At 38.2% G+C, this 990058-nt stretch overlaps 1 protein-coding gene and 1 pseudogene across 2 annotated transcripts; both read right to left on the minus strand.

Moving 5' to 3' along the window:
• Window positions 1-82069: 82069 nt before the first annotated feature.
• On the minus strand, window positions 82070-678116 carry MALRD1 (MAM and LDL receptor class A domain containing 1). Of its 2 annotated transcripts, XM_055428153.2 has the most exons (41): window positions 677939-678116; window positions 668730-668870; window positions 660318-660412; window positions 660068-660229; window positions 645749-645839; window positions 635571-635672; window positions 634833-634979; window positions 630427-630593; window positions 624005-624097; window positions 620645-620852; window positions 607442-607588; window positions 601199-601296; window positions 592541-592714; window positions 585367-585487; window positions 583049-583147; window positions 555932-556084; window positions 554373-554478; window positions 553551-553918; window positions 546955-547367; window positions 515653-515740; window positions 503630-503806; window positions 499194-499356; window positions 471633-471789; window positions 467723-467833; window positions 462903-463116; window positions 429467-429714; window positions 425026-425317; window positions 389388-389633; window positions 387449-387606; window positions 330937-331120; window positions 294260-294388; window positions 281565-281726; window positions 239520-239677; window positions 220605-220806; window positions 202373-202636; window positions 191324-191449; window positions 180239-180305; window positions 113496-113575; window positions 113308-113404; window positions 85678-85753; window positions 82070-82150 (listed from the first exon to the last, which is right to left on the minus strand). In XM_055428153.2, the coding sequence occupies exons 1-41, from the start codon at window positions 678114-678116 to the stop codon at window positions 82070-82072; spliced, it is 6543 nt and encodes a 2180-aa protein (XP_055284128.2). The 2 variants fall into 2 exon arrangements, with proteins under 2 accessions (XP_055284128.2, XP_088700550.1); XM_088844424.1 differs by lacking the exon at window positions 583049-583147.
• Window positions 101381-102174, minus strand: LOC129557552 (small ribosomal subunit protein eS1 pseudogene; annotated as a pseudogene).
• Window positions 678117-990058: the final 311942 nt, after the last annotated feature.

A 990058-nucleotide genomic window follows, 5' to 3' on the forward strand; every position in this document is an offset into this window, starting at 1 on the left:
TGCCTTGGGAGAGTCATCTAAGAAAAATTGCTACAATTTATGTCAAACTGTTTTTCCTATGTTCCCTTCTAAGAGTTTCATGGTGTTGTCTTATTTTTAGGTTTATAAGCTATTTGACATTTAATTTTGTATGTGGTGTGAGGGGGTGTTCTAATTTCATTGATTTTCATGACACTGTCCAGCTTCCTCAAAACCCTTGAGGACATTGTCTTTCCTTCACTGTGTACTTTTCTCTCCTTTGTTTATAATTAATCCATAGTTGTCCAGGTTTATTTCTGAGCTCTCTATTCTGTTCCATTGATCTATATGTCTGTTTCTTGCCAATATGATGCTATTTTGATCACTGAAGCTTTACAGTATTGTGTGGACTTTGGGAGGGTAATACTTCTAGGTTTGTTCTTTTTCTTCAGGATTGTTATGGCAATTTTGGGTCTTCTGTAATGCCATATAAAAGTTTTACAATTTTTTTTGTAGTTCTGTGAAAAATGTCACTGGTAATTTGACAGGAATCATAATAAACTGAAAAACTGCTTTGGGAAGAAGTATGACCATTATATTAATACTTTATACCCTCAAGCATAAAGTATCTTTCCATTTCTTTGAATCATCTTCAATTGCCTTGATCAGCATTTTAACTTCTTAGTATATAGGTCTTTTCACTACACAGATTTATTCCTGGGCACTTTATTTTTTTGATGTGACTTTATGTTTTTATTTACTTTCTAATATTTCATTGTTAGTATAAAGAAAAGAAACAGATTTCTGTATATTAACTTTTGCTCTGCTAACTTGCTGAATCAATTTATTAGTTGTAATAGCTTTCTTTGTGTGAAGTCTTTAGGGATCCCTACACAGAGTATCATTCAGTTCAGTCCAGTCACTCAGTCATGTCTGACTCTCTACAACCCCATGGACTGCGGCACGCTGGGCTTCCCTGTCCATCACCAACTCCCGGAGCCTGCTCAAACTTATGTCCATCGAGTTGGCAATGTCATCCAACCATTTTGTCCTCTGTTGTCACCTTCTTCCCTTGCCTTCAGTCTTTCCCAGCATCAGGGTCTTTTCTAGTAAATCGTTTCTTTACATCAGGTGGCCAAAGTATTGGAGCTTCAGCATCAGTCCTTCCAATGAGTATCATGTCATCTACATATGATGACAGGTTTACCTCTTTCCTTTCAAATTGGACACCTTTTATTTCTTGTCTTCTTGAAATGGCTAGGAATGCCAATACTATGTTAAACAGAAGAAGTGACAGTGGGCATCTTTGTCTTGTTCCAGAATCAGTGGGGAGGTTTTCAGCATTTCACTCTTGAGTTTTCTGTTGGCTATGAAATGACACTATCCTGGTGAGATATGTTCCCACTTTGGTGAGTTGTTTGTTTTTTTTTTTAATGAATGTATACTGAAAGCTATCAAATGCTTTCTCTGCATATATTCAGATGATCATGTAGTTTTTGTCTTTTCATGTTAATGTGGTGTATCATATCTATTGATTTGCATGTTAAATCATCCTTGCAACCTTGTAATGAATCCAACATCATCACGATATGAAATTCTTTTTATGTATTCTTGGTGTAAGTTGCTAAAACTTTGAGGAGTTTTGCATCTATATTCATCAAAGATATTGGCCTTTTTTGTTTTTTTTGGTAGTGTCTATTTTTATGGTCCTCTAAATATCAATTAAGACCAAATATACTACTGTGTCCTTTAGGATTTCTGTTGCCTTTTTGATTTTCTGACTGGATGATCTGTCCACTGGTGTTAGTGGGGTATTAAAGTTTCCTACTATTATTGTATTCCTGTCAATCTCTCACTTTTATCAGCACTTGTTTAATATATTTAGGTGCTCTTATATTGGGTGCATATATGTTAACAAGTATAATGCCCTCTTCTAGCACTGATCCTTTTACAATTATATAGTATCCTTCTTTGCCTTTCTTTATGGACTTCATTATAAAGTCTACTTTATCCAGTATCAGAAAACTGCATCAGTTTTCTCATCATTTCTGTTTGAATGAAATACCTTTTCTATCCTTGTTCTTTAATCTATGTCTTTGCTAAAAAGTGAATCTTACATGCAGCACACTGTAGTTTCTTTTATTATCCACTCTGCTGCTTTATATCTTTTGATCACAGCATTTAGTTTACTGACACTTAAAGTAATGGTAAGTATGTAGTTATTGTCATTTTAAATCTTTCTTATTTTTTTTCCCAGTTGGCTTCAGCTTGCTTTGGCAGGTTTCAATGATGGCTCAGATAGTAAAGAGTCTGCCTGCAATACAGGAGACTCAGGTTCATTCCTTGGGTCAGGAAGATCCTCTGGAGAAGGAAATGGCAACCCACTCCAGTATTCTTGCCTGGAAAGTCCCATGGACAGAGGAGTCTGGTGGGCTATAGTCCATGGAGTCACAAAAGAGTTGGACACAACTGAGCAATTAACACTTTCACTTTCATATAATTATTGTCATTTTAAACCTTTTTCAGTTGGATTCTGTACTTCTTGTGTTTATTCTTTTTGTCCACAATGTTACAAATGGCATTATTTCATTTTTATTTTAAAAATTTTCAATGTAGTTATTTTACAATGTTGTGTTAGTTTCTGCTGAACAGCAAAATGCATCAGCTATACATTTACATATATCCTTTCTTTGTCACCACCAGGCATTGAGCAGTTTCCTACACAATAGGTTCTCATCAGTTATCTATTTTATACATAGAAGTTCATATGTGGGAATCCCAATTTTCCAATTGATCCCACTCCCCCTTTCCCACCTTGGTGTCCATATGTGTGTGTCTCTATTTCTGCTTTTCAATAGATTCACTTGTACTGTTTTTCTAGATTCCACATATATGCATTTGTATATGATATTTGTTTCCCTCATTCTGACATAACTCACTCTCTGTATGACAGCCACCGGGTCTAGCCACATCTCTGCAAGTTGCACTATTTCTTTTTATATATATTCCATATATATATATATATATGCTACAATGCCACATCATCTTTATCCATTTCTCTGATGATGGGCTTTAGCGTGCTTACACATCCCAGCTATTGTAAATACTGCTACAGTTCATGTATCTTTTGGAATTACGGTTTTCTCTCAGTACCTGCCTGGAAGTAAGTTTGCTGAGTCATATGTTAACTCTGTTTTTAGCTTTTTAAGGAACATCCATACTGATTTTTCAAAGTGGCTGCACCAAGTTACATTCCCACCAATCCCTCTCCAGCATTTACTGCCTCTAGGTTTTTTGATAATGGCCATTCTGACTGGTGTGATGTGATAACTCAATGTAATTCTGATTTTCATTTTTCTAATTATTAGTGATGTTGGGCATCATTTCATGTGCTTTGTGGCCAGTTCTATCTCTTTTTTGGCGAAATGTCTAATTAGGTCTTCCACCCATTTTCTGATTGGTATTGAGCTACATTAACTGTTTGTATATTTTAGAGATTAATTCCTTGTCAGTTGCTTCATTTGCAAATATTTCGCCCCCTTCTGAGGACTGTGTTCTCATGTTCTTTATAGTTTTCATTGCTGGGCAAAAAGCTTTAAATAGGTTCCATTTGTTTATTTTTGTTATTTTCACTACTCTAGGAGTTGGGCCAAAGAATACCTTCCTGTAATTTATGTCAAAGAGTGATCTGCATATGTTTTCCTATAAGAGTTTTACAGTGTCTGGGCTTACATTTAGGTCTTTATTTATTATTTTTTTAAACAAAAAGTTAACTTTTTATTTAACAGAAAATATTATAAATATGTCAATTTAATTAAAAAATGAATGTTTAGTTAAACATATTACAAAATCAAATAAATAGGTGTTTGATACAATGCTTTTCGATGTTAAAATAATTTTTTTAATTATTTTTTTTATTGGAGGCTAATTATTTTACAATATTATATTAGTTGGTCTTGCCATACATTGACATGAATCCACCCCGGGTGTACATGAGTTCCCCTTCCTGAACCCCCTCCCACGTCCCTCCTCCCCTTATTCTCCGACTATGGATCATCCCCGCATACCAGCCCCGAGCATCCTGTAACATGCATCGACCCTGAACTGGTGATTCGTTTCACATATGATAACATACATGTTTCAATGCCATTCTCCCAAAACATCCCACCCTCACCCTCTCCCACAGAGTCCCAAGACTGTTCTATACATCTGTGTCTCTTTTGCTGTCTCGTATACAGGGTTATCATTTGCATCTTTCTATATTCCATATATATGCGTTAGTATACTGTATTGGTGTTTTTCTTTCTGGCTTACTTCACTCTGTATAATAGGCTCCAGTTTCATCCACCTCATTAGAACTGATCAAATGCATTCTTTTTAATGGTTGAGTAATACTCCATTGTGTATATGTACCAAAGCTTTCTTATCCATTCGTCTGCAGATGGACATCTAGGTTGCTTCCATGTCCTGGCTATTATAAACAGTGCTGCAATGAACATTGGAGTACATGTGTCTCTTTCAATTCTGGTTTCCTCGGTGTGTATGGCCAGGAGTGCAATTGCTGGATCATATGGCATCTATGGACACCTTATCTTTGACAAAGGAGGCAAGAATATGAAATGGAGAAAAGACAGTCTCTTTAACAAATGGTGCTGGGAAAACTGGTCAGCCACTTGTAAAAGAATGAAACTAGAACACTTCCTAACACCATACACAAAAATTAACTCAAAATGGATTAGAGAGGTAAATGTAAGACCAGAAACTATAAAACTCCTAGAGGAGAACGTAGGCAAAACACTCTCTGACATAAATCACAGCAGGATCCTCCAAGACCCACCTCCCAGAATATTGGAAATAAAAGCAAAAATAAACAAATGGGACCTAATTAAAATCAAAAGCTTCTGCACAGCAAAGGAAACTCTAAGCAAGGAGAAAAGACAGCCTTCAGAATGGGAGAAAATAACAGCAAATGAAGCAACTGATAAAGGATTAATCTCAAAAATACACAGCAGCTCCTGCAGCTCAATGCCAGAAAAATAAATGACCCAATCCAAAAATGGGCCAAAGAACAGACATTTCTCCAAAGAAGATATAAAGATGGCTAACAAACACATGAAAAAATGCTCAACATCCCTCATAATCAGAGAAATGCAAATCAAAACCACAATGAGATACCATTTCACACCCGTCAGAATGGCTGCTATTCAAAAGTCTACACGCAATAAATGCTGGAGAGGGTGTGGAGAGAAGGGAACCCTCTTACACTGTTGGTGGGAATGCAAACTAGTACAGCCACTATGGAGAACAGTGTGGAGATACCTCAAAAAACTGGAAATAGAACTGCCATATGATCCAACATTTAGGTCTTTAATCCATTTAAAGTTTATTTTTATGTATGGCGTTATGGAGTGTTCTAATTCCATTCTTTCACATGTAGCTGTCCAGTTTTCCCAGCACCAATTACTGAAGAGACTGTCTTTCCAACATTGTGTATTCTTGACAACATTTTCATAGGTGACCATAGTCCATCAGTTTCTCTGGGATTCCTATCCTGTTCATTGGTCTATATTTCAGTTTTTGTGCCAATACCATACTGTCTCCGTTACTGTAGATTATGTAGTACAGTCTTAAGTCAGGAAGCCTGATTCCTCCAGCTTCTCCCTCCCCCACCTCAGGATTGCTTTGGTTATTTGAGGTGTTTTTTTTTTATTTTGCCTTACAAATTGTAAAATTTTTTGTTCTGAATCTGTGAAAAATGCTATTAGTAATTTGATAGGAAAATAGATGGGTGAAAGAGTGGAAACAGTGGCTGAGTTTATTTTGGGGGGCTCCAAAATCACTGCAGATGGTAAATGCACCATGAAATTAAAAGACACTCCTTGAAAGGAAAGTTATGACCAACCTAGACAGCATTTTAAAAAGTAGAGACATTACTTTGTCCACAAAGGTTCATCTAGTCAAGGCAGTGGTTTTTCCAGTAGTCATGTATGGATGTGAGAGTTGGACTACAAAGAAAGCTAAGCACCAAAAATTGATGCTTTTGAACTGTGGTTTTGGAGAAAACTCTTGAGAGTCCCTTGGGCTGCAAGGACTGCGACCAGTCCATCCTAAAGGAGATCAGTCCTGGGTGTTCATTGGAAGGACTGATGTTGAAGCTGAAACTCCAATGCTTTGGCCACCTGATGCGAAGAGCTGACTCATTTGAAAAGACCCTGATGCTGGGAAAGATTGAAGGCAGGAGAGGGGGACGACAGAGGATGAGATGGTGGATGACATCACTGACCTGATGGACATGGGTTTGGGTGGACTTCGGGAGTTGGTGATGGACAGGGAGGCCTGGCATGCTGAGGTTCATGTGATCGCAAAGAACACGACTGAGGAACTGAACTGAACAGAATTTGATAGGGATTGCATTGAACCTGTAAATTGCTTTGGATAGTAATTTTCACAATATTGATTCTTCCAATCCAAGAATATGGTATATCTTTCCATTTGTTTGTGTGTCTTTGACATCTCTTATCTGTATCTTATAGTTTTCTGTGTACCAATCTTTTGCCTCCTTCAGTTCAGTTCAGTTCAGTCGCTCAGTCGTGTCTGACTCTCCGCGACCCCATGAATCACAGCACGCCAGGCCTCCCTGTCCATCACCAACTCACGCAGTACACTCAAACTCATGTCCACAGAGTCGGTGATGCCATCCAGCCATCTCATTCTCCGTCGTCCCCTTCTCCTCCCGCCACCAACCTTTCCCAGTATCAGAGTCTTTTCCAGTGAGTCAACTCGTCGCATGAGGTGGCCAAAGTATTGGAGTTTCAGCTTTAGCATCAGTCCTTCCAATGAACACCCAGGACTGATCTCTTTTAGAATGGACTGGTTGGATCTCCTTGCAGTCCAAGGGACTCTCAAGAGTCTTCTCCAGCACCACAGTTCAAAAGCATCAATTCTTTGGCGATCAGTTTTCTTCACAGTCCAACTCTCACATCCATACATGACCACGGGAAAAACCATAGCCTTGACTAGATGGACCTTTGTTGGCAAAGTAATGTCTCTGCTTTTTAATATACTATAAAGGTTGGTCATAACTTTTCTTCCAAAGAGTAAGCGTCTTTTAATTTCCTGGCTGCAATCAGCATCTGCAGTGATTTTGGAGCCCCAAAAAATAAAGTCTGACATTGTTTCCACTGTTTTTCCATCTATTTCCCATGAAGTGATGGGACCAGATGCCATGATCTTTGTTTTCTGAATGTTGAGCTTCAAGCCAACCTTTTCACTCTCCTCTCTCACTTTCATCAAGAGGCTTTTGAGTTCCTCTTCACTTTCTGCCATAAGGGTAGTGTCATCTGCATATCTGAGGTTATTGATGTTTCTCCCAGCAATCTTGATTCCAGCTTGTGCTTCTTCCAGCCCAGCATTCCTCATGATGTACTCTGCATATAAGTTAAATAAGCAAGGTGACAATATACAGCCTTGACGTACTCCTTTTCCTATTTGGAACCAGTCTGTTGTTCCATGTACAGTTCTGACTGTTGCTTCCTGACCTGCATACAGGTTTCTCAAGAGGGTAGGTCAAGTGGTCTGGTATTCCCATCTCTTGTTTGCCTCCTTAGGTAGATTTATTCCTAGGTATTTTATTTTTGTTGTTGTTGTTGTCATTGCAATGATAAAGGGGATTGTTAATTTCTCTGATTGTTCATTGTTACTGTATAGGAATGAAAGAGATTTCTGCTTATTTTTGTATTGTGCAACTTTGCCAGATTCAGTGATTAGCACTAGTAGTTTTCTTTTAGCATCCTTAGGATTTTCTATGTAAAGTATCATGTCATCTGCAAACAATGACAGTTCTATTTCTCTTCCAGTTTGAATTCGCTTTTTCTTCTCTATTGTAGCTAGGACTTTCAAAACTGTTGAATAATAGTGTCAAGAGTGGTCATCATCTTATTCCTTATCTCAAAGGAAACATTTCAGTTTTACACCACAGAGAATGTTTGCTGTGGGTCTGTCATATGTGGCTTTACTGTGTAATTAGGTTCTCTGTATACCCATTTTCTGGGGTTTTTATCCTAAATGGGTGTTGAATTTTTAGAAAGCCTTTCTGCCTCTATAGAGATGATCATCTGGTTTTTAATTCTTCAATTTGTTAATATCATATATCACATTGATTTGCATATACTATTTTCATTACTGGGATAATTCTATCACAGTGAATGATACTATTAATGTGCTGTTGAAATCTGTTTACTAGTACTTTTTTTTATAATTATTGAGCCTATGTTCTTCAATGATATTGGTCTATACTTTCTTTTTGGTGTGTGTGATTTATTTGCCTGGTTTTGTTGTTGCAGTGATGATGGCCTTATAGAATGAACGTGGGAGTGTTTCTTCCTCTTCAATTTTTTTGGAAGAGTTTGAGGTGGATAGATAACAGCTCTTCTCTAAATATTTGATGGAGTTTCCTTCAGAAGCTGTCTGGTCTTAGACTTTAGCATGTTGGTAGATTTTTAAATACAGTTTCAATTTCACGGCTTGTGGTTGGTCTGTTCAGTTCAGTTCAGTCGCTCAGTTATGTCCGACTCTTTGCGGCCTCATAATCCGCAGGACTCCAGGCCTCGCTGTCCTTCACCAACCCTCGGAGTCTACCCAAACCCATGTCCATCAGGTCAGTGATGCCATCCAACCACCTCATCCTCTGTCATCCCCTTCTCCTCCTACCCTCAATGTTTCCGAGCATCAGGGTCTTTTCAAATGAGTCAGCACTTCACATCAGATGGTCAAAGTATTGGAGTTTCAGCTTCAACATCAGTCCTTCCAATGAACACCCAGGATTGATCTCCTTTAGGATGGACTGGTTGGATCTCCTTGCAGTCCAAGGGACTCTCAAGAGTCTTCTCCAACACCACAGTTCAAAAGCATCAATTCTTTGGTGCTCAGATTACCTTATAGTCCAACTCTTACATCCGTACATGACCACTGGAAAAACCATAGCTTTGACTAGACGGACCTTTGTTGGCAAAGTAATGTCTCTGCTTTTTAAAATGCTGTCTAGGTTGGTCATAACTTTCCTTCCAAGGAGTAAGCGTCTTTTAATTTCATGGTTGCAACCACCATCTGCCCAGAAAAATAAACTCAGTCACTGTTTCCACTGTTTCCCCATCTATTTGCCATGAAGTTTTGGGACCAGATGCCATGACCTTAGTTTTCTGAATGTTGAGCTTTAAGCCAACTTTTCCACTTTCCTCTTTCACTTTCATCAAGAGGCTCTTTAGTTCTTCTTCACTTTCTGCCATAAGGGTGGTGTCATCTGCATATCTGAGGTTATTGATATTTCTCCCAGCAATCTTGATTCCAGCTTGTGCTTCTTCCAGCCCAGCGTTCCTCATGATGTACTCTGCATAGAAGTTAAATAAGCAGAGTGACAATATACAGCCTTGATGTACTCCTTTTCCTATTTGGAACCAGTCTGTTGTTTCATGTCCAGTTCTGACTGTTGCTTCCTGACCTGCATACAGGTTTCTCAAGAGGCAGGTCAGGTGGTCTGGTATTCCCATCTCGTTCAGCATTTTCCACAGTTTATTGTGGAAAGGCTTTGGCATAGTCAATAAAGCAGAAATAGATGTTTTTCTGGAACTCTCTTGCTTTTCCATGATCCAGTGGACAATGGCAATTTGTTCTCTGGTTCCTCTGTCTTTTCTAAAACCAGCTTGATCATATGGAAGTTCACGGTTCACGTATTGCTGAAGCCTGCCTTGGAGAATTTTGAGCATGTTATACTAGCATGTGAGATAAGTGCAATTGTGCGGTAGTTTGAGCATTCTTTGACATTGCCTTTCTTTGGGATTGGAATGAAAACTGACCTTTTCCAGTTCTTTGGCCACTGCTGAGTTTTCCAAATTTGCTGGCATATTGAGTGCAGCACTTTCACAGCATCATCTTTCAGGATTTGAAATAGCTCCACTGGAATTCCATAACCTCCCCTAGCTTTGTTCATAGTGATGATTCCTAAGACCCACTTGACTTCACATTCCAGGGCGTCTGGCTCTAGCTGAGTTGTCACACCATTGTGATTATCTGGGTCGTGAAGATCTTTTTTGTATAGTTCTTCTGTGTATTCTTGCCATGTCTTCTTAATATCTTCTGCTTTGGTTAGGTCCATACAGTTTCTGTCCTTTATGGAGCCCATCTTTGCATGAAATGTTCCCTTGGTATCTCTAATTTTCTTGAAGAGATGTCTAGTCTTTCCCATTCTATTGCTTTCCTCTACTTCTTTACACTGATCACTGAGGAAGGCTTTCTTATCTCTCCTTGCTATTCTTTGGAACTCTGCATTCAAATGGGTATATCTTTCCTTTTCTCCTTTGCTTTTCGCTTCCCTTTTTTTACAGCTGTTTGTAAGGCCTCCTCAGACAGCCATTTTGCTTTTTGCATTTCTTTTTCTTGGGGATGTTCTTAATTTCTGTCTCCTGTACAATTCACGAACCTCCATCCATAGTTCATCAGACACTCTATCAATCAGATCTAGTCCCTTAAATCTATTTCTCACTTCCACTGTGTAGTCATAAGGGATTTGATTTAGGTCATACCTGAATGGTCTAGTGGTTTTCTCCACTTTATTCAATTTCAGTCTGAATTTGGCAATAAGGAGTTCATGATCCGAGCCACAGTCAGCTGCCGGTCTTGTGTTTGCTGACTGTATAGAGCTTCTCCATCTTTGGCTGCAAAGAATATAATCAATCTGATTTCGGTGTTGACCATCTGGTGATGTCCATGTGTAGACTCTTCTCTTATGTTGTTGGAAGAGGGTGTTTGCTATGACCAGTGCGTTCTCTTGACAAAACTCTATTAGCCTTTGCCCTGCTTCATTTCATGCTCCAAGGCCAAATCTGCCTGTTACTCCAGGTGTTTCTTGACTTCCTACTTTTGCATTCCACTCCCCTATAATGAAAAGGACATCTTTTTTGGGTTTAGTTCTAGAAGGTCTTGTAGGTCTTCATAGAACTGTTCAACTTCAGCTTCTTCAGCGTTACTGGTCGGGGCATAGAGTTGGATTACCATGATATTGAATGGTTTGCCTTGGAAATGAACAGAAATCATTCTGTCATTTTTGAGATTGCATCCAAGTACTACATTTCAGACTCTTTTGTTTACTATGATGACTACTCCATTTCTTCTAAGGCATTCCTGCCCACAGTAGTAGATATAATGGTCATCTGAGTTAAAGTCACCCATTCTAGTCCATCTTAGTTCACTGATACCTAGAATGTCGATGTTCACTCTTGTCATCTCCTGTTTGACCACTTCCAATTTGCCTTGATTCATGGACCTAACATTCCAGGTTCCTATGCAATATTGCTCTTTACAGCGACAAACCCGGCTTCCAGCACCAGTCTCATTCACAACTGGGTGTTGTTTTTGCTTTGGCTCCATCCCTCATTCTTTCTGAAGTTATTTCTCCACTGATCTCCAGTAGCATATTCGGCACCTACCAACCTGGGGAGTTCATCTTTAAGTGTCTAATGTTTTTGCCTTTTCATACTGTTCATGGGGTTCTCAAGGTAAGACTACTGAAGTGGTATGCCATTTCCTTCTCCAGTGGACCACATTCTGTCAGACCTCTCCACCATGACCTGACCATCTTGGGTGGCCCCACACGGCATGGATTACTTTCATTGAGTTAGACAGGGCTGTGGTCTGTGTGATCAGATTGGCTAGTTGTCTGTGATTGTAGTTTCAGTCTGTCTGCCCTCTGATCCCCCCTCTCTGTGCCTACCATCTTACTTGGGTTTCTCTTACCTTGGACGTGGGATCTCTCTTCATGGCTGCTCTAGCAAAGCACTGGCAATACTGCTTACCTCTGATGCAGTGTAGCTCCTCTCGGCTGCGCTCGTGGGCCATCGCAGCCGCCACGATGTGCCGTTCATATTATCTATTTTTTTCCTGGTTCAGTCTTGGAATATTTTACCTTTGGAAGTATTAGTCCATTTCTTCCAGGTTGTCCATTTTATTGGCATCTAGTTCAAATCTTGAAAGATGATGCTGTGAAAGTGCTGCACTAAATATGCCAGCAAATTTGGAAAACTCAGCAGTGGCCACAGGACTGGAATAGGTCAGTCTTCATTCCAATCCCAAAGAAAGGCAATGCCAAAGAATGCTCAAACTACCGCACAATTGCACTCATCTCACACGCTAGTAAAGTCATGCTCAAAATTCTCCAAGCTAGGCTTCAGCAATACGTGAACCGTGAACTGCCAGATGTTCAAGCAGGTTTTGGAAAAGGCAGAGGCACCAGAGATCAAATTGCCAACATCCGCTGGATAATGGAGACAGCAAGAGAGTTCCAGAAAAATAGCTATTTCTGCTTCATTGACGATGCCAAAGCCTTTGACTGTGTGGATCACAATAAACTGTGGAACATTCTGAAAGAGATGGGAATACCAGACCACCTGACCTGCCTCTTGAGAAACCTGTATGCAGGTCAGGAAGCAACAGTCAGAACTGGACATGGAACAACAGACTGGTTCCAAATAGGAAAAGGAGTACGTCAAGGCTGTATATTGTCACCTTGCTTATTTAACTTATATGCAGAGTACATCATGAGGAACGCTGGGCTGGAAGAAGCACAAGCTGGAATCAAGATTGCTGGGAGAAATATCAATAACCTCAGATATACAGATGACACTACCCTTATGGCAGAAAGTGAAGAGGAACTCAAAAGCCTCTTGATGAAAGTGAAAGAGGAGAGTGAAAAGGTTGGCTTGAAGCTCAACATTCAGAAAACAAAGATCATGGCATCTGGTCCCATCACTTCATGGGAAATAGATGGAAAAACAGTGGAAACAGTGTCAGACTTTATTTTTTTGGTCCCCAAAATCACTGCAGATGCTGATTGCATCCAGGAAATTAAAAGACGCTTACTCCTTGGAAGGAAAGTTATGACCAACCTTGATAATATATTAAAAAGCAGAGACATTACTTTGCCAACAAAGGTCCATCTAGTCAAGGCTATGGTTTTTCCCGTGGTCATGTATGGATGTGAGAGTTGGACTGTGAAGAAAGCTGATCGCTCAAGAATTGATGCTTTTGAACTGTGGTGCTGGAGAAGACTCTTGAGAGTCCCTTGGACTGCAAGGAGATCCAACCATTCCATTCTAAAGGAGATCAGTCCTGGGTGTTCATTGGAAGGACTGATGCTAAAGCTGAAACTCCAATACTTTGGCCACCTCATGCGACGAGTTGACTCACTGGAAAAGACTCTGATGCTGGGAAAGGTTGGTGGCAGGAGGAGAAGGGGACAACAGAGAATGAGATGGCTGGATGGCATCACCGACTCTGTGGACATGAGTTTGAATGAACTCCGTGAGTTGGTGATGGACAGGGAGGCCTGGCGTGCTGTGATTCATGGGGTCGTGGAGAGTTGGACATGACTGAGCGACTGAACTGAGTTGCTTACAGTAGTCTCCTATGGTACTTTGTATTTTTATCGTATGAGATGTAATTTTTCCTTTTCATTTCTAATTTTATTGAGTCCTCTTTTTTCTTGATGAGTCTGGCTAAAGGTTTATCAATTATGTCTATCTTGTCAAAGAACCAGCTTTAGATTCATTGATTTTTGCTACTGTTTTCATTATTTCTACTTCTTTTCTGTCTCCTGTGATTTTTATGATTTTTTCTACTAACTTTGGTTATTCTTTTCTGTGGTGGTTTAGGTGTAAGGTTAGGTTGGAGATTTTTCTTCTTTCTTGAGGTAGGAATGCATTCCTATAAACTGTTTTTGCTGCATCCCATAGGTTTTGGGTTATTGTATTTCATGGTTGTTTATTTCTATTTATCTTTTTATTTCTTCCATGATGTCCTGGTTATTTAGTAGCACAATGTTTAGCCTCCAGGTGTTTGTGTTTTTTACTCTTCTTCCCTGTAATTGATTTCTAATCTCTTATGTTAAAAAGATGCTAGATACAGTTTCAAATTTCTTAAATATACCAAGGGTGGATTTATGTCCTATGATGTGATATATCCTGGAGAATGTTCCTTGTGCACTTGAGAAGAAAATGTATTCTGATTCACTGCTTTCATGTGGAATGTCCTGTAAATACCAATTAAGTCTGTCTGGTCTAATGTGTTGTTTAAAGCTTGTATTTCCTTATTAATTTTATTCCTGAATGACCTGTGTATTGGTGTAAGGGGTGTGTTAAAGTCATCTACTATTATTGTATTACTATCAATTTCCCCTTTCATGGTTGCTAGTATTTGCCTTATGTTTTGAGGTGCTCCTATTCTAGGTGTGTAAATATAATTGTTATAGCTTTCTTCTTGGAATGACCCCTTGATAATTATATAGTATCCTTATGTACTGTCCAAATGATAGACAAGTCTATCTTGTCTGATATGAATATTGCTCCTCCAGCTTTGATTTCCATTTACATAGAACACCTTTTCCCACACACTTCCAGTCTGTGTGTGTTCCTAGGTCTGAAGTAGGTCTCTTTTGTGAACAGAATGTGTATAGAGGTGTATAGGTCTTCTTTTCGTATCCATTCAGCCAATCTGTCTCTCAGCTGAAGTATTTAATCAACTTATGTTTAACGTAAGTGTTGATATGTATGTTCCTATCAACATTTTCTTAATTGCTTTGGGTTTGCTTTTGTAGGTTTTTTCTTCTCTTGCGTTTCCTGCCAAAAGATGTTCCTTTAGCATTTGCTGTAAAGCTCGGGTGGTGGTGCTGAACTCTCTCAGCTTTTGCTCATCTGTAAAGTTTTTGAGGTCTGTGTTGAATCTGAATTGTATCCTTGCTGGGGACATTAATCTTGATGTAGGTTTTTCCCTTTTATCACTTTAAATATATCCTGCCACTTCCTTCTTACCTGCAGGCTTTCTACTGAAGAATCAGCTAATAGTCTTATGGGGATTCCCTTGTTTGTTATTTGTTGCCTTTCCCTTGCTAATTTTTAATATTTTTCTTTAAATTTCAGTTTTGTTAGTTTGATTAATACATTACTGACTGGGGGAGTTTTTGCAGAAAACTAATGCCCGTGGCTTGAAAATTGTAAGTGAATACTGAAACATCCGTGTTGGACTAAAAATCAACAAGTTTTCTTTGCACTTAATGTACCTATTTGAAACCTGCAAGATGGTGAAGAACAGAGAAGCCTGGTGTGCTAACAGAGAAGCCTGGTGTGCTGCCGTCCATGGGTTGGACACAACTTAGTGACTGAACAATAACATGTCTTACAGAAGCATTCTAATATTTCATTGAGAGTGTAAAAAGGAGTATAGCAGGCACCTCTGTACAGGGAACAGAACATATATTACAAATATACCATATAACATCTGCACTTTTTACTGGAAGAGCAGATGCTACACTTTCTGGCAGCTTTTTTTTTTTTCAGTCCTGTGGGTATTATTTCCTCTAGAATATGTTATTCAATTGTACCTGATACTCAACAAGGTGGATATTTCTTTTAGAAACGCTACAAGAAGGACCAGGTATGGGGCTACCACTACATTCACCAGAATGGTCAGTGACTACTGCTAACAAAAATAGATTGTGTGTCATTTTATTCAATGTGTTAAGGTTACAAAAATTTAAATGCATTGGATAAACCACAATTACTCAAACAGAAATCTACTTTCTTATAGCATTTTTGAGCTTGCCAGAGGATACTGAAGTTTGCCAGGTATTAATTAGATCTATTAACTCCTAATTATACTCTAATATACAAATGGACTTAGCTATCTGATGGCCAGGTCTCCTGTTTTCTTGTCCTATTGATGCTGTTGATGCAATTGAGGTGTCATGAATAGTTGTCACCATGTGGACTAGCCACTTGTCTTTCCATTTAAGAAGAATCACTTCTCCCATCTATAAGAATGTCATTTCTTCCCTCTATAGATTTTCAGATTTCTCCTTTAATTGATTTGGTAGAACACGATTCTCTGTTACAGTCCCAGAAACTCTGACTTTATTTTTCAATAATATTTTAGATGTAGACATACTGTTGTCATCACTGTCTTAGTAACTATGATGCCATGAACCAAGATAAAGTTGTAGGACTGATAATATTGTTTCTTGCAGTTTCCTTTCTTCACCTGTTTAAATCTCAAGGTTGGATATACAACCAATTTCACTTTCACTAACCATCCTGATCAAAATTCATTCTATACATTTTGTAAGTTTTCTAGGATTATAAATTTTGAATCTGAGTCATCTTCTCCACTTTTTGGTACAAAATAATCCAAAACAAGTTTAACTTTTGAGATTCTGTCTGGAGGAAGTGGAGTTTCTGAGTTAAAGTGAAGAAATGTCATTATTTGTTTAAGCCTTCTTCTCGTAATACTCTTTGGAAAGCTAGGTGTTTCAAGTAAGGGACCAGTCAGTCAATACTCTTTTCACTGTGACTTATTCTTCCTATCAAAATTATTAATTCAAGAAACTTCTTCAGGCCACTATTTGTTTCATCAGTCCATTTTAAAGCCTTATCATACTTTTTATATGATTTTTCATTCTGTTGGTGATAACAAGTTTGAGAAGTGACCAACTCGAAACAGTCATTATAAAAAATTCTGTTATTTCACTAACTTTGTGGGTTATTACATTCAATATTACACCTGACATAGCTATAAAGTCCTAATTTTCATGAAATGTTGTCTTCAATCCACTCTTCTATAGAGGCAAAGAAGCATTCTCCAGCACATGTCTCATTTTCACTTTGCATATCAGAATCAGTCACTAACTTTGTCTTTTTGTTAGTCTATCATTCACATTGTCTGAATCTGAACTATATTCTGAAGAACTATCATCTTTTGAAACACGAAAATATATGTTGTTTGGACAATCAGAGAAAATATCTGCATAAAATTCACTGAAAAATTCTTCACTCAAAATTTAACAATGCATCATTTTTAAAACTTTTTTTTAAAAAGCTTTAGGGTAATAAACTTGTGTTTATAATATACACAAGGTTGGAATAAAACCTAACAAAACAAAATGTGAATGATAATGACAATCATAACCCTCATTCAGTTTCAAGCTCTAACAGCTCTTCATGTTGATGTTTATTGTATCACTCTCTAAAAAACGTATTTATCTCTCCAGGCAACAGTGTGTTTAATGTGTCTTGGCATGTTTCTCCTTTGGTTTATCCTATATGGGACTCTATGCACTTTCTGGGCTTGGGTAGCTATTTCCTTTATCATTTAGTGACATTTTCAACTATAATCTCTTGAAATATTTTCTCATATCTTTCTCTTCTTCTAGGATTCTTAAAATTTTAATATTAGTGTGTTTACTGTTCCAGAGGTCTCTAAGACCGTCTTCATTTCTTTTCATTATTTTTTCTTTATTCTGCTCCTTGGCAGTTATCTACCTCACTTATTCATTTTTCTACCTCAGTTATTCTGCTATTGAATCTTTCTGCTGTATTTTTCATTTCATTTATTCTGTTGTTAATCACAGTTTGTTCTTTAGTTCTTTGATGTCCTTATTAAACATTTCTTGTATTTTCTCAATCCATGCTTCCATTCTGTTTCCGAGATTTAGGGATCGTCTTTACTATCATTGCTCTGAATTCTTCTTTCAGGTAAATTACCTATTTACTCTAAATTTCTCTGGTCTTATCAGAGAAGGCAATGGCAACCCACAATGGTACTCTTGCCTGGAAAACCCCATGGGAAGAGGAACCTGGTAGGCTGCAGTCCATGGGGTCCCAAAGAGTCGGACACGACTGAGCGACTTCACTTTCACTTTTCACTTTCATGCATTGGAGAAGGAAATAGCAACCCACTCCAGTGTTCTTGCCTGGAGAATCCCAGGGACCGGGGAGCCTGGTGGGCTACCATCTATGGGGTCGCACAGAGTCGGACGTGACTGAAGTGACTTAGAAGCTTAGCAGCATAGGTTTTTACCTTGCTCCTTTATCTGTAAGGTAATTCTATCATTTCATTTATGTTGATGGGTGGGGCTGTACTCCTCTTTGGCTTGAGGCATCCAGCTTTGAAGCCTGTGGGTAGCTGGGTGGAGTGAGGTCTTGGTGCCAAGATGAAGACCTCTGGGAGAGCTCACAATGATGAATATTCCCTGGAGTCCGAAGTTCTCTAGTAGTCCAGTGGCCCAGATCTTATGTTCCCACCACAGGCGCTTAGGTCCAACCCCTGGCCTGGGAAATCAGACCTTGCAAGCCACACTGTGGCAAAAAAAGAAAAAAGTATAAATAATAATAATAATATTAAAAGTAAAATATAAAATAATAAAAAATGGAAAAAAATTAATTTAAAGATTTAAAAAAATAACAACTAAAAATTCCCAGGTTCCTCTATTAGTGTCCTTGCCCCTGCAGGCTGGCTGGGGTACAGTCTTCCACAGGCATGTCCACAAAGCCCAGCACAGCTTGAAGAGGCTTTGAAGACATGCAGCATTCAGACCACAAGGACCCATGTGGCCCACAGAGGTTCTGAGGGAAGGCGTGCTCAGGTCCAGTAGGACCTGTGTAGATAGAGGAGGTGCTGAGGGTTCAGGCCCAGGACCCACGTGACCTTGAGGCTTTGGCAGGGGTGAGGATCAGGCCTGGGATACAAGCAGTTTCCCTGGGGCCTGAGCAGGAGAGGGAGACCCTGGCTTGAGGGGTAGGTGAGCCTGCACAGGCATGCACTGCTCCCATTGCCCAAAGAGGCTGAGACCACGTGTGGAAGGGTCTTGCAATGGCAACCATGCCTATTTGTGTGCAAACTAACAATGGCATCTTGCTTCCACAGTGGCCTGGGCCTCCCCTGCTAACCTTCCCAGCTGGTTGTAGAGCCCTTCCCTCTTGTTGCCTCAGCCTGTCTGCTCACCAACAGCTGTTCCCTCCCTGGGTCCACTCGGCAAACCTCTAGCACCCAACCCGCCTCCTCACCAGGAGACACATAACTCAGTCTGGGATGTGCAGGCTTGCAACACAGTGTACGTAGGTCTTTCCCTATCTTGCCATCCACAGACCAGTTACTGCATTTCCCTTTGATTCCCTAAAGGTCCCTCTTAGTCCACACTGATCCCCTCAACATAAGTGGGCTTTTCTGAGTGGGGACATTCTCTTCTCCTTCAGCTTCCCCTCAAGGGCACCAGTCCCATCCCATCTCAACTTTTATGCCCCCATTTCTTTCCAATGTTCTATCTGGTTGCATGGGAAGTTTTCTTGTCCCATTAGATGGCTGAGGTCCTCCACTAGTGTCCGGTAGGTGCTCTGTGAGAATTGTATGATGTATTCTTGATGTACTTGTGAGGAGATGGGAAACTCACAACCTCCTATTTTGCCATCTTCACTCTGTCCCACCCTTTCTTTGGACTTCACTTGTGGCTCAGCTGGTAAAGAATCAGCCTGAAGTGTGGGACACCTCAGTTTGACCCCTGGGTTGGGAAGATCCCCTGGAGAAGGGAAAGGCTCAGTTCAGTTCAGTTCGGTCGCTCAGTCGTGTCCGGCTCTCCACGACCCCATGAATCACAGCATGCCAGGCCTCCCTGTCCATCACCAACTCCCGGAGTTCACTCAAACTCATGTCCATCGAGTCGGTGATGCCATCCAGCCATCTCATTCTCGGTCGTCCCCTTCTCCTCCTGCCCCCAGTCCCTCCCAGCATCAGAGTCTTTTCCAGGGAGTCAACTCTTCGCATGAGGTGGCCAGAGTATTGGAGTTTCAGCTTCAACATCAGTCCTTCCAATGAACACCCAGGATTGATCTCCTTTAGAATGGACTGGTTGGATCTCCTTGCAGTACAAGGGACTCTGAAGAGTCTTCTCCAACACCACAGTTCAAAAGCATCAATTCTTTGGCGATCAGCTTTCTCCACAGTCCAACTCTCACATCCATACATGACCACGGGAAAAACCATAGCCTTGACTAGACAGACCTTTGTTGGCAAAGTAATGTCTCTGTTTTTTAATATACTATCAAGGTTGGTCATAACTTTCCTTCCAAGGAGTAAGCGTCTTTTAATTTCATGGCTGCAATCAGCATCTGCTCCACTATTCTGGCCTAGAGAATTCCATGGATTGTATAGTCAATGATATCACAAAGAGGTGGACACAACTGAGAAAATTTCACACACACACACCCTTTATTTTTAATGACTATATAGAGTTATATTCTATTTTATATATGTACCACATCTTTATCCATTCATCTGTCAATGGGTATTTATTTCAATTTCTTGTCTATTGTAAACAATGCTGCAATGAAAACTAGAGTCTATGAATCATTTGGAAACATGATTTTCTCTGAATATATGCCCAGGAGTGAGACTGCTGGATCATTAGTTCAGTTCAGTTCAGACACTCAGTCGTGTCTGACTCTTTGTGACCCCATGGACTGCAGCGCGCCAGGCCTCCCTGTCCATCACCAACTCCAGGAGTTTACTCAAACTCATGTCCATTGAGTCAGTGATGCCATCCAACCATCTCATCGTCTGTTGTCCCCTACTCCTCCTGCCTTCAATCTTTCCCAGCAATACAGTCTTTTCCAATGAGTCAGCTCTTTGCATCAGGTGGCCAAAGTAATGGAGTTTCCAATGAATATTCAGGACTGATTTTCTTTAGGATGGACTGGTTGGATCTCCTTGCGGTCCAAGGGACTCTCAAGAGTCTTCTCCAATACCACAGTTCAAAAGCATCAATTTTTTGGTGCTCAGCTTTCTTTATAGTCCAACTCTCACATGTACACATGACTACTGAAAAAACCATAGCTTTGAGTAGACAGACCTTTGTTGGCAAAGTAATGTCTCTGCTTTTTAATATGCTGTCTGATGCTGCTACTGAGTCACTTCAATCGTGTCCGACTCTGTGTGACCCCATAGACGGCAGCCCACCAGGCTCCCCTGTCCGTGGGATTCTCCAGGCAAGGACACTGGAGTGGGTTGCCATTTCCTTCTCCAAAGCATGAAAGTGAAAAGTGAAAGCGAAGCTGCTCAGTCGTGTCCGACTCACAGTGACACCAGGGACTGCAGCCTACAGGACTCCTCTGTCCATGGGATTTTCCAGACAAGAGTACTGGAGTGGGGTGCCATTGCCTTCTCCAATATGCTGTCTAGGTTAGTCATAACTCTTCTTCCAAGGAGTAAGTGTTTTTTAATTTCATGGCTGTAGTCACCATCTGCATTGATTTTGGAGCCCCCGCCAAAATAAAGTCTGTCATTGTTTCCACTGTTTCCCATCTGCCATGACGTGCTGGGACCAGATGCCATGATCTTAGTTTTCTGAATGTTGAGCTTTAAGCCAATATTTTCACTCTCCTCTTTCACTTTCATCAGGAGGCTCTTTTAGTTCTTTGCTTTCTGCCATAAGGGTGGTGTCATCTGCATATCTGAGGTTATTGATTTTTGTCCCGGTAATCTTGATTCCAGCTTGTACTTCATCCAGTCTAGCGTTTCTCATGATGTACTCTGCATATAAGTTAAATAAACAGGTGACAATATACAGTCTTGTCGTACTCCTTTCCCTATTTGGAGCCAGTCTGTTATTCCATGTCCAGTTCTAACAGTTGCTTCCTGATCTGCATAAAGATTTCTCCAAAGGCAGTTCAGGTGGTCTGGTATTCCATCTCTTTAAGAATTTTCCTGTTTCCTATGATGCACACAAAGGCTTTGGCATGGTCAACAAAGCAGAAATAGATGTTTTTCTGGAACTCTTCCTTTTTCGATGATCCAGTGGTTATTAGCAATGTGATCTCTGGTTCCTCTACCTTTTCTAAATCCAGCTTGAACATCTGGAAATTCATGGTTCATATACTGTTGACGCCTACCTTGGAGAATTTTGAGCATGAATTTACTAGCATGTGAGATGAGTCAATTGTGTGGTAGTCTGAGCATTCTTTGGCATTGTCTTTCTTTGGGATTGGAATGAAAACTCACCTTTTCCAGTCCTGTGGCCACTGCTGAATTTTCCAAATTTGCTGGCATATTGAGTGCAGCCCTTTCACAGCATCATCTTTCAGGATTTGAAATAGCTCAACTGGAATTCCATCACCTCCACTAGCTTTGTTCATAGCTATGCTTCCTAAGGCCCACTTGACTTTGCATTTCAAGATGTTGGCTCTAGGTGAGTGATCATACCATGATTATCTGAATCGTGAAGATCTTTGTTGTGTAGTTCTTCTGTGTATTCTTGCCACCTCTTCTTAATATCTTCTGCTTCTGTTAGGTCCATACCGTTTCTGTCCTTTATGGAGCCCATCTTTGCATGAAATGTTCCCTTGGTATCTCTAATTTTCTTGAAGAGATCTCTAGTCTTTCCCATTTTATTGCTTTCCTCTACTTCTTTATACTGATCACTGAGGAAGGCTTTCTTATCTCTCCTAGCTATTCTTTGGAACTCTGCATTCAAATGGGTATACCTTTCCTTTTCTCCTTTGCTTTTCACTTCTTTTCTTTTCAGAGCTATTTGTAAGGCCTCCTCAGACAGCCATTTTGCTTTTTTGCATTTCTTTTTCTTGGGGATGGTCCTTGATCCCTGTCTCCTATACAGTGTCACAAACCTCTGTCCATATTTCTTCAGGCACTCTATCAGATCTAATCCCTTGAATCTATTTCTCACTGCCAACGTATTGATTTAGGTCATACCTGAATGGCCTGGTTATTTTCCATACTTTCTTCAATTTAAGTCTGAATTTGGCAATAAGGAGTTCATGATCTGAGCCAGTCACCTCCTGGTCTTGTTTTAGATGACTGTATAGAGCTTCTCCGTCCCTTGTACTTCAAGGAGACCCAACCAGTCCATTCTAAAGGAGATCAATCCTGGGTGTTCATCGGAAGGACTGATGCTAAAGCTGAAACTCCAATACTTTGGCCACTTCATGTGACGAGTTGACTCACTGGAAAAGACTCTGAAGCTGGGAGGGATTGGGGGCAGGAGGAGACGGGGACGACAGAGAATGAGATGGCTGGATGGCATCACTGACTCGATGGACATGAGTCTGAGTGAACTCCGGGAGTTGGTGATGGACAGGGAGGCCTGGCATGCTGTGATTCATGGGGTCGCAAAGGGTCGGACATGACTGAGCAACTGAACTGATAGAGCTTCTCCATCTTATATTCTTCTGCAAAGAATACAATCAATCTGATTTCGGTGTTGACCGTCTGGTGATGTCCATGTGTACAGTTTTATCTTGTGTTGTTGGAAGATGGTGTTTGCTGTGACCAGTGTGTTCTCTTGGTAAAACTCTATTAGCCTTTGCCCTGGTTCACTCTGTACTACAAGGCCAAATCTGCCTGTTACTCCAGGTAATTCTTAACTCCCTAATTTCGCATTCCTGTCCCCTATAATGAAAATGACATCTTTTTGGGGTGTTAGTTCTAGAATTTCTTTTAGGTCTTTATAGAACCATTCAACTTCAGCTTCTTCATTACTGGTGGGGGCAGAGAGTTGGATTACTGTGATATTGAATGGCTTGCCTTGGTAAAAAACAGAGATTCTGTCACTTATGAGACTGCATCCAAGTACTACATTTTAGATTCTTTTGTTGAATATGAGGGCTAAGCCATTTCTTCTAAGGGATTCTTGCCCACAGTAGTAGATATAATGGTCAGTTCAGTTCAGTTAAGTCGCTCAGTCGTGTCTGACTCTTTGAGACCCCATGAATCACAGCACACCAGGCCTCCCTGTCCATCACCAAATCCAGGAGTTCATTCAAACTCATGTCCACTGAGTCGGTGATGCCATCCAACCATCTCATTCTCTGTCGTCCCCTTCTCCTCCCACCCCCAATCTCTCCCAGCATCAGAGTCTTTTCCAGTGAGTCAACTCATTGCATGAGGTGGCCAAAGTATTGGAGTTTCAGCTTTAGCATCAGTCGTTCCAATGAACACCCAGGATTGATCTCCTTTAGAATGGACTGGTCGGATCTCCTTGCAGTCCAAGGGACTCTCAAGAGTCTTCTCCAGCACCTCAGCTCAAAAGCATCAATTCTTCGGCGATCAGCTTTCTTCACAGTCCAACTCTCACATCCATACATGATCATGGGAAAAACCATAGTCTTGACTAGACGGACCTTGGTTGGCAAAGTAATGTCTCTGCTTTTTAACATGCTATCTAGGTTGGTCATAACTTTCCTTCCAAGGGGTAAGCGTCTTTTAATTTCATGGCTGCAATCAGCATCTACAGTGATTTTGAAGCCCAAAAACATAAAGTCTGACACTGTTTCCACTATTTCCCCATCTATTTCCCATGAAGTGATGGGACCAGATGCCATGATCTTTGTTTTCTGAATATTGAGCTTCAAGCCAACCTTTTCACTCTCCTCTTTCACTCTCATCAAGAGGCTTTTGAGTTCCTCTTCAATTTCTGCCATAAGGGTAGTGTCATCTGCATATCTGAGGTTATTGATATTTCTCCCAGCAATCTTGATTCCAGCTTGTGCTTCTTCCAGCCTAGTGTCCCTCATGATGTACCCTGCATATAAGCAGGGTGACAATATACAACCTTGACGTACTCCTTTTCCTATTTGGAACCAGTCTGTTGTTCCATGTAGAGTTCTGACTGTTGCTTCCTGACCTGCATACAGGTTTCTCAAGAGGCAGGTCAGGTGGTCTGGTATTCCCATCTCTTTCAATTTTCCAGTTTATTGTGATCCACACAGTCAAAGGCTTTGGCATAGTCAATGAAGCAGAAATAGATGTTTCCCTGGAACTCTCTTGCTTTCTCCATGATCCAGCGGATGTTGGCAATTTGATCTCTGGTGCCTCTGCCTTTTCTAAAACCTGCTTGAACATCTGGAAGTTCACGGTTCACATATTGCTGAAGCCTGGCTTGGAGAATTTTGAGCATGACTTTACTAGCGTGTGAGATGAGTGCAATTATGCGGAAGTTTGAGCATTCTTTGGCATTGCCTTTCTTTGGGATTGGGATGAAGACTGACCTTTTCCAGTCCTGTGGCCACTGCTGAGTTTTCCAAATTTGCTGGCATATTGAGTGTAGCACTTTCACAGCATCATCTTTCAGGATTTGAAATAGCTCAACTGGAATCCATCACCTCCACTAGCTTTGTTCGTAGTGATGCTTTCTAAGGCCCACTTGACTTTACATTACAAGATTTCTGGCACTAGGTGAGTGATCACGCCATCGTGATTATCTTGGTCATGAAGATCTTTTTTGTACAGTTCTTCTGTGTATTCTTGCCACCTCTTCTTAATATCTTCTGCTTCTGTTCAGTTCAGTCGCTCAGTCATGTCCGACTCTTTGCAACCTCACAAATCACCGTATGCCAGGCCTCCCTGTCCATCACCAACCCCCAGAGTTCACTCACACTCATGTCCATCGAGTCGGTGATGCCATCCAGCCATCTCATTCTCTGTTGTCCCCGTCTCTTCCCACCCCCAATCCCTCCTAGCATCAGACTCTTTTCCAGAAGTCAACTCGTCGCATGAGGTGGCCAAAATATTGGAGTTTCAGCTTCAGCATCAGTCCTTCCAATAAACACCCAGGATTGATCTCCTTTAGAATGGACTGGTTGGACCTCCTTGCAGTCCAAGGGACTCTCAAGAGTCTTTTGTTAGGTCCATACAATTTCTGTCCTTTATCGAGCCCATCTTTGCATGAAATGTTCCCTTGATATCTCTAATTTTCTTGAAGATATCTCTTGTTTTTCCTATTCTGTTGTTTTCCTCTATTTCTTTGCATTGATCGCTGAGGGAGGCTTTCTTATCTCTCCTTGCTATTCTTGGAATTCTGCATTCAGATGCTTAATCTTTCCTTTTCTCCTTTGCTTTTCACTTCTCTTCTTTTCACAGCTATTTATAAGGCCTCCTCAGACAGCCATTTTGCTTTTTTGTATTTCTTTTCCATGGGGATGGTCTTGATTCCTGTCTCCTGTACAATGTCACGAACCCTTGTCCATAGTTCATCAGGCACTCTAAAAGATCTAGTCCCTTAAGTCTATTTCTCACTTCCACTGTATAATCATAAGGGATTTGATTTAGGTCATATATGAATGGTCTAGTGGTTTTCCCTACTTTTTTCAACTGAAGTCTGAATTTGGCAATAAGGAGTTCATGATCTGAGCCACAGTCAGCTCCTGGTCTTGTTTTTGCTAACTGTATAGAGCTTCTCCATCTTTGGCTGCAAAGAATATAATCAATCTGATTTCAGTGTTGACCATCTGGTGATGTCCATGTGTAGAGTCTTCTCTTATGTTGTTGGAAGAGGGTGTTTGCTATGACCAGTGCGTTCCCTTGACGAAACTCTATTGTTTGCCCTGCTTCAGTTCGTGCTCCAAGGCCAAATCTGCCTGTTACTCCAGGTGTTTCTTGACTTCCTACTTTTGCATTCTAGTCCCCTATAATGAAAAGGACATCTTTTTTATGTGTTAGTTCTAAAAGGTCTTGTAGGTCTTCATAGAACTGTTCAACTTCGGCTTCTTCAGCATTACTGGTTGGGGCCTAGGCTTGGATTACTGTAATATTGAATGGTTTGGCTTGGAAACGAACAGAAATCATTCTGTTGTTTTTACGATTGCATCCAAGTACTGCATTTCGGACTCTTTTGTTGACCATGATGGCTACTCCATTTCTTCTAAGGGATTCCTGCCCACAGTAGTAGATATAATGGTCATCTGAGTTAAATTCACCCATTCCAGTCCATTTTAGTTTACTGACTCCTAGAATGTCTACGTTCACTGGTCATCTCCTGTTTGACCACTTCCAATTTGCCTTGATTAATGGACCTAACATTCCAGGTTCCTATGCAATATTGCTCTTTACAGCATCGGACCTTGGTTCTATCATCAGTCCCATCCACAACTGGATATTTGTTTTGCTTTGGCTCCATCCCTTCATTCTTTCTGGAGTTATTTCGCCACTGATCTCCAGTAGCATACTGGGCACCTATCGACCTGGGGAATTCCTCATTCAGTATCCTATCATTTTCCCTTTTGATACTGTTCATGGGGTTCTCAAGGCAAGTATACTGAAGTGCTTTGCCATTCCCTTCTCCAGTGGACCACATTCTGACCCGTCCGTCTTGGGTGGCCCCACACATCATGGCTTAGTTTCATTGAGTTAGACAGGGCTGTGGTCCACATGATCAGATCGACTAGTTTTCTGTGATTATGATTTCAGTGTGTCTGCCCTCTGATGCCCCCTCACAATACCTACCATCTTATTTGGGTTTCTCTTACCTTGGTCGTGGAATATCTCTTCACAGCTGCTTCAGCAAAGCGCAGCCACTGTACCTTACCTTGTACGTGGGGTAACTCCTCTCGGCCATGCTTCTGCGTATGGTTGGTTGCATTGGCGTCTCTCGCGTCTGCGCCGCCAGAGCCAGCGTCTCTCATCTAAGTTAAATTCAACCATTCCAGTCCGTTTTACATTCCTAAAATGTCGATGATGTTCACTCTTGCCATCTCCTGTTTGACCACTTTAAATTTACCTTGATTCATGGACCTAACATTCCAGGTTTCTATGCAATATTGCTCTTTACAGCATTGGTCTTTGCTTCTATCACCAGTCACATCCACTACTGGGTGTTGTTTTTGCTTTGTCTCCATGCCTTGATTCTTTCTGAAGTTATTTCTCCACTGATCTCCAGGAGCATATTGGGCACCTACCGACCTTGGGAGTTGATCTTTCAGTGTCCTTTTTGCCTTTTCATACTGTTCATGGGGTTCTCAAGGCAAGAATACTGAAGTGCTTTGCTATTCCCTTCTCCAGTGGATGACATTTTGTCAGAACTCTCCACCAGGACACATCCATCTTTGGTGGCCCTACACGGCCTGGCTCATAGTCTCATGGCTCATATGCTGGATCATACGGTAGCTCTATTTTTAGTTGTTTTTTTTTTTTTTTTTAAAGAAACATCCATACTCCTCTCCAGAAAGGCTGCACAAATTTATATCCCCACCAAGGGTATAACAGGGTTCCCTTTTCTCAAAATCCTTTCCAGCATTTGTTATTCACAGACTTTTTGATGGTAGGCATTTTCATTGGTGTGAGGTCATATCCCCTTGTAGTTTTGATATGCATTTCTCTAATAACTAGCAATGTTGAACATTTTTTCATGTGCCTCTTTGCCATATATTTGCCTTCTTTGGAGAAATGTCTATTTAAATCTTCTGCCCATTTTTGATTGGGTTGTTATTTTTGATATTCAGCTGCATGAGCTGTTTGTAGATTCTGGAGAATAATTCTTTTTTGGTTGCTTCATTTAGAAACATGCTCCCCCAATCTGTGGGTTCTCTTTTTAACTTGTTTATGGTTTCCTTTGCTGTGCTAAAGCTTTTGAGTTTACTGAGGTCCCATTTTCTGTCTTTATATCCACTCCTCTAGGAGACAGAGCCAAAAGACATTGCTACAACTTATATCAATGAGTATTATGTCTACGTTTTCCTTCTAAGATTTTTATAGTATCAGGTCTTACTGTGAGGTCTTACAGTTAACACAGTGATCTTACTTTTGTGTATAATGTTAAAGTGTTCTAATTTCATTGCTTTACATGCAGCTGTCCAGTTTTACCAACACCACTTATTGAAGAGACTGTCTTTTCTCCATTGTATAGTTTTGCCTCACTTGTCATAAATTTATTGACCATATGTGCTTGGGTTTATCTCTGGGCTTTCTATCTTGTTCCACTGCTCTCTAGTTCTGTGTCAGTAGCATACAGTTTTGATGACTATAGTACAGTCTGAAGTATAGGGAGCCTGATTCCTCCAGCTATTTTTCTTTCTTAAGACTGTTTTGGCTATTAGGGGTCTTTTGTTTCTCCATACAAATTTTAATATTTTCCCTGTTGTTCCATGGAAAATATCATTGGTAATTTGAAAGGAATTGCATTTAACCTGTAGATTAACTTGGGAAGGACAGTTATTTAGACAATGTTGATTCTTTCAGTCTAACAAACAACATGGTATATCTTTCCATCTGTGTCATCTTTTGATTTCTTTCATCAGTGTCTTAGAGTTTTCTGCATACAGGTCTTTTGCCTTCATAGGTAGGTTTATTTCTAGGTATTTTATTCTTTTTGATACAATGGTAAATGGAATTGTTTTTAAATCTTCTCTTTCTAATCTGTTGGTGTTCAGAAATGCAACAGATTTCTGTGTATTAATTTTGTAAGCTGAAACTTTACCAAATTCATTGATGGCCTCTAGTAGTTTTCTGGTAGCATCTTAAGGATTTTTTTAATGTATATCATCATGTTATCTGCAAACAATGACAATTTTCTTTCCCAATTTGGATTCCTTTTCTTTTTTTCTGATGGCTGTGGCTAGGACTTCCCACCCTATGCTGGATAATAGCGGTGATCTAGAGAATTCTTTCTAGAGAAGAAAGAAAAAGGTTTCAGTTTTTCACCATTTAGTATGACTTTTGCTGTAGGTTTTTCATAGATGGTCTTTATTATGTTGAAGTATGTTCCCTCTATGCCCAGTTTCTGGATAGTTTTTATCATAAATGGTTATTGAATTTTATCAAAAGACTTTTCTCCATCTTTTATATGATCATATGATTTTTATTTATTGACCTGTTATATCACACTAACAGATACTGAAAAATCCTTCCATATGGGATAAATCCCACCTGATCATGATTATAATCCTTTTAATATATTGTTGAATTGTGCTTAGTTGCTCAGTCATGTCTGACTCTTTGCAATCCCATGGACTGTAGCCCGCCAGGCACCCCTGTCCATAGGGATTCTCCAGGCAAGAATACTAAAGTGGGTTGCCATGCCCTCCTCCTAGGGATCAAACCCAGGTCTTCTGCATTGCAGGTGGATTCTTTACCATTTGAGGCACCAGGGAAGCCCATATTATTGATTTTGGTTTGCTAGTGTTTTGTTGAGGATGATGAACGTCTGTGTTCAATAGTGATATTGGCTTATAAACTTTTTTGTGGTATCTTTGCTTGGCTTTGGTACCAATATAATGTTGGCCTCACAGAATGAGTTTGGGGATATTCCTTCCTCTGCATTTTTTTAAAAAATAGTTTCAGAAGGACAGGTATTAACTCTTCTCTAAATGTTTGATCAAATTTGCCTGTGAGGCCATCTGGTCCTGGAATTTCATTTCTTGGAAGTTTTAAAATCAGTTTCTATTTCAGTACTTGTGATTGCTCTGTTAATATCTTCTCTTTCTTCCTAATTCAGTCTTGGGAGATTGCACCTTTCAAAGAATTTGTCCATTTTATTGGTATATAGGTGCTTAATAGTGTTTTATGGGTGTTTATTTCAGCAGTGTCCACTGTAATTTGTCCTTTCTCATTTATAATTTTACTGACTTGAGCTCTCTCACTTTTTTTCTTGAAAAAGGCTTATCAATTTTATTTTTTCAAAGAACCAGCTTTTAGTTTCATTCATCTTTTCTATTGTTTTCTTCATCTGCTTTTCATTTATTTCTGCTAAGATCTTTAAGATTTCTTTCCTTCTACTAACTGTGGATTTTGTTCTCTTTTCTCCAGTTCCTTCAGGTGTAAGGTTGGGTTGTTTGAGATTTTTCTTTTTCCTGAGGTAAGACTATTACTATAAACCTCCCTGTTAGAACTGATTCTGCTGCATCCCATAGGTTTTGGATCACCATGCTTCTGTTTTCATTTGTCTCCAAGTACTTTATTCCCTTTTTGTTTTTCTCAGCAATCCACTGGTTGTTTAGCACATTGTTTAGCCTCCATGCATTTGGGATTTTTTTTAACTGTTTTTTTTTTCCTTCATTTCTAATCTCATAGTGTTGTGGTCAGAAAATGTGCTTGATATGATTTCAATTTTCTTAAATTTAGTGAGGCTAACTTTGTGACCCAGCATGTGAACAGTCCTGGGAAATGTTCCATGTGCACTTGAAAATGTGTCTTCTCCTGCTGTCAGATGGAATGTTCTATAAATATCAAGTCTATCTGCTTATAATGGGTGTGTTAAAGCCTGTGTTTCTTCTTGATTCTCTGTCCAGATCTGTCCATTGATGAAATTGGGGTTTAAGGTCCCCACTATTACTGTATTACTGTCAGTTTCTCCTTTTATGAATATTAGCACTTGCCTTATATATTGAGGTGCTACTATGTTGGGTGTATATATTTACAATAGTTATATTTTCTTGGACATTATGTAGTGTCCTTGTCTCTTATAACAGTCTTTAAAATCTATTTTGTCTTAGTATTCTACTGCAGCTTTCCTCTGAATTCCATTTGCGTGGAATATGTTTTTCCATCCTCTCACTTTCAGTCCATTTGTATCCCTAGATCTGGAGTGGGAGGCCTCTTATAGACAGCATACATACAGGTCTTACTTTTTAATCCATTAACCAGTGTATGCCCTTTGCTTGAAACATTTAATCTGTATACATTTAAGGTTAAGTATTGATAGAAACATATATATCACCATTTTCTGAATTGTTTTGGATGTTAGGGAAGTCTTCAAATATTGATAATCTTTAATTCCTTTACCATTTTTATTACCACCTTTTTGAACTTGGGGCCTAGCAGACCAGAAAGGCCTGTTTCATTGTTTCTTCTTTCAGGGGATTTCTCCTGTCCTTTTAGTTGGAAATTGTTCCTCCACTTTTACTTTTTCTCAAATTTCTCTGTCTCTCTAAATTCAGGAGAAACAGTTACTGTGGTCCTGAAGGGCTGTTTTTATGTGCGACCATCCCTGTGCAGACTGTGTGAGTCCAATATTTTGGGTGCAAGGGCTATCTGCAAGTCATGACAGGCATACATCCCAAAGGGTATGCTGGCTGTCATCCTTTTGATAGGGGGTGTGGCTGGTGTTGTGGTGACAAAAGCCTTGTCTGGAAGTTGTGTTGGACCTCTTTGCTATGTGGCTGTCACTGACCTGCAGGGATGGGATCTGCTTCCCAGTTGATTGAGCAGAGGCCCTGAGGGCCAGGTTTGATAAGGGTCTGTTGCTCGTGTGTGTGTTCTGTCCTCAAGGTAAGCACTACTGCAAGTGAGGCCTGTGTGGTCACAGAGAACCTATGCACTGAGTGACCACGCAGGGGTCCTCGGTTCTACCCAGAAACAGCCCAAATGCTGCATCCCTTTCTCCATTTTGTTCATACAAGACATAATGCCAGGCTGGTGCTAGGGCCTGAGGTGTGGCTGTGGGGACTGAGGTGGTTGTGCTGCCTCCTAGAAACTGGGCTGCCTAGATGGCAGGACTCTCCCAGGACCTGTCTGCTCAGATCCAGCTCCAAGCTGTGGTGTGAGGTAGGCGGGACTGGAATACTCCATTCAGAAATGGATCCCAGCATGCTTCACCCTCGGTGCTGCCTGCAGAGTACCTGGGATTCTGTGATACAGCCCACCACCCAGTGTGCTCACCAACAAAGTGGCTGCTGCTGGACCCACCCCATGGTTGGAACACTGATAATGGGCTTACATACCAGCCACAGCCACACCACGTGCTCACTCACAAAGCCTGCAACCAGAGCTGCTCCCCGCTGAGCATGCCTACAATGAGGCTCCTACGACAGAGCGACAGCACCTTGTGCATGTGCTAACAGTGGCAGCCCAAACCACACTCCAGACCCAACAGGCTGCCTGCCCAGCTAGACCAAGTCCTCTCTCAGAGTCCTTCCACTGAATTGTGAGGTCCACTGAAGCCTGAATTTCAGTGCTTATAGCTTCTGCACATAACTAGTAGCCCCACCCAGCATGTGTTTCAGAGTAGTCGGTGCAGCAAAGTGGCAGCTGTCAGCACCTGTCTCTCTCTGTCCTGACTGCTAACAAGTCAGCATGCGCACACTCCTCCCAAGCAGAGAGTAGAGTCTAGACCCCTTCAGCTCCCTATCTGTTCCCAGAGACCTCCCAGCTGCTGAAGGGTTCCCAGGGCAAAGGAATCTTTCCTTTTTCACGACTCCCTTCCAGGTTTGTCAATCCTATCCTTCAGTTCAGTCGCACAGTTGTGTCTGACTCTTTGCAACCCCATGAACCACAGCACGCCAGGCCTCCCTGTCCATCACCAACTCCCGGAGTTCACTCAAACTCACGTCCATTGAGTCGGTGATGCCATCCAGCCATCTCATTCTCTGTCGTCCCCTTCTCCTCCTGCCCCCAATCCCTCCCAGCATCAGAATCTTTTCCAGTCCTATCCTTACGCCTTGTATTTTCTTGTCCTACCTTGTTACATGGGGATCTTTCTTGCAGCTTCGTTTGCTTAAGAGGTGTTCTGCAAGAACTGTTCCACGTGTAGGTGTATTTCTGGTGTGTTTGTGGGAGGAGGTAAGCTCCACATCCTTCTCTTCTGCTATCTTGATCTCTGCCTCACTTTAAAAGTTTTTTTTAAAAAAAGAACCTTTACTTTCATTAAATTGTATCCATGTTTTTATTCCAATAGAAAAATAATTACTATAATTAGTATCATGACAATAATAGATTGAATGTCTACTATATACAGCTGTTTCATATATATCTATACCTAATCTTCACAATAATCTCAAGTGATTAGTATTTTAATACACATTTTATAAATGAAAAAAACTTTATATAAGTAACTAGTTCAGGGATATGTAGCTTATTAATGATAGAGCCAAGTTTTTAATCCAGTGTTAATACACAAACACATTTTCCACTGTGCCATGATGTCAAGCATTTCTAAGACTAACAAGTTTCCTCAAACTCTCACACACCAAAAGTGAGAGAAAAAGCATACAGGTTCTAAAACTTCCAAATATTTGAAATTCATATAAGTCAACTTACTCGAGCTTCTCTTGCTCTACTATGAGGTCTGCAATGCTTGTGGGTCCCTTTAGGTGTCACTAACAGGCCTAATGCAGAAGCAGAGAAAGTGTACATAGGAACAATAAAGGTGATATTAATAGAAGAAAAGAAAAAGAAAAGGAGAAATGAAGGGAAAGGATACTTATGCTGAGGAGTGGGAATATCACCACCAATTGGCTACCAGACACCACCATTTGTGGGTTCACTTTAACACTTAATGTATTTCTGATAGTGTGTGAAAGTCTCATGTATAGCAGTCAAATATTAGACAAAATATAGGAAGAGTTTTTCTCATAAAGAATAAAAAAAGCTATTTTTTTCTGTTATACCTAATCATCAATGATTAAATTCCAGTAGTCCATACATGTTCTTAAACTTTTTCTGTGTTGACAATCAAATGAATAGATTTCTTCAAATATTTTCCAATGTTATCAGAAATACATTAGGTTTATGAGAGTCATACTTCTTGTCCTCTTTGGAGTGTTTATCATAAAATGATAAGGACAAATTGTAGGAAGATATTAAAATAATTACAAAAACTGGTAGATACAAGTGATGTTACTGAATTATAGCTTGAGAAAGCTCTTTTTGTCACAGCTTGAAATGTCTGTCAGTTCATCATAAAGGTCTAAATTCAGAGCAGTGAAGGTTTTTTAGGGACACTGATGGATAATTTGTGAAAATGAAACTGCTATGGAAGCTGAACACAAAAAGAGTGCCTTTAATTACCTACGTTTTGTCCCCTTGGTTCAATCTCTCTGAGGCTGTCCAATATTTCTTTAATTACACTTCATCAAGGACAGAATTGCTCTTTCAAACCTGAAGAGGTCAAAAGTTCACTCATTCTTACTTCTCTACATTCATTGGCTTTTCCCTTGAAGTACTAACAGAATAAATGTTCTCTTCTATGCAACACGGAGGAACATATGAATGAACAGTTCATCGTCCCTCAAGGAAGACAAACTCTAAACTCCACGAGAATGCAAAGACTTGGTTATTCACAGCTGAATCCCAATAAGTGGAGCACCAGCTGGTACTTTATCAGTAGGCATTCACCTTACATTTGTGATTGGATGACTATATCTAAAGCTGGGAAAGTTCAATAACCCAGGAGGGAAGGGACGAGGGGAAACTTAAGCAGTTATATAGTCTACGATAAACTAGAAAGTTTTCATTTAATAACTGATGGTTAATTATATTTTCATTTATAAGTCTCACTACATTATCATCTCAACATTAATACTTAAGATGAACCCAGCCAAGTTTAGGCTTTATAAAGCATATAGGAAAAATAACATTAAATATCTCTTAATCTTTGCAAAGTATGTTGTTTGCACAATAAATGGTGTCTATAATTATTATTACTAAGTAGTTTACATTTAGACTTTTGAGGATGCCTCATGTTAATAAAACTGTAAGTACAAATACCTCTCAAGACTTACCTGGGAAAATAAAAGATAAAGGAATCAAAGTGAATTTTAAATCATATCATAACATTACTAAATTTCACAATACTTAATATATTAGTCTTGGTTCTTATAAAGAAACAGCTTAGTGAACATCTCTCAATGTCCTAAGTCATTTAGTCTTTAGGATAACCTAAGGTTATTAAATGTTTCCCTTTTTAACACACGTATACTTCATCTCTAGAGCTCTTTGGAGGCCTTAAAGTTTTTTTCCTGTGATTTCCTAGTGGTGCCTTTTCTTGAAGCTATTATCCAATAAAAAAGAAGATTAATCGGCATACTCAGTTTGCTGCTCACTTTTTCTGAAGTAAGCTAAATAGCATCACTAAGGCAGGCAAAATCCTGGAAAGGAACTACCCATAAGCTCACAGCAATGGCAAGTATACTCAGAAACCTTTTTTTTTTTTTTTTTGGTAAACACGTTCTAAGATTTTTTTTTTAAATTTTTATTTAATAAATGGTACAAAGCACAATGCCAAAAACATTAACAGTTAAAATTTCACCAAAAGAAAAAATACTATAGAATACACAGTTGTAAAAAGCTACATTAAGTTATTTTACAACTGCCTCAAGCTGCAAAAAGAAAAAAAAACCCAATACCATACCTAAGTTATCCCTCTCTCAAAATAATGCCATTTATGTTATAAACCATGAGCAATCCATCAAAAGACGGGAACTGCTTTTGTTAATTCATATATATATATATATATGACTGTATCACTTTGCTATACACCTGAAACAAACACAACACTGTAAATAAAATATAGTACAATATAAAATAAAAATAAGTAACAGACGTTTGGGGCTTTACACCAAGTTAGAATTCCTATCAGAGGGATGACAGCACCACAGCTGTACTGAATCCACGTGAAGGAGGCACACGAATGACTGGATTACAAGAGTTACAGGAATGAGAGCTGCTCACTTCCCAGAAACTACAGCTCACAGAAAACCAACAAAGGCACGAGATACAGACCATTTACTTATGAATGTGTAAAACTCACGAAAGTCCACATTATTCCTACAACATGTTGAAAGTGCTTCAGAATTCATACAATACTAATTTTCTTATGGTTCTGGTTAAATTATATATACCAGTTTATCACAAATGGTAAAATCTGTAACTCTGTTCAAAGTTTTAAAAGATTACTTAAGAATAGTGTCCTGTATTTCTATGCCACCTCTATAGTTCTGGTTTCTCATTTCTTAATTAGTAAATTCAGCGTGCTGGTTCTATCCCAGGCTAATTTATACACTTTCGGAAGGAACGGCCTCTTAAATCCACAGAGTGTTGAGGTGGGGAACCGCCAACCATGTCAGATTCGTTTCACATATGATAATATACATGTTTTAATCCATTCTCCCAAATTATCCCACCCTCGTCCTCTCCCTCAGAGTCCGAAAGACTGCTCCACACATCCGTGTCTCTCCTGCTGTCTCATATACGGGGTTATCGTTATCCTCTTACTATATTCCATATATATGTGTTAATATACTGTATTGGTGTTTTTCTTTCTGGCTTACTTCACTCTGTATAATAGGCTCCAGTTTCATCCACCTCATTAGAACTGATCAAATGCATTCTTTTTAATGGTTGAGTAATACTCCATTGTGTATATGTACCAAAGCTTTCTTATCCATTCGTCTGCAGATGGACATCTAGGTTGCTTCCATGTCCTGGCTATTATAAACAGTGCTGCAATGAACATTGGAGTACATGTGTCTCTTTCAATTCTGGTTTCCTCGGTGTGTATGCCCACGAGTGCGATTGCTGGATCATATGGCAGTTCTATTTCCAGTTTTTTGAGGAATCTCCACACTGTTCTCCATAGTGGCTGTACTAGTTTGCATTCCCACCAACAGTGTAAGAGGGTTCCCTTTTCTCTACACCCTCTCCAGCATTTATTGCATGTAGACTTTTGGATAGCAGCCATTCTGACTGGCGTGAAATGGTACCTCATTGTGGTTTTAATTTGCATTTCTCTGATAATGAGTGATGTTGAGCATCTTTTCATGTGTTTGTTGGCCATCTGTATGTCTTCTTTGGAGAAATGTCTGCTTAGTTCTTTGGCCCGTTTTTTGATTGGGTAATTTATTTTTCTGGAATTAAGCTGCAGGAGTTGCTTGTATATTTTTGAGATTAATCCTTTATCAGTTGCTTCATTTGCTATTATTTTCTCCCATTCTAAAGGCTGTCTTTTCACCTTGCTTATAGTTTCCTTTGCTGTGCAGAAGCTTTTAATTTTAATTAGGTCCCATTTGTTTATTTTTGCTTTTATTTCCAATATTCTGGGAGGTGGGAAATGGAGGACCCTGCCGTAATTTATGTCAGAGAGTGTTTAGCCTATGTTCTCCTCTAGGAGTTTTATACTTTCTGGTCTTACATTTAGATCTTTAATCCATTTGAGTTAATTTTTGTGTAGGGTGTTAGGGAGTGTTCTAGTTTCATTCTTTTACAAGTGGTTGACCAGTTTTCCCAGCACCACTTGTTAAAGAGATTGTCTTTTCTCCATTGAATATTCTTGCCTCCCTTGTCAAAGATAAGGTGTCCATAGGTGCATGGATTTATCTCTGGGTTTGTTCCATTGATCTATATTTCTGTCTTTATGCCTGTTCCACACTACTTGATGACTGTGGCTTTAAAATCAACACACAGAAATCCCTTGCATTCCTATACACTAATAATGAGAAAACAGAGAAATTAAGGAAACAATTCCATTCACCGTTGCAATGAAAAGAATAAAATACTTAGGAATATATTTACCTAAAGAAACAAAAGACCTATATATAGAAAACTATAAAACATTGGTGAAAGAAATCAGAGAGGACACTAATAGATGGAGAAATATACCATGTTTATGGATTGGAAAAATAAATATTGTGAAAATGAATATATTACCCAAAGTAATTTATAAGTTCAATGCAATCCCTATCAAGCTACCAATGGTGTTTTTCACAGAGCTAGAACAAATAATTTCACAATTTGTATGGAAATACAAAAATCCTCCCATAGCCAAAGCAATCTTGAGAAAGAAGAATGGAACTGGGGAATCAACCTGCCAGACTTCAGGCTCTACTACAAAGCCACAGTCATCAAGATTTTTTTTTAATTGGAGTATAAATACTTTACAATATTGTGATGGTTTTTGCCATAAAGCAACATTTTATTAGTTTTTTGTTTTTGTTTTGCTTTTGGTATAAATAATAACCAAAGTGTGAATCAGTATGGAAGAAACTTTTGCTGTAAGAACAAGTGAAAACTTGAATCTGTCTATATAACATTGCATGGGAGGCCATGTCTATACAGTATAGTGTACTACCTGCACCAGTTGGGAGTGGGGTGGTATATAGCAGTGACTCACAATTGCTTTATGTATCTTGCTTGATACTTACCAAAGTCTGGTTTAGAATATAAACTGCTTATTTCTGAGGTTTCATTTCTGAACTGTAAGCTTCTTGAGGTTACAATGAGTGCCTGATTTATCTTTTCCCTGTTGTTCCTAGTCCACATCTTACATATTGTAAGTGCAGGGCTAAAATATTAGGTGTAACTAGTTAACTTCAGATTTAATGCTTATACACTACAAATTACTTAATGTCACTGAAATAAACCATTTAAACACCCAAAAGCAATTCATATTTTTGTTATGGAATACCTTGAATATAGTGTAAGCCAAAATAGATAAAACTTTTATACAGCCTCACAAATGAGGCATATTTGTTCATTTGATAATCCTGGGCACCACCAGGAGGTAGGCAAATCTTGCTCCAGGTGTGGGTAGGATGCCTGAAAAGTTCCGGAAAGCTCCTGACTTTACAAAGCGTATGTTTCACAGACAGACAACAAACAAAGCTACTAACACCAAAGGCCTAAAGTGGCAAGAACTTGATGTGCATAAAATTTCTGTGCCTGGAAAAGGGGAGCAAGGGTGAAACGGTACACACAGATGCTCGTGCAGGCCACTGTTAAGAAGCTGAGATTTTAAACTCTATGTACAATAGGAAGCCACTGAAAACTCTTAAATAAAGCCACTGGGCTTCCTACCTAAGAAAAAAACCAAATATACATAAAGGTAAAACCAAAGCAAACCACACTGGCTGCTATAAAGAGGATGGGTGATGAAAACTGGAAGGAGAGAGACTTGATATGAGCTCACTGCAATAATACAGCTACATACAGCTACCAGGAGATGACGATAGCTGTTACTAAAGGGATAGCAGAGGCAAAGAAAGGAAAGTGATAGTTTTGTTTCCAAAGTATGTTTTGAACCTAAGAGGACTGGCTGACAGATTAGATGTAGGGAAGAACTAAGGACTCTAGAATTTTTAATTTGAATCACGAGAGAGACAATAGTTCTTTTACCTTGATGGCAAGAATAGAAGGAGAAAGTGTGAAAGAGACCTCTATCCACCACAGAGTTCCAATTCTCTCCTTCTTTGGTAACAACAGGGTTTATATTAAAGATGGAAATGGGTCCAGCTGAAATACATTTTTGCTTTCCTTTTCTTAATTCTAGGTGTGTGCCCACTGGCTGGGTTCTGGCTAACAAAACATAATTGGAAATAACATGGGAGATTTCTGGAAAGGTTGTTTCAAGCTAAGTGATGTTCTCTTTTCACACTTTTATCTTTTTCTGTCTTCCTTCTGAAACCAGAACATGATGGGTGGTATGCCAAGACCACCATCGATAATGAAATGATTTGAAACACAGAAGCACCTGCCAAGATAGTGAATCAGAAACAAAAACATACATGATGAACAAGGAGCCTTCGTAGCAGCTTTGAATGAAAACCTTCAGACCTCTTTCACATAAGAGAAATAAAATTTATATTTTAGGTCACTTTTATTGATAGTTTCATTTGCAGTTGAATTCAGTCTCCACTGATACCAATGTGTTTGAGAAGAGTTGTGGAAAATCAAGAACTATTTCTGAAACATTAACGTGAGGTGTCTTCGATATCCAAATGAAATGTCTAATAAACAGCAGAATATAGAAATCTTGTCCTAAAGAGACCAGCACTGGGAGATATCCACTTGGGAGCTATTTGTGAGTTAAAGCCATGGGACCGATAAAGTCTGTATAGACAGAAAAGAAAAAACATGTCCAGTGAGGTAGTAAGAAAATTCAAAGATTTTGGTTTCATAGCAAAGAAAGGAAATAATACCCAGATTATAGGGAGTTTTCAAATGTTCTGAATGTATTCAGTAGAGAACTGAATTTAATGAACTGAGTAGAGAAAGAGTCTGCAGAACTGGGAAATGTGGAAAACATTTTGTCTTGGACAAAAACAGTTTCAACAGGATGGGGAAGAACTGGAGCCTCGATTGGAGAGAAGCAGGAGGAGAGCATGGGAGGGCTTTAGTTTCAGATTCCTGCGATGTGGAAAAATACATATCCTGGAAAGCCTCCCAACAGAAACTTAGAAACACTGGGCAAAGTACAACAAACACCTTCCTAAATATGCAGCTAAGCTACAATAAACTAAGAATCGTAAAGGGTAGACAGTGAAGAGGGACTTAGAGAAATAAGCTGAAACTAAAACTGGTTGCCCTGGGTTAATTTGCCAATCACCATTTAAATTTTTATTAAAAACTGGATACATAAATATTGAATATTTGCAATGTATGAGAACAATAATAACAAAATGAACACTTGAAAGTGCCTTCCAATTCCCTTTGAGCCTCTTATTATACCACCCTTTCTGCTCCTTGCTAAGGGTTAAACCCTTTCCCAAACATTATTACTAGCTTAACTTCACAGACTCATCCAAGCTGTGCCCGCCCAATGTTATATTGGTAACATTTTCATAGCAAGTGTTAATCTATGTTTAAATGAATTCAGTCTTTGTTATCCTGCAAGTTGTTTCATAATTGTATTTTCCAGTGTTTACCAGTGTTGTTACATAAATCCATAATTTAGTAACTGATGATGAAAATAACACTCCAGAGCTGCAGGGAAAAGGTTTTGTCAATAAATTTGCAGACCGACTGGAAAATACAGATGAAACTTACCCCCCTACCTAGTCCAACTCTTAATCCAAATCACAAAAAATAAAATGGTGGGTTTGAAAGCTAAATGTGAAAGTTAAAACAATCAAGGTCTAGAAGGTATCATAGGAGAAAATCTTCATGACATTAGAGTACAAATATATTTCTTAAATTAGATACAAAAGTCACTAGTCATGAAAGAGAATTGCATTAAAATTAGGAATTTTTGTTCATCAAAAGATTACTAAGAGACTAGAGAAAGTATTTGCAACATGTATAACCAACAATGAGTTTGCAATAAAGACTATTCAAACAATTTTTACAAATTGATAAGTCTGACAATCCAGTAGAAAAATCAGCAACAAATCTGATTAAGAATTTCATTAAATTACCAAATATTGTAAGGAAATATCTTGGCCTCATTAAACATGAGGAAAATGCAAATTAAAACTTCACATGGTACACAATAATGACTGCTATTTAAAAATGACAATTTCAAATGTTGGAAAAGATGTGGAGCAACAGAATCTGTCCTGCAAGCGGGATAATATATTTATACAGAAACTTTGGAAAACTAACTGGCAGCTTGTGTTAAAACTAAGCATTCGTATGTTCTCATGCATGTTTATGTTCTTAGGTACTTACCTAGAAAAAGCATATATATGTTTGTTTACCAAGAGGCATATCCAAGAATGTTCACAGCAGCATAATTCATATAAATCCAAACTATTCAAATTAGAAATAGACCAAAATGTCCATCAACAGAACAGATAGATTACTGGAATATTCATATAGCTAATAATAATAGCAAAATAAAAAAAATAAATTTCACAAATACGATTTTGAACAAAAAGCAAGACACAGAAGAACACATACTTATTATTCATTTTAAAAAATATAACAACTCACATATGGTGTGAGACATGCAGAGTAGTTACTTACCTTTGAGAAGGGAGAAGTAACGATTGGGAGAATCATGAGAAACTATGAGGGAGGTTTCTGGAGGGCTGGTGATGATCTGTATCTTGATCTGTGTGCTGTTTACATAGTTGGTTTTACTTTTGCAGTCTTAGCAAATGAGAATGGGGTTAAATATTAAAGGTTTTCATTAAATGCTGAATAAGTTTTATTGAATTTAAGATGAGAGGGAGAAGCCTTATAAATGAGATCATAACTGTTATTTCAGTACTTCATAATATGTATCTCTACCGAAACCAAGAAACCAAAAGTGGTTAACCTGTGTCAACTATACATACTTCTATACTTTAAAAATATTTAAATTAATAATTCCTAGAAATTTTTTTGGGCTGCACCACATAGCTTGCAGGATCTTAGTTCCCCAAACAGGGAGGGAACCTGTGCGTCCCTGCAGTTGAAGCATGGCGTCCTAGCCACTGGATGGCCATGAAATTCCCTGAAAATTTTCTTATTCAGTTTCTTTTTACCCCTGACAATTACAAATAAATTAGGTAATGAAAGTGAAAACACGTCACTAAATAGGTTTCTAGTGGCAATAACCAAATCTTAAATGACTTTCATTGAATTTCAGGAATATAATGTTAAAGTTTAACTCTGAAAGTTTTAGAAGGTATCAGGAGAGAAAAATGGGCAACATTTAAAATGTCCCTAAAATAATAAGGCTTCCAACTTCACACTAACCGGAAGACCTAAAGAATAAACTGTAGTACTTATAAACTGTTACAACATAAAGAATGGATAGTTAAAGGATTTCCTTCTTCTAAATGCTCTCAGAAAAATAAACAGAAAACATAAACACTTCCTCAAGAACTACTAGGCCAATCCTCAACAAAAATACTAGCAAAAAGAATTCAACACATTAAAAGGACCATACACTATGATCAACTGGGATCTATCCCAAGGATGCAAGGATTCTTCAATATAAACAAATGAATCAATGTAATATACCATATTAACAAATTGAAGAATAAAAACCATATGATCATCTCAATAGATGCAGAAAAAGCTTTTGAAAAAATTCAACACCCATTTATGATTAAAAAAAACTCTCTAGAAAGTAGGCATATAGGGACCCTACCTCAACTTAATAAAGGCCATATATGACAAACCCACAGAAAACATTATTCTCAATAGTGAAAAACTGAAAGCATTTCCTCTAAGATCAGGAACAATACAAGGGTGTCCACTCTCGCCACTATTATTCAACATAGTTTTGGAAGCCCTAGCCACAGCAATCAGAGGAAAAAAGAAATAAAAGGAATCCAAACTGGAAAAGAAGTAAAACTGTCACTGTTTTCAGATAACATGATACTATATGTAGAAAATCTTAAAAGATGCCACCAGAAAACTACTAGAGCTAATCGATTAATTTAAACTCACAGGATACAAAATTAATACACAGAAATCTCTTGCATTCCTATACATTAACAACAAAAGACTGAAAGAGAATTTAATGAAACAATTCCATTTACCACCTCAAGAAACAAAAATAGGAATAAACCAACCTAAGGAGGCAAACTCTATTAGCCTTTGCCCTGCTTCATTTCGTGCTCCAAGGCCAAATTTACCTGTTACTCCAGGTGTTTCTTGACTTCCTACTTTTGCATTCCAGTCCCCTATAATGAAAAGGACATCTTTTTTGGGTGTTAGTTCTAAAAGGTCTTATAGGTCTTCATAGAACTGTTCAACTTCGGCTTCTTCAGCATTACTGGTTGGGGCATAGACTTGGATTACTGTAATATTGAATGGTTTGGCTTGGAAACGAACAGAAATCATTCTGTCGTTTTTACGATTGCATCCAAGTACTGCATTTCGGACTCTTTTGTTGACCATGATGACTACTCCATTTCTTCTAAGGGATTCCTGCCCACAGTAGTAGATATAATAGTCATCTGAGTTAAATTCACCGATTCCAGTCCATTTTAGTTCACTGATTCCTAGAATGTTGAGGTTCACTCTTGCCATCTCCTGTTTGACCACTTCCAGTTTGCCTTGATTAATGGACCTAACATTCCAGGTTCCTATGCAATATTGCTCTTTACAGCACCGGACCTTGATTCTATCATCAGTCACATCCACAACTGGGTATTTGTTTTGCTTTGGCTCCATCCCTTCATTCATTCTGGAGTTATTTCTCCACTGATCTCCAGTAGCATACTGGGCAACTACCGACCTAGGGAATCCTCCTTCAGTATCCTATCATTTTGCTTTTTGATACTGTTCATGGGGTTCTCAAGGCAAGTATACTGAAGTGGTTTGCCATTCCCTTCTCCAGTGGACCACATTCTGTCAGACCTCTCCACCATGACCCGTCCGTCTTGGGTGGCCCCACAGGGCAAGGCTTAGTTTCATTGAGTTAGACAGGGCTGTGGTCCATAACTACTTTTTTGTGATTATGATTTCAGTGTCTCTGCCCTCTAATGCCCCCTCCTAATACCTACCGTTTTATTTGGGTTTCACTTACCTTGGTCGTGGAGTATCTCTTCACAGCTTGGAATGTGAAGTCAAGTGGGCCTTAGAGAGCATCACCACGAACAAAGCTAGTGGAGGTGATGGAATTCCAATTGAGCTATTTCAAATCCTGAAAGATGATGCTGTGAAAGTGCTGCACTCAATATGCCAGCAAATTTGGAAAACTCAGCAGTGGCCACAGGACTGGAAAAGGTCAGTCTTCATTCCAATCCCAAAGAAAGGCAATGCCAAAGAATGCTCAAACTACCGCACAATTGCACTCATCTCACACGCTAGTAAAGTCATGCTCAAAATTCTCCAAGCTAGGCTTCAGCTATATGTGAACAGTGAACTTCCAGATGTTCAAGCAGGTTTTAGAAAAGGCAGAGGCACCAGAGATCAAATTTCCAACATCCACTGGATCATGGAGAAAGCAAGAGAGTTCCAGAAAAACATCTATTTCTGCTTCATTGACTATGCCAAAGCCTTTTTTTTTTTTTTTGTTTCTTTTTTTTTTTTTAGGTAATTAATTTATTTTTTATTGGAGGCAAATTATTTTACAATATTATATTGGTTGGTTTTGCCATACATTGATAAGAATTTGCCCCGGGTTTACATAAGTTCCCCCTCCTGAACCCCCCTCCCACCTCCCTCCTCCCTTTATCCTCCCTCTGGGTCATCCCCGCATGCCAGCCCCGAGCATCCTATAACATGCATTGACCCTGAACTAGTGATTCGTTTCACATATGACAACATACGTGTTTCAATGCCATTCTCCCAAATCATCCCACCCTCACCCTCTCCCATAGAGTCCCAAAGACTGTTCTATACATCTGTGTCTCTTTTGCTGTCTCGTATACAGGGTTATCATTTGCATCTTTCTAAATACAGTATACTAACGCATATATATGGAATTTAGAAAGATGCCAAAGCCTTTGACTGTGTGGATCACAATAAACTGTGGAACATTCTGAAAGAGATGGGAATACCAGACCACCTGACCTGCCTCTTGAGAAACCTGTATGCAGGTCAGGAAGCAACAGTTAGAACTGGACATGGAAGAATGGACTGGTTCCAAATAGGAAAAGGAGTACGTCAAGGTTGTATATTGTCACCCTGCTTATTTAACTTATATGCAGAGTACATCATAAGGAACGCTGGGCTGGAAGAAGCACAAGCTGGAATCAAGATTGCCGGGAGAAATATCAATAACCTCAGATATGCAGATGACACCACCCTTATGGCAGAAAGTGAAGAGGAACTCAAAGGCCTCTTGATGAAAGTGAAAGAGGAGAGTGAAAAGGTTGGCTTGAAGCTCAACATTCAGAAAACAAAGATCATGGCATCTGGTCCCATCACTTCATGGGAAATAGATGGGGAAACGGTGGAAACAGAGTCAAACTTTATTTTTTTGGGCTCCAAAATCACTGCAGATGCTGATGGCAGCCAGGAAATTAAAAGACACTTACTCCTTGGAAGGAAAGTTATGACCAACCTAGATAGCATATTAAAAAGCAGAGACATTACTTTGCCAATAAAGGTCCGTCTAGTCAAGGCTATGGTTTTTCCCGTGGTCATGTATGGATGTGAGAGTTGGACTGTGAAGAAAGCTGAGTGCCGAAGAATTTATGCTTTTGAACTGTGGTGCTGGAGAAGACTCTTGAGAGTCCCTTGGACTGCAAGGAAATCCAACCAGTCCATTCTAAAGGAGATCAATCCTGGGTGTTCATTGGAAGGACTTATGCTAAAGCTGAAACTCCAATACTTTGGCCACCTCATGCGACGAGTTGACTCACTGGAAAAGAGTCTGATGCTAGGAGGGATTGGGGGTAGGAGGAGACAGGGACGACAGAGAATGAGATGGCTGGATGGCATCACCGACTCGATGCACATGAGTCTGAGTGAACTCCGGGAGTTAGTGATGGACAGAGAGGCCTGGCGTGCTGTGGTTCATGGGGTCGCAAAGAGTCGGACACGACTGATTGAACTGAACTGAACTGAAGGAGGCAAAAGACCGATATGCAAAAAACTGTAAGATACTGGTGAAAGAAATCAAAGATGACACAAACGGATGGAGAGAGATGCCATGGTCTTGGATTGGGAGAATCAATATTGTGAAAATGACTACACTACCCAAAGCAATCTACAGATTCAGTGCAATTCCTATTAAATTACCAACAGCATTTTTCACAGAACTAGAACAAAAATTTTTACAATTTGTATGGAAACACAAAAGACCCCAAATAGCCAAAGCAATGTTGAGAAAGAAAAACAGCTGGGGAAATCAGACTTCCTAATTTCAGATAATACTGCACAGCTAAAGAGGAGAGCATGGTACTGGCACAAAAACAGAAATATAGATCAATAAAAGGGGGGTAGAAAGCCCCCAAATAAACACATGCATCTATGACAAAGCAGGCAAGAATATACAACAGAAAGAAGAATATAATGTTTTCAGTAAGTGGTCCTAGGAAAACTGATCAGCTACATGTACAAGAATGAAATTAGAACACCACAGTGGTGTTCTACACCTCACAGGGCAGAATGGCCATCATCAAAAAATTTACAAACAATAAAAACTGGAGAGGGTGTGGAGAAAGGGGAACCCACCTTTACTAATGGTGGGACTGTAACTTGGTGCATTCACTTTGGACAATAGTATGTAGGTTCCTTAAAAAGCTAAAAATGGAATCACCATATGACCCAGCAATCCCACTCCTGGGCATATTCCCTGAGAAAACCAAAATTCAGGAAGACACCTGAACCCCGATATACTCTGCAGCACTACACAATAGACAGGACACAGAGGCAACCTAAATGTCCATCAGCAGAGGAATGGGTAGAGAAGATGTGGTACACATATATAACAGAGTATTACTCAGCCATAAAAAGGAAGCAATTTAGTCATCTATAGAGACAAGGATGGACTCAGAGATTGTCACACAGAGTGAAGTCGGTCAGAAAGAAAACAAACATCGTGTGTTAACACATATATGTGGAATCTAGAAAAATGGTGTAGATGACCTTACTTACGAAGCAGAAATAGATAGATGGAGAGGTCAAACATATGGACTCTAAGGGGAACGATGGGGGTGGAGTAAACTGGGAGATTGGGATTGACATATATACACTATTGATACATGTATAAAACAGATAACTAATGAGATGTATAGCACAGGAAACTCAGTGCTCTGTGGTGACCTAAATGAAAAGGAAATCCAAGAAAGTGGGGGGATGTGTATACATATAGCTGATTCACTTGGCTGTACAGCAGAAACTAACAACATTTAAAGTAACTATAATCCAATAAAAATTAATTTAAAAAACTACTAAGCCATAATAAAAATTCAAAACATTTGTAATTTATAAAATGTTAGCCAGGGAATATTGCACATGAAAAAGAGTTTTCTAATAATCTTTTGTCTCTCTAGTAAAAGAAGAAGGTGAATTTCAAAGGGGAAAAGGAAAAAAAAAAGTTGGTGCTATGTTCTCCTTTCCTGTAATAAATAATAATTAAATTTCAGTTATTCAATTTGCAGGGAAAGATTCTCTTCATTATGACAAATTTGACAAAGAAATCATCTGTACCTTCAATTATACTTTGAAACCAACTCAGATTGCAGTAGTACTCTAAAAACATTCAACATCTAAAGAGGCTATTAAATAGCTGCCTGAGATTTAACAACAAAAATAATAACAAAACCCAAATACTCCAGAGCTATAGATGACTCCTCCAGCTCCAGGGTTAGCTGCTTCCAGAGGAATCAGCAAACAGTGAGAAGATTTAGCTCAGTGTAACCATTTGACTCACTGAAAAATAATTCAGAGCACAAGCCTTATCAATGGGTATCTATATTGGCATTTGTTGTTGTTAGTATTATAATGGAACATGTCTTGAGAGGTAGCTAAAGCCTTATAGTTTAGAAGACAAGTTCCAGAGACAGGTTGAGTATGAATCCTGCCTCCACCATTTATAAGCTATGACTCTGAGCAAGTTGTTCAACCACTCTGGACCATAAAACCATGAACTGTGAAAAGGGACTAACAATGTATCTACCTCAGAGATCTATAAGGACTTCAATGGTTAATTTTGTGTGTCAACTTCACTTGCCTCAGGGGGCCAAGATTAAACATTCTTTCTGGGTATGTTGTGAGGATGTTTCTGGATGAGATTAGCATTTGGAATGGTAGACTCAGTGAAGTAGATGGTCCTCCCCAATGTGGGTGGCCATCATCCAACCCACAGAGGGCCTGAGCAGAACAAAAGGCAGAGGAAAGGGGAATTCATCTTTCCTCTTGCCTCATTATTTTAGCTGGAATATCATCTTTCATCTTCTCCTGCCCTTGCAATGGGATTTATATCATCAGTTCCCCTATTTCTCAGGCCTTCATACTCAAACTATATTATACCACCACTCTTCCTGATTTTCTAGCTTGCAGAAATCAAATCATGGGACTTCTTAGTCCCATAATTGCATGTTCAAATTCCTAATAATATATATACTATGAAACGAACCAATAGGAGATATATACCTGGAGAACCCTGACTAATATAGGGGCTAATGAGTTAATGAGGCTTCCCTGGTGGCTCAGAAGTAAAGAATCTGCCTGCAAATGCAGGAGATGTGGGCTTGATCCCTGTGTTGGGAAGATCTCCTGGAGAAGGAAATGGCAATCCACTCCAGTAATCTTGTCTGGAAAACTCCATGGACAAAGGAGCATGGTGGGCTACAGTCCCCAGAGTCGCAAAGAGCTGGACATGATGGAGCACACACAGCAGGTGTGTCTATGTGTGTATTCAGCTTTTTTCCTGAGTTGAGGTTGAAAGGATAGGCATGGGGTAAAAATAATACATCTTTCTTTTAAAAAATGTAAATTTTTTGTTTCCTCCCCTCTTTTCTGTTTGTAGTAACACAGAACTTGTTTAGCCAAAGGAATTGGTTGTAATGAGACTGTCAAATGTATGAACAGACTTTTGTCAAATAGCCTTGAAAAAAGCAAGTATCTGTTCACCATATGAAAGTACATTCACATAAACATCTTTCTATCAAATCTCTGGGCAAATATTCTTAAATCTGTAGTGGGATGGATGTCCTATATTGTTTATAACACAATAACAACAAGCCCAAAATGTATTATACATGAGGCACCATGCATAGCATTCATGTGGGCACAAAGATACACAAAGACCTGTATTGTCTAGGTATGCAATAAAGCTGTGAATTTGGGCCCTTAATCCCTCCTGGTGGGATGAGCAAAGGAACTGACCTGACATACCTCTGTGGTTGTATGTACCCTTAAAATCAACCTAACCAGAATGCTCAAATGTATACACAGGAACTTCAGCTGATAATGTCAAAAAGAATGTTAAGTGTGTGATAAATGTTATTGCTTCTAGACGAGTTCAGAGGAAAGGATTCACTGCAGGCTGAGTGTTGCAGGGAAGGCTTCCTGGAGGAGGTATGGCCTCAGCTGGATGAAGACAGAGCAGGCACTGGATGGTCATAAAAGCAGGACAAGGAGTTGGAACATGTAAAGTGGCAGTGTGGTTTTAGGTGATAAAGACTGGATGTGATAACATGAAAAGGAAATTGTAATGAGAGTTAGCACAAAGTAAGTTTGATTCAGTGTATGATTCATCCATTCTCCACTTGTGTGTGAAAAATCTCAAACTAAGAAACATGCAGTGTTTTATGGGACAGAATCATTCTGGCAATGCTATTAATTGCTTATTTTTGTAATTTTCTAATTGCATCGTGCATTTAAGAGAATACAAAACTGAAAAAGCAGCTTTTGTAACATTTACCATTTTGGATTATTTTCATACAGGAGGGACCAAATATGAAATGGTGCCTAGCTAGCTTTATTTTAATAAACCATCTTAAGGTATTGGACAATACTAAATATCAAATTAAAAATAACTAATAAAATTTTGTAAAGTATCATTAGTCTGCCAATCAACAAATGTTCATTTGGCACCAAGTATGTGCCAGGCTCTGTGATAGGTGCTAGGGCAGATACGAACAATAAATGCATTCTGGTTAGAATGGGAAACATTGATTTGAAATGCTGGAGAGGGTGTGGAGCAAAGGGAAACTTCCTACACTGCTGGTGGGAATGTAAGTTGATGTAGCCCCTATGAAAAACACTATGGCGGTTCCTCAGAAAACTAAAAATAGAATTACCATATGATGCAGCAGTTCCACTCCTGGGCACACATCCAGAGAAAACTATAGTTCAAAAAGATACATGTACCCCTATGTTCATAGCAGCACTATTTACAAATAGCCAAGATGGACAGGGAGGCCTGGCCTGCTGTGATTCATGGGGTCGCAAAGAGTCAGACACGACTGAGCGACTGAACTGAACTGAACTGACTGAAGACATGGAAGGAACCTAAATGTCCATCAACAGATGCATGGATAAGGAAGATGTGGTACATATATGCAATGGAATACTACTTAGCTATAAAAAGAATGAAATGCCATTTGCAGCAACACGGATGCAACTAGAGATTATCACACTATGTAAAGTAAGTCAGAAAGAGAAAGATAAATACCATGATATCATTTATATCTGGAATTTAAAAACAGGACACAGATGAACTTATCTATGAAACAGAAAAAGAATCAAGGACACAGAGAATAACTGGTGACTGCCAAGGGAGAGGGGGTGGAAAAGGGATGGATTCATAGTGTGGGATTAGCGGAGTAAACTGGTATATACAGAATAAATAAACAACAAGGTCCTACTTATTATAGCACAGAAAACTAGATTCAGTATCCTATGATAAACCATAATGGAAAATAATATGAAAAAGAATGTATATACATGTATAACTCAGTTTGCTGTACAGCAGTAATTAACATTGTAATTACTGTAATTACAATGTTAACTATACTTCAATAAGTAAAATAATATAAGGTGTACATAACAAAATCTGGTGCTCTGAATGTGACCTCTTGCATTTCCTCTAGAGGAGGGCTGCAGAAGTGATGTGATCTTATATATTAATATAATGGATCTTGGATATTTATATTCTAACACAGACATGTTTTTCACTTGTGGGACATAATGGCTGTATAAGAACGTTTATCTTTGAATCTATTTCCACTTTTATGATGCAAACTTTAATGTGATATTTTATAAAGTTGCTGCCTTCTCAAATTTCAAGGGATAGTTTCTCAATCACATTTGATGAAAGTTAATTAATTCTCTGTAGCCATCTGGTTCATGTCATTATACATCTCAATAAATAGTAATAAATAAAGAAACTGATTTGAAATGTTGGAGACAGTGTGGAGAAAAGGGAACCCTCTCTCTGGCAGGAATGCAACTTGGTGCACCCACTACAGAAAACAGTATGGAGTTTCCTTAAAAAACTAAAATTACAGCTACCATATGTACCTGCAATCCAAATCCTTGGCATGTATCAAGAAAAGATGAAAAAAAAACTAAAAGACACATGCACCACAAGTTCATAGCAGCATTAGTCACAATAGCCAAGACATGGAAACAACCTAAGTGTCTATCAACAGATAAGTGGATAAAAAAGATGTGGTATATGCATACATTGGAATAGTACTCAGCCATAAAAATGAATGAAATTGTGCCATTTGCAGCAACATGGCTGGACCTAGAGATTACCATCCTAAATTAGTCAGAGAAGGACCTATGATACCACTTATATGTGGAATCTAAAATGACACAAATGAACTTATTCTCTAAAGATAAACAGACTCAGGCAGAAAACAAATTTACCAAAGGGGAAAGCGGGTGGGGAAGGGGTAAGTTAGGAGTTTGAGATTAGCAAATACAAACTACTATATAAAATAAACAACAAGGTCCTACTATATACCATAGGGAACTATATTCAATATCTCATAATAAACCATAATGGAGAAGAATATGAAAAAGAATTTATATACATATATATGAATCACTTTGCTGTCTATCAGAAACACAACATTGTAAATCAAATATACTTCAACAACAACAAAACCACTGGTTTTTAAACCAAGAATAATTCAGTCAATAAAAGTTTAAATAGGTCTTTCTGATAACTAAAAAATGCTGCAATTTATATGTACTTTATCCCAAGAAAGCTAAAAATATTTTTACCTTGCTATATTAATAATGAATCTGTCTTGATATGTAACTGTTAATCTCACTAAACCAATATATTTTTGTACTTGTCAATGCAAGATAATTATGTTAATTTTTCCTAACTTACAGAGGTGACCAAATTTATCATAGTATTTCCGAATATCCACTGATTGGAAAGAAAAGAATAAAAGCCTCATAAGTATCTATGCACTCCTTCTCCCTCCTATACAAAACAAAAAGGTAGTGAGAGAATTCTGGCATTACACCCTGTGAGAAAATTTTGTATCATGAATTTCACAAGGTATAAACCAATCCCATCAAATTTCAGAGTGTTTTTGGATCTTCCTTGTAAAAACAGAAACTATGGCCATGGGCACACACAAGGCTAACTGAAATAATCCTCCAAATTCCCCCGTTCTGTCTCAGGGAGTATTTGTTAAGGTAATAGATTCTAATGAAAGCATGGTCCTTCTGCTTGTTCCCTACATCCGTTTACTCCCTCACTCTCAGGGACTTTTCTTCTGCAATTATTTTTTCTCAGTTGACAAAAATGTGCACCAGCTTTCTCCTAGAAGTGACTAAAGGTTCAAATTTTAACTATTTAACCAAAGTGTTTAATGTCACATTAATAATGGTGTCTATTTGTATGGGTGGGTGAGCGTGTATGTGTGGCAGAAGTAGGGGATGGCTTGGAAAGATGGGGCAGGGATTCAGACTTTACAGCTGGAAGACAGAGATAGGAGAGGACTACATATCTTTTAAATGCTTTTTGGTTTTTGAAGCACATAACTATATAATCGATCACACCTAATAACACCAACAATAACAACATAACGAAACTTAAAAAAAAAAGGTTCTCCAATCACTGTAGGATTACTAGAGCAGAACTATAAGAGCTGTAACACCTAGCACAAGTTGCTGATTAAATCTGTGTAAATTAAAACACCACACTTCAATTGTGGAATGTTTCCATAAAATATTTAGTATATGCATTTAAAATTTTTTTAGCTTATGTTTTTAAATATTTACCAGTCTGCCAGGTTAACATCAGTCATCTTTCCCCACGTGAAATATGAAGAGCACCAACCCAATTCTTAACAGTTTCAACTATGAAGGCTACTGCATTAGCGCAAGCATTGCAATACTGCATCGTGATGCAGGCTTACCCAGGTCAGGACGCAGGAGGAAGAGTCAGAACATTGCTAGGGACTAATCGCAGCTAGAGGGGACCTGGTTGAGAAGAGTGCCCTGCATGGGCAACCAGCCAGGCTGCGCAGGTCAGGCTCCTAGAACCACGGGCATCAGGCCTTGAAAACATAAGGTTCCCTGTGTCCACGAGGGAAAGCAACTGCTCCAGCAACCCTGTTTTCCAAGGTCCCAGAGGCCAAGGGCCTCAGGCCACCCCAGGATGTGCCGCTGTTGACTTCTAGGGGTGGCTTGCTCCTCTCAGCCAGCATCCAGGCCTTTAACGTGCCAAGCAATCGGCCCTTCAGTGGATCTACCAGGAGGGAGCGCATTGGGAGAGCTTGCAGTCTCTCCACAGGCTGCACAGGCCCACTAGGCTCCGTTCAGGAGAGCTATCCGGAAAGGTGGTTTATCCCGTCCACCGCCAGCTACTGTGGGCTGTGCCATGTGGACTTTGTGGCAGAGAAGTAGCTCAGCTCTTCAGAAACAGGTTGAAGGCCCCAGGGCCTCACACAGAGGAACAGATGCTCTGCAGAGTCCAGGCACGCTTCCAGGCCTGCACGTCCCTCCTGGTTTTCTCCATCTTAGCTGGCAGGGCCGACGCCGTGGCGCAGGGCTACTTCCGGCTCTACATCCGCCTCCAGGCCTGGGGCTCACACCTCGCCCTAGGTCTCTTCACCACCTACCTCCTTGGATGCTGGCCTGCTTCTGCGTCTACGGCCAGCTGTGGTCTGAGTGCAGAAAGTACCCCGAAGAGCCCGGATGTCCGTGGCTTCAAGGCACTCAGCTTCGCTTGCTAGCGGGTGGACTCCTGAAGGTTGCGATGCAGACGATGTGTGAAGGCTAGGCTAGCAGGACCCAAGGCAGCTGGCGATGCCCAGGCCCTTAGAAGGACCGAAACTGCTCAACCCTTCATTTGTGGCCAGAACACTTCTTAGGCCAAAAGATGCCGAGCAGCACCTATTCTGTGACACTTTGTGAAGATAATTTCAAATGTATTTGAGCACCATTATGTCACCCTTTTTATTTAACTTAAATGCAGAGTACATCATGAGAAATGCTGGGCTGGAGGAAGCACAAGCTGGAATTAAGATTGCTGGGAGAAATACCAATAACCTCAGATATGCAGATGACACCACCCTTATGGTAGAAAGTGAAGAAGAACTAAAGAGCCTCTTGATGAAAGTGAAAGAGGAGAATGAAAATGTTGATTTAAAGCTCAATATTCAGAAAACTAAGATCATGGCATCCAGTCCCATCACTTCATGGCAAATAGATGGGGAAACAGTGGAAACAGTGGCTGACTATTTTTCTGGGCTCCAAAATCACTGCAGATGGTGATTGCAGCCATGAAAATAAAAGAATCTTATTCCTTGGAAGGAAAGTTATGACCAACCTAGATAGCATATTAAAAAGCAGAGACGTTACGTTGTTAACAAAGGTGCGTTACTCAAGGCTATGGTTTTTCCAGTGGTCATGTATGGATGTGAGAGTTGGACTATAAAGAAAGCTGATCGCCGAAGAATTGATGCTTTTGAATTGTGGTATTGAAGAAGACTTTGAGAGTCCCTTGGACTGCAAGGAGATCCAACCAGTCCATCCTAAAGGAGATCAGTCCTGGGTGTTCATTGGTAGGACTGATGTTGAAGATGAAACTCCAATACTTTGGCCACATGATGCGAAGAGCTGACTCATTTGAAAAGATCCTGATGCTGGGAAAGATTGAGGGCAGGAGGAGAAGGGGATGACAGAGGATGAGATGGTTGTATGGCACTACCAACTCGATGGACATGGGTTTTGGTGGACTCTAGGAGTTGGTGATGGACAGGGAGGCCTGGCATGCTGCGGTTCATGGGGTTGCAAAGAGTCGGACACGACTGAGCGAATGAACTGAACTGATACACAAGGAAGACAGATCAAGAGTTCCTGGGTTTCCGATGAAGCAGGTACCCAGATCTCATTCTGAGGTCCACTTGGCCACTTCTGGGCCAGCAGGTGTGGCCCTAGGGAGATGAGGGTACCCAGAGGGTGGGGAGGCTCCACAAGCATCTTGCCCTTCTCTGCACAGGGCAGACTTACGTTCCTGGCATCGCATTTCAAAAACCCACCCGATGAATAAAAGGAGACCTTGCTGGGAGGGTGGGGGGTGGAGGGGAGCATTCAAGCAACTGACTGATGTTCTAGAGCATTCATACATTAGGCATGACTTTGCACATGATAATTCACAAAAATCAACATTTTTCTAGTGTTTTCTGTTTTAGAAAAGCTCTGTTTCAATGCTTTCATAAAGAATTCTTATTACATACTGTTTCTCTAGTGAAAATATTTTAAGAATTTTTTTTTGTCATTTCCGAAGTAGAAGAAAAGTGCTAGCTAGAAAGCACTGGGTTGCTTATTGTGGCTGCTACAATGCCTCACATCTCTAAAAGCTTCAATATGAAACTTCAAATACATCACATTTATAGTACTATAGTATATCTTTATTAAATGAATGGGGAGGGGGAAGGAAGGGGCTGAGGAGGCTAAGGGACTCGTCCAGGATCACAGAGTCAGCATGGAAATGAATTCTCAGAGTGAACCATTACTGATGCACTTTGCTGATGACATCTGACTGCAAGGCAGAGAGAATGGCTTCTCCAAGTATGGAAATAAGTTCATGTATAAAAGGTTAATCAATGATCTTACTATTGGAGAGCCTTTCCTACTCAAAATACATCTTTCCAAAGTCTCTGTTCAAACTGAATTGAATCTGGTGACTTCTCTGCCTTCTCCCTAATCATCATTTTCCATTAGGCACCACAGAAACAGTGCTTGGAGACCACAAGTTTTCCAAGAGTCTAACAAAATGTCAATGGGAAAAATAAATTATACTAAATATATGAAAAAATAATCACAAAATTGAATTAAACATTTCATTTATTGTCTACAAAATATGGCCTTATATCATCTTCAAATACAGTCCAACTAACATGATTATGTATGAAGTACACTTTAGTGTCTAAGAGAATCCCATGGACAGAGGAGCCTGGCAGGCTACAGTCCATGGGGTCGCGAAGAGACACGACAGCGTACATGCACATGGGCACGTTTTCAAAGTGTTTGATGTAACATGAGTATCTTCAAAGAGTATCTAGAATTTACAGAGAACTTCTTCCTCAGGCCTACCTGGAGACAACGACTCATCTGTCAAATGTCAGCATTAAGTGCCACTTTGTCTGAGAGGCTTTTTATTATTCTGCATTTCTGCTTCCTCTAGGCTAAAGAGGTAAGCACTTATTTCTCTATGTCCTGATGATAATTTGTTTATATTATTAGTAGTTTACTATAGTTTTTGATGGTTGGTTGGTTGGTATGCGTGGATTCAGGGACCAGGAATTACTCATCTCTGTATTCCTAGTTACCAGGAACTGTGTGAGGGTGTGGTAGGTGCCCCATAGTTCTTGATTGATTTATTTTCCTTTTCTGTGAAGATGCTAGAGCATCTGAAATGCTACCATTACAAATATGCTTTTGGGGAGGGCACATATGCTTATCAAATGCACATAATCTTGGGACTTATATTGGAGTGTTTTCCCAAGATCTTTTTGTATACCTAATAGTTTTTCCTAGGACTGGGTAGACACAATGTTAGAATCATATGTGATCATTTAACTTTTCCTCAAAGGATGACAGCTAGCCTGAAATTTCCCCCAAATGCTCTTTGCCTCCATTTTCTTTCTCTGTTTCTTCTATCCATCATAATTTTTTCCCTCTTTACTCTTTCCATTTTGGACATATCAGTACAACTTTTAGCTGGAATCAATTATCTTAAAGGTTATTTTTATAACAACTCTGAAAACTCAAGCTTCTCTTCTATATAAATCTGCTCTTCAGTTCAGTTCAGTTCAGTTCAGTCGCTCAGTCGTGTCCGACTCTCTGCGACCCCATGAATCACAGCATGCCAGCCAGGATATTTGTTTTCTCTTTTAGTAGAAGGTGGGACAAAAAAGAAAAAAAAAAAAAGAAACAGAGCATGCTTATCCACATACTTAATATTTTTTACACTTACCCATTCTTGATTAATTACAATGATAGCTGCAGATGTCCAGCATAAACTGGATCATTTAATGCATAATTATACCTTTTAGATGACTCTCAGATCTATTGCTGTTATTTTCCATGGACTGTAACTGTTATGTACCTGAACAGAATTAAGTTTCCATCATCCTGTGTCATGGAATATTATCTTATGGAAGACGAGAGTGAAAAAGGAAACTAGTTTGAGGAGAAATTGTTCTTATAATAGTAGAGAAGTAGCACTTTGGAAATGCTTTGAGTTTCCTGAAAGACAGAAAACTGCCAGATGCCACTATTAATTCATGTAAAAAATAAACTCCATTCTACAAATGATGAAACTGTTTACATAGTAAGTGAATCATGCCACATGAAGAGTAGGTTTTCAAGAAACGTTGTATCATACACTTGGTAACCAAGTACTGTTCCTATGCTTAACTTTCTTCATATAACAGGGATACCTACCTTTTAAACACAAGAAAAAAATTTTTAGTTGAATGGATAAAAGGGTAAAAACAAAAAGTCATAGCATTTTTTTTGCTTCATTTTAAACTTTATCATATGTCATCTAGTTAATGAGATGTGTGTTTTTCTGTAAGAGTAACTATTATTCAAGACAGCACTGAATTTGTGTGGCTGAATTTTTAGAGATAACAGTAACTTAAAATTGTGATTGTTTTAATTCCAAATAGTAACAGAATTTCAACACAGACCCTGAAAAAAATCAACATCGCCTGTATCTCCAAAATATTTAATTGAACTGTGCACTTGACACCTTAATTCAGTTATAGGTTATGAACCTTTGTCTCCCTTTTAGATTTTCTTTAATAGTGGTGATAAACTACTGATGTGCTTTCAAGATCAAAAAGCTCGTTTATCAGAGCCGCCTTCCAACAACAGTATTTCATGGAGCTATTTTATTGAGTCCAGGGCAAGTTCCAGAATAAGAGGATGAATGTTAAGCCACTGAGTGACTGACTGATATGGCAGAGATGCAGGCCAAGAGTCAGAAGCCAGGCATGCAAGATCAGTTTCATAACTATACTTTGTGGCTGATCTTAGATAGGTTAAATCATAAGCCTTATAAAATTGAGATGATAATACCTGCTTCAAAGAATGAATTTACAAGTTTGATGCTACATGGGAACGCACTTTTAAAGTGCAAAATTACACAAATTTTAAATTCTAGATTTTCCTTTTACTTCAAATATATTATGGACTTCCAGTGGATGATTTGTTTCTGTTAATACAAATAACTTAAAAAATGAATAGCAACAGAACTGTCATTTATTGAGGCACTGTGTATATCTCATTTAATTCCCTACTAAAGACTTTATGAGGTAACTAGTATTATCTGCATTTAAAAAATGAAATCTAAGTAACTCATTAAAAAAATAGCACGTGAATTTTCTCTTTTCATTTTCTCATTGTCCTGGAGCTAGAAACCCATATTACCTACTGTTTATTAAGCTCTTTACTGGGATATCTAGGTTATTCAAATTTAATGAGCCTAAATCTAAACTCATTATTGTCCTTCCCAGATCAAGTTCTTTCTCTTGCATTCCTAATTTACTTAATTATATCAATATCTACTTAGTTCTAAATTGGGAAAGGAGTACATCAAGGCTTTATATTGTCACCTTGCTTATTTAACTTATATGCAGAGTTCAGTTCAGATCAGTTGCTCAGTTATGTCCAACTCATTGCCAGCCCATGGACTGCAGCACACCAGGCTTCCCTGTCCATCAGCGACTCCCGGAACTTACTCAAACTCATGTCCATCAAGTCAGTGATGGTATTCAAATTTCTTGAAAAACATTATACACATTTAGGAAGGTCAGTGAACTCTAAGACTATCTCTCTCAAAGAGAGCCAGAAATAGACATGTAATAGTAAAAATGATGAAAGCTGAAGACAAGGAGACAATCTTGGAAGTAGCAAGAGAAAAACTGCTCATTACTGTAAAAGGACCCCCAGGAAGATTAAAATCAGACTATGGTATGGTATGGTAGAAACAAGGGAAACCAAACGCAATGGTATAACATATTCAAAGCACTGAAAGAAAACTGTCAACCAAGAATCTTTTATCCAGAAAAACTATCTTTCAGAAATGAAGTCCAAATAAAGACTTTATCAAAAAAATTGAGAGAATCTATTTCTGGCAAATCTATTTCTAGGTTTTTCCAGAAAGAAATCGTACACTACCTTTTCAAGAGAAAAGCTGGTGACTTCAGATGGAACTTTGAACATGAGGAAAAAAAGAATACCAGAAGACATAATTATGTAGTTGTAAAAAAAAAAAAATAGATGTACATATTTTTTATTTCCTTATTTTAAATGATTTAAAAAGCAATTATATAAAGTATATACATAATCTACTCTTGGACTTACAAAGAAATGTGCCAATAACAGCATAAAGGAGGTGAGTGGAAGTAAAGGTATTTTGGGTTAAGAAAAGGACTAGATTGTAGAATAATAATTGTAGCAATGTATTTTGGGGCCTGTAATATTAACAGACACAATGAGTATAAAAATAATACTTCAATAAAAGGGAAAGAGAACAGAGCTGTATAGGAATAATATTTAGATATAGATGGTAAACCCTGAGCAACTATCAGAAAAACAACCAACTTAAAAAAATGTAGTGAAAAAATCATTAGAGAATTTAAAGTGCTACATTAGAAAATATTCACTTAATGTTTCAAAAATCACAAAGGAGGAATAGAAGAAGAAAAAAGACATATGATATATAAAAAACAAACAGAAAAATGGAAGCTGTAAATCTATCATACCAGTAATTATATTAAATGCAAATGAATTAAAAATGTAGTAAACTCTCCAATTAAGAGGTAGGAATTTTAAAATTTGACTTAAAATAACTGCCACAGTGACCATTCAAAAGTGGAAATAGATTGAAAGAAAAGAGATAAGAAAGATATATCAAACAAACAGCAACCACAAAAAAGCTAGAGTGGCTATACTGATATCAAACAGACTTTAAAATAAAAGATGATACTAAAGATAAAGAGAAATGTTTTATTAATATACTGATAAAAGAGTTAATCCATTAGGAAGATAATATATGCACTCAATGACACTTTAAAATATTTAAAGCAATAGTGATAGAAATTAATGGAGAAATAAACAATTTAAAAATAATAATCTGAGTTTGAATGTCTTAATTTAAATAATGGATAGAAAGACTAGACAGAAGATCAATAGAAAATTTGAACTATGCTATAGACCAACTAGACCTAACATATTTATAAAGCACTCCTACATAACACAGAATATACATTCTTCTTAAGGGTACATGGAACATTCTCCATGGTATATCATATACTAGGTTATAAAACAAGCCTCAACAACTTTAGAAGGATAGAAATTATATAGTATGTTCTTTGGCCACAGTGAAATAAGAAATCAGTAGGAGGAAAAATTGGGGAACTCATAAATATTTGGAAATTAAAACACAACTAAACAAGCAGAAATAATAAAGATTAGAGCAGAAATTAATGAAACAGGAAATCTACAAACAATAGAGAAAATCAAGGAAAACCAAAAGTTGGTTTTTGAAAAGATGAATAAAATTAACAAATATTTAGCTAGATTGACCAAGAAAAAAAAGAAGACTCAAAACACTAGAATCAGAAATCAAAGCAGGAACATTATTATTGCCCTACAGAAATAAAAAGGATTTCAAAAGAATACTATATTTACTTGAATACCAACAAATTAGATAATTGAGATGAAATGAAAAAATTTCTAAAAGTATATAAACTACTGACATTGACTCCAAAAAATAAAAGGCAATCTGACTGGACCTATAATATAAAGAGACTGAGGAAATAATTTCTTTAAAAATCTACACAAAAAAAGTCTAGACCCAGATGACTTTACCACTAAATGCTAACAAACACTTAAAGAAAAGTTGAAAACAATCATTCACAAATTCTGAAAATCAGAAGAGGAGAGAACACTTTCCAACTCCTTCTATCAGGCCAGTATTACCCTGACAACAAAGTCGGACAATATCATTGTAAGAGAAGAAAAATACAGACCAATATCTCTTATGAACATAGGTTCAAAAACCTTCAACAAACTACTAGCAAACCAAATCTACCAACATAAAAAAGTATACACTATGACCACTAGACCATTCAGATATGACCTCAATCAAATCCCTTATGATTATACAGTGGAAGTGAGAAATAGATTTAAGGGACTAGATCTGATTGATAGAGTGCCTGATGAACTCTGGACAGAGGTTCGTAACATTGTACAGGAGACAGGGACCAAGACCATCCCCATGGAAAAGAAATGCAAAAGAGTGAAATGGCTGTCTGAGGAGGCCTTACAAATAGCTGTGAAAAGAAGAGAGGCGAAAAGCAAAGGAGAAAAGGAAAGATATAAGCATCTGAATGCAGAGTTCCAAAGAATAGCAAGGAGAGATAAGAAAGACTTCCTCAGTGATCAATGCAAAGAAATAGAGGAAAACAACAGAATAGGAAAAACAAGAGACCTCTTCAAGAAAATTAGAGATTCCAAGGGAACATTTCATGCAAAGATGGGCTCGATAAAGGACAGAAATGGTATGGACCTAACAGAAGCAGAAGATATTAAGAAGAGGTGGCAAGAATACACAGAAGAACTGTACAAAAAAGATCTTCACGACCAAGATAGTCACGATAACGTGATTACTGACCTAGAGCCAGACATCTTGGAATGTGAAGTCAAGTGGGCCTTAGAAAGTATCACTATTAACAAAGCTAGTGGAGGTGATGGAACTCCAGTTGAGCTATTTCAAGTCTTGAAAGATGATGCTGTGAAAGTGCTGCACTCAATATGCCAGCAGATATGGAAAACTCAGCAGTGGCCACAGGACTGGAAGAGGTCAGTCTTCATTCCAATCCCAAAGAAAGGCAATGCCAAAGAATGCTCAAACTACCACACAATTGCCCTCATCTCACACGCTAGTAAAGTCATGCTGAAAATTCTCCAAGCCAGGCTTCAGCAATATAAACTGTGAACTCCCAGATGTTCAAGCAGGTTTTAATAAAGGCAGAGGCACCAGAGATCAAATTGCCAACATCCGCTGGATCATGGAGAAAGCAAGAGAGTTTCAGAAAAACATCTATTTCTGCTTCATTGACTATGCCAAAGCCTTTGACTGTGTGGATCACAATAAACTGTGGAAAATTCTGAAAGAGATGGGAATCCCAGACCACCTGACCTGCCTCTTAAGAAACCTGTATGCAGGTCAGGAAGCAACAGTTAGAACTGGACATGGAACAACAGACTGGTTCCAAATAGGAAAAGGTGTACGTCAAGGTTGTATATTGTCACCTTGCTTATTTAACTTATATGCAGAGTACATCATGAGGAACGCTGGGCTGGGAGAAGCACAAGCTGGAATCAAGATTGCCGGGAGAAACATCAATAACCTCAGATATGCAGATGACGCTACCCTTATGGCAGAAAGTGAAGAGGAACTCAAAAGCCTCTTGATGAAAGTGAAAGAGGAGAGTGAAAAGGTTGGCTTGAAGCTCAACATTCAGAAAACAAAGATCATGGCATCTGGTCCCATCACTTCATGGGAAATAGATGGAAAAACAGTGGAAAAAGTGTCAGACTGTTTTTTTGGGCTCCAAAATCACTGCAGATGCTGATTTCAGCCATGAAATTAAAAGACGCTTGCTCCTTGGAAGGAAAGTTATGACCAACCTTGATAGTATATTAAAAAGCAGAGACATTACTTTGCCAACCAAGGTCCTTCTAGTCAAGGCAATGGTTTTTCCCGTGGTCATGTATGGATGTGAGAGTTGGACTGTGAAGAAGGCTGATCGCCGAAGAATCGATGCTTTTGAACTGTGGTGTTGAAGAAGACTCTTGAGAGTCCCTTATACTGCAAGGAGATCCAACCAGTCCATTCTAAGGGAGATCAATCCTGGATGTTCATTGGAGGGACTGATGCTAAAGCTGAAACTGCAATACTTTGGCCACCTCATGCGACGAGTTGACTCACTGGAAAAGACTCTGATGCTGGGAAAGGTTGGGGGCAGGAGGAGAAGGGGACGACGGAGAATGAGATGGCTGGATGGCATCACCGACTCTGTGGACATGAGTTTGAGTGAACTCCGGGAGTTGGTGATGGACAGGGAGGCCTGGCGTGCTGTGATTCATGGGGTCGCGGAGTGTCGGACACGACTGAGCGACTGAACTGAACTGAACTGAACTGATGACCAAAAGGAATTTATCCCAGGAATGCAGGGCAGACTCACCATTTTGAAAACAGTACATTATATCAATGTAATAAAAAAATGAAAGTCACACAGTCATCCCATTATATGCAGAAATTGCATTTGACAGACCTAATAACTTTTGATAAAAAGGGATTCAACAAATTAGGAATAGAAGGGATCATGCTCAACTTGACAAAGGCCACAAAAATCATAGCTAATATCATAGTTACTGATTAAAAATCTGGATACCTCCTAGAACCGATAAACAAAAAGATAGCCTTCCTCACTATTTCTATTCAACATTGTACTGGAGATTTTAGTAAGGACAATTAGGCAGGAAAAAGAAATAAAAACCATCCAGTTTGGAGAAGAAGTAGTAAAACTATCTCTATTTGCAGATGACATAATTTTATTTATAGAAAATCCTAAATAATTCACTAAAAAGAATTAGACCTAATAAATAATAAGATATACAAACGAACTAAAAGAAGCGATCAGAACTAATAGACAAGTTGTTGTTCAGTCACTAAATCATGTCTGACTCTTTGTGACTCCATGGACTGCAGCATGCCAGGCTTCCCTGTCCTTCATTTGCAGAATACATGATGAATATACAAACATCAATTTTATTTATATTGCAGTGAACAATTCAAAATGAAAATTTAAAAATCCTTTTATGATACTGTCAGAAAGTGTAAAATAGTTAGGAATTAATTTAATAAAAGAAGTATAAATCTTATACTCTGAAAACTACAAAGCAATGGTAAAATAAAGAAAATGTAATAGTTGGAAAAATTCCTTGTTCATGGATCATAATATTTTTATATGGCAAAACTCCCCAAACTTATCTACAGATGCAACACAATCATCATAAAAATTGCAGCTAACTTCCTTATAGAATTTAACAAGCCAACTCCAAAATTCATATGGAATTTTTGGTCACCCAGGTTTATAGCCAAAATAATTTTGAAAAAGAATACCAAAGTTAGAAGATGCATACTTTCCTATTTCAGAAGTTATGGCAAAATTTAAGTAAGTGACACAGTGTGGTATTGGCCCAAGGGGATAGTCAGATCAATGGAATAAAATTCAGAGTTCAGGTACAAACCTATGGTTTATAGGTTTATAAACCCATGGTCAACTGCTTTTCAACAAGGGTATCAACACTGTTCAATGGGAAAACAATCATGTTGTCGATAAAAATGGCTAGGACAACTGAATATCTATTTGCAAATGGGATTTGGTTCTCTTCCTCACACCCTATATGATAATTTACACAAAATGGATTAACTGAAATACAAAAACTAAAGCTATAAAAGTTTTGGAAGAAAACATAGAGGTAAACCATCATGACCTTAGATTTGGCAATAGATTATCAGATATTGACTGCTCCAAAAGCAGGAACAAGACAAAAAATACATGAATTTTATCAAAATTTAAAAAAAAATTGTGCTTCTAATGATGCCATCTGAAAAGTGAAAAGGCAACCACTAAAATGGCAGGAAATATTTACAAATCATGCCGATATTGTTGACCATGAGGATGGAACAAGAATACTAAGAAAGCGTTTCTGGCACCTTCATACCCATTCTAAGCATGAGGTAATGATCACTAACTGCTATATTCCTTTGAAGTCTGCTGGGAAGGGTGGGTAGGTGGGGGGAAGAAAGGTTAGGAGAGCAGCAAACAAGCCAAAGTCCTGATTAGAATAACAACCCAACACAACAGAAGCATGACAAAAGAAGAGGCATGCTCATTTTCAGGCATAAATACTATTTACTTTAGTCTCTGCTAGTCTACATGGATGGAGGAGCCTGGTTGGCTGTAGTCTGTGGGGTCGCTAAGGGTCGGACACGACTGAGCGACTTCACTTTCACTTTTCACTTTCACACATTGGAGAAGGAAATGGCAACCCACTCCAGTGTTCTTGCCTGGAGAATCCCAGGGATGGGGGAGCCTGGTGGGCTTCCGTCTATGGGGTCACACAGAGTCGGACACGACTGAAGTGACTTAGCAGCAGCAGCAGCAGCAGTCTACATGTGATATCCAGCATTCTACACAAAATTATCAGATGAAAAAGCAAAAAGAGCTAATCTATAATTGAGGTAATCAGAAAATCCAGTTTTAAAATGACTAAGATGTTAAAATAATCTGAAAAGAGAATTTAAAATAATGATAATTAATAAGAATCTTGCAGAAAATGTTGATAATGTATGAACAAATGAAAGATTCAGCAGGCTGAAAGAAAGTATTTAATCAAATGAGAATACTAAAAATAAAATATAAGATGACAGACATGCAGAATTCCTTCAATGGGATCATCAGCAGACCAAGCACAACTGAGGAAATAAATTTATACGTACAACAATAGAAATTGGCTTCTCTGGTGGCTTTACCTACAATGCAGGAGACCCAGATTCAATCCCTGGATCAGGAAGATTCTCTGGAGAAGGAAATGGCAATCCACTCCAGTATTCTTGCCTGAGAAATTCCCCGGACAGAGTAGCCTGGTAGGCTACAGTTCATGCGGTTGCAAAGAGTCAGACATGACTGAGAAACTAACACACACAATAGAAATTATCCAAAGAGAAACTCAGAGATAAAAACTGGGGTAAAAACCCAAAACAGAATAGAGCATGCACAAACTTCAGGATATTATCAAATGATCTAACATATATGAAATTTGAGTCTTAGAATAGAGAAAAAATGAGATAGAATAAAATGACGAAGAGATAATGGCCAGAAAATTTTCTAAAATTTATGGGAAAAAAAAAAGACACAAATCTATGAATCCCAAAGAACCTCTAAAAGAATAAATTCCCCCAAACACACCTACACATATTAGAGTCAAACAGCTAAAACTCAATGATAAAGAAAAAAAATCTGGAAGCAAACAGAAAAAATAAAAGATACATTACACAGAGAAGAATAAAGATGATAATTTCACCGCTCTTCAAATTAGGAACTATATACCCCTTAAGAATACAGAATGACATCTTCACTCTTCAAAGTACTTAAACTATTTCAAAGTAATGACATTTTCTGTCAACAACACAAGACTTTGATACTCAGCAAAAATATCTTTTAAAAAAGTAAATGTAAAATAAACACTTTTTTCAGGCAAAGAAAAGCTGAGAGAACTTATTGCCATCAGGCCTGTGTTTAAAGGAATGTTCCAGAAAGTTATTTAGACAGAAAAATATGATGTCAGGTGGAAATTGAGACCTACTTAGACAAACAGTATAGTAGAAAGGGTAAACATAATGGTAATTTACAGATTTTTTTCACAATTTTAATTGCTTTAAAGGATAATGCAGAAGAAGTAACAATACATTGTATAATTTTGACATAGGACTAAATCATCATGTAGGATTAAGAGAAGGAGAATGGGAGAATATGATTGTAGGGTTCTTACACTGTATATGCAATTTTGTTTCAAGGTTGACGTGCATTCCAATCTCTACGTAGTAATCACTTGAAAATAATATAATCTTTTAAATTCTCATAAACATAATACAAAATTATATAATCTCTAGAATAAAAAGTCCCCCATATTTTCAAAAAATCTTAATTAATGAAGAATGATGCTTTCTTCTTATAAAACATTTGTTCTAAATTGAGAGAATTTAGAATAGTCTTTGGGACTCTGTGGGAGAGGGTGAAGGTGGAATGATTGGGGAGAATGGAATTGTAGCATGTATATTATCATAAGTGACCAGTCCAGGTTCGACGCATAAATTTTCCTCTGTTCATTTCTTTGCATTTGTGCTTTTTTAATAAAAATACTTTTTTAGAAAAAAATAAATAAATAAATAAATTGAGAGAATATATTTTAATATAAATGTTTAATCCTAAGGTCAGTAAACTTCATCTTTTTTCTCTACAAATTCAAATATAAAACAACTGGGATTAACCTAGTAAAGACAAGGAGAAGGTGGACAATGTTTTGTTCTATATATGCTCTCAACACCATGAAACACAGTAGTAAAAGTTTAAAAGTATTTTATTCTAAGCAACAAGCAATAAGATGAAATCTTTCACTTTCTACTCCTTATGATGGTACGAAAGATAATAAACTTGCATTATAAAATCACCTTCTAAGGTATCATGTTTCAAAATAAACTAGACAGTGTGAAGAGCCCAAGGCAATAAGGAGGAATTTTAAATTTGGAACTTCTAACGGTAAGAAACAACTGTTTATTTGTTCCTAATATGTTTTACTTCGTTTTCACTTACTCTGATATTTTGGATCCAAAACCATTGGGAAAATAGAATATTTGTATTTTTAATTGGCATAAAACATATGCCATTCGAACAAAACCAAAAAGAGTTGAGTTTTTAACCCTAATATAAGCCTTTCTATTTTTTCAACTTCCAAATTACATTCATTGCTGAAATATGACTGATAGAAACACATCAAGCACTGGCCGTTTTCTTGCTTTAACTGAACCACCTTCATTCTGGTCTTTGGCTTGCAATGGCTTATGCGCTGCGTGTGAATGAGCAGCCACTGGGCTGGTTTTCCGACACCTCCTCCCATCCCCCTTTCTTTTCAGTTCTGCCTCTAGATGCTGCAGTAGATGAAAGCTTTTCAGAAGCAGCAACATGCTCATTGTCTTTCTAGTCATGGTATGATAGAGAGTGACGAAGAGGAACAAGAGTGTTTGGAACAGCTACAATAGTATCTATTATGCATCAGTCATAGAAGGACGAGCTGAATTGTGCGGAATTGATATGTGCCTATTGTGGAAGCCTTTTCTGTAGCATCAGATAGAAATAATCATTCTGAGGCAGGCTTTCCTGGGAAAGACATCCTCTCTCTTTTGGACGTGCGTTTTCAGTATGGTAGATGGTGCTGCGGTTAATGTAAAGCACATCAAATGAGTAATTCAGTTTCAAAGAATTGGTTTTAATTGCTGTGGCAATACTAAATGATCAGCCATTGGGATGTATAATACCAAGCATGGAACTGGCACTCTTTTGAATTAGAAATTATCTGTTTTCATATTTATATCTGGCAAGCACCTTAAGTGTGAAGAAATGCAAATGCTTCAGGGAACTGCAAATGGGTATCTGCCAAATAGGTACCCATGTAGAGCAAAATGTCTAGTGCTCTCTGAGAATCTTGAAATTCGTTTTCAGAAAGAAATCTTTAGGTCATGAAAATCCTACTTGGCAAAGGCATAATTTGTCTTGTCTTTGTACTTTAAGGCACCAGATACTTTGTACCATTTTCTCCTGATAACATAATTTTAATTGAAAAATGTTAAATATTTTATTATATTTAACCTTATAATATAATATCTCTGGTTATGATCTACTTCATCAAATGTCCTTCAAAAAGTGAAATTCCAAGGTCTTTTTCTAATAAAAATTTGCCAGGAGATTCATTTTGTAGAAATAAGTAGAAATTTATTAAAAAATAGGGGGGGGGTTTGTAGTCTTATACGCAATACAGAGACCCATAAATTTTTTAATAGGCACATTATTAAGAATGTAAATCAACCAGTTTTAAATGTATAGTTTCTCTGTAAGTTCCTTCTATTTTTCACATGGAAGGGAAAAATATGCCTCTAGTCTGTCACAGTGGGTTTTCTTGAGGAACAGAGAACTGGTCAGAAAGAGTTTGAACCCAAGAACTGTGCAAAGAGGAGGTCACTAAGAATTTGACCGCTAGAAGCACCCTCTATCTTGGCTCAGTTGGGTGGGGGTGGGGAGAGAGAAATTCTTTGCATGATGGCCATGCTAAAGCTGTCTTAGATTTGGATAGACTAGTGAGGTTAGTAAGAGAAAGGATTAGGGTCTCCATCTTATGATTTAACATAAACCAGAATTATATGATCTCTCACTGTCCCTTTCTCTCTCTCTACACACACACACACACACATCTGTATACACCCATCTGTATCTGCATCTATAGCTATATAAATATAAATATAGCTATAGCCATCTACATCCATATATCTCTATCTCTACATTGTTCTTAAGAGCCTAATTTGCATCAAAGGTTTCTTCATTCCATCACTGCAAAGTTTTGTATTCAATTGCATGTTGTCTGGACATGAGGACTTTCCCTTTCTCTCCATACAATGTAACTTCTTTGTGTAGACATAGGATAAAATTATACATGAGCATGAGTATGCTACTTACTTACCTGAACAGAATTCATGTCACTTAAATGGATACATTTCCTCCTTATTACAGCTGGGAAATTATTATACTAATTTGTGGCACACTGATATAAATTATTATCATTCTTGATATTAATGCCATTGTAATGTCTAGTTCTATCATAAGTCTGTTTTAATTTGGCACTAAGTAACTTCCACTTCTTGAAAATTGTAAGCATGAATAATATTAAGACTTTATTTTATTGTTTCCAAATTTAATACAATTTAGTACTTAAAATGTTTACATCTGAAACAAAAGTAAGGCCATGTAAAATGATTTCTAAGGAATAATATATTTCCAGATCTTCACCATGAAATGTTTATTAGGGAAGTCAGAGTTAAGTGAAATTGTGTTCACTGGGAACAAACACAATTTGGTAAAGAGGAGTTGTGTTCTTCTAGATTAAATCTATGTGAAATTTGGTAAATCTATATTTTTTGTGATTCTTTATTTTAAGGAATTTCAATAACTTCACTCAGTGTTAATTAACCGTCTGTGAGTTTCATTTTTTAAAGTTGCTAAAACTAAACTTTCTAAAAGTTATCCAAGCTGCTCTTACAGTCTGTTCTCATAGCACAGAATGCTTTCTGAAAATCTATAATATAATATTTTATATGACTTTAATGATATTTGTTAAAAACTTAACTTGCACTGATATTTTTAACCCCTAATAATGAATAGTATATAGAATACATCTGTAAAGAATAATGAAGGAATTACTAGAAAGCAGAAGGGATAGATTTTCTAATCCATTCTTGGTCTGTAATCACACATCACTGTCTAAATCAGGATCTGAGGTTTACATTCTTCTGTTTTTAACCAATTCTTAATGTATTTCCCATACCTATGATCTATGAAAAATGTAACAAAAAACCATTGCAGATCCCATGTAACAATAGCATTGTTATGGACTGAAAGTTTGTATTCTCCAAAATTCATATGTCAAAGCACCAACTATAATGTGATGGTGTTTGGAGATAAGGCTTTGGCAAAGTAATTAGGTTAAGATGAAGTCATGAGGCATGGGGCCTTGAAAAGGAGAGGTTATTTTCACTCTTCTCTTCCCTAACACAAGGAAGAAGTTATGAGAGCACACAGAAAAGGTAGCTGCCCAGTATCCAAGAGAAGAGGCCTCAGAATGAAACCTACTTTGCTGGCACCTAGATCTTAGACCTCCAGCCTCCAGAAATAAATAAGAGATAACTTTTTTGTTTGTTTAAGCAACTCATTCAAAGGCATTTTTGTTACAGCTGCTCAAGCTGACTGAGGCAAGTTCCAATTTATGCTTCAGTTGCTTTTCTTTGATTGTTTGCAATAGAAACAGCCTGACAAACTTAAGCAAGACAAAGGGATATATTGGAAGAAAATCAGGGAGCTCTAAAACTAAAAAAAAAAAACAATCAGAACATGTGAAGGATTTGAAGCACTGTTGCTTTGAATATTGAAATAAGGGCACCATCTTTGTTCAGTTCAGTTCAGTTGCTCAGTCGTGTCCGACTCTCTGCGACCCAATGAATCAAGCATGCCAGGCCTCCCTGTCCATCACCAACTCCTGGAGTTCACTCAAACTCATGTCCACAGAATCAGTGATGCCATCCAGCCATCTCATTCTCTGTCGTCCCCTTCTCCTCCCGCCCCCAACCTTTCCCAGCATCAGAGTCTTTTCAAGTGAGTCAACTCGTCGCATGAGGTGGCCAAAGTATTGCAGATTCAGCTTTAGCATCAGTCCTTCCAATGAACACCCAGGATTGATCTCCTTTAGAATGGACTGGTTAGATCTCCTTGCAGTCCAAGGGACGCTCAAGAGTCTTCTCCAACACCACAGTTCAAAAGCATCAATTCTTTGGCAATCAGCTTTCTTCACAGTCCAACTCTCACATCCATACATGACCACGGGAAAAACCATAGCCTTGACTAGACGGACCTTTGTTGGCAAAGTAATGTCTCTGCTTTTTAATATACTATCAAGGTTGGTCATAACTTTCCTTCCAAGGAGTAAGCGTCTTTTAATTTCATGGCTGCAATCAGCATCCGCAGTGATTTTGGAGCCCCCCAAAATAAAATCTGACACTGTTTCCACTGTTTTTCCATCTATTTCCCATGAAGTGATGGGACCAGATGCCATGATCTTTATTTTCTGAATCTTGAGCTTCAAGCCAACCTTTTCACTCTCCTCTTTCACTTTCATCAAGAGGCTTTTGAGTTCCTCTTCACTTTCTGCCATAAGGGTAGTGTCATCTGCATATCTGAGGTTATTGATGTTTCTCCCAGCAATCTTGATTCCAGCTTGTGCTTCTTCCAGCCCAGCGTTCCTCATGATGTACTCTGCATATAAGTTAAATAAGCAGGGTGACAATATACAACCTTGATGTACTCCTTTTCCTATTTGGAACCAGTCTGTTGTTCCATGTAGAGTTCTGACTGTTGCTTCCTGACCTGCATACAGGTTTCTCAAGAGGCAGGTCAGGTGGTCTGGGATTCCCATCTCTTTCAGAATTTTCCACAGTTTATTGTGATCCACACAGTCAAAGGCTATGGCATAGTTAATGAAGTAGAAAAAGATGTTTTTCTGGAACTCTCTTGCTTTCTCCATGATCCAGCAGATGTTGGCAATTTGATCTCTGGTGCCTCTGCCTTTTCTAAAACCTGCTTGAACATCTGGGAGTTCACGGTTCACATATTGCTGAAGCCTGGCTTGGAGAATTTTCAGCATGACTTTACTAGCTTGTGAGATTAGTGCAATCGTGCAGTAGTTTGAGCATTCTTTGGAATTGCCTTTCTTTGGGATTGGAATGAAGACTGACCTTTTCCAGTCCTGTGGCCATTGCTGAGTTTTCCAAATTTGTTGGCATATTGAGTGCAGCACTTTCACAGCATCATCTTTCCAGACTTGAAATAGCTCAACTGGAATTCCTTCACCTCCACTAGCTTTGTTTGTAGTGATGCTTTCTAAGGCCCACTTGACTTCGCATTCCAAGATGTCTGGCTCTAGGTCAGTGATCACGTTATCGTGACTCTTGTTCGTGAAGATGTTTTTTGTACAGTTCTTCTTTGTATTCTTGCCACCTCTTCTTAATATCTTCTGCTTCTGTTAGGTCCATACCATTTCTGTCCTTTATCGAGCCCATCTTTGCATGAAATGTTCCCTTGGAATCTCTAATTTTCTTGAAGAGGTCTCTTGTTTTTCCTGTTCTGGTGTTTTCCTCTATTTCTTTGCATCGATCACTGAGGAAGGCTTTCTTATCTCTCCTTGCTGTTCTTTGGAACTCTGCATTCAGATGCTTATATCTTTCCTTTTCTCCTTTGCTTTTCACTTCTCTTCTTTTCACAGCTATTTGTAAGGCCTCCTCAGACAGCCATTTTGCTTTTTTGCATTTCTTTTCCATAGGGATGGTCTTGGTCCCTGTCTCCTGTACAATGTCATGAACCTCCATCCATAGTTCATCAGGCACTCTATCAGATCTAGTCCCTTAAATCTATTTCTCACTTCCACTGTATAATCATAAGGGATTTGATTTTGGTCATATCTGAGTGGTCTAGTGGTTTTCCCTACTTTCTTCAATTTCAGTCTGAATTTGGCAATAAGGAGTTCATGATCTGAGCCACAATCAGCTCCTGGTCTTGTTTTTGCTAACTGTATAGAGCTTCTCCATCTTTGGCTGAAAAGAATATAATCAATCTGTTTTGGTGTTGACCATCTGGTGATGTCCATGTGTAGAGTCTTCTCTTGTGTTGTTGGAAGAGGGTGTTTGCTATGACCAGTGCATTCTCTTGGCAAAACTCTATTAGCCTTTGCCCTACTTCATTTCATGCTCCAAGGCCAAATTTGCCTGTTACTCCAGGTGTTTCTTGACTTTTGTAGGCATTTACAAAAGAGTCCTCAGCTTCTATTGCCTTCAGTCCAACTATCTTACATTTTCCTATGTCTGCTTAATAGGCAGATTCCCATCAGGGAGAAATTAATTGGCCTGCCTGAGAGTTGGTAGATTTATTATTCTAGTATATCTATTTTAAATTTATCATAATAATTTCATTTAAAAAATTTGTTCAAGACCTATATTCCGTTAGCCTTATATATTATTCTTGTATCTAATAAACTTGTTATACTATTTACAATGACAATATTTTCCTCTTCCAATACTTTTATGTATTATATATTTTTCTTTTTTATGTCTTATTTTCTCTTTAGGATCACTAGTAAGCAGTTATAAAAAAAAAGCTGGAAGGTGACGTCAAGTGGGCTTTAGAAAGCATTGTGAACAAAGCTAGTGGAGGTGATATAATTCCAGCTTCAACTCAGTTCAGTTCAGTCGCTCAGTCCTGTCCAACTCTTTGTGACCCCATGAATCACACCATGCCAGGCCTTCCTGTCCATCACCAACTCCCGGAGTACACTCAAACTCATGTCCATCGAGTCGGTGATGCCATCCAGCCATCTCATTCTCTGTCGTCCCCGTCTCCTCCCGCCCCCAATTACTCCCAGCATGAGTCTTTTCCAGTGAACTTAGCTATTTCAAATCCTAAAAGATGATGCTGTTAAAATGCTGCACTCAGTATTCTACCAAATTTGGAAAACGCAGCAGTGGCCATAGTAGTGGAAAAGGTCAGTTTTCATTCCAAACCCAAAGAAGGGCAATGCCAAAGAATATTCAGACTACCACACAACTCCACTCATTTCACATGCTAGCAACATAATGCTCAAAATTTCTCAAGCTAGTCTTCAGAAGTACATGAACTGAGAATTTCCAGATGTACAAGCTGGGTTTGGAAAAGGCAGAGGAACTAGAGATCGAATTGCCAACATTCATTGGATCTTAGAGAAAGCAAGGGAATTTCAGTAAAAACATCTACTGCTTCCTTGACTATGCTAACCCTTTGACTGTGTGGATCACAGCAAACTGTGGAAAATTCTTAAAGAGATGGGAATAACAGATCCCCTTACCTCTCTCCTGAGTAACTTGTATGCAGGTTGGAACTGGACAGTTAGAACCGGATATGGAACAACATACTGGTTTGAAATTGAGAAAGGAGTATGACAAAGCTGTATATTGTCGCCCTGCTTATTTAACTTACATACAGAGTACATCATACGAAATGCTGGGCTGGATGAAGCACAAGTTGGAATCAAGATTGCCTGGAGAAATACCAATAATCTCAGATATGCAGATGATACCACTCTAATGGCAGAAAGAGAAGAGGAACTAGAGTTTCTTGATGAGGGTTAAAGAGAAAAGTGAAAAAGCTGACTTAAAACTTAACATTCAAAAAACTAAGATTATGGCATCTGGTTCCATCACTTTATGGCAAATAGAAGGGGAAAAAGTGGAAATAGTGATAGATTTTCTTTTCTTGGGCTCCACAGTCACTGTGGATAGTGACTGCAGCCATGAAATTAAAAGACGCTTGCTCCTTGGGAGGAAAGCTATAACAAACCTAGACAACATATTCAAAAGCTGGCACATCACTTGGCAACAAACGTCTGTATAGTCAAAGCTATAGTTTCTTCAGTAGTCATGTGCAGATGTGAGAGATGGACCATAAAGAAGGCTGAGCACTTAAGAATTGCTTTCCAATTGTGGTGCTGGAGAAGACTCTTGAGAGTCCCTTGGCCTGCAAGAAGATCAAAGCAGTCAATCTTACAGGAAATCAACTCTTATTACTCATTGGAGTCACTGATGCTGAAACTGAAGCTCCAGTACTAACTGATGCGAAGAGCTGAGTCACTGAAACAGACCCTGATGCTGGGAAAGATTGAAGTCAAAAGGGGAAGGGGAGACAGTGGATGAGATGATTAGATAGCATCACCGACTCAATAGACATGAGTTTGAGCAAGCTCTAAGAGACAGTGAAGGACAGGAAAGAGTAGGATACACTTTAGCAACTGACCACCAACAACAATGTCTTATTTTCTCACTGGGATCACTAGTAAACAGTTACAGAAGAAAAAAAAAAAAGCTAGAGAGAGAAACAAAGTTTCCTATTCTTGATCTTTTATGCTGGCATTTTTTCATTGGCTCCAAATTATATATTGACTGCAGAGATTATGCTAATTTCCTCAGCCAATTTCTTAGTAACACAGCTTTAGGCAAATATTATAAAACTCTAAGGAAGCTGTCTTGAAAGTGACTAGAACCAGGCCTATATAAATAAATGTTTTTAAATTTAGAACAATAAAAACCTCTTTATTATTGCTTCCACATTCTAGAGAAGAAAATGTGTTCTTTACTCTCTCAGAATGTTTAATGACATGTATCTGTGAATTTTTGAGTGGATCATAATCATTCATTTATGCTTTTATTTATTTGCATACTTAACTGATTCATAGTTATAGAGTTCTTTAATTCACGATATGGCATGTAACCAGTTTCACTGAAATTTCACAGAGTGGGTGCTTGTAGAAAGTGGTGCTTTTTCACTTCTAATTAAAGAGCAAGTTCTTGAATTTAGTGATTACTTATTTTAGAGATTGAACCCTTGTGTTGGTTTTCTAGACACATCAGCAATGAAACTCCAAGCATTTTGCAAGTTGATACAAAAAAAAAAAAAAAAGCAGAATAACATTAAGACTCACAAAGCAAGACTTCCCTGGTAGTCCAGTGGCTCCCAATGCAGGGGGCCCGAGTTCAATCCCTAGTCAGGGAAAATAGAAGCCATGTGATACAACTAAGAGTCTGCATACCTCATGTAAAAGATCTCTCGAGCCACAACTAAAACCCGCCGCAGCCAGAGAAAAGACTCACAAAACTTTCATTGTTCACAGTGAAATAAATACTTGAAATCTTATTTTTTAAAAGACTTTTTGGAAGACAAACTCAAAGTCCTTTTATGGATTTTCCCTGGTGTTTATTTTTAAGAATAAAGTTTAAGACTGCTTGTTGCAAAAGACATTGCCATGAATATCGTAGTTGGTTTACCCAAAGTACATGCCCTTAAATGAAAAATACAAGGTAGTTATTATTTAAAAGATTCATGAATCTTCAGTTTTCAGTGTGACAAATGTGAAAAATGACTGACAGTCAAGAAGATGAAAAGGAAAAAGCAAATTCTTACATGATTTTTTCAAAATGCCATCTAAATGTGGAAAAAATAGGCAAAGATGATATAGGTATAAAATGCTATATGCCAAGAAAGCACTGTTAAAATATGCTACTTTATCACATATATTTGGTAGTTTGCTTACAGCTAAACATGCTTTGTCTTACTTATAACTTATCATTATGCTAAACTTTGGCTGATTCTAGTTAAAATACATGTGCTGGGAAATATTTTCAGTGCTTATTAGATTTATAGATATTACTGCTGTGCTATTTATAGGAAAATATATCAATGTTGTTCTAAGCCACTGCTGTTGGAGAGAACTTCATGGGATGATGGAAACGTACTCTCTGTTGACCAATACAATTGTCACAAGCCACATGTAGCTATTGAGCGCTTGGAACATGGCTAGTACAACAAAAGACACACACTTGCATTTAATTTTGGCTAATTTAAATTTCATATTAAATATCCACATGTGGCTGATATAATATACACATATTTCCACGTTTGTGATTTTAAAACACATAAAATAAGAACAGTATTTGGTAGATGATTAGTACTTATCAGTTTGCTATTAATGTTGCTATTGTTATTAATATGCTTAAAGTATATCTTGGGAAAGAGCAGGATGGTCACATGAATCCAATTAACAAAAAGATGTTGTCTTAAATATGTGTGCACTCAAAACCCTAAGAATCTATTAGCACTACTCATTGGTATCCATTCTCCTGACATCTATCAGCTTAAAAAAAAATTCTTTCAACAGATTCTCTGTCCTTTGTGAAATTTTAGATGATTTAAAGCTGAGTTATGTAATTTGTGGACTCTCTATACTTCCTGTTGTCCCTCTTTTTTTTTTTTTTGCTTCCTTTGCTTCTTTTAAAAATCACAATGATGCAAATTTGGACTTAGATCAGAAAGTTTTCAGAGAAGTATGCAAATAAAAATAAAATTTTTATTTCTAAATCTTGCATTAAATTATGAAAACAACATAAACATTTCTACCTCTTCTACTTACTGGATAAGAAAAATCAGTTTCATTCTTTTAGCTCCACAGAACTGCATATGTATTTGTTGCTGCTGCTGCTAAGTCGCTTCAGTTGTGTCCGACTCTACAACCCCATAGACGGCAGCCCACCAGGCACCCCCGTCCCTGGGATTCTCCAGGCAAGAACACTGGAGTGGGTTCCCATTTCCTTCAATGCATAAAAGTGAAAAGTGAAAGTGAATTTGCTCAGTCGTGTCCGACTCTTTCTGACCCCATGGACTGTAGCCCACCAGGCTCCTCTGTCCATGGGATTTTCCAGGCAAGAGTACAGGAGTGGGTTGCCATTTCCTTCTCCATGTATTTGTTAACACCTCACAAATATTTGACTTATACATTTTAAAGTGTGATTAACTTGCTCCTGAAGAAAGTTTTAAACACTTTTAAGAGTATCTTAATTTCTAGTCTCTGTAGATTTTCTAGTCTCTGTCATTAGTCTTAGTCAGAAGCTACACATATGTCAGGAGTTTCCTCGATATGCCAAAGAAACAAGCCAATTTAAACTGGACAGTCATTTTTATTATCTCTTTTGCACTTTCCCTATATTTTTCATGTAGTAGCTTCGAGACATTTACTAAAACTATACCTGAATTTTAATTCACTGCTTCTTTAGGAAGTTAGATAAAAATACTGAATATAGCTGGATGATATTTTTAAGCTAAAATAAATGCAACTTCCAAAAATGCATATGTCCCACAATGCCATGAACCAGACAGTAAAAAACAATTCAACAATAAGATGGCAACTGATCCTCTCCTGTATGATTTTTTGTCTAAGTTCAGAAATTTTGGTGTTAGTTGGAAAGCAGCACTTAGAAAAAGATCTTCATAGAGAGCAAAACTAGAATGCAGTTTATGGGGTTCAAAAAATTAATTTCGATAAAATTTGAGATTAACATTATTGTAAGTTTAATGAAAAGTAATATTTCTCTCCACTGTGTACTCTCATAAAGGGCACTATGTTGGTAGTGAAATTTACATGGGGCTCAGAAATGTCCCAAACATAGCCTGAGAATTGAAATCTGTGAACGAGAATCCTTGCTGAAGGCATAGAGGTGTCACAAGAATTACTGAACCCACATACTGCAATTACTGAAGCCCATGAGCCTAGAGCCCATGCTCTGCAACAAGAGAAGCCACTGCAATGAGAAGTAGTACAAGTAGAAAGTAGCCCTGCTTACTGCAACTAGAGAAAGACTGCATGCAGCAATAAAGACCTAGAACAGCCAAAAATAAATTTAAAATAAAATTTTGAAAGAATAACAAAGCAAAGAGATGCCCTACTTCCCAATTTCCTGATTTGCTGGCTAAAAGTTGCCACATTATTTAAGCCATTTCAGTAGGGAAGTTTTCAGTTACTTACAGCCCAAAATGTCGTTAAAAAACAAAAAACCTTATATTTTATAGATACCGCATTTTAAGTTATTATAAAATACTGGCTATATTTCCTTGTGCTGTGCATCCTAGCTTATTTATCTCATGGATAGTAGTTTGTATCTCTTAATCCTCCACCCGCTTCTTACCCCTCCCTTCTTCCCTCTCCCTCACTGGAAACCACTAGTTTGTTTTTTCTAGCTGGGAGGGTTTTTTTGTTTTTGTTGTTGTAAGGGTTATTTTTTGTTGTTGGTGTTATATTCATTGGTTTGTCTTATTTTTTAGATTTCACATATAAGTGATAACATAGAATATTTGTCTGTCTGACTTATTTCACTAAGCATAATACCCTCCGTCCACATTGTTGCAAATGTAGAATCTCTTTTTTTTGGGGGGGAGGGGCTAAGTAAGAGTTGACTCACTGGAAAAGACTCTGATGCTGGGAAAGATTGGGGGCAGGAGGAGAAGGGGATGACAGAGAGTGAAATGACTGGATGGCATCACTGACTCGATGGACATGAGTTTGAGTGAACTCCGGGAGTTGGTGATGGACAGGGAGGCCTGGCGTGCTGTGATTCATGGGGTTGCAAAGAGTCGGACACGACTGAGCGACTGAACTGAACTGAACTGACTGAATATATATACACACACATATATCCACACATATTCACACCTCATATCTTCTTTGTCCACTCATCTGTTGATGGACACTTAGGTTGCTTCCATATCTTAGCTATTATAAATAATGTTGCTGTGAATGCTGGGGTACATATGAAACACTAAGTTTCAAATTAGTGTTTTCATTTTCTTTGGACATATACCCAGGAGTGGGATCAACTGGATCATATGATAGTTCCACTTTTAGGTTTTTGAGGAACCCCCACACTGTTTTAAATAGTGACTGCACCAATTTACATTCCTACCAACAGTGTATTAGGGTTCCTTTTCTACGCATCCTTGCCAACATCTGTTATTTGTAGACTTTTTGATGATAGCCATTTTGATGGGTGTGACATGATGTATCATTGGGGTTTCCATTTGTATTTCTCTGATGATTACTGATGTTGAGCATCTTTTCTTGTTTCTGTTGGCTATCTGTATTCTTTGGAAAAATGTCTATTCAGGTCTTTTGCCCGTTTTTTAAATCAGGTTGTTTCTTTTTTTATATTGAGTTGTATGAGCTGTTCATATTTTTTTTTATATTAACCCCTTATTGGTTATGCCATTTGCAAATATTTTTTTTACCATTCAGTAGATTGTCTTTTCATTCTGTCAGTGGTTTCCTTTGTTGTGCAAAAGTTTTAAGTTTAATTAGGTTCCATTTGTTTATTTTTGCTTTTGTTTCTTTTGCTTTATGAGACAGATCCAAAAAATATTGCTATGATTTACATATACTTGCCTATGTTCTTTACAAGGAGTTTTATGGTTTCAGATCTTCCATTTAGTTCTTTAATCCATTTGAGTTTATTTTTGTATGTGGTGTGAGAAGATGTTCTAATTCAATTCTTTTATAAGCAGTTGTTCAGTTTTCCCAGAACCACTTACAGAAGAAACTGTCTTTTCTTCACTGTATATTTTTGCTTCCTTTGTTACAGATTAATTGACCATAAGCATATGGGTTTATTTCTGGGTTCTCTATTCTTTTCAGAAAAACAAAGCTTTTAACATATATTTTAGCATTGTTTTTGTATCTATGTAAAGATAGATGTTAAATGATGATTTGAATGAAGGAAAGTTCAGGATGATAATTTATCACATTTTTTTCCCCAAATACAGAAATACCTTTTATTCATGGTTATGTTGATTAGGATTACTATATTTGTCCACCCACTCCTGCTGGTTTGTAGTCAGTTCAACTTTATTTCTAAGCTCAGTGGAATATAAATAAGCATATATATATATAAACATATATTAAAACTTCTTTATATTCAGGGTCTGAAACAATTTGATTCATCCTTTAAAAAATAACTATAATAAAGTCAAAAGAAAACAAGAAACTTAAGTGGGACATTTTATTAAAATATTCAGATATATATGAAGATAAAGTTCTGATTCAGATTCCATGAAAACATTCAATATATTCTATAAGAAAATTTATTTTTAAATGTAATAATTAGGGTAGTATTCCAAATCCCTTCCAGTTTTACTATTGAATAAGATGAATTTCTATTAGATTTTACAGACTGTATATGAGATCATATTTGATTTTTTTGTTTTCTTTCTTTTTTTTTCCTTTGCCATGCCATGCAGCATGTGGGATCTTAGTTCCCTGACCAGGGATCAAACCTGTGCCCTCTGCAGAGGAAGCGCAGAGTATTAGCCACTGGACCACCAGGGAAGTCCCAATCTTGATGATCTTGATGGCACTATTTGAGACGATTAGATATAGTCTCCAGTCTTCCTGATATTGTGTCATATAATGGATTTGAGAAGGAGTATATAGAACTCTAAAGAAAAACACATTGAAAGAGTTATGATTTTAGACTTTAAAATAAGAGACTTTTTTCCAGATCATGCAGAATGCAGTGAGTTTTTAATGGATTTTCACTGGAGTAATAACTAGTGCATCCGTGACTCCTACTTCAACACCTCCAGTCCATACTGCCTGAACCACTGACACAGGGCTCTTCTTGGTGTGTGCCCAGCATCCTCTGAGCAAAGGAGCCACTGCCTCATCCTCACCTCTTGTGCGATGGGGGAATGCAGTGGCCAGGATCTTGACTGCTTCTTTCTATGGCACTGTTTTTAAGTCTGTTGCTTTAATTATAGTTAAGTTAAATAAAACTAAACAAAAATATTTACAAACAACAGCCAACAGCTTTCAGCTGGGAGAATTATATTTTGCAGTATATATTAGAAAATCTAAAACAGGGAAAGTTGTATAGGACAACCAACATGATTTCCTCGACAAATAAATTGCAAGGGGAAAATAGAAAACAAAATCTAGAGATTAAAAGAGACTAGAAGAAAGCTGATCATCGAAGAACTGATGCTTTTGAACTGTGGTGTTGGAGAAGACTCTTGAGAATCCCTTGGACTGCAAGGAGATCCAACCAGTCCATTCTAAAGGAGATCAGTCCTGGATGTTCACTGGAAGGACTGATGCTAAAACTGAAACTCCAATACTTTGGCCACCTCATGCGAAGAGTTGTCTCAATGGAAAAGACTCTGATGCTGGGAGGGATTGGGGGCAGGAGGAGAAGGGGACGACAGAGGATGAGATGGCTGGATGGCATCACAGACTCGATGGACATGAGTTTGAGTGAACTCCGGGAGTTGGTGATGGAAAGGGAGGCCTGGCGTGCTGTGATTCATGAGGTTGCAAAGAGTCAGACAAGACTGAGCGACTGAACTGAACTGAACTGAGAGACATGTCTGGAGAAGGCAATGGCAACCCACTCCAGTACTCTTGCCTGGAAAATTCCATGGATGGAGGAGCCTGGTAGGCTGCAGTCCATGGGGTCGCTAAGAGTCAGAGATGACTGAGCGACTTCACTTCCACTTTTCACTTTCATGCATTGGAGGAGGAAATGGCAACCCACTCCAGTGTTCTTGCCTGGAGAATCCCAGGGACGGAAGAGCCTGGTAGGCTGCTGTCTATGGGGTCTCACAGCGTTGGACATGACTGAAGCAGTTTAGCAGTAGCAGCAGTAGAGATGTGTCTAACAATTTGAATGCACATAAATTATATGGATCCTGATTTTAAAAATATAGCAACACCAACAAAGTACAACCCCTCCACACACAATTATTTATGAGACAAATGGGATAGGTTGAACACTGATGAAATCTTTGATTGTGTCACAGAATTATTGTTAAATGTTTGCAAGTGATATTGTGGTTATATGTATTTTTTTAATATATTTATCCTAGTGTAACTGAAGTCTTTACAGGGAAAATTAAATGATACTGGAATTTGCTTAAAAACACTCTGGTTGACACAAAGAGTCAATTGTAATGTAAACTATGGACTCTGGGTGATAATAACATATCAATGTAGGTTCATCAGTTGTAAGAAATGTACCATTCTTGTTGGAGATGTTGATAATGGGAAAGGCTCTGCATGTGTGGGGACACAGGATATATGGAAAAATCCATGTACCTTCTGTCCTGAACCTGAAATTTCTCAAAGAAAATGAAATGTATTTTTAAAAATATCACCACCATTCTGGTGGGTGGAAAGAATGGGTGGCAGCAGAGGTGAAACAAGAATGACCATGTGTTGATCATTGTAGATGTTGGCTGATGGGTCCGTGGTTTTCAATATACTATCTTCTAAATTTGTATATCAGAATATGAGAATTTTCTCTAAGAGTGTTCATAAGAGTATTTTCTGAGAGGTCTATTTCTCTGTTATGTCAGGAAAGGTGCACTTGGTTTAATTAATACAAAGTTATTTGTTTCTGAAACAACAGAAATCAAAATAGCAACAAGAGTTGAGCGCTATGACAGGATTTCTTCTCTAGCCATTCTTTATGGAAAAAAACAACATGAAAGAGGAATGATTAATATAAAAATGTCAAATTTAAAACATTTTATTTCCTTACATCCTTTGTAACTTTCAGATTCTAAAAGTTAAACTAAGCTAAAGATTAAAAAGATTAAATTTTCTTTCTTTAGTAAAAATGAAAATATGTTTGTTACACCTTCCTACTTTGTCAAGAAGATACATTACTTTTGTTTATTATTTATTTATTAATATTATCCATTAAGTAGAACTACGTTTTCATTTTTACTCTGTGACTTAATTGACTTGAAATCAAGTTAATTTGGTATTCTTAGGTATATCTTACTTATTTTCATCTCTAACATAACCATACACAAAGAGTGTATTATGTCATTAATGAAGATGTAATGCCCTTAATTTCTTCCTTCCTCTTCTAAGTTATCAGGTAAACTGAAAGTCGCTCAGTTGTGTCCGACTCAGCAACACCACGGACTATACAGTCCATGGAATTCTCCAGGCCAGAATACTAGAGTGGGTAGCCTTTCCCTTCTCCAGGGGATCTTCCCAACCCAGGGATTGAACCCAGATCTCCCTCATTGCAGGCTGGATTCTTTACTAGCTGAGCCACAAGGGAAGCCTAAGTTATCAGGTAACAGGAATAAAAAAAGTCAAGCGTTTTATTAGACTTTGACCATATAACTCAAATATGCTAGAAACCACCTGATCTGAAACCTCTGCTACTTATTTTTAGTAACAGTAATAACTGTTTATGACTTCATTAAAAATAAAAACTGGTTTTCTAACATATGCTCACTTTGACAAGAGAATTAATTTGATACAATATTTCTAAAATCAGATGTAAGGAAGCTTTCACACAGAAGTGATGTGTCATGGCTAATCCTGTTTTATACCCAAATGGATGCTCATATTATATACTTAAGAAAGGGATGAGAGGGATTTTACTTGACATTTCTCTCCAGCCTATTTCATATTGCACTCATAAGGAGTAGCCGTTAAAAAGGCCAAGAAAGATGTAACACACTTCAGTTTCTCCTTTCTCTGTCTAAATTATCAGGTAACAGCCCTCACAGCCCACACCTGAATTGAAAGAGAGCCCAGAATGCTATTCTCCCTTTTGTGTTTGGGAATAAAATATGAAGAACAGTCCATGAAGAGTTACTGAGAGGAGAAGACTAATACTGTCAGTTAAACTGATATTTTCCAGATTTGTTTCCTCTTTCTCGGTATGAACAATGACCACAAAGCCATTTAACAGTGAACTTATTCTACAAGCAGATTGAAACCATCCTGAAATGGAAAATTCTCACTGCATGTATAGAGAGAATTAAAATCCTTCCCATCTCATCTCTCTGGTGGAGAAACAAGCCCATCTCTTAACCATGATACGGGAACATGCCCAGACAACATTGTGTGTGTGTGTGTGTGTGTGTGTGTGTGCGTGCGTGTGCAAGTGCCTGTGCTTGTGTTTTCCCTTCTGAGACAATACAGTTTATCATTGCCACTTACCTCTGTTTTCTCTGGGTTGCTCCAGTTCCCATAAATTGGATTAACAAATGCACGGTTAATACTTCTTTTAGTTTTCCTTAAAACACACAAGGCCACAAAAAGGAAAGTAAGTATTGAAATTCACCACAGGACATTTTCAGGTTGTTTTCTGATAGAAATCTTTGAGAGACACATTGTCCAGCCAGTGTACTTATTCTTATGAAGGTATTTCCATAAGTAAAGACTACTTTATAGGACACCAAGGCAACCATATCTTTGAAGGCAAACATAATGTGATGTCTAAAAAGTCAGATCCAAATAAACCCAAGCATATAAAAAAAGTTGTTCTTAATTTCTTATATATTACTAAAACAATACAAAGGATACAACATTAGAAAGAATAATGTAATGTAAAGCTGAACTGGTTATAAGGAAAGACCACCGTGAAGTCCCATAGATTCAAAAGTGCCAAGCCCACCACAATCTGAGGACTATTTTCCATGACAATGTCTGTCATAATGATGTGTACATAGCATATGAGTCATAGTATTTAACATTTTAAACAGCAAATTTAAATAGGAACATTTTGAAGAGAACTTTATGTTAGTATTTCCTTTCAGGAGTCATAAAGAGGCATGTCCTTGGTAATCTCACATATTGGTTTGTATCTGCATAATTGACTCAGATTAACTGAGCTCCTAAATGATCATTCCTTTTTATATTTTGGTTACTTAAGAGTCAATAGACTTATTAGAAGACAACTAGCCCTGGCATAGTTGGTCACAACTGATGAAGAAAAAAATGCTCATCACAGGAACAAAACAAATATAAGAAGATAACTAAATATGCGCTACTGAAGATATAAGGAAAATTGCATATATGCACACATTCACATACACACACAACAGGGGAGAATGGAAGACCAATTCCAGGATGATTGCCAGAGTCTTGAGAAGGCAGCCAGGAAGAAAAATTATATGTGCTGTGTTTAGTTGCTCAATTGTGTCTGACTTTGTGACCCCATGGACTGTAGCCTGCTATGCTCCTCTGTCCATGGGAATCCTCAGGTAAGAATATTGGAGTGGATTGCCCTGCCATCCTCCAAGGGATCTTCCCATCTCAGGGACTGAACCCAGTTCTCCCACATTGCAGGTAAATTCTTTACTGTCTGAGCCACCAAGGAAGCCCAAAAGGCATGAAAATATTTGCTTAATCAGAGTATAATGACAATTAATACTTGTCAATAATGTACCTTTATATTCTGAAAGAAAAGGGCGTAAAGAGTAATTCCCTGATTCCCTCTTTGAAAAGATATTGTCAGAGGTGTGACCTCTTATTTCATCTTCCAAACCACATGGTCCTCTTCTAAAAAGTAACAGGATTAATGAACCCAACAGCATAATCTGGGTAATTATGTCTGACTGGCAATACATTCTCCCTGTGGATTCAGTGTCTTCTAAGATTCCTGACCTCTACTGTTTCTACGCAATTGACTTAAATGTTCAGTAGCTTAGCTAGATGACTTTTGGGTTATAGATGAAGAGGGCTGTAGCAGCCATTTTTGTGAGTTATTTTGTGGGAAAAAATCAGATATACTTTAAAATGATGAAGGAACAATTACTTACCCACTAATTGAAAATGTACAATTGCTATAATTATTAATAAAAATTGAATAAGTGGTGTTTGATTCTTTGACTTTTATCTCTCCAAGACCAGTCAAGGTTGAGTTTTCAGAGCACCAAGCTCAATAAGTGGCATAGTTAGGGCATGATGGGGCTGCTCCTGAGACTGGGTAGGAAGTGAAGCAGTGTTTTGAAATGTGAAAGCAGAAGCTGGTACAGGAAAGACTGAGGATTAAAACAAGATGGAAATTAGGAGCTAGGTAAAGATGGGACAGCCACAAACATCAACAACTGAGAAAAATTATTCTTGGCTGAAATCAGGCATGAAATCAGAAAGCAGGAGGAAACGCAAACCCTAAGACCAGACAGGACAGATGGTCCAAAGACTGGGCAGGCAACCAGGAACCGAAGAGACAGGCTTTGCTGTCAGTGGGACAGAAGAGAGGCACAGGCAACACAGAAGATTTTGATACGAGATGACCATTTTTGGCTTTGAACTGCTAAGACTCCAGATGACCTAAACCACTACTGGCAAGCAGAAGTCAAGTACATTGATCAATTTTCCAACCCTATCACTGTGGCTTCAGTTATAGAAGCTACTTTTCTTGTGAAAGGATTTTAAGTCTTAAATAATTTTCTATTAAAATGAAGTGACCAGCCTTTGGGGTGTGTGACTATAAAGAAAGAAGAGGGATACATAAGTGTAAGGATATGGAGCTATAATAAAAGAAGAAAGGGTCACAGTATGAGTACTGGGAGGTGAGCAAATTATGTTCATTAGCAATCTCAAACTTTTAATTTTCCCCAGATCAAGGGTTGTTTCCCAAAAGGGAAAATCTGAGAATTGTTGGGCTTAATTTTTAATGTCTTTCCTATTTAAGAAGTAAAAACTTACCCATTACCCATAGATACCTCAATTAAGTACATTTCAAGTGTCAGCTCCATGGAATTACTATTTCAAGTTCCATGATATAATATTCCACCTTCATCAGTTATATAAGTTTGATATTCAAACATAAACAATTTTACTTAAAATGACAAATCCTGCTACAAAGGACGTAAAATGTTTGATTATGAAGTTTTCTGCAAGTCCTAACACTGTATGGTACAATGTTAAGTCTGCATGAGGCTAAGAAATGCGGTATTTAACTTACTGTATCTGTCATTATTAGGCAGACAGCTCTTTAAGAACTAAGGTTTCGAAGAATGGAATCTCCTCTGGGAATCAGAAAGGCATTGATTCAGAAGTTTAGAGTAGATAAAAGGAAACCGTGAATCACATGCATTCTCCTCCCCTGACTTCACAGGCATTCACACAAATTACTATTAAGCTCTGGCTACACCCAATGTGTGCAGACACTGTATAAAGTGGTGTTCTGAGGGGGCTAAACAGAGATATGTTAGTGCAGAACTAGGATAAGTCTGATACAAGTTTCTAATTTAAATATAGTGAGCATATGGATACCGCCACAGGAATTGACTTCATGGCTTATTAACTAACAAAATTGTTTCAGTGTTGATTAAAAACATGAAAGTAGTTATAATAGATATCTGAAATTATTTTACATGGGCAATGAAGAAAAACAAAAAATAAATTCCTCTATGTTGCATCCATTAAATATGACTTTCAGGTAAATGCTTATTTTATACCTTTTAACCACCTTATTTGCCTGGAGAATCCCAGGGATGGGGGAGCCTGGTGGGCTGCCGTCTATGGGGTCACACAGAGTCGGACACGACTGAAGTGACTTAGCAGCAGCAACCACCTTATTAAATTAAAATTGACACATCCTACAAGTCACCCATTTAAAGAATATAATTCAAAGTTTTCTGGGAATATTAATTGCATTTATTAATTTTAAAATGTGGTAAATATATATATAACAAAATTTGCCATTTTAGCCATTTTTTAAGCGTGTACAATTCAGTGGCATTCACTGCATTCACATTGTTGGTCACTATTTCATTTTCTTAATGAAATGAACATCTTTGATGAAATCCAATTTACCTATATATTTTTCTTTTGTTTCTTGTACTTTTGGTATCATATCTAAGATGGCATCGCCAAATCTCAGATCATGAAGATTTACTCCTATGATTTCCCCTAAATATTTGATGGTTTTAGCTCTTATATTGAAGTCTTTGATCCATTTTGAGTTAATTTTTATGCATGGTATGAGGTAGGAGTTCAAATCCATTCCTTTGTATGCAGAAATCCAGTTGCCCTGGCACGATCTATTGAAAAGACTGTTCTTTCTCTATTGAATGGACTTGTCAAAACTCAACTGGTCATAGATGTATGGGTTTATATTTGGATTCTTAATTCTAATCCATTGGTCTCCGCTTATAGTCACATGCTAATACCACACGGTTTCGTTTCCTGTGGCTTTGTGGTAAGCTTTGAAATCAGGAAGTGAGTTCTCCAAGTCCATCCTTTATCAAGATTGTTTTAGCTCTTTGGTGCCCTTGTAATTCCATACTAATTTGAGGATAAGTTTTATGTTTCTGCAAAAAGAAAAAAAAAAAGCTGCTGGAGTTTTAATGGGTACTGTTTTCAATCTGTAGATTGCTTTGTGTAGTACTGACATCTTGACAATAATAAATCTTTCTGTCTATAAACTCAATGTGTCTTTCTACTTACTTAGGTTTTCTTTAATTTCTTTCAGTAATGCTTTGAAATTTTAAGTGTAGAAATCTTTCACCTCCCTGGTTAAATTTATTCCCAGGTATTTTACTCTCTTATATGCTATTGCCAATGTGATTATTTCCTTAAATTTCTTCTTCTGATTGTTCACTGATGGTATTTAAGAGCATACCTGATTTTTATGTGTTGATCTTGTATATAAAAACTTTGCTGAGTTTATTAATTCTAGTAGCTTTCTTATGGATTTTTTTTTGAGTTTTTTATCTATATATGTTCATGTCATTTATAGTATAGTTTTCTTTCTTCCTTTCCAATTCTATCTCTTTTTTCTTATATAATTGCTCTGGTTAAGGTTTCTTATTGATAAATACATTCATCTCTAGCTTGCTGCTGCTAAGTTGCTTCAGTCATGTCCAACTCTGTGTGACCCCATAGACGGCAGCCCACCAAGTTCCACCGTCCCTGGGATTCTCCAGGCAAAAACACTGGAGTGGGTTGCCATTTCCTCCTCCAATGTGAAAAGTGAAAGTGAAGTCGCTCAGCCGTGTCCTACTCTTTGCGACCCCATGGACTGCAGCCTACCAGGCTCCTCTGTCCATGGGATTTTCCAGACAAGAGTACTGGAGTGGGGTGCCATTGCCTTCTCCGTATCTCTAGCTTAGCCGAGCTATAGAATATTCATTAATATAAACTAAATTGTAATGCTAGTGTATGAGAAAAATTATTATGACAACGTTTGGACAGTTTTAAGGTAGAGTCTGATTGCCATTTAATGTGAACATCTTTATATTGGATAAGTGAATAAGCTTTTATCTAGGTTGAAAGAAAAACAAGGTGACAGCATTCTGTAGTTGAAAAATGGCTATCAGGAAGCTGATAAAAAAGAATGACAAGACAGTGCCTGAATTGTTTTAACTGACAAGTCTATAGTTCAATATAAACATCCATTTACACATATTGTAAGTTTATTAATAATTGTAATCTGCTTTTATAATTTGTCCTAGTGAGTGTCTTATTCATTTTCTTTACTAATTTATTACTGTTTTTGGGTTATCAATCAGTAGTTTACTTTCTTTTTGTTAACAACAGACATGTTTTTCTCCAATTTTGTGTGCTGGAGAAACTGGTCAGTCTTCTTAGTCAAATCCACCAAATATCTTCTCCTTGCTACCATCTCATGGGAGTAAAGCTGTCACAATGTTTTCATACTTAAAAGTAAGCTTAGAATATGCTCAAGTGAGCTCAAAACTTTAGCACAAATTATTAGGGCGGAACAACACTGAGAGGACCATGCACAATGATTTCTGTTATATCTGGGTGGCCTATATTATAAAACTGTACCATAAAAAACCTGTCTATTAAAAAGGATGGAGAACAACACTGTCTGAAACTGGGTAATCCTAATGTAGCCATCAAGGTGATTTGAAGAGATAAACATGATAATTTATTTACCAAAAGATATTTGTTGTTGTGTGTGTGGAGGAATTTGCTCTCATGCTTCCACTAAAGAAATGATTTCTGTGTTTGTTTCTAAATGCTGAAGAACATTCTGAGATCCAAGAAATAACTGTTATAAGTGTCTAAAGGAAAATGATATCTATAATGTGGTGACCCATTCCTCAAGATGGTGAAATGCTAGAATGCTGATTATGTTATTTATCATCTTTCATATTCATCTATTTAAACATATCCAACACTTCTACGACACATATTATCTATCAAAGACTGCTTTAGGTCCTGTACTTACAGAGTTAATCAGTATGTGGTTCCTGACTCTAGATCTAATTTCTTTTAGAGGGTGGCAGCTTTCTAGATTTCTGTCTCTAAGACTAAATTGCATGTTTATAAAATGCCCACCACAAGTAGATGCCCACTAATGGTTCAGTGCTATTCTTTTACCTTCTGTTCTTATTTTCTCCTTTTGCCATTGATATTTTCATTTAAACTCCCTACTTGTTTCTCCTGACCCCAAAACTTGGGAACAATGAAAGGACATTGGAATAAAGGGGAAAAGAAAGAAAGAAGTGACAACATTGGCAATAATACTCACTGTAGTACTTTTAACTTTTTATAATAGATTTATTTATTTAGAGTTATCAAGGACCTTTGCAATCATCTTGTTCATGCATTTTTTACAGAAGGGTTAAATGAGGTTCTTCATTATCTGGCTTCCTCTTCTATCACAGCACCTAGTGTAGTACCTAGTGCTATAGGAATCAAGTGACTATTTACAGAAAGAATAACAACAAATGTATATAGTCTGCAGTCTTGACGATCCACTAGCTAACTCTTTACTCTGTTTTTCCATGCCCACTTCCAGCAATATACTTCATCAATACTCAGAGAAAGAGACATTCATTTTTACTATTGTGACCTTGGAGTCACAATTGTGTTTAGATTTCTGTTCCACTTAGCCCAAGACTAAGTGAGCTAGGAGCCTACTTTTGACCTCTGTCTCTTCCCAATTTTTTCTTTTTTCCCAAGCTGGTTAAGTGCCAGGCCAGACGGGTAGCCTGGGGGCTTTCCTGAAGATGAAGTGAAAGTGAAAATCCCTCAATTGTTTGCGACTCTTTGTACCCCAATGGACTATACAGTTCATGGACTTCTCCAGGCCAGAATACTAGAGTGGGTAGCCGTTCCCTTCTCCAGGGGATCTTCCCAACTCAGGGATCGAACCAAGGTTTCCCACATTGCAGGTAGATTCTTTAACAGCTGACCCACCAGGAAGAGAAGAGTATATAGAAAAGGGATGGTCCCTCTATCCATTTCATCACACAGGAAATGAAAAAATCATATGATTGGTAAAAAATTAATTTGGTAGAAATAACTCACTTGCCAACATTTGAAAAATAAAGGTCTGTGTTTCCTACATCTCATATTCATCTCTGAAAAATGAGAGGTATGAAATACCCATGTATAAATATCAGGAGTTGATGTGTTTTCAGGCTATGAAGTATATGATTTGTTGCTACTGGGGAAAATGTTTTCTAACAGTAAAAGTACATGTGACATATTTTTTAAAAAAGGATCCATCTAAATTATGAAATACATTCATTTCACTGGTGAAATGGAATTCATTTATTCTGGGAGTCATGCCTATTATATTAAATTTTGCTAACCCTGATTAATGGTGAACCTGAGGTGTCCCTCAGAAGTAAATTTCAATTCTACTCTACTCATTTCCACCTCTGTCATTTTAAACTCTTCAATTTGGTTTTTCTAAATATTTTCAGTTCTAAGAGTTTCTATGAAGTCTTCCTGAGTGTGCTTAATCTTTCAGGTAAAGGGAAAATATATTATAAAATCCTGATAAAAATAAAATATTTTTGGTCCCTACTTTTACTCATATCTATTAAACATATAGATATATATCAATAACCTCAGATATGCAGATGACACCATCCTTATGGCAGAAAGTGAAGAGGAACTAAAAAGCCTCTTGATCAAAGTGAAAGAGGAAAGTGAAAAGGTTCGCTTGAAGCTCAACATTCAGAAAACGAAGATCATGGTATCTGGTCCCATCACTTCATGGGAAGTAGATGGGAAAACAGTGGAAACAGTGTCAGACTTTATTTTTTTGGGCTCCAAAATCACTGCAGATGCTGATTGCAGCCAGGAAATTAAAAGACACTTACTCCTTGGAAGGAAAGTTATGACCAACTTAAACAGCATATTAAAAAGCAGAGACATTACTTTGCCAACCAAGGTCCGTCTAGTCAAGGCTATGGTTTTTCCGTGGTCATGTATGGATGTGAGAGTTGGACTGTGAAGAAAGCTGATTGCCGAAGAATTGATGCTTTTGAACTGTGGTGTTGGAGAAGACTCTTGAGAGTCCCTTGGACTGCAAGGAGATCCAACCAGTCCATTCTAAAGGAGATCAATCCTGGGTGTTCACTGGAAGGACAGATGTTAAAGCTGAAACTCCAATACTTTGGCCACCTCATGTGACGAGTTGACTCACTGGAAAATACTCTGATGCTGGGAGGGATTGGGGTCAGGAGGAGACGGGGATGACAGAGAATGAGATGGCTGGATGGCATACCCGACTCGATGGACATGAGTTTGAGTGAACTCCGGGAGTTGGTGATGGACAGGGAGGCCTGGCGTGCTGTGATTCATGGGGTCGGAAAGAGTCAGACACGACTGAGCAACTGAACTAAACTGATTAAACATATTTCTTTTGATCAAGAAGAGATCTTTTTAGAAATGTTTGTTTCTCAGTTAGGGTACTTTTAATTTTTATTCTACATCTCATTACAAAAATTAATGAGTGATGAAGCCTTTGAAAATGAGGTTTGCTTGTTTCGATTTTTTTGGTTTGTTCATTTGTAAGCTGTAGTAATGGGGAGAGATTGTGCACTGAATTTCCTGTGCAACCATGGGTGCCGCACGATTTTCATATGTCATCTTTCTTTTCTGAAAGCCCTAGATAAGTTTTAGTTTACCCCTGGTCTCTGATCATTTCCATCCAAATTTTAGCCTGTTTGAATAAACTGTTTTTAAGGAAAGGTATCACAAATTTTAAAATTCAGACACTGCTTTGTCCTTTTTGTAATGAAAACAAATTTACAGCAGCTTGCAAAGATAAGCACAACAGAAGAATATAAGACAAATGAGAAGTAGATAGGAAGTGGAGAAAGGGATTCTGAAAACTGAAAAATAGAGTTGACGCAGAGGGAATGCGCTGGGGACGGTCCATGAAATGGGTATGGTCCAGTCTGTGTATTTAATTCATACAGGATACAACTCTGACTTGAAGGTTCTCCAATGCAAATTTAAGCAGGGCAAGAGAATCAGTTAACATAGGTCACACTTTCAAAACAAAACAAACCAAAGCCAGTTGCTTAGAAGCACATATCCAACTTAGGAGAGAAGACATTTATGGTCTGTATCCTGTCACTATCATCAAGACAAACAAAGTAACAAGGCCCCACAATATTATTTTAGGAAGACCAGCAATGTGCTTCATTAAGTTGTTTCAACTAAAATTCTTAAAAAATATCACACTGAGATTATGCCCAAGCGTGCTTCGGTAAAAACTATCTAGGAGAGGTGGTGGCTAGAGGGGAGGGATTTAATGGAAACCTTGAAACACAACAGTACTTTAGAGAATTTGATTTGGGGGGCATTTTCATATGGTTGTGTTTATCATGAAAAAGCCAGCACCAGGATTACAATCTGCAGTGTGTAATTACATTGTGGCACATTAAATCTGTTATAAGAATCTACAGATAGAATAAAATTGCACAACGTTAAAGGCAGTATGAGAAACAATAAACCAAGTCTATTAAATCATCCTTTTCTCACTGAATGTATTAAAATGCTGTATTATCTGACCACTGCTAAAGAAAAAGAAAAAATCATGAGGAGTAGTAAACAAAAATATTGAGCTATAAAATAGTGTCTACCTTTGGAAAGATGATGACTTAAAAAAGAATTAAAACAATATGTAAGAAAGGAAAGAAAGAAAAGAAACAAGCCAATTTGGAAAAGCAGTGATAATTAGGGGTGGGGGTGGCAGTTCAGGGAATGTCCATGAACTCAAGTTTTCATTTCCCAGTCCTTATGAAACAAGCTGAACCAAATGTTTTGGGTGAGAAAATTCAGAAAACATTGGTTTTGCAAATGTAACCAGAAATGCCACAAAAAGGAGGGGAAAGGATTAGTCATCCAGGGTCACAAAACCAAACGACAGACAACTGGGACATCAAATTTGCTAAACTGATTCACATGATACAGCAGCTGCCATATTTTTTCTCCTACTCTTTTCAGGCAGGCAATAAATATCACTGACCACAAAACCTGTCACTGTTTAATTGGATCTAGCTGTGGGAGAGTGCTTAAATGGGAACATGCCCAGGAATATGGAGGCAGTTAGGATGAATAAAGCTGACCCTGGTTTCCGTAGCTTAACTCTAAGGAGACCCCGTGTTGCCGACGGGAAGGCAGTCTCTGCCAGCTTCTCCTCCCCTGAGTGCAGTGTTAGCACATCCACAGCCACCTAGTGGGAACCAGACAGAGTAAAACACAGACTTTCAAGATGAAAAGTGTATGTACGTGTGTGCACGTGGATAACGGTTTGGAAGGAGACACGTCAAAATGGTGACACTCTGCACCTCTGGGTGGTGACATTAAATAGACTCTTTAATTCCTTTCTGGCACTTTTTTGTATTTCCAAAATTCCATTCATAATGCTGCTGTGTATCTGAATCTTGAGGGTGAGGGGATGGTTTTCCAATTTGGAGAAGATAATGAGGTGTTTCCCCTGAATGAGCTCCTTGCCTCCACCCTGCCTGGCTCCTTGTAAATCATTTACCTAAAAGACAAGATCGTTATTGCAGTCTTTCCTGATTCCTCTCTTTTTAGCATTTCTTCTCAACATCTACCTACCTCCCGTTGCAGCTACACTCCTTAGGCTAGGTTTTAAGTAGGTCATAATTCCTATTTTTGCTCTTGAATGCCCTCCTTATGTGGGGCTTCCCAGGTGGCACTAGTGGCAAAGAACTGGCTTGCCAATGTGGGAGATATGAGACGTGAATTCGATTCCTGGGTTGGGAAGATGCCCTGGAGGAGACCATGGCAACCCACTCCAGTGTTCCTGCCTGGAGGATCCCACGGACAGAGGACCCTGGTGGGCTACAGTCCATAGTGTCGCAGAGTCGGACGTGACTGTAGCCACTTAGCATGCGCACACCCTTCTCATTGACCAGAGTCTTTGCCAGCCTTGGAGCCAGGTAAACCACATCTCTTCTTTGTACTTCAGTGTGCATTGTGCATTTTACCATCAGGCTACATGATACTTTTGTTAATTGAAGTATTTTTCCCTGTAAATTCCTCCATATGAAAACTCACTCTAATTTCCTTATTGAATTCCCTTAGACACATAATCTCTTTGCTTAAAAACTGATTGCAGTATTGAAGTTAATTATCAGTCTTGTGATTTCCCTTAGCAATCACCTAGAAACTGGCTTCTTTCTAAATCTTTTGACAATTTAAACTTGAAAATGCTGTGTAAGAATTTGTCTAGAAAAATGAACTTAGTTGCATTTATCTACACTCACGTCTCTCCAACTAGAATATTAACTTCCTATAGGCGGAGCTAAAATCTTTATAGTTTATCTAGGAAACATTTCTTGAGCCCCAAATATGAGCAATGAACTCTACTGTAGAACTACTCAAGAGTGTGATTTATATTTGGTTATGGTTTTATTTTGTTTATTGTCCCAAGATGACATAAATACAAAAATCGAGGATAGCTGTTTAGAAATGTTTGTTACTATTTGTGTACTGAGGCTAAGAATAAGAAATCTGGACTAGTGTTTTGTGTGTCTTTTAATTTCACTTTCCCAGTACTTCTTACAAAAGCATCGGTATGTGATGGATTGAAAACAAAACAAAACACAGCTGGTCCTTCATCATACAGTTTAGATAGCTCTATTCTGCTAAGACTGGTGTTTAGATATGAGTAAATACACATGTGCCTGACTGACTTCTACTTCTGATTTCTAATAACTTTTTGCTAGTTGAAAATATTTTTTTTTTTTTTGCTCTTCTGAAAATATGTTCTCTTCTTTTCTCTTTGACTGAATGTGATACCCAAAGTCCAGCAGTTGGAAAGGGCCAAGTACTATATAACTTTCTTCAATCAGAATGAAATATTTTTTTCATGTAAATTGCTCTATATGAAAACTCACTCTAATTTGCTTATTGAATTCCCTTAGACACATAATCTGTTTGATTGAAACTGATTGCAGTGTTGAAGTTAATTATCAGCCTTCGTGATTTCCATTAGCAATCGTCTAGCAACTTGCTTCTTTCTAAATCATTTTAGACAATTTAAAGTTGACAACTCCATATGATAATCTATAAGTCAGAAAAACTGACTTACTTCATTATGACTCACAAATACTGATAAATTCCTTTAAATATACCCTATTTTGGATTTATCAATACATTTATTAAAACTCTTTTGGATCTATGAATTCATTCAGATCATAGTGCTTAAAATTTTTTTAAAGCAATAAAATTTCATTTTCTTATAGTTATTCTAAAACAACTTAGTTTTAAAATATAAAGAGAAATTTTTAAGTACACAAGCACATGATTAGCATTCTATGTAGATTTCTTAATTTCCTATCATTTTTCCTTATCTGTGTTTGCATGCTTAGTCCTGTCTGACTCTTTGCAACTCATGGACTATAGCCCGCCAGGCTCCTCTGTTCATGGGACTTTTCAGGAAGAATATTGGAGTGGGTTGCCATTTCCTTCTCCAGGGGATATTCCCATCCCAGAGATTGAACCCATATTTCCTGCATTGGCAGGCAGATTCTTTACACATTGAGCCATCTCATTAACCTACACCATTCTCCAGTACAGCTTGTATCTTGACACGGGTTGTCTGTCTGCTCTTCCTGCTTTTCATCTTGGGTTTCCAATCTATGAATTCAGACTTGAGTGATGTAGCACATAAATCCTTTCTCAACCTCCCCCACCATATTATTTTCACCTCTGAAATACACTTGGCCTCTCCGTTACCTGTGTTTCTCCAAAACAGTAGGAAGTAGCTGCATACATGCTATTGAAGAAGTGACATTATTTGCTTTTCTATATGCCTTCTCCACCAGACTGTACATTATCCTGTATTTCTATATCCCCAGCCAAGAGCATAGTGCCCAGCACATACTAGGTGATTAATAAATGTTTGCCAACAAGTATATTAATGAATGATTAAGAGTTTCTGATATATGTGTTTCTCTTTCCAAAGACAAAAACAGGCTGGTCTCCAAGGTCTGTTGTAATTGTGTCCTTTGATTCATCAGTGAGCTAGAGATTCCCACACAGTAAACAGATCGTTGAACTTGTTAAGAGTGTCCCTAAGGATGCTTCTAAGGAGAAATGGTATCAAAGATGATGTGAAAGCAGAAAAGAGTCTAGCAGAAGGATGGCAAAGCAGTTTGTGAAGAAAAATTATGGAGCTGATCCCATCGTCCCCTCTTTGAAATTCCCTACCCTCCAGTATCATTAATAATGAACAACATTTAGGATTCTGATTCTCTGGCAAAAGTGACAATGTATTTGCTACATGCCATTGTAGAGCTAAATGGTTTGCTAATAGCACATACCTCACTTATCTTTACTACCTTCCCGTACTTCCTCATTTAAACAGGTTACCTCTTTCAAGGAGCAACTCTGGTTTCCCTACAACACATTCTTCTACTCTGATTGCTTGGATAGGTGGAAAAAAATGAAACACCGAAATTTATGAGGACTGAAATGCTGTCTTCCTGCTCATGTAAGATTTATAGTGAACAGAAAGATGATGCTGAAAAGCGCCTTGAATCTTGCCCCGAGGACTATTTCTGCCAAACAGTCATCTCTATTGAAATGGGAAAATAGCTATCTTCAGCTCAAATAATTAGAACATGGAGCTATTATACAGTAAAATGCTCTATTTTTTTCACACAGAATTTATTTCTTAGTCTATTTGGAGTCTGTATCCAATGACAACAGAACTGAAACAACTTGGGAAAGTTAGCAAGACAACACACATACGTACAAACCAATAAAGCCTGTAATATTCAAGACTTATATCCCTGACACATTGCATGTAAGCTGATTTTGTACAGTCAACTCTTTGCAGCCCCAGGAACTGTAGCCTGCCAAGATCCTCTGTCCATGAGATTCTCCAGAAAAGAATGCTGGAGTGGGTAGCCACTGCCTTCTCTAGGAGATCTTCCCAAGCCAGGGATCGAATCCGGGTCTCCTGAATTGGCAGGCAGAATCTTTACCATCTGAGCCACCAGGGAAGCCCCAGTGATCAGAGGAATGGTTACTTAAGAAGCTACTAGTTATTTAGTAAAGATAGCAAATCTGAAAATTCATGTGAAGTTTTTAATTTTGTTCATTTGATGAATATGAATATTACTTTAAGAGTAAATCTATATACTCATCTATATAGGGGGAGAATGGACACATGTATATGTATAGTTGTTACTCCACTGTGCATCTGAAATTATCACAACATTGTTAACTGGCTATATTCCAATATAAAATTTAAAAAAGTAGAATGGGAGTATTAATATCGTTATGAATAGAAGTGATAATTAGATTACCAATTAGATTGTCTAGATTAGACTGTCAGATACCAGGCATTGTTTTCAGAAACATTCAGGGTAAAATCTGTCACACATATAAATATCCAAATGAAATGATATAGTGTGAGGATGATATTGGGATGAGTGAATATAGTCACTTCTTAAAGTAAATTTGAATTTCCTGCCTGCCTGAAATGCCCAGTGTTTTGATATCCAGTTTCTTCCATAGATTATGAATGTGCATACTTACAGGTTTGTGGTTTTCTCTAATGTCCTTCATTCATATTCCAGGATTTAAGCTCCTGACTATGGGCTGATTTTGTAGCCCATCATGGAATTCAATAATGATTCTGCTAAAGGTCATACATGTAGGCATCATTTGGAATTCCTTTATTAGCTTTCAGCTTCTATAGAATGGAATGAAGGCCAATCAAGCTGAATTGAAACTTTTTAATAAAACTCAACAATGATATCCTAACTTTAAGAGTCATCTGTAAGGATTCTAGCAGAAATAAATCCTGGAGCATTGAAGGCAAGTGAAATATTTCTTGGAATATAAGATGTTCATCTGGGCTTAAACATCCTACTGGAAACAGGCTGAGGAATCTGATTTAACAAATAGTTCAGTTCAGTTCAGTTGCTCAGTTGTGTCCAACTCTCTGCGACCCCATAGACTGCAGTACGCTGGGCCTCCCCGTCCATCACCAACTCCCGGAGTCGACTCAAACTCGTGTCCATTGAGTCAGTGATGCCATCCAACCTTCTCATCCTCTGTTGTCTCCTTCTCTTCCCACCTTCAATCTTTCCCAGCATCAGGGTCTTTTCAAATGAGTCAGTTCATTGTATCAACTCACCAAAGTTCTGGAGTTTCAGCTTCAACATAATTTCTTGCAATGAACACTCAGGATTGATCTCCTTTAGGATGGACTGGTTGGATCTCCTTACAGTTGAAAGGACTCTCAAGAGTCTTCCCCAACACCACAGTTCAAAAGCATCAATTCTTCGGTGCTCAGCTTTCTTTGTAGTCACATCCATACATGAACACTGGAAAAACCATAGCCTTGACTAGATGGCCTTTGCTGGCAAAGTAATATCTCTGCTTTTTAATATGCTGTCTAGGTTGGTCATATCTTTCCTTCCAAGGAGTAAGCGTCTTTTAATTACATGGCTGAAGTCACCACCTGCAGTGATTTTGGAGCCGCCAAAAATAAAATCTGACACTGTTTCCCCATCTATTTGCCATGAAGTGATGGGACTAGATGCCATGATCTTAGTTTTCTGAATGTTGAGATTTAAGCCAACTTTTTTTTTTTTTTTTTACCACAAATAAGATCTTTTATTTGTCACCATTAAGAGTCTGCATTTTAAACTGATTCTTGGACTTGTGGCTCGTATCCATCAGCTCATTCAACTTTAGCACCTGTCTCACCCCCAGTAGCTTTTCCAGAACTACTACCTTCACCATGTAGCTCCATGAATTTTCCCAATTCAAATTTGGGCTTCTTCAGCATTTTTACTTTTCTAATGAAGACATCATGGAGTGGATAAATAGATTGGCAAGCCTTTTCTATGTCTTTCCTAATGCTATCTGGAATCAATTTATTGACCACCTCTTTCAAGTCATTTGTCTGCACCTCTCAGGTCATGATTTCCATCATCTTCTTGTGGATCTGGTGCACCTGCTGGTGCTGGGTGTAAGAGGTCTTCCGAATCTGATTGTTGCAATTTTTAGTAAAACCCACACAAAACAGATGAAGCAAGTAACCATCAGTAGTCTTGACATCAACGTGAGCTTCAATCATGGTCTACCATTTTTTGACCATGGAGCACATTTTGTCACTGGTAAGATCCATACCATGAAAATTAGTCAGGCAGTTTTTGCCCTGAACATCCTCTGTCATTAGCTTGAATTTTCTAAATGCTACTTCATCATTCTGCAGATCAGCAAGACTCACTTCAAAAACACGACCTTTGAGGCCATCAGATGCAATTTTGGTTCCTTGAGTTCTCGTGACCAATGTTTTCCCAATATTCCTTATATTGAAATAGCTGGTGCTTTCACATCATACCAATCTTTTTTAGAAAATGGGTCAACCACTTTCTTCTTGGCTCCCTTCTTGCCTCCTTTCGTAAGGTGCTTGCTCTTGCCAACCGCCATGGTGCTGCTCAGACAGCCAAAAAGGCCTCCCCAACTTTTAAACTCTCCTCTTTCACTTTCATCAAGAGGCTCTTTAGTTCTTCACTTTCTGCCATAAGGGTGGTGTCATCTGCATATCTGAGGTTATATTTCTCCTGGCAATCTTGATTCCAGCTTGTGCTTCTTCCAGCCCAGCGTTCCTCATGATGTACTCTGCATATAAGTTAAATAAGCAGGGTGACAATATACAGCCTTGACGTACTCCTTTTGCTATTTGGAACCAGTCTGTTTTTCTATGTCCAGTTCTAACTGTTGCTTCCTGACCTGCATACAGATTTCTCAAGAGGCAGGTCAGGTGGTCTGATATTCCCATCTCTTTCAGAATTTCCCACAGTTTATTGTGATCCACACAGTCAAAGGCTTTGGCACAGTCAATAAAGCAGAAATAGATGTTTTTCTGGAACTCTCCTGCTTTTTTGATGATTCAGTGGTTGTTGGTAATTTGATCTCTGGTTCCTCAAATAATAATTACTGGTTCCTCAAAGAAATGATTACTAAGATGCATTTTCTAACTGCTATTTGTTGAACTTAGGAATATGAATATGAATAGGACATGGACCCTACCATCAAGAAACTCACAATCTGTTATGGGAGACATCACACCAAAAGTCAGTGTGATGAGAGAAAAACAAGGCTGAGAACAAAGCACTTTGGATGCTCAAAAGTAGGAGTGCTTGCTTTTTCCAACATCACCTAGGATGATTCGCAGATGACACAGCTTCTGTGGTTAGATTTTGTGAAAGATTTTTCTTTTGTGTTTTATTTTTATGGGAAAGGAAGAAGTAAACCTAGTATTTCTGAAAATTTATTCTATTTTCCTTTGACCAATAAGTTCTTCTTGATCACTGGAGTCTGGAAAAATGGCAGCTGGCATCATTCATTCTATGTCTTGGGTATATTTGACTTATAGAGCCTGAATTCCAAGACTTTGATGTATTACTACAAATACATTACAGATCCTAGCCACCTTATTTTCCATCTGCCCTACATGTTATTTGTGAAAAGCACACTGTGTGTTAGGCAAAGAACAGAGTAAACAAACACTTCTGTCTTTGCTTCTCAGAGATTTATCGGCAAATAGAATTATAACTGAGTCCCAGATATCACTGTTTCTAATCATCAGTCATCTGTGTGGTCAAGACCACAATACAGATAGATTTGCTAAGTGCCCGGTATAATTTTGAATTGTAAGTTAGGTACTTTCAATTTTTAAAATTAAGCATTAACTCTCTTGGAGAATTGTCATGCAAAGATAAAGACAGGACACTACTCAGTCAGATAAAAGGTACCCTAATAGCTGAAAGGTTTAACGCAGTTATTAATACATCACAACCAGGCAATACTCAGGGCCCAAAGGAGTAACCCCTAAGTCTGTTTAAAGATAAATAAATAAATAACAGTAAACATAATATATAGTTATGCCCTGAATTGTGGGGGTGGCCTATACATCAGGGTTTCCCAATCCCCTGGCCCCCAGTCGTGGCCTGTTAGGAACCAGGCCACACAGAAGGAGGTGAATGATAGGTGAGCGAATAAAGTTTCATCTGTATTTTACAGCTGCTCCCCATAGTTGGATGGCGTCACTGACTCAATGGACATGAGTTTGAGCAAGCTCCAGGAGATGGTGAAGGACAGGGAAGCCTGGCGTGCTGCAGTCCATGGGGTCGCAAAGAGTCAGACACGACTGAGCGACTGAATAACGACAGCAACCCATTGCTCTCCCATCACCCCCAGACGGGACCATCTAGCTGCAGGAAAGCAAGCTCAGGGCTCCCACTGATACTGCATTATGGTGAATTGTATAATTATTTCATTATATATCACAATGTAAGAAGAACAAAGTCCATAATAAATGTAATACACTTGAATCACCCTGAAACCATCACCCCACTCCCAGTCTGTGGAAAAACTGTCTTCCATGGAACCAGTCCCTGGTGCCAAAAAGGTTGGGGACCACAGCTATATGTGACAGATATTTGGGAAAACTTTAGTTAAACTTCCTCATTTTATGTATAAGAAAATACAGAATACCAAAATAGTTTTCTTCCCTATTGCCCAACCTGTTTATCTCCCTAGGTTTTTGGATTTTTGTTAGCGGCATTATCAACTATACAGTTGACTAAGTATAACACTCTTGGATCCACTCTGACATGTGTTTTTTCCTCACCAGTTTTATCAGGTCAGTTGCCACTGCTCAAGTTCAAGTTCTCATTGTCTCTCATCCAAACCTCTGAAATAGGATTATGTACTCTAGACAGATAATGGCTTTCTTCAGTTCAGTTCAGTTCAGTCGCTCAGTCGTGTCCGACTCTCCGCGACCCCATGAATCACAGCACGCCAGGCCTCCCTGTCCATCACCAACTCCCGGAGTTCACTCAAACTCATGTCCACAGAGTCGGTGATGCCATCCAGCCATCTCATTCTCGGTCATCCCCTTCTCCTCCCGCCCCCAACCTTTCCCAGCATCAGAGTCTTTTCCAGTGAGTCAACTCTCTTATCCTAATCTGTTCTCATGCTCTGCATTCTTATATTTTAACCATAAATATGATCTGGTCATTCTTCTTACAGTCTTTTAAGACTTCTTGTCATTCTTAAAACACTTTCCTGGCTTGCATCAGTTAAGGCCCTAGCAGGAAACAGCTGATATATTCCAACTGGGAAATGTGAGGAGTGTTCAATAAAACGATAATTTGCAAAGGTGTGGCCAGAATATAAAGAAACCATAAACGATGTGGCAGTAGGCTGGGCCAATGACATCAGGCCTGTTACCAGCCTAGGCTGGAAGGAGGAAGACTGAGTAGAGATACAACTGGGGTCTTCATAGGGCCCCTCATGGACCCAACACTGCTACCAGCCAGCTAGAATGGTGCTGGAATACCCAGCCCCCTCTCTCTTTCCTCCCTCAAGGTGCGCTCCACTTCAACCAAACATAATATAAATTCAGATGACAAGGGAGCCCATTAATGCAATCCATAAAGGCCAGTTCTCTAGACCCTGGGGTGACAGAGATAGACAGCACTTATCCCAACTTTATCAATAAATTGAAAACTCCTTAATAGTCATTCAAAACCCTTAACCACCTCTCTAACACATACTTTTACCACAAGTGTAATGCAACTTGTTCCCCTCCATATTCTATAGCTATGTCAGCCAACTGAGAAACTGTAAGTTTCCACATTATCTTTTATTTTCAGCAATGTTCTTTCCTCATCTCTACCTAGTTTCTTCATCCTTTCAGGCTTTACATAAATGTTACTTTCCCCTTGCAGCCCTCTTCATCCATCTGAATTGCATCTCCCCAGAATATATAGCCTCTATGTGATACACCAAGACATATGCCATGCCCCACTCTCTCCACTCTGAATAAAAGGAGTTCTGAAATCCCCAGGCACAGGGTAGGGAATGGGACTCTTTTGAGAGGTGCAGAGATGTGATCTGCCTGCGACAAAGGCTCTTCTTTCTTTGAGGTCTTTTTTATGGGCTTGTTCTATCATTTATAGACAAAAAACAAAGATGAGGATTAAGGGAAAAGAATAGGTGGCATGGTATTCTTTAAAAAAAAAGAGAGAGCGAGAAGTAAAGGAAGGAGGAGGAAGAGGAGAAATCATCATGATCACATATGGTCCAATCCTGTTTTTAAGGGAAAGATTTCAAAACCCTGCTCTCCATTTTCCTTTTCGAGCTCAAAGTAAACATCTAGCAGAGTTGACAGAACATGGCCAATATATGCACAAAGGCCTGAGACTGGGGAGTTAGGTTTGTGCATCTCAGCAGCTGTACTTCTTTTGGGCAAATGCATATGTGGAGAAAGCAAAGGTTTGCAAGCATTGGGAGATGACCTTAGTCATTGCCGCTGGTAGAATTCCAGTCTGCTAAGGCTAAGAATTCATTTCTGGGACCAAAGACAGGCTCACTAGTGACATTCTAGCTGCAAGAGCAGCTGAACGCCTTGAGGCACAGAGTAAGTAATTTTGATTTCGGCTAAGGATAAATATTCATTACTGAACCCAGTTTAGGTATAGCCAAGGATCACAAACTAGGAGAGAAGCAAAGCTTCTGCCCCCAAAGAAACACATTATCATACAAGGTGTTAGCAGTGGGAAAGGGTCTGGGAGAAAGAATAATAATATAGAGACAGATATTTTATTTGGCCATCAGGGCCACTCATTCATAAATCTCAACCAAGAACATCTGTACTTTGCATGGGCATCTGGTATACCTTTTGGGATTCCAGTCACCTTCTTTTTTTATCAGAAATATAAATAATTATTATTTTGATCATTCTTTCCTTCCATTTTATCCCCAAAGTATTTTGTTTTACATTTCTAACTTTACATGCGCCATAGTCAAATAAATACATTACTATAATGGAGTATGAGTCAGAAAGCATATAAGATGATTTTATATATATATATATACACATATATATATATACACACATATTTGAGCTTTTGCAAGACCAGTACATAGGAAGTCTTAATAAATGTTCATGGCATTGAATCAAGAGGCATTTCCAAGATCACATTCAGGTCTTATAATTTCCTACTCAGTGATATTTTTACAGTTGTATGTACCTATAATCCCCTGAAATTACTTAGAAAGTTTTTTGAAAGACATAGACCTATCTTATTTCTCAGCATAACTGAATGAAATATGTCTGTTAATTTTTAACATCTGTTAGAGTATTAACACAATCCTTCAGGAGTAAGTGCCACAAGACAGCATAATAAACAGCTATTTACTGCATATTTTTCCCCAGGCAAAGATGATGTAATCCAAAATAGGAAAGCAGTGGGTGTTATGTGGCTTTAGGAAAATAAGGATAAATAGTCCACTATTTATTTGTGTTCTTTAATATTGGCTTCCTGGTGTAGGTGGGATTGTCACAGCTTTTTGTATTAACTGCAAACAACTCTAGAAGTTAATACAAATTTGTTGCATCCTCTCAAGATGTGAGAGTTGGACTATAAAGAAAGCTGAGTGCCAAAGAACTGATGCTTTTGAACTGTGGTGTTGGAGAAGACTCTTGAGAGTCCCTTGGCTGCAAGGAGGTTCAACCAGTCCATCCTAAAGGAGATCAGTCCTGGGTGTTCACTGGAAGGACTGATGTTGAAGCTGAAACTCCAATACTTTAGCCACCTGATGAGAAGAGCTGACTCTTTGGAAAAGACCCTGATGCTGGGAAAGACTGAGGGCAGGAGGAGAAGGGGATGACAGAGGATGAGATGGTTGGATAGCATCACCGACTCAATGGACATGGGTTTGGGTGGACTCCAGGAGTTGGTGATGGACAGGGAGGCCTGGCGTGCTGTGGTTCATGGGCTCTCAAAGAGTTGGACACAACTGAGCAACTGAAATGAACTAAAGTCTCAGGAGGAAAAATCTGGTGGATTTTGGACTATTAGGCCAGGTGTAGTAGATACCTTTCAGAGACCTTTCATGATGACCCCCATCATCCTCACCATGGGGCATTGTATGGGGTCCCAGCAGCCATGTTTGTACAGTTGATCTTGCCTCATAACTCACCTATCATTGATTTAACCAGAAATGGTATCTTGACCCAAGTGGGCTAATCAGAGGGTCTTCCTTTGGAATATGGAATGGAGATCGAAAAAGAAAGATATAGTCTCTCCACAGGTCTGGGGGCATAATGAGTAACATCCATCCTCAAGACAACACGTTTTTGTTATATAGACAGAGTAAAGGCAGTATGTCTTCAGAGAGAGAATCACCAAGAGCGATGCAAAAAGCAGCAGAGATGAGAAGCAGAATAACACTGGGTCCAGGCCTTCCTGAGGCCTGATCTCTTTATTCCTACCCTTGAGCTCTGTAAGACATGTGCATTGTTACACTAAATTCTTTATTTTGGTTAAGGTGCTTGAGATGATTTCTTCCCCTGCAATCAGTGTCCTCACTCATACATTTGGTGGCAAGTAGCTAACAGAAAGGTCAGAGAATGTATAATAAAATCCAGGAACTGCATCTCTAAAAACAACTTTAAGAGGCTTGTTGCTGTGCTTAGCATTGTCTAAGCATGCAGTGCTCCATCCTGTGATTTCAGAAATGAATACAAAAAAGTTTCAAGTCACTGAAGGATCTCTTATGCTACAGATTCTTCTTATAAAATCTAATGAAAAATATTAAGGTTAAGGTTTATTTAGAGAAGGTGATAAATTTCCTGCATACATTAATTCCTGCCTGTCTCAAAGTTTTGGTATTATTTTCAAGATGAGTCATTGTTATCATGTAGCTATCTCCCAGCCAAACATTCCAACTTGCTTTAGGGCTTAAATGATTTTTTGCAAAAAAAAATTTTTTTTGCATTTAAAAAAAGTAAATGTGCAACCTTTTAATTGAAAAGTCATCAGTAGACATGAGCAATATTTCTGGTGATGATCAGAAGTATGGATAATATTAAAGTACAGATAGTCTTCAATAGGTGTGTATGGGATATGTTATGCATATGAAGCTAGAAACTGGGAATGTAAAGATGAGGAATGGTTACTATGAAAATTGTTAAGTAATAACATTACAAAATGCTGTTGTAACAGTCTCCTTGAGGATAATATTCTGACAACTCAGTGACTAACTCTGAAGGCTTACCAGGCTATTTTTACTTAGAATCAAAAATACATGCCTTTGTATAGTTCTGCTAGGTATATTCTGTGAAATGCCACACACTTTAGAGGAATGCTAACACTTCCCAAGGGTAGGGTGTGTGTGGAGGGTGGAGTTGGTGGAAAATCAAACTTGGTGCAGTGGTCTTTGAACATTGCCACTTGAGTTATCTCTAAAATAATTTAGAAAAATATGCATTCCTTTTACATTTTTATTTTAATGTCTAAACATTGTATTGAGTCAATTTCTAGATAGGTTGATAAGAAGTTGGGGGTCCCTGAGGAGGAGAGAGGGGTCTAGGGCTCTCAAGGAGGAGATAGGGATCGGGAGTTCTCAAGGATGAGAAAAGGACAAACTTGTTTTTTTGTTGTTCCTACAGTCCTTAGTTTTAGTTTTTTTTTTTTTTTTTTCCTTAAGCCCAGAGCTGATGATCACACAACAAAACAACTCAGTTTAAACTCTGTACTAAGGATGGAAAGTTATGACCAAACTAGATAGCATATTAAAAAGCAGAGACATATACTTTGCCAACAAAGGTCCGTCTAGTCAAGGCTATGATTTTTCCAGTGGTCATGTGTGGATGTGAGAGTTGGACTGTGAAGAAAGCTGATCGCTGAAGAATTGATGCTTTTGAACTGTGGTGTTGGAGAAGACTCTTGAGAGTCCCTTGGACTGCAAGGAGATCCAACCAGTCCATTCTAAAGGAGATCAATCCTGGGTGTTCATTGGAAGGACTGATGCTAAAGCTGAAACTCCAATACTTTGGCCACCTCATGTGACGAGTTGACTCACTGGAAAAGACTCTGATGCTGGGGGGTATTGGGGGTGGGAGGAGACGGGGATGACAGAGAATGAGATGGCTGGATGGCATCACCGACTCGATGGACGTGAGTTTGAGTGAACTCCGGGAGTTGGTGATGGACAGGGAGGCCTGGTGTGCTGTGATTCATGGGGTTGCAAAGAGTTGGACACAACTGAGCAACTGAACTGAACTGAAGGATTATACCTTAAACTCTGTACTAAGGATTATATTGATCTTCCCTGGTGGTTCAGAGGTTAAAGCGTCTGCCTCCAATGCGGGAGACCCGGGTTTGATTCCTGGGTTGGGAAGATCCCCTGGAGAAGGAAATGGCAACCCACTCCAGTACTCTTGCCTGGAGAATCCCGTAGATGGAGGAGCCTGGTAGGCTACAGTCCACAGGGTCGCAAAGAGTCGGACAGGACTGAGGGACTTCACTCACTCAAGGATTATATAACAACAATGTATCCTGCTTGAGGATATGTTTCTCCTTCTTGAGAACCTTCTGACTAATCCTGTTATCTCAAAATGTATATTGTGGGAGTGGGTCTGGTAAGACCTTTACAATCTTGAGACATTCTTTTGATTTATTGTAATAACTAATTAAAAAAGTATATAGCTCCCTTGCTAAGACCAGTGAGGGGGCACTCTCAATCCCCTTCTGATGTCATTGTCAGAAGCTTTCTTTTTTTTCACTGTAATAAAACTTCTGCCACACAAGAGCCCTTAGTGGTCAAGCCTGGTCTCTGGTCCTGAAGCTAAATCTTCTTTGGAGATCAAGAATCCGATATTGTGCACAGTAAGCTATAAGTTTAGTGGTTTCAAAGAAAATAATATCTGGAATATTTTACATTGAGTTCTTTAAATTATGGAATTTGTCTACCATCTCATCTAAGTGACAAAGCCGGTCGTGCTAACTATCCAATCAACCAACTCAAACTTAATTTTCAGAAAAAGCTGACTTATTGTTAAATTTAAATACATATGTTAAAACATGTCCCAGGGAATCTAAAAAAAAATGGTACAAATGAACTTATTTAGAAAACTGAGAAGACTCACAAACATAGAAAACAAACTATGGTTTGTTACTATTACCAAAGGGGAAAGGGGTGGGGAAGGGATAAATTAGAAGTTTGGGATTTAACAGATACACACTTGTTTAGTTGCTAAGTTGTGCCCCACTCTTTTGCGACCCCATGGTCTGTAGCCTGCCAGACTCTTACTTCTATATGTAAAATAGATAAACAACAAAGTCCTACTAGCACAGGGAACTACATTTGATACTTCGTAAAAACCTATGATGGAAAGTAATCTGGAAAAAAATATATGTACATACACATATAACTGAGTCACTTTGCTATACACCAGAAACTACCACCACAGTGTAAAACAACTTCATCTCAATTAAGAAAAAAATCATGATTTCAAACTCTAAGTGAGAAAGGAGAAAAAGAGGGAAAGAGATCTCTCAGGCTGGGCTGCAGTGCCACCAATATTTGCCTTAGAGGTCTCTCCATAGCCCAGAATATACAGGTTGTCCAATATGAATCTGGAGAAGGTGTGAAACTTAAGGTTCTTTTTTGAGGACTTCTGCTGGTTGTGTTCATATGAAAACTTATTTATATACTGCAATGGTTTGGGCTTCCCTGGTGGCTCAGAGGTTAAAGCATCTGCCTTCAATGCGGGAGACCAGGGTTCGATCCCTGGGTCGAGAAGATCCCCTGGAGAAGGAAATGGTAACCCACTCCAGTATTCCTGCCTGGAGAATCCCATGGACGGAGAAGCCTGGTAGGCTACAGTCCAGGGGGTCGCAAAGAGTCGGACACGACTGAACGACATGAACGGAACAGATGGTTAGTTTTATGTTCAACTTGGTTGGGCTGTGGAGCCCTATTGTTTGCTCAAACAACACGCGAGATGCTGCTGTGAAGGACTTCTCAGATGTCATGAGCACCTACCCTCAGCCAACTTTAAGATTACTACCTCTGTTGCGGGTGGGGCTCATTCACTTATTCGAAGGCTTCAGGAGTAAAGGCTGAGATTTCTTAAAATAGAAAGAATTCTGCCTCAAGATTACAACAGAGAAATCCTACCTGTGTTTCCAGTCTGACAGCTTGTCTGAAAGATTCTAGACTCAAGCTTACACCATCAACGCTTACTTGACTTTCCAGCTTGCAGGCCTGCCCTGTAAGTTTCAGGCTTGCCAGTCCCCACTATTACATGAACAAATAAATCCTTCTCTCTTAATATATTATTAATATAATTAAATATGATTATCTCATTAATATCAATAAACAATTTTATAATTCATATTGTATAAATATATTAATATGTAATTCTTTATATGAAGAAATATGTTAATTTTTAAGATATCTTAATATATTTATAATGACATATTTAAACATAATAAGATAATGTGTTAATATAATACTTATATAATAATTACTAATTTATTGTATAGGTTTTATATTATGTTTATACATTAAATATAAATATATTATGTATTTGATATTTAAAGATATATATGAACACAGAAGGATAGAAACAACAAGATATCTAACTAGCTAGCTAGCTTCTATCTTTTTGTCTATTTTTTGTTTCTCTGGAAAATGCTACTATATAGTAGCACAAAACCAGTATTTCACTTAGTAGCTTTGTTTCTGTTTTTTCCCATTACATTAAGTCCAGACTTATTTTCATTCATGTTTGTATCCACATTGTCTGGCATATTATAGGCACATAAGAAACAAAGAATTAATAGATGAGTAAGATCTTAATAGTAATGGATCAAAACGTCATATCATTTTTCCTAATGAACACTATAATTTTATAATAAATTTGCCTTAATTGATGATATCAAGTTTGGTGTCTGCCAATTAACATGATTGCAGGCTGGAGATCTGAGGAGAATTCAAGCAGGAGGCACATATAAGTTGGCACCGAGGAACAGGCAGTTATCCAGGGCTCTGTGACACACTGGCTTGCAGCAAATTTAATTTCTGACCACAAATGCAGGTGTGCAAGACGCGATGCATTTCTTTAATTTCTTAAAATTCCATTAAATCTTATTTTGAGCCCTTACCTTGTTTAGTTCATGGGAAAGACAATCGCTTTCATTACTGGGGGGATGTGATGTGTTTCTCATTCAGATGATAGAAGATGGGTATGGGGTAGGAAGCCCCAGAATCCTGAAGGGCACAATAGGTTGTGAGGTCTTAATCATGCATGAGTCCAGCCCGCAGAGTCCCTCCGGGTACACAGATCTCAGCCTCGGATCTGCGTCCGCCTAGGACATGGAGTCTTGGTCTGGGGCACGAGTGCAAGACCTCCCTGAGCAAGCTGAGAGAGGGTCTCTTTGATAGTTCTGCGGCTGACCCTAAGCACTGCCAGAAAGTAGGACATCCATCACCTTGTGCATTTTTCATTTGGGCCGAACGTCAGATTTTGTCACTTGGTGTCGTCAAAAATGTTCCTAACATAATCAGAAAAGTAAACTTATGGCTTTTTATTTAAAAACTACTAATCATTAAATAGCTTAGGCTTTCTTCCCAGAAAAATAAATCCATGAAGTATGGAAAACTAAAGTTACCTGAATGTAATATGGAATGAAAGAAAAATATAACAAATGAAATGTTTCAGAAAATTGGTCTGCCAGAGCAATGGAAGGCATCACTTACCTTACTGGTACTTTTCTGTTGGCAAGAAAACACAAGACCGCTAGTGTAATATGAGCTATCAGGAAAGCTAATCCAATACCCAGGAGGGTCCATATATCTGGAATTTCAAACCAATGAAAAAATGTAAATATTCAGGGAAAAATATTAGAGACTCCCAAACTCGTGATTTCAGTCACAGTGTCACTTACTGTTCTGAGTGTTCGTGAAATCAGCAGTAGGTGGGTTAACCTTGACGTGGCAACGATTTCCCTTCCAACCTTGTGCACATCTGGAAATGAGATAAAATGTGATAGTTGGAAAAAAAAAAAAGACGTGGAAACATATTTTAGCAGTACTGTCATGGAATAAAACAATGAATGTTAAAAAATAGTGAGATACCAGAAATGTGGATAAAATGCTAAAGCAAAGCAAAAAAAATTAATTTTATTATTTTCACATTATTGTGTAAGAGAATTTTTTTTCAATATTTATTCCCTCCTTGTTTTATCTGTAAGGTAGGGGCTTGATTTCTTTATCGATTTGGTGGGAACCATATTCCATATCAGTTCAGTTCATTTCAGTCGCTCAGTCATGTCCAACTCTTTGCGACCCCATGAATCACAGCACGCCAGGCCTCCCTGTCCATCACCAAATCCGGGAGTTCACTCAAACTCATGTCCATCGAGTCGGTGATGCCATCCAGCCATCTCATCCCCTTCTCCTCCTGCCCCCCAATCCCTCCCAGCACCAAAGTCTTTTCCAGTGAGTCAACTCTTCACATGAGGTGGCCAAAGTATTGCAGTTTCAGCTTTAGCATCAGTCCTTCCAATGAACACCCAGGACTGATCTCCTTTAGAATGGACTGGTTGGATCTCCTTGCAGTCCAAGGGACTCTCAAGAGTCTTCTCCAGCACCACAGTTCAAAGGCATCAATTCTTCAGCGATCAGCTTTCTTCACAGTCCAACTCTCACATCCATACATGACCACTGGAAAAACCATAGCAATATATTGGAATATATTTCCTTTGATTCTTGTGTTCCTTTGATTACTGTGGCAGACCAATTCCGTATTTCCATATATTGGAAAAGACCCTGATGCTGGGAAAGATTGAAGGCAGGAAGAAAAGGGATGAGGATGAGATGGTTGGATGACATTACTGACTTGATGGACATGAGTTTGAGCAAGCTCTGGGAGTTAGTGATGGACAGGGAAGTCTGGCACGCTGCAGTCCATGGGATTACAAAGAGTTGGACACGACTGAGAAATGGCACTGAACTGATGGTGGGAACAAGACTCATTTCTTGTTTTCAAAATTGACTTCACTTTTCACCACTGCCCAATATTACTTTACTTTTTCATTTGTCTCAAACTCTAAAGCTAGCACATTTTTCAATAGTGAATGGATTTAAGTTCTTTCAGATACCAACAGAGAATATTCAAATGATAGATTAACATAAATATAAATCAGAGAGTATTTTTATTTCTCATTATAAGGGGATGATCCTTCAATTTCATAGATGTGGAATCAAATTAATAATCAAATGGCAAATACCATCAATCCTATAGGATTTCACTATCTCTGTTTTATTTCGGGTCATACGTGATGAAATTTGTAACACTGGGAACATCTGCTCTGATATGGATGGCCTTCAGAAAGTTCAGAACCAGAGACTAACTTGTGCCTCAAAGGGAAACAAGGTTTATTTCTAAGCAGCATAAGTGTCAGAATTTCTCTGGTAGAATGTGTTTGCATATGAATGTGAAAGCTTATATATACATTCTTGTTTACCAGAAATAACAGGATACAAATTAAGAAGGGTTTGGTTGAGTTTCCTGCCAAGTTCATAGCACATGTGACAAAATTGGATTAAAAACTGGCTTTTGAATTCATGTTTTAAAAAACTGTGTGTTAGAAGCAATGTTTATTAAGCACAGAGTTAATTTTTTTTCCTCAATCTCTCTTTTGATTTTGAAAATCTGAATAACCAACAGCAATTTCTTTAAAAAATCAATAGCTTCCTTAAATATTAAAAGCTTAGAGGTTTAAGGGGGCCCATAAGAATGCCTTCTTTCCTTATTAAATATTCTTTAAAAAGTAGACATTTAAGGCAGTTTAGTTGTTTTTGATGTCTCTATTCAAATTAAAATAAATTAGAAATGTTTAAGATCAGAGTCTTTGTTTTTTTTACTCTCATAAATCTTAATAAATATTCTTAATCAGTTCTCAGGTTGGCAGTGTGAATCTATATGTCAGTCTTTCACATTTTGCCTTAGACTGACTTGATCTAAGACATTACTTTGCTGACAAAGGTCTGTATAGTCAAAGTTATGATTTTTCTAGCAGTCATGTACAGATGTGAGAGCTGGACCATAAAGAAGGCTGAGTGCTGAAGAATCAGTGATTTTCAAATTGTGGTACTGGAGAAGATCTTGAGGTTCCCTTGAAATGCAAGGAGATCAAACCAGTCAATCTTTAAGATCACAGAGATTTTTTTTTTAAAAGGCCAGTCATCTTCTCTGTTCCTTTTCATGTGCAATCTGACGCTTAGATATCTCATTCAACTATTTATTTTTCACTAGCAAATCATCAATAGTAGCATGCCAAATGAAAAATAAGACACTGACTTTTCCTGAAGAAGGAAGGCACAGATTGTTATTTTCAGTGGCAGCGTTCTGGGTAGTTTTAACAGTTGTTGGGGACAGAGGGTGAAGGCTCTTGTGGGGAGAAAAAGGATGGCCAAGATATGCTAGAGAACTGGCAGCAGCATAAACTTAGGAGATAAAAACCTTTTTTAAACACAAGTAAGAAACAAAATAGAAAATAAAATATATGAAGTATAAGAAAGGGAAAGAAAAATGCTAAGGGAGAAGATGAAAATACTGCTTCCAGAATCTATTTCTCTAGACTCAGAAAGTGAAAAATGTACAATTGTAACTAGACATGTATGGAACAAGTGATTTATTAAAGTGTATTTATTCCAGAGCGTGAAGTGTTTATATATATATAATATAAAAATGAGTCAGAAAAAATGGTCATCTGAGTATGCAGAAACCATCAATGACTGATGGGATCTGGAGAGATGTGTCTGAATTATGTTCAAATTGTTAATGGGATGGTAATCTAGCCTCTAGATTTCCCAGTTCTTTACCGAAGTATATTTTTTCAGAAATACATACTCTATAGATTTTTAAGTCTGCAAAAAGGAACTTCCTTCAGAAGGAAGGGATTTTGAATATAGTGCAAATTAATCATTTAGCATTCTAGTAGTAGACTTGTTTTTCTTTTTACTAGGTATGTTTACAGTAACATTTTATGATTATTAAAATTATGAATATTGTTATAGGAACTGATGTCATTCTACAAAGACATTCATGCTTCAGAAAACTACAATATACTAAACCCAATAGGGAGCGGATTGAGCACCTCCTATGTGCTAAACAATATTCTAAATACTTTAATATATTGTTTGTGATACACCCATGTTGCAGGATACAAGTTATTTCCCCATTTCATAGTTGAGAAAATAAAGGCCCAGAGTGGTTGAGCAGTAAGTCACCAAAGGGACTCTCTTTGGCTCTCAGTTGATGCTCTGTTTACTACATGGTTTTACTTCCCATATTCTTCCTAAAGTTGGAATATAATTGTTCATAGTTGCCGTTAAGTTCATGGTTTTTGTCTGTTAGGAGAGACACTGGGGTCTGATCTTCATTGTCTGAAAACGTCCATTTATTACATTAAGTTTTACCCTGCAAACATCTAGATGTAGAGGAGGCAGATGTGGTGCTGAGAAAGACTAAGAAAGGAGACTCAGGGCACTTGGATTCATTCAGCAAGACTAAGCCACTTTCTAGCTCTGTAGCTTTATGAGAGTCAGATCACTTCATTTTACTATTTACTTACTTATTTAGAGAGGAGACATACTTTTCATTAATTAAAAAGTGATTATTTTTCCTCTTACAAAAGCAACAGTAGTTAAAAAACAAAGATAAGCAAAAAGAAAAAGAAAAACCCGTTTTGATCCCTGGGTTGGGAAGATCCCTTGGAGAAGAGAATGGCTAGCCACTCCAGTATTCCAGCCTAGAGAATTCCATGGAGAGAGGAGCCTGGTAGGCACAGTCTATGGGGTTGCAAAGAGTCAGACACAACTGGGCGACACTAACACTTCGACTTCACTTTTCTCCACCCAACTAAAGAAAACTCATGGTATTCATCTAGACTTTCAAAATACTACACAACAGTCATACACACAAAAAATTTCAGTTTCCTATTTATAAAGAGTAATAAATACAACTCATCTCACAGGATGTGTAGAACTGAATTTAAAACATGCACATGAAAGCACGTTGCTAACTGTAAAGTAGTATCTATGTCAGGCTTTTTGATACCCAGCCTCCTGCTTTCTGCATAAACCATGGTCATGATCATTCCCTGCCCTAACATACTGACTCTCCGGGGAGCTGGCATCTGACAACAGTCCTGTCTCCACCCCTGCCTGAGCATCAGTAAATCTTAGGCAACAGTGAAAAGCAATGGTTCACAGCTTCTACTTTCATAACTTATCACTTATGTCACTTAAAAAGCATTTTTAAACCCTAATTTACCTGGAAGTTCTTGAACCAGTTACACAGGTAGAGGAAGGAAGAGCAGGTATTTAAGGTGCTCACTCCCTGTGTTGAACACTTCTATACCCCTCCCCCATCCCCTGTGGTTTCTACCCACTGGAAGTACTCCAAGGAGGGAGAAGGTAGTGCCAACCCAACTTTGCATGAAAGCATCAGTTCAGATGGACTGCTTTCTGATCCCTATGGCAAGCCTGTGCCAGCAGAAGGGGAGAGGACAATGGAGGTAAGCCCCTAATGAGCCATCCATGTTGACATGGATGAATTCATTTTAACAGAAAACAAGAAAGCAGGAGAAACAACTAAATAATCTCTGAGTCACAAAGCACTGAAATTCCACATTGAGCACCAGTGATTAATTCGCTTGGACTAATTTCCTCCTTGACTAATTAGCTGCAGGATATTTTATAACATTTAGAAGTATTAGGTAGAGCCCTCCTGAAAGAGAAAGATAAACCTCCCACTCCATCCATGCATAAAGGCCTGTTTTCTTAACACAAACAGGAGAAAGGGAGAAATAAAATGCAATTAGACTCCTTCAGCCACAGCCAGCATCCTAATCTTTCCTAAATTCTTAGAGGTCTCTGCTACTAGTAGGTAATAAGGGAGGAGTTATAAAATAACAGCTTGTTTCTGGGTGCGCTTGGGAACACCCATTCATTACTCACTAACACCTGGAACGAAAGATCCTCCCACCCTTTCTGTCATCTGTGCGTTGGTCCCAGCTCATCTCTCTCGTTGCCAGGAAAAACAAACGAGGAGCCACACATTTTCAAGCATGTGTTCATGGATTAATTTGGTGGGAAGCAGCAGGGGGTTTACTCTGTCCTTTTTTAGCAATATGAGTTGTTCAAATAATTCTAAAGTAATAAAAAACAAACTAAGTGATAATGCAGAGGCATGGCTATTTCATAACATGTTGCTATTTGAATATTTTAGATTTTAATTAGCTGACCTGATCCAATACTTCTTACTGATTCAGATAATGAGGCAAACACATCTGACTGCATTTTTTCCTAACAATTTTGAAAACTCTTTAAAGGGAATCTTAATTCTGTTTTGAAATATGACATTTCAAGCATCAGAGAGAGAGAGAAGAATTTTATGTTAAAAGAAAGATGTATAGGTTAAAAACAGTTTCTGAATTCCCATGTCCATTCTTCCACTTCATCATTTCCAGGGGTCCCCAACCTCCGAACTCTAATGCCTGATGATCTGACATGGAGCTGATGTAATAATAATAAAAATAAAGTTCACAATATAAGTAATGTGCTTGATTATTCAAAACCAACCTCACCATCCCAGTCCCTAGAAAAATTGTTTTCCATGAAACCGATCCCTGGTGCCATAAAGTTTAGGGACCACTGATCATCTCAATCACCAAAGTTCCATCAATTTACCTGCTAGGCATCTCAGCCATACATCCTTCTGCTTAATCCTGCTTCAGTCACATGGCCAAAGGCCCTCCTTGCTCTAACACTGGAACTGGATTTCCTGCCTTAGAAAACAGATGTCACATCGTATAACTTCCCTGATTCAAGCCTTTGCTGGTTTTCTGCAGCTATGAGAATCCTATCTAGATGAAGAGGTTTCACATGGAGACTTCTCCAATAGGGCCTCTTGATGGTATGGAGGGTTGATCTCCATTCTCCCTTTGTTCACACTCTCTTTACCTTTAGTTGAGCCCCCTTCATCTAAGATCAGAGAAGGCAATGGCACCCCACTCCAGTACTCTTGCCTGGAAAATCCTATGGACGGAGGAGCCTGGTGGGCTGAAGTCCATGGGGTCGCTAAGAGTCGGAGACGACTGAGCGACTTCACTTTCACTTTTTACTTTCATGCATTGGAGAAAGAAATGGCAACCCACTCCAGTATTCTTGCCAGGAGAATCCCAGGAATAGGCGAGCCTGATGGGCTGCCATCTATGGGGTCACACAGAGTCGGACATGACTGAAGCAACTTAGCAGCAGCAGCAGCAGCATCTAAGCTACTCTTTCACACTCCTAAGATTTTCCAGGACATCTATTCTCATTAGCTGGAAAATGGGTTCAATCCTTATCAACCTAGCCAACTCACTTTAAGGACACAGACCAAACAGCATCCCCTGAGAAGCCTTCCTTCATGCCCCTGCCTAACTTAAATGGACCATCTTTGGTTCGAGGGCATTCTCAAGCTCCCATGATAGCTCTTAACATACAGCACCACAACTGCTGGTTTCTTTATAAATCTTTCTTGACTATGAAGTTTTTTTTAAGGTAAAGGCTATACCTGTTGAACTCCTGTGTGCTCCAATGAGCACAATCCTGCTCAAAGAGAATATTTGATGAAAATATTCACTAGCATCACAATAATGGGAGTTAACACATGGAAAATGTGTTACAGTTTTCAAAGCACTTTCATTTTAATGAAAGTCCAGAGTCCAAATAGTATCTGTTTAGCCACAGTCATGGCCATTTACAACTTTAGTGTGTAATAGAATGACCTGGAGTGTTTGTGAAAACAGATGGCTGGCCCATCCACAGAGTTTCTGATTCAGTAAGTCTGAGGTGACCCCAGAATTCCATTTCTCACAAGTTTTCAGTGACACTGAACAGAGGCCACACTTTAGGAACTGATGCCTTAGAACCCCTCTTAAGGTAAGTGTTATTATCCCCAATTTACAGAAAGGAAACAAGCTCAGAGAGCAATGCTTTTGTAAGTGGCAAATTCAGGTTCCCAAAACTGCTTAGCCTGTGTTCTTGTCATTGTACCATACAAATATTTGTAAATGTCTCACTATATTCCATTTCCTTAGGAATATAGATCTCTCCTTATTGTAGTTGCTGTGCAATATTATATGTTACAGGTATACAATATTATATTTTACATGTATACAATAGAGTGATTCACAATTTTTAAAGCTTATGTTCCATTTATAGTTATTTTAAAATATTGGCTATATTCTCTGTGTTGTATAATATAGCCTTGTAACTTATCTTATATATGATAGTTTGTGCCTCTTACTCCCCGACCCCTGGTTGCCCCTCCCCCTCTTCCCTCTTCCACTGGTAGCCACTAGTTTGTTCTTTTCTTTTTTATTGGAGTATAATTGTATTACAACGTTATATTCGTTTCTGCTGTGTAATGAAGTGAATCAGCTACAGGTATACATATATCCCCTGCCTCTTGAACCTCCCTCCCACCCACTGCCTCTATAGGTCATCACAGAATGCTGGGCTGAGCTGAGCTGCCCACTAGCTAGCTATTTTACACTGGTAGTGTATACACCTGGTGGGCTGCCATCTATGGGGTTGCACAGAGTTGGACACGACTGAAGCGACTTAGCATCAGCAGTAGCAGCAGCAGCAGTGTATATATGTCAGCACTACTCACTCAATTCTTCTCTGGCTCCCTCTCCCCCGAGTCCACTAGCCCATTCTCTACATCTGCGTCTCTCTTCTCACCCTGCTAACCAAAAGCAGTGTACGTATGGTCAGATTTTGTCCTTAGGGGATGATAACTGGTAAATGTAAATCACATGCTCTTGTGTAGGAAATGCCAACCCACTCCAGTGTTCTTGCCCAGAAAACCCCATGGACAGAGGAGCCTGGCAGGCTATAGTCCATAGGGTCACAAAAGAGTTGGACACGACTGAGCAACTAAGTAACAGCCATCACCACCACTTGAACTGGTAGCTAAGTTGCACAGAATTGCAAATATAGGAAGGAAGGACTTTCACATGTTACTTCAAATTATTACAGGAGAAACAACTTTAATTACTTCAGAATAGAAACAAAGCAGATGAAAAGTATGTTTCTATTTCCTCTTTGTTCATATAGGGAGCTGATGTGATACTAAAAAGAAGAATTCCTGAAATTGATGTTTTGAGCTTCCCACTTAGTTTTTTTTTTTTTTTTTCCAACTGTTATGAAGTAATATTTCCCTGGAGTCAGATGAAAGGGTGGGGGAAAAGGTAGAGAAAATAGCATAGAAACTAAATAATTCACAAACTGGGCAATTGAAAATGGCTGCAAGTCAATAGAAATCAGTCTTGTTCTAGGATGAAGAAGATAAAGACATTAAGTTTTTGCTGTGGAGTGTAAATTAGCAAGAAATAGGTTTTTGAACTTTTTCTCCTGCCATTCTATGAAGTGTGAAAGAATTTTCCTTTAAAACATAAATTCTGACTTAATTCCAGCAAGGCCTTATTCTTGTTTTCTCTCCTTCATTGAATGTATGCGTGTTGAAATACATACAAAAACACACAAGATGGTAAGGCTGAAAACTAGAAGGAACAAACAATGAATTGTCAGCTCTGGAAGGGACATCCACTAACCAGAGTACCCACAAAGGCCAGGATGGGAGTTCATGGGTTTAAGGACTCACTTTGACCTTTATTAATAATGAGGTCCTGTACTTGTTCAGTCCACAACAATGAATCTTCCAATGATCTTTCATCCAACTGAGAAAAAAAAAAAAGTCTAAACCCTCACTCTTTGTTCAGTGTGTAATTATTCAATGTCTCCTATTGGGTTGGCCAAAAACCTCATTTGAGTTTTTCTATAGCGATTTTCATAAGATGTTATGGAAAAACTCGAATCAACTTTTTGGCTAATCCACATTATACAGCAGGCCTTATTCTAGGTGCACTGTAATCTATTAGATCACCTGTTGTCTGGTACTAAGTGAAAGTGAAGTTGCTCAGTTGTGTCTGACTCTTTGCGACCCCATGGACTGTAGCCTACCAGGCTCCTCCATCCATGGGATTTTCCAGGCAAGCGTACAGGAGTCCGTTGCCATTTCCTTCTCCAGGGGATCTTCCTGACTCAGGGATTGAACCCAGGTCTCCCACATTGCGGGTGGATGCTTTACCATCTGAGCCACCAGGGAAGTTTGGTACTGCTCTTCCCTAAATACACTAAGCTTGTTCTTGCCACGGGAAAAACCATAGCCTTGACTAGACGGACCTTGGCAAAGTAATGTCTCTGCTTTTTAATATGCTATCTAGGTTGGTCATTGCCTTAGGGACTTCATAATGCCTCAGGGACTTCATGCCTTTTCTGACAGTTAAGCAGTTTTGCCCAAATCTTGGAATAGCTTGCACTTTCCTGGAATTGTGATGTGGAGTCAAATTACACCCTCTCAGAGAGGCCTTAACAAATTTATCAAAAATACATCACTGCCTTCCTACTTTCCCCACCCCTTCCTAGCAACCTGCTTACCCTAATGATTTCTTCATTGCACTTGTGACTACTCAAATTTAATGCAGACATGTACACATAAGCATGTATATCATATATGCATATTTAAAATATACTTCTAAGTATAAATGTGAATACGCAAATATATATAATGCATAAAGAATAAATTTTGTATTATATGTACATACATACATATTGACTATTAAACTATAAAAAGAAACTTGAAAAATTCAATGAAATGAATGATTTTGCAATGATACTACAAATTATACAATTAATGGAAGTGGTAGAAATCCAGATAAGCTCAATAATACATATGATATTGAAAAGGCCTTAAACACTGCTTTAAGACCAGGCTATTTGGCTGTTTTGTCCTTTCAAAGTTTCAAGAAAGGTAATTCTCATGCTTTAAAAGGCTATGGTTTTTCCCATGGTCATGTATGGATGTGAGAGTTGGACTGTGAAGAAAGCTGATCGCCGAAAAATTGATGCTTTTGAACTGTGGTGCTGGAGAAGACTCTTGAGAGTCCCTTGTACCGCAAGGAGATCCAACCAGTCCATTCCAAGGGAGATCAATCCTGGGTGTTCATTGGAAAGACTGATGCTGAAGCTGAAACTGCAATACTTTGGCCACCTCATGCGACGAGTTGACTCACTGGAAAAGACTCTGATGCTGGGAAAGGTTGGGGGCGGGAGGAGAAGGGGATGACCGAGAATGAGATGGCTGGATGGCATCATCGACTCTGTGGACATGAGTTTGAGTGAACTCTGGGATTTGGTGATGGACAGGGAGGCCTGGCGTGCTGTGATTCATGGGGTCGCGGAGAGTCGGACACGACTGAGCGACTGAACTGAACTGAACTGAACTGACATGCTGTTTTGGAGAATAAAAAGCTACCCAATTTACTTCAGGGAGCTAATGCTTGCATAGTAACGAACCTTAAAAAATATGCACGGAAGAAAAGCTGAGACCAATGTTGCTCATAGATGCTAATATTCCAAATAAATTACCAGCAATCTGAATACAATGTGCAAGAGTACATTGTGCTTTAGGATTTATTAAACTCTCCCTTTTCCCTGGGCATGTAGTTCTAATCCATGGGGAAAAGAGAAATCAAACGGTACAAGAAGCAGAGGACCCTGTGAGAGAGAAGTAAAAGATGTAACAGGAGAACCTACTGTTCTAAATCATCCAGAGTCCTTCCGATAAAGCTTCTTTCTCTAAATCACTGCACTGATGAATCTTCTCAAGTTCTTAATAAATAAATAATTTTTATGTTATATACACTCTTCTAAACATAGAAAATATATAAAAATAAATCCATTTTGTTATTAATGAAAAACCTCCTAATATATTTCCTGGTTTAGATCAATTTACTAGTGAATTCTTTCAAATGTTTAATAAACAGATAGTTCCCAGGTTATATATGTCCTTCTAAACATGATTAAAAAAAGGTTAACTAATTTGCTGCATAAAGTTACATATCTCTGCTACATAAATTAAGTATAGCACATCCACAAAATCATAGATCCGAGGCTTCCCTAGTGGCTCAGTGGTAAAGAATCTGCCTGCCAGTGCAGGAGACATGGTTCGATCCCTGGTCTGGGAAGATCCCACATACCGCATAGCAGCTAAGCCTGTGTGCCACAACTATTGAGCCTGTGCTCTAGAGCCTGGGGACCGCAACTACTGAAGTCCACACGTACTAGTGTCTGTGCTCTAGAAGCCACCGCAATGAGAAGTACATGTACCTCAGCTAGAGAGCAGACCCCACTCATCGCAACTAGAGAAAGCCTATGCGCAGCAACAAAGACCCAGTTCAACCAAAAATAAACAAATAAAACTATTTTTAAAAAATCATAGATCAATCTCAAAGATGCACAAAAATCCTCATATAATTCAGAAAAAAATTCTCTGTTACACACACACAAATATGTCCATCGTTTATATCTCTGTTAGAGTATGTGTTGATCTCTTAAAACTTCACACCCTTGGACATAATGAAGAATGATGGTTCTTCGTGTGTAACACCTGGTGAGGATGGAGCTCTGGATGGCTGCCTCTATGGGCGGAAGGTCTGAATAAGGATAGGGTGGTGTGGCTAGCAATGGAAGAAAAATGACTCTGTTAGGGGCTATTTCACCTTGTGAAAATCTCATAAATTTTAAGGATAATAGGTCATTAACCACCTGGCTGGGGCTATTCTAGGTACACAGCAGGAGAAAGAAATTGGAAAAAAGAAAAAGTCAGGGCAAGAACAAGCCAGTGATGCTGATGGATATTTACCAAAGAAATGTTGCTTCAACTCTCCTGAGGTTTCATCTGTTTCTGTTACAATAAATCCTGACATTAGAAGATTTTATGACACCCAATCTACAGAGAATTAAGCATTTCCCATTAAATTTAAAGCACACACACACACATATATATATGTATAGTTTTAATTATTTCTGAGCACCTTACTATGTTTGCAAGGAAATAAACATGCACTAAAAATGGAATTGTTAAGCAATTAGAATGGACAGGTAGCATGTATTAGTTGTGCTTATGTGCCTAAATCCTAAAAATAAAGCTATTTTTGTATAATGTTATATTTAATTTGTAAAGTATATCTCCCGTAGCAAACTCTGGGAGATAGAGGAGGACAGAGGAGCCTAGTGTGCTGCAGTCCTTGGGATTGCAAAGAGTCAAGCATGACTTAGCAACTGAACAAAAATAACATTTATATATATTATATAAACAGAGTATAGTGGAAAATAAATATATGTTTTCATTTGATTTGATTTTACATTTCTATCAAATGTTGTTTTAAAAATATTTAAGTCATTGTCACACTGTATGTTTTATATGGTGGACCTTACAATATGCTCTAAAACATCTTTTAAAAAAATCATTGTGTTGTTTTGAAATAAACATTTGATACTTAATTTACTTGTTGGAAGATATTTATTGAGGGCCAGGTGCCAAGTCCAAAGTTGGGACAGGAGCATAAAAGACAAAGCTCTAACCTCACAAAGTATACATTTTATTGAGAGAGGGGGCTGCGGAGATAATAAGCAATTTATCAGTAACTATGTTTATGGTGGACTAGAGATGGCATCACCGACTCAATGGACACGAGTTTGAGTGAACTCCGGGAGCTGGTGATGGACAAGGAGGCCTGGCGTGCTGTGATTCATGGGGTCGCAAAGAGTCGGATGCGACTGAGCGACTGAACTGAACTGAACTGAGAGAGGCTGCAGTGCCAATGGAAGGACCCAGTTGGCAACGGTGAGTGTGGACAACTCTTTGAAGTGGACAAGATGGATATATTGGAAGCTGGAATAGAAAGTGGGGACAATTGAGGGTTGCGTTATTTTAAGGGTATCGCTCCAAAAGCACATTTGTTGATGACTCAGTAGGTAAGGAGAGGCTCATGTCTGACAGAGAGAGAGGGGGTGATGACGGAAAAATTCTAGGATGAAGAGAAATGGCCGCCTCCAGAGTCCATGGAAAACAGGATCTTTTTAGAAAGAGGATAGGGAACATGTGAACAGGTCCTTTGCTAATGGAAAGGCTTCTTGGGAGTTCTAATAATAAATCTTTTCAATAAATTTGAGGGTGAGTAGTTGGCAGAGATGGTATTTGGGGGGGTACAGAGGAGAGGAGAAAGCATGAAATTGGAGTAATTTCTGATTCAAAAAGCATTCAGTCTACAAACATGTAAGGGCATGTTCACTGAGGTCACAGGTGTGTGTGTGTGTGTGTAATCAGGGGGATTTTGCTATATTTATATTTTCAGTAAAACATTACATGCATAAGTGTTCAAAAACTCAAGCTGAACAAAAAGTCTTAAGCTCCAAGACAAATACTTTCCATCTCCTTCCCGTTTCTTCCAGTATGAGCCTCTGTTTATATTAATGATATTCATATGTGGTGCTTTTTGATTTATCTATTTTATTGTTACAGCTAAAAATTTCACTGTATTATATATCCAGCAGCTCCTTATTCATGGCCTGTTAGAGCCTTCCTCCACCACTCCATATAATTAAATCCATATTCACAGTTTATAATAACTATTACTACATAAATACTGCTGTTAACTGCCGAGCTAATAGGGTATGAAAGTGAACCATTCATTTACGTTTTTTGTTCTTTTCCTGGAGCTAATTATCTGATTTATTTTAATTTGCCAAGTTGTCTAGGCTTTGGGGTCAATTCTTAAACTCTCCAACAACTTCTCAATACAATTTAATCCACTAGATTAAAATATCAGATAGACTTACTTATTTATATATTTATTTATTGCTTAATTTTGGCTGTGCTGGGTCTTTGTGGCTCCACGTGGGCTTTTCTCTAGTCAGAAAGATCAGGTGTAGGGGCTGCTCTCTAGTTGGAGCGCACAGGCTTCTCACTGCAGTGGCTTCTCTTCTTAGCACGGGCTTCAGTAGTTGCAGCTCACAGGCTCAGTAGTTGTGGCCCAGGAGCTTAGTTGCTCCATGGCATGTGGGCTCTTCCTGGACCAGGAACAGAACCCATGTCCCCTGCACTGCAAGGCTAATTCTTAACCACTGGACCACCTGGCAGGCCCATCAGACAGACTATTAGTACACTATTTCTTTCGGAGATTTCTAAAGCCCCTTTGGGTCGATTCTTTGGGCCAAACTTGATGCTTGTCTTCTGGACCTCCTTTCCAGGACTTCTCTTGAGCATCAGCCCTGTGTCCTGAATCCCACTCTTCCCTCTTCTTTGGTTCCCTCCTCCATTTTCCTAGGAAACAAGAGTATATGGGATGTTCATTTTTTAATATCTTTTCTTTTAAAGACTACACTCATTCCATTTTTAGTTTGGAACTCAGGTTTGAAAATCATGTAATCGAATAAATAAACTTGAAGATGTATTATCTTCTAGATCTCTCCATTCTTAGCTTCTAGTTTCCAGTATTTCTCGAACTATTCCCCCTTCTTTGTACATGAACTGTTACATTCACGGGGAGTGCTGTCATCTCAGGTTTTCTGAAATTCCCCCGTGGAGAGTCTTTGTAGGACTCGTTTGTCATTCACCGTACCTCTCACTGCGTCAGTCTGGGGAAGGTTTTTGTACAGATTTCTTTGACAACTCTTCCTACTTTTAATTTTCTCTGTTCTTTCTTTCCACAACTCATTTTGTGGGGGTACTGACCTTCTGAATTGATCCTTAAATGTTCTTATTTTCATCACCTATTTTCTTAGCCCTTATATTCCATTTTAAGGAGAATGCTCTGCTTTCATCTGCCAAAATTTTTAATCATATTTTAAAATTCTGAGAAACATTTTAAATTTCTTTAAGTTTTTTCTCTATTTTTCATATACATCAGGTATAATAAATTTTCTCTCTCTCTGAACACATTAAATCAAATTAAATATTTTTCTTTAGATCCACACACTGTTTTATATGAACTCCATTTTTCTATTTTATCTTTTGATTTACGTTAGAAACTCATAACGTCTTTCTATCTGTGTTTTATATCATTAGATCTCCTCTACATTTGGTTATTCTTGTGTTTTTAGATGTATTTAAGAGTAAAGGCCTGAAGAGATGATCACTGGGTCTCTGGCATGAGCTAAGTTGGTTGACTGACGGGTTACAATTTAAGGCAACAAGCCTCCTTTTCTTGGCACTGTCCTATTATAGAATTTGTAGGTCTTTATTCTGGTGTGATTCAGTCTCTGTAGTGGGGGTGGAAATTTGGCATAGGGAAGATACAAAATTAACTGCTGGAGTTCTGGGGGCTGTGAAGGAAAGGAAAAGAAAACTAAGGTTTTCACCATTAAAAATGCAAACTGGCAATTCTTGAAGCAGCATCTCATGACTGTTCTCCGCTGAACCTGCTCTTCTGGCATTCAGAGTGCTGGCACAATTTATTCAGAGAAATTTTTGATCTCCTGAATGGGTGAGTACAGCTGAGGTTTGGCTGACAGTCCCTTACAGGCTTTCAACAGTTATTTTCCAACTTAGTGCTCCATTCCGCCACTGAAGTACTCAGTCCTCCAACTGTTGAGCCCTACAAAGCAGCACTCTCTAACCTTTTTGGCACCGGGGACTGGTTTCATGGAAGACAACTTTTCCCCAGACCAGGGGCAGTGCGGGGCGGCAGGCGGGTAGGGGGTTAGTTTCAGGATGATTCAAGTGCCTTGCATTTATTATGCACTTCATTTCTATTATTTTGTCAGCTCCACCTCAGATCATCAGGTATTAGACTCCAGAGGCTGGCGACCCCTGCTGTAGGTGTCTAATGGGGTCAAGGCACCTGTGGCTCATTGGAAGCCCCTTCGGAAGATGTTTAGGCATCAGCTGGTCCCACTTGGACGAGTCATCCTTTACCTATGTTTCCTTCCTAAAATGCTACCAACTTCTCTTATCTTTTATTGTCTAGTCATCACTACTGAGGCCTTGTGGGTTTACAAGTCTTTCTTGCTTTGTTGCTGTTGTTATTTTATTTATTTTTTTCCATTGGGGCACTGTTTTTTTTTTTAATTGTTATTTTTATTTTTATTGGAGGCTAATTATTTTACAATATTATATTGGTTGGTTTTGCCATACATTGACATGAATCCGCCCCGGGTGTACATGAGTTCCCCCTCCCGAACCCCCCTCCCATCTCCCTCCTCCCCTTATCCTCCCTCTGGGTTATCCCCACATACCAGCCCCGAGCATCCTATAACATGCATTGAACCTGAACTAGCGATTCATTTCACATATGATAATATGCATGTTTCAATGCCATTCTCCCAAACCATCCCATATTTTAGTGGGTCTGGAAAAGACATAGAGGTAAATGCATTTGCACAACCTCCCACCTTTTATAATCTTCATCTACATTTAGCTGACCTGGTATATTCACAGATAAGACAGGGAGTTGTGTACATTTAGAAGTAGTGTTTTTCCCAGTAAATGATTCAGAAAGTGAAAGTTGCTCAGTCATGTCTGATTCTTTTCAACCCCGTAGACTATACAGTTCATGGAATTTTCCAGGTCAGAATACTGGAGTGGGTAGCTTTTCCCTTCTCCAGGGGATCTTTCCAACCCAGGGATCGAACTCAGGTCTCCCACATTGCAGGCAGATTCTTTACCAGCTGAGCCACAAGGGAAGCCCAAGAATAATGGAGTGGGTAGCCTATCCCTTCTATAGTGGATCCTCCCGACCCAGGAATGGAACTGCGGTCTCCTGCATTGCAGGTGGATTCTTTACCAACTCAGCTATCAGGGAAACCCTAAATAATTCAGAGGAAAATGTGAATGGGAACTGACAATATTATCAAGAGATGACTTTTAATAATAGACCACAGAATTGAACTTTGATAAGAATGCACATAAATACATGAGGAAGTGAGGAAGAATGTAAAACTACTTTGGAGTCAGTGGTATGGGGATCTGAATAAGAAGGAAGAATACTGCAATGGACACTGCAATGATCGATTATGTGGTCTGGAAGTATTAGGCAGAAACTTGAAATCTAAATAACGGAGCTGTAGGTGGTGACAGTGTCTAGGATGTGACTATGAGAAAGAAGAGATCTGCAAGTGGAGAAGAAAAGCTAACTGGGAAGAAGTCAGAGAATTGAAAGGACAGAGAGTATTGTGAAGATATATTCACTAACCCTTAGGCCACTAAGAATGATTACAGGACTGGAAATGAATACAGATGAAAGCCAAAATCAAACACAGTGAGGCAGATGCTAGGAACAATGAGCGGTGGCAAACAGCAGAGCCAGAGGGCACAGTTTTCAAGGCACAAACTGTTTTATGTGGTGGAAAGGAGGGGCAGTAAGTCACTGTAGAAGCTGCTGAGCTGTGAGAAAGTTTGTTGACTACACCGATTGGGGGACATGAGGAAAGAGTGTGGGGAAATGGATGGAGGTGGGTGGGGGGCTGATGTAGATTAGCAAATGTGTCTTATAAAATGGGGTTGAAAATTCTTAGATATATTAAATGGAAGAAAAATGTATAAAAACTCAAGTTTAAGCTAAGACCCTAATGGCTAAGTTTCGGGAGGGCTCAGGCTAGCTATGCCCTTCCGTAGTTTAAGAAGATGTGATATATTACAGGAGGAAGGGAATTAATACAATCAATCCCAAACAGGTTCCTGTTTATCTGCCAAGATTCTAGATAATGCTCTCTGAATTACATGTAAATACTCGATGGTATGTCTATAACTAATATTATTTATAATAACCTTTGATCATGCAGAGTGAAGTTAAGTTAGAAAGAGAAAAACACGTATTGCATATTAACGTATGTATGTCAAATCTAGAAAAATGGTACAGATGATCCTATTTGCAAAGCAGAAATAGAGACATAGATGCAGAGAATAAACGTATGGATGTCAAGGTGGGTGGGAGGAATTGGGAGATTGGAATTGACACACATACACGATTGATACTCTGTATAAAATAGATAATTAATGAGAACATACTGTATAGAACAGGGAACTCTACTTAATGCTCTGTGGTAACCTGAAGAGGACGTCCAAATGGGAGTGGATATATGTATATGTATGGCTGATTTATTTTGCTGTACAGTAGAAACATAATATTATAAAGCAACTATACCCCAACAAAAACTGATTTAAAAATACCAAAGAGCAAAGTATTATGATTCTTAAAACCATTAAAAAAAACAGACTTTGAAATGAAGTGCAAAAATAAGTTTATGGTAAATACAAAAAGAAGTGTTCTGATGGTACACAGGCAGTATAATCTTAAAGTTAAGGTATAGCAACGTATTAATTTTGATTACTTCTGAGGTGTTTCTATTTGATGTACTTCTGAATTCCAAATTTTTCTATAATAAATACATTAGAAATACAATTCTTTTATAAGAAAGAAAAAAAGAGAAAATTCTTTTAAAATATCCAACAACACCATGCATTGAATACTTACTTTTCTTAGATGTGTGCTTATCTTTAAAAAGTTATTATATGAAAACTTTAGATTAATCAGCCAGGTTGCTTTGAGATACACGAAGGCTATGAGACATTCATCCTAAAACTAAATTAACACTTACAGCCAGTGGTTTCCAAACTGGACTCATCATTAGCATTCTCCTTCGTTGTTGTTCAGTCACGAAGTCATGTCTAACTCTTTGTGACCCTGTGGTCTGCAGCATGCCAGGCTTCCCTGTCCCTCACTATCTCCTGGACTTAGTTCAAGTTCACTTTTCACTTTCACACATTGGAGAAGGAAATGGCAGCCCACTCCAGTGTTCTTGCCTGGAGAATTCCAGGGATGGGGGAGCCTGGTGGGCTGCTGTCTATGGGGTCACACAGAGTCGGACATGACTGAAGTGACTTAGCAGCAGCAGCATGTCCATTGAGTTGGTGATGCTATCCAACCATCTCATCTCATCTATGCTCCTCTGAGATCCCATTAAAAGTCTTGCTTCTCGGCCCATAGAACCCAGACACAATCACACTCCATGGCTAACAGGCCATGGAAAACAGAGAGGCCTCTTCTGAGGGTTTTCACCCTGAATTTTTGGAGAACAACCCAGGCATCTCCTCAACCTGCATATCTGAAAATTAGGGGCTATCACAGAGAGCTTTCAGAGTAATTTTGACTACTTTCTTTACCTTTACTGCCTTTGTGATGAAGGTGACTTCGATGGCAACAAAATTTCACCTTGATGAACCATAATCAGAAATTACATTTCACTATGTTTTATACAGGACTGTACAAAACTGTGCTAAAACCTGAACAGTTGGAAATTTTAAAACCTTCTTTTTCTCTTCCCTTGGATAGCTGGATGACTTTGAGTAAATCATGTAAACCCTCAATAGCTTTGTCTGCAAATATTCACAGTAGATTCTTTACATCTCAGAAATGTTGTGAATGCATAATTGTTTCAAGAGTGGGAAAATATTTTGAATTCTTCAAGAAGAACAATCCTATATAAACTCAATAATAATGCTTGAGTTTGTTCTATAACAAGTGATGAATAAAAGGATTATTTCTCTCTTTTCCCTTTTGCTTCTGCAATGTACTGCTACTCTGAAATGTACTTGGTGTGCCTTTTTAGTTTCCTCCAAAGAGCAGGTTAGGTAGAGACTCAATGGTAGAGGCTCAGTGAACACGTTCATCTTAGAGGTCCTTAAATTTCCTTTTAAATAATGCTAATCTACATACTGTTATTGCTGTTCAGTTGCTAAGTCACGTCCAATTCTTGTGACCCCATGGACTGCAGCACGCCAGGCTTCCCTGGCCTTTACTATCTCCTGGAGCTTGCTCAAACTCATGTCCATTGAGTCAGTGATCCTCTCACTGTCTCATCCTCTGTTGCCCCCTTCTCCTCCTGCCCTCAGTCTTTCCCAGCATCAGGCAACTATAGATACAATATAATACTGATGTTGAATAGTACCCAGTCAAAAGCAAAAATATATGACAAACCCTTGTCCAGTTATTTTCTTTTTCCTCCTAGAACTTGGAACAGTATGTACACTCTTTCATATTAAAGTAGGGGCTTCCCTGGTAGCTCAGACGGTAAAAGAACCCGCCTGCAGTGTGGGAGACCTGGGTTCGAACCCTGGTTGAGAGATCTCCTGCAGGAGGAAACGGCAGCCCACTCCAGTATTCTTGCCTGGAGAATCCCCACGAACAGAGGAGCCTGGCAGGCTACAGTCCAGGCAGTTGCAGAGTCAGACATGACTGAGTGACTAAGCACACAGCCCACATATTAAAGTAGTCTGTGATTTTATTAACAGATGCTACATTTTCAAGATATATATTTTTTAAAAGAAATAATGAAGGTATGGGTGTTCCACTGAATCCATCTGTAGGTGGAAAGCTAATTCAAAACCTCAAACTTTCCATCAGTTTTGTTCATTGTGATGCTCACCATGGTGTTTAATATATGCATTGTTTCTCACAATAGCAAGTGAGGCTGTTTCCTGTGGTTTGCTTGCTGTGATTATGTTGTTGTTAATATCAATCTGTCATTTGGTTTCCTTTTTACCAAAGAAAAATTGTTAGTGTTTTTGGCATGATGGCATTGGAATAACCGATCTTATCTCTTACCTCCTCCCACATGGAAAGAAAAGAACCTGGGAAAAAATAGTTTAACAAGAAAGTCCAATTGGAAAACAGTTCTTTAAAGAACTGTGATCACAGTAGCTAATTAGTTTTCTCTTTTATGAAAACGTAGGGGAGTAGAGGAACCTTCTAGAATTAACACTACACTGTGTTTTGTTTTTTCTTTTTGATTGAGCGCTTATGGGAGAAAATCTTTGATGCTTTCAGGAGATTATAATTACTGTGAACTCTCAAAAGCAAAGCAAGCAAAAGAAAAACAAAACAGAACTTTTTTTTTTTTTTCACATGGAGAAAGTTGAAGGCAGCTTATCTGGGCATTTTGAAGTGATACCTTTCTTGGGCGAATACACCTGATATACTCTTCTTCCATTTTCATAGCCTCACCATGCATATGTAATAACTAGTTAAGACTACAGTTCACTTCCTAACCTCCAAGGTCCAGGAAGACACAGCAGTAATGACTGTCTTATTAACTGCTTTATCTGCAGCCTGGGATAAGAGGTACTCTGTGGTCACTTAGTACATGTGTTTTGAATTAAACTATGATGAATGCTTGTAACTTTTTAAAATTTATTTTTAAAAGTAATTTATTTTTTAATAACCTCTTGTATGGGTATGTCTGATACACCACCACCCCTCACTTGCCAAAAGAAGAAAACTCAGAAACCCTAAACTAAGACTGATAATCCACCTATTGCCCGAGACTGGGAGAAATTTCTTCAGATAACAGTTTCAGGTGGATTAAGAGAAACACACACAAGCTTCGACATCTTATGTAAGCAGACTTTAGTTGCATGTTCCATCTATGCCTAGCAAAGAACAAGGAGTCATTTTATTACTGCCAAGCTGTGCTTTGATCTCTCTATCGTCTTTTCAGTGGAGGAACCCTTGGAAAGCACCATAACCCAAAGATACTGATTTTGGGGTACAGTATGGGATTCCCTGGTAGCTCAGCTGGTAAAGAATCTGCCTGCAATGCAGGAAACCTTGGTTCTGTCCCTGGGTTGGGAAGATCCCCCGGAAAAGAGAATGGCTACCCACTCCAGGATTCTGACCTAGAGAATTCCAGGGACTATGTAGTCCATGGGATCACAGAGAGTCGGACATGACTGAGCAACTTTCACTTTATGACCCACAAGATAAAAGTCCTGACAGCTTGTCACTGAAGGGGAGGATGGAATTAGGGAGAAAGTGCTCCCTATAGCTCAGGCTGTGCATTGTATCTTACGCAATTCTACATCAAGTCATCAACACAGTCATCAAGTTGGCAGATCCAAGGGCCAGTTAGCACCATGGAACAGAGCTGAAAATGGGACTGCTTCTTCCCATCACCAAACTCCGCGTTTGACTGAAGACAAGTTTAACATCAACCAAGTAGAAGTGGAGTGGGGATGTGAGCACCTGATATTTATTTATTGACCTCAATAAATAAATATAAATACTTATATTTATTGACCTCAATCCACAAGGAAAATTAAACATGCCACCTTAAATATTATAGTAGGAAAAGGTGAAAGGAACATTATCCTAAAGATCCAGAGAATGAGCCACTGTAAGAGGAAATGGCTTCTGTGAAGCACACCAGTGGTGGAGAGAGAAGAAAATGAAATAAACTGGAATAAGATGAAGAAGATTATGTGAAAACTTAAAAGATTTAAAAACTCAAAATATATGTTGGAGGTAACGAACATAGAAATAGGCATTTCAGAAAATAGCTTATTGATGAACAGAATCAATTTGAGAATCTTGTCTAGCATGTAGAAGATAAAGATAATTACTTAATTTATGCTTCAGTTTCTTCACCTGTAAAATATGAAAACATAACACTTATCTCTTAGGGATTGACTCAATATATGTCAAAGTGCTTATAACTGTAACTTGATATATATTAAGCATTCTATGAATGTTAGCTATTATCATAAACAAATATTTTATTGAGCTCCTAATATATGCAGTGTGCAAGGCTAACTATTAGAAATATAAAGGCCAAAGCAACTGATGTATTGATGAAAAGTTCATCAAATGACTAGCAGAGCAAATATCAAAAGACTGAAATAGATAAGAAAGAGCTCCCTATCCTCACACTGATAGCTAAAGAGCAAAACGTAAGAAAATTCACAGATGAGTCATTTTTAGGGTTGGTTCAGAAAACAGGCAGTTTTCTACTTTGCCAATTAAACCATTGACAAGATAGCAAATGATTTGTCTTCCAAAGCAAACATTTGGCTCAACTGATTTTTCATTTCTTCTTTCAAAAAATCATGATTGTTTTCAATGGCATCTCTCTAACAAAATCAGTGCAGCAATACTATTACTTTTAGAGATAAACCACCAAGAGACACCTACTAGAGTTTTTTTCAAGAGTGGCCAACATGACAATGAAAAGTAACCCATATGAAATTAGAGGCTTTACCAAGTGTATACCACGGGAGGTAAACAGGAGAGCTTGATAGAAAAATCACATTGAAACAGCCCTTACTGCTCTTCTGGTCCAAGTCTCTCCCTTCATTCCCATCTGTACATAAGGAGACTCAACATCAGAGAAGTGAATTTGGTAGAAATGACTACAGCCATCAGAGCCCACAACTTTTGACCCTCAATATCAAGATCTCTTTAACATTCGAAATTGTTGTATTCTGATTGTCCTTTGTTTGAAAAATGGAATACAAAGAAAAGAAAATGTCCACAACCTCTTCCAACACTTATCATGGTTCATTACATGCCTGTGTCTCAGAATTAAGTCTCTGTGATGTTTATTCTCTCAGGTTACGTTGAGACCTGGCGAGGTATCAATCATGGAGTAAAAGATTGAAAACGGACAAACCCATATAAGGTTACCATACTATTTTGAGCATGCTGAGTCTCAAATCTATTTTGATCTCTTGTGAAAAGTCTTATACTTGGTCTGAGTATCAAAATACAGCACTCATACACTATTAGTCTGACTTTAATCAATAAATATTCACTGAATACCATGAGTGGATCAGAGCAGATACCAAAGAGTATAATAGCCTCTCCTCTTTCAAAACCCACAATCTACTAGATGCCTTAAATCTCTCTGGAGAAGGAAATGACAACCCACTCCAGTACTCTTGCCTGGAAAATCCAATGGATGGAGGAGCCTGGTAGGCTACAGTCCATGGGGTCGCAAAAGAGTTGGACACAACTGAGCGACTTTTCAAATAACTTCTAACCATACTGTTTTATCCAGTTCTCAGAACAGCCCTACGAGACAGCAAAGACAGACATTATCATCCCATTTTAAAGAAGGAGAAATCAGTGTTTATAAAAGTCTCACAGGCAATAACAGCTGAAGACAAGTGTCACCTAAACTCTTAGACGGGAATCATGATGGTTTTAATGATTCATGACTTGCACATTTTCAAAGTAGTGGTATATTTAACCAATTATTGAATAAATGTGTATGTATTCTGTAGTATTGATTCTTCTCTCTTAATTCATTTATTTATAAAGGAAGCAAAAACAATTCTCCTTTAGTCCTTGTGGTCACTTCTTGGTGACTAGGTGGGGCTTCTTCTAGATCTGGTATCTAAACTACCAGTACAGAGGTGCTGGATACGGACACTAGATGCTTTCTTCGGCTTTTTCTGGAGCCTGAACTCTGCCTTCTTAAGAAAGACAAAAGCAAAGGCCCAAGGATTTTGTGGGAGAATGCGCATTATTAGGATGTGGAAGAAGGGGATGGATTCAATGCAAAATAAAAATCCAGTTAGCATAAAGGATAAATCAGTCAACAATGCAAAATTTGAAGACAGATTAAAGAGAAAAATGATTGGATTAGATGATGAAGCATGGTTGAACAGCTGTGCCAGCATACCAAAATGTATACAAGACTGCAATGCAAGAGACCCCAGTTCGATTCCTGCATCAGGAAGATCCCCTGGAGGAGGGTATGACAACCCACTCCAGTATTCTTGCCTGGACAGAGTCTAGCAGGCTAAGGTTCATGGGGTCTCAAAGAGTCAGACATGACGGGAATGACAGTGCACACACACACACACACACACACATCAGAGTCACTACTTACTTTAAAAAAATTGTCTTTATCCTACTGGTGCTATTTTCAACAATGGATATATCATATGTCTAGCTATTACCTCTCACCAAGCAATCACTTTTATCACAGGTGAAATGGGAATAATCTCAGATAGGCAGATGACACCATCCTTATGGCAGAAAGTGAAGAGGAACTAAAAACCCTCTTGATGAAAGTGAAAGAGGAGAGTGAAAAAGTTGGCTTAAAGCTCAACATTCAGAAAACTATGATCATGGCATCTGGTCCCATCACTTCATGGGAAATAGATGGGGAAACAGAGGAAACAGTGTCAGAGCTTATTTTTGGGGGCTCCAAAATCACTGCAGATACTGATTGCAGCTATGAAATTAAAAGACGCTTACTCCTTGGAAGGAAAGTTATGACCAACCTAGATAGCATATTAAAAAGCAGAGACATTACTTTGCCAACCAAGGTTCGTCTAGTCAAGGCTATGGTTTTTCCCGTGGTCATGTATGGATGTGAGAGTTGGACTGTGAAGAAAGCTGATCGCCGAAGAATTGATGCTTTTGAACTGTGGTGTTTGAGAAGACCCTTGAGAGTCCCTTGGACTGCAAGGAGATCCAACCAGTCCATTCTAAAGGATATCAATCCTGGGTGTTCATTGGAAGGACTGATGCTAAAGCTGAAAATCCAATACTTTGGCCACCTCATGCGACGAGTTGACTCATTGGAAAAGACCCTGATGCTGGGAGGGATTGGGGGCAGAAGGAGAAGGGGACGACAGAGGATGAGATGGCTGGATGGCATCACCAACCTGATGGTCATCTGTTTGAGTGAACTCCGGGAGTTGGTGATGGACAGGGAGGCCTGGAGTCCTGCGATTCACGGGGTCGCAAAGAGTCAGACACGACTGAGCGACTGAATGGAACTGAAATGGGACTAATTGTGGATAATATACTTGTCCTGTCTCCACAAACATACCTGACTTCTGCGGAGCTCTAGGTTCTGTGATATCAAATGTATCTTCAAATTATCAATAGTTACATTGAAAAAAGTCAAGCACAGAGAAGTAAATATTGGAGAACTCAAGGCCAGAAATGGTCTACAAAATCACTTCCCTCTTCTCTTATACAAAGGGCAAACTCCTAAAAGCAGACTCTTCTTCCACGTCTTACTGCAGAAATTTAAAAAATTCTTCAATTTGAATTTCATTTTTAAAATTAATTTGACCAGAAGACTGTAGGAGAACCATACCCAACCCTCCAACTGAGGCATAGATTTCTTTTTGATCTCAAATGCAGCTTCTACAGCTTTTGCATCATCATTCTGTCTACAAATTCCCACTTACTGTTATTTTTATCCCATAACACAGTGCAAAATATCGACCAACTACATCATGTTTTTGCTCTTTAAAAATGAATCTTTAGATTCACATCAATTCTGTGATTATTTTAAAGTTATTATCAGAGGAGAAGGACTGATTCCTTCCTGTTAAATAAACAGGAAAAAAATTGCAGTTCTTTACTATCTACAAAAGCCAAACACCTCAAGTCTTCATATATCTTTTATGTCGCAGGTGGGGCAGCAAGCTGAAACAGCATAAATATTCAAGGCCTCAGGCCCAGCACACACACCTCCTCTATCTTTTACATTTCTTTCTTGCCTCTAATTCTCTGGATAGTCACTTCCTGATTTCCCCTTTGTATGTGAATATTTTCAACTTTCATGCTCCCTCATTTTCTCTTTTAGTATATTCAATGACAAAGGTAGTTTCTTTGGGGAACTTTGTTCCCTAACTTCTTTTTACTTTAAGAACATTGAATTTCAGATTCAACTGAAAGTTATTTGTTTGCAACTGGAAGTAAGTGAAAGCAAAGTACTGCAGCCATTTAATACAGCAAAGATTTCCTTTCCAAAATACACAAGGAACAAGAAACTGCACTATTTAATATGATTTGCCTTTTGGGTTCCTCTATGTAGAAATATGGATACTGGTCATTTTTTCCAGCCCAAGACAGACTTTATATCTGTTTTCCCTGGTGCTTACCATGTAAATCAGCAGAGTGTGAATAACATGAAACACGTCTTCACTTAAAGGCTTGAATGATGACTTTGTTTGGTGAAATGCGTTATGATACACATCTTGTTAACAGATGCATAAAAAACCCTCATTTTTTGATGAAATTTTTTTTCTCTTTTCTTAATCTTGGTTTAGTCTTTTATCCATCAAAATTGTTTGTTCCCACAGGAGAGAGCATGCGAAGGGAAACATTACTCCTGCCAGGTGGATGGCAGTGCATATGGAAGGTGATAAATCATTTTGTCATGTTGAGGAAATCATAAATTCATCTGCTTCCACAAGAGACAATATTATGCTATGAAGTCTATGGCTGTCTATTCTTAATGCTGCACGTGTCAGGAAGCCACTCAGTACTTCAGTGATAACCCTGCTCACTGTTAAAAAAGAGCTTCATTAAACTGTTAAATGCAATATCACAGTTCCACTTAGAATTTAGGATCATGTGTCAGCAGCAAAGAAATGCTCAAATCTCTCCCCATCAAGGTTTCAAAAAGAGAGGGGAAGGATAATGACAAATTATATTGATATTTTAGGTTCCTGTCTATAATCTAGAAGAATCTTTATATATTTCTATTATCCTAGTTCCATAAACTTTATTTATTAATCATCTAATTAATTCCTGGACTATGAGAGTTGTAATGGTGAAAAAAAAGTAACATTTATCTTCATGGTTAGTTGGTACTTCAGTGAACTGAGACACACATGGGTTTAAAGGAATGACATTCATAATTTGTAGACTAGCCAAACAGTGTCACGCAAAAGAGAATAGTTTTAGACAAAAAAGTCTTTAGACAAGTGGTAACTTTACCCTGCATACATTTGCATATATATATATATATTCATAATGCTAATTAGGAGCCACAAGCAATGGTGTTGAATTCAAAAGTTTTTTTTTTTTTAACTAATAATGGAAAAACTATATTAAAATGGATCACTATGGACCACCAAAGAATAACCTAGATATTATTTTGAAGTTTAGTCAGACTATTCAGAAGTAGCCTTTGAATTATCTACATGGAGGTAAAGAATAAAAAATTCTTCCTAAAGTACAAACAAAAAGAAGAAATTAACAAAGGTAATTGTGAATAGAAGAAGGCAAATGAACTTTAAATTTCCATTTATAAACCTACAGAAAATGCAACTTTGAGGGAAAAATCGTATTTAGTAATTGTTTAGGTTTATTCTTGCTAGGGATCAGAGGATTCTTTGCACGTTTAAACTGAAAAGTAATTTTCAGTATTCTCATTTTTAAGAAATGTCATAAGCTTCTAATATTTACCCCATATGTTTTCTTTTTGAAACACTTGTCATGTTTGTGGGCTTCCCTGGTGGCTCAGATGGTAAAGCGTCTGCCTGTAGTGTGGGAGAACCGGGTTCGATCCCTGGGTTGGGAAGATCCCCTAGAGAAGGAAATGGTGACCTACTCTAGTACTCTTGCCTGGAAAATTCCATGGACTGAGAAGCCTGGTAGGCTACAGTCCATGGGGTTGCAAATAATCAGACATGACTGAGCGACTTCACACTTTCTTTGTCACATCTATATCCCGTGTACTTTCTGGATTCACTGAGATGCTCTAAGTTAGGTGGCTGATAGCGCTCTTGTTGTTACCAAGGACTCTTTTCTAGGTCTTACCTTACTGGACTTTCCACCATCTGACAGTTCTGATGTCACTGGCCAGAATTCTCTAGGATTCTCTAGCTGAATCCTCCCTAGGACTTCTTGACATCAACGCCCCAAGACGTTATCCTTACTCAGATTCTTCCTTTCATTCTTTTCTGCAGTCTGCCTGTCCTTTATACTTACGTACTGCTGATTCCAAAATTAAAACCTCTAGTTCCAAGTGTTAAGAACTACATGCTTAATAGGTATACGCCATGATTGACATTTATTATTTTATTCTTTACATATATGAACCCTAGCAGTAGAAATTATTCTCCTTCTATAATTGAAAAACTGAGGTTCAGAGAGTTTAATAACCTGTCTAGTCCCTTCACACACATTTTAAATTTAGTTTTACACATACATTTTTAAAATAGTAGAGTGGTGACTCACACCAAAGACAGTTTGACCAAAAGCTTCAGTCCCAGTCACCACACTACACTACTTCTAATCAACAGTCTCATCTAACAGCCAGATGCTCATATTTAATCTCTAGAGTCTGTCTCCATGTGGATATTCCACATCTGCTTCAGAATCAGTGTGTCCAAGCTGGAGGTCAACATCATCCTGCAAAATCTTCGAACACATTTGCCTCTCTTAGTTCAGAGACTGTTATTTATTCCTAGCAACCTAGTGGAACAAGTCAGTAACCTGACTGTTATCTTAAGCCATTTATTTTCACTCAGCCCCATATCTGATTGGTTTTCAAGTCTTGCTGATTTCTCTTTTACATATTTTTATTTTTTTTGCAGCTTCCTCTTTGTTCTCATAGCCATAGCCATCATCCAGGCCCTCATCTTTCCTCTCCTGAATTCAATTCAGTGGCCTCCTGGATCCTTCTTGTTTCAGTGTATTACTGACACACTATTTCCAGAGCAATCTCCATCATGCACTGTGATCTGTATAACATTCAGAATGTCCAAGATTGTCCAAGAATGTCCCTTCCCACTTTTCCAAGGCTTACCCTCCTTATTGTGGCACATGATCTGAACACTGTCTGCCTTTAGAAGTTTACCTCTAAATGCCTTTCCTGTACAGGTCACATACTTGAACAGCACACTGAAGAAATGTCTTTACACACTTGGTTACTTCTTCTTGGACTATGTAACTCTTTGCCTGTTAAGTAAACATCTATTTATTTTCCAAGATTAATCTCAAAGGCATTTCATATAAGTGAGAGGCATAGCACACATCCCACTACAGAAACTGAACACTCCATAAACTTGCTTTTCCAGTTTCCATGGCAGCTAAGATGTCAGCGTAGGATTTAGGCTCTGCCAAAAAGAGGCTCTCATCCTAGACTTCTTTAAAATTTATTTTTAATTGGAGGATAATTGCTTTACGCTATTGTGTTGGTTTCTGCCATACAGCAACATGAATCAGCCATAAGTATACATAGATCCTCTCCTTCTTGAACCTCCCTCCCACTCAGCCCTCTATCTCCATCCTACCCTTTTAGGTCACCACAGAGCACCAAGCTGAGCTCCCGGTGTTATACAGCAGCTTACCACTAGCTAGCTATTTCACACAAGGTAGGCTGTTATATCGGAGAAGGCAATGGCAAGCCACTCCAGTACTCTTGCCTAGAAAATCCCATGGATGGAGGGGCCTGGTAGGCTGCAGTCCGTGGGGTCGCTAACTGAGCGACTTCACTTTCACTTTTTACTTTCACACATTGGGGAAGGAAATGGCAACCCACTCCAGTGTTCTTGCCTGGAGAATCCCAGGGAAGGGGGAGCCTGGTGGGCTTCCGTCTATGGGGTCACACAGAGTCGGACACGACTGAAGTGACTTAGCAGCAGCAGCAGCAGCAGCAGGCTGTTATATATGACAATACTACTCTCTCAATACCCCACCTTCTCCTCCCCTCACTGTGTCCACAAGTCTGTTCTCTATGTCTGTGTCTCTATTCCTGCTCTGCAAATAGGCTTGTCTGTGCCATTTTTCTTGATTCCATATCACCCTAGACTTGGAATTTGGTGCTGGTGATGCATCATGGGCATTCTCACTGGTAGTACTGGGGATTTCATCAGTTGTTAGTTTCTGGAACTATGAAGGACAGAGTCAAGGGAAAAAGCAGGTGATTAAATAGTTAATCCCACTAGGGGACTGTAAGTGGAAAAAATATGGGAGACCCATGTAAGTTATGGTTACTCAGGAAAGCACATTTGCTTAACCACAAAACCAAGCAGGCTTGCATAGCAACAAAAGCATGCAACAGAAGTATGAGACATGCCCCGAAACAAGAAAACAATGATGGCATGAGACCCACATCCTTCTCAGTGAGCTCAGTAAGTTAGGACCCGCTCTCTGCACACATAAAATACAATTTGTGGACCTAGCTTGACCATGTAGGGACAGGAAGACTTCCCTGCCCAATCTGGAGGAGAAACTGATGATGGAAACATGACATCTAATCGAGAAAGACAAAGAAGGTCCTCTACCTCTCCCCTCTCTTCCTTTGATTATAAAAATGGGACCCACCGAGTTCTCGGGGCACGGCAACCTCTCAGCCACTGTGTGTAAGCCTCTCGAGTGTCCTATTCTAATAAATAACTTCTTATCACTTTGCCTCTCACTGAATTCTTTCTGTACTGAGACATAAAGAACTATGGTCCTGGAATTCTTCACAGCCCTTTGAAATGCTACCCATCTGTTTCAAAATGACTCTACTATGGTGATGCAAGCTTGGCACCTGAGCTCTGTGGCAGCTACAGTGATGCCCTGTCACCATCAGTTCCAGGGCGTGAATTTGGTCATGGTTCCTGGCTTCACAGATCCTGCATAGTATTCTTGAGTCTTCTAAGTGTTTCTGTAGACTATACTCTATTTTAAAGATATATTCCTTTCTACTTAAGGCCACCAGAGTTATATCTGTTTATTGCAACTAACAGCATTGATTGTCATGCCCTGGAGGATTAAGCAAGTCCTATTCTCTGATCTCATAGCATCCTTTTTTGTAGGCTATTATGCACATCTTCTTGCTCATCTGCCTTCCCCACTATATTAATCATTTTGAAACTATGATAATTGCCTTCTTTATGCTTCTAGCCACATAATACCACAGGTCCTTGTGCATAATGGTATCAGTATGTGTTTGTTTTGAATGAGGAAACTATTTAATGGATAACTAAAAACCTGTGATTCTGAACTAGTCTGCTTTTCTACATTATACCTTTTCTTTTTCAAATAGCAGCCCTCTCTTAAAAATGAACAATGAAGCTTAAGTAGGCTCAATCTTCCTACAATGAATCTGATGATTTTAAGTGTTTCTAAAGACACATAATCGAGAGATCAAACAACACTCTTGTGTTTATCTGATAAAAAATGTTTTGGAAGTTACGTGTAATATAGGTCACTATAGGACATTTCTTGCAAATTCAAGGGTATCTCAGTCCCCATCAGATTTACTAACTAATCTTCAGTTAATGAGAAATGTCAATTTCCTAAACATGATAGCTAAATTAAAAATTATTTGAACTTAAAGAATACCTAAATTCTTTGGACTTGTGACCATTTACTTCACTTTATTTTTAATGAGGAAAAATAGAGAAATGGTATTGAGGGGAAATTTTCATTATTGAATTAAAGTATTCCATTTGGGTCAAGAACAGAGAATATCCTTTGATGTGGGCAGTGGATTCTAAAGAGGATGGGAGATTGATTTTCTATTGATCAACCATACATTTAGAAGAACTCAGTGCTTTCTCTGGCTTTCAGTACAGACTCCCACAGTCAGGACTGACTGTCAAGCTGAGCTGACACCAATTCTGCCTGTCAGTAGGAAAGGCTGCTGCAGATTTAACCTAATGGGTGACACAGGAGGCAGCCTGTAGAGACCAACTGACTTAAAAGATGCACATTAACTGGTTGGAAATCTGGAATGTTACAAAATCTTACAAGGTTATTACAGAGACATTAGTTAATATTAGTTGAGGCTGCAGTGTAATTTTATTGCTCTTACAACCATGTATTACAATTACAAATTTATGTGTCTCTCTCGGCCACAGTCTACCTTGAGGAAAAGAACTTTGCTGGACTTCATCATTCATCTTCTGATTTCCATGAGTAGGCACTGTGCTTGGTACACCTTTAAAAGTAAATAAGTGATAACAGGCTAAACCCATAAGCCAATGCCCCTTAAAAACAGGTTAAAAGCTGCTCTCTGCAAAAATCGACTCAGATTTTGTTATTACCCATTTGATGGTTTAAAGAGACTATTCAGTAACATCCATTGAGAAATGGAATATTTCCTGCCATATCAGTAAACAAGGATGTGACAGTCACCACCAATTGCAGCCACCATGGATGGTAAGGTGGTGAACCCTGAAGGAACTCAGAAAAGAAAGAATACCTTCAATCCAGCAGCCATTGGACTGTAGTCACTCCCTATGTGAGTCCTGAGTAACTCAGGATGTGAAAACACACCGTACTGGCCCCAGATGGGTGAGGTGCATATCAAAGCAATAATTGCAGTGAGCCCAGACTCTTTCATCTTCCCATATATTTGTCACTAAGTCGTGTCTGAGTCTTTTGTGACCTCCTGACCTGGTTTTGTTAATTAAACAGTAATCTCTCGCTGTTCCAAACTATCTGCCCTTTGTTGAAAAATTCCTATGTACTCTAGCTCCTCCCTTCACCTCCTCTGAGCAATTTCTCAGTTATCTGAAATGCTGTCTCCCAGGTTACAGCCCTCATTTTGCCCCCAATAAAACTTTACTTATAACTCTCACATCGTGCAATTTTTTTAAATACTACCTTATCCTTTCCAATGATTTCTAAATTGTTTTCATCAGTTTTTCTTCTTTTATTATTCTAAGAAATGTTAAACAGTACTTTGCTTTGGTTTGAAATTTAACAGTACCATGATCATAGTTGAAAACAACAGCTAACAAACATGTGAACTTAGAATTTTAATAATATTAATGGATATAATAATATTTCTATTTATTAAAACATAACAAATATCTAAAATATTTAACCAATTTTCAAAACTAATGTGTTTCTCAAATTGAAAAATCATTACAGGGTTAACTGGATGAAAAGCAAAGAACCCAAAGGATGAAATGTTCTAAAAATCCATTTTTGAAGAAATTTCTAACTCAAGAAAGTTTCTGATATAAACATCTTTAGTGAATCTAAAGCCTAAATTTTGTTGAAATCCAGACTTTGCTTGCTGCAAATGTTATGACTTCTTTCAAGGTTCTCATCCAGAAAATAAGGATGTCTACAGTATTACTCCACAGAAGAGTTTTGAGGATTAAGATAATGCATAAAAGTGCCCAGCAAAATGCCTGGCACTAAAAACTCTAAAAATATCATACCATCTAAATCAGATGGACAGCCTCCATGGAAACAAAAATGGGTCCATTTTTTGAAAATTAAAACCTGTATTATCATAAATGCATTTTAAAAATTCAGGTAGAAAGGACTTTTGTCTTCATACAACATTAATAATATTAAGAGTGCTTACTCTGAATAGAAAGCTTACTATTTAGGAAAAAACCAAATCCTTGTTGGCAATAAAGTACCAGACTATAACTGGGAATACATGAAGATATTCATTATCTACTTACATTGTTCATTTTTTTAAAAATAGAAAAGTAAATTAAATCTTAACTTTAGCCTGACTAGAGGATTATTGGTTTTATGTATCTTTCAGTTCAGTTCAGTTCAGTTCAGTCGCTCAGTCGTGTCCGACTCTCCGCGACCCCATGAATCAAAGCACGCCAGGCCTCCCTGTCCATCACCAACTCCCGGAGTACACTCAAACTCATGTTCACAGAGTCGGTGATGCCATCCAGCCATCTCATTCTCTGTCGTCCCCTTCTCCTCCCGCCCCCAACCTTTCCCAGCATCAGAGTCTTTTCCAGTGAGTCAACTCGTCTCATGAGGTGGCCAAAGTATTGGAGTTTCAGCTTTAGCATCAGTCCCTCCAATGAACATCCAGGATTGATCTCCTTTAGAATGGACTGGTTGGATCTCCTTGCAGTATAAGGGACTCTCAAGAGTCTTCTCCAACACCACAGTTCAAAAGCATCGATTCTTCGGCGATCTTTACAAAGGGCCATCTTTTCATTGATTTTCTCTATGGTTTTCTTGTTTCAAATTCATTGTTTTCTATTGTTATCATTTCTTTTCTTCTATTTACTTTGGTTTTAATTCACTCTTTTTTATTTTTGTAAAATGGAAACAGGTTATTGATTTCAGCTCATCCTTCTTTTCTAATATATTCATTCAATGCTATAAATTTCCCTCTAAGCACTGCTTTCACTGAATCCCACAAACTTTGATGCTATATAGTTTTGTTTTCCTTTAGTTCAAAATAGTTTTCAGTTTCTCTTGAGAGTCCTTCTTTGACCCATGTATTATTTAGAATCACATTTTTAATTTTCATGTATTTTTGGATTTTCCAGTTATCTTTCTGTTACTGATTTTTATTCTTTCAAATTTGCTAAGGTGTGTTTTATGATCCAGAATGTGATCTATCTCATTGAATGTTCTATATGAGCTTGAGAAGAATATGTGTTCTGCTATTGTTGGCTGAAGTAGTCTATAAATGTCAATTACATCCAGTGGATGGATGGTGCTGCTGAGTTCAACTGTGTCCTTCTGATTCTCCTCCTGCTAGATCTGCCCATTTCCAACAGAGGAGTCTGAAATCTCCAGCCATAATAGTGGATTTACCTGTTTCTCCTTGCAGTTCAGTCAGTTTTTACCTCATATATTTTAACACTGTATTGTTAGGTGCATAATACATTAAGGATGTTCTGTTTTTTGGAGACTTAACCCCTTTATAAATATAAAATTCCTTTCTTTATCCTGATAATTCTTGCTCTGAATGGAGTCTGTTGTGGCAGAAATTAATATAACTACTCCTTCTTTCTTTTGATTACATTACATAGCATAGCATGTTTTTCTCTATTTATTTACTTTTAATCTATACGCATTTTAATATTTACAGTGGGTTTCTTGCAGAAAACATAAAGTTGGGTCTTGTTTTTTGATCCACTCTGACAATTTCATTCTTTTTACTGGTACATAGAGACCATTTGGGCTTCCCTGGTGGCTCAGAGGTTAAAGTGTCTGCCTCCAATGTGGGAGACCTGGGTTTGATACCTGGGTCAGGGAGATCCCCTGGAGAAGGAAATGGTAACCCACTCCAGTATTCTTGCCTGGAAATTCCCATGGATGGAGAAGCCTGGTAGGCTACAGTCCACGGGGTCGCAAAGAGTTGGACACGACAGCAACTTCACTTTCATTTATAGACCATTTATGTTCAAAGTGATTATTGGTTGTGTTAGAATAATATCACCTTATTTGTTACTGTTTTCTATTTCTTGTCCTATTTTTTCTTCTGCACATTACCTTCCTTTTTAATTAAACATTTAGGTAACTGTATTTTCTTTTTTTTTCTAAGTGTGTTGGTTATATCCCTTTTTAATTTTTTTAAGTCGTTGCCCTACAGTTGGCAGTATATATTTACAATTAATCCAAGTCCACTTTTGAATAAGTGGTAACACTAAGTGGTAACTTCATGGATAGTGTGAGTATCTTATAATAACAAATAATCCCAATTCTCTCTCTTCTCCCTTGTATCACTGCTGGTTATCCATTTCATTTATATACAAACATATATAATCAAAACTGTCACACTTGCAGTAAGCTTCATCAAACTTTCCTCCTAAACTTCTCCAGGGATATGCATTTGTTTCTTTCTGCTGTTAGTGCTTTTTTCTTGAAAAAGTTTTGAGGAATACTTCTATGTCATCTGAGGACATTTTTCAAAACTTACCCAGCTTTAAAAAATTTTCTCTCTGCCTTTCCTCTGTCCAACCAGTCCCCTCTCACAGGTCTTCTATTGCTCAGTGCTCACACAGCTCTTATAACTTTTCTGTTAAGAAACTACATATACACCTGGCACATGTTGTGTCTTAAATGACAAAGTAGCATCTACTTCTGTCCTTTTTAACTTCTGAACCAAGAAGAGTGAAAGTCTTTACACTGGTTATCTCATTCAATGAACAAACAAATTCATAAAAATAAGTATTATCATTTGCTTTATTGTATTTTTAAAGCATGTATATGCCAAACAAGGAAAGGGGGCAGCAGAAGATGCGACAGTGAGATAGCGTCACGACTCAATGGACATGATCTGAGCAAACTCCGGGAGATAGTGGAGGACAGAGGAGACTGGCATGCTGCAGTCCACGGGGTCGCAAAGAGCTGGACACAACTTAGCGACTGAACAACAAATATGCAAACAGTGTCTGGACGCCAGGGTCACAGACATAAACAGTACTTAGCTCTGTATCTGAGAAACTAACAGTGGAAGGTTTAAAACCTATTTTAAATCTAAAATATTTTATATTCTACAAATATTTTGGGTCATTGGTTAACCAAAAGTTGGAAACAATGTAGTAGCTGAGACAGAGGAATGAGTTTTCCTGTTAATAATCCCAGCCAGCAGCCACATGCCAGCACCCTCCCTAATAAACTGCTGAAAAAGGAAATGCTAACCTTTGGATATGTCGGGGCAGGAGGGCAGGAAACGAAAGAAGAAACGGTGTCATGTTTTAAGTAGAAAAGAAAATTGGTGAAAACTGGATCCATATTTAACTTAGCAAAACTTTGTTTTTCCTTATTTACATGAGCTACAGAATTTGATTTCAAGTAACAAAATGTCAATAAAGGAAAATCAGAATTTGTTTATGTAGGGAAAATAGTACACTGTTATTTAATGTACTATTTAGGCGCTAAGAAAAAGATTTTCTCTCTATCCATTTTTTAATATACTGAATTCAGAGAGTATCATCTAAAATTTTACAAGATGCAATGGCACCATTTAACAAGAGAAAGGGAGGAAAATTATCTGACAATGTTCTTCAATTAGAACTGATACATAGTTTATTCCAAGTTATAATCAGTATGGGATAATTATTTATATATTGTTAACAAAATAGAACTTACCTGCAAAGGACAATGGATAGCTTTATAAATGGCTGCTTTTCTACATCCAAAAGGCTAATTATGTGGGGTAAGAGTTAGGAAAATGCTATTTACAGTCAGAATGGGTTTACTTTCTGCTGCTTGTTAGTTCCATGATTTGGAGAAGAACTACAAGGTGTTGATCCTCAGGTTCATTATCTGAAAACAACACCCTCATGGACTTTTTATTCTTAAAATTAAAGAGACAGGGACTTCTCTGGTGGTCCAATGGCTAAGACTCCCAATGCAGGTGGCCCTGGTTTGATCCCTGGTTGGGGAACTAGATCTCACATACTACAACAGCTAAGAGTTCTCCTGCAGCAGCTAGAAGACTCCACATGCCACACTGAAAGATTCCACATGCCGTGATGAAGATTGAAGCTCCCATGTTTTGCAACCCAGACATGGAGTGAGCAAATAGATAAATAAATAAAATATTTAAAAAGTAAATGAAACAGTGATATCTGACCCATAGTAGTCAGAAGTGATGGCCATTTATATTATTAAATTATAATATGTATCCACTAACAACCCGTTTTGCTCCTGTCCTGAGCTTTTATCATGATACAAGATCTTGCTAAATGTTAATCTTAAAGATGATCCTCACTTAAGAACTCCATTTTTTTAATGTAGAATCAGATACTGTCTTGCCTATAAGCATAAAGATCATCTATTGATGTAAATGCGATTCTCCCCCATCACTGCACATGATCCAGTTAAATGAACTGCTTCCACCAGTCCATCTTTGATGCCTACAAGCAACAAAGCAGACTGATAGGCAGTTATGGTAAGCATCTGCTAAGCCCTGATACAAATTTCAATGTCTCTTTCAAATGAATAACAATGGGGTTACTTTATAAGATCAGTGGTCTTCCCCGAGAGCTCAGCTGATAAAGAATCTGCCGGCAATGCAGGAGACCTGAGTTTGATTCCTGGGTTAGGAAGATCCCCTGGAGAAGAGAAAGGCTACCCAATCCAGTATTCTGGCCTAGAGAATTCCCTGGGACTGTATAGTCCATGGGGTTGCAAAGAGTCGGGCACAACTGAGCGACTTTCACTTTCACTATGAGATCAGTTACCTGAAATGAGCTCAGAAAACAGTATTCCACACGACCACTGGTTCCTGTACTTCTGGGATCTTTAAGCCTACAGAGCACTACCTTTGCATCTTCTTCTTTAAAACCACCAGTTGGGAGGGAAAGTGTTCAGGTAGGGTTTTGGCAGAAAACAGATGACGAAGTCCTTTCATTTCACTAATGGGGTTTAGTAAAGGGATGTTTTACAAAAATGAAGGCAAGGCTCAGGCAAAGCCACAAGGGATAGTGCAGTGTATCAGGGCAAATAACAGTAGGAAGTTGAAAGGGTGAGAGAAGAGAGCGATTTCCTGAGCTCAGAAATAGAACTGAAGTTGGAGGAGGGCTCCAGGTTAGCAGCTGTCTTAGAAGGTACAGCCAGGACTACAACAGCACAGGAGGGAGGTGTCCAGGAAAATAATCGCATTTTCTCTTCTACTCTCTGATCTCTCCCTGTGCATTCCCACAGCTGAATTCAATTAGAAGCCAAAAGGCACGGGAGTCTGTTGATACAGTCCATGAAGGTCAGCATCCCAGGACCAGAGCGTGGGAAGATAGAGCGGAGGGGGCAAGTGGAGTACATGCTGCAGGAGGGGACCGAATATGCATCATTCGTGGTCTAGACACTGCATACTAATAAACACACCTCCGTTCAACAAATCCTAAGGTCAAACATTTAACTTGATCTGTGAGTGGAGTCAGGGGCTAAAATAAGAAGACTGGGTGCTGATCTTCCCCATCTATTCTCAGTACTCATATGTGATTACATTAAAAAGTACGTTAAAATTATTGGACAGTTTAATCAAGCACAATTTTGGTTAACTGAAGAAATAACACACATAGTCTTATTCATGTAAACTTACAATATTGATGTCTTTACCTCAAAACTAATAATTACCATACTAGTTGGTATGCAAAATGTTTCCTATGGTGAAGAGAATATATAAAAGAAATGCAAAGGGAAACTAAACTTGACCATTACCCATGAGGAGGCGATGCTGCTGCTGCTGCTGCTAAGTCACTTCAGTCAAAAAGGGCACCAAGCCCTAGTCAAAAATTTTTTCTAACTCTGAGGATCACAGAGTTCAACATACCTTCATAGAAAAGTAATAAAATTAGCCACTAAGACTGTTCAGTAGATTTTCTGAACAGTCTGTTATCCTGTTTTCACAATGATTCAAGCCAATTTATGGAGATTTACATAAATATACACACAAAAACAATTTGTTTATACAAATATACAGACAAAAACACTGTTTTGTTGGCCTAACCCTTAAAAACAAAGTATCTGGCAGTTTCAGTAAATTTATTTGGGGTTGAAATTGATATCTATCATTGAAAAATATCTTAAAACTATACCACAAATGACTGAGATTATGTTTAACTTATTTTTAAATTAATTCATTTTAATTGGAGACTAATTACTTTACAATATTGTGGTGGTTTTTGCCACACATTGACATGAATCAGCCATGGGTGTACATGTGTCGGGGATTAGTATTAATTTTAAGGAAAAGTTTACATTAATCTTTATTCATTCAAAGATAATCTCCAGTTCTTACCATTCTGTGTTTACTTGTTATTATTATCATTTATAAAAGGACAAGGTCAAGATATGTAGACCATAATAAAACTTGGGTCATTTAATATATGTTGAACTTACAATTTAACTCTGAGGAAGTCAAGAGGTCATGTCAAGTGTCTGATAAATATTTTGTATATATACTTGTGAGAAAATGCTGTTCCAGGCATTATAAATCAACCAATGAGCTTGCATAACAGACAGCAAACTCCCGTTAGATTATAAGATAGCTACGATGCTCATTTTCTTCTAACAAAGATTTTTCACTCCAGGAATGGTTTCTATCATTCCTTGAAGGTCTTCCTTTTTACATAATTTGTCTGTAGGATACTATAATCTGTAATGGAGAATTAGAGTACCAGAAATAAAACAAAGTCTAATATTATATTGGGGGAAAATAGTTGGTCAATAAGTAAACCAAAATTATTAATCTGTTTTAAGATGAGGTCTTTTCTTGTAAAAACCACACTCTTACATAAAGCAGTATCCACTGCCACTTCCTTTTTGTATTTCAGAATGCTGCTGCTGCTGCTGCTAAGTCACTTCAGTCGTGTCCGACTTTGTGTGACCCCATAGACGGAAGTCCACCACCTTTTCCTTTTGCATATAAAGCATTTGTCTAGTAATCAAAAAGTAAGAGTGTGCATATAATTATTGCGTGGTACTCTGATACATATAGTTAAGTTAATATCTTTTTTCTTTTTAAGCTTTATTTAGTTTTTTACTTTATACAGTGAGCAAAAACAAGACCAGGAGCTGACTGTGGCTCAGATCATGAACTCCTTATTGCCAAATTCAGACTTAAATTGAAGAAAGTAGGGAAAACCACTAGACCATTCAGATATGACCTAAATCAAATCCCTTATGATTATACAGTGGAAGTAAGAAATAGATTTAAGGGTCTAGATCTGATAGAGTACCTGATGAACTCTGGATGGAGGTTCGTGACATTGTACAGGAGAAAGGGACCAAGACCATCCCCATGGAAAAGAAATGCAAAAAAGCAAAATGGCTGTCTGAGGAGGCCTTACAAATAGCTGTGAAAAGAAGAGAAGTGGAAAGTAAAGGAGGAAAGGAAAGATATAAGCATCTGAATGCAGAGTTCCAAAGAATAGCAAGGAGAGATAAGAAAGACTTCCTCAGCAATCAGCAAAGAAATAGAGGAAAACAACAGAATAGGAAAAACAAGAGATCTTTTCAAGAAAATTAGAGATATCAAGGGAACATTTCATGCAAAGATGGGCTCGATAAAGGACAGAAATGGTATGGACCTAACAGAAGCAGAAGATATTAAGAAGAGATGGCAAGAATGCACAGAAGAACTGTACAAAAAGATCTTCATGACAAAGATAATCACAATGGCGTGATCACTCACCTGGAACCAGACATCTTGGAATGTGAAGTCAAGTGGGCCTTAGAGAGCATCACAACGAACAAAGCTAGTGGAGGTGATGGAATTCCAATTGAGCTATTTCAAATCCTGAAAGATGCTGCTGTGAAAGTGCTGCACTCAATATGCCAGCAAATTTGGAAAACTCAGCAATGGCCACGGGACTGGAAAAGGTCAGTCTTCATTCCAATCCCAAAGAAAGGGAATGCCAAAGAATGCTCAAACTACCGCACAATTGCACTCATCTCACACGCTAGTAAAGTCATGCTCAAAATTCTCCAAGCTAGGCTTCAGCAATATGTGAATTGTGAACTTCCAGATGTTCAAGCAGGTTTTCGAAAAGGCAGAGGCACCAGAGATCAAATTGCCAACATCCGCTGGATTATGGAGAAAGCAGGAGAGTTCCAGTAAAACATCTATTTCTGCTTCATTGACTATGCCAAGGCCTTTGACTGTGTGGATCACAATAATCTGTGGAAAATTCTGAAAGAGATGGGAATACCAGACGACCTGACCTGCCTCTTGAGAAACCTGTACGCAGGTCAGGAAGCAACAGTCAGAACTGGACATGGAACAACAGACTGGTTCCAAATAGGAAAAGGAGTACGTCAAGGTTATATATTGTCACCCTGCTTATTTAACTTCTATGCAGAGTACATCACGAGGAACGCTGGGCTGGAAGAAGCACGAGCTGGAATCAAGATTGCCGGGAGAAATATTAATAACCTCAGATATGCAGATGACACCACCCTTATGGCAGAAAGTGAAGAGGAACTCAAAGGCCTCTTGATGAAAGTAAAAGAGGAGAGTGAAAAGGTTGGCTTGAAGCTCAACATTCAGAAAATGAAGATCATGGCATCTGGTCCCATCACTTCTTGGGAAATAGATGGGGAAACAGTGGAAACCGTGTCAGACTTTATTTTTTTGGGCTCCAAAATCACTGCAGATGCTGATTGCAGCCATGAAATTAAAAGACGCTTACTCTTGGAAGGAAAGTTATGACCAGCCTAGATAGCATATTAAAAAGCAGAGACATTACTTTGCCAACCAAGGTCTGTCTAGTCAAGGCTATGGTTTTTCCAGTGGTCATGTATGGATGTGAGAGTTGGACTGTGAAAAAAGCTGATCGCCAAAGAATTGATGCTTTTGAACTCTGGTGCTAGAGGAAACTCTTGAGAGTCCCTTGGACTGCAAGGAGATCCAACCAGTCCATTCTAGAGGAGATCAATCCTGGGTGTTCATTGGAAGGACTGATGCTAAAGCTGAAACTCCAATATTTTGGCCACCTCATGCGACGAGTTGACTCACTGTAAAAGACTCTGATGCTGGGAGCAATTGGGGGTAGGAGGAGATGGGGACGACAGAGAAGGAGGTGGCTGGATGGCATCACCGACTCGATGGACATGAGTTTGAGTGAACTCTGGGAGTTGGTGATGGACAGGGAGGCCTTTCGTGTTTGGTTCCTGGGGCACTAAGAGTCGGACACGACTGAGCGACTGAACTGAACTGAATATTGTATTGGTTTTGCATAGTTAATATCTTTAGTGATCTTCATAATTTAATCATAGTGTGGGGATGACCCAGATGGAGGATAAAGGGAGGAGGGAGGTGGGAGGGGGGTTCAGGAGTGGGAACTCATGTACACCGGGGCGGATTCATGTCAATGTATGGCAAAACGAACCAATATAATAATGTAAAATAATTAGCCTCAAATAAAAATAAATAAATAAATAGAAAAAAAAAATGCCATGCAGCTAAAAAATAAATAAATAAAAATAAGACTTTGAATGCTATTCTAAAATGTCCTTATGTATTACTTGATGTTTATCAAATTTATCATACTATACATATTATCATATAAAAATATAATCCACCATCACAGAGTCTAAATATGTTTACATTAAACATATCTTTGGGATATTTAAATGTGATAAATTTATGATAAATATACCTTTGGTGTTTTTAAATCCAATCATTTTAGCTTTTGCCTCTTTTTTAAACCTATTTTTAATCTTCCTTTGGGACCATTAGTAAAAATGAATGTCCAAGAGAATAAAACACAGATGGCATTAAGAGGATAATAACATGATTAGAAAGCAATTCCTAGATGATTTCTAGTTGGATATGAAAACAAAATAAAAACTGCATAGCACTAATTTTTTCAAAGACAAAACTCCATTATTCTGACAAGTTCCATTTTTGTATTTTTTTCCTTTGCATTTGAAAAACAAGAAATTATTATATAATTGCCACCTCTCAGCTCTTTTGTTGTATAATACCACGAAACAGTTATTTCTGGATTGAGTAGAAAGGAGAAAGGAGGAAATGAGATAGGTTCAAGAAACAAAATGAGAGGAACTTTTTAACCACAGAGTAACAGTGACCCAGAGAGATACAAATTAGAATTAGATGCTGTTAGATACCACATTTTTCAAAATAGTCAAGTGTTATGAGAATCCATAAAGTATATGATACAGAATATGGTTAGGGTAGAAAGGAAATTAATAAAATGTTCAGTATTAAGTTTCCATTGAGGTTTTTGAAAGATCCCATACACATTTATCTATTGAAATAACTGAAACAGACTTTTTCTCCTCCTTTTTCTTTCTCAGGATTGGAAACACCCTAGGGTACTGCAATGGGACTTCAGGAAATAGCAGCTGAGGAGAAGAATACAATGAAGCAGTATCCCCTTGTGGGCATCACATTCAATGGGGAGTTAGTATAATACATTTGACTTGAGGGGTGAGGAGGTGACTTGAGCTGGTTTCATTTAATTGACCCAGTTCTACTGTGAAAATAACCTCCATCTCCACTATTACTACCCCTGAAAAAAAAATCCCATATGTTCTTCTCTATGATATATAGACACAAAACCATACATTGACTCTGGAGGAAAAGAAATTCTAGGTTTAGTTAATGGTGTCTCAAACTGTCTTGCTGAGTTAAAAACATACAGATTATCTGAATGTGATGTGGTAGTTAGCTGCTGGCCAGAGGCATATACATTGCAAATATGATCAGAGAAAATACTAATGTTTGATTGTGGTATATTCATACTTTCTTATTTAATGCCTTCTGCCAGTGAAATAATTTGTATCTGTTCTCACATGGATTTTATGATGGAAGACTAGAGCTGTACACTCCAGGACTGGAACACTGAGATCTCAGCGATCCCTTCAGGGATACTGTGGAGGATCAAACTCAATTTTGAAGTGTTATTTATTTTTGCATCTTTCTCAAAATGTATGGTGAGAGCTGGAAAAATGTTGTATGGTGGACAGAATTATTTTACAGGATTCTTACAGGGATCAAAGAGATGTGCTTGTTGAATTTGAACTACTTCATTTCAACCACTGTTCTAATCAAGACTATACAGAGATGACTACATCCTGCCAGCATCCTACAGACAAATGAGCACATGAGTTTCAACCATCTATGTACAACTGAAGTCTATTTGGTGATGTGATAGAAGTTTTTCTAAAATAAAAGCACAGTGCTGTGCTCTGCTTAGTCGTGTCCAACTCTGTGCGACCCGGTGAACTGTAGCCTGCCAGGCTCCTTTGTCCACGGGAAGTCTTCAGGCAAGAATTACTGCTGCCCTGCCCTCCTCCAGGGGATATTCCCAACCCAGGGATCAAACCCAGGTCTGCCTCATTGCAGGCAGATTCTTTACCATCTGAGCCACCAGGGAAGCCCAAGAATACTGGAGTGGGTAGTCTATCCCTTCTCCAGGGGATCTTCCTGACACGAATCAAACTGGGGTCTTCTGCAATACAGGTGGATTCTTCACCAGTCGAGCTACCAGGGAAGCCCAAAAAGTACAGTATGAAGACTAAATTTTTTCTTTGCTACACAATTTTTTTTTTTTTTAAGGAAAACAATGTTACACATTTTTGACATTGTATTCATTTCTATATTTGAACTTCTGGACTATTCCTCCCCTTGACTTCCTAACTTTAACTCTGTGTATGGCTGTATACTATATGGAGTTCAGAATGATTTTTTTTTTTTTCTACTCAGATAAAGCAAAGTTTAAGAATTTAGTTTTCATGAGGCTTCAGTAAAGAAGAATAAATAATAATAATTAAAAAAACCCTACCCTTCCTGTTACTCTGGTCATCCTCATGACAAAAAGGAAGTCAGACTGTTTGCTGACATGTCTCTTATGGTTTGAGTCTGGGTTTCCTTTTCTAGGACTCCTGCCAAACACTTAGCTTCCACAGACAATCTTTTGTGGGAGGTGACCTCTTTGGAATCTGAGAGCAAAGGCTAAAAAAAATGCCATAATAATTGCAAATAAACCCTAGTTCTGGTGAAGGATTGTTTGGTTCACATTCCTGAAGTAGCTGGAAATATACTTTCTGAAGAGTTTAATAGAATATTAGTTCTCTTCTCTTGAAAACAACTCTTCTAGACACTCAAGTTCCAGTTTACTGTACCACCACTTTCCAAATTGTTAAAAAGGGTTAGGGTAAACTTTCACTCTTCCTTCTTTATTATCCATCACTCATATTTGATTAATTAGGTCTAAAATCTCTTTTCTAAGATGAATTTTCTGCTACTCCCTTAATGCTGTATCACTTGACTTTTAGATGAATGGTGTACCTGTACCTTTTTTTTTCCCTATACCTGGCTTTTTAAAAATTTATTTTTTAATTGGAGGAAACTTGCTTTACAATGTTATGTTGATTTCTGCCATACAACAACATGAATCAGTCATAATTATATATAGATCTCCTCTCTGTTGGGCCTCTCTCCCCTCCCCCCTCTCACCCATGTAACTTGCAGGATTAATTTCAGTCACTTTAGGTATTCTCTCCATTATCATCTTCACCTAACTTTTTGTCCTGTGGCTTTTACACACTTCACATATTTTCATGATCCATGGAAATACATCAATAGAAGGAAAAGTGTCCTTTAGCATATAGGACCTTATTCATTGCCTTTGTTTAAACATTTAGTATATAGATCCTTGATATTCTTTTTGATGACTAACACTTCCTTTAGGACTAAAAATTTTTTTGCCTTCTCTCCTGAATTCTTCCATCTGTTAGTGTTGTGGTCTTTCTCATACCAAGTGGTTTCTCTCTGGGAAAGTGATCTCAAATTTGTTTTGGAGATTTTATCTTGGCATACCAGTATTATGACTTCATGCCATGTGCCTACCTTGGCATGCAGCTGGTATATTTGCTTATTCATTTCTTATTTCTGGAAAGGAAATGGGACATTAACCTTCTGAAAACAGAATTTTGACCATATGACTAATGTGGTTATAAACCATCAATGACTCCCCTTTGACTCTGGATCTGGAACTAGGTTGACCTGATATCCAGCTTTGTCACCGCTAGCACAGTGGCAAGCTCCTGGACCTCACTAGGGATCAGTTATTTTATCTGCTAACAATTGATATATTCAGTTTCACTTTTGATTTTCACTTTTGCGTTTAGAAGTAAACTTTCTCTACACTTTCTCTGCTTTGCCCTTATTCATTATCGATACCAATATTATCCTAAGTGGCTCAGTGGTAAAGAATCCACTTGCCAATGCAGAAGACACAGGAGATTCAGGTTCAATTCCTGGGTCAGGAAGAGCCCTTGGAGGAGAAAACAGTAACTCAATCCAGAATTCTTGCCTGGAAAAATCCCATGGACAGAGGAGCCTGGTGGGCTACAGTCCATTGGGTAGCAAAGAATCAGACATAGCAACTGAGCACGCACATAAAGTAAAGTAAGTAGGATGGTTTTTCTACTTCTATTATTTTTAGAGGTAATAGCTAATAAATTTATAGAAGGGTTTACCAGCTTCTTGAATCACCATTGTCTTGCGCATCTACACTTTTCCTTTGGGATAAAGTTTTCTCTTTGTTTAAGTACTTACCAAGGAATTATTTCATTTATTTATTTTTGGTTGCACTGGGTTTTCATTGTTTTGCATCGGCTTTTCTCTGGTTCCAGAGAGTGGGGGTTACTCTGCAGTTGCAGTGCATAGGCTTCTCATTGCAGTGGCTTCCCTTGTGGAGCACAGGCTCTAGATGTACAGGCCTCAGTAGTTGTGGCACATGGGCTTAGCTGCCTCCAGGCATGTGCTATCTTGCCAGACCAGGGATTGAACCCTTGTCCCTTGTATTGGCAGGCAGATTCTTAACCACTGGACCACCAGAGAAACCTTCTCTTTTATTAGAAAGCCTATGGATAATAAATATTCCTCTGACCATATCTTTATTTCACTCAGGCTTTATTTTAAAGAGTTTACCAGAGCATGAAACTTCAATTTGACAATTATGTTCCCTCAGTAGTTTCCCTCTGTTGTCATGTGGTGTCCTGAGACAAGTCCATGGTCAGTTTAATTGCTAGAACTTTAAAAGTACTGTGTATATTTTCCTCTAAATGCTTTAAAAATAGTCTCTTTCTCCTAATATTTTTTTGTTTTGTTTTTCATATATGTATAGTACTTTGTGTGGTACAATTGAAGACATAATTTTACTCAAATCAAAAATATTCTCAGGATCTTTTTTATTTTAATATTGCTTTCCTAATATTCTAATTTTTTATATTTCTAGAAATCATAACACTCTACAGATCACTCCCTTCTGTGCCCTTATCTGTGAAGAACCACTATGGATGGCATCCTTATCTGTGGTCCTTGGTTGGCTTTCTGTCGGCTTCAGCAAAGGGAGACAGAAGCTGGAGTTGGAAGGGTGGGAGAATGGAGAATTCAGATATATTCTATCTGTTTGTTTCCCCCAGTTTCTCTGACAGGCAGCTGCTTCCTCAACTCCCACTCCTGCTATGAGGTCCCCTTCCCATGGTCCCAGCTCTCACTGGGAACTGGGTATCCATGTCCCCTCCATGTAGTCTTCCTACTGCTCCTAGTCTCCAGGAGTCTCAACATCCCTTGTCATTCCTTACACCTTGCCAATGCCTTCATTAAAGGAAGTATTCTTGGAAGTTTTGCTGTTTTAGCCATCTGGATTTGTCTTTTCTGATAGGCTCCTAATACCACTGTACAATTATGAAGGGTAGTCAGGCAGATCTAATTCTAAATCCAATCTTCCTTTTCTTATACCTCTTTCATATATATATATATATATATATATATATGAAATAAGTATATTTCATATACTTGACCTTCAATAAATGATTAAGTTTTATATATTGTGATACATTACCATAAAAACAAAAATATAGGCAAAATATTTGTCAGTATGGATACACAGTTGTTCCCTAGGTTGATTTGTCCTAGTGAAAAAAAAATAACATAAAAAGAATATATTACATATCATTTATCAATATATATCTTTCTTTCTTATACCTTTTCATATATATATATGAAATAAGTATATTTCATATACTTGACCTTCAATAAATGATTAAGTTTTATATATTGTGATACATTACCATAGAAACAAACAAAAATATAGGCAGAATATTTGTCAGTATGGATACACAGTTGTTCCCTAGGGTGATCTGTCCTAGTGAAAAAAAATAACATAAAAAGAATATATTACATATCATCTATCAACATATGGCTTTTTATGTATATAAACTTGTATCCCTCCATAACCAATAGGAAAAGGCAACACATTATAATTTACATTGTTACAGAGAAAATTCTTATAATATCTTTTTTAGTTCCAACAAATGGAAAAGAATAATATATATAAAGCCTCATTTTCTATGTTGAAGTCTTCATTCAAACTAAACACATTCTCATTCTGACACTCTAACAAGAGAACAGTACTTTTCAGTTTTATCTACAAAATGAAAAAAAGTAATTATTAGAAAATATTCTTATTCCAAACTTAGAATTCCCCATATATACTCTGAAGCATGCTACTTTAGTCCTCTACAGTTTCAGATAGTGGTGACACTAAAACACACATTTTGCTGTGAAATGAACTTATATGTTTTCATTCTGAATCCTCATGCAATAAATTCAAAAGGGATAAATTTCTCTTAATACCAAAATGCCTGTTCTCTCCTTTTATCTTTTTTTTTTTTGCTGCACCTGTGGTATTTACTGCAGTTTGTGTGCTCAGTCATGGCACACAGAGGGAATGAAAAGGCAAGAAGTTCAACACCATCATATTTTGTATAAAGTTAATTTTTTCCAAATTGTGTGTTGCTTTTTCTAGTTTTCACATGTCTGACTCACAAGTATTTATGTTTCAATACACAGTAAACAGAAGGATAATACAGCCTTATAGATTTATAGCTTATATAATATCTAGCCACTGATTACCAATAGAGGTCATTTAATCTTAAACTTAGAGACATAAACAAGTTCCATTACCTCTTTCTTTCTCCTGGTGCAAACAAGGAAAATAAACAAAGTCTTTCTCTGAAGAATACAAAGGGATGCCCTACATCTCAGAGTTACAGATGGACAGCAGATTAAGGCAATCACACACATAAACTAGGGCTTTCAGAGGATAAGAAAAGTCCCACGGAGGTTTCAAAATTAAAATGCACTGAACTACTCAGATGTGTCAACATTTCACTAGGAAGAGGGACAAGTTCAAAAAGTTCTACCTCATTTGGTAGATTCTGCTTCTGTAAGGCAGAGATCAGACACCTAGCAACAGCACAAAGGAGTCTACTCTTGACATAGTTAAACTCATGCTGGCTGAGCAGGAAGAAAAGCTATGTAGGATCAGGGCAGAGCTGGAAGGCCTGCAGTTCCAGCGCCATTAGGGAGCCTGGTTTGGGAAATTGTGAAATTCTGTCAGAGGAATGACTTTTTGCCAGCATCCTTTGAAGCTCAGGTCTCAGCACCTCTCTCCCATTCAGGAGACTGCACTGGACACTTGCATACACATCAAGCTTGGCAAAGAAAGAACAGATGTTGCTTCCAACCAACCACTACCTCGTTAAAGCACCGGTGTGCATAGGCTAGGAAACGTGAGAAAGTAAAAACTGTGTCAATGAAGAGGAAGCATTTTCTGACGCAGCTGTTTTAGGGCTGGTGAAGCACTGAGCTTTTTCAAGACCCTGATCTTCACAACATAGACAGCTATCTCTTGTTCTGTCTCTTTTAAAGCCAGTCCTTTGGCACGGTAGATCCTGCCCCAGAAATAACCCACCACTTTTCTTCCAGGAGAAGAGAAATATCTACTTAACAGTCAGGTCAGACCAGAGACTTTGGAAAATATCTGGATCACAAATCTCTGTCAGCAATGACCAGTGAACAAAATCTGGGCCATGTGCTTCTTTGGAGGGCACCCTTTCAGGATGAGTACACACCACAGGTTATTAAGAAGGCAGTTGCATCAGATTGTCAAAGGGATGCTGTAGTCAGCTGTGAAAGTTTACAGGCTGGCAGGGGTTGTCTAAAAACAACTGGACAATCAAGTGGCCCAACACTTCACAAGGCTTGCTATCTGGGAAAGTGTCAGAGAGGGAAAATGAGGTATTACTGGGCTTTTGATTTTCATGATTCTCTGGGCATATGTGATCAGAGGAGACTGGAGCTCGAGGAGGAAGGGAGGGAGGGAGGCTTGGTGAGAGAGGTTATTTGTTTCATCGTCAGTCGCATTCCTGGCCTGCCTGGCCTGTCTGACTCTGTACCAGGCAGAAAGTGTATAATGCTTTCTGACAACGGGGGAGGAAAACCCAGAGACAGGCACATCTCATCGCGGAGCTGCTGGTAAAAGCAGCCAGTTCGCTCTGGCTTTTACTGTAAAAGGTGTTATTCTTTTTTAAACATTGCAACCATTTTAAAGATCTTTTCGGAAAAAAATGCATTTCTGAGCTACAAGAGCAGTTCTTGTTAAAATAAAAATGCAGAAACTAAAATATGAAATTGTCCTTTTCTCCAGAGCCAGTCTCCTTCTAGAGAGGTCACTGACAACCCTGAATACATTGATGCTCATGCTGCTATAAGCATTTGTTTTGTAGTTTCACATACTTTCTGCCCGCCCTCCCTCACATAGGATTTTAATACACATATTATTTTGGAATCTGCACATTTTTACCTAACAACAAAGATACTTTTCTGTCAGGATTTATATTTAATTTAAAAATTGTTTTCAAAATAGTACTGGCAAAATACCCAACTCAACACATTTATCTATATTTTTTTTTGTTAATATGACAGTGGGCTGGAGTCCTGGGATTGAGATGGCTGAGTTTAAGAGTATGGATATGAAAAATCTTGAATGGATATTGCCACTTTGTCTTTCCTACAAGTTTCTTTTCCTAAATGTTGTATATATAATTTCCTAAATATACAAGTTATATTTCCATAATCTGTATGCTGCTGCTGCTATGTCACTTCAAGAGGGTAAATATTTCTACCTTCTAGTACTATCTACTAAAATGGTAGAAATTACTAAATTTTTTGTCACTTTGATAGGTTAAACCAAAGTTTAAAAGGTTGAACTTTGTACTTTTTTATTAATGAGTGCTGAGTTTTTTGTGTTGAACATTTATATTCCTTTTTCTGTGTGAATAATCTTTGTCTATCATTTATTGCATAATATGTATTGCCCTGAGGGAATACTACATATGTTATAGCTAATCTCCATCTATGGTATTTACTGCATATCTTTCTTCTGGCCTGCTATTGTATCTTTTACCACTACTGCAGTTTTATTTTTGTTTAGGAACCATCCATGTGGTCAAATTTCCAAACCTGTTCATCTTTCCTCTTATGGCTGCTGCTGCTAAGTCGCTTCAATCATGTTCAACTCTGTGTGACCCCATAGACGGAAGCCCACCAGGCTCCCCCGTTCCTGGGATTCTCCAGGCAAGAACACTGGAGTGGGTTGCCATTTCCTTCTCCAATGTGTGAAAGTGGAAAGTGAAAAGTGAAAGTGAAGTCGCTCAGTCGTGTCCTACCCTTAGCGACCCCACGGACTGCAGCCTACCAGGCTCCTCCATCCATAGGATTTTCTAGGCAAGAGTACTGGAGTGGGGTGCCATTGCCTTCTCCACTTAGGGTTGCTAGTAAGCTTATAAATGACTTCCATTCTTCAAGATTTAAAAATATTCTCTCATTGTATATTTTCTTTAATTATAAGCTTTCCCTTATTATACCTTTAACAAATCTGGGATTAGTGCATTATACCCAGATTACTGGGCATAATGTCAATAACAATTAATACTTTAAAATAAATGGCTAACCAATAGTCTTAACACCAATTATTACATAGTCCAATCCATCTACCTTCATCAACTTGAAATGCCACTGGTTTTATATTAATTCCATATAGATATATCAACCTATTAGTAGACTCTTCATTCTGTCACAATAATATGTTTTTTGGTTTATGTCCCTTCTACACAATATTTATTACCAAGAACCTATAGCAAGCTTTAATATCAAGTAGAACAAATAGAAATCCTTAATTTTGTCTTTAAATATATTTCTTTTTCTAGTGAACATTAAGATCCATTGGTCTACTTCAAAAACAAATAAAATCTAAAACACTAAAAGTGTCCTTTGTTAATTATCATTTTTATATTTTTGAATATTGCTAATTCCAGAAAGTAAGTTTGTTTTCTTATCCATTTGATTAGGCCTTTGAGTATCCTTCATTTGTGCATGCAGTTCTCTTTATGTGGGTCTTCATCACTTAAGTGTAGGCCTGCATATATTGTAATAACACTATTTCAGAATGGAGCTCTTTTTCTAATTTTCTTGTTTAATTCTTGTTCTTACTGGTGAAAAGGAAATTTAATTAGTCTTTCATTTTTATCTTGTATCTACCTACCTTGCTGAGCCCTTTTTATCATTCTAATAGTGTCACAGTTAATTTGCTTGACTTTCCTAGGCTATGAGTATCTTCAATAATATTTGTGTTTCTTCTTTTTTAATATACTTCTTTTTGCTTGTTCCTTCACTCAAATCTCTTGAGCAAATAGAATAATCTCAGACCCCCCCCTTTTTTTCTCATTCCTGGCTTTAAGGGAAAATAGTTTCAGTTTTTAAAATAGATATACACATTTAAGTTTTTAGAGGAGAGGAACTACATCTTTGACATAAAATTCCTACTATGTCATTTAATCTAATCAACTTTAATATCTCTGGGCCTATTTTGGTGATTTATATTTTCCCATCAAATGGTCTCTTCATGTGTTTATTAATAGATATGAAAAGAAAAGCAACTGCGTGGCCTTAAGCTTGCTACACAGAAAACATCTGAATGTTCTGTTTTTAAACTGACTTCTTGAAATTTTGAAATAATTTTCATTTACAAAGCACCCAAATGTTATTATAAATATATCTGTTAGTCCTTAGCACTTCAGTACTCTGTTTGGAAAAAAAAAACAGAGGCCATGCTCTTAAATTTTGATAATTTGTTCTATTTTCCACCAGTAAAGAATTGTTGTTGGTTGCTATGGAGATGATTTCAATGATGTTAAATGAGAAATTGGCAAACAGATTACTAGTGCTTCCCACTTAGATAAGTTTTTAAAAGTGTTCTTAAGTAAATAAAACAATTATGAATTATATATATTCAGCAATACAGAAGCTCTTTTCAATTCATAGCTCCATCATGGCAGAGAATGTTGGTTTCTCAGTGAATGTTCATTTCCCCTTCTCTTTAGAAATAAATGAGGTAATTCATTCAAAGTCATGGAGCTAGTCAATGGTGGATGGAGTTCATACCCAAGCCCAGGTTGACCTGGTTTTAGGGTCAAATTCCTGCCCTCTTTTGTACACTTCCTACAGGATATGGCTCATATGCATGTGGGTTCGTGGAAATAGGAGATTCTACAAGTTGGGACATAAAAAATTAAACTGGAGTTTTTCAGGTAGTCAAGGTGAGAAAGTGAAAAATGGGCAGAAAGGAACAACATGAATACTTATAAGAATAGAAGTGCACAGCGTGTTAAAGAACAGAAAACATCCAAATGCAAATAAAACTTAGTTTTATAATTCCTTCAGGCATTTGAGTCAAATCTGTATTCAATGGATCTGGCAATTATAGAATCATGAGTTACCAGGACTTTCCTGGTGGTCCAGTGGCTAAGACTCTGTGCTCCCAACGTTGAGAGCCCAGGTTTGATCCCTGGTCAGGCAACTAGATCCCACATACAACAGCTAAAGATCCCACATGCTGAGACCCAGTGCAATCCAATAAATTAATTAACTAATTAAAATAAAAATTTAAAAAAGACTCAAGAGTTACCTAGCCAAATATCCAAAGAGGCAACATAACACAATGGTTGATAACTTAGGAGTACAGACCCTGGCCAGAAGACTATGGTTTAAGTCTTAACTCCACCACTTTGTTGCCCTCTGTCTTTGGGAAAATTACTCAATTTCAAGGTCTCATCTCCTTACCTGCCAAATTAGATACAATATTATCTACTCTATAGGTTTATGTGAAGGTCAAAGTCATGTCAGACACTTAAGAGGTACCTGACATGTGACAGTAAGACATCTGATTTTTAACATTTGAATCAAATGAAAGAGAAGCCATATGATAAGTCTAGCAACTATGACTATATATTCTCATTTTCCTTTAGCGTGCCCCAGGCAACACTTGTCCCACATCTGGTAGAAGGGACACCCCTTAACTGTTCTACATTCCAACTGTAGTCTGTCGTGTGAATGTACCATTGTTTATTCTGCCACTCTCTTATATGCAGAGTACATCATGAGGAACGCTGGGCTGGAAGAAGCACAAGCTGGAATCAAGATTGCCGGGAGAAATATCAATAACCTCAGATATGCAGATGACACCACCCTTATGGCAGAAAGTGAAGAGGAACTCAAAAGCCTCTTGATGAAAGTGAAAGAGGAGAGTGAAAAGGTTGGCTTGAAACTCAACATTCAGAAAATTAAGATCATGACGTTTGGTCCCATCACTTCATGGGAAATAGATGGAAAAACAGTGGAAACAGTGTCAGACTTTATTTTGGGGGGCTCCAAAATCACTGCAGATGCTGATTGCAGCCAGGAAATTAAAAGACGCTTACTCCTTGGAAGGAAAGTTATGACCAGCCTAGATAGCATATTAAAAAGCAGAGACATTACTTTGCCAACCAAGGTCTAGTCAAGGCTATGGTTTTTCCCATGGTCAGGTATGGATGTGAGAGTTGGATTGTGAAGAAAGCTGATCGCCGAAGAATTGATGCTTTTGAACTGTGGTGCCGGAGAAGACTCTTGAGAGTCCTTTGGACTGCAGGGAGATCCAACCAGTCCATTCTAAAGGAGATCAATCCTGGGTGTTCATTGGAAGGACTTATGCTAAAGCTGAAACTCCAATACTTTGGCCACCTTATGCGACGAGTTGACTCACTGGAAAAGAGTCTGATGCTAGGAGGGATTGGGGATGGGAGGAGACGGGGACGACAGAGAATGAGATGGCTGGATGGCATCACTGACACGATGGACATGAGTTTGAGTGAACTCCGGGAGTTGGTGATGGACAGGGAGGCCTGGTGTGCTGTGATTCATGGGGTCGCAAAGAGTCGGACACTACTGAGCGACTGACCTGAACTCCTATATGTCAGCATTTAGGTTGTTTCCAATATTTTGAAATTATAAAAAATGCTTACAGTGAGTAACTTTGTGGACATGCATTCTCATAGTGCTGGAATTGTACCAAGATTATAAATTCTAGAAGTGGAATTCTTAGGTTCAAGAAGTAAATGCATATGTAGTTTTGCTATATACTGCCAAATTCATTTCTATAAAAAAATTATACTGATTTGCATTTCCCCTAGCAAAGTGCTTGTTTCTTCACTTTCTTATGAACAGAATATGTTGCTCATCAGAGAGGCAGAGAATAGCATCTTAGTATGGTTTTATCTTTATCTCATGAATGAAGTTGAGGTTTCTTCATATATTTAAGCATAATTTTGCATATTTTTAAACTAATCATGGTCTATTTTTAATATGATATTTAGGCTTTGGCCATATTTTAAAATACTTCAGTATTAGGCATATTTTCATTTTCCTGAGATATATGATACAAACATTTTCTCTCAGATGGACAGGTGTCTTTTGATGTTGCATATGGTACTTTTTTATAACATGCAAAATATTCCTTCTAACCACATTTTTATGTAGTCAAATTTGTCACTATTATATTTGATTGTATTTAGACCTGTTTTTTTCTTATATCCAGATTATAGAGAAATTCACCATGTATGTAACTGGTTTTAAAAATCACCCTAGTATATGCATGGTTTCACTTTGAACTCTGATCTACCTGAAGTTTATTTTTACTTGTGTATGGTGTGAGGTATAGTTCTAATTTTTATCTGTTTTCCAAATAGCTAAGAAGTTGCCCCAACACTGCTTGAAAGTCCATCCTGTTCTGAGACTGAGATGCTGTCATTAATATTTACAAAGCTTTCCTATGCAGTTAAATGTATTTCTAGACTTTTTATTCTGTTAGTCTAAAATGTCCATAAAGTCTACTCAATTTCCTGTATTACCTTGCTTTAATAGAAAGGCCTTTACTATCTTTGTACTAGTCGGTCTACTCAGCTTCTAGTAGCTTTTTTCAACAGTTAACTAGCTAATTCTATGTTTATTTTCCCAAATGAACTTTATTATCAAGTTATTTACCCCAATTTGTGGATATTTTTGTAGGGTTGTATAAAATTCATAGACTGACCTAGGGACCAAGGCCCTTTAAGATGTTGGGTCAGCTACCCAGAGAAGGAAAATGTCTATCTGTTCAAGATTGTGGGATTCATTTTATCATATGGATTTGTTTTTTATTTAATTTATTCCTAAATATTTTATTTTTGTTTTTGTTATGAATAGGGTTTCGTTTTCATTTTCCCTGAGTTTTGTGTATATCAATTATTGATTTCTGAATGCTAATTTTATATCCTCCTAACTTACTTATGGAATTATTTTCCATTTTTGAATTTTATTTATGATTAATTTTCTAAGGTTTTCCAGGTATACTGTCATAATAATTTAAGTTCTTTCCTAGTTCTCAGGCTGCTTTTGTTTTCGGTCCAATTAAATTGACTACTATCTCCCATACAATATTAAATGTCAGTGAAGATAGTGGTCAAATTTCCTTGTTCCTGACATCTTAATGGAAACGTCTTCTGTGATTCTCAATTAAGATACTGAATTTATAAATAAAGAATTGATTCAAAATTTAAATTAAGAATTTCTTATCACATTAAGAAAGCATTAATTGTATACCAATTTATATGTTCCTTAAGGCTTTTTCTAAAAAATCAGGAATGGATATTAAATTTCGTCAAAGACTTTTTTTTAATTCTGGAGAAAATCCTAATAGGTTTCTTTGTCTCTCTGATTTCAGAAGTCTAATGCTTGACTAATCCCTTTTCTTTATTATTTGGTCTTTTTCCCTATAGGTAGAAGCTGAAACTGCAATACTTTGGCCACCTCATGCGACGAGTTGACTCACTGGAAAAGACTCTGATGCTGGGAAAGGTTGGGGGCGGGAGAAGAAGGGGACGACCGAGAATGAGATGGTTTGAGTGAGCTCCGGGAGTTGGTGATGGACAGGGAGGCCTGGCGTTCTGTGATTCATGGGGTTGCGGAGAGTTGGACACGACTGAGCGACTGAACTGAACTGAACTGAATGAGAATATTTTTCTTTGGTTTGGAGCCTAAGGTTTTTACCAGGATATATCTTGGAAATGCTGGGTTTGTGTCAGATTTCCCAGGTTGCTGACAAACTGTCATCTTAACAGTTGTTCATCCTTTCATTATGTAAATTCAGGTCTTCTTTCATTTTTGAGTTTCTTGAATGATAGTTTTAAATATTACTTCTGTTCTATTGTTTTGATTTCCTTCCTTAGGGACTCAAACTACAGTTGATCTTTGAACAACTTGAGGTATAGGGACTCCAACCTGTGCACAGTTGAAAATTTGTGTATAAATTTACAGTTGACCTGCTGTATCTGAAGTTCCACATCCCCAGATCCAACCAGTCATGAAATGTGGTATACTGTAGTACGTATGTTTTTAAAAAATCTGTATATAAGTGAATTTGTAATCTGCATATAAGTTGCATGTACTTCAAATCTGTGTTGTTCAAGGGTCAACTGTACATGTATGACTTTTGTCTTCCACTTCAATTACTTTCTCTTTGGTTCTTTTTACTTCATCTCACATTCATTCCCTTGGTTATTTTCTCACTTTTGTTCAAAATTCCTTAATAAATTTAATTTGAATGCATCCTCCCTTGAGAGAATTATAATTTAGTTTTTTTTTTTAATTTCTTTCCTGAGTTCAATTAGTAATTTGATTCTTACTGCTGTGTTGTCCATTTGTACTTTGGATTTTGTCTTTCTCAATTAAGATGTTTTCCCCTTATCTCTAAATGTTTTATTTTTTTCTGACAATATTTAGGAGAAGGCAATGGCAACCCACTCCAGTACTCTTGCCTGGAAAATTCCATGGATGGAGGCACCTGGTTGAGATCTTCGAGTATTCTGTCTTTTGCTTCATATTACTTGTTTTTTCTTCTTTCCTTCCTTCCTTCTCCTGCCTCCTCCTCTCCCCCTTCTTTTTCTTTTTTGTGGGAAGAAGAATAGTGTTCATAAGGTGAACTTTTAAACAGTGGCTTTGTAGGTATGAAAATTGTATTTACTCTTCATTTAAAGACTAGGGTTGTAGATTTGAGGTAGTTTATAAGATTCCTAGTTTAAGAGCACCCTCTTCTGTCATTATAGCAAAGTAGAGTTTATTTAATGGGTGATATTTATCTTTTTGGATATCCATTCTGTCCTATAAACTGCAGAGTCATTACTTTTACTAAAAACTAAATGAGTACATCATAGGCTCACTCAATATTCTTCTTGCAGTCTACTTAGAAAACATTCAACAGTTCCTTTGTGGTTGACGGTCTGAGTTTTGGTGAGACCATATGCTCATCTGGGCTTCCCTGGTGGTTCAGATGGTAGAGTCTGCCTGCAGTGCAGGAGACCTGGGTTTGATCCCTGGGTTGGGAAGATCCCCTGGAGAAGGAAATGGCAACCCACTCCAGTATTCTTGCCTGGAAAGTCCCATGGATGGAGGGACCTGGCAGGCTATAGTCATGGGTTCACAAACGGTCAGACACGACTGAGCGACTTCACTTTATATGCTCACCTCGATAACTTAAGAACATATTTAAAAGTATTGATATTTTTTCCTTGAAACTCCAGACCTTTGCGTGTATATCCATTTATTCATCCTTCATTCAGTATATCACACAAATAGCTCTTATAACGTCAGGTATGAATTTGGTACTAGTCATGAAAAGATATACAACAAACTCTGAAAAGTTCTTAAAGAGATGGGAACACCAGACCACCTGACCTGCCACTTGAGAAACCTATACGCAGGTCAGGAAGCAACAGTCAGAACTGGACATGGAACAACAGACTGGTTCCAAATAGGAAAAGGAGTATGTCAAGATTGTATATCACCACCCTGCTTATATAACTTATATGCAGAGTATATCATGAGAAATGCTGGGCTGGATAAAGCACAAGCTGGAATCAAGATTGCTAGGAGAAATATCAATAACCTCAGATATGCAGATGACACCACCCTTATGGCAGAAATTGAAGAGGAACTAAAAAGCCTCTTGATGAAAGTGAAAGAGGAGAGTGAAAAGGTTGGCTTGAAGCTCAATGTTCAGAAAACAAAGATCATGGGATCTGGTCCCATCACTTCATGGCAAATAGATGGGGAAACAGTGGAAACAGTGAGAGACTATTTTGGAGGGCTCCAAAATCACTGCAGATGGTGACTGCAACCATGAAATTAAGACACTTGCTCCTTGGAAGAAGAATTATGACCAACCTAGACAGCATATTAAAAACCAGAGAGGTTACTTTGCCAACAAAGGTCCATCTAGTCAAGGCTATGGTTTTTCTAGTAGTCATGTATGGATGTGAGAGTTGGACTATAAAGAAAACTGAGCACCAAAGAATTGATGCTTTTGAACTGTGATGTTGGAGAAGACTCTTGAGAGTCCCTTGGACTGCAAGGAGATCCAACCAGTCTATCCTAAATGAGATCAGTCCTGAATATTCATTGGAAGGACTGATGCTGAAGCTCCAATACTTTGGCCACCTGATTTTAAGAACTGACTCATTAGAAAAGACCCCGATGCTGAGAAAGATTGAAGGCAGGAGGAGAAGGGGACGACAGAGGATGAGATGGTTGGATGGCATCACCGACTCAATGGACATGAGTTTGAGTAAACTCTGGGAGTTGGCTATGGACAGGGAGGATTGGGATGCTGCAGTCTATGGGGTCACGAAGAGTCAGACATGACTGAGTGACTGAACTGAACTGATGAAAAGGTACAAAAAACTTGACCTTTATTTTATATTTTGGTCTTCAAAATTTTAGCCCACACTCTCTAAAAGAATTTTTGAAAAATTTTGAATTTCCATTAAGTGAAAGTTATTATTTTTTTAATCTTAACTTTAAGCAATTGCAAATTATACACTCTCCCGGCTAGCACAAATAAAACTTTTAGACCATTTTTTCAAATGTTGTCATTGAAATGTAAATATCACGGTGATTGGATACACATCGGTGATGTTTTAGTGTCTAAGTTGTGTCTGACTGTTGGCAACCCCATGGACTGTAGCCTGCCAGGTTCTTCTGTCCATGGGGATTCTCTAGGCAAGAATACTGGAGTGGGTTGCCATTTCCTTCTTCAGGGAATCTTCCCAACCCAGAAATTGAATCCAGGTGGCCTGCATAGTAGGCCATTTCCTTACCAACTTAGCCACAAGGGAAGCTCCAGATACACATTATCTTCCAACAAAAAATACATGAGAAGTTTGCCTTTAATGGTTAGAATTTTTAATAGATCCTTTTCCTCATTGAACTAATATTTTGATTTTCCTTTCCAACTGATTTTTACCATTCATATTGCAAACTTTTTTATATCGCAAAGTTTTATTATGTTTTCAAACTTTTCTGCAACAAATATGTAATTTACTTTTTGTAAATTGTCTGAGATCATAACTAAGATTTTATCCTTATATATAAAACAAATAAAAATTGGGAAAACAAATTTTGATGGTCATAAAAAATCAAATTGCATTGGAAATGTATTTCTTAATAGGATAGATAGGTTTTAAATAGGTAATGAAGTAAAACAAAGACTTGTGAAATAACATATTTATAGAGGCAATAGAGGAGCATAGAAGGAGCAATGAGTCATTTTACTTGGTTGGTATGGGAAAGGATCTCCAAAGAAAATGCCATTTATACTGGATCTTAAGTATTAAAAATCATCCTTTGGGAAAATAAGGCAGAAGAAGAAAACTTGAGGCAGAGGTAACAGTGTGTGCAAAGTGTGGAGAAAGAGGAGAAGATGTCCTGTCGAGGCAAAAGATCTTTTTGGACATGTTATATTTGTGTTGCCTATTAGATATCCAGATGAAGTCTGATGTCTTCTTGGCAGCTGAATTTAAGAATGTGGAATTTGGTAGGATAGGTTTGAACTGCTAATACACTATTCAAAGTCAGTAAGTTAACCCAAACTTAGATGAGATCATATGGTAAGTGAAAGCAGGCAGGAAAGAGAAGAATTTCAAGCACTGAGTATTGGAGCACTCCAATATTACAAGAAGGAGCTAGTAAAGCAAAGAGAGTGATGGCCAGTGACATCTCAGAAACCAGATAAAGAAAAACGGTAATTCACTCTCACATACTGCCACGGAGAGAAGATGAGAAAAGAGAAATGATCATTTTTATTGTCTTTTAAAATTCCAGGTTAAATGCCTTTCTAACGTAAGGGCTTCCTAGAAATGGTATTCAAAGTATCCAAAAAGGTATTTATTTTCTCTTGTCATCCTTCTATTTTTTTTTTTTTTTTCTTTTGGGTATCTAGAAACTGCTGCCTTCTGTATTTTGTTACTAGGTCATTTGCTACACAGGGATTTTTGTCTGTTGTAACTTTTAGAGTGTATCATTTTAATTTAGCAATATAACCTTTTAAAAATGTGCTCGTACTGTAATTTTGTGGGGTTTTTATATTAAAGTTACCACTGTGTATTTTTTTATTCACTTGTCAAATCTTTTTTTTCTTGCCTTTATTCAGTTCTTCTAAATATATTTTTGTTTAAAATTAAATATATGTGAAATAAAAATATATAATGTTTATACAATAAAAATATATATGGAATGCTGCTGCTGCTGCTGCTAAGTCACTTCAGTCGTGTCCGACTCTGTGTGACCCCATAGACGGCAGCCCACCAGGCTCCCCCGTCCCTGGGATTCTCCAGGCAAGAACACTGGAGTGGGTTGCCATTTCCTTCTCCAATATATGGAATAAATATGTATAAACTTCTGTATATGTATGTAATTGTATAAGTACTTTAAATTTAATGCTGTTTCCTATTTCTCTCTCTTAGCCTGGCTAACTTGATTTTCTTTTCTTTCTTGTAACTTCTTTTCTGCCCTCCATATTAAGTTGGAATTTATATTACATAGCTCACTCTTTTTTTTAATAAACATGTTGGTATGTTGAAATAATATAATAATCAAGCCTCCTCGGGTGAAGAATAATTTACATCTTTTGGCTCATGGTTTCCTTCCTAAGTCATTGAACACGCCAAGTTATTAGTGTTTCTCAAGTAATGGGAAACCATGGTTCACCTTGTAGCTTCTACTGTTGTGAATAATTACAAGCTTCTAGCAATATGAATGACCTTGTAAAGTCTCTTTCCTCTGGGATTGTAGATTAAACCTGAAGGTCCTTTCTCACAGATTCCAAGAGGAAGTTCAAAGGCTTTTCTGACAGGTTTCCTCAGGAAACCATGAAATTCTTGTATCCACAGTGGCCTGAATGAGAGATGGGCTTTGAACTTTGGGTGAGAATGACAATGAATTCCCACTCTTGGGGATTGAGATAAAGCCAACACCTTCCCACAGTACCCTAGAGTTACTCTAAAACTGTATTCTAAAGCTGTCTTCATTTAACCTTATATCCAAAAATGAGTACCTGTATGTGACAAATGAACGGCATGCTAAATTTAACTGGAAATTAATCTAAGTGCCATTAGAAATAATTTACATTGTTATTTGGCATTATAGAAAGACACATTATGCTTAAAATAAGGAAATGTACAAGAATAAGTCAAAGGATGGGTATTGCAAGATAACTGTGAAACAAAATATTTAAGAACCAAATAACCAGTAATAGGATTCAGTTCAGTTCAGTTGCTCAGTCGTGTCCTACTCTTTGCGACCCCATGAATCACAGCACTCCAGGCCTCCCTGTCCATCACCAACTTCCGGAGTTCACTCAAACTCATGTCCATTGAGTCGGTGATGCCATCCAGCCATCTCATTCTCTGTCATCCCCTTCTCCTCCTGCCCCCAATCCCTCCCAGCATCAGAGTCTTTTCCAGTGAGTCAACTCGTCGCATGATGTGGCCAAAATATTGGAGCTTCAGCTTTAGCATCAGTCCTTCCAATGAACACCCAGGACTGATCTCCTTTAGAATGGACTGGTTGGATCTTCTTGCAGTACAAGGGACTCTCAAGAGTCTTCTCCAGCACCATAGTTCAAAAGCATCAATTCTTTGGCAATCAGCTTTCTTCACAGTCCAACTCTCACATCCATACATGACCATGGGAAAAACAATAGCCTTGACTAGACGGACCTTGGTTGGCAAAGTAATGTCTCTGCTTTTTTTTTTTTAATTTTTATTTAATAAATGGTACAAAGCACAATACCAAAAACATTAACAGTTAAAATTTCAGCAAATGAAAAAATACTATAGCACACACAGTTGTAAAAAGCTACATTAAGTTATTTTACAACTGCCTCAAGTTGCAAAAAGAAAAAAAACCCAATGCCATACCTAAGTTATCCCTCATGCTATCTAGGTTGGTCATAACTTTCCTTGCAAGGAGTAAACGTCTTTTAATTTCAAGGCTGCAATCAGCATCTGCAGTGATTTTGGAGTCCAAAAAAATAAAGTCTGACACTGCTTCCACTGTTTCCCCATCTATTTCCCATGAAGTGATGGGACCAGATGCCATGATCTTTGTTTTAATGGGGTTAATTAAATGATGACAAGCCCATATATTGAATACTATATACTACACAGTATAAAATAGTGGAATAGTAATAATAATGGGTAGCATTCCTTTAATGTCTTACGTGTCAGGCTTTGTGCAGAATGTCTTACGTATATTAACCCCTTTAAATCTCATAACGGCTCTAGGAGGCTCTATGAATGCACTTATTTTCTCCATTTTAAGAAAGAAGAAGCTGAAACACAGTCAGATGAATGGATTCACCCAATAATACACAACCAGTAAGTGGTAGTTCTAGAGCTATGTTGACTGATGTGGAAGAACAGCATGACATTTCATGAAGAGATCATAAAGAAAACACACATACACAGTACAAAGTGTATTGTAAAGTGTAATTCACATTTCTGTAAGAAATAAATGTGTGCTTGTGTGTGTGTGTGTGAAAAGAAAGCCATGTGGATATAAGCCACACTACTTGAGAGAAGGATTTAGGTGTTGGGATTTCTACTTTTGCCTCATACACTATTTTATGCTTTTTAAAAAAACTTTATTACAATACATGTGTCACTTCTGCAGTCATCATTTAAAGAAATAAAAATTTGAATGAAAAATTTGAATAAATTTTGAATGTTACATTACAAAAAAAATGTTTAAAAGTCATATTTTTCACCCCTATGGAGCAGATAGCCCTCAGACTAGTTGTTTAAATTGATGGTAATTACAGTTAGCTAGCTATTTGAAAAGTATTATTTATTATGAAAAGTAACATAATAAAATACTTCATTGGCTTTCCAGTCAGTGAATTCCTTTATATTGCATTGACCCAAAACTTCATGCAGGTTTTTTCCATAAGATCCCATGAAAAATCCGAACAAATTTTGGCCAACTCAATACATTTTGCTGCATTAATTTCCTTTCTTTAGTCTAGCTCTCTCTCAATCCTCTTGTCATATCTTCTCCCCCCACATCAGAGTTTCCTCACTTGAGAGAAACAAGTTTCAAACATCACCATCTGGATTTCAATTTTTAAAGTTTATTTAAGTACACGAGGATGTTGCCAAGAACGCAAAACTCTTTGCTTGCTCAGCTGAGACTAACTACAGTTGGGAGCTTTTGTCTAACTATCAGGGTTAGAAAAGAGAAAAACTGAAACCTCCTTATTGTAAACAGTTGACACTAAACATTACCCACTCAGCTGATGTTCAATAAATATTTATGCCATCATTCTCAATTTCTTCCACAAGATTTTTAGAAATTAGTAATAAGTATCCTGTATTTCCCTGAAGTTATAGTTTGTAGAAAGATAATTTCCATGGAAACTGATACAGGGAAAAGTATAATTTTGCTAAGATGCTGTGAGTTAAATTATGTAGTGAATCTGAGAGCCAAAAACTTTGAGAAACACATTAATATTTCTGTTTTAACAATGTTAAAATAATGTAGTATTTCATCATAAAAATTTTTGTTGTTCTCCTTGGTAGATGTATTTGCGTTCTTTTAAAGTGATAAATGAATTTTTCTAAAATATTAATTTTCTAACTCAGAAGGATATAAGAATTTAAACAACTATTAATGAGTTTCTTCCATATATTAATACTTTTGTGTGCTTTGTTATGACTTGAGTGTCAACCTGAAACCATTTCTCTAATAAGCAAAGTAATATATACACAGGTCTGTTAGATTAAAAAATCATAAACACAAATATAATGGAATATGCATAATTTCCTTTAGAATTTATGAAACTGTTTTGCATGATCCCTAAGGGGTGAGAGAAAAAAAAATTAAACCATCTTTGATAGGCAATAGAAATAATTCCCAGAAGAAATCACAAGAACTGTTTCTGATTATTTTTGCTTTAACTATGCAAATGTATTCCTTATCTGTACCTTGACTTTATCTACTCATAAACATCCATTGAATAAACTAGAAAAAGGTTTTACTTATGAATTAATTTTATTCTTGTCTTGTTAGAAAAGAAAAATATAGAACATGAAATAAAAAGGGAGATAGGAAATATAAACACTAAGTTTATCTGAAATAGGATGATACCTATATGAAATCTTTTTATAATCTGATATAAAAATTAAAGACAAGAAATAATGAATATTATTAAAACTATATATCCCATACAATATAACATGAATGTTGAGAGATATAAAGTCATGTGAAATCATCGATATTTTCCTAAATATCAAATATTCCTTTCTCACACTCAAACGGATAAATATTAATACTGCCATTATTCACTGTTTTTACCTTAATAACCACATGTTCATTATGTTCTCTTAGATCAGCCTCAGGAAAAACAAGATGACTATAATAAATGTTTAAAAAAATTTAAAAAGGCAACTATTCTTACCGACACACTGGACCGTTTTTCTCCACTACACAAGTCCCACCATTTCTGCAGTAACCTCTTGGACACTCTAAAAAGAAATAACCCAAACCCCACAGTTAATTATAAGTATTACCAGGAAGAAGGAAGACATATTACTATTAATCAAGACATTAAATCTAATCATGGAGAATAAATTGCTTCCTACTTCCTAAAAGCACAAGAATTTGTTTAGGCTACTTTCCTGTAGCCCCAAATTTGTTCAATGCTCCCCACTGCTCTGGATATGTTCATTCCTTATACATGCCCAGTGCTTGGTCCTGACTTTCTTTCCCCATAGATTAGGTACAATCTACTTATTTAGAAGGTCTGTATGACCTCTTTGTGATTATACTGAAGCGTTTTCTTTACTGAAACATTTTTTCGGTTCCACACACCAGTCACCATATCATGGCAGATAAATGCTTCACACGGGTGACTGTCATTTTGATAAAATGTCACTCGTACGCAGACTCCTGTCCTACCCTCCATGTTTGTGACAGATGTCACACAGCTCAAATGGATCCTCACCGCCCTGAATCTGCTTATTTTGCTGCTTGTATCATTCCTGAGTTCTGGGTTAGCATGAACGTTTATTTTCAAAGATGGTTTGTTTATAAGTTAAAAAGAAGCTAAATAGTTTTACGCAGTCATGCCTGTAGAAGTGGTTAGTGTTGCTCTCCCAAGTACACTACCATGTGTAAGACAGTTAGTGGGAGGCTGCTGTACAGCACAGGGAGCTTTAGCTTGGTGTGCTCTGTGATAATCTGGAGGGATGGACTGGGGGCTGGAGGTGGGAGACTCAAGAGGGAGGGAGTATATGTATGCATAATAGCGGATTCACATTGCTGTCTGGCAGAAACTAACACAACAGTGTAAAGCAATTGTACTCCAATAAAAAAAGAAGTGGTTATTGAATCCAGCTCTTTCCTTTACAGTGTCTCCTTGTATTGTCACTACACGATCCTGATCCATTGAAACTTGCCAATTTCCCTACTCACTTAATCCCCTCTTTAATCTTTTTGGCTTCTTCACACCTCCTTTCTCGGAGGAGACAATTCTGCTTTGATTAGGCTATCATAACTAGTAGTTGAGAAGCCTACACTGCTTTTAATGTGTAATTAACACAACTTATATGCAGAGTACATCATGAGGAACGCTGGGCTGGAAGAAGCACAAGCTGGAATCAAGATTGCTGGGAGAAATATCAATAATCTCAGATATGCAGATGACACTACCCTTATGGCAGAAAGTGAAGAGGAACTCAAAAGCCTCTTGATGAAAGTGAAAGAGGAGAGTGAAAAGGCTGGCTTGAAGCTCAACATTCAGAAAACGAAGATCATGGCATCTGGTCCCATCACTTCATGGGAAATAGATGGAAAAACAGTGGAGACAGTGTCAGACTTTATTTTTGGGGGCTCCAAAATCACTGCAGATGCTGATTGCAGCCATGAAATTAAAAGACGCTCACTCCTTGGAAGGAAAGTTATGACCAACCTTGATAGTATATTAAAAAGCAGAGACATTACTTTGCCAACAAAGGTCCGTCTACTCAAGGCTATGGCTTTTCCCGTGGTCATGTATGGATGTGAGAGTTGGACTGTGAAGAAAGCTGATCGCCGAAGAATTGATGCTTTTGAACTGTGGTGTTGGAGAAGACTCTTGAGAGTCCCTTGGACTGCAAGGAGATCCAACCAGTCCATTCTAAAGGAGATCAGTCCTGGGTGTTCATTGGAAGGACTGATGCTAAAGCTGAAACTGCAATACTTTGGCCACCTCATGTGACGAGTTGACTCACTGGAAAAGACTCTGATGCTGGGAAAGGTTGGGGGCGGGAGGAGAAGGGGACGACCGAGAATGAGATGGCTGGATGGCATCACCGACTCTGTGGACATGAGTTTGAGTGAACTCCGGGAGTTGGTGATGGACAGGAAGGCCTGGCGTGATTCATGGGGTCGTGGAGAGTCGGACACGACTGAGCGACTAAACTGAACTGAACTGAACTGAACACAACTATTTTGAGTCCCTAATTCTATGTCTGGCACTTGGCTAGGCACTGGATAAGGAATGATAAATAATATAGGAAGCTTCATAGCTGTTAAGGCTGAGGGTACTGGAGCCAGACCACCTGAGTTGAAATCTCAGCTCAGTCTATTAGCTGTGTGATTCAGAGCAAGGTAGTTTATCTCTCTGTGCCTCAGGTTTCTCTCTGTTTAACAGGGTTAATAATAGTACCTATCTCATAGGGCTGCTGAGAATGTTAATAGAACATCAGGATCATAATATGTGTTTAAGAAATGCTGATCTAAAAATGATATAGGCACAGCCTCTGCTCTCATTGACCTTCCAGCTTGAGAGGATGTAAAAAGTGACTAGGGAATTAAAATATGGCTTTAAAAGTAGTCTACTTTGTAATGAATGTAGCAAGGGTAATGGGGACACCAAGGAGAGAACCTAAGTCAAATTTTATTTGGATAGGGGTGTGTGTGTGTGTGTGTGTGTGTGTAGGTAAACATAAAGACACAAAGGTCTGAGAAGAGACTGTGATGTATTTGAGAAACTGAGGGACGTGTGTGTGTGTGTGTGTGTGTGCGTGTATGAAGGTAAACATAAAGACACAAAGGTCTGAGAAGAGACTGTGATGTATTTGAGAAACTGAGGGACGTGTGTGTGTGTGTGTGTGTGTGCATGTGTGAAGGTAAACATAAAGACACAAAGGTCTGAGAAGAGACTGTGATGTATTTGAGAAACTGAGGGACGTTCCACCAGACTGGGTTTTTGATAATACAAAGTATGAGAGATGGTCATAGACACACAGGGACCAGATCATCTGGGCTCAGTGAGTTTAAACTTTAACCTAGGAAGCTAGGATCTTAAGAAGGGAAGTGGTACAGCTTATGCTTTAGAAAGATAATTCTGGCTACAGAGTTTACAGTCAACAGAAGGGCCAAGGCAAAAAATCTGGGTGTACACCACAATCCAGGAATGCCTGAATGAAAGAGACGGAATGGGAACATTCAGAGTTGTGGGAATTTATGAGAATTTAAATATTGGGACTGAAACATTTTGGGAAAGTCAAGGATGATATTCAAATTTCTGACTGGGCTACTTATGAATTGATGGCTTGTTCCTTGAGTTGTGGAATTTATGGGGAAGGAAGATCTTAAAGGGAACAATGATGCTGTGTTTTACGTGCCTAGTTCAGTTCAGTTCAGTCGCTTAGTCGTGTCCGACTCTTTGAGAACCCATGAATCACAGCACGCCAGGCCTCCCTGTCCATCACCAACTCCCGGAGTTCACTCAACTCATGTCCATCGAGTCAGTGATGCCATCCAGCCATCTCATTCTCTGTCGTCCCCTTCTCCTCCTGCCCGCAATCCCTCCCAACATCAGAGTCTTTTCCAGTGACTTAACTCTTCGCATGAGGTGGCCAAAATATTGGAGCTTCAGCTTTAGCATCAGTCCTTCCAATGAATTCCCAGGACTGATCTCCTTTAGAATGGACTGGTTGGATCTCCTTGCAGTACAAGGGACTCTCAAGAGTCTTCTCCAGCACTATAGTTCAAAAGCACCAATTTTTCGGCGATCAGCTTTCTTCACAGTCCAACTCTCACATCCATACATGACCACGGGAAAAACCATAGCCTTGACTAGATGAACCCTGGTTGGCAAAGTAATGTCTCTGCTTTTTAATATGCTATCTAGGTTGGTTATAACTTTCCTTCCAAGGAGTAAGCGTCTTTTAATCTCATGGCTGCAAAGAGCATCTGCAGTGATTTTGGGGCCCCCCAAAAATAAAGTCTGATACTGTTTCCACTGTTTCCACATCTATTTCCCATGAAGTGATGGGACCAGATCCCATGATCTTAGTTCTTCGGATGTTGAGTTTTAGGCCAACTTTTTCACTCTTCTCTTTCACTGTCATCAAGAGGCTGTTTAGTTCCTCTTCACTTTCTGCCATAAGGGTGGTGTCATCTGCATATCTGAGGTTATTGATATTTCTCCCGGCAATCTTGGTTCCAGCCTGTGTTTCTTCCAGCCCAGCATTTGCCGTGATGTACTCTGCATAGAAGTTAAATAAGCAGGATGACAATGTACAGCCTTGACGTACTTCTTTTCCTATTTGGAACCAGTCCGTTGTTCCATGTCCAGTTCTAACTGTTGCTTCCTGACCTGCATACAAGTTTCTCAAGAGGCAGGTCAGGTGGTCTGGTAGTCCCATCTCTTTCAGAATTTTCCACAGTTAAGGGACATCCAAATGGAAGTATTCAGTGGCCAGATTTGTAGGTCTGAAGAAAGATGAAATATTAACACAGATAGAGAAACTATTTACTTGGGCAGAGGAAGGTTGATGTTCATGAGGCATAGCAGAAAAGTAAAGAGGAGAAATAGAGACATTATATAGGTATTATCAATTGAAGGAAACCGTGAGTCTAAAGAGTCAGATTGTCAGGTCAGTCACTGAAAGTTCAGAAGGGGCTGGCAGAGGCATTAGAAAAGAGGAAAACAGGGAAGAAGAAAGGTTGCATTCTGGGAACAAACTTGAAATATACCATGTGTTTGGTATACATTTCATTTCAAAACGTTCCAGTGTTTTGCTTTTCCAGGGATATATTTCCAGTCTTGCCTTCCCCAAATCCTCCTACGTAACTTCAAGAGGAAAGTGCAGAGCTGGAGATGAGCATAAAGAGCTGCCCCCCTCAGGCATTGAAGGCAGACTTGACTGAACAGAGCAGATGTAAAATTTCCTTCATAAATAAGAAATTAGCTGGTCTGACTGAAAATACCCTATAAATTTGATAGAGAATAAACAGACATATTCCTTGTTAGATTAACCATTTTATTATTATTATTTTTTTTGTCTTAGGTACAATTTTAGTCTTCCTCAAGTTAGAGCTGTGTTTTAATAATAAAAAAAACAGAATGTCTGATACTCCACAGTGTCAAAATATAATACACAGCTGCAGATTTTTTTCTGGAGTTATTAAAATTTGCCTTGACGCTTGCTTTACATCAGAAGGATTTTGTGGGAATCTAAATATGTATTTTCTTGCACAAGAGAGTGGAGCACAGCAGAAAGAACACAGGCATCGGCCACAATAAAGAGTGAATCCCAGTGTCTGGGTGAACAAAGATTTGTAGATTATCTCTGCGAGAAGTTTTTCTAAGTTTTGGCCTTAAAACCAAGTTCTTTATAAAGATAATGGGCAGAAACAGTACAAGCATTTTCATCTTTAATTTACTCAAAACAATTTACAGCAGAGAGTGAAATGGGGAAAGACATGGACACCAGATAGTAATGAAGATACAAAAAATATTTAGTAGATAAATGAATAGTTGGGAGCTAGAAATCCATAAGCTGGATGTTAGAATCAGCAGCACAAATATCTCAGTGCCTTGTACACTCTTAAGTTGTTTATTATAACCATGTGTCTGGAAGCCTATACAACTCACTGTTAACTATGTGGAAATACCATTCTGGAAAGGATTCACATTCAATCTCACTCTCTCATACTACTTTGGATAAGCAGAAAACACATATAAGTTGGATAAGTGATGAGTACAAAAACAAAAGTAACTTTTAAGCTTAAATCTAAATAATCTGCAATTAGGCACACACACAAATATATATTTATATAAAATATTTTACACATATATATTTATAAAATATGCTTATATAATATAATATATAATATTTGGGCTTCCCTGGTGGCTCAGCTGGTAGAGAATCCACCTGCCATGTGGGAGACCTGGGTTTGATCCCTGGGTTGGGAAGATTCCTTGGAGAAGGGAATGGCTACCTACTCCAGTATTCTGGCCTGGAGAATTCCATGGACTGTATAGCCCATGGGGTTGCAAAGAGTCAGACACGACTGACTTTCACTTTCACTTTTCATTTTATATAATATTTATATATAATATAATCATATATCTTTATATTTATATTTCATTTATATACTTTTTTCCTTTCTCAGTTGCATGGAAACTAGAGTAGTGATGACTGTTCTATGGTGGACTATAGGGAAGACTGACAATCACGTGAGTCCTGGTTTTCCCTCTGTGATACATGACTTAGTTAATGATTTATGTATTGTTGTTGGGTTAGGTATTTTAGCTATAAAGTTCTTCATGTTTAAAATGAAAATGTCCTTCTTTTACAGGACTTCTGGGGGGATAAATTGGAAGGACTGAAGCTGAAGTTCCAATACTTGGTCAACTAATGCAAAGAACTGACTCATTGGAAAGGACCCTGATGCTGGGAAAGATTGAAGGCAGGAGGAGAAGGGGACTACAGAGGATGAGATGGTTGGATGGCATCACAGACTCAATGGACGTGGGTTCAAGAAAACTCCAGGAGTTGGTGATGGACAGAGAAGCCTGGTGTGCTGCAGTCCATGGGATCACAAAGAGTTGGACACAACTTAGCAACTGAACTGAACATTTTTATAGCAGTGAATGGCATGAATAAAGTATTAAATGATTGTTCTCATCCATTTCTCCATATTTGGTGTCCTTTTTTTTTAATGATACAATTTATTTATTTATTTGGCTCTGCTGCGTCTTAGTTGCCACACGCAGGATCTTCAATCTTCATTGCAGCATGCCGGATCCTTAATTGGGGCATGTGGGATCTAGTTCCCCAACCAGGAATCAAACCCCAGTCCTCTGCTTTGGGAGCATGGAGTCTTAGCCACTGGACCACAAGGGAAGACCTATTTGGGTGTTCTTTGAGTTTACCATGGAACTTAATTTCTATTACCACTGCTGTCTCCAAATTTTCTTATTTTCCTTCTATCATCATGACCACCATCTCACTACCATTTACAGAAGACCTGCTCTATCAGAGACATACAGCAAGAGTCCGAAGAATTTTACTGATGTTATTTCATTTTACCCTCACAGCATTAAGTGGTATATCCCTATATCCCATACTTATCTTCTTCTTCTTCATTTTTTTTTTTTTTTTTTTTTTTACAGAGGAAGAAACTGGTTAATAGTATAATTTGCTTACGTTAACAGCAAGGGCACACAGATATTTAACTAAATTTTGGTCCTCTAGTTCTAAATCCTGTTAGCCTAAAAATGTCAAATAATTTGCTATTAAGTTTTGAGAATTTCTACCATCCCTTGTGTTTCTTGATATTATGTGGTATTTAGGCACTGCCATGGATTAAACATATATATACACAGTACACGATATGTAGTTTAAGAAGCTCTATAGATTATAAGAGTTCACCAGAAAATTTTGCAACAAACTAAACTCCTAGTGGGCAGAGACTTTTCTTTATCTTGAAATCCCAGCTCAGGGACAGCAGGGGGGATTAACTGCATTTCAGAAACTTGAAATAGCTTCACAAGTTCTTGTATGAGACATTTTTGTGTTATGTTTTGGTTTGGTTTTCAGAACCTCTGAAACTTTATTAAACTATATTATTATTATTGTTGTTCAAATATTACATTAATACTATCTCATCTGATAACTGTATATTTTGTGTGCCTTTCCCTAATTCTCCTTTAAATAATGATTATCATAATTACAGTATCACTTTAACGTAATCTTTATTAACTCTACTACTGCAAATGACTGGAAAAAAACTTTCAATGTAAATTAACTCTGACATATTCTGTTTAATAATTTTCTGTTTCAAGATTGCTGGGAGAAATATCAGTAACCTCAGATATGCAGATGACACCACCCTTATGGCAGAAAGTGAAGAGGAACTCAAAAACCTCTTGATGAAAGTGAAAGAGGAGAGTGAAAAGGTTGGCTTGAAGCTCAACATTCAGAAAACGAAGATCATGGCATCTGGTCCCATCACTTCATGGGAAATAGATGGGGAAACAGTGTCAGACTTTATTTTTTGGGGCTCCAAAATCATTGTGGATGCTGAATGCAGCCAGGAAATTAAAAGACACTCCTTGGAAGGAAAGTTACGACCAACCTAGATAGCATATTAAAAAGCAGAGACATTACTTTGCCAACCAAGGTCCGTCTAGTCAAGGCTATTGTTTTTCCTGTGGTCACGTATGGATGTTAGAGTTGGACTGTGAAGAAAGCTGATCGCCGAAGAATTGATGCTTCTGAACTGTGGTGTTGGAGAAGACTCTTGAGAGTCCCTTGGACTGCACGGAGATCCAACCAGTCCATTCTAAAGGAGATCAGTCCTGGGTGTTCATTGGAAGGACTGATGCTAAAGCTGAAACTGCAATACTTTGGCCACCTCATGTGAAGAGTTGACTCACTGGAAAAGACTCTGATGCTGGGAGGGACTGGGGGCAGGAGGAGAGGGGGACAACAGAGAATGAGATGGTTAGATGGCATCACCGACTCAATGGACATGGGTTTGGGTGGACTGCAGGAGTTGGTGATGGACAAGGAGGCCTGGTGTGCTGTGATTCATGGGGTCCCAAAGAGTCGGATACGACTGAGCGACTGAACTGAACTGAAGCGGCCAAAACTTGAAAATAATATTCCTTTTTAGTGTAACATGGGAACAAGTAGCACTCATTGAAATATACTTAACCTGCAACACTCATGCAGTGCCTGAGCTTGATGTTTTGGTTAATGACTTGAACCTTGAGGTGAGGGGAGACCAGCTGCTCACCATCTGTTGTGTGACCACTGGGAGAATTATTGGATTCTGTAAGATTGGGCTTATAAAAGTCTGTGAAATGCTTACCTTAAGAGAATATGATGTTTGAAAAGAGGAAGGTATAACATGCATTGGCACATTTTAGCATGAATGAGGTATAAAGGCATTCTTAAAAAAAGAAACATTAACTTTATCATATTTGATTGACAAACTAAAAGGCACAAAAATATAAATAAGAGAATACATAATACACATTTTTTTTATGAAAACTGTTTCACTAGTTCTTTATTTCATTCTAATCCAACAGCTGTGGCAATATGACCTATACTTTGTAAATGAACTAAGTGAACTGGAGAGTGATTGAAATGACAGACAACAAAAGTGTGTACTATAATATTATCTACAGATTGTCCATCATACAGTATGAATGACAGGTCTTCTGTTTTCCTGACCGTATTTTAAAAGACAGAATACGTCAAAGTAGACAGTGAACTGTAACATGTTACAACATCCTTGTTCTCATATAGGACTATCTTGAAAAAAATCTGAGTTTTATACAGATAAACATGAGTACTGGACATATGGGCTGTATCTTCATAAGTTCAAAGAATGGACTTATTTCATTAATACCATTCTTACTCTCTTCAGAGTAACATCTCTCTTCAGAGAATAAGAACACTTCCTTTTGGATATCTGATCTGATATATAAGCATGCCTAGTAGAGATATAAAGTCAAAGAGCACTCATCTCTGCATATTTTATGGGATCAGATTTGCCCACTTCTCGATTTCCCTTTGTGCTCATAAAATTCAGTGCTGTGCAAGAACTCATTTTCAGCACCATTAAAAATATTTTTGCACTATGATTTGATTTTAAATATCTTGCCTTTGTTGCTTATCTCACAATGTTTTTCTATCTTGAAAGATACAAAGAATATATTCTGTCCTAGTTTTGATATGAAATATCCCCAGTTTATTTATAAAATATGATTGAATATATCTTTTATCACCAGTTCATATTATCTTTTAGTTGTGACATTTACATTGCCTCTATATTTTATTTTACATATCCCTGCATAAAATAAAAATTCAATTACTCAGGAGAGATGTTAACAATATGCTGCAACAAATTAGAGGCTATTAAAGCAGTTTTGATAAAAGTATAATCACAAAACACATTATCAGTTCTTATAAATATTCTGGGGTCAGAAGAAAGAAAAATATTTAAAAGCTAGTCTAAAGTTTCATAAATTGACTTTTAAGCATGACTAGATCATGCAAATAGGGAGTTCTTAGGAAGAGGTGAGAAAAATGCACAATTAAAGAATATTAATAACATATTAGGTCATGTAGGGGTTATATCGGAGAAGGCAATGGCAAGCCACTCCAGTACTCTTCCCTAGAAAATCCCATGGATGGAGGAGCCTGGTAGGCTGCAGTCCATGGAGTCGCTACGAGTCAGACATGACTGAGTGACTTCACTTTCACACATTGGAGAAGGAAATGGCAACCCATTCCAGTGTTCTTGACTGGAGAATCCCAGGGACGGGGGAGCCTGGTAGGCTGCCATCTATGGGGTCACACAGAGTTGGACACGACTGAAGTGACTTAGCAGCAGCAACAGGGGTTATATAAGATTAGATTATGTAGGGTTATTATAGAAACGAGCAATTTGCACAGAGGAGAGTATTAAATGCTAATAATGCTAAGTTATATTAAATTAAAATTATTTGATTTTCATTTTGTGAACATTTTAAAATAGAGTATGTATGAGTTCACTGTATTATATATTGTACATTTTTAATTATTTTATTTTTAAAAATTTTTATTTAATAAATGGTACAAAGCACAATGCCATAAACATTAACAGTTAAAATTTCACCAAATGAAAAAAATACTATAGAATACACAGTTGCAAAAAGCTACATTAAGTTATTTTACAACTGCCTCAAACTGTAAAAAGAAAAAAAACCCAATGCCATACCTAAGTTATCCCTCTCTCAAAATAATGCCATTTATATTATAAACCACGAGCTCCCCATCAAAAGACGGGAACTGCTTTTGTTAATTCATATATATATATATGACTGTATCACTTTGCTATACACCTGAAACAAACACAACACTGTAAATAAAATATAGTATAATATAAAATAAAAATAAGTAACAGATCTTTGGGGCTTTACACACAAGTTAGAGTTCCTATCAGAGGGATAACAGCACCACAGCCGTACTGAATCCTCATGAGGGAGGCACACGAATGACTGGATTACAAGAGTTACGAGAATGAGAGGTGCTCATTGTACATTTTTCTAGTTGTAGCAAAATAACGTTAACATTCTTCCTGCCACTAAGCCAATAACAGAAATGTAATTATTCTGTTTGCCATCATTTAGAATTTCAGGTTTTAATATTTTTATTGTGCCCAGGTGAAGTTACTGACTTATATTGCAAAGAATATTTTAATGGATAGTTACCTAAGCAGCTGGATTCATCAGGCTGGAAATCCATGCAGTCAGCAAAACCATCACAGCGCTTGTGTACTGGAATACAGCTGTTAGAAGAGGAGCATGTCAAACCTCCATGAGGACAGCTCTTGTTGGCTGAAGAAAAGAACAGTAATAATCACTTTAAAAAATGGATTTCTTACTCCATTGTGTAAATGTACCACAGCTTTCTTATCCATTCGTCTGCAGATGGACATCTAGGTTGCTTCCATGTCCTGGCTATTATAAACAGTGCTGCGATGAACATTGGAGTACACGTGTCTCTTTCAGTTCTGGTTTCCTCGGTGTGTATGCCCACAAGTGAGATAGCTGGGTCATATGGCAGTTCTATTTCCAGCTTTTTAAGGAATCTCCACATTGTTTTCCATAGTGGCTGCACTAGTTTGCATTCCCACCAACAGTGTAAGAGGGTTCCCTTTTCTCCACACCCTCTCCAGCCGTTTGGATAGCAGCCATTCTGACTCAGCAATTAAAAAGAATACATTTGAATCATTTCTAATGAGGTGGATGAAACTGGAACCTATTATACAGAGTGAAGTAAGCCAGAAAGAAAAACACCAATACAGTATATTAACGCATTTATATGGAATTTAGAAAGATGATAATGATAACCCTGTATACGAGACAGCAAAAGAGGCACAGATGTATAGAACAGTCTTTTGGACTCTGGCAGAGGACAAGGGTGGGATGATTTGGGAGAATGGCATTGAAACATGTATATTATCATATGTGAAATGAATCGCCAGTCCAAGTTCGATGCATGATACAAGATGCTCAGGGCTGGTGTACTGGGATGAACCAAAGGGATGGGATGGGGAGGGAGTGGGAGGGGGATTCAAGATGGGGAACACATGTACACCTGGGGCAGATTCATGTCAATGTATGGCAAAACCAATACAATAATGTAAAGTAATTAGCCTTCAATTAAAATAAATAATCTAAAAAAATTGATTTCTTCTAATAATATAAGCCAAATTTGTTTTATCGTTCATTTCTCTAGCCTTATTATTTTTAAAATTTTTAAAAATCTGTTCTATATTGGAGTATAGTCGATTGGGATAGTAACAGGTGAACAGCACAGGGACTCAGCCATACATATACCTGTATCCATGCCTCTCACATTCCCCCCGCCTCCAGGCTGCCACATAATACTGATCAGAGTTCCCTGTTCTAGCCTTACTTTTAAACTGTAGAGTTCTTAATGAAGAAAACTTCAATTTAATGAAATTTCGTTAAAAAACTGTCAATACAATCATCGTCCAGCTGTGCATCATGTAGTATTATTCACATACGTATGTATAAAATGCTTTGTGTATGTTTTATGGTCTGAACTGATTTTAGACTAGTGAACTTTAATATCAAGGCAGATCTCTGTTTATACTTCTGTTGCTCCCCTAACATCTCTATATCATGTGCTATTGAATTAGCAGAGACTGTAACTTGTATGAATGTTCATCCATTTCCACCTGGGTCATAAGCCATGGGTAGTCAGTGGGTATCTGTTATTCCAGGTGATGGTGAAGGTCACTGCAGCCCAAGGCACTGTGACTACATGCCTTGAAAGCACTGTCAGTGCATGATGTAGGTATTTCACTACTTCCAGAGTCTCCTGCTGGATTGATTTCAAGGGGCAAGCATAAGTCTTGTGCATAAGACTTTGGCTATTTCAGAAAACTGCCTTTATGGATGCCCATCAAGACTACTGACAGCTCAACGGCAATCTAGTCCTGAAAAGTACTTGACCTTTCTCAGATGCTACTTTTAATCCTGTAATTGTATTCTTGTACCCTTTATTTGAATATTTTAACCCAAAGTTGCTGCCAAAAATTTATAAAAGATTGATCTATGAAGTTACTTCAACTTGAATAAAGACAATTAAGCTCAAATTTTTCAAGCTAAATTGGTATTTTTAGAACACTCAGGAGTAAATTCCCCATGTATGGGTCTTGCAGAGATTTTGTCAGTTATGTCACATTTTTTAAGTATATTTAAAAAAGTTGGGTTGGAAGGAGTTATTTATTTGAATCGTAGGTTATTGATCAAAGGTTATTGACAAGTTTTGTTTGAGAACTGCCCATCACCATTTAATGTCAAGTAGGACAGAAAAATGCTTTTAAGAGTATATATTTTCATTGACCAAAACTGTTGGATCTGAAAAATTCAAGTGATACTCTTCATTGACTGATTCTTCCTGCTAGAACATTAATTCCCACCAATAAATAATATTGAGCTGCCTTACTGTAAGTAAGACATTATGCTTAGCACTTCCACTGGTAAGTGTAGGAAAGAGATTTTGAAAACAGTAATCAAAACATATGGAGCAACAAAATGAAGATAACAATGTAAGAATGATTACTGTTTCAAAGAAAATATGAGAAATGTCATAAGGCCAGACTTAGCTAGAAAAGCATTGGTATAGGTAAGTATGACAGAAACAAGAGATTCCTTTAGTATAGGGAAGTCTGTAAAGGGTGAAAGTAGGAATAGAGTCTTGAGATATTATTTACAAATTAATGCTTCCAGAGATAAGCCATTTAACAGAGTGGGAATCAAATCTACAGACTGGGAATCAACATTTTTGATATTGGAACAGTAAGTAAAGCAGTTTGCCTAGGCTGGAAAATTTCTGTGAAGAGGTAGGAGAGACAAATCTAAAACCAAAGGCTGAAACCAGACTGTAGAAATGGCTAAAGTGGTAGGATAAGAAGCTAGAGAAAAAGCTCTTTAAGCTTTTCTAAAGGGTAAAATAATTTTAGGATATACATTGACAGGATAAATAATATTCCAAACCAAGTAAACTAAGAATAATTTTCCAACTCTTATAGGATGAAGAGATGTTTATAAAAATAAAAAAAGGATTGTGTCTCTAGAGCCTGCAAGCCATATTTTCTGAAGCATACATGCCTACAGCCTGTGCTCCACAACAAGAGAAGCCACCACAATGAGAGGCCAGTTCATGGCAACTGGAGAGTAGACCCACATAGCAAGAAGACCCAGAGCAACCCAAGATAAGTTTAAAAATATGAATGTTTGACTAAAAACATGCATCAATATATCCACGTATATATGTATATGACAAAGGTCCCCATGGTCAAAGCTATGTTTTTGCCAGTAGTCATGTATGGATGAGAGAGTTGGACCACAAAGAAGACTGCTGCTGCTGCTAAGTCGCTTCAGTTGTGTCCGACTCTGTGTGACCCCATAGACGGCAGCCCACCAGGCTCCCCCATCCCTGGGATTCTCCAGGCAAGACCACTGGAGTGGGTTGCCATTTCCTTCTTCAATGCAGGAAAGGGAAAAGTGAAAGTGAAGTCGCTCAGTCGTGTTTGACTCTTAGCGACCCCATGGACTGCAGCCTACCAGGCTCCTCCGTCCATGGGATTTTCCAGGCAAGAGTACTGAGAGCTGACTAAGTGATGCTTTCAAACTGTGGTGCTGGAGAAGATACTTTAGAAACCCTTGGACTGCAAGGAGATCAAATAGTCAATTCTAAAGGAAATCAACCCTGAAGATTTACTGGAAGGACTGATGCTGAAGCTCCAATATTTTGGCCACCTAATGTGAAGAGCTGACTTATTGGAAAAGACCATGATGCTGGGAAAGATTCAGGGTAGGAGGAGAAGTGGGGGACAGATGATGAGATGGTTGTATGGCATCACTGACTCAATGGACATGAGACTGAGCAAACTCTGGGAGATTGTGAAAAACAGAAAAACCTGGTGTGCTGCCATCCATGGGGTCTCAAAAAGTCAGACATGACCGAGCCACTGAACAACAGCAATGTATGCATATGCATTTTATCATTGTTTTGCATTGCTAGGAGCTGAAAGATCATACAAGAGAACAGTTTTAAGGTTTTAAATAATATGTTGAAATTTGTATACAAAGATGATGGTGCTTATCTACTTGTAGAGCATTATTTTGGACCCTTCTTTTCTCAGAAATACTAATCCAATTCATATTCCTTAACCCAATTTTCAGTATGACTGAGAGCTTAAAGTTTATTGTACAATGAAAAGTTCTAACTTGTAAATGATGTAAATGTTCAACCATAGCCCAAGTGTCATTGAAAGACATAAAATATATATAAGAAAACACATGGTTTCAATTTGTAGAAAATTTTACTCTTTTCTTTCTATAGAAAGTTTACAGTTTAGCTAATTTAAAATTGGCCTTTCACGTAATTAAATTAGAAACTAAAATCTTAGTTTTTGTGGTATTTTAAATGATATAATATTAAAGTTAATGAATACTTATTAAAATTGTGTTTTAAAAGTAGGTGGAAAACCTATGTGATGAATACTTATTGACCCCTACACAGCAAAGGACTGAAAGTAGGAAAACAAATGGAATCATTACTTTCTTTTTATCCATTATTAATACATATACAACAAAACATTTTCCAAAATTAGTCCAAATAGCTATAAATAAAATTTATAGGAAAATCAGGTTTCAAAATATTTCCTTGCACAATATCAACTTTTGCCACATTCTCTTTCAAACATTATGGTTTCATGGCTATAAAAATACTTATTTCAATCTGTCATCACCCTAGAAGGTTGATACTCTTTCTAACCAAAATAAACTAAGTACCACAGTGCATTTTATGGCTTTTAGCTCATTCGCTTAGGTAGATGATACATTAAAAATAAACAGCTGATGAATGATGGCTCATCAAAGTTACTTTTGTAAAGTAATATCCCTTTTGAAGATTATATCTGCTACATAAGAAATATACACAAAAGTAAAGCATATATGACTATGGCTGTGTATCTATTTGCTATTAAAATGAAAGGTCATATATGTAGCAGATTAACATTTCCAACATTAGAGGAGCTATGATTTTGTGCCATGAGAATGAAGGTGACAAGCCCTTCAAGGCAGACACACACCTAGTATGAAGCAGGATGGATATGTACTCTGTCCCTGAACAAAACCAATCAGTACTCTTATTAAAATACCTTAGCATCATGTTGAATAAACTAAGGAACACCTTTGTAAGAAGCTGACAAATACAAAGGGTAAAAATTAAAAAACGCTTACTCCTTGGAAGGAAAGTTATGACCAACATTGATAGTATATTAAAAAGCAGAGACATTACTTTGCCAACCAAGGTCCGTCTAGTCAAGGCTATGGTTTTTCCCGTGGTCATGTATGGATGTGAGAGTTGGACTGTGAAGAAAGCTGATCGCCGAAGAATTGATGCTTTTGAACTGTGGTGCTGGAGAAGACTCTTGAGAGTCTCTTGGACTGCAAGGAGATCCAACCAGTCCATTCTAAAGGAGATCAGTCCTGGGTGTTCATTGGAAGGACTGATGCTAAAGCTGAAACTGCAATAGTTTGGCCATCTCATGCGACGAGTTGACTCACTGGAAAAGACTCTGATGCTGGGAAAGGTTGGGGGCGGGAGGAGAAGGGGACGACAGAGAATGAGATGGCTGGATGGCATCACCGACTCTGTGGACATGAGTCTGAGTGAACTCCGGGAGTTGGTGATGGACAGGGAGGCCTGGCGTGCTGTGATTCATGGGGTTGCGGAGAGTCAGACACGACTCAGCGACTGAACTGAATCTTTATACACAGGGTGCTGAGATCATAGCTAACAAATTGAAAGTGAAAGTGAAAGTCACTCAGTCATGTCCGACTCTTTGTGACCCCATGAACTCCATGGAATTCTCCAGGCCAGAATTCTGGAGTGGGTAGTCTTTCCCTCCTCCAGAGGATCTTCCCAACCCAGGGATTGAACCCAGGTATCCCACATTACAGGTGGATTCTTTACCAGCTGAGCGACAAGGGAAGCCCAAGAATACTGGAATAGGGAGCCTAGCCCTTCTCCAGCAGATCTTCCTGACCCAGGAATCGAACTGGGGTCTCCTCCTTGCAAGCGGATTCCTTACCAACTGAGCTATCAGGGAAGCAACAAATTGAAAGGCCAGCAATAAAACTTGATAAAGGTTGGCCTACAAGTCTTAGGAGCACAACCCCACTCCTAATTTTCAGAAGTGGCACTTAACTTCGTAAAATACATCAACTACTTCTAGAACATAAACAAAAAAGTTGTGTGTGCTCAGTTGCTCAGTCATGGCCAGACTTTTGTAACCCTGTGGACTGTAGTTCGCCAGGCTCCTTTGTCTGTGGGATTTTCCAGGCAAAATTATTGAAGTGGGTTGCCATGCCCTCCTCCAGAGGATCTTCCCAACCCAGAGACTGAACCCACATCTCTTGCATTTCCTTCATTGGCAGGTGGATTCTTTACCACTAGTGTCACCTGGGAAGCCCATCAATTAAAGTTAGATAGCAGTAAAACTATTCACCTCCCCATCCACTGGTCACAATTATCTCTCTTATTGATAAAGGGCATCCATGTGCCTCTCTGGATCCATCTCCATCTTCTCTCCTTGCTCTGGGCCCTAGGAGGCGGAACATCTTTCTTTGTCTTCTAGCTTTGATTGGGTTTGATTGATGGGTGCCATCAGTGGGAGGTTAATGTAGAGGAAGAGACTGTGAGATTACCAGTGGTTAGCTGCTCCCATTACAAATGCCACATCCTTTATCAAGTAGCTCTCCTTGACTCTAGATTCAAACAACTGTTCCTTCTTCCCTCATCCTTTGGGTGACAAAAGACCTCCTTGTGGTTTTCCTATGCATATTATTTCCCTAATAAATAATTCCTTTATTAAAATAGTCTAAAATTACACAATATCAACATGCCAGCTATTTCTTGTCAGGACACTGACTGATACAGCTGATGAAATAAAAATCTTCATGGTGAATAGATTTCTTTCAGAGGAATATCAATGAGAAGAATGTTTCTAGTTTGGGGTTATTTCCCCATATCATTAAACCATACTTATTTTTTTCTACTTCCTTTAAGGAAATTGGACATTTCTGGGCAAACAAAAGTGTCACTAACTAAAGTGACACTTTTATAAAAAATATGTTACCAATGGAAATACACGATTAAATACAAATTATTTTTAAATGTTGGACTCACCATATGCTCTGTTTAAGCATTCTGATCACTAAACATGTATTTTTATAAAAATAAAAGACTTTTAAATATCAATTGCTATCGATTTTCCTGTATAAAATTTCAAACTTTTCAGAATTCTGTTCCTACAATGTTTAAAAACATACAAGTCTCACAAAACAAACAAACCAATCAACCAAACCTCTTATTTTGTCCTATATTCCAATGTCAATGCCACCTTCATGAAGGGGTTTTCTACAGCTGGCTTCCCTCTACGATTTCTCATCTTCTCCACAGAAGGCTGATGTCACAATTCTCTCCTCCCACTCCACAGGGTGTTACCTCTCCAGGATCACAGCAACTACTTTAGCTTTTTCCCAGTCTAAAAATTTTAGTCATAATTTTGTGTGATCTCACAGAAACATCTGAATCTGTGCATACCCTCTGATACATAGATTTCTACCTTTGATTTAAGATCATCAATCTCTTTTGGTTGCCCTCCTATGTCTATGACCACATCTCCCTATCTTTTGACTTTTTTTTTTAAACTATCCGTTAGATGTTACTTAGGATTCTGTCTCCCCCCTTATCTTTTTCCTCTATTATCTCATTTACAGCCATAGTCTGAATCATTGTATGCTAATAGCTTTTGTATCTTTATATATCTTCCTTGAACTCATTCCTGAGCTCCACACACCCATTTCAAAACATATTCTGAATGTTTCCACATGGGTAGCCAGAGATAATATAAATAAAACATGTTTAAAGGTGAAGCCACATTCTTACCCTAAGAGGTCCTTCTCTTCCTATTTTTCCCAGCTCAAGAAATGGCAGATTAGCTGTCTTGTTGCCTAGATCAGAAACTTGGAAACGATTATTGATTTCTTTCTCCTGCTCTTCACTTCACTTGAGTATCTCTTAAATCTAGTCATACTGTGCATCATACCATTAACTTAATCAACTCCTTACTATTTCAAGTGTGACATCTCCTAACCAGGCACCCATCCTCATTCCAATCCATTCCATGTACCACTTAAACTATCATGCCACTGGCATGATAGGGTGGACTCTTCAAGACCTAGTCCCTGCTTATCTCTCCCAACTTATTTCTACATTTTTCACCACAGACTCTAGTTACATGAAATATTCTTCAATCAAACAACTTTTCCTCTATTCTTGGAACATTCTCACTGGAATCAAGCATTTCAAGTTGCCTAATGACAAATTTGGCTCTGCAATCAGTTTTCATGTTAAAATTTATAGACACTCTGGAACCATAGTTGTTATTCAATAACGCTTTGGTTATCTCTCACAGAACTTACCACATAGTATCCCAACTATCATTTACTACTCTCCTTCACTAATACAGAATGTATCTAACAACCTGAGCTTGTATCGAGACATGTCCATTGGATCATCAATGCCCATTACAACGTGTGGCATAAATTACATCCTTAAGGTCCGTCTAGTCAAGGCTATGGTTTTTCCAGTGGTCATGTATGGATGTGAGAGTTGGACTATAAAGAAGGCTGAGCGCAGAAGAATTGATGCTTTTGAACTGTGGTGTTGGAGAAGACTCTTGAGAGTCCCTTGGACTGCAAGGAGGTCCAACCAGTCCATCCTAAAGGAGATCAGTCCTGGGTGTTCATTGGAAGGACTGATGTTGAAGCTGAAGCTCCAATACTTTGGCCACCTGATGTGAAGAGCTGACTTATTTGAAAAGACCTTGATGCTGGGAGAGATTGAGGGCAGGAGGAGAAGGGGACGACAGAGGATGAGATGGTTGGACGGCATCACCGACTAGATGGACATGGGTTTGGGTGGACTCTGGGAGTTGGTGATGGACAGGGAGGCCTGGCATGCTGCGGTTCACGGGGTCACAAAGAGTCGGACACGACTGAGCGACTGAACTGAACTGACCTGAATGAAGGCTTGTGAATAAATGAATGACAGTTTATAAAATGCCATTCTAAATAAAAAAATGAGTCCAGAAAAAAAAAATGTTATGCTTTCGATTGTTTAGTAAATTGTCACCATCGGATGACAATCCTATAATCATTGCTCTAGCATTTTGTCCACAATTTATTTTCAGGCAATTTTCCCTACAGAGTCATAACTCACTAAATATTTTGGAGATGGAGAAGAGCAATTCTTTCACAGTACCATCTGTTCCTAATGTACACTTATTTCCCTTTAGGAGCAGAATTCCATATATTACTATCTCATCAAATACCAGTTTTCTAACATACATCTAAAAGTATAAGAATACAGTATCTTCCTATGCTTCTCTTTAAATAGTACTGTTATTTGAAGTCAAATACCATATGACTATATTGAGCTTAATCTGATTTCTTTTTTCTTTTTCTTTTTTTAAATTTGGCCAAGCCACAAGATTTGTGGGATCTTAGTTCCCACAACCAGGGATCGAACCTGTGCCTATAGCAGAGAAAGTGCCAATAAATAATCACTGGACCACCAGGGAATTCCTTAACTTAATCTGAATTCTAACAGCCAAATTCTATTATTGCCTTGATCAGAACAGGGATAAGTAACTTGGCTTCCTCTTTCTCTTTTGCCTCTATTTGTTTAACTTGCCTCTAAAACAATATTATATGACCTCACAAATTGATTTACTATAGAAAGAATAAACAAGTAGGAAATTACAGGGAAATAGAAAGCCAAGGAAAAGAGATTCACTGATTTAAAGCTGAAACTTTTAAACATACAAAAAAAAAAAAAAACATACAAAAACTGTCTTACTTTACTTCACTCATCTTCATGCCTTTGGCAATAGATATCATAATTCTGGATGCTCACACAAAATGGGGCACTGAAACAGCCTTCTGTTTTTTCCCAATACCCCCCTCTTACAGTTACATTCCAAACTCTACTGCTCCAAAAAAAGTGGCCACTAACATATGGCTTATGGAGCTCTATCACTGCAGCTCATATACAGTGTGATATACCATGAAACCAGACAAAAAATAACTAAATAAAATGCTAGTGGTGCCTTGACTCCATGATTATGTGCTCACCTTAAAGATTTGTGTAATTTGTGTAATTACTTAATTAACTCTCTTCCTTCTCTATCTGACATAGGCTAATTATAATAAAGAAAGAAGTTGATGAATGCAGGACTGAGAATTCTACATGCATTCTCTCCAATTCTTACAGCCCTGTAAGGTAGGTATGACATGGGTGGTGAGACTGACTCAAATGACTTTCCCCAGATTGTACAGGTAGTAAGTGATGAAGACGCGGTCAAACCAGATGTCCCACCGATTTACTCTGGCATTAACTGTTTTTTTTTTTTTAAATTTATTTGTTTATGGTGGTGCTAGGCCTTTGTTGCTGTGTGTGGACTTCCTTGAGTTGTGGCAAGTGGGGGCTACTCTCTAGTTGTGGTGTGTGGGCTTCTCCTCACCATGCTTCCTTTTGTTACAGAGCATGGCATCCAGAGCACAGGCTCAGTAGCTACGGCACACAGATTTAGTTGCTCTGCGGCATGTGGAATCTTCCTTGACCAGGGATGGAACCCATGTCCCTTGCATTGGCAGGTAGCTTTTTATCTATTGTATTACCAGGGAAATCTTGCATTAACTCTTGCGGACATAACATCTGTCAAGGTCCAGGTCTAAACCCTAATTACATTTATTCACTAAATGGATATTTCCTCACTTGCTTGTGCCATCTTCATGAACATTTTTAGGGGGAAGAAATTATAATTACATGTCTTTAATCCATCCCCACACACATTTTAAAAACTAACGGAACTGTAAGAGCATCCCCTATATGAATGATTAAGATGCAAATATAAAAAGGAGATTAGACACATCTAACAGAGATTAGTATGACTACAAACAAAATGTTTCTGGAAATGCTAAGCAAGGACTGTACACTTTGTTCAGCAACATAGCACAAACAACTTTGTTATTGATGATATGATCATGCTAAGACTCTAGAGAACTTTGTTTTATCTGTCAAGCTCTCTCTATCATTTCCAAACAGCATTTCTTCCCTGGAACACTGAATGAATGAAAATAACTCACAGCAGCCAGATTCGTCTTCATTAAAGTAGCAGTCAGGCACTCCATCACAAAGCAGGAGGGACGGGATACACTCATGGGTGGAGCACTGGAATTCTGCTTGACCACAGAGCTGAGGAAGGGGGTCTAAAGGACAATCCATTTCATCAGTTCCATCTGTGCAATCTTCCTGTCCATTACATTTCCCTTCAAGAGGGACACACTGGACAGCGTAGATACAAGAAAACTGATCAGCTTCACACAGTGATGGCTGTATTGTGACAAGACCTGAAAAAGAGAGCAAGTCATTTTCACATTAGGGGAGTTAGCTCTCTGGCCAGTGCTGAAACATTGTAAGATATCTTCAATGAAACATTTAGCTAATTTAAGTATTAATTTTCTATTAGGAATAATAAGAACTCTAACATAACAGGCCAACATGATTACAGAATACACCTTATCTTAACCTCAGAAAGGGCACCTTTACACCTTTTTATAAAGGGCATCATTACAGTTAAAAAATGACACTTTCCAATTAAAGAGGAAATTGTGATTCATATTCTTAAATTCAACCATCAGACTTTCTTGGAGGAGTAAAAATACTTTTATGGTAAGTTAGGCACTTTGAAGGGTTGCATTAATAATTTTAGCATTTAAGGAAATTGGCATTATGTCATTATACTAGTATAGAATTTATTAACTGTTTCTCAGTGACTTCAGCTTGGGGAATTTGGCTCCTGAGAACTTGGGGAAGACTGAGTCACAGAATTGAGGGCTGCTATGGTTTTGTCACACTATTCTTTGCCTTTCAGTCTTGATCACATTTCAAAGGTCCAAAAAATACAATATGTGCAGTCATATCAAGTAGAGATGAAAGCATAGCTTAAGCCAAGATATCACACTAGTGAGACTCTTCAAGATAATGTGAATTATACCCAACAATCCCATTTTAAAGATAAGGATACTGAGGTTCATAAAATTTTAGCGTCCGAAGATACAATGTAAATTTAATGAAATTTTATCACATGAAACTATTCCACAGCAATGGTTTAAATCAACACTTAAAGCATGAGAGAAGAGTGCTGATTTGCTGCTGTTTCTAGAGGTCAGAGAGTATCTGTGAATATACAGGACTGCACTAATTTGCTGGAACATTATTCTTGGAAAAGTCCTTATACTTCTTATCATTTCTGGGATATATGCTAACGGGCTAATCAGTATTTTAGGGGAAAAAAATAGCATGTAATGGGGACTGGGAATTCCCTGGAGGTCCAGTGGTTAAGACTTCACTTTCCAATACAAGGCGTGTGGATTTGATCCCTGATCAAGGAACTAAGGTCCCACATGTGTTGTGGTCAAAAAACCACAACATAAAACAGAAGTAGTAAAGTAACATAGTCAATAAAGACTTTAAAAATGGTGCATGTCAAAAAAAAAAAATATCTTAAAGGAAGGAAATAATGGGAACCAGTTCAGGAATACCAGTTTTTTGTGTTCATTACATTTAAAAACTATTATTTATGATTTTTGTAAGAATGATTTGTTTTAAACATAAGAATAGTGGTGTGAATTCATTTTAGAAATGAAATCTAAAAGTTCCTATCCTATTCAGTAGTGGTGATATATCAAGAACATATTTAAATTTGAACCCTGTGATGAAAGTCATGTATCTGAGGGAATTTTTATTCATGGGAAGAAGCATGTTTAAGTGGAGAGGGATACATGTATGACTTTGAGATGTTTGTATCATGTTCTTATTTAACTACCTAAGACACAGCAGTGCGTACAACTGCACTGTTCCAATGGAAACATTCTGAATGAAAACTTAGAAAGTAAATTGGATTTAAATATATATATATATATATATATATATACATAGCATATATATCTTTTGATATTTAACCATGGTCAAATGAATAATTTATTTTCATTCTTATTATTAATCTCACATTGAAGGAATGGCAGACATCCTTACTTTCATTTTTTTCTCAAACATTTTATGGACTAAACTTTTATCTTTATAAACTTGCCTCAAGGTAGAACCTCAGATCAAGGCTGAAAAGGTAGATAAACTTTTTGCATGTGAAGAAAACCTAGAACTAATTTTAGTAATTAACCTATTACTTAGTTAAGCTATCAACCTTTTCAGAAAAAACACAAGGGAAGTAATTTTCTGTATTTCACAAGCTTCTTGCCTTATTCAAAATGAAGTGTGTGTGCTTTCCTTTACATTTTGGCTTAGATGAGATATGCACAAATAAACTTCTCTCTTATTTGGAGGCAGAGGTTCTGTTAAATTCTAGAATCATTTCTATCAAAAGATACTCAAACTCACTTGTTCTAAATCCGTCTTTTCAGGAAACCTGGTAGGCTTGTATTGTCTCCTGTGGATTCTGTCTTGTATTGTCCAGATTTTTCTCTCAAGGTCAAGGCCCTCATTTCCCCAACTGCTGAGAGGTTACCAGATGATAGCACAGAGCTGTCTACCTCTAGCATCTTCCCTCTAAAGTCACTCACCCTTGCAGAGGCTGTTCCTGGCAGAATTTCCAATTGTCACAGTTGAACAATGGTGCCTGAAGGTTGATTATAGGGGAGACAGGTATACACAAACTCTCTGTAATTTTCACCTAATTTTGCTGTGAACCAAAAACTGTTTTAAGAAATAAACTCTGTGTGTGTGTGTACATCTCAGCACCAATATCCCTCAGAATCTGTATTCTAGCCCATAACTCATGTTTGATATCTTTCTTTTCAAATTTTCTGTATTTTAGTTTCTCTAAGTTCCTTTTAAAATACAGCATTTAAAATTTACAGTACTTAAGTAAGTGTACTTAAGTACACTTGGTCAAGCCACTTGGTCCATTTCTTCCTGTGCCCAGTAAGTTGCTTGTCAGTTGTTTAAAACCAAATGAACTGAGGTGCAGGGCCAGTGAATGCATAAGAGAAAAGGCACCATTTCAGTCCTAAGCCAACTTTGCCTCCTTGAACATGGACGTGATTGTTCATTACATGTGAGAGTTACTTTGAGGGAATGTAGCATGATCAGAAAAGGCCATGGATGACTTACAAGCTGGAATCAAGATTGCCAGACAAATATCAACAACCTCAGATATACAAATAATACCACTCAAATGGCAAAAAGTGAAGAGGAATTAAAGAGACCCAATTGGAAAAGATCCTGATGCTGGGAAAGACTGAGGGCAGGGGGAGAAGGAGGTGACTGAGGATAAGATGGCTAAACAGCATCACTAACTCAATGGACATGAATTTGAGCAAGCTCCAAAAGATGGCGGAGGACAGGGAAGTCTGGCATGCTGTAGTCCATGGGGTTGCAAAGAGTTGTACTGAACAACAAAAGTACAATCAGAGCAAAAGGAAACTGACATCCAGAAAGTCAACTGAAATATACCTCAAAGAGTAAAATGAGACTAGGAAGCATGAAAGGTGAGAAAGAGAGATTGAGGGACATCAGAAATGTTGGTGACTGTGCCAGGGACAGAGAGAGAAAGTGGAAAGAAAGACAGTCCAAGAAAATGTGGGTTCATTTTGACAATGTGATTCAGTCTTTAACTTACAGGTGTTCTTCTTATTGCTGTTCAGCCAACATTTCTCAGGCTGCTTCTGATTAGGGGAATTGTGAAGACCTGATACTATGAAGACTTAGTACAATTGTACACACATACACTCACACACAGATATCATCTTAGCTTTAGGGGCATGTTTCTCAAATAGATCACAAGTCTAAAGTATGTTGGGTTCAAAAACCAAGGGTATATTTTGGAGATTAATCCTTTATCAGTTGCTTCATTTGCTATTATTTTCTCCCATTCTGAAGGCTGTCTTTTCACCTTGCTTATAGTTTCCTTTGCTGTGCAGAAGCTTTTGATTTTAATTAGGTCCCATTTGTTTATTTTTGCTTTTATTTCCAATATTCTGGGAGGTGGGTCTTGGAGGATCCTGCTGTGATTTATGTCGGAGAGTGTTTTGCCTACGTTCTCCTCTAGGAGTTTTATAGAATCTGGTCTTACATTTAGCTCTCTAATCCATTTTGAGTTTATTTTGGTGTATGGTGTTAGGAAGTGTTCTAGTTTCATTCTTTTACAAGTGGCTGACCAGTTTTCCCAGCACCACTTGTTAAAGAGACTGTCTTTTCTCCATTTTATATTCTTGCCTCCTTTGTCGAAGATAAGGTGTCCATAGGTGCGTGGATTTATCTCTGGGCTTTCTATTTTGTTCCATTGATCTATATTTCTGCAAATGAAGCAACTGATAAAGGATTAATCTCCAAAATATACAAGCTGCTCCTGCAGCTCAATTCCAGAAAACTAAGTGACCCAATCAAAAAATGGGCCAAAAAACTAAACAGACATTTCTCCAAAGAAGACATAAAGATGGCTAACAAACACATGAAAAAATGCTCAACATCCCTCATAATCAGAGAAATGCAAATCAAAAGCACAATGAGATACCATTTCACACCAGTCAGAATGGCTGCTATCCAAAAGTCTACATTCAATATATGCTGGAGAGGGTGTGGAGAGAAGGGAACCCTCTTATACTGTTGGTGGGAATGCAAACTAGTACAGCCACTATGGAGAACAGTGTGGAGATTCCTCAAAAAACTGGAAATAAAACTGCCATATGATCCAGCAATCGCACTCCCGGACATACACACCGAGGAAACCAGAATTGAAAGACACATGTACTCCAATGTTCATTGCAGTACTGTTTATAATAGCCAGGACATGGAAGCAACCTAGATGTCCATCTGCAGATGAATGGATAAGAAAGCTTTGGTACATATACACAATGGAGTATTTTTCAGCCATCAAAAAGAATGCATTTGAATCAGTTTTAATGAGGTGGATGAAATTGGAGCCTATTATACAGAGTGAAGTAAGCCAGAAAGAAAAACATCAATACAGTATACTAACGCATATATATGGAATTTAGAAAGATGGTAACCTTAACCCTGTATACGAGACAGCAAAAGAGACATAGGTGTATAGAACAGTCTTTGGGACTCTGTGGGAGAGGGTGAAGGTGGGATGATTGGGGAGAACGGCATTGTTGCATGTATATTATCATATGTGAAATGAATCACCAGTCCAGGTTCGACGCATGATACAGGATGCTTGGGGCTGGTGCACGGGGATGACCTGGAGGGAGGATATGGGGAAGAGGGAGGTAGGAGGGGGGTTCAAGAAAGGGAACACATGTACACCCGGGTCGGATTCGTGTCAATGTATGGCAAAACCAACCAATATATTAATGTAAGGTAATTTGCCTCCAATAAAATAAATTTAAAAAAACCACACCAAAAACCAAGGATATCTCACTTTGTGGTTTGCAACTGATTCATAGTCCATGAGGTCGCAAAGAGTTGGACATGATTGAATTTTATTACTCTTTGCAGGCTGGAGCTGATTGAAGGCATTGTTAACTAATTTTGCATTCCCAGAAATCAAAGGCATTCCTCTCATTACCACATTCCACTTCATATAGTGCTATGCAGACAGGTACAATTTCTAACATTATGCATATTTCTTTGTTCTCCTAAAATGATGTTGAGTTTCACTGTTCACTTAGTTTGGGTAGTAGCTAAAATACCTTTTTTTAGAGCAATAAACATTATAAACAATATAAAGCAATAAACATTTCATACTGATGATTTACAGTGAAATACAATGTAGCAGTCTCATGAATTTCATATAAACTCAATAAAAGTCTAAAAGTGCCCAAGGAAAATCTCATGGATTTTGATCTTTATGATTAATATGTTTAGTGAAAGCAAAATTGATTGCCTGTTTTGAAGGGAAAGAAAAAAGATGCACAGGGAACTTTAGTTTTAAAGAGCAGGAATTAAGCTCTTGCCAAATCTTGCCATACTCAATGACATAAATGGTAAAATGCTTATTGTAAAATATGACAGCAAGTTATAAATTGGTAACTGTTTGTCTTTGGCCAATACTTCATTCCAAAATGTTACAGGAAGCTACAGGAGGAGAAGCAGATGATAAATTTTTAACTTCAATTCTGCAGAACTCTTGGTTTCAGATTATTTTGAATTAAAATTTAATTTTTATATTTTTGCAAATCACTTCATAAAGTATAAAAATATTTCTTTTTCAATTAAAAATACTTATCTTTAATGTGGAGTCATAAAAGAATCATTTTTATCTTTTTATTTCATTTCAATATTTAATAGTTTAAATATTCCTAGAAAGATGGAATGTGACTTCAGGTTGAACTAAAGAAGATAGAAGAGCCTGGCATAAACAGAGCAGTACGGGGAGCACTGGAGTGGGTGATGAATCAGGAGAGCTTGGGTGGCTGGTTAGAAAGGCTATACAGAAATGTTAAAAGTCTAACACAGTAGACAAAAATAAAGGAAATTTAAAAGTTTGCAAAAGGTGAGTCCAAAGTTTTGGGTTGACCAAAAAGTCTGTTCAGGTTTTCCATAAAATCATACGAAAAATCTGAACAAATTTTTTGGCCAACCCAATAGAAGCTGCTAAGTATTTGAAAAGAGATGCCATATGGAAAGTGATAATTATTTTCAGAGTGAATGGCAGAGCTAGTTAAAGCTAAGACAAAAATAAAGATAGAAGAATACTAGAAATTAAATTTGTTTTGCATTTGAGAAGAGACCATATATCTACATGACACAGAAATCATGAAAAAGAGTAACAATTATTGAAATTGAAAAAGTAAAGATAGAAGAGACAAGTTCAAAACTGATACAGACATACAGATATGCACAGACATATAGATGGTGACTGCAGCCATTAAATTAAAATATGCTTGCTCCTTGGGAGAAAAACTATGACAAACTTAGACAGTCTATTAAAAAGCAGATACATTAATTTACCAACAAAGGTCCATCTAGTCAAAGCTATGGTTTTTCCAGTAGTCATATATGGATGTGAGAGTTGGATTATAAAGAAAGCTGAGCACTGAAGAATTGATGCTTTTGAACTGTGGTGTTGGAGAAGACTCTTGGGAGTCCCTTGGACTGCAAGGATATCCAACCAGTCCATCCTAAAGGAAATCAGTCCTGAATATGCATTGGAATGATTGATGCTAAAGCTGAAAGCTCCAGTACTTTGGCCACCTGATGTGAAGAACTGATTCATGGGAAAAGACACTGATGCTGGGAAAGATTGAAGGCAGGAGGAGAAGGGGATGACAGAGGATGAGATGGTTGGATGGCATCATTGAGGCATATGAGTTTGGGCAAGCTCCAAGTGTTGGTGATGGACAGAGAGGCCTGGCTTGCTGCAGTCCACGGGGTTGCAGAGTCAGACACGACTGAGCGACTGAACTGAACAGATAAGCACTGATAAAGGCATATATGTACTTTTGTGTAAAAACTGTGTGTATGGATATATGTTCACACGCACTACACACAGAGGCAGGTTATTTGAAACCATGAAGCTCTTTGCTAGTGACAGAAAGGCCAGAGGAGACACACGGCAGTGGATGTTGGGTTACCTACAACAGGAGGTTGTGATGGAGCCGCTCTCTCCCCCAGCACACAGAGGCTGGACGTGAGAGAAAATAAAAAATGCGTTTTCCATGCTGGGGAAAATCAAGAGCTGAAGGAGCAGAACATAGTAAGAGGTCCTCTAAAGAGTTATCATTTTTACCCAGCATCAGTATTTGCCACAATGATAGCCAATACCTTCCTAACTATAAATAGTGATTCCACTGCAAATGTCTGAAATTGCATAAATGAAGAATTTTCTGCCTGCTTATACCCTTCAGTAATCTAAAACATATGTGAATGTGGAGACATGCATAAAATATGGAATGTTAGAACAGTTGTTGGTCATTTCTTTCTTGTCATGAAGCCTGGAACCCAGAGAGAGACCCCAGTGGATAAAAGATAAATTCCTCTCTTATCATCTGCAGATGGTGCTACACTATACTTCTTGGTCTGCCATATCTATGCTGGTGTGGCCTCTTCTGTATGCACTGTTGGGCCAGGTAAAGTACTTTAACGTAATGCTACTGTTCACTGATAGCTCTATTTCCATATTAACTAAATTTTATTTAATAGTCAAAGAATTCCCCAAATGTTAAACTCTTGACTTCTATATTAGGGCCGATATTATTAAGTATACTCCCCTTTTAATCCATGCTTTACATTGCTTCTAATATACATTTCCCAAAAGAAGAATCCTGATCAAAAATGGTTCTCCAGTGTCTGACACAATGAAGTCCATTGTCCTTGTAAGAGAAAGGTCCACTGTCCTGTGGTTATTCAGGGACTTAACTTCTGGTTCAGCCTCACCAGTGCTCTCCCATTAAGCCTAAAATTGCAGAGGAAATAGTGACTCTCTTTCAGTTATGACTGTATTGTACTCTGCCAATTATGACCGTATTTTACTCTTTGACTATTTCAGTTATAACTGTATTGTGCTCTTTGGGCTTCCCTGGTGGCTCAGATGGTAAAGAATCCACCTGTAATGTGGGAGACCTGTGTTTGATTTCTGGGTAGGGAAGATCACCTGAAGGGAGGGAATGGCAACCCATTCCAGTATTCTTGCCTGGAGGATACCCATGGACAGAGGATCCTGGTGGGCTACAGTCCCTGGGGTCACAAAGAGTCAGACACTACTGAATGACTAAGCACAATACTCTTTGTCAGTTGAGGTGGGGCAGAGAAGAGAATGCTGCTGTCATTCCTGTAAGTGGGAAGGTTTTCACTTATAGAAATTATGAGCGGGTGTCTTGGCATCAATCAATTATTACATCTTTGTCTCAGTGTAGAAGGGTTGAGATGGAGAGTGGAGGGCTGTTTAACACACTCTACAAATACACACAATTGAAGGAAATCTGAGTCTCAGGCAATCCGTCTGTGAGGGAACATTGCTGAATTTCATACACACTTTGGGGACTTTCTACATGTCTCGAGAAAGTCAAAGGAGAGAGGCAGATACCAAGATGAAGCTATGGAGGTGGGCAGTAGAGACAACCACTCAGGAGTTAAATACGGTGGTCTTTTAGAGATCTCCCAGCTGTAATGTTGTGGCTGCCTCTATGATCCAAGAGAAAGTGGTGGGAATAGCCCATAACTTTTAGTTAACAGGGCCTTGGCTCTAAGCACAAAGACAAATACATCCAGCTATGTTTAACTTACTATGAACTTTTGAGGAATAGGAATGAATAGTTTTCCCTAAAGTTTAGAGTGTTCTATATGATTGAATTACTATTAATTTTAAAACCACAAAATTTCTGCCTTTCTAATAAACTCATTTAAAATGTACAGTTATATACCTGAAACTAATACAACATTGTAAAATAAAATTTTAAAAGTTAAAAATTCACTTTAAGTCAAAAAGAATGAGTAGAAATAGTACTTCATTCATTGCTTAATGATAAACAAAAATTGACTTATTGGGAAGATTAAAAAATGATTATTTTAGATTACTTTGCTCCATATGGAATTCTATAGGAGGCATACCTATTTAATATACCTTAATTGCATTTTAATCAGAAACAGCAGAAAGGGCAAAATGCAAGGTCTGGATATTTTAGAACTTGAACTGACTTCTTATCAATTATCTCCATCTAACAGAGAAGACCAACTATGGGTCTATTATTCCTTCATACCTTTTTTATTTTTAAAAACTAACCTCATATTTTTTTTATTTTGAAGAAGTTCATATTAGTGAAAATGATAACTCATATATGTAAACCCATTTATTTATTCTTTCTTAAGACAAAGTTGTTTCTTATTTTCTATTTTCCTATTTAAAAGAGTGGTCAGTCTTTTCTGAGTAAAATGTTCTCACATGCCAGTTAGATGCTATCAGAAAAATGGTCATTCTGTTGAAGTCACTTGTTTTCAATGAAAAGGAAAAAAGCTTTTCTTAAAATAGATTTCTTAGTGAATGAGTGTCACTTTCTTATTCTATTTCTTAGGCAACAAACAACCTTGTTTTCGTAGATCTGAATGTTTTCCAAATAACAACATATGTGTTCCAGGGAATTAGGAAACCTATAATAGAAACAGATTTTAATAGCCCAAGAGAACTAAACAGGCCCAGATTGACCCTGGCTATTGAAAAACTCCCAGAATCCCTCAGATACACTTGGCTTGGTAAAACATTTGGCCTGCTGAGCATTTCCAAGTAAAAAGAAAAGAGTCAGCAAAGGTTATGATCATTTTCAAACTGACTGTACAATAGAGAAATAACAATCTCCATATTTTATTTTAAATATACATATATTTATATACTGTGGTACAAAATATATATGATTATGTGGTAAATATCATTTTTCACATAATAGCATTCACCTTTAAGACAGAGTGTTGGGACAGTGAAGTGTGGTTTATTGTTATGTTCAATATGAGGCACTGGTTAAATCCAGGCTAATGGAGTGCAGTTCCTACTGGGACTGATTTTTCCATGGTTGTCATTTGGATTTCTTCCCTCTAATTCAACAAAATTCCTTCCAGTATGAGGATCAGCAGGAAATCAAGTAAGAACCACCTCATAGTACAACAGACAAGTTCCTCCAAATGTAGTTAAGAGGGAATTTAGATTTTACTCCTATAAGTCAGCTTGGTATTAGCTTTTAATGTCATTTTTCTGGTTACTGTGTTTTTCCCTTCTAATCTAATGTTCTTCCCAGGAATAAAGAGGAATTATTCTATCATTTGACAGACTGTGAGGACTTCACAACCCACAGTAACAGATATAAAACCTAATAATAATCTATAAACCAATAAGTGAATCAGAATGGACAGACAATAATTTTCCTTCAGCTTTTTGTACATTCATCACTATTCCTTTAAAGATTAGGCCCATAAATGACTCATTGAATCAATATTATAAAAAGGAACCATGTATTAAAACTTTATTTTAAATTATTTATCTACAGTTGTCATGATACCACTTCTGATATGAAATGGATATCTACTCTATATCATATAGTTTTTTCAAATTTATATTTTTATCCATCAACCTAAAATTAAAGATCACTTACACTCAACAAAATTTTCTTTAAAAAATTAGATAATGGAAATTTTCAATGTAGAGGAACTAAAAGTGACAGAAAATAAGCTACACATATCACAAAATACTATGTAAGATATATTACAGGAGAGCTGCAAACTTAAGGCTAAGACAATCTGGAACAGAATTTAGCTTCCTGCTGGGAATATCAAGGCAAAATTCAAGGATAATAAGGTGGCTTTTGCTCTGCCCTAGAAAGTGAAAAAGGATTTTAACAAGAGGAGATAAAGGACAGGACATTCCCAGCCTGAGAAGTGGTAAGATTAAAGTCAATGAGATGAGAGGAAAGAATATAGGAGAGTATAGGACAAGACTAGAGAAAGGCAAGAGGTCCTGTTTTAATGGATCATTTTAGAACCAGAATCACACAGCTAAGCCAGGAGCTGCAATAAAGAGTAAGCAGTGTATTTAGCAGGCAATTGAGAGTTTGTAAGTATTTTTCTTCTTCTTTATAGCTGGTCTGAACTACTATATTTTGATTAGTCTCAGTTTTATTTCCTCTCTCACCACTGGCATATAGATAGATAATTTATAGTTTCTGGTCAACCATATAAATTGAACCATATGGTTACAGAATATTCAGGCTTGATTATGAATTTTTTAAAGAAGTAGAGGAATGGTGATCATCCAGGTGATGCATGATGTGGAAATTAGAAATGAAAGAGTAACTTACAAGACTCTGAAGTGTGGGTATTTGACTAGGGCTTGGTCAATAGTGTGCTTCCAATCAGTTTTTTTAATTTTGAGGGAAAGACACAGGCACAGTTCGAGAATACTCATAATGATGGCAGGGAAGCAGACAGGTCAGCTCTGAAGGGAGTGTTCACAGGCAGTGGGACTAGGCAGTTTCACCCACTGGTGTAGTCAGTTTTACTCAATTTCTGCTCATTTTTCTGTCTTAGACTCTTAGTTTTACAGTTACTTTTTGGAGTAATCTAATATTCTTTCAATAAACTTATTTTCTACCTTTAAGTTAGCCTAAGTCAGATACTGTTGCTTGCAATAAAAAAAAAAAAATCTTTCTGTTACTATGGTGAGTAAGAAAAATGTAAGAAATACTTTTCTGGAACTTACACTATAGTAGGGACTAGAAGATTAAGTTGATAATTGTGTGTGACTAAATTAGACAAATCAGGTATGCAGCTATAAGAGAGATTCTGATGAGTCATAAGAAGCCCTTGAACTAGAGATTGAGCAATAAAAGGGAACTGGGGTGGGAGGGCTGGGAGAAGAAGGCAAAGTCTACAGAATATTCTGCCTTAGGTATGCTTGGAATAAGGAGATGGAGTAAAAAATACTGGTTTCAAAGTGAATATTGAGAAAAAAATAAAGGCACTAAAAATAACACCCTTTATGGTTATTCATAACCAAGAGGTATTGGGGTTTTAAAAATATCAACTGATACAAATGCTACAAATGTCCCTATGATAGGGTAAGTTTTCATTAACAATATTCTGGATACATTATGTGAAATAAATATGCCCATTCTTTGCCCTGACTTTGCACTCCAGGATGTCTAGCTCTAGGTGAGTGATCACACCATCGTGGTTATCTGGGTCATGAAAATCTTTCTTGTACAGTTCTTCTGTGTATTCTTGCCAGCTCTTCTTAGTATCTCCTGCCTCTGTTGGGTCCATACCATTTCTGTCCTTTATTGTGCCCATCTTTGCATGAAATGTTCCCCTGGTATCTCTAAGTTTCTTGAAGAGATCTCTAGTCTTTCCCATTCTACTGTTTTCCTCTATCTCTTTGCATTGATCACTTAGGAAGGCTTTCTTAGAGCTCCTTGCTATTCTTTGGAACTCTTCATTCAAATGGGTATATCTTTCCTTTTCTCCTTTGCCTTTTGCTTTTCTTTTCTCAGCTATTTGTAAGTCTTCCTCAGACAAACATTTTGCCTTTTTTGCTGGAGTGTGAGGTTAAGTGGGACTTAGGAAGCAACACTATGAACAAAGCTTGGAGGTGATGGAATTCCAACTTATTTCAAATCCTGAAAGATGATGCTGTGAAAGTGCTACACTCAATATTCCAGCAAATTTGGAAAACTCAGCAGTGGCCACAGGACAAGAAAAGGTCAGCTTTCATGCCAGTCCCAAAGAAAGGCAATGCCAAAGAATGTTCAAACTACCGCACAACTGTATTCATCTCACGTGCCAGCAAAGCAATGCTTAAAATTATCCAAGTCAGGATTCAATAGTACATGAACTGTGAACTTCCAGATGTTCAAGCTAGATTTAGAAAAGGCAGAGGAACCAGAGGTCAAATTGCCAACATCTGTTGTATCATCAAAAAAGCAAGAGAGTTCCACAGATACATCTACTCTGCTTTCCTGACTATGCTAAAGCTTTTGATTGTGTAGATCACAACAAACTGTGGATAATTCTTAAAGAGTTGGGAATATCAGACCACCTTACCTGCCTCTTGAGAAATCTGTCAAGAAGCAAAGGTTAGAACTGGACATGGAAAAATGGACTTGTTCCAAATTGGATAGGAGCACATTGAGGCTATATATTGTCACCCTGCTTATTTAACTTACATGCAGAGCACTTCATGCAAAATGCCAGGCTGGATGAAGCACAAACTAGAATCAAAATTGCAGGGAGAAATATCAATAACTTCAGATATGCAGATGACACCACCCTTATGGCAGAAAGTAAAGAGGAGCTAAAGAGCCTCTTGATGACAGTGAAAGAGGAGAGTGAAAAAGTTGGCCTAAAACTCAACATCCAAAGAACTAAGATCATGGGATCTGGTCCCATCACTTCATGGCAAATAGATGGGAAAACAATGGAAACAGTGGGAGGCTTTATTTTCTTAGGCTCCAAAATCACTGCAGATGGTGACAGCAGCCTTGAAATTTAAAAATGCTTGTTCCTTTGAATAAAAATTGTGACTAACCTAGACAGCATATTAAAAAGACATTACTTTGCCAACAAAGGTCTGTCTAGACAAAGCCATTGTTTTTCTAGTAGTCATGGATGGATGTAAAAGTTGGACCATAAAGAAAGCTGAGTACTGAAGAATTGATGCTTTCAACTGTGGTGTTGGAGAAGACTCTTGAGAGTCCCTTGGACAGCAAGGAGATCAAACCATTCAGTCCTAAAAGAAATCAGTCCTAAATATTTATTGGAAGGACTGATGCTGAAGCTGAAGTTACAATAATTTGGCCACATGATGCAAAGAACTGACTCATTAGAAAAGACGCTGATGCTGGGAAAGTATGAAGGTAGGAGGAGAAGGGGATGACAGAGGACAAGACAGTTGGATGGCATCACCAACTCAATGGACATGGGTGTGAGTAAGCTCCAGGCATTGGTGATGGACAGGGCAGCCTGGTGTGCTGCAGTCTATGGGTTCACAAAGAGTTAGACACAACAGCAAGTGAACTGAACTGATTCTTTGCCCTGGACCACAGTTGTGGTCTTTAGTCCTGTGTGGTGTTGGTAGGAAGCAAGCACCGTTAACTGTGAGCATCCTTCCTCTGACGTGTGTGTAGAGCAACCTATGTAAAGAAAAAGATGCCATGCTTTTCTTCTTAAACCCACCAACCTGCAGTGATGTCATACTGGTAAATTAAAATCAACCATGCTGGAGAATCGACACCAAGGACATAGGAAAAATGCTACACATAGGGCTTTTTTTCCTCTTGAGAACTAGCTTACCAGCACACCACTGAATATTTCTCAGGAATATTCATTGATGGCTCAATAAACTACTTCTCTATGCCTGATGCTGCCTTCAAGTCAAATGAAATTCTCTTAGAACCATAGTTTAGAGCTGAGAGAGTTTCAATTACATTACTATTTTAAGCTTCCAAGGATGCACTGCTATTCCAATATGTCCTTAGATAGTAAACTTCAGGAGAGCTGGCAATAATATTATAGGCACATATGTCTTTTCAATCTCAATTCAGGGCAGCACACAGTAGATTCACAACAAACTTTAGTTACATGGGATTCCTCGTAAAGAATCTGCAATGCAGGAGACCTCAGTTCGACTCCTGGGTCAAGAAGATCCCCTGGAGAAGGGAACAGCTACCCACTCCAGTATTCTGCCCAGGAAAATTCAATGGACTGTATAGTCCATGAGGTCACAAAGAGTTGGATGCAACAGAGCAACTTTCCCTTCACTTTTGGTTACATGAAGGGCAGACTTACTCAAGTTTACAAACACAGCAAGTAATGAGAAATCTTCTATGTCTTCCTGCAATGACATTTCTGCTCTAACTCATAGACCCTCTGAACTTCCTCATCATTCTCTCTGGACTCTCTTCTTTTCTAAATCATTCTCTATCCCTTCCTTCTGCTTTTCTGATCCTCTTTTACAAATCCTGTCCCATATGATCATAAGATAGTAGACTTAAGAGAGAAGACATTGTTTATTTCATCTCCTTGATGATATAACATGATCTAAGGTCACCTCATACAAAGAGTTGACTTACTGGAAAAGACTCTGATGCTGGGAAGGATTGGGGGTGGGAGGAGAAGAGGACAACAGAGAATGAGATGGCTGGATGGCATCACCGACTCTATGGACATGAGTTTGAGTGAACTCTGGGAGTTGGTGACGGACAGGGAGGCCTAGAGTGCTGTGATTCATGGGGTCGCAAAGAGTCGGACACGACTGAGCGACTGAACTGAACTGAACTGAAGGAGTTTAAATTTATTTTAAAGTTATGTAAGAGTGTGGTGATACAGTCATGATTTAGACTCATGTCTCCAAATTTTTAGTATAATTATTACCTTTCTACCTCTCAATACAGTCACACAGAGTATTTTGGACAATTCACACAGCTCTGTCTGTCGTCGTATCATTCCTTTTTCCAAAACAAGGGTTAGAGAACAAGACTGGAGGCAGAGTTCATTGGTGGTAGTGAAGAGAGGTATCATATAAATTCAGTTGATGAGTTTTACTTATTTATCTTTTCATTTGACATATTTATTGTTTATTCATAGGACATGTTTATTGAGTATCTCCTATATAACAGGACTCTTCTAGGCATGCAGAATACATCACTGGAGATAATATAAATGATGAAGATGATGAAAACAGACAAATATTTTCATTTTTAAATAATTTGCCTTTAAGAGAAAATACCAGTCCTGGAAATGCTCCAGAGTAATACTCTCTGTTCAAATCCAGAGATGGGAAAAAAGAAAAATCTCTATTCAAGAATGAGGAGAGAGCTACTGTCATTTAGCAGTGATAATATAAACAAGGAGAACTTGTGGCTGCCTATTCCACATGAATTCCTTATGAATTTCATTATTTTGTTTGGCACCTTGCTAGTTGCTGTCATTTTATATTTACCAAGTCAAGTTAAAAGGGATGCCCTGGGATAATATTTCTTTTTTGGGGGGAATTGCATTCACTCCCTGAAGATTTATTTTCTTTCAATTTAATGACAACAACAACAAAAAAAATGTAGCTGGAAAGATTGTCCAAAAAGAAGAACTAAAAAAGCCCAAAGTTAGTGGAAGGAAGGAAATACCAAAGATCAGAGCAGAAATAAATGAAATAGAGACTAAAAGCACAACAGAAAAGATCAGTGACATCAAGAGCTGGTTCTCTGAAATGATAAACAAACTGACAAATCTTCAGGTAGACTCACCAAGGAAAAGAAAGGACTCAGACAAAATCATATATGAAAGAGGGGATGTTATAACTGATAACACAGAAATACAAAAGACAATAAGAGACTACTACGTACAGTTATACTCCAAATAAATTGGGCAATCTAGAAAAAATGGATTGATTCTCAATAACACAACCCTCAAAGACTGGTTCAGGAAGAAATAGACAATCTGAGCTGATGGTTACTAATAAAGAGATTGAATCAGTAGTTAAAATCCTTCCAACACATTAAAGTCCAGCATAAGAAGGCTTCACAGGTGAGTTCTACAAAACATTCAAATACGAACTAATATCATTACTTGTCAAACTCTTCCAAAAACAGAAGAGGAGAGAACACTTTCAAACTCATTCTGTGAGGTCAGAATTATATACATAAACAAAATAAGGATACCACAAGGAAAGAAAATTACAAGTCAATATTCCTGATGAAAATGAATGAAAAATCTTCAATGAAATATTAGCAAACCAAATTAAACAACACATTAAAAAGATTGTACATCATGATCAACTGGGATATCTTCTAGGGATGGAAGAATGACTGAAAATCTGAAAGTGAGTCATTGTGATACACCATATTAACAGAATAAAGGATAAAAATCATATGATCCTCTCCATAAATGCATAAAAGGCATTTGGCAAAATCAACATCCATTTTTTGATATGAATTTTCCCAAAGAAGATATAGAAGAAATGTACATCAACATAACAAAGTCCATAGAGGACAAACCACAGGTGATGTTATACCTAATGATGAAAAGATAAACACTTTACCTCCAAAAAGGTCAGGAACAAGACAAGGATGCCCACTCTGTCTACTTTTATTCAATATTGAAATCCTAGCCACAGCAATCAGGGGGAAAAAAAGTAAATGGCATCCACATTGGAATGGAAGAAATAAAACTGTTATTATTTGCAGGTAACGTGATAGTATACATAGAAAACCCTGTAGACTTCACCAAAAAAATTCCCTGTTGGAAATACTAAATAAATGTAGCAAAGTTGCAGCATACAAAATTAATGGACAGTTTGAAAGGCAATAACCCTACTCTCTAATGTTGATAAAGTGAAGGATTCATATGAGAACAAATAGCCATTTAAGTGGAAGCATCTTAAACATCAGAAACTCAGGTTTTCATTAAAGGTATGATTTCTTAGAAAAGGAGTTAATGACGAGACTTTTTTCCTTTATGCAATAGAATAAGAGTTCTAGATTGTAATGTAGAAACAGAAGGAGAAAAATTAATCTGGATGGAAAAGACAGGTGAACAGCAGAGTCTTTGTGCAGTTGCTGTGAACCTTTGGAAATGAAAAGAAAAAACAGACAACAAAGCTATATTGAGAAAATTAAATTTTCTCTGGGTTTCTTAAAGAACTTTAGTCAAGGCTACTTTGTTGCCTAGAGGGCATGGGAATTTCATGATAAAGTTTCATGGAGAGAAAAATGTTACCTCTAGCTGTGTACACTTCTCTTTCTACAATGTATGAGTAAGACTGGACATGGAAAGAAATGCAATTCCTCAGAAACTCCCAATTTTTTTACATTTAGATATCTAAAACACTCTTTGTACAGCCCATTTTCAGAAGGAATTGCTTACCTCCAAATACACACTCTGGGGTAAAAGAGATGTCATCAAGGGCGATGAAGATGTTCTCTTGTCCACTCAAATCAGCTTCAAATGCCACCTTAAATGGACTGTTACTCGAGAGAGGAACATGTCCGTACATCCAACCAGTCCGTTTATTGCCAATCATTGACCACATGAGGATGTTTAGTCCAGATTCGTCAACAGTATACACCTAACAATAGGGAAGAAAACAAACAGAAAAAAATCAACTCTGTGGTTTAGGTATTAGAAGAACACAGGCATCCAGGTTGTCAATGAAAGAATGGAGTCTGGCAATGTGACAACCCAATAACAATACATTCTATATATATAAAAGCATGGTTGCCTATGGATGTTATATTTTCTCTGGTGATTCAGACCTTTGTTTAGTTTTGTCATATTGAATTCTGTTTACCAACTTAGATATGGCCCCAAAGTGTAACTATTTCAAGTCTCTAAAAAGTTGGAGGAGGCGTACAACCAGAATTTTTAACCACTAAAAAAAAAATAAAAAATACAACATAGCAAAAAACCATGGAACAACAGACTGGTTCCAAACTGAGAAAGGCTGTATATTGTCCCCCTGCTTATTTAGCTTATATGCAGAGTACATCATGAGAAACGCTGGACTGGAGGAAGCACAAGTTGGAATCAAGATTGCTGGGAGAAATATCAATAACCTCAGATACACAGATGACATCATCCTTATGGCAGAAAACAAGGAAGAACTAAAGAGCTTCTTGATGAAAGTGAAAGAGGAGAGTGAAAAAGTTGGCTTAACACTCAACATTCAGAAAATTAAGATCATGGCGTCTGGTCCCATCACTTCATGGCAAATAGATGGGGAAAACAATAGAAACAATGACAGACTTTATTTTTGGGGCCCCAAAAATCACTGGAGATGGTGACTGCAGCCATGAAATTAAAAGATAATTGCTCCTTGGAAGAAAAGCTTTGAAAAACCTAGACAGCATATTAAAAAGCAGAGACATTACTTTGCCAACAAAGGTCCGTCTAATCAAAGCTATGGTTTTTCCAGTAGTCATGTATGGGTGTGAGAGTTGGACTGTGAAGAAAGCTGAGTGCCGAAGAATTGATGCTTTTGAACTGTGGTGTTGGAGAAGACTCTTGAGAGTCCCTTGGACTGCAAGGAGATCCAACCAGTCCATCCTAAAGGAAATCAGTCCTGAATATTCATTGGAAGGATTGATGTTGAAGCTGAAGCTCCAATACTTTGGCCACCTGATGCAAAGAACTGACTCATTGGTAAAGACCCTGATGCTGGGAATGATTGAAGGCGGGAAGAGAAGGGGACAACAGAGGATGAAATGGTTGGATGGCATCACTGACTCGATGGGCATGAGTTTGAGTAAGCTCTGGGAGTTGGTGAGGGACAGGGAAGTCTGGCGTGCTGCAGTCCACAGATTCACAAACAGTCGGACCCAACTGAGTGACTGAACTGAACCGAACTACAACATTAACTTCACATTCTTTGAAAGAGACAGACTATTTAGGAGTAATCAGAATTAAAGTGCCTCTTAATAGCAGAATGACCTATGTAGCATTCAATGTTAGCCTGATACCTCCAAGTTTTATTTTTCATCCCAATTAGTAATATCACTGTACAGACTACCTTCAAAATGCATTCAAAGGATCTTCCCTCAAAAGAAAGGAAGTTTTAGACTGCAAAACTACAAACAGGACAAAAAATGGAATTATTATTTGATTTACTTTTTTAGTGAATTGTAAATATTTGGAAGAATTGTAAATATTTGGAAAAATGGTTTCTGGTTCTGATGGCTAACTAAAAACATACGTTTATCTATACACCTCAAAAATGTTTCCATCCAGAGAAACACTGAAAATTAGGAGCACATCTACCAATGTACAAAAATAGTAAGTTCTTTCTGGAAGTTTTAAATTAAATGCAAACTGTTGGTTGAAATTACATAAACAAAACAGGAATTCACAAACATCCATAGGTGGAAAAAAACACACAAAATTGACTGTTTCCAGCAGAATTCTGGAATAACTGTAAGAGATGGACAGCATAGAGATGAATCCATGCATGTGTCACCAGCTTATAATTAATCAAAGAATCCCATGAAAAGCCCGGTCAGTCATTATGTTAGGAGTTATTGATGCAGACTTGCATACCTAGAACACACAGGTTGGGTATATACTGCTGGAGAAAGTATTTTGTTATGGTGGCCATGAGCAGAGCAAACTAATGAACACATTAAACAAAAATAATTTAATATAGTGGACTGCACAGGGATTAAGACTGAGGGTAGGAGGAGAAGGGGGCCACAGAGGATAAGATGGTGGGGTGGATTATCAACTCAATGGACGTGACTTTGAGCAGACTCTGAGAGTGAAGGACAGGGAAACCTGGTATGCTGCAGTCCATGGGGTCGCAAAGAGTCAGACATGACTGAACGACTGAACGACAATAGGGATTAATAAAGAGTAGTGAGCAAAGATCGTGCTCTTTGATAATTATCATTGATAATTATATACTGATGATGTCTAAGGAATTTTAAAGAATACAATTGCCAGGAAAGTAGATGACATTTACAACATGCATCTAACTTTAGAAAGTCATAGAGCTGTTTGAGAGGGTTAATTTAGGTCAATAAAATTTGGCCAAAGGTCTTTTTTTATTTGAGGGATAGGTAGTTTAAAGGATGCAATTAATTTTCAGCAAAAGTGGATAAACATTTTAAAGAGATTTACTAAAAATTAAGTGTCCCCTTTACAGAAAAATATAGCAATTAGAATGTAGAAACACAGGGAATAAGAAGTAAAGGAAGTGCAATCAATCTAAATGAAGACAGAGCTAACAGGGCAAATAATGAAACAAACAGACAAACAAAAAGACAAATAGAAAACGTACACAAAAAATAGTTTGTTTAGATGCGAAAGAACTGCACTGATTTATAAAATCTTCAGTTCAGTTCAGTTCAGTTGCTCAGTCATGTCCAACTCTTTGCGACCCCATGAATCACAGCACACCAGGCCTCCCTGTCCATCACCAACTCCCGGAGTTCACTCAAACTCATGTCCATCGAGTCGGTGATGCCAACCAGCCATCTCATTCTCTGTCGTCCCCTTCTCCTCCGCCCCCAAACCCTCCCAGCATCAGAGTCTTTTCCAGTGAGTCAACTTGTTGCATGAGGTGGCCAAAGTATTGGAGTTTCTGCTTTAGCATCAGTCCTTCCAATGAACAACCACGATTGATCTCCTTTAGAATGGACTGGTTGGATCTCCTTGCAGTCCAGCCATAAGCTGTCTATAACTGATGTTCAGTTCAGTTCAGTCACTCAGTTGTGTCCAACTCTTTGTGACCCCATGGACTGCAGCAAGCCAGGCTTCCCTGTCCATCGCAAACTCCCAGAGCTTGCTCAAACTCATGTCCATTGAGTCAATGATGCCATTCAACCATCTCATCCTTTGTCATCCCTTTCTCTTCCTGCCTTGTATCTTTCCCAGCATCAGGGTCTTTTCCAGTGAGTCAGTTATTTGCATTGGTGACCAAAGTACTGGAATTTCAACTTCAGCATCAGTCCTTCCAATGAATATTCAGGACTGATTTCCTTTAGGATGGACTGGTTGGATCTCCTTGCAGTCCAAGGGACTCTCAAGAGTCTTCTCCAACACCACAGTTCAAAAGCATCAATTCTTCGGCACTCAGCTTTCTTTATAGTCCAACTCTCACACCCATACATGACTACTGGAAAAACCATAGCTTTGATTAGACGGACCTTTGTTGGCAAAGTAATGTCTCTGCTTTTTAATATGCTGTCTAGGTTTTTCAAAGCTTTTCTTCCAAGGAGCAATTATCTTTTAATTTCATGGCTGCAGTCACCATCTGCAGTGATTTTGGAGCCACCCCGGAATAACATTTCTCACTGTTTCCATTGTTGGGATGAATAAGATGTTAAAGTATTTATTTTTAAAGTGGTTAGGATGTCCGTATTATAAGCAAACAAAAGAATATTTCAGGAAAGTATAAAGTGGGGACATTTAAAATTGATAAACATTATAATTCCTCCAGCACATATAACTGTCTTGAATCTTCATGCATTCCACCACATGGCTTTGAAATATAGAAGCTGAGATCAATAAAAACAGAAAACCAAATTGAGACTATACTGGAGGAAAAATGTCTTTTTCCTATATTGTCAAATTAAGTCAATAGCAGTGAGTAAGGTTGTAGAGGATCATGATTTATCTCTGTGTTTCTATCATCTCTGTGTATCTATCTATCTTTTTTTCAACTAAGAAGCAATCATTCTCTTACACATCTATAGAAAATTTAGAAAGGTATACATAAACTTAACAATGATAACGAAAGCATGTCTAATCAACAAAGAGAGGGCATAGTATTGAATCAACAGTGTTGGAATAACCAGCCTCGTATCTGGAAAGAAAAATCATGAGTTTCTAACTTCTCAGCACATATACACAAGATCAATTATGACTGTATTAATCAGTTAGATCTGAAAATCAAAATTATGTGATAAAAAACATGTGAGAATATTTTGCTATTTTTGACAGGAAAAGGGCTTCCTAAACAAAGCATTAAAGCCAAAATCTATCAGGAAAATAGACTGATGGACTTCACAAAATAAAAATGGGGAAAAAAAGTTGCTTTAACTATGAATATATTAAATGTTTTTCTCTTTTTAAGAAGTAATATTCAGCTTGGGACCCAGACTTTAAAGCAGAGCTGACTTTTGGTTCTTTCTCAAGGTGACTTTGTACCTAGCTTGCTTTTAGGCAGGTGTAAGAAATATCTTCTTTTGCAAATTCCCATGTCTCTATCCTAAAACTGTGACTTGATTTTAATTTTTAGCAGCATAACTCTTCAACTTGAGGTCACTTTTCTTTTCCTGCTTTTCTTATATTCTAAAGGGAAAGTCTAATTTGAAGGTCATATTCGATTAGCTCCTTCTCCTGAGTGTCAACCTTTGCATTTCACGGAGTGCCTTCTCAGCCTGCTAATTTATACTTTAATAGAAACGAACAGCAAGGTTTTTCCCATCCTGAGATTTATTTTCCTATTATATACAATAAAAGATAACAGCACGTGTCAGCACTGTTTCCTCTGTCTGCACTTGAAGTATCTCTGCCATCAAGGTCTGTGCACCCACCTTTGCTAAGTTGTTAACATAAGCCTATGATTCTCACTACACAACATACTGGGTGAAACACTCTGTTGGACACTTTCTCCTATGGACACACTCCCCATCACAGCATCCTCAGTGTCACACCAACTGCTCAGCAAAATGCCTGGCACACCACGTACAACCTTACCTTTCTTGTCTTCTATTCAGTAAGACCTGTCAGAAGAAATATAGGACACTGATACAGGGAGAATCTTGAAGCTATACTCAAAAAGGGAAGAAATCACTGAAAAATACTTGGGTTCATTTTAACTACTGTTCTTGCGTATTACCTGTGTCCCATTTTACAAATGACTGACACACCAGCATGTGTACATGACTGCCTTAGTACATGACTAACTATGTATCTGCTAAAATAGTATGAAATGCTCAAATGGAGGGTATTATCTAGAGTTTGATAAGTCTGTTTAGAGGGCAGAAATTTGCGAAGTCTGCTCATCTACACAGACTTCCTACTTTTTATGCCTGGGGATACTTTTGTATATCATTGTTTCCTCTGTTAAGCATTCTCTGAGGTTATTCTCAAAAGCTGCCTTTGATAAGCAGTGTAGATATAAAGACTATGAGGTTCAGCATGTAACAGGAATGAGAGAACGTGTTAGCCTGGGACAGTTAAAATGTGTTTAATAAAAGAATAAAATTATAGACCAAATACTGATAATGACTCTCAACAACTTTAATAACATAATATCATAAAAATGCATTTTAAAATTAAGCATCAATAATGAAGGACTAAGCAGAAAATCTGATGTGTAAACTGCCTTAAGCATGTGCCATACAAACTAGAACCTATTTAATTTTGAATGCACAGTTCTATAAATATAAGTACATATTAAACTTTTTTGAATATATTTTTTCCTCCCTGAAACTTAACATTTTTATCATTTCTCCTTTTACTCAACATATCACTGGAAGAATTTCTATAGCACTAGTGATAATTAAGAAATGGGCCAGGTTCTTGTCTCCGTGGTACCATCACATGGTAAAAATCAGAGACTTGGGGCAAGTCATTAATTCAGGTTACAAATTTGTAAGTTATGACTTCATTGAACTAAGTGGTAATCTAGTGTCCTGATTTGTGTGAATATAATCTAAAATGGGCTTCCCTGGTGGCTCAGATGGTATAGTGTCTGCCTGCAATGCTGGAGACCTGGGTTCAATCCCTGGGTCGGGAAGATTCCCTGGAGAAAGAAATGGCAACCCACTCCAGTACTTTTGCCTGTAAAATCCCACAGACAGAGAAGCCTGGTTGCCTACCATTCATGGGGGTCGCAAAGAGTCAGACATGACTGAGTGACTTTACTTGCTTACTTACTTAAATCTAAAATGCATTTTCCTTTATTACTAGGAACTGTTTCTATACAATATTTTATTAATTCATAATTCAATTATTTCTGATCATATTATTATTTATGGTGATGAGGGTAGTTGCCAAGTGGTGTATCAGATGTCCTTTCTAGAACACTTCAAAATACCTGGCCATCAATGATTCATTGTGCTCTGCATCACCCCTAGAGGGCCCAAGGTCGTTTTGCATTTAAGAAACAATGAAAAAGAGTGAGACTCTTTTCCCTTTTTTGACCAATGGCTTGAAAGATCTTAGTTCGCTTACCAGGGATTGAACCCAGGCCCTTGACAGTGAGAGCACAAAGTCCTATCCACTGGACTTCCAGGAAATTCCCTAAATGTCTTATTCTGAAGTTTGGAAGTCTGGAAGCAACACAGGGAATATAAAGAATTTCCTCTTGCATTGTTTGAGAGATGGGGGCCCCTGAAAGAGCCAGTTCTTCTAATAGGACAGATACAGATCAGATAACAAACCCAAGAGGATTCTGAAACTGACCAGAAAGGGTTTTGAAAAGTTTGACAAAAAGGATGTAGTCTTGGTGGCTCTTGTCCTTGAACAGATCATCCAATAGTTAACCTTCAAAAGCAGCAGAACAAAAGGATTAAATGTTATGGCACAGGGGCAATTATAGGAAAAAGGAATACTGATAGCACCCTCCAACCTCAACACCAAACACACAGCATACATCGAGGGTGCCATGTTTAGGAGGATGATTTAAATAACTGTTACACCAATTTTTTTTTGGTTTGTTATTTTCTGTTACATCGGTTGTTGTTGTTCAGTTGTTAAGTCATGTCCAATTCTTTGTGACCCCATGAACTGTGGTACACCAGGCTTCCTTGTCGTTCACTATTTCCTGGAATTTGCTTAAACTCATGTCCATTGAGTCAGTGATGTCATCCAATGGTCTCATCCTCTATCTCTCCCTTCTCCTCTTGCCCTCAATCTTTCGCAGCATCACGGTCCTTTCCAGTGAGTTGGCTAGCTCTTCACATCAGGTGGCCAAAGTACTGGAGCTTCAGTTTCTGCATCAGTCCTTCCAATGAATATTCAGGGTTGATTTCCTTTAGTATAGACTGGTTTGACCTCTTTGCTATCCAAGGGACTCTCAGGAGTCTTCTCCAACACCATAGTTCGAAAGCATCAATTCTTTGGTGCTCAGCCTTCTTTACGGTCCAACTCTCACATTTGAACATGACTACTGGGAAAACCATAGCTTTAACTATATGGATCTTTTATGGCAAAATGACCACTCTGATTTTTAATATACTGTCTAGATTGGTCATAGCTTTTCTTCCAAGGAGCAAGTGTCTTTTAATTTCATGGCTGCAGTCACCATCCGCAGTGATTTTGGAGCCGAGGAAAATAAAATCTGTTACTGTTTCACTTTTTCCCCATCTATTTGCCATGAAGTGATGGGATCAGATGCCATGATCTTCATCTTTAGAATGTTGAGTTTTAAGCCAGCTTTTTCACACTCCTCTTTTACCTTTGTCAAATTACTTAGTAATTCAAATCAAATTTATATTGAAAACTACAATATGCAGAATATAAAATGGGCAAAGTATCCTTTAAAGACCAGATTTCAATAATTATTGGAGAGAATAAAAGATGATTTTGAGCAATAAAGTATGGAAAATAAAATATGCCATAAAAATCCATCTAGTTCTGGAAGGCAGTAAAGCATATTAATTAAAAGCATAGGCCAGAGCCAGTGGGTATGGGAACATCATGGCCTGCCATCTCTTAAATAGTACTGTGACCTTGAACAAATTCCTGAAGCTTTTTCTATCTCATTTTACTCAACTGTTAAAGTATAGATAATGTCTTTATGTTCCTAACTGAATGGTTAAGGATTAGATCAATGTAAAGGACTTCAGTGTATAGCATACAGTAACCATCTTGCATTATTCTCAGTTTTTTTTTCCTACTGCTCTTACTATTCTTCTAAATATCACATTTAAACAAAACAAAACAAAATTTACAAGCATAAGGCCATGGCAGTAGTGGCTTCCTGAACAGAAGATTTACATGTTGAATTCCATACATTTTGCAGAAATCATTTAGCTCTAACACTCAACTTTAAGATTTTTTTTGATGTGGACAGTTTTTAAAGTCTTTATTAAATTCAGTACAATATTGCTTCTGTTGTTTATGTTTTTTGGTTACTTGGTGGTGAGGGATGTGAAATCTTAGCTCCTCAACCAGGGATTGAACCCATACCCCTGTACTGGAAGGCAAAGTTTCACCTTAACCACCGGACTGCGTAAAACTCAACTCAAGAGACACAGATGTATAGAACAGTCTTTTGGCCTCTGTGGGAGAGGGCGAGGATGGGATGATTTGGGAGAATGGCACTGAAACATGTATATTATCATATGTGAAACGAATCACCAGTCCAGGTTCGATGCATGATACAGGATGCTCGGGACTGGTGTACTGGGATGACCCAGAGGGATGGGATGGGGAGGGAGGTGGGAGGGGGGTTCAAGATGGGGAACACATGTACACCTGAGGCAGATTCATGTCAATGTATGGCAAAACCAATACAATAATGTAAAGTAATTAGCCTCCAATTGAAATAAATAAATAAAAAAGAAAATAAAACTCACTTCAACCTCGTAGGCTGTTCTGATATATGAACAATAAGCTTCTGGAAAGCCCCTTTAGATATAGTACCTCATCTGTTATCACTGAAAGAAGTTTTAGGAAATAGTTCATTTTTCTCCCTTGAACAAAGAAACGCTTCTATAAATTACAAAGAGCATTTTGAAAAGTATTAATTACAAAAGTTCACTTCCTTTTTGTTTCTTTAAAAAATGAGTCTAGAGAAATAAAGGGCTATTACTTATTTGTAGGGAAATTCTCTTCTTTTGTGCCAAACTTTACCTCTTTTCATAGACATTAAATAATTCACCTGAGTTAGCATTAAACATCAGAACAAGTCAGAAGCTAGGAGCTGAACTACTGAAACTAAATAATCTCATGGGAAATTAATTTGGTTTCACTTAGGGCTTTTTTGGCAATATGTATCAGAAAACGACCAGCACCATTTTAAAGAGTGCTTTTAATTTTACATGTAGGTAGGTAATTGAAAGAAAGAAACTGACCTAGAAAATAAAGTATGTATTAGCATTGCTCCATAAATCATGAGCCTGTGAATCAGAGGATACTGAAGCCTGAATAGACATCTTATTATTCTGAATATTATTCATTCACTATCCTGAATATTATACATTTAGTATCAGGCTTTCTAGTTTTTATAAAACATTTCTTTCATCATGCAGCTTTCTACTTTGCAGGATGGATAGATGTGAATTATTTGGCTTTTTATCCTAAAAAAGTAATAGGGATATGTAATTGAATTTCACCTTGATCTCATCAACTGTATAACATTTTGATTAAACTACTTTATATGATGCCATTCACTAATATACTAATAAAATTAAAGTATGCTTTATTTAGAAGATAATCTTAATATTCCAATGAAGAGCTCAGGCTTGTTCATTATTTGTAGCAATTGTTTTCCAGTTTATTCTTACAGTCCACTTTAAATCAAGCTGGGGATGCCCGGAAATCATCTAATTTGCCTTCCTGTTTCATGTCCACTTCTGATCTCCTCCCCCTACCCCCAGGTCCTGTCCCTTTTTCACACAGCATATCTTCTAAATTTTCAAAGAAGATGTTATTATCCCTCAGTTTAATACTCTCGGGTATGGGCTGAATATATCCCTTCAGATTCATAAGTTGAAGCCCAAATTCTCAATGTTTTGATTTGGGGATTTGGGGTCTTTGGAAAGTAATTAGCTCATGAGCGTGGGGTCCTGTGGATTAGAATAGTGTCCTTTTAAGAATAGACCTCAAAATGATGATTTCTATCCACCGGTTGAGCACACAGTGAGAGCCAGTTCTCTATAAACCAGGAAGTGGGTCCACAAGAGGAACCAAATTGGCCCATACCTTGATCTTGAACTTCTGAATTTCCAGAGCTGTTAGAAGGAAACTTCTGTTGTTTGATCCACCCACTTCATTGTAATTTTTTATAGTAGTTCAAGCTGACTAAGACTCTCCAATGACTTTCCATGATTCTTAGAATAAAATCTAATCTCCTTACCATCCCTGCAAGGCCCTGAAGGAGCTGGTTCCTACCTATCTCTGATCGTTTCTCTCTTTCTCTTGTTTATTTTGTTCCACTACAGTGGCCTTCAAATACCTTCTACTTTTGAGTTTTTCCCTTAGCTTATTTCTTCTGCCTAGAACATTCTTACTATAGTTATTCACAAGAATGGATCTATCTAGTTTTTCAAGTCTAAATTCAAACCTCATATTTCTCTGAGAGACTTTCTTACTATTCAATATAAAATAACTTTCTCAGCAGACCGTGAGTAATTATGTATTATAGGAAACAGTTTAATTTAGTCCGTAGTATTATATCACAAACAGAAGTTTTCATATTAGTGTTTTTTTTTTTTTCAATTTGTTTTCTGTCTTCCTCTACTAGGCAGTAGGTTTTTAAGAAGTCAATGTAAGGAGGACAAATTTAAATTGGTGCTCATTCACAGTTTTTCACTGTTTTATCAGTTAATGTCTTTGAAAGATTTGTGTTTTCTTTGAGGTAGGTACCTAGACAGGGCTGAGTTAGGAAACAGAAATGAATATCTTTCAAATAGAGGAACTTTAATATAGGTAATAGGTAGTATGTTTATGGAAGAGACGAGAAATCACCAGGGAAATTATGAGGCAACCTATAGATTAGCATGTGCAGGAAGAAGTTTCTCCTCCAAAACCTAAAGTCAAAGGGAGGGAGTAGTGAAGTTGAGTTGCTGGAAGAAGATGGCATTTGTCAGTATCCTTGGTGGGATGTGAACCATGGAGGCAAGGCATTCTGGGGGAACTGAGTCACAGATGAGATGCAGTACAAACTCAGCTAGAGAAATATAAATATACAGAAAAAGAGAAGAGAGAAAGAGGAAGAAGGCTTGTCTCCTCTTCCTGCCCTCAGATTTTTGGCCAGTAACCTCCTTTGGTCAAACTTATTCTGGAATGCAGACAGCAAAGGAGTCTGGGAAATGTTGTTCTCTGGGATACAGAACAGAGCACAGAAAGGCAAGAGATACATAACACTCAATACAATCTCAGATTTGTGCTGACAAGAAACCATTCTAGCACAATCTGCTATTTGATATCTTTTAGGAATGCCAGGTTACTTTTAGGGCCTCATAGACACTTTAGTATGGAATTTCACTTTAGATATTTTCTTTGACATATCCTTTTTAAAGAATTTATGTTATCAATCTAAGAGATGGTTTATAATCTACCATGTGCTCCGGAGCCACATTCGCTATTTATTAACTCAAGAAGTGACCTGTTTATGGATATCCTTGAGTGTGTCTTTCAATATTTTCAAATGTGAAGATCCTTTAGAAAGGCCCTTGCATATATTTTTCTTACTAGAAAGGCATCATATGCTTAATGTAGAAAAATTATAAAATAAATGAGTAAAAGTAATGAAAACAATCTTTTCATCTCACTGTCTAAAGATAACTACTCTTTTCATTTTAGCGTATATACCTCCATATATTTTTTCACATATATATATATATATATATACACACACATATATACTTATTTATATAGATAAAGGAATAGATGGTCCCATGTTAAAATATGTTCAGTTCAGTTCAGTTCAGTCGCTCAGTCGTGTCCGACTCTCCGCGACCCCATGAATCACAGCACGCCAGGCCTCCCTGTCCATCACCAACTCCCAGAGTTCACTCAGACTCAAGTCCACAGAGTTGGTGATGCCATCCAGCCATCTCATCCTTGGTCGTCCCCTTCTTCTCCCGCCCCCAACCCTTCCCAGCATCAGAGTCTTTTCCAGTGAGTTAACTTGTCGCATGAGGTGGCCAAAGTATTGCAGTCTCAGCTTTAGCATCAGTCCTTCCAATGAACACCCAGGATCGATCTCCCTTAGAATGGACTGGTTGGATCTCATTGAGGTACAAGGGACTCTCAAGGGTCTTCTCCAACACCACAGTTCAAAAGCATCAATTCTTCAGCGATCAGCTTTCTTCACAGTCCAACTCTCAAATCCATACATGACCACGGGAAAAAATCATAGCCTTGACTAGACGGACCTTGGTTGGCAAAGTAATGTCTCTGCTTTTTAATATATTATCAAGGTTGGTCATAACTTTCCTTCCAAGGAGTAAGCGTCTTTTAATTTCATGGCTGCAATCAGCATCCGCAGTGATTTTGGAGCCCAAAAAAATAAAGTCTGCCACTGTTTCCACAGTTTTTCCATCTATTTCCCATGCAGTGATGGGACCAGATGCCATGATCTTTGTTTTCTGAATGTTGAGCTTCAAGCCAACCTTTTCACTCTCCTCTTTCACTTTCATCAAGAGGCTTTTGAGTTCCTCTTCACTTTCTGCCATAAGGGTGGTGTCATCTGCATATCTGAGATTATTGATATTTCTCCCAGCAATCTTGATTCCAGCTTGTGCTTCTTCCAGCCCAGTGTTCCTCATGATGTACTCTGCATATAAGTTAAATAAGCAAGGTATATACAGCCTTGATGTACTCCTTTTCCTATTTGGAACCAGTCTGTTGTTCCATGTACAGTTCTGACTGTTGCTTCCTGACCTGCATACAGGTTTCTCAAGAGGCAGGTCAGGTGGTCTGGGATTTCCATCTCTTTCAGAATTCTCCACAGTTTACTGTGATCCACAGCCAAAGCCATAGTCAATGAAGCAGAAATAGATGCTCTTCTGGAACTCTCTTGCTTTCTCCATGATCCAGCGGATGTTGGCAATTTGATCTCTGGTGCCTCTGCCTTTTCTAAAACCTGCTTGAACATCTGGGAGTTCACGGTTCACATATTGCTGAAGCCTGGCTTGCAGAATTTTGAGCATCACTTTGCTAGCATGTGAGATGAGTGCAATTGTGCGGTAGTTTGAGCATTCTTTGGCATTGCCTTTCTTTGGGATTGGAATGAAGACTGACCTCTTCCAGTCCTGTGGCCACTGCTGAGTTTTCCAAATTTGCTGGCATATTGAGTGCAGCACTTTCACAGCATCATCTTTCAAGATTTGAAATAGCTCCACTGGAATTCCATCTCCTCCACTAGCTTTGTTCGTAGTGATGCTTTCTAAGGCCCACTTGACTTCACATTCCAAGATGTCTGGCTCTAGGTCAGTGATCACGTTATCGTGACTATCTTGGTCGTGAAGATCTTTTTTGTACAGTTCTTCTGTGTATTCTTGCCACCTCTTCTTAATATCTTCTGCTTCTGTTAGGTCCATACCATTTCTGTCCTTTATCGAGCCCATCTTTGCATGAAATGTTCCCTTGGAATCTCTAATTTTCTTGAAAAGATCTCTTGTTTTCCCTATTCTGTTGTTTTCCTCTATTTCTTTGCACTGATCACTGAGGAAGGCTTTCTTATCTCTCCTTGCTATTCTTTGGAACTCTGCATTCAGATGCTTATAGCTTTCCTTTTCTCCTTTGCCTTTCGCCTCTCTTCTTTTCACAGCTATTTGTAAGGCTTCCTCAGACAGCCATTTTGCTTTTTTGCATTTCTTTTCCATGGGGATGGTCTTGGTCCCTGTCTCCTGTACAATGTCACGAACCTCCGTCCAGAGTTCCGTCCAGAGTTCATCAGGCACTCTATCTATCAGATCTAGTCCCTTAAATCTATTCCTCACTTCCACTGTATAATCATAAGGGATTTGATTTAGGTCATATCTGAATGGTCTAGTGGTTTTCCCTACTTTCTTCAATTTAAGTCTGAATTTGGCAATAAGGAGTTCATGATCTGAGCCACAGTCAGCTCCTGGTCTTGTTTTTGCTAACTGTATACAGCTTCTCCATCTTTGGCTGCAAAGAATATAATCAATCTGATTTCGGTGTTGACCATCTGGTGATGTCCATGTGTAGAGTTTTCTCTTGTAAGAGCAAATGTATTATATTTCACCAATTCTTAATATTTGACATTCAGGTGGTTTCAAATATTCCCTTTTATAAACAACAGTGAGATGAAGACACATAAATAAAACATCATGTATATCTATCCATATTTCCTTATATTTATAGATGTGGAATGTTTTGGTAAATAATATAAAAATTATAAAGCTTTTAATTTCTAAAATGCTCTTTATAATTGCATGCTGATAGCAGTGAATATTTATCTGCATCATACCTCAGGGCATATTATCATTTGTTATAGTCTTAAATTGTTTTAATATTAAAAAGAAGAAGTTCTTCCTCACTATAAATCTAGATAATATTATTTGGGTTACTTTAGAAACTATATTCACAAAGGTGGGTTTTCAGACCCTTTGTAAGAAGCTATCTGTCCATCAGTCTTGTCAATACTGTAACTACAGATGATTCTTTCTAAGGCAACACACCCGCTGAAATACTCCTGCCAAGGAAATTTTATAAAATGTGACACTGTAATACTCAAATTAGAGATTACAAAAAAGAAAAACAGTTGCCCGTGAAAGAATAGCATGCAGCTGGAAAGTCTCACTTTAAAAGAGTGGAAAGAATGGGTTTCCACTTCACTGATTCATTCACATAATATAAAAATATGGTATACGCAGGGAGTTTTTCAGACTGGGAATAACTCAAGATTAAAAGCAACAGTTGAGAAAGAGACTTGCCACAGTTACTGTGATCCATCAGAGACATGAGGATACATTACAAAAACAGTTTCTCCCTGGGTTTCTGTAACAGGAATTTTCCAATAGCAAGTAACAAAGAGAACTTTATTGACTCAGGTAAAGCAGGCTCCAGGATTTAAACAGAAACAGTTCTGTCTTCCTTCTTTTGGGCCTGAATTCCTCCGTGTGCTAGCTTCCTTCTTTCTCAGACAATCTCTCTCCCCATATCGGGAAAGATGGTCTTCAAGAGCCCCAGATTTAGTCTACTTCTAGCCAGTGACTTGCAACAGAGAAGACAGAGAAAGCTTCTTGTAAACATCGCATCAAATCCTGGACATGACTATAATTGGTTCCGCTTGGGTCACCTGTGGAGGCGGTAAAAAGCCATGGGGACAGTCAAACCTACCAAGACAATCCGGTGTTGAGGAGGGCAATTTCTCTACAAAACCTGGATGTCAGCCTTACTTACCTCTCTGAAGACAGCTCAGAGTATAAAAGCAATGGTACACTTAACGGCTGCCTTCCAGTTAGAAAAAAACTGTAATTACTATTTTAAGCAAGCTATCAGAAATCAAGACTTGAGACCAACATTTTCATTTCAAAGACTGTTGGCAGAAGCATGCCTAAAAACAGTGGGCTGTTTAACTAGGTAACTCAACTAGCTGACTGTCATAGTTAGGATTTAACACGTGAATTTTAGGAGACAAAAACATTCAGCCTGTAGTACTGACTGACCAGCTGGTGAATAGCTAAAAGATATACAAATGTTAGTTTTGAACTGAGAAAGCAACATTTTGTTAGAAAGTGACAGAAATCTGTGTCCATTCTGTTGAAAGGTTTCCATTTCATATTTGCTTCTGTGTGTAACAAATAACCACTGACTACTGAGTTTGAGTAACTCCGGGAGTTGGTGGACAGGGAGGCCTGGCGTGCTGTGATTCATGGGGTCGCAAAGAGTCGGATACGACTGAGCGATTGAACTGAACTGAACTGAACTGTCCTCTTCAATTAAAGTATCTATGTTTTAAAATATCAGTGAAAACAACATATTATAGAGACTTTTAAAGATCAGTGTTTATAAATTACCCTGGATAAAATTTAGCATAAGCAATAGGCTAATCTACTGAATGTTTACATACTACATGTAAAAAAAAAAAATCCAAAATTTTTTCATGATCTACAAATACTCACATGTATCTAAACTGTTAAAAATGAATCTCTTTCTTTGTTGTTTTTACTGGCTTCTTGAGGAAAACAGATTCTCCACTTGCTTGCATGCTTTTTTTTTTCTCTTGATAAGAGCTTGCTTTCCCAGCAATGGCTAGAATTGATAAGGCCTTTTATTCTTTCTCTCTTTCCCTCATATTTCTCCTTAGACATCTCTGAGTAATGCAGAAGATATGAGCAACAATGCTGGATAAAGGATGTCAGATTTTTGAAATCAGATTTCTGATCAATTGTGTAATCACGGAAAAGTTATTAAGCCACTTTGAGTTCAGTTTCTTTACTGAACAATTTGGGAAAGCTAAACACTACCTCATTAGGTCAATGTGAGAATTAAAACTGCTAACACATATAAAGTTAAAATGAATAGCCAGAGGGAAATAAGGGCTCATCAGTGCCTTTTTTTCTTTTTTTTTGTATTGAAGTAGTAGCCTACAGATGTAGTTTAAACATCTAAAATGTAGGCTTCTTTATCTCAAAGTCCCAACGTGTTGCAGCACACAGATAGTTTAAAATATGTAGCCATGGGGAAGGGGATGTATGTAAATATATTGAAATGAGGCAAAAGTATGAAACATAATAGTAACAAATAATGTGTATGATGAAGACATACTTTAAAAATGTAATTCCTCTGTACAATAAATTACAAATCTTGAGGAATTTTTTTTCCTGTAATAAAAGAGAATTTATATTTGTAATGGTCTAAGATTTTTTTTTTTTTTTGTAATCTGGTATACAGAATTTTAACTTGGAGCACTTATTAGCATAGACTATAGCATCTGAGGGCTTCCCTGGTGGCTCAGAGGTTAAAGCGTCTGTCTCCAATGAGGGAGACCTGGGTTCAATCCCTGGGTCGGGAAGATCCCCTGGAGAAGGAAATGGTAACCCACTCCAGTATTCTTGCCTGGAGAATCCCATGGACGGAGAAGCCTGGTAAGCTACAGTCCACGGGGTTGCAAAGCGTCGGACATGGCTGAGCGACTGAACGACCGAATAGCATCTGAATTTTCTTGGTTTAGGTTTCAGCATTTTTCTCTAGAATTTTTCCTCTCAAATATGACTTAAATGAACTATGAAAAGCTTTATCAGTCTTGGGAAATTTAATGAGCATACCTAAAGAAGGAAATGCAGTAGGAATTTAAAAAATACAAATACTTGCCTGTTCACTCATAATAAAATTTAAGGCCTTCAAAAGTAAGAGTTTTTGTTTCTCCTGTCAGCTTTTGTCAACTATAATAGTTATATTCACTAACATTTTTTATTTTTATAATTGGAAGTTTTAAGAAATTATTACAATTATTTACTATAGAAATATTTAAAAAGTTCCTTTTTTGATATAAGCTATATATTTGGACAAAATACATTGGCATCTAAAATCTGAGGTGTGTTAAAAATGTGGTCTACATTCAAATTTTTGAAGTGTTTTATGCTTCATATGGCTACGTTGTAGTTTGGCAGAGTTAACAGCATAAGAATAAACATGCTGTAATTTTAAAAGTGGCTTTGAATAAAAACTTACTTTAATTTACAGTTTTTTTAAAAAAATGAATAGCCAGAAAGATAGGAATCACTTAATAATAGCTGTTATTATTTACAAAGGACAACGTTTGAGATAATGACAAAAATTCCAAATTGCATATTTATCCCAACAACAATGACTGCATAATTTCAAGGCACTGTCACTACATGTTGTGTTCTGATACACAATCTTCTCATTAAAAATTAAGATTTCAAAATTGGTTCCTAACAAGTGAAAATTTCACTCATTGATCTTTCATATAATAAGAAGTATAGATGCAGCAACTTGTTTATTTAAAGACATTAGCATTTGGTATAGTTAGTTAGTTCAGTCGCTCAGTCATGTCCGACTCTTTGCGACCCCATGAATCACAGCACGCCAGGCCTCCCTGTCCATCACCAACTCCTGGAGTTCACTCAAACTCATGTCCACAGAGTCGGTGATGCCATCCAGCCATCTCATTCTCTGTTGTCCCCGTCTCCTCCCACCCCCAATCCCTCCCAGCATCAGACTCTATAGATTCTTGTATTTGGTTAGTTAAAAATAAAGCAGGCACATTGTTTTCAGTGTGAGCTGATAATATAATCTTAAGTGTGCTTGGCTTTTACTTTGGAGAATAGAATCCTCTCCATTACTATCCCTCTTGTCACATTTCTTCATTATTCCTAAGTTGCTATTAGAAGATACATGTAGAAACTGCCCATAATCTTTCATCTGTAGGTAATCTTTTAAATAGTATGCACCATAATTGAGTTCAGGTGGCAGCCATGAATGAGATAAATCTTGAATGAGATTAAGATGAATGACAGAACTGCTTGCCAAAGTCCCATTGCCCCAGAAAGAAATGAGAAATTAATAGAATCAGGATTGGTGTTGTCTGACTACCAAAAAAAGAGAGAAATGTTTAAACACGTGCTCTGAATATGTCAGTGAAAGACAATCTCTGTCTTCCCTTTGTACCTTTAAGACTCCTGTGCTCCTGGGATCAACCATGTAGAACCAGAACCGAACAGCACACATTCCGAGGCTTGCTGGGAAGTACTGGGAAGTGGTGATTCTTGCAGTGTATCCTTCTTTGGGGCCAGATGAGTTGACAAACAGGAAGTGCTGACCACTACCTTGAAATAGATAAACAATTTTTATTTAGTGAAATGATATATTCTGTAGCATGAGGTAGAATATATTTAAATCATGTGTGAATTTCAGTTTTCCCCAAACACACGCACACACGCACAGAGAGATTTAAACACAACTCACTTTCTGTCAATTATATATCAACAATATTGACTTCTTTAAACCAACATAAAAACAGTGTCACCACGATTATGTAATTCACAAAATTCACCTTGGTATGTGACTTGTGCATAAAGATGATCAAATATTTCGTTGACTCTGAAAGTGTATTCCTTTTTTCCTACATTGCTCAAACCTGTCTGTCAGTTTCAAGCAAATAAAATATTTCATATGCTGCATGTAGAACAGGTATGGAGGGTGTTTGGACTGATTGATACTGTATGTTATTTTTGGTTGTTCCAATTCTCAAACTGACCAAAGTAGCAGTGAATGGCAGGCAAGAACTGCAAAGTGAAATGTAATTCTGAAATTTACCTTGTTATTTTTCTGAACAATAGATGACCTCTCAACTACATTAGTATGTGAACGATCTCTCAGTTTAAACAAAACTGGATTTTCTTTTTCTGCAGACATCATCAAAATGCATCATAGTTACTACTCCCTCTATGGCTTTTACTAGAGGAGAATGAAACGTATATATATATATATATATATATATCTGGAGAAGGAAATGGCAACTCACTCCAGTACTCTTGCCTGGAAAATCCCATGGACCGAGGAGCCTGGTAGGCTACAGTCCATGGGGTTGCAATATATATATAAACATTTCCTCAGGTTAATTATTTATTTATAGTTCTAAACAAAGTCTATTAAAATATTCTTTAGTTACAAGTATTTTTTCTTGTGGCTTTCTCAGTATTTTTACTGAGAAATACATGTGTAAATCACAAATTGTGAGTTAAAAGTATGCCTTTTCCAGAATGTCATATAGTTGGAATCATACAATACATAGTTTTTTAGATTAGCTTCTTTCAGTTAGCAATATGTACCATTTAAGGTTCTTCTGTTTCTTTTTGTGACTTGATAGCTCATTTATTATTATCAATGGATAACATTTCCTTATATGGATGCACCACAGTTTCTGTATCTATTCACCTATGAAGGACATCTTGGTTTCTTCTCAGCTTTAGCAAATGTGAATAAAGTTTTCATAAGTATTAGTGTGTAAGTTGTGTGGATACAAGTTCTCAATTCATTTGTAAGTACACCAAGGTACACAACAGCTGGATCTTACAATAAGACTAGGTTTAGTTTTGTATGAAACTGACAATCTATTTCCCAAAGTTGGCAGTCCCACCAGCAATGAATGAAAGTTTCCATTTCTTCTCATTCTTATCTGCATTTGGGGTTATCAGTGACTTGGATTTTAGCTACTGTAATAGGTAATACTGATTCGTGTTGTCTATTGAGGGCAAGTCTTGTTAGAACAGACTATTCTGGATAAATGGCGACATGACTTGGATTTTAGCTACTGTAATAGGTAATACTGATTCATGTTCTCTATTGAGGGCAAGTCTTGTTAGAACAAACTATTCTGGAAAAATGACAACTTTTCTCCTCCACCAGCTCAACGCAGAGAGTTTTCTCTTATCTTTACTGTGAGAATTGGTAGGGCTCCTGAAGTTAAAATGTAAAGAAGTATGAGGACCTCTAACACTGAATCTCCCCCAGGATTTTTTAATCTCTGAAATGGGTGCACATTGTTGTTGTTTAGTTGCTAAGTCATCTCCAACTCCTGTGCAACTCTGAGGACTGTAGCCTGCTGGCTCCTCTGTCCATGGAATTTCCTAGGCAAGAATACTGGAGTGGGTTGCTCTCTCCTGCTCCAAGGGACCTTGTGACCCAGAAATTGAAACTGCGTCTCCTACATTGGTAGGCAGGTTCTTTTCCACTGAGACACCTGGGAAGCCCAGTGCACACTGAGCCTAGAGCACTTCATCAGTGAGGAATTAGAACTTCCTCCCCCAGTCTGGATTCCTGCAGAGGTTTCTGCTCTTGAGCTTCTGCTCCAAGAAGCTGTGATTCTGTTTCTCCTATTTGTCTCCAATTTGGAGGCAGTGGTTTGCCTTTGATAACAACTCTCTAACAGATTTAAAAGAGCTGTTGATTTTTAGTTTATTCAGCTTTTTGTCTTGTTATGGGGATAGAAATAATGACTTCCAAATTACTTACATGTCAGATGAGAAACTGAAAGTGATTTGTATATATTTAAAAAAGAAAAACAAAACACTATTCCTTTCTGAAAGTATTTCTCTTCATTAAGGACCCTTATAATGTCTGGCAAAATAGAGAAAAAATCTTATCCAAGAAAAATAACCAAGAAACATGAAGTATGAGTTATTGCAGCAAGATTCTCCTCAATACAAAAGAGTGGTGGGAATTCCCTGATGGTCCAGTGGTTAAGAAATGGGCTTCCCAGCCAGGGGACTGGGTTTGATCCCTGGTCAGGGAACTAAGATTCTGCATGACACGACTAAGACCTGATGCAGCCAAAAAAGTAAATAAAGCATTTGTTTAAAAAAGACTGGTAGTGCAAATAATTTGAAATGTTTCCGTATTACATCTGTGAATGGTCTTCTATCTTCAATGTTCTATGAAATTTATTTTATGTGCTAGCAAGTACTGGATTAGGAAAATGGTACACACTATTTTAATTCAACAATGAAACAGTTTTCTTTCACGTTTCATTGCAAGGATGTCACTTACTTGTTTTCTTATTTGGAAAATGAAGACATATATGTGGCATGCACAACCAAGATATACCTACACTTCATCTGTCAAACCTACTAAGAACTGTGACTTATTCATTAAGAACAGGGATTCTTAAACTCTAAGCTATTTTGATTAAGAACATCGAAGCTTTCCCTCATCTTATTACATTTTACACCCTTGATGACTTATAATTAGCTTAAATAATTACTCTTTTATATAGTTAAGACTTTACTGAAAACAAAGTGGATGTAAAGAAATAGCCTTGATTGAGTTCCAAATAAGGTAAATTAATGCTTACTGTCTGGGCTGCCATTGTTAGCACATGCACAAGGTGCTGTCGCTCTGTCGTAGGAGCCTCATTGTAGGCATGCTCAGCGGGGAGCAGCTCTGGTTGCAGGCTTTGTGAGTGAGCACGTGGTGTGGCTGTGGCTGGTATGTAAGCCCATTATCAGTGTTCCAACCATGGGGTGGGTCCAGCAGCAGCCACTTTGTTGGTGAGCACACTGGGTGGTGGGCTGTATCACAGAATCCCAGGTACTCTGCAGGCAGCACCGAGGGTGAAGCATGCTGGGATCCATTTCTGAATGGAGTATTCCAGTCCCGCCTACCTCACACCACAGCTTGGAGCTGGATCTGAGCAGACAGGTCCTGGGAGAGTCCTGCCATCTAGGCAGCCCAGTTTCTAGGAGGCAGCACAACCACCTCAGTCCCCACAGCCACACCTCAGGCCCTAGCACCAGCCTGGCATTATGTCTTGTATGAACAAAATGGAGAAAGGGATGCAGCGTTTGGGCTGTTTCTGGGTAGAACCGAGGACCCCTGCGTGGTCACTCAGTGCATAGGTTCTCTGTGACCACACAGGCCTCACTTGCATTAGTGCTCACCTTCTTGAGGACAGAACACACACACGAGCAACAGACCCTTATCAAACCTGACCCTCAGGGCCTCTGCTCAATCAACTGGGAAGCAAACCCCATCCCTTACACGTCAGTGACAGCCACACATCAAAGAGGTCCGACACAACTTCCAGACAAGGCTTTTGTCACCACAACACCAGCCACACCCCCTATCAAAAGGATGACAGCCAGGACACCCTTTGGGATGTATGCCTATTGTGTCTTGCAAACAGTGCTTGCACCCAAAATATTGGACTCACACAGTCTACACAGGGATGGTCACACATGAAAACAGCCCTTCAAGACCACAGTTGTTAACTATTTCTCCTGAATTTACAGAGAGAAATTTGAGAAAAAGTAAAAGTGAAGGAACTATTTCCAACTAAACAGACAAGAAAAATCCCCTGAAAGAAGAAACAATGAAATAGGTCTTTCCAGTCTGCTAGACCCCAAGTTCAAAAAGGAGGTGATAAAAATGATGAATTAAAGATTATCAGTCAGTCAGTTCAGTTACCCAGTCGTGTCCAACTCTTTGCGACCCCACAAATCACAGCATGCCAGGCCTCCCTGTCCACCACCAACTCCCGGAGTTCACTCAAACTCATGTCCATCGAGTCGGTGATGCCATCCAGCCATCTCATTCTCTGTGGTCCCCATCTCCTCCCGCCCCCAATCCCTCCCAGCATCAGAGTCTTTTCCAGTGAGTCAACTCGTCGCATGAGGTGGCCAAAGTATTGGAGTTTCAGCTTTAGCATCAGTCCTTCCAGTGAACACTCAGGACTGGACTCCTTTATTTCCCTAACACCCAAAACAATTAAGAAAATTGTGATAGAAACATACATATTAATACTTACCTTAAATGTATACAGATTAAATGTTTCAAGCAAAGGGCATACACTGGTTAATGGATTAAAAAGCAAGACCTGTATGTATGCTGTCTATAAGAGACCTCCCACTCCAGATCGAGGGATACAAATGGACTGAAAGTGAGAGGATGGAAAAACACATTCCATGCAAATGAAATTCAGAGGAAAGTTGGAGTAGAATGCTAAGACAAAATAGACTTTAAAGACTGTTATAAGAGACAAAGAAGGACACTACATAATGATCAAGGGATCAGTCTAAGAAGGTATAATTATTGTAAATATATAGGCCCCCAACATAGGAGCACCTCAATATACAAGGCAAATGTTAATATGCATTAAAGGAGAAACTGCCAGTAATACAGGAATAGTGGGGGACCTTAAACCCCAATTTCATCAATGGACAGATCATCCGGACAGAAAATCAAGAGGAAACACAGGCCTTAATACACCCATTATAGGCTGATAGACTTGATATTTGTAGAACATTCCATCTGACAGCAGGAGAATACACATTTTCAAGATACATGGAACATTTCCTAGGACTGATCACATGCTGGGTCACAAAGTGAGAAAATTTAAAATTTAAAAATTCTTAAATTCAAGAAAATTGAAATCATATCAAGCATATTTTCTTACCACAACACTATGAGATTAGAAATCAAGGGGTGGGGGGAAAGCTGTTAAAAAGAGAACCAAACATGTAGAGGCTAAACAATGTGCTGCTAAACAACCGGTGGATCACTGAAAAAATAAAGAGGAAATAAAATACCTGGAGACAAATGAAAACAGAAGCACAGTGATCCAAAACCTATGGGATCAGCAGAAGCAGTTCTAACAGGGAGGTTTATAGTGATAGTCTTACCTCAGGAAAAAGAAAAATCCCAAACAACCCAACCTTACACCTAATGGAACTGGAGAAAAGAGAACAAAATCCACAGTTAGTAGAAGGAAAGAAATCTTAAAGATCCTAGCAGAAATAAATGAAAAACAGATGAAGAAAACAATAGAAAAGATGAATGAAACTAAAAGCTGGTTCTTTGAAAAAAATAAAATTGATAAAGCTTTTCCAAGAAAAAATGGGAGAGAGCTCAAGTCACTAAAATTAGAAATGAAAAAGGACAAATTACAATTTACAGGGGACACCGCTGAAATAAACACCCATAAAACACTACTATTAAGCACCTACACACCGATAAATTGGACAAATTCTTTGAAAGGTACACTCTGCCAAGACTGAACCAGGAAGAAAGAGAAGATAGGAACACATCAATTGCAAGTACTGAAATAGAAACTGATTTTGAAACTCCCAACAAATGAAATGCCAGGACCAGATGGCTTCACAGGCAAATCTGATCAAACATTTAGAGAAACGTTAACACGGGTCCTTCTGAAACTACAAAAAAAAAAAAAAAATTGCAGAGGAAGGAACATTCCAAATCTCATTCTGTGAGGTCACCATATTCCTGGTCCAAAGCAAGGCAAAGAAAGCACACACAAAAAATTACAGGACAAGATCACTGATAAACATAGATGCAAACATCCTCGATAAAATATTCAGTTCAGTCGCTCAGTCATGTCTGACTCTTTGTGACTCCATGAATTGCAGCACGCCAGACCTCCCAATCCACCACCAACTCCCAGAGTTCACTCAAACTCATGTCCATCGAGTCGGTGATGCCATCCAGCCATCTCATTCTCTGTCGTCCCCTTCTCCTCCTGCCCCCAATCCCTCCCAGCATCAGAGTCTTTTCCAGTGAGTCAACTCGTCACATGAGGTGGCCAAAGTATTGGAGTTTCAGCATCAGCATCAGTCCTTCCAATGAACACCCAGGATTGATCTCCTTTAGAATGGACTGGTTGGATCTCCTTGCAGTCCAAGGGACTCTCAAGAGTCTTCTCCAATACCACAGTTCAAAAGCATCAATTCTTTGGCACTCAGCTTTCTTCATAGTTCAACTCTCAAATCCATACATGACCACGGGAAAAACCATAGCCTTGACTAGACAGATCTTTGGCAAAGTAATGTCTCTGCTTTTTTAATATGCTATCTAGGTTGGTCATAACTTTCCTTCCAAGGAGTAAGCGTCTTTTAATTTCATGGCTGCAATCACCATCCACAGTGATTTTGGAGCCCTCAAAAATAAAATCTGACACTGTTTCCACTGTTTCCCCATGTAATTCCCATGAAGTGATGGGACCAGATGTCATGATCTTCGTTTTCTGAATGTTGAGATTCAAGCCAACCTTTTCACTCTCCTCTTTCACTTTCATCAAGAGGCTCTTGAGTTCCTCTTCACTTTCTGCCATAAGGGTGGTGTCATCTGCATATCTGAGGGTATTGATATTTCTCCCAGCAATCTTGATTCCAGCTTGTACTTCGTCCAGTCCAGCGTTCCTCATGATGTACTCTGCATATAAGTTAAATAAGCAGGGTGACAATATACAACCTTGACGTACTCCTTTTCCTATGTGGAACCAGTCTGTTGTTCCATGTACAGTTCTGACTGTTGCTTCCTGACCTGCATACAGGTTTCTCAAGAGGCAGGTCAGGTGGTCTGGGATTCCCATCTCTTTCAGAATTTCCCACAGTTTACTGTGATCCATACAGTCAAAGGCTTTGGCATAGTCAATAAAGCAGAAATAGATGTTTTTCTGGAACTCTCTTGCTTTTTCCATGATCCAGCAGATGTTGGCAATTTGATCTCTGGTGCCTCTGCCTTTTCTAAAACCAGCTTGAACATCTGGAAGTTCACGGTTCACGTATTGCTGAAGCCTGGCTTGGAGAATTTTGAACACTTTCCTAGCGTGTGAGATGAGTGCACTTGAGCGGTAGTTTGAGCATTCTTTGGCACTGCCTTTCTTTGGGATTGGAATGAAAACTGACCTTTTCCAGTCCTGTGGCCACTGCTGAGTTTTCCAAATTTGCTGGCATACTGAGTGCAGCACTTTCACAGCATTTTCTTTCAGGATTTGAAATAGCTCCACTGGAATTCCATCACCTCCACTAGCTTTGTCCATAGTGATGCTTTCTAAGGCCCACTTGACTTCACATTCCAAGATGTCTGGCTCTAGGTGAGTGATCACACCATCGTGATTATCTTGGTCATGAAGATCTTTTTTGTACAGTTCTTCTGTGTATTCTTGCCCCCTCTTCTTAATATCTTCTGCTTCTGTTAGGTCCATACCATTTCTGTCCTTTATCGAGCCCATTTTTGCATGAAATGTTCCCTTGATATCTCTAATTTTCTTGAAGAGATCTCTAGTCTTTCCTATTCCATTGTTTTCCTCTATATCTTTGCATTGATTGCTCAGGAAGGCTTTCTTATAGCTCCTTTATGTTCTTTGGAACTCTGCATTCAGATGCTTACATCTTTCCTTTTCTCCTTTGCTTTTCGCTTGTCTTCTTTTCACAGCTATTTGTAAAGCTTCCTCAGACAGCCATTTTGCTCTTTTGCATTTCTTTTCCATGGGGATGGCCTTGATCCCTGTCTCCTGTACAATGTCACGAACCTCTGTCTATAGTTCATCAGGCACTCGATCTATTAGATCTAGTCCCTTAAGTCTATTTCTCACTTCCACTGTATAATCATGAGGGATTTTCATATCTAATGGTCTAGTGGTTTTCCCTACTTTCTTCAATTTAAGTCTGAATTGGCAATAAGGAGTTCATGATCTGAGCCACAGTCAGCTCCTGGTCTTGTTTTTGCTAACTGTATACAGCTTCTCCATCTTTGGCTGCAAAGAATATAATCAATCTGATTTCTGTGTTGACCATCTGATGATGTCCATGTGTAGAGTCTTCTCTTATGTTGTTGGAAGAGGGTGTTTGCTATGACCAGTGCATTCTCTTGGCAAAACTCTATTAGCCTTTGCCCTGCTTCATTCCGTGCTCCAAGGCCAAATTTGCCTGTTAACTCCAGGTGTTTCTTGACTTCCTACTTTTGCCTTCCAGTCCCCTAGAATGAAAAGGACATCTTTTTTGGGTGTTAGTTCTAAAAGGTCTTGTATGTCTTCATAGAACTTTTCAACTTTGGCTTCTTCAGCGTGACTGTTTGGGGCATAGGTTTGGATTACTGTAATATTGAATGGTTTTCCTTGGAAATGAACAGAGACCACTCTGTCCTTTTTGAGATTGCATCCAAGTACTGCATTTTGGACTCTTTTGTTGACCATGATGGCTACTCCATTTCTTCTAAGGGATTGCCAAGAGGAGTTACCCCATGCCCAAGGTCAGGGGCAGTGACCGAGAGGAGCTACCCCATGCCTGAGGTCAGGGCCGGTGGCCGAGAGGAGCAACCCCACGTCAAAGTAGCGGTGGCTGCATGGGTGCAGGAGGGCCAAGAGGAGCTACTCCAGGTTCAAGGTCAGGAGGGGTGGCCATGAGGAGATTCCCCTCATCCAAGGTAAGGAGCAGTGGCTTCACTTTGCTGGAGCAGCTGTGAGGAGATACCCCACGATCAAGGTAAAAGAAACTCAAGTAAGACAGTAGGTATTGCAAGAGGGCATCGTAGGGCAGACAAACTGAAATCATAATCACAGAAAACTAGTCAATCTGATCACATGGACCAGAACAAAATATTAGCAAACCTAATTCAACAATATGGGCTTCCCTGGTAGCTCAGATGGTAAAGAATCCACCTGCAATGCAGGAGACCTAGGTTCAATCCCTGAGTTGGGAAGATTCCCTGGAGGAAGACATGGTAACCCACTCCAGTATTCTTGCATGGAGAAGCCCCATGGACAGAGATGCTTGGCGGGTTACAGTCCATGGGGTCACACAGAGTGAGACACATCTGAGCAACTAAGCACAAGCACACAATCTTTTTATAAAACTATTCCACATTTCATAGCTTAGTTCTTAAACAGTATGACATACATAATGAGATTGATGAACTTCGATCTCATGAAAGCAAATTATGCTTAACTCAGATATCAAATATATTTCTTTCCATGATTTAATGCTAACGTGATGCTGAAGATTAAATATTTAGGGCAGTGGGGCAAAAGGTATTGTGTTCATTGACATGAGTTTAATCTGTTTTACAAAGTTGAGAACTCTCATTTAAAACCGATATTTCAGTAAATTATTCTTCTAATTACAAAAATACACTGAAACTTCACTAATTCAGATGTTTCTTTTGAATAGTTTTAATCATATAGTATGTAGCTTAAAATTTAAGTTTTAAGTTTGCCCAGAAACCTCAGTTCATTCTAACCAAGTTCTCTATTCTTGGTCTTTGCCTACGTGCTTCTAGTGTGACTTAGACTACAGCAACCTTAGTGTCTCAATACCTTTTTTTATGGCACCTCAAGTGGGAAGTTACATCTCAATTTTGTTTATTAAGTACTTCAGTGCAAACAACTTAGTATTTTTTGGTGTCTAAACCAGACGGTGATTGCAGCCATGAAATTAAAAGATGATTACTCCTTGGAAGGAAAGTTATGACCAACCTAGACAGCATATTAAAAAGCAGAGATATTTCTTTGCCAACAAAGGTCTGTCTAGTCAAGGCTATGGTTTTTCCAGTGGTCATGTATGGATGTGAGAGTTGGACTGTGAAGAAAGCTTATCGCCGAAGAATTGATGCTTTTGAACTGTGGTGCTGGAGAAGACTCTTGAGAGTCCCTTGGACTGCAAGGAGATCCAACCAGTCCATCCTAAAGGAGACCAGTCCTGGGTGTTCATTGGAAGGACTGATGCTGAGGCTGAAACTCCAATACTTTGGCCACCTCATGCGACGAGTTGACTCACTGGAAAAGACCCTGATGCTGGGAGGGATTGGGGGCAGGGGGGGAAGTGGACAACAGAGGATGAGATGGCTGGATGGCATCACCGACTCTGTGGACATGAGTTTGAGTGAACTCCGGGAGTTGGTGATGGACAGGGAGCCCTGGCGTGCTGTGATTCATGGGGTCACAAAGAGTTGGACACGACTGAGCGACTGAACTGAACTGAATGATATTACAGGCATTTGAGAACTAAAACATACAACTGAAAAAATTGATTTCATTCTTAAATAGCCACAATTATCTCCTATCTGAGTGCTCCCACTGGGCACTGCCAATGTTCTCAAACCTCAAAGTCAGATTGAACAAAATCACCTTCACTCCACATTCCACACTTACTTTCCCAGGACTTAACTTTTTCTTACAGCAACTACCAAAAAGCAGTTTAGCAAAGTTACAATATGACTGAAAAGAATGTAGGAAAATCTGATGTTTGTATTTTAGGGTTATATCATGAAACTCAGTGTGGAAAAAAAAAAACTAATTCACTGGGGATGATGATAATCCAGCATGCCACTGCAGTATATATTATTTCAGTACAAGATAAACAATGTCACATAAGGCTCAACATCAAAGGTAGCAATTCCAATTATTAGTTAGGGGACTCTGGGTAAGCTTTCAGAGCACACCCCACCTAGCCTCTTCTGATTTGCATATTCAGTTTTGGTCTTACCAGATCCCCGAGTCAAACACAGAAATCATAAAGTCAATTCCTGTGTGATGTATTTGTGCCTGTAAATGTAAAATTTTATCCATTTAAAATTTTAAGATTGCAAAACTCTGCATAGCAATTTAGAAGCCACCATTGCAAATTTGGTCTTTGGGGATTTTAAATTCTGGAACTCAAGCATATCTAAGTTTGACTTTGCAAGTGAAATAGACTTGTTGCAATGCTATGTTGTTTTTTATTTTTCCTGGAGAATCATAAAGGTGAAAAGTTGCTAAGCCTCTTAAAATTATTAATAGAAATGTATAAATTCTCTGGGAACTAGATACTCTATCACAAAATTATAAAATGTTACATTGAATTATACTTTCAGAAATAGACTTGTTCTTTATCTAGCAAGCTCAGACTAGACATGCTTTCATACATTTATAAACTTTCAGTTGCTTCATTGAGAACTACCTATTTATATCTGCAAAAATCCTTGGGGAGGTCAATCCAGCCTCCTTCACAAAGTTCAGAACTTGTTAAAGCAGAAAATAAAGCTGAAAAGTTCCAAATACCACAACATAGTTAGAATTTAACAGTAAATCATTAAACCAGCATTACTTAAATGTAACTGTGTGGCATGATCAAGCATTCATTCATGGGACAGATTTCCACAGAAGGGGACTGTTTTGTTCATTAATTTGATTTTGAACTATTTTATAACTTTCTACTGGGTATTTAAAAAGCTACTTAACTCTGATATAATAGATCAGAATGGATCTAGTTAAGTTTGTAAGATCTAAAACATTACTACATGTAATACTCTAGAACATGCACATTCATTAAGTATTATCTGAATTTTACCTCTCCTCAGATGCTACGCCTCCTGATATTTTCTGTACTTTTTCAGTTTAACATTTCAATTTGGCATGTACCAGACTAATGATTACAAATTCTTAAAATTCTCAGGGTATAGTTTTTATATTTCACATCTTAACTAGCTAAAATAAGAACTGGACAGAAATTTCTCATTAATGCTAAATTCTTTACCTTAAAAACTTTGAAGAGTCACACATGTTTTCAAAAACTGCCTTAGTGTCAAATAGGGCAAATTCATCATCAAAATGTATTTTGTTCAAATCATTACCGTTTCTTGACATTAGAGGCCAAAATATACTAGCCATATTCAGAATCCATCACCATGCTTCATGAACATTCTTTTTAAACTTTGATGTCTGCAGAGAGTAAAGATTCTAATTTATCTTATAGATGTTATTAGCTACAATTTTGAGTTCTTGAAAATGTTTCATTGAGTTATTATGCCATAAGGTAATATATTTGACATGTCTCTTTAAAATAGACAGCTAATACTTTTAAAAGAAAGCTGCATTTTTAAAGCTCCAATGCCCTCAGCAGAATGATACTCATTTGTACTAGGGTCAAATCATAAAAGACAATTTCTCACTTCAAGTGTTCTGAATTCACTCCCTGCTTTAAATTGTAGGCAATTTTCATCTTTTTTTTCTTGTTCATAAAATAGGCTAATGGTTTTTTTTTTTTTCCTTTTTAAAATGCAATATGTCTCTCTTTCAAGATAGCAAATTCTCCCTTCCTCAGAATCAGACTTACTTTGTTTGGCTCCATATCCTCTATAATTTCTACCTGTCTCACTCTAAAATAGAAGGGTGCATAGGACTATCAGTTGAAATGCCCTCAATCTCTTTATGTACTTTCACTCCCTCCCCACACCAGATGTTCAAGGTGCTAGCTATTTGCATCTGCAAGTTTTAAAGCCTGTGAAATAGAAATATACTCAGAGAGAGAACAAAAGTTTCCTCAAAGGTGTCAAAATGGCAACCACAAGTATGGCGCCTCTCAAGTCAAGTGAAATCTGCTCATAGTATTTGATAAACATCGTCACTGCATCACTTCCTGAAGAGCTATGCACTGAATATATTTGACATTTCTTCATTTTCACCTTTTCCAACAATTTATTCTTTAGGCATTATTCTCTTGAGAACCATTATTACCTATTTTTAAAAACTCCACTTTTCAGCCGAATGTCTCATTTCAGCACTATTCTCTATTACCAAATTGAGTGCTATAAACTTTCCCCCTCAGGATGTGGTGCTCTGATATAAAAATGAAGCTTCCAATTGTGACATGCTGACATAGGGTAGATTCAACTTCTTTTGAAGTTTCTAATTTGCTCAGCAGCAAAAATGTCTCAATCACATGAAGATGATATATGAATGGAACTGGCTGGTACTTCCTGTAAGTCTAGGAATTTCAAAGGACTCAGAGTTTCTTAATCCTCAAAGAAGAACCCCGAATTATGACTAGTGCTTTTTCCTATCAAAATACCTTTGGAAACATGCGTTGGTTTAATAGTATTTCTGTAACATGGTTTCATTTGCCAAATTAAGATTACAAAGGAAACTAATTAAATTATAAACCCTTTTCTTTAGGTAAGTGATATATGGTAAGAAATGATTTTGTTTAATCTATTACCTGAAAGGGTATGGGAAGCAAAGAAAAATGGAAGAATCTTTATCGAAAAAGAAAACAGTATAATTATATTATTTTAATAAATAAATAAGGAGCAGAATCTGGGCTGGATTGTATACTAGTTAAGCCTGCAGGTGCTAGAGGTCTTGATTCAAATTCTGACTTTTCCACTTATTAGGTATGTGACCTTGGGCAGCCTATTAAAATTCTCCAGGACTCAAAAGCAATAAGAGATAATTACAGTAGGTACTTTAGCCTCAAGGGGTTGTGGTAGAGACTGAATGAGACCTTACACATGAGCATATAATACCAAATATTAATATAGATGGTAACTGCTATGTCGTTCAACAGATAACAGATGTCTTAAAAATTGGTGGATACAGAAAGAGACCATAAAAGATGATTCATTATGTTGTTATTCAGTCACTCAGTCATGTCCAACTCTTTGTGACCCCTAGGATTGCAGCATGCCAGGCTTCCCTGTCCTTCACTGTCTTCCAGAGTCTGGTCAAACTCAGGTCCATTAAATTGGTGATGCCATCCAATCATCTCATCATCTGTCGTCCCCTTCTCCTCCTGCCTTCAATCTTTCCTAGTATCAGGGCCTTTTCCAAAGATTCATTATATTAGAATATTAAAGAATATTTACGAGTGCTTCCCTTGTAGCTCAGTCAATAAAGAATTTGCCTGCAATAGAGGAGACCAGGGTTCGATTCCTGGGTTGGGAAGATCCCCTGGAGAAGGAAATGGAAACCCATTCCAGTCTTCTTCACTGGAGAATCCCATGGACAGAGGAGCCTGGCAGGCTACAGTCCATGGGGTCACAAGAGTTGGACATGGCTTAGTGACTAAACCACCACCACCACCATCAAAGTATACAGCAGAGATGTCATAGGCAAAGGAGGTTGTACAGGAGTGGGAAAAGATCAAAAAAAAAAAAAAAAGAAAGAAAGAAAGAAAACAAATGTGGGGGAAGATTTCTGGTTTCCAGTCCAGCATGTAAGGCGCTTGGAAAGCATTGGTTTCATCTTCCCAACAACCAAAATCAAAAACTCTTCTTAGATCCTTCAAGAAGAGAGATCACAAGGAAAACTGCTTCCCCCAAACTGATGGGCATATATAGAGAGTAAAACTTAGCAAAGCAAAACCTGGGAAAAGGAACTATGACTGGAGTCAGCATTTGGCTTTCCAGGTGGCTCAATGCAGGAGATGTGGGTTCAGTCTCTGGGTGGGGAAGACACTCTGGAGAATGAAATTACAACCCACTCCAGTATTCCCTGGGAAATCCCATAGACAGAAGAGTCTGGCAGGCTACAGTCCATGGGGTCATAAAAGAGTCAGTCAGACATGACTGAGTGACTGAACAAAAACAGCCATACTAGGTAAGGACAAGGTAAGTTGTAATTAACAAACTGCTGGAGGCTCAGTGTGGAAAAACTTGAGGGATATGAAATCCAAGGGACCAGTCTTTGGGGGCACCCCTATAATGTTACTTGGTAGGAGTCCTACCAAGTTCTCATGGTGAAGATTAGAAAAAAATCCCTTTAACTTCTTACAAGAAGAGAGGAAAAAGTAGCCATCTGAAAGTGTGCCTATTTTTCTTAATGATTTCCTATTTCACCTAAGGCTTCTGGGGTAGAGTAGGGTAAGAAGTGAAAAGTACTTATGAAGGTTACCGTGAAAGGACAAACACACTTGTAGACTGAGATCAAATCACAAGACTGGAGAATGATTCCATTCCCCTGACCTGACACTTGGCATCTTTCCATCCCATCATCACCTCACTAGGGCTCCTACATAATAACAGGGAACTGTAGTGAAAGAATGTCATCTCTCAGACCTTATTTAAGAAGTTTGGACCTCCAAAATACAAGGGAGACAAAACCAGGATGCCAGAGGAAACTTTACCTCCTGACACCCATAGCTCTAGTCAGCAGTAATCACAACCTAGCCAGATAAACAAAAACCTGACACTATCTGGCTGCTTACCTTGATTCTTTCAAAGCAATTCATTATGTTCACCATCGACACAAAATTACAAGTCATACTAAAACAATGATATGGCCAAATATTGACATTTGCAACACCCAAAGCATATTCGAGGAACAAGCACACAGACTTTGTAGAAGAATAAGAGATGAAATCAAAACTGCTCTTTGGGGAAGAACATAGGAAGCCCTTAAAACCAAATTAAAAGGCAGTGAAGAGCCTCTGATTTGGTGTCATCATTTAGGAATATTAACCCTGCATCCATGTGAAGAGTGGCCTGGTTTAGGAGAATACTTGCACAAAAATGAGTTGGCTGGACATGTGCAACAGTCCAGGAGTTACTAAGATGGCAGAGGTGGAGATGCAATGAAAGAAAAGCATATAAGTTGAGAATGAAGAGGTAACAGATTGAAATTCAGAGAGAATTAGTTAATAATGTTAATAATGATAATGTTGTTAATAATGATAATTTTAATAACAGAAATAGTAAGATCAGGATTAGAAAATTCTTTCCTAAAGGAAGGTAAGTATGAGTTTGAATATGGAGTTGATACTGGCAACTAAAAATATGGGATGAGGATGTGGAAATAAGGGTTACATACATAGGGGAATGAGCAAATTTTGACTGCTGAAAGAATAAAAGTTCAAGCAAAACGTGTAGGAAAAGATATAAAAAGGTAAAAGTCAGAATATTGGTTGAGATCCACAAATAGGTCCTAAAAGGAGAAAGAAAAAGCATAAAATACAAATATAACACTAGGGGAAAAATCACATACACTATACTGAAAACACGGATGAATACTTTAAGAAGGTGTGGATTGATCATGAGAGTGTGCGAAGTCACTTTAGTTGTTTGCACCTCTTTACAACCACAGGGACTGTAGCCCACCAGGCTCTTCTGTCCATGATATTCTCCAAGGAAGAAGACTGGAGTGGGTGGCCATGCCCTTCTTCAGGGGATCTTCCTGACCCAGGGATCAAACCCATGTCTCTTGAGTCTCCTGCACTGGCAGGTGGGTTCTTTCCCACTAGCGCCATCTGGGAAGAACAGGTGGATTGATCAGTAGTGTCAAATGCAGCATTAGAAGAATCATTATAATTATGAAATTAATGAAGTCCTCAAAGACAGCTAGAATACATGCTTGATGAGGGTCAGGAACGTATTTGATGAACAATTGTATCTATAGTTTTAGATCAGTGACCAAGAGTCAGTGACCAATAATTATACAATGAAGAAATATATATTTATATATATGTAGGATGCACAATCGGAGAAGGCAATGGCAAGCCACTCCAGTACTATTGCTTAGCAAATCCCATGGATGGAGGAGCCCGGTAGGCTGCAGTCCGTGGGGTCGCTAAGCACGACTGAGCGACTTCACTTTCACTTTTCACTTTCACACATTGGAGAAGGAAATGGCAACCCACTCCAGTGTTCTTGCCTGGAGAATCCCAGGGACGGGGGAGCCTGGTGGGCTTCCATCTACGGGGTCACACAGAGTCGGACACGACTGAAGTGACTTAGCAGCAGCAGCAGCAGGATGCACAATACTACATGTGGACTCTTAGTTACCCTACCAGGGGTCAAACCTGCACCCCATGCATTGGAAGGGCAGAGTCTTAAACACTGGACAACTAGGGAAGTCCCAAGAAAAAATATTTTGGGGGGTACTATAGAAGTCCGATTGCAGGGAACCAAAGATGATGTGTGTATTGAAGTAGAGGATACAAACAATGTGTTGCTGTTCAGTTTCTCAGTTGTGTCCAACTCTTTGTGACCCCATGACTGCAGCACACCAGGCTTCCCTGTCCTTCACCTTCTCCTGGAGCTTGCTCAAACTCATATCCAATTTGTTGGTGATACCATCCAAACATCTTGTCCTCTGTCGTCCCCTTTCCTTCTTTCTATCTTGCCCAGCATCAGTCTTTTCCAATGAGTCGCCACTTCTCATCAAGTGAATATTCAGCGTTGATTTCTTTTAGGATTTACTGGTTTGATCACCTTGCAGGCCAAGGGACTCTCAAGAGTCTTCTCCAACACCACAGTTCAAAAGCATCAATTCTTCACAGCTCAGCCTTCATGGTCCAACTCTTATATCCATACATGTCCCACAATGTGTGGAAAATGTTAATTTGAGATAAAAAATAATTAAAAACAATAATACTTAGATGAGAAACAAACCTAAGATTTTGTAGTTAGTTAATTCATTGTTTTTTTAAGGTAAGAAAGAATTGTGATGCCTAAAGGCAAAAAGTGGTGATAAAGAGGCAATTTAAGGACACACACAAAATGAACTAAATACAAAGAGGCAAGGTTCTGAAAAGACAGAAAGGGATAAGTTGAATGGTTTATTATTTCACTGAGAACTAGAGTCATAAATAAATAAACATTTACTAAATTCCTTTCAGAGAAACTCTTGATTCTTGGATACTTGGAAAATGATAAATAACCTGAAAGATTTTCAGAGTATTTATTTAGGCTTTAATTTTGCCCTACAGGATTCTAAAAGCACTGCTTCCTTCGCATGCCTTTTACTTTACACCATCTCTCATAGATGATACCTCCTGGCATTTCAAAAATAGAAAGCATATCCTGAGTCCTACTTGAAACAATTAAGGATCCTTGAAAGTATTTTAAGTGAACACAGACAAAACAAAGAAAAGAAAAACAGAAATAAAGATTTTGTTTCTCCCGGGAGGCAGGAAAATGTGATATAAATTGGGTGGGGTATTGATTCAAATGGTACATGTGAAAGATTGGAAGGGGTTCAAGTTTGATAGAAATCGCTGTGGGATCATGAGAATTTTTGAAGAAACACAGAGGAGCTGTAGATGATCTGGGCTTGTTTCTGCTATCTAAATATCACCAAGTTTACCTTCTGTCTCAGAGTAAAATAAGGAGAACCTAAACAATCCTGGCCTAACCACTCACATCATGAAGGAAACTGTCCTTGTTTTTGACTTCATGAAGATAAGTGCCTTTATTCTAATTCTGCTTAACAAAAAAATGAAGGGTGTCATCCATTGCCTTTTTGCAATGAGAAAATGAAATCTGCAAGACATATCCTGATATTTATCAGCCAAAACAGCCTCATTTTTTTTTCCCTTAGCATAGTTATATATTTGGAATGGAATGTTTGTAACTCCAACAAGTAACTGGAGAAAAAGAGAAAGTAGAAATGATACTGAACTGTGATAAGAAAATGGCAACTAGAGTAAACAGGAAATATATAAATAAAATACTTGTTTGTTTTGAGCTCTTTGACATGGATAAAAATGCCTTCTCCCAACATTTTTGTGTTTTAGTAGAGAAACTACTAAGTATTCTCATATCACATTTTACATTTGTAAGCTTTGAGAGTGTCATGTTAAGCTGAAGAGATTGAGGGTTACACATGCAGGCTTTTGCTTTAGAGAGAGATACGAGTTTCAATGCTGGATTCAATGAGTGTCTTCTGTGTGGCTGGGGGCAAGTTATTTATTCTCTCTGAGCATCCATTTTCTCTGCTGTAAAAGCCTCAGGTATTATGAGGAGTAGAAAAGAAAGCCAGGGACCTGGTGATTGGCATTCAGTGACTACCAGTTACACAGTCACAATTTTTGATAACCAGGCTTGTTTTATTTAGTTACATAGAAGTAAGTGTTAGTTGTTCAGTTGTGCCCGACTCTTTGCGACCCCATGGACTGCAGTCAAACAGGCTCTCTGTCCATGAGATTTTCCAGGCAAGGATACTGGAATGGGTTGCTCTTTGCTTCTCCAGGGGATCTTCCCAACCCATGGGTTGAACCCAGGTCTCCTGCACTGCAGGCAGATTCTTTACCGACTGAGCTACAAGGGAAGCCCTTAGTTACATACAACAATTTTCAAGTTTTAGTAGTAAAAAGAAATAAATAACAATAAAAAACCTCTCATCTGTGTCGAACAGGCTCTCTGTCCATGAGATTTTCCAGGCAAGGATACTGGAATGGGTTGCTCTTTGCTTCTCCAGGGGATCTTCCCAACCCATGGGTTGAACCCAGGTCTCCTGCACTGCAGGCAGATTCTTTACTGACTGAGCTACAAGGGAAGCCCTTAGTTACATACAACAATTTTCAAGTTTTAGTAGTAAAAAGAAATAAATAACAATAAAAAACCTCTCATCTGTACTATACAGAACCTCTTTCCATCTGTTCATATACTTTAGGTGTATGTAGACCATTTAATACTCTTTCATTTAAAGTATTTACTTAGTTACTGAATTAATACATTATTTATTAAATATCAGAGCCAAATTACTTTTATGAGATGATATTAAAGGTTACCAAAAGATATAAGAAAATCAGAACAATGTTATGCTATTTAATATTACTCACTTTATCCTAGGAGTCTATATCATTATTCTTGATAAAATCTCCTTTTACCTGATGCTGTGTGTTCGATCGCATCATAGAAGAGAAGTAAAGGGGACAGAAGGAGGTACAAATAGGAGAAAATGAGAAAAAATACCAACACACAACCTGTCATCATACAGATGTTATCATACAGTGATAACTATTGTCTAATTGGTATTTTCCAAATCTGTACTTTCATAAAATCAATAACATATCAACTTTGAACTTTTAACTACATATTAGAAAAAGAAAAAATATACAAAAGACAAATGAAAGAAAATATGGAAACAAAGACAGACTGATTCTTCTCTTTGAAAATTATTGAACGAGGAGCCACAATAGTTGGGCAATCATTCAGAGAGCAGTATTTTTAGACATAGAAATTGCTGATACCATAAGAAAACTGCATGCTAAGGTTTAAGTATTAGGATGTAATGTACACAATACAATATTGTAAAGATAACATATCAGATAAGATTATAATCACCCCACTTTACTTTTCATATTTTTTTTTTCAAAGTACCTTTTGCATAAAGTAGACGAATTGTGCTGTGCTGTACTCACTCAGTTGTGTCCGACTTTTTGCAATCTCATGGACTATAGCCTGCAGTTTCCTCTGTACCTGGGGATTCTCCAGCCAAGAAAACTGAAGTGGGTTTCCACGCCCTATTCCAGGGGATCTTCCCAACCCAGGAATCAAACCCAGGTCCCCTGCATTGCAGGTGGATTCTTTACCATCTGAGCCACCAGGGTTAAGTAGGTCATTTTTGCATATTCTAGTGGCAAGAACATGAATTCAAAAACAAGAGGCTGCCCATCTTCAAAGAGATGGATATTTTTCAGTATTTCTTTAGTTAATTCAAAAAAATTTTTTTTTTCTTTTCACTTGAGAGACAAGAAAGCCTTCTCTATGTGTCCAGGGTAATATAGAATAGAGCCGTTCAAGAGAAACAGTGAATCCCATATGTAGGTTTAGAATTTTTAGGAACACATTTTAAAAAGTAAATGGAAATAGGTTAATCTTTAGTAATACAACTTATTTAACTGAATGTTCCCAAATGCTATCATTGCAACATATAATCAATAAATTCTTAATGAGATTTTCCTCAATTCTATTTTCTTTTGTATGACATACTTGAAACAGTGTGTATTTAACATTTGGACCAGCCACATTTCAAGGGTTCAATAGTTCCATGTAGCTAGTGGCTACCACATTTGGACAGTTTCGGCTGTAAAAGAAAGCCTTTTAGTCAGAGAGTTCAATATTCCAATCCCCCCGTCCATTTACCCTTGTGATTTAGTCAAGTTTTTTCAACATTTTAAAGAATTAAGTATCTTCTACAGGAAAGTTATGACCAACCTTGATAATATATTAAAAAGCAGAGACATTACTTTGCCAACCAAGGTCCGTCTAGTCAAGGCTATGGTCTTTCCCGTGGTCATGTATGGATGTGAGAGTTGGACTGTGAAGAAAGCTGATCGCCGAAGAATTGATGCTTTTGAACTGTGGTGTTGGAGAAGACTCTTGAGAGTCCCTTGGACTGCAAGGAGATCCAACCAGTCCATTCTAAGGGAGATCGATCCTGGGTGTTCATTGGAAGGACTGATGCTGAGGCTGAAACTGCAATACTTTGGCCACCTCATGCGACGAGTTGACTCACTGGAAAAGACTCTGATGCTGGGAAAGGTTGGGGGCGGGAGGAGAGGGGGACGACCGAGAATGAGATGGCTGGATGGTATCACCGACTCTGTGGACATGAGTTTGAGTGAACTCAGGGAGTTGGTGATGGATAGGGAGGCCTGGCGTGCTGTGATTCATGGGGTCGCGGAGAGTCGGACACCACTGAGGGACTGAACTGAACTGAACTGACATCTCACTGTATTAAAAGAATGAAATGAGATAACAGAGGCAATTCTCTTACTGTTTCTGATTCTCAGGAAACATTTAACAGATGTTAGTTTTCTTCCTCTAAATACCTCTGAAATTTATCCTTATTCTGTTTGTAAAAAAAAAATCCTTTTGTTTGGATTTTCATGAATGGATAAGAACAACAACTATTCAACATTCATTCACAACCCTTTATGGAAACAGTAATGCAGGCACTCATTCTAGTGGCTACAGATAAAATTGTCTTTAACCTATAGTACCTCCCCACACTTGTAACACCTATGCAACTCCCCACTGGCTCCTGGGTGATATTTTTTTGAAGGCTCCACTTTTCCTTTCTTTTTCCTAGCAGTTAACTTTCCACACGCTATACAAGCTTTTTACTTAAAATGCTTGATATTTATTTTTTGTTTTCCTCTGCTACAATGTGAGCCACATGAAAGCAGACATCCTTTCTTGACATATTCAACATATATTCCAAATAACTAGAAGAGCAGCTAAAAAAATAAAAAAAAAAGAGGGGAGCTCAAAAACAACATGCTGTATGAATAATTGAAAAAAAGCTTTTTTTCTCATGTCAATGTATGAAGTCTCAGACGGTAAAGAATCTGCCTGCAGTGTGGGAGACCTGGGATCAATTTCTGGGTCAGGAAGATCCCCTGGAGAAGGACACGGCAACCCACTCCAGTATTCTTGCCTGGAGAATCTCATGGGCAGAGGAGCCTGGCGTGCTATAGTCCATGGGGTCACAAAATGTCGAACATGACTGAATGACTAACACATACACACAATGTATATAATTTTATTTATCTGACACACATGTGTAGAAACTCTTCCATTTAGTCACATGCATTTAAGATTTTTTGATGTGGATCATTTTTAAAGTCTTTATTGAATTTGTGACTATACTGCTTCTGTTTATGTTTTGTTTTTTTGGCCCCAAGGCATGTGGGATCCTAGCTCCCTAACCAGGGATCGAACCTGCACACCCTGCATTAGAAGGTGAAGCCCTAACCACTAGACCACCAGAGAAGTCCCTGGTTACATGTGTTTTGAAAGTAGTGGCTGAAGAATTACACAAATGACAGATGTTTTCCTTTAACACTCTTCTCAGACTTTAATGTGACGATGATGATAAAGAATAGCAGTAGTAGAGGTATGTTAGTAATTCACTCCCCTTCAGTTCAGTTCAGTTCAGTTCAGCCACACAGTCATGTCTGAGTCTTTGCGACCCCATGAATTGCAGCACGCCAGGCCTCCCTGTCCATCACCAACTCCCAGAGATTACCCAAAATCATGTCCATCGAGTTGGTGACACCATCCAGTCATCTCATCCTCTGTCATCCCCTTCTCCTGCCCTCAATCCCTCCCAGCATCAGAGTCTTTTCCAATGAGTCAACTCTTCTATTGAGGTGGTCAAAGTATTAGAGTTTCAGCTTCAGCATCAATCCTTCCAGTGAACACCCAGGACTGATCTCCTTTAGAATAGACTGGTTGGATCTCCTTGCAGTCCAAGGGACTCTCAAGAGTCTGCTCCAACACCACAGTTCAAAAGTATCAATTCTTCAGCGCTCAGCTTTCTTCACAGTCCAACTCTCACATCCATACATGACTACTGGAAAAACCATAGCCTTGACTCCTGCTGCTGCTGCTAAGTCACTTCAGTCATGTCAGACTCTGTGCAACCCCATAAACGGCAGCCCACCAGGCTCCCCCGTCCCTGGGATTCTCCAGGCAAGAACACTGGAGTGGGTTGCCATTTCCTTATCCAATGTGTGAAAGTGAAAAGTGAAAGTGAAGTCACTCAGTCATGTCTGACTCTTAGCAACCCCATGGACTGCAGCCTACCAGGCTCCTCCGTCCATGGGATTTTCTAGGCAAGAGTACTGGAGTGGCTTGCCATTGCCTTCTCTGATAGCCTTGACTAGATGGACCTTTGTTGGCAAAGTAATGTCCCTGCTTTTTAATGTGCTATCTAGGTTGGTCATAGCTTTCCTTCCAAGGAGTAAGGGTCTTTTAATTTCATGGCTGCAATCAGCATCTGCAGTGATTTTGGAACCCCCAAAAATAAAGTATGACACTGTTTCCACTGTTTCCCCATCTATTTCCCATGAAGTGATGGGACCAGATGCCATGATCTTAGTTTTCTGAATGTTGAGCTTTAAGCCAGCTTTTTCACTCTCCTCTTTCACTTTCATCAAGAGGCTCTTGAGTTCCTCTTCACTTTCTTCCATAAGGGTAGTGTCATCTGCATACCTGAGGTTATTGATATTTCTCCCGGCAATCTTGATTCCAGCCTGTGCTTCTTCCAGCCCAGCATTCCTCATGATGTACTCTGCATATAAGTTAAATAAGCAGGGTGACAATATACAGCCTTGACGTACTCCTTTTCCTATTTGGAACCAGCCTGTTGTTCCATGTCCAGTTCTAACTGTTGCTTCCTGACTTGCATACAGGTTTCTCAAGAGGCAGGTCAGGTGGTCTGGTATTCCCATCTCTTTCAGAATGTTCCACAGTTTATTGTGATCCACATAGTCAAAGGCTTTGACATAGTCAATAAAGTAGAAATAGATGTTTCTCTGGAACTCTCTTGCTTTCTCCATGATCCAGCGGATGTTGGCAATTTGATTTCTGGTGCCTCTGCCTTTTCTAAAACCAGCTTGAACATCTGGAAGTTCACGGTTCATGTATTGCTGAAGCCTGGCTTGGAGAATTTTGAAAATCACTTTACTAGCGTGTGAAATGAGTGCAATTGTGCGGTAGTTTGAGCATTCTTTGGGATTGGAATGAAAACTGACCTTTTCCAGTCCTGTGGCCACTGCTGAGTTTTCCAAATTTGCTGGCATATTGAGTGCAGCACTTTCACAGCATCATCTTTCAGGATTTGAAATAGCACAACTGGAATTTCATCACCTCCACCATCCCAAAAAATTCCCATAACATATAACATTATGTATTACATAATAATATTATTTAATAATACATAATACAAAAATTATGCATTATTATGTATAAAAATACATAATAAATTCCAATGTATTGTTTAAGGATCAGCTAAATATTTGTGCTTCATTGACTATGCCAAAGCCTTTGACTGTGTGGATCACAATCAACTGTGGAAAATTCTGAAAGAGATGGGAATACCAGACCATCTGACCTGCCTCTTGAGAAACCTGTATGCAGGTCAGGAAGCAACAGTCTGAACTGTACGTGGAACAACCGACTGGTTCCAAATAGGAAAAGGAGTGCGTCAAGGTTGTATATTTTCACCCTGCTTATTTAACTTATATGCAGAGTACATCATGAGGAATGCTGGGCTGGAAGAAGCACAAGCTGGAATCAAGATTTCTGGGAGAAATAATCTCAGATATGCAGATGACACTACCCTTATGGCAGAAAGTGAAGAGGAACTGAAAAGCCTCTTGATGAAAGTGAAAGAGGAGAGTGAAAAGGTTGGCTTGAAGCTCAACATTCAGGAAACAAAGATCATGGCATCTGGTCCCATCACTTCATGGGAAATAGATGGAAAAACCGTGGAAACAGTGTCAGACTTTAGTTTTTGGGGGTTCCAAAATCACTACAGATGCTGATTGCAGCCAGGAAATTAAAAGACGCTTACTCCTTGGAAGGAAAGTTATGACCAACCTTGATAATATATTAAAAAGCAGAGACATTACTTTGCCAACAAAGGTCCGTCTAGTCAAGGCAATGGTTTTCCCCGTGGTCATGTATGGATGTGAGAGTTGGACTGTGAAGAAAGCTGATTGCCGAAGAATTGATGCTTTTGAACCGTGGTGTTGGAGAAGACTCTTGAGAGTCCCTTGTACCGCAAGAAGATCCAACCAGTCCATTCTAAGGGAGATCGATCCTGGGTGTTCATTGGAAGGACTGATGCTAAAGCTGAAACTGCAATACTTTGGCCACCTCATGTGACGAGTTGACTCACTGGAAAAGACTCTGATGCTGGGAAAGGTTGGGGGCGGGAGGAGAAGGGGACGACTGAGAATGAGATGGCTGGATTGCATCACCAACTCTGTGGACATGAGTTTGAGTGAACTCCGGGAGTTGATGATGGACAGGGAGGCCTGGCGTGCTGTGATTCATGGGGTCGCGGAGAGTCGGACACGACTGAGCGACTGAACTGAACTGAACTGACTGAAAATATGCAAATATTTAAAAATCATATACCTTTGGAGCAGGAACTGGCAACCCACTCCAGTATTTTTGTCTGGAGAATTTCATGAACAGAGGAGCCTGGTGGGTTACAGTCCATTGGGTCACAAAGAGTCGGACATGACTGAGCGACTAACACACACATCTTTGTTTTACAATATTGTCTCTACCCTTGAGTAGCATGTGTCTTTATGAGAAATATGAAGGCTTGACTTATGATACACTTTCATATTTAAGGAGAAAAAGATGTATGTGTGAAAGACCCCATTTTACTGAAATGACTGATATTTTTGAAACATAATGTGTCATGTGTCTTTAACCAGTCAACACTCATATTTGATCTATTTTTTTCTTTGTCTGTGGGGTGAGGAGCAGGGTAACAGTGCAAGCTTTCCAGGTGAATCCCAGTTCTTCCCTCTGATTCCTCCTGAGAGAGGCTGCAGGAACACTTCAGTCATTTTCTAGAGATTGAATCGCAGCCACAATAAAACAAAACACACAGTTAAATTAAGCTAAATGATAATAATACATTCAGAGAAGGAACCTCATTTTAAATCTTACAAAAGATTGTGTGAAGATTTACTATCAAGAAAGTGACTAGAGTTTTAATGGTTGAAATGAGCATGTGTTGGTACAGGTACAGGTGAATTCCACAAGTGTTGCCATTGGCTTAGTCCCAGTATACGGACAAATGACTTATATCGTTTGTCAGGGTATTTTGAGATTCCTTCCTTTAATTTATTTAAGCAACATGTGATAGTATTACCTCACGTTAAGAAATATGCTGTATAGAAAGATATAAAAATAATCCTGTATTCACTCTGAACCCTTCTCAGGGCCTTTCAAATGACTATGTGTCTAGTTTTGTTTGGCCATTTTGGTCTGTTAATGAGTTCTTTATGTTATCGTACTGATCTGTGAATTTATACCTCTGCCAATACCACAATATCTTGAATACTGAAGCTATCATTAAATCTTAAAATTGGATAAAGTAAAAAAAATATCAGATACTTTGAGTATCATCTGAAAATCTAATGAAGAGATTATTTCAATTATTGCATTCATATCTTCATTTCTACCTTATGTATAACTCCTTTGGTGCTTTCTGAATATCAAATTCTTATTTCACACTAGATATCATATTACCAGGGTTTTTTCACTTAAGTTACATTCATATTTTGTGGGAAATGTTTTTTAAACATCTTTGAGAAATTTAAAATTTATACTGAAGTATAAAAAAATAGCATAATGAAATCCCATCTATGCAAAATCCAACTTCAACAGTTTCAACCCATGGTCAATCTCATTTCTTCTAAATTAACACTCACATCCTCACTACCACTAGACTACTTGAAAGTAAACCTGAATATCAAATTACATGTTTATATGTTAAACATAGGTCAGTATATATTTCTATCATATTAGGACTATCATATTTCATAACTATATTATACAAAGATGAGTTATACTTCATTATAATCAAATATTTAGACAGTAGGAAACATATTTTATATTTATGTTAGTATGGATATAAGTATATTTATTGGAGTATAAATATATATGTATACATATATGTATAAATAGAATATCTACATTGCCAAATTTTTCAGGAAATGATTATACTCCATTATAAATGGAGGAGGAGAACCGCTGTCTGCTTTCAAATCAAACTCATGTGCATCTGATTCGCAGTTTTCATCGTAAGCACAGGACAAGCTGGGTGAGATGGAACTCTTAAGGCTCAGTAGTAAATAAACATCTTTCTAAAGAACAACAAGAACATATGACAAATGTCTACTGCACTAAGTTATCTCCTTCCTCCAAGGTAAATGTTCTCTTTTTAAGGCCTTATCTTTCATGACATTGGTTGTCTTCAAGTGCTTGGTGATGCTTGGCTATCTATTTCAACTTTTGAATGAAGGCCTATATTGCTTAGTATATAGATATCAGGAAAGAATATTCACTGCTGTTAACCAGAACTTCTTTTCCCACAGAGTTGTCCTCTGATTGGAAGAATAAAGAGCAGGTGCTGGACAGGTGGGCTGGGCACAAAAATGCACAGACGTCCCTAAGATGGGACAGTATTTCTCAACCTGGGATACACATTAGACTCAAGGAGAGTTCTTAAAAATCTCGCTGCCCAGGTCACAACACTGATTGATTTTGTCAGAATCTTTGTGGGTGGATCCAGGTATTAATATTTTGTTTAAACTCTCTAGGTGGTTCTAATATTCAACCAAGTTTGGGAACCATCGTCCTTGGTTATGAGGTGAAGGGTTGGCAGACAGGCAGATTGCCTGTTCAATTTTCTTTTATTCCTAGACAGAGTTATCTTTCTTTATTTCCCCCTGAAAACCTAGGATATGGATCCTGTATAATCCCCAATATAACCCTGCTTCTTTTTCAGGATGTAATTAAATTATGATAATCATTTTGCAGGCAGATGCCTGGCTTTTCTTATATGACATTTCACTGATTTTATTCTGTGAGAAAAAGCTACTCTTGTGAGCAGTTGTGTTTGGAAACCATGGTCCTGGGAAGAAAATACAAAAGGTGGTGCCAAATTCCAATTCAACCAGGTGTTCTGTACGATGTTTCGCAGGGACTTTGAAGAATTCTTCACCACCTTTCCTGGTATTTGTATTAGTCAGCTCAGGCTGTGATAACAAATAACACAGACTGTGTGCTTCAACCACGGAAAGTTATCTCCTCACAGTTCTAGAGTCTCAAAGTCCAAAATCCAGGTTCTGGCAGGGCTGGCTTCTCCTGAGGCCTCTCTCCTTCGCCTGAAGACAGCCACCTCCACTGCGAATTCTTGCAGGGCCTTTCCCCTGGGTAGGTACCTCCTGGTGTGTCTTCCTCTTCTTATAAGGACATAAGTTCTTTGAATACTGCTGCTGCTAAGTCGCTTCAGTCGTGTCCAACTCTGTGCGACCTCATAGATGGCAGCCCACCAGGCTCCCCTGTCCCTGGGATTCTCGAGGCAAGAACACTGGAGTGGGTTGCCATTTCCTTCTCCAATGCATGAAAGTGAAAAGTGAAAGTGAAATCGTTCAGTCATGTCTGACTCTTAGCAACCCCATGGACTGCAGCCTACCAGGCTCCTCCATCCATGGGATTTTTCAGGCAAGAGTACTGGAGTGGGTTGCCATTGCCTTCTCCGGTTCTTTGGATAAAGGTCCCCCAATTCATGACATCACTTAACCTTACAACCTCTTGAAAGGCCTTGTCTCCAATGCAGTCACATTGGGAGTTAAGGCTTCAACATCTGAATTTTGAGGGGGGGACACCATTCTGTTCAGGACAGTACTTTTGACTTTAATCTGAGAATATCTGTGTAGTTTCCTTGGGAAGATCTACAGGGAACCATGTTCCCCTGGGCTGAGATTTATGCTGTTTTCACTTCACTCATTCTGATCCCATCTGCTTTTTTATTCCAATTTATTCCATTTCTGGTCCAAAGATGGGAATTTTCTAAAATGTGTGAAAAGTAAAGTTATTATCTCTTTCTGCATGGATGTGTAGGTGTGCATCAGTGTGTGTGGATAAGATCAAAGTGAGTGGTCTGTTGAACATGTGAGCGAGGACTGGCTTTTGTATATAACACACCATTTCCCTGACCGAGCCTCAACTCTTCCTGCTCTATCAGAGACTACGGTGAGACGGCGACATAACTCATAAGAAAGAAAAGGTTAAGTGGCCCCAAATAAGGACATGAAGAAGATTCAGTCAGAGCTGTACCTGAGGATAAAGCAAGACAGTGAAGGAAACAGCTTGGATGAAGCTCCAAACAACAGGGGTTCTGTTCTGACATGGGTGCTCAGTATACCGACTCAGAGAAGACCTTCAGCTCCTCTTGTTCTTCATCTCTGACGCAGGAATAATAATAGTATCTGTCCTGTCTGCCCAACAGGAAATACAGCTATCACCATCAAGCCTGCAGGGTTCTGTCAACTAAGTACCAAGTTAAGTTCTGTCTGTTGAACACTTAAAGCTTTAAACTACTAACATACACATTAGAGTGTTAGTATCACTGTTTGCAGCTTTACTTTTTGACCTTGGGCTGTGAGTAGAGAATTGCACAACAGTAAGCATGTGGGTCATATGAAGAAATATACTCCATTTCAGTTACTTTCCAAACATTCACTTAATTTGGTTTCCAACACATTGTGTGTGGTAATTTGAAGGCACTCAGGAAAACTACACTGCTTCTTTAATCCAAAAAATTTGTAATAAATACAGATGAACATAGATCTAGGCCTACATAAATACTCATTAAGGTCTATTCAATTATAAATTCTGGAAAGAATATAAAAATAGCAAAAGATGTGACTTTGGTATACCCTATCAGAGTTTATAGTCTAATTGTAGACAGAGTTAATTTATTATGACATTAAAAAGAAAATAAAGTTGTGAGGGAAGGGAAAAAAGAGACAGCAGCCTTCTGCATTTTGCCTCTGTTAATTTATGTCATGCAAATGTCATTCTTGCCATTAAAACTCGTATAAACTCAGTCCAAACACTACTCATGTGCAGACTGGAGAGTGGATTAATGCTTGCAGTTTCTTTCTACAACTTTGGCGATGGCCCCAAAAAGACTCATAAATAGGCCTGTGATGGACGTTGAGAATGCCCTCCTTATGTATCTAATTCTTCATCTTGGTAACAACAAGTGAAGAGATCCACAGATGAGCTTTAATTAACAGCAAGGTTGTGATGCTTAGAAACAGACCGTGGGTTCTTTGAGTCTGTTGGCCTTCTCATAAAGAATTTTGTTTTTCCCAGAGGGCCAACATTAATTAATGTCCTTACAATCTACTTAGCAGCCCACTGTCTCAGTGATGCCTAAACAAGTTGAGTGAGCTGTAGTGTGTAGCCTGGGTGATATAATCAGGCCGCTTTGAAAAGCGCACTCAGTAAAAATAAACTGTCTCGCACAGTGATTAACAGGGAGGATAATAAAATATTCTGTCCACATGATTACTTTTCCTTATCTGTGAACAACATGACCTGTATACCATATTGCATAAAGAACCAGATGGAAGACTTTTCATGAGGTCTTTAATGAATTCACACTAGCTATAAAAGTTTAAAAAAAAAGAAAAGAAACATAACCATTAATAGTCTTTAAATGTCACATTAAAAAGGATCAATAGATCACTCATGTTTGTCTTTTGGGACAATGCATGGAAGCTTTCTCATGTCCACTGACTATACTTCTTTTTCTCTAAACTATTGTATTATATTTCCTAAAGGAAATCAGTTCTGAATATTCACTGGAAGGACTGATGCTGAAACTGAAACTCCAATACTTTAGCCACCTGATGCAGTGAACTGACTCATTGGAAAAGACCCTGATGCTGGGAAAGATTGAAGGCAGGAGGAAAAGGGGACAACAGAGGATGAGATGGTTGAATGGCATCACCAACTTGATGGACATGAATTTGAGCAAGCTCTGGGAGTCGGTGATGGACAGGGAAGCCTGGCATGCTGCAGTCCATGGGGTCTCAAAGAGTTGGACACAACTGAACAACTGAACTGAACTGATTATATTATATTGTATTATATGTTAAGTATTATATTTCTTCTTGTTGTTCAGTTGCTAAGTGGTGTTTGACTCATTTGCAATCCCATGGATTGTAGCCCACTAGGCTCTTCTGTTTGTGGGATTTCCCAGGCAAGAATACTGGACTGAGTGGCTATTTCCTACTCCAAGGGATCTTCCCAAACCAGGGATCAAACTTCATCTCCTGAACTGGCAGGTGTGTTCTTTATTACTCAGCCACCAGGGTAGCCATTATACTTTTAAATTTTCCCTAAACTGAGCCTAATAATTTGTCCCACTAGTATTATTATACAAGCAGACATGCTCAGTGGTTTTCAAATACTGTCTTAAGATGAGGAAAGACTGCTACAGATGTTATCTAAAGAATTCATGGGCACTAGTCACCTAAATGTTACTCTCTGGATCTTGTGTGAAGTTGCTCAGTCATGTCTGACTCTTTGAGACCCAGTGAACTGTAGCCTACCAGGATCCTCCATCCAAGGGATTTTCTAGGCAAGAGTACTGGAGTGGGTCGCCATTTCCTTCTCCAAGGGATCTTCCCAACCCAGGGATCGAACCCAAGTCTCCCTCATTGTAGGCAGACACTTTACCATCTGAGCCACCAGGGAAGTCCCCTCTGGATCTTAGTAGCAAATAAATATCGGTTTATTTCTCTTAATTTCTCAAGGAAGAGAAACTAATATTTATCCTCAGAGACTATCAGAAAAGGTTAAAAGAAAAAAGTTCCATCTAAATGCATATTGACTGTTGTGCTGTTTTTTATACTGAAAATGTTAGGAAATAATTTAAGAATTTACGTTACATAATTGTATAAATCATGATATATCCACAAATAGAATACTATGATATAATTATGTTACTAAATTTACTACATAAGATAAACTTGTTCACACTATGTTTTTTTAATTACTGAATCAAGTAGAAATTTTATTTTTATTGGCCAATGTGTACATTAAGAAAGAACAGATATCAGGATACACAGATATGAAGCTTCAGTTCAGTTCAGTCGCTCAGTCGTGTCCGACTCTCCGCGACCCCATGAATCACAGCACGCCAGGCCTCCCTATCCATCACCAACTCCCTGAGTTCACTCAAACTCATGTCCACAGAGTCGGTGATGCCATCCAGCCATCTCATTCTCGGTTGTCCCCTTCTTCTCCCGCCCCCAACCTTTCCCAGCATCAGAGTCTTTTCCAGTGAGTCAACTCGTCACATGAGGTGGCCAAAGTATTGCAGTTTCAGCTTTAGCATCAGTCCTTCCAATGAACACCCAGGATCGATCTCCCTTAGAATGGACTGGTTGGATCTCCTTGCAGTATAAGGGACTCTCAAGAGTCTTCTCCAACACCACAGTTCAAAAGCATCAATTCTTCGGCGATCAGCTTTCTTCACAGTCCAACTCTCACATCCATACATGACCACGGGAAAAACCATAGCCTTGACTAGACGGACCTTTGTTGGCAAAGTAATGTCTCTGCTTTTTAATATATTATCAAGGTTGGTCATAACTTTCCTTCCAAGGAGTAAGTGTCTTTTAATTTCATGGCTGCAATCAGCATCTGTAGTGATTCTGGAGCCCAAAAAAATAAAGTCTGATACTGTTTCCCCATCTATTTCCCATGAAGTGATGGGGCCAGATACCATGATCTTTGTTTTCTGAATGTTGAGCTTCAAGCCAACCTTTTCACTCTCCTCTTTCACTTTCATCAAGAGGCTTTTCAGTTCCTCTTCACTTTCTGCCATAAGGGTAATGTCATCTGCATATCTGAGGTTATTGATATTTCTCCCAGCAATCTTGATTCCAGCTTGTGCTTCTTCCAGCCCAGCGTTCCTCATGATGTACTCTGCATAGAAGTTAAATAAGCAAGGTGACAATATACAGCCTTGACGCACTCCTTTTCCTATTTGGAACCAGACGGTTATTCCATGTCCAGTTCTAACTGTTGCTTCCTGACCTGCATACAGGTTTCTCAAGAGGCAGGTCAGGTGGTCTGGGATTCCCATCTCTTTCAGAATGTTCCACAGTTTATTGTGATCCACACAGTCAAAGGCTTTGGCATAGTCAATGAAGCAGAAATAGATGTTTTTTTGGAACTCTCTTGCTTTCTCCATGATCCAGCGGATGTTGGCAATTTGATCTCTGGTGCCTCTGCCTTTTCTAAAACCTGCTTGAACATCTGGGAGTTCACAGTTCACATATTGCTGAAGCCTGGCTTGGAGAATTTTCAGCATGACTTTACTAGCGTGTGAGATTAGTGCAATTCTTCAGGAGTTTGAGCATTCTTTGGCATTGCCTTTCTTTGGGATTGGAATGAAGACTGACCTTTTCCAGTCCTGTGGCCACTGCTGAGTTTTCCAAATTTGCTGGCATATTGAGTGCAGCACTTTCACAGCATCATCTTTCAGGATTTGAAATAGCTCCACTGGAATTCCATCACCTCCACTGGCTTTGTTCGTAGTGATGCTTTCTAAGGCCCACTTGACTTCACATTCCAAGATGTCTGGCTCTAGGTCAGTGATCACATTATCGTGACTATCTTGGTCGTGAAGATCTTTTTTGTACAGTTCTTCTGTGTATTCTTGCCACCTCTTCTTAATATCTTCTGCTTCTGTTAGGTCCATACCATTTCTGTCCTTTATTGAGCCCATCTTTGCATGAAATGTTCCCTTGCTATCTCTAATTTTCTTGAAGAGATCTCTTGTTTTTCCTATTCTGTTGTTTTCCTCTATTTCTTTGCACTGATCACTGAGGAAGGCTTTCTTATCTCTCCTTGCTATTCTTTGGAACTCTGCATTCAGATGCTTATATCTTTCCTTTTCTCCTTTGCTTTTCACTTCTCTTCTTTTCACAGCTATTTGTAAGGCCTCCTCAGACAGCCGTTTTGCTTTTTTGCATTCCTTCTTAAAAGTAGTTATATTCCTCTACTGGAATGATTAGAGTTTTCTTTTTACTGCTTATTCAAAATGTTTTAGAAAAAATGTATTTTCAGTAATGTAAAATTGTAGAAAAGAATTCTCGAAGAAAAAATTTTAAATATTAAGGGTGAAATGCAATAGTTCAGGTTTTCTTAAGGAGTAAAACTTAAAAATATCCACCACACTTTCCACAAACACATAATCGAGCAGCTATCATGTATGCTAGCGTTTCAATTATTCTTCTTATTTTTGGATCTATCCCTCCTCTCCCCTGCTCCAGCTCTGTCAGCCATCTACATAATTCACGCTAATAAACCAATGTGCATCCTTTCTCACCCCCTTTCCCATGGTCACATTGTTGTTCTATAAATATTTACATTGTGAGTTAAATGTATGCACAGATAAGAGGGGGTCAGTCATTGTTGTTTTAGAAATATTAGATCACATCTTATAATCATTTTGCATGTTATCTCACTCCTTTAAGACTATCTTTTGGAAATCCTTACAAGTCACCTGTATGGCACTACACTCTTTTTAGTGGATGCATGATACTATCCACTGTGGATTGAATCAACTGCCTTGGCTATTCCTCTAGATTCTTGACAAGGGGAAATTTTGGCCCCTTGGTGGTAGTTGTCAATTTCTAAAGATATTTTGAGCTTTCAACACTGGAGAGAGGAGTGATGCTGGTATTAGTTGGGTAGAGGCCAGGGATACTGCCAAACATTACAGAGTGTACCGGGAAGCTCTACAGCAATTAATTAGATTACCAAAACACCCACCAGGCATACTGTGACCTCCGCGTGTTTTGCACTGGCTGTTCCTCAGGCTAGAACACCTTCTCCTTAGGTCCCTACCTGTATCACTCTCCCACTTCTGTCAAGTCATTTTTCAAATGGCATTTTCTCAATGCAGCCTATTTTGACCAGCTTATTTAAATTACAACCCTCCCCCAATCCATCCACTAGCCTTCGGGAACCTACTTCTATTCTTTCTTTCTCTAACTGACCATATGATATTTTTATTTATATGTTTATTTATTATTGTTTCCCCCGTCTAGAATGCAAACTCCACTGTGGTGATGATTTTTGTTTGTTTCATCCTCTTAATGTTTCCCCAGGTCCTAGAATGGTGCTTGTCATTTAATAAATGGATAAATAAATGAGCAAGTGAATGATTAAATGATTGTATGAATGATGGATACTCATGTTGAAAGTGAAAGTCACTCAGTTGTATTTGACTCTTTGTGATCCCATGGACTGTAGCCCACCAGGCTCCTCAATCCATGGAATTCTCCAGGCAAGAATAGGGGAGTGGGTAGCCGTTCCGTTCTCCCAGGATTTTCCCGACCCAGAGATAGAATGCTGGTGTCTTGCATTGCATGAAGACTTTTTACCATCTGAACCACCAGGAAAGCCCCATGTCAATGTTACTTCCCATCTTTTCAACCTCAAATAATGCTGAAGTAAATATCCTTACATACATATGCTTACATAATGGTCTTTATATTTCTATATGGAAAGAATGCTTCCCAAAATGGAAATTTCCCACAACCATGAATGAGTATCTTTCCCCTCTTTTCCCAGTTCCATCACTCAGTCATCTGTGAGTGGCTTCTGAAAATCCCTTCCCATCTTATTAATTTGCATTTTTCTGATGAGTTACAAACTTGAGCATCATTTAATATGTTTGTTGATTATTTGAATTTGTTCATCTGTGAATTGGTTATGCATATTTTCCCTGGTTGGTAAAACTGCCATTTCTAATAAGTTTATAAGAGTTACCTAACTATGTACTTGCAATATGTAAAGAAGAGAATTTTCAAATCTATTATATGCCTGTTGATTTTGTTTATGAAATTTTTAGACCATAGTTATAATTTTATATATTTAAATATGTGTGGTTTATTTATTTATTTATTGTAGCTTTTGGAAGGTAGATACTTCTTTAAATTGCACATAGCTTATCCTGTTTTCTTGCAAGAATTTTATAATTTTAATTAGTTATATTTATATCATTAATCCATTTATATCATCAATCCATTAATCCATATATAAATGCTATATTTATATCATTAATCCATTTAGAATATATGGTTGTATATGATATATTCAGAAGAAAAACTAGAATTTCATTTAATTTCCTTCCAGGTGGATAACTAGCAATGCCAGCATCACACTAAATGATACATCTTTTTCCCTGTGAATTAACCTTTGTTATATACTAAACTTTTCTAATTATTTACCCAAGTTCTTTAATTCTCTATCCTGTTCCATTAACCTATCACTTGGTATATATTATACTCATCTGTTTTTTAAGGAAATAAACACTTGATGAAAGGCAGAGGAAATACAACTTGACAGGTCAAAAGGAATAGAAATATTCAACCTGAAGCTGAATTAGGAAACAGCTTTAAACAAAAATGCACATCCAAGTTGTAATTGAAATCATGATATTTTCAACCTGCCTGGAACATATAAATAATAAAAATACTGTTCTCATTTATTGGACATAAAATGACTGAACCAATCTTGAATAACTTTTTTATGAAAAATTATTTTAATTCCTTGTAATCTTGCTCTTTTTCATTGAGCCTATGCTTCAATTATTTTGGGGAATGTTGTATTAATTAGAGTTCTCCAGAGAAACATAGCCAATAGAATATGTGTAAACATAGAAAAACATTTATTAAAGGAACTGGCTCATGTAATTATGGAGGCTGGCAAGCCCCATATTTGCAGAAAGAAAGCCAACAGGGCAGTGAAAGTCCAAAGGCAGTCTGTTGGTGAACTATCTCTTGCTCAGAGAGGCTGGTCTCTTTTCTTCTATTCAGGTGTTCAACTGATTGGGTGAGGCCCACCCACTATATGGTGTGTAATCTACTCCAAGTTCACCAATTTAAAGGTTAACCTCATCCCAAAACACCCTCCAAGATGATACATAAAATTAATCATTACAATATTTAAGATGATTTTTTTTACCGCAAAGAAAAGCTAGATTTTATCCCTAAGAATAGTTTTGTCCCTAAGAAAATTTATCACTGAAAAAAGTTATTTTTAATTCCTAAGAAAGTTTGACTCCTAAGAAAAGAAAAGAAAAGTGTTAAGCATCAGGCAAAATTTCAGGTTAAAAGCAAATAAGAGTACAAGTTTACTTCTGCTCTGACTCTATTACTTGTAAAACCATTTCAGATCACCTTACTCTCAAACCACCGGCAGGAAGCGAAACTTGTTCAGGGTTCATTGATGCTCATTCCTTCTATCATCACTTACCTTTTAAATCACTGCATCTGTACTTCAGAGGGTTTGGAATGAAACTGATGGCCAGCTAGCTATCACTGTAGTAGCATGCCAACTGTATTCTTTTGTCTACTGCATGCATGAATCTGAACATCCCCTACTTGCCCCTGCCCCAATTAAGAAATTTTAAGGTCATCTTTACTGTTGTTATTTAGTTGCTAATTCGTGTCTGACTCTTTTTGCAATCCCATGGGTTGTAGTCCACCAGGCTCCACTCTCCATGGGATTTCCCAGGCAAGAATACTGGAGTGGGCTGTCATTTACTTCTCCACAGGATCTTCAAAACCAAGGGACTGAACCCACATCTTCAGCATTGGTAGGTGGATTCTTTACCATTGAGACACCAGAGAAGCCTTTCAGTTCAGTTCAGTAGCTCAGTCGTGTCCGACTCTTTGTGACCCCATGAATCACAGCATGCCAGGCCACCCTGTCCACCACCAACTCCCAGAGTTCACTCAAATTTATGTCCATCGAGTTGGTGATGTCATCCAGCCATCTCACTCTCTGTCGTCCCCTTCTCCTCCCGCCCCCAATCCCTCCCAGCATCAGAGTCTTTTCCAGTGAGTCAACTTGTCGCATGAGGTGGCCAAAGTACTGCAGTTTCAGCTTTAGCATCAGTCCTTCCAATGAATACCCAGGATTGATCTGATCACATGGACCACAGCCGAATGTGGTCCACTGGAGAAGGGAATGGCAAACCACTTCAGTATACTTGCCTTGAGAACCCCATGAATAGTATCAAAGGGCAAAATGATAAGATACTGAATGAGGAATTCCCCAGGTCAGTAGGTGCCCAGTATGCTACTGGAGATCAGTGGAGAAATAACTCTAGAAGGAATACATGGATGGAGCAAAAGCAAAACCAATACCCAGTTGTGGATGTGACCGGTGATAAAAGCAAGGTCCGGTGCTGTAAAGAGCAATATTGCATAGGAACCTGGAATGTTAGGTCCATGAATCAAGGCAAATTGGAAGTGGTCAAACAGGAGATGGCAAGAGTGAACATAGACATTCTAGGAATCAGTGAATTAAAATGGACTGGAATGGGTGAATTTAACTCGGATGACCATTATATCTACTACTGTGGGCAGGAATCCCTTAGAAGAAATGGAGTAGCCATCGTGGTCAACAAAAGAATCCAAAATGCAGTACTTGGATGCAATCTTAAAAACGACAGAATGATTTCTGTTCGTTTCCAAGGCAAACCATTCAATATTACAGTAATCCAGGCCTATGCCCCAACCAGTAATGCTGAATAAGCCGAAGTTGAATGGTTTTATGAAGACCTACAAGACCTTTTAGAACTAACACCCAAAAAAGATGTCCATTTCATTATAGGGAACTGGAATGCAAAAGTAGGAAGTCAAGAAACACCTGGAGTAACAGGCAAATTTGGCCTTGGAGCACGGAATGAAGCAGGGCAAAGGCTAACAGAGTTTTGTCAAGAGAACACACTGGTCATAGCAAACACCCTCTTCCAACAACACAAGAGAAGATTCTACACAAGAACATCACCAGATGGTCAACACCGAAATCAGATTGATTATATTCTTTGCAGGCACAGATGGAGAAGCTGTATATAGTTAGCAAAAACAAGACCAGGAGCTGACTGTGGCGCAGATCATGAACTTCTTATTGCCAAATTCAGACTTAAATTGAAGAAAGTAGGGAAAACCACTTGACCGTTCAGATATGACCTAAATAAAATCCCTTATGATTATACAGTGGAAGTGAGAAATAGATTTAAGGGATCTGTATCTGATAGATCGAGTGCCTGATGAACTCTGGATGGAGGTTCGTGACATTGTACAGGAGACAGGGACCAAGACCATCCCCATGGAAAAGAAATGCAAAAAAAGCAAAATGGCTGTCTGAGGAGGCCTTACAAATAGCTGTGAAAAGAAGAGAAGTGAAAAGCAAAGGAGAAAAGGAAAGAAATAAGCATCTGAATGCAGAATTCCAAAGAATAGCAAGGAGAGATAAGAAAGCCTTCCTCAGTGATCAGTGCAAAGAAATAGAGGAAAACAACAGAATAGGAAAAACAAGAGATCTCTTCAAGAAAATTAGACATAGCAAGGGAACATTTCATGCAAAGATGGTGTCGATAAAGGACAGAAATGGTGTGGACCTAACAGAAGCAGAAGATATTAAGAAGAGGGGGCAAGAATACACAGAAGAACTGTACAAAAAAGATCTTCACGACCAAGATAGTCACGATAATGTGATCACTGACCTAGAGCCAGACATCTTGGAATGTGAAGTCAAGTGGGCCTTAGAAAGCATCACTACGAACAAAGCCAGTGGAGGTGATGGAATTCCAGTGGAGCTATTTCAAATCTTGAAAGATGATGCTGTGAAAGTGCTGCACTCAATATGCCAGCAAATTTGGAAAACTCAGCAGTGGCCACAGGACTGGAAAAGGTCAGTCTTCATTCCAATCCCAAAGAAAGGCAATGCCAAAGAATGCTCAAACTACCGCAGAATTGCACTCATCTCACACGCTAGTAAAGTCATGCTGAAAATTCTCCAAGCCAGGCTTCAGCAATATGTGAACCGTGAACTCCCAGATGTTCAAGCAGGTTTTAGAAAAGGCAGAGGCACCAGAGATCAAATTGCCAACATCCGCTGGATCATGGAGAAAGCAAGAGAGTTCCAGAAAAACATCTATTTCTGCTTCATTGACTATGCCAAAGCCTTTGACTGTGTGGATCACAATAAACTATGGAAAATTTTGAAAGAGATGGGAATCCCAGACCACCTGACCTGCCTCTTGAGAAACCTGTATGCAGGTCAGGAAGCAACAGTTAGAACTATACATGGAACAACAGACTGGTTCCAAATAGGAAAAGGAGTACGTCAAGGCTGTATATTGTCACCTTGCTTATTTAACTTATATGCAGAGTACATCATGAGGAATGATGGGCTGGAAGAAGCACAAGCTGGAATCAAGATTGCTGGGAGAAATATCAATAACCTCAGATATGCAGATGACACTACCCTTATGGCAGAAAGTGAAGAGGAACTGAAAAGCCTCTTGATGAAAGTGAAGGAGGAGAGTGAAAAGGTTGGCTTGAAGCTCAACATTCAGAAAACAAAGATCATGGGCTCTGCCCCATCACTTCATGGGAAACAGGTGGGGAAACAGTGTCAGACTTTATTTTTTTGGGCTCCAAAATCACTGCAGATGCTGATTTCAGCCATGAAATTAAAAGATGCTTACTCCTTGGAAGAAAAGTTATAACCAACCTTGATAATATATTAAAAAACAGAGACACTACTTTGCCAACGAAGGTCCATCTAGTCAAGGCTATGGTTTTTCCGTGGTCATGTATGGACGTGAGAGTTGGACTTTGAAGAAGACTGATTGCCGAAGTATTGATGCTTTTGAACTGTGGTGCTGGAGAAGACTCTTGAGAGTCCCTTGTACTGCTAGGAGATCCGACCAGTCCATTCTAAAGGAGATCAGTCCTGGGTGTTCATTGGAAGGACTGATGCTAAAGCAGAAACTGCAATACTTTGGCCACCTCATGCGACGAGTTGACTCACTGGAAAAGACTCTGATGCTGGGAAAGGTTGGCGGTGGGAGGAGAAGGGGATGACAGAGAATGAGATGGCTGGATGGCATCACCGACTCTGTGGACATGAGTTTGAGTGACCTCCGGGAGTTGGTGATGGACGGGGAGGCCTGACGTGCTATGATTCATGGGGTCGCGGAGAGTCAGACACGACTGAGTAACTGAACTGAACTGAACTGAAGAATGACTGTTTGGATCTCCTTGCAATCCAAGGGACTCTCAAGAGTCTTCTCCAGCACCACAGTTCAAAAGCATCAATTCTTCGGCTGTCAGCTTTCTTCACAGTCCAACTCTCACATCCATACATGACCACTGGAAATCCATAGCCTTGACTAGCCGGACCTTGGTTGGCAAAGTAATGTCTCCGCTTTTCAATATGCTATCTAGCTTGATCATAACTTACCTTCCAAGGAGCAAGCATTTTTGCGGTACCATAAATAAAATCTGAGTTTCTTTAAATATGAGTCATGGATTTCTTTGTTGTAGCAATGTCAGCTGTAGGCCTGTTAGATAATTCAGGGGATAACCAGAAGGAACTAAATCTCTTTTCATAAAGGATACTGAATTCTATCTCCACAATGACACATGGAAGGCACTCTGATGTTCACTCAAATAGTTAAAGCAGATTACCAGTCAGTGGACTCTTTGGCCTGGTTATCTCTCCTAGATTTACCTGGTGTGTGATCAGGGTCTGGACTCAATGCTTCTGTAGGAATTCTGCTGCCAATGGCCCAATCCAAGTCATCTTGAGAATCTTGAGTAAGATGGCAAGCTGTGGTCCAGTTTCCTGAAGTTGTTTCAAAATTGCAGCTTCCTGCTGTGCTTGTATACTGGCCTAAGGAAACAAAAATATTAATGGAGTGTACTGGAAATGTATGTCACACTTGATATTACACTACATTTGTGCTGGTTTAAAATTATTATTTGCATATTATATTATTTAAAAATATTAAAGAAACATGGCATTTGTATTCATTGGCAATATCAGTTGTGCACTGAAGCTTTTTTTATCATAGAATTTAGAAGTGCATCAATACTGTCAATTACCCATTAAGGATTTACACCGATTGACTAGTAACATTTTATATGATAGATAAAACTGTATCTATACATGAAAAATGTATATAACATTATGATAATGCAGATAATTCAGGTCAAATAAATCAATATTTCCAGTTGTCTGGATGATTAATTTAGTCCCTCTGTCCACTGTAGTGCTTGAACAGCAAGGACCATTAGAGAGGAAAAGTCAATAACTAAAGAAAAGTTGCTTTTGGGAGAAGTAGTAAACAGTAGAGGCTGCAAACCCTCTCTGCTGCCATACCTATCATCCACATAAACGTTTCAGAGCCAGTCACTAAATAATGAAAGAAGTTCTCCTCTAAAAGTGTTGATTGATAACTCATTAAAACATTAAGTTGTTCACAATGAGAAAAATTACCAGATAATAACCAATTGTCTACTAGTTAGTCATCTGTGAAAAGTGCCATCATAATACCCTGATATCTGCTTTCATTTTTCTTTAATTTTCTTTTTGCATAGCAGTTATTATTTTTGAGCATTCACTGTAAAAACTGTGTTACAGAGACAGAATGAATTATTGGATGGTTTAATCAGTATGAATCAACTGACATTGTCATTGACTTTTTTTTTCTTTTTTGAAAGATGAAATTTGTATTATTTTAACACTTCTTCCCCGGGTGGTTTCTCATTCCGAACTTTTTCTTAATATAAAACTATTATGAGCACGTATAGACACATTGTCACAGGAAAACTTGCTGTTAAAATGGATGCCAAACATTAGGTATTCACAGCTTTACTATTTTTATAGAAAACTTTCTAAATCTCTAAGTTCAGTTCAGTTCAGTTGCTCAGTCGTGTCTGACTCTTTGTGACCCCATGAATCACAGCACGCCAGGCCTCCCTGTCCATCACCAACTCCCAGAGTTCACACAACTCATGTCCATCAAGTTGGTGATGCCATCCAGCCACCTTATTCTCTGTCGTCCCCTTCTCCTCCCACCCCCAATCCCTCCCAGCATCAGAGTCTTTTCCAGTGAGTCAACTCGTCACATAAGGTGGCCAAAGTATTGGAGTTTCAGCTTTAGCATCAGTCCTTCCAATGAACACCCAGGATTGATCTCCTTTAGATCTGGTTGGATCTCCTTGCAGTCCAAGGGACTCTCAACAGTCTTCTCCAGCACCACAGTTCAAAAGCATCAATTCTTCGGCGATCAGCTTTCTTCACTGTCCAACTCTCACATTCATACATGACCACGGGAAAAACCATAGCCTTGACTAGACGGACCTTGGTTGGCAAAGTAATGTCTCTGCTTTTTAATATACTATCTAGGTTGGTCATAACTTTCCTTCCAAGGAGTAAGCGTCTTTTAATTTCATGGCTGCAATCAGCATCCGCAGTGATTTTGGAGCCCAAGAAATAAAGTCTGACACTGTTTCCACTGTTTCCCATCTATTTGCCATGAAGTGATGGGACCAGATGCCATAATCTTTGTTTTCTGAATGTTAAGCTTCAAGCCAACCTTTTCACTCTCCTCTTTCACTTTCATCAAAAGGCTTTTTAGTTCCCCTTCACTTTCTGCCATAAGGGTGGTGTCATCTGCATATCTGAGGTTATTGATATTTCTCCCAGCAATCTTGACTCCAGCTTGTGCTTCTTCCAGCCCAGCGTTCTTCATGATGTACTCTGCATATAAGTTAAATAAGCAGGGTGACAATATACAACCTTGACGTACTCCTTTTCCTATTTGGAACCAGTCTGTTGTTCCATGTCCAGTTCTAACTGAGAGTACTTTCATAAAATATCAGCCTTTTACTTCTGGGATATGACTGCATTTTATTTCTATAAACTAGATTTATTTTTAATTATGTACATTTCTTTCATTCATTCTCCATGAATTATGATCCATTGCTTTTTAAATGTTTATTTATGGGCTCTATAATCCTTTTAATGTTTACATGCCAGTATTATGTGATATAGATAGGTCTATATCATACTTACTCAATATGGATAAAAGTGAGGAATTTGTTTCTCCAAGTGTTTAGCTAGCCAACTGCAATCATCCAGAATCTTCCAAGGTTACAGAAAAGACAGCCATTGTGTGTTTATTAGAATGAAGTCACATACAGGTTCTACTGTATTTCTGTAACAATATTTATTCTACATCCTTTTTTATTCTCTGTGATCACCCTTGCCCTAATTCTTCTACTCTATTTAATATTAAACTTTATAGTTGACTCTCAAGATATCTACACAATCAGGATTCATTCTGCTATATTTCAACCTCTAACTCAAATTATGTCACTTTTACTTTTCCCTATTCTAGGACTAATCTTGCTAATCAATTGTTTATCAAGCATTGCTATTAGCATTCCAAGGCTTCATTTATTTCAAAGGTATACAAAGTTTCCACATCTTTCAAACACACATTCTCTACTAATTCCTTTCTCACCTTGCAGAGGTAGCTAGGGTGCCTCTCATGTTAAAAAAAATAAAATCACATAAAATTTAAAAGTCTCACTCTGTATACCTTCCTTCATTCTTTCCCATGGGTTTTATACTTAATGTGCAAATGATCTACAAATCCACAGACACAATGAAATGCAGGTGTTTTTCTACAAATGTTTGTTGAATATTCTACTTGGAATATACAATTGTCATCTCAAAGCCAACAATCCTAAAATGAGGTCATCATTGATCCCTCCAAATGGGTTCTTCTCTGAGATTGATTTATATCGTAGCGTGAATCTTCTCTTTCTAAAGATTCAAACTTTGAAGTTACCTTTTGATTTTGCATTCTTATTTACATATCTAATCTACCAACATCTGTATAATCTCCCTTCAAGAACTTGTTTAATTCACTCCTTTTTTGCAGCCCCATAGTCCCTGTTCTAGTTCCATTGGTTTAAGCCACCGAGTTAAGAAGCCTCTTTACTGTAACCTTCATTCTATCAACCATATCAACTCAAACTCCATCAATCATCTTTAAGACTTCTCTTCTGTTATTTCCTTTGCTCAAAATATTCAGGTGTTCACATTATTTGAAAATGCCCTCAAGACTTCTATTCCTGAGTACAATAACCTTTCTGTTGATGCTTTATTTAAGGCTGAAATCTGTCTTGTCTTCAAACTGTCTCTACAAAATTTTTCAGTAAATTATCTTTTGAATAAAACTGACTTTTTTTCAACTTTTACGTTAAATTACTCTCGTTTTTTGCATATTCTCTCTAGCAATTGGATATCAGTCTTTCCTTTTCTCTCTTGTTCAGGACATAACTGCAGTTTTATTAAGAGTGAAGAACTGAAGTTTTATGAAGAGTATCTGAAGAGTCAAAAGTGTCTGAAGAGTCAAACAGCTGCTATCATAGCTCCAGAGGTGCCTCACAGTTTATCTAAGCAATCATGATGCAGAGTTCAAACTTCCCCTGTCTCACTGGTTTAAGACAGGCTTGGGATACATTACTGACAATGAGACTTACTAGGAAAAAGACACCTAGGAAAATGTTTCTTTATGCTTAAAAATAAATCAAAAGGAAGAAAATCTATCTGTCTTTTCTCAGGGTATCATTGCAAAGATGCGTAAGGGGAGCTGACTTTATAAGACCATTATCTGAAGAAGGCAGAACTTAAAGAATCATGGAGGGCATATAGTTCTGTACTTTTGATGACAAAAGTTACTAAATTAACCAACTCTAAATTACTTTTGAACTTCTTGCCATTTGAAAAAGCAAATGTCTTTATTGTCTGTATCAGAGATGAATTTAGTTTCAAGTACTGAAAACTCAAATAATAGTGTAAATAGACAAGAATTCATTTATCTCAATTAACAATAGGTCAGAAAGGTGTCAGTATAAGGTTGGCATCCTGTTGTTGTTTAGTCACTAAATCACGTCTGACTCTTTGTGACCCCATGAACAGCAGCACACTAGGCTCTCCTGTCCTTCACTTATCTTCCAATGTTTGCTTAAATTCATGTCCATTGAATCGGTGATGCTATGTAACCATCTTATCCTCTGCTGCCCCCTTATCCTTTTGCTGTCAATCTTTCCCAGGATCAAGGCCTTTTCCAATGAGTCAGTTCTTTGCATCAGCTGGCCAAAGTATTGGAGCACTATGGTTGTCGTTCCAATGTGCAGTGTGAAGCACACATTTTCCATCCTTCCTTACTGTCATCTTGTCATCCTTATGTTCGTTCATGGTTGCAAGAGGATGCTGTACTTCCCAGAGCCATAAATATTCACAGCATTGAAAGCAATGGGAAGAGGCAAGAAGAGAAAAGCTTTTTGCCCATTCTGTTGCTTTTTCTTTTTGAAAGTGATACTTTCCCCCAGTTCCCTTGTATATCTCATGGGCCTCTGGCGGCTACAAAGAAGCTGCAGAAGATAGTATCTGTGGCTGGTTATAATGCTGCCCCAAGTAAAACTGGAATTCTGTTTTTTAACAAAAACATGGATAGGCAAGTAGCAGGGATTGCTCTGCAGTCTAAACCTGTCAAGGTTCAAATTCCTCTACAAGTGTATTAATTTACCTTCTTTGCTCCATTCCATCTAGCAAATAATACTTTTCCTTGAAAGTCCAACCTAGGTCCTATCTTTCTCTTTCCAGATCATATCAGTTCTCCGGGGGTAGGGGGGGTGTTTTACAACAGTAATTATAGTTGTTACTATTTATTTAGCAACTTATTACTTCTTGGTTTTGCACTGTCACCCTAATTATTGTTTACCACCGCAGCCTGGTGTGCTACAGTCCGTGGGGTTGCAGAGTCGAACATAACTCAGTGACTGAACAACGACAGCTACTGAATTACTATAAACATTTCCATGTGATCAGGTATTATTATTAACTGCATTACATAAGCCATAATGAGTCCACACTAATTATTGAATGATAGATGATATGAACAATTTGTAATATTTCTTGATGATTAATACGTATCAATATTTTTTAAATGGCTACAGCTTTAGAAAAAATGATTTCCAAATTGTGAACTTTATCATGATTCCTTGAATGGATTCAAAGCATTACTAACACTCTTAAACAACTGGCATTTTTCCATTGGAACAATATTCAGCCATACGGTTGTATGGTCAGTACAAACATTAATCAACTCACTTATATTACAGAGATGGCTCCATCATTAATTAATTCTCGCATCTAAGTAGCCACCTTATTTTGCAACACCATAATATATAACATGGGCTTCCCTGGTGGTTCACTCGGCAAAGAGTCTGCTTGCAAGGCAGGAGAACCAGGTTCTATCCCTGGATTGGGAAGATCCCCTGAAGAAGGGCATGGCAACTCATTCAAGTATTCTTGCCTGGAGAAATTCATGGACAGAGGAGCCTGGTTGGCTACAGTCCTTGGTGTCACAAAGAATCGGACATGACTAGAGTGACTAACACAACAATATATAACATAGGACTATTAAATAATTTCTCCTCATTGTGACATGACTTCTTGGAAAGCTGCGTTCAAAAGAATTTTGGAGAATCTGGGTACAGTGGGAAAGACTGTTGATAATGATGCTCATCACTGTAAAAGACGAGAGAAAGTAGCCGCCCCATTCTCTGCTTCCCTAGCCTAGAATATGAAGCAATACATGTTTCAGGTAACACCTTCCTTCCACGAAAAAAAAAAAAAAAAAAAAGGACATCTTTTCTAATGTAACTTTCTTTTAAAAAGAATTGCTCTTCTTTCCTATCAATATGCATTTTTGCAACAAGAGGTAGAGATGCAAAAGAAAAATTTATCTTTGCTCATAACCTACAGTCAAAATTTAATCATAAGGAATAGCTGCATTTATTGTCTGACGAGTATAAAGGACATGTAAATAAGGGATTCACAATGGCTGACAAATTTCAAGAGAATATAAAAACAACAGTGTGAAAGAAGCTACCATGAATCCTCAAAGACTGAACAAATATATCCTTTACATTATTTCATTTAATTCTCAAAGCACTCTGTATCTTATTACATCTACTGTATAGATAAGAAAAGTGAGTCTCGAAGAATTTAAATAATTGCCCAAGAAATGATGCTCAAAGTAAAAATGAAGACTTCAGTTTAATAATCTCAAAGGTCAATTCTTTCCTTATTTCTTCAAAGGTCACTTTGAAAATGTTCCATTATCCACAGTAGATTCTCTGCCTGCAGGAATCCAGTGCTGATGTCTCTACTACATCCAAAAGACCAGCAATATAAAATACTGAGGGAGTCAATCTGAAGCATCAGTGTTAGTTGCTTGGTCGTGTCCAACTCTTTGTGACCCTGTGGACTGTAGCCCACCAGGCTCGTCTGTCCAAGGAATTCTCCAGGCAAGAATACTGGAGTGAGTTGCCATGCCCTTCTTCAGGGGATCTTCCCAACCTAGGGATTGAAATAGGGTCTCCTGCATTGCAGCAGATTCTTTACTGTGTGAGCCACAGGGAAGCCTTTGCAGAATCAATAAAGTCACCTGAATATCCTTGTGTGCTTCACAATGTTCCTCTTGGATATGAACAAAATCAAGATGTTTTAAGAAAAGTGACTATTTACTTCTCAACATATTGCTTTTAGTTTAATGAATTAAAATATTTCCTGCTGCTGTCCATCAAAGTCATGGGTAACACTAACAGACATGGTATGTAATGGACTTCAGTTTTTGAAAATCAAAAATGCTTTTGTGTGTTTTACATCAGTACCTCAAAGAGCTGTGGGAAAAATAAAAATCATGTAAGGTTCTCTGAGAAGAAAAATAAATGAAACAAAAAGAACATAGGCAGCACTCACACCTGAAAAACCAAAGGACTTGAAACTCTTTCTAATGTTTTAAAGTCTATTTTTATAATTCGTCTATAGATGTACACACGCATACACATTATTCTTTATATATACTCCCCAAATAACTGGTGGTAACTTTATTCCTGACAGTACCTGTTACATTTAAAGAAAATAACCGGGGATCTTTTCATTTACAAATTTTTTAAAAAGCAAAGAACTTCATATTTTAATATAGTTTCACCTCCAATTGTTTTTCCACAGTAGAAAGTCAATTTCTGAAACCTAATACAATGTCTTATTCATTTCCATATACCCAATAGGTGAACCATGAACTTCCAGATGTTCAAGTTGGTTTTAGAAAAGGCAGAGGAACCAGAGATCAAATTGCCAACATCCGCTGGATCATTGGAAAAGCAAGAGAGTTCCAGAAAAACAACTATTTCTGCCTTTGACTTTGGCATCACAGTAAACTGTGGAAAATTCTGAAAGAGATGGGAATACAAACCACCTGACCTGCCTCTTGAGAAACCTGTATGCAGGTCAGGAAGCAACAGTTAGAACTGGACATGGAACAACAGACTGATTCCAAATAGGAAAAGGAGTACGTCACCCTGCTTATTTAACTTATAGGCAGAGTACATCATGAGAAACGCTAGGCTGGATGAAGCACAAGCTGGAATCAAGATAGCTGGGAGAAATATTAATAACCTCAGATATGCAGATGACACCAACCTTTTGTCAGAAAATGAAGAAGAACTAAAGAGCCTCTTGATGAAAGTGAAAGAGGAGAGTGAAAAAGTTGGCTTAAAGCTCGACATTCAGAAAATTAAGATCATGGCATCTGGTCCCATCACTTCATGGCAAATATATGGGGAAACAGTGGAAACAGTGGTTGACTTTATTTGGGGGGGCTCCAAAATCATTGCAAATGGTGACTGCAGCCATAATTAAAAGATGCTTACTCCTTGGAAGGAAAGTTATGATCAACCAAGATAGCATATTAAAAAGCAGAGACATTACTTTGCCAACAAAGTAGCCATCTAGTCAAGGCTATGGTTTTTTCCAGTAGTCCTGTATGGATGTGGCAGTTGGACTGTGAAGAAAGCTAAGCGCCGAAGAATTGATGCTTTTGAACTGTGGTGTTGGAGCAGACTCTTGAGAGTCCCTTGGACTGAAAGGAGATCCAACAAGTCCATCCTAAAGGAGATCAGTCCTGAGTGTTCATTGGAAGAACTGATGTTGAAGTTGAAACTGCAATACTTTGGCCACCTGATGTGAAGAACTGACTCATTTGAAAAGACTCTGATGCTGGGAGGGACTGGGGGCAGGAGGAGAAGGGGACGACAGAAGACAAGATGTTTGGATGGCATCACCCAATCAATGGACATAAGTTTGAGTAAGCTCTGGAAGATGGTGATGGACAGGGAGGCCTGGCGTACTGCAGTCCATGGGGTTGCAAAGAGTCGGACACGACTGATCGACTGAACTGAACTGAAGTGTTTAGAAGGTGGTTCCTAGTCCAATTTAGGAATAGGAATAAATGGAAGAGTTTAATTTTTATATAAACATTTTCAATATATGTATATTTTTATATAAGAGAAAGATAATTTACTATCTGTAATAAATTTTCTGTATGCATGTAACAGCTGTCCTTCTTGTCCCATTGGATTATGTACATCGCTATTACCATATTCTTATTATTTTTCCTTTAGAACCTTCTTATACTTTGCAAATTTTTTAATGCTTTTACTGGTGATTATTAAAGCTCTACTTGTCATGTCTTGTGGGGAAAATGGTGATTTCAAAATGCTTCAGAGAACTGTTTAAGAACTCCATTGAAAGAAATTCCTTACAGTCAATGTAAAATATACATATGTGTGCATATATATATTTGATTTATGTAAAAGAAGCTAAAAATAATGCTAGGAACTATTAGTTAATATATTATAAATTTCATTGGAGAAAATATACATTATAGAGGAAATAATATTTTATAAAATTAAGATTATATGTTGTAGTATTAGTAGTACAGTTTTAAAAAGTACCAACCATTTACACTTTTTAAAGTGTGATTTAAAGTGAAATGACAGGGTGAATGTTGACAATAATATGTTAACTAAAATAAGCCAGTCACAAAAGGACAAATACTGTGATTCAACTTATATGAGGTATCTAGAGTCACTTTCACTTTTCACTTTCATGCATTGGAGAAGGAAATGGCAACCCACTTCAGTATTCTTGCCTGGAGAATCCCAGTGACAGAGGAGCCTAGTGGGCTGCCGTCTGTGGGGTCACACAGAGTCGGACACAACTGAAGTGACTTAGCAGCAGCAGGGTCATCAAATGAATAGAAAAAATGAGAAGGGTAGTGGTTGGGGGCTGAGAGTTAGGGATGAAGCAAGGGCTATTGTTTAATTGGCATAGAGTTTTAGATTTTCAAGATAAAAAAAGTAGTTCTGGTTATAGGTGGTGATGTTGGCTCCACAACAATGCAAATATACTTACTGCCCCTGAACCGTAACATTGAAAGGGAGGAATAGTACATTTTATTGCACAAATATTTTATCACAATTAAAAAAATAATGGATGCAAAAAGGAGAAATGAACACTGCAGAAGCATTGTCACTGTTCAGTTCAGTTCAGTGGCTCAATTGTGTCTGACTCTTTGCGACCCCATGAATCACAGCACGCCAGGCCTCCCTGTCCATCACCAACTCTTGGAGTTCACTCAAACTCATGTCCATCGAGTCAATGATGCCATCCAGCCATCTCATTCTCTGTCGTCCCCGTCTCCTCCCACCCTCAATCCCTCCCAGCATCAGAATCTTTTTCAGTGAGTCAACTCGTCACATGAGGTGGCCAAAGTATTGCAGTTTCAGCTTTAGTCCTTCCAATGAACACCCAGGATTGAGCTCCTTTAGAATGGACTGGTTGGATCTCCTTGCAGTATAAGGGACTCTCAAGAGTCTTCTCCAACACCACAGTTCAAAAGCATCAATTCTTCGGTGATCAGTTTTCTTCACCGTTCAACTCTCACATCCATTCATGACCACTGGAAAAACCATAGCCTTGACTAGGCAGACCTTGGTTGGCAAAGTAATGTCTCTGCTTTTTAATATACTATCTAGGTTGGTCATAACTTTCCTTCCAAGAAGTAAGTGTCTTTTAATTTCATGGCTGCAATCAGCATCCGCAGTGATTTTGGAGCCCAAAAAAATAAAGTCTGACACTGTTTCCACTGTTTCCCCATCTATTTCCCATGAAGTATAACATCCTGAAAACAATACTGAGCTAAAATAAAAAACACTTAACCATGGCTTGAGTATTACTCCTTCCCAGTGCATGTGTGATGTTTTCCCACTGAGAAGTGGAGTCTATGCTCTTCCTCCCTTTGAATCTAGTCTAGACTTTGTTATCTGCATGATCATTAGGAAGAGTCAGGAGGGAACATTCTGAAACTTCTAAGGTGAAATCATAAATACCCTTGCTATTTTTCCACAGACTCTTAGAAATCTTGCTCTTAGAACATTCACATGTGTGAACGAAAAATGTTGCCTGCCAGGTCAGTAAAGGAAGGATGTTGCAGCTATCAGCCACTAACCCCTCCCCCATAGTGAGCCCTGAGGGGACTCAGGGTGGAAACAGCAGGATACCTGTCATCAAGCCCTCAGCCACTGCAGCCACTACAACAGTGTACCCTGAGGGGACTCAGAATGGGAAAAACCCACCCTGGATATCAAAAGAATGATTTCAATGAGCCCACAGTCTTGCATCTTCCCATACACAGAAAAGCACTAAGTTCCTTAAGATATCTGCTGCTGCTGCTGCTAAGTCACTTCAGTCGTGTCTGACTCTGTGCGACCCCATAGACGGAAGCCAACCAGGCTCCCCCATCCCTGGGATTCTCCAGGCAAGAACACTGGAGTGGGTTGCCATGTCCTTCTCCAATGTGTGAAAGTGAAAAGTGAAAGTGAAGTCGCTCAGTCGTGTCCGACCCTTAGCGACCCCATGGACTGCAGCCTACCAGGCTCCTCCATCCATGGGATTTTCTAGGCAAGAGTACTGGAGTGGCTTGCCATTGCCTCCTTAAGATATCTAGTTTGCTTTAATTAATAGTAATCTTTTGATGTCTGGACTACCTGGTCTTTGTTGTAAAATTCCTATATAACCTGGCACTTTCTGGACCTCCTGGAAACACTCGCACAGAGCTATCTGAGAGGCTGAGTCCTCCAAGTAGTAGTAGCAGTAGTAGTAGTGTTCAGTAGTAATAATAGAGGTAGTGGTAGTGTGAGTCACCCAGTTGTGTTCGACTCTGTGTGGCTCTATGGATTGTAGCCCGCCAGGCTCCTCTATCCATGGGATTCTCCAATCAAGAATACCAGAGAGGAAGGCCATTCCCTTCTTCAGGGGATCTTTCCGACCCGACCCAGGGATAGAATCCTGGTTTCTTGCATTGCAGGCAGATTCTTTACCATCTGAGTCACCAGAGTCCTCCAAAGAAAACATAATTCTCAACTTTCAGGTTGAGAATTTCATTTCATTTTTTAAGTCAATACATGGTAAAGGCCAACCCCATAAAAGATGTCTGGCTAACCTGTGATAGTCCAAGCCATACCAATTGCCCTAGAGGTTGATTCCATGCTGATCCATACAGAGAGACCAAGAGCATACATGTGCCAAATAAATAAGAGATACCATCATTTTGGAAGTGCTCCCCCAGGTCTAGATGTCCCAGTTTGAGCCATGTGGATCTGAGACAAGCTGCCTCACTGATTCCTTCCTAAATTATAGACCCACAAAATTGCAAACCAAATGAAACTTGTTTGGACCACTAACTCTTAGGGTACTTTGTTAGACAGCAAATGTTAATTGCAACAGGTAGCCTGTGTGGTATATGAATTCTCATCAGTAAGATTTATGAAAAAAATTCTTTGGATTTAAGTATGTGCTCATGTTTTAAAATTACATACTTGGTTTTACACATGACTTTAAAAATCGTTTGAATTAAAGTTGGAATTTAAAAAATGTGGCTCATGTATTCTTTTTCCAGTGCAATGTAATTAATAAAATTAATCATTAAACTAGTATTTATTCAAGGTGCTCATTTTTTGTCTCATCTATGAAATCAGCCATGGTGTGTGTGTGGGGGGGATGAAAACAGTAATGAGAATTGATGAAGAAATGTAGACTGCTAGTTCAATTTCTGAGAATTTGAATTCTGACTCTGCACACAGTTCTATACAATGACATAATGGGACATTTTTGTCACACGATTTGCTACAGATTTGCTGCAATTTTTAGTATAGGGATAAAAAGGATGGTCAGTCAGTCAGTTCAGTCGCTCAGTTGTGTCCGACTCTTTGCAACCCCATGAATCACAGCACGCCAGGCCTCCCTGTCCATCACCAACTCCTGGAGTTCACTCAAACGCATGTCCCTCGAGAAGCTGGAAAAATATTTTGGCTATTCTAAGTCTACTCTAGTGCATGAAAAGAATATTTCTTCTCACCAACATCAATAAGTTACTCTACTAATAAAGTGAAACTCTGTGCTGAACTGGCAGCAGTGGAACAGGCAAACACACTTACCACAGTGAGCTTCATCAGAGCCATCAGAGCAGTCTGGTTTATAGTCACAGACAAGGTGGGATGCAATACACTTCTTATTGTGGCACAAAAAATCAGTGGCCTCTGGGCAAACCTCAGAAGTCTCTCCCACTGGAGAAAAACAAAATAACAACCACAAACATCATTTTGTAATATTTTCATTATATTTCAATGCTCCCTTTAGTTGTTTTATAGATCCCACAGTATTAGATAAGTTCAAGATTTGAATCATTGCCCAAGATAGACTTTAGATGACTCCCCATCTCTCAGTCACACCTGGAACTGTTCAGCAAGTAATAGAAACTACACTTTGAAAATATATTTTAAGCAATCAAGGGCTGACCATTGTCTATTACATAAATCCCAACTCCCAATCAAGGCATTAAAATCTTTTGATTTTTGGTTCCAGCTTAGTTTACCAGGTACAACTCTTCTCTGAAGCACCTGCAGCTAAACTGTATCCTAGGACTGAGGACTTCACCAAGACGCCACTTGCTCTGTTTTGCCACGTCCTCATAAATATTTCTTCCTTTGCCTGTACTGATCATTCCCTCTTTTGGTCCTGGTGGTCTGTTCAATCTTAAGACAAAAGGAAACAACTTTTTTCTCTACTCTGCTCTCACCTCTTTACCATCCAAGCCTCAGGATGGACACTCCCTATTTCATGCTGCCTAAGAGCACTTTTATTTCTATATTAAATGCTTACCACCTTGTATAAGAGCTGTTTACACATCTGTCTGTCCTTACAGACTCCAAGTTCTTTTGAGACAGGATGTTTGGGCCTAATACAGCACTCAATATACAATTCGTGCTTTATAAATACTAGTTATAATAATTGAAGGCATAATGGTATCATCTAAAGGTGACTTAGAAAAGCAGATGGATGGAGTTCCCTGGTGGTCCAATGATTAAGAATTTGCCGGCAAATGAAAGGGACACGGGTTTGATCCCTGGTCCGGGGAAGAGCCCACATAACATGGAACAACTAAGTCTGTATGCCACAGATCCTGAGTCCATACTCTATAGAGCCTGTACTTTGAAACAAGAGGGGCCAACACAGTTAGAAGCTGGCTCTCTGAAACAAGAGAAGTCTCAGGCAGCAACAGAGACCCAGCTCTGGCAATAATAATTGAAAAAAAATTTTTAAAAGCAAATTGACATAGAATTTTCCAAACAATTCACATGTTTGCATATAATTTCAACTGACACAAAGCCTAATGATAATACTTTATAGCTTCAAAATTATATACATTAAAGGTCTAAAACTATTGTTATCAAATTCAACAGATTAAATAAACCTCAGCAGTTCCTTTGTTACATAGATTACTATGGGTTTGGACCAGTGTGACTGTGGTGGTAGTAAGTCACTCAAAAATAGGCAGTATTTTCATGAAGGAAAATAGTAAATCTCTGCAGATTTCATAAAAGTGCATTTCCATAGTCTTTGAGTCATTTACATAATAAAACAGTTAAAACCTGAATAATTTCCAGAAACAATTTACCACTAAAATGGAGTCTAAATATAAGATTGAAGAGAGGAAACCTAAAAGAACAGCCAATATTTAGATCATGGATATTAGTAACATGAAGAATTACAGGTTATGTTCTCTGAGTGATTTAGAATCTTTGCCACATGATTTTAATTAACATTAGTGAGAACTCACTATTAACACAGAGAAGCATGAGGACACTGTTCAGTATGCAAGTCTACGCACTAGAGATTATTTTATTTTTCTATGCCATAGGCGGTGGAGTTATGTAATTACTCCACAGAGGAAATGTGTTTTAATTTATAATCTAAATAATTAGTTCTTCAGTTTTAAAAAAATGATCAAGAGAGACTCCATCTCTCAGTTCAATTCAGTTCAGTCGCTCAGTCGTGTCTGACTCTTTGTGACCCCATGAATCACAGCACACCAGGCCTCCCTGTCCATCACCAACTCCCGGAGTTCACTCAAACTCATGTCCATTGAGTCGGTGATGCCATCCAGCCATCTCATTCTCTGTCGTCCCCTTCTCCTCCCGCCCCCAATCCTTCCCAGCATCAGAGTCTTTTCCAGTGAGTCAACTCATCGTATGAGGTGGCCAAACTATTGCAGTTTCAGCTTTAGCATCAGTCCTTCCAATGAACACCCAAGACTGATCTCCTTTAGAATGGACTGGTTGGATCTCCTTGCAGTCCATCTCTAAATGAGGCTTATTTCTTTAACAACACAGAAGAGAAAAAAGAAAGAGAAATCATAGTATAGCGAATTATAGTATCATTACAGTAAACTTGGCATAGACCAGAGTACCTATGGTAAAGTTCAGTCACTAAGTCGTGTGTGACTCTTTGCGACCCCATGGACTACAGGATGCCAGGGTTCCCTGTCCGTGACCAACTCCCAGAGCCTATTCAAACTCATGTCCATAGAGTCGGTGATGCCATCCAACCATCTCATCCCCTGTCATCCCCTTCTCCTCCCACCTTCAGTTTTTCCCAGTGTCAGGGTCTTTTCAGTTCACTGAATCAGGTGGCCAAAGTATTGGAGTTTCAGCTTCAGCTTGAGTCCTTCCAATGAATATTCAGGACTGATTTCCTTTAGGATTGAATGGTTGGGTCTCCTTGCAGTCCAAGGGACTCTCAAGGATCTTCTCCAACATCACAGTTCAAAAGCATCAGTTCTTCAAGGCTCAGCTTTCTTTACAGTCAAACTCTCACATCTATACATGACTACTGGAAAAAACTACAACTTTGACTAGAGAGACCTTTGTTGGCAAAGTAATGTCTTTGCTTTTTAATATGCTGTCTAGGTCGATCTTAGCTTTTCTTCCAAGGAGCAAGCATCTTTTAATTTCATGGCTGCAGTCAGCATCTGCAGTGATTTTGCAGTCCAAGAAAATAAAGTAACTCACTGTTTCCACTGTTTCCTCATCTATTCGCCATGAAGTGATGGGACCAAATGCCATGATCTTATTTTTCTGAACGTTGAGTTGTAAGCCAACTTTTTCACTCTGCTCTTTCACTTTCATCAAGAGGCTCTTTAGTTCTTCTTCACTTTCTGCCATAAGGGTGGTGTCATCTGTATATCTGAGGTTATTGATATTTCTCCCGGCAATCTCGATTCCAATTTGTGCTTCTTCCAGCCCAGCGTTTCTCATGAGTATTCTGCATATAAGTTAAATAAGCAGGGTGACAATATACAACCGTCACGTCCTCCTTTCCAGATTTACAAACAGTCTGTTGTTTCATGTACAGTTCTAACTATTGCTTGTTGACCAGCATACAGATTTCTCAGGAGGCAGGTCAGGTGGTCTGATATTCCCAACACTTTAAGACTTTTCCACAGTTTGTTGTGATTCACATAGTCAAAGGCTTTGGTGTAGTCAATAAAGCAGAAGTAGAGGAATTTCTGGAACTCTCTTGCTTTTTTGATGATCAAATGGATGTTGGCAATTTGATCTCTGGTTCCTCTGCCTTTTCTAAATCTAGCTTGAACACCTGGAATTTCATGGTTCATATACTGCTGAAGCCTGGTTTGGATAATTTTGAGCATTACTTTACTAGCGTGTGAGATGAGTGCAGTTGTGTGGTAGTTTGAACATTCTTTGGCATTGCTTTTCTTTGGAACTGGAATGAAAACTGACCTTTTCCAGTCCTGTAGCCACTGCTGAGTTTTCCAAATTTGCAGGACTTTCACAGCATCATCTTTAGGATTTGAAATAGCTAAACTGGAATTCCATCACCTCCACTAGCTTTTTTGTAGTGATGCTTCCTAAGGCCCACTTGACTTTGCATTCCAGGATATCTGGCTCTAGGTGAGTGATCATACTATATTGGTTATCTGGGTCATGAAGATCTTTTTTGTATAGTTCTTATGTGTATTCTTGCCACCTCTTCTTAATACCTTCTGCTTCTGTTAGGTCCATACTGTTTCTATCCTTTATTGAGCCCATCTTCGCATGAAATATTCCCTTGGTAACTCTAATTTTTCTTGAAGAGATCTCTAGTCTTTCAGATTCGTCTATTTTCCTCTACTTCTTTGCACTGATCACTGCGGAAGGCTTTCTTATTTCTCCTTGCTAATCTTTGGAACTCTGCACTCAAACGGGTATATATTTCCTTTTTTCCTTTGCCTTTAGCTTCTCTTCTTTTCTCAGCTATTTGAAAGGCCTCCTCAGATAACCATTTCGCCTTTTTGCATTTCTTTTTCTTAGGGATGATCTTGATCACTGCCTCTTGTACAGTGTCACAAACTTCTGTCCATAGTTCTTCAGGCACTCTATCTATCAGATCCAATCCCTTGAATCTATTTCTCACTTCCACTGTATAATCGTAAGGGATTCGATTTAGGTCATACCTGAATGGTCTAGTGGTTTTCCCTACTTTCTTCATTTTAAGTCTGTTCATGATAAGGAGTTCATGATCTGAGCCAGAGTCAGCTCCTGGTCTTATTTTTGATGACTGTATAGAGCTTCTCCATCTTTGGCTGTAAAGAATATAATCAGTCTGATTTTGGTGTTGACCATCTGGTGATGTCCATGTGTAGAGTCTTCTCTTGTGTTGTTGGAAGAGGGAATTTGCTATTACCAATGTGTTCTCTTGGAAAAATTCTGTTAGTCTTTGACCTGCTTCATTTTGTACTCCAAGGCCAAATTTGCCTGTTACTCCAGGTGTTTCTTGATTTCCTACTTTTGCATTCCAGTCCCCTATAATGAAAGGGCTTCCCTCAATACTCAGTAGGTAAAGAATCTACCTGTAATGCCAGAGACCTGGGTTTGATTCCTGGGTTGGGAAGATCCCCTGGAGAAGGAAATGGCAACCCACTCCAGTATTCTTGCCTGGAGAATCCCATGGACAGAGGAGCCTGGCAGGCTATAGTCCCTGGGGTTGCAAGAGTCAGACACAACTGAGCGACTAAACTACACCACATAATGAAAAAGACACCTTTTTGGGGGTGTTTGTTCTAGGAGGTCTTGTAGGTTTTCATAGAACTGTTCAGCTTCTTCAGCATTACTGGTCAGGGCATAGACTTGGATTACTGTGATGTTAAATGATTTACCTTGGAAATGAATAGAGATCATTCTCTCATTTTTGAGATTGCATCCAAGTACTGCATTTAAGACTGTTTTGTTGACTATGATGGTTACTCCATTTCTTCTAAAGGAGTCTGCCCACAGCAGTAGATATAATGGTCATCTGAGTTAAATTCACCCATTTTAGTCTATTTTAGTTTACTGATTCCTAAAATGTCGATGATCACTCTTGCCATCTTATGGTTGACCACTTCCAATTTGCCTTGATTCATGGACCTAACATTCCAGGTTCCTATGCAATATTGCTCTATACAGCACATCCAGAACTGGGTGTTGTTTTTGCATTGCTCCGACTCTTCATTCTTTCTGGAGTTATTTCTATGCTGATCTCCAGTAGCATGTTGGATACCTACTGACCTGGTGAGTTCATCTTTCAGTGTCCTATCTTTTTGCCTGTTCATACTGTTCATGGGGTTCTCAAGGCAAGAATCTGAAATGGTTTGCCATTCCCTTCTCCAGTGAACCACGTTTTTTCAGAACTTTCCACCATTACCCTACACAGCACGGCTCATAGTTTCATTGAGTTAAACAAGGCTGCGGTCCATGTGATTAGTTTGGTTAATTTTCTGTGATTTGGTTTTCATTCTGTCTGCCCTCTGATGGATAAGGATAAGAGGCTTATGGAAGCTTCCTAATGAGAGAGACTGACTGAGTAAAGTCATGCTGAAAATTCTCCAAGCCAGGCTTCAGCAATATGTGAACCGTGAACTCCCAGATGTTCAAGCAGGTTTTAGAAAAGGCAGAGGCACCAGAGATCAAATTGCCAACATCCGCTGGATCATGGAGAAAGCAAGAGAGTTCCAGGAAAACATCTATTTCTGCTTCATTGACTATGCCAAAGCCTTTGACTGTGGGGATCACAATAAACTGTGGAACATTCTGAAAGAGATGGGAATCCCAGACCACCTGACCTGCCTCTTGAGAAACCTGTATGCAGGTCAGGAAAACAGTCAGAACTGGACATGGAACAACAGACTGGTTCCAAATAGGAAAAGGAGTACGTCAAGGCTGTATATTGTCACCTTGCTTATTTAACTTCTATGCAGAGTACATCATGAGGAACGCTGGGCTAGAAGAAGCACAAGCTGGAATCAAGATTGCCGGGAAAAATATCAATAACCTCAGATATGCAGATGACACCACCCTTATGGCAGAAAGTGAAGAGGAACTCAAAAGCCTCTTGATGAAAGTGAAAGAGGAGAGTGAAAAGGTTGGCTTGAAGCTCAACATTCAGAAAACAAAGATCATGGCATTTGGTCCCATCACTTCATGGGAAATAGATGGAAAAACAGTGGAAACAGTGTCAGACTTTATTTTTTGGGGGCTCCAAAATCACTGCGGATGCTGATTGTAGCCAGGAAATTAAAAGACGTTTACTCCTTGAAAGGAAAGTTATGACCAACCTAGATAGCATATTAAAAAGCAGAGACATTACTTTGCCAACCAAGGTCCATCTAGTCAAGGCTATGGATTTTCCCGTGGTCATGTATGGATGTGAGAGTTGGACTGTGAAGAAAGATGATCGCCGAAGAATTGATGCTTTTGAAGTGTGGTGCTGGAGAAGACTCTTGAGAGTCCCTTGGACTGCAAGGAGATCCAACCAGTCCATTCTAAAGGAGATCAATCCTGGGTGTTCATTGGAAGGACTGATGCTAAAGCTGAAACTGCAATACTTTGGCCACCTCATGTGACGAGTTGACTCACTGAAAAAGACTCTGATGCTAGGAAAGGTTGGGGGCGGGAGGAGAAGGGGACGACAGAGAATGAGATGGCTGGATGGCATCACCGACTCTGTGGACATGAGTTTGAGTGAACTCTGGAAGTTGGTGATGCACAGGGAGGCCTGGCGTGCTGTGATTCATGGGGTCGCGGAGAGTCGGACACGACTGAGTGACTGAACTGAACTGAACTGAACTGACTGAGGGGGAAAGTGGGTCTCATACTGATGGGCGGGGCCGTGCTCAGTAAATCTTTAATCCAATTTTCTGTTGCTGGGCAGGGCTGTGTTCCGTCCCTGTTGTTTGAGCTGAGGCCAAACTATTGTGAAGGTAATGAAAATAATGGGCACTTCAGTGCCCCCTACCATGCACCAGGCCACCGTTGACTCACACCTAAACCAGAGACTGCTGGACACTCACGGACAAGTTGTGGGGTCACTGCTACTTTCTCCTGGGTCCTGGGGCATACAAGGTTCTGTTTGTGCCCTCCAAGAGTCTGTTTTACTCTGTCCAGTGTAAGTTCTGACAGCTCTATGGTGGGGATATGGTGGGGTTAATCTATGGTATATGGTTTGCACAAATTAAAAATAAAAAGAAACTACAATTCTAAGAAATGTAGATCTTTAAGAGTATGGTCAGTCAGACTAGTGTTAAGAAAGTCAGCATGGTAAATGGAAGAGGTGTGTTATTTTCCTGAGCATGTCTTGTCTATCTTTAACCATTTAGTTTCTTCATTTAGTCAAAATGAAAAAAGCAATACCTATTCACCTGGCCAACAGATATATGAAATGAAAGATAATCTCACATATACTGTAGTTAATGAGAATGAGAATGAAAAGAGCATTGGTGCTCATAGGAGCAAGTTGAAGATATCCTGGCTGGCAGAAAACAATATATGAAACAGATGAAATCTTTATTTTAGTTTAGAGAAGTAAAGACTGGCAGAGCTCTAAAGACCTAAAACTAAAACATGATAAATGGAAAAGTCCTAGAAAGAAGAAAAGGTCTGCAAAACGATGTAGCCATAAGAAGTGAATATTTAATCCAACAAAAAGCATGGGGAATATATAGGACTAATCCACTGTGGATCTGAATACATTGTCCCCACTTAAAGTGACATCACTTGAGAAGTGGCATCATTCTTCTTTGTAATAGATTTGAAAGTAAAGAAATCCTTGCCCATATAAATTTGTATATGGCGTAAAACAGCTTTGCACACAGGATTCATTACACAGAACTTGACATAAACATTCTATAGGTTCTATCTGTGGGCACACACTCATTTTCTCATCTCTTTCAAGTGATGATGTTCAGAATGCTCTGGGATTTCAGACAGTAAAATTTACATGGAAAGATATTTTTAAACACCTTTATTTCTCATGCAGAATATTACCACATGAAGTACATAAAAGATGTGATGATAATCGCCAGACCCATTATTGAAAACCATGCAATTTCTCAGATTCTCCTTGTTTTTGATAACTTTTACAATTTAGACAGTCAGTTCAGTTCAGTTCAGTCACTCAGTTGTATCCGACTCTTTGTGACCCCATGAATCACAGCACGCCAGGCCTCCCTGTCCATCACCAACTCCCGGAGTTCACTCAAATTCATGTCCATCGAGTCGGTGATGCCATCCAGCCACCTTATTCTCTGTCGTCCCCTTCTCCTCCTGCCCCCAATCCCTCCCAGCATCAGAGTCTTTTCCAGTGAGTCAACTCGTCGCATGAGGTGGCCAAAGTATTGCAGTTTCAGCTTTAGCATCAGTCCATCCAATGAACACCCAGGATTGATCTCCTTTAGAATGGACTGGTTGGATCTCCTTGCAGTCCAAGGGACTCTCAAGAGTCTTCTCCAGCACCACAGTTCAAAAGCATCAATTCTTCGGCGATCAGCTTTCTTCACAGTCCAACTCTCACATCCATACATGACCAAGGGTAAAACCATAGCCTTGACTAGACGGACCTTTGTTGGCAAAGTAATGTCTCTGCTTTTTAATATACTATCAAGGTTGATCATAACTTTCCTTCCAAGGAGTAAGCGTCTTTTAATTTAGACATTACTGGTCAAGTATTTTGTAGGATTTCTATTGGACTCTGATTCCTGACCCCCGCCCTTATAATTTAGATGGGATTAAGGATGTAGGGGAGGAATACTACAGAAGTGTTATTTTCATCACATCATGACCAAGTTACATACTATTACTTGACTTGTCGCTATTCATGCTGACCTTGTCTACCTGGCTAATGTAGTCTTGTCATGTTTCTCCACTTTAATTTTTTTCCTAACCCTTTCCATATAATATTTTTTGGAAGGAAGTCCACTATGTGTAGAGCACATAGTGAAGATCTATACTTCCCTCCTTGTGGGCAGAGAATCTACATAAATTTAGATTTCTTACATATAGGAGATTGATCTTTTCTCTCCTATTTATATATTATTTAGTAAATTATATCAATATAGACTCAAGGATATTTATTTTACAATTTGTATTATTTAGCATAATACAATGCTAGTTTATTTTATTGCTCCAACTTTGGCCAAGGAGAGCTCTTTCATTTGGCTCTTGTGTCCCTTTGATATATTCCTATCATGTAGACTTTTAAAAAAATTTTTTTGCACACTGCCATCTGTTCTAACACCATAAGTTGCTTCAGGCTTATCTTGTATATTTCTTGACTCAGTCCGAGAATCAGCTGTCAGTCATTTCTGTCAGCAGCCCTGGTTCCTTTTATTGGAGAATGCTGTCGGAAACCAAAATCTGGGTGCTGGATCGCCCCCTGCTATTAGGGTGTGATTGTTTCTATGCTATGATAGCTTGAGGATTCATGATATTTTTTAACTACAGAAAATGATCAATTTTGTCTCTTCAAGTAGTCTCTGTTTCTATTTCTGGAATTGCCATTAGAAGTGTTGGATCCATGTACTCTATCCTCAATGTCTCAATTTCTATTTAGTATTTTTTTCTCTTTACCTTTTTGCGTCACATTCTGGTGAATAAGCTCACATTTCTTCTTTGACAATTTATCCATCAGTTGTGCTTCTGATCTGTTTACTTTTTTCACTGATATTTATTTTTAATTATAATAATTTCTGGAAGTTAAAGTTAATTATTTTATTTAGAGGCCTGCCTATTTTATGCTTTCCTTTTTCTGTATTATGATCCCAATAACATGGGGTCCCCACAGCATAAATGTACAGGGGTTTCATGATTGTCCTTGCAGTTTTAAAAGTTCTAGAAATTTTAATATCAATGTGTTGTTTTAGAGTTATTCTCAAAGCTTGTACTATTCTATATGTGGTATGGCACGAGTTTTAGGGTTTTGGTTTCATGCTGGTAGATCCTGTTCTGTTTGTTTTTCTTTAACCTTTTCTAAGTCCATGGACAGACAACAAACTTCTGGGGTTTCTCTGGAAAGGACCAGGCCTGATGCAAAGTGTACATGTCTAGCTCTCCTATTCTTATACAGGATTCTTTCAGTCTCCAGATACCAGATTCCATGTTTATGTCTCCAAGTCCTTTAAACCACCGGAAAATTAGTTTTCATCTATAATCTGTGGTCGAATCCCCTCTTTGGTTCTGGAACAGGTAGATTGTCTTTTTAAAAATTCAGTATTAATTAATAATATAATATTTAAATTATTTACATTAAATATTAACTTAAAATAATAAAACACTCTCCGACATAAATCACAGCAGGATCCTCCATGACCCACCTCCCAGAATATTGGAAATAAAAGCAAAAATAAACAAATGGGACCTAATTAAAATCAAAAGCTTCTGCACAGCAAAGGAAACTATAAGCAAGGTGAAAAGACAGCCTTCAGAATGGGAGAAAATAATAGCAAATGAAGCAACTGATAAAGGATTAATCTCCAAAATATACAAGCTGCTCCTGCAGCTCAATTCCAGAAAAATAAATGACCCAATCAAAAAATGGGCCAAAGAACTAAACAGACATTTCTCCAAAGAAGACATACAGATGGCTAACAAACACATGAAAAAATGCTCAACATCCCTCATAATCAGAGAGATGCAAATCAAAACCACAATGAGATACCATTTCACACCAGTCAGAATGGCTGCTATCCAAAAGTCTACATGCAATAAATGCTGGAGAGGATGTGGAGAGAAAGGAACCCTCTTACACTGTTGGTGGGAATGCAAACTAGTACAGCCACTATGGAGAACAGTGTGGAGATTCCTCAAAAAACTGGAAATAGAACTGCCATATGATCCAGCAATCGCACTCCTGGGCATACGCACCTCGGAATTGAAAGAGACACATGTATTCCAATGTTCATTGCAGCACTGTTTATAATAGCCAGGACATGGAAGCAACCTAGATGTCCATCTGCAGACGAATGGATAAGAAAGCTTTGGTACATATACACAATGGAGTATTATTCAGCCATTAAAAAGAATACATTTGAATCAGTTCTAATGAGGTGGATGAAACTGGAGCCTGTTATACAGAGTGAAGTAAGCCAGAAAGAAAAACACCAATACATCATACTAACGCATATATATGGGATTTAGAAAGATGCAAATGATAACCCTGTATACGAGACAGCAAAAGAGACATAGATGTATAGATCAGTCTTTGGGACTCTGTGGGAGAGGGTGAGGGTGGGATGATTTGGGAGAATGTCATTGAAACACGTATGTTGTCATATGTGAAATGAATCACTAGTTCAGGGTCAATGCATGTTATAGGATGCTCGGGGCGGGCATGCGGGGATGACCCAGAGGGAGGATAAAGGGAGGAGGGAGGTGGGAGGGGGGTTCAGGAGGGGGAACTTATGCAAAGCCGGGGCGAATTCATGTCAATATATGGCAAAACCAACCAATATAATATTGTAAAATAATTTGCCTCCAATAAAAAATAAATTAATTACAAAAAAATAATTAAATTTCAGTATTAATAAGTGCTTTTTAAGGATATTTTTAGATGTTTGAAGTGAATGGGAAACACATCCTATGATACAATTCTGCTAGGTTTTCTATAGTCTAATTTTCAACATGAATTTAATATTTTAAAACTTGTAATATATCATGAATTCTAAAAGTAATCTCAAGAAAGTCCCAGAAAGCAATTTCCTCATTTAACATTACTTGGATTTAGTCGACGAGTTGACTCACTGGAAAAGACTGATGCTGGGAAAGGTTGGGGGCGGGAGGAGAAGGGGACGACCGAGAATGAGATGGCTGGATGGCATCACCGACTCTGTGGACATGAGTTTGAGTGAACTCCGGGAGTTGGTGATGCACAGGGAGGCCTGGCGTGCTGTGATTCATGGGGTCGCAGAGAGTCGGACACGACTGAGCGACTGAACTGAACTGAACTGATGCTTTAAAAGAAAAACCTCTGAAATTGGCATATATCAGTTTGTTTTGTGTTTCTATAAAAGTAAACATATACGAACATTTGAGTGCATTCACTGAAACAGAAACATTAAGATATATTTGTAGTGGCTAGAAGAGAAAACTTTTTCATAAACATGTTTTTTTGTTGTTTGTTAAGATATAAATTTTCCTTGTCATTTGTCCATTTTAATTTGTTGATAAACTGCCTTTGGGTACTTTTTACTGTAAGTATGTTTTAAACATTTCATCACTCTATGCAAAAATTTCTCTCTAGTTAAAGTTGGTTGGTACTACTGGACAGTAGATATTGATTGTTAATGGAAAGTCCAAATATGTGAGGCCAGTGTAATGTGCTGAACCTCCATTCTCATAAAAGCTCTGTGTCTTTAGGGAAGTCATTTAATATTGATCTCTAAATGAAAATAATGGTAATAACTCTCATATAAAGGACTGTACCTTTGCACCTAGTGATGCAATCAATTTAGTATCTTTACTTATCCATCCTAGAAACATATCAAGCCATTATCAGACACCAGGGTGGATAGATCTTACCATCAAATAATTTACAATCTGGTGGTGAAGACTTATATGAGTAAAACAGGATGTTCAGGGCTGTAATTGAAGATATTAAATGGCTTGCTGTCAGAGGACGATAAAATGTAGCCCTAGTTTGCACTGGTGTGATAATAAATATTTAATACATTTATTCAGCTGCTGACCTTTCAAAATGCCTATCATCTCGGCTTGTCATTTAGTCAGTCAGAAAGATGGGCTAGACTACTCAACTGAGAGGAAGTAAGTCCTTTACAAAATGCCATTCTTTCTCAGTTTCCTTATCAAATAAGTTTGGGCACATGTTGCAAATATGGAAGATTCAGATTTATTTCGAGAATAACATTTGGATTTTTAAAAAAGGGAAATGGGCTCAAGGAAAAAGTATTTTGGGAAAGATAATACACCTGAAATCTTTCTTGACAGGCATTATTCTTCCTTAACAGAATTGCTTATTTCACCTGAGTGCTCCCTTGTTCTAGAAACACTAACAGGGGCAAGTTTGCAAATAAAAAGAAATCTCAGCACTGCTGACAACTTCATTTCTCATGACCAGAATATTTAAATGTCCAGAAAATAATAATACTACCTTCCATATTTTCTATTCAGGGTGAATGTTTAAATCTATCTTATGTTAGAAAAATTGCTAGGTTTTAAGAAGGTCATTGCACATATCAGACAGTTCAGTACAACGTATCTAACATAGTAACCTCATGAGCTCAGTGACAGCAAAGTTCAACTTGTGCCAAAATTATCAGAATTGTTATCGGAATTACTGGACCACGTACCATGTCTTAGATACAGCAAAAGCTTAGGGAAATATAAAAACCGTGAATCCATTACACAGAGCCAAGGTGTATACAAAGAGGAAAATATCTGTCAAGACCAACTTTTCAAGATTTAAAGCAAAAAAGGGGACTTTATAAACTGATTCTGTATTTGTCTGAAAGAAAAATTATATATATCAACCTCTCCTTTAAGACATGAAACTCAGAATTTTATCTTTAGCATTTTTTAGATCTGGTTATATTTTAAATGTCTGATTTTCCTTATGGATTCTCCATGTAATTAAGTACAGTAGATTGCTAGACTCTAGACACATCAAGTTTAAAGGTTTAGACAAAAAGCCTTTTTAGAAGGCCTATGATGAATGAAAAGGAAATAATAAAAAAAGTAAAACAAAATCAACAACAAAATTCAGAAATGATGTATGTGACGAAGACCACTATCTTTTATGCTTGAAGAAGCATTTTTAGTGTGTTAGCGATTCAAAAGTCCTCATTTACCCCTCACATCTTTTCAGGTCCTTGTTGCTATTGTTCAATCACTGTCATGTCCAACTCTTGGCGACCCCATGAATTGAAGCCCGCCAGGCTCCCCTGTCCTTCACCATCTCCCAGAGTTTGCTCAGATTCATATCCATTGAGTCAGTCATGCTAACGCTCCACTAAAAGAACCCTTGCTCAGTTATCTGATGATTTCCTAACTACCATTTTAAAAGAAATGTCAGCCCTTTCCACTCTGGATTTTACTTCTGCATCTGCCATGGCAAAGATGTCTTCTTTCTTGTAACCCTCCATTCCTTTAGCTCTTGCCCACCCTCTTTTTACTGCTCAGTCACATCTTGACCCCCTTCTCCTCTCTTGGCTCCTTTCCTAATCCAGGTCTTTAATCCTTTGCTCTCTTTGGACATCATATTCATTCACTATCATGACTTCACCTGCCATCTGGGAGTTGGTGATATGATGTCTGCAACCCAGTCTGCCCCTTTGCCTGAGTTTATTTTATTTTTTTTACATTTCAAATAGGATTTAATTTTGAGGTTTAACATATCAAGCCAGTATTATGTTTTGCAATTTTAGTAATTCTGGATTCCAGATCATTTAAGATGAAAATGGAAATGCAAAGTTCACTTAAGAAATTTAATTTTCTTCTTCGGTAGCATCTAAGTCTTCATCCTCTTCACCATCATCTTCTGTTTGCTGATCCTTTCTTAGTCAACAGGTCAATACCTGTCCTGTTCCAGATACACACTTAGTCCACTGGAGATGAGGTGTAAGAGAAAATTTTCATATCAAAGCATATGTATATACACACATACGATAGAAAATGCAAAGAAGGTAGATTCAGTTGTTTATTTAGCATTTGTCTCAGAATACTATTTTTTTCCCCCTTTGGGTACCTTTTGTATAGAAATTAAGCATTTGCTGATTGGTTCAAAATATTAATATACAGTAGGCATATATGTTTATTTAGATAGTATGTAGTTGATCTATTTTAACCAAACTGAAAGCAACTATTTGTATATATTATATTAATCATGTCAGCAATTACCATGAGTGTTTTTTTCTTGTTCTCCTATACTTGCTATGGAATTACAGAATAATTGGAAAGGCAGACTAAACTGAGAGTCAGTAAATCTCATTCAATCTTCAATTCTTTAGGAAAAATGACCTTAAGATTGGTAAAACTGGTTTCTAGTATATGCACTAAATGAGGATATAAACTGTTAAACACACCTATTATTACCCCATTGTGGCCCCTCTTTAGAAGTAGGAATGCTTCAACAATAAGCATAATATGTGTAATATAGAAAAATGATTGTACATCAGATATTTCCACATTAAGGAAATATATGGTCTTCCTAAAAAATGTAAGATTCTAGAACCTCTCTGGTGTTGATACCATTAAAGGGTTTTAATGAAGAAGAAGAGATTTTGAAATGCTGATCAATCTGATTCAGTTTTCTCAATTAGTTTGTCTTATCTCTTATTTGGGACACTGTTACACAATTTTCAATTTATGTGCAAATTTTAGCATCAGTGATCAAGTTATGTTTTTCTGTATAAAATGAATACAAATAAGTATAACCACAGTATAATATTATCTTTTATCCCACTGAATTCTCTCATATATGTGAGATATATAAAAATTTAATCTGCACTGTATTTTTGATAAAATATTCATTCAAATCTTCAGAATTTAATCAGTTTACTGTAGTGTAAAGAAACATATTTTGATGCATTTCATAACTGTTTACAAAGAAACTTAAAGATATTTTAAAACAAAATCTTCAAATGTCCCTGAGTAAACTCTAAAAACTGTGTCATTTGGCTAAATTAATCAGTCTCTCTGAGGCTCAGATTCCTCATCCGACACATGGAGCTACTGAAGGGCCCGTCTGAATAACAGAGGTGAATGAACATTAGAAATCATGTACGCAAAGTTTTCAGTACATGTTTGACATTTAGTAATTAGTTCTTTAGTGTCACTTTTTTCCAATTTTTTCTTGATTCTTGATGACTTGCCCTATTAAGAACCTTAGTTTCTTTATCTATAAAATAGGTTCTTATAAGATTTAATGAAGATAAAACATATAAAGCTGGTAAATTGTCCTTGATTTGTAGATATTAAAAGTCCTAATTCTTTTTGTAGTCATCCTAGGCCAGCACTCTTCTACAACAAAATGCTGCTTTGAGAAAATATTAGTAATACTTTATACTACCGTTTCCTTTCTAGTGTTAGAAAATGCTTCATCATTTATTTGATATTAATCAAAATTAATATCATCAGTATTACCAGATGATATTAATTCTTCACTTAAAATGTACTGGGTACTGGTTGAATCACTTTGCAAGGATTAAATCAATAGATCTCCACAATAATGCAATTGTATGGAAGATGCCTAGATTAGGTAAGTGACTTGTTCCAGGTCATACATCTGAGAAACAATGATGTTAAAATTCAAACTGAGTTAAAGATTCCAATGCCTATCCTATTACATAATATCATAGATATTGCTTTTCAAATAAAAATAGTGATAAAAGAATAAAATTAAATTGTGTGTTCTATACTTCTAAGGGAATTTGAAAAATATCTAAAATATTTAAAAATAAAGGTTTTCTTAGAATGTAAGATAATATCTTTTAGATTAGAAACAGCCAGAAGCTCACTGGATTTATTTTCAAACTCAACATAATACTTAAATTGCTTAATATATTGCATAAGTTACTTTAAAGATAAACTCATCAAATAGAACATTATGTCCTAAAGAACAAAGCAGGACTGACATCTTGGGAAAAGATACACATCTAAAGTAGGATTCAAAAAATGATGATATTATTTTCCATAAAATATAAAACACTGCAAAAGACTTTGGTAGTCATGTGTTTTACATTTTAAAACATTTTAAGTATTATTGGTAGAAACCACTTTTTTACTTCCATTTTTGGCGGTATGAGATTTTAATCACTGTATTAAGGTCATCTGAAAGAAAATATCTACAATCTGTAATAAAATATGGAATTATATTTTCAAATGCAGGACTCTTCAAAGTAAAAAATGAAATGAACTCAGCCAACTGGAATTTCTATTAAAATCTGGAGATAACTTCATGGGCTAAGAACTGCCCAGGGTAGATTTATTGGAGGTTCCCAGACAAAACTGGAATAAACAGGGTTTATATTTGCTGCATTAAAGTAAATGAGAAAGAAACCTGCCTCTCAGAAGTGGTGGAGATATAGATACAGCCATAATGAACCACCTGAGTAGCTAGCTCTATATCTGTATCTATCTTTGGCCACCTGGTGTGAAGAGTGGACTCTCTGGAAAAGACCTTGATGCTGGGAAATATCAAGGGCAAGAAGAGAAGGGGGTGACAGAAGATGAGATGGTTGGATGGTGTCAATGACTCAATGGACATAAGTTTTAGAAAACTCAGGGAGACAGTGAAGGATAGGGAAGCCTGGCATGCTGCAGTCCACAGGGTCACGAAGAGTTGGACACAACTTAGCGACTGAACAACAATATCCATCTCCATAGATATATACCTATATATACCTACCTCTATAGCTATATACGTAGAGAGAGAGAAACAGAGTCAATCACTTGAATCTAGAATTGATACAGAGTAACAAAAGGCTAACAGGAGCAAAGACACTCCGAGAAAGATCAAAATCAAGAGCCTGTATAGTGGATCAGCCAAAAAGTTTGTTCAGGATTTTTCTGTAAGATATTGTAGAAAAATCCAAACGAACTTTTTGGCCAACCTGATTTTCAGATATCAAAACTTATTTAAACATTATAGTAAATAAGAGGTGAGGAATAGCAGATACAGACTCATAGACCAGAGAACACAATAAAAGACCTAGAACTGAACCTCATGTGTTTAGATATTTGATTTTTGGCAGACTTGGCACACAGATCAGAAGGTAAAGAAAGGACCTATCACGTTTAAACAGTCTTCAGGCTAATATGGGTGCGCTGCAAGGAGATCCAACAAGTCAATCCTAAAGGAAATCAATTTGGAATACTCATTGGAAGTACTGATGCTGAAGGCCCAATACTTTGGCCACCTGATACTCAGAGCTGACTCATTAGAAAAGACCTTGATGCTGGGAAAGATTGAAGGCAGGAGAAGGGGATGACAGAGGGTGAGATGGTTGGATGGCATCACTGACTCAGTGGACATGAGTTTGAGCAAGCTCCAAGAGATGGTGAAGGACAGGGAAGCCTGGCGTGCTGTTGTCCATGGGGTCGCTAAGCGTCAGACACAACTGAGCAACGAGAGAGTCCACAAAAATGTTTGCAAGGGAGATAAAGACATAGTTTTCAGGAAATGGATTTCTAATAGATTTTCTTTCCCAAATATGAAGCTTCCTATAACTGATATGCCTAGAATGTACCTATGATCAGCTTGGTCTTCTTTTACACACTCTTTCACAAGCACACTTAACACTTTACAGAAGGTAGAACTTTGGATCTTTCCTTCTATTTGACATTCAAAATTATACATGGGCAAATTGTGACAGTAGAAATATGGTAATTTTTAGCTCATTTAAAGTCTCACTTCTTTTATTCTATTTTCAAAGGATGTTTCAGCCTGATGGAGTTTCATGAGAATGAAGGGAAAAATATTAGCATGAAACCATTTTACCATACAATGTTATTTACCAACAGTGCATTCACAACTAAAAATAAAGCTATATTTTAAAATTAAGAAATCTGAATATAGAAGCACAAACATAAGTAAGTTTGATATTTTTAAGCTTCCATCAAAGAATTAAAGTTTGATATAAATCAGCACTGCTCACAGTGAAAGCTGGAGAAACACACACGCCTACAGAAAAATGACTGTCTAATGTACTGTTAGTAGTTACAAGTTAAATGTTCATGGTAGCACTTCAGAAAGCTGATTACCTATCATGACATCATTGTGCTCATGAATGAATGTGATGGAGGAAGCCATTGTTCAACTGCATCAAAAATCATCACAGGGAAAAATAAGACTATGCCTCATTGCCAAGAAAAATATAGTACTACTGAGATTACAACAAGCAGAGAAGAGCTTGTTGAAATATAGATACTTGTGCAAAAGTATGTTTGGACTTACATTGAGAGAGGAGTATTTTTATAAATGTTTACACATTTGTATTTACATTTTCTTTTCCTGAAGGAACTGCTTGATGACTAAAGCAGGAGGGTGCCTTTCTTGCTCATGTTCATCTCTTTACTCTTTTTAAAAGTATGTGATTATAGACTTTTTTGATGATGGCCATTCTGACCGGTGTGAGGTGATACCTCATTGTAGTTTTGATTTGCATTTTTCTATAATGAGTGATGTTGAGCATCTTTCCATGTGTTTATTAGCCATCTGTATGTCTTTGGAGAAACGTCTGTTTGACATTTGGAAATGTATATGCTACCATCTGTAAAATAGACAGCCAGTAAAAATTTGCTGTATGACTCAGGGAGTTTAAATCCATACTCTGTGACTACCTAGAGGGTTGGGACAGGCTGGAAGGTGAGAGGGAGGTTCAAGAAGGAGGAGACATATGTAAACCTATGGCTAATTCCTGTTGATAATTGGCAGAAACTAACACGATATTGTTAAACAATTATCTTTCAATTAAAAATAAACTTTAAAAAAGTATGTGCTTAAAAGTCAAGAGCAAAATAAGAAATCATACACACAAATAACGTGGACAAAGGAATTGAATAGATATTCCTTGGCCCTCATACAAACGGCCAAGAAACAACTTGAAATGATGCTCACTATAAGTAATGTATAGATTCTAGATTGTTGTGTTTCCATTTCCATTTGTCTCCAAATATTTCCTCTTTGATTTCCTCAGTGACTCACTGGTTATTTAGTAACACGTAAAGTATGTAGGTGGAGAAGGAAATGGCAACCCACTCCAGTGTTCTTCCCTGGAGAATCCCAGGGACGGGGAAGCCTGGTGGGCTTCCGTCTATGGGGTCACACAGAGTCGGACACGACTGAAGTGACTTAGCAGCAGCAGCAGCAAAGTATGTAGGAACTATGTGACAAAACCAACTTTTTTATTACATAATATTGACAAAGCTATGTTAAAATTATGCTTGCAATTTTTTACATCCTTATGAGTATATTATGTTAAAAAAGGAGCCACTAAATGGAAGAGCAAAAAGATTACTATCTTTTTAAGTCTTGTTAGGTAAATCATTCTTGGATATTATTCCTAGAAATTAAGAGAATGAAAAATTTTACTGACTATATTATAATAAATGCTTTTATAAGTCAGGTGGATTCTAATCCATTGCTTCCAAAAATTAGAACGGTAAATTAGTCTTCAGATATTAGATCAAAAAATAACTTTTGATTATAAAATACTATGATTTTTAAAAACATATTTTTGGCAAATAATCCAGTTCAAGTACTTTCAGGACAATGCTATAAGAAGATTCAGTCTTAACAAACATCACAGCCTTATGTTAATAAGGTTTCTTAGTACTTACTTTTAATAACAGCAAAAAATAGAAATAGATTCTTTCTTATTCTAGGAATATTCATTCATGAACACTTAAAATAATTGGTGTCATGAACATCAGTTCATGTCAGTTGCATGCAGAGTGAAGACTCTCAAAAAACTTTAGCCAAAAAAGAAGCAAAACACACACACAATTTTACCGTATGCTTCCATTTACATAAAGTATGAAACCTGACAAAATTAAATAATATGATTTAGGAATGCAGTTGTGCCAAAACTAAAAATAAATTCAAGAAGATGATTACAATAAAAGTCAGGGTATTGATTTCCTCTAGCAGAACATTACATGAGTGGAGAAGGGCATATAAGGAGTTGCAAAGTACAGGCAATATGCTTATTTTGTAGAGAGTAACTTTGGGGATCATTTCATTTTCATATTAAGCTTAAAATACACTTTTATATATATATATACACACAATAAGGGCCTATATAACTAGCTGCACATTAGAATTATCTGAAACTCTAAAAATTATCAATGCCTGCAACCCACATCCAGAGATAATGATTTAATTGGTCTGGAATGGGGCCTGGGAAGAGATATTATTTTAAGCTCCCAAAGAGATTTCAGTGTGAGACAGAGATTAAGGCCACAGCACTGATGCATTTCACAGTAGGAAGTAAATAATGTGTTTTTAAATTTTTTCATGAGAATATAGTTTTTTCTTTTTTAAATTTCTAATTGGAGGATAATTGCTTTACAATATTGCATTGGTTTCTGCCTTACAACAACATGAATTGGCCTTAAGTATACATATGCCCCCTCCCTTGCAAACCTCCTTTCCAACCCCCATCCATTCCACTTCTCCGGGTCACCAGAGAACAGCCAGTTGAGCTCCCTGTGTTATATAGCAACTTCCTGCTAGCTATCTATTTTACATATGGTAATGTATATGTTTTGATGCTACTTTCTCAATTCACCCCACCTTATCCTTCCCCTGCTGTATCCACAAGTCTGTTCCCTATGTCTGCATCTCTATTCTTGCCCTGCAAATATGTTGATCAGTACCTTTTTCTAGATTTTATATTCAGTTAAGTCACTCAGTCATGTCTGACCCTTTGTGACCCCATGAACTGTATCACACCAGACTTCCTTGTCCATCACCAACTTCCGGAGCTTGCTCAAACTCATGTCCATCGAGTCATGATGCCATCCAGCCATTTTATCCTTGGTCAACCCCTTCTCCCCCTGCCTTCAATCTTTTAGATTGCATATAAATGTGTTAATATATGATATCTGTTTTCCTCTAGTTGATTAACAAGGAAGTAAATACTGCTTTTTATTTATTTATTTATTTTTTATTTTTTAATTTATTTTTTATTGGAGGCAAATTATTTTACAATATTATATTGGTTGGTTTTGCCATACATTGATATGAATCTGCCCTGGGTTTACATAAGTTCCCCCTCCTGAACCCCCCTCCCACCTCCCTCCTATACTGCTTTTAAGAAACAATAGAGGAAGAGAAAATGAGAGAAAGAGAAGATATTGGAATGTTGGAGATTTTGAATTTTTCGGATCATCTAAACACAGGGATATGGTTTATGCCTTATTGAAGGCCTTCATATGTTTTACTGAGCATATGTTCTCATAGTCTCTGTAAAACATTCCATAATATATTGGGCAATTGCATCTAGTACCCAAAGAGAGCTGTATTCCTCTCAACTTCATTTAAATGTGTTTATAATATTTAATATATCAGAGATGACTTTCAATCAGTGATTCAACCCATAAAGGTATAGCTGGGCATAAAATAACTCACACTAAAGTGATCTCTTGAGAGCCCCTTGGATGGCAAGGAGATCCAACCAGTCCATTCTAAAGGAGATCAGTCCTGGGTGTTCATTGGAAGGAATGATGCTAAAGCTGAAACTCCAATACTTTGGCCACCTCATGCAAAGAGTTGACTCACTGGAAAAGACTCTGATGCTGGGAGGGATTGGGGGCAGGAGGAGAAGGGGACGACAGAGAATGAGATGGCTGGATGGCATCACCAACTTGATGGACATGAGTCTGAGTGAACTCCAGGAGTTGGTGATGGACAGGGAGGCCTGGAGTGCTGCAATTCATGGGGTTGCAAAGAGTTGGACACGATTGAGTGATTGAACTGAACTGAAAGTGATCTAGAAATGTTAAAAAGAGTAGAAAATCAATGAATAATAAAAACATTAATTTCTTATTGTCATTTTTTGTTTTCTTATTAGTTCAACCAACACATTTAGCTTATTACAGATTAAAAGAACCTTTTAATAATACTATGCTTATATTTAAAACAATTAAGAAAAATGAAAGTATGACCCTGCTAAATGAATTCCTGTGAGTCCTTGATAATCACCTAATTCCATATTTTAGTTTCCACCAGAGTGGGATAATTAAGAGAATTCTAATTAACCACTAAGAAATAAACATGTAAAATCAATGCAGAATGTTCCCCAAGTGCAAAGCACAACAGATTAAAACAGAAAAGAATAGATTACAATACTTGGAAAGTATAATAAAATGCACTAGCATGTTGTAAGCGAAAAAACAATCTAAGTGATTTTATTTTATTTTTTTGGTAGAGGGCTTGAGAAAAAGCAACAACCAAAAATATTGCTCCTTGGAAGGAAAGTTATGACCAACCTTGATAGTATATTAAAAAACAGAGACATTACTTTGCCGACCAAGGTCCGTCTAGTCAAGGCAATGGTTTTTCCCGTGGTCATGTATGGATGTGAGAGTTGGACTGTGAAGAAAGCTGATTGCCGAAGAATTGATGCTTTTGAACTGTGGTGTTGGAGAAGACTCTTGAGAGTCCCTTATACTGCAGGGAGATCCAACCAGTCCATTCTAAAGGAGATCAATCCTGGATGTTCATTGGAGGGACTGATGCTAAAGCTGAAACTCCAATACTTTGGCCACCTCATGAGACGAGTTGACTCACTGGAAAAGACTCTGATGCTGGGAAAGGTTGGGGGCAGGAGGAGAAGGGGACGACAGAGAATGAGATGGCTGGATGGCATCACCGACTCTGTGGACATGAGTTTGAGTGTACTCCGGGAGTTGGTGATGGACAGGGAGGCCTGGCGTGCTGTGATTCATGGGGTCGCGGAGAGTCGGACACGACTGAGCGACTGAACTGAACTGAACTGAACTGAAAGTTAGAAAAAAATCTGAATGGTGATGAAGTAGTGTGTTCAAGAATATTTAAATATAAGCTTTAAAATGTAAAGATGGAAAACAGAATAAAATGTATTTATCTAACCTCTGGTGTTGCTTAAGCTATACAACAAAGGCACATGTATAAAACAAAACCTTCATTAAATTAGGTTAAATGAATTGGACAAGGATGGTTTCATCAAAAGTTCCCTAGTGGTTCTGAAAGTAGAGAATCTGCCTGCCATACAGGAGACTTAGGTTCAATTCCTGGGTCAGGAAGATCCCCTGGAGAAGGGAGTGACTACCCACTCCAGTATTCTTGCCTGGAGAATCCCATGGACAGAGGAGCCTGGTGGGCTACAGTCCATAGGGTCGCAAAAAGTAGGACATGACTGAGCAACTAACACTTTTCACTTCATCATCAACAACACACACACACACACACAAACAGTAAAAGCAAGAAAAACATATTTACAGTATATCTTATAAAAGAATGTTTATATAATTAGTGAAGAAAGAACATGTCCAAATCAATGCAAGAAGCAAACAGCTCAAAACAAATTTTTGATAAGCAAAGGAATGGGCAAATCTCAAAAGAAGAAATGTGAATGACCAATAACAGGCATTTTAGTAAAAAAAAAAAAGTGCATTATTAAGTACAGATGTAGATACATCATTTCACCTACTAAATTAGGAAAAAATTCTTTACAGAAATTTAATGAAAACCAGTGGGCAATGAGGATTTAAAGATATAGATAGTTTACCTAAGCTAAAAAGAGAAAGCAATCTTGATGGAAAAGGTAGGAGATTAGGAAAGGTTTAATGTGTTGAGTTATGGAGACAAGGGAAATATGGCCAAAGACTGAGAAGAACTGGGCAATAAGGAACCTTAACAGATAGCATGAGAAGAAACAGAGCAAACAATGAAGTGTTCCCAGTGGAAATTTGCATTTTATTAATCATTCTTATTGACAATATATATTAAGTTCATCATTCTGTACACACTTAGGCTGGGATATTGCCTATAGGAACTTGTAGTAGGCTAGTCATTCTCTAAACAAATGTCCATTCCCTTCCTCTTCCTTAGTTTTCAATAAACATATTTCCTAACTTTCCGTATGATTTGACTATGAAACAAAATTTTGACTAAGTAGCTATAAGTGGAATTTTGAGACATCAGCTTCAAGAAAACTTTTTAAAGAACAGTTGGTATGTGCTTTTTGTCTTCCACCTTATTTTTTTCTTGCCAGCTGGGGGGGAGATATTACAAGTGGAGCTAAAGCACTCATCCTGAACTACCATCTCCCTCCTGAACTACCATCTCCCTGCCAATACCTCATACAGCTATCTCCCCTTTATTTCTATGGCAATACTCTAGCTAATTACTTTTCACCTATGCCATCAGACTAGCCATCCATTGGAATAAGTAACTCATCTGTGTACTTATTTGTGGAGGCTTGTATTCATATTTGTTGAATAAATACTATTCTAAGAATACATGATCAATGAGCCAAGAGTGGACCTGTTTACCCCACTCCCTTCATCTGATGACTCTCCATCATTCACCTGGCCACATGGTTACCAAAGTGGGGGCTCAGTAGGCATGTTTGCACATGTCTCTGACATCAGATTAGTTAACTGGTCTGAAGACGGCTATTTGACCCAAGATAGGTCAGTTGGAGTCACCTACCAGAGAACTAAGAAATGTAATTAATGGGTTTCTGCAATGCTGTTTTGAGGCTCTTGAATCCTGTGGTGTAGTAACATTTTTTGCCATATATGGTGAAGCAAAGAAAGCTGGTTCCACAGTAGAAGAGCCCAAAACAGACACACAGAGGGAAGCAAAGAGGCACAGAAAATTACAGTTCAATTTCCCTCTTTCCAATCCTTGGTTTTAGAATCTTCCTGAAGCTGGACTGCTCTCCTGAGCTTGGGTTTCCTGAGATTCCTTGTATCCTTAAATAAACTCTTTATGTTTGATGTTTTTGGCGATTAAACTAGACCTGATTAACCTAGAGACTTCTCAGAAATTATTATGAGGATGTATAAAGACTGACAGCCCAAGGAATAAATGAGTGGAAAGAAATTCAAACCACACTTGTTTTTCCACTGAACTCCTTCCTGACCATTTAATCAACAATTTAAAACTGTATTTCCCAACTCCTCTGAGGCAACTTTCCAAACAATTTGTTTGACTCATTTTGCTCAAATCCCTCAAGAACCTCTTCTGTATTAAATATCCTATTCCTGTCTTAAAAGACATTATGTATACACTGGGTCTGGTTTCACCATGCCACCCACGATGCTAGGTGTTCAAAAACATATTAGCTTCCTTTCACTGTCTTGATGATCATGTATGCAATGCAGGTTTCTGTAAAATAATGGTTTGTATGCAGCTAAGCAATGAAGGAATTAAATCAATACAGCACAGAATTTGTATGGATTCCTACATTATTTTTCCCTCCATGATAATGTCTTCTGCAGAGAAGGCATAGTGGAAGAGAGGGAAGTACTCTACCACAGCTCAGCCAGAGAGCAACAGAAAAATACAGGGCTGTTAAGTATGCGCCTCATCCCGTGTTTCTGTGCTCTGTTTCTCCACACGCTCGTTTGTTTTCTTTTGTCACTTTCTCATGCCTCCATAATTCAAAAGCCTTAACTCTTTTTCACACCACCCATTCATCAAGATTCCTTGCATCCTACCCCACACACCTTTTTAGGGAAAGTAGCACATTTGCTGAAAAGTTCCTCTATTAGGATTTTTAAAATGTCTTAAACTGTGCCTGTATTTTTACTATGGTTGCTATTTATACTAGCACTGTATAACTTAGTTATCTATGCTTATAGTGGCTTGTCCCAATCCTGTTTTCCCATAAGCCCTTTTGTATGATTATCCAAATTATGAGGTTTTTGCATAAACTCATGCTTGCCTCTGCGTATATGTATGTATGCATGCATGTATGTGTGTGTGTATTTCATCAAATAGACAAAAAATTAGTTTCTGGTCCTGGCCTAATATTTGTACATGTGCAAACACCTATGGATTTTGTTGAAACCTATTATGTTTGAGCTAACTGGATACAAATTTGAGTTCCACATCTACTTATTTTGTATACACTTCTATCTTGCATATCCTATATAAATACATTTGTTTCAGGATTGAAGACTTTACCTTTCAACTGTGTAATGGAAATTAAATATATATATATATATATATACACACACATATATATCAGTGTAAAATGGAAGTTTCATAAACATTAATATGTATTTTGATTAGAAATTAGCAAAAATACAATTCAGTAAAAATTGAAATGCCATACTATCACAAATTCTCTAAGCAATGGTCTTACTGACCTAATAGATATTAAGTGGGGAAATGTTCATTGTAACTGAAACAAATTCTAATTAGACATTGCATGAATTAAGGAAAATGTTAGTATTCAGATCTACAGTAGTCTTCATTTGAACTTATGGATATTTCAAGGGTTATTGAAGGCTTACTAAAATGTATGTTGAAGTAATTACATTTTCTTAATATTATGAACAAACCAAGTTATATTATTGTGCTTGATTATAATCAGTACAATCACATTAATTATAATATTCAGTCGATCATGATGATATGATTACATCTTTAAATGTAGACTTTTTTGACACTGAAGTGCTAATTTTATCAAATGTATTAAAAGATAAATTAAGATTTGATACTTTCTAGGTACATAATAAATGGTTGACTTGAATGCAACATTAAAGTAATTAGATCCATTCATGGCTTTTATTTTTTAATTTAAAATAGCTGATTAAAGATATATTAAACTCAATTACTTAATCCTATTGTCTAAAACATGGGCATGGAATCAGGAATAAGAATCTACTCCCTGGATTTTACAAGAAGCAAATAAGTTGGCTCTCAGTTAATGAAGACTAATGTTGTTGGTTGACTATAACAAGGAGACTTCTCCCCTGAAGCCTGGCTCAAATTAATTCAACCAGTGAGGCAAAGTGAGCGTACTGCTGTCAATGACCGGAAGGAGAGGGTTGATGACAAGGAGTCTCTCCACCTCTTGGTTTTGAACTTTGCTTAGTTTCAACTTAATTTTCTGACCACCCTCCTCATAAGACTGGAGCCAGGAATGCTGTGGATACTCTTTCTTAACATATTTAAAGTTTTAGTATAGGAACAGTAAATATATTTTTTACAGAATAGCCCTAATGTAAAAAAATATTACTGAATTTAACCCAGGAAAATGCATGATGTGTTCATTAGATTTGATTAGATTATATGACACTTAAAAAATAATCTCCATATCTCAAAAATATAATTTTTTTTTGGTCACTTTGCTATCTAGCTCTATAACAAGTTGGAAGTAGGGATTTTTCTCTGCAAACTCAAGGGGACCAGGCAGATGTACACACGTTGCCTGGAAAATGAGGCATCCTCAACCACAGCAGCAGAAGGAGACCAGGTGGGCTGTGCAACAGCTGGGAAATGCTTCAGCCTGGAAATGACATTTCACGTCCTCACAGCACTCTGGCCACATCTTTTTTACATGGACCTACCTATCTAAAAGAGTTGACTCACTGGAAAAAACTCTGATGCTGGGAGGGATTGGGGGCAGGAGGAGAAGGGGATGACAGAGAATGAGATGGCTGGATGGCATCACCGACTTGATGGACATGAGTTTGAGTGAACTCTGGGAGTTGGTGTTGGACAGGGAGGCCTAGCGTGCTGTGATTCATGGGGTCGCAAAGAGTCGGACACGACTGAGCAACTGAATGGAACTGAACTGAACTGAACCAATCTGAAAGGTTCTGGGACACTCAGGGGAGAAAATGGATATATTGAAACAGTAAATATCTCTAATGTACAATGGTAGGTTTAAAAATTTTGTAGTATTTGTTCATAAATCAATGAATTGAGATCACCATTCTTCCCTTTTGATAAATAAACATTTTTGAATCAATAGTTGCCTTTCTTTGAAAAGTCAAAATGTTTAATTTCTGAACAATGTATATAGTGTATACTTAGTAAAATATACATCTATGGATGGATGGATATCTTATTGATATGTAAGTTGGGAGAGGAATATAATCAGGATATATATTAATTACAACAAAATTTTTTAAGTATGACCTTGATACTTTTTTGTTAACCCATAAAAGATATTTGCAGAATGTAAAGTAGTTACTTCAAGTAAGGCTACTTTTTCATAGTCTTTTTCAGAACAACTTGAGAATCACTGGACATTTCACCAGCCAACAGACAAAGTTCAATATAAAGTATCAGGTTTAATTTAAAGATATGAATTGACTCTGACACACAGAATATGTTTAACAAATTATATCAATTCTTGGAAGAAATTTTTAGCTTTATGCACAAAAGGTGCATTGCAGTTTAAGAATACCTAAAATAAGAACAGTCGTATATAATCAGATAAAGAAACTGTTGTGAATTCAATCTCATTCAAGTCCTATAACATTTGTTCACAATGTGTGTTTCCCTCTCTCATCTTACTGAAAAATATTCTGAATCCAAAATTAAACAAGAGTGTAACAATGAAGACCGGTTGAACATTAAATTTTAAAAAAAACAGGATTGATAATGTTGAAAATATTTCAAGTGTGACTAAAACACACCACTGTTAGGAGTACAAGTGAAATGTCTGATACTGCCTTTCTTCCAAGAGCATTTGAAATTATTGACAAACTAGATGTGGCAGGTGTTGCACGACTGCTTTTACTCCAGAGTATTCATCATGATTTTAATAGTACTCTATGCTGTTACGGTTCAGTATGGCTGTTTCTGTGCCATTAAGCATCAGTAAAGAAATCAAGCTGGTTGGGATTATTTAGTGTAACCTCTGGATTCCTCAATTTTCCAGAGTTGCAGTGATGATTAAATTAAACATGATGGTGAGGATTTCAATGATAATCATGTCTAACATTTACTGAGTAGTTACCACAAAGAGTTACTGTTCAAAGCTCCTAGCACATATTAACTTGCTAAATCCTCACAAATTGCCCTATAAAGTAGGTCCGATTTTCATTGCCATAAAAAACTGAGGTAAAGAGTTGATAAGTGCTTATTCAAGGTCACACAGCAACTAAGTGGCAGAGACTGAATTTAGACCTAGGAAGGCTGACTCCAGAGTCTGCTCGCTTACCCTCTGGCTGTGAGATGATCCTAGCACAAAGCAGCTGGGGACAAAGCTCTGAACCCTGAGGGTCACTGCCGTCTTCCCACACTTCCTTCTGCTTCAGGAATGCATTCCCTCCCAGTGAGTCTGCCTTATTGTGCCTGCGGCCTGGAGTGCTTTTCCCCAGAGTGTTGGTGTGATTGCCTTTTTTTTTTTTTTTTAATATTTGGCCATGTGGTGAGGCATGGTTTCCTGACCAGGGATTGAACCCATGGCCCCTGCATTTGAAATAGAGTCTTAACCACTGGGCCACCAGGGAAATCCCATGTGGTTGCCTCTTAGTACATTCAAGCCTTTGCCAACATCTGTAATTTTCAGAGATTACTTTGACTACTCTAATCTGGGTAATAATTCTCCAACACTTTCTCCCTATACCAGTCATAGTACCCAGTACTACATGACACAACATTACATATTTCTTTGCTTATTGTCTGCTTTTGCCAGTAGACTATAACTCAATGAAGGCTCTGTTCTGATTTTTCAAATATAAAAACATTTGAATAAATGTTTTTTATTAATCCATCTGTCTGTCCATCTATTGATCCATCCACCCATTCATCCATCCACTGATTCATTCATCTTTTATGTACTCTTACATTATAAAGCACTACATATTACTTAACCATTAGTTATTAAAAATAAGTCACTTTTAATTATTTCACTATGGTGAGATATTTAATATTTTTTTCTACTGACTATCATCTTCCTTTTTTTCCCTTTTCTGACATTTACTATAAGAGAAAATTACTTGGAACACTCCTGTGTTGAGCAGAAATACAGTTTTTCAGATTAACTAAGTGAAGAAGCGAAGTTTTAAAGTCACTCCACAGGGTAGTGTGTATAGATTTATGTAAATGTGAACTCTATATAGAGCAATCGCTGTTTTGTGATCTCCCAAGTTCAATTTGAATTCTGAGTGAGGTTCACTGAAATCATTATCATCAAACCACTGTTTTTCACTCCAAATCAATTACTGCTTACAGGACACTGAGGAGTCATACATACAGTGTTTAAGGGGGAAAACAAAAGGTATGAGAGTCATTATAATCTTTTTTAGGTGATGTGTGAAGACAATGTACTAGATATCTGATATTATAATGATGCTGTCTTCTCTTACTTTCTCCCCAAAGGTGTTTCCTTCCTTTCACATTTAGGATTATTTGGGGGAGCATGAGGTGTTTTCCTCCATATGAATTAAGAGAGAGACAGTGTAGCTACTGGGCTCCTGTCTACTTAGAAGACTTTATTGACTTCTGGAAGCATTTTCAATCCCTGAATTATTTCCTTCTTTTCCTTCAATGGAAAACTGGTCATCATTCAATTGGATCTTCTAGATTTTTCAGTGGAAAAGGCAACATTTTATACTGTTACTGGCTCCTAGCCCAAGGTCCTGGGTTTACCAGTGTCTTAGAGACTGCTCACAGAGCAGTGCTGGCAGCAGAAGACACAGGAGGGGCACACAGGGAAGGGGAGGAAATGCCGGGCATCAAGAAAGGGGCACTGAAAGGGGAAATGGAAAATCAGGAAAGCCAAACACTGTGAGCCACAGGCATTTCAGCCCTGCTTCAAAAAGACGCACATAGTTCATTGCAGTTTTCTGTAGCCTAGTAGCTGACGGACTGAACATGGGAATGGACAGAACCAGCTTTTAAGCGTTGATACAGAAAGTGTTGTGCCTAGAACAATGTCAAGCTTTTTGTCATTGTTGTTCATCTATACTTGTAACCAACAAATATTCAGTGCTTTTTATGTCCCACATATTCTTCAAAGAATTTGTTTCAAGTAAATGATTTAATCCTTGTAAGAGCTCTTTGAGATGGAAGCAGTATTCCTATCATTTTCTGGCTGAGGAAAAGAATACAAAGGAAGATTATGAAACTTGCCTAAAACCACAGAGTAGATAACAAGTGGTCAAACTAGGATTTGCACCTAGCGTTCTTACTGCAAAACTGACATAACTGATATTTAGTATTAATGGTCAGCTCAATAAGTATCAATGTGCATAATAAATGATTTTACTTAATAAATAATATTGATCCAAAATTAAGTGAATTGCCACTTTTATAAGTTACACTGATGGAATATTTCTTTTGTCACTATATGAATCCCCTTCCTATTTTTCTGTATTATAGAATGATGGTTGTGTTTTACAAGATTTTTGTACAAATAATTTCTAAATCAATTTGAATTTAAAAAGATAAAATTTCAAATTCATTAACAGTCATTTTTTAAAAAATGAATAAGTTACTAGGTTCTATATTAGCTTGTCCAAAACAGAGGTGTGCTTTTTAATGTCCTTGCACACAGCAAAGATAGACCTATTCTTTTATTTTTCTGTTTAAAAATAAATACAGTAATTTTGACAGTTAATTGAAGGTAGCGCCATGATGTGTTCTGAATGCAAAGAAATAATGGGTATATATCAAGCTTTATGTTGGCCATGTACAAAATATTACTTAGTAAACCAAGTTATGTGTTTTTGAATGGAAGGTAAAAAGTAGACATGAAGCTGAAATAGTTTTCTTATCTGCAGGTAAAGTAGATAGCCATCAAATATATCTCATCTATAGCCTCTACTTTCTCCCCTTTCACTCTTAATCAATTTAAAACTTTGTTCCCATTAATTTTGAAATTTTAAAAATATGCATAGATTCCAGAGTTTTCAAAAAGTCCTAGAAAAATCTCTGAGACACTCTGTTACGACTCTAGGAAGAATTATAAGTCTATATACTCTACATACATGTATGAAAAAATAATGATGTGCTTGTCAAAATTTTCTGGATCTATGTCCCTACAGCTCTTTGATGTTAGTCTTTTCTGTTCCTCATCGTTCCCTGTTCAATTTTGACTTCACTCCCAGTGTTTTTGCTTGTTCATTTTTTGTTTTGTGTTTGAATGTGGGCTGCTGTCCTGAAAGGGAATCCTGGTGGATCAATTTTGAGTGTTCCTGGGGTTTAGACTGCTCCAGCCCCACAGACTTAACCACAGATCCCTTGGTCCCAATGACTCTAAAAGTAGGTGAAATCTCTCCCAGGTTTGGCTGCCATTTTAAAACCATGTGACTGCATCTTCAAGTGAGTATCTGTTGGCCATCTTGTGATTCTCCTGGCTTCTCTCTCATACACATAAACACGATACAGATCTGTGGCTGTTGGCAGTTTCTCCTCAGTAGCTTATATATTGGGTTACTTAGGAATGCATTTTCACTTACGTTGCTGCATGTGTTTTCTATAGCTTATAGACTGCCAACTAGGCTTTGACTATTTCTTTTTTAATTTTAAAAATTATAGTTGATGTACAATATTATATAAATTACAGGTGTACAATATAGTGCCTCATCATTTTAAAAGGTTATTTTACTCCACTTATACATTACTTTGCCAACAAAGGTCTGTCTAGTCAAGGCTATGGTTTTTTCCGTGGTCATGTATGGATGTGAGAGTTGGACTGTGAAGAAAGCTGATCGCCAAAGAATTGATGCTTTTGAACTGTGGTGTTGGAGAAGACTCTTGAGAGTCCCTTGGACTGCAAGGAGATCCAACCAGTCCATTCTAAAGGAGATCAATCCTGGGTGTTCATTGGAAGGACTGATGCTGAAGCTGAAACCCCAATACTTTGGCCACCTCATGCGACGAGCTGACTCACTGGAAAAGAGTCTGATGCTAGGAAGGATTGGGGGCAGGAGGAGAAGGGGACGACAGAGAATGAGGTGGCTGGATGGCATCAACCGACTTGATGGACATGAGTTTGAGTGAACTCCGGGAGTTGGTGATAGACAGGGAGGCCTGGCGTGCTGTGATTCATGGGGTCACAAAGAGTCAGACATGACTGAGCGACTGAACTGAACTGAACTGGTACTTATTATAAAATATTGGCTATAGTCCCCAGTTCTGTTTTATGTGAGAATTTGGGAAACGTTCAAAAACTGTTCACCACCACCACCATTTTTCCAGAATATTTTCTGAATTCTTTTTTATTTTTAATAGCTTTTGATAAATAATTTATAATTTAGATACCACTATGTCCACCCATATAAAGTTTACAACTTTATGGTTTTAGTGTATTTATGGAATTGTTCATCATCTCATAAAGAAACCCTATATTTATCAGCAGTCACTCCCCCACCCCATATTCTTGAGCCCTAAGTAGCCAGTAATCTGTTTTCTGTCTCTATAAACCTCCTATTCTGGGCATTTCACATAAATGGCATCATACAGTATGTGTTCTATTATAACTGGCAGAAAATGATAAGATAAATGAATATTAAGTCATTTTTTAAGTTATTCATCTCAAATGGGAATCAGTTCCATGACAGATTTTATGGTGACCTATTTTCATAGGATGAAGCTGGTTTCTTAATAGAGCAATAAAGTACCATTTAAAAATACGACACGGTTAATATTAATGATGATGGGTAAAACAATACAGTGCAATACATAAATTTTTTACTATGTGTCAAGAGTATTCTAAGCAATTTCTGTACAGTAACATAGTATTCACAGAAATCTATGACGGAAGTGCTATTATTATTGTACCCATTTTATTGATGAGGAAACTGAGGAAAAGTGAAATAAGCTCACCTAAGTCAGCCAGTGGCAGAGCCAGGTTCCACACCCAGGTAGTGTGACTCCACTCCTTGTTCCTAACCACCTTCTACACTGTCTCTCTGATGTTTTTTCAGATATCATTCTCTTCTAAATTAGCAAGAGCAGAACACAACCTAGACCACCTTATACACATTGGCTTCTTGTTATTGATTATTCACAGCACTGCTGTCTTATTGGCATACAATTTAAAACTAAGAAGATCAAAAAAATTACTGCTTTTTTAAAGTTCCAGACATATGCAACAGCCTGGCTATTTAAAAAATGGTTACGTCTTCCTAAAATATCTTTGACATACAATTGACCATATTCACTACAATTAACCAAAATTGCCTCTTTATTTATGACATAGAAAGACTTAAAAGTACTATATCACTAAATTATAAGATAATAAAGTATTAGGTGAATGAATGTTCAATTGACTTGAATGCATTATAATCATGTAAATTTTCACAGGACTTTAAGAGAAGAACAAAAAGAACTTCAACATAAAACTTGGCAAAACTGGAATAATAACTCTCAAATTTTTTTTCTGCACTGAATCCACCTATCCAAGAATCATTCTGCTTCCCTGGAGAGGAAAAGAATCTCTCCTGTTTAATAAAAAGCTTCTTTCTAAAAATCTTAGATAAAGCTCTGAAGAATTTTTCCTTTTGAACTTGCCAGAATCACTTATAAATTGAGTAACAAACTATAATGGAAATTTAACATATTACTAGGAAGTTACTAGAAAAGCATTAAATAAGCACATTCTAACTTCACGACTGAGCAACTGACCTGAACTGAACTGAACTTCTAAGATACCTTTTCATGATTATATTTTCAGATCCCATTTTCTGTGGTCCAGGAATCCTCTTCCAAACACCTCCACACCCAAACCCTGTTTTCAGATTCTCTGCTCCCTAGATTATCTAGGGTGCATACATTCTGCTTTTATGTAATATATATATGTGTGTGTGTGTGTATATGTATACATTTATCTGGGTCAGCTGCCTTTGCTGGAAACACAGCAGAGGGGTGGGGGATTCAGAAAAAGACTGACATCTAAGCAGAAGGCTTTTCATAAAGAAAGCAAATGCTCTAACAGCACCAAAAACCAAAGTCATATCTTCAAAATGTCTCAGTGAAGTGATATTTTAATATGAAAGCAGCAATGGAATTAAGCAGCACTCAGGTTTAGCTCTTCAGTCCCGGGGCTTGCCTCCAAGGGAACCAGCATAGGAAACCGCAGAAGGCTTATCTTTCATGGGCAGGACATATCACACTGTACTATTTTGTAAATCAGATGGAATAACTTCTCAGAAAGAAACTTTGAAGTTGTGAAACTGTACAAATATATTTATAATTATTTTTGACATTTTCTCGGTAGTTCTATACAGAGAATCTAAGTGTAATTATACCTCAGATTTAGAAGCGTGATAAATGATAACATATTTTTCAAATTCTGTTCACTGGCTAGAGTAGCCTTTTTCATGCCTAAGTATAGCTCTCAGTTCAAGTTCTGCTTCAATTATGCCTGCTGCTGCTACTGCTGCTAAGTCACTTCAGTCGTGTCAGACTCTGTGCGACCCCATAGACGGCAGCCCACCTGGCTCCCCCATCCCTGGGATTCTCCAGGCAAGATCCCTGAAGTGGGTTGCCATTTCCTTCTCCAATGCATGAAAGTGAAAAGTGAAAGTGAAGTCGCTCAGTCATGTCCGACCCTCAGTGACCCCAAGGACTGCAGCCTTCCAGGCTCCTCTGTCCATGGGATTTTCCAGGCAAGAGTACTGGAGTGGGGTGCCATTGCCTTCTCCGGAATTATGCCTAGCTGTATATATTTCTTATATAGACACTAACTTCCTATTTTCTAACCCTTTCTACTGGTTCATTTAAAATTAATTACATAAATGTATGTGAACATTAGGCTTATGGTTTAAATTGTGCTGAAAAATAAATTCAAAGAAAAACACTACTACATGTTAGAAAAAGATGATAACAGAAGGAAGAGAGGAATTATCTTTATAATCAAAGGATGGAGAAACTATTATCCCTTAACATGGAACTGTAATTTCAACCATCATAAAATCATCTCTTTCAATTGATTTTTATGTACATACAAAATATGTAACTGCAGAACATTTTATAAATATGAAGCAAAGATAAATGGCTAGGTTTTATGTGTGCTCCCAAACAGCAGAGCCTTCAAGAAACTTACCAGTCATGCAGTTTTCAAATTCAATGTCATCAATTGCAGCTCCTCCTCCCAGATCCCGTGTACGGAGACCTTGAAATATGACTTTGAAATTCCTTAACTTTCCTAGAAGGATGACAGCTTTTTGCCAGTGATCACCAGAGTTCTGCTTGTTTTCTTCCCATACTTTTGATAGTCCTTTCTCTGTCTAAAAATAAAGAAGTTTGCATTAGGCAAATAATTTAACACAAAAGAAGGAAAAACACCGATTATTTAGAACATAAGCATTTGACCAGTGAAAACTGATTAAAAAGCTGATAATAGTCATGGTATACTTTACCCCGTTGAAACAGAGGCCCATTAATCTACTAAGTATTCCCAAAAGAAATATGAGCAAGACTTGTAAATTTGTTTCAATATTTTCGGAGACATCATTATTAGCAAGTGAATACTCAATTAAATCCACTTCTTGCTTGAATGCGAAGTTCTCAATGGATAGTTGATGCAGTCTGAACGGTTTACTGAAGCCCTGGTTTTACTGCTCTAGGTACCCTTCCCGCCAACATTCTATGCTCATTCTTTACTCACTGATAATGTATTGAGTTGGCCAAAAAGTTCATTATAGTTTTTCCGTAACGTCTTATGAAAAACCCAAATGAAATTTTTTGTCCAACCCAATACCTTTCTTTACAGATCTGAAATAACTCACAGACCGGAAATAAGGAAAGAGAAAAGAGAGAAGAAAGGAGGAACAGGTGGGAGAAATCACAGATCCCTGATAGATATAAGACATTGTGAAATGAATGGAAAGCGATCACTTCTAAGATGGTATTTCAAAAATTCTATTAGATGATTGTATGATTTTGGCTATTTATAAAATTCTACTATGATTATTCCATGAGGCTTAACAGTATTTTAGAGCAAATTCTTCAAACTGTAAAGGAGAAATTAATCCTCTAAGAAACATTTAAATATCTCCCCTCAAGACAAATGTTTCCTTGACCAAGAGAATATAAAGAAACGACAAGGGACTAAAAATAACTGCACCAATGCACAGGTGGAGTAAATTATGAATAAGCTACAAAAAGACTAAAACCCAACTGCCACTTCTGAGGTGCCAGGAGCAAAAGCAGGGACGGTGACGGTTCATGATTCCTGCTCAACAGTATCACCAATGGGGTGAGCAGACCACCCACGCCATTCCCAAGCAAAGGAAACTGGCACTTGATTTTGCTCCCTGATGCTGTAGCACGAGTTCCAGTGAAATCTTGGTCGAATTTCTTGTTTGCCCTCTTATCAATTTCTATTGATTAAAAAGTTTAAGAACCCAAATTAGCAATACTCTGAATGTCAAAGTTTGGTCTGCTATCAGTACAATATTCTAATAGATGAATAATCCAAGTATAACATGACATGATAGGACAAGACATAATGTGACATATTGCATAATCTTAACAATAACAACAGCAAAAAAAAAAATGATACTAACAGTAAAACAGAATGTAAGTTAGTTGAGCACAAGGACAAGGCTTAAACTGTATGTGTTGCTCTTTGCTATTCTGGGCGTAGTCCTTATTGGGAATTTGAGGTTAACAAATCATAACAATGGATATATAGCAAAGAAAAAGGGAAAAATATATATAATTATGTTTATGTCCCCAAAATTAATATTTAAGGGTCCAGTATTGTGTTTTTATGACAAATTCACAAGTAAATTTGGTCACTGAAACTTATAATCAAAAAGATGGGATAGAGGAGAATATTCAATGGAGTGGCATCTAGAAAATCAAATATGTTCCAACTGATTTATAGCATATAACTCAAACACATATTTTACAGATTTTTTTAAAAAAATATTGACTGAACAAAAAAAGAAATGCTTGAAGAGGAGATCCAATGGAGTTACACATTCATAGTCTCACCCGTTTGGGAAACTAATATTAATAAATGAGTTTGACGCCTCATTCTGTTGAGGGAGGCACAGATCAATCAGTCAAGCAGCTCTTCTGGGGAATTACAGAGGGAAAGTGGAACTCTGTATTAGTTACTCTAAAATTAACTTTGTAAAACAGCTAACAGTACACAGATAGATCTTTCAACATCCTCCCCAAAATAACAAACAAATTTTTACACCCAGAGACTCCTGCATTGAAGGGGATGGGAAATTCACACCTAATTAATGGAAATTCATATCTTTCTAATGATTAAGGAAGAGAAGCTTTTTCAAGGTTAATCTGTGACTATCACCAATGTCTTAGTGATTTAGAATCAAAGGAATGATTAGTTAAATTAAAGATTAAAGTAGAAGGTGTTTGACACTTAACAGCAGAACATGCATAGATAATAATTCTGTTTTAATTTGCAAACTTAATTCGAGCTCAGTGCTCAGTCATGTCCGACTCTTTTGGACCCCATGGACTGTAGACAGCCAGGCTCATCTGTCCATGAAACCAGGTAAGAACACTGGAATGGGTTGCCATTTCCTCCTCCAGGGGAATCTTCCCAACCCAGGGATTGAACCACATCTTCTGTGTCTCCTGCACTGGCAGGCAGATTCTTTCCCACCGAGCCACCTGGGAATATATTGCTAATTTGTCCTGTTAGTTTCAGAAGTTTATAGAACCACTTATATACTATGCCAGTCACCAAAAGGGTGTTCCAACAAATGCCAACAAAGAAGGCTGTGTGATCACTTTAACCAATAAAATGCACATCATTTCTTTACTCTGACAGCAGGCCTTCTAATAAATGAGATTTAATTAATATACTTGTTCTCATTTTATACGATAGGAAAAGAAAATGAGGGCTAATGGACTGACCTGATGATAGGTTATTGTAGTATAAAATTTTAATATATTTGCTCTCATTCAACTCTGGATACAACATATCAAATCATGTCCCCTTAATTATCAAAAGCAGCCATTCAAATGTGCAATGGAGATTTATTTATTTATTGACTTATTCAGACAGTCCTCCATTTATTCAGCAAACAGTTAATGCTCATACAGTTGCCATATATGACATCAGACATCAGGAATAAGGAGGTCAAAAGAAAGGGGGAACCTACCCTATAATGGTAATAATGTAATGGAGGTGAGCCATAAAAAACTTATTAATATAAAACTACTCTGGAAACATAAAACAGAACTTTTAAAACATTTAATATACACAATTAAAAATATATAAATATATATATTTATATAAGATATATATCTTTTATGTAACTAAAAGTAACTAAAAATTATCAAGTCAAATTTGAAAAAGTCAGAAAAAATAAGAACTATGAAAATTACTTGACCTTTCTTCATTTTTAAGATAATAGAGCATAGCTTCCAAATATTCCAATTAAACTTTCTGTGCTTGGCATGTAATGAATTATTTCTGCTATTAATACTTTTTGAAACTTCAGCAATTTTTTAAACTTAAAATATGCTTAAATAAACATAGTGCTTACAAAAGATTAAGCACATAAAGGATACAAGCCCATTGAGCACATAAAGGGTAAAAAATAGGCATTGTGATACAGGAATAATTCTGAACCAAAAACAACAACAACAAAGTCATTTAATACATGTCTGGCCCTAATTACTGGCACTGCAGCTGAGTTTTGTCTTTTGACTCTAGACAAGACTAAAATATTGATTAATGATGCCATGTAGGATTAAAATCTTTCATAGCCATAATAGAATATTTTTATATATCTTTTTTTAAATGGAAATGAATAGGTACGATTTAGAATAGTATCTGTATTTAGCAGATAAATATTGGGCTGGCCAAAAAATTCATTCAGATTTCTGTGTAAGCTCTTATGAAAAAACCCAACTGAACTTTTTGACCAACCCAATATATATAATTCTCTAAATCATCCAAATAATGAGTTTTAAAAAACTAAATATTAGAAATTCATATTCTTAATATTCCAAACATTTTCAAATGTTTAAAATTTATATATCAGCTCAGTTCAGTTCAGTCGTTCAGTTGTGTCCGACTCTTTGCGACCCCATGAATCACAGCACGCCAGGCCTCCCTGTCCATCACCAACTCCCGGAGTTCACTCAAACTCATGTCCATCAAGTCGGTGATGCCATCCAGCCATCTCATTCTCTGTCGTCCCCTTCTCCTCCCGCCCCCAATCCCTCCCAGCATCAGAGTCTTTTCCAGTGAGTCAACTCGTCACATGAGGTGGCCAAAGTATTGGAGTTTCAGCTTTAGCATCAGTCCTTCCAATGAACACCCAGGATTGATCTCCTTTAGAATTGCCTTGTTGGATCTCCTTGCAGTCCAAGGGACTCTCAAGAGTCTTCTCCAGCACCATAGTTCAAAAGCATTAATTCTTCGGCAATCAGCTTTCTTCACAGTCCAACTCTCAAAAGTGCATAAAACCTTTTCCACAGAAATATCTTGCAAATGCCTGTTATACTGGGAGTAAAATCTGTAACCAGTGGCTCTTATATTTACAAGAGGATTTATGTCCTAACAAAATGATATTGAAGTTTAGATTTACTGAACAGTCATGTGTGGTTTTAGACATATATTCATTGAAAACATTTTAAACAGTATGTCCTCATGTTTTGTAGAATAATGTTTCTTTAAATTCAAAACATTTATTTCTTGATAACCTTCTTTAAAATTTTAGGCAACTAACATGGGACTCAGGCAAAGTAGGCAGTTTAATGCAAAGTATCAAGATGAAGCTTCTCTGGTGGCTCAGAGGTTAAAGCGTCTGCCTGGAATACGGATACCCGGGTTCTATCCCTGGGTTGGGAAGATCCCCTGGAGAAGGAAATGGCAACCCACTCCAGTACTCTTGCCTGGAGAATCCCATGGAGGGAGGGGCCTGGTAGGCTACAGTCCTCGGGGTTGCAAAGAGTCAGACACGACTGAGAGACTTCACTCACTACACTATATAATTTCTTGCAATCACTTTTTTTTTCCTTTTTACCATTCTGATCTGTTTCTCAGGGATTCCAGAATCACAACCTCATTTACACTGTACAAAATAGAAAGTTCAGTTTCTCTTTCAGTCACACACACACACAAATCTGATATATATATATGTATAAACACACCCATATATATTTTTTCCTAAAAATAAGCAACTGTCTTTTTCTCTTCAAATGTCACCTTGAGAAGCATTCATAGGACCTTCGGGGTGGGTTTCATTCTCACTCAAATCACATCACCCTGCTTTAATGTTTATAGCACTCTCACTTCTCATTTTCCAATATTATCTTATATTTTAATTATTTCAGTAATTCTTCACTGTCTGTCTTTCCCACTACAATTTAAAGTCTATGAGGACAAGAGCTTTCTCTGTCATATTAACCTCTAGATCTCCCATGCCTAAGACAGAGTTGTGGAGGAGCCTGGTAGGCTGTAGTCCATGGGGTCATGAAGAGTCGGATACGACTGAGCAGCTTCACTTTCACTTTTCACTTTCATGCATTGGAGAAGGAAATGGCAACCCACTCCAGTGTTCTTGCCTGGAGAATAACAGAGATGGCGGAGCCTGGTGGGCTACCGTCTATGGGGTCGCACAGAGTTGGATACGACTGAAGTGACTTAGCAGTAGCAGCAGCAGGCACTAAAAAAGCATCTTTTTAATCAATGAATACATATTTAATTCAAACTGGTGAAATAATATGCTGCATAAAATTGTTAGTACTGGCTGAAAATAGGTTCAGTGCCTCTTTATAAAAAGTCTACTGGATTTCAGATTCTCTGAAAAGGTAAAAGCTAGTTTTAATGGGTTTAAATTGCAGAGCTTGTCATAATAAACATTTAAAAATTGACTAACAGATAAATTCTCTCAACAGTGAGTCAGTACACTCATAGAGATAATTTCCTGAGACTTACTATCGTTATTTTAACTCTTAGGTGATACAAAATGGAGGAGGAATTATTTATAACAAGGACTAGGCTATGGAGCTGATTGTTCTTAAAAAGTTACATTCAGAATGATTCTTGCAAGGTCCTTACTCACTTAAAAGAAAGGGCTGACTAACCCAATTAAAATTCCCAATCTATGATATCAAGGTGATATCCTCCTTAGTGGTTGACGGCTTGTTTCTACTGTCTTTCACACTACATTTGGTTCCTAAAGGAGAAAAACGTTCACATGGGTGAACATAGAAGAACAATGGGGAAAAAAATAAAAATGAGGAGTCTTTAGGAAGCATCTGACAGGAAGAATAATAAGAGGAGGCAGCAGGTCTGAGGCAGAATGTCAGTCATGAATGATTGTATCTGTCCCTTGGCACGCTGCCGTTCACCAGGGTTGATAACCACTCGATGCGAACAAAAGAACAGCATTTTATGACAAAATCATTGGACATAACTCAGCTCCCTGTCTTCCTCCAGGGGTGGGAAATAATGAGAGAGAAAATAAAACAAATATATGTGTGTGAAACAGCATATGTGTACAAAGGAATGACAAACTTCAAGCTAAGATCCTTGCATAAATTTTTCTTCCAAAGGAGATACAGGTATATAATGTTTATAAGATGCGAATAATGGTCTTTCAGGAAAGTATTAAAAAAGTAAAAGTCTCAATTTAAATTCTCTGAAAATCAATCCTAATAGCAAGCCCAAAATTATAGGTATAAAGGTATTACTACCTAGAGAAGTACATATTATGTGTATATAAAGAGTGAGAAAATTTTCTGACTTTAATAAATCATTGAATTCACCAAAACAGTAATGCTGTTTGTATTCAACAAACAAGTTAAATATATCACACTTTTACACTCAAAATATATTACTAAAATAAAAAGTGCACTTCAAAAAAAATTATAAACCTAAAATCTGACTATAAGATGAAAAAAGAATACTAGGATGAGAATTAAGTCAATCACAAAAGAATAAGTCTAGTCATTAAATCACTTATATAGGAATTAAGCAGGAAAAACAATGGTTGATTAAAGATTAGGACCCCAATATGATAAAATGAGGAGAAGGCAATGGCACCCGACTCCAGTACTCTTGCCTGGAAAATCCCATGGATGGAGGAGCCTGGTAGGCTGCAGTCCATAGGATCACAAAGAGTCGGACACGACTGAGCGGCTTTACTTTCACTTTTCACACTCATGCATTGGAGAAGGAAATGGCAACCCACTCCAGGGTTCTTGCCTGGAGAATCCCAGGGACAGGGGAGTCTGGTGGGCTGAAGCTATGCGGTTGCACACAGTCGGACACGACTGAAGTAACTTAGCAGCATCAGCAGCATGATAAAATGAATTTATCAGTTTTCTACTTACTTAACTCATATATTAAGTCTAGATCAGACATTCTTCTAATTGCTGATAAAATGTTATAATTATAAGAAGCACAACCTAATATTCAGCTTGCTTTACAAAATCTCAAAGCAGGTATGTGCTCACGACATTGCAATATTCTCTACTTCAAGTAATGAAGGAAATGAACATCTATGATTCACATGAATGTTAAATTATAATTTAAATCAATTATTTTTAGGTTCTTGTATATGTTGTTAATTGAGATGGGTGTCAAGAAGAAAAATAAGAAGCTGTTATTATTTAAGGGACTCACAAATAAATAGAAACAAAAACACCATGTGCTATTTAGCTTGAGTGTGAGCAAATTCCATTATATTACAGAAAAATAATACAGTACTTAAGTGTAGTTGCAGTAAGATGAAGGATCTGTGTGAAATTAGGAAGGTGTCGTAAAGAGTATAGTATTTGTATTGGGCTTTGAAACTGCACAGAATATCACCAAGGGCATAAAGTATATGAGGACATTCCACATAAAGAAAATCACATAATTGCAGGCAGTAGGCTACGGAAGTATTGAAATATTTTGGGAACCTTGAATAGTCTAATGTGGATTAGAATATCAAAAGTATAATAAAGACTGAGGATGCACATCTCAGATATAGAGACGAAGACCATTCAATGGAAAGTATCTTTAATGTCATTGTGAAGGTTTAAGACTCAATCCTATAGCCAATATAAAGCCACCTACAACTTTTAAATAAGGGAGTAACATGACCTGATCTGCTTTAGAAAGATCTGTTCTTTAGTAGAAAGAGCAGTAGACAGTGTGCAGGGTAGATTCATGGCAACTAATACTGGAGCTTTAGAGGAAAGAAAAAGATGTGATATGCAAGTGTTTTGCGACAGGACATGTGTCACCAAAAGGTGTGACATGTAGAGGGCAAAGTCTGCGGCATCTAGGAGTAGACATTACTGTGGAATGAATGGGAGGCTTAAGGGACTGCACTGAAAAATCTAGTTGAAACTATAATTCAGACTCCTAATGGAAGTGATCAATATAAGTATTAATACATGGTTTCCTCAGTAGTCCAAAAGCATGAACTAGACTTAGAGCAAATTCATGTAAAGAAATGTTTTTTGGAGTTGTTGCCAAGCTGGGAGTTCACAGAGAAGGAAAAAGAGGATATAGGCAAACATATGCTTGTGTATTTTATAAAGAAAGAATACCTTTGATGAAATTAACAAAAAGTGTAGCCTACAGTGAGAATCAGGTAAAACTTCTAGAGACTATTCATCCACTCTCCTCCTAATCACCAGCATTTATCTCCCAAAGACTCTCTCCCTACCCCAAGAAGACATGAAGGTAGTAATAGAAAGTGATATTAGGTCAAACTGTTCTTTATTCTGTCCACAAGATGGGGACATTGACCTAGAACAGTTGACACTGGTCAGAGCTTCTGGACAGATGATGAGAAAGAGGTCAAGTCTTTATAGCTCCTGGTGTTAAAGGTACCCAGGTGGTGCAGTGGTGAAAAATCTGCTTGTGAATGCAGGAGACCAAAGAGAATTGGGTTTGATTCCTGGGTTGGGAAGATCCCCTGGAGGAGGAAATGGCAACCCACTCCAGTATTCTTGCCTGGGAAATCCCATGGACAGAGAAGCCTGACAGACAGGCTATAGTCCACAGGGTCACAAAAGAGTTGGACATGATTTAGTGACTAAAACAACAAACAACCTATTATTAATCTATTTTGTATACAAGGAAACTGAGGCTCAGAATACTTAAGAAATTTGAAACTGAGAATACATAGCAAGAAATACTAGGATAGAACAGAGGTTAAACCCAGATTTATCTGAATCTAATGTCCATGCCACTGTCTGCTGCCTAAGACAGGAGAGCCACGATAACAAGAATTTGTATGCAAAATATGGTTTAAGCCTCTGCTAAGCCAAATGGAATATTTCTCTTTAAAACAGTAATAACAACACTCGCTCTATAATTTACTAGCTGGACATTTTAACTGCTGAAGTGCAGGGTAAGAACTAAAAAATGAAAGTTTGATTTGGTTTAGCCTTTCAATTTATTATGTATATAAAAATATGAGAGCCATACTCATTAAGGTTTAATATCATAAAGAACTGTGCATGTCCTTTGAAGCCTTGGGCAGCAGCACTGAGACCCAACTGCTTAGGAGTGATGGATTAATTACTCAGCAATAAATAGTAAGAACTTTACTAAGGACAAGAATAAGGAATAATGATTGGACTTATTTACTCATGCCCTTGTTCCAAGGATGAAAGGTAAGGATACAAGAGTATAATAAGATGAAACTAAGTGATAAATATATAGTAAGGAAAAACTCATGTGGTAAAACTTATGCAAATTCTAGTACACTGGCCTGGATATTGTCTACACTCCTCAGAGCTGCTGCTGCTGCTAAGTCACTTCAGTCGTGTCCGACTCTGTGTGACCCCATAGACGGCAGCCCACCAGGCTCCCCTGTCCCTGGGATCCTCCAGGCAAGAACACTGGAGTGGGTTGCCATGTCCTCCTCAGAGCTGCATGTGTTAGCAAAAAGAACACATGTGCACACACACACAGTCCAAAATAGGAGGGTAATTAGAAAAGGCAGAGCATATTTAAATCATGAAAAAGATACAAAGTTCTATTCATAGATCGGAGGTACCATAATTGCCTCTCATCTATCAAAGACTAAACTTCCAAAAATGAGTGTGGGCTTAGCAGTAAAGAATGTCACAGCAGTGAAGGAGAGGGTGGGACGAACTAAGAGAGCAGCACTGACATATAGACACTATCATGCATAAAATAGCTAGCTAGTGGGAAGCTGCTCTACAGCACAGGAGCTCAGCTCTGTGCTCTGATGACCTGGGTGGTGCAATGCGGACGAAGGAGGGACGTTCAAGAGGGAGGGAATATACACATACATGTAGCTGATTCACCTAGTTATACAGTGAAAACTAACACAACATTGGAAAGCAATTATCCCCCAATTCAAAACATAAATAAATGCATTTTTTATTAAAAAAAAATATGCAAAAAAAAAGGAAAGTCACAGCTTCCACAAGGCTTAGCTAGAAGGACAGTGCTGCTTTCTGTAGGCATTTCCCATTCCTTAAACCACATGGTAAGTGACAACTAAACTAAAATATCTCCTTATTTGAAACTTGCCTCATCTATACTACTTAATGTATTCTGTGCTCGATGGAATGTAATGGAAATAACCCAGCTCTGTACTATGAGTTTCACTTTCCTCATCTGAAAAATGGGGACTATCATATTTACCTTGTCATCTTTTGTAAGGATTGGAGATCCAGTGTTTAGAGCTTCTAATACCATGTCTGACATAGAAGACATTTACATTTTACCAGTATATATTCACACATTAACATTTATTATTAAGATCTATACCACCTCATGCGATGAGTTGACTCACTGGAAAAGAGCTCAGAATAATTCAGGTCAACCATCAATACACTTTTGCAAAAGTGGTCCCTATGTTCCAACCCTACCCTCAACCTTTGTTGCATTTCTTAAAAATTGTATTTCTTTGTATCTCTTGATGGTCAGTTTTATTATCAGAGACCCAGACTTTTCTGGTACCAGAGATCAAATTGCCAACATCCGCTGGATCATGGAGAAAGCAAGAGAGTTTCAGAAAAACATCTATTTCTGTTTCATTGACTATGCCAAAGCCTTTGACTGTGTCGATCACAATAAACTGTGGAACATTCTGAAAGAGATGGGAATCCCAGACCACATGACCTGCCTCTTGAGAAACCTATATGCAGGTCAGGAAGCAACAGTTAGAACTGGACATGGAACAACAGACTGGTTCCAAATAGGAAAAGGTGTACGTCAAGGTTGTATATTGTCACCTTGCTTATTTAACTTATATGCAGAGTATATCATGAGGAACGCTGGGCTGGAAGAAGCACAAGCTGGAATCAAGATTGCTGGGAGAAATATCAATAACCTCAGATATGCAGATGACATCACCCTTATGGCAGAAAGTGAAGAGGAACTCAAAAGCCTCTTGATGAAAGTGAAAGAGGAGAGTGAAAAGGTTGGCTTGAAGCTCAACATTCAGAAAACAAAGATCATGGCATCTGGTCCCATCACTTCATGGCAAATAGATGGAAAAACAGTGGAAACAGTGTCAGACTTTATTTTTTTGGGCTCCAAAATCACTGCAGATGCTGATTGCAGCCATGAAATTAAAAGACACTTACTCCTTGGAAGGAAAGTTATGACCAACCTTGATAATATATTAAAAAGCAGAGACATTACTTTGCCAACCAAGGTCCATCTAGTCAAGGCAATGGTTTTTCCCGTGGTCATGTATGGATGTGAGAGTTGGACTGTGAAGAAAGCTGATCGCCGAAGAATTGATGCTTTTGAACTGTGGTGTTGGAGAAGACTCTTGAGAGTCCTTTATAATGCAAGGAGATCCAACCAGTCCATTCTAGAGGAGATCAATCCTGGATGTTCATTGGAAGGAATGATGCTAAAGCTGAAACTCCAATACTTTGGCCACCTCATGCGACGAGTTGACTCACTGGAAAAGACTCTGATGCTGGGAAGGGTTGGGGGTGGGAGGAGAAGGGGACGACACAGAATGAGATGGCTGGATGGCATCACCGACTCTGTGCACATGAGTTTGAGTGAACTCCGGGAGTTGGTGATGGACAGGGAAGCCTGGCGTGCTGTGGTTCATGGGGTCGTGGAGAGTCAGACACGACTGAGCGACTGCTCTGAACTGAACTGATGTTAATCTGGTGGCTGGTATCAGCTGCCAAGCAAACTAAGCTCAGAATTTTATTACTTTTCAATAAAGTCCATTTCCATACTCAGAAAGCAATCACTCAGAGAGTGATTTTTAAAGCAAATGTTAATACTTAAAACCAACACGATCAGGGGAGTTTCTGAATACAGAAGCAGGTTGTAATGAATTGTCCATTTCACAAAAGCAATAAACATCTTTGTGTAATATTTGAATTGTAGCATTGCAAGTTACTTAAGCTCTGGTTTTTGAAGTGTCCCAAGTAAAGAGGCAAACCTCATGATAACATACATGCTTCTGTGTAGAACAGTCAGTAAAACCTCTTTTTTAATTTTAAATTAAAATTAGTTAAGAGTATGTTAAGCAATAACTGGCATAGTTCCAAATATAAGCTAGATTTTCAAACTCTTGGCTCATTTAATTGAATATATATTATTAGTCTAAACATTGTTTTTCTTATTTTCTTTTGCCTTATTTTAGCCATGCATGCTACATCAATTTCTGTGATTGGTCTCATCCATATTTTTATGTCATCCATGTTAGATGAATGCCTAACATAAATGATTCATCTGACACAATCATCTCATTTCACTCTTACTTTCAGCCTGTTCCTAGGTCAATCTGTGTTTATTGTTAGAATAGTCATCCTTGTGCTCATTACAATTAGACTCCTTGGTACATCCTGACCTTCATAAATGACAGAAAGAAGTGCTTTGGGGTGACAAGAAGCGGCCAATTACATGAGTCTTTTTCAGCCTTGATAATTGTTAGGTTCTTCACATCACATGGGGAAGGAACACACAACATTCTACTCAGTACCTCAACCCCTCAACTGATTTCTTCTCTCTTCACTCCTGACACCAAGGTTGGTCCTCTCATCCCTCTAAACACATGATGACCTGGCACTGGAATCCCTCATTACCCTGATAGTCTTACACGACACTGAAAGTGCAACCTGTACTACACTTCTTTCAGGAAGAATGATTCAATGCTTAATGAATTTAGTTTATATTTCAGTATCATTATTTGCACAGAGATCTTCACTGTAGGGTGCTTTTGGGTGATTTTTAGTATCATATAACTTGAAAGTCTGTTACTGCTAAATCATGACCATTTGAATCAAACTATCTTAAAGATAATAGAAATAATTACTATGATATTTGTGCCTAGAGTAGTATTACATGTCTATCTCCTGAAGAAATAGATATAGAGTAAAACTAAGAGAATAGGATTTCATTTTACTATAGAATGTTGATAATACAAAATATCTAGATCTCTGCTTTGTTGGAACAATTACAAATTTATGAAATATTCTAAGGAAGATTTAGCTGAACCTCCTTTAGCAATTACTAGACTTCAGAAAACTTCAATTGGAATAAGCATTTTTTTTTTCAGTAGACTCTCAGTCTTTCCATTGTAAGGGTCATCTTCTATCCTGACAGCATGGCCCAAGCAGCCAGGAATAACATTAGTGGCTCCACTGCCCAGGAGTGGATTTGTTATAAACACCACCAGTAGAAGCAGAGCCTGATTATTGATGGAACTGCCTGAAAGTGGGACAGAAAATGAGTGCAGACCCAGACAACACCTCTTGGGGGCCCTCATGGAGCACATGGTGAAGAATGAAAATGCTATCATTATTCTGCACTTTGCATTTCTCACAGAAATGTCCAGCCCAATTAGTGAGGCTTCATAAACTTCCCACATAGAAGGGAAAATGAAAATTCAGATGGATAAACTTCAGGAAAGCATTCTAGAGAGAAACTGAAACCTGACTCTCTGATTATAAAATGCAGTAATTATTTTATATTGTTCCAATAAACCATAGATCCATTCTATGTCTCATCACTAGGTATAAAAAATGCAATTCTCATTTGTTACATTTCACTCTGAATCTGTGGCTCTGGAGCCAGAAAGCAATTACCACTCTATGCACAAAGATTATGCGGTAATAATTATCATTGTCAGTCTTAAATTTTCTCTAGTATGCTGGCTTGGAAGCATTCAAGCTTTTGTTTCATGACTTTTCCCCAAAATTGTAGCTCTCTTGGTTTTAGTCTATGCATTGCTATGCTTATTTTCTGGAAATGACATTTTTAATATCTGAAAGGTATTTATCTGGCTAATACTTTTATTATTTCTTTGTTTGAAATTCATTTCTCATACATTGATTACTATGTTATGGCATCAGGGTATTTTATTGATCATAAAATTACAAAGATACTGCAGAGTGGCATTTTATCACAGAACTTCACAAGTCAATTTTACTAAATAGTATTAGTGCCAACATGAAATTAGGAAAGAATATAAATGGGAAAGAGTCCACAGAGAAGCCATTAGACTTTAAAGGTTAGAGAAATGGATTTTCCTTTTCAAAATTTCTTGCTGGAAGAAATGCTGTTTTTTCTGTACTAGTATCTTTATCAGTCTTCCAGAGGATTTTATTCATTACTAAATCATTCACTGTTTTTTGCTGTGTTTTAATTATTTTTTGTTGCATCATCAAAGGCAATTTGCTACAGATGGGTCCAGTTATATGCTCCTTCCATCCTTCTTCTTGGCACAAGCATACTCATTTTGGCTCTCATCTTTGAAATCCTTGTATCTAAGCCAAACTGTGGACATGTCTTTCAAGTTAAGGGTTTAACCCTGTCCTAGTCCAAAAAAAATACAATAATAAAATGCCATTGAAGACTAGAGAAGGATAAGATGAATTATGAAAATATTCTTTCTGGATTACTGACAAGCCATACAAGCCCTGGCAAAAGCACAAATGGTATTTTTAGCTGTATCAATTTCAGTGGAATATATAGAAATATTTTAACTACAGCAGCAATTAATCATTCCTGCATTTGGTCAAATTTGAAATCATAAATGGTGGTTCTTTCTTGCACTCTTCAGTGTGTAAAGCTTTTAAACCTTCTCCAATTCTGGAGTAATTACCCAGGGACACAATAATCACAAAACTGCGGTGTCTATAATATCTTGTATTCGTTTCACTGTGGCCTCTAATCAAGAATTAAAATGCTCTCTTTCATGATTGCCTGCCTTTTCCCACAATGACTTCAGGTGAATCAGGCACTACTTATTATTCCTCATTTACGCTAGTGAGTTTCTTTCCGTTCGGTTCCGTTCCATCGCTCAGTCGTGTCCGACTCTTTGCGACCCCGTGGACTGTAGCCTACCAGGCTTCTCCGTCCATGGGATTCTCCAGGCAAGAATACTGGAGTGGGTTACCGTTTCCTTCTCCAGGGGATCTTCCCGACCCAGGGATCGAACCCGGGTCTCCCGCATTGGAGGCAGACGGTTTAACCTCTGAGCCACCAGGGAAGCCCAGTGAGTTTCTTTACACACCTCCAAAGCCAGCATCATTATGTCAGTGCTTAGAACTACAATGCATTAGAAAGCCAGGCTTCAAATCCTGGATCTCATTAGCAGAGTTTCTGGAACATAGAGTATAACAAATTCTAGGTTTAAAATACACACATATGTACATACATACACACACACACAGAGGCATCCGAAACATCGATGTTGACAGGAAAAGATAACAATAATATTAAAACTTTTATCCTTCCACTTAATAGAGGGCAGAGAAAGTAACACTTAGGTACAGTCCTGATTACTGAAATTACTGCAAAATGAGAACTAGCCATATTCTATACATTAAACAGAATCAAAAGTTTCTTTCAGGTTCAGAGAGAGGTCTCCTCTATGTACGAAAAAATAAATATTTCAATTTCCTAAAAGCAGTGTTTTAAGTGGGAAAACATAACATTTAACTTTTTAGTTCTGAATTTTCTAAACTATAGCATTTATGTTTGAAGGCAATGTGTATGTGTGTGTGTGTGTGTGGTGAGGTGGGGTGGACGTCATTCATTCACCTATCCATCTAGCTATATTATCTAGCTAACTAGATTACTATATAGCTACCTAGATATATCACTCTCCCAAGCACAAATATAATGATAGCATGAAGAGCTTCCCTAGTAGCTCAGCTGGTAAAGAATCCGCCTGCAATGCAGAAGACCCTGGTTCAACTCCTGGGTCAGAAAGATCCCCTGGAGAAGGGATAGGCTACCCACTCCAGTATTCTTGGGCTTCCCTGGTGGCTCAGCAGGTAAAGAATCCACCTGCAATGTGGGAGATCTGGGTTTGATCCCTGGATTGGGAAGATCCCCTGGAGAAGCAAAAGGCTCCCCACTATAGTATTCTGGCCTGGAGAATTCCATGGACAATACAACACAGTCCATGGGGTTGTAAAGAGTCAGACACGACTGAGCGACTTTCACTATCAGCACATAGGTATTCTTCGAGATCTACGTTTATCCTAAGATTTTACATTCTTTGTGATGAAAAGACTCACATGAGTTTCATGAATACAAAGAACGCTGTCAAGATTTTTCATAGGTCAGTATATTTGCCTTAAAAGAAGTGAATCCAGGACTTAGAGACTGCCATACTCAGTGAACAAAGTCAGACAGAGAAGGAGAAATATTACATGACATCCTTTATATGTGAAATCTAAAAAGAAATGATACAAATGAACTTACAAAACAGAAACAAACTCACAGAGAATGAACTTATGGTTGCTGGGGGAAGGATGGGACTAAGGGATAGTTAAGGAGTTTGGGAAGAATATTTATACACTGCTGTATTTAAAATGGATAAGTACCTACCGGAACTCTGCTCAGTGTTATGTGGCAGCTTGGACAAGAGGGGAGCTTGGGGGAGAGTGGACACATGTATATGTATAGCTGAGTCCCTTCACTGTTCACTTGAAACTATCACATTGTTAATTGGCTATATCCACCTTTAGTCACTCAATCTTGTCCTGCTCTTTGCAACCCCATGGACTGTAGCTCACCAGGCTCCTCTGTCCATGGAATTCTCCAGGCAAGAATACTGGAGTGGGTTACCATTCCCTTATGAAGGGGATTGTCCCAACCCAGGGATCTAACCCAGGTCCTGTGCATTCCAAGCAGATTCTTTACTGTCTGAACCACCAAGAAAGTCCCAATACAAAACAAAAAGTTTAAAATAAAAAGTGAATCCACAAGTCATGTGTGTGTTTGCTGTTGCAACTCCAGTGCCAGACACACTAAGCAATCATTTGCTGAAAGATTAGGAAATGATTTTTCCTTATATCACATATTTATATCATATGATATGTAATACATGTTATATTACATACATACACATCTCTAACATACATATGCATATATATGATATAGATATGTTAGATATTAGATACGCATTATACATATTACATATACATATTGTATCTGTATATAGTCACTGTGAATTGAGATCTCTACACTCACAATTCCTACATTGTGTAGAAGGATTGAAAAAAAATAGCACTCTATAGCAACATAAGGCAAATACAAAAATGACTGATGTCAGTCTAGGAAAAGCACATTTTATTCATTTAGACATATTTCTTAAAACATATTCTATCCATTTAGATGTGTTATGTATACTTACTTAAGAAACAGAGTTAGAGATTTGTGTTCCTGTAAATTATTATACTAAGGTTAATTAATGACATCACTTAGAAGTAAATTTGTTTCTCTGTCTAGAACTGAGACTGCTTTTATTTTATAGGCTGTACTTTTCCTGTCATACTGATATATTAGTTGAATTCAATGGGTATTAAGCACCAAATAGCTCCCTCTCATTGTGCTATGTGGCATAACAAACAGTAAAGTATAATATACATTTCTGAAACTCTAAGTATTTACACCCACTCTGGGAAACATAAGTCATATATATATATATATGTATCTATATCTATATATATATATATATATGAAGCTATTATAAAATCATGGAACTTAAAAGCATGCACCAGAATCAAAGTTTAATTTATATTAAACTTATTGGAAATCCAATTCATTAAGTAATTCAATACGAGGCAAGAAACAAAACAGTTGGCATTTAAAGCTGTATGAGGAATAAAATAACCTAAAGAGATTCAAAGATGGAGAATAAGGAGGCAAAGATACTGTCTGGAAGAAGAGTTAGGAAAAGATATGAAGAGGAAAAGATGGGGAAATTAGAGTAAAACCGTGAAGGTACAGTATCGCATAAGCTAAGACAAGGACATGAAAGTGTTTCTAAGCAGGGGCGGTCACAGATGCCAAATACCGCTGAGCTGCCAAGCAACTTGGGCCCAGAAAAGTGTTAAGTGGCCTTGGTGAGATGAAACTGGCAAACTTTCCAAGAGAAGATTCAGTGGCGTTTGGAAGGCTGAATATGAGTTGGTTGAGAAGTGAACACAAGTTGAAGATGGGAGTGCAAGAATTACAACTTTTTAACAAGTTTTGCTGTGAACAGAAGCCAAGTAAAGAGGCAGTAACTAAAGCAGGAAACGAGACAGATAAAGGAGTTTTAAAGGATTTTAAAAGAGGATTGGATGATGTAGTGAGAGGGTGAGACTGAAAACAGGAGAAAGAGCATTATCATATGGAACCAAGTATAGAAGGAGAGAGAGATTATAATTGAGGACATACTGGAGAGGAATTGTATGCACAGTGATGTCAAAGTTGGTTGGTGCCAACAGCTGAGAGGAATATGCAAGCTTCCCATGTTTGGACTGTTTTTTAAGCTGGGAATGAGGAACTGCTGAATATACATATGAGTAACTGAGGACACGTAACGAGAAGAGAGCACGTAAACGTCAGTGAGGTTTAAGCTGGAAGTGGTGATCAGGATGTCCTGTGACAGCCAGCCAAGATGCCCCCACTCCCCATTGTCTGGTATTTACCGAGTTCTAGCCTGATGGACGGCTCACACTGAAGATGTTAGCCTATATAACCAACAGGTAATCGTGCAAATGATAGTGGATAACTTCTGAGGCTAGTTGTTAAGACAATCTGACTCTTGCCTTGTTCCCTTAGGCAAATTCCTTGACCTGCAACCAGTGCTATCTTATAAACATACAAATAAATTGCTTATAGCCAGAAGCAATTGTTTATGTTATAAAACATCCCTTACTTAGATTATTTTCCCTTAAAATCTCCATTTCATTTAGTAACTGAATATTTTGAGTGTCTTTCTTTTATCAAGACCAGTTCTTAGTGCCTGGAATCTATCTGTGAACAAAACAGACAAAAGTCCATGACTACTCACTGGAAGAGTCTGATACTAGGAGGGATTGGGGGTGGGAGGAGACGGGGACGACAGAGAATGAGATGGCTGGATGGCATCACCGACTCGATGGACATGAGTTTGAGTGAACTCCAGGAGTTGGTGATGGAGAGGGAGGCCTGGCGTGCTGTGATTCATGGGGTCACAAAGAGTCAGACAGGACTGAGCAACTGAACTGAACTGAACTGCAAAATAAGGTTTATTGTTCAGAGATTACAAAGACCATGAACACACCCTTTTCCTACTGGCAATGTTACTTAGCCAGGGTTGTTCACTTCTTTAAAATTCTTATACTCCACCCATAAAACATGAAAACTAAACTAGGATCTTTTAAAAAAAAAAACACTTTGATGAAAGTCTTCAGAAATCATCCATTCTCTAGGATCTATTTCTTAAAAGAGCACATTTATGAATTTAAAAAAAAAAAAGCAATACCATGATCTGGTAATGTTAGTATGTCCTACTGAAATTCTCCAAGCCAGGCTTCAGCAATATGTGAACCGTGAACTCCCAGATGTTCAAGCAGGTTTTAGAAAAGGCAGAGCCACCAGAGATCAAATTGCCAACATCCACTGGATCATGGAGAAAGCAAGAGAGTTCCAGAAAAATATCTATTTCTGCTTCATTGACTATGCCAAAGCCTTTGACTGTGTGGATCACAATAAACTGTGGAACATTCTGAAAGAGATGGGAATACCAGAGCACCTGACCTGTCTCTTGAGAAACCTGTATGCAGGTCAGGAAGTAACAGTCAGAACTGGACATGGAACAACAGACCGGTTCCAAATAGGAAAAGGAGTACGTCAAGGCTGTATACTGTCACCTTGCTTATTTAACTTATATGCAGAGTACATCATGAGGAACGCTGGGCTGGAAGAAGCACAAGCTGGAATCAAGACTGCTGGGAGAAATATCAATAACCTCAGATATGCAGATGACACTACCCTTATGGCAGAAAGTGAAGAGGAACTGAAAAGCCTCTTGATGAAAGTGAAAGAGGAGAGTGAAAAGGTTGGCTTGAAGCTCAACATTCAGAAAAGTATGATCATGGCATCTGGTCCCATCACTTCATGGGAAATAGATGAAAAACAGTGGAAACAGTGTCAGACTTTATTTTTGGGGGCTCCAAAATCACTGCAGATGCTGATTGCAGCCATGAAATTAAAAGACGCTTACTCCTTGGAAGGAAAGTTATGACCAACCTTGATAGTATATTAAAAAACAGAAACATTACTTTGCCAACAAAGGTCCGTCTAGTCAAGGCTATGGTTTTTCCCGTGGTCATGTATGGATGTGAGAGTTGGACTGTGAAGAAAGCTGATCGCCGAAGAATTGATGCTTTTGAACTGTGGTGCTGGAGAAGACTCTTGAGAGTCCCTTGGACTGCAAGGAGATCCAACCAGTCCATTCTAAAGGAGATCAGTCCTGGGTGTTCATTGGAAGGACTGATGCTAAAGCTGAAACTCCAATACTTTGGCCACCTCATGCGACGAGTTGACTCACTAGAAAAGACTCTGATGCTGGGAAAGGTTGGGGGCGGGAGGAGAAGGGGACGACAGAGAATGAGATGGCTGGATGGCATCACCAACTCTGTGGACATGAGTTTGAGTGAACTCCGGGAGTTGGTGATGGACAGGGAGGCCAGGCATGCTGTGATTCATGGGGTAGCAGAGAGTCAGACACGACTGAGTGACTGAGCTCAACTGAACTGAACTGAAAAAAAAAATCCTGCTTTCTTGTCTGATCTACATGTAGAAATGCTACTTTGATTGCCATTTATCATATTTTAAATATGATAGTTGATTAGCCTAATACAGTATAATGATATATTATTTATGAAAATAGAAATCATTTAACAGATTCTCAAGAACTAGAGGGATTATATCTTTGAATTATTAATTTTGTCTAATCACTCAGAAAGGGAATCCCAATATCATTGAGTGTTTTTTTTTTTTTTGAAAAGTTTACATAACCAACCTTCATTTAAATGAATACAAATCTTACACTGATTTGAAGGAATGGTCAATGCCAAATACAAAGATTCTTTTATGGCTGTGTGGCATTGGTACATGTGCTTAGCTGGATGGCAAGCTATGCAGGTGGTGGTTGAGGCTCTTAGAATGTCCACCCAAGTTCCCCATACCCTGCCCATTTCCTGGTGGGCATCCTTTAAGTTTAGCTCTTTGACTCAGCAGAATGGTGAGCCACACTTCATGCCCACCATACATAATTTGGAAGTCTCCTTTCCATTCCAATCCTATCTCTTTGGTTTTGAAGATACGATGCTATTTTTGGTAAGACTCCATAGTGTTCCATGCCCAGTTCCTTAGATCATGTCTCTATAACCTCCATAATGTCTTAAATGTGTGCCTAGTTGCTCATTTGTGTCCAACATTTTGCGGCCACATGAACTGTAGCCTGCCAGGTTCCCCTGTCCATGGCAGTTTTGGGGCAAGAATACTGAAGTGAGTTGCCATTTCCTTCTCCATGGGAATTTCCCAACCTAGGGATTGAACCTGCATCTCCTGTGTCTCTTGCATTGCAGGCAGATTCTTTAACTGCTGAGCCGTTGGAGAAGCAGAATGTCTTAGTCCTAAGGTTTAGTTTACACCTCTGAAGTGGAGGAACCTGAACATGGGTTGGGCAGTGCCAGGAGTCTGAGTTTCTTAGGGAGAGACACCTTCCTTGGGGAGGAACACAGTGTGAAGGTTCAGGACTCAGTTCAGCTGTCATCTGGTTAAAAACTGAGGTTTGACCAGAGACACAAAGTAAAATAAACACACATGTAAAAGAAAAACAGAGGATACTGATGTCTCAAAAATATCTTCCACTGAGGGAGAAAACAAAACAAATATTAAAGAAAATATAGCAAAGTAAGACTGATACTATCATTTTGCCCTTTGATACTGTTCATGGGGTTCTCAAGGCAAGTATACTGAAGTGGTTTGCCATTCCCTTCTCCAGTGGACCACATTCAGCTGTGGTCCATGTGATCAGATCGACTAGTTTCCTGTGATTATGATTTCAGTGTGTCTGCCCTCTGATGCCCCCTCGTAATATCTACCATCTTAGTTGGGTTTCTCTTACCTTGGGCGTGGGATATCTCTTCACAGCTGCTCCAAGAAAGTGCAGCCGTAGGTGCCCAGTAAGCTACTGGAGATCAGTGGAGAAATAACTCTAGAAGGAATAAAGGGATGGAGCAAAAGCAAAACCAATACCCAGTTGTGGATGTGACCGGTGATAAAAACAAGGTCCGGTGCTGTAAAGAGCAATATTGCATAGGAAGCTGGAATGTTAGGTCCATGAATCAAGGCAAATTGGAAGTGGCCAAACAGGAGATGGCAAGAGTGAACGTCGACATTCTAGGAATCAGTGAACTAAAATGGACTGGAATGGGTGAATTTAACTCAGATGACCATTATATCTACTACTGTGGGCAGGAATCCCTTAGAAGAAATGGAGTAGCCATCGTGGTCAACAAAAGAGTCCAAAATGCAGTACTTGGATGCAATCTTAAAAACGACAGAATGATTTCTGTTTGTTTCCAAGGCAAACCATTCAATATCCAGGCCTATGCCCCAATGAGTAACGCTGAAGAAGCCGAAGTTGAATGGTTCTATGAAGACCTACAAGACCTTTTAGAACTAACACCCAAAAAAGATGTCCTTTTCATTCTAGGGGACTGGAATGCAAAAGTAGGAAGTCAAGAAACACCTGGAGTAACAGGCAAATTTGGCCTTGGAGCATGGTATGAAGCAGGGCAAAGGCTAATAGAGTTTTGCCAAGAGAACGCACTGGTCATAGCAAACACCCTCTTCCAACAACACAAGAGAAGACTCTACACATGGACGTCACCAGATGGTCAACACCGAAATCAGATTGATTATATTCTTTGCAACCAAAGATGGAGAAGCTGTATACAGTTAGTAAAAACAAGACCAGGAGCTGACTGTGGCTCAGATCATGAACTCCTTATTGCCAAATTCAGACTTCAATAGAAGAAAGTAGGGAAAACCACTAGACCATTCAGATATGACCTAAATCAAATCCCTTATAATTATACAGTTGAAGTGAGAAATAGATTTAAGGGACTAGATCTGATAGATAGAGTGCCTGATGAACTCTGGACAGAAGTTCGTGACACTGTACAGGAGACAGGGACCAAGACCATCCCCATGGAAAAGAAATGCAGAAGAGCGAAATGGCTGTCTGAGGAGGCCTTACAAATAGCTGTGAAAAGAAGAGAAGCGAAAAGCAAAGGAGAAAAGGAAAGATATAAGCATCTGAATGCAGAGTTCCAAAGAATAGCAGGAGAGATAAGAAAGCCTTCCTCAGCGATCAATGCAAAGAAATAGAGGCAAATAATACAATGGGAAAGACTAGAGATCTCTTCAAGAAAATTAGAGATTCCAAGGGAACATTTCATGCAAAGATGGGCTCCATAAAGGACAGAAATGGTATGGACCTAACAGAAGCAGAAGATATTAAGAAGAGGTGGCAAGAATACACAGAAGAACTGTACAAAAATGATCTTCACGACCAAGATAGTCACGATAACATGATCATTGACCTAGAGCCAGACATCTTGGAATGTGAAGTCAAGTGGGTCTTAGAAAGCATCACTACGAACAAAGCTAGTGGAGGTGATGAAATTCCAGTTGAGCTATTTCAAATCTTGAAAGATGATGCTGTGAAAGTGCTGCACTCAATATGTCAGCAGATTTGGAAAACTCAGCAGTGGCCACAGGACTGGAAAAGGTCAGTCTTCATTCCAATCCCAAAGAAAGACAATGCCAAAGAATGCTCAAACTACCGCACAATTGTACTCATCTCACACACTAGTAAAGTCATGCTCAAAATTCTCCAAGCCAGGCTTCAGCAATATGTGAACCATGAACTCCCAGATGTTCAAGCAGGTTTTAGAAAAGGCAGAGGCACCAGAGATCAAATTGCCAACATCTGCTGGATCTTGGAGAAAGCAAGAGAGTTTCAGAAAAACATCTATTTCTGCTTCATTGACTATGCCAAAGCCTTTGACTGTGTCGATCACAATAAACTGTGGAACATTCTGAAAGAGATGGGAATACCAGACCACCTGACCTGCCTCTTGAGAAACCTGTATACAGGTCAGGAAGCAACAGTCAGAACTGTACATGGAACAACAGACCGGTTCCAAATAGGAAAAGGAGTACATCAAGGCTGTATATTGTCACCTTGCTTATTTAACTTATATGCAGAGTACATCATGAGGAACGCTGGGCTGGAAGAAGCACAAGCTGGAATCAAGATTGCTGGGAGAAATATCAATAACCTCAGATATGCAGATGACACTACCCTTATGGCAGAAAGTGAAGAGGAACTGAAAAGCCTCTTGATGAAAGTGAAAGAGGAGAGTGAAAAGGTTGGCTTGAAGCTCAACATTCAGAAAACAAAGATCATGGCATCTGGTCCCATCACTTCATGGCAAATAGATGGAAAAACCGTGGAAACAGTGTCAGACTTTATTTTTTGGGGCTCCAAAATCACTGCAGATGCTGATTGCAGCCATGAAATTAAAAGACGCTTACTCCTTGGAAGGAAAGTTATGACCAACCTTGATAGTATATTAAAAAGCAGAGACATTACTTTTCCAACCAAGATCCATCTAGTCAAGGATATGGTTTTTCCCGTGGTCATGTATGGATGTGAGTGTTGGACTGTGAAGAAAGCTGATCGCCGAAGAATTGATGCTTTTGAACTGTGGTGTTGGAGAAGACTCTTGAGAGTCCCTTGTACCACAAGGAGATCCAACCAGTCCATTCTAAGGGAGATCAATCCTGGGTGTTCATTGGAAGGACTGATGCTAAAGCTGAAACTGCAATACTCTGGCCGCCTTATGCGACGAGTTGACTCACTGGAAAAGACTCTGATGCTGGGAAAGGTTGGGGACGGGAGGAGAAGGGGATGACAGAGAATGAGATGGCTGGATGGCATCACCGACTCTGTGCACATGAGTTTGAGTGAACTCCGGGAGTTGGTGATGGACAGGGAGGCCTGGCGTGCTGTGATTCATGGGGTCGCGGAGAGTCGGACACGACTGAGCGACTGAACTGAACTGAACTGAACTAAAGACTGACACTATAGATAAAATAGATAACTCGTGAGAACCTACTGTGTAGCACAGGGAACTCCATCAGTGCTCTGTCGTGACCTAAATGTGAAGTCAATCAAAACAAGAGGGCATGTATGTACATGTATAGCTGATTCACACTGCTTGACAGCAGAAACCAACATGGGCTTCCCTATGGCTCAGAACACAACACTGTAAAGCAACCATAGTCCAATAAAATTTAATTTTAAAAAAGACAGAAAATTAAGGGAGAATGAAGAAGAAACTTAAATATGAAGGATTAGAGGAGGCAGTTAGTTAGGAAAGTTTTGTGGTTTCAAATAAAAATGTTTCCTTCAATTAAAATCCAAATAAATAAAATGAACCTAATTGTGTAAGCAATATACAAAAACCAAGGGGAAAAAAACGAAGTGTTGAAATTCAATTAAATAAACAGAAGAGCACAATAAACATTCAAGGACTCTGAGAATACTCATGAAGTCCTTTTATTATTCATCACTTTCCATCTCCTTCATCACTCCCCACATCAGTTTAAATCCTCTCACATGTTAACATTCAAAAGTAAGTCTAAAAACTTATCTTATTCAGGACATGAATTCCCTTTGGTTGCGTTATTTCTAACTCAACACATTTAAAAATCATCATATCTACCAATGATTATTCTGTCTGTGCCATGTGCTTAATTATAATTTTGTTGTTTAAAAGAACAAAAAAGATGTCTTCTATACCTATTATTATAATTTCAGATGTAGAATCTATTATGGTTTCAAAAGGGTTGTATAGACTAGTATGTGAAACAAACCATGATTTACAATATTGTTTCTACAGAAAAATGTGTTGCAAGTTTCAAACAGCTGATTTATTCATGATCTTTTGGAAAATAAATCATTCACAAATTTTGGGCTGACTAAAAATGATATGAATTCTATCAATAACCTCAGATATGCAGATGACACTACCCTTATGGCAGAAAATGAAGAAGAACTAAAGAGCCTCTTAATGAAAGTGAAAGAGGAGAGTGAAAAATTGGCTTACAACTCAACATTCAGAAAACTAAGATCATGGCATCTGGTCCCATCACTTCATGGGAAATAGATGGGAAAACAATGGAAACAGTAACAGACTTTATTTTGGGGGCTCCAAAATCACTGCAGATGGTGACTGCACCCATGAAATTAAAAGACGCTTGCTCCTTGGAAGAAAAGTTATGACCAACCTAGACAGAATATTAGAAAGCAGAGACATTACTTTTCCAACAAAGGTCCATCTACTCAAAGCTATGATTTTTCCAGTAGTCATGTATGGATGTGAGAGTTGGACTATAAAGAAAGCTGAGCTCCGAAGTATTGATGCTTTTGAACTGTGGTGTTGGAGAAGACTCTTGAGGGTCCCTTGAACATCAAGGAGATCCAACCAGTCAATCTTAAAGGAAATCAGTTCTGAACATTCATTGGAAGGATTGATGCTGAAGCTGAAACTCCAATACTTTGGCCATCTGATGCGAAGAACTGACTCATTTGATAAGACCCTGCTACTAGGAAAGATCGAAGGTGGAAAGAGAAGGGGACGATAGAGGATGAGATGGTTGGATGGCATCACCTACTCAATGGAACTGAGTTTGAGTAAGCTCTTGGAGTTGGTGATGGATTGGGAAGCCTGGCATGCTGCAGTCCATGGGGTTGCAAAGAGTCAGACAGGGCTGAGTGACTGAACTGAACTGAAAAATGATATGAATTCTGATGTATTTGGCCTGTAGTAAATAATTATAGTGCATGCAAGATACTCTCTGCTCTTTTCATATTTATGTAGAAAATTATGCCATATATGGGGTTTCCAGGTGGTACTAGTAGTAAAAGAGATGTGGGTTCAATCCCTGGGCTGGGAAGATCCCCTGGAGGAGGGTATGGCAACCCATTCAAGTATTTTGACTGGAGAATCCCCATGGACAGAGGAGCCTGGCAGGCTACAGTCCATAGGGTCACAAAGAGTCGGACATGACTGAAAAGGCTTAGCAAGCAAGCATTGCCATATATAAGATTTCCAAGATGTTTCATAAGAACCCAATAGTGCACAAAATTTCTAGCCTATACAATCCTTCGGGGATGAGGTGACTCAGAAGATGCTGGATCAAATACTGATTATCAATAGCTGTCATTAAATCCTTACACTCCTCCTACTGAAGTGTAAGGATACTGAAAATGTACTCGTTAACTCTTTTCCTGCAACTTTAATACATTTCTGAGAGTAATTACCAAATTTTATTTTCAAACTCCAACATCTTCCAGGCCATAGCTATGTAATTCCAATTATAAGCTGTGTGTCACATAAGCAGTAAAATGCAACCTAAAATTAATTCATCTTCATCCCACAAACAGTTTAATTTGCTTCCTGATTTCTCTATTCTTCCTGTATGTAAATTTTTACCCCAATCACTCAAACTAAAATTGAAGACTGATTCATGGGGTCACAAAGAGTTGGACATGACTGAGCGACTGAACTGAACTGAACCGAACTGAACCCAGTTCCAGGTCACAAACCATTTATTTGACAATGCATTTTCAAAAATGTACTCTCTGGTTTCCAACCTATTTGTGACAAAGCAGTTTATAAATTATTACTTTATGAGTTTTTAAAATTACATCTGAATGGATTTTATTCTTTCCTCCAACCTAGTTCATCCCATGTATTAACATTGGAAAAACCTTCTGGAAAAGGAGTAGAGAGAATTTATTCAGGAGTTCAATTACTGAACACTGTAAGCTATTATATAAAACTCTGAATGGTCTGTATGGTCTAGAACTAGGAGACCTTTTACTGAAAAAGACTACTAAATGATGTACTACATTTAAAAGGAAATCAAACTCAGAGGGAAGGAGCAAAGGTGAGGAAAGAAATTGGAAAACTCACTATTAAAAAAAAACTTACTATTTAGAAAAATAAGAAGAAAGTAGATAATAATAATCTCGTTGATGGGTAAAATATGGGGATATACACTAATCTTTCCTAAAATTCTTACATCTCTCATGATTAAAAAAGAAATAGTCTACTTAAATTGTGTCTGCTAAATACAGAGAAATTTAATTTATAATTTTCAAAGCACAGATGAAAAACTATTTAAAATAAAAAGAAAATCTCTCAAAATCAATCTAATAGAAATCAAGAAATCAGGAAAAAAGCACAGGGTAAACATAGTAACTAATATCATTATTTAAGTATTTTCCTGCTTTCTCTGAGAATCGAAGTCTATCAGTGTCTCAGACCTAAATCTGTAGTGTTGTAAAGCAATAAAATGTTAAAGCCATTTGATAAAATGTCAGTGTAAAATTATTAACAGCCCCCAAATTTAAAAACTACCTAGTGGCAGTTCATTGTTATCATGGACTATGAAGAGAGACTCCAAAACTGAGCTGAAGTTCCTCATTTGTAAAATGGATAACTGTTTCATAATATTTTTAAGATAAAAAGAATACATTATACATATGGCATACCAGCATATAGAACATACTCCAAAATTAGTATTTATCATTACTTTTTCCAAAGGTTTCAATCCATGTATAGCAGTGAGTTCAATTTACAAGAGTAAAATTATCTTCTAAAGTAAATCTTACAAGAATGACTCTTTTCTTCCTTGTAAAATGGAATCTTTGATTTACAAAGGAATAACTTTTAATCTATGCACTACATTAAGTATCTATACTTATCATTACTAGGAGAGAGGATAGTAATACACAAATCATGGATTTCCCTAGACAATGAGGAGGATTTTCATGGGAAAAATGGCAAGAGATTAGCTTGGGAGTAGAAGTAACAAGATAATTCTTTAGCTTTCTAGTGGCTGACTCAGCCTCCTCACACTATTGATTTGTGAGTTCATCATTTGCAGGAGGCTGTGTGTTTAAGTTCTGAATGTGTCCCTATGGGGCTTTAAGTTCAACCCTAAAGGTTCCAGTTGTCCTACATTTGCTTTAATGCTGATTTCTTAGCTCAGCATGTCTCCATCACGCAGATAGTATACACTGGGATTTCTCATTGAATATTTTGCAAATCTAAGTTTTCATATTATTTCAGAGACATTTTAGCCCTACACAAGACTCTTGAAAAATGGCAAACCTCTCTGCTGCTTTTCTTTGAGGGTTGATGGAGTTTTTCTAATACTGTATTCATTAATTACTGACTCAATTTATGCAGGGGAATTTTTGTAAGTCCAAACTCAGTTGCCCTTCTTTAAAAGAGTGGATTCCATTCTAAACTTAAGACAGTCACATATTATATAATTTACTTATGCAGTGACTGATACGAAGTAGAGATCTGAAAACGTGTTTGTACCATTTCCCCACAAAGGTCATGCTGTCTTTAAATTCTTTAATATAGTTTGTAATTAAGAGCAAAATTTTCTCATTCAAAATTCCAAATCACTATTATGCTTAGAGAAATCTAGGAAAGTACTTAAAGTCCCTTGGTTTCTTGCCTGCTAGGTGTTGAATGAAGACTGTGTGTGGAATTCATAAATCTCTACATTCTACAAACTGAGAGGCAGCCTTAGGTGATGGTTAAGATTTGAGTTCTCAAGCTGAACTGTCTGGATCTATAATCCAGCTCAACAACTTATTCAATATAGCAAGTTAATGAGTACTCTCTAATGCAGTTATGCCATTGAAAGAAGAGTATTAGAGTAATATCCTTTTCATAGAGTTAGTGTGTTTCCTTGATGGTTCTGCATTAAAGAATCTGATTGCAATGCTGGAGATGCGGGTTCGATCCCTGGGTCAGGAAGATTCTCTGAAGAAGGAAATGGCAACACACTCCATTATTTCTGCCTAGAAAACCCCGTGGACAGAGGAGCCTCATGGACTATAGTCCACAGGGTCACGAAAGAGTCAGACATGACTTAGTGACTAAACAACAACCCCAACAACAAAAGAATAAACAAGATAACACATTTAGTTAAGAGGGTGCTTAGTTAGTAGGAAGAAAATAAGAATAGCTACCATTCATTGCTCCATTAAGCACACATCTTTCAATTTCCTATTCCCTGTTAGATGGTGTCTGGATAATATTGCTATTAGAGAGACTTTGGTAAATGCTAACAGCTGCAGCAACTACTGGCTTTTAGAATTAGTTATATCTATTCACAAACCTAAATATTTTGTTATGTTCTTCATATTTTAGCTGAGAAGGGTAAGATGATGGAATCTAAACAATACCTCCTTCTAACCCTGAATTTGATACATTCAAGGGTTGGTCCATACATCATTACAGACAATTGCTGTGGCATTTAAAAATATCCTTCTCCCACTCACTGTGCCTAAGAGGGTGATCCAATATTCACCTTCTTTTTAACCCCAAAACTGTCCACTGTGATATCACACCAAATCATGTACTCATTGACAATACTTTTCCAAAAGTAAATTGTAGCACATTTACCAAAAAATTCCAGTTCAAGAGAGAGTTAATGAAATTAACCTGGGAAAAAACGTTATGGTTAAATACCACTGAGAGACTATCTTGCTAGGAAACATCAACACCAAGAAGGTTCTTTCTTTTAATGTTCTTTTACCCAAATTCAGCTCTTAATAGAGTTCAAGCCTGTAACCTCTATCTCACAAGCTAAATGGAATTCTTAGAGAATAATAAATTAATTATCAATTTGCTGCTATCATGTAACAGTTATTCTCAAGTGTGGCTGGTTAAAAACAGGTCCTCACTTAACATTGGAAGGAATGAAGGAAAAAAGGAGGACAGTTCACTAGCTTCTATTTCTTTCTCTCCTTGTTTTTATCACCAAGGTTATTTCCTGAAGTGTACAATGTTCACACTTAACTGAAAGATTTAATTTAAATTTCCAGAGGTCAAGAAGCAGGCTTGTACCATGCCATTCTTTTGATTTGAAATGCCTGATTACAGCTTAATCCCAAAGTGCAAATTATTCCATCTCAAATTTTAAAGTAGTGAGAAAAGTGTCTGTCTCCTAGACTTGACATTCATGAGGACTGCTTCAAGGGTCATTTACAGTGACTTGTAATGAGGTTAAAAAAATCTGAACTAAACTTGGGCACAAAATATCAAAAACCATTTACCCAACATCGCTAATTATTAGAGAAGTGCAAATCAAAACTACAATGAGGTACACCACCTCACACGGTCAGAATGACCATTATAAAAAAGTATACAGATAATAAATACTGGAGAGGGTGTGCAGAAAAAGGAACCCTCTTACACTGTTGGGGGGAAGTGTAAATTGGTGCAGCCATTGTGGAAAGCAGTACGGAGGTTTCCTAAAAACTAAAGAGAGCTACCATATGATGATCCTGCAATCACACTTCTGTGCATATATGTGAAGAAAACCATAATTTGAAAAGACACATGCACCCCAATGTTCATTCCAGAATTATTTTTACAACAGTCAACACATGGAAGCAATATCAATGTCTATTGGCAGTGAATAGATAAAGACATGATACATATGTATAATGGAATATTAATCAGCCAAGAAATTGAATGAAATAATGCCATTAGCAACAGTATGGATGGATCTAGAGGTTATCATACTAAGTCAGATAAAGACAAATGTCCTATGACATCATTTATATGTGGAATCTGAAAAAAAAAAAGATACAAATGAATCTATTTAACAAAACAGAAACAGACTCACAAACATAGAAAACAAACTTACATTTACCAAAGAGGAAAGGTAGGAGGGATAAATTAGGAATTTGGGAGAAACATATACACACTTCTATGCATAAAATAAGCAACAAAGACCCACTGTGTAGCACAGGGAACAATACTCAATATTTTAAAATAACCTGTATCTGAGAGGTATATAGTGATATTTCCTTGGCAATTTAATTTGTATTTCCCTAACAGCTAGTAATCAGAGAAGGCAATGGCAGGCCACTCTAGTACTCTTGCCTGGAGAATCGCATGGATGGGGGAGCCTGGTGGGCTGCAGTCCATGGGGTCGCTACTAGTCAGACACAACTGAGCGACTTCACTTTCACTTTTCACTTTCATGCATTGGAGAAGGAAATGGCAACCCAATCCAGTGATCTTGCCTGGAGAATCCCAGGGACAGCGGAGCCTGGTCGGCTACTGTCTATGGGGTCGCACAGAGTCGGACATGACTGAAGTGACTTAGCAGCAGCAGTAGCAGCAGCAACAGCTAGTAATATTGAAAACACATTCATAATTTTTTTGCCATCCATTACAGTCTCTTCATGTCTTTTGCCCATTATCTAACTAAATTGTTTATTTTGTTTGTTAATGTATTTCACTAATGTATGATTTTCACTGTTTGAATATAGCACCCATTATTTGATGGAGGATAGACTATATGATTTCTTAAAAAGACTCAAGGAAGAGTTAAAACTGAAGGGGAGGAGAAAGGATGGTAACTAGAATGTGCTGAAAGAGAGAATCCATGTGGAAGTTTGATATTTGTCTTTTCTTTTGCGCTATGGGAATAGTCACATTCAGTCATTCTTCTACTGACTGACATTTGGGTCGATTCTAGCTTAGAGGTTTAATAAACTCTCAGCTTTGAATTTTTTCATGACTCTTAGACACACAAGCAATTATTTTCCTAGAGAATATGAAAATGAGGAACATAGCTGGATAACGGGGCCTATGCCATCTCAGTTTTACTTACTATTGCATAGCTATTTTCCAAAATTGTTATACCAATTTACACTCTCACTAAGAGTTAAAAAAAAATCTTTCATGGCTTGTTCTACTTTCTTGGCAACACTTGATATTGCCTTTTTAATTTTTGCCCAGCAATTACATACCAAATAATAGCTGCCTATGTTTTGATTTGCATTATCCTGAGAGTGGAGCATCTCTTCATATGTTTCAGTTCAGTTCAGTCGCTCAGTCGTGTCCGACTCTTTGCGATCCCATGAATCACAGCATGCCAGGCCTCCCTGTCCATCACCAACTCCCGAAATTCACTCAAACTCATGTCCATCGAGTCAGAGATGCCATCCAGCCATCTCATCCTCTGTCATCCCCTTCTCCTCCTGCCCCCAATCCCTCCCAGCATCAGGGTCTTTTCCAATGAGTCAACTCTTCGCATGTGGTGGCCAAATTATTGGAGTTTCAGTTTTACCCTCAGTCCTTCCAGTGAACACCCAGGACTGATCTCCTTTAGAATGGACTGGTTAGTGACCATTTGTACCTTCTCTTAGGTGAAATACCTATTTATGTCTTATGCTTATTTGTCTGTTTTAGAATCTGCAGGAATTCTTTATAAAGAGAGAAAATAGGATAAATTGGTTTAAAGTGCAGATTCTGGATCTTAAATCTTAAGATTTAACCTAGGCGTAAGTCAAGCCAGGTTTTAGGATGGATAGGGGTAAAAGGAAGACTAGAGGTGGAGGAGTTAAACCTTCATCAGGAAGAGAGATCCCCTCCTCATTTGAAATAGGAAGAAAAGTTGTATGTGTATCTGGAGGTAGAAGGTGGACACAGGGCTATACATGGAAAACAAAACAAAACAAAAAATTTGAAATCATATTAATCATTGGATTATCCTTCGCATGTTCAGTGCTCTATTGGAGAGCTGGACTCTGATAACAAAGTGTGGGCACTGAATTTTCTTCTCAGTAGAGAGCTACTGAATGAGGTGTCTATGGCACTATACCATGTTAATGCTCTTCCATCTGTGAGATATCGTGATTATTGGAACATTCGCCATGTGGGAGATGGGGAATAATGTTTTTTTAGTGGACCGTGTTGACATATCTCAATGTCCTTCCTTAGTTTAAAAACAAACATCTTAGGTTTATCTAGATTCGTATTTGTCATGAATAACCTGACTCATAACAACATTCTGCTTTTCTAAACATTATCTTCTCAATGACAGACATCTTTAGCCAGGTTATGGGAGGCAAAGAATAACAGCTTGTGCTCCAAGCTTAACGCCTGAGGGGATCTCATCATGGCTCAGCTACAGTGAACACAGGCACAAAGTCCTATGCATCCAAACAGACAATGTGCGAGAATCAACACAGATAATGAGTTCTGGCATCAAAGAGAAGGGCACTCAAGTGGAAACAGTATGAAAACTCCCATTTAGAAAAGTGATAGAATTCACATTTGGGGATGATACATATATTAATACAGTTTATTTTTAACAAAAGAACAAAAATAAATATTCTAAATTTTACTCTTTCTCCCTTTTCTAAACTCACTTTTCATTAAGAATCAATAGAAAAAAATGACTTAAAACTTGTCAAATGCTCTATAGTTTTCAAACAATACCCTCACCTATTATGGCACTTGATGACTGTAGAACTGTTTCAGCTCATGCTATGACCATCATTTAATATAGTGGTTCAGTGGTAAAGAATCGGACACTGCAGGAGACAATCCCTGGGTCAGGAAGATCCCCTGGAGAAGGAAATGGCTACCCACTCCAGTATTCTTGCCTGGGAAATTCCACAGACAGAAGAGCCTGGCAGGCTGCAGCCCTTGGGGTCACAAAGAGTCAGACACAACTGAGCAACTAACTTTCAATTATATATATATATATGGTGTACATATGTGTGTATGTTTATAGATATACATATATATACAATATATATCATATATAGACCCTAAGGTCAAGCCCAAGGTCATGAGTAATAAGTGGTACAAGTGAAGTCACTCAGTCGTGTCTAACTCTGCAACTCCATGGACTGTTGCCTACCAGGCTCCTCAGGCGACAGTCCATGGAGTTTTCAGGCAAGAGTAGTGGAGTGGGTTGCCATTTCCTTCTCCAGGATTTTTTTTGTTGTTGTTATTATGAAATACCTACTGAATAGATTGTGAATTATCTTCATGAATACGTACATAGACTTATTCACATGGATATATTCACAGGCAATTACAAGGAAAAAATTAGTAAGCTTTCTTTCTCTTCTCTGTGTATAGAATTTCATGTATTTTCCAAGCAATTATCATGTATCAGTTCAGTTCAGTTCAGTCGCTCAGTCGTGTCCAACTCTCCGCGACCCCATGAATCACAGCACGCCAGGCCTCCCTATCCATCACCAACTCCCGGAGTTCACTCAAACTCAGGTCCACAGAGTCGGTGATGCCATCCAGCCATCTCATTCTCGGTCGTCCCCTTCTCCTCCCGCCCCCAACCTTTCCCAGCATCAGAGTCTTTTCCAGTGAGTCAACTCGTCGCATGAGATGGCCAAAGTACTGGAGTTTCAGCTTTAGCATCAGTCCTTCCAATGAACACCCAGGATCGATCTCCCTCAGAATGGACTGGTTGGATCTCCTTGCGGTACAAGGGACTCTCAAGAGTCTTCTCCAGCACCACAGTTCAAAAGCATCAATTCTTCGGCAATCAGCTTTCTTCACAGTCCAACTCTCACATCCATACATGACCACGGGAAAAACCATAGCCTTGACTAGATGGACCTTTGTTGGCAAAGTAATGTCTCTGCTTTTTAATATATTATCAAGGTTGGTCATAACTTTCCTTCCAAGGAGTAAACGTCTTTTAATTTCATGGCTGCAATCAGCATCTGCCGTGATTTTGGAGCCCAAAAAAATAAAATCTGACACTGTTTCCACTGTTTTTCCATCTATTTCCCATGAAGTGATGGGACCAGATGCCATGATCTTTGTTTTCTGAATGTTGAGCTTCAAGCCAACCTTTTCACTCTCCTCTTTCACTTTCATCAAGAGGCTTTTGAGTTCCTTATACAAAGGTACAAATGAACGAAATGAGTACTGTGCCTGGGATTATGATTCTGATCCTGTGGTTCACACTGACATTATTAAATGTAACAGAACTTTTCAAAAGTGCTAAGAAAAGTTAATGCACCTTATGTTTGTGCAAAACATGATACAAAGCTATCACTTCCCCCCTGAGATCTATGAAAACAAAATGAATCTATAGTCATCCATCAGTCACTCCAAACCAAGCACTGTCCTTTCGTCGGCTCTTGGTCACTGTACAGTTATGCCTGCATTCATAAAATTTTCTTAGAAGTTTAACGTATCTGAGCTACTCAGAAAATCCTACATGTTTGAAGCTAGAGAGTTTGGAGGGGGGAAAAAGGGAGATTTTCAAGGATGTAGGATATATCAGAAACTTCTAACAGAAAATAGAAAATATTGTATCTTAGCTACATATAAATAATCTGGAAAAAAAATGACCTGGTTCTCCAGATCAACAGTGTGCCTTTAATCATTTTATAAAATACAGAAGCATTTTTCAAGTACTGAGGTATCTATTTGAAGTACTGTATGAGTTTTTGCAAATGATGTTTATTACTGTGTGGATAGAATAGTAATAAAAAGAAGCATAAATGCACTGTAAAATCACTACTAACTGTATATCTGGAAAAATAAAACTGCTCACAATCTCTCGGCATCTAAGTAAACAAACTAAATTGCAAAAAAGATCAATTATATGTCCCCATATTTTGTGCTCAAATATAGAAGGAAAATGAAAATGAAAAAAAAAATCTTCTAATTCTATTTCTTTTTCTTATCTTTTGTTTAGACATTTTTTGGAAGAAAAAAAAACCCAAAATGAATAAATTGCTTTGCAAAAGCTTAGCTTGTTTAGTGCCATTTAATGTTTTATTATCTGTTCTGTACATGTGTTTTTGTATGTTCTTTTGACTATTAAGAAAAATTAGCTCCAATTGTGATGAAGCTGAGAAAGTTTTGAGTCTAACTTATAATTTAGAAATTTTTCCAAAAATAATTTAAATACCCCACCTTGTGCAAAATTAAATCCTGCTCTAAACTAATTTTCTCATCACTTAGAAGCCATATATATGCATACCTAACTTTGGCGAGATTTTATTTGAAGAATGACCCCCAGTGAGGTAAAAAAAAAGAGTCAAGTTAACTCATTAAAAATATGACCCCTAAAATCCTTAAAGGCTCATGAATGCTGATGAAAAGAAACCCATAAATTCACAGAAAATATTATTTTACCCTTCTTTTTAACCTCAAGTCTCTATGTCACTTCAATTGCTAGCACTCAGAATAATGATCTCTCAGCTCATAAAACTGAAGAACTAAGTATGCTCTTTTGCCACCAAGAGGTTAGCATAAAAATAAAAGACAAAGCAATGTACAGTGATCATCTGTAGGATATAGTACATGGTGCACCTTGAATTGAAAATAAAATTGATCTGTATTTATAATCCATAACTAAGTCCTCAATGAATCAATCAGGGAATGTGCACGTTCAAGTCTTGATATGTGAATGTATGATACAGGAAATAAAATGTTAAAGCCTTGATCCATAAAGTAAATCCTTAAAAAAATGGTCTAATTCATAGAAAAGAACAGTAATTCAGCCAAGTCCATGCTTAACTATATTTTTCCATTCTTGGGAGAAAAACATCAACTGCAACATGATACAGGGTTTTCAATTAGGACCACAAAGGTAGTAGTTTTATAAAGAATCTGTCTAGATGGCATAGATAATTTCATCTACAGGTCCCGCTCAAAAATTTCTTCCATTATCTTCCATTTTGCAAATTCCTTTTATTATATATTTACACATTGTTCTCCTTGTCTATATCTAAGTTTGTTGAGATATTGGAACTCTTGTCTTATTTTTTTTTTCTATCAAGTACTTTATGTGCCTAAAATAAACTACTTTAGGGCTTCCCTGATGGCTCAGATGATAAAGAATCTGCCTGCAATGAGGGAGACCTGGGTTCCATCCTTGATTTGGGAAGATCCCCTAAAGAAGGGAATGTCTACCCACTTGAGTATTCTGGCCTGGAGAATTCCATGGACAGAGGAGCCTGGCAGGCTATAGTCCATGGGGTGACAAAGAGTTGGAATGTGAGAGATTTTCACATTCAAATAAACTATTAATTACTTGAAAGGTCTAGCTTCAAGTTCTCTTATTTCCCCTAAACACTTTCCTTCCACAAATATTTTAATAGCACTGAATTCCTAGGATACTGAATGGTTTGTTCTCCATAGTTGGCACTTAATTATATATGGGAAGCCTGTATGTTCACTGATTCATTTCAAACACCTATTATATGCTATACACTAGACCCTATGCTACATGCTAGAGATAGGTGAACAAGGTAGATACAATTTCTGCAACATGAAAGCTCCCTAGTCACTGGACTATAGAACTTTACATGTAGACAATCAGGATGCAATGTGATGGGGTCATGAGACATAGATCAGTGGAATGGGAACATATGCCATTCAATTAGGACCCACACCATGACCCCAAGAGAAGTTCCTGTTCTGGGTATACAGCACAGCAAATCATAAGTCACCTTCTCAGATGGAGGACAACTTCAAAAGAGGATAATTAAATATCAAAGAACATTCCATTTTCGTGGGAGAGCTCCGACTGATTCTGATAGACTGAGTACCACACTGCTGCATTTTTGCAAACAGTTTAGTCCACTCTGAACTCACAGCCTTCATGACAGCAGGAGTATATTCAATATAAGTTCACTGAAGACTGCTTTGACTGCATGAATGGAAGCGTAATGGTATCCACAGAAGTAGGATCACAGCAGAATGTGCCACAGAGCTTTGCTGACACAAGTCATAGATTATTAGAAAATATTCTTAACTTCTTTAGAAGATGTAAAGAGATGTACCAATCTGGACAATGGAAATTAATTCTAAATACTTTTCATCATTAAATGTGCTATACATTCATCTCATAGAGATAAGATTACCAACATAATCAGGATTTTCATTGTTTATTTTGACAATACATATGAGAGTGAATCAGAGGGTTTTTTCTACTCCAACTCTGTGATCTATAATTAGTAAAAACATATCACTGACCTTGTAGCAGCCTGAGTCAGGCATGTGAGTCATTTAGAACAGTCAGCCAACAGATAAGAATTTTAACCTAATCCAGCAGAAACATATGCTGCAAACTCCAAAGAAAATGAACAGAGCAGGCATTATAAATTAACTGATAAGATAAATAAAAACTATACCAAGCATCAAAAAAATTAATTGGTGAGAATTTACAAGTTCCAAAATGTTTCTATCATGTGCTGAAGACTTTATTTTTCCAGCAATGTCCTCCCCAAAAATGAAAGAAAGTGAAACAAAAAAGTGATATTTTGCCATGGCAAATTGGTTTATATAGTGAAGATGCAAATATCAGGAAGCAAGCAAAAGTAAAGAGGCAATTAACCAGCCCTCAGGATTCCCATCACTGGAGGAGGGCATGGCAATCTACTTCAGTATTCATGCCTGGAAAAGCCCATGTACAGAGGAACCATGCAGGTTACAGTTCATGGGTTGCAAAGACATAACTGGGAGGAGCACGGGAAGATGGCAGAGGAATAGGACGGGCGACGACTTTCTCCCCCACAAAATCAGCAAAAGAACATTTGAACACTGAGCAAATCCCACAAAACAACTTCTGAATACTGGCAGAGGACATCAGGCATCCAGAATAGCAGCCCATAGTCTTCTAAAGGAGGTAGGAAATAGTATAAAAGATAAAAAGAGAGACAAAAGAGGGAGGGACAGAGCTCCGTCCTGGGAAGGGAGGCTTAAAAAAAAAAAAAGAGAGAAGTTTCCAAACACCTGGAAACACTGGCGAGTGGAACCTCAGAGGGCCACATAACTTGGAGGCAAAAGACACAGATTAAAACCCACAGACTAAGTGCCCAGAGGAAACTCTCAGCGGACAAGCGGCGCAGATGCCCGCGCCCCCCACTAGCAGGTGGGGGCTGGGCAGGGAGGCTCCGGCGGTGGCGCTTAGAGGGAAAACAAGGCTTGAACGCCCCAGGGCAAAGTGAGGGCAGGACTTAAGATAGTGAAGCAGATGCTGCAGCTAAAAGGCGAAAAGCCTGCGAAAAGCCTGCGAAAAGCCTGCAAAAAGCACCAACCTAAGACTCCGCCAGCCCCTCTCACAGAACAAAGCACTGAGCAGAGCCAGCCGGCAGCGGGCGGCCCATCCCCCAGCCCCCGCCAGCACAGGCAGGGAGGGCAGCCAGCGCCGGAAGGGGCAGCCACGGCCCCAGAGACGCTTCCCATACCAAGCTGCAGGCAGGCTAACCAAGCAAGGAGCTAACCAAGACTTCTTGGGTTCGGGCCGGTCGATATCTGCCTGAGAAAGTGTGCCTGTTGTACACCCAGAAAACCAAGCGGTAGGAACCTGGGAGGCAATAAGTCACAGCAACCGTGCTCACCAAACGCCTGGTCACCTGAGCTGCTCAGACTACGAGAAGGCACAAAACGCAGGGCCAGCCAAGTCTGCGCCTTTGTGGAGTACCCGAGGACCTGAACCTGAGCCGCTCAGACCTGGGAAGTGCATGCAACCCAGCGCCGGCCGTGGACAGCTCACGGCAGAGCAACCTATAGACTAAGCAGCATAAACAGGGAAAGCACACATGCCTCGAGCGGGAGCATTCCCAGGGTAGCCGAGACAATGCCAGGGATATTTGTTAGCTGCTTTCCTCCCTCCCCACAGCAGGACTGAACGGGTGAGCCAGGAAAAAAATAAAAAGTGTCTACCACCACATCCTGGTGTCAGGACGGGATTAGACACTGAGGAGACCAGAAAACAGAAGAGCTTGTTCAACAGAAGGAACTGCCTTGGAAGTAACAGAGGTAGAAGCCTTGAGCTTACTGCAAGAATAAGACTGAAAACCAGAGGCAGAGGCTTAAGTCCAAACCCTGAGAACACCAGAGATCTCCTGTTCCAGAGAACATTAATGGATAGGTCAGTTCAGTTCAGTTCAGTTCAGTCGCTCTGTGGTGTCCGACTCTCCGCGACCCCATGAATCACAGCATGCCAGGCCTCCCTGTCCATCACCAACTCCCAGAGTTCACTCAAACTCATGTCCACAGAGTCGGTGATGCCATCCAGCCATCTCATTCTCCGTCGTCCCCTTCTCCTCCCGCCCCCAACCTTTCCCAGCATCAGAGTCTTTTCCAGTGAGTCAACTCCTCGCATGAGGTGGCCAAAGTATTGGAGTTTCAGCTTCAGCATCAGTCCCTCCAATGAACACCCAGGATCGATCTCCCTTAGAATGAACTGGTTAGATCTCCTTGCAGTACAAGGGACTCTCAAGAGTCTTCTCCAACACCACAGTTCAAAAGCATCAATTCTTCAGTGATCAGCTTTCTTCACAGTCCAACTCTCACATCCATACATGACCACAGAAAAAACCATAGCCTTGACTAGATGGACCTTTGTTGGCAAAGTAATGTCTCTGCTTTTTAATATATTATCAAGGTTGGTCATAACTTTCCTTCCAAGGAGTAAGCGTCTTTTAATTTCATGGCTGCAATCAGCATCTGCAGTGATTTTGGAGCCCCAAAAAATAAAGTCTGACACTGTTTCCACTGTTTTTCCATCTATTTCCCATGAAGTGATGGGACCAGATGCCATGATCATACTTTTCTGAATGTTGAGCTTCAAGCCAACCTTTTCACTCTCCTCTTTCATTTCATCAAGAGACTCTTGAGTTCCTCTTCACTTTCTGCCATAAGGGTAGTGTCATCTGCATATCTGAGATTATTGATATTTCTCCCAGCAATCTTGATTCCAGCTTGTACTCATCAAATATATAAGCAAGATGAAGAGTCAGAGAAATACCAAGCAAGTAAAGGAACAGGATAAATGCCCACCAACACAAACAAAAGAGGAAGATATAGGGAACCTACCCAATAAAGAATTTTGAATTTTAATTGTGAAAATGATTCAAACTGGAAAGCAAAATGGAGTTACAGATAAATAAACTGGAGGAAAGGATAGAGAAGATGCAAGAAATGTTTAATAAGGAATTAGAGGAAATAAAAAAAAGTCAATATACAATGAATAATGCAATAGATGAGATCAGAAACACTCTCGAGGGAACAAACAGTAGAATAATGGAGGCAGAAGACAGGATAAGCAAGCTAGAAGATAGAATTGTAGAAATAAATGAAACAGATGGAAAAAGAAAAACAAATTAAAAGAAATGAGGACAATATTAGAGACCAATGGGAAAATATTAAACTCCCCAACATTCGAATAATAGGAGTCCCAGAAGAAGAAAACAAAAAGAATGACCATGAGAGAATACTTGAGGAGATAATAGTTGAAAATTTCCCTAAAATGGGGAAGGAAATAATCACCCAAGTCCAAGAAACACAGAGAGTCCCTAACAGGATAAACCCAAGACGAAATACTCCAAGACACATATTAATCAAATTAACAAAGATCAAACACAAAGAACAAATATTAAAAGCAGCAAGGGAAAAACAACAAATAACACACAAGGGAATTCCCATAAGGATAACAGCTGATCTTTCAACAGAAACTCTTCAGGCCAGGAGGGAATGGCAAAACATACTTATAGTGATGAAAGGAAGTAAACTACAGCCCAGATTACCGTACCCAGCAAGGATCTCATTCAAATATGAAGGAGAAATCAAAAGCTTTACAGACAAGTAAAAGCTGAGAGAATTCAGCATCACCAAACCAGCTCTCCAACAAATGCTAAAGGACCTTCTCTAGACAGGAAACACAGAAAGGGTATATAAACTCGAACCCAAAACAATAAAGAAAATGGCAATGGGATCATACTTATCAATAATCACCTTAAATGTAAATGGGTTGAATGCCCCAACCAAAAGACAAAGGCTGGCTGAATGGATACAAAAACAAGACCCCCATATATGTTGTCTACAAGAGACCCACCTCAAAACGAGGGACACATACAGACTGAAAGTGAAGGGCTGGAAAAAGACATTCCATGCAAATAGAGACCAAAAGAAAGAAGGAGTAGCAATACTCATATCAGATAAAATAGATTTTAAAATAAAGGCTGTAAAAAGAGACAAAGAAGGAAACTACATAATGATCAAAGGATCCATCCAAGAAGAAGATATAAAAATTATAAATATTTATGCACCCAACATAGGAGCACCACAATATGTAAGACAATTACTAACAAGTATGAAAGGAGAAATTAACAATAACACAATAATAGTGGGAGACTTTAATACTTGACTCACACCTATGGATAGATCAACTAAACAGAAAATTAACAAGGAAACACAAACTTTAAATGATACAATAGACCAGTCAGACCTAATAGATCTCTATAGGACATTTCACCCCAAAACAATGAATTTCACCTTTTTATCAAGTGCACACAGAACCTTTTCCAGGATAGATCACATCCTGGGCCATAAATCTAGCCTTGGTAAATTCAAAAAATTGAAATCATTCCAAGCATCTTTTCTGACCACAATGCAGTAAGATTAGATCTCAATTACAGGAGAAAAACTATTAAAAATGCCAACATATGGAGGCTGAACAACACGCTGCTGAACAACGAACAAATCATAGAAGAAATCAAAAGAGAAATCAAAATATGCATAGAAATGAATGAAAATGAAAACACAACAACCCAAAACCTCTGGGACACTGTAAAAGCAGTGCTAAGGGGGAAGTTCATAGCAATACAGGCAAACCTCAAGAAACAAGAAAAAAGTCAACTAAATAACCTAACTCTACATCTAAAGAAACTAGAAAAGGAAGAAATGAAGAACCCCAGGGTTAGTAGAAAGAAAGAAATTGTAAAAATTAGGGCAGAGATAAATGCAAAAGAAACAAAAGAGACCATAGCAAAAATCAACAAAGCCAAAAACTGGTTCTTTGAAAAGGTAAATAAAATTGACAAACCACTAGCCAGACTCATCAAGAAACAAAGGGAGAAGAACCAAATCAATAAAATTAGAAACGAAAATGGAGGGATCACAACAGACAACACAGAAATACAAAGGATTATTAGAGAATACTATCAGCAGTTATATGGCAATAAAATGAATAACCTGGAAGAAATGGACAAATTCCTAGAAAAGTACAACTTTCCAAAACTGAACCAGGAAGAAATAGAAAATCTGAACAGACCCATCACAAGCACGGAACTAGAGGATGTAATCAGAAATCTCCCAGCAAACAAAAGCCCAGGTCCAGATGGCTTCACAGCTGAATTCTACCAAAAATTTAGAGAAGAGCAAACACCTATTCTACTCAAACTCTTCCAGAAAATTGCTGAGGAAGGGAAACTTCCAAACTCATTCTATGAGGCCACCACCACCCTAATCCCAAAACCTGGTAAAGATCCCACAAAAAAAGAAAACTACAGGCCAATATCACTGATGAACATAGATGCAAAAATCCTTAACAAAATCCTAGCAATCAGAATCCAACAACACATTAAGAAGATCATACATCATGACCAAGTGGGCTTTATCCCAGGAATGCAAGGATTCTTCAATATCCGCAAATCAATCAACATAATACACCACATTAACAAACTGAAAAATAAAAATCATATGATTATCTCAATAGATGCAGAGAAAGCCTTCGACAAAATTCAACATCCATTTATGATAAAAACCCTCCAGAAAGTGGGAATAGAAGGGACATATCTCAACATAATAAAAGCTATATATGACAAACCCACAGCAAACATTATCCTCAATGGTGAAAAACTGAAAACATTTCCCCTAAAGTCAGGAACAAGACACGGGTGCCCACTCTCACCACTACTATTCAACATAGTTCTGGAAGTTTTGGCTACAGCAATCAGAGCTGACAAAGACATAAAAGGAATACAAATTGGAAAAGAAGAAGTAAGACTTTCACTGTTCGCTGATGACCTGATCCTCTACACAGAAAACCCTAAAGACTCAGCCAGAAAACTACTAGAGCTAATCAATAAATACAGTAAAGTTGCAGGATATAAAATCAACACACAGAAATCCCTTGCATTCCTATACACTAATAATGAGAAAATAGAGAAATTGAGGAAAGTATTCCATTCACTGTTGCAATGAAAAGAATTAAATACTTAGGAATATATCTACCCATGGAAACAAAAGACTTGTACATAGAAAACTATAAAACACTAGTGAAAGTTATCAAAGAGGACACTCATAGATGGAGAAATATACCGAGTTCGTGGATTGGAAGAATAAATATTGTAAAAATGAGGATAATTTATACATTCAATGCAATCCCTATCAAGCTACCAACGATATTTTTCACAGAACTAGAACAAATAATCTCACAATTTGTATGGAAATACAAAAAACCTCGTATAGCCAAAGCAATCTTGAAAAAGAAGAGTGGAACTGGAGGAATTAACCTGCCGGACTTCAGGCTCTACTACAAAGCCACAGTCATCAAGACAGTATGGTACTGGCATAAAGACAGAAATATAGATCAATGGAACAAAATAGAAAGCCCAGAGATAAACCCACGCACCTATGGACACCTTATCTTTGACAAAGGAGGCAAGAATATAAAATGGAGAAAAGAAAGTCTCTTTAACAAGTGGTGCTGGGAAAACTGGTCAGCCACTTGTAAAAGAATGAAACTAGAACACTTCCCAACACCATATACCAAAATAAACTCCAAGTGGATTAGACAGCTAATTGTAAAACCAGATTCTATGAAACTCCTAGAGGAGAACGTAGGCAAAACACTCTCTGACATAAATCACAGCAGGATCCTCCATGACCCACCTCCCAGAATTTTGGAAATAAAAGCAAAAATAAACAAATGGGACCTAATTAAAATCAAAAGCTTCTGCACAGCAAAGGAAACTATAAGCAAGGTGACAAGACAGCCTTCAGAATGGGAGAAAATAATAGCAAATGAAGCAACTGATAAAGGATATATCTCCAAAATATACAAGCTGCTCCTGCAGCTCAATGCCAGAAAAATAAATGACCCAATCAAAAAATGGGTCAAAGAACTAAACAGACATTCTCCAAAGAAGACATAAAGATGGCTAACAAACACATGAAAAAATGCTCAACATCCCTTATAATCAGAGTAATGCAAATCAAAACCACAATGAGATACCATTTCACACCCGTCAGAATGGCTGCTATCCAAAAGTCTACATGCAATAAATGCTGGAGAGGGCGTGGAGAGAAGGGAACCCTCTGACCCTGTTGGTGGGAATGCAAACTAGTATAGCCACTATGGAGAACAGTGTGGAGATTCCTCAAAAAACTGGAAATAGAACTGCCATATGATCCAGCAATCGCACTCCTGGGCATACACACCAAGGAAACCAGAATTGAAAGAGACACATGTACTCCAATGTTCACTGCAGCACTGTTTATAATAGTCAGGACATGGAAGCAACCTAGATGTCCATCTGCAGACGAATGGATAAGAAAGCTTTGGTACATATACACAATGGAGTATTTTTCAGCCATCAAAAAGAGTGCATTTAAATCAGTTCTAATGAGGTGGATGAAACTGGAGACTATTATACATAGTGAAGTAAGCCAGAAAGAAAAACATCAATACAGTATGCTGCTGCTGCTAAGTCGCTTCAGTCGTGTCCGATTCTGTGCGACCCCATAGACGGCAGCCCACCAGGCTCCCTCATCCCTGGGATTCTCCAGGCAAGAACACTGGAGTGGGTTGCCATGTCCTTCTCCAATGCATGAAAGTGAAAAGTGAAAGTGAGGTTGCTCAGTTGTGTCCGACTCTTCACGACCACATGGACTGCAGCCTACCAGGCTCCTCCGTTCAGGGGATTTTCCTGGCAAGAGTACTGGAGTGGGTTGCTATTGCCTTCTCCATCAATACAGTATACTAATGCATATATATGGAATTTAGAAAGATGGTAACCTTAACCCTGTATACAAGACTGCAAAAGAGACATAGGTGTCCTTGGGACTCTGTGGGAGAGGGTGAAGGTGGGATGATTTGGGAGAATGGCACTGTAGCATGTATATTATCATATGTGAAATGAATCACCAGTCCAGGTTTGACGCATGATACAGGATGCTTGGGGCTGGTGCACGGGGATGACCTGGAGGGAGGATATGGGGAAGAGAGAGGTGGGAGGGGGGTTCAAGAAAGGGAACACATGTACACCCGGAGCGGATTCATGTCAATGTATGGCAAAACCAACCAATATATTAATGTAAGGTAATTTGCCTCCAATAAAAAAAAAAAGACATAACTGAAGCAACTGAGCATGCACACACAGGATTCCCATATAGGGCAGTCCATACATAATTGCACTTCTGAATTTTCTGACATCAAATCGAGAGTAAGCAAGTGAAGTTACCAACAAATTACACCTTGAATTAAAATTAATTTAAACTTTAAATTTAAAAGTGATAGTTTTTCTTCACTTTCTTCTATCAGACTTTATATTACATAAAAAGTCAATAGCTGTGACTCCCTATGACATTTGAAAAGACACTCATGAAGCTGGGTGATAAATCTTTCAATATTTTAATCTACTAACAGTCAGTTCGGAAGCTGCTGACTCTACCTGGTTGCTAGTCTGATATCCAGCAGCTGAAAGAGCTCTTCGCTGTGGCATCACCTAAACCCATTTACAATCATCCTGCTCTGAATTTGGTTCAGATTGAATGTTATCTTCAGTGCCTCTAAGTTCCATTTATTGAGAACTGGAATTGCTTTTCCATGCAAAAAGTTCCTACTCAGATAAGATAAATATATTTTAAACAACAAATAAGTAGATACACTTATAAAATTAAAACTTCACAAGACCCTTTATAAGAGAAGGCTCTTGGTTTTTAAGAGGGTCAGAACATGGATGGGGGAAATACATCTTTATTTTTACTAACTTGAACTAAAATTTGGTATTTTTTTTCAACTGTGAATACAGACAACAAACTCACAAATATTGATCACTCTTTTGACTTTCCCACCAATAATAGTAACAAATATTTTAACATCACTTTAAAGTGACATAACTGTCTCAAAATATCATTTATCTTTATCACTGTTTGGAATAAAAGTTATTTTATCTTCCATTAAATTCTGTCCTTTACAATTTGTCACAAATTTACTATATCATGATTTTGGAGTTTTAAAAGTATTTTAATAATGAGTATCATTTTTTTCTGGCCACACAGCTTGCAGTACCTCAGTTCCCCAACCAGGGATCAAACCTGTGCCCCCTAGAGCAGAAGTGCAGAGCCCTAAACACTGGACTGCCAGGGAATTCCAAATAATTAGTATTAACTAGTTTTCTTTGTAATTCTAGCATTTTATACATTTATAACCAGTATTCTGAGAAGTAATTCAGAAGTTCAGCAGATTTCCAAGGAATCTGTAAAACATACAAACACATACATGGACAATTGATTAAGAATCCTAACCTTAAGATTTCTGCTTCTAATTTACAGGGTCTCAGTATTCAAAAAGGGAAAAATTATTACTAACTTTGATCATACTAGTAAGCAGAGAGAGAGGGGAGGGGGAGGGAGATTCTAAAAAACATGTTTGCAACAGTTTTAAAGATTTCATGTTTGAATAAAAATTAAGTTTTCATCTAGCTAGATTTCTGTCTTATAAAAAACAAATTATGTTGCTCCTAACTCATTCTTTCTTCACCAACATTAAAACACAACTATTAATCATGATTCTGAAATTTTTGAAATATTTAGATATCAAGTGGAGTGATTTATATATACATGGTTATTATTACTAGATGTTGACAAGCTGTTACAAAAAAAAAAAAACAACTGTAGAAGTTGCTAAACACAAACTAATCCTTTCCCCTCTTTAACATGTGTGGGACAGGCCTGTGGATTTATTATTATGGAGAGACAGAAATCTCTAATACGTATGATCTCAGAGCCACAGGAAAACTTTGATGAAATATGTTTGCCTCCTCGGCATGAGAATGTTTTAAATTCATCTTTTAGGATTTGAAATAGCTCAGCTGAAATTCCATCACCTCCACCAGCTTTGTTCTTAGTGATGCTTCCTATGGCCCACTTGACTTTGCCCTCCCGGAATACAGGTAACAAACCCACACATAGAAGCGAATATTCAGTTCAGTTCAGTTCAGTCGCTCAGTCGTGTCTGACTCTCCGCGACCCCATGAATCACAGCACACCAGGCCTCCCTGTCCATCACCAACTCCCAGAGTACACTCAAACTCATGTCCACAGAGTCGGTGATGCCATCCAGCCATCTCATTCTCCATCGTCCCCTTCTCCTCCCGCCCTCAACCTTTCCCAGCATCAGAGTCTTTTCCAGTGAGGCAACTCGTCGCATGAGGTGGCCAAAGTATTGCAGTTTCAGCTTTAGCATCAGTCCCTCCAATGAACATCCAGGATTGATCTCCTTTAGAATAGACTGGTTGGATCTCCTTGCAGTATAAGGGACTCTCAAGAGTCTTTTCCAACACCACAGTTCAAAAGCATCGATTCTTCGGCAATCAGCTTTCTTCACAGTCCAACTCTCACATCCATACATGACCACGGGAAAAACCATAGCCTTGACTAGACGGACCTTGGTTGGCAAAGTAATGTCTCTGCTTTTTAATATACTATCAAGGTTGGTCATAACTTTCCTTCCAAGGAGCAAGCGTCTTTTAATTTCATGGCTGCAATCAGCATCTGCAGTGATTTTGGAGCCCAAAAAAATAAAGTCTGACACTGTTTCCACGGTTTTTCCATCTATTTGCCATGAAGTGATGGGACCAGATGCCATGATCTTTGTTTTCTGAATGTTGAGCTTCAAGTCAACCTTTTCACTCTCCTCTTTCACTTTCATCAAGAGGCTTTTGAGTTCCTCTTCACTTTCTGCCATAAGGGTAGTGTCATCTGCATATCTGAGGTTATTGATATTTCTCCCAGCAATCTTGATTCCAGCTTGTGCTTCTTCCAGCCCAGCGTTCCTCATGATGTACTCTGCATATAAGTTAAATAAGCAAGGTGACAATATACAACCTTGACGTACACCTTTTCCTATTTGGAACCAGTCTGTTGTTCCATGTCCAGTTCTAACTGTTGCTTCCTGACCTGCATACAGGTTTCTCAAGAGGCAGGTCATGTGGTCTGGGATTCCCATCTCTTTCAGAATGTTCCACAGTTTATTGTGATCCACACAGTCAAAGGCTTTGGCATAGTTAATGAAGCAGAAATAGATGTTTTTCTGAAACTCTCTTGCTTTCTCCATGATCCAGCGGATGTTGGCAATTTGATCTCTGGTGCCTCTGCCTTTTCGAAAACCTGCTTGAACATCTGGGAGTTCACGGTTTACATACTGCTGAAGCCTGGCTTGGAGAATTTTGAGCATGACTTTACTAGCGTGTGAGATGAGTGCAATTGTGCGGTAGTTTGAGCATTCTTTGGCATTGCCTTTCTTTGGGATTGGAATGAAGACTGACCTCTTCCAGTCCTGTGGCCAGCGCTGAGTTTTCCAAATCTGCTGGCATATTGAGTGCAGCACTTTCACAGCATCATCTTTCAAGACTTGAAATAGCTCAACTGGAATTCCATCACCTCCACTAGCTTTGTTAGTAGTGATGCTTTCTAAGGCCCACTTGACTTCACATTCCAAGATGTCTGGCTCTAGGTCAGTGATCACGTTATCGTGACTATCTTGGTCGTGAAGATCTTTTTTGTACAGTTCTTCTGTGTATTCCTGCCACCTCTTCTTAATATCTTCTGCTTCTGTTAGACCTCTTCAAGAAAATTAGAGATTCCAAGGGAACATTTCATGCAAAGATGGGCTCGATAAAGGACAGAAGCGAATATTACTAACCCTAAATTTAACCATAAAAAAGGACTGAAATCTTGCCATTTGCAACACTATGAACATAGACATTATGCTTAGTGAAATAAGTTAGCGAAAGACAAATAGTGTATGTTTTCATTGATATGTGGAATGAAAAATAAAACAGAGGAATATAACAAGACAGAATAGACTTATAGATACAGAGAACAAGCTAGTGGCTACTAGTGAGGAGCGGGGTGAGGGGAGCAGCAAGATACGAGAAAGGAATTAAGAGGTAAAAAGTACCAGGTGTAAAATAAATGAGATAAAAGGATGTAATGTACAGCATAGTGAAAAAAGCCATTATTTTATAAAGATTTAAATAGAGTATAACCTATAAAAATACTGAATCCCTCTGTTGTGCACCTGAAACATACAACATAGCAAATCAACTATAATTAATAAAAAGAAGAAAGAAATCAGTCAATAAGTAGAGGACTGTCCAAAAAGTAGTTGTAGTAGTGGGAATAGAAATGGAAGTGAAACAGCAATATAGTAGTTAAAAGGACAATCTTCAGAGCTGACCATATGAGTCTCTTGAAAAGTAAAATTCTAGGATCAATTAAACTAATTAACTAGTCTCTTAATAGAAATCTTAATAGAAGGGACTCCACTGGCTGCTTAGTTGGAAGCAGTAGAGGAACCTAAAAGAGATAGAAGATATGAAATAAGTAGTGAGAAGTTCAGAAAAAATTGTAGTCGAAAATATATGGGGGATAAACATTGCCCATTGTTGTGCAGCAGAAATCAACACAAAATTTTAAGCAATTTTCCTCCAAATTTTAAAAAAATAATAATAATAACCAAACAAATACACACTGGCATGTTCTCTAAGGAACATTTGTTTTACATAAACCATGGTGTTGTGATCTTGTGGCTACTAATTAATCAAACCCTGGCTGTGTCGATCTCTTGCAAGTCTATCATTTGAAATGCAAAGATCAACTTTTCTCCCTTGATTTGGTTAAGGTCAATAATACAATAGTACCAAAACTACACAGATTGAATTGTTAACACACTGGAACAACTCCAGAAAAGCAAATAAAGTTCTGATACTAAAGTTTAGTTTAATGAATTTACAGCTCTCAATGCACATGACTGGCTTTGAAAAAATCAATTTGTTGTATACAACTGCTATGTCTCTATCCATATTCTCTACATCCTTTTCTCTGAAATAATGAATCAAATCTCAACAACATGACTAAAATAGCATCAGATATTCAATAGGCAGAAAAGATCAAAAGATGTCTAAGTACGAAGGCCTGTCTGACATTCTCTTAGGTACATTAGCATTAGTAATTAGTTGTAAAATTTCACATCAGGACTGTGGGGGTTGTATGTGCGCATGCACCAGGGATGGGAAAGTGGTGGGTGAGAAAGGATGGAGGTGCTCACTTTTGTCAGTGGACCCTAACACCCAACTGAAGCTCCTTGTTTGCTAGGCTGAGGGTAAAATCAGAACCAGAACTGCCAAGTATGCAGTTCTTCCAAGTAGGCAAAGGAACCTGGCCTTTCCTTTGTCGATTTGACATTTTCCACTGCCGACTGAACAAAATCTGTATTTCCATACTGAATATGAGTTTTAGATAGACTTTCCAGGAAGTCAAGTACGTCAGATCTCTGAATTAGGAGTCAGGAAAATTGGATTTGCTTCTTAACTTTTTTCTTAAAATACCACATGAACTGGGACAAGAAAGACAACCTCATAATCTTAGTTGCTTCATCTGTAAAATAAATAGTTTAAACATACTTTGAAGGACCTTACCAGCCCGAAAATTCTCTGAATCACTAAGCAAGATAAAGCAATAAGCTAATTTAATTACGATCTTTCAGCATAACTAGGTTGCTATAATCAGGAGGACTCTCCTGAAATACATTATTTTCTTCCACTTCAGGCTTGAATACCTTATATTTTCTATCACAATGGCATAATGGATAGTCCTGAAGACCTTCAGTCAAATAGATTCAAATTCCCTACAGCATGAAGTCATCTTGATTAAAATATCAACAGTTTATCACAGATGGAGTTGGTCCAAAACACAACAATGCCCTTCAGGTAGCAGGTGTTTCTGCATTTTATTCACAAGACTAGTTGAAAAGATGCAAAGGCCTTTTGTTTCGTGATGAAACTAGAATTTTTACCTATGAAAGCAATTTATCAAATGCATGAAAACTTTAAAATTCCCTCAATTCTTTTTAACATATTAAAATCGACATATTACTCATCATTAATTGATTCCATCAGAAAAATTGACCTGAAAAATGTGCAAAATTAAATATATTTGTAAAAACAAGTTAACTTGCATGCTGTGGAACTCTAACTCTACCCCTGAGCATTTGTTTCATATTTTTTAATTCTTAGATGGTTTCAAAAGCAATACATTAAAATTTAATGAGAAATTTCATACTGAATGTATGAGTTAAAAGGTAGGTAAAAATGATAGATGAAATCAAGAGCAAGCATACTATTTTAGAAACGAATCATGGTGTCATATGGCAGAAATCAACACAACATTGTAAAGCAATTATCTTTCAATTAAAAATAAATTTTAAAATAAAAACAATAAATTTTTAAAAGAAAAATGAATTATTATTATATGCAGAAAATGTCATGACTCCGTATGCATTACTGTGGTTATGATTTGTAGTCAACAACATTACCCTAGAACTATATTGTTATTAAATTATTGGGCAGTGGTTTCATGCCTTTTGCATCTGAATGTATATATATATATTTAAGACCGAGATTACAGATTCTCCGGGTTAGACTTTACTGTCATGCACATAATGTGTAATGGCCATTCCTTCACAAGGATTATCCCAAACAATGGTTGTCCTGAGCCCAGTGATGGGCTCCTCTGGGGAAGCACCACTCCTTTCCTATAATCCCTTCATCCTGAAGTCCCTTCTCCGAAGAGCTGAGACAAGCATAAGAACTAAGTCTCAAGGCTTTGCCTTCACTATGTTATGATGTATCTATTGAAATAATATAAATATAAATGAACAGTCAGTCATAAGGAAGAATTTCTGGAGCTGTGAGGGACCCTTACAAAAGGAATAGTCATGGTTGGCAAAAGTGTCAAGGAAAGATTTGTGAAAGACTAAATCTACCTGACTGCGTTGGATTTGATGTGGAGGGAACACATGGGAACACAGGAGGAGGCATTCCTGAGGAAAAATAGAGGATACTGGGCCGGGTCCACCAAATGCATATATTGGGGCCATTTTAAAGGACACGGAGCACAGAAAGAAAGAAAAGGTGGCACTCATACCCCTGTTATGTTTGCCATCTGGCTAGGACAATTTCCAACTAATGAGTGAGGTGAAATCCAACATACTTACACACAGACAGAAGCCTAAGCAGTACTTTGTAATGATGATCAAAAATATGTATTGTGTTAATTACCAAAATGAAATGATTTCCATAATTCACAAATATAAAATCAGTAAATTCACAAATATAAAATCAGTATCTCTTTGTAATAAATATGACTAAATAATAATAGGCATTTTTTTAATACAATAGGAAGATAGGTCTTTAAAGTTGCTATTAAATGTCCAGAGGAATTGGGATGAATATGGGAGCTCACTGTGATTTGATAGGAAGACATATATGTCAAATCAGTATAATTTTATAGTCAAGTTTTTTATAGTAGTGTAAACCAAGGTCCGTCTAGTCAAGGCAATGGTTTTTCCCGTGGTCATGTATGGATGTGAGAGTTGGACTGTGAAGAAGGCTGACCGCCGAAGAATCGATGCTTTTGAACTGTGGTGTTGGAGAAGACTCTTGAGAGTCCCTTATACTGCAAGGAGATCCAACCAGTCCATTCTAGAGGAGATCAATCCTGGATGTTCATTGGAGGGACTGATGCTAAAGCTGAAACTGCAATACTTTGGCCACCTCATGCGACGAGTTGACTCACTGGAAAAGACTCTGATGCTGGGAAAGGTTGGGGGCGGGAGGAGAAGGGGACGACGGAGAATGAGATGGCTGGATGGCATCACCGACTCTGTGGACATGAGTTTGAGTGAACTTCGGGAGTTGGTGATGGACAGGGAGGCCTGGCGTGCTGTGATTCATGGGGTCGCGGAGAGTCGGACACGACTGAGCGACTGAACTGAACTGAACTGAAAGCTTTTTATTATAAGAGAAGAGGAATGTAAATATGAGTGAAGCAAATAATAAAGGCAAAATCCAATGCATCAAACCCTTCACATGGCACTGCTGAAAAAAGACAACTTGTTCAAAATGGAGTCACTTGTACTAAGCACCATGACAGTAGACTAAGACCTTAATACCTAATTTAATTGCAGTTTCGACTTCCCTCAGGAATGTAATCTTAACCAGTCAGCACAAGAGAAGTTATCTGTCCAACAGAACACTTCCATCCTTCTTAGGAGGGGACCTTCCCTGAAACAATGCTTTTTGGGGGGCTAATAATTTCCTTTTCCTGCCCCCTTTCTGCCTTTGAAAACCGTTTTTGTTTCTAGAACATGGCAGAATTCCTTTCTATCTGCTACATGGGATGCTGCCCAATTCATGAATTGTTCAACAAAGCAATTTGATCTTTACATTTCCTCAGTTGAAGTTTTGTTATTTAATAGTACAGACCATATAATCCAGCGTCACATTCAATAGAGTACTGGAAAATACTTTTTTAAGAACTTTAAGCACTGTATTTCAGTAAGTTTCCATATTTAAATATAAGAATAAATCATTGTGGCATTGCTTTTCTGCATTATTAGAGAAGTGTTCTAAGTTATAAAGTTAGCTCAGGTTTCAGTTAAAACATGAACTATGCAGCCATGAGCTATTCAGACATATGAGGCCTTTGATATTCTGGTCAGGCATTGTCCATCAGTGTGGGGGTACTTCACCAAAGCCCGTGTGTAAGAAAACAGCAACAGCCCCAAAAGCATGTTTTCAGAGTAAGCTTTCTTAGAATTCTAAAGAGATTCTTAAAATGAACACACATGTGTGTACATACATGCAGGCACACACACACACACACATACACACACACACCCCACCTTTCTGCTGCTGCTGTAACTTGCCAAAGAGTCAAAGCATGTGAACCAAGTCTCATTAATATTAATATATACTTCGTTATTTTGGTCCCCAAACACTGTCACTCTGTTAAACTAAATTAAAGCCCTGTCAGAAACATCTAATTAATCCACAGTAAGAAAATGCATTACTGTGTCATAGTTAATAAGCGGTTCAATGTAATCATACCTCGATCATTCTCCTGAGCAGCCCTGTCCTTTGTATGCTGTGCTTAGAACCAGAATGTTTCACATTAATTTCTTTAATGATCGTTCATATATTAATTACAATGGATAGCTACTCTCCTTTTAGATATACAAATCATCCAGATTCTTTCAGCGAGGAGGATAGGCAAGGAAATACCTAAATAGAGTGAAACTTGTGAGTCTTAGACTAACTGTTACCACAAAGAGTTTCTGAGAGTCAGTTATGTGTGTTACAACCTGTTGTATGATGTTGAGCTCAAAGCTGGTTCCTGTGCCCAGGTTACCAAATTCCACAAACATCTGAACTACAAGCAGCATTGCGCTCTGATGGGAGGAGGCCTCCCAGGGCCAGGTCAGCAGAGTTGTGACAAATTCCCTTTGGCCATGTGCTGCCCGTAGGAAACTTCACGAAGCTCAGAGGCATCACAAACTGAAATCTTACCTTAATGAGGATCTGAATGGACCCTGTGGCTTTTGCGGATATGAAATACCAGAAGCTCATGGTGCAGGCAGCGCTGGATTCTTGCCACAGACCACTCTTGAGGTGTGCTTCTTCACCCCGCAGGCCCACTGGAGTGGCTTCCAGATAAAGGAAGTGCCCTGGGAACAAGATGAGATTCAGATCATGCCAAAATAACATGGAGAGGATCATTTTAGTTTTTCTATCATAGGGTTTTTAATTACATTTCATAGGATCTCAACTGCCAAAGGTATTTCTACTTGAAAGAGAAAGGAAATCGAATAGCCTTGCCTCCAGCTCACTGACAGAACAATTTCCAACTGTCTGTGCTTTTAGCAAAGTACTTCACAGTGTGCAGATGAACTGATCTGACAGAATATTTATGCCATGAACTCAATGAGACAGTTACAGAAATCATTTCATGGACTCCCCAAACTATCCAGTTACTGTGAAACAATGCGAAGATTGTCTATGAAATATAAATAGAGAAATATGACATGCTTTCAAAGTCAGTCACCTTTTGAGTGCACAAATAAAATGCTGAGAATTTTAATATACAACATACAAGGAAAGATACTGAAGTTTTGGCTTATTTATCCAAATGTCCAAAACATTTTACATATGTAGAGCTGAGTATTAGAATGGGACTCAGACCTTCCTTTCTTTGGCATGGTTGGTCTGGCGTGGAGAGCTCTGTTTTATCATGTGCTGTGTGCTTAGTCTCTCCGTCATGTCTGACTCTTTACAACCAGTCTCCTCTGTCCATGAGGATTCTCCTGGAAAGAATACTGGAGTGGGTTGCTATGCCCTCCTCCAAGGGATCTTTCTGACCCAGGGATCGAACCCAGATCTCCTGCATTGCAGGCGGATTCTTTAGGGAAGCCACCAGGGAAGCCCCTGTTTTACCATAGGCCTGTGAAACTTCAATATTTAAACACCTTTATTCTACTCTGTAACAGCCAGGAATTCAAGATCCCTTCTTTATTCTGAATGTCTTTTGTCCCTTGACCAAAGAATCTGAGAAATAAGTTCAGCTCACTGTAAAAATGAGCCATTCCAAGCACCCTTCACAGAGATGATCTTACAGCTACATCTGCACAGCACCTTTAGGGATTTCTAACTGCCTGTCCCCAAATACAGATCATCTCCCTTGATCTTGACAACTCTAGGGCAAATTTTATTATCTCCATTGGACAGAGGAGAGATTTGAGAATCTGAAAAGTTACATGACTTGCCACTGATCAAATGAATGGTAGAATTCAAGGTTATTGATTACAAATGTGTCATTTCGAAAAGGTACCTGTGGGCAGCCTATGTTATCATCTATCTACAATTATCAAAGCAATATTCAATTTTAATTACTCACTGTTATATGTTACATAATGTCCCCCCAAAAGATGTGAAAGTCCTAATTTCTGTCCCAGTTAATGTGAGCTTCTTTGGAAATAGGGTTTTTGCTGATGATCAAGTTAAAATAAAGTCATGAGGGTGGCCTCTAGTCCAATAAGATTATTGTAATGAAAAGGGAAAATTAAGATACAGAGACACACAAAGAGGGAAGACAATGCAAAGACAGAAAGAGAGTCCCACCTACAAGCTGAGTAGCGTCTGAAGCTACCAGAAGCTAGTGAGGGGCAAGGAATAGATTATTCTTCTTCAAAGTCCTCAACAGGAACCACCAGCCCTACTGACACTGTGATTTCAAATGTCTAGCCCCCAAACTGTGAGACAATAAATGTCTGCTTTTAACACCACCCCATCTGAGGTTGTCTGCTCTGCAGTCTTGGGAGACAAAGGTACTCATTAAATGTTTGACTTAGTTGCCCTGGCACCACGGTGGTCTCTCTGATGCTCTCAGGAAAGACAATATGATGCTCACTGTGAATAAGATTAGAGTAACTGGAACAACCTGATAACCTACCATTTTCATTTCCAAGTGTGTGGTCTCTGGGAGGTCTTAGGCTCTGTGGAGAGCCAACCCCCAAAACCCAATCGAAGTTTTCAGCCAAGGAGTTTTGCCAACCACACCAGCCTTTTTCAAAAGTACAGGAGCCACCACATTCATTTTCATCAGTATAATCTCCGCAGTCATCTACAAAATTACAGCTCTGCTCCGGTTTAAAACATTTGCCATTCTGACATTCCCGATAGCCAAGTGGGCAGTAACCTAAAAACCAAACAAACAAAAAGGATGAGGAAACACTCCCACCACGTTCACAAGGTTAAAAAGTAGGAAGAGTAGATTCCCTCTAATATGTAAAGAAACATAGTGTTCTTAGGAGTTTGGGGTGTCTGACCCCTGCCTCTCTCTCACCTAATCTCCTCTAGGGTTCTGGTCTATAGCTCATTCACAAGCATCATTCAAAATAAAAGCAATCAATCATTTTATTGATCTAGGAATGTACTCCAATCGTCCTCAAACGCAGCATGTCCTGTGAGCTATCCTCAAAGAGATAAATTAGATCTGAAAACCAATGAGAGGCTTTCTATTTTTAATCCTGAAACAAGATCTTCAGGGTAGTAAGAACTTATGTAACATGGGGTATTTGAAGGTACATTCCATCAGTATCCATGCACTCCATTATTTATCAGAAGTCAAACATACATCACACTTCCTCAGAAGCAGGGGCATGAATATACAACTAATATTTAACCTTCCAACAGATTTTATTCCTCCAAAATGCTTATTTATTTCATAGTTGTTTGGAACTTAAGGAGCAATTTTCCTACAAAGCAATGTTGCCCATAAAGACTTTTCTACAGACTTTAAGACAAAGCATGATGCTTTTGAATGTCTGAGTTTGAACTGATGCTGATAACTCATCAGTTATGTGACTTGGATCATTCCTATATTTGATGAGTTTTAGTCTACTGATCAAAAAAGAGAAAAAAATAATAGTAAAAAGTTAAACTAATTAGAGAGACTTGTTTATATTGGGGATCCTCAATCTCTGGGATCTAATGCCTAATGATCTGAGGTGGAGCTGACATAATAATAATAGAAATAATGTGTACAATAAATGTAATGGGCTTGAATTATCCAGAAACTATACCCCCACCCTCACTCCACAGAAAAAATTGTATTTCACAAAACTGTTCCCTTGTGCCAAAAAGGTTGGGGACCTCTGGTTTCTATCACTAGAAGAGTGCTTGAACCTTCACAGGCAATCAGTAAATATTAGTCAAATGAATGAGTTAAAGTGTTTTGGAAACAATAAACCAGTTCAAATTCAATAGGCACAGTTAAGTTATAAATATCCTGCTCCAATATTTCAATAGAGCATAACCACTATGGTTGACAATATTTCAGTAGGAAAAGTTTTGATGTAGTGACATCAGCTTCCCATTTGCTTTGTGACTCTATAGTACTTGAATTTTTGTTTTCCTTCCTCCTTAGTTGGCCAGTTAGGGGAGCTGGTAATACCACTTCCTACTTCATTTTTAGATGGGAGTTTCCATGGCGTGAGAGTGACTGGAGGTTGAGGACTGGTGTGGATTAGAGGAAGGAGGTGATTCAGACATTTAATGGAAGGTGTTCTGAGAATTGGAAACTGCTTTTGATAGAATCTCATAGAAAAGCTTTTATGTTCTGGATCAGTCTCACATTTTAGAGAACAGATGGCTAAGAGGGAAGAAGTAGCAGGAGAGGAATGGAAGGCCATGTAGAGATCAGTGGGGAAGAACTGGTGTTCTGAGAATTCCCAGCCACTTTGTGTGCTAAGCTCTTCTTGGACTGTACGTTCAAGATTGCCTAATTAAATGGCCTTTACATTTGCAATGCCTTTGAAAACAAATTTCAACTATGCATTCTGTCTCTAACAAAACTTTCTTGTCTTCTAGGTTAATTGCTAACATTTTCCTTTCTTGCGGTGTAAGATTGAACTATTTTTATTTAGGTGCCCAGTTCAGCTAGCAGATTGGAGGGTAAGACAAAAGACCTTTGCTGGTTCAATTACAGAGCTTGACTGAGAATTGTAACATTAAAGCAGTTTTGAGCTACACAGAAATGGAGATCACTTACATTAACCCTCTCATTTACAGATGAGAAAACTGAGGATTATAGATGTTAAGTGACTTGCTGAATTTTCAAGAGGAGCAATGCAATTTGGACCCAGGTCTGTTGTCTTCAGAGTTATTTTTTAAATCCACTGACTTGAAGAACAGTGGTAGGTCTACTATTGTAAGACACAAGATCACCGAGGGACGAAACACCGGTGTTGACTACCAGGTGCATATTTCTCATGGATCTGTTGAGAACCTGAGAAATTACTAGATCATTTGATTTTATATAACTGAAATTTGTATTGATTCCATCAATTTCAATTTGTCTGGGAAATAAAAGCAAATTTATTGGTTTTGAAGATGTTTTTCTCCAAAGCAACTGGGCCACGCTAAAATCTAATTCTTTTTAAACACACGAGAAAATAATTTGGACATGTCTCTAAGTGGAAACATGAGGCAAAATATTACACAATCAATATAGCTAATATTTTAAGATAGTTACAACGTGAATCACTGTTTTACATTTATAAAACATAAATACCTGCACAATTTAAAATACAATAATTCAAATATAACACAAGGTTAATTTTGAACAGAAAGCTTTCTAGGTTAATAAGGAAAATTTCACTGCTATAATGTACTCTAATTCATAAAACAATAAGCAACATTTTTTGGTAAATTCAAGGGAAGTTATAAACTAATATCATTTACCTATTTCTAAATTATTTTCCATGCCTATTGTTTTGTCCAAAGAAATCAGCTACCACAGAAAAAAATACTATTTAAATTAGGCAGTGACCCTCCTAATAGGCAGTTTAATTTTGTATGCTGTGCTGTGCTTAGTTGCTCAGTTGTGTCTGACTCTTTGCGACCCAATGGACTGTAGTCTGCCAGGATCCTTTGTCCATGGGGATTTTCCACGTAAGAACACTGGAGCGGGTTGCCATGCCCTCCTCCAAGGGACTTCCCAACCCAGGGATCAAACCCAGGTTTTCTGCACTGCAGGCAAATGGGGAAGCCCTTAATTTTGTAAGGAAGAACAAATTATAAAATTTAAAAGCCTCCCATGTAAACGTCAGTGACTCTGAACCTTAATATGCTTAAGTTCAAAGTCTGATTCTTTCCCTTCAAACATACTCACTGAACAGTCTTCTCCATCTATGTTAATGGCAACTCTATAAGTCCAGTTGCTTGGAGAGAAAAAAGTCTTGTAAGGAGCTCTGTATTGGAAGTCTGACTCCACTTTTTAACGTATGACTTAATGACTGACAGCCTTTCCCCATGTGTTCTACATCCAGGAAATTTTCAAACCATCTTGGTATGTATGTGGTATCATCAGTCTTAGAAGTGATAAGATATATTCTAAGACTGACAATTGACAGAATTCAATGAACAATTACATATGATTTATGAGATAAAATATTACATATATTATTATTACAACTCCTAGAGCTTGGGACTATCCTCAGTTTCAAGGTAGACCGCTGTCCAAAATTTGGTACAGATATTAAGACTGATAACACCACACGGCACACCAGGATGGCATTACTCACAAAATGAGGCTTTCTAAGAAAGTCCAGGTGCTCCCCCTGTTGGTAGAAGATCCCAAATATATCAGCCCCTACCTGTGCACATCAATCTTCATCCAGGTCCTGTCCCCTAACCAGCATAACACTTCCCCCAGTTTCCTTTCCTCATTCTCTAAATGATAATAATAATAATATATTCATATATAATACTGTAGTAATAATATATACTATTTTATCTCATAACTCATGTATAATCTTTCAGTGACTTCTGTCAATCTTCAATCCTACTCTGTCATGAGAGGCGATGTTACTACTACTTTTGGTTCAAACCACTATCATTTTCTGTGTGTGATTGTATTACAACACTTTCCTTCATGATCTCTGTACCCTACCACTTCCCTGTATGGTACATTAAGCATTAAAGAACGATGGTGATGTAAGCTGCTATATACAGAATGGATAAACAACAAAGTCCTACTGTATAACACAGGGAACTGTATTCAATATCCTATGATAAACCATATTTGAAAAGAATATTTAAAAGAATGTAATGTATACATACACACACATATATAAAACACTTTTCTCTACAGCAGAAAATTAACACATTATAAATCAACTACAGTTCAATAAAAATATTTACCTAGAAAAACCATGGAGATATTTTATATAAATTGAATGTCACTTCTGTGTCCCAAACTACAATATTTAAATGCTATTCCCCATTACAAGGAACTAGGTCTTCTTGGAAAACTGGTCTATTTGGGGCTAAGGAAAAGAAGGTCCAAGATGAGCCTGAGAAATTTTTGTGCATGCCAAAAATTAGAAAAGTGCTCCAAAAAACTACATCATTATGATGGAAGTCTGAATTACTGGTCAAATCAGAAATAATTTCAACATCAAAATAAGTAATGAGAGGACTTTGGCTCTTACCACATATATAAGAAAGAGTAAGAAGGTACGAAATTATTCTCCAGCCATAAGCAACTAGAGACTTGGGGAAAATCTATGTCTGATGCTTATGCTCTGTGAAACTGTTTACACTACAAACAGGAGAAGCACCAGCTCATAACAACCTTAAGGCCTAGCTGACAGTTCCAGACCAGGTCCTGAATGTCAGGAGATGCGTTTCTTTATCTCACTTTGCAATTCTGTTTATATGGCAAGAGAGTTCAGTGGAGCAACCAAACCTTCTGGGTGATATGAGGCTAGAAAATAAAACCCTTCTGGTTATTGTCTTTGCAGTAGGTAAAACATGGCAGACCATTTGCTTTGGGAGATGCGAAAAGATTTCAAAGGCCTTCCTATTTGTTATTTTTAGGCTTCTTGTAGTTACCTTTAGTAATTTTCAGCAAAAACTTGAAAATATCAAGGTTTGTGGGATCTACTTTAATGTTATTGGCATGAGGGAGATAATATGTGGGAAAAAGTTGCATAAAATAGATAGTGGTGGCCTTAAAGAATTGACAAACAAAAGACAACAACAACAAAAGTAGAGGAACTGTGATTTGCAATAGGAAATAAAGGAGAAACATGGCGGGAAGTCTAGGCAGAAAAAAGGCCTCCAGGTTTTAAGGAGAAAGACCTAACGTGATTCCAACTGGCTGTGACTGCAGTACGCCTAGGGCCCGAACTGAGAAGACAAGCATTCTGTACTTCAGTGCTTCCTGGGCAAGGCTTACTAGCCAAAGGCTCACTCAGCCCTCAACTGGGAACAAACTGCCAGCTGACAAAATATAAAAATATTGTGCCTGCAGGCTCCCACTTCTTCATTCCAAACAGTAGCAATCCAAATATTCAAAGAGCACTTTCTAACAGTCTTGATCAGAACGATGAAATTTACACTAACACAGTTATCACTCATGTTCATTCAAAATACACTGTCAGAAAGAACAGTTCATTCCTCAACTTTTACTCAATTTTAATACTGAACATTTGAGAAATATTACGTTAACATTACATGCTCACCTTCAATTAACTCTAACTCTCTTAGAAGAACACTTAAATAATTACAAAGGAACCTGCAAAGATACATGTTTCTTAATAATTCTGACTTGGAGAACATGTCTAATGTCTTGGTGGTGAACGATTTACAACCTTGATTTTGAGGGTATCATACTTAGTAACATAAAGTAATGAGTTAGATCACTAAGCATCTCTGTTTTCTGAAGTCTTATTTTTGCTATCAAGAAATGTAAAACAATTCTTTACTGTCTTTCAGCATACCTAGTAGAGGAGAGTATTTAAGGAGAATTATTTTTATCTAAGACATTGCAAATGGAGCTGTTGCCATAAGACAAAGCTAGAGCTACAAGCCTGACCTACGGTTAAATCTCAAGCTCGAAATCACTTTAGGAAAATTGTATTTTGTACTTCTATGCAGTCAAATTTTTCCATCCTTCCTTTTATGGCTTTTGACAATCCCATACTAAATAAAAGCCTCCCATATGTTTTCCAGGACTGTATAATTACTATATGATTTCATTTTTAAAAAGATTTCAAACGTTTGATGCACCTGAAATTTACTTTGGCTGCAAATGAACAATAAGATTTTTAAAGTGAAAAAGAGGAATATATACACAGGCACAACATACATGTGTGCTGGTGTATTTATTGACTGTCTCTGGAAAGATACATAAGCAGTGAACAATTCCTCTGGAAACAGAAACAAAGACTCAAGTCAAAAGGAAAATTTTTAATTTCTGCTCCTTTTTGGTAATACTGTGTGCATGTAATGAAATGAAATTTTGCTTTATTTCAAAAAGAAATTGGTGAGAACAAAGGCCTGAATACACCAGGGCCTCATCCCAGGTTAAAGAAAGGGCTATAGTTGTAAAGTTATATTATAATTGGGAAATCCCAAGCAGACTGAAGTTCATTTGAAGAGTATTAGCCTGGAATGCGTGGCAAGAATGTTGACAGTTTTCTGGACACCATGGTTGATGGGAAGTGGGAAACTGAACACACTCTACTCCATATGGCTATGGAAGAAATGTTGAAATTGAGGGAGAATTGAATCCAATTTCAGTTTAAAAAAGGAGTTATAAGGAATGAAGTGCTCTACCACAGTCAGGGGAAAGGCCAAGATTGCTAAGGTGACAGAATCAACTCAAGGTCTGTTTGCCGCTCACCTTTCCAGCCTCCTCTCTGATCATGCTCTTCCCCTCAACTTCCCACCATGAACCTACTGGACTTCATCCAGCCCCTCCAACCACAGACACTTTACACAAGCTGGACCACCTGCCTGCCTCAACAACTCTCCCTTTGAAAATTTTGCAGATTTAAGCTCAATCTCTACTTCCTGCAAGAAGCCTTGATTGGTCAAATCCTTCCATTATAACCTCTTATCACACCAGGAAGCTCTTCTTCAAAGGACTTTTCATAACTGTGTTATACATGTCTGCATGGTTATTGGCATTTGACTCTTTCCACCACCAGTCAGTAGGGTTCCCAGGGGACTGAAATCGACACACACTTAAAAGTGCTCACTATACGTTTGCTGGCTGAACAAAAAACCAATGAGTGAATGAATCAATGAACTCAGTGAAACAAAGAGGAGAGCATAGTGATGACTGAGAGCTTCCGAGAAGACGGTGCACGCTTGGGTGCTAAGCCGCGTCCGACTCCTTGCGACCCCATGAACTGTAGCCCACCAGGCTCCTCTGTCCACTTCATTTCCCAGACAAGAATACTGGAGTGGATTCCCATTTTCTCCAGGAGATCTTCCTGACCCAGCGATCAAACCCACATCTCCTACTTGGCAGGTGGATTCTTTACCACTGAACCACCAGGGAAGCCCTCCTAGAAGATGGCTGAGTGGAAAATGACTTGCTATTCTGGTTGTTGGACAAGGATAACAGGCACGGGACTGTGTTTGAGCTGATGAACTCTGAGATACCAAGACAGAGACAATTATACAGTCAGTCACCTCGGACCTATTTTGCTGTGATGAAAATGTCAAATACTTCTGGGTTTTTCTCCTTTTGTTTTGGATAGTGATAGCAGCTATTCAGTTTGTTCAAAATACACATTTTCAATACTTTAAGCAAAGATTTACCTGTTACTTCTATAGGCAGAATTCATTATAGTCACAATCCCAATTTAATACTACCTTTATATAATTTGATCCTATAACAAAGCAGTTTCCATTTGTAAACCCTACTGACCTCGTTAACAAAAATTATATGTAATGAAACTGAGGCAATGATCTAATTCAAAGGGAAATATACAACAGACCATTTAAGCTAAATTCTATTAACAGGAAGCAAAGAAAATCCACAGGATTTGTGTGCCTAAATGCTACTCCCATTTGTGCAGTGTATTATGTCTAAAATTAACTGGGATAAACCAAACCATGTTTGAATTTGCTTTAGTTTATGTATTTTTGACTCAGTATATATCATTCACAGTGAGTTGAGTGCAAAATCCTTTTAAAACAAGATTAAAATATAGGCTCCATTTCCTTAAAATAGGTGTTGTCTACCTAGGGAGAAACTACTTTTCAGTACTTTTGTGTGTATGTCTGTGTGTATGTATGTTACATATGTGTTGCATAAGTCACACATATTATATATATATGTGTGTGTGTATAATTTTGTATATATACATATGACAGTATTAAATATATGAGCATGAATATATATTAAAATATGGTTAAAATGAGTGAAGAGCAATTTTAAAGTAAATGGAAAAATTAGTTATTAATCAATCACCTCCTATATGTTTTGCTTTGCTGCATATCATCTCTAATCCTCATAACAACATTATAGGAAACATTACCTCCATTTACAAACGTGGTAACTAAGGATAAGAAGGCTAAAGTACAATTTTACACACGATCAGGGCTACTTTCTCAATTCGTCCCATCCTCTCCTTCCTCTGCTGTGTCCACAAGTCTGTTCTCTACATCTGTCTCCATTCCTCCCTTGCAATAGGTTCATCAGTACCATTTTTCTAGAGTCCGCATATATGCATTAATATACAATATTTGTTTTTCTCTTTCTTACTTCACTCTGTATAACAGGCTCTAGGTTCATCCACCTCACTACCACTGACTCAAATTCATTTTACGACTAATATTTCACTGTATATAAGGTACACGTTACTGGTATTTTAATACTTTCTCTTCAGTAAGACTGAAGTGACCAAATGGGTAAACAGATGGAATCAAAGGATAAAGAGAGCCTAATATAATGAATCTAGTTACAAACTTAGAAGCACAAGCTGGAATCAAGATTTCCAAGAGAAATATCAATAACCTCAGATATGCAGATGACACCACCCTTATGGCAGAAAGTGAAGAACTGAAGAACTTCTTGATGAAAGTGAAAGAAGAGAGTGAAAAAGTTGGCTTAAAGCTCAACATTCAGAAAACTAAGATCATGGCATTGGGTCCCATCACTTCATGGAAAATAGATGGGGAAGCAGTGGAAACAGTGGCAGACTTTATTTTGGGGGGTTCCAAAGTCACTGCAGATGGTGACTGAAGCCATGAAATTCAAAGGCACTTACTCCTTGAAAGAAAAGTTATGACCAACCTAGACTGCATATTAAAAAGCAGAGACATTACTTTACCAAATAAAGGTCCATCTAGTCAAGGCTATGGTTTTTCCAGTAGTCATGTATGGATGTGAGAGTTGTACTACTAAAAAAGCTCAGTGTCGAAGAACTGATGCTTTTGAACTGTGGTGCTGGAGAAGACTCTTGAGAGTCCCTTGGACTGCAAGGAGATTCAACCAGTTCATACTAAAGGAGATCAGTCCTAGATGTTCATTGGAAGGACTGATGTTGAAGCTGAAACTCCAGTACTTTGGCCATCTGATGTGAAGAGCTGACTCATTTGAAAAGACCCTGATGCTGGGAAAGACTGAAGGCAGGAAAAGAAGGGGACGACAGAGGATGAGATGGTTGGATGACATCGCCAACTCAATGGACATGAATTTGGGTAAACTGTGGGAGTTGGTGATGGATAGGGAGGCCTGGTGTACTGCAGTCCATGGGGTTGCAGAGAGTTGGACACAACTGAGTGACTCAACTGAACTGAGCTGAATACCACCCAGAAACAAATTTTTAAAAAATTTCTTGATTGACACATGAAAAGAGTAGCATGAATACACAAAAGGAGACCCACTAGGAAGCTATTATGTTTAGGGATGAAGTAGGTTCAGACTCACAGGTATGAGTATTAACTAAGCAATGCCTGGAACATTGTGGATACTCAACCCCTATGAGCTTTCAACATTGTCATTAGAAGAGTAGCTTAGTTGATGGTGAAAAGTGGCTGAAACTGGGAAATATGTTAAAGAAAACAGGGCCACAGAAATTTCTGGTAGATTCAAAGGTAAATAATCAGTATGGGAAAAGTCAAGAACAGTTTTAGGTTTTTGGTATGAAAAACTGGCTGAATGATTTAACCATTTATTCAAGTCAGGGGAGGAGGAAACTTCCATTACTATTTGCAAGAAAAAGATAGATTAGTATCATAATAGATAATAATAGAAATATCTTATTTTTTATATAACATTAACATGTATTATACTGCACTCATCTAAATTCCTAGGGGATTAGAGACCAGGATTCCTTTGTTTGAATGAGAAAATTGAGCTGGAGGAGGTGTAAATGGCTTCAACACCTATACATCCACCAAGACATTATCACAGCAAAGCACATATTGGCAAATATTAACTATCTGCTGTATTTAAGTGCTCTGTCTGGAGAAGGATAATGCTGAATTTTCCTTGAAATTTACTGACACATGGAACCACACACATGATGTATTTAAAAAGAGAAGGGGGAAGAGTCACATCTGAGTGACAAGATGAGAAATGGAATGAAAGCTGAAAGAATGTAAGTAATGAAGGTAATCAAAGGTAAACAAGCCACTTCCTCCAAAAGTGCTTGAAAAATGCAAGGGAAAATAATTACACACAAAGAAATCAACAGGAGAAAAGTCTAGTTTCCTTTTTTTCAGATTGTCTGCTACAAAATCAAGGTACTGAAAATTTTTGATGAAAATATGCAAACGTCCGATAGTTTTAGGAATATGAATTCCAGTTTTGGTGAAAGAGGCTAACTGCGAATAGTTAACTAAGCATAGCAGGCAAATTCACCACACAAAGATCCACTCATAGACCTTCAAAGTCTGGTCTTAATCATTTCTTTTAACCTTCCTGTACAAAAATTTTCCATTACTAAAACTGTTGTTGAAACTGACTTCACTTTCACAGTTGTTCTGAAACATAAATAAATGATCGTAAGATGCTTTGGAAAACTGGATCACAATGTAAATAACTATATAAAACCAAATTTAGGTGAACACATGCTTGGTTAAAAAAATAAAAACACTGTTTAATAGTCATCACTTTCATTATCATAGCTTCCCTGATAGGTCAGATGGTGAAGAATCTGCCTCTGAGGCAGGAGACCTAGGTTTGATCCCTGGGTTGGGAAGATCCCCGGAGAAGGAAAAGGCAACCCACTCTAGTATTCTTGCCTGGGAAATTAACGGACAGAGGATCCTGGTGGGCTACAATCCATGGGGTTGCAAACAGTCATACACAGCTGAGTGACTCTGATTTTCACGTCATTATCATAGTTAAAACTAATTGAATGTCAACCAATGCTGAGCATTTTATACATATTGTCTCTAATTCTCACTACATTGAAAAATAAATATTATCTTGATTTCACACCAATATTAATTAACTAGTGCAAATTCACATTATTGGTATATGGCAGAGCTGGGATTTAGACCCAAATGGATCTAACACTGTGGTTTGTGTTCTTTTTCATTATAACTCATTACACAAAATCCTAGGCCAAATGGAAAAACTAAGAAATAAGAAGAAGCAAAGACTACATCTCTGTCCTAACAGACTTTATAAATAACAACAATGCGTACAGTTATACCAAAGGTTAGCTGAGAATATAATTCAGTATATGATGGGAGAACTGAATGGCATAAGTGAATTCTAAGAAAGATGAGTGATAACAGGAGATGTAACACTGGGGTCACTGGTGATGACTCCAGAGAGGCGTTTAGTACGTAACTACTGTAAAAAGAAGAGTAGAATTCACGGAAGAATCACAGAGAATAGAAAATGTCTTTCCAGCAATCAACAAGTGGTACAAATAATAAAAAGCACAACTCACAGCATGCTTGTGGATAAGAAATAAGTCAACTTTGAGATCCAAACTAATATTATTATAACACTGATAATTTACAAGGCATTTTCATATGTGTGTATACCTATAGAAATATATATACATGTACGTGATCAGTTCAGTTCAGTTCAGTCGCTCAGTCGTGTCCGACTCTTTGCGACCCCATAGACTGGAGCACGCCAGGCCTCCCCATCTATCACCAATTCCCAGAGTTTACTCAAACTCATGTCCATCAAGTCGGTGATGCCATCCAACCATCTCATCCTCTGTCATCCCCTTCTCTTCCCGTCTTCAATCTTCCCCAGCATTAGGGTCTTTTCAAATGAGTCAGCTCTTAGCCTCAGGTGGCCAAAGTATTGGAGTTTCAGCTTCAACATTAGTCCTTCCAATGAACACCCAGGACTGATCTCCTTTAGGATGGACTGGTCGGATCTCCTTGCAGTCCAAGGGACTCTCAAGAGTCTTCTCCAACACCACAGTTCAAAAGCATCAATTCTTCAGCACTCAGCTTTCTTCATAGTCCAACTCTCACATCCATACCTGACTACTGGAAAACCACAGTCTTGACTAGAGGGACCTTTGTTGGCAAAGTAATGTTTCTGCTTTTTAATATGCAGTCTAGGTTGGTCATAACTTTTCTTTCAAGGAGTAAGTGCCTTTTAATTTCATGGCTGCAGTCACCATCTGCAGTGATTGTGGAGTGCCCCCAAATAAAGTCTGCTACTGTTTCCACTGTTTCCCCATCTATTTCCCATGAAGTGATGGGATTGGATGCCAAGATCTTAGTTTTCTGAATGTTCAACTTCAAGCCAACTTTTTCACTCTCCTCTTTCACTTTCACCAAGAGGTTCTTTATTTCTATACACACAAGTTTATATGATTATACTTGTTTTGCATCAAACCTTAAGAACAATCATATAGAGAGTAAATTAGTCAAAATTGGGTCAGAACACAAAATATATGTCCTCCGACTCTGAAATTCATGTATGGACTTTAGTACAGATATAATCATATGGGATTCTCAGCTGTCTGCTTCATGGTCAGAACATTTCCTCTGAATTTAATGGAATTTAGTCTAAACTCCTGAGCACATCATTCAAAGATATAAACATGCCACTCCCAGTCCAACTTTCTAGCATCATTATCTCAAATCTTCATTACTACATCATCTCCCTTTCATTCAAACCAGGTACCTATCCATCCTTCTAAACACACATGGACCAAGACTTTCCTGGCAGTTCAGCAAGTAAGACTCTGCTACCACTGCAGGGGTGCAGGTTTGATCCCTGGTCTGGGAACTAAGGTCCCACATGATGTAAGGTGTGGTCAGTAAATAAATAAATAATAAACACACACAGACCTTTATGTCCCTGAGTCCTTAATCATGCTTTTCTTAGTTTTAAGTATATTTCCATCCAAAGAAAATCTACAATTCCATTAGATCAAACTTATCCCACTTTACTAGATCCTCGTTCTTTAGGAAAAATGGTAAAGATAAAGATGGGTGTGGTAGTATGAACAATAACTCAACACAATGTTCCTGCCCAAATCTCTGGGGGGAACCTGTGAAATGGTAATTTCTGTGTGGCGTGGCTGTGGGGGGGGGGAGGTGTGTGCATGATTTTGGTGAATGTGATTAAAGGTAGCCATCTTGGGATGGGAATATTATCCTGGGTTATCCAGGTAGCCCTGATCTAATCACATAAGTCTTTAAAAGCAAAAGAGCAAAGCAGAAGAGTGAAGCACAAAAACTGAAAAAGAGGCAGAAAAGAGTCAAATTATGAAAGGGACTTGCTCCACTATTATCAGCTCTGAAGATGGAGCAAGAGGGCCATTAGCCAAGGAACATGGGTGGCCTGTAAACACTGGGTATGATCTGAAGCTGACAGCCAGCTAGGGAATGGAGACCTCAGCCCTACACCCATAAGGAACTGAATTCTGCCAATGACCTGAATGAGCAAAGAAACAGATTCTCTTCTAGAGCCTGTTGCAAGGAATGCATTCCTAAGGACAGTCAGTCCTGATTTTTACTCAGTGGGATTCATGTCAGACTTCTGACCTAAAGAGCTATGAGATAATACATTTGTTTTCTTTTAAAGTCACTGAATTTGTGGTATGTTGTTATGATAACAATATAAAACTAATACAGTGGGCATGAGTGTTATAACTGAGCAAATATGAGTCTGAATCTCATTTTTATTCACAGAAATTTGGTTAAGTCATGTTTTCATTGAGTTACATCATTTGGAAAAGATAATCTTACAAACAGAAAAGTGCATCTAAAATGCCAAAAGTTCCTGTGTACCATACATGGCAGACTACCAACAAAGGATAGTTATTATCAGTATTACTATTATTATTATTTTATCATTTATTTTGGAGGGACCCTTATAACACTGATGTTTTACCATAATGCTATAGTACATTGTAAGATTTTTAAAAAGCATTATTCATTTACAAGGATGCTCTTCTACTAAGTGCTAAGATCCTTACAGTGGAGCAAGATGCTTATGATATTTATCTCGGCATCACTAGAGCCTAGAACATTTTCATACATATAATATCCATTCAAGAAACATATGCTGAATAGAACCAAAGCGAAATACCTGTCTAAGAAGTCTGAATTTTATCTTTTAGCTTAGGAAAGCTATTGAGTAATTCTTGGCAGAGAAGCAATGGGATCAGAGTATGGTTCTAGAAGGTTTAATCTTTTTAAATTGAACAATGACCTGAAATTGGTAGTGACTAACCTCAGATACCTCATGCGACGAGTTGACTCACTGGAAAAGAGTCTGATGCTAGGAAGGATTGAGGGTGGGAGGAGACGGGGACAACAAAGAATGAGATGGCTGGATGGCATCACCGACTCGATGGACATGAGTTTGAGTGAACTCCGGGAGTTGGTGATGGACAGGGAGGCCTGGCGTGCTGCGATTCATGGGGTTGCAAAGAGTCAGACACGACTGAGCGACTGAACTGAACTGAACTGAGAGGCAGTGAGACTAGTTAGGTTTCAATTAGTTAGTCTCTTTCATTTGATACTTAACATGTGAGGAAGTTGACACAGAGAGGTGAAGGGACTTACTTAAGGCTCTATTTTTAACTCTGAGCTGGCAAAGGTCTAAAACTCATTAAAAAATATTCAAGTTTAGTATTCTTCCCACTATATAGCATTGCTATTTGTGGTTCAGAGTCTGATGGTGAACTTTAATGCAGAATCCAGAACGCATTATCATCTGCCAGACAGTACCCATTTTTCAAAGCATAATGTGTAATTAACCAGGGACAGCCTCCTTTGGTCCAGCTGAATTTCCAAGGAAGCACCAATTCAGAGGACTGACAATGGACATAAAACATGTAAAACTATTCCTATGTGTCTATGCCTATAGTCGTTTCTGGTTACATTCGGTCTCATAAGACTAATAATATTAAGAATAATGAAGAACCAAGTATAACAATAATTACTGGAGGCAGAAATATCAATAAAGATCATTTAGCCTAATAGGGTTCTTTGAATCAAGGAGACACACATCTCAGGAGCCAATACCAGGTCCATTCTTTCAGTGAATGTGTTTGGACAAAGAGACCACCTACACCTGCATCAGGACAATAATAAGAATTCACCACTTATTATCTATGTTCAAACCTTAGTCAATAGATTATCCAAATATTCTAATTACAATAAAGTGACCTGTTGTGGCATATTACAATGGTTTTCAGAACAACCTAACAAGGATGCAAATGAACTAGAATATATGTTTCAAATATACTGAGGCAAAATATAAAGATATTCTTTAAAATTGTTAAGATTCATTCTGAAGTCATCTGCAATAAATGATATTCTTTTAAAATATGTATCTTTTTAAAATTTTATTTTCAATTGAAGGATAATTACTTTACAATATTGTGCTGGTTTCTGCCATACACCAACATGAATCAGTCATAGGCATACATATGTTGCCTCTCTCTTGAAACACCCCATCCAACCCCTCTAGGTTGTCACAGAGCATACAATTAAGTTCCCTGAGTCAAACAGCAAATTCCCACTGGCTATCTATTTTACATATGGTAATTTACATGTTTCCATACTACTCTCTCCATTTATCCCACCCTCTCCCTCCCCTACCTCCCGTGTCCAAAAGTCTGTTTGCATCTACATTGCTGCCTGTAAATAGGTTCATCAGTACCATCTTTAAAATATGTATCTTAAATTGGGGGCCAATTCACGTGGTGTCTGGCAGGAAATGTACAATATATAGCCTGCTCTATATAAGCTTAAAGAATAAGATATTCATACACAAGACACAAAATAAACAATAAAGACTGGTTGCTGATTACTGGTCCAAGGCAAGAGTCTTTTTAGAGTAATTCTTGGGGCTGGATGGCTGCTGCCACCCAGTGGACATTAGTTTGGCCATGCCTTTAATAAACCAAGTCCATGTATTCTTGAGAAATTCCTGGAAGGTTTACCATGGTGCCAAGGTAGCCAAGGTTTCCTCTGTTATTGATCAAGGGGGAGGTAAAGGTTCTAAAGATGTGCCTGTGACCTTTTGGTATCAGGAAGATACTACTACAGAGCCAGATGGGGGTCTCTCTTAAGTATACCATCTCTACCTCAAAGGAGAAGACTGTGATGACTATAACCATCTTTACTGCTCATCTTAACCTGTTTTCCATACAATTGTTGGAGTGATATATATAGCCAGCAAATCTCATCATATATGTGTGTGTATACACTTCAATATAAATATTATTTACATGCTTCCTCAAATCACTTAAAAAATACATTACAACTTTAAAGAAAAGGATGTAACTTCCACTAAAACATCCTTAGAGTTTCAGAAAATATACTAACTAGATTTGCAATAACAAACAGAAAACAGAAATCAGCCTCTACCATTTCTGCTACTGGGCTTTGCCTCAATCTTCAAAATTTTTAAAGTTTTTTTTTTTTTTAATGTGGATCATTTTTAAAGTCTTTATTAATTTGTTACAATATGGTTTCTGTTTTACGTTTTTGGATTTTTGGCCATGAGGCATGTGGGGTCTTAGCTCCCCAACCAGAGACTGAACTCACACCTCCTGCATTGGAAGGCAAAGTCTTAACCACTGGACTGCCAGGAAGTCCCAGTCTTCAAATATTCAATGTGAACACCTATCACAAAGAATATTACACTGAAAATTTTAATTTAACTGAAATTGGCAATAGTATTAATATACATTGAAATCTGAGCTATATATTCTAGCTAGATTATACAGCATAATTTCCAGTATATTAAAATTTCTCTGTATTATAAGAGAATGGATTTCTGTATCACTACTTTATTGTATTATGTATGCCATCTAAATAACTAAAGCACTAAAAGAAATAGTAGTATGTGTTTATATTTGCAGTCTAAGTCATTGACAACATTTTAAAAAGTAGCTAACGCATGCATGTATTTAAATGGACTTTTTTTGGAAAGACAATGAAGATGCCAAAATGAAAGCCCCTTCACAAATAGCTTCTCAAACAATTTCCAGTACAAACAATAATTTATGCTAAGTGATCAGTAAAGAACTGCATTTCATTCAGTTCAATTGCTTTTGCATCATCCAACATGAGGGATAAATAAGCTAGTCAGAAACTGCTTTGAATTGATAAATGTGCATTCTTCTGTGAAAAGTGAAGTGAAAGTGTTAGTCACTCAGGTGTGTATTGACTCTTTGCAACCTCATGGACTTCTCTAACTATGGAATTCTCCAGGCAAGAACACTGGAGTGGGTAGCCACCCCCTTCTCCAGGGGATCAAACCTTGGTCTCCTGCATTGCAGGCATATTCTTTACCATCTGAGCCACCAGTGAAGTCTTGTGTTCTTGTATATTCAGTGCAAATCTAATCAAAAGAAAATTCCAATTTTTCAATTTCCATATTGACCTATATATTCGCTCTAACATCTGAATCAGAGTCACAAAACTATGTGATAATTGCCAAAGCCTCTTAATTTTAAGAAAACATTGTGAATAATGTCCTGCCTGTAGATCCAAGGTCAGTTAATTTAAAGTGAGGAATAATACCCAGGTGGCACCGTGGTAAGGAATCGACCTGCACATGCAGAGATGCAGGAGGTACGGATTTGATCCCTGGGTCAAGAAGATCTGGAGGTGGCAACGACAATCCAATCCAGTATTCTTGCCTGGAGAATCCCACGGACAGAGGAGCCTGGAGGCGCTACAGTCCACGGAGTCACAAAGAGTGAGACGTTTCTGAGCGACTGAGACAAGCACACACGAGGAACAACGATACTGAAGTGTGAGAAGCTGAGAGCTCATTTCTTTAACAATGTTTATAGAGACGTTTTCCCTTACACTTTATCTGGTCATTCTTTTTTGGTATGTGTTTGGAATATTACACAATGCAAGAAATAAGTCTTCTGGAAAAAACTGAGGTGAACTTTTATCTTTCTGTTGTCTACTGAAAGAACATAAGTTTCAGCAATGGCTTGGCTTTTTTTCCCCCTAAAGTGTAAACTCATCTTTTCTGAGAATTTTAATCTTTAAAAGTCCACCTGAGAATAATCATTTGGCCAGGGGACTTTAATTCACAAGAATATTCCTTTTATCATCATCAATATCTTACTTTCTTTTATTGATGAAGACTATAATCACAATGAAAAATACATCATTTGACTGGTAATTCAAGTCTTGAGCAGCCTAATGATTGTATTAAAAATGAAAACAATCTTATATAGTCATTATATATAATTTCAATCATATATGTATATGGACTTTTAAAAGTTGAAGACTACTACAAGTAGCCCATGTCTCATTCTACACTCATTATATTGTCTTACTTTGTATACATTCACTTTCATCTATTTTGTCTGATAACTTCTAATATGTCTAAATAAGGTATTTATAATGTTAATTCTTGATTTTTCAATTTCAGTATAAACTACTGCCTTCATCCTATAGAGAGTATGGATATAAGTCATGCTACTTCCTTGTCCAACACATACACTTCTCTCCCCCCATCATATATTCATGAACTGTTATAATTTTTTGTTAAATCCATACTTAGTGTTCATATTATTATAACTATACAAATACTGTTCTTGACTTAATCACATGTATGTTTATAATAGTTAAGTTCTTAAACAATAATTATTTTCCTATACTTACCTATTTTTCTTCTATTTGAGTATATAAACGAGATATAAAATTCCTCTAAATAGTCAAATCTATGAATAGCAGTCCACTTGTACATTTTCTTGGAGATATTGTTATTGGAAATTAGGCCTCCTAACCCAATCTTGGTTGACTGCCTTGTGTACCCTGATAGGTTGACATTCTGCACACCCATATCTGTGGGAATTCCCTTTTCCTTTCTAATTAATCTATTTAGGAGATAATTACTGAGCTCCTACTATGTGACAGGCAGTTTAAAAAAATAATTTAAAATATGCTTTTAAAGCAATTTAAAAAAAGTAACCTAAATTTCTTTGAGATGAAATACAAAGTCAGTCTACAAATATATATGATACATATAGTATGAAAGATGAGTGTCAGTATAAGAAAAATTATCAAAAGTGAAAGTTACAAAACAACGTTTTTCACTAATATAAAACTAAACATTTTCAGAAAAATTATACCTAAAATCTAGCAATATATATGTAGGATAAATCATTCTAATCAAGTGGGTTGAATGCTAAGAATGCAAAGCCTTGTTTAAGATTTGAAAACCAGTTAAGGTACTATCTACAGTTAGATATTAAAGGTGAGATACTGAATGATTTTCTTCACAGATTCAAAAAGAGCATTTGACAAAATTTAATATCCAATCATGATTAAATCTCTTATAAGATTAGAAATGAAAGAAAACATCTTTAAACTGATAAAACTGTTCATTAAAAATATACAGGTATCAGTTCAGTTCAGTCACTCAGTCATGTCCGACTCTTTGCGACCCCGTGGACTGTAGCATGCCAGGCTTCCCTGTCCATCACCAACTCCCAGAGCCTACTCAAACTCATGTCCATTGAGTCAGTAATGCCATCCAACCATCTCATCTTCTGTCTTCAATCTTTCCCAGCATCAGGGTCTTTTCAAATGAGTCAGTGCTTTGCATCAGGTAGCCAAAGTATTGGAGTTTCAGCTTCAGCATCAGTCCTTCCAGTGAATATTCAGGACTAATTTTCTTTAGGATTGACTAGTTTGATCTCCTTGCTATCCAAGGGACTCTCAAGAGTCTTCTCCAACACCACAGTTTAAAAGCATCAATTCTTCAGCACTCAGCTTTCTTTACAGTCTAACTCTCACATCCATACACAACTACTGGAAAAACTATAGTTTTGACTAGACGGACCTTTGTTGGCAAAGTAATGTCTCTGCTTTTTAATATGCTCTCTAGGTTGGTCATATCTTTTCTTCCAAGGAGCAAAGTGCTAGGATCACATTTAATGGACAACAGAATGCTCCCCTCTAAAATCGGAAGCAAGGCAAAATGTATCTGACTACCACTTACTCTCAGCATTGTCCTGGATGTTCTAACCAGCAATGAAAATAAATAAAAGCTTGAAGTTTGGAAGGGAAGAATAATAACACTGTCTTTTATCACATGTTCCATGATTTAAAGTCATAAAAAAACTTATGAAAAGGCTACTATTAGAACTAACATGTCAGTTCTGCGAAGATATACACTTAGCATACAAAAATCAATTATAGCTTTAGATATTAGCAACAAGTCACTGTAAAATAAGATAAAATAAAACACTTCCACTATTAATAGAACTAAAACATTTAAAAGTTTGAGCTTCTTTTTTGAGCATTTCTTAAAATCTCTACAATTAAATTACAAAGTAGTACTGAGAGAAACTAAAGAACACTCAAACAATTGGAGACATATACATGTACCTGCACATGGATAGAAAAACTCAGTACCATTAACACATCAACTCTCCCCAAACTGACAGATATGAAGCTATCACAGTCAATTCACATTTACATAAAAATATACAGGATATTGAATAGACAAATGATGAATAGGCAAATGATATTGGAACATCATATATAATATAGACAAGTCAGAGACCTAAGTATAAAAGATAAAGCTCTAAAACTAATGAGAAAACATGGAAGAATACTTTGTGACTTTTGATAAGGAAAGATTCCTTAGGGAAAAAAAAAACTGATAAATTGGACATTTCTCATCATTAAGAGTTGGACATGACTGAGCGACTTCCCTTTCTCTTTTCACTTTCATGCATTGGAGAAGGAAATGGCAACCCACTCCAGTATTCTTGCCTGGAGAATCCCAGGGACGGGGGAGCCTGGTGGGCTGCTGTCTATGGGGTCGCACAGAGTCGGACACGACTGAAGCGACTTAGCAGCAGCAACAGCAGCATCATTAAGATACCATTAAAGAATTAAGACATTCACTTACAAAAAAAAAAAAAATGTTTTACAATATATATATGCTGATATTTATATCCTGAGTATATAAAAAATTCTATAACTTTATATCAAATATCTATAATATTAAACTTAATATCTATATCTTAATATTAAGCATACAAGATGTTAAAAAAATGAAAAAAAAAAACTTAAATAGGCACTCCATAAGGAATATATACAGATGGCCAAAAGCCCAATTAAAAATCACGAGGGAAAAGTAAACTGAAACTACAAAGAGATACCATTTCATACCCACTAGAAGTGTTAAAATTAAAAAGACAGACAAAACAAATGTTAGAATGAGTAGCACCTGGCAATCTCATACACTGCTGGTGGTGTTATAAAATCTTTTGAAAAAGGTTTGCTTGTTTTTTCATAAAGTAAAACATACATCCATCTAATGACCAAGCATCCACAGTTCCAGATATTTACAAGGAAAAAACACATTTTGACAAATAGATGTGTACACAAATTTTCATAATAGTTTAATTCACAATAGACAATAAGTTGAAATAACCATGTGTTTATCAACAGAATGAATAAACACCTTATGACACATTCATACAATAGAATGTATCACATTTATTTATTCAATTTGTCTATTTTATCCATCTATTAATGGAAAAAATAAGAAAATTAGTGACACTCACTAATATGGATAAATTTTAAAAAACTTATATAAGCAAAAGGAGCCAAACACACCACTGATGGGATGCTCATGACAGGCAAATCTATTATGTGGAGAAATACTTCAGAATTTCGATTGCTTTTGGAGGAATGGGGGGCAGTATTACTGAGAAAGAGAACAAAGAAAAATTTCTGGGGTGAAGCAAATTTTCAGTATTTCAAAGTGGTTTGGTTAACAATAGTGTAAGCATTTATCAAAATTCATTGAATTATGTAGTTGACCCTTGAACAACTTGTTTGAACTGCTGGGGCCCACTTATATGTGGCTTTTTTCAAAAATATAGTACCTATATTTTAATTTTACAGATCTGTGAATTAAATTTGGGGAAAAGTTTGTATTCGATTAGATATCACAATATGTGGAATCAAAAGAACCATGGTTGGGTGATGATTCTATCCAAACAGTTTCAGCCCTCTGCCCTTGGATGAACCATTCATTAATTAATAGTACAAGGATTTTCAACTGTGCAGGAGATTCATGCCCCCGACCCCTGTGTGGTTCAAGGGTCAACTGTATACTGAAAACCTGTACATATCACTATATTTAAGCAATAAATTTTTTTAAAGGAAAAGAAAAGATGAGAAAATCCTACATAAGTTTTAGCAGAGATCCAGAGGACAGAAAAGATTGAATGAGGAACAAATAATATTCAAAGACATAATAGCTTAGAATGTTTCGGAATTTAAGTAGAACCTCGATTCTTAGATTCTGAAAGTTCACTGACTCTTTAGCACAATAAATACAGAGAAGCCTATCCTATTTCACATAACTTGGGACACCAGTAAAAAAGAGAAAATCTTCACTCCAGCTTATTTTTTTAGTGGAAACTTTATAAGTTACAAGAGAGTACCAGGATGTATTTAAAGTGCTGAAAAAAGAGGGGGAAAAATACCCTCTACTGAATTGGAGTAGGTATTTGCAAATGATATACTGGATAAAGTGTTGATACCCAAAATATATAAAGAAGTCTTACAACTCGATATTACAAACAAAACAAAGATACCTTTTAAAAAATGAGCAGAGGAGCTGAATAGACATTTTCCCAAAAGAAGAATACAGATGGCCAAAATGCTCAATATCACTAACCATCAGGGAAATGCAATTTAAAAACACAGGATGTCACTTCACACCTGTCAAAATGGCTATCTTCAAAAAGCAAGAAACAAGTGTTGGTAAGGGTGGAGGAGAAGGGAACCCTCATCATTATTGGTGGGAATGCAAACTGTTCCATACATGATGGAAAATAGTATGGAGATACCTGAAAAGTAAAGAAAAAAAGAACTATCACACAAGCCAGAAATTTAATTTCTATGTGATTATATGAAGAAAACAAAAACACTTATTCAAAAAGACATCTGCACTCCTTTATTTATTTCAGCACTGTTTTACAACAGCCAAAATATGGATGCAACCTAAGTGTCTATAAATAGATAAACAGACAAATAAATTGTCAATATGACTCAGCCATAAAAAAATCGAAATGTGGTCATTTGCAGCAACATGGATAGATCTCAAGGGTATTAAGTAAAATAAGTAAAACAGAGAATAACCAATGCTGGATGATTTCACTTATATGTGGAATTTCAAAAAACCAAAATAAATGAACAAACAAAACAGAAACAGACTCACAGACACAGAAAACAAAACCAGAGGGACTTGGGTTGGGTCAAAGGACAAAAGAGGGAAAAAGGATTAAGACATACAAACTTCCAGCTATAACAAATGTGATAGAGATAAACACACAGCATATGGAATATAATCAATATTGTTAACAACTGTGTATAGTGACAGATGGTAACTACACTTACTGTGGTAGTCATTTCATCATGTATAAGAGCACTGAATTACAGTAGTTTCAGTTGTACACCTGAAACTAATATTGCATATTAATCATAATACAATAGAAAAAGTGGTCAGGATCCAGTTACTTGTGCTAGTAATTTACTATTTGATTCCTATACAGAGCAACTTAGTTTCAAAAATAGTATCTTAAAATACTGTACGATTCCACTTACATGAGGTACCTAGAGTAATCAAATTCATAAAGACAGGAAGCAGAATGGTGGTTACCAGGGCTGGGAACTCTGGTAAATGCGGAGGTATTGTGCAACTAAGCCCGTGCTCTAGAGCCCAGGAGCCACAACTCCTGAGTCCACATGCCACAACTCCTGAAGTCTGTGGGTCCTAGAAACCATGCTCTGCAACAAGAGAAGCCCATGCATGGCAGCTAGAGAAAAGTCAGTGCAGCAACAAGGACCCAGCACAACCAAGAATTTGAAAAAGAATACTAATAATAACAGCATTTGGCTATTCTAATTCCCATTATCCTTTCCACAAATGAATAGAAATAATTTATCTGGAAACAAAAATCTTAAACTGAATAAAGGACATGTTCTTGGAACAATGATAAAGTTAAAAATTAAACTGCCCCTCTCTCCACTACTACATCAGTTGGGTACAGCCAATTGATATTTGAAATGAAGCTGAAATTTTCCAACATATTAAGTTCATTGGGACATAAAATTATTTGATTTCAAACAACCATATTTTTCTTCCAAGAGAAATGTAATTTGTGTTGTGTCACTTACATTCAACCATTAAAACAGCTTATCACACAATCTTTCTTGGTTTTTATTTAACCAGAATATACTTTCGGGGCTCAAAGAGTAAAAAAACCGCTTAATTTTACCTTGACAACCAAGATAATGCCAATAATGCTGTAATTTCTAACTTTGCTTATGATATAAATATTTCAATACGGATCAAGCCTATGAGAAACACAAACATATATTATTTAAGAGAATACAAATGTAGTACTTTGTTTTCAAGTTCCTAAGAACCAAATTGCAAATGCAAAGGAAAATATTTAAGATACAAAAACACAGTTTTGAGAATTCTGTAACAATTATCACTACTACCACTCATTTAATAGGAAATAAAACAATCGTTAATCATTATAAGCTGGTATGAAGGTGATCGGAGAAGGCAATGGCAAGCCACTCCAGTACTCTTGCCTGGAGAATCCCATGGATGGAGCAGCCTCGTAGGCTGCAGTCCATGGGGTCGCTAAGGGTCGGACACGACTGAGCGACTTCACTTTCACTTTTCACTTGCATGCATTGGAGAAGGAAATGGCAACCCACTCCAGTGTTCTTGCCTGGAGAATCCCAGGGACGGGGGAGCCTGGTGGGCTTCCGTCTAGGGGGTCACACAGAGTCGGACATGACTGAAGTGACTTAGTAGTAGTAGTATGAAGGTGATAGTGTTAGTTGCTCAGTTGTGTCTGACTCTTTTGTGACCCCATGGACTGTAGCCTCCTCCTCTGTCCATGGGATTTCCCAGGCAAGAATACTGGAGTGGGCGGCCATTTCCTTCTCCAGGGGATCTTCCTGACCCAGGGATTGAACCCAGGTCTCAGTATTGCAGGCAGATTCTTTACCATCCGAGCCACCAGGGACGTCCCTCAGCTATCATTTAAATATCACCCATTGTTATCTTAAAAAAGTGTCCACTGAAATCAAAACAGTAGAAGTATAAGTGGTAGTCTCCATAGTACAATGTGAAATGCATAATTCAGGCATTATCGGAGTGAGTTGGCTACACTGGAATTCATAGCCAGAGAGTTTATAAAAATAACTAATTGGCTCAGAACTTCCAATTCTTTATTTAAGGTTTGATCAGAAATTCAGAGTGTTGCTGCTATGACCCTAAAGAAATTTCATTTTGCTTGTAGGCAGGAGGCTGATATAGGTGCATACACACACACAAAAATCAGACACAGAGTTTGACTTACCAGACTGCAAAATTACAATAGAGGTTGAAATCAGATCTGGCAAGCAAGGTTTTTAAATGACATTTGGCACACTGGCTCATTAGAATCAGAATGGCACATTTAGAAAATTCATACAAATACAACTAATGCAAACAATAAAGTCAAGCCTTTGGGACCAAATGCTGAGATCAATCAGCATTTAAAAGCAGATAACCCAAATCACCCTAAACATTTTAAACAGAAAGTGATTTGATAGTGAGAATTATATACCTGAGAAACTATTGAAATAGTTGGAGGAGTGATGTGTGTTGAGTTCCCACAGGAATGACTCCCAGAATTGACTCCCCAAGAGACCAACTGCCAATAACAGAGATCATAGAATATCTTTCTTGGTGACAGGTGGAAAATTAGAGATCCTCTGAGAATAACTAGAGATAAGCCAACATCCAAATAAACATCATAATGGCACAGCATGTAGCAATTGAAAATAACAAGTTCTTTTATTAAGATATAGACTGGGCTGCTGGCCCAAATCACAAGACAACAGTGACAAAGTGAGAGGAGTTTTTTCTTTCTTCCCCCTCTCACTGCTAAACAACCACAGACTCATGTTCTATTCTTTGCAGTCTAGGGAACCAGACCCCTTCTATCTGTTACATGCTAAAGAGGTAATTAGTCAACCTCATGAACTAAGATCAAAACTTTAGCTCCTGCCATCACATCTACATTCCAACCAGCTGATAAGAAGAGAAGGTAAATTAAGAAAATGTTTCTGTCTTTTAAGGTACAATCTATAGGGTACATGTAGTGTCTATTCAGAGTCCATTGGCTCAAATGTAGTCACATTCACTGCAAGGGAATCTGAGAAAAATAGTTTTTTCCTCAATTAAAAATGAGTTGATAAGGATATAAGGATATAATAATAAAAGGTAATTATATTTGTGTATACCAGTAACAAAAAGAAATAGAAAACTGAATTTTAAGAGACTATTTTTGAAAATATCATTTGCCTTTAGCATTTAAAATATTATATAATAAAAGCTCCTTCCATAAAAACTATAAAATATTACCAAGAAAAACTAAAGATTACCTAAATATGTGTTTATAATTACCATAAACAAGGTTAATATTTTAAAGATCAACTACTTTTCTACCCAAATCCCCTGGAGTAAGAAATGACTACCCACTCCAGTATTCTTGCTAGGAAAATCTCATGAACAGAGGAGCCTGGAGGACTGCAATCCATAGGGTCACAGGAGTCAGACACGACTTGGAGACTAAGCAAACAAACGCATATGTACTTATCCTTACCATAAACAAGTTAATATTTTAAAAATCAACTACTTTTCTATCCTTAAAACAAACAGGAAACAAAAATTTAAAGATACCACTTTAAAAATTATAATTTTCAATAGCATGGAAGATATTAAATGCCCTTACCGTAAAGTTACAATATATTATTGAATCTTTCAGTCTATGAAAATAATGCTATTTTGTATTTATTGCAGCAATGAAATGTTTAGCTATGTGCCTGTCTAAATATAGGGCTATCTTATATACCACATGGAGAAGGCAAGGGCAAGCCACTCCAGTACTATTGCCTAGAAAATCCCATGGATGGAGGAGCCTGGTTGGCTGTAGTCCATGGGGTCGCTAAGGGTCGGACACGACTGAGCGACTTCACTTTCACTTTTCACTTTCACACATTGGAGAAGGAAATGGCAACTCACTCCAGTGTTCTTGCCTGGAGAATCCCAGGGACGGGGGAGCCTGGTGGGCTTCTGTCTATGGGGTTGCACAGAGTCGGACACGACTGAAGTGACTTAGCAGCAGCAGTATATACCACAAGAAGAAAAGGAAAATGGCTATTTCAGAACAAGAAGCAGACTACCACAGTTCCAATACTGGCTGATTCAATAAAAAATGATACCTTGTTTAGACAAGAGCACTTACTTTTATGTAATTAACTGTATAATAATTATACTGTACTAAAGCTTTATGAAAGAATGAATTATAAATTAAAATTCATTAGTTGCCTTACTAAATAGGGAATTTTAAAGCTGATATTATGCCATTGTTAACTAATACATAATATAATTAATAAAAAGCAGCATTAGTACTATTTTATTATATTACTATCATCTAAAATACTCTAAGATGTGTTTAAATAAGACATAGTGATGTCATATGTTTAAATTTTATTTATGCACACACACAATGGAATACTACTCAGCCATTCAGTTCAGCTCAGTTCAGTTCAGTCACTCAGTCGTGTCTGACTCTTTGCGACCCCATGAATCACAGCACGCCAGGCCTCCCTGTCCATCACCAACTCCCGGAGTTCACTCAAACTCATGTCCATTGAGTAGGTGATGCCATCCAGCCATCTCATTCTCTGTCGTCCCCTTCTTCTTCCGTCCCCTGTGGTGCTGGAGAAGACTCTTGAGAGTCCCTTAGACTGCAAGGAGATCCAATCAGTCCATTCTAAAGATCAATCCTGGGTGTTCATTGGAAGGATTGATGCTAAAGCTGAAACTCCAATACTTTGGCCACCTCATGCGATGAGTTGACTCACTGGAAAAGACTCAGCCATTAAAGAGAATAAAATTTTGCCATTTGCAACACCATGGATGATCTTATAAGGTATTATGCTAAATGATGCTGAAGCTGAAACTCCAATACTTTGGCCACCTGATGCGAAGAACTGACTGATTGGAAAAGACCCTGATGCTGGAAAAGAATGAAGGCAGGAGGAGAAGGGAACAACAGAGGATGAGATGGTTGGATGGCATCGCCGACTTGATGGATATGAGTTTGGGCAAGCTCCAGGAGTTGGTAATGGACAGGGAAGCCTGGTGTGCTGCAGTCCATGGGGTCACAAAGACTCGGACATGATTGAGCAACTGAACTGATGCTAAGAGAAATGAGTCAGACAGTGAAAGACAAATACTGTATGGTACCACTTATATGTGGAATCTAAAAAATAAAACAATAAAGAAAATGAAAACTAAGGAACAAATTTCTTTATCCAAAATGTATAGAACTTTACATAATATCTGTTCTATTATATCTGAAAATAGAAAAAAGAAAATTTGTAAAATATAGTCATCACTAGCAATAGAGAGACTTGGGACATGAAAAAGAATGGGGCTTGATGGGTGCCTTCCTACTATAGTGAGGAAAATTTTGTTCTACTTGGAACAAACACATAAAAAAAATAGAAGGATTCCATAAAATTTTTTTGTATTAGAGAAAAAAAGGAGAGTTAATTAATGATTATACCCATGAACATGAGACAGGTATTTGTTTTTTTCAACAGACCCAGGTAGCACAAAAGAAATACAGCTTTCAGACTTTAAAAGTCCCAGTCTACCCCTGGCCATTTAAATCTGAACCCCCACAAGTCCAAGTGTTGCCCAAATGTATCTACTATCATGACCCCTTGAAAACTTACAGTATAGTTCCTTCCAACATAGTTAAAAATATGTTTCTAAAATTCAGATGTTCCATTTTATTGATTTTTAAAGATTTTATTTGATGTGGACCATTTAAAAATCTTTATTGAACTTGTGACAACAATGCTTCTGTTTTATACTTTCAGTTTTTGACCTCGCGGCATGTGGGATATCTGAGCATCCTGAGCAAGGATTAAACCCACACCTCCTCATTGGAAGGTGAAGTCTTTAAGCACTGGACCGCCAGCAAAGTCCCAGATGTTCTGTTTTAAAATGCTGTATCCATAGCCAATTTCACCTTATTTAAGTGTGAAAAATTATTATGCATTACACAACCTACTCATCTAACCCCAACTAAGTTCTAAAAATGCAAATGAAACACAGAGGAACACCAATTAAGGTATTATGTTTATCCCTGCAATTATAAGAGCCATAAATTATTTCAAGCCAATGATGTCTATCATTTTAATTAGTCAGTGTCTGAGTTTTCCTTAGACTAACATTATATGTTTACAGGAATAAACTTAATAGCAAATCCTTCAGTAAGATATAAGAGCACTTCAATAATTTTTTTTAAGATTTTTTTTTTTAATTTGGACTGGTTTAAAGTCTTTATTGAATTTGTTACAGTATTGTTTCTGTTTTTTTTTGTTGTTGTTGTTGTTTGTTTGTTTTGGTTTGGTTTTTTGGCTGAGAGACATGTGGGAATCTTAGCTCCCTGAACAGGGATCAAACCCACACATCCTGCATTGGAAGGCAAAGTCTCAACCACTGGACCAACAGGGAAGTCCCTCTCAATTATTGTTTAAATCTACCTCTTCAGAACCAGCTCTTATTGGTTAACATTATAACTTCATCTTCTCTTACACTGAAATCTCTTTTGTTTTCACTTTCAATTTTTTCAACATTTTCTCAATTTCTGGAGGAATTTCTTGTTCAAATTAGACAAAAATATGCACTGAAGAAACATAATCAGAACAAATGCACAAATGAAATAATATTTTACAATGTATATACTACTCTCATGCTTCCCCTAACCACAGCAGTGTCCATGGTGAACTTCCTCTGTATGGTCACTGCATGAAATTTTCAAAATCTCATTGTCTGTTGACTGTATTTGGAACAGAACTTGAGATTTTTCCTATACAATATGTTGCTTAAACAGTATTCTCAGTGTTGAGTAGTGCAAATATAGTTTCCAATATAAATATTATCCCTCCTAAAAAAATAAAAATTAAAAAAACAGTGAAATATAGGCATTCCATGAATTTGAGTACCAAAAATCAACAGATATTTTACTGGGAAAATATTAACTTGGAAAACACTGGGTGGAGTAAGCTTGTATATTTAAAATGAACTTTCCTCAGCCCCCACCCACATCATATGCAAGTCATTAACTTCCTTGAATCTTAGGACCACTTCTTTCCTCTTCATTTTTTATCATGAATAATAAATGAAACTAGAGAATTTAGCAATTTAGGGGCTTTTGTGAAAGCAAATTCTTTGAAGAAAATAGGCGGGTCAGAGGAAATCTGAATTTTTAAGCAATGAATGGAACATGAAGAAGAAAAAAATAACAAGCATACAACATGCTTTTAAGAAATTTCAACTTATGCACACTTTAATTTCATAATCTCCCCAGCAGGGAGAGAACTGGTAGAAAAAAGGGAGATGTACTAAACACTGACTGTATGCCAATGGTTGCTTAAAACATACTATATGTTATTATCTCCATTATTTTTCAGATCACTTAGTAGAGTCCAATAGCTCCATTTTTATGGACAAGAAAGATAAGAATTAGAGAGGTTAAGTAGATCAGGTGACACCTTATAAGTAATAAGCAGTACAAAAGTCCAAATTGATCTTTTTAAACCCCAAACACATGCACTTAGCACTAAACCCTGTGTACAGGGTTCACTAAATTACAGAGCCAAGTATAATCAGCCAGATTTCCCAGCGGAGGACTCTGAGTTGCTATGCCAGCATTCTCATCAGTAGGTACGAGCCTTTTAAACTTCCCCCAAGTATTTCAAGGAAATACTTGACTTCAAAGAGAAGCTAATCCATTCATGTTCCATTGCCTTATACATTTTTTTTTTGCCTTTTTAAACTTTTCATTTTATATTGGAGTATAGCTGATTAAGAATGTTGTGATAGTTTTAGGTGTACAGCAGAGTGACTCAGCCATACATATACATGTATCTATTCTCCCCACAAATTCCCCTTCCACCAAGGCTGCCACATCACATTGAGACCAGACTTCCCGGTGCTATACAGTAGGTCCTTGATGGTTATCCATTTTAAATTTGGCAGTGTGTACACGTCGACCTCAAACTCCCTTACACATATCTATTAAGCAAAAGTTAATTGTCATGTTAAAACATAATTGGTTTATGACTCATATTTATAAATTACTTAAAACACATATGTGCATGCACACACAAATTAAGACTTGGTCTCTGTCCTTATTATAATTAAATTTTTATTAAATATCGGTCAATAACAGAGAATATGATAGTGGCTGAATCTCCATACAGACATTTAAAAGAGGAATCTTGGTTGTCTTTTTCTTATTAAAATTCATTAAACAATTATTTTTCTCCATCATCATTTAGCAATTAACAAAATTGCCATCGAAATAAGCTTTTAAATATAACTTCTAAAGACTCAATAATAACCCCCTAATATTACTTTTGCTAATAAAGCTCTGGTTCTTATCTGACTGATTAGAATCACTAATTCCAGATTCAGTTCAATTGCATCTTCCTAAATATATATGTTTTGCCTCCTCTTGTCTTTTTCTATTTTAAGTTGTCCTTGACAGAATTATTAGCCTACGCCCATGAATATAGATGAAAAGTGTGCACGAACTAAAGTCACTTTCAGAAGTTTAGTGGATATAGCCACTGCCTGAATATCATTTATCCTTCATTTATCTGTGAAAGTTCCAGGTTAAGTGTTTTTGCAGTACTGAGAAATTGAGAAACATTTCAAAGATACACACATGCATACATGTTATTCATGACAAATAAAAATTACTAAATTAAAGAGGTTTTCAATAAATAATAGAATGATTACCATGCAATATAAAATAATTATATGCCGTGATCTCTGCAAGAGAGAAAATTTTGCTAAAACACATGGTAGAAATATATTCTTAATAAAATGCAAATAATGGAGGCTCACACTCAAATGTCTACACCATCTAAGGAATACTGGTAAGGTGCTCAAAATATTGGATAAATTAAAATGATATAGTTTTTACTGAATACATGCCAAACAAGAGAATATACCAGACATGAGACTATATAGGTGATTGCATGTGTGCGTGCTAAGTCGCTTCAGTCATGTCCAACTCTTTGTGATCCCATGGACCGTAGCTCACCAGGCTCCTCTGTCCATGGGATTCTCCAGGCAAGAATACTCGAGTGGGTTGCCATTCCCTTCTCCAGGGATCTTCCCAACCCAGGGATCAAACCCGCATCTCTTATATCTCCTGCATTGGCAGGTGGATTCTTTACCTTAGCACCACCTGGGAAGCCCATATAGGTGATTACCTCTTTTTATTTTAAGAACTTAAGAAATAGGCTCTCTTTGAATAACAGATGAGGAAACTGGGTCTCAGAGAAGTTGTACAACACATAGCTAGTAAGAAGAATGTCTGAAATTAGTACCTACTTCACTGGAACATGGTGCCTACCCATGCTTCCCCATTTAGCCTAGGGGTATATTTTTGCTTCTGTTTAAATAAGAATAGAACTGAAATTCTTTGGAATTCATAAACTGGACCCCAAATAATGGAGCCCAATTGTCAGACTTATATAAAAGTGCCCTACAGTATTTACTTTATTTCCTGTGTACTGGGGTAAAATGAGTGGCTATCAAACAATCAAAATGTGGCTAATCCAAATTGAGATGGGCTGTAGTTGTAAAATACACACTGGATTTTAAAGGTTAAGTCTGAAAATATAAAATACTTCATTATTATCTTACATAGTTTTTGTGTTAAAATGATAATACTTGGGGCATATTGAGTTAATTCAGGGTTCAGTCATGATTCAGGAGGAATTACACAAGAGCGTAGTTCAATTGGTAAAGAATCCGCCTGCAATGCAGGAGATCCAGGTTCAATTCCTAGGTCAGAAAGATACCCTGGACAAGGAAATGGCAAAATATATTCTAAAAATTAACTTTGCTTTTTCTAAACATAACTTCTAGCATATATAAATTATACAAATAGTTTACATTAGTGGCTTGCATTATACTTCTGTTAAAAGTTCATGATATTGCTGAATTATCTTGCACCAACTTTCATGAAGACTAATAAAAAGCAGTTTCGCTTTTAAAAAATTTGTCCAGGACATTCCCCCAAATATGTTTAAACTCATATATACACAACAGTATATATATACTCTACGGGCACTTTATTATATCTAACCTAATACTAGGTGGTTTTTGAGATGGTTTTCCTACTCTACCCTAGCACAAAGAGATATTCTTAAGAGCAGAGTCTCAATTTCTATTCATCAAAAATTTTAATAGAATATCTCCAATAGCATCAGGATATACAAAGAACTCTAGTGATATTAACATGCACCTTTAATTTTATAATTAATATATAATCTATACCACTTTGTACATACTTAAAATTTTTCGTTTTGGAAGCCTTTTTATTTTGTTTAAGAAACGTCATTCCAGATTTCACAGGTTTAAGAATTTAAAATTCCCAGTGAGGTTGCTTTGCTCCTCTGACATCCCACTTAGTAGTTGTTCATTGAAGTCTAAAGTGGTTCTACATAAAACTTTTGCTCTCTTGTTACGTGGATGCTATGAGATTGCTTTTTATTATGATCAAAAATTTACTATTTAAAAAGTCAAATCTGGACAATAGATAGTATAGCTGTTACCAGATCTCCCACAAAGACAAAAGGTGAAGCTTTTCTGAAGAAGTAGATTATTCTGAGGTATCTGAAATGCTTTTACATGTAATTCTTGTTAGTATCTAGGCTTCCTTGATGGCTCAACTGGTAAAGAATCCGCTTGCAATGCGGGAGACCTGCATTCAATCCCTGGTTTGGGAAGATCCCCTGGAGAAGGGAAAGTTACCCACTCCAATATTCTGGCCTGGAGAATTCCATGGACTGTATAATCCATGGGGTTGCAAAGAGTTGGACACAACTGAGCGACTTTCACTTTCACTTGTTAGTATATATATCCCTCAACACAATTTTGAAATGTTTGTTTTCCTCTGTACCATTCCATATAGTGCTGGAAACTTCAAGCAACATCCTGACTTAATTATGTGTCAGTGGGAAAACATTTATCTAGAAACATACTCTTAACCAAATTAAAACACCCTCTTTGAAACAAATGAGAAATTCAAGGCAGAAATGGCACTGTTCCCCATTCCACCCACCATGTTAAGTCAGCACAAATAAATCAGTTCATTCTTCTTAAAGCACTTCTGTTTCTTACTTATAATATGTAATTTATATACAAAAGGAATGGCATTTTTGTTTTCTTCTCCAAACTCATGGTTTAAATATTAATATATATCATGTTATCAATTAATAAAATTTGTTCATTTTCTTAACACTATATACTGTATTTATTTTCATCTCATACCTCTAATATATAATAGGGATTAAAGTTACTTACTATTTCCACATCTTATAACATTGTCTATGTTTGGAGAATGAAATGGCAACCCACGCCAGTGTTCTTGCCTGGAGAATCCCAGGGACGGGGGAGCCTGGTGGGCTTCTGTCTATGGGGTCACACAGAGTTGGACACGACTGAAGTGATTTAGCAGCAGCAGCAGCAGCATGTATTATATTGGACATCTATCAAGTCAACATTTTAATCTAATTATTAAGAAAAATTACCCAAATATTTTTAGGTGAATGGATGGACATAGTCAATCATCTAAATGACTTAAATATATAAATTCAACCATTCAAATGAATAAGTGAGTGAGTGTTAGTCGGTCAGTCATATCTGATTCTTTGTGACTCCATGGACTATATAACCCACCAGGGTCCTCTGTCCATGGAATTCTCCAGGCAACAATACTGGAATGGGTTGCCATTCCCTTCAAATGAATAAAGTATTTGTCAAAAGAGAATAAAGTATATAACATAACCACATTAACATCTAATTAAAATGGAATAAACCTGTTCTTGACATTCTTACATTTTATTAAGAGTGAATGATATATATATATATATATTTAGGACTGAAATCTGAATCAAACTGAAAACAAAGGAGCCTTATTTTATTGATCTAAGAAGATACTGACTAAACTAAAAACTCAGGAATTGGTAAATACACCAAAGCTTGGAGAAAAAATTGGAAGAGAAGTTTAGGAGTAAAGGCTTGAAAGATAACATTTTAGATTCAAAAAGATTTTTCCTTATGAAAAGAATAATTTACTAGGTGTTTAGGTCACTTCTTTTCCATTTCCTTCCTTCCCACCTACCACTCTGTAAAAGCATGAACTAAATAAATCAAAATGTACCTGTTGGAAGAGGCACTGCGAGTTCTTCTTTCATGGAGTGATGGGAAGAAAAACAGTTCTTTGTAAGCACAATGTCGTCCAGTGCAATATCACCACGGTGGCCGTTCCCAACTCGGCCTTCAAATTTAAGTTGGAAGTCCTCATCACCAGACAGGGCTAGTTCTTTCCGCTGCCAGAAATTGCCTTGTTCTACAGTGAGGTTAAGAAGGACCTTCGTTTGGTTTGAGGCTGATACCTGGATCAAGGTGAGAGCTCCAATGCCATGTCCATACATGTGATAATGAAAAATTATCTGCAACCAAGAACAGAAATATTATAAATAATTAGTACAATTAATTTCATCTTATTTTCAATTGTATCATCTTTTCTTAACAGGTTCTGGAAGAAAATAGGTTTGTATGTTCTATTGCTTAGTGAATATCAATGAACGAAGTTAGCCCAGCCTTAAATCATATGCTGCAAAACATGGAATGTAGCCCAATAAGGACCAAGCAGGAATTTAGCTGAAAAAATGAGCGGCATTTACTTCCTTTCTGTGACTTATAAAAGTAGGATTCCTCCACAAACTCTTAAAGTCCACTGTCAAAGGGATAAAAATATCACTAAAAAGTGCTGTATTATATAGAAAGACTTTTCATGATTAAGAAACATTAGGCACTAAAGAAAATCATTTCCCATCTCATGAAACTTAAATCATTTTCTTCAAAACAGCAGAGTACTTGGTTGCTTATTCTACCACATTCTTATACTTGAAACACATTTTCAGTTCTACAAGGTCCTCAGGGCTTTACTGTACACAGCAAAACCACCAGAATAGCAATTTCTAAATTTTACTTGAAATGTTTTAGAAGAGTAGACTTGAGTTTTACCCCCAAGTAAAAATTAATATGGGTATTTCCAAGGATTAATATTTCAATGTTTCAAATATGGCATTTACCAGAATTTTGGTGACTAAAGCAGTGATGGAGAAAGTTAGAGGAAATTCTAAAAAAAAGAAGAGTATGAGTTAGGAACAGTAGGGACTCAGTGTTTTTAAGCTTTTGGCTTGTCATTCTTAGGAGTGAGGGAAAACTAATAGTGGGTGATCTTCATGCAGGAAAATAACAATTTAGAAACACTTGTACTCATGAATATTATATTCCAGAGAAGGGAAATGAATGTGTTTAAAGGGTAAAGAATGTGATAAAGCAATATACATAATGCATACTTTCAAACAGCATCAAGAAGTAAGCTCTGTGAAGTCAATCTATGCAAATTTCCTAGCTGATGAATAATACCCAAACTTCAGCTATTACTCTATGATCCAAAAGTGTTTATCCTATTGATTAACTCATTAATGTAGGAAAACATGAACTCTGTGACCACTGTGGCTTGTTCTGGGAGGACTGGTCAAACCTGAGTGGCACAAAGTGAGAAACAAAAAGTGTCTGACCAGGATTGACATATATACACTACTGATACAATGTGTAAAATAGACAAGTAACGAGAACCTACTGTACAGCACAGGGAACTCTACCCAGTGCTCTGTCCTGAACTAAATAGGAAGAAAATCAAAAAGGGGTTATATGTATATGTAGAGCTGATTCCAGGGGCTCCCCTGGTGGCTCAGTGGTAAACAATCCACTTGCCAATTCAGGAGACATGGGTTCAATCCCTGGGTCATGAAGATCCTCTGGAGAAGAAAATGGCAATCCACTCCGATATTTCTGCCTGAGAAATCTCATGAAGAGGAGCCATAGGGCTGCAAAAGAGTCTGACATGACTTAGCAACTAAATAACAACAGAGCTGATTCACTTTGCTGTAGAGCAGAACACTAACACAACATTGTAAAGCAACTATATTCCATTAAAAATTAACTTTACAGAAGGGTCTGAGGCCAGTCTCTTGAGCAGTGTCAAAAAGCAAGAAAGGAAACTATCCAACAGGTAATAGCACACGTCTGTCTGGAGCCCCTGCAGTCATACACATGGTCTTCCCAGTATTCTGCCTTGTTTTGTCTTATTTGCACAGAAAGCATAAGGCATATGTTTTATGTCACATAAATACTTCTGTATCTTCTTGAGGCCATTTTTTGAGTGATACCATTGGGCTAACATTCGAACAAACATCTAAATACAAACACTCCATTTCTACAGAGAATACTTGATGACAATGTAACCTAATCACAGGGCAACATAAGCAAATAAAAATCTGCCAAGTATTGAATTTTTTTAAGGAGGCATCTTCACCAGATATTTCAGTTACTCAGAGGTTTGCTCTCTACACTCATGAATCTGTGTCTGCATACTTCTCTGTATTCCACCCATCCCTCAGAAGGGAGAAAAATCTCCAATTTGATTTTTTTCTACCTGAAGGTATTCTACAAGGTCAGGTGACAGAAAGGATTTTCATGAAAATTTAGGAGGTCATTTCTGCTCACTTGATAAACAAATTTTTTATATCTGACAGTCCCAATCATTTCCAGCATGACTTTTCCTTATTTCTTTGTATACAATCTATATCATAAATATTCATAAAATGAACCATTCATCATTAATTTTTTGACATTTCTCCTAGGTATACTTCATTGTTCTCACACAGATGTTTAAAACAGTGGGAACTACAGTTCTGGGACCAGGCAAAAATAGAGATAAATGAAACCCTTAGTTACTACAGTATGAAAAAATAAATCTATTGAACATTCTTAGAGGAAGTCTAAATAGAAAAGCTAAGAAGTCTTTCTGTTGTCTTCCAAATTACTCAATACTTTCTTGAAAATAAAACCCCAAAACACTGGATTTTATATATTGTGTCTATTTCTATAAATCTGTATATTCATAGATATTCTGAAATGAGAAAAGCAGTTCTAGTCTTGGAAAGTTAATTAAAAATTAAACATTAAGTATATAAAGTTTCAGTTTGACTGCTTCTCTAAAACTCAGTGTTTGCCAAACTAATTAAAGATTGTGTATTTTTTTCATTGCATCAATTCTGGACTGCTGAGTTAGGTCTCTTAAACTTTGATCATGTCACTTTCTTGCAGAAAATCTATCAAATGTGCCTAAAGAGAGAAGAGAGATATTACTCTGAGTGTTAAACTATGAAATCAACTTAAGCTGAGACAGAAAAGCTCCTAAGACAATCTAAAGGTTTAACATGATTGAGCTGGGACAGTGGTAGGATGTGAAGGCTGGTCAGTATAAAACAGAGGAACAAACACCTGTAGTAAATACACATTCAGCTGGAGAGCCCATGAGCAAAGATTTAACATGCCTCCTTCTGGAATTTGGGCTTTCTGTGTTGTGGAAAGAAATATACAAGAATATGACAATCTGAAGATAATAAAGATTTAAATCATGCCTCCCAGTTTGATTCTTTGATCAGCTAGCAACTTTCTGGATATAATTTATTTTCAGTGTTCAGACATTGAGGAATACACCAGTCCGCATACATGTGTTCACAGCTTATGGAGACAGTATTTTTTGTCATAAAGGGCACATTTATTCACACATTAACCTCTTATAAAAAGATGCCATGAAGTCATTTCTGAGTGCTTAATTTATGTGTAAAACTAAATTTAGCTCCCAGCCTAGCTGGCTCAAATTCCTTGGGGAATAAAAACAGACAATCACACAAATAATAAAGGAAAGTGAAGGACCTTGCAAATGCATAGTCAGAAGATCCAAACAACTCTACTTTTTTTTTTAAACACTCTATAAACATTTTCTTCAAATTTCCACAGGATAATGGCCAAACCATTTTTTCCTAATCTAGAAATTCTACCTTTTAAAGGGTTCAACTTCAGTCTTTAATTTTCTGTGAAGATGTCCAAACATTTTATCATGGTGTCAACTATGACTAATATTAGTTCTTGGAAATATTTAACTATATGCTACTTCTCGCTGTTTAATTCTCTTCCTTATTGTTGGAATTGTATAACTCCAACAAGTGCCAAGTTTCCTGAGTGGACACAACTGATATTTTACTTTGTTCTAGGTGGCTCAGACAGTAAAGAATCTGCCTGCAGTGCAGAGACCCATGTTCAATCCCTGGGTTGGCAAGATCCCCTGGAGAAGGAAATGACAACCCAATCCAGTATTCTTGCCTGGAGAATTCCATGGACAGAGGACTCTGGTGGGTTACAGTCCATGGGGTTGCAAAGATCGGACACAACTGAGTGACTAAACTTTCTTTCACTTTCACCCATAGTTATGGATGATAACCATGACATTTTTTCAATGGATTCCAAGATTCCTTGTCTATGGAACTTATCCATAGGATAAATTCTTCCAACAGTTCTAACAAACCTTTCCTTTCATCTTCACTTTCTGCCTCTCACAAAATTCCAAGCTGAGTCCATTCAAACTCACTTTTTGGTCTGGTTCTGGCCATTCTGTTTTATGTTTTTGACTCTATCAGAAGTTGCTTATAATATTTCTGTTTTAATTTTTTTCTCCATACCTTACAGTTTTTGCTTCTCCTGCTTATGACTGGACTTGAAATTCTGGCTGCCCTCATGGGCTGCTGAGGGAACAAGCTCTTTATAAAGATGTAATGGCCAGATGAATTTCCCAAGGTGTGATCCGCCGCTGGCTCTGTGCCTGTAGCAGGGATATTGCTTGCCTTCAGATTCCAGTCAAAGTCATCATCCTGCTCCTGCTCCCAGGAACAAAGGTCAAACTCAAAATCACAGCGCCCACGGGAGGCACCTGGAAAACATTTTCCAATTTATGGTGGGGAGAAAAAGGAAATTAGCAGGTAAAGCATGCAACCCAAAATCACATTTTATAAAGCACTCTCATGTCTAGGGACCTTTGTTTGCTCCTCTCTCTGCCAGGATTCTTTCCCAAATGTCCACATGACCTGCCCACTCATTTCTATCGGATCTGTATTTGAATATCACCTTGTCAGTGGATCCTTATTTACTGGTGTATCTAAAATCTCCTATACCCAACTCTCTCCTGCTTCACTTCTTTATTTTTATTGTTGGCACTTTCCTAATACATCATATCTTTACTTATTTATATTTTTGGTCTTCCCTCACTCTTCACTCATCAGAATGCACGTTTCATGAAGGAGAGAATTTGCTCAATTTTGTTCATTGTTATTTTTCCAATGCCGGGCAAAAAACTGCTTAATTTGCTGAATAAATAAATGAAATTTAAAAAAAGAAAAAACAAAAAAGTATAGTAATCTTAAGTAGGCTTTTACATAGAGAATGAATACACAACAAGATCCTATTGTATAGCATGAGGGTTATATTCAGTATTGTATGATAAACGATAATGGCAAAGAATACAAAAAATAATGTGTATATATGTATAGACTGAATCACTTTGCTGTACAAAAGTAATTAACACAACATTGTATATCAACTATACTTCAATTAAAAAATACCAAAAAAAATTACAGTAATCCTGCCACATCATGTAATATTCAAAACCTAACAATATTATCCTGACAGAAACATTAAATAGAATATTTCAGTTTGTTACACACAGATATGTAACAAACTAATGACTTATATAAGTTTATTTCTTCACCAATCTGGTCACAGGGTCAAAATCCATGGGAAAATATTAGTATTATACACATTTTCTCCGCCAAACCCCTATTTGATCAAAGTAACTGATTTCATCTCTCTTTTCCTCTTTGCTTCTCAGCTCTTGGTAGGGAATTTAGGAAGTTCATTATTTTTCAACACAGTTTGGCATGGAAAACACTGCCTGAAGCAAAAATCACTAATCATCATAATTATTTTTTTAATGTATACTCATTTTAGAGATAATAAAATTGTGAAATGAAAAAGTAAGGTTAAAACTGCAATGATTTATTATAATAAGTCACAGAAACTAAATCTGTTATTTAATACCAACTATCTCTCAGGTATTCTAAAAATATTTATTATTAACATTACTTAAGTTTTTCTTTCATTTCCAGAACAGTAAAAATTATTGAGCTCAACTATGTCCTCATTGGTTTCCTGCCTGCCAAACCTATGCATCTCTGACAGTTGCAGAGGTTCAGTCACTCTCATGTCCAACTCTCCATGACCCCAGAGGCTGCAGCACTCCAGGTGTGATTTCTTTTTCCTTCTTTCTTAAAATACAGGGTATCCTTTCTATTTTTCTTCTACTTCTTTTTTTTTGCTTTTTTTCTGGTTGCCCTAGAGTGTACATTATACATTTGCAACTAATCCAAGACAACTTTTAAATAACATTATGACACTTCCAGGGTGGTGGGAATAGCTTACAATAACAAAATAATCCTAATTCCTTATTTTCATTCCTTGTATTACTGCTGTCTAATTTCACCTGACCTGCCTCTTGAGAAACCTGTATGCAGGTCAGGAAGCAACAGTTAGAACTGGACATGGAACAACAGACTGGTTCCAAATAGGAAAAGAGTACATCAAGGTTGCATACTGTCACCCTGCTTATTTAACTTATATGCAGAGTACATCATGAGGAATGCTGGGCTGGAAGAAGCACCAGCTGGAATCAAGATTGCTGGGAGAAATATCAATAATCTCAGATATGCAGATGACACCACCCTTATGGCAGAAAGTGAAGAGGAACTCAAGAGCCTCTTGATGAAAGTGAAAGAGGAGAGTGAAAAGGTTGGCTTGAAGCTCAACATTCAGAAAACAAAGATCATGGCATCTGGTCCCATCACTTCATGGGGAATAGAAGGGAAAACAGTGGAAACAGTGTCAGACTTTATTTTTTGGGCTCCAAAATCACTGCAGATGCTGATTGCAGCCATGAAATTAAAAGACATTACTCCTTGGAAGGAAAGTTATGACCAACCTAGATAGCATATTAAAAAGCAGAGACATTACTTGGCCAACAAAGGTCCGTCTAGTCAAGGCTATGGTTTTTCCCGTGGTCATGTATGGATGTGAGAGTTGGACTGTGAAGAAAGCTGAGCACCAAAGAATTGATGCTTTAAACTGTGGTGCTGGAGAAGACTCTTGAGAGTCCCTTGGACTGCAAGGAGATCCAACCAGTCCATTCTAAAGGAGATCAGTCCTGGGTGTTCATTGGAAGGACTGATGCTAAAGCTGAAGCTCCAATACTTTGGCCACCTCATGCGAAGAGTTGACTCACTGGAAAAGACTCTGATGCTGGCAGGGACTGGGGGCGGGAGGAGAAGGGCACGACCAAGAATGAGATGGCTGGATGGTGTCACCGACTCTGTGGACATGATTTTGAGTGAACTCCGGGAGTTGGTGATGGACAGGGAGGCCTGGCGTGCTGTGATTCATGGGGTCGCAAAGAGTCGGACACGACTAATGACTGAACTGAACTGAATTTCACAAAGATAAGCACATGTATTGGAAAAGGAAATGGCAACCCACTCCAGTATTCTTGCCTGGGAAACCCCATGGACAGAGGAGCCTGGTGGGTACAGTCCATAGGGTCACAAAGAATCAGACACGACTTAGTGATTAAACAACAAAGTATATGTATATGTATATATACACATATACATATATATAGATATACACAACAAATACATAAGCATATGTAATACAGTCTTGCTTTTTATTAATTTGAGCAAACTATCTGCTATAAGAAAAAAAAGTTTTTATTTTACCTTCATTTCTTGCTTCTCTGATACTCCTTTCATTATATAGCTCTGGATTTCAGATCAATTTTTTCTCTCAAAAAGTTATTTTAACATTTCATGCAAGGCAAGTCTACTAGCAACAGATGCTCTTATTGTTTGTCTGAGAAAGTCTATAGCTTCCTCATATTTAAAGGATAAATTCACAGGGTACAGAATTCTACATCAGCTTTTTTTCCCTTACAACACTTTAAATGTCATTCCACTTTCTTCTATCTTGCATTTTTTCTGCAGAGAAGTTGGATGTAATTTCTACCTTTATTTGTGTATAAGTAAGGTATTTTCCCCTCTGACTTCCTTCAGAAATTTTACTTTACCTTTGACTTTCTGCAGTGTTAAAAGTTAACCCCACGTGTAGATATTTTGGACATTTATCCAGAATCATATTTCCTGAGCTTCCTTTATCTATGATTTTTATGTGCCATCAGTTCAGTTCAGTTCAGTCACTCAGTCATATCCGACCCTTTGCGACCCCATGAATCACAGCACGCCAGGCCTCCCTGTCCATCACCAACTCCCGGAGTTCACTCAAATTCATGTCCACAGAGTCGGTGACACCATCCAGCCATCTCATTCTTGGTCGTGCCCTTCTCCTCCCGCCCCCAACCTTTCCCAGCATCAGAGTCTTTTCCAGTGAGTCAACTCGTCGCATGAGGTGGCCAAAGTATTGGAGTTTCAGCTTTAGCATCAGTCCTTCCAATGAACACCCAGGATCGATCTCCCTTAGAATGGACTGGTTGGATCTCCTTGCGGTACAAGGGACTCTCAAGAGTCTTCTCCAACACCGCAGTTCAAAAGCATCAATTCTTTGGCAATCAGCTTTCTTCACAGTCCAACTCTCACATCCATACATGACCACGGGAAAAACCATAGCCTTGACTAAGCGGACTTTGTTGGCAAAGTAATGTCTCTGCTTTTTAATATATTATCAAGGTTGGTCATAACTTTCCTTCCAAGGAGTAAGCGTCTTTTAATTTCATGGCTGCAATCAGCATCTGCAGTGATTTTGGAGCCCAAAAAAATAAAGTCTGACACTGTTTCCACGGTTTTTCCATCTATTTCCCATGAAGTGATGGGACCAGATGCCATGATCTTTGTTTTCTGAATGTTGAGCTTCAAGCCAGTCTTTTCACTCTCCTTTTTCACTTTCATCAAGAGGCTCTTGAGTTCCTCTTCACTTTCTGCCATAAGGGTGGTGTCATCTGCATATCTGAGATTATTGATATTTCTCCCAGCAATCTTGATTCCAGCTTGTGCTTCTTCCAGCCAGCGTTCCTCATGATGTACTCTGCATAGAAGTTAAATAAGCAAGGTGACAATATACAGCCTTGACGTACTCCTTTTCCTATTTGGAACCAGTCAGTTGTTCCATGTACAGTTCTGACTGTTGCTTCCTGACCTGCATACAGGTTTCTCAAGAGGCAGGTCAGGTGGTCTGGTATTCCCATCTCTTTCAGAATGTTCCAGAGTTTATTGTGATCCAAACAGTCAAAGGCTTTGGCATAGTCAATGAAGCAGAAATAGATATTTTTCTGGAACTCTCTTGCTTTCTCCATGATCCAGCAGATGTTGGCAATTTGATCTCTGGTGCCTCTGCCTTTTCTAAACCTGCTTGAGCATCTGGGAGTTCACGGTTCACATATTGCTGAAGCCTGGCTTGGAGAATTTTGAGCATGGCTTTAATAGCATGTGAGATGAGTGCAATTGTGCGGTAGTTTGAGCATTCTTTGGCATTGCCTTTCTTTGAGATTGGAATGAAGACTGACCTTTTCCAGTCCTGTGGCCACTGCTGAGTTTTCCAAATCTGCTGACATATTGAGTGCAGCACTTTCACAGCATCTTCTTTCATGTTTGAAATAGCTCAACTGGAATTCCATCACCACCACTAGCTTTGTTCGTAGTGATGCTTTCTAAGGCCCACTTGACTTCACATTCCAAGATGTCTGGCTCTAGGTCAGTGATCACGTTGTCATGACTATCTTGCTCTTGAAGATCTTTTTTGTACAGTTCTTCTGTGTATTCTTGCCACCTCTTCTTAATATCTTCTGCTTCTGTTAGGTTCCTACCATCTCTGTCCTTTATCGAGCCCATCTTTGCATGAAATGTTCCCTTGGAATCCCTAATCTTCTTGAAGAGATCGCTTGTTTTTCCTATTCTGTTGTTTTCCTCTTTCTTTGCATTGATCACTGAGGAAGGCTTTCTTATGTCTCCTTGCTATTCTTTGGAACTCTGCATTCAGATGCTTATATCTTTTCTTTTCTCCTTTGCTTTTCGTTTCTCTTCTTTTCACAGCTATTTGTAAGGCCTCCTCAGACAGCCATTTTGCTTTTTTGCATTTCTTTTCCATGGGGATGGTCTTGGTCCCTGTCTCCTGTACAATGTCACGAACCTCCGTCCAGAGTTCATCAGGCACTCTATGTATCAGATCTAGTTCCTTAAATCTATTTCTTACTTCCACTGTATAATCATAAGGGATTTGATTTAGGTCATATCTGAATGGTCTAGTGGTTTTCCCTACTTTCTTCAATTTAAGTCTGAATTTGGCAATAAGGAGTTCATGATCTGAGCCACAGTCAGCTCCTGGTCTTGTTTTTGCTAACTGTATACAGCTTCTCCATCTTTGGCTGCAAAGAATATAATCAGTCTGATTTTGGTGTTGACCATCTGGTGATATCCACGTGTAAAGTCTTCTCTTGTGTTGTTGGAAGAGGGTGTTTGCTATGACCAGTGCGTTCTCTTGACAAAACTCTATTAGCCTTTGCCCTGCTTCATTCCGTGCTCCAAGGCCAAATTTGCCTGTTACTCCAGGTGTTTCTTGACTTCCTACTTTTGCATTCCAGTCCCCTATAATGAAAAGGATATCTTTTTTGGGTGTTAGTTCTAAAAGGTCTTGTAGGTCTTCACAGAACCGTTCAACTTCGGCTTCTTCAGCATTACTATCCATCACCAACTCCCAGAGTTCACGCAAACTCATGTCCATTGAGTCGGTGATGCCATTCAGCCATCTCATTCTCTGTCATCCCCTTCTCCTCCCGCCCCCAATCCCTCCCAGCATCACAGTCTTTTCCAGTGAGTCAACTCATCGCCTGAGGTGGCCAAAGAATTGGAGTTTCAGCTTTAGCATCAGTCCTTCCAATAAACACCAACTCTCACATCCATACATGACCATGGGAAAAACCATAGCCTTGACTAGACAGAACTTGTTGGCAAAGTAATGTCTCTGCTTTTTAATATACTATCTAAGTTGGTCATAACTTTCCTTCCATGGAGTAAGCATCTTTTAATTTCCTGGCTGCAATCAGCATCCACAGTGATTTTGGCCATAGGTTTGGCAAAATTGTCATGCATTATTTTTTGAAACATTTCTTCTGTTCCTTTCTTTCTTCTCCTTTAGATATTCCCATCAGTCACATCTTTGAGAGTTGCCCCATAGTCCCCCAATATTCTGTTCTGTTTTTCTCAGTCTTCATTTGCTTTGCTTTTCACTTTTGGATTCCTATATTAATATACCCTCTAGTTCAGATCTCTCTCCTTAGCCACATTCAAGCGACTATTCAGTTAGTCAAGACACCATTTCTGTTACAGTGTTTTTGATCACCATCATTTCTTTTTGGTTCTTTATTAGGACTTACATCTTTTCTTTTTGCATCCTATCTGTTTTACCTACCAGAGGCCTTAGAATATAAATCATAATTGTTTTAAATTCTTAGTCTGATAATTCCAACATCCCTGTCATGTCTAGTTGTGATGCTTGTTCTGAATGTACCAGGTAAAAGGAACTGCTATAAGTACGCCCTGAGATTCCCTGGTGGCTGAGACGGTAAAGAGCCTGCCTGCAATGAGGAAGACCTGGGTTCGATCCCTCTGCCAGGAAGATCCCCTGGAGAAGGAAATGGCAACCCACTCCTGTGTTCTTGCCTGGAAAATCCCATGGGCAGAGGAGCCTGTCAGGCTACAGTCCATGGGGTTGCAAAGAGTCAGACATGACTGAACGACTTCACTTTCACAGAAGTAGGCCTTTAGTAATGTGGTGGTGAGTATGTGGGGGAGGGAGAGTGTTCTATGGTCCTATACTTGGGTCTCTCTTTTAGTGAACCTAAGCCTCAGGACTGAACTTCACAAGTGTTCTCAGTATTTCTTTTCCCCTCACTCGTTAGGTGAAACAGGATTCCTAGAGGAAGCTAGCATTATTTCCCCTCCCCCATCAGTTAAGCTCTGATAATACCCTAGCAATACGGGCTCTGGTTAACTAATAATAGCTTCCCCCAATGACAGGTCTTGTTAAGAAGAATCAACTGCTTTGGTGAATTTCAAAATGGTTCCTTTATCCCTCCTCCTGCTACAAGAAGGAGGGGATTCTTTTTTCTCCAATATTTAATATGGGAACCTGGTTGAGATTCTGGAGATAAACCTCACAATACTGGGTAGGGGGGCGCACATTATGGCTGTGTTCCCCTATAGTTTTTAACATTCAGGCTTGGCCACATTGAACCTCCAGCAACTTATCAATATCACTCAGGTTTTCCTACCCTAGCAACTGATTTCTGAAGTGGCTACTGCCTGCAAGTCTCTGCTATGGTAAATTCTGACTCTCTGTACAGCCTATCTTTCCAATCCTGAGGATAGCATTTGTGCTATGTCCTCCCCTCTCTTATGGATGCAAGTGAAGTGCAGTGATATTGTCATCCTGCTTATTTAACTTATATGCAGAGCACATCATGAGAAACACTGGGCTGGATGAAGTACAAGCTGGAATTAAGGTTGCTGGGAGAAATATCAATAACCTCAAATATGCAGATGACACCACCCTTATGGCAGAAAGCGAAGAAGAACTTAAGAGCCTCTTGATGAACGTGAAAGAGGAGAGTGAAAAAGTTGGCTTAAAACTCAACATTCAGAAAAGTAAGATCATGGCATCTGGCCCAATCACTTCATGGCAAATAGATGGGGAAACAGTGGAAACAGTGAGAGACTTTATTTTCTTGGGCTTCAAAATCACTGCAGATGGTGACTATAGCCATGAAATTAAAAGACATGTGCTCCTCAGAAGAAAACTTATGACAAGCCTCAGTTCAGTTCAGTTCAGTCACTCAGTTGTGTCCGACTCTTTGCGATCCCATGAATCACAGCACGCCAGGCCTCCCTGTCCATCACCAACTCCCGGATTTCACCCAAACTCATGTTCATCGAGTTGGTGATGCCATCCAGCCATCTCATTCTCTGTCGTCCCCGTCACCTCCCACCCCCAATCCCTCCCAGCATCAGAGTCTTTTCCAGTGAGTCAACTCATCACATGAGGTGGCCAAAGTATTGGAGTTTCAGCTTTAGCATCAGTCCTTCCAATGAACACCCAGGATTGATCTCCTTTAGAATGGACTGGTTGGATCTCCTTGCAGTCCAAGGTACTCTCAAGAGTCTTCTCCAGCACCACAGTTCAAAAGCATCAATTCTTCAGCCCTCAGCTTTCTTAACAGTCCAAATCTCACATCCATAAATGACCATGGGAAAAATCATAGCCTTGACTAGATGGACCTTGGTTGGCAAAGTAATGTCTCTGCTTTTTAATATGCTATCTAGGTTGGTCATAACTTTCCTTCCAAGGAGTAAGCGTCTTTTAATTTCATGGCTGCAATCAGCATCCGCAGTGATTTTGGAGCCCAAAAAAATAAAGTCTGACACTGTTTCCACTGTTTTCCCTTCTATTCCCCATGAAGTGATGGGACCAGATGCCATGATTTTCATTTTCTGAATGTTGAGCTTCAAGCCAACCTTTTCACTCTCCTCTTTCACTTTCATCAAGAGGCTTTTGAGTTCCTCTTCACTTTCTGCCGTAAGGGTGGTGTCATCTGCATATCTGAGGTTATTGATATTTCTCCCAGCAATCTTGATTCCAGCTTGTGCTTCTTCCAGCCCAGCGTTCCTCATGATGTACTCTGCATAGAAGTTAAATAAGCAGGGTGACAATATACAACCTTGACACACTCCTTCTCCTATTTGGAACCAGTCTGTTTTTCCATGTACAGTTCTGACTGTTGCTTCCTGTCCTGCATACAGGTTTCTCAAGAGGCAGGTCAGGTGGTCTGGTATTCCCATCTCTTTCAGAATGTTCCACAGTCTATTGTGATCCACACAGTCAAAAGCTTTGGCATAGTCAATGAAGCAGAAATAGATGTTTTTCTGGAACTCTCTTGCTTTCTCCATGATCCAGCAGATACAGTAATCCAGGACTATGTCCCAACCAGTAACGCTGAAGAAGCCAAAGTTGAACGGTTCTATGAAGACCTACAAGACCTTTTAGAACTAACACCCAAAAAAGATGTCCTTTTCATTATAGGGGACTGGAATGCAAAAGTAGGAAGTCAAGAAACACCTGGAGTAACAGGCAAATTTGGCCTTGGAGCACGGAATGAAGCAGGGCAAAGGCTAATCGAGTTTGCCAAGAGAATGCACTGGTCATAGCAAACACCCTCTTCCAACAACATATGAGAAAACTCTACACATGGACATCACCAGATGGTCAACACTGAAATCAGATTGATTATATTCTTTGCAACCAAAGATGGAGAAGCTGTATACAGTTAGCGAAAACAAGAGCAGAAGCTGTTGTGGCTCAGATCATGAACTCCTTATTGCAAAATTCAGACTTAAATTGAAGAAAGTATGGAAAACCACTAGAGTATTCAGATATTACCTAAATCAAATCCCTTATGATTATACAGTGGAAGTGAGAAATAGATTTAAGGGACTAGATCTGATAGATAGAGTGCCTGATGAACTCTGGACAGAGGTTCGTGACATTGTACAGGAGACAGGGACCAAGACCATCCCCATGGAAAAGATATGCAAAAAAAAAAAAAAAGCAGAATGACCAACCTAGACAGCATATTAAAAAGCAGAGACATTACTTTGCCAACAAAGGTCCCTCTAGTTTAAGCTAAGGTTTTTCCAGTAGTTGTGTATGGATGTGAGAGTTGGACTATAAAGAAAGCTGAATGCTGAAGAATTGATGCTTTTGAACTGTGGTGTTGGATAAGACTCTTGAGAATCCCTTGGATTGCAAGGAGATCCAATCAGTCCATCCTAAAGGAAATCAGTCCTGAATATTCATTGGAAGGACTGGCACTGAAGCTGAAACTCCAATACTTTGGCCATCTGATGTGAAGAACTGACTCATTTAAAAAGACCCTGATGCTGGGAAAGATTGAAGCCAGAAGGAGGAGGAGATGGCAGAGGATGAGATGGTTGGATGGCATCACCAACTTAATGGACATGAGTTTCAGTAAACTGCGGGAGTTGGTGATGGACAGGGAGGCCTGGTGTGCTGCAGTCCATGGGGTCGCAAAAAGTTGGACACGACTGAGTGACTTACCTGAAGTGAAGTGAAAGTTGTTCAGTCGTGTCCGACTCTTTGCAACACCATGGACTATACAGTCCATAGAATTCTCCAGACCAGAATACTGGAGTACGTAGCCTTTCCCTTCGCTACGGGATATTTCCAACCCAGGCATCAAACCCAGGTTTCCCTCATTGCAGGCAGATTCTTTACCAGCTGAGACACAAGGGAAGCCCAAGAATACTGGAGTGAGTAGCCTATCCCTTCTCTCGGGATCTTCCTGACCCAGGAATCAAACTTGTTCTCCTGCATTGCAGGCAGATTATTTACCAACTGAGCTAATGGGGAAACCCTACGGATGCAAGAAGAGTTGTTCATTTTTCAGTCTGTTCAAACTTTTACTTGTAGTTAAGACAATAGGCTGCTGGCAATTTCTGAGCTCCTCACATACAGAACCAGATAGTGGGAATTACACTAACACCTTTTTACAATTCTGCTGCTAAAAGATAAAGAAGGCTGACACCAAAGAATTGATGCTTTTGTACTGTAGTGCTGCAGAAGACTCTTGAGAGTCCCTTGGACAGCAAGGAGATCAAACCAGTCAATTCTAAAGGAAATCAACTCTGAATATTCATTGGAAGTACTGATGCTGAAGCTGAAGCTCCAATACTTTGGCCACCAGATGCAAAGAGCCGACTTGTTGGAAAAGACCCTAATGCTGGGAAAAACTGAAGGCAGGAGAAGAAGGAGATGACAGATGGTTGGATGGCATCACTGACTCAATGGACATGAGCTTACGCAAACTGCAGGAGACAGTGAAAGACAGGGAAGCCTGATGTGCTGCTGTCCATGGGGTCGCAAGAGTCGGACATGACTGAGCAACAACAATATAATAGATTGTCAGCAATTTCTGAGCTCCTCACATACAGAACCAGATACTGGGAATACACAAACATCTTTATACAATTCTTCTGGTAAATGACAAAACTAACAATGTTAGTAAAGATGTTATAAAACTGAGAATGTATTAGTAAGGGCAATATCTTATATACATATGTTTAGGACACTCTTCACATTATTTAAAGTAAATTCACATGCTGTAGCATAAAACCAATGAGTGATTAATTGGAAAATAAGAAAATGTACTGTTTAGAATTACTTGTCATTCAGTTCAGTTCAGTCGCTCAGTCGTGTCTGACTCTCTGCGACCCCATAAATCACAGCACGCCAGGCCTCCCTGTCCATCACCAACTCCCGGAGTACACTCAAACTCATGTCCATCAAGTCGGTGATGCCATCCAGCCATCTCATTCTCTGTCATCCCCATCTCCTCCTAACCCCAATCCCTCCCAGCATCAGAGTCTTTTCCAGTGAGTCAACTCTTCACATGAGGTAGCCAAAGTATTGCAGTTTCAGCTTTAGCATTAGTCCTTCCAAAGAACACCCAGGATTGATCTCCTTTAGAATGGACTGGTTGGATCTCCTTGCAGTCCAGGGGACTCTCAAGAGTCTTCTCCAGCACCACAGTTCAAAAGCATCAATTCTTCAGCGATCAGCTTTCTTCAGAGTCTAACTCTCACATCCATACATGACCACGGGAAAAACCATAGCCTTGACTAGATGGACCTTTATTGGCAAAGTAATGTCTCTGCTTTTTAATATGCTATATAGGTTGGTCATAACTTTCCTTCCAAGGAGTAAGCGTCTTTTAATTTCATGGCTGCAATCAGCATCTACAGCCAAAGAATGCTCAAACTACCGCACAATTACACTCATCTCACATACTAGTAAAGTCATGCTCAAAATTCTCCAAGCCAGGCTTCAGCAATATGTGAACCATGAACTTCCAGATGTTCAAGCTGGTTTTAGAAAAGGCAGAGGAACCAGAGATCAAAGTGCCAACATCTGCTGGATCATGGAGAAAGCAAGAGAGTTCCAGAAAAACATCTATTTCTGCTTCATTGACTATGCCAAAGCCTTTGACTGTGTGGATCACAATAATCTGTGGAAAATTCTGATAGAGATGGGACTACCAGACCACCTGACCTGCCTCTTGAGAAACCTGTATGCAGGACAGGAAGCAACAGTCAGAACTGTACATGGAAAAACAGACTGGTTCCAAATAGGAGAAGGAGTGTGTCAAGGTTGTATATTGTCACCTGCTTATTTAACTTCTATGCAGAGTACATCATGAGGAACGCCGGGCTGGAAGAAGCACAAGCTGGAATCAAGATTGCTGGGAGAAATATCAATAGCCTCAGATATGCAGATGACACCACCCTTATTGCAGAAAATGAAGAGGAACTCAAAAGCCTCTTGATGAAAGTGAAAGAGGAGAGTGAAAAGGTTGGCTTGAAGCTCAACCTTCAGAAAACCAAGATCATGGCATCTGGTCCCCTCACTTCATGGGAAATAGATGGGGAAACAGTGGAAACAGTGTCAGACTTTAATTTTTTGGGCTCCAAAATCACTGAAGATGCTGATTGTAGCCATGAAATTAAAAGACGCTTAGTCCTTGGTCATTCTTTATTAAGTCCTATGTGAATATTACAAAATGAAAGCAAAAATCTGTAAGATTGTAATTATACGTAAGCTGATGTTCAAAACTAAAAATACTTGAGAAGAAGGTAAGTTGCAACATGTCAAGGTATATTTAGACAAAGATTTTTCTCTTAAAGACAGCACATTTGAACAACTGCTCAAATAAATAAAATTTAATAAATAAAATTTTGTAAAATTTAATAAACAAAATTTAGGTGATTTTATCAAAATGAGAGTAGGAATGATTCTGCTGCCAAAACTCTCAGGAAAGAGGAGGGCAGGTCAATATCCTGGCAGAAGTCACTGAAATTCCTGGATGAACAATCTGTTTTATTACATGGGACTCTTTAAGAACTTCCAAGGCATCAAAACTGTGTTTTTTCAGGGAATTCCCTGACAGTCCACTGGTTAGGGCTCAGCACTTTCATTGCTGGGGCCAGAGTTCAGTCCTGATCAGGGAATAAGATCCCACAAGCTACACAGCACAGTCAAAAAAATATAGCACATCTTTAAAATTAAAAAAAAAACAAAAACACTTTTTTGTTTATGGAGGTATTCTTACTGTTAACACAGGTCAGATAAAAGTTTTAGTTCAGAATACTAAAGTTCTCCCAGGTATTCTCTCAAAGGACTAGGAAGTAAATCTCACTAAAATAATAATGAACCCCAACTCATTATTGTGTTTATAATCTGAACTCTTGTCTTGGTGAAGAATATAAATGAAGTAACTAATTCAGTTGCCCTTACATTAGAAAATTTAGCAACCCATGAGGACCAGATTTCCATATGGACCAGCATCTAAAAAGACTATTTGTATAAGGAAATGATGTGCATTGCTAAAAGACAGATTTGTTTTAAAAAAATTACAAATAAAATACTGCTACATGAATCTCTATGCTGCTGCTGCTGCTAAGTCACTTCAGTCGTGTCCGACTCTGTGCGACCCCATAGATGGCAACCCACCAGGCTCCCCCGTCCCCGGGATTCTCCAGGCAAGAACACTGGAGTGGGTTGCCATTTCCTCCTCCAATGCATGAAAGGAAAAGTGAAAGTGAAGTCGCTCAGTCCTGTCCGACCTTCAGCGACCTCTTCAGGAGCCTCTTCCAGGCTCTTCAGTCCATGGGATTTTCCAGGCAAGAGTACTGGAGTGGGGTGCCATAGTCTTCTCCATGAATCTCTATAATGTAAATCATATTTCTGCTTTTGATATTTACTACAGGTTTGAAGATATGTTTCCTTGGAAAGTTTAGTTCTAAAATGTCGGTGGAGAAAACACAAGTAGGCCTAAAAGCTATTTGAATTTCACATCAATATGGTAAGGAGGAGCAACTTATGCTTTCATTTTCTACTATTTCCCATCGGTGCCAGGTGAGACAAGCAACAAATAGTCTTCTGTGCAGATGCCAATTCCTGGCATTTCATGGAGCAATTAACGCCAGTGCCAGACACGTGTGCCTTCAGGAGGAAAATGATCACCTTTGTCTACAGCTGTGTCATTCATCAAACCAGTTTTTCCCTTTCAAAATGCTATTATTTTTCCATGGATCAATATCCTTATAAGTATAAAATATCAGTTTCATTTAAAATGTGCATAGTTTTGAAAGAACATGCCTTGTAAACTCTTACCATCAAATCTCTAAAATTAAAATAGCATTATTTTCATTTGTCCCTTTCATATACATTTTAATTATTTATTTTAAATTGAAGTATAGTTGCTGTACAATATGTTACAGGTGTACAATACAGTGATCAAAGATTTCAATGGTTATACTCCATTTATAGTTATTATAGAATATTAGCTATTTTCCATGTGTTGCATAATATATCCTTGGAGCTTATATTATACCTATTAGTTTGTACTTCTTAATCCCTAACCCATATATTACATCTCCCCTCCTGCCTCCTCTCCCTACTGGTAACAACTAGGTTGTTCTCTGTATCTTTGGGTCTGCTTCTTTTTTGTATTATTCACTAATTTGTTGTATTTTTTAGAATTCACATGTAAGTTATATCACAGAGATTTGTCTTTCTCTGACATATTTCATTTAGCACAATGCCCACCAAGTCCATCCATATTGTTGCAAATGGGAAAATCTCATTCTTTTTATGGCTGAGTAGTATTACAATGTATGTATGTGTATACAGACACACACACACACACACACACACACACATCTTCTTCATCCATTCACCTGTTGATGGAGACTTAGGTTGCTTCAATATCTTGGCAAATGTAAATAATGCTGCTATGAATACTGGGGTGCATGTATTATTTTGAATTAGTATTTATTTGCTTACTCTTTGGAAGGAAAGTTATGACCAACCTAGATAGCATATTAAAAAGCAGAGACATTACTTTGCCAACAAAGGTCCATCTAGTCAAGGCTATGGTTTTTCCAGTGGTCATGTATGAATGTGAGAGTTGGACTGTGAACAAGGCTGAGTGCTGAAGAATTGATGCTTTTGAACTGTGGAATTGGAGAAGACTCTTGAGGGTCCCTTGGACTGCAAGGAGATCCCACCAGTCCATCCTAAAGGAGATCAGTCCTGGGTGTTCACTGGAAGGAACCTGATACTGAAGCTGAAGCTCCAATACTTTGGCCACCTCATGTGAAGAGTTGACTCACTGGAAAAGACTCTGATGCTGGGAAGGATTGAAGGCTGAAGAAGGGGACGACAGAGGATGAGATGGTTGAATGGCATCATGGATTGATGGACATGAGTTTGAGTAAACTCTGGGAGTTGGTGATGGACAGGGAAGTCTGGTGTGCTGCAGTCCATAGGGTCGCAAAGAGACAGACACAACTGAGTGAATGAACTGAACTGATAAAGCAACTATACTGTAACAGTTTTTATTTTTTTTTATTGGAGGTTAATTATTTTACAAAGACTAGCAAAGAATAGCTGGGAGAGATAAGAAAGCCTTCCTCAGAAATCAATGCAAAGAATTAGAGGAAAACAACAGAATAGGAAAAACAAGAGATATTTTAAAGAAAATTAGAGATATCAAGGGAACATTTCATGCAAAGATGGGCTCGATAAAGGACAGAAATGGTATGGACCTAACAGAAGCAGAAGATATTAAGAAGAGGTGGCAAGAATACACAGAAGAACTGTACAAAAAAGATCTTCACGATGAAGATAATCACGATGGCGTGATCACTCACCTGGAACAAGACATCTTGGAATGTGAAGTCAAGTGGGCCTAAGAGAGCATCACGACGAACAAAGCTAGTGGAGGTGATGGAATTCCAATTGAGCTATTTCAAATCCTGAAAGATGATGCTGTGAAAGTGCTGCACTCAATATGTCAGCAGATTTGGAAAACTCAGCAGTGGCCACAGGACTGGAAAAGGTCAGTCTTCATTCCAATTCCAAAGAAAGGCAATGCCAAAGAATGCTCAAACTACCGCACAATTGCACTCATCTCACACGCTAGTAAAGTCATGCTCAAAATTCTCCAAGCCAGGCTTCAGCAATATGTGAACCATGAACTCCCAGATGATCAAGCAGATTTTAGAAAAGGCAGGGGAACCAGAGATCAAATTGCAAACACCCGCTGGATCATAGAAAAAGCAAGAGAGTTTCAGAAAAACATCTATTTCTGCTTCATTGACTATGCCAAACAAAGCCTTTGACTGTGTGGATCACAATAAACTGTGGAACATTCTGAAAGAGATGGGACTACCAAACCACCTGACCTGCCTCTTGAGAAACCTGTATGCAGGTCAGGAAGCAACAGTTAGAACTGGACATGGAACAACAGACTGGTTCCAAATAGAAAAAGGAGTGCATCGAGGTTGTATATTGTCACCCTGCTTATTTAATTAATATGCAGAGTACATCATGAGAAACGCTGGGCTAGAAGAAGCACAAGCTGGAATCAAGATTGCCGGGAGAAATATCAATAACCTCAGATATGCAGATGACACCACCCTTATGGCAGAAAGTGAAGAGGAACTCAAAGGCCTCTTGATGAAAGTGAAAGAGGAGAGTGAAAAGTTTGGCTTGAAGCTCAACATTCAGAAAACGAAGATCATGGCATCTGGTCCCATCACTTCTTGGGAAATAGATGGGGAAACAGTGGAAACAGTGTCAGACTTTATTTTCTTGGGCTCCCAAATCACTGCAGATGCTGATTGCAGCCATGAAATTAAAAGACATTACTCCTTGGAAGGAAAGTTATGACCAACCTAGATAGCATATTAAAAAGCAGAGACATTACTTTGCCAACCAAGGTCCGTCTCGTCAAGGCTATGTTTTTTCCAGTGGTCATGTATGGATGTGAGAGTTGGATTGTGAACAAAGCTGATCGCTGAAGAATTGATGCTTTTGAACTGTGGTGCTGGAGAAGACTCTTGAGAGTCCCTTGGACTGCAGGGAGATCCAACCAGTCCACTCTAAAGGAGATCAATCCTGGGTGTTCATTGGAAGGACTGATGCTAAAGCTGAAACTCCAATATTTTGGCCACCTCATGCGACGAGTTGACTCACTGAAAAAGAGTCTGATGCTGGGAGGGATTGAGGGTTGGAGGAGACGGGGATGACAGAGAATGAGATGGCTGGATGGCGTCACCGACTCGATGGACATGAGTTTGAGTGAATTCCGGGAGTTGGCGTGCTGTGATTCATGGGGTCGCGGAGAGTCGGACACGACTGAGCGACTGAACTGAACTATTTTACAATATTATATTGGTTGGTTTTGCCATAAACTGACATGAATCCGCCCCAAGTGTACATGAGTTCCCCTTCCTGAGCCCCCCTCCCACCTCCCTCCTCCCTCTGGGTCATCGCCGCACACCAGCCCCGAGCATCCTATAACATGCATCGATCCTGAACGGGCGATTCGTTTCACATATGATAATATACATGTTTCAATGCCATTCTCCCAAACCATCCCACCCTCACCCTCTCCCACAGAATCCCAAAGACTGTTTTATACATCTGTGTCTCTTTTGTTGTCTCGTATACAGGGTTATCATTTGCATCTTTCTAAATTCCATATATATGCGTTAGTATACTGTATTGGTGTTTTTCTTTCTGGCTTACTTCACTCTGTATAATAGGCTCTAGTTTCATCCACCTCATTAGAACTGGTTCAAATGCATTCTTTTTAATGGCTGAGTAATACTCCATTTGGTCATAACTTTCCTTGAAAGTATATGACCTTGATAGTATATTAAACCTTGATAGTATATTAAAAAGCAGAGACATTACTTTGCCAACCAAGGTCCGTCTAGTCAAGGCAATGGTTTTTCCCGTGGTCATGTATGGATGTGAGAGTTGGACTGTGAAGAAGGCTGACCGCCGAAGAATCGATGCTTTTGAACTGTGGTGTTGGAGAAGACTCTTGAGAGTCCCTTATACTGCAAGGAGATCCACCAGTCCATTCTAGAGGAGATCAATCCTGGATGTTCATTGGAGGGACTGATGCTAAAGCTGAAACTGCAATACTTTGGCCACCTCATGCGACAAGTTGACTCACTGGAAAAGACTCTGATGCTGGGAAAGGTTGGGGGCGGGAGGAGAAGGGGACAACGGAGAATGAGATGGCTGGATGGCATCACCGACTCTGTGGACATGAGTCTGAGTGAACTCTGGGAGTTGGTGATGGACAGGGAGGCCTGGCGTGCTGTGATTCATGGGGTCACGGAGAGTCGGACACGACTGAGCGACTGAACTGAATACTCCATTGTGTATATGTACCAAAGCTTTCTTATCCATTCGTCTGCAGATGGACATCTAGGTTGCTTCCATGTCCTGACTATTATAAACAGTGCTGCAATGAACATTGGAGTACATGTGTCTCTTTCAATTCTGGTTTCCTCGGTGTGTATGCCCAGGAGTGCGATTGCTGGATCATATGGCAGTTCTATTTCCAGGTTTTTGAGGAATCTCCACACTGTTCTCCATAGTGGCTGTACTAGTTTGCATTCCCACCAACAGTGTAAGAGGGTTCCCTTTTCTCCACACCCTCTCCAGCATTTATTACATGTAGACTTTTGGATAGCAGCCATTCTGACAGGTGTGAAATGGTATCTCATTGTGGTTTTGATTTGCATTTTTCTGATTATGAGGGATGTTGAGCATTTTTTCATGTGTTTGTTAGCCATCTTTATGTCTTCTTTGGAGAAATGTCTGTTTAGTTCTTTGGCCCATTTTTTGATTGGGTCTTTTATTTTTCTGGGATTGAGCTGCAGGAGCTGCTTGTATATTTTGGAGATGAATCCTTTATCAGTTCCTTCATTTGCTATTATTTTCTCCCATTCTGAAGGCTGTCTTTTCACCTTGCTTATAGTTTCCTTTGCTGTGCAGAAGCTTTTGATTTTCATTAAGTCCCATTTGTTTATTTTTGCTTTTATTTCCAAAATTCTGGGAGGTGGGTCTTGGAGGATCCTGCTGTGATTTATGTTGGAGAGTGTTTTGCCTACGTTCTCCTCTAGCAGTTTTATAGAATCTGGTCTTACATTTAGCTCTCTAATCCATTTTGAAAAAAAAAAAAACTAGCAAAAAGCAAACTTAAAGAAGTTAGTTTCAACCAGTTCTGAGTGGGGCACTTTCCTTGAGGAATTGTATTTGTTTCTTAGGGCTCCTGTAACAAAGTACAACAAAGTGAGTGGTTTTAAACAACAGAAATTGACTCTCTCTCAGTTGCTCAGGTTAAAGATCCGAAATCAAGGTGTTGGTGGCACCATGCCCTCCCTATTGGCTCTAGGGGCGTATCCTTTCTTACGTCTTCGTAACTATACAGGTAGTTACCGGCAATCTGAGCATGCCTTGTCCTGTCCACACCACTCCACTCACATGGCATTCACCCTATGTGTTATCACATCATCTTCCCTCTGGGGGTCTCTGTTCCTATTTCTCTCTTCTTACAGGGACACCAATCACAGGGTTTGAGCCCACCTAATCCAGTATGCCAAAGCCTTTGACTGTGTGGATCACAATAAACTGTGGAAAATTCTGAAAGAGATGGGAATACCAGACCACCTGACCTGCCTCTTGAGAAACCTGTATGCAGGTCAGGAAGCAACAGTCAGAACTGGACATGGAAAAACAGACTGGTTCCAAATAGGAAAAGGAGTACGTCAAGGCTGTATATTGTCACCTTGCTTATTTAACTTCTATGCAGAGTACATCATGAGGAACGCTGGGCTGGAAGAAGCACAAGCTGGAATCAAGATTGCTGGGAGAAATATCAATAACCTCAGATATGCAAATGACACCACCCTTATGGCAGAAAGTGAAGAGGAACTCAAAAGCCTCTTCATGAAAGTGAAAGAGGAGAGTGAAAAGGTTGGCTTGAAGCTCAACATTCAGAAAACAAAGATCATGGCATTTCATGGGGTCACGGAGAGTCGGATACGACTGAGCGACTGAACTGAACTGAATCCAGTATGACTTCATTTTAATTCGCTACATCTGCACAGACTTTGTTTCCACATAAGGTTGCATTCACAGATTCTAGTTGGAATTTAAAGGGAAACACTATACAACCTAATACTGAAATGTTTACAGGTTTTAAAGCATATAACCATATCATTGGAAAATAATCACAAATTGCTAAGACAGAAGATCTTAAAAGTTCTCCTCACACACACAGACAAAATGAATGACTATGTATGGGCTTGGATATTAACTAGACTTAACGTGGTGATCGTTTTGCAATATATACTTTATCCTGAATCATTATGTGGGACACCTGAAATATACTATTATATGCTAATTATAATTCAATAAAAAGAAAATACAATTTGACATTTCCGTATTTCATTTTATGTCCTACCATATTAAGCAGAATCACAAAGAGTACAAATAATAATATCAGTAATGGATATTCTTGACATGATCTTGATTTTACTGGAATATTTCCATTGTTTCCTTCTTTAATTTGATAGACTATTTCTAACTTATTAAAGTAACACCATTCTGTACCTATTATAAGGAATGGTTGTTAAATTTCAGAGAATATTTTCAGCACCTGTCAGTTTACTGTTACAGTTTTTAGTGACTTGGTTACATTAACAGTCTGTTACATTAAAATATTTTTAAAATGTAAGATTCTCATCTCAGTATATGATTGTTACATTACTGAATTTAGTTTGCTGGTGTTTTAAGTTTTGCACATTTATATTCACAAGGAGGTTTAACTTTCATTTTCTTTTCTAATTTCTGGAGTCTTCATTACCAGTGATATATTAGCTTCATAAAATAAATTCTATCATTTCATATGGTTGGAATAGCTTCTTTGGGCATTATCAATTCATTAAAAACTGATAGAACTCAGCAGTAACTATCCCAGGAGACAAAATTGGAGGACATTTGCTGATAACTTTATCTGATAGTTAATGGTCTATTCAGGTTTTCTGCTTCATTAGTTTGATTTTGGTCATTTTTCTGTGAAAAAACTAACCATTTCATTGACATTTTCAAACTAGCACAGTTATTAGTTTCCATATACTTATTAATTTCCCTTAAGCAAACCTACATTAGTATGTGTTTTTCCTCCTTTTTTAAAATTAGAAAATTGGTGTTTTGTCTATTTTTAAAAATTACATATTCTTGAATTTATCACTTGAATTGGTTTTGTTTCCAAGTTAGTATTTCTTTCTCTTGTCTTAATATGATGTTATTCTTTGCAATATTTTGTTTTGAAATAATTTCAAGCTTATAGAAAAGTTATAAGAATTGTATAAGTATTTTCTGTTTACTCTTTAACTTAACTCTCATATATCTGCATTTCCCCATTTGTTCTATCTATACATGCATATACATATCTATATAAGAATTTTCAGAAAAATCTGAAAGTAACTTAGAGATATAGCATCACTTTATCAATATTTTCATGTGTCTTTCTTATAAACAAAGATGTTTTCTTACATAACCACGGAAAAATTACAAAACCTGAAAATGTGACATTAATACTAATATCTAATGCACAGTTCATATTTCAATTTGTCAATTATTCTGCCTAAGTCTTTTATAGTTATCTTTCTCCTTGGTTCAAAATCTAACCCAAGTTAGATCACACATTGTATTAAGTTGTCGTGAACTTTTATTTTCTTATCTACAAGTGTTTTTCATCCTTTCTATTTCTTCCTTTGCCTGGATATGTTCCATGAGGCCAGGCCAGTTTTTTAGCAAGTACTTGAATTTGGGTTTGTGTGAGGAATCCTGGTGATTAGATTCAGATTATGCATTTTAGCAGAAATACACATGAAGTTTCATTCAGCCATGAAATTAAAAGATGCCTGCTCATTGGAAGGAAAGCTATGACAAATCTAGACAGCGTATTAAAAAGCAAAGACATCACTTTGGTGACATAGGTCTGTATAGTCAAAGCTATGGTTTTCCCCGTAGTCATGTATGGATGTGCGAATTGGACCATAAAGAAGGCTGAGCATCAAAGAACTGATGCTTTCACGTTGTGGTGTTGGAGAAGGCTCTTGAGAGGCCCTTGGGCTGCAAGGAGATCAAACCAGTCAATCCTACAGGAAATCAATACTGAATATTCATTGGAAGGACTGATGCTTAAGCCCCAATACTTTGGCCTCCTGATGTGAAGAGCCGACTCATTGGAAAAGCTCCTGATGCTGGAAAAGATTGAAGGCAAAGGGTGGGAGCAGACAGAGGATGAGATGGTCAGATAGCATCACCTACTCAATGGACATGAATATAGCAAACTTGGGAAATAGTGGAGGACAGAGAAGCCTGGCATGCTACAGTTCACGGGGTGGCGAAGAATCAGACACTACTTAGTGATTGAACAAGTGTGAAGGATGCATAATCTATTGATCTATATGATCAGTACGTATAATATTAACTGTATAAATTAACTGAACTTTATATACCATCAATGAATAAGTAAAAATCAAACTTTTAAATATAATTCTATTTGCTATCCTTTAAGAGTGAAATGCTTAGGTACCAATCTTATAAAATATGTACAGGACTTACAAGCTGAAAACCACAAAACATGGGTGAAAGAAATCTAAGTCTTAACAATGAAGAGACAAATGGCTCATGGATTGGAACACTCATCCTATTAAAAGTCTTATTTCTCCCAAACTGATATATGTGTTTAATAAAATTCTTATCAAAATTATTTCACTTATGATAGATATATAGATGATTATTTTAAAAATGCAAAAGCCAAGCCAAAGAAACTGGAATAACTGACACTATTTCATTGAAAAAGAAAAACAGCATAGGACTTGCTCCACATAATTTAGGATTTATGATAAAGCTTTAGTTCCTAAGATCACATGGCATTGATGAAGGAACAGACATATAGATCAATGAAACAGAATACAGAACCCAAAAATAGCTTCACACAAGTACAACCAACTAATATTTGACAAATATGCAAATACAGTTACAGGCAGGGAGGTCAGTTTTGTTAATGGTGATGAAGCAACTGGATAACTATTTGCAAAAAATTAAAAATTTGCTGTAAATCTCACATCTTCTATAAAAACTAACAAAATGGAGCACATATTTAAATGTACAATATAATACTATACTTTTAGAAGAAAAAAAAAATCTGGAATCTAAAACTCAGTGAGTTATTTTTAATATATCAAAAGCATGATCCCAAATGGGAAAGATCAATAAATCGGACTTCATCAAAACAAAACACCTTACTCTTTAGTGCCACTAAGTGCCACACTACGTAATGTGTCACTCTTATCAGCCAAAGGACTTATGTCAATAACATATGAAGAACTCTGAAAACTCAGCAGTTTGAAAAAAATCTGCTTATAAAATGGGCGAAAAAGACACAAAGAAACATTTCACCAAAGACAACAGACAGATGACAGAGAAACATGTGAGAAGATGTTTGACACCAAGAGCTACTAGGGAAAATGCAAATAAATATCCTGATGAGATATTCCATACCAATAGGAAAAGCAAAAATAAAAATAAAATAGTTACATTACCAAATGCTCACAACAATGTAGACAAACTGGATGGCTCACACATTGCTGGTGGTAACATAAAATGGTATAGCCACTCCGGAAAATGGTACTATGTGGAACTACGTCAGCAATAAAAAGTAACAAATAAACACACAACAACTTGGATGGCTCTCAAGGGGATTATGTTGAATGAAATAAAAAACAGTCTCCGAAGGTCACATGGTATATTTACACATTTACATAGCTTTCTCAAAATGACAAACTATGAGACAGAGACCAAAATAGGGGTTCCCCAGGTTTGGAATGGTAGGACTAAATAAAACTGTAAAGGAAGAGCTCAGGGAGATTTTTGTAGAGATGGAAAAATTTAATTACATGGATGATTACAGGAATTTCCACATATAATAAAATGCCAGAGAATTATATATACATATTAAACCAATGTCAGTTTCCCAGTCTTGATATTATATGTTACATAAACTGTAACCACTGAGGCAAACTGCATGAAGGCAAACAGAATTTCTCTGTAATACCTATGTAACTTTTCCTATTAATTCATTAATATTTCAAAGTTTAAATTTCAAAAAGTTAATGACGTGTCAATTATTATTGAGCTATAGCAATAAGAAATTTTGATATGATATCCTTTCTATTGCCCTATTTGGTTAAAACAATGGTAATAAATTCTACAAATACTTTCAAAACTGTTTCACAGACACAAAACAATTGTTCTACAAAGAGTATATTTGGTTTTCATACTAAAAAAATTGGAGGCATAAGGAATTTGGAAAAATTCTATTTATAGTATCAGCTTTTTGAAAATTCATACTGCAGGATCCAGAGAAACCCCTCACATAGAATTTGTCTTCTCTGATGACTATCTGATTTCATAATTTGGAAAATATTATTCTAATGCATGTCACTTACAAAACTGAGTTGGTGAGAGTGGGGATCGGTGTCAATAATTTTGGAAAGACAATGAAAGCTTCCTGAGCTCCAGTCACTTGACTACAGCCTGCAAATAATGAATTCCTGAAGCTTAAGATAGCTGATCCTTCACAGAAGGCCTGGTTTATTAACATTATGATACCTGACCTACTTTCTAACATAATCTCCCAAAGAAAACAAAAGCTATTCATAGTGTATGATGAATAAAGTCTGAAAATATACCAGTTGTTTTCAAGGTGATGTAAAGTTTATGAAAGTTTATGTTGGGAGTATATATTTATATATTTATATTTATTATGTATAAATATATTACATATATAATTATATATTTATATATTCTCTCCCACTTTTATCCATTCAAAAACACTTTGTACTTACTCTAATGCCCATTCACACTGTGAATGTTTAGGTACCTATTTCTCTAGCTAGATAAGAAGCTCAACAATTCTTCATGAAATATTTTATTTTTCTTTGTTTTCACTCCAGGTCACTTATATTAATGTTAGAGATGTCCAGTGTTTACCAAATAAATAAATGAAAAGGAAATGTCCAGTATGCAAGGCTAGGTCAGTGGTTTTCGGTGACCATGATGGTGGACGCTGTTGCACTCTCACAAAGGCAGTCTACACCTTTAAATTCATTTTAGACACAACTGAGCACAAACTCTGAAATGCTCACAAGTTTTAGGTGAAGCACTGATATTGATGGAGACATAACATTCGTAATATAACCTTGTGTGTGTATGTGTGAGTCACTCAGTCGTGTCTGACTCTTTGTGACCCCATGGACTGTAGCTCACCAGGCTTCTCTGTCCATGGAATTCTCCAGGCAAGAATACTGGAATGGGTTGCTATTCCTTTCTCCAGGGCATCTTCCCAAACCAGGGTTTGAACCCAGGTCTCCCACATTGCAGGCAGATTATCATCTGAGCCACCAGGGAAGCCCTAATATAACTTTATATTGAATAAAACATTATATATATATATATATATATATATATATATATCATAGCATCAAACAGTAGCCCCTTCTCCCTCCAAAATTCATCAGTTTACTTAAAAAGAGAAAGAATTCTGCTATAACAAATGAGAAAGGACATTCAGGACGTAAATGAGTCAACTCAAATGAAGGATAACTGTTTAGCGGAATTACAGTTATACATTCACAGAAACCAAAGGAAATTGTTAGTGATGTGTTGATGATACAGAAAGGGCTGTGTTTTGGTTATTGCTGATTTTTCAAATATTCTTTTTTTTTTAAATCATTCAAATACAGCAAATATCACTCAGCTCAAACCCACTGTTTTTTCATTCTTTCTTTAAATGTCAATTTCTCAGTGAGAACTTCTCTGATGGCCCTGTTTAAAACTGTAACCATCACTACAAGCATTTTCTTTCTCATTTTTCCCTATTTTACTCTTTTGCCAGAGCACTTATCCTTATGAAATGTACTGTGTTATTTTACTTACTCTGTTTTGTCTGTGTCCACCTACACTACCACCATCCATAATGGAAGCTTCATGAGAGCAGGAAATTTGTACTGTTCATAGCATTAATCCAAACAGCTAGAAGAAACCCTCACACATGATACTCAATAAATATTTCTGAATAAATACACAAATGTTTCTTCTTTAAAATTTCTTAAAACCACTAATAAATTATATCAGGCAATTAAATATATATACAGCCAATAAATCTTGACTAGAGTGTGAATGAATCTATTAAATTCATTAAAATATACAGAACCACTTTCAATACTTAAAACATTAATTACTGCCCATGTACAAATCCTGATATATTTGTATATGTCAATAAAGAATAAAATCGTAGCTCTCTCTTCTCAGCAGGAAACTTTTTCAAATGTTTGTCTGTTTAAATGAGTGTTTCTCAAATTTTAGTGTGTATATACATACATATTTGTTAAAATGCAGTTTATAATATGTAAGTCTGGGGTGGAGCCTGAATTCTAATAAAAATGCTATTTGTCTGTCATCCAAAATTTGAGTAACTGAGTTTAGGGAAATTTTCAGCAGTGTTAAATTGCACATAAATATAATATTAAAAAATGATATTTTTGAAAACATTGCATCCAATAAGAAAAAATGTGTTTAAAAATATTGGTAATGAATTTAGTACTGTGATTCATGGGGTCGCAAAGAGTCGGACACAACTGAGCAACTGAACTGAACTGAACTATTAAGTAACTGAGTATAAGAGTTTGACTTACTGTTTATCACTAAGTGTCTAACACTTGGTGTTCTTTCACCAAGAGGGAACCCTAATGTAAACTGTGGACTCTGGTGATAATGACAACTCCAGTGCAACAAATCAACCCTCTGGTAGGCAACATGTTAGTCAAAGGGAGGCTGTGCATGTACAGGAGTTAGTTTTGCTGTGAACATACAAGTCCTTTAAAAATAAATTCCATTGAAAATTTAAAAAGACAACCTACAGAATGAGAAAAAAATGTTTGCAAATCATATATTCAATAATGGCTTAATAGCCAGAATATATAGATAACTCCTACAACTCAACAATGAAAAAGTACACAATCCTATAAAGAAAAGCACAAAGGACTTCAGTTCAGTTCAGTCACTCAGTCATGTCCGACTCCTTGTGACCCCATGAATCACAGCACGCAAGGCCTCCCTGTCCATCACCAACTCCTGGAGTTCACTCAAACTCATGTCCATCGAGTCGGTGATGCCATCCAGCCATCTCGTTCTCTGTCGTCCCCTTCTCCTCCTGCCCCCAATCCTTCCCAGCATCAGAGTCTTTTCCAGTGAGTCAACTCATCATAGACAGTTATTCTTAGAAGACATGCAAATAGCCATTAAACACAAGAAAAGATGACTAAGACTGTTAGTAATTAGGGAAGGACAAATCAAAACCACAGTAAGAGTCTGCTTCATACACATTAGTATGGCGATAACTTTAAAAAAGCGGGGAAGGGGAATGCAATACTTTGGCCACCTCATGCGACGAGTTGACTCACTGGAAAAGACTCTGATGCTGGGAAAGGTTGGGGGCGGGAGGAGAAGGGGACGACAGAGAATAAGATGTCTGGATGGCATCACCGACTCTGTGGACATGAGTTTGAGTGAACTCCGGGAGTTGGTGATGGACAGGGAGGCCTGGAGTGCTGTGATTCATGGGGTCGCGGAGAGTCAGACACGACTAAGCGACTGAACTGAACTGAAGTCCCAGATCAAGATATACACTAGGGCTGTAACACAACATGATGACTATAGCTAGCACTGTTGTATATTTGAAATGAAGAGATTAGATCCTAAGAGTTCTCATTACAAGGAAAAAAGGTTTTTTTCCCCTTTTTATTTTTTGTTCCTATCCTAAGCTCCTTAATATTGCCATTTGCTCTTCATTTTTTATCTCCTTAATTTACTCTATAGTTTCTCATACAAAATATATCATTTACCACCTTCTGCCACACTCTGTAATATACATACACACAGACACACACATTCTGTGTAACTTTTGTCTTCTCTACTTCTCTTACTCATTCTTGATGGAGTCTTGAAAATGTTTTCAGTCTTTCCAAATTCTCTCTATCTGACATTTGTTTTCTGTTTCATTAATTTGCATTGCAAGCTAATTGATTTCTAATGTAAGAATTTATGTACATAAAATTTTCACTAAGCACTTTCTTATTTAAATACCACAGGTTTTTTGTTGCATTATTGTTATTATTTATTTAAAACATATTCTAGCTTTCACTGTAATTTTTTTGGGGGAGCCATGGGTTGTTAAACATCTCTTTCTAAGTAACAGGGATTTTTCTAGCTTTTCCCTTAGAACTGATTTCCAGACTAATTCAAAGGATTAATCCATGTCACTTTAATCCACTTAAAATTACTGACATTTACTTAGTGTTTAATAATTTTGTATGTACTTGAATTAGATGTCTGCAGTCGAGAAATACAGATTATTAATACAAGTGCCCATTAAATTCAGATTATTAAATAATTATCCTGGTCAAATATCCTGTGTCTTTGCTAATAACAGTTCAGAATGAAATTATTTTGAGTTTCCCTGAGATACTCTTAGTTGCATACCAACAATAAATATGCTAATTGGAATATATAGAAAAACAAAAACATGACAGTTTTCTACGGAGCCTCTATACCAATGGGGAAAAAATGTTTAAGATTTCAGATTTCTCAGATACACAAATCACTTTCTTTTTGACTATGTCCTGTATTTTATAATATTTTATATCATAAAATAAAAAGTAATATTTCGACTTTCAGCCAAATTTTGCTTTCTGAACCTATAATTCTCTACAGAAAATTAAAGTCACAGAAATTTTTATTTATAAAGAATTATTTTCCTCTGTCAGAAATAGTCTATGTCTTTAAAAAACAGCTCAGTTTTTTTTTTTCCTATTCCTAGGTGGTGTATTTATACCAAATTATATTTTAGAAGTTTTATTAGAGTTGTGATACTTGTTCAGCCTTTACTTAGCATCTCAAAAAGTAAATAAATAAAAAGAAAGAAACAAAAGAAGCACATACAAGTTCCAAAGATCATGAAACTTAAGGCTAAATTCTTGGTTGGTTGTCAGCCAAACTTCTGAAATCAGTTGCTATGGTGATTTTTTTAAAGCTTTTCTTCCTATTCCTCTGGGTCTAATTAAAGCATCAAAGTTTATATATATGGAGGAAAAATAACAGCATTCATTATTCATATAGCAGGTTCTGCTGCTGCTGCTGCTAAGTCACTTCAGTCGTGTCCGACTCTGTGTGACCCCTTGATGGAAGCCCACCAGGCTCCCCCGTCCCTGGGATTCTCCAGGCAAGAACACGGGAGTGGGTTGCCATTTCCTTCTCCAATGTGTGAAAGTGAAAAGTGAAAGTGAAGTCGCCCAGTCGTGTCCGACCCTTAGCGACCCCACAGACTGCAGCCCACCAGGCTCCTCCATCCATGGGATTTTCTAGGCAATAGTACTGGAGTGGCTTGCCATTATAGCAGGTTCTGGCAAGCCACTCCAGTACTCTTGCCTAGAAAATCCCGTGGATGGAGCAGCCTGGTAGGCTGCAGTCCGTGGGGTCGCTAAGGGTCGGACACGACTGAGCGACTTTACTTTCACTTTTCACTTTCACACATTGGAGAAGGAAATGGCAACCCACTCCAGTGTTCTTGCCTGGAGAATCCCAGGGACGGGGGAGCCTGGTGGGCTTCCGTCTATGGGGTCACACAGAGTCGGACACGACTGAAGTGACTTAGCAGCAGCAGCCACTTATAATTAAAACATTTAAAACCATTAATATAGGAATATAATTGAAGTTTTTAAATACATAATAAAATAAGCAGTGCTATATAAAAAGAAATCACGTTCATGTAATAAGTCCAATATTGAAATGTGGGTTTTTTGGGTTTTTTTTTAAGGTTTGCTGTAACTTGGTTATTTTTTTTTAATTTTAGAAACATGGAATATATCTTTATTCATCTTTGTATTCTTTTTTAAAAATTTTTATTTAATAAATGGTACAAAACACAATGACAAAAACATTAACAGTTAAAATTTCACCAAATGAAAAAAATACTATAGAATACACAGTTGCAAAAAGCTACATTAAGTTATTTTACAACTGCCTCAAGCTGCAAAAAGAAAAAAAACCCAATGCCATACCTAAGTTATCCCTCTCTCAATACACGACTGAGCGACTGAACTGAACTGAACTGATATTATAAACCATGAGCTCCCCATCAAAAGATGGGAACTGCTTTTGTTAATTCATATATATATATATGACTATATCACTTTGCTGTACACCTGAAACAGACACAACACTGTAAATAAAATATAGTACAATATAAAATAAAAATAAGTAACAGATCTTTGGGGCTTTACACCGAGTTAGAGTTCCTATCAGAGGGATAACAGCACCACAGCTGTACTGAATTCACATGAAGGAGGCACACGAATGACTGGATTACAAGAGTTACAGGAATGAGAGCTGCTCATTTCCCAGAAACTACAGCTCACAGAAAACCAACAAAGGCACGAGATACAGACCATTCTCTTATGAATGTGTAAAACTCAAGAAAGTCCACATTACTCCTACAATATGTCTAAAGTGCCTCAGAATTCACACAATACCAATTTTCTCATGGTTCTGGTTAAATTACATATACCAGTTTAAAACAAATGGCAAAATCTGTAACTCTGTTCAAAGTTTTAAAAGATTACTAAGAATAGTTTCTTGTATTTCTATGCCACCTTTATAGTTCTGGTTTCTCATTTCTTAATTAGTAAATTCAGCATGCAGATTCTATCCCAGGGTAATTTATACACTTCAGGAAGGAAAGGCCTCTTAAATCCACAGAGTGTTGAGGTGGGGAGCCCTCAACCACGTCAGATTTGTTTCACATATGATAATATACATGTTTCAATCCATTCTCCCAAATTATCCCCCCCTCGCCCTCTCCCACAGAGTCCGAAGGACTGCTCCACATATCCAAGTCTCTGCTGTTGTCTCGTATACAGGGTTATCGTTATCCTCTTGCTATATTCCATATATATGTGTTAGTATACTGTATTGGTGTTTTTGTTTCTGGCTTACTTCACTTTGTATAATAGGCTCCAGTTTCGTCCACCTCATTAGAACTAATTCAAATGTATTCTTTTTAATTGCTGAGTAGTACTCCATTGTGTAAATGTACCAAAGCTTTCTTATCCATTCGTCTGCAGATGGACATCTAAGTTGCTTCCATGTCCTGGCTTCCATGTCCTGTAACTTGGTTATCTTTTCTAATGAGCTGAAAAAATATTCTTCTTATGTAATATCGGGAACTAATTCACCTTTTTACTCCAGTATTACTGATATCATAGCCCATTTAAACCATAGAGAGAATGGGAAATTAGTTTATCAAAAAGCACCTTCTGATACAACTTTCCCTCCAAAGGCTTATAATGATTTTTGTCTTTAGTTTTCCATACAAAAGAGCTACCAAGACAACAAATTGCAATGCATTTCTCTGACCCTCTCAGTATATCAGTATCCCCTTCCAAACACAGATAGAAGATGCCTAGAAATATTCATAACATTATTATCTAAACACAAAGAGTAAAATTCAACCAGAAATGTAATGTTAACTGTAAACACTGAAAAAATGCATTAAGTCATATCTTGGGAAAGATATAAATTGGCAACATTGCAAATAAAATTCAAGAGCGTAATATCTGTTCTATTTGACTGATAACCTAACAAATTTGTGAGATACTCATATGAAAATGACAATGAAGAAAATGGAAAAGCATTTGAGGCAGAAAATAACTAAAAATGCAGCAAAAAATATTCATAAGATACAGATAAATATTAATTAATAATGTAAGATTAGCCAAACAATTTTGCTTGGTTTCTATATTAGTAACAATGGATATTATAAGACATAATCCACAATTGAGGAAACAGTTACTGGATAGAAACAAGATTTCTACATCTATAAGATCTTTGGTTTTCCTAAGATTCAGCTGTACATAAAGGTGGTATGATATTATACCTTTGGCAAAGCAGTGAATCATAAACCAAAGTACCTGGAAACTTGGATCAACTCTGCCAGTGCCAATTTTATGAAATTTGACCTGATTTCAGCCATTCTTGTCATCAGCTTTATCCATGGAAAACACTAAAAATTAATACCTTTCCTCCTTACCGCTTGGGTTTCTGTGACGATCAATTGGAGATTAATAGACAAAAGGGCTTTAAACGTTGAAAGTTCTATATAAACATGAGCTTTTATTATACTGAAGTTGTTCTTGTGATTCCAGATTTGGTTTCAAGAGGCAAAAAATAAAAAAAAGATCAAACTAAAACAAACTATCCCTGAAATTGTTACTAGTAACAGTGGAATAATTTGTCAGTCTTTGTTTTGACAATTTGCATTCTCCTCATTTGCAATGAAATGAGGCAAAAATGGACTCTGTTGCACCATTTCACGGACTTCCCTGGATGAGCACACATGGCCCATTTAGCGAAGGATGGTTTAATAGGTGCTGTTTATTACAAGTTGATCTCTTATAACAATATTACACAGCTGATATATATTTCCCTTAGGAGATATTTTTATACATTATCTGGATATTGTTTTTTTTTAATCCACTTCTCCCAGATCATAATTGACTCAAGCGAAAGACAATTCCCAGAAATACATCAAAGCATCAAGGCTCATCAACCCTGCATGAGTTGGCTTTGATGGATGTTTGGCTTGTCTTCTCCAAAATTTATTTCATGTAGAAAATACTTGTTTCAATTCAGTTTGTCTTTGAAGACATCTGTTTTCCAGTTAACCTCCAATTCTTCACAAACAAAGTCACTGACTAGTTTCAAATGACTTAAGTTTTTAAATGACTTACGTAAATTAAGTATTGCATTTAGAATCATTAAAATGTATTGAATGGTTAAACCACCTTACTTGCCTAGGCTTCTCCAATTATACACACTCTGTATTTTTCATCAGTGAACCCATTGCAGGGAGGGAAGCTGAAACAGAACATGTGCACTCACCACAGATGAAGGGAGTCTCATCTGAATTATCAGCACAGTCATTCACAAAATCACATAGCTTGTCCTTAGCAATGCAATGCTTGTTAGCGCACGTGAATTCTTGAGCAGTACACATTCTGTCTGCGCTCAGAAGTGGAGAACAATCTTGAAAGGAAATATCATCCACTGCTACATCTCCTATGTAACTGATACCACGTTTTGCCCTGAAGATAATCTTTAAAAGAAAAAAATAAATAAAACAACTAGAAAAACAACATCAGTAGACTCATTCATCAAGAATTAAAAACTTGGGAGACTAGGATAAACGTACATAGACTACTGATGCTGTTGTTTAGTTGCTAAGTCATGTGGACTCTTTTGCTACCCCATGGACTGTAGACCTCCAGGCTTCTCTGTCCATGGGAGTTCTCAGGTAAGAATACTAGAGTGGGTAGCCTCTTCCTTTTCCAGGTGATCTTCCCAACCCAGGGGTCAAACCCATGTCTCCTGCACTGGCAGGCAGATTTTTTACCACTGAGCTGCCACAGCTTGGACACACTTTTGATACTAAGTATAAAATAGATAACTAATGTGAATCTACCATATAGCACAGGGAATTCTACTCAGTGCTCTGCGACGACCGAAATGGGAAGAAAATCTGAAACTGAGGGGATATATATACACATATAGCTGATTCACTTTGCTTTATGGTAGAAACTCACACAACATTGTAAAGCAATACACTCCAATAAATATTGTTTAAACATTTAAAAATAGAATTCAAAACCTGGGACAAACAGTAAATACAGTACAGAACATAGGGTTTGAATCTGATAACAATGATCCTGAAATCCGTATGACGAAACTGACCCAGGAAGTTGGAAGGATATTGAAGATCTGTACCATACTCAACACATAAGAACATGTGAGTAGCAACACATGTTGCTCTTGTCTAGATTTTTGAACATGGGGCCTAAGTAACTGGCAGGAGTCACCCATCACCACTGCCTCTGTAAATCTCAGGGCCAAAACAAGACCTGGGCACTTGAGAGCCTCAACGAACATAGAAGTAGGAGGCCAACCAGCTGACAGAATGTACCTAGAGACAGAAGATACAAGCATACTTTTTTTAAAAAAAATTTTACCCACTTCTTACCTTTTTTCGGATCTATTCAACTCAACTAGTGTTTATCAAAAACATACCAAACCTCAAAACTATGAATTTTTAAAAAATTGGCCACCTCTTTGGACTTGACATAAAGAAGGCAATGGCAAGCCACTCCAGCACTCTTGCCTAAAAAATCCCATGGATGGAGGAGCCTGGTAGGCTGCAGTCCGTGGGGTCACTAAGGGTCGGACACGACTGAGCGACTTCACTTTCACTTTTCACTTTCACACATTGGAGAAGGAAATGGAAACCTACTCCAGTGTTCTTGCCTGGAGAATCCCAGGGACAGAGGAGCCTGATGGGCTGCCGTCTATGGGGTCACAAAGAGTCAGACACGACTAAGTGACTTAGCAGCAGCAGCAGCAGCCTTTGATTAATGGATGTAATGAACAAAATTCTCAAGTGTGTCATTGTTGGTCTGTGAGATATCACTTCTATGAATTTTGATAGAAATGATGGAAAACAGGAGTAACAGTACTCACTAAAGTTTTCTAAGTGAAACTAATTCAGACAGTTTCTATTAAATTTGTCTGCAAGCTAAATATATATTTGTGTGTTAACAGGAAATAGTCATATATTTTAAAACAAACAGGACAATTAGAGATGAGTTGATAAGAAATACCTATTTATTGTCATCAAACTCTCAAACATTTTTCTAGCAAATCTAAACAACTATTTTTCTTGAAAGAAGTAATTAGTTTTTCCTTAAGATATGATATCTTTTATACTACTATATGAAAATCCTAGGTGTTTTCCCTTTAAGATAATAACAAAATTCACATCTTTTACATTATAAAAAATTTACATTTTTATGTACAATAAATTCATGTATCAAAGTTACATAAAAGAAAAAAAATTTTTTTTTCATAGCAGTTGTACTGGAAAAGAAAAAAAATAAATTTGTAAGATATATTAAGAGCTTGGCTGTGATTAAGAAGAGGTGAAATTAGAATTATAAAGACAACTTTTTTATAAGAAAAATTAAGTCCAAGAGAAATGGATATACAAACTGAAACAGGTGTTCAATTATTGGATGTATCTGAACTCTTAAATAAATAATGCATTGCTTCTGATTAAGAAATTATATAATTCTAAGGGAATCTCAATATTCATTTATTTATTATCCTATAGATAGATACAACCTTAGGCACTTTGCCATAATCCAATGGTCAAATTATCACTTACATGTCAATGTTCCACACAATGTTGGTTAAAATTCCATAGACTTTAATACTGAATGTCACTAAACATTTTTAAAGCACAAGTATATTTTTTCTAGTACAATAAAAGTTGGGTCAATTATTTTATAAAACATAGGAAGCAATAAAGCATAGCATCTGTATTATGGACTTGCACTTGTCCTGCCTGTACTTAAGCCTATCACTGCCATTGTGTAGTTATATAAATAGGGCAAGTTACCCAACTTCTAAGTATTTCTGTATTCTAATCTATAAAATGGAGATAATAATAGTAAGTTCCTCATGACATTACAGGAATAAATTTTTTATTCATAGAAGAGTACTTAGCATTTAGTAAGTGCTATGTACATGATTATTCTAGTTATAAAATTAATATAATTAAAGATTATGATTAAATTGTGTTTCTCAAATATAACTCTGAAAATGCCCCAGTGGTGACTCCGTATATAATTTCTAAAAATACTATATACTTCTACTTAAAGGTTAAAGGCACTCATGTTTCTGATGTTAAAGAGAATGATACTGTAAAAATGGAAGAACAGTGGACAATACATATACTCTATCACTATTTCTCCAGTGCATAGTAATACGCTTTCCTGCACATAGTAGGTTCTTAATATGCTTTTATTGAAGGTATGAGTGAATCACATTAAATATCAAATATTAACAAACCATTAAAATTTTATCTTAAGATTCAAACAATATGAGCATATTCCTCTGCAAATTCCAATATATGAAAAATTAAATTTCAGAAAGACTAAATTAATAATTGATTCCTCTGCTTAAATCCCTCTTAATGTTGTTTTGAACAAGATTTTACTCTGCAAATATTCTACTTGCACAGAATAGTTATGAATCCACTGTGAAGTGTAAGCTGATGCCTGGCAGAAGCTGAACCTTCTACATGTTCTTGCTGATGATCCTTCTTGCCTCTGTCAGAAGGTCTTGAAGGTTAAACAGGTAGGATCCTTTAATAATAAATTTCCCACAGTGCAAGGCCACTATATTGCTGTCCAATCTTTCTTATTCTCAAGTTGAACTTATTTCTTGTCCATTTCCTAAATTATCTACAAATGACCCTTCAGAAAACTAGGTTCCAGCAAGATGGGTTTATTATACATAACATTCTAAGAAATTGGGGATAATGCTGAATCAATGCCTTTATTTATTTATTTTAAAATGTTCAGTCAGTTCAGTTCAGTTCAGTCACTCAGTCGTGTCTGACTCTTTGCAACCCCATGAATCACAGCACGCCAGGCCTCCCTGTCCATCACCAACTCCTGGAGTTCACTCAAACTCATGTCCATCAAGTCGGTGACGCCATCCAGCCATCTCATTCTCTGTCATCCCCTTCTCCTCCCGCCCCATCTTTATTGAATATTCTTACAATACTGCTTCTGTTTTGTGTTTGGCTTTCTGACCAGGAGGCATGCAGGATCTTAGCTTCCCTATCAGGGATTGAAACCACACCACCTGCATTAGAAGGCAAAGTCTTAACCATTGAACAACCAGGGAAGTTACAAGTATCAATGCCTTAAAAGAGCTATATCTAGCCTCTGCTTCCACTGGAGTTGAAATGGGCTGATCTATCAAATATGGCACATGATTGCAGATACAGTTACTGAATATTCACAGCTGATTTGACTACATTTGCTGTTATATAGAGGACTGGAAATGCAGTCATTAGCAAAGATAGTATACCATCTATAGATACATGGTGTAAATTCAAGGATTTCAGGCTTGTGCAGTTAAAACTAAGAAAAAATGACATAAATGGCTCTGGATTCTCTTTCCCATATCCAATCTAAATCTGAACAGTTAAGCATTATCTTCCAATAAATATCCCTTCATGTCAGACAAAACAAAGCTCCAAAAGCAAAAAACACATCCTAGGAGCTCTTTTATGCCAGAAAATCCATAAAAAATAAAATTCACATTAAATATCTTGTCTCATAATTACTTTCGGGTTAAATGTTTTAATCTAGGTATCATTGGTTCTTTTCCTTTACTTTTAGGTCTTATCCTAATATTATTGCATTTTACATGAAGATAAATACAGCATCACACAATTTTGTGCTTTCCGAAATATTTTTCAGACAAGTAAACCTGTTTTCTCTAAAAAGGTTCAACAATGCAGCGTAGTTTCAAAGGTCTCTTTAATCAGGTTTGAAATAAATGAAGGTAATTACTCTACAGTCTCTGAGAATATATTTACAAAATAGAGTGGTGTCTGAGACTGTGGAGTCATGATGGTTGTCACTAAAATTAAATATTCCTAGAAATATGGTTGTCTCATTAGGAACAAAATTAGGGCAGTCCAGAACTGTAAATTCCTTATGGAAAATGCTATATGGAGTGGTAAGCATTCACGTAACATATCAGCATGGGAATGGCAGACCAGAAGACAGGGCTAGAGGAAATAAAGAAAAAAACCAACAAAACTCAATCATTATCTTAATACTTGGATTACAAACCTGAATATGGGAATGAACACCTAAAAACAGCTCCACTTTTTTCCACTGCACACCTTGCTGTCCACTTTGAGCCCACAGTTTAGAAGTAACATTGTCTTTCTTGCTGAGTACCTGCAGAGATAAATCAAGAAGTATTGAAACATTGTGCCTTGATAAATTTTAAACATGTAGAATTTTCCCAGTATTTCTTTAATTTTAATGTCAACATGAATCCCTGAGAGAGAAGCTCAGGCATTTTTCATTAGATATCTTTGTTTTCTAGAACAGCACTGAGTCCCCAGGGTACCTTACTAGCTCTGTGTAATAAAGTTGTGCATGAATATCTGTCAGTCAAGTCTGAAGGTATCTGGGCACCATTTAATTAAGAATTCTTAACTACCTTATCTTTTAAAATCTGACAGCAGGAACAACTGGAAGTCTCAATACTGAATAACATTCATGTAGTCACATGAAAAGCACAGGATTATTTACTGAAACATAGTTTTGAGAATGACCTTGTGTTCAGTGGGGATGGTGAAATTACAGTGGAAGCCAATTCAATTCCAGCAGCACGTATGAGTGATACAAGCAGGCATCTTCTTATCTAAGCCAGTAAACTCTCACCAATAAACTCACCAGTAGTACTGGGGGGGCTTCCCAGGTGGCACTAGTGGTAAAGAACCCACCTGCCAATGCAAGAGACTTAAGAGAGACGGGTTCGATCCATGGGTCAGGAAGATGCCCTGGAGGAGGGAATGGCAACCCACTCTAGTATTCTCGCCTGGAGAATTCCATGGACAGAGGAGCCTGATGGGCTATGGTCCATATGTTGTAAAGAGTCAGACACAACTGAAGCAACTTAGAACGCTCACACAAGTACTACTGGGCCCTCATTCTAAAGGCAAATTGAGACTCAGCAGATAAATAATCATGACTCTTTACTTAGATGACACAAAAAGAGCCATCAAGGGAGTAACTGAGAAGAATAGTTTCACATTTTAAAATAACTGAATTAGATGTTGTATTTAATTATGTCATGACATTACTTTTTAACAATACAAATAAGTACAATGGAATTATTATTCATATAAAGGGTATAGGAAGGTTTTGGTTTTTGAGAGCGAAGCTAATTTTGAATGCTTTCATCATTGGTTTTTAAAGATGTTAAATAGAAATGGTTATTTTTACAAAGTTAGTTTTCAGAGTCATATAAAAATTAGTATGCAGCTAGTAAAAATATCACTAAATTCTTGTTCCATAAAATTCAAGTTGAATTTTAAACATATTAAAGTCAAGAAAACAATTTCTAAAAAAATATAAAAAATCATTTTTGAAGGATATTAAAGTGAGTATACAGGAAATAGGTCTTCTTTGTACGAATATTGCTGTATATACAAATCACTAAAGAAAACTGTGTTCACATAACAACAGTTCAGTTCAGTTCAGTCGCTCAGTCATGTCCGACTCTTTGTGACCCCATGAATCACAGCATGCCAGGCCTCCCTGTCCATCACCAACTCCCGGAGTTCACTCAAACTCACATCCATCGAGTCAGTGGTGCCATCCAGCCATCTCATTCTCTGTCGGCCCCGTCTCCTTCCACCCCAATCCCTCCCAGCATCAGAGTCTTTTCCAATGAGTCAACTCGTCGCATGAGGTGGCCAAAGTATTGGAGTTTCAGCTTCAGCATCAGTCCTTCCAATGAAAACCCAGGATTGATCTCCTTTAGAATGGACTGGTTGGACCTCCTTACAGTCCAAGGGACTCTGAAGAGTCTTCTCCAGCACCACAGTTCAAAAGCATCAATTCTTCGGCGATCAGCTTTCTTTACAGTCCAACTCTCACATTCATACATGACCACGGGAAAAACCATAGCCTTAACTAGACGGACCTTGGTTAGCAAAGTAATGTCTCTGCTTTTTAATATGCTATCTAGGTTGGTCATAACTTTCCTTTCAAGGAGTAAGCATCTTTTAATTTCATGGCTGCAATCAGCATCCACAGTGATTTTGGAGCCCCAAAAAATAAAGTCTGACACTGTTTCCACTGTTTCCCCATCTATTTCCCATGAAGTGATGGGACCAGTTGCCATGATCTTTGTTTTCACATAACATAGTACCAACATTTAATGTCCTTTTATTCAGCCATGCACAAAAATATGGGCCGTATGTATTACCACTGTAATTATTTGATAATTAATTGCCTATAAAACTTAAGGCTGTTTTACAATTTTTCACCTAATGTAAAATCATATTTTGAAAAAAATGAAAGTCTATTTCAGACAATTAATCTCAACCACAAAATACACCCGGTAAATAATTCTCATTTTTCTGATGGAAACCCTGTAGTTAGTTGTATTGATTGTTTTCTCTAAAACAATTTTTAAAGAATCAGTGTAACACAAACGTAAATTATAACTTCAATCCACAAGCCTACTTGGATGTTTTCAGGTTATTGTATGCACACACACATATACACAAACAGGTTTACTCTTTAACTGTTTTTGGTGGGAAGTCTCATCTATAATAAATAAAACTGTTCTTCCAAAAGCGATTTATAAACTTAACATATTTCCAATTAAAAAAGTAATAGCATTTTAAAAATAAGATATGTTTATGTAATTTGGGGGGACAGAATACTTAATATAGCCAGAAAAATCCTAGAATAATACTAAAATTACATCAAGCTACCTGAAAAGAAATGGAGAAGCAGATGATCTGCAGTGTATTTCTCTCTACTTATTGGGGACAAGGAAGCAGGTAACCCAAGCGTCACCTCTTTGCAAATATACTAAATATAGGGCTTCCCTGGTGGTCCAGTGGTTGGGAATCCTCCTGCCAATACAGGGGACATGGATTCAATCCTTGGTCTAGGAAGATCCCACATGTCATGGAGCAAGTAAGCCTGTGCAGCACAACTACTCAGTCTGCACTCTAAAGGCTGCAAGCCGCCACTGCTGAGCCCACAGGCCACAACCACTGAAGCCTGCGATTCCTAGGGCCTGTGCTCCGCAACAACACAAGCTGCCACAACGAGAAGCCTGCCCACCGCAACTCGAGAGCAGCCCTGGCTAACCGCAAGTGGAGAAAAGCCAGCGCACCGCCCTGAACATCCAGCACAATGGAAAAAAATTAATTTTTTAAAAATATACTAGAAAGAGATAAAAATGAGTTATGAAAAATAATTCTATACTGAATTAAAATTTTCCTACAAAAGACTCTATTGGGATAGTGGACAAGAAGAATCATCTCTGAGTGAAAGATACATTAGAGTTGCCTGTGAGATTCTTGCAACCTTCTGTGAGTTTCAAACAGTTTAATATGTGTGTGTGTGTGTGTGTGTGTGTGTGTGTATTTTTTTTAACCAAGAAACAATTTGAAAGAGACTATTGGAGAATGTAGCACCACTATATCACATCCAAATATCACCCAAGTGTTCATACTCATTTGTTGTGTTATTCATAGAATATTGACTCTGAAACCTGTATGACATATTTCAAGGGTAAAACAGTATCACATGGAAGCTGTAGCCTCAGAATAAATTCCACAATCATATACAACATTATAAACTATACCTCAATAAATTTTTTTTAAAAAAACAAACAGGTCAACTGGCTACTTAAGTTTTGAAACAAACTTTAATTTTTTATAAATGGTCTTGACACACTTTTATATGTCACATACATTTGAAAAAAAATAGAAGAGAAAATAAAATGACCTGAAATAGACCATAATCATAAATAGGATAGTTAAAAAAATTCTATTAAACATTCAGGTCCAATTCTACTAATGTTATAATGTTTTGAAACCAGTTCTTGTTGGTAATTGTCCATTTCTCATTTATTAGCAGACTATATATTTTAATAACACTAAATTGTATAGTATGAAATTTTATAGAACAAATTTAGAAAATGCCATTGCCTAAGCAGTACCTGGAGAGAACCAACTGTGGCACCATTCATATGAGTCCAGAACACCAGGGTACATTTTGGTCCCGTGCGAGAAATGACAGGAGTAATGATATCAGCCATGTCACCAAATTTTCCATTGGAACTATCAGCATACAGGTACCAGCCGTCTGCGGTATTTCTGGGGAAAGAAGGATGTGTTTATCAGATGAAAATGAAGAAGAAACTCATAAATAGTTTGTCAGTGAGAATACATTCAATTCAGTTCAGTTCAGTTCAGTCGCTCAGTCGCTGTTTAGCATAGTGACGACTCATAACCTTCAGCATAGACATTCTTCCATTTTAAGTTTGAATCTATGTAGCCTTGGTACAATATGCAAAAATTATGGTAAAGGCTGAAATTACCAAATCTAACATGTAATGATGATCTTTTTTTTACAATACTGCCAATACTCTGATCAGTTTTGTACAGCTTATTTTTATGTGGGTAAAATGAGACTTTGAAACACTGAAAACATTTAGAAGAGGCATAAAAAATGTAACTAATTAATAAATAATTAAAGCATGAAAAAGAGAAATGAACTGTCCTGGGGATCTATTAACTGGTCTAAAGTCTTTCAGGTTCAAATTTATTTTCTCTATTATTTTAGGCCAGTTTTACTTAAACATATTTTAATAAATTGGTAGATAATTTTTAATGTGTGTCTTTTCTCTCTGAATTTCATACCAGAGAGGGAAACTAATGATGGAAACAAATATCAGTGTAATCTTGCCATAAAGGATAGAGTTTATATCCCCATTTTAATTATCAATTCAAAAAAGAGATAAGACATGCTATGCAACACAGCTTTTTGAAATGTTAAGTAAGGAAGTGATTCCTCAAAATTCGGGCGTTTTGGCATTCTTTCACTTCTTTGATTAATCAGCTTTCACACCACTTTTTCACCACATGTGATTCTAGTACCATAGAGTTTAAACTTGCTACTTATTAAAATCATTTGGAAAGCTGTATAAAGTAGTATGAAACATTAATAGAAAATAGATGGAGAGAAAAGGAAAGTGTTCAGTCACCACATATTTACTGAGTCAGTCTTTCGAGTCTTACTTGTCCGGCAGTGAGAATGTGACTGTGGACAAGAGACATAACAGAGCTGAGCTCTGGCCACAGCTTTTACTAGACGGCAGTATTAAGCAAGCTATTTAACCTCTCTGAACCTACTGCTTTCTTCATTTATAAAATAGGATAGCTCCATGTTATTAACAGGAGGTAGAAATAAGTGGAACCTCTAACACAGTACCTGGCCCATCTCATATACTTAATAAATGGGAGTTGTGATTTGTGATTATGTTTATGTCACTAGTTGCTGCTAATGGAATAAAGAGTTTAGTGTCCTATGAACTACACAGGGTATGAATTAAGATTATTTTAAGAGGCAGGATTATTACATTAAATAGTCAGAATTGTGTGTCAATGACTAAACAGTTCCAGCTTTGTTCCTTGTGTGTGCTTAATATCCCAGGATCCCACAGATGCTGAGAACAAAGATGAATACATGAATTATTCAGTGGTTCAGGATTCACTGAGATTCAGCGCCACTTCAGTAGATATTCCCCCCCAAATTTGTAAACTGACTCTAAGCTTAATATGGATATACAAAGAACTAAGAATAGCCATTTTATCACAAAGGAGAACAAAGTTGAAGAATTTACTTGATCAGATAGCAAGATTCATTATAAAGGTGGAAAAATCAAGATAGAGTTGTATTGGAGTAAGACAGAAAAACAGGCCAGAGAAATGAATAAAAAAGTCTTAAAATTCTATACATATGTGCACATCTGATTTATGAAAAGTGTAGTTCTTCAGAGCTATGAAGGAAAGGGCAATCTTTTCAATGTAGATTGAATAAATTAGGTAGTCCTATGGAGAAAAAGAAACCTTGACCCCTATTACACAGCACTCAAAAATAAATTACAGGTAGAATATACCTGAAAGGTGAAAAGTAAAACAATAAAGCTTGTCTAAGATATTAGAAAAGACAGAAGAAGCAGAGATCAAATTGCCAACATCTGCTGGATCATGGAGACAGCAAGAGAGTTTCAGAAAAACATCTATTTCTGCTTCATTGACTATGCCAAAGCCTTTGACTGTGTGGATCACGATAAACTGGAAAATTCTGAAAGAGATGGGAACACCAGACCACCTGACCTGCCTCTTGAGAAACCTGTATGCAGGTCAGGAAGCAACAGTTAGAACTGGACATGGAACAACAGACTGGTTCCAAATAGGAAAAGGAGTACGTCAAGGTTGTATACTGTCACCCTGCTTATTTAACTTCTATGCAGAGTACATCATGAGGAATGCTGGGCTAGAAGAAGCACAGGCTGGAATCAAGATTGCTGGGAGAAATATCAATAAACTCAGATATGCAGATGATACCACCCTTATGGCAGAAAGTGGAGAGGAACTCAAAAGCCTCTTGATGAAAGTGAAAGAGGAGAATGAAAAGGTTGGCTTGAAGCTCAACATTCAGAAAACAAAGATCATGGCATCTGGTCCCATCACTTCATGGGAAATAGATGGGGAAACAGTGGAAAGTGTCACACTTTATTTTTGGGGGCTCCAAAATCACTGTGGATGCTGACTTCAGCCATGAAATTAAAAGATGCTTACTCCTTGGAAGGAAAGTTATGACCAACCTAGATAGCATATTAAAAAGCAGAGACATTACTTTGCCAACCAAGGTCCGTCTAGTCAAGGCTATGGTTTTTCCCGTGGTCATGTATGGATGTAAGAGTTGAACTGTGAAGAAAGCTGATCGCCAAAAAATTAATGCTTTTGAACTGTGGTGTTGGAGAAGACTCTTGAGAGTCCCTTGGACTGCAAGGAGATCCAACTAGTCCATTCTAAAGGATATCAGTCCTGGGTGTTCACTGGAAAGACTGATGCTAAAGCTGAAACTCCAATACTTTGGCCACCTCATGTGAAGAGTTGACTCATTGGAAAAGACTCTGATGCTGGGAGGGATTGGGGGCAGGAGGAGAAGGGGACAACAGAGGATGAGATGGCTGGATGGCATCACCGACTCGATGGACATGAGTTTGAGTGAACTCTGGGAGTTGGTGATGGACAGGGAGGCCTTGCGTGCTGTGATTCATGGGGTCACAAAGAGTCGGACATGACTGAGTGACTGAACTGAACTGAACTGAAGATATGTAACAATATCTTCATGATATGGGACTGAGAAAAAATTTTAAATAATATATAAAGCTTACTAACTATAAGAGGAAATACTAAAAAGTAGGACTGTATTAAAAAGCAGAGATGTTACATTGCCAACAAAGGTTTGTCTAGTCAAGGCTATGGTTTTTCCAGTGGTCATGTATGGATGTCAGAGTTGGAATATAAAGAAAGCTGAATGCCATAGAATTGATGCTTTTGAACTGTGGTGTTGGAGTAGACTCTTGAGAGTCCCTTGGAGAGCAAGGAGATCCAACCAGTCCATCCTAAAGGAAACCAGTCCTGAATATTCATTGGAAGGACTGATGCTGAAGCTGAAACTCTAATACTTTGGCCACCTGATGTGAAGAACTGACTCACTGGAATAGACCCTGATACTGGGAAAGATGGAGGGGGGGAAGAGAAGGGGATGACAGAGGATGAGATGGCTGGATGGCATCACCGACTCGATGGACATGAGTTTGGGTAAACTCTGGGTGTTGGTGATGGACAGGGATGCCTGGCATGCTGCAGTCCACGGGGTTGCGAAGAGTCAGACACGACTGAGTGACTGAACTGAACTGATTATACAATTACATATTCATATAAGGAATAACAACAGGATGAAATACTGCTAAATAGTAATGTTTATATCTTTGGGGCCATGACTATTTCATCTCTTACACAGTGTCTGGTTCTCTCAAAAATACTTGATAAACAAAAAGTACTTTAAAATCAGTATAGCACATGTGGAAACAAAAACACCAAGGGAATACTAGAGCTGCAGATCAGATGATATTATGCTAGAAAATTTTATAATAATATGTTCCAGGCTAGGGGAGAAAAAATATAAAAAGACAGAACAATATGAATAGATTTGGAGACCATGGAAGTATTTGGTGACTAAAAGTCATAATTCTAGTAACTATAAAAGCATCTAATCAATGGTTCTTCAACTGGAGGTCCTTGTACTAATTTCACAGCAACTAGACCATGAAAAAATACAAATGCTTCATTTCCCCCAACAGTACAATTTGAGAAAATTCAATTACAATAACAAAAGTAAATGAATTATTGGAACAATTCTAATTATATTCTCTTGAAAAATCCCCTCACCTGCAAAGAAAAGGAAGAAGGGAGACATTTCAGGAGATCCATTTGAAAAATGCAAACAATACAAGTGCATTTGTGTTTTAACACTGCCCTATGAACACTGAGCTTCCCCAGTGGATCAGCAGTTAAAGAATCTGCCTCCAAGGCAGGAGACATGGGTTCAATCCCTGGGTCAAGAAGATCCACTGGAGGAGGAAATGGCAACCCCAGTATTCTTGCTGGAAAATCCCATGGACAGAGCAGTGTGGAGGGCTACAGTCCATAGGGTGGCAAACAGCTGGACACAACTGAGCAACTGAACATGCAGAGAAGCACATCTGCACAGTACCAATGTAAAAGTATCTCATCTTTTACATGCCTTAATTGAGGACATATGATGTATGTATGATGTCTAATGGAAAATGAAGAATGATCCAAGCACGTGCCTGAGGTGAAATTATTTGAGCACGTACCTGCAAAGGAAATCAACTCCCCTCCTGGAAAGAGTACAGCAGTAATGATCATACCTAACAGTGCTGTCACTCATAAAATATCAGCATCTCTCTCCCATCCTTCAAACTGTCTTTTCTCATACAGGGCAGGAAGTATGATGTGTTATAGAAATATATCTTTTCTAATAAAACATAGCATAAACCGCAGTAGTAAAGGTTTAAAGAAAGCACAGCTTTATATCCAGGTGTCACAAAAGTAAAGATCCAGGCGATGATATAGAAGTCATTAAAAAGTCATTATAAAAAGAGATCTGATTTACAGTCATGCTATTTTTTAAAATGTTGCCTAAGTGTCATAGGATAATCAGTTTCTAGAGCCTCAGTATTACACAGATTAAGTGATGAAAAAATTTACATTTCCCTCTTATTTGAGAATCTCATGGGTATTCACCTTATTTAAATTAGTAAGGAAAAAAATATACCCTTGCATGGACAAATCAGAATATACAGGTACAGTATGAGGGACATATTCTCCAGGCTTATCCTCTGTGTTGAGATATATCTTATGATTATAATACTGTAATAGGCTGTTGTAATATAACTGATGGTATATGAGTGACTGGAAGTTGTCATGAACTTGATTACCTTCATGAGTAGCAGAAAATACAAAGTGTTCAACAGTATAATTCTCCTGGGGATTTTCATAGTACCACCTTCATGTCTGCAATGAAGCATCCTTGCCATGTGTAACTGCTCCCCACCCCTCCTACCAACTCCACAATCTGATCCACCAACTGCTGGAGTAACCTTCTAAAATAAGATAGAACACTCAGAGTTCTCATGTGGGATTTTTAGAATATAAGGGAAAAGGAACATTCCTTCTTGAGTGTCGGGACATGACCCCACCCCTGTTCCTGACCCCAACCCAGGTCTGAAACCAGATGTGTAGGATTCCAAAATTCCACATATGCCTTCTACATTCTGCTGGAACATTGCAAAAGACCAAAAAAAAAAAAAGGTTCTATTTGATCTTACTGGTCGTTTACAATATACATTTGATTCTACCATCCGGCTTAGAAATCTTCAATACACCTTTACTTACTCCAACTGAGATCCCTGCACTAAATTGTATGTTCCTGGATTGCAAGTACATAAGAAGCCTTGGTAAAATACACATCAATTTATTACATATACTGTGCTGATCAGCTGACATTGTTTTGTTTCATTTTTTTAATAGAATTTCTTGATAAAGGAAGCACTGAATTAATTTGCTTCTGGCGCAAGTTCCTTGATATCATCATTTTCTTGTAACTAGCCTGTCCACAGAGTGGTCTTTCATAATGAGAAAAAGTGAGTTAGTCGCTCAGTTGTGTCTGACTCTTTGTGACCCTGTGGACTGTAGCCCACCAGGCTCCTCTCTCCATAGAATTCTCCAGGCAGGAATACTGAAGTAAGTAGCCATTCCCTTCTCCAGAGGATCTTTTCAACCATAAAACCCAGGTTTCCTGCATTGAAGGCGGATTCTTTACTATTTGAGCCACCAGGGAAGCCTCTTTCAGGCTGAATTGGTATCTTACTGGGGGTCAGAGAACTTTTTTTTCTGTAAAGGCCACACAGCAAATATTTTAGGCTTTTGGGGTCACATGGTCTTTGCTACAACTATTCAACTCTGCAGCATGAAGGCATCCATGGACCACTTAAATGAATGATTATAGCCATGTTCCAAAAAAACTACACTAACAAAAACAGGTATTAGGCAAAAACTGGCCCACAGACCACAGCTAATTTAGCACTATTCTTTGGATAAAAGTCTCAACTCATCAGAATCTGAGAAATAACTTTCTATACTAACATCCAGCTTCAACTTTCATATATTACTTCACTCAAAAACCCAGATTTATACTCATTGTATGTGTTCATGCAGTTACTTGAATACGTCATGAATTTCCTTCCCTCTGTCTCCATTATGTTGGTCTTTCTTCTGAACAATGTATAACCTCTGTTGCTGTTCAGTCACCCGGTCATGTCCAACTCTTCGCTACCCCATGGACTGCAGCATGCCAGGTCTCCCTGTATCTCACCATCTCCTGGAGTTTGCCCAAGTTCATGTCCATTGCATCAGCCATCCGGCCATCTCATTCCCTAAGATGAGAAGAGTATAACCTCTATCCTTAGTCTTTTTCCTAAAGATTTACCTTCCATAGCATCTCTCAAGTATATTCTCCTTTCTAAACCTTCTTAAATCCCTCGACTCTAAATTCCTTGATTCAAAATCACTCTCTCACCCAAGAATTCCATATCATTTTATACATAACTTTTTAGATGCATTTTTCATATTAGATTTTAGTTCATTGAACATGATGCTAAAGTCTCACATAAACATATGAAGGCATATATTTTAACTTACCTATTATAGGATCTAGAACACCTTGTAAAATGGCTTAAACTCAACTGGTGCTTAATAAATATTTCCTGAATGTGTTGCTAAATAAAAGCAGTAGATATTTCTTGCTTTTCTATAAAAAAATTCTTTACAAATACAATTTGCACCTCAATTGTGAAAAAGGGATTTACAGTTTGAGCAGTGCTTTTAGATTTCTCTTTCCTAATCTTATGAAACAAAAAATGAAAAAAACATTTGTTGAAATTTTACATAACCACCTGGGGTTTTATCAACACAAAATTTAATAACAAAGGTATTAAAGCCAACTGTTTTAATTAGGAGCATCCATGGTTCTTATTTCAATATTGTATGACATTCACTGGAGAACAGCTCTTTGTGAGGCAAGAAGAAATATATTAAAAAGATAACAACTGATAAATATAGAGGTCTTATATTGAAACTCCTAAATTTACACAATGCAGCTGTATTTATGATCTAATTCCAAAACAGGAATTTAGAATGCTCATGTATGTATATTCTTTGTTAAATAGATTTCAGACCAAAGAAACACTAGCTTCTACAATGTATAAAATATTGGAATTTTTAGATCAATCTTTAAATTAGTATGCCTTTAAATTAGGGAGTATTAAATAATAGCTTATTATTTGATACTTGTAACAAGACTAAGAAAGTAGGATTATTCATTACTATTTCATACATGAGATAACTAAAACAATTTGCCAATGGTATTCTTTTGCAAAATACTGAAGTCAGGACTGGGGACTTAGATTCATCACCCCATGCTTTATACTCTTTTTAAAATAAGAACACTTGATTTATGCTTAGATAGAACTGATATTTTTACAAAATAACCTTCCTATTCAAGTATGTATTTCCACTTATCTATTTTTCAGTGTTCCTCAGAAGTTATTTTTTTAACTGCATTATAATTAAATACACTAAACTGCTTATATTTTAAATGTTAAGTTTGATGGTTTCTAATAACCTTTTACATCTGTATAACCACCACACAGGATATAGAATATTTCTCTTACCCCAGAATATCTCCTACTAGTTGTCCTATAAATATGGTGTCTGAATTAGCAGCATTAGCCTCTCCTGGACACTTTTTAAAATGCTAATTCTTGGGCCCTATCTCAAACCTACTGAATCAGGAACTCTGGGGTAAGGTTCATCAATCTGTTCAACAAAATTTTCAGCTTATTCTGGGGCATGTTAAATTGTAAGATCCATTGCTCAAAATTGCTAACAGTTAAAAGTTGCTAAATGAAGATGCTAATCCAAAAGGAATATGCAGAAAAATAAGTATTCAAGCTTCATTATCTTTCCTGAAATGAACACTCTAGGGACAATAACTTTGAGATTAAAGAATTTTTTTAATAATTGTTACAACAATACCTCGTTTATCATTATATAATATGTAAAAAAAAAAAAAGACCTTAAGTTTTAGCAGTAGAAGGAGAAGAGGAGGAAAAGGAGGAAAAGAAGGAGGTGGTGGGGAGAGTAGGGAGGAGAAAGAAGGAAAAGAAGAAAATTGTTAGGAGAAGTAAGATATCCATTTGCAAAATAATGAAGTTGGACCTTTACCTTTATATCACACACAAAGATTAACTCAAACTAAATCAAAATCCTAAACATAAGAGCTATAAAACTCTCAGAAGAAAGTTTAGAGGAGGACTTCCCTTGGGGGTTTAGTGATTAAGACTCCATGCTCTCAGTGCAGGGGGCAGAGGTTCAATCCCTGGTCAGGGAACTAAGATCCCACATGCTACATGGCATCAAAGACAGACTAGGGAAAAAGCCTCATGACTGAATCTGGCAGCTATTTGTTGGCTATGATACCAAAAGCAAAGGTAACCAAAGAAAAAAATAGATAAACTGAACTATGCCAAAAGTAAAGCTTGTATGCATCAATACTATCAACAGAGTGAAAAGTCAACACATAGAATCTGATAAATATTTGAAAATCATACTCTGATAAGAGATTAATAGTCAGAATATACAAAGAACTCCTACAACTCAACAATAAAAAACAAAAACCCCATTCAAAATGAGTAAAGGGAATGAATAACTATGCAAATTAGCTAAGCACATATAAAGACAGTCAATGTCATATCATTCTTCTGCAGTCGCTCAGTCGTGTCCGACTCTCCGCTATCCCATGAATCACAGCACGCCAGGCCTCCCTGTCCATCACCAACTCCCGGAGTTCACTCAAACTCATGTCCATCTGGTCGGTGATGCCATCCAGCCATCTCATTCTCTGTCGTCCCCTTCTCCTCCCACCCCCAATCCCTCCCAGCATCAGAGTCTTTTCCAGTGAGTCAACTCGTCGCAAGAGGTGGCCAAAGTATTGGAGTTTCAGCTTTAGCATCAGTCCTTCCAATGAACACCCAGGATCGATCTCCTCTCAAATGGACTGGTTGGATCTCCTTGCAGTCCAAGGGACTCTCAAGAGTCTTCTCCAACACCACAGTTCAAAAGCATCAATTCTTCGGCAATCAGCTTTCTTCACAGTCCAACTCTCACATCCATACATGACCACGGGAAAAACCATGACTAGATGGACCTTGGTTGGCAAAGTAATGTCTCTGCTTTTTAATATGCTATCTAGGTTGGTCATAACTTTCCTTTCAAGGAGTAAGCGTCTTTTAATTTCATGGCTGCAATCACCATCTGCACTGATTTTGGAGCCCAAAAAAATTAAGTCTGACACTGTTTCCCCATCTATTTCCCATGAAGTGATGGGACCAGATGCCATGATCTTCGTTTTCTGAATGTTGAGCTTCAAGCCAAAATTTTCACTCTCCTCTTTCACTTTCATCAAGAGGCTTTTGAGTTCCTCTTCACTTTCTGCCATAAGGGTGGTGTCATCTGCATATCTGAGGTTATTGATATTTCTTCCGCAATCTTGATTCCAGCTTGTGCTTCTTCCAGCCCAGCGTTCCTCATGATGTACTCTGCATAGAAGTTAAATAAGCAGGATGACAATATACAACCTTGACATACTCCTTTTCCTATTTGGAACCAGTCTGTTGTTCCATGACCAGTTCTAACTGTTGCTTCCTGACATACATACAGGTTTCTCAAGAGGCAGGTCAGGTGGTCTGGTATTCCCATCTCTTTCAGAATGTTTCACAGTTTATTGTGATCCACACAGTCAAAGGCTTTGGCATAGTCAATGAAGCAGAAATAGATGTTTTTCTGGAACTCTCTTGCTTTCTGCATGATCCAGTGGATGTTGGCAATTTGATCTCTGGTTCCTCTGCCTTTTCTAAAACCTGCTTGAACATCTGGAAGTTCACAGTTCACATATTGCTGAAGCCTGGCTTGGAGAATTTTGAGCACGACTTTACTAGCGTGTGAGATGAGTGCAATTGTGCGGTAGTTTGAGCATTCTTTGGCATTGCCTTTCTTTGGGATTGGAATGAAGACTGACCTTTTCCAGTCCTGTGGCCACTGCTGAGTTTTCCAAATTTGCTGGCATATTGAGTGCATCACTTTCACAGCATCATCTTTCAGGATTTGAAATAGCTCAATCGGAATTCCATCACCTCCACTAGCTTTGTTCATAGTGATGCTCTCTAAGGCCCACTTGACTTCACATTCCAAGATGTCTGGCTCCAGGTGAGTGATCATGTCACTATCATTAGGGAAATTTAAATCAAAACCACCATGTGACGTCACTTCACACTCACTGGGATGGTTATTAAAAACCCCTCCCAGAAACAAAAAGAACAAAATAAATTGCTGTCAAGAACATGGAGAAAGAAATGCTTATTATATATGTAAAATTGTATGTTAGATATATTTTGCCATAATAAAAAATTTGAAAAGACTTTAATAGGAAGCAAATTAAAGATCTTGTTATCTTTTGGGAAAAAAAACATTAGCATTACTTGAACCCAATATTTAATATCTTCCATTACTTGCTTTATTCCTCTTCAGTTCAGTTCAGTCGCTCAGTCATGTCTGACTCTTTGCGACCCCATGAATCACAGCACGCCAGGCCTCCCTGTCCATCACCAACTCCCAGAGTTCACTCAACTCATGTCCATCAAGTAGGCGATGCCATCCAGCCATCTCATTCTCTGTTGTCCCCTTCTCCTCCTGCCCCCAATCCCTCCCAGCATCAGAGTCTTTTCCAGTGAGTCAACTCTTCACATGAGGTGGCCAAAGTATTGGAGTTTCAACTTTAGCATCAGTCCTTCCAAATACATTAAGTAAGTTAAATAAGTTAAAACAGATTTTTAAGGAGAGAGAGACAAAAGACACAAAAAAAGAAATGATTCTATTCCCCCCCCCACTTTTTATGAGTAGTTCTTTTCGCTCCCCTAGCTTCATCGAGGTATAATTGACAAGTCAAACTGTGTATATTTAGAGTATAATGATGTGATGATTTCATAGATGTATACATTGTAAAGCTGGGCTCAAGCCACAGTGCCTTCAAGGCTCAGGCCCAGCTTGCCCTTGTCTTGGGGCTGCCTGAGATGTGTGTCCCCCAGTTGTTTGCAAATCCCTGCTCAAATACAGTCTCCCCCACTGCCGTACCTAAAATGTCAGCTTTTCCCCTGCCTCCTCCCTCATCACTCCCAATCCCTTATATTAGAAATATTTCTTGGTTACTAAAATGTTTTCACCACATACACACACAAAAGGTAACTGAGGTGATGGGTGTGTTAATTAACTCGTTATTCCTCTTATCATAATTATATAAAGAAAATATTTGTTGTTACTGTTTAGTTGCTCAGTTTTATGGACTTTTTATCTTAAGCATGGTACACATAAAATCAAATCTCCTCTAATTTACCCAGTGGATCTTACCAGTATCATCATTTTCTACAGGCTCCATGTCATGAAAAATATTGAGACGCCTAACTATATTCAAGCTTTCTTTCCTTCTACTGGCCAGTTAATTTAGTTTTACAAATATAGGAGTTGAAAGTCAAAAGAGAAATGAGAATAAGCAGAAGTATAGCATTCTGTCTCAAAAAATAAATATCGGTAATGGAGAGATAACAACTGCTTGGACATATTTTCCTTTTGAAAAGCAGTTTGGCTGATTCCATAATCTAAAATCAGCATAAGCCTGCTAGTGTCAAGGAGGTAAAAGAAATGTACAAACCATCTCTGTTAACAGGCAATAGGCTTGTCAGATGTAAATGACAATCACAAGTATGCAAACGAGTCATAGTTTCCAGTCAGATTCATATTCATTCAACATTATCAGGGTCTGATAAAAACTAAGATGTCCTATGCTCAAAATTTAAATGATTCCTGTATTTGAATATTTTTCAATATTATTTAAGCTATGGTGTCTTGAGATTAAGCACTTCTACCTTTTTACCATTTTTTTAAAACGCCACACTGTACTAGAGATTAAATTAGCAGTAAAGCACGAGTGAGGAGCAGGTGTGATGTGTAAAACTATCTGTTGTCCTGTGTTGCACACAGAACACTCACCCTCAGATCTCTGCGTTTGTAGAGAGAGCAGATAATTTGGTTCTGGTTCTTAACCTCACAATCACACTGATGAAAGGGGAGTCATATTGTGCCATGAATTCCCTGTGCCAGGCCACTGGAGTTCAACATCAGTATTTTAAAGCCTTGTATACTTTGTAAAGGATGATCATGAACTGTCATTCTTTGACCTTTATATTATTCTACAGCACTGCTCATCAGCAATTGCTGTTACCAGTTATTTATAGTATCACTAGTCTCTACTGGAAAGGGCAATCTAAATTCTGAATATACAAAAGACATAGATCATGTTAGAAGTATTTGAAAATGTAAGCAAACACTACCACAGTGTTTTGTGGCTAATCCTGTTTTTCTAATAACGTGAATACAGAATATCACAACTGGAATCTAAACCAAGGCAATGCTAGTAATGAAGCGAAAATGGTACAAGCTATAGCAGTTTAACGCTGTTAAAAGGGAAATCTTTTTTGAATTGAATGTGAACAGTAAATGGGTCTAGTCCAGGAAAAGTTTGGAGCCGACTATTCTACTTAATAAAAAAGCTCTTGTGTCCTTTCATTTTAAATCAATCTTTGAAATACACCAAAGTTATTGATACTACTGGGCAGTCATATTTGTTTCAAACATTTTTGCAGATAAAAATTGAATTACCAAATTTAACATTTAAATTTAAAAATAATTTAATAAATATCATTTAATTTTTAAAAATCTACATTTTCTAATTAACTCACTAAAAGCTTTCCCAGAATATTAATTTGAGTTCATGACATCCTAACCAACAGGATAACTGTGTTTCATTAGAAAACTTTGTGTTTAATTTAAAATAGACTGAACAGTAATCCCTGGAAGGAAATTTACATCCGTACTTTAATATCAGAAAATTTTATTTTAAACTTAGTGATTTCTCCAAAGAAATTATAGCTCAAGATATTTTTCTCTGTCTTCTTTTTTACAAGAAACTGCATACATCTCATGTAAAATATATCCAAAGTTAATAAATGCAATATATCTATGCACATGAGTTAAGAACATATCAGGAAATAATCCATAAAAGTGCCATAATTCTATCTAAAGCAGTTTGGGAAAGAGAACTAATTTTATCATCAGACTTTTATTATTGTCACCAATCTCCTCTGGCTTTGATTTTAGCTTTTATTTATTTTTTAAGAACTCCTCTATTGGTCCAAATAGTAAATGCTTCAACTGTGTTGTCTTTTCATCATCCCTCTTTTCTCACAGTTACTTAGTATGTGATCAGCAGAGTGGTAGGTATTATAAAATCGTCAAATTGTCAGCACCCTTTTTCTCAAGATACAGTATCATGAAGGCATTAGAGAAGTAAACTAATATTGGTTGTATTCTCAGACACATGGTGGAATACAGCTAACACCCAAATGGATTTGACTGGAGAGAGACCAGAGTTTCACAGAATTGACTTTCAACTGAGTTTGAAAGGATGGTTGGGAGATTGTTGAAAGAAAGTAGCATGCATGACACAGTGTCCCACATTTGGAGAATAAACAGATTCACTAAAGAACAGGAGAGAGGGCTAATGATGATGTGGCCAAAACAAGAAGCCTGAGTCAGAAAAGACCTTAATGATGGATGTATTAATCAACCTCACTCTGGTAATCATTTCACAATACGCACATATAGAGAATTATTACACTGTATAACTTAAGCTTACACAATCCTGTATTATCAATTATATCGAGATAAAGTTGGAAACAAAAAAAAAAATCATAATACCAAGCTAAGGAGATGAAGAACATCAACTTGGATGTTGGCTAAATGCCTTAAAGAACTCAAAACAAAATGAGGGATCTTTTTCTGTTCCCACAGAAAGGTCCTATTGGACTTCTGTCAACCAGGCTTCTAAGTTAAAAACTAATAATGCTCTTTAGCAGCTCTTTTTTCTTTTTCCTTGCATTTCCAGTTAACCCAGTTGTATTGCATTTATATCATACAAGTATTACATCAACTTCTCCAGCTTTTCCTCTCTTTTTTGTCCTTCTTAATTTCACTTCTTACTCATCCCTTGAAGTATTTCAATAATGAATTAGCCATCTAGCACGAAGTGCTACTCCAATCAGTTACTATTACCAATAACTTTAGAAAAGCAAATTCAAGCACAACTTTCCCTTCATTAAATGTTTTATCAATCATTCTACTATTGTAAAATAGCTCCAGTTCTGAGGACCTCTATAGAATGTGTGTCATCTAGGTTCCACTAACTTCTGACTTTCAATTAGAATTGGCTGATAAAAGATACTAGCAGGAGACTGGAAGGTGGAAAGAAAGAGCATTCAGGGTATGTATTCCCACAATCCTAGTCCCTTCCCTCTCTACCTCAGCATTTTTGCGTCAGGGAGCCACAAAATGAAATAGAGATAGAAAATCCACCAGAAAAAGAATTCACAGTAACAATACTGAAGATGATCCAAGATCTCAGGAAAAAAATAAAGGCACTGATGGAGCTGATACAGGAATGTTTAATAAAGAGATAGTAACTTTAAAGAACAAACAAAGATGTATGATGTGATAATTAAAAATACACTGCTGCTGCTGCTGCTAAGTCACTTCAGTCATGTCTGACTCTGTGCGACCCCATGGACGGCAGCCCACCAGGCTCCGCCATCCCTGGGATTCTCCAGGCAAGAACACTGGAGTGGGTTGCCATTTCCTTCTCCAACGTGTGAAAGTGAAAAGTGAAAGTGAAGTCACTCAGTCTTGTCCGACTAGTAGCGACCCCATGGACTGTAGCCCACCAGGCTCCTCTGTCCATGGGATTTTCTAGGCAAGAGTACTGGAGTGGCTTGCCATTGCCTTCTCCGAAAAATACACTAGGAGGAATTAATAGAATAAATGATGCTGAAGTATGAATAAGTGAGCTGGAAGACAGACTGGTGGAAATCATTGCTGCAAAACAGAATAAAGAATGAGAAGAAAGAAGGCAGTCTAAGAGAACACTGGTACAACATTAAATGCACCTACACTCACATTATAGGGGTCCCGAAGGAAAAGAGAAAGGACCTGAGAAAATATTTGAAGAGGTAATAACATAAAACTTCTCTAACATGTTAAAGGAAACACTCAAGTCCAGGAAATACAGAAAGTCTCAAATATTAATGTAAATATTAGGGTCCAACCCAGACCTACCGAATCAGAAATTCTAGAGTGAGCCCAAGATTCCTGTGTTTTAACAAGCTCTCCAAGTGATTCTGATGTGTGATGGGGAACCACTGGACTAAAACAATTCCCAGGAAAGCAGAATGAGATTGCCTTCTACCAGCAAAATGTGGGTTCTGGACTTAAAGTAGAAAAGGAAGGCAAGAATGGGTTTGGACACTGGATATTTCTTTTCTTTTTTTTGACGTGGACCATTTTTAACCCCTTATTAAATTTGCTACAATACTGCTTCTATTTTATGTTTTGTTTTGGCCACGAGGCATGTGGGATATTAGCTTTCCAACCAGGAATTGAACCTCCTGCAATGGAAGGTGAAGTCTTAACCGCTAGACCACGATGGAAGTCTGGACATTTCTAGATTACCGCTTTCTCTCCAAATCTCTCCAAACTACCATCATTAACACTTCACTCATCTACCCTTCCTTTTTCTTCTGAATTATTTATACAATACCAGTTATCTTGTTTCTCCATCTCCTGCAGCATAAAACTGCAATCAAATCAGGTCAGAAATCTTAAAAATGCTTGGTTCTTAAGCAAGAGATATTTCCAAGATGAGGGAAAGTGTGTAAGATCACAGATTAGAGCATCTGTGATTTGGATTCAAAGGTTCCATCTCCCAAGCTTACTAAATATTGTGTACCAAGGCAAGCTGTTTAACATCATTAAACCTTGGTTTGCTGATGTGTAAAACAGGGATAATTATACAAACCAGCAAAGTTCACTGGGAGGACTTAATGTGATTATGTATGAAAGGCATCCTCATAATGCCTATCACATAATAAACAATTAATACTGATTTCATTTCTAAGACGCTTCACTATGAAAGCTATCAGGGCTCATTTATCAGACCTCCCTGTTAGTTGTGTACAGTCAAAGAGGACATGCTGGGGAAACAGACCTATGTAAATATCTGAATTTAAAAATTCATAAACTTGGCATTTTCCCTCTTTTTCATGAACAGTCTCCACTTAATTGTAGATATTATTCTTTGAAATAGGCAAATCAAAGGTAGGTTTTAAGTATAAATTAGATGTAATTTTTAATTCTAACATTTATTAATGATAAATAAGTAATCATGTTTCCAGAGAAAAATGATTTAAAGAAGATATAAATGAACTTATATAACATCCTTCCATTAGCCATTACATTATCGATGAATTGTTGAGCATACTGACCTTAATACCTATCCTGTGTAAAACTATGCATGATTTTTAATAAACCCTCTTAAAGCATCTTTTTAGATACTTTTAAAATAAACACTATGGAGTTAATCTATGGAGAGACATATATTCATTCATTTAGTCATGAAAAGATAACAGCTGTTCTATCTCTTATATCACATTTTAATCTTCCATCCTTTGGTTATCTGACCATTAATACAGAACTAAAGTATAAACAGACATCTCTTGTAAACTATTTTTAATAAACTGTTTTTAGTCTGATCTACACTTGATACACTTGATAACTAAGACAAAACTACTCTTCTTGGATAATAATGTTATAAAGAACTTGAAGAAAATGAGTTCTAAACAACAAATCTACTGAGATTTACTCAAACCATGAGACTGAGGAACTGTATTTTTAATTTCATTATGACTGTAGTTCTAAAAGACAGATTTTGTAAGACCAATGAAAATAATTCTTCAGTGGAAAAGTCTGTGCTTGATAGGATTACTACTACCTTTACCCATAGTTTATGGTTGAATTTGAGTATCATATAAACTCTCAGGAAAAATTTATGTTCTTAATGTCAGAGATATTTGAATGGATGCATTAAAGTTACATCATCTTACAAATAAATATCTTTTTAATATGCAAACACAGCCATCACATTTAAGCAAAAACTTTCACACCATAAAGAAAATGCATTGACTTCCCTTGCTTGTATTTCTAAGTCTACAAAGTGAATACACAACAAATGTAAAAGAGGTTTCTTTCTCCCTCTATTAAAGCTCACTGTATATTTTTATACTAAGCCTCATGTTGACTTTGTTAACTTTTGCTCAATTTATTTTAATATCTCAAAACCTAGAGAAAAGTTTAATTTCAATTCAGTAAATTTCTTTTAAGTGGACAAAAATTTAAAAATCCACTTTATGGCAATCCTTGGTGACTGAAAATATTAAACTAAATTAATAACGTTAATAATGAGGCTTAAAATGTCAAATTGAAAGGAGAACTAAATCAAGTAGGTGCAGGTGAAGAAATGTTTCCATTGGAATAAAATTATCTAAGAAGTATGAATACAGATTACAATAAGAGATGAATTTAGCTAAATAGGAAGCCACTTAATAAAGTAACTTGAAGCATTTCCAAGGCACTTGTTTTAGTGCCTGCATTTAGGAAAGACACAAAAGGGAAAATATTATGGAGACTAGATCCTAATGAGCTTACAACCTAGTGAAAAAAAGAAAATAAATCCAGATGGCTATTTGCAGAAAACTCAATTTATGGAATTAATGTTAAATATTTGGAAAGTAAAGATAGCCATGAAGTATGTTACTGAAATAAATGATAATTCTAAATTTAGAGAAAAGGCCTCTCTTTCCATCTCAACCATGTCTACCCTCCACTTGCAGATATAGCTTCTTTAACAAACATATCTGAAGTTTAAATGATAATGTTTCCTTCCTGGCATTTTGACCACTGCAAAATAAGCTCTCTACTATCACAGGCAACTTCTGGTCAAGTTCACTACTCAGTGCCCTGAAACCTTAATATAATGACATTGATCTGGGGGATCTATAATGTTATTTTTGTAGACATATTCAGCAGATAACATTTTGTCACACTATTTTCCACTGCCATCAAATATAGGATGCTGACTTTACAAGCAATTTACTGTTACTTTTTCTAGAGTGATAACTTGTTTGCATTTTTACCTTTATTTTTATGAATTCCTCTATTCTCTTTTAGAGACCAATCCCCTTCTCTATACACTTGACAATAATTCAATGCATACTAGGGGCGGAATGTGTTACATACATAGCAGAAAATTCTTCTCTTGTACCGGAATGAGGCAGTCACTCATCATCAATGATAAAACAGCATTGCCTCTGCCCTCCTGAGCTTGTGGTCCAGGGAAGACATACAAGGTCTCTACAGAGATATTGTTTCTCCCTGTTGCTGCTCGGTCGCTGAGTCATGTCTGACTGTTTTCGACACAATGGACTGCAGCACTCCAGGCTTCCCTGTTCTTCACTATTTCCTGGGATTTGCTCAAACTCATGTCCTTTGAGTCAATGATGCTATCCAACCATCTCATCCTCTATTGACCCCTTCTCCTCCTGCCTTCAATCTTTTCCAGCATCAGAGTCTTTTTCAATGAATTGGCTCTTCATATCAGGTGGCCAAATTATTGAAGCTTCAGCTTCAGCATCAGTCCTTCCAATGAATATTCAGGGTTGATTTCCTTTAAGATTGACTGGTTTGATCGCCCTTCAGTCCAAGGAATTCTCAAGAGTCTTCCCCAGCGCCACAATTCAAAAGCATCAATTCTTTGGCACTCAGTGTCTTTATGGTCCAACTCTCACATACTAAATGACTACTACAAAAACCATAACTTTGACTATACAGATTTTGTCAGCAAAGTGATGTCTCTGCTTTTTTCCTCTCTAGTTCATGTCAATAAAACCTCTTCTCACAGTTGGGAGACATAAGTATGTACATCCTAAGAATTTTAATATATGAAGAATATGATAAACAGTAACAAAAGACCAATAAAATTGGGAAAAATTTCTACGACATTTGTAGCAGATTAAAAAAAAAATTACCTCAATGCTTTAAAAGATTTTATATCTAGGACCCGCAACTACAGAAGCCCATATGTCTAGAGCCCACGCACAACAAAAGAACCTACTACAATGAAAAGCACACACACTGCAATGAAGAGTAAACCCAGGTCACCACAACTAGAGAAAGCCCACACGCAGCAAGGAAGACCCAGTACACCCCAAAATAAATAAGTATCTTATGAATCAATAAGAAAAAATAAGCACTATAAACTGAAAACCAAGCAAAGAGCACAAACAGGAAATACACAAAGAAAGACACTTGAACAAGGTACAAAGAAAAAAATATAGGTTACTCTCTGTTTTAGAGAAATGAAAAGAATGCAGTTAGCTGATATTTAATAGCTTTAATACAAAAAAAATTAATACTCAACTGTTTAGCAAACATACAGAAAAACAGACACCATCACATACTGCTTGAATTTCAAAAATGGTACATTTTGCAAAGTAACAAAAAATTATAAATCAAGTGTTTTAAAATATAATTAATAATATGAGAATTCTACTCTGTATGCTTTTTAACTCTCAGGATGTAATCTACAATATGTGTAAAGTTGCGTAGTGTTCAGTGAAGGTTGATTAAATTTGTGTATAATCAAAAACAACTCGTAAATCAAATAGTGAGGAATTAAATTACTGAGTTATGGTGCATCCTGTAAATGGAAAACTATTGCCCCATTTAAAAAAGTATTGGTAAATAATTTCTTACAGATTGTATATAAAATTAAAAGCATATTAGAAAACAATATGATTAATAGAACCTATTTTTGCTTATACACACACACACACAGTGCTTTTTATCATGGTGGCAAGATTATAGTTATTGCCATTATTTCCCTTTCTTATTTATATTTAAACATTTTCCTACAATAAGAATACATTTCTTCTTTTCTGGGGAAAAAGCAGTATTTTTGTAACAATAAAAAAGTTAAAGTCTTAAAATAATCAGCAAATGGTCTTTACCCTTAGTGTTATTTTAGTTCACTTAGTTTAGTTCACTTATATTGTTCACCAAAATTCAAATTTGGAGAATCTTTTCAGGAAATATTAAAGATAGCGACAACCAAGACAGACCTGTAGACCTCAGTGTCTACAGTGGGCCTCTCCTGAGTGTTAAACTTGTATTCATGTCTATGCTGGTTCCATGTCTGATTAAGCTTGCGATTCTCACAGACCAGATGCTCAGGAAATACATGTCTAATTTAAGAATGAGTTGTGTGTCTAGTGAAGGGTACTTCTTCATCCTCCAGACCATAAAGATCTTGGAATATTTGATAAATCTGCATATACAAAGGTCATTAGATGATATTAATATATACATGATTCATATGTGATATATATATATATATAAATGGTTAATATGGGTATAGTATGTTCAAATTTTCAAGTTGTCTTCACATAAGAATTAAATCTAATTTACCTTACTTGAGAAAATATTTTATTCATCATATTTTGTATAACTATAACAAATTTGTGCAGAAGTTAGAATACAAATAAATTTATTTCATCTTAATTGGTTAAAGGCAAAGCACATTTAAAAATTAATGAATATATAATGAATTCAAAAATTTTGAAAGTAACTGTAACTATGATATAAAAGTTATTAAACAGTGACCATTGGTAACATATCATAAATCATATGCTATATATGAATATATTGTTAATACTTTACCATGTACAGCAAATACACTACCTTACAAGCTATATTATTTTAGGAATGGTTTACAAGTATTATTTTCAGCATAGATTTCTCTTAAATTCCATGTTTTAGAGCAACTGTAGTTAATTTTTTTAAAATATTATCAAGTTAAAATACACCAAAATAAAATTAAAGAGATTTAATTCACTTAATTAAATAATTGACATGTATGGAAAAATAAAGAATAGGTGCTTAACTCAAGGTCAACCTAAAATTCAAGCCATTTTTTTTGTGTTTTAGAGGTGCAATTATGCTTTATATTCAGTCCTGTGAAAACACTGCCAGAAATGCTATTTCCCACAAGCGTTAAAACAGTTAAGAGAAAATTACAGAAGTTTAATTTTTATTTTGCCTGTTTGCATTTTCATTTTAGCCAAACTGTTTCTAAAGCCTACTATTTAACCATTATTCTAGATTTATAAAACTGGATCTTTCAGAAATTATGTTGGGAGAATATTGAAGCATTTAAATTGGCCTATAAAGTACTGGCTTCCCAGACAGGACTCTGAGAAAGCAGTGATCCTGGCATTTAATGTCTAAGAGAGTAAAGCTTTGCAAATTGTTATTGTTGCAGAGCAGAAAACATTAAAATATTTTTGGGTTTATTGAAGCCTTTATCCACATTTATATCTAGCACTTAGACACATTATGGTATGCACAGTTATGTCACAGAGACAGCTTGCATTATTTATGTGGCTTTTAGTTTATAATGATGTCAAACCTGTACAAATGCACAATGTAGATAGGAATGTAGGTTCATTGGCAACTATGAACTATAGCTCATTCCCACCTCAAAGACACAGTCAGTGCTATGCAATAAAAAGAAAAATTTCAGAAAAAATACTTCCAGCTTTACAAACAAGCAACACACGAAATTATACTCTATCTAATCTGCATTTTGAATGAGATGGTTCATACTTAAACAGCTTCTCAATAATCTGCAAGCAAACCTTAAAATGCAAGGCATTTAAAAATACCCATTTTTTTTTCTTTGTCAAGATGTTAATAAAATCAGTACATTTGGATTTGATCTTAAAGAAAGGAAAGAATCATTTTGATTCTGGGGTAGAGAAGAAAACACACAGGCAAAAAGACTTGAGAAAAAAGTCTGGGTATCTTACATGAACGAGGCAACACAGAGGGTGCCCTGAAATTACATGTCTTCTAGATTAACACAGTGCAGAGTTTTCTCCCATACAATTTCTCAATTACAATAGTTAATTTATAGCACACACATTTTGTTTTTTTGAATAAAATAATCTTTGAATTTTTCTGTTGCTTCATTTTTCCTGAAATATTTTGTTCTAAATTTTTTAATTAGTCATCGAATTTAGAGGAAAATGAGTCAGCTCTGACCAGAATTGGAAATACTTGCTAAGAAAGCCACCCTCTTTGCAATACCCTCCAAACTTTCTCCCATCAGTTCAGTTCAGTCGCTCAGTCGTGTCTGACTCTCCGCGACCCCATGAATCCCAGCACGCCAGGCCTCCCTGTCCATCACCAACTCCCGGAGTTCACTCAAACTCATGTCCACAGAGTCGGTGATGCCATCCAGCCATCTCATTCTCTGTTGTCTCCTTCTCCTCCCATAAATGGCTGCTAAAAATGAGGTTTTTGAACCATCTAGAAGTTATACTAAAAGTACAGAGTCCCAGTTCTAGCCCCAAGATTCTGATTCAAGTGTCAGAATCTGCTTTTAAATAAATGTATTACATATTTAAATATTAATAAACACGGAAACGTGATCAGAGGTCCTCGATCTATACTTTGCAAAACTTCTCCAGAGCTTCTGTGAGCAGTCAGGGACCACTGACCCAGAATATGCATGTGTATTCTACTAGATCTAATTCCATATGAACAATAAATAGAGAGAGCTTAATCTACTTGAGCTAATGATTTAAGGCTCCAAAAAATCTCAATAGCAGATCTTATTTAACCAATAGATAGGCATTTACTGAAGTCAAATAAAATGGAATTGAGGTCCAAGGGCTCAAAACTTTGCTCTTCTTGCTTCCAGCTGTGAAAATGAATAAGCTGGATCAAACAAGACTTTCTTGTGAGATAAAAATGATCATAAAATTTATGGGACTTAGCTATGAGCCAATTCACCAATTTACATACTGTGGTAAAGTTGACTTGGCTTGTTGAACTGATTATGGAAGTTAGAGGACAGGATTCTGAGGTCTTATAAAATTAAAAACTGAGAGAAATCACGCACAACACTCCTATAGCATCAATGTTCTAAACTTAATATGAATTAGCTACATATTCATATTCATACTTAATATGAATTAGTTACAAAGCTTAGATGCTAGGTAATCCAAATGCCTTGATTCAATAGTAAGCAAATAATTTTTTAAAAAAATTCTCAGTTAAGATTCATGTTTTTCCAAGTTCTGTAGTTCCTCTAGCATGAATGGATATAAATTCATTTTGCTTCTGTGTTTTGTGTGTGTGTGTGTGTTGCTGTTGTTATTGTTTAACTAGATCATGGTTCTTTCCCCAAAATACCAAGAAAATAATTTTTCTACTAAATATTCCCTCTCACTGCCTAAGTTAAAGGAAATAGAAATTTCATCCAACTCCAATCTCAAAAGAACATGCAAATTGCAATATTTACATTGAGTAGGTTTTACTTTATTATTTCTTCAGATTATAATCTAGAACAATATGTATTTTTAAATAAATATTTAGTTTTCATGCCAGGTGCCCTTAGTTGGTCCCTGCTGAGCAGGATGAAGGGAGAATCCACTCATAAGCCCCATGCTAAGACCATGGCCACATAGAAGAAGCCCCAGAAGAAGAGAAGACTATTTCTAATTCATATACATATGTTGAATGAAACAGCTGTATGGAACGGTGTTACTCTCCTACAAACAGAAAAAGTAAAATAGATATAACCCTTATTATAGACCTAGAGTTCACTTTAGATCCTCAGGTATAAAGACTTGTCTGTTAAAGTGTGAACACAAACCAAAGAGGGTCACTTGGAATATCACTTCACTTTGTTAGCCTTTACCATTTCATTTCCATGATGAAAAACACAAGTTAAGACTTAACAAAGATTCAACTACACAATGAAAACCTCCCTACATATTCCTACTCTATCATGATAGACATTCTACTGCTTCACTAGGTATATAAAGTGACAGAATATTTTGAAACACAGTAATGTGACTTGTTTTTTTTTTGTACTAACTTATGAATGACCTTCGCCACCCTAAGCCAGAAGCAGTCTTTGCCTTAAGGTGAAATGAATTCATAGAATGAAAGAACTGGGGTAGAGCTTTTGTATTTTCAAGAGTGCTCTTGAAAACAATTTCAGACACAAGTCTAAAAATCTGGCTTTAAATCTCTAGGGCCAGATACCTGAGAGAGAACAAAGTATTTTCTAAATAGAGAAGGTCCTCTTTAAAAATAAAACAACAACAAAAAAAAACCAAACAGAATTTGGGTAAACTGAGCTTGTGCTATATGCTGTGCTTAGTTGCTCAGTCGTGTCCAACTCTTTGAGCCCCTGTGGTCTATAACCCACCAGGCTCTTCTGTCCATAGAATTCTCCAGGCAAGACTACTGGAGTGGGTTGCCATGCCCTGCTCCAAGAGATCTTCCCAATTCAGGGATTAAACCTAGGCCTCGCATATTGCAGGCAGATTCTTTACCATCTGAGCCATAAGGGAAGCTTGGAGTTCTACTACAAATCAGAGAGTAGGATAAATGACACAGAAGAACTATTTCCTGTATTTTAATTCCCTATACAAAGTAAAAGGGAAAAAGAAAAGAAGGGAAGAGGAGATGGAAGCTTAGGGACTGCACCCTTCTCCAGGACTCACTGTCATGTAGTTCTCATCCATTAAACATTACCTGATTAAGTATTCCTATTTAGGATATATTTAACTTTGTGCCTTGCAGGCTTTAATTATAAAGTATCAATATATTGATCCTAATCATCAACTAACTCACTCAACAAATAATTACTGGCACTTAATTATATAATAAATCTTAAAAATAATGCAATGGAAGGGAATCAAAGTCCTTGAAATTCCTCAGGGAATTTGCAGTTTACTGGAGGTGGTGGGGGTGAGGGGCAGAGACAAACAAGTTAAAAGGCAATTATATTATTCTCCTTATATCTTTTCATAGTTCTATTTATACTTTTACCACCTAGAAATGAGACTCTCCTCTTTTTCTTTACAAAAATATAGATTATTAATGAAGCACAGCTTTGCATGAGCCACAGAAAGTTTCTGAAATCATCCCATGCTTTTTTATGTGAGAAGAAGCCCAAGAAAACTTTTGTATACTGAAATTACAAAATTTATTTGCCAATTGTCAGATGTGATCAAAACAAAGCAGCATTCCTATCTGCTACTCTATATACCTTGGGCAACTTGGTTGCAGATGTTTAAATAAAATGATGGTAAAACTGGAACCATTTTAATGGAACACAAACAATAAAAGAGAGCTCAAAAAATCAGGGTGAAAAAGTCAGCCAGGAAAATAAAGTCCCTGCACACTAAAGATACACTGATCCCCTTGAGTGCAAGGTCAAGTTGGCCAGGGCATCAATGAACTGGACAGCAGATATACCTTTAGTTTTCTTTGAAGCAGCAACCATAGGAGCTGGGGGTCATAAAGCTTTACCGGCGGAGAAGTGTGAAGGCATAAAGGTTTTGAAAAGATTCTCTGTAATATAAACAGGGAGTTCTTTGTTGTCTTCAGTAACATTTCCTTGAAATCATTAAAAGGAAAAAAGAAAAATGGGAGCTTGTAGGGAGTATTATTTTCAGACTACAAAACAGGGGAAGAAATGAGTTATTAAAACTTGAAAGAAAAGACCAAAATAAACGATGATAAAGAGCAATGACTGGAAGAAGAGAGAAAGGGCAAGGTGATGGAGAAGTTTGAAAAGGAAGAAAAGAGGAAAAGAAATTTGGAGAAGGGATAAATATATAACTTCTTCTGGATCCTGGGCAATATTACAAATTATTTTTCTTTACTTACGCATTCTTTTCTCAGGTTTCTATGACTTTTTTGAATGTAAAGGAGTAGTTAATTGGAGAAGAGCAAAAAGACCAAGGAAATGGGGATTGTGTCATCTATCCTCACCAGACAGTTGCAAAACATATTGAAACATAATAAAAATGAATATTAATACACAAAGACGTCATGAGGTATAATAAATTGCATACACATTTAAGGCAGTCTATGAAATGCTTTCCTAAATTTTTTAAATTAAAAAAAATGTTAATTTTTATTATAGTTGCTTTACAATGTTGTGTTAGTTTCTACCACACAGCAAAATGAATCAGCTATATGTGTGTGTGTGCGTGTGTGTGCGCTAAGTCACTTCAGATGTGTCCTATCTTTGCATCCCCATGAACTATAGCCCACCAGGCAAGAATACTGGAGCGGGTTGTCACGTCCTCCTCCAGGAGATCTTTCCCATCCAGGGATCAAACCCACATCTCTTATGTCTCCTGCATTGGCAGGCAGGTTCTTTACCACTAGTGCCACCTAGGAAGCATATATACATATAAGCATACATATCTCCCCTCATTTTTGGATTTCCTTCCCATTTCGGTCACCACAGAACACTGAGTAGAGTTTCCTGTGCTGTACAGTAGGTTCTCATTAGCTATCTATTTTATACACAGTATCAATAGCGTATATATGTCAATCTCAATCTCCCAATACCCCCTTGGTATCCATACTCTAATTCTGATTTGCAAATAAGATCATCTATACCATTTTGGGGGGCTTCCCCAATGGCTCAGCAGGTAAAGAATCCATCTGCAATGCAGGAGACCCAGGAGATATGGGTTCGATCCCTGGGTTGGAAAGATCCTCTGGAGGAGGAAATGGCAACCCACTCCAGTGTGCGTGCCTGAAAATTTCTATAGATTAGGAGTCTGGCAGGCTATGGTCCAAAGGGTTGCAAAGAATCTACATGACTGAGCAACTAAACAAGCAAGAAAAATGATACCATTTTTCAAGATTTCATATATATGCATTAATATACAATATTTTTCTCTTTATGACTTACTTTACTCTTTATGAGTTTTATAGGAGCATGTACTACATTTTTAATTAAATGTTTTCTTCAACCTTGTAAGAAAGAATATACTTAGTCCACTTATTCTCCACTTAAACATTCATCTTTACAAGAGCACTAACAGGGTAAGGGGGCAAGGCAGGAATTTGGGAAGTGCTTAATCAATAGTTCCTAAGAGACATTTTCCAAATATGTGGTCACTTACGTTGTATGATCCACCGATGGCCTGTGATTTTCCTCACCATGATGAATACTGGTTCCATTACCAAGTCCCCATCTGAATGTGTTTGAATCTTTAATTATTTTTTCTGAGATTGGCTGGTACCATTTACACAGGCTTCCATTTTCAAAACTGCAAATGTCCATAGCTTGAAGAGAATGGGACAGAGACAAGATGAGCTAATCACAACAAATGTATCAAAAATGGCAATTTCCATCTGCATCAGCACTTTCTTACACTTGGGGATTTAAAAAATTTTTAATCTAACTTTTCAACATTACTGAAATAATTAGGCAAACGCTTTATGTAATCACTTGAAGAGTTTTAAAGAAATCTAGGTGTATTATATTCAAATATCTATAGTCACTGAAATGTGGAAATAAATGCACATACTGAAGAATCTGCTTTCATAAACAAGTAAGATTTTCATTAGCGTGAATGGCAAACCACTTCAGTAGACTTGCCTTGAGAACCCCATGAACAGTATCAAAGGGCAAAATGATAGGATACTGAATGAGGAATTCCCCAGGTCGGTAGGTGCCCAGTATGCTACTGGAGATCAGTGGAGAAATAACTCCAGAAAGAATAAAGGGATGGCGCCAAAGCAAAACAAATACCCAGTTGTGGATGTGACTGGTGATAGAAGCAAGCTCGGGTGCTGTAAAGAGCAATATTGCATAGGAACCTGGAATGTTAGGTCCATGAATCAAGGCAAATTGGAAGTGGTCAAACAGGAGATGACAAGAGTGAACATAGACATTCTAGGAATCAGTGAACTAAAATGGACTGGAATGGGTGATTTTAACTCAGATGACCATTATATCTACTACTGTGGGCAGGAATCCCTTAGAAGAAATGGAGTAGCCATCATGGTCAACAAGAGTCCGAAATGCAGTATTTGGATGCAATTTTAAAAGTTGATTCACTGGAAAAGACTCTGATGCTGGGAGGGATTGGGGGTAGGAGGAGACGGTGGGGACAGAGAATGAGATGGCTGGATGGCGTCACCGACTCGATGGACATGAGTTTGAGTGTACTCCGGGAGTTGGTGATGGGCAGGGAGGCCTGGCGTGCTGTGATTCATGGGGTCGCGGAGAGTCGGACACGACTGAGCGACTGAACTGAACTGAAGGCAGCACTTTAAGCATCACCAGTCTCTTCTGACACAATACTTACATTGCTTATAAGACCTCCAAGTTCTGATAAGTCTGTTCTTTTGTCACAGTATTACTGGAAAACTAAATTCCAAATTATACTTAAATTCAAAGCAATAAGATTTTCAACAGCTTTCATATTGAATCTCTTTCCTTGAAAGTTTTCAATATTCTAATGACTGTAATCCAATATCAAAAACTAAAAAATCAGTGATTTTGAAAATACACAGGTTGCATGTGAAAACAAAAGCTCTCTCTTCCTCTCCCCCTCCGCTTCTCTCTGCATGTGTTTGTATGTCTGTCTGTTTTCAATCCTCTAATTCTTAAAGATTCAATTCAATGAGGTTTTGTGTTTAAAATGGAATACCTGGCGTGTTAAAAAAAAACACACCAAAACTCCAGGTGTTTTCAATTTTTAATTGGAGGATAATTATGTTACAATATTGTAATGGCTTCTGCCATACATCAGCATGAACAGTCATGGGTATCTTTAGATGGCATAAACAATAACAGCATAGACGACCACTGCCACCATTTAGAAACTTGGGTTCACAGTTTAACATAAAATTTGAGAAGGAAACACTCCATCAAAAAAAGTAATTTTAATCATGACATTCAGGTGTGTTATTTAATCACTGATATTAATATTGATCATATTATTATTCTGTTAAGTATTCAATAGAATCTTGTTCTTCACATAATTTTAAAAAGACCTTAAAAAGTATAGATTTTTAAAAAATTATAGGACAGAGCTTCAGGCAAGCTATCTGCTGTATAATATTGTACCTACAATATGCTGTATTATACATAAAAAAATGTATCAAGGGGGTAAATCTTATATTGTGTTCTTATTACAATGAAAAAATTACAAAATGTAAGACTGTAGATGAGAGGAAGATTTATCACAATAGTTCATCTTACAAAGAGATAGAGGAGGAAAGACATACAATTTGTTCAGAAATAAATGGCAGTAATTCATGTTTAATCAAAATAAATAAACATCCTCATGATTTTTAAATGATAATTTAATTGTAAGCATTCATTCAGGACATTTAAAGAATTTAACAAAACTTAACAAAATATCCCATCCAATCATCAATGACATTACTAAAATTTCTAAGCCAAACTAAGAAAGTCAGTATTCACTAAAAATGCTTACTAGGTGTAACTAACTAGATTTTGTATAAACTTTTACAAAGATAACTTATGTGTGATTAGAAGAGGATTCTATTGTCTTCCCATGAAGAAGACTGAATACCACAACATCTTCCATTATCCTACATCTGTGTTACACCGTGTATCTTCCTGACCAGCTTCAGTTAATTTCTGTTTCATCTCATTCACAGAGTGGATCAGCTTTGATTTTGAGGGTTTTTTTTTTAGCCTCGATTAGTTTACACGTGTATTTATATTTTTTAAGTTTTAGAATTCCTTGATGAGGCTGACACAAATTAGAATGTCACTATACACTGTACTGTTGTTCTAAATCTTTAATATTATCAAGATCAGTTCAGTTCAGTTCAGTCGTGTCCAACTCTTTGCGACCCCATGAACCACAGCACGCCAGGCCTCCCTGTCCATCACCAACTCCCGGAGTTCACTCAAACTCATGTCCATCGAGTCGGTGATGCCATCCAGCCATCTCATTCTCTGTCGTCCCCGTCTCCTCCTACCCCCAATCCCTCCCAGCATCAGAGTCTTTTCCAGTGAGTCAACTCGTCGCATGAGGTGGCCAAAGTATTGGAGTTTCAGCTTTAGCATAAGTCCTTCCAATGAACACCTAGGATTGATATCCTTTAGAATGGACTGGTTGGATCTCCTTGCAGTCCAAGGGACTCTCAAGAGTCCTCTCCAGCACCACAGTTCAAAAGCATCAATTCTTCAGTGATCAGCTTTCTTCACAGTCCACCTCTCACATCCATACATGACCACAGGAAAAACCATAGCCTTAACTAGACGGACCTTGGTTGGCAAAGTAATGTCTCTGCTTTTTAATATGCAAAGCCTTTGACTGTGTGGATCACAATAAACTGTGGAAAATTCTGAAAGAGATGGGAATAACAGACCACCTGACTTGCCTCTTGAGAAACCTGTATGCAGGTCAGGAAGCAACAGTTAGAACTGGACATGGAACAACAGACTGGTTCCAAATAGGAAAAGGAGTACGTCAAGGTTGTATATTGTCACCCTGCTTATTTAACTTATATGCAGAGTACATCATGAGGAACGCTGGGCTGGAAGAAGCACAAGCTGGAATCAAGATTGCCGGGAGAAATATCAATAACCTCAGATATGCAGATGACACCACCCTTATGGCAGAAAGTGAAGAGGAACTCAAAGGCCTCTTGATGAAAGTGAAAGAGGAGAGTGAAAAGGTTGGCTTGAAGCTCAACATTCAGAAAACGAAGATCATGGCATCTGGTCCCATCACTTCATGGGAAATAGATGGGGAAACAGTGGAAACAGTGTCAGACTTTATTTTCTTGGGCTCCAAAATCACTGCAGATGCTCATTGCAGCCATGAAATTATCAAGATACTTGAGCAATATTATGGTAAATTCACATATAATCGATAATTAATAATGAGCAAGGAAGGGAAAAAATTCACAAGCGTTTATTTCTTCTGATCCTGTGCTTTGCCTATTCAGATGCAGATTAATTTTCCTCCTCTCAGTTTGTATCTCTGACTGAGATATTCACTTTTAAGTTAAATAATTTGCATAGATCCATTTTTAAAAAGTCATAGATTGGTAGACGCCAAGAAATGGATACCATCTTTCAACAGTATATAGCTACTGAATTGTCCACATGTACTAGGATTGATTTTATTAACTCTGCACATTTGACATGGTATTCATTGTATATATGTATTTTGACAAAGGCAAAATTTGAACAGATTCGTCTTATTTGAGGGTATTATGCTTCTTCTCTAAATATTTCCATTTAGTGATATTGAAGAATAAAGACAAAACGAAGATGAATTTAAAAAGGGCTGGTAAATGATTGCCCTGGAATCAAGTGAAGTTCATGAAAACAAGTATTTTGAATCTAAAATATTAAAGACACTTACCTCTTATTCGACATGATAGAAGAATGCATGTTGATTCTTCCATCATTTTCTATACAAATACCTTTTATGTTAAGAAAGTGCTTTAAACCATGTTGAAGACTTCTAACTAGGACATTACAATACTACTTGAGATTACACTAGTGTTTTCTTATCTATTTTATGGCTATATTTAATACAACATTTAGAAATTCACATACCGCAGGAGGATTCATCTGATTGGTCAGGGCAGTCATATCTAAAATCACATTTCTGGATATTTTCAACACACTGACCATCAGACCTGCAAACAAATTCACTGTCTGTACAGTTGTGTGGAGGCAGTGTTACAGGAACTGTCGTTTCTGGTGGAGTTGGAAGGTTCACAGGCAAATGACCTTGAAATAATAGACAAGTATCATTTTGCATTTTTTCCATTTCTTTAAAGATTGCACATGATAAACTTTACTAAGTATGCTTCACAGTCAACATTATAAGGAATATCTGATATCATTTGCTAATCTGCTGAACTTCTTTATGTAAGCATATAAATTGGGATTCATGGCAAATAACTCTGGATATCTCTGATTATAAAAATAGTGAATGTGCAGATGGAAATTATTGAAAACTCTTCAGAGCTCACTGAATAAATGGGAGACTCAAGAGCAGGGCTTGGATGATCTTCAGGAACCAAAGGAATCCCAGGTGCTGGCATTAGGAACCAGAGTCAAGGTCAGATTAAACCCTCAAGTTCTCTATGTAAAGGAACTTTGTTCTTCCACTTTCACAATGAATCTAACATCTCATGTTTGTTTCAGAAATCCCCACATAGTTGGAATTCAAAGGCTGCAAGGCAGACCCAAACAAAAGTATTCACCCAGAAGTATTTAAATAATTAAGATAATAATTTCTGATATTACAGAATTTAGAAGAAATTATACAAGCTAATTAATTTAGACAGTAAGCTATTCAATAAGCATTTATTAATAACATCTCTGTATCATATACATGCTAGTTGCAGAGGATTTAAAGCCAAAGTTATCACTGCCATAAAATACTGGGTTGGTCAAAAAGTTCGTTCAGATTTTACCATAAAATGGAATGGAAAAACCCAAACAAACTTTCTGGTCAACCAAGTATTTCTCTATTCTTTCACCATTACCACACTGTCTTGATTGCTGAAGCTTTATAATAAGTCTTAAAGTCGGTAGTGTCAGTCCTCCAATTTTGTTCTCCTTCAATACTACACTGGATATTCTGGGTCTTTTGCCTCTCGATAGACACTTTAGAGCTAATTTTTCTATATTCACAAAATAATCTACTGGGATTCTGTTTGACTGGGGTTGCAAGAACTGAAGAAGTTGCTCAGTCGTGTCCGATTCTTTGTGATCCCATGGACTGTAGCCTACCAGGTTCCTCCATCCATGGGATTTTCCAGACAAGAGTACTGGATTGGGTTGCCATTTCCTTCTCCAGAGCATTTTCCCAACCCAGGGATCAAACCCGGGTCTCTTGCATTGTAGGCAGGTGCTTTACTGTCTGAGCCACCAGGGAAGTAATAAGAATTCCTCCAATGCATGTTTTTGTATCCTTATCTCAAACAAACATTTTCTGTATAAAATATATACTATTATGTATCAGAAAATTTTACATAAATAATATTCATATTTTTTGAACTTGCATTTTTTACTTAAAACATACTTTTCAGGTTTCTCTCTATTGATAAATACAGAATCAATTGATTCATTTTAACTGCTTAAGAGTATTCAATTAAATGAATACACAGATTCAATATCTATTGTATGAATAGTCTGCAGCTGGTATAGGACAGTAAGAATATAAAGTCCTGCAATGGATGTGTTTGTACATTTCTCTCTGTGAACACATGCCAGAGTATTTCTAAGACAAGTCATCTTAAAATGAAATTTCAAAGTTATAGAATATGTCATTAGTCAACTTTCAGTTCAGTTCAGTCGCTCAGTCGTGTCTGACTCTTTGCGACCCCATGAATCACAGCATGCCTGGCCTCCCTGTCCATCACCAACTCCCGGAGTTCACTCAAACTCATGCCCATCAAGTCGGTGATGCCATCCAGCCATCTCATTTTTTGTTGTCCCCTTTTCTCCCACCCCCAATCCTTCCCACCATCAGAGTCTTTTCCAGTGAGTCAACTCGTCGCATGAGGTGGCCAAAGTATTGGAGTTTCAGCTTTAGCATCAGTCATTCCAATGAACTCCCAGGATTGATCTCCTTTAGTATGGACTGGTTGGATCTCCTTGTAGTCCAAGGGACTCTCACGAGTCTTCTCCAGCACCACAGTTCAAAAGCATCCATTCTTCGGCGATCAGTTTTCTTCACAGTCCAACTCTCACATCCATACATGACCACGGGAAAAACCATAGCCTTGACTAGATGGACCTTTGTTGGCAACGTAATGTCTCTGCTTTTTAATATGCTGTCTAGGTTGGTCATAACTCTCCTTCCAAGGAGCAAGCATCTTTTAATTTCATGGCCGCAATCAGCATCTGCAGTGATTTTGGAGCCCTAGTCAACTTTAGTTGTTTTCAAAGGTGGTTTACCATTTCCACCCAGAAATGTGTGCATTTTTCATATTCTAGCCAACACGTGGTATCATGAATTTTTTTTTTAATGCTTGCCACAGTAACAGTTCTGAAATAATTCTATGATATTCTAACTTGTATTTCCCTGATACTGAGACTTTTAGGCCACTCAAGTATTTTACTATAGTTTTTGACTATTCACATCCTCTGCTCTTTCTCTCTATTGAATCCATTGTCTTTTTCTTATTAATTCACAAATTTAAATTAATCCTATATCCTCTATACTAATCCTCAATCATTTATCTATGTGAAAAATAAGCTTTCTTAATCTATGATTTGTCTTTTCATTTTGTATGGTTGCCGTTCAGAATAAAAAATTCTAACTTTAATATATCAATCATCTCCTTTATGGTTGGTGCTTTAAATTTTCACTGAAAAATAATCTTCTCTGTTCTAATATCATAAATATGTCTTTGATAATTTTCATGAAGTTCTGATAGCTTTACTTTTCATATTTAGATCTCCATCTGACCTCTATTGTTCTCTACTGTCTGTGATAAGAATATAAATTCAATTTTTTTCACACAGATGACCACTTTTTGACCTATTAATCTATTGTGCAGCTCAAACTTTTCTCGCTTATCATTTTATATTCTATTATGAAATGTATTGGGCTTTCCTGGTAGCTCAGACAGTAAAGAATCCACCTGCAATGCAGGACCTGGGTTCAATCCCCGAGTCAGGAAGATCCCCTGGAAAAGTGAGTGTCAACCCACTCCAGTATTCTTGCCTGGAGAATTTTGTGGACAGGGGACCCTGACAGGCTACAGGTCATGAGGTCACAAAGAGTTGGACATGACTGATCAACTAACACTTTCACTTTTTTTTTTCATGAAATGTAATTATACATATAGAAAAATGAACATAAAATATAGGCTTTTTTTAAAGGATAATAAAAGTCATATGCTTACCTTCTAGTTTATGAAAATAAAATTCACAAACAGATTTGAACCCTCCAGTGTTTCTCTGTTGATTCCAGACCCTCATTGCAATCTTTCCTGGTTCACAGAACACTGAAATTTGTGTTTTTTCTATCTTTGCTTTCATTTGTGTTCATATTTTCTTCATTTGCATATAAACCAAATAAGCTCTTACAGAGTTAACTTATTAGCTCATTATGTGACTAAATAACTTAACACTGTGAAGTTCTTAGAATAGTGACCATATACATGGAATACCATGTAGGTCCAACTTAAATAAAACTCTGTTGAGAATCAAACTTTAGATGAATGGACTCATTCTTTTTATAATTTGCAATTTAATTTTTTCTTAACATTGTATATTCACCCACCCAAGCTAATGTATGCTCTCGCATTTTAGGGATTGACTGCTGTAAAATAGCTCACTATATGACTATGTAACATATGTCTGCATATGTTTTGTAGCCATTATACCATCAGTGGTTCTTGAGTTGATCCTGTTTGAGGATTTGTTTGTTTGTACATTTCTCTTGATATACCTAGGTATGGATGCTTGGTCACAGAGTATGTGCATTTAATTATAATAGATAATGCCAAACTGGGGCTTCCCTGGTGGCTCAATCTGCCTGCAATACAGAAGACACAACTGAGTTACTAACACACAATGCCAAACTGGTTTCAAAGGTAACTGCATCAATGTCTATACTCCCCAAGAATGTATAGACATTCTGGTCATATCACACATTCGTCATACACTAGTAGAGCTAAGAATTACCTGTATGTTTGTCATTTACTTTGCTGTCTAGTCCCTTTTGCGTCTCAGCCTTGGTTTGGCTCATTCTGTCTTATAATGCTGACATTTACATCATTCATTTGGTAAGAGTCTGGTGCAGTAAATTCATTTTTTCATTTGTTTGTGGATGTCAAACTGAGTGCCTTTTTCCACCCTCATTCTTGAAAGAATTTTGCTTTGCTCTAAACTAACAGTCATTTTTTCTCAGAACTTTACAAATAACATCCAACTGTCTTCCTAATTCCATTCTTCTGTAGTTGTATTTTAATCTCTGGCTATTTTTAACATAATCTTCCTTTTTATTGTTTTTCTAATTAATTTCCATAAGCTTATATCTGGGCTTATTCTAATATTTTTGCATGAGGTTGACTAGGCTTTTTAGATCTTGAAATTCTTTGTCCTTTTCTCATTTCTCTGTATTCCACCAAAGTTAATGAATCTTAAGTGTAGTATCTTTGTATTTGAGAGCACCAAAAGAGCAATTGGAGGAAAGTGCTTTGTCCAGCTAAAATTTAAGTATTTTAACAGTCTTCTCCATTTGGGGTATTTAGCATTTCCCTCAAATAAAAGATGACAAAATTTTAAAGTTTTAAATTTAAAATAAGTTAGTTACTTGTCCAGTTTTATTTTCTAGAGACATAATAAAAAATATTAAGTTGCATAGACCACAGGCTTTGGACAAAACTTTTCCCTGGATATATGCTAAATCACTTTACAAAACTATACTAGAACACTAAAACAAGAAGGTTTCAGATTATAATCACTGAGTCTTAAATTTCTTCACTTATGCCTTGAAGAAATATTTCCAGTATTTCTAAAATTTTTTCAGAATCTGTATTTCCTTTCAAAATACAGATTTTTCCCAAAGCATAATGCTTTCATGAAATTTATTATACTGAGATAAATGTAATGGGCACACCAAACAGCTTAGTATTAGAAGGTAAAAAGCTCCCTGTGATATCTTAAAAGCATACACAATACGACGCACACATTTTGCCACTGAAACAAACACCATCCTTTGTAGAAGGAAGGGAGACTTGACCAAGCACAAATAAAGCTGGTAAGATGTGTAGGCAAAGGAGAAGAGATGTCAAAAATTTCATAACTCGGTCTATTTGGCAGCAATAGCAAAAGCTACTCGGTGGGTAGGAGAGGAACATGGTAAAAACTATTGCTAAGCATTCTCTAAAGAGTTAATATGGTTTCTCAATCTTAAGGTATCATCAGATGCAAGAAAATTCCCTGACTTAGTAACAACTTTCCTTGGAAAAATAAAATATGAATACCTTGGATAGTGAAGCTCATTCTTGTTCCTTATGCGTATTCAGCCATGTCCGACTCTTTGTGACCCCATTGACTGTATCCCACAGACTCCTCTTGGAACTTTCCAGGCAAGAATATCGGAGTTGGTTGCCATTTCCAACTCCAGGGAAACTTCCCGACACAGAGATCAAACCTACATCTCTTGCGTCTCCTGCTGATGCAGGAGAATTCTTTACAACTGTGCCACCTGGGAAGTCCAATACTCACTCTAATAATTAGTAATTCTAGTAACTAATCAATGTAATATGCATCCTGAATTCTGAAACTTTAAACAGGTGAAAAGTACCCACTCCTGGGCATATTTCCAGAGAAGAACATGACCTGAAAGGATACATGCACCCCAATGTTCATTTCAGAAACATTTACTATATACAGACATTTACAGAGAAGCGGATAAAGAAAATATGGTACATGTACATAATGGAATATTACACAGAATTAAAAAGAATGAAATGATGCTATTTGCAGCAACATGGATGGACCTAGAGACTGTCATACTAAGTGAAGTCAGAGGAAAAATATCACATGACATCTCTCATATGTGGAACACAAAAAGAAATGATGCAAAGAACTTACAAAACAGAGACTCACAGACTTAGGAAATGAACTTTTGGTGGCAGGGCTGGAGCAAAGGATGGGGAGAAGGGATAGTTAGGGAATTTGGGATGGCTATGTACACAGAGCTATATTTAAAATGGATAACCAACAAGAACCTACTGTAGAGCACATGGAACTCTGCTCAATATTATGTGGCAGCATGGATGGGAGGGGAGTTTGGGGAAGAATGGATGCATGTATATGTGTGGTTGAGTGCCTTTGCTGTTCACCTGAAACTATCAAAACATTGTTAATTTGCTATATTCCAATACAAAATGAAAAGAGCAAAAAAAAAAAAACAAACAGAAAAGTATATAGGTAATTTTTCTTTCAGTTGGCAAACAGTATGCCGTGATGCCATGTCATCACAGATCTATTCTTCCAAATAACTCAGCTATCTCACCAATAATCTTGGACACAAGAAAGAAAACTCCTGTTGCATGAGTTCTGCTGAAAGAAATGTACTTCTTGCTTTTCTGATTGAAGATGGAAGGCATAATGCAAAACAGATACTTCCTCTGGGATAATACTTTTAAATCTGAATGTCTGGCAACAATTCTTCCAAAATAATCTACTCTGAAGGTCTAATTCAAGGTGAAGGGAAAGCTATTTAACTTTGCCATCATTCCGCATCATTATCTACTCTGGGAATAAACAACATCATCACACACTAATGCAAAGAATCATATGATTCAATTGCATGGTTAAGATTGTCTACTTTCCCTAGAAATGTAATTAATCTTGCCTAAACAGCTGTTTCTCTATTTTCCTCCTGAATTAGATTTAAAACGAGAATCTCTGTCATCAAAGTACTGAAACAAAGGCAGTACAATCCATAATTGAGAATGGATTTGAAAATTGTTAGAAACAACTAGAAGTTAGAAAATGAGAGAGGAATGACCCAAAAGAGCAAGTAATAATCGTCTAGGATTAAGTGGAAAGAAACTAAGCTTATGGAGTAGAAATTATTGAGGAAAAGTAATACAGGTTTTCAGTTAAGAAGCTCAATCATTCGAGTCCAGGACATGGCAGAGGTAATGGAAAAACTAGAACAGATGTGAGAAATATTTTGGAGTTGAGAGTTAATAGGATCCGCAAGTGAGCAAGTTTAAGGGGAAAGCCAAAGATGACTATGGTATTTCAATCCTGGGTTGCTAGAGAAAACCGAGTTCATCCAAAAGGAATAAGGGACATATGGTGGAAAGAGTTTGATTTTGAGGAAATGGGTAAAAATGAAATAATCTACTTCACTTTAGCCATTTTTAGTATAAAATAAAATTACAGTTTACAAAACTGTATTTTGGACATGAGATCAATAGTTTGTGTTTGTTTGGCTTTTTTTTTTTTTTTTTAGTTTTCATTTGTTTTGTTAATCAAGAGGGGAAACATGCCACAGATAATGTTTATACTGAAAGCAAATCAATGTAAGTGATCCTACATCACTGATCCCATCTCAGCTAATGTGATGTCATGACAAAACACTGATAACCATCAAAAGCAATATTTTTATTAAAAGCCTAATTTTTATTTTCATTTTCATCTTATAGTAAGATTACATCAACTTCTTTTACGAGACATATGGCTTCATCAAATTCTTCAGTTTCAACCCAAAGTTTCTTTTGTTATGAAGCCAACATGAAAACCACACTGTTCAGACAGTCTTTAAAGTTCCATATTTTTCTTCCAAAATGTAAACCAGAAAATTGGGACTAATGGTGTGTAACTGATATTTCACATCTCTGCCCTTGTTTCTGGCAGCTCTTTCCTCTCCACCTTGGAAACATCAGCCACAGAACGCATGTAACAGTATAATTAAAGCAGCAACAGTATCCACGATGCCTTGGTTCTCTTTCTGAATTCTTTATTCCCTTCTGCCACTGGGGTTACAGCCATTCTCCCTAAGTTAAAAGTGGGAGGTGATTTGGCTACTGAAATCAGACACCTTAGGTGAAAATCTCATTACAGCTTTCAACTGTGTATTCTCATCCCAGTCATCTATGCTCTTTAAGTTTTGTTTTGCATATCCCTAAAATGGAAATCTCTTTATCTTCCTTGGGAGGTTAATGCATTTGATGAGCGATATAATGATAGTGGTAAGCATTCTGATCCAAAGAAGAAGACTGCACTCTGCCATTTGATAGCTACTCAGCCTTAGACTGGCTATCTCCTTCTCAATTTGCTCCACAAAATTGGGATAACAAACGCATCCAATCTATTAATCATTCAAGGTCTCTTCAACCTATGATGGACCAAGCACTATTCCAGACTTTTGAAAGGTTACAAGACTATATGAGATGATATGGAGAGTGATAGACAATATTTAAGGAAGTGTGTTTTTTAATATTTATTTACTTATTTATTTATGGCACTGTTGGGTCTTGGTTGCGGCACCTAGGATCTTCACCGAGGCCCATGGACTTCTCTCTAATTGTGGCCCGAGGGCTCTAGAGCACACGGACTCAGAATTGTTGCAGTACATGGCCTTAGTTGTACTGCAGCATGTGGGATCCCAGTTCCCCTACCAGGGATCAAACCTGCATGCCTTGCACTGGAAGGCAGATACCCAACCACTAGACCACCATGGAATACGACCACTTATCAACTCCCTTTCTCTTAAGGACTTTCTTATTTTCTGTCCTTGCCAAGCTCCCCAACTGCAATGAATACTGCCATGCCCCATTGTTAGGCTTGATCACTTAACTCGCTCTGACCAATGGAACCTAGTAGACACAAGGCCCTAATAGAAGCTTTAAGTGTGCTTTCTTTTTCTAACCCTCTGACTTAAAAATAGAATGTGTCAGACAAGGATTTGGTTCATCAGCCTGGGTCCCAGATAGGACACACAGAACAGATAAATAATTTGGATCTAGATGGAATTATGGGGCTTCCCTGGTAGCTCGGTGATAAAGAATCCACCCGCCAATGCAGGAAGATGCTGGTTTGATCCTTAGGTCAGGAAGATCCCCTGGAGTAGGAAATGGCAACCCACCCCAGTATTCTTGCCCAGGAAATCCCAAGGGCAGAGGAGCCTTGTGGGCTACAGTTCATGGGGTCACAAAAGAGTCAGACACAACTCAGTGACTAAAAAAATTAAAACAACATAGAATTATACAGAGATATGAATAAGAAGAGTGTATGTTTGCTGTTAGTTTTCTATGCCAACTGACACACTTGAGAGCAATAAATAAATGCTACTGGTTATAAGCCACTGAGATCTGGCTTTCAACAGAGGCTGACGTATAGTATCTTACATACAGAATTAATATTTTAGCAATAACAATAATAAACTAAAATACATAAGCACTTAACAAAATAGACATCTCTCCAACTATCCACCCATCTATCCAATAGCTGCTTATTGAGTACTACTATGCTTCCCTGGTGGCTCAGATGGTAAAGCGTCTGCCTGCAATGCAGGAGACCTGGGTTCGATCCCTGGGTTGGGAAGATCTCCTGGAGAAGGAAACAGCAACCCACTCCAGTACTCTTGCCTGGAGAATCCCACGGACAGAGGAGCCTGGTAGGCTACAGTCCATGGGGTCGCAGAGTCGGTCACGACTGAGCGACTTCACTTTCACTTTCACAAGCCAGGTACTGTTTATACTACAAGGTACAGCAGTGATCAAATAAAATCCCTGCTCTCATGCTACATTATTATGGGAGAAAATCAAATTTGACTATAAGGTGATAGGTGTTGTGGAGAAAAACAGGAGATGGAAAATGTCAGGTGAAGAGATGTGTGTATGTTTGGGAGAGAGGAGGCATACAGGTTGAGAGAAGATTTTACTAGAGATGAAATTCTCCAGCAGAGATCAGAAAGAAGGAGGTGAAATGGATATCTGGAGGAAGCACATTCCAGAAGGAGGGGAAAGCAGGTATAAAGGTCCTGAGGCATAAGGGGGTTGCAGTAATCAAAGACCAGCTAAGAGGTCTTGTTGAGGGACATCAAGTAGAAACACACTGTTCAGGACTTCCCTGGTGGTTCAGTGGCTAAGAAATCACCTGCCCATGCAGGTGACATAGGATTGATTCCTGGTCCTGGAGGATCCTACATGCTGTGGGGCAACTAAGTCCATGTGTCACAACTAACGAAGCCAACGCACCTAGAGCCCATGCTCCACAACAAGAAGCCACTGCAGTGAGAAGCCTGCATATCTCAACCAGAGAGTAGCCCCTATTCAACGCAACTAGAGAAAGGCCATGTGCAACAATGAAGAGCCAGCACAGACAAAAATTAAACAAATAAATAAAAAAAAAATAATTGCTTTCCAAAAAAATCACAGTGGTAGAAGGTAAAGACAGAGCCATATATGACAGCGCCAGTCGTTTACTCCTTGGATGTTATTGTAAGAAGTTGGCTTTCGTTCTGAGTGAGATGGATGTCATAGCAAGGCTCAGGTTAGGGTGACACGAGCTTATGTAAGTTTGAAAAGGATCATTCTGGCTACTGTTATGAGAAGAGATTATATGGTTCAAGGGTAGAAGCAGAGAGATCATTTAAAAAGCAACACAAAAATCTATACAGAGACACTGGTGATTGGGACCAAGAGGAGAGAAGCAAGGGAAATGAGAAGTGGAGTATGGATACACGTGTAGCCAGTGGTTGATCAAATTTGTTGATGAAGTATAAGCAACTAGAGATAAATTCTCATTCATGGAGAAAAGAAAGCAGGCAAAAATGATAGGATTGAGGGGACAATGGGTCATCAAGAATTTACTTTTACACACTGAGTGGTAAAGGTAAACTTGTTGAATTCTGGTTTCATCTTTGCTGGCTTTCCAGAATGGGGTCTGACTCTGCAGAGTTTCATGGAAACTGCTACACAGAAAATGATGATTAACCCTGCCAAAATGATGAGCTGGAAAATTGGAGCTGGGCCATGTAGCTACAGCAGAAAGCACTGGAATCCAGCCCTCTGATTATGTCTGGGGAGGGGCAGGTACTCTGATGGACCATTGAACGTAAAGTTTTCAGCATATGAACGTGCTCTCCATATGAATTACTGCAATTGATTTTTAAACTACCCAACATCTGATCACTCTAAGGAGGAGACTGTGCTTTTCTTGTCATGCAATTAAAGAGTCTCAATCCCAATATCACCTTCCAAGAGCTTGATATCTACCCTACTGGATCACTATGCACTGCTGGAATGAGTTTCCCTTGGGGTGTGTTTGTTTTAGGTTATTTCCCCTAGTTATCTCTGAGATGCTCATTACATCTAAGTTTGGATATTGAATAGGTGGTTAGTATCCAAGTCTGGAGTTCCAGCATTCTTGGGCTTCCCTGGTAGCTCAGCTGGTAAATAATCCACCTGCAATGTGGGAGACCTGGGTTAGATCTCTGGGTTGGGAAGATCCCCTGAAGAAGGGAAGAGCTACCCACTCCAGTATTCTGGCCTGGAGAATTCCATGGACTGTATAGCCCATGGAGTCTCTAAGAGTCAGACACAACTAAGTGACTTTCACTTTCTTTCTGGAGTTTGGGGAGGAAGTTTGAGGATGGAGATATAAATCTGGAATAAATATATTAGATTTTTTAATGGAAAGAAGTCTATAACTTGGAAAGGAAATGGCTGGCAGCAATTCTCAGGAATGTTTAAAGTGCAGCCTGAGAGTAAGACATCACTGAAGGTAACTGAATGGTTACTAAAGTCTCCAAAACAATGTAATTACAAAGCAATCAGTTCAGTTATTATAACCGTCCCCCCCCAAATATGATAGAATTACTGTTTAACTTCAGACACATTTTCCTAATACTTTGAATGTGATGGGACATATACACAACTGATTCAAATATCTTTACTATGTTTGCAAAGAGTTTGACGAATTACAAAGATTTGCAACCTTTTCCAGGGTCAATATATTAATAGAATAGAGAGAAGTGAGAATACTTTTGGAATATTTCTGGAAATGAAATATTGATTTCCTTGGAAATTTTATTCAAGTAAACAGGCTTGAAAACACTCATACATTGAAATATCCTTCCTTACCAGGGTAGAGAGTGCAGTCCATAAATGACAAATCATCAATTGCAATGTCTCCAGTAAAGCCATCTCCAACGGAAGCCTCCACTGAAATCTAAGAACAATATAAGAAATTTGTTGATATTGTGAAGGAAATTCATTTATGGATGCACATAGTTGAAAAATAATTCAGAATTTACCTAAAGACAATCTCCTCTTCTGAATCATTAAAATCATATTTTGTAAAACTCTCCATAAGCAGGCATCTTGTCTCTCTACCAAATACTTTTAGTCATAGGAAGCTCCACACCTTACTGGGCCCATTATATCCATGAAGCCCATTCTGTTTCTGGTGAAAGTTTTGATTTTTTGAGATTTCAGTGTATCAGATTGATACCTACTTCTTTATAACTTTCCATCATTAATTTTAGACTTGTCTTGCTTTCCTCCAAGCCTTTAAGGCAAATTACTGAACCTCTGCCCAGCGTTGCCCTAGTAGCTCATCTGTTTCCAAGGTTAAATCTCTTCATCCTTCAAGAAACCCAATTTGTTGCCAGAGGTACTTGCTAGACTGCACATTGTGAAGAGCTTTAAAATTTTTCTCACATCGACCTTATTCTGTAACACTTTATGAAACTGGCTAATCGTTATTAGATCTCCTTCAGAACCACATTAATCACAGTGAACTCAGATGACATCGGTGCTGTTATACGAGCTGCAATTCCACTGCAACTCCAGTAAAATATGAAATACTGACAAACCACGATAGTATATGGCAGATTGTAATTAGGGCTGAGATTTACTATAGCAGAATTAATCATGATGAATTATTTTAATATTCATGCAAATATGTTGCACACTTACTAGGAATTCTGCTATATAATGAAGAATAGTAAGCAAACTCAAAAAAACACATTCCCTTTTTCCACTAGTATAGGAATATATGTTTCTGTTTCAGTTTTCCTCACAAATGCTATATATGGAAATTGAATTTTTATTTCGTTCTTCAATTTCTATCCTTCATTAAAAGTTGTTTCATACATTATTCATGCCCTAAAGAAGATAATTAAAAGGTCAAATTACTGACCTTAAGCCTCTTGACATCTTTCACCAGCTTTCTAGATTTTCTTCAGAATTACTAGAATTTTCTCCCTGATATGTCACTAAGGAAATGAATCAATTTGGAAAAGGTTTATGCATTCAACTAATGGGCAAATATAGTCCACCTAACACTGCCTGAATAACAGGAAGTCTGCTGCTGTTTCAAAATGGATCACTGCAAATATAAAATGCACCCTTCTTTTCACCACCAGCACGATTAAAAGAAACATTACAGGGGGAGAAAACAGGAACACAAATGTATTCTAATAAACAAAAAGCCAGCAGTCAGAATTTGACAGAACACAGTGTAATAAAATATCTCTTATTTTATAGAAAATAAAGACAGCAGTTGGGTGAACAGTAAGAAAAAGGTATAAGGACTGATTAATAACTATACATTAATGACTGAACTGAACTGAATTACTAATACATTCCTTGGATCAATATCACTGCAATACAACAGAGGACATGGTAACGAGGCTTAGAAGATGTAAGAAAAAGGAAAAATTAGGATAAATAAAAACAAGCATTACTAACTTGGCTACACTGCTCATGATTATCTTGCTTTATTCGTGAGAAGGAATAGAATATTGATAGAATCTCAAGTCTATGATAAGCACAACTGTACATACAAATATCTATAAGCTAACTATATGGGTATATAACCACACATAGCTCCATTCGAGTGGGAAGGTGGGCTCAAGTGTCCCAAAGCATTCCTTTTGTTGCCTTTATATAGTCACAAATTCAAGAACTGGCCATTTGTGAAAGTTACAAATTCTCTCATTTACAGTCCACACCAGGTAAGCAGCATTTGTGAGTGGATGCCATCTATACAAGGAGTATTTGCATTGGGGTTACTTCATATTACACAATAAGCATGTTGATATTGTTTCTACTAGCACTGTCAATGGGAAGACACAGAAATAATCCATGGCAGAGGACAGTTGAGTCTTGCTCTAAGACAAAAATTAACCATAATTTTTACCGAAATATCTTCAATTTCCTAACCTCCAAATGGTGGCATTCTTGAGAAAGAATGAACAATAATTTCAAGCTGAGATACTAAAAAAGTCAATTTGCATATATAACTGCAGTCTCAGCCTCTTTTGAATATTTAATTAAGGCAGACATTAAAAAAGTCTACTTGAAAATCATATCTTGAGAAAAAGTTATGAATGTTGAAGATCAATTCTACTTCTGTCCTGTATTTATTTCAGTCTTGCAAAAAGGTTTACAAATTATCCTAAGAAACTAGTCACAAGAAAGAACAAACCCAGGTGTCTCTATTCTGGAAAATTCACTTTCTCTCTTGGTGTTTTCCCAGAATAAATGGAAGGATATTAAAACACTAATGTTATTGTATGCAAGGCAGTATTGCCACTCTGGACATTAGGGAAGCCAAATTTTCCTCCTAAGTTTCATTAGCACCTTACTGAATGACTTAAAAGGCAATTGAAAACTCCAGTTCGGTCTGAATGACCTGCATTATCTGCAGAGGCCAATTCTACTTACATGAGAACTACTACTGGCTTGGAAGTTTTATAAAGTAATCCAGCCCTTTTAAGTTGTTCTTTTCATGGGCTGTTGCATGCTCCAAATAAAGATGGAGTGGTCTTGTCAGCTACACTGGAAATTTTAGCTCTAATATAGCCAAAGACTCATATTAATAAGCCTCTAAAGTCTTGTCTGAATAGATTCTTTTCCATATTGAGGAAACTGAGTTATTCACCAAAGTGTTTACCTGATATAGAAACCAACCGTTCATAGGTAAGACAGAATTTAATCATATTTTTTACCAAACTACCTTCAATTTCCTAACATATGCATATTAATTCATATATGAGTTATATATATGTACACATGTACATATAAACATACACATACTCTATTAACTTGAAAGAAAGGAAAAATGGAATGGAGTCAGCCTGCCACTTAGTTTAACCACCCTGCATTGGGAAAAAAATTACAAAATTCCAGGATAATATATATCATTTTTAATATAACCCATCTTCAGAAAGACTTGAAATTCTTGCTTAAAATTTACAAAAAGCACAAATCCTGTGTGGAGCAACTGGAAGTCCAATGCATTGATGATGGGAATCCAAAATGATACAGTCACTATGAAAAATGGTTTGGCAGAAATACACCCGTGTACTTAACAGTAAATTAATGAATGACAAAGGAGGTAAGAATATACAATGGAGAAAAAATAGTCTCTTCAATAAGTGTTTCTGGGAAAATTGACAGCTACATGTTAAAGAATGAAATCATAACATTCTCTAACACTATATACAAAAATAAACTCAAAGTGAATTAAAGACCCAAGATCAGAAACCATAAAAGTCCTAGAGGAAAGCAAAGGCAGAACACTCTTCAACAAAAATCACAGCAATATTTTTTTTGAATCTGTCTTCTAAAACAAAAATAAAATAAAGTAAATAAACACATTGGGCCTAGTTAAACTGAAAAGCTTTTGCACAGCAAAGGAAACTATCAGCAAAATGAAAAGAAAACCTACTGAATGGGAGAATATTTTTGCAAATGATGTGACCTACAAAGGGTTAATATCCAACATATAAACAGCTTCTACAACTCAACATCAGGAAAAAAAACTACCTAATTTTAAAAAATGGGCAGAAGAGCTGAATTTTCCTAAGAGCAAATGCAGATGGCCAACATGCATAGGAAAAGAAGCTCCACATCACTAAGCTTCAGGAGAATGCAAACTAAAACCATAATGAGATACCATTTCACACTCGCCAGAACAGCTATCATCAAAAAGCACACAAGTAAAAAATGCTGACTAGGATGTGGTGTAAAGGGAACCCTCCTACACTGCTGCATGTATATGTGTGCTCAGTCATGTCCAAATCTTTGCGACCCCCTATGCTGCAGCCCACCAGGTTCCTCTGTCCATGGGATTTTCTAGGTAAGAGTAGCAGAAAGGGTTTCCATTTCCTTCTCCAGGGGTTCTCCCCAACCCAGGGATAGAACCCAATTTTCCTGCATTGGCATGCGGATTCTTAACCACTGAGCCACCTGGGAAGCCCTCCTACACTGTTGGTTGGAATGTAAATTGGCACAGCCACTATGGAAGACACTATGGAGTTTTCTCAAAAAACTAAAACCACCACATGACTCAGCTTATATATCTAAAAAAATACAACATTTCTTCTTGTCAGACTTCACAATATACAGATTGGTAAGAATTCAGTTTTTCTGTTCAAATCTACTTTGGCATTGTGCCAACTGTTCCCCTGGTTACCAAGAAGGAAAAAAAGTCTTGCCTGTCTTGGCGTTTCTCATCATCAATGACAGAAGAGACTAAATGGTGTTGTTTCAGTTCTTGTGAACTTAGTTTAACCCCAACAGTGCTTTCAAGTAGAAAAGTGAAAGTGGCTCAGTTATGTCCAACTCTTTGCAACCCCATGGACTATACAGTCCATGGAATTCTCCAGGCTGGAATACTGGATTGGTTAGCCTTTCCCTTCTCCAGGTGATCTTCTCAACCCAGGGATCGAACCCAGGTCTCCCACACTGCAGGTGGATTCTTCACCAGTTGAGCCACAAGGGAAGCCCAAGAATACAAATACTGGAGTGGGTAGCCTATCCCCTCTGCAGCAGATCTTCCCAACCCAGGAATGAAGCAGGGGTCTCCTGCATTGCAAACGATTCTTTACCAACTGAGCTATAAGGGAAACCTGTGTCAAGTAGAATAGGTTGCCAAATATTTCTAAAAAAAAAAAAAGATTTTCTTGATGTGGACCATTTAAAAAGTCTTTATTAAATACATTACTGCTTCTGTTTTATATTTTGGCTTTTCAAGATCTTAGCTTCACAATCGGAGATCACACCTGCACTCCCTACATTGGAAGGTGAAGTCTTAACCACTGTACCACCAGGGAAGTCCCAGCAAATACTTCTAAGGCAGGATATTTCTCAAGAAGATACTGCCTGTAGTTGCTGCAGTCCCCATTACTCCCTATCACACCTAACTCTAAGGCTGAAAGTCAGTTGCCATTAATTATTTCACACCCGAACCAATTCTCTTAATTCACATCCCTTGCCTGGTTTCCATGGGCACTTGGGTTTGCAATTCCCTGTGCACGCTGGTTAGGTTAGAAACCATGAAAGGTCTAAGACTTTACCCTACTCTCAAGCTAACAAGTTAGGCTGTCACTGTTTCATACACATACACTGAGAGGAGATACAAGAGATTTGACTTGGAGAGTTGGCAAAAACATCAGCCAGAGAAATGTCTTCCATTGCTTTCCCACTTCCTGCAGGGAAGTGCCAGGCATTTTTCTGCATGAGTGGTGGGCTGCATCATAGAAGAAGAACCCCAACATTAGGAGATTCTAGCTGCTATAAGCTGCTGGTACAACTGAAGGACAAGGAGGAAGAGGAGGTGACGCAGGAGGGTAGGAAGGGGATGGGCTCTAGGTAGGTAGGTAACTGGAACACAAGCAAATGTCTCAGGGTAAACTCTATGCGATAGATTATTTTCTCAGAAGTTGAACAACACAGGATATACAAAATGCACGGAGCAGCCTGGGTGGGAGGGGAGTTTGGGAGAGAATGGATACATGTATATATATGGCTGAGTCGCTTTGCTGTGCACCTGAAACTATCATAACTTTATTAATGGGCTATATGCAAAGAGTCGGACACGACTGAGCGACTGAACTGAACTGCACCGACACCACATATAAAATAAAAAAGTTTTAAAAAAATCCTTGGAGAACTGTCTCCCAATGGGGAAGTTGGACAGCGCTAATTTCCCAATATACTTAATTTGTGGAAGTATGATGATCCCTTCATGTATGTAAAAATTGAAATATTTATCTAAATTCTGCCTCCTTTCCTCTTATACCTCATTTTATACTCTTCTGAACTGGATGAGAGTAACTTGATGGTTATCCACCTGCGGTTGGCCCAGCTCCTTTTCCACCCACAAAAATCTTTTCCCATGAAAGCTTCTGCTCTATTAAAGGTAGAGATTTTTAAAAAATCAGAAGCAAAGAATAGGGTTGAAGAAATAAGGTCACTGAAAATTTCATATAAGCTTCTTTATTCAGATAAAATTTTTTTCTATTATTCTTCTTGAATGAAAGAGACAGAAACCTAAAAAAAAACAAACAAAACTCTGAGTATTCAGGTCACATTATTTGGATTTGCTTTCCACAGCTTTTAAAGGGTTGGCAAGCCACAAAGCTTATTTCTGCTACTTTTCTCTTTATACCATTTTAGATGTACAGGAAGAGTCAAAATTTGGGCAAGTTTTTTTCCTCCCTACCAATTCTTAACAGTGCCTTTCTGGAACTTGCCTAACTAGATTTTAAAAGGGATAAATGTTGATCAATTTGAAATTAATTTGCTACTTGAAACTGGACACATTCACATGCTATATTATAGCATCCTCCAGGAACTCATCTAGACCATAACCTTTTACACATCTCATCAATTATGTGAATGAAGACAAATAGTTCTCAATTTCTCTAGTTCTAAGAATTTATACAGAACCAATTTGATTGGTGGTTACAAAGAAGAATTTAATTGAAAAAAGCCTGGTCAGTCTCAGAGAAAAGTGATGCAGGTTTGGAATTATTGACTTAAAAGTTCAGAAAACTGTGGTTTTATTATTTTAAAATGATACAGTAAGATATAATAGAATTTTAACAGAATACGATGTAATACTGTCTGAGTGACTGATTCACATGTGCCAAAATTAAATTCTCATTGAAGAAGCATAGTGTTGAAATTCTTAAAGGTTATCTTTTTTCAATTAAAACTCATTTTTATCCTCCATACTATTATAAATAATATTTAAAGGAAAAGGAGTAGAACCGCAGTTTATTATTTTGACTTACAGTATGTCTTTTTTACAAAAAATATCACATGCCCCTCAGTCTCCTTGTGAAAGGAAAAAGCTCCAAAGCTACCCCCTACCTCCATGTCGGTATTTCTTAAAACTGATGCAGACAGAAAGTGAGAAAAATCGGGTCACGCAGTTAAACTCGGATGATAACACAACTCTGTCCATTGTCCTGGTTCTGCATCTCATAATATCCACCCAGTGATGACTCTGAATCAAAAAATCTCATTTCAAGTCTCAGTTTTAGATTATTACTTCTTCAGAGACGACTTCCTTGATCACTCAAATTGAAGGTGTTTTCCTTTAAAAAGTCTCATTTTAATTATATTGTTACATAATTTTTAAGTATATTGTTATGTGTGCATTTCAATGTCTGTCTCTTCTTGGAGACTTTAAGGACAAGTGACATGAGTTTCACTGAGGGACACAAAGCTATGTGTACTCAGCACCCGCACTCTGATAAGTATGTGGCGAGAATTAGGATAAACCAAAGTAATTTCAACTAAAACGATACATGTTACTCTTGATGCCAGACTTCATTGCCCACATTTCCTTTCCTTTTTTTTAAACTTATTTGGTTGTGCCGAGTCTTAGTTGTGGCATATACAATCTAGTTCCTTGACTAGGGATCCAACCTGGGTCCCCTGCTTTGAAAGCATGGAGTCTTAGCCACTGAACCACCAGGAAAATCCCAAACTGATGTTTTTAAATGCAACTTAAGAGAGAAAATAGGCCTCTTGATGCCATTTAAGTGATAAACTTGAATGAACAGTCAAACTTACATCTCCAGGTGTTTTTAAAATAAATTCAGACATTAAATAATGGTAACACCTAATTTAGATATCATTTAATCCACTATCTCCTAAACTTGTCTCACCATCAGAATTACCAAAGGTTTCTATTAAAAGTGCAGATTCATAGGACTCTCTTCTGGGGCTTCTGATACAGTGCATGAGAGAACCTGTATTTTTTTAAAATGCTCCAGATGGTTTTGATAATTAAGAAAATTTGGGAACTACTAGTCCAATCCAAATTCTGTGTTTAAAAGAATAAAGTGGATTCCCAGAGAAATAAAGTTCTTTATAAGATAACTGAGACATCTCACCACACACAACACAAATGCCTCAGAGATGAAAAGTATTCTCCTAATAACGGGGATAAGACCGAGTAAATGAATGCCACTTAAACCAGTTTGTCCACACAGTGCTACCCGGAGAATGTACATTATGCACAGACTTATTTTGTTGCTCAAGAGGAAACATTTGCTGTCTTTTTCCTGAACTCTGGAGGATCTCTAGCTGTATTTTGTAGCCTCCTATATGTCAACTAAAGCCTTGAAGGAAAAATTAATTTTAATGTTGATAAACGCCCTATAAGTTTCTACTTCCTAGGAATCCATTCTATTTTCTCTAGTTCACTACCATCACCTATTCTATACCTAAAATTATCACTGCATCTCATAGTCAGCTCTCAGTATTCAAGCTTAAGTGCATTAGGGTGAGCCTCCTTGAATGGCAAAATTTCAATACTGAAACAAAATTAAAACTAGTACAATATGGAAGCCACTTAGTGTAGAGTTCATTTATACCTGCTTTTCATCCCCAGGATTTAAGTCTTTATTGAATTTGTTATAATATTGCTTCTGTTTTATGTTTTGGTTTTTTGGCCACAAGGCATGTGGGATCTCAGCTACCTGACCAGGGATCGAACTTGCACCCCTTGTATTGGAAGGCAAAATCTGAACCACTGGAGCACTAGGGAAGTCCCTATCCTCAGGGTTTTTTAATGTATTTCTTTCTTCTACTTTTTTATTGGAATACAATTGCTTTATAATGTTAGTTTCTGATGAACAATGAAATGATTCAGGAATATACATACATAGCAAGTTTACTGATAGAAATCAACAGTCACTCTAATGTACTGAAAAGTCAATTAAGTTGGTTGAGATACCACCCTCATTGCTGTCCTGGATTATCCCAGTTCATGGAGCCTCTGTGGGAGGTACAGACAGGCAGCCACCAATCAGGAACAGTTGTCTTTTCTTTTAACTCATTTCCAAGGTCATAGGTTTTCATAGTCGTTAAAAAGACCAAGATACAGAATGACGAGTTTTTCTTTTTTTTTTTTCTGGTGGGTAGATGAACTTTTTAATAACTGCCAAAGGAAGGCTTAACTCTAAATATACATATATACAGCTTGCTTTATGAGTTGCATGTTCATGTCTGCTGGTTCTATAAAAAATGCAAGTAAGCAATGGCCTTAAAAAAGTCATTAGCCCTAGCGCTTTCTTCATTTTGAATCCCATGGAAACCAAAGCTTCACCTATCACTAATCTCTTAAAAATTAATTTCACATGAAATTGTCTAAGTAAGCAAGGGAAGGTAGGACACCTGAGGAAGCAATCAGTGGAGGAATAAAAGTAGAAAGTCATATGTACTAACAGCATGATATCACGTGGTAATAAAAAAAATACCACCTAAAGTCTTAAATCCTGCATTAAAGGATAATTTTTTACAAACTAGACTGTTTTGGACACATTTTATTTATTTTTTTTAATTTTTTTTTTCTGAAATTATTTTACTTTTTTTTTTTATTGGAGGCTAATTATTTTACATTATTATATTGGTTGGTTTTGCCACATATTGACATGAATCTGCCCCGGGTGTATATGAGTTCCCCTTCCCGAACCCCCCTCCCACCTCCCTCCTCCCCTTATCCTCCCTCTGGGTCATCCTCGCATACCAGCCCCGAGCATCCTATAACATGCAGTGACCCTGAACTGGTGATTGGTTTCACATATGATAATATACATGTTTCAATGCCATTCTCCCAAACCATCCCACCCTCACCCTCTCCCACAGAGTCCCAAAGACTGTTTTATACATCTGTGTCTCTTTTGTTGTCTCGTATACAGGGTTATCATTTGCATCTTTCTAGATTCCATATATATGCGTTAGTATATTGTATTGGTGTTTTTCTTTCTGGCCTTCACTCTGTATAATAGGCTCTAGTTTCATCGACCTCATTAGAACTGGTTCAAATGCATTCTTTTTAATGGCTGAGTAATACTCCATTGTGTATATGTACCAAAGCTTTCTTATCCATTTGTCTGCAGATGGACATCTAGGTTGCTTCCATGTCCTGGCTATCATAAACAGTGCTGCAATGAACATTGGAGTACATTTGTCTCTTTCAATTCTGGTTTCCTCGGTGTGGACACATTTTAGATTGGAGAATGGAAAGTCATACATACAGATTATTAAAGTGTTTCTTCAGTGTAATTTTAGTATAGGACATTCCATATAATTCATAAGAGTCGGAGAGTTAAAAGGCAAGGTTGCTCTGTCAAACCCTCAGTTTCATGCTCTTTGCATCTCCTCCATCCTTGTGATAGCGACCTCTTTTCAACCTATTCTGTCAATCCTTCTGAAAACATATATTTTGTTTTCACCTCATCAGAAAACCATTACTCCACATCCTACCTTTCTGAGCAAGCAGAAGACTGGTTGTAGTCCAAGCTTGTTTTCAGTATATATTTTTAAACTAAGAAGATTGGGAAGAATTGATACAATTCCCAATATACCTTTCAGTTAACAATCAGTGTGATCTCACTCCAGGGCAAGACAAAAAAGGCCTGGATGCATGGTCTGTCTAACTATGCCTTTCTAACAGACCTAAATAAATCATAAAGGAGAAATACGCAAAAGTTACATTCAAATTGGTAATGTGGTAACATAAGAAAAACAAAGAATCATACCTAAGGATGGCATACAACATATCTAAGGATGAACAACAATTCTACTTCTGTTATAATATTAAAGTGCATAATGATCTTGTGAACTCCACAGTGGCTTTCTGCAAAGATCAGGACTCAACAAAGTCATTACTTAAGTGTGTTTTTTTTTTCCCTTTTAATTGGAAACTTTATTTTTTTAAAATGTTTGTTTTCTCAACTGGAACACCCCATTTGTTATTGTTGTTTAGTCACTCAGTCATCTCTGACTCTTTGTGGCCCCGTGGACTGTAGCCCACCAGGCTCCTCTGTCCATGGGATTTCCCAGGCAAGAATACTAGAGTGGGTTGCCATTTCCTTCTGTAGGGGATCTTTCTGATCCAGGAATAGAACCCATGTCTTCTGCATTGGCAAGCAGGTTCTTAACTGCTGAGCCACCAAGGAAGCCCAACAACAACCAAAGTTGCTTTCATTCTATCATGACTCCATTGAGCAGTCAGAAGAGTAACACTATGGCTCATGACATCTAAAATATTTATCACCTTGCTCTTAACAATAAAAGTCTGCAAATGGCTGATACAGATTAAAAACATTTTGCCTGTCAGAGTCAATAACAATTAAAAGGTCCTTTCATAATCTTTCATTTTTTTAACTATGTACTTATTTAAATTAAAAAATATAAAAATATCTCAACAAATCACTTAATACTAAATAATTTAAACTGAACTGTTTTAAAGCTGCCTTTTTTAGAAACTTAGAAACTTACTTCCTTTCTATCAAAGTAAAGTTTAAGAGTCTGTGCTCAATTTAGTTCCAAACCAGGAATAAAAATGTGTTAGGAATATTTGTAGATCCTTTCAATTTTAAAAGTCTTAGATAAACTTTTGAAATATAAAATGTATTTCATGTACTCTATTCTTAATATAACCTGGGGTGAGTCTTCCTTTTAGGTGAAGCATACAAAAAAGGAAAGGTAAAAGTGTGTGATAAGATTTTGAAGTATTTGGGAAAATTACAGTGAAATCCATAAAGCCAAATTTTCTATACAGCAATTTTCCATTTTATATGTGTTTGGTGGTTTTAGAGGTAGAAGTCTAGATTTTGGAGATATAAATAGAATGTCAAACTATCTTCCCTAATATTGAAAGTAAATATTTTGAGAATTTAGGAAGGAAGGAAGGAGGAGGAGGAGAGTGAGATACAAAAGGAGGGCAGGCGGCTTAAAAGGATGACTTAGCAACTTGGCTGTCACTGTGATGGAGCCTCATGGGCCTTCTGAGCAGCTGAACAGAATGGTCTAAGAAACACCCAGTCTATCAGGGCAGAGGGAAGGGCTTCATCCCACACTGGTCATGAAGGGGGTCCCGGGGCATGAGGTTTCCCACACTCCTGGGCAGCACTTGTACGAATATCCCACCTCCTAAACAACAGAATTCATGAGCTGTGGGCCAGTCCAGGCAAGTATTGTCCTATTACACCTGAACAAAGTGGTTCAAGCCCTATGGAAGCTTATGAAGAACTGGCTGTTACAGCAGAAGCTAAAATAAAATATGTGCCTGAAAGATCGAGAAGTGGTGCCCAGGTATCCAAAACAGGGTCCCATTCAACTTAAGTGGGAACTGAGAAACATTTTCCATTACCTTATAAGAAATGCAGACCTGTACCTTTTAAAAACATCTAGGCTAATTAACGGAGAAGGCAATGGCAAGCCACTCCAGTACTCTTGCCTGGAGAGTCCCATGGATGGGGGAGCCTGGTGGGCTGCAGTCAGTGGGGTTGCTAAGAGTCGGACGCGACTGAGCGACTTCACTTTCACTTTTCACTTTCCACTTTCACACATTGGAGAAGGAAATGGCACCCCACTCCAGTGTTCTTGACTGGAGAATCCCAGGGACGGGGGAGCCTGCTGGGCTGCCGTCTATGGGGTCTCACAGAGTCGGACACGACTGAAGCGACAGCAGCAGCAGCAGCAGCAGGCTAATTAAGCTCTACTTAAGTACATTGATGAGTCACCTAATTTTACCTACTCTTTGCTTTTCCCACTTTAAACATTCTCTCTGCATGAATCAATTCTATATTTTCAATTACAACCAGTATGTTGATTACCCCAAAACTTCTTTCATTCCGTACTTCCCTAAACTTCAGACATTTTCCCCCAACCCTAAAGTTGAGACTTGTTTTTCCAAAAATAAATGTCCCTCAGAGTTTCTGATGGCCCTCAAAGTTTTAAAATGTCTTTCAATAACTCATCTTTCTCCCTAAAACTTCCTCTATTTTGCTCTCTGTTCTATAGTTCAGCTGATGGCTCCTCCTGTTCTTACCACCAGAATCTTGAATTATTCTGGGCTATTCCCCATCATTCACACCATACATGCAAGCCTCAGTGGCATTACTTTATACATATTTCTTGAATCCTTTTCATTCCATCTATATTAGCCTATGTTCCCAGCTTAGGCTCTAGCTGTCTCCTACCTAAGCTACATATATATGCATATACAAATACACATATAAAACATATATATATAAACACATATGTATACATATATACACACACACACACACGTATATAATTGAACATTTTTTAATGGTAAGCCCTACTTCAAAAATGTTCTCCTCACAGCTAACAGAGTGATGGATCTGAAAGTGATCCAGAAATGGACTACTTTTGGATGGAGTGATCCAAAAGTGATGGATCACTTCTGATCGGCTCACTAAACTGATTAAAACCTTCAATGGTGCTCATTAGCTCATGGTCAGTGTATGCATTTGTGACCATGACAAGCGAGTCATTCCCTGCTCTGGCTTCTCTCTACCTTCCTCTGCCTCTAACTTCATGCACCATGAATCATAGAAGTGTTTGGTGGTCCTTCCAATCAGCATGCTGCTTCTCATCTGTGTATACTTGCATCAGCTTCTGTAGCTCCTTAATCCTGACCCTCAGCTCCAACACGGGCCATCACCTATGGCTACTGTATAGATACATAAATCATACAACTCCTGCCTTGATATCATCATTCCTAGTCAAGATGTCACTCGTCTAAAAAAAATAATTTTTATTGTAACTATTTGCTTGAGTATCTCTGTCTCACTTTAGAATGTGAGCTCCATGAGGAAAATGAGCATCCACTACTTGTATTTGTATCGCCACCAAGTAGCATAGTGCCTGAGGCCATGGAGAGCCTAAAATCAGTGAACAAATTAATACAGACATGAATTAGCACTTCAGTTAAAATTTACACAGAGAGATAATACTTACAAGTTAATTTTGCTGTTTATGCTCCATTTCTTTCAGGAAATTAATGATTTAGTATTCTCAATTCATTTTGCTGATATTTAAAAAAGAGGAACTAAATGGCCATCTCTAAAATATATAATGGTAGAGCTGTTGCTATCTACCAATAGAATTTGAACTATCTGAAAAGAAATTAAAAACAAACTCTGATCTTAAATGTGCATTAGGGGCTCAAAAATCATTGAAATTCATGTTAACAATAAAAGTTTAGGAAAGCTTTTTAAGATATGATGGGCTTCCCTGGTGGCTCAAATGGTAGAGTCTTCCTGCAGTGCAGGAGACCTGGGTTCAGTCCCTGGATCAGGAAGATCCCCTGGAGAAGGAAATGGCAACCCACTCCAGTATTCTTCCCTGGAAAATCCCATGGACACAGGAGCCTGGTGGGCTACAGTCCATGGGGTCACAACAGTTGGACATGACTAAGCTTTTAATGTTTTTAAGATATGATAAAACTAAATTCAAGTTTCTTAATAAGAAGGATTTCTGTGACTTACAACATGCAACAAGAATGTAGAGTTCAATTGTGAATGAAAAATGAAATTTCTAGAATTTTACAATTAGAAATGGTTTATAGATCATTTCACTATTCTGATGAAAAAATATATAATTAGAAGATCAAGTAACATCCATAAAGTCACCAGATCCCTTAATGGAAAATTTAATCTTTAGAATCATGCTAGTCATCACGCTCAAAATTCTCCAAGCCAGGCTTCAGCAACATGTGAACCGTGATATTCCAGAAGTTCAAGCAGGTTTTAGAAAAGGCAGAGACACCAGAGATCAAATTGCCAACATCCGCTGGATCATGGAAAAAGCAAGAGAGTTCCAGAAAAACATCTATTTCTGCTTCATTGACTATACCAAAGGCTTTGACTGTGTGGATCACAACAAACTGTGGAAAATTCTGAAAGAGATGGGAATACCAGAGCACCTGACCTGCCTCTTGAGAAACCTGTATGCAGGTCAGGAAGCAACAGTTAGAACTAGACATGGAACAACTGACTGGATCCAAATAGGAAAAGGAGTATGTCAAGGCTGTATATTGTCACCCTGCTTATTTAACTTATATGCAGAGTACATAATGAGGAATGATGGGCTGGAAGAAGCACAAGCTGGAATCAAGATTGCCGGGAGAAATATCAATAACCTCAGATATGCAGATGACACCACCCTTATGGCAGAAAGTGAAGAGGAACTCAAAAGCCTCTTGATGAAAGTGAAAGAGGAGAGTCAAAAAGTTGGATTGAAGCTCAACATTCAGAAAACAAAGATCATGGCATCTGGTCCCATCACTTCATGGGAAATAGATGGAGAAACAGTGGAAACAGTGTCAGACTTTATTTTTTTGGGCTCCAAAATCACTGCGGATGCTGATTGCAGCCAGGAAATTAAAAGACGCTTACTCCTTGAAAGGAAAGTTATGACCAACCTAGATAGCATATTAAAAAGTAGAGACATTACTTTGCCAACCAAGGTCCATCTAGTCAAGGCTATGGTTTTTCCTGTGGTCATGTATGGATGTGAGAGTTGGACTGTGAAGAAAGCTGAGTGCCGAAGAATTGATGCTTTTGAACTGTGGTGCTGGAGAAGACTCTTGAGAGTCCCTTGTACTGCAAGGAGATCCAACCAGTCCATTCTAGAGGAGATCAATCCTGGGTGTTCATTGCAGGGACTGATGCTAAAGCTGAAACTGCAATACTTTGGCCACCTCATGCGAAGAGTTGACTCACTGGAAAAGACTCTGATGCTGGGAGGGATTGGGGGAGGGAGGAGATGGGGACGACAGAGAATGAGATGGCTGGATGGCATCACTGACTGGATGGACATGAGTTTGAGTGAACTCCGGGAGTTGGTGATGGACAGGGAGGCCTGGAGTGCTGTGATTCATGGGGTCGCAAAGAGTTGGACACGACTGAGCAACTGAACTGAACTGAATCTTTAGAATCCAGGTATTCTAGCTCCTGACTTGATTTTATTTCCTTTTTATCACAGTGTTTCCCAAGTGCTTTTTAAAAAATATTATTTATTTATTTGGCAGCATCAAGTCTTAGCTGCAGCAAATGGAATCTTCAACCTTCCTTGTGGCATGCAAGATCCTTTGTTGCAGCATGTGGGATCTAGTTCCCTGACTAGGGATCGAACCCAGGCCCCTCTGCATTCAGAGCACTTGGTCATAGCCATTGGACCACCAGGGAAGTCCTGCCCAATACTTTTAAAAATAAAAATTGGAAAATTACATTTACTTTACATGTATAGCATAATATCAAGTTCAGTACAAAAGCATAACTATTATGTGTATCTATTAAAGGCAAAACAATAAAACTTCATATAAAAATCATTTCAAAATAATTGAATATAACTAACTGGAAAAGCTCTTATACAAAGATATTTTACCCCCGAAAAGGGAATTTATTGAAAAAATAAGATAAATTATTTGTAAACATGATGAAATATAAGTTAATCCATTTTAATCCAAAGCTGCAGTTTGAAGCAAATTGGCTTTTGAGTTTCCCATTTTTCTTCACAATCTTGTTCTTCATTATATTACACTATGCTTCATATTAACTATAACCAATTTTTCATATTAACATGTGCTGAAAATACAAAGGGTCACCATGCTGGAAATAAGTAGGAAGAATATTTGTTTCTAACTAAAAATTTTTTAAATTTTTTTGATAAGTTGTTTTTTTTTTTTTTTTTTGTAAACAGAATCATCTTATTCGAAGACAATGATTCCCCTTCATCCCATCAACTGGGATCTGTGAGGAAAAATAAGTATCAGCTTAAGAATGACAAAGTGTTAAAGATAAGGTGCTACTAACTAAAACTGCAGGGAGACATGGTGACTGCTTGAACCATTTCATTCTATACAACACTGAAAAAGTAAGAGAGAAAAGGGTGGGAGTCACATATTCATTTATATGGATACTGACAGGCCTGTATTTACTGAAATTCATCTTCAAGCTTGATATGTGCTTTTGATTATGGATGATACAGCAAAAACTATAATACAAGAACTAGATCCCTATTTTTAGGTAATTATAACCTAAGTGCAAATGTTAGACTGATCATTTATATAAAACTTATATCCATAATAGAATATTTCAGCTAACTATGTCTAGATAAACATCCCATTTCACTCTGTGCAAAAAAGGCACACAATCATGTCACTTTGCTGTGGTTTGAGTCCAAGAGAACTTTTGTTTCAAAGGCAATTTAGGTTGGTATTTAAGAACTTGAATTCTGGAGCCACACTGCAAATCTTAAAAACCTGCTTGTACTACTCAGTGTCTTCAAATCCCTCTATTCATTTTAGACTTACAGAGAAGATGCAAAATAACACAAAGAATGCCCTATGCCTTCACCCTACTTCTCCTAATGTTGACATTTTACTGAGCAACCCTCATTTTCTCCAGGTAAGAGCAGAGTCCTCTCTTAGTGGTCTGGGGATAGTATAAAAAGATAACATACAAAATACAGCACCAGGCACAGAGTGTTAAATTAAAGTATTAGCTATGGTTAACTAGTTTCCTTTCTATATACATGTGTGAAGCTTTGGTAGAAATAGAGGCTAGAAGGAAAAACAGAAGGGGGGGGAAGCTCCTTGATCTGGCTTGGGCTGCTAAAACTAATCAGGGTTAAAAGCCAGAACTCAAGGAAATAGGACTCATGCCAGATTCTCTTTAAAAATAGATCTGAGACAGAGATTTGGGTACAGAAATATTCCTGGGGGAATTCACTTGGAACCAACAACTGGAGGGAAGTGAGAGAAGGAAGGACTGAGTGGAGGGAGCAGTTTAGCTGTGATGCAGTCACAACGGAGGCCTCAGCCCATCGCACGGGGAGCCTACCTAGAACCTGGGACAGCCCTTCAGACTGTCCTACACTGAGGCAGGAGCACCGAGCTCTCAGGCTCTGCACTGACCAGAATGCAGATGTGGGCAGTCTCCAAGGAGAGGTATCCACTTGGCAAGTCAGCCCTCTTGAGGGCAATTTCTAGAGAGAATCAGCTAAGCAGCATTAGCTGCCAACAGCCCCACCACCTGGGGGAGGAACCCTTCTATCCTGAGGGAGATTTAGGCTGTGGACAACAGTGGCCATGATCAGTGAGTCATATAGAACTTTGTGTGGACAGGGCTAATTCATGGCCAGCAAACCAAACCTACATAATCCTTTCTATTAGGTGATAGATATTGAAAAGATAAACTAAAATCTATATATTAACCCTCAAAGTCTGTTAAAACATTTGTCTTTTGCTGTATTTTGTTTTTGTTTTGTTTAGGAATCTCTAGAGAGCAATCATTACTAATATAACATGGAGTAGTAAGTCGCAAAGGGTCGGACATGACTGAGCTACTTCACTTTCACTTTTCACTTTCACGCATTGGAGAAGGAAATGGCAACCCACTCCAGTGTTCTTGCCTGGAGAATCCCAGGGATGGGGGAGCCTGGTGGGCTTCGGTCTATGGGGTCACACAGAGTCAGATATGACTGAAGTGACTTAGCAGCAGCAGGAAGGAGTTAGGGAAAAAGAGAAGCTAATTCTTTTCCCTTTCCTGGAACTCAGACTGACTAAGATGCTCAGCATCCTACCCTGTGACAGCATTCACAGATGACACACCTTTAGACTGAATATAGGTTGGCTTCCTGTCAACGGGCAGTAGCAGTCCTGATGGTACGTCAGCAACTTTTGTGAGCAGTGACTATAAAGGTTGGATATACTACAGAGTACTGAGTAGAGTTCCCTGTGCTATACAGCAGGTCCTTATTGTAACAGCCTATATGGGAAAAGAAACTAAAAAAGAGTGGATACAGATATACATGTAACAGATTCACTTTGCTGTACACCTGAAACTAACAGTGTAAATCAACTATTCCCCTCAGAATTTTTTAAATAACTTAATGTTTAATAATGTAAAGTTAAAATAGTATTAATATGATTAAATATTCATAGTATTATTATTATTAATAACAATAATAGCACATATCAAGCTCAATTTCCTATTCCTAACATTAATGTAAATGCCTAAATTTTTCCGTACAGTTATTAATAAATATTTAATGAAAATTAATTTATGCATATGCAATTTTATCCCATGGGACATCATCATCTGAGGATCATGCCAATATCTTTTGAAAATTGTCATTTTTTTTTAATTAATTACGGTGTGTAATACAAAATACTTCACTAAAAAAGTAAAGGCTGAATCTAGATTTTTAAAACAGTGAATGACATGTGGGGATTACAGACAAAAGCTGTTGTTTTTATTTTTTGTCATGTAAGTAGCAGAAATAAATATGGTTAAGATTGAGGGGGAAAGAAAAAGGCCTGTTTTGATGCAGATGGATGCTAATAAATAATGATAAATCCAGACTGTACATCATAATGCAAGTCAAGCTAGAGGCAGGAAAGGCAAAGATTAGGCAATAATTAGAATAGAGACCAGTTGGAACCATGAAATCCCACACTCAGCGAGGCTATGACAGTCCTGGAAGGAGTCAATTTTTCCAAAGCTAATTAATGAAATGGAACCCAAGGAAGCATTGTGTTATCAAACATAAGTGGAACATAAGCAAATTTTGAAATAATTCGATAATTTATCTTTTGGTGGCTCAGACTGTAAAGAATCTGACTGCTCTGTGTGAGACCTGGGTTCGATTCTTGAGTCAGGAAGATCCCTTAGAGAAGGGAATGGCAACCCACTCCAGTACTCTTGCCTGGAAAATCCCATGGACAGAGGAGCTTGGTAGGCTATAGTCCATGGGGTCACAAAGAGTCAGACACAATTGAGCGACTTTTATCATTATATTACAACATAAGAGAAGAATCAGGTAGTTTTTGCTGGCTACCATGAGAAGAGAAATGCCTTTATTTAGAGTAACTATGGAGAAGGAAATGGCAACCCACTCCAGTGTTCTTGCCTGGAGAATCCCAGGGACGGGGAAGCCTGGTGGGCTGCCATCTATGGGATCGCACAGAGTCGGACACGACTGAAGCAACTTAGCAGCAGCAGCAGGCACAAAGATAGAGGAAATGGCTTATCTCCTCAACCACTTAGAAAGGAGACAAAGGTTATATGATGTTTATTCTAGCTCAGTGAAAACCTTCAATTTTTACTTTTAAACTTAATAACACCTATTATATTTATTATTACTACACTATTGTTCTTATTGCTAATGTTTGAGTAATACTGAATGCCTGGAAAATTTCATGTTTTATATGTATATATTAATACATGCAATCTTAAAAAGAAAACTATACAAGGTAGCACTATTATTATACCTGATTACAAGTAAAGAAAATGTGGCACAGAGAGGTTACATAATTTTCCTAAGACTACACAGATAATAACTGACAAAGTCAGGATTTGAACTCAAGCAAATCTAAAGTTCATATTTTACTCTAAAGTCTATATTATATCTTCCTCAATAACCTGAAATCACTCCATAACAGGGTACAAGTTAAATTTATTGTACTAAAAAAATACCTCTTGAATCTGAGCTACTTAAAATGTAAACTAAAATTAACTCACATGTTACACCAAGTAGTAGTTCCAAGTCAATGCAAAGTTCTCTGCTGCTGCTGCTAAGTCACTTCAGTCATGTTCGACTCTGTGTGATCCCATAGACGGAAGCCCACCAGGCTCCCCCTTCCCTGGGATTCTCCAGGCAAGAACATTGGAGTGGGTTGCCAGGTCCTTCTCCAAAGTGTGAAAGTGAAAAGTGAAAGTGAAGTTGCTCAGTCGTGTCCGACCCTTAGCGACCCCACGGACTGCAGCCCACCAGGCTCCTCTATCCATGGGATTTTCTAGGCAAGAGTACTGGAGTGGCTTGCCATTGCTTTCTCCGGCAAAGTTCTCTAACACTGTATAAATTGTGGCAGCAGTATAGCACGATACTTTGCAATGTAGGTATAACACTACTAATTGTAGATCCAAATGCATAAAGTTGACTTAGACAGAAGGACATGTAATACACCCACCTCTATCATTAGCAGTTATCTGAGCAAAGATAAAGCCATGAATTATAGAGGAAGCTGTCATTACCTATGAGAGCAGAGAAGCCAAGAGAGCAGTAGGAATAAATGTTAAAATGGAATCATTACTTCAAAAGTCAGGGGCAACAACATAGGAGGAGTATAGAGTCTTGGAGGTCAAAACAAGTAGTTACACACTGTATTTGATAAAGAAAAATAAGGCCTTATCCTAAGATAGAGCCTAGGTGCTCCCTAGCTTTTCTGACACTTCCTCATGGATTTTAATTGCTTCTGACTATGTTATAATTAAGATGAAGCTACAACCAGGGACACAGTGGGTGAAGGTCTGCTCTGTACTGATTGAAGCAGTAATCAGGGACCTGCAGTTTAAAGATACTCATGATACATACAAATGAAAATCATAGTAACTGTGCTAATAACAGAAAATATATTTATATGGATTTGCACATAAATTGATTTGCATAGAGTGTGAATTTGGAGACACCAAAGTATTCAAGTAGCCTCTACATGAAAAGGATGTATTCATACACAAGGATACATATTTCAGATTCTCCAGAGAAGTCATTTAAAATATCATAAGTAGTCTCTATAAACCTCTCAAATGTCCTGAAAATTTCAAAGTTTCCAAATGCAAATAAAATTTCCATAGACAGCAACTCACAGAGAAACTGGGAAGAGAAAAGTCCTTTGTCAGATATTCAGTGTAAATAAACACTTCAGGTACATCACAGAATTGCCCAATAGATCAAAGTATGAGGTTATGGGGACTGACATCTCCTTTTTTTTGTTAACAATTTTTAGGATTTTTCTCCATCTTCATTCATTACTCTTAATCATGCTGGAGACTGGTTCAGAGATGAATAAATATATTTTACCTGAAACATTTCATTAATTGGATTCAGATCGAGTAGACATCATAGTCAACAAGAGAGTCCTAAATGCAGTATTTGGATGCAATCTCAAAACCGACAGAATGATCTCTGTTTCCTAGGCAAACAATTCAATATCACAGTAATCCAAGTCTATGCCCCGACCAGTAATGCTGAAGAAGCTGAAGTTGAATGGTTCTATGAAGACCTACAAGATCTTCTAGAACTAACATCCAAAAAATATGTCCTTTTCATTATAGGGGACTGGAACGCAAAAGTAGGAAGGAAGTCAAGAAATACCTGGAGTAACAGGCAAATTTGGCCTTGAAGTACAGAATGAAGCAGTGCAAAGGCTAATAGAGTTTTTCCAGGAGAACACACTGGTCATAGCAAACACCCTCTTCCAACAACACAAGAGAAGACTCTACAAATGGACATCAACAGATGGTCAACACCAAAATCAGACTAAATATATTCTTTGCAGCCAAAGATGGAGAAGCTATATATAGTCAGCAAAAACAAGACTGGGAGCTCACTATGGCTCAGATTGTGAACTCCTTATTGACAAATTCAGACTTAAATTGGAGAAAGTAGGGAAAACCACTAGCCCATTCAGGTATGACCTAAATCAAATCCCTTCCAATTATACAGGGGAAGTGAGAAATAGATTCAAGAGACTAGATATGATAGAATGCCTGAAGCACTATGGACAGAGGTTCGTGACATTGTACAGGAGGCAGGGATCCAGATGACCCCCAAGAAAAATAAAGGCAAAATGGCTGTCTGAGGAGGCCTTACAAATAGCTGTGAAAAGAAGAGAAGCGAAAGGCAAAGGAGAAAAGGAAAGATATACTCATTTGAATGCAGAGTTCCAAAGAATAGCAGGAGAGTTAAAAAAAGCCTTCCTCAGTGATCAATGCTAGGAAATAGAGGAAAACAATAGAATGGGAAAGACTAGAGCTCTCTTGAAGAAAATTAGAGATACCAGGGGAACTTTTCATGCAAAGATGGGCAATAAAGGACAGAAATGGTATGGACCTAACAGAAGCAGAAGATATTAAGAAGAGGTGGCAAGAATACACAGAAGAACTATACAAAAAAGATCTTCATGATCCAGATAACAATGATGGTGTGATCACTCACCTAGAGGCAAACATCCTGGAATGTGAAGTCAAGTGGGCCTCTTAGGAAGCATCACTACAAACAAAACTAATGGAGGTGATGGAATTCCAGTTGAGCTATTTCAAATCCTAAAAGATGATGCCGTGAAAGGGCTGCACTCAATATGCCAGCGCATCTGGAAAACTCAGCAGTGGTCACAGGACTGGAAAAGGTCAATTTTCATTCCAATCCCAAAGAAAGGCAATGCCAAAGAATGCTCAAACTACCACACAATTGCACTCATCTCACACGCTAGCAAAGTAAGGCTTAAAATTCTCCAAGCCAGGCTTCAACAGTACATGAACAGTGAACTTCCAGATGTTCAAGCTGGATTTAGAAAAGCCAGAGGAACCAGAGATCAAATTGCCAACATCTGCTGGATCATTGAAAAAGCAAGAGAGTTCTAGAAAAACATCTATTTCTGCTCTATTGACTATGCGAAAGCCTTTGACTGTGTGGATCACGACAAACTGTGGAAAATTCTGAAAGAGATGGGAATACCAGACCACCTGACCTGCCTTTTGAGAAACCTATATGTAGCTCAGGAAGCAACAGTTAGAACTGTACATGGAACAACAGACTGGTTCCAAATAGGAAAAGGAGTACGTCAAGGCTGTATATTGCCACCCTGCTTATTTAACTCATATGCAGAGTGCATCATGAGAAACTGGATGAAGCACAAGCTGGAATCAAGATTGCCGGGACAAATATCAATAACCTCCCATGCTACCAAATCCTTCATGTTTTCGAATTATACTTCACCTGTGCCTAACAAAATCACTGCAATTGGTGACTGCAGCCATGAAATTAAATGACGCTTATTCCTTGGAAGAAAAGTTATGACCAACCTAGACAGCATATTATAAAGCAGAGACATTACTTTGCCAACAAAGGTCCATCTAGTCAAGGCTATGGTTTTTCCAGTAGTCATGTATGGATGTGAGAGCTGGACTATAGAGAAAGCTGAGTGCTGAAGAATTGATGCTTTTGAACTGTGCTGTTGGAGAAGACTCTTGAGAGTCCCTTGGACTGCAAGGAGATCCATCCAATCCATCCTAAAGAAAATCAGTCCTGAACATTCATTGAAAGGACTGATGTTGAAGCTGAAACTCCAATACTTTGGCCAACTGATGTGAAGAACTGACTCATTTGAAAAGACCCTGATGCTGGGAAAGATTGAAGGCGGGAGAAGAAGGGGACGACAGAGGATGAGATAGTTGAATGGCATCACCACTCAATGGAGATGAGTTTGAGTAAACTCTGGGAGTTGGTAATGGACAGGAAGGCCTGGCTTGCTGCAGTCCATGGGGTTTCAAAGAGTCGGACACAACTGAGCAACTGAACCGAACCTTAAACATTTTAAAGAATTCCATTCATCCGTGTTATTTTCTTCCCCTTGGCAGAAGGTTTTATATCATAAAATGTAAAGGCTTCTTCTACACAAGCACAAAACAGCCTAATCATTTTTTAATTCAATAAAAAGTTCAAGATGGTAACAAGGAAATACTGTTTCCAGCACAGATTATGACAAGACAAAATAAACTACAATGTGCGTTTGGAGTAAATTAAAAAAAAAAAAAAGTTACTTGGAAGATGATTTCTTGAATTCTAGTCCAAGAAATTATCTTTCAAAAGTTTATAATCAGATTTAAGTTTGGCCATAGTCGACAATGCTGTTTTGAAGATAATTTCAGGACAGGCCCTAGAGCAGTTCCAAACGACAATCGTGATAACACAGAGTGAAATCTTGGTAGACCAAAAATCCTGAGTTTCTCTTCAGACCCAAAAATTCTGGGAAGCCCTTGAATACCCTAGAATAATAACATCTTCAATCACCTTTTATTTTATAAAGGAACATTTTCACTAAAAATTTCAATGTAAAAATTTGGATATGCACCAAAATCATTAATCTGACATATTTAAGAAGGAAGAAGGCATTGTGTTCCTAATCTATTATGAGTTGATATGTTCCATAAACAATTCTTGAAGGAGGCTGCACTCAGAGCATAAATTGGTATAGATCGCTTTGCTGTCACAGATATCACCATGATATTTTCTGCTGAATGAGAAAAAGTTTAATGGCATAAATCAAGATAAAGCAATCATTTGACAAAGAATTACAAAGAGGTCCCATACCTTTTTCTTAGTGAGCTCTATGACACATTGATTTTCTACTGAAGATAAAAGCCAAAATCATGTGTCATCAATAAAAACAAGCAAAACTATTTGGTTCAATACGTTATATTGTTAAACACACACACACATTTGCAGAGAAAAGTCAAATCTGAAATGTTACACATGATTAAAATGAGTTTGGATCAGCAGAGAAAAAACACACTTGAAAGACATTTCACAGTTTTTATTCCTAGAGGGTGAACAGTACATTAGATGGGAATAAATTATTGCTTTTTCTTGTCCAGATAAATACACAGACACTGTCTGAATAAGGCTCATATCCAGTATTGTACCTATAGTTTTGCTTTTAGAAAAATAATTCTGCCCTGATAATCTAATGCACTTTTCTTCATACTGCAGTTTCACAAAAGTGTAGTTAAAAACTTTGTCAAGAGGCCAGCAAGGCAGCTGGCAGCACAGCCAGCACTTTTGCACAAATTCCAGAACGACAATAAATCCCACAACTGAGACTTCAACCCCACTCAGAGCCCCTCAGCTATATATTCTTGCTGTGGCAAAATCTGCCAAACCAGACATGGCAACCCCCTACACTGCGTCTACATTTTCTGCCTCCATCCTACTCCCCTAGCCAGAAGGGAGGATAAAAGTGTTCGCAAGTATGATTAGAAAGGAACTGAATGGCTCATGTATGCAACACCAGGGAGAAAAAGAAACAAACAAACCAAAGCATAGTTACATGAAGTTTCAAATAGGCCATAGACTAAAAGGGGATAAGACAAACTAGATGTTATGGAAAAGATCACAGAGAAAAACCTGAACAAACTTTTTGACCAACCCAGTAAAACATTCAAACTTGCTATTTTTCTTATTTTTACAGTCCATGGGGTTGCAAAGAGTCACATGTGACTGAGTGACTAAAACTTTCACTTTATATAGCATGTATTAATTTCTATGATTTCTCAATACTTAATGATCCATAATATATAACACATATATTACAAATATATAAAGTATATTTCCAAAGTTTAATGACTCATATTAATATTCTACTGTAATTTTAGAGGATCAAAAATATTAGATGTCATTTAGTATTATAGAAGTCATAACAAGTGTTAGTCATTCAGTCATGTCCGACTCTTTGCGATCCCATGGACAGTAGCTGCCAGGCTCCTCTGTCCATGGGATTCTCCAGGCAAGAATACTGGAGTGGGTTGCCATTCCCTTCTCCAGGAGATCTTCCCAACCCAGGGACTGAACTGGTGTCTCCCGCATTGTGGGCAGATTCTTTACCATCTGAGCTACAGGGAAGCTCTCTCATAACAAGTAGAGCAGAATTTAAATAATGGGTTTATTAAGGCATGAGACTTCCTTTCTGGCCCTTGCATTCTTGTAATATTCTCTACCTAACTTTTTCTTCTCCCTTTCTTACTCATATCTTCCCACTGGAAACCAAGCTCATCAGTTTGGATCAGGTTGTGAGAAAGAGTTGACACACTAAGCTGTGGTTATATTTGAGTTCAGCAGAAGATAGCCTATGAGAAACTTAATATTGTAAAATAAGATTCAGTATGCTATTCAGTAAGCAACAAATCTATGAGCACTACTTACACAGGCTTCAAGCCAGCACATTCCATCCCAAACCTTTCAATGTAAATTCTAACAACTCCACTAGAAGCTTGGAAGAAAAATGTTACATGAGGCTGCATAAATAATTTATACTTGTAGCACTTCTGTATACAATTTCATGAAAAGTGGAATAAACTTAACATTATTAACTATGGTCCTCTTTTACTTACAATATAACTTATGAAACATTTCTCATAGAAGTACTGAAAAATGATGCACCATTTAGGATTTAAAGCTATAGCCCACAAATGGAAAAAATAAATCATGATTATGAATAAGATTTTTCAATCTTTTCACAAAATCCACCAGTAGAAAATTCTCTTTATTACCGAGGGATGTTACCAGAACACTATAGAATTCTTTCAGATTTAGTCAGTTCTGTGGTGTTAAGAGGTCTAGCCAAAGAATCTTTTTTTTTTAATTTCTTAATATTTTAATGATGTGATACCACCTGGAGAATTTTTTTCTTTGAAAGTCCATGTCCTCTCCTTGGGCCAACTTCATATATAAATATATACTTCAGAAAACAAGGCCATGTTAGGAATAAGTGAGCAGAAGCTTGTAAGTCCTGGTTCCTGTGGTGCCAAAGAATTAATAAGTTTCTTTAAACTAGGTTTTTGCAGTACTTATCAATGAAAACTGCTGATATTGAAGCCCTGCCAAGAAGAATGGAAAAACTGCTCTATCTATATCATGGAATACTATTTAACAATAGAAAGAAGTGAAGTACTGATATATTTGGTAATAAAATGAATCTCAAAATAATTATACAGAATGAAACATGTCAGATAAAAGTACATGCCATACAATTTGATTTATATAACAGTTTGAGCGGCGTTAGTTAATATACACTGAAAGTTCAGTGTTTGTCTAGGGATGGAAGTGAGGGCCAGAAGGAGATATTACAAAGGGATATCAGGAACTTCCCTGGTCGCACAGTGGATAAGAATCCAGCTGCCAATGCAGGAGACATGGGTTTGATTCCTGGTCCGGGAAGATTGCACGTGCTGCCAAGCAGCCAAGCCTGTGTGCTGCAACTACTAAGCCTGCCCTGTAGGGCCCTCAAGCTGCAACTGCTGAAGCCCTTATGCCCTAGAGCCCACATGCTGCAACTACTGAAGGCCGTGCACTCTAGAGCACGTGGTCTGCAACAGGAGACGCGACTACAATGAAAAGCCCATGCACTGCGATAGAGAAAGCCTGGGTAAAGCAATGAAGACCCAGTGCAGTCAAACATCAATTAATTTTAAAAAAGGGATATTAGGAAACTTCCAGGAATGAAGCACATTGATATTTGAATTAGCTTGACCATACATTCACTATGTACAGTTATCAATCAAATCTCAGAAATCTCATAATAAAAATTAGGTAGAAGGTTGACCTGAAGTTGTATATGCAGTGACTTGCTGAGCTTTAACTGACCATTCCACACATAAAAGCAGTGGATGATAATTTAAACTGACATTAATAAGACAAATTGTTCCTATACCTGCATGAGCAATCTGGTTCTACCCTATATACTTCATTTTAAATGAATGATCCTGAAAAACCTTTAAATTTTTCTATTAACCAAATATTTAGTGAGTACCTATTAATTCCCAGGCATGATACTAGGTAATCTCACTACAATATCACAGTTAATGAAAATGTTGATTGTTGCCACCTTTGCTCAGTAGAGCAGAAACTATGTACATCCATCATTCAATGAACAAACATCCTATTGCTTAAAACAATCTCAATCCTTATTATCTTAAACCATTAATCTGCACAGCATGCAGAATCTCTGATTTCATCTTTTCATGCCTAAAATTCATTAAAAAAAAAAAAAAGAACACTTGGATAAAATCTAATAGAGTACTCTGTGTAATCCAGGTTGGGTTTCAAACCTCAATATTTATGCTTTAGCTTCATAACCAACGGAATCTTTGGTTAATTCCATGGTCATCTGACTCTGAAGCCGCTCCCTTGCAAAGCTGATTTTCTCCTGAAAACCAATTCTTTTTCTTTTTTCTTTTGTACTGGGGTATAACTGATTAACTTTGTTGTGATAGTTTCAGGTGGACAGTAAAGGGACTCAGCCATACATCTACATGTATCCACTCTCCCCCAAACTCCCCTTCCATCCAGGCTGTCATGTAACACTCAGCAGAGTTCCATGTGCTATACAGTAGGTCCTTGTTGGTTATCCACTTAAAATATAGCAGTGTGTATATCCCAAACTCCCTAACAATCCATTCTCCCCATCCATCCCCTTCCAGAAACCACAAGCTCAATTCTGCAAGTGGAAAGCAATTGTTGAGTAAACATCACAAGGAAAGTTTATCCATTTAAATCTGAGAAGGCAATGGCAAGCCACTCCAGTACTCTTGCCTAGAAAATCCCATGGATGGAGGAGCCTGGTAGGCTGCAGTCCGTGGGGTCGCTAAGGGTCGGACACGACTGAGCGACTTCACTTTCACTTTTCACTTTCACACTTTGGAGAAGGAAATGGCAACCCACTCCAGTGTTCTTGCCTGGAGAATCCCAGGGACAGGGGAGCCTGGTGGGCTTCCGTCGGACACGACTGAAGTGACAGCAGCAGCAGCAGCAAGCCAAAATTACAACTGACCTGATTAGACATTAAGAACTAACCTGAAGTGGATGAGCCATTATTAAATAAAAGTCAAAAAACCCTCTTCAATTTAATTTCACATGATTATATGGATCTTACCACTGGGCTGGACAGCAAGATAACACTCTGCACTTTGCAGATTAGGTATCATGATGTCAGCTTATATCTATCAGGACAAAACACCAACCAGATGTGTTCTCTACTGAGCCACATACAATGTATATCTATGATGGTTAGAAGCTCAGGTGGCCTGGAGCTAAGTTCTTGGCTGTGAAACTCTTTACTAGAGACATTTAGATAAAGATAGTGCTTTCAGTTGGGGAAACCGAGAAGTTTAGAATATGCCAAAAAAAAAAAAGGTTTAGCCAGTATAGGTAAGAAGTTTCTTCCAATATATCATATGCATGTCTATTTGACCAGAGGGAAAAAAACAAATATTCAAGACTCCTACTTACAACCGGCTATATGATGCATCAGAAAGAGAATGAGGTTTTCCCTGGTAGCTCAGTGGCGATAAATTTGCCTGCCAATGCAGGAGACACAGGTTCAATCCCTGACCAGGGAAGATTCCACATGCCATGAAGCAACTAAGCCTGTGCACCACAACAATTGAGCCTGTGCTCTAGAGACTGGGAGCCACAACTACCGAGCCCACGTGCTACAACTACTGAAGCCCACACACTCTGGAGCCCATGCACTGCAATAAGAGAAGCCAGTGCAATGAGAAGCCTGCAGACCTCAACTAGAGAGTAACTCCCACTCGCTGCAATTAGAAAAAAGCCTGTGCAGCAATGAAGACTCAGCAGAGCCAAAAATAAAATTCTTTTTTTAAGCAGAGTAAAAAAAAAAAATGCATTATGAAAGAAAAAAAAAAAAGAAACAGAATGAGCATGAATTAAATAGACATTGTGGGTTCTAGAACAAGTCCCTGTTTTTCAGATTACCTGGTAAAGAATCTGCCTGCAATGCAGGAGATGCCAGCTTGATCCCTGGATTGGGAAGATCACCTGGAGAAGGGATAGGCTACCCACTCCACTGTTCTTGGGCTTCCCTGGTGGCACGGATGGCAAGACCTGCAATGTGGGAGACCTGGGTTTGATCCCTGGGTTGGGAAGATCCCCCAGAGGAGGGCATGGCAACCCACTCGAGTATTCCTGCCTGGAGAATCCCCATGGACAGAGGAGCCTGGCAGGCTACAGTCCATGGGGTCACAAAGAGTCAGACATGACTGAGTGACTAAGCACAGCACAAAAAACAACTTGAGTTTTTTCCTTCATATCTATAAAACCGGCAAAAAGAATCTTTGACTTACGCACTTCAGGGAATTGCTGAATCAAGCAAAGTATGCCAAAGCCCTTTACAAAACTGTAAAAGCACATAAGTATTTGAACTTGGTATTGAAACTTTGACTTTTAGGAGAAGGTAGGAAAGATTTAAAGAATATTCCACCAAGAGGAAGGAAACCTAGATTCAAAGTCTGGTTCTGTGCCTGAATAGCTCTTCCAACAACGTGTACTCTCTTCCTGGATTTTTGCTCCTTACCTACAAAATGTGAGGAAGTCAAATGAGAGATTCAAAATAACAAATTTAAGAGTCTAACTTTTGGCAGAAGACTAGTGATGGGGCCAAACATTTTTTTTCCCTCCAGGTTTTTCAATTTCAGCACAACAATGACTTAGATTGGAAGAACCTACAGCTGTGTCCAATGCCACGTGTCCACCTGTAGAAATTTCAATCCACGTTACTGGAGGTAGTCAAGGAGGAAGGCAACCTAATGAGCTTGGGTACACCTTAATTAAATGATAAATGTGTGTCAAGCTAACTGATCAAATTTCACTTTTAATTCAAGAACATAGAGATCTTTCATATTCCTTAAACGTTCTGACGCCATTTTGAATATACCTTGTGAAAGCCATTGCCCATACCTGAAAAGGCTGCCTGCTGAAAAGGTTGAGAGATTTCCGTATCCAAATGGGGCCTTGATTCCCAAATATGTGCCACAGCAGCTGTCCTCTTGTGTTGTTCCAGACTCTCTGGTAGACGGCCAGCCTATAAATGTGCTTTCCGAACATGTGGTAGTACAAACGGAAAGTGCAGCCCTCCGCATCAGTGGCGTTAAGGATCGGGCTGAGCAGAGCAGCTCGGTGCTGGAAAACCTGTGGTTCGGAAGATTCGATGTACAGATAGTGTCCTTGAGCTGTACGCAAAGTGTTATCCTTCATTGGCCCTGTATTAAGCGTTGATGTTGGGCCCTGGTACCGGGTCCAGTCAAAATCATCTTCTGTATCTTGTTTCCAGTTACAAATTCCATTTTCAAAGTTACACTGAAGTTCAGGTACTGAAATGGGCATTAAATAAAACCAAAAGATCATTAATGACCAAAATAACTATGAATGGGAATACTAGTTGCTACTTTGCTTCTGCCAAGGTAAACCATTCTAATCTTTTTTAATACAACATTAGAGCAAACTTTTTAGAAAAGTAAATCTTAGCTAATACATCAAGCAATAATATTTTATAAATAGAGGTGGAATCACTTTGGCCATTATTTTCCAAATGCCTTTTACACCCATCCCATGCCCTGTAGCGCTATCCCAACCTTAGGGAAATGATCACTACCCCACAGCTGGCTCACTGCAACAAACTTCTGTCTCCATGGATTTCAACTTCAGCTGAATGTTCCAATCACCAGTGAACATTAAAAAAATTAAAGGTCAAATTCCGCTCCAGATATGTTGATTTAATTGCTCCAAATTGTGTACCCATCAACTGAGAGGATATTTTACTAGCTCCCTTGGTAGTTCTAACATGCACTGCTGACAAGAATCATACTAATTCTCAATCTTTTGGAATGCCCTGGGGTGAATGGTAAAGTTGTTTACTCCTTGGTAAAGTCCTCACTGGAAAAGACTCTGATGCTGGGAAGGATTGGGGGCAGGAGGAGAAGGGGACGACAGAGAATGAGATGGCTGGATGGCATCACCGACTTGATGGACATGAGTTTGAGTGAACTCTGGAAGTTGGTGATAGACAGGGAGGCCTGGCATGCTGTGATTCATGGGGTCGCAAAGAGTCGGTCATGACTGAGCGACTGAACTGAACTGAAAGTCCTGTACAAACACTATGTAAGGTATGGAAGGAAGCCCAATTTTTAATAAGCACCCAAGATGATTCTGAGGCAGGTGTTTTCCAGACTTCACTCTGAAATCGAATTCTTCTCTCTGGATCCATCCCACCCCAGTTCCAAGTAGCCCTCCTTTGTACCACAATGACCATATTTCAATGGTAGCTTGTCATTTTTCTTCTCTATTCAAAACCCTTTCGTATTTACTTATCTAATCTCAACTTAAATCTAAACTCTATCTTTCAAGCTTTCAGTTCAGTTCAGTCGCTCAGTCGTGTCCGACTCTCCGCGACCCCATGAATCACAGCACGCCAGGCCTCCCTGTCCATCACCAACTCCCGGAGTTCACTCAGACTCATGTTCGTCGAGTCGGTGATGCCATCCAGCCACCTCATTCTCTGTCGTCCCCATCTCCTCCTGCTCCCAATCCTTCCCAACATCAGAGTCTTTTCCAGTGAGTCAACTCTTCGCATGAGGTGGCCAAAGTATTGGAGTTCCAGCTTTACCATTCCCAAATTAAAACAACTTCCTGTTCGTCCATAACTAACTGTCTTTCCCCTCAGCGTGCACTGATTTGTTAGCATGCCCTAAACACCTCGCCTCTCCCTCTCCCTCCATCTATGCCTCTTATGCTGTGTGCCTCATCAGTTCTTAGCTGTGTCTCCTCAGTGGTAATCTTTCCTACTCACTGGGTTGTAGCTCCTTTGAGCTGATGCTTTAAAATGTTTTATTTATCTATTTGTTTGGCTTCACCAGGTCTTAGCTGTGGTATGCAAATGCTTAGCTGCAGCATGCAAATGCTTAGCTGCAGCATGTGGGACCTAGTTCTTTGACCAGGGATTGAACCCAAGCGCCCCGCATTGGGAGCATGGAGTCTTAGCCACTGGACCACCAGGGAAATCCCTGGTGCTTTTAAACGTTTAACTCCCTTCAGTCAGTAGAAGAACTCAAAGCACTTTTAAAGAATTCGTCAGTCCCTTATCCACTCAACACTCTACCGACATTTGTAGGATAATATTGAAATGTATTCATTTTTCAAGATGTGACAATTCTGTTGACACCAAGTACTTTTTTAGAATAAATGGGATAGAATATACGTTTGACATTATTTGGGTAGAAGGGACAGGATTTAGAATCAATGAAGATTCCCCATTTTAACTTCATTTACATAAGTTAATGTTTCTGAAAGACAAATGTCAGCTGTCCTCTATTCATCTTACTAATGGCACTTGGCGCCAAAGGTGAACAAATATTCTGAAACAATGAATAAAAGCATATGTGAGTAAACGCAGCCAGGCAAGAACAAATCATCTGTCTCGAAACCTAGAGAACAGGAGCTTAGACCTAATGAAGGGAACCGAGAGAGTAAATGTCAAATGGGAGATGAGCTTTCCTTTGATATTCTTCACCTGTGACTCATCAAGCGCAGCTGTGACGTGAACGGGGCCCTGCAGGTCCTCTGCAGGTGTCAGTCTGGGGCTGTGCAGCAGAAGGGGGATGTCAAGCAACTGTGTTTTTGACATAAAACTGGCACGAAAGCCAACAGATTTTTTCACATTGCCTGTCTTCAGACTGACTGCATGCTCAATCTTCATTTCAAAAAGGAAGGCACATAGCCCCACCCTTAAATGAAAGATCATATTCCACACATACTTCAAGAAATAGAGCATTGATTTCTAGATGACTAATGCATTCTATGTTAATAAAGTACTAAATCAAGGGACTTCCCTGGTGGTCCAGTGATTAAAACTCCGCACTTCCTCTGTAGGGGGCACGGGTTTGATCCCTGATCAGGGAACTAAAATCCCCCATGCATAGCCAAAAAATAAAAGCTAAAAAATAAAAATAAATTAAAAAGTCTCCATTTAAAAAAATCTCTATGTCTATTTATATTCTTATGACCGACTCACACTGTTGTACAGCAGAAACCAGCACAACATTGTAAAGAAATTATCGTCCAATTAAAAATATTTTTAAAAATTACTATGTCTAGATGGAAGGCTATGAGAGAAAGTGACAGTCACTATTGTTTCCTCTCATTAATATTTAGTCAGAAGAAATATTTTGATATTATAGCCATACTTCCAAAATCCTATTTACTCAGTTAATACTGTGAAGTTTGAAGGATAATTTGCTTATCTTTAGTAATAGATCAACATCTTTCAAGGAGTGGAATTTGAAGTGAGTGAAAAAGTTAAAAAGGCTTTCTAAATTTGCAAAAAATAAATTACTTTTAGGACAAGCAATGCATCTTTTAACAGTCATTGGTCGAAATCATCAATTTCATTTATATGCACTGAAGTTATTAGTTGTGTAACAAGTTGCATGGCAATTCTGACTTTAATGTGCCTGACTGTATTAAACACCACATATGTGCAAAATTCTCCACAATGATTTATATGGAAATTTCTCAGTGTAATGTTTCCTATGATGTTCCAAGTATTTGATGGCTTTCCTTTGGTTTATGATAAGCCTTCCAATTTAATAGTCACATAGATTGAATTTTAAGGATCATTGCTATTTCTGGACAAAGAAAAATGCAAACTTTCCTTGATAGATTTTGGTAATTAAAAAAGAAAAACCTCTCTTAGCTTGTGATTCATTTTCAGAAACAAATGCACCCGGCACTACCAGGAACCGGGTTTATTAAACTGCAAGAGGTACACAATCATCAGATACCATCAACTCTTTGGTAATTTAAATCAGAAATTCAGAACTTTAACATCTCACTCTCTGCTCTCTATATCTAAGACATCATCAAATGCCCCTCCTAAAGGTCCCTCCCCCAGACTTTAGTCCCTGAATCTCCACCACTGTCTCTGGAGAGAGGCTGCCAACCCCTCTCCTGGAAACCACTGCTACAGACTCCTAATAAATATGATCCACTTTCCGCTAATCCACTCATTACACGGTATCCACAGTGACATTTTTAAATCTGAAATTTTAAAATCAATTTTTTTATATTACCTTCCTTCTTAAAAACCTTCCAGTGGGGAAAAACTTCCTTAAAATGGTCTACAAAGGTCTGATAATCTGGCCTCCCCCTTCATCTCCATCTTTATGTTGCATCCTAGTTCTCTCTCAATGACTTGCTCCAGCCATACTGGGTATCTTGCAGCTGCTGTGCGGTCATGCATCAGGGTTTTGCACATCTTCATTTACTTACTATTTTTCAGATCTCAGTTAAGTCACCATCTCTAGGAAGTCCAAAACCATAATTATATAAAGTCACAGCGTTTGGTAAGTCCTGTCTAAGCTCCTGTCATTTTACATTTATTTTTTAAATATGTGAATAATATCTATCTCCTCAATGAGACTGTAAGCCACATGGGGTCAGGGACTCTGTGCAATTGTGCTCATCACTGTATCTCTAGTATCTAGTTCATAAATCTACATAATAAATACTGATAGCTGATTAATTAATCACACAAAGCATTCATTCAACTTTGGAACAATGCTTAGGGACTTTGTCTTGATGGACTAGGAAAACAATGAACTGATCAAGATCACCACCATCAAAATGTATACCTATGGCTGACATCTTGGAATGTGAAGTCAAGTGGGCCTTAGAAAGCATCACTATGAACAAAGCGAGTGGAGGTGATGGAATTCCAGTTGAGCTATTTCAAATCCTGAAAGTGCAGCTGTGAAAGTGCTGCACTCAATATGCCAGCAAATTTGGAAAACTCAGCAGAGGCCACAGGACTGGAAAAGGTCAGTTTTCACTCCAATCCCAAAGAAAGGCAATGCCAAAGAATGCTCAAACTACTGCAAAATTGCACTCATCTCACACACTAGTAAAGTCATGCTCAAAATTCTCCAAGCCAGGCATCAGCAATACGTGAACCATGAACTTACAGATGTTCAAGCTGGTTTTAGAAAAGGCAGAGGAACCAGAGATCAAATTGCCAACATCCACTGGATCATGGAAAAAGCAAGAGAGTTCCAGAAAAACATCTATTTCTGCTTCATTGACTATGCCAAAGCCTTAGACTGTGTGGATCACAATAAACTGTGGAAAATTCTGAAAAAGATGGGAATACCAGACCACCTGACCTGCCTCTTGAGAAACCTGTATGCAGGTCAGGAAGCAACAGTTAGAACTGGACATGGAACAACAGGGCGGTTCCAAATAGGAAAAGGAGTACATAAAGGCTGGATATTGTCATCCTGCTTATTTAACTTATATGCAGAGTACATCATGAGGAATGCTGGGCTGGAAGAAGCACAAGCTGGAATCAAGATTGCTGGGAGAAATATCAATAACCTCAGATATGCAGATGACACCACCCTTATGGCAGAAAGTGAAGAAGAACTAAAAAGCCTCTTGATGAAAGTGAAAGAGGAGAGTGAAAAAGTTGGCTTGAAGCTCAACATTCAGTACACTGAGATCATGGCATCTGGTCCCATCACTTCATGGGAAATAGATGGAGAAACAGTGGAAACAGTGTCAGACTTTATTTTGGGGGGCTCCAAAATCACTATGGATGCTGATTGCAGCCATGAAATTAAAAGACACTTACTCCTTGGAAGTAAAGTTATGACCAACTGAGATAGCATATTAAAAAGCAGAAACATTACTTTGTCAACAAAGGTCCATCTAGTCAAGGCTATGGTTTTTCCAGCAGTCATGTGTGGATGTGAGAGTTGGACTGTGAAGAAAGCTGAGCGCCGAAGAATTGATGCTTTTGAACTGTGGTGTTGGAGAAGACTCTTGAGAGTCCCTTGGACTGCAAGGAGATCCAACCAGTCCATTCTAAGGGAGATCAATCCTGGGTGTTCATTGGAAGGACTGATGTTGAAGCTGAAACTCCAATACTTTGGCCACCTCATGCGACGAGTTGACTCACTGGAAAAGACTCTGATGCTGGGAGGGATTGGGGGCGGGAGGAGAAGGGGACGACAGAGAATGAGATGGCTGGATGGCATCACTGACTCGATGGACATGAGTTTGAGTGTACTCCGGGAGTTGGTAATGAACAGGGAGGCCTGGCGTGCTGTGGTTCATGGGGTCGCAAAGAGTCGGAGACGACTGAGTGACTGAACTGATGGCTGATTCACTTCAGTGTATGGCAGAAACCAACACAATATCGTGGGGCGTTCCCCCTGGTGGCTCAGTCGGTAAATTATCTGCTTGAAATGTAGGGTACACAGGTTTGCTCCCTGGGTTGGGAAGATCTCCTGGTGAAGGAAATGGCAACCCACTCTAGTATTCTTGCCTGGAAAATCCCATGGACAGAGGAGTTTGGCAGGCTACAACCCATGGGCCCACAAAGAGTCAGACATGACTTAGCAAATAAATCACAACCACCAGCACAATATGGTAAAGCAATTATCTTTCAATTAAAGTAAATAAATTTTTTGAAAATGAGTAAGAGGGACCAGAAAGATACTTACCACAATTGACCTCATCAGTATAATCACCACAATCATCCACCAGATCGCATAACTGAAATTTTTTTACACAAGTCCTAGTGTGCAGACACCAGAAATTATCTGGCCCTTTGCAGCTCTTCGAGGGAGGTGGAAGAATACAATTTTCGAATCTGATATCATCAATAGCTGAGACACCAACATAAATGCCAAGACTGACTTTATGTAGCAACAAATGGAAGGGCTGAGTAAGACGTCCAAGTTGAACAACTGCCTGTGACCACTGGTCACCCTGGTTATACAATACTCTCCAGAGTACCGTGGACTCGCTGGAATTTTCCATGTGTAGCTGTAACTCAGCTGCCCCCACTGATAGGCCATAGTTATAAAACCTGAAAGAGAACAAACACAAGAAATGGAAATGATTTCTGGAAAAGACTAATTGTGTGACTTTTACTCAGTCAACAGTCAATCAAAAATGAGTTAACACAATAGATGTCTTTATTTAATATTGTGGCCACCCATTTGAAAGAGCTTATCTGCTCAGGTGCATACTCTGATTCTCAGGACCCTAGGAACCTTTCTCAAGGAGTTCAGTCCAGAACTCAGGAAGCAGTGTTAATTAAATTATAATCCACTGTTGGAGGAAGAGTTCCTTTTAAGAAAGAACATTATAAATACTGATAATGTGCTCCTAAGTAAAATGCTAAATGTAGGGATCTAGTGCAATAGCTATTTTTAAAATAAAGCCAAAGTATAGGAAAAATTACAGTATCAAGTATATGCAGTACTATGTTTGCAACTGTCAGGCTGCTAGAGTAATTGACCATTGTTTTCAATATTTACCAGAAGGAAAGAGTGCATCCAGGTCCTGTCTGGCTGAAAGTTGGGCTCTGGAGTTTAGCAATTTGTGATAAGCTGTTGCTTTTCTTCAGAATGAACATAAAGTGCCCTATTGGAAAATAAGAAGAAATCATAACTTAACCTACTAAATTCTAAAATGAGACATCTGTCTGTAACCCCTACACTGAAGACTATACAACAATTAAATATCAATAAAAGGGATTGTTAGCAAATTTGCTTTTATGAGTACTCAGCTATCAACTAGAGTTTGGCCAAAATGATGCCAAAAACAACAGGTAGTTTCCATTAATTCAGCCAAAAATATATCTATACTCCATCCCCAAAACCCATAAAGGAGCACTTCTTTTTCGACAACGTAAGTACAATAGATAATATTCAACTGTTCTATTATTGTTTAGTTGCTTGGTTGTGTCCAACTCTTCGGTGACCCCCTTGACCATAGACCACCAGACTTCTCTGTCCATGGGATTTCCCAGACAAGAATATGGGAGTGGGCTGCCATTTCCTACTCCACACTGTCCTATGTTGTAGTATCATAGAACTTTACTGCTTCTCTTTTTCTTCTCAGACTTGAGCAAAGGTAAACTGAAGTACAGATCTCCCTTGACTTAAGATGAAGTTATGTCTCATAAGCCCATCATAAGTTAAAAATATCAAAGTCATAGCACAGGGAACTCTACTCAATACTCTGATATGGCCTATATGGGGAAAGAAACTAAAAAAGAGTAGATATAGACATATACACTCTGCTATGTTTAAAATGGATAACCAACAGGGACCTACTGTATACAGCACAGGGAACTCTGCTCAGTGTCACAGGGCAGCCTGGACGGGTGGGGTGTTTGGGGGAAGAATGGATACATGTAGATGTATATCTGAGTCCTTTTGCTGTCCACCTGAAACTATCACAACACTATCAATTGGCCATACTCCAATGTAAAATGAAGTTTTTTTTAAATATGTGTATTTTAACATATATACATCAGATATATGTATAACTGATTCACTTTGCTGTACACCTGTAACTAACACAACATTGTAAATCAACCCTATGTAAATAAAAAGTTGGTTTTTTTTTAAAGAAAATATTGAAGTGCAAAAGGCATTTAATACACCTGACCTACTGAACATCACAGTTTGGCCATGCCTCCCTTAACAATGCTTAGACCACTTACATTAGCCCACAGTTAGACAAAATCATCTAACACAAAGCCTATTTCATACTACAGTGTGGAATATTTCATGTAATTTATTGAATGCTCTACTGGAAGTGAAAAACAGAACAGCTGTAACTGTATCGATTGTCCATCATGGTGATTACGTGGCTGCCTGGGAGCCGCATCTCTGCCACTTCCCAGCATCAGAAGAGAGCATCACAGGTGTATTGTTATCCCAGAAATGGTCAAAATTCGAAACATGATGTATAGTTTCTATTGAATGTGATCTCTTTCACACCATCATTAAGCTGACGAATCATTAGGTCAAACCACCGTTAGCTGGGGAAAGTGGGAAGGTTCGGAGAACCTCTGCAGAAGTCTTACCTTGAGATGTGTTGTGAGTGTGATCTCGAGGTGGAGCCTGACCCTCAAATTCAGCAGAAAGGTTACTTCTAGAGCTCCAGGTCCACTCAAAATCGTCACCACGGGCTGCTTCAAACCAACCACAGCTATCCGTTTCAAAGTCACATTCAGTAACTGAAAAACAAAAATGCAGCTTTTCAGTATACTCTTGAAGGTCATCACGTGCTTAAAAGGGTAGACAGAGCTCAATGGGAATCACCTTGCCATATTTCCCTAAGTAAAGTTTTATTTGAGGGAAAAAAGGATGCTATCTGATCCCTTCAAAAAAAAAAATCAGAACTGTGCTTTTCATACTGGAAATTGATAGGTAGAATCAACAATTTAAGAATATTTTCCAAATATTTTTCTAAGAAACAGCATTGGGACTTCCCTGGCAGTCCAATAGTTAAGCCGTCACTTTACAATGCAGGGGGACACAGGTTCGATCCCTGGTCAGGGAGTTAAGATCCCACATGCCTCCCAGTGAAAAAAACCAAAACATAAAATGGAAGCAATATTGTAACAAATTCAATAAAGACTTTAAAAAACTATCCTCATCAAAAAAAAAGAAACAGCATCATTCGGCCACATTGCTTATAGAATTGCAAAGGTCTAATTTATTCCGATACTTATACTAGTTTCTCTGCTATTATATTATCTGGAAGGTTTCATTGATCCTACAGACTATTTTAAACCAAACCATGAAAAGACACTTTTAAAAAATTTAATATTTGAAAAATCCAGATCCATGATTTTTAACATTAATGTTCACTTCTGATATTTGTAGAGTTACTATTTCCCAAAGCACTGAATGTATCACCCAATAGAGACAAGGCAAAATAATATGAACTACTTTTCAAGTAAAAAGGAAGAGAAACAGTTAACTTCCATAAAGACATTCTGGAGGAGGAAGAGAAGAAAAAAGTAAAAGGGAAAGAAGGGCAAGTTTTCAATAATAGTAGTGTGGAATTATAACTAATACGCAGTGAATACCAAATGGAACAGACTCTATACAGTAGGCTTTACATAAATCTAACTTTCACAATAGCTATGTGGAGAAGGTATTATTATTGTTGTTTTACAGAGAAAGAAAGGAAGGTTTAGGAAAACTTTTAACTTAACCAAGGTCACACAAGTAGAAAGTTGTAGAGACTGATTGAAATCAAATATTCTGACTTCTACTCTAATACTATTTCTGTAACTGTTGACAGTAACTTTTAATTGTCACTATATTGGAAAAGGGATAAACCAAAAAGGGGCATGATCTGAATTTGCTTAGTGAGGATATTTAGGTGTTACTACAGACTCCAGTGAAAAATAAGTTTTGCTCCATTGATGATTATTACATTGGGATCCTTGGCCGCTGGATATTTTTATCCAAGGACACAGTAATAAGCTGCACAGATCTTATTTTAAAAAAACAATTTAGAAAGTAAGCAGTATATTTAAGAGATAAAAGCATGAAGTAAATCACTCAATGAAATTATAAAATTTTATACGGCAAAAGCAATTTTATCTAACGATAAGTTATGTTTAATTTTGAAAATACTCCTTCCACATGGGAAGGAATGTTAGGTGACTAGTAACTGCGGTGTTGGAGAAGACTCTTGGGAGTCCCTTGGACTGCAAGGAGATCCAACCGGTCCATTCTAAAGGAGATCAGTCCTGGGTGTTCATTGGAAGGACTGATGCTAAAGCTGAAGCTCTAATACTTTGGCCACCTCATACGAAGAGTTGACTCACTGGAAAAGACTCTGATGCTGGGAAGGATTGGGGGCAGGAGGAAAAGGGGATGACAGAGAATGAGATGGCTGGATGGCATCACCAACTCGATGGAGGTGAGTATGAGTGAACTCCGGGAGTTGGTGATGGACAGGGAGGCCTAGCGTGCTGTGATTCATGGGGTTGCAAAGAGTCGGACACAACTGAACGACTGAACTGAACATAATAAACATTTTTTATTTTTTTAAGATTCTATTTTTCAAAAAATATGTTTTCTATCAGGTCTTCTGGCCCAAAATATGGCCAAGAGAATTCTTTCTGCTGTTGCTGCTGCTAAGTAGCTTCAGTGGTGTCCGACTCTGTGCGACCCCATAGACAGCAGCCCACCAGGCTCCCCTGTCCCTGGGATTCTCCAGGCAAGAACACTGGAGTGGGTTGCCATTTCCTTCTCCAATGCATGAAAGTGAAAAGGGAAAGTGAAGTCACTCAGTCGTGTCCGACTCTTCACAACCACATGGACTGCAGCCTACCAGGTTCCTCCACCCATGGGATTTTCCAGGCAAGAGTACTGGAGTGGGTTGTCATTGCCTTCTCCAAGAATACTTTCAAATGCTATCAAAAGTCAATGAGAAGGTATGAATACATTTAAAAATAAATATTTTGAAAATGTTGCATCAACTTTAATAAGCAAGCAATAACTATATTTCAATAGAGACAAACAGAAATCATCAAAATGGAGACACAATTGCTACACTTAGAATAAAGATTTTCAAATAAAGTTTAGAAAGCAAAATTAAGTGCTATTCAAAAGTGACAAACAACAGTGATAAATATGACAAACTAGGTACAAATGCTAAGAATATTTAACTTTGTATTTTCGAAAGCCATCTCTACCAATACAAATAACCCATAAATATGCATAGATTCCAGTATGTAGATGCTATTTCAATCCCAAACAAAACAAATACTTTTGATTCCTATTTCAGACAATCCCAAAAATAGGATCCAGGGGTTTTGTTATGCACAAATAGAAAGAAAATAAGTTGTTGTTACTGTATAATATCTATCCCACATAGATCCCTGAAAATGGAACTTTGTCATCCACTGTCATGGGATACAGTGCCATGGAAATAAATGAATATTCAAACAGTAGTAAAATTTAAGAAACTACTGCAGCAATTCTGTAGTTCTCAGATAAAAATCTTTATTTTTGAAAAGCCTTAGGAGACAATTATGCTATTAAAATTCAAATATGCCTTGTTAGTATATTTTGTTTCCATATATTTAGATTTCTCCGTTCCGTTGCTCAGTCGTGTCCGACTCTTTGCGACCCCATGGACTGTAGCCTACCAGGCTTCTCCGTCCATGGGATTCTCCAGGCAAGAATACTGGAGTGGGTTACTGTTTCCTTCTCCAGGGGATCTTCCCAATCCAGGGATCGAACCCGGGACTCCCACATTGGAGGCAGATGCTTTAACCTCTGAGCCACCAGGGAAACCCATTAGTTTGACTGATCAGAGACGTAATAATCAGATGAAACCTTCTCAAATTAAATCTACACCTTGTCAATGGTAAACAAATGTCCCAGTCTGGAGGGGGTATCTGGATAAGGGGGGAGGCAATGGATATGGACTTCCAACCTACAGAACTAAGAGATAATAAAAGTTGCCTTAAGAAACTAAGTTTGTGGTAGTTAGTTATCTGACAACAGAAAACTCATGTACTGAGTAGAGACTAATGGTTGATTTCTCCCAACACTCTGGTGATAACTTTCCATTTTCTCCTGGTTTCCACTGTTTCCATTACAAAAGTCTAATAGTCATTCTTTGACAGTGATTTATACTTTTTTCCAGCTGTTTTAAAAATGTTTCACTTTGTTATAGATTTTTAGCAATTTCACCATGATGTCCCCACATGGTTTTCATTTTTATTGTTTTCATGCCCATAGGGCTTCTTGAAATATGGTTTTGTATCCTTTTCAGTTTGAAAATGCTTAGCTAAACTCTCTATAAACACTGTCAGTCTTGTTTTTTTCTTTTTCTGGGACTCCAAATATAAAACACTAGAAATGCTCACTGCTCTACCATGCTTATTCTTTTATTTTTCTTTTTCTGTAGTTTCAATTATTTTATTACATTTTACTTCACTTTTTCTCCTGATCTAAAGTCTAATTCCCTTATCTCATTAGCTGTGTATAGTATGCTGATAAACCATTGATGAGTTATGAATTTTGATTATTCTATTGTTGGAATTTAGAAATTTCATTTAGTTCTTTTTTATATCTTCTAAGTATCTCCTCAAATTTTCAGCTTTTTTTTAAACTTTGAGCATATAAAAGATAATTCTTTTCAATTCAGTGTCTGATAACTGCTTTATCTGGAGGGATTTTTGTTTGGTTTTGGTTTTAATTGTGCTTTTTCTTTCGTGTGGCCTCACCTCATTGGTGTCTTAGTGCTTGACACTGCATATAATAAAAGGTAAAATAATTTGGGACCTAAGATATTACCTTTCTCCAATGAGATTTATGTTTGCTTTTGTGGGTATGAAGAGTAAATAATATTTGAGGATGACACAAAACTAACTTCAGAGATTTAGGGTATTTGGAACTGGGTTTGAGACTCTGAGGAACCACACCTTGCAGTTCACACAGATCTCTTCGATACAGATTTTAGGCACTGCAAACAAAACTGTGGAGTTTACCAACCCATATTTAGTATACTAAGCCTAGACTCCAACTTGTTCCCTTGCCTAACAAGGCTTCCAAAGTTCTATACTCTGATTCTCAACTACCAGTTCCATGCTGGCATATGAAGTGGTACTAAACACCAGGTTCAGTTATCAAGGTCTTTCTTCTCACTGGTCACTTAATTTGTCCCTTCCTTTTTACATCTTCAATGCATTCAAGTAGGTTTATAAACATCTTTCTGATTAGATTTCTAGTTGTTCTCAAGGGTGTCCCAAATTAATCTACCATAACTAGAAACAGAAGTTCTAGAATTTTTTATTTCCACTTTTTAAAACAGTACTTTAGAACAAATTTTATGTAATAATATCAAATACAGTAGACCCTTAGGGAATGCCTGAAACTGGCAGATAGTAATGAACTCTACATATAGTATGTTTTCTTCCTGCACATACCAATGATAAAGTTTAATTTATCAATTAGGCATAGCAAGAGCAATAACTATATACAAAAATTAGAATAATATACTACAATAAAAATATGTGAATATGGCCTCTGTCTCAAAATATCTTACTGAACAAATTTAATTCCTTGGCCATATTAGGTGAGCATTTATCATGCACTGTGGCTATTAAATTTTGTAGTTTGAGATGCAACAGCAAATTAGAACTAATTTTTATCCTACTTCACAATTTCATGTATTTCCTTCTTACTGTAGATCTCAGCAATGTCAACTTCCAGATGTTTTTCTTTATTAAGTCAAGAATTTTCAACTTTTCACTTAAAGGAAACACTTTACAGCTTCCATATGGCATACTCCAAATGAACAGAATGACTACTCTTGTGTTTTGGGGCCATTAGTAAGTGAAATTAAGAGTTAGCTGAACAAAAGCACTGTCATACTGTGATAGTCAACTTGATAACCAAGATGATACTAAGGGCAGGATACAGTGAACAAAGGGATGGTTCACGTCCAAGGCAGGACAGAGCAAGATGGTGGGAGATTTCATCATGCTGCTCAGAACAGCATGCAATTCAAAACTATGAATTGTTTATTTTGGAATTATCCATTTAATACTTTCAGATCATAGCTGACCATAAGTAACTGAAACCACAGAAAGGGAAACCACTGATGAAGGGGGACAACTGTATTAAAATATTTATACAGTATCCCAGGGACGGGGGAGCCTGGTGGGCTGCCGTCTATGGGGTCACACAGAGTCGGACACGACTGAAGCGACTTAGCAGCAGCAGCAGCAGCAGCAGAGGCACATATGCTCTGGTAGAATTTTCTTTGGGGAATGGGGAAAAGTTATTTTTCCTGATGTCAAATTGTTTTTGAAAGAAACAAAGAAAATTTATGTGTATATTTAAATGTATATACAAGGTACATATTGATATGTGATAAATAGATGGCATATTCATCTAAAAACCTTCCAGTCTACTTTGTGTATCTTATGTCAATATTTAAATTTAATAAATTTGTTTCTATATAGCTTCTAAAATACTTTATTAACAGGTGTTGCAATGGCTTCTACTATTAAATACATTCATAGGCTACTAAGTCAGAAATGGAAATATGGTCAAACTTAGTTATAAATAGTCTTTCATTTTTGTTTGGGAAAGAAAAATAATAAGGAAATATGGAAATACCAGAAAAAAGTTAAATTTGAACCTTTGGTATTCTTTTAAAATCAACAAATTATTAATGTCAATATGTTTTTTGATTGGAGATTTGTCCTAAAGCTTGAGCTCCGGAGTTACTAATTCATTTATCCCTAAGGATGAGAAAGCCTTAGAAATGTTTTAAGTCCCACAGGGAATTCTGAGAGGTCAAGACTATCCCACCAAATAATCAAAAATATCATTTTAACAAGGAAACAGGATTTAGGAATAAAATAACTTGCAAGGTAAGCCTAGAATCATGTAAGAAAAAGGCATCATTAAGACATGATACTGATAGGAGACTATTAATAAAACTGGACTTGCCTTGCATCTTAAAATGGATAAAATAATAATATAAGTGTCTCAGAAGTGACTGAGGAACAGGATATCTTGGGTAAATGAAAAAACCCTATAAGTGTTAATGAAATAACCTGAGCTTATTAGCGCCACAGATAATTGGGCTCTTCTCAAGAAATACAAAATATCTGAAATCATTAGGTTAGTCGGAGGAAAGAAATACAATACCTATACAAAGAAGATACACATAAAAATCTAACAGGATAGAAAAAAAAGTTAACCCTTTAAAAAAAAGTCATCATTCATTTCTGCCTACTCTTGGGGTAAAGCCTTTTTACAAATCATATTTTCTGTCTTTATATTACTAGAGTAGTCATTCAATGTGATTATTATCTCAAAAATTGTTTCTCATAAGTTCAGGTTAGGGAGATGAACATAATGAGTTTATTACATGTCTGTGCATGGCTTATTCTTGCTCTATGGAAGCAGCACAAAATGAGAGGTTATTAGACATTTTTCCATGGAAATGTGATGAAGCAGAATCTTTGCTCTTACTCAATAAAAGGTAGGGAGTTCTCTTTGATTATATTTCTGGTAAGGCTTTGTGATCTTGAATTATTACTTAAGATGGAGCTAGTCTAAGACATGGTTATCCTAAGATTCAGTTAACCTCATTCAAGTTTTAAAGAGAGTTAAGAATAAGAATGTTATTCACAAATGACTAAAAATTTCAGTAGTAAATTTACATAATGGAGTATTACTCAGCAATTAAAAAGAATACACTTGAATCAGTTCTAATGAGGTGGATGAAACTGGAGCCTATTATACAGAGTGAAGTAAGCCAGAAAGAAAAAAACCAACACAGTATACTAACGCATATATGGAATTTAGAAAGATGATAATGATAACCCTGTATACGAGACGGCAAAAGAGACACAGATGTATAGAACAGTCTTTTGGACTCTGTGGGAGAGGGCGAGGGTGGGATGATTTGGAAGAATGGCATTGAAACATGTATATTATCATATGTGAAACGAATCGCCAGTCCAAGTTCAATGCACGATACAGGATGCTCAGGGCTGGTGTACTGGGATGAACCAGAGGGATGGGATGGGGAGGGAGGTGGGAGTGGGGTTCAAGATGGGGAACATATGTACACCTGGGGCAGATTCATGTCACTGTATGGCAAAACCAATACAATAATGTAAAGTAATTAGCCTCCAATTGAAATAAATTTAAAAAAAATTCAGTAGTAAACTAAAATGAAAAAGGAAACATATCCATTAAAAATACCCATAGACACAACAGTCTAAAATTGGTAATAAAATTTAATTGTTTAAAAGTGTCATCTCAAAGCTTTATTCTCTTACTAAAATGGTTTTATTAAAGAATATCAATGGTTCTGAAAACAGAAGTATGGATAGAGTCTTCTAACATGTATGTATATGATTAATTGAAGAAACGAGATGAGAAAAAGTTGAACTATGCTTTTCCTTTTAAACTGAAAACTAAACACAGAATATTTTCTTTATAATGGAACTCATCATCTTTTGAGCAAAAATGTGAAGTTCTGATTTCCAAAATGGTGTTTTAGAAATCTGCTCTATACATGTTCTGCCACAGAGAGAGCACGAGCTTTAAAAACAGATAAGCCAAGGTGGAATTTTACCCTTGCCTTTTACTTGATTTGTATTTTTAGTTGTTGATCTGTCCAGAGGGGATTCCTACTTCCTTGAACCCTACCACAAATTATACAGCACAAGTCTAAATCCATTAACAAGTTCCTCCTAACACTCCTGCTAAAATGCCCCACAGGTCCCCACAGTAAACCATTTTCCTTGTTCTGCAAGTATTGATCAACACAACTTTGTTACAGGGATTTCGTGGTATTCTCTGATGGTTTTTCCTTTAGTCATGTATGGATGTGAGCGTTGGACTATAAAGAAAGCTGAGCACCAAAGAATTGATGCTTCTGAACGGTGGTGTTGGAGGAGACTCACGAGAGTCCTTTGGACTGCAAGGAGATCCAACCAGTCTATCCTAAATTAAATCAGTCCTGAGTATTCATTGGAAGGACTGCTGCTGAAGCTGAAACTCCAATACTTTGGCCACCTGATGTAAAAAACTGACTCATTGGAAAAGACCCTAATGCTGGGAAAGACTGAAGGCAGGAGGAGAAGGGGATGACAGAGGATGAGATGGTTGGATGGCATCACCGCCTCAAAGGACATGAGTTTGAGTAAACTCCGGGAGTTGGTGCTGGACAGGGAAGCCTGGTGTGCTGCAGTCCATGGGGTTGCAAAGAGCCGGACACGAATGAGCGACTAAACTGAACTGAACTCGTCTTCTATGATGGATGGGCATTAGTACCCTCCTGTCTGTTCTCAAAATATTAAGCATAGTGATTCTATTAAGTCAGTTCCTGGAAGGCCTCTCTGCAGAGTGCCACAATGGCTCCCCATCTCACTCATTTAAAGCCAGTGACCTTAGAATGACCCTGAATGGCATTCAAACTTGGTTGCATATTAAAAATCATATAGGGAGCTTTAAAATTGCTAACGCCTGGGTTGCACCTCCAGTGACTGCAATGTTAATTGGCCATGGCATCTAGAGCTTTAGAAGCTCTCTAGATATTGGAATGGGCAAAAAGTTCATTCAGGTTTTTCCATGAGATGTTATGGAAAAACCCAAAGGAACTTTTGGCCAACCCAATACTTCTCATTGCCTTCCTGGTGGCCCAGACGGTAAAGAAACTGCTTGCACTGCTGGCGAGATCATTCGCTGGGTAGGGAAGATCCCCTGGAGGAGGAAATGGCAACTCACTCTAATATTCTTGCTTAGAGAATCCCATGGACAGAGGAGCCTGGTGGGCTACAGTCCATAGGGTTGCAGAGTTGGACACGACTAAGTGACTTTTAATTTCTTTCTTTCAATACTTCTCAAATGCAGTCAAGGTTGAGAAGCACAGCTTTAGATCATTTGTTTATTTCTCTGGCCTCATTTACTATTATTTTTATCTTTCGTTAAAGGAAATCCTTTATTTTCTTTTTAGAATTTTATTTGTTTTTGGCTGTGATGGGCTTCTGTTTCTGTATGGGCTTTTCTCTAGCTGTGTCAAGTGGGGTCCGCTCTCTAGTTGTGGTGCAAGGGCTTCTCATTGAGGTGGTTTCTCTTGCTGCAGAGAATGGGCTCAAGGGTGCCCAGGCTTCTGTAGTTGGGGCCCTTGGGTTCAGCAGTTGCAGCTCCCAGGCTCTAGAGCACAAGTTCAGTAGTTCTGATGCACAGCCTTAGTTGCTTCAAGGAATGTGGGATCTTTCCTGATCGGGGATCGAACTTGTGTCTCCTGCACTGGCAGGCAGATTCTTTACCTGAGCCCCCAGGGAAGCCCTTACTTTTTTTCTTATAATCACTCTCTTCCAGCCAAACAGATCATTTGCTATTGCTCAAACTCATCACATAGACTCCTGTCTCAATCCCTTTGTTCTTGCTTTCTGCCTGAAAATCTTTTCTCTGAGATATTCTCAGTTTATTTCCCTTCCCTTCTTCAGTCTGCTTTAAACCACCTTGTCCTTGAGAACTACTATGACAATCCTATTTAAAATTGCAAAGTCCTCCCCTCCATCATTACCTGATTGCCTTTACACCGCTCTATTTCTTATAACATATACCCCTTCTAAAATAGTATGCACTCTGCTCATTTATCATAGTTTCAGTCTCTCCCCTACGTGGAAGCAAGTTCCAAGAAGAGAGGGATATCTGTCTGTTTTACTTACTGTGGGATCTATATGCCTGGCATAGACCAGGCACTCAAAATGCACCTGTTAAAAACATCAGTGGTGACCTTCCTTTTTCCAGAAATAATTTTTTTCTCATTTCTTATTTTCCCCCATATTCTTGATTCTATTACTGAGTTAGACATACTTAGTTGGGACCCCCTAATACAAGCCCACTTATTAGTCCATCCACTCCTAAAAAATCACTCCTAATTTTTTTTTAACTAGGTTTCTCCTTTGTCAGAGTTCCCTAATTGTGTCTCTCTCTTTAGGTTCTATTTGACCCTTTTTTTCATCTTACTTATAATTATATTTAATTGCCTCTCAAAGGAGATGTAATTAAACATCATACTTCATCTGGAATGGAAAACCTCAAGTGGTGTCACCATGCCAGATTTTCAGTTAAAAACACTGGCTCTTAGCCTATACTCTCTCCCCAGTAAATTCTATGCAATATCAAAGTTTCAATTACTTTATTATGTCAATAAAATTATTCAATAATTATTTCTTCAACTCACTGTCCTCTTGTTAATGCCAGAACTATCCAAACTACAGACAACAATGATCTCCTTCAATCTTACTTCTCTGTCTTACTCACTCTATATCCTGTGATTCCAGGTAAAAACTGATAAGTATTACATACGACACCCATTTTCCATTCTACCAAAATTCAGGGATGCCCCTGGCAGTCCAGTGGTTTAAGACTTCACCTTCCAATGCAGGGAAGACAAGACACAGACCTTATACCCTTCACAAAAATTAACTTCAAATGGATCACAATCCTAAATGCAAAATGTAAAACTATAAAACTCCTAGAAGTTAACTTAGAAGAAAATTTAAATGACCTTGGGTATGGCAAAGACTTTTTAGGTACAACACCAAAGCAAAAGCTGCGAAATAAATAATTAATAAGCTAGACTTCATTAAAATTAAAATTTTCTGCTCTGCAAAAGACAATGTCAACATACAGTATTTGTCTTTCTGTGTTTGACTTATAAGTCACAGGTATGTAATATACAGTACAGGGAATATAAAGTCGGTAATATCATAACTTTGTATAGTGCATAAACTATAAAATATAGAATTACATGTTGTATACCCGAAACTAATATAATACTGTAAGTCAACTATACTTCAATTAAAATTTAAAAAGACAATGTCATGAAAAGAATGAGAAGACAAACCACAGACTGGGAGAAAATATTTATGAAAGACACAGCTGATAAAGGACTCTCATCCAAAATTAAAAAAACTTAACACTCAACAATAAGAAAATAAACTACCTGATTAAAAAATAATCCAAAGACTTGAAAACACCCCACCAAAGAAGATACACAGCTGGCAAATAAGCATATGAAAAGATGCTCCACGTTTGTACATCATCAAAGAAATGCAAATTAAACAACACTGAGACACCACCATACAACTATTAAAATGGTCAAAATCTGGAACACTGATGACAACAAATGTTGGTGAGACCGTGGAGCAACAGGAACTCGCATTCATTGCTGGTGAGTATGTGAAATGGTACAGCCACTTTGGAAGACAGTTTGTCAGTTTCTTAGAAAATTAAACACAACCTTACATATAATCCAGTGGTCATGTTCCTTGGTATTTACCCAAAAAGGAACCAAAATGTATGTCCACACAAAATCCTGCACAGAGATGTTTCTAGTTGCTTTCTTCATATGGAATATTAATCAACACAAAAAAAGTAATGCACTAGAAAGACACGAAAAAACCTTAAATGCATATTACTAAATAAAATAAGCCAATGTGAAATGGCTATAAAGCATATGAACCCAACTACCTGACCTTACAGCAAAGGCAATAAACACTATGGAAACAATGAACGGATCAGTGTTTGCCCACGGTTGGGAGCAGGTGAGGGATGGAGCAGCAGAGCACAGAGGATATTTTAGGGCAGTGAAAATATTTTGCATGATATTGTAATGATGGATATATGTATTTACATATTTGTCCAAACCCATACAATGCACAACACCAAGAGTGAACCATGAGGTATATTGTGGACTTTGAATGATTATGATGTGTCAGTGTAGGTTCACCAACTGTAAAAAAAATATCCCATCCTGGTGGGTGATGCTGATAATGGTAGGGGTTATGCATGTATTGGGGGTAGGGGTTCTATAGAGACTCTCTGTACCTTCTCAGTTGTGCTGTGCACTTAAAATTGTTCTAAAATTTTTATTTTAATTTTTAAAAAAGGCTAGTGAACTAAGAAAAAATTCTGGTATCTTAAGAATCAGTTCAGTTCAGTTCAGTCACTCAGTCGTGTCCGACTCTTTGCGGCCCCATGAATCACAGCACCCAGGCCTCCTTGTCCATCACCAACTCCTGGAGTACACTCAAATTCATGTCCATCGAGTCAGTGATGCCATCCAGCCACATCATCCTCTGTCATCCCCTTCTCCTCCTGCCCACAATCCCTCCCAGCATCAGAGTCTTTTCCAGTGAGTCAACGCTTCACATGAGGTGGCCAAAGTATTGGAGTTTCAGCTTTAGCATCAGTCCTTCCAATGAACACACAGCATTGATCTCCTTTAGAATGGACTGGTTGGATTTCCTTGCAGTCCAAGGGACTCTCAAGAGTCTTCTCCAACACCACAGTTCAAAAGCATCAATTCTTCAGCGATCAGCTTTCTTCACAGTCCAACTCTCACATCCATACATGACCACGGGAAAAACCATAGCCTTGACTAGACGGACCTTGGTTGGCAAAGTAATGTCTCTGCTTTTTAATATGCTATCTAGGTTGGTCATAACTTTCCTTCCAAGGAGTAAGCGTCTTTTAATTTCATGGCTGCAATCAACATCCACAGTGATTTTGGAGCCCCAAAAAATAAAGTCTGACACCGTTTACACTGTTTCCCCATCTATTTCCCATGAAGTGATGGGACCAGATGTCATGATCTTCATTTTCTGAAAGTTGAGCTTCAAGCCAACTTTTTCACTCTCCTCTTTCACTTTCATCAAGAGGCTTTTGAGTTCCTCTTCACTTTCTGCCATAAGGGTGGTGTCATCTGCATATCTGAGGTTATTGATATTTCTCCCAGAAATCTTGATTCCAGCTTGTGTTTCTTCCAGTCCAGCGTTTCTCATGATGTACTCTGCATATAAGTTAAATAAGCAGGGTGACAATATACAACCTTGATGTACTCCTTTTCCTATTTGGAACCAGTCTGTTGTTCCATGTCCAGTTCTAACTGCTGCTTCCTGACCTGCATACAGGTTTCTCAGGAGGCAGGTCAAGTGGTCTGGTATTCCCATCTCTTCCACAATTTTCCAGTTTATTGTGATCCACACAGTCTAAGGCTTTGGCATAGTCAATGAAGCCGAAATAGATGTTTTCCTGGAACTCTCTTGCTTTTTCCATGATCCAGAGGATGTTGGCAATTTGATCTCTGGGTCCTCTGCCTTTTCTAAAACCAGCTTGAACATTTGGAAGTTCATGGTTCACGTTTTGCTGATGCCTGGCTTGGAGAATTTTGAGCGTGACTTTACTAGCATGTGAGATGAGTTCAATTGTCCCAAAAAAAGGCAATGCCAAAGAATGCTCAAACTACCGCACAATCGCACTTTTCTTAAGAATAGGGCCAATCTATAACTTTGAGTCAATCTATAACTTTCACTCTAACCCTTACATACTTCTCATCAGAATTACAATCATGACTATATTAGTGTAATATAGGTCTCCCCACTAGACCGTAATCCCTAAGAAGGTAGGAGATACATGTGTCTTGTTCACCCTGTAAACAGCTGTTAAATCAAGTACAGTGCTTGATAAATATTTATTGAATACATGAACTAACCCTGAGGACAACAAATGTTATATGACACCTGCTTCCTACTATTATCCACTCTTCAGGCACTCTCCCAAAGTATCCACTCCTCTAGTCCAATATTACAACACTAATGTCCCGGGTAAAAACTTTCCCAGCTAATTTGCTTCACTCTACTTTTATCAACAATTTGATTACACCAATGCAAACTGTGCTTCCAGTGAACTTCACCTGTGCTGTATGGAATTTTCAACTGAAGTCGAGATATGTCTTTTCTCAAACTTTTCATTAAACTTTCCCCACAAGCTTCTCATTTTAGAATCTGATTCATGCCTGTTCTGCTGCTTCTGCTAAGTCACTTCAGTCGTGTCCTACTCTGTGCGACCCCATAGATGGAAGCCCACCAGGCTCCCCCGTCCCTGGGATTCTCCAGGCAAGAACACTGGAGTGGGTTGCCATTTCCTTCTCCAATGTGTGAAAGTGAAAAGTGAAAGTGAAGTAGCTCAGTCGTGTCCAACCCTTAGTGACCCCACGGACTGCAGCCCACCAGGCTCCTCCATCCATGGGATTTTCTAGGCAAGAGTACTGGAGTGGCTTGCCATTGCCTTCTCCGCATGCCTATCCTAGTCCACCCTTATTGTCTATGGAGCAAAACCAGCTTTTTCTATTCATTACATTTTTATGTATATTTTCATCTATTTTTTAAATTTATTTTTAATTGAAGGATAATTGCTTTACAGTATTGTGTTGGTATCTACCAACACAACATGAATTACAAACATCAACATAAATCAGCCATAGATTTACCCATGTGTCCTCCCACTTGAACATCTCTCCCGCCTCCCTCCCCAGCTACCCCTCTATGTTGTTTCGGAGCCCTGGTTTGAGTTCCCTGAGTCATACAGCAAATTCCCATTGGCTATCTATTTTACATATGGTAATGTATGTTTCCTTGTTACTCTCTCCATACCCTCCACCCTCTCCTTCCTCTCCTCCACCAGCTGTGTCTGTAAGTCTGTTATCAATGTTTGTGTCTCCATTCAGTTCAGTTCAGTTCAGTCGCTCAGTCGTGTCCGACTCTTTGCGACCCCATGAATCACAGCACGCCAGGCCTCCCTGTCCATCACCAACTTCCGGAGTTCACTCAAACTCATGTCCATTGCTGCTCTGCAAATAGGTTCATCAGTACCATCTTTCTAGATTCCATTCTAGATTCTGGTCAGAATCTCTATACTCTTCACCACAGTGGCTATATCAATTTGCATTCCCACCAACAGTGCATTCCCTTTTCTCCATACCCTCTCCCACATTTATTGTTTGTAGATTTTTTGATGGCCATTCAGACTGGTATGAGGTGATATCTCATTGTAGTTTTGATTTGCATTTCTCTAATAATGAGTGACATTGATTATCTTTTCAAGTGTTTATTAGCTATGTCTTCTTTGGAGAAATGTCTGTTTAGGTCTCTTGCCCACTTTTCTATTGGGCTGTTTTTCTGGTACCAATTTGTATGAGCTGCTTGTATACTCTTAAAGTTAATCCTTTGTCAGTTGTTTCATTTGTTATTATTTTTTCCCATTCTGAGGGTTGTCTTTTCACCTTACTTATAGTTTCCTTTGCTGTGCAAAAGCTTTTATTAGGTTTCATTTGTTTATTTTTGCTTTTATTTCCACTACTGTAGGAGGTGGGTCATAGAGGATCTCGCTGTAATTCACATCATAGAGTGTTCTGCCCATGTTTTCCTCTGAGTTTTATAGTCTCTGGTCTTATATTTAGGTCTTTAATCCATTCTGAGTTTATCTTTGTGTGTGGTGTTACAAAGTGTCCTAATTTCATTCTTTTACAGTAGCTATCCAGTTTCCCAGAAGCACTTACTGAAGAGACTATCTTTGCTTCATTGTATATTCTTACTCCTCTGTCAAAAATAGGGTATCCATAGATGCATGGGTTTATCTCTGGGCTTTCTATCTTGTTCCATTGGTCTTTGTTTCTGTTTTTGTGTCAAGACCACTCTCTCTTGATGACTATAGCCTTATAGTATAGTCTGAAGTCAGAAAAGTGGATTCCTCCACCTCCATTCTTCTTTCTCAAAATTGCTTTGGCTATTTGGGGTCTTTTGTGTTTCCATATTAATTGTGAGATTTTTTGTTCTAGTTCTGTGAAACATTCCATTGGTAATTTGGTAAGGACTGCACTGAATCTATAGATTGCATTTGGTAGTACAGTTATTTTCACAATATTGATTCTTCCTAACCCAGGAACATGGAATATCTCTCCATCTGTTTATGTCATCTTTGATTTCTTTCATAGGTGTCTTATAGTTCTCTGTATACAGCTCTTTTCTATCCTTCAGTTCAGTTCAGTCACTCAGTCGTGTCCGACTCTTTGCCACCCCGTGAATCACAGCACGCCAGGCCTCCCTGTCCATCACCAACTCCCGGAGTTCATTCAAACTCATGTCCATCGAGTCAGTGATGCCATCCAGCCATCTCATTCTCTGTCGTCCCCTTCTCCTCCCGCCCCCAATCTTTCCCAGCATCAGAGTCTTCCAGTGAGTCAACTCGTCACATGAGGTGGCCAAAGTATTGGAGTTTCAGCTTTAGCATCAGTCCCTGCAATGAACAACCAGGATTGAATTCCTTTAGAATGAACTGGTTGGATCTCCTTGCAGTCCAAGAGACTCTCAAGAGTCTTCTCCAGCACCACAGTTCAAAAGCATCAATTCTTGGCGATCAGCTTTCTTCACAGTTCAACTCTCACATCCATACATGACCATGCGAAAAACCATAGCCTTGACTGCTTAGGTAGGTTTATTCCTTGGTATTTTATTCCTTTTGTTACAATGGTAAATGGGATTGATTCCTTGATTTCTCTCTCTGATATTTAATTGTTAGGTTATAGGAATACAAGTGATTTCTCTGTATTCATTTTGTATCTTGCCAGTCTGTAAATTCAATGATTAGCTCTAGTAATTTTCTGAAGATATCTTTAGGGTTTTGTATGTATAGTATCATGTCATCTACAAACAGTGAGAGTTTTACTTCTTTTCCAATCTGGATCCTTTCATTTCTTTCTCTTCTCTGATTGCCACAGCTAGAACTTCCAAAACTATGTTGAATAATAGCAGTGAGAGTGGGCACCCTTGTCTTGTTCCTGATCTTACAGGGAAAGGTTTCAAGTTTTCACCGTTGAGAATAACATTTCGTGTGGGTTGATCATATATTTGGGATTCCCTGGTGGCTCAGATGGTAAAGTGTCTGCCTGCAAGGCAGGAGACCCGGGTTCGATCCCTGGGTTGGGAAGATCCCCTGGAGAAGGAAATGGCAACCCACTCCAGTACTCTTGCCTAGAAAATTCCATGGATGGAGAAGACTGGTGGGCTACAAAGAGTCGCAAAGAGTTGGGTCGCAAAGAGTTGGACACGACTGAGCGACTTCACTTTTTTTTATCATATAGGGCCTTTATTATGTTGAGGTAGGTTCCTTTGATGCTCTTTTTTTGAAGAGTTTTTTAATCATAAATGGGTGTTGAATTCTGTCAAAAGGTTTTTTCTGCATCTATTGAGATTATCATATGGTCTTTATCTTTCAATTAGTTAATATGGTGTATCACATTGGTTGATTTGCATATATTTAAGAATGCTTGCATGCCTTTAATAAACCCAATGTGATCATGGTGTTATGACTATTTTACTGTGTTGAATTCTGTGTGCTACTCACAGCAGAGCAAATATATTAACATCTCTACATACTCTACACACATTTCGTTTAGCAGATATTAAGTACAACCACTGTTTATTATCATTATTAACCAGGCTTGACTGGCAATAGATTATCATGACTTCTTTTATGCACACATGTCTAGATTTTCTCACGAGATTGCTTTTCCCTAAAGTAAAAACTCCTATGTCTACCATACAAACCTAACAAAGTGTTGGAAATGCTCGAACAGTCTTAAAATACAGTCACTGGAAATACCAACCTATTTTAATGCCTTTCTTATAAATGCCCATGGGGGTAAAAAGGTTTACATTCTTTGAGAACTTTACAGATTTAAGCACGCTGAAGACTCAGTAGGTGAAATAAAAATCAATCCCAAGATCCGTTTTTCACTTACACCTCTGTCTCTACTGAACTAACTGCATGACCAAAACCATAGGAAGAGCCATGACATTCATTCTGTGTGCCTTATTTTTCTTAGCTATAAACTATTTAATACATATAAATTCATTTTAAACAATGTCAGGAACAAAATAAGTGCGCGAGAAGTGTGTAACAGAATTTATATTATTATCATACCATCTTTAAATCTATGTTTAAGTCTAAACCTCAAAGAAAGGGTTTTCTATCAACCCTGGAAGAAAATGATAACTTCACTATCTGCAGTGGTAAAGTTCTTCAAGGCAAGGAGACCGGGACTGCTAAGCAAATCTAGTGTTCAACAGGAGAGGATGATTAAATCCCCTTATATTTCTCATCACAACCATCACTAACCTGAAAATAGAAACTAATTGGACAACTTTGGCAGGTGTGAAACTAAAGAGAAGGACTGAAGTAGTTGGGGTACTCAAGCAAAAATAATGCCACTCATACTTCTAGCTTATGATTTTCAGAGTGAAGAACAATGATCATGCTGAAAAATAAAATCCAAGTTCCCCTTGATGAAAGTGAAAGAAGAGAGTGAAAAAGTTGGCTTAAAACTCAACATTCAACAACCTAAGATAATGATATCTGGTCCCATCATTTCATGGCAAATAGATGGGTAAACAATGGAAACAGAGACAGACTTTATTTTCTTGGGCTCCAAAATCACTGCAGATGGTGACTGCAGCCATGAAATTAAAAGATGCTTGCTCCTTGGAGGAAAAGCTGTGACAAACTTAGCATACTGAAAAGTAAAGACATTACTTTGCCGATGAGGGTCCATATAGTCAAAGTTTCTGGTTTTTCCAGTAGTCATGTATAGATGTGAGAGCTGGACCATAAAGAAAACTGAGCACCGAAGAATTGATGCTTTGAACTGTGGTGCTGGAGAAGACTCATGAGAGTGCCTTGGACAGCAAGGAGATCCAACCAGTCCCTCCTAAAGGAAATCAGTCCTGAATATTCATTGGAAGGGCTGATGCTGAAGCTCCAATACTTTGGCTACCTGATGTGAAGAACTGACTGATTGGAAAAGACCCTGATGCTAGGAAACATTGAAGACTGGAGGAGAAGAGTACGACAGAGGATGAAATGGTTGGATGGCATCAGCTACTCGATGGATGTGAGTTTGAGTAAACTCCAGGAGTTGGTAATGGACAGAGAAACCTGGTGTGCTGCAGTTCATGGGGTTGCAAAAGTCGGACATGACTGAGCAACTAAACCGAACAGAGCTCAACACAATGATGCACACAAAATCTTTCCATCAGTTCAGTTCAGTTCAGTCGCTTAGTCGTGTCTGACTGTTTGCAACCCCATGAACCACTGCACACCAGGCCTCCCTGTCCATCACCAACTCCCGGAGTTCACTCAAAATCATGTCCATCGAGTCGGTGATGCCATCCAGCCATCTCATTCTCTGCTGTCCCCGTCTCCTCCTACCCTCAATCCCTCCTAGCATCAGAGTCTTTTCCAGTGAGTCAACTCTTCGCATGAGGTGGCCAAAGTATTGCAGTTTCAGCTTTAGCATCAGTCCTTCCAATGAACACCCAGGATTGATCTCCTTTAGAATGGACTGGTTGGATTTCCTTGCAGTCCAAGGGACTCTCAAGAGTCTTCTCCAGCACCACAGTTCAAAAGCATCAATTCTTCGGTGCTCAGCTTTCTTCACAGTCCAACTCTCACATCCATACATGACCACGGGAAAAACCATAGCCTTGACTAGACGGACCTTTGTTGGCAAAGTAATGTCTCTGCTTTTTAATATGCTGTCTAGGATGGTCATAACTTTCCTTCCAAGGAGTAAGGGTCTTTTAATTTCATGGCTGCAATCAGCATCCGAAGTGATTTTGGAGCCCAAAAAAATATAGTGTGACACTGTTTCCACTGTTTCCCCATCTATTTCCCATGAAGTCATGGGACCAGATGCCATGATCTTCGTTTTCTGAATGTTGAGCTTCAAGCCAACTTTTTCACTCTCCTCTTTCACTTTCATCAAGAGGCCTTTGAGTTCCTCTTCACTTTCTGCCATAAGGGTGGTGTCATCTGCATATCTGAGGTTATTGATATTTCTCCCGGCAATCTTGATTCCAGCTTGTGCTTCTTCCAGCCCAGCATTCCTCATGATGTACTCTGCATATAAGTTAAATAAGCAGGGTGACAATATACAACCTTGACGTACTCCTTTTCCTATTTGGAACCAGTCTGTTGTTCCATGTCCAGTTCTAACTGTTGCTTCCTGACCTGCATACAGGTTTCTCAAGAGGCAGGTCAGGTGGTCTGGGATTCCCATCTCCATAGATACTCTTAATAATGTAATTTATTGAAATTTAATCTTAAATAATCATAGAAAAAGACTTTCCTATTAAATACATAGATTAGCATTCTCAAAAATATTTTCAACTGAGAAAATTCACTGTCTACTGCATTACCTATTTTATTATTTTATCCCTACTGTCCTGAATTTCTGTAGTCTAACAACGTAATTATCCACAGCAAAGATTGATCAAATCATCATGGGTTATTTACCAGATTTTACTCATCTACAGAAATAATTTTCTTTTTTTTTCCCTCAGTGATCAAAGGCTCCACAAATTAGAATGAATGGATTTTTTTCTCAGCTTCTTAGTTTTATGTCACAGAAATGACGAGCCTTCACCAGAAACAACTTCCCATTCTAGTCTTTTACAGTTAGCTCTGTCTAGGGAGATTTTTTTTTTTTTTTTTGTAGTGGAAAACAGTGTCTAAATCGTGGAGGACAATATGAAGAGAAAGAAAACCCAGTTCAGTAAGAAAAAAGATAGCAAGATAGCCTTCTTTCTACAAAAACGTGTAGATTGACATACATTCAAAGCAAGATGCTAAATAATTAGCAAATTTAGTTTTATTTGGAGACCCTTTTTCCCCCTGGCAGTCAGGCCTTAGAAAACAGCATTAGATAGAAAATAAGAAATAGATTATTTTCCCATCTTTCATTAAAACAAAAAACAATTTGTGGTTACACAGAAAAGTACATTTTAGGAAGCCTTTAATTCTATAATTAAGTTTATATATGTTCAATCTCACCAAAAAATGCCTTCTCAAAAAACATTTTTTTTTAGAACATAAGCAGTAAAAACAGAACCTTCATTAGATCTCTCTCACACACACAGACACAAACATACACACATTCTCAACAAATAGAGAGCAAAAGAAACATAGATATGGAAAATTCAAGCTTTCTCACAATGCTATTGTGTCATGAAAATTTTGTCTCACTGCAGAATACAAAAATTGCTTTTGGAAGGTAAAGTGAAATGAATCAAAATGTCAGTGGCTCAGTCATGTCCAACTCTTTGAGAACTCATGGACTGTAGCCCATCAGGCTCCTCTGTCCATGGCGTTCTCCAGGCAAGAATACTGGGTGGGTAGTCATTCCCTTCTCCTGGGGACCTTCCCAACCCGGGGATCAAACCTGGGTCTCCTACATTCAGGTGGATTCTTGACCATATGAGCCATCAGGGAAGCCCAGTGGAAGGTAAAACATTAGCAAAAATACATGGAGATGGCCTCCAAAGCATCAACACATAAAATCACTTAGCCTCTACCTTACTGTCAGTGTAGAAACACCAGTGTTTAACACATAAATTTTTATATTTAGCAGACACAGTAGTTTGGGAAAAATAAACAGCCAGTATTTAAGTTTGAAAAGTCAAATCAGAAAAATAGTAAATTACTCTTTCCTTTTCTGCTCAACCTGCCTTTGCTTGGACTTTATTGAATTCAAACCAAGTACTGCTGTATGTGTTTTTTCCTGTGAAAAATGAAAATGAGAAATTGTGTAGATCTATTTTTAGAAAAAACACATATGCATTTTCTACCAACCAGTTTTTAGACAGAAATACAAGTGCTTAGAAAATGATGTTTGGGAATATTATAATACCTTTAAAACACAAAGAGTTGTTTAAAAAAATACAGGCTTTCTCATCTATCTGATAAACTATGTCTTTTACCAAAATTGCTTAAAAATTACATTTGCTAATTTTTTTCCTAAAAAGTTCAAAGATATTTTAGAGACACAGAATACCTAAATCATAGTAAGTTTAACAACTCTTTTGAGGTAAGTCATGATCATTCTTATTACAAAGAAAAACAACTCAAATTAGGTCTGAGATAGTTGTGAAAATTAGAATAAATTGCATTTAGATATTCATATTTGAAACCCTAGAGGGGCAATGTTCTTTTTACAGAGAATTTATTTTTATGTGTAGAAACCCTGAGTATGGTATCATCTTTTCCTCCTTACAGAAAATCTTTTTTTTTTTTTAAAGCAATTAAGCTTTCTATGAGAAAACTGACAAGTCAGTTCACTGCTAGACTGTCAGCCTAAAATCACTGTGCTTTCTTCTCTTTTTTGCTGCAAAGAAGACAAAAGATGCCTGCTTTTACTCTAAATTCTTTACTGTGCCTTTACTTCGACTCAACTCACTGCTGGAATCTTTAATGTATGAATTCATAAAAATGGGTTGAAGAATTAGCATTTGTATGACAAAACAGATTCATCAGGATAAAATCAGCTTTGCAGGGGTGGGGAGGAGAGGGACAAGCAAAGAAATAAAGACAAAGATTTTAGAGAACTGAAGTTCATTTGCTTATTTTTTAACTCAATTCACTATAATCATGGATTCAATGCCAAATAAGGATCCCCATCCTCTTTTTGTGTCTATAAGTCTTTTAAATCCCTGAAACACAATTGGAATGGAAAGAAATTTAGTACATTTCCGATTTATGAAATGTAATGTGATTAAAAAAAAATTTCTAAAGGGAAAAGATTAAGGTTTCCTTCTTTCTTTTTTAAAGGATATTAATCTTTTAAAACTTTTAGACAGAATTCCTAAGATATCATTTGACATCCTAGGGGCCTGAGAGCATGATTTCTCCTCCAAAAGTAAATTCTTTCCCTGGCTTCAAATTTCCTATTGCTCAAACTGATCAAGGAGGCAACTTTTCATTTCTGGAAACTATCATTTTCAATTTAATGATGAACTTGAAAGGACAGAAAGGTTGCAAAATGTGTGGTTAAGAATGTGTTTTTTGGGGAACAGATTACCCAAATGTAATGTAAGATGTAAGATGGCCTTCCACCAATTACAAACTACACAACATTAGGAATGTGTGCCAATTATAATCACATTGTGTCCGAGCTCCAAATCTACCCTCTCTGCTCTGCTTTGAGATAACAGAGCTGGACTGTGCAAACAAACATTTCTCTTTTCAATAGCTCGTGCAATGGTTGGCTTTCTTAGTAAGGAGCAAAGAATGCCACAAAGCATGGCAGAACAAGGAGCTTCCCTTTTTGGTTCCAAAGTACTTTTGTTTTGTTTTTGTTCTTAAACCATGACCACTAGCCTTGTAAGACAATGCAGTTAAGTCACCCTTCAGTGAGTTTTGCAGGTATCTTGGTGGATAATTTCTTCCTTGAATACTAAACTGTTAACAAAATCTAGCCCACAGCGTCCCAGCAAATTTCTCCAAATGGAAGAACACTTCCAAATACACCTTCAGGCCAACATTACCCAAATACCAAAATCAGAAAAGGATGCCACAAGGGAAAAAAAAAAGGGGGTCAATATTCCTGATGAACAAAGATCTTCATCAAACACCTCAATAAAAATATTAGCAAACCAAATTCAAGAGCACCTTAAAAGGATCAAACACTAGGATCAAGAAGGATTCATTTCAGGAATGCAGTGATGCTTCAGTGTTTACAAATGTAATACACCATATAACAAAATGAAGCAAATGTGATACATCATGTGAACAGAATGAAGGATAAAAATCATATGATTATCTCTATAGATGCAGAAAAAACACCTGACAAAATTCAACATCCATTTATGATAAAAACTCTCAACGAAGTGGGTATTAACAGAATGTAGCTCAACATAGAAAAAGCCATATATGACAAGCCCACAATCAACATCATAATCTACAATGAAAGCCGAACATTTTTCCTCTAATATCAAGTACAGGACAAAGATGCCTACACTTATCATTTTTATTTAACAGTATTGGAAGACCTAGTCACAATATCTACCAAGAAAAATAAAATAAAGAGAATCAAAATCAGAAACAAAAAAATAAAACTATTTTCAGATGACATGATTATAAAAGATTCCCCAAAATTCTGTTAGAACCAATCAATGAATTGGTAAAGCTGCAAAATACAGAAACAATATACAGAAATCTATTGCCTTTCTATATATCAATAATGAACTATGAGAGATAAATTATGAAAAGATTGACACTTAAAATTGCACCAAAAAAAAACACCACAAAGTATTTGGGAATCAATTTAACAAAGGGAGTAAAAACCCTGGACACTAAAATCTATAAAACATTGATGAAAGAAATGGATGATGACACAAATAAATGGAACAATTTTCTATGTTCAATGAATTGTAAGAATTAATAATGTCCATGCTACCTGCCCACGAGGCAATCCACAGATTTAATGCAATCCCTAACAAAGTTTCAGGGGTATTTTTCACAAAAATAGAACAAACCATCCTAAAATTTTTATGGAACCACAAGAGACACCAAATACCCAAAGCAATCTTGAGAAAGAAGAACAAAGGCATCTCACACCCTGATTTCAAATTATATTACATAGGTATCATAATTAAAACTATGTTATTGCCACACATAAAAACAAACATAGATCAATGGAACAGAATAGAGAGCCCAAAAGTAAACCCACCCATAGATAATTAATGTTCAATAAAGAAGGTAAAAATAAACAATGGGGAAAAGATAGTCTCTTCAATAAATGGTGCTGGGAACACTGGACAGCCACATAAAAATAAAACCAAAGTGGGCCACTCTCTTTACACCATACACAAAAATTAACTCAAAATAGATTACAAACTTCAACATAAGACCTGAAACCATAAAAGTTCTAGAAGAAAACACAGGTAAGAAGCTCCATGACAAAAGTCTTTGCAATGCTTTTTCGATTTGACACCAGAAGCTGAGTCAACAAAAGCAAAAATAAACAAGAGGGATTACATCCAAAAGGTTCATCCCTGTTTCTGGCTCAGAGTTCCTAAAATCCTTGGAATTTCATAAGTGTGCATGTATGCATGCTAAGTCACTTCAGTCCTGTCCAACCCTTTGTGACCCTATGGACTGTAGCCCACCAGGCTCCTCTGTCCATGGGGACTCTTCAGGCAGGAATACTGGAGTGAGTTGCCATTCTCTTCCCCAAGGGATCTTCCCAACCCAGGGATCAAACCTGCATCTCCTGAGGTTCCTGCACTGCACGTGGATTCTTTACGGCTAAGCCACTAGGGATTCCTAAGTATGGAGAATAACAAAGCTGTGTATTCTCATGTTAATTAGGCAACTTTGGAGTGAACCTAAGGATGGAGGGTGGTTGCCAATGGAACCAAATATGTGATTAACAGTCCTACCCCTGACCACTGAGGAGAGGAGATAGGCTGGAGGTTGAATTGGTGGCCGATGATTTAATCAATCATGTTAATATCTATGTAATGAAGCTTTCGTGATAACTGAAAAGGATGGAGTCTGGAGAGTTTCTAGGTTGGTGAACATGTGGAGGTGTTGAGAGAGGACACAGAAGCGCCTCATCCTTTCTCCCCACACTGTGTCTCTTCCATTGAACTGTTGCTGAGTCAGATCCTCTTATAATAAACCAGTTATCTAGTAAGTAGAATGTTTCTTTGAGTTCTGTGAGCTGCCCTAGCAAATTAATCAAACCCAAGGAGGGAGTCCAAGGAACCTGATTTAGAGCCCGCCAATTAATAACAACCTGGACTTGAGACCATCATCCAAAGTACAGTAGAAGGAGGGAGGCAGTCTTGCAGGACTGAGCCTTAACCTGTAGAACTTAATGGCATCTCTGGGTAGATAGTGTCAGAACTGAGTTAAAAGTGTAGGACACTCAGATGGTGCCCTGGATTTATCTGAAAAAACAAAAACACTAACTCAATAAGATATATGCACCCCCTGTTCACTGCAGCATCACTACAATAATGAAGAAAATGAGGTACATGGACACAATGGAATAATAGTCAGCCATAAATTAGAAAGGAATTTTGTCATTTGTGACAACACAGGTAGACCTTAAGGGTATTAGGCTAAATGAAATGAGTCTGACAGAGAAAGACAAATACGATATGATTTCATTTGGAATCTAGAAAACAAACAGACAACAAAAACCCAAGGTCCTAGTTCAGGGAACAGATTGGTGATGGCCAGAGACAGGGAACTGGGGATCAAAGGGTACAAACTTAATGTAATGCTGGATGTAATAATGCATGCTGCTGCTGCTGCTAAGTCACTTCAGTCGTGTCCAATTCTGTGCGACCCCATAGATAGTAGCCCACCAGGCTCCGCCGTCTCTGGGATTCTGCAGGCAAGAACACTGGAGTGGGCTGCCATTTCCTTCTCCAATACATGAAAGTGAAAAATGAAAGTGAAGAGTCATATCCGACTCTTCGCGACCCCATGGACTATAGCCTACCAGGCTCCTCCACCCATGGGATTTTCCAGGCAAGAGTACTGGAGTGGGTTGCCGTCGCCTTCTCCGTAATAATGCATAGCATGGTAATAATAATCACTAATATTATATTGTGTATTTGAAAGTTGTTAAGTGAGTAAATTTTTAAAGTTAAGGGCAACGAAGATTCCATATGCTACAACTAAGATCCAGTACAGCCAAATGAATATTTTTTTTAATAAAAGTTCTCATTACAAGAAAAAATTTTATAACTATGTATGGTGATATAACTAGACTTATTTTCATGGTTATTTTGCATTATATTCAAATATCAGAGCATTGTGCTGTATGTCTGAAATCAATATAATGTTATACATTAATCATACCTCAATAAAAATATTTTTAAAATATTAATAACAAAAAAAGAAACATTCCTCGTTAATTAAGTAGCATGCACTTTACATTCAGAGAGGTACCCACAGATCTTAGTCGAGTGAGTCTGGACTCTGTCACTCACCACAGTTAGCTTCCTCTGCTCCATCTGGACAGTCAGATGTGAAATCATACACCCTGCTGGATGAAGTCCAGCCTGCGTCCTCATGTGGCACAAGTCCAGCTTCAAATTAAGAGATGGAGAGAATAAAAGATCTTTTTCTCTTCCAACAAATAGATGGAATGTCTAATTGTTTCATGAACACTAGTTTTTAAATGGGCTAAAGATGGTAAGCATAGGGTCTCAATAAATCTCTGGCCATTAATATAACATAATTCACCATAAGTAGGACTTGACAAGTCCCCTTCTACTCCCATTCCTAAACTCCTGCTTGGTTAGAAATACTAAAGTCCATGAAAGAGATCTTATAATTGCCTACTGGATAAATTTGTACAAATGGTAAGAAAGTTTTTTCCTTTGTGTAAAATCATTGGTCTTTCAGGAATAATTCATGTAAGTTTGGCCTAATGAGAATTATGCTCTAACCAACTGAGCTGATATGCCAATTGAAGCACACATAAATGAGTTTTGAGTTAATTTATGAAGAGAATTCTCTGTAAGTGAGATCAAGTATTCTCAGAGACTTCTACTAAGGTTAATTTTACTGATAATTTAAAACTTCTAACCACTTATGCTTCCAAATACACCACCCTCAATGTCAACTCTAATACCTTCCTACTATTCCAATTCTGGTGATGCAGACTTTAATTAGGAGAAGGAAAATGTTTAATTAATTAACATAAATAAGGTAATTCTGGTTAACCCTCCAAAAGTCATTAATCATTAAATCTGCTGCTTTGCATTCTGTAATGTCTATCAACCCCCACAACACACACACACACACACACACACACACTCTACACACAGCTTAGAATGGTTTAAGTAAATTCAGGACACACATGCTGAATAATGTAAAAGCATGCTAACACAATACAGTTAGGACATAGAATATACAGCCTCACCAGTGAAAGATGCCTTTAATAAAGGATCTTTAATGAAAAGTTCTTTAACTCAGATCTCAATTTAAAATTGTTTCTCCTATATCATCCTTGATTAATGCATTTAGCTCCTGTTAAGAATGCAACTTCTCTCACTAAATATGTCGTAAAAGAAAACAGACTTCAGAATGTATGATATGCCTGATGTCCACATGCAATCATTTTTCATGTAAAGAGATTAGTAAAATGAAGTGTGACAATTTTCAGAAACATTTTTAATATTCATTTTTGTTTCTTAAGTGAGACCTGAGGAAAGCGGTGGTCAGAGAGAAACATCAGCCAGTGTTAAAATAACAAAGTAACTGCAGGCACAATATATACCCGTTTCAACATGCTCTCACAAAGACCCCATGGACCCCTAGGCTCCTCTCTCCATGGGATTTTTCCAGACAGGAATACTGGAGTGGATTGCCATTTCCTTCTCTAGGGGATCTTCCCCACCCAGGGATCAAACCTGAGTCTCCTGCATTGGCAGGTGAATTCTTCACCACTGAGCCACCAGGGAAGCCTGTATATTACTGAGCGGTTTTCAAAAATGCCTATTCTATTATTTGGGATCCATTTTTATGACAGTACATCTTTCTCTCAATTGAAATTCAAAATATGTAGTCAAAGAATTAGTCAAACTCCATTTCTTGAAAAGAGTGTTTTGAATTTAAACACATAATTTTAGGGTCAAGTTTGAAATTCTTTGGCCTTAAGTCACTTTTCCAAACAATACTTTTTTTGAACTCCTGAGTGATTCTGAAACATGAATTTAATTACATATTCACTTGAAGTATCAAACAAAATTAAATACAACTGATTTTTACAGAGGTATTTTTAAACATGAAAATATTTAAAATTCTTTCATAACTATTATAATTAAATAATCTGTATGTGACAATTTTAGCCACAAGTGTACAATGTTATTGGAGGATAGCCTCGGGCCTAGACTGTGATAGACCATATTTTTACCTTTTTTTTTTTTTTTAAGAAAAAGAAATGTTTTAGTTTTCATGGACATGTGACATAATCCACACCTGGTATTAGTGAACTATATTAATGAAGGATTCTAATATATTTTATTTTTTGAGGGACTTTTCTGGTGGTCTAGTGGTTGACTTTGCCTTCCCATGCAGGGGGTGAGGGTTTCATCCCTGGTCAGGAAGCTAAGATCCCACATGCCTTGCGGCCAAAAACCAAAACAGAAAAATATTGTAACAAATTCAAGAAAGATTTTGAAAATGGTCCATATCAAAAACTTAAAGTGTATACATATATTTGTATATTTTGATATCAAAGAAAACCATTTCAATGTTCAAAATTGCAACAACCATAAGAAAAAAAAAGAAAAAAACCTACCTTTGCTTTGTGCACTAGTACGTGGCAGTGTCTTACATGAAATTTCACATTCCTGGGACACACTGATGTCATCCAGAGCAACAGTAGCATGTGATGATAAAACTGTAGCTTCCAAAATTAACTAAAATCACAGAAAGATAAATTATTAGAAATATACTATGAACATTTTTAAAAAATTTCTAGGCCCAAGATGGAGCCATTCCTGCCCTGGGTGCCATAACAGCAAATCAAAACTTAAGTAATTTTCATGCCTTTAAATGCTCCCCTTGACCAGAAACACAGTATATTCAGTCAGTCAGTATCCTAACTTCAAGCCAGTTCTGGGCTCTATATTTCCTTATTCCTTCTCAACCCAAACAAGGTTGACTATGAGGCCTCAACCAACTGAATATTTTCTGTTTTATCTCTTCCTCATTTTTTATTCTTTACCCTATAAAGCTTCTTGCCTTCCACCCCATTTTGCATTTCTTCAAATTAGAGACTGTTTCTTGAAGTGTTGAATAAACCTTGTTTGTACGCCCTAAACTATCTTCCTTAATCATTTTTTAACAAAATAAATGTATTACAATCATATTTCTTTGTGTAGAGAAGCTCATTTGTATGTCCCAATCTTCCAACCTAATTTTAGAAAATCGTTTTGATCAGAAAATTCAAATTAGGAATTTATAAAGTTATAACTGCTTTGACAGTACCTTATGCATCCTTAATATCCTAGGTAACCTTGTTTCAATTAGAAGTTACAACATTCATCACAACTGAAGGGCCACCTTCCCACTGGAGCCATTAAGAGTTATAAGCATTTAAAATGAGCTCTTTGGGGTAATCAACTGCCTGGTTTACAACTCAATTTAATTGAGATATGAGTTAATTTACAATGTGTGTGCTGAAGGCAATGATTCATTTACATATCAGAATATTTAAATACTTATATAGGTTATATATACATATATGGAAACCTACTTAGTGAGGCAAAAAACCACTTACAACAGTTAATAACATTCATATGTTAAAGCACTTGGAGGCATCTACTTAAGTTTAATTCATTCTAACTTTCTAAACAATGACTGATATTATTTGTTTTCTTTCTTGTTAATCATTCACATTGTGTTGTTATTCCACCATCTTTAAAAAAAAAAAAAGAAGAAAGAAAAAAAAGAAAAAAGTGCAGAGTCTTAACAACACATAGCGGGACTACTAGTCCAGGAGAGCAAGTGGCTAGTAAGTGCATCTCCATGTTATCAGGGAGGACTTCTGAGCTCAAAGATCTTAAAATTAACTTGGTAAGACACACTGACACCTAAACTATACCATAAGTACTATATAAGAAATATGCATAAGATACTAAGAGAATCAAAGAAAAGCACTTCATTACTTCTGCCAAGAATATGAGACAGAATTCAGAAAAAAGTTTCAGAGAGGTAATACTAAACTTCAGTTTATACTTTTCTATACCTTTGCCTGCCTTCCTCTATATAATTAAATGCAAGACTATGTGATGAACAGTTACAATTTGATCTGGATTAATTAAAATCCTCCAATTTTAAGTAGAGAAAAATGTTAAAATTCCTCTAAAAATATATATCTCATATCTGTAAATAATATCACCTGATTGTTCCAAAATCATCTTCACTGTTTCTATTTTGTATTACTTGCTTGAAAAGCAAGCTGATCTTTCGATTCGTCACTGACAGTTCCCTCGGAGAACTACAGTATTGGTTAATAATCACTGTGTGAGCCAGAAGTTGCTCAGAAGAGATGCTTCAACCATGCAAAAAGGCAGAGAGAAAAACCTAATTTTAAGAAGATTCTGAAGGTAACTTGAGAGCTAAAATTTCTAATTATATGCAGATATCTTTCCTTCGAAAACTATTTTTTAGGATCTTGCTGAGTTTTGTTTTATTCAATTATATTATATTACTCCCTGAGTGAGCAGAATCAATTATTGTTTTTGCTTTCAGGAAGCACGGCAATGGTAAATATTGTTTACAGTCAAGTGATTACTTTCTACATCTGCAAAACTGAGAGAAGGTTTTCCAGAGAAATACTCAACTAGCATATTTAAATTTTGGTTATTTGATATCTTGTTTTAAACAAAGGGTAATGAGAATGAATAAATATGAATCAAAGAGGAAACAGAGACTATGGGAATATGGTAAGAAAAAATAAAGAAAAGCTGGACTATAGTAATTTTTAAACAATGATGGTGGTGTTAAAAATAAGATCAACAGCAAACTTTTACTAAAGAGCTTGGATACTTTTTTTTTTTACATGCTAGGCTTGGAGTAAACTAAATAAGTTAAAATACATTCACTTATTTTAACCCTGTGAAGACAGTGCTATTTTTGTCCATATTTTAAAGCAAAGGAAACAGAGCTTAGAGAGCTGAAGTTATTGGTTGAAGGTCACATTTTGAGTAAGAAAAATGTGTGACCTGAGCCATGGATGATTATGCTGAACATCATCACTACCATGAAATAAGAGATAACTTGTCTTCAGAGATGCTGGAGGACAGAGCTACCTGGCCAAACAAGATTTAATGAAGCCCTGGACTAAGAAGGCCAAGGACACAGCAACATTACAGAGACCAGACCAGCTTTTACTTTGCATTATAAATCTTACCCTTCACCGAATCCTCAAAAAACGTCAGGAAATTGCTATTGATTTATACCATCAGCACTGATCAAGAGTGAAAATGGTATGAATTATTGCACAAAATTCCAAAGGGTCATTTTAAAATAAAATCTAAATATGACACGATTATGTTTTAGTAGCAAACTCAAAGACAGCAGATCAACCTGAAATCAATAAACAGTATTCAGAAAAAGTACCACTTCTAGATATAAATTAAGAAGAGTTAGGAAAGAAATTGCAAATTAAGTGAATATATTTGTGTAAAAAGCTGAATATTTAAAATGAGTAGGAACAGCAAGCCACTCCAGTACTCTTGCCTAGAAAATCCCAAGGATGGAGGAGCCTGGTAGGCTGCAATCCGTGGGGTGGCTAGGGGTCGGACATGACTGAGCAACTTCATTTTCACTTTTCACTTTCACACATTGGAGAAGGAAATGGCAACCCACTCCAGTGTTCTTGCCTGGAGAATCCCAGGGACGGGGGAGCCTGGTGGGCTTCCGTCTATGGGGTCACACAGAGTCGGACACGACTGAAGTGACTTAGCAGCAGCAGGAACAGTTAAAACATGTAAGAAAAAAAATACTATTAATGTGAACTATGTGACTTACATTCTTCCAATAAAGATTGAAAACACAGTGGAGAGAATATTAAAATGCTAATTTGCTGTTCTTGCAAAATAACCAGTAAGCCAAATCCATTTCTACCAGGAAAGCCCTACCTAACCCAGGCACTGATTTCCTAAAGAAATCAAAGCAATTTACATTCTGTTGAGATGTGTACAAGAGACATAAAGGGACCACACTGAATCTGAACGTCATGGCTACAAGAGAACAGAGAGGTCACACAGTCCCATGTCTTTCTCCTTTCCAATGTTTGGATTAAATAACTCTGTACAAATATATGCTTAGCTGCATTAAACTGATGGTCAGGCAATGATGAAGGTCACCATTAAATACTTCAGTCCATTAAATTTAAAGTGCCAAAGGAGCCTGTTTCCAAGAAGATAAACTTTAAATATTTGAATATGTAAGAGCTAGATTGACTCTTTGTAGGTATAATATCTTTTCCATTTACTGTGGACCCAAGAATGAAGTAGAACTACATCTAGCTAGACTCCTCACGCATATTTCTATAACTTTGAAAATACACTTAGAAAAATCAGGTTAAAAACAACGTACTTTTAGCATTTTTGTTTCTTGTATAGGATAAGAAATGGAGTAGAAAAGGGTACCAAGAGGATAAAAGCTGTGTTTCTAGAAAAAAAACATACCAACATTACAAGCAAATGAAAATGTTCATATTCAGTTCAGTTCAGTCTCTCAGTTGTGTCCGACTCTTTGTGACTCCATGAATCACAGTACGCCAGGCCTCCCTGTCCATCACCAACTCCTGGAGTTCACTCAAACTCATGTCCATAGAGTCGGTGATGCCATCCAGCCATCTCATTCTCTGTCATCCCCTTCTCCTCCTGCCCCCAATCCCTCCCAGCATCAGAGTCTTTTCCAGTGAGTCAACTCGTCGCATGACGTGACCAAAGTATTGGAGTTTCAGCTTCAACATCAGTCCTTCCAATGAACACCCAGGATTGATCTCCTTTAGACTGGGTCTCCTTGCAGTCCAAGGGACTCTCAAGAGTCTTCTCCAACACCACAGTTCAAAAGCATCGATTCTTCGGCGATCAGGTTTCTTCACCATCCAACTCTCACATCCATACATGACCACGGGAAAAATCATAGCCTTGACTAGACGGACCTTGGTTGGCAAAGTAATGTCTCTGCTTTTTAATATGCTATCTAGGTTGGTCATAACTTTCCTTCCAAGGAGTAAGTGTCTTTTAATTTCATGGCTGCAATCAGCATCCACAGTGATTTTGGAGTCCAAAAAGTAGAAGTCTGACCCTGTTTCCACTGTTTCTCCATCTATTTCCCAGGAAGTGATGGGACCAGATGCCATGTTCTTCGTTTTCTGAATGTTCATATTAACTCATTCTGAAGTTTAAGTACATGAGTGTTTGCCTTTCTGTGTACTTTCTACTTGTTTGAAAGGTTTAATAGTGTATCTAAATAATAACAATATATTCAATAAAAACATATGTATGTGTGTGACTGTGTATTTATCTATCTTATAAAATGTGTATGAAATCTACACTGATTCACACCAGGAATCAAACCCATGTCCCCTGCCTTGGCAGGCAGATTCTTAACCACTGGACCACAAGGGAAGTCCTTATTTTAAATATATCCCTGAAGGTTCTAAAGGTATCTTCTCCAAAATAGTTTGTTCTCCCTGTTTGATTTCTATATTTGCCTCAGTTAGGAAGTGAGTAGCAGATGAAGAGTGCTATTTTTCAGAGGCTTTGAACATCCCAACAATCTTACCTCCATGTACCCATTTATAGAGAGAGCCCAATTCCTTACCCACAGTCTTTGAGTCCAACTAGGATTTTAAATCTGAGTAGCTCAGAGTTGTGGATCTTAAGTCTATCACGAGGCCCTCAGAGAGACCGAGGGCAGCTCTCCATCATCAAACCCATCACTAAATGAGCTGCTTAACCCTGGTTCAGGTCACGTTAAAATTTGCATCTTAATTTGTTTTTCAAAAGCTTATTGCTTTCCAAATTTTGACTTTCTAAATCGCTGCTTAGAGACAGTGGACCTATAATAGCCTTCTGAATGGTGAAATCTGAGAAAACAGTTCTTATTTTTCTTTTCACTGACTATAGTTTCTAAAACAAGCCTTTACTACAGGCAAGTAACAGGATTGCATGAGAAGGGACAGAGGCACAGGCTAAAACCCTTACCTTCTCAGAGGCAAATTAAACACGGCTGAGGCTTAAAGCAAGAACCCAGGGCCACTCACTCCCCTCAAAAGCCAGAACAATTCAGAAGAGCCTGGGACTTCCCTAGTGGTCCAGTGGTTAAGATTCCGTGCTTCCAGGGCGGGGGGCACAGGTTTGATCCCTGGTTGGGAAACTAAGATCTCATATGCTGCACAGTGCAGCCAAAAATAAACTAAAAAGAAAAAAATAAACAGGCTGACTGGTGCTGACTGGGAGCCTTCAGGTTAGGAGAGAGAAAAACCAACCCAGGATGCTGATTCACCACGGAGGGGAGTGAAGGGAGAAAGAGAGCACCAGAGTGCGGCTGTTTAAGAAAACATCATGCTGACAAATTACAAAATCTCGTCAATCCCTGATCAGTCCACAGACTAGTTAATATGTCCCCAGATAATAAAGAGCAATCTCAATTTTTACGGTATATATAAAAGACTGATATATCATAGTCACTCATGATAAGATGGTTTCCCCAAAGGCTGAGCCCCGGATTCTCCAGCAGCGGGTTGTTCTCTGGGTGGGGCTGAAGTATTATTGCACTACATCTTCATTGCTGCATACAAGCTTTTGCTACTTATGAAGAGCGGAAGCTAATCTCTCCTTGCCGTGTGCAGGCTTCTCATTGCATTGGTTTCTCTTGTTGTGGAACATGGGCTTTAGGTGCCCTGTGGCCAGTGGGATGTTCGTTCCTGGACCAGGAATCAAACCCATGTCCCCTGCCTTGGCAGGCAGATTCTTAACCACTGGACCACAAGGGAAGTCCTTATTTTAAATATATCCCTGAAGGTTCTAAAGGCATCTTCTCCAAAATAGTTTGTTCTCCCTGTTTGATTTCTATATTTGCCTCAGTTAGGAAGTGAGTAGCAGATGAGGTGTGCTATTTTTCAGAGGCTTTGAACATCCCAACAATCTTACCTCCATGTACCCATTTATAGAGAAAAAATCAGAAGCATGGAAGGATTAAGCAATTTTCCTCTGACTATATACCAGGGTTTGAACCCCAGGCTAAAGAGCCTATGTTCACAGCTACTGTTTAAGCTACATTTTCTTTAATACTCAGCTTCCCTAAGTATTGCTTTTATTATCACTGTGGTTTTTACAGATTGGGAAATCTGAAGCTGGAAAGTATAATGCATACAGTCACTTAGCAACCCTTGGGTTAAGCAGAGATGGGAACTCAGACCATCTGACTGATGGCAGTGAGTGTTCCTCTAATTCCACCATCCAATCTAGTTACTAAACTAGCTCTTTCCAAACATCATCCAGAAGGGAGTCATGTCCAGAAGGGTGGAAGCTGGGACACTCATCTGAAAAGCTGCAGTTTCTTTCTTTCATTATTTAACCAAGAAAATGACATAAAAGTATGATAAAAATTCTCAGTATTAATGGACAGCAAATAGGAGTGCAGCTCAGATTTTTTTCACTACCTCATGTACTCAGCCATCCTTATTTAAGAAAAATATTTTCCCATTACATTTTTCTTCTCTCTGCCATCCTGTTCAATCCTTACCTCCACTTTTGCTCTGCTTCCACAAGTTAAGTCGTGAGTACTTAGTCAAGATAACCTCTCTACTTATCCCTGATTGTGAATATGCTTGCTTTATTAATATCAGACAAACTTAAGGGACATATGTGTTCTACTGTTGTCTGGGAAGATCAGCATTAAATAAGCATCTTCTTCTGAGTTGTATTCATCTCTTACGTGCTTACCTGAAAAGGGAGAGGAGATTCTCCAGCCTTTGCAATGAGATTGACTTTTGCCTGTCGCCATTGAGATTCAGAGATTCCGATGAGATCACTGTGTTTCTGCAAATCCCCATTCAGAGATGTTCTTGTAAAAAGTGACAGACGTGAATGCTGAGACAAACGATACCAAAACCGCACCTGGTGAAAAATGTGTTTGAGTGATATAAATATTCCATTTACTTAGGCCCAGTAGATCTTCTGTAATTAAAAATACCCCAAATTACTTTGGTGTTCAATATCATCTTCTTAATTCTCCTCCAAATATGTAGACCCAGAATATGCTAAGTACATCTTCTGCCAGCCTTTGTGGTCCCTCCTTAAGAAAAGGCTCAAGGCAGTTACATTAACTGGTATTTTAAACACATGCTATAGAGCTGTCTAAAGTAATGGGACACCAGCATCCTGCTCAGACAAGTATGAAGACAAATATTTGTCTACATCATTAGGGAACAATTTTAGGACCCTTTTCTCTTGCTTTCTTGCTTCTTATATAGGAAGACGCACATTCTATATCTGACTCAAATTATAAAATCACATACTACTATTCATTCTCTTTGATGTCTTCAAAATTTTCTCAAGTAAAAGAAGACTGCAAGGAATACTTTTTCATTAATTCCTTCTTTGTTGTTATATTATCAAAAACCTTAGGAGATCATATAGTACTGTTTATCAATAATTTAATCTAACTAGAAAATGTTCTTTTTGAGGTTAGGGAGCCTAGATTTGATCATTTTGTTTCCACCATCAATGGTGAGACAATCTAGAGGACTGACAGGTTAACGAGGTGGTGGAGAAAACAGAGAGGATTATTTTATGTGCTGACAGCTGCAGCTATAACATGGAATTCAGCACTATCATTACTCAACCAATATTTACTGACCATTTACTAAGGACTGGACACAAGGCAAGTTGAAAATTAATTGCCTCAATGGTTGGATGATATAATACAAAATATATCAAGAAAAAAACCCCACAAAACCAAGTTCAGACACAACAGCAATTTTTTCTTCCTCTCATTATGCCATAGAGTTCTAATGCTTCATGTTTCAAAGACAAACAGACCGTTGTTCAGAGATGAGGCTCCTGAGAAATGAAATCATTCTTTTTTAACTCAAAGTGACTACTTTTCAGTTTCACTACATTTTAAATTCCTGCTTTTTTTTTCCTTCATTACTGGACTTTTACCTTGTTGCATGGACAGACAGTACACGCATTATTTATTTATTTATTATCCCATTTATGTCACTGTGGGTACCAATTTCAGTGGAGATGAAAGTTGAAAAAAATGTGTAATGTCTTCTAAAAAACTGAAACATTGAGCATTCTCTGTTTCAATGTGGTACACATTTTTTTCATTGTCTACTGAATTGCCATCACTTGGTCAAAGTATTCTTTCTGATTATTCATTTCAAATCAGATTTTACCACCAAGCTCACCTACACTCAGGTCTTGAGGTAAGCCAAGAAACATAAAGTCAAATGGAAGTGTTTAACTAAATGCTGTGGAAATAGAGGCTATATGGTCCCCTACCACAATTAAATTTTAGATCCCTGCCATAGTTTCAGCATGTTCCAACTTTGTAATATTCAAAACAGAGCTTTAAACCTAGTTGAAGAGTTTTGCGTGCCGCACCAGAATTTCAAGCTGTCAAATTGTCACTCAGTACGTTACCTGTGCGAAGTTAATAGTGCATTAAGAGTAAATGCCAATGGGATCCAAATTCAATTGGATAAGAGCTTAGAACTTCACATTTACTTTTTTAAAAGTGAATTGGCATTATAGAAATTTGAGGAGAATTCTTTAGTTCAGTATAGACCAAGAAACCTCCCAGAGTCTTTCCAAATTTAATACTGGTCAGGGTGAAAATATTGTACGAGAGTTAATACAGCTATGACTTTAGACAGGCACGTAGTCAACACCTGTGGTTCCCACTGTAATACACATTAGTAGTGTAACATGTCATGAACTCAGAATCACAATGCACGTTGTTAATTCCTCATAGACTAGGGCAACTGAATACCAACTAGGTATTCAGTTAATAGGTACTAAAGAAAAGAAGGAAGTCTGAGTAGGACTATCAGCATTAGTGTTAAATGTTTATAGGACTTTCTTGGTGGTACAGTGGATAAGAATCCCCGTGCCAGTGCAGAGGACACAGGTTCGATTCCTAATCCAGGAAGATTCCACATGCATTGGAGCAACTAACTCCATATACCACCACGATTAAAGCCTGTGTGCCTGGAGTCTGTACTCCACAAGAGAAGCCACCACAATGAGAAGCCTGCACACCACCTCTACTCGCCACAACTAGAGAAAGCTCCCACAAAGCAACCAAGACCCAGCACAGCCAAAAATAAGTAAATATACATAAATGTCTAAAGACCTTCAGAGAGAGTGATAGAGAGAGAATCCCCCCTGCCACCATGTATCACAAAAGGTACAAGGCATCAGGTGTCCTTAGGGACCTCAAAGTTTTATGGGAGAGAACAAAAAGGAACAATTAAGCATATAATGACAAGCATATGAAAACAGTGTGGCTATTTACATGTAAATGAATTCAACAAAATGAAAAATTCACTCTCTGTTATCATCACATTTTAAATGCTCCATAGCTATTTGTAGCTACTGACTTCCATAGTGGATGCATAAAACAATTTTCATCACAGAAAATTCTATTAAAAAGAACTATCAAGCATGTATACTAAAATCATGTTGCTGTTCTTATTGTTTAGTCACTAAGTCATGTCTCAATCTTTGTGGCCCCACTGACTGCAGCCCACCGGGCTCCTCTCTCCATGGGATTTCCAAGGCAAGAATACTGGAGTGGGTCGCCATTTCCTTCTCCAAGGGGTCTTCCTAACCCAAGGTTTAAACCCACATCTCTTGCACTGGCAGGCAGATTCTTCACCACTGAGTTACCAGGGAAGCTCATATTAAAATGATACCAACCATTTAAAATGTATTTATTGATTATCATTTAAAGGAAACTACTACCTTGATTTATGTCTGATTCACTAAAAAGCAGGGATATAGGGACTTCCCTGGTGGTTCAGTGGTTAAGACTCTGTTCTCCCAATGCAAGGGGCAAGAGTTCGATCTCTGGTCAGGGAACTAAGACCTGGTGTGCCCCTCTGCAAAAAAAAAAAAAAAAAAGTAGTTATATAAAATGTTAATATTAAAGGCTTGCTTTTATTTCTTCTGGGTTTTCAGTAAGTTGTATATCCACAACTTGGATTGTATGTACAGGATGACTATGCAAGACACTGAATCAATTTATTCAAGAGAATTTCATGTGGTTTAAAAAGCTTCCAACAAAGCAATTTCTTTAATTGCAAATTGGAAAGAAAAGAAATGAAGCTCAAATTACTGTTTTTAATTGTATTTTCTGATTTTATATTATTTGTATATATTTTTTAAAATACTGAATCATTCATTTTACTATAAAAAGAAAGGACATCTTATCGAGTGACCTATACTATTAGTTACTGAGTGCAGGCTGAATAACTAATCTTGTTTTTCTATTTCTACAGGGCTCTGTGATATTCCCAGAGGAAAGGCCAATCTCTACAAAAGAACGTTGCAGAGTCGGACACAACTGAAGTGACTTAGCAGCAGGAGTTACTTATTAGTAAAAGATATAACAGGACATTATTTAGAAGCTCAAAATAATGTCTTCCTTATTTCTCTTTGCTGTTTCATTTGATTTGGGTTTGTCTCCAATCGGAACTCTACTGTTCAGATTTTCTACTTTTTTCCTCAGCTTTCTTATGCTCTTGACTCCTTTTGCTTCCCTCTGAGGGAGCTTATTGGTCAAATCTTCATGTCTTTTCTCCAAATGTGCAGTTATCTCTGTTTTCTCAGCCACAAACATCAACCCCTGTCTGGTGTTTCCAATACCTGTTGAATCTTCAAGATCCAGAATAAGACAAAAAAATAAAGCATGCATACACCAAAAAAAGAGAAAGAAACAAGATATCTGTAACTCCTCAAAACTCAGCTGGGAATAAGTAGAGGGGGAGCATTCATCTCTCTCTCTCTCATACATCCCCCTTTATCATTACCAGAATACTGGAGTACAAGAAATCTGGAGTGGGTTGCCATGCCCTTCTCCAGGGGATCTTCCTGACCCAGGGATTGAACCCAGGTCTACTGTATCGCAGGTAATGCATAGAGACGTGGGTTCAATCCCTGGGTCGGGAAGATCCCCTGGAGAAGGGCATGGCAACCCACTTCAGTATTCTTGCCTGGAGAATCTCATGGACAGAGGAGCCTGGTGGGCTACTGTCCAGAGAGTCGCAGAGTCGGACATGACTAAGTGACTACTACTACTGTAATGATTCTGATGACTCCTAGTCATAATTATGCTTTTGCCTGACTTTTTTTATCTGAATGAGCTTAAGTGGAAGTTTACAGTCTTCAATAAAATATAATCTTTTCTCATCTAAATGATTAATTTGGGTGTGTTTTAACCATGTCCAATAAGAAAGAATATCTGCTCAACCTTTCCCCAAAATCCATTGCTTCCTCTAGAATATCTAACATGTATGCATGCATGCAAAGTTGCTTCAGCTGTGTCCAATGCTGTGTGTCCCGAAGGGCTGCAGCCTGTCAGGCTCCTCTGTCCATGGGACTCTGCAGGCAAGAATACATGGCAATCCACTCTAGTTCGACCCAGTGAACAAACCCCAGTCTTCTACATCTAATCTGCACTGGTAGGCAGGTTCTTTACCACCAGTGCCACTGGGGAAGCCCAGGATCTCTAACATGATCTAACACTATCCTTGGAATAAAGAAACCAGAAAACGAATCATGATTGCACCATTTCAAGCCCCACCGCGAGTTTCCTAAATTTCTCTCTGATAAGACGTCATCACTCTACTTGGGGAACATGATAAAACATGGTCTTTTAAAACTCATTGAGAGAGTTGCTACAAGTGGGTTATCACTGTTAAATTTTATATTGTTAAATATTATATATTTACATGTTATATATATTTAATTTATATGTTGTTACATTATACATTACATATAATTACAGATAACATTACATAGTGGGCTTCCCTGGTGGCTCAAACAGTAAAGAATCTGTCTGGAATGCAGGAGACTTGGGTTCAATCCCTGGGTGAGGAAGATCCTCTAGAGAAGGGAATGGCTACCCACTCTGGTGTTACATATATCTTTATCATGCTGTGAAGCACTTAACACTGAACTGATACTAGTATCCTTCACTAAATTCTATATTTTGGCAAATATTTTCTATATTACGACAAACATGTGTTTCTATTGTCCCTTTAGGATCCACATGGAGTATGGGAGGAACAGGTGTGCACGGAGTCAGAGAAAGAACATTTACCCTTGTGTGTGTGCACTCAGGAGTCTCAGAAGAACTATTTTTCTTTTGTTTTTTAATTCCTTGAAACTGAATCAAATGACAACTCACATGTACCTCTCTGCACTGGCTGCTGGGATACTTCGATTCAAACATGTAGCCTGGCCCTCAAACTTTATTTTTGGAACCAGTCTATCTTCTGTTTCATCAATCTTTTTCCTGATATACCCATTCATTTTTTTTTAATTTTAAGAATTTTAAAATTAAAGACTATTAGAATAGCAAATATGTGTTGGGGAATTTAGAACAAACAAAAGACAAACATATAAACTATTAATAGCATTGAAAGCAGAAGCTTCATGTTATCAGTCCTGCTGTATTTAATTGTAAAGTGAGATATTTGGTCTTTCAAACAGTAACTCAAATATGAGAGCTCAGAAAATATTGATATTCTCACAAATCTGTTTCATACTATATATTTCCTGATTTATTAAAAATAGTAACAGTATTTCAACAGCAGTAAGAAATACTAACTTCTCGCTTCCACATGTTCTGTGTGTCCTATCGCCTGGCTATTCTAAGGAAAAATACCAAATTTTCACCAGTGACTAAAGGAACTTTTGAAGCTTTTAATAAAAATCCACACCTTGAATACTGCATAGTTGCAGGACCAATTCTGTATGTCGATGCCATGTGTAGTCTACACATGAAGTACAAGGTAATTCATGCAAAATGACCCTAAAAGTCTGTTAGAAAAAGTTTCAAAAGAAAGCTTCATATTCCTTTAAAGTCCTTTCAGAAAAATAGTCTTAGCTGTATTAGCCTGATATGATTGTGTAGAGAAAAAATCATATAATTTCATAAAATGAAAGCTTTAATCATATCAAAGTTCCCCACTTTGGTTATCTCACTGCCCCTCTTTATTATTTTACTACAAAGAACATTTGCTATTCCATGAATACAGCTATGATCAATAGGTTCCAATTAGGAAGATCAGCTGCATTTTCTGGTTACTGAAGAAGATGAGAATTTGTTCTGTTAGCTTATTTTGTAACTTTCATGAAAGAAAGAAAAACACATTACCACAGACTTCTAAAAAAGTAATAGTATATTCTTAGAATACTCCTGTGGGAGAGAACTTTGGCTATGCGCATCTCGGACTATGAATAACCGATAACAATCAAATAATAATTCTAAGCTGGAAAGTACTATGAAGTAACCCAAATATCCATCCTTCTAACTCAAAGATTCCTAACATTCAAGCAGATGCAGTTAAAAGGGAACAAAGACTTCCGCTAGCAGTCTGTAACCTGTTATTTTTCCACAAATCAAGGCAAGTCCCTAAATCAGTATCTGAGAACAAAGGTGGAGGACTTTGTTCTGAGAGACAAACAACAAAGCATCTAAATTGCTCATTGCTTTTACTGAGGCTCCACTCCAATAGCTCCCATAGGTAAGTTCCAAATTTAGGCCACAATAAAGAAAAATGTCCTCAAGTGGAAACAATCATAAGTTGTGGGTCAATCCCAATGACCACAAATTAATGGCTACCCACACACAACAATGGGAAATGAAAATCATCTTGAAAAAGAGAGCTGTATGATTTCTTAATGAGTCTCAGAATTTCTAATAAGCTCTTAATGTTAGTTTTCATACTTCTGTAAAAGAGGCAGAATTAATACATTCCATTCCTTTTTATCCAGTATCTTTAATGAATTTAACAACAGCAGTTGCATTACTTTGGTATGTGATCTTGAATTAAAGTTCAGTAAGTCTGTAAAGTGCTTTTAAAGAGCAAGTAAATGTTTCACAAGTTCTCCAAAAAAAATCTATATCTATCACATAAGATTTAATTAAAATAAACCAAAGATGGGAGAGTCTAGAGTCCAAGTGGGTGAGATGGAGGTGGAGTTCAGGCCATTGTTTTAATCCAAATTCTCACAAAGATATGGACAACAAAAAAACAAAGGAAAAAAAAAAAAAAACACAGCAGAGCAGGACAATCTATTCAGAGTTGCAGGCAGTCTCAGTCAGGCTTATATCAAGCTGAAAGTATAATTAAATTTACACCTCTGAATCATCTGTAATTTATCACCAGGAATGGCTGAATTAATTCCAGAACCCTGCATTTCCAGGCAATGAATTTAGTGTGTGGGACTACTGATCCCTTCATTATTTTCTGATAAGCAAAGGGAGAAAAAGAAAGCTTGAAATCTACAGGCTTAGAGACATGTTGCTGCTGCTAAGTCACTTCAGTCGTGTCCGACTATGTGTGACCCCATAGACGGAAGCCCACCAGGCTCCCCCATCCCTGGGATTCTCCAGGCAAGAACACTGGAGTGGGTTGCCATTTCCTTCTCCAATGTGTGAAAGTGAAAAGTGAAAGTGAAGTCGCTCAGTCGTATCCGACCCTTAGCGACCACACAGACTGCAGCCTACCAGGCTCCTCCATCCATGGGATTTTCTAGGCAAGAGTACTGGAGTGGCTTGCCATTGCCTTCTCCGAGAGACATGTTAGAACTCTCAAAAGGATAGAAACTTCTAATGGAAATATTAGTGTTATGGAAATATGGAAGGATTATGTTTATTGAACTCCTACTATGTCCCAAATACTTTCCCAGATGCTTTATTTAATCACATTTGAATTCTCACAACCGTGTGAAGAATGTATATTAACACTACGCTTCCAGTGTGGACTCACTGAGTCTCAAAGCATATCATCTGTGGCAGAAGTGAAACTGGAACCAGGTTCATCTGACTCCAAAGTTCCCTTGCCTTCTTCCCTGTTATGCTGTGGGAATGAACTGAGTGTTTTACCCCTTGGTCTGTGTTTAGTGGCACCAGAAAGCCTAACTGAAAAAATAAAATTCTGGAAATATATTTCTTTTTCCTGCACATATTTGTCTTTATTTATTCACCCTTTCATCTTTTTTTCAACAGAATTTGTTAAACTGCTTTTATTTTCCTCAATTATTAGCAACATTTCTGGCCAAAATAATGAGCAGTTGGGGCAACGTGTATCCACAGCTTTAAATTATTGAAAGAACTACATGGAAAGAATACAAAATAATAGAAATATTTTCAAACCGGCCCCCCAAAAAACAGGTGCAAGTTACACGCTGTAAATGTCTTTTGGAATGACATGACATTTCCTGTTGAAATAGCTCACACAAATCTCTCAATACATCATGAAAATAGTAATAAAACATAGGAGGCATTTACTAGCTGGAGCAACCCAAGCCTAACAGTTTATAACCACAGACTGGCCAATGAAAATTCCAGTAATTGGTTACCTGACATGGGGTAGAGGCAGTGACTGATTTCGTAAGAACAGGACTTCCAAGCTTGGCCACTGCAGGTGGTTGATGTGCCCCAAAATAAATAAATGATCCTGTAAAAACAAACATAAAGTCATGTGGATAAAAGTTCTCTTGTACATTTAGCGGTTCTTTGCTCTAACAGCTCAACGGTGCACACATTCGTCAATTAGATAAAGAAAATTACGTTTTGACTTCTTTACCATTATGTTCCATAGATAACCATGAATTGCTTTCATATGGATAACACTAAATATTTGAAATAGAATCTCATTGATGAAAACTAAGCTCTTGATCTAAATCCTCTCAATGAACATCTTTTATTGGCTTAACTCAAGTCACAGTTTGAAATTAAATCAAATGAAGCTTCTAAGTTTACAATTAAATATTCAGCATGCCCTTAGAAAATTCCTAGATCTTTACTTGTAAGTTTCTTCTGGATGTACTGAAGGATGAGAGCCTATAGAATGAGCTTGGTTTCTCCTGGGGCTTACATGTTTGTCATTGTTGTCTGTGCTAGTGGGAATGAAAGCTTAATTAAAGATGTAATCTGAGTGTTAACAAAATAACTGCTTTTAGATTTTAACTACAGTGGAAGTGCTAATGGCAAATGTACAGGAGGGATAACATCTCTTAGCAGCTAGAAAGATCACACGTTCAGAAGAGTGGTCAGGGTAGCTTCCCTGAATAATGAAAATTTACAAGGTTGTCTATGCTGCACAATGTCAAGGTCTGATCCTGCCCTTTGATAATCACAGCATGATGGGCAACCTGGAAAGACAACTATTTTGGTGAAACAAAACACATTCAGAAGAGAATTTTCTTAGATCAACGCTGACTGCACAGAATGAAAAGGATTTCAGAATTAAAGGTGTACAGGTACCACCACATGTTTAACCAAACTACCATGGCTGCAAGTCAGCAGTGCGGTCTCTGAGTGAGAAAAACAGAACCCAGTTTCTATGGGCTTCAAATCCAAACCCAATTGGGAAGGATGATGCCTACTGTTCCCAACTCCAGGCTAAGAGTAATAGAAAGAGTATATGAGTTCATTAAATTCTCTATTTCACCTATAAAAGAGTAGGAAAAGATGACTTTGAAAAATTATTCCAGCTTAAAAATACTCAGGTTCAAGTAAAAATCAACTGAATATTGTCAAAAGACTAATAAAAATTCTAAACATTAACAATATTCAAAGATCTTACTCCTCTGGTCATTTAAAACAATATGGACAATTTCAAACAATCAGTTAATGAAGGATGAAACACATAAACACTAAAACTCCAAAATCTAAAAGAAGCAAAAGGTTTGAACAAGTTGATTATCCCTCAGAATTAACTGGAAAAGTGATAGGAAAACAACCTACCAGGGTGCATGGCCCCACTGCTTAATTTTATTTAATTTTTAAGAATAAATATTTGCATATTACTTGCATATATCGCAGGTTTTAGAAAAATATGAACAGCTCCTTGACTCATTATGCCAGATATCTCTAATGTTAAGAATGATGAAATGAGAATAAAACTATAGATCAATATCACTCATGATCATAGATACAAAACTCTAATTAAAATGTCTCAATTGCATTTGCAATTCTTAAAAAAAAATGATGTGTCCCGACCAATGAGCCTTCCAAGAATAGAAGTTTAACAGTTTTATCAACATAGTCAATAAGATCATATTAAAGAGTAAAATAATAGAGCCATATAAATAAATATTGAAAAGACTGTGAAAAATAGTCATTGATTCCCAATAACCTCAATAAAATGTTTAAAAGAAACAATAAAGATTAATGATCTACCTCAAAATAAATAATGTCTTCAATGGCCAACAACAAAATTATTTTAATTATAATGAGAAACTACCTAGAAAATTCTGTCACCATTACTAATTGTAGGAAATATTAGTAAGATAATATTACTTATCTTAGACTAATATTATCTCATAGGTCTAGCAAATGTGGAAGAAAATAAAATTTCTAGTAAACACAACAGAAAAGTAGAGACAGCATTCCATGTGTATTGCCAATAATGTAATTGTAAAATCAGAAACCCCAACAGATTATCTTTTAATAAAGACAGGTATCAATATGAGAATTTAGCAAGGTAAATTCAAACAGAGAAATACGTCTAAGTTATTGTATTTATTTTAGCAATAAGACCCTGAATATAGAATGATAAGAAATATTCCACTCACAGTTAACAATGATAATACAAGATATGTAGCAATAAATTTAACAAGAAAAGGACAGGACTTGAATGAAGAACATCATAAAACTCCATGAAAAATGATAAGACTTCTGATTAAGTGAAAAGAGATAATATTTTTTAGATGAAAAGATAAAACTATGATAATATTACATTAGTGAAAACTGATACAGAAGCTAAATGCCATCTAGAGAACATTTTAACCAAATGCCTGAAAAACAGACAGTACTGACTTAAAATTTATATATGCAGGTAGAGCCTAAAGAGAATGGACTCTGACCTCAGGCCCATATACCTCCAGAAATATATCAGTGGATTTATTTTCTTACAAGCCTGCACCACAGAATGCTCTGAGTTAAGAGACCTATGGAATTATAGCACACCAAAGAGATTGTTCCCGTTCATCTTAACTGTTCATCGTAAAACTGTTTTTGTAAAACTCCTGTAACCCCAGAGGGGTTAGCTGACCAGCACAGTATAAAAATAAACAATAGAGGGGTTAGCTTCCCCAGGCTACACTGTCCAGGCCAGCCTCAACCTCACCTTTTGCAAAGGATGCACCCCTTTTAATGCAATATAGCCCAGAAAGGATTCCTTAGACGCTGTGAGAACATTAGGAAATAGACCTCATAATGAATTTAGGTAAAAATATCACAAATATACCATTATGCAGGAAGAAATCATCAATAAAACCAGTCAAAAGAAGTTTGCATCAGGAATACAAGGGTGGTTTAATATTTGAAAAAATCATTCATTTTATTATAAACAAAAAAGATAATATCACAATGACGATTATCACAATATGTTCTGAAAAGCATGCATCAAGTTTTAACAGATTAACATATATATACATATGCAAACACACACATATATACATAAACTTTAACACTACAAATAGAAACATCTTTATCCGATACAGAGCAAACTTTTAGTAACTATAGCATTCAAGGCTGAATTATTGACAGTTTTTCCCCTCAACAGGAATAAGACAAATACAGCAGCTATCACCAGCTCTAGTCAACATTTTTCCAGAGGTCCTTGTCAGAGCAATAAAACTGAAAATAGAGAGTTTAAGATTTAGAAAGAAGGAAATAAAATTGTCAATCTTTGAAGACAAAATAATTACGAGCCCATAATTTGTAAATGACTTCCCTGGTGACTCAGACTTTAGGTAAAGCGCCTGCCTACAATGCGGGAGACCCGGGTTCAAACCCTGGGTTGGGAAGATCTGGAGAAGGAAATGGCAACCCACTCCAGTACTCTTGCCTGGAAAATCCCATAGACAGAGGAGCTTGTTAGGCTACAGTCCACGAGGTAGCAAAGAGTCATACACGACTGAGCGAATTTACTTCACTTCAACTATAATTTTAAAATAAGCAAGGTTATTGAATACAAGGTCAATATTTTAAAACATAACTACATTTATACATACAGCAACAACTCCAAAAATTAAGTTTTTAAAATATGACATTTACAACAGCTGCAAAAATTTTGAAAACCTAAGGAAATGTTAGCAAAATCTTTTTTAAAATCTATACACTGAAGCTTCAAATATAGAGAAATTAAAGATCTAAATAAATGGAAAAAATTAGAAACATTTGAAAAAGAACATCTTTCCATGAAATACAAATCAAGTTTACATATGAGAAATCATTTTTTACACAAAAATTTTTTAAAAATTAAGAGAATAGCATGTCTATTGATCGTGGACAAATAGAAAACAGTACGCCTTTTGCTGCTGGAACTTTAAGTATTAAAATTTTGAGAGAAAGTACATTTCTGTAAAAAACAGGAGTATCACTGTTAGTTATTTACTGCATATAATTAAAGATCCCCATATAAGAAAATGCATACCAGTACAGATTTTACAGCATTGTCATAATATTGTTATCCAATAAGAGGATGGCTAGATATATTACGGCATACCCAGAGCAAAGAAATTAAGTAAATTAACAAAAGGAATTAGGCTTTTTTCTGTTTTTAGGCAAGGCTGAATATCAGGCATCAGATTTAGTCTTCTATTTTACACTAGCAAAGAAATCAAAACAATATATATTATATAATGGTTTCAAATGTAGGACAACAGGAATACAGAATCACAATGATCTCTGAGAGAGGAAACAAATGAACGAAGCTACACAATTTTCCCAGCTTGCTACCTAAACCCAGTTTCCAACTGCCAGTCAGGGAGGGGGAAGCCAGCAGTGTGGTGGTCTTCTCAAGTTGAAAAGACTGCAGTTTGGGGAAACACAAGTGGCCACAGTTCATGAAGCAGAGTTCCAGGCAAAGGAGAGCCTGCAAAGAGAGTGAACTCTGGAGATCTCCAGAGAGTTCCCTCCAAATCTCCACCTGAGTACTGATCAGGGCACGGGCATAAGGAAACCACCTGAGGCTGGAGGAAAACCTTCTAAAAGGAGCAGCTGAAACACCGCCCCAAGGTCATAAAGGGCCAGAAACAGTAGGGTCTTTTTACTAACCAAAGTGGAAACATTAATTATACATAAGAATTGGACAGAGTGTTCAACTCTAATGAAAATTTAGGTCCAGACAAAACCCGTAGGCAAATTATATACTCATAATCACCAAAATGTAGGAACAACTCAATATCTTTCCACTGGTATACACCCAGGCCTAATATATGGTATGTACTCAGTTGGTTTAAGAAAGCATTATATAAGCTTGGAGGAAATGTACTAGTAATAAATATAGTTCCAATAATTAATAGTCTCCTCCCTATTTTAAACTTTAAATGTAATCCAATCTGCCACAGAATCTGAAGGGAAAAATAAGACCCACTGGCACAAGAGCAGAAATTAAGATCTTAATCTACTGTTAAATAATAAACTGAGTTTATAGTTTTAGACAACAGATAGGATAAACAGCCAGGCTCCCTCTCTGTCCCCTAACATCCTCCCCCACTAACCCCAATTTCAAGTGGCTAAAAACACAGTCAGCACTATTAGTTTTGGTGCACTTCTTTGGAAATCTCAAAGGAGAAACAGATATACTCTCTAGTGGAGGTTGCTGCTGCTGCTGCTGCTGCTGCTGCTGCTAAGTCACTTCAGTCGTGTCCGACTCTGTGTGACCCCATAGACGGCAGCCCACCAGGCTCCCCCGTCCCTGGGATTCTCCAGGCAAGAACACTGGAGTGGGTTGCCATTTCCTTCTCCAATGTGTGAAAGTGGAAAGTGAAAAGTGAAAGTGAAGTCGCTCAGTCGTGTCCCACCCTTAGCGACCCCACGGACTGCAGCCTACCAGGCTCCTCCATCCATGGGATTTTCTAGGCAATAGTACTGGAGTGGCTTGCCATTGCCTTCTCCGCTAGTGGAGGTTACGCAAGCTTAAAGAGGATCTATGGCACAATTGTGTTATTATAAACTTAGTATGAAACCAATGTACCTTTGCAATTCATCAAGCAAAACAAAAACAGAACAAAACCCTTCTATTTTCCTTGGAGTTTTACAACCCTTCAGTGGAATGCTATATATAGTTATGGTTGCTCTATTTTAAGGGGATATGTAAAAACTGTACTGCTGGTTAAAATAAAAGGATGTACGGGGAAGAAGTAAGGCTGTTACAAAGAAGCTTTAAGAGTGATTAAGTTGTATTAGAGTATTTGCAATTTATTTTTGAGCTAGTGCTAAATCTCTGTTTTTCCTAGAAAAAGGATTAAACTATTCTGTTTTGCAAAACTTGGATTGCTCCAAAAAGAAGGCAAGCCTACCGTACATGGTACATGATTCATGACAATGAGAGAAAGTTACCAGAAGACTTTTCCGCTCTTCATGCCTTCAATCCCACCTTTTAAAAGGTATAACAAAATGTTTTGTTATTAAAACAATGTTCCTTTCAGGAAACTCAACCACAAATTATTAAGTTGATTAGAAGAAATGAAAGCAAGGCAAACCAGAGTTCCACTTATACAGTATATAGTGGGAAGTGAAAATGCACAGAATCATCATTCCACAACAGGGGAAAAAAATTTTTTTAAGAAAAGAGGAAAATATCCTACCATGATTTGTGTTTGTTGGGTGCTCAGCATCAGGAAGATGGTGGTCTGCACTGGGCAACCCTTTCACCAATTCCCAGTGTGAATCTTCTGTGAGAAATGGCTCCCAGCCGCAGAAACCAGACTCAAAGTCACATCTGAGATGATTGGCTGTTATGGACAGAAAGGAAAACAAGTGAGGAGAATAAAGGGGGAGCAAGCGGGGAAACATTGACTCTAGCATAGCCAATCAACTTAGGTGGTCAGAACCATCACTCTACTTTGTAAAGAACGTTTTCTGATCATCAGAGTCGTTTTGCTTTTTCCAGTCTCACAAAGTTCCCCATGTGCTGCGTGAGGCAGCGTCCTTCTACACTCTTCTATCTACACCTGGCACATTTTTTCCTGGTTGGCCATCTCTATTGCATTTAATGACACAAGGAAAAACTCTGCAGCTTTTCAGAGTAACCAATTCAACTGCCAAGATGAAAAAGATTCACCCGCTCAGATGGTTAAAAGGATGGGATTTAAATTAATTCTGGACACCTGAAGAGCCTGAGGTCAGCACCTTAGAATTCAATCTGTTAGTTTAACAGTTTCTCTAAAAAAAAAGAAAAGAAAAAAATCCCCAGCCACTTTGGATTGCAGGTAAATTAGATATTTTTGAACTTTGCTTTTTTTCTTTCCTCTTAATACACAAGTACAAAGTTGAAAAATACTTAAGTTCCTATATTTATCACAAAATAACAAGTTCTAGAGAAAGTCAGGATTTAGAGTAAGCTTCCTAAATACTATTCATAGCTTTGTCATCAAATTTGTGAGGAAAAAAAAACAGCAAGTTTCAGAGGACTGGGTAGTACACTAGAAATTCTAACAACTTGATTTGTGCTTTCAAGAAATTATAAAGTTTCCTTATCCTAAAATAAGAATTGCAGTATCAACCTATATTAGATAGTGATTTGGGGGATAAATCCATGCTATTAATTTAAAACATATTTGCAAGTATTCCTCTTTATGCACAGGCATTTTCATAACAGAAAGAAGGATAAAATAATTATTGGTCTTGGTCAGAAAACACCTAAAGTTTTGACAGCTCCCTTAGATCACAATTCTATGATCTTTAATAAAATAAGAATAGATGTATTCCCACTGAGCTCCAAGTATGTGCCAAGTATTTTGCATATATTACCATCTGTGTTCACAAACACCCTACAAAGCAAGTGTAATTATCTTTTGGAAACGTTAGTGCTAAGTAACTTGCCTATAATAAATTTTAGTAAATGGAATATCCAGACTGAGTTGTCTGATATCAAAGGTTATACTTTGAAGCTTCCCTACACCAGGGACTTTGTCTCAAAATTTAACAGACTGCATTACTGCTTGCTCTTAACTGTTACGTTCAAAATTTTTTAAAATGTGACCAATTTTACCAGTATATTGAATAAGCTCACTATATCTTAATAATCAAAGGATATTCAAATTTCTATAAAAATGGATGCCTGGGTCACAACCAGATATTTTATCACTAATATGTCAACTCTTAGAACACTAAAGGGTAGTTTGCAAATAAGGCCACAAATTTTCTCTCCATGTAAATTCAATGTTTAGTTCTTTGAGCTATGCTAGTTTAGATAGTCATATAATGGATATGTAATGAAAGATTTTTCTCTACAAGCAAATATTATTTCCCCTTAAATATATTCTCCAAAAATAAAAACAAGCAAATTAACTATCATATAATAATGGGAAAATGTTGCTCATAACCTAATGGTGAATCAACATGCCAAGGAACTGCTGTTCACCCACATAGTACTTAACTGGAAATCTATTGCTTCTGGATGTTTTTCTTTTCTCAGCTCTGGTTACAGAGTTGCTGGAATACTGCTATTGATAGCCAGTCACTGCTCCAAGCAGAGCCTCTTTGGTTTTTTGACAGTGTTAAGAACTTATGACCTAACTGTGACTGTCTCCCCCAGCATCCAGAAAATCTTCCGATCTAGTTCTTTGGTCTTCTGTGAACTTCACCACCTGCTAAGCCACCTCCCAGCTCTTCTCAGTCAGAAGAATATACAAACAGGCAAGGTTTAAATGCATACTTGATCTTTGCAATGTGTTAACAAGTTCCTAATTCTTGATTGTGAACTTGGTCAAGGAATCCCTTCTCCCCCAACCACAGGCACCCCCATCTGGGTTGGCCCAGAATTGTCCCAGTTTATACCCATTGTCCAAGGATAATAATTAATATCTCTCCTCTTTTCTCTCAAGTGCCCCGTTTGGGCAACAGATTCAATATTGCCCTACTGGAGCAACAAATTACATGTTAATACACAAAGGAAGCAAGCTGGGCCATGCAGAGAGCAATCACTGTTACACGCGATGGTCTGAAATGGCCATAATACCACTGACTGTGGAAACGGAAAGTACAAAGTGACCCAAACACCACCAACTCTTCCACAGACGGCTCACATCGGTGCCCGTGTCACTCAACTGCAAAAATCGTAAGGAAGATTTCAAGACAAAATAGATTGCATTCATGTTGAAGTTCAGCTTTAGAAGAAAAGTTTTAACCATTGCTTTCATTATCTGAATGTTTTATCAGTTAAAATGTCAATCATTGCACTTTCCACAGAACCCAAAACTGTCTTTTGAAAAATGAAAATTAATTTTTAAAGTACATCACCATAAAAATACATGAAAGCAAAATGATGCAAAGTGAAAGTCGCTCAGTCATGTCTGACTCTTTGCGACCCCATGGACTATTTTCCAGGCCAGAATACTGGAGTGGGCAACCTTTCCCTTCCCCAGGGGATCTTCCCAACCCAGAGAATGAACCCAGGTCTCCCGCATTGCAGGCAGATTCCTTACCAGCTGAAGCATCGGAAAAGCCCAAGAATACTGGAGTGGGTAGCCTATCTCTTCTTCAGGGGATCTTCCCAATCCAGGAATTGAACTGGAGTCTCTTGCATTGCAGGCAGATTCTTTACCAGCTGAGCTACCAGGGAAGCAATCACCTCTATAAAGTGATGCAATCATCTCTATAAAAATCTTAGTGAACTGCTCAGCTGTATTTTTTTTAACCAATGACATTCACTCCAGTACATGTCAAAGGACTTTCTTAAAGCTAAATATTCTAGAACTTAACTGCACTATAAAATATGTCAAATTCCAGTCACCAAAGTTGAAGTTCTTCCATTAATATTTCCCCTACATAATTCCAAACATTTAAGGTAAAGTTATTATCTGAAGTAAAACCAGGAGGGCCAAACACATGCAGGCAGTTAATAAATGCCTTATGATACCACATGTGTTAAATGTTAAATATTTATAAAATCTATTTACCTATTCATATTATACACAAACTGTATTCATGACAAGTAGTGATTTGGATTATCTGGTTGCTTTTACTTAAATTTATGTGACTGCAGAATACATATAGTCATCTCTAATCAGAGGATGAGATATGCCACAGTTCATAATTTCAGTGAAATTTCACTGAGTTCATCAGTTAGAGTAATATTTTTAAATTATGACAAAGCTTTCTCTTGCATGTTTAACCACTGAAGCATACTGGCAAGAGAAAAAGAATTTCATTGTGGCAGCTGAGGAAAATTCTGGATCATGAAAATTAAAATATTTATGAACTTCCTGGTTCAGAAGTCAGTCAGTCAGTTCTCTGTTGTATAAGAAAAAAAGTCTGTGTGGGAATTATACATTCATTAAGCAGATACTAGGTTTTAAGACGATTATACTAACAAAAATATTTTATTTATCGAGAAACCACAAGATCTTTTCTCCACTAAGTGTACATATATGCCCCTTACCCTAAGGAGGTATTTTAGTATTCAACATTTTTTTTCAAAATATGGAAAGCATTCAGGCACAGTATCACATTGAAAATTAAACATCTTGCACCAGATTCTTGGTTTAAGTTTCTTTCAAGAAACTTAGAATATTGCACCTTCAAGAATATTGTACCTTCTCCTTTGAAGTGTCACAGTTTCTATTAGCATTTTAAATGCTCTAAAACATTCCTATTTTTTCATTCAATTAAAAGAGTTTTCCCATGGAATTTTCCAAACTGCTTTAAACACTGATCTGTCCATCCTTCCGTCCTTGTTGACACACAGACTTTCTGCATGAACTATATATATTTTCAACATTTTATTGTGGTAAAACATACTTATATGGGCTTCCTTTATAGTTGAGTTGGTAAAGAATCTGCCTGCAATGCAGGAAATCCAGGTTTGATTCCTGGGTCCGGAAGATTCCCCTGGAGAAGGAAATGGCAACCCACTCCGTATTCTTTCCTGGAGAACCCCATGGACAGAGGAGCCTGGTGGGCTAGTCCATGTGGTTGCAAGAGTCAGACATGACTTAGTGACTAAACCACCACCATACTTACTATAAAATTTACCTTTTTGACCATTTTTAAGTGTCAAGTTGAGTGGCACTAAGCACCTTTACACAGTTGTACAATCATCACCATCATGTGTCTCCAGAACTTTCCCATAATCCCAAAGCCAAACTCCATACCCATTAGACATTCTCACTTTTCCCTTCCCTTCAACTTCTGGAAACCACCATTCTGCTTCCAGTTTTGAGTCCTCTAGGTAAGTAGATGGGGTCACTAAGAGTCAGATACAACTGAGCGACTTCACTTTCATTTTTCACTTTCATGCACTGGAGAAGGAAATGGAAACCTTCTCCAGTGTTCTTGCCTGGAGAATCCCCGGGACGGGGAAGCCTGGTGGGCTGCCGTCTATGGGGTCGCACAGAGTCGGACACGGCTGAAGCGACTTAGCAGCAGCAGGTAAGTAGAATTATACAATGTTTGTCCTGCTGTGACCTGAATATTTCACTTAGCATAATGTCTTCAAGATTTAACCACATTGTAGCATATGTTGGAAAATTAGCTCTATTTTATGTTAGTTGTTCTGCTAGCCAATGTATACCTTTATTTAGACCAGGTATGCATTTACCAATGTATACCTGGTATATGTTACATTTTATCTTATTAGAAATATTGTAGAAAATATATGGCATGAGTATTTTATTCTTAAATGTCCCTGTTTTATACAGGATCATATTAATAACCATCAAAAATCTATAGTTTGGAATTGTGCAGTATTTGCCTTTCTGTGAATGGCTTATTTCAGTTAGAATAATCATTCCACTTGTATGAGGTATCGAAAACACTGGAGAGCATATGCTGTTCAGCTGATACAAAGTTTTGGTTATGCAAAGTAGTGTCTATAGTCAACAATACTGTATTATACACTTTGCCAATTGTTTTGCAATACTTTATACTTGTAAAAAAAATACACCGTTTTGTGTAGTATTTTGAAATGGGAGAGGCAGAATGGAGAAGGAGCATGAATAAAAGCTCACTTGTCTGCTCCACGAGCACCCGTTCTCTGAACTGTCTTTCGTGTCCATTTAAACGACGTATCTTAAGCTGAAAGTGCTGTGGAGACAGGCACTTGCCTGTGCATCTCCAACACCAATCTTGAGCCTTTAAGAGTGGACAGTGGCGAAGTTTTACTGGGCAAGAGCATCTAGGCTATTTGGAACTTCGACAGGTGATATCCTCCACTAGGAAGGGTTAGAGGACTTCAGACAAGTCCTACAAAACTGCTTGCAGTAAACCACGCACCGGCGCTTCCCCATCCTTGCAGGGCTTACAGTCCTGCTCCTGCTCTGAGAACTGGAAAGGCCTGCGCTGCTCGCTCTCTGGCCACCACCCCTCTCCTCAGGGGCTGGCTCCCCTCTGTCACAGCGTCTAGGCTTCCCGCCTCCATAGGCTGCTGGGGCTCCCAGGCGTGCCCCTCCCTGAACCTTCCGGGGCTCACCGGCACCGCGGTCTGGGCCACGTCCTCCCGCAGGGACCACTGCCGTTTGGGCACCTTCCCCGGCAACACCTCTCCTGCCCCGGGGTGTCAGAGGTGGTGGCTCCCCTTTCCCCCGGCTTCCCCACCTCCGCTCAACCGGTCTCTTCCAGGAAGAGGAGCCGCGGCGAAGGTGAGGACTCCGCAGGAGCGCCTGGGTCCCGGGGCGCCGCCCCACGGGGATGCCCTGCCAAGGGGAGGCCCCGGACCTGGGTGACCTGCGGCGATGGCCAAGAGGCCTGTGCCTTCGCCCTCAGGACCAAGATCGCTAGGGCAGTGGGCTGTGGGTCCTGCGGCGCCCCTTTCACCACCCGAATGAACGCTGCATCGAGACATCGGGCGCGGGTTCACCTGCAAGGGCCGGTCGTGGAGGCTGCTAGACCCAGGCGGGGGCTCACCTGCGGCAGGAGGACCCTGAACCGTTCCGCTACTGGGAAATGTTGAAACACTCGCGGCCCTTAACTGACCTGAGCCAGAGAAAAACCAGGAGGCAGCGGAGGAGGAAGTGGGAGGGGAGCGCAGCCCCCGGTATCGCCAGCTGCCCCTCGCCCGCCACACCCTGCGCCTCTGCTGCCCCCAGTTAGGGGCAGGTCCCTCCAGCACCTAGGCCTCCAGGGCGCCTGTCTGCGCGGCCCCTCCCGGATAGGAAGGTAAATCTTGGGTCAAGTGTTCTGGCTACAAAAAAAGGTGGGGGGGGGGGCGGTCAGGGGAAGACAAGGAAAACTTTGGAGGTGAAGGATGCGGCACAGGTTTCACAAGTATATGCATATGTCCAAAGTAACCCAACGGTATACGTTCATTTTGTGCAGTTTTTGTACATCAATATATCTTAATAGCACTATTTTAAAACTATGTTAGGAATTATAATGATGCCCTTAGGTATTAGTGAAGTACTCGGAGTTTTGTTTTCTATCATGAAAAGCCTCTAATTTGCCTTTTAAGACTGTTTCTCTTACCGTTTTCCCTCCACCTGTTTTCTCTCTTTAGAGTGTTTTCGGCCTCCATTTTGGAAGCCTTTTGGGCACGGTGGTTCTCAGCTTTTAAAACATGCAGGTGAATCATCTGGGGCACTATCAAAATGCCGTGGAGAAGGAACTGGCCACCCACTCCAGTACTCTTGTCTGGAAAATTCCATGTACGGAGGAACTTCGGAGGCTACAGTCCGTGAGGTCGCAAAGAGTCCGACACGACTGAGGGACTTCTACGGGAGTTAAAATGCAAGTTTGGGTTCTGTAAGACTGGGTTGTATCCTGAAATTCTGTGTTTCCAAGGAACTCGGAGATGCTGCTGCTGAGACTACTAGTCCACCAAGTAACACTAACGGTAGGAACAGCAGAACCCGTTTTTACTTTACCATTTTGAAAAGGTACTGGCCTGGAGGCTCAATCAACTACATTTGTTAAAATGGTATAAAAGTAAGAGGAACTTGGTAAAGAAAGAACACCTGTGTAAACATGCATTTTGCAAAAATCACGCTGACCACGTGGTCAATTGGTAATATTCATGAGTTAATACTTACTTAGCCTCTGGAATACAGTAAAAAGTCTGATGTATTCAAGCTGTATATATAAACTATCAGTTCAGTTGCTCAGCACTGTCTGACTCTGCGACTGCATGGACTGCAGCATGCCAGACTTCCCTGTCCATTACCAAAACTCAGAGTGTGCTCAAACTCATGTCCATCAAGTCAGTGATGTCATCCAGCCATTGCATCCTCTGTCATCCCCTTCTCCTCCAACCTTCAATCTTTCCCAGCATCAGGGTCTTTTCCAATGAGTCAGTTCTTTACATCAGGTGGCCAAAATCTTGGAACTTCAGCTTCAGCATCAGTCCTTCCAATGAATACTCAGGACTAATTTCCTTGACAGTTGACTGGTTTGATCTCCTTGCAGTCCAAGGGACTCTCAAGAGTGGCTCCAACACCACTTCAAAAGCATCAATTCTTTGGCACTCAGCTTTCTTCGTGGTCCAACTCTCACATCCATACACGACTACTGGAAAAACCATATCTTTGAAAAGATGGACCTTTGTTGGCAAAGTAATGTCTCTGCTTTTTAATATGTTATCTAGGTTGGTCATAACTTTTCTCCCAAGGAGCAAGCGTCTTTTAATTTCATGGCTGCAGTCACCATCTGCCATGATTTTCAGTTCAGTTTAGTCGCTCAGTCATATCTGACTCTTTGTGACCCCATGAATCACAGCACACCAGGCCTCCATGTCCATCACCAACTCCCGGAGTTCACTCAAACTCATGTCCATCCAGTCGGTGATGCCATCCAGCCATCTCATTCTCTGTCGGCCCCTTCTCCTCCCACCCCCAATCCCTCCCAGTATCAGAGTCTTTTCCAGTGAGTCAACTCGTCGCATGAGGTGGCCAAAGTATTGCAGTTTCAGCTTTAGCATCAGTCCTTCCAATGAACACCCAGGATTGATCTCCTTTAGAATGAACTGGTTGGATCTCCTTGCAGTCCAAGGGACTCTCAAGAGTCTTCTCCAGCACCACAGTTCAAAAGCATCAATTCTTCGGCGATCAGGTTTCTTCACAGTCCAACTCTCACATCCATACATGACCACGGGAAAAACCATAGCCTTGACTAGACGGACTTTGGTTGGCAAAGTAATGTCTCTGCTTTTTAATATGCTATCTAGGTTGGTCATAACTTTCCTTCCAAGAAGTAAGCCCCCCAAAATAAAATCTCTCACTGTTTCCATTGTGTCTGCATCTATTTGCCATGAAGTGATGGGACCAGATGCCTTGATCTTAGTTTTCTGAATATTGAGGTTTAAGCCAACTTCTTCACTCTCCTCTTTCACTTTCATCAAGAGGCTCTTTAGTTCTTCTTCGCTTTCTGCCATAAGGGTGGTGTCATCTGCATATCTGAGGTTGTTGATATTTCTCCCGGCAATATGAGCTATACTAGAGATTCATCCTATGCTGGCAATATGAGCTATACTAATCTAGAGATTCATCCTATGCTGACATTTTAAAAAAGAAATAAAAACATTTTTCTTGAGCTTTATGGACCTGAAAATTCTATTTATAAAAAAATTTGTATAACGAATTCAAATTTATAAAATACAAACTCAAAGTATGTTGTACAATGTTTGAAACTGGCTTAAAATGTCAAAGGAAAGCCTCTTATTTTGTAATAACATATATATATACATGTGTTTATATACTTTATATAGGGGACATGACATAAGAATGTAGCCATTACATACTACAAAACATATATACTTTGATGTCAACATGATTATTTCATGTACTTATTTGTATAATCATTTTTGCTTGGAGAAACTTATTTATATAGTGATGGAATTGTTAGAATTGATACAATGCCACACTATTTTATGCACTATAGTATTTAACATGTTTTGTATATTACACATGGGCTACACATGTTAAATACTTCAGTGCAGAAAGCAGTGTAACATTATAACATTTATATAGATTCTAGTAATTCCATTACTATACAATAATTTCCTCCAAGTAAAAATGATTAGACAAATATGTACATGAAATACTCATTCTGACACCAGACTATATGGATGTTTTGTAATATGTAACACGGCTACCTTTTTATGTCATATCTCCTATATAAAGTTGATCTAAAGCAAGCAAGCATGCCAGGTGTTCTTTGATTATTTGACTAAATGAGATTACATTATTTGGAAAATTTAGCTGACTATGAAGTAAAATTACTTTTTGGTAAGGACAGACATCTGTCTCTGAATTCACACAAAGGAAACAGCAAAATGGTATCAGGATTTAATCTATGAGGGAAACACCAGATAAGTAATCAATAAAACTTCCAATAAAGAGATATGAAAATGTCCCAAATCAAATGCTAAAATATCTACTAATATTCTAGATGAAATTCGATGAAGAAAACCAGTTAAAAGGATAGCATAAAGAATCCTTCAATTGTGGGGAAAGAAAGGAGAAAAGCTATTAATAAGTTTAAGTTTCAATATGTGGAATTGAAAAGACAAGAAATATATTTACTTTGAAATTGAGAATAATACAAACCATTAGAAAGGTGAATTTTTCACAAGAAATGAACCAAATTGTCTGAAAAAAAAGTTTTTAATGAAGCAAAAAAGAGGAAAGTGACAGTCACATTAGAGAAAATGAAATGCCTTTTTTCTAATTAAAAAAAAAGGGCACAAAAAATACATGGAGATCATATCGGTTAAGGATATTATTTTACTTAAATGTATGGTTGAAACCAAGTGTCTTGGGAATAGACTGAATTGCTGTTTACACACAGGCAGAGAGTTTCTTCCTTGCTTTCTCTTCTCCTCTTTTCTACATCTTTGTCTGTTACTCTCAGTATAATCCTTACTCACCAAACAGCAGAAGCATATTGTACAAAGTTTTTCACTAAAAAGGTGACATTCATCTTGTTATAATATTTTTCTGTTGCTCAATAAAGTATATCACTAAAATAAAGCACTGCAGCAAAAATAAGTGTAAAGTTTTTAATAATTAAGAAACCCTCCTTTTGTGATATAGAAATTGGATTCATTTAGTTGTATTCATTGTTTCTAAAAAGACAAGTATTTTAGTTGCTAAGTTACCTTGTATGAATGAAAACTATGATGTAGGTTGTAAATTAAATTATGTTTCCTTTCTGATATAACTAGGTTTGAATAGTAATAGAATTTATCAATACTCTTATTTTTTTTTTAATATTTATTGGAGGCTAATTATTTTACAATATCATATTGGTTGGTTTGCCAACATTGACATGAATCCGCCCCGGGTGTACATGAGTTTCCCCTCCCGAACCCCCCTCCCACCTCCCTCCTCCCCTTATCCTCCCTCTGGGTCATCCCCGCATACCAGCCCCGAGCATCCTGTAACATGCATCCACCCTGAACTGGCGATTCGTTTCACATATGATAATATATATGTTTCAATGCATTCTCCCAAACCATCCCACCCTCACCCTCTCCCACAGAGTCCCAAAGACTGTTCTATACATCTGTGTCTCTTGCTGTCTCGTATATAGGGTTCTCATTTGCATCTTTCTAAATTCCATATATATGCGTTAGTATATTGTATTGGTGTTTTTCTTTCTGGCTTACTTAACTCTGTATAATAGGCTCTAGTTTCATCCACCTCATTAGAACTGGTTCAAATGCATTTTTTTTAATGGCTGAGTAGGACTGATGCTAAAGCTGAAACTCCAATACTTTGGCCACCTCATGCGACGAGTTGACTTCCTGGAAAAGACTCCGATGCTGGGAAAGGTTGGGGGCGGGAGGAGAAGGGGACAACAGAGAATGAGATGGCTGGATGGCATCACCGACTCTGTAGACATGAGTTTGAGTGAACTCCGGGGGTTGGTGATGGACAGGGAGGCCTGGCGTGCTGTGATTCATGGGGTCACAAAGAGTCGGACACAACTGAGCGACTGAACTGAACTGAATACTCCATTGTGTATATGTACCAAAGCTTTCTTATCCATTCGTCTGCAGATGGACATCTAGGGTGCTTCCATGTCCTGGCTATTATAAACAGTACTGCAATGAACATTGGAGTACATGTGTCTCCTTCAATTCTGGTTTCCTCGGTGTGTATGCCCAGGAGTGCGATTGCTGGATCATATGGCAGTTCTATTTCCAGTTTTTTGAGGAATCTCCACACTGTTCTCCATAGTGGCTGTACTAGTTTGCATTCCCACCAACAGTGTAAGAGGGTTCCCTTCTCTCCACACCCTCTCCAGCATTTCTTGCATGTAGACTTTTGGATAGCAGCCATTCTGACTGGTGTGAAATGGTGTCTCATTGTGGTTTTGATTTGCATTTCTCTGATTATGAGGGATGTTGAGCATTTTTTCATGTGTTTGTTAGCCATCTTTATGTCTTCTTTGGAGAAATGTCTGTTTAGTTCTTTGGGCCATTTTTTGATTGGGTCATTTATTTTTCTGGAATTGAGCTGCAGGAGCTGCTTGTATATTTTGGAGATGAATCCTTTATCAGTTGCTTCATTTGCTATTATTTTCTCCCATTCTGAAGGCTGTCTTTTCACCTTGCTTATAGTTTCCCTTACTGTGCAGAAGCTTTTGATTTTAATTAGGTCCCATTTGTTTATTTTTGTTTTTATTTCCAGTATTCTGGGAGGTGGGTCTTGGAGGATCCTGCTATGATTATGTCAGAGAGTGTTTGCCTACATTCTCCTCTAGGAGTTTTATAGTTTCTGGTCTTACATTTAGCTCTCTAATCCATTTTGAGTTTATTTTGGTGTACGGTGTTAGGATGTGTTCTAGTTTCATTCTTTTACAAGTGGCTGACCAGTTTTCCCAGCACCACTTGTTAAAGAGACTGCCTTTTCTCCATTTTATATTCTTGCCTCCTTTGTCAAAGATAAGGTGTTCATAGGTGTGTGGATTTATCTCTGGGCTTTCTATTGTTCCACTGATCTATATTTCTGTCTTTATGCCAGTACCATACTGTCTTGATGACTGTGGCTTTGTAGTAGAGCCTGAAGTCTGGCAGGTTAATTCCCCCAGTTCCATTTTTCTTCCTCAAGATTGCTTTGGCTATTCGAGGTTTTTTGTATTTCCATACAAACTGTGAGATTATTTGTTCTAGTTCTGTGAAAAATATCGTTGGTAGCTTGATAGGGATTGCATTGAATGTATAAATTACTTTGGGTAGTATACTCATTTTTATAATATTTATTCTTCCAATCCACGAACACGGTATATTTATCCATCTATTAGTGTCCTCTTTGATTACTTTCACTAGTGTTTTATAGTTTTCTATGTACAAGTCTTTTGTTTCCTTAGGTTATCATTACTCTTATCAAAGACTTCATAAAAGGTCTGAAATAAAGGAGCTGGGCCTTTTTGCCTAGTCATGAATGCCAGGCATGGCTGATTTCTGCATCATCATGGCTATCTGGGAGGTAATGACAGCCCTCCTTCTCTTTCCCCTTACCCCACAGCTTTCTACATAATTGGTCAGAATGGAAAAAAAATCTTACATTTAAAAAAGGTTATTAACCCATAGTAAATTTGTATTTAAGAGAAGAATACAAATAGGTTCCTTCTCCCATCCATTTTCCTCTTACTCAAAATACACGCACCTCACTCAACATCACAACTATTCATTTGTTGAACAAATAGATTCTGAGAGTGAGCAAAAAGCACCACAACATTAAGTTAGCATAGAGACGCCCACCAGGAGTAGTGCTAATGGCTTCAAAGTGAGAACGTACATTTGTCTTACTTCATACATACTGACTTCACCTTGTTCAAGACAAAGACTCTTTTAAATTCAACCACTATCATGAATGTGAGTATAGGGGTGAGTCAACCATTAATGTACTTACAGCAAGTTGCCAGGTCCTCATCACTCTTATCAGAACAGTCCGGCCAAGAGTCACAGACCAATTCTCGAGCAATGCACTGGCCGCTGGCACAGGTGAATTCATCTGCAGAGCAAAGTTGTCTGGACCGGGCCTGGGCACAGGCGTAGACCCACAGGTCATCAAGCCCAATAAAACCTTTGTGGCTCAAAATCGTCCCTTCAAAAATAATCTTCAGGGAAGCACAGAGAACAATTTGTGACCTTAAAAATCTCTTCAAAAAGACTCCAAAAATAATACTGGAAATTCAAGAATTATTAAGAAAAATGTCTTTTTAAAGATACATCACATACAATTAAGAAGCAAATACAACTAAGAATAAATTTCCCATTTGATAAGCTTGACCCACCCACATCAGATTGATGGGCACATTAGAGCCACTGAGGTGTCTAAGAGCACCCATGATCTGATGATCTGATCTGAGAAATCACCCGTGATCATGATCCCACTTAATTACCATCAATGTCCCTGACTGCAGACTTACTTGGTCATCATTTTCACAGCCTACTGACTTTAGTATTCAAGGAAAAGAATAAGTGTTGCTATTTACATAACAAGAGTTATAGATACACTTGGTTTTTTAACTATTGAAATTAGTTACTAGAAGGTAGGAAGTGAAATGTCAGGCAGATAAAAAGGGATGCAATAGAATAGAAAAACATTTAAAAGAATAAATTTTAAAATCTAGTAATCCTTATAAAAGAATTGCTCTAACAATCAAATAAGTGCTAATTAAAGGAAATGAATTCATTTTCTCTAACTGAATTGCAGGCTTTCTAAAGGTATAAACTACTAGCAAGTTGAAACAACCATACATTGCTATTGTAGTGTAAGATAATGTGAAAGTATTAATATCCCTTGAGGTTTTAACAAGAGCAATTATTAGGTAACACCAAGAATGCAAGAGAAATAAAAAACTGTATAGCAGATGCCTTATTCTCTGCCATCCAATATGGTAGTCACTAGCTACATAGGGCTGTATCAATTTACGTGAACTAAAATTAAGTTAAAATTCAGTTCCACATTTTAATAGTTACATTTCAAGAATTCAATAACTACATGTGGCTACTGGCTACCATACTGGAGAACACAGATAAAATTGCCATTAACACAGAAAGTTCTGTTGAGCAACACTGAGCTAGATATTGGGTTTCGTTTGGTTTTCATGGAATACAGCAAAAGTATTTCTATTTTTTAAGTATAGTTAATTTATAATATTGTGTTTCACATGTACAGCATATTAATTCAGGGGGTATTTTTTTTTGCATTGATATTGTTAATATGTAAATAAAATTCTAAGAACAAAGACTGACTCCTTTTAGTCTCTTCCAGCTTCAAATGTCTGAGAAATTTTCTTTTCAAAAACATGAGCAATATATATTTAAGGATTACTTAAGATCAAGTTCACATAAATATTTAACAATTTATAAAATAATAAATTTAAATATTTCATAGTAAGAAAACTTTGCATCTTTTTCCAAAATGACTATATGTTAAAATCATTGGACCCGCAGCTGTGTATTTTCACAGTCTCAAGATATCAGATATACAGAAGTGATTTCAGTTTAGGTTTCCAAAATTTTGAGTTGCAATTTGGATCTCAAAAGTCTGCCATTACTGAAAAGTTAGTTACATTTAATATGCACTTGGAAATGGTAACTCCAAAATTATTTTCATTACTTTTTTATCTCTGAGTTAAGTACCAAAACAAACTTTAATATTTAGCTTATGAAAAAATAATAAAGATCCAATCATTTAGTACTTCTTTCAGAAATTATAGAGGTAGGTAGGAGCTTAGAAAAGTTAAAATAGTATCAAAATGTTAACTTAATGGGCTATGATATAAACCTCAACTTCTGAGATTGCTACAAAAATACTGTGATCTGTAAGTTCCAAATTCAGCTGTAAATTGGATTTTTAAAATCTGCATAGTACAGTTCATATCATTTGGGTCCTCCTTTTAATACCTAGAAAAATGTATAAGTGTCTTATTCAAAGGAATGAAATTGGTTTCATAAGCCACACATACAATCAGCCTCATTATTTTACACTTACACTCCAGTATAAATGTATTTATGTACTCTTTATACAACACAAAATGAATGGAAACTTAAAGTACTATACTTTAAAAATAAAAATCTAAACAGCAATTAAAAATACCAGAATTTCAACATTGATCTGACATTACTACACATTGCAATATTGCCATGATATTAGAAAAGAAATGACACTCAATATGAAAATTTTAAAATGTTACCAGATATTTTTCTGCACAATCTTAACTCTATATACTACACAAAACCCGTTAATAATTTTAAGAGATAGCATTCCCACTGAGCATATGTATATTTCAGATGCATCTTTGGACAGATAGAGTTACCCATGAGTTATAAAGATGTAAATTCCTGCATTCAAAATATTTTCATACACTCTTACGATTTTTCAATACCGTTTATTGTTTATCTACTTCAAATGCAACTGGCTTCTTTGGTTGTACTGCACAGTGTTTGGGGATGCTAGGGAGGGAGCCCATGCAGAATGAGGATGCTTTAAACAAGAGTAGTTAATATTCTCATCATTTCAAAAACCTTTGTTGAATACTGAATTATAAAAATTTGAATGTATCAATCTTTTGTTTGTGAGTGATCTGTAGCTTCAGTATAAGAACTGTATTATTCTTTCCTAGATTTGATCAATACACTAACTCTGTTTAAAAAAAAAAAATAGTAGTTACTTTTTTTGCTTCTCCACTCAAGCAAATTTGACTTGAGTACAGGTAGGTATAATGAAAACAAGTAATTGCTCTCCCTAAACATATGATGGCCGAAGAATTGATGCTTTTGAACTGTGGTGCTGGAGAAGACTCTTGAGAGTCCCTTGGACTGCAAGGAGATCCAACCATTCCATTCTAAAGGAGATCAATCCTGGGTGTTCATTGGAAGGACTGATGCTAAAGCTGAAACTCCAATACCTTGGCCACCTCATGCAATGAGTTGGCTCACTGGAAAAGACTCTAATGCTGGGAGGGATTGGGGGCGGGAGGAGACGGGGACGACAGAGAATGAGATGGCTGGATGGCATCACAGACTCAATGGACATGAGTTTGAGTGAACTCCGGGAGTTGGTGATGGACAGGGAGGCCTGGCGTGCTGTGATCATGGGGTCGCAAAGAATAGGACACGACTGAGCAACTGAACTGAACTGAAACATATGAGTCTGTATTTCTAATTTAAATGCTAATTTAAATTAACAACAAATGATAAATTCACTACAAGGCTAAAAATTAAACCTATAATAAAAAATACTTGTTTTTCCCTTTTATACCTTAAATGTCTTCAGTTCTTCTGGTATTACTACATCCACTTTCACCCATTTTCTGTGAGTTGATGTGTTGTATATCCAAAATATTTCTTCTTCCTTTGATTCAAAGAAAGAAACATCACTCATCCCCAAAATTCTACTCTCATATTTATATACGTGCCCTCTCAATTACATTTCAGTAGAGTTGATCGTACCTGTAGGACATTAAGTACTAAAAAACTGAAGTATGGTTTAAAATGGTATATTGTATTTTAAGAGAAAAATTAAAAAATGGAGTTAGGGAGGGATGAAGAGAGAGAACGCAGAGAGTGTTTAAGGTAGTGAAATAACTCTTTATGATAATGATGGATCCATGTCATTCATTATACATTTGTCCAAACCCACAGAATATGCAGCCCTAAACATGAACCCTAATGTAAATTAGAGACCTCAGGTGATAATGACATGTCAGTGTAGGGTCATCAATTGTAACATGTGCGCCATTCCAGTGGAATATGATACTAGTAGGGGAGACTATTAATATGTGGGGACAGGGGGTTTATGGGAAACCTCTGTACCTTTCTTTTGATTTTGCTGTGACTCTAAAACCACTCCATAAAAATTATCTTTTAAAAAATAAGGAAATAAAAGTATATACACATAATAAATATGCCTATTTTTTATGATGGAGAATACGTTTAGAAGAAAAATTTGAATGGAATCTTGAATAAAGTACTACACTTCAAAATATAAAATTCTAAGTATCAATTAATAAGCCAGCTATTTAAACATTGATCCCATTGATTTGATCCCATTGACATTACTACATTTTGCAATATTGCCTTGATTAAAGTAAAGAAAAAATGCAGGCAAATATTTAATGTGAAAGTAAAAAAATTGTTATCAGATATATTTTCTGCACAATCTCAAATATATTTTCCTATGGAAGAAGTCATTCCAAGTTCCAAATAATACAGTTCTTTTCTGGAGATTTTATTTCTATTTTACTCTCCAGTCACTCAATCAAAGACCTTTCCATGTCTTCTAAAGCATCCTATGTCAGGTGTCTGTATAATGGTCATTTTCCAGGTTGCAAAGTATATGCAAAACTATATTACTATATACTAGCAGATCATATATTTGATAAAAGTTTATAAAATACTCCACAATTTTGCCCATAGTGTTGGACTTCATGATTTTGATTGTGCTTTCATGCTATGAAATAACCCTATTTTCCTTAGATTTAGTGATATATATAATCACTGTGGATGGTGACTGCAGCAAAGAAATCAAGGACGATTGCCTCTGTCAGGAAAGCTATTACAAATCTAGACAATGTGTTGAAAAGCAGAGACATTACTGTGCCAACAATGGTCCACATAGTCTAGGCTATGGCCTTCCCAGTGGTCATGTACAGTTGTGAGAGCTGGACCATAAAGATGGCAGAATGCTAAAGAATTGATGCCTTCGAGCTGTGGTGCTAGAAAAGACTCCTGAGAGTCTGTTGGACAGCAAGGAGATCAAACCAGTCAATCTTAAAGGAAATCAACCTGAATATTCATTGGAAGGACTGATGCTGAAGCTGAAGCTCTGGTATTTTGGTCATCTGATGTGAACAGACAACTCATTAGAAAAGTTCCTGATGCTGGGAAAGATTGAAGGCAAAAGAAGAGGGCATCAGAGGATGAGATAGCTGGATGGCATCACTGATGCCATGGACATGAACTGGGGCAAAGGAGAAGGTGAGGAACAGGGAGGCCTGAAGTGCTGCAGTCCATGGGGTCACAAAGAGTTGAACATGACTGAGTGACTGAACAACTATATATATATATAGACAGATAGATATATAATGAAATACAGTGAAAATGCAGACAGTGGCATAGATGTCTCAGGTTAAACTTTGAGACGATCTCTGTGCCTTCCCATCTGTGAGATAGGAAACAGCACTGGAAAGTGACATCTAGTTGTAATCCCAATGACACATGACATCCATCATTTTCAGACTCTTAAGAGCCTTTATCTCCTTACTTGGTTTCACTTATTTCATTCACATGCAAGATTTTCTAAATACGAATTTCTTTTTAGCTTTGCTCTTTGACCTGTTATCTACTCCAATTTCCAGGTCTTAAATATTTCAGAGAAGATCGTCTAAACCCATTAAAATGTACTTCATTCTATTACTTATTTATATGAACAGTTAAGACTTCCATAAGACAATGAAACATACATGGTGGACACATATTTTCAGCTGATAGTTTCCAGGTCACATCACAATGAAGTTATAAAGGGTTGAGAAATACAGCAAATTTTTATTTCAATAATTTCTTAAGCAACTTTAGTTATTTAGCATTGAGAGACTATGTCCTCCGCTGATGCTTTTATTGACACTACCAGGTAAGCTGCATTCACCACGTCCCTTCACTTTCACTTTATGAGGGTAATGTACAGTTGTTTTGCTTTCTTCACAATGACTAATTGATTTTCCCCATTCTATCTGAAGAAGAATGCATTTACATATTGTTCACGAGGCTGAGCATCGTTCTTCTAAACTTAACTTAGCATTTGAAAAACCATTTAATGGTATATTGTGTATGAAATCCAGACTTTTCTACCACATTTTCCTCTCTGACACACAAGTAATGCAAACGAAAAAAATTTACTCCAACTGCCTTATATCAGCTTTTATTTTATATTTGTCCATACTCTCAGACTTAGCTAGTTACTTTCAACAGGTATCAATGTAAAACACAAACCCTCAGGTCAGAAAAGCCTTCAAGTGATGTTCCAATTTTCTATTATCTTAAAATCAACCAATCAAAATTATTTAAATGTCTTTACTCCCCTAGACCAGCTTCCCAGGTGGCAGAGTGGTAACGAATATGCCTGCCAATGGAGGCGATGCAAGCGATGTGGGTTCCATCCCTGGGTCAGGAAGATCTCCTGGAGAAGGGAATGGCAACCCACTCCAGTATTCTTGCCTGGGAAATTGCATGGACAGAGGAGCCTGGCAGACTACAGTCCATGGTGTCACGAAGAGTCAGTTACATGGCTGAGTAACTGGGCACACACCTAGGACTTAGCAACTGGACAAAAACAACAACAAAACTCCCCCAGACCAGGCTTAAAAATGCCATTTTACCTCTCAAGAAAAATATTTATGATCAGATCTCTTAGAGCTCTCTGCCTCTCCTCCCCTCTTCCTGTGGGGGGAAAAACATCAGATATCAAATTCAAGTTGTTTATTTTTAAAAAACTACTTTTGATTGCATGTGGTGATAGGTCCATGTACTTTAGCAAAAGCTCTCCTTCAAGGAGAGCTTATTATAGCTTTAAACTTGTATCATACAAGAAAAGATATTTTTCTAAGGCATTTTCTTTCCTTTCCAAACTACAGGTTCCTCCTATTTATTTGCCAGTGGGAATTTTAAAAACATATAAAAGTCCCCACAAGCTGGGAACCCTTACTATCCTCGGCTCACTGACATGGCAACTTTCCTGAGGATTAAAGATAGGCTGTTGCTATGATTATTATCTTATAGATGATGGGCAGAGACTTAATCCTAAGAACAGTTAGATGGTACATACACTGAAGCTGACTTTCAAAGTTTCAACTTTTTATATAACAACTTCCCTTTCACCTATTTTTTATTTCTCAATCTCTAAAGAACTCCAAAAATAAAATTGTGCTAAGCATTCTCCTTAGATATTTCTTGGTTCACCTGCACACATTATCATAAGGGTTGTTGTTGTTATTCTATCCACAGATTATGTTAATGATCATTTTCATCAAGAGCTAATTTTTTAAATGATAGGTTTGAAGTCCTTTTTAACTTTGTGACAAAACATCCAAGTTGTAATTTGAGTGTACTGTGATGCAGATTTTGCACTAGTGATTGATGTATTACATGTAACAAGCACACTGAATAGTGTCGGAAAAGACTGGTCAGTGCCTTGCAGAATACTGGGTGAACTCATGGATCAAATATCAGTCAACACTGTCTAAGATGTTGAACCTCAAACTGGTTCTGATTAATATACTGGATCAGTTCTCCATGGTTAACTTCTTATAATATGGGAGATAGAATCTTGTTAAGTCTATTATTATTATATGACATAGTATCTGAAACCAATTTATTTGCACTTTTTTCTTGTACAGTCCCAAAGCCAGAGGAATGATGCTGCTCACTTCCAATAATTCATATCTCCATATACACGTACTGAAACATAATCCACCACTGATATTCAGGATATTAAAATAATCCTTAGTACTAGAAGACAAATAACACAAATTTCTACTTAAACTTAAGAGTAATAACTCATTCAACATTTAATGAATATTAATTACCCACCTTGTGAAAAGCAGTATTGTAGCATCATACTTTTTAAAAAGCATCTTTAACTATAATATAAGCTCAACAAAATTTCAGAATTTTCTTTTTACTATGCCTTTGTTGAAGAAGGATTTGGAAATTACAGAAAGTTTCAAAGGACATGAAAGTTCACTGGACTTGGTTTACATGGCAAGGCTGATAATAACTAAAAGACGCTTGAAGTTTGAATGTTACAACATATAAAGTTAAACCCATTTTTGTTTGTAAAATTTTTCCAATTATCTGAAAAGTTTGGAGCCCTACAGAAAGGACAGGGAGATGTTTCAGCCCCTCCACCCACCTCGTACCACGTCAAATTGAATGAAATATATCAAATAGATTCTAGAACAGTGAACTGCCAAATACTACTGAAAAAAATGTGATGAAAATATAGTTACAAAATGCTACAGATTGTGTCTCATCCATGTAACAAAGGAAAATGTATTAAGCCATCTAATGAGAGTATTCAGCTTTAGAAGTCTGTGAAGGTCCTGGAAAAGAGAAGTAGAAGAAAAAACCTGGATATGATGAGAATGACACAAAAAGAAAAAGGGACAGGTGAAATGATAGAACTAAGGAGAAAAAGAATGTCTTTTCAATGTTCAAGTATCTTGGTAATAAGAAGTCTGATACTTGAGGATTAACTATGAAGTCACTTCACACCTCTGGAGCCTATTATACAAGATGAAGTACAGAAAGAGAAAGACAAATATCATATATTGATGTGTGTGTGTGTATATATATATGGAATCTAGAAAGATGGTACTGATGACCCTATCTGCAGGCAGCAATGGAGAGGCAGTCATAGAGAACAGACTTGTGGACACAGATGGAAGAAGAGGGTGGGCCAAATGGAGAGAGTAGCCCTGAAACATACACGTTATATATGTAAAATTAGAGAGCCAGTGGAAATTTGCTGTACGGTATGTGGAGTTCAGATCTGGTGCTCTGTGACAGCCTAGAGGGGTGGGATGGAGTGGAGGGTGGGAGGGAGGTTCAAGAGGGAGAGGATGTATGTATACCTATTGCAGACTCATGTTGATATATGGCAGAAACCAATGCAATATTGTAAAGCAATTATTCTCCAATTAAAAATAATGAATTTTTTAAAAAGAACAAAAGAAAATGCTTCTGAAAGATGGTTAGTGGCACCTGATAAGTACAAGTGACAAACTTTTGTTGAAGAATGAATCTGACTGATGTCACACAGAAGTTTCAACTTGATTTACCCAAAGCCATTTGAGCAAAAGGAAACTTGGTTGGAGGCTTTTACTGTCCTTTTCCAATGTCAGAATTCCTGCAATTATTGTCAAATATCTCCCATTTCTACAGTGACTGCTGTTTACCCCTATAATTTCTTTATTCCTACCTGTAAATAAATTTTTCACAATAGAAATTCTCAGTGTCTCGTGTACTTTTCGCACATGTAGAGAACTGTTTTCAGTTAAAGATAGCTTTTTTACTCACTAGCATTACCACTACAACTTTCACTCTGCCCAATGCACTGTTTTTTTCCAATTATATGACTCATCTGGCTTATTTAATCAGCAATTACCAATCTTTTAAAACTGTATCTACTGTAACAGAACAAGTAATTTGTTTCTATCATATTTATAGCTTTAAGGATACAGAGATTAATAGTCCAGAGCAGATCACATCAACACTTTAGTGTCGAGTTAATAATACAGAATCCTCAATACATTATGACACCATAGTCTCTTTTAACATATTTTCATGAATTTTAAAAATCTTATGAAGTTTTACAAATTACCACCATGACTTTTGTACATGACAATATCTCTTAAACCAATTTCTTAATACATTTTTAAAAGGTATACCAAATAAACAAATCCTATTGTAGAGCACAGGAAACTACATTCAATATCTTTTACTAAACCATAATGGAAAAGAAAAACATAAACTCCCCCTCAGAGAAAAAAAATAAAAGTATATCAAATAAAGGTAAGTTAAAGAATACCTTCAGTCTACACATAACTAAGAAATAGAAGCACAAATTGCCAAGAATGGAAATTTCACTTATTAATGATTTTGAAAGTGATAAAAGTTTCTTCTCACCTTATCATTAGACAGTCCTACTCTGAGAACACTGTTTTCCATAGAGTAATAGAATTGAAGATGGCAGCTCCTGCCCAGGCAGTGATACACGGAGCTATTCAGATAAGCCCTGCTGTCTAAATGGTTGATAGTAGAAGCTTGCTTAGCCCCTACCCATAGACAGTAACCTGAAAAATAAAGGGGAGAAAGCAACTTAGAAGAAAAACCCAGCTGTTTCTGTTTGAACAAAATTATCATGTTTCTGGAATTTTCAAAGTCAAGTTTGAAACACAAGTATTTTATTTAAAAGAATAGGATTTTTTTTTAATGACATCAACTACAAATTATAGATTTTTGCTTCCATATTTTATTTCTTACTTTTTTTTTTTTGATGTGGACCATTTTTAAAGTCTTTATTGAATTTGTTCCAATATTGTTTTCTGTTTTGGCTTTTTCAGCCATGAGACATATGGGATCTTAGCTGCCTGACCAGCAGTAGAACCCTCACCCGCTACCTTGGAAGATAAAGTCTTAACCACTGGGCCACCAGGGAAGTCCTGCCATATTTGAAATCTAAAATGCATTGTAATCTCATCTTAATTCCTGATATCAATGTTTTATACTATCCTCAATATGAATGTTCTTATAAAAAGAAATCTATTGATATAAAAATCTCTGTGCCACCAAATGATCATTTAAATGTCACAATGCAATCTTTCTTTAATCAAAAACTCCTCATCTTTCTTCCCAGAATTATTTTCCCTTTTGATTATTTTTTATATTCTTCACAGGAAAACCTTCATCATTTAAGGGAATGTAATTTAAACTGCCTCTTTCTGACCAAACTATGTTGAAGCACCAGATACTTACAATCCCACTAAATTACACAGATGGGTTTTGTAGTACATAAAAATATTGTCAATCAATTTTTCCCATCTGATTCTTAAAACTAATTTGGATTTGTTTTAATTCAGTAATACATATAATGCAGAAATACAAAGCTATTTCTATATTTTCATAACTTTAATTTTCAAAAATAAGGTCTTTCAAATGCTCTATTTCCTTGTAAAATAGCAAATATTCCTACAGCTTCAAAAAAAAAAAAAATACGAATTTAGTGAAACTCTGATTGACTTTAATCAAAATAGTACAATAAGTTAAAACTTTGCCTCTGACCTCTACACAAGGAAATGATAAATGACATAAAAATACATTTTTACAAAAGCAGAGACAGAATTATGCACAAAAGAAAACATCTCAAAAGGAAAAATAGATATGATGAACAGAGTGATGAACAGAGCTGAAACCATAGAACTCTCAGACTTGAGCCGGACATAGGCTGCAGTAGCTAGAATTTCCACTACTTCAAATGCTGCACAGTTCTGGATGAACAGTCTAATTCTCTCAATGAAGTTAGAGATTAGGGCTGGGAACCTTGCTTATAAACTGAGATGGGAAATATGCTTACCCTCATTGCTGTGGCTAGGGCTAAGTGACAGTGTGTGGGAAACATATGAGACCCTCAAACAGGACTGTTACTCACATAAGGTTCTGGGTTGCTGAGTAACACCACAATAAAACAGCTGAACAAGAAGGCAGGAACAAAGGAAAAGAGCAGTAAAGAATAAAGGTAGCAGAGAAAGAGAACAAATCTCATTGAAAAAGGGCCTGCAAATTTTCCTGTTTCTGGACCACTACATAAGGAGCTTGGAAGTTGTTACTCCCGTCCACTCAGCAAGAAAATATATGAACTGAAAATCAACAACTCTTCTTATACCCCTAAGAAAATTGAGGTCAGGGTACAAACCACTGGGCAGGAATTGGTGAGACAAGCAGATATAGAGAATCACAACTTTCAAGACCAGAATCCCAAGAACACAAATTTCTATGGGAATCAGTACTGGGGTGGAGAAATCTAGACTATAATGGACGAACTGCTAGAGGCTCGGTGTGAACACACTTGAGAGCTGAAAACTCCAGACAGTCCCATCTTAGGGAGGATCCCGTTCTCTTTCACCTCCAGGAGCCCTACCAGATTCTCACAGTAAGAGTTAGAGAGAAATCTCTTTTTGCCTACAGCAAGGGGAATAGATGGTTGCATGACACCACTGACTCAATGGACATGAGTTTGAGCAAGCTCCAGGAGATGGTGAAGGACAGGGAAGCCTGGCGTGCTGCGGTCCATGGGGTCGCAAAGAGTCAGACACGACGGAGCGACTGAACAAGAACAGCAAGGGGAAAAGAGGGCTTCCCAGGTGGCTCAGTGGGTAAAGAACCTGCCTGCAAATGCAGAACACCCTGGAGATATAGGTTCAGTTCCTGGGTTGGGAAGATCCCCTGAAAGAGGGCACGGCAACCCACTCCAGTATTCTTGCCTAGAGAATCCCATGGACAGAGTAGCCTGGTGGGTACAGTCCATAGGTCACAAAGAGTAGGACATGACTGAAGCAACTGAGCACAGCACAGAGGAAAAAGAAAGTAGTCATTTTGAAATATGCCTGGCCTCTCCCGTTATTCTTAACAAGGCTTTCACTCAAAACAAACTATTGACCACCACCACCACCACATAACTGACGGCAGTTGAGATCAGGGAGAAGTGAAATATCAAATCCATCAGGTTCTAACCTTCCACATGAAGTGAGGAAAATACCCAGACCCAGTCCCTTCTGGCATTCCTGTCTCACCTGATGTAAGGGAGAAGGGTTTGTGAAGGCTTTAGAGCAAAGGTACCATTTCTCTCAAAGATGGAGATTGACTCCTAGGACTATAGGGTGCTTCCCTTCCTCTCATAGTTATCACCACATCAAGTGGTCTTGTAAAATAACAAGGGCATGTTACCAAAAGAATAGCAGGCCTCAGACCTTATTTCAAAAGACATCTCTAGGGAAACCCAAAGACAAGAGTGGGACAAAAACAAAAGCATCAGATGCAATGTTCATCTCAGACATTAAAAGCTATCGCCATCAGTGAACAGCCTAATCTATAGCTGGAAAAATATAAAGACTCATATTAAGCATCGCAAAGAGTCGGATACGACTGAGCGACTGAACTGAACTGAACTGAAGCACCTATTTATCTTAATTCCAATATACTTGGCTTTCACAAAAAAATTACAAGGCATACTAAAAAGCAAAAAATATATAGTTTGAAGAGAAAGAAAAAGCATCAGAACTAGGCCCATAAATGGCAGGGATGTTATAATAAGACTGAAAATTTGTTTAAATTAGGATTACTAAGTTAAGAGTTCTAATAGAAAAAATAGAAAGCATGCAAAAAAAAAATAATATAGGCAGAGAGTTTAGAACGTTAGGAATAAAAAACACTAGACCAGAAATGAAGAATGCCTTCAAATAACTCATTAATAGACTGACTCAACTGAGGAATGAATCTGAGCTTAAGAATACGTCAATAGGAACTTCCAAAACTGCAAACAGTGGAAAATAAAGGAGCAGTTCTATAATTCTATCTAAGAACTCTGGGAAAACTACAAAAGATGCAACATATGCATAAGAGGAGTATGAGAAGAAGAGAGACAGGAAGAAAACCAATATTTGAAGTAATAATGACTGAGAATTTTCCCCAAAATCAATGTCAGACAGACACCAAAGTGCAGATTCTAGAAGCTCAGAAAACACCAAGTAGGATAAATGTCCAAGAAACTACACCTAAGCAAATTATTATATTAAAAACTACAGACAATCAAAGACAAGCAAAAATTTTGAAATACTCCAGACTTGCTTTGTAAGAAACGCTAAAAGGCATTCTTCAGAGACAGGAAAATGATGCAGGTCAGAAACTCTGATCTACATAGAGGAAGAATAGTATTAGAGAAGGAATGCTGCTGCTGCTGCTAAGTCATTTCAGTCGTGTCCGACTCTGTGTGACCCCATAGATGGCAGCCTACCAGGCTCCCCTGTCCCTGGGAATCTCCAGGCAAGAACACTGGAGTGGGTTGCCATTGCCTTCTCCAATGTGTGAAAGTGAAAAGTGAAAGTGAAGTCACTCAGTCATGTCTGACTCATAGCGATCCCATGGACTGCAGCCTACCAGGCTCCTCCATCCATGGGATTTTCTAGGCAAGAGTACTGGAGTGGCTTGCCATTGCCTTCTCCAAGAGAAGGAATAAATGAATGTAAAACAAAACATTTTATTTTCAGCTTGCTTGGTGATCAAAAAATAAGTTTGTTCACAACAGGAATAGTCTTAGTGTATTTGCTAATTAAGTGAAATGAATGACAATAATAGGAGAGAATTGAGGGAAGAATTAGGAGCATTTTATTATAATAAGTTCCCTGCACTACCCATGAAAAGTATAGAGTTATTTGAAAATAGTCTTAGATTAGTTGTAAATGCATTTTTATGATTCTAGAGCAAACACTTTAAAAAGTAAAAATGTAAGAATAATTGATATGATTTTTATTTGCTACCTTCATCATCACTGCTCTGATCTTGTTGAGGTGTATATTCTAACACAGGAATTTCTCTTGCTTTTGTGCGCATCCAGGAAGTTTGCCCAGCAGTTGCTTCTGATACCCAGTCACACGTGTCAAATGCAAATCCACAGGCTTGACACACTGAAGAGAGGAGAAAAAAATGCTGGCAGACTAGCACCGTCTACTGGAGTGGCTGCTTAACAATGGTTATAGCTGCAATCAAGGCTAAGCACACATACACACACAAATATACCAATTCATACCAATAAGCCTTAGAGTGAACTCTTCTTTTTAAAAGTTCTTAATTTGATCCAGACAGGCATCCTCCCAAATGAGAACCATTACCATGCTTCCACTGTGTTCTTTTTTTCCTTATATAGCATAATACCAGACTTTACCTACTTTATGGAATTCAGTTAGCTTAAATCATTTACTATTCATAATCACATTAAAACTTTAAAGAAGATACATTGTATTTAATTCCATGATTTTTAGAGCAACTATATTTCAAAACATTACCTTACTACTTGATATATTTACTATTTTTTACTTTTTTAACAAACCACACACTTCCGATTACAATCCAGCTAAAACCCCAATGATACTCCTGGTAAAACGAGGACACAGATGACAACACAGCTTATCAAGTGAGTACCCCTACTAGTGGTTTGATATTTATGTTGGGATCCGAGTTTCAAGGATGGCAGGCTGGCATCTCATTTTTACACTTACCCCTCAATCCTTCATTTGTAGAATCAAATCTGCAGAGACTTCTATCTGGATGGCATAGTTCCTTCTCGGTGTTTGATGCCTCTTGACATGGCAAAATGTCATCTGGTAAATGTAAAGATTGGCAAAAAGTGAGATGCGGTATCACTTGAAAGGATCATTGATTTCTCAAAAAGTTAACCTTTGTTCTACAGAGAGTGCTGAACCCAACTCTTCTCTAAGGCAGCATCACACCATTACATAGAGAAACAGATTCAGGAAGAGAAAAGAGAGAATAAAACCACCATGCCAGTACTTCTAGATTTTAATCAGATCTCTGTGGTGATTTCTAAGACCCCAAGCCAAATCATCTAGGTCTCCAGTGAAGTAGGTTACATGCTTTAATGTGGAAACAAAGAGCCTATCATTAGGCTGATAACTGTACATGTATCAAATACAACATATGGTACCCTCTTTACCTGAGTCTGCAGTGGATTTACTTTCCCTGCAGCTCTTTCAAATAGAGCCTATTTCCGTCCACTTCCCCCACCCCCATAGTCCTCCCAAAACAAAACGTGTGTTGTCCCACAAAACGTGGAATTGTCCTTTTATCCCCTGCTTCCACAGATAATTCTCACTCAGCACAAAAAGAGGCAAGAATATACAGTGAATAAAATACAGACTTTTCAATAAGTAGTGCTGGGAAAACTAGACAGCTACATGTAAAAGAATGAAATTAGAACATTCTCTAATATCATAGACAAAAATAAACTCAAACTAGATTAAAGACCTGGATGTAAGACCAGATACAATAAAACTCCTAGAGGAAACATCGGCAGAACACTCTTTGACATAAATCACAGGAATGATCCATCTCCTAAAGTAAAGGAAGTAAAAGCAAAAATAAACAAATGGGACCTAATTAAACTTTTAATTAATTAAGCTTTTGTACGGCAAAAGAGACCATGGGAATGGGAAAAAAACATTTGCAAATGATTACTGATAAGGGGTTAATGTTCAAAATCTATAAACAGCCACACAACTCAACATCAAAAAACCAAACAAACAAATGACCAGGTTAAAAAATGGGCAAAAGAAATGAATAGACAGTTTTTTCAAAGGGGAAATGCAGATGACCAATAGGTCATGAAAAGATGCTCAACATCACTAATTGTCAGGGGAATGCAAATCAAAATCACAATTAGATATCACCATACACTAGTCAGAATGACTGCCTTCAGAAAGAACACGGATAACAAATGTTGGCAAGGATGTGGTGGGAAGGGAACCCTCGTACACTTTTGGTGGGAATGGAAACTGATGCAGCTACTGTGTAAAGCAGTATGGAAATTTCCCACCTTCCTAAATTTTTGAATCTTTTGACATCAAATGATATCCCTCTCTGCCTGTGCCAGTTTGTCACCATCATCTATGGACACTGGTACACCACCAGAACATGTTAAAAGCTAAATCAAGTAGTGAGTCAGATCTTGGTTCCTCTGCTCAAGATAATCACATGGGCTTCTGTCCTACAAGAAGTAGATGCAAAATTCCTTTGCACAATCCTCACACAAACCAGGCTTACTTTTGCCTCGGGACTTCTACATTTACACATGGCTTCCTTCCAATATACACATGGCTAGTTCTTTCGACTTATTTTCTGAGCAAAAAAAAAAAATATATATATATATATTTTCTCCATGTGACCATGCGTGATCTATTTAAAACTTTAAAACTCTACTTAAAACTTCATTTCCCCCTTACCTGGGCACTCTCATCTCAATTTTCTGCTGTTTTATTGTATCCACAGCACATGTCATCACTTGACATAAAATACATTTTTCTATTTACTTGCTTAATTTCATTCACTGTCTGATTAAAATATAAATTCCATGAACACAGGGATTACTGTTTGTTTTTTTTTTAACAGCTTCTCCCATGCATCTAGAAAAATTCTTGATATAACATAGATGTTCAATATGTATTTGTTTAATGAATGGATAAATAAATGACCTAAGACCTGTTCAATGAAATCTTTTAAAATAGTGCAAACTCTATGTAAATTATTTGTATTTTTATTGGAAATAAAATGGAACCAACTGGTTATGAAAATGATTTATGCATAACATCCTTAATCTGGTTTCTCATAAAGGAAGATAACAAATGATGAATACGCAAAGCCTCTTGAACATAAGATTCAAGGAAAATAAAACTGTATGTGCAATTAAGGGAGTATAGGCAATAAATGAAGCGAAGATTGCACAATAACAATTACCATGAAACAATTAAAACGGTAATTTTTGTAGATTCATATAAGAACTACAAATCTTCTACCCCTAGAACTCCATAATTAAATATTTGCTATAGTTCAATAGGATGTTGTATATTATCTCTAATTTTCCACTATTTGTACAAAACAATACCCACAAAAGTGCTGTAAACAAAAATAGCAAAACAGTCAAGTACGAATTATACAGAATTTTAAAAAAAAATTGATGCGGATCATTTTAAAAGTCTTTGTTGAATTTGTTACAACATTGCTTCTGTTGTTAAAATTTTGGTTTTTTGACCATGAGGCAGGTGGGATCTTAGCTCTGGACCAGGGATCAAACATGCACCCCCTACAGGAGAAGGCAAAGTCTCAACCACTGGACCACCAGAGAATTCTCATGCATGGAATTTAAAATGCAGCTTGTATCAGTTGGCATTAAATATCTTTCACCAATGTTAGCCACTTTTACTACCTTTGGTCCCCCAAATGGAATTCGCAGCCACAAAAACAATGACATGGGGGAGGGGTGCAATAAATTGTCAATCAGTTAATCTCCTGAACAGTTTTTTGTTTTAGTATGTTCTATTTCAGAGCTCAAAGCTATTTAAAGGTGTCATCTATATGTATATTCATATTCAATTTTCTCCCTCTCCATCCTCTCTCCCTTTAATTCTTATATTGCAACACAATCCAGCTGTAGAAAATTATCTTTGACATTTTAAAATTCTCCATCAATGATGTACAATCAGCAGGATAAAGCTTTGTCAACAATTTCAAGTCTCTATACCAATGAAGCCACATGTGCAAAGCCTGCCATCCTTCAAATCTTATCTTGTGCAAACAGGTTACATGAAATTGACCAGACTCCCTCAGATGGTAGAGATGAAGTCCAAGCCTCAAGGCTACTGCTGCAAAAGTTATAATTGACATCTACTTTTGACTCCAGGGGTTTTTGACAATTTCTTTATCAGTTTTCTTAAATCAGTAATGAATTTCAATGACTAGTCATTAGATCTTAAAAGGCAGCTAAAAATTAATAAGATAAAAAGCTAACTAGTTAAATATGCTTATTTAACTGGATAATATATAAGCATTATTCAGGTTTTCATCAAGAGATAACTTGTGTACTTGGAATGTTTATAAATGAGACTAAGGCAAAATCCTGGCAAACTAACCTAAAAATATTCACAGAATATTCACAATATTCTGATTGTGTACTCTATCATGCAATCTTTATAAAAATACTTAGTGAGTAATTTGTTCAAGAATCAATGTTATTTAAGAATCAGTGATTAAGCATATTCTTATTTAGTCACAAACACTGATCTTATTCAGTCACAAACACTTTTTTTCATATTTGCTATTTTGGTAAAGTCTAAACAGATCTTCCTTCTAATAAATGCAAAGTGAATACACCCGTCTTGGGAAGGGCAGTGGTTAGATACTATTTGAAAGCATGGAAGTAATCTAAAATATTTCTTTAATGTTATAAAAAGAATTTAGTTTTATTGTCCAACTTGAAAACCTTCAGGAACCATACCTATCACTTTTATAGAGTTGTTTCTACTTCTATAGTAAAAAATAGAAACAGTTTGCTTTTTTTCCTAAAGATAATAGTACACATAATAATCTTTGTGGTGAAATAAAATATAAGAACAAGAAAAAATCTATCTGGTGGATTTCTCATGATCAGAATTTTCCCAAATATAAAAAGTTACTATTTCTTTTTAATTAAAAAAAAATTTAAACAATAAAATTATACATTTCTGGTATTCATATCTGTGTGTTTTGACAAACATAGAGCCACGGTCTGAAAATCCATCAATATTTCATTTAGTCAGTCAGGGCTGTCCCTAGTTGCTCTGATGGGCTGAACTGTACCCACCACCACCAATTCATATGTTCAAATCCAAACACTTAGTAGCTCAGAATGTGACCATATTTGGAGATAGGTCCTATAAAGAGGTAATTAAGGTAAAGTGTGGTCATATTGGTAAGTTCTAGTCCAATATGTGGAGAAGGCAATGGCACCCCACTCCAGTACTCTTGCCTGGAAAAATCCCATGGACAGAGGAGCCTGGTAGGCTGCAGTCCATGGGGTCACTAAGAGTTGGACACGACTGAATGACTTCACTTTCACTTTTCACTTTCTTGCATTGGAGAAGGAAATGGCAACCCACTCCAGTGTTCGTGCCTGAAGAATCCCAGGGATGGGAGAGCCTGGTGGGCTGCCATCTATGGGGTCTCACAGAATCGGACACGACTAAAGCGACTTAGCAGCAGCAGCAGCAGTCCAATATGATTGTTGTCCTTATAAGAAGAGGCTTTTAGGACATGGACACACAGAGAGAGAAGACTATATGAAGACCAAGGAGAAGATGGTCATCCACAAGCAAGAGGGGAAAAAATGCAAAAAAAAACACAACAACTTGGTGACCCCTCGATCTTGGATTTCCAGCCTTCTGAATCATGAGAAATGAAATTCCTGTTGCTTTAAAGCCACCCTTTTGTGGATTCTTAGTCTCTCCAGTCACATCTACTCTGTGCGACCCTATGGACTGTAGCCTGCCAGGTTCCTCTGTCCATTGGATTCTCCAGGCAAGAATACCGGAGTGGGTTGCCATACTCTCCTCCAGGGGATCTTCCTGACCCAGGGATCAAACCCGTGTCTCCTATGTCTCCTGCATTGGCAGGCAGGCAGGATCTTTACCACTAGCACCACCTTAAGCCATCCAGTCTGTGATAATTTTTTTTTTTAATTACTGCCTTAGAAAACATGCACTGCCCCTGGGGTGATTAAGGCAGGTATCTAGTGACCCAGAGTATGAAAGCCTAAAGAGGTGGCTGTCAATTTGAAAAATACACTGTAAGGCGAGGGTTTACTGTCTCTAGGAACTGGCTCACTCTGGAAGAGACAGACCCTCTGTGATCAGCAAGACCAAAGCATCAAAACAAAGAAAAAAAAAAACACTGTAATAGAATTGTTCCCTTGTCTTAAAAGAAAAAAAATCAGAACAAATTTTTGAAAGCACACTAGTTTGAAGAAGAAAATAGAGAAGTCTTGTCAGGAAACCTATATATCTTAAACAGAACCATTTCTATAAATCAAAATGACCACCAAAAGACTTATTACAGCATTCACTTTCAAGTGGACTCATTTCCAAATGCTATATATCTGCTGTAAAATGACAAAAAACACAATGTTTCTACTAAGCCATGGCAAATGTTTGCCTCAGCTTAATTCATCCTGATAAAAATCTCATTATTTCAAAGACATATCTTTATTTTTGATTCTGAAACAAAACCTAAAAAATAACATAATATTCTTAGCATAAGTGTAAGTACTGCTAAAGAAATATATTCCCATGATATTTTATTTAAATCTGCTTTTCATGGAATGATGCTTGTGGCTCAGCAGAAAGAATTCATCCAAAATCCCAATAATTGATATTTAAATAACTTCATATACTAATTCTCAGCATTTAGCTGTGGAGATAAATCAATACTGTGTGTGCATGTATGTACAGGGACTGGGAGTGTGGGGGCATTTTTTCTCAGAAAAGACACCCTGACTCAGTCTGAAAGCATATCTAGTAGCAGGACAGGTTAAAAAAAAATTTTATGAAATAAGCAGAGGGAGCAATGTTTGCAAAGATATGCAAAAAAGGAGATAACACTGGACTCACAAGTAGCTCTTCTGGGTCAGAATATGGGAATTCTTTGGGGAATTAAGAAGGAAGAATTTGGGCTGGTGTGTAACAGCAGGATCCTGGTGAGCTTATGTCATGACAAAAAATCTGAATTCCATTCTGAAGGCAACGAGAGTTACTAAGGAATTTAAATAAAGTAGAGATTGGTCATAGTTGGATGTTAGAAAATACAAACTTGTGGATAGCAGGTAGCAGTGATTAGTGGAGTAGAATAGATTGAAACTGGAATTTTCAAAATCCAAGAGAAAAAAAAGATGTAGGACAAACAAAATCAGAGTTGGATGAATAATAATGATAAAAAAAGTGGAGACAATTGGAGAAATATAAGAACATACTCTCAATAATGTGTTGCAACAAGTTAATGTGGAGGTGAGAAAGGGGAAGAAGGATTGAAGAATGACTCCTTGGCTTCCATGTGAGACCAAACAGACATCAATGACTAAAGCAGGGAACACAGGAAAAGAAACAGAGTTTGAAAGAAGATTGGAATTTAATTCTAGACATGCTAATGTTGTTTCTGTAGCAAATGGATGCTCACTCAACTTATAAACCTGTTCTCCTTGCCTTCCTTTATTACAGAGGCCAAATTTAAACACTCAGTTTTCTTAGCCTCCCTAGCAACCAAGGTTATCTGCCTGACGATCATCTAGCTGATGAACGACATGTCCAAAACTATTTCCTATGCCATTCCTTCCTTCTTCCTATCCTGAATGAGAGAGGTTATTCCAGAAGCATAAGATGGCAAGCATGAGGCAAGTAGCAAGGAAACCCCTAGTCCTTGAAGTTAGCAGTATCAGAGTTGAAGAATCGATGCCATGACTATCTATCTCCTCTATTAAGTCATCTGACAAGTGAAAGTCACTCAGTCATGTCTGACTCTTTTCAACCCTATGAACTAAACATTCCATGGAATTCTCTAGGCCAGAATACTAGAGGGGGTAACCTTTTCCTTCTCCAGGTGATCTTCCCATCCCAGGGATGGAACCCAGCTCTCCTGCATTGCAGGCAGATTCTTTACCAGCTGAGCCACAGGGAAGCCCCAAAATACTGGAGTGGGTAGCCCATCCCTTCTCCACGGGATCTTCCCAGCCCAGGAATCAAACCGGGGTCTCCTGCACTGCAGGCATATTCTTTACCAACTGAACTATCAGGGAAGCCTATTAAGTCATCTGAGCAAAAGCAAAAATCAGACTTTTCTGCTTTCTTGCGTCCCAATACATATATAACCCTATTTTCCATTGGAATAGGATTTTCTCATGGAAATGTCCAGAAGGTGTTGGGTTGGCTCTGCCTGCTTCTCCTGCCTTGGCCATTACCACCAGGACCACATGAGACTGAAACCACTGACTCTAGTCATCCAGAACCCTACTCCAGGGCAGTCACTGCCGAATGCAAAACATCAACACAAGACTAGGTCTCACGGTTCCCAAAGGCTAGTTCTGTTCTTAAACCTAGAATTGGCGACTTCACAAAAATTTCCTAAGGATATTATTTAAAATGTAGGCCCCATCCTCAGTGATTCCCATCTAGCAGGGCTGGAATGAGTCCCGGAATCAATCACTCTTCTATGCGATTCTGATGATTAACTAGATGTAGTCTGTCAGTGCCTGAATTTGACTGGAGAGTCTCATTTGAAAATTTAATGCCACCTAATTTTACCATTTCTCACAGTCCCGCCATTTATAAAATGTAACTCCGTCTGAATGCCAATCCAATCCCATAATGCTTTATCCTTTGTCTCCATCATTAGTCCAAATGCTGTTGTGTTTTCCTCCCAAAAGTTTAAATATGCCTTCAATCTTTGTTCTATTTGAAAAACAAAATCCGTGCGCCCTCACCTTCAAAGATTCAAAGAACACTCTGTGACCCTACCTGAGCATGGAATTTCTCTAAAAGGAAACCACTCACTTTGCAGCTTTTCCCAAGTGGAGATATCTTTTTCCAATGCCCCATAAAACACAAGGCCAAAAATTAAAGTCATCATCCTTCTAAATCCCCAATGTTGCTTCCATTCAGTGATTTATTCTTCCATGTTGTAAAAACATCTTGGCTCACGACATTTAACTTATAGCCCTGGGTCATCCATGCAGGACGTCTGATTTCCATATTTATTGAAGACTTCAGTCATGGATTTCAAAGTCGTCTTCTCTAGAGTTTTATCTTGTAATCTTGTATAAATGTAATAATCATGTAAAAGCCCTACCCAATAACTGAGCTTTAAAATCCATGTCTTATTTTCATCACCCTTTATTTCCACATCACCTCAGAACAATACAGTAATAGTACTACCTAGAACTATTCTTAGAAATCATAGGTGCCAGTATTTTTCTACGTGACCACAACTTCTCTTTGAATGTCCAAGTATCCGATGCTCTCACTCCCACTATTATTGTGTTTTCTATTTCTACAGTGATTTTAAGGAGTTCAAGTGCTTACTAAAAATTTGGCATTTGTCTTCTGAGTAATTATTATGGCCTATCTACACAGGCCTTTGTCCTAGTGTGTGGGTCAAGTCCTAGTCCTAGTGTGTGTGTGGGTCATGGGTACTTAGAAAAATGGCTTTGGTTCTCAGAGCTGAAGATGAAGAGCTAAGTTCATGTCTGAAATAATAGCAGAGTCCTATTACAAGCAATCTCAGGTCCCAAGCACAACCCAAGCATTTTCCTGTGTAAATTTGCTGTGTAAATGGTTTCAATGGCAACAGCCATTTCCTAACTCCCTGATGGTCCAGGAAGTCCAGTCAATAGCTGATTTCATGGCTTTGTTCTCCTTTGAGGGTGATCAGCCAGACTGGGCAATAAATACAACTATTAGGGATCATTTTGTCTGGCAGACCTCAATTTCTGTAGAAACTATTAAACTGAGATATATATGTCCCTGCTGAAGTGATCAGGGTCTGGGACTAGATGTTTCATTAAAAATCAAGTGTAAGTGGGCTGTGCTCTGGTTCAGAAACAACGATGCAGGATAACAGAAGAGAGATTATTAGGGGAATTTTGAATGGCAGATCATGCATTGCCTGGAGTTGTCAATGTATTCTCTATTGGCATATTGCTTCCCTTCTGATAAATCTAAGGAATATTATCTTCTCTTAGTGAAAAGTCACTGATGTGCTTAATAATAATGCTTAAATTATTTACTTTTAGGAACGGGTGGAGGTTACAGTCTGTTCCTTTAAAGTTCTACATTTCACTTATCTATATTTCAATTTATCCTATCATGATTTCTTACTAATATATACTGAGAACTGAAAATACAAAGATGAAAGAGAGCTTTATGTGTTCCACGTTTAGAGGGGCTGTCATTAGCTCTTGTAAATTTGCCTTGAGTGACAAGAGACACAAACTTGTAAGCTCTTATAACAGAAGAAGTGCTTTTTAAGTATCAAAGCACAATGCAAACATCCTTTATCAAGTTTCCTTGGTCTCTCTTAGGTAGACTGGAACATTTTTTTCTTAACCACATTTCTTCTGTTACTGGAACATTTTTATTTTAACCACAACTACCATTTCTTTGTATCCAATTAGAATTTGGAACCCTTTCTACAAAATAGCTTTCTTGATTCTACCATATCATAATACAATTTCAAAAGGAAAAATTTCTATCAAATATCTATACTCAAATATATCAAATAAATGTGATTATTGCATATTAGACTAATTTTATCCTTACCAACTTATATTTTAAACATTGAACTTTCCTATTAAGAACAATGTGAATGGTGAATTGAATATTACACAGTTAATATAATCACAGGACTGATATGGATAAATTTTTAGATCTGATGTGTGGTTTATTGATCTAGTTGTTTCAGTCTAAATAGAAAATAGATTATAACTAATATACTTCTCCATTTGTGTCTTTCAGTGGTTTAGTTAAATTGATTCTCCAAGAAAACAGTTTCAAATCAATGCAGGCCAGTTTTCTCCTGATATCCTAGAAGGCATAGAATTCTCTAGGTAAGATTTAACTAACCAGTCTAAATATTGCTACAGGGTTCCAAATCTGAGACTAAATTATACACTTCAGTTCTTTATAGTAGCCTGTGTTCACCTCTAGCACAAATCTAGTCATTGTACCACAGTGTATAAGGACAATAGAAAATAGTTCACTCTAAAACATTAAGTAAAAATAAAAGAGCAGATCAAAATCACTACACAATGTTTAAACTGAACTGAATTTATTATACACTAAGGATCAGAATGAGAAAAATATCTTACCATCTGCTGGCAAGCAGCCTGAGCTGAAAGATAGATCATCGATAGCTATGACTTCATCCTGAGCTGAAATCATCTGGCCTTGAAAAACAACCTGGACAAGAAAAATAAATATAAAGAACAAGGAACAGTATTGTCTCACAGTCTTGTAGCACAGGGTCTACAAATAAAAGAAACATGACATTTCCTAGAAGCACATGGGTGACCATGCCAATTCCAAGTGGAGAGAGATCGATACTTTGAAGAACAAAAAAATCCCTGGATGGGAGGGGAGTTGGAGGGAGATTAGATACAGGTATATGTATGGCTGAGTCCCTTTGCTGTCCACCTGAAACTATCACAACATTGTTAATCAGCTATACTCCAATAAAAAATAAAAAGTTTAAAAACAAACAAAAAACACCCCAGTCTTCTCTGTATCTCACATGTTTAGAATAGGTTCAGTTCAGTTCAGTCGCTCAGTCGTGTCCGACTCTCCGCGACCCCATGAATCACAGCACGCCAGGCCTCCCTGTCCATCACCAACTCCCGGAGTACACTCAAACTCATGTCCACAGAGTCGGTGATGCCATCCAACCATCTCATTCTACGTCGTCCCCTTCTCCTCCCGCCCCCAACCTTTCCCAGCATCAGAGTCTTTTCCAGTGAGTCAACTCGTCGCATGAGGTGGCCAAAGTATTGCAGTTTCAGCTTTAGCATCAGTCCCTCCAATGAACACCCAGGATTGATCTCCTTTAGAATGGACTGGTTGGATCTCCTTGCAGTATAAGGGACTCTCAAGAGTCTTCTCCAACACCACAGTTCAAAAGCATCGATTCTTCGGCGATCAGCCTTCTTCACAGTCCAACTCTCACAACCATACATGACCACGGGAAAAACCATTGCCTTGACTAGACGGACCTTGGTTGGCAAAGTAATGTCTCTGCTTTTTAATATACTATCAAGGTTGGTCATAACTTTCCTTCCAAGGAGCAAGCGTCTTTTAATTTCATGGCTGCAATCAGCATCTGCAGTGATTTTGGAGCCCAAAAAAACAAAGTCTGACCCTGTTTCCACTGTTTTTCCATCTATTTCCCATGAAGTGATGGGACCAGATGCCATGATCTTTGTTTTCTGAATGTTGAGCTTCAAACCAACATTTTCACTCTCCTCTTTCACTTTCATCAAGAGGCTTTTGAGTTCCTCTTCACTTTCTGCCATAAGGGTAGTGTCATCTGCATATCTGAGGTTATTGATATTTCTCCCAGCAATCTTGACTCCAGCTTGTGCTTCTTCCAGCCCAGCGTTCCTCGTGATGTACTCTGCATATAAGTTAAATAAGCAAGGTGACAATATACAACCTTGACGTACACCTTTTCCTATTTGGAACCAGTCTGTTGTTCCATGTCCAGTTCTAACTGTTGCTTCCTGACCTGCATACAGGTTTCTCAAGAGGCAGGTCAGGTGGTCTGGGATTCCCATCTCTTTCAGAATGTTCCACAGTTTATTGTGATCCACACAGTCAAAGGCTTTGGCATAGTCAATGAAGCAGAAATAGATGTTTTTCTGAAACTCTCTTGCTTTCTCCATGATCCAGCGGATGTTGGCAATTTGATCTCTGGTGCCTCTTCCTTTTCTAAAACCTGCTTGAACATCTGGGAGTTCACGGTTTACATATTGCTGAAGCCTGGCTTGGAGAATTTTGAGCATGACTTTGCTAGCGTGTGAGATGAGGGCAATTGTCCGGTAGTTTGAGCATTCTTTGGCATTGCCTTTCTTTGGGATTGGAATGAAGACTGACCTCTTCCAGTCCTGTGGCCACTGCTGAGTTTTCCAAATTTGCTGGCATATTGAGTGCAGCACTTTCACAGCATCATCTTTCAAGACTTGTAATAGCTCAACTGGAATTCCATCACCTCCACTAGCTTTGTTAGTAGTGATGCTTTCTAAGGCCCACTTGACTTCACATTCCAAGATGTCTGGCTCTAGGTCAGTGATCACGTTATCGTGACTATCTTGGTCGGGAAGATCTTTTTTGTACAGTTCTTCTGTGTATTCTTGCCACCTCTTCTTAATATCTTCTGCTTCTGTTAGGTCCATACCATTTCTGTCCTTTATCGAGCCCATCTTTGCATGAAATGTTCCCTTGGAATCTCTAATTTTCTTGAAGAGGTCTCTTGTTTTTCCTATTTTGTTGTTTTCCTCTATTTCTTTGCATTGATCACTGAGGAAGTCTTTCTTATCTCTCCTTGCTATTCTTTGGAACTCTGCATTCAGATGCTTATATCTTTCCTTTTCTCCTTTGCTTTTCACTTCTCTTCTTTTCACAGCTATTTGTAAGGCCTCCTCAGACAGCCATTTCACTCTTTTGCATTTCTTTTCCATGGGGATGGTCTTGTTCCCTGTCTCCTGTACAATGTCACGAACCTCCATCCAGAGTTCATCAGGCACTCTATCTATCAGATCTAGTCCCTTAAATCTATTTCTCACTTCCACTGTATAATCATAAGGGATTTGATTGAGGTCATATCTGAATGGTCTAGTGGTTTTCCCTACTTTCTTCAATTTCAGTCTGAACTTCGCAATAAGGAGTTCATGATCTGAGCCACAGTCAGCTCCTGGTCTTGTTTTTGCTAACTGTATACAGCTTCTCCATCTTTGGTTGCAAAGAATATAATCAATCTGATTTCGGTGTTGACCATCTGGTGATGTCCATGTGTAGAGTCTTCTCTTGTGTTGTTGGAAGAGGGTGTTTGCTATGACCAGTGAATTCTCTTGACAAAACTCTATTAGCCTTTGCCCTGCTTCATTCCGTGCTCCAAGGCCAAATTTGCCAGTTACTCCAGGTGTTTCTTGACTTCCTACTTTTGCATTCCAGTCCCCTAGAATGAAAAGGACATCTTTTTTGGGTGTTAGTTCTAAAAGGTCTTGTAGGTCTTCATAGAACCGATTAACTTCAGCTTCTTCAGCATTACTGGTTGGGGCATAGGCCTGGATTACTGTAATATTGAATGGTTTGCCTTGGAAACGAACAGAAATCATCCTGTCATTTTTAAGATTGCATCCAAGTACTGCATTTCGGACTCTTTTGTTCACCATGATGGCTACTCCATTTCTTCTAAGGGATTCCTGCCCACAGTAGTAGATATAATGGTCATCTGAGTTAAATTCACCCATTCCAGTCCATTTTAGTTCACTGATTCCTAGAATGTCGACGTTCACTCTTGCCATCTCCTGTTTGACCACTTCCAATTTGCTAGAATAGGTTAGGTAACATATTTGTGAAATGAATCAACAGCCACCTGGTTTCTTCCCTATACCATCTTCCATGATTGGTTCCTATGCATTCATACTACTTAGCATTTACCAGTTCTGGGAGCCTCACTCCATCTTAAGCTCTGGTTCTCAGTATTTTGCATCATTAAGCAAAAATAAAGAGCAGATCAAAGTCATGGCCTCTTTCTCTGAATTTTACTCACAGCCCCATCTCGAATGTCCTTGTGCTATCCTCCTGACATTTTCTGCCATTATCTAAACATAGCTCGGGACACTGACTGGAAATCATTGTTCAGTGACTTACTGTTAAAATAACCAAAGTTGTACTGCGATATGAGGCCAGCCCAAGTCTCCACCAAGAGGAAATACTCTAGCATAATGAATCTGAGAACCTTGGAAAGATCAAGTAATCCTAATTACTTAAATCAATAAAACATTGGTGTATTGGTGGAGAGTACTCTCCTGTCCTCACTAATGAATATCAATAATGTGTGAGGCTTAATTCATGGCTGCATTAAACCTGTGTGCATGACTCAACCTTATTCATAATGTAAACATTATTTCAAGACATCACACTGCTTCTTAGCTTAACTGTTGGTCTGTATCACAAACCCTAGCAGATCATGTTGCTATCCTGCATTTTCTTTGGTTCCTGAACAACATGATGTCCTAATATATTTCCTTTCAAGCCAGAGATTGTCTACTAGTCTATTAAAAACGTAATGAAAAACATCCATAATGTATCCAGTGAACTGTCAATAGTCAATATATAGCCCTAAGAAAGTCATCCTCTCTTCACGTAAATTAGAATAACCATGGGACTACTTACAACCATGGAAAAAGTCTATAAAAATTGTGATGTAGGGATGGCTTCATATGAAGGTAGCATAGCATAGTGTGTATGCTCAGTCATGTCTGACTCTTTGTGACCCCATGGACTGTATCCTGCCAGGCTCCTCTGTCCATGGGATTCTCCAGGCAAGAATACTGTAGTGGGTTGCCATTTCCTGCTCCAGGGCATCTTCCCGACCCAGGGATCGAACCCATGTCTCCTGCACAGCGAAGCAGATTCCTTACCACTGCGCTACCTGAGAAGCCCCTATAGCATAGTGATTCAAGCATATATTTGCAATCAGATTACCTGAATTTAGATCCCAGATACGCCACATCTCAGCAGGAAGACCCTGGAGAAGTTACTTAACACTTCTGTGCCTCAGTTTATTTCTTTGTAAAAAGGTACTGATAAGAATAGTTATTACCTATATGATAAGGCAGGCAAGGTAACAAATAAGTCATCACTTATATAACTGCACTTGACCTATATAGTTGGCATTAAATGTCAGCTATTATAGCATAGAGTTTTTAAAATATTCTAAAGGAGATCAGTCCTGGGTGTTCATTGGAAGGACTGATGCTAAAGCTGAAATTCCAATACTTTGGCCACCTCATGCGACGAGTTGACTCACTGGAAAAACTCTGATGCTGGGAGGGACTGGGGGCAGGAGGAGAAGGGGACGACAGAGAATGAGATGGCTGGATGGCATCACCGACTCGATGGACATGAGTTTGAGTGAACTCCGGGAGTTGGTGATGGACAGGGAGGCCTGGCGTGCTGTGAGTCATGGTCGTAAAGAGTCGGACACGACTGAGCGACTGAACTGAACTGAAGCTACTATACAGTGTTTACTAATTAAAAATCTACTCTGCACAGATTAACTTTATTCTTCTTAAAAGCCTATTCATATAGATACATTCCCTAGTTCCTGTTGAACTAAACACTTACCTATAGCAGCCACATTTTTTTAAAAAAGTATTTTTGGTTGAGATGCAATTATTTTAGTATAATTGAAAACATTTCTATAGTATTACAATGATCAAGGATAACCAAAAATTAACATTTGGACCCTAGAATTGTGTCATAAGTTACTTTCAGGAGCCACATTTTAAAGAGAAAAATGGAAATAAATGTTGACTAATTACCAGTCTCTCTTCTCTTCCACACTCTCCCCACAAAGCCATTCATCTTCAGGGCTTTAACTGTCACCCAGGCTGATGAATACATGTTTACATCAGGAATGTCAACTTCTTTCTCTTGAGCTCTCCTTCCCCACCTCTACCATCTGTTGAATATTTTCAGTCAGGTGACACGAAGTCACTTCTAATTCAAGATGTTCTTTCCTCTCAACTTGGACCTCTGCCCTGATGCTCATCCTCTGAAAATGGTACCAGGAGACTGCCATCTGCAATGCTCAAAACTCCAAAATGACCTTTGGAATCACTTTCTCCCCCAGTTGTGTCCAATCAATCAAGACCTATTAAACCCTTTTTCCTTTCCATTGCTATTCCACTCCTACATCTTCACACCTGATCTAATGAAGTAGCTTATGTTATTTATTTGACTCTGCCAGGCCTCAGTTGTGGCATGCAAATTCTTAGGTGCAATATGTGGGATCTAGTTCCCTTCCCAGGGATAGAACCAGAGGCCCCCTGCATTGGAAGCGTAGAATCTTAACCACTGGACCACCCAGGGAAGTCCTGAAGTAGCTTTTAAATTACCTTCTTACCTTCAAGCTTCTCAGAGTTTGCAATATGCGTATTTATTTATTTGATTCAGTTAAATTATAGATTAACTCGGTATAACTGAAAAGAAGGTAGTATGAAAATCAGCCATCATTTAAGCTCACTGGCACTGCAAGAGCTAAGGTTTTCTTAGGGAAAAGAACTGCTTCTCTAATTGTAGGGAAATTACTCGTGGATCTATGTAGCTAGGAAACAAAAGACCCACCAGGTACAAGGAAATAATCCAGTTAAATGTATTTTTTAAAAAAGTTTCCAGGAATTTTGGTTGGGATCCTGAAAATGGGGAAGGGTAAATTATCTAAAGAATGTGGAAAGTGAGTAAAGTTGCTCAGTCATGTCCAACTCTTTGCAACCCCCTTGGACTGTAGCCTGCCAGGCTCCTCCATCCATGGGATTTTCCAGGCAAGAATACTGGAGTTACCTTTTTTTTCTCCAAGGGACCTTCCCGACCCAGGGATCGAACCTGGGTCTCCCGCACTGCAGTCTGGGTCTTTACTGTCTGAGCCACCAGGCAAGCCCTTAAAGAACGTGGAAACCCACGATAATTTTTTAAAAACCAGGCCCTAGAGTCAGAGGCTGTTTGTGATATGGCAATTGTGTTTCTAACAGAAGTGATTAACATTGTTTGTTTTCTCCAAAACTTTGGCAAATAATGTTTTCCAAATACCCACCTCATTTTTTTCTGTTCAGTTCAGTTCAGTCGCTCAGTCGTGTCCGACTCTCCGCGACCCCATGAATCACAGCACGCCAGGCCTCCCTGTCCATCACCAACTCCTGGAGTTCACTCAAACTCATGTCCACAGAGTCGGTGATGCCATCCAGCCATCTCATTCTCCGTCGTCCCCTTCTCCTCCCGCCCCCAACCTTTCCCAGCATCAGAGTCTTTTCCAGTGAGTCAGCTCGTCTCATGAGGTGGCCAAAGTATTGGAGTTTCAGCTTTAGCATCAGTCCCTACAATGAACATCTAGGATTGATCTCCTTTAGAATGGACTGGTTGGATCTCCTTGCAGTATAAGGGACTCTCAAGAGTCTTCTCCAACACCACAGTTCAAAAGCATCGATTCTTCGGCGATCAGCTTTCTTCACAGTCCAACTCTCACTTCCGTACATGACCACGGGAAAAACCATAGCCTTGACTAGACGGACCTTGGTCGGCAAAGTAATGTCTCTGCTTTTTAATATACTATCAAGGTTGGTCATAACTTTCCTTCCAAGGAGCAAGCGTCTTTTAATTTCATGGCTGCAATCAGCATCTGCAGTGATTTTGGAGCCCAAAAAACAAAGTCTGACACTGTTTCCACTGTTTTTCCATCTATTTCCCATGAAGTGATGGGACCAGATGCCATGATCTTTGTTTTCTGAATGTTGAGCTTCAAGCCAACCTTTTCACTCTCCTCTTTCACTTTCATCAAGAGGCTTTTGAGTTCCTCTTCACTTTCTGCCATAAGGGTAGTGTCATCTGCATATCTGAGGTTATTGATATTTCTCCTTGGAGCATGGAATGAAGCAGGGCAAAGGCTAATAGAGTTTTGTCAAGAGAATGCACTGGTCATAGCAAACACCCTCTTCCAACAACACAAGAGAAGACTCTACACATGGACATCACCAGATGGTCAACACCGAAATCAGATTGATTATATTCTTTGCAACCAAAGATGGAGAAGCTGTATACAGTTAGCGAAAACAAGACCAGGAGCTGACTGTGGCTCAGATCATGAACTCCTTATTGCGAAGTTCAGACTTAAATTGAAGAAAGTAGGGAAAACCACTAGACCATTCAGATATGACGTCAATCAAATCCCTTATGATTATGCAGTGGAAGTGAGAAATAGATTTAAGGGACTAGATCTGATTGATAGAGTGCCTGATGAACTCTGGACGGAGGTTCGTGACATTGTACAGGAGACAGGGACCAAGACCATCCCCATGGAAAAGAAATGCAAAAGAGCGAAATGGCTGTCTGAGGAGGCCTTACAAATAGCTGTAAAAAGAAGAGAGGCGAAAAGCAAAGGAGAAAAGGAAAGATATAAGCATCTGAATGCAGAGTTCCAAAGAATAGCAAGGAGAGATAAGAAAGCCTTCCTCAGTGATCAATGCAAAGAAATAGAGGAAAACAACAGAAGAGGAAAAACAAGAGACCTCTTCAAGAAAATTAGAGATTCCAAGGGAACTTTTCATGCAAAGATGGGCTCGATAAAGGACAGAAATGGTATGGACCTAACAGAAGCAGAAGATATTAAGAAGAGGTGGCAGGAATACACAGAAGAACTGTACAAAAAAGATCTTCACGACCAAGATAGTCACGATAATGTGATCACTGACCTAGAGCCAGACATCTTGGAATGTGAAGTCAGGTGGGCCTTAGAAAGCATCACTACGAACAAAGCTAGTGGAGGTGATGGAATTCCAGTTGAGCTATTTCAAGTCTTGAAAGATGATGCTGTGAAAGTGCTGCACTCAATATGCCAGCAGATTTGGAAAACTCAGCAGTGGCCACAGGACTGGAAGAGGTCAGTCTTCATTCCAATCCCAAAGAAAGGCAATGCCAAAGAATGCTCAAACTACCGCACAATTGCACTCATCTCACACGCTAGTAAAGTCATGCTCAAAATTCTCCAAGCCAGGCTTCAGCAGTATGTAAACCGTGAACTCCCAGATGTTCAAGCAGGTTTTAGAAAAGGCAGAGGCACCAGAGATCAAATTGCCAACATCCGCTGGATCATGGAGAAAGCAAGAGAGTTTCAGAAAAACATCTATTTCTGCTTCATTGACTATGCCAAAGCCTTTGACTGTGTGGATCACAATAAACTGTGGAACATTCTGAAAGAGATGGGAATCCCAGACCACCTGACCTGCCTCTTGAGAAACCTGTATGCAGGTCAGGAAGCAACAGTTAGAACCGGTCATGGAACAACAGACTGGTTCCAAATAAGAAAAGGTGTATGTCAAGGTTGTATATTGTCACCTTGCTTATTTAACTTATATGCAGAGTACATCATGAGGAACGCTGGGCTGGAAGAAGCACAAGCTGGAATCAAGATTGCTGGGAGAAATATCAATAACCTCAGATATGCAGATGACACTACCCTTATGGCAGAAAGTGAAGAGGAACTCAAAAGCCTCTTGATGAAAGTGAAAGAGGAGAGTGAAAAGGTTGGCTTTTTTCTGTTAGGTGAAGTAAAAAAAAAGACAAAAAAACAAATAGGGACTTCCCTGGCAGTCCAGTGGTTAGGACTCTGTGCTTCCACTGCAGAGGCCAAGGATTTGATCCCTGATCAAGCAACTAAGATCCTGAGTGCCTCAGAGGCACAGATAATATAAAGAAAAGAAAACAACAGCAAAGTAGCAAAGTAAAAGCAGATCACAGCACGGATAATGAAGTTAGAAGTTTGGCACCATCACATAAGTCAGGTATGGCCTGCACTGATGCAATGGAAAACATGAAAAATTCCTTTCACCTCAAACATTTTAAGAGAAGATGGCTTCGGAAGGGGGGCTTTGTGCTTGAAATACTCAATATAAATCTTCGATGAAACTTTTATGGCAGGTGAACAATGAATATAAACTCACTTGGATTATACTAGTAACAACGTGAACAGAAACCCTTGCATTTATATCTTCTGTATGAGAATTTTCCTAATTAGTAGTATGCATTCAATGGTCTTTTTCAAGAAAATATATAAAACACAAAAAGATGACAGTAGTCTTTTCATCGTCATGTGTTCACACAGTAAGTATTCTTGAATTAAAAGATAAAATGTCTCAAATTATGATTTTGAAAAGATTGAGAGTAGCAGTGTTAATTTATATTTATCATTATTAACCACATCTTTTGTTCATATTAATAAAGCCTATTGTTTCTGAATGGGAAAGTGATGAGAAGTCTCTGGGATTTCTAAGTGGAATATCAGAGAAATGACAAGTATATAATAGCATATTAAAAATGCTTCAGTATCGTCTTAAAATTCAGGCATTGATTTCAAGAATCCAAACATTCAACTTGAAAACCAGTCAATGATATACTTAGTAACATAGTATGCATTGGAGAAGGCAATGGCAAGCCACTCCAGTACTCTTGCCTAGAAAATCCCATGGACAGAGGAGCCTGGTAGGCTGCAGTCCATGGGGTCGCTACGAGTCAGACACGACTGAGCGACTTCACTTTCACTTTTCACTTTCACACATTGGAGAAGGAAATGGCAACCCACTCCAGTGTTCTTGCCTGGAGAATCCCAGGGATGGGGGAGCCTGGTGGACTGCCGTCTATGGGGTCACACAGAGTCGGACACGACTGAAGTGACTTAGCAGCAGCAGCAGCATGCATTCCTTCCTACCCATAAAACCAGTAGGGGAAGTCCCTACAAGAACCAGAAAAAAACAGGGATGAGGGGAGATTTCATTTGAATTTGAGGCTAAATTTCTACTATATGTTTAGCCTGGTTTATTCTTTGCTTCTATGAATATTTTAAGACAATAGTAAAATTAATTGCTTTTGTCTGCAATTTTGAGAAATGTGGTCGCAGTTCATTAGCACCATGCAATGCATAATAATGTTTCATCTAACACAGCAGACAAAGGATTGTTTAATAAGTCACATCAGATCTGACCAAATCTAGAGGCTGGATTTTTTTCTATATTTTATAAATTCTTACATGGCTTTATTAGATAAAAAATTATCATGGCTCAGTGACTGACAGATCTGAAATCAAACTATCCTATGTTCTAATCTTGTATGGGATTTGATAAGTTATTTCATTCTCTAAAGTTGACAATCCTCTGGACTTCCCTGGTGCTCCAGTGGCTAAGACTTCACCTTCCAATGCAGGGGGCCTGGGTTCAATCCCTGGTTGGGGAACTAAGATCCCATTTGCCTCAGGACCAAAAAACCAAAACATGAAACAGAAGCAGTACTGTAACAAATTCAATAAAGAATTTAAACATGGTCCACATCAAAACATCTTTAAAAAATAAAGCTTACAATCCTCATGTGAACAGTGGGGTAAATGATAGTTGAGAGCACTGCCATGAAGGGCCAATAAGATAGTCTATATGAAGGACTAAATGCAATTCTTTACTCACAGTAAGCACTCAATCAATACTAGATGTTATTCTTTAAACACCTTCAGAAACTTTCTGAAACACTGCCATCTCTGTGGACTAAATGCATAAACATCATTCCTAGTTTATACAGCAGCAGTCTCTCAGAAATTAACATACACTTCAGGTTAACAAGGGATGGACCTAGTTAGTCCTTTACAAGTGAAGGTAACAAAGCCCCCACACAGAAGCCAGATCCAGAGGCTTTCTCAGAAACCCATGCTAAGCCAGAGTCCAGCTGGGACTAAAATCTATTTAAGTATTTCTAAAGGAAGCATCAGTTCAGTTCAGTTCAGTTCAGTCGCTCAGTCGTGTCCGAGTCTTTGCAACCCCAAAGGAAGCAGGAATGACTTTAAAACCATCGAGGCAGCATGGACGGGAAACTGCCAAGAAAAACAAACAAAAAAATAAACCTAGAATAATTCTAGGAGACTTGTAAATTGATGAGGCAGCAGATATTGTCTGGAGATGCTGATTACAAAATGCCCTCAAATAAGCCTCTTTCTAAAGCTTTTCAGGAAAGAGCTACTACATAGTGACAGGCAGTATTACAAGCACAGCACATCTCTGTGGACCAGCTCAACAAAAGCAAATGAGTATCTGTTCACTTGCTGACAGGATAGAACTAAAACATACCTGCAGTCTTAAAGATCAGTGTAGCCAAAGGATCCCATGAGAGTCGTACGGTTTCCTAATTTTTAATAATGCCTTTAAGGTTGGAACACTGTTTTCATATCAGCAATAAAGGATTTTGAGAATCAAATTAATATGCTCCATGGGCATCTGCTTTGGTGGAAGACACTGCTGCATTTTAAAGCACTCAGGTGAATAATCTCACTTCCTCTGCTACAGCTGAATTGCCCTGGAGATAATCTATTTGGGAATTTAAAGTTTTATAGTTATCTACTACACATATTTAATCATCAGTCCCTACAATATGCTATTTGGGAATGGACAGCTGAGAAAAGCAAATAATTCATCTTAAAAGGTCTAACTTACAGGCAGCAGGTTCCTGCTCTATCCAACATCAAAGCTCTTGTCATGCTACTAATAAAGACCTTGATCAAAATTTTTGTTGTTGTTGTAGTTTTAGTTGTCTAACTCTTTTGTGACCTGTGGACTATAACCCACCAGGCTCCTCTGCCCATAGGATTTTCCAGGTAAGAACACTGGAGTAGGTTGTCATTTCCTTCTCCAGGGGATCTTCCTGGACCCAGGGATCAAACCCACATCTCCTGCATTGACAGGCAGACTCTGCACTAAAATAAGAAGGCACAGTGCTCGACAAAGATAGTTTAAGACTCTTTTTCTTTTTTAATCACCCACTCTGTTTCAAAGTCGGAAAAGATGTATGAATACTGATAAAGTTTACACACAGACAAGAGTCCCAAAGGAGTCCTTAAGGTTTAGACAAGCGTGCAGACAAAGGGACTTCCACAAGCTCATCCTTCAGCATCTAGTCGGTGTCCCCTCAAAGGCACTCTTGGCTTTCCTTTGTTGCTATCGTTGTTAAAGAAAAGAGACAGACATAGGGAAGTAAGAAAATACAGTAGTAATATAATAAGTAAACTAGAAATTTCTCCTTTGGTTAATGACACCCGAACATCCACAACAAATTGCATGTATTCTTGTTGTCTGGGGTTCTCACTCTGCAGAGCACTCCCCACCAAGGCAGGAACGCAAGATGTCTTGTCCCTGTGCCTGAGGAGTTCTTTATAGGCAGATTTACGTGCCTGATGGCTTAAAATACCACACTCACCTCTCACACACACACATACACACATCCCAATAATACTGGATTTCAAGAGGATATAAAGCCTCAAATGACAGAATTATGCTTTCAACTGTACAGTTCTCCTCAAGTCATCATCCAGGAGTCACCTAACTATCTACTAAATGATTTTCTTTGATCTTCTTTGGATCCCCATTTGGTTTTACAAAAGGCTGAAAATTCTGAACTTCAGTGATTTTATGACAGATCAATTAAGAATATGTGCCATTCTTATATCTTATCATTCAATTTTAATAATAGAGGTCTTGTTCATTCTCCCATATTCCCTCTTAGCCACTCAACATTCAACAGAATTTACTCTCTATATTAAGGCAAGTGCTAAATCCATCACATATCAGATGATTTTCTATTCCATATCAAAATTATAAAATTATTATATTATTCTAATAATAGATGATAAAGGAAACCTACCTGGGATAAATTGACTCACAAACCAGGTTTAAAAAGCATATTTGTTCAGAATAAAATGTTTTAAGATCCCCTTTTTAACTGGAAAATTTTGCTTGGCTGCCCAAAATGTTAGAGTATGCACTATTTTTCTAAGAACTCCTATAATAGTTATTAGATTATAATTTCCATCATACATAAATTTTATTAGGCTGAATAAATAAATGTCTTTTATAGGCTTACATTGGCTTTAATTCTCAAAATTATTTTGGAAGATGAAGGCTGTATTGAATAGTTTGAGTTTAACCATGAAATGAATATGAAAATGATTCCACTTCAGCAGCATTTGGTATTAGTACTGAAAACAGTGTATGTTCTCATTACCCAAGACAGTCCTGTTCTCTCAAAAGCTTGAGAAAACTGTGAAACAGAAGCAATTTTTTTTTAATTGAAGGATAATTGCTTTACAATGTTGTGTTGGTTTCTGCCACCTAGCAATGTGAATTAGCCAGAAGTATACATGTGTCCCCTCCCTCTTGAACCCCACTCCTGCCCCTCTAGACTGTCGCAGAGCACCAGGTTGACCTCCCTGTGTTATACTGCAACATCCACAAAGCTCTCTCTGTTACAAATGGTGATGTATATGCTTCAGTGCTACTCTCCCAATTCATCTCACCCTCTCCTAACCCCACTGTGTCCACAGGTCTGTTCTCTATGTCTGTGTCTACATTCCTGCCTTACAAATAGGTTTATCAGTACCATTGTTCTCGATTCCATATATACGCATTAATATACGATATTTGCTTTTCTCTTTCTGACTTACCTCACTCTAGATTCAGCCACCTCACTAGAAGTGACTCAGATTCTTAAGAATGCAAAATGAAATGAAAGAAGATTGGAATGAGAGAAGAAGGAAAGTGGAGGGGATTCAAGAAATCAGGAAGAGTATTGGAAGGTCATATTTTACTGTTATATCAATATATGTCAGTATATAACAAATTTAGTTTTGATACATAAGTTTTAAACTTCTTAAAACTGTCTTTTAGGATGACTGGCCACCCCAACTTCCTTTAACTATTTGGTTTCAACACGTGACAGTTCTGGCAAATTCCTCAGTCCTCAGACAATTGGGCTCATTAATCACCTGGTGTTAAACATCTGTACTTTATCATTTTTCCTTCAAAGACAGTTAGAAAACACAACACACATACCTGAAACCTCTGGGGACTCTGAATTTTGATGACATTCCTCTCCCAACGATTCTGGAGCCCAGCAGTGTTTTGCCATAAATGCTGTATAGGGCCACCACAGGTAGTTTGAAAGCCAGCCATTAATTTGCCATTCATTTGGCTGGAGAAGTAATAAAATGTAATCTGTGAAAAATAATGAATGTCCACACAATTATAATAACGAAGTTCCCAAATGTGGAAAGTAATTCAAATGCCATGTACTTTCAAATACCTGACAAGCATGTTGGTTATTCGTTGGAAGAAAAACTCTGCTGCTTATGTTTGAGGAAGTAGAATCCAAGTTAGAGGCCAGTGAAAGGAAGTGAGCTGTTAGAAACAAGACCATCGTTGGTAAACTTACTCAATACACAAGGCATTAATTCAGGTCCATATCCACATTAGGTCAATATATTTTTGTTTAAAAAACGAACTATTTAACCGCAACAGTTATTTTTGCAAATGGTCTGGCTGATGTTGTTACTTCAATATATTTCCCAGTAAAATAACTAATTTTGAGTGTACTCCATATAACACTATTATGGACTGTAATCCATAACCCAGTTTATCTCATATTAGAAAGTGATAACTCAGCAAAGATGGTATCTAGGAAAAACATTATACTGGGACTGCCCACCCAAATAAGTAATTCAATGAAGAATTTAAAAGAAAATCTCTTTTGTAGTGCTTTTCTCCTGAAAGAATTGGGTCAATTAGCTGCAGTTTTTCCCAGGATTACGTGGAAAACAATACTGAGTACCAGTGCTGTCCTGTACACTGCAGTACAGATTATGCCAGTGGACTGCCACTATTTAGAAGCTTATAAAATAAATACAGAATATTCTCTGGGCTTTCATAAATTTTTGCAATGCTTGACAAGGTTATAGTGTATTATCTAGGAACCACTATTTCCTCCTTCCTTATTTGGTAAACCCCCATTTGTCAAGAAGAATGAAAAAATGACATTGATGATGATTGTAAAGGTCTATCTACCCAAGTTATTTCGTGGTATTTTAAAGCTGTCTTGGAAATTAAATTTAATTGTCACATCATTGAGAGACAATTATGAAATCTACGAAACCTCTTATTCCCTACAGCTTTTCCAAAATTAACCCTAATTAAGTGGGAAAAAAAGAACATTAATGATTGCTTATAGATTTAGTCAGAGGCATAACTGAAATCCTTGAAATGACAGAAAATTGTTCTGAGAATGTACTACCTGGAATAATTTTATAAACATATGAAGAGTTGGCATCATGGTGATACAAGTAGACAATCATTAGTTTGCTTTTGCTTCATATTCATCAGGGAAAACAAATGTTAAGCCAGTAAAAAATCAAATGAGCATAATGAGTCATATGGATATATTGATTGAGGTGTAAATAAAATTGTTTGCAATACAAATGGTAACACTATTCAACGGGCCCATAATTATTATTCCTAAATATTCAGCATCTAAAAAGCATTTGTGATACATACAGAAAAAGTTATTTTTATTTGTCGAGGAAATTACTTAACCATATTTAGTTTTCAAAGCTTGGTCTTAAAAATCAGATGGATACACTTAAGCCATTATGTAATAGAACAGCATTTTCAATAAAATAATAAATTATATAAATATTTAATTTAGGTGTGTTATAAATAAGAACTGTCACTTAGTGCATTTTATGACACTGAATTATTCTGTATTGTGTCCAAAATTAAATTATAATCTTCAGGTTATCATAAAAAGTAAAGTTTAAATTCAGAAACAACTTATCCTTTGGCATTTGTTCTAGTAATAAGCTTTCTTTTCAAAAAAGTGTTCAAAATGCACCCAATATAACAATACCTTTTTAACTTTTAATTCTAATTTAGTGACAATAACAAGCATTTTTCTTAATACACACGCAATTTTTAAAACATTTTTTTGGAGTATAGTTGATTCACAATGTTGTGTTAGTTTCAGGTGTCCAAAGGCAAAGTAAATCAGTTATGCGTAAATCCACTCTTTCTGCAAGCTCAATTTTACATTGCTCCCTATCAGAATAGAATAGAATTTCTTTAATTCAAAGCTGGAGATATTCCTTGGAGAATATCAAAGTATGGAAAGTTCTCTTGCTTTCCCTGGGGCTTTAGTTATCAAGTTTATGATTAAAAACGAAAGAAGCAGATCCCTGGCAGCAAAAGTTTTTCCACAATCCCATTCCCTTTCTTGCCACTGGTTCTCACCATCAAGAAGGGACTTACAAAGCTGACTTTTTAAAAAAAGGTTCTTGATGTTCTATCCACACACCATTCTTAGTCCTTGAGGGAGACTAGTAGTATCATACCACGTATACACACATCATTGTCATCATCACATGTCATCTATTTATCTCTACCATATTTGTCCTACTCGATGGACATGAATTTGAGCAAGCTCTGGGAGTTGGTGATGGACAGGGAAGCCGGGCATGCTGCAGCGCATGGAGTCACAAAGAGTCGGACACAACTTAGCAACTGAACTGAACTGATTCATCGGATTCATAAATTCCTATTTTATGCTTGCATCCATAAAAGCAACTGCATAGCATATCTTTAAAACAAATTTAAAATAACCGTGTGATGAAGTTGTTAACTATTAAAATTATAAAATAAGGATTATTGAAATTACAAAATAAGATGACATGATTTCATTTATTCTCTCAAATGTTTACATTAAAGGGGTTTTTCTTCCTAGTTGCTGGGTAAGTGTAGGAGTAAAACTCCCACGTAAACTTCAAGATTGATGACAAAAAAGTATATAAAATATGAAAGCAATAAAAACCATGAATCAAGTTTTTGAGGGCTAAATTCAATAATTTTGGCAGTGAATTCCACCAGGCTTGATCCTCAGAAAAGATAAGGTAGAATTTTCGGTCTCATTTTCTTCAATGACTGATAGGCATTCTTGCCTTTTCTCCATTTTCCAAGTTCTAAGTGATTAATAGTAATGAATACAAGCAGAATAAGTATAAATCCTATTGCGTGCTGCATAGTAACCAATGCATTTAAAGGAACTCAAAAACTTGAATATTTTAACAGTGAGATACTATCCAAAAAAAAAATCAGGCTGCAGGAATGGATCATTGTGACAAGCTCCAAGGCATGAGGTAAAGGTTAGAATATTAAAACTTTGGAAAAGAAAAAGTAGGTTCATCTGTGACAGAAATATGGCTCAGTTCAGATAACAGAGGTAAAATAGCAGTTTTGTATACAAACTCCATCAAGATGATAATTTCTATTTATTAAATTCCATTTCTATTGAATCAAGTTTTGGCTCATTCCTGTTCATTAAATTCACAAGTCAACATAGCCACATAATATTTGCTAAAACTGTGTCAAAGGATGCTCTCAAATAGTAATCCCTTATAGAATGCTGCCATATCAATTTAAGTCTGTTTCAGTGATAAAGGGCTAGGTGAATCACTTTAGGAAATCATAAAACATACAAAAATATGAGGATGATATTAACAAAACTGCCAATGTAAAGATCTCTGAAAATTTTTTCCTCCATAAAAGCAATGAAAATACTGGCAAAATGACCATAATAAAATTTAGAGAACTGGAGAGATTTTATTCAATAGATAACTGAATCTCAGTTTAAAAAAATGAATTTCAATAAATTTTAGACTTTTTTAAAAAAATTTACCCTATTCCCATTGCCCACTCTCAAGCCCCATAGCAACTATAAAAAATGGCACCCTACATTCCTGATGCAGTATTGGCAACCATAGGAATGAGCAGAATGAAGCTAAAACTCTTCCAAGCTTCATTACCAAATAATTATCATTATTTGACCTCACTGATGTTTCCTGATAGAGACGGAAATGACAAACCACTCCAGTATTCTTGCCTGGAGAATCCCATGGACAGAGGAGCCTGGCGGGCTATACAGTTCATGGGCTAGCAAAGAGTTGGACGTGACTGAGCACACCTGTTTCCTGAAAGCCATCACTGATAAGGCTGTCTAAAATTGACCAATGCAAATAGACTCCTCATAGTAGGCATGTGTTGAAAACAACAACTGGGCAAGTATTTTAACTTTATAGTTGCCTAGAAGAGCATATAACATCAGGGGCCAACAACAGATTGACTAAAACTGCCCAACAATCCCAAATGACCAAAGAAATACTCTAGAAATGGATCCTGCAGGTGTGTCTATGGAGAACAGCAAAGGGATTTCAGTTCTAGACTATGATCATACTTTCCAAGGAAAAAATGAAAAGACTGGCTGCTGTTTAATAGTATGTTTCATAATACAGTACATGGACTTTAGACCCAGTTTAACAATTGGTTAAAATAACAAAATTTCTCATAATTCCATTTAAACCTAATTTTAAACATCCAAAAAAAAAAAAACACAAATAAGGAAAACAATCTGTGGTATAAAAGGAAATACTAACTTTTCATAATTTTTTTATCTTTGATAAACCTATACAGTTTAAGTTTACAGATAATTATACATTTTAAAGACTCCATGTATCACCTTTACGATCAGTTGAACTCTAGAATTATTCTATACTTATAAGAATTAGAAGAAAAACTCATTTATTAGGTATAAGAAAAAATTTTATACTCTTACAAGAAAAATTGTTATAGTCCATCCTTTTAAAAAAGTGTTACTGTAATTGCAAAGATATATTTGAATTTTTGTGAAAATATTATTTCATCAAATTGCAATGTTATATGCTTTTAAAAATTAGTACTACATCTTAACCACTCTGTTTCAAGCTTTAGTAGACTTCAAACATCAGCACAGTGATGCTTTTATTTTATTTTTTTTAATTTTTATTTTTATTGGAGGCTAATTATTTTACAATATTATATTGGTTGGTTTTGTCATACACTGACGTGAATCTGCCCCGGGTGTACATGAGTTCCCCCTCCTGAACCCCCCTCCCACCTCCCTCCTCCCCTTATTCTCCCTCTGGGTCATCCCCGCATACCAGCCCCGAGCATCCTATAACATGCATCAACCCTGAACTGGCGATTCGTTTCACATATGATAATATACATGTTTCAATGCAATTCTCCCAAATCATCCCACCCTCACCCTCTCCCTCAGAGTCCCAAAGACTGTTCTATACATCTGTGTCTCTTTTGCTGTCTCGTATACAGGGTTATCATTTGCATCTTTCTAGATTCCATATATATGCGTTAGTATACTGTATTGGTGTTTTTCTTTCTGGCTTACTTCACTCTGTATAATAGGCTCTAGTTTCATCCACCTCATTAGAACTGGTTCAAATGCATTCTTTTTAATGGCTGAGTAATACTCCATTGTGTATATGTACCAAAGCTTTCTTATCCATTTGTCTGCAGATGGACATCTAGGTTGCTTCCATGTCCTGGCTATTATAAACAGTACTGCAATGAACATTGGAGTACATGTGTCTGTTTCAGTTCTGGTTTCCTCAGTGTGTATGCCCAGTAGTGCGATTGCTGGATCATATGGCAGTTCTAGTTCCAGTTTTTTGAGGAATCTCCACACTGTTCTCCATAGTGGCTGTACTAGTTTGCATTCCCACCAACAGTGTAAGCGGGTTCCCTTCTCTCCACACCCTCTCCAGCATTTATAGCATGTAGACTTTTGGATAGCAGCCATTCTGACTGGTGTGAAATGGTGTCTCATTGTGGTTTTGATTTGCATTTCTCTGATTATGAGGGATGTTGAGCATTTTTTCATGTATTTGTTAGCCATCTTTATGTCTTCTTTGGAGAAATGTCTGTTTAGTTCTTTGGCCCATTTTTTGATTGGGTCATTTATTTTTCTGGAATTGAGCTGCAGGAGCTGCTTGTATATCCTTTATCAGTTGCTTCATTTGCTATTATTTTCTCCCATTCTGAAGGCTGTCTTTTCACCTTGCTTATAGTTTCCTTTGCTGTGCAGAAGCTTTTGATTTTAATTAGGTTCCATTTGTTTATTTTTGCTTTTATTTCCAATATTCTGGGAGGTGGGTCTTGGAGGATCCTGCTGTGATTTATGTCACAGAGTGTTTTGCCTACGTTCTCCTCTAGGAGTTTTATAGTTTCTGGTCTTACATTTAGCTCCCTAATCCATTTAGAGTTTATTTTGGTGTATGGTGTTAGGAAGTGTTCTAGTTTCATTCTTTTACAAGTGGCTGACCAGTTTTCCCAGCACCACTTGTTAAAGAGACTGTCTTTTCTCCATTTTATATTCTTGCCTCCTTTGTCAAAGATAAGGTGTCCATAGGTGCATGGGTTTATCTCTGGGCTTTCTGTTTTGTTCCACTGATCTATATTTCTGTCTTTATGCCAGTATCATACTGTCTTGATGACCTTGGCTTTGCAGTAGAGCCTGAAGTCTGGCAGGTTGATTCCCCCAGTTCCATTTTTGTTCTAACAGATTTTCAAAATTAGCTCAGAAAACTTCTCAAGGCATTGATTACATGATGAAACTTATTCTGGAGCACTGACAAATTATTTCAAGTGAAAGTTAATCAAAAATTTTATTAAAACTCATGAAATAAGGATTTTTGAATTAAGACAAGATTTCAGCATAGCTATTTTTCCATAAACATTTTCAATACTTTATATCTGAGGGCAAAATATTTGCTTATTTAAAATTATCTCCAGGGAAATACTCATATTTTAACATTTCATTGTAGTTATGAGACACATCACTATTATTAAAATCACTAGCCTTTCATTACTATGCTAGCTAATCAATATTTTGCCTCCTTTTTTCTTTTTGGCTTATATTATTATTTCCATCTTACAGATGAGGAAACTGAAACAACATAGTAAGTAGGTTAGCAGGGCCAGGGTTCAAACCCAACGAGTCTGACTCCAGAGATCTGAAGTCAAACCAAGTGATACAGATAAAAGAGTGCCTGCCTGTATAACATCTCAATTTTGATATAAACGATTCCACTTTATCTCTTGACTAGGCTATCAAAAAATTATCATGGCAAAATGAGAAAACAGATAGAAGGAAGGAAAGAAAGAGGGATGAAAAGGAGAACAGAAAAGAGGTGGAGATTCCGATGTTGTCTAACTTCCAGACAAAGAGGCAAGCAAGAAGAGAGTCAGAGCTACATATGACAAGTCTTCTGCCCATGATGGAGACTACAGTAAGTAAAAGTATACTGTGAAAAATCTTGTTAAGTACAAGGAAGAAACAGTGGGGAGGTTCTAAAAGGGAAATGGTATTACATTGGCTAAAATCTGGGAACCAGATTCAGTGTCACCATCTAGTTCAGCTGAATTCACAATATAACTTTTATGTATTGCCGTGAATCACTGTTTATGAAGCTGGTCTTTTTTTGGGGGGAAGGGGCAGGGGTGGTGGTGAAAAAGTTGGCTTTTTCCTAACAATGATTAAAAATTCTTTTTTAAAACTTGTTTTTGTCATCAAAGTCAAGGAAGATAAACATTTTACTTACATAAGAGTTAAAATTAGGAAAACGAAAATTATTCAGGAATGCACTAAATATCAACTTTGTATCAGATAGTTTATGACAAGTTTTACTCAAAATATCTTATTTAGCTCTTAAATCTGATGCAAGATAGATTTTAGAATTGAGTAAACCAAGTCTTAACGAAGTAAATTGCTCAAGATTATATAGTTCATAAGTGTCAGCACTGGGATTCCAACCACATGTATACTATTTATGTAAACATTTCCAAACAATTAATATGCAATTGCTCTAAATTCTCTCTAAGCAAGTAATTCTCTGGTGGTCCAGTGGTTGAGACTTGGGCATTCACTGTCATGGACCCAGGTTCGATCCCTGGTTGGGGAACTAAGATCCCACAAGTTGTACAGTGCAGCCAAAAAGAAAAAGTTATCTTTAGGGAAACATTCATATATAACATTTAATTGTATTTATTTGAGAGAAATACAAACTTTAAAAAATCACCAGCCTTCAATTAGTTATGCCAGGCAAAAGATTACCTCTTTCCATATCACATGTGAGGCCATCAGATGAAAGCAGGCACAGGGTCAATTTCGGTTCACTAAAATATCTTAATTTCTTGGTATAAAATGGTGAACGAATGAAGTTCATTAGCTAACAAATGAAACGAATAAATGTCTGGGTCCAGAGCCAACTCAGATGCCAGTGGTCAACCACTAGGCAGCCAAAGAAAATGAGCATTACCACAATCAATCGAGCCAAAAGCAAAGATATTTGACAAATTAATTTATGTAGAATTGTCACATTTAAATTTCACAGTTTTCAGATACAGTCAAAATCGCTAGAAAATCCCAATTATCTAGATAGTCCTTTGGGATCTCAGGAACCCAATTATAAGTATCTAATAGGTACTGAGCGGCTCAGTGGTAAGGAATCCACCTGCAAGACAGGAGACATGGGTTTGATCCCTGGGTCGGGAAGATCCCCTGCAGAAGGAAATGGCAACCCACTCCAGTATTCTTGCCTGGAGAATCCCATGGATAAAGGAGCCTGATAGGCCACAGTCCATGAGGTTGCAAAGAGTCAGACATGACTTAGCAACCAGAAAACAATAATATGACACTTTAGAATCACAAGTATCTTGAATATAGTTAAAGAAGATATCAAATTAGACATTATAATCATAATCCCTAAATATCAGCCAAGATGCTACTGTCCTAACCAACCGTTTGACAAAAATGAATAATAAAGTTCAAAGTATTTACCAGATATATCACCATTGTGATCATAAAATGGAGGTGACTGGCCGATCAGCCCATTCCTCTTTGTCCAGCCAAGTCGCAGACTCTGATCTCGTATCATACCGCAGATCCCATCCTCAAAATCACATCTTTCATAATCCGAGCCTAATGAGAGAGAAAAGAAATTAGCTTCCAAAACCCCATGTGTCTTCTTAAGAAATAATACATGAAAAAAGAAAGCTTAGGAACAAATGAGAAAGAGAGATTAACAGCTGGATAGTTTTTCACAATTTCAGTCTGCTTTATTGATGTGAAGTTTTTCTGCACATGACATTCAAATAAATCCCCACACGTAAAAACCAGTGTGGTCACACAGACAGAATGCCACACATGAGGTCATCAGACTGAGGACCTAGGCCTGATTTTGTCTCTTACTAACTGAGGGCCTAGCTAAACCACTTAACCACACCAAGCCCTTTTTTTCATCTGTGAAACTAAAACACTGACATCCTGTCCTTTCCTCCCTTGAATGATATCTATGAAGATCTAATGATACAATATATATATATTTTTTTCATTTTCTCTGGGAACAAGTGATCCAACAGGCTTGGGAGAAAGAAAAGAATTGGACACCTGGTTGCTCATGATAATCGTCCAGAGTGGGCTTTATTCCATTATCTAACATCTGCAAATGTCACTCTCTAAAAAATAGATTATTTCAACTACAAATATACCATCCCTGGGTTGCAGCTCTTACTAACGGTGATTTTCCTTTGACAAGTTTGTTCTTGTCCTGGCTGGTTGTATTAGCCACAGTGCTTATTCTAATAGATAAGACAGTAGTTGGTAACTCAGTCACAAAAACCTAATTTTTATTTAATCATATTTTGGTCAAAATATTACTTAATAATATATCTGGTGCATGTTCTTGAGATCATCCATGTGAGTACTAAGAGCCAAGTTAGAAATGACACTTTTAAACAACATTAGCTAAACTTGCTTTACTACCAATGGTCTGTTTTATTAATTTTAGTCCTAGATTCCTTATTGAAAGATTTTACAAAGCAGCTGTATTCTGTAATATTAACAGGAATCTTCTAGGTACAATTTACTGAGGAAGGTCAGTGATAGGCTTTCTACTTCCAGCAGTTTTCTCTTTACAATCTTACAAAGCAGGCAGCAAGTGAAAGCTGGGGCCAAAAGTGGAACCCAGGTCTTTTTTGACTCCAAAACCTGAATTTTTAAAACTCTAAGGTCTCATTGTTAATCCACTAACCCATTTTTACCAAATACCTAGATTTAAAGGTCAGTCGGTCAGAGTTTCTACTCAACCTGAGGAAACCAATATTTCCAGGTAGAAGCAATGCCCTTCTACCTAAAAACTAAAAAACTTGATTAGTCTATGAATCATACGATGATTAAATTTACAATTGCCTTAAGGCCTTTGAAATGTTTAAAATTGCTGAAATATCTGAGTTATTACCTCAGGGACTCCTACTGATCCAAGAATCTAGTTGAACAGAAAATGAACTAAATTATATGCCATTTGTATATAAATGTGTCTGTGTCATTCATATAGCTATGCAATAGCCTGCATAAATATGTATCGTTTAAGTCTCTTTCAGCTCCAGCAATGTTTCCAATGATCTATTTCTGATTACAAAATATTCACAAAAGTATTTTTATCACTGCATTTCAACAATTATGTGTATGAAATATACTCACATTCTCACATAGGTGTCAGTTTTTAAATACCAAGAAATTACCTTGCGTTAAAATTACTTAGTTGATGTTTGTTTTCAATGTTTTTGTTCTCTTTAATAAACAAGGATAATGATGATGTATTCTGAAGTGTTAGAGCTACAAAGTAGCTAAATAAAACATTTTTATTTCTGAATAGTCTCAACAGGGGTTCTTTTCGTTACAGCATGAATCTAATGAGCATACATTTTTCAACTCATTCTTATTAAAAAGAAGCAATCATGAACTTCTCATAACTGCTGGGTTATTCAAAAAATCCATCAGAAAATTTTCTCAGTACTCATTTTTCTTCCAATAGAGAACTGGGCATTTTAAGCTATTTGAACAATTTTTCTTGAATTGTGGTTGATTTGCCTTTTATAATCTCATATGCCACCCATCTACATTCAAATCTGACAGTACTTGCTATAGTAAAATCTGTGTGGAGATTTATCTGCTATTATCACAATGCTGCAGTTGGACTGGATATAGAACAAGAAGGAATGGATGCAGGAACTTATCCAGAGAATCATGTTCCTGAGCTTTCTGAACTTGAGAAACTCATCATTTTGCTTTTAATTTTGTGATACCACAGGTCAAGTGTACCATCGTCAAAAAGAGACTGTCTCTATGTTGTTCTTTGAGGTTGCTTAGAAGACCCAATTATCTTCTGAATTAGCTTCCACCATGCCAGATTCTCTCATTAAAATTTTACTGCACAGCCATTCAAAGATGTGATCATTAACACCGTAATTGGGGAAAATATTTTTAAAAATATCCTCAAGTGATAGTTAACATAGGGCATGCTTCTGAGAAAATGGAAAGGAATAGAAAAAAATTGAATAGTGGTAATGGTGAAGAAACTGATGCAGAATTCAGGATTAACTTAGTATGAATAGATCATCACAATAATGAAGTTCTTAGAAAACAGAGAAAATATAAGAATTAGGAAAATTCAAAAAGGAGAGGTAGAAGGCATTTATTTCACAGGTTTGCGTGGGCCTCTAGTAATCACGTTTTTTTCCCTCTTGAAAGTTCTATGAGGCAGAGTTGTAGTCTTTCCTTTAATGATAAATCCTGCTTTTCTTAGAAAATTGTGCCAACACATACATAAAATGCATCATTTTAAGTCTATAGCTCTGTGGTAACAAATACATTCACACTAATATGCAACCATCATCACCCTCCAAGTTCACAACTGTTTCATTTCCCCCAATAAAATTTTTCATCCTCCCTCCCCTCAGCCCCTCAAAACCACCATTCTACTTTCTGTCTATAAACTTTACTACCCTAGGTACCTCATAAAAGTGGAATAAAATATTTGGCCTTTTGTGATTGGTTTTACTTCATATAATTGTCCTCAAGGTTCATCCATGCTATAGCATGTGTCAGAAAGTCCTTCCTTTTTAAATCTGAACAATATTCCATTGTATGTATCCACCACATCTTATTTATTCATTCATCTGCTGGAGGATACTTGGGTACTACTGACATCTAAACACTATTAATTCTTCCAATCCCTGAATATGAGACATCTTTGCATTTATTTGGGTCTTCTTTAATTTCTTCCAGCCAGCAATTTAGTTTTCATATCCTTGGTTATGTTTATTCCTAGGTATTTTATTTTGTTTTACACTATTATGAATGGAATTTTTTCTTAATTTCCTTTTTAGATGGTTCATTGTGTACAGAAATGCAGCTAACATTTGTATGTTGATTTTGAATCTTGCGGCTTCGCTTAATTTGTTTCTTTGTTCTAACATTTTTTTCAGAGACTTTTTAGGATTTTCTACATTTAAGACCACATTTTCTGTGAACAGAGATAATTTTTTGTGTTCATATCCAGTTTTAATGGCTTTATTTTTATTGTCTAATTGCTCTGGCTGGGACTTCTAGTACTATGCTGATAGAAGTGATAAAAGAGGGCATCTTATCTTGTTCCAGATCTTAAAGAAAAAGAAAAAGCTTTCAGTCTGTCACCATTGAGTACAATGTTAGCTGTGGATTTTTCATATATAGCCATTAGTGTGCTAAGGTTAATTTCCTTCTAGTCCAAGATTAAGTGTTTTTATCTCATTCCTTTTTGAGGAGAGCTATGTACTGTGAAGAAAGCTGATCGCCGAAGAATTGATGCTTTTGAACTGTGGTGCTGGAGAAGACTCTTGAGAGTCCCTTGGACTGCAAGGAGATCCAACCAGACCATTCTAAAGGAGATCAATCCTGGGTGTTCATTGGAAGGACTGATGCTAAAGCTGAAACTCCAATACTTTGGCCACCTCATGTGAAGAGTTGACTCACTGGAAAAGACTCTGATGCTGGGAGGGACTGGGGGCAGGAGGAGAGTGGGACGACAGAGAATGAGATGGCTGGATGGCATCACCGACTTGATGGACATGAGTTTGAGTGAACTCCGGGAGTTGGTGTTGGACAGGGAGGCCTGGCATGCTGTGATTCATGGGAACGCAAAGAGTCGGACACGACTAAGCAACTGAACTGAACTGATGTATTACATAGTCACAAAATTTTACATACATTTTACTGTTTAGAAGATGATTTCCCTCATATAGATAGCATATTAAAAATTTACACAAATTATCTCCCTTACTCTTACTTAAAAATTAATGGCCGGTTCCTGCAAAGGATAAAAATACACTCAAAATATTCCCATTAAATAAAAGTAAATTTTAATTATCCTCAAAAGTAAATTTCCATGAAAGAGTGCTATTATTTGGTTGGGCAATTTGAAACTATTAATTAATTTTTATCAGGGAAATGTTTATACTTCACACTGAATTAATTTTAATAGTTTCAATGAGACAAAAATAGGAAAAATCCTAATTTAGAAAGGTATGTAATAGCAAATGGAATAAGAAGTTCCATAGCTCACACCAGAATTATCTAATATTACTTAGGTTGGAATCTTGTCAGATAGTTGCCTTTAATCTCAAGCCATTAAGCACATCTTCGGCAAGAATTTGACACAGATACCATCAGTGACACGTGAAAGAAAGATTTCCAAACCATTATTTTAACTGTAATACTGTTTCAAGATTAGCAAAATTCAAAGGAATTCTCTGTATCTAATTGTCTGGTGGTTTCTACAGAAACACTGACTATGCGTGGCATTTACTCCAGCCTGAATAAGGTATTATATATTTGTTAATAACTCTCTGCTTTGTCCCAAGTTATTTATGTGACTTAAAAAAATACATAAATAAAGGGACTTCCCTGGTAGTCCTATGGTAAAGACTCCATGTTCCCACTGCAGGGGGTGCAGGTTCAAAACCTGGTCAGGCAACCAAGATTCTATAATTTTCAGTGCAGCCAAAAAAAAAAAAAGACTGCAATATCCTGGAAAAGAAAGATTATTAGGTAAAAAACTAAGAACATCTGAATAAAGTATAAACTTTAAAAAATACATATAAAATAAAGAATCAGTGGAGACAAAAAAGAACATGTTACAGTGTAACTGTAAGTAAATACAGTGGACCCCTGAACAACATAGGTTTGAAGTGGGTGGGTCCACCGATACACAGAGTTTCCAGCCACAGTCCATACTAACACACTACATGTTCCACAGGAGTTGACCAGTCGGTTCTCAGATGTAGAATCGTGGATACAGAGGGCCTACTTTAAGTTTTTGATGTTTAGCTGCTTGGGGCTCAGAGGCCCTCACCCCTTTGTTCAAGGGTCAGCCATCCTCAGAATACATTTTGTAAGCACCTCTAAGGTGGGTTAGTGAGGCTGGCACCTAGGTTCAGTTCTCTTCCTTATCACTGCTTCCCAATCTAGAAAGCTCAAATGCTGCCCTGTGTGGGAAGGATTGGAGATTTCCAATTTTGTATTCCCTGTAAATGCACGATGAGTATTACATGAGTTATATAGCTGCTTACAAACAATTCTCTATTTCAGAGCAGCAGTTTGGCCAAAAGAGCTTATCACTTTTCACCACTGTCTGTAATGGTGAATATGGGACCTTTAATAGAAAGTTATCACTCTTGCAGAGAGAAAACTTCATTTTGCATTCAGTGTAGTGGTAACATAAATACTGCACATGAAAACTCACATTTCACTTTATTAATGTTTATCTTCATATACTTCAAAGAACTTCTACAATTACAATTACTTTGAAAAGCAGTTGACATTTATGTCTTCCTACTGAAGAAACAATGTTTGTACTTAATATCATCTGACTAAACACTATCACCTGTCAGATTTTCAGAATGTACCTCTGAGGTAATTTTCACACATTTCACATACAAAGATTTATATGAAGTAAATACCTTTTGAAAAATTCCTAAATCCAAAAAGTTTGCAAAAGAAGTTCAGTAATACTTTAAAACTTTATGATCTATTTCATCATATCAAAATAAACTAAAGAGACCAAATGGAAGTATTCTTAAGCAAGACATGTAAGTACGAGAGAAATTATATAACTGAATATTTTTTTCCATTTTGAGTCACAGTAAATTTAGCTCTAAACATAAATGTATGTAACAGTTAATGTTAAAACTAACTTCAGGTATGCTCAAGTAATTATCTAAGAATATTTTCTGGCAGTATTCCAGTAGTAGAGACCCACTGCATGGGATATACCTCAATATTATATCAACAGTATAGTTTATTATCTTATAGTTGATTTGTTATCTGAATGATAGCAACATAAGTAACATTTCTGTTTTATCACTGAGTAAAAATAAAACAATAAAGCTTTTGGACGTCATATAATTTTGCATGATTGCTAAAAGAGAAACTATTGCTTAGTTTAATTAAACTAATAGAAACTCAATAGAATGAGGAAGACCAGGCAATGGGGTACTGCATGGAGGCAGACAATGTGACACGAGAAACATAATTAAAAAAAAAAATACCTCGAGCAATACCACAACATTTATTTCCCTGGCTCAGGATATTAATAAATTCTAGTAAAGGGAAGTTCTTGTCAACATTAAAAACATATAATTATTACACCTAAATATTATTTTTCTTGCTCAAAATTTATTTGCTCCATATCATGTATACATAATTTATTTAATTCTGAAGATTTAGTCTTTCTAAATTTACTATCTTAAAAAAATACTGAGTTAAAATAATACATTTAGATATTCTGAAAATAGGACCATCATGTAAAATAAGGCAATTTTCAAAAAATTATTAATAGAATTTGTTGCATCTGAATTTTAACTATATCAATTTCATTTAAAAAATTATATTAATCCATTCTCTAGAGCTCACATTATTTGGACTTTAAAGAGGGTCACAGATTGCTTTTTTCCCCAAAAATGTGATTGCTTAAACATCATAATAAAGTTAGCTTTAGAAAAATAAAATATATATATATATCTTGTCTGTAAGTTTAGCTTTGCAAATTTTCAAGAGAAAAACAGCTTTGCTATCATGATTCCTCCACAATATTTTCCCTCTAGTGTGGTATACAAAAGAAACTCATGCTTAAAAGTGATTGTCAATTTCATCTACGGTTATCCCACTTTAAATAAAATACCAAAGTGGAACTTCTTAGAAATGAAAATGAAAAGTGAAAAAGCCAAGAGGTGACTTCCCCACGGTAACATTTAAAATAAAATCTGTTTATTCGACAGATCTGTTCCTTCATGCTTCTCTCAGTCTGGGGTTATTGGAATCTTTCAGATGTTTCCTGCTCAGCAACTCTCACCCTCTTTCGTATTAACCTTTTCCTCAGAGCAGAACCACTCATGTTATCAGAGCAATCGTGCTAAAGGAAGCTTCAGAGGGATTATTAATGGAAGGGACTTTGCACTTCTGGTCAAACCAGCCAAGTGGTTTCCCTTTGCTGCTCAAAGAATAGTAATGGCTTCTGCCAGACAGGCCAAAGAAAGGGCAGTGTGTCCACAGGTGGCCTCTCTGGGTAAACTGGACAAGCATAAATGAATCCTTCTCTTTCACTGCACTTTGTGTTTAATAGTTCCTGAAAGCCTAATTGTAATCACAAACTGTAGGAGAAAAATCCCTCACCTGTTTTCTTCTAAAGAGATTTTCAGTAGCCACTTTTCTTGTTTTTTGTAGTAACAACGGAATTTACAAATTCCAGCAAAACAAAAGCAAATATGTAGAGCTTTATGTAGGAGAAGAAGATGAAGAATTCTTTAAGTACTAATTAAGATCGTATCTGAACACAAAACAGAAACTATGAGTAAATTGCTCTAAAATACTAGACTTAGTGCCTCCGGGTATCTGAGGGTTACTACAGATCAACAATGGACCCATGTAATTGTATGAAAATGTTGTTTGCAAAAGGTGACTGCTTGTAGGAATGGCACTCGTTCCATTGATGAAATGCGGTCAATTTTCAGGATGTGACACTGTAGTGGAAACTACAGAAACATACATGCCTTTACCTGTATATTCCTAAGTGAACTTTTTATTAATGTTATACCAGGAGCATTTTCCCACCAGGGAGATCAGTTTATCTCATTTTATGACTTCTTATAACAAACTGGAGGTTCAAGATCACACAATTAGTAGATGGTTGACCTACGATTCAGATCAAGGCCCTGAACTCTCTAAAGCTTCCCCTCTTGCCTCTGCCTTAGAATCAAAGGATATTCGTCAGTTATGCTCTGTGTACAACAGGTATCAACTCACTTGGTGGGAACATCACATAGGCAAAAACAAAACCTCCTCACTCAACCTTAAATTCATATTAAATATTCCCATACTATATTCCAACTTAAGCTCATAATTTCCATCACAGCATTTTAAAACTGCATGACTGAGTTTTTTAAAAATCTTGTTTCACGGATAACAACATTAAACTTACCTTTTGCATTTCATTCCCTCTTTATACTCAGTAAAAACTGATTCAAAATACATCCCATCAAGTAGAATCTTAGCAATTTGATAACATTTAAGCAGAGTTATTTTTATTTGTGGATCTGTTTCTTTAAATTTATTTATTTTTAATTGGAGGATAACTGCTTTGTAATATTGTGTTGCTTTCTGCCACATATCAACATGAATCTACTATAGGTACATGTATTTGCCCTACTTCTTGAAACTCCTTCCTACCCCTGCCATCCTATCCCACCCCTCTAGAATGTCAGACCACAGGATTTGAGTTACCTGTTATCAAACAGCAACATTCCACTGGCTATCTATTTTACATCATCAACTCGATGGACATGAGTTTGAATTATCTCTGAGAGTTGGTGATGGATAGGAAAGCCTGGCATGCTTCAGTCCATGGGGTTGCAAAGAGTTGGACAAGACTCAGTGACTGAACTGATGATGCATCAATGCTACTCTCTCAATTCATCCCACCCTCACCACCCCCACCTTGTGTCCATAAATCTGCTCTTTATGTCTGAAAAAGAGTTGTTTACTTTCTGATTGACAGGAAGTCATATAAATGAACTCTGCAGAATCAGGCATTTAGCTGAACTTCCTCAGGTAACTCAGCAGTCCCTGGATTAAAGGTGGGCAGGACTTAGAGGAGGGAGAGAAAGGAAACTTACATTGCTGTTCATCGCTCATGTCACCACACTGATCTGTGAAGTCACACACATTGTCAAGAGGCAAGGAGACCCCATTGTCACACTGAAAGGCTCCAGTTCCTTGCTGAACCAGTACAGAGATGAAAACACAGGAAATCCAAAGGACACACAAAGCTTCATTCTTTGGGAAAGCTAACATTCTGGCAGAGGAACATCACTTGACATATCTCTTACAGATCAGGCAGCTGTAACAGGTGAGTCCATAATTGGAAACATCCTTTTTCTTTTCTCTGTTCTTTGATTTCCAGGTTTACCTCTTATGACTGGAAACTATTGGTAACTATCCACAACTCTTAACAAATGAGTCCAAGGCAGCTCATTTACTCTTTCAGAGGAGTGTCTTTAGAAAATATTTAACTGAACAATTGCATCATTTCTATATCTAGCAAAGCATGTATGTTTATTGCCCTAGTTATACCATGTTCAAACAGTTTAAGCCCTTATAATCATGCTATATCCTGAAAGAAAAAAATTTTTTTTTAATGAGCAGGCACATAAATTGGAGGAAAACCACAGCAAAGTTAGAAGCAACATAAAAACGCTTTACATGAATACCTGTTTAATCATGTTCATGCAATTCAGAACATTGTTATGAAAATTTATTCAAATATTTCAGGCCCAATTATTAGAACTGTTTCATGAGAATGAAGTTCTTGTCCTTTATCACTGAATGGAAACTCTGCACTGTTTGTTGAGATAAACTGAAAAACACAGGATTTTAAAAATCGAAGGGACATTGGAGATCATTATTTTCCAAATCACATTATTTGGACTCAAGAAAGTTAAGGTATATGTATGAAGAAATACAGTAATTTGGTGTTAGAAACTGGAACTCAAATATCCTGCTGCTGAGTACAGTGTTCTTTCTTCTGTAGTATGTGGATTTTCCTGTTAATTCATCTTAATTTGCTTTTACAAGTGAAACATATGATTTCAGGGTGATATTCATAATGAACAGTATACTCAAGTTCAGAACACTTGTACTACATATTATAAATAATAATTCTGTGAAGCTGAAAAATAGAAATCATATGAAGTTGATTATTCAAAATAGTCCTTTATATTTGATTTATTAACTGTATATTAATGTTCTTTTGAATTACTTTTAATTTCTGCAATATAACTTCAAGAGATGAAAACACAAAGACTATACAAAGTGACTAAAGAATGTAGGGTGAAAAGAATCACAGACCAGGGACCAACAATGTACTTATGCTTTTAAAGAAGATACAAGGAAAGCAAGATTTTTCACATATTCAAAGAAAAAAGGCCCAATAAACATATGAAGTTCTACAGTATGATTATTCAGGATTCTAGGAGAAAAATTCATAATTTTGCCCTATTATTAAACACTTCACACAATTTAGCATTTCCTCACTCTGTGCTTTGTTCTATTTCAGAAATATTTATTCTCCCCACCTCTCTGCTTTGTAAGTGAATTGCCTACTCCTTTCTTTTTTTTTTAACATTACAATTTATTTTTTTTTTTTGTAATTTTTTTTTATTGTACATCTTTTTTTTTTCACATATGACAACATACATGTTTCAATGCCATTCTCCCAAATCATCCCACCCTCACCCTCTCCCTCAGAGTCCCAAAGACTGTTCTATACATCTGTGTCTCTTTTGCTGTCTCGTATACAGGGTTATCATTTCCATCTTTCTAAATTCCATATATATGCGTTAGTATACTGTATTGGTGTTTTTCCTTCTGGCTTACTTCACTCTGTATAATAGGCTCTAGTTTCATCCACCTGATTAGAACTGATTCAAATACATTCTTTTTAATGGCTGAGTAATACTCCATTGTGTATATGTACCAAAGCTTTCTGCAGCTCAATACCAGAAAAATAAATGATCCAATCAAAAAATGGGCCAAAGAACTAAACAGACATTTCTCCAAAGAAGACATAAAGATGGCTAACAAATACATGAAAAAATGCTCAACATCCCTCATAATCAGAGAAATGCAAATCAAAACCACAATGAGACACCATTTCACACCAGTCAGAATGGCTGCTATCCAAAAGTCTACATGCAAGAAATGCTGGAGAGGGTGTGGAGAGAAGGGAACCCGCTTACACTGTTGGTGGGAATGCAAACTAGTACAGCCACTATGGAGAACAGTGTGGAGATTCCTCAAAAAATGGGAACTAGAACTGCCATATGATCCAGCAATCGCACTCCTGGGCATACACACCGAGGAAACCAGAATTGAAACAGACACATGTACTCCAATGTTCATTGCAGCACTGTTTATAATAGCCAGGACATGGAAGCAACCTAGATGTCCATCTGCAGACGAATGGATAAGAAAGCTTTGGTACATATACACAATGGAGTATTATTCCTTTCTTTGTACATCTCTTAAATGATGATTAACCTGATAGTTCCATGTTAGTCCTCCTCTGTGCTCAGATTATATTTTCCAGGCTTTCTCTTCGTGCTCATAATTTCAAGTATCATCTGTACATTGTTGTCTCCCAACTCCATATCTGAAGCCCTGATATGACACGCTGAAAGTGAAAATCACTTAGTCGTATCCGACTCTTTGCGACCCCATGGACTGTATCCATGGAATTCTCCAAGCCAGAATACTGGAATGGATAGCCTTTTCCTTCTCCAGGGGATCTTCTCAACCCAGGGATTGAGCCCAGGTTTCCCGCATTGTGGGCAGATTCTTTACCAGCTGAGCCACAAGGGAAGCCCAAGAATATTGGAATGGGTATCCTATCCCTTCTCCAGTGGATCTTCCCCACCCAGGAATCAAACCGGAATCTCCTGCATTGCAGGCAGATTCTTTCCCAACTGAGCTATGAGGGAAGCCCACGATATGACATGCTACTCAAACCTATATTTTAAGTCTTCTTCCTGAGTATATATACACATACACACAGCACATAGACAGACACTGTGATTTCTCCACTTGTGTCAAAAATTAACCTCATCTTTATTTCCCCCACCCACACAATGAGGCTTTACCCCCATATTCTATATTTCAATGAACAGCACCACCTTGCCAAGCCAGGAACTGATATGCTGGTCCAGGACTACTCTCACCACCTATCCATCAATCATCAAATCTCATGAGTTGAATTCCATAGATGTCAAGTGAAGACTCCATCAGTTCTTATCTCAGCAACACCTTGAACCAGATGTCTCCTATCCACAAAGCATTTTCCATTCTTCAAGCAAAGTGATCATTTTCAAAGCATAAGCCACTCCTTATTTCCATATGAAATAACTGTAAGTACCATATGCCCTAGCAGCTTACCTGCTGCAGTTCACTGCTGACTGAATCGTCCTCTGTGTTCTCCACCACAATTTTGCTTAAGCCTGACCCTGGCAGTTTTCTGAACATGCATCTCAAGACTCCAGATTTGAGATCTCCTTCCTATCCCAACCACCAGATGCATACTAATTAGTCTTCAGTTTTCCAATTTTGAAGACTATCTTTGAAGTATCTTGACTTATCTTCTCATGCTGAATTAAGTTTTGTTCCCGGGTTGTCTCTCATAGACTTCTGCTCACTAATCTTAAATACTTCTGGGTCTGGTGTGGTCACTGATGTTTACTTCAGTGATTCCTCCACTAGTAAGACTAGAGCTGGACTGTGACTTTCTCACTATTGTATCGTGAGTTACTAGTAAGGTCCTGGCAGATAGGTCAGTAAGTAATTCCTTACTGAATGTAATTTAGGAGGACTTACCATCATTTCAACTTTTGCTAGGCACATATAAATAAAAGGAAGAGGTGAAGTTTTTAGTGCCTCTACATAAAAGGCATATAATTCTTGTGTTCAATGTGGCTTTTTTTAATTTCTAAATCTTGTGCTATTTTTAAAGGTCCTTTAGATTTTGAAATTGCAATTTTGTATTGCATTGGCAATACACTCCACCAGCCCCCTACACTAAATAAGTAAAGACATATATCATGTCAAAACTCATTCCAGATTTTCCTTTTCAAGTAAGGAAGACAAGAGATAATAGAAATGAGAGAATGTTATAAAGAAGAAAAAAGAATAAGCAGAAGAGTGTAAAAAGGCATGAAAGCATAACATTTCAATTTTATATTCTAACTCTGAATTCAGGTCCCTTAACATTTTATATGATCACTATTTTCCATTTAGGAAAAAAGTTACATATTTTGTTGCTATCATAGCTGTTTATTGCCTAGTTTCAGCTGGGACACTCCTTTGTTAACCGTTGCTGTCTACTAAAACTAACATTACCCTATCCTGTTTCAAGTGCCATTCACCATTTAGACAAGAAATGAACTGGAATAGTGGCACCCAAAGTAAATCAGTATAATCCAGTATATAAAGCAAATTTATATTTTGTGGCCAAAAGGTAAAATTATATTCAAATGATAATATATTTAATCACTTTTTCTCTACATATACTTTGGGGTACAAACTGATACTGGTAGCACCCAGGGTTATTTTTATCTAGTTTACTGAGGAAAAGGACAAGTCTTAGACAGCCAGTGCTTGTACACTAGGCTGGGTGCATTATATACACTGTCTCATTATATCCAAAACATCTTGTATTGTTCCCTAGATCTAAATTAAAAAAATTAGTACTCAGTTGTCCAAGATCACATGATTATTAAATGATGGTAGGTACCTGGATTAGAACTCAAGAGAAATGAGTTCTAAAATTAGTCTAAAAAAGGACTACATAATTTTAATTAGCAATAATTGTTCAATAATTTCATAAGGCAATATAAAGGTGACAGAGAATGTTCATTTTAGAAAGACATACCATTCTATCTTTTTTAAAAGACATTGGGGGTGGGGGTTAGGAAGATAGGAGAGATACAATGAAAAACAAAACAAAAAAAAGGACAATGTCCCTAACTTAAAAGAAATTACAACTTGGAAAGGTGATATGAGATATTTATAAAAAAAAATGTACTCACACTGATTCTAATTTTGGCTAAAAAGTGGTAGGTTATACTTTATATTTAAAAAGCAGCATTCTCAAAATACAAGAAAGTTAGATGATGGACAGAGTGGAATATGAACTGCTTTAAAATATATAACTGAATCCTGAGCTTATAAAACCCAAAGAAAATTCCCAAGATTTGGAAGGGAAATAGGAAAAAGGAAATAGCATTAACTCAGAGTTTATTACTGAAAGATGGTCCTAAAGAATATTTTAAGGAAAATTTCAGGTGAGTTCAAACTATTGACTGAAAGAAGGTATAAGATACATGAAGAAGGCATGAGAAAGCACTTGCTCTATTACAGATTGAAGTGACCCATAACCCTAATCTTGAAGGATGAACTGAGAAGGGTCACAAAAAGATTTGGATTTATATAGCATAGGGAAATATAAATGTTATCAAGGCAGAAAGCCAGAGGAAGTATATGCTAGGAAATAAATTCCTGACACCTTCAATAAGGATTCCCATAGGTTCAGTTCAGTTCAGTCGCTAAGTCGTATCCGACTCTCTGCGACCCCATGAATCACAGCACGCCAGGCCTCCCTGTCCATCACCAACTCCTGGAGTTCACTCAAACTCATGTCCACAGAGTTGGTGATGCCATCCAGCCATCTCATTCTCTGTCGTCCCCGTCACCTCCCGCCCCCAACCTTTCCCAGCATCAGAGTCTTTTCCAGTGAGTCAACTCGTCGCATGAGGTGGCCAAAGTATTGGAGTTTCAGCTTTAGCATCAGTCCTTCCAATGAACACCCAGGATTGATCTCCTTTAGAATGGACTGGTTGGATCTCCTTGCAGTCCAAGGGATTCTCAAGAGTCTTCTCCAACACCACAGTTCAAAAGCATCAATTCTTTGGCGATCAGCTTTCTTCACAGTCCAACTCTCACATCCATACATGACCACGGGAAAAACCATAGCCTTGACTAGACGGACCTTTGTTGGCAAGATAATGTCTCTGCTTTTTAATATACTATCAAGGTTGGTCATAACTTTCCTTCCAAGGAGTAAGCGTCTTTTAATTTCATGGCTGCAATCAGCATCTGCAGTGATTTTGGAGCCCCAAAAGTCTGACACTGTTTCCACTGTTTTTCCATCTATTATCCATGAAGTGATGAGACCAGATACCATGATCTTTGTTTTCTGAATGTTGAGCTTCAAACCAACCTTTTCACTCTCCTCTTTCACTTTCATCAAGAGGCTTTTTAGTTCCTCTTCACTTTCTGCCATAAGGGTGGTATCATCTGCATATCTGAGATTATTGATATTTCTCCCAGCAATCTTGATTCCAGCTTGTGCTTCTTCCAGCACAGTGTCCCTCATGATGTACTCTGCATATAAGTTAAATAAGCAAGGTGACAATATACAGCCTTGACGTACTCCTTTTCCTCTTTGGAACTAATCTGTTGTTCCATGTACAGTTCTGACTGTTGCTTCCTGACCTGCATACAGGTTTCTCAAGAGGCAGGTCAGGTGGTCTGGTATTCCCATCTCTTTCAGAATTTTCCACAGTTTATTGTGATCCACACAGTCAAAGGCTTTGGCATAGTCGATGAAGCAGAAATAGATGTTTTTCTGGAACTCTCTTGCTTTCTCCATGATCCAGCGGATGTTGGCAATTTGATCTCTGGTGCCTCTGCCTTTTCTAAAACCTGCTTGAACATCTGGGAGTTCACGGTTCACATATTGCTGAAGCCTGGCTTGGAGAATTTTGAGCATGACTTTACTAGCAAAGAATAGAGATCCCATAGGTTATGGTCATCCAAATAAGAACTCGGTGAAAAATTAACTGGCAAGTCACAAACAAGTCTATATAACTCAGGGCCATCATAAATAATCAAATCAACAAAGGTACAATTACATACCCAAAGTGTCATACGTTGGCATTATGTAATAGTGAATATATATTATTTATCAAAGATTTTAAAAGATTAAATTTTTAAAACAAGCACAAGGAAAGAGACTAAGCATGATTTTTTAAAGTGCCCATGAAAAATATAACCATTGAGAATGAAAGTAAAGTAAATGGTAGAAGCAGGAAGAAAAAAAATGAATAAAATTTTAGTGAATTGGAAGATAGATATTTTTTAAAATATACAAAATGCACCATAGAGATGTATGCAATATTTTGAAGTACAGTTTAAGAGCCTGGAACATAGAATTATAGAGTCCAACATATGACGAAATGAAACTTACAAGAGAGATTAAAAAAAGAAATATAGACAGGCAATATTTGAAGTAAAACTTTTCCAGAAAAGAAGATCATGAACTAGTAACCCTTTTGATTCCCCCCATTGTCTATGACCTCTTCTAGAAGACAGAAGCAGAGGGGATGCTTCCTAACTGATTCTATGAAGACACTCATGTGTGCTCAGTTGCTCAGCTGTGTCCCATTCTTTGTGACCCCATAGACTGTAGACATGAGGCTCCTCTGTCCTTGGAATTTCCCAGGCAAGAATACTGGAGTAGGTTGCTGTTTCCTACTCCAATTCTATGAGGAGAGCAGTACCCTATTAGCAGACAAAAGAAGAAAAGTTACAAACCAATCTTTCATGAACATAGATGTAAAAATCCCCAACAAACTGAAGGCAAATCAAATCCAGCAATGTATAAAAATAAATGTGTGTGCATGCAAGCTAAGTCACTTCAGTCATGTCCAAACTATATGCCACTCCGTATATTACTAAGTGGAATTTATTCCAGATGTGTAAAATTGGGTCAACATTCAAAATCAATTAATGTAATCCATCACATCAACTGTCTATAAATAAGGAAAGTTATGATTATATCAACTGATGCAAAAAAAAGTATTGGACACAATCCAACATTAATTATAATAAAAAAACTCTCAGAAAACCAGATAATAAAGAAATTATCTTCTTGATGAACATCTACCAAAACCCCACAGCTAATATCATGCTTAATGGTGAGAAACTAGGTGTTTTCTCTCTAAGATCAGAAATAAAGCAAGAATGTCCTCTTTTCCTATTCAGTATTATCGGGGACCAGCCTCGGTATCCTCGGGATGAACGGCGTCGGCGTCGGCGTCAGCGAGAGAGAGAGAGAGAGAGAGAGAGAGAGAGACAGGGGCTGATGATTCCTTGGTTTATGCAGGAGACCAATAAAACCCCAGCACGGGGTTTGCTCTGTTTACGTAGGCCGCAGGCACCCTCTCGAATCACTGGAGGCACCCCACCAGGGCACCCCCTCGAGTGGGTCTTAGAAGCCCAGGCAGATAAGTAAACGCAGAGGGCCCAGTGCTCCAAGGGTCTCAACCAGAAAAAGGAGAATAGAGAAAAGGACGGAAAAAGAGAAAGAACGACATGGGGAGACCAAGCTTCAGTGAGCAAGGCCCAAAACTTTATTTTCCAGTGCTGCTTTTGTACCCTAAGCTGTGCACATAAAAAATAGAGAAAGAGAGGTATAGAGTCACGCCAAAATCACACAGGGTCAGCAGTCTTGACCCTTATCAGGATCAGGGCTCATTTTTGTATGTCTCGTGATATACAAAAGTTTGGGTGGTTTACATCATCTTCTGGCCAGGAGGCCTGCTAACAGTTTATGGCCCTCTCTCCTAACAAAGGTTAGTTAGCTAGAAAAAGTCTTATATTCTTTTAAGGTGATTTTCCTAAAGTCAGGTGCTAGACACATGACAAAGTTACATTCCTATAAGGCAAAGGTGTAGTGAGCTACAAGAAAGGAATTTATTAACTTTAGATTTGATGTGGTTAAATCAAAGGCTATTACTTATATTCTCTATATGTGATTAATATATTTCCAAGGATACAATAGATAGAGGAAACTGCAGCAAGCATTGATTCAACAATGAAATATTTTTTAGTACTATTCTAATGATTTTAACTTCTTCAACAGATTCCTGTATTTTAGAATATAAGGCTTTCTGTCCTTGCATGGCTGGGAGGCTATAAACAGTCACACTCATAGTTGTAAGAGCCTGGACAAACTTGTCATGCAAGTTAGAAAGCTATCAGAGGGGCTTGGATTGGAACACTCCTATTAAGCCGAGGAGAACTTTTTAACTACAGCTCTGAATTAATGTTTTCAGAGAGAGGTGGTTGGGGGGAAGCCCCCGTAAGTATTAGAGGACTTGGTAAGAGGTGTAAGATAGTAAGGCAGTCAGACTCCGGTTTTCTTTGGGGTAGATGCTCAGGTAAGTCCAGGGGATTCCCTGAGTCCTGATTAGCCTTTGCCCATCAGGCCTCTTCCCCAATTGACCTTTGCCATGGGTAGGATTTCCCTCGCTGGCTCCCGGCACAATATCATACTGAAAGACCTACACAATGCAGCAAGGAAACACACACACACATACACACAAAAGATATACTGATTGGGAAGGAAGAAATAAAACTGTTCAATTTTGTGTGACAATATTACATGTAAAAATTTTTTTAAAAATCACATATTAAAAAAAAATCCTGAAACTAACAAGTGATTACAGCAAGGTTACAGGATCCAAGGTTAATATATAAGGTAAACCACTTTCTTATATACCCATAATGGACAATTAGACTTTGAAATTAAAAACACAGAACTATTTTTATTAGTATCCAAGAAATGTATAAATATAAATCTAAAAACATATGCACAAGAGTAATATAAAGAAACTTATAAAGTTTTGATTTAAAAAAATCAAAGAAAATTTGAATAAATGGAGAAATAACCCATGTTTATGGATAAGACAACAATGTCAACAGCTCTTCCCAACTTCATGTATGAACTCAACACAATCCCAATAAAAATTCCACCAAGTATTTTATGAATATTCACAAAATGAGTCTAAAGTCCACACGAAAAGGCAAAGACTCAGAAAAATTAATACTGAAGAACAACATTTGAAGACTTCACAACAGTGTGAATATACCACCTAATTTCAAAAGTTAGTATAAAGCTTTTGTAATCAAAACAATGTGGTACTGGTTAAAGAAGAGTTAAATTAATCAATGGAACAGAATGGAGAGCCCAGAAATAGATCCACACAAATACAGTAAGTTGATTTCTGACAAAGGAGCAGAGGCAATTCAGAGAAAGAATAACCTTTCCAACAAATGTATTGGAACAACTGGACATCCACACAGAAAAAAATGTTAATATATCTTTAAAGATATTAACATATAAACACAGACTTTAGAGCTTTCACTTTCATTAATTCAAAGTAGATCATAAACCAAAATGTAAAAAGTTTAACTATAAAGTGCAGAAAATAACAGGGGAAAATTGAGGTGACCTTGGGCTTGGCAATGATGTAATATCCAAAGCACTAAGTTTGATTTTATTAAAATTAAAAATGTCTCTCTGAAAGACTAAGTGAATGGAAAGATTAGCTATAGACTGGGAGAAAATCTTTTTCAGTACATTATCTGATAAAGGTCTTGGGTCTAAAATAACAGAGAACTGGGAAATATCAACAATGGAAAAAAAATCGAATTCAAAGTGGGACAAGAAGAAAAAAAAAAAAAAACTGATTAGGGACTTCAATCCAAAACCTGAAACCATGAAATTCCTAGAAGAAAGCACAGGGTATAAGCTTCTGAACATTCATCTTGGCAATGTTTGTTTTGATTTGACATCAAAAGGAAAGGCTGGTGCACTGGGATGACCCAGAGGGATGGTATGGGGAGGGAGATGGGAAGGGGGTTCAAGATGGGGAACACATGGACACCTGGGGCGGATTCATGTCAATGTTTGGCAAAACCAATGCAGTATTGTAAAGTAATTAGCCTCCAATTAAATAAATTTTAAAAATTTTTTAAAAAAGCAAAGGCTGCAAAAGCAAAACTAAACAAGTGGGGCTAGATCAAACTAAAAAGCTTCTGCAAAGCAAAGGAAACCATCAACAAAACGAAAAGACAATCTATGGAAATGGGAGAAAATATTTGTAAATCAGATAAAGGGCAAATATCTAAAATATGTTTTAAAAATTCGTACAACTTAATATCAAAAATAATAATAATTATTCAACTTTAAAATGGGAAGAAGCAAATAAACATTTTTCCAGAGAGGATGTAGATATGACCAAAAGGTTCATGAAAAAGTGTTTAACCTCAATAATCATCTGGGAAATGCAAATCCAAATCACAATGATGTATTACCTCATACCTGTTAGAATGGCTGTCTTCAAGAGACAGGAGAAAATAAGTTTTGGTGAAGATGTGGAGAAAAGGGAACTCAGGCGCACTGTTTCTGGGAATGCACATTGTACAGCCACTTTAGAAAGCAATTATGTGGTTTTCTCAGAAAATTAAAAATACAAATACCATATGATCCAGTAACCCCACTTCTGGGTATGAAGCCAAAGGGAATGAAAATGGGATATTGAAGACTATCACACTCCCATATTCACTGCAACATTATTCACAACCATCAAGTTACAGAAGTAACCTAAGTGTCTGTTAACAGAGGAATAATGGATAAAGTTGCACGCGTACACATGGAGTATTATTCAGCCCCGAGAAAGAAGAAAATAGTGCCAGTTGGGACAACATGGATAGGCCTTGAGGACATTATGCTTAATGAGCCAGACAGAGAAAGACAAATAGTATATATCACTTGTATGTGGAAAGGTTGAACTCATAGAAACAGAGAATTAAGTAGTGGTTACAGGGACTGGGGAACGGGGAAAATGAGAAGCTGGTCAAAGCTTATAAACATCAACTCAGAAGATGAATAAATTCAGGGGATATGATACACGGCATGGTAGTTAGGGTCATTATCATTACTTGACATAACAGAGGTGTTTGCTAATGTTATGGGAGTCATCATTTTTCAATATTTAAGTGCATCAAATCAACACATTGTATATCTTAAACTTACATGATGTTATACATCAATTATATTTCCAGAAATCTGGGGGAAAATTTTAATGTGGGAAATATGAATAGATACCTCACCTAAGAAGATATACAGATGGCAAATAAGCATATGAAAGGATAATCAACATAACATGTGTTCAGGGCATTGTGAGTTAAAACAATGATATAATATTACACATCTATAAAAATGACTAAAATCCAAAAAAGGAGAAAGTCTTATCCCCTGTTGATGGGAATGCAAACTGGTACAATCACTTCGGAAGACAGCTGGAAATTTCTTGCAGGACTAAACATATTCTACCTTATGACCCTGTAATCACACTCCTACTTAACCAAATTATTTGAAAACTGTGTTCACACAACTTATTTATAACACTTTATAAAATCACCAAAAGCTAGAAATTATCAAGATGTCCTTCAATATCTGAACTATTAAACAAATTGCAGTATATCTATACAATGGAATAATATGTAGTGATAAGAAATAAGCTATGAAAAGAAATAAAATTAAATACTTAAAGAAGTAAGTCTGAAAGCTACACATGATTTGATTCCAACTATATGACGCTTTCAGAGAAGGCAATTGCACCCCACTCCAGTACTCTTGCCTGGAAAATCCCATGGACAGAGGAGCCTGGTAGGCTGCAGTCCATGGGGTCACTAAGAGTCGGACAAGACTGAGCGACTTCACTTTCACTTTTCACTTTCATGCATTGGAGAAGGAAATGGCAACCCACTCTAGTGTTCTTGCCTGGAGAATCCCAGGGACGGGGGAGCCTGGTGGGCTGCCGTCTATGGGGTCGCACAGAGTCAGTCACAACTGAAGCGACTTAGCAGCAGCAGCAACGTATGACATTTTGGAAAAGGCAAAACTATAGAGATAGTGAAAAGACAAGAGGTTGCTCCTGCTTCCAACTCAAGATCAATCAAAAAAAGTTAAATATGCCCCCCGCCCAAGCCAATCAGTAACATGACTCACTTTTTATTAGCTGGTCCACCTCCAGCTTCCCAAAGGCAACAACATCCAAGTCACACCTAAAACCCTCCCTTTTCCTCGTTATGAAACTTCCCCACTTCTCTGCCTGCCTTTGAATCTGTGCAAGTCATGGCACTGACCCTTGCTATACCAAGCTTGGAATAAGAAACCTCTGCGTGTTCTCATTCGGGTGGTCTTTGTTTATTTTCACGTTGGCAAGAATGTTAACATCCCTTCCCCCGACACCCTTTCCCCGCCGCCTTCACTCTAGTTGTTCTGCTCAGAATGGCAGAGATGAAAGCACATTCATTTCAGTTCAGTTCAGTCGCTCAGTCGTGTCCGACTCTCCACGACCCCATGAATCACAGCACGCCAGGCCTCCCTGTCCATCACCAACTCCCGGAGTTCACTCAAACTCATGTCCACAGAGTCGGTGATGGCATCCAGCCATCTCATTCTCTGTCGTCCCCTTCTCCTCCCGCCCCCAACCTTTCCCAGCATCAGAGTCTTTTCCAGTGAGTCAACTTGTCGCATGAGGTGGCCAAAGTATTGGAGTTTCAGCTTTAGCATCAGTCCCTCCAATGAACACCCAGGATTGATCTCCTTTAGAATGGCCTGGTTGGATCTCCTTGCAGTATAAGGGACTCTCTCAAGAGTCTTCTCCAACACCACAGTTCAAAAGCATCGATTCTTCGGCGATCAGCTTTCTTCACAGTCCAACTCTCACATCCATACATGACCACGGGAAAAACCATAGCCTTGACTAGACGGACCTTGGTTGGCAAAGTAATGTCTCTGCTTCTTAATATACTAACAAGGTTGGTCATAACTTTCCTTCCAAGGAGCAAGCGTCTTTTAATTTCATGGCTGCAATCAGCATCTGCAGTGATTTTGGAGCCCAAAAAAATAAAGTCTGACACTAAGTACAGATACTCAGTGTGTCCAGCAGTTTACAGTGGTTCTAGCAGCTAGCCGCTCTTTTCATTAACGCCATAGCACTGCCAGCTTGGGGAGGGGACAGCCAACTTGAATAGAGGACACAGCCAGTACACCTGCTGAGAGTGACTTGTGGCCAATCCACAGTTACACACACAACAAGGATCCCCCACACATCCCATGGCCCCAAGGTGGATGGGAGAGGTCAACAGCAGGCCAGCCCCCACCCCGATCCATGATGCTATTACAGTAAGTTCTGAGGATTCAGGGCACTCTTCAGAGCAAGAATCCCCAGGGGCTTCCACATGGAGTTTTTTCCTAATTGGAGGATAACTCTTTACAACAGTGTCGGTTTCTGCTGTACATCAACATGAATCAGCCATAGATATACTTATGCCCCCTCCCTCTTGAACTTCTTTCCCACCTCCCACCCCAATCTACCCCTCGAGATTGTCACAGAGCACTGGTTTGAGTTCCCTGAATCATACAGCAAATTCCAGCTGGCTATCTATTTTACATATGGTAATATAAATGTTTCCATGAGGTTTTTTTTTGCCCAGCCAGTGTCCTGAGCTTAAAATAACAGGCCTGCCCTGGGTGGACATTTAAACATCTCTGGAGCTTTGCTGCTGTAACTATTCAGCACCTGTCTCCTGCCTAGCCATGCCCACCCTCACTCTTCCACTACTGAGCTCTCACTTTGAGCCCTCAACTGCTTCTAAGGACCTGCAGGACACCAATAACCACTTAGCAGTAACCATCCAACTCTGTCACCTTTGAAAGCTTTGGTTTCCCCCAGTCTCTCAAATACCCTAATGGTTGCATCCTTGAGGGCACTGATTTCCCAGGTCACTATTGGTGAAGTCATTAGCAGGTGGGCTATCACCAAGTAAGTGTCAGGGGTTATTTTGCCCTGCAAACCATTCAGAGTGGTGTCCACTTCACCTGCAAGGTCACAAGTACACTAGTTCCCAAACCTCATCTCACCAGCTTTTCTCTTACACTGATTTTGCTGAGAAAATCTAAGAGCAGATGCCAAAATAGAAGACAAAACACTGATTAATTGGGTGCGGTGGGAGGGTCCTCATGATGAGTGAGAGCTGGAAGAGCAGGAAGATAGCCTTCTAACAACCTTGGACAGAAGAGGGAAGGGGGCTTGGATTGCAAGAATCTGTGATTATAGCAAGAAAACTTTCTAGAAACCAACCCTTCACTGTTTAGACATTATCATCAAGCCAGTGACAACAACTTAGAGAAAGAGTTTTGTGTTAGAGCAGCCTTTTTCTCCCTCCAAATAAACATATGATTTTTGCCTTTAATACTTGAGAACGTTATGGTGACAACTTGGGTCCCACGGGACTTGCACATATATGTGATGATCAGATTCCCAGCAGAGGAACAGCCATCCCGAGACCCTGGAGTAATCAAAACTGTATGACCTCTCAAAGTGTGGATTTCTATTGCTTTCTCCCTCAATGGGGTGGGTGTTTGTTATTATGGGTTTCTGCCATAAAATAAATACAATATAGAGAGCCAACTGTGCAGATGTGAAGAGAGAGTAGGAGAGCTCAGATTTTCTACAAATGTTAGAGTTTCTATGAGCACAAGGGTAAAATTTTCTCAGCCTAAGTCTTAGCAGCAGGTAGAGGCAGGTGGTGATCTCAACCCACCACCAACCTCAACTCTTCAAAATCCATCCTACTGACAAGTGACTGTGAGAGATTCTGGTTCCTGGGTCAGGCCCCCAGAGTGCAGCCAAGTTCACTGAAATATGATGCTGCAGCAGCCGGGCTGTCTGCCACAGCCCTCAGGCCCTGCCGGACTCCTCTTTCATTGCATTTAATATTGATTTTGATTTTAAGAAATAAGATAAAATATTGATTTCAAATTTAAGGGAAAGGGCATATTATGAAATGAATCTCTTCTGGCAAAGCCTTGCAAGGTGGTATTCTCCCTTACCATGCTAAGCAATAAATTCAACTTTGTCTTATCAAAAGCCTTTGTTGTAATGTCGGGGGAGCCAACTAGCTAGAGATGAGTGTCACCAAATTCTTTACCATTTGAGCCACCAGGGAAGCCCGAAAATAATTACAGAGGAAAGGAATTAGAAACTAATAATTTGGAAGATTCAAGTAGCAAGGATGCACAGCTTGGCAACATCATAACAATGATGGACACTCTGATGTTAAGGCACCAGTGCAGCAAATACATAATTATTAATGAAGAAAAACAAATTCACTGGGTGTTCATATGTGTCTGTGTTTAGGAAAAAAATAAATAGAATGTGGACCATATTATATCATCTATCAAATGACCAAAAAATCTTATCCCTCCACATGACATAGAGAAGACTTGGCATTGTAGACTTAGAGAAGCTACACAGACAAATCAGACTTGAAATATGCCAAATGTTGTGATTAAATCTTAGTGATTCACGGTTCTTTGATATTTGTTTTTGGGTTTGACCTTTGTCCTTTGTTCTTTGGCAAGAGTGCAGAGGCAAGGGAGGGAGGGAGGAAGCCACAGGACAGGCTGCTTGATATTATTACAAAACTTCACAGAAGAGTGCTCCAAAAGCTTGAAAGAGCAGGAAGATGTCCAAGTGAATAATAGAGAATGATTTTTTATTCCTTTCTTTGCTCTTCAATGGTAAACAAAGACATCTGCATTTCTCACTCTATTCACCATTCTATTCTCTCTTGAACTACTTTTGCTTCAACTTTCTAAAGGGATGGATGTGTTCAGAGTCCTAGAATTATACTTGAATAAAATCCAATCAGAGATTATATGATGCATATGGCATGGGTTTGGAGTGAGAAAGCATGAGTCAGAGACACTTGTTGTAACACACTGAAAGGTACTTTTAAGGCAGATGATTAACAAAAGCAATCAGGACTAAGAAATTAGAAAGATTCACGAGGTAAGGCAAAGAAAAGAATCAATCATCAATAAGAAGTTGGAATAGTATATAGAAGGCAAGATAACTATAATTGTTAGAAGGGGATGACACAGGATGAGATGGTTGGATGGCATCACCGACTCAATAGACACAAGTTTGAGAAAACTCCAGCAGATAGTGAAGGACAGGGAAGCCTGGCATGCTGCAGTCCATGGGTCAGACACACAGGTCAGCCATAGCAAGTGAGACACATCTTAGCAACTGAACAGCAACAAAGTAAGTAGAAAGTAGAATTAGGAAAGAAAAAATAATACTGTCACCATGAAGCGTGGGCATGTTGTAGAAACAGAGAAATTACTTATGAAACAATCCAAAGAACCATAGTAAGTATAATTTAATGTGGTAGAGCATCCAATCTGAAATAAGATTGTAGAATATGATTGTTGGGGACAATTCTGGAATCTAATAAAAAGATATTTTTTTGTCAAGGCTATGTCTGGAGTACTTAGAAGAAAATGTGAGTGTTATTCATTGCTCACTGCCATTCTTTGGAGAATTGTGAAGTAGTGATGAAAACTAAAGCACCAGGGGGTGGAATAGCAAAACTATGATAAGAGAACCAAAAAGTGGGGGAAAAGGAGAGAATTTACCCGCTTGATCTCACCTCCCAGTGGCGTAGGGATGGGTTGCATAGGCAAGGAGGTCACCAGATGGCATTAACACAAACGCCTCTTGCCATGCCTTAGTCCATTTGGACATCTGTAATAAAATACCATAGACTGGGTGACTTATAAACAACAGAATTTTATTCCTCATAGTTCTAGAGACTGGGAAGCCCCAGATGCAAGTATCGGTTTTTAGGACTCGTTTTTCTGGATCATAGACAACAGTCATCTTCTCCATGTCCTCACATGAAGGAAGGGTTGAGGAAGCACTCTGAAGTCTCTTTTTTAAGGGCACAAATTTCATTCACTTTGATCTAATCAAGCTGCAAACCTTGGGGATTTGATTTCAACATATGAATTTTCAGAGGACACCAACAGTGCATGGCATGCAGGAGGCAGAAAATAAAGGTGCAGGCTGAAGAGCTAAAATGGAATGTATGAGGATCTGAAGTGGTATCAAGAAAAGTAAATGCAAACAATATTGAAAGCCAAGATACAAAATGAAAGCACCAAGGTCTTAAAAGGAGAAACTGACTGTTAGGCCACTCCAGTGTTCCGAGGTCAGAGAGAGAAGGAGCAAAAGTGGCAGAGAGGCTACAGATGGGAAGGTAGGATGAAAGCCAGGGCAGTGAGACAGTCCAGAGGTGAAATTAAAGAAGGAATTCAGGAGGAGACAGATCATCTACGTCAAATGCAGCTGACAGATCAACTGAGAGTAGAACGATGGTACAGCAACCACGTGAAGCTTATTGGTGACTTTGTCGGGGGCAGCAGACAAGGGCCTACTCGGAGTTCAAGACTGAAAGCAGGGAGAGGAATTTGGAGAAGTGATTACAGATAACTCTTTCCAGAGGTTTATCTCAAGGGGGATAAAAGTGGGAGAGTAACTGACAAAAAGATGTGAGATAAAAGGAGCTTCATTTTTTAAGAACAGGGAAATGGAAACTTGTTTGTGTGCTTAGGAGACTAACCCAGAAGAAAGGGACAGGTTAACAATGCAAAAGAGGAGAAAACTGCTGCAGGAATAGCTCTGAGTAAAAGGGATAAACACTAGCATCTGGAGGGAGGAGCTGCAGGGGCTATGGATCCACGCCCACTGGAGATGGGGCAGAGTACACATTAAGAAGGCAGGTAGTTAACCATGGTGGAGGAGAGGGTAGTTCCCTCTGGATTCCTTCAAATTTCTTAGAGACCTGGAAAACAGTCATGAGCTGAGAATGCACGCATTCAGGAGAGAAGGTACTGGAGGCTCAAGGAAAAAGGAGATGTATAAAATAATCCTACAGGAGAGAAGAGGAAATGAAATGCACTAAGGACAAGTATATGATAGGGATAGCATTCAGAGCCCATGGAAGGGATGATGTGGGGCTTATATGCCAGACTCTGGAGCAAGAGAGATTGAATAAAAACCCAGCCTCCACCAGCTTCCACCTATGTTCTCTGGGCAAGTTAGCTAACCTCTCTATCTAACCCTCCCTTTCCTGCTCCATAAATTAGTGTGCTGACTTGCTTTAGTCATGTCTGACTCTCTGTGACCCCATGGACTGTAGCCCACCAGGCTCCTCTGTCCATGATTCTCCAAGCAAGAATACTGGAGTGTGTTGCCAATTAGGGATAATAATAATGCTGATATTTTCTCACAGAAAAGAGGATTCACTGATTACATGGATGGTTGGAGAGACAGACAGACAGAGAGATAGATGGGTAGAGATAGCATAGAAATGTGCCTGAAACAAAGTTTTATATGAAAGCTGTTATCTATCCTGATGTTAATGACCATGGATTTAAATTCAAGATAAACACCAAAAATCAACAGTTATCAAAGTAATGTCTCTGCTTTTTAATGTGCTACCTAGGTTGGTCATAACTTTCCTTCCAAGGAGTAAGCGTCTTTTAATTTCATGGCTGCAATCAGCATCTGCAGTGATTTTGGAGCCCAAAAAAATAAAGTCTGACACTGTTTCCACTGTTTCCCCATCTATTTCCCATGAAGTGATGGGACCAGATGCCACGATCTTTGTTTTCTGAATGTTGAGCTTCAAACCAACCTTTTCACTCACCTCTTTCACTTTCATCAAGAGGCTTTTGAGTTCCTCTTCACTTTTGCCATAAGGGTGGGGTCATCTGCATATCTGAGGTTATTGATATTTCTCCCGGCAATCTTGATTCCAGCTGGTGCTTCTTCCAGCCCAGCGTTCCTCATGATGTACTCTGCATAGAAGTTAAATAAGCAGGGTGACAATATACAACCTTGACGTACTCCTTTTCCTATTTGGAACCAGTCTGTTGTTCCATGTACAGTTCTGACTGTTGCTTCCTGACCTGCATACAGGTTTCTCAAGAGGCAGGTCAGGTGGTCTGGGATTCCCATCTCTTTCAGAATGTTCCACAGTTTATGTGATCGACACAGTCAAAGACTTTGGCATATAAAATTACTGATGATCAATTGCTGATTTTCTACAGATATATATATATATATATATATATATATATACAGTTCAACTTACTATGTTCCCTAACTTGTGCCAGACCAACTTTAGATAAGGGACCCAAACCCTAACAGACTGTAAAATTTTTGTCCTGCTTTATTGAAAAAAGTGAAAGTGAAAATGATAGTCACTTAGTGGTGTCTGACTCTTTGTGACTCCATGGATTGTAGCCGGCCAGGCTTCTCTGTCCATGGAATTCTCCAGGCAAAAATACTGGAGTGGGTAGACATTCTCTTCTCTGGGGATCTTCCCGACCCAGGGATTGAACACAGGTCTCCTGTATTGCAGGCAGATTCTTTACTGTCTGAACCACCAGGGAAGTTTATTGGAAAGTTCCTTCAAATGCCAGAATACATCTGCCTTCCCATATCTTTTTCTGTATTTATTCCTATCCTATTCTAGAACTTCAGGACACACACATGGATATCCCTTTTAAAAACTTTCTTTTTAAAACAATCACTGGCAAAACATATTTTTCTAAATTGAAGAAAAAGGCATCTAAGCCAGTCAGGAGATAAATGAGTGATGAACTCTCAGCAATTGAAAGCAAAGTGATGGATCCACTGAGTAGAGAACGATCAATTGAGCCCTGGAGGGAGGAAAGGATGCTTTAGCAGGGCCCACCCGTGCACCTCACCTGAAACAGATTTCCGAGAAAAATATCATGAAGATGAAAGATAAGGCAAAACCCCTTGGGGTTTTGAAAACAATAACAACCAAACAAACTAAAAGTCAACTCTCATTAAAAAAAGAAAGACAAAAAACACAGGAACCTCAAGCCTGAGACAAAATGACTTGTTTTTTCTTCAATATATAATGCAATGTGTTTCACTCAGTTGATCATTCATTCCATCCTGAAAACTTCCAAGATAACCACAGTTAATTCAGATTGAACTCTGAGTCAATTTTAAAAAAAGATTCTCAATTCTTCTGAGCAGGTTTATAAACCTGTTGCCTAGTAATTTACTTTTAAAAAAATGTGGTTACAGTTTCTAAAGAGCTGAAAACATCATTTACATTCAATCTGCTGCTTGGGTGGTAAGTGAGACTGTTCATGGTCGCTCCGAGCCAATTTCCTTTTTAACCTGAGAGCATGCCCAGCAGATGAACAGGCTGCAAGGTCTCCCTTGACTCCATGCCGGAGGACAGCATCTAACAAACATTATCAACTTTGAAATATAAACTTCCACCCATGTTTACACAGGGACAGTTTTTTTTTCTAACTTAAAATAGGAAAAATAAGTTATATCTCCAAGAGGAATTCACTGCCCAACTACTTCATTTTGCAGTTGAGGTGTCAAGATGCATAATGAATATGGAATTAATGTCATTTCTACACATTTTAATTGCCAAATTCAAGTTGAATGAACTGTATTAATGAAAACGCAAGGAGTTTCAGTAACCTTTGGCTTAATCCATATTTAACAAGTATTGACAGGCTTTTTTTTTTTCTTTTTCTTCTAGGAAGGCAATAATCACACACCATCTGCTGTCAGTTAAATGGAACTAATTTAATTGTTAAATTACAAATGTAAAGGACTGAGTTATAAATATGTTTGATTAAAACAGATGCTGGGCAGATTTCTTTTGGAAGTAGCTGATGCAGCCAACTCTCAGTCACTGAAGAGTGGAAAATTCGTCCTCTTCCCTTCTTTCTTTCCCCCTCATGCTTTGCAATTTCAGTGTATGAGCACTTTTGTCAGAGAATGAGCAGAACAAGAAGTGATGAATATACATGTGTCCCTTCTAGGTATATGACTCCACATAAAAGCAGTAACACCACTTCTTGTTTTAAACAACAACAACAAAAGTGACCAAAACACTGTACACCTAATGGTAACTACAAAACAGTGTTTTTCTTTGTACTGTAGCATTCAGATTCATGAACTTCTAGACTGAAACATTTAGTCAACGAAGTCGTTATTAATCACTGCTTAATCCATTCAATTCTCTATTTATGGAATTTATAGTCTCCAACTTATAAAAATATCTAGGAATTTTAGTTACATATGGCAGATGGTCTCTCTGCTTCTTAAGCCACCTGATATAAGGATGAAAGAAAAAAGATATAGATGGAAAAGTACAAAGAGATTAAGAAAGAAGATGAAAGCAGAAATGAGATTAATAGATTTTGAAAGATGGAAAGTAGATGGAGAAGTTGTAAAGGGCTTAGCAGAGGAGGAAAAAAAAAGTTATGTCTCACAGAAAGCCTGAGGATCTCAGCCACTGGAGGTACCAATGCCTTGGAAAGCAGAGTAGAGTTGAAGGAATGAAAATTACACTTTATTAAAAGTTGGAATACAAGTCTTAGATGCTCAGCTCTCTCCCTAACCCAGCACAGCCAGGCCACTGTCCTCAATTCTAGTCCTTTCTCTCACTGCAACTAGAGAAAGCCCACAGACAGCAACGAAGACCCAGCACAGCCAAAATAAGTAAATTAAAAAGTTAAAAACAACAACAATGTATATATGTATATACCTCAGTCACTGAGATGTACAGCAGAGACTGCACAACATCTAAACAACTTCAACAACAACAAAAAAATTTTTAATCAGCTAGACCCATGCTCATCTTTTCATACCACTTTAGATTTTTTAGAATAGTCATAATTTCAAATATTTAATCTTACTACTGTGATAAGCAAGCTTATGCTTTTCAGATAATGTGACCTAATTTTCTGCTTGAAAATTATTGTTACTCTGTATGTTTAATTGGGCTTCTGGAGAAGGCAATGGCAACCCACTCCAGTACTCTTGCCTGGAAAATCCCATGGACTGAGGAGCCTGGTAGGCTGCAGTCCATGGGGTCGCTACAAGTCACACACGACTTAGAGACTTCACTTTCTCTTTTCACTTTCATGCATTGGAGAAGGAAATGGCAACCCACTCCAGTGTTCTTGCCTGGAGAATCCCAGGGATGGTGGAGCCTGGTGGGCTGCCGTCTATGGGGTCACACAGAGTCGGACACGACTGAAGTGACTTAGCAGCAGCAGCAGTGGCTCAGTGGTAAAGCATCTGCTTGCCAATGTAGGAGATGTGGGTTCAATCTCGGTCAGGAAGATCCCCTGAAGAAGGAAATGGCAACCCACTACAGTGTTCTTGCCTGGGAAATCCCATGGACAAAGGAGCCTGGTGGGCTACAGTCCATGGGGTTCAAAAGAGTCTGACTCAATTTAGTGACTAAACAACAACAAATTTTAACTTCGGCATACCAAAGAACTCAATGCTGCGCGGTCTATCTAAACCTTTTATACCAGATACAGAAAAACCTATTACCTCTGTCTTCGATGTGATAAAGGTCACCTTTAGACAAAACAATCATCATGTGCTGTTTTAGTCTTGGCATTTAAAGAATTACAGCTACCGCTTTAGAAATATAGATCCATTCTGAAGTCACATGTCACAGTTTGCTTAACCTTTCCAGATAGCTAAATCATATGGTACACTGCAAGTAAGGTGTGGGTGTGGGTGTGTTTGCGGGTGCATGCACTCAGTCATGCAAGTAAAGCGAAGAACTTTTAAAAGAGAATAAATAAATGGTGGATGAGGATGCAAAGGGGGAATAAAGAGACAATATTTTCATATCTACCAGTTCACCAAATTCTCTTAAATGAATGAAGTAGATTAAACTTTACAGATGAGGAAACTAAGGCTGAGAGAGCTTTTAATTTGCCAAGGATCACACATCAATTTTGGAGAAGGAAATGGCAACCCACTCCGGTGTTCTTGCCTGGAGAATTCCATGGACGGAGGAGCCTGGCTGGCTACAGTCCACAGGGTCACAGGGAGTCGGATACGACTGAGTGACTAACACATACATCAGTTTAATTGCATACTTACTGAGCAGCTACTTTGTACCTGATACTGCACCACCACACACCAGGAAAACAGTGGTGACAGGTTTCACAGAGCTTACAAAGTCAGAGAGAACAGATAAGAAATCACGGATGGATAAGCAAGGTACCATGGCAGCTAAGCCTGCCTTCCGGGAAAACTAGCAGTTAAACTGAAACCTGGAAAACTGGTAGGAATTAGCTGGGCACAATTAGTTCATTTTCATGCATGTAATACTACTTTCATATTTTTTGATGAGAATTTTAGGGAATATCCAATATGTACAATTCATGTTTCCCATCTTCTATGGATAAAATGTGCCCCCCCAAATTTCATAATTTTGAAGCCCTAACCCCAATGTGATGGTATTTGGAAGTGGGACCTTTGGAGTTTAATTAGGTTTAAATAAGATCATGAAGGTAGAACTGCCACAATGAGATTAATGTTGTGGAAAAAAAAGGAAAGAAAGACCAGAGCTTTCTCCTACCATGTGAGGACACTGAGACCTCTGCCAGCCAGAAGGCGGGTTCTCACCAGAAATGAAATCAGCCATCAACTTGTTCTTGGACTTCCAACCCCCAGAATTGTGAAGAAATTCATTTCTGTTGGCTAAGCCCAGTCAATGGCATTGTTATTGCAGTCCAGGCCAATTAAAACATTTTTTTAATAAAACTCCAAATCTACCTAGGATAGCAGAAGAAAAGCATAAACCAGTAAGTCAGAAACAGGCGGACTTGGATAAAATGACTTGGTTTTGAATCCAAATTCTTCAAATGGCTAAACCTCTCCAAAACAGAGTTGTCAACTCTCTAATAAACATATTGGCCTCATAGAATTGTTGTGAGAATTAAATGAGTTAATAAACATGAAGTCCTTGTAAAGGGCTTAAAAAGTGATAACTACCATCTTTGTGATAACAAAAGATGTTTTGAGATTGTTGAAGAAAAATTAATCAATCAATCTAAAAATGAAATGGAAATTTTTATTCAAGAAAAATTTGAGGATTCTAACCTGGGAACAGCATCTCAGAAAGCTCAGAAGACTTCTCCACCCATGAGAAGTCAAAGCACATTTATATGCATTTTTTTAAATAGAGGGCTATACTTTAAGTGATGCATTATTGACAGTTTACACAATCCAGATCTAAGTGGTTTGGGCCTTTAGGAGATCAGGAAGGAATGTTATCTTTAAGGAGTCGTTGCTGTGAGGAGAATGTAGCTCTTTCAGGTTGAGCGGGTGCTTCTGCTGATCAGGGGCAGTTTGTTCAACACATAATGCAGATAAACAATGCACAGTGCAGGGAGTGAGGATGCCAAAGGGCAGAGAAAATATTTTCTGTTTATATATTCTGTTTATATATTTCTATAAAATATGAATTTCATTTCACAATACAGTACCTATTTATGTGCCAAATGATTACTATAAAAAATACTCAGTTTTCTCTTCAATATTTTTGCTCCTTCCTTCCTTTGGAACTCTGGAGAAGAAATGGCAACCCACTCCAGTATTCTTGCCTGGGAAATGCTATGGACAGAGGAGCCTGGCATGATACAGTCCAAGGGGACACAGAGAGTCATACAGAACTGAGCACCCTTTGGAACTCACTCCCATCACTTCTCCCCAGGCCCCCACCTCTTATTTTTCAGATCTCCATTTAATTATCCCCTCCTCTGAGAACTTGCCTGAACTTCCTTGAGCCCAAGAAAGCCTCTCTTTTTTTCTTCCCTTCCTCCTCATGGCAGTATCTCAGCCCAGGGTTCTTTAAGAACTTGTGCATGCTAAGTTGTTTCAGTCAGTCCAACTCTGTGTGACCCCATGGACTGAGCCCACCAAGCTCCTCTGTCCATGGGGATTCTTCAGTCAAGAACACTGGAGTGAGTTGCCATGACCTCCTCTAGTAGATTTTCCTGACCCAGGGATCAAACCTGAGTCTCTTAAGTCTCCTCTTTGGCAGGCAGGTTCTTTACCACTAGCACCACCTGGGAAGCCCCTAAGAACTTGTTACCACATTAAATTACCCATTTAAATTTCATAAGTTCTTATCTATCTCCTACGATAGCATAAACATTATAAAAACCAAAAGCATTTTCCCTGAAAACCCAAAGATTATTCTGTGAATCTGTCACCCAATTTCAGAAAGAGAAATGTAAATGAATCCTGTAAATTTTCTATTCAGTTCAGTTCAGTTCAGTCGCTCAGTCATGTCCGACTCTCTGCGACCCCATGAATCACAGCACGCCAGGCCTCCCTGTCCATCACCAACTCCCGGAGTACACTCAAACTCATGTCCACAGAGTCGGTGATGCCATCCATCCATCTCATTCTCCGTCGTCCCCTTCTCCTCCCGCCCCCAACCTTTCCCAGCATCAGTCTTTTCCAATGAGTCAACTCGTCACATTATTCAATGTTTAAATACTAAGTCATTTATTGGTGACAAATATCCTGAATCAAAAATTATTTCTTGAATATTCCCTACATGTATAGATTGATTTGGGGAATTTTTGTTCTGTTCCATTGATCAGTATTTCTGCACTTACAGAAAACCTATTTTGTCTTGATTAATATAACTTTTTTTAAAGGCATTTTCTTAGACAATGTCCTTACCCAGAAACAATATCTGGCATACGGTAGTGGCTCAATGAATATTTTGAACAAATGACTAAATCAGATAGAAAAAATTCAATGATTTCATCAGGAAAGTTACTATCTATGTAGAACCTTAATAGTATCTGTGGGGGTCACCACCAAGGAAATAATATTCTGTCGAGGAAACCAGTGTCCACAATTTTTGCAGATGTCCCCATGAAGCATTAGAACTTATCTTGATCTCGACAGTATGTTACTTATATACACTAAGTTGGTATGAATCCACAGTGGTGGGATTGAGGTAGATACAGATAGCTGCAAGAGGCAAAGTTATCAAGACATGACTGCAGAAAGAATCTGAGCATGAAGATGTGTGAATAGAAACTTCCAAAATTAAATAATGGCCAAAAATTCCCCAATTTGATGAAAAATGTCAACTTCTAGAACCACGAAACACACCAAATTCCAAGTAGGATAAGTTCATAGAAACCACAATTAGATCACAGTTCAGTTCAGTTCAGTCGCTCAGTCATGTCCTACTCTCTGCGACCCCATGAATCACAGCACGCCAGGCCTCCCTGTCCATCACCAACTCCCGGAGTACACTCAAACTCATGTCCACAGAGTCGGTGATGCCATCCAGCCATCTCATTCTCCGTCGTCCCCTTTTCCTCCCGCCCCCAACCTTTCCCAGCATCAGAGTGTTTTCCAGTGAGTCAACTCGTCGCATGAGGTGGCCAAAGTATTGCAGTTTCAGCTTTAGCATCAGTCCTTCCAATGAACGCCCAGATCACAATCAAATGTTAAATCCAAATAAAAGTAATTCTTGAAGTAGAATGAGAAAAATGATTTTAAAATCACTGCTAACCTCTCATGATAACAGGAAAGGCTAAACAACAGTGGAACAACAATAGTTAAGCACTGAGTGAAAAGCAAAATTCCCTATACATTAAGGCCATTCACAAATTAGGGTGAAAACCAGACATTTCAGATTGTCAAAGACTAAAAATTCAGCACTAGAAGATCTGTCTCCCAAAAAGCGCTGACAGAAATTCCTCAGGCTAAAGGCAAATGACACCAGGTGATAATTGTCAGAAGAAATGATAAGAAATGAGTACATTTTCTATAACAGCCTAACAAACCACCCTAAAAGCTAGTTGGCTGGTTGGTTTAGTTGCTAAGTTGTGTCCGATTCTTGCAACCCCATGGACTATAGCCCACCAGGCTCCCCTGATCATGGGATTCTCCAGGTAAGAATACTGGCGTAGGTTGCCCTTTCCTTCTCCAGAGAATCTTTCTGACCCAAAAATCAGTAGCTTAATACAAAAAATGTATTCTTCTCTCTCATAGTCCTGTGGGTTAATTGAAATCAGTTGGGCAATACTTACTTGAGATCTTTCATGTGGTTGCTGGCTAGAAGCTTACCTGAGACTTCTCCATATGGCTTGAGCTGCTCACAGTGTGGTGACTGAGCTATAAAGGAAAATGCTGTAAAAAACTCAATCTGAAGCTGCGAGGCTTTCTATGAGCTATCATTGAAAGAATAACACAATTTCTACTGTATATTATTGATCAAGCATTAAAGTCAGCCCCAAGGCAAGAGAATTAGAAATCAGTTTCCACATTTCAACATAGTAGCAAAATTGTAGTAATGTTTAATCCATCAAAAAATATTTTAAAAATATAAAACATAAAATGCAATCAATGACAAAATGTTAATTTCTTTGTGTTATATAACACTTAAAAACAAATATAATGTATTTAATTGCAATGCATATGGTGCAAAAACACATGGGACAGAGATGCAAATAGTATTACACTGATGGAAGATTCTTATACTTTGTATGGATTAACACAATACTAACTCTAAGATTTTTATTAATTAAAGATGTAATTTGCAAATCCTAGAGCAACATTAAAATCATTTCAAAGAAGAAGAGCTAAATGTCAATATAATCAACAAAATAGATTTTTTAAAAAATATTTGGGAAGGAGAGGGCGGGACAAATTGAGAGAGTAGCATCAACATACATCCACTATCGTGTATAAAATAGAGAGTTAGCAGGAAGCAGCTGTATCGCACAGGGAACCCAGCTTGGTGCTCTGTGATGACCTATGGTGGGATGGAGGCTCTAGAGGTAGGAGATATATGTATACATATGATGGCATAGATGGCAAAGAATCTGCCTGCAATGCAGGAGACTACCATTCAATCCCTGAGTCAGGAAGATCCCCTGGAGAAGGGAATGGCAACCCACTCCAGTACTCTTGCCTGGAAAATTCCATGGACGGAGGAGCCTGATAGGCTACAGTCCATGGGATCGCCAAGAGTCGGACACAACTGAATGACTTCACTTCACTTCATATTAACATTAGACAAAGCAGTCATCAAGACAAGTAGTATCAAAAATAAAAGACTTAATCATGAAAAAGAGTTAATACATCATGAAGATAAAACACATGTAATGTATACACACCTAACTATAAAGCTTCAAATTACATGAAGCAGAAGCTAACAAAATTAAAAGATAAACTAAATAAACCTAACATTACTGTTGGATAGTCTTGTATCCCATCTCAGCAATTGACAGAACTAATACACTATCAACCAACTTGATCTTACTGACATTTATAGATACTGTACCCCTAAATTTTAGGATATCTTTCTTTCCAAAAGCATGCAAACATTCAACTAAATAGACAACGTGCTGAGCCATAACACAACACCAATCATAATCCCAGTAAAGCATTTTTACAGGAATTGATCATCTAGTTCTAAAATTCATATGGACCTACAATATACAAATCAATCTTGCAAAAGAAAAAACAAAGTTATAAAATATACATTGACTGCAAGATTTACTATTAAGCTACAGTAATCAGTTAGAGCTTGGAATATAGATAAATACAAAGTTAGAACATGATAGAGTCCAGAAATAGATTCATATTTACACAGTTAATCGATAATTGACAAAGATGTGAAAGCTATTGAGTGAGCTGTTGTTTTCAACCAACAGTACTGAGACAACTGACAAAGGAGCCTGGCAGGCTACAGTCCTTGGGGTTGCCAAAGAGTCAGACATGACTTAGTGACTAAACAACAATAACTGAGACAACTGGCCTGGACACTCAAACGGAAAGATGAGTAAATACCCTCTACCTCTACTTACCATATACAAAAGTTACTCTGAATGAAGCAGGGTCCTAAGAGATCAAACTATAACACTTTTAAAAGAAAACATACAAAAAAATCTTGCAGACTTAAACAAAGGTTTCCTGGAAAGCAGAATGAAATTACAAGAGAAAAAGATGAAAAATTAGACCTTCTCAAAATTAAAAATTGCTGATCAAGAGGCATCACTGAGAAAATTAACTGCAAATTACAGACTGGAAGAAAACATTCACAAAACATGTAGCTGACCACAGTCTTGAATTCAGAATATTATAAAAAATTCTTTTTGAGAAATAAATAGTAAGCACATACAAAAATACTTAATATCATTTATCTTCAGGGAAATGTAAATTAAACCCATAAACCATCACCAATGAAAATAAAAAGCAGTACAGCGGTTTTGTAGATATGCTTAGCATTTGTTATACAAATAAACATACACCAACACTTTACCCAAGCAGCTTCATTCTTAAGTATTTATCCAAGAGAAGTGAGAACATATGTTAAAAAAAAAAATAGACTTACATAAGTATAGATACAGATTTTGAACCACAGCCAAAACCAAACTCATTTCAATTGCACATAAAACAATGGCAAATGTCAGTTATTGAGAGAATGCAATGACAAGCTGCCATATATTCATATAATGGAACACTACAATGTGGAGAGGAACTAATTTGTATTAATACATGCAAAAACATCAATGATTCTTAGAGATACTGTTCTGTGTGAAAGCAAAAAAAGAAAAATGAAGGATCCCTAACATACCCTGGTGGCTCAGCTGCTAAAGAATCTGCCTACAATGTGGGAGACTTGGGTTCAATCTCTGGGTTGGGAAGATCCCCTGGAGAAGGGAACGGCTACCCATTCCATTATTCTGGCCTGGAGAGCTCCACGGACTGTACAGTCCATGGGGGCTCAAAGAGTTGGACATGACTGAGCAACTTCCACTTTGATTCTGACTTTTAACACACAGGTCAATCTAGACATGAAGTGCTAGAACAGATGAAACTAGGTTAAGATGAAACAAAGAGAACAATCATTGCCTGGGTTCGGAGGGTAGGGAAGAGTGACAAGAGAGTTTGCCTTAGAAGGGACCTGAGTTAACTTACTGGGCAGATGAAGTGTTTCATGTCACGATAAAGATGTAGTATACGTAGGTATATACATTTGTCAAAAATTATATAGATTTATGCATTTCAATATGTGTCTTTTTACCCCCCCCCAAAAAAAATTGAGTCCCCACTGAATTATCAAACAAGGGATAAACAGACTAAGTGATATAAGAATGGTACACTGGTAATTGTTGAAGCTGAGTGATTGGTACAAGGGGTTCGTTATACTATTTTTCCTTGATATATGTTTGATATTTATTCTGACATTAACTTTTAATTACCGTATAGTCATTCATTCATTCAAATATCACTTCATGTTTACGTGCTAGGTTTTCTCAGCTCTGATGATAGAGCAATTATACAACAAACATTGCTACTCACATTATATGACTAACAGAGGTCACATTCTAGTGGAGGAAGTTTTAAAAACTCAAATAGTAAAGAGAGAAACAATAAATAAGGAAAAGATAAAGCATAACAGGGGGTCATAAGAGCTTTAAAGAAGAAGTGGACAGAGGGGGAGGGGAAATTGTAACAAAGGCCAGTGATGTAATTTTAAACCAAGTGATGGACTCACTGAGATTGTGATATTTGAGGAAGAAATGGACGATGACAGGGAACAAAACAGGCAAATATCCCAAAGTGGGGGTACACCTGACATGTTCAAAGGGCAGCAAGGTGGGGAGGGGAACAGGTCAGTAAGGAGCCTTGCAGGCCAGGGTGAAAACTTCTGACTCTCAATTGCAGTGAGACAAGAAGCCTTTGAAGTGTTCTACACAGAGTAGTGACATGATCTTATTTACATTTTAATAGAAACGTTCTGGCCCCTGTGTTGGGAATAAATTGAAGAAGATCAAGGAGGGAGCAGGGGAATATCCAAATGAGGGAGAAGCTAGATCTGAGGATGCTGGTTTGTGCCAGCTTTGTAGCTATGCAAGTGTGAGAAGTGGTCAGATTAGGGCCATATTCTTAAGTTAAAGCTGCCAAGCTGTGCTGAAGAATGATTTCTGAAATCAAGAATAACTCTCAAACATTGTCCTAACAGATTTAAAGATGGAATTACCTCTTATGGAAATGTGGGAGATCCTAGAAAGAGTAGATCTGGGGGATGCAGTCCATCATAGGAGGGTAAATATTGTCACTGTTTCCCCTTTAAAGTCTCAACATCAGATCTGACAGGTTATAGGGTCTTTCCAGCTTTTGAGAGGAACTCTTCAAGGCAAACCAAAATTTTATTATGTCTTGTTCAAAAGCTCCTTTCCAAAAAGGGTAAACATGGGAAATTTAGAATGGCATGAGGGACTTAAAAAAAATCCAGCATTGCTTTATGAAAAGCAAAGAAAAGGCGTGTGACTCTCAAATTTCAGATGAAATCATTTAGTGCCCAAAATATAATTTTAGTTTTCTAGGTGGTAAAGAATCAGTCTGCCAATGCAGGAGACGTGGATTCAGTCCTGGGGTCAGAAGATCCCCTGGCAAAGGAAATGGCAACATACTCCAGTATTCTTGCCTGGAGAATCCCAGGGACAGAGGAGCCTGGTGAGCTGCAGTCTATGGGGTTGCAAAGAGTTGGACATGCCTAAGAGAAGGAGCACACACAGACACACACACACATTGTATAAGAAGGAGGAAGTTAGATGGAAACAGCATTAACAGCTGATGGAAGAAACAGTATATTATAGGGAGAATTCAGAGGAATAGAAAATGAAAAAGAGAGGCAGGGACGGAGAGAGTCACCAGAATGATACAAGCAGTCAATGGTTTTGTCATTTCAAATATCTTATGGAAAACAAAAGCTATAAGACGTTTTCCTAACATCTTGCAAGTTTACCTCCAGTAGTTGTTAGTTACTTATCAGCAATTATTTCAGTCCTTCCCCTTCTTCCTTTTGGGCTGAGTGTTCCTACCTTAGATACTAAAAGAATCTTCTATCCCTCTCTGTTCTTCCCCTAAATGCTGTCGTGTTGGTACTTAATGTTTGGAGGTGCCAAAGCCATCAGGGCTAGGTGGAAATGCTGCCCAGTGAGGAAGCCATAACCAACACAATGAGGATGTCACAGAAGACGAAAAGGGGTGGACTCTTGACCTCTGTGCCACTGAACAAACCCTGGGACTTTCTATTTCTGGATTTTTATCCATGGGAGATAATTATTCCTAGCAGTAAATCAACCTCAGTCAGCTGTTCTATTATTTGCAACATAAAGTAATCCCCCCAAGCACTTCTTTGTACCAGCAGTTCTTCTAGCAGCCTTAGTCTCACCTGGAAACTTTACAGAAAGACCAATTCCCAAGCTCTATCCCAGTCCCTGGAGATAGGAGTCCAGCAATCTATTTCAGCAAGGTGATGCTGATCCACCTACAGTTTGAGAATCCTTGCTCTGTACTTTAATGAGCAGAAGCAGATAGATAAAAAATTTCATTCCATTCCCCTCGACTCTGACTCCTAAATGCAGGTCCTATCAGGGCAGAACTGAGAATATACCTTAATCGAAAGACCCAAACTTACATCTTAGAAACTGCAAACAGTGAATCTATGGGAATAATCATGCAAAGTTTGAAGGAACTGTGATCTTTGCCACACGTTTATCCTCCAAAATATAATTATTCATGAGAGATCCTGAAAATTTAGCTACTGGAAGGAGAGGGAGGAATTAAGTCCTGTGACAGGCCACATCATGGCCAAAGCTAATTTCACAGCCATTGCTGCTATCCTTTCTAAATGCATATTTTAACCACCTCACCTATAATCCCCAAACTTGGTTCCCACTGTTAAATTTATATATCAGTTGCTGGCAGCCGCTAAGTTTTTTAAGCATGGCCAATCATATTTCATACACTCTGAATTTAAAACATTTGAAGCTAATTTAGTGGTTATGTCTAGCATTAGATATTTTAAGTGCAGCAATAAACTCTTATTGCTCTCCTGACTGATGGAACATGTAATACAATTGCCACTGAGTTTTGACTGTCAAAATAATTCATTACATCCCATATAAACTTTTTTTAAAAAAGAGAGCAGGTACATCAAATAATCTGAATAAAAGTTTAAACCCAAGGTCACCAAAGTGCTTGAGACTCTTTCAGAATTGAAATTCAGGTACATTCTCTGCAATGATTTGAAGTCTCTTCCCAAATATACAAGCTGTCTGAAAGCAACAACTTGCTGCCATGCTAACTGAGCTGTTAAGCAATTATCAGTGACAGCTGTAACTCAGGGCTACACCAAGCAGGACCTGCATGCAGACAAACTTTTTAATTCTTTCGGCTGACAGTTACTGGATTAATATTTGACACAGTTCAACCAGATCCACTTTATTTGTGATGATGGGGCCCCAAGAAGCAAAATCTACTGACAGCCAAATTCTCTGCTGCCTAAATTCACACATATCATCTCACACTTATCTTTTACTCTAATTTAAAGAAGAGGCAATCAGAACAGAGAAGATAAAGAGTTTTACCATGACTCTAGCAATGTATGAATTCAGATATCTCTGACTCCAAAGTGCTTTTTTCTTGTACAGCATGTTAGGGTTTGTGTATAATAATTTGGCTAATTCTTAAAACTGTTTTTGTGACGTGAAAAGCCTAGTGTGTAAAAAAATTAGACATCTTTCATGCTTCCCTGTGCATTTTAGGAAGAGTTGTTCCACTGCAAGCCAGTCCTCAACTAAACCATAAGTGGTTACATTCCTAAATGGGAAAAGAATTTTAAAAGAATAGATACATATGTGTATTATTGAATCACTCTGTATATATCTGAAGCTAACAACACTGTTAATCAATTACACTCCAAATGTCACTTTTTTCTGTGGGAGAAAGGAGAGAAAGAATGAATAAAGAAGGAAGACAGGCAAAGGACCCAGGTACTCTCCCAACCCCTACCATGTGGTAACCATGGTGCCTGATCATTTATGCAACATTAACTCATTTAACAGCTTCCCTGGTGGCTCAGAGGTGAAGAATCTGCCTGCGATGTGGGAGATGCAGGAGATACAGATTTGATCTCTGGGTCAGGAAGATCCCCAGGAGGAGGAAATGGCAACCCACTTCTTTATTCTTGCCTGGAAAATCCCATGGACAGAGGAGCCTGGCAGGCTTTGGTCCATGGGGTCTCAAAGAGTTGGACATGCCTGAGCGACTGAACACAATTCATTTAACATTATTCTCCTCACTACTGAGCTTCCCTGGTGGCTCGGATAGTAAAGAATCTGCCAACAATGCGAGAGATCTGGGTTCAATCCCTGGGTTGGGAAGATTCCCTGGAGAAGGGAATGGCAACCCACTCCAGTATCCTTGCCTGAAGAATCCTATGGACAGAGGAGCCTGACAGGCTACAGTAGTCCATGGGGTCACAAAGAGTCAGACACAACTGGGAGACTAACTTTCACTTTTCCCCACTACTCAGTGAAATAAATATTTGTCCCAGTGTTGAATCTGGGTCTTTAACTAGTGAGATAATTTGCCCAGACATTACAGGACTACTCAGAGGTACAACAGGGATTAAAATTGAGTTCTGCATGATTAAAAGTAGTTGTGTTTCCTATTACACCTTCAAGGTATATGCACTCTCTCCTCTCTCTCTTTCTGGGATAAAACTAATAAAAGATTCCAGACAACAGAGCAAGTCCCTTATTCCCACTACAGACAAATGTCTCCATTTAGCCACCCTGACTTGGTCCCGATTAATACCAAAAAAATATATGACTGCATCACTCAAAAACTTCATTTGTAGCCAAGCTCTAGAAGTGTTATTCTTCCCCTTTGCTACTGAACTCTGTAGTAGAATTTCACTATTTTTGATTTCCCCTGGGCATCTTCCTGATGAATTCACTGTGAACTAAGCAAGAGCTGAAAAGAGGAAAGAAGCCAACTGAGGAAGTTCACAGTACTGTGAATAGAAAACAAAAGTCAACTCCCTTACAAAAATACATGTTATTTAAAATACAAATATTCGTTACAGATTGATTTACTTTAAATAGTGCATAGGCATTTTCACTAGAAAACTACTGATTTATACTTATTTTGCTGTTACCAAACAGGAAGTTTACAAAATCTAAGGTGCTTAAAGGGCCTACTTTATATAACAAAGTAGGAAGCTTTTCAATGAAATGTTTTCCCTCATTTTAATGATCTCAGCAATTCTCAGTATTGTATTTATCAGTGCACATTTATCAAAATAAAAAAGGGTTAGACTTCCACATATAGTTAATCTGCAATGATTGTCAAATGTATTCTAATTGATTTAAGGCCCATTAAAATTCTATTTTCAAATAGAAAACAACCAAACATGAAATAAATGATCAGTCATCTAGCACAACCAGAAAAATCATATTAATTATAAGTTATTCAAATGAAATGGCAACTCAGCAAAATCTTTAGACCATCTCTGAGACTTAGACAAATAAAGAGGAAAAAAAAACTAAGGTTTTAAATGGATTTTCATGGTCAAATTGGTATTATGCTTCAAACACCCATTAAGAGGTACTAGAAAATACCACTAAAATAAGCTCAATATTTATATTACTGTTGCTATATTCAATGGAAGATAAAATCAAGAATGTTACATTAAAATTAAAATGAAGATTATTCATTTTGATGTTCTATGTTAAACCAACTACTTTTCTAGAAATTGCATGTGCTATCAAATTAATCTTTATAAACCTGAAGATATTTTCAAAATCAAGTTAGCACTTATTTAAAAAAAAGGAAATCATACTAAGTTTAACACAGTATAAGCAAACACATAAACACATACATGTATAGATACAAATTATATAGCTGTATCTACATGCCAGAGACAGAGAACAGGAATATAAGAGCATAAAATTTGGAAAGACATCAAAGACTTGGCACAGATGACCACGTTAAGTGTGGTAAGGAGCTGGTAGGATGACAATTTGCAAAACTGGGTTGGATGAAACTAATGGAAATGTAAAACAGGCTGTGTGTTTGCCAGATCATAACTTCTCAGTTACTACTTCTCTTGGGATATGCTAAATGCACACAAATATGTAACAAATAATCAGAAACACAAGTCTTCTGACACGATTATCATATATTCATGTACAGGAATTGATGAAAAAGCAGTGTTAATACATAGTGTTCATTGTAATGTTGTCCAGCAGATCTATTGGGCAAATTCCCTTCCCCTTGTGTTTTAGGAATGGTTTAACTTTCATACATGGTTCAAAATGTTCAATCTGTATCTGAGGCTTGGGTGAATAGATTATAGTTATTAGTTCAGAAATGGATGAGTGACTCACTTCCTGTTACTAACATGCCAGAAGTTTACTGTGGATTCTAAGGAAGATTCTTAGCCACTCTGTGAGAGAACTTCCAGAGGGGCCCTTCTCTTTTCCCAGCACTGACAAGAAAGCATGTATCCCTGGGAATCGTTGGCAGGATCATCATTACCTCAATTAGGAAAAGAGAATAAAGCTGATGTTGTTAAAGGGAGACTAGAGAGGCAGACATGAACTTGACCCTCAATGAACTGAATGAGCCCCAGTGTCAAACCAGACTCAGACTCTTTCACTTCTGTACTTTCCTGATATGTGAACCAGTGAACTCACCACGTAGTTTAGGCAAGTTTGAGACAGTTTTCTCTTATTTAGAACCAAGTCCATTAAAAATTGTATACTCAAAGTGTTAATTCAACCAAAAATATTTGTTTAGCTTCTACTTTTAAAAAGGAACTAAAAGTTATGACGATAAAAAGGGTCGTACTTCCATACTTCATCTAGACAATAAAAATGAACACTGCATCACTCAGCTTTAAGTTACATGACAATAAACTACCAAGATCTCCAAGGCTTCCAACAGTACAGGATCATTTCTCACTTCTGTAACATGTCCACTGGGCGTCTCCTCTCTGTTTTCACTCTGAGTGCCAACAGTACCACCCAGGGGCAGAACCCAGCCTACGATCCCACCACGCAGTGAAGCCTAGCACCCAGCCCTGGCTGACTGCTAAACATAGTCCCTGGACTCACTCAACTGTGGGGTTCATTCAAAGGCCCTTCCCAACCAGAGGGCCAGACCAGTGACCTCAACCAAAGGCAGAACACAACCAATGGCCTATCTGATTGCAAAGCCCCATCTATAGCCTTGATCAACTTTGGGACACAGCCTGATTACCCATCTGTCCATGAAGACTGCCGTTTAACCCTGCCAGCTCGTGGAGTCCAGTCTGTGGAAATGTGCAGGCAGGGAGCACAGCCTAAGGCCCCACCGACCCAAGAGCAAACGTGAAGCATGGCCCACAGCTCTACCCAACTGTGGAATCCAATCATTGGTACCACCGTGCCAGAGATCATAGTCAGCAGCGCTGCCCAACCAGGAAGCCCACCCAGTAAACCTACTTAAAAACACAGTCTAAACTTGGAAAGAGAAATAGACACTTAGAATCATGAAGCTCAAAAGACCACAAATAGGTTGAACCAATGTAGAAAAGTTTTACACTGAGACAAATTATAATTAGACAGTCAAAAACAAAGAATTTTGAAAGCAGCAAGAGAAAACTGACTTGCCACATACAAGGTGGCCCCCTGTAAGATGATCAGTGGTTTCTCAGTGGTAACTTTGCAGGCCAGGAGAGGGTGGGAAGATATATTCAATGTCAAATGAAAAAAATTCAACCAAGAATTATTTTTCTGGAAAAGCCATCCTTCATATAAATTGTTGCAGCCACTATGGAAAATAATATGGATATCCCTTGAAATGGTAAAAATGTGACTATTTTATGATCCAGCAATCCCACTTCTGGGTATTTATCCAAAGGAAACAAAAATACTACCTCTAATAGATATTTATATTCCCCAGATAACATTATTTATAATATCCAAGACATAAAAACAAGGTGTCCATAGGCAATAACTGATAAAAGACATACACACACAATGGAATATTATTCAGACATTAGAGATGAAGGAAATCCTGTCATTTGTGTCAACATGAATGAATCTAAAGGGTATTACCCTAAATGAAATAATTCAGAGAAATACAAATAATTTGTGATCTCACTTAAACATGGAACCTAAAAAACTGAACTCATAAAAAATAGATTATTGAGTGCCACAAGTGAGGGTATGGATAAAAGTGGTCAAAAGGTACAGATTCTCATACGTAAGATGAATAATTTCTGGGATCTACTGTACAGCATAATGACAATGTTAACAATCCTGTAATGTATACTTGAAAGTTAAGATAATAAATCTTAAAAATTCTCATCACACACACTCATACACACACACGTAACTCTACAAACTAATTTTTATCTGAAAAAAATAAGAACCAAATTTCAGAATACCATAGATATTAAAAGGCCCTACATGTGTTCAGAAGAAAAAGTATACACAAAGGATTGAGAGCCAGAAAGTCATGAGACTTTTCTATCAGAAACTTAGAAGGTAAAAGTAATTGTACCAATGCTCTGGATTATGAAGTACAAGTTTTTAACCTGGAATTCTATGTAACTCTAAACAATCAATTACAAGTATGGGGAGAATAAAGAGATTATCAAGCAGACAAGGTCATAAAAACTTTGCTTCTGAAGCAAACTTTCTCAAGATCCCCATATGTTCAATTACACTGAAAAGTGTTTTATATTTTCAGTCAAAAACTAGGCCAATAGACAAAAAAAAAAAATTATCTCCAAGAAAAAAAACTGTACATCGTGGCAAATATTATCACTGATGCAATGTAGTTCACTTGTCAACAATATTTGCATATTATTATTATTATTGTACTAACAATATTATCAGAGGGTTGGTACATGGACCTTTTTAATATTATAATCTTGGGTACTACTTGACTTTCACATTATGCCCAGTTATTTCTTTGATTAAATTTCTTAATTTAAATAAAATAACAAGAACAATTTAAATGCTTAAACTTCTTTGCAAGGTTTTCATTTTCTTTCAAACAAGCTTAAGTTCTTGTCTCTAAAACGAAAAGCTGGGCCAAATTATTTCTTTTGTTATTGTTCAGTTGCTCAGTCATGTCCAACTCTTTGCAACCCCATGGACTGCAGCACACCAGGCTTCCCTGTCCTTCACTATCTCCCGGAGCTTATTCAAACTCATGTCCGTTGAGTCAGTGATGCCATCCAACCATCTCATTCTCTGTTGTCACCTTTATTCTATGAGTCTTTGTGCCTATAGACACAATTTATTTCATTCTACTAGTGGAGTAGAATTATGAATGTGTAAGGAAATAAAGCTTTGAATTCTTTTTTTGAGCTCTTTTCTGAGTTCACCTTTGCTGAGTTAATAAGCTGTTCTTAAGGCCCATCTAGGCATCACCCTTAGATTACTATATGTGTAACATAGCTAATCTTCATCTCTCTACTTCCACCTTTAAGCAGCAACAAATTCTCACAAGCTGATGAGAGTCTGTGCATTTCATGGTGGAGTGATCTTTTAAGAAAGAGATGGCAGGATTTTCTTGGTGGTCTAGTGGTTAGGAATCTGCCTGCCAATGCGGGGAACATGGGTTTGACCCCTGGTCCATGAAGATCCCACATACCATGGGGCAATTCAACCTGTACGCCACAACTACTGAAGCCTGCACACTTAAGAGTCCATGTTCCGCAACAAGGGAAGCCACCACAATGAGAAACCTGCACACCATAACCAGATTAGACCCCACTCACTGCAACTAGAGAAAGCCTGCGCACAGCAGTGAAGACCCAGCTGAGCCAATACTAAATAATTTTTAAACAAAGAGAGAGAGAAGGCTTCCTGGGATACCAGGTAGTTTGCTTTTTCTGCACTTGTTAATATCTTCCAAATGACTTTGAAGACATTTTTTTCTGAATTTAAAATTGAGGCCAATTTTAAGCAATGAAGTTTTATTTTTGAAAAGGAATCTTGTGCTAAGACTAATGCTATAGAAGGTGCCCTGACTTGTTCTGACAAGGTGAATTCCAAAATCAAAGAAGAACAATTTGCTTTTTCACATTAAAGGTCAACTTTACAAAATGTCTCTCAAAGGCATAGGTCTGCTTGTCAACTTCATCAAATAAGACCTAGATGTATTGATTCAATCGTCCTGGTAACCCAAATATATAATCCAGCCACCTCAAGGAAGATTACTGAATGCTGTTATCACATTCTTCTAACAGATACTAAAGCTGAAAAAGCAGAACTAATTTGGTAGTTATGCATGAAATCTTTTTACAGTACACAAGCTTCAACTGTCCTATAAAAGTATCTCAGAACTCAATAGTAATTGTATCTGAACCGTCCCACTGCAACAACTAATGCAATACTATAGATATGATCATTTGATTTTTGCCCATATTGTTCATGGTTGATTCAGCCTATTTTAATGTAATGAATGGAAAAGTCAGCATTTTTTTCTCTCAAAATAGAAAAACATGTTTTTCAAAACACAGTGAAACCGCATCTGATGTATGTGGTAGTGGTGGTTTAGTTGTTAAGTCGTGTCCAACTCTTGCGACCCTACGGACTGTTGCCTGCCAGGCTCCTCTGTCCATGGAATTCTCCAGGAAGAATACTGCAGTGGGTAGTCTTTTCCTTCCCCAGGGGATCTTCCCAACCCAGGATCAAAACTTTGTCTCTTGTGTCTATTGCATTGCAGGTAGATTTTTTTTATCACTAAGCCACCAGGGAAACCTTCTGAAGTATATTGTAGTCAACACATCTAAGACAGGGCTTTCCTCGTAGCTCAGTTGGTAAAGAATCTGCCTGCAATGCAGCAGACCCCAGTTCCATCCTGGGTCAGGAAAATCCCCTGGAGAAGGGATAGGCTACTCATTTTAGTATTCTTGGGCTTCCCTTATGGCTCAGTTGGTAAAGAATCTGCCTGCAATGTGGGAGACCTGGGTTTGATCCCTGGATTGGGAAGATACCCTGGAGAATGAAAAGGCTACCTACTCTCGTATTCTGGACTGGAGAATTCCATGGACTCGTCCATGGGGTCGCACGGAGTCGGACACGACTGAGTGACTTTCACTTTCACTATTCTAAGACAAGGTGAGAAACATCATGCTGCTGCTAAGTCACTTCAGTCGTGTCCGACTCTGTGTGACCCTATAGACGGAAGCCCACCATGCTCCCCTGTCCCTGGGATTCTCCAGGCAAGAACACTGGAGTGGGCTGCCATTTCCTTCTCCAATGTGTGAAAGTGAAGTCGCTCAGTCATGTCCGACCCTTAGTGACCCCACGGACTACAGCCTACCAGGCTCCTCCATCCATGGGATTTTCTAGGCAAGAGTACTGGAGTGGCTTGCCATTGCCTTCTACAAGAAACATCATATTTTAAAATATTTTCAGTCTTAAACAGAAATTCAAACAGAAAATGTATAAGCTATATTGAAATAGTATCTGCACATCTCCTTGATACTATTCTGTTTAGTGAGCCTTTATAGGGCCAACCACAAACTCTCCACAAGGTTAGGGTGAATTGATTAACCAGAACTCATGCCCAAATGAAACTTATCTAACACAAGTATTTTGTCCATGAGACACATCACTGCCTTCCTGCACTTGGGTACAGTAGAGGTAGAGCACTATCAGTTCAGTTCAGTTCAGTCACTCAGTCATGTCCGACCCTTTGCAACCCCATGAATCACAGCACGCCAGGCCTCCCTGTCCATCACCAACTCCCGGAGTTCACTCAAACTCATGTCCATCGAGTCGGTGATGCCATCCAGCCATCTCATTCTCTGTCGGCCCCGTCTCCTCCCACCCCCAATCCTTCCTAGCATCAGATTCTTTTCCAGTGAGTCAACTCGTCGCATGAGGTGGCCAAAGTATTGGAGTTTCAGCTTTAGCATCAGTCCTTCCAATGAACACCCAGGACTGATCTCCTTTAGAATGGACTGGTTGGATCTCCTTGCAGTACAAGGGACTCTCAACAGTCTTCTCCAGCACCACAGTTCAAAAGCATCAATTCTTCAGCGATCAGCTTTCTTCACAGTCCAACTCTCACATCCATACATGACCATGGGAAAAACCATAGCCTTGACTAGACGGACCTTGGTTGGCAAAGTAATGTCTCTGCTTTTTAATATGCTATCTAGGTTGGTCATAACTTTCCTTCCAAGGAGTAAGCGTCTTTTAATTTCCTGGCTGCAATCAGCATCTGCAGTGATTTTGGAGCCCAAAAAAATAAAGTCTGACACTGTTTCCACTGTTTCCCCATCTATTTCCCATTAAGTGATGGGACCAGATGCCATGATCTTCGTTTTCTGAATGTTGAGCTTCAAGCCAAACTTTTCACTCTCCTCTTTAACTTTCATCAAGAGGCTTTTGAGTTCTTCACTTTCACTTGGGGCCAATTTCAAACAATGAAGTCACCAACAAAAAGTACAAAAATCTGGAAACTCAATATCAGTTTCCTTAACAGCTGTATCATTTTGCATTTCCATCCAGGCATCCTAACAGATGTGGTTTGCATTTGTACTTCCCTGATGATTTGTGATATTGAGTAAAACATGGTACTAAACAGAACATGAAAAGGATGTTTTTTTCTTTTTTCTTTTTTTTAGCAGTATGACAGCTGAAACAAGAAGACAGAGCATCACCTGTTAAACTTCAGTTGAAAGCATGAGCTTCAGGCGACTCAAATATTTCACCACTTGGCATTTCCACAAATGACGACAAAGGCAGATTAAGTATTGGTTTGGAGGTTACCAATAAGCTTTAGCAAACAGGCAAATTTGCAAATATGGTGTCTGTGAATAATGAGGATTTATTTTATCTCTTATGCATGGTTTTGAATCCTTAATCATTTTATAAAGTCCTTGTTTTATTATCCACAATGCAGGCCAGTATTTTTTTTCAGTTTAATTTTTAGACCAGCATTTTCTTTGTTATAAATTTATTTCTCTCAAAGGTTTCACAGTCATTTTAGTTTTTCCTCTATGCTATTTATTTTAAGGTTGAACAAACTGTGTTTTATCTCATTTCATATTCCAATTCCATTTTGAGGAAACTAGAAAAATGTGTTTTATACTATTTGTTAACACATGACACATTATCTTACTCCAGCTTTTCAGATGCCATTTGGTGTTTCTGTTTTAATAGTTCATTTCATGCTGCAAATTGGACATTGCTTGTAATTGTTAGGCTTCTACTAAGTGGCAGTTACTGGTTTCTTGAGGCTAAATGAGATTTACATGCTTTTTTAAAAAATTTGTTTATTTGGCTGCACCAAGTCTTAGTTGTGGCATGCACAATCTTTTATTTGTGTCACGTGGAATCTAGTTCCCTTCAGTTCAGTTCAGTTTAGTCGCTCAGTCGTGTCCAACTCTTTGTGACCCCACGAATCATAGCACGCCAGGCCTCCCTGTCCATCACCAACTCCTGGAGTTCACTCAAACTCATGTCCATCGAGTCGCTGATGCCATCCAGCCATCTCATTCTCTGTCGTCCCCTTCTCCTCCCGCCCCCAACCTTTCCCAGCATCAGAGTCTTTTCAAGTGAGTCAACTCGTCGCATGAGGTGGCCAAAGTATTGGAGCTTCAGCTTTAGCATCAGTCCTTCCAATGAACACCCAGGATTGATCTCCTTTAGAATGGACTGGTTGGATCTCCTTGCAGTCCAAGGGATTCTCAAGAGTCTTCTCCAACACCACAGTTCAAAAGCATCAGTTCTTTGGCGATCAGCTTTCTTCACAGTCCAACTCTTATATCCTTACCAGGGATCGAACCCAAGTCCCCGGCATCAGGAGCATGGAGTCAGCCACTGGGTCATCAAGGAAGTCCCTAGATTTGCATGATATTGCATTTACTGATTAAAAACTAAGCTGGAATTGAAAGCTTATTTCTCAGGAGCTTCTGCAGTACTATTTTTTCTTTCTAAATCTAGATTGAAAATAGAAGCAATAGGTAGCTGAAACTAGAAATATAAGGCTAAGTACAAACTCTGAAGTATTCCAATGTTCTCCATAGTAAAGATATTTTTTAACTTTAATTTTAGGATTAAGCATCACCAAACTAATAGGACTTTTAAATTGATTCCCAAAATCAATTTTAACACTTGCTATAATGCTTTTCCAATCGCCTGTGCTAACTGGGGATACAGAAGGAAAAGGTAGAAAATATACAGTATCTAATTTTTCAGTAAAAAGTAATCTAGAATTTCAAACATTCTACTGTTCCCTTTTAACCAAATCACTTATTTGTAAGAGATTAAGACAGTTGCTTTTTGGACAATCTATATTATACTTTGAAATATTAGCGTTACATGCAAAAATAAAAGAATCCTTGTGTTAACAAAATTTCTTCAATATTTTGGATATCTCCTATTTCTTAATAGCATTCTTTTATCATTTCTCTTTCCCACTGATCCATGCTTTTCTTGTGGGGAGAGGAGGCCTGGTGTCATTTCATTTGCCACTTGGTGAAACTAAGTTTTTATCACCAAGAAGCAGCAGCAAATCAAAGTTCAAATTTATGTCGCTTTATCTTTCTTCCTTGTGTCTGAACCTTGGCCTAATAATCCACAGCTCTAACTATAACCACTGGGAAGATCAAGATGTGGATAAGGGTTGAGTTAGTGTTATAAAAGATGAAAGAATCAAAACCAACATTGATAGTGACTTTCATTTTAAAGTAATCAGTCTGTCAATGGTTTTTATCTAAGTTGCAGTTTACCAGTTATAAAACTTGGATGTTCTATTTTCACATGGTATACTATTTGGGAAAACTAACTGCTCTCTTTTCTGTTGAAAATTCAGTCTTAAGAATTATGGAAATTATTAGTTTAGATTTCAATATTTGTATTAAGGAAGTCAAATAAGTATGAAGAGTGTATGCTAGTCTATTATCTACTGTATAAAAGTCCCTAACTTTCAAGGTATAATATCACAAGGACAGAAATATCCATCTATGCTCTTACTTATAGTTGACATATTTTCTACTAGGGATATTGCACGATTTATCACTGATAAAAAAAATTACTCCCCCCCCTCAATTTTGCTCTTAAGAAGAGGATATTACTTTTTATTTCTCCTGGAGCACGTAAGTAAAATTTTTCTTGAATATACAGCTAATGTTAGAATTGCTGCATTATAGGGCAAGAAATTAAAATAGAAGTGCCAATGTTTTAAGTAGTTTTACTAACAGATATTAGCTACCAGCAGTGTATAAAGGATCCAGCTATGTCTAACACTGGCAATTGTCCACCTTCTCAGTTGCTGCCAGTATGAATTTCTCATTTTGTGAAATATTTATTCATATATTTTACCCATTTCTATACCATGCTGTTTTATGTCTTTCTTGATTTGTAGTAATTAGATTATCTGATTACTAGTACTTTGTCAGGTATGTGCAATATAAATATCTCTTCCTAGGTGGGAGCCTCCTTTTTCAGGCTCTTCAACTTGTTTTTAATAAAATGAAGTTCTTAATTTTAATGTAATAAATGTACCTATAATTTCTCTACTGATTGAGATTTTGTCTTCAATGCTAATGCTTTCTAATGCTAAAGCCAGCAGGGCCTATCCTTGTATTTTCTCCTAAAAGTTTTAAAACTTTGTTTTTCATATTTGTGTCTTCAATCCATTAGGGGTTGAATTTTTAGTGTGGTGCAATGGAAAGATCCAATTTTATGTTTTCATGTAGTTAACCAGTTTTTCCAATTTCATTTATGAGATAGTATCTCCACTATAAATCTGTTTCATCACCTCTGCCAAATATCTAGTTCTAAATATGCATTTGTCTGGGGAGGAAGGCTTAATTGGAAGGTTGGGATTGACATATACACACTACAATGTATAAAATAGATAATTAAAAAGAACCTGCTATACAGCACAGCGAAATCTACTATGGCCTTTATGGTCAAAGAATCTGAAAAAGAAAAAGTTGGAGATATATATATATATGTATAACTGAATCACTTTGCTGTACACCTGAAACTAACACAATATTGTAAATCAACTATGCTCCAATAAAAATTTTTTGAAAGAGAGGCTATTGCCAAACTTAAGCAAAAAGGGATATATCGAGCAGGGGTTAGAAAACTACAACCCATGGGCCAAATCTGACCCAATGCTGGATTTTGTGAATAAAGTTTTCTGGGCAAACATCAATAAATAAATAAATAGGCATGGTCTATTTCTAATCATTCTGTTCTTCATTATTCAATTTGTCCACCACTGCAATACCACAACAGCATCATAATTACTGTAGCTCCATAAGAGTCTTGATATATGGTAAAGGCAAGTACTTATTCATTTCTCTACTCTTTTTTTTTTGGAGTGTTTTGACTTTTCTTGACCTTTTGTTCTTCCTTATAAATGAGAAAATTAGTTTGTCAAGCTCCATGAATAACCTGGTTGGGATATTTATTGGCCCTGCATGGACTCTATAAACAGATTTGGAAAAATTGAATTATTAATGATATTAAGCCTTCTCATCCCTGAATTTGGCATGACTCTCCACTTTCAGAGGCTTCTTTAATGCCTTTTATAAAGTTTTATAACTATATATCTTGCTTATATTTTGTTAGATTCATCTACATGTGTCTTATATCTTTTGATGTTATTATACAAGGTATTTAAAAAAAACACATTTGTTGAGGTTGAGATGTATGGAGAAAGTAATATGGAAATTTATAATACCATATGTAAAATAGATAGCCAATGGGAATTTGTGTATGACTCAGGGAACTCAAACAGGGGTTCTGTAACAATCTAGAGGGGTGGGATGGGGAGGGAGACAGGAGGGAAGTTGAAGAGGGAGAGGACATACATACACCTGTGACTGATTCTTGTTGGTGTTTGACAGAAAACAACAAAATTCTGTTAAGCAATTATCTTTCAATTAAAAAATAAATAATTGTTTTAAAAATTTAAAAAAAAAGTTTGTTGGTGAATGAGAACTTGATTTTGTTCATATTGACCTTGCATTGAGTCACTCTGCTAACCTTTCCTCTAGATCTAATAATTTATAATAAGTTTGTAGTAGATTTTAAATTTTTTATAGAGACAAAATCAATAGCAACTGTATTTACTCTTTTATAATCTTTACACTTTTCATTTCTTTTATTTGACTTACTGTATAGCCAAAACCTTCAGTAAATTGGTAAATATGAATAATGGCAAGGGGATTTCTGGCTTTTAGCTGATTTTAAAAGAAATTCCATTAATGTTTCTTCACTTAGAAAGTTGATTGCTGTGTCCATATAGTAAGGGCTATCCAACTATTAGCAATATTCATTGTCATTTTATTGTTAGCTACTTTTACTGCATTGACTTAATTTTATAGAACTGTATTCTATTCCTTCAAATAAATAATTTGTATCGTTTCATTAGTATTTATAGTGAATGTAAGCAAGCATTCATACTAAGTCGCTTTAGTCATATCCGACTTTCTTTTATGACCCCATGGACAGTAGCCTTCCAGGCTCCTCTGTCTATGGGATTCTCCAGGCAAGAATACCGAAATCGGTTGCCATGCCATTCTCTAGGGAATCTTCCCTATCCAGGGATCAAACCCAAGTGCCTGAAGTCTCCTGTACTGGCAGGCAGTTTCTTTACCACTAGCGCCACCAAGGAAGTAAATAGAGTACTTATATACTAGAATTTACAGTTCAGTTCAGTCGCTCAGTCGTGTCCGACTCTCCGCGACCCCATGAATCACAGCTTAATATAGTAAATACTATTCTAATGTTTTTGTCTGTCCTTCTTCTGAAACATAAACACTTTTCATTATGAAGAATGCAATTTAAGTGATTTATATGGGAGTAAATTATCACCTACTCAAAACCCAGGCCTGCATAACCAATTCTTACAAGCCATAGTAACTGCTAGTCCAATAAAAGTCATTTGAGCTGAGACTACAGTGAAAGGAACCTGCTTCTGAGATCACTGGTATTAAGAACCACATAAACCTGTAGTACAAGGAATGTTCTCAGCTAAGATGTAGGGAAAGACTGACGACACAGACAAAAAAAAAAGGCTGAGTGAGCAAAGCTGGGAGTCCTCTGGTCCTAGAATGCCTCGAAAATAACCTCCACTTTTTATTTATGTGCCAAAAATGCCTACCCATACCTACCACTTTTGTCTCCACCGTATTGATTTTCCATTTCTTCTACTTACAATCAAAAGAATCCTACCAATCATACAGTTCAGTTCAGTCTCTTAGTTGTGTCCAACTCTTTGCAACACCATAGACTGCAACCCGGCAGGCTTCCCTGTCCATCACCAACTCCCGGAGTTTACTCACACTCATCTTCATTGAGTCGGTGATGCCATCCAACCATTTCATCCTCTGTCATTCCCTTCTCCTCCTGCCTTCAATCTTTCCCAGCATCAGGGTCTTTTCCAATGAGTCAGTTCTTCACATTAGGTAGCCAGAGTATTGGTGTTTCAGCTTCAGCATCAGTCCTTCCAATGAAGAGTCAAGACTGATTTCCTTTAGGATGGACTGGTTTCATCTCCGTGCAGTCCAAGGGACTCTCAAGAGTCTTCTCCAACACCACAGTTTGAAAGCATCAATTCTTCAGTGCTCAGCTTTCTTTATGGTCCAACTCTTATATCCACACATGACTACTGGAAAAACCATAACTTTGACTAAACACACCTTTGTAGGCAAAGCAATGTCTCTGCTTTTTAATACACTGTCTAGGTTGGTCATAGCTTTTCTTCCAAGGAGTAAGTGTCTTTTAATTTCAAGGCTGCAGTCACCATCTGCAGTGATTTTGGAGCCCAAGAAAATAAAGTCTGTCACTGTTTCCATTGTTATCCCATTTATTTGCCATGAAGTGATGGGACCAGATGTCATGATCTTTGTTTTTGAATGCTGAGTTTTAAGCCAGCTTTTTCCCTCTCCTCTTTCACTTTCATCTAAAGGCTCTTTAGTTCCCCTTCACTTTCCGCAATAAGGGTGGTGTCATCTGCATGTCTGAGAATATTGATCACATAGCTATTATTTATTCTTTTTATATCCTATTCCATAAACTATGAAAATAGAACATATGTCTATTTCTACCCACAGTACCCTCACAATGACTGGCACATGGTGGATAGTTCCTATTTGAGTATATTAATGACTACACTAGTAAACATGTAAAACCTGTTTTTCTATATAGAATACAAGCTGATATATTTTGTCACACCAATCTAGATTTTGATAATAGTTTATGTATAATCCAATAATGATAAAGAATAGTTTTATGAATCTTTTTCCATCATTTAAAAATTATTAGTCCTGTATTTTTCCACCTCATTAAAAGGTGTAAATTATTACTGGTCTTATTCTCCTCTCCTTCAAGCATTCATTCAACAAGCATGTACCCAATATCCATGTGACACCATGTTAAATATTCCAGGAGATTCAAACTTAATAAGGCATGATTCCAAAAATAATCCTAGTGATCTTTCCCATGAATTCAGTGTCTGTGTACTCTGTAGAAACAAAGTTAAGTGAGGAAAACAACTCTGGACACTAAATGGCTGTCTAGTAATCAAGAAGATAAAAAGCTCTAAGTATATGATCCTGCCTAAGACAAGTTAAAAAGTAAAGAGGAAAAACAATAGCTAAAAAAAAAAGTGCCATGATGAGGTAAAAATAAAGAGAAATGAAGACAGCCAGAAGCATGTAATTAGAACTGAAACAGATGCTGAATTACCCTCAGCGTCTTTAAAATGACACTTTCCAAACAACCAATCATTTCTAAAATCTTAATCCATGACATCATTTTTCATACAAATTGCCCACATTTGGCTATAATTTCAGGAGTTTGCATTTATGCCAGGAGATTCGAGAAAGCAATGTTTTAACATAGCATTCAAGCTGTTACTGTTGCCATTATTAATCTGGTCATTTTTATGGGTGAACTGAAATATAGCCTGCAAAATATTAAAATTTCATCTGTAAATGTAAAACACAGAATTTCCAACATCTGAATTCACATTGATGTGGAAATTAAATCCAATGATGCATTTCAAAGTACAGCGTATACACAGTGAACTTGATACCACTGAACAGTGAAAACTGAGAGATCACTACAGTAAGACAAATATTTTTTATTAATACAAAAGAAGTGTCTTAAATTTTGTGTTCCAAACAAAACTATTCCAGGTTATTGTCAACTCCAGAAGTTGTTCTTTCCCTTTCTGAATCCTATAAACTGCTCCCACTGGCATGGCACATATCAGCAAGTTCACAGAGCAGAGATCAGACAAAAATCCATAGTGGATAGAAACCCATTCCTAGGATAACAGACCCAGGTACTTTTCAGGGACTTTAAAAAAGGAGAAAGAATCTTCTTATGAAGGATCTTTGCTCAGATAGTCACAAGTCAACAGAACATAGGAGATGCCTTCAGTTGATTCTTAGTAATTTGCAGAAACCCTGAGCTTGGATCAGCACTGTTTCCTACTGAGGTCACTCCACTCTCCAGGTAGGCACCCAGACTGCATAAGCAAAAGCTGAGCTTTCTCGTACATGGATTGAGTTGACAAAAATAAGGGACAATATCACTAATGGTAAAGAACTAGCCTGCCAATGCAGGAGACACAAGAAATGCAGGTTCAATTCCTGGGTCCAGGAAATCCCCTGGAGTAGGAAATGGCACCCCACTCCAGTATTCTCACCTGGAAAATTCCATGGGCAGAGGAGATTGGAAAGTTATAGTCCAAGGGGTCTCAAGAGTAGGACATGACTGAACGACTAACACTTTCACACTTTTCAAACGGTATGAAGAAGATCAGAAGATGATGGCCTAGGATCAGGACTATAGAAGTGGGATCAGGGCAAAGGTAGTACCGCACACACACTAGATATGAATGTGTTAGATTACTTACATATATAATTTTATATGTGCTCAGTTCAGTCCCTCAGTCATATCCAACTCTTTGTGACCCCATGGACTGCAGTACACCAAGCCTCCCTGTCCATCACCAACTCCCACAGTTTACCCAAATTCATGTCCATTGAGACGGTGATGCCATCCAACCATCTCATCCTCTGTCATCCCCTTCTCCTCTCGCCTTCAGTCATTCCCAGTATCAGGGTCTTTTCCAATGAGTCAGTTTTTCACATCAGGTGGCCAAAGTATTGGAGTTTCAGCTTCAACATCGGTCCTTCCAATGAGTATTCAGGACTGATTTCCTTTAGGATGGACTGGGTGGATCTTCATGCTCTCCAAGGGACTCTCAAGAGTCTTCTGAACACCACAGTTAAAAAGCATCAGTTCTTTTTTCTTTGGCACTCAGCTTTCTTTATAGTCCAACTCTCACATCCATACATGACTACTGGAAAAACCATAGCCTTGACTAGATGGACCTTTGTTGTCAAAGTAATGTCTCTGCTTTTTAATATGCTGTCTAGATTGGTCATAGCTTTTCTCCCAAGGATCAAGGGTCTTTTAATTTCATGGCTTCAGTCACCATCTGCAGTGATTTTGGAGCCCAAAAAAATAAAGTCTGTCACTGTTTCAGTTGTTTCCCCATCTAATTGCCATGAAGTGATGGGACCAGATGCCATGATCTTAGTTTTCTGAATGTTGAGTTTTAAGCCAACTTTTTCACTCCCCTCTTTCACTTTCATCAAGAGGCTCTTTCACTCTTATTCGCTTTCTACCATAAGGGTGGTGTCATTTGTGTATGTGAGTTTATTGATATTTCTCCCAGCAATCTTGATTCCAGCTTGTGATTCATCCAATCCAGCATTTCTCATGATGTATTCTGCATATAAGTTAAATAAGCAGGATGACAATATACAGCCTTGATGTACTCCTTTCCTGATTTGCAACCAGTCTGCTGTTCCATGTCCAGTTCTAACTATTGTTTCTTGACCTGCATACAGATTTCTCAGGAAGCAGGTCAGGTGGTCTGGTATTCCCATCTCTTGAAGAATGTTCCACAGTTTGTTGTGATCCACACAGTCAAAGGCTTTGGCATAGTCAATAAAGCAGAAGTAGATGTTTCTCTGGACTCTCATTTTTTTTGATGATCCAACAGATGTTGGCAATTTGATTTATGGTTCCCTGCCTTTTCTAAATCCAGCTTGAACATCTGGAAGTTCACGGTTCACATACCATTGAAGCCTGCCTTAGAGAATTTTGAGCACTACTTTGCTAACGTGTCAAGTGAGTGCAATTGTGTGGTAGTTTGAGCATTCTTTGGCATTGCCTTTCTTTGGGGTTGGGATGAAAAATGACTTTTTCAAGTCCTGTGGCCACTGCTGAGTTTTCCAAATTTGCTGGCATATTGAGTGCAGCACTTTCACAGCATCCTCTTTTAGGATTTGAGATAGCTCAACTGGAATTCCATCACCTCTTCTAGCTTTGTTTATAGTGATGCTTCCTAAGGCCCAATTGGCTTCATATTCCATAATGCACACATATATTTAAGTATGTATGTATATGTTTACATTATATATATGTGTGTGTATATATATATATATATTCCTTTTCTTCAGTTGATAGTCAATAAGGTACTTGATAAGTAAAAATAGAGCTCTTTTCACTGAGTGGATTCATTCTAAGGATGTTTTTTAAATTCCTACATTACTAAGTTATATTTTTTCTTAACTTGTCCTATATGTGGTAATGAAATTTAAAATGATGTACAGACATCGACTCTTCAGCAGTCAGATCTTATGGAAAGAATATTCAGGAGGGTCTCAACAGCTTGGAAGGAGAGTGAGCAGCCCTTTGCAGGAAACCCCCCTCTGCAAGAAACCCCTTTTCTTGTCTTTTTATCAAAGCTACATTGCAACTAAACTTTTAAACCAGGCACCCCCATGCTCTACTCACCTCCCATGCTAGCAAATCCTTCACATTTTGGAATTATACTTTGCCTGTGCCTAACAAAATCACTGCAAATGGTGACTGCAGCCATGAAATTAAAAGATGCTTACTCCTTGGAAGAAAAGTTATGACCAACCTAGACAGCATATTAAAAAGCAAAGACATTACTTTGCCAACAAAGGTCCATCTAGTCAAGGCTATGTTTTTTCCAGTAGTCACGTATGGATGCGAGAGTTGGACTATACAGAAAGCTGAGCACTGAATAACTGATGTTGGAGAAGACTCTTGAGAGTCCCTTGGACTGCAAGGAGATCCAAACAATTTATCCTAAAGGAAATCAGTCCTGAACATTCATTGGAAGGACTGATGTTGAAGCTGAAACTCCAATACTTTGGCCACCTGAAGAGAAGAACTGACTCATTGGAAAAGACCCTGATGCTGGGAAAGATTAAAGGCGGGAGGAGAAGGGGATGTCAGAGGATAAGATGGTTGGATGGCATCACTGACTCAATGGACATGAGTTTGAGTAAACTGTGGGAGTTGTTGATGGACAGGGAGGCCTGGTGTACTCCAGTCCACAAGGTCACAAAGAGTTGGACATGACTGACTGAACTAAACTGTGCCTAACTTGTTGGTTCTTTCCATAAATCAAAATAGAAGAAATGAATAATAATTAACAGATAACAAGAGCTCTTCCCCAGTTTTCTGTCCATCATCTCATGGACAAACTGAACAAGATAACATCTAGAAGAAGATCAACAAGAGTCAACAAGCCTGTCCTCAGTGGGGGGATGTTGACAACTCTGACCCCCTATCTCGAAGATTAAGTTTACTTCTCTTTTTGTCTTTAAAACTTTCATGGCTGAGCAGACCAGGAAATGGTTTTTGTGGGGGGACACTGAGTCCACTATCTCCCCAGATTGCCAGCCTTCTGACAAAAAGCAAATTTCCTTTCTTACCAACATTTGTCTTTCTTGAGTATTGATTTTTGATTTTTGAGTAGCAGGACCTGATTTGATAGCAAGAGGGAGAGACAAACTCTCATCTCTTTCTCCTAAGGGCCTTAATCCCATCATGTGGACCCACTTTCATGACCTCATCTAAAGAAAATTATCTCCCAATAAACTGTAAATACACTAGGGGCTATGGGTTCAACATATGAATTTGGAAAGCACACAACTCAACCTATAGAATTGGTGAGGTCCTCAGGACAGGATGCAGGCTATCAGCATATTTCCAGACCTAAAATGACCATGTGGAAACAGGCTAGGATCTTGATCCATTAGCCTCTGGTCTCACCATACACAGTCATAAGATACCAACCTTTGCAGCAAGGGCATATTTGAAAACTAGCTCTCTGTACAGTGCTGGGTATTCGTTGGAAGGACTGATGTTGAAGCTGAAATTCCAATACTTTGGCCACCTCATGCAAAGAATTGACTCATTGGAAAAGACCCTGATACTGAGAAAGATTGAAGGTTGGAGGAGAAGAGGATGACAGAGGATAGGATGGTTGGATGGCATCATCGACTTCATGGACATGAGTTTGGGTAAACTCCAGGAGTTGGTGATGGACAGGGAGGCCTGGTGTGCTGTGATTCACGGGGTCGCAGAGAGTCGGACACGACTGAGCGACTGAACTGAAATGAAAGTGATTATAATCATACTTCCTCAAGAATATTTCATTTACAATTATTCAGAAATAAGACTGAATCACAATGTCCCCAATTCCCTACGCAAATGTAAACTTCACAAGAATTCAGTGGAATATTTTTTTAATTAATTAGTGATGAACATTGTCGTATCCTAAAGAGTATTCCTTTTTATGATAAAAAAAGTAAAAATATCAGTGAATATAGTTTAAATTGGAAAATCATTCAGTGTGTAATAGAAGCACCAAATGGATTTGTAGATGGAAAATAAATGAGCTGGAAATGAAAGAGTAATGCATTAGGGATTCTTTTCTTTATATAATACATTTCTGCATCTGATGGAATCTGAATTGACCACCTCTCCAATCTCTCATGAGATGGAAATGCCAGCATAGAAAAAAAATGCTAGAACTAAAATTCTTACTGTCAAGGGTTTTCAATCAACTTTTATCATATGAAGTCTTAGAGCTTCAGTTATCTTTCTATGCACACGTGTATTATCTTCCTGCAACTAAATTATAAACTGAGCTCCTGGAGGATTAAGGCCATATCTCAATAGATCATACCTTTCTATAAACTATTTCAACCTTAGAACAATTAAGACTACACAATGATGACTTTAGAACAACCAAACTAACACTTGTACATTTTTTGTCTTCCTTTGAATATTCTCATCCATATTCACACAGTTTTATAGTTATCACGATGGCTTACATAGAATTTCATGTTGCCAAGTACCTAGAATTTCTTCAAATATTCCATCAGCTGATTTAATAGTTTCTGTAACCATTTCCCCTTATCCCTTGTTTAATCTTTTTGAAAATTCTGTATTATGAATAATTTTGCAACAAACTACTCCACACAAATAGATCTTACTTTAAAATATATCCAGGGACTTCCCTGGTGGTCCAGTGATTAAGACGTCATGCTTCCACAGCAGGGGGCACTAGTTGAATCCCTGATCAGGGAACTAAGATCTTTCATGTAACTTGGTGCAGCCAAATAAATAAATAAATTATATCCATAGGATACATTTCTGGTGTGGGATACATTGTCTAAACTAACACCCGTTTCTGAAACTGCTTCATACACAATAAATACAAATAAATATAAAAGACAAAATTGGAAATACTCAAGGAAAGACACTGAGTAATTAATATCAACAGATTAGGGAAGTTAACTAATGAAAGACTGGAATGGGATCATAAAGACTTTAAAGTCTACTAATTGAAGCATACTAGATGAAAATAAATAGCTTGCAATACCAAGAGGAAGAAAGAATAGAGGATAATTTAATAAAATGAGTAAAATGAAATTTAGATTTAAAATCTAAAGATCAAATCCTTCAGATGGTTTCTTTTAAGGTAACATAGTGTCACATGAGTTTGGGACATTCTGCTCAGAAGGTTGCTGTCCCCTGACCCAAGTCCTGACCATCACATAGTCATACTTGGGCCTGAACCCTGGGGATCCCACCTGCTCAACTGGCTCCCCAGAGTTTCCAGGTTAATGGCTGAGAATCTACAGTCAAATACAATTAAATCTTGTCCCTTCTGGGGAAGTTCTCTCTATTCTTGTCTTCCCTGTTTAAGAAGCATTAGTCAACAAAATAGATTAATTTAACTTTTTAATAATGTCTTCAGTTCAGTTCAGTTGCTCAGTCATGTCCAGCTCTTTGCAACGCCATGAATCAGAGCACGCCAGGCCTCCCTGTCCATCACCAACTCCCGGAGTTCAATCAAACTCATGTCCGTCGAGTTGTTGATGCCATCCAGCCTTCTCATTCTCTGTCGTCCCCTTCTTCTCCTGCCCCCAATCCTTCCTAGCATCAGAGTCTTTTCCAGTGAGTCAACTCGTCGCATGAGGTGGCCAAAGTATTGGAGTTTCAGCTTTAGCATCAGTCCTTCCAATGAACACCCAGGATCAATCTCCGTTACAATGGACTGGTTGGATCTCCTTGCAGTCCAAGGGACTCTCAAGAGTCTTCTCCAGCACCACAGTTCAAAAGCATCAATTCTTCAGCAATCAGCTTTCTACACAGTCCAACTCTCACATCCATACATGACCCTGGGAAAAACCATAGCCTTGACTAGACGGACCTTGGTTGGCAAAGTAATGTCTCTGCTTTTTAATGTGCTATCTAGGTTGGTCATAACTTTCCTTCCAAGAAGTAAGCGTCTTTTAATTTCCTGGCTGCAATCAACATCTGCAGTGATTTTGGAGCCCAAAAAAATAAAGCCTGACACTGTTTCCCCACACAGGGTGAAGTGAAGTCGCTCAGTCATGTCCGACTCTTTGTGACCCCCATGGACTGTAGCCTACCGGGCTCCTCCATCCATGGGATTTTCCAGACAAGAATACTGGAGTGGGTTGCCATTTCCTTCTCCAGGGAAACTTCCCGACGCAGGGATCGAACCCGGGTCTCCCGCATTGTAGGCAGACGCTTTACCGTCTGAGCCACAAGGGAAGCCCACACAGAGTGGTGCTGCTGCTGCTGCTGCTAAGTTACTTCAGTCGTGTCCGACCCTGTGCGACCCCATAGATGGCAGCCCAGCAGGCTCCCCCGTCCCTGGGATTCTCCAGGCAAGAACACTGGAGTGGGTTGCCATTTCCTTCTCCAATGCATGAAAGTGACAAGTGAAAGTAAAGTCGCTCAGTCATGTCTGACTCTTAGCGACCCCATGGACTGCAGCCTACCAGGTTCCTCGATCCATGGGATTTTCCAGGCAAGAGTACTGGAGTGGGGTGCCATTGCCTTCTCCGCCACACGGGGTAGAAGATACTAATTTGATAATCAGTGGGGTAATTATGTTTTGATGAGTAAGCAAAGTCTCTTTCACTATATCTTTCCAAATATGATTTACAGGTGACTATATGGCCACCTAATTATGTTAAAAAAAAAAAGAAAAACCTTACTTTTATGTCAAGTGTATTCAGTACCTCATAAATCATTCTAAATTAGTACCATAGAAAAAAAAATAGAAGCCTCTTCACTCTTTTTCATAGTCATTGCATTTACAGGCATATTAAAGAGGGAGAATTAGAAGCTATATAGACTAGGGGGACTTCAAGCAAGCCCAGGAGCCAATTCACAGCCAAAATTAATGGAACAAGTAACCTTATAGATTGCTGAGTGGAACAAATTTACATAGCCCTTTTGAAAAACAATTTGATACTCACTGCCAACAGACATTTTAAAATGTTTTCTTATCCTGTGAGCCACTAAATTCACCTGTAAGAAAAATCCTAATTAAATAATCTCATATATAAAAGTTTCATACTCAAAGATCTCTTCTTAAAAATACTTGTAGTGAGAAAATTATAAACAGCTTGAATGTCCATTTATAAAGACCTGGCTACTAATCTTGGTTCTGCCATGTTCTGGCTATGTAACTGAAGACTGAAGGCAAGTTACATAATTCTGCCTGTATTCTCCTTGGCCCTACACATGTATTCTAGAATAGACAGAGAAGGAAGAAGATTCTGTCCTTGAAGTGTCTAACACTTCTGTATGTGAAGCTTCTAGTTTCAGATTAGATCATAAACTCACCCCTATGCCTGGCCAAGAGAGTGTCAATACCTAATAAGCTTCTATTTACAATAGTCAAGACACAGAAGCAACTTAAATATCCATCGACAGATGAATGGAAAAGATGTGGTATATATAAATACAATGGAGTATTACTCAACCGTTAAAAAATAAGATAATGGCATATGTAGCAACATGGACGTACCTAGAGATTATCATACTAAATAAACCAAAGACAAATATTATACAATGTCTCTTGTATATGAAATCTGAAGGGAAAAATAGATGCAAGTTAACTTATTTACAAAACAGAAGTAGACCCACAAACAAAACAAACTTATGGTTACCGAAGGAAAAAGGGAAGGTGAAGTTTAAATTAGGAGGATGGCATTAACATATATACACTGCTATATATAAAACAGGTAAGCAACAAGAACCTACTGTATAGCACAGGGAACTATACTCAAAAGTTTATAATAACCTATAAGAGAAAATAATCGGAAAAAAATTTATATGTATGTCTGTAAAACTGAATCACTGTGCTGTACACCTGAAACTAACAACACACTGGGAATCAACTATACTTCAATTAAAAAAAAAAAAACCAGCTGAAGCTTTCCAATTCTGAACCTATCACTTCAATGAGTGATCAAACTACCCACTGGCATAGATTAGAAGGTATCACCTCCTTGAAGTTGGGGTCCACATTCAAGGGATCACCTTACACACCCCTAACTATTGTATGAAAGGAGAAGGATAGAATGGATACTTAAGAACAATCACAATGATTCATGAAATGCTTCATTTTATATCTTAGGAAAAGAGCAACAGTCACCATAGCCAATATGCTTTAACAAAAACATTTATCTATTAACTATCATGTTTTTTTCTAGGCAGTAGGGCCATGCATGGACAAGATGGTCACAGTACAGGCCAATGGGAGAATGAGACATAGTTATACAATGATAGCAGTAAATGATTAATTCTATTTAGACAGATGCTAAGGAGGAGGATAAGGATAATATGAAATATACTTGAGGGACTTACATGATCTAGATGTATATATGTTCTGGATGGCAATGATTTTAAGCTAGGTTCTGCAGGATAATAGACCAAATAGTTGTGTGAAAACTGAAACCCACAGGAACCTGACCTATCTTGTTATCAAAAGGTGACCACCGTGTAGATGATGAAGGAAAGTCTGTCTGCAATTTACCATCTAAATATTTGGCAGTTTTTCTTCAATTGTAGTATGTGACTATGCAACCACAAAATTAAAAGACACTTATGCCTTGGAAGAAAACCTATGATAAACTTAGGCAAAGCAGAGACATCACTTTCCTGACAAAAGTTCGTATAGTCAAAGCAATGGTTTTTCCAGGAGTCATGTATGGATGTGAGAGTTGGACCATAAAGAAAGCTGAACATTGGAGAATCGATGCTTTTGAACTCAGGTGCTAGAGAAGACTCTTGAAAGTCCCTTGGACAGCAAGAAGATCAAACCAGTCAATCCTAGAGGAAATCAACCCTGAATATTCATTGGAAGGACTGATGCTGAAGTTCCAATATGTTGGACACCTGATGTGAAGAGCTGATTCACTCAGTTCAGTTGCTTAGTCGTGTCCGACTCTCTGCGACCCAAAGAATCACAGCACGCCAGGCCTCCCTGTCCATCACCAACTCCCGGAGTTCACTCAAACTCATGTCCACAGAGTCAGTGATGCCATCCAGTCATCTCATTCTCCGTCGTCCCCTTCTCCTCCCGCCCCCAACCTTTCCCAGCATCAGAGTCTTTTCAAGTGAGTCAACTCGTCGCATGAGGTGGCCAAAGTATTGCAGTTTCAGCTTTAGCATCAGTCCTTCCAATGAACACCCAGGATCGATCTCCTTTAGAATGGACTGGTTGGATCTCCTTGCAGTCCAAGGGACTCTCAAGAGTCTTCTCCAACACCACAGTTCAAAAGCATCGATTCTTCGGCGATCAGCTTTCTTCACAGTCCAACTCTCACATCCATACATGACCACGGGAAAGACCATAGCCTTGACTAGACGGACCTTTGTTGGCAAAGTAATGTCTCTGCTTTTTAATATACTATCTAGGTTGGTCATAACTTTCCTTCCAAGGAGTAAACGTCTTTTATTTCATGGCTTCAATCAGCATCTGCAGTGATTTTGGAGCCCAAAAAAATAAAGTCTGACACTGTTTCCACTGTTTTTCCATCTATTTCCCATGAAGTGATGGGACCAGATGCCATGATCTTTGTTTTCTGAATGTTGAGCTTCAAGCCAACCTTTTCACTCTCCTCTTTCACTTTCATCAAGAGGCTTTTGAGTTCCTCTTCACTTTCTGCCATAAGGGTGCTGTCATCTGCATATCTGAGGTTATTGATATTTCTCCCAGCAATCTTGATTCCAGCTTGTGCTTCTTCCAGCACAGCGTTCCTCATGATGTACTCTGTATATAAGTTAAATAAGCAAAGTGACAATATACAGCCTTGACGTACTCCTTTTCCTCTTTGGAACTAGTCTGTTGTTCCATGTACAGTTCTGACTATTGCTTCCTGACCTGCATACAGGTTTCTCAAGAGGCAGCTCAGGTGGTCTGGTATTCCCATCTCTTTCAGAATGTTCCACAGTTTATTGTGATCCACACAGTCAAAGGCTTTGGCATAGTCAATGAAGCAGAAATAGATGTTTTTCTGGAACTCTCTTGCTTTTTCCATGATCCAGCGGATGTTGGCAATTTGATCTCTGGTTCCTCTGCCTCTTCTAAAACCTGCTTGAACATCGTCATTCAGATATCTGTTGGGCAGGGACGAAGGCAAGGATTAAGAGGTGCTCTCTAAAATTAAAGAGGAAGAAGCAATCTTCTCTGAGCTGTTCATGGCTCTATTGAAGTGAAAAAAATTGTAGAGTTTCAGAATGAATTCTTCCCTTTAGGTACCCCAATAAAGACCCCACAAAAAAAGAAAACTACAGCCCAATATCACTGATGAACACAGATGCAAAAATCCTTAACAAAATTCTAGCAATCAGAATCCAACAACATATTAAGAAGATCATACATCATGACCAAGTGGGCTTTATCCCAGGAATGCAAGGATTCTTCAATATCCGCAAATCAATCAACGTAATACACCACATTAACAAACTGAAAAATAAAAATCATATGATTATCTCAATAGATGCAGAGAAAGCCTTCGACAAAATTCAACATCCATTTATGATAAAAACCCTCCAGAAAGTGGGAATAGAAGGGACATACCTCAACATAATAAAAGCTATATATGACAAACCCACAGCAAACATTATCCTCAATGGTGAAAAACTGAAAGCATTTCCCCTAAAGTCAGGAACAAGACAAGGGTGCCCACTCTCACCACTACTATTCAACATAGTTCTGGAAGTTTTGGCCACAGCAATCAGAGCAGAAAAAGACATAAAAGGAACACAAATTGGAAAAGAAGAAGTAAAACTTTCACTGTTCGCTGATGACATGATCCTCTACACAGAAAACCCTAAAGACTCTACCAGAAAACTACTAGAGCTAATCAATGATTACAGTAACGTTGCAGGATATAAAATCAACACACAGAAATCCCTTGCATTCCTATACACTAATAATGAGAAAATAGAAAGAGAAATTAAGGAAACTATTCCATTCACTGTTGCAACGAAAAGAATTAAATACTTAGGAATATATCTACCTAAGGAAACAAAAGACTTGTACATAGAAAACTATAAAACACTACTGAAAGCAATCAAAGAGGACACTAATAGATGGAGAAATATACCATGCTCATGGATTGGAAGAATAAATATTGTAAAAATGAGTATACTACCCAAAGTAATTTATACATTCAATGCAATCCCTATCAAACTACCAACGATACTTTTCACAGAACTAGAACAAATAATCTCACAATTTGTATGGAAATACAAAAAACCTCGAATAGCCAAAGCAATCTTGAGGAAGAAAAATGGAACTGGGGGAATTAACCTGCCAGACTTCAGGCTCTACTACAAAGCCACAGTCATCAAGACAGTATGGTGCTGGCATAAAGACAGAAATATAGATCAATGGAACAAAATAGAAAGCCCAGAGATAAATCCACGCACCTATGGACACCTCATCTTTGACAAAGGAGGCGAGAATATAAAATGGAGAAAAGACAGTCTCTTTAACAAGTGGTGCTGGGAAAACTGGTCAGCCACTTGTAAAAGAATGAAACTAGAACACTTCCTAATACCATACACAAAAATAAACTCAAAATGGATTAGGGAGCTAAATGTAAGACCAGAAACTATAAAACTCCTAGAGGAGAACGTAGGCAAAACACTCTCCGACATAAATCACAGCAGGATCCTCCATGACCCACCTCCCAGAATATTGGAAATAAAAGCAAAAATAAACAAATGGGACCTAATTAAAATCAAAGGCTTCTGCACAGCAAAGGAAACTATAAGCAAGGTGAAAAGACAGCCTGCAGAATGGGAGAAAATAATAGCAAATGAAGCAACTGATAAAGGATTCATCTCCAAAATATACAAGCAGCTCCTGCAGCTCAATTCCAGAAAAAATAAATGACCCAATCAAAAAATGGGCCAAAGAACTAAACAGACATTTCTCCAAAGAAGACATACAGATGGCTAACAAACACATGAAAAAATGCTCAACATCCCTCATAATCAGAGAGATGCAAATCAAAACCACAATGAGATACCATTTCACACCAGTCAGAATGGCTGCTATCCAAAAGTCTACATGCAATAAATGCTGGAGAGGGTGTGGAGAGAAGGGAACCCTCTTACACTGTTGGTGGGAATGCAAACTAGTACAGCCACTATGGAGAACAGTGTGGAGATTCCTCAAAAAACTGGAAATAGAACTGCCATATGACCCAGCAATCGCACTCCTGGGCATGCACACCGAGGAAACCAGAATTGAAAGAGACACATGTACTCCAATGTTCATTGCAGCACTGTTTATAATAGCCAGGACATGGAAGCAACCTAGATGTCCATCTGCAGACGAATGGATAAGAAAGCTTTGGTACATATATACAATGGAGTATTACTCAGCCATTAAAAAGAATACATTTGAATCAGTTCTAATGAGGTGGATGAAACTGGAGCCTATTATACAGAGTGAAGAAAGCCAGAAAGAAAAACACCAATACAGCATACTAACGCATATATATGGAATTTAGAAAGATGCAAATGATAACCCTGTATACGAGACAGCAAAAGAGACACAGATGTATAGATCAGTCTTTGGGACTCTGTGGGAGAGGGTGAGGGTGGGATGATTTGGGAGAATGTCATTGAAACACGTATGTTATCATATGTGAAATGAATCACTAGTTCAGGGTCAATGCACGTTATAGGATGGTCGGGGCTGGCATGCGGGGATGACCCAGAGGGAGGATAAAGGGAGGAGGGAGGTGGGAGGGGGGTTCAGGAGGGGGAACTTATGTAAACCCGGGGTGAATTCATGTTAATGTATGGCAAAACCAACCAATATAATATTGTAAAATAATTTGCCTCCAATAAAAAATAAATTAATTACAAAAAATAAAAATTAAAATTAAAAAAAAAAGTCAGTTTCATTCTTTTACAAGTGGTTGACCAGTTTTCCCAGGACAACTTGTTAAAGAGATTGTCTTTTCTCCATTGTATATTCTTGTCTCCTTTGTCAAAGATAAGGTATCCATCGATGCATGGATTTATTTCTGGCCTTTCTATTTTGTTCCATATTTATTCCAGATATATATTTCTGTCTTTGTGCCAGTACCACAGTGTCTTGATGACTGTAGCTTTGTAGTATAGTCTGAACTCAAGCAGGTTGATTTCTCCACTTCCATTCTTCTTTCTCAAGATTGGGCTATTCAAGGTTTTTTGTATTTCCATACAAACTGTGAGATTATTTGTACTAGTTCTATAAAAAATAATGTGGGTAGCTTGATAGGGATTGCACTGAATCTATAGATTGCTTTGGGTACTATACTTATTTTCACTATATTGATTCTTCTGACCCATGAACATGGTATATTTCTCCATATATTTGTGTCATCTTTGATTTCTTTCTAACATCATACACATAAATAAACTCAAAATGGATTAATGATCTAAACGTAAGACCAGAAACTATAAAACTCTAGAGGAAAACATAGGCAAAACACTCTCTGACATAAATTACAGCAGGATCCTCTATGACCCACCTCCCAGAGTAATGGAAATAAAAGCAAAAAGAAACAAATGGGACCTAATTAAAATCAAAAGCTTCTGCACAACAAAGGAAACTATAAGCAAGGTGAAAAGGGAGCCTTCAGAATGGGATAAAATAATACCAAACAAAGCAGCTGACAAAGAATTAATCTCAAAAACATACAAGCAGCTCATGCAGCTCAATTCCAGAAAAATAAGTGACCCAATCAAAAAAATGGGCCAAAGAACTAAACAGACATTTCTCCAAAGAAGACATACATGTGGCTAACAAACACATGAAAAGATGCGCAACATCATTTATTGCCAGAGAAATACAAATCAAAATCACAAAGAGGTACCATCTCACACTGGTCAGAGTGGCTGCTATCCAAAAGTCTACAAGCAATAAATGCTGGAGAGGGTGAGGAGAAAAAGGAACCCTCTTACACTGTTGGTGGCAATGCAAACTAGTACAACCACTATGGTGAAAAGTATGGAGATTCCTCAAAAAACTGGAAATAGAACTGCCATATGACCCGGCAATCCCACTGCTGGGCATACACACCGAGGAAACCAGAATTGAAAGAGACACGTGTCCCCCAGTGTTCATCACAGTACTGTTTACAATAGCTAGGACATGGAAGCAACCTAGATGTCCACTGGAAGATGAATGGATAAGAAAGCTGTGGCACATATACACAGTGGAATATTACTCAGCTATTAAAAAGAATGCATCTGAATCAGTTCGAATGAGGTGGATGAAACTGGAGTCTATTATACAGAGTGAAGTCAGAAGGAAAAACACCAATACAGTATATTAACGCATATATATGGAATTAGAAAGATAGCAACTATGACCCTACACGCGAGACAGCAAAAGATACACAATGTAAAGAACAGACTTTTGGACTCTGGGAGAAGGCGAGGGTGGGATGATTTGAGAGAATAGCATTGAAACATACATATTACCATATGTGAAATAGATCACCAGTCCAGGTTCAATGCATGAGACAGGGCACTCAGGACCGGTGCACTGGGATGACCCTCAGGGACGGGATGGGGAAGAAGGTGGGAGGGGGTTCAGGATGGGGAACACATGTACACCCATGGCTGATTCATGTAAATGTACGGACTGCTGCTGCTGCTTCAGTCATGTCTGACTCTGTGCAACCACAAAGACAGCAGCCCACCAGGCTCCCCTGTCCCTGGGATTCTCCAGGCAAGAACACTGGAGTGGGTTGCCATTTCCTTCTCCAATGCACAAAAGTGAAAGTGAAGTCGTTCAGTCGTATCTGACTCTGAGTGACCCAATGGACTGAAGCCTGCCAGGCTCCTCCATCCATGGGATTTTCCAGGCAAAAGAGTACTGGAGTGGGGTGCCATTGCCTTCTTCGGATGTATGGGGAAAACCACTATAATATTATAAAGTAATTCAGTTCAGTTCAGTTGCTCAGTCATGTCCAACTCTTTGCAACCCCATGAATCGCAGCACGCCAGGCCTCCCTGTTCATCACCAACTCCCGGAGTTCACCCAAATTCATATGCATCGAGTCGATGATGCCATCCAGCCATCTCATCCTCTGATGTCCCCTTCTCCTCCTGCCCACAATCCCTCCCAGCATCAGAGTCTTTTCCAGTGAGTCAACTCTTTGCATGAGGTGGCCAAAGTATTGCAGTTTCAGCTTTAGCATCAGTCCTTCCAATGAACACCCAGGATTGATCTCCTCTAGAATGGACTGGTTGGATCTCCTTGCGGTACAAGGGACTCTCAAGAGTCTTCTCTAGCACCACAGTTCAAAAGCATCAATTCTTCAGCACTCAGCTTTCTTCACAGTCCAACTCTCACATCCATACATGACCACGGGAAAAACCATAACCTTGACTAGACAGAAATTTGTTGGCAAAGTAATGCCTCTGCTTTTTAATATACTATCTAGGTTGGTCATAACTTTCCTTCCAAGGAGTAATGTCTTTTAATTTCATGGCTGCAATCACCATCAGCAGTGGTTTTGGAGCCCAAAAAATAAAGTCTGACAGTTTCCACTGTTTCCCCATCTGTTTGCCATGGAGTGATGGGACCAGATGCCATGATCTTAGTTTTCTGAATATTGAGCTTTAAGCCAACTTTTTCACTCTCCTCTTTCACTTTCATCAAGAGGCTATTTAGTTCCTCTTCACTTTCTGCCATAAGGGTGGTATCCTCTGCATATCTGAGGTTATTGATATTTCTCCCGCAATCTTGATTCCAGCTTGTGCTTCTTCCAGCACAGCGTTCCTCATGATGTACTCTGCATATAAGTTAAATAAGCAGGGTGACAATATACAGCCTTGATGTACTCCTTTTCCTCTTTGGAACCAGTCTATTGTTCCATGTCCAGTTCTAACTGTTGCTTCCTGATCTGCATATAGGTTTCTCAAGAGGCAGGTCAGGTGGTCTGGTGTTCCCATCTCTTTCAGAATTTTCCACAGTTTATTGTGATCCACACAGTCAAAGGCTTTGGCATAGTCAATGAAGCAGAAATAGATGTTTTTCTGGAACTCTCTTGCTTTTTCCATGATCCAGTGGATGGTGGCAATTTGATCTCTGGTTCCTCTGCCTCTTCTAATACCAGCTTGAATATCTGGAAGTTCGTGGTTCACATATTGCTGAAGCCTGGCTTGGAGAATTTTGAGCATGACTTTACTAGTGTGTGAGATGAGTGCAATTGTGCGGTAGTTTGAGCATTCTTTGGCATTGCCTTTCTTTGGGATTGGAATGAAAACTGACCTTTTCCAGTCCTGTGGCCACTGCTGAGTTTTTCAAATTTGCTGGCATATTGAGTACAGCACTTTCACAGCAACATCTTACAGGATTTGAAATAGCTCAATTGGAATTCCATCACCTCCACTAGCTTTGTTCGTAGTGATGCTTTCTATGGCCCACTTCACTTCACATTCCATTTGCCTCCAATTAAAATAAATAAATTAATTTACAAAAAGAAAAGCATCAGTAAAGTCATATACCCAGGGCTTAAAGATTTGAGGAATTTCTGGGAGAAAATGGAATCCACCTGCAAGTGTAGCAAGATGTAGACCTTGGTTTAACTTAGGATATATTATGAGAAGTTAAATAAAATTACCAAACTGGCAGCTCCCATAAGAAATCTGTTGGAGGTCAGCTTATATCAAAAAATTGCAGAATCGGTTTGTGGAGCTAGACTTTGATATTTCATTTTCAACTTAACAAATATTTAGTAAATTGATTGATGGTGACAAGCTGGATGTCATACGAAAGATAATTCACAAGTGAATGGTCCAAAAATGGTTTGTTGATGGAGTAAAGAAAGGAGGGACAGGCTTGTAATACTGGCTGTATGCCCAAGGCCAGAGAAAAAGGAGAGTTGGAACTTTTTCAAAGTAGTGTTAAGAAATTTGGAAAGTGGAAGCAAAGGATTCATCGAGAGAAAGTGGAGATTATTCATGGCTGCACATTCATGGAATGAATGGAGCTGGAGGCAGGTTTAGGAACAGAGGAGTAAGTTGAAATCATTGTTGTTTGTGGTGGCTCAGTGGTAAAGGATCCACCTGCCAATGCAGGAGACAAGGGTTCACTTCATCAGTCAGAAAGATCCCCTAGAGAAGGAAACAATAACCCACTCCAGTATTCTTGCCTGGGAAATCTCATGGATAGAGGAACTTGGAGGGTTACAATCCATAGGCTTGCAAAAGAGTCAGACATGACTTAGTGACTAAACAACAACAACAAACAGGGCTATGGGAAGTAGACACCTGCCTTCCCTTTGGTTTGCCTTGTATCTCTGCCTTTTTTCTATTTCTGAGCTTTGTTTTAGTTCCTACCTTGTCTAAGGTATAGTTGCTGCTACCAGACCTGTCCTTGTCTCTATCCATTACGAATCTACCAGGTCTCCAAATTTCTATTTGTTTGAGAGCTCCCTGATAACCTTTATCTTTCTCATAAAAAAACTTAAGGTTTGTCATGTTGGTTTCTGTTACATACAATTAATATAGGCTTATTTCAATCAGTACTTTGAAAACAGATACTTCTATGAATTCTAATACTGATGATAATGAAATTATCTACCAAGAGGTAGTATAGAAATTAATCAGAAAATTCTACCTGCCCACTATGTATGAAGTATGATATTGGCTAAGAAACCCAGAATGACCATAGAAGTTGGAGATGGCTTATAAAGGAAGAACAACCTATAGATTATTAGAAGGAAGTGATGCAAGCCACAGATCACAGGATGAAGACAACTAGCTAAAGTAATCAACTGGGGCCCAAGGAAACATAAATTGAGTGTGACAGCAGTATCATTTTAAACTCATACCTAACTAAAGGATGGTCAATAAATTAATTTCCAAAAATATCACTAAATTTTACTTTTCAAGTTTAGACTATCAGAACTGTAATAATATCAGAATGTAATAAATGTAGGAAATGTACTTCTGAATCCATTGTAAGGAAAAAATAGAAATAATTCAAATTTTTCCTTCTATTAGCTTTTCAGATCCCCATAAGAAACTTATTGGCCACTCTTGATGACCTTCATATATAAGCAGCATAGACAATCACAGTAATCTATTTCAACTGTCTTCTAATAATTTTTTAAAAAGAAATAGAAACTCATGACTTCTAATTTTCTTCATATTTGATAATCTTTACTAATGGAAACAAGAGACATACAAAAGAGTAACAATGCAGTGGGAGAAACATGAAAACACAAATTATATAATCATCTGCTTGGAATTGAAAGTTGCCTATAAAATGATACTCCTTTGTTCAAGAACAAAAATTAAACAGAAAAAGGAATTATTCAAACAATCATGTAGCTGCTATGACCATATAGCCCTGTCTCCTACTAGTATGCAGTACATTCAGAAAAAATAACACAACTGAATGTTTAGCCCTAGCTGAAGACCAGATCTTTAATATAGCCTGATAGAAATGTTGAGATTTTCTTTTTGGCTTTATAAGTTTGAGTTTATGGAGTTAAAGATTCTAGAAACTTATCTTACAGACAAAGTTTAGCTAGAACACAAATTCAATTGTTCTAGGACCTTAATATTTCTGTTCTCAAAGAAAAATCTTCAAAAAAATACGTCAGACACCTCCAGGAATGAAAATTTTTTCTATCATGAAACAAAATATTGAAAAGACAATAATAAAACAATTCTACTTAAATCCAAGAAAAAAACAAGAACTATTTGCTTCTTTTGTTTATATGGATGACATTTAGACAATGTGTTAAAAAATAATTGAACAAAAACGGGGTTGCGGCGCGGAATGTAGGCCTTTGGCTTTAGAATCTTTCCCTCCAGAATTAACAGGAGCCAGAGGAGAACTAGAAAAGCCTTCAGTAATTGAATATTTCATTCAAAAATAGTGATCTATGACCAAATCCCAAAGTGTTTTTATTGTTAGAACCAGCTTGTTTCTTTCTAAATTAAAAATCATAGTTGTTAACTTTATATACCTATAGTACAGAATTTTTTTTCTTTCATAACTTCAGTTGAGAATTTATTCTGACCAAATTCTCCCTAATTCTGGTTTTCCATGCTTTCAACACATCCTAAAAGGTATAGTGCTACATTACCACATCTTGGATGGTCTCATCAGATTAAAATTCTGTTCCTGAATCCACCCGTAATGCAGGAGACCCCAGTTTGATTTCTGGATTGGGAAGATCCACTGGAGAAGGTATAGGCTACCCACTCCAGTATTCTTGGGCTTCCCTTGTGGCTCAGCTGGTAAAGAATCCACCTGCAATTCAGTAGACCTGGGTTAGATCCCTGAGTTGGGAAGATCCCTGGAGAAGGGAAACGCTACCCACTCCCGTATTCTGGCCTGGAGAATTCCATGGACTCTATAGTCCATGGGGTCACAAAGAGTTGAACATGACTGAGCGACTTTCACTTTCCTTTTATAATTAACAAAATTCCCATCAATAGGAGAAACAAAGTCTAGTCCCTATTCCAGGGTCTGGTGAGAAAAAACTTCAAAACTCAATTAAGTTGAGCTTTTCCTTTGGTGATGTCCAAGCCAATGAGATCCTGCCAGAAAAGTAATTCTATATGGATTTCATGATTCAAGAGCAGATTATCTACCAACTTTTTTTGTTAAGAATCAGATAGGAGATGTTGCAGGTGTTTCTGACCAAGCAGTCAGTCAAGCTACTCATTTCTACTGCTGTAGTATGATGGATGTAGCTGTGTTTCAATAAAACTTTAGAAAGACAGATGTGAGACAGATTTGGCCTTTAGGCCATGGTATGCCAATGCCTGTTGTAGAATATTATGGCATTGCAACATTCATCAAATCAATTTAAATTGGATCTTTGAACACAGTATTTCTGTAAGAACCACCAATGGAATATAAAATTCAATGATTCATCTACTGTCTTCCAATAAACAGGTAAAATTTTTTAGGTTGTCTGTGCTTAGTCACTCAGTAGTGTCTGACTCTTTGCAACCTGATGGACTGTAGCCAGCCAGGCTCCTCTGTCCATGGGTATTCTCCAGGAAAGAATACTGGAGTGGGTTGCGATGTCCTCCTCCGGGGGATCTTCCCAACCCAGAGATTGAACCCAGGTCTCCCGCGTTGCAGGCGGATTCTTTATCATTTGAACCACCAAGGAAGCCCTTTGGGCTGTCTAGAACCAAATTATCTTTCTTAAAATGTGTAACTACTTCAGATTGATGAAGGAGATATTTCCTCCCTTAGGTCTGATGGCTAAACAAATCATGGTATATGTACAAAACGGATTATTCAGCCATAAAAAGAAATGGAGTATTAATATATACAACTTGGATGACCATCATGCTAATTAAAAAAAAAAAAAAAGATGTTTTTAAAGCCAGGCACAATGACACACACACACACTACATGATCCTTCTTATAGGAAATATCCAGAATAGGCAAATCTAGAAAGACAGACACTAGGTTAGTGATTGTTAGGCGATGGGACCAAGAGAGAATGGGAAGTACTTAATAGGTATGGTGTATTCTTCTTGAAGGACCCTGAAACTTAAGAGGGGTGATGTTTACCCAATATTATCAGTGTATTAAATACCATTGAAATGTATACTTTAAAATGGTGAATTTTATAATATGCAATTTTACCTTTATTATTTAAAAAAATCTGTTACCAGAATCTTTTGTTCTGCTTAAGAATTGCAAGCAGTGCTCTTGGTATTTGCTAACAGTATCCTTTCCTTAAGCTTTCACTGTGTTCTCTTGTGGACTTTGCACTAGACATGAAGTGATAACAGATGCTGCATCTGACCTCAGGAGGATCACAGTCAAGGGGTAACAGGCATTGCACACAGTGTATGGAGTTCCTCTATGAAGCATATACTTTCAAGGAATAAAGGAACATAAGGCATAGAAAAATTGACTTAGTCTAATGTGGGAGGAGTGAGAGGAAGAAGGGTGTTTTGACATAAGGAAAGTTAGGGTTAGATTTTCTAAATGTATTGAAGGATTTGTAAGAGTTCACCAAACTAACTGCAGGTGCAAAAGCTTCACAGTGGAACAGTAAGTCCAAAGGCTCCAAAGCTTGCCAACCAGGAAATGAGTTGCATAGGGATGGAGAAGAAGAAAGAAGCCAATTCATGCAGCATTGATGTGCCATAAAGATTTTTGTCTATATTCTACAATCAAAGTGAAAATGCTACAGGGTTTCATGCAGGGAAGTCATGAGATCCAAGTTACTTTCTGTCTGAGCACTTTGACTGTCAAGACCTGGACTGGAGGAGAACAAGTGTTGAAGGGAGAAGACACATTAAGAAATCATCGCAAAAAGTAAGGAAAAGGCAAAATGTTCATAACCAAGAAATAACATTTACTCTCCTTACAAGTCAAGGGCCAAATATATTCTTTATCTTGTCCAAAAGATGATTTCATGGTTCAAAATGTTATTATATAATATTCCTTATAAATTATAGCCTGAAGTAATTCTAGGTCTTGTGTGTATTGGATTAAAATACAATACTTTCAGAAAGTCCTATTCTTGTTTTATAGATTTCACCATGACCAAATTCCATGTAAGACTTCCTGCATCCAACATAAGCATCCAGGAGACATGGATTCATTGTAAGAGCCCAGGTGAATAAACAGACCCCTTCTTCAAACTCTAAAAATAAATGAAAATACTAATGAGAAATAGATTATTGAAGAAGACAGGTAGGGATGTTGCTGGTTTCAACTAGAGTGTAAGCAACAGCAAGAACAGGTGTGAAAGATCTTAACACACTTAGGTGAAATCATCAGACGTTGGAGACTGTTAGCATGTAACATAGAGGATAATAAACAGGATCTTTTTCTCTCCTTTTCCACATATATTCAACTGCACAATTGCTTCGGTCAGCCTCTCTCTTTCCAGCTCAGCTTCTATCCCCGCCCTGAGTTGTTTTTAAACCTTTCCAGGAAAGAAGGGATTTGATAAAAAGGCAAGGCTTTAGCGTCATGTTTAGATTCAATATCATGGGCCCTCTAGCGTGGCCCTAGTTTCCAGGTTCTCAGGTGGCTTTTTCTCCTGTGGGACATGTTCACAGGTGCACATGTGATCTCTAACCGCATCTGCCATGAAACAAGTGAACAAAAGAGCATCTCCTCTGCCAGTCATATGCAACTGATTTGGTCTCTTTGTACCTCCAGAGTCTCCTGGTAGAACACTAAAATGACCTTCCACTCACAGATGTATATGTGCCATACCCTGAAGGTGTTGGTATACTAGAGGTAATTTTTCAAAAATTATTAAGATAATCCAGATTTCTGGTATGAGCAGTTGCATAGATTCCACCACTACATACTGAATGAGTGAACTGACAATGAGAAGCAGAAAGAGTGGAGTAGATGAGAATAATGAATTCCATTTCAGATATCAATGTTTAATTAGCAAAGTGAAAGTGTTAGTCACTCAGTCGTGTCTGCCTCTCTGCGAGCCCATGGACCATAGCCCACCAAGCTCCTCTGTCCATGGAATTCTCCCTGAAAGAAAACTAGAGTGGGTGGCCATTCCTTTCTCCTGGGGATCTTCCTGACCTAGGGATCAAACCTGGGTCTCCTGCATCGCAGGTAGATTCTTTAATGTCTGAGCCACCAAGGAAGCCCATTTAATTACCAGAGAAGATGACAAGTAGGCCATGGCATGGCATGTTAGTACAGAATTCACAGGATGGTTCAAGGTAGAGGGTATAATTTGTAGATTGCTGCTGTAAAGTGAAGCAATGGGTAAAAAGAGGACTAAGGACAAAGCACTGAAAAGTTTCTCTCTTTAATGGATGGAGGGGGGGTGAAAAAAAGAGAAGTCAATAAAGGAAACTAAGAAATAGTGGCTAGAAAAGCACAAAAGAGAAACATGTGGATCTCAAAGCAATCAAACAGAAAAGACGGTTTAAAAAACTATTGCAATGGGCAGTTTAGGTAAGTCTGCTGAGTTGCCAAACAAACTGCAGACTCACAAATCCTAATTAAATTAATCCATAGAAGTCATTTGTGATGTAACCCTATTCGGTTTTAGTCAGCAAATCTCATCAGCTTTACTGCAAGCCTGGGGAAGGGGAATAATTGGGTTCACTCAGGACTGGGGGTTTTGCCAAAAGTTGTGAGAAAGGATGGGAAGGGAAAAAAATTTAATCAGTTTTTAAATAATTTAATATTCTATATCACTTTGTTTTCTTTTAATTCTGCGGATCCTATGGTATAGTCAGGAGGAAAAAAGTGAGCAGAAGCGAATTTAGTGAAAACAACCCCTCCTGCCAATCTTGCCTCAGCCCTTCCCAGAGGGAGCTCTTCATAACGGAGAAGAGGAAACCATCAAAGCCAGACCCCACCACAATGTAGGTCCCAAGAAGGTCAACAACCTATCTGTGGTGTTCACTTCTAGACATGCAGGGTCTCACATGGACAACAGAGATTCAGTTAATGTTTGTGAAATAGCTAAGAATTGAATAAATGTGTGTAACTTTCTAGGATCTTTGCAAGTGAATGGATCTCTCCAACATGTTTCAAAATATTGAAACTATATACCTCAGTAGACCCCAAAGTTTCATTTTTTCCTACTTAAAACTGCAGTAAATATACCAATAATAAATAAACCATACACATATTTGTGTGAAAGACTCTGATACTATACATTCAACAAGCTGGTGCACCTAGAAAAACCTGAGAAGGCAGTGTTCTGGGCACACTTTTATAAACGCCTACTAAAACATCTGACTATTGACTATATGTATACTTAAAATCATCAACTGAGGTCACACAATTGAGGTCACCCCAAAAACTGGAGACAGAGGCAAACACAGGTGATCACAGTATACCAGGAACAGGAACTGCAGGTGGATTCCACCAGAACCTAACCAACTCTAGCATTCCTGTGTTTCCTAAGAGGGTGTGAGGGGTGTGGATGGCTGACAAGCATCTAAGTTTACAGTCCAGAGACATCATGAGACACCTGTATGATAGCAGAGAACTACAGCTCCAAGAACTAGAAACCTCAGACCCCATTTGAGAAGTTTCTAGAGAAATCCAAAGACAACAGTGGAGACAAAAAGGCCACCAGGGAAGATCTTGGCCTCTGAGACCTCCAGCTACAACAAAAAGTAAACACACCCTAACTTCTAGCCACATAAATATAAAACCTCAAACTTAAGGCCCGTTTACCTTTTTATTTTATCGAGCTCATCATGTCCACCTTTCCACAAAATATTACAAGGTATGCTATAAATAAGAAAACACATGCTGAAGATGTAAAGCAAGCATCAGAAGCAGACTTAGCTATGGCAGAGATTGGGAATTATCAGATGGGAAGTATAAGGAACCATAATTAATGTATCAAGAGCTGTAATGAAAATACAAGGTTGAAGCAGAGGACAAAGTTGGAGGACAGGCTCTGCCTGACATCACGACTTACTATAAATCTACAGTTATCAGGGCAGCTCAGCTAGCCAGAAAAACAGACAAACAGATCAACAGATCAGAAGAGTTAGCCCAGAATCAACATATGCAAACATAGTCAACTGATCTTTGACAAAAGAACAAAAGCAATTCAGTGGAAAAAAAGAGTCTTTCTAACAAATAGTGTTGGAACAACTGGACACCCACGTGCCAAAAAAATTTGTCAACAAATAATTAAAAGATACAAGCTACTAGGTGTAAAACAAAGATATAAGGATGTCATGCAGAAAAGAGTACTTATCAACATTAAATGAAGTATAGTCTATAAAAATATTGTCATGTTGTATACCTGAAATGAATACAACATTGCAAATCAACTACACTATACTTCAAGCCCTTGAAAGTGTCTGTCTTACATCTTTCACAAAAATTAACTCAAAAATGGATCATAAACCTAAATGTGAAATGCAAAAATTGTAAATCTCCTAGAGGATAAGGCAGTAGGAAAATCTAAGAGATGTTGAGTTTCACAATGACTTTTTAGATAACAAAAGCATGATTTATGAAAACTAAAGTTAATGTTAGATGTCATTGACAATAAAAATAATCCATTAATTGCCTTCTAGATATCTACTCAAGTTAAAAACTTTTGTCCCCACAAAAATCTGAACACAAATGTTCTAAAATGCTCTAATAAAGTAAAACATAAATAAAAATGAATGAAGTAAATACAAAATAATCATTGTGGGAACTGTGTAAGCTACAAACGATAACACTGAAATCACCTTTAATATCCCCCAGAGCCAACTACTCTGATTTTTTCCGACTTCTGTTCTACTTATAAATAGGTCAGGTCACAGATTCATTCCTCCATTCTGCTTTTTCCATTTAACATCACACTGTATTTTTCTATGTATGTAAAATGTGTTTTACCATCTAAGTAAAAAAAGTCAGTTTTTATAAATTTTATTCTATGGCTGTAACAGGTTATCCTTTTTCTATTATTGAATATTTAATTATATCTTCACATATAAGTAGTATTATAAGCAGATATGGTAAGAGGTCCCTGGAAAAAAAGAACCAGGCATGGATTTCTTGACATAAGAGAAGCCATCTTTGACCTAAGCCAATTTGTGATCCAAACTGAACACAATGCTTGTCCTTGAACTCTGTGACCCTACAGACTGTAGCCTCAGGCTCCTCTGTCCATGGAATTTTCCAACCAAGAATACTGGACTGGGTACCGCTCCCTTCTCCAGGGGATCTTCCAGACCCAGGGATCAAATCCAAAGGTAGTTTCTTTACTGTCTGAGCCACCCGAGAAGCCCTGTCCTTGAACAGGTCTCAGTAATTAGTGATCTTAAGGGAATAAAGCATGGCTTCCCTGGTGGCTCAGAGGTTAAAGCGTCTGCCTCCAATGCAGGAGACCCGGGTTCAATCCGTGGGTCGGGAAGATTCCCTGGAGAAGGAAATGGTAACCCACTCCAGTATTCTTGCCTGGAGAATCCCATGGACGGAGAAGCCTGGTAGGCTACAGTCCACAGGGTCGCAAAGAGTCGGACACGACTGAGTGACGGAACGAACGAACGAAAACAAACTTATCAGACAAGAGTAGTAGTGATAATAGCAAAGACAGCAGTTGGAAAGACTCCCAGTTCTGTTTCAATTGTAAAAATTGGCCCAAAGCACTCAACCACCAGATCAAATGGCACCTAAGGGATAAAGCTGACTTTTTCTCACCCTCATGATTTCAATCAACTGAAGCTTGGACTCTGTCCACCACCCAAGCCCCTTCATGAAGGGGCTTACAACTTCCCCAATGTTGCTGCTTTGGGAAAGATCCCAGGTGTTCTCTTTACTTGCCACAAGTAATAAATCCTTCATTCTCCTCTTTACTTTGGTTGTGCCTTTTGGCTCAATGTCCATCAAGAGAGGAATCCAGTTTTCATGTAATAGTTTCTATTTATCTGTATCTTTCAAATAATTCTGTGGCAAAAATCTTTGTCCATATAATTTTGCCTGGCTTTTTAATCTTTTCTAAGAAATATATAGAAGTATAATTAGTGTGGCTAAAATTTAAGGAATTGCTAAGAGAGTGTGCTAAATACTTAGAAAAACATGAATATTTTAGCTAAATATGTAAACCCTTTTGCACGTAAGCCACTACTCACTTGGCAATAGGGTGCCATGTCATGGTCATGCTCTGATTCTTCCCATGGTTTCTCAGTTAATTAAAATGTAAAGCTATTTGATGATTCAAAATGTTACTGAGTCCAAGCTTGCTCTGCTCATCATATGACATGCCAATGAATCCAAGAAATGAGATGTTGAGGAAAGGAATATGACTTTATTCAGGAAGTCAGCTGACTGAGAAGATGGCAGACTAATGTCTCAAAGTAACCATCTTGTGGAGTCTGGATACCAGGTTCTTTTATGGAGTCTGAGAAAGAAGCAATGAGGAACTTAAGCCAAAAGGCAGAATGGAGAGGGAAAGGCAGTGAAGAAGTAAAGTAAAAAGGGTCTTCAGTCTAGAAAAACGTCTCTGGGAAGGGCCAACGTTTGGAAGGGGTGTGCTAATCTTTTCTTTTTTGTAGCCTTTCACAGGTGGGCAGGGTCAGATGATCTCTCTGTAAGCTAAACAAAGGCACTATAGTTTAACAGACAGGCAGAGGTACAGGATCCTCTGAGGCACGCTATTATGAATGACTGTAATAACAAAAGCAAGGAAAAGCAAGTCAAAGAAATAGTTCCAATATGCAGTCAGAATTGCCTTCTCCCTGCAACAAAAATACAATTATAATGTCACAGTGCTAAATACTAATATGAATTATTAGTTTACATACAGTTACATGTTTAAGTAAACTTTAAGAATTTTTAGATCGGATTATTGACATCAATGCTATATAAAGAAATAAATGAGATCAGAGCAAATAACAGATTGTTGGTTGTGCTACTTGGATGTTTTCACTCAGAAGGCTATCAAAGTGCCTGTCATTGAACATTTCCATCACACTTTAAATTCAGTAGCTCCAGTTATAACAATCACCAGAGTCAAGTGTGCAAAATGGTTTTATTATATTAAAATTTCTTATTTTCACTAGCGTATAACTCCTCTGAACAATCTCTGCTAGTTGTACACCTTACCTTTTATGGCTATATCTTAATGGGGAATTTGAGAGCTGTTAAAATCCTTTTAGCTATAATTAACTTGTTTGCTTTACCATCAAATTTTAAAAATAAGACCTTAGTTTTTTTCAAATTTCTTGGCATCAGTAACGTAACAAGACACTGATAGTCTGAGGAAAGAAATAAACAGGGACAATAATGAAAATATATCAGTTACCATTAATATATGTACCATTAGATACAGTGGTACCACTGATGCTTACAGATACCACTATGACTTTCCAGCTGGAGTCAGTAACACCAGGAGAAAAACATGCCATTCACTCCTTATGTGAACGAGTGCTTATTATTTGCAGAGAACTATGGATGGGCTTCCAAGGTGGGGCAGGAGTAAAGAACCCACCTGCCAATGCAGCAGACATAAGAGATGAGGATTTGATCCCTGGGTCAGGAAGTTCCCTTGGAGGAGGGCATGGCAGCCCACTCCAGCACTCTTACCTGGAGAATCCCATGGACAGAGGAGCCTGGCAGGCCACAGTTCATAGGGTTGCAAAGAGTTATATATGACTGAAGCAACTTAACGTGCACGCATGCATACTGGGTGTCATGAATTTTTGTGTAAAAATTTGTGCGATGAAACTGATAGCTTGCGGTGAGCGATGTCAGATTAGTGATCTCCGAAGAAGATTTAGCTTTGGGACCAGGGACCAGGCTTGATCACATAAGAGCTTTTGTATAGTAGAGTTTTATTAGAGTATAAAAAGGGAGAGAGAAAGTTTCTGACATAGACATCATAAAGGGGACGGAGAGTGCCCCCCTTTGCTAGTGTTAGCAAGGGAGTTTATATAACTGTGATAATTGGTTATTAAAATAAATCAAAAGAATGTCTCAAGGTTGTAAAGATCTTACTAGACCCACTCTCATAATGTACATTTTAAGATAACAGGATAAGCCAGAAGGTTTTCAGGAAAGAGAAACTGTCCTCAAGCAGGATACATTGCTGTTATATAATCCTTAGTACAGAGTTTAAACTGAGTTGTTTGTTGTATAATTATCAGTTCCAGGCTTAAAGAAAATAATATTTTACATGACTAAGACTAAGGAATGTAGGGGGAAAAGAAGATGTTTATCTCAAGGAGGCTTGAGAATTCCAGACCCCTATATCTGCTTTGAGAGCCCCAGACCCCTTTCTCCTCCTCCAGGACCCCAGACTTATCAATCTGCCTAGGAATTGACTCTCTCAAAACCCCAGTATGACCTTTTAATAGGACATATTTTGCCCTTATTAAATGACTGAAATATTAAGTCACTTTAAAACTCAAGTTGTCTTACTTAAATGAAAATAAGACCATCAAGAGTTCAAGTGACTTGCCCAACAGAGATTCCCCATTTAACAGATGTGAACATTTAGGGACATCAAAAATCAAAAGTTTCCCAGTGATTTCAAATAATTTGTCCACGCCCACTCAAATCCCATCTTGAGATCACTGAGTTTTAGCCTCCACTTTTTTTCTTTGCATCATGCATAATCAGAAAAAAAGTAAAGATTAAATGGGGTTAAAGAAGATAGAATGAACAAAATCTGTTGCATTACAATCATTTTAAAATAAAGACTCATCATAGAAAATCAAAGAACTGGATTCTATTAGGTAGAAGCATTTTTGCTGTTAAAGGAAATCTGAGCTCAAGGCAGAAAACCTAGGAGAAGGACATGATGGGGAAATGTCCCAGCTTCGCAAATAAAAAGCACATCTCTGATAACTTCTAGTAGAAGAGAAAAGCTGCAGAGTTTCATTTCTTATCAAATAACAACAAACCGGAAGTATCCCTGGAAGTTTTAAACTATCATTGCATGTTATTTTTTTTTGGGGGGGGGGGATTACTACAGCATAAAGATTGATTAATTAATTGAAAGGGGGTCTTTATAAATTGAATAAATTGAAAGGGGGTTTTGAATGTTTTCTCACTGCATAAATATGCTCTCATGAATGTCAGTCTCTGTGCAGTTTCAGCATCTTTCCCTCACCTTATGAGTATCAAGGTTCTGACCATCTCTCACGATCAGTTTTCTGGACAACAGCTTGTTTCCTTTATTAGTAGGTGAATCAAACCCTGTCCCATTCATCAACCTTTATCTCTAGGGCTTAACTTTTCAACTAAATCAGGGAATTCCTTAAAAAACTGGAAATAGAATTGCCATATGACCCAGCAATCCCACTGCTGGGCATACACATCGAGGAAACCAGAATTGAAAGAGACACAAGTACCCCAGTGTTCATTGCAGCACTGTTTAAAATAGCTAGGACATGGAAGCAACCTAGATGTCCACTGGTAGATGAATGGATAAGAAAGTTGTGGTACATATACACAATGGAATATTCAGTTCATTCACTCAGTCGTGTCTGACTCTTTGCGACCCCATGAATCACAGCACGCCAGGCCTCCCTGTCCATCACCAACTCCCGGAGTTCACTCAAACTCATGTCCATCGAGTCGGTGATGCCATCCAGCCATCTCATTCTCTGTCGTCCCCATCTTCTCCCGCCCCAATCCCTCCCAGCATCAGACTCTTTTCCAGTGAGCCAACTCATCACATGAGGTGGCCAAAGTATTGGAGTTTCAGCTTTAGCATCAGTCCTTCCATATTACTCAGCTATTAAAAAGAATGCATTTGAATCAGTTCTAATGAGGTGGATGAAACTAGAGCCCATTACACAGACTGAAGTAAGTCAGAAGGAAAAACACCAATACAGTATATTAACGCATATATATGGAATTTAGAAATATGGTGACAATGACCCTATATGTGAGACAGCAAGAGAGACACAGAGATAAAGAACAGACTTTTGGACTCTGTGAGAGAAGGCGAGGGTGGGATGATTTGAGAGAATAGCACTGAAACAAGTATATTACCATATGTGAAATAGATCACCAGTCCAGGTTTGATGCATGAGACAGGGCACTCAGGGCCAGTGTACTAGGACAACCCTGAGGGATGGGATGGGGTGGGAGGTGAGAGGGCGTTCAAGATGGGGAACACATGTACACCCATGGCTGATTCATGTGAATGTATGGCAAAAACCACTATAATATTGTAAAGTAATTAGCCTCCAATTAAAATAATTAATTTTTTAAAGTATATGCAAAAAAGCTAAGATCATGGCATATGGTCCTATCACTTCACGACAGACAGAAAAGGAAAAAGTGGAAACAGTGGCAGATTTTATTTTCTTGGGCTCCAAAATCACTGTGTAGGGTGCCTGCAGCCTTGAAATTAAAAGACACTTGCTCCTTGGAAAGAAAGCTATGACCAACCTAGACAACATATTAAAACAGAGACATTACTTTGCCGACAAAAGGACCATATAGTTAAAGCTTTGGTTTCTCCAGTAGTCATGTACAGATGTGAGAATTGGAACATAAAGAAGGCTGAGCATCAAAGAATTGATACTTTCCAACTGTGGTGCTGGAGAAGACTCTTGAGAGTCCCTTGGACAGCAATGGGATCAAACCAGTCAATCCTAAAGGAAATAAACTCTGAATATTCATTGGAAGGACTGATGCTGAAGCTGAAGCTCCAATACTTTGGCCACCTGACATGAAAAACCAACTCACTAAAAAAGACCCTAATGCTGGGAAAAATTGAGGGCAGGAGGAGAAGGGGATGACAGAGGATGAGATGGTTGGATGGCATCACCAACTCAATGGACATGAGTTTGAGTGAGTGCCAGGAGATAATGAAGTACAGGGAAGCCTGTTATGCTGCAGTTCATGGGGTCACAAAGAGTCAGACAGGACTGAGCAATCGAACAACAACGAAGTAAATGCTAAGGACGTGAGTGTCATTAGACCTTTTTATTCAATCCTATCCACACATCTAACATTGATTTGCATGCCTATGTCTTTTCTTCACCTGTGTATCTGAAACTCTCCACCTACTGCCTAGTCTAATAGGTCTTATCCTTCAAGTAAACACCAAGGTTCCTAGTCATATTGGCCCCGCACTCCCTAAAAAGTCATTTTATAGTTTAATTTCTTATGCTTATTCTTTAAACAATTAAATTATTCATCTTATTTTGCATTTCTGAGTGCCTAGTATGACAGAAAACATTGAAGACATACTGTTTCGTTTATTTGATCTCAAGGTAATTCTTCATGGCAGCCATTTTGTTTCCTGCATGCATTTCCGGGTAAATAGATCATGGCTTTATTTTCTTAAATGTGGAGAATCAAGTTATGTCCTTCTAAGAAATATAAATTTTAAATCTTTTTCTTAACATGGTATTAAGTAAATTGCCATTCTATTTCTCTTTGGACTTATTTGAAACCCTGCTGCTATTTTTTACTTCCAGAAAGGGCACTTCTATTAAATCCAATCCTTCCATTCTTTTTCCCCCTTCACTGCACCACTATTGCTACTTTATACTTTATTTTTCCTTTAAGTATAAAAAGTGTGGGCTGACAAGATAGTTCACATGTTGTGTGTGTGCATGTGTGTCTGTGTGTGCACTATTTGGGAAGGGAATAAATAAAATATAATTCTACATTAGCCTTAAGTAATTCATTGAGTAAATTCCACATAGATGCAGAATACAAAAGACATTTAGATGAGGCTGATCCTTTTATTATTCTCAATGTCTGCAAAGACATGAAGAATATAGGTATTGAATGATTTACTTTCAATTGATATTATTGGAAGAAAAAAATCCTCTCAGGCCTAAACCTACACATGTATTTCATTATGTTATTTGATTGTGAAAAAAGAATTTACAAATTTTTAAGAAATGTTTTATGAGCGAGTCTTTGGGTGCTACCTCAAATGATTTCAATAACTGAAAATTTCAAAAAAAAATAGAAATAGGAGAAAATTAAAACTTCTAATATCATAAACAACTATAATAATTTCAATTAGTATTGTTACAGACAGTTGAGCAGGGCTAAATTATAAGCTTCAAAACGTCCTTGCCCACATGTGACAAACAAAATAGAAACATAGAAGATTATTATTAATACTTAGAAGGATACTGAAGCTTGAAGCACATGTATTAAATTTGGGCAGTCTTGGTGAAAATGAGAATGGGTTTCCTCATTATACAATCTGACATCCTTCATCTAAAACCAAATGAGACAATAAAGTAAGAGAAACGAGATATTTTCTGCATAAAGAACCATATAATCTTTTACCTCATTTAAACAGATTCGTAATTTTATTCCAACTATTCTATGAAACAAAAACATGCTTAATAATGCCATATGCCCAAAACATACATGATATTCCTGTATTCTTATAATATGCACAAGCTCTCACATGTTTTGAATTCAGTCTACATAGTTTTATGGAGTTTATCATGCACTATATATACTATAAATGAGAGGAATAGAAGGAGATAATTTTCCAAAAATAAGTTGACCAACAGTTTAATATAAAACTGGAGAAGAGACTGAACTGAATGCACTTATGAAAATAACTGAAGTGTGGGATTTTTAATCCCTGGAGATAAAAATAACTTTCAAGAATCAATTCAAATTTGTAAAGGTTTCATTAAAACATGCAACTGTTACTTATTTTGCTTTCTTATGTTTAAGATCTTTCCAAATTCTGAAGCAAATTGGGTGATAGGCATCCGATATTCACCCTATTATTTTTTTTACATTTTTCTGTGCACCTGAATTCTTCCATTATATAGAATTTATTCAATACTTTAAAATTTCATTCCACAAGTACCAACAAAATATCTGAAACTGATAGCTTTATGATTATACCTTCATATTCAAATATTTAATTCAAATATGTAAATAAAAATTTCATGTAACACAGTCTGTTACACTTAGCACAATATTATACTTTTAAGTATGAACTACCAGACACATCCCAATCCCATCTACCCCATCAGTTTCTCCCTGAAATACTTAGAAACAAATAAGAAGCATAAAAATTAATCAGTTTTCCAAGACTGAGTGAAAAGGTTAATAAAATTTAGTTACCTACCTATTCCCTCTTTCAAAAACCCTTTATGAAGTCACAAAACACAAATTCCTTCACTCAGTTCAACGAACACTGAATAAACATAGGAACCTTCCACGTAGGAATTCAAAAGCTAATGGGGCCATCAGTCATAGTATTACACCAGCAGCTACTCATGGAAGTGGTTTCTTTAACTCGATTTTATACTCAATAACTCATAACTCATATTAAATGGAGTTCACTTTTATTGAACTACATATTCTAATAAAGTTTTTTTTAAATATCACCAAATCCACATAAGGAAGAAAACAGTTCCCCAACAGCTGTGAGGTTTCAACAGCTACAGGTGTCAAGGGGGGAATCTTGGGCTACAGCAGAGAGACAGCAACATTGTCCTCCTCCTTCTCCTTCCAGCCTGATCAGCATCACTGTAATGATGTCAACACTAAATCCCTCTCTACTCAAATACCCAAAGTGGTTTCTTTTCTCTGACTGGACACTACTGACTGATAACACGAAATAGGGCAATTCAGCTGGGTAGTAGGTATATGAAGAAGAAAGTATAAAAATGTCAACTGCATTAAACTGAGTTATTCTTATTGTCATTATTTCATAGAAATTCTGTCAATATGAATGGATGAATGCAAGGTCAAAAAAGAATAAGATCAGGAATAAAGGGCAATTACTCAATATGCTACATTCCAAACAACTTATCTTCATATTCATAACCATCCCAGTACCTATTAGGTGATGAGAAGACAAGGAACATGGTGGGGAGGAGTCTTTCGCTAAAATAAGTCTTGGGTAGGTATCCACTCACTGACACAGGGGCCTTCAAACAAAATTCTTGTCAATCAGAACAACTGCAAAAACACTCAACTCTTCAACACACTATAAAAGCTGCCAGGAACAGTAAACAACAGCAAATCTAAACAATTTACCATATATAATAAAATTCTGCAAAAAAGATAGGGGACAATAAATATACTTAGATGGATCACTGAAAGTTAACATTATATTTGAAAATTCTGATGGAATTTTGTATGTGCAAACATACAATCAGTCAGTTCAGTCACTCAGTCATGTCCAACTCTTTGCAACCCCATGGACTGCAGCATACCAGACTTCCCTGTCCATCACCAACTCCCAGAGCTTGCTCAAACTCATGTCCATTGAGTCGGTGATGCATCCAACCATCTCATCCTCTGTCGTCCCCATTTTCCTCTTGCCTTCAATCTTTCCCAGCATCAGGGTCTTTTCCAATGAGTCAGGGTTTCCCTGGTGGCTCAGATGGTAAAGAATCTGCCTGCAATGTGGGAAACCTGGGTTTGATCCCTCGGTTGGAAAGATCCCCTGGAGAAGGGCATACCAATCCACTCTAGTATTCTTGCCTGGAGAAGCCCCACAGACAGAAGAGGCTGGTGGGCTGGAGTCCACAGGGTCTCTCAGAGCTGGACATGACTGAAGTGACTAAGCACTACAGAAGAAACATGCAACTCTTATTCAATGAATGTCTCTGGTTGACAGATCAGCTAAGAAATATTAAGATCACATTTATTATTGGAATAACATATCTTAATAACCCTACACACACTCTCCATCAATTTAATGCAACATTTATTGATTTCCTACTACAAACTAGGAATTTCAAATAGGAAAACCAGAAAGTATACCCGTCACCTTAAGATTCTCAAGAGCCTAATCATTTTTCCCTTTAAACAATAGCTTCCTTATCTATGCTTGAATTTTAAAATTTGAAAATGTGCTTCATTTTCAAAGCCGAGATCTTGATTTTATGTCTAGTATGTTCAGTTGCTCAGTCGTGTCCAACTCTTTGTGACCCCATGGACTGCAACATGCTGGACCTCCCTGTCCATCACCAACTCTCAGAGCTTGCTCAAACTCATGGACATCAAGTCGGTGATGCCATCCAACATTTCCTCCTCTATCATCCCCTTCTCCTCCTGCCTTCAATCTTTCCCAACATCAGGGTCTTTTCCAATGAGTCAGTTCTTCTCATCAGTGGCCAAAGTATTGGAGCTTCATCTTCAGTCCTTCCGATGAATATTCAGGGTTGATTTCCTTTAGGATTGACTGGTTTGATCTCCGTGCAGTCCAAGGGACTCTCAAGAGTTTTCTCCAGCACCACATTCTAAAGCAGCAATTCTTTGGCACTCAGCCTTCTTTATAGTCCAACACGCACTTCTACCCATGACAATAAGAAAAACATAGCTTTGATTAGACAAAACTTTGTCAGCAAAGTAATGACTCTGCTTTTTAACATGCTGTCTAGGTTGTTCATAGCTTTTCTTCCATGGAACAAGTGTCTTTTAATTTCATGGCTGCAGTCACCATCTGCAGTGATTTTGGAGCCCCCAAAAGTAAAGTCTGTCACTGTTTCCACTGTTTCCCCATCTATTTGCCATGAAGTGATGGGACCGGATGCCATGATTTTAGTTTTCTGAATGTTGAACTTTAAGCGAACTTTTACACTCTCCTCTTTCACTTTCATCAAGAGGCTCTTTAGTTCCTCTTCACTTTCTGCCATAAGGGTGGTGTCATCTGCATATCTGAAGTTAATGATATTTCTCCCGGCAATCTTGATTCTGGCTTGGGCTTCATCCAGCCCAGCATTTTTCATGATGTACTCTGCATATAAATTAAACAAGCAGGGTGACAATATACAGCCTTGATGTATTCCTTTCCCAATTTGGAACCATGTTTTTCCATGTCCAGTTCTAACTGTTGCTTCCTGACCTGCATACAGATTTCACAGGAGGCAGGTCAGGTTGTCTGGTATTCCCTTCTCTTGAAGAATGTTCCACAGTTTGTTGTGATCCACACAGTCAAACACTTTGGTGTAATCAATAAATCAAAAGTATATGTTTTTCTGGAACTCTCCTGTTTTTTCAATGATCCAAAGGATGTTGGCAATTTGATCTCTTGTTCCTCTGCCTTCTCTAAATCCAGCTTGAACATCTGGAAGTTCACTTGAGGTATGTTAGTATCTTACTTGAAGAATAATTTTTTTTATTCCACAATAAATTATATTTTTAAGAGGAAATTTATTTAGAATTGTTCATACAAAGATTACATGTCATAAAAATAATGTATAAAGTGATAGAAATTATAAAAATCCAATGGTCTAAATTATTCTTCCTTGCTTGAAAAATATATTTATATAAAAAAACATTATTTGGAAAATAGATACTTTTTTCTACTAACTGTGAGTCAGGCACTGTGTTATTAGATACTGGAGTACAAAGGAGTATGAAACAATTCTAACTCCAAAGTACTCAGAGTCTTATCTAACCAATCACAAAAAGTCACTTTAAGACACCTCACAAAGAGGCATGCAAATTCTTAAGAAAAATGATTACTAATTAAAGGTGGCAAGAATACACAGAAGCACTATACAAAAAAGATCTTCATAACCCAGGTAATCATGATGGTGTGATCACTCACCTAGAGCCAGACATCCCAGAATGTGGAGTCAAATGGGCCTTAAGTAGCATCACTATGAACAAGGCACGTGGAGGTGATGGAATTCCAGTGGAGCTATTTCAAATCCTAAAAGATGATGCTGTTCAAGTGCTACACTCAATATCCCAGCAAATTTGGAAAACTCAGCAGTGGCCACAGAACTGGAAAAGGTCAGTTTTCATTCCAATCCCAAAGAAAGGCAATGCTAAAGAATGCTCAAACTACTGCACAATTGCACGCATCTCACACACTAGCAAAGTAATGCTCAAAATTCTCCAAGCCAGGCTTCAACAATATGTGAATCGTGAAATTTCAGATGTTTAAGCTGGATTTAGAAAAGTCAGAGGAACCAGAGACCAAATTGCTTGAGAAATCTGTATGTAGGTCAAGAAGCAACAGTTAGAACTAGACATGAAATAACAGACTGGTTCCAAATTGGGAAAGGAGCACATCAAGGATGTATACTGTCACCCTGATTATTTAACTTACATGCAGAGTACATCATGAGAAATGCTGGACTGGAAGAAGCACAAGCCGGAGTCAAGACTGCTGGGAGAAATATCAATAACCTCAGACATGCAGATGACACTCACACTTACGGTGGAAAGTGAAGAAGAACTAAAGAGCCTCTTGATGAAAGTGAAAGAGGAGAGTGAAAAAGTTGACTTAAAACTCAACATTCAGAAAACAAAGATCATGGCATCTGGTCCCATCACTTCATGGGAAATAGACGGGGAAACAGTGACAGACTTTATTTTGGGGGGGCTCCAAAATCATGGCAGATGGTGACTGCAGCCATGAAATTTAAAAGATGCTTGCTGTTTGGAAGAAAAGATACTTTTGAACTGTGGTATTGGAGAAGATTCTTGAGAGTCCCTTGGACCGCAAGGAGATCCAAACAGTTCATCCTCAAGGAAATCAACCCTGAATATTCATTGGAAGGACTGATGCTGAAGCTGAAACTCCAGTACTTTGGTCACCTGATGCAAAGAACTGATTCATTGGAAAAGTTCCTGATGCTGGGAAAGACTGAAGGCAGGAGGAGAAGGGGATGACAGAGAATGAGATGGCTGGATGGCATCACCGACTCGATGGACATGAGTTTGAGTGAACTCCGGGAGTTGGTGATGGACAGGGAGGCCTGGTGTGCTGTGATTCATGGGGTCGCAAAGAGTCAGGCATGACTGAGTAACTGAACTGGACTGAGCAACTGAACTGAACTGAACTCCCTACAAATTCGTTACCAGATATGCCTCAAACATTGAAATTTGCTATTTTTGTGTCTTTTCCACAACCTATAATAGCATATTTTGTCATAAGGAAAAGTATATAATGACTTTACTATGGTTTGTTTATAACAAATACACAGTATGAAACTCCTTTCATAAATTTTATAGCCTTCTTGGCAACAAAGGTGAAGAAGAAAAGTGATTTAAAAGATAACAAATGTTCACCTTGAACCAATGTCATACATCCATTTTAGCCAAGCTTTAATTGCCTTCAATGACCTGAGAAAGGAAATGCCTAGTCATTTTAACCTGGTGTTTTGAGTAACTTTTACCTATACTTATTGCCAGTTTCCATATAAATAGTTCCAATAACACAAAACATTTTTTCACACACTAATGCTAAAGCTCCTAAGTCCATATTACCACTGATACGCTTTTTACATGTTTTTATTGATCAATGAACTTCCATGTTTACATATAAATCTAGAGATTGATAAATAAGTACTCTCTCACAAGGTTCAGCTTTGGTACAAACAAGTTGATCAGTCTTTGTTGATTAAAAAAAAAAAAGCACATAGTATTTATTGTGTGTTTAAGAGAAATTGCATTAGGCAACAAATAGAATATCTACAATTGATTTATTTCACAGTGTGACCTGGATGAATTGCAAACCAAAAACATTTAGTGTTTGATAGATTGTTCACTTAAAAAAAAAATCTGTGGCTTGAAAAGGTTTTTTGGCATTTCCTTCCCAAGATACCTGAAGAAAGATTTCATAATTTATGATTACTCCAGCATATTAAAAGTCAGCACAGATTATTCTCCCAGTAATGACAGAGTGGATGACTCTCCCATAGATAACAATTATAAACTCCAGACAAAATGTAAATAAAAACAATCATTATAAGTTAAGGTACTAGGAAGTGAGCAAAACTTTTAGGATTTAAGAAGAAAAGACTTTTGAAAAGAGAATAACTGCAGTGGGTGAATTTAAGTTCACATAGATTTTTCTGTAAGGGCACTTTCCAGTCTGATCAGCTCAGTACAACATGAAACCAGAAGATGGAGTTCAGGTCTGAGAGAAACCCCCCAACAAAGAGCTATAAAGAAGAGGGACTAAACCCTGTTTAAAGACTCTACCCAAATCCTTCTCTGATCCATGAACTACAAGGGGACATCATGGCACCAGGTGAAAGAAACAGGTGGAGACTTAAAAACTGAGAGGAAATTTCAGGAACTTGCTCACCAGAAAGGTCACAGAGTCAGGAGCTGCAATTCAATTACATTATAGTGCCTACTAGGACAAAAGTCAAGATTTTACATTGAAAGAAACAAAATTCAGAACTCCCAACCATCTATCAACAATAATGACCATTATAGAATAAAAAAATTACTTGACACTGAAAAAGGCAAAAACATCAGAAGAAATTAAAGAAATTCCATTTACAATTGCATCAAAAATAAAATAGTTAGGAATAAACTTACCTAAGGAGGCAAAAGACCTGTACTCTACAAACTAAGACATTGATCAATGAAACTGAAGATGACAGAAACAGATGGAAAGATATACTATATCCTCAGAATTAAAGAATTAATACTGTTAAAATAACCACACTACCTAAGGCAATTGACAAATACAATGCAATCCCTATCAAAATACCAATGGTGTTTTTCACAGAACCATGCTCCCTGACTGCAGATTATTCTATCGCTTCAGACTATACTATGGATACAAAGCTATAGTAATCAAAACAGTATGGCACTGGCACAAAAACAGACACACAGATCAATGGAACAGGAGAGAGAGCCCAGAAATAAAGCCATCACTATTGTCGATTAATCTCTGACAAAGGAGGCAAGAATATTCAGTAGAGAAAAGACAATATCTTCAGTGAGTGGTGCTAGGAAAACTGCACAGCTACATGTAAAATAATCAAAACATTCTCTAACAGCATATAAAAAAACTAACTCAAAGTAAATTAAAGACCCAAATCTAAGACTGGAAATCATAAAATTTCTGGAGGAAACCATACGCAGAACACTCTGACATAAACCATAGCATTATTTGTTTTAATCTGTATCCTAAAACAAAGGAAATAAAAGCAAAAACAAATGGGACCTAATTAAACCTAAAAGGCTTTGCACAGTAAGGGAATCCATTGACCACAAAAATTATAACCTACTGAATGGGAGAAAATATTTGCAAATGATATGACTGAAGAGGAGTTAATATCCAAAATATAATTCAGTTCAGTTGCTCAGTCATGTCTGACTCTTTGCGACCCCATGAATCACAGCACACCAGGCCTCCCTGTCCATCACCAACTCCCGGAGTTCACTCAAACTCACATCCATAAAGTCGGTGATGCCATCCGGCCATCTCATTTTCTGTCGTCCCCTTCTAGTGCTGCCCCCAATCTCTCCCAGCATCAGAGTCTTTTCCAGTGAGTCAACTCGTCCCATGAGGTGACCAAAGTATTGGAGTTTCAGCTTTAGCATCAGTCCTTCCAATGAACACCCAGGATTGATCTCCTTTAGAATGGACTGGTTGGATCTCCTTGCCGTACAAGGGACTCTCAACAGTCTTCTCCAACACCACAGTTCAAAAGCATCAATTCTTTGGCGATCAGCTTTCTTCACAGTCCAACTCTCACATCCATACATGACCATAGGAAAAACCATAGCCTTGACTAGATGGACCTTGGTTGGCAAAGTAATGTCTCTGCTTTTTAATATGCTATCTAGGTTGGTCATAACTTTCCTTCCAAGGAGCAAGTGTCTTTTAATTTCATGGCTGCAATCAGCATCCACAGTGATTTTGGAGCCCCAAAAATAAAATTTGACACTGTTTCCACCTTTTCCCCATCTATTTCTCATGAAGTGATGGGACCAGATGCCATGATCTTCGTTTTCTGAATGTTGAGCTTCAGGCCAACTTTTCACTCTCCTCTTTCACTTTCATCAAGAGGCTTTTTAGTTCCTCTTCACTTTCTGCCATAAGGGTGGTGTCATCTGCATATCTGAGGTTATTGATATTTCTCCCGGCAATCTTGATTCCAGCTTGTGCTTCTTCCACCCCAGCGTTCCTCATGATGTACTCTGCATATAAGTTAAATAAGCAGGGTGACAATATACAGCCTTGATGTACTCCTTTTCCTATTTGGAACCAGTCTGTAATATAATTACTCAGTATCAAAAAGAGAAAAACCTAATTAAAAAACAGGCAGAAGACCTTAATAGACATTTTTCCATAGAAGACATACAGATGCCCAACAAACACATAAAAAGATGCTCAATATTGCTCAGGGAAATGCAAATCAAAACTATAATGAGAGATCACTTTACATTTGTCAGAATGGCTATTATCAGAAAGAAAACAAGTAACAAATGTTGGCAAAGATGTGGAGAAAAGGGAACCCTTGTATATTGTAAGTGGGAATGCAAGTTGGCACAGCCACTGTGGAAAACTGAATGGCAGATTCTCAGAAAACTAAAAATAGAACTACCATATGACCCAGCAATTGCATCCTGAGTATATATCTGAAAAAATCCAAAAACACTAATTCAAGAAGATACATCCATCTTGATGTTCACAGAAGTACTATCAAACTATTGCCAAGATACGAAAGCAAGCTATGTCCATCAACAGATAAATAGATAAGGAAGATGTGGTGTATGTCTATATATACGCATGCAACAATTAAATACTACTTAGCCATTAAAAAAAGAAAGAATGAAAATTTGCCATTTGCAGCAACATGGATGGACTCGGAGGGTATTATTCTAAGTGAAATAAGTTAGAAAGAGAAAGGCATATTGTATATTGTCACTTATATGTGTAATTTAAAAATTCAACAAGCTAGTGACTATAACAACAAAAAACAGACTCACAGATACAGAGGACAAATTAGTGGTTACCAGTGGGGAGAAGGAAATGGCAACCCACTCCAGTATTCTTGCTTGGAGAATCCAATGGACAGAGGAGCCTGGCAGGCTATCGTCCATGGGGTTGCAAGAGTTGGACATGACGTAGCAACTAAACCACCACAGTGGGGAGAAATTAGGGGGAAGAGGCAAGAAAAGAGTAGAGGATTAAGAGGTACAAACTATTATTTTTAAAATAAACTACAAGGATATATTGTATAACACAGGGAAGCTAGCCAATATTTTATAACAACTATAAGTGGAGTATATAACCTTTAAAATGGTGAATCACTGTATTGTACATCTGCAATTTAAATATCACACATCAACTATATATTTAAATTTCCTAAAAATCCTTAAAAATAAAAAAACAAGATAATACTAGTATTTACACCAGTAAAATAATACTTTTGAGAACGTGGAATTATAAGATACTTCAGAGAAAAAAAACTTCAGAACAAAAAAATTGTCCCATAGTCAAGAGAAAATAACTCAAAGTTTACCCTGATGTTGGAATTAGCACCTAATACAGAGAAGCTATGATAAACATGCTCAAAAATGAAGAGGTTTTTTTTTTCAGATGAACAGATGAAAATGTTATCATAAATTCATAAACTACAATAGTAAACTGAATAGAAATGGTAGAATTGAAAATGACAGTATATAAAATAGAAATTTTGCTGGATAGTCTTAATAGCATAGAGATTCCAAATGACTACCACAACAAACTTCGAGAGATAAATGGAAATATTCCAATCTAAGGAGTAAAGACGGAAAAAATTTGAAAAAAAATCACTGAAATCCCTATCAAAATTTAATGACATTTTTCACAGAAATAGAACAATTCTTTGTATAAAACCATGAAAAACCCTTGAATAGGCCACACGATCTTAAGAAAGAAAAAAAGCTGAAGGCATCACACGTCCTGATTTCTACCTATATAATAAATATAGTAATCAGATCAGTATGGCACTAGCACAAAACCAGGCACAATGCTCAATGCAGAATAGAGAGCCCAAAAATAAACTCACACATATATGGTCAATTTATGACAAAGGAACAAAGAATATACAGTGGGTAAAGAGTAGTCTTTTCAGTAAATGATGCTGAGAAAACTGAACAGTCATACACAAAAGAGTGAAACTGGATCACTATCTTATACTGTATTAAAAAATCAACTCAAAATGGATGAAAGACTTGAACTTAACACCTGAAACCATAAATCTCCTGGAAGGTAACATAGGCAGTCAACTCTTGACATTAGTCTTGGTCATGATTTTTTGGCTTAGATAACAAAAGCAAAGGCCACAAAAGCAAAACTGAACAAATGAAGTAAATAACTACAAAGAGAAAAAGCCTCTGTACCACAAAGGAAATCATCAACGAAGGGAAAAGGCAGTCTTCTGAATGGAAGAAATTATCTGCAAACCATATATCTGATAAAGGGTCAATATCCAAACTATTAAAAGTGTAAAGAAATCATACAACTCAATACCAAAAATATCTGATTAATAAGTGGGCAGAGGATCTGAATAGACATTTTTTTCAAAAAATACATAAAGGTTAACAGGCATGTGAAAAAAGTACTGAGCATCACTAATCAGACAATTGCAAATCAAAACCACAATGAGGTATCACCTCATACCTATTAGAACAACTATTATCAAAAAGATAGGAAGTAACATATTTTGGCAAGGCTACAGAGAAAAGGGAACCCTTGTTCAAGCTCTGTGTATGCCTTAGTTTCTTAGCCCAATGACCCTCTAGGTTCATTTAGGCTGTCACAAATGACAGAATTTCCTTCTTTTTTTAATAAAAAGGCACAATAATATTATCTTTGATACTACATTTTCTTTATCCATTAAAGGAGACTTAGGCTGTTTCTATGTCTTCAGTTCAGTTCAGTTCAGTTCAGTCGCTCAGTCGTGTCCGACTCTCCACGACCCCATGAATCACAGCACGCCAGGCCTCCCTGTCCATCACCAACTCCCGGAGTACACTCAAACTCATGTCCACAGAGTCGGTGATGCCATCCAGCCATCTCATTCTCCGTGGTCCCCTTCTCTTCCCGCCCCCAACCTTTCCCAGCATCAGAGTCTTTTCCAGTGAGTCAACTCGTCGCATGAGGTGGCCAAAGTATTGCAGCTTCAGCTTTAGCATCAGTCCCTCCAATGAACATCCAGGATTGATCTCCTCTAGAATGGACTGGTTGGATCTCCTTGCAGTATAAGGGACTCTCAAGAGTCTTCTCCAACACCACAGTTCAAAAGCATCGATTCTTCGGCGATCAGCTTTCTTCACAGTCCAACTCTCACATCCATACATGACCACGGGAAAAACCATTGCCTTGACTAGACGGACCTTGGTTGGCAAAGTAATGTCTCTGCTTTTTAATATACTATCAAGGCTGGTCATAACTTTCCTTCCAAGGAGCAAGCGTCTTTTAATTTCATGGCTGCAATCAGCATCTGCAGTGATTTTGGAGGCCCAAAAAATAAAGTCTGACACTGTTTCCACTGTTTTTCCATCTATTTCCCATGAAGTGATGGACCAGATGCCATGATCTTTGTTTTCTGAATGTTGAGCTTCAAGTCAACCTTTTCACTCTCCTCTTTCACTTTCATCAAGAGGCCTTTGAGTTCCTCTTCACTTTCTGCCATAAGGGTAGTGTCATCTGCATATCTGAGGTTATTGATATTTCTCCCAGCACTCTTGATTCCAGCTAGCTATTGTAAATAAAACTGTAGTAAACATGAGGGTGTGGATATCTTTTTGAGTTAGCTTTTTCTTTTTCTTGGATAAATACCCAGAAGTGGGATTGCTTGATGATACGGTAGTTCTATTTTTAATTTTCTGAGGATTTTCCATAGTGGTTTCCACAGTGGTTATACCAGTTTGCAATTCTACCAGTAGTGTAAAAAGTGTCACTTTTTTCTCCAAAATCCTTAACGTATTAGCATAAGATATTAGCAAATAGTACAATTCAACAGCATATTAAAATGATGACCTACCATGATCACCTCAAATTGCAAGGATGATTCACTATACACAAAATCAATATGATACACAACGTTAACATAATGGAGGATAAAAATTATATAATTATCTCAATAAATGGAGAAAAAACATTTACAAAAACTCAACATCCTTTCATGAGAAAAATTATCAACAAATTAGGTATAGACGGAACATACCTCAACAGAGGAAATGCCATATATGACAAACATATAACTAACATCATCATACTAAACGATGAAAAGCTGAAAACTTTTCTTCTAAGGCCAGGAATAAGTCAAGGATGGCAACTCTTGCCACTTCCAATTAACATAGTACTAGAAATCCTACTCAGAGCAATTAGGCAAGAAAGGCATATTAAAAAGACATCCAAACCACTGCTGCTGCTACTGCTGCTAAGTCACTTCAGTCGTGTCCGACTCTGTGCGACCCCATAGACGGAAGCCCACCAGGCTCCCCCGTCCCTGGGATTCTCCAGGCAAGAACACTGGAGTGGGTTGCCATTTCCTTCTCCAATGTGTGAAAGTGAAAAGTGAAAGTGAAGTCAGTCAGTCGTGTCTGACCCTTAGCGACCCCACAGACTGCAGCCTACCAGGCTCCTCCATCCATGGGGTTTTCTAGGCAAGAGTACTGGAGTGGCTTGCCATTGCCTTCTCTGATCCAAACCACTAAGAGCCAACAATGCTTTAATATTTAAATAATACAAAGTGTGTTATCTGATCATAGTAGAATAAAATTGGCAATCAGTAACAGAAATAAAAATGAGAAATCCCCAACTATTTGAAAATCAAACACCTTTAAATATGAGTCAAAGAATTCACAATGGGAATCAGCAACTTTCCTGAAATGAGTGGGGGAAAAAAAGAAAAACAAGCTATCAACCCTTAAATAGAGCAACTAAAGTAGTATCACTCAGATCTTACTGAATTAACTTGTAGGAATTGTGGCTCAGAGAACCTGGGAGTGGGGGGAATTACAGAACTATGGCTCCTGCTATTGTGAGTAAGAAACTATTCATTGCCTCCAGCTCATGAGATTTATATTCTTCCTAAATCTGTAAGACTGTGGATAGACTCACTTGTTACCTTAGCAGTAAGGTAAAATCTCAGAGCCTTCACAGTTGTTGAAAGAGAACTATAAAATCCAATTCAGAAATCAATCTCACATATTTGAGAAGTTACTATTTGACAAAGGAAGAATTTTATTTCAGTGAAAAACTGTGACATTTAACAAATGCTATCAGAACAACTGGTTTTCCATCTGGAAGAAAAGCAGATCCATTCTTTCCTCATAAATGTAAATAAATTTCAGAAGAATGAAAAAACTACATATAAGACATAAAACAATAAAATCCATTCACAATATACAATCTAAGGAAATATCCTTTACCATGGATAGAACCCCAGTAGCTATAAAAGAAAGATTATTTGAGCCTTATAAGTTTAAAACTTTGTAAAACAGAAGACACCATAGCCTAACAGATGAATATGGGGCTTCCCTGGTTGCTCAGCGGAGAAGGCAATGGCAAGCCACTCCAGTACTCTTGCCTAGAAAATCCCATGGATGGAGGAGCCTGGTAGGATGCAGTCCACAGGGTCGCTAAGAGTCGGACACGACTGAGTGACTTCACTTTCACTTTTCACTTTCACACATTGGAGAAGGAAATGGCAACCCACTCCAGTGTTCTTGCCTGGAGAATCCCAGGGACGGGGGAGCCTGGTGGGCTTCCATCTATGGGGTCGCACAGAGTCGGAGACGACTGAAGCGACTTAGTTAGCAGCAGCAGCTGGTTGCTCAGATGATAAAGAATCTGCTTGTGATGTGGAAGACCTAGGTTTGATCCCTGGGTTAGGAAGATCCCCGGAGGAAGGTATGGCAACCCACTCCAGGTATTCTTGCCTGGAGAATCCCCATGTACAGAGAAGCCTGGCAGGCTACAGTGCACAGGGTCCCAAAGAATTGGATATGATGGAGCAACTAACTAAACAGAACAGATAAGAGATTTTGAAAACAGCACAATCTGAACAAAGGATTAAGTATAAGTTCTTACCAATAGACAAGGAAGAGATAAACTACCCTGTGATAAATGCACTAGCGACATGGGAAGGCCATTCACAAAAGATTTCATCCAAGAGACATAAAATGGATTTGAAAAAGATGTACAACTATAGCAGCAGTAAGGGAAGTACAAATTGAAGTTACTATAAGATATAATCTTATCCCTGTAAGACTGGGAAGATCTAAAAATTATTATATCATCTCTTACAGGTAGAATGTAAAGGAAAGGGTATTCTGACACTTTTTTTTTTTTTAATAGAAATGAGACCTCTTACAATCCAATGTAAGCCTTTTGGAAAGCAATCTATAAACAATGAACAAACAAGAATAGTGTATCCCTTCAACCAGCAACCACGCAAAGACATATGTTTAATACAGCACTGCTGATAGTGTCTAAAACTGCAAGCAAACTGAAATGCCTATTGAGGAGGGAATACTATATAACTGCTAGTATGCTCAACTGTGATCTAACACGTAGTCAATAAAAATAATGAATGAAAATTCAGTCTTAGATTTCCATACTGCTTTAAGTGAGAAAAGTAAAATGCAAAAAACTGCATATTATGTAATTATTATTCATCTTCATGTATAGGTGTATTTTGTATGATTATTTAAAGCATAAAGAAAATAGGAAGAACATGTTTTTAGCATTGGATACCTATGGTAGAGGTGGAGGATTAGGGTGATTTGCTGGGAGAAGATTAAAAAGGCAAAGGAGAAGCTCATAAAATGCATAAGATAACAAACTTAATGGAATGCATATGTGTGTATGCACATGCATGTGAAAGATTTAAACAAAGAATTGTTTTAATGAATTACCCAGAAAATAGACTCTTTAAATCACTATGTGTGTGTTAGTTGCTCAGTTGTGCTCAACTCTGCGATCCCATGATCACCATGCTCAGCTGTCCATGAAATTCCCCAAGCAATACTGGAGTGGGTCACCATTTTCTTCTCCAGGGGATCTTCCTTACCCAGGGATCAAACATGTATCTCCCACATTGCAGACAGATTCTTTACCTTCTCAGCCACCAGTGAAGCCCTTTTAAATCACTATAGTAAATGAAGAAATGTATTCATTTCAATTAAATAACCTGGTTTCAAATTTTGCCTCTGCCACTCTGGGTAAGTTAAATAACCTCTTAGAACTTTAGTTTCTTCATTTGTAAAACTTAATTAGAAATATGACCCATAGAGGTATTTCCATGGAGTTGTTACAAAGCTTTAATTCTATAATAGACATACAATTTTAATAAATTGTAAAATTTGCACTGCACTACTACCATTATTGGAATTATATAAATTATAGATTTCATCCTGACATTTTCATAAGTCACTAAAGCTATCACTCAACAGGAATTACCCAGTCTTACTTACAAGGTACTGATGTGACCAAAATGGAAAATGATAATCATCACAAACATGGCATCAGAAAATACCGTACTATAAACTTTTCCTGTGACCACCACCATGCACCCTCCCAAATATTAGGTTAAATGTAGAGCATCCTGAACTACTTCCTTTAGACATGTTGGTCACACACAATTTGTATTTGACCTTGTTCATAAGAAAATGAAATATTTAACAGGTACTTTGCAAACGGAGAAGGCAATGGCAAGCCGCTCCAGTACTCTTGCCTAGAAAATCCCATGGACGGAGGAGCCTGGTAGGCTGCAGTCCATGGGGTCGCTACGAGTCAGACATGACTGAGCAACTTCACTTTCACTTTTCACTTTCACACATTGGAAAAGGAAATGGCAACCCACTCCAGTGTTCTTGCCTGGAGAATCCCAGGGACGGGGGAGCCTGGTGGGCTGCCGTCTATGGGGTCACACAGAGTCGGACACGACTGAAGTGACTTAGCAGTAGCAGCAGCTACATTAAACTAGAGGGTGTCCAAGGTGGCTCATAGTAAAGAATCCACCTACCAATGCAGAAGAGGTGGAATTCAATTTGGGAAGATATCCCAGAGGAAGAAATGGCAATCTGCTCCAGTATACTTGCATGGGAAGCCCCATGAACAGAGGAGACTGGCAGGGTACAGTACATGGGGTCCCAAAGAGTTGGACACAACTGAGTGACTGAGCACGCATGCTACATTACTAGATCTCAAGGACAATGATTGGGAAGGGAGGTGGCACTCCTCAGCATACGTTCTCCCAGTCACCACTGACACCAATGGCTATGCTGATCAGCCCCAAGTGATGTCACAAGCTTCGAGCATCAGGGAAGCAGAGCTGCAGTGGCAGCTGAAGAAGATGGTGAGAACTGAGCAGGAGGGGAGAGCCTCACTCTGGAAACAGAGGGACTTGGGAAAGTCATGGGGGTAGGGCTCTTGAGGCTGTGTGTGAGCAGGTAGTTTTTAAGAGTCAACAAATAAAACATGATTTATTTTTTTTCTTTCTTTTTTTTTTTATTGTGAGCCACTTGTTAAAGTCTTTATTGAATTTGTTACAACACTGTTTCTGCTTTATGTTTTGATTTTTTTGGCCACGAAGCATGTGGGATCTTAGCTCTCCACCCAGGGATCAAACCAGCACCCCTGCATTGGAAGGTGACGTCTTAACCACTGGACCACCCGCGAAGTCCCTAGGATGATTGTTTTTGAAGTGATGTCATTTGGACCCTCCCTCTACTTCATGAACCCTTATGTGACCTGGAGAAATACAGGTTACATTACACAATATTTGTGTTTTTTCTTCTAAGACAGAATCTAAATATGGTTCAGCCATTATAGAGATTTCTAAGTCCTGATAGCTCAGTTGGTAAAGAATCCACCTGCAATGCAGGACACCCCGGTTTGATTCCTGGGTCAGGAAGATCCCCTGGAGAAGGGAAAGGCTACCCACTCCAGTATTCTGGCCTGGAGAATTCCATGGACTATATAGTCCATGGGGTCAGAAACAAGTGAATGACTTTCACAGGACAGAAGAGTTTCTATGTACTCAGTATATTTGTCCACCTGGAAGCACAAATAGAGTAGATTGACTTACAGAGCACCAGCAGTAATATTTACAGTTAGTGAGTGAACCAACTTTCATCTCTTAGAGCTATTTTTCCAGGATAACAAAAAATGATTGCTAACATTTTATGCTGCTCTTAGCCTACATTTTTTGTCTGTGACAATGAAAGCACACTTTAAAAAATAATAAAACAGGTTTAAAATGATGTTTTCCATATTTTTAATTGAATTGGGTGATTAAATAATCATTTCTCCCTTAAGGGAGGCCAATGACAGTGTTGTTGTTTTTTTTTTTTTCCACTCTTTGAATCTAAACTCCTACAATCAAGGAGGCAGGAGGAGGCAGGCCAAAGGGTATATTCATTTATAATGAATTGAACCTTGACTTATTAGAAAATGCAATTTGAGAACAGAAAATTCACTTGCTTCATATAATAGCTTGGCACTTTTCATCCTTACATAAATCTGTCCCTTTTAAACTCTTAGCATTTAGGCCCTGGCTATTCTCATTATATTTAAGAAAACTGTCTTCAATTACATGACCCCAAACAAGGCCCTGGGCTCTTTACAAATCCATTTCTAATGTGTTGGTCTTTATGCCGCACATAAGGACTCTTATATCTCAGACTGAAAAGAACTGTATAATGGTGAATAATTATTCAGCATTTTAGACACTGAATGAATAGTGTTTAAGCAAAACAGAGTCCTCATGCTATGTAAAACTGTCCCTTCAGTTCACTTCAGTTGCTCAATCGTATCCGACTCTTTATGACCCCATGAATCACAGCACGCCAGGCCTCCCTGTCCATCACCAACTCCCGGAGTTCACTCAAACCCACCTCCACCGACTCAGAGATGCCAGCCAGCCATCTCATTCTCTGTCGTCCCCTTCTCCTCCTGCCCCCAATCCCTCCCAGCATCAGAGTCTTTTCCAGTGAGTCAACTCTTCGCATGAGGTGGCCAAAGTATTGGAGCTTCAGCTTTAGCATCAGTCTTTCCAATGAACACCCAGGATCAATCTCCGTTACAATGGACTGGTTGGATCTCCTTGCAGTCCAAGGGACTCTCAAGAGTCTTCTCCAGCACCACAGTTCAAAAGCATCAACTCTTCAGCGCTCAGCTTTCTTCACAGTCCAACTCTCACATCCATACATGACCACAGGAAAAACCATAGCCTTGACTAGATGGACCTTAGTTGGCAAAGTAATGTCTCTGCTTTTTAATATACAATCTAGGTTGGTCATAACTTTCCTTCCAAGGAGTGAGTGTCTTTTAATTTCATGGCTGCAATCAGTATCCCCAGTGATTTTGGAGCCCAGAAAAATAAAGTCTGACACTGTTTCCACTGTTTCCCCATCTATTTCCCATTAAGTGATGGGACCAGATGCCATGATCTTTGTTTTCTGAATGTTGAGCTTCAAGCCAACCTTTTCACTCTCCTCTTTCACTTTCATCAAGAGGCTTTTTAGTTCCTCTCCACTTTCTGCCAAAAGGGTGGTGTCATCTGCATATCTGAGATTATTGATATTTCTCCCAGCAATCTTGATTCCAGCTTGTGCTTCTTCCAGCCCAGCGTTCCTCATGATGTACTCTGCATATAAGTTAAATAAGCAGGGTGACAGTATACAACCTTGATGTACTCCTTTTTCTATTTGGAACCAGTCTGTTTTCCATGTCCAGTTCTAACTGTTGCTTCCTGACCTGCATACAGGTTTCTCAAGAGGCAGGTCAGGTGGTCTGGTATTCCCATCTCTTTCAGAATGTTCCACAGTTTGTTGTGATCCACACAATCAAAGGCTTTGGCATAGTCAATGAAGCAGAAATAGATGTTGTTCTGGAACTCTCTTGCTTTTTCCATAATCCAGCAGATGTTGGCAACTTGATCTCTGGTTCCTCTACCTTTTCTAAAACCAGCTTGAACATCTGGAAGTTCACAGTTCACATATTGCTGAAGCCTGGCTTGGAGAATTTTGAGCATGACTTTACTAGCGTGTGAGATGAGTGCAATTGTGTGGTAGTCTGAGCATTCTTTGGCATTGCCTTTCTTTGGGATTGGGATGAAGACTGACCTTTTCCAGTCCTGTGGCCACTGCTGAGTTTTCCAACTGTCCCTTAGAAGCTAAAATATAAGACTTTCCAAATCCTACATACCAGCTCAGTTTCTCTCATCACATAGTCTCCCCGACAGAAGACTTAGAGTGTGGATTGTCAACAAGTGTTTGACAATTATTCAACAAAAATGGATAAACACCTACCACAATATGCTAGGCACTGATCCATCTAGGGGGTTAGACACATAAACAAGACATATGGAATCATCAGTGATTATATTTGTCTCAGTGCAGCTTGATTCCACCCACAGATCCAAGAGGTAAATAATCACACATGCCAAACTTAAAAATTTAATGAGACAAGGTACCAGTTGTTATGGCATTAACAACATGCTTAAAAGGAAAGATAAATACAGAATTATAGTATTCACCTGATACTATGTGCTGTTCAGTTCCTTAGCTCCTTATTAGACACCATTTTTAAACCATGAACAGGGACAAAAGAATTGAAAGAAGCATGACCTTCACATTTCTGATTAAATAGCAAGTCAAAAGCTTGAGTTTGAAGGCACAAAATGTCTCTGCCCAAAGCAGAAAACAGTAAATGGGGAAAGCAGTCTTTTTCCTGAACTTAAACATCTCTCACCACATATATTTTCTTTTCCTTTCAATGAAAAATAAAATTCTAGATTTTCTTGGGATGTATTCCTATTTAAGAATTAAATGGGCCCATCATGTATTTATATGTAATAAGATGTTCTTCACAGCAATGTTTGTAGGAGTGAAAATTAGAAGCATTCAGTGTCCATCGTGGAAGTCAGATTCATAAGTATTGATATGACCACAGTGTATTAAAATTGTGCTGCATTTGTATTACAGACTGTATTAATTACCTTAATTTTTCACATCTCCCAGTACACACATCCTTATTAGTATGTTCCCACACTAATTCTGAGCATAACCCTGTGATATGCTTCAGGACAATGGGACAATAGTAACTCTGATGCAAACAGAAGCTTGACAAAACTCTTCCACACTTCTTCGCTGATTCTTGGATTCCTGCCTCCAAATTACAACATGCATGAGCTAGCCTCTTACATGTGAGACACATGAAGAAAGCCATGTCTCTCTCTGACTTATTTCACTGAGCATAACATGCTCAAGTGCCCAGCAATGGATGAATGGATACAGAAGATGTGCTATTATACACATAGTGGACTCTCTCCATTGGAAAGTTAAAATATAAGAACAGGAATTTAATGTACAGGAAGACAAAAAGTAGCCCAATTGGCCAGTTATTAAAATCAACCAAGATCTCTAAAACAAAGGAGCATCAGTTGGGGAAGGGGCCTTGCTCTTTGCCTAACCATGAAGGGAATACCTCTTTGAAACGGATGCCTCAGCAGTCACAGCTTAAGCCAGGCACTTGCATTACAAAAACGAACAAACAAACAAAAATCACCCCCTAACAACTGTCAAGCATCAGACTACAATACAATCTTTATTGATTTAAACTTTTTTCTCAGTGAGCATATTTTCATGTATTACTTACAGAATTTTAAGAACCTCTTCCAAAGAAAGCACAGCTATAGGAAACCTGAACATTGAAGTATTTTCTCTTCTAAGCCCATTTGTTAAAAGAACATTAGGCTATAGATGATAAATATTTCAGTGAGTTTCATCTGACTTGCAGAAAACTTTGAAGATCTAGGAACTTGAAAGAATCTCTTCAAGGTAGATATAGACAACTGGGTGGATAACAGACCTAAGAGTAGATCTCTGATTGACAGAGTGTTGATATTATTTAACAGTGGCCTTAACTGTGGTAGATGAATAACAGAGCAACACTCAGAATCCTGCTGAACTACAGGTACCTTGGAAAACATCCATCGCTACAGTGGATATACACACCATTTCCTTGAGACCAGAATTGTCCCCAGTACTTAGAGATAGATCATTCTAGGCCAACTAATTCAAAGCACCTCTATTAAAGAAGTCCCTTTAAGAAATTCATTACAAACTGGATGCTTGTGTCCTCCCCAAATTTTTATGTTGAAATCTTAATGCCCGATATGATGCTATTAGAAGGTGAGGTCACTGGGAGTTGTTTAGGTCATAAGGGTCATGGAGCTCTCCTGAAGGAATTAATGCTCATATACACGGGACCCCAAAGAGCTAGTTCATAGGGCCACCATTTACAGATAGAAGAAGTCTGCATGTAACCTGGAAAAGGACCCTCCAACCATGCACACACCCTGATCTCAGACTTCTCAGCCTCCAGAAGTATGAGAAATACAGGACTGATGTCTATAAGCTATCCGTCAGTGGTGTTTGTTATAGCAGCCTGAAAGGACAAAGACAAATGTCACAGGTTTTAAATTAGGGAATCCAGCTTCATCATCCTAATTGGCTCATTTTCTAATTTAATATGAGAGGTGAAAGAGAGGCATATGTCAAATATGACCCACAGGTTTCTGACTCACAGTACTAAGAATTTAGTGACTTCCATCACTGAAATAGAAAATATGGATAGAGGAATGCTGCCAAAGGTTCTATTAAACATACAAAAGAAAATAATAGCAATTCAGCACTATTTATAAAGGGAAAACACAAAGCACTCTTGATTTATGCATCCTGTGTGATATCTTGACCCAGAAAGAATGCTTATTTTTCATCTTAGGGTTATCTATATATGGCAAGTAGTGCTATAAAACACACTCACCTAAATCAGAGTATTTGATATTAGACCTAAGGAAAAATGGTGTTTTCCTATTCAATTGCTCACCTACAGAATAAATTTCCATAAATCCAATTCAACTGATGTACTAATTTAGAGTCTTCCCCCTTTAACAAACAATGATGAATCTGATCCTAAAACCAAGTTCATTTCTAGTATTTCATTTATGTACTTGTACTCACCCCAAATCTCTAGGTTTTTCCTTTTGGATAACACATACACTTTGCCCTTGAAAGCACTCTTAAAGTAAGAGATAAATGGGCTAAATCTCATCAATGTGCTTAAGAAGCAATGGTACGGTGTGACAATAACAAATAGTATTATCCTTCCAGACCACAGTTACTTTACAGTCAAATTAGTTCAACTCTTTCCAACCATTTTTCCATCATGACACACATATAACATGATCGTGTCTGCCAGAAATCCAGAGTAAATGAAAGGCCTTTCCAGGTCCAGTCTAGCAACTCTACAACCCACTAATTTGTGAACCTGCATTGGATTATACATGTAATTTTCAGTTTATAGTATCTCTTTCAGAGAATGGCAGCCCACTCACTGTTCTTGCCTGGAGAATCCCAGGGATGGCGGAGACTGGTGGGCTGCCATCTATGGGGTCGCACAGAGTCAGACACAACTGAAGCGACTTAGCAGCAGCAGCAGCATCTCTTTAGCTTCCATTTCTTTTATGACCCAAAGTTAATGGCACAATCAATTTGAAGAAGATTTATCCAAGGTTTAATGAGCCCAAGCTTTGAGAAATATCCTTAGACATCACCAGATTCATACTTTTTCTGTTACTGCTCCATTTGTAATATATTTCTATGCCTTGAATGTCAAAGGTGCAGGAGAGCAAGGTTGATTCAAAAAATGTCTTCTTTTAACTCATCTTTCTCATGGATTAATTAATCCTTCCTACATTCTAGAAGGATACACAGAGCAATTCTTTCCTCTAGTTAAGTCATCTATTGTTATCCACATCGAGTCCACCTGAAATAGGTTCTCTACACATTTCAACTTGTCCCACTAGAACCCTGACAGTTCAAGAACAACTTCAGTCCTGTTTCTCAGGGTCACCCAGAACTACAGCACCTCTGCCATGCACTTGATGTTCAAATGGAAATAAGACACCATCCATAAGTTACTTTCAAAGTTCTTTTGACAGCTAACATATTACAACATTTGGTTCTGCACAGATGCACAGTTTTTCACCACTGATTCATGCTGCACTAAAAATCCATCAATTACCCTATTCAGTTCAACCCATCTGCTTCGTACAAACATGATAGGTTTTCACTTTCAACTGTTAATAATCCCAAATTTCTCTTTCCTCCATTCTGTTAAAAGGATGTTTGCATGTCCTACGAGCCCTTGTTCTTTTTCACCAATGAAGATGTTCTATCTCTAGCAAATTTTTTTTATTACTATTTTCTTTAGGATGTTGCAACCATACCCAAAAGAATACAGAAAATGAGAGTCAAAGAAGAGGGAGGAAGAATTCTGAAAGAACTCAGAAGAGAGATGAGTTTCAATATATAATAAGAAAAAATATTTTAATCTAGTAGAAGATGGAGAATTAGGCAAAGGTCTACAGTGTTGGCCCTGACACATGTCATTCCTAGGGAGTTGTGGGTGGCAGGGGTGGGGGGCATTCTGCCCAACACAGGCCCTTCTCACACCCTCGAGGCTTCCTGAGATTTTCTTCTTCTCCTTTGGCACAGCCACTTATACTCTGCACTGGAGTCTGTCTGCCCAAGTTAACAGCTCTTACTGCTGAGCAGCAAATATTCACAAACCTTTTCTCTTTGCTATTGTTGATGCAAATAAAGGGCTTTGTCCCTGCTGGTGGAAGTCTAATGACCACCAGGAAAATGAATGGGCACTGTAAGAACACATCTGCACAATTTTGCCAAAACAGGTATAATTTTAAAAAGCTCACAAAATCCCCTTTCTCTAACAGTAATAACTTTTAAGCTGTTACTATTAACCATGTTTCTAGCTTCCACAAATTTGATGTTTTACCATCTGTCCTTCATGCATATCGCGGACATGCCTTGTTCTGGACAACATGACAAGGTGCTTAAGTCACTTCCTTTTAGCTTCCTTCAGTATCTTCTCTCCTTGGAAAGAGTCCTTCTCTCAGAAGGTGCACTTTTCAAATACAAACCAACCAATCCAGGCTCCACACTCCCAACCAACTTCCTTTTTGTTCTCTCACACTTCAGGCCACTATTTACCTGCTTCTTCGCTCCAAGGCCAGGTATTCAACAATGAGGGACCGCCCCTGGTCCCATGAGCCAATCCTAAACCTGCTTCCTCTGCTTCATCCATTCCCTCTCACAGAAACCACACTGGTTCTTGCACACAGTTCCCCACCCCCCACCATGACCAACCCCAGTGCTTCCCCAGGTGGTCCCTCATGGAGTGCCCTCGCCCCCTAGGAACTGTCAAGAACTGTCTTTACAATGAAAATCATGTGCTGATTGGTTAGCCTCTCTATCTCTCAAGGTTCCTATTAATAGAGCATTTTAGAACAGCTACTAACCCTCACTATAAGGTAACCTGGAAAAGAGAGTGACCAGAGTGACTAGACACAGAAAGTATAAACCAGACACTAAAGCTAAGATGTCTCTCCCCAGTAACTGTCATTTCGAAGAGAAGACTGACCCCTTTCCCAAGGAGTCCCACACACTTTGAAGTATCACCTTTTCCTTCAGAAAGGCAGACTAGGGGCCCAGACTGGCTCCATATCTTCCCTAACATAACTGATGATCAGTTTCATAACTGATCATCAGTTTCTTTTAACTATATAAGATAATGCTCCTAAACTCTTGGGGTGTGTGAGAATTAAAGATGTGAAGTTCCTGTTGCAGTGCTTCTTCATACATACTGGGTACTCAATAAACAGGAAATATTTTTACTAGTATCAATATCATTATAATTGTCATTTTTTTAAATAGCACAAATTAAAGAATTAGTGTTTTGTTGTTGTTGTTGCACTGGATCTTCATTGCTACTCCCAGGCTTTCTCTAGTTGGGGGTGTGTCACACAGGTCTAGTTGCTCCTCAGCACATGGAATTTTCCTGGACCAAGGATCAAACTGGTGTCCCCAGCAATGGCAGGCTAATTCCTATTCACTGTACCACCAGGGAAGTCCTAATTTTAAAATTTTCTTTTCATGTCTCCCTTCTTGCTGAAATGGTACTTAAGATCCAACAAGGCCACGTGTTACTTCAAATTATTTTTTTTTTTAATTTTTAATGAGTTTTTCATAAATGAAAAAAAACACAAGATTTGTCACTTAATTACTCAAATAGCTTGATTTGAGTTGATAAAACTTATAAACTGTTCATTCCAAAAGGGAGAGAAATCATGATGATTGTGACCAGGCTAGGAAGCATCAGGCATTCAGTAATAAAGAGTAATAAAAAGGGATGGACATAACTATGAAAATTTTTAAAACATTTAACCATCAGTAAATCTCAATCAAAAATATCACAGAATATATAAACTATGTATGTCTAGTGTTGATATTATATCTGATGCTATGCTATTAATTTCATGTCAACTTGAATGGCCATGGGGCACCCAAATATCTGGTAAAATATTACTCTGGGTATTTCTGTGTAGGTGTTTGGAGATAAGATTAATATTTAAATTGGTAAGCTGAGGAATTCCCTAGTAGTTCAGGGCATAAGAATCCACCTACCAACGCAAGGGACACGAGTTTGATCCCTGGTCCGGAGAGATCCCACATGCCTCAGAGAAACTAAACCCGTGTGCCACAACTACTGAGCCTTCACTTCAGCAATGAGAAGCCCATGCACCACAACTAGAGAGTAGCCCCTGCTCTCAGAAACTAGAGAAAGTCCCCACAAAGCAACAAAGACCTCGAGCAGCCAAAAACAAAATAATTTTTTTAAAAATTGGTAAACTGAGTATAGCAGACTTTCCTCCTTAATGTGGGTAGGCCTCATTCAATCAATTAAAGGCCTGAACAAAAACACGATAGGTCTGCCCCTGTTATCATCCTGTGCCAGGTGAGAGAGAATTCCTCATAGCTGACTTCTTTCAAAACAAGGCATCAGCTTTTCCTACCTTTGAATTCAAATGGAAATATCAGGTCTCCTGGATCTCAACCTGGCTGATTCTCCCTGTATCTCACTGGCTGATTCTCCCTGTATGTCAACCTCTATAAGCACATGAGTCAATTCCTTTTTTAAAAAAAAAAAATCCTATTGATTCTGCTTCTGTGGAAAACCCTGATTCATACACATCCTCAAGAACATGTAATAATAATAAGAAGAAATAATCACAGAATGTTTTCTATATACCAGGCACTGTTCTAAGCCCTTTAAAAAATTTTCTCATTCCTTGCAAACAACCCTATGAGGCAGGTACTGTTGATATTTACAGTGGAGCAAACAGAGGCATAGAGAGGTAGAAAAACTTGGACAGCTCATACTACCAGAATTTTAATCTACACACAATGGTTTTGAATCTCTGCTTCTAACCATGTTAGTATTAAGAAACAAAATACTTGGGTGAAGTAGGTCATCATTGGAAATACAGTATCAACATGGACAATTCAGTATGACATGTCAGAACCATATTCCTGTCTTTAAACAAAAAATAACTCAGGACTTTCATGGTGGTCCAGTGGCTAAGACTCTGAGCTACCAATGTATGGGGTTCTCAGTTCAAACCCTGGTCAGGGAACTAGATCCCACATGGCACAAATAAGACCTGGCACAACCAAGTAAACAAGTATTTTAAAAAATAACTCAAAGGATTTTGTAAAAATTGAGTATTCAATTCATAATATCAATGTCTAACAAAGGGCTAGCACTCAATTATTAATTTATTTTCCCACTATGAATGAAATCATCTTGATTCTATTTTCATTAATAGATTCAGTTCAGTTCAGTCACTCAGTTGTGTCCAACTCTTTGTGACCTGTGGACCTTAGCACGCCAGGCCTCCCTGTCCATCAAAAACTCCTGCAGTTTACCCAAACTCATGTCCATTGAGTCAGTGATTCCATGCAACCATCTCATCCTCTGTCGTCCCCTTCTTCTCCCGCCTTCAATCTTTCCCAGCATCAAAGTCTTTTCAAATGAGTCAGTTCTTCACATCAGGTAGCCAAAGTATTGGAGTGTCAGCTTCAACATCAGTCCTTCCAATGAACACTCAGGAATGTTCTCTTTTAGGATAGACTGATTGAATGTCCTTGCAGTCTAAGGGACTCTCAAGAGTCTTCTCCAACACCACAGTTCAAAAGCATCAGTCCTTTGCTCAGCTTTCTTTATAGTCCAACTCTCACATCTATACATGACTACTGGAAAAAAATACATGACTACTGGAAGAAAATAGATTATATGGACCTGTGAGTATTTCTTCTCATCAGAAAGCAATACACTGCTATGTTTTCATTCTTTTTTGATGATGTATCTCCCCATAGACTTTCAAAATTAGTAGTAAACATAAAAGTGACTCAGTTTTAATATCCACATTTCTATCAAGTTACACCATGCTTGCCATGTTGTAAAACAAATTTCCATAATCTCATTATCATGATAAAATGAAAGAACTTGCTTTCTGACATTAGAATAATATACCTTCTCTAAGAGCCCTAATTTCAGGTTCATAAATGTGACAGGTAATTTTTTTATTCTATTCATACTTTATGTGGGGAATTTACTTGCCAGTCAAATTATATACAAATTGCACTGCTCATTATTCCTTATAAGACAAAAACCACAAGAGCTCATAATGTTTGTAACATTTGAATTGATATCAGTAGCACTAATGTTTTGTATACTTTGCATTTCTTTACAGAAAAATGCATTAATGTCACTAGTACAGTTTCATCTAGAGAGCAGTCAAGGGCATGACATAGGCTTACTTGTCTGCAACTAAGTGAATGTTTATGTTTTTCTTCCCCTTTTTATTCCTGCTTAGCTTCAATTTGAATCTGGATATATAAGCAAGTAAAATGTTTATCAGATGTAGATATATTGCCATTCAATAACTATGTATATTTTACTCTATTATTTGATATATTTGGACAGACATATTCACCCATGAAATAATGACTGCAAAAAAGATGATTTATCCATCAACCCAAAAGTTCCCCTCTGCCCCTTTGTAAATCTGTCCCATTTAAGCAGTCCCCCCATCCCCAAACATGGGGGACAGACTGAGGTGGCCTCCTGCTGTTCATGCCCTTACATCATCTCCTCCCCTTAGGTGTGGGCTGGACCTATGACTTGTTTCTAATAAATAAAATAGAACTAAGGTGATAGGATATCCATAGATCATGGATCATAATATTCACAGATGATAATCTCTCCCTTGCTAGTCTTTAGGAAGCAACCTGCCAATTGGTGAGCCACCATGTGGAGGTGGTCATGAGGCAGGGAACTGAGGGCAGCTTCCAGCCCAAACCAGAGAGAAAATGATGTCTTCGAATTAGCAGCCTACAAAGCACTGAATGAACCAACATCTAAATGAACTTGGAACCTGATCCTTCCCCAATCTAGCTTCAAAGAAAGCCCATTCCTGGCCAATGCTTTGATTACACCTTGTAGAGGACCCTGTTAAGCTGTACCCAGACTTTTAACTCACAGAAAGTCTGAGATAATATACGGATATTGTAAGCTGATAAATTTTTGGTAATACTATTACACAGCTGCTGCTGCTGCTAAGTCACTTCAGTCGTGTCCAACTCTGTGCGACCCCATGGATGGCAACCCACCAGGTCCCCATCCCTGGGATTCTCCAGGCAAGAACACTGGAGTAGGCTGCCATTTCCTTCTCCAATGATGAAAGTGAAAAGTGAAAGCGAAGCTGCTCAGTCATATCCGACTCACAGCGAACCCAGGGACTGCAGCACCAGGCTCCTCCATCCATGGGATTTTCCAGGCCAGAGTACTGGAGTGGGGTGCCATTGCCTACTGCATTATTACATAGCAATAGATGATATACCAGCCAACAATTGACCTGTTGTCACCATGGACTAGTTCGCACTTTCTGGAATTTTATATAAAAAGAAACATAGAACAAAGAAAAAAATTATCTAGCTTATATATGTGTGTATATATATATTTGTGTACACACATAATGTATAACTGAATTGCTTTGCTATAAACATGAAACTAATACACTGTAAATCAACTATACTTCAATTTTAAAAAAGAAAAAACTAAGGCAAAGAAAAAACGACATTTCAAATCTACAAAGCTTATCTGGTTGTGTTTTCCACTTACACTACATTTATGCGATCAAATACAGAAATCACCTTATCAACTCTTCTAAGAAGACAGTGACCATGTCTGAACCTAAGGCAAATAAATAATAAATAATTATTTGTCTTTGAAAATATAACCTTATTGTGTATTCCTAACACTTAAAAGGTGAGGCTTAAATAATGTCAGTTGTTGGTGATGATTATTAGCAAAGAAATTAAGAGAAAGTAGGGAGAAATCCAGCAAAGAAAAAGAATAGGATTGGTGAGGAACTGAAGTGAATGTTTTTCCTGCCAACTTAATGTTCACTTTTTCCTTTTACTTAACGACCATTGTTATCACTTGATAGTGAATTAAGCCCTGTTTTATACCAGGAGATGCTAGATGATTTGTTCTTCTTGTTGAACAAAATATTTAAACTCATAATCTCATTTATATGAGGAAAAACAAAACAAAATGAAAACAGGCTTATAGATACAGAGAACAAACTGGTAGTTGAAAAGGAAAAGGGGAGTGCTGAGGGGAGGTAAAATATGCAGAAGGGATTAAGAGGTACAAACCTCCAGTTACAAAATAGATAAGCCACAGGATGTAGTAGATAGCATAAGAAATATGGTCAATAATATTTTAAGAGGTATGGGGACAGATAGTTATGAGACTTATGGTGGCAATCATTTCATAATGTATACAAATACAAAATCACTATGTAGTATACCTGAAACACAGTATTATTATATGTCAACTATATTTCAATTAAAAATTTTAAAGATGAATATTTAAACTCTGCTATTTATATTTAGTTCTTCATACCTAAGAGCCATGGGACCAAAACTGTTAACAATCTTTAGCTAATTGATCTCCCAAACCACCCACTGTGCTTCCTATCGGTCAGATCAATGCACTATTGAGTGCTGACTGCATGACAGTTGTGTTCAGGCACTGGGGATAAAAGAATTGGAATGGTCATTGTCCTTGAGGAAGTTTTACTTGCACTATGGACTTAGAAATGTAAGTAGATGATTCCAGTGCAATGTATTAAGGTACAGTGGAGTATCACGAAGGTACAATTCTTAAAGGACTTAGTAGACAAGCGATTGTGTTGGAAAGATTTGTTTTCCAGGTTTTATCAGAAATATTCTCACATGATTTTGATATTAAAAATCTGTCATCCTGCCAACATAAGCCCTCAAATCAAAACGTATAAACTATAAGAAAAGGGAATCTGAGAACAAAATCAAGGCGGGGGGGCAGAAATCACAATTTTTCTTTTATTATCATCCTCACAGTACTATCTCTACTCAATAGAAAAGATCCATAGAGTCTGTTGAATGGCTAATGATACTAGAATGAGGTAGAGGAAAAGCTTTCAGATTGTCCTAATGTGATTTGTTAGAAGTTCAATATTATAAGTTTAAAAAAACATAGGAAAATTTTACTTCCTGTAGTGATAATGCAAACTTTCCTGCAGAGAAAAAAATCAGAAAGCTGCATAAAATATTTCAAAGATTTATAATCACGAATAAGTGGCTAATGAGGCATTAAAAAACCTACATGGCCAAGACCTAGATAAAGAGGTGTATCCAAAGAGATGAAGCTAGCATTTGAGGCTGTTTCCCCCTGGGGATATTTTCTAACTGCAAAAGAGGCAGATAAGAGGAGAGCAGTTGAGCAGGACTTTGTGAAGATTCATGGGGTTAGTGGACCAAAAACTGGAGTTCAAGGTCAACTAAAAAGGGAATATCAACCTGAGTGCTCTTTCATGGTCCTTCACCTGACTTGAGCTTGTGGTATCATGTTGAATTATTTCCAAGAAGATGCATCTCATGACAGATAAATGTGCTAAGAGACTCAAATGGAAGCTGCAAGGCTTCTTGTGACTTTGCCTCAGTAACAATGTGGCATTATTTTTGCCATAATCGACCAGAATAATTGAATCAAAGCATCAGTCTAGAGTCAAAGGCAGGGGAATACTCAATAACGTGAATACTGGGGGACATGATTCACCGAGGAGGGCACCTTTGGAGACTACAAGAACTTTAGGGCACAGGAAGAACATGACTGACAATCCCTGCTGAGCTCCCAACAAGCGTCAGCTGCTGACCATGTGAGTGAACCATCAAAAACACAGAGCCTAGCTGAGCCTTCCAATGATTCTAGTCACCTGATTAGACTATATCACAGAATCCAAGAGCAAATTTTCCAGATAAGCCCAGTCTCCACAGAAACATGTGAATATTAATCAATTACTGGATTAGGGCATTACGTTTTGTGATGGTTAGTTGTTCAAAATTTGACAGCTGAAACACCTCTAATTGTCTAGATATTAAGAACAAGGTAAAACAAGGACCTATTGTATAGCCCAGGAAACTCTGCTCAACGTTATGTGGCAGCTTGGATGGGATCAGAGTTTTGGGGAGAATGGATACATGTATATGTATGGCTGAGTCCCTTTGCTGTCCACATGAAACTATCACAACATTGTTAATCGCCTATACCCCAACACAAAATAAGACATTTTCTTTAAAAAAAAGAATAAGGTAAGAATGTACATTATAATACCTATGGTAAAAACTGAACTAGAGAAATGACTGCTGCTGCTGCTGCTAAGTCGCTTCAGTTGTGTCCAACTCTGTGCGACCCCATAGATGGCAGCCCACCAGGCTCCTCTGTCCTTGGGATTCTCCAGGCAAGAATACTGGAGTGGGTTGCCATTTCCTTCTCCAATGCATGTTAAGTCGCTTCAGTCGTGTCCAACTCTGTGACCCTATGGACAGCAGCCCTCCAGGGTCTTCTGTCCACAGGATTCTCCAGGCAAGAATACCGGAGTAGGCTGCCATTTCCTTCTCCCAGAGAAATGACTATTTAACTGTAAATCTTACAAAGAGGGAAAGAAGGATAATAAAAATAATCAATCCAGACAAACTTGACTTTATAGCTATTTCACAGCAGGCCAATGCTCCTGCAGTAACAACTAGTAAAAAATAAATTATTCAAAACATGTTTTTAAAAGATTTTCAGAATCTGTGGAAGCAAAGAGTAAGATGAAATAAAATTCTAAGCAGAATTCTAAGAAATTTCTAAGAGGAGAAATTCTCTCAGGGAAGCTAGTAACATCCAATTATTTTTCCCATGGAACATGAAGTAATTTCTGTTGTAGACTCAGATCTGATTTGTTCAAGTTTCAAGGTTACCTAAGAATAGAGCCTCTAATGGGAAAAATGTAAAGTGAAAAGCTTTGAATAATCAAAGAAATAATGTGGCAAATTGAAAACTTGAGAACTATAACAACAGTTCATAGATTCAACAGGACCTTTTCTGTATTTTGAGGCCAAAAAGGTATAAGAATATAGAGGTCAAAATCTTCTAGAGGAAGACTGAAATTCTTAGTTTCTCAATGCTTAGGGAAACAAAAACTTGCTTCAAGCACACTGCCAAGTTTCCCTTTCAATATTAGTCAAATTTTGAAAATATGCAGGGTGTGAACCTGGAGATTTGGTTCTGAAGCACAGAACTGGAATTATAATATTTGACACCTAGGAAAAATAAGACCATCCAGGTTCTAAACCAGAGATCTGGGAGAATCATATCCTTGAACAAAGATGACCAAAAGTAGACTGTGTAAAAAACTCAAACTCAGCTTTGATCCAGTTCAATTTTGATTTGGATTGAGATAGCAGTCTCAATTATCTGCCTAAGAAAGAATCCTCTTAGGTGGAAGTCTGTAATATCAGGAATCTCGTGATTCTTTATATCTCAACATATATAAATACTGAACAGATAACTTAAAACAGCAAAGAAGAAAATGTTACTTCTTTGGAACAGCAAAGAAGAAAATGTTACTAAAATTGAAAAAGAAATGGTAAATAGAAATGAACATATAGATAATCAAAATAGAGTTAGCAAAAACTTCAAAATATATCAAAGAAAGAATATGGATCAAATAGATAAAATAATGGAGAAATTTAATGGAAAATTGGAATCTATTAAACAGAATCAAATGGAGAATCTAGAACTGAAAACTGCAAAACAGAGTACATAAAATAAAAAAAAACCAACTGATCAGTTAAACAACAGATTGAACACAGCACATGAAAACAGTAAGTTGTAAAGCAAGTCAATAAAAATAACTAGATGAAGAGGGGGAAAAAATTAGGGAAAAAATAAAGAACAGAGTACAACAGGAAATGGTAAATGATTTTAAACCTTGAGGCTTACATATAACAATTTATATCTATAACAGTCTATTTTAAATGGAGAACGACTTGGCCTATTCTAAAGTTCAGTATTTTTACTCTCCTGTATTTATGCTTCTGAGACCATATTTTACATCTTTTAATTGTGCTATCCCTTAATTATTTAACTGCAGTTTTTAATACTTTTGTCTAATAGCTATAAAAGTGACTAATCAACTACCTTCACTATATATTTATCTTTCCCATGAGATTAATTTTTTCATGTTTTCTTGCTACTAATTTGCACCCTTAAACTAATTAGTCCTTTCCCATAGAAATGTTATCTTTTAATAACAAATCTAATTTTTATGACTTGACATTTCTCTATTGACATACCCATCCAAAAATCATGCAAATTATACATGCTCAGTTTAATGAATTACCATTAAGTGTATAACTACCATCTAAGTAAAAGACTGATTATTGCCAACATCACACAAGACCCTTTTATATCCTCTCTCAATCTCTCTACCTTCTTTCTAAAAGTAACCACAATCTTGACCTTTACCATGATGGTTTAGTTTCACCCTTGCCAGCTAGTCACAAAAATTTGGATGAGTCACATCAGCATATTAGTTGACAATGGCCAGAGTCACATAATAAACATACGATTCCAATTATATAAATATACCAAAGACTTGACACCATAAATGACCTAGAAGAAATTTTTGCTACATCAAATCACAATAGAAAAACATGAGAACAAATTGGAGTTTGGTAAAAAAAAAAACAAAAAAAAACACTTTTTAGAAAGTAATATAATTTTGAGAATGCCAATTGTCATTGGATTTTATTTGAGTAAACATGTTGGCATTTGGCTTAACGAATGCTATAGACAGAGGAGAGAGAGAAACTTCATAGTTATTCAGTTGTTCCTTTCCCTAGTGGAAGTTCTTGTTACATAATCAGGACTCCAGAAGTCAGTCTCTAGAACTGCAACTCAAATATCACTTGCCAAAATAACAATAATAGCATTTAATATTCACTGCAATCGCCATCTGCAGTGATTTTGGAGCCCAGAAAAATAAAGTCAGCCACTGTTTCCACTGTTTCCCCCTCTATCTGCCATGAAGTGATGGGACCGGATGCCATGATCTTCGTTTTCTGAATGTTGAGCTTTAAGCCAACTTTTTCCACTCTCCTCTTTCACTTTCATCAAGAGGCTCTTTAGTAGTTCTTCACTTTCTGCCATAAGGGTGGTGTCATCTGCATATCTGTTAGGTCCAGTGTTTAGGACTCTGCATCCACTGCAGGGAGCCCAGTTTTCATCCCTGGTCAGGGAACTAAGATTCCTCAAGCCACACAGCACAGCAAATATATGTTTTAATCTTATTTTAGAAACTTCTATCCTAACCACTTTCCACACATGATACAAATTACTTGCATCCATGAAGCACTGTATGACTGATAAATTTAGTTCAATAGAGTTCTCAATCATTTTCCAGTACTCATGTATAGGAGCATTGGACCATAAAGAATGCTGAGTGCCAAAGGCTCAATGCTTTCAAATTGTGGTAGCTAGAGAAGACTCTTGAAAGTACCTTGGACTGCAAGGAGATCAAACCAGTCAATCATAAAGGAAATCAACCCTGAATATTCACTGGAAGGACTGGTGCTGAAGCTGAAACTCCAATCCTTTGGCCACCTTAGGTGAAGAGACAACTCATTAGAAAGACCCTGATGCTGGGAAAGATTGAGGACAAGAGGAGAAGGGGAGTGACAGAGGATGAGATGATTGAATAGCATCACCAACTCAGTGGATGTGAGTCTGAGCAAATTCCAGGAGATAGTGAAGGATGAGGAAGCCTGGTGTGCTGCAGTCCATGGGGTCGCAAAGAGTCAGAGACGACTTAGTGACTGAACAACAACAAATCATTTACACACTTCCTACTTCTTATTTGTGCCCTTAAAAAAAAAAGAACTCAGTCTATCATTAGAAGCTAGTCTATTAACAGCAAGCAAAATGTCTTTAATAGATCTCATTTACTCAAACTATATGGTCTTCCCAGCTGACACTAGTGGTAAAGAATCCACCTGCCAATGCAGAAGCAAGAGACTTAAGAGACATGGGTTCAATCCCTGGGTCAAGAAGATCCCTGCAGTAGAAGTGGCAACCCACTCCACTATCCTTGCTTGGAAAATTCCATGGACAGAGTAGCCTGATGGACTACAGTCCCAGGCCCACAAAGAGTAGGGCACAACTGAGCATTACTACTTAGACCATAAAAATACAAGCTTCCTGGGCACTAAAACCAACAACAACAACAAACAAGGTAAGACTCAATTTGTAGATTTATAAGTCTCACTAAAACCCATTAAAATAGATCTACATAAGGCAAATCCTTTTACTACAATTCTAATCAGTAAAATATCAGTATCCAGAATATGTAAAAAGAATTCTACAAATCAATTAGAAAAGACACTTGAGTCAAAAAAATCATAAAAAAAAAAAAAGAATTTTGCAATCTACCATTCAAGAAGACAGAAACCGCTCCTAACATTTAAAACAGAATACATTTAATAAAATAATTGGTTACAGAGGCATTTGGAAGGTTGAAGTCAAACGGGATGATGAGGCAACCCAGACATTAGCACAGAAGAAACCCCTCCCAACCCTCCACTGGAGAGACAGGGAAGTGATATAATCAGGGTCTAGGGATGTCAATCACCGAGTAGTAGTTGAAGCAACAGTGAGCTGCCAGGCACAAAGGGGACCCATGAGGGGACAGAGCAGATGGCAGAGACAGATTGGGGTGGGCACAGGGGAGAGAGCAGGCCAAGGAGACGCTGGCTTTTCCTTCACTCTGCAATCTAATCCCTGTCTCCAGCCCCCCATTTGCTAGGCCCAACTGGGAGCCAGCGTCACCTGGGAAAAAAAAAATCAGCCTGGAGGATGTTGACCTCTACTACCAAGCAAGAGAAACAGATCTGGGTACATATCAGAGGGCAAACAGGCCACAGCCAGCCCCACAAATACAGATAGAGGTGTTTTTTGTTGTTGTTTTAAATCAATTCCTCAGATGCCACCAATTTGGATTTGAGATTAAAATTAAATATTTTCAGAGGTAAACATGTGCTTAAATGCTTCCACTCTGTTCAGTCTTCTCACTGAGAGGAAATGTTGCTTTATTATTAGTTCTTGGAAAACTAGCCGTTTAAAAAAACAGTGAACGGACTTTGGAAAATCCTTAAAAGAGCCCAGGTTTTTTTTAATGTGTGCAGCCTCATATGATAAATATGTTATTGCTCTAAAATTCTAAATATGTTTTCTGCTTTTACCTTGTCTCTGGGCTTGTTGAGCTCATATAAAAGCATCTTCTGTAGCAGAAGTCACTTTAATAAAGCAGGTAACTAAGTCTCCATTTTCCTTTCTTCCTTCCTCCCGATTAGAATTAAGGAAAACTATGGAACATAAGAGTATACTCCTCCTTAAAAAAAAAAAAAATACACTTACACATTCTTATTCCAACTTTCCAAGGAGTTGTAAACTATTACAAAGCATTCTGATTCTCCTATACAAGTGCAGAAAGTGGTTTCTGTAAGGTCGGACCTCAGTGGCCATTGTTGGACTTCTCCCCCTCTTCCCTTTCCCGCCGGCGGGAAAAAGTCCCTCCGAACTCTGACTATTGTGCTCTATTCTCTCATTCCCTCCCCCACTGCTGGAGTGTCCTTGAGGTGTCGGTCCCTGGTAGAGATCAACCCTCTCCTAACCTCCCCCTCCTAACCTCCTGTCCAGAAACAGCATTCTGCCCAGAAACAGCAAGAACTAAGCCGCTGTGTCAGCACAACCTTGAGCAGACCAGGCAACCAACCCAGTCTTGCCCCCCCTTGCCCCCCAACCCCCCCCCACCCCCCCCCAGGCTGACTGACCCGTGAGAGACCACCACTCCAAATCTTGCCTAAAGTTATATAAGTTGCCTCTTGCCTTTGTTCACTCGGACTTCCCCGACCTAGCTCTGTTAGGTTTGGGAATCCCGCCCAGGGGCGCCTAGCCATTAAAGCCTGTTACATTATCTATTTGGCGTCTGGGTTCTTTTATTTAACATCATTGGGCTGTTTCGACCTTACAGTTTCCCCACGCATTAACTGAAAAGTATAAATGCTACCAACACTTATATTTTGTGAATTGCCTCTTACCTGAGTATAATTCAGTTTCTTCAGTAACAAAGAGCTGTTTTTGAAAAGAGAGAAGAAAAAAGAAAAAAAGAGCTTGAAGAAAATGGATCTACTCCAAAGCTATTAAAACCATCCCCTATTTTGGACAGATGCCAACCCTCACTCCCTGCCCACTTAAAATGCTTATTGATACTTTAATAGCTTTGATGCAAACACATCCCCATAATGACAACACAGCAGACAATTAGGACTGTGGCCATTTTGTTGGTCTTTAATGATAACATCACACACAGAAATATTGAACAAAAGATGGCTGAGGTATAGCTTTAGTTGGAGAATTTGTAACCTAAAACACAATAAACAATATCCTAGGCAGATGGCACAAACTGTTCAACAATCTTTAGAAAATAGCAACAGATTTTAGATACTAAGATATTAAGGACTTTAGATATCAAGGACTTGGTTAACAGCAAGGATCCATAGGTATGAGGTTTTGGGTTTGTTTTTTTTATTCCTTTTTCACTAGCTAAGCTTTTGCTGGTTATTTGGCTCAATCTCAATAAAAGCATGAAAAATGCCTTAAAAAATGGCTCATGTATTATTTAATAAAGACATTTATGAAAAGAATGAAATTATCTTTTTTTTTTACATTTACTATAACTATTTATTTTTTTATTTTATTGGAGGCAAATTACCTTACATTAATATATTGGTTGGTTTTGCCACACATTGACACGAATCCACCCCGGGTGTACATGTGTTCCCTTTCTTGAAACCCCCTCCCACCTCCCTCTTCCCCATATCCTCCCTCCGGGTCATCCCCGTGCACCAGCCCCGAGCATCCTGTATCATGTGTCGAACCTGGACTGGTGATTCATTTCACATATGATAATATACATGCTACAATGCCATTCTCCCAAATCAACCCACCTTCACCCTCTCCCACAGAGTCCCAAAGACTGTTCTATACACCTATGTCTCTTTTGCTGAAGAATTGATGCTTTTGAACTGTGGTGTTGGAGCAGACTCTTGAGAGTCCCTTGTACCACAATAAGATCCAACCAGTCCATTCTAAGGGAGATCAATCCTGGGTGTTCATTGGAAGGACTGATGCTAAAGCTGAAACTGCAATACTTTGGCCACCTGATGCGACGAGTTGACTCACTGGAAAAGACTCTGATGCTGGGAAAGGTTGGGGGCGGGAGGAGAAGGGGACAACAGAGAATGAGATGGTTGGATGGCATCACCGACTCTGTGGACATGAGTTTGAGTGAACTCCGGGAGTCGGTGATGGACAGGGAGGCCTGGCATGCTGTGATTCATGGGGTCACGGAGAGTCGGACACCACTGAGCGACTGAACTGAACTGAACTGATACAGGGTTAAGGTTACCATCTTTCTAAATTCCATATATATGCGTTAGTATACTGTATTGGTGTTTTTCTTTCTGGCTTACTTCACTCTGTATAATAGGCTCCAATTTCATCCACCTCATTAGAACTGATTCAAATGCATTCTTTTTGATGGCTGAAAAATACTCCATTGTGTATATGTACCAAAGCTTTCTTATCCATTCATCCGCAGATGGACATCTAGATTGCTTCCATGTCCTGGCTATTATAAACAGTGCTGCAATGAACATTGGAGTACATGTGTCTCTTTCAATTCTGGTTTCCTCTGTGTGTATGCCCAGGAGTGCGATTGCTGAATCATATGGCAGTTCTATTTCCAGTTTTTTGAGGAATCTCCACACTGTTCTCCATAGTGGCTGTACTAGTTTGCATTCCCACCAACAGTGTAAGAGGGTTCCCTTCTCTCCACACCCTCTCCAGCATTTATTGCATGTAGACTTTTGGATAGCAGCCATTCTGACTGGTGTGAAATGGTATCTCATTGTGGTTTTGATTTGCATTTCTCTGATTATGAGGGATGTTGAGCATTTTTTCCTGTGTTTGTTAGCCATCTTTATGTCTTCTTTGGAGAAATGTCTGTTTAGTTCTTTGGCCCATTTTTTGATTGGGTCATTTATTTTTCTGGAATTGAGCTGCAGGAGCTGCTTATATATTTTGGAGATGAATCCTTTATCAGTTGCTTCATTTGCTGTTATTTTCTCCCATTCTGCAGGCTGTCTTTTCACCTTGCTTATAGTTTCCTTTGCTGTGCAGAAGCTTTTGATTTTAATTAGGTCCCATTTGTTTATTTTTGCTTTTATTTCCAATATTCTGGGAGGTGGGTCTTGGAGGATCCTGCTGTGATTTATGTCAGAGAGTGTTTTGCCTATGTTCTCCTCTAGGAGTTTTATAGAATCTGGTCTTACATTTAGCTCTCTAATCCATTTAACAAAAAATGTCGAAAAGACATGTAGACAAATTTACTGTCAAACAGTCTTGAAGATTTTCTTAATTTAAGTAACATAATGTTGTGCTTTCACGCTGTAGAAGTATTCAAACATTGTCCTGTGGTCTCAAAACATTTAACTGAAATGCGAATGAATGACCTTTAAGGCCCAGTAAGATGATTTCTTTCCGTTTCATTTGTGAAAAGATACTATGATCACTATCGTTTTAACATAAGAAAAGTTTTCTCAGAGTAAGAAGAGCCAACAAAAGGCCATTTGAAATATAATTTGTTGACCAAACAGGAAATTTTACTATGCATTTAAGCATCTGACTCCATAACAAACAAATTAAGCAAAACTGAATTATGCCTTTGGTTGGAAATTGTAGTTGATTTAAGGGGTGACTTGCTTGAACGAATACACGCTCTGTAGAAGCTTGGAATTCAGGCTTTAAAATCATCTGGCTTAGAAACTGAGCTCTATGACTTACCATGCGTGTGACTCTGGGAGTTACTGAAGTTACCTAGTTTTAATCTTCGGTATCATTGTTTTTAACACAGGATCTCATCATATCTCATGTGTTTCTTCTAAGAAACAGTGTACAGAAACTGCTCAGAATCCAGTACTGAGTAATTGTTCAATATGTGACTTCACTCAGTCGCATCCAACTCCTTGCGACCCCATGGACTGCAGCATGCCAAGCATCCCTTTCCTTCATCATCTCCTGGAGTTTGCTCAAACTCACATCCATTCATTTGGTGATGCCATCTAACCATCTCATCCTCTGTCACTCCCTTCTCCTGCCCTCAATCTTTTTTTTACCCTTGTTTTAATATTACTGAGTCAAGAGTTTGTAAGACTGCTGATGACATGGTTTTAGCTGAATTACAGCTAAAACAAATGTTAATCAGGTCAGTGGAGTTAAAAAGTATGTCTTGAAAGTAACTGAAGAAAATCTTTCATTTCTTCCGAAAGGAGAAAACCTACCCCTATTATTCTGAGAACCATTTGTTGTGCAAATTCCCAGAAAGTTCAGGGAAACAGGTTGGGTTAACCATGGGGAAAAGGCACTGGAAGTACTGCAGCAGGTCAGCAGCTGTTAGTGGACGGTTTGGGCTTTAGCCAGAGAGTAGGGAGAAATATCTAGAGGCCAAAGTTGTTATGAAGGTCATACCGAAAAATGTTTAGTTATTCAGGGTCTTTTCAACATTTTATGATGGCAACAAAATCATTACTTCACAACTACTGCATTTACTCCAGAGAATGAGCTATAAACTAAGTGAACATAAACTTGTGGTTACAGTGTTAGGGTTAACACAATCAAGGTGGAAGCAAAGGGAACAGTTAGGAAACTAAATGAGACAAAAAGCACTTCAGCAGAAGATTTAAGGCTGGGAGGAATATGCCTGGGGTGTTTAAAGTGAGGATAATTCCTTCATGAGGTTAAGGATGAAGCCTTTCAGGAATGACCAGGGTGTACCCACCTATTCATGCTATTGTCTACTTTTGTTTGTCTGCAGATTAAGACCATAGATTCTAGAGTCAAATGTAGAGGCTTTAAGACCTTGGGCTAATCCTCAGTTTCCACACTTGCCAAGTGAGAATAAAAACATCTGTCTTTGGAACTTCCCTGGTGGTTCGCTGGTTAAGGCTCCATGCTTCCACTACAGGGTGCATGGGTTCTATCTCTGGTCGGGAACTAAGACCCGTTAACCCACGTGGTGTGGCAAAAAAAAAAAAAAAAAAATCTGCCTTATAGAATTGCTTTGAGGATTAAAGAAGATAACAGATTAAAAACCCTTGTACAAATCAGTAGTCACTCCAGTAATCACTATTATTTCAGTGTCAGCCATTGATATGCTTCTATAATTCAAGTTTAAACTTCCCATATTTGCATTTGAAAGGAATAAAAAAAAAACTCTCCACCTCTTGAATTTCCTACATTCTCGAGAATAATGAAAGAGCTATTAGGAACAAAAGTAATGAGAAATGACCCATTCATTTCCCTTCTAGTACTATTTCCTAAGGGAATAATAATCCAAAATATTAGCAAAGATTTACTTACAAAGGCATGAGTAGGCTTAAAAATTATGCTTATTCTGAGCGTAGCCAGAGAAAAACTCTAGTATTTTCTGAGAAAACTGAGACTCAAAATTTTATCTTCAGTCCCAACTCAGCTATTCCAAGGTGCATAGAGAAAAACACAGCATGGAAATAAATGTGCCTTGAAACTGACCTCTAACTTCTGTACAGTGCCTCCCACCACAGATTTTCTTCTGCACAAGGTGATGCTTTTATTTATACCTTCCTATCTGTAAGTATGGGCATTGTATCTTCCAGGCCAAATGTTGCCTGAAAGAGTCTCTTGCATTATTCAGAATCTTACTGCTTTATGATTGTCCACTATCATTTACAATTACACATAGCCCAGCTCCAATGGCTAACATTAAGAGCTGTGTTTTTGCTACAATTCTCTGAAATATATGAAGCTGTATTTATCTCACGCAGTAGAATTATTTCCTCATCCTTCGGAATTCTTGAAATAACAAAAAACAATGCTTCCCTTGATTCCTTCTGTTTCCACTCTTTCAGGAATGTCTCATACACCAGTTAAGGAGAACTTCAGCACCTATGTTCCCTCTAACAAATTCCACCTCTCTCACTCAGCAAACAACTACAAAGAAAATGTCTTAAGCCAACGTTTTAGTTGCTCATTATTGTCATAACAGATGCTCATTTCCTAATTAACAAAATCTATACTCCGTGCATTTTGCATAAGGCAAAATTTTTCAGCCATCCGTTACCCAGAGCACGAACTCACCCATCCATCTGGATTCCTCTCCAATCCCCCATCAGGACTATTTTACAGCTCCAGTTTTACTCAGACCATTCGTTCATGCTGAAACATCCTTTCTTCTTTCCTGTTAGTCTTAAATATTCTGCTCAACCCAATCCTCACGATTAGCTTTCTAATTGTTCTGCCTGCTTCCACATTTGACTGCTTGCAAGAGAGCCAGCTTCGATTCCTGGGTCAGGAAGATCCCATGGACAAGGAAATGGCACCCCACTCCATATTCTTGCCTGGAGAATCCCATGGACAGAGGAACCTGGCAGGCTATAGTCCATGGGGGCTGTAAGAGTTGGACACGACTAAACCACCACCTACTATTCTTCACATGGTGACCAAACTGACCTTAAGCAATTAATTCACCCCACTCCCAATTACTTTATCCTAAGAATCGTTGTTTTTCTTTCCGTTTGTGGTAGGGGGTGGGGGGAACATGTCACATAGCACATGGAAGTTTAGTTCCCCAACCAGGACCGAACCCTAATGCTCTGCATTTGAAGCAGAGAGTCTTAACCACTGGACCACCAGTTCAGTTCAGTTCAGTTCAGTCGCTCAGTCGTGTCCGACTCTCCGCGACCCCATGAATCACAGCACGCCAGGCCTCCCTGTCCATCACCAACTCCCGGAGTTCACTCAAACTCATGTCCACAGAGTCGGTGATGCCATCCAGCCATCTCATTCTCGGTCGTCCCCTTCTCCTCCTGCCCCCAACCTTTCCTAGCATCAGAGTCTTTTCCAGTGAGTCAACTCGTCGCATGAGGTGGCCAAAGTATTGCAGTTTCAGCTTTAGCATCAGTCCCTCCAATGAACATCCAGGAGTGATCTCCTTTAGAATGGACTGGTTGGATCTCCTTGCAGTATAAGGGACTCTCAAGAGTCTTCTCCAACACCACAGTTCAAAAGCATCGATTCTTCAGCGATCAGCTTTCTTCACAGTCCAACTCTCACATCCATACATGACCACAGGAAAAACCATTGCCTTGACTAGATGGACCTTGGTTGGCAAAGTAATGTCTCTGCTTTTTAATACACTATCAAGGTTGGTCATAACTTTCCTTCCAAGGACCAAGCGTCTTTTAATTTCATGGCTGCAATCAGCATCTGCAGTGATTTTGGAGCCCAAAAAAATAAAGTCTGACACTGTTTCCACCGTTTTTCCATCTATTTCCCATGAAGTGATGGGACCAGATGCCATGATCTTTGTTTTCTGAATGTTGAGCTTCAAGCCAACATTTTCACTCTCCTCTTTCACTTTCATCAAGAGGCTTTTGAGTTCCTCTTCACTTTCTGCCATAAGGGTAGTGTCATCTGCATATCTGAGGTTATTGATATTTCTCCCAGCAATCTTGATTCCAGCTCGTGCTTCTTCCAGCCCAGTGTTCCTCATGATGTACTCTGCATATAAGTTAAACAAGCAAGGTGACAATATACAACCTTGACGTACACCTTTTCCTATTTGGAACCAGTCTGTTGTTCCATGTCCAGTTCTAACTCTTGCTTCCTGACTGCATACAGGTTTCTCAAGAGGCAGGTCAGGTGGTCTGGTATTCCCATCTCTTTCAGAATATTCCACAGTTTATTGTGATCGACACAGTCAAAGGCTTTGGCATAGTCAATGAAGCAGAAATAGATGTTTTTCTGGAACTCTCTTGCTTTCTCCATGATCCAGCAGATGTTGGCAATTTGATCTCTGGTGCCTCTGCCTTTTCTAAAACCTGCTTGAACATCTGGGAGTTCACAGTTTACATACTGCTAAAGCCTGGCTTGGAGAATTTTGAGCATGACTTTACTAGTGTGTGAGATGAGTGCAATTGTGCGGTAGTTTGAGCATTCTTTGGCATTGCCTTTCTTTGGGATTGGAATGAAGACTGACCTCTTCCAGTCCTGTGGCCAGCGCTGAGTTTTCCAAATCTGCTGGCATACTGAGTGCAGCACTTTCACAGCATCATCTTTCAAGACTTGAAATAGCTCAACTGAAATTCCATCACCTCCACTAGCTTTGTTCGTAGTGATGCTTTCTAAGGCCCACTTGACTTCACATTCCAAGATGTCTGGCTCTAGGTCAGTGATCACGTTACCTTGGTCGTGAAGATCTTTTTTGTACAGTTCTTCTGTGTATTCTTGCCACCTCTTCTTAATATCTTCTGCTTCTGTTAGGTCCATACCATTTCTGTCCTTTATCGAGCCCATCTTTGCATGAAATGTTCCCTTGGAATCTCTAATTTTCTTGAAGAGGTCAGAGAAGTCCCTTATTGCCAGTGATATTTGATGACCTTACAGTAAGATCTCAAGGACAAATGAAATACCAGCCCACCAGCCCCACCTCCCTCTGAATGATCCTCACTTTCTTCAACACTTTCCATGCTCTTCCCACCCCTGAGCTTTTACTCTTCCTTTGTCCTCCACCAGACACATTCTCCTTCCTCCTCCATTTACCTCCCTCTGTCTCATGGCTTTTTCCTACACATAATTCAAGTTTCTACTCAAATGTTATTTTCAGAGATGTCTTCTTCAACTACCCTGTCTGAAATAACATCCTTCTCATCTTTTGATCACATGTTATTGTTTCCCTCACTTTTTATTTTTGAAGCTTTCATTTGTAAGATTCAGAGCATTCATTTTCTTGGTGGAGACTAGTGGCTAGGCTATATGTAAAAAAAAGAACTCCTACCCACAATCTGTAGCAACCATCCCAGGAAGCCAACCTATTTTCTGCAGATCAGACTTGTAGGAAGTCAGACTACTATCTCTAACAACCATTCCAGGAAGCCAAACAATAACCCCTAACAAATTGGCCACAAAATGACCAGTCTTAATAATGCTGCTCTAATTTCTGACATACTTCCAACTCAGGGGCAACTGCAGAAAGCCAAATACACCCCACTAACCAACCACATTGAGTGTCCTGCCTACAGCTTCCCCTGCCAATGGCCTTCAATCAAGGCACATATGAAGCCTTCTATTATTCCTCTATTATAAACCTTTCTCAGTCCTCTGCCTGTCTTTGAGTCTCTCTCAAATTCAAGTGATGGTGGTGGCTGACTCCCTTGCTATAACAAGCTCTGAATAGCCATTGCTTATTCTCTATATTTTCATTATTAATAATGTAGAAATACGGGACACAGACATGCTCAGACAGAAGACCATGTGAAGGCACAGAGAGATGATAGCCATCTACAAGCCAAGGAAAGAGGAGAGAAAACTAACTCAGCTGACACTTTGATATCACACTTCTAACCTCCAGAAATGTGAGAAAGTAAATTTATGTCATTTAAGCTGTCAAACAAAAAACAAAAACTGCTTTCTTGAAAAATCTAATGAAACAAGCAAAGCTTTCATAATTAAAAATCACATAAAACAGATGAAGAATAAAATTGGTCATAGGGACAAAGCTTATGACTACATTCTGTTCTTATTAATATGTACTTTTAAATACTATTCTGGGATCTATTACTGAATACGATAAATAAACACAAATTTGAAGTTAAAAAAATGCAAATATAAATGGAGACTAATCTATCTCAACAAGGATGTTAAGTTCCATGAGGAAAAAGCACATCTATTTTGTTCATCACTGATTTTCCAGCAGGTACAATGGTGCTTAGAGCATATGCTAAATAAAAATGATCAATAAATGAACGAGCAGCAATCCTGAGTACAGCCACAATGCACCCCTTATCCCTCCTTAATCTCATATAAAGCGCCTACATCACCTGTGAGGGCTATCAGTCTGCTCTGTAATGTAGTACCTTGTACTCCTGCATTGCCCTCTCCCTACTGTGAATTATACTACTTGAACACAGAGAATGGTGTAATTTTTTTTTTTAATGGTAATAGCTCATGCTATTCTCCAAACATGCGTCTGATTGTCTTGGGCATGTCCATCTCATCTCTAAACAGCACTGTCCTCATTTCTGTTCTCCCTTAATTTATGGTGTATCCTCAGGTGAGTCAGTGCTGCTCTGAATAGTAGCTTGCTTGTTCATAAAAGGAGACGATTGGATCACGTGATCCAAAGCCCTTCTAACTCTAACAAGCTCTGATTATCTTAGGGCCTGCGGTAAAAGACCAAGAGGATAGGAAGAATCCAGGTTTCCAAAGGACTTTCACTTTGGTGTATTTCATTAATACAGAAGTTGCAAATTCACTTGCCACACATTACAGGTAAAGCTGATTTATATTCAGAGCACTGGGGAGGTTTCCATGTAAAACACAAGGATGTCCAGCATACTGATGAAGCTTCTGTCCTTTGAAGACAATCCAACTTAAACAGGATGACAAAACCAAAGAATTGCCAGGGGTAAAATGTGTCGATCTTTTATGTCTTAGGGCAGAAACACTACTAAGGAGCTTCCAAACAGACATGAATAAAACCCTTTAATGCAGATATAGTATAACAGTCTCCACAATTACGCAGCCCAAACAAAGGAAAATGCATTAGTATTAGATGTAGAATTTCCAAGACTTTTGTGTTTAAGTTTTTCTTTAAACAGCTACCTAATTATTAATTATGTCTTCAGTGTACGTTTACTGACTATCTACAGCCCAGTTCTGGGCTCTGCATTACTAGCTGAGTGGATTTGACAGTTATTTCACTTACCTTGCACCTCAGTCTCCTCATCAGTTGAATGGGGATAATGATAGTGCCCACCTTAGAATTGTTATATGAATTAGATGGGTCAAACCCTAGAACAGAGACTAATGGGCTTCCCTGTGGGCTCAGTGGTAAAGAATCTACCTGTAATGCAAGAGCCACGGGAGACACAGTCCATGGGGCTGCAAAGAATCAGACACCACTGAGCATACATGCACAGAGTCTAACCCATAGTTAACACTACTGAAGTGATTTATATTGTTACTGGTGTTACTGCTATTTTTCTGGTATTGTTACTTTTCTATGTAGGGCAAATAGCTATATGTGTTTGACAATTTAATAAGAGATGATCATGTTGGGAGGTAAGGCATTATAAGCAGAGCACAGAGGATATTCAGGACAGTGAAAATATGCTATATGATGTCCTAATAGTGTGTACGTATGCACTAATTACACTTCAGTTCAGTCGCTCAGTCGTGTCTGACTCTTTGCGACCCCATGAATCACAACACGCCAGGCCTCCCTGTCCATCACCAACTCCCGGAGTTCACTCAAACTCATGGCCATCGAGTCGGTGATGCCATCCAGCCATCTCATTCTCTGTCGTCCCCTTCTCCTCCCACCCCCAATCCCTCCCAGCATCAGAGTCTTTTCCAGTGAGTCAACTCTTCGCATGAGGTGGCCAAAGTATTGGAGTTTCAACTTTAGCATCAGTCCTTCCAATGAACACCCAGGATTGATCTCCTTTAGAATGGACTGGTTGGATCTCCTTGCAGTCCAAAGGACTCTCAAGAGTCTTCTCCAACGCCACAGTTCAAAAGTATCAATTCTTCGGCGATCAGCCGATTTCAGTCATGTCCAACTCTTTGCGACACCATGGACTATACCCCACCAGGCTCCTCTATCCTTGCAATTCTCTTGGCACGAATACTGGAGTGGGTTGCCATGCCCTTTTTCAGGGGATCCTCCTGACCCAGGGATCAAACTTGTGTCTCCTATGTCTCCTGCACTAGCAGGAGGTTTCTTTACCACTAGTGCCACCTAGGAAGCCCATTCTAATGGTAGATACATTTAATTATATCAATATATTGGTCTAAACTCAAAGTAAAGCAGTAAGAATGAACCATAATTTAAAATATGGACTTGGTACAATTATAATGTTTTGATATACGTTCATGAGTGATAACAAGATGTACCACTCTGGTGGAGGAGGTTAATAAGGGAAGCTGGGGTGGGGGCAGGGGATAGAGGGGTATCTCTGTTCCTTCCCCTCAATTTTGCTGAAATCCTAAAACTGCCCTCCAAATGATCTTAACAGCACACCTAGAGGGGTGGGAGGGAGGCTTGAGAGGGAGGGGATATACGTAAACTGACGGCTGTCCTAGGGGGCCTTACAAATGCTGTGAAAAGAAGGGAAGCAAAAAGCACAGGAGAAAAGGAAAGATATAAGCATCTGAATGCAGAGTTCCAAAGAATAGCAAGGAGAGATAAGAAAGCCTTCCTTAGCGATCAATGCAAAGAAACAGAGGAAAAGTGGGAAGGACTAGAGATCTCTTCAAGAAAATTAGAGATACCAAGGGAACATTTCATGCAAAGATGGGCTCCATAAAGGACAGAAATGGTATGGAACTAACAGAAGAAGATATTAAGAGGTGGCAAGAATACACAGAAGAACTATACAAAAAAGATCTTCATGACCTGGATAATTACGATGGTGTGATCACTGACCTAGAGCCAGATATCCTGGAGTATGAAGTGAAGTGGGCCTTAGAAAGCATCACTGCGAACAAAGCTAGTGGAGGTGATGGAATTCTAGTTGAGCCATTTCAAATCCTGAAAGATGATGCTGTGGAAGTGCTGCACTCAATATGCCAACAAATTTGGAAAACTCAGCATTGGCCACAGGACTGGAAAAGGTCAGTTTTCATTCCAATCCCTAAGAAAGGGAATGCCAAAGAATGCTCAATCTACTGCACAATTGCACTCATCTCACACACTAGTAAAGTCATGCTCAAAATTCTCCAAGCCAGGCTTCAGCAATACGTGAACTGTGAACTTCCAGATGTTTAAACTGGTTTTAGAAAAGGCAGAGGAAACAGAGATCAAATTGCCAACATCCAATGGATCATCAAAAAACCAAGAGAGTTCCAGAAAAGCATCTATTTCTGCTTTATTGACTATGTCAAAGCCTTTGACTGTGTGGATCACAATAAACTATGGAACATTCTGAAAGAGATGGGAATCCCAGACCACCTGACCTGCCTCTTGAGAAACCTGTATGCAGGTCAGGAAGAAACAGTTAGAACTGTACATGGAACAACAGACTGGTTCCAAATAGGAAAAGGAGTACGTCAAGGCTGTATATTGTCACCTTGCTTATTTAACTCATATGCAGAGTACATCATGAGGAACGCTGGGCTGGAAGAAGCACAAGCTGCAATCAAGATTGCCGGGAGAAATATCAATAACCTCAGATATGCAGATGACACCACCCTTATGGCAGAGAGTGAAGAGGAACTAAAAAGCCTCTTGATGAAAGTGAAAGAGGAAAGTGAAAAGGTTAGCTTGAAGCTCAACATTCAGAAAACTAAAATCATAGCATCCGGTCCCATCACTTCATGGGAAACAGATGGGGAAACAGTGGAAACAGTGACTGACTTTATTTTTCTGGGCTCCCAAATCACTGCAGATGCTGATTGCAGCCATGAAATTAAAAGATGCTTACTCCTTGGAAGGAAAGTTATGACCAACCTAGATAGCATATTTTTTTTATGCCTGAATAATGTTTATTAAGGTTCACAATTTAGAGTTACTTAAGAAATCTATTAGGACAACAATTATTGAAAATTCCATCAATATTAAAACCCAAGCCTATGTTGCGATAACTACTAGATCATCCTTGGCCTTCATTTAGTTTACTTCCTATGCTTGTCCCTCCTTCTTTTTAACTACAGCACAGCTAAAATACTTTAAAAGAAGGTGAGCCAACTCTCATTCTTCAGTGTCAGGAACCCAACTGGAGGCAGATCCAAAGATACAAGCTCCTCAAAATGGATTTTCAACTTTGATAAGCAAATACATTCTGATCACCTAGTGGAGTCATTGTTTTTATAGGAACTGAAGCATCAATACTGGCCATTTAACTTGTTTGGCTTAGGTTGTAGGAGAAATGAAAAATCAGGAGCCTTCAATTCTGCTGGATGCTTTGAGAAAATGTCCTTTAAATTATTCAGGGTCCATTTGTCTCCATCTGAGAATGTGCAAAGTGTCAGATTAATTTTCAACAGTTAGCATTTAAGGTTCAGGAATGACTCTGTGATCAAAGTGGGCAACTGAAACATGCTAAATTGATGATGCCCAGGACCATATGGCTCTTTTGTGTCAGAGGTACAGTGAGCCATCCAGAATTAAGCAGTGTGAGCAGAGGAGTCATAGAGGTCTGGATGCCAGGTGTTTGTGAGTCATGCCCTAAAAGTCCTTTCTTTATCACTCTGCTCTGTAATCTTAGAAGGTTCCTTCAGACTCTCTAAGTCTTTACCAATCTCTTCTTTGATCCTTGAACTCATTTTGTTTTCACTCCAGGACTGCCAGACTTCAAATGTTCCATCTCTCAGCCCTTCAATGGTCAACAGATTCTGCAGAAGGAACATGAGGTGGCTGCAATGACTGCTCCCAGAAGGCTTCCACTGTCTGGGCATCTGTATCCTCAGTGGTAAAACTGGAGGGTTATTTTCAGTTATCTTCAACATGCCTTCCAATGCTGACTTTTCCTTACTTCAGGGTCCCTTCCACAGGTCCTGTGTCCACTTCCTAAGTAGGCCTTCTCCAGCTCCAATGGTATTGGCTTCTTTTGTAGACTCAAAAGTTTCTACTCCTAATTTTATTCTCACTGAAACAGTGGAGGAGCTGGTCTTAGATAGCATATTAAAAAGCAGAGACATTACTTTGCCAACAGAGGTCCATCTAGTCAAGGCTATGGTTTTTCCAGGGGTCATGTATGGATGTGAGAGTTGGACTATAAAGAAAGCTGAGCACTGAAGAACTGATGCTTTTGAACTGTGGTGTTGGAGAAGACTCTTGAGAGTCCCTTGGACTGCAAGGAGATCCAACCAGTCCATCCTAAAGATCAGTCCTACATGTTCATTGGAAGGACTGATGTTGAAGCTGAACTCCAATACTTTGGCCACCTGATGCGAAGAGCTGACTCATTTGAAAAGACCCTGATGCTGGGAAATATAGAAGTCAGGAGGAGAAGGGGACAACAAAAGATGGGATGGTTGGATGGTATCACCGACTCTATGGAAATGGGTTTGGGTGGACTCCAGAAGTTGGTGATGGACAGGGAGGCCTGGCGTGCTACAGTTCATGGGGTTGCAAAGAGTCAGACACGACAGCGTTGAACAGATGGCTGATTCACACTGTTGTATAGCAGAAACACAACACTGTAAAGCAATCATACATCAATATAAAAAAATTTTAAAACAGTAACAACAACAAAAAACTCAGCACAACATAATACCCATGTCTTACCCCTCAAAAAGTTTGAAGTCATAGGAGAGGAAAATGTACTAAAAGGTGAAAATTGAAATGCTTTTTGAAGGATAAAGATAGAACGCAAGAAAAATTTAAAAGGATTACTTGGATGAATTTCCACTCTAGCCCTTATCACACCATGTGATTTAAAAAACAACAACAACAACAACAAGCTTTCTTTATTTCTCCTACCCACCCCTATTGGGCTGAAAGTCACCTGGAAGGTAAGTACCATGACTAATTCACCTTTGACTCATGTTGCCTTGCATAGAATAGAACATAAAGGAAGATTTCAATAAATCTTGATTTAATGGGAGTAAATGTTACTGAGTATCTACATAGGAATGTCTGGCAAAAAGTTAGCCATTAGTTAAATTTTCTTGAGTTAAGGAAGAGCCACATACTGAGATCTGAATAAAATACTATGATAGTTGTCTTCAGGATGAACTGAAAAAGCTGGTGGTCATTTAAATTTTCCAGTGTTCTTCTAATGTCAAGAAATTTAACTCAACATATTTTCAATTTTCCCTTAGTTTTACATCTTTAACAAAAGATATTCAAAGAACAGTTCTATTTCATTATTGGCATGGTATCCTTTGGTTCATTACAAAAATAAGGTCAGGACATTCGAAATGTGAGGCCATTCAGCAGATATTGAATTTTATCAGTTCTAAGATAACATTCTGTCATAGTTGTAATAGAAGCTGTCAGAAGGATCTTAGAAGAGATTTAGCTAAGACAATTTTATTACAGATTCTATGATTGAGATTTTATAGACATCCAGTGCTCTCCATGAATAATCTATAATCTATAACCCTTGACTATAATCTATAACCCTTAAAAATAATTTAGGACAATGGTTCAATTACATAGAGAAGAGAATTAATAAAATCAACTTCTATTCTACAGGCATTGCATAAGCTACAGTTATAGTAAAATGTTCTTAATGATGTTTAGACATACCACCTTCCAAAATGTTATGATACTGTTACTTTCCAAACTGTTGGAAAGTAAAGTACTTTTCCACACTGCTAGGCAATTATTTATTTCCTCCTTCTCCAGAAGTTCAAAGTAACTGAAATGTTTCATATATGTTGCTGAAAAAAAATTGAGACATTTGTCTCTGGCCACTTGGGAATTCATACTCTGAACCCACTATGCCAATCTGCTGTACAAAAAAATTATTTGATAAATTACAAAAATCATATTTTCCAAATGCATTGCTCATCTATAAAGAGTCCAGGAAAATCCCCACAAGGCAAGAAATAGTGATGATGATAAACCAAAAATAGAATGATGACGAGAATATGAAGCTGAAAATCTTCTGGTGACAAATGCCAACAACGAGAGTCTTTAAGGACAGAAATCCCATGGTTATCAACTGAGGAGAACTTTGTGGATGGAAACTGCTGGACTGAACAGGCCCTCGTTCTCCCCACTGCCAAAGAAACAACCAGAAGGAAGGAATGACTCCACGACTCAGCTCTGCAGCAAGGAGAGCTAAACCTGTCTACCCTAGCCTTGGTTCTAGGGGAGAAATAAGAAAAACGATCTCATAAAAAAGTTTGGCTGTGAACTTTCCTCCACATGTATTTTGGAATTGACTTCACATCACATATATGATCTGTGAAGTAAAAGCCAAAACAATTATTCAGATGGACCCAGGGTGATCATACAAATCCTCTCTAGAGGAAGTACCATCCACTTAACTCCCACAGGATTTTCTCCACAGTCAAACATTAGTCCAAAATAATGAACAAATACATACAAAAACCAGGCATTTTGAGTGAGAGCCAGTAGAAACAAAGACAGCAGATTGAGATCCTCAAGGATTCTAATACCAGAATATGTAGAAGATAAAATCAAGCAGTAAAATTTTCAAAGAATAAAGAATCAAGCCCTAGCCAAGGCTCAAGAAGCTATTAAAAATAATCAAGCCAATTTGACAACAAACCATGAAAAAGATCTAAAAAATATAATCACTGAAGTTCAAGACTCAAGAGAATAGTCTTGAGTGAATAGCACATGAAACAAAAACAAAGAAAGAATAAACAAGAAATGGCCTAAATGCAGTGCAAATAAGAGAAATTAAGAGGTATAGAAAATACTGATAGAATGAGAAACTTTAAAATATATCAAGTCAGTCTTCCATACAGAAATACAGAGATTGAACTAAAAAACATCTCAAGAATGATGTCTAAGAATTTTCTAGACATGTTAAAACAAAAACATTCAAACAGAATTTTAAAAGGTAGAAAATTACATTCGAGATATTAATATATCACATTAAAAACTCAGAAAACCAAAGATTCAGAAAAAATTCTTTAAGAAGTCATTTGGAAAAAACCGAAAGAATAAACCAAATAAAGATAAAAGACAGAATCAATAGCAGGATGAAATAGAAACTAAAAATAGAAATGCAAATTTTCAATTTATCCCTTTAAACCAATGAATATCTGGCCCTTAGGAATAAAAAGCCCTGAAATTGACACTTATATACAAGGAAATACAATATATGACAGATGTATATCATATATACCACTGATCAGTAAGGATGAACTATGAGCTTAAATGATGGAAAATGGATTAATGAAACAGTGATGCAGCAATACTGATTAAAAGCATAAAACAGAAATGGGAATTCACACCATACAGAAAAATCATTTCTAGAAGGTCAGATTTAAATGTGAAAACTCTTTTTTAATTTAAAGAATATAGATTAAAAAAGAAAAATATATATATAGATGATTGTCTTCAGGACTGATGGAAGAACTGATGCTGAAGCTCCAATACTTTGGCCACCTTGTGGGAAGAGTTGACTCATTGGAAAAGACCCAGATGCTAGAGAAAGATTAAAGGCAGGAGGAGAAGGGGACAACAGAGGATGAGATGGTGGGATGGCATCACTGACTCAGTGGAATGAGTTTGAGCAAACTCCAGAAGATAGTAAAGGACAGAGAAGCCTGGCATGCTGTAATCCATGGGGTCACAAAGAGTTGGACATGACTGAGTGACTGAACAAAAACAATCTTCAGGACACTCTAAGGATGACTTTTTCAAAGACACAAAAGCATTAATCATGATTGAAAAATAAACATGACCCATTAAAATTAGGATTTCTTTTCATCAGAAAGTATAAGAAAGTGTAAAATCGAATTTCAAACCTAGAAGATTATTTTTGTAATTTATAGAGCATAAATGAAAACAAGTATTGCAAAAGAAAAATATCAACAACCAATTGAAAGAGGAGCAAGAGAAGAAATATGAAGTCTTATAAGTAAGTAAAAATATGCCCAATCTCATTTTTAATAAGGGATATGAAGGTCAAAACTATGAGAGAACATTGACACAGATTGGCAAGAACTTAAAAAACTGACTTTTTGCAAGTAATGATAAGTAAAATGAATGACACACCATTCAGTTCAGTTCAGTCACTCAGTCGTGTCCAGCTCTTTGCGACACCATGAATCGCAGCATGCCAGGCCTCCCTGTCCATCACCAACTCCCAGAGTTCACTCAAACTCATGTCCATCGAGTTGGTGATGCCATCCAGCCATCTCATTCTCTGTCATTCCCTTCTGCTCCTGCCCCCAATCCCTCCCAGCATCAGAGTCTTTTCCGATGAGTCAACTCTTTGCATGAGGTGGCCAAAGTATTGCAGTTTCAGCTTTAGCATCAGTCTGTCCAGTGAACACCCAGGACTGATCTCCGTTAGAATGGACTGGTTGGATCTCCTTGCAGTCCAAGGGACTCTCAAGAGTCTTCTCCAACACCACGGTTCAAAAGCATCAATTCTTTGGCGCTCAGCTTTCTTCACAGTCCAACTCTCACATCCATACATGACCACGGGAAAAATCATATCCTTGACTAGACGGTCCTTTGTTGGCAAAGTAATGTCTCTGCTTTTCAATATGCTATCTAGGTTGGTCATAGCTTTCCTTCCAAGGAGTAAGCGTCTTTTAATTTCATGGCTGCAATCAGCATCCCCAGTGATTTTGGAGCCCCCAAAAATAAAGTCTGACACTGTTACCACTGTTTCCCCATCTATTTACCACGAAGTGATGGGACCAGATGCCATGATATTAGTTTTCTGAATGCTGAGCTTCAAGCCAACCTTTTCACTCTCCTCTTTTACTTTAATCAAGAGGCTTTTTAGTTCCTCTTCACTTTCTGCCATAAGGGTGGTGTCATCTGCATGCTGCTGCTGCTGCTAAGTCACTTCAATCGTGTCCGACTCTGTGCGACCCCATAGATGGCAGCTCACCAGGCTCTCCTGTCCCTGGGATTCTCCAGGCAAGAACACTGGAGTGGGTTACCATTTCCTTCTCCAATGTGTGAAAGTGAAAAGTGGGAGAGGAGCAAGATGGCGGAAGAATAGGACAGCGAGACCACTCTCTCCCCAACAAATTCATCAAAAGAACATTTGAACGCGGAGTCCACAAAACAACTTCTGAATGCTGGCAGAGGACATCAGGCACCCAGAAAAGCAGCCCATTGTCTTCGAAAGGAGGTAAGAAAAAACATAAAAGATAAAAAGAGAGACAAAAGAGGTAAGGACGGAGCTCCGTCCCGGGAAGGGAGGCTTTAAAAAGAGAGAAGTTTCCAAACACCAGGAAACACTCTCACTGACCAGTCTGTGGGGAGCCTTGGAACCTCAGAGGGCCACATAACCGGGAGGAAAAAGAAAGAAAGAAATAAAATAATTAAAACCCACAGATTATCCACCAAACGGTAAATCCCTGCGGAGAAGCAGCACAGACGCCTGCATACGCCATTAGCAAGCGGGGCTGGGCAGGGAGGAGCCGGCTGAACTGCTTAGAGAGAGGACTGGGCTTGAATGCCACGAGAACAATCTGAGAGAACTGGGGAGAGCAAAGCAGACTGGGGTAGCTTCCCCACGTAAAGGCGGAAAGCTCTAACCTAAGACTCCACCAGCCCGACTCATACAACAAAGGGCTGAGCAGAGTGAGCTGGCTGCGGTCAGCCCGTCCCCCATTTCCCGCTGAGACAGGCAGGGAGGTCAGCCAGTGCTGGAGGGGGCAACCGCGGCCCCAGAAAGGCATCCGATACAAACTGCAGGCAGGCTTGTTGCTAATCAAGACTTCCTGGGCTCGGGCCGGTCGATATCCACTTGAGAAGTTGCGCCAGTTGTACACCCAGAAAACCAAGCGGCAGAGACCAGGGAGGCAATAAGTCGCAGCGACCGCACTCTCCAAACACCTGGTCACCTGAGCTGCTCGGACCGGGGAAGGCACAAAACGCAGGCCCAACCAAGTCTGCACCTTTGTGGAGTACCCGAGAACCTGAACTTGAGCTGCTCAGACCTGGGAAGTGCATACAACCCAGCGCCAGCCTCGGACAGTTCCCAGCAGAGCAACCTAGAGCCTGTGCAGTGTAGACTGGGACAGCACACGCGCTGTGAGCACTCCCCACAGACACCAGAGATATTTGTCTGCAGCGTTCCTCCCTTCCCAGAACAGGACTGAACAACTGAGCCTTAAAAAGTGTCCACCCGCCCCCTAGTATCAGGGCGGAAATTAGACACTGAAGAGACCAGCAAACAGAAGAAGCTAAAACAGAGGGAACCACCTTGGAAATGACAGATAGAGAAGTCTAGAGACTACTCCAAGAATAAGACCAAAAACCAGAGGCAAGAGGCTTAAGCCCGAATCCTGAGAAGACCAGAGAACTCCTGACTCCAGGCAACATTAATCGATAGGAGCTCATCAAACATCTCCATACCTACACTAAAACCAAGCACCACCCAAGGGTCAACAAGTTCCAGAGTAATACATACCACGCAAATTCTCCAGCAACACAGGAAAATAGCCCTGAGCTTCAATATACAGGCTTCCCAAAGTCACCCCAAACCCACTGACATCTCATTACTGGACACTTCATTGCACTCCAGAGAGAAGAAATCCAGATCCACCCACCAGAACACCAACAGAAGCTTCCTTAACCAGGGAACCTTGACAAGTCACCCATCCAACCCCACACACAGCGTGGAAACTACATAATAAAGAGAACTCCACAAACTGCCAGAAGAGGGAAAGGCCACCCCAAGCAAAGCAATATAAGCAAGATGAAGAGGCAGAGAAATACCCAGCAAGTAAAGGAACAAGATAAATGCCCACAAACACAAACAAAAGAGGAAGATATAGGGAATCTACCTGATAAAGAATTTTGAATTTTGATGGTGAAAATGATTCAAAATCTTGAAAGCAAAATGGAGTTAAAGATAAATAACCTGGAGAAAAGGATTGAGAAGATGGAAGAAAGGGTTAACAAGGACTTAGAGGAAATAAAAAAGAGTCAATATACAATGAATAATGCAATAGATGAGATCAGAAACACTCTGGAGGGAACAAACAGTAGAATAACAGAGGCAGAAGACAGGATAAGCGAGCTAGAAGAAAGAATTGTAGAAATAAATGAAACAGAGAAAAAAAAAGAAAAACGAATTGAAAGAAATGAGGACAATATTAGAGACCTCTGGGACAATGTTAAACGCTCCAACATTCGAATCATAGGAGTCCCAAAAGAAGAAGACAAAAAGAAAGACCATGAAAGAATACTTGAGGAGATAATAGTTGAAAACTTCCATTAAATGGGGAAAGAAATAATCACCCAAGTCCAAGAAACCCAGAGAGTCCCCAACAGGATAAACCCAAGGCGAAATACTCCAAGACACATATTAATCAAATTAACAGAGATCAAACACAAAGAACGAATATTAAAAGCAGCAATGGAAAAGCAGCAAATAACACACAAGGGGATTCCCATAAGGATAACAGCTGATCTTTCAACAGAAACTCTTCAGGCCAGGAGGGAATGGCAAGACATACTTAAAGTGATAAAAGAAAATAACCTACAGCCCAGATTACTATACCCAGCAAGGATCTCATTCAAATATGAAGGAGAAATCAAAAGCTTTACAGACAAGCAAAAGCTGAGAGAATTCAGCATCACCAAACCAGCTCTCCAACAAATGCTAAAGGATCTTCTCTAGACAGGAAACACAGAAAGGGTGTATAAACTCGAACCCAAAGCTATAAAGAAAATGGCAACGGGATCATACTTATCAATAATTACCTTAAACGTAATGGGTTGAATGCCCCAACCAAAAGACAAAGGCAGGCTGAATGGATACAAAGAAAAGACCCCCATATATGTTGTCTACAAGAGACCCACCTCAAAACGAGGGACACATACAGACTGAAAGTGAAGGGCTGGAAAAAGATATTCCATGCAAATAGAGACCAAAAGAAAGCAGGAGTAGCAATACTCAGATAAAATAGACTTTAAAACAAAGGCTGTGAAAAGAGACAAAGAAGGAAACTACATAATGATCAAAGGATCAATCCATGACGAAGATATAACAATTATAAATATTTATGCACCCATATAGGAGCACCGCAATATGTAACACAATTACTAACAAGTATGAAAGGGGAAATTAACAATAACACAATAATAGTGGGAGACTTTAATACCCCACTCACAACTATGGATAGATCAACTAAACAGAAAATTAATACACTGGAATTGTAATAAGAAATTGAAATTGATACTATTGGAAAGGGGAAGAAGAGGGTTTGAATACAGAAAAGGTATCTAGGAAGCTACAATGTTACTGGTTTTATTCTCCTGCTCAATCTTAGTGGTGAATACCTGGGTATTCAATCTCACATTCTTTGTGCCTGTTATATACTGTGGTTGCGGTTCAGTATGTGGGACACCCTTGTCCTGCTGTGTAGACAGGGGACCTCTGAGGTAACAACTCCTAGTATTAAATGTGTCTTGGCACAAGTCACCCCTACCTCTCCACACCTCTCCCCAGGCACCTCAACTTCCACCCTGGATGTCCTCTCTTTCCGCTGTGGCACATGATCAATGATGCAGGACAGAAAATGCAAGGCAAGATAACGTTGACAAATGAGCAGAAAAAACCCAATCGATAAATTCTTTTCCCTTGCCCCCAGTAGACTATTTGTTGGACAATAGCTTCGTGGAGCCCCTTTGAGGACATCAGAGCACACATTTTCCCTATGAAAGCTGTGAGCATCAGTGACCTACAGCTTTGCATCTGTTCACCCTTTTTCCCTGTCTCAGACGCCTTTGTTTGGTCCCAACAAAGCTGCACACATAAGCTTTTGCCTGGAAACAAGAACTAAGACATTTTATATCTATTTTTTATTATTACCATTAAAATTTATATTTTATACATTTAAGCTTTTATGTAAATATAGTTTAGGGAAATGGTAACAATTTTAAAACAAAAATAATGCTAATAATATAAAAGATGAATATGAAAAAACTCCCAAGGAAAATGGGATCCAGAGAACAAGTGGAAAGGTTATTTCAAGACTATTCAGCTCTAAAAAATTTTTTTGATGTGGGCCATTCTTAAAGTCTTTATTTAATCTGTTATAATATTGTTTATGTTTTGGTTTTTTGGCTCCAGAGCATGTAGGATCTCAGCTCAATGACCAGGGATTAAACCTGCACCCCCTCATTGAAAGGTAAAGTCTTAACCACCAGACCACTAGGGAAATCCCAGGAATAACTACTCAGCTCTAGAAGTGAATGGAAGTTTGGGATGAGAAGAGACGAGAACAATAAATAAATAAGAATTGGGGCAAGGTAACTTGTGTTTCATCTGTCTCTGTCAGCCAGAAATCGTGGCCACTTACAGACATTGAGAGTGACGAGGAGAAAACTGAGCATTGAAGGAAAGAAAAATGACTATCATAGGTGTTAGTGCAGGGCAGGAGGAGCTGGTCAATAGGAACTGGAAATGGATAGGCTCCATTAGCGCTCAGGCTTCCACCAGCAGTGATTAGTTCATGTGTTAGCCACTCAGTTGTGTACGATTCTGTGCGACCCCATCGGCTGTAGCCCACCTGGCTCCTCTGTCCATGGAATTCTCCAGGCAAAACTACTGGAATGGGTTGCCATGCCCTTCTCCAGGGGATCCTCCCAATCCAGGGATCAAACCTGGGTCTCCTGCATTGCAGGCAGATTCTTCCCTGGTGGCTCAGCCACCAGGGAAGCCCCCAGTTAATTGATAGATCAGTGCAAAATAGTTTTAGTTCTCATATTAGTGCAAATTAAATGACCTACCAAGAGAGCGAAATAGCATGGAGCTGCTGCTATCTCTTCCTAAAATTCAACTCTGAAGAATGCACAGAAACAGGAAGGAAACAGATTCCAGAACCAAAAAAAAAAAAAAAACCACCAGATCAAATAAATGTGACAAACTCCCAGAAAGAATGAAAGCTGCCTTGAATTGGGGTATGTTGCAAGGTGGGGTAGAGCGAGTGGCAGCTGGAGGAAGAAGCCCCCTCCTCTCCCTGTGCTGCCCTGGACAACAACCATTCTGTCTACACTCACAGAAATGACCAGCAACAGCTCTCTCTTCTGGTGCTGGCTGGGGAGGGAACTAAGTAGCTACAGAGAGCTAGGAGCTAATGCAAACCAGTGAGACCTGACCAACTGCCTCCTGCGTTCCTCCTCCACTCTTTCTTTCCTGTCCAAGGCTCCCGGGGCTGAAGGAATGAAACCTAGGGAGTCGCTGTGGCCCAGTGTTGTTCCTCTGTCAAGGAGTAAAGCTGGTTCTGGTGTGGTTATTCCACATACAGGTCCATAGTAAACAATGTCCTCTCATCTCACCTGTCCTAACAGTCTCCCAGAGTAAGAGATAAAATCCTGAGCTCTTGGCTATCCTCAAATTTACATAGCCAAAGGGTACCCCAAATAAACACACAAAATAGATAACTGAAGCTTAAAATGATCTCAAATGAAACCGTATGAATTTGCAACATATAAAATCTACAGCAGAATTATTGTCAAGAAGATCATGAAATTGAATTGAAAAATTCTGGAGTGATATTCAAAAAGTTATCGACAATTTGAAGGGAGAAAGAGTAATCACAAGCAGGCCAAGTGTAATATTAACGATGAAAAATATCGTATTTGAAATAATGAAATAGTACATAATTTAAGCAGTAAGATGAATGTTTGTATTTTTAAAAATCAAATTAGAGAGATGAAAACAAACTGAGAAAATAACAGAAAAAAATAAAGTTGTTTTTTTTCTTTCAAAGTTAAATAATTTGGAACAACACATAAGCCAAAATACAGATATGAGTCATAAAAGAAGAAAAGTAAAATATTGAAGGGGTAAAGTATAAAAGAGATAAATGTCCCGGATTAAAGAGGGGCAAAAGAACTCAGATCAAAAGGGCTCAGAGAGTGCCATCTATGAGAGATAAAAGAACCAAATAGGACATCAAACAAATGGAAAGTTCTAGAGACTTTCAGACAGAAAGAGCTGATTATCTGCAGAAGAATAAAAATCACATTGAATGAGGCCCAAGAATATGAATTTATAACAAGTTTCCAGGTAATATTAATGTTTTTGGTCCAGGAACAACACTTCAAGAATCACTGTAATATATTACACTCAGAAATCAAATAGCAAGCAATAAAAATATTCAAATATATGGAATATTTGAATAACACACTAATATGCTCTTAGATATATAGAGAACTCTAAAACAACAGAGCACACATTCTTTTCAAGTACATACAGGATATTTGCTAAAATAAATTATTAGGCCTCAGTGAAAGTGAAGTCACTCCGTGTCTGACTCTTTGCAACCCCATGGACTGTAGTCTGCCAGGCTCCTCCATCCATGGGATTTTCCAGACAAGAATACTGGAGTGGGTTGCTGTTTCTTTCTCCAGGGAATCTTCCCGACCCAGGGATCATATCTGGGTCTCCCAGATTGCAGGCAGACTCTCCACCATCTGAGCCACCAGGGAAGCCCTAAGCCTCAATAAAGGAGCCCAAATAAATTCCAAAGTATATATATCGTACAGGTTCTATTTTCCAACTAGAATGCAGAAAACATTTTTAATAACAGTTCTCTTGTAATGAAACTGGTGGTACTGGACTCTAGTCAAATTATCATGATTTTTTAAGACAGAGACAGAGAGAGGGAAATGCAAGTGTGTGTATAGATGGGTCATTATACACAAAGAACTGGAAAGATATATTTACTAAGGGGAATTCGAAGCTATGAAACCAGTAAAAGTGTATCTGGGTACTCAAATCCTGATTTCCACATACCATCCTCCAACATAGGGAGCAAGTCTCCTTAGAAAATTGGTGGATTTCAAGGTTAGGGATTAGAAGATTAAGCCTAGAGCATCTTCTGGTGTAAAGAAAGTAAAGAAGAAAAAGGATAGTAGTATATCAAAGACCATAGGGACAGATCTGCATGGTGAAAACAGGGTATTAGACCCAAAGCATCTCCCCCCAAACATTCAGTAATTTCAAGAGTGAAATAGTTACTTGTGTATTAGAAAATCCTGACAAAACACCACCTTAACCAAGTGATCAAGGTTAATATCACTATTAATATGTAGACATTAGGGACCCGGTACTATGTCCTGATACCTCTGTGGTATTCTTCTCAGTTACGCATCATCACATTCTAGCCTAATGGAATCTTCCTCTCGACCTAGATTGAGGGACATTCTGCTTGACCAACACTTGTGAAGAGTCCTGTCTTCTTACACAAGAAAAGACTAAGGAACAAGTACAGGTTATTGTTGTTCAGTTACTGAGTCGTATCTGACTCTTTGTGACCCCACAGACTGCAGCACACCAGGATTCCCCCTCCTTCATTATCTCCTGGAGTTTGTTCAAACTCATGTCTACTGAGTCGGTGATGCCATCCCACCAATTCATCCTCTGCGGCCTTCTCCTCCTCCTGCTCTCAATCTTTCACTGCATCAGGGTTTTTCCCAGTGAGTCAGCTCTTCAAAGAACTTGAAATACACAGAACAATTAAATGTGATGCATAATCCAGCACTGGATGCTGGGAATGGAAACAGAGCATTACCAGAAAGCTGGTGAAATGCAAGCATGTTCTTCATGTTAGTTAACAGTATTATACCTAGGTCAATCTCTTCGTTTTGATCATTGCTCTGTGGTTACAGTAGAGGCTGATGTAGGGGAGCAAAACTTGCCACCCCAAAATATCTTTCTGGCATGAATTTTATTTCAAGCTGAAAACAATCAAGGCATAAAAGACTCAGGAAGACTCTCTGACCTTCCCCCTAACTGCCTGAGTTTAGATGGTGAGCCTGTTCCAGGAAGGACACTATCACTATAGATAACTATATTGGGTCAGCCAAAAAGTTCCTTTGGGTTTTTCCATACCATCTTATGAAAAAACCCAAAGAAACTTTTTCACCAACCCAATAGATGTGATAGCCAGGGAGGAATCTGGCACAGTTTGTCAAAACTTCTCTCTGCCTGTTGTCTTTGCAGGCCCGGCAAACATCTGTTTACCAAACAATTTTCCATCTCTACGCAAATTGCCTTCCTCCCCTTTGCAGTCCCAAACCATTACCCTCATCTCCCTCTTTTTTCATGAACTAAAAATGTTAACCAAGGTGAGAATTTCAGCCACTTTAGCAAGTTATTCAGTCCTGGGTCTCTCTTGTATATACGTGTTAAAGAACTTTTGTTTGATTTTCTCCTCTGAATCTGTCTCATGTCAATTTAACTCTTAGACCAGCAGAACTCAGAAGGGGAGAGGACACCAACTAAGAAAAGGCTGAATGAAGGGCATCCAAGTATTCTGTTCTATCTTTTTTGCAGTTCTTCTGTAAGTCTAAACTATCTCAATTCAAAGTTCATTAAAAATTCATTAAATCGTACCTAAAACCTCAACAAAATGGCAAATTTTAAACTTACAGCTGTGCCCCATGATGGAATTCTCAACACTCAAAGGCATTTTTTTCATTTTTAAATTAACAGTCATTTAACATATACATCATGTTTTTTCTTTCATGGCTTTTCAACTCACATTTCACACCAATTCAAAACCAACAGAAAAGCTAAAAGTATGAAAATGCTTTGTGTTGCCATAATATTGAAAAGTAGAACTCTAGAAAACGTTAAATAACAGTATACACAAGAAGCCTTTTTAATTCTTGTCCCCTAACAACCACCCCTTGCTTAAGAACTTTCCTTTAGCATCTTCTGCCATGGCTGACAGAGGCTGGGTAGATTTCTCAGTTGAAACAGGCTCCACTGACTGGTCTGATTCACTTAGATTCTCTCCTGTGAATGACAAATGCTGCTGCTCTATCAGTAAAGGATGTTGCAGGCTTCAAGCTCCTACAGCCCCCAACAGAGAGCCTTGAAGGCACTCAGAATGAAAAAGAACAGGATACCTGCCCTTAAATGCACATCAAAGAAATTATTTAAATGAGCCCAGACACTTGCCTCTTCCCACACAAGCGTGCTTATTCATTTAGTCACGTCCAACTCTTTGGGACTCCATGGACTGCAGCCCACCAGGCGCATCTGTCCATGGGATTCTCCAGGCAAGAATACTAGAGAAGGTTGTCTTGCCCTCCAACAGGGGATCTTCCCAACCAAGAGATGGAATCCAGGTCTTCCCCATTGCAGGCAGACTCTTAATCATCTGAGCCACCAGGTAAGCCATCCCCATACTTAGAAAACTGCTAAATTCATTAACTTAAGATATCTGGTTTACTTTAACACTAATGTTTTGATATTCCTACTACCTGGTTTTTGCTACAAAACTCCTATATTCTGGCTCCTCCTCTATCTCTTCAGAGAAGTCCCGGAAAGCTATCTGAGAGGCTGCCTCCCAGGCTTAAAATCTCAGAAAGTCCACAAAATAAAACAATTCTCAACTTACAGCTTGTGCATTTTTCTTTTAGTTGAGACTCTCTCCAGTAATTTAGAGTCTAGACACCAGACACTTTAGTATCACATTTATTTCACTGATGCTAAGATGCAGATTTTTGCACATTTTATAATTTATAAAATCAGAAGGCATCTCACAAAAGCTTGTACATCATACTTGACAATATTTCTTCTTAGTCATACATAAAGTAATCGCTCCTCTAAAAGTATTTGGAACGCACAGTCCAAATACAGTATGTGTCTTATACACTTGGGTGGGAGACCATGTGGGTCTGAAGTTATTATGAAGATAAAGAATGAAGCAAACATATAGAAGAAAGACAGGTGAGAGAATCTATGGCCCCAGAGAAAAACTAAAAACATTTATATACATTAGTAAGAATTGCTGCTTTGGCTCCTGACAATAATTCCATTGTGCTTATCTAAGCTTTCGTGTGGTCCAGTGGCACTGTCATTATTAGGTCTGGCAAGTTATTTCATACACTTATAATAAGTTATTCTTCACTAAAATATACATGCCAAGACGTCGAGGTTATTCAAGGACACCAAAAGGATTTGTAAATCAGCCAAATCTTCCAGAATTTCAGAAAGAAAGTTGTTGCCTGCATTAAACGTGTTTAATGTGAAAAGTGCTACAGTTTGCTATCAGTTCAGTTCAGTCACTCAGTCATGTCCGACTCTGTGACGTCATGGACTGCAGTACACCAGGCCTCCCTGTCCATCACCAACTCCCGGAGTTTGCCCAAACTCATGTCCATTGAGTCGGTGATGCCATCCAACCAGCTCATCCTCTGTTGTCCCCTTCTACTCCCACCTTCAATCTTTCCCAGAATCAGGGTCTTTTCAAATGTGTCAGCTCTTCACATCACGGACCAAAGTATTGGAGTCTCAGCTTCAACATCAGTCCTTCCAATGAACACCCCGGTCTGATCTCCTTTAGGATGGACTGGTTGGATCTCCTTGCAGTCCAAAGGACTCTCAAGAGTCTTCTCTAACACCACAGTTCAAAAGCATCAATTCTTTGGCACTCAGCTTTCTTTATAGTCCAACTCTCACAACCATACATGACTACTGGAAAAACCATAGCCTTGACAAATGGACCTTATTGGCAAAGTGATTTCTCTGCTTTTTAATATGCTGTCTAGGTTGGTCATAGCTTTCAGGGAGTAACCATCTTTTAATTTCAAGGCTGTAGCCACCATCTGCAGTGATTTTGGAGCCCAAAGAAATAAAGTCTGTCACTTTTTCCATTGTTTCCCCATCTATTTCCCAGGAAGTGATGGGACCAATGACATGATCTTAGTTTTCTGAATGCTGAGCTTTAAGTCAACTTTTTCACTCTCCTCTTTCACTTTCATCAAGAGGCTTTTTAGTTCCTCTTCACTCTCTGCCATAAGGGTAGTGTCATCTGTATATCTGAGGTTATTTGTACTTCTCCCAGCAATCTTGATTCCAGCTTGTGCTTCTTCCAGCCCAGCATTTCTCATGATGTACTCTGCATATAAGTTAAATAAGCAGGGTGACAATATACAGCCTTGACGTACTCCTTTTCCTCTTTGGAACCAGTCTGTTGTTCCATGTCCAGTTCTGACTCTTGCTTCCTGACCTGCATACAGGTTTCTCAAGAGGCAGGTCAGGTCAGGTGGCCTGGTATTCCCATCTCTTTCAGAATTTTCCACAGTTTATTGTGATCCACACAGTCAAAGGCTTTGGCATAGTCAATAAAGCAGAAATGGATGTTTTTCTGGAACTCTCTTGCTTTTTCGATGATCCAATGCATGTTGACAATTTGATCTCTGGTTCCTCTGCCTTTTCTAAAACCAGCTTGAACATCTGGAAGTTTGCGTTTCATGTATTGTTGAAGCCTGACTTGGAGAATTTTGAGCATGACTTTACTAGCGTGTGAGATGAATGCAATTGTGCAGTAGTCTGAGCATTTTTGGGCATTGCCTTTCTTTGGGATTGGAAGGAAAACTGACCTTTTCCAGTCCTGTGGCCAATGCTGAGTTTTCCAAATTTGTTGGCATATTGAGTGCAGCACTTTCACAGTGTCATCTTTCAGGATTTGAAATAGCTCAGCTGGAATTTCACCACCTCCACTAGCTTTGGAGTGATGCTTCCTAAGGCCCACTTGACTTCACATTCCAGGATGTCTGGCTCTAGGTGAGTGATCACACCATTGCGATTATCTGGGTCGTGAAGATCTTTTTTGTACAGTTCTTCTGTGTATTCTTGCCACCTCTTCTTAATATATTCTGCTTCTATTAGGTCCATACCATTTCTGTCCTTTATTGAGCCCATCTTTGCATGAAATGTTCCCTTGGTATCTCTAATTTTCTTGAAGAGATCTCTAGTTTTTCCCATTCTACTGTTTGCTATACATTCATCTTATCAAAGCTTTTTCTTCCAAACCCAGGGATTGAGAATCCGAGTCTCCTGCATTGGCTGGAGGATTCTTTACCACTGAGCCACTAGGGAAGCCCAAGATGTAGAATATCAAGTGATAATTCATGTTTTTAAAGGAAAAAAATTAAGAGTTGAACATTGAGGATTCTATTTATGGTTGTTGCTTTTTAGTCATTCAATCGTATAGAACTTCATGATATAGTTTCAGGAGTTTAGAAATCATCTATAAGATGTGCTTCAGTTGTTTTTACATTCCTCTCACTGAAATAGAAAATCTGTCAAAACTTGAAAAATGGAACATAGTAAGAGCAACACTGCACCAATTTCTGAGACCAGATTTTATGAAACTGGCAGCTTTTACTTCCTGTCTCTTGGCATACTTACTGTTGGAACCCAGCCCCATGCTGGAAGGAATGGTAAACAGTTCACAGAAATGTTCAAGTGAACAGGAACTGAATCCTAGCCCATAGTACTGACTGAGTTCCCAGACAATGGTTTGTCCCAATGTGCTAGCCACAAGAAAGAGCTAGCAACTGGATAAAAATGGACCTGCTAAGGTAGATCAGTTGGTAAAGCATCCGTTTGTAATGCAAGAGATGCCCTGGAGAAGGAACAGGCTACCCAATCCAGTACTCTTCAGCTTCCCTGGTAGCTCAGATGGTAAACAATCCATCTGCAACTCGAGGGAGCCCAGGTTCGATCCCTGGGTTGGAAAGACACCCTGGAAAAGGGAAAAAAAAGCTACTGACTCCAGTATTCTTGCCTGGAGAATTCCATGGACAGAGAAAACTGGCAGGCTACAATTCATGGGGGTTGCAAAGAGTCAGACACAACTGACTGACTTTCACTTAACCTCCATTCAACCAGCTCAAGCTGATATTTAGTAAAGATGAGATGCCCCATATCAAGTTTGGCCCAAATTGACAGTCAGAAGAAAAAAGTTGAGAGCAGCACTGTTGTTTCAAACCACCAAATTTAGGAGTGATTGAGGTAGTTCAGTCACTCAATCGTGTCCGACTCTTTGTGACCCTATGAACCGCAGCACGCCAGGCCTCCCTGTTCATCACTAACTCCCGGAGTTTACCAAAACTCATGTCCATTGTGTTGGTGATGCCATCCAGCCATCTCATCCTCTGTCGTCCCCTTCTCCTCCTGCCCTCAATCATTCCCAGCATCAGGGTCTTTTCAAATGAGGCGGCTCTTTGCATAAGGTGGCCAAAGTATTGGAGTTTCAGCTTCAACATCAGTCCGTCCAATGAACACTCAGGACTGATCTCCTTGCAGTCCAAAGGACTCTCAAGAGTCTTCTCTAAAACACCACAGTTCAAAAGCATCAATTCTTTATCACTCAGCTTTCATTATAGTCTAACTCTCACATCCATACATGAACCCTGGAAAAAACATAGCCTTGACTAGATGGACCTTTGTTGACAAAGTAAAGCCTCTGCTTTTTAATATGCTGTCTTTGTTGGTCATAACTTTCTTTCCAAGGAGTAGGCGTCTTTTAATTTCATGGCTACAATCACCATCTACAGTGATTTTGGAGCCCAAAAAGTAAAGTCAGCTACCATTTCCACTGTTTCCCCATCTATTTGCCATGAAGTGACAGGACCGGATCCCATGATCTTAGTTTTCTGAATGTTGAGCTTTAAGCCAACTTTTTCACTCTCCTCTTTCACTTTCATCAAGAGGCTCTTTAGTTCTTCTGCACTTTCTGCCAAAAGGGTGGTGTCACCTGCATATCTGTGGTGACTGATATTTCTCCCAGCAATCTTGTTTCCAGCTTGTGCTTCATCCAGCCCAGCGTTTCTCATGACGTACTCTGTATAATAGTTAAATGAGCAGGGTGACAATATACAGCCTTGACGTACTCCTTTTCCTATTTGGATCCAGTCTGTTGTTCCATGTCCAGTTCTAACTGTTGCTTCCTGATCTGCATACAGGTTTCTCAAGAGGCAGGTCAGGTGGTCTGGTACTACCATCTCATTCAGAATTTCCAGTTTATTGTGATCCACCCTGTCAAAAGCTTTGGAATAGTCAATAAAACAGAAATAGATGTCTTTCTGCAACTCTCTTGCTTTTTCAATGATCCAGTGGATGTTGGCAATTTGATCTCTGGTCCCTCTGCCTTTTTTAAAACCAGCGTGAACATCTGGAAGTTCACAGTTAATGTATTGCTGAAGCTTGACTTGGAGAATTTTGAGCATTACTTTACGGGCATGTATTTCAGTTCAGTCACTCAGTCGTGTCCTACTCCTTGCGACCCCATGAATCGCAGAACGCCAGGCCTCCCTGTCCATCACCAACTCCCAGAGTTCACTCAAACTCATGTCCATCGAGTTGGTGATGCCATCCCTGCCATCTCATTCTCTGTCGTCCCTTTCTCTTCCTGCCCCCAATCCCTCCCAGCATAAGAGTCTTTTCCAATGAGTCAATTCTTCACATGAGATGGCCAAAGTATTGGAGTTTCAGCTTTAGCATCAGTCCTTCCAATGAACACCCAGGACTGATCTCCTTTAGAATGGACTGGTTGGATCTCCTTGCAAGCATGTCTTTAATATTGCACAAAATTTTAAAGAATTAAAATTAATAATAAATGCATATGCATTTTACAGGCACATATCAGATAAATATAACAGTCCTATGATGACCTACAAGACCTTCTAGAACTACACACCAAGAAAAGATGTCCTTTTTTCATAGGGGACTGGAATGCAAAAGTAGAAAGTCAAGAGATACCTTGAGTAACACGCAAGTTCGGCCTTAGAATACAAAATGAAGCAGGACAAAAGTTAAAGAGTTTTGCCAAGAGAACACACTGGTCATAGTAAATACACTCTCCCAGCAACACAAGGGACAGCTCTACACATAGACATCACCAGATATTCAATAGCGAAATCAGATTGATTATATTCTTTGCAGCCGAAGATGAAGAAGCTCTGTATGGTCAGCACAATCAAGACTGGGAGCTGACTGTGGCTCAGATCATGAACTCCTTACCGCAAAATTCAGGCTTAAATTGAAGAAAGTAGGGAAAACCAGTAGATCATTCAGGTATGACCTAAATCAAATTTCTCACAATTATACAGTGGAAGTGATAAATAGATGCAAGGGATAGAATTTGATAAACAGAGTGCCTGAAGAACTATGGAAAGAGGTTCATGACATTGAACAGGAGGCAGGGATCAAGACCATCCCCAAGAAAGAGAAATGCAAAAAGGCAAAATGGTTGTCTGAGAAGGCCTTAAAAATAGCTGGGAAAAGAACAGACACTAAAGGCAAAGGAGAAAAGGAAAGATATACTCATCTGAATGCAGAGTTTTAAACAATAGCAAGGAAGAAACAAGAAAGCCTTTCTAAGTGATCAATGCAAAGAAATAGAGGGAAATAACAGAATGGGGAAGACTAGAGACCTGTTCAAGAAAATTAAAGATACCAAGGGAACATTTCAGGCAAAGATGGGCACAATAAGGGACAGAAACGGTGACACCTAACAGAAGAAGATATTAAGAAGATGTGGCAAGAATACAAGAATACACAGAAGAACTATACAAAAAAGATCTTCATGACCCAGATAACCACGATGGTGTGATCACTCACCTAGCGCCAGACATCCTGGATTGAAAAGTCAAGCAGGCCTTAGGAAGCATCACTACAAACAAAGCTGGTAGAGATGATGGAATTCCAGCTGAGCTATTTCAAATCCTAAAAGATGTTTCTGTGAAAGTGCTACATTCAATATGCCATCAAAATGAAAAACTCAGCAGTGGCCACAGGACTGGAAAAGCTCAGTTTTCATTCCAATCCCAAATAAGGGCAATGCCAAAGAATGTTCAAACTACTGCACAATTGCACTCATCTCACACTCTAGCAAACAAATGCTCAAAATTCTCCAAGCCAGGCTTCAACAGTACATGAACTGAAAACTTCCAGATATTCAAGCTGAATTTTAAAAAGGCAGAAGAATCAGAGGTCAAATTGCCAACATCCATTGGATCATTGAAAAAACAAGGGAATTTCGGGAAAACATCTACTTCTGCTTTATTGGTTGCACCAATGCCTTTGACGGTGTGGATCACAACAAACTGTGGGAAATTCTTCAAGAGATGGGAATACCAGACCACGTTACCTTCCTCCTCAGAAACCTGTATGCAGGACAAGAAGCAACCATTAGAACCACACATGGAACAATGTACTGGTTCCAAATTGGGAAAGGCATACGTCAGGGATGTATATTGTCACCCTGCTTGTTTAACTTACACGCAAAGAACATCATGCAAAATGCCGGCCTGGATGATGCACAAACTGGAATCAAGATTGCTGGGAAAAACATCAACAACCTCCAATAAGCAGATGACACCACCCTTATGGCAGAAAGCAAAGAACTAAAGAGTCTCTTGATGAAAGTGAAAGAGTAACAGATTAACAGATTAACAACACAGAAAAGCATCAGGACTATTCTAATTTACTTATGCAACATTTGACCATTGATTTTAGCTACATAACCTTTCCTTAACAGTAGCATATAAGGAAAAGAGTTAATCTGAAAGAGTGAAGTGAAGGGAGGAAGGAGAAACACCCAATTGCATTTGACTGTGCTAGGTTGGAAAATATTCAAGGCACATAGAATGTGGAGACAAGCTCTAAAAACTAAGCTTATCTTTTGTTCCACAAATGTACTGTAATATGCACTAGTCAAAATAAAATCTGTCTTGGAGAGCATTGAAAAAAAAAAAAGAAAGTGAAAGAGTAGAATGAAAAAGTTGGCTTAAAACTTGGCATTTTAAAAACTAAGATCCTGGCATCCAGTCCCATCACTTCATGGCAAGTAGACAGGGTAAAAGTGGAAACAGTGAAAGATTTTACTTTCTTGGGCTCCAACATCACTGCAGACAGTGACTGCCACCATGAAATTCAAAGATGCTTGCTCCTTGCCAAAAAAAGCTAGGATCAACCTATAAAGCATATTAAAAGCAGAGACATTACTTTGCCAAAAAAGGTCTGTCTAATCAAAGCTGTGGTTTTTCCAGTAGTCATGTATGGATGTGAGAGTTGGACCTTAATGAAGGCTGAGCACTGAAGAACTGATGCTTTTGAACTGGGATGCTAGGGAAGACTCTTGAGAGTCCCTTGGACTGCAAGGAGATCAAACCAGGCCATCCTAAAGGAGATCAGTCCTGAGTGTTCATTGAAGGACTGATGCTGAAGCTGAAACTCCAATACTTTTGCCACCTGATGCAAAGAGTTGACTCATTGGAAAAGACTCTGATCCTGGGAAAGATTGAAGGCAGGAGGAAAAGGGGACGACAGAGGATGAGATGGTTGGATGGCATTATCAATTCAATGGATATGAGTTTAAGCACACTATGGGAGATTGTGAATAACAGGGAAGCCTGGCATGCTGTAGTCTGTGGGGTCTGAAAGAGTCAGACACTACTTAGCTACAGAACAACAGTTTTAGAGATGTTCATGTGTTCTCGTTGTAAATAAGATAGCCAACAAAAGTTTAAGAGATTTTCCCCAAATTAAGAATTTAATGAAGAAAGTCATCAGGATTAAAAGTCAATCCTCCAGCTTTATGTTTTAATGTTTTTCCTATAGACTGTGCCCCTTTGCAAAGGTTTTAAAGGTATTTATTTTCTAGGGCAGGTTTGCACTTAATTGGCATTCTTCAAAAGATAACTCCAGCACTAATCAGGGCAAAGAAATCTAACATTATGCTGGAAGTCAAGTGCACGTTCCAGACAAACATTTACTTTAATATCAATGTTCCTTCCCTAAGCCTTAAGTAGCAGTGTTTATGAACAATTGGCAACAGCATTCTATCCAAACATCTGGGCAGTACAGTCAATTATACCATTAACAAGGGGAACAGAATAGCATCAACTCCAGCAATAACAAGACAAAAAAATAGCCAACCAAACTGAATGTTAAAGGTTAGTAAAAATGTCAGATAATAGACTCTGATTGTATGCAACTTGAGAATTCACTGACCCATCTTTAAAAATAAATCTATAAAAGTATATTCACTTACCATTCCAGAAAGTATCTTGAGAAGTTTTCATTTTAAATACTGAAAATAGACCCTACGTAACTGGTATTTCCTGCAGGGCTTGCATATCACTAACACCCAGTAAACATATAATAACAAAATCAAAGAAGAAAATGCCATGTGGAAGAGGTTACACAAACCTGGCAAAGTCAAGAACACAATGTAAGCAGACTATCAATCTTGTTAGTAAACTCAACCAGAACACTGGAAGTATGGCTCAGGATTCCTTTCCACACCAAGCCAATGAAACAGAAAACTTTCTGTCCTTCTGACTGGCAAAATAAAATAAATACTTCCTTCTTCCACCCCAGTGTTTTGGCCCAGATGAATCAAGAAATACACAAATCAAAATCATTGTTCATGTTTCCGGCTATCCTAGTCAAGCAATCCCAGCAGCAAATAGACAATATCCAGGACTGGATGGAAGACAATTTCTTTTTTATATCAAATTTCCCTCTAAAAACAACTTTATTAACTGCCATGACAGACGTCTTTTGGGGGGATGTTCTCAGCTTTGATTTCTCTATTTCTCTGCCCTTAGCACAACTGTGTCTTCTTTCTAAGGAGCTGTTCAGAATACGCTTTAAATATCTGTTGATGAAGCATCTCCCATAAATTTTAACTACTAGATGTAAAACAGCCGTTACTGATTATACCAGATACTCCATGGATTTGTAATAATAGAGTGGTTAACAATTCAGGAGTGGGAGTTGGAGAGATCCTGGTTTGAATCCTGACTATTTTCTATTAGCACTATGACATTGGGCAAGATACTAAGCCTTTCCAATCTGATCTGATTTTACAAGGATTACATTGGATTAAGTATGAAAACAATTGAGGATTTTTTAATTTGCCCATGGATGAAGAAACAGTCCAATTAGCAGTAAAACTTATTCTTGTCTGTCTCCAAAGCCCTACTCTATCTACTGCAAAATACCATTTCCAAAAACACACATGAAATGCATATGCAGTATATGGCACAGAAGTATTATTCAATGCAGAGATTTTTTTAAACCAGCATTCCATATATTGTCACTGTAAAACTTTATGCATATTAGCACATTTCCTGAAATATAGAGCAACATGGTGGTAAATGCTTCTCATGAGAGAACATCCCTTCATAACAACTGTTGGAAGGCAATTCTCCATGAGACTCTTCTTACATTTCCAAATGCCTTGCAAGCAAGGAAATGATTGTCCTTTTTCCCCAGACTTTCAAGGAGTTTGATTTAAAAATAGCCTTGGAAGACAGATAATTTTCCCCTCAGGAGCAAAAAAGAGTAGTTTTGCTTCCTTGGCAGATAGAAACAGTATCTTTCACCAGAGCAACTGCCCATTAAAGAACAATCAGATTCCCCAAAGTTAGGGTTCCTCTCCTGCAGTGCAATCCATGGTGTTTCCAGGGTATCATCTGACTCTTCACAGCAGTGTGAACGGAGGCTGGGAAACTGGCGAAAAATGCTGATATTGTTATTGCTATGAGAAATTGCCTCATTTTTGACCGAGGATAAAAACTTATTTGTTCTACCAGCATCCATGAAACCATTAAGCTGACTTGTCAGTCTGCAAGTGAGGAAAAATCTCAGACTATTCACAGCTTTTAACAACTTACGTGTTTTTTAATATAATTATCAAAATTTTGAAATTGAACTTCTAGGTAACCATAGCAGAGTTAAGCTGGATGGACCACATATTTCCTCATCATAAAACTAATGGAATTAATAAAAAGAGGCAGCAATCTACTAAAGAAGTAGTTACACACCAAACTTAAAAGATTTCAAAGAGTGGTATGTTGAATGGTATAGAATAGAAAATTCTGTGTGACCACTAATCCCACCAGCAAACTTCATAGAAGGTATTGGTAAAGGAGGACAATACTAAAACTCTATTATTCTCACTCTAGAAAGAAACTCGTCAGGAGAGAAAGACAGAAGCCCCAGAAAATGTCGAGAAAAAAACTGGAGAAAATAACTATAATTGCTACAGGATATTCATGTTTGCAGTGAACATCAGCAAGATACATCATCTCTATGACTGTTTGACCCCCCAAAAAACATACGTTAAAGTCTTAGCATCCCCCTAGTACTCCAGGATGTGACTATATTTGGAAATGGGTAGCGTCAGAGGTAATTAGCTAAAACGAGGTGACACTGGAGCAGGGTGGGCTCCAAATCCAATATGACTGATCTTGTAAGACGAGAAGGTGAACACATAAGACAGTCATGTGACAGTAACCACAGAGATTGGGGAGATGAATCTACAAGCTGAAGAACACACGGATTATTGCCTGCCCTCCTGCCCCCGGAAACTAGGAACAGTCAAGAAAGTATTCTACCCAAAGTTCACAGAACTTCACTTTAGACTTTCAACCTCCAGAACTTGAAAGTAACTTTTTAAGGTGGAAGTTTGCTATGGCCATCTAGGAACTTAATGCAATGATGAAAGTAAATGAACAACCTATATCTTGGGGACCATACCCATCAGCATAGCATAGACAAAGCTTCATTAAGCCCAAGTTGAACTCTCAACAGCCACCCACTTACATGCCCACTTGCTCCATCCTACCACCATCCCAACAAGACCAAAAGGGAATGGGACAAAGTGTGCTGTCTTGCAACTCGGAGAAAAATAGATCTTAGGTTAGTCTCTTTCTCACTCCTTAGGCTCCATGCATCACCAAATCCTACTACCATGCCAATGTATTCAGAACTCTTACCACTGCCACCACAATCACCTCTCTCACTGTCACCACTTTCTCCCAACTGAATTCTTGTAGCAGCTTTTAAACTGATCTCTCGTACCCTCATATGCCCTCATGCTCTATTTTCACACTGCAAGAAAAACAGTCCTATTCAAGATGGATCATGTCACTCTGCTCAAAATCTTCAATGGCTTCCCATCTTTCTTCAGATAAAAACCTAAGGTCTTACAGGGGAAGTAGAGGGAGGCTCAACAGGAGAGGATACATATAAATATATATGTGTATATATATATAATTATGACAGATTCACATTGTTGTGTGGCAGAAACGAACACAACATTGTAAAGCAATCATCCCCCAAATAAAAAAAGTTTAATTTTTAAAAATTAAATAAAGAATCCAAGGCCTTATAAGAACCACAGGGCCCCACATCATCAGGCTACATTCTACTCTTAGACGTTCTCTCCTCCTTTCCTCTACACTGGCTTCTTTGATAAACCTCAAACATGCCAAGCCTGAGGCATGCCACTCTGCCTAAACTTCCTGCAAACAGTTAACTATGTGGTTTATTCCCTTACATTTTATGGATCTCTGGTCTAGTAATCCTTTATCAGAGTTTCTTCCCTTAATCACTCAAAAATGGTAAATCTCTCTCCCCTACATGTCCTTACCCTGTTCTGTTTTCTTAACATGACATATATCTACCTAAGAGATATATTGGTTTATTGCTATATGATTGTTGGTTCATTATCTGTTTCATCCTATTAGATTATAAGCCCCTTGAGGTCAGGGACTTTGTTTTGTTCATTATTATATTCTGAATGCATAGAAAATAACTCCCACTGAACAAATATTTGTTATTAAGTAGGTGAAGATGCAGAGAAGGCAATAGCAAGCCACTCCAGTACTCTTGCCTAGAAAATCCCATGGATGGAGGAGCCTGGTAGGTTGCAGGCCATGGCGTCGCTAAGGGTCGGACATGACTGAGCGACTTCACTTTCACTTTTCACTTTCACACATTGGAGACGGAAATGACAAGCCACTCCAGTGTTCTTGCCTGGAGAATCCCAGGGATGGGGGAGCCTGGTGGGCTTCCGTCTATGGGGTCACACATAGTCAGACACGACTGAAGTGACTTAGCAGCAGCAGGTGAAGACGAGTTCTGTGTACTACCTACTGGCTATCTTTGTAACAGTAACTAGGATGTCTGGACAGATGTATCACAATAGCCCAGTAAAATGAAGTGTTCTATGCTTTAAAAATATAATAAGAATAAAGGGCTACCCTGGTAGCTCAGTGGTAAAGAATATGCCTGCCAGTGAAGGAGACACAGGTCCAATTCCTGACCATGACATGGAGCAGCAAAACCTGTGCTCTACATGCCAGGAGCCACAACTACTGAGCCAATGAGCCACCACTCTTAAAGCCCCTGTGCCCTAGAGCCCATGCTCCACAAGAGAAGCCCACACACCACAACTAGAGAGTAGCCCCCACTCTGCAACTAGAGAAAAGCCTATGCAACAATGAAGACTTGTCACAGTCAAAAATACATTAATTTTAAGAAATAAAGCAATATAGTCAGGAAATGGCAAGAGAGAAAGTATGTCTTATTCACTCTGAATCACAATTATTTAACATACATTTGTTCATTACACTAATAGGTCAAAATGGTAATTTTTATATATCCTTCCTATAGTTTATAACATCACTTCTTTCTCCTTCAAAACAACCAGTATTTGTAATAATTTACCCATTCATAATCCCAGTGTTAAATATGGAGAAATTCATCCTCTAAAAAAATTTATTCTACAGACAATGTCACAAAAACAATTTCAGTATCTAAATTGAATGCAAATTTAGTAAGTAGCTTTCTTTCAAATTTCAGTTCAGTTCAGTTGCTCAGTCGTGTCCGACTCTCCGTGACCCCATGAATCACAGCACGCCAGGCCTCCCTGTCCGTCACCAACTCCCGGAGTTCACTCAAACTCATGTCCACAGAGTCGGTGATGCCATCCGTCCATCTCATTCTCTGTCGTCCCCTTCTCCTCCCACCCCCAACCTTTCCTAGCATCAGAGTCTTTTCCAGTGAGTCAACTCATCGCATGAGGTGGTCAAAGTATTGGAGTTTCAGCTTCAGCATCAGTCCTTCCAATGAACACCCAGGATTGATCTCCTTTAGAGTGAACTGGTTGGATCTCCTTGCAGTCCAAGGGACTCTCAAGAGTCTGCTCCAACACCACAGTTCAAAAGCATCAATTCTTCGGCAATCAGCTTTCTTCACAGTCCAACTCTCACATCCATACATGACCACGGGAAAAACCATAGCCTTGACTAGACGGACCTTTGTTGGCAAAGTAATGTCTCTGCTTTTTAATATACTATCAAGGTTGGTCATAACTTTCCTTCCAAGGAGTAAGTGTCTTTTAATTTCATGGTCTTTCAAATTTACTCAACCATATTTACATTTCCATGGTAATTATTTATAATATGTCTAATGAGTTCATTCAGTTCAGTTGCTCAGTCATGTCCGACTCTTTGCAACCCCCATGGACTGCAGCACACCAGGCTTCCCTGTCCATCACCAACTCCCAGAGCTTACTCAAACTCACATCCATCGCATCACTGATGCCATCCAACCATCTATCCCCTGTTGTCCCCTTCTCTTCCTGCCTTCAATCTTTCCCAGCATCAGGGTCTTTTCTAATGAGTCAGTTCTTCGTATCAGGTGGCCAAAGTATTGAAGCTTCAGCTTCAAGAACAGTTCTTCCAATGAATATTCAGGACTGACCTCCTTTAGGATTGACTGATTGGATCTCCTTGTAGTCCAAGGGACTCTCAAGAGTCTTCTCCAACACCACAGTTCAAAAGCATCAATTCTGTCTAGGTTGGTCATAGCTTTTCTTCCAAGGAGCAAGCCTCTTTGAATTTCATGGCTACAGTCACCATCTGCAGTGATTTGGGAGCCCAAAATATAAAATCTCTCACTGTTTCCCCCATCTATTTGCCATGAAATGATGGGACCGGATGCCATGATCTTAGTTTTTTGAATGTTGAGTTTTAAGCCAATTTTTTCAGCCTCCTCTTTCACTTTCATCAAGAGGCTATTTAGCTAGCTCTTCTTTGCTTTCTGCCATAAGGGTGGTGTCATCTGCATATCTGAGGTTATTGCTATTTTTCCTGGCAATCTTGATTCCAGCCCAGCATTTCTCATGATGTACTCTGCATATAAGTTAAATAAACAGGGTGACATTATACAGCCTTGACATACTCCTTTTCCTCTTTGGAACCAGTCTGTTGTTCCATGTCCAGTTCTAACTGTTGCTTCCTGACCTGTATACAGATTTCTCAGGAGGCAGGTCAGGTGGTCTGGTACTCCCATCTCTTAAAGAATTTTCCACAGTTTTTTGTGATCCACACAGTCAAAGGCTTTGGCATAGTTAATGAAGCAGAAGTAAATGTTATCCTGGCACTCTCTTGCTTTTCTGATGATCCAATGCAGTTGACAATTTGATCTCTGGTTCCTCTGGCTTTTCTAAATCCAGCATGAACATCTAGAAGTTCACAGTTCACGTACTGTTGAAGCCTGGCTTGGAGCATTTTGAGCATTACTTTGCTTTCATGTGAGATGAGTGCAATTGTGCGGTAGTTTGAACATTCTTTGACATTGCCTTTCTTTGGGATTGGAATGAAAACTGACACTTTCCAGTCCTGTGGCCACTGCTGAGTTTTCCAAATTTGTTGGCATATTGAGTGCAACACTTGAACAGCATCATCTTTTAGAATTTGAAATAGCTCAATTGGATTAACCCTCACCAATAATACATTTTTCTTAGAGTCAAATTTACCTTTTATCTCTCTTACTCTTAATAATTATGCATAAATAAAAGAAATGTGTTAATACTTTACAATTTCCTCTAATTTTCATTTGCCCCACAAGAATGAATGAATGAATACACCGAATGAATACACCTCAGAAATAATTTTAAGAGGTATATAAGTTGGGGAGTAGAGCATGCAGTGGTGTTTCTCAAATTAAATTCTGAAATATTTTTAAAAGAATAAAACATCCTTCAAAGCAATGATTTCAAACCTTGAAATTATGCAAATTAACATAGAATTCCAATGTGTGGCTAAGCCAACACGTGGCCAATGTTTTCTATTTTGTGAAATCCTGTTGCTCAAAGTTAATACATAAACTTGTCAAATACAGTAATGAGCCCTGACACAATTGTGTACATCACAAGCCCAGCCCGGCATTTACAAGTATATAAACCTCTGGGATAAATTATTTCCTTGATTTCTTGGATTACAATGTTATTGGAACTTGGCATTTGGGGGAATTGGAACTTAATGAACTTTAGATGAACCAGGATATGGGCGGCTGCCTCTAATGAATCATTGTGACACAGCCTCCTTTCCTTCCCTTTTTTCAAATAGGAAAGTGAGCTGGGTAAGAGTTTATTTCCATCAAAAGCTCCATGAGGATTTGCAAGGTGAGTGGGAGACTTTGCTCTGATGAAGACCTAAAAGGGTTCACTGGCTGAATACTAGATATTTAGCAATTTAAGAATCTAGAAAATATAACCTTCCACTGTGTTTTACAAAAGATACTTGGAAGCAATTTAGAGTACAACGATTCTCCCAAATGGGTCATCAGTCACAAGCAACCTGAGTTACCACTGTCATACTCTCAACATAAACCCATGGAACTGCCCTTCAGGTCTCAGACATTAAGATGGTTTTGCCTCAATTTCTAAGAAAGAGTTCCAAGGCAAAATTAAAAATGATTCAATTACACAGTTCTGGATCTCAAACCCAAAGATGTGAATTCTGACATCAGTTTACCACCCCCCAAGAAGAATTTCACTTATAAGTGATGATTTTCGTGTATCCAGTATGTGACTTAGTATCACACTTCTTAATAAGGGAATCAAATCTTATTCTACCACATACTCAATTTTCCCTCCTTCCTTTTTTCCTTTCCCTTTTACTACCAGCACCACAGCTGTATGTAAGTTTGCAACCCTATCTATTTGTCTTTGAATTATGAGGTAACAAAGGTACCATTTTAGTGCCTAGAGCAGCCATGAAAGTGACTACGAACCATATAAGCAATTAATCTGAGTGTAAGTTGCATAACATCCCAAATATCCATGGGGAACTAAAAATATAAAGAGGAATGTCTTCTTCCTTATGCATTTTTCTACTCTGCTTTACTCCAGATAAAATAAAAATGCTTATTAATGACTGAGATATTACATAGAGTAACATGATGATCTGGTGGACATGCTAAAGGCAGAGCCCAGCGCATTTGAAGTCAGCAAGACTGAAACAAGCTCTAGCTGTCAGTTAAAAAGCATCCAGTTTTATTAAGGCTTGCAGAGGCTGACCCTGACAATTTATACTAACATTCTCAGTCATGCATAGCATTAGGTTAGCAACCTCTTAAACACAAGTAGGCTAAAGTCTGCCATTAGCTTCCAAATTCTGTTTTCATTCTACAAGTCTCTGGCAGTTTTGGAAATAAGTTCATTTGTATCTTTTTTTTTAATTCCACATATAAGAGGTATCATATGATATTTGCCTTTCTCTGACTTACTTCACTTAGTATGTTAGTCTCTGCTGCTGCTGCTGCTGCTAAGTTGCGTCAGTCGTGTCCAACTCTGTGCGACCCCATAGACGACAGCCCACCAGGCTCCCCCGTCCCTGGGATTCTCCAGGCAAGAACACTGGAGTGGGTTGCCATTGCCTTCTCCAATGTGTGAAAGTGAAAAGTGAAAGTGAAGTCACTCAGTCTTGTCCGACTAGTAGCGGCCCCATGGACTGTAGCCACCAGGCTCCTCTGTCCATGGGATGTTAGTCTCTAGGTCCATCCATATTGCTGCAAATAACATTATTTTATTTTTATGGCTGAGTAACATTTCATTACTCAGTAATATTTCATTCCACATACACACCATGTCTTTTGCCATTTATCTGTCAATGGACATTTAGTTTGCGTCCATGTCTTGGCTACGGTAAACAGTGCTGAGTGAACACTGGGGTACATATATCTTTTCAAACTTACACTTATTCTAATTTAGTTGCAACAACTCATCAATACTATAACTCACCTCAGGTCACTCATGACCTCACTCCCTTTTAAATATAGGAAAAGGAGTGCGTCAAGGCTGTATATTGTCACCTTGCTTATTTAACTTATATGCAGAGTACATCATGAGGAACGCTGGGCTGGAAGAAGCACAAGCTGGAATCAAGATTGCTGGGAGAAATATCAATAACCTCAGATATGCACATGACACTACCCTTATGGCAGAAAGTGAAGAGGAACTCAAAAGCCTCTTGATGAAAGTGAAAGAGGAGAGTGAAAAGGTTGGCTTGAAGCTCAACATTCAGAAAACAAAGATCATGGCATCTGGTCCCATCACTTCATGGGAAATAGATGGAAAAACAGTGGAAACAGTGTCAGACTTTATTTTTGGGCTCCAAAATCACTGCAGATGCTGACTGCAGCCATGAAATTAAAAGACGCTTACTCCTTGGAAGGAAAGTTATGACCAACCTTGATAATATATTAAAAAGCAGAGACATTACTTTGCCAACAAAGGTCCGTCTAGTCAAGGCTATGGTTTTTCCCGTGGTCATGTATGGATGTGAGAGTTGGACTGTGAAAAAAGCTGATCGCCGAAGAATTGATGCTTTTGAACTGTGGTGTTGGAGAAGACTCTTGAGAGTCCCTTGGACTGCAAGGAGATCCAACCAGTTCATTCTAAGGGAGATTGATCCTTGGTGTTCATTGGAAGGACTTATGCTAAAGCTGAAACTCCAATACTTTGGCCACCTCATGCGATGAGTTGACTCACTGGAAAAGACTCTGATGCTGGGAAAGGTTGGGGGCGGGAAGAGAAGGGGACCACCGAGAATGAGATGGCTGGATGGCATCACCGACTCTGTGGACATGAGTTTGAGTGAGCTCCGGGAGTTGGTGATGGACAGGGAGGCCTGGCGTGCTGTGATTCATGGGGTCGCGGAGAGTCGGACACGACTGAGAGACTGAACTGAACTGAATACAGCATTTTAGTCTTAAGAGTTTTACTATCATATTTCACATCTCCACATCCTTCTATAGTCATGTCCCCTCTTTCTTTCCTAAAGCCATCTCTTTCCTAACATCACACTATTCTGGTTATTTCTCCATGTTCTGGTCTTACCTTTGCTGATTCATGCACCATTCATTGACTTTAGAGATTAGTCTGGCCAGGCTCAGTTCTACCCCCTTTTTTTCACAATTATACATTCTCTTCTTAGATTCACCAGCATTTCCTAAATTGACATTTTTCACCCAGAACTGTTCTCTAAATTTCAAAACCACATGAGTATCTATTTGATATCTCTACATTACTTTGCCAACAAAGGTCCGTCTAGTCAAGGCTATGGTTTTTCCCATGGTCATGTATGGATGTGAGAGTTGGACTGTGAAGAAAGCTGATCGCCAAAGAATTGATGCTTTTGAACTGTGGTGCTGGAGAAGACTCTTGAGAGTCCCTTGCACTGCAAGGAGATCCAACCAGTCCATTCTAAGGGAGATCAATCCTGGGTGTTCATTGGAAGGACTGATGCTAAAGCTGAAACTCCAATACTTTGGCCACCTCATGCGACGAGCTGACTCACTGGAAAAGACTTTGATGCTGGGAAGGATTAGGGGCAGGAGGAGAAGGGGACGACAGAGAATGAGATGCCTGGATGGCATCACTGACGTGATGGATATGAGTTTGAGTGAACTCCGGAATTTGGTGATGGACAGGGAGGCCTGGCGTGCTGTGATTCATGGGGTCGCAAAGAGTCAGACACGACTGAGCGACTGAACTGAACTGAAGATGTCAGTTACTTTGCAATATGTAAAAAACTGAATTCATCACCCTGCCCTCAACCTAACTTGCCTCCTGTGTTCCCCTCAGGACCTGTTCTACAGGCCAAAAAAAGTTTCCCTGAATTTCTTCATTTCTCATACACGTGTGTGCACTTGTATACATGTATGTCTGCATGAAAGAGAAAGCCTCCTGGGAGCATGGATGGATATGTCTGAGTGCCTATGTGAATCTTTTGGTGATTAAAGTGTAATTAGTCAATAGGGTATGTGATTTGTCCTAGAAATATTAAATTGCTTAGAGCAGTACAGAGGTTGAACAGTTGAGTTTAATGGGAAATTAAGCTTTGCAAGATGAATATAATGGAAGAAAAGGGAAGGGATTCGAGAATTCAAGAGAGTAATTATCATGTTGGATTATAAACTCTTATGTGGAGTAATAGGTCAGATGACATCAGGTGCATTCAAGGTGCTACGGCCATAGACCTACATTGAATAGTAGAGAAAGTAAAAAAGTATGAGTAATGATAGAAATAATGGTCCATACTCTGTAATGACCTATATGGGAAAAGAATCTAAAAGAGTGGATATATGTACATGTGTAACTGATTCATTTGCCATACAGCAGAAACAGAACACTGTAAAACAACTAAACTAATAAAAAATTTTAAAAGAAAAAATAAAAGAAATAATGGTGAGATAAAAGGATTAGAGGTCTACATAGAGCCAAAGAAAATGAATGGAACAGGCTGGAGATCAGTGAAATGGTTAAAATTTTTGAGTAATTGAGAGGCCAAGTTTTAAGGAAGAGGAAAAACTATGCAAAAAGTCATTAACTTCGATAGGGGAAGAAGGCATCACCAAATCAAATTCATTCATTGGTTTTTACCACAGCACCCCAGTATATGTCACCATGTATGGAAATATCCAATACTACTCATAGAAAGTGGGGGAAATCACTAAACCATTCAGGTATGACCTAAATCAAATCCCTTATGATTATACAGTGGAAGTGAGAAATAGATTTAAGTGACTAGATCTGATGGACAGAGCGCCTGATGAACTATGGATGGAGGTTTGTGACATTGTACAGGAGACAGGGATCAAGACCATCCCCAAGAAAAAGAAAGGCAAAAAAGCAAAATGGCTGTCTGAGGAGGCCTTACAAATAGCTGTGGAAAAAAGAGAAGCGAAAAGCAAAGGAGAAAAGGAAAGATATACCCATTTCAATGCAGAATTCCAAAGAACAGCAAGGAGAGATAAGAAAGCCTTCCTTAGCAATCAATGCAAAGAGATAGAGGAAAACAATAGAATGGGAAAGACTGGAGATCTCTTCAAGAAAATTAGAGAAACCACGGGAACATTTCATGCAAAGGTGAGCTCAATAAAGGACAGAAACAGTATGGACCTAACATAAGCAGAAGATATTAAGAAGAGGTGGCAAGAATACACAGGAGAACTATACAAAAAAGATCTTCATGATCCAGATAATCATGGTATGATCACTCACCTAGAGCCAGACATCCTGGAATGAGAAGTCATGTGGGCCTTAGGAAGCAGGACTACGAACAAAGCTAGTGGAGGTGATGGAATTCCAGTTGAGCTATTTCAAATCCTAAAAGATGATGCTGTTCAAGTGCTGCACTCAATATGCCAGCAAATTTGGAAAACTCTGGAAAAGTTAAGTTTTCATTCCTGTCCCAAAGAAAGGCAGTGCCAAAGAAAGCTCAAACTACTGCACAATTGCACTCATCTCACACACGAGTAATGTTCAAAATTCTCCAAGCCAGGCTTCAGCAATAGGTAAACCGTGAACTTTCAGATGTTCAAGCTGGTTTTAGAAAAAGGTAGAGGAACCAGAGATCAAATTGCCAAAATCCTCTGGATCATAGAAAAAGCAAGAGAGTTCCAGAAAAACATCTATTTCTGCTTTATTGAATATGCCAAAGCCTTTGACTGTGTGGATCACAATAAACTGTGGAAAATTCTGAAAGAGATGGGAATACCAGACCACCTGACCTGACCTGCCTCTTGAGAAACCTGTATGCAGGTCAGGAAGCAAGAGTCAGAACTGGACATGGAACAACAGACTGGTTCCAAATAGGAAAAGGAGTACGTCAAGGTTGTATATTGTCACCCTGCTTATTTAACTTATATGCAGAGTACATCATGAGGAATGCTGGGCTGGTTGAAGCACAAGCTGGAATCAAGATTGCTGGGAGAAATATCAATAACCTCAGATATGCAGATGACACCACCCTTATGGCAGAAAGCAAAGAAGAACTAAAGAGCCTCTTGATGAAAGTGAAAGAGGAGAGTGAAAAAGTTGGCTTAAAGCTCAACATTCAGAAAACTAAGATTATGGCATTCAGTCCCACAGTTCATGGCAAATAAATGGGGAAACAGTGGCTGGCTCTATTTTGGGGGGCTCCAAAATCACTGCAGATGGTAATTCCAGCCATGAAATTAAAAGACACTTACTCCTTGGACGGAAAGCTATGACCAACCTAGACAGCACATTAAAAAGCAGAGACATTACTTTGTCAACAAAGGTCTGTCTAGTCAAGGCTGTGGTTTTTCCAGTAGTCCTGTATGGATGTGAGAGTTGGACTATAAGGAAAGCTGAGTGCCAAAGAATGATGCTTTTCAACTGTGGTGTTGGAGAAGACTCTTGAGAGTGACTTGGACTGCAAGAAGATCCAACCAGTCCATCCTAAAGGAGGTCAGTCCTGAGTGTTCATTGGAAGGACTGATGTTGAAGCTGAAACTCCAATATTTTGACCACCTGATGCGAAGAGCTGACTCATTTGAAAAGACCCTGATGTTAGGAAGGATTGAAGACAGGTGGAAAAGGGGATGACAGAGGATGAGACAGTTGGAAGGTATCACCGACTCAATGGACATGGGTTTGGGTAAACCCTGGGAGTTGGTGATGGACAGGGAGGCCTGACATGCTGCAGGTCAGGGGGTCACAAAGAGTTGGACACAACTGAGTGACCGGACTGAACTCATACCAGATTATTCTAACATATATAATTTGTATATTCTAATGGCAGAAGGAGAATTATTTCTAAATTACCTATAACCACCTTTCTTAAAGAAAACAATTTAAAAAATAAGTATATCTACTGAGGATAATATCAACATTTACTGGAGTCTTAATTTTTAAAAAATTAAAATAAACGTTACAAGAAAACATAGGTACAATACACATTAGTAAAATTCTGCACATGTAAAAAGTCTGGGAGAAATATCTAAAAATATAAATGGAAAAAATTCTATTTGTGTGGTAACAGTTTAAAAAGTGAATGTGGATAAATAACATAATCCAATATATTTTATTCTTCAGAAATAACCTTATATATGTCATTGCAAAAGAATAATACCTTACCTAAGATTAAAAAAGAAAGCAAGAATTTGTTATACATAGCTATGGCATGGGGAATGTGGCTTAGTGCCTCTCATAAGGCAACAGAACAATAAAATTTACGTTATGTTTTTTCCTTCAACTAAAAATAACTGAGTTGGCAAATGAATGAACTCTAGAAATAGAGTTCAATTTAGTTTGAATAGAAACTCTATGACAAAGTTGGCTATATCCTGGCACATTGTAAAGATATTCTTGTCACTCGTATTGTAGGATTTCTGGTAAAGTACTGCAATTAACACTTTTAAAAAAAAGAGCATTTTAGAAATAAATGTTTTGTTGAATACACTGAACAGTAATATTTCAAAACAATTTTTAAAAACCGTAGTGCTTCCTGAGCACCACGAAAGTATAATATATTTAGCTCTCTTTTGAATACAATTATGTTACAGTATTCCATACACCTTTCAAAATTCCCTAAATCAGTGTTATTAGACTGAGATTCAGCACTACTGTCTAAATTACTCAGCAAAGCACATACCAAAATGAGCAGTATAAATATAATTTCTCAGTAATGAGGATATAAAAATGTAAGCCTATGACTTGTGGACAAAATTATCAGTTTCAAATGTCTACAAAAATGCTTATAAAGAAAAGGAACTGTTCAGTTACCTTATAAGTCTATCCTTTTAAGTAGAATTATCCTTTTAAATTGCCAGACCTGGATGATAAAATATGCCAGGCCAAGTTCCACCTGTACAGATAAACTCTTCAAAATATAGGCTTTGCAAGGCTTTAAAATTTCTTATATCAGTGCAATTGACAGACCAAGAACAGATGCAAAATCCAAAGATGTGAGAACCATATCTTATCACTTCTTCCCTTGAAGTTTAATCACAGAAAAAGCACTGTGAGCACACAGATTGGTCTTTCCTATTTTTGAGACTCCATGAGAAAAAGTATTTTTCTAAGGTAACGAAAGTCCAATCACAACATTTTTTCATTTAAACTCAGCATCTCAAATTGTAACCTGGAGGTGAATCATAAAACTGCTGTAATGCCTGCAAGCCTCATACTTCTCAAGGATACAGCCCAGAACGTTCAATTTAAAGAGTGATATTTCCCAGATATCATGAGGCCCTTGGCTGAACAGAAAGGAAAGCCTTAAAATATAAACAACATTTCGTGAGATTGTTTTAAGCACCAAAACGTGGATTTGGGGAGGAAACTGCAGAGATTATGTGTCTTGTGTGCTTAGTTGTATCCAACTCTTTGTGGCAACCATGGACTGTTAGCCTACCAGGCCCCTCTATCCATGGGATTTCCCAGACAAGAATACTAGAAATACAGATAATTTCCTGCTGCAGGAGATCTTCCTGATCCAGGGATTGAACCCGCGTCTCATATCTCCTGCATTGGCAGGAAGGTTCTTTACCACCTGGGAAGTCACCTGAGAAGCAGAGATTACAGAAATGAGAAAATAATTGACGTGGTTTCTCTTCAGATGTCAGGTGTTAAAAGCACTACTGAAGATACAGTATCATTCAAAAAGAATTCTTTAACATATTCTAAATTTTTAAATATAAAATTTAGACAAAAACAGTTTCAAAAGTGGAAGTCATGTTTTTCCTCCTTTTCCATTGTGTGGCAATTCACTATCAGAGAACAGGGGAAAAAAAGTTAGATCTCAAATATTTGCTACTTACTCTTCATTTGCAAGAATGTTTTGGTGGCCACATTAGAAAATTATGACTAGATGAAGGTACTTATGATCCTGGCCCACACTTTCCTATCCAAATGCTGTAGAAATATTATCTTGAATTCTAGCCATCTGATATTTAAGGAGTAAAAAGATACCCTAACCAGACAGTACACATGTACTATGGGTCAAGCAGGTTCCAATCACAAAGCAGTACCATTGTGTAACTATCACCAAGTACTGTAATAAAATAAACTGCTAGGTAGCAATTTTAATTAAAGTTGAATTTCTCTATTATTTTGAGATGTTCAAGCTAACTCCCCTCATTGGAAGGACTGATGCTAAAGCTGAAACTCCAATACTTTGGCCACCTCATGCGACGAGTTGACTCACTGGAAAAGACTCTGGTGCTAGGAAAGTTTGGGGGCGGGAGGAGAAGGGGACGACGGAGAATGAGATGGCTGGATGGCATCACCGACTCTGTGGACATGAGTTTGAGTGAACTTCGGGAGTTGGTGATGGACAGGGAGGCCTGGCGTGCTGTGATTCATGGGGTTGCGGAGAGTCGGACACGACTGAGCAACTGAACTGAAGTAGAGAAGGGATGTGAATAAAGCCTGCAAATTCAATTTACATGTGAGTCACATGCCACAACTAATTCTCTAAGAAATTCTCTTGATAGTCTTAAGAATTTTTTAAGTGTGGCCTGTATCTATATCTAATTGTACAGATTACTGCAAAGGCAAATTCAAATAGATGCTTCTTAACACATATGTGTGAAATCTAGAAAAATGGTACAGATGAACTTGTTTGCAATGCAGAAATAGGCACAGATGTAGAGAACAAATGTATGGACACTAAGGAGGGAAAGTGGGGTGGGATGGATGAAGAGATGGGCATTGACATATATACACTACTGTGTACAAAACAGATGACTAATGAGAACCTACCGTATAGCACAGGGAACTCTACTTAATGCTCTTTGGTGACCTTAAATGTGAAGGAAATCCTAAAAAGGGAAAATACACACATACATATAGCTGATTCACTTTGCTGTACAGTGAAAACTAACAACATTGTGAAGCAACTATATTCCAATTTAAAAAACAAAATTGAAATGTTATCTACATAATTTCTGAAGTAATTAAGTTATAAAAATAAAGCAATTAACTAAAAAAAAATCTAGATGTTTCAGTTGACACTCAAAAACAGTATTTCTCAGTAGAGATATTCATATTTGAGGTACAATAATGCTTCAGACTTGCTCTACCAGCCTCGACAACTCTGAACTGGAGCAGACACCCCAGGGATGGGATACCAGAGAACTGGACTTTGAAGGGAAAGGCATTTGACCAGCATATCACTCCCTGTTCTCATTCCTTCAAGCTCCCCACTGTGCCCTCATAGCCACTGTTGATCCAACTTCTGTCACTATATATCAGTTTGCATTTTTAAAGAATTTTATATAAATTAAATAAAATACATAATATTTTCAATCTGGCTTCTTCTACTCAGCATAATTATTTTGAGACAAATAAATGTTGCAGTGTGTAGTACTAGTTCATTCCATTTTCCAACTGAGTAGTATTCCATTGGATGGATATACCATATCTTGTTTATCCATTCATAGACTGATAGATATTTGGGTTGTTTCCATTGTTTGGTTATTACAAATAAAGTTGCTATGAACATACACTTTCCAGTATTTGTATGGATATATGCTTTCTTTCCTCTTGGGCAAATGACCAGGAGCAGAATATACAGGCTATACAGTAAGTATTTTTAATTCTGTAAGAATCTGCCAGTTTTCTAAAGTGGTTGTATTGTAATATTTTACATTCCTTTCAGCAGTCTGAGAGTTCTAGTTCCTTCACAATCTGCAAACATTTGCTGGGTCAGTCTTTTTAACTGTATCCAGTCTATTAGAGGTATATTTTTATCTCATTGAAATAATTTGCATTGCCCTAAGTCAAGAGTTCCAGAAAAACATCTATTTCTGCTTCATTGACTATGCCAAGGCCTTTGACTGTGTGGATCACAATAAACTGTGGAAAATTCTGAAAGAGATGGGAATACCAGACCACCTGACCTGCCTCTTGAGAAACCTGTATGCAGGTCAGGAAGCAAGAGTTAGAACTGGACATGGAACAACAGACTGGTTCCAAATAGGAAAAGGAGTACGTCAAGGTTTTATATGGTCACCCTGCTTATTTAACTGATATGCAGAGTACATCATGAGGAACACTGGGCTGGAAGAAGCATAAGCCAGAATCAAGATTGCCGGGAGAAATAGCAATAACTTCAGATATGCAGATGACACCACCCTTATGGCAGAAAGTGAAGAGGAACTAAAAAGCCTCTTGATGAAAGTGAAAGAGGAGAGTGAAAAAGTTGGCTTGAAGCTCAACATTCAGAAAACAAAGATCATGGCATCTGGTCCCATCACTTCATGGGAAATAGATGGAGAAACAGTGGAAACAGTGTCAGACTTTATTTTTGCGGGCTCCAAAATCACTGCGGATGCTAATTGCAACCATGAAATTAAAAGATGCTTACTCCTTGGAAGGAAAGCTATGACCAACCTAGATAGCATATTGAAAAACAGAGACATTACTTTGCCAACCAAGGTCCGTCTAGTCAAGGCTATGGTTTTTCCAGTGGTCATGTATGGATGTGAGAGTTGGACTGTGAAGAAAGCTGATCGCCGAAGAATTGATATTTTTGAACTGTGGTGCTGGAGAAGACTGTTGAGAGTCCCTTGGACTGCAAGGAGATCAGTCCTGGGTGTTCATTGGAAGGACTGATGCCAAAGCTGAAACTCCAATACTTTGGCCACCTCATGCGAAGAGTTGACTCACTGGAAAAGACCCTGATGCTAGGAGGGATTGGGGGCAGGAGGAGAAGGGGACGACAGAGAATGAGATGGCTGGATGGCATCACCGACTCGATGGACATGAGTTTGAGTGAACTCCGGGAGCTGGTGATGGACAGGGAGGCCTGGTGTGCTGTGATTCATGGGGTCCCAAAGAGTTGGACATGACTGAGCGACTGAACTGTACTGAAGCACTAATTATGCCAATTATCTTTTCATGCATATATGCTCTTTGTTCAGTTAGCTTTTTTTATCCAATCTTACAACCATTGCCTTTTATTGGGATAATTATTCCACACTACTGAAGGAAGACCCTCTGAGTACTCCACCCAGGGCTCCATAATTGTGAAGTTTTCTAGTCTAGCTGATGGAACAGGGACTCTTTTGACCTTGACAGCCACATACTGCTCCAGCTAGTCCTTTCAAATTTTTCCTTCTCTCAACTCAGGTCTGTTGGTTTCTCACCTGAGAAATATCAATATCCCACTAAACACCTGCAAGAACCTTCTTGCAGATCAAAAATTCTTTGTGTAAACGTCTCTTTTCCAGATCTCTGGCCCATGGACTTAAGCTTATCTGGTCACCTTGAACTGTGTTATATTTCTTCAATTCAGGGAGTCAACTGTATTCTCCTCAAGTTCCCCTACCCTGCACTCCAACCTAGAAATTTCCTCAAGACTACTGCACCAATCATGGGTTCACCTCATTTGTTTTCTGTCACTGTTCTCCATGCCTGATGCTCAACGCCTTCAAAACTGGTTCATCTGTCTTGTCAAGTTTTATTTGTTTCAGGAGGCAAAGTAATTCTGGTAGACATAGACATTTATAATCTTAGAAATTTATAACTTAAGTCATGATAGGATTTTCTATTTAAGAGTCGTCAGATAACGGATCCCAGGGTTTTCAGATAAGGCATAGGACAAACAAGTCAGACTCACCAAATAAATGTGAAGGGACTATTAGAGAGAAATATAGAATTGCCTTCTCATTACATCCCACAAGTTGCTTCTGTTCATTGAACCAGTTATTCAACCACTAGAAAATCTTTAGTGATTCTAAGTATGGGATTCACTCATTCATCTAACCCTTTACTGACTTTCAGTAAAACTGCAACCTCTTTCTATTCAACGATAATTGTAAAACTTTCTCATAGACTGAGGCATTTACTTTGCCCTTGAAAAAGTTTTCCAGTCAACATTTCTTGCCCATCAGCTGCCACTGGAACAAAGGAAACCCACTACACCTTGGTGATATTTGCTGCTCACACAAAAAGATGTGACGGTGGAATCAGGCTTCACCCTGCCAGTTGTTTTTGCAAGGTCATAGAGCAATCTTCACCACATTGCCAAACTAGACTCTACTGCTCCACACCCTGGCCAGTGAAATGGCTACCCACATCAGTATTCTTGCCTGGAGAAGGCCACGGACAGAGAAGCCTGGCAGGCTACAGTCCACGGGGTCACAAAGAGTCGGACACGACTAAGCAACTAACACATTCACTTCCACACACTATTTTTTATATTCCTTGGACATAAACCTATCCTGGCCTATGTCTTTGACTGTATGGAAACCCAAAAGAAAAGGTTTCCTTCAAGAAGCCTTGTACCATAGCAGTAAGAATGCTTCCAAAGGAAAGACAGACAATGACTGGTTGACTTCATACTGTATAAAAAGGGGAACCTTCAGTATTTCACTGTTTCAAGATTTTTCAGCATTTTTATTGCACTTAAAGCAGCCTGCTGCTGCTGCTAAGTCGCTTCAGTCGTGTCCGACTCTGTGTGACCCCATAGACGGAAGCCCACCAGGCTCCCCCATCCCTGGGATTCTCCAGGCAAGAACACTGGAGTGGGTTGCCATGTCCTTCTCCAATGTGTGAAAGTGAAAAGGGAAAGTGAAGTTGCTCAGTCGTGTCCGACCCTTAGCGACCCCACGGACTGCAGCCTACCAGGCTCCTCCATCCATGGGATTTTCTAGGCAAGAGTACTGGAGTGGCTTGCCATTGCCTTCTCCTTAAAGCAGCCTAGAAATGCTTAAATATTTGATGATTCAATTAACATGTCTATTAAGCATCTATTTAGTGATGAGCACTATCCAGGGCACTGAGAATACAGATGTGAAGTAAACCCGTTCTTCAAGATGCTTGTGGTCTGGAGTGGGTCTCAGGGTTCTATAGGCAAGTAAGTATAAAATTAGGCAAAAAATTGTTTCCATAAAAGGTCATACCCAAGATGAACTATTACAGAATTTTTAAATTATAAAATAAACAAGTTTAAAAAAAAATAAAATAAACAAGTTTTTAAAAAGCAGAGAGATGAAGCTCACTTATTATCACTCCAAGCAAACTGTCAGGTCTTCCACAGGAAAGTGCTATCAGGCTTGCCAAACTTGAATCATGGGTTAAATTCCACTTGCTTTCTGTTTTTTATAAATATTTTATAAATATTTATTGGATATAGCTGCTCATCATTTACATGACACAGCTTAAGGCTGTGTCATCCTATCACAGAGTTGAGTAGCTGTAAGACGTCACATGGTCCCTGACACTGAACTTATTACTACTGACCCTTTAGAGCATCGGTCCCAACCTTTTTAGCACCAGGGACCAGTTTCATGGAAGACAATTTTTCCACAGACTCGAGGTGAGGGGGATGACTTTGGGGTGATTCAAGCACAATACAATTAATGTGCACTTTGTTTCCATTATTATTACATCAGTTCCACCTCAGATCATCAGACATTAGATCCCAGAGGTTGGGACCCCTGCTTTATAAGGAAAATTTTCTAGCTCCTATATCAGATTATTAACTCATCAGTCCTGTGTCTAAACAAAGAGCTCCATCTAAACAAAGATTAATACTCGGCTGCTTTGAAATCTATATTAAAGGAAATGAAACCACCCATGAGCCAAAGAGTCAATTTTATGTTCAACAGTGGCTTTCTTTCCACTAAGCCCATCATATCTGTTTTGTTTGTGTAGTATCAGAAAACACCTGACCATTAAACTCTTCTTTATAGTCCTCTGCATGTTTTTACATGCCACCTCTTCCCTCAAAAGCCAAAATATTTCAAGCTTCTTACAACTGTCACAGTGCAAATGACACAGTGAAAATCTTGATGTCAATCCCACCTGCCATGTGACTCCCCAAGTACATGATTTTTCAGTAAATCATTTTCTTTGCATTATCTTGATTTGGTAAATGCCATTAAAAAGTATCAACTATTTCTACTACTATTTTCTTGAGGTTTTTTAAATAATCTTTTTGTAAGAAGGGAATTATCCCCTCAATATCAATTTCTCATATTTTGCTTTTCTATGTCACCTTTTGCCAATAACATAGGTGCTCTCATTGATTTACAAATAGTTCTTTGATATATTAAACAATTTTACCATGACACAGTTTTCTTAAAACCATTTAATTGCTTGAATAAGAGAGTTGTCTTAAAATATTATCAGTTACTCCCAAATAGATCATTAAGCAACTCAACAAGCTACAATAAGAGTAACAAGCAAATCTAAAGAAATTCAAAACAAAATAATTCAGAACCCTGTTGCCTCAACTGCTAAAGAATCTGCCTGCAATGCGGGAGACCTGGGTTCGATCCCTAGGTTGGGAAAATCCACTGGAAAAGGGAAAGGCTACCCACTCCAGTATTCTGGCCTGGAGAATTCCATGGACTGTATAGACCATGGGGTAGCAGAGTCGGACACAACTGAGTGACTTTCACTTTCATAAATAAACTTCCTTAAAAATAAGTCATGGAAAAAGAATCTAAAAAAGAGTGGATATATATATATATAACTGATTCACTCTGCTGTACAGCAGAAACACATTTTAAATCAACATATTCCAATACATTTTTTAATAATTTCAAAAATTAAAAAATAATAAACCTAAAAAATTAAGTCAGTTGTTAACACAAAGATGTTTCTCATGAAAGTATAATGGAGAAAATGTCTTTATTTCTGTACGGACAGACCAAACACTGGTAGTTTACTTAATTGGTTTGGGCTAATATAGGAGAATATCATAGATTGGGGGGCTTAAACAACAAATATTCATGTCTTACAGTTCGGGAGTCTGGAAGTCCAAGGTCAGGGTGCCAGTGTGGCCCAAGTCTCGCTGAGGGATGTCTTCCTCTTAGGTCCTCAGAAGACCTCCTCTGATGCATGCTGGGCAAAAAAAGCCAGGTTGCCTAGCTCTTCCTCTCTTTATAAGTCCACATAAGGGCTCCAGCCTCATGACTTAATTATCTCCCAAAGGCCCCACCCCCAAACATCATTTCATCTGGGTATGGATTTCAATCCATGGATTTTGAGGGGACACAAACATTCAGTCCCTAACAGTAGTAATTAGCTGCTATGATGAAAACACCCTTAGATGCAAAATCATCTCTACAGACACTGTATTTTTAAGTCAGATTTCTATTTCACTCAACCCACTCCCTCCTCAAATCAATTCTAGAGTCTCAGAGCCTATTTTCAAAATGAGATTGCCTTAAGGGTCCTCAGCTGAAGCAACTACACAGCATGAGTTCAGATGCTTCTATTTATCCACTAGGGCCAATCAGTGAATAAGCTGACTTAGTTGCTGTTCCCCCGGAGAAGGCAATGGCAAGCCACTCCAGTACTATTGCCTAGAAAATCCCATGGATGGAGGAGCCTGGTAGGCTGCAGTCCGTGGGGTCGCTAAGGGTCAGACACGACTGAGCGACTTCACTTTCACTTTTCACTTTCACACATTGGAGAAGGAAATGGCAACCCACTCCAGTGTTCTTGCCTGGAGAATCCCAGGGACGGGGGAGCCTGGTGGGCTTCCGTCTATGGGGTCGCACAGAGTCGGACACGACTGAAGTGACTTAGCAGCAGCAGCAGCAGTTGCTGTTCCCCAGGTCCAGGAACTATAGTCTTTAAATATAATTAGAGACATTAAACACCTCTGTGAGTTTTCAGGGAGTTTTATGCAATTGCTCTTATAATATTGTACTTTAAACATCTTAAACAGGGCTATGTCTAGTCACTGAATTATTTATGTTACTTCTTAGAAAAGTTAAAAATTCACTCTGAAGTTTCCAAAATAAAAAGGCAGAGCTAGTTTCCAAGCTTGAGCTATTTCCTTATTTCAAGACCCAGGTGATAAGATGCAGTTCAATGAGATGTTTTCAGTTACTTTTATAATCCTACACAGCAACACTTAACATACATTATATGGAACAATGTGCAATAATAGAACAAATGTTTTACTACTACTACTCCAGCTGCTGTCTTCATTTAATAAATTAATTGCTCCGTGTGTGTGTGTGTGTGTGTTAGTCGTTCAGTCGTGCCCTACTCTTTGCGACCCACAGACTACAGCCCACCAAGCTCCTCTGTCCATGGGATTTCCCAGGCAAGAATACTGGAGTGTGTTGCTATTTCCTTCTCCAGGGTATCTTCCTGACCCAGGGATTGAACCCAGGTCTCCTGCTCCATAGTTTTACCTTAAAAAATTCGTTTGGTTAATTTAGCAATTAGTTCATTTTTCATTCCTGAATTAGCAATTAGTTTCATTTTGAAGTCTCATGTTAGGTAAATATTTATCTTTTTCAGTTTAAGTACCATCAGAACTACCTATAAAAATCCACTGCCTTCTCATATTTCTAGATTTGTTGTTTAAAAAATCACCACCTAAAGATCATTAGCCTTCCTTTTATATTTTTTATTTTCTTAACATGGCCCTCTGATGAGAACAATAGAGGGAATAATAGAGGGAAAATAAGCTCTATTTATGGGCTCCTTTCTCTCCAACAGTTTTGTATGTAAGGATACAGTTTCCATGACAAAGAAAGCATCATATAAACCACTGAAGTATCAATGTGGCTTTCCAGTCCCTCACCCTAAATACTGACCATGGCAAGAATATCAAGGCCTCCACATAAACCCCTTTGAACATCAACTATTTCCCTCAAACTGATTTTTTAAAACGTTGAACCAATCCTAATATTGAATTCATATTCCAAAAGATTTGTCCAAAGAGTTTATTGGAAATATTAGCAAAATACATCCACATAGGAAAATATAATCCTTTTGTTTCTAGTAGTATTTACTTGTGCAACTCTAGCATCATAGCTTTTGCTTTAGAAATGACTGTACATCTAGAAAGGATGGAATTCAATAATAATAACCACCATTTAATAAGAACCAAAATGTGCCAAAATTGTACTAAATGTATTAAATATAATAAAATCTATTTAATTCCCACAGCAATCCTATTGATCTCTCCTTTTTGCAAATAAAAAAATTGAGTACTAATAAGTTTAAATGCAATGACCAAAGGGAGGTAGCTAATAAGACTCTGAGCTAAAATATGCATCAATATCTGAACCTCAACTTCTATACAATATGGTCTGTCATTTAAAAAATGACCACACTTGTAACCTCCCTCATGGTCCAGTGGGTAAGTCTCTGAACTCCCAATGCATGGGGTCTGGATTCAGTTCCTGGTCAGGGAAACATTGATAGATTCCACATGCCACAACTAAGAGTTAACATGCTGCAAATAAAGATCCCAAATACCCCAAGGAAGATCAAAGATCCCACATGCCGTAATTAAGACACAGCACAGCCAAATAAATAAATTATATATGTGTATGCGTGTGTTAGTTGCTCAGTTCATGTCTGACTCTTTGTGACCCCATGGACTGTAGCTTGCCAGGCTCCTCTGTCCATGGAATTCTCCAGGCAAGAATGCTGGAGGGGTAGCCATTCCCTTCTCCAGGGGATCTTCCCAACCAAGGGATCGAACGATAGTCTCCTGCATTGCAGGCAGATACTTCACCATCTGAGCCTATATTCATATGTATATATATTATATGTGTGTATTAATACATATATGTATACATACATACATATGTATATATGTATCTGTGTATATATATATGTATCAGTTCAGTTCAGTTCAGTCACTCAGTCGTGTCCGACTCTTTGTGACTCCATGAATCGCAGCACGCCAGGCCTCCCTGTCCATCACCAACTCCCAGAGTACATATGTATATGTATATATATTATCATATAATAAATATTATATGATAATATAATATTACAATATTTATAATCTAATAATAAATATTATATATATTATATACGTATATGTATAATATATATATATAAATTAAAAAATAATGGTGGCACTTGACTTTAGACTTTTAGGTGTTTCTATATTAGTGCCCCCAAAAAGAGGCTAAACATTTCTGGATAACCTCTCATGCTGCTGCTGCTGCTGCTAAGTCACTTCAGTCGTGTCCGACTCTGTGTGACCCCATGACGGAAGCCCACCAGGCTCCCCCGTCCCTGGGATTCTCCAGGCAAGAACACTGGAGTGGGTTGCCATTTCCTTCTCCAATGTGTGAAAGTGAAAAGGGAAAGTGAAGTCGCTCAGTCGTGTCCGACCCTTAGCGACCCCACGGACTGCAGCCTACCAGACTCCTCCATCCATGGGATTTTCTAGGCAATAGTACTGGAGTGGCTTGCCATTGCCTTCTCCGTCCATGGGATATAGCACCGAGTAATCTAAAATATTCAAATGACAAATTCATCTTCAGAGGAACCAGAGGCTGTTGTCAACATCCCACATTTCATTTACCATGCTGAATGTAAAAATTTAGATTGTGAGGCTAGATGTCTCTTATTTGGGGTTTTAGAAATTTCCGAAAACCATTCAACACTTGGCAGCCCCTCTTAAGAGACCGAGTACCCTTCCCTGTTTTGCTCACCTTCCCTCCCACTCTTCTATGAAGCATCTTCTATAAGGGATCCCCAACTCCAGGATCTAATGCCTGATGTTCAAAGGTGGAGCGGATGTAATAATAATAGAAATAAAGTGCACAATAAATGCAATGTGCTTGAAGCATCCCAAAACCATCTCTCCACCACCAGTCCATAAGAAAACTGTCTTCCATGAAACTGGCCCCTGGTGCCAAAAAGGTTGGAGACTGTTGTGCCTAGATTATTTCTATTGAATTCTAGAAGGCGGTATTATAATAAGCCATAAACAAGAATGCATTTGAGTTACTTCTAATGAGGTGGAAGAACGTAGAGCCTATTAAACAGAGTGAAGTAAGTCAGAAAGAGAAAACAAATATTGCATGCTAACACAAATGTGTGGAATGTAGAATGATGGTACTGATGATCCTATTTGCAGGGCAGTAACTGGAGAAGGAAATGGCAACCCACTCCAGTGTTCTTGCCTGGAGAATCCCAGGGATGGGGGAGCCTGGTGGGCTTCCGTCATGGGGTCACACAGAGTCGGACACGACTGAAGTGACTTAGCAGCAGCAGCAGCAACTGAAACCCCAACATAAGGAACAGATTTGCGGACACAGTAGGGGAAGGAGAGTGTGGGACGAACTGGGAGAGCAGCATTGAAATACATTACCATATGTGAAATAGCTAGCCAGTGGGAATTTGCTGTGTGAGACAGGGAGCTCAAATCCGGTGCTCTGTGACAACCTAGAGGAATGGGATGGGATGTGGGAGGGAGTTTCAAGAGAAGGCACATACGTATACCTATGGCTGATGCATGCTGCTGTATGACAGAATCAAACAAATCAAACATAATATTGTAAAGCAATTATCCTCTAAATAAAAATAAATAAATTTAAATTTAAAAAACTAAGTCTGTGGTTCCACATAGCACAAAGCACAATACTGTTGGAATAAATAATTAGTTTAAACTTGTACTTATTGCATTTCAAATAGATTTTAGTGATTAATACAAGTTATTTGAAAGTATTTTAAAATTCTTAGCACGTTTGTCACATCAACTACCATAAAAATTATAAGTAATATAACATGAAACTTTCTATCGATTTCTTATTTTAAAAGAACTCTTCATAGTGAAAAGTAAAAAACGAATACATTAGTCCTTGAAGAATAAAATTTTCATTCTGCTAGGTCTATTATGATTTGCACAGCAAAACAGGAAATGTATCTTAATACCTTCTCCATAATTGTGCAAGATTACAGCAATAGACATAAGAAAAGGCCCACAAGCAGAAAACTGAAAAGTCCTCCAAATAGAATATCTTGTTGACTACACACAAGAAATGAATTCAAGAACATAAAAGAACAAAAAGTACTAAGACTGACTCTCAGGATACCCCTCTGTCCCCTCTCCTAGCATAAATAATGTCCAGCACTGCAGCCCCTGCAAAGGAGGACCTGGGATGCACAACATGAAAAGAGCTACAGTCTAGACTGTGTTTCTTCCCAGTTATTAGCGTGTGTTTTTTGAAGGGCTCAGCAGCATAAAAGAGAGGCATGGATATTTTAGGCAAAATATTCAAGAGCCACTCTTTAATTAACTTCACCAAAGATATTCAGCATTATACACCAGTAATTAGAATTTAGAGCTATTTGCTCTGTAATATTAAAGAATGGCAAGGCTTCCATTATTTATAAAGCTGTATTTTTTCAGCTTTTCACTTGCTCAAATTAGTTCTGAAAATATATTTCAAAGTATCAAGCTTCACTATTCATCAAAATTGTCTCAGAAGTCCAGTGTGTTCTCATTGCCATCAATGGTCACCCCTAAATAGATACTTACTCCATAAGTATTGACCTTGATGAGCACAAGTAATGTCTCTCCCACAGTTATTTGAGAAACAGGATTCTGCCTGCTGCTTAGCCTTTGATCCACATAATTTCTCTTAGTCTTTTACTCAAAACCAGTAGAAAGAAGTTAACTTCAGAGTTAGATCTGTCTGGCAACCCCAGTTCCATTACCTACAATTGTTTGATTCAAGGAAAATTGTTCAACTTCTTTGAATCCCTCTCCCAACAAAATTTACTTCACTGTCACTAAGAATTACATAAAGCAATTCTTTATACACAGCTGACAAAGCATGACCAACAGCATTTTATTCCCTCAAGGAGCCTCCCTAACTCTCCTAAATATTTTTATTCCTATCTCGTCCTCAGGTCTGAACACTTCCTTCAGTCCACACTGCTCAGTGGCTTTGACCTTGCCCATGAAATATAGGTGGCTCAGTGTTAAAGAATCTGCCTGCAATGCAGGAACCACAGGAGATGCAGGTTCCATCCCTGGGTCGGAAAGATCCCCTGGAGGAGAGCAAGGCAACCCACTCCACTATTCTTGCCTGGAGAATCCCATGGACAGAGAGCCTGCCAGGCTACAGTCCATGGGGTCGCTAAGAGTCAGACACAGCTGAAGCAACTTAGCATGAGCACATGAAATATAGGGACTGGCTAGTATTAGGTCGGAGAAAGAAACGGTACCCAACTCCAGGACTCTTGCCTGGAAAATCCCATGTGCAGAGGAGCCTGGTAGGCTGCAGTCCATGGGATCACTAAGAGTCGGACACGACTGAGCGACTTCACTTTCACTTTTCACTTTCACGCACTGGAGAAGGAAATGGCAACCCACTCCAGTGGTCTTGACTGGAGAATCCTAGGGACGGGGGAGCCTGGTGGGCTGCCGTCTATGGGGTCACACAGAGTCGGACACAACTGAAGTGACTCAGCAGCAGCAGCAGCAGTATCAGGTAGGAAGAAGCGCAGGTGAAATCATCATCATGGATCTTGCTGGTTCCGTTTGCAACAGTTCATATTCATTTGCTTAATTCATCCTCAAGGGAATACGTTTATTTTCAAGAAACATCTAAGGAAGTGCTAATCATCTAAGTAAGTGTGACAAGATGAAACTCAGTTTAATCCAATCAAAGAGCCAGAACATAAACTTTTTTCAATCATAATAACATAGATTAAATTACAATAAAACTGTGGGCATAAATCAGTGTTTCCGGAGTTCATGAAAGCTGATAACCTGAATGTTTGGATGCTGTGAATCAGATATACAAAAATCATTCACAACCTGATTTTTCTTTACTTTCTGTCACAGAGACTGGAGAATTGAGATGCCTTCCTAGGATTCCCCACAGTTGGGCTTAGCCACGTGACTCACTTCCAGCCAATGAACTGCAGGCCAGAAGGACAGGCGTTTTCAAATGGACAATGGTGTAAGTTTTGGCGTTTCGCTCTTGCCCTGGAACCCTCTCTTTTCCTCCACGTGGAACATGGATAGAAGGCTAGAGGCACAACAACCACATTGTAACCATGAGGCTGAAAACAGTTTAAGGATAGAAGGAACCCAGGTTCATGCAGAGCTATTTTACCAGCCTAAGGTTCCCTAGCTCCAAATTCCTTGTTACATGAGACAAATAAACCTCTTATTTGTTTAAACCACAATTAGCTAAGTTTTATGCTAGTTATTATAATTGAACTTTATCCCAACTAATGCAGACTAAATGGAGAATAAAACTTAGTCTAACAAAGAATGGCAGAGAGCTCCAGGGAGGAAAAACAGCAGGAAACATGACCATATCTAAGAATGAATGTCTTGGTTGGAGAAAAATGAACAAAATAAATTCACTGAAGTCCAGGAGATACAGAAGGTATCTCTGAGCCACCAGGGAAGCCTATACAGAAGGTAGCAGCAGATAGGGTTGTATCTATGGATAAGGGCCCAAATACATAGTGTCTGAGTGCTGGGACGAAGAATGTGAAGTGGGGACTCATTAAAGGGATGATGGAGCAAGAAAGAGGGGATTTACATATAGTATATTATAGTATATTCAGTATACTATGCGACTTCCCCAATGGCTCAGCAGGTACAGAATCCGCCTGCAGGAGATGCAATGCAGGAGATGCAGGCTTGATTCCTGGGTTGGGTAGATCCCCTGGAGGAGGAAATGCAACCCACTCCAGCATTCTTGCCCAAAAAATTCCATGGACAGAGGAGCACGGCGGGTTACAGTCCATGGGGTTGCAAAGAGTCAGACATGACTAAGCGACAAAGCATGCACACACAGTGTACTATAGTATATATAGTATGTGTGGTGTAGAATAGTATAGGGCTGTGTAGTATAGTATAGCGGAGAAGGTGCTGGCACCCCACTCCAGTACTCTTGCATGGAAAATCCCATGGGTGGAGGAGCCTGGTAGGCTGCAGTCCATGGGGTCGCGAAGAGTCGGACACGACTGAGCAACTTCACTTTCACTTTTCACTTTTTTCACTGTAGCACACTTTTTACAGTGTAGTGTGATGTGGTATAGAGTAATACAGTGTGGTATAGTAGAGGGTAGTACAATATGGTATAATGCAGTATAATATAGTATGGTATAGTGTAGTATAGTATAATGTAGTGCAGGATAGTGTGGTACAGTGTACTATAGTGTAGTATAGTATAGTGTGGTATAGAGTAGTATAGTATAGTGCTGTATAATATAGGCTAGTATAGTATGGTATTGTATAATGTGGTATAGAGTAGTATAGTGTAGTGCCATATAATATAGTATAGTATGGTACAGTGTGGTATAGTATAGTACAGTATAGTGTGGTATAGTGTAGTGTCATATAGTATAGTGTGGTATAGTGTAGTGTCAGATAGTATAGTCTGGTATAGTGTAGTGTAGTATAGTATAGCATGGTAATCTGCAAGGGAGTTTTCCAGTTACTGAATCCACATACACATGAAACCAGTATTTTTTATTTTTAAGGACCTAGAATGACACAGCCATACAACATCTATGCCTATTATACTCTTTGTAATCTATGAAGTAACCCTCACTCAAGTCCTCTGAATAGTACTCAATTCAGAGCCATTCGAGTGAAAGCCCTCAAAATAAATAAGTAAATAAAAAGCAAGGATGTGTTTATCACTTGGACACACTGTCCTTTGCATGATAACTAAACTCTTCACTTGTCCTATCTCCCATAACTATCCTGTAACTCCAACTAAAAATGCCATGACACTTTTGGCAAACCCAGAAAGAGAAAATGTCCAGCTATTGATCTAGATGGTGAAAAACAGACCAAATACTAAGTTCAGAGTCTAATGTCTCAACTAGAAAAGAATTATGAGACAGAGCCACGCTTACTTCCTCAAATGGGCTGTGACTTTTAGTAGCCTTGACTTTTCTTCTTTATTTAACCAACACTGACACAATACATACTACATTCTCAGCACTGTTTTATGTGCTTTGTAAAGAAAAGCAAACAACACTTAATTTTCCAAACAACTCTATAAAGCACTTAGTATAATTTATCACCATTTTACAGATAGAAGCATAAAGAGGCTAAGTAACTTTTCCAAGGAAAAAAAATCTACTTTCAAAATATTTATATATACTAATCATTGCAGTCATCTACCTCCCTTCAAATTAAAATTCTGATCAGTGTCAGGGGGATATGATCACAGCCTGAACCCCTATTACAAGTTTTTGCCTCCTTATAATTATCATTGACCTATCCCCAGGTTGTAAAGGGAGGATTATGAGGAAAGAACTGAGCCTTCTGGCAAATGTTCACATCTAGACTAACTAGAACAACTGCATCACAAATCACCTCTATCTTTACAGTGTACACCAGAATTTCTGGTGTATTTCTGGTACACCAGAAATAGGCTAAACAGGCTAAAACAAGAACAAAGTAGGACTTCCCAGGTGGCTCAGTGGTAAAGAATCCACCTGCCAATGCAGGAAACATGGGTTCGATCCCTGAGGCGAGAGGAACCCAAGGAGAAGGAAATGCAACCTACTCCAGTATTCTTGCCTGGGAAATCCCATGGACAGAGGAACCTGGTGGGCTACAATCCATGGAGTTGGAAAGAGTCAGACACAACTGAGCAACTAAACAGAAACAGAGAAACTGTCAACCAACTGTGAGATGGACAGAGGTTTCCACATAAGAGAAATTTTGTGGAAAGCAATACATGATTTCAGCTCTCATGGATCATGAATTGCTATGGGTTGAGTAGGGGCAACAAGAAAATCAATGTGATTCCAGAAAAAAGCTGGAGTTTTTTCCAGAAAAAAAAAAAAAAATCAATGAGATTCCAGACAAAGCTTCCATGAAAGGCTTCTACTTACAGCCATGAGGGACTAGCTGGTGTCAGGGCATTCTCTACTGAAAACAACAAGAAACCCTGGGTAGATATTTTACAAACAAACCAAAAAAAAAAAAAAAAACAAACTGATGGCAATGTGTTACCAAGACATCACAGACTTGAGGAGTCAATATCCCCAAGAAAAAGAAAGTATAATACAAAGAGGTAAGCTAAATTGATCATTATATGCTCCTTTCTGTCACTGGCTTTTTTCAGGAGGTGGTCAAGAGGCTGAAAAGTCAAACAGGCAGCAACTAAAAGGCTAAAAAGCTGAGTAGAGTTCAACAGAGAATTCAGTGGTCTCAAGGGATTAAGAAAATAAAGACGAGAGCCCACCAAGGGGAGGATCCCAGAAAATACTTCTAGTTTTCACATAGGACTCATCAGGGGCTGTGCTATAAGACTAAGCGCGACTAGAAATAGAATAGTTTTCATAAAAATTTGAATACAGCTGCAAATCAACTCAACCCCACACAAGGCTGAAGTATTCTTCCTCTAAATCTCCTGCATGCCAGAAACAAAAGTCAATTCTCTTGCCAGGAAGATAACACACAGAGCCTCAAAATCACTTTACAATTTTTCACACACAACTATAAGAAACAGTCATTTTTATGAAATCAGATAACAGAATTTACCTTTGTGCTGCTGTAGTTATGAGGACTGTAAAAGAGGTCTAAATTATCTAGCACTCAAAAGGTCAACAAATGACAGCTTTAATAGCAAGCACTGAGGAAATATAAAGTGTGCCATGTTTTTTTTAAAAAATTCACTTTTATTCTTTCTGCCAGAGACCCTGGGGGGTTGACTAATAACTTTGTCTCTGTTATATTCAAGGGAAAGATGTGCTGGCTTTATGATTTGATTAACATTAGTATTAGAAACTAGAGACAGACACTTTTCCCTTGTCAGTTCCTCAGCAAATAACCAGAAGTCAGCAAAAATGACAGTTCCACATTAAGGAAACAAGCACAGCTTGAAAAGCATTTAACCTGGCTTTTCTAGCCATTGTCACCACATCATCCCAGGCTATTCTGTTTATAATTAAACAAAATTTCTGCATATAGCTTCACAACTTAATGTTTCATAATCAAGGGAAAATAATTACCTTTTAGTCTGGGTGTTCTTTAATGGTTGAAAATGGAACTGCATTGTCCATGCTTTCAACGTCTCCATTTTGTACCGCACTTAGAACAGCAGAATGGAGGGCTGATATTTGGAATTAAAGGCAGTTCACATTTATAAAGGGTTTTACAAACATATGAGTTCTTATTTTTATACCCTTAAGCAAGGATTGGGTTTTGATATTTATACACTAATGGTTAAGAATATGAGGGCTACGAAATTTAAATGCCAGTAACAGCCCTGGTAATACTAAATTGGGGTAAAACTGTGGCTAAATTGAGCAGAAACGATGGTCTTAATTTTCCTTGTGCCATTTACTTATCAGGTTTTCAAGGTCACTTTAAATTAGATTTGAAATATCCAAACGTTAATTTGAATAACTCTGCCCCAAGTTTTAGATATACCACAGCCTGGGAAGTGTATTAATATAACAGACAAAATTTAAAAAGAAAAAAATCGAGATTTAAAAAATTGTCAGCTTCCCCCCCACTACTCCACTTCTTCCACATTGCTGCCCTAACAGGACACAGCAGGGCAAAGAACGCTGCAGGGCAAGGGACAGAGCGGGACGAGGGGACCAGGGCAGCGTGAGGCCCCGTTCTCCACTGGCGCCAGCAGCACGATCCTCTGCTTCCTGGTCACCAGCCAGGGCAGCTCTAACAACATCTTTAACTGGTGCTACCAGGAGGTGAAGAGCTTCCAGGTAAAGAATCCGGCCGCCAACGCAGGAGACTTGGGTTCGACCTTTGGGTCGGGAAGATCCCCTGGAGAAGGCATGGCGACCTATTCCAGTATTCTTGCCTGGAGAATCCCACTGACAGAGGAGCCTAGAAGGTACAGTCCATGGGGTCGTAGAGTCCGACACAGTTTAGTTTTAGTGACTAAACAACAGCAACCCGGAGGTGAATCACTTCTGCAAGGAGGTGCCCATCACAGTCGTGGGCTGCAAGACTGACCTGCGCAAGGACTGCAGCTGGTGAAGAAGCTGTGGGAAAGGACTGGAGCCTGTGACCTGCCAGAGGGGCCAGGAGATGGCGAGGCGGGGCCGTTTGGATGCAGGGTCTCCGTCCAGTGCGCAGCTTGGTTGCACAAAGCGTGTGTGCCGTCTTCCAGGGAGTGGCCAAGGTGACCCCTGGCCGCAGTTGCAACCTCTGGTGGAGGATTACGCAAAGCTTTGGTGCAGTAACATGATGGCCTGGGGCCCTCGCTGCCCCCGAAGGACCCCACCGCGCGGGAAGGAGGTGGGCAACCACCTTCTGCCTGGTTGGCAGAGCTGGACTCTGTCCCTAGGTTGTGACCGCCGTATTGCACTTCAAAGAGACGAGCACTGCTGAGGCCTGTCTCTGACCTCAAGGCTGGCTCCCTGGACTGGAGAGAAACCCCGCAGAGGCTGAGGCCTGAAGGAAGGGGATCTTGGGCCCACCAACCCTATAGAGGCCCAGCCCTAGAGTCTCCTGGAATTGCTGACAGACCATCTCCCAGCCCCGGGCCGCGCATCCAGGACCGCGCATCCTGGAGCCACCTGTGAAGCCTGGCGCCACCTCGCGGTTGTTTCTGGATCTGCACCATCAGGACCTGCATGCCTAGGACTATCTGCGCCAAACTCAGTCTGCTCCTTTCACCGTTGCCCTGCCCACCACAGTGATGATTATAACAATTACCATTATAAGTACAATTACAAATGACATTGTTCTGCATGTACAGTCGGTCAGTCGTGTCTGACTCCTTGCTATCTCATGGACTGTATGTAGCCTGCAAGGCTCCTCATGGGATTATCCAGGCAAGAATACTGGAGTGGGTTGTCATTTCCTCCTCCAGGGGATCTTCCCCACTAGCTATCCAGCCCTCATCTCCTGCGTCTCCTGCATTGGCAGGAGGATTCTGTATCACTGAGTCACCTGGGAAGCCACAATGACATTACTTATCCCCTCCAAAAGAAATTGTTACATGAAATAAACAACCACTTATTTCACAATATAAGCAACTGTTGGCAACCGTGATACCCCAAACCCTACCCTGGTTTCTGACACAATGAAAGAGGTCTGAAAGAATAGTGATTCTGGAAAAATTATGGTTATCTGAGTCAAAGCTTTCTTGTAGTTCTTAAGGTTTAGTTACTACGACATATTCCAAGAAGTAAGGTGTCCTTAAGTACAAAATAATTTTTGTTCTCCATATAAATTTCTTCTTTCCCCCAGGATAGAGAAAATAAATTCAGAAAAATGAAAGAAGTAAAGAAGATCCATGACTTCTGATAAGCACGATTAAACAGACAAGATCTGAAATTAAGAACAAGGAGATATAATAAAAAAAGAACTGACAATTTAAAACATTGGCAGTTTTAAGTGATGTTCGTTGTATTAAACAAAACTTTTTATGCTAGGAAAATAAAATATCAGATTCTTGATTTTTAAACAGTTTCAAAAAACCATTTACCTACTAAAATATATTCTGAGACTTGCATACCACAATATGATATCATGGGATAACAGTTGAATAGTACAGCAATTTTAAACTGAAGCACTATTTTTCACTTTAAGAAAAATCCAGTTTATAATAACAAAAAAAACTAAAATAGCTATGAATTAACAGGACAATTGATGTACAAGAGATATATCATAAAAGCTATTAAATTTAAACTTTATTCATGGACACAAGTTAAGACGTGAGTACACAGAGAATCACACCATGTTCTTGACTGAAGGTAAAAATATTGTAAGCCAATCAACTTCCCTTAAATAAATTCATAAAATCTAAACAATCAACTTTTGAACAGAAATTATACGGAACTTTACAACATGATTCTAGAATTTAATTGAGAAACTATATGCACAAAATAAGTAATACAATCTTAAAGAAATAAAAATTAGTGATTCATTTGACAGCTCCAACAACAAAACTGTGACAAAAAATTTCAGTACCTAAGAGAGAGTCTGATTGTCTTAGAAATATTACTAATAAAGTAGATAAACAGAATCAAGTACTGGAAAGCAGACCTACCCATACAAGAATAATTAGTATATAATAGTGGTGATGTTTCAGGTAATTGTGAAAAATAGCAAATAAAACTGTGACCAGCCATTTGAAAAACTAAAAACAGATCACTATCTCACAAATTCACAGAAATAAATTTCTGTTGTACTAAAAAACTAAATGTAATAGGCAAAATTGTGAGGTAATTTGAGCATTCGGTCTGCTTTCCAGTTCTTGATTCTATTTATCTACTTTATTAGTAATATTTCTAAAACAATCAGATGTTCCAGATGTTTAAGTTGGTTTTACAAAAAGCAGAAGAACCAAAGATCAAATTGCTAACATCTGCTGGATCATTGAAAAAGCAAGAGAGTTCCAGAAAAACATTTCTGCTTTATTGACTATGCCAAAGCCTTTGACTGTGTGAATCACAATAAACTGTGGAAAATTCTGAAAGAGATGGGAATACCAGACCACCTGACCTGCCTCTTGAGAAACCTGTATGCAGGTCAGGAAGCAACAGTTAGAACTGGACATGGAACAACAGACTGGTTCCGAATAGGAAAAGGAATACGTCAAGGCTGTATATTGTCACCCTGCTTATTTAACTTACATGCAGAGTACATCATGAGGAACATTGGGCTGGAAGAAGCACAAGCTGGAATCAAGATTGCTGGGAGAAATATCAATAACCTCAGATATGCTGATGACACCACCTTTATGGAGGAAAGCGAAGAAGAACTAAAGAGCCTCTTGATGAAAGTGAAAGAGGAGAGTGAAAAAGTTGGCTTAAAGCTCAACATTCAGAAAACTAAGATCATGGCATCCAGTCCCATCACTTCATGGCAAATAGATGGGGAAACAGTGGAAACAGTGGCTGACTTTATTTTTCTGGGCTCCAAAATCACTGCAGATGCTGATTGCACCCATGAAATTAAAAGATGCTTACTCCTTGGAAGGAAAGTTATGACCAACCTAGATAGCATATTAAAAAGCAGAGACATTACTTTGCCAACCAAGGTCCGTCTAGTCAAGGCTATGGTTTTTCCTGTGGTCATGTATGGATGTGAGAGTTGGACTGTGAAGAAAGCTGATTGCCGAAGAATTGATGGTTTTGAACTGTGGTGCTGGAGAAGACTCTTGAGAGTCCCTTGGACTGCAAGGAGATCCAACCAGTCCATCCTAAAGGAGATCAGACCTGGGTATTCATTGGAAGGACTGATGTTGAAGCTGAACTCCAGTACTTTGGCCACCTGATCCAAACAGCTGACTCATTTGAAAAGACCCTGATGCTGGGAAAGATTGAAGGCGGGAGGAGAAGGGGACGACAGAGGATGAGATGGTTGGATGGCATCACCAACTCTATGGACATGGGTTTGGGTGGATTCCAGGACCTGGTGATGGACAGGGAGGCCTGGCATGCTGCGGTTCATGGGGTCACAAAGAGTCGGACACGACTGAGCAACTGAACTGTACTGAATTGAATAAGCAAAACTACAAATTTTAGAAGAATATATAGGATATTATATTGTTTCCATAGAAAAGGTCTTCTTAAAACTAAAACCCAGAAGCCGTAAAAAATATGGATATATAAGGAAAAAAATTAATAAGAAAAATCCTTTAAACAAAGTAAAAATGAATGAGAATAAGGATTATAGTGTACAAAGGATTTCTACACATCAGTTTTTTAATGAAATAGAAATGACTTTAGGATGTATGAATAAGCAAATCACAGAAGAATAAATACAAACCTCAAATCATCATTTATGATCATATTGTTAAGAATCTTGAGAACTAATGTTTACCATCAACTTGGTATAAAATGAAAAGAATTCAATAAAATCTAGTGTTAGTCTGCCTTCATACTCTTGGTAAGACTATAAAATGTCACAGCTGTTTTGAAGGATCTTTGACAAAATCTGTCAAAATGTAAAATGGGCACAGATATAGATCCAGGTACTTCAATTCTTAAAATTTATTCTCAGAAATACTTGAATATAATGTAGGGTAGAAACTATCATTATATTGTAAAGTAATTATCCTCCAATTAAAAATAAAATTTTGAAAAAAAAAGTTTGAATAAATGTTCAGGGATATGTACAAAAGCAATACTTAAAGCATTGATTATAACAAAAATTAAAACAACTGAAGTGTCTATCAAAGAATTTTTATATATCATTTTACCAAATTACATGTAGACGTTAAGAAAAGGGAGGCCTACCTGTTCTAACATAAAAAATTCTCCCAAAATGTCCATAAAATAATTGAGGTGATATACAATATGTACATTAAAATATAATTTATCTTTAAAAAATATAGATGTGCACATATATGCAAATTAATAGAAATCTATATGAAAATATAACACCAAATATTAATAGTGATTTGTCTTAGGGTGTAGTGAATGACTAATATAATCTACTTTAAGTAGTAAGAAGTTATAGCCAACCTACTTAATAATGTTATAATAGGTACCTAACAAATATTATGCTGTGAATAAAACTATTACTTGATACATTCAGTTCAGTTCAGTTCAGTTCAGTCGCTCAGTCGTGTCCAACTCTTTGCGACCCCATGAATCACAGCACGCCAGGCCTCCCTGTCCATCACCAAATCCCGGAGTTCACTCAAACTCATGTCCACAGAGTCGGTGATGCCATCCAGCCATCTCATTCTCTGTCGTCCCCTTCTCCTCCCGCCCCCAACCTTTCCTAGCATCAGAGTCTTTTCCAGTGAGTCAACTCGTCGCACTACACACATGTAATTGGTTCTGTATATTGACTTTCTGTTAACACAGAAGAAAAAGCAATAGTAACATATATCCACAAAAATACAACCAATAAAAGCATTTTATTTGAGTTTGCATTTAGATTCCCAGTCTTTTAGAAATACATATAACAGTTGTTTTTATGTGAATAAATAGGTATATATGGAATCAAAATAAAATCAAGCTTAAAATTATCATCATCCTCATCAATTCTGTAATATTCAAGTCCAAAATTAAAAAACAAAACAAAGTTAAAAAAAAGAACAACGGAAAATCCAGTGCTTAGGACTCCATGCTTTCACTGCCCTCAGCCCCGGTTCAATCCTTGGTCAGGGAACTAAGATCCCACAAGCTAAGCAGGGCAGCCAAAGAGAAAAAACTAAAACAAAGCAAAAAAATAAAATTAATTTTTGAAAACGTTTCCAAAGCCAGCCTTTATATACCCAACATTGTTATTTTATATTTGCAGAGACTCACAAGGTAATAAGTGTAGTTTTGCAGTTTTAACCAATATCTCAAGACAATTTCAAAAATTTGCATTGCAAGTGTCTTCTGTACAATCCAACTAGAAGTCTGTGAGAAAGGTAAAAACAAACAATTTAATTAACTTACCCCAACTGAAGTCAGTGCTTCCCAGCTGGCTCAGACAGTAGAGAATCTGCCTGCAATGCAAGAGACCCAGGTTCAATCTCGGGATCAGGAAGATCCCCTGGAGAAGGGAATGGCAATCCGCTCCAGTGTCCTTCCCTGGAGAATTCCAGGGACAGATGAGCCTGGCGGGCCACAGTACATTGGGCAGCAGAGTCAGGCAAGACTGAGAGACTAACACTAGGAAAACTGAAGTGTGTTCGAATTATTCAGGGAAGCTGAGTAACAAGTCAAATAATTATACGTGGCTGTTTTCCCCTGCTCCATGACACCAACCTACCCATTCAGATATGATCATAGATGAACTATCAATTTTCCTAAGCAATACTCTCAAACATTTTTGTGACAATTCCCAGTGATCTCAAGTTGTTACATTCATAATTTACTATTCCAAAGACCTCCCTTAGGAAAAATAATATGAAGTGCAGATTGCCTTAAGTATAGATAACTGAACAAAATGTTAAATTGCCATCTGGGGCAATAAACTCAAGACATTTTCACAGTATCACTGGATAGGAAAACAGGTTTGAGTTTCACAAGTGAAAGACCCATTGCCAATTAGTTGGCAAACAGCTATCTGTATTGCCTTGAATACTTTCCCTGAGGCTTATTTTCTTGTTTATATTAAAATGATGTGATTAGACTAAATGATCTCTAACATTATCCGTCTCTTTATTTATTGAGGTTATGAGCCAGACTTCCAAACTTAAAAGCTTCAAGAAAGGACACTACTATCAAACATGAACGTAAAACGGGGATTGAGGTGACAGGGATGGAATTCGTTATCAGCTGGTTTCAGTTGGTATCAGTTTATCAGTTCAATTCAGTTCAGTTCAGTTCAGTCGCTCAGTCGTGTCCGACTCTTTGCGACCCCATGAGTCACAGCATGCCAGGCCTCCCTGTCCATCACCAACTCCCGGAGTTCACTCAAACTCATGTCCACAGAGTCGGTGATGCCATCCAGCCATCTCATTCTCTGTCGTCCCCTTCTCCCCCCACCCCCAATCCTTCCCAGCATCAGAGTCTTTTCCAGTGAGTCAATTTGTAGCATGAGGTGGTCAAAGTATTGGAGTTTCAGCTTCAGCATCAATCCTTCCAATGAACACCCAGGATTGATCTCCTTTAGAATGGACTGGTTGGATCTCCTTGCAGTCCAAGGGATGCTCAAGAGTCTTCTCCAGCACCACAGTTCAAAAGTATCAATTCTTTGGCGATCAGCTTTCTTCACAGTCCAACTCTCACATCCATACATGACCACGGGAAAAACCATAGACTTGACTAGACGGACCTTTGTTGGCAAAGTGATGTCTCTGCTTTTTAATATGCTATCTAGGTTGGTCATAACTTTCCTTCCAAGGAGTAAGCATCTTTTAATTTCATGGCTGCAATAAGCATCTGCAGTGATTTTGGAGCCCAAAAAAATAAAATCTGACACTGTTTCCACTGTTTCCCCATCTATTTCCCATGAAGTGATGGGACCAGATGCCATGATCTTTGTTTTCTGAATGTTGAGCTTCAAGCCAACCTTTTCACTCTCCTCTTTCACTTTCATCAAGAGGCTTTTGAGTTCCTCTTCGCTTTCTGCCATAAGGGTGATGTCATCTGCATATCTGAGGTTATTGATATTTCTCCCGGCAATCTTGATTCCAGCTTGTGCTTCTTCCAGCCCAGCGTTCCTCATGATGTACTCTGCATATAAATTAAATAAGCAGGGTGACAATATACAACCTTGACATACTCCTTTTACTATTTGGAACCAGTCTGTTGTTCCATGTCCAGTTCTAACTCTTGCTTCCTGACCTGCATATAGGTTTCTCAAGAGGCAGGTCAGGTGGTCTGGTATTCCCATCACTTTCAGAATGTTCCACAGTTTATTGTGATCCACACAGTCAAAGGCTTTGGCGAAGTCAATGAAGCAGAAATAGATGTTTTTCTGGAACTCTCTTGCTTTCTCCATGATCCAGCGGATGTTGGCAATTTGATCTCTGGTGCCTCTGCCTTTTCTAAAACCTGCTTGAACATCTGGAAGTTCACGGTTCACATACTGCTGAAGCCTGGCTTGGAAAATTTTGAGCATGACTTTACTAGCGTGTGAGATGAGTGCAATTGTGCAGTAGTTTGAGCATTCTTTGGCATTGCTTTTCTTTGGGATTGAAATGAAGACTGACCTTTTCCAGTCCTGTGGCCACTGCTGAGTTTTCCAAATTCGCTGGCATATTGAGTGCAGCACTTTCACAGCATCATCTTTCAGGATTTGAAATAGCTCAATTGGAGTTCCATCACCTCCACTAGCTTTGTTCGTAGTGATGCTCTCTAAGGTCCACTTGACTTCACATTCCAAGATGTCTGGTTCCAGGTGAGTGATCACACCATCGTGATTATCTTCGTCATGAAGATCTTTTTTGTACAGTTCTTCTGTGTATTCTTGCCACCTCTTCTTAATACCTTCTGCTTCTGTTAGGTCCATACCATTTCTGTCCTTTATCGAGCCCATCTTTGCATGAAATAGTCCCTTGATATCTCTAATTTTCTCGAAAAGATCTCTTGTTTTACAGTTAGCAAAAACAAGACCAGGAGCTGACTGTGGCTCAGATCATGAGCTCCTTATTGCCAAATTCAGACTGAAATTGAAGAAAGTAGGGAAAACCACTAGACCATTCAGATATGACCTAAATTAAATCCCTTATGATTATACAGTGGAAGTAAGAAATAGATTTAAGGGACTAGATCTGATAGATAGAGTGCCTGATGAACTCTGGACAGAGATTCATGAGATTGTTCAGGAGACAGGGACCAAGACCATCCCCATGGAAAAGAAATGCAAAAAAGCAAACTGACTGTTTGAGGAGGCCTTACATAGCTGTGAAAAGAAGAGACGCAAAAAGCAAAGGAGACAAGGAAAGATATAAGCATATGAATGCAGAGTTCCAAAGAATAGCTAGGAGAGATAAGAAAGCCTTCCTCAGCGATCAATGCAAAGAAATAGAGGAAAACAACAGAATAGGAAAAATAAGAGATCAGGTTATATTGCATAACAAATCACACAAAACTAGAAGGTTTGAAACAACAAATAGTTATTATTCCTTATGATTTTGTGGGTTGGCTGGGTAGTTCTTCTGATCTGGGCCAGCTTACCTGGGATTAGATGTCTTAGGGCATGAGTCCAAAAACCTGTTCTGTAAAAGACTTTGTAGACCGTGTGATCTTTGTTGCAGTTACTCAGCTCTGCTTTTGAAAAACAAAAGCAGCCATAGATAATATGTAAATGAATGAGTGTGGCTGTCTAAATACTGCCTTATTGACAGAAGCAGATGTTGGACTGGATTCAACCCACAGATCGCAATTTGCCCAGCCGCGGTCTACATGGTCTAACACACTTCTGGCTGGTTAGCTCAGTATCAGTTGAGATGCTTCTGTTCTTTTCCACATCAACCTCTCATTCTCCACGAGGCTAGCCTGTGGCCAATCACATGCTGTACTTGGACTTCCAGATGCAACGAGACAGCAAGGCAGATTGTAGAACATTTTTCAAGCATCTGCTTGTGATATATTTGCCCCATTGGCCAAAACAAGTCATGTAGCCAAGCTCTGAGTCAAGGAGTGGAGAAACAGACTCCACCCTTTGATGTGACCAATGGGCAAAATCAAAATATTAAGTGTTACAGGTAAAGATGGAAGAAATCTGTTCCCCTTTGTATAAAATGCCACGGGGAACTCTGTAAAAGATACCTGCAATGAATCCAAATTTCTAATCATTTAGATTTCACTAATCCCAAGCCAATTAGAAACAAAACATTTTGAGATGACATAAAACATACTTTATTTCTCCTAAAAAATAAGTTTAATGTTATGATTATTTCAAACTTCTTCACATGAAAAGAAATAGTGTCACTCCAGAGTTCCTCTGACAATATAAACTCTAATTTATAAGGTTGGTGGAGTTTAGACCATTATGCTCCTGCTGCTGCTAAGTTGCTTCAGTCATGTCCAACTCTGTGCGACCGCATAGACGGCAGCCCACCAGGCTCCCCCGTCCCTGGGATTCTCTAGGCAAGAGTACTGGAGTAGGTTCCCATTGCCTTCTCTTAGACCATTATAGAGTAGATTAATAAAATCTTTTTAAATTGCAATGATTTTTTGCCCATCCTTATATGAAAAGAGATGTCTATAGCCTACAGCAATAAGTGAAGAGTACATTTATTACTTGAGACTAAGCATACACACTTCACTCAATCATTTTCACTCCAGTTTGATATCTATCCTCTAGGCAACAGAGGCTTACAATGACAGAAGCGGTGATCACTATAGAAATTGACTGGTGTTATTTCATAGCAGGAAAGTACCTGAGACAGTGGTCTCAGAAAATTGGGAAGCACCCTTGGAAAGCCAAAAGTGGAATTCCCCCTGAACATTTTGTCATTAATATAGAAATAAAAGTGAGAATGTTTAGTTATGTGATATGACTTTCAAAATAATGAATAGACTACTTCAGCAGCCATGGTTGAATCTGTTCCTAAGGCACATTTATTTTTAAAAACAGTTTTATTTATATTAAAGTTGATCATCCATTTGTCAGCAATAGAGAAGCAGAAAGATATACAAAATAGAGAGTCATTTGAAATATGATTGAAAGTTTCCTGTACATGGAAGTGATGCCTTCTGTGTTTGACATGATTTTATTTGCTCTTCTCAGTGATTAGCTTCATAAGAAACTGATCGCTTCCTACCTTCTAACTCTCAGGAAAGGAAAAATAAATTTTCAGGTAAGCCTTTCAGAGAAGACACAATCCACATTCTTAAGCATGAAAAAAACAACATAAAATATTTTAGAGATCACCTATTAGGGATAGGTCATAAAAGAGAATGACCTCACTTAAGAACAGGGGTCTTAAAATGTGGCTGCTTACTAACAGCATTGGCATCAACTGGGGATGTGTTAGGTATGTAAGTTATCTAGCCCCATACCTTAGTCAGCGAATCAGAATATCTAAGAGTGGGATCCAGCAATCTGTTTTTAAGAAGTTCTCCAGTTGATTCTGAGGCTCATTAAATTTGGGGACTGCTGTATTCAAAGATGGTCCAATTTGATTATTACATTAAGAGGGACCACTAAAAGCCAATCATATTTGATGATTTTAAACTATCTGCTTTTAGCAAAAATGTGCTATTTTGCTCTAGAGCATTGAAATCACACAATACAGTCCAGCATAAATACAATTAAAAAAAAAAAGATTTTATCACTTACCCAGAAAAGTATAAGTGGTATTTTTCTTCTTTCAAGGAAAAGGTTGAAAGTAAACTGACACTTGAAAATATTAGCAAGACATGGGAAGGAAGATAACAAACTAGGTGGAAAAGCAATTTAGTCAAATTGAGGACAAAATGATGGATGGAGGGGAAACTGGACACCATAAAGAGTATGGACAAGCTTCCGGGGGTTCAGAATGTTTTCACCTATGCAATAGTCTTCCATGAGTTCTCAATTGTATTTTCTTCTGCTATTTTCTACCTTCATGGAAGACATTGTGAACATCCAGGATACTGAAGGTTCAGAAAACCTGTTCTTTACCATCCAGCCCCCCATCTCCAGCTGCATTCTACATTCTTTTCCACTTTTGAACATGGTGTTTTGGTAGAAATGCATTTTTCATAAGCGTTTCTAAAAATGAATAGCTTAATCGTAATTGCTTTCCAAATACTTCTTTACCTAATGAAGCATGAGGGTGACATTTCCAAGTGCATTTACTGGACTTTCCTGGCCATCCAGTGGTTAAGATGCCAAGTTTCCAATGCAGAAGCCGTGGGTTCAATCCCGGTCAGGGAAACTAAGATCCCACATGCCTATGGCTTGACCAAATTAAAGCATACACCACACACACCTGCACACACACACACACACGCACACACACACATCAAGTGCATTTACCAACCTATGAGAAATCTTAAGTTCAAATAATGTAGGGTTGACGGGGTTCAAGACACTAAAATATGGGTGCTTCAGTTCAGTTCAGTTGCTCAGTCGTGTCCGACTCTTTGTGACCCCATGAATCACAGCACTCCAAGTCTCCCTGTCAGGCCTCCTCCTTTCATCAAGAGGCTTTTTAGTTCCTTTTCACTTTCTGCCATAAGGGTGGTGTCATCTGCATATATGAGGTTATTGTTATTTCTCCCAGGAATCTTGATTCCAGCTTGTGCTTCTTCCAGCCCAGCGTTCCTCATGATGTTCCTGCATATAAGTTAAATAAGCAGGGTGACAATATACAGCCTTGACGTACACCTTTTCCTATTTGGAACCAGTCTGTTGTTCCATGTAAAGTTCTGACTGTTGCTTCCTGACCTGTATACAGGTTTCTCAAGAGGCAGCTGCTTACTACCCCCAAATACAGCCTGTTGGCATATTGAATAGTTTCAGCTGAAGGAGTCTGAGAAAATGACAGAAGCAGGAAGGTTTCTCTGACCTTCGTTCCCACCCTTCTCTCCTGAAACAGGTCGTAAAATGCTCACAGGAGAGATGCCTCCCTACACCCAAAGGAAAAGGGCATCCTTATCGCCAAAGACACAGGGGCTTCATGAATAATCTTAACAAGCAGGTCTTCCTAAATTTTTTCCAGTTTATTACACTTACCTCATACTCCTTAACCTATTAAATTTCTACCTGACTGCCCATCTTCATCAAACCTTGCATAAAAATACAGAGGTCTGACCGTTTCTTTGGGTCTGTGTTTCCTTATGAAGACTCCCAGGTCAGATAATTTTATAGTAAATATATTTACATGCTTTTTTCCTATTAGTCTGTCCTTCAGTTCAGTTCAGTAACTCAGTCGTGTCCGACTGTTTGCAACCCCATGAATCACAGCACGCCAGGCCTCCCTGTCCATCACCAACTCCCGGAGTTCACTCAAACTCACCTCCATCGAGTCGGTGATGCCATCCAGCCATCTCATTCTCTGTCGTCCCCTTCTCCTCCTGCCCCCAATCCTTCCCAGCATCAGAGTCTTTTCCAGTGATTCAAGTCTTTGCATGAGGTGGACAAAGTATTGGAGCTTCAGCTTTAGCATCAGTCCTTCCAATGAACACCCAGGACTGATCTCCTTTAGAATGGACTGGTTGGATCTCCTTGCAGTCCAAGGGACTCTCAAGAGTCTTCTCCAACACCACAGTTCAAAAGCATCAACTCTTCGGCGATCAGCTTTCTTCACAGTCCAACTCTCACATCCATACATGACCACGGGAAAAACCATAGCCTTGACTAGACGGACCTTTGTTGGCAAAGTAATGCCTCTGCTTTTTAATATACTATTTGGGTTGGTCATAACTTTCATTCCAAGGAGTAAACGTCTTTTATTTCATGGCTGCAATCAGCATCTGCAGTGATTTTGGAGCCCCAAAAAATAAAGTCTGACACTGTTTCCACTGTTTTTCCATCTATTTCCCATGAAGTGATGGAACCAGATGCCATGATCTTAGTTTTCTGAATGTTGAGCTTCAAGCCAAACTTTTTCACTCTCCTCTTTCACTTTCATCAAGAGGCTTTTGAGTTCCTCTTCACTTTCTGCCATAAGGGTGGTGTCATCTGCATATCTGAGGTTATTAATATTTCTCCTGGCAATCTTGATTCCAGCTTGTGCTTCTTCCAGCCCAGCGTTCCTCATGATGTACTCTGCATAGAAGTTAAATAAGCAGGGTGACAATATACAGCCTTGACGTACTCCTTTTACTATTTGGAACCAGTCTGTTGTTCCATGTACAGTTCTGACTGCTGCTTCCTGACCTGCATACAGGTTTCTCAAGAGGCAGGTCAGGTGGTCTGGGATTCCCGTCTCTTTCAGAATGTTCCACAGTTTATTGTGATCGACACAGTCAAAGGCTTTGGCATAGTCAATGAAGCAGAAATAGATGTTTTTCTGGAACTCTCTTGCTTTCTCCATGATCCAGCAGATGTTCGCAATTTGATCTCTGGCGCCTCTGCCTTTGCTAAAACCTGCTTGAACATCTGGGAGTTCACGGTTCACATATTGCTGAAGCCTGGCTTGGAGAATTTTGAGCATGACTTTACTAGCGTGTGAGATGAGTGCAATTGTGTGGTAGTTTGAGCATTCTTTAGCATTGCCTTTCTTTGGGATTGGAATGAAGACTGACCTTTTCCAGTCCTGTGGCCACTGCTGAGTTTTCCAAATTTGCTGGCATACTGAGTGCAGCACTTTCATAGCATCATCTTTCAAGATTTGAAATAGCTCAACTGGAATTCCATCACCTCCACTAGCTTTGTTTGTAGTGATGCTTTCTAAGGCCCACTTGACTTCACATTCCAAGATGTCTGGCTCTAGGTCAGTGATCACGTTATCATGACTATCTTGCTCGTGAAGATCTTTTTTGTACAGTTCTTCTGTGTATTCTTGCCACCTCTTCTTAATATCTTCTGCTTCTGTTAGGTCCATACCATTTGTGTCCTTTACCAGCTAAGTTTTCAGACCCACCCAGTGACCCTAAGAGGGTCATGCAAGAAGTTTTCCTTTCCAATAAGGTTGTAGAAACTCATGAGGGAAAAGATCATCTTAAAAGCAAAATTTGCTCTTTCTGTAAGTATATTTTAGATAGTTGATTGCCTGGAAACTGTCAGTCACTCAGTCATATCCAACTCTTTGCAACTCCATGGACTGTAGCCCATCAGGCTCCTCTGTCCATTGAATTCTCCAGGCAAGAACACTGGAGTCGGTAGCCATTTCCTTCTCCAGGGGACCTTCCTGACCTGGAGATCAAACCCAGGTCTCCTGCATTTCAGGGAGATTCTTTACCAGAGCCATAACTAATCAAGACAATTTCAGAGGTGATTGTTGCTGGGAGTATGGCTTTCTGAAATAAAGGTGGTCATGAGGGACGTTTACTTATCTAGATTGTTTACAAACCTAAAGCAAAACATCACTAACTAGTGCTGGTCTCAAATATTCAAAAGTGAAGTTTCTCTTTCCAAAGTAAGTCTCAAACTTACAAATGATATTTTATGTAGAATTATTACAGGAAATGACCCAATAATATGTTCTTTTTTTTATTGCATGAAAGATTGGTTTTTACATCTTTAAAAAACAAAGAAGCTATAAAATATTTACACTAATGAGAAAGTTAGGATATTTCCTGATGCATTATATTGTCTGACAAGTTTATTACAAATAATATTTTACTGATTTTTAAAGCTTTGTACATGAATGACAATAATCTACCAACTGTGAAGACATTAAAAATATAATTTCCACAAAACTATTCTGAGGCCAAGAATCCAGATCATTGCCTAAGGTTTCCTATTTAGTTAAATAGTATCTGTTTAAAATTTTTAAAGCATAAGCACTATTTTGAGCTCAATCTATGAATGTGATCAATGACTTATGAGCCTTACTGAACTTATTAAAATGAAATTTTTTCAATTGACTTGCCTGATTGTCTTTTTGTAATTTGCATCCACAAATAAAATCTAAGTTACAAGTGCTTTTCATGCAGAAAAAAAAAATGAAATATTGAGGTTGATAAAAATCCAAAAGATCAAATTATGTAGGCTTCACCAATGTTCACAGCAGCATTATTTGCAATTGCTAAGATGTGGAAGCAACCTAAATGTCCATCAACAGATGCATGGATAAAGAAGCTGTGGTATGTATATATAATGGAATACTATTCAGCTATAAAAAAGAATGAAATTGTGTCAATTTTGCAACAATATGGATGAACTTGGAGGGCATTTTGTTAAGTGAAATAAGTCAGACAGGAAAAGACAAATACAGTATATCACTCATATGTGAAATGTAAAAAATACAATGAACTAATGAATATAACAAAAAAGAAGCAGACTCACAGATATAGAGAACAAATTAGTGATTACCAGCTGGGAGAAGGAGAAGGGAAGGATAATATAGGAGTAGGGGATTAAGAAGTACAAACTGTTAGGTATAAAACAAGCTGCAAGGATATAATTGTACAATTCAGGGAATATAGCCAATATTTTATAACAACTATAATTGGACTATAACCTTTTAAACCATGACTCACTATATGGCACAACTGTAATTATATAATACTGAATATCAATTATGCTTCAATGAAAAATTTTTAAATTAAAATTAAAGGAATAAATACCAGTCATTTAGGATACAGTGAAAGCAGTGCATGGAGGAAAATTTATATCACTTAAGGCATATAATCTAACAAGATCTATATGAGGAAAACTACAAAAGTCAGATGAAAGAAATCAAAGATGACCTAAATAATTCGAGGGATATTTCATGTACTTGGATAGGAAGAGTTGATATGGTTAAGATATTAGTTCTCCCCAACTTTACCTACAGATTCATGCAATCCCAGTCAAAATTCTGGCAAGCTATTTTGTAGGTATTGACAAATATATTCCAAGGTTTATTTGGCAGGTAAAAGACTCAGAATAGCCAACATATCAACACTGAAGAACATAGTCAGAAGACTGATACTCCCTCACTTTGACTTACTATAAGACTACAGTGGTCGAAAGAGTGTGGTATTAGCAAAAGAACAGACACATCAATGGAACAGAATAAAGGGTCCAGAAGTTCACCTTCACACATAAAGTCCACTAATCTTTAATAAAGAAGTAATGACAGCTCAGTGGAGGAGAGTCTTTTCCACAAATGGTACTAGAACACTAGACATCAACGTTAAAATAATGAATCTAAACACAGACTTTCTGGGACTTCCCTGGCAGTCCAGTGGTTAAGACTACATTTCCAGTCCAGGGGACATGGGTTCAATTCCTGATTGGGGACCTAAGATCCTGCATGCTGCATAGCTTGGCCCAAAAAATCAATTAAAAAAAGTAGATAGTTAAAAGTCAAGCTTGGATGCTTTCCAAAAAAAAATTTTTTTTTAATGAACACAGACCTTCTGTCTTTCATAGCTGTGAACTCAAAATGGATCATAGGCCTAAATTAAAAATGTAAAACTATAAACCTCCTAGAAGATAACAGAAGAAAATTTAGATGACTTTGAGTTGGCAATGACTTTTTCAGATAGAACATCAAAAACTCTGGCCATGGAAAAAATTGATGAGACTTTATTAAAATTAAAAGCTTTGACTCTGTGAAAGCACTAAGAGAATAAAAGGGTAAACCAAGACAGTGAGAAATTATTTGCAAAACACATATCTGGTAAAGCACTTGTATCCAGATTACACAAAGAACTCTTAAAACTCAGTAATAGGAAAACAACCAATTCAATTTTAGAAAATAGGCAAAATACGTGAACAGACAGATTAGAGAAAAAAGAAGCATATAAAAAAATTCTCAATACTATATGTCACTAGGTAATTGCAAGCTGGCAGTATGTATATTTTGTTACTCATCTTTATAAAAGAAACACCTCTGTCAACTAATGTAAAAATGCCTATGTAATAATAAATACAATGTATATAGTTAATAATAAACATAAATAAATATAATATGTAAAAACTAATAATACATTTATTACTTAGAACTGTCTATTCAATCTTATTTCAATCTTACACTAATTGAAAATTGGTTGTTAAATTATAACCATTGTGTGCATGCCTAAGAAAAGGAAAAGACAAGAGAAATACAATGATAAATGTATTTTCGGAATGAAATTTCTTCACATTCAAAATCCAGTGCTTCTGAATTGCATTTTTCCAAACTATATTGTCCTCTGTGCCATTAAGAGGATTGGCGAGACATCGTTTATTTCAAAAGCTTCACACTTGTCTTTAGAATTTCCTCCCAAGCTGCTGACATTCACACTGCAAGGTTTCATATCAGTGCTTTTTAAATCTTACCTAAAGATGTCATCAGAAGGTTTTCCAACAGAACAGACTCATATTTCTTTCGAATGATCCTTAATGATTCGTTGACTGAGACATCAAAGGATTGCTATGGTCCAACCATGCCACCAAGAATAAAAAGCAATTTGCACCACTTAGTGGCAACCACATCAATAGTGTTGCCAAGACAAGTCATAAAATATTTTGTAATTTCAGAGTTGACAAGTGTGAAAATAATATGCATCTTAAAACCAGTGAAATATAGTATTAGGTTTCATTTTCTTTAATGAATTGGAAAGACTGCATCAATGGATTTAAACCCAGCTCTATTTGAGTGAAGTAAGTCAGACAGAGAAAGACAAACACTGTCTGATATTGCTTATATGTGGAATCTTAAAAGAAATGAGACAACTGAACTTATTTACAAAACAGAAACTCACAGACTTAGAGAAGGAACTTCTGGTTACCAGCAGGGAAGTATGGCAGGGAGAGATACTTAGGGAGTTTCCGATGGACATGTACACACTGCTATATTTAAAATGGGTAACCAACAAGGACCTACTGTATAGCTCAGGGAACCCTGTTCAATGTTATGTGAAAGCCTGGACAGGAGGGGAATTGGGGAGAAGGATACATGTAGATGTACAGCTGAGTCCCTTTGTTGTGCAACATTGTTTATCAGCTATACTCCAAAATAAAATAAAAAGATAAAAAAAAAAAATAAGGCACCACAACATGAAAAAAAAACAAGCAAACAAAAAAGCCCATCTCTATTCATAATTACTAGTGATGTATGTGGACAGAGTTCTGCCATCCTATTTTGCACATGTATAAAATGGCAAGAGGAACTTTCAGCCTTTGTGCAATCCAAAATTTCAAACATGAATTTTCTAACATCCTTTTAAATTTTTCTTAAATTCCTAATCATAATAAAAAAATTAAAATATCCTTTATTTCTTGTCTCCCGAGAGCTCACTTTCTAATGAAATGTAAATTTTTGCTTCAATTAGTGATGGAAAATAAAATCACCAAATAATTATTGTTTGATGATGCAGATGTAAAATACATAGATGGGGGAAACTACACTATTTCTGCTTTCAGTGTAAGACACATAGCTCATAAAACTGAAAGGTAAGTTTTTCTAGCTGTGAAGTGTCTCTGTTCAGAGAAGTCAATGGCACCCCACTCCAGTACTCTTGCCTGGAAAATCCCATGGATGGAGGAGCCTGATAGACTGTGGTCCATGGGGCCACTAAGAGTCGGACACGACTAGGCGACTTCACTTTCACTTTTCACTTTCATGCATTGGAGAAGGAAATGGCAACCCACTCCAGTGTTCTTGCCTGGAGAATCCCAGGGACCGGGGAGCCTGGTGGGCTGCCGTCTATGGGGTTGCACAGAGTCGGACATGATTGAAGCGAATTAGCAGCAGCAGCAGTGTCTCTGTTAGGGTGATTTCTAACAGCAGAATGTACTCCTAGTGAGAATACAACAGTTGCACTGAGTCTTTACTATGAGTCCATTTAATTCAACTAAAATCCTTCCTGAATGAAATATTTTTACCTTCTGAATAAGCCTCATAAAAAGAAAAGTTTTCAAAAACATTATAATATTCAAAATCCAAAACTGAAAATTTATTTGAGTATAGCTTGGCGAGTAAATGTCACCTACCCACAGGAGTTATTAGAATCATTGCACATTTACTTTAAAATATGACAATATTTGGAGGGAAACTTTAGGGTAGAAAACAGTAAGTCATTTTCTTTGAAAAAATGCACTTTCACTCTGATGGTTTTCAAGCCCAATCTTCCTTCAAAAGAACATTTTGCTTTTAAATATGGCTCATGATTATTCCTTAAAAAAAAAATGCAAAGAATAGTATGAAACAGAAAAGGATTATTATTTCTACTTTGGCTATTATCCTTTTTCTTATACTACTAATGTGTGAAAAATAGAATTTCAAGGAGTAAAACAAGCAGAGAGTGAATAACCTATAGTGAAAAATAATACTCCTAGAGCTAGTTGTTTTTTTCTCAGAAACAGGGTCTCATTAAATACTGTCCAACTTTAATACGTTTAGTAAGTTGAAAAACACCTTTTCCTTTTCTGTTATCTTACTGTACTCTGAATATTCTTTATGCATTACAGATGCACTGAATACCAAAAGGTACAGAATCTCTTAGGATAAAAAGACAAAATCTTAGGGAAAACCTATTGTCCATTTTTCTCCACAAATATTTCAAGCATAGGACATGAAAAAGCATCAGGCCTCCCTTTCTTTAATTATTTTGGATTGCAGAAAGTAAGTAGATTGTCTGTTTAAGCCTTTGGTGATATTACATAAATTACCTTGCCAAGCTTGGAGACTGACAAGGGAGAAAAATTGTTTAACCTCCCATACAACGTAGACATAAAGGATGATAACAAATGGCCAAGGTAAGGTACATCCCTCCTTTTTCCATTCATTTTCAGAGTTTCAGAGGCGTCTTTATCCAAGCTATTAAGGAACCCGTGATCTGTCCCCTCAAACACAAGAGAGAAAGTTCATCAAAAACTAAACAAGGTTTTATCTAATCTTTTCTAATGTAGCGACAGTGCCTTGCAGAGAGTCAAGTTGTAGCATTAACAAATGTATGCTGTCTGTTGTTTAACGAAAGAAATTTTAAATGAGTTAAACCAACTGTATAGTAAAATAAGGACTTGCATTCTCTCCACAACTGTACCTCTTTCACACGCTTTAAAGAAGTCAGCAATAATCATTTTACTCCTGTTCCTTCAGCGTAAGAACTTTGTTTCCATGTGTCCTCACGTGCAGCCTTCTACAGTTTTCCAGTGCTTCCAACAAGCTCTTTAGGAGGTCCTCCTAATCTCCTCCTCAGTGGCTCTTTCCCTCCCTCACAGTGACTCAGTGTAACGAATCCACCTGCAATGCAGGAGACTAGGGTTCCATGCCTGGGTCGGGAAGATTCCCTGGAGCAGGAAATGGCAACCCACTCGAGTGTTCTTGCCTGGGAAATCCCCCGGACAGAGGAGACTGGCAGACTACAGTCCATAGGGTCGCAAAAGACAGACACAACTGAGCAAATAACAACAACAAATTATGCTTCCGGAGAGTCAAGGAGAAAGAGGTTTCAGTTGAGGAGGGTGTCTGTTTGATTTGCACTGTGAATTACCTCCGACAATGACATTCCAACTTGCCAGAAATTCAGCTGGGCAATATGACTGCTGTGGCAGTGTAAATTTATGCAAGCCTCTAGAATTGCTACTCCTGGGGGAAAGATAATTGAGCTTAATATTTGATGAGAAAGACAGGAAAGTTACGATCCTTTCTAGTCCCCAATATGCTGAGCTCCCAATTATCAGGATTTGAAGCTGAGTGCCGCAATAAAATGAAAAATAATAGTAACAGTGGGGAATCTCATCAAGTATTAAAAGCTAGCCACAGGGAGAGATTGTTGTTGTTTAGTTGCTAAATCGTCTGACTCTTGTGATCCCATGGACTGCAGCACCCCGGGCTCCTCTGTCCGTGGAAATTCTCCAGGCAAGAATACTGGAGTGGGTTACCATGCCCTTCTCCAGGGGATCTTCCCTACTCAGGGATCGCACTCCCATCTCCCATGTCTCCTGCTTTGGAAGGCAGGTTCTTTGCAGCTGAGCCACCAGGGAGGCCCCTCTAAAGAGATCAGGACCTCCTAAAGACAGGTGAAGAATTGGTCCAGGGGACTCAGCCCAGACAGAAACATAATACACAGAATGCCTGTAAATCATAGTGTAAAAGACAAGACTGAGAATTATTGAAAGGAAAGAGAGGGTAGGTGGGGTAATAACAGGAGCAGTCCGCCTGCCAGAACAGCACAGAAAAGACAGTTTCAAGCCAATGGAGGGAACAAAGTTTTTCATTTCCATTTAAATGGAATGCCGTCCTGTCTGTGTAAGAGAACCCAGGACTGACACCTGGCAATTCAGATAGAATTGAGATGTGATCAAATCAGCTTGGCAGTCCCCTGGTGGTTTGTTCCAGATGTGAGGTGAACAGACCATCCTTGGCATTGATGCACTTGGATTGTTTCCTCCTTGTTGGTAAATCAGTCAATGGATAGTCTTTAGTATTAGTGAAGTATAGCCTCCCAAAATAAATACCATTTTATGCACATATCCATTTACAATACTTCAGCCTCGGTAAGACTTTCAAATTTTGAAATGAAGGTTTTGGTCTGACTAGATGGGGTAACATCAGACACAGAAGCTTTAGGGTATGAATGGGAATTTGGAAATAAAGTTTGAATATCATTATGTTGCCATGGCCGTGGCTGTAGAGATAGGTATTTTTTCTGAGCCAAATGAAACTTCATCATGGTCATTTAATCACCACATATTTGCATATGTCCAAATTTCATGTTATACATTGCAAGTTCCTGCTAAAAGAGAATAAGATACTTTTGTGTGTTTTGCTTGTCATCAAATTCTACCAATTAGAAAATTTTGCCTGATGGCATATTAATATTTTGTTTAGTTGCTAAGTTATTTCTGACTCTTTTGTGACACCATGAACTGCAGCCTGCCAGGCTCCTCTGTCCATGGGTTTTCCCAGGCAAGAATACTGGAGTGGGTTGCCATTTCCTTCTCTAGGGGATCTTCCCCACCTAGAAGTCAAACCCACATCTCATGCACTGGCAGGCAGGTGCTTTACCATTGAGTCACCAGGAATAGGGCTAGATAATATCTGAAAGCGAGTATTTTCTGAGTAATCTATAGGAATGCATGATCACTTTTTACTTTGTTGGGGCCATAGAGGAGTAAGTGGCCTGCTGTACCTGAAAACAAAGTTTATCCAGGACTTGCCACCCTGCTCAGGGTGAGCAAAAAGCTATAGAAAAAAAACTATCAAAAAACTATAGGAAAATCAATGACCAGCCTTTCTGTCATGCTTCTAGAGGTAAGTGGATAAGTATTGGTGACTGTAATTTATCTTGCTAATGGATCCAGACAATAACAAAGATAAGTATGGGGACATTACAAACATTACAAAAATCTCTTATATAATGGTTCCTTGGATTACTTGATGTTAAAAAAAAAAAAGATACATTCAAAGAGAAGGTAATCTATGGCATACTTAGGACAGTGGTCTTCGTAGCAAAGTGTCACTGATATCCTTGAGCCTTACGAGTAGATCAGGGCTTCCCTGATAGCTTAGACGGTAAAGAATCTGCCTGCAATGCAGGAGACCCGAGTTCGATCCCTATGTTGAGAAGATTCACTGGAAAAAGGATGGCTACCCACTCCAGTATTCTTGCCTGGAGAATCCCATGGACAGAGGAATCTAGCGGGCTACAGCCCATGGGGCCACAAAGAGTCAGATACAACTGAGTGTCAAACATTAAGAATGGATCTGACCAGTAGAAAAAAACCAAAAAAGCCCTCAGACATATGGGGGGGCAGGGAAGCAAGGAAAACATGATGGTGTTTTTATGCTATCCACACATTTCAAAAGAAAACAACGTGGCACCAAGGGTGAGATGGGACAATTGCTGTGTGATAGACAGGGCCAGCTACATAATTTGCAAGGCCCGGTGCAAAATGAAAATGCAGGACCTCTTGTTCACAAAACTGGCAAAAAGCTCCTCCTCTATTTTGCCATCTGTCTCTGGACCAGCTATGGTGTTTTCACAATAATAAATGCACTGTCTTGGAAGAGCCGACCTCACAGCTCTACCCCACAACTGGGCACATATGATGCTTTCCAGCTCCAACCATCCCATCCCATGCCTACATCCTATTCCCTCACAGTAGGTGAAGGCCATGGGACCACAAAACAGGTGCCTGAGTGTGTCCCAGGTGGCACCAGGGTGGCTCCCACCTGAAGCAAGGCTCCAAGTCCCCCATATATACTCCATTGTTCCACCAGAGTTCACTTATTAAACACAGATTCAAAGATTAACTTATTAAGAATTTCAAGGTGGTAATTGCAAAGCATTCAACCGAAAGTTGCCTGCACTGATCACACACCCAGGAAGCAGGTCCTGGTAACTCACAGTCATCCAAACTGAGGGCATATGGACTAATTATATGATGACAAATGAGAGCGAACGGAGCCAATGGAAGTGGCTACTCAGGCTCAGGAAAATCCTCTTTTCCTTGTTTTTCTCTGCATTGGTGAGCGGCCAGGGAAAAACAAATGAGATTTAACCAAATCTGTAAAGAAGGTGAGATTTTCTGGAAATGTTTCTAAATGGCTCATTTTTTTTTTCTTATTATTGGTGACACACATAATAAACAGCTTTCCTGATACTGGATAAATATAAAATGTTAGGAAGTAATTTTTTTTTTAACCTCTTTCTACCTGTTCTGCATAGCCACTAGGTCACGTCTGACTCTTCGCGACCCCGTGGACTGTAGCGTACCAGGCTCCTCTGTCCATGGGATTTCTCAGGCAAAAATACTGGAGTGGTTTGCCATTTCCTCCTCCAAGGGATCTTCCTGACCCAGGGATCGAACCTACATTGACAGGCAGATTCTTTACCACTGTGCCACTAGGAAACCCTTCTACCTCTTACTCAAGCCCTATAATTTTTTGCTCACAAAAATCAGTCTAAGTTTGATTGAATTTAATTTCCCCACTAGTGGAAAGTTAACTGATAAAAGAATATAGAATTATGTACTTGATCTTTAATGATGAATCAGAACAGTTTTGCCTGGTTCTTTTGCATATCTGCTCGGGCAGTCTAGCAAAATCTTCATATATTGCTGAATCGTTTTCATCTGCTTGGTAAAAATTCACAGCAGTGGGGTTGAAAACCATAAATTTCACAAAGAGGGCAGTTAGTGATTTTTTTTTTTTTAATTCTAACTTCTCTTTGCCAAACTCAGAGAATCTCGAACACTTTAAATAAATCATCAAAAAGATTAAGTCCCTAAAGCTAGAGGAGAGTGTCAATAACAAAGGGCTGCTAACGAGATCGCCAAGTTTTATCACAATTTCCTACAGTTCTTTCAAAATTATGAAATGATTTATAAGGTTCTGACAAGAGAATAATATAGCATCAAGTGCAGTCTTATTAACTGTAAAACATCTCATTCTTTAACAGATTCACTATCTTTATTCAGCCATCTCCAAGGGGTTAATTCAACACCACAGGGTTTAATCTGAGGGGAAAAGAGAATACTTTTTTATTCTTAATAATATCATAGTTTCGGCCTGCTTTGCTGCAGTTTTAAGAAAAGAATACAGAAAAATAGCCCTGTTTGAATCCCAGCAGCAAAAACACCTGAGAGGATGAATCCTTCCTAAGGCTTTTTTCTATTACTGTTTTCAACCCCACTGCAGAGATCTGGGGAGATGAACATAGAACCCACAGTGGATAAAAGCAGAGTGAAACTGAGTTTCTAGTGGGGTGGACATTCATCAGGAGACAGGATTCATAATCTTTGCAGAGCCAGTCTGCTAACAAAAGATTCCTGGAAAGAAAAACGGGAATTGTATTCTTTAGAATGAGTTCTTCAAAGTAGCCCTAAATTTTTTCCTTTTAATTTCAAGCAGAGCAAACAGGGTAAATAGAACTGTGAACTTATATTTGGCAAGATTAGCACAACTATAATGACAAATAAAGGTGAACCTCAGCTGTTCACAAGATTTGCTTCAGAGAAAATGTATGTTTGTGCAACCGCTGCGTCTCCTTAATCAACATCATTAAAGGAAACGTTAGGTGGCGTTGGTAATAAAACAATTCTCAATTCAAATCTTTCTTGCAGTGTCTCACATCCCCCAACTCTGCCATGAAGCCATTTATTAAGTGCTCTTTACCCTGTGAGACATATTATTATGTTGACTGCAGGAATGTTCTAGAGAAGATTATATTCCCTCAAGAGTCCTCTTCGAGACAATCCATAAAGCAAAATTCCCTCACATCCATGTACATAGCAGAATTATGGATATATGACATTAAACAAATTATTTCATTTTATTCTACAATCATTAAACAGCACGTAACCATCATTAGCTATCAGGTAAATGCCAATCAAAATCACAGTGAGAGGGACTTTCCTGGTGGTCCAGTGATTAAATCTCTGTGCTTCCACTGCAGGGGGGCAGGAGTTCAATCCCTAGTCAGGGAACCAAGATCCCACACACTGTGCAGTGCAGCCAAAAGATTTGAAAATAAAATTTCAGTGAGATACCACTTCACACCCAATATGATGGCTTGAATCAAAAAGTCAGATAGCAAGTGTTGACAAGGAAGTGGAAAAATTGGAAACTTAATACACTGGTAGTGGGAATGGAAAATACACCAGCTACTTTGGAAAACAATCTGGCAATTCCTCAAATGGTCAAACACAAGAGTTACAGCATGACCCAGCAACTCCACTTGGGTACATACTCAAGAGAAATGAAAACAATGCCACACAGACACTTGCACACAACATTTAGGGCAGCATTTTTCAAAAAAGCTAAGAGGTTGAGATAATCCCAAACACTGATCAATTGATGAATGAGTTTTTAAAAGGTGGCATATCCACATAATGGAATAGTATTTGTCCATAAAAAATGAAATACTGATGATATTTTGCAACATAGACGAACCTTGAAAACATTATGCTAAGTGAACCAAGCCAGTCATAAACATATGTATATATATGATATGATTTCATTTATATAAAAGTCCAGAATAAGGAAATCTATATAGAGAGAAAGTAGGCTAGTGGTTTCTTAAGGCTGAAGATAGGGGGTAGACTGAAGAAAGGTAAAAGCCAAGGAATACAGGGTGGTTTTTTGTTTTTTTTTTTTTTCCTGTGTAATATGGCTTGCAGGATCTTAGTTCCCAGACCAGGGATTGAACCCACACCCTTGGCAATGAAAGCACAGAGTCCTAACCACTAGACCACCAGGGAATTTCCAGGGTTTATTTTTGAGGTGTTGAAAATGTTCTATAATTGACTGAGGTGATGGCTGCATATATCTGTGAATATACTAAAACCCACCAAATTGAATATTTTCAATATGTGAACTGTGCTGTTTACCTCAGTAAAGTTGTTCAAGATTTTTAATTAAAAAAAGTAGAAAATAATGTAATCTATTTTTATCTCCTGCTATGAAAAAGTCAGTCAAACTTATGTACAATTTCAGTAAATGTATAAACTTCACAGATTATGTTTTTAAATACTAATTCCACCCTAGCTTTATCTGCCCCTTTCTTGACCTTGTCTTTTCATCTCTTTTACCACCAAACTTCTAAACTTGATTTATTCACTTATTTATTTTACATCTATTTATTCTGCAGGTAAATTTATACACTGTCTTATGTTCTCTCTGGGTTGATCACACTTCATTAAGCTGTTATTATTAACTCAATTAAACTTTGCTCTTTTAGCCAATAGGTTAGAATAACAATGTATACCAGATTTACAATTTATTTAAAGGAGACAAAATTAGTACCATTTTTCTAGATTCCATATTTATGCATTAATATAGGAAGTTTGTTTTTCTCTTTCTGACTTACTTTACTCAGTATAACAGGCTCTAGGTTCATCCACCTCACTAGAACTCAACTGCATTCCTTTTCATGGCTGAGTAATACTCCATTTCATACATGTATCACAACTTCTTTATCCATTCATCTGTTGATGGACATCTGGATTGCTTTCACGTCTTACCTATTGTAAATAGTGATGTTATGAATGTTGGGTTACATGTGTTTTTTCAGTTATGGTTTTCTCAGGGTATACACCCAGTAATGGGATTGCTGTGTCATTTGGTAGTTTTATCCCTAGTTTTTTAAGGAACCTCCATACTGTTCTCCATAGTGGCTATCTCGGTTTACACTCCCACTAACAGTGCAGGATGATTCTCTTTTCTCCACACCCTTTACAGCATTTATCGTTTGCAGATTTTTTGATGATGGCCATTCTGACCAGTGTGAGGTGACACCTCATTGAAGTTTTGATTTGCAGGGCAGGAATCGAGTTGCAGACACAGACTAGACATAGGCTTCTCTGGTGGCTCAGCTGGTAAAGAATCTGCCTGCAGTGTGGGAAACCTGAGATTGATCCCTGGGTTGGGAAGATCCCCTGGAGAAGGTAATGGCTACCCACTCCAGTATTCTGGCCTGGAAAATTCAAAGGGGTTGCAAAGAGTCAGACACGACTGAGCAGCTTTCACACGTGCTTCACATAGAGAAAAGACTTGTAGACACAGTGGGGGAAGGAGAGGATGGGACAATTGAGGGAGTAGCATTGAAACATATATATTACCATTTGTAAAATAGATAGCTAATGGGAAGTTGTATATCACAAGAAGCTCAACCACATGTTCTGTGACAACCAAGAGGGATGGGATGGAGTTGGCAGTGGTTGGGGGGGGGTGTGGGCAGGGAGGTGCTGGTAGGTTCAAGAGGGAAGGGACATATGTATACTTATGGCTGATTCACATTGTCATATGGCAGAAGTCAACACAGTATTGCAAAGCAATTATCCTACAATTAAAAATAAATTTTAAAAAGAGACAAAATTAAAATTCGTATGAAAATGTAATTTACTATTTCACATATATGAAAAATCTCATCTTCATTTAATTATAGGGTAATATTTGCCATTTGTGGCTAATATTTTAAGAACACTGATTATGTCTGTACCATCTCAAAGAACTCTATACATCTGAGACAGAAAGACCAAAAGAACTATCAAAAATATTCGTGCGTACAAGCAAAGTCATTTCAGTCATGTCTGACTCTGCTACCCTATGGACCATAGCCCACCAGGCTCCTCTGTCCATGGATCGAATTCACGTCTTTTAACCAAAACATTTACTTTAAGCAAATATTAACCTGAAGAATTGATTGCTTAAAATACTGTTATTTTTACCTGTCCTATGATATATTCAACTTGGGTAGGTAATACAAAGTTAGCACAGCTTGCTCTAGAATCAGTTTGCTTTTGTAACAAAAGGATTATGTAAAGTTAAGCAAAATTTTTCACATAAAAGTCTAGCATGTGAAACTTAAATGGAAGATGAGTTGACACAATTAAGCTTCTTAGAAAAGAAAACTGTACGAGGATAATGTTTTTGTCAAAACATGAACATCTGCACTACCACATATCAGTTCTCGAAAATCAGACGTCTCTTCCTATATTCCAACAGAAGGCAGGACAAGAAAGCTATGAACTTCACAACAGCAAACACAAATAAAACATTTATTACTTCATTTTCTTCAGTTTGCCACTCTCAGAATCATGTCTAATTTCATAAAAGCACAAGGCTGAGATTGTCCTGAAGGTATGTAATTAATCCTAGTTTCCAGGGTAGAAGGCACTTTTATAATTTTGATCTTTCATTCTTTTCATATTACTCAGCCAGTGCTAAATGTGAGAAATGCTAACACTTTGGAAAATCCAGTGAACACACTCCCTCTGCTGGTTAATAGCTGTCTTTCATACAGCATGAAATCAACATCTTTTTCTCCCATGTGTGGATCCTTTACATATTAGATTTTCTGTTTCACAATTCTTAAAGGAAGCTCTGAACAAACCAATAAATAAAAGCTTTTTAAAACAATAGGTTTTTAGCAAACTCATTATAAGCAAAACCTTCCTTCTTGACAAACTTCAACACGTTTGAAGATTTGATTCCACCATCCTATTCTGACCCTCTCCTACAAAGCTAATTATGAAAAATACTATTTTTTCTTTCATATATAATAGCTACTTCTAAAAACTTCAACTAAAGGCTTCTCGCTTCCAAAATAACTGACAGAACTGCTGATACCATAGAAGTATTCCTAAAATTCTTGGAATGTTGAACATCAAAATTTATATACACAGAAAATGACTCATTGCATTTCATCTGTTTAAAAACGTGTCTTCAGTTAATTAATGAACAATATCTTTTTTTTATGGCTTTAATCTCCATTCTAACAGTTCCTGTTAGTCTGGAACTTCTTCATTTTCTATTTGCGTTTCTCTATTTCCAGATCATTCCTGATTCCAACTATTTGTCCTACTGCTACCAGGAAATTTCCCTAAAGCAGGCAAATGTCCCTAAACCCAAGTTAATCATTTCACTCCCCTGTTCATAAATCAATAGTCATTGTGAAACTAACGACTTCAGCCTCATTTCCTCCATTAAACTTGAAGAAAGTTGTAAATCTCTGAAGTTAAATAAAAAATTTTGCATCTGTATACATATACATTGTTCTGGAGAAAAGATTTCATAGCTTTCATTAGCTTATCAAAAGGACTCAGGACATTCCCTCCAAATTTTAAGAACTTATTCTTCTGTGTTTGCTACAGCCTGTCCCTCTACACATAAATATATGTATCACACTGGCCCCTTTGCTCTGCTGGCACTCATACTTGAATGGCCTTTGTCTTTACATTCCACTATCCAAGTCCTGTCCTTTTTCAGGACACACAGTAAGCTTATTCCAATTGCTTCTCAGTTCTTGAAAGTGAAAATTGCTCAGTCATGTCTGACTCTTTGAGACCTCATGGACTGTAGCATGCCAGGCTCCTCTGTCCATGGGATTCTTCAGGCAAGAATACTGGAGTGGGCTGCTATGTCCTTCTCCAGGGATCTTCTCAACCCAGGGAACAAACCCAGGTCTCCCACATTGCAGGCAGACTGTTTACCAGTTGAGCTACTGAGGAATCTGCCTGAGCATCTGAGAATCTCAATTCTTAATACCCTTTAAACAGCAGCACTCTTTTTGTGTGCTAAATCACTTCATTCATGTCAACTCCATGCAACCCCATGGACTGTAGCCCACCAGGCTCCTTTGTCCATGGGATTATCTAGGCAAGAATACTGGAGTGGGTTGCCATTTCCTCTTTAATTATTCTGTAATCACCAACCATGGTCAAATAATCACTTCCTAATATTTGTGTCTTGTGTATTGGTTTATTTTCCCAACTAAACTGCATTATCTTATCACTTAACAGGACTTTTTCATTCTTTCAACAGTGAATTACCTGTATTCACTCCCGACATCCAGTATTGCATTGGGTAGAGTTTCGCTAAGTATGTGATACACAGAGCAACAAGAGGTCTGAAGGAAATAAAATATCTCATTATTTTACTTCTTTCAAATACACAAGTATTTCAAAATACAATTATCTATGGCTTTTTAAAAGACTTTGTGAAAATAGTCATAATCTAAGGTTTTCCCAGGTTGCACTCAGTCAGTTCAGTTGCTCAGTCCTGTCTGACTCTTTGTGACCCCCATGGACTGCAGCACGCCAGCCTTCCCTGTCCATCACCAACTCCCGGAGCTTGCTCAAACTCATGTCCATTGAGTCCATGATCCATCCAACCATGTCGTCCTCTATTGTCACCTTCTCCTCCTGCCTTCAGTCGTTTCCAGCATCAGCTAAGTGAAAGTGAAAGTGAAGTTGCTCAGTCGTGTCCGACTCTTTGCGACCCCATGGACTGTAGCCCACCAGGTTCCTCCATACACGGAATTTTCCAGGCAAGAGTACTGGAGTGGGTTGCCATTTCCTTCTCCAGGGGATCTTCCTGACCCAGGGATTGAACCCGGGAAAAGACTCTGATGCTGGGAAAGGTTGGGGGCGGGAGGAGAAAGGGGACGACGGAGAATGAGATGGCTGGATGGCATCACCGACTCTGTGGACATGAGTTTGAGTGTACTCCGGGAGTTGGTGATGGACAGGGAGGCCTGGCGTGCTGTGGTTCATGGGGTCGCGGAGAGTCGGACACGACTGAGCGACTGAACTGAACTGAACTGAACTGATCCCACAATGTAGGCAGCCGCTTTTACCATCTGAGCCACCAGGGAAGCCCCAGCATCAGCTAGCTCTAGTGATAAAAAAAAAAAAAAAAAAATCCACCTGCCAATGTAGGAGATTCAAGAGACAAGGGTTCAATCTCTGGGTGGGCAAGGTCCCCTTGAGTAGGAAATGGCAACACACTCCAATATTCTTGTGTGGAGTAACCCATGGATGGAGGAGCCTGGCAGGCTACAGTCCATGGAGTTGCAAAGAGTCAGATACAACTGAGTTACTGAACACACCCAAAGTTTTCCTTACTTTGAACATATATATATATATCGGAGAAGGCAATGGCAAGCCACTCCAGTACTCTTGCCTAGAAAATCCCATGGATGGAGGAGCCTGGTAGGCTGCAGTCCGTGGGGTCGCTAAGGGTCGGACGCGACTGAGCGACTTCACTTTCACTTTTCACTTTCACACATTGGAGAAGGAAATGGCAACCCACTGCAGTGTTCTTGCCTGGAGAATACCAGGGATGGGGGAACCTGGTGGGCTTCCGTCTATGGGGTCACACAGAGTCAGACACGACTGATGTGACTTAGCAGCAGCAGCAGCAGGTCCAGGAAATTATAAGGCCAAAGGTCTAAAATACCTTAGTCTCTAAGGAAGATGCTCACTAAAAATACATACGTATATGTATATATATATATTTTTTGTTGACTACTGTTGACTCAAAAAGATGCACAACATGAGAGTCACCAGTTAACTTTTATTTGGGGCAAAATAAGGACTCAGTCTGAGAGACAGCACCTCAGATAGCTCTGAGAAACTGCTCCAAATAGACAGTGGGGGAAGGTTAATATATAAGATTTTTGTGAAGGGGGAATTCAGTGCAATCAAGGCTTACTCTGTGGAGAAGGAAATGGCAACCCACTCCAGTATTCTTGCCTGGAAAATCCCATGGATAAAGGAGCATGGTAGGCTACAGTCCATGGGGTCGCAAAGAGTCGGACACAACTGAGCGACTCCACTTTCACACTTAGAAAAGATTTTCTGCTAGTCATGAGGAGCTGATGTCACCATGAAGGGATTTAGGGCTTTTCTAGATATGAGGAGGCAAAAGGATTGGAATCACGGCATTAGTTCCTGAAATATCCAACTATTTAAAGACCTGTCCCACCAGTTTCCCTGGAGCAGAGATCGCCTCACTCTCCACCCTGAACTCCCATCAGGGCATGTCAAATGCAACCCTGTGTAGGAACACAGGGTTCAGTCTCCACAGAGGCAGTTGGCTAATGCCCTTGGCATGAGCCAAATTGCAGTTCACACTACATATACATAAACATAAAAAAGAATAAAATAATGGCATTTGCAGCACCACGAATGGACCTAGAGATTATTATCCTAATGAAGCAAGTCAGACAAGAAAGACAAACATATGGTGATATCACTTATATTTGGAATCAAAAATTATACAGAGAAAATGGATAGCAAGACACAATTCCAGACCCCAGAGTTTTTGGGGGAGACTATATCCATATTTTCCATAGATTATGTCAGAGCTTGGTGGTAATCATGTTGTTTTCTTTTTGTCCTCCATGAAACACTTTGCCATCTTGTTAAAGTCTCTCCTATAAAAGATGAATTTTTGCAGTAAAAAGATATGAGAAGCAACAACAGAAAGGGCAGAATGCAAATGGTCTCAGTCCTAACTTTAAAACTCAAAGGCATTAGCGACAGACAAAATGAACTAACTAGTGTTTCTCCTCGGAGAAGGCAATGGCAAGCCACTCCAGTACTCTTGCCTAGAAAATCCCATGGATGGAGGAGCCTGGTAGGCTGCAGTCCATGGGGTCGCTAGGGGTTGGACACGACTGAGCGACTTTACTTTCACTTTTCACTTTCACACATTGGAGAAGGAAATGGCAACCCACTCCAGTGTTCTTGCCTGGAGAACCCCAGGGATGGGGGAGCCTGGTGGGCTTCTGTCTGTGGGGTCACACAGAGTCAGACACGACTGAAGTGACTTAGCAGCAGCAGTGTTTCTCCTAAATCACTACAGATGGTGACTACAGCCACGAAATTAAAAGATGCTTGCTCCTTGGAAGAAAAGTTATGACCAACCTAAACAGCATATTAAAAAGCAGAGACATTACTTTGCATCACTGACTCAATGGACATGAGTTTGAGTAAACTCTGGGAGTTGGTGATGGATAGGGAGGCCTGTCTTGCTTCAGCCCATGGGGTCGCAAAGAGTCGGACACGACTGAGCGACTGAACTAAAGTGAGTCTCAAGCCTGAACACCATTGGAATTAACTGGAAAGCATTCAAAAGACTATATGTACCAGAACTCTAGCCCCAGATTTAATTGCTCTGTGGTAGAATCCAGGTATTTTTTTAAGCTCCCCAAGTAAATCTAACAAGGTTGGATTTGAGAAACTCTGCCCTAAATCACAACTGTATCTTAACAAGTTTTATGAGATATATTATACAACTCAGCAAATGAAATTCTGTAATACAGATTATAGGCATGAATGAAAAAAAGGGAGTCAGGGAGTTAGAAGGAAACTGAAAAGACTATGAAGGTATTAAAGAGTTTCAGCTGTCTTCAGACCAACAGAAAACATACAGTTCTAAAATCCCTCCACTTTCCAAGTGTTAGCCTGAGATCTACTGACCCTTCAAAAGCTTGTTTTATTAAATTGTCTCATAAATTCTTTCTTTCAGGTTCCCTTGAAATTTAGATGAGTGGTTCTCAAAGCTAGCTGTGAATCATGAGATTCCATTCAGATTTTTCCTTTAAATACAGTTTCTTGTCCTACCTCCAAGATTCTGATTCAGTAAAACTGCCATGAAGTTCAAGAGTCATTTCTATCACTAAATGTTTCACAGTCAGGATTGAGAAGTACTGGTCTGTATTATATGAAAATAAGCTATTTTTCAGCAGGAGTGTGCCCATTTCAGGGGTTCTCAAATAGACTTGTTCAAAATACAGTGGGCCCTCCATAACTGCAGTTTCTAAGTGTGTGGATTCAAACAATGGTAAATCAAAAATATTTGGAAAAAAAAATTCTAGAAAGTTCCAAAAAAGCAAAACTCAATTTTGCCTCACCCTGGCAACAACTTACATAGCATTTACATTTCATTTACACTATTTACTTAGCATTTACACTGATTAGGTATTAAAAATAATCGAGAATGATTTAAAATATATAGAAGAATCTGCATAGATTATGTGCAAACACTATGTATGCCATTTTATATAAAGGAGTTAAGCATCTGTGGGTTTTGGTATCTCTGCGGGGGGTGGGGAGGTGTATCCTGGAACCAATCACATGTGGATACAGAGAGACAACTGTATACACTTTCAGACTCAATCCAAGAGATACTCATTCAGCAGGCAAAGAGTATAGACTGAAACATTTGTATTTTTTAAAGCACCAGAGGTAATACTGAAGCACCCAAAGTAGATAGGCCCGGGCATAATACATAAAGTTTCAATGCATAGTTGTTGAATAAACCAAAGAATGATTGGGTATAAATCTCTGACTTTTGCCTCCCTTTCATTATACAACTTGCCTTGCTTTAGATTTATAATTATTTTCATACCTCTTTCTCAATTTGGGTACAGGATGTTCCTCACAAATATTGGTCTCTTAATTCCTAGGAAGACTTGATGAAAACAAAGACCAATCTGACTTCCACGGATACTTTGTTCATAAAGCCAGGATTCCAACTAGAGGTGGAAAACCCTGTCTGAAAGTTGTACTTCATTCTTCAACCAGAGCATAGCAGAATCTTGATGTGAGTAGCTATCTTGGGAGAAAAGGGATAGCTTGGTTATCCTTCAAGTCCAGTAACAATAAGACAACTGAGTAGTTAAATAAAATATATCCTTATCTTGCTATTCACTTACTAAATCAGAATTTTGGGACTGGGAGAATATTCTGGAACTGTTTTTTTTTTTTTTTAATATTTATGTATTTGGCTGTGCCAGATCTTCACTGTGGTACGTGGGACCTTTGATCTTCCTTGCAGCATGTAGAATCTTTAGTTGCAGCGTGTGGAATATAGTTCCCTGACCAGGGATCAAACCTGGGCCCCCTGCATTGGGGACTTGCAGTCTTAGCCACTGGACCACCAGGCAAGTCTTGGGACTGTTTTTTTTTTTTTTTTTTGATAAACACTTGCAGCTAATTCTATGATTAGGCAAGATTTGGAAACAATGAATAAGGGGGAAATTTTAAATCAACCAAGACATAAAGGAAATTTTGGATAAATATCCAGTGCTTAATCCAACAGATAAGGAAAAACAGCTGATCATCACATCACTTAATGTAGATTGCAAATCAAAGAAACTATGCCTTAGATGGAAAGAAAAGGAAGACAATATTTCACCAGAGCATATAGAATAATAAATAAGTACAGCTTTTAAAAGTAATTTATTCTCATAAAGTTCCCCCATTCTTTCCACTTCAAGAAATGACTTGGGGAGCTTCTCTGGTGGCTTAATGGTAAAGAATCTATCTGCCAATGAAAGAAACATGGGTTCCATCCCCGATCTGGGAAGATTCCACATGCTGCAGAACAACTAAGCCCATGTGCCGCAACTATTCAGCCTGTGCTCTAGAGTCCAGAAACCTCAACTACTGGAGCCTGTGCACCCTAGAGCCCTTGCTCTTCAAGAAGAGAAGCCACAGCAATGAGAAGCCCATTCATTGCAACTAGAGAGTAGCCCATGTTCTCTGCAACTAGAGAAAAGCCTGTGCAGTAGTGAAGACCCAGCACAGTCAAAATTAATTTTAAAAGGTTAATCAATTTAATTAATTTTTTAAAAAGAGATAACTTGGGCTGGCTAAAGTATAATTATATGGATATTTAATAATTATTATAAAACTTAAATGCCAGTTTATATAGATGAAAGAAAGCAATTAATATCCATAAAATTCTGACAGATGAAAGCTATAGAAATGAAATTCAAAGCTTTGCCCTGAGCTTCCTAGTAGCCTAAGTAACAAGGGAATTTTAATCTGTTATATATCTCTATTGTATAGTAAAAGAAAATACATCAGTTCATCAGAAGAAACAAACTTGTTCTTAAATCTGAGTACTATGAAAAAATTAGTCCCAAGGTCTTTATGTAAGGAACATTAAGAGTGTAATGGACTGTGAACACTTAAGCAGAAGAGAATAAGGAATGTTGCTTTTCAACATATGGCTATTTTTCAATCAAAGCTTCAGTGAAAGTAGAGGGCATAGTGGTAATGATTTTGTAGAGATATGCAGGCTTCTGGTAATTTCTGCTAATAGGAGAATGATGAGTATCACATTATCCTCTGAAAATCTTGAGAAATTAACAAGCCCATTAAGCTTGTGTTGCTGTTAGTCAATCATATGTAAGAATTACACAAGAGCAGTTAAAAAGTATAAATTCCTATACTGCTCCCTAGACTTCAGAGTTGGAATCAGAAATCTGCACATAGAACAAATGATTCTCAAATGATAGTGAAAAACCACCTTCTAGAATCGTCACTTTCAAAAATCGGTTGTCACTGCTGGGAATGTTCTGATTCAAGGTAGAAGACCCCAGTAAATGTCTGGCAGGTACACTGATTGAAGGTGGCAGGAACCATGGTCTCTAGGATCAGTTTGTCCAAATATGGCCTATTCCCTTTGTAGCTTCTAAAAATACTTATTTTGAGATTAGAGACGCAGATATAGAGACTGGACATGTTGTCACAGAAGGAGGAGGGGACAGTGAGGTGAACTGGGTGAGTAGCATTGACATATATACACTCCGTTCCGTTCCGTCGCTCAGTCGTGTCCGACTCTATGCGACCCCGTGGACTGTAGCCTACCAGGTTTCTCCGTCCATGGGATTCTCCAGGAAAGAATACTGGAGTGGGTTACCGTTTCCTTCTCCAGGGGATCTTCCCGACCCAGGGATCGAACCCGGGTCTCCCGCATTGGAGGCAGACGCTTTAACCTCTGAGCCACCAGGGTGTAAATTGGGTTTCCCAGGTGGCACTGAGGGTAATGACCCCACCGGCCAATGGAGACACAGAAGACGTGAGTTTGATCCCTGGGTTGGGAAGATACCCTGGAGGAGGGCACAACAACCCACTCCAGCATTCCTGCAGAGGAGCCTGGCCGACTACAGTCCGTAGGGTCACAAAGAGCTGGACATGACGGAAGGGACTTAGTACGTGTGTATAAAATAGATAGCTAATGGGAAGCTGCTGTGTGACAAGGAGCTGAGCTATGTGCTCTGTGATGACCTAGATGGTGGGATGGGAGTGGGTGTAGGGGTGGGAGGGAGGCTCCAGAGGGAGGGAATTTATATATACTTATGGCTGATTCACTTTGTTGCACAGCAGAAACTAACAGAACTTTGTAAAGCAATTATACTTCAATAAATAAATAAAATTACCTATTTTGAAGTCTCACTCCAAAGCTGGGGAACCTCTCTGTTAGTGGTAGAATTTAGGCATCTTGAAATGGCAACCCACTCCAGTGTTCTTGCCTGGAGAATCCCAGGGACGGGGGAGCCTGGTGGGCTTCTGTCTATGGGGTCACACAGGGTCGGACACGACTGAAGTGACGCAGCAGCAGCAGCAGCGTTCTAACTAATACTGAAGGTGAGCCTTTGCACAGTAAAATTTGAAAATCTTTGTTATAGCCTTTATGTAAATCTTGGTTCTACTGGACATATAAATGGGGGAGAAAGGATAAAAAGATACTTTATTATGAGAAGTAAAGTTCATGACTTGAAATATGGCCACAGGAGAAGCCTGTTGGGAGAATTCTTACAAGTTGTGCCAAGATTTCCTTGAGAGCAATTTCAGATCTGTTCCCATGCTCAAACAGGAATCAACTGAATGTTGTACCATCCATGGCAAATAATTAATCTCAAGTTTCCAGAAACTTTCAGCTCTAGGAGGTGTCCTAATATGGCAGCAATGGTCATTGCAGAACTACACTTTCAAATGCAATCATTCTTTGAAAACTTTCTTAAAAAACACTCACGCTTAGAAGAGATTTTCCAGTTTATCTAATTAAATTCTCTCAATCTGCAAATGGAAAAAGCTGTAGACCAGAGGTCATGTCCAAGGTGACATGGCTAATTTGGGCACATTTAATTCAAAACTCTGGGCCCCCGCTAATACCATAACCCAACTCTTATTACAGACTTGTCAATGAAAACCATTTTAAAGAAAGGCTTAATTTAGAGGTTATGAAAGCATGCCATGCCCTTCTTCAGGAGATCTTCCCGACGCAGGGATTGAACCTGGGTCTCCCACATTGCAGGTAGAGTCTTTACTGTCTGAGCCACTAGGGAAGCCCTGGTTCCCTGACCAGGGTTCAAACCCTCACTGCCTGCAGTGGAAGCACAGAGTCCTAACCACTGGACCGGCCAGGAAGTCCCCAAGAAGGCAATTATTTAATGTGCTATTTTTCATAAAATTCCCTGAGTAAATGGTGATTCTCTTTAGGGAGGGGAGGGGTTTTGACTTGGTTTTGCTCTTGGTTTTCTCTTGCTGTATTTTGTGTTCTGTTCTTGTTCAAGAGATATTTTTGGTCAATCTAATCATTCTCTTTACCCAAAATCCCCATTTATAAATTTCCCACTGTGAAAGTGAAAAGTGAAAGTAAAAGTCACTCAGTCATGTCCAACTCTTTGAAACCCCATGGACTAAACAGTCCATGGAATTCTCCAGGGCAGAACACTGGAAGAGGTAGCCTTTCCCTTCTCCAGGGGATCTTCCCAACCAGGGATAGAACCCAGGTCTCCAGCATCACAGGCAGATTCTTTATCAGCTGAGCCACAAGGGAAACCCAAGAATTCTGGAGTGGGTAGCCTATACCTTCTCCAGCAGATCTTCCTGACCCAGGAATTGAACTGGGGTCTCCTGCATTGCAGGCTGATTCTTTACCAACTGAGCTATCAGGGAAGCCCTCTCACTGTGAGTACTGGGCTTCCGTCTCTAATGGTCTGCTTGTTGATGCTCACTATCACTTTGACCTTCATGCTATGATGTTTTAAAGACAGAATAACTCTGGGTGAAGCAGAAATTCACCCCTTCATAAAAACACTTCCTTCCTTACATTTTCTAAAGATAATTCCCACTTTCTTGACATAAATAATCCTGGCTATAAATTAGTTTTAGCCCCTCCAAAACTCAACTATAAATCTAACGCTGAATTACACATTCTGACTATATATTCAAAAAGAACTCAGAAAGAAATGGTGCTTTTTCTCTAGAGTTTTTATCTGCAACCATGTTACCCATTAGTCTTCCAAATGATCTACCATCTGCTTTTAAGAAATGTCTTCAAAGGGAAAAGCTCAAAATAAATACAGATTATTTTCCTGAGACACTTCAGAGTTTGTGTTTATCTATATACATTTTTTCCTTTTACTTTCCTCTGAGCATGGTCTTGTTAGAGTTTGATTGGAGTGGTCCTAAAAGCCTGCTGATGGCAGCTATGAGGAAGAAAGGCATTAACACACATTTCAGGAAAACAGGCTTAGCAAACAAGTCCCTATACTTCACAGAGGATGAAAAGCTCTTTTACCGGAAGTGCTGTTTCACATGAGATTCTATTCAAGGAGAGAATATTTTACTAAAATGCAAGAAAAAGATGCTGTGAGCAGACATCTTTTGTTTAGATTTATGAAATTTAAGAAAACCTACCAAATGGAACAATCATAATTAATAAACACTGCCCCTAAAAATGTTGAAATTGGGTGTGATTTCTATAGTCTTGAAAAATGTGTCAAGATACATGATCCTCTACACAGAAAACCCTAAAGACTCTACCAGAAAACTACTAGAGCTAATCAATGAATACAGTAAAGTAGCAGGATATAAAATCAACACACAGAAATCACTTGCATTCCTATACACTAATAATGAGAAAATAGAGAAATTAAGGAAACTATTCCATTCACTGTTGCAATGAAAAGAATTAAATACTTAGGAATATATCTACCTAAGGAAACAAAAGACTTGTACATAGAAAACTATAAAACACTAGTGAAAGTAATCGAAGAGGACACTAATAGGTGGAGAAATATACCGTGTTTGTGGATTAGAAGAATAAATATTGTAAAAATGAGTATACTACCCAAAGTAATTTATACATTCAATGCAATCCCTATCAAGCTACCAACGATATTTTTCACAGAACTAGAACAAATAATCTCACAATTTGTATGGAAATACAAAAAACCTCGAATAGCCAAAGCAATCTTGAGGAAGAAGAATGGAACTGGGGGAATTAACCTGCTGGACTTCAGGCTCTACTACAAAGCCACAGTCATCAAGACAGTATGGTACTGGCATAAAGACAGAAATATAGATCAATGGAACAAAATAGAAAACCCAGAGATAAATCCACGTACCTATGGACACCTTATCTTTGACAAAGGAGGCAAGAATATAAAATGGAGAAAAGGCAGTCTCTTTAACAAGTGGTGCTGGGAAAACTGGTCAGCCTCTTGTAAAAGAATGAAACTAGAACACTTCCTAACACCATACACCAAAATAAACTCAAAATGGACTAGAGAGCTAAATTTAAAACAAGAAACTATAAAACTCCTAAAGGAGAACGTAGGCAAAACACTCTGACATAAATCACAGCAGGATCCTCCAAGACCCACCTCCCAGAATATTGGAAATAAAAGCAAAAATAAACCAATGGGACCTAATTAAAATCAAAAGCTTCTGCACAGCAAAGGAAACGATAAGCAAGGTGAAAAGACAGCCTTCAGAATGGGAGAAAATAATAGCAAATGAAGCAACTGATAAAGGATTCATCTCCAAAATACACAAGCAGCTCCTGCAGCTCAATTCCAGAAAAATAAGTGACCCAATCAAAAAATGGGCCAAAGAACTAAACAGACATTTCTCCAAAGAGGACATAAAGATGGCTAACAAACACATGAAAAAAACGCTCAACATCCCTCATAATCAGAGAAATGCAAATCAAAACCACAATGAGATACCATTTCACACCAGTCAGAATGGCTGCTATCCAAAAGTCTACATGCAAGAAATGCTGGAGAGGCTGTGGAGAGAAGGGAACCCTCTTACACTGTTGGTGGGAATGCAAACTAGCACAGCCACTATGGAGAACAGTGTGGAGATTCCTCAAAAAACTGGAAATAGAACCGCCATATGATCCAGCAATCGCACTCCTGGGCATACACACCGAGGAAACCAGAACTGAAAGAGACACTTGTACTCCAATATTCGTTGCAGCACTGTTTATAATAGCCAGGACATGGAAGCAACCTAGATGTCCATTTGCAGACAAATGGATAAGAAAGCTTTGGTACATATACACAATGGAGTATTACTCAGCCATTAAAAAGAATGCATTTGAACCAGTTCTAATGAGGTGGATGAAACTAGAGCCTATTATACAGAGTGAAGTAAGCCAGAAAGAAAAACACCAATACAATATACTAACGCATATATATGGAATTTAGAAAGATGCAAATGATAACCTTGTATACGAGACAGCAAAAGAGACACAAATGTATAAAACAGTCTTTGGGACTCTGAGGGAGAGGGTGAGGGTGGGATGGTTTGGGAGAATGGCATTGAAACATGTATATTATATGTGAAATGAATCGCCAGTTCAGGGTCAATGCATGTTACAGGATGCTCAGGGCTGGTATGTGGGGATACCCAGAAGGAGGATAAGGGGAGGAGGGAGGTGGGAGGGGGGTCGGGAGGGGGAACTCATGTACAGCCAGGGTGGATTCATGTCAATGTATGGCAAAACCAACCAATGTAATATTGTAAGATAATTAGCCTCCAATAAAAATTTTAAAATATGTGTCAAGATAGATGGAACTTATTTTCCTTAATTTTGATCCATTATGATTAATTTCTTAAAAACCCACTTACATTTCAGGAAATAAAGTTAAAATGAAAGCTTTTCACCCAATATATCATCCACTGATTATTTCCTAGCTGCCATGTACTGGTTACCATAAACCAATTGGAAAGAATTTTTTATATTAATTCAACAACCATCTTTTGTAAGTTTTCTTTCCTTCTGGAACTAGAAATACAAAGAATTAGAAGAGCTGAGCTCTTCCTGTCAAGAGGGTTGACATGTAAAAAAATAATTGCAATTACTTGTGGTAAGTACTAGAAGATATTTAGATGCTAAGCAAGTCCTTGAAACAATCAACTCCTTTCCTGGGATGAAAATAGAAATTTACTTCAAGGCCCTCTTCAAACTGAGATTTATAGAGTAAGGAGTTGATCAGGTTATGTGCATATCCTAGGAGGCTTTCCTAGCAAAAAAAAATCAGGACCACATATGCAAAGGCATAATCATGAACAAGTGTAGTGTATGCAGAAGACAGTTAATATTTTGGTGTCTATATGGAGGAAGAAGATGGCAAGAATATGTAACCAAGCAGGAACCTACAGGGACTTCCCAAGACTGACTCCCCACCACCACCACCATGTCATCTGTCTGCACTAATTTGTAGAAGAAATTTCTCCACCTAGGCCTTCCCTGAGTTCCAAAGACAAACTAGAACAGAGAAGACAGAGAAGTGAAAAAATTCAGAAAATAAGAAAAAAGAGTCTTGCAAGACAAAATAATAATAGTTCAGCCATTAAACAAAGTCAAGGACTGTTAGTTCCTCTTTAAGGAATACAGATAATATTCTGAGCCATTTTTTAAGCTATTTTGCAGATACTGAAACCCCTACCAGGTGGAAGGAGTTAACTCCATGCTGACCACAAGCACATAGACCTCCATATCAGTTGGACCAGAAGGTTGATGATGTTGACACCCAGTTACCTCACAGTGATGTCATAAGAGCACCTTTGGGCTGCAAGAGGCTGTGTGTTAGTCGTTCAGTCGTCTCCAACTCTTTGGGACCCCAAGAACAGCAGCCCTCTAGGCTCCTCTGTCCCTAGGCAAGAATACTGGAGTGGGATGCCATTTCTTTCTCCAGTGGATCTTCCCAACCCAGGGATTGAACCTGGGTTGGTCTTTACCACCTGAGCCATCAGGGAAGCCAGTTACCTCACCACCAACCAGTCAAAAGAATTACCATGAGTTGATACTGCTCAACGTTCTCCCTCACCCTGTCTTTAAAAAACTTCTTGTTCAGGTCTTTTGAGCATTAGCCACCATTGTTTGGTGCCTGCAATAAATTCTGCACTTTCTTTCACCAAAACCCAGTGTCAGTAGATTGTCTTTACTACACTTGGGCAAATGGACCCAAGTTTGGTTCAGTAACAAATAGAAGGAGATTAGAGTAAATGAGTAGGCAAATGCCAGATTGTAAAAGATTTTTATTCTCAGTATACTTCAGTCACTCAGTCGTGTCCAACCCCCTGTGACCCCATGGACTGCAGCATACCAGGTTTCCCTATCCATCACCAGCTCTCAGAGCTTACTCAAACTAATGTCCATTGAGTCGGTGATGCCATCCAACCATCTTATTCTCTGTCGTCCCCTTTTCCTCCCACCTTCAATCTTTCCCATCATCAGGGTCCTTTCAAATGAGTCAGTTCTTCGCATCAGGTGGCTAACGTATTGGAGTTACAGCTTCAGCATCAGTCCTTCCAAAGAATATTCAGGACTGGTTTCCTTTAGGAGGGACTGGTTGGATCTCCTTGTAGTCCAAGGGACTCTCAAGAGTCTTCTCCAACACCACAGTTCAAAAGCATCAATTCTTTGGCACTCAGCTTTCTTTATAGTCCAACTCCCACATCCATACATGACTACTGGAAAAACCATAGCCTTGACTAGACAAACCTTTGTTGGCAAAGTAATGTATCTGCTTTTTACTATGCTGTCTGGTTTGGTCATAGCTTTTCTCCCAAGGAGCAAACGCCTTTTAATTTCATGGCTGCAGTCACCATCTGCAGTGATTTTGGAGCCCAAGAAAATAAAGTCTGTCTCTGTTTCCATTGTTTCTCCATCTATTTGCCATAAAGTAATGGGACATGGGATGACATGATCCTAGTTTTCTGAATGTTGAGTTTTAAGCCATGTTTTTCACTCTGCTCTTTCATTTTCATCAAGAGGCTCTTTAGTTCTTCTTCACTTTCTGCCATAAGGGTGGTGTCATCAGCATATCTGAGGCTATTGATATTTCTCCCAGCAATCTTGATTCCAGCTTGTGCTTCATCCAGCCTGGCATTTTGCAAGATGTACTCTGCATATAAGTTAAATAAGCAGGATGACATTACTTTGCCAACAAAGGTCCATCTAGTCAAAGCTATAGTTTTTCCAATAGCCATGTATGGATGTGAGAGTTGGACCACAAAGAAAGCAGAGCACCGAAGAGCTGATGCTTTTGAACTGTGGTATGGAGAAGACTCTTGAGAGTCCCTTGGACTGCAAGGAGATCCAACCAGTCCATCCTAAAGGGGATCAGTCCTGAATATTCATTGGAAGGACTGATGCTGAAGCTGAAACTCCAATACTTTAGCTACCTGATGTGAAGAACTGAGTTATTGGAAAAGACCCTGATGTTGGGAAAGATTGAAGGTGGGAGGAGAAGGGAATGACAGAGGATGAGATGGTTGGATGGCATCACTGACTTGATGGACATGAGTTTGAGCAAGTTCTGGGAGTTGGTGATGGACAGGGAAGCCTGGCGTGCTGCAATCCATGGGGTCGCAAACAGTCAGACATGCCTGAGCGAATGAACTGAACTGACTGAAGCAGGGTGACAATATACAGCCTTGATGTACTCTTTTCCTGCTTTGGAATCGGTCTATTCCATGTCCAGTTCTAACTGTTGGTTCTTGACCTGCATACAGATTTCTCAGGAGGCTGGTCAAGTGGTCTGGTATTCAAATATCTTGAAGAATTTTCCACAGTTTGTTGTGATCCACACAGTCAAAGGCTTTGGCATAGTCAATAAAGCAGAAGTAGATGTTTCTCTGGACTCTCTCATTTTTTTTGATGATCCAACAGATGTTGGCAATTTGATCTCTGGTTCCTCTGCCTTTTCTAAATTCAGTTTGAACATCTGGAAATTCATAGTTCACATACTGTTGAAACCTGGCTTGGAAAATTTTGAGCATTACTTTACTAGCATGTGATATGCCCAGTGTTCTATATAACAATTTGTTTTAACTTTGTCCAGTAAGAGTTGAGGGTCAAAGAGAATCTAAAGAAGTGAAGATTAAAAAAAAGAAACATGTGAGAAGTATTTATATATTTGATTGTAATATAAGATAAACTGCTTAGTTTCACAACAAATATGACCACATTTAGAAAATTAACACATCTGTGAACATAGGTAAATCTGAGGCTGTCTTTCACTTTTACTCTTCATGATGAATTTAAAGTTATATATAGGGATATTTTTTGAAACAACAAATGACAGCTATTATGTCCTAAAGCTAAAATTTATGCATTTCTGAAACTGAAGCATTTCTATCCTTTCATGCCTGTAGTTTTTCTCAGTTTCACAATTTTATAATTTTCTATTCTTACTTCCACCAGTATCCTGCTGCAGTCTGGCATGAATGGGTCCTGAATCATCACTCTTTCTTAGCATCACCTAGAGATTTCCTCTGTGAGGCAGTTCAGGTGAATGTCAACTGAACACTCACCTAAAAATAAAGTAAAAATACATAAATATGCATTGAGAGCTTTCAAAATTGAACTGTAAACACCCAAACCTAAGACAGATCAGAAATATAGCAATGCAATTTTGTAAGGGCTTTTCAAGGTCTTAGAGAAGAAATTCTCATAGAATACATATTGATTAAAATACTGACTGCCAATCAGGCTCTTCCAGGGCTATGTTAAGTTTCATCCTGTTGGTAGGTAATGGACTGATTACAGATGTCAACACATCCTCTACTTTACCACCCATTACACACACACACACACACACACACACACGCATGCATGCACATGTTAAGCAGAAGTTATCAGGGCTGGTCAAAACTGTAATAGAAGTGACATTTATATTTTCTGTTGCTACTCCACTGATCCTTCAACATTTTTCTCTTTTATAAATGTCTTCTCAGTCCAAAGCTGCTAAGTCATCTCTTTCTTTCACACCTTCAATCATATTTGTTACCACATTCTATTGACTCTACCTTCTGAATACCCTTAAAATCTGACCTCTTCTCACCTCTGCCATTCATACCTCTCTTTTCAGAATTTTGTGATAAAAATTCAGGAAAATGGGGGACTTCCCTGGTGATGCAGTGATTAAGACTTTGTCTTCCAGTGCAAGGGGTGCAGGTTCAATCCCTGGTAGGAGAGTTACGATCCCACGTGCCTCAGGGCCCAAAAAACAAAACATTAAACAGAAGCAATATTGTAACAAATTCAATAAAGTCTTTTCAAAAAAGATATCAGAAAAATGGGATGGGAGGAAGTTTTGTGATGTACACGTAGTTGAAAAGAATATAACACAAAGGGGGAAAAACTTGTCAGTGGAGAAACAATAGATGAAGAAAAAGATTGAAAGAATTTATTATTTACTTATTATCTCCTTCACAATGTTTGAGTAACACAAGTAGATATTTTAATTACTTTGACTTGGACTTGATGATACTATATATGCTGCTGGATTATGGTCCTGCTTTGTGTCTGGGCTATTGTGTTCTGGCTTAGTAGAATTACTGTAGAGACTTCCTTGGTTGTTTTCAGTCATTCCCATGACTTTTATGTTCTCCTTGTATAGATTAATATATTTGAAACACTAGTCCTGCTTTCTGCCCTAAGCACCAGTCTCATAATTTAACTGCCTACACCTCAAACACAATTTCCTTAAAGTTTATTTGCTGGAGTTTCTTCTCAACTTTCTCCTGGTTTTCTAGTTCTTGTATTTACTACTTAAACGACATTGACTTTTTTTTTTTTTAACATCGATTTTGCCTGCTTCCCTCTTCTGCCCTAACTTCCAGTTTATGGCCATATCTTATCATTTCTGCCTTTGCATCATCACATCAGTATTGTATTGATTAGGTCCTCGCAGGAACTAGGATAACACACTCAAATTGGGCAGTTTGAAGATAGGTTAATAAAGGTACAGATGCAATAGTGGAGGTTGGGGGTGGGTTCTGTTATTACCCTTAGGTTTAAAGGATGAACAAGAGAAGAAAATTGTTAATGGAGGGAGGAGATACTTGGAGACAGCTGTCTGATGAGAGTTATGGCCTTGGATCATAGCAAGCCATGCCAAGTCCTGACAGAAGAAGCTGTAGTGTTGTTGGGGGTGGGGGGAAGAAGGTATAAATATACTGATCTTACCCTCTTTCACTCCTCTGATGTCCAGTCAGGGCATCATTGTCTGGACTTAATTAGAAGCCAGAGAGTAAAAATACCCTTCTTTTTTTTTTTTTTTTGTCAATAGATATAGTCCAAACTTCTGGTTTCTAACACTCTGTAGAACAGGATAGTAAGGGACCACAGGGAGGCCCTGATATTATTAGTGAACAAAACCCATCATTTTGCCAAATAAATGCATGGTTCATCAGCCACTTGAATCCTCCACTGCAGACCAGGGTCCAAACTCTCATACTCATCCCAACAGCTTTGTGTAAGTTACACAGATGCCACAGCTAAACCCTGGGGGTGAGTGACATAAAAGCAGCATTGTGAAACAATTACAGGAATGGAAACTCAGGTTAAATTATTTTTAAATCCGTTGTGTCCCATTCAGTCATTTGTGGAAGGCTGAGCATAATTATGAGAAAAAGTATGCTCTGTGAGGTTATTCAAATGAAACACTTTCTGGCCTAAAGCAGTGTATAATTTAATGGAAAGTGAATAAACAAATAAAAAACTAAATAATGAGTTAAAAAGAAACCCTAAGTAGAGCTAAATACAATTACCCATCTTCAGTTAAACGCCAGTTCTTCAAAACTTCCTGATCTCTATTAATTTGTTCTTCCTCTCAGAGCAATGTTACAATTTCCCCCATTTGATATGCCAAGTCATTAATTCTTATGTGATTATTTGATGAATGTCTGTCTCCTGTGCTGGCCTGGAATCATGTAGGTAGAACCCATGCCAGCTTTCTTGCTCACTATTGAACTCTAAAACCTCATCCAGTGCCTGACACCTAGAAGTACTACTCAATAGAGGATCAAATGTTTCCATTATATTTTTACTACTAGTTATATAACTCTGAGGCTTCTTTGGTTGATCAAATGGTAAAGAATCTGCCTATAGTACAGGGGACCCAGGTTCAATCACTGGGTCAGGAAGATCCCCTGGAGAAGGAAATGGCAAACCACTTCAGTATTCTTGCCTGGAAAATCCCATGGACAGAGGAGACTGGGGTTGCAAGTCATGTGGTTGCAAGAGTTGGACATGACTTAGTGACTAAACTATCATGTAACTCTGAAATAGCATTCAATGGTGGAAATGACCCAGTGTTATACTGACACTAAATTATTAGGAGACCCTGAAAATGTCACTTCTTTCTCTCGCTTTGCTTGTATTTCCTCAGCACTAAAATGAGGATTAAAACCATCCGACTCTCAGGATTTCCCTGGTGGTCCAGTGGCTAAGACTCCAAGCTCACAATGCAGGATGCTCAGTTTTGATCCCTGGTCAGGTAACTAGATCCCACATGCCACAACTAAGACCTGGCATAAATATATATATTTATATATGTGTGTGCATGAGTGTATACATATATATATAAATTAAGGACTTCCTTTTTAATATATATGTATTATATATGTTTAATATATAAAATTAATAAATAAAAAGGACTTCCTAATGGAAATTAGGAAGTTCCTAATGGAAGTTCAAATCACAGGAAAAAAATGAAGCACTGATTAAAACAAAATGGGTAGACATTAATAACCAATTTCTCATAGAAGTGGTAAAATGTTAATAAACATGAAAATATACCAATAACTTGTGTTTTAAAATAATTTTAACTATATTAGACTTTTAATATAGTAAAAAAAAAAAAAAAAAGGACTTCCCTGATGGTCCAGTAGTTGAGAAGCCACTTGCTGATGCAGGGGACACAGGTTCGATCCCTGGTCTGGGAAGATCCCACATGCCAAGGGGCAACTAAACCCATGCACCACAACTACTGAGCCCGAGCACTCCAGAGCCTGTAATCTACAACAAGAGAAGCCACCACAATGAGAAGCCCGTACACTGCAACTAGGGAATAGCCTCCACTTGTTGCAAGTAAAGAAAGTCTGCTTGCAGCGACAAAGACTCACCACAGCACGCACCTCCACCACCAAAAATAAATAATAAATAAATAAATAGCTTAAAAAAAATATGACTCAGCTTTATATGGTTGCTGTGCCAGTTACTATTGCCACATAACAAAAGCACTTAAAACTTAGAGGCATAAAATAATTATATGATGCTCATAGATTCTATTGGTCAGGAATTCGAACAGGGCAGGGTACACTTTATTGTTTCTGCTCGAAGATGTTTGCAGCTCACCTGGGAAGACTCAAAGATTGGAGATGGAATTATCTGGAGGCATCTCCACTTACATATTTGGCAATTGATGGTGGTGGTTGGCTAGAATCTCAGCTGGGCTGTTGGCCAGTGGTATTTTCCTAGTATCCTCTCAAGTGGGGTAGTTTGGACTTCCTTGCATCAGAGAAATTAAGCTCCAAGAGCAAGCATTGAAAAAGAACCTGAAAGAATCATCTTTTATGATCTAATTCAAAAGCCACATAGCCCCACCTACACTCCAAATTTCATCCAGGTTCAAGGTAATAGAGTTTATAGGCCCTACAAATTAATGGGAGGAGTGTGACATTCACATTGTGGGAAGAGCATGGAGATTAGAAATAACGTTGTAGTATTTTTTGGATGTACACAGTTGCTTTGAAGAGGGTGCCAGGAGAAATACCAAACTATCTCTAAGAGGATACCAAAGAGGGTACCAGGAGAAATACCAAACCATATCTCTAAGAGTTAATTTTTGTCCAAATCTAAACCCTTAGCTAACCTAATAAAATCTTTGAATTATGCATTTCTGAGGCTTCCTTATTGTCTTTATGGGCACTTCTATGCTGTTCCTACCGGAAATTCAAATCCCAGAGAAAAATATGAAGCACTGATTAAAACAAAATGGATACACATAAGTAACCAATTAGAAGTGGGGGAAAAGGTTAATAAACATGAAAAAATTAAATTATGCAAATAAAACAATAAGATGATTTTTATCTGCCAGATTAACCTGCAAATTACAATGTCAGCAAGGACTCTATCCCAACTGCTGGTAGGAGGTTGTATTAATTATCTATTGATGTGTAACAAATTATCCCCAGATGTAGCAAGTTAAAACAATGATTATTTATCATCTTACTCGGTTTCTGGGGGTCAAGAATCCAGCAGTGGCTTAGCTGGCTGGTTCTGGCACAGAAATTCCAATGAGTGGCCATCAAAGTGTTGGCCAGGACCACAGTCATCTGAAGGCTAGCCCAGGGCTGGAGGGTCTGCTTGCAAGATAACTCACTCATATAGTTGTTCACTGGAGGACTCAGGTCCTTGCAGGGTCTTAACAGGGGCCTGAGTTCCTTGCCACATGTACCACTTTTCAAGGTTGCATAAGTGTTCTCATGAAATGGCACCTGGCTTCCCCTAGAATGTGGGATTTAAGAGAGAACAAAGTAGATGCCACAAAGATGTCTTTCATGACAAGCCATAAAACATTTCCATTATAAAATACTGATTTACACAGATCAAGCCAATTCATTTTAGAAGGAACTATATATACAAAAGCATAATAACAGGAGGTAGGTATATTTGGCATAATCACCAATAAAGTGGTATGATCACTTTGGATAGCAATTTTATATTATATATCAAAAGCCTTAAAAATGTTTAGTAGCACAAAGTTGGCTTTCCAAGTATGTTTGTTCCAGGAATGGTTAAACGAATAAACACCCTAGTAGATTCAATTCTAAGAATTGCTCTAAGGAAATAATAAGATGGAGCTGACAAAGATTTATATACCAAGATGATAATGACACATGAATTATTGCAGGGATCAAGTGGAAATAAAGTAAATGTACAAATAACAGAATCATCAAATAAATTATAACACACTGTATCTTGATTGGTTTTGCAGTTATTAACAATTACATTTTTGAAGGAGTTTAGTGAGATGTTCCTGATATAATGTTAAGCATAAAATAAATGAAGAATAAAAAATAATTAAATATGATCTCAATTAGTTGCATTCACAAGTAAAAATAAAGAACACTGGAAGGAAATACAGCTAAGAGTTAATGTTTAGCTTTTCTGTCTTCCTTCTACTTCTCTGTATTTTCAAATTGCCCATATTGCAAGTACACTATTTCTATAAGCAGAAATAGTACCTATTTAAATGTTCATTTATTGCTCTGCCTTCTCATTCACTTTCTTCTCAATGCTCATGCAACCCTACATGTTAAAAGACATAGCTCAAGTTTTGTACTTTTCTATTACGTTAACATTTAAATATTATGCACAAGGAGAACAAACTAAATTTCTTAACATCTACGATCACTAGAGAGTCAGCAATCTACATAGTAATTCATCAAATTATATATATATTTTTTTGCTATTAATATTATAAATTGGGGCTGGTTTTTACTTGCTTGTCACAAAATCATCTATTCCAGAAAATACTGCTATTAAAATCATAGAAATCACTGTTTGAATAAATATAAGATGAATACCATTTGGAGATGAACAGACTTTTTCCTTTCTTTCTTTTCTTTCTTTTTCTTTCTCTAGATAATTATGGTGGCTTTAGACTTTACAAATAATTAGTCTGGTGTTTTATGTCCCAGTAATTTTGAAGTTCACTTTGTCTGTTCTGTCTATATGTTATGGTCCCTAAAATCTTTCACCAAGAAACTAAATCTTTTTACAAATGGTGTCTTAAGACACATATTCCTGCATGGAAACTAAATAATTTGATTATATAAGTAAGGTAACGCAAGCAAGAGTTAAATAACCAACAGTACTCCCAAAGCAATTTTTGAAAGCCCTTGGAAGAAGAGGCTTTTTCTTCAAAGACCAGTCTCTTTCATCAAGGGTCTTTAATATTCTTGTCCTTCTTTGCAAATAACGACAAAAAAAGAACTTGAACCTTTGCACTAAAATATTCAACATGCCCCAAACATCTCAATGAAACAAATGAAAAACTCAAATAAAATTTAAAATAAGAGTTATCATGTTCCATTACATGCAAATAAGGCCATTTTCTGTTCTTATTTAAAAATTGATTAAAATCAACCCATCTTTGTTGAAATAAATATATCCTTGCTGTAGCCTCCTCGTTTGAAAAACATAATATGCTTCAAACTAAGAACAAAGTTAAAAGAAATTATAATTGGAATAAATGCAAGAAAATATTTTTATACATTCATTTCAAAGTCATTAATATTTTATCTCCCCATAATTAAACTCAGAACAAGAAGTTCATTCAAATATATTAATTAAAATGCTCTACACTTCTATCAGTGTTGATTAGCTATTAATACAAATATGCTAGCATTTTTTATAAAGTAACAAAAATTTACCCCCAAAGAAGAAGGAAACCACATATTTAATAACAGATGCCAAATATGAAATTGTCCTCTCTTTAAAATTCACCGCTTAAAGACTAAGAACTGGAGAAGTGACAAATATACTTTTCTCTATGGGTTTTTTCCTGTCTTCAAACATAAGGACTGAGGACTTATTACAGAGAAGCTGAAAACAGGCTATAGTAAGTTATCCAAAAGCTGCTTGGCAAAGTGCCCATCTTATAAAGGAAAATGTGTGGGTTTTGTTACAAAACCTACAATCAGCTAATCTAATATACAGAGAAGTCCTCATTTGGATTCAGTATTTAGTATGAGTCAATCACTTACATTTACAGCTGCAAATCATAAACCTGATAAACCAACATCTCAAAATACAAAATTTATATCTAGAAAATAGAAGCACCTGTCATTTTAAAGGCATTTAAATAGACTGAAGTTATCTCTGCTCTTTTGAAAGCAAATCAAGTTAGGAAATTTTAGTTTACCTGCCATCATTCTATTTTGAAAGTGTATTATCTATCCTTAATTCAAGCTGTATGCTATGTTGAAGAATTAAATGCTATCCACAGGTTAGAGATGGTGCTGCCTTTCTTCATATACAAATCAGAATTTCCAAATCCTACCTAAATTTCTTCACAAACATGCTTTGTACCCTTCTAAGAGTCAATGGGATTTAGCAGTTAAGAACAGAGACTGGAGTCAAGGATGATTATAATAATACATAGCCCATAGAGAGTTTTTGCAGGGAACAAATGAATGATATAATAAAGAACTTAGAAAAGGGTCTGTCACATCGCAAGTGCTTTGCGTTAGCTTTTTTAAAATTTCTGTTCTTGTTGACACAACTTGTTCACCAAAACTTCCTGTTTTACTATGAATCCTCACTAACATGGCCTGCTACCCACACATACATACTACAATTCCATATCTGGGATGTTCTTTGGGGTCTTTTGTCATTCACTGCCCAGAATTTCTGTATTTCAGGGTGTAATTCTTATGTAAATGTGAGACAACATCATACCTAACTTTTAGCAATCTCAAACAATTAACCTGCTTCTCTGAGGATCAGGATTGTGTTTTACTCATCTTTTATCAGAGCTACAACCAGGCACATAATGAGCACTACATAGAATTGATTTGCATATTTATGATCCCTGTCTAAGCCAACATCATCATACTAGCATATTAGAATCTTGTAACTCATGAAAAAAAAAGAAAGAAGGAGGAGACTCTGGTGGGAAACTCATGAAAAAGTGCACAAAACACACTAGTTGTTTACCCAAGTTTTGTCTTCAGAGCAAGAGGAACATAGCAGAGCAAACATGGTGACTGTGAGCCCTGGCAACTGTCTTGGTGTCCCGTAGGGAATTCCCAGTGGTTGGGATTTCACCTGGAAGTGTTACACTAATCCCTGTCAAAGGTGTGAGACAGTGATTTCAGTGGCAGCTCTGTTACTGCTGTAATTTATTGCTGTCCAACGACTAGGTTGTCAGATTTTTTTTTTCTTTCCATCATTTGGGTTGTATTTAGAGGAATTTCGAGTTATGTGAAGCCAGACCTTGGGGTTCTGTCAGTGCCCTGTCCACAGCCCCTGCAGAACACCTCAACCACTACCCACAGGCCCACCCAAAGAATGAGGCATTCTCTCTAATCTGAAGAGGTAGAGACACAACAGTGCTTCCCCCCAGCAAGTCCCTCCCAGTGTCTTCCCACATAACACCCTCAGCAGATCTTTTCAGGACAGTCTTAATTTACTAGAGTGTTCAGATTGCATCAAAAAGGTACATGGCAGATCAAGCCAAAATTATTTTTTACTCGAGGAATCTTATGATGGAGGGTTCGTGTAAATAACTGATATGGAATTTTAAAAAAAGAAAACATTATCGCAGAATATACGTCTTGAGAGTCCCTTGGACTGAAAAGAGATACAACTAGTCCATCCTAAAGGAAATCAGCCCTGAATATTCATTGGAAGGACTGATGCTGAAGCTGAAACTCCAATACTTTGTCCACCTGATGCAAAGAACTGACTCATTGGAAAAAACCCTGATGCTGGGAAAGACTGAAGGCAGGAGGAGAAGGGGACCACAGAGGATGAGATGGCTGGATGGCATCACTGACTCAACGGACATGAGTTTGAGTGAACTCCGGGAGTTGGTGATGGACAGGGAGGCCTGGCATGCTGCAATACATGGGGTCGCAAAGAGCTGGACACGACTGAGCGACTGAACTGACTGATATGTCCTTAAGCCGTAATTGCTATTCCTCTGTCCAGACAACCGTGTAGCCACATCCCTTCCTAGAAGGCTTCGGAGCCACCACTTCAATTTTGTGCGTTTCAGTGATGTATATTAAGACTACACTTCTCTGTTATTTTTAGCATTTGTTTTCCCTTCTTTACTACCGTTTTACTGTTTTATTTTCCTCTTGGCCATCTATATTCCCTTTATGTCTTCTAATCTTTTAAAAGTGTCGAACTATAACTTATTTCTGGAACAATGTCTTTTTCCATCCCTGTGAAGCCCAGATGGAAACTGAAGGAGGGGACTGTCCACTAAGTGGCTATTATGTGAAGATAAGAAGGACAGTCAGCCTCATAGGAGGTCTGTAAGGAGTAGTTGCAGAGCAGCAGATGAAGGGAGAAGGCTTAGCTAGCGCCACCAGGGATGAAGATTTCATCTCAGTGAGTTGAAAGAGACATGCAGAGCATCAAATGAGGAAGAAACCGTGAAAGTCATATTAAAAAGTCTGATCACTCCAGGAAATGCATAAAAGGGGATTAAAGACAGGATAGAGCCCACTTTCTGGAAGTGGAGCTGGACAGGAACACTGAATCCTGCCATCTGCTAAGACATCAGGCCCAATTCCCAACTGCCATGGGCACAAGTGGCCCGGAGATGGGGAAGAAGAAGCACCTGTTCCTCCATAGACGATGACCAGACAGCAGCCAGGCCCCCCATAGCGAAGATTCTGTGTAAGGAGCCTGAGCAATGGCCATCCTCCAGCAACAACAACAGACAGCCTGGTGGCTGCACCCTGGGCTTGTGTGGGAGATGTCCCCTGTGCCTGGAATTTCAAACTCTACCTTTTAAATTGGGAAAAGAGCATTTATCTTTTAATCTCAACTCCACCTCATGGATAAGGTGCCCTTCCACTGTGCCCTGGTAATAGTCATATTGGAGATATCTATTTGTTTATCAATTCAGTAGACTGGGAGTTCCTGGGGATATACTTTTTTTTTCACCTAGATGTCCCCACAAATACCTTACACATTGTGCTCAGTACTTATACATTGACAAGCAAGCGAGTAAATCAATGATGAAAGGATGAAAGCACCCTTGAGTATTTGTGGTACTGAGAGACCACCAACTGTGGGGACCCAGCTTGGCACTGAGGGCTTTGGCGGATGGGATGAAACGATGATATGGAATCCTGCCATCACACTGAGCCTGATCAAGGTACAGAGTGGCCAGCCAGACACTAAGCACATCGCAAACACAGAGACCGCACTCAGACACATGCACCACCTCTGATAACAATGACTTCTCAAGGAACCAAAATCTCCCCTCTTCTTCCTGCCTCCAACCAGAGTTAAGGAATAACTCCTTCCACACGCTTTTATATCTCAATAAATGGCAATCCCCTCTGACTAACTGCTCAGGTGAAAAGTCTCAGTCTCAGAGAAAAGGGAAACCAGTTACTTAGCAATCTCTGTGCAAAGGACAGGTAACTATAGCTTTGAGGCAGTAAAGTGGTTTGATTTAGGATCTGTTTTGAAGGATGAGCTGAGTCTCTGTTAAACTGAATGATGTTAAGTAAGAAGACCAGCAAGACTGAGACTTTTCACCTGAACAATTAGTCAGAATCTTTATATAGTCAAATTTCTGCACCGCAGAGTCATTCCCTTAAAGGAAATCTGACCACGTTTCTCTTCTAGTGGAAACCTTGTCTTGGATTCTAAATTCACGCTAAGTAAAAGCCAGAGTCATGACAATGGTCTAAAAGTCCTATACCACCTGTACCTTACCACCCTTCTTAACTCATCTTACGCCATTCCTGACCCCATTCACTCTGCCCTAACACATCTGCTTCATCACTTCCCTGGACAATACCCAGAATGTATCCACCTCAACACCTTGGTGCTTGCTATTCTATCACTGAGAAGTTCTTCTTCCCATAGACCTCTATGTTGTTACTTTCTCCCCTTAACGTCTTGATTCTGATATCTCAGACTTGGAAGATGTTCTATGACCATATTATATACAACAGATGTGACTACACTGTTCTTTTAGTTTTCGTTTGTTACTATACATACAAATGTTTGGGGCCTACCTCTATTATTTAGAAATTAAGCTCCATGAGGATAAGGACTTTGTCTTATTTTCCACTATATCCCCTAGATACTACCACATACAAAAACTCAAAAAAAAAAATTGTTACATGAATGAATGAACATAATTACTATGATGTTTTTATACATAATTTGCAACTCATATAATTTGCAATTTACTTCATTGCACCAATGAAATTCTCAAAAGTGAGTGATATCATTTTGGTCGTAGTGGCCATAGCACAACTTAGTGAATGAAAGTTAGCTTTCAACATACAATGCAGCCCATTAATGAAAAAAGAAATCATCTTATTGCTTCTTGAAATCTGCCTTTAATTGAGATGAACCCGTATTCCATTGATTTCTTGGTCATTTGGACTGTGAAAGAATCCAAAAATACCAGATCAGTTTGCAAAATCTCGCCAGTCATTCGTATTTTCTTCATGATTTAATGACAAACAACAAAACTGACAAGTGAAGCTCTGACTTTACTGACTTGGAACCATTGCTAGCACAGTCATGCTCCTCTGTTGTGTTAAATTTCTGGTCAAGTAAATGTATTCTTTTTCTACCCACACTGGATACACACTGTGAATAGTAACAGCTCCCCAGACTTGCTCCAACTCAAGACATAAAAAATACTCAAAGTTGTTCTTTCTTATTTGTAGTTTCTTCCCATGTCTATAAAAAAGCAAGCTCTATACAAATTATACAATTTTTATCCCTCAGTCCATTAGTACATTTTATACTGCAAATGAAGTGTTCTTTCTTATCCGCTGGGGAATCCATTCTCATAGAAGAATCTATCCTGTGTTAGCCCACCAGATCTGGTCTCCCAGAGTGAGCCTAGATTCAAGCACTATGCTCATGTCCCATACTTTGGCTAGAACTAATATGCTAACTGATTCAGGCCAAGGTATAATGACAAGGAACAATAACTTTAGATGGAAATTTTGAAATGAGAAACATTTTTTAGCACTTACTCCAACATGCCACACAGGGAGTTACTTATTACAACTAAATATTATAAGTGGTGCCTTCTCAGGAAGGAAAGAGAATGTGACTGAACCCAGTATGAAAAAAGTAGTTAAGCAAATTACAGCAATCCACCAAAGGGAATATTAAGTGATTATTTTAAATGGTGTTCATGGAGAGTATACAGCAAGATGTGAAAAATACATTATTTTAAGTGAAAATCATAAATATTTAAAATTGCATGTCATTTATGCTTATGCCTATAAAAATATATATGGATTTAGATAAAGGCTGGAAAATGGGATTTATGTATCAGAATGTTCATATTTCTTTCTTTCAATTTTTTAATCTCATAGCTATTTTAAGTTAAAAATAATACAATTTTATGGAACTTCTTTTGGAGAAGGCAATGGCAACCCACTCCAGTACTCTGGAAAATCCCATGGATGGAGGGGCCTGGTAGGCTGCAGTCCATGGGGTCACAAAGAGTCGGACATGACTGAGAGACTTCACTTTCACTTTTTACTTTCATGCTTTGGAGAAGACACTGGCAACCCACTCCAGTGTTCTTGCCTGGAGAATCCCAGGGACGGCGGAGACTGGTGAGCTGCCATCTATTGGGTCGCACAGAGTCGGACATGACTGAAGTGACTTAGCAGCATGGAACTTCTTTAACAGTGCTATAGGAATATATAATATTCCATTTATAATGATTATAATATTTCCTTTTGTAACTAATCTTTTTCTTATTTTGGGGGGCTTGGTTTGACAGTCTTTTTGAAAACTCTTTTTTATGTGGACCATTTTCAAAGTCTTCATTGAGTTTGTTACAGTATTGCTTCTGTTTTCCCTTTTGGTTTTTTGGCCATGAGCCATATAGGATCTTAGCTCCCTGACAAGGGATTGAACCCACACCACCTGCATTGGAAGGCACAGTCTTAACCACTGGACCACCAGGGAAGTCCCCTCATGCTTCACTCTTACACGGACTTTTTGAAAAAGCTTTTAATTGAATGATGTAACTACTCTTTGTAGTCTTCAAAATTAAAAGTCTTATTATGATATTTGGCCATTCTAAGCTATGTTTATGATACATTACAAGAAAGTCTAATAAATACCCCGCCTACTAAACATGGAATAGTTTCAACAAGGAAATAGCATATAACACCAATTTTTACATTAATCTCATAATTTATAAAGCTCATTTGGAGAATTTTAATCATCTTCCTATAGTAATATCTACTCCATTATGACACTGCTGTTTAACTGTCATTAGCTTTAATGATGTCTTTTACCGAAAGCAATTTTAATCTCAAATCATCTTTAAATTTATTTATTTATTTTGACCATGGCATGTACTGCTAGTGAAGAACGTATCTTTTTCATGTATTAAAAATTATCTATATTTTCCATCTTCTGGATTTATTTGAAATGGCAGATTTAATTTAATTTCTGTCAAACTGGACCATGATGAGATATACATCACAAAAATCCAATGAAATCTTGGATTTCTAGTAGTATAATATATGACTCTGATTGACATTTTATTTTGCCTGCAAGTGATTTTGATAAGCACAAAATATCCAGTAAATATGTTGACTCCAAAGTCAAGTTTTGACAATTTTGGCCACAGAGGAAACATTTCCAATATATCTTTGCTTTAGAACAGTTTACCCCCAGCACCCCAACCCATAAAATTAAAAAGTAATGATTCTACAAAACTAGAGTCCAGAAAATAATTAAGCAGAGTCAAAAATAAATCCTGTTCTTGTGAAGACATGATCAAAGGGTACTGGTCTTGCTCAGGCCCTGATCTCCCACTACTGAGAGAGATCTTCAAAGATGTTACAGAGGAAATTTCACAGCAGTTACGTTTCTCAACAGTGATGGATCAGTTTTCCAGTAGAAGTTCAAGTCTCTTACTAGGAAGAGATTCTTCTAGTAAAACGATTTAGAATGAATATTCCAATACCATGGAAGAGCTCAGCAAAGGAGTAAAGAATTCTCAGGGTAAAGAGTCATGTTGTTGATGTTACTCAGTTGCTAAATTGTGTCTGACTCTTTTGTGACCCCATGGACTGTAACCTGCCAGGCTCCTCTGTCCATGGAATTCTCCAGGCAAGACTACTGGAATGGATTGCCATGTCCTCCTCCAGGGGATCTTCGTGACCCAGGGACTGAACCCACGTCTCCTACATTGCAGGAGGATTCTTTACCACTGAGCCACCCGGGAAGCCAGAAAGAGTCTTAGAGTTGACTAATCGTAGAACCACAACCAGCATTTTATACATTTTAAGTAAGAAAATTAAACACTTCCATACCAATACACTAAAAATCATCTACTCTTTCTTGTTTGTTCACTGGAAAACAAATTTATTGAGGTTGGGACTTCCCTGGTGGTCCAGTGGCTAAGAATATGCCTTCCAGTGCAGCGTATGTGAGTTAAATCCCTGGTTGAGGAACTAAGATTCCACATACCTCAGGGCAACTAAGCCTGCACATCACAACTACTGAGCCCACAGGCTACGACTAGGATCCCATGCAGTCTAAATTTGAAAATAAAAAAGAAGCCCCGCTGAAGGGGGTTTTGTAGAGAATGAGAAGACAGAAGGCACTCACTACCATTTTTAAAAAGTTTGCTAGTGAGGGACGTAAAGAAATTGGACAATATCTGGTGGGAAATGAGGGGTCAAGAGAAGGTTTTCGGATAGAAAATATTTCAAGCAGCTTTTATATTTTCAAAGATGTGAAAAGATCCATTCTTGTATTATCCCTTGGCAAATATCAGCGTTATGTAGCTTCATTACAAAGTCAATATGCAGCTTCATTATAAAGTCATTATAATGTCAAAGGGGGAAAAAAAGCCAAATAGGTATTTTTTTCAAGCCTGCCATTTCTATGGAAATCTTGAAAGCATATTTTTTAAAGGAATTTTTTTAAAGTATACTGCCTTTATAAAAATGCCAGCCATTTAAAGAAAATATGTTTTTAAATTCTTGATATCAGATAAGCACAAAATTTAACATTTGACTTCCCACAAAAAGTAACAAAATTATCCATGAAATGAGAAAGAAAGGAAATAATTGCTACCAATTTGCCTCTTATTTTCAGGAGAGTCTCCAGGCAGTAACTTCATTAAGAGTATTTAACAACATAATGAATGTTCTAAATATGTGTATCCTCAAAAATGTAGTCCATGTGACTTTCTTTTATTTTAATATAACAATATTCTAAACAACAAAATCTTAGGACATATTTTGTAGTTCTTTGTGGCAATTTCTACAAAAAATTAACATCATCTAAAGCACCACTTTCTGGTGGTCTTGCAATAGAAAAATCAGAAATTCCATGATTAATTTATCTCTAGGACCAGCACTTCAGAGACTTTTTCAGACCCACACATGTCCTTCCAAGTGGTCTTGAACAAGCCTATAGGAAGCCTTGTAACAAGCCTATATAAGTCTTGTAACAAGCCCTACAACTGTAGGAAACCAAGGACTAGGTATCTCTGCATACCCTCAACCAATACCAACTGGTATTTTCACAGATTAAGAAAAGTCTTAAATGATAACTTCCAAACATTCCCTGCCGGCTCAGCAGTAAAGAATCTGCCCTCCAATATAGGAGATACAGGCTCAATCCCTTAGTTGGGAAGATCCCCTGGAGAAGGAAATCCCAACCTACTCCAGCATTCTTGCTTGGCAGATCCCATGGACAAAGGAGCATGGTAGGCTACAGTCCATGGAGTCAGAAAAGGGCTGGACACGACTTAGTGACTAAACAACAATCTCAGTGTAGGCACTCTAAAATACCACATTTGTGGAGAGTATCAGAGGCCAGTACATATGTTTTTGCTCACTCTTTCACATCAATGATCACATATTTTGTTGGAAATATCAAAAGTCCTCTCAAAACAAAATGTAAAAGTACACCATTTTCCTCAAATTAATAAGAAAATGCATAAACAAGTTCACTTGTCTATGGAGAGTATTTTTTTATTTGTTTAGATGAAAAGAAGTATGCCTCCTCTACTTTCCTATTTCTTCAGAAAGCTTAAGACAACTGAAAATAAAATGTTGCCTAACTTTTTAGAACATATTTCTTCCAAATAAAACCAAAACTAAGTACCCATAAGGATATAGAAGCTTTTTTATTTAATTACTATAGAAAATAAATCTAAAAGAGAAATATCTGTAGCTATGTATTATGTGATGATAGCCAAGTTCAAGATTCTTAGTTCAGAGTACCCAGCATGTGCTGGGGAAGATGGAGAAAGAATGAGAAGCTGGTATCGAAGCTGAGAAGGGATGCTGTAAACTGAAATACGAAGGATGAAAAGGACAGAAGACTGTTATTTACACTCCTAGAACAAGACTATTTCTAAGTCCAGTGAAGCTAAAAACACCCACAAAAATGAAATACCATCAATGTCCAGAATTTAGTCAAGTATGTTTTATTGTGTTCCACTGCTCAGTGTGAAATGAACTCACAGAGGGATTACAATCCAGACTCAGATGCTTTAGATCACCAATTTCCCAAGTGCTAGGACAAGACACATTCATCATCATGTTTTACGTTAGAGGATTTTTCATACATGCAGTTCCCTAGTAAGCCTGGGTTTTTACATTTCTTCACTATTTATGTACATATGTGTCAAACAGAGAAATATCATTACTAAGAAACAGCATCTATCATTACAAAAATAAGGTTGTTTCCAGATTTCCACTCTCTAGAAGGATAAATGCATTGTGTCAGTTAAAAACTCATGGATGGTCTTGGTCTTTATTTATTTTTATTTTTTATTTTTTTGGTCATACCATGAGGCATGTGGGATCTTAGCTCCCCTAACAGGAGTCAAAACTGTGCCCCCTGCCATGGAAGCAGGGAGTCAATTATTGGACCACTGGGAAAGTCCTGGTCTTTATCTCTTAGTACTCACTTGGCTGCAGCCTACTTTCTCCTCAGTTCTGGGCTTAGCCAGGACATAAGCACGCACATAACTTAGTACATCCAGCTTCACAAGCTAAATTTTAGAGGACTCAGAGTCAACAAAAACCAAAAGATCATCTTTTGGAAATGATGCTACTCAGGTTTAGAAAGTTAACATATGCACAAATGTTTTACTGCCAGAGAACCAATCCTACTACAATTATTATTTGCAAGGCCCACAAGTTTTTATTATCACTTTATTAGGGGGATGCTTGTAATGGGCTGAAGCAATGATAAAAAGGCACTGTAACTCAAATGCTTTTCTCTAAGTATCAGTCGGAATTGTATGCCTCGTAGTACCTTACAACATGAGTGCTAAGGGAATTCAATAAAGAAATTTTATTGAATAAATTAATGCATGGAATAAAATCAGTAATCATGGTATTCACTTCAGAGAGAACAAGAAGGCCCAATGAATCTGGAATCAAATACAAAATCAAACCATTTGTCAATTCAGTATTTAGTAGCTTAAATGCCAATGTCTGCTCTTGTTCATAAGATAATATCGTCATGAGGGTCTTCCCTGATGGTCCAGTGGTTAGAAATCCACCTTCCAATGCAAGGGGACTCAAGTTCCCTGGCTGGGGAACTAAGATTCCACATGCCATGGAGCAACTAAGCCCTCACTCTGCAACTGGAGAGCTGGCGTGCCACAACTGAGACCCAGTGCAGCCAATAATAATAATAAAAATATCTCCACAATAATATGTTGAGATACAGACTTTGAGATCCTTGCTGTAATGGCCACGGAAATCCTTAGAAGCAGTTTTCATATAGATGCAGGTATAGAAGGCTTAGGTTTAACAAAGTCAGTGTTCCTACAATCTCTCTGGACTAAAGGGTTAACCACATTTATGTGGACCTCTTTCCCTTGCCATTTAGAGATAAGAGAGCAATTTAGATGCTATCTTTGTGCCCAAGTAGATTTGTCCATATGAGCCCTTGTTGGATGGTCTTAGATCAGCTTATTCATCTGCTCGTGAAGAGCCTCTCACTAAGTTCCCTGCCACTTGCTCTCATTCTTCTATACATTTCTTTTTTTTTTTTTTGTAGGTCTTTGTCCACTATCCATTTTATTTTTTTTTTAATTTTTATTGGAGGCTAGTTATTTTACAATATTATATTGGTTGGTTTTGCCATACAGTGACATGAATCCACCCCGGGTGTACATGAGTTCCCCCTCCCGAACCCCTCTCCCACCACCCTCCTCCCCTTATCCTCCCTCTGGGTCATCCCCACATACCAGCCCTGAGCATCCTGTAACATGCATCCACCCTGAACTGGTGATTCGTTTCACATATGATAATATACATGTTTCAATGCCATTCTCCCAAACCATCCCATCCTCACCCTCTCCCACAGAGTCCCAAAGACTATTCTATACATCTGTGTCTCTTTTGCTGTCTCGTATACAGGGTTATCATTTGCATCTTTCTAAATTCCATATATATGCGTTAGTATATTGTATTGGTGTTTTTCTTTCTGGCTTACTTCACTCTGTATAATAGGCTCTAGTTTCATCCACCTCATTAGAACTGGTTCAAATGCATTCTTTTTAATGGCTGAGTAATACTCCATTGTGTATATGTACCAAAGCTTTCTTATCCATTCGTCTGCAGATGGACATCTAGGTTGCTTCCATGTCCTGGCTATTATAAACAGTGCTGCGATGAACATTGGAGTACATGTGTCTCTTTCAATTCTGATTTCCTCGGTGTGTATGCCCAGGAGGGAGATTGCTGGATCATATGGCAGTTCTATTTCCAGTTTTTTGAGGAATCTCCACACTATTCTCCATAGTGGCTGTGCTAGTTTGCATTCCCACCAACAGTGTAAGAGGATTCCCTTCTCTCCACACCCTCTCCAGCATTTATTGCATGTAGACTTTTGGATAGCAGCCATTCTGACTGGTGTGAAATGGTATCTCATTGTGGTTTTGATTTGCATTTCTCTGATTATGAGGGATGTTGAGCATTTTTTCATGTGCTTGTTAGCCATCTGTATGTCTTCTTTGGAGAAATGTCTGTTTAGTTCTTTGGCCCATTTTTTGATTGGGTCATTTATTTTTCTGGAATTGAGCTGCAGGAGCTGCTTTATATTTTGGAGATGAATCCTTTATCAGTTGCTTCATTTGCTATTATTTTCTCCCATTCTGAAGGCTGTCTTTTCACCTTGCTTATAGTTTCCTTTGCTATGCAGAAGCTTTTGATTTTAATTGAGTCCCATTTGTTTATTTTTGCTTTTATTTATAATATTCTGGGAGGTGGGTCTCGGAGGATCCAGCTGTGATTTATGTCAGAGTGTTTTGCCTACGTCTTCTATACATTTCAACAAATTTATCTTTCAGTCTTGCACACCTGGATCCATCATACTTCTAAAGACTGCCACGTTTCTCCACTGTCAAGTATAAAATCAAAATGTGTTACAATACTGAACACGTTTAGACTAACCTAACATTTTAGCCTAATATCCCCATTTCAAGTATGCACACACATATCTATCCCTCAGATTCCTCAGTTTTTCCAAAATGTCACAAGATTCCTGCTTCCAAGCCCTTGTTTGTGCTACATTTTTTCCCCTTAGAATGCCTCTTTAGACCTTAAAACTCTTACTCATTTTTCAGTGCCCTAAGATTGTCCCCATTGTAAAGCCTCTGGGTTTATGGGCAGAATAAATCAGTTTTCCTTGTTTCCATAACTCTTGTATCTGTGTCTTGAAGGGAGATAATATAGTTATCTGTCTTCCTACCTTGATTTTAAAGTCCTTCAGTTCAGTTCAGTCACTCAGTAGTGCCCGACTCTGCAACCCCATGGACTGCAGCAAGCCAGGCTTCCCTGTCCATCACCAACTCCCAGAACTTACTCAAACTCATGTCCATCAAATCGGTGATGCCATCCAACCATCTCATCCTCTGTCATCCGCTTCTCCTCCTGCCTTCAATTTTTCCCAGCATCAGGGTCTTTTCCAATGAGTCAGTTCTTTGCATCAGGTGGCCAAAGTATCGGAGCTTCAGCTTCAGCATCAGTCCTTCCAATGAATATTCAGGACTGATTTCCTTTAGGTTGGACTGGTTGGATCTCTTTGCAGTCCAAGGGATTCTCAAGAGTCTTCTCCAACACCACAGTTCAAAAGCATTGATTCTTCGATGTTCAGCCTTCTTTTTGGTCCAACTCTCACATCCATACATGACTACTGGAAAACCCATAATTTTGACTAGATGGACCTTTGTCAACAAAGTAATGTCTCTGCTTTTTAATATGCTGTCTAAGTTGGTCATAGCTTTACTTCCAAGGAGCAAGAGTCTTAATTTCATGGCTGCAGTCACCATCTGCAGTGATTTTGAAGCCCAAGGAAATAAAGTCTATCACTGTTTCCATTGTTTCCCCATCTATTTGCCATGAACTGATAGGACCAGATGCCATGATCTTCGTTTTTCGAATGCTGAGCTTTCAGCCAGCTTTTTCACTCTCCTCTTTCACTTTAAAGTCCTTGGAAGTGGTAACTTCTTTTATTCAACAAAGTATCACTACTATTATCATAATTATTTTAACATAATTATATTATTATAATTATTATTCAGTAACTACTAAATGCCAAGCACAAATCTTGGAGCTGAGGATACAGCAGAAAACATAACAAACAAGATTCCCTACCCTGACTATCTTCCAGTCTGGAGAGAGAGACAATACAAAAAATACATAGTAGAGCTTCTCTGGTGGCTCAAATGGTAAAGAATCTGCCTACAATGCAGGAGACCCAGGTTTGATCCCAGTGTCAGGAAGATATCCTAGAGAAGGGAATGGCTATCAACTCCAGTATTCTTGCCTGGAGAATTGCATGGACAGAGGAGCCTGATGGGCTACTGTCCATGGGGGTTGCAAAGCATCAGACACAACTGATCAACTAGCACTTTCACTTTCAATACAGTTTTGAAAGTGTTGTTGTCAGAAGGTAAGAAGAGCTGTCAAAACAAAATTAAGCAAAGAAGCAAAATAAGGAGTACTGGAATTGATGATTGCAATTTCAGTGTGGATGAGCAGGAATGGACTTATTGAGAAAGCAATATTGGGACCAATATACAAAGAAAATAATGCAGAATGCCATGCAGATATTTAGAGGAAATGTATTAAAAGCAGAAGAAACAGCAAGTACAAATGCCCTGGGGTAGATTACTGGAACATTCAAGGACCATCAAGTAAGTCAGTGACTGGAAATGCATGAACAAGGGAAAGAGTAGTAGAAAATAAAGAGGTAGTGGTAGCCAGATCATGTAAGACCACTTAACCCATTGTACGGATGTAGCTGGTTTTCCAAGTGAGAAGTAAACCATTGGTAAGTTTAGAGCAGTAAAGCAACTTGATGCTTACATTTTAATGAGCTTAACTGTGACTGCTATATATTCAAAGCTAATTTTACTTCCTTCCAGTATACATGTTCAATGCAATTTCTTAGACTTCCTTGCAGTTAAATAAGACCATGTGACTGGCTTTCAGCCAATAGGAAGCAGAAGGAAGTAATGTATGAGCACCCAAGCCAGGCAAGAAAACTCATATACTGCCCATATTCTCTGCCACATGCAGAGAATCCAGTGGAGAATTTCATACCACAGAGAAAGAAGGAAGAATCCTGGGTCCCTGGATGACCATGTATTATAGATCAGAGCCTCTTCACCCACTCACTGTCATGTGAGCAAGTAATCAATATTTGTTGCACTAAGTCAGCTAGATTTTGAAGTTGTTACAGCAATTATGTCATGACTAACACAAGAAGCTATTGCAATAATCCAAATGAAATATGATGATGACTTGGATCAGAGTGGCAACAGTGGTAGAAGCAGTCAGAACCTTGATCTATCTTGAAAGTGTAAATTTGGGATGAGAACTTAAGACCCGAGTCAAAAATGACCCCAAGATTTTGGCTAAGCAACTAGAAGGAGGGAGTTACACATAAATGCACCGGAGGTGACTGACACAATCAGGTTGTGCAGAACTGGATAGCTCAGTTTAAGAAACATAAAGTCTGAGCTCTAGTACAAATGTCATCTAAACAGTCAGACACATAAGACTGCAGGTGAGGGGCATGGTTTGGGCTACAGATATTTAAACGACAGTACTATATAATATTTGGCACATATTTAAACCACAATATAACAATAATTATTTTTATTATATAGTATGTAAACCACAAGACCACATGAGATTTCCATGGTTTTTGGTGTAGATGGAGAAAGGGGCCAAGGATGGAGCTCTGGGACATTCCAATTTCAAAGGTCAAAGAAATGAAAAATACCAGGGAGGTAAATTGGAAAGGAAAGACATTGAGGGAGAAGGGATGCAAGACAGAATGAAAAATGGATAAAGAAAATGTTTCAAAGACGGCAGAGTAATTAACTGCAGCAAGAGCCAATGATAGATCACTTAAGAAAATTTGTATCATCCTTTTCCTCTTTAGCACAGTACCTGATACACAATAAAAATGAATAAATATTAATAACCTTTGGATTACTCTAAATAAAAACTATAAATTTGCTTCAGGAAATGGGTAAGATGAAAGAATAGCATGAGGGATACAAGAGTCAAGAATTATAGTTAAGGGAAGTGATAAAATCAAGTTCACCTTAAAAGTTATCTTCATAAATATTCTTTTTTATAATATACAGTATTTTTATTGTGGAAAAAAATGGCTTTTTCTTAAATGTCTGGCTATTTGAAATGATCAAGAATAGTTTGAATTTTACATGAATGAGTAATTATTTCGTGCATAGCTCTGTCTTCTGTGATAACTACCATTATTAAGCTTTCCGGTCTTTGCATGCTTCCCATTTTTTTTTCTCCTTAATTCTCCTCAATATGTTGAAAATATAACACTGAACTTTAAAACATCCCTAGGGAATTAAAATAGAAATGAACTAGCATTGCCAGAAGGTTGATAATAAAGAAATACTACTCAGAGGAATTATCTACTTACAAAGACGCAAAGGATATGAAGAACTGACAAACTGACAAAGTTAATGTAATTCCATAAAATAAAACATAAGCACAACCTATGGATATCTAGGGGGGAAAAGGGTGGGGAGGAATTGGGAGATTGAGATTGGCAAATATACACTATTGATGCTGTGTATAAAATAGATAAGTAATGGGAACCTACTGTACAGCACAGAAAACTCTACTCAGTGCTCTGTGGTGACCTAAATGGGAAGGAAATCCAAAAAACAGAGGATATATGTAAACATAAAGCAGATTCACTGTGCTGTATACTAGAAACTTACACAACACTGTAAAGCAACTATACTCCAATAAATTTAAATATATATATATATATAAAACAAGGTCAGGAAACTATAGATAAACCTGAAACTCCAATACTTTGGCCACCTCATGTGACGAGTTGACTCACTGGAAAAGACTCTGATGCTGGGAAGGATTGGGGGTGGGAGGAGAAGGGGACGACAGAGAATGAGATGGCTGGAAGGCATCACCGACCCGATGGACATGAGTTTGAGTAAACTCCGGGAGTTGGTGATGGACAGGGAGGCCTGGCGTGCTGTGATTCATGGGGTTGCAAAGTGTCGGACATGACTGAGCAACTGAACTGAACTGAACTGAACTGATGGATGTTACAGGTACTACAGTTATAAAAATTGGGCCACAAATTAATTCTAGAACTTCTTGATGATCAACAAGGAATAATGCTTAAGTCTATAATTTCCTCTATGTGCTTTGGATTTTCCTTACAAGGGCTACTCAGTGGAGTAGTGATACCTTCAACTACTTTCCTGACTGCTTACAATAAATTGAAAAATTATGTATCTTACAATGCTATTTACGGGAGGGCATTTTCAATAGAAATTTAAATGGAATTTTGTAAGGAAACCAAAATATTAAGGACCACTGCATAGATCTTTGATGCTCTGGTTTAGTTCACAGAAAAGAATGAGCTGCTTAAAAAAATCCCCTTTAGAAATTGATTATCTCAAGAGTTCCCAGGCTGTCCAGTGGTTACATAGGCATTTAGAACAGTCTTTGGGACTCTGTGGGGAGAGGGTGAAGGTGGAATGATTGGGGAGAATGGAATTGTAGCATGTATATTATCATAAGTGACCAGTCCAGGTTCGACGCATAATTTTTCCTCTGTTCATTTCTTTGCATTTGTGCTTTTTTAATAAAAATACTTTTAACTGTAAAGAAAAAAAAAAAAAAAACTCAGGCCTTTCCATGTGGTGGAGCACAGGTCCCATCTCTGGTCAGGGAACCAAGATCCTGCATGTTGCATGGCACAGCCAAAAAACTTAAAATAAATTAAGAGATTACTTATCTCAAAGGGGCTTAAAAAACACTACAAATATAAATTCTTGATAATTCATTTTGTACTATTTTCAGTTTAGCTCTTTTCTTACTTGTGTGTCTCTCAACTTCTTGCAGATAAGAACTTGTCATTTTAATATTATACAGTGCTTATCACGGCATCTTGCAGGGGCAGCTGCTGTTCAGTCGCTCAGGCGTGTCCGACCCTTTGTGACCCCATGGACTACAGCATGCCGGGCTTCCTGTCCATCACCATCACCCGGAGCTTGCTTTAACTCATGTCCATTGAGTCAGTGGTGCCATCCAACCATCTCATCCTCCGTCATCCCCTTCTCCTCCTGCCTTCAATCATTTCCAGCATCAGGGTCTTCGTCGAATCCGGTGGCCAAAGTATTGGAGCTTCAGCTTCAGCATCAGTCCTTCCAATGAATATTCAGGACTGATCGCCTTTAGGATTGACTGGTTTGATCTCTTTGCAGTCCAAGGGACTCTCAAGAGTCTTTTCTAACACCACAGTTCAAAAGTATCCATCCTTTGGCGCTCAGCTTTCTTTATCGTCCAACTCTCACATCCATACATGACTACTGGAAACACGATAGTTTTGACATGGATGGACCTTTGTCGGTGGTCTCTGCTTTTTAATACGCTGTCTAAGTTAGTCAGAGCTTTTCTTCCAAGGAGCAAGACTCTTTTAATTTCATGGCTGCAGTCACCATCTGCAGTGATTTTGAAGCCCAAGAAAATAAAGTCTGTCACTGTTTCCATTGTTTCCCCATCTATTTGCCATGAAGTGATGGGACTGGATGCCATGATCTTTGTGTTTTGAATGTTGAGTTTTAAGCCAGTTTTTTCCCTCTCCTCTTTAACCTTCATCAAGAGGCTCTTTGGTTCCTCTTCACTTTTTGCCATAGGGTGGTATCATCTGCATGTTTGAGGTTATTGATATTTCTCCCAGCAATCTTGATTCTGGCTTGTGCTTTATCCAGCCCAGCATTTCATGCAGCGCTCTGCATATAAGTTAAATAAACAGCGTAACAATATACAGCCTTGATATACTCCTTTCCCAATTTAGAGCCAGTCCATTGTTCCATGTTCAAGTCTAACTGTTGCTTCTTGACTTGAATCAGGTTTCTCAGGAGTCAGGTCAGGTGGTCTAGTATTCCCATCTCTTGAAGAATTTCCCACAGTTTGTTGTGATCCATGCAAAGACTTTAGCATAGCCAATGAAGCAGAAGTAGATGTTTTTCTGGAACTCTCTTGCTTTTTCTATGATCCAACGGATGTTGGCAATTTGATCTCTGTTTCCTCTGCCTTTTCTAAATCCAACTTGGACACCTGGAAGTTCTCAGTTCATGTACTGTTGAAGCCTAGCTTGGAGAATTTTGAGCATTACTTTGCTAGCATGTGAAATGAATGCAATTGTGTGGTACTTTGAACATTCTTTGGCATTGCCTTTCTTTGGGATTAGAATGAAAACTGACATTTTCCAGTCCTGTGGCCACTGCTGAGTTTTCCAAATTTGCTGACATATCGAGTGCAGCACTTTCACAGCATCATCTTTTAGGATTTGAAATAGCTCAGCTGGATTTCCATCACCTCCGCTAGCTTTGTAGTGATGCTTCCTAAGGCCCACTTGACTTCTCACTTCAGGGTGTCTGGCTGTAGGTGAGTGATCACACCATCATGGTTATCTGGGTCATTAAGATCTCTTTTGTATAGTTCACCATGTATTCTTGCCACCTCTTCTTAATATCTTCTGCTTTTGTTAGGTCCATACTATTTCTGTCCTTTTCTGTGTCTTTATTGTGCAGGTGCAGAGGTTTTCAAAATACAAAAACAGTTGCAGTTCTTCATTGACAAACTTTCTTAGACAAAAGATAGAGTGCCTCCTCTCAGCTAAGGTGGTTCCTTTCCTCAGAGTTCACCACTGGTCCTTGATTGTCACACCATGAGAGTAAATGGAATGGAAAGGGAGGCAGAAATTACCATTCCCACCATGAACCTTTGGAAAACTGCCAAAAAGTCTTTTTTACAGCTTTAAGCATAAGTTGTAGACTCCATTAGTTTTTGCCCCACAAATTAAATAAACTTGAGCTGATGAGCAGAACTGACCCCAAAAGAGAAAAGATCATTTTTTTGAGTACCTATGATGCAGTCATCACACCTATTTTACTTAATCAATACAAATAACAATCCTGTTTGATAGGTAATATTCAACTCATTTTACATTTCGGCTAGTTCAAATTTGTAGAGATGCAGTGTTTCTCTGGGGCTGCACATCTGGTAAACATTGGAGCAGGGCTCAAATCTCAAAATACTGTATTGTAACACATATATATGGAATCTGGGGGTAAAATGGTACAGATGAAGCTATTTACACAGTAGGAATGGAGATGGAGAAGTAGAGGACATGTGGACACAGTTGGGGAAGGGGATGTGTGGGATGAACTGGGAGATTAGGATTGACATAAATTCACTACCATGTGTAAAATAGATGGCTAGTGGGGACCTGCTGTATAGCACAGGGAGCTCAACTTAGTGCTCTGTGATGACGTAGATGGTGCGTTGGCAGAGGGGTGGGGGTAGTGGGAGGGAGGTTCAGGAGGGAGAAGATATATGTGTACACATACCTGGTCCACTTCATTGTACAACAGAGACCAAAATAACATTGTAAAGAAATTATACTCCAATAAAAAAATCTATGCTCATTCTCTAATATCAAATACTGCTTTCAGTCTTCAATATTATATTTTGTTTAGCGATGTAGAGGAAAGTTTATTAAAATAATACTGTTTTCAGTAATAGAGCCTCATAGAAAATTACCATATGTCTAAAATATAAATGCACAACTAACAAACTAAAATGCTTTGCAAGAAGTGAAAAGTAAGTAATGTTTTATTCAAGAAAAGTAAGAATCTCTTTCAGAACGATACATAAGACAGTATGACTTTAAGATCTTCATCTTTATTAACAAATATCAAACAAACATATTTAGGACATTGATAACTATAACAAAATAACATAAGCATATAAATTAGTTCATTAAAATGTTTACATAAATCTTTTAGACCTAAAAATCAACAATGCATATTTCAATGACATATGTGTTTGTGCAAGTATGTGTGTATGTGATCAATTCTGTAAGCTATGAGTACAGTTATTTCCCTGGGAGATTTGGGAAGTAGCTAAAATTGTCATAGATAAACAGAATAAAGGATGGTGGCCAATGCACATTATAATACTAAAGCTGAAATTTGATTAACATCACCACAATATCTGAAATTCAAAAGTTCTATAAAATAAAGTAAAATGATTATGAAGCCTTTCTAGTAACAAATTCCAAAATATTGAGAATAACATGTCTATCGAACACAGACTTAAAATTGGCATGAGCCAAATAATAATAAAGTTAAAGCTTTCTATCTGTAAGTTCTGTCATTTCTGAAATATTGTTTCACTAACCTAGAGAAAAGAAATTAATTGTTCCTCTTTCTTTTAATATCGCCCTGTCTCAGAAGATTTTCTTCACAGCTACCAATTGCTTTGTGTAATTTAGAGATCATTTTGAAATGCAGGTACAATTTCTAATGTGAACTGTTAAGAAATAGTGCAATATAAGCTCTTCTTCGATTTTCAACTTTGGTTTCATTGCAAGCAGACCTCAGATTATTCAATACCATCAAAGCAGATTTTTTTCAGGATTTTCTGATGTGTTTTGTGTTTATAAAGTCTCCATCAGCTGGTAAAAACACCTTTAGACCCTGAGCCACATAGTGATTATGGGATAACTGTTAAACAAGAATTGAAATATTAATGGATATATCATGATGAATTTTTCTAAAGGAGTCATATGTAGCATTCAGTTCCATCTTCTGACAGTATAACTGGGTTCCATAAGTGATCCTCCAACTAAAAACAAGTTAAAATGGTAAATATCCCTGATTAGTTATTAGGGACATGAAAATCAAAACCATAATGCAGTACCACTAAACACCTATAGAATGCCTATGATTTTTTTAACTGACAATATAAGTGATCAGAATTTTGCAGAGCAAATGGAACTCTTCTCAATTCCTAGTGGGAATATAAAATATACAGCCACCCGATTTAGAAACAAGTGTGGCAGTTTCATTAAAATTAAACACACATTAACTCTACAACTCAGCAATTCTAATTCTACCTATTTACCCAAGTGAAACAAAAATTCACATTAAAACCAGTATAGGGGACTTCCCTATATTAATGGTCCAGTGGTTAAGACTCCACGCTGCCAGTGCAGAGGGCCCAGGTTCTCTATGTACCATATGTAAAAGAGATAGCCAGTAGGAGTTTGATGTGTGACACAGGGAACCCAAAGCAGGTGCTCTGTGACAACCTGGAGGGATGGGCTGAGGAGGGAAGTGGGAGGGGAGCTCAGGAGGTGGGGGACACATGTATGCCTAGGGCCAATTCATGTTGATGTATGGCAAAAACCATCACAATATTGTAAAGTAATTATCCTCCAGTTAACATAAATAAATCAAATTTAAAAACAAACCAAAGTTAGGTCACCTCAATGCTGGTCTCAGGCACGCACAAGGAGGTATCTTGCCCAGGAAACATCAGCAACTGGGCTGTGGAAGAATGCTTGACTAGCACTAGCTCCAGGCTTCAGATTCTCAGAGGGCCCCTTAGGTGAACACTTCAGAAGAGTGACATCATGATATCAATTGGAACACAGAAGATATATGGCAGTTTGTATAACATACCCAGAGGAAGAACGTAACAGAGAGACTGCTGCTGCTGCTGCTAAGTCACTTCAGTCGTGTCCGACTCTGTGTGACCCCACTGACGGCAGCCCACCAGGCTCCCCCGTCCTTGGGATTCTCCAGGCAAGAACACTGGAGTGGGTTGCCATTTCCTTCTCCAATGTGTGAAAGTGAAGTCGCTCAGTCGTGTCCGACTTTCAGCAACCCCACGGACTGTAGCCTACCAGGCTCCTCCATCCATGGGATTTTTTAGGCAAGAGTACTGGAGTGGCTTGCCATTGCCTTCTCCATAACAGAGGGACTGCTAAGTCATTTCAGTCGTGTCCGACTCTGTGTGACCCCATAGACGAAAGCCCACTAGGATCCCCCTTCCCTGGGATTCTCCAGGCAAGAACACTGTAGTGGGTTGCCATTTCCTTCTCCAATGTGTGAAAGTGAAAAGTGAAAGTGAAGTCGCTCAGTCGTGTCCAACCCTTAGCGACCCCACGGATTGCAGCCTACCAGGCTCCTCCATCCATGGGATTTTCTAGGCAAGAGTACTGGAGTGGCTTGCCATTGCCTTCTCCGAACAGAGGGACTAGATTCCAGCAATTCTCGGAGGAGGCAAACTAACCTGCAGGGTACTGGATTCATACCTAATTCCTAGAATTGCAAAATCTTGAGATTTCCCTGGTGACCTGTGGCCAAGATTCCGTGCTCCCAGTGCAGGGGGTCTGGGTTCAATCCCTAGTCTGGGAACTAGATACTGCATCAGTTCAGTTAATTCGCTCAGTCATGTACGACGCTTTGCCACCCCATGAATTGCAGCACGCCAGGCCTCCCTGTCCATCACCAACTCCCGGAGTTCACCCAAACCCATGTCCATTGAGTCTGTGATGCCATCCAAACATCTCATCCTCTGTCGTCCCCTCCTCCTCCTGCCCTCAATCTTTTCCAGCATCATGGTCTTTTCCAATGAGTCAGCTATTCGCATCAGGTGGCCAAAGTATTGGAGTTTCAGCTTCAGCATCTGTCCTTCCAATGAACACCCAGGACTGATCTCCTTTAGGATGGACTGGTTGGATCTCCTTGCAGTACAGAGGCTCTCAAGAGTCTTCTCCAACACCACAGTTCAAAAGCATCAATTCTTTGGCGCTCAGCTTTCTTTATAGTCCAACTCTCACATCCATACATGACCACTGGAAAAACCATAGCCTTCACTAGATGTACCTCTGTTGACAAAGCAACATCTCTGTTTTTTAATATGCTTTCTAGGTTGTTCATAACTTTCCTTCCAAGGAGTAAGGGTCTTTTAATTTCATGGCTGCAATCACCATCTGCAGTGAGTTTGGAGCCCCCCCAAAAAAGTCAGCCACTGTTTCCAATGTTTTCCCATCTACTTGATACTGCACAGCACAACTAAAGATCTATGTGCCACAAGTGAGACCTGTCGCAGCCTAATAAATATCTTTTTAAGTATAATCGATTAAAAAAACTCAAAATCATGCAGCTAGAAGAAATAGCCATTAGAAGAGTAGTATTTTTTGCTTTATGATATTCAGCAAAAAGTAGATGGTTTATTCAAGTATTTACAATCTGTACACATAGTAAAAAGCTTTTAGAAAAGGTCTCCCATGCAACTCTGGGCTTATCCTTCTAAATAAATGAAATCTAGATTTAAGAAGAGATAGCATCCTGTATTAATTTTCCTTTTCACTTCTTATATTCTCATTTTAAATTCAATAATGTAATTGGGAACTAATTGCACTTTAATGATGAAAACAATTGAGTTACAGGCAATTGATTCTATCTTTGTCCGGTTGAAAGTATATTTGTTGAGGACATAAGATGAACAGAAAAGGTTAACACACTATTTTGATCTTTCTTAAAAATGAACTACACTGACTTAGGTTTTGCCACAGATTAAACAACAGATGTTTTCTTACCAAGGTTAACTTTCTCTTGGAATGTATTGGGTAAAAATTACAGGAGAATTCCCTGGATGGATCAGTCTTTTAGAAATAAAAATAAATTATCTCATATTGTCAGAGAATTTGAAATTAATCCTAAATTGCATCCATGTTCTTAAAAAAATGATATTTGGAAATAGGAATCAATCTAAAAAATGATATTTGGAAAAAGAAATCAGTTTAAAAAAATGGTATTTGGAAATAGAAATCAAATGAATGACTCTTTTTTCCTAGGATAAAAGCATCAGAAAAGCAACATTTTGAGGAGGTAATATACCACACCAGTTAATGACAGTTTTTGAGGTCAGTAAATGTGAGTTGAAATCGTACCTTCTTGGGCCACCTCATGCGACGAGTTGATTCACTGGAAAAGACTCTGATGCTGGGAAAGGTTGGGGGCGGGAGGAGAAGGAGACAACAGAGAATGAGATGGCTGGATGGCATTACCAACTCTGTGGACATGACTTTGAGTGAACTCCGGGAGTTGGTGATGGACAGGGAGGCCTGGCGTGCTGTGATTCATGGGGTCGTGGAGAGTCAGACACAACTGAGCGACTGAACTGAACTGAATTGAACTGAATAACACCTCAAACTAGGTATGTCTTCTTTAGCAATTTACTTCTTTTCTCCAAGCCTCACTTTCTCACAATAAGAAGACAATGTTAATACCTACCTCTCACTTAAGAAAGTAAATTAATCTTTGTGACCTGTAGTTCCTCTAGCTATAAAAATGGGCTGTTAATGCTGGTCTCAGAGACTTTTTCTTACATCTAAATGAAACCTGCTAAAATACATTGCATGGAAAGAACTATATAAATATCATAATTGAGTAGCTTCATATTATTTGTGGAACATGATGGTGTATAAATTAACAGGTTCAGTTCAGTTCAGTCGCTCAGTCGTGTCCGACTCTCCGCTACCCCATGAATCACAGCACACTAGGACTCCCTGTCCATCACCAACTCCCGGAGTTCACTGAAACTCATGTCCATCAAGTCGGTGATGCCATCCAGCCATCTCATCCTCTGTCATCCCCTTCTCCTCCCACCACCAATCCCTCCCAGCATCAGAGTCTTTTCCAGTGAGTCAACTCTTCGCATGAGGTGGCCAAAGTTTTGGAGCATCAGCTTCAGCATCAGTCCTTCCAATGAACACCTAGGACTTATCTCCTTTAGGACGTACTGGTTGGATCTCCTTGCAGTCCAAGGGACTCTTAAGAGTCTTCTCCAACACCACAGTTCAAAAGCATCAGTTCTTTGGCATTCAGCTCTCTTCACAGTCCAACTCTCACATCCATACATGACCACAGGAGAAACCATAGCCTTGACTAGACGGACCTTTGTTGGCAAAGTAATGTCTCTGCTTTTCAATATGCTATCTAGGTTGGTCATAACTTTCCTTCCAAGGAGTAAGGATCTTTTAATTTCATGGCTGCAATCACCATCTGAGTGATTTTGGAGCCCAAAAAATAAAGTCTGACACTGTTTCCACTGTTTCATATGAAGTGATGGGACCAGATGCCATGATCTTAGTTTTCTGAATGTTTAGCTTTAAGCCAACTTTTCACTCTCCTTTTTCACTTTCATCAAGAGGCTTTTTAGTTCCTCTCCACTTTCTGCCATAAGGGTGGTGTCATCCGCATATCTGAAGTTATTGATATTTCTCCCAGAAATCTTGATTCCAGCTTGTGCTTCTTCCAGCCCAGTGTTCCTCATGATGTACTCTGCATGTAAGTTAAATAAGCAGGGTGACAATATACAGCCTTGACATACTCCTTTTCCTCTTTGGAACCAGTCTGTTGTTCCATGTCCAGTTCTAACTGTTGCTTCCTGACCTGCGTACAGGTTTCTCAAGAGGCAGGTCAGGTGGTCTGGTATTCCATCTCTTTCAGAATTTTCCACAGTTTATTGTGATCCACACAGTCAAAGGCTTTGGCATAGTCAATAAAGCAGTAAAAGATGTTTTTCTGGAACTCTCTTGCTTTTTCGATGATCCAGTGCATGTTGGCAATTTGATCTCTGGTTCCTCTGCCGTTTCTAAAACCTGCTTGAACATCTGGAAGTTCACGGTTCACGTATTGCTGAAGCCTGGTTTGGAGAATTTTGAGCATTACTTTACTAACGTGTGAGATGAGTGCAATTGTGCAGTAGTTTCAGCATTCTTCGTCATTGCCTTTCTTTGGGATTGGAATGAAAACTGACCTTTTCCAGTCCTGTGGCCACTGCTATTTTCCAAATTTGTTGGCATATTGAGTGCAGCATCATCTTTCAGGTTTTGAAATAGCTCAACCGGAATTCCATCACCTCCACTACCTTTGTTCATAGTGATGCTTCCTAAGGCCCATCTGACTTCACATTCCAGGATGTCCGGCTCTAGGTGAGTGATCACACCATAGTGATTGTCTGGGTCATGGCGATCTTTTCTATACAGTTCTTCTGTGTATCTTTCCACCTCTTCTTCTTCTGTTAGGTCCATACCATTTCTGTCTTTTTTCGAGCCCATCTTTGCATGAAATGTTCCCTTGATATTTCTAATTTTCTTGAAAACATCTCTAGTCTTTCCCATTCTGTTGTTTCCCTCTATTTCCTTGCACTGATTGCTGAGGAAGGCTTTCTTATCTCTCCTTGCTATTCTTTGGAACTCTGCATTCAGATGCTTATATCTTTCCTTTTCTCCTTTGCTTTTCACTTCTGTTCTTTTCACAGCTATTTGTAAGGCCTCCGCAGACAGCCATTTTGCTTTTTTGCATTTCTTTTCCATGGGGATGGTCTTGGTCCCTGTCTCCTGTACAATGTCACGAACCTCCGTCCATAGTTCATCAGGCACTCTGTCTGTCAGATCTAGTCCCTTAAATCTATTTCTCACTTCCACTGTATAATCATAAGGGATTTGATTTAGATCATATGTGAATGGTCTAGTGGTTTTCCCTACTTTCTTCAATTTCAGTCTGAATTTGGCAATAAGGAGTTCATGATCTGAGCCACAGTCAACTCCCGGTCTTGTTTTTGCTGACTGTATAGAGCTTCTCCATCTTTGGCTGCAAAGAATATAATAAATCTGATTTCAGTGTTGACCATCTGGTGATGTCCATGTATGGAGTCTTCTCTTGTGTTGTTGGAAGAGGGTGTTTGCTATGACCACTGTGTTCTCTTATCAAAACTCAATTAGCCTTTGCCCTGCTTCATTCCATACTCCAAGCCCAAATTTGCCTGTTAAACATTTGTCCAGGTGTTTCTTGACTTCCTACCTTTGCATTCCAGTCCCCTATAATATTAAGCACTGTTAAATATAAGATGGAGACTGGACTTGGAAATTCTCTGAACAGACAAAACTTTTTGGAATCATTTAGGGGGAGCATAGCGGGGGAGTGGGGAATGCTTTGTTGCTGCTGCTGCTAAGTCATTTCAGTAGTGTCCGACTCTGTGCAACACCATAGACGGCAGCCACCAGGCTCCGCTGTCCCTGGGATTCTCCAGGCAAGAATACTGGAGTGGGTTGCCATTTCCTTCTTTGAGACAATGTAAAACTCCCATCTCTAATTAAATTTTTACCCACTGGTTTTAACATGCATTGATGAGTATTACCTGAAAGTATTTTATTAATGTGATAATTATCAAGTGGTGATTTTTTTTTAACATTTTTTATCAGTCATTCTATAATTAATCAATTTGAAATTAATTTGCAATATATATAAGCCAGATTGATTTTTTAGGTATCACAATGGGTTCATTGATTTTTTGAGAAATAAGCTACATCTTTAAAATTTTTTATTTTTTAAGTTTATTTATTTATTTTTATTGGAGGCAAATTACCTTACATTAATATATTGGTTGGTTTTGACATACATTGACACGAATCCGCCCCTGGTGTACATGTGTTCCCTTTCTTGAAACCCCCTCCCACCTCCCTCTTCCCCATATCCTCCCTCCAGGTCATCCCCGTGACCCAGACCCAAGCATCCTGTATCATGCGTCAAACCTGGACTGGTGATTCATTTCACATATGATAATATACATGCTACAATGCCATGCTCCCAAATCATCCCACCTTCACCCTCTCCCACAGAGTCCCAAAGCCTGTTCTATACACCTATGTCTCTTTTGCAGTCTCATATACAGGGTTAAGGTTACCATCTTTCTAAATTCCATATATATACGTTAGTATACTGTATTGATGTTTTTCTTTCTGGCTTACTTCACTCTGGATAATAGGCTCCAATTTCATCCACCTCAAACTGATTCAAATACATCTTTAAAACTTTTTAAATTTTTACTGAGATATAATTGAATGTAACATTATATTAGTTTCAGGTGTACAACATAATGATTCTATATTTGTATATATTGTGAGATGATTGCCACAATGAATCTAGTTAACACCCAACCATATGTAGTCACAAAAATTTTTGCTTTGTAATAAGAACTTTTACAGTCTACTTTCTTAGCAACTTTCAAAATATAAAAAACAATATATTAATTATAGTTACATGCTGAATATTACAACTTCATGACATTTAGTTTATATCTGGAAGTTTGTACCTTTTGATCCCATTCACACATTTTGCCAATCCCCCACCCCTGACAATCACAGACTAAGTCATTTAAACCACATAAGCAAAACAAAATCTAGTTTATTTCATGAACATAAGTGAAACTTAGGTTATTTCTTGCAAATGCTACTGATAATTGTAAAAGGAACTTAAGTAATCATCCTAAAAATGGTATAAGGTAATCACTTTTAACCAAACCCTGCCATATGGAGACCCTATAGTAATAACCAATCATCATAAAGCTTAATGGACTTCCTCATTTTCACTTTATAAGCCATCCTGTAACTCCATGCCACTGAACTTCCTATCAACTTTTAACTTCAAAGTTCCCAGTTTGAAAACTGTTCATAAATGCACAGTAAACTTTTACTAAATAATATTTTATTGACCTGGTAGTTTTAATTTTGCTATTTCTGGAGTTTTGACAGTACATATAATTATTAACATAATTAGTAGAATTATCTAGTCAATTGTCAGACAGGGCCTGATGCAAAATAGAAAATCTAATTTACATTTAGAAATGGCTTGATTTGCACTATTCTTGTCTTTTTATCATTGAGTGGGTTTGTCATGGAGATAAATGTCCACCAGGCATGCACAGACAAACACATTTTCCTCCTGACCTGGTCAAATCTGAATGCAGGTGGGCATGTGAGGTAAAAATGCAGCTGAACATTGCAATTCACTATTCCTATTTCATCAGTGTTCAGCTCAGGTTTCTTCCAGAAGAACACTAAGCTTTTATTGCCTCATCTCTGCTCTCCAAACCCTAGAGTATAACATCTCTAGATATTTCTGCACAGCAATAAGGATTTATCCCACACAAAACGATGTTTCAGACTTCTGATATTCTTCTGACTTGTTCTTTAATCTGTTTCTCCTTCAAATACCAATGCTAAAATAGAATGTCATTTTATTTAACCTTTTTTAAATATTTAATAGTCATACAAAAAGTTTTAATACAGTTATAATTTCCCTTAAATCTCCATTTTTAATATCTCCATGTGAGACTTCTCTGGTTGTCCAGTGGTTAAGACTCCATGCTTCTACTGAAGAGCTACGGGTTTGATTCCTAGTAGGGAATGAAAACACTGCATGCCTTGCAGCCAAAAAAAAAAAAATCCCCATGTGATATTACAATTGTTAAGGATGGGATATTACTCTCAGACAGGATTTTAAGATACTATATTACTGGAGACCTTAGACTTCATTCTGTTCAGGAACTGGCAGATTCCTTATATTTAATATTTTTATGAGTCGTTTCCTGAGCATGTTCTCATTTTTGGAACTTGTATAAGGCAGGTGTAATGACATATATGCATGCCACACATATGAAGCCAGAACATTTTTCATTTTTATAATGAAATATCAAATACATACAAATGTATTATTTATACAGTATAAAGAATAATACTACCACAAGTACAATACAGCCATCACCCTACTTTATTTTTTTTTAGTTTTATTGAAATATACTCGATTTACTGTTATATAGTTGATTTAATGTTGTGTTAGTTTCAAGTGTACAGCAAAATAATTCTGTTTTGCAGTTATATATATATATATATATGTAAATACATAAATTCTTTCTTAGATTAATTTACATTCTAGGCTGTTATATTAAGTATAATTCCCTGTACAGTCCTCATTGGTTATCTACTTTACATGTAGTAGTATCTGTTAATCCCAAACTCCTAATTTATCCTTCCCTACCCACCACAGCACCCTACTTTTAAAATAGCAATATTTTTATATTTTCCTCTTCTGCTGTTTTAGATATCAATTACATATTTCCTCCCTCCTCAACAAAATCTTTGAATTGTATAAGTCATTACATTTATACTTAAAATGAAAAACACTTGAAATACCCACAGAAGAAAGAATATAATATCAAAACTAACATCTAAAAGTTGTCACTTCTTCAAAAGTGATTTTGTATTTTATATCTATATCCAATTTTAGTATTATAAATGATATGCAGAGAATTTTGAAAGAGAGGGAAATTGTTCACAATAAAGGACAGAAAGGACCTAATAGAAGCAGAAGAGATTAAGAAGAGGTGGAAAGAATATGGGATTCCCCAATGTCTTCCCAGCAAAGAATCTTCCTGCAATGCAGGAGCCATGGGTTCAATCCCTGGGTCAGAAAGATCCCCTGGAGGAGGGCATGGAAACCCACTCCAGTATTCTTGCCTGGAGAATCCCATTGACAGAGGTATGATTGGGAAGAATAAACAGAAGAACTATACAAAATGTCTTAATGACCCGAATAACCATGATGGTGTTGTCAGTCACCCAGAGCCAGACAAGGTAGAGTGTGAAGTCAAGTGGGTCTTAGGAAGCTTTATTACAAACAAAGCTAGTGGAGGTAATGGAATTCCAACTGAGCTATTTAAAACCCTAAAAGATGATGCTGTCAAAATGTTGCAAATTCCAAATTTCCAGCAAATTTGGAAAATTCGGCACTGACCACAGGACTGGAAAAGGTCAATTTTCACTCCAATCCCAAAGAAGAGCAATGCCAAAGAATGTCCAAACTACACCCAGTTGCACTCATTTCACATGTTTCCAAGGTAATGCTCAAAATCCTTCAAGCTAGGCTTCATCACTATATGAACTGAGAATTTCCACCTGTAAAAGCTGGATTTAGAAAAGGCAGAGGAACCAGAGATCAAATTGTCAACATCCAGTGGATCATAAAGAAAGCAAGGGAATGCCCAAAAATCATCTACTTCTGCTTCATAGACTTCACCAAAGTCTTGGACTGTGTGGATCACAACAAACTGGAAAATCCTTAAAGAGATGGGACTATCAAACCACCTTCACTGTCTCCTGTGAAACCAGTATGCAGCCCAAGAAGCAACAGTTAGAACTGGACATGGAACAACAGACTGGTTCAAAATTGGGAAAGGAGTACATCAAGGCTATATAATATATTGTCACTCTGCTTATTTAACTTTATGCAAAGTACATCATGTTAAATGCTGGGCTGGATGTATCATAAGCTGGAATCAAGATTGCCGGGAAAAACAACATCCTCAGGTACGCAGATGATATCACTCTAATGGCAGAAAGCAAAGAGGAACTAGAGCCTCTTGATGGGGGTGAAAGAGGAGAGTGAAAAAGCTGGTTTAAAACTCAATATTAAAAAAACTAAGATCATGGCACCCAGTCTCATCATTTCAAGGCAAATAGATGGGGGAAAAGTGACAGACTTTATGTTCTTAGGCTTCAAATTCACTGTGGACAGTGACTGTAGCCATAAAGTTAAAGATATTGCTTCTTGGAAGTAAAGCTATGACAAACCTAGACAGAGTATTAAAAAGCAGAGACATCATTTTGCTGACAAAGGTCTGTATAGTCAAAGCTATGATTTTTCCAGAATAGTCATTGGAAGGACTGATGCTGAAGCTGAAGTTCCCATAATTTGCCCACCTAATGCAAAGAGTTGACTCATTGGAAAGGATCCCTGATGCTGGGAAAAACTGAGGGTAGGAGGACAGGGGGGCAGCATAGAATGAGATGGTTGGACGGTATCATCAACTCAATGGACGTGAGTTTCAGCAAACTCCAGGAGATAGTGAAGGACAGGGAAGCCTGGTGTGCTACAGTCCATTGGGTCACAGGGAGTCAGACCCAACTTAGTGACTGAACAACAAAGACATGCTGCACGTTAGGGCTCCAGAACTCATCCAACTTTTGGTATTAGGATAATGCTGACCTTACAGGATAAGTTATAAAGTAGTGCCTCTATTTCTAGCCTCTGAAAGAGATTGTTGATAGTCGGTATACTTGCTTCCTTAAAAGTTTGGTAGAATTCACCAGTGAGTCTGGGTTGGTCTGGTACTTTCTGTTTGGGAAGGTTATTAATTACTGATTTAATTTCTTTAATAGATATAAGCTTATCCAGATTGTCTATTTGTCTCTTTTTGGCCTGTCCTTTATTAGAATTTTAGTATTTTCTTATCAATTTGCAAAATGTATGTATTTCTTTTCAGTGGCTATTTGGGTCATTGAAAGTATTAACTCTAAACTGGTCGTTTATTATTATAGGCACATTCTCCAGAAATATTTTTTTGGGGGAATAGGGGGACCATGCTGCACAGCTTGTGGGATCCTAGTTCCACAAGCAGAGATCTTATCCAGGCCCTTGGCAGTAAAACGCAGAGTCCTAACCACTGGCTCACCAGGGAATTCCCTACAAATATTAATATTACAGTTATAATGGACCACACCAACTGATTGATCCAATGCCTTCAGGTTCCAGATAAGGAGACGGGGTCACAAGGCCAGACCAAAGGAAAAAAAAAAACATAAAAGAAAAGTAATATTTGATGAGTATTGCAAGGGAAACAATTGTCATCTACTTATTCAACAAATATTTCCTGGCAGTATTACATGCCAGGCACTGTGTTGGATGCTGGGGATTCAGACAGCTGTCTCAGAGACTATATGATTGTGGACATGACAAGCAACAAACATGCAAAACGATAGTGTGCTACAATAATTTTAGCTTTTGATATGTGCTCTGAAGAAAATTCAAGCAGACTAGAGGGATGGAAAGAGGTTGGAGAAAGGAAATACTATTTTGGATAAGGTGTCAACTGGGTCATTCTAAGCCAATGACATTGGAGCAGAGATTTATATGAATTGGAGGAACAAGCCATCTCATTTCATCTTAAAATAAATAGCAAGTGAAAAAGCAAATTCTCTGACTCATGAATGAGCTTAGTAAGGTTGGAAACAGCTAGAAGGCCAGAGAAGCTATAATGGAATTAAAGACAACAGTGGAAGGGGAGAAAAGGAAAGAGACTAGAGTGTGTAAATTGTTATAAGCCATGGTAAAGACTTTAGATTTTATTCTGGAGGTGGGGACAAATAGAGACATACTATGGTTTAGTTTTACTCTTAAAATAGATAATGGATGCCTGTGTGAGAACATAGGGACAATCATGGAAATAGGTAGACCACCAAGAAGGAGTATGACAGTTCATCATTAAGATTATGATGATCTGAACTAGGAAGTAGAAGAAGTGGTGAAGTTTCAGACTCAGTACAAAGTTTAAAGATAGGGCTCATAATATTTGCCAAAAGATTGACTCTGAAGAATGAAGAACAGAGAAACTATCATTATCAGCATCATCAATAATGTTATGCATTTATTACATGCCCATGCCCGAGGTCAGGGGCAGCAGCCGAAAGGAGCAGCCCCATGTCCAAGAGGCAGTGGCTGCGCAGGCACAGGAGGGCCGAGAGGAGTTACTCCACGTTCAAGGTCAGGAAGGGCAGCCTTGAGATACCCCTAGTCCAAGGTAAGGTGTAGCGGCTGCGCTCTGCTGGAGCAGCTGTGAAGAGACACCCCACAACCAAGGTAGGAGAAACCCAATAAGACAGTAGGTATTGTGAGGGGGCATCAGAGGGCAGACACACTGAAATCATAATCACAGAAATATAGTCGATCTGATCACACAGACCACAACCCTGTCTAACTTAATGAAACTAAGCCATGCAGTGTGGAGCTACCCAAGATGGGCAGGTCATGGTGGAGAGGTCTGACAGAATGTGGTCCACTGGAGAAGGGAATGGCAAACCACTTAAGTATACTTGCCTTGAGAACCCCATGAATAGTATCAAAAGGCAAAATGATAGGATACTGAATGAGGAATTCCCCAGGTCGGTAGGTGCCCAGGATGCTACTGGAGATCAGTAGAGAAATAACTCCAGAAAGAATGAAGGGATGGAGCCAAAGCAAAACCAATACCCAGTTGTGGGTGTGACCGGTGACAGAAGCAAGGTACGTTGCTGGAAAGAGCAATATTGCATAGGAACCTGGAATGATAGGTCCATGAATCAAGGCAAATTGGAAGTGGTCAAACAGGAGATGACAAGAGTGAGCATAGACATTCTAGGAATCAGTGAACCAAAATGGTCTGGAATGGGTGAATTTAACTCAGATGACCATTATATCTACTACTGTGGGCAGGAATCCCTTAGAAGAAATGGAGTAGCCATCATGGTCAACAAAAGAGTCCAAAATGCAGTACTTGGATGCAATCTTAAAAACAACAGAATGATTTCTGTTCGTTTCCAAGACAAACCATCCAATATTACAGTAATCCAAGCCTATGCCCCAACCAGTAACGCTGAAGAAGCCGAAGTTGAATGGTTCTATGAAGACCTACAAGACCTTTTAGAACTAACTCCCAAAAAAAGATGTCCTTTTCATTATAGGGGACTGGAATGCAAAAGTCGAAAGTCAAGAAACACCTGGAGTAAGAGGAAAATTTGGCCTTGGAGCATGGAATGAAGCAGGGCAAAGGCTAATAGAGTTTTGTCAAGAGAATGCACTGGTCATAGCAAACACCCACTTCCAACAACACAAGAGAAGACTCTACACATGGACATCACCAGATGGTCAACAACGAAATCAGATTGATTATATTCTTTGCAGCCAAAGATGGAGAAGTTCTATAGAGTTAGCAAATAAAAGACGGGGAGCTGACTGTGGCTCAGATCATGACTCCTTATTGCCAAATTCAGACTGAAATTGAAGAAAGTAGGGAAAACCACTAGACCATTCAAATATGACCTAAATCAAATTCCTTATGATTATACAGTGGAAGTGAGAAATAGATTTAAGGGACTAGATCTGATAGATAGAGTGCCTGATGAACTCTGGATGGAGGTTCGTGACATTGTACAGGAGACAGAGACCAAGACCATCCCCATGGAAAAGAAATGCAAAAAAGCAAAATGGCTGTCTGAGGAGGCCTTACAAATAGCTGTGAAAAGAAGAGAAGGGAAAAGCAAAGGAGAAAAGGAAAGATATAAGCATCTGAATGCAGAATTCCAAAGAATAGCAAGGAGAGATAAGAAAAACTTTCTCAGGGATCAGTGCAAAGAAATAGAGGAAAACAACAGAATGGGAAAACAAGAGATCTCTTCAAGAAGATTAGAGATACCAAGGGAACATTTCATGCAAAGATGGGCTCGATAAAGGACAGAAATGGTGTGGACCTAACAGAAGCAGAAGGTATTAAGAAGAGGTGGCAAGAATATACAGAAGAACTGTACAAAAAGAGCTTCATGACCAAGATAATCACGATGGCGTGATCACTCACCTAGAGCCAGACATCTTGAAATGTGAAGTCAAGTGGGCCTTAGAAAGCATCACTACGAACAAAGCTAGTGGAAGTGATGGAATTCCAGTTGAGCTATTTCAAATCCAAAAAGATGATGCTGTGAAAGTGCTGCACTCAATATGCCAGCAAATTTGGAAAACTCAGCAGTGGCCACAGGACTGGAAAAGGTCAGTCTTCATCCCAATCCCAAAGAAAGGGAATGCCAAAGAATTCTCAAACTACCACACAATTGCACTCATTTCACATGCTAGTAAAGTCATGCTCAAAATTCTCCAGGCCAGGCTTCAGCAATATGTGAACTCTGAAATTCCAGATGTTCAAGCAGGTTTTAGAAAAGGCAGAGGCACCAGAGATCAAATTGCCAATATCCGCTGGATCATGGAGAAAGCAAGAGAGTTCCAGAGAAACATCTATTTCTGCTTCCTTGACTATGCCAAAACCTTTGACTGTGTGGATCATAATAAACTGTGGAAAATTCTGAAACAGATGAGAATACCAGACCACCTGACCTGCCTCCTGAGAAACCTGTATGCAGGTCAGGAAGCTACAGTTAGAACTGTACATGGAATAACAGACTGGTTCCAAATAGGAAAAGGAGTACGTCAAGGCTGTATATTGTCACCCTGCTTATTTAACTTATATGCAGAATATATCATGAGGAATGCTGGGCTGGAAGAAGCACAAGCTGGAATCAAGATTGCTGGGAGAAATATCAATAACCTCAGATATGCAGATGACACCACCCTTATGGCAGAAAGTGAAGAGGAACTCAAAAGCCTCTTGATGAAAGTGAAAGAGGAGAGTGAAAATGTTGGCTTGAAGCTCAACATTCAGAAAACAAAGATCATGGCATCTGGTCTCATCACTTCATGGGAAATAGATGGGGAAACAGTGGAAACAGTGTCAGACTTTATTTTTTGGACTCCAAAATCACTGCAGATGCTGATTGCAGCCATGAAATTAAAAGACACTTGCTCCTTGGAAGGAAAGTTATGACCAACCTAGATAGTATATTAAAGAGCATAGACATTACTTTGCCAACCAAGGTCCCTCTAGTCAAGGCTATGATTTTTCCAGTGGTCATGTATGGATGTGAGAGTTGGACTGTGAAGAAAGCTGATCGCCGAAGAATTGATGCTTTTGAACTGTGGTGTTGGAGAAGACTCTTGAGAGTCCCTTGGACTGCAAGGAGATCCAACCAGTCCTTTCTGAAGGAGATCACTCCTGGATGTTCATTGGAAGGACTTATGATGAAGCTGAAACTCCAATACTTTGGCCACCTAATGCGAAGAGTTGACTCACTCAAAAAGACTCTAATGCTGGGAAGGATTGGTGGTGGGAGGAGAAGGGGACAACAGAGAATGAGATGGCTGGATGACATCACCGACTCGATGGACATGAGTTTAAGTGAACTCCGGGTGTTGGTGATGGACAGGGAGGCCTGGCGTGCTGTGATTCATGGGGTTGCAAAGAGTCAGTTACGACTGAGCGACTGAACTGAACTGAACTGAGCAGTATGCTCAGTCCAATCGTTTGCACTTTCTCCTTCTGTTCTTCAAAACAGCCCTTCAAAGGAAATCCTATTACATCTGTTTTACAGGTTGAAGCCCAGGAAAAATAAGTGCTATACTCCAGTTAATAAGTAGAAAAGTTCAGGTTCAAATCTAGTCCTGCCATTAAAGCTCAGGTTCCTTCTGTTACATCCCTGACTCCAATCCCATTACCATTCCAATGTTATCACGTGTTTTCCTTCACTTAAGCAGAACACACTCAGCCTTTCCATTATGCTAAATACACACAGTAATCATCTTGTCTCTTACTTAACAGAATTTTTAATAATAAGTCAACTTTGGCAAAAGTCTTGTGATATGGCATACCATTGCAGTTTTCATTTCAACTTCTTATTTATCCATTTATTTTGTGTAGGAAATAAGGCTTTTATTTACGCAATAGGAAGCAAGCAATTTGGAAAGGTTCTCTATATTCTATTGGCCAAAAATACTTAGTTTTTTAAATTGGCAAGTGTCACTATGTATTGTTGCATTTAAGTTTTCCCTCTTCCTTCTTTAAGGATGCTGAGAAAAGCAGGGAAAAGCAGTCCCTGACATCTAGGAACTGGCCTGGAACCCACAGGTAGGATTTAATGTACTCCTGTTGAACATAAAAAATTTATAGAACACCATGGTCTCCAAAATCACTGCAGATGCTGATTGCAGCCATGAAATTAAAAGATGCTTACTCCTTGGAAGGAAAGTTATGACCAACCTAGATAGTATATTAAAAAGCAGAGACATTACTTTGCCAACAAAGGTCCGTCTAGTCAAGACTATGGTTTTTCCAGTGGTCATGTATGGATGTGAGAGTTGGACTGTGAAGAAAGCTGAGTGCCAAAGAATTGATGCTTTTGAACTGTGGTGCTGGAGAAGACTCTTGAGAGTCCCTTGGACTGCAAGGAGATCCAACCAGTCTATTCTAAAGGAGATCAATCCTGGGTGTTCATTGGAAGGACTGATGCTAAAGCTGAAACTCCAATACTTTGGCCACCTCATGCGATGATTTGACTCACTGGAAAAGACTCTGATGCTGAGAGGGATTGAGGGTGGGAGGATACGGGGACGACGGAGAATGAGATGGCTGGAAAGCATCACTGACTTGATGGACATGAGTTTGAGTGAACTCTGGGAGTTGGTGATGGACAGGGAGGACTGGCATGCTGTGATTCATGGGGTCGCAAAGAGTTGGACATGACTGAGCGACTGAACTGAACTGAACTGAACTGATGACAGATTAAGACAAAAACAAGATCACTGTGTTTGCCTAATACAAGCAAAACATGAACAACAGCAAAGCCATATTAATGACCAAGCACCCCCTATCCAGCTAATATGCATAAATGCCTCACCTTACTGTGATCTCCCTCTAGGTAAGATTATTTAGGACATCTATAATGGGCTGAATTGTGTCCCAGAAACTCCAATACTTTGGCCACCTCATACGAAGAGTTGACTCACTGGAAAAAACTCTGATGCTGGGAAGGATTGGGGGTGGGAGGAGAAGGGGACGACAGAGAATGAGATGGCTGGATGACATCACTGACTCGATGGACATGAGTTTGAGTGAACTCCGGGAGTTGATGATGGACAGGGAGGCCTGGCATGCTGTGATTCATGGGGTCGCAAAGAGTCGGACACAACTGAGGACTGAACTGAACTGAACTGAAGATTCATATGATGAAGCCCTAACTCACAAGACCTCAGCAGTGACGATATTTGGAGGTAGGGTCTCCTAAGAGTTAAGTAATTTAAAATGAGGTCACTAGGGTGGATGCTAGCTCATTATGATTGTGTCCTTATAAGTTGGGAGGATTAGGACACAGACACAGAGGGCAGACCATGTGAGGACACAGGCAGAAGATGTCCATCCATAAGGCAAGGAGAGAGACCTCAGAAGAAACCAATCCTGCCAACTCTTCACTTCTGAACTTTAGTCTCCACAGTTATGAGAAAATAAATTCTGGTTTTTAAGTCACCCAGTCTGTGGTTAATTTGCTATATCACCCAGTTTGTGGTATAATAGGAAATAGATTTGCTCTTTGTTCTTTTTTCTGATACAGAACTCCTAAAACTCTTAATTACCTAAATGACAAGTGAAATGAAAGTATTAGTCACTCAGTCATGTTCAACTCTTTTTGACCCCATGGACTATAGCCTGCCATGGACTATACTCCTCTGTTCATGGAATTCTCCAGGCAAGAATACTGGAGTGGGTTGCCATGCCCTCCTCCAGGGAATCTTCTCAATCCAGGGATTGAACCTGGGTCTCCTGCTTTGCAGGCAAACTCCTTACCATCTGAGCCACCAAGGAACTGACAATTATGAGAGTGTCTCATTATTCTGAGCAAACTCTTTGGAACTCACCTGAATTTCTATTAATGAAGTGACTTAGGCTAAGTGAGTGAGTGAAAGTCACTCAGTTGTGTCCAACTCTTTGTGACCCCATGATCTATACAGATCATGGAATTCTCTAGGCCAGAATACTGGATGGGGTAGCCTTTCCCCCAGGGGATCTTCTCAACCCAGGGATTGAATCCAGGTTTCCCACATTGCAGGTAGATTCTTTACCAACTGAGCCACAAGGGAAGCCCAAGAATACTGGAGTGGGTAACCTACCCCTTCTCCAGCAGATCTTCCCAACCCAGGAATCAAACCGGGGTCTCCTGCATTGTAGGTGGATTCTTTACCAACTGGGCTATCAGGGAAGCCCTGATTTAGGGTGGGGACCCTACATAGCCTCAGGCTGGGGTTGGTTACTGGAAAGATCAGGTAATTAGAGGGTCCTAGCTTGCAGCCATGAAATTAAAAGATGCTTACTCCTTGGAAGGAAAGTTATGACCAACTTAGATAGCATATTAAAAAGCAGAGACATTACTTGGCCAACAAAGGTCCGTCTAGTCAAGGCTATGATTTTTCCCGTGGTCATGTATGGATGTGAGAGTTGGACTGTGAAGAGAGCTGATCGCCGAAGTTGATGCTTTTGAACTATGGTGTTGGAGAAGACTCTTGAGAGTCCCTTGGACTGCAAGGAGATCCAACCAGTCCATTCTAAAGGCGATCAGTCCTGGGTGTTCATTGGAAGGACTGATGCTAAAGCTGAAGCTCCAATACTTTGGTCACCTCATGCGAAGAGTTGACTCACTGGAAAAGACTTTGATGCTGGGAGGGATTGGGGGCAGGAGGAGATGGGGACGACAGAGAATGAGATGGCTGGATGGCATCACCAACTCGATGGAGGTGAGTTTGAGTGAACTCTGGGAGTTGGTGATGGACAGGGAGGCCTGGCGTGCTGTGATTCATGTGGTCACAAAGAGTTGGACACAACTGAGTGACTGAACTGAACTGAGCCACCAATTTCAAGGAAGTGAAGAGAGGGGCAGTGGGCTAGAGATTAAACTCTCTAAAACTCTTAAACAAGATACAATGAACTTTTGAGCTGGTGAACTTCACATGCTTGGAGGGTGATGCACCCTAGTTCCACAGAGATAGAAGTTCCAGTCTTGAGTTCATTGAGAGGTTTCTTTTGTTAAATACTCTCCAGTGCTTATATTCACTAGTTTTACTGAGTTCCAAGGTATTTTCCCACCCAAGTAAGCAGTTCCAGTGCCAATTAGTTCACAGTTTAAAGAACCACCCCATCATCTCACACCCCCATCCCACAAAAGACAGTCTAGAAAAGTTGCTTCAAGAAAATGCCCTCAAGACTCTTTGTTAGGTCCTCTCGACCTACCAAGTCAAACACCAGGTGCTTTACACAACTTATATCACTCAATAAATGCTTTCAGCAATCTGTGAACCAGATATTAACTTCCTCACTTTTAAATGAAGGCTACACCAACAAAACAAATGCTAAGACGGAATTTTCATTCTCCAAAGCCCACCAGGGATTTTCATAAAGCTTTGCTGACATAAAATATGCATTCCAAAAGACACTTCTAAATGGATGAAAATTACCCATTTGTTGGCTGTAGTTTGCACTCTCAAGTAGTTCCAGACTGTTACCTACCCTTTGGAGTCAGGCCCCAACCAGGGTCCTCCTGTCGGTGTCACTAGAACAAGGCTGAGTTGGGTTCAGAAACAAAGGAACTGTTTAATCTTTGAAGAAAGAATGAAGAGATGCAAGCTCTGACTGTGAAGCACAGGCTCCCTGACTGTGGGCAGGCCTGTTTCATAGGAACCCCAGCGGTTTGGGGAAGGGGGTGGAGTGCACCCCATGCCAGGAGCAGCTTCTCTGCCCATGGCACACCGCCGCCATCTTGAACTGAGGTGTTGAGAGCAGCCTCTCTTCACTCAGCTACCAAGCCGACTTGTCCGGGCAGCCATTTCAGCAGGAGGAACTCTGGTTGGAAATGCCACGCCCTAGACCTCTGTGAGTCAGAGAAACTGGAGTAGCCACAAAGGAGAAGAAGAAAGGTAAGACATTATTTTATTGCCCAGGTTCTGTTTTTATTTCCTGGGAATTGTGAATGGATTTTGCCAGTGACAAATCTCTTCTCTACCTTCATCTGGCTTCTCATTCTTGAGGGTCACTGGGGTGGGGGTGGGGGGGCGATGGTTTGGCTTTTGTAACTGCTTCCTACGGTACAGTTCCTACTTAACTTCGGGTGGAGGAGCTGAGCTTCCCTCAGCTCCTTTTGATGTGCTTGTTAGTCAACTGACTTGGCCCTCACTCTTCCACCCTCGTTTGTCTAACCTTTTAGAGACAAAGGACACAGGCAATTTAAGGTCTGTGGTCCCAACACTAGAAAGAACGTAGTGGTCAGGTGTCAGAGTTTTCCTAACAATGCAGATATCTCACTCTTCGGCCTGTAGGTGAATGGGCCCTGGTGATGAGGCCCTGCCAGGGCCTGCATCTCCCTAGTCAAACAACTTTTGTTGTTTGTTAGAAGAGAAGCTTCAGGTCAGAGAGAGGTTCCCAGAATTGTCCTTTCTAGCCTGGGGGCAGAACTGTTGGCAGTATGGCTGTTTTTGTTGAACATTTGAGTCCTACCACTTGAAAGCCAAATTTCTTGCGCCTCTGAGGCAAATGCAATACAGAGGAAGGCATCTTTTAAAGCTAGCACAGTATTGCTGGTGGATGGTAGAGTGGCCAGCAGAACCTAGGGATTAGGGAACACTGAATATATATTACTGCCCTGTACCATCTGATATCCCCCACTAGGTATCTTTACAGGGAGAATGGGGGTATTACAGGCTGACAGGATGATCTCATAAGGACCTGGTCAATTAGGTCCTGTATAACAGGAGCAAGGCCCAAAAGGCCTTGGGATAGGGTACTGTTTTTCTTTTCTTCCCCCCGGCCCCGCTTTTTTTTAATACATGTTTTGTTTTTTTTTTCTTTATTTGGAGTGTAATTGCTAGTACTGTTTTCTATTGGGCTTTGTATGTCTGGGTTTTAGATGGACTATCACAGGACTAGCTGTTTCAGCTTGTAGCACCTGTCCCTGGGCTGAGACCTCAGGATTTACTCAAATTTATTTTGTCTGGGGGAGCTTTGTCCTCAGTCATTAACGTGTTTATTCCCTGAAAATTTTTAATAGACTTTGCTAGTAACAAGACTACATGGGACAAGTAGCAAAAGGAATGGAAAACACTGGGGTCACAGTTAACAAATAGACAAAAAGGTAGTCAGCACTTCCTTAGCTCTTTTTTTTCCTCTCCATGGTTGTATGTACTACTTAAAAAGGCACCAAGTTGGATAGGAGAAAATAGACAATACATTGTTACATAAACCATTTTTACGGATTAGATATTGTATAGATTAGACTAGCCATTTGACACTTTTTCATAAAATGAGTATTCAGTTAAAATTCTTTGAAAGAATGAAGACACAGTTTTATATTTTCACACTTCATCCTCAGAAAAATCCTCTGAGATAAAGAGAAAGTGGCCTCCAGGAGTGATTCTTTCTGATCAAGAGATGTTATCTTTCAATTTACTAGGGGTAAGGGAATCATTTCTAAAATTTTTGCTTCAAAGACAAAAGCGTCTTTTCCCCCACTGCTTACAGCATAGCTTCTTTCATATCAAGCAGACATAAAATTTATCATTTTATAATATAATGCTTTTTTCTTTGATCAGATTAGCTCTGGACTTTGCAGAAAGGAATAATAGAATGCATTTGGGTATAATAAATGACATCAATTTCCTGATAAAATAGTGTGAAAGGAAAATAAAAATGGAGTCAGTATTGCTAAGAGAGCTGTCTAAAGTGGAGCCAGGAGGCATTGAGGAAGTGTGACGTATGCATGTCTCAGCCTGGATGGAATCTGAACTTTGTCTTATTGTCTTAATGCAGGCATCTAGAACATCTGCCCAGTGTTCCAGAAACTCAAGGTACTTATTGAAGCCTTACTGTAAAATAGCTCATGATTGCCTGTATCCTAAGAACAAATTATTTCCTTTCTTGAGTCAAGGTCAATCATAATTCTTGCCAGACAACTGTAACAATCTTGTGGTTTTTGCCTTTATAAGCCCCGAACTTTCCTTTCCCCAGAACAGTCTTTTGGTTTTACCCAGATCTGTATCTCTCAAATTGTGATATTAGACCCCATATAAATTCTTTTCTTGTTTACAGACTTCTTCATTTCTTGGTTGGCAAAAGACAATAATTTTCTATTAAAAAAGAATTTCAGTATGCATGCTTATTCTTTTCTGAAATGCAGAATTATATGGTTTCAAAATAAATCACTTTGTAAGGCTGGTGAGTTTTTAACTTAAAAATCTTCAGAATGACAGCAGTTGATAAATATTAGTCTACTATTCTCTAGTTCCTCAGGACACATCATACCCCGCAAACACTTGGAGAGAGGTAAGCACTCCATCCAGACTACTGTCCCACATGGTTTACTCAAGATTCTGGGGACTTCCCTGGAGGTCCAGAGGTTAGAACTTGTTGTTTTCACTGCCATGGGCCTGGGTTTGATCCCTGGTCCAGGAACTGAGATCCTGCAAGCTACACAGCATGACCAAAAATTTTGAAAATTAAAATTGTAGAAAGGAACGAGAGCTTTCTGATACAATAATTACTTGGCATGAGTGAAATGGGTCTTTAAATTCTAGAATTCTGGGGTGAGGGGTGAATGAAATGGGTGAAGGAGATCAAAAGGTACAAACTTCCAGTTATAAATAGAAAAGTCATGGGGCTGTAACGGTGACTATAGTCAATAATATTGTATCTTATACTTGAGAGCTGTTAAGAGAGTAGCTCTTAAAAGTTCTTTTTTTTTTAATTTTTTTATTGGAGGCTAATTACTTTACAATATTATATTGGCTGGTTTTGCCATACATTGACATGAATCTGCCCCAGGTATACATGTGTTCCCCTTCTTGAACACCCCTCCCACCTCCCTCCTCCCCATATCCTCCCTCCGGGTCATCCCCGTGCACCAGCCCCGAGCATCCTGTATCATGTGTCGAACCTGGACTGGTGATTCATTTCACATATGATAATATACATGCTTCAAAAAGTTCTTATCATAAAAAAATTGTGACTGTTTGGTGGTGGAAGTGAACTAGACTTATGTGGTCATTTCACAATATAAATATCAACTATGTATGTTGCACACATAAGCTAATATAATGTAATCAATTATTTCTCAATTTCTAGGAAATTCTAGAGTTCTGGATCTGTTTCTCATGAATGGTACATATACATGGGTGCATGCATGCATACAGTTCTCTCCCTCTGTCTCTCTCTCTCTGTCTCTCTCTCCTTGGATCTGAGAAGCAATAAGTTTGATGTCTGCTCAAACTCATAATTTGTTGGAAAGTGAGAAATGGTGATTATTCTCACATAGGCCTTATGTAATCGAGAAAAATAGCAAAATCCCTCAAAGAAATTAATACTGAAAATTAAGAAAGTAAAGTCCTTGGGAGTCAGATTATTTAGCTTTATGAAGACCTTTCTAAACTTTTCACATTCTGAATGCTTTCTGGATTCTGGAAGCCATAAGCAGCTAAAGTAAAGCAGAGAATGACATGGTGATGCAGACACTTGAGACTAGATGGTGACAAAATCTTGATATCTAAAGATCAGCAAAAGCCAGGTGCCTGTTGAGTTCAGAGTGCAGAAACCTTGCTTCGGATACAGTAAGCCAGGGAGTGGAGGGAGTTTCAGTGACAGTTAGCTTCTGGATGTAAGTCCTTTTTTATCAGGTAATAACTCAGAGTGAATAGCCCAAGAAGTCTCCCAGAAAGAATCTGCAGTGCACGTTTGAAAGAGTGTTGGGGTTGACAGGTTTCAGCCCCTTTGCAATGAGGAGTGTCAGGGAAATTGAAAGAAAGGCCCCAAGTGAGACAACTGGTAGAAAAGAACAGTGTAAAGCATTTTCAGCTTCTGCTGGCTCAGACGAATGGAACCAGTTCTTTTTTATTTTCTATTTTAAATAGGTCATTTTTTTTCAAAATAAACTCATTGGGGTGTGTGCGTGTGTGTATATATATATATATATATATATATATATATATAAACTCCTATAAAGTACAAAAAGAAAAATTCTCTAAGCATACAAATTAACCCAAATGTTACATAGCTTTCAAAAAGAAAAAAGTACTTATTTCTTATCTATTGTTGAATAGGGAGTGCTAGTTTCCCATTTTATCTTTCCAGGGTTTAGGCAACTCCTTGGAATAAAAGATATGAACTTGTTCAGGCCTACATGGCAGTGCTTATTTAAAAGTTTCCCTAATGATTTATTTTTTAAATTACCGTATCATCTGCAAATACCAAAATCACTGACTGAATTTAAGGAGCCACAAAAGTGATGTTGGGCTAGAATAATGCAATCTACCCAATAAATCAAAGATTTTGAGCCCAAAACTCCAGGACAAAAAGCATAAAGATTCTGTAATAAATGCTTGTGAGTTTTCACACAATAGTGTTTCATCAAGAGTAGCTGTTCTGGGACTTCCCTAGTGGTCCAGTGACTAAGACTCTGGCTCCCAATGCAGGGGGTCTGGGTTCAATCCACAGTCAGGGAAATAGATCCAATTTGCTGCAAGGAAGAGTTCGAATGCCACAATGAAGATGGAAGATCCTGCATACTGCAACTAAGACCTGACACAGCTAAATAAACAATTTTTTAAGTTGTTATATCAGTATAAATTTCAACAATAATTGTATTTACAGGCCCCTCCAAAAACCATTTACTAGGAAACCATTATATAGCCACCACAAAATGCAAATTCACAATATTTTTCTGCTTACAGTGTCATCAACCATTGACTTTAAGAGTAACAATTAAAAAATGTTTTTCCTTTGCTTACAGTGGCATAAAGAACATGGAGAAATAACACATTTTCAAAAGCACTTCCATCACACTTTCAGCTTCTAATAGTAGCATCTGCCCACAAAGATGACACTTCTGTCTTTGTTTCTCTACTTTAAATTGTTTGCCATCACAGCTTCAATCAAAAGCAAATTTTACACCCAAGAAAGATGCAAAATCTAGCTTTTTCCATAGTATTATCAAGGACAATGAGTCATTTGTCTCTCAGCCAAACTCTATATACAGTCTTATTTACACTGCAATAAGAGCTTGTTTTTCAGAGTTGCTGATAGACATAGTTATGTTCTGTGTAGCAGGATCACTCTCTCCTATCACTCCCTCCTAGACTTTACCAAACAGCAGAAAGGCTTTTGGGGCTTCCTGGGTGGCTCAGCAATAAAGAATCTGACTGCCAACGCAGGAGATGAGACAAAGGTTGAATCCCTGGGTCGGGAAGATCCCATGGAAAGGCAATGGTACACCTCTCCAGTTTCCTTGCCTGGGAAATCCCATGGACAGAGGAGCCTGGTGGGCTGCAGTCCATGGGGTACCAAAGAGTCAGTCACGACATGTGACTAAACAACAGGACTTTAGTTCCAATTTTGCCCTTTTGGTGGGTCACCTGACTTGTTACTACTTGAGTTTTCTCATAAAAAGTATAGCATTGGCAAAGCCATCCAATAGAGGATCTTGCTTTTTAAAATATCTCAGACCCCTTTGAAAATGCTAGAAAAACTTAACAAATAATTTCACTAGAAAATACACATAGGGGATAATCAGCTTCCCTGATGGCTCAGATGGTAAAGAGTATGTCTGCAGTGCAGGAGACCCAGGGTCAATCTCTGGGTCAAGAAGATCCCCTGGAGAAGGGAATGGCAACCCACTCTAGTTTTCATAATCACAAACGTTTGTGGTTTCAGTTCACATATTCCTGAATTTTACCCATGGACATCTGGTTAAAACTCTTACCCACAGCTTTTGAAATGAGTACCATTGCCCGAGGAGGTTATTATGTGTCAGTTTTAAGTTTCCCATGTCTGCACAGTGACGTAAGAAGGTGGCCAGTGGACAAAAAACATTTGACTCTATGAACTACTATTCATAAAATGGCTGGAGTTACATTTCCCCACAACCAGTCCCCAAGACCACATTCCATTCCTCAATTATCATTAAGGACAAAGTTTACGTACAGCCTTTATTTTTAGAAACTTTTCCTCCACAGGGAGTTCAACTCAGTAATCTGTGATGACTTAGAGAGATGCAATGGGCTGGGGCAGGGGTTGGCAGTGGGAGGAAGGTCCAAAAGGGAGAGGATATATGTATACATATAGCTGATCCACATAGTTGTATAGTAGAAGCTAACACAATATTGTAAAGTCATTATGCGCCAATTAAAAAATAAAAAATATCTTCTCCCTTCCAGGAGAACTTTATGATCTATTTTAGCCATGCTTAACCCCCTATGCTACACCCACAGACTCACTCTAACCCTCTAGGGATTGCACTACCACTGCTTCCCCAATTTTGTTGTGGAAAATTTTACCTTCCTCCATGTTAATCACTGGTTTAACACAGAGATTGGCTTACTTGCTGTGTGCCCCACATAACTAACTCAGTTTTCCTGGTGCATCTAGAAAGCATCAAAAAGTCACTTCCCGGTCCTCCTCTCAATGTCCTTACCAGTCACAGGCCTATCTTGAGGCCCTGACACTGAGAACAAGGATTCTCTTGGTTAATCTATATATTAGGTATACCCTGCAGCCTCTCTTGGGCTCGTCTCCTAGCCCTCTTTTAAGTATGTATTTTATTCAGTGGTTTATATTGTCTGATTGACTAATCTGAAGAAACCATTCTCTTAATAAACCAGCAGCATTTCTTTTTTTCCTAGACACAAAGGTCTACTCTTAGGTCAAAGGCCAGAGGAACCTGATCTCCTGCTGCTGCTGCTAAGTCACTCAGTCGTGTCCGACTCTGTGTGACCCCATAGACGGAAGCCCACCAGGCTCCCCCATCCCTGGGATTCTCCAGGCAAGAACACTGGAGTGGGTTGCCATTTCCTTCTCCAATGTGTGAAAGTGAAAAGTGAAAGTGAAGTCGCTCAGTCGTGTTCGACCCTTAGCGACCCCACAGACTGCAGCCTACCAGGCTCCTCCATCCATGGGATTTTCTAGGCAAGAGCACTGGAGTGGCTTGCCATTGCCTTCTCCGATGCTGTTTCTAGATGTCTCTAATTTGAAAGGTTTTAGCTTTCATTTGTAAGAAAAATTATATTTTAGATTATCATTTTCATTGGGTATTTACTTTTGATGAAACCATCTTAAATAATTTTAGCTTTAAAGTTATATTCATTTTCTTCCTTTTTAGAATGTGGCTCAAATTAAGGCTAAGTTTACTCCTAGAAGTTGATAAAGATAATTGTCAAACTCTGTTTACTATTGTGCAGTATTTGTGGTCTGTCAATTAACCAACCAATACAAGAAGAATGTATTCATTTGCTCATTCAAGTAATATTTACCAAAAAATAAATTTGCAGAGCTTCAGACTTACCAGGCTTCCCAGGTGGTGCTAGTCCTATAAAGCCAGCCTGCTAATGCAGGAGACCTAAGAGACATGGGTTTGATCCCTGGGTCGGGAAGATACTCTAGAGGAGGGCATGGCAACCCGTTCCAGTATTCTTGTCTGGAGAATCCTGTGGACAGAGGAGCCTGGCGGGCTGCAGTCTATTGAGTTACAAAGAGTTGGACGTGACTGAAGTTTCTTAGCATGCATGCAGACTGATGTCAGACTCGAAGTATGGAGGGGGAGGGGAGACAGACAATGGCCCTCCACTGTGTAGAGTACAGTCTGTGGAAGGACAAAAATTAGAGGATTAAAAAGGATAATTTCAGAGAAGGAAAAATTGTATTTTTTTCTAGAAGTGCCAGGTGATAAAAGTCACCCTTAGGTTTGAAAAGCAAGAAAGAACTTACCAGGGAGATAACATTTGAGTGTAAACTGATTAAGCAGCCAATCATGCCACAATTGAGGAGCAGGATTTTCAAGTCAGTATGACCAGCAATGGCAAAGGTCTAGGGTAGGAAAAAGGCAGGCAGTTTATTTAGAAAGATGATCTATAATTAGAAAAAAGAGAGCCAGTGGGAAAGTGTCATGAGATGAGCTTGGAGAAAAGGGTTCATTCTTTTCAGCTGAACAAAGAGTACAGAAATTGGAATTTTATTTTAGGGCTTTTCGGTTTTGTTTTTGAGGGGTGGTTTTTGGTTTTGAGGGGTTTTAATTATTTTCTGGCCATGCTGTGCTGCATGCAGGATCCTAGTTCCTCAATAAGGGATCAAGCCTGCACTCCCTACAGTGGAAACTGGAAGTCTCAACCACTAAACCCCTAGAGAAGTTCCTTGAATTTTCAGTTCAGTTCAGTCTCTCAGCCGTGTCTCACTCTTTGTGACCCCATGGACTGCAGCACGCCAGGCTTCCCTGTCCTTCACCAACCCCCAGAGCTTGCTCAAACTCATGTCCATCGAGTCAGTGATGCCATCCAACTGTCTCATTCTCTGTCGTCCCCTTCTCCCACCTTCAGTCTTTCCCAGTATCAGGGTCTTTTCCAATGAGTCAGTTCTTCACATCAGATGGACAAAGTATTGGAGTTTCAGCTTCAGCATCAGTCCTTCCAATGAATATTCAGGACTGATTTCCTTTAGGATGGACTGGGTGGATCTCCTTGCAGTTCAAGGGACTCACAAGAGTCTTCTCTAACACCATAGTTCAAAAGCATCAATTCTTGAGCACTCAGCTTTCTTTATAGTCCAGCTCTCACATCCACACATGACTATTGGAAAAACCATAGCGTGAATTTTAAACACAGGGAAAAACCAATGAAAAGTTAAAGCAGAGGGTGCTGCTGCTGCTGCTGCTAAGTCGCTTCAGTCATGTCCAACTCTGTGCGACCCCAGAGACAGCAGCCCACCAGGCTCCCCGTCCCTGGGATTCTCCAGGCAAGAACACTGAAGCAGGTTGCCATTTCCTTCTCCAATGCATGACAATGAAAAGTGAAAGTGAAGTCGCTCAGTCATGTCTGACTTTTAGCGACCCCATGGACTGCAGCCTACCAGGCCCCTCTGTCCATGGGATTTTCTAGGCAAGAGTACTGGAGTGGGTTGCCATTGCCTTCAACAAAAGCAGAGGGTGACATTATACTATTTCCATTGAGAAGTTTGCTCTAGATGTCATATGTAAATAGACTATAATGGGATAAGAGTAGAAACAAGAAATGAGAGAAAATTAAATTACTCTGTAATAAGGAGAAACTGTTATTCTTCAGCCAATTTTTGAAACCCTGGAGATGGAAATGGCAACCCACTCCACTGTTCTTACCTGAAAAGTTCCATGGACCAACGAGTCTGGTGGGCTACAGTCCATGTGGTTGCAAAGAGTCAGACATGACTGAATACACACACATGCAATTTTTGAAAAGTGAATTTGCCTGGCCTTCTACCAATAAAAATCCATACAACAGAAGTCACTTCCAAATCAAAACATAGTAAAGATAAAAACTCAAATTGGCATTATTGTCTAATGAAATGTTTTTGAACCTCTTTTGCATGATTTTGTCAGCCAAGTATTCCTTGTGTGTCCTTGGAGCATTTAACTCTCAGATGCAGACAGTTACCTAATGTTACCAGCTGTTTTGTAGGTTAGTACCAGTTGATTCATTTGCAATAAAGCATATATAACATGATATTTTACTTGTGTTTTGACTACAGTTTTAAGCTTTAAATAACATTAGATTGCTTATAATATTACATAATTGGATACAAACTTTTAGGAGGTGTCAAATTTTATGCAGAACAAGGATAAGTCTGGGTAAAATTGTTTCTACTGCTATCACTATGTTTCAGTCATATAAACTGCATTTTAAATAGAAGAAACAATGGAAATAACTAGTAATTTTAAAAAAAATAAATAAATAAAAACAAGACTGTGTCAGTACTATAAAAAGACCTATTTTTCATTCACCACCCCTGAATATCAGAACCTTCCAAATCCACAGTTGAGCTCTTGCCCTAGAATGTTTAATATATTTATTTTTGTCCATCCTTCCACTTTTGGCAGAACTAGTCCCACCTTTTTCATCATTGTCTACTGCCCAGGGTACCTCTATTGCATTCTAGTGTGTTTTAGTGACTGCCAAGAGGGAAATCTACCTAGAACATCGATAGTTATTAATGTTTAAAATATTCCTCTGTCCTAATAACAGGAGGATTGAGAAACAGAAATTATGATGCAAAGATATAAATGTCATTTTAACGGCAGAAATTGCAGACATCCTGAACATTCTAAAGCACAGTGATGGAGGAGGCCCCCAGACTCTGCACAGATCCCATCTCTAAAGCCCAACTCATGCCCCACATGGAAAGTTACCTCTGCCAATGCCATGGCCATCATTACCATTCCCACACATGGAAGAGGCTCAGTATTCAAATGTGGTTCTGCAAGGGGAGAACCAGCTGTGCAACAAGTACTGCCAGATTTTTCTTCCCTACAGTTCAATCTTCCCTAAAAGTGCTGTTTGTAACTTTAATAACTTCTTCCTCTGGTTGTTGTTCTTTAGTCACTAAGTCATGTCTGCTTTTTTGTGACCCACATGGACTGAAGCCCACCAGGCTCCTGTGTCCATGGGATTTCTCAGGCAAGAATACTGGAGTGGGTAGTCATTTCCTTCCCCAGGGTATCTTCCTGACCCAGGGATTGAACTCTCTTCTTCTGCATTGGTGGCACTGAGTCACCCGGGAAGCCATTCTTCCTCTCACCCAGTCTTTTCCCACAAATCCCCTTTCTGAAATTTCAACTCTCACAATGCCAAACAACACTGTAAATGTTTTAGCTAATTTGCTACTTATTTCCATCATTCAGATCTGACAGGCCCAAATAAAGAAATTCAATTTCTGTCTCTGATGACATATATGAAAAGCCAAAATATGGTGACACTGTGGCTTTGCCAGTGCTTAATGAATACCATGCAAAAGGATTATCCTGATTTTTTTCCCCCAGCAATCGATAGGTACAGTCTCCATGGTTATATTAATCCACTCAGCATTCAGACCAAGAATCGAAGATTGCAGCTTTCAAGTCTCTATACTCATTTCCCAAGGTGCTCTAGTTGATGATATGTTTTTTCTAGACATTGAGCAATTGTCAGTCATCCCTACCTTTCGCCAGCTCCCTGCTAATAAGTTATTTGCTGACTTGCTGATCTATTAAGTAATGTATGAAGAGAGGCACGAGTTTGTGTTTTCAATGAGTCATACAAAGCTTGAGAAAATCCAACAGAGGGTGGTGAGCAAAGGAAAGCCTAATTAGCTCAAGAAACTGACTCAGAGAAAAATGCTAATTTGCTGACTCTACCAGGATCTGATTTTGTTGAGAACAGTCTTCCGTGACTGTTTCATCTAAGCTCACTTTTGACTTTTAATTTACATTCATGACTATAGACTGTCACAGACTCCACCCTTCAAAGCCAGGGTCGGCATAGGGTTGATGACAGAGAAGAGCCTCCAGGCAGGAAGTCCAGGCCTGGCTCAACAGGAGCTGTTCTCAAGGTCAAATCCAACAAGGGCTTCTGGTAGGAGGGAGAGAATGTCACCTACAGCTGAGAAGACATGACAAGCAGATGGGAGCAGTTGAGAAGGCATAACAAGCAGATGCCAGAATTGGTCCTAATTAGAATGTCAAAGTGCAGGTCTAGGCTAGTTGGTGAAATGAAAGCAGGAGTCATTGTGGGGCAGGCTGTGCCCGTTTTAGATGCTGCTTGGGATGAGGCCATGTGAACAGAATACAGGAGCCAATCTTTAAAGCACTCTCAGGCCCAGAGCTGGGGCAATTTGAGAAATGCAGTAAACAGTAGTAGTGGATGATAACCCAAAGAATAAAATAAATACCCCTGATGTGAGTAATGACTGAATACATAAATAAATGGGGCCAAGACTTTTTTTTAATAGAATTCCAAAAATAAATGTAGCAGAAATGAAAGAAATAGAAAACCACAGTGGTTATTTCTGCACTAAAATCAGTTTTAGTGAGTAAAACTTTAAGGAGAAACAGGATATTAAACAGGATATTCAGTTCAGTTCAGTCGCTCAGTCGTGTCCGACTCTCCGCGACCCCATGAATCACAGCACGCCAGGCCTCCCTATCCATCACCAACTCCCGGAGTTCACTCAAACTCATGTCCACAGAGTCGATGATGCCATCCAGCCATCTCATTCTCTGTCGTCCCCTTCTCCTCCCACCCCCAACCTTTCCCAGCATCAGAGTCTTTTCCAGTGAGTCAACTCGTCACATGAGGTGGCCAAAGTATTGCAGTTTCAGCTTTAGCATCAGTCCTTCCAATGAACACCCAGGATTGATCTCCTTTAGAATGGACTGGTTGGATCTCCTTGCAGTACAAGGGACTCTCAAGAGTCTTCTCCAACACCACAGTTCAAAAGCATCAATTCTTCGGCAATCAGCTTTCTTCACAGTCCAACTCTCACATCCATACATGACCACTGGAAAAACCATAGCCTTGACTAGACGGACCTTTGTTGGCAAAGTGATGTCTCTGCTTTTTAATATACTATCAAGGTTGGTCATAACTTTCCTTCCAAGGAGTATATAGCCTAGCCTCAAAGTATCACCTCATAATATTCATTAATTAGTATGTTGCCTGTTAATTACTGTGGTTCCAGGAGGTGGAATGGGGTTCAGATTTAGTGACTAGCTTCTAATGAATAGAATGTGGTATGGGAAATTTTGTAACTTTATAGGAGAGAAACCTGGCAGATACCACCTTAACTAAATGATCAAGGTTAACATCACCAGTGTGACTCATGTTGATATCATATTCTCATTAAGATGTCAGCATGAGAAGGATAATCTCTGTGATATTCTTCCAAAATCTCCATAACCCCAATTCAATTAATCATGAAATTGAGAGATATTCTACAAAATACCTGTTACCCAGGTAAAAGTGTTAAAATCATGAAAAAACAAGGAGGGACCAAGAAACCACAAAAGAATGGACCCTAAGGACAAAAGAAGGACATTAGTGGAAAACCTGAGCAAATCCTATAACAGTTTGTATTAACTTAGTTAATAGTGTTGCTTTGATGTTAATTTCTTAGTTGTGATTCTGTACTAACATTATGTAAGGTGTTAACATTAAGGGATACTGGGGAGAGAAAAAACCAGGACTCCCCATACTAGCTTTGCAATTCTGCACTTCTAAAATTATTTCAAAATACAAATGTTCTTTAAAAGACTAGAAAAGCAATCAAACCATTTAGTACTTTTTCAGTTCAATTCAGTCACTTAGTCGTGACCGACTCTATGCGACCCCATGAATCACAGCACACCAGGCTTCCCTGTCCATCACCAACTCCCAGGGTTCACTCAAACTCATGTGCATTGAGTCGGTGATGCCATCCAGCTATCTCATTCTCTGTCATCCCCTTCTCCTCCCGCCCCAATCCCTCCCAGGATCAGAGTCTTTTCCAGTGAGTCAACTCGTTGCATGAGGTGGCCAAAGTATTGCAGTTTCAGCTTTAGCATCAGTCCTTCCAATGAACACCCAGGACTGATCTCCTTCAGAATGGACTGGTTGGATCTCCTTGCAGTCCAAGGGATTCTCAAGAGTCTTCTCCAACACCACAGTTCAAAAGCATCAATTCTTTGGCGATCAGCTTTCTTCACAGTCCAACTCTCACATCCATACATGACCACGGGAAAAACCATAGCCTTGACTAGATGGACCTTGGTTAGCAAAGTAATGTCTCTGCTTTTTAATATACTATCTAAGTTGGTCATAACTTTCCTTTCAAGGAGTAAGTGTCTTTTAATTTCATGGCTGCAATCAGCATCCGCAGTGATTTTGGAGCCCCAAAAAATAAAGTCTGCCACTGTTTCCACTGTTTCTCCATCTATTTCCCATGAAGTGATGGGACCAGATGCCATGATTTGGAGAAGGAAATGGCAACCCACTCCAGTGTTCCTGCCTGGAGAATTCCAGGGACGGGGGAGCCTGGTGGGCTGCCGTCTATGGGGTCGCACAGAGTCGGACACGACTGAAGTGACTTAGCAGTAGCAGCCATGATCTTAGTTTTCTGAATGTTGAGCTTCAAGCCAACTTTTTTACTCTCCTCTTTCACGTTCATCAAGGGGCTTTTTAGGTCCTCTTCACTTTCTGCCATAAGGGTGGTGTCATCTGCATATCTGAGGTTATTGATATTTCTCCCAGCAATCTTGATTACAGCTTGTGCTTCAATCACAACCTTCTTTGAATGCTGAAATGCTGTTTCTCATCACTCTCTTTTAAGTTTATAATTTTTTTCTAATTAAAAGAATGTTCTAATTTAAAAGATTGACCTAGGTCAGGAGGATGAGAAGACAAGACACAGAGAGAAATATTTGCAAGAGATATACTTGATAACATATTGTTATCCAAGATACACAACAAATCCTTAAAAATTCAACAATAAGAAGGCACATAAACCAATTTTAAAATGAGCAAAAGAACAGACACCTAATCAAAGAAGATATATGGATGACAAGTAATCATATGAAAAGGTGCACAATACCTTACATCACTGCTGCTGCTGCTGCTGAGTCGCTTCAGTCGTGTCCGACTCTTAGCGACCCCATGGACTGCAGCCTACCTGGCTCCTCCATCCATGGGATTTTCCAGGCAAGAGTATTGGAGTGGGGTGCCATTGCCTTCTCCCCTACATCACTAGGGAATAGCAAATTAAATAGCATTGAGGTACTACCCTACAAACCTATTAGAATAGCCAAGATACAAAACACAAAATGCTATCAAGGATATCTAACAAGAACCATTTTTCATTGCTGGTGGGAATGCAAAATGGTACAGACACAGTGGAAGACCATTTGGCAGCTTCTTATAAGACTAAACATAATCTTAAAATCAATGCAGTTCAGTTACTCAGTCATACCCAATTGTTTGTGACCCCATGGACTGAAGCAAGCCAGGCCTTCCTGTCCATCACCAACTGCCAGAGTTTACTCAAACTCAAGTCCATCAAGTTGGTGATGCAATCCAAGCATCTCATCCCCCTTCTCCTCCTGCCCTCAATCTTTCCCAGCATCAGGGTCTTTTCAAATGAGTCAATTCTTCGCATCAGCTGGCCAAACTATTGGAGCTTCAGCTTCAGCATCAGTCCTACCAATGTATATTCAGGACTGATTTCCTTTAGGATGGACTGGTTGGATCTCCTTGCCATCCAAGGGACTCTCAAAAGAATCTTCTCCAACACCATAATTGAAAAGCATGAATTCTTCGGCGCTCAACTTTCTTTATGGTCCAACTCTCACATCCATACATGACTACTGGAAAATCATAGCTTTGACTAGACAGACTCTTACAATACAATTTTGCAATTGTGCTCTTTAGTATTTACACAAATGAGCTTAAAAATTATGTCCACATAAAAGTCTACACATGGATGTTTAATCATAACTGTCAAAATTTGGTAGGAACAAGGATGTCCTTCAGTAAGTGGATGGATTAATAAACTGTGAGTATCCACACAATGGACTGTATTATTCAGTGCTAAAAGTAAATGAGTTGTCAGGACTTCCCTGGTGGACCGGGGGTTAAGACTCGATTCTTCCAATTCAGGGGCATAGGTTCGATTCCTGGTCTGGAGAACTAAGATCCCAAATGCCTCATGTTACAGCAAAAAAGAGAAAAAATAAAATAAAATGAGCTGTCAAGCCATGAAAAGATATGGAGGAAACAAATGTATAAGATGTACTAAGTGAAAGAAGGTAATCTAAAAAGACTGTTTAGTTACTTCCCTAGTGGTCCAGTGGTTAAGACTTCCCCCTTCCAATCCAGGGAACAGATTAAATCCCTGGATGAGTAACTAAGAGCCCACATGCTTCATGGTGTGGCCAAAATAAATAAAAAAGACTGTATGTTTCCAACTGTATGACATTCTGGAAAAGACAAAACTATGAAGACAGTAAAAGAGATCAGTGGTTGCCAGAGATGAGGGGGAGAGAATGGATGAAAAGGTCCAGTATACGGGATTTCTTTTTTAATGACTTTATTTTATAGAACAAATTGAGGTTCATAGGCACTGTACACAGATTCCCCATATATGCCCTGTCCCTACTCATGTACAGCTTCCCCCACTGTCAACATGACCCACCAGAGTGGTACATTTGTTACAATCAATAAACCTACATTAACACACCATCACCCAAAGTCCATAGTTTGTGTTATGGTTCACTCTTGGTGTTGTATACTTTAAAGGTTCAGACAAGTTTGTAATGACATGTATTCACTTATAGTATCGTACAGAGTAGTTTCACTGCCTGAAAAAATCCTGTCAATGTAGATTCATCAATTGTAATGTATTTATCATATTGGTGATGTATGCTAATGCTCAGGAAGGCTGTGCAAACACTTCTGTTCAACATTCCTTTAAATCTAAAACTGCCCTGAAAAAAAAAAAAAAGTATAATTTTTTTTTTTAAAGATTGAAGTGGGGTAATGAATGAAGAAAATTTACCAAGTAAAGAAAACAATTTCATCCTAATTATAAAGCAGTAGATTTACCGGTACACAGAGTTTCCTATTCCTATATCAATCATATTCAAAAAGCTTGCAGTACATATGAAAGAGTTAGTCGTTCAGTCACGTTGGACCCTTTGCGACCCCATGGACTATAGCCCACCAGGCTTCACTGTCCATGGAATTCTCCAGGCAAGAATACTGAAGTTGATTGCATTTCCTTCTCCAGGGGGTCTTCCTGACCCAGGGATGGAACCTGAGTCTCCTGCATTGCAGGCAGATTCTTTACCATCTGAGCCACTTGGTGTACATAACTTACTCAATAATCAAATGTACTTAATCAATCATCACAATATTTCTATGAGGTAGCTACTTTTATAATTACTCCTGTTTCAGTTTCAGTTTAGTCGCTCAGTCGGGTACGACTCTTTGCGACCCCATGAACCGCAGCATGCCAGGCCTCCCTGTCCATCACCAACTCCCAGAGTCCACCCAAACCCATGTCCATTGAGTCGGTGATGCCATCCAACCATTTTATCCTCTGTCGTCTCCTTCTCCTCCTGCCCTCAATCTTTCCCAGCATCAGGGTCTTTTCCAATGAGTCAACTCTTCGCATCAAGTGGCCAAAGTATTGGAGTTTCAGCTTCAACATCAGTCCTGTACAGACAAGGAAATATACTCAGGGAGTTGTTGAGAAGGCAGAAAAACATAAGACAGGTAATGTCTGGTTCATAATTTCTAAGAAAACAAAAAGACAGAAACTGAGGTACATTAAATTTCCAAAAGATTATTTGAGTAAATATCCATTTGAATCAATCAGTGTCAGATGGAAAATGGTTAGGAGCACTCCATGGATAGAAGCTAGTATAAAGGCTTTTATTGGACAGAGCAGAAGCAAAGCAAGGAAATTATTTGATTGGCTATAGCTTCTCTGGTTGCTCTATTTGGGAAAACCTAATTGGTCGTTTGTGATCAGTTGTTCCTAAATTGCCCTTCCTCAGGTTCAGGTGCATCCCCTCTGGCTTACACAGGCTCCCAAGGTATTAGAGCCACCTCATTCTAACAGTCTCCATAGTTGATTACTTTAATAGAATACAGCTAAGTTTGGGGGCATTAAATAGAGTTCTACTCATAAGAGTTTTGAAATTTTATACTTTTTATACTAAACTATGTAATACTGACTAAAGAATCAATTTATGCAGAAATACAGTTGACCCTTGATCAATAAGGGTTTGAATTATAAGCCTATATATATGCAGATTTTTTTAATGTATTAGAAAAATTTTTTGGAAATTTGCAACAGCTTAAAACAGTTCGCAGACTAATCATGTGGCTCAGAAATATAAAAAAAATTAAGAAAAAGGTATGTCATAATGGCACAAAATAGAAGTACACACTAGTCTATCCTTATACAGATGTAAGATGAGTGATGTTTAATATAAATTAATAATGTGTCAATATTTTACTGTCTTATAACTGTACCTTGAAAGAATTCCATTATTAGACAAATATGCCTCTCTCTCTCATAATTAGGTAAGCTGCTTATCAATCTATCATCATAGGTAAGTGGTTTTTTAAAATATTTTCAATACTGTACTATGAATATGACGATAATACTATCTACAATAAAAATTTTATAAAAATTCATTCATTCGTGTATAGGCTAAGCTATAGTGAAACAACTGTACCACAGACACTAGGCAACCATAAAATAACTATATTGCTGCTTTTCTGTTATCAATGCATGAATACCTGTAAATAAATATGAATTTCCTTTTCACATCATCTTTTAATTTTTGATGTCTAGCGTTGTAATATGTAGAACATCCATAGTGTTTTGTGTCATATAAGACAATATTGATGTAGGTACAGACAGACAATTCATTTTATAAATAGACAATGCAAACTTATGGTATCAATAAATGCAGTATGGTTTTTTTTAATGTATTTCTCTTCCTTATGATTTTCCTAACAGCATTTTCTTTTTTCTAGTTTATTTTATTGTAAGAATACAGTATATTATACAAAATATCTGTTGACTCAGTGTTATCCGTAAGGCTTCTGGTCAACAGTAGGCTATTAGTAGTTAAGTTTGGGGGAGTCAAAGTTATATGTGGATTTTTGACTATGCAGGGGTCAAGGCCCCTAACCCCATGTTGTTCAAGAGTCAACTGTGCAATGATCTCAACAGAAAATCACATTGTTTTTTATAGATTCAAAATGCAATTTTCTTTCCATATGTAGTTACCTTGGTATCTCTGCTGGTAAAGAATCTGCCTGCAATGCAGGAGACCCTGGTTCAGTTCCTAGGTCAGGAAGATCCCCTGGAGAAACGATAGGCTAGCCACTCCAGTGTTCTCGGGCTTCCCTGATGGTTCAGTCAGTAAAGAATCTGCCTGCCAATGCAGGAGACATGGGTTTGATCCCTGTCAGGAAGATCCCACATACTGTGAAGCGACTAAGCCCCTGAGCCACAACTATTGAGCCTGTAGCCCAGGATCCACAACTACTGAAGCCCAAGTGTCCTAGAGCCTGTGCTCTGCTACAAGAGAAGTCACTGCAATGAGAAGCCCGGGCACTAAAACTCCAGAGTAGGCCCCTGCTCGCAGCAAATAGAGAAAGCCTGCACACAGCAACGAAGACCCACCACAGCCAAAAATATATAAAATTTTTTAAAAAGATGTTCTTTTTGCATCTGTCATTGAGAATATGTCGATGTGAGTTAAGATCCCCACCAAGAATAAACAGCCCTAACAGAGGGTACACTACTCTCTGTGCAGAGTGAATTACATACAGCAAGTCTAGTGAGGCAAAGGGAAAGAGGAGGTGGGGCTGACCTAGTGCTTTAATGAAAAGCAACCCTTTAATCAGTGGTGAAGATAAAGAAGGAACAGAAGAGGGAAGAGAACAGAAAGAAAGAAAAAAACAGTGAGCTATTTTGCCCCTTCTTTTGACGGCTTCTCATTATTAGTAAAGTAAATTCCAAAGTCCTTAACGTGTCACACGATCACTGATTCCTAGGCTGCATTGGCAGTCATCATTCCATAGGTTCCAATTTCAAAGAATTACTTAAATTCTCCAGACTCATTCTTCGCTTTCCAGCTCAGTGCCTTTGCTCATGTGCCCCCTCGTCTTAAAATATCCTTAATATAGCCTCACTCAAGATCTAATACAAAGGCCAGTCTGGCCGAAAAGTTTTCCCAAATCATATTTCATTCTCCCATTGAAATGTGTATTTCTTCTCTCTCCGAGTATTTTTTTTTTTTTTTTTGGCTGCACCAGCTCTTAGTTGTGGCACACAGGATCTTCGATCTTAGTTGCAGCACTCAAACTCATTAGTTGATCCCTGGATCACCAGGGAAGTCCCTCACTCTTCCAGTATTACCGATGCATTTTATGCATGTGTAGGAACACATCACGTTCTTCCTAATGCAGCAATCAGCTAAGACTGTCTACATGCTTTTCAGGGCTGTAATCTGAGAGCAGAGAATATGACTTACTACTCTTCTTGTCCTCGCCAGCATCTTTTGCAACACCTGACATGTAAAAGAATCCTAGAATCTTAAGTTCAGAGTTAGAAGGAAAGTTAAAGCTCAAACAGCAAATTTTGTAAGGCATAAAGAAATGTTTGATGCAAGAAGATGGAGAGCAGTTTGAGGGGAAAAGTTAGGAAAAGAAAACTAGAAAGGGCGTTAGTAATAATGAATATTTATTAAGAACTTACTAGGTGCTATATAATTCGTGTATATTATCTCATTTAGTGTTCAATATATTATCTCATTTAATGTTCACAATACAACAAAATAGGTATTGTTAGCATTTTCATTCTAACAAAGAAGCAAACCAAAGAAGTTAAATACTTCGCCCACAGTTAGACAGTTAAGGAAAAAGAAGCAAACCAAAGAAGTTAAATACTTCGCCCACAGTTAGACAGTTAAGGAATGATGGAGGTAGAATTCAAATCCAGGCCGTTTGACTCTAATGTCTATTATTGTTGTTCAATCACTAAGTCGTGTCCAGCTCTTTGCAACCCCATGGACTGCAGCATGCCAGGCTTCCCTGTCCTTCACTGTCTCCCGGAGTTTGCGCAAACACATGACCAACCATCTCATCCTCTGCTTCTCCCTTCTCCTGCTCACAATCTTTCCCAGCCTCAGGGTCTTTTCCAATGAGTTGGCTCTTTGCATTGGGTGGCCAAATTATTGGAGCTTCAGCTTCCACATCAGTTCTTCCAATGAATATTCAGGGTTGATTTCCTTTAGGATTGGCTGGTTTGATCTTCTTGCTGTCCAAGGGACTCTCTAAAGTCTATACTTATTAGTAAAACACAGTTCAGTAGATGGGTTTTTCACTCATACTACAAGGAGAAGGAACCTTTAGGAACTGGCGAATGAAATGTAGCTTCCATCTTGCTGACCTTTGGGTGCCCACACTAGGTACACTGGAAGTAATTATCCTGAGGTTAAAATCCTTACCCCAAATGGTCAACATTCGTGTGCTGTTATAAAACTTTCATATAATATGGCATATTCAGAAAGCACCTTTCTGTGATTTTTTTAATGCACAGATCCCCATGAAAGCAAAACATTTGGTAACCAGCCCAGAACTGTAGCCACAATAGAGGAAACTCAGTGAATTTAATCAAAACTATGTACACAGCCATCAAGGCCCCTTTGGGAATGCTTGCTAGAAAAACCACATGTAGCTTTCATTTTCAATCATCTGGCCTTAACATGGCCCGTGTTTTTTTCTGCTTTGTAATAATTCAAAGCAGGTTGCCAATAGGAACAATTTTTAAAAGACTAATTATTTTTATAACTTTGATGCTAAGGAAATTTAAAATTTTTTCCCATTCTAATCAGCACTCAATAAAATATTAATAAACTACTAAGGCTCATAGTTTATGCTTTTCCTTTTTTAACCAAATGGAATAATACTGAGTATTGATATCATGTATGTTTGTGGTCACAACATGGAGAAGCTGTTAAGTCTATTTGACTTTATGGAATATGTAGGTCAGTTCGGGTTTCAGGAAAGTTTCTTAAATTCAGCTCAGTGTAACAGTAGAGCAAATTTTAAAGCTGAGCATGGGAATGCCTTGAAAACTGCAATAAGAAGTGTTTGACAAGGAAGCAAAAATATGTCCTCAGCTCATCTTCAGTTAAACACACACACACACAAGCACACACACACACTTTGATCTGACTCCCTGCCCATCACCATGTTGGCATTTCTGGACACACCACTCACACTGTAGTCTAAATAAATGCTCCTATCTGTGTTCCTTCTTTTCTTTCTTCTTATTGCCTCTTCCATTAATCAACCTTACAGTGCCCCATTTTCCGGGGAAATCGGATCTCTGCCTTTTATTCACATTATACAAATACCACGACTGATTTCAAGTTTAAAGATCTATCCTTCCTGCATTTTAACAGAGAAAAGAAAAGATTAGAGCCTGAGGTTGAAGGCTTTGGAATTTCAAGCGAAAGTTAGCAGGTAGAAGAAAATATCCAGGGACGTCCAAGTATCTCATCCGTAGGGAAGCAAAACTTGACACTACAAAATATCACTTTGGCATGTGAATTATTTTGAAATGAAAATAATCAAGGCCCAAGAGACTCAGGTAGAAACTTTGACCTCCCCCCTTAGCGGCCTAAAGAATTTAAATCAAGGGCCCATTCACAGGAATAGAGCTATCACCATAGATAGCTATGAAGGAAATGGCAACCCACTCTAGTGTTCTTGCCTGGAGAATCCCAGGGACGGGGGAGCCTGGTGGGCTTCTGTCTATGGGGTCACACAGAGTCGGACACGACTGAAGTGACTTAGCAGCAGCAGCAGCAGCAGCAGCTGTGGTAGACAGAGAGGACCCTAGCAAAGTATTTCTGTTAAAATTCCTCTTTGTGTCCCATTGTCTCAGCAGGCCCAGCAAACATTTGTTTACCAAACATTCGCTCATCCACCTCCACATCAATTGCCTTTCACCCCTTTAAAGTCCCAAACCCCTACCCCCAACATCCTCTTGTCTTTAGCTGAAGATGACGTTTCATCTGTTTTGGCGAGTTGTTCAGTTTTCTTGAGTCTCTCCCAAGTATACATATTAAACTTTGATTTTCTCTTGTTAATCTGTCTCAGGTCAGTTTAATTCTTAGACCAGCCAGAGGAAGCTTGAAGGGTAAGAGGAAATTTTCTTCCTCCCCAACATATCCTTGATATGTAATAAATGATATAGATGGGCTGCTGCTGCTGCTGCTAAGTCACTTCAGTCGTGTCCGACTCTGTGTGACCCCACAGACAGAAGCCCACCAGGCTCCCCCGTCCCTGGGATTCTCCAGGCAAGAACACTGGAGTGGGTTGCCATTTCCTTCTCCAATGTGTGAAAGTGAAAAGTGAAAGTAAAGTAGCTCAGTCGTGTCTGACCCCTAGCGACCCCACGGACTGCAGCCTACCAGGCTCCTCCATCCATGGGATTTTCTAGGCAAGAGTACTGGATTGGGTTGCCATTGCCTTCTCCGAGATGGGCACCTAGTCCTTTTCTATTAATCCAGCTCTGCTTTCTATTTTTCATGAAAGTTCAGGGTCATTCATCCCTTTGGTTTCTGTTGGTGAGCTGGAAATGTGTTGCAGAATAAAGAGATGTGGGTGGCGAACCCACTGGGCTAAAGTCCAGTGTCACTGTCACCCCAGCCTCAGTCTCCCCATCCTTGGGCGCTGTTGATTCATTCATTCATCCCATATGTAAAGCCCCATATGTAAAATGAGAAGGATAATAAGACTCACAGGGCTCTGTTGAGTGTTGGAATTCACACGAGTGAACTTGTAGGATGATCCTTGCAGCACTCCAGAAATAATAACTAGTGTTGTTAAAAATCTACGAAGTTGTACGGCATTTGATCTCTAAAGAAAATGCCCCACAACTTGTTGTTTACAAACTCTCGCACTTACTCTTACCGGGTTTTCATTACTCTGTCCCACTGAGATGACAGGGCTCCAGATGTTATTTCTCCTTCCTCAGATTACATAATACCTTTGATGCCTCACTTTCAATCAGGACTAATAGGCTCTAATTGCAGACATTATCGATGTGAATGGCGCTGCTTCCTGATAAATGAGCTGCCAGCACAGGGTGTCCTGCCACAACATGTAGATGAGCACAGGGAAAAGCAATATCATTCCGCAAATCACTCTTGGCACCCAGGATTCGGAGGATGGCACCTGGCGCGCTCTCTGTTTTGGGCCACGTAGCTTTTGCCAGTCACTGATTGTCATCAAACAATATCCTCTTATATTATTCTATGGTTTGGTTTGCAAAGATATCCTTTCTAAAATGGTCCTATTGATTCATTTCCAGGTCACTAGCAAACATAATCACATAGCACAGACAGAATAATAGAATGTTTTGGTTGCTCTCATATTTTCCAGGATGAAATCAGAAAAAAATAAAAGTCTGTGTTTTGAATAAAGTTTGAGGATGAGAGTTTCCAGGGTCAGAAGGGAGCCACAAACATAACTTTAGAGTGAGAATTTCACAAAGACTTTGAATTCTTTGATTAACATTCACGCTGAAAATTAAGCATCCTCTTTGCCACAGAATCTATTCTACAACTGTTTAAAGCTCAAACATTTAGCCTCTCAACTTGCCCAATGTGTTAATATGTCATTGATGATCCTAAATAAAAAGAAGAGTCAAGAACAGGGAGCTTGAGCCAAGTACAATAAGCTCAACCATCAGTGAAACTCAGAAAAAAAAAAAAAAAGAAAGCATTTGATCAACTTCATCTTTCCAAACACGGACAGTATTGAAGGAAACAATCAGAATCAAACAAAAAAATCTTTCATTTTCTCTGTTGAATTTGGAAATTTCTAATCAGGGTGTCTCTGCAAACTTCTCTGACTTTGAGAATATACTGTTACCAGTATTAGGCTCTGGGAGATCCACCTGCCTCCAGCCAACCTGACCTTATTTCAGTTCCTCCATCTCTCAGTTTTCCCTCCACTCAGAGCCATCACACTGGCCCTCCTTCTCAAGCTGGAACATCCTCCATGCCCTCTCCCACAAAAGCTCACTCTGACCTCTCCTTTAATTTCAACTTAAATATCACCCCCTCACAGTGATCATCTCAGACAAGTTCCCCCAATCCAGGTTTCCTTCCCTCACACCCTTACACGTTCACTATTGCCCCCAGACCTCCTCTGTAAAGTTCCTCATACTTGTAGTGACTTTTCAGCATGGATATTTCCTATAGGCCACATGGTCCATGATGACTGACACCTAGCCTTCTTTATCTTTCTGTCCCTAGCACTTAACATACAGCCCATCACTTTTTAGGCACTCAATAATTATTTGTTGAATTAGTTGATGAAACACGACTGGATGAATTCAAGCATGTTGATGCACTTTTACAGGGTGGTCATGAATTGGCACCAGGAAACAGTTGCTTTTAAAACATGATACCATAGTGCTTTCGAAGTCTCCAAAGAATATTTCACGTCTAGACGCCCAAGTGTATAACTGTGGCCAAAAAACAAAAGTGCAACCAAAAGCCCCAGCTTTTTTTTTCTTTTTCTCACACTGCTCA

The sequence above is a fragment of the Moschus berezovskii genome, chromosome 15 (assembly GCF_049115385.1).
Source record: "Moschus berezovskii isolate FMDL1 chromosome 15, NW_MosBer_1.0, whole genome shotgun sequence".
NCBI lineage: Eukaryota > Metazoa > Chordata > Mammalia > Artiodactyla > Moschidae > Moschus > Moschus berezovskii.

Coding starts and splice junctions, on each gene's coding strand:
- MALRD1 (XM_055428153.2), bottom strand. CDS start 678,116: ATGTTAGCTTTCCCAAAGAATGAAGCTTTGTGTGTCCTTTGGATTTCC. Junction 635,673..645,748: donor AGGCTGCTTGCCAGCAGATG/GTAAGATATTTT, acceptor TACATTTACCAG/ATGACATTTTGCCATGTCAA. Junction 82,151..85,677: donor GCAACCCAGAGAAAACAGAG/GTAAGTGGCAAT, acceptor GTTTTTCTTTAG/AGTTCTATATACTCCTTCTC.